The sequence below is a fragment of the Gambusia affinis genome, linkage group LG11, assembly GCF_019740435.1.
Source record: "Gambusia affinis linkage group LG11, SWU_Gaff_1.0, whole genome shotgun sequence".
NCBI lineage: Eukaryota > Metazoa > Chordata > Actinopteri > Cyprinodontiformes > Poeciliidae > Gambusia > Gambusia affinis.
This window is the reverse complement of record NC_057878.1, coordinates 24,654,438-25,687,530: the sequence shown is the minus strand read 5'-3', so window position 1 is coordinate 25,687,530 and position 1,033,093 is coordinate 24,654,438. Positions and strand designations below refer to the sequence as shown.

General features: G+C 38.5%; 38 protein-coding genes and 2 long non-coding RNA genes across 116 annotated transcripts; 17 read left to right on the top strand and 23 right to left on the bottom strand.

Annotated features, from left to right (window-relative positions):
• Positions 1 to 4,160: 4,160 nt before the first annotated feature.
• On the bottom strand, positions 4,161 to 23,228 carry si:dkey-230p4.1 (trichohyalin). 3 transcript variants are annotated; one of them, XM_044131635.1, is made up of 26 exons: positions 23,122 to 23,228; positions 21,726 to 21,867; positions 21,520 to 21,648; positions 20,523 to 20,600; positions 20,366 to 20,436; positions 20,082 to 20,247; positions 19,885 to 19,991; positions 18,842 to 19,174; positions 18,638 to 18,764; positions 18,430 to 18,567; positions 18,151 to 18,299; positions 17,778 to 17,927; positions 16,576 to 16,654; positions 16,416 to 16,493; positions 16,164 to 16,310; positions 15,970 to 16,079; positions 15,759 to 15,900; positions 14,719 to 14,912; positions 14,512 to 14,639; positions 10,532 to 14,133; positions 7,195 to 7,326; positions 6,227 to 6,829; positions 5,978 to 6,121; positions 4,850 to 4,915; positions 4,691 to 4,744; positions 4,161 to 4,607 (listed from the first exon to the last, which is right to left on the bottom strand). In XM_044131635.1, exons 1-26 carry the CDS (start codon positions 23,226 to 23,228, stop codon positions 4,380 to 4,382), a joined length of 7,404 nt encoding a protein of 2,467 aa, XP_043987570.1. In that variant the 3' UTR covers positions 4,161 to 4,379. The 3 variants fall into 3 exon arrangements, with proteins under 3 accessions (XP_043987570.1, XP_043987571.1, XP_043987572.1); XM_044131636.1 differs by having other exon boundaries at positions 20,366 to 20,433; XM_044131637.1 differs by lacking the exon at positions 23,122 to 23,228 and adding an exon at positions 23,006 to 23,121.
• Positions 23,229 to 23,461: 233 nt separating this feature from the next.
• On the bottom strand, positions 23,462 to 43,310 carry LOC122839736 (thrombospondin-type laminin G domain and EAR repeat-containing protein-like). The gene is made up of 19 exons (XM_044131650.1): positions 43,177 to 43,310; positions 42,386 to 42,495; positions 42,163 to 42,281; positions 41,945 to 42,075; positions 39,762 to 39,949; positions 35,859 to 35,923; positions 35,628 to 35,789; positions 35,315 to 35,547; positions 35,011 to 35,101; positions 34,787 to 34,940; positions 32,187 to 32,318; positions 31,755 to 31,872; positions 31,547 to 31,661; positions 30,304 to 30,484; positions 28,397 to 28,455; positions 28,126 to 28,302; positions 25,957 to 26,135; positions 25,382 to 25,483; positions 23,462 to 25,303 (listed from the first exon to the last, which is right to left on the bottom strand). Exons 5-19 carry the CDS (start codon positions 39,841 to 39,843, stop codon positions 25,150 to 25,152), a joined length of 2,004 nt encoding a protein of 667 aa, XP_043987585.1. The 5' UTR covers positions 39,844 to 39,949; positions 41,945 to 42,075; positions 42,163 to 42,281; positions 42,386 to 42,495; positions 43,177 to 43,310; the 3' UTR covers positions 23,462 to 25,149.
• Positions 43,311 to 45,015: 1,705 nt separating this feature from the next.
• Positions 45,016 to 51,563, bottom strand: ube2g2 (ubiquitin-conjugating enzyme E2G 2 (UBC7 homolog, yeast)). Its single transcript, XM_044131660.1, has 6 exons — positions 51,388 to 51,563; positions 50,212 to 50,247; positions 50,011 to 50,056; positions 47,544 to 47,662; positions 46,553 to 46,693; positions 45,016 to 45,659 (listed from the first exon to the last, which is right to left on the bottom strand). Exons 1-6 carry the CDS (start codon positions 51,428 to 51,430, stop codon positions 45,547 to 45,549), a joined length of 498 nt encoding a protein of 165 aa, XP_043987595.1. The 5' UTR covers positions 51,431 to 51,563; the 3' UTR covers positions 45,016 to 45,546.
• Positions 51,564 to 52,923: 1,360 nt separating this feature from the next.
• On the bottom strand, positions 52,924 to 54,253 carry LOC122839740 (olfactory receptor 10J4-like). Its single transcript, XM_044131659.1, has one exon. It carries the CDS (start codon positions 53,884 to 53,886, stop codon positions 52,924 to 52,926), a length of 963 nt encoding a protein of 320 aa, XP_043987594.1. The 5' UTR covers positions 53,887 to 54,253.
• Positions 54,254 to 72,817: 18,564 nt separating this feature from the next.
• mylka (myosin, light chain kinase a) lies at positions 72,818 to 128,810 on the bottom strand. 2 transcript variants are annotated; one of them, XM_044131644.1, is made up of 37 exons: positions 128,686 to 128,810; positions 124,238 to 124,400; positions 120,406 to 120,613; positions 118,333 to 118,378; positions 117,870 to 118,035; positions 116,360 to 116,525; positions 115,501 to 115,522; positions 114,569 to 114,722; positions 113,689 to 113,756; positions 113,390 to 113,490; positions 112,800 to 113,009; positions 112,595 to 112,720; positions 109,358 to 109,513; positions 106,290 to 106,412; positions 104,627 to 104,824; positions 103,360 to 103,567; positions 103,236 to 103,280; positions 102,476 to 102,550; positions 99,496 to 100,217; positions 93,933 to 94,049; positions 91,935 to 91,994; positions 84,458 to 84,505; positions 84,233 to 84,360; positions 83,998 to 84,154; positions 83,248 to 83,438; positions 83,063 to 83,174; positions 82,183 to 82,221; positions 82,003 to 82,093; positions 81,724 to 81,927; positions 79,876 to 80,093; positions 79,067 to 79,190; positions 78,835 to 78,987; positions 78,629 to 78,752; positions 77,723 to 77,813; positions 76,762 to 76,890; positions 76,354 to 76,466; positions 72,818 to 75,676 (listed from the first exon to the last, which is right to left on the bottom strand). In XM_044131644.1, exons 2-37 carry the CDS (start codon positions 124,397 to 124,399, stop codon positions 75,542 to 75,544), a joined length of 5,190 nt encoding a protein of 1,729 aa, XP_043987579.1. In that variant the 5' UTR covers position 124,400; positions 128,686 to 128,810; the 3' UTR covers positions 72,818 to 75,541. The 2 variants fall into 2 exon arrangements, with proteins under 2 accessions (XP_043987579.1, XP_043987578.1); XM_044131643.1 differs by lacking the exons at positions 82,183 to 82,221; positions 128,686 to 128,810.
• Positions 128,811 to 129,250: 440 nt separating this feature from the next.
• On the bottom strand, positions 129,251 to 284,855 carry LOC122839734. Of its 4 annotated transcripts, none has more exons than XM_044131648.1 (19): positions 284,831 to 284,855; positions 279,986 to 280,133; positions 260,344 to 260,688; positions 259,883 to 260,224; positions 258,383 to 258,484; positions 257,311 to 257,415; positions 256,653 to 256,748; positions 229,488 to 229,586; positions 229,232 to 229,330; positions 228,019 to 228,123; positions 226,926 to 227,033; positions 226,108 to 226,212; positions 225,358 to 225,459; positions 223,942 to 224,274; positions 223,302 to 223,588; positions 221,182 to 221,418; positions 220,918 to 221,107; positions 130,525 to 130,635; positions 129,251 to 130,090 (listed from the first exon to the last, which is right to left on the bottom strand). In XM_044131648.1, exons 3-19 carry the CDS (start codon positions 260,483 to 260,485, stop codon positions 129,456 to 129,458), a joined length of 3,198 nt encoding a protein of 1,065 aa, XP_043987583.1. In that variant the 5' UTR covers positions 260,486 to 260,688; positions 279,986 to 280,133; positions 284,831 to 284,855; the 3' UTR covers positions 129,251 to 129,455. The 4 variants fall into 4 exon arrangements, with proteins under 4 accessions (XP_043987583.1, XP_043987582.1, XP_043987584.1 ...); XM_044131647.1 differs by lacking the exon at positions 284,831 to 284,855 and adding an exon at positions 280,533 to 282,253 and having other exon boundaries at positions 279,986 to 280,462; XM_044131649.1 differs by lacking the exon at positions 284,831 to 284,855 and having other exon boundaries at positions 221,182 to 221,400; positions 279,986 to 282,253.
• LOC122839737 lies at positions 143,973 to 169,520 on the bottom strand. Of its 4 annotated transcripts, none has more exons than XM_044131653.1 (13): positions 169,387 to 169,520; positions 167,619 to 168,832; positions 164,595 to 164,939; positions 163,493 to 163,837; positions 161,109 to 161,213; positions 157,722 to 157,823; positions 155,992 to 156,087; positions 155,239 to 155,346; positions 152,300 to 152,395; positions 147,329 to 147,460; positions 146,723 to 146,824; positions 145,300 to 145,398; positions 143,973 to 144,802 (listed from the first exon to the last, which is right to left on the bottom strand). In XM_044131653.1, exons 2-12 carry the CDS (start codon positions 167,653 to 167,655, stop codon positions 145,343 to 145,345), a joined length of 1,524 nt encoding a protein of 507 aa, XP_043987588.1. In that variant the 5' UTR covers positions 167,656 to 168,832; positions 169,387 to 169,520; the 3' UTR covers positions 143,973 to 144,802; positions 145,300 to 145,342. The 4 variants fall into 4 exon arrangements, with proteins under 4 accessions (XP_043987588.1, XP_043987586.1, XP_043987590.1 ...); XM_044131651.1 differs by having other exon boundaries at positions 168,610 to 168,832; XM_044131655.1 differs by lacking the exon at positions 167,619 to 168,832 and having other exon boundaries at positions 169,387 to 169,499.
• Positions 172,091 to 187,441, bottom strand: LOC122839739. Of its 2 annotated transcripts, XM_044131658.1 has the most exons (17): positions 185,285 to 187,441; positions 185,058 to 185,129; positions 184,552 to 184,785; positions 184,316 to 184,422; positions 184,006 to 184,174; positions 182,913 to 183,610; positions 182,436 to 182,554; positions 182,227 to 182,352; positions 181,940 to 182,005; positions 181,757 to 181,845; positions 181,573 to 181,678; positions 181,343 to 181,448; positions 180,494 to 180,555; positions 176,918 to 177,049; positions 175,676 to 175,777; positions 174,262 to 174,360; positions 172,091 to 173,762 (listed from the first exon to the last, which is right to left on the bottom strand). In XM_044131658.1, the coding sequence occupies exons 6-14, from the start codon at positions 183,199 to 183,201 to the stop codon at positions 177,032 to 177,034; spliced, it is 981 nt and encodes a 326-aa protein (XP_043987593.1). In that variant the 5' UTR covers positions 183,202 to 183,610; positions 184,006 to 184,174; positions 184,316 to 184,422; positions 184,552 to 184,785; positions 185,058 to 185,129; positions 185,285 to 187,441; the 3' UTR covers positions 172,091 to 173,762; positions 174,262 to 174,360; positions 175,676 to 175,777; positions 176,918 to 177,031. The 2 variants fall into 2 exon arrangements, with proteins under 2 accessions (XP_043987593.1, XP_043987592.1); XM_044131657.1 differs by lacking the exons at positions 172,091 to 173,762; positions 174,262 to 174,360; positions 175,676 to 175,777; positions 176,918 to 177,049 and adding an exon at positions 179,370 to 180,283.
• On the top strand, positions 241,515 to 245,373 carry LOC122839738. Of its 2 annotated transcripts, none has more exons than XM_044131656.1 (2): positions 241,515 to 243,310; positions 244,053 to 245,373. In XM_044131656.1, the coding sequence occupies exons 1-2, from the start codon at positions 243,251 to 243,253 to the stop codon at positions 244,878 to 244,880; spliced, it is 888 nt and encodes a 295-aa protein (XP_043987591.1). In that variant the 5' UTR covers positions 241,515 to 243,250; the 3' UTR covers positions 244,881 to 245,373. Both variants share the same exon structure in this region; 1 of them encodes a protein (XP_043987591.1).
• A 303-nt stretch (positions 284,856 to 285,158) lies between the features above and the next one.
• On the bottom strand, positions 285,159 to 286,562 carry LOC122839742. The gene is made up of 4 exons (XR_006372097.1): positions 286,484 to 286,562; positions 285,488 to 285,560; positions 285,317 to 285,361; positions 285,159 to 285,201 (listed from the first exon to the last, which is right to left on the bottom strand). It is a non-coding gene; the product is annotated as an uncharacterized LOC122839742 (long non-coding RNA).
• Positions 286,563 to 288,601: 2,039 nt separating this feature from the next.
• Positions 288,602 to 387,640, top strand: LOC122839721 (trichohyalin-like). 47 transcript variants are annotated; one of them, XM_044131574.1, is made up of 98 exons: positions 288,602 to 288,656; positions 288,728 to 288,794; positions 289,584 to 289,667; positions 290,628 to 290,657; positions 290,825 to 290,872; positions 291,051 to 291,098; positions 292,002 to 292,049; positions 292,168 to 292,203; positions 292,355 to 292,390; positions 292,528 to 292,575; positions 292,916 to 292,963; positions 293,206 to 293,253; positions 293,401 to 293,436; positions 293,553 to 293,600; positions 293,911 to 293,958; positions 294,832 to 294,879; positions 294,999 to 295,034; positions 295,182 to 295,217; positions 295,355 to 295,402; positions 295,743 to 295,790; positions 296,033 to 296,080; positions 296,228 to 296,263; positions 296,380 to 296,427; positions 296,757 to 296,804; positions 296,924 to 296,959; positions 297,117 to 297,152; positions 297,268 to 297,315; positions 297,632 to 297,679; positions 297,857 to 297,904; positions 298,057 to 298,092; positions 298,227 to 298,274; positions 298,616 to 298,663; positions 298,852 to 298,899; positions 299,604 to 299,651; positions 300,218 to 300,265; positions 300,452 to 300,496; positions 300,682 to 300,729; positions 300,880 to 300,915; positions 301,058 to 301,105; positions 368,859 to 368,894; positions 369,187 to 369,234; positions 369,323 to 369,370; positions 369,491 to 369,526; positions 369,670 to 369,705; positions 369,844 to 369,891; positions 370,204 to 370,251; positions 371,166 to 371,201; positions 371,349 to 371,384; positions 371,501 to 371,548; positions 371,889 to 371,936; positions 372,179 to 372,226; positions 372,374 to 372,409; positions 372,527 to 372,574; positions 373,117 to 373,164; positions 373,315 to 373,350; positions 373,643 to 373,690; positions 373,779 to 373,826; positions 373,947 to 373,982; positions 374,126 to 374,161; positions 374,300 to 374,347; positions 374,687 to 374,731; positions 374,920 to 374,967; positions 375,675 to 375,722; positions 376,313 to 376,360; positions 376,544 to 376,588; positions 376,774 to 376,821; positions 376,981 to 377,016; positions 377,159 to 377,206; positions 377,550 to 377,597; positions 377,779 to 377,826; positions 378,431 to 378,478; positions 378,995 to 379,042; positions 379,193 to 379,228; positions 379,371 to 379,418; positions 379,762 to 379,809; positions 379,991 to 380,038; positions 380,649 to 380,696; positions 381,282 to 381,329; positions 381,513 to 381,557; positions 381,743 to 381,790; positions 381,941 to 381,976; positions 382,119 to 382,166; positions 382,525 to 382,560; positions 382,700 to 382,747; positions 383,522 to 383,569; positions 383,765 to 383,800; positions 383,994 to 384,041; positions 384,164 to 384,241; positions 385,213 to 385,260; positions 385,380 to 385,427; positions 385,543 to 385,590; positions 385,690 to 385,761; positions 385,850 to 385,897; positions 386,058 to 386,105; positions 386,173 to 386,353; positions 386,546 to 386,647; positions 386,750 to 386,827; positions 386,931 to 387,640. In XM_044131574.1, the coding sequence occupies exons 2-98, from the start codon at positions 288,784 to 288,786 to the stop codon at positions 387,129 to 387,131; spliced, it is 4,761 nt and encodes a 1,586-aa protein (XP_043987509.1). In that variant the 5' UTR covers positions 288,602 to 288,656; positions 288,728 to 288,783; the 3' UTR covers positions 387,132 to 387,640. The 47 variants fall into 47 exon arrangements, with proteins under 47 accessions (XP_043987509.1, XP_043987516.1, XP_043987517.1 ...); XM_044131581.1 differs by lacking the exon at positions 294,832 to 294,879; XM_044131582.1 differs by lacking the exon at positions 295,743 to 295,790.
• LOC122839723 (heat shock 70 kDa protein 12A-like) lies at positions 323,885 to 326,865 on the top strand. The gene is made up of 4 exons (XM_044131625.1): positions 323,885 to 324,187; positions 324,440 to 324,664; positions 324,740 to 324,911; positions 325,050 to 326,865. Exons 1-4 carry the CDS (start codon positions 323,906 to 323,908, stop codon positions 326,138 to 326,140), a joined length of 1,770 nt encoding a protein of 589 aa, XP_043987560.1. The 5' UTR covers positions 323,885 to 323,905; the 3' UTR covers positions 326,141 to 326,865.
• On the top strand, positions 330,037 to 339,100 carry LOC122839725. 2 transcript variants are annotated; one of them, XM_044131629.1, is made up of 12 exons: positions 330,037 to 330,126; positions 331,986 to 332,033; positions 332,205 to 332,252; positions 332,908 to 332,955; positions 333,113 to 333,160; positions 333,259 to 333,306; positions 333,478 to 333,525; positions 334,182 to 334,229; positions 334,388 to 334,435; positions 334,532 to 334,579; positions 334,760 to 334,807; positions 334,930 to 334,999. In XM_044131629.1, the coding sequence occupies exons 1-12, from the start codon at positions 330,080 to 330,082 to the stop codon at positions 334,952 to 334,954; spliced, it is 552 nt and encodes a 183-aa protein (XP_043987564.1). In that variant the 5' UTR covers positions 330,037 to 330,079; the 3' UTR covers positions 334,955 to 334,999. The 2 variants fall into 2 exon arrangements, with proteins under 2 accessions (XP_043987564.1, XP_043987563.1); XM_044131628.1 differs by lacking the exons at positions 331,986 to 332,033; positions 332,205 to 332,252; positions 332,908 to 332,955; ... (6 more) ...; positions 334,760 to 334,807; positions 334,930 to 334,999 and adding exons at positions 336,745 to 336,792; positions 337,310 to 337,396; positions 337,600 to 337,647; ... (2 more) ...; positions 338,627 to 338,704; positions 338,811 to 339,100.
• On the top strand, positions 342,236 to 345,396 carry LOC122839724 (heat shock 70 kDa protein 12A-like). Its single transcript, XM_044131626.1, has 4 exons — positions 342,236 to 342,571; positions 342,921 to 343,145; positions 343,217 to 343,388; positions 343,595 to 345,396. Exons 1-4 carry the CDS (start codon positions 342,290 to 342,292, stop codon positions 344,689 to 344,691), a joined length of 1,776 nt encoding a protein of 591 aa, XP_043987561.1. The 5' UTR covers positions 342,236 to 342,289; the 3' UTR covers positions 344,692 to 345,396.
• LOC122839726 lies at positions 349,096 to 356,191 on the bottom strand. Of its 2 annotated transcripts, none has more exons than XM_044131630.1 (8): positions 356,153 to 356,191; positions 352,783 to 352,827; positions 352,460 to 352,507; positions 350,527 to 350,574; positions 350,250 to 350,430; positions 350,061 to 350,162; positions 349,678 to 349,752; positions 349,096 to 349,599 (listed from the first exon to the last, which is right to left on the bottom strand). In XM_044131630.1, exons 2-8 carry the CDS (start codon positions 352,815 to 352,817, stop codon positions 349,402 to 349,404), a joined length of 687 nt encoding a protein of 228 aa, XP_043987565.1. In that variant the 5' UTR covers positions 352,818 to 352,827; positions 356,153 to 356,191; the 3' UTR covers positions 349,096 to 349,401. The 2 variants fall into 2 exon arrangements, with proteins under 2 accessions (XP_043987565.1, XP_043987566.1); XM_044131631.1 differs by lacking the exon at positions 356,153 to 356,191 and adding an exon at positions 352,943 to 353,072.
• LOC122839727 (putative uncharacterized protein DDB_G0288537) lies at positions 360,334 to 362,313 on the bottom strand. Of its 2 annotated transcripts, none has more exons than XM_044131633.1 (8): positions 362,235 to 362,313; positions 361,348 to 361,447; positions 361,178 to 361,222; positions 361,025 to 361,066; positions 360,865 to 360,909; positions 360,690 to 360,734; positions 360,532 to 360,576; positions 360,334 to 360,420 (listed from the first exon to the last, which is right to left on the bottom strand). In XM_044131633.1, the coding sequence occupies exons 2-8, from the start codon at positions 361,416 to 361,418 to the stop codon at positions 360,375 to 360,377; spliced, it is 339 nt and encodes a 112-aa protein (XP_043987568.1). In that variant the 5' UTR covers positions 361,419 to 361,447; positions 362,235 to 362,313; the 3' UTR covers positions 360,334 to 360,374. The 2 variants fall into 2 exon arrangements, with proteins under 2 accessions (XP_043987568.1, XP_043987567.1); XM_044131632.1 differs by having other exon boundaries at positions 361,348 to 361,420.
• A 1,277-nt stretch (positions 387,641 to 388,917) lies between the features above and the next one.
• LOC122840057 (bone morphogenetic protein receptor type-2-like) lies at positions 388,918 to 409,467 on the top strand. Its single transcript, XM_044132181.1, has 19 exons — positions 388,918 to 389,171; positions 390,156 to 390,304; positions 392,709 to 392,900; positions 395,299 to 395,511; positions 396,219 to 396,323; positions 396,689 to 396,780; positions 397,076 to 397,309; positions 399,370 to 399,484; positions 400,369 to 400,529; positions 400,610 to 400,757; positions 400,837 to 400,973; positions 401,519 to 401,655; positions 402,464 to 402,650; positions 402,717 to 402,810; positions 402,888 to 402,967; positions 403,045 to 403,149; positions 403,226 to 403,378; positions 403,680 to 404,559; positions 405,113 to 409,467. Exons 2-19 carry the CDS (start codon positions 390,217 to 390,219, stop codon positions 405,418 to 405,420), a joined length of 3,429 nt encoding a protein of 1,142 aa, XP_043988116.1. The 5' UTR covers positions 388,918 to 389,171; positions 390,156 to 390,216; the 3' UTR covers positions 405,421 to 409,467.
• A 2,624-nt stretch (positions 409,468 to 412,091) lies between these two features.
• Positions 412,092 to 568,387, bottom strand: ttn.1 (titin, tandem duplicate 1). Its single transcript, XM_044132734.1, has 234 exons — positions 568,185 to 568,387; positions 564,637 to 564,740; positions 563,898 to 564,101; positions 562,997 to 563,284; positions 562,834 to 562,919; positions 562,513 to 562,688; positions 562,301 to 562,424; positions 560,528 to 560,779; positions 560,139 to 560,252; positions 558,922 to 559,170; positions 558,363 to 558,425; positions 558,033 to 558,291; positions 557,600 to 557,651; positions 557,302 to 557,505; positions 555,854 to 555,996; positions 555,615 to 555,730; positions 555,165 to 555,392; positions 554,809 to 555,047; positions 554,503 to 554,735; positions 554,247 to 554,411; positions 553,979 to 554,147; positions 552,053 to 553,749; positions 551,683 to 551,964; positions 551,240 to 551,506; positions 550,829 to 551,101; positions 550,479 to 550,742; positions 549,751 to 550,011; positions 549,408 to 549,668; positions 548,998 to 549,261; positions 548,657 to 548,917; positions 548,316 to 548,576; positions 547,888 to 548,148; positions 547,601 to 547,742; positions 547,337 to 547,505; positions 546,996 to 547,227; positions 546,478 to 546,762; positions 545,884 to 546,000; positions 545,564 to 545,752; positions 543,096 to 543,140; positions 538,964 to 542,653; positions 538,215 to 538,493; positions 537,459 to 538,025; positions 536,975 to 537,256; positions 536,610 to 536,888; positions 536,243 to 536,524; positions 535,880 to 536,158; positions 535,505 to 535,792; positions 535,125 to 535,403; positions 534,750 to 535,031; positions 534,091 to 534,369; positions 533,590 to 533,868; positions 521,841 to 522,131; positions 520,669 to 520,956; positions 520,357 to 520,473; positions 519,988 to 520,270; positions 519,704 to 519,887; positions 519,349 to 519,429; positions 518,941 to 519,208; positions 518,831 to 518,848; positions 518,435 to 518,644; positions 518,119 to 518,196; positions 518,005 to 518,031; positions 517,778 to 517,834; positions 517,649 to 517,693; positions 516,877 to 516,936; positions 516,615 to 516,677; positions 516,172 to 516,243; positions 515,934 to 516,005; positions 515,294 to 515,455; positions 514,943 to 515,032; positions 514,693 to 514,782; positions 514,470 to 514,559; positions 513,545 to 514,303; positions 512,322 to 513,170; positions 511,913 to 511,990; positions 511,703 to 511,777; positions 511,472 to 511,540; positions 511,218 to 511,289; positions 510,950 to 511,021; positions 510,700 to 510,774; positions 510,423 to 510,506; positions 510,156 to 510,221; positions 509,880 to 509,942; positions 509,674 to 509,748; positions 509,425 to 509,511; positions 509,068 to 509,103; positions 506,887 to 508,860; positions 506,347 to 506,397; positions 505,069 to 505,467; positions 504,710 to 504,988; positions 503,609 to 503,878; positions 503,383 to 503,522; positions 503,172 to 503,298; positions 502,758 to 503,024; positions 502,376 to 502,642; positions 501,867 to 502,130; positions 500,984 to 501,123; positions 500,768 to 500,894; positions 500,400 to 500,666; positions 499,848 to 500,114; positions 499,461 to 499,727; positions 498,644 to 498,783; positions 498,430 to 498,556; positions 497,988 to 498,130; positions 496,569 to 496,692; positions 496,222 to 496,488; positions 495,982 to 496,079; positions 495,707 to 495,875; positions 495,258 to 495,527; positions 494,889 to 495,155; positions 494,531 to 494,809; positions 494,039 to 494,447; positions 493,774 to 493,898; positions 493,422 to 493,688; positions 492,877 to 493,146; positions 492,497 to 492,796; positions 492,106 to 492,408; positions 491,675 to 491,862; positions 491,449 to 491,563; positions 491,015 to 491,302; positions 490,761 to 490,912; positions 490,522 to 490,669; positions 490,216 to 490,393; positions 490,012 to 490,133; positions 489,550 to 489,837; positions 488,985 to 489,281; positions 488,704 to 488,890; positions 488,509 to 488,624; positions 487,849 to 488,148; positions 487,461 to 487,760; positions 487,180 to 487,285; positions 486,859 to 487,055; positions 486,188 to 486,496; positions 485,825 to 486,103; positions 485,336 to 485,635; positions 484,812 to 485,114; positions 484,533 to 484,729; positions 484,266 to 484,449; positions 483,832 to 484,134; positions 483,433 to 483,732; positions 483,146 to 483,264; positions 482,886 to 483,063; positions 482,366 to 482,650; positions 481,974 to 482,267; positions 481,592 to 481,891; positions 481,331 to 481,512; positions 480,469 to 480,598; positions 480,165 to 480,355; positions 479,473 to 479,902; positions 478,941 to 479,246; positions 478,562 to 478,746; positions 478,190 to 478,319; positions 477,909 to 478,060; positions 477,684 to 477,831; positions 477,417 to 477,582; positions 476,968 to 477,119; positions 476,453 to 476,749; positions 474,699 to 474,998; positions 474,122 to 474,436; positions 473,895 to 474,043; positions 473,661 to 473,811; positions 473,290 to 473,571; positions 472,882 to 473,184; positions 472,448 to 472,750; positions 471,959 to 472,240; positions 471,684 to 471,871; positions 471,467 to 471,578; positions 471,080 to 471,382; positions 470,583 to 470,891; positions 470,115 to 470,396; positions 469,732 to 470,031; positions 469,261 to 469,554; positions 466,195 to 469,164; positions 465,785 to 466,105; positions 465,402 to 465,686; positions 464,957 to 465,262; positions 464,662 to 464,825; positions 464,214 to 464,454; positions 463,706 to 463,981; positions 463,307 to 463,606; positions 462,880 to 463,182; positions 462,495 to 462,794; positions 462,077 to 462,364; positions 461,682 to 461,984; positions 461,199 to 461,501; positions 460,787 to 461,092; positions 460,086 to 460,373; positions 459,597 to 459,887; positions 459,232 to 459,519; positions 458,849 to 459,131; positions 458,454 to 458,761; positions 458,255 to 458,359; positions 457,916 to 458,113; positions 457,526 to 457,822; positions 456,832 to 457,419; positions 456,387 to 456,689; positions 438,972 to 456,275; positions 438,569 to 438,865; positions 437,808 to 438,395; positions 437,409 to 437,711; positions 436,943 to 437,239; positions 436,574 to 436,861; positions 436,149 to 436,454; positions 435,694 to 435,996; positions 435,312 to 435,617; positions 433,457 to 435,220; positions 433,059 to 433,352; positions 432,625 to 432,909; positions 432,213 to 432,512; positions 430,029 to 432,095; positions 429,598 to 429,900; positions 429,188 to 429,493; positions 428,691 to 428,981; positions 428,285 to 428,584; positions 427,771 to 428,076; positions 427,291 to 427,593; positions 426,860 to 427,141; positions 426,131 to 426,724; positions 425,711 to 425,998; positions 425,204 to 425,503; positions 424,801 to 425,103; positions 424,350 to 424,652; positions 423,670 to 424,254; positions 423,278 to 423,580; positions 422,658 to 422,957; positions 422,004 to 422,579; positions 421,596 to 421,901; positions 420,886 to 421,491; positions 415,664 to 420,777; positions 415,425 to 415,581; positions 414,858 to 415,339; positions 414,593 to 414,746; positions 413,866 to 414,168; positions 412,092 to 413,423 (listed from the first exon to the last, which is right to left on the bottom strand). The coding sequence occupies exons 2-234, from the start codon at positions 564,725 to 564,727 to the stop codon at positions 413,131 to 413,133; spliced, it is 89,871 nt and encodes a 29,956-aa protein (XP_043988669.1). The 5' UTR covers positions 564,728 to 564,740; positions 568,185 to 568,387; the 3' UTR covers positions 412,092 to 413,130.
• Positions 568,388 to 579,526: 11,139 nt separating this feature from the next.
• On the top strand, positions 579,527 to 581,962 carry LOC122840150 (heat shock 70 kDa protein 12A-like). Its single transcript, XM_044132367.1, has 4 exons — positions 579,527 to 579,833; positions 579,980 to 580,204; positions 580,312 to 580,483; positions 580,574 to 581,962. Exons 1-4 carry the CDS (start codon positions 579,552 to 579,554, stop codon positions 581,599 to 581,601), a joined length of 1,707 nt encoding a protein of 568 aa, XP_043988302.1. The 5' UTR covers positions 579,527 to 579,551; the 3' UTR covers positions 581,602 to 581,962.
• A 1,657-nt stretch (positions 581,963 to 583,619) lies between these two features.
• LOC122840154 (calcium-binding and coiled-coil domain-containing protein 1-like) lies at positions 583,620 to 600,543 on the bottom strand. Its single transcript, XM_044132371.1, has 20 exons — positions 600,537 to 600,543; positions 592,975 to 593,016; positions 592,346 to 592,387; positions 592,218 to 592,244; positions 592,104 to 592,151; positions 591,012 to 591,047; positions 590,855 to 590,902; positions 590,499 to 590,543; positions 590,314 to 590,361; positions 590,172 to 590,207; positions 589,642 to 589,683; positions 589,345 to 589,389; positions 589,206 to 589,241; positions 589,078 to 589,125; positions 585,533 to 585,568; positions 585,138 to 585,185; positions 584,827 to 585,004; positions 584,605 to 584,703; positions 584,456 to 584,533; positions 583,620 to 584,371 (listed from the first exon to the last, which is right to left on the bottom strand). Exons 6-20 carry the CDS (start codon positions 591,029 to 591,031, stop codon positions 584,177 to 584,179), a joined length of 1,002 nt encoding a protein of 333 aa, XP_043988306.1. The 5' UTR covers positions 591,032 to 591,047; positions 592,104 to 592,151; positions 592,218 to 592,244; positions 592,346 to 592,387; positions 592,975 to 593,016; positions 600,537 to 600,543; the 3' UTR covers positions 583,620 to 584,176.
• Positions 600,544 to 600,653: 110 nt separating this feature from the next.
• Positions 600,654 to 610,317, bottom strand: LOC122840361. Its single transcript, XM_044132691.1, has 17 exons — positions 610,249 to 610,317; positions 609,638 to 609,681; positions 609,462 to 609,509; positions 609,121 to 609,168; positions 607,929 to 607,976; positions 607,210 to 607,245; positions 605,820 to 605,867; positions 605,590 to 605,637; positions 605,395 to 605,442; positions 605,205 to 605,243; positions 604,036 to 604,140; positions 603,531 to 603,575; positions 603,281 to 603,328; positions 602,310 to 602,357; positions 602,101 to 602,142; positions 600,822 to 600,863; positions 600,654 to 600,663 (listed from the first exon to the last, which is right to left on the bottom strand). The coding sequence occupies exons 2-17, from the start codon at positions 609,673 to 609,675 to the stop codon at positions 600,654 to 600,656; spliced, it is 741 nt and encodes a 246-aa protein (XP_043988626.1). The 5' UTR covers positions 609,676 to 609,681; positions 610,249 to 610,317.
• Positions 610,318 to 610,448: 131 nt separating this feature from the next.
• Positions 610,449 to 615,721, top strand: LOC122840151 (heat shock 70 kDa protein 12A-like). Its single transcript, XM_044132368.1, has 4 exons — positions 610,449 to 610,756; positions 611,661 to 611,885; positions 611,967 to 612,138; positions 613,920 to 615,721. The coding sequence occupies exons 1-4, from the start codon at positions 610,475 to 610,477 to the stop codon at positions 614,945 to 614,947; spliced, it is 1,707 nt and encodes a 568-aa protein (XP_043988303.1). The 5' UTR covers positions 610,449 to 610,474; the 3' UTR covers positions 614,948 to 615,721.
• A 2,962-nt stretch (positions 615,722 to 618,683) lies between these two features.
• LOC122840153 (heat shock 70 kDa protein 12A-like) lies at positions 618,684 to 622,112 on the top strand. Its single transcript, XM_044132370.1, has 4 exons — positions 618,684 to 619,020; positions 619,309 to 619,533; positions 619,617 to 619,788; positions 620,540 to 622,112. The coding sequence occupies exons 1-4, from the start codon at positions 618,739 to 618,741 to the stop codon at positions 621,604 to 621,606; spliced, it is 1,746 nt and encodes a 581-aa protein (XP_043988305.1). The 5' UTR covers positions 618,684 to 618,738; the 3' UTR covers positions 621,607 to 622,112.
• A 6,446-nt stretch (positions 622,113 to 628,558) lies between these two features.
• Positions 628,559 to 633,868, bottom strand: LOC122840155. The gene is made up of 11 exons (XM_044132372.1): positions 633,022 to 633,868; positions 632,056 to 632,103; positions 631,783 to 631,860; positions 631,615 to 631,659; positions 630,762 to 630,809; positions 630,214 to 630,249; positions 629,402 to 629,449; positions 629,112 to 629,295; positions 628,900 to 629,001; positions 628,750 to 628,824; positions 628,559 to 628,613 (listed from the first exon to the last, which is right to left on the bottom strand). The coding sequence occupies exons 1-10, from the start codon at positions 633,120 to 633,122 to the stop codon at positions 628,795 to 628,797; spliced, it is 720 nt and encodes a 239-aa protein (XP_043988307.1). The 5' UTR covers positions 633,123 to 633,868; the 3' UTR covers positions 628,559 to 628,613; positions 628,750 to 628,794.
• Positions 633,869 to 638,088: 4,220 nt separating this feature from the next.
• On the top strand, positions 638,089 to 640,722 carry LOC122840152 (heat shock 70 kDa protein 12A-like). The gene is made up of 4 exons (XM_044132369.1): positions 638,089 to 638,382; positions 638,462 to 638,686; positions 638,762 to 638,933; positions 639,052 to 640,722. The coding sequence occupies exons 1-4, from the start codon at positions 638,101 to 638,103 to the stop codon at positions 640,074 to 640,076; spliced, it is 1,704 nt and encodes a 567-aa protein (XP_043988304.1). The 5' UTR covers positions 638,089 to 638,100; the 3' UTR covers positions 640,077 to 640,722.
• A 27,071-nt stretch (positions 640,723 to 667,793) lies between these two features.
• gtdc1 (glycosyltransferase-like domain containing 1) lies at positions 667,794 to 689,465 on the bottom strand. The gene is made up of 11 exons (XM_044132366.1): positions 689,382 to 689,465; positions 679,005 to 679,195; positions 677,167 to 677,334; positions 676,630 to 676,803; positions 672,938 to 673,006; positions 672,777 to 672,866; positions 671,445 to 671,554; positions 670,618 to 670,762; positions 668,745 to 668,815; positions 668,284 to 668,375; positions 667,794 to 668,191 (listed from the first exon to the last, which is right to left on the bottom strand). The coding sequence occupies exons 1-11, from the start codon at positions 689,394 to 689,396 to the stop codon at positions 668,117 to 668,119; spliced, it is 1,200 nt and encodes a 399-aa protein (XP_043988301.1). The 5' UTR covers positions 689,397 to 689,465; the 3' UTR covers positions 667,794 to 668,116.
• A 1,002-nt stretch (positions 689,466 to 690,467) lies between these two features.
• Positions 690,468 to 734,560, bottom strand: zeb2a (zinc finger E-box binding homeobox 2a). Of its 4 annotated transcripts, XM_044132363.1 has the most exons (10): positions 734,292 to 734,560; positions 733,514 to 733,601; positions 704,848 to 705,072; positions 703,952 to 704,020; positions 703,293 to 703,487; positions 702,975 to 703,189; positions 701,616 to 701,724; positions 699,030 to 700,915; positions 697,730 to 697,910; positions 690,468 to 693,530 (listed from the first exon to the last, which is right to left on the bottom strand). In XM_044132363.1, exons 2-10 carry the CDS (start codon positions 733,572 to 733,574, stop codon positions 692,953 to 692,955), a joined length of 3,519 nt encoding a protein of 1,172 aa, XP_043988298.1. In that variant the 5' UTR covers positions 733,575 to 733,601; positions 734,292 to 734,560; the 3' UTR covers positions 690,468 to 692,952. The 4 variants fall into 4 exon arrangements, with proteins under 4 accessions (XP_043988298.1, XP_043988297.1, XP_043988299.1 ...); XM_044132362.1 differs by lacking the exon at positions 734,292 to 734,560 and having other exon boundaries at positions 733,514 to 733,796; XM_044132364.1 differs by lacking the exon at positions 734,292 to 734,560 and having other exon boundaries at positions 697,808 to 697,910; positions 733,514 to 733,778.
• A 33,600-nt stretch (positions 734,561 to 768,160) lies between these two features.
• On the top strand, positions 768,161 to 779,679 carry acvr2aa (activin A receptor type 2Aa). Its single transcript, XM_044132361.1, has 11 exons — positions 768,161 to 769,255; positions 771,446 to 771,671; positions 772,976 to 773,091; positions 774,015 to 774,160; positions 774,970 to 775,113; positions 776,047 to 776,190; positions 777,054 to 777,187; positions 777,262 to 777,376; positions 777,863 to 778,001; positions 778,458 to 778,588; positions 778,885 to 779,679. Exons 1-11 carry the CDS (start codon positions 769,201 to 769,203, stop codon positions 779,077 to 779,079), a joined length of 1,545 nt encoding a protein of 514 aa, XP_043988296.1. The 5' UTR covers positions 768,161 to 769,200; the 3' UTR covers positions 779,080 to 779,679.
• A 646-nt stretch (positions 779,680 to 780,325) lies between these two features.
• Positions 780,326 to 792,192, bottom strand: LOC122840145 (interferon-induced protein 44-like). Of its 4 annotated transcripts, none has more exons than XM_044132359.1 (11): positions 791,888 to 792,187; positions 791,699 to 791,728; positions 791,368 to 791,388; positions 791,262 to 791,295; positions 789,787 to 789,988; positions 789,507 to 789,665; positions 789,217 to 789,385; positions 788,946 to 789,046; positions 787,885 to 788,112; positions 785,463 to 787,677; positions 785,357 to 785,390 (listed from the first exon to the last, which is right to left on the bottom strand). In XM_044132359.1, exons 1-9 carry the CDS (start codon positions 791,922 to 791,924, stop codon positions 787,951 to 787,953), a joined length of 915 nt encoding a protein of 304 aa, XP_043988294.1. In that variant the 5' UTR covers positions 791,925 to 792,187; the 3' UTR covers positions 785,357 to 785,390; positions 785,463 to 787,677; positions 787,885 to 787,950. The 4 variants fall into 4 exon arrangements, with proteins under 4 accessions (XP_043988291.1, XP_043988294.1, XP_043988295.1 ...); XM_044132360.1 differs by having other exon boundaries at positions 785,463 to 787,683; positions 787,891 to 788,112; XM_044132356.1 differs by lacking the exons at positions 785,357 to 785,390; positions 785,463 to 787,677 and adding an exon at positions 780,326 to 780,889 and having other exon boundaries at positions 788,041 to 788,112; positions 791,888 to 792,192.
• LOC122840144 (interferon-induced protein 44-like) lies at positions 781,344 to 786,017 on the bottom strand. 2 transcript variants are annotated; one of them, XM_044132354.1, is made up of 8 exons: positions 785,913 to 786,017; positions 785,685 to 785,702; positions 785,357 to 785,483; positions 783,646 to 783,847; positions 783,187 to 783,345; positions 782,896 to 783,064; positions 782,028 to 782,128; positions 781,344 to 781,948 (listed from the first exon to the last, which is right to left on the bottom strand). In XM_044132354.1, exons 1-8 carry the CDS (start codon positions 785,986 to 785,988, stop codon positions 781,787 to 781,789), a joined length of 1,014 nt encoding a protein of 337 aa, XP_043988289.1. In that variant the 5' UTR covers positions 785,989 to 786,017; the 3' UTR covers positions 781,344 to 781,786. The 2 variants fall into 2 exon arrangements, with proteins under 2 accessions (XP_043988289.1, XP_043988290.1); XM_044132355.1 differs by lacking the exons at positions 785,357 to 785,483; positions 785,685 to 785,702; positions 785,913 to 786,017 and adding an exon at positions 783,950 to 785,328.
• Positions 792,193 to 794,938: 2,746 nt separating the features above from the next.
• Positions 794,939 to 803,848, bottom strand: LOC122840143. Of its 5 annotated transcripts, none has more exons than XM_044132351.1 (11): positions 803,713 to 803,848; positions 802,396 to 802,542; positions 800,867 to 800,955; positions 799,961 to 800,780; positions 798,626 to 798,644; positions 798,489 to 798,518; positions 798,324 to 798,410; positions 797,629 to 797,691; positions 797,334 to 797,381; positions 797,002 to 797,250; positions 794,939 to 795,878 (listed from the first exon to the last, which is right to left on the bottom strand). In XM_044132351.1, the coding sequence occupies exons 4-11, from the start codon at positions 800,000 to 800,002 to the stop codon at positions 795,667 to 795,669; spliced, it is 750 nt and encodes a 249-aa protein (XP_043988286.1). In that variant the 5' UTR covers positions 800,003 to 800,780; positions 800,867 to 800,955; positions 802,396 to 802,542; positions 803,713 to 803,848; the 3' UTR covers positions 794,939 to 795,666. The 5 variants fall into 5 exon arrangements, with proteins under 5 accessions (XP_043988286.1, XP_043988285.1, XP_043988284.1 ...); XM_044132350.1 differs by having other exon boundaries at positions 797,002 to 797,247; positions 798,626 to 798,647; positions 803,713 to 803,847; XM_044132349.1 differs by having other exon boundaries at positions 798,626 to 798,647; positions 803,713 to 803,844.
• A 582-nt stretch (positions 803,849 to 804,430) lies between these two features.
• LOC122840142 (interferon-induced protein 44-like) lies at positions 804,431 to 809,898 on the top strand. The gene is made up of 8 exons (XM_044132347.1): positions 804,431 to 804,587; positions 804,682 to 804,707; positions 804,782 to 804,815; positions 805,450 to 805,651; positions 805,970 to 806,128; positions 808,319 to 808,487; positions 808,800 to 808,900; positions 808,981 to 809,898. Exons 2-8 carry the CDS (start codon positions 804,692 to 804,694, stop codon positions 809,152 to 809,154), a joined length of 855 nt encoding a protein of 284 aa, XP_043988282.1. The 5' UTR covers positions 804,431 to 804,587; positions 804,682 to 804,691; the 3' UTR covers positions 809,155 to 809,898.
• Positions 809,899 to 810,811: 913 nt separating this feature from the next.
• Positions 810,812 to 818,914, top strand: LOC122840141. Of its 2 annotated transcripts, XM_044132345.1 has the most exons (8): positions 810,812 to 810,871; positions 811,270 to 811,336; positions 812,099 to 812,263; positions 812,681 to 812,809; positions 813,561 to 813,594; positions 814,049 to 814,075; positions 814,792 to 815,007; positions 815,570 to 818,914. In XM_044132345.1, the coding sequence occupies exons 2-8, from the start codon at positions 811,307 to 811,309 to the stop codon at positions 815,821 to 815,823; spliced, it is 855 nt and encodes a 284-aa protein (XP_043988280.1). In that variant the 5' UTR covers positions 810,812 to 810,871; positions 811,270 to 811,306; the 3' UTR covers positions 815,824 to 818,914. The 2 variants fall into 2 exon arrangements, with proteins under 2 accessions (XP_043988280.1, XP_043988281.1); XM_044132346.1 differs by lacking the exon at positions 814,049 to 814,075.
• A 788-nt stretch (positions 818,915 to 819,702) lies between these two features.
• LOC122840139 lies at positions 819,703 to 826,802 on the top strand. 2 transcript variants are annotated; one of them, XM_044132344.1, is made up of 7 exons: positions 819,703 to 819,783; positions 821,855 to 822,025; positions 822,405 to 822,463; positions 823,753 to 823,795; positions 824,832 to 824,911; positions 824,985 to 825,089; positions 825,985 to 826,802. In XM_044132344.1, exons 1-6 carry the CDS (start codon positions 819,771 to 819,773, stop codon positions 825,075 to 825,077), a joined length of 459 nt encoding a protein of 152 aa, XP_043988279.1. In that variant the 5' UTR covers positions 819,703 to 819,770; the 3' UTR covers positions 825,078 to 825,089; positions 825,985 to 826,802. The 2 variants fall into 2 exon arrangements, with proteins under 2 accessions (XP_043988279.1, XP_043988278.1); XM_044132343.1 differs by having other exon boundaries at positions 824,832 to 825,089.
• A 1,045-nt stretch (positions 826,803 to 827,847) lies between these two features.
• On the top strand, positions 827,848 to 844,726 carry LOC122840137 (kinesin heavy chain-like). Of its 2 annotated transcripts, none has more exons than XM_044132341.1 (26): positions 827,848 to 828,197; positions 833,333 to 833,420; positions 833,579 to 833,652; positions 833,722 to 833,826; positions 833,930 to 833,978; positions 834,059 to 834,114; positions 834,663 to 834,750; positions 834,957 to 835,081; positions 835,247 to 835,351; positions 835,697 to 835,845; positions 835,992 to 836,140; positions 837,103 to 837,272; positions 837,360 to 837,428; positions 837,501 to 837,707; positions 837,874 to 838,020; positions 838,131 to 838,319; positions 839,555 to 839,672; positions 839,766 to 839,842; positions 840,829 to 840,938; positions 841,042 to 841,143; positions 841,534 to 841,594; positions 841,692 to 841,763; positions 841,976 to 842,080; positions 842,541 to 842,757; positions 842,835 to 843,010; positions 844,143 to 844,726. In XM_044132341.1, the coding sequence occupies exons 1-25, from the start codon at positions 828,066 to 828,068 to the stop codon at positions 842,990 to 842,992; spliced, it is 2,922 nt and encodes a 973-aa protein (XP_043988276.1). In that variant the 5' UTR covers positions 827,848 to 828,065; the 3' UTR covers positions 842,993 to 843,010; positions 844,143 to 844,726. The 2 variants fall into 2 exon arrangements, with proteins under 2 accessions (XP_043988276.1, XP_043988275.1); XM_044132340.1 differs by having other exon boundaries at positions 843,172 to 844,726.
• A 102-nt stretch (positions 844,727 to 844,828) lies between these two features.
• On the bottom strand, positions 844,829 to 863,012 carry arhgap15 (Rho GTPase activating protein 15). Its single transcript, XM_044132342.1, has 13 exons — positions 862,928 to 863,012; positions 856,209 to 856,383; positions 856,055 to 856,126; positions 854,621 to 854,761; positions 854,385 to 854,474; positions 854,202 to 854,300; positions 853,963 to 854,098; positions 853,088 to 853,222; positions 852,666 to 852,764; positions 852,434 to 852,511; positions 852,164 to 852,298; positions 851,861 to 851,966; positions 844,829 to 845,419 (listed from the first exon to the last, which is right to left on the bottom strand). Exons 1-13 carry the CDS (start codon positions 862,939 to 862,941, stop codon positions 845,236 to 845,238), a joined length of 1,464 nt encoding a protein of 487 aa, XP_043988277.1. The 5' UTR covers positions 862,942 to 863,012; the 3' UTR covers positions 844,829 to 845,235.
• A 1,020-nt stretch (positions 863,013 to 864,032) lies between these two features.
• LOC122840136 (lactase-phlorizin hydrolase) lies at positions 864,033 to 870,990 on the bottom strand. The gene is made up of 14 exons (XM_044132339.1): positions 870,920 to 870,990; positions 870,171 to 870,255; positions 869,413 to 870,061; positions 868,678 to 869,317; positions 867,039 to 868,592; positions 866,668 to 866,936; positions 866,295 to 866,585; positions 866,010 to 866,208; positions 865,667 to 865,869; positions 865,478 to 865,584; positions 865,107 to 865,238; positions 864,793 to 865,016; positions 864,455 to 864,691; positions 864,033 to 864,354 (listed from the first exon to the last, which is right to left on the bottom strand). Exons 1-14 carry the CDS (start codon positions 870,975 to 870,977, stop codon positions 864,185 to 864,187), a joined length of 4,818 nt encoding a protein of 1,605 aa, XP_043988274.1. The 5' UTR covers positions 870,978 to 870,990; the 3' UTR covers positions 864,033 to 864,184.
• Positions 870,991 to 874,247: 3,257 nt separating this feature from the next.
• LOC122840135 (lactase-phlorizin hydrolase-like) lies at positions 874,248 to 885,516 on the bottom strand. Its single transcript, XM_044132338.1, has 17 exons — positions 884,894 to 885,516; positions 884,634 to 884,701; positions 884,102 to 884,179; positions 883,925 to 884,018; positions 883,096 to 883,180; positions 882,344 to 883,019; positions 881,600 to 882,248; positions 879,953 to 881,506; positions 879,599 to 879,864; positions 878,524 to 878,814; positions 878,251 to 878,449; positions 877,333 to 877,535; positions 877,133 to 877,239; positions 876,870 to 877,001; positions 876,490 to 876,713; positions 875,324 to 875,578; positions 874,248 to 875,018 (listed from the first exon to the last, which is right to left on the bottom strand). The coding sequence occupies exons 1-17, from the start codon at positions 885,081 to 885,083 to the stop codon at positions 874,813 to 874,815; spliced, it is 5,277 nt and encodes a 1,758-aa protein (XP_043988273.1). The 5' UTR covers positions 885,084 to 885,516; the 3' UTR covers positions 874,248 to 874,812.
• Positions 885,517 to 908,659: 23,143 nt separating this feature from the next.
• LOC122840134 lies at positions 908,660 to 910,262 on the top strand. Its single transcript, XR_006372172.1, has 2 exons — positions 908,660 to 909,654; positions 909,777 to 910,262. It is a non-coding gene; the product is annotated as an uncharacterized LOC122840134 (long non-coding RNA).
• Positions 910,263 to 911,904: 1,642 nt separating this feature from the next.
• hdac4 (histone deacetylase 4) lies at positions 911,905 to 1,032,839 on the top strand. 3 transcript variants are annotated; one of them, XM_044132334.1, is made up of 28 exons: positions 911,905 to 912,192; positions 914,846 to 914,988; positions 921,348 to 921,459; positions 969,955 to 970,155; positions 970,841 to 970,986; positions 971,431 to 971,581; positions 973,525 to 973,645; positions 977,804 to 977,922; positions 987,889 to 988,017; positions 990,328 to 990,434; positions 991,208 to 991,327; positions 991,626 to 991,839; positions 992,830 to 993,050; positions 997,904 to 998,185; positions 999,553 to 999,739; positions 1,000,269 to 1,000,402; positions 1,001,406 to 1,001,508; positions 1,002,605 to 1,002,651; positions 1,007,089 to 1,007,196; positions 1,008,503 to 1,008,558; positions 1,008,637 to 1,008,724; positions 1,011,839 to 1,011,958; positions 1,012,032 to 1,012,129; positions 1,016,680 to 1,016,798; positions 1,017,393 to 1,017,526; positions 1,026,088 to 1,026,172; positions 1,026,713 to 1,026,854; positions 1,027,604 to 1,032,839. In XM_044132334.1, exons 3-28 carry the CDS (start codon positions 921,438 to 921,440, stop codon positions 1,027,641 to 1,027,643), a joined length of 3,294 nt encoding a protein of 1,097 aa, XP_043988269.1. In that variant the 5' UTR covers positions 911,905 to 912,192; positions 914,846 to 914,988; positions 921,348 to 921,437; the 3' UTR covers positions 1,027,644 to 1,032,839. The 3 variants fall into 3 exon arrangements, with proteins under 3 accessions (XP_043988269.1, XP_043988268.1, XP_043988270.1); XM_044132333.1 differs by lacking the exon at positions 914,846 to 914,988; XM_044132335.1 differs by lacking the exons at positions 911,905 to 912,192; positions 914,846 to 914,988; positions 921,348 to 921,459 and adding an exon at positions 962,673 to 963,037.
• Positions 1,032,840 to 1,033,093: the final 254 nt, after the last annotated feature.

The window sequence follows — 1,033,093 nt, the reverse complement described above, 5'->3', positions numbered from 1 at the left end:
TGACTCTGAGGCACAAGTTGGAGAGTCCTTTTGTAGATCAGAAACTTGTAGCTCCTCAAATCCTCGTGCAACAAGTCTTGCTTTTGGTATTATTCCAGTTTCAGTCTCTTTCATAGTGCACACCCAAGTGGAGATACACTTTTGTCCTTTGTCCTCAATTTCTTCAAACACTTGGTTCTGTTTCCAGCTTTTTATTTCCTTTTCCTTTGCTTCATCAAACGACATGTCGTTACTCACAAAAACATCCTCGTGTGTATCCATATCCTCAGCATCTGCCTGGACGTGAAGATCCTCCAACTGTGATAGATCAGCTGATTCACTGTTGCCAGCCACTTCTGCAGGCTCTAGCAGCTCCAAGTTAAACCAGTCCTTGTATTTCCCAGTTGCTTTGCCAGCACGCCCCAACACTTTGGCTTTATGTGAGACACCCTCTGCATTTCTGAATGTCACAATTTGACCTGTCTTTACGATGGTGTTCCCATTGTGCTGTCTCTTGGCCTCTGCATTTCCAGGATCAGGCAAAGGATAATTCTCAGGATTTACTGCCATAGTGTCTCCTCCTACATTCTCTTCAATGATGTCCACTGTATGTTGTCCTTGAATGTTCTCCTCATTGCAGGTAATCTCAGGCGCTTCATTCTCATGGGTTACTTTTCTCAATCTGAGTTGATGCACTCTGACACAGGTGCCTCCGTGTCTAACAAAAACGACTGCACCATCTTGACCAATCACCACTCCTGGACCTTTCCATTCTGGACAATCCACTCTTTTGTAAAAGACTTTGTCTCCAGTTTCATATCGCTCGTCTATGGGCCGCAGCTGTTTCTTTAATGCTCTGCGTATCCTTTCTGAACATTCTGCTTCTGTAAAAGCTTTTCTTGCAGCATGCAAGGCTGAAATGTGCTTGGCAACCCATTCGCTCCTGGTAGTGCCCTCTAGAGCTGGAGCTTTGTCTATTAATACAGAGGGCAGGTTGGGATTCTGCCCAAACACCAGCTGATGTGGGCTGTATCCATGGACACTTTGCATGGAGTTCTTTGCCATCAGGGCCCAATCCATAGCAGTGCTCCAGTCACATCCAGTACTTGCTTTGACTTTTAGTAGGATCTCCGTCAAAGTTTGATTATGGCGCTCCAACAGTCCATTGCTCCACGGACTGTAAGCAGGTGTCGTCTTAACTTCAATATTAAAGTTCTCGGCCATGTCTCTCACTTCCTCGTTATTAAACTCACCACCATTGTCACTGAACAACTTTTGTGGTGGACCATGCACACTGATCCAATCATGGATAAAACGTTTGACTATTTCAGAAGACCTCTTGGTGGTTAAGACACTGCCAGCACTGAAACGAGTGAACTGGTCAATAATATGTAGGTACCAAACCCCAGGTTCAAGTTCATGCAGATCCACAGCAACTGTTTCATTGTATGTAGATGCCAATGGTAAGCCGACAGCAGGTTTTGGTTTGGTCTTACAATATTTTTGACACACTTCACACTGGTTCACGACATTTTTCAGCAGGCTGTCACATTCTGTGTCCTTATTGCCAGAATTAGTCAAAAGTCTCTGTATTTTATCAGCAGAGGCATGTCCAAACTGTTTATGAAGTTTCTCCAGAACTTTCATCTTTTCACTTTTGTTCATCTTGTCTGTTGCAGTCAGTATTTCTTCCTCAGTAGCTTCTAATAGTTTATCAGAGTGAATAAAATGTCTATTTTCACTGTCCACAATGTTCACGCAGTAATGACCTGAGCTAGTAAAGTCCAGTTTGATAGGCTGGTTGAACATCACTGCACTGTCTCTTTCCATATCCAAAACAGTCCCTGCCCTTTTTAACGAGGCTTTACTCAAAAGCAGCGGGATGTTAGCAGGTACTACTTCAGTTTCTATATTGCACTTTGTGTTGCCAATTTTAGCAGGTATCTTTACCTTTTTAATGGAGTAGACGATTTTTCCATCTCCAAACTTGAAGGGCCTGCGACTTTGCGTTTCTGTCTCTTTCATAATCTTCACACTTTTCTTTTGTAGTACAGTACTGTAGTTGTCCAACCACTCTTGTCCACAAACTGTCCTAGTACAAGCAGTGTCTATTATTGCCGAGCCAAAACATTCTGTCATGAATATTTCTGCATCTGTTGGTGATTCTTTGGTGTACAGAGTTAAGTTGCACTCTTCCACGTCTTTTGCATCTTCAGCAATTTTAACACTATCAGCTTTATGCGGACAGCTTTTAACCCAGTGAAAAGTACTTTGGCACACTGCACATTTTGACCGTCGTCCGTACTTATCCAGCGGGTTTGTACCAGGCTGCGGAGTTTTCTGATGGGGACTTTGCCCCCAGTACTTGCCTTTTTGCCGCCGTTGCTCCGTTGCAAACACGGACTCCTGGCTAATGCCTTCTGCTGCCGCACCTCTTTTCTCGCCAAATATTCTCTTCAAAGCGGACTTCATAGAAGCAAACGTTACATCTGAGCATGCCGTTAAAGCCAACTGTCTGTCCGTTATGTCCAAACACGCGGTGTCCAAAAGCTTAAAAGCCAAAACTGCGTCAGGTAGCTCCATGTTGTATTTTTTCATGCGCGAGTAACGCTGCTCAAAATCAATAATATAGTCCGCCATCGACATGTTAACTTCTTTTACAATTCGGTCAAAATCCGAGTACGCCTCATAGATCCTGTCCTTTTCTTCTTTTAAGAACAAGTCATCTAGTTTCGCGAACAATGTGGTCATTCCAGTGTCTTTATTGAGATCGTCTACCGGAATTTCCATCGCCGTGTCCCGCGCTCTTCCAGACAGTGCCAGGGCGACAGCAAGCGCTTGCTTTTTCTTCTCCAAATCTGTAACTCTCGTCCAAATGTTGACTTCATTCTTCCAGCTTTCGTAAGGCTTTCGTTCTTCAAACGTCGGCGGAACTCTGTAGTTACTAACCATCCTCTGCTACCAATGTTAGTCAGTAAAAATAACTTGTTTCTTTGTAGCCATTTATTCCGCCAAGTACAACAACCGAACAGACGACTCCAACTGAAGAAAAGTACAAAAGCATAAACGTATATTCCTAGCACAACAGTGCCCCTAGCGGATGAACATGTAATACAAACAAAAACAAAAGAGTAACATTTTTGGCAGAAATATACCTTAAAAAATGACGTTGAATTTTGATTCATTCTGATTTTAAACTCCAACTCAAATTTATTTAAATTGTTTACGCACCAAATCTAGTAAATCTACCCAAACAAATTTGAGCCTGGATTTTAGGGGGGATAAAGTGCAGATTCACAAATTATATAAAAAAAGAAATAAACTGTTAGGTGATGATTTTCATGTGGTAACAACATAATTGTCATACACATAAGAATGGATTTTTGAAATCAGAGATAATCTGAGATAAAAGTCAGAATTCTTTTTGTTTTTTGGCCCCAGTGTTCTTCCGTAGAACTCTGCCTAAACCAGCAGACATGAACCAGCTGCAGCTGCTAGCTGAGAGAAGCAGGAGGTTAGGCTCTGCTCTCACGTGGTGCTTCGCTTTTCACTCGGATGATTCACGATGCAGGAAACTGGAAACAAAACAAAAATGTTCTGTGTTGTTGGTACGGGGACAGATGTTTCCAGCTGCAGACAAAAAACAGGTTAGTATCAAACGTTTGGGTCTGTGCTGCAAAGGAAGCTGCAGTTTGAGATCGTTCAGTCATCCATGGTCACAGTCAGCTGATAAAACGGATTTTAAAGCATTACAATAAAAACAACAAAAAAACAACACAAATAAGAAACCCACTATTAGGTTAGAATATTATAAATGACCCCATGTAGGTTAAAAGATGTGGACAAAACTGTTGATATAATTTAGGAAAAGCAAAATATTGTTTTTGGGTTTTAGGACAACAGAATAATATTTAATTAAAGCTGGACAAACATGATGATGGGATCCTGAACTTAGCTATCTTTTTTTTTTTTGAGTATGAGTAACTGAATCAGAACATTGAGCCGGTCCGGTGCTGAACGACCCGCCAGAAACAGAGGAACCATTGTTTACTATATATATATATATATATATATATATATATATATATATATATATATATTTGAGGACTGGACCCAGTTTGGTGGTTCAAACCTGAATTTGATTCATTCACTTAACACAAAAAATGAAAACCACAAACATCCTCAGTTATAAAGCCTTTGGTTTATTGAGCTGCTTACAAAAAATAAATAACATTTAAAATAAAATTTAAAAAAACAAAACAAGTATTCAGGTGGCAGTTCGTTAGCTGTAATGTTTTGGTCTCATCTGATTGGTCAATGTTACATAAAGACTCACTGTAGGCAGAGTCTGTCCAATCAGAAATCTAAGCTGCTCGGATATGAAGTCTTTTGGTCGTGTGCTATGATTGACTCAGAGACATCCTAAGGTCCTCCTCCCTCAAGCTGCGGTCCAATCGCTGCGTCTCGGACTCCAGGACTGCTGGGATTGGACGGCGTGAGACGGCGGCCAGCGAATCGTTCAGGTCCTGCCTCATCGAGAGCAGCCATTCGCTATTTCTGGACGACTGCTCGATAAAGTCCGCCTTCTGCTCTTGCTCCACAGCCAGCGAGATGCGGAGAAGATTCACCTTGAGTGCGCAGACATGATGACATCATCAGCATCCACCTGACCAATTAAAACACTAAAACTCTTCTTCTGTGGTGATCTCACCTGGTCCTCCAGCTCCTTCACGGTACGCGCTACGTCAGCGGTGTTCTCAGATGACTAAACACACACCACCACCACACACACACGCACACACACACACACACCTGTTAATCACACAGAGTCACAGCTGCTTACCTGAGAAGCCTGGTCACACAGACTCACCTGTCTCGCCTGAGTCTTAGAGCTGAGGGAAAGCTGCTGCTGGAGCCTCGATCTTTCCTCTTCCACCTGACAGACAAAAGGCCCACAAATTTACAAAAACCACAAAACACATTAAAGCAGGACTTTTAGTATCTGTGTTTGTGAAACTGTGGTTGGAAGTTTCCATCCACTCATCACAGACATGAACCGCCGCCCTCAAACGACAGGAAACTGGTCAGGAGCTACAGGAACAATCCAGGAATCAACATTCAAGTCTGCTGTGAGCTGCTCACCACTTCAGGAAGTTGGAATCACAACTATTAATGGAAATTCACTCATCAATGACTGCAACCTTTTAGAAAAGGTCTTGTAAAATCTGTCATTTTATCCCTGGAGGGGCTGACTATTTCAACACCAGTTATTAATGCCTCCAAAAAATAAACAAAAAAAGAAAATATTGTGATGTCAAAATTAAACATGCTAAAAGACATTTAAAAGTTATTAGAGGGGGTTTATATACAAGCTAAAGCCTGTATGTATTAAATTAACTCTAGAATAAATGCACCCATGTACCTCAATTTCAGTACAGTAATCCCTCGTTTATCGCGGGGGTTACGTTCCGAAAACGACCCGCGATAAGTGAAATCCGCGAAATAGAAAACTTTTTTTTTTTACAATTAGCAACTATTACATGTACTGTATACAAATACAGTGACTCACGTGTAGGCCGTTTCACTGCTCTTCAGACTGCTGCATCCTGACTGCGCTCTGCAGTGTTCTCTTCTTCGAAATTACAAGATAATTTGGCCAACTTAATGTAAATTTGCCAAGCTGTTTTATGTACGTACATATAACTGCACGAGACGACAAAATGATAGCACAATTCGTAGCATGTTTTGATACAAGAAGTGGGAGTGAGTTTTTAGCGAATCAGAATGCAGAGCACAATGCACCAAAAAAAAAAAAAAAAAAAAAAAAAAGCATTATGAAAATCCGCGAAATAGCGAATCCGCGATAAGTGAACCGCGAAGTGGCGAGGGATCACTGTATACATTCCTAGGATGGAAAACCAAGAGCTCCAGTGCGCCATTAAAAGCCCAGAGTTAATGTGCTAGTGATGGAGAAGAGAGGGTGGACGGCAGTGGACACCTGTTTCAACGTGTCTTTGAGAAGACTTCTGTCTTTCTTCAGCTTGTCTTTCTGGCTTTCCAGACGGGAATTCTTCTTGTCCATCCGTTTTTGGTTCAGCTCCAGTTCAGCCACCTGATGCTGCAGGATCAACAGTCTGTCACCCTGAGGACACACATTTCTCTCAAGGTCAATCAGGACAGCCAGGTGTAAGCATATAACCACAGAGGTCATCTGCCCTTAACCCAACCAATCAGACGCTGCACTGACCTCCTCTGAGCGAGGAACTGCCCCGGGGTTCTGCACCTGTTGGTGCGCTCTCTCCCTGTAACCAATCATGGCTGACTCTGTCCGCTCCAGGGCCACTCGGACCCGGTCCCTGTCTGCCTCCAGCTGCTTGTTGCTTTGAGTCAGTACGTAGAGCTGATTCTTCTGCTCCTCTGTTAAGGTTTTGCACCTGTTCAGCTCGGTTTGGCTCTCTTGCAACTCCATTCTCGCTTTCTCTATCTCCTCCTCCTTCTCTTCCACCCTGGACCTCCACTCTGTTTCCACCTGCTCTTGTTTCCTCCGCAGTATCTGGATTTCTGTATTGAGAGCGTTCAGCTTCACCACCTGCTCTTTCGCCATCTGTTCCACTTGACTCTTCCACTTCCTCTCAGCCTCCTTCATCCTCTTCTCTGCGTTGTCCAGCTCTTCTAACGTCTCACTTTTTCTCCTCTTCAGGCTCTTAACTCTGGCTCGCAGCTCCTCCAATTCTCCTTGCTTATCCAGCTCCTCATTGGCCACCTTCTGACTCTCCTCTCTGATTTTGTCCATCTCCTTCTTCTTCTCCACCAGGGCGGTCTTCAGACGCTCCCCCTCAGCGTGGCTCTCCTAAGCGAGGAGTCAAAGAGATAAGTGTTTTTTTAAGGCCATTGTGAATGAAATTTAAGACCTGTCACCTCTTTAGAATGTACAAACTTCATCAATAAATTTGCACTTACTCATGATAGATGGAAAAAGCTAGCAGTTAGCTAAGTAAAAGAATACATAGAAAATATAATTAAATACTCGTGTTGAGGCATAATTTAAGACGTGATGAAATATTAAGGCTAACCTACTTTAAAAAATGAATTTAATCCATTTAAAGGCCTTCATTTTAGGTAAATAAATGTAAGACTTTTTAAGGATTCACAGACAGGTCAAACATGATGACCTTAGGCTGTAACTCTGTCTGCGTCCAGCAGGGGACACTGTACCTTCAGGCGAACCTCCAGCTGAGACATCTCCTTCAGGGCCACCCTAAGGCCATCCTTCAACTCCTGGTTCTGCTCCTCCTTCTCCTTCAGCTCATTTTGAGCTTGTTCCTGGCCCAGGCTCAGATTCCACACCTGAAACAGAAACCAGAGTATCACAAACCTGGCGGGCAGCCTGGCTTTGCTTGCCCCCAACCAGGCTTAGCGTCGCTTGTTTATGAATTTTAAATATATATTTTTTAATACACCAGTAACAGTGGTGACAAAGATGGATTTATAGTTGATGCACTGAAAATGGCAGAGGCCGTGGGCGCGCACCTGTCCCACCATTGGCACCTAGCGAGGTGGCTGTCTGTGATTTGAGAGATGATCTTGCAGAGCAGGTTCCCCTCTACCATCAAGGTAGATATCAAGTATAAAAGCTCAACACAAATTGCAATTATAGTTGTGTTTTTGAAGGTTCGCGTTAAGTGTTTAGATATATTGACAAAGATATGAGTGCATATATATTTGTCAACAAAGAATGATGTGTGGCGTGTGTATTTACGTCTCATATGCTCACCCAATAAGTGCTTGGGTCTGGATCTGCACTGCAACTTCATAAAGGTAATGAAAATGAACCACATCCCCAATCAATCACCGATGGGCCTTTTTCATTCAGAGTATTTCTTGCAAATACTGCAAGATAGATAACAATAAATAACAACCAATCTCAGCCAGCAAATCAAAGTACTGCATCCAGCAGTATATATTACTAAAAATAAAAACTTCAGACAAGAAATACATGAATGTTTTACCCTAAGAAAATTTTGTTAAGCGTATAAACACTTATCATTGTCCACTTTTTATTTATTTTTTCTTGTTATTTGTTTAAATGTGACCAAAGCTGGTCCAATGTTGTCTGATGCCTTGAGCAGAATATGATTTAGAGCCCTTCTTCCTGTTAAGAAAATCACCAACTCTTTCACTACAGGTTTGGTGGAATCTGTGACAGGGACGCATGTTTGACTTGCCGAGCTCAAAAGCAATCAGTGATTATTGGTTATTGTTTACAGCAAACCAAGCTAAAACACAAAGATTAAACTCATGATATCAGATTGGATCTATAGTAACGCAACAATCAAACTATTCTAGATTATTTGCACGTTTACAAAGAAAACTTGCCAACCCCTTTAAGTCCTAAATTTAAACGTTAAGCAATTTGAAATCTTTTAATTTATTTGTTTTGAAATCATTAAATCAGATTTATCATCTTCAACAAATAAATATTAAAATCCTAGATCTAAGTTCTGTGTTAAAATTTAAGTATTTTGCAGACCACTGAGTATAACCAGCAATAAACAGCTTGTTTAACCCTTGGGGCACCTTGTTTGCCCAAAATGGAACAAAATGGAACAAAATGGGACATCCTGCCTAACAGTTTTTGCTTTTATTCTCAATATCTCAGTCACATTAAAGGTTAACTACATGAAACTTGGCCAGGACTGTTTTATTTTTAAAATGTCTTTGTTCCTTTCATTGCAAAGCTTGAAGAACAAGCGATGATATGAGCTCCCTGCTCACTCTTTACCCTCTGTGAAATTTTGGTCCCATTGGCTCCCATTATAACTGCATGTTTTCAATGGACAGTAACCGTGGCATTTTGAAATAACTTTCCCATGAACACCAAAGTAATCTAAGCTTCTATCTTCAAAATACAGGGAAAACTGGTCATAAGTGTGATGGGCCTCCTAAAATGACCACGCTTCATCACATTTTAATGGTGACATGGTTCTATTACTAATCAAAATGCATGGCAATAAAAATACTGAACACAACTTTTTAGTGTATTGGCAATAATGTAAGGGAGTGTTGAGAAAACATTTCGTCTCTGTGTGTGTGTACTTTGAAGAATCAAAGCCAAGCTGGCTTTGATTACATTTTCTTTATCGAAGGAGAGACTGATGTTTAGCATAGCATGTTTATGTAGGTGCGTCTTCTGTTAGGCTAGTGTGCAGCCTTGTCTAGCTGGTAATTTCTCCAGATGAAAGCCATGAGTAGAAGACTAACTCCGGAGAAACTGTTGCAGCAATCTTGAAGTCTGGGGAGAGTAAGGAGGGGGGTTTCTGAGGAGAAAATAAGCAGAAGTGGGAATTCATATGAGGGGCAGGAAGGATTGGCGGAGGAATGGCTGCCTGGCAAAGGAGGAATCTTGCAGCCAAGAGGAGGAGGAAGAAAATGAGGAGGCAATGGGTGATGGGAAATCTCCATGTAGATCATAAAATGAGGAAATCCTGTGGTTTTCCACACATGAAGAGGCTCTGCCATACTTTTCTCCTCCTACCTTGACTCCAGGATCCAAACTACTTCTCAATTGCCAGAACCAGCAGCCCTTTGACTGCATTCGGCCTTTCTTTCCATGAAGACATCTTGCAGCTAATCCTGCACTTCTCAATTTTACAGGAGAGGCTGTCAGTAAATACATGGAATGCTCCGAGTGAGGAGGCGCAGCTTTGGTGTCTCTATGTAGAAAATATTGCATATTTTGTTTTTCCCTTCAAAGAATTTGTTATTTGGACAAAAAGTGAAGTTTATCTGTATAGCTGCAATAAGGCAGTTCAATGTGCTTTACATGACAAAACAGGTTTAAAACATATATTGTCTGTGCATAGGTTCTACGCTGTTGAAAAGGTAATATATTACATTTTTATAATAAAATAGTAGAGTGTTGGATAATTGCTCTAAAAATTATATTGCATAAAAATCAATATTATCCATTTTTCAACTTGTCCAAGGCTGAAACACCCACATTACACACAACATTCCGCTCAGCATTTTATCTCTGAAAAATACTGGATAATGTGGGTTTTTTACCTTCAAAAATTTGAAAACCTTTTACCTCTGGATAGTTTTGAAGCTGATGAAAAAATTTAATGCATTTAATGTGAATATCTGCATTGTGAAAAACTGTGATGTGTTCAATAGTTTTTTGACCTAAAGGTAAATACTGTGGAGTCGATTTAAAGGCGCCTCAAGGGTTAAAGATCCACTTGCTGATTACTTTAAGTTGTGATTTAACTTTAGGGGCTAAAAAAAAAAAAAGTATTTTAATTGAATTTTTTGTCTTTGCCTTTTTTAAGAGTAAGTTGTATGTTGAGTATTACAATGTTTTTCAGTAACTCTGCTGTAGTTTTCTAGTCATATTTTAAAATTTCCTTTGAACTTTTATCATTTTTAATTTAAAAAACATGGTGGACCGCCCAGCGCCCCGACCACCAGACTTAGCTAGTTTTCTGGAGGAAACCCTGAATGGATTTCACCTCCTCAGCATCTCCTGCTCCTCCCTGGGTTGTTTGTATACCTGACTCCGCAGGGAGCTCAGGCTCTCCTCCATCACCTCCACGTTCTGCTGAACACCTCTCAATTCCTCCTGCACCTGCTCCCTCCTCTGGCGCTCCTTCTTTGCTTCCTCTGTAAGATCCAAGATGTCTTCTCTACTTTCCTTCAGCTTCTCTTGAGTCTCCAGCTTCTTCTTCTGCTCCTTCTGGAGTTCCTCTTTGAGCAGTAACACCTCCTTTTCACTCCTCCTGTGGGCCTCCTTTACAGTCCCCACCTCCATCTCTGTCCTTGTTAATTTCTCTTTCAGCTGCTCCTTCTCTCTTTTCACCTCCTCAATGATGACTTTTAATGCATCCTTGGTCCTCTTGACCTCTTCCTCCACCTCCTGCTTCCTCTTCATCAGTTCATCTCGGATTTTCTCCCCCTCCTGGAGTTCCTTCAGAAGCTCCACTTTGAGTTCAGTCACCTCCTTCTCAAATTTTCGGAGCTTCTCCTGCTTCTCCTCCTTCTCCATTTGTTCTTTAATCACCTCCTCCTCAAACATCCTCAATTTCTCCTGATTTGCTCTTTGCTCCTTATTCATCTCGTCTCTCAGTGCAGACACCTCCCTTTTGCTACTTATCAGCTCCTCCAGCACCTCCTCCATCTGCCTCCTCTCCGCCTGCGCCATTTGGTTGATCATCAACTCCTTTGACCTCCACTCCTCCTCCCTCCTTCTAAGCTCCTCCCGCTCTGCTTCATAGGCCGCCTCCTTCTCTTGTTGCTTTATTTGCATCTCCTCCATCAGCCTCCTCTCCTCCTTTTCCTGTCTCTTCTCCTTCTGCATTTCCTCTCTGAGAGCAACCATATCCTTTTCAAAGCTCCTCAGCTGTTCCTGCTTCTCCTCCTTTTCCCTTTGCTCCTTATACAGCTCTTCTCTCAGTTCATACACCTCCCTTTTACTCTTAATCAACTCCTCCTCTCTTGATCTCAGCTCCTCCTCCTTCTCCATTTGCTTTCTTTGCACTTCCTCTCTGAGCTCAGATAGCTCCTCTGTCTTTCTCTGCACCTCCTCTGCAAGACCTGTTACCTCCATCTCCTTACTCTGTAGCTCCACCAGCAGTTTTGCCTTCTCCTCCTCCAGCTCTCTCAGTCTGGATCTCCTCCTCTCCTCCTCCAGATGAAGCTCTTTCTCAGCTTCCTGTTGCACCTTTTGCTCCTCTTTCACCTCGCTCAGTTCCTCTTCCAGTCTTCTCAGTTTCTCCTCTTTCATTCTCAGAACATTACTCTGTTCCTCCATTTCTTTTAGCTTCCCTTCTTGCTCCTTCTCCTTTGCTTCCATTCTGTCCTCTAACCTCCTCCTCTCCTCCCTCACTGTGCTCAGCACCTCCTTCTCTTTCTCCAGTTCCTGCTCCACCTCCCTCACCTTCTCCTCAGTCCTCCTCCTCTTCTCCTCCTCAATCCTTCTGCACCTCTCCCCCTCTCTCACCTCCTCCTCCTTCTTCTCCAGTGTTGCCCTCAGCTGCTTCACCTCCTCTACTCTGTCTTTAACAACTTTGTTGAGTTTTTTCTCCTCCTTTACACTCATGTCTGCCTTCTCCTTCCACTCCCTCACCTCCTCCTCCTTCTCCTCCAGCGCTGCCTTCATCTGCTGCACCTCCTCTTGTCGCTCCTTGATGACCCTGTGGAGCTTTCTCTCGTCCTTGGCGCTCACCTCTGCCTTCTCCTTCCACTCCTGCTTTCTCTCCTCTAGTGTGACCGTCAGCTTCTGCACCACCTCTTGTAGGTCCTTAATAACCTTTTGGAGCTTTTTCACCTCCTTATCACTGTGCTCTGCTGTCTGCTGCCACCTCCTCAGCTCCTCCTGCAGCCTCTCGCAGGCCTCCTCCTTCTCTCTGACCTTCTCATTCGCTCCCTCTTTCTCGGCCTGAGCCTCCTTCAGCTTCTTGCTGTGGGAGGAGATCATTTTCTCTTTTTCTCCTTTCTCCTTCTCGAGGAGCGCCTGAGTTTCTATCAGCAGAGCCCCCAGCTGCTCCTCCTGCACCTCCTTCTGTTTCAGTTTGTGACAGACCGCCTGCCGCTCCCGTTCTTCTTCCTCCTTCTGCTTCTCTGTCTGCCTCAGAGTCTCCTTCAGCTCCTCCACCTCCTCCAGTGAGGCCCTTAGCTGCTTCACCTCCTCTGCTCTCTCCTTAACTATCTTGCTGAGTTTTTTCTCCTCCTTCCCACTCAGGTCTGCCTTCTCCTTCCACTCCCTCACCTTCTCCTCCTTCTCCTCTAATGCAGCCTTTAGCTGTTGCACCTCCTCTTGTTGCTCTTCTATGACCTTGTTGAGCTTTTTCTCCTCTTTCACCCTCGCATTTCCCTTCTCCTTCCACTCCTCCTCTCTCTCCTCTAGTGTGGCCGTCAGCTTCTGCACTGCCTCTTGTAGCTCCTTATTGATTTTCTGGAGCTTTTTCACCTCCTTATTACTGTGCTCTCCTGTCTGCTCCCACATCCTGACCTCCTCCTGAAGCTGCTCACAGACCTCCTCCTTCTCTCTGACCCTCTTATTTGCTCCCTCTCGCTCAGCCTGAGCCTCCTGCAGCTCCTTGCCCAAGGAGGTTATCATTTTCTCTTTTTCTCCTCTTTCTTGTTTCTCCTTCTCAAGGAGTGCCTGAGTCTCTGTCAGCAGAGCCTCCAGCTGCTCCTCCCGCGCCTCCTTCTGCTTTAGTTTGTGACAGACTGCCTGCCGTTCCCGTTCTACTTCTTCCTTCTGCTCCTCAGTCAGCCTCAGGCTCTCCTTCAGCTCCTCCACCTCCTCCTCTCTGTCCCTGACAGCACTGATCTGTCGCTCCAGGCCGCGCTCCCTCCTCTCCACCTCCTCCTTCATCTCTTCATACTCCTCCTGAGCCACATTCAGCTTCACCTTCAGGAGCTCCACCTCCCCAACTTTTTCTTTCAGCTGCTCCTCCAGCTCCTCCTGCTGTTTCTCCCTCTGTCTCCTGTCCTCCCCCTGTAAAAAGGAGATTTCTTTTCTCAGCCTGCTGATTTCCTCATCCGCCACAGCTCTCTCGCTCTGCCTCTCCTCCTTCTCTCTCCTCAGCAGATAGAGCTCTTCCTCCATTGTTATCTTTTCTGTTTCCAGCTTCTCGATCCGTTCACACAGTGCCTCCGTCTCTAAATCCCTCTGGTTCTCCTCCTCTCTCCTCTTCACCTTCTCTTCTTCCAGACTGACCTCTTTCCTCTTTGCTTGCTCCTCCAGGTTCTCCTTCTCTACCTCTACTCTCTGCAGTCTCTCCATCGTGAAGCTGATCTCAGTCACTCCCTCTGCCACCTCCTCCCTCAGTTTCTCCACCTCTCTCTGCCTCTCCTCCACCTCCTCCATCAGTCCCTCTGTGCGCCTCCTCAGGGCCTCCACCTCTCCATCTCTCATGCCGAGCTCTTTGTTCAGAACTTCTCTTTCTCTCTGCCACAACTCCTTTTCCTCCTTCCACTTGGCGTCTTCCTCCGTCCTTCTGGTCTGCAGCTCCTTCACCTCCTCTGTCAGCCTCTCCATTCCTACTTTCACTTCCTTCTTTTCCTCCAGCATTCTTTCCTTTTGCTCCCTCTCATCTTCTCTTCTTGCCGTCTCTCGCTGAAGTTCTCCTCTCAGACACTCGATCTCACCTTCAGACAGACAGAAACATTAAGTCACAACCAGACTCCTTTCTGTTTTTCTCTCTGAAACTTTCTAAATAAATCTCCAGGAGGAGTTTGAACTTTTTTTTTCTCTCACTTGAACAGATTCCTTATTTTTGATTTTCAGCAAATTGATTTGAAAAGGATTCTTTATTCCAGAAGTCTTCAACGTTGGGGTCGTGACCCAAGTCAGCAAAATGCCATGAAGGCATAACCACCTGCTAAGGTGGCCCCAATGTTGAAGACCTTCAACAGCTTTTTTATCCAGTTTCAGTTCTTGTTCCTGACCATTGATTGATTGATCTTTGACCTGTGACCTGTGACCCATGTGATGAACCAGCAACAGCAGTGCTCTCTCTGACTGACCCTGCAAGGTGGCTTTGGCCTGCTGCAGCGTACAGATGTGTGTGTTCTGCTGACATCTGTCCACCTCGGACTGGGAGAGCTGCTGCTGCTGCAGACGGAGCTGCAGGTGGAGGTTCACCGACACGGACCTGCAGGAGGAGCAGAGGACCTGTGGTGAGACACACCAGTTAGGAGGACCAGGAGGCTGACGTCAGGTGTGTTCATTACCTCTGCTCCTGTAACTCCTCTTCCAGCTGCTCCTTGTATCTCCTCTGAACTTCCTGTTCCTCCTGCAGCTTCTTGCTTTCTTTCTGCAGCTCCTCCTTCTGTTTCTCCGTCTGATTCAGCTGCTCCTCCATCTTCCACAGCTGTTCCTGCATCTCCTTTAGCACCTCGCGTACCAGGGTGTGCTGGGAGGAAAACTGAGGAGCACAGAGAAGCCGTCAAACACGATGCAGGTCAACATCAGTTACATCAACGTGGGGCTTTGAGACTTGGCTTAAAAATAAAATCTGATTCAATTTTATCATTTTAATAGATATTAATTTTTTTGCTTTCTCTTCTGAAAAAAAGAAAAACAAATAAGTGAAAATATTTGTGGATGTTGTTTTAAAAATGTTTTTGAGTTGCCCGACAGCATATTAGGACCAGGATGTGAAGATTTTAGTTTAATTACGAGAATGTAGTCATTTTATTAGCAAATAAAGACACAGTTTTACCTGAATAAACGTCTTAAAATTACCAGAAAAAAAGTTACCAGGATCTATTGGGAACACCTCAATCTGTGTGGTTCTGTCTTATAAAAACATACAGAATTGTTTCAAAGTCTTCCTAATGATAATAATTTATTATAAAGTGTTAAATGATTAAGTATTTCTATTGAGTATAAAATATCTGTAAAACTTATATCAAAGTATAATGTCACAATATGCTCAACATTCTTCCTTTATTTTTATCTTTTGAAATTCTTATAATATTACTACTTTTTCCCCAAATATTAAAATTTTATTCTTGTAATTAAAACAATCATAACCTGACCCTTTTATTCTGTTGTAGAGTTGACCTGAGTTCAAACTCCAAATAAACAGAAGTGCAAAATATGCATGTCAAACAAGATGACATCACTCTGAACTATGGAAACCCAAGGAGAGAATTGGTGAAAAAAAATCCCAATATTCCAAAAGTTAAATCTACCAAACTAAGAATAGAATAAAATGGATTTTATCGATGACGCTCCCAACCTTACATCAGTGTGGTTTCCTGTTTACCTCGTCCAGCTGCTGATCTGTGGTCTTCTTCTCCTCTTTCAGGGAGGACAGCTCCTTCTCCTTCTCCTCCACGTTTCTCTCCAGGTGTGAGCGTCGCTCCTTCAGCTGATGAATGACATCAGCATCCGTCTCCGACTGAACTCTGAAGAGATTTGATTGGTTGGACCAAATCGCTAAGGGTGGAGGTTCTTCTCCAGTACTAAAGACTCACCTCAGGAGGCTGCACTCACTCCTCAGACTTTTAATGTCTCTCTGCAGAACGCTGACCTCTGACCTCAGAGTCTGCAGCTGTGACTGGCTGTCTGACAGTTCTGTCTCCAGCTGAAACAAACATGACCGGAGAGATGTGATGAAGATACGGGAAGCTGCCCTGGAGCCTCTGAGCCAGGCAGCAGAAAGTTTTACCTTCAGCAGCTGCATGTTCAGATCTCGTTTGTCTGTGGCCAGAGACGAGTTCAGAGCCGACACTTTCTCCAGGGCATCCCGTGCCTCCTGCACCTCCCTTTTCAGCAACGTCTCTGAGGAGGAGAGGTGCAGCACAGACTCCCTGCACTGAGCGGAGAGCGCCAGCAGGGGGAGAGAGAGAGCGGCACCACCAGTAAACACAGGATTAAAATGAACAGCTAACTTCCACTTAACAGTCTGAAACATTCAAACCTTCTTCAAGGCTTCTCTGGCATCAGCACCTTCTTCTTCTGCTCTCTGCCTGTCCAGCTGCTCCCTCTCCAGCATCACCTGCAGATAGACCAGCAGGTATTTGTTTCTATCCTGCAGATGTGAGTTCTCTAGGTAATAAAACTGGAAGCAGAGTTTCTACCTTCAGGCTGTGGATCTCAATCCGCTGCTGAGTTTCTCTCTCTGACAGCTGGACATTCTCCAGAAGCTCCGCCTCCACCCTGCAGCAAAGAGAGCAGCTGTAAAACCCGAAAGGACAGCAGAACGAGGGCAGGGGTATAAACCGATTTTATCAAATAAACCAAAATTTTGGTTTTTGAAGATTGGAACTTTTTTCTCAGATGCACTCCTTGGGTTTCCGTAGTTCAGAGTGATGTCAGCAAACCCAGGGTGGCCATCTTGTTTGACAAGTGTGTCTTAGAGTTTCTATTTATTAACTCTATGACAAAGTATAAGAGTTTTCTCTAATTCTCTTAATTCCGAGAATAAAGTCATAATATTACAAGATTACAACTGAAATATTAGGAGAATGAAGCAGTCATTTTAAGAGGAAGAAAATAAATAGTTAATTATTCAGACTTTTTCATTAAAGTTTTTATTTTGCTAATATTCTGACTTAAACAAGTCAGAATACAACTCACAGAAAAAACTCACAGAAAAAAATATTTAAATAAAAGCCACTTTTTGAAAATGTTTCCTGGTTTGTAATTTAATTTTTACAAAAGAAAGCAATGGGAGAAAAAAATTGATTAAAATCAGATTTGGTTATAAAAAAAAAACTGGAGACTTTCTCTTTATTCCATATCGCCCAGCCCAAAGTAGAACCCCACAGTGGAAGCACTAAACCTGCTTTGTTCAAACTTTTTCTCTGGACCAAAATTATGAAGTTAAAAGCATGTGAATCCACAAAAATATGTATGTATAACAACTTTTTAAAAATGTATCTGCTCAATAATTAACTACAAAATAACAATTTCATTGAAATCAATTAAATATTGTTATTTTTGTAGAAAAATGGTCAGTAAGTCATTGTAGATACAAAAACAAAAAAGGTCTTGGGATGTTGCATTAGTATCAGACAGGCTCACAGTTTCTACCTTTTTTGGATTATTTTTTTTCCTATATGCTTCTGAGTAAAAGCAAGTCAATAATTATGCTTCTACATCCTCCAACAGTAAGTAAAACAGAAAAACTTAATTAATAAATGGGAATCTATTTTATACATGTAATTTCTTTTAAGAAAATATCTGTAAAAAGTTCAACATCATGACAGAACCAGTTAAAAGCAAAATAAATAACAGAATATCATAATATCATACATGTCTCAGTAGAACCTGTTGGTACCGTTTGTATCTTTCTGCCTCCAGCTCTCGGGTTCTTTCCTCCATTCTGTCTCTCTCTCTCCTCAGTCTGTCGATCTCCCTCTTCACCTCCTCCCCTCTCAGCTGCCCCTCCTCCACTTGCAGACGCAGGGAGGTGGACGCCTCTTTCTCCCTGTCACAGAAACACAATTTTGATCAAACGGCTACCTAAACAAAAAAACGACGATAAATTAAACCGAGTTCGTCCTGGAGAACTGATGATCTGATCCAGAATCTCCTAAAAGATAAAATCCTTCACTGACGGATATGAAAGAAATAATACGTGATGACTAATGAGATCGGTCAAAGTTAAATCAAAAACAGAAGCAACCAGCAGGGGGCAGCAGCTTGGTCACCTGCTCAGAGAGTCCAGTGTGTGTTTCAGTTCTTGCTGTATGTTCCCAGTTTTCATGTCCAGCTGCTCTTTTTCTTCCTCCAGCTGTTTCAGGTGGAGCTGCAGAGACTTTTGCTCCTCGCTGAACCGCCGCAGACTTAGCTCTGCCCCCTAACACTCAGACACACACAGTCCACATTTAGCTGGGTCTTTATTTTGGTCTACTGGTAGTAGAGTGAATCGTGGAATACAAATGGTGTGTTTTGGGCCTAAAGCGTTTGATCCTGTTTTAGTCACCAACCTGCAGCTCCTCATGTTTCCACTGCAGCATGCTCTCAGTCTGAGACAGAACCGACAGAAGGGAGGACATATCCAGACTGAGGACGCTGTCTGTAGAGACGCTTGGCGTCTGGTTGCTGATCCTGCTCAGGGACCGGAACTGAAGACAATAGGTCAAAATGAACTGTCGGGCCAGGAAGAAACAGAAACTGATTGGAGGAGAGGCTCACCATCCTGATGACAGCATGACCGACCGACTGCAGCGTCCTCTCTGATTCCCTCAGCCGCTCCACCTCCGCCTCCGACGCCTCCTTCGCTCTGTCTGCCGTCTGCAGGGAGTGACTGAGTTCATCGATCCTAGCACACACACACAGACGAAGGGAGGTAAAGACCTGAGCCTCCGGCACAACCTTGATACCCAACATGTTGTTTACCTTTGCTCCAGCTGGAACACCTCCACTTCATGCTGGAGCTTCAACTCCAATGGCTTCTCCTCCTCCTCCTCCTCCACCTCCTCTTCCTCTCCTAAGGTGAATAACCCCAGAGGGAAAGGTGAGTGGGAACAAAGAGGAGAGCCTGAGAAGTCTGGAGGAGGGTGGATGAGAGTGGAGGACAGAGGAGGAGATGAGTATGACGGAGCAGGAAGATCAGAGGAGGCGGGTTTGATCTCAGGGGCTCTGAGCCTCAGTGAGGAGCAGACGGAGTCACAGCTGCAGAGGAGAGACGAGGAGAGTCTGGAAAACTCCGCCCTGAGCTGCCACAGATCCCTGCAGGAAAACACCCACAAGAAGATGCTTAAACACCAAACTGACCTCTGACCTTAGGGTTCAAACACTTTTCCCACAGTAAAATTCAAGCACTTTTCAAGCAGTTTCATGGTTAGTTTTCAAACTTTTCCAGGACCACACTTTGGTTTCAATTCATTATTATATGACATAACCTATAGATGTGCAGAAAAAAAGAGATTCTACAGAGAATTGTAATTCCTCGTCCTGACAAATTCTGAATCAATTCAAAATTATCAAAATTTGATTTAAGTAAGCTTGATTTTTTTTTCTAATTGTTTATTGTTGTAATTAAAATGTCTTGTGATGGAATACTACATCCTACAGCAGGGACAGGGTAAGCTAAATATAACATGTTAAGTCTCACGTAAAATAATTTTGGTAATTCTAACTGACTTAAAACAAGAAAGTCTGATTTAACTTCAAGTAGAGAGAAAATAAATGTGTCTTTTTTTGGTGCATGAAAATATGTGAGTTCAACTGTAAATTATGTTTTCCAAATTTAGGCTTTTAATCAAAGGATAAATTGGGACTTTATTACAAGACTGAGCAGTTTGAATATCAAGAACTTTCCAAGCCTTGAAAACACTTAATTGAAATTCAAGCATTTTCAAGGGTTTAAAGCAGCCATGTTGCTTTAACAGTAGGAAGTGAAACCATGATGATGTCAGAGGTCACATGACTGAACTGACCTGTCAGCAGCTGTTCTCAGCGTGTGACATTGTCGCCTCAGATCAAGCACTGACTTCCAGAGTGACAGCAGCCGGGCCTGCTGCTGACCCACGTGACCCCACCGACACTAAACACACAGAAACACACACATACACACAACCTGTTGGTTCCATTTCTTCTGGTTTGAACATCAGTTTATATCCAACGATCCTCAAACCTCTTTTTCTTTCTGGCAATCGGCCTCTTTTTGCTGCGCCTCCTGCACGGCTCTCGTCCAATCAGCAGTCAGCTTCTGGAGGTCTTCTACCAGCTCCTGGTTGGTCTGCTCTGATTGGCTGAGCTGGTGGCGAAGGAGAGCGTTGGTGTCAGCCAGACTGGTGGACCTGAGGAGGAAGAGATGGTGAGCTGTGATCAACTCCGACCGCCTGAAATGTACACACACACACACACACACACACACGCCCACACACCACCCACACACACACACACACAAATACCTACCTCTGCTGTTCCTCCTCCAGACTGATGAGGGCGTTCTCCAGAGATTGGCTGTGCTCATCTTTGATTCTCTGCTGTAAAACAGAAACACATCTGAGCAGCTGCGGTTCTCCTGCTGTATCCAGGAGGTTCTGTGGTACCGCTGAGGTTCTGGACTGACCTCAGAGATCAGAACCCTGGAGTGATTTTCCTGCAACTGCTGATCCAGACGGTGACACCGCTCCCTGTACTCGATCACCTACAGAAAAACAGTCAAATCTTGAACATTATCTCCATTTTCACTCGGTGTGGGTGGAGTCAATGTTCACTGTTCAGTCCCTCCAGCATGTTTTGATGGTTTTTTTTGTGATTGCTTCGGCCTAAAATTACAGATTTCATAGCACTTTTTCAAAAAGTTGCAAATTTTTTAAGCTTTATTTTTCCCTCAACATGTTGAAATTGCAACACATAATCTTCCCTTTCCTTCTCTTTTCTAATCAAGCTATTATCCCTCTTTTCCTGAGAAGAGCCAACAGCTGGCCTCTGGTCTAATGTCTCCTCCTTGACTCTTTGCTCTTTCTATTGAGACAATAAAAGATTATTTCTAAACATATGTACAGCAAAAGTGAGCACAACTTCTGTAAAATTAAAGGGGATTTGGTTTATTCTTGGCATTACCTAACTAGCAAGCAACGTAACCTAAGTTAGAACGTTAGTATTCTTTTTAACAAGCTAAATATAATATAATAGCATGGATTAACCACATTACTCATTTTACACATGGTTTGTTTGAAGGAAAACTCTGTACAAACACAGACCTATAGAACATCTCTAAAAGGCTTTGCAAAAAATTAAAAAAGATAAATGTTCCAGTTTAGTGTCACATGTTTTCATCTTGCAGGTTTGGCTTTCAAGAGTTGTAGTGGTACAGGGAGTTAAATTAAAAAGAGGCTAAGGGGGTGGGTCAGAAAAGAATGAAATACAGAAAACATTTAGGTGATTGGTCAGATTTGCTGTAAATTTGCGATGATTGGTGAAAATTGCAAGTCAGCGCAAAATTTGCTAATGATGACTCTGAATTTGCGATCGTGACATCATGCCTTTCTGGATGAACTGAATGTTTGACTTGAGATGCAGAATGAACTGTTTCTGCTCCACAGCGCCCCCTCTGGCCTCACCTTGTTCTGCAGGCGGTGGATCAGCAGCGCCTGTCTGGCCTCCCTCTCCCTTCCCTCCTTCAGCTTCGTTTTCCACCTCCTCTGATCCTCATCAAGCAGGGACATCGAAGGATTCAGAGTCTGGCAAAGCTGGAGAGAGAAACATTTTGAGAATGTTGATTTCCTTTGTTGTTCCCATGAGCCACATCGGGAGATCAGCCCCTCACCCTGTCCGTCAGAGCTTTGCTCCTGGACTCCAGCTCCTCCTTCTCAGCTCGGCTCTCCGCCAGATCCTCCTGCAGTCGACACACCTCCACCTCCAGCTCCGTCTTCTGCTGCTGCCAGCCATTCAGCAGCTTTGACTCCATGCTTGGAAAGAGAATAGGGTTTGTCTTCTGTGTTCAGCTGTAACTTTATTTCCACTATAACTTCAGCATTAACTTTAACAGAGCCACACAACATATTAATGTCTATCAGTCTGACTACAGAGGACTAGGGCTGAAACGATTAATTGGATTAATCACAGTATTCAAATGATGGTAAACTAATTTAGTTAACTGTAGAATACAAACTCAGAAATAGAACATTTGCTGAACAATCTGCACACTCAGAGCAGTAATTAAACCAAAACTGTACAAAAATATGCAACCCCCCACATATTAGTTATATAAGTATAAACTATAGTTTTAGTTTCACCTGGTTCAAATTCTGTAAAAAAATATCCTAATAAGCACTTTTTTCTATCCAATTATTAACTGGTTAATCCCCCCCAAAAAATCCTCAAATAGTCTCTACACTCTACTGATGCAAAAAGGCTGAGCTTTTCACATGTTGATGTTAGGAGTTTTTATCTGCATATGCATTCTTTGCTACAAATTATCAAGGATACACTAAAGAAATGCTATGTTGTTGAATTTTAGGCAATTCAATTTTTACTTAAAAAGTATTGAATTATCTGTTTCTTTGCATCGTTTGATGTATTTCTAATACTGTATAAAATACTTAAATGCAACTCTGCAGAACATGCTAATTTTGTTAATCATCAAAATAATTGATACATTAACCAAAAACTAAAACAATCATTAGTTCCAGCCCTACAGGGGACAAAAATAGTAAAGGGAGTGCATTTCAGGCTTTCCATCAGCTGTAAGCTAAAAACATAAAAACTCACAGATATGCAACACTTTACATGAATGACTCGCTGTAAAATACGAATTTGTTATTTATTTGGTGTCCTGCTAGAGTTGACTCTCGGCTCTGTTAGCCTCTATTCGGCTGTAATCGGTTTGAGTTTTAATCTGTTAAACTGCTGACGCTCCAACAGTTATGTCCGAATCAGAACCGGATTAAGAATGGCCTTAACAGTTTAACCACCCAAACATCAGTACCCGAACAGAACCAAACCACAACAGACAAGCGGGACTTTAGAAGCCAAACCCGAACCAAACAGATCCGTTAGCCGCCTAGCATGCAAACACCGGAACCACTGACTGACCAAAGTTTCTACCTGAACTAACGCCGTGAAGTTCTGGTACAATCCGTCACCGGGACAATCGCTTGCGGTTAATTTAGTTTTTTCAGTTTAACGGGAAGAAATTTTCACTTTCAAACCGGGAGCCTTACCTTTTTACCCGGACACCGAAGCTAAACAACCGCCCGTAGTTTCCATAGCGACGCCTCCTGACCGGAGGGGTAACGGTAACAACATAACGGTTTACTGCTAGAAACATAAAAACTGATTATTACAGAGGAAAATTATAAAATTTGGCTGAAATATTTTAGAAGTTAAATAATAGCAACCATCCATTTTGGGTTAAATGTAACTTATTGAAGAAATAGAGTCATAAATCCAATTTAAAGAGGCACAAATCTCGATCAAAAATAAACTTACTACTTCAATCAAAACTTCCAAGTCGAGCTCATAAATGACTTGATTTGTGACAAATTATTAAAACGAAAAACATTAACTTTAAAACCTTTATTTAATTAAAATGTTTCCAGAATGCATCTTCAGTTCACACCAAACAGTAGCTACAGAAAAGACCATAACAAATATTAACAAATATTGGTTTTAAAAACATTTGATAAATTATAAAATTTCAAAATAAAATAAAACAGTTCAATTAAAAAGTTGATTTATCTTATCAAAATATTATATTCACTTTAAATATAACACAGAAAATGTCTCAAAAAAAGTTACTTGAAAATAAACTCAGAATTTATTTATTTATTTACAGTAGCTCTTTTATAACCTGAGGAGAAAATTATGTTTACGATATTACAAAATCACAATGAAAGTAGTGAGTTTACCGTCCTGCAGCAAAAACACAAATCAATAAATAAATGCAATAATAAACAACAGGACAGACAGAAACAGGGCCAAAGAAAGGCTCTATGATAGAACAGAAATTAATTCTTTAAGCATCATTCATTCTAATATTTAACATCATTTATATGAACAATTTTCATTAAGTCATTAATTTTATACCTAAGAGAACATTTCAGTGAACATTTATATAGGATTGAACAGAGAAACCTATAGAGGGCAGCAGAGGCCAGTAATGCTGATGAATGACCACACCCAAAGAAATTTCACTTAGTAAAAAAGTAGCACATCACAAGTACTATTTTTACAAAATACTTCAAATGCTTCAAGAACGGGGAAACAATTTCTGAAATTATTGACCTATTAGTGACACTTTGGAGGTTAAATATTATCTTTGCTGCTCAGAAATGTAACTACTAACATGTCAAGAAAGTCAAGGAAATGTGAGAAAGCAACAGTCTTCAGTCAGAGGTGTCTTCAGATTTGTTGTAAGACCGGCTGCTACCAGAGATTCTTCTGTTTCATAGCATCACTATCCACAGCAACTCTTTGAAGATACTTGGATGATGTGAGTTATGACAACATTTAATTTTCCTTCAGGATAAATAATATAATTTTAGTTACATTGAATATTAGAGTTGGCCTAGTTCAAGTTTCAATCATCCAAATGAAGAAAATGGCTGGAAACAGACTACAACCTGGAATTGTCCCAGACTAAATATCAATCCCCCAATGTTGATGGAATCCATTGATTGGGATGTATAAAGGAAATCTTTTTCAAATTATGCATACTTACCATTTTATTCTTCCTGATTTATTTGTGAACATAATGTTTTCACGTTTTTCAATGCACCACATTTCAGTAGGAAATCCACAAAAGTGCTTATAAATGGGTTTGATTCAAAGACAAAAACAGATAAATAAACTTCACGTGAGCCTAAACAACCTCATATCACAAAAATAGACACAAAAAGAAGCAAATATTTTCAGCTTTTAGCCTCCTAATGCGTAAATGGATTTTATTTTTAGATTTATGTTTATATTTGATTTTCTGCCAAGAAAACTGTTGTTAACCTACTAGTAATTGATGAATATATATTAGAAGCATAAAAAATGCTGTGTGAAAACATTAAGAATTAATCTGCAATCTGGATCATTTCTGTCAGCAGAGCTTATCATAATTTAGTTTGTTTAACAAAGTGCTTCTTTTATAAATAAAGTATTTTTTCTTCAGAGTTTGATATTGCAGCTGATAGAGAAGAAACTCCTCCTGAAGCCCCGCCCTCAGTGACATGATGTCATCAGTCTGATCCAATCAGAAGCTCTCAGTACGTTCTGAGTCTGAAAACCTTGCTGAGCCTGGAGGTGGCGCTGGAGTAGATGAGGAAGGAGCCCTGCTCAGTGGTGAAGTGTTCCCAGTCTCTGCAGCCAAAGGTGGGCAGACTGTGGACCGGGACGAAACCCTCGTAGCCCTGCCACCTGAAACACACACACACACACCGCTGGTCACATGAAGTCAGATACAACCCTGCACAGGTATGGATAAAGTTCACTCACCTGTAGACGAAGCTGTTCACGGAGTACGAACTGCCATCATAAGAGTTGGCAACAACCAGGAATTTCTCGTCTCCGATGGTGAAGAACTCCCAGTCAAGAGCGCTGAAACACAAACACAAGAAAAACAGTCAGACTTTAAAGGGTTAATCATCTTCTTTCATTCAAGATGTTCATAGGAGAATACTAGTTCCACCACTGGCAGATTATAATAACATAACATTTTCCCAAACTCTCCCAGTGGAAATAGTAATTTTTAAAAATCAATATTAAGGACTTATTTACTTAAAACATGAACTTATATTTTGCTGAAAAGTCACTTGTAAGATATTTTTGTCATATTTTAAGTGTACTAAGACAATTAGACTAGAAACAAGACAGAAATACTTGGTAAGATTTTATGTAATGAGCAGGTAAAAGACAGCCAAAGAACAAATAGTGAATAAATAATGAACACTAACAAATAAGAAAGTGAACAGGTAAAAAATTGTAATAAAGAGCAATGTGCAAAGCTTGAATTTGTAATAAACAGACAAAGATTATGTAATGAGAGCAGGAAGTAGGTTTGGTGGGCCGACCTGCGAGTCGGGATGTCCTGGAAGCGGAGGAAGGTCTGGGTGAACATGTTCAGCTCGTACACGGTGGAGTTGATGTTGTAGAGACTCTGGGATTTCCTGGAGAACTGCTGACTGTTGGCGACGGCGAGGAAGAACCTGCCATCGATCTGGAACGTCTCCCAATCCGTCGCTCCAACCGTCTGCAAAGGGATGAAGGAAATATTTTATAGGGAAGGTTTCTGATTTGATGTAGGGTTGGGTGATTAATTGGTAAAATCGATCGATTGAATTTTTGGTTTTTGAAGGTTTAACTTTGGGAATTTCTGGATTTTTGATTTTTAAATACATGTCACGTCATCTTGTGTGATAAGCGTCTTTTTCTGTTTCTATTTATTTGGACTTTGAATCAGGGTCAAGCTACGAAATTTTAGAATTTTATGAGAACTCCAACACAAAAATAACAAAAAATTAAATTGAGGAATGTTGAGAATCTAGTAAAGTTATACTTTGTTATTGGTTTCACATTTAATATTCAATGCCTAATAGAAATACTTAATCTTTTAACATATCAGCATTGAATTATTATCAATAGCTGGAGTTTGAATTGATTACACAAGAACTGTGTCTATTTAGAAAAAGAACTACTGGAACTGAAGTCGTCACAGCAGATTCTGTTAAGTTTGTTTAAAATTTAAAATAACTTTTTTTTCGGAATTTAAAATAGTTTTTTCTGGTAAAATAATTTTTTTTATGTTATTTAAATTACTGAAAATATTTTTGTTCATTTGTAATTTTTTTTTTTTTAGAATAGAAGAGAGAATAGAAAATTAATCAAAATCAGAAAATTGGGACTTGTACGGAGGGGGGGAAACATCAGATTTTTTTTCTAATCAGTATTTCCTTCCTGAAATCAAATGTTAGACAAGCTGATGCAGGTTCCTCAAGTAAACGGGAGAGGGAAACTGATTGTAAGTGTTTGTAAAGAAAAAGTGACTGATTAAAACAACTACAACTCATCATATCATTATGGGACAATAACACATTTATTTAATCTGAGAGAAAAGCTCCAAAAAAGTTCCTGGGAAAACAAGAAACTGAAATTTTGTTATAAATTATATGGATAAGATCCATCCAGTTTTATTAAAATCACATCTAAGAAGCTTTATAAGCTTTAAACATTTGACTTTTTGCATATATGTCATTCATTTTTTATTACAAATCTGATGTAGAATCTTTTTTCTCAGGTAGTTTGGATATTTTAATTAGAAAAAACAATATTTTCTTTACTTTTCAGAAATGCTGTGATGCTTGAATTTCTTGTGTAAATCAATTAAATGAAAACTAATCTGTATATCGGAGCTCAGAAATATGAGTAGCAGAGTGAGATGTTGTCTTTTTTGGTAATAATGTGTCACCTGTGTGCTACTGGAAGAGGTTAAATTACACAGCAGGAGGATTTAATGTGTTTTGCGGCTTTAAAAATGCAGTAAAAGTCTCTCTTTAGTCTTCAGCTGGAAAATCCCCTCTCCCTCTCATTAATTACTCACTGCTGGTTTCCTGAACTTTCCTTTTCATCATCACCAGCAGCCACAGATTAAAATGTATTTCTATAAATCTGCTGCTGATTTTTATGTTTCTGTTTCATGTTCTGACTTCTGTCATCGCATTAAAATGTTTTACTGCGGCTTGAGGAGGTTTATTATAGACAGAGTGAAGGAAAAACAGGCAGCTGCTGCTGGAGTGACGACCCATCAGACCAGCAGGTGGTTCTTCAAGGTGCTCCAGAACAAAACGGGTTCTTAATCAAACCTGATTTTTTTTATTTTTATCTGTTTACTGAAGTTCAGATCTGGACTTAAACCTATCAGTTGTAACTGGATTCATGTATAAACTGGATCAGAATCAGATTTCTGGAGAGTTGAAGAACAGGCTGTGCCTGACAGTCTAAATCCAGGGATTAGGTTAAACTCTTACTTGCTCCAATCCGAAGCAGCCTGTGTGTGATGTCACTCAGTATTGTTGTGTTTTTGTGTAATCACATTATCTCTGTCACAAGAAATTTATTAAATTAAACTGTTCGTGTCTGAACTTCACCACTAGAGGGTGCTAAAGGTAAAAGGTTGTGGTGGATTTCATTCCACGTCAGATGCTGACTGCAGCCCTGATCCAAAGCCACGTCTCAACACTGACCGTGATGTTCTGGAAGCTCCGGAAACATCCGTCCAGCCAGACGTAGATGGTGGAGCTGATGGTGGTGTTCTGACCGTTGAAGGTGTTCGCCACCACCAGGAAATGATACGGGCCGATGGTGAAGAACTCCCAGTCATAGGCTCCAGACGTGGACAGAGTCTGGTTCACCTCAAACAGCTGGAGGACAGCAGGACAAAAGGACAAAGATCCCAAACATGAATACATAATGTTGGACATCTTCTGATGTTGACATCAGGCCAGTGAATCTCACCTTTGTGTCAGGGTTCCACCTGTAGATCACACTGTGGATGTTATGGTTGGAGTCTTTGGCTGAGGACACAGATAGGCATAGATCCTCATATTAACAGCTGAAGACAAACATTTTGCTCTCTGGTGGTTAATAATGGTAAAAGTCTGTTCTTAAAACTTTAAAGCAATTATTTTCTGTTATGATCTATTGCTGTACAAGTTGATGTTATAAAAAGTTGTTAAAAATAAACATTAACATTCCATCTCATAGCATAAAAAGCAGAAATGTTCACAAATCATTGTTTCCAAGTCCAAATCAGGTTCCAAGTCTTTAAGGGGAAAGTATAAGTGAAGTCTCACTACTTTAAAAAGGGAAATCCAAGTCAAGTCTCAAGATTTTAAGTAGCAAATTCAAATTCCTAAGACTTTTATGGTCAAGTCTTGGTACAAGGTATTCAAATCTTTCAGGTCCAAGTCAAGTCCCAAGTCTTTAAGGCAGTCATTTTCATTATAGTAGCCTCAGCTTTTCGGATAGCTGCCACCATCAGTGTGTGAATATGTACGTGAATGGGTGAATGACTGAATGTAGCGTGAAGTACTTTGGATTTCTCTGGATTTGGTAAAGTGCTATACAAGTTTACCATAGCTGCTTCATTTCACTCTTCATTTCATGAGATAAAAACTATAAAAGAAAAACTAGGCCTCGAGTCTCAGACTAGGAGTCCAAGTCAAGTCTCAAATCTTTAGGAAAAATTTTAAGTCAAGTCTGAAGTCTTATTTTTCTGATCCGAGTGCAACTCGAGTTGCCATCTCTGATAGGGCGTGCTCCAAGGTTGAGTGCTCGGTCCCCTTATCTTTGGACAGTCATGGTTTCGTCTGGTTATCAGTTCACATGGTTTCATCATATCTCACATATGCAGATGATATTCAGCTGTATTGATGATTAAAATCTGTATTTTATCTTGCCTCTTTAACATCCACACACATGAGGGGATCAGATTTTAAAAAAACTACGATTATTCTATTGATTGTCAGAAGTTATCAGTCCATCATCAAAAATCAACATAAAACATTCACTGCTAAGAGGAACAAATAGCAGGAGTTGTGTCTTCCCTGTACGTCTCATGAACCTTCTGGATGGAACATTGACTAGTTTGTGGTTCTGTGTTAACAAAACTATCTTACAATGATGGTTGGTTTCCTAACTGGTAGTACTGGGGCTCTTTCTGGAGTTCTAATTGAACTGAAGCTTTCTCAGACTGTGTGCGGATGAGTCTCAGACAGTGTTCTACAGTTTATGATCTGATCCCAGTTCACCTGCATTCTTTCTTCTCAGATCACAAACAATCTCTTTGGGCCAGTGAGTTTGTTTTTATCTGTACAGGAAACATTTGAGCGTGCAGATGGAGGTGTGTTTGAAGTGGCTGCAGGTCCACAGGCCAGGAGATAGCAGCGCTCTCTGAACTTTAAAGTGTTTTATCAGCTGAAAAACCACAACTTTCCTCACATCAAATAGTTGTGTTTTAAAGCTCTTAACGAACGAACTTGCCGCAGAATGATCAGCATCTCTGATCCTGTTACAGTTCACCAGCAGAGACACAGGAACCTGACCACACTGCAGCTTGTTATTTAACACGTCTGATTACAGAGGGCTCAGGGATATAACATGTTTCAGAAAACACTCTGATGAAGAAATAAAATGTGCTTCATGTCAGTGCAGTCATAACAGCAATAAAGATGCAGAAATTCTTCTATTAACAGACTGATTCCTATAACAGACTGACGAATGTCCCTAAAATCATTGTCTTCTTGTGTTAGAAGTGGGTAGTTACCTCCAAAGATAAGACTAAAGCCATTATTGCTTCAAAACTTCATCAAACTGCCTCACATGAGGGAAACTTTACTTTTGGATGTTTTGCTCCTGCTCACCTCGCATGTGATTGGCCACCACCAGGAAGCTGTTGTTGTGGATCTGAAAGGCCTCCCAGTCCCGAGCAGAGTGGGTCTCCAGGGTCTGATAGCGAAGGAAACGTTTCTGCCGACGATTCCACCGGTAGATGGTCGACAGCTCAGGTTCTGCTTTCTGCATGTCCGCCACCACCAGGAAAACCTGAAGGAAGCAAAACATGATCTATTATTTGACACAACTATTATTTGTCTGCATTAAAGATTATTTAATACAATGCCTGATTATCTAGAGTCTTCTCTACCCAGTTTCTTCCAACGTTTTGGTGAGTTATATCATTCACTTTTTGTGAATTCGTCTCTGCCAAATAAACCAGTAAGGATGATGGTTTCAACTCCAGGTTTGGTCTTTTGTCATGAAGCACAAACCGGTTAAAGTTTGGGCTCTGAATATATTTGGAGAACTACCACTTCTTCTTTAATGTCAGGTGAAATTTAAAATTTTTGACCCAATTTTTGACCCAGAAATGTACACAAATCGATTATTTGTGTACATTTGACAATGGATGATGAAAATAATGCCTGTAGGCGTTTTATAGTTTGGTTACCACATCCACAGCTAATAAAATGGTCTAAGAACTTGACTTAATCTTGGGAAAAGATTAAACTTTTGGTGGGAAGTAATTAATCACCCAAGATTCACCCTGAGGCACAAAAAAATGTAGGTAAAAACCCCGCAAAGGAGTAAACAGAAAAACAAAACCATCAGAGCCACTCAGGGATTATAAAACACAAAAAATCAGATTCATGCAAAGAGACGTGAATCCATCCAATGGATTTGAATTGACTAAAGAACCGGATGGAGCCAGAACTCCAGGACAAACACGGATCTGTGGTTCTTTGAATTAAAGATCCTTCCTCTCTCCGATCTTTACGTTCAGTCGAGGTCTGCTGGTGCACAGCTGCTGTGAATACCTGCAGAGCTTTGTGTTAACACCTGTGCTCTTCTAAGAGCAAACACGGCAACACAATGAGAACGCAGGAGGCCTGAACACACCTTCACAGGTCACATGATCACAGGTCACCCAAAGAAGCATCAAACTCTTTCTGGGACCAAGTAAGGCAGCAGAACCCTTTCAATCTTGACTTCTGGAGACTATTTTCCACATTAGCTTTATTTCATGACCTTAGATTAGATTTCTACCACAGCGCTCTTCTTGAACTTTACGTTTCCATGGACGATTGTTGTTCTTTAAGTGACTCCCACCTTGTTATCGATGGTGAAATATTTCCAGGCTTGAGCTTCTTGAGTGCTGATGTTCTGAAATAGCTGGAATGACCCATTAATCCATTTGTAAATAGCAGAACCGGGTCGGGAATCCCTGTAAGAACAGACAAAACTGTTACCATGAAGATTAAAGACCTTCAGTTTCTTGAGACCTGATGTGGAGGGGTTCTGGTTCTGGTTCTGGTACCTGTTGGCTGCAGCCATGAACAGGCCTTCAGACCGGATGGAGAAGAGCTCCACACCCAAGGTTTCTGAGCGGGTGTAGAGGTCCTGGTAGTCCTCCACATAGTCCAGACGCTCTTTATCTGCAAAGAAGACCGATTTATTATTAAATTAGAGAACCTCAAAAACTAATCATTAGGCAAATAATAATTCATGACATGTTAAATAACTAGGGTCTGGACTTAATTGTGCTAATTTTAATATTTCTTTGAAAAAAGATAAATAGGTTTTGGCCGGAACCTTTGTATTCATGCGTTTCTGGTACGCCTGTAAATCTGACGCACAGCTGACAAACTCCAACAGCAGCAATGGATGACAAGGCAGTTTGGAATAATTTTCATAATTACAATTTGTGCAAATTTAAGGTAAATGGAAACAAAGTGTCATCCAGTCTCACCCTGCATGAGCGTCCTCCACGTCATCCCGTCACAGATGAACAGACCTTTCTTCCGAAAGTTGAACCACAGCTGTCCTTTCTCTGGCCCTGAACATGGAGGACGGTCGCCTGCAGTCACTCTGGCCTCGGCCTCTGAATGAGAAACAAAACAAGAGGTCAAATCTGGGGCAGCACTAAACCCAAGGAACATAAATCTTTAAAAACTTTTCATTGAAACTATTATGCCGTGCAGTTTTCCCATTTTTCAAAGTTTCCATATTTTCTCTGAAGATCTAAAAACTGTTCTGTCATTGAGGATGTGAAGCACTTCAGGAGTTATTGTGTCCCATTCTTCTTCTTCACACCTTAATGAGTTCAACAATTCAAAGAAGCTATTGTCTCATCTTTCATTTTCTATTTTCTCCAGCATCCTCTGCTGGGGACAGATTAGGACAATAGACCTTTGGAAATTACTTAAAATGTAGTTTTCTTTCATTTTATTGAAAAATACAATGATGTCTGTGGTCTGGCCTTAATGTCTTAATGGCATATATGTTTCTCCTAAAACTTATTTTCTGCACAGTAAGGTTTCTACAGTGTCTTCTCAAAATTTCCTTTATATTCCTTGAAAGTTTTGTTGATATTCTGCTCTGTAGGACAAGAAAAATGCAACCCACTTCCAGTCTTTCTTTGAGTAAATTGAACTTTATTTATTAGCTGGAAGACCTCTGAAAATCTCTGTGACACAAGAAATTGTGAGTCACAGCAACATTTTTAGACTGTATTATTTGCCCTAATTTTTCCCAATCCCGCTGTTTTCCAAAACATTTCCAAGCCTGAAATGCAGGACTGTGTTGTCGTTCTGCCTCTAATAAAATAAACCCTTATTGCACTGCGTTCCAACTCTCTGTGGGTTGAGGTTTTTCTAGGATTGGGTGTGTTTTTGGTTGTAAAGCTGAGGATGGATTAAACCCTTTTACGGATCATAAAAACGTGATTTCTGGTGGCGTTCCCTTTAGAAATCTGAGGTCAAGTTCAGGCGACGGCAGCTTGCGCGGCTCGCTCAGCTGCAGGCAGGTACATAAATTAAGATGCTTTATATAAACCATGAGTCATGATGAGTCTGACAGGATCGGTGCTGAACTTCAATCAGCTGAACTTTATTAACTCTGTCATCATGAACTTGGAAGAAAAAACAGTGAAGATGTCTGAAATATGTCTGTGATCGTTATTGACTAATCAATCAAGGAGATTCATCAACTGAGACACAACCGAGCTGAGATCAGACAGATTTAAAATAGAAAAAAAGAAAGGAAAAGGTGAGACTGCTCCTCAGCAGACGTCCTGACCGCAACACCTGTACTTGTCCTCACCCGCCTGTCGCCACGGAAACACACTTCAAACAGAGGGACAAGCCTTCAATTCATACTCAGCTCTACTAAACCAAAATATCTGCCCTAAAATATCCCTGAACCAGAAGTGCACCCAGGAATCCTTAGCAGACACTTAGCAAACAAACCGTTCCTCATGCTGTCAGTCTGGAGCTCAGGTTACTGAATCACTGATGCCATCATAGCTCCAGGTTTACACTGCAAACACGCCACAGTGAAAGTACAGAAACACTGAGGACAAATATTCAGCTCCTCAGTCTAAACAGGTGAGACAGGTGAGTTCGGTTCCTCCTGAATGTGTCCTACACATCTGCAGGCATCAGAGTTTCCAGCATTGAATCAAAATAAAAATTTGATGGAAGAGTTTTTAAAGATGCTGTCACAGTTTCCTGTCTTGCTCTTTATGCTAGCTTATTGCAACTTGTGTTTGCTGGATGTAAATGCAAAGAAATTAAGGATTTTTGTAGAACACCAAGTCCTGTGATTATTTGAATTAGTTGATTGTGTGTGCTCTTAGATGAATAGTGTGTATTTATTAGGATCAATTATGTGAAAGTCGAACTATTATTCGGAGTCTGGATATTACTTTTGTTTTATTATTTTTAACTAACTGGAAGTTTAACTGACTGTAAAGTAATTAAACCCAAAATCAAGTTTCTCCTACAGATAAATGTCGAAATTGATTTTTTAGAATGATACTTTAATGGGGGGTTTTTTGTGATATTTTTGTGTAAATTTGTTTAAGTCTGCAACATTTTGCCTAAGACTCAATGCGCTTCACAGAGGACAGAAGATACAGAGCAATTGGTGCTACACATGTTCCGAATACAGTCTCCAACAACTCAGAAAAAAGTTGCTGGATTTGTCACTAGTCACAATTTTAGTCAGTAGAGGGGTCTGAAAACTTACCAAGTATAATGAAAAAGTTGTTAATTTAGCCAGAGTACTTCTTTAGCTAGATTTTAAATCTAAATCAGTGGTCTGAAATGGACTGATCGTTAATCAGAAACAAGGAGAACCTGTTAGTTTCAAGCATTCAGCATGCTGAGACGAGAAAATTTTCATCAGCGTAGACAAAGCATTAGATGAAGTAATGTTGGATCATGGCCACCATGTTTGATGCTGTAATTGAGGGTCAAAACTTTAAACTGTATCAAGGTTTCTTCTATTGTGAGATGAACTGTGCTGATTTGATAAAGATCTGAATGAGCTGCTGGTTTTTCTTCTTACCATATGGATAAACTGAGCCCTGCTGGTCCGGTTGGAGTGGGGAGGTCTTGAGGACCTGCGGGACAGAGAGCTCTGCCAGACTGGGTTCCGAGTTGGGACAAAGTCTGGGTGTCGCGTCTGAGCCTGGGAGAAGAACCAGCTGACGAAGTAGACCCTAAACACAAACGAACCAGTGTGATTCCACCCGAAAAACTACCTGGTTCTGATTCTGATCATAGACTCACAGAGAACCGGCCCCTCCAGTGGCCCCTGCTGCCGATGATGAACCTGGACTCTCTGGTGCTCAGAGTACTGGGGAAGGTCTGGACCTGCTTACTGAAAGACAGGAAACCAGTTAATAAGGCTGACAAAGCTTTGATCCAGTATCCTAATGGCAAGTTCTGTAAAATGAGTTGAATTTTTAAAGAAATCTTTGTGTACTAGTCTATTGGTTGAGCAATGAACCAACCTAAACCTACTAAGCAGGTCTGAATTGGTTTTCACTGGTTCTAACTACCCTTAACTAGTTAAAACCAGCTAGAGACTCACATTTCCACAGGTGGTCCACAGTCAATGGTCAATGTGGCGTAAGGACCGGTCACAGCCAGAACCACAGTGTGCCACCGGTTGTCGTCCAATCTGACATTTTTAAAACCGATCCTTCTCCACCCCCCACCACCAGGGGGAGCAGTCAGAAGGTGAAGACGGTCCTCAGAGACACGTAGCCCCAGCACCAATGACTCAGATCCCTCCTTCATCACAGAGAAGATGTACTGATTCGTCTAAAAACGGAGAGAAAGACAGCAGGTCAGACGGTTCTGAGATGGACTAGAGAGGACCGGATCAGTTATGTTATGTTTACCTTCTTCCTCAGTCTCTGTATCTTCATGGTGGCAACCAACGAGAACTCAGAAGGAAAATAGTCACAGTTGGTGAATATCTGTGAGGCGGTAAAACTGAGAGCAGTCGGTACGGTGCCGGTTAGCCTGATACCTCTGGACCCTCTGGACTGAACCATCTGCACCTGTTAGCACAGAACACTGGTCATATAAATGTGTTTAAGCTCCTTCATCAGTTTCTTCTGGCTTCCTACCTGAGTGGGCGTGGCTTGTCCTGGGCGTGGCAGGGCTCTGGACAGGAGGTCAACAGGACGCAGGTCTGAGGGGAAATCATGGTGTTAGTCGGATCTGGAGCCGAGATGCACTCAGAAAATCTTTCAGAGGACTGCTGCTGATTAAAACAAAACATTTCTCATTACACAATCAAAAAGTACCAGCAATAATTTGAGTTGCGTAACCTGTCAAGAGGATTGAGATGGGCGTTAAATTTTCAAAATCATATTTTCACATTATTCATTCATTTATAAATGTCATAGTTTCAAATAAATATTTAATTAGATCACTAAATATTTATCTTGATAACTAAATATTTTTTGGAAACTAAATATTTAGCATGCTTGCTAAATATTGAGTCTGAAGCTAAATATTTACATTTCCTTTGGTTAGGAAATTAAATATTTAGCTTCAAGCTAAATAAGTAGCTTGCTAAATATTTACAAAGCTAAATATGCAGTTAAAATATTTACTCAAGTTTGAAGCTAAATATTTAGTTTGTTAAATAAACATTCAGCTTAAAATTAATATTTAGTTTTACTTTGAAGCTAAATACTTAGAAGGCTAACTAAATATTGACATTCAAGTTAAGTATTTTTGTAGTTTGTAATTAGCACACTAAATATGTAGCTTACAACTAAATATTTAACTTGCTAATTACATTTATTACAGGTTAAATAACTGAAATTATTGCTGTCAATCTTTGATTGTGTAACTTTTCAAATGGTGAATCATACTTTCCTCAGGCAAGGCACAGTCAGATGAAGTCAAGATGGAGAAATGAACTAATAGACTTTAGAAAGGTAGGAAGTTTTTCCTAGAAAGGATCCTTTAAGTTTTATACACTATTGGTTAACCTTTAGGTGTTAATCTTTCAGATTAGTTTGTCATTCCTGCATAATCTCTGGTCAACAGGTGTTTGACATCCCATTGAAACTGGAGGCAAGGCTATTCCTGCTTTTTGGACTCCACACATTTCAAAGACAGATGTTTCAGTAAAGTTTTCCCACTTGGTATTGAACCTCCTCAGTCCAAAGTATGGAACCCTGGGAGGCAGCAGCTTCCTGGTTTTCAGGTTGTTGTTGATTAGAATCATTGGTGCTTTGGAAACTGTTAGCGCCAAAAATAAATCCTGATTAGATGTGGACAGACTATCTGCTGCTGGTCATTTCAGATCCATGAAAACTGATTTTCATAGAGGTGAAGTGAAACCAGCAGCTGGAGGAAATTAAAACCAGATCCAGATCAGTTTCCTCCAACAGAGGCTGATAAACGATAAACGAGTCGGCCTTCTCTCAGATCGATCCGTATCACTGACTGTAAATCATCAGATTTAATTTTTTATCAGCTCAGAGGAAGATGGGTTCCTCTGTTTGATGCTGCAGAATCTAAAAATAGAAACCGAGTTTCAACTTCCTGTCCCCAAAGATAAACATCACAATGATAAATCACTGCAATGTTTATTCATGGCTCTATGTGCTGAGAGAAAATCAGGTCAAACAGAGAAAAGGTAAAAATTTATGTACAATAAAGAAGAAATGCTTAGAGAAATGCACAGAAAAATGGCAAAAGGGATTTTTATCCAGAACATCCAACCTATATCAAATTGGTCCAGTAAAGCTAAAAATGTCCTCAAAAGGCAAATTCAGGCCAACCTGAACAGTTCATACAAACCATGATGGATCCAGTTTTTCAGGTTATTAAAGCCAAAATCTGACTGTCTGAATGGTGCAGATGAAATCAAGATTCATTGAAGCAGACAACATTTTTCCAATCAGTCACCATCTAAATGTGGCCATTTTGTTTGAACTGTGGCTTCAGTTTCCAAAACCTTAAATTTTAGAGGTTTGATGATGAAGTCTACTGCTTTTGTAGGACAACGTTTCTCCAGAGTTGGACTATCAATGATTGCATTCTGAATATCTTGGTTGGAACAAGAAGGAATTTGAACATTTGATAAAGTCATAATGTAGCAGAGCAGGTGCACCTGATAAAGTAAACTGAGAGTCCATTTGTAAAATGAAGCATGAAATCCTGTCCTAAAATGTAACATTCAAGGCATTTTAGAATAATTTATATGGTGGAAAACTGATAAGTCAACCTAAACAAATTTTCTAATTTTGAACTATAAAAATGTCAAAGTGTTAACCAGAAGGCAACAGAACATGCTTTATTATCTTGTTTTGAAGACATTTCATCTCAAATCTAAAAGAATTTTCAAGCTACTTTCCAACTACTTAGAGTGAAAATCTACACCTAATTTAAACGTAAAAAAGAAGGATTGTAAATAAAACAAAAAACATTACAGATAACCCTGAGCAATTTAACAACAAAGTGTCTTCAGTCAGAAGCTTCATCAGAATTGCTGTAACACTGACTGCTACAGGAAATCATTCCTTCCTATTGTCATCAACATCTTTGAAGAATATTGGATATTTTGAGAAAGAAAAACCTCAAATTTCTTTTAAAGGATTAATAAAGTATTTCTGAATCAAATTCAAATTTCAGCCTGAACTAAACATTTAATGTCTTCAAGTGACCAGAGGACAAAACTCCAGAATAATTGATCAGTCTTCAAAACCTTAAATTTCAGATGAAAAGAATGACTCTTGACCTTAAAAAGTCAGTAAATTCACTGAAAGTTGACATTTTAAATCTATTTAAAGATACCATGAGTACATAAATATTGATTCTTGACAATAAGTCAATACATTCACTGCAGGTTGATATTTTAATTAAAGACTCTATGATTACATAACTATTGAAGAAACCCATCAGTGAGTGTTTGAATCACTGAGGCGTCGCCAGTTTATCTCCGTCTTAAACAGCAGCAGATGTAAAGGAGGCCGAGGGAGGATAAATCTCGTTTTATCCAACATCAGTTTCAGCTGGAATTCCCCTTTAAGCTCCTCTGAGGCCGTCTGTGTGTTTTGGTGCAGCAGCAGATCAATGCAGGATGAATGGAGGGAGGGGAAGACAAGTTCAGAAACACGGCTCACATTTCAAAAGAGCAAAGCAGCAGAAACGTTTGAGCTACATAAAAAAAACACAGAGGACGATCCACTGGAGAGAACATTTGGTTCTGGACTCAGGGTGTCATGATTTTTAGTCTTCAATAGTTTGAATTATAAATACAGGGTCTGGATTGATTACTCAAAGCTCAACTATTAAAATTTATCCAATCAATAATGTTTTCATCAGTTTGATGCTATGAAGCTTACCAGAAATTGCCTACGCTGTAAAGAACCATCCTCCAGTGCAAAGAGAGAACAAGATGGCTCTCCCTGGTGTATAAGGGCCATTGTAGATAGAAAAAAAAAGTAGAAAATTTCCACCTAAAAACTTTTGAGATTAATCTAAAAAATTTTAATGAAAAAACAGAAAGTCCTGAGCTCCAAAAGTTGAAGATATGAGTGAAACCCCCAGACATTTTTACATTATATTTTCTCAGAAATGTTGGAGTTTTGGAGACAAAAGTCTAAAATCTTTGACTTCTCTAAAATATGCCTAAGATTACATTAAGCATTTCAGAGCTTTTTTCTAGAAAATGTTCAACTTTTGAAGTTCAGAAATTTCCACATTTTTTCTAAAAAATTAAAGGGCTAGACAAATAAAGGTGTTTATTTATTTATAATTTTATATTTTCATCTGTCTGATTTCTAAATATTTTTAGACATCAAATGATTGATGTTTTAATAACTCAGGACTTGAGTTGCCTTTTTACCAAATACCTTTTTACTCTTACTTGGTCGGCTATAACTTTTACTTGAGCGTAAATATGCTGAAGTGGTTATACTTTTACAATATTTGATAAAACTCTGCCCATCTGTGGTCCGCAGAGGATTTAACATCCACTTATTCCTGAGGCTGTCTTGGGAAACTACCTGTGCACGGCCTCCAGCTCTGGCTTCGGACAGAGGAGGTGAGCAGAGCCCAGGTGACCAGCAGGGGGCGACACGCCAACATCGCGCCTTCTTCAGTGGTTCTAGTTAACTCAGCGCAGCTTCATGCAGCGTCATGTTGCTGATGAGGATCAGAGATGAATGAGGATGACGACAGGATCTTCAGAGCTCTGAGTGGAGAGACATCAGAAAAAAAATTGCCACGTCGATGTATAAAAAAGAAATCAGGTTTTCAACTAATGATTATCTTAATAATCAATTTTTCCAATGATTATTCTGAAATAGGATAAAAAAAATCACATTCTACAGATTTTCCATTTAGCCTGTTAGGCTATATTTATACAATTTTAGAAAAAGCAAATAATTCATTTATTAAACAACAAAATAACAATTTTGCCCTCTAAAATACAATAACATAGCAATACTTTAGTCATTTATTTTACACAGTTGTGCCTTAATTTCATCTCTGAATAATTTGCTTTTTTCAGCAAATTATTTTTTTGAGTCTGTATACTCTATTTAGTGATTAATTGATTACTAAATTAGTTAACAATTATTTCAATAATTGATTCATCACAATTAATCAAGTTAATCATTTTAGCATTAATAAAAATCTGAATTTATTCTGTGTTCCTTTTAATTTTATTAAAAATGTGGAGGTAGTTAAAGTGATATTACATTATTTACCAGGATAAATCAAAGTTGTTGCAGGTTTTCTAGCTAAATATTAATTAGCCTAATTTGCCGTTTTCAGGAACAAAATGGACCAATCAGAGACTCCTGTGTGTTGTCTCCAGGCGGATTTTGAGGAGGCGCTCACTAAATACTGGATAAAGTTTCTAAAATAAGTGAAGATTTAGCTGCATCTTTTTAGTTCTTTGATTCAATTCTGCTCAGATGTTCTTGTTTCACATGAAATAAATCTTCTTCTACTGCATTAAATAAACTGTGGAGAATTTAATAAATAAAAGACCCAAATTAAAAGAAGCGGCAAGAAGTTTCCGTCCAATAATCTGAGAGAAACTTTCATGTATTAACCTATAAAAATGTCATCAGGGTCTTTGTAACTTTTTGATAACAAGCCAGAACCTGAATTCACTCAACATGCAAACAGAAAAAACCACATCTGAAGCTAATTATACATCTTTATTTCATGCATGTAATAAAAATTATTATTTAAGAGTTTATAGAGGTGATTCTGAATAAATTAAACACCTGATCTGCCCACTTAACCAAACTTCCAGTCTCCCAACAAAACAAATTTTATAATAATAGTAATAAGATAGACAATCAGCTGTAATTTAAGAGCTACAAAAAAATTTATTAAATATTACATGTTCTAGATTGATGGATGGCTGTTCATTTATTGCGCTCTATAAAGTAGAATAAAAGTCTCAAACGCCAAACTCTACTGTAAAAAATCTTTATTTAGCATATAATAATCCAATTAATGTCTGATTAGTCAAAATATTCCATATTTTTATTGTAAGGAGTAAACTTTTTAACACATCATCAATCTGCAGAAGTGGCTTACATTCTCTACACAGAGGGTCTCCACTATTAAACATGCAGAAAAACAGAAAACTGGTTTAATTTGTCATCTTATTTGTCTCCTGGCGCCCTGCTAAATATGCCCTCCTGGGCAGAGAGCCACATCATCAATATTAATTTCCATGACTGCATGTATAAATGCCTTTGTTGAATATTAGACATTCATACGTGCAACAAAAATATTTCTGAGTCTGTTTTTTTGTTACATGAATGATCTGGTCATAAATGCAAAAAACTCACGATTTTTAAAAAAAGTAATGCATCATATTTTCTCTAAATCCAGACCAGACACAAGATAAAACACATCTTAAGAGTTTTACTGCCACTCTTTGTGGTTGGGCTCAGAATTTATTCAGCAAATTCTTATGAATTTATGTTTTTTAGGTAATAATTTAAAGGCTTTCAGTTTCGTAAAAGTGAATCAAACAGAAATAAATCTGTAATTTCTTGATAAGACTAAGATAATTCTGGAAATATTTGAAACATAAAACTTTTTCATCTGTTCAAAAAGTTCAGAAGAACTATAAATTGGCTCTAAGACAAGTTTTTTTTTTTATCTCTTTGTTTCTTTAGATCAGCAGAATCTGGAGCTTTTTAGTAACATAAAGTCAAACCTGGTTGAAAAATGATCACTGAAGTCCAGTTCTGGTTCTGGTTCTGGATCTTTTGATGTTTAAGAGTAAATCCTTGTCATTACCAGTCCAGATGGAATAATCTGGTGTCAACCCGTCAGATTAAAGAGAATCTGAAAACAATCAGAAATAAAGATGACTTATTTCCATTTTGATCTTTAAAATGTTTCTGATCCGTTAAAATTCAGCCGAGTTCCAACCTTAAATCCTAAAATCAGAACGATGATGATCCATTTTTAAGATTCCTGTGCTGAGTTGAGTAGATCCACCTGTCCAGGTGACGGCTGCTGTCTGCAGCTGATCTTCAGGTGGAGTCCCACTGAGGAGAGAGAGAGGCTTCACCTGCAGCGGGACAAGCTCGCACGACCCACATTTAAATATAAAAGAGAGGGAGGAGCTGGGGGGCTGGACACCTGAACACACCTGGGGAACAAACATGTCAGATCAGTGATCCACCTGCCTGGACACACCTGAGGAGGAAGATTCAGATGATGATGATTGTGATGCATCCAAATGGTTTGAAGCAAATTGATCTGAGGATGAAAACAGGTTAAAGTTTTAAATGTTTTACATTAAACGGAAGAAAGTTTGATTCTTTTCAGCATTTCAGCATTCAAACACAAAAGCAACATGTTCAGTGTTTTCCTTAGTGAAATCACTGGACAGCTTTCAAAACATCATCTGCATATCTGATCATCACTATATGGAAAAGCATTCGGGTCACTGGAAAAAAAAAAAAGATTTGTTTCTTCAGATTTCTGATTTTTTTCCCCCCTCAGAATTCTTTTTTTTTTTTTTTCTCAGAATTTTCTGATTTTTTCCCCTCAATATTCTGATATTTTCTATCAGAATTTTGAGGAACAAAAGTCAGTAGTTACAATTTTCAAAAAAAGTAAGAATTTTGTGACCAAAGTCAGTATTTTAAGATGAAAATCTGAATTATTAAAGTCAGAATTCTGAGATTAAAATCAGGATTATGTTTTTTTTTTTTTCTTCAGTGGCCCTGATCCTATTCTTTATTCATTATGAACTGAATAGCAGTGGTTCTAGTAGGCATCTTTGTGGCACTCCGGAAGACAGATGCATCCTCTGTAATACAACAAAGAAGATAACTGAACTAAAAAAATGGTTTGAAGTAGTGCCCTCTGCTGGCTGTCGGACAGACTGCAGGTTTGAGAGTTTTGGCATCATTTTGCAAATATGAGAGTCGCTACCTGTTCATACATGTTGGTCGGAGGCCCTGAGGCCTTGTTTTCTGCTCGCTTCATGTTACTCCAGTGAGAGCTGTAACACATCCACACCTTCTGGGTGATAAATGAACCTCTGAGATGAAGCAGCAGCAGCAGCATCGGGGTCTCTGTGGAAAACAGCAAAGCTGCAGCTGATCTGAGGTCCATCCAACAGAGGAATTCCCCATGTAGCTCCGCCCCCTCACCTGTCTCACACTCCTACAGGTGTGTGATGTCTTCCAGTGTGACAGCGTGTGTTCTCAGATGTGGAGCTGTGAAGTTCCAACTGGGTAACAGGACGGAGCAGCTGGGATCTGAGAGCTTTCAATCCCAGTAATCCCAGTTTAAACATGGAGGTGGATCCAGTCCGGCAGGCAGAGACACGACTGGACTCGGGAGACTTTCGGAGTCACGTGACCGCACCGCACTGTGGTCATTGTGTGCCATTATTTTAGTAATCGATTATTCTGACGATTAATTGGGTAAAACGTGGCCCATTCTGCATTTTTAAGTTAACCACAAAAGCTATTTTATAGCTTTTGTGGTTTATTTACATTAAAAATGCAAATAAACTGATTAAATTCATTGTTTTAATGAATTTAATTAATTAATGAACTGATTAACTAATTAGTTCATTAATTAGTTCTTTAATTATTTTTTCTTTAATTTTAGCCAATTAAAGAAAAAAATTTAATTGGCTAAAATGTAATAACAGAATTAATTTAATGTATGCTTGATTATTTGTAGCAAAGGATGCATCTGCAGCTAAAATATATACGTCAGAAGTCTGATGTGTGGATTATTTTTCAGACTAACCAATTAATAATTTAATAGAAAAAAGTGAGGGCTGCACAGTGGCGCAGTTGGTAGAGCTGTTGCCTTGCAGCAAGGCAACCCACCTGGGTTCGATTCCCGGCCCGGGGTCTTTCTGCATGGAGTTTGCATGTTCTCCCTGTGCATGGTGGGTTCTCTCCAGGTTCTCCGGCTTCCTCCCACAGTCCAAAAACATGACTGTCAGGTTTATTGGTTTCTCTAAATTCTCCCTAGGTGTGAATCTTTGTTTGTGTTGTATGTCTTTGTGTTGCCCTGTGACAGACTGGCGACCTGTCCAGGGTGTACCCCGCCTCTCGCCCGGAACGCAGCTGGAGAGGAACCAGCAACCCTCCTGACCCCATTAGGGAAGAAGGCTGTAAGAAAATGGATGGATGGATAGAAAAAAGTGCTTAATACCAAGTTTTTCTACAGACTTCGAATCAGGTGAAACTAAATCTGCCACTTGAGTTTTGAGTAAAACATTTACAGACAATGAAGGCAAAGGCTTTTTAAAGTTTTAATTGCAAAAGATATATTGTATATTTTTTGTAGTTTTAGCTTAATTGCCACTCTGTGTTGTTTTTAGTAAATGACCTGTTTTTGAGTCTGGAGTGAATGATTAATTGATCACAAAGTTGGTTGATAACTATTTGTCATCATGATTAATTGGATAATTTTTTTCAGTCCTAATGAAAATGTGACTTTAATTTATTTTTAATTTTTTTTAATGTATGGACAAATGAAGATAATTAATGTGATACTCCTTCATAATATACGAGGATAAATTAAACTTTTTGGAGACTTTTCCCTCTGAATGTCATCTGCTTTTCAGTTTTCAGGAACAGAATTGACAAATCAGAAATTTCTGTGAGATCATTCTACAGTTTGGTCATATTTTAGGAATGCTTCGGGGTTTTGAACTGCAAATAAAAAACTGGAGGCGATGAACATTATTCCAATTAATATTTTCTACACCTGTCATCTGACCAGAGATCAATAAATCAAAGATCCTGAAACAGAAACGCTGCTTTATTAAGTTTAGGTCAACATGCTTTAAAATCAGTTTGACACCAGGAACAGAAACAAAAAGGAGCTCTTAGTTTCTCAACAAAGAAATTAATAAGAAATCAGAGAAACAAAGAGCTCAAAATTCTGTTTTCAACCAACTATTTGTGAAAGGAAACTTAAGAGAAACTCCTTCAGCTCAGCTGTAAAAAAAAAACAACAAACTGAAGTCCACCATGGTGACCACCAGGAGGAGATAAAGTGCAAACAATCCGCTGAGAAACTTCAATCTGAGCCAACAGCAGGGGAGGAGGGGCGACAAACAGGAAGTGAGGTGATGACAGGCTGCTGGGTCTCCTGGTGATGTCACTGTATCCGATCAGCCTCTGATCCGTCAGTTCATTGAGGTATCAAACTGCAGCTCTGCGTATGTGTGTGTGCGTTGAAGGTTTCCATGGTAACAGTGTTGACGCTCCACAGTCTGTATCCGAGCTAGGCGCCACCACAGACACGCAGAGCGGCGTGATGACATCATCTCTACAGGCTCAGCGACTTGCGAACGATCTTCTGAGCCAGTTTGTAGAACTGCTCTCTGTCCTCGCGCCACATTTTAGACGCATCGACGTTCGCGCCGCTCTCATCGTTCGGCTCTGAGGAGAAGAAGAAGAAAGAAAGAAGAGTCATTTATACTATATGATAACTCATGGCAGACGTGTGATGTGGACTGAGAATCTTATTGCAATATTTTAGTGGTTTTATTGTGATAAAGACAAATATTATGATTAAAAAATTATTCATAACTTATTTTCCAGGTAACTGTGGCTTTGACTGCGTGGCACAGAAGTCACAGCATCACAACACACATTGTTCTAGAAAAACAGGATTCTTCAGGACGCCACATGCCTAAAAATCATGACTTATATCACTAACCTGCACGCACTTCGTAACTGCATTTAATCATACTTTCAAATTAACTGATATTATATTGGAAGAAATAGAGGAGAAAATACCACAATTAATATTTCTGAACATACTGCAAATTTTATTTACCATCAAGTTTCTTTTAAAATAGAAAGATAAGTCTTCTTATATAACTTTCTTAAATTTCATTAGCTCATTTAATTGAGTCAAATATTTCCTATTTACTGCTTATATTGCTTTTTTGTTTATTTATTTAGCATATTTGGAGTTAATTGTTCATTAGAGTTTAAAGTTTATCAATCTTTGAGGATGTGCTCACGCACTGTTATGCCATTACTGTTATATAACTTAAAAATGATCTTAAAACAACAATATTGTTTGTCGCATTAACTTCGGGGATTATTTGTCATCCTGTGACAGATGAGAAGTGAGGAGACCTTCAGTTTTTATTTGTGTTTTCAATTAATCTATAGAAACAATGTGCATCAACTTGCTGCAGGTGTGAATGAAACCTATCAGATATTTTTAATAAATTATTAACGTGTGTTACTCATATAACAGATGTGTAATAAATACATGACAATATGGTTTGGTTGATCATGTGACAGGTGAGCTGCTCTACCTGCCAACATGCTGACCACAGACAGCAGGATCTTCTCCACACTCTGGACTGGACTCCACCGCTCTGCGCTGCTCTCATATCCCATCGGGTCGTCGCCCGGAGCGTGAAGGATGGAGATACACACCCGGCCATCCGGGTAGACTGGGGAGGAGACAAAGGAGCAGATAATTAGTGCAATTTTAGCCTAATTAGTGCTCTGAATGTGTTATTTTTTCAGCAAATGGCCTTTTCTGAGTTTGTATATTTAACAGTTTACTGAACAATCACGACCAATTAATCGATTCAGCCTTTGTTAAAACATGAAGAGTGTTTAAGGTCAGATTTTTGTGTTCTGATTGGATGAAACATTCCACTTTCATTGGGCTCCACTATGGCTGGATTACATGGCTTAAAAAAAAAAATTACAATTAGCGAAAACATTTTCAAAAAGTGGCTTTTATCATCCCTTTTAATACTTTTACTCCATAGTTGTACAGTGGAGTATTGTGGCCAGGTTATGAGAGTTTTTGTTTAATTACAAGAAAATAGTAATAAAGTTAGTAAAAAAGATGCAACTATACAAGAAAAAGTCTTAAAGTTACAGGTATTTCTATCTGATAAAACAGAAACAGAAAGTTTCTGCTACCAACATTCAGATATTTTCCATCATTTCTAATGAACAAACTGCAGCTTCTGATTAGTCCAGCTTTCTTCTTCATGTGTTTATGATGGTGATGCAGGACCAGAAGATACAGTTCAGCTCAGGGCCACGATGATTATGATGATGATGATGATGGGGAACATGATGACGGGTCAGAACCGAGCGCTCTGTCCTCTAATCAGAACTCTCCTCCGCCATGACATCATGGCTCCTGCCCACTAATCTCTGCGTTAATGACAGCAGGCTAACGAGGCGTGTTGTGACGGGTCCAATAACAGGGTCCAGACACAGGCTGTTTTTATTCTGAGCATCTAAACCCGCCGTCGGGGGCGGAGCCTGTGGGAGACTTACTGTTGGGGTGAAACATGTCGCAGGTGAACCTCATCTTCGGAGGGCTGAGAGGATAATCCGAGGGGAAGCTGAGGACGGCGGGGAAGACTCCGCCTTCGAAACACGTGTCTTCTGGACCCCTGAGACACAAACAGAGAAAATCACTGAGAACGTCGCGACGCTGCGGCAGGAAACAGAAGCTTTTAGTTAAATGAAACCAGTTTCAGTTTCTGATCATGACATCCTGAGTCATAATCAGGACTGAAGTTTGAATATCTGATCTCAGATCTGCCTGGCTTCCTTCCCTGAAGTTATTTCTGACTCTTCAAAGCATCAACTGATCTCTGACCAGATATCCTCTGTTAATCAGGACAATAACTGGGTGTAGTAAGTCTTCACACTGAAAAAACACAAAATAGTACCAGAAATTTTTGTCAAGTTTCCAAAGCAAATATCATAGTACGCCTGAAATAGAACAATACCAACCTACATGTAACTTTTCTGCAAAAAAAGATGCTTGTTTAGAGTCAATAACTCCTCAACACTGATGAAAAAGTTATAGTCCCAATGGCAAATTATTTCACTTATAACTCAGACTCAAATATTTATTTATGTCCCAATAGGCATAAAGTCACAATAAAAACAGCAACACACCAACAATTAATATAAAACTAGGAGGTGTTGTACTAAATTTCACAGTTTCAACTAATGGAGGTTAAAAAAAACACAAAACGTGTCAATCAAAAAATAATAATACAGATGCTGGTAAGACTGAAAATGTGAACAAAAAAACAACAAAAAACCCCCCAAATAAATACATAATATTTACAATTTGAAATGTATCACTTTAAGAGACAACTATTAAAATTCAGTGGTTAAAAACACAAACCGTTTTCATCAACCATCAGACTATAGGACTAAAGTTAGGTTTCTCTTACTTCCAGTACACCAAGATATCTGCACTAAAAACTAGATCAAAATTACTTGGTAAGATTTTGTGTTTTTACAGTGCAGAGTGCTTCACCTCCTCTCTGTGAGCTGAGGAGAAGAAAAAGAAAGACAGAACAATGAGGGACAGAGGACTGCGGTATAATGACAGGTGTGCTGTCTCAGTGATGTCACTCTGCAGACTGAGCCGGTATGTGGAATTGGACTTTAAATGAGCAGCGGGTTAAATTGAAGGGCAGACCGAAGCTGCTGTCACGCCAGCATGGGGGAGTTACGTCTAATGATGGTGCTTTCAATGACATCACAGACTCTGCAGTGTCTCCTGTCAGCGACGCATCAGGAGGATTTATTTTAACTAAGGGTCATCACTATAAAAACACGAAATCTTACCAGGAATCTTTGTCTGATTTTTACTGCAAATATCTGAAAATAAGACTCTTTTCAACAACTACAAGTAACTTTTCAACAACATATCGAAGCTTTTTTTAAGTCAATAATGACTGAATATTATTGACTTTTCAATGAATATTGTTTAAAATGTACTACTGGTAGATTACTTCACTTCTTAAAAGAATTTTTTCTCGTGTTATAAATGAAATAGTCAGCCAGAACTATTAGATTTTTATGAATGTCAAGGAATTAGTGCCTCATAACAAACTCCTATTTTGTATGTTAGGTTTGTCTGATTTCCAGTGTATTAAGATATTTGCACTAAAAAATAGACAAAAATATTTGGTAAGATTTGATGTTTATGCAGTGAGATACAGATGAAAATGTAACTCACTGATTTAGAGAACTAGCCTGGTCTTAAAGGGACAGTTCTGTTTTTTTCCAGTTGAGTTCTAAGGATCATATTTACTGAGTAAATATTTTTACCTCTGTTAGATATTCTGGCTTTGCAATTTTTTGCATTCTGTCAAGTTGAAATCACAGCCTTCCACTTATTTTATTGAGTTATTTATTTATGTATTTTAATCTATTTTCAAAATTAGCCTCACCTCAATGAGATTGAACAGAAAGCATTCTTCAAATGTTCCTGCTGATTGTTAACTGGATTTAGGTCTGGACTTTGACTAGGCCATTCTAACACGTCCCATAAATATGTTGCCATTTTATTTCTGTTTTTAGAATTTACAATAGAAAATTTAGCAAGAAAGAATGGACCTCTTTCATCTGTGGGATGGAAAATGATGTAAAAAAAAAAAAACACAAATTACCTCCTCATGGCAAGAAAATTCCTTTATTTCACAATCAAGCACGCTTAGTGTTGATTTATCCGATAAAATCCAAATGTAAACAGGTCTGTCTGAATCAGCAGTGACACCTGCTGGTCAGAGTGACACATTGCACCTGGAAAAAACGTGAAGAGTCTGACAAGTTGGATAAAATCGGTTTGGGTTCTATGAGCATCCAGTATCTCAGGTTAAATTATTCTCAGTGAGAATCAAATTAACAGAAATGAAGAAGGGCAGTGCATCATGTTGGTTTCCATGGAGACGACCTGTCATATATGAGTAAAAAGGCTCTGGCCTGTACTCACATGATGAGCGCCTCCCATTCGAAGAAGTTCTCCTCGTTGGCCGGACCTGGAGAGCACACAGAGGGAGAAACCGGATCTTTGTCTCATCCTGATGTTCTGTTCTGATGTAACCTGTTCGGTTCTGGGTCAAAGGTCGGATCAGGAGGGCTTGAACTGAGCTTTTAATCGCTCAGGTGTTCAGATGTAAAGACGGAGTCTCACCTGCGACGATGCCTTCAGGTGGGTTCAGGGTCAGCTCTGAAAAACAAACATTACTAATGAATCCCAGAATTTCACAGAGAAAAACCAGAGACATCTGGTACCTGTTTGGAGAAACTGGTGCTTTTCTAAATAAAATCATCATTATTTTAAACGAATTTAGTGAAAGTCAAATATATCTTATTTTTCTGAACCATGATGTAACACAACATGTACGCACGCACAATAAACTGCTTTAAAAAAAAACATAATCCCAACCTTTTTAGGATGGTTTTGGTGACCAAATTGATCTCGGGCAGCAGATGGAAATCATCTTGCTCCAATAAGAACTAGTCAACACCAGAAAAGTGATTAAAATGCTTTTTAAAAATTTTTATGTTTTCACCCAAGATTAGGAAATAATTGTGGAAATAAGTGTAAGATTAATATTATTTTATTTTACAAAGGTGGCAATAAATGTAACTGTGTCTCTTTTATACAATGACAGTTTTTAAAAAATCCGTTCTTTAATGCTATATTTTAAACGGTTTGCATTGTAATTAATACATTTCTTACTTTATTATCGACTATAAACTTAATTTTGGCCAAAAAAAGCAATAAAATCCTAAACATTTTTAGTAAAAACGCCATGGTGGCAAATTAATTAAGAAAGAAAATAATAATAAATAAAAAACGGATGTTAATAACCCAGACTGTGACCACCTGCCAGTCAGACTTTAACAGTTCTTGTATTAATCCTTCAAGCTGAGTCCATCAGATCCAAGCTTGATTCTGAAACCCAAACATGCAGATCATCGGAGAGTTAACAGCTTCTTTTTTTGGTTACTGGCTAGATTTATAGTTTCTAATGTTTGTAGCACTTCTTATCTCACAGTTTGAGTCTCAGTTACATAAACAGTCAGGGGAAGAAGGTTCTGGATGAAGCTGAACAGTCGCACCGACAGATTATAATAAAATTACTAAATGTGTAATTCTAGGGACATTTAGGTAAAAAATACTGATGCCGAATCGATCAAAATTGTCAGTTTCAATTGAATCTTTGTAGAACTTTCATCCAACTGTGTCGAATTTAAACCCTGGAGCAGAAAAGCAGTTAAATCTGTGGAATCCGTATCGGAGTTTGGTTCAGCAGAACTTCCTCCTAGCTTTTCCTCACCAGCTGGAGCTTCAGTTACTCACGTTTGTATTCAGCCATGAGCCTCTTTAACGCGGTGCCGGCCATCTTGTTTACCGGACACAAAGCGTAAACAAAAACAACTAAACAAAAACAAACAGATCTGAGACACACCGCTAACACCAGGCTCAGGACTTTTCCACTCGCTGGATGAGCAGACAGCGCCGTCTGCTGGTGCGGAACCACCACGGAAGTCAGCTTAAAAAGTGGATTACCGCCACCTACGGGCCCGGAGGGTCAACAGGAAATTAACAGAAAAAGCTACTTTTAAGTTTATCAAACTTGTTAAAAAGTTTAAAGTTTCCCAGGCTTAAAACAAGTTTCTTAAACTACAGTTTATGCTCTCTTGTATTGGCTTTGTATCAGAAATTTCTAGAAAGAAATAGACATTTCATGCTACTTTTTCAAATTAGCTCAAGATTTGATTTCTATCAGACAATTAAAAAGGTGCATCAATAACAGTAATTCTTTTTTGTTTCAATTTGTTTTTACATATATATATTTTTTCTTTACAAACCAGGAAGGCTCAAGATGAAGAAATAGGTCCTAAAAGGAAAACTATTATGCAGATTGAATTCCGTTTTCTTTTCTCCATAAATATCAGAAGGAAATATTTTAATTCAATCAGTTTTCCAGCTGCCCAACAGCCGCCTGCTGTACCCAGTGATGGCCCTCATATTCAGGCCGTACATTACTGGGTTGAACACGGTCTGAACCAGAACGACCAGCACCAAAGTGAGCATGCAAGCTGCAAGCTGGTTTCTCTTCTATATATTTTATATAATATAATATAATATAATATATAATACTTTTCTGTTAGCAAAATATTTCATCCTGCATTTCACATTTTCATGTTTACTTCTCATTTTAAAAAAAACGAATAGGGAAAACATCTATTATGTTTCTCAAAATGGTCTATCCACTCTTCTATTTCCCCTATTATGTCTATTTCAACTAGACCTCTTTCTTAAAATTAAGTCATAAACTGAGGGTATGTTTGCCATAACAATTGTTCAGGAATGTTTTTTACTGCAAGAAATAAGGCAATGGTGATGCAACGCTTTAATTTAAATCTTTAAAATCAAAAGTTCTTCTAGATTTTTGATTTATTATTGCAGTTTAGTTCAGTTTTCTTACTTCTCATGTGACAATGTTTTTCATCAACACTAAGCTGTTAATCGTGATTACTGCTGTACAGATCAGGAAGATGGATATTTAAAAGAGGTCATTCATAGTTCTGAGTTTATTTGGATTAACAAATAAAAACCTATAGAGAACAAAATCTACACATATGTAAAATTTCAAGCAACAAACTCTTATAAATGCAGAAATATTTCACAAAGCAGCATACATATACATATGTTCTTAAAATCAGGAGAAAAACGCATGGAAAGTGCAAAAAAGAATTGCATCAGAAATGTTAAAAATAGCTACATCCGTAAAACAGGACGGAGTGATTTATTTTCTTTGAGCTATGACTTTTTATCCTTTAAATATCCAGATCCTGAAATAATCTGTTAACATTTTCCAGTGCTTTTCAATCAATCGGTTTTCCTGCTGCCTAGCAGCCGCCTGATGTATCCGGTGATGGCCTTCATATTCAGGCCGTACACTACCGGGTTTAACACGGACTGAGCCAGAATGATCAGAACCGAAGTGAGCACAGAGGATGCAGGCTGGTCTGCGGTCTGCAGGCGGCGCTGCAGCAGCTCCACTGCAGTGCAGGCGCTGTAGTTTATGAAGACCAGCAGGTGCGGCAGGCAAGTGCGTAACGCTTTGCTGTTAAAGCTGCGTGTGCGGCACAGGCAGACATAAAGGATGCTGCTGTAAGAGAAAAGTACGAAGGCGACGGGCAGCAGGGCAGTAGCAACAGAAGTGAATATGGCGAAAACGTCGCTCACCTGCGCCGCATTTCCGCCGCAGTTGAGTCTGTTTAAACTGTAAAGGTCACAGTAAAGCCGATTAATATGAGAGCGGCATAGCGGCTGGCACACGGCTAAAAGCGTAATGATAAAAACCATCGTGGCGGGCAGCAGCCAACAGAACAGGAGCAGAGCGGCCACCGCGCGCGGCGACACCAACGCGGCGTAGCGCATCGGGCGGCAGATGGCGACGTAGCGGTCAAAAGCCATGGCCCCCAGCAACATGAAGGCCGAGCCTCCCACAGTGTATACAACCCACGCCTGACACGCACACGCAGACAATGTCACCAGGACAGAGCCGCTCTCCCACAGCAGCTCCCACAGCAGCCGGGGGTAGATCGCGAAGCCGCCCAGCAGCGAGTTCAGCAGCAGCGCGGCCACGAACACGTACATTGGTTTATGGAGGCTGTGGCGCGTGCAGATCACTATGAGCACGAGGCCGTCACTGCACAGCGCGAACACAAAAGCCATAAAAAAGAGAAAGAAGAAGAGCAGCCGGTGTTCAGACAGCTGCTGCAGGCCGCCAAGCGTCAGCGACGTCTGCGCGACGAACAGCGACACGTTCAAAGCCGCTGCGGACATTAGATGGGCGGAAAGGAAACAGAACTAGATGGAGAACAGATGAACTTCACCGCAGCTGTAGACCACACGTACATTTGATTAACAACATATAATTGCAAACATCTAATCAAAACATGTGATCAACAATATTGAGAAACTGGATCATGTGAACAGGAAACATTTAAAGTGATTTACAAACATTCAGCCATCATTTAAATAATATGAAATTTGAATCCTAAGCGACTTAATCTTCACATCTAAGACATAACACATAATAACATGTTGACCACCGACCATAACAGAGTCAGAACCCGAAGAACTTCTCCGATGAGCTATGAGTTACTTTATGGGTCTCTACTCTCTGTGGAGCTAATTAGTGACTGAATTTTTTCATAACCAGAGAGTATGAAACAAGTGTCAAATCAAAAACATTTTTTAAACTATGAAAGTCTATGAGCAAGAAAGTGCTAAACAAACTCAACGTAGAAATCATTCGGTTAGAAGCATCCTAGATTAGATTTAACCATTTTTAGCACCTATAATTCAAAAAGAGAAGCCCACCACTGGATGATTTTAGGTAAACTATTGCAGAACTATATAATGTACACAAAAATGTCAAAATTTGCAAAGAAACATAAAGATAGCACTCTTAAGAACCAGTTTAGACAATTTATCAGCAAAAAACTTGTTGATTTGGGGTCAGTGGCACTTTAAAACTTTTCACTTTCTCCAAGATTCCACTAAATCTGTATGGAAACTAAGGTGGTGATGTTTTTAACAGGAAAAGGGGAAGCTGACCTGGTTTGGACCATAAACAATCATTCTGGTTTTACATTCATGAAGATATTAATCTTCTTATTAGCAGCAGAAAACCAACAGATTTCAATAGCAGCAGAAGCACTTCAAAAGGTTGTGCAGGATGAGGATTTCCCTAAAACCCTTTGACCCTAAAGCTGCAGCATGCAACTTTTATAAAAATATTATTTTACATATTTGTTAAAACTGTCACTGTGTCGTTACAGTGAAATATAATCTATGAAAAGATCAATCACTTCCATTGATCAGCTATAGCTCCCTGAGCTATAGCTGTCTCAACAAATACACTGTTCCCAACCAAAAACAACCAATCAGAGCCAAGAGGAGAATCTTAGCGCTGTCAACCAACCTCATGAACGAGCTGCTAAATTTGCTAAAAGGGGAAGAAACAACTTACTGTTTCAGAAAAACTAGCCTAGCATTCATGATAGGCTCTCATATCAACAAAAAGCTGTAATGTTGTGCATGTAAGAGTGATTGACAGCACTAAGACCCGCCCCCAGCTCTGATTGGGTGTTTCTAGTTTGCACTGGGAGAAGTTGGAGGAGGTTGATTTTTTTAACAGATTATCTGTCTCATATTGTCATGATTTAGGGACAGCTTTAACAAATATGTAAAAAATATATATTTTTTAATATTTACATGCTGCAGCTTCTTTTCAGGGGTTGAAGGATTCATTCTTTCCTGAGTTGTCCTTCATTTTATTTGGATGACATCTTTGAGGCCAGCAGCTCTACTGAATAGTAAATGTCCCACCCAAGTCAGGTTTTCCAATGCCTAGTGACACATAGCCTGATTATAAGCCCAAGAAAATGCCCATGTGGATTATTGTTCTTACACTTTTGGGCCAAGGCATTTCTGCAGAGATATATTATCAAATAAACTTCAGTTTGTCAAATTTATTGCTTTCTCAAACTGTAAAAGATTACAGGAGTTTTTAGCAACCCTTTTCTCCACATGGCAGCATAATTTCCACATCTGCTAAGGAAAACGACCCAGAAACGTCTCCAGGCATTTTGTAATGCTATAATCCATGTTTGGCCCAAACTTCACCATTGGTGCAGATCTTATTTGCACTTTGTGCTGCTGTAAGCTAAGGAGGTCTATCCCCACAGGTTTCTGTCAATCCAAATGACTGCTTCTTTCTTGGTTAGGGTTGAAATAGAACACAAACAATACAAACTTAAAACAAAAAAGAGACAAAGCAAAAGTAAAGTCAAGAATCAGAAGATAAAGGTTAGTTGTGTTTTGATCCTCAGAGGAACATTAATGGAAAAAAACCCAAGAGCCAACTAACAAGAATGATGCAACAGCATCCATGTTGTCCTGAGAGGACGGATTAACGAGCTGCTGGTCCTAACAGAGACATTAACGAGCGGTTCTCAGGTGAGCTCATTAAAGCCGATACAAACTGACCAGGGGCTGTCCATCAAACACACACACACTGATGTTTTTCATGAGACCAAATCAACAAGGTTATTAAAATAAACTGATCCGTATTTGTACCAGTTTTGCTCATTGATAAATTATGTCCCTTCAGATGATCTGTATTCTTAAACATAGATCTATTCCGTCTTGCAAAGAAAAAAGCCAGAAATAAACTTTTTAAGACAGTGTTCATATTTGGAGTTCCTCTGGCACAACGATGTAACCATTATCTCAGAAGAGAGCGAGACAAATTCAGAGGCTGAGTGAGTTTTTTATTGTTTTCTCGCATTAATGGCAAAAAACACATTCACTAGCAGTGATAGTACAACAAGAGACCTAGTTAAGTTCTTTAAACTATATACTAACCAAATCCTTTGTTTTAACTGGAAGATTAATGTTGGGTTAACAGAATTACCCTCAAATATCTACACAGGAAATAGTCAGGTCATTGTGCTAAATGGCAAATCTGCACATTAAAATGTTCAGTAAAACACAATACTTTGAGGCAAATTGATACTTAGCACACAAAGTGAAATGGAAGTGACAATGAAAAGGGTGACAACACCCTGTCCCGGTATCTAATTGCTGCTGGCTAGTCTGAAGGAGCTGCTTTGTGAGAAGCTTTGAAACTGCAGCTCTGAGGAGGAGCTGCGTCTCAAAGGCGGAGCTAGTTACAACCAGGCGTTTTCCACAGCTGCATGGTTGCCATGGAGATTAAAGGACTCAATCATGAAGGAATAAGAACAACACTCCAGAGATTCTTTTGTTGAATCATGATGTAAAGCTAAAAAATATAGACATTTTACACACTATATCGCCCTTTAACATTATCTGGATGCAACTGCAGCAGCTAATTTACAGTTTCATTGCTAAAAAATGAATTTTATTTTTTTTTATCTTTGGTTGGTTTCTTGAACATGATTCTGGTCTACAGGGTGTCTCAAGGTGATACAGATGTGTAAAACTGCTGTTAGCATGTGTGCAGTCATGGTGCATTTAAAGACAGTCGGGGACAGATAACAGTTAGCGTACCCATGCTAATTGGCATTAGCACGTGTATGCTAAAGGTGGCGCAGGCAAATACAGGAAGTCAATTTTTTTCTTCCATTTATGTACAACTGTTCATTCTTGATAAGAGTTATGAGTCAAACAGTAAAATTACAGGTTTATAAATAACTGTTTTGCTGCATAAATGAATGGGATACATAAGAAGAGGGTCTTATTGGCCGTTTAAAAAAATATTCTAAACAGAAAATGTCATCCATGAACTTGATATTGAAACATACAAGAGACTACATTTGTTTATATATTGCTGCACTTTACTGTATGGCTAGCTCCATGGCTAGCTCGCTGTTACTGTCTCTTACTCTGCAGTTGTGGAGTCACAATATCTGGGATCATGAGCGCCCCCTGCCATGAGGCAAGAGAACTGCCTGCCTCACCTCGAATCTGTTCTCTGCCGTTTCTGATCGCTTCTCAGCCACGAAACACGTTACACCCACAGCTGGCGACAGAAAACACTGTACCAGTGTTGTAGAAAGTACTAAAAAAATTTACTTAAGTAAAAGTACAAATACATGGACAAAAATGTACTCTAGTAAAAGTAAATGTTTTTTAACCAATTTTATTGGTGACGTACAGACAGGAGGAGCTTGCTCTCATAGAATGGCAGTTAGCGAGAGGTTGATCAATCAGGTGAGGCTCAGCTGCTGCTGCCTCACTTCGCTTCCGAGCATTTGAATGGGAAAATGCGAAACTTCTGCAGTTTTGAAGAAAAAATGAATCATAATTGGTTAAGCTAAATAAAAAATAATTACTCCACAGTACTGGCTCACTTGCGTCCTCTGACCGCACATCAATGGTAACTATGGCAACCAGTGACAGTTTAAAAGCCCACTGACTCTTTCTGCAGGCAGGTTGCGCGCGCATCAGTCCTGTTAATAAAAAAATCCATCAGACAAGCCCGCTCTGAATATCAAACGACACTGTGACGTCACAATGTGACATCACAACGTGACTCCAAAGGCAGAATTCTGACATCACCAGCCATTATATAAGCTCCTCACATCATCAACTTTCATCACAGACTTTAGAAGCCTTGTTGATACATACAGACTATCTTTAGCAGTTTACAGATTTACAACTTTGTTTGGTGCAAATTTCCTTTGGTGATTTACATCAAACTTACTGTGAAATCTTAACCAAGATTCTGGAGATTTGATTTTAGCTTAGAACTTGAAAGAAGCAAAGCTTACGATGGAGACCAACCAGCGTAGCATCGAAGAGACTGAACTCGAGATCATTGAAAGAGAATTGCAGATACCCAACCGACCCAAGCGCAAGAGGAAGAAGGTGCCTTTTGCAGTCTGGTTGGAGCAGCAAGAGATGAAAACTTCTGCTGAGAAAATCGAACAGCAGGAGGCTTCACCTGTGATGGAAAATGGATCGATCGCCCAACCTCTGGAGGTAGTCGATCAGAAAGGGGACAGACCGACACCTGACAGTGAGCCCATTGTGGAGAACCTGGTACCGACTAAAACCTGCTCAGAGGAACACTCCCCAGCTGACCAAGAGATTTCTGCTGGAAACATCGAGAAGCAGAACAAATCCCTGGTCAGCGGAGAAGAGTCCACCGTTGGAGGGCAGGAGAAAATAGAAACAGCAGAGAGGGAACAGCCACCAAGGACCAGGCGCAATAAAAAGAAGAAGATCCCGTTCAGTGTCTGGTTGGAGACACACGCCCCTGTTGACCAACAGATTTCCTCTGAGGTTACTGGAATGAAAGAAACTTCACTGGATACAGAACAAGAATCGATCTCTGTACCTCAGGAAACAACAGAGAAGGAACAGCCCCTTAAGTCTGACACTGAAGATGTTGAAAAGGTGGAGACTTCTCTGCCTGAAGATGGAGATCCGGACGATTCTTTAAATAAGGATATTTATACAGAAGAACCCGTGATTTCTGTAACACAACTGGTGACTGAAAACAACGACATCTCCAAACCAGACAGGAAGCTGGATCAGAAAGAGGAAAAACAATCAAAGCCTAAACCCATCAATAAGACGCCACTGTTGTGGAAATCTTTTCCCGAGCCTGATGCCACCATAGATCTGTCATTTTTTACTGGGAACACTGACATTAATGATGGACCTCTGCTGGAAAACCAAAGTCTTCAGGCAGCTTCGCCCAGCAGGGGAAATAAGACGGTTTGGAAAACGCTGCCCAAGTCAGAACCTCATGTTGATATAACTTTTATTGCTGGGAATATTGAAACGGAAAATGTTTCAATGGCGGCACAAAAAAGTAATGAAGAAGCTTCCTTGAAAACAACTCAACCAAAGTGTACATGTGCTGCTAAATTTAAGGAAACTGAACTGGAACACATCAAATTTAGGAAATATTTAATGAATCAGCTCGACGAAATGTTTGATACAAATAAAAAACTGAGTGCGAAACTAAAACAGCAGAAAGATCTGCTGAGCAAAGTCCTCTCAGAGAGACAACACAGCAGGAAAACAACAGTTTCTGTTCAAACTCAGACTGATTCAGAGGAAAACCTAAAGCAGAAACCAGTCAGTTTTCAATCAGCTTCAACTCAAACAGAGAGAGAGGAACCAGAAACCAGTTCCCAGTTGAAACCAGTCCTCAAAACCATTTCAACTCAAACAGAGACGGAGGAACCAGAAACCAGTTCCCAGTTGAAACCAGTCCTTCAAACTGTTTCAACACAAACGGAGATGGAGGAACCAGAAACCAGTTCCCAGTTGAAACCAGTCCTCAAAACCATTTCAACACAGACAGAGACGGAGGAACCAGAAACCAGTTCCCAGTTTAAACCAGTCCTCAAAACCATTTCAACACAGACAGAGACGGAGGAACCAGAAACTAGCTCCCAGTTGAAACCAGTCTTTAAAACTGTTTCAACTCAAATGGAGACGGAGGAACCAGAAACCAGTTCCCAGTTGAAACCAGTCCTTCAAACTGTTTCAACACAAACGGAGATGGAGGAACCAGAAACCAGTTCCCAGTTGAAACCAGTCCTCAAAACCATTTCAACACAGACAGAGACGGAGGAACCAGAAACCAGTTCCCAGTTTAAACCAGTCCTCAAAACCATTTCAACACAGACAGAGACGGAGGAACCAGAAACTAGCTCCCAGTTGAAACCAGTCCTTCAAACTGTTTCAACACAGACAGAGACGGATGAGCTGGAAACCAGAAGTCACTGGAAACCAGTCTGTGGAACGATTTCAACTCAAACTGAGGTAGATCTGTTGGAATCCGGATGCCAGTTGAAATCAGTTTATGAAACGATCTCGACACAAACTGAGCTCCCTTTACTGATCCCAGAACAGTCGTCTGAGACACAACAGGATGGGCATCAGGATGGGCATCAGGATGGACATCAGGATGGACATCAGGATGGGCAGACCAAGAGATTAAAGAGATCAGCAGGTAAGAAGAGAAGAGAGTCAGCAAAGAAAGCTGCCTCTGAATTAGAAACAGTCAACAATGAGAAAGTTTCTGTAAAAAACAAGGAAGAAGAAGTTTCAATGCTGGAAATCGTCAAGGATCAGAGAGCCACCATCATTATTGAGGTTCATAAAAATGAAAAAGTGATTAATAAACTGCAGCAGGCGACTGAAGATGCAACGGTCCCTGAAAAACAACCAATTGGGGATCAGCAGGTTGAGAAAAGACCAAAGTTCAAAACAAAATCTAAGAAAAAGAGAAAGACAACATTGAAATCTGAATTGGAAAACAATTCAAAGCCAATAGTGACTGATCAACACGTGGTCCCAAACACGGAGACACCAAAACCTGATTTAGAAACAGCACCAGAGATCCCACAGACAGCTTTAGAGAAAACAGAGATAAAACCAGTCATAGTGTCAGAAGATGGAACAGATCAGGATCTTACAGAAAAACTGAGAACATCGCCTCCACAGACAGAGGTTACAGTAAATTATGATCTAATCCAGAGACCTCAGCAATCAGAGACTCAACCATCTGAAGAGTCAGATGAACAGAACAAAGTCTCTGAAGAAGAAGAGAGACCAAAGACAAAGATTTCACTGTGGAGGCGATTCAAAAAGGCTGTGACTCCATCCTGTCTGCGCCAGTTTAAAGACAGAAGAAAAGGCCAAACAGCGTAGACACTTTATGTCTCCAGATTATCAGGTTTAAAAGAGGGAGGGGCCAGGTGTGGGTTGGGTGATTGGTGGGATTTGGGAAAAGAGCTACAGTTGTTGTTAATTGGACATTTCAATATTAAAAAGCCAGGACTGCACGGTGGGAAACGTCTCCCTGTGTAGCTGTGGGTTCACTCCGGGTGCTCCGGCTTCCCCCACGTTCAACAACATCAGTACTCATGTTCATCCATTGGAAGAGTTTTATTTCTAATTCTAAACAGAAAATAAGAAAACCACATTTAATAATTAATGGGAGATTTGGAAAAACAAAATGTAAAAAACATGAAACAAAAAGAGACTTTTAGAAGTTTAAACTGATACAAATTTGAAAAAATTTGACAACTATTTATCTTTCTGGGCAAGATATAAATACATATATATACATAAATATATATATATGTATATATATACATATATGAATTTATATAAATATATCTACAAATTCATATAAATTCATATATGTATGTATTTATGTATGTATATATATACATATATGAATTTATATGAATTTATAGATATATTTATAAATCAGTAAATACACATCTTTATAAATATAGATATTTATAAATATTTATATATAGATATAAATATATATAGATATCTATATCTATATATATCTATATATATATATCTATATATATATATAGATATAGATATCTATATATAGATATTTAGATTTTTTATCTAGATATCTGTATTATTACTGGATTAAGATAAGATTATTATCTTAATCCAGTCCAAAGCAGGCAGTGGATCCAGCAGTCCCAGGTTTTGGGTTGAAACCTGCAGGTCAGCAGATCCAATCCAGGCCTGCGGTGATCTGCAGCTGGACAACGTTCCAAGTTTAATGTGGTTCTAAAGAAACCAACCTGCAAATATAAAGAACTTAATTAACTATTAAAGTCCAAAAGTATGCAGCAGTAATAAATCAAAAAATAATATTTAAAATAATATTTAAAAATAATATTTTTGCAAGCTTGCAAAAAAATATATCACTGTATGCAAACCATTCTAAGTTTATACATAACAAAAATGCAATACAGTGAAAATCATTCTAATATTCCAATGTTACACATTTCTCTGATTGGTTTCATGTTTCTTTTATTTTCTTGTCGGAACATACAAGTAGTAATGCCTGTAAGTCCGTTTAGCATTAGCTTCATTTCAGGTTGCAAAAACACATCACAACACTCAGTGGAGAAAATCACAGCAGGAAGAGATTTAACTGTAAGGATCAGGTCACTTATCTTACCTACTGGTGGTTTCTGGTAGGAAAAGAAAACCCAAAATTAAAATTTGATTTGCTGGTGCATTAAATTACAAGACAGAAATAAAATACAAAATAACAATATTACGCACATATATGGGGGTTACACAAATATCTCTGAAACCAACCAGTGGCCTGTTTGTGGCTGTTCCCAAAGACAAGACTACCCTGGCTGGGGAAGCTCTCTGTAAGAATGAGAGCAAAGTCATTGGGAACAGTTTTTCCACTGTTCCGAAAGGGATAACCGACCAGGACGAGGACGTCGGCCTTTCGGAGCAGCAGGCTGGTTCAGACATCCAGGATGTGGTGAGGACAGAGGCCACACAGCAAGGACAAACTGTCATGGAAGACACAGAGGAGAACTTCTTTAAGTTCTCCAACGTTTTCCAAAACAGTTGGGTGAATGCCACTTTTCAATCCGTCCTGAACCTGAGCGTGACCAGGAGGTGTCTCTGCTCATTGTCATGTTTGATAATATAGCAGCCGTTCAACCGGGCTTTGTAAGGTTGGTGAAGAGAGAGTTTATTAAAGGACAACACTGTGGAACTCCCAGTACCAGTGTGGTTGTGAGTTTTTGATCGTCCTGAAGAGTCTGCTGCCTCCTCTCCTCCCTTAAACACAACCCAAGCATTACAAACAGAAAGGTACCACCTGTCCTCTGTCATCTGCTGCGGTTCCGACCCAGCCCAGTTTGATACCAGCAGACACTGAAGGCTGTTGGTGAACAGTTCTTGACTGCAGATAGCCGCTGCAGTGAAGAACTGTTCAGAAAGGGTTTTATTTAAGTTTACGAAAAGCAACCAGATGAAGAGCAACACCAGTAAACCACACCTAGTGTGACGGTTTCTCCAGCCCCTCCTCCCGAAGATGAAAGAGGTGCTTTCGGAGAGGAGCTGCAAATTTCTGATTTGGGTGAAGAAAATGTCCCAGATGAGAAAATAAGCAAGTTCTTTGAGGCTGGAGGAGTTTGAGACTGGGACAGAACATGTGTGTCCTGATGGGTTCAGTGACTGAAACATTCATGGCCAGAGAAACAAAGATTTATGGAATAAAAAGATTTTATCCCATAAATGCTGGGATTTATGTTTGCAAGTTTCTCTTTCTCTTTGGTTAATAAGTCTCTAAATTCTCTTAAGTGTGAGTAAAACATTAATTTTGTGAATAAAACGGTTGGACAGTAGCTCAGTTGGGAGCACTGTTGCCTTGCAAGAAGAAAAGTCCTGGGTTTGAATCCCCTGTCTCATAACCCACTTTACTAGAGCATTTATTTCAAAATAAAGGCTCAGAAATAATTAAATGTACTTCTGACATTTAACTACAAAATGTCAGAAGTACATTTTGTAATTTAATTCCATAAATAAAATATTAAACAGAAATCTGCAGGTTTCTCTCCTGGCGCTCCAGCTTAAAATCATGACGTGCGGTGCAAACTAACTCAATGAAACACGGAAATTTAGGTATTATTAATTTCGTGCTGTGCTCCACAGCAAAGGGAAAACCCGTTTACAACTCAAGACTCGTTGCCATAGCAACTGACAACAACGTCCCTAAAAGAAAAAACACTGAAGTATTTCCCACACTGAACATTCAGTTTGTTACAGTGGTATGGTTTTAGGCTTAATGTTTATTTTGTGATTATTAATAAGCTATTGCTGTGGTAAGAGGAGAAAACTATAAATATGTAGCCCAATTATACCGCAATGAAGTGGGTAAGGGCCCCTGAGTTCATTAAACCCATTAACTTATAAATAATAACACTCTCGTGTTTAAACCTTTGTTTAAGTTTCACTTTAGGATAATAATACTCCAGTACTTTTCTATTCTCGTCACTCAATAATATAGCTTTGACCAAAAATAATAAACTCCAAATACTATTCTACAATAAATCAAACACACACCTGTATGAGATTTCTGAACATATATTGAACACAATAATAAGTTCACAAAAAACACTTTTGGTTTCAAAACCTGTTTTTTCAATGTGGGCCCACACTTAAATGTTCACCTAAGCCGGCAATAATTAACTGAAATATAGTCCCAAAAAAAATAAACCCGTTGCAGGCCTGATGTGATGATGAAGCGTGGAATTTGGTACCTTACTCCAGAGAAAACCTTGAACCTTCTTGAAATTAAACTTGTCCTTAGTCCGGTTGGCAAGATGTCTTCAGCTCCTTCACAGGATTCAGGAAAACAGGAAGAAAATCCAGCGCAGACACAGACTCAATGTAAGCTCATCTCTTTGCACTAGGCTCAGTTCTGTAACGCTCCCATGACGGAAACATTAGTCTTCTGTTAGCCGAGTTAGCTCACAGTACTCAGTGTCCATTCATTGTGCTAATGAATGCTATTAGGCTAATGCGCTAGCGAGCATTACATATTACTTGCACCTACTGTACAGCGAATTCCGGTTTGGAATGATCACAGTAGCTACAAACAAAAGTGTAGAGTTGATATTTATAAATAGACTGTCGAGTTGAGAACCTAAATAGCTACAAAAACACTCGTTTCTCATTAACTCTGCCACATTTTCCAGCGCGGTTTTCTATCTCTCTTCTCTTGTTTTTCCCTCTGTTTTCTTTTCCTGCTGACCCTCAGCCAACCATGGACCAATGAAATTGCTTTGTTCTACCCCACTTCCTCTTACAAACATAAGCCCTTCAAAATAAAATATGGTGAAGATTACTTTCCTATAAAACGGTTTTAAATACATTTCTTTTTGCTAACACATATTTATAACAATTTTAACATATTTAAGCAAACATGCTTAACACATTCTAAATTATTATTCCTTCCATGAACTTAACTCAATACAAAATACTCTTATTTTGGACTGGGTTACACCTTCCCCCCTCTAAATGTCTGGTGTCCCCAACAGACTTTATGAACATTTGGATAACTCAACAATGGGAAGGGCAGTTTTAACCACTTTTTAGCTCTGTATTTTTATGACAACACCCCTATGAACGATAGTGAGGGGTTGATCACTAGCTTTGCCAGGTTCATCATAAGTAAGTCTCACTACTGGTTTAATGGTGCGTTTTGGTCTTGAATGTGCATGACTCATTCTGCTGTTAGAACTACTTGGACATGGCCGGTCATCTTCACTAGAGACAGGTTCAGGTTCTGACTCCAACTCTGACTCTGACTCTGACTCTGACTCGTGAACAGTAGGCTCTTGTGGTGCACGTCTATTGTTGTGTTCCTGGAGTATTCCCTCCAGATAAGTCCGGTATGGTCGGTGTGGTAACTCCCACTCAAAGTCAGATGACTCAGTTGATTCCTCGGGTGCCACCTGTACTGAATGATCGTTGTTGTGTCTCTTATATGTAGTTCGTCTTTGTGCTCTTGTTGGTAAGTTTGGGTGAACTTCTGGAAGATTATCCACCATGGGCATACGCACATAGTCTCCTATGGGCAAGAGGTTGTCTCTGTGCATAGTTTTGAACTTCCCTTTTCCATTCTGTGGTTTCACTTTATACACAGGCAGGTTTGGCATCTTCTCCACAACCACATAGGGAATATCACACCAGCGGTTCTCAAGCTTGTGTTTCCCTTTTAATCCAAGATTTTTCATCAAAACTTTGTCACCAGGTTCCAAATGATGAAACCCAACTCTTCTGTCATATGCTTTTTTGTTACGCAGATGCAGTTTGTTGGCTGCTTCAGTTGCCATCTCATAAGCTCTTTGCAGGTTATCTTTTAACTTTGCAACATAAGAGGAATGCCGACGGTCTCCCTCTTCATCCAGGGGTGTCCCAAAGCACACATCCACTGGGAGTTTTGCTTCTCGCCCAAACATGAGAAAATATGGAGAAAATCCAGTTGCATCACATTTGGTGCTGTTATAAGCGTGCACTAAGTGAACAACATACTGGCTCCATTGTCTTTTCTTTTCTTGATTCAACGTTCCCAGCATGGATAGCAAAGTCCTATTAAATCTCTCTGGCTGCGGATCACCTTGTGGGTGGTATGGGGTTGTCCGAGATTTTTTAATGCCCAATAACGTCAACAGTTCTTTGATTAGTCGAGACTCAAAGTCCCTCCCTTGATCGGAGTGAATACGTGTGGGAAGTCCATAATGCACAAAATATTTCTCCACTAAAATCTTAGCAACCGTGAGAGCCTTTTGATTTTTAGCAGGAAAAGCTTGAGCATATCTGGTGAAATGATCTGTGACGATTAACACATTGCTGATGCCTTTGGAATCTGGTTCCATGGAAAGGAAATCGATACAAACCAGATCCAATGGCCCAGTACTAACCATTTGGTTCAAGGGTGCTACTTTTGAACATGGAGTTTTCCTCAAAATGCACTCTCCACAGTTTTTAATGTACTGCTCAACATCAGAGGACATCTTAGGCCAGAAGAATCTACTTCGGATCATATCAGTAGTTCGTTCAACTCCCAGATGACCTAAATCATCATGAAGAGATTTCAGCACAGTTGCTCTGAACTGGGCAGGCAGGACCAGTTGGTGAGTGTTGTGTGATGATTGATTTTTGCTCACACGATGCAACAGTCCATTTTTCATGTTTAACTTTCCAATCTCTCTCTTCATAGCCACCATCTCTGGATTAGCTTTGATGTCATCCGGCCATTTTCCATCGCTCAGTGCTTGGATTGTTGGTCCTATGAGAGAGTCTTCACTTTGAGCTGTAATAAGTTCTTGTCTTGACATTTGTTCCAGGGAGTTGAGTTGCAAACGCGTAGGGTAAGCATATACATCAGGGATACACTCAGGAGAGATTCCAAGCTGTTCTGCATAATTAGGAGAATCTGCAGGAGAACCATTGGTGCCAACTTTCTGACATATTGACTTTACTCCCGCTTGTGATATACTTTGCCACCCAGAATCTTTCCCTCCAGTTTCCCTCCGTGACAATAAATCCGCATCAATGTTGTTTTTTCCCCGTCTGTATATTATGTCAAAATCATAGACTGATAAGTCTGACAGCCAACGATGCCCAGTAGCATTAAGCTTTGCTGAGGTGAGGACATAAGTTAGGGGATTGTTGTCCGTTCGTACAGTGAAGCGTGCTCCATAGAGATAATCATGGAATTTCTCCACGACCGCCCACTTGAGAGACAAAAACTCCAACTGATGAATGGCATAATTCCTTTCTGACGAGCTTAGTTTGCGGCTGGCAAAGGCCACTGGTCGCAGTCCCTCCGGATACTCTTGATAAAGGACAGCGCCTAGTCCGTTCAGACTGGCGTCTACATGCAAGACGTAAGCTTTGCTGGGGTCAGCGAAAGCCAGGACCGGGGCATTGGTAAGGCAGTGTTTCACTTCCTCAAATGCATCAGTGCATGATTGATCCCATCTCTCTCGGAATGGCTCCCGCTCATCCAGATAAACTTTAGCTTCATCCTTTTTGGGTTTTCTCCCACGCTGCGTGGGTCCATATCCTTTAGTTAGGTCAGTCAATGGGCGGACTATGGAGGAATAATTCTGGATAAACCTCCGGTAGTACCCACAAAATCCTAAGAATGACCGCAGGGTCTTCAGATTAGTAGGCATTGGCCATGTGGTAACAGCTTCAATTTTTGTTGGATCAGCTGAGACACCTTCTGCAGACACTATGTGACCTACATATTTCACCCTTGTCTGACAGAACTGACATTTATCCAGGGAAATCTTGAGCCCTACTTCTTGGAGTCTGTCAAGAACCTTTAGGAGTCTCTCCTCATGTTCTTCCAGAGTCTTTCCAAAGATAATAAGGTCATCAAGGTACACAAGTACTTGGAGGAGGTTCATGTCACCTACTGCTTTTTCCATCAAGCGTTGGAAAGTTGCAGGAGCTCCTGTGATACCCTGTGGCATCCTCTCAAACTGATAAAATCCTAGAGGGCAAATAAAAGCTGTTTTTTCTTTGTCCTCTTCCTTCATAGCTATCTGATAATAGCCGCTCCTCAAGTCTAAGACTGAAAACCACTGACTACCAGAAAGGCAGTCAAGAGCTTCATCAATACGGGGCGTGGTGTATTGATCGGGCACAGTTCGACTGTTAAGTGTCCGATAATCAACACACATCCTTACATCTCCATTCTTTTTTCTCACAATTACAATGGGAGATGCATATGGACTTTTAGACTCTTTAATGATGCCTGCAGCTAGCAGTTTCTGTATATGACAGCGTACATCATTAATATCTGCCGGAGCGATGCGTCTGGAGCGCTCTCGAAATGGGCGAGGATCTGACAGTCTAATTGTATGCTCCACCTCTTTAGCGAGTCCCACATCCAGCTCATCCAGAGAGAAGACAGATGCTCGTTCAGATAGTTTCTGACAAAGTCTTTGCTTCCACTGTTCTGGAACGGGTGAGTCTCCAAAATTTATCAGACCTGCATCGAATCCTGAATTTACAGTGTTTTGTTTGGAAACTGTTGTGACAACATCAGTGACACACAGACATCCCACAACAGTGCCAGCTGGAACTGTTATGTCTCTCAAAGATTCATTCTGGAACAATAAGGTCAGCTGGTTCACATCCACAGCATTACTTGGAATAACCATGGCTTGTAGCAGCACACCAGCAGGAAGGGGATTTATGGTTGAAGACTCCACTACCAAGATGTCATCAGTGAGAGGCTTCTCCACACCCACTCTGCAAGATGCTTTACATTTACTCCCAGCAGGAAATGTCAGGTCTCCAGGACCCTCCCATTTTATACATCCGATCTCTTCATTCTCTTCTTTTGAACCCAAATGTCTTTCTGCATCTCCAAGCAGAAGACTGTGTATTCCTAATGTCTGAACATGCGTCTCAGATGTTTCCTCACACAGCTGAGCCAAGCGTTTTGGAAGATTGGCTTTTGCATTGGTCCCAATAATGACCGGGGTTTGGTCTGGACCAGGTGGATCTGGACAAATCAGAGCTAGGACTGACAAAGCAGCTGGAGCTCCAGTCACTTTTTTGGGAAACTCCATATCTACTATCACATAGCCGAGATATGGGTAGCTGGAATCACTCAAACCCCATATGTCTAGTTTACTGACAGGGTGAATGGGTGTGTCAGACAGGTGCTTCCTGTACCAGGATTCGAAGATGATGCTAACTCGGGAACCGCTGTCTAATAGGGCATCACAGAGCTGTCCATTAATTTTTAAGGGTTCTAAGGACGGTGGCCCTATTAGTCCTTCTGGCAGCCCAACAGATTGTAGGTTACCCACTGCACTCTTTCTTACTGTAGCACTCTGTTCAACGCTTTCATCAGTAGAAGACTGTGCATTTGGGGTTTTAGCTTTTTTGAGTGCTTGAATAAGCCTCTGAATAACTTTATTTTGATTTTCTGGCCTTCTGCATTTACTTGCCATATGTCCGCTTTCACCACAGCGGTAGCAAAAACGTTCATCTGCATCAGGACGTCTACTTGGAGTGTACACGGCCATGACAGCTGGTGGTGTTTCAACGTGATGTGACACTGTGGACTTGACTTTTTGCTGCAGCTGTTTAACTTGTTTCTTTAAAGCCACAACTTCAGCATCCAGACTTGGTTCTTTAAGTCTCTCTCTGTCAGTTGAACATTTGTCATGTTTATCAGCAGTATCTTGAAGGGATTGTGAAGAAAGTGCAGCGAACATTGACTTTACCTCTCTTATCTCAGCCCTCAAACTCTGAATTTCAGAATGATTTTGATCTATCTGAGGTTTGGGGTGGACTGCACGTACTGATGGAGTTAATTTAGCTCTAGATGCTTCATACTCCTCTTCAGCACGAATTTCACGCAATAGTTCAAGAAAGGTTGGAGGGTTCCCTTTTCTCTCCCTCAACCTGAGCTGAATTAGCATTAAGTCTGAACCCACTGCGCCTTTAAGCAACTGTTCAATCCGAGCTTTGTTCATGCTTGAGGCAGGAAGGCCATCTCTTTGAACTACTTTCGACAAACTGCGCTCTAGTCTTCGTAGGAAGTCTGACAATTTTTCCCCAGACTGTTGTTGCATCAGTCTAAAAGCGAAGTATAAATCATCTCCTGACTCTGCCATCCCAAATGCACTATCAAGAGCTTCTAGACACTCTTCAGGACTAACATTTGGATCAGAAAGGCGAACTGCTTTGATGACTTCTAATGCAGGACCCTTTAGGCTCTCCATTATTCTCCGTCGTTTTTCTTTTGCTGAACATTCACTCACTTCCACCATCATGTAAGCTTGCTCCAACCAATGATCAAATTGTTCTTCACCTGCAGGAGTGGGCACTATGCCGGAGAAAGTGCGCAGGCGGCGAAATCCTCCAGTTTCTGTTGCAGGTTTAACTGCTTTGTCCAGTAGATCACTCACAGCACGAATGAGGGACTCTGTGGGTGAGGGAATGGGTTCTGAACCAGCTAGAAGAGCATGCACATCCTCTGCAGTCTTCCCTTCTTCTTGTAACAGGGTATTTAGTTTTGCACTAAAATCTTCATCTGCACTTGAAGATTCTGCAGTAATGAATATAGGCCATACTGTAGACTCATCTAAAGTCAGCACCTCTCTTGGTATATCTGCATTTCTAAGTTTCTCCCTGCACTCACAAAGCACTAATATTTGATCAGTTGATTCATCCAACATTCTTCCCCTCACACGCACACGCCCCAGACACTTTATAGTCTGCAATGTCTCTTCTATTTGTGCAACTTCTGTATTTTGGGGAACTTTTGTCAACAATGCATGGCTCTCATTTATGCCTTCCCCTCGACACCAACTCCTAAGTTTATTCACAATAACCTCGGTTTGCTGCATTTTGTCTCACTTTTACCTTAACAATAATGATCAGAAAATACTTTGAACTAATACATCAAAACTTAAACAAAGGATCCCAGCGGTGCCTCCATTTTATGTAGCCCAATTATACCGCAATGAAGTGGGTAAGGGCCCCTGAGTTCATTAAACCCATTAACTTATAAATAATAACACTCTCGTGTTTAAACCTTTGTTTAAGTTTCACTTTAGGATAATAATACTCCAGTACTTTTCTATTCTCGTCACTCAATAATATAGCTTTGACCAAAAATAATAAACTCCAAATACTATTCTACAATAAATCAAACACACACCTGTATGAGATTTCTGAACATATATTGAACACAATAATAAGTTCACAAAAAACACTTTTGGTTTCAAAACCTGTTTTTTCAATGTGGGCCCACACTTAAATGTTCACCTAAGCCGGCAATAATTAACTGAAATATAGTCCCAAAAAAAATAAACCCGTTGCAGGCCTGATGTGATGATGAAGCGTGGAATTTGGTACCTTACTCCAGAGAAAACCTTGAACCTTCTTGAAATTAAACTTGTCCTTAGTCCGGTTGGCAAGATGTCTTCAGCTCCTTCACAGGATTCAGGAAAACAGGAAGAAAATCCAGCGCAGACACAGACTCAATGTAAGCTCATCTCTTTGCACTAGGCTCAGTTCTGTAACGCTCCCATGACGGAAACATTAGTCTTCTGTTAGCCGAGTTAGCTCACAGTACTCAGTGTCCATTCATTGTGCTAATGAATGCTATTAGGCTAATGCGCTAGCGAGCATTACATATTACTTGCACCTACTGTACAGCGAATTCCGGTTTGGAATGATCACAGTAGCTACAAACAAAAGTGTAGAGTTGATATTTATAAATAGACTGTCGAGTTGAGAACCTAAATAGCTACAAAAACACTCGTTTCTCATTAACTCTGCCACATTTTCCAGCGCGGTTTTCTATCTCTCTTCTCTTGTTTTTCCCTCTGTTTTCTTTTCCTGCTGACCCTCAGCCAACCATGGACCAATGAAATTGCTTTGTTCTACCCCACTTCCTCTTACAAACATAAGCCCTTCAAAATAAAATATGGTGAAGATTACTTTCCTATAAAACGGTTTTAAATACATTTCTTTTTGCTAACACATATTTATAACAATTTTAACATATTTAAGCAAACATGCTTAACACATTCTAAATTATTATTCCTTCCATGAACTTAACTCAATACAAAATACTCTTATTTTGGACTGGGTTACAAATATATCGCTGCACTTTACTGTATGGCTAGCTCCATGGCTAGCTCGCTGTTACTGTCTCTTTCTCTGCAGTTGTGGAGTCACAATATCTGGGATCATGAGCGCCCCCTGCCATGAGGCAAGAGAACTGCCTGCCTCACCTCCAATCTGTTCTCTGCCGTTTCTGATCGCTTCTCAGCACACGAAACACGTTACACACACAGCTGGCGACAAGAAACACTGTACATTATATATATAAGCTAAATTATGGAAAATCAGTTCAGATATGAAATGTTTTTTAACCATTTTATTGGTGACGTACAGACAGGAGGAGCTTGCTCTCATAGAATGGCAGATAGCGAGAGGTTGATCAATCCCAGGTGAGGCTCAGCGGCTGCTGCCTCACTTCGCTTCCGAGCATTTGAATGGGAAAGTGCGAAACTTCTGCAGTTTTGAAGAAATTTTTTTTAATAAACCAACTGTAAATATCATGTTATTGTAGGATTACGTAGGCCTATGTTACGTGAGTGCATGCCCCCCTTTCCCCCCCAAGGTGTCCTGGTTTTCCTAAATGAAAATATGGTCACCCTAGTTTAGTGATAAAAATTTATTTGTTTTCTGTGAGTAACTACAGTCGTAGTGTTCTCATACAGTTCATCAAACTGGTATATTTTTATAAAAATTAAAGTAATTAAATCTACATACATCTAATACAAAAACAAAACAAAGAGTGAGTCCACCTCTGCTTTAATAGGCGGGGACATGAAGTGCTTTAACCCCTTCTGGAAGAATAATCATATAATTAAAAATCTGTGCATTAAATAACAAAAAATGACTCCAAACACACAAATCGGATGGTTGAAAACTGCAGAGGAAATACTCACACACGCATACACACGCACACAAACACACCTGTGAGTTAGCAGAAAAAACAAAAACATCTTTGGTGTCTGATTTTTAAGAGGAATCAGATTTCATGAAAAGGTTCAAACACAAACAGCTGGAATGTGACTTTCACCCAGAGTTTCTGCCGCCACACAGAGAGACTTCACAGCAATCCAATAAAACATTTAATCTGCTCCTTTGTGATGCTTGGAGTCAGAAACTGGGAGATTCATGCTGAGGTTTTCCTGATTCATGAACAGTTTTTAAGGCCACAGAGGAAGAAAATTGTCCCACAGCATGATGGAGAAACTCTGAGTGTGACTCAGGGTGACGCTTTAAGGCTAACAGCAGGAGGCCAAACGTGACTGAAGCTTCGTAAACCTGCAGCTGAAACACAAAATGATGATCAAGAGTGAAGCTGGACTGTCAGATATCAACAGGAGAAGCTCAGTTGCAGAAGATAAAGAACAAATGTGATCACTGCAGAACCTCCAGGTCAGACTGGGCTCAGCACAGCTTTAAGGCACAGACACAGTGAAGTTCTCCTGACCTGAGTAAAGATGGCCGCCACACCTTCTTCAGATTAAAGGAAAGTGGTGTCAAACGTTTTTCATTTGTGCTGGTGTCATTTTAAGTTATGTTTGAGCATAAAGTAGTTTATGCTAGTTTGTGTGCAAACTGGCATAAACACAGCACATTTGATTGACACCATATTTAATTTGATATTGCAAATATGGGAGTACTGTTTAACCTTTGATGACCTTTGGAAACATTTATTAATATCTTCAAAATCAAAGTGGCACATGAAAATGTGTGCTGCACAAACGTTTGACTCCAATTATGTTTAATTTAAAGAAGGCGGGTCGGCCACCTTCACTCTGTCCCCTCCTGCACTTGTATCAGACAAAAAGATTAAACTTAAAGTGTTGGCAAACATGCTTTTCCTCATGCTTTGGAACGTTGTTTTCAAATCAAGCAGGGACAAAGTGAGGCATCATGAATTAAACTTGTACAGGTTAAAGTTCAGTGACATCACAGCTTCCATAAACTGAACAACCTTATGAAAGCAAGCTGCTAAGGCAGGGAGGAGCCTGTTGGAGGAACCTCCAGAGTCCACGTGAGAAAGATATTTGATGTTTTTAAATTGTGAATCTTGTAAAATCAGGAACTAGTTATGGTTGATCTAGTGTGAAACGGCAGGAAGTGTCTGTGTGGTTATTTTGGAGGAGCAGTTGTTCACAGGAAGACAGTTCAACTGATATGACCTCATATGAGAGGGATGGTGGGCGGGGCATCAGGTGGGCGGAGTCTAACACAGGAAGCTGCAGGGATGAACTGTTTGGCGCATTCACACCAACCCTGTTTAGTCCACTTCAATCAAACTCTAGTTCATTTGTCTAGACAGTCAGTCAGAGAGATGTGAATGTAAATTAAACTCTGATGGGAACTAAAAAGCAAGAACTGGTCCGTCTACAAACTTCGGTATCGGTTTGATTGAAGTGAACTCTAATGCGGTTCGAATGTACATGTGAAGGCCAAACTTACTGGAGACCGAAAAGCAGGAAGCAGACTACAACGCAGGGCATTCTGGGTAAATACAACCAAAACTAAGGCAGGAGTCTACTGCTACTGGGAGAAATGGCTTGTAGTCTTTCGTAGAAGACTAAAGAGAAATCCTACAACCACTAAAATCTGATGCTACTCCATTTGTTTACATTTCCTGAAGAAGGAAGTTGCACTCATGTCTTCTTCAGAGGTTTTTGTGCCGTTTCCTTCAGTAGTTGTTGTTGCAGTGCCCCCACAGTCTGGGAGGGGAACAGCCTTTTAAATAGTTTTGGTTTGTTTGACATAATGAACTGCACCGCCTGAAAATGAAACAAATGTTGCAATTTTGGTCTCCAATTGAACGGAGTGTAACACAAAACACCCTAAAACAGAGTGTTAAAGCAAAATATAGGAGCTTGTTGTATGAAAAAGACATTTTGGTTTATAATATGGGGAAAAAGTTTGCATGTTTCATTCTTTTCACATCACTCCGCCCACCTACACTTCCCACCCCTAACTGTAACTGTGGGTGAATTTTCTGACAGGCTGAGGAGCAGCAGGCCTCCTAAAAGTCCAGCAGGAATCTTTATTCTTCCTCCTCTTCCTCCTCCTCCTCGTCCTCTCCAGCCATCACCTCCACCAGCAGATCTGCTGTGCACGTCGCCTCACCGAGACTGTTGACGGCCTTCACCATGTACTTGGCATCGTCGTCACCTGAAACCTGCAAGTTAACACCAGAAAACAATGAAGCACTGCAAAAAATACAATCTTACCAAGTATTTTTGGTTTAATTTTAATGGAAATATCTTAATACACTTCAAATAAGACGAAAGTAACTTAAAAGTAACTTTTCAGCAAGCTATCGTAGGTCACTTTTAGTCACTAATACCTTAATATTGAAGAAACGTTACCATTTCCACTTATAACTTGGGAAAATGTCTTGACAGTGACAAAAATCTGCCAGTGGAACTAGAACTTTATAAAATCATTATTAAGTAATTATTGATTTAAAACAAACTCCTATATCTTGGGAAAAATGACTTGAAAGTTAGTTTTGTCTTATTTCAAATGAACTGAGATATTACTACTAGAAACTAGGTGAAAAATACTTGGCAAGATGTTGGATTTTTGCAATTAATAAATATAATTAATTTAAAAACAGCAACATTATGTTCAGAAACACTGTTGTGTCATGTTACAACCATATAATTCATTATATTTTAGGCAAATTTTATGTGATGCAGCAACACAAAGTACAACAAAACGGCATGATGGAAGGAAAACAAAACTTTTTTTTAGGTTGCAGAAATGTTGAAACAGTATTTCTGACCGACAGCAGCTTCACTTTCCGGGTCGTTCAACCTAAAAAAAGCAGTGCAGCACCAGATGAACTCTGACCTCTGAAATGATCAAACTACAGTTTCCTTCTTCATCGTAGTCGATCTGGAAATGTCGGGTCTCTTTGATTGGCTGGTCGTCTTTGTACCAAACTACCTCAGGGTCAGGATATCCTAAAGCAGAATGTTTATAGAGTTAAAATCCATTTTTATTTGTATAAAACCAATTAATAAGCTTCAAAAAGTTACGTTTACTGTAAATCGTTAATAGCATCTTATCTCCTTTTAATGTTTCACAGTTTCCACTCTAATAATCATCCTGAAGAGTGTTAATCTAGAATATATATCAGTGAGTGTAAAACTGGAACCCAAAGATCAGGATTATTTAATACTGAACTGAAGGACTTTAGTAAAACACAGGCAGGTTTATGATCATCAGCTGATCAATGTGTATATTGATCGGCTCTACCTTCTATTTTGCAGTCGAAGCGAGCGGCGCTGCCTTCCACCACCTCCACGTCTTTAATGACTGAACTGAAAGTGGGTTTGCTCTCCGTCTTCTGTTCGTACTCCAAACACTCCAGGAACTGATTGTCCTCTGAAAACAAACAAGATCGATTCTGAGGCTTAGAGAGACGGTTTGTCTGGTTCCATGTCAGTGTTTGTTGTTTTATGTCTGTTGTAATTTTGTCAACTTTCAGGCATTTTGAGCTTCTGATCTTCAGATTTTGCATTGCAAAAACAAAATTCTACCAAGTATTTTATCTAGTTTCTAGTGCAAATATCATAATAAAACAAACAAACAAAAAAGACTAATTTACAAGTAAAGAGATAGAAACTCATTTTAAGTAAAAGATTCCTTAATAGTCATTATAGACACACTTATTCTATTGGCAGATATTTTTACTAGTAAAATGGGAAAATGTCTTTTTATAAGGTAAAAATAACAGCTATTAGAATTAATACTTTAAAAAATAATAATATAAGGAATCATTTACATAAAATAAGCTCTTAAATCTTGCTTTAAAAGTTACTTTTAAGTTAAATAAGACAAAACTAAGATATTTGCACCAGAAACCAAAATACAAAAATACTTGGTAAAATGTTGTTTTTGTAGTGTGTTTACTGTATTTAGTAAACAAAACCCATAAGTTTAGAGGGGGCGTATTTCAGCTGTTTTGTAACTATGAGGTCATTTTTTGTGTTTTTGGGTCTTGGTGTTTGTAACTGTTTTGAAGAGTGTTGTCCGTAGTGAGCCCGGTTCTGCTGAAAGTTTGTTCCTGTTAAAAACTAGTTGTTTCTTCTCTCTTCACCTTGTGCATTCCTTAGATACTTTTTACCATCTGACATTAGATGGTCAGCTGAATATGAGTCTCAGTGTTCGGTAATTAGGATTGAATGCTGAAAAATGACTCGACTGGGTTTGGTACCTTCAGTGGGTGAGCCTTTCTTTGCACTAACTCCAGCCATCATGGCCATGGAGGACAGTCTGCTAATCGCTCGAACAGCGTGACCCGTTTTCTGCCAGAGAAAAAGAAACATTCATGTTCAAACAGGATGGATGACGATTTCTGTAGGGAACATATTAAACTTAAAGCCCGGCCTGCCGTAGCTTTTTATATGGGACACAAAAAAAGAACCTTCAAGGTAACAGTTGTGACTCAAATATTATTTTATCAAATCAAATCAAATCAAATCAGTTTTTATCTGTACACTTCCAAATTGCATCAATCAGTCCCTCCAGTTTTTAGCCATTTTGCAATTCTGGAACTTCACACAAAATGAATAAATCCCTGCATATTTTCGAGCTAATGCGTCATTTTGAGCTTACGGCAAATTTTCTGCAAAAATGGTCAAGAACATCCAGTTGGAGTGATGCTAACACATACCTGCAGGTGGCAGTATTTCTTACTTCTACTACAATTCTGCATCAGCCTTACTTGATGTCAGGTTATAGTCAGATTGATACGAGTAAAAAACTCAGAGCTATTGTCATACATAAGTGTAAATATTGCTAAATTTGTAAGAAATATTTTTACATAATCACAACAAAACTGTAATTTTGATTGCAAGAAATCACAAAACAATTGTGAAATCCTGGAGGGACTGATCAATGTGAAAAGACATTGAATATTAGTGCTTAATGAATACAGAGGCAGCCAGTTATTGATATTTTAACAGTTTGCTAATGAGTTTTACCAATTGATTCTGGTACAATCAGCCCTTGAAAACATTCATGATCTTGATAAAAATGGCCCAAAGTGAAACTAAGTTTTCCGGTCCTGCTGTGGAGTGTTTTGCTGTTAAATATGATTGATCCTCATGTTGGTGTTTACCTGCCACTTCCTCCTCAGGATGTACTTCTTCATCCTCTCCTTGGACAGCTTGGTGGTCTTCATGGTGTTGGTGTCCTGTTTCAGCCAGGGGTGTTCAAAACACTGAGGGCAGGACAGCCGAGCCCTGAGGAGACGAATGTTACACTGTAAACACTCAGAGTGATTGCAGATATTTAACTTTTATGCTGTAAAAACATCAGGGTTACTTCATGTCTTTTTTCAGCAGGTTGGTGATGAAGTCTTTGGCGTTTTCAGAGATTTCGTCAAAGGCCTCGTCCTCAAAGTCCCAGGTTGCCGAGGTAACATTGGCCAGAGTCTCGTTGTCGTTGTCGCCCATGAAGGGAGAGAGACCGCTCAACCTGAGGAAATGAACAGAAAGAAAATCTTAGCTAACGTTTAGCTAGCTGAGTCGGAGCTAACAGAGTGTTGTTTCCTCACAGGATGTAACAGATGACTCCTATACTCCACATGTCTGTGGGGTAACTGATGGCTTCATAATTTATCACTTCAGGAGCCACAAACTCTGGAGTCCCAAACAAAACCTTCAAAATTCCAGCGTTTGCTGTAGGGGGACAAAAACAAAAGTTAAATAATCGCTATCAGAAAAAGGAACAGGAAGAAATACTGACAGAAGTTGTTGTTAACGGTTCGTGTCAGTAGCTGTTTCCATCAGAGATGTTCACAAGTCATTTTATTCAACTTCAAATCAATTCTCAAGTCTTCCTGGAAACAAGCGTGGTATATTTTTGTAAACAATTAAGAAAAAATGGTGTAGTAGGTGTGCTGGGCCAAATGGTGGCGCTGTACCACTGGGACAGAACATCATAAAGAACAACCAAAACGTTTGTAATTGCAAACATAATTTTGCTCAATGGAAACCTGCTAATTCTGGAAAAAAAAGTTTTTTGATAAAATGTTTTAGTCCTAGGATGAGGTGGATTTTCAGCTGTATAAGTATTAAGTATTCTGCACAAAACTGCAATGACAAAATTCTTTTGCATCATTTGAGTCACATGACCAACAACTGGCAGAAAAGATGACAACAGGAAGTAGATGGAGGACGATAGCGCTGCATGTTTTTAATGACTTATTGCACCACAAACTTATTTATGTCTGACTGCAATTGCGTTTCTTATTTAATGGAAACTGCGAAATTGTGTTTTTTCAACATTAGCAGCACATCGCCAAATCTTTGCATACATTTCTAATGGAAACGCAGCTGGTTATATTAGTCTGAGTCTGGTTACCGAGCCGGCGGGCGAGGCCGAAGTCGATGAGTTTGATCTTGCTGCCGGTTTTGTTGACACACATGATGTTTTCCGGTTTGAGGTCGAGGTGGACGATCCCCTGTTTGTGGATGAAGTTGACGCCGTCGATGATCTGCAGCATGTATTTAATCACCTCCCTCTCCGTCAGCTCAAAGTCCTCGTCGATGATCCGCTCAAACAGTTCGCCGCCAGAGATCCTGCAGACACAGAGAACAACTCAAACTGATTCATTTAGTTACTTCGCACCATAAATGGTTCCTATATCTGAGTCTTTATAATCGACCAGCACAAAAATTAAAGTGTAATTACTTATTACCGATGAAAAAGAAATAATTGTGAGTGAAATAATCTGCCAGTGTAACAAGACATTATTTCATCGGTTCTGATAAATAAATTTTCAGCATTATTAATTTTTCACCAATGACCCCCATGACCTTGTGGAGGATTTTCTCAGAATAAAAAACTAAGTTTGATTCTCTGGTGAAACTTGTTTGTTTGTTTGTTCCTTCATTGTGACGTCTGCTGCTGTTTCCAGTGAAGCTGCAGACTGAAATGCTGCAGTCAGATAATCCGACTATAAACACGTCTCTTCCTGTTTGTATTCCCAGATTTCATCGTGTCAGCACTTATTTGTTGCTTCCGTTCTAATGTTTATTTATCAGAGTTAAATTGAAAACTAGATGTTGACTCGTTCCTGTTTGACATGAGAATTTCTTCTGAATCAAAATCAGCTGAAAGTTCAGCTGGAAAGCAGGAATGACTAAAAAAGAAATATGTTTCAGGATGAGATGAGGTCGAACTTTGGCTCTAAAATTAGCAGACAAGAAATGTTTGCTCCTGAATTCCTCCCATAGCAGAAGAGGAAATTGTTTTCCAGTGTTTCCCACTGAAAAAACATTTTGTGCTTAGATAAAAAACAGCTCAGAGATCTGATCTGTGATATTCTGCTGCAGGTTGACATAAGAGATAAAATGAAAAACAAAATGCTGTGATTCTTTCAATAATAAACCAGCTGTAAAACTTTAATCAAACCAGTAAAGTAGTTTTATTTTTTTATGGAAAGGTATCTGTAAATGATTGCAGATACAAAATGTAAGAATTGATTTTGCAGATTTGCCTCATTAAAAGAAAAGAAATCCACTTTGGAAACTTTTAAGGGGTTTGACTGAAAGTAATGCAAGTTTCTTTTTATCAATTCTGAGCAATAAAAACAAGATTTAGGTCACTTTTATAAAAAAAAAAAAATCAAAAGGTGATCTGGGTGCATCACAAGAAAATACAAAACACTGCAAAAACACAAAATCTAGTATTTTTTTAAATCTAATTTCTACTTCAAGTAATCTAACCCACTTGAAATGACAACATTAACTTTTCAACAAGATATGAGAGCTTGTTTAAAGTCAATAATTCCTTATTTTGATTAAAAATGTTTTTCTCCACTGGCAGATTTGTTCACTTGTGAGAAGAATGTTTTCTTATGAGTGAAATGATCCACTTGTGGAACTAGTCATTTTTAAATCTATACTTGAGAATCATTGACTTAAAACAAGCTTCTAATTCTTGCAGAAAAGTTAATTATAAGTTAGTTTGGTCTTGTTTTAAGTGTACACAAGAAACTGGACCAAAAATACTTGGTAAGATTTCATGTTTTTGCAGTGAAAGCTGATCTGGGTGCTGGATATTGAACACATTGTAGCCAAGATTTTATGATGTGATATTTTAATTTGTCTGGAGGAATTTTGCCCAGATTAAAGATAAAAATGTCTCAAATGTCCCCCTGGTCCATGAGGTAGAAGCAAAGCAAAACCCTGCAGAGGGAGCACCTACATCTCCAGCACCATGACGATGTCGGATTTGCCCTCGAAGGCGTCGACACACTGGACCAGTTTGGGGTGATGCAGGGAGTTCATGATGCTGATTTCCTGTCGGACGTTCTCCTTGTCTTTGGCCGAATACACCTTGATAAACTTCCCGGCCCAAACCTTCTTCGTGGATTTCTCCACCAGCTTGAAGACCTGACCGAACTTCCCCCTGAGACAGAAACGACACACTTTACGCTGCGCTCACTCAGTGGTGGTTGCTAGGCGACGGTGGGCGGAGCCTTACGTTCCCAGCCGCTCCTCCACGTCGTAAAGCTCCTTCACCTTCACATCGGTTTTGATAGTCACGTCTCGGTACTCTGGCTCTTTTTCCAAGTCTAAACACAAACAGGAAGCAGGTTGTTGTGGTTCTCATGGCTGATGAACATTGCGGTTAGTTTGTTTATGTGCAGACGGAGGCTCATACCTTCATCCTCCTCCTCTGCCTCAGCATCATCCTGGTTATCTGTTAGAGGAATTACAGCAGCAGCCGTGTTAGTCCAGTTAGTCGTTTTAGTTCAGCCTCCGTAATTCAGCTGACCTGCTACAGCCCAGTTAGTCAGATAAGGTTCTGGTTTAGTAGCAGATGGATTCTGATTAGAATTGAGTAAATCAATTAATCAATTAATTACAAGATAAATTAAAATGAGCTCAACAATTTCCATCTGAATATTGTTTTTCTGTTTTTTTCTCTCTTTCTACCAAATACTGGATAAGAAAAGTCTTCAATCTGGTGCTTTGGCCTGAATTTATTTCCTTAAGTTCAGTTAATAGTTCATTTTATTTGTTGTTTCTGTTTTCTTTACTTATTTTGGAGATTTAAAATGTCGTCCAGTTAAAATGTTATATGTAATGAGAAATTAAAGTTGATTAATTTCTAAAAATATGTTTTTGCATTATTATGCCACACTGCAAAAACACAAAACCTTTCTAGTGCAAATGTTTTAGTTCACTTGAAATAAGAGAAAACTAACTTAAAAGTAACTTTTCAGCATAATATAGGAGCTTGTTTGAGGACAAGCTAAAACATTGATAATAAAAATACTAGCAGCACCAGCAGATCATTTCATTTGTGACAAAACATTTTCCCCAAGTTACAAGAGAAAAAATCTGCCTGTGGAACTAGAAATTTTTCATCAAAAATAAGGAATTATTGACTTAAAACAAGCTCCTATATCCTGCTGAAAAGTTACTTGTACATTACTCGTTTACGGCGATAAACAGAAACTGGACCTTCATCAATCAGAAACCTTGTTACATGGATTTCTGTCAGAACATCTACAGAAAGTTTAGTTTTAGTTTCTCACCGTCGTCCACTAGTCCCATAGTTACGGCTTCAGACTCGGCGCTCGGCTCTCCGATGCCGTAAATGTTCTGAGCTCGAATTCGAAACTTGTACTGTCGTTCTGGAAGAAGGTTCTGGAAGCACAGACACTCTGTTTAACCTCTGACCTGAACGGCTCCTGTGTCGGGTTAGGAGATGAGAGCCCACCTGGATGTTGTAGGAGGTGCTGTTGCAGGACACCAGCTGCTTCCACTGCTGGTCCACGGAGTCCCAGATCTCCAGGTGGTAGGTCTGCACGGCGCTGCCGCCGTCGTAGGTCGGCCCGTACCACGACAGGGTCAGGCTGGAGCGCCGGATGTCAGAGGTCGCAGGGACCTTTGCTGGGGGGTCGGGTTTGTCTGAGGAGGATTTACGATTATGAATATTATCACTGCAAAAAGTACAAAACCTTAGCAAGTATTTTTTTTGTTTAGTCTCTAGTGTAAATAACTTAGTGCACTTGAAACAAAACTAACATACACATGACTTTCCAACAGGATAGAGAAGCTTGTTTTAAAAATAACCTTTAAAGCTATTCATCACACTTTTTCACAAAATCATTCTTAGCTAATGAGATTTTTAACTGTTTTAGAGCCTCTTATTACTTTAAATCCAATTAAGCTGCTCTTGTCCACAGCCTCCAACTCAACGTTTCCACTCACACATGAAAACAACTGCAAACAGATGGGCAATTGTACAACCGTGCATCTTTGAAATGCATAAGTGGAGCTTCCTGCACAGCCAACAACAATGCAGCAAATGGTTTCTGGATGGTAAGTCAACAACAAAACACTAGTCTTTATCAGCAGCCATTGTAGAGCGCATACTGCAGTAAAACCAGCTGACCAAACATGCTGGAGTTCAGCGAGTGTTTTGTAATTAGCTGGTTTCAGCTGCTCAGCAGACGTATTTCTTTACCAACGATGGTGAGGTTGAGTGCGGCCTGTCGGAGGCCGTAGCTGTTCCTCAGCTCCACGGTGTAGCAGCCGCAGTGCTCCTGCTGCCCGCTGCTGATGGTCAGCTTACTGCTGCTGTCTGTGCTCTCGATGGAGACGTCCGAGGATCCCTCCTGGATCTGACCCACACAAATACACCAAACACTCCCAGTCAGAAGGTTTCAGGCTGAGCCAGTGTGTGTGAATGAGATACTCACTGGTTTCCTGAACTTCAGCCAGGTGCAGTTGATGGGTGGAGCTCCAGAGTATTTGCAGAGGATCTCCACCTTTTCTCCTGACAGGATTTTCATATCTTCTGGAAACTGGAGGATTTGAGGAGGCAAAGCTGCACAAAAAACCCCAAATAATAAAAAAAAAAAACTAGCAGAAAACATTCAGTTCAGATCCATGTATGTTTCTGGTCATCAGTTGGTGTGTTTCACCTTGTTTGGGAGGAGTCTTTGGAGTTGGCTTCTTTATTCTGGCTTCACCTGAAGGAAACAAACAGAGCCGTCAGTCAGCTATTGTTGTGACTTTTTATTGGTTAATTCAGTTAGTTTTAATTAGTTTTTAGAGTGAGCTTGCTAGTCTTTATTAGTTAAATTATGCCGTTACGGGAAGATTATGGAGTAACCTGCTTGTGTAGAAAATACAAAATCAATTTAGCTTCAGTTCAAAAAGCTAATAAATAGATTCATAAAGATAAAAATGAAGGAGTAGAAGACAAAGTTACATCCATCACAGTTAATCCTGTAAACATCCAAAATCTGCTCCTTCATTTTAACAACTCAGATCTGTTTCACTCTGAGACTTTATTCACGTTTTCCATCAAATGTTTTACAACTTGTACCATAAATTAAAGTTTGATTTGGTCTTCGTGTGAGAGTTTCCTCATGTGTGCAGGAGTGACGGTCTTGGAACAGAAAGTCCGACTCCATCAGAGAAAAGCAGCAGAACAAGAAGCGTCTCTGACGACCATATAAGGACAACCTATTAATAGTTCCTCCTGAGCAGGAAGTAGCTCATGGAGTTTGTTATTTATTCTCCAGATGAATAAGAGGCCATCATCTTATGATGCTGGAGGTGAAAGTCTGCCTGTTGTTTCTGATTTATCGTTTCAGAGAAGACCGCCGTCACTTTAGGTTCCCATAAACTCCACAATCAGGAGAACATCTGGTTTTAAAACAGAAGCACAAAACTTTTTCCACTTCACACACACTCACTAACTCAACTCTTACAAACCCTGCTGGCATTTCACTGTTAATAAAACCCGACATGTGACAGAAACGCCTTAATATGGTTAACAAAAGTTTATTTACTGCCTGAAGGAAGAAAGGATGAAACAGGGAGGAGAATAAATCAGAGAAAACTGTAATTCCTTCTGGCCCAGATGGTGGTGTTGATATCTCAGTGTTTAAATCCAAGCAGCATAAAAAAACCCTTAAAGTACTTCAGAAGCAGGAGGATTTATTTCTCTAAAAGTTTTTAATCTGAGAAAATAAACTTGAAGAAAAAACAGACGAGTCCCAGATTGATACGCACTGCAAAACACCAACTCCTACAAAGTATTTTTGGTCTAATTTCTAGTGGAAACATCGTAATACACTTAAAAATTGACAAAACTAACTTATGAGTAACTTTTCACAAAAATTTAACAGCATGTTTAGAGTCAATAATTCTTGAATATTGATAAAACATTCTAGTTCCAAATGCAGATTATTTCACTGTTATATCTAATATAAATAAAGCAGTTATCACTAATGAGGGAATTTCTACTCAGATAAAAACAAAATATTACACATTATTATCTCCCGTCTGTAATGAGCCAAACTGATGTAAATGTGAGCACAGCGCCCCCTGCTGCATGCAGGATTACTAACAAGAGATTTTCTAATTATCTTTTTCTACAGAACAATTCAGAGCTTTTATCTATAAATAAGGTTGTAAATATCTCAGATCAGAAAAATATGATCTACTTTGCAGAACAAACAGAACCAGAACACAGAGAATCAAACATTTCTTCTCAGCTACAGCAATTAAAAACCCGGTTGATCCTTTAAAAAAATCAGTCAGATATCTGGACTTCAGTTCAACATCGCCAAAACACATTTCAGCCTTTTTTCTTATTAATAATCTTAGTTTTCTTTACTGAACACCTGAAGCTGCTTAAATAAGTGATGCATTGTTTTTAGTCTTTTAAAGGGCAGAGTGATTTAAAGTGAGACTGAAGCCCAGAAGAACTTTTCATCAAGTTAATTGGATCCAAAGTTGACTAAGTGCCAAACAAATAAAATGAATGTGTCAAACCCGAGGCCCGGGGGCCAAACCCGGCTCGCCATAACTTTTTCTGTGGCCCTCACTTAAACAAAACCTTCTAACTAACAGCTGTGGACTTAAATATTTATCAAATCAAAATCATTTTAGCTGTATTCTGCCAAATTAATGTGAGAAGATGTTCAATATGGGAATAACTGATTCAATGGAAATACAACTATTTATAAATATTTTAATAGAATAGAAACAAGGCTAATTGCTCTGCAGAGGGAAAAATCAAGTCTAGCAGCCACAACAGGCAGAAAGGTTCACACAAAAACATTCTTCGTGTGAGATACAATATTAATGTATAGAAAAAGATTAATAAGATCAATACATGATCAATACTTTCTGCTACAACCGACCCTTTGACGACATTCATGATATTGATGTGGAACAAAATGAAAATGAGTTTGACACACCTGAACTAAAAGAAGAAAAAATAAATGAATAGAAATCAACAAAAGTAGAACAGCAAACACTCCAGCTATAAGAGAAAGCTGCATTTCCATTAACTTTATAACATTTTCAATATCAGTTTGTTTAATGGAAACATAATTATTATTATTTTTTTAAAAACACTTTTTTGTGTTGGACTGAGGTGGTGTTTTGGCTGCATCAAAATTGATGTTTTTTAATAAAACTGCAAAGGAAACACTTTTTTCGTATCACGAGTCATGCAATCAACAAAGAGTACTAGTTAAAAATATCTTGATATATGTGAAATAATCTGAAGTAGATGTTTTTCATCAATATTAAGTAATCATTGTCTTAAAGCAATAATTCCTTCTGTAGCTCTTATACCTAGCTGAAAAGTTGCTCTTAAGTTAGGTTTGTCTTATTTCAAGTGTACTGAGATGTTTCACTAGAAACTGGATAAAAATACTTGATGAGATTTTGTGTTTTTGCAGTGAAATAGTAACAAAACCAGCTGAATGAGCCAAACTGTCAATAACTTTCTGCTGTGTGACGCTCAAGCTGCAGAGATGCACTTGTTTAAAAACAACAGGAAATGTAAGTTTCTGCCTGAGTAATCACTTATTTCCAATCTGCTAAGTGTTTAGACCCAAACATGGAACCAGCAGGTTCAAGAAGATGAGCTTCTTAAAAGGAAAGCTGCTTCACTTTCAGGCTTTTCATCTGTGCTGTGAAGTAAAACGACATGCGAGTGAGGCAGAGAGAGCAGGCCTTAAATGGAAACGAGGGAGAGGAGCTCCCAGCCTCCATCTTCATCCCCCTCCAGCCCCAACACCGACATCTTTCCTCTGAGGAGAAAACTCTGCAGAGGAATGAGAGTCTCCGCAGATCCGACAAGCTCAGACCTTCAGGGAGGTGTGCAGGATAAAAATACTCTGAAAATATTTCACTTATCCTCCATTCAGCTCATAAATGAACTTTCACATAAATCAAACTGTTTTTTTCCCCAGATGTTCTTGCAGTTGCAGCAATAATAACGATTTATAAATAGTGATGGTTTAATGTCTCTAAATTGTTCAAACTGTTATGTTTGTATTTACTGAGAGAAAACAATTTCGGCAGGGTGTTGTAAACAGCCATATCACAGCCATAAAAGGACTTGCAGAAGAAGAGTTCAGCTCTGAAGGCACACAAGAATGTGACGCAATCAGTCACTGCAGCGAGAAACAAAACACTTATGGAACTGATGCAACAATTTCAGGATCCAGATTCAATTTGAAAACTAAGAATAAATGCAGGTGGTGAAGAGTGGCCTTTTATGCTTCTCTGGACAGATTAGTATAAATAGAAAACATGTTCATTAACATTTCTTTGCACAAAACCATTCTTCGATAATGAGGTTTTGCTCAGTTCTGTGTATTTTGAGATGGCCTCTGTCTCTTTATATCCAAATAACCTGCTCCTGGCCACGCCCCCAAACTCAACGTTGACACTCACAAGTGCAAATGGCTGCAAACAGATGTGCAATTATACAACAGTGCATCTTCGGAAAGCATTAGTAGAGCCTCCTGCACAACCACCAACAATGCAACAAGTGGTTTCTGGATGGTACGTCATCAACAAAACTCCAGTAGCCATTGTACAGTGAACACAGCGGTAAAACCATCTGACAAAATGTGCTGGAGCTCAGATTGGGTTGCCAGGTAACAGGCTAGGTTTCTGGAGTTGCTAGGTAACAGCGCAGTGATGTTACATCCTTGAGGTTTTTGAAATGACTCATTTTCCAGACACCAAAAAAGATTTGCTTATTGGCTGGATGTTATTTTTTTAAGTGCTTGGGATATTTTTAAAGCAGAAGAAAACTCACATGGAAGTTGTTTTGTTTTTGCTAATAAATGAATTCCTCATCCAAAAACTGCAGGTTGTATTTTATGAAATTAAAATAGTTTGATTATCTTAAACATGAAAAAAAAAACAACAACAAAAAATGTTTAAGGGGCTGATTTTTTACATTTATGGAGGTCTTGTGTAGATTTCTAATATAATAAATAATAATATAATAAAGTTCATCTCCTTCAATTAAAGCTCATGTTGCAAATGACAAAACTTAAAAATTTTTGTTCCTACTTTGCAGGATTGTGCTGCAGGTAGGAAGAGATTCCTGGTGACAAAGCTGCAGTTTTATACAATCTGTCATTTCTAATGTTTCTCTCCACATCAGAGCCCAGCTGAAATAACAGCAGGTGCGTCGCCTTTAGTTTACATAATGACGGTTCCATCCGCTGACCTGCTGAGACCAAATCAGGGATTCCTCAGATGGGAACACCAGGCCTGTATTTCAGACCAATACTGACTCCCACCATCTAAAGCTGGAAAATCTGTAAACAACATCAGTTATATGGGGAATTAGGCCAATTTAAAATGAATCAAATAGAGCAGGAGTGATATAAACAAATTGAAATGTGCTGGCAGCGACTGATCCATGATGTCATCAACTATTTTAGAAAAACTTGCAAACAAATAAAATTTTACAGAACTTTATACACGTCTCATTTCTACAACAGAGTATTAGGGCCAAGTGAAGAAAAACAAAATTAAGAGAAGAAGGTTTTAGTAATACATTCATAAAGTTACACAAAAATAAAGTTGACATAATGAGCAGAAAGATGTAATTATATGAGAAGAAAGTCATAATATTACGAGAATAAAGTCGAAATAATACGAGAATAAAATTACAATATTTTGAGAATAGTCATAGTACTAAAAGAATAAAGTTTAAACATTGAGAATAGTTGTAATAATATGAAAATATTATTTTATTCTTTATTATTATTTAGACTTTATTCCTGTATTATTTCTACTTTATTCTTGTAATTGTATTATTTTTATTTTCTCAGCTTTGCTCTAATACATCCCAGCTTTAAATTCTCTGTTCTTCTGACTTTAATGTTTTAATTATCTGCTCTGGTTTCAGTTTTTCTCTCTCTGTGTTTTCCAAACGGACCGTATCATCGGATCAGATCCTGCAGAGTGTTGATTTCTGGACGTCGCTTTGATGAGAAAAACTCTGCTAACTGACTCAGGATTTAATGCAACAACACCACAGAGTGAGGTTTTAAGTATCGGTTGCTGCTCTGTGGAACAAAAGAGAACGATGTCGCGTTTTATCATCTGGTAATTTGTTCCAGCTGCAGCGGCGAATCGGACACTGAGGAATGCACACGTGCTCAGATGCACATCAAGCAGAAGGATTTAGAGTCAGATCATAAAGATAAGAGCAGATTTTTCCACTGAGGCTGCAGGCAGAAAACAGAAAATGTCGTCTGCAGTCATAAAACGCTTGTGCAACACATGTTTAACTGATGCTGTTTGATGGAGAAACTGACTCCATGCACCTTTAAAACAGGACAAATTGGAGCTATTAGTTTAAAACAGAAAGATTTTCATCATGGACACATGTTCACTTCTCACTGAGTCACATTTGTTTTCTTAAAACATCAGTGAACCAACAACTCTGCAAAAACCTAAGATTAAATATCTTAGATTAAGGGGAATTATTCTTTTTTCTGTTCTGAAAAGATCTTTTTTCTCACAGAGAGGCTTTTATGTTAGAACATTTCCCTTATCTTAAGTGTTTCGTCAAGAAATTAAAACTTGATATTAAGAAAATACCACTTATTATGAGTAAATGTGTGATAGAAGCTAAAATATCAATAATTGCAAAGCAAATTTCAAGTCTAGAACTTATTTTTCAAAGTAAAACAAATAATCTAATTTTAAGCACACAAAAAAAATCACTTAACTAAATCTCTTCAGATAATTAAAACAGAAGTTGTTGACAAATGGGATTCTGACTCTGCTAGTGCTGCACACTGTTAAAATTGTATATTTAAAAATATATTTAAATGTTGTTCCTCTGACAATGTACAGAACAATAATACCCAAAATGCTGCAAGTATTTTGGCTCTTTACCTGAAACTTTGATCTAGACATCAAAATGATCACACTGGCGAGACAAACGAGATTATTCTCCAAATAACTTTGAAATATTTGACAATTTTCCAAATGCAAGTTATTTTGTATTATCAGTGGCCATATGAAGCTTTAAGTTCAGACCAAATGCATTGTGTCTGCAAAATGGCTGTCATGCAGCGAGAAACTATAACGTATATTTTGAACAGGCAATAATTTGGACAATCCGAGGATGAAACTAGAACTGGATTGTTTTGAATTGTCATGAGGCGAAATCTCATTTTATGTATTAATTTTAGTCAAAAAACTCTAAATCTGACACTACCTGCAGTGGTCAATGTTTGGGGTGACATTTTTTAAATCAAATTTTAATATTTCTTACAGAATTTATTATTATTTTTAACCAATTCTTGCTAATTATGAGCTAGCTACAGGCTAGATGTTCTTAGCTTGCTATTAAATTAGCTTTAATAAATTAGCATGTCACATATGTTGTGACATAATGTTAGAGAAATGTTGACTGCAGACGCTTTGAGGAGAAAAAAAACAATACTAATATTTCTTCTTTATCTTTAAAGCCTCTGATTCTTCACCTACACTGCAAAAACAGAAAATCTAACTAGTATTAATATTTTTATCGAGTTTCTAGTAAAAATATCTTAATACACTTGTGATAAGGAAAAACTAACTAACACAAGTAATTTTTAGTGAGATATAAGAATTTGTTTAAGTCAAGAAGTTCTTCACATCGATAAAAAGTTCTGGTTTCACTGCCAGATTATTTTACTTATGAGAAAAAAGTCTTGTTATAACTGGAACTAGTACTTTTTGTTTTGCTTCTATACATCACTGAAACATTACCTGTAAGTTAGTTTTGTGTTATTTCAAGGACGCCCAGATGTTTCTCCTAGAAACTGGACTGAAATACTTTGTCAGGTTTGGTGTTTTTTGCAGTGTAAAGATCAGGAGATGTTCCAATAATCAGAGGACGTCCACCGTTTACAGCAGTGGAGCTCCGAACAGTAACCCGACAGTGATTTACGAACTGATGTTTCCAACGATACACAGAGTCGCTTTAAAATAGAAACCTCCCGCTGTGTTTGTGTGTGTCTTTGTGCGTGCATGCGTGTGTGTGTGGGAACCAGTAATCCCAGTCTGTAGCTCCTTATTGGGACAAAAGGAAAGAGGCTGGTGCGGCTGCATATTTTGGAAACTCACTCTCTGAGGTCGGAGCTGCCTTCTTAGACTTCTTGTCTGTCGGAGAGTTTTCTGGTGGATCTGGAGGAGGACACACACACACACACACGCACACGCACAGAGGAGACTTTAAACACAGGACAAACAGCTTCACTCAGGGTCACAGTTTACATTCTAGGAGTTTTGGTTGGAAATCTCTCAGAATGAGGCAATAACAGCTGCAGAGCCTAAAATCAACAGTTACTATAAGAAGTGAGAGTCGATTCTGATGGAGCAAAACCAAAAGATTCAAATCAACTGAAGCAGAGTGGATGGACTCAGACCTTAACCTTAAGAGCCACACAAAGACGGTTAGAAAGTCGGCCTTCTATCACTTGAAGGACGTGTCCTGGATTCAAGGACCAAAGTCACAGCAAGATCTAGAGAAACTCATCAATGCTTTTATCTTTAGTTGCATTAATTACTGCAACATGTGTGGTTTTGATTATATTTCTTATTTAATGGAAACCCTGCAACTGCAAAATTGTGTTTATTCCATTTTAACAGAATACGATCCGTCCTGAGCCGATTTGTCAACTGGTAAATATCATTCTGATGATTCTGTTGATGATTCTGTTACATCTTCACAGAAGAAAAGAAAAATCAGAGAAGAGCATCCAGCTGGTTTTTTCTTTACTTCTTCTCCAGCAAACCAAACTGCTGATTTCCAGTCAGCAGTTTCCTTCTTCCCAGTAACCGTTTGAGATAAATGCTGTTTGTTTGTGTTCTTTTGTTCTAATTACAGGAAGCTGGAAACAGACGGAGACTCCAGAGGAATCAGGAGGAGCAGGGAGGAGACCTGAGGTCCCTGAACTGATCTCTCTCCAAGCCTGCAGCTCCTTACACACTGCAGACTCAGATGTTTATACTCATTTCTTAAAAAATGCTCATTATCGCAGATTAATCTTGGTTTCCATTTTAAGTGGATGCTGGAAAACACAACTTCTTAAAGACCTTTCACTAAATCTTTATGTTTACTTCCTCACATGTTCTCTGCTCAGCCTATGGGTTGCGAAGAAACATAAAATGATTCCTACAGGAAAGAAAACTAAATGAGACCAATGATTTTCTGCCATCAGAGTTTGTTAAGCTGAATAAAAAGAAAACCAGGTATAGAAATCCAACTCATTCAGAGCAACTTTGACCTTAATGGAGGGATGAGAACCGCTCTAAGGCTGCGTTCACACAGCAGGTCTGGGTGCATAATTCCAATTTTCTGCTGAAATAAGATCTTTTCTTGCATGCTGCTAATTAAACATGACCGTAAACAAACTTCTGTGTGAACAATTTACGACCACAAAGCGACCGGCATGTGCAGAAGAAGAATGTTGAAGTCACACAGCAAAACTCTTTTTATGGAAGTAATAATGGATATCGCAGCTTATGGGTCAATTTTAAAGTTTATTCAGCAACAAAAGCCGAGAGTAAAAACACAAGATCGTAAGAACACGAAGGATGCTAAGAAAAAGAAAACACAACTAATAGGATCAGCGTCTCAACTTGTGTAGAGAGTCTGTTTGGGTATGTAGTCGGAACCAAAAGTGGTGGGATTGTGATGTGATGCGCTTCACCAACAGACTGCTTTCTAAAAGTGAATAATTACAATTTTCTTTGCATCCTAATTTAAACCGTATGGCTTTTTCTGGTGCAAAATGTTGACTCATGTCTCGCATCCATGACATAAAAGCCAGATAAAATGTAGACATCACCGTTCTGAAGCTTTGAAAACAACTGGCTACAAATCCATCCACATGTGGATGGTCACAGATTGGATTTTTTGGGGTTAAAAGATTAGAATCGGGCCGTTCAAACTGTAGTGAAAAAGTGAATTTGGATCATTTACCTGCTGTGTGAACATAGCCTAAGGGGATTTTTTTGTGTCTGAACAATTCCCTTTAAACCACTAAAACCAGAGTTTACCTATTTTAAGTCTCGGGTCTCACTTTTAACTAAAACTGTGTGAGACGACGAGGTTCTTACCGTCGACTAGAACCATACAGGAGCACTCCGCTCTGCCGGCCGAGTTCTCAGCTCTGCATTTGTACTGGCCTTCGTCCTCCGGCAAAGCTTTGTCGATGGTCAGAGAGCAGAGGCCGCCTGGAAAACACGACAGAAAACAGTTACAACCCAGAACACTGAGGATTAACTAACCAGCTGGATTTTGACCAGATTGCAGTGACCTTGGTCAACAGTCTTCCAGATTTTCTGGAGATCTTTCAGAGTTTTTCCTTTGACCAATAAAAACTCTTAAACATAAACTCAGCATTGAGCAGATATTTATCCTTATACGGTTTAATTTATATTCCAGATTTACAATTTACTTGTTTTGAGGAAAAACAAGAATTTTGTGTTCATGACGGCATCAGCCTGCCGTCATGTTCATGCATTTAAAAATAAAAGTCACACAGACATATTTTTAGACTTTTGCCAACAGTAAAGGGATAAATCCTCAACAGGATTGGATTCTAGATCATGAAAGGATTTGCTTTAATAAATCAATGTCACTATTTATTCATTTTCAGACTGTGGAAAATAAAGGGGACAGATTGTTATGAAAGAGCAACTGGCTATAAATCTTTAAGTTAAATTAATAATAAATTTAACAATTATTTCTTCACACTCCAGATACTTTTTATCTTGTGGAAGGAAATCCAATTAGTTCTCATATTGAAGAAAACCTAAATATCTGCTTTTGGGTCAGTTTGTAAATAAAGTAAATCCAGAAAGTCATAATCAAAAAAACAAAACACAAAATCTTACCAAGTATTTTTATCTAGTTTCTGGTGAAAATATTTTAGTACACTTAAATTAAGACAAAAGAACTTAAAAGTCATGTTTCAGCAAAGTAAATAAACGTGTTTTAGGTCAATAACAATTGAATATAAATGCAAAAACATATTAGTTACACTTTTCCACTTAAAACAGGAAAAATGTCTCGTTATGTGTGGAAATCATATTTACTTTTCTCCTACTGAGTCCCAACAGAAACAAACCACTAAATCAGCAGGAAAATTCAAACCTCAAACATTTTATGATGCAAAACAAATGAATGCTTTGATGTTTCACCACAGAGCATCTGAGAGTTAGTAATGCTGCGGGATGTCCATGTGGACACAGTCTCACTATTACAGCAGGAAACCTAATCGGATCACTAAACACAATCTATTAAATCATTTGTGTCCAATTTACAAAGAAATTACAGGAACTGTTTGGAGACAAAAGACAAATGGGAAACTCGGCAGGTTACACAACTGAGGATGGCAGAGAGATAAGTCACTTTTTATATCAGATTTCACCATGATCACACAACCACAAACACTCCAGTAATTACTATGTGTCCTTTCATATCATATGAGATGATCTGCTGAGATCATGAGCCATCTGAGACTCCAGATCATGCAGCTGGAGTTGCAGAACCAAAACGGGGTGGTCTAAAACTCGCATCATTCCTCTGTGAACATGCAGACATGTTGTTGAAAGTCTCTTAGTGCTTTAGCGTGCTTTTTTTACCCCTGATAGTCCGATTGTCTCGATTCGATTGGGGACCAAAGTTACATTTCTTAAATTTTGAGCTGCTGTGCTTCACTTTCCACTGAGTCAAACCCTTTGAGCGACCTGTCCCCCCCTGGACCAAGAACCACTGAAGGAAACGACGTAAAAACGTTTCAAGAAGACACCGAGTTCAACTTTCTTCTTCACAAAATGAAAACAAAAATGGAGTAGCATCAAATTTTAGTCATTGCAGGATTTCTCTATTGTCTGTGCTAAAAGACCGTGAGTCATTTCTCCCACTAGTGTTAGACTCTTGTATTTGTTTTGATTGCATTTACCCAGAATGCCTTGTGCTGTAGTTTTCTTCCTGCTTTTGGAATGGTTTCCGATCCACTTGGAGATCCAGAGTTCACCTTTTTCACTGCAAAAACAAAACCTTACCAAGTAATTTTGGTCTAGTTTCTAGTGCAAATATCTTATTAATGGAAATACAACAAACTCATCTTATATGAAGGTTTTCAGCAACTTACTGGCGCTTGTTTTAAGTGAATAATTCTTTAACATGGATGAAAGAGTACTTGTTCCATTGGCAGATTATTTCACCCATAACGTGAAAAATGTTATAAGTATTATAAATGTATAATGTTTTATAAGTGAAATAGTCTGCCAACAGAACAGGCATCATTATTAAGGAATCATTGACATAAACAAGCTCCTATATCTTCAGAAAAACAACTTAAAAGTTAATTTTGTTTTATTTAGAGTGTACCAAGATATCTGCACTAGAAACTAATACTTGGTAAGATTTTGTGTTTTTGAAGTGTTGGCCCACATCAGAGTTTGATTACAGATTTACATGTTCCAAAGCAAATCAGACTTTCAAGGCAAATGAACTGGAGTTTGATTAAAGTGCACTAAACAGATCTGGTGTGAACGCAGCCTAAAATACAAGCAGATCAGACACACTGAGCGCTCTTAGGACATAACTTCTCATCTTCAAGATATCTGAATGCAACAGCTATCCAGATACTGAATAAAAATACCAAATTGAAGTTGTAACATCACAGAATAAACAGGGCAGAGAAGCTGCAACATGACATGCATGTACAGTCATTGCCAATGAATTTATGTTACTGTAACTGTTCATGTTCTGATTGTGACAGCTGGTGAATTATATGCGTCAATCAAGAGCAATAAATCAGAGTCAAACAGGTGCAAATAAGAATGCGTTACAACAGAAGGCAGCTGAGGAATGGCATGTGACTTAGAGGGATTCAGTTTTATTTACTGACGAAGTGAGAGATCTCAGACTCGGTATTTATGTGTTGATAATATCAGGTGTTTATGTCACTTTGGAATCTGCAAAAGTCAAGCAGCATCTTTTTCTATGCAGTATTGTTTTCAGAATTTGTACCAGATTAAGACTTTCTACTCCTAGAGTTGTGATTATGCAATAATCAATGCATAACTGCAAAGTAACCTCAGCAAATCATGAAGTCCATGAAGGTTCTCAGCCACAGATGAAATAAGAGATTTCTAACAATAATCGAGGTCGACGATGAGAACTGTTGTTCATTCTGGAGCTGCTGATATCAATTCCCTGCTGCAAATAACAGCAACAACACATCACTGCATGCTTGAGGCTGCGGTGACCTCTGACCTTCAACATGGACCACCTCAATGTGCAGAGCTGGAACAGAGGCTGTCCTGAAGGCTAAAATAACATGCTGAAGGATTACTGCACACACACAGGCGTTCGTAAACACACACACAAACACCGGGAGTCCCAGCCGTTCGTAAACACACACACACACACACACACACACACACACACACACGTGTTCAAGCAGATCTAACTGCAAATCTCTACTGTGGCTGACGGCAAAGTTTCTATTCATGTGAGAAATTCTGCTCAGTTTATATCTGTGTGAAGGTTATTAGAGGATTTTATTGTGAAATTGATACAAATCAATTAAATTAAGTGCAAATATATAAAATCAACTCAGTTTATAGCAATTGAATTTAATCATTTAGTCACATTTTGATCAAACTTATTGATAGAGATAATCCATTGATCATTTAAGTCAACTGCTAAAACCTTTTTCTGTCTCGGGAAGCTTATCCAGTTGATTTCAATCATTTACTGTGTGGCAATCAGTCCTGAGAAAGCATGTGGTGACAGTAGAAATGAACAATTCCCTTTGAAAACAATGAAGTTCTAGCAGAAGCCAGCTCAATGGGACGACTTATTTTATGACTGTGGATGTAGCTGTGATGCAATTTGGTCAACAGATGTTTTAAATGAGCCATATAAATAAATGTGATGCTTGATATCTGCAGTAACAGCGACTTGGATCGGCTTTCCTTAAGGTTCTTTCAGTTATCTGATCAGCATCTTTGACTCCAGATTTCAGACATCTGAGAACTTATTTTGATTTGGGTCCATTTGCTTTTGGCAGGTTTTCAAAGTTTTCCTGGTTCCTGCATTAAACATGCAGTAAAAAGCTAAAGTGATCTGAGTCACGCCAGCTCCGCTTACTTTGCTTTAATGAAACTCCAGTTCATCTAGAATGTCCGGTTCATTTGGGAAGGCGTGAAAACAGAATCGAACTCTGATATGAACCGAAAACGTGAACTGTGGTTCACCTACAAACCTCGGTCTCGGTTCGGTTGAATTCAGCTCTAGTGCGGTTTGGATGCATTTCTGAACACCAGCGGACCGGAGACCGCTCCAAATGAAGGAAGTGGACTACAGAGCAGGGCATTCTGGGTAAATATAACCAAAAGAAACTTGTGACTCTCTTTCTCATCCACATCCTCCAAAGTTTCTTCACTCATAGAAAAAACTGAAGGAGCAGAAATTTTCTCTCTGACACTGGAAGCAGCAGATCTCAAACATCGTCTGATTCAGAGATTCAGCCGGACAGATGATACAAAACAGTATTTTTTTATTTTGTGCTTAGTGCATTTCCCACTCAGCATGTCATTGCATATGAAGCTTTTAAAAAGCCATTGTTTCAAAACAAATCAAAATGTCTGTCATATAATTCCTTCAGTTTAAAGTAATTTTAATGAGATGCTAGAAAAGCAACAAAGTAACTAGATTAGTTTTATTGATCAGCTGAGTATCAGCACAGAGTACACACTGCTGATCAGCTGGCTGAACAAAAACTAATGTTTTCCTAACGGGCAGTGCTGCAGAGGAATCTGTCAAGTTTCTTCCTAACTGAGGACTAAAAATACATCAGTACCAAGAGGAGAAGCTAGGTGGCGCCGTGGAGCGTTAGTGTAGAAGTTGATTTTGAAAATAAAAGATGGTAATCGCACAAAGCTGGAATATACGGAAGAGGATTAGGGTCACAAATAAAAAAAAGTAGGAATTCTGACTTTAATCTCAATTCTGACTAATCTGAGATCAAAAATCAAAGTTCTGAGAAAAAAACTTTTGTTTTTTGTTTTTCAGTGGCAGCATAATCTAGATTCCAGCATAATCTAGATTCCAGCATAATCTAGACTCCAGCATAATCTAGCACAACACTGACTTTTCTAAACTACAAAAATATTTTTTTAATTGAAATTAGTCCAGAAAAAAAAACAGTGCCATTGCTGGAATCATATAAACCAGCTCTACGTTTATAGTTTATTCATGAAAAAGTTGAAGTCATGTTGTCATTTGTGATGCAGAGCTACAGGTTGAACCTACGGCGTGCGTCAGGGGTCAGTCTGGATGTAAACAGAGCTGCTGCAACCTGCAGGAATGATGACTGTGGAGTACAGTTAATGCTGCGTGTGTAAAGTGATCTTTCCCATCTGAAATAGTCACAATACTTGGTGGTCTCACATCACATCCTGCAACTCTATGCTCTTTTGTTTCACATCTGCGATCTATTAATAGAGTCTGAATCCTTTGAGCTTCATCGGCAGCTGCTCTTGCTCCTCTTCCTCCTCCGTCAGCATGGCTCACACCAAACTTCTAACTAACAAGCCCTCCGTCACGGCGTTGATTTCTGCTTTCATTTCTGAAAGTGTGTGTGTGTGTGTGAACTCTGACCTTCGTTGGCGAGGATGATGAACTTAGACGGTTTGATGATTTTCCCGTCCAGCGTCCAGGTGACGGTGACATCAGCAGCTGCGGCGGAGGCAAGGCGACACTCCAGCCGGAGCCGCTGACCGTCCAGCACCGTCACATCCTTCAGCATCTCCACGAACTCCGGCGCCGTCCCTCCTCCTGCACCTCCTTTTCCTCCCTCGCTCTTCTGGTCGTGAATCCCTCCATCCACGCAGTTGTTCACCTTCTCTCCGTTCTTCTCGGGGGTCGCCGCTGGCGTCGTCTTCTTCTTGTTGGCGAGGACGGAGCGCAAGTCTCCAGCGTTCTTTGGAGGCGTTTCGGCCGGCTTGTTGCTGTTGCTGCCAGCGGCGCTCTTCTTCCCCAGGACGCTCCGGAAGTCCACCTGCTGCGGGGAGTTCGCCTTCTCCTCCGCCTTGCCTTTGACGCCCCGGAGGTTGGCCTTAAAATCCATCTTCTGGGAGTCGGTGTCACCGTCGGGGGGGAAAGCTCGGCGTCCCAGCAGCGAGCGAAAGTCCAGCTGCTGCGCCTCCCTCTGTCGCAGCTCCTCTTCACCGCGCTCCCTCGTTTCCACGCTGCGCTTGAGGAGTCCTCGGGGATTCTCCTCCTTCTTCTTCTTCTCCTCCTCACCAGCCTCCTGCCTCTGCAGACTGACCCTCCTGCTTTCTCCTCCTCCTCCTCCTGGTCTTCCTCTGGCTGCTGCGGTCCTGCAGAAACAAGCGCAAAGAGAGATGGAGTGAAGTAGAGAGAATAAACAATGCCGAGGCTCCGCCCACTTTGGAATCGGGAAACAGGAGGATGAGGAGTTCAACTCAAACTGCTCGTTACATCACAGGTGACTCAGCTTTCCTTTTATGGGCATGAATGAACTGATCTTCATCGGGCCCATTTCATGACTGGGACTCCTCTTCACCTCGTCCTGCTCTGTCCTTGTGTTGGAGCTGCAGCTGATTGCTTGCAGAGATCAGAGGATCCATGTGGAGGAAATGCTGGCTCTGATTGGTTGGGCTGATGCGCTCAGATTAGAGAAGCTTTGGGAATTGTTGGATATGAAACAGGCGGATTGATGGGAACAGAGGGAGGGCTGGGAGTGGGACGGGTGAATGAAAACAGAAATGTGAATGTAAAGAACTGACTGAGGAGAATCACATCTGACAGTTCAGATCATGCTGGATTCAGTAAAAAACATGCCAACTGTATTAAAAGTGACTTGTCGTGCTTCCTTCAACGGGATAGGAGAAATCTGGACTGTACAAAATATTTCAATTACATTTTTTGGGGCGCATTGCAACTTTAAACCCAAATAAGCTGCTGCTGGCCACGCCCCCCCACCTCAACGTTTACACTCAGTTAGGAAACTGCTGGAAACATATGCAAAATTATTCAACCGCACATCTTTGAAAAGCAGACGTGGAGCCTCCTGCACAATCAACAAGTGGCGTATGGTTTCCGAACAGTTTCTGCAAGATCACAAAATCTTACAAAGTATTTTCAACTAAATTCTAGTGGAAATATCTCAGTACACTTGAAATAAGGCAAAATTTACTTATAAGTAACTTTTCAGCAAGATATAGGAGCTTCTTTTAATTCTTGAATATTGATAAAATGTACTAATTCCACTGGCAGATTATTTCACTTATAATATAGGAAAATGTCATGTAAGCAACAATATCTGCTTGTGGAACTATATTTTGCTCAAAAGATACTTGTAAGTTAATTTTGTCTTATTTCAAGTGAAGTAGGATATTTGCACTAGAATGTAGAATAAAAATACGGCGTCACAGTTTGTGTTTTTGCAGCACAACTCAACAACATAACATTTGTGTTTTCCAGCAAGTTTTTCTAAGCCGTTTATATGAGCAGTTGAGACCCAAATGGAAATACAAAACTACATTAATAAACTTCCTTATATTCTGCCTGTCATTTCAGCCTGCTCTCACACTAACCCCACAGAAATCCTTCATCCATAAAACATCTGTCGTTTTCTGCTTTTCACTCAGTCCAGTGGGATGTCTGTGGGAATCGGAGTCCATGGAGACTCCAGCATGACGTCCTCTATAAATATGTCCAACTCCACTTCAAACTACATGAATTATGGAGAAAATGCCTAATGACAATCCACATCCACTTTGGTTTTTCCCTCACCACTGTCTCGCTGTCCTTTACAAAGAGAGACTCTGTCCGACCTTTCCTAACCTTCTCCATCAGCAACTTAGGCAGAGATTTCCTCACTCAGCATGAAGCATCACTGCTGCTCACTGATCATCTCCTCTCCTCCCAGCCAAGCTCCAACATGTCTTCCCCACACATTTTCACCCTTGAAAATGACTTGCAGTAGTTTCAACATATTCATTGTCTGTTTTTGTAAAAATACCAACAGCGAATGAATCTTCTGAGTACAAAACCAACATGACTGCAGGACGGCTGCGACCCGAGGGTTGAGTTGTTCCACTAGCCTCCATGTGTTGTTGTGTTTCCTCTGTTTTCTGCCACATCAGCAAAAAGCTGACGGTGATGGAGACGGATTCTCTTTCAGTCATCAGAGAAGTATGAAAAAGTGCTAAACCTCTTCATGCAGCATCAGCCACATAAAGCTGTCAAGGTCTCAAGCAGCTTTACAATGTGACAAGTTTTTAATGAATGACAGATAGGTGATTTTAATTGGTTACTTAATTGCAAAGATGGTGACACAAAATATGTTTATGTCAAAATACATTAAGAGATGATGCACCATCTAATGTTATAATTGTGAAGGTTTTCTCTTAAATAGATAAAACCTTCTTTTATATCATCTTTATCATGTCAGAGGTCTGATTTAAAGTCAGATAATTATAATTTCACCATGTTGTATTCACACTTTTCCTCCAATAAAACCAATAACCTAAATATAAATGTCATTCAGGTCAGTCACTTGCAGTAGAAACACTTAAACCGAGTTTTAAATAAAATGTATTTTTCCTCTCACCTTCTGTCTCCTCCTTCAGGTTCTCCTTCAGTGACGGACAGCTGAGCCACAGCGCTGCACTCTCCCACTTTATTCCTGACACACAAACACAACCTCAGGTACTTTTTATTATAAGTAACTATTATACATGTTGTAAAAAAAGTGTTTGCCCGCTTCCTGATTTATTGTTTTTGTATGTTTTAAGTTACGTTATTTCACTTTTTTACACAAGGTCATGTAGATTTTAATTTTTCTTCTTTATAACAAACACCCTAAACTAAAAACTGCATTTTGAGTTTACTTATGTTGTGTTTGACTAATTTCAAAAATCACTAATTAGGAATGGGCAAACACTTTTTGACATCACTGCAGTTCTGAAAGTGATTGGAAGTAGGACTGGATTGATAAATCAGTAAGAAACTGGAAAATAGCTACAAAAATCCGAACTTGTTTATGTGCGTTAGCAACAATTTCTGCCTCAGATTAATCTTCAGATGATGCTTTGTGTTGCTGCAGTCGACCAACATGAGGTTTCAGATATTTAGGGTCTAAACACGCCTCTGTGTGTTATATTGGACACATTTTCTCATGACTAAATGAGATGATGGCGGTCAGTCTGCAGTGTGTGATGAGGGGTGACAGATTATGGGTATATGGACAGATTCAGGCGGGGGAGGGAGACTTTAATCCTCCAATCTGAACCGCAGATCATACAGGATTATTCCTTCATGTTTGCTCAGTTTCTGGTTCATTTCCTGCTTGCGGTGTGTTAGTGTGTCACCTCAGGGTGATCAGGAAGTCTCCGGCGTGATGCTTTCTGACCCGTCTGAAACAGAAACACGGACAGTTTGTTCTCCATGTTCTTTCATAAATGTTCCAGGCTGCAGGTGTAAAACTTTTGAGACCTGATGAGCAGCGAGACGACGTCCTCCTTCTGCAGCAGTTCATAGTCTCCTCCAGAGCTCAGCACTCGGTTCTGGTCCACTCTGGTCCATGTGTACTGGGGGAACGGGTCTCCAGCGATGGCACAGGACAGCAAGACGTGTTGACCTGTGATGGCGCTCACCGCTTTGGGTTTTGTGATGAACCAGGGCTGGACGCCGTCCTGAGGTTCTGACAAATAAAAACAACAAAAAAACTCCAAAAATCTGCAGCCGACTGAATCTGTCAGACATGTCAGCATTTAATCTCTACAACCGAAAATCCAGTGAAAAAAAATGTCAAAACAAGGGAAGACATGAGGATCTGATAAATAAACCAGACTCTCACTCCTTAGAAGAATATAAAACGTTTCATTTCTTATGCAATCATAGCAGAAATGTTTTCTTAACGCCGTCAGAGATCACTAATTCACTCCTTCACTCTCTACTCCTACAGATGAAATGTGTCATTACTGACACATCTTTGATTTTACAGTTTGAGATGACTTTTACTTTTCCCGACTAAAATTCTGAGAATTCCTCAAATATTTTTGAGGTTGTTTTTGCATAAAACTGCAGATGTTTAATTTGAATCAGTTTGTTTACATAGCACTCATTCGCAACAAATTTCTTTATCTGAAGACGTTTCACAAGACGGACAGGTCAAAAGGTTAAATTGTTAAAATTCAATACATACATTGGATATTTTCCTGAGTTTAATAAATTTAAGTTTAAGTGCCACAGGGTAAAAAATTTCCAGAAAGAAAGTTTGATTGCTTTGGAGCAATGCTTCCTGCTCATGGCGACAGTGGAAACAAACAACTCCCTTTAAACAGGTAGAATAAATAGGATCAGCCATTTATTTTAAAGTGAAACTAACCCCCAAATGACTGTTTTTTTGACAATAAGCCTTCTATATAGGTTATTTAGTCTTTCGTCTTTATTTTTTTAAGTAAATCTTGACATTTTCACCAAAACTTAATTTAGATTTTTTTTTCCATATCAGGAACATTACATATATCAATTTTGGATATCTAGTTATGATTGACTTTATTTCAAATTTAACTGACCTTTCATATTTATAGACACATTTTTATTCACCCTCAATCGACTTTCTTCAAAAGCGTTGCAACACTGACTGCTACAGGAGACCTTTTTAATCACCATTTACAATAAATTTTAAATTAAACGAGTGACGGCAACATTTAGTTTTCGGATCAGTAAAGTAATTGAATTGTTTAAGGAGTTTTACCTTCCACGGTGAGCCGGGCCTGGGTCTGGTCCTCTCCATACTGGTTCCAGGCCCGGCAGCTGTAGGCCCCAGTGTCTTCTGGGAAAACCTCCTGGATCAGCAGCGTGTAGCGGTTCTCCTCCCTGAGGAGGTGGAAGTCCTCCGACTCCGAGACCTCCTGCCCGTCATGGAGCCACATCACCAGAGGAGGAGGGTCACCTGCAGGTCAAAGGTCATCTCAGTCCATCTGAGTTCTCTCTGCAGTGGATCAATCACTAAATTCTTCATATTTTAAAAAAGAAATACCTCTAGGATAATTTATCAACTCAAATCAGGAAAACCTGGATGCAGAATTTCAGTTTAAAATATGCATAAAATATATTAATTAAATTTTATCCCAAACAGTAAAAACTAAAATTTTATTTTTAGTTTTAGGAAATATTCTGCTGTTTTTGGTTTTGATAATTCTGTACGTATAAAATAGTGACAGTATAATAAAACTTCCACCTACACTTTGTGTTTTTGCATTGACAGGAATTTACATATTATTTATCAATTTCTGCATTAGCTTTGTCTTGTCAATTAACCACATGATAAATTAAAACATGATCAATAATTTTCATTTGAATAATTTTTTGTTTTTTTCTCTTTCTACCAAAAACTGGACGACAAAAGTTTTCAGTCGGTGTTTTGGTCTCAAGTAGATCTTTTATTTTGAAAGACAACTTTGTTTACAGAGAATTCATAATTCATTTTATGTGTTGTTCCTGTTGTTTTGTTTATTTATTTTGGATAGTTAAAATGTCTTCCAGTTTCTGTGCTAATTACAATTTAAAGTTTATCAATATTTGAGAATGTGTTCTTACATTATTAGCTTATTATCATTACATTAATTGAAAATGGTATCAAGATAATATCATAGTTTATCACAATAACTCTGGGATAATTTATCCTCCCAGATAAATTTGTTATCATTACAGGCTCACAGATCGCTTCAGAAACCAGCGATAAAAAAGAGACGCAGAGCGATCTGCAAACAGCTTATATGGAGACAATTCTCTGTGGAAACTCATTACATAACACACACACACACACACACACACGCACACACACACACACACACACAGCGGTGATGATAAGAGGGATGGAACTTCAGACTGCAGAGAAAAACACACATTCACTGCAAAAACATACAATCTTACAAAGTATAAAATGAGACAAAATTTACTTTTCATCAAGATACAGGAGTTTGTTTTATGTCAATAATTCCTTAATATTAAAGTGAAAGTTTTAGTTCCTTTGGCAGATCATTGAACTTATAACAGGGGAAATATGTCTTGTGAGAAGTAAAAGAGTTTGTGTTTATGCAGTATTTAAATGCTTTTTAAACTTGACGCCACAGATTGTGATTCACACTCTAAATAATTTTGCTACCGTCCATCTTTCTGCTCAGTAACCTGAACTTTACCCGACCCAAACACCAGGATGTATTCACTGGTTTTATGAGGAAAAACCAGATATTTGTCCCAACAACAAGACAAACACAAACAGAGGAAATGAAGAGGCAGGACTACAGTCAATCTGTCTTCATCTCATCTGCACCGTGTCCCTGGAGATCAGACAGGAAATACCACAGCGCACACACACACACACACACACAGAAACACACACAGCCAGGGCGTACCGCTCAGCTCCACCGTCATGGAGACTCTGCTGCCATCCATAACTTTCAGATCGCTTAGACGGCGAATGAAGCGAGGAGCCCGACCTGCTGCTGCGACCTCTGACCTCTGGGACTGCACCATACCTGCAGCACAAAAACACACAAAGAAGAAGAAACAGTCAGAAATCGTCCACCATGACAATTAGATTGACAACTTCACTGGAAAAACAAAAACTTTACCAAGTATTTTTGGTCTGGTTTCTAGTGCAGATATCTTAGTGCACATAAAATATAAAAATAAAACTAACATACTAGTAACTTTTCAGCAACATACAGGAGTTTATTTTAAGTAAACCACTCCTTAATATTCGTTCCACTGGCAGATTATTTCACTTTTAACAAGAAATTTTCTCCATGTTATAAGTGAAATTATCTGCCAGTGGAACTAAAATTTGCACGTTTTAATTTTTTCTTTTGTGTAACCAAGTTGCCATGTGTTGCAGATTTCTGCCCAGATCCCTCTTGAAAATAAGATCAGGATCTCCAAAGGATTTTTCCTGGTTAAATAAAGGAAAGAAAGGAAGAAAAGTATTTTTTCATCAATTTTAAGTAATTAATATTGCAAAAACAAGCTCCTACATCTTGCTGAAATGTTACTTGTAAGTCAAGTTTTGTCTTATTTGAAGTGAACTAAGACATATGCCTTCAAAACTAGACCAAAAATACTTGGTAAGATTTTGTGTTTTTGCAGTGCAATAATCTGACCAAAGATGCTGAAGGACACAGAGAACTGGACGCTTCGTAATTGAAAGGTTTCCTAACATCACTGCAGCAACATTCCAGCTCCAAAGAGTCTGTAAATCTGAATGAGACGTTATTAAAATCAGATGTTTGACTTTAAGGCAGAACCTCAGGCTGCTGCCTTGCAGGCTCAACTCAAAGGGAACTAAAGTCTGTGTACATCTGATCACTGATCCGTTTCCTCCTTCATCTGATCACTGACCAGATGTACAGACGTGTGAATCAATCTCCAACTGATGGAGGAAGTTAAAAACAGCTATGAATCAATGTTGGATCTGATTCCAGATCAGATCTCTGGTCTCCTCCTGCAGCTTCCACAGACTTCCCATTAAACTGGGAATGTTGTCAGACCAGCGACGGAAAGCATCACCGTGTTCCTCACTCAGCCGTTTCCTTATAAGGAGAAAGGATTTCCTTTTCCTCTCTGCATCTGGCACACAAGCCTGACGGCCTGTTTGCTGAGTGTGTGTGAACATACAAGAATATCTGTGTGTGCACGTGAAAGGCTGAACTTTTGTACTCAAGTGGGTTTTTTTCTTCTGTGTACATATCAGACATACCAGGGAGGACACGATGTGAGAGAAAGAGGAAGAGAAAGAGGGAGAACGAGAGAAAGAAACAAAAGTAGAAAGAAAGAATGACAGAAAGTTAAGAGACAAAATTATAGATGAAAAACAATGACAGGATAATAGAAAGAAAGACAAATATAGAAAGAAAAAGCTAAGAAAAGGAAAAAGAACAACAAAGAAATGCAGAAAAGAAAAAAGGAAAAACATAATAATAGAAAAGAATGATTGACAGAATAAGAGAAAGGACAAAAAAGGGAAAAAAGAGACAAACAGAACAAATGACAGGAAGAAAGAGAGATAGAAAGAAAGACTGGAAGAAAGGGACAGAAAAATGTTTTTCTACTTTTTCTGAATATTGCAAACTCCGACATCTGAATTGTTTTCCATTTGTAAATAATATTTTTCTCTGTAGATTGATGAATTTTAAATACTTTGAAAAGTTCTCTAAGGTTCTGGTTCTGTTCTTCTTTTAGACCTTTTGTTAACCCACCACATGAAAACTGTCACACAGCTGATGATCAGCAATACTCTAAAATAAATCATCTCATGTTTTCTAACTTTAAGTGCAGAATAAACTCATGTAGTTTTTAACTCAATATCTATATATTTTATTTTCAACAGGTTCCACATAATTCTATTTTCTTAAAGCAAAACAAGATATGATAATCTTTTGTCTTCAATAGAGTATAAAAAAATTACCACAACTAACCCAGTTGCTAAGTGCTAACCGTTAGCAAACCGTTAGCTAACCGTTAGCAAACCGTTAGCTCACCGTTAGCTAACCGTTAGCTAACGGTTAGCTGTGCTCTGAATACGTTTGTCAGTTTTTGGGTGAAGAGAAGCTTGAGTGAATGGGTTTCATGATAAAGGGAGGAAATAAGGAAGTTGTATCAAACAAAATGTCTGAGCTGTTTACTGTGAGGTCATTATGAGGGGCTGAAAACAGAGATTTGTTATTAACAGATTCTCAGGTCAAATCTCTGTTTTTGCATTGAGAAAGAAAAAGAGGAAGTGGGAAGTGACTAAAAGACTGATAAGAGCCGTTATGTCAGTTGATGTTTGGAGAAGAAGCTGAACTGAAAATAAAAAGTTGGTTAAATGGACAACTGTAAGACAGAGTTTTGTTTTGGATCAGATCAGGTTTTAATGTCCACACATGGACATCAGGACTCAGTGGGCTGAGTGGGTTAGTTTGTGGGAATCTGCTGATATTCCACTGACTTTGTATAGCTGGGGATTTCCTGCTTCTGTCAAATTTTCCTCCCATTCTCTGATTTTCCTTATAAAGCTGTGATGAGGGTTTCTGTTTTCCATGATGATGATTGATTGGCCAACTGGTAAATAAATGTTGGTTCTTCATAAACAACAAATCAGACGCATGAAAACTTTTATAAACCCAGCTCTGTTCAGACAGGAAAAAATAAGTCAGTAACTTAATATTGATGAGTGTCATCTTGTGCAACAATAAAACTAATGCCACTGAATTCCTGAAATAAAAATAAAACGTTTTTATATTATGTTTTAAATTGGGTCAGAACCTTTTTTTTATGTTTGGATCTTAAAGGATTTATAGATCTCATAAAAATTTTATTATTTTTGAGCAGGCAAAAATAAAAAAAAAGGAAAGAAAATTTATGAACTTTTTTTTTTGCATTTTAAATTAAAGTATTTTGTGACCTGAAAGTTTCTTTCCTCATCACTGTTTGTGAATCGTCTGACCTTTGACCTGAACCCGGGCACTGCTCTCTGCTCGACCGTGGATGTTCTCCGCCAAGCACACGTAGACGCCGTCATCATGGCGTGATGCTTTCTGGACCATCAGCTTGGCCACGCCCCCAACATGAGAGGACAGAGTCCTGGGAGGAAGAGGACGACCTAAAGGAGGAAGAAGAAACTTCATCATCTTCATCCCAACAGAGCAGAAACAAGCAGCAGATATCACGATATCAACCGATATTATAATCACAATGTTCCAGAATTATATCACAGCTGCACAATTTCCTCACATCGTCACAATAACAATCTTAAAATTTCAGAAAGAATAAACTGCAGTTATACTAAACAATAAATCAATTTATATTGTGAAAAACACATGATCAATATCAACAGACAATACGTCTGATAGAATGTTCAATATTCAATGTATAGAAAATTCACTGAACTCCGATACAGAACCGCAAAGCATTCTGGGAGATATAGGCAGAAGAAAGATCTTAGATGCTCAACGACTTTAGTGTCCGGCTAATCAAGGTTGGTGGCATTAACTCACTCACTTTGGTTGCCTAGCAACAACCTGGCTAAAACAGAAAATGTCAAGCCACCAGTTTGTTGGTAAGTAAGAAGTTTAAAGGTGGACTGTTATGCTTCTTTAAACAGGTTAGGATAAGTCTATGGCCGATATAAAACATGTTCATTACATGATTTGTACAAAATTATTCTTAGATTATGAGATTGTAACTATTTAGGGCACCTTGTCACTTTAAATCCAAATAATCTGCTGCTGGTTACACCCCTCATTCAATGTTTTCACTCACACATGAAAATACAACCATACATCTTTGAAAAGCAGAAGTGGAGCCTCCTGCACAACCAGCAAGAATGCAGCAAGTGGTTTATCGATGGTAAGTCAACAACAAAACACCTGTCTTTTCCAGCAGCAGTTGTGTAGCAAAAACAGCAGTAAAACCAGCTGACCAAAAGTACTGGAGCTCAGTTTGGGTTGCCAGGTAATGGTGATGTCATTTACGATTATGACTCAACAATGGGGCTCGTTTTACACCAAAAAACATTAATTGGTTGCCAAAAAACAGCTGGGTGTTCTTTTAAGCTCTCCTCCTATTTTAGAAGCAGTTGAGTCCCAAATGGAAGTAAAAAATATGAATGTTGCATAATACTGCCTCTTTAAAACAAAAAGAAACACTAATAGTTATTGGTATGGACTGATATGAAACGGTTATATCATGATATGTTTTTCAGACATATTGTCCAGCCTGATGTTTTATAAGGAAGTTAGTTTGACCAAAAGTGTAACTGATGACTGTTATCATTAGTCATCAGTTAAGTTAGTTTAGAACAAACTTATCTTTGTTCTAAATCTTTGTTCTTTCTGCACAATATTTAATTGTGCAGAAAGTTTCTATGCTTTAGTTATTTTAGCCGCAGCAGGAGGATTCAACCTTTACATCTGAGGTTTAAAGCAGCTGCTGTGTGAGCAGATTTATTTCAGGCCCTCAAACTGTGGAGTAACTCTGGACTTCAGGTGGAGGAGTGACTGGATTGGCAGAGAGCAGGAGTCCCACAGCATGATGGAGTGCAGCTCTGAAACACGGTGAACTCGCTGTGCATGCCCTTGTTGGGTCGGCCAAACGCTCTCAGTGTGTTCCCGTGTGTGCGCTCCCTGCAGCAGCATGTTTTGTCTTTATATGGTTTCCAGCTCTTGTCCTGAAACTGTTCAACCGTCGAACGAGAAGCTCTCTGTAAAACACGACTGGTTGTTCCAGCTCTGAACATCTCTCTCTTCTTTAATTTGTCAGCTTTAGGAAAATACAGCAGAAACATTTTGGAAATAAATAAAAAACACCTCCAACGAATGCATGCATGTTTTATAATAAAACATAAGATAATCAAGCTGTGTTAAGGCCACAGTTTACTTAGAAACATTTTAATGAAGGTACTTTTATTTCATTGGAGAGCAGAAATAGCTACTTTTTCTCAAGCTTCTGTGGCTCCCAAAATGTAAATGTTGCTGACAGTTTCCATTGGAGTCAAATTCAAATTCAAGGATACTTTATTGACCCCAAAGGGAAATTAAACGTTGAAACTCTAATTCAAAATTACTCAATGGTAATTGTAGACGGGGAGGGCTTTCCATCTTTAACATCCTTTTACTATAATCCTTTTTCATCTTTAATATTTCTGCATTTTAAAAATCAGATTTGCAAGGTTTGGGATCCAGATAGAAAGAGAATCACATTTCTTAAATATAATTTACTGGACTTGTCTGTGATGTTTTACAGTGTTGATTTGATGCGTCTCTCTCTGACTCTGATGTTTCCATTTTTCCATTCAGTTTTTTTTCTTTATCAACTCCAGTTTTCCAAAAATAAAGCCTGAAAACAGAATCTCTTTTCTGACTTTAAACGGTTTATCTCAGCAGGTTTCCTCTCTGTTGCTTGTTATCTTATCTGGATTAATGTTTTTCTTTCTGCGCTCAGCCAACATGCATTCTGCCCTGTCGCCTGGCACAAACTCTGTTTAGCAAAGTTAAAAGTTGCTGGGAGCCAAAACATGATAACACAATACATCTTCATGTAGAGCTCAATAAATTAAGAAATATGAGAAGAAATATTTTCTTCTGTGTTTCTGCATGTCTGCTGCCCTCTGCTGGACACTTCAGCCTCCTGCATTTCATCCAGCGGAAACGTTTCTATTGTTGCTGAGTGAGGTCAACGCATTACAAATGAAGAAACTATTGAATACATTTCTGACAAAAAAACAGATATTTTCAGATTAATCTCAGAAACTCAGACATTTTCAAGAAAAAAAATATAAATATTTCTGAACTCAAAAAAATCTAAAATTTGTGCAAAAGCCTCTGAAATTTTTAGTTTAATCTCAGAAATGTTCTAAAAAAACAAGCAACTTTGAGTTTCAAAAATTGGAAATTTTGAAATTAATCTCTAAATGTTCTGGGCAAAAAAACAGGAAATTTCTGAGCTCCAAGATGAAAATTTGCACAAAAAATAACTTGGACATTTCGGATCTCCAAAGTCACAATTTTACAAGAAAAAAAAAGAATTTTATTGAAAAAAAAAACAGATAAATTTCTGAGTTTAAATGTTGAAAATTTTTTATTTTCAAAACTAAAACATTTCTGAGATTTCTGGCTGAAATTTACTTTATTTCCTGTTGAAAATGACTAACACCCCTGCAGAGTTTTTTTCCTGTAGCACTGACCATTGAGCTGCCAGCTGATTTTGGGATCAGGTTTTCCCTCCACACGGACCTGCAGGCTGACGGGCTGACCCTCTGACACGCTGCAGTCCTGCAGCTCACTGACGAACACCGGACACCTGGACGCACCTGAGGGGAGACAATGAGACAGTTTGTCCTGTAAATGGACAAACGGAGGGACAGACCAACTCTGGTGTGACGGACATACGATTGATGCGCAGCCTCCATGTTGCCGAGGCAACGCTGAGTCCCTCAGGAGTGGTCAGCTGACACCCGTACGTCCCGTTGTCCAGCTGCGTCACTCTGTCCATGGTGAGAATCAGACGAGTCCCGTCTCGTCTCTGCTGATGTCCTGGACCCGTCCTCACTGGGTTCCCGTCTCTGAGCCAGGTTACCATGGCGTCAGCAGCAGACGAGACTGAAGGCAGAGGAATCTGATCAGTCAATAATTTTAAACAGAGATGCCAATACATCAGCATCAAATGTTAGTTTTTTTTTTTTTTTACCACATCAGTCACATTAAAGTAGTTTCTTTCCATGTTGTTACTGTTTGTTTTTGTGATATTTCTTTGGGAATGTGACTGTAATATTCACAAAGTGCAGGATTGGGGGATGTTTAGGTAAAGCAAAAAAGCTGGCAGAGGAAATAAGAAAATTACTTTTACTTCAACAACTTTTCTGAAATAGGTTACGGCCTGAAATGCATAAAAAGGTTAATATTAACAGATACTTTAAAATAATCTAAAACAACAGGGTTTGAAAATTGGCCAAATAAACTCTTCCCGCCCATGTTTGTACCTTGGCAGGTGAATGTGACCTCGGCTCCCTCTGTGGCCTCCTGGTCCAGAGGAACAGCTTCAAACCGCAGACCAGAACCTGATGCGGATCTCCTCAAGGCTCTGAAAGCAAACAGCGGGACTGTTTGACAACTTACACGAAAATACTTTTTGGAGAAAATAAATAATAGAGCTGGAATAGACTCAGAAACTATTCACATAATTTCACAAAGCCTGCAGCTGCATTAAAATTATTATTTACATCAAAACTCTAAACTGTAACATAAAATAACCGATAATAATTGTAGAAGGGGCTCTGACCTGCTGCAGCTGGTTGCAGATGGCGCCACCTTGATTGTTTGAACCGGATCAGCTCGACTGGACTGAATCTGCAAAATAAAAAAAGGTTTACATGATAAACGGAGTGCTCCACATTCCTTATTTTAACATTTTAATGCCACTTGTAGCAGGTTAAAGAGTTTAGTTCACATGTTCTTAAAAACTAATACAAAGTGAAAAGAAAAAGTCCAAAACGAGCGGGCCATTCCAACACAGTCTTATTCTTAATTGACACCACGTCATTTTCGGAATGACGTCACTAAGACAATGGCGCCACCGGGCGAATATATTTTGCAAACCAGTAATGTGGAAGGTGATCGAATATGAATAATTTTGGTGTTCATGCCATAGTTTATTATATTATGAATTAAAATATAAAAAATTTAAATCAGACAAAATTCAAATTTCGCCCAAATCAAACAAACACAGTTTGGGTTGCACGTCAGTTAAATATATTGTATCTTAAAATTAAAGTTATTTAATCACTTTAGTATTACATTATTATTTTTATTTCTTTTTTTTGTTAATGGTTTATAATTAGAATATCCTAAAATTGGATCGAGACTCATCATCAGCACTGAGTTTAATAAAAATATTTGACGGATGACGGGTATTTATTTTACCTTAAATGTAGTTTTACTGTTGGCCAACAGAGGGCTCTCTCGTGCAGAACTGTGTAGTTGTGAAATTAACAATCACTTACTTTATCCCGACTCAAATGGTCATTTAAACGCGATTCTAATCATATTGACCATGTATGAAACTTGCACAATCATCTTGGTTTAGTTTAATAATAACACAGTTAAATAACTTCCTTAAAAAGGAAAGGAGTAAACATTTAATTTATGTTGCCTTCAGCTACCTGAGCGCCAGCAGTACTCTTTGCAGCCAGATGAGGGAGCTCTACCGGAGGTTTGCTCCTCCGGGATGCAGTTTGTCCCTGTTGCTGGTCTGCAGTGGGAGAAATGCTGTCCTCTACTGGTTTCCTGGCTGGTGGTTCCTCAGATGGATGAACGCTGCAGTTTTTCAACAGTGGGATGTTTTGTTTCATCTCACAAGTTTTAACATGTGGCATCCAGCAGGACAGTGTTAGTTTTGTGATTATGTGCAGAAAAAAAGACAGCTTAAGTCTTCAAACTGTGGCCAGCTTTATAAAAAAACAAACTCAAGATGTTATTTGCCAAAAAAACGGAGAAACTTCTATAATACCTCTAAAATTCAACACAGCAAAAACCTTAGTGCAAATATCTTGGAACACTAACTTAAAAGTATCTTTTCAGCCAAATATAGGAGCTTGTCTTCATTGAATAATTCCTTAATACTGAGGAAAAAAATAGTAATTCCACTATAATAATATCTGCCAGTGGAATTTATATTATTTACTTGTATTCTGAAGGATTTACTTATAACAACCTCCAATATCTTGCTGAAAAGTTACTTGTAAGTTAGCTTAGTTTAATTTAAAGCAAACAAGTTAATTTTAGTAGCAACAAGACCAAAAGTACTTGGTAAGATTTGCATTTTGCGGTCAAAGCTTCTGTATTTTGCAAGCAGTGGTTAGTGGTTACTGTGCAGAGGCGTTTCACTGATATGATCTTCTACACGTTTAACTTGAAATATAAAGTCTAAAAAGTTGATATGGAGAATACATCCTGATCAGGTAGTTTCAGATAAACTCTGGCGTGCTAATACTCTGAAAAGGTTACAGCAGGATGGTAATAGAGGCTGTGGAAGCTGCAGGAGTTTTATAAACCATCAACAGGCTGGAAGTGAAGTTTGTTAGAAATGTCTCACCTGGACGAGGTTTCAGGAAGATCTGAAGGAAACGGAAAGGAATCAATTCACACACTGAAATTCAAACTGAAGTTGGAACAAACACAAAAATCCTCAACAAAAGTGTCTAATCTTAGTTTTTATGTATAAAAACACCAAGATGGAGTTTTCCACACCCAGTATCAAAACCTCCAATAGTTTTACTAGAACCAGGCTGAACTGCAGCAGCTCCTCTACTGGATCAGAACAACATGCAGCAGATTTCACATCAGTGGCGTCAAAAGGCTGAAGCCTCCATAAATAACTCTGTGGTTTTTTATGTTTGTGTTTCTCTGGTTTTGTTTTTTTTACACAAAAATACTAACAACAAATTAAATAAAATGTGGCCAGAATATAAGTTTAAACAATCTTATAAACTATCATTTTTAACTCAAACATGATCATAATTCTGTCAGTTTCCCTTTATGTTGTTAATAGTTTGGTGTAAAATATGGATAGAATTATCAGACGGTGATACAAGCATAAAACTTTGCACAATTGTTCTTTAAATTATAATTATCTTAGCAACATTTACTAGGAAACTGTTTTATTTCAGTAAACAGTTTAGACTCGAAGGTTTCTGTAACCCTGAACACTATTTAAAAAGTGGAAAAGCAACTTTTCCATTTTTGTTGCTGTTGGGGAAATGTTGTGTTCGTCCTCTACATTTGCTGACATGCTGTGAATCTCTGGGGGGATTAAACCCCTTTGTCCTTAAAGCCTAGTGACGGCCCTGCTTCACATGATCCTAATCTCTGATTCTCTGCTTTTCTCTGACCTGTTTAATCCCTGCAGGCGTATTGAACACTAAACCATCCTGGCTTCTGATTGGTTGTCTCACCCTGAACTACAAGCTCAGCGCTGGCGGTGGCCGCTCCGGCGCTGTTGGTGACTGAACACGTGTAACTTCCTGCATCCTCCACCTGGACTTCCTTTATCTCCAGGAAGTGACGACCAGAAAGTTCAAACACGCTGATCCGACCAGAAGACTGGAGCTCTTCCTCCCCCTGGACAAACATATAAACACGTTTGTTGCTATTTGTAATTAATTCACAATAACAATTTCTGCTTGATGAAATGGAATAATTAAAAAATGGATGCTAATTGACAGTTGCAGCTGAACACTGCATTATGTGGTATACATAATTATAAAAATGTTTGACTGATGATGCTATTTACTTCAGTTGTACTCATTTTCTACAGTATTTATCTTTTGTATTTGTATTGTACATTTTTAGCTTCATGGTGTACGGTATGTTTTTGCCTCGCTATGTGTGTTTATAGTAATTTTCTTGTTTCTTCCAGAAAAAACACAGAACAACCTGTAAATTCTGTCAGCTGCCATGATTAACGACGTGCGAAGTGTTTGCTTCTCTCCGGTTTTCTGATTTATATTTTTTGTTTCCTCCAGTCTGCAGCCAGTCGTCCAAATGTTTCTCTAACATGTCTATAAAAATCTGTTTTGTTTTCTGAGTAAATCGTCTGTGCAGAAGCTTCCAGCTTCTACAGTTTTATTCAAACCATAATACAATGTTTTTAAATCCTGATTATAATCACCTGTAGACACAGCATATTTCAAATACTGTCACTGCTTTTGCACAATTAATAATCATAAATTATTTCTTCCTGAATGTTTGCAGGTCAAACTAAATAATTAAACTTCTCTGTAATTTCCTGTCATAAAAACTTCTTAGAGTAAAAACGTGCCTATATATCATCTCAGAAATGAAAGAGCAACATAAATGTTTCAGTACAGAGTCCTTTAGTTCCTCCTGAGAGTAAAGATAATTCTGGATTCTGCAATATTTTGTAATTATATGTAAAGACTATTGGATCAGGGTAAAGACTAAAATTATCAGAAGGTAATTCCTCACGTTTTATTTTCAGATTTTACTTATCACATGTTAAGTTTGTTCATGTGATAAGTAATTTAAGAAGCTGCTCCATGATTTTCCAACTACTTCCTGTTGTTTTCCTCTTTGTGGTTTGCGGCAGTAGCAACATCTAGTTGTTGATCATGTGACTTGTGATGTGAAAAAAAGTGTTTTCATTTCCGTTAAACAATTTGTTTTGCAAACCAAACCAAATGTAATAAAATCAAAAAACCATCTCAGGCTCGAGGCAAAACCTATTTATCAAAACTGAGAGGTTTTGTCAGAAACTGGCATGTTTCGATTCAGCGAATTTATTTTTGAAATGTCAAATTATTCAGTTATATGGTCAAAGGAAATGCAACTATGCATTCATCACTTTACTTTTGCTCAGAGTTCTGGACTTATTTTCAGGTAAATTCAACAAGCTATGAAATCCAAACATGTTTCATCTCTCAGTCTCTGTTAGGCTCCGCCCACCTTGTACCATGTGACCTGCGGCTGAGGTCGTCCCGTGGTTTTGGTGGAGAACTTCCCGCTCTGTCCCAGCCTGACCACCACTCTGCTGGGTTTGGAGATGAACTTCGGTGGACTCTCGCTCCAGATGCTGGTCCGGTTCTCCATCGCTGGGATCGAGGAGCGGGACCTGGAATCATGGGAGATGTAGTCACCTCTCCGCAGCGACCCATACCGCTTAATGTGAACTAAAGCTGTAAATAATCTGTGGTTTTATAACGTCTGAGATGCTGCAGAGGAAGCAGCTGTAACGGTAAATCTGCTGATGCGACTTCAGACCGCTGCAGGTTCTGAGCCTGGAGCCTCCAGAGGAGGTTCTGACACATTTAATGGACCTTGGTAATGATTTAAAGGAGCCGCAGCAGCAGAGGGAGTTAATCTGAGGCAGGAGATCCTCCAACATGACAGAGAGACTCTAGGAGCTCACCCTGATCTCTTCCAGGATGGCAGGATGTATTGCTTCCCGTAGTTTTCTGCAGGTGGAAAAACATTTGAACATCAGAGAAAAAGTTCAGGTTCTGATTAAGTTGCAGAAACTTTGTTTGGGCTCAACATATTAACAAAAGAACCCAAATTCCTTTACTTTCTATTCAGCTGCAACATGTTTGTATATACTGGCACAAAGTTAAAATTTCCTCCTGATTACAGATCAGAAAATAAACTGAAACAAACCATCTGCTGAATCAAGTTATATAAACTATCGTAATCGTTATAATAATAATAATAACATGCTGCATGTTAACAAAACAAATTCTTTTCCAGCTGCTGAACAATGTTTTCTCAGCTGGATGCTGATCAACGGTTTAGTTCTGCAGCCCAGTGGAGCAGAAAATGCTTCACTTAGCTCAGTGGGTTATTTTTCACTGAGGTATTTAATGTGGCTCAAAGTGGCAAATCTGACTGGACTGACCCTGACTGTCCATGTTGAAATAAAATGCTATGAATGCATTTAGAGGAAAGCAGCCGGGAAAACTGCTTGACACTGACAAAGACTACGATCTGCTGGAATCTGTTCATTTTGAAGAGGGAGAAGAGATTAAAGCGATCAGATGACTTTCTGCAATTACAAAAAACAAAACAAAAAAACAAAACAAACAGGTCAGAGATGTTCAGGAAGTTTAAATTCATCCAGGAATTTAAACTCGACTGATATTTCTGCAAACAACTTCTCAAAAAGCAAATAAGACAGCTAAACTGTTGCTTAAAAGCATGAATGTATGAAAAATCTAAATGCAAACCTTAAAATTGTGGAACATTAATAAACTGGAAAGAAGCTGTTTACATTGTGTAAATAAGTTGCATTGAGGATTATCTGAGGATCTGCAGTCAGAAGTGCAATATAAAGTATGTTTTCTTCTCTGTGTCCATTGTGTTTTATCTGCTACCTGATGCTATAAAATCGCTCCAGTCTGCTGGACTTGATGAATGTTTACTCCTTCAGGTATTTAGGAAAGCAAAGACACAAACCAACACAGCCGTAAAAAATAGAGGACATTATGTTGATTTATGAATTCTTTTTTTAATGCGACTCAGAAAGAGAATACAGTTTCTGTCAGATTAACAATAAAGCTTCAGGAGCTTTCTGTGGAAAGAACATGTGTGTATTAAGATGAGCCAAACTGCAAACTGGGAACCAGAGGAAGGTCCAACTGGACCAATAATTTACTGAATCTTTCACCTACAAATGCCTGCAAAGTTGTGGAAGAGTCTGTTCATCCGATTATCTCTGCTTTTCTCAAACAGCTGCACAAATTTATTGCATGAATCAAGTTTATAAAATACAATCAGGGCAAAAAGCAATTGAGTTTTTGAGACAACCAGATTGTAAGAAATATTTACAGAAAATGATTAGTTCATCCTCTCTCTCTGTGAAATGATGGATGGGACAGAAAGCTTCTGTTGCTGCTGTTTTTTAATTCACAACAAAATCTGTATGAATGTGAAACTTTCCAACAAATTGTGATTTAACTCAAATTTTAACTCTGACCAATCAAATTATCTGAGACCTGATCTGAACATCATCATACATACATTTGATTACAAATGTGAGTCAATATTTTGCTAATGTTGAAAAAACACAATTTTGCAATTGTGTTGTTTTCATCAAATAAGAAATAAGTTTAAACTCACACATGAATAAGTTTGTTCACACAATAAGTTATCAAAAACATGCAGTATTATCATCCTTCTAACACTTCCTTTCGTCTTTTCTACCAGTAGTAACATCCACTTGTTGACCACATGACTTGTGTGACGCAAAAGGTGTTTCCACTGCAGCCGAAAAAACTACCTGATGTGAGTTTGTTCAAAATTGTCGTGTTTCCATTAAACTAATTTATTCATTTCCAATTTGCACAATTTTCAGGTCAATTGAAACACAGCGACTGACAGGAGGATTTCTGCTGTTTCAGGACTCTGAGATATTCTCCTGTCATCAGATCATCTCTGTTAGTTTCTGTTATTTTGCTGCCAGAAGTGTGTGTGAAATAAGGACTGGTACCTTCCAGCAGGATCTCCACGGTAACCTGCCGGCTCCCCGCCTCATTGGTCGCCTGACAGGTGTAACAGCCCAGATCCTTCTCTGTGACTCCGCCCACCAGGAGGCTGAAAGTGCCACGCCCACCTCGCTCCACTGAGCAGCGGCCTCCACCAATCACAGGCTTCCCGTCTCTGTACCATGTGACCTGCGGCTCAGGTTGACCTCTCACCTGAAACACAACCAACAAAGTTAAATATCAGGTTTTCATCCAGCATAGAGGAGAATCATCACAGTTCTGGTTTTGAGTTTAGATGACCTGAAGGAAGCGGCGTCAAAGTTCACATAAAGTTTATAAAAAATATATTTCTCAGTAAAAAAATAAAAATAAAACAAATCCTCTGTTATTGATGTTTGACATTTCATGTCATATTTGTGCCTCTTTTCACAAAACAGAAACTCTTATGTTGTGTTTTAGTTTCTAGTTTAAATGTCTTAGTAAACTTGAAATAAAAAAACTAACTTACAAGTAACTTTTTCACAAAATATTGTGTTTTAAGTTGATAATTCCTTAATATTGATTGGTATCATTGGTAACATTTTTTTCAGTTATAACAAGACATTTTTCCCATTTTTTAAGTGAAGTGAACTGACAATGAAACTTACTTTTTGATCAATATTATGGAATCATTAACTTAAAACAAGTTCCTATATCTTCATAAAAAGTTACTTGTATGTTAGTTTTGTCTTATTTTAAATGTACTAATACATTTTCAGTAGAAATTAGATAAAACCTTGTAAGATTTTGCGTTTTTGCAGTGTTTTTTTAATTTTCTCTAAGGTTTTATATGCATATTCCAACATAGCTGATTTAGCACAAACCGGCTCTGTCATGTTTTTTTTTTTTTGGGTCTTCATGCCAGATCACCAAAATGTTGCATACATACATGCATAGTTGATTGAATGAATATTCATCAAGATCTAATTTGCATATTTGAAACCACATCCTCTTTTTTTAAGTCTCAACTTCTGTCTTTTAATTTGATCAAAACATCTGACTGGGCAGAAAGTTTCAAAATGGCACAATGTCTTGAACATTTCTCTGCTTTGCTTCCTCTCTGCCATGCATCAATCTGGGTGAACTCAGTAACAGCTCTGTCTGCAGAAACAAACATGCAACCTAAATTTTCAACTTCAATGGTTAAACCGTGAACCCTCATCTCTTAAAACAAATATTTACTGTATATATTTGAGATAAAATGCAGCCTAACAGAGGAGCAAATACTGATTCATGTTCTCTACAGAAAGTTTCAAAAGTCTGATTTTATAATTTCAAGTTTCAGACAGTAATGCTCAAACATAACTTTACTGTTGCAACAATAAAACACACTCAGTTAATCTTCCTTAAGTATGAGCAGACATCAGTAGAAAATATGACCAGCATGCATTTGCTCACATTTCAACATACTGGGCCAACAGATTCAGTAATTTATGGGACTGCACACATTGTTATGAGTAAAACATCCCGTTCTGAGGGAAGAAGCAAAAAAAACAAACTACAGAAAGCTGCAGAAATCCTGAGACTGACAAACCAAACAGCTCTTCTCAGACTTCTTAGTTTCAAGTCTTTGCTATGAACTAATTCAAGTTTTTTTCCCAGACAAAAGTTTAAGAATCAACTTTCCAACAGGTCACTGAAAGCACCGTCTGAGCAGGAACTGAATTATTTTCAAAATAAAGTTCTATCAGCAACGGCTCCTAAATTAACTAGGAAAACTTATGCAAAGTTCACATTTTGCACAGTTTTGTTCTTCCATTTGAGCCTGAACTGCTTCTAAAAAAAAGCCCAACTGCTTAAAAAACAAAAAGCAAAAACAGACAAAAATGGCAAAGAGTTAATATCTTTTGTTTCAGAAAAATTTGCCATTTCAAAAACCTCCAAATTTTTAAGTCAAAATTGACAGACGCAGCTTCCCAGCAACCCCATCTGAACCCATTTAGCAACCTGATCTGATCTCCACCATGTTGGATCAGCTGGTTTTACTGCTGTATATTTGCTGTACAATGGCTGCTGGAAGAAACAAGTGTTTTGTTACTGACTTGTCATTCAGAAACAACTTGCTGAATTCTTGTTGGTTGTGCAGGAGGCTCTACGTCTGCTTTTCAGAGGTGTACAGTTACATAAATGCACATCTGTTTGCAGCCATTTTCATGTGTGAGTGTAAACATTGAGTTGGGGGCGTGACCAGCAGCAGTTTATTTGGATTTAAAGGACAACCCTAAAACAGCTCATTCTGAAAGGAGCTCGAAATAGTCAGAACAGACATAAAACCTCATCTTCTAAGAATGATTTTATATTAAAACAAGTAATTAACAGGTTTTGTGCAGAACAATAGCCTAACTTGTTCAAAGAAGAATTAGAATTATTCTGTTGGCTGCAATCTACAACTTCACCACTAGATGTCTCCACATGAGACAAATAAAAACTTCCTGATGAACCAGTTTAATTCATGAAGATGTCAGGATTCCCTGCCAACAGGTAGCTGAATCCAGCTTCACTGAATCAGTGAAGCTGAGCGTTAACTGAGGCTGGTGCTGCTGGTCTCTGACTGACCCATGAAGACCAGAACCAGAAACCCAAACAGCCTGAAGCGGGTTTGTTTGTGCAGCATGTGGAGTACAGATGTGGTGACTGACGACTTCCAGCTCAGCAGCCAACAGGGCTTACGGCTCCATCTATCATGCTTGTGGACCGACGGTGCGTTCAGGCGCTCTGGGATTAGTCCTACATTCTTCTTACAGATAAATCTGAGGCGCCGGAGCAGAAATGCTGTTTCTAAGAGCGTTGGATCTTTTTACAAGCAGGAGTAAAAACAGAGCAGACTGAGTCAGCTGACTGATTCACAGTTAGACGGTCCTGATCTGAGTTTGGTTCCTGATGTTGAGTTCAGAGGCAAACAGACGAGAGATGCTCCTCATTTTCTGCTCTAACACTTTGATAAAGAGTCTTCTTTAGATTTTCAAAACATTTAGATTCAGAAAAATGAACTATGTATTCACTTGAAGATGTCAATTTATGGAACAATCTTGACATTAATTTCAATTCAACTCAAAAATACCTTCATGATCCCAAAGGGAAATTAAATGTTGTTATAATTCAAATAATTCAAAATTTTTCAAAGAATTAATGTAAAACAGCTAAAACTATTTTAACCTCCTGCTTTTAAAATAAATGTCAAAATAATTTTGATGAAACAATATGGGATGGAATAAGCTGATATGTATTTTTAGTTTATTGTTTTAGACATAATTGAAATATGTCTAATTTTCTAAGCTGAATGGCTAATTTTCTCTTTATATGTGAACGAGGGGAAATATAAGATTGTAAATCTTTCTGCTCTTTGATTTCTTTTAGTTGACACATGAACTATTCATATTTGTTATCAAGTGAATGAACTAAAAAATATTTGCATGCTCCGGAGATTATAACTTAGCAGTGATAGAGTTATTAAAAACCTTTTATTAAACCCAGAGTAGTTTTATTCTCCATCATAAACTAAGTTTGAAACTGTTAAGTCTGGGATGAGAGAGACTGTAAAACTCTATTTACATTCTGCAAAGTCATTTTCTTCATTCAGCTCTGAGGCTTTGATCTAAACTCAGAGATAATAAACATGAAGAAAACCACAAATGAGGAAGAATGAAGCAGCTCTGTTTATCAATTAGCTTCCTGTCGTGTGAACTGAGATCCACACCCACAGCGGTTTTCTGTTGAAGCGACTGCAGCTCCAGTAAAACGATAAATTATTCAGAAACATGTGATATTGACACGTTCCTGTTGGAGTTGATGCCTCACCTTCCCCTCCAGTCGGGCGTCTCCCCCCAGACTGACCCTGACGTTTCGGGGCGGCAGGACGAAAGCTGGAGGTTCGTTGCTATGGAAACCACATCCTGTTGGTGAAGCGGTGACCTCACAGAGAGAAGGAGGAGCTGCAGACAGTCGGACATCACTCATCATGCTGTTAGGAAGAAACACACACAGACATCTGCTTAACTTCAACTTTCATTACAAGTTTCAAACTTAATTTACTTAATATTACTATAAATATATATTTCAACTTTAACCAACAGAAACTGTCAGGGCTCCAGATAAAGCTGCTTTCCAACAGATCAATCTAGAGTTAAACAGCATTAGGAGAAAAACATGACAGGAATATTAGATTAAAAAATGTGGAAATAAAAAAAACAAAAAAAAAAACACAATATTAAAATCTTTTTGATGTTTTCACAATAAAGATTAATATCAGGTGGATGACTGGATGCTAACTGGCTGTTAGCTGGTTTTAACTGAATATAGTTGAGCTCAACAGTCCAACAATTTTAAGACTTTATCTGTCATTTTTTATGTGTAGTTGCAGTTTGGGGAACTATAATGAAGTGTCAAAGTCATTATAGATAAAATATTATCACTTGAGGATTTTCTGAAATCAGTGAATATTCATGTTTTTTTCTTGTAAATGTGTAAAATTATGGGGTTGAACTTTCCTCCCAAAAAAAACTTCATAACCCTGAGATTAGTTTTTTGTTTACAAGAAAAATATTGGATACTCTCTGATGTTGAAAAGTCTTAATTTGCAAGTTTTGAGAATAGAGATTATAAAAATCACACAATTCTAAACCAAACATGGATGAACTCCTGTAGGTTTGAAGTGGTAAACCTCAGATATCTGGATATTTCCTAACATTTAAATGGTACATTTGGACTCTTTTCATATAACAACTCGTCTCCCAGTCAGACTCAATGCCGCCATGTTGTAGCTGCTTCTTCACATTTATGCTGGATCCTGTTTGAGGCGTCCATATTGAATTTGCACTCAGGAGACGTTCTGATACTCTAAAAAGCCCAGATCTACAACTTACACTTTAGGAAGTATCCAGATGTGCATCTCATTAATAAACCACCTCAGTGTTAGAGGACTTCTTCCACTTTTTGTTGCAAATATCTGACTCTATGATTTCAGTAAACTTAAACTTAAAACTCCACAATTTATGTCAGAAAAAATGTTTTGTTTTATGCCTTTAATCATGGAAAACTACATTTCTTTCTTGCCACTGTACAATTTTTGGAGATAAAAACATAACCATGTTTTTGTAAATATGTGCAATTCAACTTAAAATGTATTTTTTTCTATCAACCATGTCCCCAATACTCTGTTTTAGAGAACAGACCAATGACCAACTTGAGCTTATTTTAGGGATTAGCTGAATGTTTTCTTCATGTCTGCTGGATGTCGTAGATTTTTGGCCAAATGTGGCAGGTTGGTTATTTTATCTGTATTTTCTGAACAAACAGCAGAAGCTGTTGGTCACTTTCCTGTTCAAACTCTCTGCTGCTGCCTTACAAGGATTTTAAACCTTCAATATTTGCTATCAACTTTCTCTAAATGAAGCATTTTTATCTAAACATTGATTTTTGTTTCCATTTAATTTAACAGAACGACCTGAGTGAAACAACATCAAACGAAATCGGTATCAGAATTGGGCAGGAAACTTTTTTGTTTGTGCTGCTATCATTTTGAAAATAATAAATATTTTCAGAGGTCATAAAAGGTCATTTGGCCTCGTCAAATTTTATGACTAAACTTCACAAGTGTCCATCAACTCTGCTACTTTTGTGCTGATAAAATTTGTTTGTGCTGCTTTTTTTTTGAATATATTAATGAATTGTTGTATTGCAGCCAATTGGGTTTGTCCTTATATCATTTGAAATTCAAATTAATGAACATGTTTCCAGAGATCAGAGGTAAACTGGACCACCGCTTTTGAAAAATCAATCTGAATTGGTGTCCATCAACTCTGCTACGTTTGTGCAGCAGAAATTTCCATTTGTGATTCTTTTGTTTGGAAGATATGATGTTTGACCTCTGATAAACTCTTGAAACTATTTCATTATTATCTTTAAAATGATAGCGGCACAAATAAAAGCTTTTGCAGCACAAATGTAACAGAGCTGATTGACACCACTTTTCTTTGATTTTGTAAAAGTGGGGTGGGTGACTGGTTGACCTTTCATGACCTCTGCAAACATTTATTCATATTTTTAAAACAGCAGTAGAAACAAAAATCTTTGCTGCACAAACATTTGACGCTGATTTTGCTTGATTTGAAGATGATGAAGGAAACAGAAGTTTGTCGGACTTTCTTCATGTGATCCGAACAGAAAATAAAAACTTGAAATCCTGCAGAGAAGCTGAAGGTCACAGAAACTCCTCGGTTCTGTTGGTACCGGTTCCGATGAAGTCATGTGACCTGCGAACAAACAGCTGATAGCAGATCAATAACAGTTTCAGCCTCAGATAAAACCCAACACTGTGACTCTGAATGATGGGAATGTTTGTTATCAGCAGGTTCTGTTGATTCTGTCAGAACCAACAGAACCAGCAACCAGAGAGAGAGAGAGACTGAGGTCAGGGAACGCTCTCAGCCGTCTGTGTTTGTTCGTTATCAGGACAGAAACGGTTTGCTGTTGATTCTCACACTGAACCACAAACTCTGGGAACTGGAAGCCTGAGCTCAACGTTTACTGGTGAAAACTGGTTTCATTTAAATGGATCCAAAAATCCAAATAAAGCTGCTACAGACGTCGTAACTACAGATCACACTTCAAAACAAGAGCAGCTCTCATGGTCCAATAAAAGAAGCTGCTTTAATCCCAGATAAACTGATGTTCAGTTTGATGATGTCACATCAGGTCATGATGCTGCCATCTCAGCTTCACAACCTTAGACCAGTAAGAACCACAGTCTCCCAGTAACAAACTGGATGCAGGTCAGACCTGAGCTTTTTAAACAGATTTTAATTCTGTTAAAGAACAAACCAACATGTCAACAAAAGATGACATGTTGGTTATAATAAACAAGCAAAGATGCTCTAATTAATTAGCAATTTAAATATTAATTTAACTAAATGAAAGTAGTAATTATTTCAATCAATTGTCAACTATTTTAGTAATTTATTAATCATTAACTGGAAAATAGACTTAGAAAAAAACCCACATTTGCTGAAAGAACAAAACACTGAGAGCAGTAATTAGGGTAAAACTTAAAAAACATGTTTTCATTTTCATTTTGATTTTAAGATAACCCAGAACTCGTCATTTAAGCAGTTTTAGCTTAAATCCTGTAAAATAAATCACCATTTAAACACCTTTTGCTGTCCGATTATTAAAATAGTCAACAGATCAGCCCAACACTGTGTTGATGTTGAGTTAAGCAGAAAGATTCTCATGTGTTCATGTTAAAAATATAGTTTTAGCTGCAGATGTTTCATTTGCTATAAACCAGCAAACATTCACTAAATGAAATCTGTTATTGCACATTAGACAATGAAATGTTTTTTATTTATCATTTAAAAATGAATTGAATTATTTAGCTCTAAATTTGTTGCAGTTTTATTATGAGGAGCTTTAATTTCTTCAAACTCTTCTCTCCTGGACTAATCAACTGAACAGTTAATGATGATCAACTTGATTAAAGATCAAAAACTTCAGCAGCTGGACTGAGAGTTCAACCTCAGGTTCATCTGAAGCGTTTGTGTCCTGAAAACTTCCCATCATGCTGCAGGTTTTAATCAGAGCAGATTCCTTCCTGTCAGTCGACCGTTTCACAAACATCCTTCACAGCTGAGAGACTCGGTTTCTGGTTCCCACATTCGGCCTCAGAGATTCACACAGAAACGACACGTTTGATTCCCAGAGAGCAGCTTCAGAGTCTGAGGTCAGGAGGAAACCATCAGGTGATGAAGCTGCTGGTTGATACATGATGTCTGACTTTAAACAGCTTCAGCTGCTGATCTCACTCTGATCAGTGACCAGCTTTGCTCTGGTTCTGGTTATCAGCTCAGATTCTGATGAAAACAGCTAGATGAGACACATTAATGTGATAAAACACATTTAAAGAGTCTCCAGGTGATGATTGTCCATCATGTGAGACTGAATCACATCCCAGCTCTGAACAGGCTGCAGCAGTTCAGTCTGACTGATGATCCTTCATCTACATTTCTCTGCAGCAGCCAGAAGAAAACAGGAAAACTGAAACAGACTCTTCATTTCATCACCAAACATCAGGAGAACATGCAGCAGAAAGGCCACCAGACTGACCTTTGACCTGGAAAACTGAGATAATCTGCAGGTTGTTTCCAGACATGAAGACATTAAAGATGAAGGTGAAGAAGCTCTGACTCCGCCCACCTCAGAGGTTGAAGGTAACAAGCAGCTACAGGTGAAAGTTAGTGAGCAGGTCTGACCTGATGCAGCAGCAGGAGGAGAACTTCAGTCCTCTGAGCAGAAACTGTTCTTCACTCCAACAAGCCGTTCATTCAGCAGCAGGACTCCTCCTCTTCCTCACTCTCTTCCTCCTGCTGCTCCTCTGAGATCTCCTCTGTCTGTCACAGAGGAAGAGGAGGAGCTCAGATCATGATGAAGGTCTCTGTTCAGACTCAACTTCGAGCAGCTCTGACGTCATTAAATGTGGCGCAACTTAAACCAAGAAAAACATTTTCTGGTTTAAGTGCGCCATCTAGAGATTAAATTGATTACTGTATCTACCTCTTGCAAGAAATGTTGGAATAAGTATTAAAACAGATTTTTTTTTTTTTATATGTGGTTTATATATTTTCTTCTAAAATTACAAAAACAAGTAAACTTTCAGGGAGCAACACTAATTTATCATTCAAGGGAATTTAAGTTTTAAAACATTCACACCTGCATGTTGACCTTTCAGGTCCAAACTAATCTTTTAAACCAAAATCCAAACGACCCCAAAAGGAGAATAAAAACCACAACAAACAGAAGGGAGGCAGAACAACCAGGTTAAATAAAAATGTACTTTTGTTTTTAATTCAATGTACAAATTCAAGACTGTACAACTGATTTATGGCTTCTAGTTCTAAACAGCAAAAGATAGACCATGAAATTTTTTTTGCAATTGTATTAATTAGTAAAACAAACAGACCAAACAAAACCAAACTATGCACATTGTCTGAATTATTAAGAACAAAAGAAAGAATAATAAATCTCATGATAGACATTTGAACCAAGCTGGATGTTTTCTCTGAGACTCCACCAACTTTGGGTTTCTCCCCAACTCTACGGCTCCTTTCAGGATCGCTTCCTGGGGTCTAAGAGGACACAGGACTTTATACTGAGGTCCAAACTGATCAGTGATGTGCTGACGTAGAATCTGGCTCTCAGCCAAACCTCCCACCAACACAATATTACCAATGTTGAGATTTTTGTTTACTATTTCTCTGAGTTTCTTGGTGATTTCCTGCAGACTCTCATCATAGAAAGATCTCAGTTTCTCTCTGGAGATTCTGATGGATCCATCATCCCAGGAAGCTCCATCCACTGAATCAAAGAATGTTTCAATCTGTTTCTCTTTCTGAGCTTTGTCTCTCAGGTTATCCGGGCAACTGATCTGAACATCTTCATCCAAATGTTTGAGACGAGTAAAATCATACATCAGTTTTTGAACCTCATTGGGGAAGTTTTTCTCATATTCCTTCCAGACTCCATAAGAGAAGATTTTTCTCAGAAACTCTTTGAATTTGTTGTCCACATGTTTTCCTCCCCAATATATTCCAGAGGCCTCATGCAGCTTCTTCAAGGCTCCTCCTTTCAGGACTTCATGAACAGTGAAGTGACTGTAATCTGTTGGCAGTCAGGAAGAGAATAAAACAGATTAATGGAAAAAATCTCAGGAAACAACTTATCGCACATTACAACTCACATTCGACAAACATTAATCAAAGAGATTATTTCATTCATTCATCATTTATCCAATTGTCCCCACAAAGTTGTGGGGGACAGAGAGACCAGTTAACCTAACAGTCATGTTTCTGGACTGTGTGAGGAAGTCGGAGTACCCAGAGAGAAACCAGACATGAACAGGAAGAACATAAAAACTCCATGTAGAAAGACCCCAGACTGGGATTCAAACACAGAACCTTCTTGCTGCAAGGCAGCAGAGAAATCAGCTGATCCACTGAGCAACACAACATCACTTCAATATGTTTATTATTAGCACAGATATTTTTAAAACCCGTCTCTCACTAAACATTTAAATAATGGTCAGTAACTTTTACCTCCACAGTCGACAACAAGGTACTGTTTCCCGTCTCTTTGGGTCTCCAGCAGAACTTTGGTTTCTTCTGGTTCCACAGTAACCTGTACGGCCTCCTGACGTCCTGCTGGATCTGTAGAAACACAGAAACCTCACTGAGCTGCTCTATGAACAATGATCAATGTTTTTACTGGTAGATTCAGGTTTTTAGTTCATTTATCTCCCATCTCTGTTGCCATGGTGACACTGGAAATCTCTGGAAAAAAAAGTCTCCAGATCAATGATGATCCAGAGTTAAAGCAGATCCTCAGACGGATCATAGAAAGAGAAGAAAATAATAAAATGAACAGATAGACTTTAACAGAAATCTGAGCAGAAAAAATGCAGAAGTGGATTCAGTGTTAGAGGAAGTGATGTCACTCTGACCGTAAAGGCCTGAAATGTAAAATCGATGTATCTACATGAAGGAGGAGAAGATGGAGCTGGATGCTGCTGCAGCAGTTAAGATGCTGCTGCAGCAGTTAAGATGCTGCTGCTAGAAAATAAACTGGAAGGTTTTAAATCCAGATTGTTGGTTAAATGACTGTTGGCTCATCCTGTGGTTAAATTATAACACTTTAAATCTTTAAAACTTGTTGGATTCACAAACAGGTTATTTCTTTTGTTATGGTATATCAAATTCACAAAGAGCAACTAGAAATAAATATTTAAACATGAAATTAAAAATATACAATATCGTGCAAATGTTTTTGAAGGCAATTTCTTGCCATTTTCCCTCTGAGAAAGAAAACTTTTTATCTTAACAGTCTTGATCATTTCTTTTTCTGACTTTTAGAAGAAGATTTTACTTGGTGTCCTCAGCAGATTAACAGAATCTGAAAGTCTTTAGACTTAAATGATCCGTCATCCTGATCGTCTTCTAGATGCCAAGTTTTCAACTAAAGACTCTTTGGAGATAAAATAGTTTCTGTCTATTAAATGATTATCTATGTTATTTTCATAAAAAAGTTATTGATGATCACTGATGTACATTTTAAGTTCAGGGGCTTTTTCTGATGGCCAGAGTTAAGAAGTAAAGACAAATTTAACTGAAAATGGTCAAATAGTGAAGCAGAAGAAAATGTCATAGAAAACTAACATCTTTAGAAAACCTGAAAATCAAGCGATCATGACCACATTAAAAGATAGTCTGGCTCTTATTTAATGATGTAGCAATTATTGTGATTGGTTTACAGTCATGTTTATTTATGATGATGGGTTATCTGAAACAACAGCTCTGCTGGTTTTACATTAACACATTGAGAATTAGAAAACCTTAAAAGTATTTTAACAAACCAATAAATTATTTAAACATTTTATTGGGTATTTAACAACCTGGTGTTATTGAACTATGTTGTTATATTATTTAAATCATAACCAGATTGATATTTTAAATGATAACAATGAGAGAACATCTATGGGTTTGTGTAGAAAACTTAATCTTAACTGCTGCTTCCTGTTTCTTTTGGTTTTCTGATCAAATCATCAGTTTTCTAACTTTTATCCAGCATCATGTTTGAGACTAAATTCTAATTAACCATTCAGCCACATTTTTAAATTCAATTTCAGTACTAAACCAAGATCTGATTACTGTTAAACCATGAGAATGAAGAAATTAGGTAAACAGAACCTGCCTAACAACAGGAAGTAGGTAATGTCATGAGAACAAATGAGAAACCAAGTCATTGAGATCAGTCTAGAAGTTCAAATTCAAAAATATTCTTTTGATTCCAAAGTGAAATTAAAAAAGGTTAGAAAGTCATTTCTAAGGTGGTAGGGCCTCAGTGAACAAAGTGAAAGTTATTATCCATAAATAAAAAAAACAGTGAACAGCCATGAACCTTCGCAGGAGAAACTGACCAACCAAAATGACTCCAACATCAACGACTCAAAGAAGAAGAAACCAGAAATATCTAAAGGTCTGCAGGCCTCACTGCCTCAGTTAAGGTCAGAGTTCATCCATCCATCCATTTTCTGTTCACCCTTGTCCCTAATGGGGTCGGGAGGGTTCACCCTGGACAGGTCGCCAGTCTGTCGCAGGGTAACACAGAATACAGACAGGACACACAACCATTCACACACACACACACTTAGGAGAATTTTGAGAAATTAACCTGACAGTCATGTTTTTGGACTGTGGGATGAAGCCGGAGAACCCGGAGAGAACCCACCATGCACAGGGAGAACATGCAAACTCCATGCAGAAAGACCCCGGGCCGGGAATCGAACCCAGGACCTTCTTGCTGCAAGGCAACAGCTCTACCAACTGCACCGCTGAAATAAATTTCCAAATATTTTGCTTTCTTGGCTCTTTGAGTCAAAAAGGTTCCCAACCCCTGCAATAGACTGACAGATCTCCACTGTTTCAGTGCAGTTCTTAAGTGCCAATAGTTCCTGCACAGAAAAACAAATATCTACAGTTTAATGTGTAACTAAAACCACTTTGAAGTTTTCCCAGGCGTAAAACAGTTCTGTCTCATAATCTCTCGTGATCCCCTGATCTCACTAGATCCTCTTTGGAGGGAAATGAATCTGACTAAATTGAATTGTTATCTTAACTTGAACACGTGTTGTTCAAGTTAAGATAAAAACGATTGTCTCGTGTGACATCCCGTGATCTCACTCGGCTTCAGAACAAGATCAATCTGACTATAATAAATCATGTTATCTCAACATGATTAAATTTCATAAATGTGAAGTTGTTGATTTTCTTGTTTATCCAACATGATTGTATCACGTTTTTGTTTGCAACATAAAATTATTTTGTCAAAAGTACATGATATTCTTTTGTTAATGTAATAACCCCTAAGTTCATTTTTTACAGTGCATCAGAAGTCCTTTGTCTCATTAACCATTTAACTGAGTCAACAAACAATTTTTTAATTGGAAAAAAATCATCTATGACCACATTCTGTTTTCATTTTGTCACATCCAAAAACCTTCTAATCTGTTCTAGACTGTAACCTTTAGTACTCTGGTCATCAGGAATAGAGGAATCAGAATCAGAAGATTCTTTATTGCCATCAGAATCAGATAAAACCTCTGAATCACTTTCTTTCCCACCCTTTTATTTTAAATGAGTCTTTTTAGGTTTTACACCTTTAGGTTCTTTAGATTTTCATTTAGTGTTTGGTACTTTAAAAACACTTTCATCATCCCTGATCAGATTTCCTCCACTATGAATTAAGTCATCAACATCCATTTCTTCTTGTAATCCTTCTTGTGTCGTCGTTTGACTCTCTTTACTCCCTTCAACAGAAGTAATGACATCCTAAATGTCAGGTTATGAAACATCTGACTGCTTCCCCAGCTGCACCCACTGTGGCTCCATTCACAGTATCTGCTGACGTCCCGGACTCTGGATTTTTGTTAACCTGAACAGTCTCTCTTTTTGAACTTTTCTCAGGGAAGTTACGAACTGAACAACAGCCAAACCACATTCCTCTACCGAAAAATCCACGCCAACTGGTATCTTAATACCATGTTGACGTGAAAGGCTCCTAAAGAATCCATTCATATATTACACTTGTCCAGAAATTATAGATCCACACGGTACCGTTACAGCTGGTATCAGGTGCTGCTGTTCCTGTAGGTTCTGCTGCCCCTGCAGGTGCTGCTGCTCCTGCAGGTTCTGCTGCTCCTGCAGGTTCTGCTGCTCCTGCAGGTTCTGCTGCCCCTGCAGGTACTGCTGCCCCTGCAGGTTCTGCTGCCCCTGCAGGTTCTGCTGCCCCTGCAGGCGCTGCTGCCCCTGCAGGTTCTGTTGCCCCTGCAGGTTCTGCTGCTCCTGCAGGTTCTGCTGCTCCTGCAGGTTCTGCTGCCCCTGCAGGTACTGCTGCCCCTGCAGGTTCTGCTGCCCCTGCAGGTGCTGTTGCTCCTGCAGGTGCTGCTGTTCCTGCAGGTGCTGCTGCTCCTGCAGGTTCTGCTGCTCCTGCAGGTGCTGCTGCTCCTGCAGGTTCTGCTGCTCCTGCAGGTTCTGCTGCTCCTGCAGGTGCTGCTGCTCCTGCAGGTGCTGCTGTTCCTGCAGGTGCTGCTGCTCCTGCAGGTGCTGCTGTTCCTGCAGGTGCTGCTGCTCCTGCAGGTTGATCCTTTGAGTCTCTGCTGTGGTTCTGTGTGATGAAACCATCAGGTTGAAGCTTCAAACACCAGGTCAAAGCTGCTTCTGACTCCAAAACAAACATCAGTTTGCTTTTAGTTTCTTCGGTTACCAGACCAGCCTGGAGGAGAAACCAAACGTCTGATTCTGCTGAACATTTCAGAGCTGCTGTTGACTTTAAAAACATGATGTTACCAGAGTTGCAGCTTCTATTATGAACTGTTTAGGAAAATCCTTCAACATGTCAGGAACAGTCAGCACCCAGGTGAAGTGAGATGCTGTGAACTTTCCACCTTCTGGATCTTTGATGGTGTTCAGAGCATCGTCCTTCAGGAATCTCAGAACTTCTGTAAAAACCTTCAGGGTCAACATCCACTTCATGTTGTCTGTGTAGATTTCCTCCCACCAGTCTCCCTGTGAACAGGTTCAGTCTGTTAGTTTATATTCAAACCCAGGTTAGTTTATCAAATCTATTGATAGTGAACTACTGTTAGTCCAAGCAGAAACTTATTCATTTAATGAGCTGATCAGCAATTATTATTTTTTTTTAGGTTTCTCTGATTGATTTAAATATAAAATAACAGATTTTACTGGTTAGAAAAACTAATCAAAGATTGATTCTGTGTTTATTTGATCTCATCTGTTTCAGATGACCTTATGGTTCAATTTATGTATAGACTTTCTGCTCCAAAGTGATGCATTGTCACATACCTGATGAAACCTCTACACACACGCACACACATACATACATACATACATACATATATATATATATATATATATATATATATATATATATATATATATATATATATATATATATATATATATGTAGACGCTGTACACCCAGGTAGAGAGGAATAAGGATGGTTTTAATGATAAAAAAGTGCAAATACAAACAGTCCAATGACCAGGCAGCACAGCTGAGTGGAAGCTAAGATTCAACACTGTTAACAACTGGGGATACGAATGAACAGAAAGATGGAAACAACACGTTAGACAAGAACCCAACAAGGAACAAAGAACACAGGTGGGGTTAAATACACTGAGGGTAATCATGGAACGAGACACACCTGGGAATAATCAAGGGGAGACGGGAAAAATATTGAGACTCAGAAAACACAGAAACTCAAAATAAACAGAAAAAATCAAATCCTAACAGAAGTGTAGTCTTTGTGCCCTGCTATCAGCCAGTTTCCCTCCTACTATTTCTGCAATGAAAAATTTAAATACATGCAATGTGTTGGAAAAGGTGACTAACTTTTATTTGTCAGGTTTATGTAACTAAAGTTGGAAAAAGACAGATTCTCTTGGCGATTAAAAAAACAACACAAAACTGTAAGAAGACCTCCACAAAAACCTTGTTTATTTATTTTACAATTTTGTTGTTTTTTAACAGCAGCTGCCAATAAAAGTGAAAGTTACCACCTTAAGATGATTATTTGGATTATTTTACCAAGAAATCAATCAGAAGTGCCATGAAAATGGTCGGATCCGCCTCTCTGGCTTTAGTGAACGTTCCCAAAACAGAGGGAACAGATTTTCACACAAGACCTCGTCTGAATCAGGTGATGCATTTATAACATTTATAAGGGGAAATTGCTTTCTGCTGTGCAAACAAATGTTTTTATAAATCAGGGTTTTTTTTTGGACATAAGACAGTTTTGGATTTTGGGCATAGATACACATTTACTATGATTCCTGTGGATTGTTTTTATAAATGAGACCCTAGGCAAAGTTCTGCTTTTTCTGAAAGGCTGTTGTGCAAAAGTTCAGAAACTATTAGACTAATGGTGTCGCCTGGCGCAGTGACGCCCCCTACAGGCCACAGACATCAACACAAACATAATGAGTTTGAGTCCTTTCTTCCTTTGCTGCTTGTCTTTCCCCCCTTCCTGTCAGATTACTGATAAATAAAGGCCACCAGTAGAAAAAAACAAAACAAAACAAAAAATAAAATAAGCTTTTAGACTGTGAATGGAAGTGAAAGAGATATTATTATAATTATAGAGACCCGGTGTTAAGACCTACAGCAGGTGAAAAACTATGAAGGGTAAAGAGTTCAGGTTTAAAATATCTAAGACAATTCATACAGTGATTCAGTTTCAAAATGAGAAGATTGATGTGTTCATAGGAAACATGATAGGATCCAAGAAAGAAGAACATTTATCTGTAGATCTTTACTTTTACTTACTTTGTTAAGGACTCTCCTCTTGAAGTTTTCAAAGAAATAATGTTTCTTAGTTTCTTCTCTCATTTTGGTAAATGCTGTTTTAGCTTCATAACCAAACTTCATAAATTCTTCATGTTCATCAAACAGGATGCAGGTTGGAGTCTTTGGGGTGTCTAGTCCAAGTCCATTACTCCATCTCTTTATGTGGGTCTCACCTCCTTCCTCTCTGGGTTTAACATTGAAGGCGTAGCCACTGAATCCTGAACCAAAGTCAATGGCTACGATGAGAGAGTCGGGTCCAGCTGGATGGAGAAGAGAAGGAAGTTAGAATCTGAAAAAAGGACATTTTGATTCTGTTTTTACTATAAGTTACAATAAGTTGATACTATAATAAAAGCATAAACACAATTATATCTATTACTTTAATCCTGCAATTGAAAAACTAAACTGAAACATTAAATTTCAGTAATTTAATATTTATTTTACATGGATTGTACTGGTCCACCTGTCCTATGATGAACTGGTGATCAGTCTGGACTGAACACCAGTCTCAGTCAATGGTTATAGGAACCAACACCTCAATGTCATCTGAATGGATAAACAGATGGATGAAAGGATGAATACTTGTATTCCTACAAATGTTATAATTCTACATAAAAACCAGGAAATACATTTTGTTTCATATCTTCTATCACAACTATTATTTCTGCTGTTTATTTCATTTTTTTCTTTATTATTATAGATTATATTTCTGCAACATATTTCCTAATTTTAACCTTCATGTTAATAACTCATAATAAAGACAAACATCACTATTAAACATATTATCTATGAAATATGATCTATATTTACTGTACTGACCTTTGACATCAAGCAGCACATGTTTCATGGTCAGGATTTTCCCCCAGTAATCATAAACGGTGCATCTGTAGGTTCCTGTGTCTCTGCCTCTTGGTTTCTTCAGGATCAAACTGAAGTCTCCAAATTGACCTTTGTTCACAATCTCTGTTCTGTTTTCATACTGATCATGTTGAACAGACCAGCTCTCAAAATCCACAAAATTCATGTAAACTTTCCTGTAACACTTGTGGACCATCCTGCCAGTGTTGTGTCTCCATGTTACCGTGACTCTTTTAGGCAGACAGGCTGCAGTTTTAAATGGCAGCAGAACAGACTCCTCTCCTGAATCCACCTCCACCCTGTAGACTGAGAAACAAAACAGATGAGCTGCACTGACAGCAGTAGAACTGATGATGTTGAAACTAAATACAGGACAATCCTGGAAGGAAACCTGTTAGAGGCTGAGAGTGAGACTGGAGCAAACATCCGTCTCCCAGCAGGACAAAGACTCTAAATCTAAAGCTGGAGCTGCAATGAGACGGTTCAGGCCAAAGCAGGTCCATTTGGTAGAATGGCCTAGTCAAAGATTAGTTCTAACCCCAGCTTGGATTCTATTAAACAGTTCTGTTAATTGGTGTTTACAGTCTCTGCCCATCCATTGTGATTGAAGTTTTACACATTTTTAAAGGAGAATAGAAAGAATACTTTAAGTGAACAAAGCTGGTAGAGACATTTCTCCAAAAGTCTTACTATTGAAGTATCAGAGAAATATGGTTTTACAAAATATTGACATAAACTTATTCATTTTTGTTTTCTTTTTCACCCATAAAAGTACAGTGGTATGAAAAAGTGCTTGCCCCTTTCCTGATTTTATTGTCTTTATTTTGCATGTTTGTTACATTAAAGTGTTTCAGGACATCAAATCAATTTAAATATAAAAAAAACCAAACAAATAAAACCAAAATTGAGTTTTTAAATGAATTGTTAAGGGAAAGAAAATCCACACCTACATCTCCCTGTGTGAAAAAGTGATTGATGATTAAACCTAACAATTGATTTTCCTAACCTTTGCAGCAACAACTGCTACCAACAGTTTGTGATAAATTACAATGACTCTTTTCCAGCTGAGGAGGAAATTTTTCCCCCCATTCTTTGCAGAATGTTTCTAATTCAGCTACACTGGAGGGTTTTTAGTGCCCTTTTATGTCATCTCAATAGGTTATAAGTCAGGACTTTGACTAGGCCTCTCCAAAGTCTTTAATTTGTTGATCTTGACCAATTCTCTTCACACACAAAACTTTTCTCTGCTTGTATTAAATCTCTTCTCGCAAATCTCTCTGCTCGGTTGTGAATTCTTTTCTGCTCCAAACCATAATTTTATAAAAATTCCCAGCAAAGCATTTCAATTCTGAACTATCTTCATCTTTCACTTTTCTATATCAGCTCATGGTTTGTTTTCTGAAAGGGTCACAATCTGTCTGAGGAAAACTAAAAACATTGGTAATGATTCTGTTTTAAAATAAACTTACCTGACATCAAATAATGTCGGAAATGAAATAAAAGGCCTCCAGAAACGGCAAGAAGAACCAGAAGAACCAGCAGAACTTTGGCCCAAGTTGGAAACGTTTCTACAGAGAAAAATAAAGACCAGTCAGATCTTAGACATGGTGCAGTTTTGTTTTTGTCTGAAAATGTGATAGTTTGATAAATATGTTAACAAGTCCCAGAGTCTCCTTTAAAAAGTAGAATGTAATTGTCTTTGAACATTGTGAAAATCTTCAGTAATGTTCTTAATGTCAGTGAGTGAAGTCATTGTTTGTTGTTCGTCTCCTACATTAAAGTACCTTGATATGCAGTATTGAATGGCAAAAAACAAAAGCAGGATTTATATTATATAGTTCGTAAAATTATTAATATAATTTTAATTGACATTAAATTTGTTTCAGGAACACTTAAAAAAATCTAAATCAAATTCATATACAGAAAGGTAATAAAAGGTCAGCATTTGAAGTGTAAATTTTTGTTCACTGAAACACTTTAAATACTTTTTCATTAAGTTACCTTTCTTGTACAATTCTGCTCCAAATAAAGCATACATTACCTTTGTGGACAGTGACTGTTTTTTTTTTTTAAATTTGTATTAAAACTACAATATTAAATGCAATGCAATTAAAAATTTGCGTGGACCCAAGACAGAAAAGTTATGTGCACCAAGTGCTAAAAGTTGGTTTAGAGTCCCGGGAAAGAGTGAAGATGTTCTCTATGTAACATAAAACCTGAAATCAATAGTTGGGGTCATGGCCCAATACTTTCAGCAATATGTATGTCAGTGTGTTGCTGACCTTTGACATTCAGCTGAACATCTGACAGCAGTATTTCTTCTGTTTCATGTTTGAGGCTGCAGATGTAGATCCCACTGTCAGAAACCTGAGGTTCACTCAGAGTGAGGCTGAAATCACCAGAGTTTAGAGCATCAGGTCTCATTGATGTTCGTCCTTTGAAAAGCTCATTTTGTCCACGCAGGTCGTCTCCTTCTCGCCGTTGGTGGACAATGTTGGGATTAAGACCCAATCGGCTCCATTTCACTGTAACAATCTCCTCTAGTACTTGGTTGTACTGGCAGGACAGAACAACAGATGGTTCCCCCTGATAAACATCCACTGTTACAGTCAAAGCAATCTGAGAGGCTGGAAGCACAAATAAAGAAAATACATGTTTTAAAATTAATGTGCTAAAATAAATAAAATTTTAATCTTAAACATTTATCTTTTGAGCATTTAATTACTTAAGAATCACAACTTCCTTCCAGTTCTTTACATTCCTATTGCACCATTGTGACAGAATAAAAAAACGCCAGTGACTGAAATTAATAAAAGGATCATGTTCAGAATTTCAGCTCATCAAGTTAAATTCATCTCACTGCAGTTCTGTATATTTAAATAGAATAAATAGTTGAGGAGATTAGAGGCAGAGAGAACCTGACAATCTGTAGCCTTTATTTATTTCAGAACCAAGACAAAGTTCTGTGTTGACTGATTTAAGCTGTCTCTAAATAATGCATTAACAGAGATTCTTTATTTGCCTTATTTTATTTATGATGATTCTGAGAATTACATTGCTTATAATAACCTGATTACCATCAAGGTTCTACGTTTTAAAATATTGCTGTGTGCTTAAAAGTACCTGGTAGCTACTTTACTGACTGTGAAAAAAGAAAACGCACATCAGCTGAATAAACTTAAATATAGTGAGGAAGATCTTACCGTAAAGTAGGAACAACACCACAGCAAACAGCTCCATCTTCCTATATTCATGAACATCAAAATAATTTCTTCATAACTCTCTGAAACAGTTTCTGATGACAAACTGAAAACAAACAGAAAATTCACTGCTGTTAGTCTACGGTCAACCAGAAAATCCAGTTTTCATTGTTCCAGGTTGGATCGGAGCAGCTGGTGGAACGTTAACAAACCAAGTCTGGACAAGAATGTCAAATTAAATGATGGTGACATCAACTGGTATCTGTAACACAGACGTTGGTGCTGTATAGACTGACTGATTTGATCTGAATTTATTTTCTTTACTACTGGTATCCAGATATACTTTTCATCCTATGTGGGAAAAAGAACACGGATATTTACCAAAACATTTGTCTTTGTTCTTTATGAACAACAGTGACATGATCTCAAGTCACTGCTGAGTTTTAGTCTAGAGTCGAATCTCATAAAATATTCAGAAATAATAGTCTAGAAATAAACTGTTTAAACATTTAACTAAATGATAATAGGACAGGTAACAGTCTAACTGGCCACTACAGGATGATTTATTTCAAACTGAAATAAATGATAGATTCATATAGTGAGATTTGTAGGAGGACCAGAACTAAACTGGACATAATAATGTCAGGACATGAAACTGAGACGACCGCAATGAAAGAAACCAGAACTGAACAATGGAGACCAAGGAGCTGAAATACTGAAAGAGAGACATGGAAACCAGATGAGTCTAATCAGAGAGACGCAGAACAGCAGAGAACTGAAAAACTGATAGAAGGAAACTAACAAACACAGAGAGATCTGGAAATACAAAAGATCTAAAAACCTAAAGAAAACAGAATCTAAACAGAATTCATAGAGAACAGAAGACACACCAAATATGTAAAAAAAAAAATGACACAAGCAAATTAAACTGTAGGGTAAAAATTTATCAACATTAATGAACAACCCAGACATGATCATAAAGGAACAAATAAAAAACAAACACCAGCAAATACTAACAGAAAAATGATCAAAAAATAATTACTGGACACTGAAAGTCATTAAAGCCACTGAATAATATGACTAAAGTATTTGGGGACTAAACATGTTTCCTAAAATCATACAGGATGAGTGTTGTCTACAGTTAAATCAGTTAAAGTTTAGGAGACAAAGATCACTTTATTATAGGGCGAGTTTCTGCTTCGGTTCATGTTCTCTGGAAACACAATATACAACAAGAAAAGAATTCAAGAAACCGGATCAGCAGGTCCAACACACACCCACACACACGCACACACACACGCCCACACACACACACACACACACACACACACACACACACACACACACACACACGCCTGCACACGCCCACATGCAAACACACACACATGCTGATGTTTCCCAAACTATGACAACTTATTGTCAAACCCTGACTTGATAGACTTTACAAGTTGTTACTAAAAACTCTTTAAAGATTATATATTGGATATAATAAAATAGGAAATCATGTTTGATTAAGATTTATTTAAATCTAAGGAAAATATAAAACTCATTCTGTTAACTGGGTGATTTTGTTGCTCTGATGAAAGGCTGTAGAAAATACACTGAATTCTGAACTAGAGGATTTCAGGCATTTATTACTAATCAGAAGCTTTTTTACAGATGATTTCTGCTTTTAAAACAATAAACAGTTAAGAAACTTGACATTTTCTGACATTTAAAGGTCCACAGCAGAAATGCTGCAGGGTTGATACTGTTTATTACTCTTGAGAAAATTTTTTCTAATGAAAGTTAGAGAGTCCATTATATGACTGTAAAATTACAAAACCAGCTGTATATGTGGTGGCATGGAAAAAAAATTATCAATGATTTTAAAAAAAGTATTTATTTTATACTTTTGACCCTAACCCATATACAGATACATCTTAAAAGATGAACATTTTATGAATAAGTAACATTTTTTTGTCTCTTATTTCAGAAAGTGACACTAATATAGATTCATCAAACAGAATGAAATATTTCAAGAACTTTTTTATAATTTTGATTATTATGGTCTAGAAATTGTAAAAGCAAAGTTAAAAAAGTTAATGATGAAAAATGAAATGATTTTTAGATGATAGTGAAGCCATGAAGAATATCGTCCTGTGGTTCTGCTGAGATGTTCAGGAAGTCCAGGTTGCTTTGACAACGACCTTCAGGTCAAATACATTGTTGGTTCTGGTGCCACATCTTCCTGTTGAGAATAAAGAAATGAACATACTTTACATGTAAACATACAAATTCTTTATGTATGTACATAAACACTGAAATCTCTTTATTTTAATAAGTCTGTTAAAATAAACAGAAATGTCATTTTAAACATTTTTGTTCAAAATAAAATTTCATCTTCCGTAATTTTCAAACTGTGGATTAATTGGAAATTATCATTTCATCACCAAACATCAGGAGAACATGCAGCAGAAAGTCCATCAGATTGACCTTTGACCTGGAAAACTGAGATAATCTGCAGGTTGTTTCCAGACATGAAGACATTAAAGATGAAGGTGAAGAAGCTCTGACTCCGCCCACCTCAGAGGTTGAAGGTAAAAAGCAGCTAAAGGTGAAAGTTAGTGAGCAGGTCTGACCTGATGCAGCAGCAGGAGGAGAACTTCAGTCCTCTGAGCAGAAACTGTTCTTCACTCCAACAAGCCGTTCATTCAGCAGCAGGACTCCTCCTCTTCCTCACTCTCTTCCTCCTGCTGCTCCTCCGAGATCTGACGTCACTAAATGTGGTACTTTTTAAAATAAACCAACCCGTATTTTCTGGTTTAAGTCCCCCATCTAGTAACTAAATGAATTACTTCAGCTGTTACCTGCAGGACATGTGAGCAGATTTATAAAATAATTCTCCTTTATTTGTCCTTAAGTGGGAAAATTCAGCAGCAAATTTACAAGCAAATGGAAGAAAACATAAAAATAAGCATCAAAAGAAAAAAGTGACTGTAGAGTGAGGATCCGTTTTGTTTTTTCAGATTCATTTTTGCCTCTGATTCAAAACCACAAAACAGAAAAGTGACAGGAAAACCAGCTTAGAACAAAATTTACTTTTATTGTTAATTCAATCTGTGAACAATAAAACAACTGTACATATTCTCTGAATTATTCAAAACAAAAATTAATTGCAACATTGTCTAAGTGCTGGAGCTCAGCTGTGATCCAGTTAGACCACTGAAACACAAACCTCTATGTACATATATATTTCCCAAATTAAAGAAGAGGAGGCAAAGGTGGATTCAGACCGGAAGATATTTAATAAATAGAAGACTCCACCAACTTTGGGTTTCTCCCCAACTCCACGGCTCCTTTCAGGATCGCTTCCTGGGGTCTAAGAGGACACAGGACTTTATACTGAGGTCCAAACTGATCAGTGATGTGCTGACGTAGAATCTGGCTCTCAGCCAAACCTCCCACTAACACAATATTACCAATGTTGAGATTTTTGTCTAATTTTTTCCTGAGTTTCTTAGTTATTCCCTGCAGATGCTCATCATAGAAAGTTTTCAGTATCTCTGAAGATTCTGATGGATCCATCATCCCAGGAAGCTCCTTCCACGTTTCAATCTCTTTCTGTTTCTTTTTCTGTTTCTCAGCCAACATGACCAGGTTACCCAGGCAACTGATCTGAACATCTTCATTGAAATGTTAGAGATGAGTAAAATCATACATCATCTCCTGAACCTGATTGGGGAAGTTTTCCTCATATTCATCCCAGACACCATCACAGAAGATTTCTATCAGGGACTGTTTGAAGTTTTTCTCCACAGTTTTTCCTCCCACTTAAATTTTAGATTTGCAGCTTCTTCAGGGATCCTCCTTCCAGGACTTCATGAACGGTGAAGCTGATATGTTTATCTTTTGACTAACAGGAAGAGAATAAAACTGATTAAAGAATTAATATCACAATAAAACTTATTGCTCATCCAGCAAACATTAATCAATAAGATCACATCATTGCATGTGTTTTGGTTCTCTTAGTGTTTGAACACAAAACGTTTTAAAGTTCGTCTCTAGCAATCCCTTACAAAAAAATCCCATGAAAATTACATGTGGCTCACACAAATTTCACATGTGAATGATGTGAATCACATGTGAAAGCACATGAATACGTGTGATTTTGGAACGTTTCGTGGTAAAATCACATGTAAAAACATGTGATTTTCATGTGATCACGTGGAAATGTGTGAATCACGTGGAAATGTGTAATTCACGTGATTTTTTTGTAAGGGATGTTAGGCAGCAGAAAAACCAGCTGATCCACCGTTAAGCTCAACATCACTTCAACATGTTTATTGTGAATAAACATATTTTTAAAACTCGTCTCTCACTAAACATTTAAATAATGTGTGTAACTTTTACCTCCACAGTCGACAACAAGGTACCGTTTCCCATCTCTTTGGGTCTACCTTAGAGCTATAGTTTCTTCTGACTGAACGGTCTCTGGACGTCGTGGTCGATCTGTGGAAACACAAAAACCTCACAGAGATTTGCTATGAAAAATGTTCAATGTTTTTGCAAGTTTATTGAGGCTCAATTCTAGACTTTTATCCTTCATCTCTGCCTCCAAATTATGTAGTCCTAGAAATCTTCCTGGTCAGAACACCAGCTACAGCGTTTCAATTAATTTTTTTAGGCAGAACTGTAAAGACACTGTTGCAATAATTTTTACGCCTGAAGATAAACGCATGGATGAGTATCTCTAGATCTGGCTGAGACATTAGTCCTCTAATTCTGGAAATGTTCTTCAGGTGTGAGAAGGCCGACTTTGTAACTGTCTTTATGTGGCTCTGAATCTTCAGATTACTACTCCCAGATTTCAGCCTGATCTCTAGTTTCTAGTTGTAATAACTGAAGCTGTGCATCGACTCTAGATTGATTCTCTTTAAGTCCTAAGATAATAACTTCAGTTTTGTTTCTGTTCAGTTGGAGAAAGTTGTGGCACATCCACACATTTATCTGGTGTAAGCATCTATTCAGTGACTGGGTGGCTGCTGGAAAGGAATACTGGAATGCACTGATATACTGTCTTTTTATGTTTTTTATATTATTATCCATTTGTCTTGTCCACTATGATATGTGCTGCTTTGTTTCTTTGTCAAGTTACCCTTGTGAAAGAGTTATTGATCTCAAATATCCCTGAATGGCATATGACCAAACAATGCTGTGCTTATCAGAAATCAAATTGCTGCCTGAAAAAGAAACTGTGCATAGACCATCTGCACAGTTGAAAACTCAAAATTTACACACACAGGATTTTTTCTTTTTCCCCCTCACCGTCTGAAGTTAAATCAGACCAAAAGTTTTATATTTTAGTTTCCTTAAAATTATGAATACTATTTCTATTTGGCAAATGCCAGAAAACTTGGCAAGAACATTTAACATTTTTTTGTAACTTTCTCCAAATTCAAAAGTTTAGAAACATTTGATCAACATCAGGGATAACTGTCTTTTACTGTCTTTTATACTATATAACTTGGATCAAATCTTCTGGGATTCCATCTGCAAATGCCTAATGGCATTGCAACGGTTGCATTTGCATTCTCACAACTCACAATGGTATATTGGTGTTGATGTGGCCTCAATTGATTACCATAAAAACGATGAAATCCAACCCATAATTATGATTTGACAACCATGAAACCAAAGCAAATCAGAAGTTTTCTTTACTTTTATGTACCAGGCAGTAGTTTGGTTTCTGAAATGGTCAGTCTTTAAGGAAAAAAAAACAAAAACATCAGGACGTTAAGACATTAGCATTGATACAGTTGTTAAAGGGACTTACTTGATGTAAACTGTTGTCGAAAACGAATCAAAAGGCCCACTTCAATAGTAAGAAACAGCAGAACCAACAGAATTAGGAAAATTCTGGCCCAAGTTGGAAATTCTATGGAATGAAAGAAAATTACATCAGACTTATACAGAACTTTAATAGGACACTCAGAGACACTTTACATTGGAATTAGTCATTCCTTTCTACTTAGACATTCATGGACGGACAGCTGTGGTTACAGTCTAGTAGCTTCCCATCCTCAGTGGTAAACATTTGTGGATGTGAATGTGGTAATCTTTAGTTTATCACTGACGATGGTAAACTACTAGATTGTAGCCACAGCTGCTCTGGGTCAGTTTGACAGAAGCAAAGATGCTATACTGAAAATGGCAGAAAATCTAGTATCTACTAATATTGGTCTTCCTGTCGTGTGAAAACATTGTTTCACAATATTTGTTTTTGAATCTGTGAAGCTCCTCCCCCTCCTTATCAGGTCATGGTTCACTTTGTGAAATCACAATCATTCTAATGTCTGACATAGGGATGTTTTTCAACTTTTCTTTGAACTATCATTTATCAATATGTTAACACATTGATGGTATTGTAAAAGCGACTTACGTAAAAATACATCAGGATGGACTGAAATAACACCCAGCCGTGACAGCACTCTCAGCACCAACAGCACCAAAAACAAAAACACAGGCAGCAAGAACAGGAACATCAGGGAAATTCTCATCCCAGCAGAACGTCCTATGAAAAACCATAAAGATCAATTAGATCTTAAATATATATGCCAGTACAGACCTTGTATATTTTCTAAAAAGTTCAACAGTTTTGACATTTGACTTAACACATGTCAGAGTTTCCTTTAAAAATCAGAATACAATACTTTTTGAACAAGGTGAAATTTTTAGCAATATTCTCATTGACTGTGTGAAAGTATTGTTTTTTCAGGTTCTGCTATTTCTCCATCAAATACCTGAACTGACTGTTCAATAGCAAAAAAAAAAATTCAAATTCAAAAATAATTTAGAGGGAATTTAAATGTTTTTGTAACTTATTATTTCGAAGACTTATAACAGATAATGATGGCTATTGGCAGGAATAGCCATCTCTTATGGCAGTCTGTGTTACAACAAATCTGAAGAAGCCTCTGGCTGAAGACACTCTGTTTTCCCAAGACAGTCTCATGAAGAGGAGGGTCAGGATCATCCCTAATTTTCTTGATCCTATGAAAAATCCTTCTTTGCAAGATCATCTCCAGAGGTTTCACCGTTGTCACCAGAACAGAACCAGAACCAGCCTTTTTTATCAAGCTGTTGAGTCTTTTTAGCTCTTTTTGGCTCTGATGCTGCTGCCCCAACAGATGACAGCAGAAGAGATGAAGCTCTCAACAACAGACTTATAGAAGATCAGTAGCATCTTCCTGCAAATCTGGAAGGATCTATAAGCTCTATAGGCTCTTGTTGCGTCTCCAGTCCAGTCTGTTATCAAACACAGACGTATTTATATTCCTCCACCACCTCCACTTCTTCTCCCATTGTGGAAATAGGGTTTGATCTAATCCTGTTCCTCCTGAAATCAACAATCATCTACTTAGTTTTGTTTACATTCAGGACGAGATGATTGTTCCCAGACCGTGACACAAAGCGGCTCTCTGTATTCAGCCGCTTGTCCATCTCTGATTCACCCGACAACTGCAGAGTCATCGGAGTATTTCTGTAGATGACAGAAATCGGACTTGTGCTGGAAGTCTAAAGTGTAGACTGTGAAAAGGAATGGTGAGAGTACAGTCACCTGTGGTGCTCCTGTGTTACTGACCACCAGGTTAGACACACAATCCTTCAGTCTCACAAACTGTGGTCTGTTTGTGAGGCAAATGTTGAAAAGATGTTACAGAATCCCATAGAGCTGCTCTACACAGGCCTTCAGGACTTTGCGGCAGACTCCATCCAAACCTGCAGCTTTGATCAGATTCAGTCTCTCCAACTGCTTCTTCTGACTTCTAGATACAGAAAAGTGAGAAGGCGGGGCAAAAGGAGTACCAGCACCTCCTGATTTGGTTGAAGACAAATTTGTGGAAGCAGAAGAGTTCATGACTGAGGTGGAAGATGAAACATCTGAGATTTGACAGGAAAGCAGTGGGTCAGAGGTGGGATGTTTGTATGACTGGAGAAAGGAGAGGATGATGATGATGATGATGAACTTGTTTTTCAACAGAGCAGAATCTGTTGAAAAATGTGTTCAGGTCATTTGCTCACATACACAGACATACATATATGCATACACACATCAATCCAAATCAAGTTGAAACATTTCAGAATTTTCTTGTCTAAAAAGTTACATCTAAATGAATCAAATATTTCATTTTCCATTTGAATGCTACTTTAAATCTTTTGTGAAATGACAAAAATGAACCTTTTGGAACCACAGGCTACTATTTCTCTCACCAGCTAAGAGCTACCACATAAAACAAACATATATGCCACATGCAAACAAACAGCTGTTATAGCAGAAATTTTAATGAGAAAGAAAACCTAATGCAGTGACGATGAGGAGGTAGCCTAACTAGTTTCTCATAATCAAGAGCTAGTTACCTTATACAGAGGTCCATCAATCACAGTATCTGATCTTAAATTTTATGATGTTCATGTGAGGGAGTGAGGACTTGCACAAGTATGTGGATCCAAAAAGCACAAATCAAGTGAAAACCACATCATCTGAAATTTGGACAGTTTCCCTACAAAAGCTTCCAGAAATATTGGTTCATATCAAATGTTGCACTGTATTATCAGAATTGTTGATGAATCTCTTCTTTATTTGGGAGAGTCACCTTTAAGACCTGTGGCTTGCTACAAATATGTTAGGTTTCCTAGCAAAAACTTCTCATAATAGTTTACAGGAATCGACCCATTAGGATTGACAGAACTGGTGTATCTGAGTCAGGTTTGTGGCCACCTTGCCTGCACACATCTGTTCAGATTTTGTCCACAAATTCTCTATTTGATTGACATCAAGGTTGTGTGATGGCCATGCTAAAACAATGTTCTTTCCTCATGATGCCATCTATGTTATGAAATGCACCACAGTTCTTTTTCCTCCAAACATGACAATGGTCATTATGCCCAAACAGTTCTACTTTAGTTTCATCAAAACAGTTTGCAAATGTCCCTGTGTGTATTTGCAAACTGCATTATGGCTTTTTATGTTTGGAATAAAAACTTCTTCCTCACTGAGTTGCCGTTGCGCCCATGTTGGTACAGAATAGTTTCACTGTGGACAATAACTATGCCTTATGTGAAGAATTATCCTTTCTCCTTCTAAGTTTTTGATGTATGAGGTTGAAGAAGAGTCAGTGAGTTGAAATTTATTAATTCCATTTCTTAATACCAAGATACATTCTGACATGCTACCTTGAAGTGCTAACAAGTAAAATGACAAACAAACATTTTCCATTCTCTTTGTTATTCTCTATCTAATCTATGCCGTACAGAGGGCATTCCCTAGTGTGTGATATCTTATAATCTTAGTGTCACGGCCTTCTATTTCCAAAAAACTAAATTTCCAACAAAGGTTGTGGGTGTTAACAGGTGGTTTGATTTGCACGCACTTCTGATTGGCTTGTTTTGCAAAAATATACGTGATTTATTTCTCGCAAAAGTAGTGACAAAATAATTACTAAAGTGTCTTACAACTTAGTTGAAAGCAAAAAAATAATCTCAATTTGATGTTTAAAGCTCTAAAAAGTGGTCAAAAAATCATTTACAAAACCTCCCGTCAACACACCAGACTTTTACCAAACAATAGACCTGCACCAAGAGCCCAGTGTGTTCTTAATTACTCAGATTAATGGGAGGGTCTAACAATTACCAACATAATCTAAACAATTCCAAATATAAAAATTAATTACCAATCTTGTTTCTACACTAACTTAAAAATATACTAATGACCCAAAGAAAAAAACTAAATTGGTAGAAATTACAACCCACAAAATTTTGCATAAATGGCCACAACACTTAGCTTTGAGGGTGTTTCCTAACATGTAATTTCCTTCAGCTTTAGCTTTACAACTAGCTAAAAGAAATAGAAGGAAAACACAGAATTATCTATTCTCAACACTTATAAGCTTCTGCTGCATAAGCTGCATACACAAGACATTTGGTTTTTGTTCTGGGGTCAATCTGCAAATTTTAGACCAAAGCACATTCATCTCTGGGACACAGAACCTGTCTCCTTCCTGAGCATTATGATGGTTGGAGATTCCCATCATGCTAATACTTGCATTTTCTTGTTTGAACATTGCTGCACCTTCATGCATTGATAAATTGTTACCAAGGAAGAACCAGACTTGTGCAACTGCACAATTCTGTTCCTGATGTTTGGCTGATTTACTTTGAATTTCATGTCATGTCAAACAAGAAAGCGGTGTGTTTCAGGGGGGCCCTTAATATACATCCACAGGTGTGACTCTAATTAACTCAAATGTGTCAATTAACATATCATGTTTCAAAGACATCACAGGTTCTTCCTCTTTCTTTAAAGAGATAACCATCATTCTGTATGTAAACCTTTAATTTTTAAGAAATAACTAAAGACATCTCTGAGAGATTCTCTCATTATTGTGGCTATTAACAAATAGAAATAATTTTGGTCACTCTGATTGACTTAAAACAAGAAATCTTTGGTCTGATTTAACTTTAGACATTGAGAATGTAAATATGTATTTTGTTCAGTGTATGTGGACGTTTGTTACAACTGTAAACATCATTTATGGTTCTGTTTCTTTTTTGGAAAAAAAAAAATATATATATAAATTTTCTTCCACTTGACCGTAGCAAATTACTTTGTGTTGAGCTGCGATATAAAATTCTAAATGGATTATTTTTGTAATTTTAATTAAACAAAATGTGAAAAAGACTTGCACATTATTTGTACACTCATCCACTCAAAAACCTATTGAGGATTATAAAAGTTTCCTTTGTGGCCATAAAAACATTGAAAACTAACTATGTTAAATAACCAACCTATTATTCCAAAATGATGATTATGAAAACATAGCAACTCTGAAGCTTCTTTAGTATCAGGCCATGTCTCAGTATCAGGAGGCGTCACAATCATTCTCAGGGTGAACCGGATCTTTTCATAACAGTCTCAATAACACAGATGGGATCTTTTCAAATGTGACCTGAGTCTGATTGACAGACTCAACAAACGTCACTATTCTGTGACCTGATATGCAAAAGCAGGAAGAAAAACTACAACCATGGTGTATGATAAGGAGGATTAAGTTGTTAATGTGCTGGCTCTGGTCAGACAACAACTGCAAAATCATCAGAAAACAAATGTTCTCTATGTGTGACATTATTACACCCTCTTCTGCATACACAGGACACTTTTAGGACATTTGCAGTTCACTGTAACGTACAAGACATATATATTTGGAAGTGTGGACGACCACACACAAAAAATTCAGGTTTCACAAAAAAATCTGAATTGAGCATTAAGACCGCAGTGTGAACGTAATGTGAAATAACATCATAACCTCAACATGTAAGACATTAGCATTAATATGTGGTAAAAGAGACTTACCTGATGGCAAGTACTTTTGAACATGAAATAAAGTCTTCCCAGACTGAAAGAAAAGGAGCCACACTGTCATAATTCCCATCCAAAGAAATGGGATTTCTATTGAAAAACACAAAGACAAGATTTCAGATATGCATACCCAGGAAACATCTCTAAAGATCTTTTGAAAAAAAATTATTTTGCATAATTGTCTTTTTACTCAATATGAAATCAATTCTAGACACAGAAGAATACCAGACATGTGCTACAAATGTTGCATCCCCCACTCCTGAACCAGAGACAATGTCAGAGGCTTGTTAATTGAGTTAAGGAAAAAATGAACTGAACTATTGTGTAAATGGTCCAGAGTCCTGTTTTCAGATGAAAATAAATTCTGCAATTCAGTTGGAAATGAAGGTGTGAGAGTCTGGAGGAAAAGTGGAAAGGCACAAAATCTAAGTTGCTTGAGGTCCAGAGTGAAGTTTCCAGTCAGTGATGGTTTGAGATGCCATGTCATCTGTTGGTTCTGGTCCACTGGATTTGATCAAGTCCACAGTCAGTGCAGCCGTCTACTACGAAATTCTAGAGCACTTAAAGCCTCCCTCTGCTAACAATCTGTATGGAGATACTGATTTTATTTTCTAGCAAATCTTGGCTCCTCTCCACACTGCCTAAGGAACCAACAGCTGTTCAATGACAATATAATTTCTGTTCTTGACTGACCAGAAAACTCCCCTGACCTTTAACCTCATAGAAGATCTATGACCGGTGGTCAAGAGGAAGATGTGAGACACCAGATCCAACAGGTCAGATGACCTGAAGACAGCCATCAAAACAATCTGGGCTCCCACTATGTCTACACAGATCAACATTCTGATTGTTTGTGTGCTATGGCATATTGATGCAGTAATTCATACAAAAGGAGGCCCAACCAAGAATCGAGTGCATAGAAATGTACATATTTTTCAGAAGCCATTTGCACTTCTGTGAAACTTTGTGGGTGCAGGAGTCTACATAGGTTACCTTACTTACCTGCTGGTTTAACATGCATAACACCTCACCTTCCAGAAGAGTGAAGAATAGGGATCAGCTTGTTGCTAGGTAAGTTTTGGATAGGCAAGTAATTTAGCGGGTTACCGTAGTCTACTTATGTTTGTGCACACAAATCCGCTCTTCATCTTAATTGATTTTTAATTTGTTTTGTCAAGGAACAGAAATTTGTTTTTGATTCTCCCTTAGAGGAGATTTTGGTTGATTTCACTAAAGATCAATTATTTGAAATGGGTGAGTACAATTCAGAGGTCGCCTTAATATTTTCCGTATTTGACCGGTTATTTTTTTAAACGACCGGAAAATTTGAAGCCCGTCGGTCATTTGACAGGTTATAATTAACACCCCTGATTGGTGCACATGGGCAGACATTATAGACTTTAATCAAAGATTTAATCGCAGAGGCAACTAAAGTCAATCAATAAAAAATTATTTCTGGATACCCTCTCATGGACACTGAACTAAATGCATCTTTCTGACTGGGAGCTGACAGCGTGTTGAAGGGTTATGGACCGGACGGTTTGGAGCGTCTGGGTTAGGAAGCGCATTCCGTCACTGCGAAGAATTAAACTTAACTCATCCTGTGGTTTCAACAAATGGAGCTGTAAGACATTACCCTCCTACACCCAGAAGGAGAGCGGTGCTCAGTAGCGTGGCAGACGTAACATCTGTCCGTTTCAGGGAAGCGAAACCACGCAAAAAAATCCTCATAAAAGCGCACTCCTGGACCACACAGAGTAAAAAAAAAGTTCAATTGATAGGTTTGGTTCAGACAGATCCAACTGACCGATGAACTAGCGCAGATTTCTCTGCAGATGTGACCAGGAGGAATTTGTGAGGCTGTGTGTTCAGATCCCAGCGGTTGAAGTGCTGGTAATATAAGTGGAGTCATTTAATTTATTATAAGTTATTGGGGCCACAGTCAGTGGTTTTTGTCAAGGAGAAAAAGTTACTGAAGATGCGTTCATCTCCTTTATGTGTGATGAGATCTGGATTCACGGTTCAACTAGGTGAATATTAACTAAACTGCACAAAAATGCGGCTAAATCGCATATGTTAATATGATTGTAATTTGACAGGTAAAAATAGAACATGACCAATTTTTTTTAATGCTTTCGGTCAAAATGATGGAGAACAAAAATGTCTAGTGCAACCTCTGGCACAATTGTTATTGTCTGTGTTTTCCTCTACCTATTTTATCTGCTTTCACACACAGCTGCTGCGTACATAACCATATCACATAAGACTGGCAACAGTCAAACACAAACAAAATTAAACTGATTACACTACCCTTTATGGAGGGTACAGAATGAGGAGAAGAATAACAATCTCTGCTTCACTTGGTGTCAGCCCTAAGGTGAGCTGAGTGATGGTCAGTACTGGACGTGAATGTAACTCTGTTTCTGTTCCTGTTGTTTGACTTGCATGGCTTGTAATATTTGATCATTTTCAGCATTAAAGCCTATTTTTATACTTAACCAAATCTCATTATTTCTCAAAGTAATAACACTGAGTTGTGGTCGGGTCCTGAAACTGGTAAACTGGTAAACATTTTCTTTCTGGTGCACAGAAAGAAAATGAATGAACTACAACAGTGCAGTCTTGAAATTGATGAGCACTGTTGCAGAGAACTGTCAGTTCTAGATTTTTATAGATCATGTCTCTCACAGTGATACCTAAGGTCAGAGTAACAGTGTTTTTTTTATTGTCCCCATTGTTCCACCAGTTTCCATGCAAAGTAGAAATCTGGCATTATGCATTATGATGGGAAGTGGTCCAGTTAGAGCAGCTCCTCTGGTCTGCTCCAAATGGACCACTTCCCATCATAATGTGGGTTCAGTGTCTTACATTCAGAAACTGAAACATCAGCATAATAGATATTTGCTTTGATACTGTTATAAAGGAGCACTTACCTGATATAGAATGTCGGAAATGAAATAAAAGGCTCACAAGAACAGTAGGACACACCAGTAACAGCAGAGCCCAAAGAACCAGGCAGCTTTTGCAACAAGTTGATGTTTCTATGGAAAAAGAAAAAGGTCAGTTAAATAGAAGGCCTTTATGCTGGCATAAAATGATGTATTTCAGTCATAAATACACACTCACTACGAAAAAGATCTTTCATTATGTTAAAAGTTCTGGATTTTATGCAGAATAATATTTATTTTCATGGCAGTGGCATTATTAGGCCATCACAGTTATATTCAAAGTTATGTCTAAAGAAAAATGTGAAATGAAGGTATCAAAGGACCTGGTATCAAAAGGTGTCAAAAGACCTTTCTTGTTGTAAATTAGCTATGGCTATACACATATAATGCAAACATCACATTGTTTTGATCTGTTTCTTGTATCTTTAAGCAATACAATTAATGTAAAAACCTTTGTGGACATTGCTGGTTGAATATAAAAAATATGCAAACAGGTAGATTATGCAGTAGTACATAACAATGCAACAGCTACAATTATTACTTATATTAACTGTATTTAACATTGTGGGGGTTCAGTCCTACAGGGCAAGTCGAGAAAGAAGCAAGAAAAAGAGAGAGCTTCTTTTTTCATGTCCTCTCCAGGAATTATTCTCTGAAATTTTCCTGTTTATTACCCCAAAACCTTAGTGGTATTTTTGCCCCTACATTACCATTAATACAGCTGTAAAAGGTACTTACCTGAATTGTACTTTTGTCGAAAGTAAGGTACAAAACCCACATCAACAGTGAAAAAAAACAAGAGAAACATGACAAGTATGGCCCAAGCTGGAATTTCTATGAAAAAAAGACAAAGATCAATTTGAGCTTTGAGACTTATGTCCAGAAGAGATCTCTTATATTTTGTAAAAGTCAATTTCCTATAAAAATTAGAATAACATTGTTTTTGAACATTGTTAAATTCTCTAGAATTTATGTTCTTAATATCAATGAGTAAAAACTCATCTTTTGGGGTTTGTAAGTCTCCATGAAGTACCTTCAAAATTATTGTTAAATGGTAAAGAAATATAATTATAAGAATATAATTAAAATTAAAGAGATTAGAATGAAAGATTTGTGGCATTTGGAGACTCCAAATGGTCCAATCCAATCCAAATCCAACTTAGACAACATCTGTACATCCCCAAAAATAATCATGTCAAAATGACATTTATTTTTTGTGCTATTTTGATCAGTCTTGAAATCCACGTCCAGAATACTTTATTCTACAGATTTATTGTATTTTCCAGTCCATACATTAATAAATACAGTCCATCAACACTCAATGTGCATTTACAAGAAATAAAAATGAAAAATCTGGGTGAAGCAAAAATTTTCAATTTCTTTTGTGTTACAAACATAATAGCTACAAACTACTAACAGTTAAAGTATTTTTGACTGCAAAAATAGAAAATTTAACTTGTCATCTTCATAAAGAGACCAAGCTTTTGCATGCAATCAAAATTGTTCAAGAACAGCAGCTGCTTTAATTTGGGTATACCTTGTCAGCTGTTTTTAGTGATTTAGGGGACGATGGTTAAGGGGTTAAAAACTACAAACACAGACATTTAAAATTTGGACTAGATTATTCTGAACTAATATCAGAATACATATAAACAAATCTGTGATTTGTGAAGCCTTTCTTTGATTTATGAAACTTTATGGAAGGTCCATATTAGTACTTTTTATGCATTTGGAATGTATTAAAAAACAGTGAGAGTTTGTAAGTTTTGGCCTTTGGGGTCTCAGCGTGTCATGCTGATCCAACATGACAATGGACCGACATGCTGGTCTGTTGTCATGTTTTCCTCATGGGCTGACACAGCAAAATGGACCCCAACAACAGCTTCTGATTCCTTTTGTGGGCCTCCATCTAAGCAATTTTCTAAAGAAGTCATTCCCTAGTGTGTAATTTCCTTTAAACTTAACTTTGTGCACATGTGCATTTATGTGTATATACAAGCATGCAATTAGCTAAAAGAGATAGAGGAAAACACAGAATTACTTATTCCCAACAGTTTCCATTTTAAATCTCCTGCACAAGACTATCAACTTATTTTTCTAGGAACGACTCTATCTTGGACCCTGAAATGGTCCTCACATATACACACTGTTTTCTGAAAAGCCCAGCAGAATTACTCAGGAAGTACAACCAGTTATGGGCACACTTCGACTATTAGTGGGGTTAATGTTTTGTTTAGCACTTTTGCTAACTTTGAAAACATTTAGCACACTTAGTTTCCCTTAAATTAATTTATATATTAACATAAAAGACAATAATTTACATATATTTGGCCAGTATCAAAGAAATAAAGTTCGAAGTAAAGTTACAAAGAAATCTCTAAAATTTGTCCTCACCAAGTTTAAGCAAATAGAAATAATTTGGGTAAATTTCACTAAACTAGCAATGATATATTATAAAAAAGACTTACCTGATTTAAACTTGTGTTGAAAATGAAATAAAAGGCCCCCAGAAACAGAAAGAACAACCAGCACAACCAGAACCCCCAGGAGAATTTTGGTCCGAGCTGAAACTTTATGAAAAAACATAAAAACCAATTATATCTTAGACACACATGTCCATATTTTTCTGAAAGGTTTAAGTGTATAATTACCTTAACATATCTGAGTGCTTATGTAAAAAACAACAAAAAAAACTTTAAGTTCATTAACAAAGTTGAATGTTGTTCATGCATTATTTTTGTTTATATCACATCAACAACAAATTTACAAAATATGATTACATTTCTGTACATTAGGTTAAATCAGATTCCTTATTGTCTATTGGATACATAGCATGGGAATTCCTCTTCTGCATCAAACAATTAAAGAAAATGTAAATAAAGTTTAAAATGCATAAACCACACACCAAAACACACAGATATTTTCTGAGCCACTCATGTCTGGAAAAGTACATATTAAAAAGTCACAGAAAAGGAAATAAATATTTTAGTTGTTTTGTGCAGTTTGGCCAATCTGAATTGGAGTTATAAGTTGGCATAAAACTGCTAATCCTCCTAGCTGTTAACCAACACGATGTGATCTATGGTGATATTAATATTTTCTGAGAAACTGAATTTTTTGTTTTTGTTACCTGCAAACCATTCTAAAAAAATCTTTAAAATAATAGCTTGAAATATTTTACTCTGTGTGAAATTATCTTTTCACTTTCTGAGATGACTGGCAAGTAATAATGCACTTCACACAACATTCTGATTTTTAGACGTCTTTCTTCACAGATGTCATACTGGACCTGAAGATCAGACTTTTGCCACTTCCTTTCAGCTTTTTTGAAAAAAAAAAGAAAGAAAGATGTAGTGGTTAATAAAGCCAGTTTAAGTGACTTATTGGCTGATGTTTTAACTGTGGGAAGTGCTTTTGACAAGGCTTAAGACGCATTTCTTTATATTGTTAGTTATAATGTTCCTGTTCTCAGCACAGGGATCTTACAGTACATTTTTCATACGGATGCCAGACCTTCTGAGAATAGAAAGTACATCAATGGGATTAGTGTCTGGTCTTTGTTAATATCAGATGTTACATATGCAGATAGGAGATTGTGAGGGCGCTTAGCAGCTTTTAGTGTCAGCAGCTTGGTAATGAAATGAATGATCTCTGTGGTGTGAGTTGAATACGTTCTTGAATACGTACTTTTTATTATGTATAAATAAAAAAGTAATATATTAAAAGTACATTTACTGGCATCCTCTCAAAACACTCAGTAAAGGAGGCATCATTAGAGGCATCTGTAGAACCTATACTTGCTAAGTTAATCAAATATTAACTTAATTTAAACCTGGAACTTGTACGTTAGATCCAATTCCAAACCAATTATTTAAGGAATCGTTCCTTAAATAATATTAAAGAGTCAATAATCAATAATATGTATTTTACAGGCATAGAGCCATTTTATTGCAACAATTGTGGGAAGAAGGTACTAAAGGTCGTCATTTATTTCATATACAAAAAGAAAGTAGGGAATATGGAAATAATAGGAGAAAATCGAAAAGAGCAAGTAGTAATGACAAGATTGCGCCTTGGACATACTGGATTAAATAAAACTTTACATTTGATATACAGTAAGTAGAGAGAAAAGCTAAAACAAGAAATTAGGAAATTTGATATAGACATTAAAACTTAATAAGGTTTTAATTAAACATAAAATAAATAAAGCAGTTATTAAATTTTTGAAGGTAACATGATTATATGTACGAATTTAGATTAAAAGGATATATTCTGGTCCACACTCCAGCACAGTAGATGGCGATAATACATCTTAACGTTAGATGCCACCCGGCAATAAAAATCACAAAGAAGAAGAAGAAGAATAGAAAACAGCTGATGGCAATCAAGGAAAGTCTCAGAAACCAAGGGTAAACAAGCAAAACTGGCTGTAGAGAAGCAGATCATGACAATACTGGTCTTCATACTGAGCTAACTAGTCCACTGTGGATCTCCACCACCTTCACTTAGCCCTGCACACTAAAGACCTATATGTCCTTGATGGATCAAATTACAGGGATGAGATGAGCCAATTGGCCATGTGGTGCAGAGACAAAAATCTCCTTTAATGTAGAGAAGACAAGATTATTGTCAACTTTCAGAGATTATGCTGTAGCTTCACGCAGTGTGTGCATGACACACTGTACACAGGGATAGTAACAATCTGGCTTGCAAAAAAATCCTCATTATAGTAATCATATTAGTAATAACAACATAAAATAGACTCAATACAAAAGTATAATTTTTACTTGAGGAAAAGTTGAATCTCCTGTGTGGGCCTACTTGGAGTCTCTCTGTGGATCCCACCCTCCCAGTGGTCTGTTCCATTATGCCTTATTCCTCAAATTTGGCCAAAACCAAGAGCTCTCAGAGCAGGAGCATCTCATACATACAAGTGTATGTGAGATCTAAACACGCAAGTTTCAATTTATTGTTTCTTTACATAGTTATATGCACTCAGATTAGTCTCACTGTAACCCAGATTGTAACTGTGATATTAAAGAGCACTTCTTAACTGTGCACTTAAGTTTGTGACACAATAAAGCCATAAAGAGGGAAAGAAACAAGAAAAGCTTCACAATTATTTTACAGCCGGCAACAAAAGAAATGCAGCAAAGCACCATTTTACATGAGCTACTGAAGCAATACTAAAGTACTCTGAACCAAAGAAAATCATGTAAAATTATAAATACAAGAGGAATACAGCACAAAGCATTTACGCTTTGTGCATCCAAATGGCTAATAACAGAACTGTCTAGACTAGAGAGCTGCCACCAGCACCGTCCACTGATCTCCTGTTGGTGTTGGTGTATTGAGAATGAGCAACACCAACTTTCTGAGAGTACATCTCTGAGGTGTATTTAACACTATTAAAAACTTCATGTTTATAAAGTAGAAAAATATGAAATGTTAAAAGGGCTGTGAATATTTTTGCAAGATGCCACATGAATCAGAAAAATGTTGATTGAAGGAGGGATGCTATAGTTTCTTTTATCTTCACAACACAAGAAAGATGAATGGAAGGGTTGGTGGTATACAGCAGTACTATCCATTATAAAACTGTAAATTGTTCTCATTCACCCATAAAAGTATATTGGGGTTAATGTGGTTTCAGTTTCTGACCATTGCATTAAATACTCAGCATGTCAGAAATCTAACCCATATAACATTCATAGTCAGCATTGATGCCTATGAAACCATGGTAAACTTTTCTGCATCAGCTAGTAGCTCGTTGTCTGTAATTGTCCAGCTTTCAAAGTTAAACTCACAAAACCCCCAACATGTTAGAAATAGATGTGGTTATAAAATAGACTTACCTGATCCAAGTTTATGTCGGCAACAATATAAAGGGCAGCCAAAACACCCAGCAAAAACCAGTAAACCCAGTAGAACCAGGAGAACTGTGAGCCAAGTTGGAATTTCTATGGAGAAAAGATATTAGTTAGATTTTACACATGCTTGGCCAGAACATCCACTCACATTTTTCTGAGAAGTCTGATATTTTGCAAAATTGTCTCTATAGTACTGTTCAAAATTAGAATAATCTTTGAACATTGGGAAATTGTTAGTAGTGTTTTTAATGTAAATGAGCAAAACCTTTGTGCTTTGGAGAGCTGTTTTTGTATGTCTCCTTTATGAAGTACCTTAAAATGACTTAGCTGGAAAAAAACCCCCATATATTTAGAATTTACTTAATTAGAGAACCACATTGTGTCAAAATAGCTGCATTTTAAAAATTAAAATCAAGTTTATACACCTTTGATTCACAACCATCCAATACAGAAAAGTCAGATTAAAAGTCTCATTAATATAAGGTCAGATATTTTCTTGTTCATTACAAGAAACAGCATATTAATCCTAAAATGTACAAAGAACTCAGCCAAATTCAGTAAATGTTAGTACATAAACGCAAACATTAATTTACACCAACACACAGAGCCTTTCATGTCTAAAATATATGCAGATATGAAAGCACTCTCCATATTCCCAAAAATGTATTATTTTTACTTTTTGGACTGTTCACATATAGTTCCATGTTCCAGCTTTTGACACTGCCAATCATGACATTTTACTGAATCAAGAGTTGGACTGGACTCTCCGGTCCAGTGCTCAGCTGGTTTGAATCTTACATAAAGAACAGGAATTTCTTTGTGTCAATAGGTAACTTCTCATCAAAGTGGACAGAAGTCACATACTGGGTATCGCATGTGACTTTTTCCAGCTAAACAGAAACAAAACTGAAGTTATTATTTTTGGACCTAAAGAGGAACGATCTAGAGTCAATGAACAGTTTCAGTTATTACAACTAAAAATCAGCGATCAGGCCCAAAACCTGGGAGTAGTGATGGACCCTGACCTTAACCTCCAGAGCCACATAAAGACAGTTACAAAGTTGGCCTTCTATCACCTGAAGAACATTTCCAGGATTAAAGAACTAATGTCTCAGCCAGATCTAGAGAAACTCATCCATGCATTTATCTTCAGTCGTATCGATTATCTTCACATGTCAAATGCAGCTGATCCAGAATGCTGCTGCTCGCGTTCTCACTAAAACCAGGAAGATAGAGCACATAACACCAGTTTTATAGTCCCTACACTGGCTCCCTGTAGCTCAGAGAATAAATTTTAAAATACTGTTGTTAGTTTATAAATCACTGAATGGTTTAGTACCACAATACATTAAAGATCTGATGTTGTTGTATCAACCTTCCAGACACCTCAAGTCTTCATGTTCTGGTCTGCTCTGCATCCCCAGAACCAGAACCAAACATGGAGAAGCAGCATTCAGCATCTATGCACCACAAATCTGGAACAAACTTCCAGAAAACTGTAAAACAGTTGAAACACTGACTTCCTTTAAATGTGGATTAAAAACTCAGCTGTTAAGAGCTGCTTTTGAAACATAATCATGAAACATTGATCAATAATCTGATGTGCAAAATGTAATGTTGTTGACTGTGTGTTTTATGACTGAAAGGTGCTATGCAAATAAAATTTGATTGATTGAGTCAAAAGATAACTGGAAATGATACGCCTGTTAACATCTCTGAACAAGATGATAGATTATCTGCCAAGCAATATACTTTTTTATTCCTCATGATCTGTGTTTTTTCGATAATTTTAAATATTTTTTTTGTGGAAAACGGACCATTTCAGAAAAACTCAGAAGTAAGAATATATATGGCAACAGACATACAGAGGATCTGCACATGCACAACGGTGAAACAACAGTGAATATCAAAGTCAGTTACATACATTCTATTCAATTAAAGCCACACAGCAAGATAGTTGTGTTCAGTTTACCATTCAAATTGCTTCATTGCAGTGATTCTTCATTCTCTATATGAATTTTAACATCTTAAAGACAAATAGGGCTCCAGGTTGAGGAGCACTGCTGTATTCAGAGTGTCTGGCATTGATAGAGTCCAATGCAGTTACTAGGCACAGAGTGTAACAGGATTTCTACCTCAACAGGATAGTGTGTCAATTTTGCACCTCCAGGTGACATATTTGCACATATACCTACTAAACACACACATACGTTCACACACTCCTGAAAATCAAAATGATTAGAAGTGATTCAAAGAGAAGTTTTGATTCCATAATTGTTAATGTGTCTATTTTATATTTAATAAAATGTATCAAAGCAGTCAGAATGCAATCAGGATGCCATATGCTTTTCTTGAGCAAAACCACTGACCTTTGACATGTAACTGAACTTCTGACAGTATTAATTCTTTTTCTTCGTCGTCAATGATGCTGCAGATGTAGTTTCCACTGTCAGAAAGTTGGAGTTCACTCAGAGTGAGGCTAAAGTCACCAGAGTCAAAAGCATCAGCTCTCATTGATGTTCGTCCTTTGAAAAGCTGATTTTGTGATTCCAGGTCGTCTCCTTCTCTCCGTTGATGGACAGTACTGAGATTGAGATCCAAGCGGCTCCATTTCACTGTAACCATTTCTTCTAATGGTTGGTCGTACTGACAGGGCAGAACGACAGACTGAGCCCATTGAACCTCCACTTTTTTAATCAATGAATCCTGAGAGGCTGGAAGGAAAAGAAAAATACATGCTTTAAATGTCTTAAAAATAGATAACTTGCAGTTACCTTACATGTAATCTTTGGACGATTTAATCCTATATTATTAGCATAATATTACTGCCTTAAAGTTCCCTGCATTCCTACTTAATTAAACAGTGTCATGAATGAATAAGAAAAAAAAAAGGATTAAATATATTATTTCTACAAATAGATTGGTTAGGTTTGTCTCTCTACAAATCTTTATTGGTGATTAAAACCATATTGTTCAGGAGGCTACAGGCAGAGAGGACAGAAAATCTGCTTAATGTATGTAGACCCTTTGAAATGTGATCACCTGTTGTGTCTGATTTTTCGTAAACCTTGCTGTCATTCAGATCTATGCTCTAACTTGATATGTCCATTATTGGTCGGAACTCGGGTTGCCCCGCCGCTCCCATTTTTATTTTTTTTTTCTCTCTTTTCTTTCGTTCTTTCTCTCTTGTTTAAACTTAGAAAATAGAGGAAGCATGTAACAATGTGAATGTATTCGGCGCAATTATATAATTGTATTGTAATGTGCCTTCTCAATAAAAATTGTTAATAATAAAAAAAAGAAATGTGATCATAGTGATAATAAAATCTCCAGGCCTGGACATTGTTTGTTGCATTCCTTCAAAATTCATGCTTAAAATTAACTATAAAATGTATCAAAAAAGGAGAGAGTAATATGTATAAACACATATGAAAGACATGCAGGATACTATCCGGCATTCAGGTAGCTGACCTTTTAGCTGCAGTTCAACTTCTGATAGTGTTTTTTCTTCATGTTCATCAATCATGCTGCAGATGTAGTTGCCAATGTCAGAAGGTTGAAAGTCTCTCAGTGTAAGGCTGAAGTCACCAGAGTCTAGAGCATCAGATCTCATTGATGTTCTTCCACTGAAAAGCTGGTTTTGTAATTGCAGGTCGTCTCCTTCTCGCCTTTGATGGACGATACTGGGATTAAGATCACGGCGGCTCCATTTCACTGTAACAACCTCTTCCAAGACTTGATTGTACTGGCAGGGCAACACAACAGATTCTGCACCCTCTTGAACCTCCACTTTTATTGTAAAAGATTCTCGAGAGGCTGAAATGACAAACACAAAGGTTTTAAATCAGAGTATAAATAAATTTCAGTCAAATATGCATCTTTTGGCCATTTAATATTATACTATAATATTAATGCCTCAAAGTTCTCTTCCTTTCCAATGTATTCAAGCAGTTTCACGAAGGAAACACCACAGAGAGTCTGAATCTCAGATTAATTTGATTAACAGCAGAAGACAACTGTTATGATTGATGTAGCCAAATGATGGAAACGTCGGACATTCTTCTCAACATTTACAATAGTGTGCTTGTAAGAGCTATTTCTCTGACTTCAGTTAAATCTCAGAATTTATAGTATTTGGTTTATTTTGTTTGTTTATTTTTTGGTTAATTTATAAGTAGAATTTTAAGTATTTAGAATAGATTTATTGGTTAGTAATTTGTTTCATTAATTGCCTTCCAGTGTAATTCTGCTAAAAAAATGTAAACATTACACCAAATTCAAAGAGTTTGCTGCACCGCACAACTAACATTGCAGCAAGACCTCCAGAAATGTGAGAAACAACAAAGTAAACAACAGTGTAAGAAAGATAAACTGAGCCTTAACGTACCAGAGTCAAATTTTAGATTGGACATACTGTACAATGCTGGAATTATTTTCTTAATACAATGCCAAATGAGGCACCAGTTATTATGAGATTTTACTTGATCTCCCATTTCATCTTGATATTTTTACATAAAACGTTTTGTTCAACATATTTCAGGTCATGTCACCTACTGAATCAAAATACCTAATTTTGGTACAACATTATATACAACAAGAGTTGTATGGAGTCGTATATAAACTCTTGTATTCATGGGTTTACATTACTCGTGGTATGATGTAATGTAAAAACATATAACAATGTATACTGGCACATTTGCTATATTTTGATTAAACTAAATGTTGTGATTGTCCATGTATGATTTGAGAAGAGTTGGTCCAGTACACATGTAAACACCTGGGTGAATAAAACTGTATGAAAAAATATTTGTACATTTTGCAGACCTAATATGATGACAAGACTGTATGGCATTCTCATTTAAGCTTTGGCATTATTCTTTGCACTAATAAAAGAAAAGGCCTTCCAGTAACTGTGGTTGCAGCAGCACCCATCCCCTCTCTCCACACACACGCACACACGCGCACGCACACACACACACACACACACACACACACACCCATACACCCACACCCACACACACCTCTCCCTCGTCCCCACCAACTTGCAACACAAAGTTACACCCTTGATATAAGACATTATTTGAAACTGCAAGAAAAGACAATTTGGGATGTTTATTATGCAAATAAAGTGCTAGTACTGTGTTGAATGATGTGGGATGTTTAGAGTGTATGTTTGAAATGCAAATGGTGTCAGGATCTGTTCCTTTTCTGTGTTTATTTTGAGTTTCTGTGTTGTCCTGTCTCCCCTTGATTGTTCCCAGGTGTTTCTTGTCTCCTTGATTACCCTCTGTGTATTTAACCCCACCTGTGTTCTTTGTTCCTTGGGTCCTTGTTGTGTTTGTACCGTTTGCCTGTTGTCACCAGTTGTGAGCATTTGCCCTGTGTTCCTTGGAGCTGCCTGGTCTTTGGTTTTTGATTTTCATTAAACCATCTTATTCATCTCTACCAGAGTTTGCTGCCTCTGCCTCACCACCAAATCATGACAAATTGAGGTTTTTGTGCAGCAAAATGTAGTAAAGGCATATTGTTTGTAAAACACAACTCAGCATTGAATTGAAGTCTTTGATTCATGTTACTTGAAAAACCCATAGTTTGTCAATAATATATTAATAACAAATAGGACATCAACTAAAAGCTCACAAATAAACTGTTGTGTCTCCTTAGTTTAAATAAATTAGCCATTGTTTTGTAGTTTCTATATCACAATACCTTGAAGCCTGTGAAGATAAAAATAATTTTTTTATGAACATATTAACATTTTATTAAACACTATAAAATGTTAAATATTGATTTGTCTAACGGGCTTAGCATATCAACAGAACTCTTTGATTTGGAGTCACTTGGTCACATTACCTGGTAGGTATCGATTTTTATTTTAGTTTTCGCTCTGTGTTTGAAATTTATTAACGGTCCCTAACGGGAGTGCTGTCATTACTAAGCTGTTGCCAGGCAGAAGTGACACAGCCTTCTCGAGGAAGGCGTCAAAGTTCGTGAAGTCTAGTTTTTACAAACGCCCTCGCTTCGACAATGAATTACAGAATGCATACCATTCCATAAACATAAAACCTCACCGTGGTGGTGGAGCAAAGCTTTGGAAAAACTCGAGGAGTTGAGTCCCGAAAACTGAGAAATAGTGTTAAAAAACATCCACGGTTCTATGCCGAAAGTTATGTGCAGAGATTTAGGTTTTACTTCAATACGATGTGCTGTTCAACCGTTTTCGGACACAATCCTACAACGTCTCCGCATGACGTAGTTATTATCAAGATACTCGTTATTTTTTATATTTTATTTATACTTATTTAGGAATGACACATCTTACAATAAACTTGGAGAAGTAGACATGGATTCTTCTGCTTTAAAAAATATATACATTTCTAAGTATTCCTGAGCATGTATATGAAAAATAGTTCACTGACTATGAAGAAAGAAAAAAAAAGATTGGCTAAATAAATTTATGAGCATGGAGCAAAAAAAAAAAAAAAAACAACTTACCGTACAGGAGGAACACAAACGCAGCAAACAGCCTCATCTTCCTATATTTACAAACGCCAAATCCTTACTTAGGGATTTTTTAAATGATTCATTTAAACATTTCCTCAGACTAAAACAAAAAAATAGTTTGAATTTGATTATGATATCCATTCGAGGTCGCCTCACTTGTTCCGCATTGGATAATTATGAAAGTATTTGCTTTTTATTTGTATTTTTATTTTTCTCAAATAATGTATAATGATTACATACTCATTAAACACACAAGAAAACTATGGTTATTCCAAAAAATATCACATACATGTTCTAATTAAAGTGCAACTGTATAAATATAAGACATGAACAATAAACCACCTCAAAACGGTTACATGGTTTATTAATCAATTATCAGTTTTGTAAAGCTCTAATTATTTAAGCAGCACATTAAATAATGTCGGAAATGAAATAAAAGGCCTCCAGAAACAGGAAGAAGAACCAGAAGAACAAGCAGAACTTTGGCCCAAGTTGGAAACTTTTCTACAGAGAAAAATAAAGACCAGTCAGATCTTAGACATGGTGCAGTTTTGTTTTTGTCTGAAAATGTGATAGTTTGATAAATATGTTAACAAGTCCCAGAGTCTCCTTTAAAAATTAGAATGTAATTGTCTTTGAACATTGTGAAAATCTTCAGTAATGTTCTTAATGTCAGTGAGTGAAGTTATTGTTTGTTGTTCGTCTCCTACATTAAAGTACCTTGATATGCAGTACAGTATTGAATGGCAAAAAACAAAAGCAGGATTTATATTATATAGTTCGTAAAATTATTAATATCATTTTAATTGACATTAAATTTGTTTCAGGAACACTTAAAAAAATCTAAATCAAATTCATATACAGAAAGGTAATAAAAGGTCAACATTTGAAGTGTAAATTTTTGTTCACTGAAACACTTTAAATACTTTTTCATTAAGTTACCTTTCTTGCACAATTCTGCTTCAAATAAAGCATACATTACCTTTGTGGACAGTGACTGTTTTTTTTTTTTTTTTTTTTTTTTTTGTAATTTGCATTAAAACTACAATATTAAATGCAATGCAATTAAAAATTGGGATTAAGACCCAATCCGCTCCATTTCACTGTAACAATCTCCTCTAGTACTTGGTTGTACTGGCAGGGCAGAACAACAGATGGTTCCCCCTGATAAACATCCACTGTTACAGTCAAAGCAATCTGAGAGGCTGGAAGCACAAATAAAGAAAATACATGTTTTAAAATTAATGTGCTAAAATAAATAAAATTTTAATCTTGAACATTTATCTTTTCACAACTTCCTTCCAGTTCTTTACATTCCTATTGCACCATTGTGACAGAATAAAAAAACGCCAGTGACTGAAATTAATAAAAGGATCATGTTCAGAATTTCAGCTCATCAAGTTAAATTCATCTCACTGCAGTTCTGTATATTTAAATAGTATAAACAGTTGAGGAGATTAGAGGCAGAGAGAACCTGACAATCTGTAGCCTTTATTTATTTCAGAACCAAGACAAAGTTCTGTGTTGACTGATTTAAGCTGTCTCTAAATAATGCATTAACAGAGATTCTTTATTTGCCTTATTTTATTTATGATGATTCTGAGAATTACATTGCTTATAATAACCTGCTTACCATCAAGGTTCTACGTTTTAAAATATTGCTGTGTGCTTAAAAGTACCTGGTAGCTACTTTACTGACTGTGAAAAAAGAAAACGCACATCAGCTGAATAAACTTAAATATAGTGAGGAAGATCTTACCGTAAAGTAGGAACAACACCACAGCAAACAGCTCCATCTTCCTATATTCATGAACATCAAAATGATTTCTTCATAACTCTCTGAAACAGTTTCTGATGACAAACTGAAAACAAACTGAAAATTCACTGCTGTTAGTCTACGGTCAACCAGAAAAACCAGTTTTTATTGTTCCAGGTTCCATTCCATCAGAGCAGCTGGTGGAATGTAAACAAATCAAGTCTGGACAAGAATGTCAGATTAAAATGATGGTTAGATCAATTAGTAAAAATTGTAACACAGATGTTGGTGCTGTATAAACAGACTGATTTGAACTGAATTTAATTTTTTCAGCTTCTGATATCCAGATATACTTTTCATCCTATGTGGGAAAAAGAACACAGATATTTTCCAAAACATTTGTCTTTGTTCTTTATGAACAACAGTGACATGATCTCAAGTCACTGCTGAGTTTTAGTCTAAAGTCAAATCTCATAAAATATTCAGAAATAATAGTCTAGAAATAAACTGTTTAATCATTTAACTAATTGATAATAGGACAGGTAACAGTCTAACTGGCCACTACAGGATGATTTATTTCAAACTGAAATAAATGATAGATTCATATAGTGAGATTTGTAGGACCAGAACCAAACTGGACATAATAATGTCAGGACATGAAACTGAGACGACCACAATGAAAGAAACCAGAACTGAACAATGGAGACCAAGGAGCTGAAATACTGAAAGAGAGACATGGAAACCAGATGAGTCTAATCAGAGAGACGCAGAACAGCAGAGAACTGAAAAACTGATAGAAGGAAACTAACAAACACAGAGAGATCTGGAAATACAAAAGATCTAAAAACCTAAAGAAAACAGAATCTAAACAGGATTCATAGAGAACATGTTATATAGGGTGAGTGTTGTCTACTGTTAAATCAGTTAGGAGACGAAGATAATTTTACAATCGGGTGAGTTTCTGTTTAGGTTCATGTTCTCTGGAAACACAAAAAACAACAAGAAAAAAATACCAGAAACCGGATCAGCAGGTCCAACACACACCCACACACACACACTCTGATGTTTCCCAAACTATGACAACTCATTGTCAAACCCTGACTTGATTAACTCTATAAGTTGTTACTAAAAACTCTTTAAAGATTATTTGTTGGATAAAATAAAATAGGAAATCACATTTGATTAAGATTTATTTAAATCCAAGGAAAATATAAAACTCTTTCTGTTAAGTGGGTGATTTTGTTGCTCTGATGAAAGGCTGTAGAAAATACACTCTGAATTCTGAACTAGAGGATTTCAGGCATTTATTGCTAATCAGAAGCTTTTTTACAGATGATTTCTGCTTTTAAAACAATAAACAGTTAACAGACTTGACATTTTCTGACATTTAAAGGTCCACAGCAGAAACGCTGCAGGGTTGATCCTGTTTTTAACTCTTGGGAAAATTTTGTCTAGTGAAAGTTAGAGAGTCCATTATATGACTGTAAAATTACAAAACCAGCTGTTAATGTGGTGGCATGGAAAAAAAAAATTATCAATGATTTTAAAAAAGGTACACCTTAAAAGATGAACATTTTATGAATAAGTAACATTTTTTTGTCTCTTATTTCAGAAAGTGACACTGATATAGATTCATCAAACAGAATGAAATATTTCAAGACCTTTTTGTAATTTTGATTATTATGGTCTAGAAATTGTAAAAGCAAAGTTAAAAAAGTTAATGATGAAAAATTAAATGATATTTAGATGATATTGAAGCCATGAAGAATATCATCCTGTGGTTCTGCTGAGATGTTCAGGAAGTCCAGGTTGCTTTGATAACGACCTTCAGGTCAAATACATTGTTGGTTCTGGTGCTTCATCTTCTTGTTGAGAGCAAAGAAATGAACATACTTTACATGTAAACATACAAATTCTTTATGTATGTACATAAACACAGAAATCTCTTTATTTTAATAAGTCTGTTAAAATAAACAGAAATGTCATTTTAAACATTTTTGTTTAAAATAGCATTTTATCTTCTGTAATTTTCAAACTGTGGATTAATTGGAAATTATCATTTCATCACCAAACATCAGGAGAACATGCAGCAGAAAGTCCATCAGATTGACCTTTGACCTGGAAAACTGAGATAATCTGCAGGTTGTTTCCAGACATGAAGACATTAAAGATGAAGGTGAAGAAGCTCTGACTCCGCCCACCTCAGAGGTTGAAGGTAAAAAGCAGCTAAAGGTGAAAGTTAGTGAGCAGGTCTGACCTGATGCAGCAGCAGGAGGAGAACTTCAGTCCTCTGAGCAGAAACTGTTCTTCACTCCAACAAGCCGTTCATTCAGCAGCAGGACTCCTCCTCTTCCTCACTCTCTTCCTCCTGCTGCTCCTCCGAGATCTGACGTCACTAAATGTGGTACTTTTTAAAATAAACCAACCCGTATTTTCTGGTTTAAGTCCCCCATCTAGTAACTAAATGAATTACTTCAGCTGTTACCTGCAGGAAATGTGAGCAGATTTATAAAATAATTCTCCTTTATTTGTCCTTAAGTGGGAAAATTCAGCAGCAAATTTACAAGCAAATGGAAGAAAACATAAAAATAAGCATCAAAAGAAAAAAGTGACTGTAGAGTGAGGATCCGTTTTGTTTTTTTCAGATTCATTTTTGCCTCTGATTCAAAACCACAAAACAGAAAAGTGTCAGGAAAACCAGCTTAGAACAAAATTTACTTTTATTGTTAATTCAATCTGTAAACAATAAAACAACTGTACATATTCTCTGAATTATTCAAAACAAAAAATTAATTGCAACATTGTCTTATGTGCTGGAGCTCAGCTGTGATCCAGTTAGACCATTGAAACACAAACTTACAGTGACGTGCGATGAGGTTCATAACTGGTGAGGCACTGACGTCATCAGAATCAGATTTGCAAATAGATGCATAGATTGACAGCAGTTTACAGGTTATGTTTCACTTCTGCATCCTTACACATACAAACTGTAGCTCACAAAACACACATTTCCTTAAAAAACAAAACAAAATAAAATAATCCATGTCGAAAGTCGGGATAAGCGAGAGGAAAAAAATCACTATCTCTATTATAATCTATCGCCGCACTTGACTTGCTTCCCGAATCGTTTAGCCTAGCTCGCTGTCACTTACTCGGCAGTTGAGGAGTGAACAAGACGAACGTCTGGGATCTTGAGCGCCCCCTGCCATGAGGCAAGAGAACTGCCTGCCTCACCTCGAACCTGTTCTCTGCCGTTTATAATCGCTCATTACACGAAACACGTTACACAAACACAGTTGGTGACAAAAAGCACTGTACATTATATACATAAGCTAAATTATTGGAAATAAGTTCACATATTAAATTTGTTTAAACCATTTTATTGACGCCGTACAGCAACATGCTCTCTCCGCTTAGCAGCCAGCGCAGAGCCAGGGGTTGCGCAATCCAAGGTGAGGCAGAGCTCGCTGCTGCCTCACCGGCATCGCTTCCAAGCATTTGAATGGGAAAATAAGAAAATTCAGCGATTTTGAACAAATAAAAATCGAAATTGGTGAAGCTACATGAAAAATAAATATTTTTTAGTACAAACCACCGGATGAATATAACAATTTAAATTACTTTATGATTATATATTTTCTTTCTTTCCATGATGGCTGGTGAGGCACTGCCTCACCTGCCTCCCCTGACCGCACGTCACTGCAAACTTATATGTACATATATATTTCACAAATTAAAGAAGAGGAGGCAAAGGTGGATTCAGACCAGAAGATATTTAATAAATAGAATACTCCACCAACTTTGGGTTTCTCCCCAACTCTACGGCTCCTTTCAGGATCGCTTCCTGGGGTCTAAGAGGACACAGGACTTTATACTGAGGTCCAAACTGATCAGTGATGTGCTGACGTAGAATCTGGCTCTCAGCCAAACCTCCCACTAACACAATATTACCAATGTTGAGATTTTTGTCTAATTTTTTCCTGAGTTTCTTAGTTATTCCTTGCAAATGCTCATCATAGAAAGTTTTCAGTATCTCTGAAGATTCTGATGGATCCATCATCCCAGGAAGCTCCTTCCACGTTTCAATCTCTTTCTTTTTCTGTTTCTCAGCCAACATGACCAGGTTACCCAGGCAACTGATCTGAACATCTTTATTGAAATGTTAGAGATGAGTAAAATCATACATCATCTCCTGAACCTGATTGGGGAAGTTTTCCTCATATTCATCCCAGACACCATCACAGAAGATTTCTATCAGGAGCTGTTTGAAGTTTTTCTCCACAGTTTTTCCTCCCACTTAAATTTTAGATTTGCAGCTTCTTCAGGGATCCTCCTTCCAGGACTTCATGAACGGTGAAGCTGATATGTTTATCTTTTGACTAACAGGAAGAGAATAAAACTGATTAAAGAATTAATATCACAATAAAACTTATTGCTCATCCAGCAAACATTAATCAATAAGATCACATCATTGCATGTGTTTTGGTTCTCTTAGTGTTTGAACACAAAACGTTTTAAAGTTCGTCTCTAGCAATCCCTTACAAAAAAATCCCATGAAAATTACATGTGGCTCACACAAATTTCACATGTGAATGATGTGAATCACATGTGAAAGCACATGAATACGTGTGATTTTGGAACGTTTCGTGGTAAAATCACATGTAAAAACGTGATTTTCATGTGATCACATGTGGAAATGTGTGAATCACATGTGGAAATGTGTAATTCACGTGATTTTTTTGTAAGGGATGTTAGGCAGCAGAAAAACCAGCTGATCCACCGTTAAGCTCAACATCACTTCAACATGTTTATTGTGAATAAACATATTTTTAAAACTCGTCTCTCACTAAACATTTAAATAATGTGTGTAACTTTTACCTCCACAGTCGACAACAAGGTACCGTTTCCCATCTCTTTGGGTCTACCTTAGAGCTATAGTTTCTTCTGACTGAACGGTCACTGGACGTCGTGGTCGATCTGTGGAAACACAGAAACCTCACAGAGATTTGCTATGAAAAATGTTCAATGTTTTTGCAAGTTTGTTGAGGCTCAATTCTAGATTTTTATCCTTCATCTCTGCCTCCAAATTATGTAGTCCTAGAAATGTTCCTGGTCAGAACACCAGCTACAGAGTTTCAATTAATTTTTTTAGGCAGAACTGTAAAGACACTTGCAATAATTTTTACGCCTGAAGATAAACGCATGGATGAGTATCTCTAGATCTGGCTGAGACATTAGTCCTCTAATTCTGGAAATGTTCTTCAGGTGTGAGAAGGCCGACTTTGTAACTGTCTTTATGTGGCTCTGAATCTTCAGATTACTACTCCCAGATTTCAGCCTGATCTCTAGTTTCTAGTTGTAATAACTGAAGCTGTGCATCGACTCTAGATTGATTCTCTTTAAGTCCTAAGATAATAACTTCAGTTTTGTTTCTGTTCAGTTGGAGAAAGTTGTGGCACATCCACACATTTATCTGGTGTAAGCATCTATTCAGTGACTGGGTGGCTGCTGGAAAGGAATACTGGAATGCACTGATATACTGTCTTTTTATGTTTTTTATATTATTATCCATTTGTCTTGTCCACTATGGTGTGTGCTGCTTTGTTTCTTTGTCAAGTTACCCTTGTGAAAGAGGTATTGAGCTCAAATATCCCTGAATGGCATGTGACCAAACAATGCTGTGCTTATCTGAAATCAAATTGCTGCCTGAAAAAGAAACTGTGCATAGACCATCTGCACAGTTGAAAACTCAAAATTTACACACACAGGATTTTTTCTTTTTTCCCCCTCACCGTCTGAAGTTAAATCAGACCAAAAGTTTTATATTTTAGTTTCCTTAAAATTATGAATACTATTTCTATTTGGCAAATGCCAGAAAACTTGGCAAGAACATTTAAGATTTGTTTTGTAACTTTCTTCAAATTCAAAAGTTTAGAAACATTTGGTCAACATCAGGGATAACTGTCTTTTACTGTCTTTTATACTATATAATTTGGATCAAATCTTCTGGGATTCCATCTGCAAATGCCTAATGGCATTGCAATGGTTGCATTTGCATTCTCACAACTCACAATGGTATATTGGTGTTGATGTGGCCTCAATTGATTACCATAAAAACGATGAAATCCAACCCATAATTATGATTTGACAACCATGAAACCAAAGCAAATCAGAAGTTTTCTTTACTTTTATGTACCAGGCAGTGGTTTGGTTTCTGAAATGGTCAGTCTTTAAGAAAAAATAAAAAAAACATCAGGACATTAACATTGATACAATTGTTAAAGGGACTTACTTGATATAAAGTGTTGTCGAAAACGAATCAAAAGGCCCACTTCAATAGTAAGAAACAGCAGAACCAACAGAATTAGGAAAATTCTGGCCCAAGTTGGAAATTCTATGGAATGAAAGAAAATTACATCAGACTTATAATGAACTTTAATAGGACACTCAGAGACACTTTACACTGGAATTAGTCATTCCTTTCTACTTAGACATTCATGGACGGACAGCTGTGGCTACAGACTGGTAGCTTGCCATCCACAGTGGTAAACATTTGTGGATGGGAATGTGGTAATCTTTAGTTTATCAAGTTTACCAAGTAACTTGGTTACTTGGTAGAGTACAGTTGGTAGAGCTGTAGTCTTGCTACAGCTCTACCAACTGCGCCACTGTGCAGCCGACAAACCTTTGTGTTAGGAAAATTAGAATATGAAAGTATCATGTCTTACTTTCAAGAAGTAATTCATCATTATTATATTTAATGGTCATGTTCTGTAATAGGTCATGAATTTATTTTTATTTCTTAGTCTTACAAATCAAAATCATTCAGTTGGTCTAATCCATAACTCTGGATGGAGAAAGGTCTTCCCTTGGGGAAAAATGGACCTGGCAGAACAGTTACTGGTAGGGGTGAATGATATGGATCTAAAATTTTTATCACAGTATTGTAGTACTTTATTGTGATGTTGATAAAAATGATGTTAAAAAAAACAATGATTCATCTCTTGTCAATGCTTTTTAGGTAACTGTATGGCTGTGACTGCATGTCACAGCTATCATAGCAACAAAATTCACTTGAATACTTTTGCAAGGCACTATATTTATAGTGGATTGGAAAAACTCAGATGAAACTGGAGAATGTTGATGGGATGAAGGATGCCATGGTTTCTTATTAATCTGTTCTTTTCACAGCTGAGGCTGGATAAATGGATGGTTTAAGGAATAGTGCAGTACTTTCCAATACAAATGTGAACAATGTTTGTAAACTCATTCACCCACAAAGATTTCGGTGCTCATGTGGATCTAGTTAATAAACATGGAGAGGCTAAAATTCAGCATGTTAGAGAATCCAAACCATAATTGTCAACTGACAACTTTGAATCTGTGAAGCTCCTCCCCCTCCTTATCAGCTCTTGGTTCACTTTGTGAAATCACAATCATTCTAATGTCTGACATAGGGATGTTTTTCAACTTTTCTTTGAACTATCATTTATCAATATGTTACCACATTGATGGTATTGTAAAAGTGACTTACGTAAAAATACATCAAGATGGACTGAAATAACTCCCAGCTCTGACAGCCCTGTCAGCAACGACAGCGCCAAAAACAAAAACACAGGCAGCACGGACAGGAACATCTGGGAAATTGTCATCCGAAAAGAACGTCCTATGAAAAAACATAAAGATCAATTAGATCTTAAATATGTATTCCAGTACAGACCTTGTATATTTTCTAAAAAGTTAAACAGTTTTGACATTTGACTTAATACATGTCAGAATACAATACTTTTTGAATAAGGTCAAAATCTTTAGTAATATTCTCATTCACTGTGTGAAGGTATTGTTTTTTCAGGTTCTGCTGTGTCTCCATCAAATACCTGAACTGACTGTTCAATGGCAAAAAAAATTCAAATTCAAAAATAATTTAAAGGGAATTTAAATGTTGTTGTAACTTATTATTTCAAAGACTTATAACAGATAATGATGGCTATTGGTAGGAATAGCCATCTCTTATGGCAGTCTGTGTTACAACAAATCTGAAGAAGCCTCTGACTGAAGACATTCTGTTTTCCCAAAACAGTCTCATGAAGAGGAGGGTCAGGATCATCCCTAATTTTCTTGATCCTATGAAAAATCCTTCTTTGGAAGATCATTTCCAGAGGTTTCACCGTTGTCACCAGAACAGAACCAGAACCAGCCTTCTTTATCAAGCTGTTGAGTCTTTTTAGCTCTTTTTGGCTCTGATGCTGCTGCCCCAACAGATGACGGCAGAAGAGATGAAGCTCTCAACAACAGACTTATAGAAGATCAGTAGCATCTTCCTGCAAATCTGGAAGGATCTATAAGCTCCATAAGCACTTGTTGCGTCTCCAGTCCAGTCTGTTATCAAACACAGACGTATTTATATTTCTCCACCACCTCCACTTCTTCTCCCATTGTGGAAATAGGGTTTGATCTAATCCTGTTCCTCCTGAAATCAACAATCATCTACTTAGTTTTGTTTACATTCAGGATGAGATGATTGTTCCCGGACCGTGACACAAAGCGGCTCTCTGTATTCAGCCTCTTGTCCATCTCTGATTCAGTCAGACTTGTGCTGGAAGTCTAAAGTGTAGACTGTGAAAAGGAATGGTGAGAGTACAGTCCCCTGTGGTGCTCCTGTGTTACTGACCACCTGGTTAGACACACAATCCTTCAGTCTCACAAACTGTGGTCTGTTTGTCAGGTGTTGAAGAGATGTTACAGAATCCCATAGAGCTGCTCTACACAGGCCTTCAGGACTTTGCGGCAGACTCCATCCAAACCTGCAGCTTTGATCAGATTCATTCTCTCCAACTGCTTCTTCTGACTTCTAGATACAGAAAAGTGAGAAGGCGGGGCAAAAGGAGTAGCAGCACCTCCTGATTTGGTTGAAGACAAATTTGTGGAAGCAGAAGAGTTCATGACTGAGATGGAAGATGAAACATCTGAGGTTTGACAGGAAAGCAGTGGGTCAGAGGTGTTATGTTTGTATGACTGGAGACAGGAGAGGATGATGATGATGATGATGAACTTGTTTTTCAACAGAACCTGTTGAAAAATGTGTTCATGTCATTTGCTCACATACATACACAGACATACATATATGCATACACACATCAATCCAAATCAAGTTGAAACATTTCAGAATTTTCTTGTCTAAAAAGTTACATCTAGATGAATCAAATATTTCATTTTCCATTTGAATGCTACTTTAAGTCTTTTGTGAAATGACAAAAATGAACCTTTTGGAACCACAGGCTACTTTTTCTCTCACCAGCTGAGAGGTACCACATGAAACAAACGTACTGTATATGCCACATGCAAACATAGAGCTGTTATAGCAGAAATTATAATGAGAAAGAAAACCTAATGCAGTGACGACGAGGAGGTAGCGTAACTAGTTTCTCATAGTCAAGAGCTGGAGGAGCTCATAGCTAGTAGAAGCTGGTTATCTTATACAGACGTCCATCAATCACAGAATCTGGACTTAAATTTTATGATGTTCATAGGCCTGTCGCGATAAACGAGAAATCGATTAATTGTACGATAAATTAAAACTATCTACGTCATTTTAATTATCGCCGTTATCGTCTCTTCCAGCCTTTTTCTCTTTCTGTTGATGACGCTAAATGAAAAAAGGCTCAACTCCGGTGCTCTCCACTGACCCTCCCTTCCTCATTTCCTTAGTGTAATGCCCAGTGCACACGACACCATCTTAGTGCTGTCGGTCGATTGTCGGTTTTGTGCGAAATTCTGTTCCCCTGTGAAAATCTGTTCCCCCTGTGTCGGGAGCGCGCATTGCAGCCAGAAAGGCGGATCTGAACATTTTCACGGCGCTTCTGATCGATTTCTCAGTAAAACAACTCATATAATCATGTCAAGGTTGTAACATTCAGTTTAATCGGCAGCTGTTGTTTACAAAATTGTAAAGTAATTAAATAAACGAGGTCTTTTTACGCTGTTTTGTGTTATTTTAAACGCCAAGAGAATCGGTCTTTCTTCAACTTTTGTAGCTTCAGCTTGACAGAAATAAAAGTCAGTCACCAAACACAATTTTTCAACACATAGTGTGTATTTATAGTTTTTCATTGCTGATATAAGAGGATGGTAGCTGGCTGATAGCAAGGCACAAAAATTAAGACTTCCTGAAAAGATGAGAGTGTAGACTTTCTGGTAAATCTTGTTCTAATGTAAAATATGACAGATCACTGGATTGAGGAAATTTCTAGTATACTACATGCTACCACACATAACATTTTTTGAGAATTTGGAAACAGTTGCTCTTTATTCCCCAAAGTTATGGGAGGAGGAGAGGAGAGAATGGATATTTCAGCTGCCTGAAATAATCCGTTCCCCCTCCATAAAATGGGAACAAATTAACTTACCAGAAAATCTTTTATTGTGCTTATTTCTCTCATCATCAAAAACAAATCCTATGAATTTGGTAATACTTTCTCTTTATTTGACAAAGTTATGAGGGGGGAACCATATATTTTAGCCACCTAAAATAATCCGTTCCCCCTCCATAAAATGGGAACAAATTAACTTACCAGAAAATCTTTTACTGTGATTATTCCTCTCATCATCAACAAGAAATACTGCAAGTTTGGAAACATTTGCTCTTTATTTGACAAAGGTAAGGGGCCTTGGGATTTAAACTATCTTTCCATAGCTGCCTTATGTCAAAGTCTTGTAAGTATAAATATCAAAGAGTTTTCAAAATGCAATTTATTAACCATTATATAACATACATAAACCAGCACACCACAGCAAACTCAAGAACCTAAGGCAAACACGCAAAGCAGTGATAAGTTTTTTCAGTTGGTGGGCTTCCCACACACGCCTGATGGAACCACCTCAGGCACAAGTCACACTGAATCTAGGAAAGAAACCAAAAATATAATGCTTTTTTTCTGAAAAATATGTCTTTACTATTACAATATACAATCAATCATTTTAGATTTCCTTATATTCCAACTGCTGGAAGATCATATAGCTTGTTTACACAAGACAAAATTATATAAAACGTGTCCTCTTCATTTAGCTTACTAACACTAAGTCTTCGAATAATTCTAAAAAAATTTCCTACCCAGTTCACATCTGAGTCACTTTCCATCTCTCCACAGAAGTGGCACAAGTCTTTTAGGTCATCTGTTAACAAAAGTATAAAAACATACACAAACCGACACACACAATTATACATGTACAATTGTGTCCGTATATATGTGGGTGTGTATGAAACACAGGATGTGCAACACAGTAATTTTTGGAAAAAAAAATATAGAAAATTAAATGAATGTACTTTAATTTGTAGACAAACAATTTCCTTAAATAAATGTTTTCAGAGTCCATGTTAATGTATTAAGTTTCGGCTAAGTATAGATATCTTAGCAAAACATATGCAGTACAGACCAAAAGTTTGGACACACCTTCTATCCATCCATCCATCCATCCATTTTCTAATCACCCTTTGTCCCTAATGGGGTCCGGAGGGTTGCTGGTGTTTATCTCCAGCTAACATTCTGGGTGAGAGGCGGGTTCACCCTGGACAGGTCACCAGTCTGTCGCAGCGCAACACAGACAGGACAAACAACCATTCACACACACACTCACACCTAGGGAGAATTTAGAGAGACCAATTAACCTGACAGTCAAGTTTTTGGACTGTGGGAGGAAGCCAGAGAACCCAGAGAGAACCCACCATGCACAGGGAGAACATGCAAACTCCATGCAGAAAGACCCCGGGCCGGGAATGGAACCCAGGACCTTCTTGCTGTAAGGCAACAGCTCTACCAACTGCACCACTGTGCAGCCCCCACCTTCTAATTGAATTCAATTAGAAGGTGTGTCCAAACTTTTGTTCTGTACTATAAATAATAGCAATCATAATAACAATTGTCATAAACACTCAAAATAAGAATATTAATGTTATCCTCACCACTGTTAAGGATAAGTCTCACAGCAATTTCCAACCTCATGCTGTAGACCGCCTCATTGGAAACAGGAAAATCCACAACCTCCTTTGATAGGATTTTTTCTGCAAACTGAAATGAACAGCTTCATTTAATGGCTTCAAATTGAAGTAACAAATAAAGTAATTCACTGCACATGTCTCAAAATAAATATCAAAATCCTAAAGTCATACACTGTGTGACAATATGTATGCACCTTCAGTGAAAATACACCACATGATGTACTATCCTGTTGTTTTGGATGCTTGACTGTGTCACATGTCCAACGTGAGACATTGCACCCCTTCTTCCTCATAAATGCCCTGTAAATATAGATATATTAATAAGAAAAACTTTATTTGATTTTCATACTCGAGTTAAACTTCAATTTTTAACCATACCTTGTGATTTGCAAACATTTCTGGATGTCTTGTTTTGATTCCCCCAGTGGATTCAAGAACAAAGACTTTTTCTCTTGTGGGTAGATCACCTAGAAAGTGTGTATTTGACAGTTTTCAGGTGGTATTTTTCTATGAGACAAGTAGGATATAGATTGTTTTTAAAGTTTAAAAAACCTTTATTACCACTAAAGTCCAGTGGTGGTGTTGATTGTTGATTCCCAGAATTATTTCATAATTCATTGGGTTCATCTGTGAATAATAATGAAAAAAAACATAAAGATTTTTTCATATCAAGAACAAAACATGTTTAGCAACACACACATTGGACTGAGATTATATTTTTGTATAGGTGATACAGAAAAATCTGTAAAAACATATAATAATCAACATATTTTCTGTGTTATTAGTATTAAAAAATACTAACACATGGAAGAGTAACACTGAAACACTCTGGAATGTGTAAGATCTACCTTTTTTAATCTAGGACTTTTTCCCTGCCACATTGCTGTCATTGCAAATGAGTCTATGAAGGCAGCCTGTCCTGTGTTCTGGCTGTTGTAATCCTTCACGATGACAGCCATAAATGCGTTAATAGACTGCAAATGTATTAAAAGAAAAAAGATTAGTTAAATACTGTAGCAGCTGTGATATTTGAAAACTATATAGTCATTGTACCTACCTGACTCTCCAGTTCCATGTCAGGACCAATTTTATTAATGTCAAAGTAAAACAACTTGTATGCATTTACTTTTGACAGAAGGACAAAGACGTTTTTCCCAGTAAAAGCATCTTGCACATCTGATGATGAGGATGGGGTGAGGAGTAGTGGAAAACAAAACAAAACAAAAGTTAAAGATTAGTTTCACTGTTATGACACCTATTTCATTTAATTTTACAAAACATTTTATATTTTATCCATTATGCAAATGACGAAAAAGTATTCATTTCACTGATTCATACAGCTATTTTCTACATAGGAATTAATAATAAAGCAAGCAGTTTGTTGTACTGACTGACTGAAATTATTCCTTTCATTAAAACAAGACGAAAGCATATCGGTACAAAGACAGTTTTTGTGAAACACATATGTATGATAATACAAAGTGAAATTTATGTGCTTTGATATATATTTATAAGAATTTAAACGAAAATTTACATTTCTCTGCTAGAGATTTTCCCTGGGAAGCAGACGGAAGAGGAGTTATAGGCAGAGAAGAGGGTGGTGATGCTGGAGCGGGGGGAGATGTTGGAGCAGAGGGTGGTGACAAACAATTTCCTTCCTGGAGCGGGGGGGGGGGTGATGCTGGAGATGTTGGAGCAGGGGGGGTGATGTTGGAGCGGGGGGGGGGGGGGGTGATGCTGGAGCAGGGGGAGATGTTGGAGAAGGGGGGGTGATGTTGGAGAAGGGGGGGGTGGTACTGGATCATAAGGGTGTAGTGCTGCATCAGCCGGGGGTTGAGCAAAATTTATTTTGATTTCTTGAATTTTTAAACAGTGTGGCAGTCGAGGATTCTCTTTAATGCAGATTTTCAGATGGTCAGTGTTTATCTTCCGGAATATCACACCATTCTCATCTTGAATATCTGCATTTTTGCCTTGAAGACTGATGACTGTAAAGGGTCCAAGAAAACCAGCATCCAACTTCCCACCTTTTCTCTGCTGACTGCGTGTGTTCTGCCTCCACACTTGGTCACCAGGTTTAAACACAGTCCAAACAATTTGTTGTGCTCTGCCCTTCGCTTTCTCTTGTTTTTTGGATACATTGTCACTGACAATGCTCCTCAAGCTTTCTTGGATTTTAAGGTCCTCTGCCAACTCCTCCACTCCAATGACGTCCTCCACAGCACCGTCAATCTGTCAACATAAAATTAATATTTCAAGTGTCAGTTCAAATCTGTCATTTAGAAAGCATACACTCATCATATTTATGGCATGCTACAGTGAGATATCACAACATATTCTGAAAAGGAGTATAGTGACAATGTCTCTTGAAACGGTTTATGCAATTTTCAAATTTATAGAAAAATTTCTGAAAACCTTTTCAGAATAAAGTTCTTTGTGAATGATACACTTAAAGTAGATGCTTTACATCAATTCATGACCTCAGTGAAATTTTATTCAGATGCAAAGTCTTGCTGACTACGCATGAAAACATCAAAGTTTTTGAAGAAACTCAAGTGGTAATTGAAAATAAGAATTTTTGACTTAAATACAATACCATGAAATGGAAAGATTGACCATAACTCTACCATGTAATGTTCAGGGACTTCCGAGGGATAGCGTGCCTCTCTTCCGAACATGAGGAAGTATGGGGAATACTGTGTTGTTATTTGTTTTTTGGTGCGAATCCCAAACATCACAGCATCCAAATACTCATCCCAAGTATGTGGATGGCCATCCACAACCTTACTCAGATCTCTGAAATACATGAAAAGTGTAAGATGCCACACATAACACCTGATTTCTAACAATTACCCTTATTATGTAAGTAGTTTAGCAAATACACATCTTGTTTTGTGATCTTTCTTTGAAAATGTATGTATTTGAGATAGTACTCACCTTTGAATGGTCCCATTCATTTTTTCAACCAACCCATTTGTTTGGGGATGGTAGGGCGAACATAGGCTTCGTTTTATATTAAGAATTTTGCACACTTCTTGGTTTATCTGAAAATTTATAAACAAATAGCTCTGACAAAATAGCCTGCATATTTCAACAACATATCGAACAAAATAATGGGAAGGAGGACACTAATTGTGTGAAATTTCTTTAAGAGATTCAAAACAAGTACTTACGGAATTTACAAATTCTCGTCCTTGGTCGGTCAGAATCCTTTTTGGGGCTTCAAACTGATGCACAAACTTAATTATGCATCCCGTAACTTCAGGTGCAGATTTAGATTTTAGGGGATATGCCTGTGACCACTTCGTAAAATAGTCAATCATGACACAAATATACTTGTGTCCAGATTTTGTTTCGGCCAGGTTTCCGATGAGGTCCATCCCAATTAATTCAAAGGGATGGGAAACCTTAAATGAAAGACGTAATAGATTAATAAATAAAAATAATAGAACACAGGACAATTTTTAAAAGCAGTATTTTGTTAAGCAAAAATAATAGCTTCTCAGTATATTGTAAAATGTTTAGTATAATAAATATACATTCCTTAATTTTATTCATCAACTTTTCAAAATGTAGGCCCTTTGTGAGAGCACAGACAAAACAGGACAACCAACCACTGCTGCACACGACCATGTAGTCTCACTAAATCTGTTTTTTATTTTACTATGTATTCCTTTACCTTTAAGGGAGTATACACTGATGGTTGTTTCAGTGCTTGGCCACTGGCCTGACAGGATGAGCACTCAGAGACCTGGGAAGTTAGTGAACAAGAATTTAACACATGCAAAGTGTTATTGGACAATTATTATTGGTAAAACAAATAATGCTTAGACATTTATTTTTCTAAAATTTAAATCTTGTAGTTGGTATTACTTCTTTCCTTAGTCCATTGCTTATGTAACATACCCATTTCTTGATGTCCACAGACATTCCTGGCCAATAAAATCTTCTTGAGATGGCATCTGTTGTTTTTATTTGTCCACAATGTGCACCTGTAGGGCTGGCATGGAAGTCAACAAATATTCTTTCGGCTTCCTCAGCACCTTTAACAACTTTCACCTTTGTTGTGGAACGACTGCCTTTGTGTCTAACATAGAAGAGGTCATTTCCTTGGAAAAGATAAAGCCACTAATAAAAATATGACTGAAGCATGAAATTCTATTATTAAAATACATTTATAATTCTAAAAATAGGCAAATGTATACTACTACCTGACTTATACATAGAAGTTGAAACAAGAAGCATGCAATAAACAGAACATAAAGAAAGACATTATCAAATGCATATTCCTTTAAAATTGGCCACTTTGCTAGATTTTGTTTCTTTTATTGATTAATGTAGCAGTATGGGAATCTTTCGACAACACAACTTAAAAGTAGAAATGGAGTAGAAGTGTAATTCACATGAATAACAAGTGCAGTCAAGAAAATTGTGCGTTATTCCTGCATTATAACTTGGAGTAACAATCGTGTGGGCACACATATTAATCGAAATTAATACAGCAGGAAATCAATAACAAAAAAGCATTGAGTGTTATCTAACTGCTTTTTAGATAACTAATGCATTCCACTATTTGATACATATTAAAGTAGAGGTTACCTTCAAGGTATCACTCTGGAAGATAAAAATTCTTACCTTCAATCTTGTACGAAGAGGCTTTCCTTCGAATGACATATTTTTTTTGCTTTGTTGACTGCGGGGGATATTCGCCTTTAGCTTTATAGTTAAAGAGCGTTTCATATTCCAAACTGTCCATATTTATGAAAAGTGTCGAGTTAATGCAATAGTTGGCTTAACATAAAGCAAAACGTGATAAACAACCTGACCAACACAGAGCGGACTTGCACATTTGCATAATTGATTGAAGGAATAGCATCACGTGATTTTTGACTGTCCAGAAAACAGCGTATGTGTTTCTATTGTAAGGTACATTGTTAGTTGTAATATCTGCAAATGTATTTGCAAATATATATAAAAATATTTAAATAGATAAATATCTAAACAGAAAATACCTTTCATAAAGATCATCAAACTAACAGTCATATTTATTTTAACCATTTGATTTCAAAATATAAAAAAATAAATGTTTCAAACGATATAAAGAAAAATAATGACCAACAGTTTCAAAATTCACAAGGTGTGTTTATTTTTTCCCATGTTTTGGAGGGGGGACAAATTATTTCAGGGGCAAGAACAACTAAAATATTTGGTCCCCCCCTCATAACTTTGTCAAATTTAGAGCAAATGCTACCAAATTCACAGGATTTGTTGTTGATGATGAGAGGAATAAGCACAGTAAAAGATTTTCTGGTAAGTTAATTTGTTCCCATTTTATGGAGGGGGAACGGATTATTTCAGGTGGCTAAAATATTTGGTTAACCCCCCCCCAACTTTGTCAAATAAAGAGCAAATGCTACCAAATTCACATGATTTATTGTTGGTGATGAGAGGAATAAACACAGTTAAAGACTTGTTGGTAAGTCATTGTGTTCCCATTTTATGGAGGGGGAACGGATTATTTTAGGTGGCTAAAATATATGGTTCCCCCCTCATAACTTTGTCAAATAAAGAGAAAGTATTACCAAATTCATAGGATTTGTTTTTGATGATGAGAGAAATAAGCACAATAAAAGATTTTCTGGTAAGTTAATTTGTTCCCATTTTATGGAGGGGGAACGGATTATTTCAGGCAGCTGAAATATCCATTCTCTCCTCTCCTCCTCCCATAACTTTGGGGAATAAAGAGCAACTGTTTCCAAATTCTCAAAAATTGTTATGTGTGGTAGCATGTAGTATACTAGAAATTTCCTCAATCCAGTGATCTGTCATATTTTACATTAGAACAAGATTTACCAGAAAGTCTACACTCTCATCTTTTCAGGAAGTCTTAATTTTTGTGCCTTGCTATCAGCCAGCTACCATCCTCTTATATCAGCAATGAAAAACTATAAATACACACTATGTGTTGAAAAATTGTGTTTGGTGACTGACTTTTATTTCTGTCAAGCTGAAGCTACAAAAGTTGAAGAAAGACCGATTCTCTTGGCGTTTAAAATAACACAAAACAGCGTAAAAAGACCTCGTTTATTTAATTACTTTACAATTTTGTAAACAACAGCTGCCGATTAAACTGAATGTTACAACCTTGACATGATTATATGAGTTGTTTTACCGAGAAATCGATCAGAAGCGCCGTGAAAATGTTCAGATCCGCCTTTCTGGCTGCAATGCGCGCTCCCGACACAGGGGAACAGAATTTCGCACAAGATCGGCCCATTTTCAAAATCTGAAATCACACATTAGCCGACAGAAATCCTAGGTATAACGGTTCCATCGGGTTCGATGTGCCGTGTGGTGTCCAACAATGGGCACAACATAATGGCTACAAGTCCAGCTAACTAATTTTAAAACCAGGCATTAATCAATGCTTTACTACAATCTATCTGCAATGCATGTGGCTCTAGTGTCAGCGTAACGTCCTGAATGAAAATCATTAGAACCGATTTATGCCACGTTAACGAAGAACAGCTGAAAAGTTACCGGGTTCATCAAGTAGCGATTTTGCTCCAACTCCTCCCCTCGTCATTTCTATATTCTTTGCACCAAATGTTTTATAAACATTAATGTTGTTTCCACATATCATCTCCAATGTCCGCTGGACTTCGGGTTGCGCCGTGTCAGCTGTTTGGGATTCCCCTCGGTAATTTCCCCTCAGAAAGCGCGGAGCAGAATCCGGCTTTCTGATTGGTTACCTGTCACATTCAACAGGCTGCGGTAACGACCCCAGTCGGGGAAAACCCCTGATTTAGATCGGAGGGGCCACAACGATCTAGCGTAACACACCACACACTACAGGATGATAACAAGAGACAATCTTAGAGCGATAAAAGTTCTAAGATTGTCATAAGGAGAAAATGTAGGTGTGAACTATCGTGTAGTGTGAACTATTGCATCAGGTAGTCGATGTGCCCATCTTCTCTATTTAAATCTAATGATTACTGAAGGGCAATATGGTAAACAGACTTTATAATCTGAACTCTTTTGGTTGAATGCAGTGTTTATTTACACTTTGGCTTTATGTTATTTCGTTTTTATTCAAGTACATTTTTGTTAATGGAGACTGAGAATCAATTTTATTTTTATTTTTGGTTGTTTTGTTTATTTTGTTTATCAGTTCCAGTGTTGGGTGTTCTTTTTAAAATAAAGTGCTTCTATCTTTGGCAGGAAATCGCATGCATTATTACGTCATTTCCATTAAATCAGTGTAAAAAGGTCTTCAAACAATACTATCGTCTATCGCAATAGTTTTTTGAGACAATTAATCGTTCAGCAAAATTTGCTATCGTGACAGGCCTAGATGTTCATGTGAGGGAGTGAAGACTTGCACAAGTATGTGGATCCAAAAAGCACAGGTCAAGTGAAAACCACCTCTCCTGAGATTTGGATAGTTTCCCTACAAAAGCTTCCAGACGTTTTGGCTCATATCAAATGTTGCACTGTATTATCAGAATTGTTCATGAATCTCTTCTTTATTTGGGAGAGTCGCCTTTAAGTCCTGTGGCTTGCTACAAATATGTTAGGTTTCCTAACAAAAACTTCTCATAATAGTTTACAGGAATTGACCCATTAGGATTGACAGAACTGGTGTATCTGAGTCAGGTTTGTGGCCACCTTGCTTACACAATTTGTTTTCAGATTTGCCCACAAATTCTCTATTCGACTGATATCAAGGTTGTGTGATGGCCATGCTAAAACAATGTTCTTTCCTCATGATGCCATCTGTTATGAAATGCACCACAGTTCTTTTCCCTCCAAACATGACAATGGTCATTATGCCCAAAGAGTTCTACTTTAGTTTCATCAAACCAGTTTGCAAATGTCCCTGTGTGTATTTGCAAACTGCATTATGGCTTTTTATGTTTGGAATAAAAGCTTCTTCCTCACTGAGTTGCCGTTGAGCCCATGTTGGTGCAGAATAGTTTCATTGTGGACACTGACTATGTTTTACGCAGAGAATTATCCTTTCTCCTTCTAAGTTCTTGATGTATGAGGTTGAAGAAGAGTCAGTGAGTTGAAATTTATTAATTCCATTTCTTAATAGCAAAATATGCTACCTTGAAGAGCTAACAAGTAAAATGACAAACAAACATTTTCCATTCTCTTTGTTATCCTCTATCTAATCTATGCTGTACAGAGGGCATTCCCTAGTGTGTGATATCTTGTAATCTGTGTCGTGGCCTTCTATTTCCAAAAAACTAAATTTCCAACAAAGGTCTTGGGTGTTAACAGGTGGTTTGATTTGAACAAACTTCTGACTGGCTTGTTTTGCAAAAATATACGTGATTTATTTCTTGCAAAAGTAGTGACAAAATAATTACTAAAGTGTCTTACAACTTAGTTGAAAACAAAAAATAATCTCAATTTGATGTTTAAAGCTCTAAAAGTGGTCAAAAAATCGTTCACAAAACCTCCCGTCAACACACCAGACTTCTACCAAACAATAGACCTGCACCAAGAGCCCAGTGTGTTCTCAATTACTCAGATTAATGGGAGGGTCTAACAATTAGCAACATAATCTAAACAATTCCAAATATAAAAATTAATTACAAATCTTGGTTCTACACTAACTTAAATATATTCTAACTACCCAAAGAAAAAAACTAAATTGGTAGAAATTACAACCCACAAAATTTTGCATAAATGGCCACAACACTAAGCTTTGAGGGCGTTTCCGAACATGTCATTTCCTTCAGCTTTAGCTTTACAACTAGCTAAAAGAAATAGAAGGAAAACACAAAATTATCTATTCTCAACACTTATAAGCTTCTGCTGCATAAGCTGCATACACAAGACATTTGGTTTGTTTTTCTGGGGTCAATCTGCAAGTTTCAGACCAAAGCACATTCATCTCTGGGACACAGAACTTGTCTCCTTCCTGAGCATCATGATGGCTGGAGATTCACATCATGCTAATACTTGCATTTTCTTGTTTGAACATTGCTGCACCTTCATGCATTGATAAATTGCTACCAAGGAAGAGCCAGACTTGTGCAACTGCACAATACTGTTCCTGATGCTTGGCTGATTTACTTTGACTTTCATGTCAAACAAGAAAGCGGTGTGTTTCAGGGGGGCCCTTAATATACATCGACAGGTGTGACTCTAATTAACTCAAATGTGTCAGTTAACATATCATGTTTCAAAAGCCAAGACATCATCACAGGTTCTTCCTCTTTCTTTAAAGAGATAACCATCATTCTGTATGTAAACCTTTAATTTTTAAGAAATAACTAAAGAAATCTCTGAGAGATTCTCTCATTATTGTGGCCATTAACAAATAGAAATAATTTTGGTCACTCTGATTGACTTAAAACAAGAGATCTTTGGTCTGATTTAACTTTAGACATTGAGAATGTAAATATGTATTTTTTTCAGTGTATGTAGACTTTTGTTCCAACTGTATATGACATTGTTTATGGTTCGGTTTCTTTTTTGAAAAAAAAATAAATAAAAAATTCTTCCACTTGACCGTAGCAAATTACTTTGTGTTGAGCTGCGATATAAAATTCAAAATGGATTGTTTTTGTAATTTTAATTAAACAAAATGAGAAAAAGACTTGCACATTATTTGTTCTCTCATTCATTCAAAAACATATATAGAGGATTATAAAAGTTTCCTTTGTGGCCATAAAAACATTGAAAACTCACCATGTTAAAGTACCAACCCATTCCGAAATGATGATTATGAAAACATAGCAACTCTGAAGCTTCTTTAGTATCAGGCCATGTCTCAGTGTCAGGAGGCGCCACAATCATTCTCAGGGTGAACCTGATCTTTTCATAACAGTCTCAATAACACAGATGGGACCTTTTCAAATGTGACCTGAGTCTGATTGACAGACTCAACAAACGTCGCTATTCTGTGACCTGATATGCAAAAGCAGGAAGAAAAACTACAACCATGGTGTATGATAAGGAGGATTAAGTTGTTAAAGTGCTGGCTCTGGTCAGACAACAACTTCAAAATCACCAGAAAACAAATGTTCTCTATGTGTGATATTATTACACCCTCTTCTGCGTATGCAAGACACTTTTAGGACATTTGCAGTTCACTGTAACGTACAAGACATATATATTTGGAAGTGTGGACAACCACACACAAAAAATTCAGGTTTCACAAAAAAATCAGAATTGAGCATTAAGACCGCAGTGTGAAATAAGATCATAACTTCAACATGTAAGACATTAGCATTAATATGTGGTAAAAGAGACTTACCTGATAGGAAATCATTTTGAACATGAAATAACGTCTTCCCAGACTGAAAGAAAAGGAACCACACCGTCATAATTCCTATCCAAAGAAATGGGATTTCTATTGAAAAACACAAAGACAAGATTTTAGATATGCATGCCAAGGAAACATCGCTGAAGTTTTTTTGAAAAAAAATTATTTTGCATAATTGTCATTTTACTCAATATGAAATCAATTCTAGACACAGAAGAATACCAAACATGTGCTACAAATGTTGCATCTCCCACTCCTGAACCAGAGACAATGTCAGAGGCTTCTTAATTGAGTTAAGGAGAAAATGAACTGAACTATTGATTAAATGGTCCAGAGTCCTGTTTTCAGATGAAAATAAATTCTGCAATTCAGTTGGAAGTGAAAGTGTGAGAGTCTGGAGGAAAAGTGGAAAGGCACAAAATCTAAGTTGTTTCAAGTCCAAAGTGAATTTTCCAGTCAGTGATGGTTTGAGGTGCCATGTCATCTGTTGGTTCTGGTCCACTGGATTTTATCAAGTCCACAGTCAGTGCAGCCGTCTACTACGAAATTCTAGAGCACTTAATGCCTCCCTCTGCTAACAAGCTGTACTGATTTTATTTTCCAACAAATCTTGGCTCCTCTCCACACTGCCTAAGGAACCAACAGCTGTTCAATGACAATATAATTTCTGTTCTTGACTGACCAGCAAACTCCCCTGACTTTTAACCTCATAGAAGATCTATGACCGGTGGTCAAGAGGAAGATGAGAGACACCAGATCCAACAGGTCAGATGACCTGAAGACAGCCATCAAAACAATCTGGGCTCCCACTACGTCTACACAGATCCACAGGCTGATTGTTTGTGTGCTATGGCATATTGATGCAGTAATTCATGCAAAAGGAGGCCCAACCAAAAATTGAGTGCATAGAAATGTACATATTTTTCAGAAGCCATTTGCACTTCTGTGAAACTTTGTGGTGCAGGAGTCTACATAGGTTACCTTACTTACCTGCTGGTTTAACATGCATAACACCTCACAGCCCAGAAGAGTGAAGAATAGGGATCAGCTTGTTGCCAGGTAAGTTTTGGATAGGCAGGTAATTTAGCGGGTTACCGTAGACTACTTATGTTTGTGCACACAAATCCGCTCTTCATCTTAATCGATTTTTATTTTGTTTTGTGAAGGAGCAGAAATTTGTTTTTGATTGTCCCTTAGAGGAGATTTTGGTTGATTTCACTAAAGATCAATTATTTGAAATGGGTGAGTACAATTCAGAGGTCGCCTTAACGGAATATTTTCCGTATTTGACCGGTTATTTTTTTAAACGACCGGAAAATTTGAAGCCCGTCGGTCATTTGACAGGTTATAATTAACACCCCTGATTGGTGCACATGGGCAGACATTATAGACTTTAATCAAAGATTTAATCGCAGAGGCAACTAAAGTCAATCAATAAAAAATTATTTCTGAATACCCTCTCATGGACACTGAACTAAATGCGTCTTTCTGACCGGGAGCTGACAGCGTGTTGAAGGGTTATGGACCGGACGGTTTGGAGCGTCTGGGTTAGGAAGCGCATTCCGTCACTGCGAAGAATTAAACTTAACTCATCCTGCGGTTTTTTTCAAATGGAGCTGGAAGACATTACCCTCCTACACCCTCAGAAGTGTGGCAGACGTAACATCTGTTCGTTTCAGGGAAGCGAAACCACGCAAAAAAATCCTCATAAAAGCGCACTCCTGGACCGCACAGAGTAAAAAAAAAGTTCAATTGATAGGTTTGGTTCAGACAGATCCAACTGACCGATGAACTAGCAAAGATTTCTCTGCAGATGCGACCAGGAGGAATTTGTGAAGCTGTGTGTTCAGATCCCAGCGGTTGAAGTGCTGGTACTATAAGTGCCCTTACAAACAAATCCCATGAAAATCACATATGACCACATGTGACTTTCAAATGTGATCACATGTGGTTCACACAAATTTCACATGTGAATGATGTGAATCACATGTGAAAGCACATGAATACGTGTGATTTTGGAACATTTTGTGGTAAAATCACATGTGTTCCACATGTGAAAGTCACATGTGTTCCACATGTGAAAGTCACATGTGATCCACATGTAAAAGTCACATGTGATCCACATGTGAAAGTCACATGTGAAAGTCACATGTGATCCACATGTGAAAGTCACATGTGATCCACATGTGAAAGTCACATGTGATCCACATGTGAAAGTCACATGTGATTTTCATGGGATTTTTTTGTAAGGGTGGAGTCATTTAATTTATTATAAGTTATTGGGGCCACAATCAGTGGTTTTTGTCAAGGAGAAAAAGTTACTGAAGATGCGTTCATCTGCTTTATGTGTGATTAGATCTGGATTCACGGTTCAACTAGGTGAATATTAACTAAAAACCACAAAAATGCGGCTAAATCGCATATGTTAATATGATTGTTATTTGACGGATAAAAATAGAACATTACCAATTCTTTTGAATGCTGTTGGTCAAAATGATGGAGAACAAAAATGTCTAGTGCGACCTCTGGCACAATTGTTATGGATTCTGTGTTTTCCTCCATCTCTTTTATCTGCTTACACACACAGCTGCTGCTTACATAACCATATCACATAAGATTGACAACAGTCAAACACAAAAAATTAAACTGATTACACTACCCTTTATGGAGGGTACAGAATGAGGAGAAGAATAAAAATCTCTGCTTCACTTGGTGTCAGCCCTAAGGTGAGCTGAGTGATGGTCAGTACTGGACGTGAATGTAACTCTGTTTCTGTTCCTGTTGTATGACTAGAATGGCTTGTAATATTTGATCATTTTCAGCATTAAAGCCTGTTTTTGTACTTAACCAAATCTCATTATTTCTCAAAGTAATAACGCTGAGTTGTGGTCGGGTCCTGAAACTAGTAAACTGGTAAACATTTTCTTTCTGGTGTACAGAAAGAAAATGAATGAACTACAACAGTGCGGTCTTGAAATTGATGAGCACTGTTGCAGAGAACTGTCAGTTCTAGATTTTTATAGATCATGTCTCTCACAGTGATACCTAAGGTCAGTGTAACAGTGTTTTTTTTTATTGTCCCCATTGTTCCACCAGTTTCCATGCAAAGTAGAAATCTGGCATTATGCATTAGGATGGGAAGTGGTCCAGTTAGAGCAGCTCATCTGGTCTGCTCTAAATGGACCACTTCCCATCATAATGTGGGTTCAGTGTCTTACATTCAGAAACTGAAACATCAACATAATAGATATTTGCTTTGATACTGTTATAAAGGAGCACTTACCTGATATAGAATGTTGGAAATGAAAGAAAAGGCTCACAACAACAGTAGGACACACCAGTAACAGCAGAGCCTCAAGGACCAGGCAGCAACAAGTTGACGTTCCTATGGAAAAAGAAAAAGATCAGTTAAATAGATGGCCTTTATGCTGGCATAAAATGATGTATTTCAGTCATAAATACACACTCACTACGAAAAAGATCTTTCATTATGTTAAAAGTTCTGGATTTTATGCAGAACAATATTTATTTTTATGGCAGTGGCATCATTAGGCCATAACAGTTATATTCAAAGTTATGTCTAAAGAAAAATGTGACATGAAGGTATCAAAGGACCTGGTATCAAAAGGTGTCAAAAGACCTTGCTTGTTGTAAATTAGCTATGGCTATACACATATAATGCAAACATCACATTGTTTTGATCTGTTTCTTGTATCTTTAAACAATACAATTAATGTAAAAACCTTTGTGGACATTGCTGGTTGAATATAAAAAAAATATGCAAACAAAGAAATATAATTATAAGAATATAATTAAAATTAAAGAGATTAGAATGAAAGATTTGTGGCATTTGGAGACTCCAAATGGTCCAATCCAATCCAAATCCAACTTAGACAACATCTGTACATCCCCAAAAATAACCATGTCCAAAATGACATTTATTTTTTGTGCTATTTTGATCAGTCTTGAAATCCACGTCCAGAATACTTTATTCTACAGATTTATTGTATTTTCCAGTCCATACATTAATAAATACAGTCCATCAACACTCAATGTGCATTTACAAGAAATAAAAGTGGAAAATCTGGGTGAAGCAAAAATTTTCAATTTCTTTTGTGTTACAAACATAATAGCTACAAACTACTAACAGTTAAAGTATTTTTGACTGCAAAAATTAAAAAAAATTAACTTGTCATCTTCATAAAGAGACCAAGCTTTTGCATGTAATCAAAATTGCTCAAGAACAGCAACTGATTTAATTTGGGCATACCTTTTCAGCTGTTTTTGGTGATTTAAGGGACGATGGTTAAGGGGTTAAAAACTACAAACACGGACATTTAAAATTTGGACTAGATTATTCTGAACTAATATCAGAATACATATAAACAAATCTGTGATGTGTGAAACCTTTCTTTGATTCATGAAACTTTATGGAAGATCCATATTAGTACTTTTTATGCATTTGGAATGCATTAAAAAACAGTGAGAGTTTGTAAGTTTTGGCCCTTGGGGTCTCAGCGTGTCATGCTGGTCCAACATGACAATGGACCGACATGCTGGTCTATTGTCATGTTTTCCTCATGGGCTGACACAGCAAAATGGACCCCAACAACAGCTTCTGATTCCTTTTGTGGGCCTCCATTTAAGCAATTTCCTAAAGAAGGTGTTCCCTAGTGTGTAATTTCCTTTAAACTTAACTTTGTGCACATGTGCATGTATGTGTATATACAAGCATGCAATTAGCTAAAAGAGATAGAGGAAAACACAGAATTATTTATTCCCAACAGTTTCCATTTTAAATCTCCTGCACAAGACTATCAACTTATTTTTCTAGGAACGACTCTATCTTGGACCCTGAAATGGTCCTCACATATACACACTGTTCTCTGAAAAGCCCAGCAGAATTACTCAGGAAGTACAACTAGTTATGGGCACACTTCGACTATTAGTGGGGTTAATGTTTTGTTTAGCACTTTTGCTAAGTTTGAAAACATTTAGCACACTTAGTTTCCCTTAAATTAATTTATATATTAACATATGTTTTAAAAGACAATAATTTACATATATTTGGCCAGTATCAAAGAAATAAAGTTCGAAGTAAAGTTACAAAGAAATTTCTAAAATTTGTCCTCACCAAGTTTAAGCAAATAGAAATAATTTGGGTAAATTTCACTAAACTAGCAATGATATGGTTATAAAGAGACTTACCTGATTTAAACTTGTGTTGAAAATGAAATAAAAGGCCCCCAGAAACAGAAAGAATAAACAGCACAACCAGCTCTCCCAGGAGAATTTTGGCCCGAGCTGAAATTTTATGAAAAAACATAAAAACCAATTATATCTTAGACACACATGTCCATATATTTCTGAAAAGTATAAGTGTATAATTACCTTAACATATCTGAGTGCTTATGTAAAAAAAAACAAAAAAAAAACAACAACTTTAAGTTCATTAACAAAGTTGAATGTTGTTCATGCAATATTTTTGTTTATATCACATGAACAACAAATTTACAAAATATGATTACATTTCTGTACATTAGGTTAGATCAGATTCCTTATTGTCTATTGGATACATAGCATGGGAATTCCTCTTCTGCATCAAACAATTAAAGAAAATGTAAATAAAGTTTAAAATGCATAAACCACACACCCAAACACAGATACTTTCTGAGCCACTCATGTCTGGAAAAGTACATATTAAAAAGTCACAGAAAAGGAAATAAATATTTTAGTTGTTTTGTGCAGTTTGGCCAATCTGAATTGGAGTTATAAGTTGGCATAAAACTGCTAATCCTCTTAGCTGTAAACCAACACGATGTGATCTATGGTGATATTAATATTTTCTAAGAAACTGAATTTTTTGTTTTTGTTACCTGCAAACCATTCTAAAAAAATTCTTTAAAATAATAGCTTGAAATATTTTACTCTGTGTAAAATTATCTTTTCACTTTCTGAGATGACTGGCAAGTAATAATGCACTTCACACAACATTCTGATTTTTAGACATCTTTCTTTACAGATGTCACAGTGGACCTGAAGATCAGACTTTTGCCACTTCCTTTCAGCTTTTTGGAAAAAAAAAAGATGTAGTGGTTAAGAAAGCCAGTTTAAGTGACTTATTGGCTGATGTTTTAACTGTGGGAAGTGCTTTTGACAAGGCTTAAGACTGCTGCACTTTATTTTGTTAGTTATAATGTTCCTGTTCTCAGCACAGGGATCTTACAGTATATTTTTCATATGGATGCCAGACCTTCTGAGAATAGAAAGTACATCAATGGGATTAGTGTCTGGTCTTTGTTAATATCAGATGTTACATATGCAGATAGGAGATTGTGAGGGCGCTTAGCAGCTTTTAGTGTCAGTAGCTTGGTAATGAAATGAATGATCTCTGTGGTGTGAGTTGAATACGTTCTTGACAACTTTTTACTATGTATAAATAAAAAAGTAATATATTAAAAATACATTTACTGACATCCTCTCAAAACACTCAGTAAAGGAGGCATCATTAGAGGCATCTGTAGAACCTATACTTGCTAAGTTAATCAAATATTAACTTAATTTAAACCTGGAACTTGTATGTTAGATCCAATTCCAAACCAATTATTTAAGGAATTGTTGAGTCAATAATATGTATTTTCCAGGCATAGAGCTATTTTATTGCACAATCAACAGCACAATCTATATATTACCAAAAGCAATCTCAAAGAAATCTTTGTGTCATAGCTGTATCTGATGCTTTGAAATTGGCCTTCATCTCTGAAACTGAGCTCAGCTGAGAACTAAAGCTCCAAGGAGGAGATTTGTGGAAATAGTTTACAGCTGTGCATCAAAACATGCAAGGCTCAACTAGGACCTCAAAGCACCAACAAAGAATCTGCCCTAATAAGGGACACACAGAGAACTTAAATACGACTTAATCAACAAATAGAAAACAGCTGGTGTCAAGAGATTTAGCTGGATTATGTGAGTGGGAAATAGAGCAAGAAACAACAATGGATAGTGATCATTTTCCAATTTTTTGTAAAATCCTTATTTCTAAAGAGAAGAGGTTGGTAGGAAGGCAGGAAAGATGGATATTTGATAAGGCAAAATGGAATATATTTAAATATATATGTGAGAAATTCATGGATGAAGTCAATTTAAATTTACATATAGAATGTATAGAGCGAAAGATTAGGGATGTTATATTGAAAGCAGCAAAAATAACAATTCCTGTAAGTAAAGGTAAGAGCAGAAAGAAAGAGGTACCTTGGTGGACACAAGAGTGCAGTGAAGCAATAAGGAAAAGAAATCGAGCTTTTAGAATATTGAAAAGAACACATAATTTAAAAAATTTAATTGAATATAAAAAAAATCAAGCAGAAGCAAAGAGAGTTATTAAGAAAGCAAAGAAGACAAAATGGGGAGAATTTTGTGATTCAATAGGCAGAACAACTCCTATAGCTAATGTTTGGGGAATGATTAAGAAAATGAGGGGAAACATACAAGGGAGAGCATACCCAATTCTGAAACATGAAGAAGAAACAGCAATAACAAATGAAGAGAAAGTTGAAGTAATGGCAAGAACATTTGCAAAGATTCATAGTTCAGATAATTTAACAGAACAGGGGAAATTTAGGAGGGAGCAGACAAGAAGGGCACATGATTTTATTTTAGAAGGTGGAACAACTCCAGGTAATGTCATGGATGTTTCTTTTTCTATGCAAGAAATGAAGACAGCAATATCTAGAACAGGATTAACAGCACCAGGAAAAGATCAGATATGCTATATTATGTTAAAACACTGGTAAAACACTGGAATCAAGCTGAAGGAAAACTTTTAGATTTATATAATAAGATCTGGAAAGAAGGAAGATTACCTTCTAATTGGAAAGAAGCAATTATTGTGCCAATTATTAAACCGGAAAAGGATCCAACAAACCCTTCTAGTTATAGACCAATTGCACTTACTTCGTGTTTAGGAAAGATTATGGAAAGAGTGATAACGGAAAGGATTACATATTATTTAGAAAGTAAAGGACTTTTGTCTTCATGTCAAAGTGGATTCAGAAGAGGAAGGATAGTAGTGATTTTTGGATCCAGTTGTGTGTTTGGAGTCAGATATTAGAAAAGCTCATATTAATAGGGAAGTAGTAGTAGCAGTATTTTTTGATATTGAGAAAGCATATGGCATGGCATGGAAGGATGGGTTGCTTATAAAATGGGGATTACAGGAAGGGCATATAATTGGGTTAAGGAATTTTTTCTGAATAGAGTTATACAGCACAGGTGTCAAAGTCCAGTCCTTAAGGGCCGCTGTCCTGCAGTTTTCAGATGTGCCACAGGTACAAAACACTGGAATAAAATGGCTTAATTACCTCCTCCTTGTGTAGATCAGTTCTCCAGAGTCCTGCTAATGACCTAATTATTCTATTCAGGTGTGGTGCAGCAGAGGCACATCTAAACGTTGCAGGACAGCGGCCCTTGAGGACTGGAGTTTGACACCCCTGTATACAGGTACAGATGGAAGTAACAAGATCTAATAAATATAAAATTGATAATGGAACTCCACAGGGAAGTATTATCAGTCCTTTATTGTTTTCAATCATGATTAATGATGTTTTTACAGGAGTAGATCAGGATGTCATGCAGTCATTATTTGCTGATGACGGAGCCTTGTGGAGAAAAGGGAAAAATGTAAGAATAGTGTATGAGAAAATACAGAATGCTATTAAATCTGTTGAAAATTGGGGTTATAACTGGGGAGTTAAATTCTCAGTAAGTAAAACAAAGACTGCTGTATTCAGTAGGAAGAAAATTGAGGAAATTGATTAAAAAATGTAAGGAGAAAAATAGAAGTAAGTCAATGTTGTTTTTTAGGAATTATGTTTGATTCCAAGCTTTTATGGGGTGATCATGTAAAGCAGGGGTTTTCAAAGTATGAAAGGGTGAGCCCCCCTCCAAGGAGCACAATGCCTGCCGCGCCCCCCCCTTTGAAAAAGTAACTATAATCGGACTACTGATTACTCCTTGAAAAAGTAACTTAGTTAGATTACTGACTACTTGACTTGCAAGTAACTAAGTTACATTAAAAGTAACCTTTTAGTTACTTTCAGCAGCTGCTAACAACAACGCTCCGCCTCCTGCCAATACTTAATTATCAGCTATGGTAACATCAACAATGTGTCTCCACTTATAAGGTTGAACTGAAGAGGAGATTGTACAAAAAAACAAAAAACTTGAGTAATTTGTGTGGTCCACTGTTGTCGGGAAACTCTAAGTAGGATTTTAAAGCCCCCCCCCCCTCCCCCCAGCCTCCAGATTCTGTTACGGCCCTGCGTTTGGTGTCAGCGCAGCGTACAGAGCTCCTCCTGAAGCTCCACAGCTCAGATGGCTGCACAGATTTGTGACACTTACCGTAATATTAATTATTATAACGGTGCTAACTTGCCATTATAATTATTGGCAACTACGGACACATTTATTCGTGGCTGTTTTCACGTTTATTACGCTGTTCAAATTGGTCTCGATGTTTGCAGTTTTCTGGAGCGCAACGCGAAGCTCGACGTCATTCAGAGGTAATATATTAACTTGACATTAACAAAGACACAGCGGGACGGATCATCCTGGAAATGATGACCAAGGAGAGACTGAGTAAGATTACCCTAAATGACGGACAAATTCTGGGATTTATTATGAGTCTCTGCTTATTTCCAAGCCCAAATGAGTAACTTCACGTTCAAAAACGAGCCCAAAAAGGCGCAACCAGCAACTCATTAAATTTTCAAGCGACTTTAAAAAAATGAAGCCCAAAGCCGCTTGTAATAATCGGACTTGTCGACAGAAACTCAAATATAGTTCCAGTTTTTCCACCAACAAAATGCGCATCTCCCTCCATTGTTTACATTTCTGTTGCATAGAGACGTCGGTCACTCGACAAGACGCGTAGAGGAAATATAATTAAATAACAAAAGAAGATAGTAACGCACAGTGATTTTGATAAGTAACTGTAGTCTGACTACTGGATTTGAAATAGCAACGCGTTAGATTACTGGTTACTGAAAAAAGTGGTCCTACGTCAGTAACGTTACTGACATCACTGGCCAAAACATCCTCTAAGGGGGAAACATTTCCACTGATCCCCGCTCCACACGCGCACCCCACAGTACCAACTTTTTCCTAAATCCACAGAGTTGATCGTGTGCGTAAAAGACGTTTCTCTCACATCAGTAGACAGCAAGTAGATAGCTTTTCCGGTTTATTTTTTCCCTCGCACCGCGCCTCCCCTAAAGTGCTCTGGCGCCCCCCAGGGGAGGCGCGCCTCACACTTTGAAAACCGCCGATGTAAAGTATATTGAAGGGAAATGGTAAGTTAGTAAGTTAGAAACAATTCAGAATCAAGCATTGAGATTATGTTGTGGAGCTTTGAAGACATCTCCATCTTTGGCAGTGCAGGTTGAAATGGGAGAGATTCCTTTATATTTAAGACATAAACAGATTATGCTAAATTATTGGTGAGTTTGCAGGGACATAAGGAGGAGAATAATCCAGGAGTAAGAATCTTGAGACCTTGCTGGGAAAAGCTAAAATAGATTGTTTTGCATGGGCAGCAGATAAATCCGCTAGAGAAATGGGGATACAAGGAAAGTGGTGCTGTGCTGCAGTGCCTTATCCAACTACTCCTTTTTGGCTGTTTCCATATGTGAATGTTGATTTAGACGTTTATAACAAAATGTAGGTTAATAAAGATAATAACTGGGTAAGTTTTGTAAATGACAGAATTAAGAATGCGTATAAATCCTTCATAATTATATACGCAGATGGTTCAAAAGATTTAGTTTCAAATAAAACAGGATTTGCTTATGCTATTCCGGAACTAGGTATATTTATGAAACGAAGAACATCTGACCATTTAGCTGTTTATACAGTGGAAATGTTAGCGATACTGATGGCCTTACAGTGGGTAGAGCAAAATAAAATAGGAAGAGTTCTTATATGTTCAGATTCATTATCAGCCCGAATGTCTATTTTAAATATTTCATCTGAAAGTCGTATGGAGTTGGTATATGAAATTTATGAAGTTATATTTATGTGGCACTATGAAAGTGAGTCATGAAACTAGCCCCCCCACTTTTTGTTTTTGGTGATGATCACTCAGTCTAGCGTTAGAATTTATTATATTTAACAATGTTTATTAGAGTTAACAATGTTTGGGTTTCGCCATCGGAGGGCGCTCAGTACCACATGTAACAGCGGGTGACGCTCTGGCAGGCTGTAGGAGTACGCCATTGCCGAGAGGACAGCTTGTTGCAGCAGATGTTGGGAGCGCTACTGTAACCGCTGTATTTTCTGTTTGCAGTTTTAAACTGAATAAATATGCTGCACGAGGAGTGACTCGGCCCATCATTTCCTGCGGTGTAACATATTTTGGCGAGCCAGCCAGGAGGTGGCGCTAGTGGATCAACACCATCACCAACCACCTTCCTTCCCAAGAGACGAACCAGAAAAAAAATAAAAATAAATGGAAGCAGCACAGCTTCTGCGCGATCGAGTGAGTGCAGCCTTGTGGCAGTTGGAAAGAGAGCATCTCGTGGACGTCTGCGGGCGACTGAAGTGTTCCGGCCTGGACAGCGGAGAGCCTCAAAGTAAAACCAAAAGGACACTCATCAGATTGGCAGAGGACATGTTTGATGAGATAGAGAAAAGTGAAGAAGAGGATCAATTGGAACAGTTTTATAAAGAAACAGCCACATATATCCAGAGACTAAATAAAGTAATGTGTCAGTCAGAAGAGGAATCCTCATTTAAAAAGTCTGTGCCACAGATAGACCTTGAGGACACTATTCCATGCACCACTTCAGTCCAGGCAACAGATTATCCACTCAAAACCCGACCAGAGCCAAAACAAACTCTGCAGGAGGTAACATTGAGGAGGGAGTTTAAAATCTCTGGGCAGATCGGAGAGAGTGGGCAGAAGGATAAGCTGTCCTACCTCAGTTTAGTACGCCAGATTGAAAATGGGATTGAAAAAGGACACTCAGAGGTTGAAATAGTTGAAGCAGTAATTAGGGCCATCAGTCCAGGAATGCCCCTAAGAGACATGTTGGAGATAAAACGTGGGTTAACCCTTAGCAAACTGCTCACCATACTAAGGGGACACTACGGGGTCGATAGCCCCACTGAACTTTACCATCAGCTCCTCAATATCTCCCAAGAACCCAAAGAAACTGCCCTAAATTTTGTATTTCGTGCTATCGAGCTCAAAGAAAAACTTCTATGGAAAGCAGCAAATGAGGAGACCGATGAACTGTACAGCAGGACCACAATTCAGCGTAAGTTTCTCCGCTCCATTGAAACTGGGCTACTCAGTGACTCCATTAAGTATCAGTTGCTGCCTCTCCTAAGTAATATGACCATAACAGATGAAGAACTGATTGAAAAAGTAACGAAGCTTCAAAGCTAGAAAATGAAAGATTGGAGAAACGAAGAAGGTCCACTGCAGTCAAGATTCCCAAGGTACAAGAGCTCCAAACAGCGTGCCAGACAGCCCTGACACCTGTTCAAAGCCACCCGAAACCCAAGGAATCCCCCATTACAGTGGCGGTGAAAACAGTTAAAAATAAAGAGACTAAAACAGACCCACAGCAGATCATAGAAGAACTTCACAAAGAAATGAAAGAGATGTTGGTGGCCGTTATGGAAACCAGTCCCCACACCATGGCACCAAAACAAAGACAAAAAGGCTGTAAAAAGTGCAGAGAAGAGGGAAAAGGAGACAACTGTATGCACTGTTTCAAATGTGGGCGGGAGGGCCACTACTCTCGTGGATGCCGAGCACCGAGACCGTTGTTGGGAAACGAGGAAGGGCTACTGAGGTGGGACCAGCAGTAGTCCAGGATCCACGGTCCCATAATGAGCAGCCAAGCCCACCACCATCCTCCAATGAAATGCCAGTTGCTGCCTTATCAGCTGTAACGGAAGTTCGTTATCTACCCCCTCAACACAAGTCAAGGTTAGTAAGCCTGGTGGGAAACCGCTGTACTGTTAACTGTTTTATGGACAACCATCCAGTCAAAGTATTGTGGGATTCAGGGGCACAGTCCAGCATTGTAAATGAAAACTGGCGGCAGAACCACCTTCCCCACACAGTTGTCAGACCTGTGTCAGAACTTTTAGATAATGAGACACTCAGTGTTTGCTGCAAATGACACAACCATCCCCTACACTGGCTGGATAGAAGTCAGCTTCAGACTAGACAGTGATTGTTTCCCAATATTGCAAGTGCCAATATTGGTAGCCAGTGACCCAGCCGTGGCCAGTGATCCCATCATCGGCTACAATGTTATTGAGGCGGTTGTCAACAGGAGAGAAGTAAAGACCAAAGGTGGAAGAAAACAACTTGCACACTATGTAAGTAAAGCATTTGAAATAACTGTACAAACTGCACATAATGTTGTCAGACTAGTGCAGAACAGCAAAAAAGACTCAGAGGCAGGTGTAGTAAGGACTGGAGTAAAGAGAGTGCCTTTGAGAGCAAACCAAGTTACCACAGTCTATGCACGGGCACATGTTAGTCCACATGCTCTGGGTCAAGACATGCTCTTTTTAGCTGACATGGTTGACTCACCACCAGAGGGCGTCTTGTTCAATGACATACTGGTGCAAATTCCAGACAGAAAAGTGCCATATGTGCCCATCCCAGTGACTAACACCACAGACCACACCATTTATCTAATGAGCAAAGTGATCGGACGCCTTGAACCAATAAAGACTGTATATGCAGCAGACATCCAGACAAAAGTAAATGAGGGGACACAAGAGGAAAAAAAGAGTTCAAAGTTAAAGTCACACATCCCGAATAACACACAGTCAGACAACATTCAACTGAGACCAAAGTCATGGGATCCACCAGTGGATCTTCAGCACTTGACAGAAAGTCAACAAACAGCTGTGAAGATGATGTTATGGAAGAATGTGAGGCATTTGCATATGACCGGGATGATGTGGGCTGCATCCCTTCCCTGAAAATGCATATAACCCTTCATGACACAAGTCCTGTAAAGAAAACCTACATGTCAGTCCCAAAACCTCTCCACAATGAAGTGAAAGAGTATCTGCAGGATCTACTTAACAAAGGCTGGATCACACCATCAAGGTCTCCCTACTCATCACCTGTGGTGTGTGTCCGTAAGAAGGATGGTACTCTTCGGCTTTGTTGTGACTTCAGAGAGCTCAACCGCAAGTCAGTTCCGGACCGTCATCCAATACCAAGAATCCAGGACATGCTGGATGCACTGGGTGGGAGCTCTTGGTTTTCAGTGTTAGACCAAGGCAAGGCATACCACCAGGGTTTTTTGGATGATGAGAGCCGCCCCTTAACCGCCTTCATCACACCCTGGGGGCTCTACCAATGGGTGCGCATTCCCTTTGGCCTGAGCTCCGCACCCGCTGAGTTCCAGAGGAGCATGGAACATTGCATGGCAGGTCTCAGAGACACTATTTGCCTTCCATACCTGGACGACAACCTTGTGCACAGCAGCAATTTTGAAGAACACCTAGAGCACATCCGCCTTGTCCTCCAGCGTTACAGGGAGCATGGTGTCAAGCTGACTCCAAAGAAATGTGACCTGTTCAGGGGAAGTGTCAAGTTTTTAGGCAAGTTAGTTACAGGCCAGGGTTACACAATGGACCCAGCAGAGCTGGCCCCGGTGATGGCCTTAAAGGAAAAAACACCCGCAACCGTCGGAGAGGTACGTCAAATGCTTGGTTTTCTCTCTTATTATAGGCCTTTCATCCCCAACTTCTCCCGCATAGCCCATCCACTCTATAGCCTGCTTAGTCCTCCATCCTCTGGGAACTCTGTTTCAGTCCCAGATGTCAAGACTAGGAAGGGGGTGAAGAAAAGTAGAGGCCACTTACCTTCACGGTCACCCATTCAATGGACTAGCGCCCACCAAGAGACATTGAGCCAGCTCATAGATGCACTTACCAGACCTCCTGTCCTTGGGTATCCCGACTTTACAGAGCCCTTTGTGTTACATTGTGATGCATCTCAAGTTGGGTTAGGTGCAGTCTTATACCAACGACAGCAAGGCAAGATGAGAGTTATAGCATATGGTTCCCGCACCTTGAGTCCAGCAGAGAAAAAGTACCACCTGCACTCTGGCAAATTAGAGTTTTTGGCAATGAAGTGGGCCATATGTGAACGTTTCCGAGATTATCTGTACCATGCACCGTCATTTGTGGTGTACACAGATAATAACCCGCTATCATATGTGCTCACTACGGCAAAGCTCAATGCCACGGGTCACAGATGGGTCGCGGAGCTGGCCAGCTATAACTTCACCATCCGCTACCGTCCAGGCAAAACCAACACAGACGCTGATGGCCTGTCGCGAATGCCGTTAGACATTGACAGCTACATGAAGAGCTGTACAGCTGAAGTGGGACAGGAGTCCATAAGCGCATCTATGGAGTCTGTGGTGGTGGAGCAGAGTTACCCGTGTCGAGGCATTGGTGTTATCCATGTTGGTGCTCTGAAGTTGATCAAAGATTCTAACACCAATCAGCCTCTTACACCAGACGAGATCCGCACAGCTCAGGAAGCAGATGAGGTCCTGTCAAGAGTGCTCTGGTACAAGTCACAGGGTAGGAGACCAAGTAGGATCGAGGTGAAGTCTGAGGCTCCTGCAGTAACTACATTACTCAGGCAGTGGTTGAAGCTTCACGTCGACCAACATGGTATCCTGCACCACAAAACAGCCCACCGAGAGCAGCTATTGGTCCCTAAAGCTTATCGTCCCCTGGTTTTCAAAGAGCTCCATAAAGACATGGGCCACTTAGGAGTGGAAAGAACACTTGACCTGATCAGAGACAGGTTTTACTGGCCGCAGATGGCAAAAGACATTGAACACTTTGTTACGGAAGAATGCGAGTGTCTCAAGAAGAAGAAGCCGAGTAAGCAGACCTGTGCTCCTCTGACCTCGATCCAGTCAACTTACCTGTTCCAACTAGTATCCATAGACTTCCTCCACCTGGAAAAGTGCAAGCATGGCTACGAATATATACTAGTTGTCATGGATCACTTCACGAGGTTCGCTCAAGCTTACCCGACGAAGAACAAAACAGCTAAAACTGTCGCTGACAAGCTCTTCAATGACTTTGCACTCAAGTTTGGCTTCCCAACCAGACTTCACCATGACATGGGTAAAGAATTTGACAACAAGCTTATGGCACGGTTGAAAGAACTCTCAGGTATCCAGGGTTCTCATACGACACCCTACCATCCACAGGGTAATGGACAGGTGGAGAGATTCAACTGTACCCTGTTGTCCATGTTACGGACCCTGGAGGACAAGGAGAAGGAGGATTGGAAAGAGTCATTGGCTAAAGTTGTCCATGCGTACAACTGTACGAAGAGCAAGGCAACAGGCTACGCCCCATATTACCTCATCTTCGGACGTTCCCCTCGCCTGCCTATCGATCTGCTCTTCAATCTGAGAAAGGATGAAACTCATGTGGACTATGATGACTATGTTAGCTGCTGGAAGAAGAGAATGCAGGAGGCTTACACAGTAGCTTCCGAGACGGCTATCAAGGAAGCTGCTCGAGGGAAAGCATACTATAATAGGAGAGTGAAAGGGAGAGATCTTCAGCCTGGTGACAGAGTTCTCCTCCGAAACCTCACTCCCAGAGGCGGACCTGCAAAGATCCAATCTTACTGGGAGAACCAGATCTACAAAGTAATGGAGAGAAAGGCAGATGATAGCCCAGTGTATCGAATCTGCCCTGAAACTGGTCGAGGGAGAGACAAGGTGGTGCACAGGAACCTCCTACTGCCCTGTAACTTCCTACCACTTGAAAAAAAGATGCTTGGCTGTTACAAAGAAAAAAGCTGAGACGACCCAAGTGTAGAGCAACATCTAGGAAATAGTGACACATCAGATGATTGAAAGTGAGTCATGAAACTAGCCCCCACTTGTTTTTGGTGATGATCACTCAGTCTAGCGTTAGAATTTATTAGATTTAACAATGTTTATTAGAGTTAACAATGTTTGGGTTTCGCCATCGGAGGGCGCTCAGTACCACATGTAACAGTGGATGACGCTCTGGCAGGCTGTAGGAGTACGCCATTGCCGAGAGGACAGCTTGTTGCAGCAGATGTTGGGAGCGCCACTACTGTAACCGCTGTATTTTCTGTTTGCAGGTAAGCTGAGTATTAGAATGTATAGCTCATAACGCCAGTAGCCTCCGATGGGCAATAACAAGCTGCCAACAAAGGTGAGACTGACTCTGTGAGACAGCGATCCCATAGACAAAGTCAAAACCGCTTGTACTGAGTTATGACACTTTAGGTCAGCTCTTTGGTTCAGAGGGACTGCAAGGTGACTAAGACTCAGGTTATTGAAAACCTATGTATTGTTCGATTTGTGTTGAGTTAATGAAAGTATGTTGGATATAGATGTACAGTGATGTCAGTAGAGAGCATGTGTATTTGTTGTAGTACCACATGTAACAGCGGGTGACGCTCTGGCAGGCTGTAGGAGTACGCCATTGCCGAGAGGACAGCTTGTTGCAGCAGATGTTGGGAGCGCTACTGTAACCGCTGTATTTTCTGTTTGCAGTTTTAAACTGAATAAATATGCTGCACGAGGAGTGACTCGGCCCATCATTTCCTGTGGTGTAACATTTAGAATGACACAAACTCAAGTAGAGATTAGGTTTATGTGGATTCCAGCTCATAAAAATATAGAAGGGAATGAAATGGCAGATCTTTTAGCTAAGGTGTCTTTAAAACAAAGTAGAATTATGGAAATAACGTATTGTAAATCAGAAATAAAATCAATTATTAAGAGCAAAATTAAATCTGAATGGCAACAATTGTGGGAAGAAGGTACTAAAGGTCGTCATTTATTTCATATACAAAAAGAAAGTAGGGCATATGGAAATAATTAGTGTTGTGAAGTAACGAAGTACATGTACTTCGTTACTGTACTTAAGTACAATCTTCGTGTATCTGTACTTTACTTAAGTATATTTAATAATGGATACTTTCGACTTTTACTCCACTACATTTTACAGTAAGTATCTGTACTTTCTACTTACTACATTTCTACAAAACCGTCCCGTTACTCGTTACATCCTAGTCGCATTGCGCTTTTTCCCCCCCGTTAAAATATGAAGTTCAGGGACTTAGCAAGGCGCTGTAAATCCAAGCAATAACGTGACCTACTAATTACTGTCGTCACCCATCGCCTCCTCCTTTCAGTCGCACGCGGAGCTCCCAGACATGCGCAGTGGTTTCCACTAAGCGGGAGATGATTGTGTCTAATCGTCAGTAATAGAATTTCGCTACATAAATCATAAGATTTGGCGACATGTAAAATCAGCAGCGCTTCACTTTCACAGACGGTGGAAACTTCGTCCAACTTTTAGCGTCACTTGGAAAGGAAGCTTAAAGGAAGGTAAGCTATGTGGACGTGATGTTAGCAAAGCTAGCTGTACAGAGACACATATGGTGCATCTGCGATGAAAAAACGTTGTCAGTCATGCATTTAATTATTGTGTGGAAATGTTGTTTTAGGTATCGCATATATGGGACAACGCTGTGACCAAAATCTGCTATATAGTGATAGTGATGAACGATCCGATTCTTCTGGACGGATTTTTACTAAGTCCTATAGGACTGAAGCCTCACTGAGAGCCGTTCTTTGTCCTTGTGACGCTCTGCACACACTGCAGTAGCTATTATTATTTTATTTAATTAAAAAATAGATAGATTTATTTAATTGGCCAATAAACAAAACAAGAACGTGTAACGCAGAGCTGCTCATTGCTCTTTGATTGTGTTGTCATGGTGGCAGACAGGGTCAGAACCGTCACTGTCCTTCTGCCTGGTTACTTCTTGCTTCTTGCACCTTGGACAGTATTCATAGTTGAGTGTTGTTTACCATTGGGGCATTGCCTTAATTTCTATGTTTAATGGAGCAGACAGTTGTGGTTTCTGACTTGGGTGATATGGGCGAACATCCAGGGCGGTATATTTTAGGGATGGTAGGAAACCACCGTGGATTGTGCCACAGAGATGGAAGCAAGGCAGAATGAAGAAGAGTTTGAAATGATAATGATACTGGTTAAATTTATTTCAGCTCTCAGTATTTAATATCTAGGTGTTTTTATGGGAATGTGGATTTAAGATGCTTCCATCCCTGAAATTATGATGCATAGAATCACAAATCTAAATCTACACTGTCACAGAGGGTAAACACACTAAAAACATGCTTTATCTGTGGTATTGTTAATTAAAATGGCACATATTTCATGTATTAAAATTAAATATGATAGGTACACTTAATGATATTGTATTAGAGATCAAGTAATGCATTCAGGAAGTACTTTTACTTTTAATACTTAAGTATTTTTAAAAGCCAGTACTTTTTTACTTTTACTCAAATAAAAGTGTTAATGTGGTACTTTTACTTTTACTAGAGTACATTTTTGTCCATGTATTTGTACTTTTACTTAAGTAAATTTTTTTAGTACTTTATACAACACTGGAAATAATAGGAGAAAATCGAAAAGAGCAAGTAATGACAAGATTGCGCCTTGGACATACTGGATTAAATAAAACTTTACATTTGATATACAGTAAGTAGAGAGAAAAGCTAAAACAAGAAATTAGGAAATATGATATAGACATTAAAACTTAATAAGGTTTTAATTAAACATAAAATAAATAAAGCAGTTATTACATTTTTGAAGGTAACATGATTATATGTAAGAATTTACATTAAAAGGATATATTCTGGTCCACACTCCAGCACAGTAGATGGCGATAATACATCTTAACGTTAGATGCCACCCGGCAATAAAAATCACAAAGAAGAAGAAGAAGAAGAAGAATAGAAAACAGCTGATGGCAATCAAGGAAAGTCTCAGAAACCAGGGGTAAACAAGCAAAACTGGCTGTAGAGAAGCAGATCACGGCAATACTAGTCTTCATACTGAGCTAACTAGTCCACTGTGGATCTCCACCACCTTCACTTAGCCCTGCACACTAAAGACCTATATGTCCTTGATGGATCAAATTACAGGGATGAGGTGAGCCAATTGGCCATGTGGTGCAGAGACAAAAATCTCCTTTAATGTAGAGAAGACAAGATTATTGTCAACTTTCAGAGATTATGCTGTAGCTTCATGCAGTGTGTGCATGACACACACTGTACACAGGGATAGTAACAATCTGGCTTGCAAAAAAAAATCCTCATTATAGTAATCATATTAGAAATAACAACATAGAATAGACTCAATACAAAAGTATAATTTTTACTGAAGGAAAAGTTGAATCTCCTATGTGGGCCTACTTGGAGTCTCTCTGTGGATCCCACCCTCCCAGTGGTCTGTTCCATTATGCCTTATTCCTCAAATTTGGCCAAAACCAAGAGTGTCTCATACATACAAGTGTATGTGAGATCTAAACACTCAAGTTTCAATTTATTGTTTCTTCACATAGTTATATGCACTCAGATCAGTCTCACTGCACACCCAAATTGGTTACTGTGATATTAAACAGCACTTCTTAACTGTGCACTTAAGTTTGTGACACAATAAAGCCATAAAGAGGGAAAGAAACAAGAAAAGCTTCACAATTATTTTACAGCTGGCAACAAAAGAAATGCAGCAAAGCACCATTTTACATGAGCTACTGAAGCAATACTAAAGTACTCTGAACAAAAGAAAATTATGTAAAATGATAAATACAAGAGGAGTAAAGCACAAAGTATTTATGCTTTGTGCATCCAAATTGCTAATAACAGAACTGTCTAGACTAGAGAGCTGCCACCAGCACCGTCCACTGATCTCCTGTTGGTGTTGGTGTATTGAGAATGAGCAACACCAACTTTCTGAGAGTACATCTCTGAGGTGTATTTAACACTATTAAAAACTTAATGTTTATAAAGTAGAAAAATATGAAATGTTAAAAGGGCTATGAATATTTTTGCAAGATGCCACATGAATCTGAAAAATGTTGATTGAAGGAGGGATGCTATAGTTTCAAGAAATATGAATGGATGGGTTGATGGAATAACAAAATGTAGGTTAATAAAGATAATAACCTACACTACTATCCATTATAAAACTGTAAATTGTTCTCATTCACCCATAAAAGTATATTGGGGTTAATGTGGTTTCAGTTTCTGACCATTGCATTAAATACTCAGCATGTCAGAGATCTAACCCATATAACATTCATAGTCAGCATTGATGCCTATGAAACCATGGTAAACGTTTCTGCATCAGCTAGTAGCTCGTTGTCTCTAATTGTCCAGCTTTCAAAATTAAACTTACAAAACCCCCAACATGTTAGAAATAGATGTGGTTATAAAATAGACTTACCTGATCCAAGTTTATGTTGGTAATGATATAAAAGGCCACCAGAAACAGCACAAACCAGTAAACCCAGTAGAACCAGGAGAACTGTGAGCCAAGTTGGAATTTCTATGGAGAAAAGATATTAGTTAGATTTTACACATGCTTGGCCAGAACATTCACTGTCATTTTTCTGAGAAGTCCAATATTTTACAGAATTGTCTCTATTGTACTGTTCAAAATTAGAATAATCTTTGAACATTGGGAAATTGTTAGTAGTATTTTTAATGTAAATGAGCAAAACCTTTGTGCTTTGGAGAGCTGTTTTTGTATGTCTCCTTTATGAAGTACCTTAAAATGACTTAGCTGGAACCCCCCCCCCCCATATATTTAGAATTTACTTAATTAGAGAACCACATTGTGTCAAAATAGCTGCATTTTAAAAATTAAAATCAAGTTTATACACCTTTGATTCACAACCATCCAATACAGAAAAGTCAGATTAAAAGTCTCATTAATATAAGGTCAGATATTTTCTTGTTCATTACAAGAAACAGCATATTAATCCTAAAATGTACAAAGAACTCAGCCAAAATCAGTAAATGTTAGTACATAAACGCAAACATTAATTTACACCAACACACAGAGCCTTTCATGTCTAAAATATATGCAGATATGAAAGCACTCTCCATATTCCCAAAAATTTATTATTTTTACTTTTTGGACTGTTCACATATAGTTCCATGTTCCAGCTTTTGACACTGCCAATCATGACATTTTACTGAATCAAGAGTTGGACTGGACTCTCCGGTCCAGTGCTCAGCTGGTTTGAATCTTACATAAAGAACAGGAATTTCTTTGTGTCAATAGGTAACTTCTCATCAAAGTGGACAGAAGTCGCATACTGGGTATCGCATGTGACTTTTTCCAGCTAAACAGAAACAAAACTGAAGTTATTATTTTTGGACCTAAAGAGGAACGATCTAGAGTCAATGAACAGTTTCAGTTATTACAACTAAAAATCAGCGATCAGCCCAAAACCTGGGAGTAGTGATGGACTCTGACCTTAACATCCAGAGCCACATAAAGACAGTTACAAAGTTGGCCTTCTATCACCTGAAGAACATTTCCAGGATTAAAGAACTAATGTCTCAGCCAGATGTAGAGAAACTCATCCATGCATTTATCTTCAGTCGTATCGATTATCTTCACATGTCAAATGCAGCTGATCCAGAATGCTGCTGCTCACATTCTGACTAAAACCACAAAGATAGAGCACATAACACCAGTTTTATAGTCCCTACACTGGCTCCCTGTAGCTCAGAGAATAAATTTTAAAATGCTGTTGTTAGTTTATAAATCACTGAACGGCTTAGTATCACAATACATTAAAGATCTGATGTTGTTGTATCAACCTTCTAGACACCTCAGGTCTTCTGGTTCTGCTCTGCATCCCCAGAACCAGAACCAAACATGGAGAAGCAACATTCAGCGTCTATGCACCACAAATCTGGAACAAACTTCCAGAAAACTGTAAAACAGCTGAAACACTGACTTCCTTTAAACCTGGATTAAAAACTCAGCTGTTAAGAGCTGCTTTTGAAACATAATCATGAAACATTGATCAATAATCTGATGTGCAAAATGTAATGTTGTTGACTGTGTGTTCTTTGACTGAAAGGTGCTATGCAAATAAAATTTGATTGATTGAGTCAAAAGATAACTGGAAATGATACGTCTGTTAACATCTCTGAGCAAGATAATAGATTATCTGCCAAGCAATATACTTTTTTATTCCTCATGATCTGTGTTTTTTCGCTAATTTTAAATTTCTTTTTTTGGAAAACGGACCATTTCAGAAAAACTCAGAAGTAAGAATATATATGGCAACAGACATACAGAGGATCTGCACATGCAGAACGGTCAAACAATAGTGACTGTCAAAGTCAGTTACATACATTCTATTCAGTTAAAGCCACACAGCAAGATGGTTGTGTTCAGTTTACCATTCAAATTGCTGCATTGCAGTGATTTTTCATTCTCTGTATGAATTTTAACATCTTAAAGACAAATAGGGCTCCAGGTTGAGGAGCACTGCTGTATTCAGAGTGTCTGGCATTGATAGAGTCCAATGCAGTTACTAGGCACAGAGTGTAACAGGATTTCTACCTCAACAGGATAGTGTGTCAATTTTGCACCTCCAGGTAACATATTTGCACACACACCTACTAAACACACACATACGTTCACACACTCCTGAAAATCAAAATGATTAGAAGTGATTCAAAGAGAAGTTTTGATTCCATAATTGTTAACTTGTCTATTTTATATTTAATAAAGTGCATCAAGCAGTCAGAATGCAATCAGGATGCCATATGCTTTTCTTGAGCAAAACCACTGACCTTTGACATGCAACTGAACTTCTGACAGTATTAATTCTTTTTCTTCATCATCAATGATGCTGCAGGTGTAGTTTCCGCTGTCAGAAAGTTGGAGTTCACTCAGAGTGAGGCTAAAGTCACCAGAGTCAAAAGCATCAGCTCTCATTGATGTTCGTCCTTTGAAAAGCTGATTTTGTGATTCCAGGTCGTCTCCTTCTCTCCGTTGATGGACAGTACTGAGATTGAGATCCAAGCGGCTCCATTTCACTGTAACCATCTCTTCTAATGGCTGGCCGTACTGACAGGGCAGAACGACAGACTGAGCCCATTGAACCTCCACTTTTTTAATCAATGAATCCTGAGAGGCTGGAAGGAAAAGAAAAATACATGCTTTAAATGTCTTAAAAATAGATAACTTGCAGTTACATTACATTTAATCTTTGGACGATTTAATTCTATATTATTAGCATAATATTACTGCCTTAAAGTTCCCTGCATTCCTACTTAATTAAACAGTGTCATGAATGAATAAGAAAAAAAAAGAATCAAATATATTATTTCTACAAATAGATTGGTTAGGTTTGTCTCTCTACAAATCTTTATTGGTGAATAAAACCATATTGTTCAGGAGGCTACAGGCAGAGAGGACAGAAAATCTGCTTAATGTATGTAGACCCTTTGAAATGTGATCATAGTGATAATAAAATCTCCAGGCCTGGACATTGTTTGTTGCATTCCTTCAAAATTCATGCTTAAAATTAACTATAAAATGTATCAAAAAAGGAGAAAGTAATATGTATAAACACATATGAAAGACATGCAGGATTCTAGCCGGCATTCAGGTAGCTGACCTTTTAGCTGCAGTTCAACTTCTGATAGTGTTTTTTCTTCGTCTTCATCAATCATGCTGCAGATGTAGTTGCCAATATCAGAAGGTTGAAAGTCTTTCAGTGTAAGGCTGAAGTCACCAGAGTCTAGAGCATCAGATCTCATTGATGTTCTTCCATTGAAAAGCTGATTTTGTAATTGCAGGTCGTCTCCTTCTCGCCTTTGATGGACGATACTGGGATTAAGATCACGGCGGGTCCATTTCACTGTAACAACCTCTTCCAATACTTGATTGAACTGGCAAGGCAACACAACAGATTCTGCACCCTCTTGAACCTCCACTTTTATTGTAAAAGATTCTCGAAAGGCTGAAATGACAAACACAAAAGTTTTAAATCAGAGTATAAATACATTTCAGTCAAAGATTCATCTTTTGGCCATTTAATATTATACTATAATATTAATGCCTCAAAGTTCTCTTTCTTTCCAATGTATTTAAGCAGTTTCACGAAGGAAACACCAGAGAGAGACTGAATCTTAGATTAATTTGATTAACAGCAGAAGACAACTGTTATGATCGATGTAGCCAAATGATGGAAACGTCGGACATTCTTCTCAATATTTACAATAGTATGCTTGTAAGAGCTATTTCTCTGTCTTCAGTTAAATCTCAGAATTTATATTATTTAGTTTATTTTGTTTGTTTATTTTTTGGTTAATTTATAAGTAGAATTTTAAGTATTTAGAATAGATTTATTGGCTAGTAATCTGTTTCATTAATTGCCTTCCTGTGTAATTCTGCTAAAAAAATGTAAACAAATGTAGTAAATGCATATTGTTTGTAAAATGCACCACAGAACAACTCAGCACTGAATTGGAGTCTTTGATTCATGTTACCTGGAAAACTCATAGTTTGTCAATAATATATTAATAACAAATAGGACATCAACTAAAAGCTCACAAATAAACTGTTGTGGCTCCTTAGTTTAAATAAATTAGCCATTGTTTTGGATTTTCTATATCACAATACCTTGAAGCCTGTGAAGATAAAAATATAATTTTTCATGAACATATTAACATTTTATTAAACGCTATAAAATATGTAAAATATTGATTTGTCTAACTGGCTTAGCATATTAACAGAACTCTTTGATTTGGAGTCACTTGGTCACATTACCTGGTAGGTTTCGATTTTTATTTTCGTTTTCTCTCTGTGTTTGACATTTATTAACGGTCCCTAACGGGAGTGCTGTCATTACTAAGCTGTTGCCAGGCAGAAGTGGCTCAGCCAAGTTCTACTCCATGAAGGCGTCACGTTCGTGAAGTCTAGTTTTTAAAAACGTCCTCGCTTCGAGAAGGAATTGCAGAACGCAAAGGATTCCATAAACATAAAACCTCACCGTGGTGGAGCAAAACTTTGGAAAAAGTCGAGGAGTTGAGTCCCGAAAACTGAGAAATAGTTCTAAAAAACATCCACGGTTCTATGCCGAAAGTTATGTGCAGAGATTTAGGTTTTACTTCAACACTATGTGCTGTTCAACCGTTTTCAGACATAATCCTACAACGTCCCTGCATAGTTATTGTGAAGATACTTGTTATTTTTCATATTTTATTTATACTTATTTAGGAATGACACAACTTACAATAAACTTGGAGAAGTAGACATGGATTCTTCTGCTTTAAAAAATTATATAAATTTCTAAGTATTCCTGAGCATGTAAATGAAAAATTGTTTAATGACTATGAAGGAAGAAAAAAAAAAAAGATTGGCTAAATAAATTTATGAGCATGGAGGGAAAAAAAATTACTTACCGTACAGGAGGAACACAAACGCAGCTAACAGCCTCATCTTCCTATATTTACAAACGTCAAATCCTTACTAATGGATTTCTTAATGATTAATTTTAACATTTCCTCAGACTAAAACAAAAAATTGTTTAAATTTGATTACGGTGTCCATTTAAGGTCGCCTCACTTGTTCCGCGTTGGATAATTATGAAAGTCACTTTCACTTTCACTTTCACTTTCCATGTTGTTCATGCACCTACTTCAGCTCCTAAACCATCTCCCTCTTTTCTGCTTTAAGTGCGCCATCTAGTGAATAAAAGTGTTACTACAGGTTCTGCCTTTAGGAAATGTTGAGTGGAATTAGTATTAGAAATAATATAATATTGTTTTAACGAGTGGTTCATATATTTTATATATATTTTTATTCTTTCTGAAATAGTGTATAATGATTACATGCTCATTAAACACATAAGAAAACTATAGTTATTCCAAAAAATATTACATACATTTTCTAATAAAAGGTCAACTCATAAATATAAGACATGAACGATAAACCACCTCAAGACGGTTTACATGGTTTATAAATCAATTATCAGTTTTCTAAAGCTCTAATTATTTAAGCAGCACATTAATAAAATTAGAAAAACAATTAAACTTCCAGGAAGCAACACTAATTTATCAATCAGGGAATTCAAGTTTTCAAACATTCACACCTGCATGTTGACACCTACCTCTCAGGTCCAAACTAATCTTCTAAAGCAAAAATCAAATGACTCAAAATAAGAATAAAAACTACAACAAAAGAAAACCAAGTTAAATAAAAATTTACTTCTTTTTAATTCAGTTTACAAATTCAAGATGGTAAAACTGATTTATTGGTTTCTGGTTCTAAACAACAAAAGATGGACCATGGAAAAAGTTTTACAATTGTATCAACTAGTAAAACAGACAAAAAACAAAGATACAAAAAAACCCATACACATTGTTTGAATTATTCAGAACAAATAAAGAAAATTGAATCTCATGATAAACATTTGAACCAAGCTGGACGTTTTCTCTGAGACTCCACCAACTTCGGGTTTCTCCCCAACTCTACGGCTCCTTTCAGGATCGCTTCCTGGGGTCTAAGAGGACACAGGACTTTATACTGAGGTCCAAACTCATCAGTGATGTGCTGACGTAGAATCTGGCTCTCAGCCAAACCTCCCACTAACACAATATAACCAATGTTGAGATTTTTGTCTAATATTTCTCTGAGTTTCTTGGTGATTTCTTGCAGACTCTCTTCATAGAAAGATCTCAGTTTGTCTCTTGAGATTCTGATGGATCCATCATCCCAGGAAGCTCCATCCACTGAATCAAAGAACGTTTCAATCTCTTTCTGTTTCTGAGCTTCGTCTCTCAGGTTACTTAGGCAACAGATCTGAACATCTTCATCCAGCTGTTTGAAACGAGTAAAATCATACATCATTTTTTGAATCTCATTAGGGAAATTTAGTTCATATTTATTCCAGATTCCAGAGAAAATTTCTCTCAGGAACTCTTTGAATTTGTCATCCACATATTTTCCCCCCAGATTGTCTTTAGGAGCCTCATACAGTGTCTTCAGGACTCCTCCTTCCAGGACTTCATGAGTAGTAAAGTAAATGTTTCTATCTGTTGACAAACAGGAAGAGAATAAAACAGATTAAAGGATAAATATACGAAAAACAACTTATTGCACATTTTAAGTCACATTCAATCAAAACATCACTTTTAATCAATAGATTACTTCAACACATTTATCGTTTCTCTTAGTGTGTGAACACAAAGATTTTAAAACTTTAGTAATGTTGTGTAACTTTTACCTCCACAGTCGACAACAAGGTACCGTTTACCGTCTCTTTGGGTCTCCAGCAGAACTACAGTTTCTTCTGGTTTGGTCATAAACTTTACAACCTCCTGACTTCCTGGTGGATCTGTAAAAACACAGAAACCTCACTGAGTTTTACCATGAAAAACTGACAATTTCTGGTCTACCTTCCTCTGAGTATCACTGATGTGTGTTTTTAACTTAGATATATTGTCTGATGATCAAAGTTAAGCTTAACAAACAAAGACAGTTACTTCTGAAAACTGCAAGTAGAACCTTTGGATGGGCAATAAATCAATAATAATATATACTGTGATAATCAATTTAATCAAATGTCCTGTTTGTAATAGCTAGTCAGACCATCAACTTATTAAATTCTGTTATGTTTCAGACTAAATCCAAGCTAACCAGTCAGTCATATTTTTTGCCTCAGTTTCACTGCTAACCTCAGATCTGATTATATTTTATCCATGCTAATTAATTAGAAAGTGACTGAGCTAAATGGCATTTATAGGAAAGTTTTAAGGTCAGAACCATTGAGTTTAAGTGATGATGATCCCCAAGAGTTGGGGGAAGTCTTCTGCATATCTGCCTCTGAATGGTTTAAAGTCATGAGTCTGCAAATCTGGGCTTTAATCTGTGACATGACCTCCAGCAGGTCATTCACTACCATCCAGCTGCATTAAAAATATTCTGCAAATAAGCATCAGCCAAAATTCCTCTATAGAGATTTAGAAGATTTATTTAATACAAATGCTGGACTGCAGTTATTAGTTTACAGTTATTAGACTTAGGAGGATTTTATTTATTTATTTATTTATTTTTTACAGAAAATAACATTGATTTGGATTGATTTTCTTTCCTTAAAAGATGAAATAAATATTTGTGGTTACTCTGGTTAGATTTGAATAAAAAAATGCTTGATGACATAAAAGATTTAACATGGTTAGTAAAAATAGATCAGCTAAATAATCCATTAATATGTTGAACTTGTCCTATAAAACAAACCAAAACCTGTTAAATGTTTATTAGACGTTATAGATCCACACGGTACCGTTACAGCTGGTATCAGGTTCTGCTGCTCCTGCAGGTTCTGCTGCTCCTGCAGGTTGATCCTGTGAGTCTCTGCTGTGGTTCTGTGTGATGAAACCATCAGGTTGAAGCTTCAAACACCAGGTCAAAGCTGCTTCTGACTCCAAAACAAACATCAGTTTGTCTTTAGTGTCGTCTGTTACCAGACCAGCCTGGAGGAGAAACCAAACGTCTGATTCTGCTGAATATTTCAGAGCTGCTGTTGACTTTAAAAACATGATGTTACCAGAGTTGCAGATTTTATTATGAACTCTTTAGTGGACTCTTCCAAGAGTTCAGGAACAGTCAGCACCCAGGTGAAGTCAGATGCTGTGAACTCTCCACCTTCTGGATCTCTGATGGTTTTCAGAGCATCGTCCTTCAGGAATCTCAGAACTTCTGTAAAAACCTTCAGGACCTTCATTGACTTGCCATTTGCTGCTTTAACTGTCTGCTTGCTGATGTCCTGGGAATTAGTTTCAGTCTGTTAGTTTGTATTAAAACACAGGTTAGTTTGTCAGAAGTACAGATGGAAAACTGCTGCAGTCTGAGGGCCAGTCCAAGCAGAAACTGTTACTTTCTTTGGCACCACAAAAAACAACAGATTTAAAGATGGACAAAAAACAATTTACTGATTTCAAAAATTAAAAAATGGACTATGTGTGTATTTTCTTTGATTAAAATACATCAGTTTTCCTGGTAAGGTGGATTAACTGCGCAATTTTAAGTTAAATGCCAAATTAAATGAAGTCCATGCTTTTCCAAAGTGTTGTACACAGGAAACACAGAAGCAAAAGCTTCAGCAAATGTTTTAGATTTTACAGGGAATGAGCACTTTTGATACTGATAATTTTGATTAACCAAAACACTTTGACCACCTCATTTAAAGGCTACGACAGCTGAGATGTTCACTCTAGTTCTCTGATCCGAATTTGGTTTTGAAATAAATCACTGTTATTCTAATGTTTCATAAAATCATTTCCTGAACAATATAACTGGTTTTACATAAATCAGAAAGTAACAGGGAATCAGATTGTGGCGTCACATAATAGTGCATTCCCATGCTGGGGGCCTGGCTAAATAAAGAAAAATATGCAAGACTGATCAATTATTTGACATCAGATAAGGAATAGATCAATATCTCAACACTGGACAAAGGAAATTGTCAGTTAGATATTCAGAGAATTAAATGTGGAAGATTGTAGATGTTAACAATGATTTAACACAACAGAAAATATTTGTTTGACATTTGTGTTTCTGCAGATAAATGCTAAAGTTTCACAAATGTTAGCAAAACTATAAAAACTGCAGGAGCTAAACAGGAAACGTTTTTATTCTAATAACTCATGAATCTGACACATCTGAACATCAGAACACCTATTTTCTGTTTTGGTAAATCTTTGCTTCACATGGATTTTCTGGGTGCAGTACGTGGTTGCTAGGTAAAAGATAACTTCAGCGCTACTATGGTTACTTCTGTCTCTCTATCTCTGTCTGAGTCTTCACCACCAGATGGACCTAAATGGACAAACAGTTGACTTGATGTGCATTTTGTCAATGCAATCAATGTTGTTCAGCAGAAATGATTGCTGCAAAATCAGTGAGTCATTTTAGTCACCTGGGTTTCCTTAGTTAGAAAACCTTAATCAGGTGGAACAATAAACTGAACTTGGGGGCCTCGCTTAACCAGAATTAAACTGGAATATATGGAACTGAAATTAATCTGACTGCATGATTGGATTGAACTGACAATATTATTATTTACATAAATTAAATCTGTTTGTTTGCAGTGCACTTTGAGAATAGGTGAAGGTTAGTGCCATGAGTTGTGGATTGTCAAAAATATTACTGAATTGGTGTGGTCTGAAAGTTTCAAAAGAGAAACTATGTCATAGTTTCATTGGAGATTATTTTTTATAAATTATATTATTATATATTCAGAATTCTCACCAGATTGTCTGCAATCCATGAAGGGCTTGTTTGAAATAAGTGCTCCTTTATTCAGACAAGTCTTTCTCAGAGTTTTCATTGAAACATCTTCAATCTTTAAATAGGTGTTTTTTTTAAAGGTGAAAAAAGGTGGTTATATTCTTCATACACAGATATAAAGGTCTACCGTCAGCTTATTTTCCCCCTTTTGTAAAGTGTACAGGATGAAATGAAAGAGATGTTAATTAAATTAGGGACCTACAGAGCTAAACCCTAATTTCATGATGGCAGGTGGAAAACTTTGAGGAGCGCAAGTGAAGGTTTAAACTATCTCAGATAATTCAGATACTAACAAATTTAAAATCAGAAGGTTACCAAATAAAGAACACAGCAGAAAAAATAAAAGAGATCTTTCTGCAAAGCTTTACTTGTACTTACTTTTCCCTGGATAGCAATATTGAAGTTTTCAATGAAATAATGTTTCTGAGCTTCTTCTTCTTCTCTCATATTGGTAAATGCTGTTTTAGCTTCATAACCAAACTTCATAAATTCTTCATGTTCATCAAACAGGATGCAGGTTGGAGTCTTTGGGGTGTCTAGTCCAAGTCCATTACTCCATCTCTTTATCTGGGTCTCACCTCCTTCCTCTCTGGGTTTAACATTGAAGGCGAAGCCGCTGAATCCTGAACCAAAGTCAATGGCTACGATGAGAGAGTCGGGTCCAGCTGGTTGGAGAAGAGAACAAATTTAGAATCTGAAAACAAACCACCAAAAAAAAAGAAGAAAAAAACCCTGCTGTTCTGTTCTTGATGCTGTTTTCACAATAAAAAGTTATTATTTAAAAAAATCATAAATACAAATGGACCTTTGTATAAGTTACAAAATAAAATTTATCTATTTAATATTTAATTTACACAGACTAAATTGGGTCTGGTGACCCGGCCAGGCTGTACTCCACCTCTCAGTAAATGAAGGTTCAGAATAAAAAACTCCCCTAGTTTTATTAAAGAAAATGTTGATATACAGTGATTTGTGATTTAAAATGTGACATAGGCCACTTTTTATCTGTTATACTGACCTTTGACATTGAGCAGAACTTTTTTCTTGACCAGGATTTTTCCTGATTTCTTAGAGACGGTGCATGTGTAGCTGTCTGTGTCTCTGTCTGTTGGATTCTTCAATGTCAAACTGAGGTCTCCCAGTGTAAATGTTTCGTCCATCTCTGTTCTGTCTGCATACTGGCAGTCTTGTTCTTCAAGCCTTAACAAGCCACACGAGTCCCCCTGAGCCTTGTGGATGATTCTGTCAGAGCTGTTGGTCCATGTTACCTGGACTTCTTTAGGCAGACGGAGTGAAGTTTGAAATGGCAACAGAACAGACTCCACTCCTGAATCCACCTCCACCCTGTAAACTGCAAGAACAAAACAAAGAGAACAACAAACAGATGAGCTGCAGTAGAAATGATTCTGTTGATGTTCACAGAAATGGAGCCTCAGTGATATTCCTGGAGAAAAGACTTCTTAACCAAACTTCAGGAATTCTGTTTAACTCAGAGAGTCGTGATTACTAGATCCATGTCAACAGTCAGATCATCAGTTACATAAAAGCTCAGGTATTTAACAGCAGCTCTTTAATAACAGCACCAGATAAAGAGAAGTCATAAAAAGCTTTGGATCTTCACTGCTTTTTATGTACAATAGTCACAAAATGTACAAAATGTGACCAGATAACGAGCTGGATTTCAATAACTGTTGAAATAACTGCACAAGGACTAAAGATAAACAAATAATCTGCACATATGAGACGGTTAATTGTGGTCCCATCAACAACACACCTTGTCTCACAGTTTGGTTGCCACTTTGATAAATCATCCATGGACACATTTAAAAGCAATTCTGTTATTCAAATTCAGAATCTTAATCAAAACAAAATGCACATATCTGTGCCATGATTAGATTTAAACTCAAAAAGGTTAGTAGAAGTAAAGAGAAATGTGCTCTCTTATTCAGTTTAATCCTCTACAGCACATTGGAAAGCATACTGACTAACACTATGGGTTATACTTGGTTATGTATTTTGCCTATTGGTGAAAAACTGGATTAGGAAGATTAAAATACTAAAGTTTCACATTCTGTTCTCTTTGTTATTAGTAGTTATTTTATCATTATCATTTTTTGATTATCACATCCTGTAGCACATTGTTAGTTTGTTTTATCTCTCAGTCGAATGAAACAGAGTCACTCAGTCTGGATGCAACAACTAAAAACGAGGTTTCTGCTCTGCATCCAAGTTGCTCTTCAGATTAGCCAATCAGATGTTAGGATTAATTTTGTCAGACACAGAAGCACTTTGTAATAATCTGTTAGGACAGAAAATATTAAAGTATTATTTCTCTCTCTCACTCTGAACACATATGATTTAACTTATAATTTAAATGCTAACCTTGGAAGCATGTTATATATTAGCAATGACATGGCTGTAAAAATAAACTTACCTAACATAAAGTTTTGCCGAAAAAAGAGTAAAAGACCCACATGAACACTAAAAACCAGGAGAATCCAAAGAACCAGGAAAATTCTGGCCCAAGTTGGAATTTCTATGCAAAAGAAAAACAAAAACAAATTTCAGTTAGATATAGTTAAAACTAAATAGTTGGCAAAATACATGTGATGATGCCTTTGCATTACATTGATTAAAATGTCACAGTGTAATGCTAATTTTTTACTTATTAGTCATTGTTTTATCAACATTTCATTTGATGGTCAAGTTCAGCAGCATTTCATAACACTACTATAACAAGGTAAATGACTTGGCGATGAAATTCTGAATCCCAAGGTGGTTCCATGTCAGCTGAAAAACATAGTCCCTTTAGGTGTGTATTTAGGCATGTTTTAATTCAAATGTATCAAACTCAAGGATCTAGGGCCAAACCTAGCTCATCCTATTTATATGGCCCTCTAGAATCAAAAGGGCCATATAAATAGAACTTTAAGAAAACGGTTATGTGCTTAGATCTAATTTCATCCATCAAATTAAAGTAAATTTTAACTGTGTACAGTCCTGACATAAAAACTCAGCCTATAATTATAAAATGACTATAAAACCATCACAGCTCCAGAGCGTCTTTCACCTTCTTGTATCATCGTAATGGTTCACTATCTGATATCGTCAAAATTTGTAAAAGGTACAGTGAAAATCTCAGCATGTTGGACATTTGTGTTGACATTGTTTAGAAGAGACTCACCTGACATCAGATTGTCTCGGAAATAAAATAAGAGGCCTCCATCCACGGAAAACAAAACCAGCATAACCAGCAAATCCAGGAAAATTCTCACCTTATCTGACATATCTATGGAAAAACATGGAGATCAGGATAATATTAGACATACATGCCCAGACATACACGCCATGGTGGCGTAGGGGGATAGTGTGACCCATGTTTGGAGGCCTCCTCCAAACATCGCAGGTTTGATTCTCGAACCCGGCGATATTTACCGCATATCTTTCCCCCTTTTCTGTCCTACTTTTTTATATGGGACACTAGAGCCCACAAAAGACACCCTGGAGGGAAAAAATAATAAAACATGCTGACTACCTCTTATATTTTTCTGACAAATGTAATAATAATTATGCAAAATATTATTTGTTCAGAGTTTCCTCAACAGTTTGAATAAAGATGTCTTTAGTAATTCAAGTGATGAAAGTAATTCATCACTTGCAAAACTGGTAGAGACAAATTTCCAAAAGACATCAGTGAAAAATTATTCTACAAAATATTGATTAAAAGTCAGTGAATACCAATACATGCCACATGTTCTATTTTTGTATTGTTTTTGATTGGCAAATAATTATCAGCGTCTTCTACTTGACCATACTGCACTACTCTGTGACTCAGTTAAATGTATTTATTTTTGTATTAATAATGTGAAAATATGTATATTTGTGTTTTCTTTCAGCCATAAATGTACATTCGGGTTGATGTGGGTTCAGCTTCTGATCAAACTGCAAACTCTGCATGCCAGCAACTGTTGAATATTAAATACAGTTTTAAAATAAACTTACCTGACAGCAGATTGTTTCGAAAATGAAAATGCAGGTCACCAGTCTCAGAGACAAGAAACACCTGAATATGGAAGATCATGACGATTCCAAACCAAGTTGAAAATATTTCTATGGAAAGACATGAAGACAAAATCTTAGACATGTCCAGTAGAGATGCATTAAAGTTTATTAGCCTGAAAAATTATTATTCTATATGTCAGCTTTCTTTCAAGGATGCACACTTTCAAAATTGTTTTTATCAGTATTAAACAGTGTTGTGATGTTGAACTGGTTCTCCTGCTGTCACAGGGCAGCTGTGGTTACAACGTAGCTCACCACCATCATCGTGTGGGTGAAGGATTGAATGTTGTATGAAGTGTTTCTGACTTTATCCAAAAGTCCAGATAAAGTACAGACAATTTACCATATCACACAAAATCTCAAGTTAACACATTTATATTTATGATGTGGCAAAATGTGACAAAAATATCTATGTGTACAAGCTTCTAGATTTAGATATGAACACACAGGCCAGTGACACAACACATAAAAGTAAAGAAATATGTAACGTCTCTGTTTCCTGTCACCTGTGATTGAGGTTTTACCTGAAACTAAGATTTTACTGAACTGTAAAATAAATAAATCTTTTGCTACTAACATCAACTGTTTGGATTACTGATTTTTGTCTTACACCCAGTGCCAGAATTTTCCCTTAGTGGTCTTGGGGAGGGGTTGTAACACTGCTTTACTGGGGCTGTAAAAACACATAGTCAGTGAGGAGATGTGCAACTGATGCAAGAGGACAATAACTCCCTCAGTATACATCTGAAAAATGTCTCGCCCTCACTTATGAGATCATAGTTACGCCCCTGATGTTTATTCACCAACAAAGGTACAATGTGGTCAATATGGGTTCAGTTCCTGACCAGAGAAACAATGAAAACTCAGTATGTAAGAAAATTGAGCCCATAACAATAAAAGGACAACTAGAATCATTGCAACTCTGAACTTTGGTCTGCTTTCTGAATCAGATCAGCTCTTCGACACAATCTAAGGACAATTTAAGGACATCAGAGTTAATGTTAGTATTTATACAGCTGTAAAATAGACGTACCTGACTTTGAGTAGCCTTGGATGCCAGAAAAAATACTTGCATGAAAGGAAAACAGAACCAGCATAAACAACAACTCCAGGAGCATTCTGATCCAAATTGAATTTTCTATGAAAAAAGACAGTCTAGATATTAGATATTAGATGTAGCCCAGTACAGATCTGGACAAAAGGCAGCAACGTTTTTGAACATGTCCAAGTGATTGCTTAAATGTAACATGTCTCTTAAATTTAATTGTCTCCTTGTTTTGAGTAAACAGTTTGCAGTTCTGCAATTCCCCCCCAACTACCAACACTTGTTTATCAAGCTGGAGATTTTATGTAAAAGGTTGTAACATTAGGAGAAAATTTTTAATTGTATTATTTCTATTGCTCTCATAAAATGTAGATTAATCCATGCCCACATATACCAGGGTAGCGTTACACAGAAGCAGATCTTTCACTCTATAACTGATCTGAGACTAATACATAGAAATCTCAGGAGCCTTTTAAACAAGTTGGACTTGTAGTTACAGTGTGTATCGTATTTACATGCTGAGTTAAGAGGATCAAGTTTAAGGTTAATTTTATGCTTACAATGTGAACAGTCGCTGTGAAGTGGAGTTTAGATTTACAGCCTGACCTACCTGGAATTCAGGCTGGATCAAAATTATTTGCTTACATTCGGATCGGCTCAGAGTTTGATAAGCATATTTATAGCACAAAGAAAACTAAACAAGAATGCACAATATAGATCTACTTATTATAGTCTAAGTAGAGAAGAAGAAGAGGGAAAAAAGAAAGGTAGAGAAGTTAGTTGTGCAAAGCACTGCACAATGTGCATGTAACTCTGCTCTGATCTGTTTTCTTCAATCACACATCTCAGAAGATTTGCACTGGAGTCCCATGTTTCAAAAAGCTGCAAAAATGGAGCTGAAAGTCATTAAATAAAAACTAAAAACAGGAGAAGTTACACTGCATTGTCAAACGGTGTTCTAAAAATAAAGGCAGTAAAAGGTTCATTATAAATATCACTTCTGGTTTGAGCCTGTAACTTAATTAACACAATACCTATGGGCTTGACCTGAGCTGGATTGTTTTAGGCTCGATCTAAAACCTAAAGAAGCACAATTTAAAAACATTTGTTGAACAATCTTTTTTTTGCAGGAACTTTTTTATTTCAACTCTTTTAAGACTGCTCTCTTTGAAAAAGTTATACTGTTGTAGAAAAGACTCACCTGGTAGCAAATAGTCTTTGAAATGAAATACAATCTCCGCAGAAATAGCAAGAACAGCCGTCACGACAACAGCAATTCCTAAAAATGTTAAATATATTCCTATGGAATAAAAAAGAAATATTAAATTATTAAAGTGGGTTTTGATGTGAACCCACATCAAAAGCATATTGATGTGGGTTCAGTTTCTTACAGTCATAACATTGAACACTCAGCATGCCAGATATTAGCATTAATACTGTCATAAAAAGGGACTTGCCTGGTATAAAATTAAAAAACCATCCCACAGAAACAGCAGAACCCAGCAGAACCAAGAAAATCCGCATAATCAGGAGAATTCTGGTCCAAAATGAAATTTCTGTGAAAAAAAGTTAAATATTAAACAGGTGTAGCCCCTGCTTAAAAACCATGCACGTAAGGCCCTTTAATATTTACAAAATATTTACGAGGTTGGTTTTATGTAAAAATGAAAAAAAGGGGATAAGTGAGAAACGTGTATTATTGTTTTTGTACATTGTCAAGAACTCTGGTATGAAAATGTATGTAAATTTGAGATCAGTCCAGGCACATGCAGAACAACGGATCATAAAGTACCTAGAAGATTGTGGCAGCCCTGTATGTTGATTAAAAATGATTGCTTATTGTGTACTCTTTGTATGAGAATGTGTTCTCTGTATTCTATTAATGTTGTAACGAGAAAATAGAATCGAAACATCTGATGTACTAATGTTTTATATGATTTTAATGATTGAAGTAATTATCGCAACATCTAATGTTCTGATGTTTTATATGATTCAAGTAATTATCGAAACATCTAATGTACTAAGATTTTATATGATTTTAATGATTGAAGTAACTTGTATTATTAAAGTTAGTATAGAACAAGGAGAAGTATAAGGTTGGGGTGTGGAGGCTGATGCAAGCCGTTGTGCAACTCGGAAAGTCCCAAAAGTCCCAGGCTATGACACATGCTGCTGTTGCAGCTTGGAAAGCCCCAAAAAGGCACCAGCACATAGTTTTGCAATAGGGTCATTGTGTCTCAAGCTGGAATCAATTGCTCTCGGAAAGTCCCAAGATTTACAAGCACATTACCTCACGAGTGAGTCATAGTGCCCAAATTTGCAGATGGGCGGGTTACGCAACTATGAAGCAGCGCACAAACTGTTCTTTGTCTCTCTCTCTCCCTCTCCCTTCCTCGGTGTATACCCCAGGGAGGGAGAAAAGTATAAAAACATGAGACCAAGGTGATACATTGTTCTTCGTTCCCGGCGCTGAGACTCTACACAAGAGCGGCAAGAAGACCAGCAGAGGACTACACCCTGGAACCAAGAAAAGCGCCTCACAAGGAGGACAACGGAGCTCCTCACGCCGGACCAAAGGGCGAGTTCCACCAACCCAATCTCTTGGTTCCTCATTGGATTTCCACACTCTGCACTCAACTCCACGATCTCAAAATACATCGCAACGGACTTGGGGAACTGAACAAAAGTCACAGGATTGATCGCGAGCTGTTCGGCCGGACGGCAGACAGTTCATTTTGTTTCTGTTCCGAAGAGGATTTTTTGATTCAAAGACAAAGATTCTGACCAAGGACTACAAGGATTTCTGTTGCCCTGATCCAATCCCACCGATGAGTATGAGATTCTGCCGCACCCCAAAGCCTTATCTGATAGAAAGATGACAGTGTAGGGAAGTTTTTAGAGGAAGGTTGAATTAATCTAAATTTTATTAATTTCTTTTATATGGTAATCCTAGAGCAAAATTCTGTATACCTGTCTTTTCCCCTGCTAAAGCTTGCTTAATAAATACATACATATTAAAATTCTGATTAGGTTGTGGACATTGAAATTAATTGAGTCATTCGAGTTAGAGTTCTTCTATTTATAGTAAAATCAGTATGCATGATTCTAGTAAAGTGGTGGCTTCGGACTTTCCTTTGGTGAGTGTAAATAATGACCTTGGGGCTTAAATCTTAGCCACTAAATAAAATCTAGCCGGTAACAAGTGCCCGTTACAATAGAAAGAGAACTGCCGTTAACAGAAGTGGTTATTGGAATTATACAGCTGCGAAGGCTACTCAGTTGGTTGTTCCTTAACTGAAAAGGGTCATAACTTCTGGATCGGAGGCAGTCAGTGCTAGACGTGTCTCTTTCGCCACCAGTTTAAACAGATTATCTCTTATAGATCACATTCAGGGTAAGACCCGGGTCTTAGAGATTTTCCGGACCTGTTAGACAGAGAACTGGTTCAGTAGTCAGCCCGAGGAGTCGTGAGGAGAGGGCGGGGCTGGCTATTGCGCAGTAACAAACATGGCGTCCCTGGGTGGGCCCAAGTCCAACGGAGTAGGAGGGCCTCAGGTACTAAGTCAGTAAAAACAGATGTGTGATTCTGAATAGCTCACTTAGTGGCTAGCTCCTAGGGAGAGGAGCTAGTGGTGACTGATAGGGCTGTCAGTCACAACCCTCGCAGTAACTGTATAGCATACAGGTGAGGGAAAGCTTCTACTGAGGATAAATGACCAGATCCAGACAGTGAAGCCAGTAGCCAACCCGGCCTGGACCCATCCCTGCTCTATATCGATAAGAGAGGCTTTGGGGGAGAGGCAACTCGAAGACAAAGAACAAGAATGGATAGTGAAGATGATGGATACTCGAAAGTTGGACCGATGCAAGAAAATCCACAAGGAAGTGGCCTAGGCCACGAGGATGGCGAACAAAGTAAAGGAGAGTGGCGATCTATGCTCACCACGTCCCAACTACAAAGAACTCCAATGAAGTTGCTGCTACTTGGTGATGGGATAGACACATGGACCGAAGTAAACCAGCGTATGTTTTATGATCATCACTACGCACTGAAGCGGGACGGTCTACCGGAGTTGATGACACACCTGACGAACACCAAAGGTATCTACAGCTGCTCCAAACTGGACTATGGCACACGGTTGTGTGTGGTTCCATGTCCGGTTAAGGTCAGCAAAAAGAGTGAAGTTAAAGCCTGGCTGAAGTGGTTCGCTGACCTTCTGGAGGAAAAGAAGGACAACGAGATAATAACGATCTACAGCCCGTCTGAGAAATATGACGGCGTAGTCAAGACAGCGACCCGGGCAGCTGGGTTAGACGGAATACTAGTGGACCCCCATGCCAGGGGAGTTAATCGCTACACGGAATGCCGTGAGGAATTGGAGCGGCTGGCTGCCTACAAAAAGGAGAAGAAGGAACGGGGACAAGTATCAGCCCCGGCTATGAGAGAGGAGGAATCGGATGTAGCTGAGGCTCCATCCTGTTTCCCGAGCAGGAAGGGAACCCCCGTCGGAGAACTGGGGTCGGCGGACATGGAACTCGTCATCCAGACTTCGGACGACGACGAAGGACCATCTCGACTGGCTCCGTCATCGGCCCCGGGAAGTCCTCGACCGACACGTCCAGAGGAGGCGAAGGAAGCACTCCAGCAGATGGTTAAGGACGGCGAGCTGAAAAAGGCTGCGATCGGCTGGAAAGCTCAACAGTCCGAGTTTCGCCCGACGCTTCACAGCACAGGGAGGAGACCATCGGCGCCGCCACAACATCGGGAGGAGAGCAGCTCAGACGACGCGGGGGGCAGCACAGACGAGGAACTACGGGGAACCGACAGACCGAGGAAAAAGACCCAGAAGTCGGACGGCTGGAGGATGGCCCAGGAACTGGCCCCACTGCCGCCGGAGGCCATCTGTGTCAAGATGCAGACCGGGCTCAAGGTGTTTCAGCTTGTTGGGAGCCCATGGGACATCGAGGGTGATGGACTGATCGTGTTCGCCAACCACAAATACAAGATTCACAACCGGGAATTCCGAGGGGACCTCCAACGTCAAGCCGGAGAGAGTTATCAGCAAAACTCACTGCTGCTGCGGGAAGCGGCCAGGGCCACTGCAACTAGAGGGAAGGTCCTCATCGTGAATGGCTACAGGCTTCCCTACGGGGCAGTGATTCTGGTCCCGATCGACGCTTACCAGAAGGGGGATAACCTTGAGGACTACCGGAAAAAGATTTGGCACGGCCTCGAGCGGGGTCTAGTGGCCGGTAATAATGGGGGAATGAGGCGAGTTGTGGTGAGTGTACAAGGACTGAGAACACCAAAGCTGCCGGGGAACACCGCCCAGTCAGTCGCTGAGAACGGGTTGGTGACCATAGCCAAGACCAACAGTCATCTTTTCGGGTTCAAGGAACTGGTGGTGGTGGTCGACCCTCGTCTGCACCGGCTTCAGACGGAGCAAAGAATACGAATGGCAGCTGCGATAGAGAACAGCATGGTCAACCCCCCACCAGAGGCTAAGAAGCACCCCCTGGTGATCCCGCCGAGCTCGCCTCCAAGTACCTCACAGGCGGGCAAGGCCAAAGTGGTGGAACCCATCAAGATAAAGCTGAGAGCCTCATCAGACGGAGCCGATTCCCAAGCAGCGAAATACGTCAAAGAGTTCACGTTTGAAAGAAGCGACAGTGAACAGGAAAAATTCAACGCAGACAAGGTGAAGAACGAACGGCAGGCTGACAAGGAAGATGAACTGCTGAAACCGGTCAAGATTCAGCCGCTGAACTCCCCCCGATGGGACCCTCTTCGACAGCCGCGGTACGAGGACATCAGCGACGCAGAGGACGGAGAGGAGCAGCGCGAGGACGAACATCCTGCAGCGGAGGAAGAAGAGAGCGACCACGAGAGCGCCTTCTCCGACCCGAAGCAGCCTCCAGCTGATTACAGGCCGCTCCGGACGGGACAACATCGAGGGAAAAAGAAGGAGACGGAGACGTTTGACATCGAAAAATCTTCTGAGAGGTTGGCTCGAGACTTGACCTGGGGTCCCGTCCAGGCTAAGGATGGACGGCGGGCGTATGTACCAGAAGTCGGGCAAAAGGAGTACCAGATCCCGGGAGGTTGGGCCAGCAGACTGGAGGACCGAGTTACACTCGAGGTGGAGGCAACAGTCGGGGAATGGGCTAACATACTGATGACACCGCGACCCTGACGCAAGACTACTCCCTGACCGCCAACTTCAGGACAGCCTACATCGGGATTATATGCGACGTGATGCTGCGACGACTGAAGAAAGCCGCATACAAGTATTCGAGAAACTCGACAGAAGCTGGACGAAGTGTCTGCTGATGAAGAGGAGCCCCAAGGGACATCTCTGCAACTGGGACAAGGGATCCGCTACCATTAAAAGGTGTGTCAGCCCAGCCGACAGGATTAAGTGCGAGCCAGGATGCTTACGCCGAACTCAAGAATCTGAGACTGATAATTAGGAGTAAGGGTGCAGATGAGACCAACGAGGAATATCTGAAGGACGTCTGGCCTACAGTGGTGTCTGCTACTAAGCATGAGGGAGCCAAGAAGCTGTGGCTTACTAGCGTGACCGCGGACCCGATGACTGGATCGGAGTCTGCACAAAACCACTATGAGAGGTTGGTGTTAGAAGACATGGATGATGAAGAATCCCAGATCAAGAGAGCCAGAGGACGACTTGACAAAGGGAGCCGGTTAGAGCCTCTTTGGCACACACTCAAGCAAACCGTTTCCCCGGCACGATATGTGAAGGTGCTGCGCGAAGTGACTAAAGGACGGAGAGGTGAGCTGGCCTTCGTGAAGCTGCCGGTGAGAAGCACCACAGTCGCCCAGATGGACACAGCAGTGCAAGGATTTGACCTGGAGCAGCACTACTTCGAAGAAAGAAGGAAGAAAGAGTCTATCCAGCCTGCAAAACCATCTAATAAGGCAAATGTGAGACCACCATCTAACTTCCAAAGCAGACCCTACCAGCAAGGAGCACCGGAGCCGCAGGGAAAACCAGTCGTCCCGCCAACACCATCAAACCAGCCAAGGAAAGGCCCGTTCCTGTCAGATGAGGATTATAGAAAATTGAGCCCAGAACAGAGGATGGCCTCCGTGAGGCCCGCAAAGTCGGGAACGGAGGGTCAGCGTAATGGAGTCCAGGTCATGGGTCATCTTAGAGAATGCCTACTGGAAGGGGATGAAATCTACGCTAAAGTGGATGGAGTGCCTATCTAGTGGACACCGGAGCAGAGGTGTCTATGACCCGCAAAGACCTAAAAACAGCAGGACACCTAAAGGTTCAATTTGCCAATGGAAAAGTAGAAGAAATGCCATACGGGACCTGGAAAGGAGTAGTGTGGGTAAAAGGTCCCTATAATCTTCTCACAGTAAAAGACTTAGAAGGACTAGGAAAAAAGAAGAACAATCGTCGTTCCTTGGAGCGGCGACTGACAAACCTGAAAGCCAGGCTTGTGAGAGTCGGACCGACACAGGCTGGACCAGAAATACAAGACTGGTACAAGCCGGTCGACATACCAGCAGTGACAGAACAGAAAATTGAAGAGAGCGACTTCTCCCCGGCTGGGAAAGAGAAGCTGCGTGAGATCATCACATCAGCGGAGGTGGCCCGGTTCAAGAACGACTGTGGGGATCTGGGTCCAAAGTTTGTTCATCACATCGAAGGAGGGGTACACCCGCCTGTTCGACAGTACCCGTTGAACCCGGGAGCGGTCGAGGAAATGGACAAAATAGTGAAGGAGCTGAGCGCCCTGGGAATCATCAGAGAGGAACTCAACCCCATCACGAACAGCCCCATCCAAGCGGTAAAGAAACCTGAATCGGCAGGAGGGGGTTGGAGACCGGTGATCAACTTCAAAGCCCTGAATCGAAGAACCGTAGCGAACCGAGCCAGCCTAATCAACCCGCAAGGCACGCTGAAAACGCTTCGCGTCAAGAAGTTCAAGTCCTGCATCGATCTGGCTAATGGATTTTTCTCACTTCGCCTGGCAAGACAATCCCAGGGTAAGACAGCGTTTACCCATAAAGGCAAGAGCTATGTCTGGCAGAGGTTGCCCCAGGGATACAAGAACTCTCCAAATGTTTTCCAGTCGGCCGTGATGGAGGTACTGGGGGATGTGGGGGCAACAGTCTACATAGATGATGTTTTCATTGCTGATGACACTGAAGAGGAGCACCTAGCGAAGCTGCGAACTGTGGTCGAAAACCTCACTAAGGCAGGTCTGAAACTTAATCTCAAGAAATGCCAATTCGGACAGTTCCAAGTAAATTATCTGGGGTTCCAGGTCACGTCGGACCTGGGACTCTCGGAAGGATACAGAGAAAAATTGATGAATATTCAGCCCCCTCAGTCAGAAAATGACCTGCAGAAAATATTAGGATTATGTAACTATGTCAGAGACCATGTACCCAACTACCAAAAATATGCCAGACCGTTGTACAACTGCCTGAAGAAAAATGAAGACGGAGAAAACGGAGAAAAGCAACCATGGGTTTGGACAGCAGCTAATCAACAGAACCTGGAGGATTTGAGAAAGGCGATCCAAGCAGCTGTGAGACTGGAACCAAGGAGTTTGACGGATAGATTGGTGGCAGAGATCAGCTGTGAGAACGACGACGCCATGATCAAAGTAAGCAACGAGAACGGGGGCCTGGTTACCCTGTGGAGTTACACCTTGACCTCTGTGGAAAAGAAGTACCCACAGGAGGAGAAAGAGCTGGCGGTGCTAGCTCGTTACTGGAGTGTCCTGAAAGACCTAGCACAAGGACAACCAGTTAAAGTCATCACTCAAAGTCAGGTCCACAAGTTTCTAAGAAAAGGGACTGTTGAAAGCACCAAAGCAACTAACGCACGGTGGGGAAGATGGGAAGACATCTTGCTAGACCCGGAGCTCGAAATTGGGCCTACACAACCCACGAAGAAACGACTACAAGAAGCGCCTGAGACACCAGAACAACCAGAGTGGATACTCTACACCGACGGATCAAGAAAAGGGTCCGATCAGACGGCCTACTGGGGGTTCATCCTGAAGCAAGATGGCAGAGAAAGATGCCGACAGAAGGGAAAAGCCCCCGGCAGCGCCCAAGCAGGAGAAGTGACAGCAATATTGGAAGGACTGTTGGAGTTGGTGAAACGAAGAATCAAAAGTGCCAGAATAGTCACGGATAGCTATTACTGTGCTCAAGCCTTTAAAGAAGATTTGGCCATTTGGGAAGAGAATGGTTTTGAAACAGCCAAAGGCAAGCCAGTGGCGCATAAAGACTTGTGGAAAAAGATTGCCGAGTTAAAGCTGCAGCTAGAACTCGAAGTTGAGCATCAGAAAGCGCACACGCATGAGGGAGCTCATTGGCGTGGGAATGAGGAAGTGGACTGTTACGTCCAACAGCGGAAGATTGTCTTTGTCGGTACCGAGAAGTGGGACAGTACTCCCAAAGGTCGGGAGGTCCCAGAAGAAAGGTGGACGAGGTCGTCACGGAGCGTGCATGAAGCCCTTGGACATGCCGGCGTGCGACCTACCCGTAGGGAGCTGGAGGAGCAAGAGCTTTGGATCCCAGTGAAACAGGTCCAGCGCGTGCTGAGGGACTGCGAAGTGTGTGGTCAATACAACGCAGGTCGCCGAGGGCAGCGGTTGGACGGTTGACCATCAAGAGCACAGCCTGGGGCTCAGTCTGCATGGATGTTGCAGGCCCCATGGGGATAACAGGAAAAAGAGGTGAGAAGTACCTCTTGGTGCTGGTGGATTCTATGTCGGATTTGTAACTGTAAAAGCAGCCAGGAAAGCAAACGGCAATAGTGTTGTCGGCATGCTGGAGCAAGTGTGCAGTGCCCTGGGAATCCCGAAGGAGCTGCGTACGGATAATGGGACGCATTTCCGTAATGCACAGGTTGATCAATGGTGCCAGACCTATGGGATAATGCGAGTTTATTCACCCCATACACCCACAAGCCAACGGGTGGTGGGCGCACCATAGGATTAGTGAAAAGCTGGATAGCTAAGAATGCTAACACCAGCAGCTGGAGCACCAAAGCGGTGGAAATTGGACAGGCCCTGAACGACAGAAGCAGAGCCGAGAGACCCGCCCCCGCGATGGAGCTCAACCAACGGCCGTTCACCACGAAGGAAGTGGGGCGGAGCTCCAGCGACAAAAAGGAGAAGCTGACGCCCAAGGTGCCATTCCAAGTGGGACAGCGCGTGTGGGTCAGAGCAAGAGATCAGCCTGTGAATGCAGCAGTGAAACCCAAGTTTGAAACAACAGACATAGTCAAGCAAGTACTGGATAGGAACACAGTGTTGCTGGAAAAGAAGGGGATCCAAGGAGTCGAACAGCTCAAGCCAGTTCCTAACTAAAGTGAAACAGAAGCCGGTGAAATGGCCAGTGAATCATGTAATACTCCACCCTATCTCGGACTGGCCACCGTGAGAGGGGTGGTTGTAATTAGAAGAACAACTTCAGGGATTTGGACAGGAAAAGCCCTGAAGAAATTGGAATGGGCCAAAAATGGAATCCTGTCGACGGAGAAAGAAATGGTGATGTGGAGTGGACCTAAGAACTGCTGCCCTGTTTGTTTAACGGACAACCAGCTCCCTACCACCTGGGAAGGACCAGGCCGTGACAAACCCAGGCGACAGGAGGCAACGGCGTTGGTACTGGGCTCCCTGCCGGTCTCTCCGGTCATCGTCTTGAGCACCCTGTTCTGCGGGAACTGCCGGATAGGATACCTGCCCCGACTTACGGTGGTAGCCCAATGGGGCTGGCAGGAGGAGGAACTGAAAAGATGTCAGTGCATGTGGGACGGCGAGGAACTGTGCTACTGTACTGTCTGTTGTGACTTGATTCAGAAGGCAGGGGTGTCTCCAACGGGACAGGCTGAAGGCTGGCAGGTAAAGAGATACTACAGCGCCCTACGCCTGTTTAAATCGAACGACCGTGCCCGGTCAACTTATGAGAGCCCCATACCAGCACCCCCTTGGTTCCCCGGACCTTCTGCTCCTCCTGTTACTCCGGAGGACCCGTCGGGGACAGAGGAAGGGGTGTGGAAGACAGCAGAGGGGCCCCATGACGAATTGTGGACGTCTGTTCAAGCTGCCTGGCCATATGACCCCTCTCGGACGCACGTACCGTTCCTACCGGTAGGCACCCAACATTCCCCAGTAATCTTTCGGGTGTTTCGGCCTCAGTTGAGTCATCCTGCTGGAGAGTTAAATCTACTCCCGGATGACACTAAAGTGCAGGCCGTCAACGGGGGGTGGACAGGCCCTTGGGAGCTAACCACCTGGGCGCATCTGATCTTGGAGATCATCAATGACTGCACCATCCCAGTAACGGATCTACCAGACGTACCAAGGGAGAGTGGAGTACGCACGTCGAACGTATACTATTACAACACCGAGCTGGATGGATGGGGCAGTAATGCCTCGAGACCCAAGGAAAAGTCATCTCTTTACTGGGTGACAGCAGAGTCATCTTTCCGCGATGGAATACTGCAGGTCCCTGGAGGCGTGGCTCATAGGGTAAGAACGCCCTCTGATTCAAGCACCACCCGTCAGGTTCAACTGTCAGTGAAGATGGTCATCATCCCTTTTAAGGGGATCTACTCAGTCGGAGCAACAATCAAGACGGTGCCGGATGAACAGGTCTATGCCACCGTGTCCCTTACTGAACCGGAGCCACCTCGTAAGAAAATAAAGACCAACCCCTGGCAGGCACTCACCTTCACATTTCCATGGAAGAAGAAAAATTAGAAATAACGGACCTACAGGCAAGAGGAACACGAGTCGTCACAACTAAAGGTCAGCAAAAAAATGAAAAACGAGATGGAAAAAGATATTTTGTAAGTAAACTATTTAAAGTAGGCACGGGGGCTTGGTCAGGGACTTCAAAAAGAGGGCCTTTTCTGAAACTCCCCCATGGCTCCGTTTTATTAGATAAACCAAGAGAAGATTTCACTACTTCTATCCCACTTTCTGAAGCTTATTATTTCCAACATTTGATCTACCTACGCCCAACCGATCTTCAAGACATAGGGAATGTGGGAAATGGCGATGAAAAGGTGCCGAGATCATGGCACAGCGTGTACTATTTTTCCCCGTCAGAACCTGCGGTCTGGAGGGGGCGACAAATGTCTAGCGTGGTGAAGCAAGCAGAGATTTCCCCGGACTGCCGGAGACATCTCCCCTGGATCTTCAACACTGTATACTGGATAACAGCAGGAATGGAAGTAAGAATCAGATGGGGACCCCACTATTTGGAGCCAATACAGGGATTATACTGTGAAATAGCGTTGAACGGCTGCTTCATCTGGGCATCATCCCCCGGCATGGCTAAAACTCTGGTGAGGATGGAAAGTGACCCGGACCGTTTCATCTTCAACAACACTCGACTGCTGAGACTGGAGATGGACAGGGTCTACCCCAACCCTCCGCATCAAAGGATTTTACTCCACCACCTATGGGGTACCGCACCTGCTCACACTGCAGGGCCAATCTTTGTGCACATATATCACCATTCCAATCCCGTGGGGCACATGCATGGCGCCTGGGAGGATAAGGCGGTAACAAGTGGTAGTGCACAGGGCCCACTTCCCAGGCCCGACTGTTGGAGGATGTTCTTATGGAAGTGGGTGTGGAGGGGTTGGAACCAGATCTGCCCTACCCTCTCCAATATATACCACGCTGCAGCGAGGAAGAACCATCAGAGGTTGCAAAGAACCCAGCTGCCCAGCGACACACCAAAGCATTAAAGAAGATCTGTAACTCCAACTGAAGCAGACCCCAGAGACTGATTCGCCACATGTTGGAACCAAAATGGAAGACATCCATCTGAAAAGAATGCCTCTGAAACCAAACCTACTGGCCGACATATCAGCCCCGGAAGACTCAGGCGAGCGACTCGGATACCTCTGAAGGACCCTGCTACGGAAAACGACTACGATTAAGGCCAAATCCTTTGTTGCAAAAGCGTTCTTACGCTCTTCGCCCTGCTAATCGCTTCTGCTACTCTCACCACTATCCTATACTTTGTTGGAGTTGGACCATGGCAACTTACACACTCAAGAGTCACCTATGGTCACTCCAAGTACGCTAACTTTAATTGCTGGAATGTAAGTACAACATCCGTCTTTGTGCCATGGGAAAAAGATACTTCCACCGAGAATATGACTGCTGTATTTGCCAAGGATTATGGCAAAAAGTATGTGGAAAGTCGAGCATTCAGCCTGAATGATTCCGACATCGATGCCCTCATGAATCGTACATGGGAGATCTACAACTACAACTTCCTCCCTGACGGAGTTCTCTGCTGGATAAGGATCCTGCAACGCAAGGAACGCCGAACCGTCCGATGCAACTGGATCCACCCAGACCTAGGGGTGCCGGAATGGCACTGCAACATGGCCTGTCGACCTTTGATCTTGTTGCCCCTACAAGGATACTGGGATACAGAAGTAGTCTATGGCTCCGCATAGAGCCTCAGGTTGTCGAACCTGGCTCCCACGTTGGGACTTTTGGGGGGATTATCACCTGAACTGTGAGGAAGATGTTGTCGTCACCAGAAGACCGCCTGTGGTAAGACCTCCAAAGAATAAGACACAACTTCGTCAGGATTCATCAAGTTTTACGAACATCACTGCTTTTCTGATTCGGCAAGGCCCCAGACGATTCATATATCAAACGGACCAGGCAGACTGTTATGACAACAAGTTTAAGTTGCTCTCCAGTTGCTTGTGGAACAAATTTATGAGATGTGGCAGTCAAAATTACATAGTACTAGGCATAGAAGAATACATAACTGTCTCATGGGTTCGCGTGAGAGCTGTGCGAACTGAAATAGAACCCTGGCTAAATAACTCGTTCCCATGGACCTACATTGCACCAGCCGAGCTGTACTACATTGGAGATTTTCCTGAAGGGACTGCTCGTTCTCCCGACGGGTTAAAAGGACCACAGGTTGCCGACCTGCGCACCCAACGACTCCCAACTCCTGACGATCTTCTCAATGCTCCTAAAGACCAGTTTGCGAAAATCGACAAGTGTGTGGCCAAGAGGATCTTCGACAGCCTCAACGGAACCACCTGGAGGAGGACTCTCTCCTCTCCACGGTGTGACATCTGGCAGACTAATTACGCCCTTTTCACCGTATGGACCTATGAATGCCCTGACCCTGACTTGGTCCCAACAGCAAAGCTCGCTCTGCAAGGCTGGTATGAGGATTATTATCGAAAGTGGGACTGGGAATTTTGGGGATTTCAACAAAGAGAATTTCAAAACTGGGTGTTACCTTGTCTCAGTCAATCAAATAATTATTGGATAAAATATCAGTATGTTGCCACTGTCTACTCCAAAGAAGTCACCATATGGCCCGGAGCTTTTTGGAGACCCGAGCCATATGTGAACCCAAGACCCTGGCGCATGACGTGTCGACGCAACAACACTGAATGCGTCATAGCATTGGCCAGGAAACCTTGCCAAACGCTCATAGGCTGGGAAGACTACTGCAAAGACCATTACGCAGAAGAGTATGACACCCATTCATCGGAGGTTACTTGGAGGAAGATCAACGGAGTGTGGCGGAGAGCAATCGTGAGTGGAAAGACATGTACTGATGCGATCCTGGGCTATCACCTCCAGAAGCGCAAAAGCATCCTTAATGCCCCCGTTCCCTTCATCCCACACCCTATCATCGCCATTGCGGAAGGGCATGCATTCCGGAAAAGTCTGTGCCAGGGTGAAGTAGACCATGGGTTCGACTGGGTTGGACCTAACCTTATGTATTCTAACCTTACCTGCTATGTGACCAAAGAGACATGGCAGCAATGTGGAGACGGAAAGAATCAACATGAATGTTACTGGTATGAGGTCCTGGGCTCCTCTGTGGCCACCGTAGTCACCGACGTTGTGGAAGGAGTTGCCGACGTGATAGGGGGAGGGCTCTCTATTGTCGAAGGTTGGATACTCAGTGCCCTGAGTATGTTGTGGCCATACTTGCTAGGCCTCCTGGGCGTTGCCGTGGTTTTGATCATAGGCAAGGTCATCGTGGAGGTGTGGCTGAAGGAACTTTGTCGTTGCAGGGGGAAGGACTATAAGCCCCTCCCCCCCAAGGCGGAGCGTAAATCCGCATAAAAGACGGCTGCTGTGTGCCTACGAGCCATTCCTCTTCACGGCTGCGGTGGGGACCTGACCTAAAGAACAACCATCATCAGAGATCATGGCATCTAACTCATCTACTAACTCTTCTACTCCGACATCACTCTTTGCGCCTATTCAAGTGAGTACCGTGGAGCAGATTAGTGTCATCTTTGCCTGGGTGATATATTCCCACACCGGTTTATGGTCTACTGATCAGCCACTACGGGTGGTTGTCGCTCTGCAAGGGTATATGAAGATCATCCTACGCCCTATCTTTCTCCAAAGATGGGATTGTGCTCTATCCCTCTTTGCTTGTTATTTGATGGGCCGGACCCGAATCAACTGGCGTAAAGGCATCGTCGCAGGCCTCTGGCTAACCATGGATACAGCTGCCATGGTAATGGAGTTGGTGTGTGGAGGAGTTCATGCCACCCGTGCCGGTCCTCTCAAAATCATCACTGCTATCGTAGAGGGGCTCTTGGCCGTCTACATCCTCGTCTACCTGGCACACCAAGCATATTCCATCAAGGGTAGCAGCAAGCGTCGCTGGCTCCAGAGATGGGCACTTCTGGTCCTTTGGGCTGTATGCTGGGGGGTCATGGTGATCCTTTATTGGATAAAGAAGACCTCTACATTGCCCCTCATTGCTTGGCTCATGACCTACTCTGCCATATTTCATGATTCCATTCAGGAGCCTCAAGCCCCCATCTACGATCCCCCCGTGATCAACTCCCCATGGCTCGCAGCTCAATCTGGCACACCAGCTTAGTCTAATTTACATCTTTTCTTCTGCTTTGGCATCTTGGCTACATATTTATGTAAATATTTTTTAATCAGTTGCAACTAATCATGAAGTTACCTGGGTTGCTATTTCTCTCTAGGTACCGATCTGCTGTGTGGGGTGTGGAATCCCCGCAGAATCCTATGGATTCCTTTGGGTTGCATCGTCAACTCGTTGGTGCCACAAGTGTGTGCACACTCACTTTAGCTATGTAACGGCTATCTTCTGCGTCGAAGGACGTGGGGTCCCGTACATTGCGGCTTCTACATCTAGAATCCTGGAGCGAGACCACAAGATCGTGTGGACCTCTGCCTTGGGCCAAGACGAAAACGAGCTATCATCGTCCAAACTGGGCAATGGGCGGATGTACCCCATAGTCAGGAAATTGTGGGAGAACCAAGTGTCCCGTCGTTGCCTACCTACTCTTCATCTTTTGAATGGCAAGGTGGTGGCTGTGGGAGAGTATATTCCCCCTGTTTGTCCAGTATCTCCGGATATGTTCGTCGACGTCGGAACCCAAACTAGCACAGCAACACAGGATCAGTGTTCCCAAACTGAGTTACTCAGTTCATCTCACCAACCCTGCCAGACGACTGACACCGGTTCTTCATCATCCACCTACGAGGAAGAATTCCAGGAGCTGTTGGCAGAGTTATGTCTCCCAACACCTCCCCAAGAGGTGACTGCGGCTGGTTCTGCCCCAGCTCCTCCACCTCGGCCGAGTCCCCCACATCTTCAGCCCCAGCCCTGCTCTACATCTGACGCGGATATGGACACGGATGTCTTGCTCCCACCACCGTCGAATCTCACGGAGTACGACGTTGTGGATGCGTGGACACCGTCTCCCTCTCCTACGGTCATCGCTGAAGAAGATGTCCTCTTTCTTTGCTGTGATGATGGACTGGACAACGGCCTTGACCTCTTTTGAGTAGGGCTGTGCGTGTTCTGCTGAGCACTGTCCGATCTCAAGGAGGGGGTGTCAAGAACTCTGGTATGAAAATGTATGTAAATTTGAGATCAGTCCAGGCACATGCAGAACAACGGATCATAAAGTACCTAGAAGATTGTGGCAGCCCTGTATGTTGATTAAAAATGATTGCTTATTGTGTACTCTTTGTATGAGAATGTGTTCTCTGTATTCTATTAATGTTGTAACGAGAAAATAGAATCGAAACATCTGATGTACTAATGTTTTATATGATTTTAATGATTGAAGTAATTATCGCAACATCTAATGTTCTGATGTTTTATATGATTCAAGTAATTATCGAAACATCTAATGTACTAAGATTTTATATGATTTTAATGATTGAAGTAACTTGTATTATTAAAGTTAGTATAGAACAAGGAGAAGTATAAGGTTGGGGTGTGGAGGCTGATGCAAGCCGTTGTGCAACTCGGAAAGTCCCAAAAGTCCCAGGCTATGACACATGCTGCTGTTGCAGCTTGGAAAGCCCCAAAAGGCACCAGCACATAGGTTTTGCAATAGGGGTCATTGTGTCTCAAGCTGGAGTCTATTGCTCTGGAAAGTCCCAAGATTCAAGCACATTACCTCACGAGTGAGTCATAGTGCCCAAATTTGCAGATGGGCGGGTTACGCAACTATGAAGCAGCGCACAAACTGTTCTTTGTCTCTCTCTCTCCCTCTCCCTTCCTCGGTGTATACCCCAGGGAGGGAGAAAAGTATAAAAACATGAGACCAAGGTGATACATTGTTCTTCGTTCCCGGCGCTGAGACTCTACACAAGAGCGGCAAGAAGACCAGCAGAGGACTACACCCTGGAACCAAGAAAAGCGCCTCACAAGGAGGACAACGGAGCTCCTCACGCCGGACCAAAGGGCGAGTTCCACCAACCCAATCTCTTGGTTCCTCATTGGATTTCCACACTCTGCACTCAACTCCACGATCTCAAAATACATCGCAACGGACTTGGGGAACTGAACAAAAGTCACAGGATTGATCGCGAGCTGTTCGGCCGGACGGCAGACAGTTCATTTTGTTTCTGTTCCGAAGAGGATTTTTTGATTCAAAGACAAAGATTCTGACCAAGGACTACAAGGATTTCTGTTGCCCTGATCCAATCCCACCGATGAGTATGAGATTCTGCCGCACCCCAAAGCCTTATCTGATAGAAAGATGACAGTGTAGGGAAGTTTTTAGAGGAAGGTTGAATTAATCTAAATTTTATTAATTTCTTTTATATGGTAATCCTAGAGCAAAATTCTGTATACCTGTCTTTTCCCCTGCTAAAGCTTGCTTAATAAATACATACATATTAAAATTCTGATTAGGTTGTGGACATTGAAATTAATTGAGTCATTCGAGTTAGAGTTCTTCTATTTATAGTAAAATCAGTATGCATGATTCTAGTAAAGTGGTGGCTTCGGACTTTCCTTTGGTGAGTGTAAATAATGACCTTGGGGCTTAAATCTTAGCCACTAAATAAAATCTAGCCGGTAACAAGTGCCCGTTACAATAGAAAGAGAACTGCCGTTAACAGAAGTGGTTATTGGAATTATACAGCTGCGAAGGCTACTCAGTTGGTTGTTCCTTAACTGAAAAGGGTCATAACTTCTGGATCGGAGGCAGTCAGTGCTAGACGTGTCTCTTTCGCCACCAGTTTAAACAGATTATCTCTTATAGATCACATTCAGGGTAAGACCCGGGTCTTAGAGATTTTCCGGACCTGTTAGACAGAGAACTGGTTCAGTAGTCAGCCCGAGGAGTCGTGAGGAGAGGGCGGGGCTGGCTATTGCGCAGTAACAAACAACATTTATAATTCAAATGATTATATACATGAAGGTTACTGAGAAATAATGGAAAAAAAAACAACAGAAAATCAAAATCAAATCAAACTTTATTTGTATAGCACATTTCAGCAGCAAGGCATTTCAAAGTGCTTTACATCAAATCAAACACAGAAACACAATACAACATAGAATCAACAATAAAAACAATATCAAGTCAGATTCTGTCAATAAATTTGCAATTGATTACGTTTCGAATACGACTCTAAACAAGTGGGTTTTTAGTTGAGATTTAAAGGAAGTCAGTGTTTCAGCTGTTTTACAGTTTTCTGGAAGTTTGTTCCAGATTTTTGGTGCATAGATGCTAAATGCCGCTTCTCCTCGTTTGGTTCTGGTTCTGGGGATGCAGAGCAGAAACAGAACCAGAAGACCTGAGAGGTCTGGAAGGTTGATACAACAGCAGCAAATCTTTAATGTATTGTGGTGCTAAACCATTCAGTGATTTATAATCTAACAACAGTATTTTAAAGTCTATTCTTTGAGCTACAGGGAGTGGAGAGACTTTAAAACTGGTGTTATGTGCTCTATCTTCCTGGTTTTAGTGAGAACGCGAGCAGCAGCATTCTGGATCAGCTGCAGCTGTTTGATTGATTTGTTGGACAGACCTGTGAAGACGCCGTTACAATAATCAATATGACTGAAGATAAACGCATGGATGAGTTTCTCTAGATCTGGCTGAGACATTAGTCCTTTAATCCTGGAAATGTTCTTCAGGTGATAGAAGGCCGTCTTTGTGACTGTCTTTATGTGGCTCTGAAGCTTAAGGTCGGAGTCCATCACTACTCCCAGGTTTCGGGCCTGATCGCTGGTTTTCAGTTGTAATAACTGAAGCTGTGCACTGACTCTAGATCGTTCCTCTTTAGGTCCAAAAATAATAACTTCAGTTTTGTTTTTGTTCAGCTGGAGGAAGTTTTGGCACATCCACACATTTATCTGTTCTAAGCATCTGTTCAATGATTGGATGGGGTCAAAGGTCACCTGGTGACATCGTAATGTAGAGCTGTGTGTCATCTGCATAGTTATGGTAGCTGATGTTATTTCCTGTTATAACCTGAGCTAGTGGGAGCATATAAATATTGAATAAGATGGGTCATAGGATTGAACCTTGGGGTACCCCACATGTGACCTTTGACCTCTTTGGTGAGAAGTTTCCAATTGAAACAAAGAAATCCTTGTTCTTTATGTACAATTCAAACCAGTTAAGCACTGGACCGGAGAGTCCGACCCAACTCTCCAGTCGATTCAGTAATATGTCATGGTCAACCAGTGACGTGCGGTCAGGGGAGGCAGGTGAGGCAGTGCCTCACCAGCCATCATGGAAAGAAAGAAAATATATAATCATAAAGTAATTTAAATTGTTATATTCATCCGGTGGTTTGTACTAAAAAATATTTATTTTTCATGTAGCTTCACCAATTTCGATTTTTATTTGTTCAAAATCGCTGAATTTTCTTATTTTCCCATTCAAATGCTTGGAAGCGATGCCGGTGAGGCAGCAGCGAGCTCTGCCTCACCTTGGATTGCGCAACCCCTGGCTCTGCGCTGGCTGCTAAGCGGAGAGAGCATGTTGCTGTAGGCGTCAATAAAATGGTTTAAACAAATTTAATATGTGAACTTATTTCCAATAATTTAGCTTATGTATATAATGTACAGTGCTTTTTGTCACCAACTGTGTTTGTGTAACGTGTTTCGTGTAATGAGCGATTATAAACGGCAGAGAACAGGTTCGAGGTGAGGCAGGCAGTTCTCTTGCCTCATGGCAGGGGGCGCTCAAGATCCCAGACGTTCGTCTTGTTCACTCCTCAACTGCCGAGTAAGTGACAGCGAGCTAGGCTAAACGATTCGGGAAGCAAGTCAAGTGCAGCGATAGATTATAATAGAGATAGTGATTTTTTTCCTCTCGCTTATCCCGACTTTCGACATGGATTATTTTATTTTGTTTTGTTTTTTAAGGAAATGTGTGTTTTGTGAGCTACAGTTTGTATGTGTAAGGATGCAGAAGTGAAACATAACCTGTAAACTGCTGTCAATCTATGCATCTATTTGCAAATCTGATTCTGATGACGTCAGTGCCTCACCAGCTATGAACCTCACCGCACGTCACTGTGGTCAACAGTGTCAAAAGCTGCACTGAGGTCCAACAGAACCAGCACTGTGGTTCTCCCACAGTCCGTATTTATATGGATGTCATTGAACACTTTTATGAGGGCAGTTTCTGTGCTGTGGTGAGACCGGAAACCAGACTGGAAGGAGTCAAAGCAGTTGGTTATTGTTAGGAAGCTATTTCAATAACTTTGCTGATGAATGGGAGGTTGGAGATCGGGCTGTAATTCTGCAGTAGTGATTTGTCTAGATTGTTCTTTTTTATCAGTGGTTTGATTACTGCCATTTTCAAAGCCTGGGGGAAAACACATGAGAGCGATGAATTTACTATTTGGATCAGAAAGCCAAAACTTCTCTAGAGGAGACTTGTGTACTTGTATAAGTGTATTTCTGATTGATCAATTATCTCATTAGTTTAATGACTGTATTGAATTTCCTATCTATGAAATAGTTTAGGTTAACAAGGGACAAGTGAACTCAACATGGAAAAAAACAATGAGACAATGGGATGATGGGAGGAAGATAAGAGTAAGGACTTACTCAATATAGGTAAACCTGCGTGGTATCTACCAGAACTTAACAAACTCAAATAGCCATCCGACAATTGAGTTTAAGTTCTTGTCCCAGTTACTAGTGAACAGAGGAGTGGGGTGCTACACATGTACACCAGTATAAACCTCACATATTTTTAAAGAAAGCTTAATTGTTTGCATTACTTTTACATAGCTGAGAGATTCCAAAAGAAGTTTCTCATGTGGTGCTGCTCATTTCTCTCCCTCTCCCCTCCTACTATGAAGGTAAGAACCTGACTTTTCCCTGTAACTTCAGTGGACAAGCCTACACTTATACATCGCTTTCTCTTACTATTCACAGTGAAGCAATAGTCCTGAGCCCAGGAATCTCCACAGACAGTTTCATGAGTAATTGTTTTTTTTAAATAAACCTTTTAAAATCTTACTGTTCTCTGTGGAGCTTTGTGAATATGAGTCAGACATCTAAACAAAACCACAATGGAGCTTACCAAGCGACCTAGAAAATCCCACTTGGCTGCAAGTCTCACAAACACAGCGACGCAGCGCATTGTTTCTATGTAAACATGGCATCTTCCACTTCGACTGATTCTCTGCAGTGTATTTATGACTCGATTAGTGCATTATTTCTACCGGATTTTCACGATATATCAGTTACTACAATGGACAGGAACTAACAAGTTCATGTCATATTTTTTGGATGAGATCAAGGTGTTTGAGCCATGTGATGTCTCCAACATTGTGCACATCACAGCAAAATGCTTTCACTCAATGAGGAAAACGGCAGATCCACGCACCCTCTACATCAATATAGCTGTGGACAGGATCGCTGATGCCTATTGTTCTTTGAAGGCTGGGTAAGTCTGACATTCATCGTTTTGTAGGCTACTTTTGAAATTAGTTGGTGATTCCTGTGGTTTGTTGGTAAATGTTTGAGTGTGCCTAGGCCTGATACACGGTACTTGGTGCTAGAGTGGCTAACACAAGTAACAGTTTAGTCCAAAGCCTTTTCTGCTAAAATAAAATCTTTAGTGTATATCAGATACAGTACACATTGCATATTGATCTGTTTAGCTAACGTAAGACTGTGTAGCAGACAGGCTTCAAGATGTAGAATTCATTCTTTTTCGATTGTTGATGCAAAACCGTTCTGACGATCTCTAGTCCACAATGTAGTCTGGCACCGTCCGGCCACACACGTGGCAGCCACGTTAAAAAAAGAATGTGCATCAGCCAATGAAACACGGCCCTCTGGTAAGCTCCATATGTTAGGATTCAAGTTGGTGTGAGTGCTCCTCTGACAGACGATCTTCGTGGGAGAGTTTCCGGCAGGCTGGTGCACCTGCAGCGGATTCCCGCAATCGGCTGCAGGATTCTTAAGAAGCGGTGGAGCAGCTATTCATCGCTCTATGGTCCCACTTGTTGGTCAGAGTCAACCCCAAGTTCTTGTCATGTCTATGAGTGATCAAGTTAATCTTGTTTCTGTCATTTCTCAGTTCTTGATCAGTTGTCTGGATCAAGCCAGGAACCACGCCCATCACAGCGCGCAGCAGCGACTGCTCTTTGTCACCAGGACTCTACCGCCTGCCGATCGTGTCCCTGTCACTCTCTCAGAACATCTGTGCCTCTTTGATCCTTTCCCCTTCCTCAGCAACCCTGCATCAGACGAACTGTAAGCGATACTCTCCATTTCCCTGTCAAGATTCCCTCAACCCGGTTCTCACTAACCTCTCCCCTCTCCAAGCAGAACCTGAGCCGCCGAACCGCTGCCGATTCGAGAGTCAATCCGGATTGAGTTTCATTCAGCATTTATTGTAAATAAATAATTTGAATCAAGACTTTCCGGCCTTTGTGGTAGAACCTGCATGTGGGTGAAAAACTTCAAATCCAACATGACACCATAGTTTCACTTTAGTTTCATCAGACTAGAGGACATGTCTCCAGATGTGGTCATTGTCACTATGTGCATTTTCAAACATTAATCTGGTGTATGCTTTGTTTCTTATGGAGTAATGGCTTCCTCCTTCAGACCATGTCAGTACAGGACATGTGTGATAAATACTGGTAATACAGTTAATGACTGTATTACCAGCTTGAGTAGCATCTTCATAAAGTCTTTTGTTTTTGTTTCTTGATGTATAAGGTTAAAGATTGAATTGATGAATTCCATTTATTAATACCAAAATGCAGCTGGTCCATTTTGTGAAAAAGGCTGCCTAACAAACTGCCATCCTGAGCCCTTCAAGGGGCAGAGCTTAAAGCGCTAGTGAGCAGCATGTAGACGAAGAAGGGGAGAGAAAGAAAAAAAGGAGCTGCAGAGTTTTACCGTTCACATTTTGTATACTTTCGTCTTGGTGTTTACAGTTTGTTGTCACCTTCTTTCGATGTGTGTGCGTAAAATGCAAGTAAGTAATGACATTGGTGACATTGTTTGTTCAACAGAGTATTTCAGTTTGCCCTTAATTGATGGCATGCTTTGTACGTGTGCACCTAAGAACTACACAGCGTGGTTTTCTTTTCTCGTGCAGTGTATTTATCTAGAAACACGATGGTAATAATTATTAATATTCCAGTGGTTTGGCATGTGTGATACTAGTTCAGTCATTTGTTGGGAATTATTCGGTCACTTATGTTGTTTTGTTGTTTGTCTTTCTGGAAAACCATACACACAGTTACAAGTTAAAAAATACACAGCAAGTATAAGTTAAACCTCCTGGAGTACGACTCTGTGTTTCTTTGGAGTTCTGACCAGACTCACCACAGTGATCTGAACTTTCCACCAGCAATTACAATCCCTAATTTTGAATGGTCCTTTGAGTCGGATAGCAGATTGCTGTTTAAGGATGCAGAACCCAGAGTCAAAGGCATTGGACACTCGACCCAAATGACGAATGTCAGTTCCTTCCTACCTGTCAGATTATGACTTAAGTGGACCTGGAGCTCAGAGTAGATTCTGGACAGCAGCTGCAGGGGAATTATCAGTGGAGCAAAGAGCACTAGAATGTACAACTACCGGATCTCCGTCACCACCCATGAATACCCACCCAGAGCTTTGACATGATGAACCTGAGAGATGACAAGGAGCAAGAACTAGAGCTTTGTCAATCTATGGGGCAAGTCATCGGGGAACAGCAGACCAACCAAGTTCCTGAGTTTAGTGCTGCTCTCGAAGAGATGCGCCAAGAAAATTCTGAGCTTCATAAACAGTTTCAGAGCCTGATGGTTGCTTTACAGTCCCAGCCAGCATCCCATCAGCCTCTATTCCCACCACCCCAACCTCAAAGTGTTTATAGTGGTGGTTATGGACCTTACCAACCCCCTACCGATTCTCCAGCACACCAGCAGCTACAATATCCAACATACAGTTCCCGAAGAAACCTGCAATTAGATTTCACTAAACCTAGAGTTTCCCAAACATCCGGTGGTTTGCCTCATCGCCTGTACTATGCAGACACACCGCAGCAGGGGGCATCTTTCTATTCACATAGAGATTCTACATTTTTCCAAGTTCCCAGATTTAATGAGCCACAGAGAGAGACTGCATACAGGGAGCAGAAGCCCACCATCCATAGATTTACATCACCAGACCTCAGAGAGTTTGCACGCATGAAGATTGCCTTAGATAATCTATCACCAGGCAATGCTACTGAAAGATACAAGTACTAGATCCTCACTGATCATCTCCAGTGTGAAGAAGCTTCACTTGTAGCAGACTCCTACTGCAACTCAACACAATCTTACACTGATACATTGCTAGCTCTCATGAAGATGTATGGACAGCCCCACAAGCTTGCAGTGCAACAGATTGCAGAGTTAATGGATGGTCCAAATATGTGCAGTGGTGATGTTAAGAGCTTTCGTCTGTTTGCCCTTAGCGTGCGGTCACTAGTAAGCATGTTGGAACAGCTAGGGCAAAGAGGTCAAGTCGAGTTAGTCTGCGGCTCTCATGTTGCAAGGCTCTTAAGTAAACTTCCCTATGACCTCAATGCCAGCTTTAAGAGATTTATCCATCCACTGAGAGTAGCCATTCCTTCCCTCATTGACTTTGCTGATTGGCTAGAATATGACCTAGAAATTCAGGAAGATGGCATGAAGCCCCCGAAGAGAGAGGAGTCATTTAACAAGAAGCCTGATACCAAGCACATTCCCAAGCCCTCAAGTAAGACTGTTAGTATCCTCCTGGCACTGAGAAGTTCTCTGGATCAAACAGCATAGCAGCACCACCTGCATCTGGACATTCTGTCAACATGTCAAAGGAAAAAGAGAAGGTTACGGCCTACTGTCCCTATTGTGACAACAACAAGCACTTCCTGAACAACTGTTCTAACTTTAAGACTTTGAGCAAAGAACAGAAGGTGACATGGATTAAAACAAATAAGTGTTGGCTTTGTGGACGTAATCACCAAGCGGCAAAGTGTACACTTAGAGCTCCTTGCAAAACCTGTGGTAGGAGACATCTGCTAGTGCTGCATGAGGTGAATGAGACAGCAGAGGAGGAACAAGCATCAGTTCCACCTTCAGCAGAAAGTTGCCTTGTTAACACTGCCAACAAAGTTGTGTATGCCGACCGGCCAGTCTACAAATCCAAGGTTTTACTGAAGATCAGTAAGGTACTCCTGAGAAATGGTGAAAAGTACCTTGCAAGTAAATTGCAGTCTTAGAAGATGGATCTGGGCGGACATTCCTGCTTCAGTCTGCTGCCAAACAGATGGGCCTTAAAGGAAGTAAAGAGGTGTTAGCCTCTCCCTCCTCTAAACAGAGTCTGTCCCATGTTGCTTATTGGTGCTGATTACACACACCTCATTACACCTATGGAGCCAGTCAGACTAGGACCACCTGGTGGGCCGGCAGCAGTGAAGACTTTCCTTGGATGGATGCTACAGGGACCAGCACAAGCCATTGAATCCATCACAAATGTGAATCACTGCCTCTTCACATGTATGTCATCACCCACAGAGCAGTTCTCCTGTGTAGAGAAGTTATGGCAAATGGATGTGCTCTCTTACCGCAGTGAGAAGCTAGCAGACAAGATCAAGAGGCAGTTAGGCTCCTGCAAGAACAGACGGTGAGAGTCATTGTTAGTGGTGTTGAGCATTGTGCCACATCTCTTCTTCGGATCAAGAACATGCCTCTCCTGAATGCCAGTGTTGCCTCTCCTGAGAGGCACAGAGAAGCGCCTAGCCAAGTCACCAGAACAAGCTGCTGCTTATCAGATGGAGATAGAGAAGCTTGTAAGATCTGGCTATGTAGTGAAGTTGGTAGACCATCAGTCTGAAACCAGTGGTGAAGCTTGGTATATACCCCATCACATGGTTCAACATAATAGGTAGAACCAGGTGGTCTACAACTGTTCATTCCAACATCAAGGCTACAACCTAAACCAACTCCTCTTACTAGGTCCCACTCTTGGCCCTGCCTTGCTAGCAGTGCTCCTACATTTCAGGGAACGTGCTGTGGCCTTCAGCAGCAATATTCGCGGCATGTTCCACCAAGTGAGGCTCCTACCTGCAGATCCACCCCTGCTTCGGTTTCTATGGTGGGACATGAACCGAGACAAGCCCCCTGATGTCTAAGAGTGGCAGGTACTTCCATTTGGAACTACTTGCAGCCCTTGTTGTGCAACATTTGTGTTGCAGAAACACGTCATGGACCACAGGCAACCAGAAGAAGATGTTCATGTTGCCATTAACAAGTCTTTCTATGTAGACAACTGCTTACAGAGTCTCACATGTCCAATAGCCGCCAAGGCACTCGTTGACAAACTCCGCCACCTCCTGGCCGATGGGAGCTTTGAGTTGAGGCAGTCGGCCAGTAACGATCCAGATGTCATCCACCATCTTCCTCCAGACCTCAAGTCATCCAGCTGTGGCTCAATCAAGGTCAGTTCAACATCCAAGAGCCAGCCCTTGGGCTACACTGGAACTATAAGTCTGACACCCTCACTTACAAACACAGACACATCGATTGCTCAGTGGCTACGATGAGGAACATCTATAGAGTATTAGCCAGCCAGTATGATCCTCTTGGCTACATAGTGCCTTTTACCACTCTAGCCAAAGTTATTGTACACCACCTATGGGAGAAACAGAGGGACTGGGATGACCCATAACTCCCTGAGGAGCTGCCGCAGAAGTGGTATGCATGGGAAGCAGAGCTGGAATAGCTGCATAAGATCACACTGCCTACGCGCTACACCAGTCACAGGCTAGACTGTATGAGAGTTACATAGCCTCTATCTAAGCTACACCCTAAGAAGGGCGTTCCCTAGTGTGTCATATTGTATAATCTTAGCTTTGAGGGCGTTTCCTAACATGTCATTTCCTTTAGCTGTAGCTTTGCAGCTAGCTAAAAGAGATAAAAAACAAAACACATTCTCAACAGTATAATGGTTGGATATTCTCATCACATTTCAATACTAGTGTAAACTTCAAGCTTATGGAAATTGTCCCCCAGGATGAACCAGCCTTGTGAATTAACCAGACACAATTATCTTCCTCATATCTTGGCTGATTTCTTTTGACTTTTGTCAAACAAGAAAGAAATGTCTTTCAGGTGTGGATTTAAAATACATCTAATTAACTCAAATGTGTCTGACAGTAATCATTCTGTATATAAATTTCTGAATTTGAAGAAAGCCTTAAGTGACCTATAAAACATGGTTAATGTGAATTTCCTGGCATTAAAGAGAATAGCCTTGATTTCTTTCTAAGTACAATCTGCCTGCAACTGGAAACAAAGTCCATTATCCACAATGGTACCTGGGTATAATTGATACCTGGGTATACCTGATCCACTTTCCAATCTTCTATAACATTTGACAGAAAAAAAGACCTTGTCACTTTATTTTTGTAGTGATAGTGAAACACAATATAAAAAGTAAAAATTGTGTGAATACTTTTGCTAAGCAAATGGTAACAGGGATGCCACGGTTTCTTTTTATTCTGTTATCTTCACAATAAGAAATGGATAAGTGGATTTTATGGAATACTGGACTACTTTTATAACGAATTTGTACAATCTAAATTAATGTGCTTTCACTTCCTGATCATAAAAACTTTGAAAACTTTACATAATAGGGAGTTCAATCCTTAGTTAGAAACTCTGAAAATTAGACCTTAGCAACTCTGAAACTTCCTTCACCATTCTGTAAGAGCTGATGGTCTTACAGAAACCTTGAGCAGCAACTGGTCATAATCTAAGGAAAACGAAAAACCACAACATTTTAACATTAGCATTTATGCTGCTGAAAACAAACTTACTTGATATGTATCGTTGTCGAAAATGGAAACAAGTGCTCACATTGAGAGTGAGAAACAACAGCAGAAACAGGACGCCTAACGCCAAAGCTGGAATTTCTATGGAAAATAATATAAACAAGTTAGGATCTTAGAAATACATATCCAATACAGAATTCTTATGTTTTCTGAAAACAGAAGAAAACATATTTCTTAATTTTCTTTATGCACATCAGTTTCCTCAAAAAATTAAAACACAGTTGCCTTTTAATATTTTGAAAATCTACAGTATTAATATTGTTAATGTTAGTAAATAAAAACATTTTTTTTATGGTTTCGTTTTCTGTTTGTCTGCTTTAGGAAATACTTTAAAATTAATTTCAAATGTCAAAAAAATAAAATATGTGGTTTGACTTTCTACAATTAGAACCCCACTCTTTGTTCAAATACTTGCATTTTCAAAATGTATGTGTCTAATTCCTTTTATGAAGCTGAGTTAGGGTTAGGGTTACATAATGTGTGAACAATACAGGGTTCTTGATCTCGAATCCATAGCGACTCTGAAGCTTCATTTGATTTTTTATGGCTCCATAAGTGAAATGGTTGAAATTGCTCAAAGGCGAATTCACAAAACCTCCACATGTTAGAGATTTGCAATGAAAATGTTGGAAAAGATACTTACTTGACTTAAATTTATGTTGGAAATAGAATAGAAGGGCCCCAGAAACAAGAACAAGAACCAGCAAAACCAGTAGAACCAAGAGAATTCTGGCCTGTGGAGAAATTTCTTTGGAAAACAAAACACAGAAACCAGTTAGATCTTAGATATGCATGCAAAGTACAGATCTCATATTTCTTCTTGAACAGATTACTGCTGTAGATTGAACAACTTTCTTTGAATATGTCAAAGTCTTTATGAAAATATTAACATTCTCAATAATAATGTGTGAAAACATTTCTGTGAGGTTCTGTGTTTTTCAATCAAAATCAATCAAATTTTATTTGTATAGCACATTTCAGCAGCAAAGCATTTCAAGGCATTTTTTCTGGCATTTTTTTGTAATTATCCTTCATGAAGTACCTCAAAATGACTGTTAAATGGCTAAAAGTAAATACACTGGAATTTATATAGTTAAAACATCACATTTTGCACAAATAGTAGCATTTTAAGAACTCAAACGTATTTGTTCAAAAATACATCTCAGCAAATTACAATTATCACTGATTACTTTTAAGCTTAATTAATTGAACTTGACGTCCTTTCCCAGATTCCACTCAATCTATATTAAAACTGTTAGTGTTCAGTATATGGGCCTGAGGAAAGCTAACAAAAAAGCAGGAGTTGGGACAATCAATTAAAATCTGAAATGACCTGTTTTTCTGATCTCATTAGTGAGAACACATGATAACATGTAATGTTACATACCAATACGAGAACCATGGATGCAGTCTTGGTTTATGGAATACCACAGACTTTACATTTCCGTGACAAAGTTGGACATTATTTGTATCCCCATTCACTCACAGCAGTATGTTGTTGTTCATGTGATATAATTTCTTTATGTTTAAAATTAAAAACTCAGTTTATCTGAAAATTAAAAACTTCATGTTAGGAAATGTAACTCATTAATCTAAAATGATGGCTTCTCTGAGGTTCCCTTCATCTTTTTCTATTAGCTTAATCTTTCCAAAGTAAGATCACAAAACTTCAGCATGTAAGACACTAGCATTGAAATGATTGTAAAAGGACTTACCTGACATTAAATATTGTCGGAACTTAAAAAAAAGGCCCACAAAAACTGTAAGAACCAGCAAAACCAGCAGGACCAGCAGAACTATAACCCAAGTTGGAATTGCTATGGAAAAGATAAAGATAAGTCAGATCTTAGAAAAGCATAGCCAGAACTGATGTTCTTATTTTCTGGAAAGTTGAATAGTATCTCTAGCTTTAATTGCATACTTAGCTTAACATATCTCAGTTACCTTTAGAATTGTTTTGAACATTGGTAAAACCTTTACCAATGATTTTACATTGGTAAAATCTTTTACCAATGTAAAATCTTTACATGTTAATTAACATTTACAATAATTAATTAATGAATAATTAATAATTGATTAATGTCATTAAATAATGACATAAATTAAGAACATTAATTTTGTTAATGTTCTTAATGACAATGAGAACATTAGCATTTTCTTGATGTTAGTTTGTGAATTGTGAAAGCATTTTGGGGTTAAAATGTACCTTCTTCAGGAGGTGCATTAATGTAACGTCTTATCCTAACAACTTTTCTCCACAGTTAACCGCCTTCTTCATCATTAAATCTGTTCACTCACTGAAACAACTGAAGAGCACTGTAATAACTTTATAATTTTCTTTCCACATTAAAGTCCCACAATTTGCTTACCTCCAGACTGTCTCTCTTCCACTTAGCTTAAAAATCAATCAATCTCTCCTTTAAACCCCACCCCCACCATCTAGACCAGGGATGTTGAAGTCCAGTCCTCGAGAGGTAACGTCCTGCACTTTTTAGAAGCATCCTTACTCCAACAGACCAGGATTAGCTCTGAACCTCAAACAAGTGCTCATTCTACAGACATTCATGCAATCCCTCTGCGCCACAAAATCCTCAATTCTTAATACCTGTAGGACAAAACTTTTCACCATATGTGACAATGCCTTTTCCTGTGCTGCACCGTGGAATAGTCTTCAAGACCATCTGAGAAATCATACTAGAAACTGACTGGAAACAGTTTTATTAAAGAAAGGAAGACCTTCCTCTTCAAGAAATGTTATTGTGTTTAATGTATTTTATTTTTGTGCTTTGCATCTGTCCCTTTGTCAGTCTGTGGGGAGCTGGTCCTGTGCATCACTGTCGACCTGTCTTCTGTGTCATGCACATGGCTATTTTGTAAGGGTGTAAAGTGTTCATTTGCATGAGGCTGCAGGATTCCAAAGGAGCTGACGGTACCTGCCCTGTGCTGTTGCTTGGCATAAATGTTGGAAGATTAATACATTTCCCACAATTCTATCAACAACAAATTTGCAAACACAACTACTCTAAATAGAAAAACATCCATGCACCCACTCATTCACATCCCCACACAAATTCAAATTATTAAAGGTCATACAAACACAGGTTCCAATTTCATAAATGTAATTGATTTATCTGATTTAATAAAGTCGATCAAGCAATCAAGGTGCAATCAACCAGGATACCATCTTGACATAGGCTTTTTTAAACAAAACTGACCTTTGACATACAGCTGCACTTCTGACAGCTTTATCTCTTCTTCTTCATTAATGATGGTGCAGGTGTAGTTCCCACTGTCGGATACTGGGGGTTCGTTAAGAGTGAGGCTGAAGTCACCAGAGGACAGAGCATCGGGTCTCATTGATGTTCGTCCATTGAAAACCTGGTTCTGTTCACGCAGGTCGTCTCCTTCTTGTCTTTGATGGACAATGTTGGGATTAAGATCATAGCGGCTCCATTTCACTGTTACAATCTCTTCCAATACTTGATTGTACTGACAGGGAAGCACAACAAATTGGGCCCACTGAACCTCCACTTTAACGGTCAAAGCATCCTTAGAGGCTGGGAGCAAAATTAAACAAAAGACAAATTTATATTCAGGTATAATAAATAAATTTAATATATGTACACACACATATACATATGTAAGTGTGTATGTACACACACAGGTGACTACTGACCTTTGACATGCAGCTGCACGTCTGATAGCTTTTTCTCTCCTTCATCATCAATGATACTGCAGATATAGATCCCGCTGTCAGAAAGTTGGGGTTTTTTCAAAGTGAGGCTGAAGTTGCCAGAATCTAGAGAATGAGGTGTCATTGATGTTCGTCCTTTGAAAAGCTGATTTTGTGAATGTAGGTCGTCTCCTTCTCGCTGTTGATGGACAGTATTGGGACTGAGATCATAGCGGCTCCATTTCACTGTGAGAATCTCTTCTAATACTTGGCTGTACTGGCAGGGCAGAACGACAAACTGTTCTCCATTATAAACCTCCACTTTTACAGTCGAAGACTCCCGAGATGCTGGAAGGGTTGAAAAACAAAAGGCATGTTTTAAACCAGAGTGTTGAAATAAATTTAAGACTATGTATAATAATGTTGCCAGTGATGATCTGAAGCATCTCACTCATGTTCAGCTTGGATGTAAAAAAAAAGAAAAAAAAAAGGTTAAAAATAAAGTCAAAAGTAAAAATTTAAAATCCCACAGTCCTCAAATCTGAAGCAATCCAGTTATGAGGGTAGACAATACAAGAGTAACTATAAAAACTGCGTATATTAAATAACTAACTAGCAGAGCTATCAGATGAGGATAGGAGAGAGCAGGAAAAGGTCTCTCCCGATGGATGAAATGTATAAGGTATATTTCATAAAATGATGAATTGTAGGAGGACACACATTGGTGAAACTAAAAAATTTTACACTTACAAAACATACACAAACTAAAGTAAAGGGATGAATCCAAAATAAAACAGCACAATGGAAACTGGCTGGTAGGAGAACATGATATTAACAGGAGCATCTGACCAAGAGTTGGGAGATATTTCTTTATGCAGGAGAGTTGCTGAACAATTAGCAGGACTGACTAGAAATCTGGTGTCACTGTGAGGGATGGCAAGTAACTGAAGTTGATCTGAGGAGCTGGTAGAAATAACTGTAGACAGTGTCGGTTTTTTATGTGTGACACAGGCAACTGTGCGCACAGAAGGGGACACTGCGGGCACAGGGGGCACATTGTCCTCCCCAATATGAGACCTTCGCCCATCCCGGTCTTCCACTGCTGCCTGGGATGCGAATGTTATGACAGCACCTAATGCCTTCACCACTGACATCCCTCCAATTCACCTCAAACCCCATACCCAGCCAGGGAAGGAGTGGTGTGCCGGTGGGATTGTTTGGTGCCCATTGTGACTTCATAACACAATGGGACTGTGGAAAATAGGTAGGTTATCTAAATACATAGATACAGACATATCCCAATATGATCAATAGGATCTCTTCAGCATTGGATTAAAAGCATGACAAGCATAACAAGTGATCCCAGACTTCAGGGCACTCTAGTTTTATGTTGCAGAGAGCTTTTTAAAAAAATGAGGGAAAAGTCAAAATTTTGAATCATGTTGCTACAAACAAGTGTCAATAACACCAACAGACATTACAACTGTCTTTATGTGGCTCTGAAGGTTCAGGTCAGAGTCCATCACTACCCCCAGGTTTCGGGCTGATCGCTGGTTTTTAGTTGTAATAACTGAAGCTGTGCACTGACTCTAGATCTATAACTCTAGATTTATAACTCTAGATCTATAACTCTAGATCGTTCCTCTTTAGGTCCAAAAATAATAACTTCAGTTTTGTTTCTGTTCAGCTGGAGAAAGTTTTGGCACATCTACACATTTATTTGTTCTAAGCATCTGTTCAGTGATTGGATGGGGTCAAAGGTCATCTGGTGACATCGTAATGTAGAGCTGTGTGTCATCTGTATAGTTATGGTAGCTGATATTATTTCCTGTTATAACCTGAGCTAGTGGGATCATATAAATATTGAATAAGAGGGGTCCTAGGATTGAACCTTGGGGTACCCCACATGTGACCTTTGACCTCTTTGATGAGACATTTCCAATTGAAACAAAGAAATCCCTGTTCTTTATGTACGATTCAAACCAGTTAAGCACTGGACCGGAGAGTCCGACCCAACTCTCCAGTCGATTCAGTAATATTTCATGGTCAACAGTGTCAAAAGCTGCACTGAGGTCCAACAGAACCAGCACTGTGGTTCTCCTACAGTCCGTATTTATATGGATGTCATTGAACACTTTTACGAGGGCAGTTTCTGTGCTGTGGTGAGACCGGAAACCAGATCGGAAGGAGTCAAAGCAGTTGGTTATCGTTAGGAAGCTATTTAACTGTTTACACACAACTTTTTCAATAACTTTGCTGATGAATGGGAGGTCAGAGGTCGGCCTGTAATTCTGCAGTAGTGATTTGCCTACATTGTTCTTTTTTGTCAGTGGTTTGATTACTGCCGTTTTCAAAGCCTGGGGGGAAACGCCTGATGAGAGCGATGAGTTTACTATTTGGATCAGATCAGTAGCAACAACAGGCAGAACTTTCTTAAAGAAATGTGTGGGTAGAACATCCAGACAGCAGGAACTGGAGCCGAGTTGACTTATAATTTGCTTTAGGGTTTTATAATTAAGTAGTTGAAATTGGGTCATTTTTCCTGTATTTGTTTTGTTTGGGTTCAGTGTTGGTACTGACTTTATAGTGGATGTGCAGATTAATCCTCAGATTTTTTGAATTTTCTCTGAAAAGAAACTGGAAAACTGGTTGCAGGCGGCAATAGACTGAAATTCAGGTGCTAACGTGATAGGAGGGTTTGTGAGTCTGTCAACTGTTGCAAATAAAGCTCGAGCATTGTTAATGTTTTTATTTATGACATCTGCAAAGAAGGCTGTCTTGCATGTTTGAGTGTTAAATGATAGTAACGTAGTTTTTCTTTATAGATGTCATAATGAACGTGAAGTTGAGTTTTACGCCATTTTCGTTCTGCCCTACGGCAGAGTTGTCTTGCAGATCTAACTATTTGTACATTTCTCCATGGAGATTTCTTCTTACCAGACACAACCTTCATTTTAATTGGGGCAATGGAATCAATGATATCTGAAACTTTAGACTGAAAATCATTTACCAATTAAAGGATAAAGAACTTTCAAAGATAACAGCGAAGTGATCCGACAGGGCGACATCATTTACAGAAACATTGGAAATATTCACACCCTTACTGATAACCAGGTCCAGTGTGTGTCCTTAAGTGTGTGTTGCTTGTTTGACATGTTGTGTTAGACCAAATGTCTCTAAGATATTAGAGCTTTTTAGCCCCTCTGTCTTGGGGGTTGTCAACATGAACGTTAAAATCACCAACAATTAAGCATTCATAATTAATAAGAGATAGAAGTTCATTCAAGTCAGTAAAGAAATTTTCCACATATGTTGGAGTTTTGTATAAAGTTAGTGTTAAAGTTCGTTTGAGGCCTTTAATCTCAATTCCAAGATACTCAAAAGAGGTAAATTGACCCAAAAATATTTTACTACTATTTATGGTATTTTTAAATATTGAAGCCACGCCTCCTCCTTTTTTATGTTTTCTATTCTCACTTAAGAAATTGTAGTTAGGAGGCGCAGATTCAATTAGTACGATCGGTTCATTATTGTCATTCAACCATGTTTCTGTCAAAAACATAACATCAATTCCTCAGTGATGAAATAATTGATTAATAGAGCTTTAGCAAAGAGAGATCTGGTATTTAAAAGAGCCAGTTTTAGTGACTTGGAGGCCAAAAGTTCTTCAGTCTGAGGTTCCTTTAGGCAAGGGAACAATTTGAGGTTTGAATTAGGTCCGCTGTATTTTATGTTTCTGCTTTTGTAACTTTTCTTGCAGTGATCCGGACAGGTAATGTCCTGTTTTGCAGTGCCGAGGGGCCAGACACATTCTGGAGTAAGACGGGTGTAAAAATAATATCTGGACCCAGGCCTCAGACCTCAGAAACGCAGAGTGACGGATCCTCTGGGAAATCAGAGGCAGGTGGCTTAAATGAAGTGAGGTCTGTCACATGAATGCTAAGGAGAGACGTTCCAATTAGAACCTGTTGATTCATTCCGTCTGTAAAATTAAGAAACTCTGGTCCAGAAGACATTTCTCCAAAGGTGTCTTGTGAATCCTGTTAATCCTGTGAATGAGTGGATGAGCAAGGAAGGGGCGGAGGAGGAAGGGAACCAGTCGCTCCGTCTCCAGTCGATGTTTCAGCTTGTTTTGGCTCCTGATACGCAGAGGGTTCCATCCTAATCAGACGTCCTCGAGCCTGTTCTTCTGAAGCGATGATGACATTGCTGTTCTTGTTGATAAAATAAAAAAGGTTTGCAGTGAGTAGCTTTATCCCATGTTTATTAAGATTGCATCCGCCTCTTCCAAAAAGGTGAAAGCGCTGCCAATAGATCCAGAGGTTATCAATGAAGGTCACTGAGCTGGCAGAGCAGGTTTTAATCAGCCATTTATCATGCCCAGCCTGGAGTGTTTTTCATCTCCCCATTGAGGTGATGGAATTGGACCACTGAGAAATAACTTCATTTTTAATTTTCCCATAGTGTCCAGAAGAATCTCAGATTTCTGCTTTGCCAGATCGTTGGCTCCAACATGCACAACTAAAGTCTCAATATCTGGCTGGTCAGAGGTTAGAGAGAGAACTAAACACTTTTAAATCAGACACAGTGTCACCAGGAAAAGAAATCACTCTTGTTTTCTTGGGATTGCAAACGTGACTGATTCCATTTACTGCTTCATCTCCAACAATAAGCACTTTTGGTATACCTTTTGTTTTCCTGGAGGTCAGTTTGTCCTTTGGAGCTTTGGGGGGTGGATGTGTTGGTCTTGCCTCATTGTAGATGTTTGAAGTCAGAGGCTCAGGCTGGAGTGCAGAAAATCTGTTTTTCAGTGGGATTCCCACAGAGTCAGAATGTTTTGAGTTCTTTTTCTAACTTCTTTCGGTGTTTCACTATGGGAATCGCCTCAGTGTGACCCAACTACGGAAGCTCCAATGACATTACGTCTGTCCGTGACAGACAGGTTGAGCCGTGACCGTGGCTCCACCCATCATCCAATATCACGGCCAACCTACCCCTCTCAACTCATTCTCGCTTTCTTCCCGTGTGAAGAACTACAGCAAAGCTCCCTCAGCACATTCAGGCTAGCTTGGCTCTGCTTAACCGTTCGTAGGCGTTCCGTAAAGGAAAACGCCGCTGAACGCAGTACCAGGCCTGGACTGTGCTGGGTAAGTGCTTCGAAAGAAGCCTTTTTTCAGTTATACAGGCGTTTGAAGCAGCTATCGTGTAAAGGCGGGCGGCTTTTATAGTGTTACGGAAAATTATTATTTGTAGTGCTTAATACAGCTATTCTTACCCCAGGTGTAAAGGTTATAATGAACAGTCTGATTTTGAACAAATTTCTTAATTTTAAACAGGCTTGTGTAAAGGATTTGAAACTAAAACTATTCTATCGGGAAATATTTAGAAGTAGGTCAAATCTGTGATCTCTCTGTGAGGTTCCTCCTGCTGTGTTATCAGAGGTCAGGAGGCCATAAAATTAGTATTGCCTGTGAAACAGAACTCGGTTGGGTTCACAGAACATCAAACGTCTTTTAATCACATCTGGTATGGTTTAAACTAAAATACAACATAGAATGTTGAGATCATTAACATTTAATTTCTAAGACATTTTCTAAGTATTAATAGCAAGTTTTTAACCAAAGTGTATTATCTAAGTTTAGAATGGTGAATGCTGAATGTATTTGAAAATTGTACTGTCTATGATAATTTCTGAACCAAATGGAAATTGTTTCAATGAAAATGTGTTGTTTAGTATTAGAAAACTGTTCAGGATTTTATGTGATAAAGCAAGGACTTAAATCTTTGGAAAATGCTGAATGCAGTAGACCAGAATTAGGTTTGTGAAGATAATCTTTCCTTAAACTAAATTACTTGATTTGGCCGGGAGGCACTCCGAATTTCACAGGTATCTGTGAAGTCTTATTTTATGCTTTTATTTGCCCAAATGGCCTTAGAGCCCAGAGGACCAGGATGCAGCTGCTTGCTCCATTGTTCTTCCAGAGAGCAAATGGCCTTTGATCTCTGGCGTGAAATTAGGGGGAGTTCTAAGTTTTATTGGCGTCCAAGGTAGCGTCTGATTGGTCATACAGAGCTACGCCTCAATTGAATACATTAAAAGTTAGGAAACTCCTCCACTATAAAAGTTTGTGCACAGTAATAATAAATCAGATTGCTGGTATATTTCTGCCGTTTTGGCAACAGCCTTCTCCAAAGACATGTCTTTGCTTTTTCTTTCTTTCTCTGTCATTGTCCCTTTGTCTTTTAATTTTTGTCTCAGGTAACGAATGTATGTCTCTGTAACGCTGCAGTTTTCTTGTTAACTCATACGCTTCTTGTTGTGAGATTAAACGCTGTAACTCTGTGACGTCATCACGCATGTTGCTCCTGATTGGCACACACGAGGCTCACTGGAAGAATCCGGGAAATAGGAAGGAAATAGAGAGAGCCAAGCTTTTTCCAAATTAAGCTAACTTACTATTTCTTTCTTTAACAATAGCTACTTTGTTTTAATTTACAGAGTAACTAACGTTTGTGTTGGCTAAGCTAACGCGTAAAAGCGGGCTTGGTGGTTGCATAGCGGTACATCGCTAGCATAAACAGTTGGTAAAGTTCGGCTAACGTGTCGCGGCGAGCGGACTTTATCTTCAGTTTTATAGCTAACGTGTTACGACGAGCTATAATAAGCTTTCGGCATGGCTACGGCTCCCACCCCCACCAAAGGGTCGGAATCGACAGTTAAAGAGGCTGTATCCCGCCTGTGCCCAGCGTCATGTGGGGCCTCTATTTCAGGCAGGGACCCACACCCTATGTGCATCGCTTGTATGGGCGCTAAACACGCTCAAGCGTCGCTGGCTGACCCTCAGGGGTGCCAGCACTGCTCGTCGATGCCAGACAAAATCCTGGAAAGGCGGCTTAGAGTAGCTGTAGCTAACAGCCAGGACCCATGCCTCTCATCACCTTCAGCTGTTGCGGCAGGTGAAAACCATCAGCCGCGAGCCTCTAAGAGCTGGGCGGACATGATGGAGGAAGAGTCCTCTCCCATGCCCCCTCTGTTTGAGGGTCTCATGGAGAGCAGGTAACTCGAAACAGGCTTGGAGGAAACGGAGGGTGACGCAAACTCTGACCTCCTCGACCTGGAAGACATGGAAGAAGAGGAAGATGATGTCTTCCCGGCTCAACTGACCAGGCCACCCAGCAGAGCGGACATCGCCTCCCCTGGGGACAGTGACCTGTATGATGTGTACAAACAGGCTGCTTTAAAGCTGAACATCCCCTGGCCAGCAGCCCAGGATGCAGGCGGTACAGTACGTGACTTATATGATGGGAAGAGACTGCCACCAGTCTTACCTTCAACTAAACAGCTTTTACCAACTGTTCCAGCCTGCATGAGAGAAATTTGCCGTTTCTGGTCTAGTCCATTCAAGAGCAAGCTCCCCACTAAGGGCTTCTCTAAGTTGGAGATACAGGGGATGGGTCAGTTGGGGCTGGCCGAACCCCTAACAGTGGAGCCTTCAGTGGCTTACCATCTTCACCCTAACCGCAGATCTGTGTCAGCATCTTCGAGCATCTCACTTCCAGGTAAAATAGATCGCCTCACTGCATCTATTTACCAACGAATGTACAAATATGCTGGACAATCAGTGTGCTTGCTTAACGCTGTTACACTGTTGTCAGCCTATCAGGGTGAAATCTTGGAGGAGATGGGTCGTCAGCTGGACTTGGGGACACCAAGCCCCACCCTTTGGGATGAGATTTGTGTGGTGAACGATCTTATCCTATGGTCCTCTAGAGGGGCCGTTCAAGGCTGTGGTCGTGTCATGGGACTGGCAGTCTCAGGGGAGAGGGCCTTATGGCTAAACCTGTCAGGCCTACGTGACCCATCAAAAGGTCTATTTGGCCCCTCCCTGGAGAAAGTGAGGGAAATAAGTACCCTCAGAAAACAGGAAGGAGAGGCTTTCAACCTTTGTTTGCCTCGTAAACCTAGCCAAACTCCTCCACCAAGACCAAGACCTGGCTTTGCTGCTGCTGCTGCAGTGAGAGGACGGCAGGGTGGACCTAGGGCTCCAAGGAGGCCTGCCAGACAACCTCCCCAGCAAAATAAATCTGAGAACCCAAAGCCATGGGGTAAGCATTCTTTTGCAGCTGCCGCTGCAAAAAATTGTCCATCTTACCCCGGGGAGGGGAAAAAGAAGCGGGCCACCTAGCCCCTGTCTTTTTTCCACGACTTCTTCATCAGAAGAGGGGGTTTTCAGAAGGCAGTGCAAATCCTCCTGTCCGGAGTTCAAATTCTCCTGTGGTTCCCAGTTCATCAGTGGTCCTGTTAAATTCTCCCCCTCGTGTTCAGAGAGAGGAAATTTTGAGACAGACAACACAGTGTTTTCCAGCACTTCAAAACTGTCATGTCACACTTCGCAGCACTTTGTCAGTGTCACCAAGCACTCACCAGTGCCCCTTCACACATTTTTCTGTTCTGGGGAAATCAAGGGAAATAAAAGAAGCTTTTCTGCAACCAGGCATGATGCCAAGGGCAGAAAGCCCCCCACGAAAAAAGAAGAAAATTGCAAAAATGAATCCATGTCACCCCCCTCTGTACCCAACAGAGGGAGCTGGCACTCTCTGCATGAGAGCACAGCTCAGCTGTGCAGAGGGGATGACGTCACCCAACATGGCAGGCCGCCTCTCTGCGTAGGCAGAAGAGTGGCGCGGATGCGCAGTTTCCCCATGGGTTTTGACCACAATTTCCAGGGGGTACAAACTGCAGTTCGCTGTGAGACCTCCGAGATTTGACCACTGAAACGAGTGCTCGTTTCAGTCGCCAATGGGGATTCGGCGCAGGTCCTGGAGGTCGAAATCGCATCCCTGTTAGCCAAACAAGCAATCAGAGTGGTGCCGGAAGAAGAGGTTCGTCAAGGCTTCTACTCACGCTATTTTCTCATTCCAAAGAAAGATGGCGTGTCATTACGGCCCATACTGGACCTGCGTGTGTTAAACAAACACTTACGCAAGTACACATTCAGAATGTTGACACACAAGACGCTATGTCGCTCCATTCGCCCGGAGGATTGGTTTGTAACTATCGACCTCTCCGATGCATATTTTCACATAGCCATTTACCCCCCACACAGAAAGTTTCTCAGGAGCAACTATGATGGGCAGAGCAGTGAACGGTGTATGGTCGAGAAGAATGGCACGGCTCTACATCAACATGCTGGAACTTCCCGCCGTATTCCTAGCTTTGAAGCATTTCATGCCTTTGATGGTTGGTCGCCATGTCTTGGTAAAGACGGACAATTCCACAGTGGTGGCGTATATCAACCGTCTGGGCGGGACCCGATCCATTCAGTTACACAGATTGGCCAGGGAAATAATCATGTGGAGCAGCACCAGATTTCTAGCGGTTCGCGCAACGCATGTACCAGGAATTTTGAACAGGGGGGCCGATCTGTTATCCAGAGGCAACCCCCTTTACGGAGAGTGGAAGCTGCACCCTCAAGTGATGGAGCAGATCTGGCAGAGATACGGACGGGCTGCCGTAGATCTCTTTGCCTCATGGGAAAACGCTCATTGCCCACTGTTTTTCTCCCTGTCGGACCGAGACGCACCACTGGGCGTGGACGCGCTGGCTCACTCATGGCCGAATGTGTTGCTCTATGCATTCCCGCCTCTGAGTCTGATATCCCCAACTCTGATCAGAGTGAGGGAACAGGGCCTGTCCCTAATTCTGGTGGCCCCATGGTGGCCATCGAAGCCTTGGGTAGCAGAAATAAGTTCTGTCAGCACAACCATGGCTGCTTCCCATTCGCAGGGACCTTCTGTCTCAAGCTCAGGGGAGATTTATCATCCACATCCAGATCTTCTGGCTCTCTGGGCCTGGCCCGTGAAAGGTGGGACCTAAATGCAACAGGTCTCCCTCCAGAGGTCATCGACACCATCCAGAATTCAAGGGCTCCTTCAACTCGTTCACTTTACAGTGGTAAATGGCGAGTTTTTGAGGAGTGGCGTGTGGCGAGACAGGCCATTCCATTTCAGTGTTCGGTGGTGGAGGTTCTCTGCTTTCTACAGAGCTTGTTAGAAAAGGGCAAGGCCTTTTCAACTATTAAGGTTTATTTAGCTGCAATCTCAGCTTGTCATGTGGGATTTGGTGATAAACCTGTGGGGCAGCACCCCTTGGTGTGCCGTTTCATGAGGGGGGCACGACGTAAGCTGCCCACCTCTAGGCGTTTCATGCTATTATGGGACCTCACTCTGGTACTGGAGGCCCTTTGCCATCATCCCTTTGAGCCTTTGAAAACTGCACTGCTCTTAGCCTTAACTACTGCTAAGAGAGTGGGTGAGTTACATGCACTGTCAGTCCTACTTGCCTACAGTGGGCACCGGGGGTCTCCAAAGTGTGCTTAAGACCCAATCCTGCTTTTGTGCCCAAGGTGATGGAAACACCTCGATGGTGGAACTGTTGGCATTCCATCCACCTCCTTTCTCTTCAGCAGAAGAGAAACGGCTTAATTGCTTATGTCCGGTGAGGACTTTGAGGGCTTATGTTGACAGGACAGCTGACTTTAGAAGAGCTGATAACCTGTTCGTGTCTTGGGCCACTTCTCATAAGGGCAAACCTATCTCTCGCCAAAGGTTAGCGCACTGGATTGTGGAGACTATCTCTCTGGCATATAGATGCTCAGGGTCAGAGCCACCAGAAGGGGTGAGGGCCCATTCTACCAGGAGCATGGCCACCTCGTGGGCTTTGTTCCACGGTGTGTCCATCCAGGACATCTGTGCTGCAGCTAGTTGGACTACACCGCACACATTTGTGAGGTTTTACAGGCTGGATGTGGCCCAGTCCTCATTAGCACACACGGTGCTTGGGGTTGGCTCATCAGGCTCCGCCTGAGTCCTGGATTGCTTAGCATTGCTTCGGGGTCAGCATGCAATTTGGGAGTTGGCCATATCTCCCATAGTAAAACACCGAACGAAGTTGGTTACTTGACGTAATCCCTGGTTCTTTGATAACAGAGTGAGGTGTTTCACCAACACATCCCTTCTTGCATGGGCACAGAAAGAAACCTGCTTAGAATGAGTTGAGGGGGGTAGATTGGCCGTGATATTGGATGGTGGGTGGAGCCACGGTCACGGCTCAACCTGTCTGTCACGGACAGACGTAATGTCATTGGAGCTTCCGTAGTTGGGTCACGCTGAGGCGATTCCCATAGTGAAACACCTCACTCTGTTATCAAAGAACCAGGGATTACGTCAAGTAACCCAACGGTTTGGGCTGGTCGCTCTGTCCTTGGGAGCGAAGTCAATGGAGCTGTTTTGGTTGCAGCTGGTTGTTTGTTTTTCTTTGGTGGAGCAGGTGTTGAAGTTGAAGGTGGGTTTTGGCTCAGAGCCAGCCACGCCGATTTGTCCAGGTGAGGGGTTCTCCCTTTCAGTCGGCTCATCTGATCTGCAGTGTGAGACTTTTGCTTCTGCTTGGCACCCAGAGCGTTCCAGGGTGGGCTGCTTGATGCGAGGCGTACGACCTCTCTGTTGTTTTGAGGAAGAGTTGTCTCGTTTCCACAGTTAGCGTTGATTTCAATGTTCACCTCCAGCAGTTTGATCTTCATTTCTACAGACTGAAGTCACTGTATAATACTGCTAATGTCCCTGGGGTCGGCTGGAGGCGTTTTGTCCTGGTTCAACTTGGAGATGCAGAAAAGTAAGGTAAAAATAAAGGTAAGAAAATCCCTCAGTCCTTTAGGTTTGAAGTAATCCAGTTATGATGTCGAAAAGTAAAATATAACTATAAAAACTGTCACTTTAAAAATAACTCAGGCAAAATTATCAGTAAAGACAAGAGAGAGCAGGATAAGCTGTTCCTCCTTCAGCTGCCACAGAGAATGTGATGGCTTACATGACTTCTCATACTTTTGTTGGCTTTGTGGAAAATACCAAACCTTTCCACATCGGTCAATGCCTTGTTCACCTCTTTTTTGTTTGTCCACTGACCATCTGGATTCACTTCCCTAATTTGGTTTGGAGAAAACCTTCCAGTTCCTCTGCTGTTCTGCAACTCTTAGCTCTCTCCCTGGTCCAACACACCTGAATCCAATAGCTGAATCACCTCCCAAGTGCAGTCAGGTTCTCCAGAGTCCTGCTAATGATCTCATTATTTGACTCAGGTGTGTTGAAGTAGAGATACATCTAAATGTTGCAGGAGACCAGCCCTTGAGGACCAGGAGTTCCCACCCCTGATGTAAAGTCTGTTTTTTTGTTTTTTTCTGTCTCCGACCAATGACCGCTTTTCTCTCTAAGATCTTGAGGGTAGCACCCATAAGGGAGGGGTCCTTCTGTGGTCTTCTTTAATGCAGTTCTTTTCTATAAGGTGTTGCCATATTAGTTTGATTTCTAAGTTTATTCTTGTATTTTGTTCTTCATGCATTTGGATTTAGTTTATTTAGATCGGTGTTAATGTTCTACAGAACAGCAAAAATCAAGGAATTTTTTTGTCTTGATTTTATTTTCTGTCTTGGAAAGTTGGACTTCAGCATGCAAGTGAAGTCGCTGGAACAAATCTTCAGGGTGTGGTTTCATTTCTTGGCAACTGGAGAGAACAAGTCAAAACAGGATGAGCTCTTGCTTCAGTCTGACACAAACTGTGATCCAACCAGATTTTTCATAGTTCAGTCATACCAGAGCTACGCATTCCAGATCGGTTTGTTGTCACTTTCCACTGAACCCCTTTCTGGTGTGGAAAAATGTCTTAACTGGTCTTGTTTCACCCTCATGCCTCGGTCTGTATAGAAGCCAAAATGTTATCTTATTTTTCTCTACCCTTAAAATGTCCTTTTAATGATTAACATCCACCCTGGTTGGATGTTAATCATCCAACCAGTGATCTTTTAAAGTGGCTTCCAAAGAGTAGTTGTAATTTTTCACTCTTAGACAAACTTACAAAACACACTTACTTTCTGTCAGATGTACCAACCATGTGGATTTGACCCAGATATTTTCTCCAACCCTAAACAAGACGGTCCACTGTATTAGGACCAGAGTTTGGTCCCCATGAAGCCTTTTGGACTTCATGTGGTTAGTAAATATGTCAGAAATGGTTCTAGAAGAATAGCTAAGAATACAAACCCTTAAATCAACTCAACAGCTTCTCACTGAAACCAACACCTTAATTAAGATTATATGTGATAGGACAATTTACCTTTGTTTTAATTCAAGTAAATAGGAACACTATTCTTAACAGGATGACACTTTTTCTATAGCTGCATTAATTAGTCAACCATCTCCCTTTTACAGGTTGTCCAAAACTGCAGCTCACTTATTGACTAACACTCAATAAGCAAGTGTTAGTCAATGAGGGGCTGTATGTTAACCTACCACTCCCGTCTCTTAATCTTTGGACTGGCTCCTGGTTCATTTTAGCTGATAAGTTTCTAAAGTAGAAGTATATCTTACCGTAGAGAAGGAACACCAAAACAGCAAACAGCTTCATCTTGCTGTACTGACAAACATCAAATCCTTACAAAATGATTACTAGAATAACTCACTGAACCAGTTTTTCCAGAACAGATCAAGCACTAACTAAAATTTCACTCTGCTTTTGATCTAAGGGACTGCTCACCTCATAAACAGCCCTTTGTTTCAGTTAGAAGTGTTGAATACTATTTCAATTTCGCTTTTCACTTAATACATTTTAGGCTATCCCATAATTTTGACTTTTGTGGTAAAAGTCTCATGTGTTCAAATACCTTCTGAGGTTTTATAAGAGGACATGATAGAGGACATGCCTAATGTGATCGGTCTATCATACAGAAAATTTTTATTTTGACTATTTCATGGGTTCCAGAGGTGGTAATCTTCAGAGGCCATATGATTCTGTTATGATTCATTGGACTGTGTTAACCCTCCTGTTATGTTTGTTTCTAGGGTACAGCAATAATGTTCATGGGTCAATTTGACCCGGGGAGTGTTTAATCATACAATAGTATCAGAAACCAAAAAATTCCTCTAAAACATTTTTGTATCTGATTATTAACTCCAACACTAACCATTTCAATCAATATTTGTGCAATAATGGGTTTTTTTATTTCTCAGAAATTAAGTATCAATGACAACAATTTTCTCATTTACTAATTTGGACATAAAAAAAGGAATTGAAATATTTTATGTCCACTGAAGAAACACAAAAAAGACAAAAAAAAACAAAAAAAACAACAACAATAATTTCCTTGAAATTGATCTTTGGTAAATATTTGTATATTACATTTTGATTTTTTTTCAATGGGTGATCTTTATAATTGGATTTGAAACACACATACTGTTCAGGGTCAAATTGACCCACTGATTAAAATGAAAATAAATGAGTCATGCAGAGAGTATTTATGTTTTCCTCCACTGCTGCTGAGTTTCCACTCTGTGTGGGTGGAGTTTGTCCATGGGAACAGAAAATGTTCCTGTCAAAAGTTGTACAAACACCTGTTATCTTGCAGTTTTCAAGTGAAGTACAGAGAGTAGTGAGAAAGTGGGCTTGTGTGTGTCGGCGTGTGCATGTATGTGCGTGGTGTGTTGAGTTTGTGTGGTGAAATATGGTTCATAGCTGCAAGGAAACATATAGAATTGGAAATTTTTACTCTCTGCACTTTAAATTGACTGCCGGGTCAAATTGACCCGAACAGTATCTGTAAAAAATAGACCCAGGGGGTGGTGCAAATGTGTAAAATGAATAAATTTTAAATCAATATGTAGTGTACCTTTTAAGACAATTAGAAAAAGTTTCATGCAAAAAAAAATACTTCCAACTATTTTAAAATTTTTTTGAAACTTTAAAACAGCTCATAACAGGAGGGTGAAGATTATAGGATGGTTATTGATGTCTCTTTCTCCTTCCTCATCACCTGTATACCATATGTGGAACTTCTAAATGTTAATTTTAATATAAAGCAAAACATTTATGAACATGAATTTACCTGAGGAATGGAATTGAGAAACTCTGGTCTACACATTCAGTGGCAAGTACATGCATTTCTTGGGTTTTACTAAACCAGCTAAGACGGATAGTAGAAAGACATAAGGAGGCAGAAGTAGACATATGACATATGAGCTGTAAAGGTCCAATTGTAAACATTAAACCCAAATTATCTTCAGGCAGAACTTAAACCTAAAAATCACCTCTGCTTTCTCAGATCATGTTCATTTTATGCTGTAAATCTGGGTTGTTTTGATAATTAACTTACATCTCCAAGTAATAACTACATGTTTAGACCACTGCGTTTTTTGAAGATCCTCCAGCTGTGTGAAGCTGATAGAATTAAATAATAACCCATATAAATACTCATCATTATCTTTAAAGGACTGTTAGATTCTTTGCTTATTTCTAGAATGTGCACCTTTTAGTGATGTCAACAAAACTGAGAGCCAACCTGACAGGAAAAACACCCAAAGGCTAATGGTCAAAGTTTATGCCCCAGACACGGGAACTGCACCTGAGACCTTTCATGCACCAAGATAGGAAACTCCATTGTAGTAGAGAAGATTTATGACTGTGTGTTGGCACCTGGGTTTTGCCCCTCCCCTTCAAGCAGTTCCTAACATTTGTGTGAAGTTGTTTTGTTGTGCAACAGCTTCCATTATTCTGTGAGTTCATCAGTTCCTGCATTGTTGCTACAGAAGGAAGTAAACAGGAACCCCCTAATTGACTATTTATTAGCATAACCTGGTTACAAAACAATCTTCTAATAAATCCTCTATTCTTTCATTCTCCTTGCAATAAGCACAATTTTGCAATCGGCCTTTGAATAATGCTTGTCTTCGTCTTGACTTCTGCACTCCGGACTGTCCCTTTGGACTCTGGCATGACATGGACGATTCGACCCAACATCCAAGAATTTCTCAGAGAGGATGAATCAGCGACTAGGATGACATCTCTGACCTTGAAATTTCTTTTGAAGCCAAGCCATTTTTGTTACTACTGCAATAGAGCCAGGTCCTCCTGTGACCATCTTCGCCAGAACAGGTGTGCCATGTGCTGGACTTGTCTCCATCGAGGGCGAGAATAGACATTCTCCTTAGAAAAGGTAGGTTGTCCCTTCAGCAGAAGCAGATGGTTCGGCGTAAGAGGCTCAAGCTCATTAGGATCGTTCTTCATCATCCAGTATCTGTTGCTCAATAACAGAACTTATGACTTTTCTAACAGTGCGTATCTGGCGTTCCCAGACTCCTCCATGATGAGATGCAGCAGGTGAATTGAAAATCCACTGTGCTCCTTTTTGCATTATGGCATCATTAATGCAAGAGTGGTCCAGCTCTTTCAATGCCTCCCTTAACTCTCTCTCTGCTCCAACAAAATTTGTTCCATCGTCAGAGCAAATGATGGAAACTTGTCCTCTTCTGCTTTGAAAACGACGCAGAGCGTTAATACATGAATCTGTATCAAGAGACTGGGCAACTTCAATATGCACAGCAAAGACATGTCTTTGGAGAGAGCTGGTGCCAAAAAGGCAAAATAGTGTCAGCTATCTGAATTATTATTCCTGTGCACGAACTCTTATACTGAAGGTGTGTCTTTCCTTTTTAATATATTCAATTAAGGCGTACCTCTGGTTGACCAACCAGAAGCTACCTTGGACACTCAGAAAAACTTAGAACTCCCCCTAATTTACGCCAAAGATCAAAGGCCATTTGCTCTCTGGTAGAACAATGGAGCAAGCAGCTGCATCCTGGTTTTCTGGGTTCTAGGGCCATTTGGGCAAATAAAAGCATAAAATAAGACTTCACAGATACCTGTGGAATTCGGAGTCTCTCCCGTTATCTCTCCTTACATAGATTCTCAGAACAAACTTAAATCCAGTAATTTGGTTCAAGGAAAGGTTATCTTCACAAAACCCAGTTTTTGCTCATCTGGAACCAGCATCTCAACAGATTTAAATCTTTGCCTTAAGCCAAAAATTAACACATAAAATCAACAGAATAAAATGAGGTACAATTCCTTTTTCTAACCTATGAAACATAACATTCAATCCTAAGCATTGTTAACACAATCATTTTCCAAAACTCCTTTAGCTTAAATCCTGAGCAATTTTCTAATACTAAACAAAACATTTTCATTCAAACAGTTTCCATTTGATTCAGATATTGTCACAGATAGTACAATTTTCAAATTCATTCATCATTTACTAGACTAGTAGTTCTAAAATTAGATAATACCCTTTTAATTAAAAACCTGCTATTAGTACTTAGAAAAATGTCTTAGAAATTAAATGTTAGTGGTTTTAACATTCTATGTTGTATTTAGTTTTACACCATTCCAGATGTTGGTTCTGGAAGACTTTTGATCTTCTGTGAACCAAACAGACTTCTCTCCTCCAGGCTCAAGTGATCCTGCCTTCCAGGAGATGCTAATTTTATGGCCTCCTGTCCCCTAATAACACAACAGGAGCCTCATTGAGAGATCCCCTTTGATCTGCATTTTCCTTGCTGTAGTTTGAATATTTACCACAAACCTGTTCAAAATTAAGAAATTTGTTCAAATAAGAATGTTCAATATACCTTTTACACATGCCGTAAGATTAACTGTATTAAGCACTAAAAATAATCATTTTTCCTCAACACTTGATAGAACATAGATTCAATATCTGCCATCATGGCAACAGGCTCCTGTCTAAATCTGAGCAAAACTCCAATAAGAGTGTTCGTGAGATCAGGTCCTTGCAGTAATTGATCATTCAATGAAACTCCCTGACAAGATGCGGTACAGTCAAACACAACTCGCAGTGTTTTCTTTTTTGTGTGGTACACTCCATGGTGTGGAATGAACCATACTCGACCATCATTGCGACTCAGCTGTTCTTCAGGAACTATTACAGCATAATCTTTTTTCAATATGTTGTTGTCCATGAAAGCTTTGTAGTCTTGACAAAAGTCTGAATTTCTACTTAGCTTCCTCTTCAAAGAGTTAAGCTTTTGTTCATCACTACCACAATTGCATGGCATTATCACACTGTCATTTTTCAGAGGCAACTTGACGCAATAATGACCATCAATGAACTGTGCTGATATAGTTACAGCATGCATGAACTGCTTATCCTGCTGAGACAGTTCTTGTTTGTCCTAATACTGTCACTCTGGGAAATCTACATTACATTGCTTCTCCAGCATGTCTTTAATGTTCAATACAGATATACGATTGACAAGAAAATCTTGATTTTCAGTGACACGTGATTCACTATCTTAACATCTGCTGACTGGTCCATTTACCACCCAACTTAGGGCTGTTTTCATGGCATATGATCCGTCATTCTGGCTGTTGATGATCTGCCACGGCTCCATAGCCTTGTGCACATTAGTACCAATGAGAAGTCCAATATCTGACTCTAATCTTGGAAGATGAACTTGTTTCAGGTAAAGCCATCTCTCCAAATCTTGCTCTTTTGGTATATTACTCTTTGTTGCAGGAATGTCTGGTTGCGTGTACACATCTAGCAACATGATGAAGTCTTGTTCGTCAAGTCCACAAACCTCTTAATCTGTAAGGACATAACATAACTACAGACTTTCTGTTCCTGTGTCATGGTTCGAAGAAGAATTTCTTTCTTTTTCTCTTGTACATTCAACTTTCTGGCTAGATCCTCTGTGCAAAAAGTTGCTGTGCTGCCTTGATCCAGGAATGCATATTTCTTGATGATGGTTCTGTTTTTCTTGTGTCTTATCTGCACAGGCACAATGGGAAGTATGCATTCATTTTCTCCGGCCCCAGTGACTTCACCTTTTTTACATCTAGTGGACACAGGAGCACTTGTAACTTCACTTATGTTTTGTGGGTTGTCATCCACGTTTTCTTCTGACACAAAATTCTGCTTCACCACATGTAGAATAGTTGGGTGCTTAAGAGAACACTTGGAACATGAGGCCTTTTTTCTACAAGCTTTATATAGATCACCTGCCGTTAGACATCCAAAACAAAGACCATGTGACTTCAGAAACTGTATTCTGTCTTTCAAAGGCTTTTCTTTAATTTTGTTACAAACACTCAAAGCATGGCTGTTCTTACAATAAAGACATGGACTTTGAAAAGCACTGATGGTCTTAACTGAAGAAGTTGTTATATCATGCTGGCTCTTGGTGGTATCCTTTTCAGTGCAAGATATATTCACAGCAAAACTGCTTCTCTTTGAAAGGCCTTTTAGTTGGTCAGATTTTTTTCTTCGAGCTGCTCTGATTAGCTGGTGTGACATCAAGAATATCTCCAAAAAGCGGATCATTATCAATCTTTGCTTGTTGGTAGATGAACTCTACAAGATCAGGAAATTTGGCTCGTGTTCCTTTTCTTTCTTGAATGCTGTATGCATGGTTTCTCCACTTTTCTTTCAGCTTATATGGTAGTGTGGCAACCTGGGGTGGATTTTCTTTTTTTTTTATGAAACCCAAATATAAGATGTTAAAGTTAATATGGGAAACCGACAACACCACCTGGAATAACTCCAGGAAAATAGAATAGTAAGGACACAGGTAAGTTCTACTGGAAATGAGACAAAATTCAAATAGTTCTACAAAAGTTTATTAAACTTCAATATGCTTCATTTGTTTTTTTTGTTTTTTTTAAACTATTAGCAATAACCTGCAATTGAATGGTTAAAACAGTGAATGCATTTTTAATTAAATTGATTATAATAAAACTGAGGCTTACCAGTGAGGGCAGGGGGGTGAAAAAAGGGGCAACATCCAGTGAAGAAAGGGGATCACCCTGGACACTACAAAAACACGGCAAACAAAAAAAGAAGGTGCTCCAACAAAACACACAAAACAAGACACCGCCACCACAGAAGCCTCAGTCCCTAAAAGAAAGACAAAAATGAAACAATATGAGTAAAACAGTGGTGCAATAGCCCTACAATGTTGCACTTTATCCAGTTGGTAGTGCCATCAATGCTCCTGGCAGTAGGGGAAAGTTCAGGTAGGTCATTTAAAGCATTTCTTTTTGGCAAAACAGCAGCGAGTGTCAATCCCAATATAATGGTGGTCAGAGACTCATCAGGAGGCTAAAAAAATAGAGCAAATCATCAATACAACTGCTGACAAAAACTATAACTTATGGTAGCTGCTTACCTGTTGCACTACCAGGCTGCCAGATAAACGGTTTCACAATTCTGCCTATGCAGCGCAGCTGTAACAAAATGCTACGTAAAGGCTTTGTTTACATGGGGTGGATGTTACCTAGCCATGCTAGCCCTTACCTTCCCGGCAGCAAGCAAACAAACAAACAGTTCGGTCCAGATTTTCGAGGAGCAGCAAAGGAGGCTAAACAGAGCAGACCAGTTTGCATTAATGGCCAAAATTACAGCTGATAAACAAAGAAACAGCCACGCTTACCCAGCACAGTTCAGCAGACAAAGGAAGCAGAATGATATGACGTCATGATGCAAGCAGCCTTGTGGCAGGTGGAGACCTGCTTATATACAGCAGTCAAAATTGGGCTTAAAGTGGCAGCGTACCATTTATGCTGCTACAGTAGTTTGCACAAAATGCTTTTCATGTTGGTTGGATAGTTAGGATAAGCGAGATAGTAGCTTGTCGCATTGTGAGAGGGAGAACACCAAATTCACCTGCTTCTTTAAGCATGTGAAGCAGAAGTGGAGATAGCTTGTCAGAAAAGACCTTATAGAACTCTGATGGAAAGCCATCAGGTCCAGGGCATTTTCCACTTTGCATTGATAATATGGCACTCTTGACCTCAGCGAGTGTAAAGGGCTTGTCTAAATCAGAGGCAGTTTCTGGATCAATCGTAGGGATAGTAAAACTATCAAAGAAACTTTCATATTGAGCATGATCGGGTGAACACTCTGAGGTGTATAAAGCAGAATAGAAGTCTCTAAACTGATTGTTGATCATTTGTGGATTAATAGAAGTCCCATTGGAGATGTTAATTTCAGCGATGTGCTGGTTTGAAACTCTGTCGGATCTGATGAGCAAGAATTTTGCTGGGCTTGTCACCAAACTCATAATAACTATAACGGGATTTTAATAATAGTGCTACAGCTGTGTCAGAGGCTAGAGTGTCAAATTCAGCCCTTTTTTATCAACAAACTTTTTATAAGGTCTGGAGCAGGGGACTCTGCACATTTTGTTTGCAGGTCAGATATAGCATTAGATAGGGTAAGACATTTTTGTGTGGTTGTTCTTCTAAGATATGCTGAGTAAGTTATTATCTCTCCCCGTAAATATGCCTTACATGTCTCCCAAATTGTTGCAGCAGATACATCTGGAGTAAAATTAGAGGAGACAAACAGGTCTAAACGGTCATTCATAGTTTTGACAAAAACAGTATCATTGAGTAAAATGGATTTAAAGTGCCACGGTGGCCGTGAAGCTGGTCTGCCTGGGAGAGTTAGGTCCAAGATGACAGGAGAGTGGTCTGAGATTACAATGGGATTATAGCAACATGACTTAACTGAGGAGAGCAGTTTGTTATCAAGAAGAAAGAAGTCAATTCTAGAGAAAGTAGAATGCACTGGGGAAAAAAAGGAAAATTTTCTGGTGTTAAGGTTAAAATATCGCCAAACATCTGAGACTGCATATTGCTGCATAAATGTATGTAGAACTTTGGATGACTTAGAGACTGAATATGACTTGCTTGAGGAACGGTCAAGTAAAGGGTCAAGGCAGCAGTTAAAGTCACCCCCAAGAATGAGCTGGCTTTTATTTAGATCAAGAAGTGGGAAGAAATTTTTTTTGAAGAAGTCCTCATCATCCCAGTTTGGACCATATATGTTTACTAATGCCAAATTGCTGCTGCTAATTCTTCCCAGAACAATAACATAACGGCCGTTAGGGTCTGATATGACTTTGGTCACAGAGAAGGGAACAGATTTATGTATTAGAATAGCAACCCCACGTGCCTTGCTATTAAATGATGAATGATGCACCTGGCCAACCCAACCACAGCGAAGCCTGAGCTGGTCTGACAGTTTTAAATGTGTTTCCTGTAAAAAAGCAATTTTTGTGTTTAAGTGTTTTAGGTGATTAAATACTTTTTAACGCTTTATTGGAGAGTTCAACCCTTTCACATTCCAACTGACAAATCTTAAAGAATCCCTTAGTGCATACATTAATACTTGGCATACTACCCTAGGTGTGATATATATGAAAATGACAGTGAGCTATGAACTGTAGTACATATGTAATGAGTAGCATCAATACATGCAGATAAAGGAGACCCGCAAAATACACATTCAAAAAGAGGGAAGAAAAAACAAAAAGAAAAAGGAAAAGAAAAACAGAAAAAAAAGGTGTCGCAAAAGGTTGGCACCAAAACTCTGATTAACCTATCAGCATATTTTATTACTTCCTTCTTCCTAAATCCCAGCTACAAGCCACTGCATTATGAAAAAACAGACAAATTAGATTAGAACCTCATTCCTTACAGCTTTGAATGATCAAGCTGCGTATATGTAATGAATTACAGTATTATTCACTAACAAATATCAATCAATCAAATTTTATTTGTATAGCACATTTCAGCAGCAAGGCATTTCAAAGTGCTTTACATCAAATCAAACACAAAAACACAATGCAACACAGAATCAACAATAAAACACAACATCAAGTCAGATTCCATCAATAAATTTGCAATTGATTACGTTTCAAATAAAACTCTAAACAAGTGGGTTTTTAGTTGAGATTTAATGGAAGTCAGTGTTTCAGCTGTTTTACAGTTTTCTGGAAGTTTGTTCCAGATTTGTGGTGCATAGATGCTGAATGCCGCTTCTCCTTGTTTGGTTCTGGTTCTGGGGATGCAGAGCAGAAACAGAACCAGAACCAGAAGACCTGAGAGTTCTGGAAGGTTGATACAACAGCAGCAGATCTTTAATGTATTGTGGTGCTAAACCATTCAGTGATTTATAAACTAACAACAGTATTTTAAAGTCTATTCTTTGAGCTACAGGGAGCCAGTGGAGGGACTTTAAAACTGGTGTTATGTGCTCTATCTTCCTGGTTTTAGTGAGAACACGAGCAGCAGCATTCTGGATCAGCTGCAGCTGTTTGATTGATTTTTTGGACAGACCTGTGAAGACGCCGTTACGATAATCAATACGACTGAAGATAAACGCATGGATGAGTTTCTCTAGATCTGGCTGAGACATTAGTCCTTTAATCCTGGAAATGTTCTTCAGGTGATAGAAGGCTGACTTTGTAACTGTCTTTATGTGGCTCTGAAAGTTCAGGTCAGAGTCCATCACTACTCCCAGGTTTCGGGCCTGATCGCTGGTTTTTAGTTGTAATAACTGAAGCTGTGCACTGATTCTAGAGCTATAACTCTTGATTTATATCTCTAGATCTATAACTATAGATCTATAACTCTAGATCGTTCCTCTTTAGGTCCAAAAATAATAACTTCAATTTTGTTTTTGTTCAGCTGGAGGAAGTTTTGGCACATCCACACATTTATCTGTTCTAAGCATCTGTTCAGTGATTGGATGGGGTCAAAGGTCACCTGGTGACATCATAATGTAGAACTGTGTATCATCTGCATAGTTATGGTAGCTGATATTATTTCCTGTTATAACCTGAGCTAGTGGGAGCATATAAATATTGAATAAGAGGGGTCCTAGGATTGAACCTTGGGGTACCCCACATGTGACCTTTGACCTCTTTGATGAGAAGTTTCCAATTGAAACAAAGAAATCCCTGTTCTTTATGTACGATTCAAACCAGTTAAGCACTGGACCGGAGAGACGGACCCAGCTCTCCAGTCGATTCAGTAATATGTCATGGTCAACAGTGTCAAAAGCTGCACTGAGGTCCAACAGAACCAGCACTGTGGTTCTCCTACAGTCCGTATTTATATGGATGTCATTGAACACTTTTACGAGGGCAGTTTCTGTGCTGTGGTGAGACCGGAAACCAGACTGGAAGGAGTCAAAGCAGTTGGTTATCGTTAGGAAGCTATTTAACTGTTTACACACAACTTTTTCAATAACTTTACTGATGAATGGGAGGTCAGAGGTCAGAGATCGGCCTGTAATTCTGCAGTAGTGATTTGTCTAGATTGTTCTTTTTTATCAGTGGTTTGATTACTGTCGTTTTCAAAGCCTGCGGGAAAACGCCTGATGAGAGCGATGAGTTTACTATTTGGATCAGATTTTTCTGAAATTTTCCAAATTGTTTATGGGCTATTATTCATTCAATCTAAAATATTTCTTAAAATTGTTCAAATGCTTACTTGTTTTCAGTTGTATTTTCTTTATTTTCATTTGCAAGATTTCTACAGAGTAAAAATGATATTGGTTCAAATTCATTATTGTTATTAGAAACAATGATGAATCAACAGAGGAAATATTGAGACATGTTCCATTATAATTTGAATATTTCTTACTGATCGCTTTGCTGTTTGTTGGTTTCTTCCTTCATGTCTTCAGAACTATTAAAGTTATTTATTAATTAGCTTTTGTTCAAAAATTTATCAACATTCTCAAAAGTTTTAATCTTAGAAGGAAATATAATCATTTTCCACATTATTTAAAAGATTTCATACCTGCTTTGAATTGGATTATTGTCACTTTTTTGGTTTTCATGATTACTGTGGATCAAAACAATAACATTAAGAAAGTCTCAAATCATCAACAGAGCAAAACTTTAATTAGGCCGTTAGATATTTTACATTTTGGCACATCTCAATAAATCATATATCTATAAATACATACTTCTCTTCCTGATCTTCATTTTCTGCTTCCTGTGTCTCAACAGGCCTGTTCACAACATGTTACATTAATTTAAAGCAGATTTTTCTGAAATTTTCCAAATTGTTTATGGGCTATTATTCATTCAATCTAAAATATTTCTTAAAATTGTTCAAATGCTTACTTGTTTTCAGGTGTATTTTCTTCATTTTCATGTGAAAGATTTCTACAGAGTAAAAATGATATTGGTTCGAATTGTTTTTTTGTTTTTTTTTTAAACAATAATGAATCAACAGAGGAAATTTTGAGACATGTTCCATCATAATTTGAATATTTCTTACTGATCGACTTGCTGTTTGTTGGTTTCTTCTTCCATGTCACTTTCCCTGTTGAGAAATAAAAAAATTATTATCAAGCATGGATTATTTCCTATTGTAAAAAATAATGTTTGAACTTTAATAGATTTTTTCTGTATAAAGTAAAACTGTTTTCAAACAGTTCATATAATTTACCCGTTTCCAGAGGATGCACTCCTGTCACCCCCCACAAAATTCCTCTCTGGGGAGTTCCTCCTTTTTCCCATATCTGAAATTGCCACTAATTTTCAGTTTTCTGAAATGATTGAAAACGTCCACCAAATTCTGTTTTGTAATACATTTGTGTTCACTGTTTTTTTGCTACATCGTTCTTTACTACTTTGAGATTTGTGTAGATTGAAAATGATACTAGCTACAAACTGCTTCCGATCACAGAATTCGTTCCAATCTTTGGAAAATTTGTTTGAGGGAAAATGTATAATACTAAATAACGTTATAGAGGCTAAGACAAAAAAGTATCAGCAGTAATGCTTCATAAGACATATCTATTTCTTTTGTATTTATTTATGTAATATCAATCATATGAAATAATTTCTTTACAGATGGTGCAGAATAAAAAATTTGAATTCTGTATAAAATGACATAAGTCCAATACTAACTGAGTTGTTTCATCACAAACAGTTTTAGAATTGATTAATTTATCTCAGGTAAATCTCAGATTCAGCAGCAACGATGACTTTTATGCTCATGCAGAAGACAGCAGTTCTGGAAGATGCAGATCTATGTACAAATGAAGACATCAGGAGGTCTTTTATTTGTAAAAAATGAACTGGTTTCAATTCATTGTCATGATGAAATCAGGATTTATTATAAAAACAAAACATTTTACATGTGGCTTGACATTTTATCTCTGCTGCATCCTGACTGATTACCAAATCTTTACAAACCCACTATATGCAATAAGGCACCATAAACACAATAATCTATGATTTAACACTATTCCTATCTGTCTCACAGAAGAGGTTTGCGTTGTAATCTAACAACTTTTTGCCAAGAAAAGAACTATTGTCTCTTCATAATGTCAGAAAATATTTTTCTAAGTAATAATGCAAGAAATCTGTAAGATATATTTCATTGCTGTTTTTTCTTACCAATTTTCATTCCATTTTAGAAATGATAAAATTTTCCTACCTTATGATTTTGACTTCTACGTGTCCACACGCTGTCTGTTTGGTTTCCCTGGCCTCTTCTCAGTCGCTGTCACTTTGACTTTGCTTAAGAAGTAACTAAAATGTAAAAGCTGCTGTTGGTTCTCAGACACCTTACAGAACAGGTTTCACAGCTTCAGGAAAACACCTTTGGCTCCAGTTCCAGTTACATTATTCACTGCATAAAATACCTTCCTGGTTAGATGATTATTGATCAAAGAGAGAGAGAATGAAACTCATAATCAAGATCTGTAGTCAGATTTTTTCATCTTGTTGCTTTTGAAGAGTAAGTTGGTTAAATCTTTGATAAATAAAATTAACTCTTTTTCAGTCCTTAAAGGAAGGATTCTGCTCACTATTATTCTGATCACTGAAATTTACAAGCAGTCAAAATAATGCTCTTTATTATTCATTTTCATAAAAATATGTACATTTTAGTTGATAACGTTCACTCATTCTCCACCAGAGCAATTTTTAACGGCTTATTCTGAATGTGTAAATACAAGGCAACTACAAAAGAAGTTCATTTGATTTCTAATCAAACAATCAGGATTAGATGACTAATAATCTACATCAGCATTTTGAAATGATTCCCTTTGACTGCATGTTTAACATTAAATTAACATTTGCACAATAATAACACAATAATTATCCATTACAATGCAAAGTGTGCCTTCTGTTCAGCGTGATGACAGATACATTCCCTCTAAATGTTTGTGATGTTTTATGCATAAGCATAAGGAAATAGATACGTACATAACAGAAGATATGTTGTTGGGTTAGTCTTTTCATCTACCAGAGAATATTATAGTTCCTTCCTCAGAAAATGGTCACTCCCTTACTTCCTTAAGCTTTAGTTAAAAAACCCACACGCATATTTTCCAGGAGGCAAGAAACAAAAACAAAAGATGTTGCTTGGTGTGTCATAGTCAATGTCAATCTTTTTTGCAGAACTTAATAAAATTATATTTGTATTTGTGCTCCTCTTTAGTTAAATGAGAATGAGCTAAATGATTTTGACTCACATAAAGTCTAACGTTTCTGTAAAAGGCGTCTGGATGAGGAACCAACCCAAACCCAGCAGGAATGGACCTGCTGCAGCCTGGAGCTTTGGATCAGATTCATTGGTGGAACAAACTGCATTTTGTCCTGCAAACCACTGGAAAAAAAACACAGTAACAACATTACTTTCTGAAAACATACATGTAAATATGTGGTCTGCCAATAAATTGTCTTTACTCTTTCATAGCAAAAATATTTTTAAAATATTAAATTCTGCTTTTTACAGGACACATTAAGGTACTTTTTTATTATTTTAAATAACTTTTCACAATTTAACATTTTGAAGAGTAAGTTGGTTACTTACAAATATCTACTTATATTTGTTCAGAATATAAGTAGATATTCTGAACAAATCTTCAACAATTTGGAGCTACAAAGGCTTCAGACTGAAACAATAGAGATGATAGCTGCTTCCATAAAATGAAAGATCTTCATGTCAGTCATGGTGTGAAAAATAATCCCTTCATTGGTTCCTCTTTAAATGAAGTTTCTTTTTTGCTTTCTAAGCTGTTTTTACTGTTGGAAATAAAGCATGTCAGAAAAATATGATTTGAATTAATTTTTTATAGTCCTCCAATAAAGCTAGTCTACACACTAACATTGTAAATATTCAGTTGGTCTTAAAAATACAGAGATGGATTTAAGGAAGCAAGTTTTTTATGAGTTTCTCATTAAATACAAATGTTCATCAGTGAATGTTTTAGCTATGAACATTCCAGAGAGGGCAGGATGACTTTTTCAGCTTTTTAAAATGAAGAAAGTGTGACATCTTGTGGATCTTTGAACAGTGGGTCGAATGCACAAAAGTTCTCCTATTTCAAATAAAACCAAAACCGATTCTGCATGAGCTAAAAGATTAACCATATCTGGAATAAAGGTTTTATTGGTTGTTTTGTATAAATTGTTATATGTTTTAGAACCTGTTCCAAAACTGAGATTTGTTTTTTGTATTTATTAAAAAATTGGATGTTGTTTTCTTCCACTATTTCAAAACTCTAGCTGTTGAATTCTTTTTTATAACTCAGTAAACATCTTCTCGGTGCAGTGCTAAAGTCTGCCACCATGATGGATGAGTCACACATTCCAGAAACCAGTAAGTCCTGATGTCAAGTAAAAAGTAAAAGAGATAGTAAACCTTCATTAGAATGCACTTGTGTTTTCTACATGTCGACTGTACAGACAGACTGATGTAGACGGACAGTTCAGAACAGAGAAGTCACAATGGCGAACTGGTAAGAGAAATATATTTATAGTAGCATTTTAGTGATATCATACTTGTTGATTTAAAAGTGTGTTACTGAAAAACTAATATATAATCAGACAAGAAAAGAGCCAATCCATTCTACCTTAGTGTGAGTGTAGGATCATAACACCCAAAAGATAAATTGTATTTAAAAATGTTAATTTTAAGTCAACAGAGGATGGCTCTGTGCCAAATAATTAGTTTTATAAATACTTATGAAGATGCGAGCAAAATCAAAATTGTATATAATGAGAGAAAATTATTCAGTGTTTCATGACAGAGATGCACAACAGCGACCTCTGTTGTTCAGGTGGATGAAAGGCTGCAGATGAATAATAATGTTCAGTTTATGTTGGGGACTTTCGTTTTTCCTGCACTACCAGGAAGTGAGACGTTATTAGTTGTCATAACTCAATTCAGCTACAACATTATTGTAGAGGAACCAACAAACTCATACTGAGAAATTAAATTAGATTGTTTTGGTGTTCTACATGATTATCATTATGAATATGGACTCTGATTCCAAAACAACGTCGTACCAACAATAAAACATAATGGTGAAGCTGTGAGCGCTTGGGACCACAGTGTTACTTCACAGCCAGGGTGACCTGCTGATTCACAGAAGATAGAAAATCATAATTTTTGCAAGTGATGTATGCAAAATCTATAGTAAAAGATTTTTTAATGCATTAGGTTGATCAAATTAACACTTGAAAAGAACACAGATTTATACACTTGTATGTCTGTTTTAGCATTATATTTTATACTAAATCTATAGTTGCTGTGAGTTCTTCCTTAGGTGTTGTAAGAAAAAGTCGAAAAAATTGAAACAAACTGAACAAGTTGTGGAAGAGAGAATAAGGTAAGATGAAAACTCCAGATGTTGTGTGGTAACTTTAATTGATTAAGTTTTGTAAAAACATTTTTGAAAATGACATAATATACTGTGCAATGAAAAAGTGTTTGCCCATGTAGATGTTTCATCTTTTCTTTTTCTTTTATGTCACATTGAAATGTTTCAGATCATTAAACTAATGTTATTGTTATTGAACAAAGACCTGAGTAAATATAAAACGCAAATGGAAAATGACTATTTAATTCACTAAGCGAAAAAGATGAATTCCAACCTGGTCTTCTGGATTCTCCCAATAAAACCATGAACTATATGTGATTAAACATATTTTCCAGAAAGCTTAGGTCAGTTTCTCATGTCCTACTGAAGATCTCAGTATGATTTGTAACTCTGAAAAAGTTACAAATCATATAAAAAATATAATCAGTAGAAAACAATTTCAGGAGGCAAACAACTGCATTTTTCATTGCATTGAATTTCAATCTCCAGGATGTATTATAAACTCATAGTTCTGATCTAAATTCTGGTAAAAGAATGCAACAAAAAGGCAACTTGTAAAATACAGTGAAACAAACAAGTGGAGCTCCACAAAGAAAATAAAAAATGCTTAAAATATTAAAGGGAAAGAAGGAATGTAGGGTTAAGAGGTTAATGTGGCTCCCTGTGGGTCTGTAGTCCTATCTATTTATGTCTATCTATGTTACAGATAGGACTATAATTTAGAGTTGTGGAAGTGAAGAGAATATCAGGGATAAAGTACATGTAGGACAGGATGAGGACACAAAATATGTCGTTATTCATTCATGGTTCATCATCATTGGAGAAATTAAAACTTTACTACATTTTCATACATGTTTCATACTTGCAATAATTAAAATTGGTGAGATTAAAATCTATTGCCATTGTAATAACACTTTTATAATGGTGTAAATTTTCATGTAACTTTTCATTCTGTGATCTTTTTGACAGTCTTTCTGCTGTTGAACTTCAGCAGATGAAGTAAGTTGTTCAATCAATCTATAATTTCATAACAATGTGATTGGACATTAATTGACTAGAATATATTTATAAATTTAAGTTTTTAGTGTAATATCAGTAATTCAATATATTTGCTAATTATCTTACAACGTTAGGATTGTTCACACATTTTATTCTTCACTCTTTAGAGATGCTCTCGAACAAAAAGAAAAGGAGCTTGAATCAGTCAATAAAAGGTATTGTTCACACAACAAGCTAACAGGACATGTTTCAGCCCCAGATATTAGGAAGCCAAGTGAAACATGTCTTCTAACTTTGCTTATTTAATCATCATGGAAAAAATTAAATGCATTACAAGTTCTCTGATGTTCCTGCTGAATTTGTGTTGAATGATCTTTTATATATTTAACTCAGACTGATTGAAGAAAGGACTACTCATAAAAAGAAAATCCAGGAGATCAGGTCAGCACTGTTCAGTGTCTTTAATGATCTGCAGAAATTATTACTTAAGACATAGACTTGAGTTGCTCAATGTTCATATAAAATTTAGCTAAGATGACATCTAATGCAATTATTTTTACAATGCTTTAATAGTTAAATTAAATAAATAATTAAATAATATTTAAAATAATAATGAAATAATCAATACTTTCCAAAAATAATGGCCTTTGTCATTTTTTACCAAAAGTGATTTTGGGAATAAAGAAATAAGCAAGAACTTAAATCAGTAAAGGTGCCTTTGACACAACAATCTGAAAGAACACATTGCAGTTAACATTATTAATCTTCATGTACAAATTCAGTATTTTTGAGTTACTATTGTTTAATAAAATTAATAGATTGACAGTAAGAAGAAAATAGAGACAAAGATGCTGATGATGTTAATTTGGAAAGAACTTTGATAAATCCATCTTTTTCCGCTTATCCGGGGTCGGGTTGCAGGGATAGCAGCTTCAGAAGGGATAACAAATATTTGTAATATATCTCTGGAGATAAATCTTCATGATGTGAGGTAAAAAAAAAAAAAATTCATCATTGTTTAGATCAGGGGTCTCAAACTCCAGTCCTTGAGGGCCTCTGTCCTGCAGTTTATAGATGTTCCACAGGTACAAAACACTGGAATGAGATGGTTTAATTACCTCCTCCTTGTGTAGATCAGTTCTCCAGAGCCTTAATTATTCTATTAAGGTGGTGCAGCAGAGGCACATCTAAAAGTTGCAGGACTGCGGCCCTTGAGGACTGGAGTTTGAGAGACCTGGTTTAGATGAAGCAAAACTTTCAGATTTTTAAATTTCATGAAGACTAATAACATTTATATTGCGTTAACTGACATATGCCTTATGCAAATAATTTCACTATTTATAGATCTGACCTAAGACAGAAAGAAGAAGAACTGAAATCAGTCAATAAAAGGTATTTTTCTCACAAAAGCCTGAAATAATACATTACAATATAAGATAAATCTGAGTGTTTAAGTTCATTTTACTGTAAATGTTAGGAAGAATATTTATTTATTATCTCTTTATTACAGGCTGGAATCACAAGACAATGAGCTCCAGATTATGAGGTATTTTTCTGTATTTTAGTTTAGTTGAGACATTAACATGATTATTGATTATAGACTGTAAAAACTGAATTGATGTCTACATCACAACAATAAATCTCTTTTAAGGTCATTAAAACCTAAAATATCTTTTTGTTGTTTCATCTGAAAACAGGGGAAAAGAAAAAGAATTGAATTCAGCCAATCAAAGGTAACTTTCCCACAATCTGACATAAAACATTACAGTTTAAATATTGTAATCTGAGAATCTCAGTTCACTCATCAGGTCTGAGATTTTACTTCAAAATCTGAGAAATTAATGGTTTTGTTCTGGTATCTTTTCCACAGTCTGACTGAAACAAAGACATCACTAGAAAATGAGCTCCAACAAGTAAAGTAAGAGTTTTTATTTGTATATTTTCATATAATAAAATCACCTGGGTAAATAATGAAACATGGAGGAGGGTTTGGAGATCCTACAGGATGCAGTCTTAGTTTCACAGAATAATCTTGAAGTTTTACTTTTATCAGAGTGACATTTTTGTCTTTTTTTGGTGTTCATAAATTTGTTACTCTGACTTGTTTCAGTTGAGTTTGGATCAAAGTAAACATCCAGTTTACCAGAACATTGTAATTCTGTCAAAAGCCAATATAAAATAAATAATATCTAAATAAATCATACTATTGACTAAATAACAGCAGGAGATTTTCAGACATTTTATTTTTCACTCTTCAGGTTGAACCTTAAACTAAAAGAAGAAGAACTGGAATCAGAGAAGAAAAGGTATTTTTCACAAGTCAAAGCTAAAAGAACATGTTTCAGCTCCAGATATTAGAATATTAAGTAGAAAAGTTCATTTAACAGTTTGCTTGTTTAGAGATCAGGAGTAATGTTCAAAGAATTTCATGTTTTCTGATGTTCCTGTTGAATCTGTGCTGTGAGGATCATGACTGATTTTATCTTTACGACAGATTGACTAAAACAAAGACATCACTAGAAAATGATCTGTTCTGTCTTTAACTCAGACTGACTGAAACAGAGACTTCTCATGAAAAGAAGATGCAGATTATGAGGTATTTCTCTGCATTTGTGCGTAAATGAGACTTTAGTTAAATTATGATTACTGATTATAGTGTAAAAACATAATTGATTTCTACATCACAACATTAAAACTCTTTTAAAACTCTAAAATATTTTTCTGCTGTTTCCTCTGAAAACAGGGAAAAGGAAAAAGAATTGAAGTCGTCCAATCAAAGGTAATTTTCCCACAGTTTGGCATAAAACATTACAGTTAAAATATTTTAATCTCAGTTCTGGGATTTTATGTCAGAAATGTGAAATTAATGGTTTTGTTCTGGTATCTTTACCACAGTCTGACTGAAACAAGGCCATCACTAGAAAATGATCTCCAGCAAGTAAAGTAAGAGTTTTTATTTGTATATTTTCATATAATAAAATCACCTGGGTAAATAATGAAACATGGAGGAGGGTTTGGAGATGCTACAGGATGCAGTCTTAGTTCCACAGAATAATCTAGGAGTTGGACTTTTTTCAGAAAGTCTTTGTCTTTTTGTGTGTAAATAAATATTTTACTCTGAGTTTGAGTTTGGATCAAAGTAAACATGCAGTGTACCAGAACACTGTAATTTTGTCAGAAGCCAATATGAATAAATCATCCAATGAACTAAATAACTGATAGTTTTTTACACATTTTATTCTTCACTCTTCAGGTCAAACTTTAAACAAAAAGAAGAAGAACTGGAATCAGAGATTAAAAGGTATTGTTCACACAAACTAACAGAACATGTTTCAGCTCCAGATATTAAGAAATAAAGTTTCTCCTAACTGTTTGCTTGTTTAGTGATCATGAAAGAAGTTTAATGTATTGAAAATTCTCTTATGATCCTGTTGAATCTGTTCATGAAGAACATGATCTGTATCGGTATTTTTTTCTTTATTTGATTTTACATGAGATAACAAAAATATATTTTCTAATCATAGATTGTAAAACAGTTTGTTTGTTTGTTTGTTTGTTTGTTTAGAGATAGTGAAATAAGTTGTGTCTGACAAATTCTCTGATGTTCCTCCTGAATCTGTTTATGAAGAAAATTATTGATCATATCTTTAACTCAGACTGACTGAGAGAGAGACTTCTCATGAAAAAGAGTTCAGTAAAGTGAACTTCTTTTTTATTGATGCTTTCTTAAAAAATAATGGCCTTTGTCATTTATTTATCAAAAGTGATTTTGGGAATAAAGAAATAAGCAAGAACTTAAATCAGTAAAGGTGCCTTTGACACAACAATCTGAAAGAACACATTGCAGTAAACATTATTAATCTTCATGTACAAATTCAGTATTACTATTGTTAATAAAATTAATACATTGATAGTAAGAAAAAATTAGAAACTAAGATGCTGATGATGTTAATTTGGAAAGAACTTTGATAACAAATATTGGTGATATATATATATATATATATATATATATATATATATATATATATATATATATATATATATATATATATATATATATATATATATATATATATATAAAAGTTTCAGATTTTGAAATTTATTGAAGAGACTAATAACATTTCTAATGAATTAACTGACATATGCCTTATGAAAATAATTTCACTATTTATAGATCTGACCTAAGACAGAAAGGAGAAAAACTGAAATCAGTCAATAAAAGGTATTTTCTTCTCACAAAAGCCTAAAATAATAATTACAATATAAAATAAATCTGAGTGTTTCAGTTCATTTTACCGTAAATGTTAGGAAGAATATTTATCTATTATCTCTTTATCACAGCCTGGAATCACAAGACAATGAGCTCCAGATGATGAGGTATTTTAGTTTAGTTGAGACATTAACTAAAATATGATTACTGATTATAGACTGTAAAAACTGAATTGATGTTTACATCACAATAATAAATCTCTTTTAAAGTCATAAAAACCTAAAATATCTTTCTGCTGTTTCATCTGAATACAGGGAAAAGGAAAAAGAATTGAAGTCGGCCAATCAAAGGTATTTTTCCCACAATCTGACATAAAACATTACAGTTTAAATATTGTAATCTGAGAATCTCAGTTCACTCATCAGGTCTGAGATTTTACTTCAAAATCTGAGAAATTAATGGTTTTGTTCTGGTATCTTTTCCACAGTCTGACTGAAACAAAGACATCACTAGAAAATGATCTCCAACAAGTAAAGTAAGAGTTTTTATTTGTAGATTTTCATATAATAAAATCACCTGGGTAAATAATGAAACATAGAGGAGGGTTTGGAGATCCTACAGGATGCAGTCTTAGTTTCACAGAATAATCTTGGAGTTGGACTTTTATCTGAGTGACATTTTTGTCTTTTTTTGGTGTTCATAAATTTGTTACTCTGACTTGTTTCAGTTGAGTTTGGATCAAAGTAAACATGCAGTTTACCAGAACATTGTAATTCTGTCAAAAACCAATATAAAATAAATAAAATCTAAATAAATCATACTATTGACGAAATAACAAGAGGAGATTCTCAGACATTTTATTTTTCACTCTTCAGGTTGAACCTTAAACTAAAAGAAGAAGAACTGGAATCAGAGAAGAAAAGGTATTTTTCACAAGTGGAAGCTAAAAGAACATGTTTCAGCTCCAGATATTAGAATATTAAGTAGAAAAGTTCATTTAACAGTTTGCTTGTTTAGAGATCAGGAGTAATGTTCAAAGAATTTCATGTTTTCTGATGTTCCTGTTGAATTTGTGCTGTGAGGATCATGACTGATTTTATCTTTACGACAGATTGACTAAAACAAAGACATCACTAGAAAATGATCTGTTCTGTCTTTAACTCAGACTGACTGAAACAGAGACTTCTCATGAAAAGAAGATGCAGATTATGAGGTATTTCTCTGCATTTGTGTGTAAATGAGACTTTAGTTAAATTATGATTACTGATTATAGTGTAAAAACATAATTGATTTCTACATCACAACATTAAAACTCTTTTAAAACTCTAAAATATTTTTCTGCTGTTTCCTCTCAAAACAGGGAAAAGGAAAAAGAATTGAATTCAGCCAATCAAAGGTATTTTTCCCACAGTTTGACATAAAACATTATAGTTAAAATATTTTAATCTCAGTTCTGGGATTTTATATCAGAAATGTGAAATTAATGGTTTTGTTCTGGTATCTTTTCCACAGTCTGACTGAAACAAAGACATCACTAGAAAATGAGCTCCAGAAAGTAAAGTAAGAGTTTTTATTTGTATATTTTCATATAATAAAATCACCTGGGTAAATAATGAAACATGGAGGAGGGTTTGGAAATCCTACAGGATGCAGTCTTAGTTTCACAGAACAATCTTGGAGTTGGACTTTATTTTGTGTGTAAATAAATATTTTACTCTGAGTTTGAGTTTGGATCAAAGTAAACATGCAGTGTACCAGAACACTGTAATTTTGTCAGAAGCCAAAATAAATATATATATATATATATATAAAAGTTTCAGAAGAGACTAAAACCATTTCTAGTGAATTAACTGACATATGCCTAATGAAAATAATTTCATCATTTATAGATCTGACCTAAGACAGAAAGGAGAAAAACTGAAATCAGTCAGTGAAAGGTAATTTCATCTCACAAAATCCTAAAATAATAATTACAATATAAGATAAATCTGAGTGTTTCAGTTCATTTTACTGTAAATGTTAGGAAGAATATTTATCTATTATCTCTTTATTACAGCCTGGAATCACAAGACAATGAGCTCCAGATGATGAGGTATTTTTCTGCATTTGAGTTTAGTTGAGACATTAACTAAAATATGATTACTGATTATAGACTGTAAAAACTGAATTGATGTCTACATCACAATAATAAATCTCTTTTAAAGTCATAAAAACCTAAAATATCTTTTTGTTGTTTCATCTGAAAACAGGGAAAAGGAAAAAGAATTGAATTCAGCCAATCAAAGGTAATTTTCTACAGTTTGACATAAAACATTAGAGTTAAAATATTATAATCTAAATTCTGGGATTTTATGTCAGAAATGTGAAATTAATGGTTTTGTTCTGGTATCTTTACCACAGTCTGACTGAAACAAAGACATCACTAGAAAATGATCTCCAACAAGTAAAGTAAGAGTTTTTATTTGTATATTTTCATATAATAAAATCACCTGGGTAAATAATGAAACATGGAGGAGGGTTTGGAGATCCTACAGGATGCAGTCTTAGTTTCACAGAATAATCTAGGAGTTGGACTTTTTTCAGAAAGTCTTTGTCTTTTTTTGTGTGTAAATAAATATTTTACTCTGAGTTTGAGTTTGGATCAAAGTAAACATGCAGTGTACCAGAACACTGTAATTTTGTCAGAAGCCAAAATAAATAAATCATCCTTTGGACTAAATAACTTATAATTTTTTTTTTACACATTTTATTCTTCACTCTTCAGGTCAAACTTTAAACAAAAAGAAGAAGAACTGGAATCAGAGATTAAAAGGTATTGTTCACACAAACTAACAGAACATGTTTCAGCTCCAGATATTAAGAAATAAAGTTTCTCCTAACTGCTTGCTTGATTTGTGATCATGAAAGAAGTTTAATGCTTTGGAAGTTCTCTGATGTTCCTGTTGAATCTGTTTTATGTAGAATATTATCTGTTATATCTTTAACTCAGACTGACTGAGAGAGAGACTTCTCATGAAAAGCAGCTACAAGAGATGAGGTATTTTTCTGTTTATTTTTACATGAGATATTACCTGAAATACAATTACTGATCGTAAACAGTAGAAACATTAGTGATGTCTACATTACATCAAAACTCTTGTGAGGTCATATAAACTTTTAATATGTTTTTCACATTTACTTTGAAAACAGGAAAAGGGAAAATGAACTGAAGTCAGCCAGTCAAAGGTATTGTTTACACAATCGTAAAGAAGACATTACATTATAAAATTACAATCTAAGAGTCTTAGTTCAATCATAAGTTCTGGGAATTTTCTCCAAAGTGGGAGTAATTAAAGGATTAATTGTTATGTTCATCACAGTCTGATTGAAACAAAGACATCACTTGGAAATGAGCTGCATCAAGTGAAGTAAGTGTTTTTCTTTGTATATTTTTATTCAAATCCAATCAACTGGGTAAATAATGAAACATGGAGGAGGGTTTGGAGATCCTACAGGATGCAGTCTTAGTTTAACAGAACAATCTTGAAGTTTTACTTTTATCAGAGTGACATTTTTGTCTTTTTTTGGTGTTCATACATTTGTTACTCTGACTTGTTTCAATTGAGTTTGGATAAAAGTAAACATCCAGTTTACCAGAACATTGTAATTCTGTCAAAAGCCAATATAAAATAAATAATATCTAAATAAATCATACTATTGACTAAATAACAACAGGAGATTTTCAGACATTTTATTTTTCACTCTTCAGGTTGAACCTTAAACTAAAAGAAGAAGAACTGGAATCAGAGAAGAAAAGGTATTTTTCACAAGTCGAAGCTAAAAGAACATGTTTCAGCTCCAGATATTAGAATATTAATTAGAAAAGTTCATTTAACAGTTTGCTTGTTTAGAGATCAGGAGTAATGTTCAAAGAATTTCATGTTTTCTGATGTTCCTGTTGAATTTGTGCTGTAAGGATCATGACTGATTTTATCTTTACGACAGATTGACTAAAACAAAGACATCACTAGAAAATGATCTCCATAAAGTGAAGTAAGAGTTTTTCCTAATAGATTTTCTAATCACCAGGGTAAACAATGAATTGTGGAGGAGTTTTTAGAGTTCCTACATGATCCTGAGATCCAAGGATTCAGTTGTAGTTTCACAGAACCATCTTGGAGTTGAACGTTTATTAGAAAATGTTTTTTGTTGTGTTTATTTTTTTGTAATATTCTAAAACTTACTCTGCCTTGTTTCAGTTGAGTTTGGTTCAAAGTAAACATGCAGTGTACTAAAGCACTTGGTAACTTTTTAAAATGCCATTGTGAATAAAATATCTTATTTACAATTTGTCACAAATGATATTATGATAGTTTAGATGGGACTTTTAGCAAAGAGATAAACAACTAACAAAAAGCTAACAGAACATGTTCCATCACCAGATATTAGGATATTAAGTAGGAACATTTATTTTTTTAGTTACTAGTGTTTATTAAAATTGATACATTGACAGTGAGAAGAAATTAGAGAGCAATTTGCTGATAATGTTAATTTGGGAAGAACTTCAAGAACAAATAATGTTGATTTATCTCTGGACATAAATCTTCATGATGTGAGGTAAAAATATACTTTAATCATCTTTTTCATGAAACACAAACTTTCAGATGTTTTTAATTTAATGGAGAGACTAAAAACATTTCTGGAGTATTAAATGACAAATTATAATTAATTATACAAAATAATTTTGCCCTCTATAGATTTGACCTAAGACAGAAAGAAGAAGAACTGAAATCAGTTTCTGACAGGTATTTATCTTTGTTCAATGTAACACATTTCTGAGTTTGCAAGTTCATTTGATGATGAATTAATTAGATGGACATGACAAATATAGAAAACATCTTATGTGTGTGTTTTTGTTTTTTTTACTTTACAAGACATATTCTGGTATTATTTTATCTTTATTTTAAACATTAATTGAAATCAATGCTAACTTTGACCTGTTAAGACAATTTGATTTGACTTTGTTGACCAATGAGACACACAAAGTTTTCCACTCTGTGCTAAATGACATTAAAAACAGTTTATAGATTGATGCTGAATACTCTATTGTAAAGTTTCACATAATTACTTTAGAAGTTCTGTTTGTTCAGAAGAAAAGAAAGACTTGTTTAGAAAATCATAGTTTTCTGTTATTCACGCAAAACTATATAAAAAGCAGTTGAGAGATTGACAGGTTTTATGGCTGCATGTCCAGGATTACTTGAAGTTTTCTGTTGTTTTTGTTTACATTGTTAAAACTTTTTACAACTTTAATAATTTCACTTCAGAATTTGTGTTACAAAGTGAACATATCTACTTTATTTTAACACAGACTGGATGAAACAAAAACTGCTTATGAAAATGATCTCCATGAGATGAAGTTTGTATTTTTCACGTTTTCTCTTGAGACAGTGATTGACAATATATTTATTTATATTTACATGTTGTAGAAACACAATTGCTCATTATTAAAATGTTGAAAAAGTCTTATGAGTTTATGTAATATTTTTTGAAATATTTAACCATATTTGAAGGTTTTCTCACTTTTAATCTTTCCAATCTACAGATCTGCTTTAAGAGAAAACGAAGAACTAAAATCAGAGATTAAAAGGTATTGTTCACACAACAAGCTGACAGAACATGTTTCAGCTCTGTGTCAGGATGCTGAGTGGAAAAGTTCATCTAACATTTTGGTTGTTTAGTGATCATGAAAGAAGTTCAATGCATTTCAAGTTCTCTGATGTTCCAACTGAATCTGTGTTGTGAAGAACATGATCTGTTATATCTTTAACTCAGACTGACTGTGGAAAAGAATATTCATGAAAAGGAGATCCAAGACATGAGGTATTTTGTCTCTTTGTTTTTGCATGAGCTAGTGACTAGGTTATATTTTCTGATCATATTCTGTACATCAGTAATGTCTACATTATGTCAAAGTTTGTTGAAGATCATATACGCCTTATATCATCTTTTGCATATTTCCGTTGAACACAGGAATAAAGTAGCAGAACTGGAGTCAGACAATAAAAGGTATTTTTTCCACAGGTTGACATAAAACATTACAGTTAAAATTTTTCAGTCTGAGAATCTCAGTTCACTCAACAGTTCTCAACAGGGATTGTACTTTAAAATATGTGAAATTAATTGTTTTGTTCTGGAATCTTTATGACAGACTGAGTGAAACAAAGACATCACAAGAAAATGAGCTGCAGCAAGTGAAGTAAGTAGTGAGGCTTTCCTAGTAGATTGTAATCCAATCACTTGGGTAAATACTGAAAAGTGGAGGAGGGTTTGAGTTTCCACATGAACCTGAGGTCCAAGGATTCAGTCCTAGTTTCACAGAATCGTCTTGGAGTTTGATTTTGTCTGGGAAAGGATTTTTTGCAGGGGGTTGTGTTAAGTGTCTTGTTTCACTTGAGGTTGGGTGAAAGTAAACATGCAGTGAACCAGAACAATGTCATTTTGTCAATTATTGATTATAGACTCTAAAAACTGAACTGATGTCTACATCACAATAATAAATCTTTTTTTAAGGGAAAAGTAGAATGTCAAATATCTTTCTGCTGTTTCAAAAACAGGAAAAAGGAAAAAGAATTGAAGTCGTCAAATCAAAGGTATTTTTCCCTCAGTCTGACATAAAACATTACAGTTTAAATATTGTAATCTGAGAATCTCAGTTCATTCATCAGGTCTGGGATTTTTCTTAAAAATCTGTAAAAATTAATGGTTTTGTTCTGGTATCTTTACCACAGTCTGACTGAAACAAAGACATCACTGGAAAATGAGCTCCAGCGAGTAAAGTACGTACTGAGATTTTAATACCCAATCACCTGGGTAAATACTTAATTTCACAGAACCATCTTGGAGTTGGACTTTTAGTTTTTGTCGCTTTTGTGTTCCTCTGCCTTGTTTCAGTTGAGTTTGGGTCAAAGTACAGAGTTCTGTTAACATGCAGTGTAACAGAACACTGTAACTTTCATGAAATCTAATAGACTGTAAAACATTAGTTTTGTCTACATCACTTCCAAGCTCTTTGGACGTCATATAAACTTTAAATATCTTCTGTTGAATGCAGGAAAAAAGTAGAAGAACTGCAGTCAATCAATAAAAGATATTGTTCCTACAATCTGAAATATTACATTTTAAGATATTGTTATTGCGCCACATCCCCCCCCCCCCTTCCTTCCTTCTCTCTCTACTCACTCACTCTCTACTTCCTCTTCTGAGAGGGGAGATGTGGTACCAGCTCTCCATCTAACGGGTTAATCGAGTTTCCTAAATCTGCTGAGATTTACCCTGTCCAGAACTGAAGTAAACTCTGTTTAAGCTGGCATCGAGAAACGATTCGCCTGGTTTCTGACGACCTCCATCCAGGTGTCCCAACCTTCTTCCCCCTGTGAATTAGCCAGACTGAGCAGCCTGCAGCCAACTAGTTTCACAGAGCACACCTGTTAACGGTCGCTCGTTCTCTTTTATTACAATTTGCTCTTGTTACTGAACCAGGTTGGTTTTAGTGACTCGGGCGAGTCCCAAGGATGATGTTTTTAAATTTGGGCTATCAGGAACCAATAAACATTTTCCACCTCTTCCTCTCCAGAATCGAACATCATAGCTATTTTACAACCATCAAAGAACTTTAAGGTGACTCATTAATTGAATGTCCACAACATCTTTTGGATTTTCTTTATGCTAAATATTTTATTAGTAAGGCAATTTTGCAAGGGTCAGTACAGCTTAATTCAGTAGCAGAAATAATCAAATAAGAAAAATCAATCATCTAGTCTATCTTTCCCTAATGCTGACACTGAGAACTAAAAAGGGAACCTTTGAGAGAGACGGACAGTTTGGCTTTTTGAACCCCAGACCTGGCCTGATGATGAAGGAGGTGTTGCAGCAGTAGGAGGATGTTGGTCGACGAAGGCAGGGATCTCTGTAGGTCTGATGAGCTTTCTTCTCCTCATGGATGGTGAAGTCACACAGGACTTGGGTGCTGGCAGGAAGGAAGGCATCAGTTCTTCTTCTTTGTCTTTGTTCTTTGTCTTTGTCTTTGTCTTTGTCTTTGCCTTTGTCTTCATCTTCGTCTTTGGGGTCTGAACCCAGCTGATGAGAGAAGTGCGATTTGAAGCCACATGTTGCGGGGCAGACGGGTTGGTCCCCATGATCAGGACAGTCTTCGGCTCTGTGGCCCCGGCTCTTCTTCAGCTGCAGAGTTCGTTGTCCATCTCGATCTTGACTCGAAGCTGCCTGGAGGATCCAACCAAAGTTTCCTCTTTTGCACCCACCTTTTATAGGGTTCATCCACCCTTTTGGTTCATTTGCATTGGCTAGCACTGTTGCTGTGCTTATTTCATTGGCTACCTGCTTGGACAGATGATCTCATCTCCATCACTGTCTTAGAGACATTGTGTCCTGATGTCTGTGCTAATGTCTCAGGTTGCTTAACAACCTGTTTCCAAATAAGGCGTTGACCATCTCTGCTCTCCTGTTTCCAAATAAGGTGTTGACCATCTCTGCTCTCCTGTTAGTTCCCCTTTTCCCCTTAACCTTTCACCTACCATCTACCTCCAACACATCAGTGATCTTTAATTGCAGTTACACCTTTTACACCATTTCAAGTTCAGAGTAAAAATCACATTTATAACTTCTTTTACTTCTCTGATTTATCATTCATTTATAATGTTATGATAACCATAATTTATCAGTTACTCTTATTATAATCTTAATGTGAGTTATTACAAATGTTTTCTGTAAAGAAACCAAGAATAATCCATGATTCTTATTATTTGATATCAAAGTTAAAGTTACTTGTTTTACTTCTAAGAGTTCCCACTAATGCAAGTGTAAGTGTAAGTATTATTACAAGCAAACCAATATTAATATAAGTATTTTACTTTGAATCTTATCCAATTACTCACAATGTTTAGAATTCATTCTTTAAAACTTTCATGCTTTGAGATAAGTAATAGTCTGAACTATTTTTATAAATCTGCAGGCTGGAAACTTACTTCCTCTTTTTCCAGGAAACTGCTTTTCCTGTTTCATGACTCTCTCTGTCTTGACTATGATTTCTTATGATTAGATAGAAAAAAGTAGAATTAAAGCAAAGTTTGCAGGAGACAGAAACAACACACACAACCAAATTGATTTTATTGACATTTAAGTCTAATGTTGGGTCTAGATTTTACTTGAGTAATTAATTTTAAAGATAACTTTATTTATTTTTACTGTTAAACTAAAATCTCCAGCATGGGGAAGTGGGATGATCTCGGATTTTCTTGACACCCCCTCCACGAGGTCAGACCTTTCCCATGCTGGGAATCCATCACCCTCCTGCAGTTCTGCCATCGCCTGGAAAGAGAAGAGGTTCTTCTGGGATGTGAAGTTGCAGATTCTTCATCCTCAGTTGTCACAAAAGGCTCAGTGTAGTCATCAAAACTCCACCTTTCTTGACACCCCTCCTTGAGTTTTAATTTCCCCATTAGGTGATGAATGTGAAGAGAACTTGGATCGCTCGATTCTTCACAGGAACCTTCGCTGGATGAACTGTCGTTTCTTCAGGATGTGGGAAGGAAGAAGGCCTCAAAAAAAAATCTCGAACATTCAGCAGAGCAAAGCAAAAAAATAAGCAGCATGACGCTTCTCGTAATCGTGATCCTTTTCCGTAGCTGTGGTCTTTAAGTACTGGAGTTGTCGGAGGCATCAGGAATTGTCCAATTTAAAAAAACAAAACTGCAAACTTACAGTGCTGAATATCCAGGACAGGTGCTCTAGATATCAGGACGAAACAGTTGCCAGATCCTTCTAGGTGTTGGGTCTGACTTCAATGCTTTGTTACAGGGTTGATCTTAGTGATTTCCTATGACGCCACTTCTTCCTCACGACTTCAGCCCCTTTTCCAGTTTAATCCATCAGTTTGTGACAGGAGTTCTTCTTTAGCATAGTCCAATTTCTTCACGGCCCTCCCAGTCCAAAGCCTTGAAGTTGTTCTTCTAATTACAACCACCCCCCCCACGGTGGCCAGTCCGAGATAGGGTGGAGTATTACATGATTCACTGGCCATTTCACCGGCTTCTGTTTCTCTTTAGTTAGGAACTGGAGTGAGCTGTTCGACTCCTTGGATCCCTTTCTTCATCTGTAGTACTGTGTTGCAGTTCAGTACTTACTTTACAAAATCTTGGGCGTTGAACCTCAGCTTCATCACCGTGGCTGTAGGCCGATCTTGACTCTCTGCCCTGTTTCCAATGACACTTTGAGCTGCAACTTCCCTTTTTCCTTCTCCGGGCAAAAAGGGGAAGTGTCTTCGCCTCCCTGCTTTCTGTGACGTGAACGGAGTTCCTCTGCAGGGGAAGACCTGCTCTTCTAGCAGCTGTCACTGTTACTGTGAGTCCATCAGAACCAAGAGGTACTTCTCACCTCTCTTCCTGTTATCCCCATTGGCTCTGCTACATCCATGCAGACTGAACCCCATGGGACTGTGCTCTTGATGAACAAACCTTCCATCCGCTGCCCTGGGTCCCTGCGTATCGACCACATACTCGCAGTCCCACAGCTGCATCGGATGGGCTGAAGGGTCATCCAGAAGTTCTGCTTGCTCAGTTCTTCACGGGTTTGTAGCACGCCTGCATATCCGAGTACCATATGCACGCACCGTACTACCTCTCTAGGACCACCTGTCCTTAGGTGTTCTGTCCCACCTCGACCCCGGCAGAGACAATCTTTCTTGGTGGCTTGAAAGATCTTCATCTTTGCCCCTCCATAGGGCTTCTTCTCAGGTGTTGTCCTGTCGCTGCACTCGAAGTTTCGGCAGCCTCAGTTCTGCTTTCTTCGTCCATAAGTTGTGATGAGCTACTTGTTTCCCTCTTGCGCTTTCAAAGTGCTTCTCTCGGGTCGGTGTGATGACTTACACCGGCTGCGTTGATGTCAGCTGCTGGTGTTTGTTCCTCTGTTGTCGGATGTCTTCTCGATGGCTGCAGAGGAGGATGCGGTGTACTCCCTCATCCATCGTCAGCTGATGACTTTTCTTTGTTTGTCAGCATTGATGTGGCAGTTCCTCATTTTGTGAACCAACTTCCCCACTTGCTTCAAGTCTGAGTCACAGTAGCTGTGTAGAAAGCTGATGCAATTTCGTTGAGGTCTCCTCATTTCCAAGGGATCTGGGCGGCCGGCTTCCTCCGGTTTCTTCCCCAGATTTTCCTCCTCGAAGTGATCATTCCTACTCCGTCTCTCTGTCGGTTCGAGTTGTTTGTCTGCAAAGCCCCCTTTAGCGCCTCAGGTGGGGATGCAAAACAAACCACTTGGCTACTAGCTTCACTGTCTGGATCTGGTCACTTATCCTCAGTAAAGCTCTCCCTCACCTGTACGCCATACAGTTACTGCGAGGGTGGTGACTGCGGTCGTCTCTCGGACAGTCACCCATAATCCTACTCATTTAGGATTACAACACTAAGTGCGCTATTCAGAACCAACTTCTGTTTTTACACACTTAGAACATAGGGCACTCCTACGCCGTTGGACTGGCCCCATGTTGTCCCTCAGGTCCCTGTCCCTTTTCAGGTCCCTGTTCGGGCGCCACCTGTTATTGCGCCACATCCCCCCCCCCCCTTCCTTCCTTCTCTCTCTACTCACTCACTCTCTACTTCCTCTTCTGAGAGGGGAGATGTGGTACCAGCTCTCCATCTAACGGGTTAATCGAGTTTCCTAAATCTGCTGAGATTTACCCTGTCCAGAACTGAAGTAAACTCTGTTTAAGCTGGCATCGAGAAACGATTCGCCTGGTTTCTGACGACCTCCATCCAGGTGTCCCAACCTTCTTCCCCCTGTGAATTAGCCAGACTGAGCAGCCTGCAGCCAACTAGTTTCACAGAGCACACCTGTTAACGGTCGCTCGTTCTCTTTTATTACAATTTGCTCTTGTTACTGAACCAGGTTGGTTTTAGTGACTCGGGCGAGTCCCAAGGATGATGTTTTTAAATTTGGGCTATCAGGAACCAATAAACATTTTCCACCTCTTCCTCTCCAGAATCGAACATCATAGCTATTTTACAACCATCAAAGAACTTTAAGGTGACTCATTAATTGAATGTCCACAACATCTTTTGGATTTTCTTTATGCTAAATATTTTATTAGTAAGGCAATTTTGCAAGGGTCAGTACAGCTTAATTCAGTAGCAGAAATAATCAAATAAGAAAAATCAATCATCTAGTCTATCTTTCCCTAATGCTGACACTGAGAACTAAAAAGGGAACCTTTGAGAGAGACGGACAGTTTGGCTTTTTGAACCCCAGACCTGGCCTGATGATGAAGGAGGTGTTGCAGCAGTAGGAGGATGTTGGTCGACGAAGGCAGGGATCTCTGTAGGTCTGATGAGCTTTCTTCTCCTCATGGATGGTGAAGTCACACAGGACTTGGGTGCTGGCAGGAAGGAAGGCATCAGTTCTTCTTCTTTGTCTTTGTTCTTTGTCTTTGTCTTTGTCTTTGTCTTTGTCTTTGCCTTTGTCTTCATCTTCGTCTTTGGGGTCTGAACCCAGCTGATGAGAGAAGTGCGATTTGAAGCCACATGTTGCGGGGCAGACGGGTTGGTCCCCATGATCAGGACAGTCTTCGGCTCTGTGGCCCCGGCTCTTCTTCAGCTGCAGAGTTCGTTGTCCATCTCGATCTTGACTCGAAGCTGCCTGGAGGATCCAACCAAAGTTTCCTCTTTTGCACCCACCTTTTATAGGGTTCATCCACCCTTTTGGTTCATTTGCATTGGCTAGCACTGTTGCTGTGCTTATTTCATTGGCTACCTGCTTGGACAGATGATCTCATCTCCATCACTGTCTTAGAGACATTGTGTCCTGATGTCTGTGCTAATGTCTCAGGTTGCTTAACAACCTGTTTCCAAATAAGGCGTTGACCATCTCTGCTCTCCTGTTTCCAAATAAGGTGTTGACCATCTCTGCTCTCCTGTTAGTTCCCCTTTTCCCCTTAACCTTTCACCTACCATCTACCTCCAACACATCAGTGATCTTTAATTGCAGTTACACCTTTTACACCATTTCAAGTTCAGAGTAAAAATCACATTTATAACTTCTTTTACTTCTCTGATTTATCATTCATTTATAATGTTATGATAACCATAATTTATCAGTTACTCTTATTATAATCTTAATGTGAGTTATTACAAATGTTTTCTGTAAAGAAACCAAGAATAATCCATCTTATTATTTGATATCAAAGTTAAAGTTACTTGTTTTACTTAAGAGTTCCTAATGCAAGTGTAAGTGTAAGTATTATTACAAGCAAACCAATATTAATATAAGTATTTTACTTTGAATCTTATCCAATTACTCACAATGTTTAGAATTCATTTCTTTAAAACTTTCATGCTTATCACTGAAAATGATAAGTAATAGTCTGAACTATTTTTATAAATCTGCAGGCTGGAAACTTACTTCCTCTTTCCAGGAAACTGCTTTTCCTGTTTCATGACTCTCTGTCTTGACTATGATTTCTTATGATTAGATAGAAAAAAGTAGAATTAAAGCAAAGTTTGCAGGAGACAGAAACAACACACACAACCAAATTGATTTTATTGACATTTAAGTCTAATGTTGGGTCTAGATTTTACTTGAGTAATTAATTTTAAAGATAACTTTATTTATTTTTACTGTTAAACTAAAATCTCCAGCATGGGGAAGTGGGATGATCTCGGATTTTCTTGACAATATTATATCTCTGAGAAACTCCATTTGTTCATTAGTACTGGAATTTTCCTTCAACATGTTATGATGGGTTTTATTCACATGTCAATCTAATAGAACAGTTATCAGGATGCTAAATGTTAAAGTTCATCTAACAGTTTATTGATTAGAGATCATCAAAGAAGTTCAGTGTGTTGCAAGTTCTGTGATGTTCCTGTTGAATCTTTGTTGTGAAGAACGTGATCGATTATATCTTTAACTCAGACTGACTGAGAGAGAAACTTCTCATGAAAAGAGATCAATTCATTGTTTATTTACAGGAGACAATAACCCAATCAATTATTGATCCTGGATGGTTTTCAACTTCTGTTTTTTATTCAGTGTTTTATAAATTTATTTAAATCTTTATTAAATAACATAATTTTGTGTTCTTTACAGATCAATTTTAGGACAAAATGAGGAAGAAGTGAGATCACTAAATCAAAGGTATTGATTCACGAGAACTTGAACAGCTTAAATGATAATACTGAGTTTTCAATATTAATTATCAGTTTCCTGGTAAATAAAAAAAAAAATGTTACTTTGAGATTCTATTGCAAATGTTATTGTACTGTGTTTTGAGATGGGTTGTTTTAGGATTGTTCACTTATATTAAATTCAGATCTCTGTTTATGTTTTACAGTTTGACAGACATTGAGAAAAATCTCATTGTGACAGAGTACGTAATATTTTGTTTACCTTTTCAAAGTTTAAAAACTGTAACAGATGTAAAATGTATATCAGTTTAAGAGAGGATGTAGCATCCAGGATGCTACATTCAGGATGTTTCTCATCTATTAAGCAAAATAATATCAGTGGCAACATTAAAACCTGATTTTGTTACAATAACATGCAAGCATTTTGTTTCACAGAACCTCTCTGAGACAAAAACAACAAGAACTCACTTCCTTCAAAGACAGGTACTTTAAAATATATAAATGGTTTACAATTATAAAATGTATTTTCTGCAATGTATCCTAAGAAATATTAGGATGTTTGTAGATGAAAAATATAAAGTTCATACTTCTATTTTCTGTTACAGAATGGCAGGACGGTTATTTGTTTCCAAACCTGCTGCAGAAACTGATGACCATCACAAGCAGAAATTAGAGGAAACAATGTAAGATTTCTTCAGAAATTACACTGATTAAGGGATTTTGAGAAGTTTACTTCTTTCATGTATATTATCCCTTTGTTTTTCAAGCACTTGTATTTAATGTAAATGAATATGTTCAATTTATGCAAATGTGGAGAATGAGTTAAAAATTAGGGTGATGGCAAAGAAAATGTTAAAACTTCAAAGATTTGAATCATCTAAATACCAAAAAAACAACCAAAGTCTAGTTTAGCGATTATACGGAAGATTTGTTTTATTGTTAGTAATTATGTTTCAATTGATGATAAGGATATAAATTTCCAGCTCATCAGTTTTACAGGAATTTAAATAGTGACCTTGGTTCCCTTACTAGTGATAATAATGGTCTCCTCTGTGACCTCTGTTTCCTGTCAGTGTGATTGTCTCTGATTACAATTCATGATCCTGGTACCATGGACTGTAAAGTTTGTAAAGTTACTCTGTTAAAAGTTACCAGCAATAATTTGAATTATTTTGCATGTTGGAAAATGTTTTTCAAAACCATATTTTCACCATGTTTTTCATTCATTTATAACTGTTATAGCTTTCACTGTTGTCACGTCACAGTTTTCAGCTGAGTAAATATTTAGCTTACTAATTAGATATCAAGTTTGAAACTGAGAAATTCATAAATGAATGACTGAGATTCTACACAATCTTGAAATATCATATTTACATGTAAATAATCATTTCATTATATAGACAAAAGAAAATGAAATCATTAGGCTAAAAGGACAGGCAGTTAGATGCCTTGAATATCTCAGTATCAGTAGTGTCTATAGAATAAACAATACTGGTTGAGCTCTACTACTGTTACATTATTTTAACATTTGTTGATTCATTTACTGTCATAATCTTAATTCTTAGTTCAATTTAAATTTTTTATGTAAATCTACCAGAGGTATTAATATTTTTTAGCAAGTCACATAACTGACATTTTTGCACACAATTTCCCTTTCTGTAGATCTGCTCTAAGAAACAAAGAAGAAGAATTGAAATCATTGAATGAAAGGTAATATTCACAAAACAAGCTAAAAGAAAATCCTTCTTAGTGTCTCATTTAAACACTTCTGTAATTTTATGGCATAAACTGTTGTGGAGATTTAATTTGTCAATTCTTTGCTACAGGCTTACCAAAATAAAGGCATTACATGAAAATGATCTTTATCATATGAGGTAAGAATTGTTCTCCCCATCACATCATCAAAATATTAGGGTTGAAGAGATTTCAACTTATATATATATATATATATATATATATATATATATATATATATATATATATATATATATATATATATATATATATATAAATAATTTTAAAATTTAATTTTTTCCCCTCATAGATCTGAACTGAAACAAAAAGAGGAAGAAGTGAAATCCCTCAAACAGAGGTATAAGTCATGTAACAAGCTCAGCTATCATATTTACCTTCAGTTCTGTCAAATCTGCATTATGTCATTTAATACTGCAGGCTAAACAGTGAGGAATGAGTCATGATTGTTTAAATTAGACTTGTGATCTAGAGCACAAACTACTGACTGCAAGAAGAAGCTTTTAGCAGAGAATGAGTTTATTAATTCAAGAAAAAAAAAATTCCAAGCAGCAATCTGCAACCCAAATTAATTTGGTTTTGATTACTTCAGCTAAACTCACCTGCAAAGGAATAAGATACAAAGATGTATCTTAAAACATCCCTTGTTTTGAATCAGCATAATATAAATTAACTTAATTACCTTTTGCCTTTGGTCCTGCACATTCATGTAAATGGAGACAAATATTTTATTTACTTAAAGACTGCAGGAATCAGCACATGTGAGATCCAACCCCCAGCGTTGTAACCCACAAGGATGTGAACACAAAGAAAGGTTTGATTTTTAAATTAACCATAAAATACCATGAATAACCAGTAATCAGAGAACTGATGATTTTAATAACTTGTATCTTTTAACACAGTATGACTCAGATGGAGAAGTTTTACAAAGAGAAGCTCATAAAGGCCCAGTAAGAAATTTCTAATATTTTCTTTAACTAGTTCCCACCTAATATTTAACCTAATGATTTATATCTGCAGGTCTTCATTAAACTGTTATATCAATGTTTGATTATAACTGAACTCAAATGATGTGTCCCTCAAAGCTTCATCTTTCCCCTCCACAGATCTGAAACAGCCAAAAAACAGAAAGAACTGAAATCAATGAAAGACAGGTACAGAGAGATGAAACATCATATTTACTGACCTGCTGCATAAATAACCAAACTAATTGTTTGACAGGCTGGTAGAACAGATGGCCTCTTCACTAAAAACAGGAGACACTGAGAGCATGAACAACCCGGTCAGTAAACCCAGACTGACTGAGATGTACGACAACCTGAAACTGCTGCAGTGGCCTAAAGTCAAAAATCAGCTGAAGTCCAGGAAGATCAACCCAAAGGAGGCCAAAGATCTGATTCAGGTAGATCTGATCTCAGGATGTTTACCTGCTGGGTTTAATGTCACTGTGGTTGTCACGTCCCCAAGGCAGCCTAGGGGTACAGGTGGGGGAGTAATAATAAATGTACAAAGAATTAAGAGACAAAAAAAACTGAGGAGTGTATAATGTTACTGTGTGTCTCATTTGATTGATATGGAACTGATCTCTGTAGAAAACATTTGGAAATGCATCAGATGAAATGAAGAGAAGGAAGCAGCAGATAGAAGAAATGTTCCCACAGTCGGAGTCCAGCGGTGGACTGACTCCTCAGAAGGTACTGGACTGTAGAACGGCTTTCTCCACAGGATCATTAAAGCAGCATGAAGAAGTGTGTAAGCAGTATGAGTTGTGTAAGCAGCAGCTTCCTGTGTTCCAGGTTAAGGAGTACAGACAGCTCACAGTTCAGAACCTGCAGATGGTTCTGTTTCACACCAACAAAGAAGAACTTCTGAAGGTTTGTTCACAGAAGATCCAGCTGCAGAAACCAAACAGAAAACAGATTCATTTATAGCTCTGATGGAACAATCAATGAGTAACATTGATCATTTCCTTCTCAGACTGGTTTCCCAGAATGTTTAGGTGAATTTCCAGAGGAAGTGAAGGTGGATCTGAGACCTCTGACCTCTGAATGCTACTGGCTGAGCTGCTTGATGGCTCTAAACAATCCTCCTCTTCAACCAGACTGGAAGAACCATGTTCCTGGGTTTGATTCCTGGGATATTTTACCTCGAGAAATCAAACCATCTGTCATGTAGAAGAAGCAGATGCAGCAATGAGGAAAACCAATTCTTCCTGTTTCATTATTATATTGAGGGTATTTGTTCATGTGGGGTTTCATTTGTCTTCCTTTGTATCACAATATGAATGAAGAATAAATGGGGGATTCTTTCAAAATTTATGCAGGAGTTCTTACAGGGAAACATCAATCAATCAATCAATCAAATTTTATTTATATAGCAGATTTCAGCAGCAAGGCATTTCAAAGTGCTTTACACCATATCAGACACAGAAACACAATACAACACAGAATCAACAATCAAAACAGAACATCAAGTCAGATTCCGTCAATAAATTTGCAATTGATTACGTTTCAAATACAACTCTAAACAAGTGGGTTTTTAGTTGAGATTTATAGGAAGTCAATGTTTCAGCTGTTTTACAGTTTTCTGGCAGTTTGTTCCAGATTTGTGGGGCATAGAAGCTGAATGCTGCTTCTCGTTTGGTTCTGGTTCTGGGGATGCAGAGCAGAACCAGAACCAGAAGACCTGAGAGGTCTGGAAGGTTGATACAACAACAGCAAATCTTAATGTATTGTGGTGCTAAACCATTCAGTGATTTATAAACTAACAACAGTATTTTAAAGTCTATTCTTTGAGCTACAGGGAGCCAGTGGAGAGACTTTAAAACTGGTGTTATGTGCTCTATCTTCCTGGTTTTAGTGAGAAAGCGAGCAGCAGCATTCTGGATCAGCTGCAGCTGTTTGATTGATTTGTTGGACAGACCTGTGAAGACGCCGTTGCAATAATCAATGCGACTGAAGATAAATGCATGGATGAGTTTCTCTAGATCTGGCTGAGACATTAGTCCTTTAATCCTGGAAATGTTCTTCAGGTGATAGAAGGTCGACTTTGTAACTGTCTTTATGTGGCTCTGAAGGTTCAGGTCAGAGTCCATCACTACTCCCAGGTTTCGGGCTGATCACTGGTTTTTAGTTGTAATAACTGAAGCTGTGCACTGACTCTAGATCTGTAACTCTAGATCTATAACTCTAGATCGTTCCTCTTTAGGTCCAAAAATAATAACTTCAGTTTTGTTTCTGTTCAGCTGGAGAAAGTTTTGGCACATCCATACATTTATCTGTTCTAAGCATCTGTTCAGTGATTGGATGGGGTCAAAGGTCACCTGGTGACATCGTAATGTAGAGCTGTGTGTCATCTGCACAATTATGTTATCTAATATTATTTCCTGTTATAACCTGAGCCAAATATGGCCCGCCGCAGCTTTATATGTGGCCCTCTAGACTTTAAATTACATCAAAAAGTCCTTCTAGTTTTTCACAAATCTGCAAAATTCACACAAAATTAACAAATTTCCAAACTTTTTCCGATTTTACTGCAAATTTTCTCAAATTTGGTCAAAACCATTGAATCTGTAACTGATACGACAGGTGATAAGGAATAACATTAAATATCACACATTACCACAAATATTGTAAAAATTCCTTACAAACATTTCTAAATGTTCACCACAAATTTTGATTGCAAAAAACCCTAAAATGATCAAAAAATCCGAGAGTAACAGCTATTTATTGATATTTTCACAGTTTAATTGGTTTTATCAGTATATTCTGGTACAACCAGCCCTTTAAGAACATTTTGATTTTTGATTTGGCCCAAAATGAAAAGGAGTTTGAAGCCCCTGATCTAAAGTCTGGTTTTTGTGTTTTTTTCTGCCTCCTACCAAGAACCTCTTTGCCCTCTAAACTCTTCAGGGTAGCAGCCATTAGGGAGGGGTCCTTTGGAAAACAGTTCAGAGGAGAGTTTGGGAGTCATACAAGAAGTGAAAGGATTTTTAATTATGGAAAAGAGAAAAAACTCCAACAAATACATTTTGTGCATTTATCCTTATGTTATGGCCCTGGGCCTTATGGGCTGAGTTGCAGGTACCTTGTTGTCGGTCTTTGTGCTCCTCCCCTTTACAGGTGCTGCTGATTTGTTCATTTGGGGCACAGAGCATTTAAACCTGGCCGTCTCCACCTTCTGGGTCGCCTTCGGCGTCCCCTCTGCCGCTTGACGCTTGTTGTGTTTTGGTGCCAGGCCTCAGCTCCTCTCCTTCTGCACATTTGAGTTTGTCTTTGTTTTTGCACTTCAACACTTCCATATACACTCACACACCACATCCAAGCATTTGCATTACACCACTGATACCGACATTCACAATCCATTGTTGTTTTTGTTAATAAATATTCTTTATTAAGCACTTTAACCACTGCATGGTCTCCCGTTTTTGTTATGACCTTGAGCCAGTCGTAACACCTTATTTTAATTAATCTAAGATATCTGTGTCTCTACACTGTAATCCTTAAAAATCAAAGTTGGATTCCTTGTTTGTGTTCACAATCTGGGAAAATAAAGCTATTCTGATTCTGGTTCAGAGAAGGAGAGAGATTAATCTTATGTATTGCAGGAGACAAACATAGAAGAGCAAAAATCAAGGAGTCTAAACTATATTTTTCCTATTTAGTTGAAAGAACTGAAATAACAAGTATAATACATAATAATACTAAAACTAAACTTCAACTAAATGAACTGAAGAGATGAATCTTAAGTTTGATTTTAATATGTCTGAACTCTCAGATTGTCAGGAAGGAGGTGAAAGCTGAACAGAAGAACACGTCAACCGATGTCTTGATTTTATTTTCTGTTTTGGAAAGTTGGACTTCAGCATGTAATTAAATGAAGACCCTGGAACAAATCTTTAAGCTGTGGTTTTATTTGTTGACAGCTGGAGAGAACAAGTCAAAACAGGACAAGCTCTTGCTTCATTCTGGCACAAACAGTGATCCAACCAGGTTTTTCACACAGTTCAGTCATACCTACACATTCCAGATCTGCTTGTTGTTACTTTCCACTGAACCTCAATCTAGTGTGGAAAATGTGTCTTAACTGGTTTTGTTTCACCCCCGTGCCTCAGTCTGTATAGAAGCCAAAATGTTTTCTGATCCTCCTTTACCCTTAAAATGTCCTTTTAATGATTAACATCCTTCCTGGTTGCACTCTGTCGTTTCATGGGGACCTAACTCCGGTCCTAATACAGTGGACCGTCTTGTTTAGGCTTGGAGAAAATGTCTGGGTCAAATCCACATGGTTGATACATCTAATAGAAAGCAAGTGTGTTTAGTAAGTTTGTCTGAGAGAGAAAAAAATACAACTATTCATTGTAAGCCACTTTAAAAGACCTACATGTGATAGGACAATTTAGCATTGTTTTAAAAATTCAAGTAAATAGGAAAACTTTTAACAGGATGACACTTTTTCTATAATATACAAGCTCCACACATACCCACAGACTAGTTCATGTAGATATTGTATTTAGAAGTATTTTTAGTAAGTAAAAATTTTTAGTGAGTCAGTAAATACAGCAAAAGGTTTCATTAATGTTTACCATGTTGTGTACCATGTAATGTTCACCTGTTTACCATCTTGACAAGCTGGTTGAATGGTCCATTTCCTTTATGACAGTGTCCTCTAGTGGTGAAAGATGGTATCTAAGATTACAGAACAATAGTTGACCTGCTTTTAGCTCCTGGGACACATCTTTCTGAACAGATATTAATAAAAGTGAAGGAGGGCATAAACTAATGGGAAAATAATTTATGTAATTTTGTTGTGCAACTTATTCTTCAAAAGATAAAACTTTTACCATAGGTAGCTCAACACTATTTATGAAAACAAATGTTTTTTTTCTCTTTTATTTAATTTGTTTCACCATCAACCTGCCATGGAACAGATGACAAATAATTCTTGTAGCTAAATCTGGCATAACGTTTGTATGACTGTGCATTAAAATGCACTGTCTGCAAGAAAAGCAATTAAAAATGTCTGCAATGAAAACTGATGAACAGTTTATATTCTGAACACATAATTCATCACTCATACACAGAGACCATCTTTTAATGTTCAGTCTCAGTTAATTGTAGACCCCTGATCTAATCCATAAAGGTTGGGCAGCTTTGTTTAAATTGATTTTACTCAAAGCAAATTTTTTTGTTCGAATGACCAAATAAAACCTCTAGTTTAAAAGTAGTTTAGGCTGAAGCTTTGACTAGGAAATTTCTGATTAAAAATTCTGCAAATTAAGCAAAAACACGTGAAGCAAGACATCTTCATTTTATCTATGAGAGTAAAAGTCTTCACAACAATATTCCATTCACATATTTTCCCCCCAGATTGTCTTTTGCAGCCTTGTACAGTGTCTTCATGGCTCTTCCTTCCAGGACTTTATAAACAGTCATGTGAACGTTTTAATCTGTTGACAAACAGGAAGATAGGACGAAATCTTGGCTTAATCCAATCTCCTGGTTTTGTGAAACAACCCTCAGGAACATTAGAGGAAGCAGACAGAGCAGATCAAGTTACTAAAATGCTATTTTAACTTCGAGTTTTAAGTGAAATCATGAAATTATTCATTTAAATTCATCTGTAAAGTTTCTAAAACGTTTTATATAGGTGACTAAGCAAAAGCAAAAATATCTATTGTCAAATTAACACTAAACCTGAGACATTGCAGTGTCTTGTACCAACAGGAGCTTCAGTCTACCTGTAAAGGTAGACTGAAGCTGCAGAGGGCGCTCTGAAGGCAGGGAAACATGGAGAATAAATATATTTAGAAATAAGTAAAGACTCATGTTCGTTACTGGAAGAGTGAACAGCTCCACATGGACCTTACCAAGCTCCGCCCACAACCGACCCACGTGACCGCAAGTCTCACAAGCAAAGCCTCGTAGCGCATTGTTTCTATGTAAACATGACTCCATTAGTGCATAATTTCTACCTGATTTTCACAATATATCAGCTACTACAATGGACAGAGGAAATAACAAGTTCATGTCATCATCTGGGAGGAGGTTACTGGTTTCTCACTCACAAGCTGGTTGCAAACCTGAGGCCAGCAGGTGTCAGTCGGTCAGTTATGGTAGATCTGAAATTTGGTTTGATGACCTCAATATGAGAAGCTACAGACTGATAAGAGGAACCAAAGAGCTCTGTTACGGTAAAGAAGCCATTTGTTTGTTAAAATTTTATGAAATCTATTTGTTCTTTTTGATGTTTGTTATGAATGACGTATAATCACAAACAAACAGGGTAATTGGTCCAACGTTTAGAAACTACAGCGGCTGTAATGAGCCACAGCAAATGTAAACAAAGGTAAAATAACCCGAACAGGTGATCAACTCAAAACCATTCGTACCTTTTTACTCTCTCTCTCTCTCTCTGTAGTTTAAGCACACTTGTTACCGTATCAACCGCCTGCGCTCCGCAAGACGAGCAAAGATTAAGTTAAAAACAAAACATTCAGTCCGTTATGACATCAAGTTTCCAGGCTTGATATTTATTTCTGGATTATTAATCAGCGCTTCCCTGAACACAGCGATGGTTGATTGACCAGCTGTACTTTGTGCTAGAGTGGCTAACACGAGTAACAATTTAGTCCAAAGCCTTTTCTGCTAAAATAAAATCTTTAGTGTGTGTCAGATACAGTACACATTGCATATTGATCTGTTTAGCTAACGTAAGACTGTGTAGCAGACAGGCTTCAAGGTGTAGAAGTTGTATCAGAACTGCCATTATGCTGTACTTAGCTAACGAAAAGCTCGTGTTTGTGAGACGGCCACCCACGTGACCACGTAGAATGAGCATCAGCCAATGAAAAGCGGCCCCTCTGGTAAGGTCCATTACCATTGAAATACATTTACATTTACAGAATAACATTTCAATAAACAAATCCAAGAATCAGTAGTTAAGAGTTTTGAAAAGGCAATAAAAACAAATGAAAGTGTATAAACTATTTCTAATAAATATAATCCATCCCAATAATCTTGCAGTGTTTCTCGTTAGAATTTAGTGTACATATAAGGATTCGGCTTTGTATGTGAAAATTTGGATTTTTAATCTCCGTTTCTATCCTCTATACCAGTGGGCCCCAACCACCGGGTCCACGGACCGGTACCGGTCTGCGGACCAATTGGTACCGGACAGCAAGAAATAACTAGAAAATTCCTGAAGAAATTTAACTGGGGCCTGCCAAAGTGTGCCCGTCGGTTTGGACCCAGCGTTGTGATGCTAACAATTTGCATCAATGCTAAAGAAAGCTGCAATGTAATCAATAGCATGTGGAGAATCACAAGAATGTTAAGTAAGCTGGACATGCAACATTCAGTATGATAAAGTAAGTGTATTAGCTAAAATGAGCAAATATGCTAATATAAGCATAAATACTTTCAGTAGCATGTGGGGTATCATTAGAATGTTTACTGTCATTTACTTACTCCATTAAGTATACTAAACATGGCTAATAAGTCTGAAAAATAGCTTATTTAAGCTAAAAGGCTAATGCTAATGAACTGCCTTGCTGCGCAAGGCAGTTCCCTAACCTCGGATAAACAGATAATGCAGAATGATATCACTGTATCACGGCGTGTGCACTGTCCAGAGGGGCATTTTGAGGCTTTTATTTTGAAATTTGCAGTAAGCTTCATATTAAATGCCCACACTAATCCAATGTGTAAGAGTGCTTTGGATAAACCAGTCACATAAAGCCAAAAAGAGCAATTACATGATGTAAAAATTCCCAAGGCTTTTATTTTGAAATTTTTGTTAAGCTTCATTTGAAAGGGTCAAAGTCATCCCATGTGTAACAGTCATTGGATTAAATCAGTCATATAACGCTCAAAAAAGCAATGACCTGATGTAAAAATTTTCAAGGGCTTTTATTTTGAAATTTTCAGTAAGCTTCATTTCAAAGGGCTAGGCTCATCCCATGTGTAACAGTGACAGGGTTAAATTAGTTATATACAGCCCATAGCAGCAAGTTTTTCTAAAGGCCAGCTCAGTCCTCCTCTGTTTTAACTGAACTAGTAGTTCGAACTACAGTGATGCGTATTTGTAGTCCTCAGCAGCGCTCCCTGCTCTGGGTTCCGTTGCCATGGTAAATAATCCTCTCTGCCAGCTGTGAGTGAGACATCCAGGGGGAGACAATTCTCTGTTTGAGCCAGCCAGTTTGACTAAAAAAGCATTGCAAAAACTGTTTCCTGCTCGGGAACCGTAATACATATTCAAAAACCGCTTTGATGCATATGAGAGGGCTATTTGTCGTCTCACATAGTCCCGCCATTCATATCTCTACCTCACTCACAGTATTAACAGCGATGAGATAAAAAAAGTGTGTGCCAAGGTCTGAAATTTTTCAGAAATACATGGAAGTGAATCAGTGAGATCTGTCTGCTACCCTGGCGCATGACTTTGCTCTGAAGCACCTGGAGAGAAAACTGTAAGCGCTAGATAATTTTTGAAAACATTTGACCGGAGCAGGCACGCGTATCAATGTCATGACCAAGTTTGATACCAATCATGCAATATTTGTGAGCGTGAGGGCGAGTTAAAAAATGATTTGGGGTCAAAATGTCGCTCTGACTCTCACTCTAGCGGAGCGGCCTTCACACTCTGATTTTTCCAAAAATCAAAAACTTTGGGTTGCTTAGAAAGAAGTTGTGGACAAACCATAATACATATTGACGTGTTGTCTTCACTTTAAAAGAGATCACGGACGTATCTACAAAATGAAGTTTGAATGGCGTTTCTACATAAAGTTATGACGACACAGAAAATCCTCAAAAATAGGGTATTTTCAGGATTTACCTTGACGACGAGACTTGCACCTGGTGAGCTCGTTAGTGATTTTGGGGTCGTTTTTTGCTTTTTACGTCGCCATGGTAACTCCAAATCCCACCAAAAGTAATAGCTCCCCTCCCGGGATCGAGCCGCACGTTTTGATACCACTTTTGTGGGTGGGCTCGCAGCGGTACGAGCCGCATTCCGGTTGACGGAAGAAAAATAAATAAATAAAGAGACATTCTATTGGGTGTAGAACAATAGGTGCCTGCCATGCAATGCATGGAGGCAGTGACTGACTTGCTTCACAAGTCAGTCACTGCTCTCCTTATGCATTGCTATGGGCAGGCCCCAATTAAATATGTCCATTCTATGTATTGAGTCTGGAGGAGCTTTTATTTTGACAATCCTAAACCGGATGCTGTCAGTTATGCAGCAGAATGAGTAAGAAACAACTGCATCTGTCTCAATCCTTACAGTGAACTCTGATCAATGAATTGATCAGAGTTCAGACTGATGGTGAACTTAAAGCTGCTCATGATCAAACTGGAAGGAAGTAATTACTTTCTAAAAATGAAACGGATACATTTTTTCTTAATGTTGATGACGCTTTGATTTTTTCCATACTTTAAGCCACAACAATTCTCTGAAAAGATAAAGTGTTTGAATAAAATTTAGAGACAGGGAAAAAACTGAAGTTTATTCCCAACAGTGCTTCTTTTGCAGTAAAGTTGTAGGTGTGGAGATAGAATATTCCCTAATGAACAGATCAAAGACCAAATAGTCAAAATGTTTCAGAAAGAACTTTCTGAAGTAACCAGGAAGAATAAGTCCAGGAAGTGGTGATCACTGAGGGAGGCAGGTGAGGTAATGAGAAAAGTATTGGGCACAGAGGTGGCACAGAAATAAAACATCAGTCCCATGTACGGAAGCTCCAGTTTTCCACACAGCCGTCACGGGTTCGAGTTCCTGCTACCTTTTCCGCATGTCTTCCTCCTCTCTCACAACCCACTTTCCTGTCAATTCACTGTCAAACAAAGGCCACTAGAGCCAAAATGAATCCTTTTAAGTACTAAATTCATGGAGTAGGATCAAACAAACATCTGATGAACAAGATAAACTAAAGAACATTCCAACCCAAATATATATTAAAAATGTGTATGTTACTCTTTTGTAACATATAATTTATTTATCTTTGAAGTCAAGCAACTCAAACTGCTTTAAAACCTATGATGCTGTTGTACAAAAAGAACAAAAACCAATGACATGACATCACTGCAAAACTTTGCAGAAATAAAATCTTTTAAGCTTGGACAATTTTATACATTTTTCTTTTTTGAAATTGACTTTTAAAAAATATCAACTGTTTTGTCCCAGACTAACAGAATTACTTTAAAAGCCAGCAGCCCAGGTGTTGTCACTTGAGATGTAGGGAATGGAGACTGTAGACCTGCAAAATACAAAACATCATTCAGAACTGAAACTGTTTACAATCAGCAATAAAAATGTTAACAGATTTTACAGTTTTTAATTCTCAGGTGAAACAACGGCTGAAACAAAACAAATATGTACAAACGTTTATGTTCTGTTATTCCATGAAAAGGACAGAAGGGAGAGCAATTAGAAAATACGCATGTGGAGAAGAAGAAGATAAAGCGACAGAGTAAAGAGAGCTGAAGCTGAACTATGTCTGAAACTGCTTATTTTCCACTACAATATAGCAACACCACCACACACTGATGTATAGCAACCTACTTTATTGTGGAGAATGTGTCTTCTGTAATAAACATTTTCACCTATTTCTTGTTAATACAACAATGCTTAGTATTTAGCTGGTTTGCGTGGATGAACACTTTTCTTAAACTGGTCAAATGTGGACGAGGTTTTATAGAAATGAATGTCTCCGCTATTTTTAACCAATGTGTACAACGTTGGTTAAAAATGTTGTATACATTGTCAAAAGTCAATAGGCGAGAGGCTGGGTCACCCTGGACAACCAGAGCAACACAGATACAGTTTTGGTAATGACAGCAAAGATTTACAGTTAAAATTTAGTTCTTAACAATTTATTCTTTCATATTTATTCAGTCAAATCCAACAAAGTTTGCACCTGCTGTTTAATTCACAAGAACAAAACATTACTTAATAGAAACTAAAAGAGCTGTTAACTGGAATTTAGTTGGGAATTTTTCTACCTTCAACCACTTCAGTTACCTGGGAGCGACTCAGATGTCACTAAAACATGAGGATATGTGTGACAAACTCTTTCTCTTTCATTACAAACTATCTCCTTTAACTTAAATACAAATATCTGTTTATGACGTGTCTGATCAATGTTCTGAGACATTAATACTATTAATGGTTATTAGGGACTTGTTTTTCTTTTAAAGAATGTTGTGTGCTGTTAATAGCTAAGAGTTAGTATTTAGAAACTAAAGATTCTTCTACAAAGTAGTTTTACCTGAACTCAATCTTCTTTTGGATCTTGTAATTTTGTTATGAATTTTATGGAAAATTCATAAACAGAGCCCAAATGCCCCAGTTCAGGAAATGCAGTTAAAAAGATTAATCTTGAGCCTGCTCTTAAAAACAACAATAACAATTTCTTTGGCCCTCAGGTTCTCTGGCAGAACGTCCCACAAACGGGGCCATAATACTGGAAAGAAGCCTCACCATAAGTTGGTGTTCTGATTCTTGGTACTGTTTATAATCTGGTGCCAGAGGACCTCAAGGTTCTCCAGGGTTCGTCAGGTAACGGCAGCTCTGCAAAATAAGATGGTGCAACATCACTGAGACATTTAAAAATCACAAAGAATTTTAAAATCAACCTTGAGGGAGCCACTGCAATGAGTTTAAAGCCAGTGTGATGTGAGCATGCATGATTTTATTCTTGATTTTTTTCTGATTCTACTCCTGATTCCAGGTCACAGGAAGTCCTTGTCAGTGTACAGTAGTCAGTTGGCCGACAGAGTCGTCACAAAAACCTCTTGGTGTGAGATGGGATGAACACCAGAGTCTCCAAATGTGAGAGGGGACCCAACCTGACCCAACCTGACCCAACCTGGCCCCAGGCTGGGTCCTGGTGTTACTTACATGTAAAGAAATGTAAATAATAAATCATAATTCACTTATTCTAGATAGAAAGAAAGGATTAAACTTAAACTTTCCCAGTTTACTGACGTAGAGAAGAAATAGGATGGGGCTTACAGAGATATGAACTATGAAAATACCGCAGCAACTTCCTCCTACTGGCATTTTATCTGCTTTCTTTACAGCAACAAGCCAGACCAGTTCAGGCAATGGAAAACTCATACATAATAGCAATAGACTTTGGAACTGCATACAGCGGGTATGTCTTCAATATCACACCTAGTTATCTAGAGCCAGACCCCAAGATAAAGATGTGGGGAAAAGAAATTGGACTGGACACTCCAAAGACTCCAACCTGCATCTTGTTTGATGAATCTGAAAAATTTGTGGCTTTTGGTTATCAAGCCACAGAAACATACAACCGCATGGGAGGGGAAGATGGAAAGAAACACTATTTCTTTCAAAATTTTAAGATGGCTCTCTACAGCGAGGTAAGTAAACTTCTTAACCATTAAATGACATGTTGAAGTAATGTCTTCATTTCATACATTGTTTTCAACAAGTGCTTCATTTCATGTAGACAAATACATAATTAAAGTTGTTAACATGTTTTAGTTGCAGAATATTTCAGTAACTCCATAGAGAACTGTTTAATATCTCCCTGTTATTCTCCAGATTTGACACATTTTTAAATTTTAATTTAAATTGCAATGTGTTGTTAAGTCTGCTTTCATTTTTAACAGGAACTTAGAAGGGATATGAAGATCAAAGCAGCCAATGGGAAGGAAATGACGGCCCTGAAGGTTTTTACAGAGGCTTTGAAATTTCTGAAGGACGACGCTTTAAAAACCATTAGTGCCAATGCAGCAGGGATGGTACTCTTGGCCTCTGACTTCATCTGGGTCCTGACTGTTCCTGCCATCTGGGATCAGTCAGCAAAACAGTTCATGAGAGAAGCTGCAATGCAGGTGACAGCAGATTTTCAGAGCTTTATTTTTCCTCACAAACATTCAGATGTTAGATTACTTTCTTTCCCACTTTAGGCAGGTATTGTGGAAGAGGGATCTGAGGAAAACCTGGTGATGGCACTGGAACCAGAAGCTGCTTCCATCTGGTGTAAGAAGCTTCCATCAGATGGATTCATCTCAGAAAAACACAACGGCACTCCTTTGGATCAACGTCAAGGCTCTCAGTACATTGTTGTTGACTGTGGAGGTACTTTGTAAAATTCTGATCCAGTTTGACATGGTAGAAAAAAACTCAAGAAAACAATTAATTCTTCTTTATACCCTTCAGAATGCATTACCTGAAGAATCATGGTATGAAAATAATCTTTGATTCTTTATTTTTCAGGAGGAACCATTGACATCACTGTTCATGAAGTCCTACATGGAGGAGCCTTAAAGGAGCTGCACAAAGCCTCTGGAAACGATTTGGGAGGACAAACTGTGGACAGAAAGTTTAAAGAGTTCCTCAGAGAAATATTCTGTGACGGAGTCTGGGATGAATATGAAGAAAAATATCCCAGTGAGGTTCAGAAGTTGATGTATGATTTTACCCGTCTCAAACAGGTAGATGAAGATGTTCAGTTCATCTGTCCATTCAATCTGGGACAAGTAGCTCAGAAAAAGAAAGACTTAGAGAAGTTCTTTGAGTCTGTGAAAGGTGCGTCGTGGAACGAGGGATCAATAAAAATTTCCAAAGAAAAAATGAAATATTTCTTTGAGGAGAGTCTGCAGGGCATCACCAGGAATCTTAGAATAATCCTTGATAAAAATTTCAAAATTGAGTACATTTTGTTAGTTGGGGGTTTAGCTAATAGCCAGATTCTGCATCAGTACATTATTGATCAGTTTAGTGATACCTGTAGGATTCTGTGTCCTTTCAGAGCTCAGGAAGCAATCATGAGAGGAGCTGTTGAGTTTGGAAGAGACCCATCCTGGGTTGCATCTCGAAAAAGCCCCTACACATATGGAGTGGCCCTCTGTGAGCCCTTTGATGAGCTCAAACATAAGCCAGAAAAGAAATTCATGATTGGCAGGGAGAAATGGTGCTGTGATAGGTTCATAACCTTGGTGCGTGTACGTGAAGATGTCTGGTGGGATGAGATTAGAGAACACATCCTTCGTCCAGTAGACAAGTATCAGACAAGGATGGAGATGAGATTTTATCGCACAGAAAGGAACTTTCCTAAGTATGTTGATGACTTGGGAGTTGAGGAAGCTGGTTCATTTGATGTTGAAATGCCTAACATTAGTGGAGGTAGAGAGCGTCTGGTGAAGTTGGAAATCAGGTTTGGTTCCACAGAGATAACAGCTACAGCCACAGACATGACTTCTGGTTCAAAAGGGTTAATCAAGTTTGACTTTATTAGGACAGATGATCCAAGGTGTGTTGAGCCTTCTTTATATTACTCTCCAGATGGAAAAACACCACCAGAATGAGATTAATGCAGAAGAATGAGAGTCATCACAGATTTTTAAACTGTGCTGATGAATTTTTTTGTCATTATTTTCTTAGTATGAGACTTTGTTGTCAATAAGAAAGAGTTAAAATATCAACTTTTGCTTAAAGACTTTTAAAGTCTCTGAATTTCTTAAACAAGTTTATCATGATCTGCAACCTGCAAATGAAGAAACTTTGCAGACCTTCATAAGAATGATCAAAAATCACCTTAATCACATATAACATGCACCATGTCTTTAGCAATTGGGGATTCACATAAAGAAACAGAAAATTGAGTTTAAATGAGTTAATTGATGCTATATTATATGCTTTGAATTTGTTTCAGGTGATAAGTGTGTTGATGTTTAAAGTAGCAGTTTTACCTTTGGAAATGAATGAAGTTTTTTGCAGTTTGTGCTTTTTATTTTGTTGTACCTCAGCTATCCTGCAGTACATCACATAGAGATGTTAGGGCTACAAACCAGAAGAAAACAATAATTACATCAATGTACGTATTTGATGTGCATGATTTTAGTGATGACATTAATCAAGATGTAACATTTGCTCAATTGTTGACTGTTTTATATTTATAACTTTGCATTTGTGTTTTATGATATAAATAATTGAACTGCCTTTCTGCTGAAATGTTCTATGCAAATAAACTTGATTGATTGATTTCTACTTTGACAAGTACTTATTGAAGTTAATGTCAATAAACACTGTCTCAAACAACCACCTAAATATATTGTTTTCTTGATCTGAATGTGTTGTGGCAATTCTTCATCATAATAAGATCCAAAAAACAAAAATGCCAGAGGAGTCTCTCAGAGGAGCTTTTTGACTCATTCAAAATAAAAAGCACTCGCTGAAACTTTTCTGGTTTCACAAAAGTGTGTTTTTTTTAACTTATAAAGATACCAAACATTCTCTGAGTTGACTTCATACAAAAATTTAAGTCTAACGTTACTTTTGTGATAGAAAAATTGTTTTATATCTCACTCCTTCACCAAGCAATCAGATCAACCACAACAGCTGCTTTTGCTTCTTAATCACAGCAGGGGGCGGATTAACAAGGAGGAGGGATTAAGCTAAATAAATATCTAAATAATAGATCAGAGTGAGCTACCCAGTTCATGGCCCTGTGATGTCACCGCCTCTCACTCATGTCTTTGTTTGGTCTGATTGTTGCTATGTGCATACTTCCCTAAAGTTTTTGATTTATTTCATTACCTTTTAGAAACTGTGGGGCACTTACTATTAACCCATGAAAGGAATTAAAACAAATTTAGAATCCAGAGAAACAACGTTAGATTGTGGAGTACTCATTACTTTAGATTATAGCTTATTTTTAGAAATTGTGGAGTACTCGCTAGTCAGACCAATATTATACTTCTTAGATTATTATGCAGACAGACTCCTATTCTTGCAACTGAGAAAAGAAATTAGAACGAACTCAGACTACAGTCTTCCAGGACAGAAACATTTAGTTTTTATTTTTATTTAGAAATTGTGGAGTACTCATTACTTTTGCAAATTTAGAAAGTCGAGAGGATACTTAGTTATACTTTAGTAACCCAAGTACTCCAAAACTTAGAGTCCAGAAAAACTACGTTAGCAACTCAGAACAGGAGTTGCTAAGGTAGTCAATAATAAATAAACATCTAGCTTATATACTTTAGATCAAAGTTATTAGATTTGTTTTCTTATTTTGCTCTTTCCTTTCATTTTGTTATTTTGTTTGTATTTCCTTTTAATTCATGTAAAGCACTTTTAATTGCCTTGTTGCTAAAAATGTGTTATATCAATAAAATTATCTTCCCATTATAACATGCTTGTCATTGTAGGGTTGCCAGGGTGCTGGTGCCCATCACCAGCAGTCAATGGGCAAGAGGCTGGGTCACCCTGGACAACCAGAGCAACACAGACACAGCCAAAAAAAAAATAAAAAAATAATCATGCACACACTCACACCTAATGAGAATCAACCTAAAAGTTCATTTGTTTTGTGCCATTATGCAGCCTTACTGCTTTTCCAGTAGTTAAATGAAAATGTCTGGAACGAGGTAATAGATCAGTAAATTCTTACTGTGTGGCCTGAAAAAGAAAGCAGAGTGAATGAATCATCACATCAAAAGGTGTGACTGACAGCCACCCTGCATTTTCATTTTCTTAAGTTTTATCTCCCAGCAACATGTTTTTGTTCTTTGTCATAGAGCCCCAACACTAAATCAAAACAATGATTGAGTGCATTATTATGGCAAAACTTCCTGGTAAATTCTAATTTAAAACACATCAGACGATAAATATTTTTTTTAAAGTGTTGCTCATGGTGGCAGTAAGTTGGAGCTGTCAGATTAGTTCTGATTTGTTCTTTTTGTGAACTTATGTCCATAATTTCTTTTTTGGTTGGCACTTTAGATGCTGTGCAACTGGAAAGACTTGTGCTCTTATCTTTTAAGGTGGATTAGTAATGCTAGCTAACAACTGCTGGTGTTGTCCAGGACATGATACTGTGAAATACGGATCTCAACTTCCTGGATATTGAGCTCTTAGCATGTCATGACAGTCCTGAGCGTCTTCAGTCAGAGGCCCCTTCAGCTTTGTTGCAGCTACTGGAGAGCCTTCCTGCTCACAGCATCACCATCAACAAGTCTTTGAAGATACTTGTATGATTTGATTTACAACAATATTTAATATCTTCATGGGATAAATAAAGTATGTCTTAATTTGAATTGAATAAAGTTGTGGATTTGTTTTCTTAATGAAAATAAATCATTATACTCTAAAGGTTCATGAGCTGAAATTGCCAGCCAACACAAAGAAAACACAAAGATCAAGTCACGTTTCTCCCTCAGAGTTCAAAAGATTCTTTTTCTTCTACTTTTTTGCCTATACTTGACAATGTCAGTGAGTGTTTTATTAAATATGCATGCATAATATGTTATGTGTGTGCTTTAACCAGTTGTCTACGCTCTTTGACTCTGTTGTATCTGAATCAAAGACTGTGTGTTTTGAGGTTCATCACTGGTCGTAGTCAATTCATCTTTTTGAAATGAACACAAAAGCTGGCATGCCTCCTCTGAATGTACATCGAAATACTCTCTGCATGACTCTGGTGTTATTGGACTGTTTCCAATTTATTTATGGACCTTCCTCCAGAAAACCAGGAAACTTTAAGCTTTATCCTTTTACCTTTAAGCTTTAAGCTTTTCTTACATCCGGCATCTCTACATTCCTCCTTTGCCAACAGAAACTGTCGTGAAAGCTTTCAGTTCCTCTTCCCCTTCTGCTTGGAATGTCTTTCACTCTGAACCAGTCAGTGAACATTTCCACTTCTTTTTAAGAAATAAACCGACAGAAGTCCTTACAACTATACCTGTGTTTTAAAGCTTTAATATCACTGTTTTTAAATTTTAGATTGCTACTGCAGGAACTACTGCACATTATTGGTAAATTGTTTGAACTTTATATATTTAGAATTTTTCTTGGTCAGGTCATCCTTCTGAAAGTGGTCAGAGGGATTTTATCAGGTTTAATTAAAAAGAAAATAAGGAATTTTTTTTTCTTTAAATTAAGATCATATGGACTTAATAATTTTCTCAATTCAGCTCTAAAAATAGCAACTTTTGAAAAATTGCTACACTCTGCTCTCTACCAAAAGTATCTGAAGAACGCTGTTATTTTTTTGAAATTTTTTTTTCTACTACTATATTATTAATCTTTGCTAAAGTGGACTACTGCAGCCTTTACCCCAAGACCCATTATAAGGCATTAGATAACTGACTGGGGATTGTCACATGAGTCACTGGTTGTTGAAACAGGTCTAGTTGGTCTGAGTTGCTCTAAGAAACCACAGAGTCAGTGAGTGGTAGTCAGAACGCATCTGTTTTTTGTTTCCTGAGTGGCTCTTTCTGTTGTCAACAGGATTAAAAGTCAATATGCCTAAAAAGAAGAATAAAGGTAAAATTAAGAAGCCCACATCGAGGTAAGAGGAAACAAGCTTCAGAAAATCTTAGAAATAAGGAATGTTAAATTGGGAACCATAGCTATGTATTAATGAAATGCTGGAGAAAATTAAATTCTCATCGAACGTAAAATCAGGAACCGTCAGCAGAACATCTGTCTGCTCAAAGGAGCAGATGCACCAACAGGCTCCTCTCCTGTCACTGGAGAATGAAGAGATTTAAGAAATCTTTTGTTCCCTCTGCTATAAGATATAACACCTCAGTCTGAACATCTGCACTTTTGTTTTATTGAGTACCATCACTGGTAACTTTTCTCAATCTTTTATGAGCCTTTTTAATCCTTTATGTAGCTATGTATAAATGTGTACAATAATAATAATGCTAATAATATATTTTTGGTCAGTCTTTACACAAATATTACATATGTTACACAGAACTCAATTGTACATCTTGTAAGTTATAATGGCCAACAGATACATTCTGAATACAATAGATATATTTGGTTTAAGATGCAACAGTGACCTCTATGGCTTCAGTTTAAAAAATGCATAAACAATGGGAGGCACGTATTAACATTTACAGTTTACTGCTTGACCTCATTTAAATGCAGCAAAGAAAACTGTAAACAGGATGAATAAAATACAGTTTTATATTTAATGCCAGTGCCTTAAAGAATATCTTGATGAAATCTAGTAGTAAACTCCGCAATTAACTTAGTTTATACACTAAACAGCCACAAATTTTCTAAGATGTTTATAGTCAGGTATAGGAACAATCTGGATAACAAAATACATTTATTGACCTGTTTTATTGAACAATAAAAACTCATTGATCTGTTCAATGAGTTTTTATTATGAGTTAATAAAAATTAATATCAATAATTTATTAATGAAATTGTCAATAAAATAAAAAACCTTTGGTTTAACAGCACCACCAATTCCAGTATCTGGAGAATCATAAGTCAAACTCAGATTCTCAGGAAGGAATTCAGACAACTGGCAGAAAAAACTCTGCACACAAGAAATGATCACTGAAGCTCTTATTTGTCATAAAACTCAGCTCAATCATGTTTCTGGCAAAACTCAAGCTAGAAAAAGGAAACATGGAAACATAGACCTTCTCTGAGCACAAAGTGTATATGCATTCATTAATAAAACAATAAAGAGATAAAGGTGCAGAAGGTGAGAAGAAGAAGCAGGGATCAGGAGGAGGAAAGAAATGATTGAAGGATTTAGGAGCCAATAAATTCCAGCAGCGTTGAATTAAATTTTTCCAAAACCAAACAATCTGTAACACATGGCAGACTAACATTAACACTGCAATAACATAAGAATATCACAACATATAACAAGCAAAACATTAAGCAAGCATGTAACAGAAAAGTAATTACTAACAGCCTCATTTTCAACACCTAATTCAGCCCAGATAAAGGAACCGTCTTTCAGTTGGGTCAAAGGAATGACCAAAAACCCCAAAATTGACAGAAAAGGGTAAAAGACATTCCTTTTAGGAAACAGATGTAAGGATTTTAGGAAACAGATATAAGTACCAGAGGTTCTAGAAAGAACCTCTGGTACTCTGAGTTGGAAAAAAGAGGAACGTTCCCTTCTCATATAGGGATGATGAGATTGCCATGGCAACCTGATCTCTGTGAATTTATACAAAAATTAATCCATATTTAGCTTTCTAATTTTATTACCAATGGAAAACATTAACAAGCATTTTCTGCACAAACTCGCTTTTAAACAAAAGGAAGATGAACTGAGCTCAGTCAAAGTCAGGTAGGGAACATTTAGAATATTTCCTTTTCCAGTTTTCAGCTCTGTCTCTACAATCCACCTGACACTAAACTTACTGCACATTTTCTACTTTCATGCAGTTTGCCTGAGATGGATACATGGTACAAAGGGAGGCTTGGTGAGGCAGAGTAAGTATTTCATCTGATGTCTGTAAATCGTATTTTCACCAACAGCTTTATGACACTAAACTGTTCAAAACAGTTCTTCATTAGACTCACTGCAACTCAACTATTAAGTCTGTAGTATAATGTGCTCAGGTCCAAAGATAAAATACTTCTCACTGTGTATTTTCCCTTTAGAGCTGCTCTGAAGCAAAAGGAAGATGAACTCAACTCAACAAGAAGCAGGTATTCCCATTACTACGTGCTTCTGTACAAAACTGCTGGTTCCAAATAGTTGGCTTATTATTGTTCACTCAATTAGGTTTTGTTAAGTGACAACGTGTGATGGAAAATTGTATTAGGTAACATTTTCAAGCCTTGTTGAGTTGTCTCTTTATTCTAAGTTCTTAAGAACGCTCACAAAATGATCAGTTTGGGTTGCACACACAATTTTGAATGTTATTCTCTTGCATCTCTATGGGAGCCAGACAGTATCAGTTGTTTATCATTTTTTATCCTTGGCATAAAACTGTGTTGTCGTTTGCCTGCTGTCAGAGTTCGACTCAGAGCCACTCTGAGTCCATGCAGTGTTAATTTAAACTCTACCATGAATCTTTCATGGAGTTTAAATCTGACCTGTTCAATGAGTTTTTTATTTTGTGACTCTCGCATCATGCGAATGGTATTAAATAACGTTCAGGGAGTTTGTCCTACATTACTTGGCCAGTTTCTTTCACAACAAATGTTTTAGCAATTCAGTTTTGTCATTCCTGAGGTTTCCTGTATTCATTGTAAATTACGACTGATGTTATTGTAACCAACTCAACATTTGAAGTCTAATAAAGTTGTTTTGCAGTTGTATTCTACATTTCAATTGACACTTTGTTTACCTTTGACACAGTTTCACCCAAATGGAATCATTTTACAAGGAAAGACTGGAAGAGGCAAGGTGAGTACTATAACTATTACAGAACCGAGTGAGTAACTAAAATGAGCCGGTCTCCTGCAAGACAAGTCATGATAAATCCGTTTCTACGAAAAGTAGTTCTTACTTTGTTTTCCTATTTTATTACAATTGGAAAACATTAATAAATATTTTCCCACAGACTCACTTTGAAACAAAAGGAAGATGAACTGAGCTCAGTCAAAGTCAGGTAGGGAACATTTAGAATATTTCCTTTTCCAGTTTTCAGCTCTGTCTCTACAATCCACCTGACACTAAACTTACTGCACATTTTCTACTTTCATGCAGTTTCACTGAGATGGATACATGGTACAAAGGGAGGCTTGGTGAGGCAGAGTAAGTATTTTATCTGATGTCTGTAAATCGTATTTTCACCAACAGCTTTATGACACTAAACTGTTCAAAACAGTTCTTCATTAGACTCACTGCAACTCAACTATTAAGTCTGTAGTATAATGTGCTCAGGTCCAAAGATAAAATACTTCTCACTGTGTATTTTCCCTTTAGAGCTGCTCTGAAGCAAAAGGAAGATGAACTCAACTCAACAAGAAGCAGGTATTCCCATTACTACGTGCTTCTGTACAAAACTGCTGGTTCCAAATAGTTGGCTTCTTATTGTTCACTCAATTAGGTTTTGTTAAGTGACAATGTGTGATGGAAAATTGTATTAGGTAACATTTGCAAGCCTTGTTGTGTTGTCTCTTTATTCTAAGTTCTTAAGAACGCTCACAAAATGATCAGTTTGGGTTGCACACACAATTTTGAATGTTATTCTCTTGCATCTCTATGGGAGCCAGACAGTATCAGTTGTTTATCATTTTTTATCCTTGGCATAAAACTGTGTTGTCGTTTGCCTGCTGTCAGAGTTCGACTCAGAGCCACTCTGAGTCCATGCAGTGTTAATTTAAACTCTACCATGAATCTTTCATGGAGTTTAAATCTGACCTGTTAAATGAGTTTTTGATTTTGTGACTCTCGCATCATGCGAATGGTATTAAATAACGTTCAGTGAGTTTGTCCTACATTACTTGGCCAGTTTCTTTCACAACAAATGTTTTAGCAATTCAGTTTTGTCATTCCTGAGGTTTCCTGTATTCATTGTAAATTACGACTGATGTTATTGTAACCAACTCAACATTTGAAGTCTTAATAAAGTTGTTTTGCAGTTGTGTTCTACATTTCAATTGACATTTTGTTTACCTTTGACACAGTTTCACCCAAATGGATTCATTTTACAAGGAAAGACTGGAAGAGGCAAGGTGAGTACTATAACTATTACAGAACCGAGTGAGTAACTAAAATGAGCCGGTCTCCTGCAAGACAAGTCATAATAAATCTGTTTCTACGAACAGTAGTTCTCACTTTGTTTTCCTATTTTTATTACAATTGGAAAACATTAATAAATATTTTCCCACAGACTCACTTTGAAACAAAAGGAAGATGAACTGAGCTCAGTCAAAGTCAGGTAGGGAACATTTGGAATATTTCCTTTTCCAGTTTTCAGCTCTCTCTACAATCCACCTGACACTAAACTTACTGCACATTTTCTATTTTCATGCAGTTTCACTGAGATGGATACATGGTACAAAGGGAGGCTTGGTGAGGCAGAGTAAGTATTTCATCTGGTGTCTGCAAATCTTATTTTCACCAACAGCTTTATGACACTAAACTGTTCAAAACAGTTCTTCATGAGACTCACTGTAACTCAACCAACGAATTACACATTAATTGATGTTTTGTTTTCATATTGTGTTATAACTCATGGGAAACAATGATTTCTGTTTCACAGAGCTGATCTGAAACAAAAGGATAATGAGCTGAACTCAGTCAAACAGAGGTAGTAAACATAATATGATGCAGAAATATGAACAACCATGTTTCTATTTCTGTCTGTCTCACATGGTTCCTTTGTTTTCTTTTTGTCTTTACATGTTTCTGTTAATTTCTGATTTCACACAGATTGACTGGAATGGAAAAAAAGTAAGTATATAAGCTCTTTTCACAGACATATAATCACAAAGTGCTGTACGATAAACATCAACATTAAATTATACAACAATAAAACAAGCATAAAAAGTAAAATCATGACAGAAAAGGGTTAACAAATAACAGTTTCTTTCTGAAAACCTCCACAGAGTCAGGACTCTTTTCATTGTTCACAGGTTTCTATTGGTAATGAATCCTCCTGTGGTTTTGAGAGACAGGGAAAACACTGAGGGTTTTTTGACTCTGTGTGCGGTTCAGCAGGGTCGAACTGACCACATAAACGTAACCTGAACCAAAAAGACGACCCCTCTCCTGACCTTGACATTTGCTGCACCCCTCCTGAGCGTTGGGTAAAAACTGGGGGTATAAAATGCACAATAACAGCTGTGAAAACATTGGATTGTTGTCTTTCTTTAGATGCTGAAACACAAATGAAGAGGAGCATTGACTACAGTTTATTAGGAATAGTAGAACATTATTTCTCATGATACTTTTCTGTGTTCATGGGTTTGTTTTTCAGGATGACCAACAGACTCACTGTTTCCAGTTGGACTGAGGACAAAATAATGACAGTCCAATCAGTAAACAAAGGAGCTGCTGGGACTGAAACATTGTACAGATTTAAACTTTATGATACAAGATAACTTATTATGTTGGTTTCTCTTTGAAACATACATCTATTATTTTATGAACTTCCATGAGTGTGTATATTATACACAATATACAATACAAAACATAATTCCAGTTTGACCTCTTGAGTAAAGTTGGTGGGTATTTCAGTAGTTTATTTAGGTTATCCAAATTTATATTCATGTTGATATTTTTAGGGAGAAATTATTGGTGTTTTCCTCTCAATGTTTCTATGTTTAAGGTTTTTAAAGCCACTTTCTGTTTTTATAGAGAACTGGTTGGAGAAAGAGTCTGTTCCACTTTAATCCTTCAGCTGTTTAATTCTTTAAGTTTGCATCTGAAAGCTGCCAATATTTACATGATGATTCATTTTGTTAGTCTCCTAAAATATCTGTCACTTTTTTTGTTTTATTAAATGATTGTTACACTGTTCTTGTCTTGGTAGTACCTTTTTTTAAATCCTCTACTCAAACCTTGTGTGTTTCTTCCAGTTGTGCTGCATTTGCAGCTTTGAAATTAAAATGTAAAAACTTTTAACAGGTGAGATTAAATGTTTCCAGGCAGTTGGACACAACATAAACCTTGACACAGCAGTGTGGTGTGGATGTTTGGAGAAGAGCAAATGTAAAATTGGAGTATGGTGTAAAACAAACAGGATAATGAGGACCAGCCAGCTTTAAATAAGACTGGAAACACTGGGTCCAAGTTGTTCCTAGTTAAATTTACCCCAACCCCATTTCACCTGATAACAAAATGTAATATAATGAGGTAGGCAAAGTCTGGAGTTGTCACAACACCACCAACTTACATTGTGTAATTGTTTTAGTTTTGCAAAGGTTGCAGGTTTGCAATGGTACAAATATTTCTATGCACAATGTGTCACAAAAGAGTAGCAAAAATCTCACATGCAGATAGGCAGATTTTTGAGCAAACCATTGCCTTCTTCATGCCCCAAAAAGATTTACATTTAAAATCGAAGTTTGTTTCTATAAGGAAATGAAATGGGCAAATGTAATAGACAACATATAATAAATTTGCCTGCACCAACTTCACCAAGTTCAAAAATAAGAAGTTCTGAGGGTCAGACTAACTTTTTACTCAGCTTTGCTTACGTTTCATAAAGGTTAAAACATAATCCTCTGATGTTTCTATTTACAGTGTGGCTGAGATTGAGACATTTTACAAACAGAAATTGGATGAAGTGAGGTTTGTATTTGTTTGATGTTAATTTTATATATTTTATTACTTGTATAAACAGTATTTTTATTTGTTAATCACTTTCATAGCTCATTAATGTTTATTTCAGAAAACATTGTATTTCTTTTCCAATAATCACTTTGGATTATTCATTTTCCAACAGTGCTGCTCTAAAAAGAAAAGATAAAGAATTTAAATCATTTAAAGACAGGTGAAAAGTATATTAAGGTTATTACAGCTAATCATTCAGTTAAATGCTGATTACTGATTTATTTCATGATATTTTTCCCTAACTCACATCAGCTAATTCCTTCAGTTTGTTTATGGATTAAATTTCTTCTGTAAATAATGTCGTTGGATTTTCCTTCCTGACCGTTAAATTTCACTTGAATTTTAATTTGAATAATTTGCCCTTGCAGAATTTTTGCTCACCAGTAAAAGTTTCTACTGGGTCCTTTAACTTTTAATGTTTGCAGCCTCTTCCAGTTTTAGTAGAACGACTGAATCTGATTTCTTCTTGAAACAGATTGGCAGCCCAGCTTGCTGTTTCAAGAGAAAACACAACATCCTACACGATGGAAACATCGCTTAAAGAGCAGCTTCATAAGACCATGTTAGGTTTCTTTCCTATAATATGAAAAAATAACACAAGCATCAATTTACTGATGCTTCACTACATGTTGGTCAATATCTGCACAATCAATTATTTATTTGACAGTTCATTTCCATCGCTGTTGCATGCTTTCATTTTTATTGACTTAACTATTTTCAAAGTAAAACAAAGTACTTCCTCTTTGCTTGTTTTTCTTTCTGCAGAGTTGCTCAGAAACAAAAAGACAAAGAGCTAAAGTCGTTTAAAGACAGGTACTGAACCTCCTGTCAACTAAAACATTTTTTCCTGGTTATAAACTATTCTCCTAACTAATCACAGAGTGTTTTTATTCAGATTGGCAGCCATGTCATATTTATTTAAATCTGGAGACACTGAGAGCATGAACAACCCGGTCAGTAAAACCAGACTGATTGAGATGTACGACAACCTGAAACTGCTGCAGTGGCCTAAAGTCAAAGATCAGCTGAAGTCCAGAAGCATCCAAACAAAGGTTGTTCAAGGTTTGATTCAGGTACAGTAAACTGCTGCCAAGGTTTCAATAAGTAGTTTATGTGCTTTGTTTAATATGTAACATACTTGAACTGAAAATAGCCTACTTAATAAGATGAAGAACAATGTATTTGTTGAGAAGACTTTATTATTTTTTGTATATTAACATCTATGTATATTTTGATTTTGCAAATACAGGTGTTTTTCCAGAAACTGAAATTGCTGTTTGTTTTCAAATCACCGTTGCTTAGCTCCTTGCTGAGTTAAAGTGATGTGTTGTACATGATCTGTTCATCTGTGATAAGAGGCCAAACTAAAATCATGCAAACTGCAGCTAATGAAGAAAGAAGGGATTAGTTCCTAGTTTCCCCTCATTGACTCAAGAACACTTCAACCTGGCCAGCCTCTTTGCATGTGTACATTGATTGCGTTTGACATCCAATGAATACAGTTTGCTGAAAAAAAGACCATTAACCTAAAACCCAAGTATTAATTTTCCTTTGCTAGGCTATGATCCAGTTTTAATGTCTTAAATTTGAACTTCAGGAAACCTTTAGGACTGCAGCAGGTGAAGCAAACAAAAAGAAGCAGCAGATTGAAGAGGCATTTGGACTCAATGAATATAGCAGTGGACAGGCTCCACAGAAGGTATTGGACTGTAGGACAGTAATCTTCCCTGCAGTAATCTGCTTCTCTCTGGAAACAGAGTTTTACAGCATCAGTGTGGTTCCTGTGTTCCAGGTTAAAGAGTACAGACAGCTAACAGTTCAGAACCTGCAGATGGCTCTGTTCCACACCAACAAAGAAGAACTTCTGAAGGTACTGTATGTGGGATAGATGTTAGAGCGTTGGAACCCAAACAGAACAGATCATTTGGAGATAAACGTGAACAATAAACAGGTAACATTGAATATTTTCTCTACAGACTGGTTTTCCTGAACTTGGAGGTCCGTACTCAGAGGAAGTGAAGGAGGATCTGAGACCTCTGATATCTGAATGCTACTGGCTGAGCTGCTTGATGGCTCTAAACAATCCTCCTCTTCAGCCGGACTGGAGGAACCTCGTTCCTTCGATGGATCCTTGGGACATCTTCCCTCGAAACATTATATCTGCTTCTGTTATGTAGAAAAAGATGTAATTTTGCAGGACAACATGATTGGTGTAGTTTGGCTATGCTGGTAATTCCTCTTTTTTTTAAATTTAATTTCAGTGGTATTAAAAAACCATGAAGCTGTTCCATGCTTGTTTTCAGTATGCTTCACCAGTTTATTTAGAGCTAATCAGAGGGACAGAATATGGTTCATGTAATAAAACACCAAGTAACGAGACATTTGGAGGAAAATTATTGAAGCTGTAAAGGAAACAGCATGGTCGGGTTACGTACTGCTGAACTTCAAACTTATCAGTCTTTATGATCAACCTTTTGGGTTTTTTAGTTTTCATGTTTTTTTGGATTTGTCTGATAGATTTGTCTGTCAGAAACCACAGGATTTGTCTTCAATTCATTCACAAAATTTTGAAACCAAAAAAGATTCAAGATTACAAAAACTTTCATTGTCATTTCAAAGCAAATGCTGGTAAAGTATTTCCTCTGAATCAAAATTATTTTTCAAACCTGTTTGTGACTAATCAAATAGCCACATCAAAAAGGGAAACAGAAAACAGTAATGAGGCAAGGCAAGAATCAGAAGCACACACATAAACACATACAGTAGGTGTTGCATAAAAGAAAACAAATGTTAAATACAGATATTAAAACATAAAAGAAGCCGATACTAAACAATTTGTTAGCCTGATTTTTGATCAAAAGCTGAATAATGTTTTCAGTCCTGATCTATAACAACCAACAGGAGTTTGTTCCAGAGCTGAGGAACATGGACACTAAATGTTAGCCTGGCTAGTTTCATTCTGGTTCTGGAAACACTGAGTAGTAGCAGTGGTCAACATGGTTCATACATTTAGTGCTTTATAGACAATCATCACTGCAGTGACATAAAAATAAGATAAGATAAGATTTATTTGTCATTGTCATCAACAGATTACAACGAGATTGAGCCGGTGCTTGACTTAAGTTAAATTGCAGGTTATATACACATAAAACAACACACAATATTCATATACATACATAAAAAGATTAAGAAGCAAAACACAAAATGAGAAATAAATAGACATCAGAAGATGGTTGCAGCACCTGGAGGTGTCGCAGAGTGAACAGAATTTACTTTTTTAACAGAGTGGTGTCAAGAGCAGAAGTTCTTATACCTTTGAATTTAGTGCCATGATTGCCATCGGATAGAAACTGTTTTTTAGGCGATTTGTCCTGATTTTTATTGCTCTGTATCTCAGCAGCTGGAAGAGACCATGGCCAGGGTGTGAAGAGTCATTTATAATGTCCATAACTTTCCTGCAGAGCCTGGAAGTGTAAATCTGTCCCATGGTGGGCAGCCTATGGTTCTCTCTGCTGCCCTGACAAATAAAAAAGTGATATAATTTTCTTCTAGTGTTGGTCAGGAATTTGGTAGCAGCCTTTTGGATGAGCTGCAGCTGCCCGATTTGGATACCTTTACAGATGGTTTTGGAATAATTAACCCATTAAATCAGTTTTTCTGATCTTCAAAATGTAGATCTGGGTCCAGAAATACACCCAACATCTCTAAGATGCTCTGTGGTCTTTAACCCCATTGAGTCTAAGTGAGGACTGATATTGATCCTGACATTTTGAAACCAAAAATGATGTTTGTAAAAAAACAAACAAACAAACAAGCAAAAAATAAAATAAAATAACAGCAAGCAAACAAACTCATCTTCCTGTCAGTCATTGCTTGTCACAGAACTGGTTCTTACCTACTGGAAACAGCTGATATGCAGCTGACACTTTAAATTTCACTTTGAACAGAGTTTTCCTTTGAACGGAGAACATCGTCATGAAACAATGAGGAAGCAGTGATTGTTAAGCCAGTTTTAAAGTTAAAAGTTGTTGATCCTCAAAGCTTCCAAGTGAGTATTCATTATATTTAAATGAATAAAACGGCAGGTTGAGCCTTCTTGTCACACCACCTGTGGCTGAATATGATATCCTAATCATTTAAAAATGTTACAATTTCAAATTGTACTTCCATTTTAAATTCACTCTATAGTATGTTAAGCATATCTATTGGCCAGTGGTGTTCAGGCTATTTTATAAAATGTTCTGCTCAGTTTATGATCAATTCAAAGCATGGGCTGGTAAAATATTACATCAGAATAAAAATAGCATTTCAGATTTGTTTGCACATGCTTTGTGTTCAAATCAGCACAGAGCATTTGCTGTGGAAACATCCTGCTGCTCTGCTTAAAAATTAGAAACATATTACTGTATAATGGCATATATTGCTGGTGCAATATGATAATGATAATCACATTGTACATCTGATTGTGCAGTTCTAGCATCTGAACAAAAGCTGTCAAGAAAACATCAAAAGGGCTTGAAATCATTGAATTAAAACATAAAAATGAAAACAACTTTTAGCAAACATTTTATTACTCTATATTTGCAATAAATTTTGTACACATAAACTCAAAGGCCTTTTGAGAATAATGTTCTTGGTATTTGGATGAAAAAAGTAGGAAATTAACCACTAAAGGCACATGAAAAAACACCTGAACAAACTGGAAACAAACCAATGATTCAGTTTTCCTCTAAATTAAGAGTTGTTAAACAGGAAAGATGAAAGAAAGAGAAACTGAAAGCTAACAAAATTCCTACGACACCCACCTCTTAAAAACATGTTTTTCTGTTTCAGTTTTTTTAATTTTCAGTTTAAAACAATATTTTAATTAGGAAACCAGAGTCAGTTAATTGCTCCGGGAATCCTCGTATCATTTCACGGAACAATCTTTCTTTAATTGTAAAACTAATTACATATTTTTGGTTTGATTTTAGACAATATACAGAAAAGTTTATATAAGTTATTGGTATCCATACACTTTGTTTTTGAATGTAAAATACTGGATGTAACATGTATAACTTAATTCCATCATAAGACTTAAAATTACAACAAGCCACTTCTTTGTTCAATGGGATTCTAAGTTTGAACACTTTATATGGACCAAATCAAGGAGTCTACAGGATTTCAACATCATAGTTATTTCTGTAAACATGTAAGTTTGTCCTTTCCAATCTATTTATTCAACATGTCTAAAAATGAAATATGCCTTGAAACTATTTAATTGTACACGTCATTCTGTATAAATTTATTGTTCAGAGAATGAAATATTAAAAATGAACATCTCTGTAAATGGATGTGACGTAGAGCAGAAGAAAGAGGTGTGGTTTACAGAGAGATAAATAAATGCAGCCTGACTGCTGCTTACTGGTAGAGTGACATTTTCCCTTATCTTGACTGGTTGTCGTTTCTTTCTGCAATGGGTGACTCATTTGTTATAGCAATTGACTTTGGCACTGCATTTAGTGGGTATGCCTTTAATATCACGAAAGGACAGGAAAAAAGTGATCCATACTTGCCAAGGTGGGGGAAGGAGTATGGATTTGACACCCCAAAGACTCCAACCTGCATTTTGTTTAATGAAGATGAAAAATGTCTGAGTTTTGGCTATGAAGCCAAAATGGCATACAAGGAAATGACCGGAGAAGAAGCAAAGAAGCATTACTTCTTTGAAGACTTCAAGATGGCCCTCTACAGCAAAGTAAGTATGAACAATAACTTTTATACTTACAAATGTTGCATATGCATTGTATAAATGTACAATGATGTCCACACATTAAATTGGAGGCAATTAGGTTGATCTTCAGCTAAGAGTTCACTTAAACTCACAGCAAACAATCTCTAGTAAATTGTGTGATAAAACATCTGAACATCAAAAGGAGACAGAATGGAGATCTGGAAAACATTAAAGGAACATTCACGTAAATGAGTAAATTACATAACTATTTCTGGTTAAACGTGTTGCTTGACAAAATGGAAGATGAATGTTAAGAGTACAGTGTCTGCACTACATTTTGTATCTAACATCTAAATAATACTTTAATCTCCAGAAACTCAGCAGTAATCTGGAGATTAAAGATGCCACTGGAAAGTCTATGAAAGCATTGAAGGTTTTCTCAGAATCCCTGAGATTTCTTAAAGAAGATGCACTCAGAACAATCAGCCGAAACACAAAAGGGAAAATCTTGTTGGCCTCTGACTTCACCTGGGTGCTGACGGTTCCTGCCATCTGGGATCTTTCATCTAAACAGTTCATGAGAAAAGCTGCAATTCAGGTAACATCAGGATTTATAGAGACCAATTAAGTTCTAAATGTTCAGATGGATGAAAGTTTGTCTTTTTGTAGGCAGGTATTGTAACAGAAGGTGATGAGGACAAACTGGTGATGGCACTGGAACCAGAAGCTGCTTCAATCTGGTGTAAGAAGCTTCCATCAGATGGTTTCATCTCTGAGAAGCACGATGAAGAGTCACTGGATCAGTGTCCAGGGACTCAGTACATCGTTGTTGACTGTGGAGGTAATGTCTCTGTGATTCTGATGCAATGTGTTATTGATTAATTCACAAAGCATTTTTACCGTCTTTACAGAGAGGAATATTATCAGATATGAGAGGAATTTTTTGATATCGGTTGTGAACTAAAATTACTGAAACTTGAATATTGTAAATGTGATTCTTTGGATTATTAAACTATTCTTCTGTATTATTCCCTCTGTCTATTTAAGGAGGAACTATTGACATCACTGTTCATGAAGTCCTGGGTGGAGGAGCCCTGAAGGAGCTGCACAAGGTCTCTGGAAATGATCTGGGAGGACAAACTGTAGACAGAAAATTTAAACAGTTTCTCAGAGAGATATTTCCTGAAGGAGTCTGGGATGAATTTGAACAAAACTCTCCCAGTGCAGCTCAGAGAATTATGCATGATTTTACCTACCTTAAACAGGTTGATAAAGATATTCAGATCACCTGCCCATTCGCACTGGGATCATTAGCTAAAGAAAAATCAGACACAGAAAACTTTGTTCAGTCAGAACTTGGTGTTTCCTGGGATGGTGAATTCATCAAAATCTCAAGAGACAAAATGAGATCTTTCTTTGATGAAAGTCTGGAGGGCATCACTGAGAATCTCAACGAAATCTTTGACTGTAATGTCAACATCAAGTACATTCTGCTAGTGGGTGGGTACGCTCAGAGTAAAATACTGCAGCAGGAAATTACTGACCAGTTTGGACAACAGTGTCAAATTCTGTGTCCTTTCAGAGCTCAGGAGGCGATTATGAGGGGAGCTGTAGAGTTTGGTAGAAACCCAGATGTTGTGACTTCTCGGAAAAGTTCCTATACTTATGGATTTGCTGTTTGTGAAAAGTTTGATGAGAGCAAACATAAGGAAGGAAAGAAATTTAGAGCCAAAGGTGTGGAACTGAGTCGAGATATTTTCAGGAAACTGGTGGAAGAAGGTGAAGATCTTGGTTCAGAGGATACTAAAGAGTTCCTTTGTTCTCCAGCAAGAGCAGACCAGGCAGAGATGAAACTGAAATTCTTCCGCTCATTAAGAAAAGATGCAGTGTATGTAGATGAGTGGGGAGTGGAAGAACTTGGTTCATTCATTGTAGACATGACTGGAGGCGGTAAAGTCAAACTGGAAATTGACTTTGGCTCCACAGAGATAACAGCTACTGGGACAAACCTGATTACTGGAGAGAAACAAATAGTCAACATTGACTTTATGACCACAGACAGAGAATGTGTCATTGATGGTGATGCAGAAGATGATGTCGGTGTTGGAACAGAGCAGTCAGGTCCTCCAGATTACTCTGATTAAAACATGCTAAAGCATAATAGATGCTCTGACACTTACGTTGTCCACACAATAATTCAGTATGTGACAGATCTTCAAGACATAGATGTTGAATATGGGGTTGTCAGAAATTAAGAAGAAAAATCATCTTGTGCATGAATGGACTCTTAAAAGTCAAAAATTCTATCATCACTAAGACAGTTTTAAGCACTTACTGGCTAAATTAAACATATGATTAATGTGTAATTTTGTAAAAAACATAGTTTTTTCACCAATACTATGAGACCACTTAACATAATGGGCTAAAGCTTCACATAAAAATGTTCATGATCTACAATTATGGTTTATGAATTCCATAAATGAATAATGGAGATTAGCAGTGAGTCTTTAAAAATGTCTCTTTTTAAAATATGTTGTAGCTGATGCACTCATATAACCTCTGCTATAAATTTGTCAAAATTAGAAATTATGGGACAGATGTAATTTTTATTGGGTTTTTCTACATTACTTCCTGCTGGTGGGGATTTCTCTGAGTGTATTTCAACTGTATTGTGTCAATGAAATCATTTAAAATTTAAAATTAACTACTGAGAACAAATACAAAAATAAAAGGTGATTTTTGATTAGTTTATACTTTTACTGTAATACTCACATAAATGTTACAGAAATATTAGTTGGAAAAGGTTGTAAAGGTGATGTTGAATTTCAATAAAAAATAAATTAAATCTTTCTCTTTTGTTCTTGCTTTTCTTTCTCGGACGTACAAAACCTCAGTGACCATTTTCTTTAAAAAATGTGACACTTGCATTACATATTTTTTGTTGTATTCTTGGGACAACACCATATTTGTTCAGAAAAAAAAAAATCCTAATTTCTGGGTCCAGAAGAAGAGGTATTCTTAAAAAAGATATTTAGTTTAATTCTTTAGCATCTTTATTTCAGTATGGTGACTCTTTAGCTGTGCAGATGGACAGTGCATGATGGTGAATATAAATACAACTTGAAAGTATAATTCTTACCAATCTGCTAATAATGAACCATGCGGAAGTGAATCATTGGAAGCCAAAATTGGAAATCAAAGAAGAAAGCGCTGCTTTTTATTAAGAATAAGCACATGCTAGCAGTAGGCACGATAGAGAAATGCCTTCAAACTCATAACCCCTCATCAAAGAAATAATATGAATAAGTTCATATGGTGCAGCTTTTAAGTTGAGGGCTATCGATCTCCGAAATAGAGGAGCTGCACGTAGTAAGCTCAGTGTGAATGAATCCATGGTTCAGCCTTGGAGACGGCGGGCTGCATCCTTACTGACAGATTTATTAGGAGCCAGCCCTCTGCTACGTCCTTGTGAAAAACCAAGAGCGGCGGAGATACCAGCGGCTTATATATGTACAGTAGTACATGGTCTGTACTGTATGTTTCCAGTTTTTAAAAAAAACAAACTTTGTGGGTGTGGCTTATAGTGATGTGCACTCTATAGTCTGGAAAATAAGGTAAATAAAGTAAGATTATGACCATGTCACAAGGCACATAGGTCATCCTGCTGTGATGTAGCCAGAAGTGAAAAATGAGTTGTTACATTGGCAAGAAACTCAGAGTTTGCCAGCTTACTGGAGTTTTCTTTTGGAAACCAAGCTAACTCATCCAGCCAAGGCATAGCACAAACCACAGAGGAAACCACAGGGATAGCAGTTTCTTGGATTCTCTCCAAATTCTCTCATGATCCGGTCTCCCTTAGATGATAGCATTTCAACATGTTCATGTGGTATAACCATGTCTTTCTGTGGTCAGGTGTAGAAATGACATGGTTTGTATTTGACACTTTACTCTGAACCAAATAAGGGCCAGAGAAGTAAGCAGCAAAATCCAACCCACTCCCTGTTAACTAAACCAACAAAAATTATCGATCAACTGCCTGGTTGGGCATCAGGGCACCACTGTCATAGGAGAACAAGGGTTGTTTCCTAAACCTTACAGTGTCTAACTCAAAATATTTTGCTAGAGATGCTTTGAGTTTCTGCCAGCGTCCATTATGACACTTTCATTAGGGAGCCTAGAGCCCCCCATTTTGATTGGTGATTGACGGGGTGAGGGTTAAGGGGTTATTGAGTGCTTCACAAGTCACAGGCAATGATGTCTCAGCAGAATGGATCTTCTCATTTCTGACATCATTTCCTTTAGCAAGCAGAGCACCACCTTCAGCTGTAACTGAGGCAAGTGGTGGTTAAGAGAAGTCAACCTCTGACTCTTGCCCACTGAGTCATAACATTGGCAAATAGCAATTAGGAAAACGCCAGAAACTAATTATCTTTTCACATAAACACAATGAAGGGGAACAAGCAAACAATGCATCCTGATGCCTCTCACTATCAAAAGGTTCAAAACTTCCATCAGGGTGATCAGAAGTTGCTCCATCAGGAAATGAAACTGAGATTCTTCTGCTCATTAAGAAAAGATGCAGTGTATGTAGATGAGTGGGGAGTGGAAGAAGTTGGTTCATTCATTGTAGACGTGACTGGAGGCAGTAAATTCAAACTGGAAATTGACTTTGGCTCCACAGAGATAACAGCTACTGGGACAAACCTGATTAGTGGGGAGAAACAAATAGTCAACATTGACTTCATGACCACAGACAGAGAATGTGTCATTGATGGTGATGCAGAAGATGCTGTCAGTGTTGGTTCAAAAACACTAAAATATTTAGATGACTTTAAGACATGTTAGTGGAATTTGGGATTTGAAAGAACAGTTGAGAAGAAGTCACTGGGCACATAAGTGACCTCTTCACTTATTTATATTAAACATCGAAACTGGCTGCTGTTCCTACCCTTTATTTTAGCACACAGTTGCTAAACACTAAACAATCATGATGAAATATTGTGTAAAACATTTTTTGCACCAGTGCTTTGAGACCACCCAGCCTCGTGGGCTAAGTTTTCACCTAAAATTTTACAAGACCTTGAATAAAAGTTTATGTAATCAGTGCATGAATGATGGAAATAAGTTGTTGCTGTTTTGAGAAACACTTCTTTCTGACAAATCCTGCTCATAATTTACTCATATCTTAACTCCTGCCCTAAATTAGTAGAAGTTAGAATGCCTTGGTAATAGTATCGTTTTAGTTTCTATTGTCCATGTGGTGGAGGTTTCTTTAAGTGTATTATAACAATGGTGTAATCCAGTGACGTGCGGTCAGGGGAGGCAGGTGAGGCAGTGCCTCACCAGCCATCATGGAAAGAAAGAAAATATATAATCATAAAGTAATTAAAATTGTTATATTCATCCGGTGGTTTGTACTAAAAAATATTTATTTTTCATGTAGCTTCACCAATTTCGATTTTTATTTGTTCAAAATGGCTGAATTTTCTTATTTTCCCATTCAAATGCTTGGAAGCGATGCCGGTGAGGCAGCAGCGAGCTCTGCCTCACCTTGGATTGCGCAACCCCTGGCTCTGCGCTGGCTGCTAAGCGGAGAGAGCATGTTGCTGTACGGCGTCAATAAAATGGTTTAAACAAATTTAATATGTGAACTTATTTCCAATAATTTAGCTTATGTATATAATGTACAGTGCTTTTTGTCACCAACTGTGTTTGTGTAACGTGTTTCGTGTAATGAGCGATTATAAACGGCAGAGAACAGGTTCGAGGTGAGGCAGGCAGTTCTCTTGCCTCATGGCAGGGGGCGCTCAAGATCCCAGACGTTCGTCTTGTTCACTCCTCAACTGCCGAGTAAGTGACAGCGAGCTAGGCTAAACGATTCGGGAAGCAAGTCAAGTGCAGCGATAGATTATAATAGAGATAGTGATTTTTTGTTTTGTTTTTTAAGGAAATGTGTGTTTTGTGAGCTACAGTTTGTATGTGTAAGGATGCAGAAGTGAAACATAACCTGTAAACTGCTGTCAATCTATGCATCTATTTGCAAATCTGATTCTGATGACGTCAGTGCCTCACCAGCTATGAACCTCACCGCACGTCACTGGTGTAATCAATAAAATCATTTAAGCCAACATATATACAGATCATAAAAAATTGTATGATTAATGTCTCCATACTTGTTTTAATTTCAGCATTCACATAAATGCCAGGCACTACTCCATTTGGGAAAGCTTTGAAGTGAAATTGAATTTCAATAAAAATCAAATTGAATACTATTCTTCTGTCTTCCTTTTCTTGCTGAGCAGCAGTTCTTTAAATGTTGATCTTTGTTATAGTATTAGCATAAATTCAACAGTGGGATGTACAAAAGCCAAGATCACTCATTCCTATAAAAAATTATTGTTTTCCTGTTTAGGCACCAGAAAGTCCAGAAAAAATGTATTTTTTTTTCAGAAAAAAATATTTTTTTTCTGAAAAAGTCACAATTTTATTTAATATTAGGATGAGTTTAGGCAGAAAGGAAGCAAGATAAAGAGACTGAAGACATTTTATTTGGCTAGACAAAACTTGATCTGTCACAGACAGAAATTAATTGTAATTCTAAAGTAAATTCTTTCACTCATAAAGCTTTTATTTTATTACCAACACCTACAACAATTGCATTTGATAGAACAATACTGAGAAAAAAACATGAAAGCACAAAAAAACCTACAATGAGAATAATAATTTACATTGCATGCATTTTCTTTCAAATGAATAACATTTGATCAATATTTATCTTTTTTTCAATGAAGCCTAATTTGTGCTTTCAGGAAACTAAAACTGCATGAAAGAAATGCATGCATGTTGTTCTTTTTCTATTTATCAGAATCTTTGAGCCTTTGAGGGAAAATGTTCCAGGAGTTTTTCATATAATGTTGACTCTCCCAGTCTGGCTGAAGAGGCGGATTGTTTAAAGCGATCAAACATCCCAACCAGTAGCACTCCGAGGTCAGACGTCTCAGGTTTACCATCACATCTTCAGCTTTTTCACCTTCATATTTAGGAAAGGGACTCTGCCAAGGAGAAATTTGTTAAACTTACATTATAAGCCTTTTAAATCAAACTCTTTAATTTTTTTGGTCCTGATTTACCTTCAGAAGATCTTTGTTGCTGTGGTACAGAGCCAACTGCAGATTGTGAACTGCCAGCTTTCTGTAACCTTCAACCTGGAACATATGAACCAGGAAGGTAAAGCGTATCACATCACTTCAGGTCTGCTTTTTGCACTCAGAAGAATAATTTTATTTTCTAAATTCTTTTTATTTGATCTGATCTCTTTTCAATGTGACACTTTCAATGAAAACCACCTTAACCGTTAGGGTTATTTTCTGATTCTGATTGTCTCCAGTTTCTTGTATTTTAACCAATTACATTTTTGTAACTAATTTCAAGCATGACCTTCTTGTAAGATGGATTCTTCTTTTCAAAACAGTTTTTGTTTTGCGGTGGAGAAAATGGTCCTCAGGTTGGATACCTTTTGATGTTCCTGTCCACCGCTGCACTCAGTTGATCCAAAAGTCTCCTCTATTTGATGCTTTTTTCTTATCATTTCTTCTGCTGCTTCTTTAAAGGTTTTCTGCAACAGTGTGTTGGAGTGTTAAACAAATAAAAAACAAAGTTAAATCAAAAGATATCCATGTAAAAAACAACAATCTCAGTTTACCTGAACCAAAGCCCTTGTAAACTCTGGACTGGTTTTATTGGATTTCAGAAGATCTTTGATTCCAGTCCACTTCTCCAGCTTTAGACTGTCATACATTTCTGTCAGTCTGGTTTTACTGACTGGGTCATTCATGCTCTCAGTGTCTCCTGTCTTTATTGAAACAGCCATGTCTTGTGCCAGTCTGTCAAAATAAAATATGCATATAGTAAAAACCATTTCCTCCCTGGATTTAATGAGACATGAACAATTCTTTGTGAATGGCTTCCATGTACAGTACCTGTCTTTCAGTGATTCCAATTCCTTCCTTATCTTTGTAATAGTATATCTGCAGAAAATACAAATTAAAGAACTAAAAATTACTGCTTTTCAAACTTTGTGTACATTTTTCAATGTCAATATTTCTTATGGAAAGAAGTTGAAATGCTTTTATGTAGATAACTAAGCACCAAATTGTTGAAAATGTTCAACCTCCTCTCACCCAACCTGATCATGAAAAACAAATGTCAAATAATATTACCTACTTGTCTTATACTCTATTTAATATTAGATTTTTTTTCAAATAAATAAATATTTTGTGCATGTACAATGTCTGTCAGATATTATGTCCATTCTGTTGTATTACTTATATGTGTGGGCTTATATATCTGTTTTGCAAACAGATAAATAAACCCATATATTTCGGAGATTTTAATATGCACAATTCTGTGGATTTTGCTCTTTCATTTTCGGACATAATTGCATATCTTCATAAAGACATGCATGAACAGATCTAACTGAAAGAGGAGTTAGATCTCTTCCAAACTGTGTTGAATTAGAGCAGATTTTGATATGAATGTCTCATGCAGCGGTTCTATGGGCTCTTTGCACATCAGCTTCCGAGTTCGGGGAAAAGCGGCTCAATCGTTTCCGATCTATTGAAAATGGCACTTTACAGTGAGTGTTTGCAGGGCTTGTCCAAGGTAACAGTTGATGATGTACATCGAAGCCCCAATAAGTAAGCTGGAGAAAGGTTTTAAGATGTACGCCTCCTTATACATTCACAGATAGGAACGCAAGTTTTACTTTCTTTAAACTTTGTGGCTAACATTAGCTTATGCTAGGGCAATATTCTCTGACATTTTTTTTGTAAAAATGTGCTGTTTAAGTATCTAAACATTTTTCATCCATTTTAACAGACAATGTTTTTACCTTATGTTCAAGTATATTACGTGACTTTATTGTTGTTAGTGTCAGAGACCAAGTAATGGGGGACTTTAGGTTCAGGCTTTTTGCTTCCACAGCATGAAGTACAACAAGCCCATAGCTTAACAGTAGAGCAGCTCTGGTGTCAGAGTTCTAGTTCAGCTGACGGTTCAGCTTCAAAGTTGTTGCTTTTAGAAAAATATGTCCGTGTTCCTTAAGGTCTCCGTGTTATTTTGCTTTATTAGTTTTGCATGCTTCTTGTGAAGCAGGACGGTGTTTTACAGCGGTGTGTACAGGCAGATCAGTTTCTCGGGTGTCTTGGCTCTGGTCTGCTCTCGTTCCCATACATTCGCTCTTTCAGGCTGAATACAGAAGTGATTCCATGGAAATAACAAAGGACGGCTCCTTTACCTTCTTCTTTAGGCTGAAGAAACTGATCTGGAGTGAAATGAAGGCTGTAAACTTTGCTGTGGGGCCTTCGCTTTAACTGGTAGCACGGAATATTTACAAGCCACCTTCTTCTTAATTCAGGACCGCTTGGAAATCCACAAAAACTTAAAAGCCCATTCATTATATTAGGAAGACAACAAAGTGTATAGTATTGTTTTATTTGCGTCTGAAATACGACTTTGTCTTTTCTAGCTGTCATGGTAACTAAAAGTGGAAAAAAGACAGCGGTTGTGAGGTCAGCGCGGCAGGTGCAAAGAGCCCATTTCCCCCCTGTGCTGTCAGGTCGATAGCCCTCAAACTTTGAAGCTGCACGAGTTTGTAGAAATTTCTCCATTGTGCCTGCTGCTAGCATGTGCTTGTTCTAAATGAAAATCAGCACTTTCTTCTTTGATTTCCAATTTTGACTTCCGATGATTCACTTCCTGCTAAAGAGCCCCCTGGTGGTTGAAGAAAAATCCACAGAAATAATATAAGCCGCCTGGTTCAAAGCGTGGGAAAAAAGTAGCGGCTTATAGTCTGAAAAATACGGTAATAATGTCGTTTGTGGATTTTGTTGATATATAATGCACAATACTCACTCTTTCTTTCTAAGTTCTCCTTTGTAATATGCTTCCATCTGAGTCAGACTGGATTAAAGACAAAAACTTTGTTTACAGAAGAGTCAAGAAATACATTTAGAAAATAAACATTGTGAATATTATCAGTGAACAGTCAATGCAGCATTTTTTTTATTTTTATCGCCCCACTAGGGGTCTTTTAGTGGGCTCTAGGGTCCCTTTTTCAAAGTAGGCTGACAGGAAAGGAGGAAGAGCTCATTACCTGCTTTATATCTGTTAAAGAAGGCAATGAATCAACAGAGGAAACATTGAGACATGTTAAATCAAAAATGAATATTTCTTACTGATCGACTTGCTGTTTGTTGGTTTCTTCCTTCATGTCTTCAGAACTGTTAAAGATATTTATTATTTACCTTTTGTTCAAAAATTTATCAACATCCTCAAAAGTTTTAATCTTAGCAAGGAAATATAATCATTTTCCACATTATTTAAAAGATTTCATACCTGCTTTGAATTGGATTATTGTCACTTTTTTGGTTTTGATGATTACTGTGGATCAAAAAAATTAATTACACTAAGAAATTCCCAAATCATCAACAGAGCAAAACTTTATTTTAGCCATTAGATATAAATTTTTTTATGTCTTATGAAATCATATTTATAAAAATACATACTTCTCTTCCTGATGTTCATTTTCTGCTTCCTTTGTCTCAACAGGCCTGTTCACAACATGTTATATTAATTTAAAGCAGATTTTTCTGAAATTTTCCAAATTGTTTATGGGCTATTATTCATTCAATCTAAAATATTTCTTAAAATTGTTCAAATGCTTACTTGTTTTCAGGTGTATTTTCTTTATTTTCATTTGCAAGATTTCTACCGAGTAAAAATGATATTGGTTCAAATTCATTATTGTTATTAGAAACAATAATGAATCAACAGAGGAAATATTGAGACATATTCCATCATAATTTGAATATTTCTTACTGATCGCTTTGCTGTTTGTTGGTTTCTTCCTTCATGTCTTCAGAACTGTTAAAGATATTTATTAATTACCTTTTGTTCAAAAATTTATCAACATCCTCAAAGTTTTAATCTTAGCAAGTAAATATAATCATTTTCTACATTATTTAAGATTTCATACCTGCTTTGAATTGGATTATTGTCACTTTTTTGGTTTTCATGATTACTGTGGATCAAAAAAGTAACATTAAGAAAGTCTCAAATCATCAACAAAGCAAAACTTTAATTAGGCCATTAGATATTTTACATTGTGGTACATCTCATAAAATCATATATATATATAAATACATACTTCTCTTCCTGATGTTCATTTTCTGCTTCCTGTGTCTCAACAGGCCTGTTCACAACATGTTACATTAATTTAAAGCAGATTTTTCTGAAAATTTCCAAATTGTTTATGGGCTATTATTCATTCAATCTAAAATATTTCTTAAAAATGTTCAAATGCTTACTTGTTTTCAGGTGTATTTTCTTCATATTCTTGTGAAATATTTCTACAGAGTAAAAATGATATTGGTTCAAATTCATTATTGTTATTATAAACAATAATGAATCAACAGAGGAAATATTGAGACATATTCCATCATAATATGAATATTTCTTACTGATCGACTTGCTGTTTGTTGGTTTCTTCCTTCATGTCTTCAGAACTGTTAAAGATATTTATTAGTTAGCTTTTGTTCAAAAATTTATCAACATCCTCAAAAGTTTTAATCTTAGCAAGTAAATATAATCATTTTCCACATTATTTAAGATTTCATACCTGCTTTGAATTGGATTATTGTCACTTTTTTGGTTTTGATGATTACTGTGGATCAAAAAAATAAATTACACTAAGAAATTCCCAAATCATCAACAGAGCAAAACTTTATTTTAGCCATTAGATATAAATTTTTTTATGTCTTATGAAATCATATTTATATAAATACATACTTCTCTTCCTGATTTTCATTTTCTGCTTCCTTTGTCTCAACAGGCCTGTTCACAACATGTTATATTAATTTAAAGCAGATTTTTCTGAAATTTGCCAAATTGTTTATGGGCTATTATTCATTCAATCTAAAATATTTCTTAAAATTGTTCAAATGCTTACTTGTTTTCAGGTGTATTTTCTTTATTTTCATTTGCAAGATTTCTACCAAGTAAAAATGATATTGGTTCAAATTCATTATTGTTATTATAAACAATAATGAATAAACAGAGGAAATATTGAGACATGTTCCATCATAATTTGAATATTTCTTACTGATCGACTTGCTGTTTGTTGGTTTCTTCCTTCATGTCTTCAGAACTGTTAAAGATATTTATTAGTTACTTTTTGTTCAAAAATGTATCAACATCCTCAAAAGTTTTAATCTTAGCAAGGAAATATAATCATTTTCCACATTATTTAAAAGATTTCATACCTGCTTTGAATTGGATTATTGTCACTTTTTTGGTTTTGATGATTACTGTGGATTAAAATAAAAACAATTATACTAAGAAATTCCCAAATCATCAACAGAGCAAAACTTTATTTTAGCCATTAGATATAAATTTTTTTTTATGTCTTATGAAATCATATTTATAAAAATACATACTTCTCTTCCTGATTTTCATTTTCTGCTTCCTTTGTCTCAACAGGCCTGTTCACAACATGTTGCATTAATTTAAAGCAGATTTTTCTGAAATTTTCCAAATTGTTTATGGGCTATTATTCATTCAATCTAAAATATTTCTTAAAATTGTTCAAATGCTTACTTGTTTTCAGGTGTATTTTCTTTATTTTCATGTGAAAGATTTCTACAGAGTAAAAATTATATTGGTTAAAATTGTTTATTTTTTTTAAACAATAATGAATCAACAGAGGAAATATTGAGACATGTTCCATCATAATATGAATATTTCTTACTGATCGCTTTGCTGTTTGTTGGTTTCTTCCTTCATGTCTTCAGAACTGTTAAAAATATTTATTAATTACCTTTAGTTCAAAAATGTGTCAACATCCTCAAAAGTTTTAATCTTAGCAAGTAAATATAATCATTTTCCACATTATTTAAGATTTCATACCTGCGTTGAATTGGATTATTGTCACTTTTTTGGTTTTCATGATTACTGTGGATCAAAAAAATAACATTAAGAAAGTCTCAAATCATCAACAAAGCAAAACTTTAATTAGGCCGTTAGATATTTTACATTGTGGTACATCTCATAAAATCATATTTATATAAATACATACTTCTCTTCCTGATGTTCATTTTCTGCTTCCTGTGTCTCAACAGGCCTGTTCACAACATGTTACATTAATTTAAAGCAGATTTTTCTGAAATATTCCAAATTGTTTATGGGCTATTATTCATTCAATCTAAAATATTTCTTAAAATTGTTCAAATGCTTACTTGTTTTCAGGTGTATTTTCTTCATCTTCTTGTGAAAGATTTCTACCGAGTAAAAATTATATTGGTTCAAATTCATTATTGTTATTATAAACAATAATGAATCAACAGAGGAAATATTGAGACATATTCCATCATAATATGAATATTTCTTACTGATCGACTTGCTGTTTGTTGGTTTCTTCCTTCATGTCTTCAGAACTGTTAAAGATATTTATTAGTTACTTTTTGTTCAAAAATGTATCAACATCCTCAAAAGTTTTAATCTTAGCAAGTAAATATAATCATTTTTCACATTATTTAAAAGATTTCATACCTGCTTTGAATTGGATTATTGTCACTTTTTTGGTTTTGATGATTACTGTGGATTAAAAAAATTAATTACACTAAGAAATTCCCAAATCATCAACAGAGCAAAACTTTATTTTAGCCATTAGATATAAATTTTTTTATGTCTTATGAAATCATATTTATATAAATACATACTTCTCTCCCTGATCTTCATTTTCTGCTTCCTTTGTCTCAACAGGCCTGTTCACAACATGTTGCATTAATTTAAAGCAGATTTTTCTGAAATTTTCCAAATTGTTTATGGGCTATTATTCATTCAATCTAAAATATTTCTTAAAATTGTTCAAATGCTTACTTGTTTTCAGGTGTATTTTCTTCATCTTCTTGTGAAATATTTCTACAAAGTAAAAATGATATTGGTTCAAATTCATTATTGTTATTATAAACAATAATGAATCAACAGAGGAAATATTGAGACATGTTCCATCATAATTTGAATATTTCTTACTGATCGATTTGCTGTTTGTTGGTTTCTTCCTTCTTGTCAATTATGCTGTTAAAAATATATGAAATTATTGAAAACATTTATTCTCTCCTAATGTCCATATTTGGCTTGAAATTTAATAAACTTTTTCTCTGTGTAAAGTAAAGCTAGTTTAAGACAGTTTATATAATTGACCTGCTTCCAGTTTCTTCTTTACTCTTGTCTTCCTGAACATTTCTGTGGATTAAAAATACTCTGTTTAAAACTGAGTCTAATTATACAAAATAAATTCTTCAAAGGAAAATTCCTGAGAGGAAATCTTGGATTGGGTCTTTCATGTTCCATCAAGTTATTTTTATATAAATACATACTTCTCTTCCTGATGTTCATTTTCTGCTTCCTTTGTCTCAACAGGCCTGTTCACAACATGTTGCATTAATTTAAAGCAGATTTTTCTGAAATTTTCCAAATTGTTTATGGGCTATTATTCATTCAATCTAAAATATTTCTTAAAATTGTTCAAATGCTTACTTGTTTTCAGGTGTATTTTCTTTATTTTCATGTGAGAGATTTCTACAGAGTAAAAATGATATTGGTTCAAATTCATTATTGTTATTATAAACAATAATGAATCAACAGAGGAAATATTGAGACATGTTCCATCATAATATGAATATTTCTTACTGATCGACTTGCTGATTGTTGGTTTCTTCCTTCATGTCTTCAGAACTGTTAAAGATATTTATTAATTACCTTTTGTTCAAAAATTTATCAACATCCTCAAAAGTTTTAATCTTAGCAAGTAAATATAATCATTTTCCACATTATTTAAAAGATTTCATACCTGCTTTGAATTGGATTATTGTCACTTTTTTGGTTTTCATGATTACTGTGGATCAAAAAAATAACATTAAGAAAGTCTCAAATCATCAACAAAGCAAAACTTTAATTAGGCCGTTAGATATTTTACATTGTGGTACATCTCATAAAATCATATTTATATAAATACATACTTCTCTTCCTGATGTTCATTTTCTGCTTCCTTTGTCTCAACAGGCCTGTTCACAACATGTTACATTAATTTAAAGCAGATTTTTCTGAAATTTTCCAAATTGTTTATGGGCTATTATTCATTCAATCTAAAATATTTCTTAAAATTGTTCAAATGCTTACTTGTTTTCAGGTGTATTTTCTTCATCTTCTTGTGAAATATTTCTACAAAGTAAAAATGATATTGGTTCAAATTCATTATTGTTATTATAAACAATAATGAATAAACAGAGGAAATATTGAGACATATTCCATCATAATATGAATATTTCTTACTGATCGCTTTGCTGTTTGTTGGTTTCTTCCTTCATGTCTTCAGAACTGTTAAAGATATTTATTAGTTAGCTTTTGTTCAAAAATTTATCAACATTCTCAAAAGTTTTAATCTTAGCAAGTAAATATAATCATTTTCTACATTATTTAAAAGATTTCATACCTGCTTTGAATTGGATTATTGTCACTTTTTTGGTTTTGATGATTACTGTGGATTAAAATAAAAACAATTATACTAAGAAATTCCCAAATCATCAACAGAGCAAAACTTTATTTTAGCCATTAGATATAAATTTTTTTTTATGTCTTATGAAATCATATTTATATAAATACATACTTCTCTTCCTGATGTTCATTTTCTGCTTCCTTTGTCTCAACAGGCCTGTTCACAACATGTTACATTAATTTAAAGCAGATTTTTCTGAAATATTCCAAATTGTTTATGGGCTATTATTCATTCAATCTAAAATATTTCTTAAAATTGTTCAAATGCTTACTTGTTTTCAGGTGTATTTTCTTCATCTTCTTGTGAAAGATTTCTACCGAGTAAAAATTATATTGGTTCAAATTCATTATTGTTATTATAAACAATAATGAATCAACAGAGGAAATATTGAGACATATTCCATCATAATATGAATATTTCTTACTGATCGACTTGCTGTTTGTTGGTTTCTTCCTTCATGTCTTCAGAACTGTTAAAGATATTTATTAGTTACTTTTTGTTCAAAAATGTATCAACATCCTCAAAAGTTTTAATCTTAGCAAGTAAATATAATCATTTTTCACATTATTTAAAAGATTTCATACCTGCTTTGAATTGGATTATTGTCACTTTTTTGGTTTTGATGATTACTGTGGATCAAAAAAATTAATTACACTAAGAAATTCCCAAATCATCAACAGAGCAAAACTTTATTTTAGCCATTAGATATAAATTTTTTTATGTCTTATGAAATCATATTTATATAAATACATACTTCTCTTCCTGATGTTCATTTTCTGCTTCCTTTGTCTCAACAGGCCTTTTCACAACATGTTGCATTAATTTAAAGCAGATTTTTCTGAAATTTTCCAAATTGTTTATGGGCTATTATTCATTCAATCTAAAATATTTCTTAAAATTGTTCAAATGCTTACTTGTTTTCAGGTGTATTTTCTTTATTTTCATTTGCAAGATTTCTACCGAGTAAAAATGATATTGGTTCAAATTCATTATTGTTATTATAAACAATAATGAATCAACAGAGGAAATATTGAGACATGTTCCATCATAATATGAATATTTCTTACTGATCGATTTGCTGTTTGTTGGTTTCTTCCTTCATGTCTTCAGAACTGTTAAAGATATTTATTAGTTAGCTTTTGTTCAAAAATTTATCAACATCCTCAAAAGTTTTAATCTTAGCAAGGAAATATAATCATTTTCTACATTATTTAAAAGATTTCATACCTGCTTTGAATTGGATTATTGTCACTTTTTTGGTTTTGATGATTACTGTGGATCAAAAAAATAAATTACACTAAGAAATTCCCAAATCATCAACAGAGCAAAACTTTATTTTAGCCATTAGATATAATTTTTTTTATGTCTTATGAAATCATATTTATAAAAATTTCATAAAAAATATTTATGAAAATGAAAAACTTCTCTTCCTGTTTTTCATTTTCTGCTTCCTGTGTCTCAACAGGCCTGTTCACAACATGTTATATTAATTTAAAGCAGATTTTTCTGAAATATTCCAAATTGTTTATGGGCTATTATTCATTCAATCTAAAATATTTCTTAAAATTGTTCAAATGCTTACTTGTTTTCAGGTGTATTTTCTTTATTTTCATTTGAAAGATTTCTACAGAGTAAAAATTATATTGGTTAAAATTGTTTATTTTTTTAAACAATAATGAATCAACAGAGGAAATATTGAGACATGTTCCATCATAATATGAATATTTCTTACTGATCGACTTGCTGTTTGTTGGTTTCTTCCTTCATGTCTTCAGAACTGTTAAAGATATTTATTAATTAGCTTTTGTTCAAAAATTTATCAACATACTCAAAAGTTTTAATCTTAGCAAGTAAATATAATCATTTTCTACATTATTTAAGATTTCATACCTGCTTTGAATTGGATTATTGTCACTTTTTTGGTTTTCATGATTACTGTGGATCAAAAAATAACATTAAGAAAGTCTCAAATCATCAACAAAGCAAAACTTTAATTAGGCCGTTAGATATTTTACATTGTGGTACATCTCATAAAATCATATATATATAAATACATACTTCTCTCCCTGATCTTCATTTTCTGCTTCCTTTGTCTCAACAGGCCTGTTCACAACATGTTGCATTAATTTAAAGCAGATTTTTCTGAAATTTTCCAAATTGTTTATGGGCTATTATTCATTCAATCTAAAATATTTCTTAAAATTGTTCAAATGCTTACTTGTTTTCAGGTGTATTTTCTTCATCTTCATGTGAAAGATTTCTACAGAGTAAAAATGATATTGGTTCAAATTCATTATTGTTATTAGAAACAATAATGAATCAACAGAGGAAATATTGAGACATGTTCCATCATAATATGAATATTTCTTACTGATCGCTTTGCTGTTTGTTGGTTTCTTCCTTCATGTCTTCAGAACTGTTAAAGATATTTATTAATTACCTTTTGTTCAAAAATGTATCAACATCCTCAAAAGTTTTAATCTTAGCAAGGAAATATAATCATTTTCCACATTATTTAAGATTTCATACCTGCTTTGAATTGGATTATTGTCACTTTTTTGGTTTTGATGATTACTGTGGATCAAAAAAATAAATTACACTAAGAAATTCCCAAATCATCAACAGAGCAAAACTTTATTTTAGCCATTAGATATATATATATTTTTTTTATGTCTTATGAAATCATATTTATATAAATACATACTTCTCTTCCTGATTTTCATTTTGTGCTTCCTTTGTCTCAACAGGCCTGTTCACAACATGTTGCATTAATTTAAAGCAGATTTTTCTGAAATTTTCCAAATTGTTTATGGGCTATTATTCATTCAATCTAAAATATTTCTTAAAATTGTTCAAATGCTTACTTGTTTTCAGGTGTATTTTCTTTATTTTCATGTGAGAGATTTCTACAGAGTAAAAATGATATTGGTTCAAATTCATTATTGTTATTATAAACAATAATGAATAAACAGAGGAAATATTGAGACATGTTCCATCATAATTTGAATATTTCTTACTGATCGACTTGCTGTTTGTTGGTTTCTTCTTCCATGTCACTTTCCCTGTTGAGAAATTCAAAAATTATTATCAAGCATGGATTATTTCCTATAGTAAAAATTTTTTTGAACTTTAATAGATTTCTTTCTGTATAAAGTAAAACTATTTTCAAACAGTTCATATAATTTACCCGTTTCCAGAGGATGCACTCCTGTCGCCCCCCACAAAATTCCTCTCTGGGGAGTTCCTCCTTTTTCCCATATCTGAAATCGCCACTAATTTTCAGTTTTCTGAAATGATTGAAAACTTCCACCAAATTCTGTTTTGTAATACATTTGTGTTCACTGTTTTTTTGCTACATCGTTCTTTACTACTTTGAGATTTGTGTAGATTGAAAATGATACTAGCTACAAACTGCTTCCGATCACAGAATTCGTTCAAATCTTTGGAAAATTTGTTTGAGGGAAAATGTATAATACTAAATAATGTTATAGAGGCTAACACAAAAAAGTATCAGCAGTAATGCTTCATAAGACATATCTATTTCTTTTGTATTTATTTATGTAATATCAATCATATGAAATAATTTCTTTACAGATGTTGCAGAATAAAAAAATTTGAGTTCTGTATAAAATGACATAAGTCCAATACTAACTGAGTTGTTTCATCACAAACAGTTTTAGAATTGATTAATTTATCTCAGGTAAATCTCAGATTCAGCAGCAACGATGACTTTTATGCTCATACAGAAGACAGCAGTTCTGGAAGATACAGATCTATGTACAAATGAAGACATCAGGAGGTCTTTTATTTGTAAAAAATGAACTGGTTTCAGTTCATTTGCAATAAGGCACCATAACCACAATAATCTATGATTTAACACTATTCCTATCTGTCTCACAGAAGAGGTTTGCGTTGTAATCTAACAACTTTTTGCCAAGAAAATAACTATTGTCTCTTCATATTTTCAGAAAATATTTTTTTAAGTAATAATGCAAGAAATCTGTAAGATATATTTCATTGCTGTTTTTTCTTACCAATTTTCATTCCATTTTAGGAATGATAAAATTTTCCTACCTTATGATTTTGACTTCTACGTGTCCACACGCTGTCTGTTTGGTTTCCCTGGCCTCTTCTCAGTCGCTGTCACTTTGACTTTGCTTAAGAAGTAACTAAAATGTAAAAGCAGCTGTTGGTTCTCAGACATCTTACAGAACAGGTTTCACAGCTTCAGGAAAAACACTTTTGGCTCCAGTTCCAGTTACATTATTCACTGCATAAAATACCTTCCTGGTTAGATGATTATTGATCAAAGAGAGAGAATTAAACTCATAATCAAGATCTGTAGTCAGATTTTTTCATCTTGTTGCTTTTGAAGAGTAAGTTGGTTAAATCTTTGATAAATAAAATTAACTCTTTTTCAGTCCTTAAAGGAAGGATTCTGCTCACTATTATTCTGATCACTGAAATTTACAAGCAGTCAAAATAATGCTCTTTATTATTCATTTTCATAAAAATATGTACGTTTTAGTTGATAATGTTCACTCATTCTCCACCAGAGCAATTTTTAACAGCTTATCCTGAATGTGTAAATACAAGGCAACTACAAAAGAAGTTCAGTTGATTTCTAATCAAACAATCAGGATTAGATGACTAAAAATCTACATCAGCATTTTGAAATGATTCTCTTTGACTGCATGTTTAACATTAAATTAACATTTGCACAATAATAACACAATAATTATCCATTACAATGCAAAGTGTGCCTTCTGTTCAGCGTGATGACAGATACATTCCCTCTAAATGTTTGTGATGTTTTATGCATAAGCATAAGGAAATAGATACGTACATAACAGAAGATATGTTGTTTATAGTTCCTTCCTCAGAAAATGGTCACTCCCTTACTTCCTTAAGCTTTAGTTAAAAAACCCACACGCATATTTTCCAGGAGGCAAGAAACAAAAACGAAAGATGTTGCTTGTTGTGTCATAGTCAATGTCAATCTTTTTTGCAGAACTTAATAAAATTATATTTGTATTTGTGCTCCTCTTTAGTTAAATGAGAATGAGCTAAATGATTTTGACTCACATAAAGTCTAACGTTTCTGCAAAAAGCATCTGAATGAGGAACCAACTCAAACCCAGCAGGAATGGACCTGCTGCAGCCTGGAGCTTTGGATCAGTTTCATTGGTGGAACAAACTGCATTTTGTCCTGCAAACCACTGGAAAAAAACCAGTAACAACATTACTTTCTGAAAACATGCATGTAAATATGTCGTCTGCCAATAAATTGTCTTTACTTTTTCATAGCAAAAATATTTTTAAAATATTAAATTCTGCTTTTTACAGGACAGATTAAGGTACTTAAATTTTTTAAAATAACTTTTCACAATTTAATTTAAACAATACACAGTTACATAAAAATAAGTAGATATTCTGAACAAATCTTCAACAATTTGGAGCTACAAAGGCTTCAGACTGAAACAATAGAGATGATAGCTGCTTCCATAAAATGAAAGATCTTCATGTCAGTCATGGTGTGAAAAATTATCCCTTCATTGGTTCCTCTTTGAATGAAGTTTCTTTTTTGCTTTCTAAGCTGTTTTTACTGTTGGAACTAAAGCATGTCAGAAAAATATGATTTGAATTAATTTTTTATAGTCCTCCAATAAGGCTAGTCTACACACTAACATTGTAAATATTCAGTTGGCCTTAAAAATACAGAGATGGATTTAAGGAAGCAAGATTTTTATGAGTTTCTCATTAAATACAAATGTTCATCAGTGAATGTTTTAGCCATGAACATTCCAGAGAGGGCAGGATGACTTTTTTAGCTTTTTAAAATGAAGAAAGTGTGACATCTTGTGGACCTTTGAACAGTGGGTCGAATGCACAAAAGTTCTCCTTTTTCAGATAAAACCAAAACAGATTCTGCATGAGCAAAAAGATTAACCATATCTAGAATAAAAGTTTTATTGGTTGTTTTGTGTAAATTGTTATATGGTTTAGAACCTGTTCCAAAACTGAGATATTCTTTTTGTATTTATTAAAAAATTGGATGTTGTTTTCTTCCACTATTTCAAAACTCTAGCTGTTGAATTCTTTTTTATAACTCAGTAAACATCTTCTCAGTGCAGTGCTAAAGTCTGCCACTATGATGGATGAGTCACACATTCCAGAAACCAGTAAGTCCTGATGTCAAGTAAAAAGTAAAAGAGATAGTAAACCTTCATCAGAATGCACTTGTGTTTTCTACATGTCGACTGTACAGACAGACTGAAGTAGACGGACAGTTCAGAACACAGAAGTCACAATGGGGAACGGGTAAGAGAAATATATTTATAGTAGCATTTTAGTGTTTTTAAATGTGTTGATTTAAAACTGAAAAGCTAATATGTAATCAGACAAGAAAAGAGCCAATTCATTCTACCTCAGTGTGAGTGTAGGATCATAACACCCAAAAGATAAATTGTATTTAAAAATGTTAATTGTAACATCAACAGAGGATGACTTGATTCATATTTCTCTGTAGAAATATGAATCTGATGCCAAATTATTAGTTTCATAAATATTTATGAAGATGCGAGCTGAATCAAATCTGTATATAATGAGAGAAAATCATTCAGTGTTTCATGACAGAGATGCACAACAGCGACCTCTGTTGTTCAGGTGGATGAAAGGCTGCAGATGAATAATAATGTTCAGTTTATGTTGGGGACTTTCGTTTTTCCTGCACTACCAGGAAATGTGACATTATTAGTTGTCATAACTCAATTCAGCTACAACATTATTGTAGAGGAACTAACAAACTCATACTGAGAAATGAGATTAGATTGTTTTGGTGTTCTACATGATTATCATTATGAATATGGACTCTGATTCCAAAACAACGTCGTACCAACAATAAAACATAATGGTGAAGCTGTGAGCGCTTGGGACCGCAGTGTTTCTTCACAGCCAGGGTGACCTGCTGATTCACAGAAAATAGAAAATCATCATTTTTGCAAGTGATGTATGCAAAGTCTATAGTAAAAGATTTTTTAATGCACTAGGTTGATCAAATTAACACTTGAAAAGAACACAGATTTATACACTTGTATGTCTGTTTTAGCATTATATTTCATACTAAATCTGTTCATTTTTTCCTCTATAGTTGCTGTGAGTTCTTCTCTAGGTGTTGTAAGAAAAAGTCGAAAAAGTCGAAAAAATTGAAACAAACTGAACAAGTTGTGGAAGAGAGAATAAGGTAAGATGAAAACTCCAGATGTTGTGTGGTAACTTTAATTGATTAAGTTGTGTAAAAACATTTTGAAAATGACATAATATACTGTGCAATGAAAAAGTGTTTGCCCATGTAGATGTTTCATCTTTTTTTTTCTTTTATGTTACACTGAAATGTTTCAGATCATTAAACTAATGTTACTGTTATTGAACAAAGACCTGAGTAAATATAAAACGCAAATGGCAAATGACTATTTAATTCATTAAGCGAAAAAGATGAATTCCAACCTGGTCCCCCAATAAAACTATAAACTACATGATTAAACATATTTTTCAGAAAGCTTAGGTCAGTTTCTCATGTCATACTGAAGATCTCAGTATGATTTGTAACTCTGAAAAAGTTACAAATCACATAAAAAATATAATCAGTAGAAAACCATTTCAGGAGGCAAACAACTGCATTTTTCATTGCATTGAATTTTAATCTCCAGGATGTATTAGAAACTCATAGTTCTGATCTAAATCCTGGTAAAAGAATGCAACAAAAAGGCAACTTGTAAAATACAGTGAAACAAACAAGTGGAGCTCCACAAAAAAAATAAAAAATGCTTAAAATATTAAAGGGAAAGAAGGAATGGAGGGTTAAGAGGTTAATGTGGCTCCCTGTGGGTCTGTATTCCTATCTATTTATGTCTATCTATGTTATAGATAGGACTATCTATCTATATCTATCTATATTATAGATAGGACTATAATTTAGAGTTGTGGAAGTGAAGAGAATATCAGGGATAAAGTACATGTAGGACTGGATGAGGACACAAAATATGTCGTTATTCATTCATGGTTCATCATCATTGGAGAAATTAAAACTTTACTACATTTTCATACATGTTTCATACTTGCAATAATTAAAATTGGTGAGATTAAAATCTATTGCCACTGTAATAACACTTTTATAATGGTGTAAATTTTCATGTAACTTTTCATTCTGTGATCTTTTTGACAGTCTTTCTGCTGTTGAACTTCAGCAGATGAAGTAAGTTGTTCAATCAATCCATAATTTCATAACAATGTGATTGGACATTAATTGACTAGAATATATTTATAAATTTAAGTTTTTAGTGTAATATCAGTAATTCAATATATTTGCTAATTATCTTAGAACGTTAGGATTGTTCACACATTTTATTCTTCACTCTTTAGAGATGCTCTCGAACAAAAAGAAAAGGAGCATGAATCAGTCAAGAAAAGGTATTGTTCACACATCAAGCTAAAAGAACATGTTTCAGCTCCAGATATTAGAATATTAATTAGAAAAGTTCATTTAACAGTTTGCTTGTTTAGAGATCAGGAGTAATGTTCAAAGAATTTCATGTTTTCTGATGTTTCTGTTGAATCTGTGCTGTGAGGATCATGACTGATTTTATCTTTTTACGACAGATTGACTAAAACAACGACATCACTAGAAATTGATCTCCATAAAGTGAAGTAAGAGTTTTTCCTAATAGATTTTCTAATCACCAGGGTAAACAATGAATTGTGGAGAAGTTTTTAGAGTTCCTACATGATCCTGAGATCCAAGGATTCAGTTGTAGTTTCACAGAACCATCTTGGAGTTGGACGTTTATTAGAAAATGTTTTTTGTCGTTTTTTTTGTGATATTCTAAAACTTACTCTGCCTAAAGTAAACATGCAGTGTACTAAAGCACTTGGTAACTTTTTAAAATGCCATTATGAATAAAATGTCTCATTTACCATTTGTCACAAATGATATTATGATAGTTTAGATGTGACTTTAAGCAAAGAGATAAAGAACTAATTAAAGGTATTGTTCACACAAAACGCTAACAGAACATGTTCCATCACCAGATATTAGAATATTGAGTAGGAACATTTACTTTTATAGTTACTAGTGTTTATTAAAATTGATACATTGACAGTGAGAAGAAATTAGAGAGCAATTTGCTGATAATGTTAATTTGGGAAGAACTTCAAGAACAAATAATGTTGATTTATCTCTGGACATAAATCTTCATGATGTGAGGTAAAAATATACTTTAATGATCATTTTCATGAAGCACAAACTTTCAGATGTTTTTAATTTAATGGAGAGACTAAAAACATTTCTGGAGTATCAAATGACAAATTATAATTAATTATACAAAATAATTTTACCCTCTATAGATCTGACCTAAGACAGAAAGAAGAAGAACTGAAATCAGTTTCTGACAGGTATTTATCTTTGTTCATTGTAACACATTTCTGAGTTTGTAAGTTCATTTAATGATGAATTAATTAGATGGATATGACAAATATAGAAAACATCTTGTGTGTGTGTGTGTGTGTGTGTGTGTTTTGTTTTTGTTTTTGTTTTTACTTTACAAGACATATTCTGGTATTATTTTACCTTTATTTTAAACATTAATTGAAATCAATGCTAACTTTGACCTGTTAAGACAATTTGATTTGACTTTGTTGACCAATGAGACACACAAAGTTTTCCACTCTGTGCTAAATGACATTAAAAACAGTTTATAGATTGATGCTGATTACTCTATTGTAAAGTATCACATAATTACTTTAGAAGTTCTGTTTGTTCAGAAGAAAAGAAAGAATTGTTTAGAAAATCATAGTTTTCTGTTATTCACACAAAACTATTTAAAAAGCAGTTGAGAGATTGACAGGTTTTATGGCTGCAGGTCCAGGATTACTTAAAGTTTTCTGTTTTTTTGTTTACATTGTTAAAAAGTTTTACAACTTTAATAATTTGACTTCAGAATTTGTGTTACAAAGTGAACATATCTACTTTATTTTAACACAGACTGGATGAAACAAAAACTGCTTATGAAAATGATCTCCATGAGATGAAGTTTGTATTTTTCAAGTTTTCTCTTCAGACAGTGATTGACAATATATTTATTTAACACATGTTGTAGAAACACAATTGATCATTATTAAAATATTGAAAAAGTCTTATGAGTTTATGTAATATTTTTTGAAATATTTAACCATATTTTTAGGTTTTCTCACTTTTAATCTTTCCAATCTACAGATCTGCTTTAAGAGAAAACGAAGAACTAAAATCAGAGATTAAAAGGTATTGTTCACACAACAAGCTGACAGAACATGTTTCAGCTCCGTGTCAGGATGCTAAGTGGAAAAGTTCATCTAACATTTTGATTGTTTAGTGATCATGAAAGAAGTTCAATGCATTTCAAGTTCTCTGATGTTCCAACTGAATCTGTGCTGTGTAGAAAATGATCTGTTATATCTTTAACTCAGACTGACTGTGGAAAAGAATATTCATGAAAAGGAGAACCAAGACATGAGGTATTTTGTCTATTTGTTTTTGCATGAGCTAGTGACTAGGTTATATTTTCTGATCATATTCTGTACATCAGTAATGTCTACATTATGTCAAAGTTTGTTGAAGATCATATACGCCTTATATCATCTTTTGTATATTTCCATTGAACACAGAAATAAAGTAGCAGAACTGGACTCACTCAATAAAAGGTATTATTCCCACAATCTGAAATAAAATATTAGTTTAAATATTATATTTCTGAGAAACTCTGTTTTATCATCACATCTAGAATTTTACTACAGTATCTGTTATGATGGATTTTATTCACACATCAAGTTAACAAAATGTTTTAGTTCCACATATCCTGATATTCAGTGGAAAAGTTCATCTAACATTTTGGTTGTTTAGTGATCATGAAAGAAGTTCAATGCATTTCAAGTTCTCTGATGTTTCTGCTGAATCTGTTTATGAAAAACATGATCTGTTATATCTTTAACTCAGACTGACTGAGACAGAGACGTCTTATAAAAAGGAGCTCAGTAAAATGAAGTAAGTTTAAAGTTTGATGAAGAGACTAATAACATTTCTAGTGCATTAACTGACATATGTCTAATGCAAATATTTTCACTATTTATAGATCTGATCTAAGACAGAAAGAAGAAGAACTGAAATCAGTCAATAAAAGGTATTTTCTTCTCACAAAAGCCTAAAATAATACATTACAATATAAGATAAACCTGAGTGTTTAAGTTCATTTTACTGTAAATGTTAGGAAGAATATTTATTTATTATCTCTTTATTACAGGCTGGAATCACAGGACAATGAGCTCCAGATGATGAGGTATTTGAGTTTAGTTGAGACGTTAACTAAAATATGATTACTGATTATAGACTGTAAAAACTGAATTGATGTTTACATCACAATAATAAATCTCTTTTAAGGTCATTAAAACCTAAAATATCTTTCTGCTGTTTCAAAAACAGGAAAAAGGAAAAAGAATTGAAGTCGGCTAATCAAAGGTAACTTTCCCCTCAGTCTGACATAAAACATTACAGTTTAAATATTGTAATCTGAGAATCTCAGTTCATTCATCAGGTCTGAGATTTTACTTCAAAATCTGTGAAATTAATGATTTTGTTCTGGTATCTTTTACACAGTCTGACTGAAACAAAGACATCACTAGAAAATGATCTCCAACAAGTAAAGTAAGAGTTTTTATTTGTAGATTTTCATATAATAAAATCACCTGGGTAAATAATGAAACATGGAGGAGGGTTTGGAGATCCTACAGGATGCAGTCTTAGTTTCACAGAACAATCTTGGAGTTGGACTTTTTTCAGAAAGTCTTTGTCTTTTTTTGTGTGTAAATAAATATGTTACTCTTAGTTTGAGTTTGGATCAAAGTAAACATGCAGTGTACCAGAACACTGTAATTTTGTCAGAAGCCAATATGAATAAATCATCCTATGAACTAAATAACTGATAGTTTTTTACACATTTTATTCTTCACTCTTCAGGTCAAACTTTAAACAGAAAGAAGAAGAACTGGAATCAGAGATTAAAAGGTATTGTTCACACAAACTAACAGAACATGTTTCAGCTCCAGATATTAAGATATTAAGAGAAAAAGTTTCTCCTAACTGTTTGCTTGATTAGTGATCATGAAAGAAGTTTAATGCTTTGAAAATTCTCTTATGATCCTGTTGAATCTGTTCATGAAGAACATGATCTGTATCGGTATTTTTTCTTTATTTGATTTTACATGAGATAACAAAAATATATTTTCTAATCGTAGATTGTAAAACAGTTTGTTTAGAGATAGTGAAATAAGTTGTGTCTGACAAATTCTCTGATGTTCCTGCTGAATCTGTTTATGAAGAAAATCATTGATCATATCTTTAACTCAGACTACTGAGACAGAGACTTCTCATGAAAAAGAGTTCAGTAAAGTGAACTTCTTTTTTATTGATACTTTCTTAAAAATAATTGCCTTTGTCATTTATTCATCAAAATTGATTTTTGGAATAAAGAAATAAGCAAGAACTTAAATCAGTAAAGGTGCCTTTGACACAACAATCTGAAAGAACACATTGCAGTTAACATTATTAATTTTCATGTACAAATACAGTATTACTATTGTTAATAAAATTAATACATTGATAGTAAGAAAAAATTAGAGACAAAGATGCTGATGATGTTAATTTGGAAAGAACTTTGATAGCAAATATTGGTGATATATATATATATATATATATAAAAGTTTCAGATTTTTAAATTTAATGAAGAGACTAAAAACATTTCTAGTGAATTAACTGACATATGCCTAATGAAAATAATTTCATCGTTTATAGATCTGATCTAAGACAGAAAGAAGAAGAACTGAAATCAGTTCATTACAATATAAGATAAATTTGAGTGTTTCAGTTCATTTTACTGTAAATGTTAGGAAGAATATTTATCTATTATCTCTTTATCACAGGCTGGAATCACAGGACAATGAGCTCCAGATTATGAGGTATTTTAGTTTAGTTGAGACATTAACTAAAATATGATCACTGATTATAGACTGTAAAAACTGAATTGATGTTTACATCACAATAATAAATCTCTTTTAAAGTCATAAAAACCTAAAATATTTTTCTGCTGTTTCATCTGAAAACAGGGAAAAGGAAAAAGAATTGAAGTCGTCCAATCAAAGGTATTTTTCCCACAGTTTGACATAAAACATTACAGTTAAAATATTATAATCTCAGTTCTGGGATTTTATATCAGAAATGTGAAATTAATGGTTTTGTTCTGGTATCTTTACCACAGTCTGACTGAAACAAAGACATCACTAGAAAATGATCTCCAACAAGTAAAGTAAGAGTTTTTATTTGTATATTTTCATATAATAAAATCACCTGGGTAAATAATGAAACATGGAGGAGGGTTTGGAGATCCTACAGGATGCAGTCTTAGTTTCACAGAATAATCTTGGAGTTGGACTTTTATCAGAATGACATTTTTGTCTTTTTTTGGTGTTCATAAATTTGTTACTCTGACTTGTTTCAGTTGAGTTTGGATCAAAGTAAACATCCAGTTTACCAGAACATTGTAATTCTGTCAAAAACCAATATAAAATAAATAATATCTAAATAAATCATACTATTGACTAAATAACAACAGGAGATTCTCAGACATTTTATTTTTCACTCTTCAGGTTGAACCTTAAACTAAAAGAAGAAGAACTGGAATCAGAGAAGAAAAGGTATTTTTCACAAGTCAAAGCTAAAAGAACATGTTTCAGCTCCAGATATTAGAATATTAAGTAGAAAAGTTCATTTAACAGTTTGCTTGTTTAGAGATCAGGAGTAATGTTCAAAGAATTTCATGTTTTCTGATGTTCCTGTTGAATCTGTGCTGTGAGGATCATGACTGATTTTATCTTTACGACAGATTGACTAAAACAAAGACATCACTAGAAAATAATCTGTTCTGTCTTTAACTCAGACTGACTGAAACAGAGACTTCTCATGAAAAGAAGATGCAGATTATGAGGTATTTCTCTGCATTTGTGTGTAAATGAGACTTTAGTTAATTTATGATTACTGATTATAGTGTAAAAACATAATTGATTTCTACATCACAACATTAAAACTCTTTTAAAACTCTAAAATATTTTTCTGCTGTTTCCTCTGAAAACAGGGAAAAGGAAAAAGAACAGAAGTCGTCCAATCAAAGGTAATTTTCCCCACAGTTTGACAGAAAACATTACAGTTAAAATATTATAATCTCAGTTCTGTGATTTTATATCAGAAATGTGAAATTAATGGTTTTGTTCTGGTATCTTTACCACAGTCTGACTGAAACAAAGACATCACTAGAAAATGATCTCCAACAAGTAAAGTAAGAGTTTTATTTGTAGATTTTCATATAATAAAATCACCTGGGTAAATAATGAAACATGGAGGAGGGTTTGAAGATCCTACAGGATGCAGTCTTAGTTTCACAGAACAATCTTGGAGTTGGACTTTTTTCAGAAAGTCTTTGTCTTTTTGTGTGTAAATAAATATTTTACTCTGAGTTTGAGTTTGGATCAAAGTAAACATGCAGTGTACCAGAACACTGTAATTTTGTCAGAAGCCAATATAAATAAATCATCCTATGAACTAAATAACTGATAGTTTTTTACACATTTTATTCTTCACTCTTCAGGTCAAACCTTAAACAGAAAGAAGAAGAACTGGAATCAGAGATTAAAAGTTATTGTTCACACAAACTAACAGAACATGTTTCAGCTCCAGATATTAAGATATTAAGTGAAAAAGTTTCTCCTAACTGTTTGCTTGATTAGTGATCATGAAAAAAGATTAATGCATTAAAAATTCTCTGATGTTCCTGTTGAATCTGTTTTATGTAGAAAATGATCTGTTATATCTTTAACTCAGACTGACTGTGGAAAAGAATATTCATGAAAAGGAGAACCAAGACATGAGGTATTTTGTCTATTTGTTTTTGCATGAGCTAGTGACTAGGTTATATTTTCTGATCATATTCCGTACATCAGTAATGTCTACATTATGTCAAAGTTTGTTGAAGATCATATACGCCTTATATCATCTTTTGTATATTTCCATTGAACACAGAAATAAAGTAGCAGAACTGGACTCACTCAATAAAAGGTATTATTCCCACAATCTGAAATAAAATATTAGTTTAAATATTATATTTCTGAGAAACTCTGTTTTATCATCACATCTAGAATTTTACTACAGTATCTGTTATGATGGATTTTATTCACACATCAAGTTAACAAAATGTTTTAGCTCCACATATCCTGATATTCAGTGGAAAAGTTCATCTAACATTTTGGTTGTTTAGTGATCATGAAAGAAGTTCAATGCATTTCAAGTTCTCTGATGTTTCTGCTGAATCTGTTTATGAAAAACATGATCTGTTATATCTTTAACCCAGACTGACTGAGACAGAGACGTCTTATAAAAAGGAGCTCAGTAAAATGAAGTAAGTTTAAAGTTTGATGAAGAGACTAATAACATTTCTAGTGCATTAACTGACATATGTCTAATGCAAATATTTTCACTATTTATAGATCTGATCTAAGACAGAAAGAAGAAGAACTGAAATCAGTCAATAAAAGGTATTTTCTTCTCACAAAAGCCTAAAATAATACATTACAATATAAGATAAACCTGAGTGTTTAAGTTCATTTTACTGTAAATGTTAGGAAGAATATTTATTTATTATCTCTTTATTACAGGCTGGAATCACAGGACAATGAGCTCCAGATGATGAGGTATTTGAGTTTAGTTGAGACGTTAACTAAAATATGATCACTGATTATAGACTGTAAAAACTGAATTGATGTTTACATCACAATAATAAATCTCTTTTAAGGTCATTAAAACCTAAAATATCTTTCTGCTGTTTCAAAAACAGGAAAAAGGAAAAAGAATTGAAGTCGGCCAATCAAAGGTAACTTTCCCCTCAGTCTGACATAAAACATTACAGTTTAAATATTGTAATCTGAGAATCTCAGTTCATTCATCAGGTCTGAGATTTTACTTCAAAATCTGTGAAATTAATGGTTTTGTTCTGGTATCTTTTCCACAGTCTGACTGAAATAAAGACATCACTAGAAAATGATCTCCAACAAGTAAAGTAAGAGTTTTTATTTGTAGATTTTCATATAATAAAATCACCTGGGTAAATAATGAAACATGGAGGAGGGTTTGGAGATCCTACAGGATGCAGTCTTAGTTTCACTGAACAATCTTGGAGTTGGACTTTTATCAGAATGACATTTTTGTCTTTTTTTGGTGTTCATAAATTTGTTACTCTGACTTGTTTCAGTTGAGTTTGGATCAAAGTAAACATCCAGTTTACCAGAACATTGTAATTCTGTCAAAAACCAATATAAATAAATAATATCTAAATAAATCATACTATTGACTAAATAATAACAGGAGATTCTCAGACATTTTATTTTTCACTCTTCAGGTTGAACCTTAAACTGAAAGAAGAACTGGAATCAGAGAAGAAAAGGTATTTTTCACAAGTCAAAGCTAAAAGAACATGTTTCAGCTCCAGATATTAGAATATTAAGTAGAAAAGATAAATTAACAGTTTGCTTGTTTAGAGATCAGGAGTAATATTCAAAGAATTTCATGTTTTCTGATGTTCCTGTTGAATCTGTGCTGTGAGGATCATGACTGATTTTATCTTTACGACAGATTGACTAAAACAAAGACATCACTAGAAAATGATCTCCATAAAGTGAAGTAAGAGTTTTTCCTAATAGATTTTCTAATCACCAGGGTAAACAATGAATTGTGGAGAAGTTTTTAGAGTTCCTACATGATCCTGAGATCCAAGGATTCAGTTGTAGTTTCACAGAACCATCTTGGAGTTGGACGTTTATTAGAAAATATTTTTTGTCGTTTTTATTTTTTTGTAATATTCTAAAACTTACTCTGCCTTGTTTCAGTTGAGTTTGGTTCAAAGTAAACATGCAGTGTACTAAAGCACTTGGTAACTTTTTAAAATGCCATTGAGAATAAAATATCTTATTTACCATTTGTCACAAATTATATTGATATTATAGTTTAGATGTGACTTTAAGCAAAGAGATAAACAACTAACAAAAAGCTAACCAAACATGTTCCATCACCAGATATTAGAATATTAAGTAGGAACATTTATTTTTTTAGTTACTAGTGTTTATTAAAATTGATACATTGACAGTGAGAAGAAATTAGAGAGCAATTTGCTGATAATGTTAATTTGGGAAGAACTTTAAGAACAAATAATGTTGATTTATCTCTGGACATAAATCTTCATGATGTGAGGTAAAAATATACTTTAATGATCATTTTCATGAAGCACAAACTTTCAGATGTTTTTAATTTAATGGAGAGACTAAAAACATTTCTGGAGTATCAAATGACAAATTATAATTAATTATACAAAATAATTTTACCCTCTATAGATCTGACCTAAGACAGAAAGAAGAAGAACTGAAATCAGTTTCTGACAGGTATTTATCTTTGTTCATTGTAACACATTTCTGAGTTTGTAAGTTCATTTGATGATGAATTAATTAGATGGATATGACAAATATAGAAAACATCTTGTGTGTGTGTGTGTGTGTGTGTGTGTGTTTTGTTTTTGTTTTTGTTTTTACTTTACAATACATATTCTGGTATTATTTTACCTTTATTTTAAACATTAATTGAAACCAATGCTAACTTTGACCTGTTAAGACAATTTGATTTGACTTTGTTGACCAATGAGACACACAAAGTTTTCCACTCTGTGCTAAATGACATTAAAACAGTTTATAGATTGATGCTGATTACTCTATTGTAAAGTATCACATAATTACTTTAGAAGTTCTGTTTGTTCAGAAGAAAAGAAAGAATTGTTTAGAAAATCATAGTTTTCTGTTATTCACACAAAACTATTTAAAAAGCAGTTGAGAGATTGACAGGTTTTATGGCTGCATGTCCAGGATTACTTAAATTTTTCTGCTTTTTTGTTTACATTGTTAAAACTTTTTACAACTTTAATAATTTCACTTCAGAATTTGTGTTACAAAGTGAACATATCTACTTTATTTTAACACAGACTGGATGAAACAAGAACTGCTTATGAAAATGATCTCCATGAGATGAAGTTTGTATTTTTCAAGTTTTCTCTTCAGACAGTGATTGACAATATATCTATTTAACACATGTTGTAGAAACACAATTGCTCATTATTAAAATATTGAAAAAGTCTTATGAGTTTATGTAATATTTTTTGAAATATTTAACCATATTTTTAGGTTTTCTCACTTTTAATCTTTCCAATCTACAGATCTGCTTTAAGAGAAAACGAAGAACTAAAATCAGAGATTAAAAGGTATTGTTCACACAACAAGCTGACAGAACATGTTTCAGCTCCGTGTCAGGATGCTAAGTGCAAAAGTTCATCTAACATTTTGGTTGTTTAGTGATCATGAAAGAAGTTCAATGCATTTCAAGTTCTCTGATGTTCCAACTGAATCTGTGTTGTGAAGAACATGATCTGTTATATCTTTAACTCAGACTGACTGTGGAAAAGAATATTCATGAAAAGGAGATCCAAGACATGAGGTATTTTGTCTATTTGTTTTATTTATTTTTGCATGAGCTATTGACTAGGTTATATTTTCTGATCATATTCTGTACATCAGTAATGTCTACATTATGTCAAAGTTTGTTGAAGATCATATACGCCTTATATTATCTTTTGCATATTTCCGTTGAACACAGGAATAAAGTTGCAGAACTGGAGTCAGACAATAAAAGGTATTTTTTCCACAGGTTGACATAAAACATTACAGTTAAAATTTTGCAGTCTGAGAATCTCAGTTCACACAATAGATCTCAACAGGGATTGTACTTTAAAATATGTGAAATTAATTGTTTTGTTCTGGAATCTTTATGACAGACTGAGTGAAACAAAGACATCACAAGAAAATGAGCTGCAGCAAGTGAAGTAAGTAGTGAGGCTTTCCTAGTAGATTTTAATCCAATCACTTGGGTAAATGCTGAAAAGTGGAGGAGGGTTTGAGTTTCTACATGAACCTGAGGTCCAAGGATTCAGTCCTAGTTTCACAGAATCGTCTTGGAGTTTGATTTTGTCTGGGAAAGGATTTTTTGCAGCGGGTTGTGTTAATATGTCAGTTACTCTGCCTTGTTTCACTTGAGGTTGGGTGAAAGTAAACATGCAGTGAACCAGAACAATGTCATTTTGTCAAAAGCCAAAATAAATAATTCATCCTATTGACTATTTTTCGCTAAATAAGAGATTTTCACACATTTTATTCTTCACTCCTCAGGTCTAACCTCAAACAAAAAGAAAATGAACTACAATCAATTAATAAAAGGTACTGTTCAAACATCAAGCTAACAGAACATGTTTCATCTTCAGGTATCAGGATGATGAAGTTCTCCTGACTGTTTGCTCTTTTAGAGATCATGGAAGAAGTTCAATGCATTGCAGGTCCTCTGATGTTCATGTTGAATCTGTTTATGAAGAAAATTATATCTGTTATATCTTTTACTCAGACTGGCTGAGACAGAGACTTCTCATAAAAAAGAGCTCCATGAATTGAAGTAAGTTTTTCTTTTCAATTTTTTTATTATCTTCCTAGAATAATGGCAAAAGTAATTTTTTACAGAAAGTAAAAAAAAATGACTTATGACTATTTTTGGGAAATAGGAAAACAAATTTTGTTTTGGCCTTTATTTTAGGAAGGTGACAATATTACCCAGTCACATGGATAATTGGTGAAATGTACAGGAGAGCTTGGAGTTCCAACATGAGGTTGGGTCCAAGAATTCAGGCTTGGTTCTGTAGAACCATCATAGACTTGGACTATTGTCATAGAGATGTTATTGTCTTTTCATTGTAATAAATTGGTTAGTCTGCCATATTTCACTTGGGTTTGGGTTACACAAACATCTAGTGTATGAAAGCAATATATTATTTTTGCTAAATGCTAATAAAGAAATCTTCCTACTTACTATTTGTCCTACGATGGACTGGCGATCTGTCCAGGGTTCTACCCGCCTCTCGCCCGTTGACCGTTGGCAATAGGTACCAGCACTCCTCCCAACTGCACTAGGGACACGAGTCTATAATACTGGATGGATGAATGGATTTACTATTTGTCTCAAAATAACAATCTTTTCACAGATTTTATTCTTTATTCTTCAGATCTGACCTTAAACAAAAAGAAGAAGAACTGATATCAGTTTCTGACAGGTACTTATCATTGTTCAATGTAACACATTTCTGAGTTTGCAAGTTCATTTAATCATGAATTAATGAGATGGACATGACAAATATAGAAAACATTTATGTGTGTGTGTGTTGTTGTTTTTTTTTTGTTTGTTTGTTTTTTACTTTACAAGACATATTCTGGTATTATTTTATCTTTATTTTAAACATTAATTGAAACCAATGCTAACGTTGACCTGTTAAGACAATTTGATTTGACTTTGTTGACCAATGAGACACACAAAGTTTTCCACTCTGTGCTAAACAAAGAACTAAAAAACAAAGAAAACAAAGAACTAAAATTAGAGATTAAAAGGTATTGTTCACACAACAAGCTGACAGAACATGTTTCAGCTCCGTGTCAGGATGCTAAGTGCAAAAGTTCATCTAACATTTTGGTTGTTTAGTGATCATGAAAGGAGTTCAATGCATTTCAAGTTCTCTGATGTTCCAACTGAATCTGTGTTGTGAAGAACATGATCTGTTATATCTTTAACTCAGACTGACTGTGGAAAAGAATATTCATGAAAAGGAGATCCAAGACATGAGGTATTTTGTCTCTTTGTTTTTGCATGAGCTAGTGACTAGGTTATATTTTCTGATCATATTCTGTACATCAGTAATGTCTACATTATGTCAAAGTTTGTTGAAGATCATATACGCCTTATATTATCTTTTGCATATTTCCGTTGAACACAGGAATAAAGTTGCAGAACTGGAGTCAGACAATAAAAGGTATTTTTTCCACAGGTTGACATAAAACATTACAGTTAAAATTTTTCAGTCTGAGAATCTCAGTTCACACAATAGATCTCAACAGGGATTGTACTTTAAAATATGTGAAATTAATTGTTTTGTTCTGGAATCTTTATGACAGACTGAGTGAAACAAAGACATCACAAGAAAATGAGCTGCAGCAAGTGAAGTAAGTAGTGAGGCTTTCCTAGTAGATTTTAATCCAATCACTTGGGTAAATGCTGAAAAGTGGAGGAGGGTTTGAGTTTCTACATGAACCTGAGGTCCAAGGATTCAGTCCTAGTTTCACAGAATCGTCTTGGAGTTTGATTTTGTCTGGGAAAGGATTTTTTGCAGCGGGTTGTGTTAATATGTCAGTTACTCTGCCTTGTTTCACTTGAGGTTGGGTGAAAGTAAACATGCAGTGAACCAGAACAATGTCATTTTGTCAAAAGCCAAAATAAATAATTCATCCTATTGACTATTTTTCGCTAAATAAGAGATTTTCACACATTTTATTCTTCACTCCTCAGGTCTAACCTCAAACAAAAAGAAAATGAACTACAATCAATTAATAAAAGGTATTGTTCAAACATCAAGCTAACAGAACATGTTTCATCTTCAGGTATCAGGATGATGAAGTTCTCCTGACTGTTTGCTCTTTTAGAGATCATGGAAGAAGTTCAATGCATTGCAGGTCCTCTGATGTTCATGTTGAATCTGTTTATGAAGAAAATTATATCTGTTATATCTTTTACTCAGACTGGCTGAGACAGAGACTTCTCATAAAAAAGAGCTCCAAGAAGTGAAGTAAGGTTTTCTTTTAAATTGTTTTATCGTTATCTTCCTAGAATAATGGCAAAAGTAATTTTATACAGAAAGTAAAAAAAAAAATCACTTATGACAATTTTTGGGAAATAGGAAAACAAATTTTGTTTTGGCCTTTTATTTTAGGAAGGTGACAATATTACCCAGTCACATGGATAATTGGTGAAATGTACAGGAGAGCTTGGAGTTCCAACATGAGGTTGGGTCCAAGAATTCAGGCTTGGTTCTGTAGAACCATCATAGACTTGGACTATTGTCATAGAGAAGTTATTGTCTTTTCATTGTAATAAATTGGTTAGTCTGCCGTATTTCACTTGGGTTTGGGTTACAAGAACATCTAGTGTATGAAAGCAATATATAATTTTTGCTAAATGCTAATAAAGAAATCTTCCTACTTACTATTTGTCCTACGATGGACTGGCGATCTGTCCAGGGTTCTACCCGCCTCTCGCCCGTTGACCGTTGGCGATAGGCACCAGCACTCCTCCCAACTGCACTAGGGACACGAGTCTATAATACTGGATGGATGAATGGATTTACTATTTGTCTCAAAATAACAATCTTTTCACAGATTTAATTCTTTATTCTTCAGATCTGACCTTAAACAAAAAGAAGAAGAACTGATATCAGTTTCTGACAGGTACTTATCATTGTTCAATGTAACACATTTCTGAGTTTGCAAGTTCATTTAATCATGAATTAATGAGATGGACATGACAAATATAGAAAACATTTTATGTGTGTGTGTGTGTTGTTTTTTTGGGGGGTTTGTTTGTTTTTTACTTTACAAGACATATTCTGGTATTATTTTATCTTTATTTTAAACATTAATTGAAACCAATGCTAACTTTGACCTGTTAAGACAATTTGATTTGACTTTGTTGACCAATGAGACACACAAAGTTTTCCACTCTGTGCTAAATGACATTAAAACAGTTTATAGATGGATGCTGAATACTCTATTGTAAAGTATCACATAATTACTTTAGAAGTTCTGTTTGTTCAGAAGAAAAGAAAGACTTGTTTAGAAAATCATAGTTTTCTGTTATTCACACAAAACTATTTAAAAAGCAGTTGAGAGATTGACAGGTTTTATGGCTGCATGTCCAGGATTACTTAAAGTTTTCTGTTTTTTTGTTTACATTGTTAAAATTTTTACAACTTTAATTATTTGACTTCAGAATTTGTGTTACAAACTGAACATATCTACTTTATTTTAACACAGACTGGTTGAAACAAAAACTGCTTATGAAAATGATCTCCATGAGATGAAGTTTGTATTTTTCAAGTTTTCTCTTCAGACAGTGATTGACAATATATTTCTTTAACACATGTTGTAGAAACACAATTGATCATTATTAAAATATTGAAAAAGTCTTATGAGTTTATGTAATATTTTTTTAAATATTTAATCATATTTTTAGGTTTTCTCACTTTTAATCTTTCCAATCTACAGATCTGCTTTAAGAGAAAACAAAGAACTAAAATTAGAGATTAAAAGGTATTGTTCACACAACAAGCTGACAGAACATGTTTCAGCTCCGTGTCAGGATGCCAAGTGCAAAAGTTCATCTAACATTTTGGTTGTTTAGTGATCATGAAAGAAGTTCAATGCATTTCAAGTTCTCTGATGTTCCAACTGAATCTGTGTTGTGAAGAAAATGATCTGTTATATCTTTAACTCAGACTGACTGTGGAAAAGAATATTCATGAAAAGGAGATCCAAGACATGAGGTATTTTGTCTATTTGTTTTTGCATGAGCTAGTGACTAGGTTATATTTTCTGATCATATTCTGTACATCAGTAATGTCTACATTATGTCAAAGTTTGTTGAAGATCATATACGCCTTATATTATCTTTTGCATATTTCTGTTGAACGCAGGAATAAAGTAGCAGAACTGGAGTCAGACAATAAAAGGTATTTTTTCCACAGGTTGACATAAAACATTACAGTTAAAATTTTGCAGTCTGAGAATCTCAGTTCACTCAACAGTTCTCAACAGGGATTGTACTTTAAAATATGTGAAATTAATTGTTTTGTTCTGGAATCTTTATGACAGACTGAGTGAAACAAAGACATCACAAGAAAATGAGCTGCAGCAAGTGAAGTAAGTAGTGAGGCTTTCCTAGTAGATTTTAATCCAATCACTTGGGTAAATGCTGAAAAGTGGAGGAGGGTTTGAGTTTCTACATGAACCTGAGGTCCAAGGATTCAGTCCTAGTTTCACAGAATCGTCTTGGAGTTTGATTTTGTCTGGGAAAGGATTTTTTGCAGGGGGTTGTGTTAAGTGTCTTGTTTCACTTGAGGTTGGGTGAAAGTAAACATGCAGTGAACCAGAACAATGTCATTTAGTCAATTATTGATTATAGACTCTAAAAACTGAACTGATGTCTACATCACAATAATAAATCTTTTTTTAAGGGAAAAGTAGAATGTCAAATATCTTTCTGCTGTTTCAAAAACAGGAAAAAGGAAAAAGAATTGAAGTCATCAAATCAAAGGTATTTTTCCCCTCAGTCTGACATAAAACATTACAGTTTAAATATTGTAATCTGAGAATCTCAGTTCATTCATCAGGTCTGGGATTTTTCTTAAAAATCTGTAAAAATTTATGGTTTTGTTCTGGTATCTTTACCACAGTCTGACTGAAACAAAGACATCACTGGAAAATGAGCTCCAGCGAGTAAAGTACGTACTGAGATTTTAATACCCAATCACCCGGGTAAACACTTAATTTCACAGAACCATCTTGGAGTTGGACTTTTAGTTTTTGTCGCTTTTGTGTTCCTCTGCCTTGTTTCAGTTGAGTTTGGGTCAAAGTACAGAGTTCTGTTAACATGCAGTGTAACAGAACACTGTAACTTTCATGACCTCTAATAGACTGTAAAACATTAGTTTTGTCTACATCACTTCAAAGCTCTTTGGACGTCATATAAACTTTAAATATCTTCTGTTGAATGCAGGAAAAAAGTAGAAGAACTGCAGTCAATCAATAAAAGATATTGTTCCTACAATGTGAAATATTACATTTTAAGATATTATATCTCTGAGAAACTCCATTTGTTCATCAGTACTGGAATTTTTCTTCAACATGTTATGATGGGTTTTACTCACATGTCAATCTAATAGAACATGTTTAGCTCCAGGTATCAGGATGCTAAATGTTAAAGTTCAGCTAACAGTTTATTGATTAGAGATCATCAAAGAAGTTCAGTGTGTTGCAAGTTCTGTGATGTTCCTGTTGAATTTTTGTTGTGAAGAACGTTATCGATTATATCTTTAACTCAGACTGACTGAGAGAGAAACTTCTCATGAAAAAGAGATCAATTCATTGTTTATTTACAGGAGACAATAACCCAATCAATTATTGATCCTGGATGGTTACAACTTCTGTTTCTTATTCAGTGTTTTATAAATTTATTTAAATCTTTATTAAATAACATAATTTTGTGTTCTTTACAGATCAATTTTAGGACAAAATGAGGAAAAAGTGAGATCACTAAATCAAAGGTATTGATTCACGAGAACTTGAACAGCTTAAATGATAATACTGAGTTTTCAATATTAATTATCAGTTTCCTGGTAAATAAAAAAAAAATGTTACTTTGAGATTCTATTGCAAATGTTATTGTACTGTGTTTTGAGATGGGTTGTTTTAGGATTGTTCACTTATATTAAATTCAGATCTCTGTTTATGTTTTACAGTTTGACAGACATTGAGAAAAATCTCATTGTGACAGAGTATGTAATATTTTGTTTACCTTTTCAAAGTTTAAAAACTGTAACAGATGTAAAATGTATATCAGGTTAAGAGAGGATGTAGCATCCAGGATGCTACATTCAGGATGTTTCTCATCTAATAAGCAAAATAATATCAGCGGCAACATTAAAACCTGATTTTGTTACAATAACATGCAAGCATTTTGTTTCACAGAACCTCTCTGAGACAAAAACAACAAGAACTCACTTCCTTCAAAGACAGGTACTTTAAAATATATAAATGGTTTACAATTATAAAATGTATTTTCTGCAATGTATCCTAAGAAATATTAGGATGTTTGTAGATGAAAAATATAAAGTTCATACTTCTATTTTCTGTTTCAGAATGGAAGGACTGTTATTTGTTTCCAAACCTGCTGCAGAAACTGATGACCATCACAAGCAGAAATTAGAGGAAACAATGTAAGATTTCTTTAGAATTTACACTGATTAAGGGATTTTGAGAAGTTTACTTCTTTCATGTATATTATCCCTTTGTTTTTCAAGCACTTATATTTAATGTAAATGAATATGTTCAATTTATGCAAATGTGGAGAATGAGTTAAAAATTAGGGTGATGGCGAAGAAAATGTTAAAACTTCAAAGATTTGAATCATCTAAATACCAAAAAAAACAACCAAAGTCTAGTTTAGCGATTATATGGAAGTTTTGTTTTATTGTTAGTAATTATGTTTCAATTGATGATAAGGATATAAATTTCCAGCTCATCATTTTAAATAGTGACCTTGGTTCCCTTATCAGTGATAATAATGGTCTCCTCTGTGACCTCTGTTTCCTGTCAGTGTGATTGTCTCTGATTACAATTCATGAGCCTGACACCATGGACTGTAAAGTTTGTAAAGTTACTCTGTTAAAAGTTACCAGCAATAATTTGAATTATTTCGCATGTTGGAAAATGTTTTTCAAAACCATATTTTCACCATGTTTTTCATTCATTTATTTTTTTTATGTAAATCTACCAGAGGTATAGCTTTCACAGTTGTCACGTCACAGTTTTCAGCTGAGTAAATGTTTAGCTTACTAATTAGATATCAAGTTTGAAACTGAGAAATTCATAAATGAATGACTGAGATTCTACACAATCTTAATAGTGAAATATCACATTTACATGTAAATAATCATTTCATTATATAGACAAAAGAAAATGAAATCATTAGGCTAAAAGGACAGGCAGTTAGATGCCTTGAATATCTCAGTATCAGTAGTGTCTATAGAATAAACAATACTTATTTTAACATTTGTTGATTCATTTACTGTCATAATCTTACTTCTTAGTTCAATTTAAATTTTTTATGTAAATCTACCAGAGGTATTAATATTTTTTAGCAAGTCACATAGACTGACATTTTTGCACACAATTTCCCTTTCTGTAGATCTGCTCTAAGAAACAAAGAAGAAGAATTTAAATCGTTGAATGAAAGGTAATATTCACACAACAAGCTAAAAGAAAATCCTTCTTAGAGTCTCATTTAAACACTTCTGTAATTTTATGGCATAAACTGTGTTGTGGAGATTTAATTTTTTAAATTCTTTGCTACAGGCTTACCAAAACAAAGGCATTACATGAAAATGATCTTTATCATATGAGGTAAGAATTGTTCTCCCCATCACAACATCATCAAAATATTAGGGTTGAAGAGCTTTCAACTTTTATATGTATATATACAGTATATATATATAAACTTTATTTTTTCCCCTCATAGATCTGAACTGAAACAAAAAGAGGAAGAAGTGAAATCCCTCAAACAGAGGTTTGATCTACTCAGCATAATATAAATTAACTTAATTACTTTTTGCCTTTGGTCCTGCACATTCATGTAAATGGAGACAAATATTTTATTTACTTAAAGACTGCAGGAATCAGCACATGTGAGATCCAGCCCCCAGCGTTGTAACCCACAAGGATGTGAACACAAAGAAAGGTTTGATTTTTAAATTAACCATAAAATACCATGAATAACCAGTAATCAGTGAACTGATGATTTTAATAACTTGTATATTTTAACACAGTATGACTCAGATGGAGAAGTTTTACAAAGAGAAGCTCATAAAGGCCCAGTAAGAAATTTTTTAATGTTATTTTGTGGAGCAAGTTCCTACCTAATATTTAACCTAATGATTTATATCTGCAGGTCTTCATTAAACTGTTATATCAATGTTTGATTATAACTGAATTCAAATGATGTGTCCCTCAAAGCTTCATCTTTCCCCTCCACAGATCTGAAACAGCCAAAAAACAGAAAGAACTGAAATCCATGAAAGACAGGTACAGAGAGATGAAACATCATATTTACTGACCTGCTGCATAAATAACTAAACTAACTGTTTGACAGGCTGGCAGAACAGATTGCCTCTTCACTAAAAACAGGAGACACTGAGAGCATGAACAACCCGGTCAGTAAAACCAGACTGACTGAGATGTACGACAACCTGAAACTGCTGCAGTGGCCTAAAGTCAAAGATCAGCTGAAGTCCAGGAAGATCAACTCAAAGGAGGCCAAAGATCTGATTCAGGTAGATCTGATCTCAGGATGTTTACCTGCTGGGTTTAATGTCACTGTGGTTATCACGTCCCCAAGGCAGCCTAGGGGTACAGGTGGGGGAGTAATAATAAATGTACAAAGAATTAAGAGACAAAAAAAAAACTGAGGAGTGTATAATGTTACTGTGTGTCTCATTTGATTGATATGGAACTGATCTCTGTAGAAAACATTTGGAAATGCATCAGATGAAATGAAGAGAAGGAAGCAGCAGATAGAAGAAATGTTCCCACAGTCGGAGTCCAGCGGTGGACTGACTCCTCAGAAGGTACTGGACTGTAGAACGGCTTTCTCCACAGGATCATTAAAGCAGCATGAAGAAGTGTGTAAGCAGTATGAGTTGTGTAAGCAGCAGCTTCCTGTGTTCCAGGTTAAAGAGTACAGACAGCTCACAGTTCAGAACCTGCAGATGACTCTGTTTCACACCAACAAAGAAGAACTTCTGAAGGTTTGTTCACAGAAGATCCAGCTGCAGAAACCAAACAGAAAACAGATTCATTTATAGCTCTGATGGAACAATCAATGAGTAACATCGATCATTTCCTTCTCAGACTGGTTTCCCAGAATGTTTAGGTGAATTTCCAGAGGAAGTGAAGGTGGATCTGAGACCTCTGACCTCTGAATGCTACTGGCTGAGCTGTTTGATGGCTCTAAACAATCCTCCTCTTCAACCGGACTGGAAGAACCATGTTCCTGGGTTTGACTCTTCCTGGGATATTTTTCCTCGAGAAATCAAACCATCTGTCATCTAGAAGAAGCAGATGCAGCAATGAGGAAAACCAATTCTGAAATCACTTCTTGTTTTTAAAATATTTTATTAAGGGTATTTGTTCATGTGGGGTTTCATTTGTATAACATAAAGGAATAAATTTGAAAAAAAGGGTAATTCTTTCAACTTTTAAGCAGGAGTTTTTACAGGGAAACATAGCAGCTGTATTTTAATACCTGGAGTTTTTTTCCATATCTTTATTTTTTCTGCACTCTGAGGATTCTTAGAAAACACATCATGTTAATATATATATTAGCCTTCAAATGCATCTTCTGCAGATAGTTTTGTAATCTGAAATGTTTGTGAAAGTGAGTTGAATTTTGTTCAAGTCAAGATACCAATCCATGATCAGAGAGATACTGGAAACCAACAAACCAGCAAACAAAATCCCTCTGGATGGTTATTGTCCCTGCAATCAGCAATAAGATTGTCTGTAGATGTTGACTTCAGAGATCTAATCCAAGTCTTCCAAATAAACACCTCTTACTTATATGACATTATAAATTTTATTTTCATTTTAATGAAAAGCAGCTGCATGGAGATGGATTGGTTGCTACTTCTGCCTTGGAGGAAGATCATCCTGTATTCCACCTTCCTTATTGAAGTTCTGTCCAGGTCCAAAAACATAATTTCTATGGATGAATAAAAAAGAATCAATATCTGGATTTGAAGTTTAGTCCCTCCTCAGAAGTCCTACATATAGAACTTTATAAAAATGTAGGTTATCCCTGATTCTGAATGAACAAAAGATGTGGATGAGCTTCCATTCAAATATTTCACACGTTTCTTTGCCTTTAGTAGGCAAGCAATTCTGAGGAAGCTACAGTCACAGCTTGTTGCCACCAGAGGTCACTGTCACACAAAGATTCAGTCCCTTGTCAGGTCCGTGACCTTTAGATAATGCGAGTCCGCAGCATCTAAAGGTCAAGCAGCGACCTGCTTTAACATCTGAGCAGCAGAAATCTGGTTCAGAGGCTTTAATAACCGGAGACATGTTTCTACTGCCGACACGGTTATCACATCATAGGAAGGAAATTATTGATACTTTCAAAATAAAATTCAGTACAAAATTGCATTCTTACCTTTTTACCTTACTTTTTATATCTTATTACTTCTATAGAGGATCATTGCTATATGAGTAAATATAAATAGAGTAAAAAGTAATAATTAGAGACAAAAACCAGAAACAAGACTGAAGAAAGAAAGAGACCAACAAATACAAAAAAATAAACAAACCTGAAAACATCCCAGGATCCTAATACAATGAAGCATTTTATTGTTGTTTTACGCATGTTTTATTCAGGTTATGAGCATATTAACAGTGATCGGGCGAAAAATGGTGCTGTTTAAGATGCTTTTTTGTGGGTTCAAAACAGAAAATGTTATTTTTCCATCAACTAAATAATAAAGCAGCACCCTGATGTTGTGCATCACACAGTGGGGTGATCATGCTTAAAATGATTACTAATGAAGAAAAAGGTTGTGACTTTTTTCAATAATATTTTATAGATTTCAGTGAAAGTTTCTTCCAAGATTTCACCAGGTTTTGTTGTTTTACATTAACAAAATTACTGTGTTCAACACCTTCAAGGTTTTTTTTCTCCTAGTTTTATAGTAGGATAAAATTCTGAAAAATAATTTTGTATTTTTGTCAAAATAATGGACATATAATAAAATACTATCTTAAAAGTCGTTCGAGACGCGTCTGCTGAATATTTTGAGGTAACTATGATGCTTATATTTTGATAAAGTCTTCCGGAAGTGATTTCCTCAGCTTGACAGAGTGATTCAGCTGCAGAGAAACGGAGCTCAGCTTCATCCCTGCGCAATTTCTGATTCTGTCCTAGAAACCAGCTGCTGGACCCGGATCAACGCCGCAAAGGAGATACCGGACCAGGCCGAACCGAACCGAACCCCAGCAAGCTGATCCGAACCGAGCCGGGCTGAGCCAGGCCAGAATAAAGACAGAGACAGACAGGCGGCTTCATCTCCTTCTGCAGACTGAGCGGAGTCTTCCTCACCGGTAAGAACCGATTCTGGTGGTTTGACCTATCTGCGCGTGTCTGTGAGTCTGTGTGCGCGTGTGGGCCACTCCCTTTCATCAGCTCTACCTGCAGACTCACTGATCAGGTGATCAGAGCATCCTTCATCTGACCGGAAACACACGTGTGTCCTAAGCACGCGGGGTGAGGTCATATGCGCGTGTAAATGTATGTGTGTGTGTAATAAAAAAAAAAAAATCTGCAGAATAGATCCGTGAAAATCAGCTGTTAGTCAAAGCCTGTGTGAATGATGATCAATAATCAGCCTCATGTGGCAACATGGGGCCTAAGTAGCCAAATATAGAGAAAAAAAACTGTATATATTTCCAATAAGCACGTTATGCATTTGTTGTGATCTAATACAGCAGAAGGGCCACTTTCCTGAGCAATCAGCGATAATATCGTGGATAAAAAGAGGATTATATTTCTGTTTATATATTTTTCATATTTCTTTATTTATGGGTCAAATTAATAAAACATGTGACCCATAACTTTTTCAATATAAATATTTATTTTGGTTAAAAGAAATATTTAGTGAAAACAAATGTAGATCGTAAAATCAAGGATAAAGGAAGTGTATGAAACTAAATGAATAAAAATAGAAATATATTTAAAGAAAAATACATGTAAAGGATTGGACATAAATGTGTCCAGTTTTGTTTTAAAGCCAGACTTTTAGGGAATTGAATTGAATTTACTTGAGTAACATTTTGGAAAAATTTACTTTTAGAATTTTTTTGATTATGTTCTACTTTTTAATTTTATTTGAGTAATGTTGTTATGAAGTATCACTCCTACTTGAGTGATTTCTTGGACTGTTGCTTCTCATTTAAATCTAAATATAAAGTATTTTAATCTGTTTTCTGTTTAACATAATGTGGAGATTTAAAGGTAGAAATAATGAAATGACGTTCTGTCAGCAGTGTGTTTCCTGTCTGTACATAAAGTAAATGCTTATTTTTCAGAGTCAGCAGAGATGAGAACATCCTGTTGGTTCCCCTTGATTAAACTGATCCAGGATCAGTGATGTGGGCTCAGTTTCTGCAGCGATCCAACATGGCTGCCTCAGCGCTGACAGTGTGTGTGTTTATCCTGCTGCTGGCCGAGATCAGAGGTCAGTAAGAAGCACAACACACCATCATCATCTTCATCATCAGCAGCCAGAACAACTGGGAGCTGAACTCACTGCATGCTGCATTTATAAATCTGATATGACTGTTTAGTCTGTATCAGCTACTAACAGCTCTATGAACCTCACATCCAGTCTAAGATCTATATTTTTAAAATCACGAGAATAAAGTAATAAACTTATCAGAATAAAGACGCTACATTACCAGAATCCAATTTGCCAAATTACGTGAAAGTGGTTTTAATGAGGAAAAAAGGATTTAATAAAGTTATTAGGATCTGACATGGCCAAATCCGTGTCGTTCTTTCTTCAAAATGCACACACTCGTTAACAGAACCATTTCCAAGTCCTGGTGCTGATAATAATTTGATGCAGATGTGTTAAAAGATTAAGTATTTCTTTAATTGTAAAACCGATATCAAACATCACAAGTTGCTCAACATTTCTCATTTAAATTTTTTATTTTTCATGTAGAAATTCTCACAAAATTACTCCTTCGTTGTCTTTATTATGATTTTATTCTTCTAATTAAAAAAAATATATATTTTTTTCCAACCTGACCCTGATAATCTGTCCTAATGTCCAGAGAAGTAGAGGATTTTCTAAAAAATAACTTTCTTAAATTTCCTGATCTCAGTTGTTGTTTGTTCCAGTACTGAGTCTCAGATTAGATAATAACAATATCAGATTTTTTTCTTTTTAAACTGATTTTGTTGTTTCTTGCTGAATAAAAACCTGTGGAAACAGATCAGATGATGAGTTTCCATCATGCCCTGACATGTTGTGACCCTGTGAGATTTTTGCTGTTTTTCCTCTCTGACACGTTTATTTTGTAGCAAACTTCACCATCGGTCTGTAACAGACCCTGATGTTTGGCATCTGAAGCTGCAGGAGCGTTTTTTTCTTCAGGCCCACATTCCTGAAGTGTTTGTTCAGTTCCTGCAGCTCCTGATGAACATGCTTCGCCTCACTTCCTGTCTGTTCCTGATTCCTGACGTTCAGAAAGACGTCGGGCGGTCTGGGCCGGTACTGTTGTTGAGCAGATGGTGCTGATAGGAAGCCTCCACCCTTGGCTCATTGTGACTGCCAGCAGACTAAACACTGAGACTCTGCTTGCTCTGATGAATTACTGAGAGCTGATACACACACCCTTGATTATGTTCTTCCAGGAACCTTAACAGAAGCTTATTTAATTTGTTGTAGTTTGTAGTTTTAGCCACAGGATGGCAGTAAAACACAACACATTGTTCTCTAAGGTACGTCTCTCATTGAATTATGTCATTTTACTGTAATAAACTCATCTAGTAACAAGATTTTTTTTACAAATCTGCACTGCTCTCCCAGCCTTCTCATTCTTGTTTGTTTTGTAAGTTTACTTTGCTCACAGTTGCAAAACTTTACCACGCTTTTGTTGATGGAATAACTTCAGGAACAGAGAAGTAGGTTATGAAGTTGACAGTTTCAGACTCTGTATAAATTTGGTATGAATTGTTGCGCCGTATAAAGTGTCCAGTGAGACGTGTAGTTGGATCATCAGATTAACAATGTTGATGTAAAGCAGCCTCAGGCCTCCGATGTTCCTGCTCGCTCTTCAAACTCTGTCACTGTTTATAGTCGTTGAGACCTCAGAGTGTTTGGCGTTTGTCAAAGTTCCTGTTGGTCCTTAATATTGTAACACTGCTATGTTGGTTAAATACGCGTTACCACAAAATAGGAGATTGTGAGCGGAGAAAGAGCAGCACAACAAAAGAGAAGAGCGTGTCTATCCAGACTTTTTATTTAGCCTTCATCCAATAGAACAACAGTTTTCAGCCCATACAAAAACCACTGAAGAAGAAACAAAACAACTTCTCTTAGAGGCACAGCATGATTTCTTAACCATAGATCAACATCAGTAAATAACTGACCCTGTATGAAACCACATTAATAAATTTAATTGCCTAAATAAATCATCTTACAATTGCAACTTCGTAAGTCTCAGATTTGTTCCTGTGGTTCAAATTTATGTTGGTTGTAGTAAGTAGGATGCATAATCCTGATGAAAGAGCACACTGCCATGGAAAATACAGTTTTTATGAAAAAGAGTAGATGTGTTAAGTATGTGGTGCTTCTTAAAGCCACATCTGCATAAATTGGCATAACTCATTTCTTCCAACTTAAGTGATTCAGCACACCAGTGTTCATTTTATTGTTGGGGTGTTAAGTTGGGAACAATGGTCAGAATGGGTATCCTGACTGGTTTTAAGAGCCATATGAAACAATCTATGATGTACTGTGTTCGCAAACATTTTTGCATTATCTTCTTTGTCTGGAGACCAGCAACAACTAGTCTTAGCTGTTTTTAATGGTCATAATGTTATGGCTGACTGGCAGCATTCTGTGTGTGCAGGTTTACAGTCGGAGGACCAAGAGGAGAGAATCTGTGCGTTTGCCAGCAGCCTGAAGGGGGCGGAGCCTGTCTCCACCAATGAGCTACGAGGAGAGGTTCAGGAGAACGGCACGATACGCTGCAGTCGCGGCTCCCGCTGCTATGGATTGTGGGAAAGACTTGCGGACGGAGAGATGCAGCTGCTGAATCAAGGTCAGGAACGCTTTTCCATTCAGAGTTTGAACCAAAAGCTCTGGTCCAAACTGTGTTCTGGTTGACCCAGCAGGTTGTTGTCTTTCAGTAACAGAAAACAGAGTTTGGAAAACAAACGAACAATTTACAGAACTCTCATTTCCTCTGAATATTAGATTTACAGTCATTTATTGTTCTGAGTTTTTATGATTTGAAGCATCTTGTTTAGTGTTTCCTGATGCATCTGTGTGTTGTGAATGGGAGAAGGAAAGAAGAAAATTATTTTTTATGATTTGTCTGATTTTAATCTGATACTTTAGGCATAGTTTTATATATACATCTTTTTCTCACACTTTAAAAAGTTAGAGGTGAATTTTATCAGGAGGAAAAGCCTCTAACTCTTAATTAAGTAATCTGCTGCTCTGAAGCTACAGGCGATCTAACTCCTGTACGATCCTAATGTGATTCAACTCCTCTATTCATATCAGGAGTAGAGTTTGTTATTATTATCACAAAAATAAGATATCATGTAAAATATAACCGTATTAGAAGTGGTGGAAATTAACTGGACAGTAAAGAAAAAGCTATCAAACCTCAACGGTCTTTCTGGCTGCTGCTCGGAGTCTTGACCTCAGGTTTACTCACATTAAAAGGAATTATGGGATGGAGTAATCTGATTTCCTCTCATTCAGGAAGCTCCAGTGTTCCTGTGGAGGAAACAAAGGAGATAATGAGAGAACGACTGTAGCTGCTTTCATTTCAGCATAAAATCTCTGTTGGCGTTTAGGAACTTCCAGGTCATTTCACTCAGTTTCTGTTGACTCACAGCAAACATTCATATCTATGAAACCTTTTCACATTTACCACAAACATCAAAAGTATTTTATTTGGATTGTACATTACAGAAACAAAGAAAGGCCATGAGTTTAATGGATTCATTTCAATTAATTAATTACATAGATTTTAATGCATCAAAAATTTTTATTTAGTTAATTTAATTTATTTTAACATACAAAGTTGGCAGCCAGAATCTTTGTGTTTGTTCGATTCTGAAAACCACATCCGCAAAAAATAGTGATGGGCAACAAAGCTGCTTCTATTGAGTATAACAGCACTTTGCACCACTCTGATGAGAAAATATCCTTAACACCTGATTAAAAATAATAAATATCTTTATTGTGGAGCTGCTTGTCTACTTATTCAACACTTTAGCAGCAAAAAGGGTTTTTGGATAGAAGATGTTGCTTGTAGTTTTTGATTAAAATGATTAATGTAAAGACCCTGGAATTAACTTGATTAAATATTTTACTTACGTTCCACCACTAAAACAAAGTATTGCTTTACACTGAAGAGAAAGAAACATATATGGGCTTCAATTAAGTTCTGAAAAAGGTATACCAAGACAGTTTCACAGAAATGATTGCAGTAAGACTTTTGAGGTCGATCCCAACCAGATTGGCATAACTAGAAACAGACATTTGTTAATTTAATTTAGCAAATCAAGCTCAGTCAGACTGGGTGGAGCATCTGTTGGGTTGTTGTTCTGCTAGAAATAATCCTCCGCCCCAGTTTCTTTTACAGCCTCTATTTAGCCTCTATACAGGACAGAGACGATGTGTTTAGGGTAATGTGCAGTTATGGCATTTTGCCTGTCAAAAAAAACATAAAATTATTGTCCCTTCTTACCAGAGGATATTCTTCCTCATATTTAATGTTTCTCATAAATTACTTGCCAATTTACAAACTGAACTTCTCATAATTTTCTCAGTGTTGCCTTTCATCTTGTCGATCTTTGATAAAGGCATGAGTAATATCTGTCCCGCCAACAAACAGTGGTCTTGCCTGTGGATGTCTGTTGCCATGGTGATCTGTGAAGACAATTTGTTGCACTTAGTTTTATCTAAGATTAAGGACTATGAACTATTATTTCCAAACATAAATATTTTAAGGAATGCATCACTGTTGTTTCATTTCACAATTCTGCACATCTTTGTGTTGACCTCTATGTCAGATAATATTTCTATCACTCAAAAGGTTTATTATCATATTGTTTCATAAACTGCAGTTAATTACTTTTACATACCACTGTAGATGCCGTTGCAGCTGTTTCAGGATCTGAACAGTAATGCAGAGGTAATCCATCATTTAACCAGCTCCTGTTGTCAGAAATGTTTTATTAAAGACCCGCTTTTCCTGCTGGACTTTATCTGGTATAAAACATGAAACTTTAATGTCAGATTTAATTTTTTTTGGAGTTGTTTTGTTACTCTGCATTTGTTTAACTTTTATTCAGCAGCACATCTTCCTGTAAAACCGAAACTCTGCAGCCGCTGAAACTCTCAACATGTGACCGATAGAAAGAGAACAGATGAGTCATGTTTAACAGTCCAGCTGAATAAACCGGTGTGTTTCCCTCCAGGTTGTTGGATGTATGTGGGCCACCACCAGGAGTGTTATGGTGACCGCTGCCTCCTGGTGACTATGGCTCCATCTCAGATGCAGAAAGCCAGCTACCATTTCTGCTGCTGCAGCCACGACCTCTGCAACAGTAATTATACTGAAGCTCCGCCCACTGCCGACACGCCCACCCTGAGGTCGATGAGGAGGGACGACCTTAACCTCAGTCCCACAGGTGAGCTCCATTCAGACAAGTTACAGTGTTCATCATTACTGACTGACACATGTTCTGATCTAAAAAGAAACATTTCACTGCATTTGTCTGAATAAATGTTCTAAACAACGTTCTTCTGTAAAAGTCCTTTTCTGACCCAGTTCTAATAACAGGCATCTACTGTTTTCTTTCAATGCCAAATTTTCTATTAAAATTCATGTGGGTATAAAGAGGCTGTTTATTTATTGAAACATGAAAAACAGTAAATTTATCAAGTTTAAGACACTTTCAGTTGAAGTAAGAAATCCTAGTAAATTAGAGGGCTCCTTGTGATTATGTTGTCAAACATTGGAGTGACTTAGTTTCACAGTTGCAAACATGAAGAGCCTCATTTTTATTTATTTGTTTCTTTTGGTAAGTTGGAAGCAAATTTAATGAAAAGGGTTTACTTGTTATTAGAGGTCTGAATCTTTGACCTTGTTTGTGTTTGGATCACATTTGAACCTTTGAATATGAAGTTTCACAACCCCAAAATTAAAAATATATTTTTCTACCCACTGCTCATTCTGGATGGATTTTACCTCCAGCTCTGAAAACACAGACTGCTGTTCATATTTATGTTTTCTGACCTCTGGTTTATTCAGGGTCTTCTAAACCTAAGATCACAGAAAGTGACAGATGTTAGACAAACTTGTCTTATATGAACTTACATGAACACCTTTCCACAGATCGTCAGATGACAGCAAAGGAGGCAGCTCTCGTTGCCCTGGCAACTGTGGCTATGGCAGCCCTCTTCATCATGGCGCTGTTCCTGGGATACCGGATGATGAAAAGTAAACACACTAAAACATCTTTTATGATAAACAGAAAAAAGAAAACAATGTGTAGAGATTACAGATTACAGATCCTTCAGTGTTTGACAAAAATGCTTTTGTGATAAAAAAAGAATTAAGAAGCAGAAGCACCAAGGAGCAAAAAATATCCTGTGTATTACTACTTTAAAAAAAACATATCAAGAATATAAACAGGCAAGAAAAATATTTCAGAGTGCATGATTTCAAGTTCTAAAATATGTCCCGACGTGATTCCTGTAATAAATCCCCCAAATTGGTTTTGGAAAATTTTAGCATATACATTTAGAAGATACATATGGTGAATAATAACATATTGTTGATCTTCTTCTGTTGTGTGGATGCAGGGAAGCACAAGCATGGTCTGTCTGCTGTGAATGCAATGGAAGCAGCAAACTCTGACTCAGCTGTGGACCTTGATAACCTGAAACTGCTGGAGGTATTTTTTTTTTTCAATTATTGTGTTTTTAAGAACACAATACATTTTCCACGTATAAAATATTATGTTATGTGCAGATAGTGATTAATATCCAAACTCTCTGTCAAGATGTTCTTTTAGATTTTTAAAACTACATTAACAACTGAAACATTGCTCCAGTATTTTACTCATGGTATCAATTAAATCTTTGTCCTTCTCTATTGCTTTTCCACAAAACAGTAAAGATTGCCTCCTTAACAGCCCTGGAGAAAATATATGTATTTTAACTGATCCTCTTCTTCCTCCTCTCTGGCAGCTGATTGGTCGAGGTCGTTATGGAGCGGTGTTTCGTGGCTCTCTGAATGAGCGATGCGTTGCTGTTAAAGTTTTCAGCTCTGCTAACCGCCCAAACTTCTCCAACGAGCGCTCCATCTACCGACTGCCGCTGCTGCAGCAGCATGACAACATCGCCCGCTTCCTGGCCGCCGACGAGAAGACGACAGCCGATGGACGACCAGAGTTTCTGATCCTCATGGAGTACTACCCACATGTAAGTTAGAGACAAATGAAAGGACACATAAAAAACAAATGTCAAGAAAATTTGAAAAAGCAAACATAATATGGAGGAACATTAAACAGTTATAGCAGAAAGTCTAAACTTTAGATTTAAATTAAGTTCTCATATTGACATCAATAAAAACTGTTAAATCTCCACAGAATTCAACCTGATTTTATTGTTGAAATAGGAGATTTTCATCCTAAGACACATAAAAATCTATAATTAAAACTGGATAAAAGGGGGTTTGTTTATAGTTTGTACTTCTAACAAAATCCTGGTCATTTATGAAGTTACAATAAAAAAAAAGGAATAAGAAACAAAACATTTAAATTGACTCTATAGATTAGAACCAGAGAAATTTAGTGTTTTAAGCTGCTTCCTGTCTCTTGCTGGCACATTTTCCTGTTTGAAAATAGTGGAAAGTTTGGTGCCAACCATTACTGCTCTGATCTTATATCTTTTTCATTTTGTATCCCATGAATCCTATTGGCACGCAATAACCACTGCAGCCTCTAGGGGTGCTGTGGTTCAGATACTCTGTTCCCACCCCTGGCAACATATCTGTGGTCCACCATTCCTCCAGTCTTTGTGCAGGGAGATGGTGCCGTCCTGTCTGTTTCCTGTCTGGAGCCGCCATCCAAACACTCACTCTCACTCACTCATACGTGTCTTTATGTGAGTGTAGGGGCAGTTCTTTAAATGTCACATTTCCAGGACGAGAAGCAAAACCCCAACATAAACCAGCTTACAAATTGTTTTAAAAACAAATCTGTCTAAAGCCAGCTTTATCAGGAGTATCACAAATCACGTTATGAGAGAGTGGATAAAAACAACCTTTATTTTAAAAAATGTTTAAATCATCAAACCTGAAGAGGCTTAACTGTAAAGTAAATTTTATTTATGTTAATCACTTAAAAGCAATTAGAATGAAGTGTTGTTTTAATTTTTTTTTTACTTTAATGGGGCCAAACTTTGATTTATGTCATTTATTGAACCAATATATTTGCAAATCATTCTTCGTGGTTTGATCTTTTAGGAACATTAAATCCCTCTCAGACTGTTATCAGTATGTTTGGTCTTAAGCACTAACAGAACATAGAGGTCTGGATATAAACAGGATGGCAGCTCTTTGTGCTGGTTGCACTCTGAGGCGGTGTGACGTGTCTGTGGTGTTTTTCTGCATTCCTTTACAACTGGCAGGCGTTCATTAACAACTCTGTTCACAAACTGTAACCCAGACTGTAAAAAACAAACACAGGAACACTTACATGTTTTTTTTTGTTGTTGTTGTTTTCACAACTGGATAACCGAACACCTTAAATTGTTCTTTTAAAAATACTACTGGACTTAGCAAGAGACAGCTAAGTTCTAACATTTATTTCTCTAAAAATAATACTAAAATTAAAAAAACAAGATAACTTCATTGGTAAAAATATGCAAGTTTTTCTTGTAGGGAGATCAGAAATATTGTTTTCTGGGAACAAATCCAGTAAAGAAAATCTTTGCCACAGTTCAGAGACAGTTGGCAGTTTTTCCTTTCCTCACAGTGATCCAATCTGCCCAGTAACACTGGAGGGACCAGTGTTACTAAAACCAGTGATTAGGTTCTTGGACGACTCTATACCTCAGATTTTAAAACTTTTTTTTTTTGATGCCTTAAAAAGTGCCAAAAAAGTTATGGACTGAATATATATCAGAAGTTACTGTCCATAGACTGTTTGTCTCCAATATTTGACATGAAATCTGTTTTCTAATTTTTGCTTCCACCTTTTTAAGTTAATATGTTTGGGACAAGGTTTTTGTTTGGAAACAACTTGAGAAATGCTGAATTAACAACATAGGACTGAACTAAAAGAAACATATTATTTTAAAATATCAGATTGAGAGAGAATCATTTATATAATTAGAAAAAATTGTTGGAAAGGCACTATGCAGATTGCTTTAGTCAGTTTGGAGACCTGCAAGCTGCAGAGAAACTGTTTTAATTGAATTTCAGGCTCAAACTAAATGAAATTCTCCTGTAACGTTTGTAATGTGTGGAACTGTTTCAGGGCTGTCTGTCTCAGTACCTGTCTGTCCACACTGTGGACTGGCTGACCTGCTGCAGGATGGCCCACGGCATCACCAGAGGACTCGCCTTCCTGCACACTGAACTCTACAGAGGAGGTATGAAGCTGTTATCACAGGAAATCATGGAGGAATGTGTCAGTGATTCACCTGAAAGCTTCCACTGAGCTGACAGACGGTTTGGGAACTACTTTCTCTGGCGGATGCATCTCTGTGAGGAGCATCAGGGATAACAGGATAGTTTGTGTGGGAGTCAGAAGAAAAACAATCTGTGTTTTCGTAGTGATGGAGACAGACATCAGTCAGTGTCAGAGTGTTTCTGACGGTTTGGATGAATCGGAGCTCAGTGTCAGATGGAGAAAAGATTCATTCTCACACACAACATTCAGGAGGGAGATTTCAGAGTAGCACCATCTCCTCCATCTGCTTTGCTGTCTCTGTTGGTGTATATCTACTCTAGATCTACAAAGCAGATTGCACTAAGCACATGCAGATTTGAGTCCAGCAACACAGAAATTTGCAGCTGTTTTTATGTCTACATTTACACAAACAGCAGGTGATTAAGTGGTCAAAAAAGGGGAGAATAAATGTTTTACAGTATTATTTTATGCATTTTATACATGCTCAAAATGAGGGTTTCCTGTATTTTTACATGATATTTGCCACTGGAGCTGCTGTGGTTTCAGCTCTAGTTTAGCTTTTATCATCGTATCAGTTTTTTATCTGGTTGACTGTCTGTAAAAGCAAAACCTGTTTTTCGGTCAGGATAGGAAAGTTTAACCCTTAAATTGCAGCAGAAACTTTTTAAATTGCCGTATGAAACGAGTTTCTCTAAAACTAACAGAATATTTTGTATATATTTTGATAAATTAAATGAAATCCCTCATCTGTCGTGGGGGATTTTATCAGAAAAGTCTTGCTTTAGAAAATAAATCATTTTATTCTCAGACCTGAACTCACATGTTGAGTCTGTTCCCACTCAGACCAGTACAAGCCCCCTGTGGCCCACAGAGACCTGACCAGCAGGAACGTTTTGGTCCGATCCGATCTGTCCTGTGTCCTCGCCGACTTTGGCTTGTCAATGAAGCTGACTGGAACCAGAACCTGTCGGCCCGGAGAAGATGAAACCATGGCCATATCTGAGGTCTGGACTGTTGATTTTTCCTGAGAGGTGATTAAGGTGTAATCAGTGAACTGGGCGGAGCTAACGGGCTGTGTTTTCAGGTGGGGACAGTTCGGTACATGTCCCCAGAGGTTCTGGGAGGAGCACTGAACCTCAGAGACTGTGAATCGGCTCTGAAGCAGGTGGACGTTTACGCTCTGGGTCTGCTGTACTGGGAGAGCTTCAGGAGGTGCTGTGACCTGTTCCCAGGTAAATCATGACCCCGCCTGCACTTTCTGACCACCAGGTGCTCAGACTGCCTCACTGTGAGAGGTTGGTGTGTGTTTAGGGGAAGCCGTTCCAGAGTACCAGCTGGCGTTCCAGGTTGAAGTCGGGAATCATCCGAGCTTCGAGGACATGCAGATCCTGGTGGTCCGAGAGAAACACAGACCCAGATTCCCAGAAGCCTGGAAGGAGAACAGCCTGGTCAGTTTTCCAAACTCTGTCTCTCTTACAAAACTTTTATCAGACTGGAGCCCTGCAGGCCAAAATCCAGCCAACAACATCTGGTCCACAAAAATATGAGTTCAAGACAACCTTTTTGTCTTGAACTCATATTTCAAGACAAAATATGAGTTCAAGACTCATATTCATAAAAAACAACAGTTTTTTGCATATTGTCAAACTGCAATGTGAAAAGATGTTAAATATTTCATTTGATGAAGTACTCATCTAATGCAGAGGAAGCTATAATACTTTAACAGCTTCACAGGTCGTTTTATCAGTAGATTTTGCTGTTACCTGCCCTTTAAGAACATTCAAGATATTGATCTGGACCAAAATTAAAATCAGTTTGATGCCACTGCCTTACAGAATGGATTCAGGATTGAAAGGCCCATCATCATATCCAATTTATTTCTGTTTAAAATTACAAAAACAGATCAGATACATGAGAAGGTTTTGGAACTGTCTGGTTGTATCTGGCCTGCAGCTGCTGTTTGTCACAGACTCACAGTGTTATGTGTTTATAGGCTCTGCGGGCTCTGAAGGAGACCATGGAGGACTGCTGGGACCAGGACGCTGAGGCTCGACTTACAGCTCAGTGTGCTGAGGAACGCCTGGCGGACCTCATCCTGCTGAGTCCTCATACAGCGCTGCACAACCACAGGTAGAGACCAAGATCACACCTGGAACAGAGGAGGTACAGGAACAGGAAGATATTTAGCTCTCCCTAGAAATCACTATTCAGTCATTGAGCTCTGTAGACGCCTTCTTCTTCTTCTGTGGAGTTTTATGACAGCTTACATCCATAAAGATGTAACACTGCCACCTATGAGTTTTTGAATCTTCCATTACCAACAAGAATGACATAAAGTGTTTGGATCAACATGAACTGGATCTCCAGTCCAATAAGCTCTTCAAACAGACATTGCTTGATACTGGAGTTGCTGTTTAGTCCAGCAGATGTTTTCTTTCATCTGAGTATTTACAACAGTCCAAGATAACATGGTTCACAGTTTCTATACTCTGACAGAAGTCAGAATATCACCATATTAAGCTGGCTAATATGGATTTGTCCCTGTTATTAACGTCACAATACCTTTACCTTTAATTGGCAAATTGTGTTCTCCAATTCAAAAACTTGTCTTCCCCTGGTTTCTTGTTCCCACTGCTGTTGCCTCTACTGGTGATCCATTCATTTGATTCAGGTGTGTTGGAACAGGTAGGCATTGAAAAGTTGTAGGGTGGAAGCTTTTCAGGATTGGATTCAGGAACCTCTTGTGTACTGACTTACACCCACATATTGCAGTTAAAAGTCGAACCTTTCACTTATCATGATTTATACAACAGTAGCTAGCTAGTTATATCACATCATTACAGAATTTTTCTTCTCTAACAAACTGATTTATAGCTCCAATCCCACCACAGCAATAAACTCGTGAAACAATCTGGAGTTTCTGCTTTCTGTTCCTCAGGAATCTGACTCACAGCCGCTGGACTCCTCAAGTTGGCTCCGCCTCCTGCTACATCGAGGATCTCCAAGTGGGCGTGGTTAAAAATCTCCAGGGAGACGGGCACTCGGCGTCGGTTGTCAGGACGGCCATGAGTGGTGCAGAAGTCGGAGAGAAGAACAGGAACTGCATCAACCAGCAGCGGCAACAGGTAGACACATTAAATATGAACCCATATAGAAAACAATTCTGACTCTCTCTCTCTCTCTTCTTGCAGAATAAAGCTCGTTCGGCCTCCTCAGACTGCAGCGTGATCACCACCAGCAGCCTGAGGACAGACTCTCTCCTTTGCAGCTTCTCTGAGCTAAATGGTAACTCACTGAACCCTGACGCTCAAATTAGAAAACTCTAATCCAGATAAATGTTAACTAGAACTCCTGTCCTGCAGGGGGCGCTGCACCCAGTATTCCTGTTTGTCTACAGCTCACAGAGGAAGACCTAGAGGCCTCCAAACTGGACCCTAAACAGGTTATATGTTTATTTAGTCTTGAGCTTATCTTCTTCATTCTCACACAGCCAGCATCTGTAAACATCTGTGTTTGTAGTTTCAGAAAAACCTGAGAGAAACTTCCCAGGAAAACTTGATGGAACATTCTCAGAAGCAGTTTGGATCAGCACCACAAACCTCCAACCTGCATCACAGCGTGGAGGTAAAACTTCTCAGTTTCTCTCTACCGGAGGAATTGATACTGAACTCTGTCACACCTGTTCCTGTTCGTCCTGCAGGTGACCAATCAGGAAGAAGCAGGACTTTCCTTCCGCATCCAGCCCCTCCCCAAGCAGCAGAACGTCTGCCAGAGGCCCACCAGCCTCCACCTGCTCCCCAAACCCAGCGAGTCCCGACTGAAGCTGGGAAGGCTCAGGTCCACTCACCAACAGGTACGACGCTCTGTGATCTCATTGGTCAGAGAGAATTGATTGGACCAATCAGGTTTATCAGTATCCAGACAGCAGAGAGAGAGATGGTGGGGCTGAATCTCTGCAGGAATCCTGAGGAGAACCTCATCAAATTTGCAAATCTGATGATTAACACCATAAATAAGTAAGATGCAGATCTGCAAAATAAATATTTCCAAATATTTAAGATCATTTTTAGATGTAGTTCTACATCAGGTGAACCTTTTCTCCAGGTTTGTATGATTTATTCTCCTCCAGTAAGCCTGGATCTCCTTTGTTCCAGGTGGAGACAGGTGTGGCTAAGATGAACCAAGTTATCCCATCTGTGGAGGCACACCTGGTCACCACGGTTACCAACATGAGGAGCAGCGCCGCAAATGGGACTGAGGTCCTCTGTGCCTCCAGCAGCTACAGCTCCGGCGTTCCCGTCCTGGTGACCAATAAGACGAGAGGAGGAGGGAGAATCAACCCTGCAGGGCCGCAGGAGGATGAGGGGGATGAAGGACGAAGAGGAGGAGGAGGAGACGGGGACAGCCGACTGAACCTGAATCTGAACTTCAGTCCTGATGAACATGAACCTCTGCTGAAGAGAGAACAGCTTCCTGCTGAGAGCGACCCTCCTCCTCATCATGGTTCATCGAGCAGAGCGGGAGGACGAGGATCCAACTCCAACAACAACAACAACCGCCTCCCGTTGGGCTCAGAGCTCCATGTTCCTGCAGAGGTCTGTGTTCCTAAACCAGAAACCAGGAACAGTGAACCTCCTCCTGCAGGCTCAGTTATTCTTTCTGGATTAGAAATGGTGTCAGTCCATCCTGAGGACAGAAGTGAAGCCGCAGATACTGAAATATGTCCGAAAGAAATTAAACCTCCAACAGAAGGAGGCCTACAGGAACAGAACTCAGCTTCAGAAGCATCAATACCTCCTCTGAACCCATCACTGGTAGACATTATAGCTACAGGAGCTCCACCTCCGGATGTCTCCAACCTGGAAGCTAAAGATTTGGATCCCGCTCCTGCAGAAAGTCTGGCATCAGAACCTGCAGAGCTGCAGAATCAACCTTCAGAAGTTCAGACAGCAGGTCTGTTGCTCAGGCAGACTAAAACCAGGAGACCGGAGCGTCCATGTTCCCTAGACCTGTCCTCGTCCTGCATCTCCTCAGGTGGGTCAGCATGCTTTCTGTGCAGAACATTCTGAGATAAAACAATGCAAAGATCCAACTAAAGCCACTTCTCAGAGTTTGTGGTTCTTGTTCTAGATATGCAGGAACAAGTGAAGTTAATTTACAGCACATTTCAGCAGGAAGGTAGTTCAAAGTGCTTTACACTAGAAAACATAAACAATAAACATTACATTTTTGTCCATCATCAAAATCATCAAGCAAATACACATATATTAATGTTTTAGTTACTATGAATCAACAGCAACTCTAAACAGGTGGATTTTTGTCTCTATTTAAAGGAACGCAGTGTTTCGGCTGTTTTACAGTTTTCTGGAAGAATTTGCGACTTTGCAGGCTGACTTTGGAAATGTCTTTATGTGGCTCCAAAGGTTCTGATCTGAGTCCAGATTTTATTAGTTTCTAGCTGTAATAACTGAAGCTGCGTGTCGACTCTAGATTATTCCTCTGTTGGCCCAAAGATAATAATTTCAGTTATTATGATCAGTCCATGTTTCTCCTCCTGTTTCCTTATTCCCTGCTCTCTTCTCCTCAGATGAAGTTTCTGTGATGGATCACGGCAGTCTGAGCGCCACAGGTGAGAAAATCAAGCGCCGCGTGAAGACTCCATACACCCTGAAGAAGTGGCGTCCAGCCTCCTGGGTGGTCTCCTCAGATAAGGATCTGGACCTGGAGTTTGAGTTCGGCAGCGGTCAGGTCCAGGTGTCGTCTGGTCCACTCAGAGCAGGAGGTGCAGGTGTGCCTAGAATCAACCAGTCCAAGTCCAGCATGGCCGTGTTTCTGGTCGGAGGAGGAACCACGGCGACCACAACCTCAGAGCCGGATCGGATGACCCAGTTTTGAGAAGCCTGCTGCACCCAGTAGAGATCTTTCTTTGTTTTTTTGTTGTTTTTGTTTTAAATAATTTAACTTTGGTTGTTGGAAACCGCAGCTAGCTACTCTGATTTTAAAAAAAAAGAAAAAACATCTGAGGTGGAACAAACGTGATGGAACAGATGCTGTACATTTAGAGGGTATTATTTGTGAAACTCTTCAGATGGAGAACACACAGCCGGTCAGACATATTTCATTATCTCCACCATTATGGACTGAATTGTGTTCAGAAAGATGATTTAAAACAGTTGGATAATAAGGAGATTCACTTTCTCTGATGTCCAAGAGCAGCATAAAAAAATATTAGTCACATTCACACTTTAAATGTTTGGCTGCCACTTTGGTAAGTGTCTTAATTTGCACATTTTTCTCATCTTCAGTGTCTTACCAGGCCCAAATCAATAAGCACAATAACAAATCCCTCAGGATTTCTGTACGGAAAGAGGGACTGGTTAATTTGGGTGTGATGTCATTTCCTGATCCAAATTTTGACTTCTGATGTAAATCAGATCCTTGATCACCGGTTTATCTTCCAGGTGTTAGTGAAGATATTCTGAAGTGCCCAAATACAGGTCTTTACATTTGTATTTGAGTTTTCTACCCAGGATATAAACATAAAATTATTTGTGATATTACATCAAAAAGACCCTGCAGACAAGTTGACACTGGAAAGATTTTCAGACATAAAACTGGATCAGATTTAAACAAATTAACCAACAAACACATAAATACCATTAGATTATCATATAGATGATCATATCACAGAAAGGATCAAAACCTCCCTGTTGATGAAGTTAGAGGTAAGAGAGAGGCTTTCATCCAATCATGTTTTATTTCTTTAAGCACTTTAAGCACAGAGTTAGAGTAATATATTGTGTATGTGGTTCAGTTTTAGCACAAAGAGCAACTTATTTAAGAAATTCTCACTGAAACAGTAAATGCAGCTGCTTTCTTAACCTGTTTGGATCAAATGGTCAACAGACTCTGGAAAATCTATTTTCTTTACACTTAAAAACTGGCTAGAGAGAACCATCGAGAAGCAGGACTGAAGTCTGAAGACAGAGGAAAAAAAACGACAGACAGGTTCAGGTTTCAGCTAGGATGACAGCAGGACTGAATGAAAATTAAAACATCAGAGTTGTCGGAAGACAGAAGAACAAATTCAATCTTTTTGGTAAACTGGACCTTTAAACAGTCTTGTCTTGCCCCGTCAACATTGTCTTTTCATTGATGATCAATTCAAAAACCTTTAGAGTTTAGGCCTATTGTGATTTTAAATAGTTTTAGTCTGTTAAAATTGTGAATCCTTCAGATTCTAGCAGATCTCATTTTCTATCGTGTCAAAAAACAAACCGGTTTCCAACAGGAAGTTTTTAATGTCCATTTTTCTAAAGCAGGAGTTCGATCTTTTTTAAAATATATATATATATACAAAAACAGCAGAACATGAAACAGATTTCATCCCGTTTCATGTTTCCGTTGAGCTTTTTATAACAGAAGCTCTGCAGGTGCAGGAGACTTTTTCTGCAGACTGTGGCTGTTTTTTATAGAAATCCCTGCAGCGATATGTTAGATTTATTTACATTTCATCTATATCAACATTTATGATATTTATATCATAAATGTGCACTTTTAGTAAATTAGCAGCATTTAGCATTTAATAATGGTGTCAAACTGTTATTTAAGATCTGAAGATGCCTTCTTAGTTCTGTTTGGTTATTTTTGTATTTTATACACTTTGTACTGTTTTTAGATGCTGGTGTGAGTGAATGTGTGTGTATTCTGAGAAACTGTTCCTGTCGTACTTCATTATGTATGCATCGGTGGGTCTGCTAGTAGACTGAGCTGAACTTCAGAGCCAGATTGGTTCTTGGAGAACTGAAGCTCTTCCTTCATCCAGGAGGAACAGGACTTAATGAAAGAAGACTTTTTATGGGAGCGATGGTTAAGCAGCTCTGGGTTTACTGGTTTTAGCTCCAGGATGTTTCCACCAGTTCAGCTGCTGCAGTCGTCAGTCATCATGTCCCTCCCAACTAAAAGACTCTGAAACTAATTTTGTAACCTCCCTCTGTACAGTTCTTTCTGCTGATGGATGACTGCACATTATAAACTGATCTTTCATTTGCTGGATCTTGGAAAGAAAGTTGCATCTTCATCTCAGTAAATTAGAATCTCACTGGGAAGTTTGCTTATTTCTATAAAAAAGTGAAACCCATATATTTGTTTCATACACAGTTATGTGTGTATAAAGTGTTTGTTTCTGTTCATTTTGATGATTATGACATACAGCTAATGAAAAGCCAAAATTCTGTTCAATTAAACATAGCATAAAGGATTTTGTACACAGTAATGTTAACTTACTGAAAACCAAGCCTATTTGAGATACAGTAAATTATTCAAATTCTTGGTTTGGGCTCTTTTTGCCTTAAGTGCTGCCTCAGTGGGGTGTGGCATGGAGACAACGGGCCTGTGGTTCTGCTCAGGAGTTAATGCCTGAGGCCGCCAGCTTATCTGCATTGTTGGCTCTGTCACTTGTCTTCCTCTGCACTCTTCCTCTGAAAACTGGGACCTTGATTTCAAAATTCAATGTAGAATTTTCTTTAATCTGAAAAAAGGGCCGAGCCAAAATTCAGTCCTTTTCTCCTGACGTTGGTTCAGGAGTGGTTTAACACAAAGTTTTCACTCATGACCATAAAAATCACATCTGACATCTTTAATAAGCTTCGTTTTATATCCTTTCAATGCTGTGATTATCATTGTTGCTTTTCCACCTTTTAGTAGATTTCTTTCTTCCACTACACTTTGCATTATCGTTCCTGGATACAGCACTCTGAACAGACTGCTTCTTAATCAGTTGAGCTTTTTGGCTTACTCTTGTGCAGTGACTGTCTGCTGGTCAGTCCTGATAGAAAAATGCAAATATACTTTTCTGATGCACCAAATTTTAGGTTTTCATTAACTGTAATAATAATCATAGTGTTCAAAATGAACAAAAATAAATGCTTGAAATATATCCATGTGTATAGATGAATGTATAGTCTCACTTTTTTAAATTTGTGAAATCAAGTAACTTTTCAATGATATTCTACAATATTGAGATGTGACTGTAACTGCCACACTGTGGTGCTAGTTAATTCTGTATGGAAGAGGGAAAAAAAACATTTTAAATATATAGCAGCCAAGCAGTGTGTGCTTTAAGTTTTATTATTAGAAAACGTTAAAAAAAAGTAAAAATGAGGTTTTCCAGAAGTTTCTTTATTAGCTGTTATCTACTGAACTGAAATCACAGTTTGCTGCTGAATTTCCCTTTAAAGTCTTTACTGTAGCTCTCATATTTGTATTTAATAATCCTTATCTGCATCTGTAGAAATACATTCAGAGTTAATATATTCACCAATGTAGCCTCGTGCATGATGCATCAGCTCAGTAAAATGTTTTCTGTTGTTAACGCAGTGGGTTTAATGGGGGCTGATTCTGGTTCAGTTCTGCTCCTGGACTGCATCACCTGCTGGTTCTTCATCAAAACAAACCCTTTCAGTTGCAGCATCTTTAAATAGCCCTCTTCTCGGTGTTTGCTGCCATCAGCTAGGTAAAACAGCGAACAGAAGGGGCCTCTTTAAGGCTACCTGTGATCATGTCCTGCTTGCTGTATGATTGAGGACTGTGACCATCAGTGTAATGATCTAGATATAATCTGATATGTACCTACTGTGTGTCCTCTGATGGTTCAGGGATGTTTGAGTTGTTGAACTTGTGCGTTTTTGTGTTTTTCTGTCCAACATGTTTCCTTCAGTGTAAATACTCACTGTAAGCTTCCATAGGGGCCAAGTAGCTCAGCTGTATGCGGTTAGTGATGTGTTCTGAGCTGCTCACAGTTATAACATGTTGTAACTCCTTCACTGCATGCTGCCCAGTCCTGCACTCCATTCTTTCCCAAGGTTCATCCCAGCATCTCATATCTTCATGTAGAGACTGAAATAAAAATACTGGAGCTTTGAGTTCATCATGAAATTAAAACAAAAGGTTTCAGAGTGTTTCTTCATCTCAGGTTGTTTTTCCTTCATGTGGGGAAAAGATGAAGAATTTAGGTATTCAGAAGACGTTCAGAGTATTTGAGAGTATCCAGCAAAATATTATCCAATGATTCCCAAACTTTCCGTCTTTTAATCCACAAAATAGAAAATTAAGAGTCCTGTGACCCAAACTCTTGGTTTAGCATGCAAGAATCAGTTAAAATATGATAGGATGGCAAAGCAATCAACAGCAACTGTTGAGCAACTGTAAATGTATTCCCTACATTTTTATCTTTAAAACATTGATAAAATTCAGGTGCTCTCTGCTATTTTTGCTATCTAGGTTATCTTTTTCCAAGAGAATCTCAAGATGCTACACTTGCATGTTTGCAGATTTGCAATTATTCATCAAATGATCTTCAAAATTATCACATACCTACAAAATTGAGCACACAATGTACATACTTAGGAGATGTTTGTCATTTTACAAACTCCCTGTTTTACTTCAGGGAGTACAAACTTATATCGCTAATAAAACTTTTGCTTTTAAAATGTTTAAATGTAAAAGTCTGCTAAAATAAACGGACTAACTGAATATTTAACGTTTGAGACTGATTAGTTTCTAGATACAAAATTAGATTTTAGACTCAAACTCAAATAAGAGGATATTATTCACTGTTATACTTGTCAGACTGCATTATTTAATTAAATGCAGGTCAAACAGTTTAGTATTGTTTGGTATTTTGGAGGGAAATATATTTCGCTGACTTTAACCGATTTTATTTTATTTTAGTTTCCTTTATTCTGTTTTTATTTTATTACCTAGGGAAAAGGATAAAAGAGTTCAAATTAAGCAAAGGGCAAGTCCTGTATGATGTTTATGTTTTAAATAATATCAGTTAGCAAAATCATAAACTGGTCTGAGTGACAGTTCCGTTCCAATAGCAATACTGCCATCATGTGGTGAAATATAGACACTGTAGCTGACAAACATGCAGTGAAAAGCAAGAGCGTAAGAAAGTTTATCATGTGGGCAGACACATATCGAAAACCTGACAGATCCGAATGTAGCTTGAGGAGAAAAGTGAAGCAATGTTGTCATCAGCGCTTTACTCTAATCTGACCCCTTGTAATGCGTAATCTAACGCGTTACTATTTACAATCCAATAATCAGATTAATGTTATGTATCCAAGTTACTGTATGTTTTCAATTTGTATTTCTTCCTTGTCCTTGGGGAGTTACGTTTCATGTGTAACACCAGCGACACAAACATAAACAATGGAGGGAAAAGAGATGCACATTTTCCAGCTGATGGACGGATTTTTCATTGTGTAATCAAATTACTTTTTCAAAGTAACTATGCCATTCCTGGCAATAAATTAACTACACTATATATCATATGTGTGTAGGCCTGATATAATGACAAATTTTGATGGACGATAAATTGTTCCATAAGTTATTGTGATTAATGATATTATTGCTGTTTTGAGACCATTTTTAAGTAATATAATGGTAATGACAAAATAATAATGCAAGAACACAATTTGAAAGATCAGTATCATGCAGTTAATTAATGTACTGATTACTGTAACAGGCCTATATGTGTGTTTATCATCTCAAGGTGACACACTGCCCCAAAAACAACATCTATTTCTTTCATCAAGCAAAATGACTGCCAGGATGATCACTCACTTTATCATTTGCCTCACAATTAGCAAGATAAATACTCTGGCAGTACACAAAATCTATCTACCAAATTCTCATATATTTTATTGGTCAAAATACATTTGACTGTTGGTCAAAAACGCATTGATAAAAGTTGACTGGCAATTGAACTGGTCCTGCCTCTGTAATCCAGAAGCTGGACAAAAGACTCATTTAGCTGATCTGGAAGATTTGAATAAGGCTCTAATTTGAGAAGTTTTTAGGTGTCTGGTTTTTAAACTTTATTTTATCTGCAATTATGGTGGCTGCTTAACCTACGAGAGTGTTCAGAGAGAACTTGCACATGCACAGGTAACACATGCAAACTCCACTCTGAAAAGCTCTATATGTGATATAAACCTAGGAATTTTTGGGGGGGGGTACAAGCTGATGAAGCCAATGATGTTTTTGAAAGCTCAGCAATGCCTCCTGCTGTTAACAATAATTTAAGGCAACACACAACTAAATGTGGGATATAGAATCCCAGCAACCATGCAGTTTTTGAACCTGGTTGCTTCCAGCCTACGATTCCATGTTTAAAATTACAGTTCGTAAGGACATGATGGACTGAGGCAGCTGATCAAATGAAACAAACACTTTAAATCTTTGTATTAAAAATCAACAATGTTAGGACATTTTTTTTATGAGATAATTCTGCCTTGTTCATTTGGAAGTTCTGGGAGGAAACAAAAATTTTCAGCAGGTATTTCACCCATTCTGAGAAATATGACTATGGTTACATTTCATTTGGGTTTAATGCACCCATGATAAGATTGAAAGTATAATCCAGCAAAGGCAATATTATATATCCTGATATGTAAAACGTATATCTTGACAACAGAGGCAACTTCAGTGATGCCTCTGTTGTCAATCTGATCACAGGAAAACAAACCAAAGATACAGAAGAGTCAGAAGCACAGATCTTTAGTAGTGCTGAAATCATGCTTTATTAAATCAGTAAAACTCAAGGAGGATGATATATAAGTTCTACATCAGCATATCAATAAAGTCAAAGTGCAGGGTAAAACCATAACTGCTTCTCTTCTCACCACAGATGGGCTCAGTGATGTGAATAAAGAAAAAAAAAAAAAACCCTGACTAATGACAAGGTGAAACATCTACAAACTACAGACACTCACACTCAAAAACAATAACACATCAGCTACAATCCTCCAAGAGATAGCGCTGCTTCTGCACAGCAGAACTGGCTTTGACTCCCTGTGTTTTTTATGGCCAGGAGATGTTGCTTTAGTGAAGCCAATCCAGCCATCCTGTGCCAGAAACAGCGCTCTTTATCAAAATTAATCTAAGCCCAAAGAGAGCAGGCCGCTCGCCCTCTTTGCTGGTCATCAAATCGTGGTGGTATGACACAGTCAGTCTGAGCACAAGACCAGTTTATGCTGCTTACATGAGGGTGATGCAAACAGCACTCAGGGTCTTATGTTCATGGTACAACTCATATTAAACTGTAATATCACACGCATAGACGCGTGTCCAAACAAGAACTTTGTCTTTTTGCTTCTGCTTTGTAACATCAACAGGGAGCCTCTCTACCTGTTGAGGCAATCTTGAGACTTCAACTTATCGTTGAGGCACAGAGTTTAGTTTCTTAGTTTAACAGGGTATTCGTTCCAGCGGAAACTTTCTCCTGTTAGCTACTTTTACTTTCTTTAAGTTTCAGTTAATATTATTGTCATAAATAACAATGCATACATTTCCCATAACCGGTAAACTCGGCTATATACATTATGTACATGTCACAGAAAAATTGAGTCATAGTTATCCAATATGGTACATTTTACAACTTTAGACTTTAGTCTAGTTTGGCATAAATTAACGTCAAGTTTGGTACAAAAATAGTTCCTATTTACAAGAATATTCCAGATCTTTATCAAGTAAGATTATTGTAAATAAAAAGTTGCGAACTAAGGGAATAGGGGATATGATTGTTTTTCTCATTTTTTACATGGACCGGATGTGCACGTTGACAGTTGCAGAGTCAGAGCCAAGATCGTTGGACAGTCGGAGTGTGTATGCTCCGGCATCGTCTTCCTTCACCCGAGAGATCATTAGTGTGGAGAGATCTGCTGTGTTATCCACGTGGAACCGCTCATCTCCATTGGGAAGGGTCCGGCCTGAGCGGACCCACTGAACTGAGGGGGCAGGATCTCCAGAGAACATGCCTGCCACTGTCAGAAACTTCCCCGGCTCTGCACTAACATCCCGTGGAAGAGCTTCGATCTTTGGTGGAGTGCCTGTGGACGGCGAGAGAAAGTCAGCGAACATGTCTCAGAGTTTTGATATTTTAGATTTCTGGCCCATAAAATCTGAATTTAAAAACTGTTTTAGATTTTATTGCTGTCTAAACAACTGAAATTATATTACTATGTGTGCAAATTACAGTTTAGTGCTTAGGTTGAAAATGGAAAAAATATTAGTTAACTAATCTCTTTTCACTGTTTCAGCGTTCATGCCACACAGAAAAATGTTACCAGGATTTTCTCTGTTAGCTGATTATTAGACACCACACCACATGACACCACATCCAATACATTAAATCTTATTTACTGGTTGCAACTACAGAGAAAGAACATCACATCACACCAAACATTTTAAATGTTATTTTCAGATTGCAAAACAATAGTTAGGTGTTTGAATTCACGTCCTTGGTTTACCAGAAAGATGCACAAGTCTCACCTGTTTTAGCCCCGGTAGAGAGCGCCTTTACATGCGAGCAGGCAGACATTCCAATTGTTTTGCTGCTGGAACTCATAGAAACCACTGACTCAGCCATCATGGCAGACATGCTTGCTGCAGACATGCTGTCAAATGAATACTGGCCAACAGCAGAGTGGGAACTGCTGCTGTAACTGCTGGCCTGCATTGAGGAAGCTTCCACATGAACTGACGAGGCTAAGAAACTTTTCTGCATGCTCATAGCAGCCTCAGTAGAAGCTCTTTGCTCCACAATAGCCATTTGTATTGGTTCCTCAACAAGAGCTGTGAAAATGCAAATGACAAGCAGGTGGCTAAGATCACAAACAATGAGGTGTCAAGAGCAGAGACTGAATGTAAGCCGAAGTTCCTGTCATGCCTTGTATTTCTGAGTGACAATTCAATTGATTTAAATTCATTTAACTTTTTTCATTGAAATTAAAGCACAAAGAGATGCCAACATAATAAAAAACAGATAAACAAATTCAGAAAGAATACATTGACTAATATCTTAAAGAAGTGATAAAAATTTTAACAGCTTCATCAATAAATACATACAGAAGGGAAAACATCTAATGCAAACTTTAACATTAAAACATTTTTAAGCATTCCAGGACTAAACTATTAGAAAGTTTTGTATGCAAGCCATTTAAAGCCCTTTGACAAAGTGCAGTTAACTGAATTAAGCTGAAATACAGATGTAACTTACGAAGGACGTTGAGTGATGATGTTGCAGAGCACTGTCCGAACTTATTCCTGGCTTTTACTGTATATTTCCCACTATCTGCAATTGTGGCTTCACAAATCTCCAGAGTGTATAAGTTCTTAGAACGGCTCAGTTTGATGTTTGGAGTGACACATATCTGGAAAACATATTTCCTTTTATTGGAATACTGACTGACAACATCTTAGCACAAATTGTCAAGGCAAAAAGAAAAAAAACAAAACATTTATGTAAACCAAAAACTACTCACAAGCGTGTTGTCTTTCAACCACTCCAGTTCAGGGGAAAGGTCTCCACCAATTTCACAGGTAAACATAACATTTTGTCCCTCGTTCACATTTTGAGACCTTGGTTGCACCAGAAAGTAGGGTGCATCAGAGCTTTTGAGTGTGACATTGATGTTAAACTGACACCGAATCAGGCCTTGCTCTGTTTGAGCTTGACAGGTGATAATCCCTTGCTCTCGCTGACTGACACACTTGATGGTCAGAGTCTGGTCATTTCCAGATACTCCATATTTGTACTGCTCTGAGTTGTCCAGTTCCTGCCCGTTTAGAATCCATCTGATGTCAGAAGCCCCATGAATGTTGGCCCTAAGAGTCACAGATTGACCTTCTTTGATTGATTTCTGGATTTCAGAGGACTTCATATCCTTCACGCAAGACAATATTTCCTCATGCACCATTTTCTTTCTTAGAATTTCCTCAGAGATTGGAACAGGGCTCTTTAATTCTGAAATGAAAAACATTCATTAGTTTATTTATAACATTAGAACATTTGCAGCTATAGATCCTTTCATGACAGCGGATTTTCTTACCTGTCACAGTGACTGTGCAGGTTGTTGATACTGCACCAGAGGAGTTTATGGCCGTGCACTTGTAGACACCACTATCGGATACCTCTGATTCATAGATCTCTAGATGAGCTGAACATTGGTCCTCAAATAATTCATACTTTCCACCTTGAGATAATGCCTGAAAACCCATAAAACAAGATAGTTATGGTTGTTAAATCCTATGAAATGTTTTGAATAGTTTGAACATTTATATGTTTTACCTTTCCATCCTTTGACCAAGAGACAGTAGGTTTGGGCTCTCCTGTCATCTTCACAGACAGTTTGACAATAGAGTCACAGGATGCAGTGACATCATTGAGTCCTGTTGAAAAAAAGGGCTTCTTTTCAATAGTTGGTGACATCACCCTCTTGGGTGACTTGATTGGTGGGATCATTTGCTCCCTTTCAGATGGAGTTGGGGATTTGGGAGTTGGGGACTTTGGAGTAGGAGACTTCGGAGTTGGGGACTTTGGTGTCGGGGATTTTGGGGAAACTGGAGACTTTACTCTTTGGGGTGATTTGACTGGATCAGGTGACTTGACTCTCTGAGGGGATTTGACTGGTTCTGGGGACTTGGGTAATGGTGATTTAGCCTCAGGAGAAGTAACTCTGGGAGTAGCAACTACTTTCTCCTTTGACTCAGACTTTTTTATTTTTAAAGTGAAATGGGTTTCCTGCTTTCCACTCGCATTTTCTACAAGCAAGGTGTAACTCCCTTCATCTGACACCTCAACTGCAGAAATCTCAAAGGTGGAATTGTACTGAGTGGATACAATGTGGTGACGAGCAGAAGGAGCAACGGTGGTTCCTTCATGAAGCCAGGACATAGAAGGTGCTGGTTCCCCATCAACGTCACACTCAAATCGGGCATTGTCTCCTTCCTCCACAGTCAAGGACTGTGGTTTAGTCAGGATTGTGGCAGGGACTCCTGGTTTCTCCCTTGGCTCCTCAACAACAGTAGTTGTCTCTTTTACAATTTCAGTGACTGTTTCCTCTACAGTTGTTTTGGATGAAGAAACATGATACACCTCTGTTCGAGTCATCTCTGGCAGATGAGCTGATGGTGGTTCCTCATCTTTGCGGAGTGATGAAAAAGCAACATACTCTTCCCCTGCCACATCTAATGTAGCATAATCAGAAGTTTCTCCTTTAGCATTCTTGCAGACTACACGGTAGGTACCTGAATCTTCTGTCACACAATTGTTGATCTGGAGAGTTAAAACTCCACTGATGTTGGTCATGTAGTATTTTGTGCTCTGATGAATCTCCTTCCCATTGTGGAACCATTTGATCTCAGGCTCAGGTTTGGCTTGGATATTCAGGGTAAATTTTGTGTTGGAACCGTAGGGTACACGATGAGATCGCATCCTGATGGTAATACGTGGGCCGTGGTCCAGGCTGAAGGGAGTCTGGGTTACAACCTCAACTTTCTTCTCAACAGATCTTCTCTCTGATCTGAGTGCCTGTTTTCTCTCCTCATACCTGGACAAAAAGTCCACTTTTGGAAGTGTGACATCTGTCTTTAAAGCCTTTTCTGCTTCATATGATTTTTCTACCTGTGGTTCAGGTAATGGAATCTTTTTTATAGGTTTAGGAATATATTCTGTAGCAAAAGTTGTTAGATGCTCAGATTCAGTGCTCTCGGAGTAGGTTGAAACTGTAACGGCTTCCTTTTTAGAGGTACGTGTCTTCTCCTCAAATTCCATGTGCTTGAGTTGACTCTTGTAAGAAGAGATTCTCTCAGTGGTTGCATGTGGACGTAGGAGCTCTAAATCTTCTTTTTCTTCATAGACCCGTTGTTTCTGTCTCGGAGGCCTGTATGTTGTCTTGTCATGACGTTGGCGGAGATCAACAAAACTTGGGCCAGCCTCATATTTAGAAGGAATTCTGTATGAATCATATCTTTTAATCTCTTCCCCTTCTTCCTCATCACTGTAGACTCTCCTTGGAGATGTTCGGCGCAAAGTAGACAGCTCAAAGCGAACTGGACTTAGACTAGGCGGAGAAGCAGAGTAACCAAGCTCCAACTCTTCCTCCAGGCGAAGTCTTTCTTCTTCTGTTCTCTTCATAGAGAGATATTCACCTACAGGTAGCAGTAGCTCCTCATCTGAGAGGTCTCCCAGAGAACGCCTCCTGAGCCTGTGGTAGGCCTCCATTTCAGGAGAAGGAGTACGATGCCTTGCAGGTCTCACAGTCTCCAAGTCGTCCTGAGTCATAGCAGAGATGCGCCACTTAGGTTTATACTGTTCCTTGATCCTGATGGGCACCTCATAAAACTGTTCCCACCGTGACAGACGGATACGTTTCATTCTCTTTTGCCTGATTTTTTCCATTGGCTCAGGGAATTCATATTGATCCCGCAGCTTCTTGTACCATTTCATGTCAGACAGTGGCTGGAAGTGTTTAATTTCCACATCTTCCTCGAGAACAGCTGGATTAATGACACGAGGTGCAGGAACAACATATGGCATACGAAGTCTTTTCTCATCTGCTCTCTTCTTTCTCTCCTCTTGTTCTTTCTTAATCTCAGCCTCAGTTTTCTCACCTTTCTTAGTTGTGACAGCAGGTTTAAACATAGTGGCTGCCTCCCTGACAGCTTCTACTGCTGCAGGTGGAAGAGGTGTAACAACAGTGCCTGCCAAAATCTGAGCCAGTCTAACCTTTTTATCCAGTTCCTCTTGTCCAGCTATCCTTTGCCTCTCCTTTTCACTGGGCTCATATTCCTTCTTTACATGAGTTACTCTCTCCACTTTAAGAGTTGCTTGGCAGCTGGCAGATCCAGCAGAGTTGGTTGCTGTAACCCTGTATACACCAGAGTCCTCAGGGAGAGTGTCTTTTACATGAAGGATGTAGTAGTCCAAGCCTTCATGAACAACCTCTATGGATGGTCCAAAGGCTAAAGGTGTGCCATCTTTCTCCCACTTCAGTGTTGGGTGGCCAGAAACTCTAATCTCAAACCGAACATTCTGACCCTCCTTGCACTCAATGTTTGCAAGCAACCGTTTGAACATGGGCCTCAAAGTGAGGTCTGCTGGTTTAGGGCGAGGAACAACAGTGAGGCGGGCCTTGCAGCTGTCATCGCCATACCTGTTACGGGCTACAACACTGTACTCAGCATCATCCCCCTTTTCCAAATTGTGGATTATAAGCTGGTACAAGCCTTTGTCAGTAGTGAAGGTGTATTTCCTGTCATCATGTCCAGGGATAAGCTTTTGTCCAGATTTATGCCAGATAACACGAGGCTCAGGATGAACAGTGATGGTTACTCCAAAGCGCACATCCTCACCAAGATAGGCTGTGCGGTTGACTAGAGGAAGAGTAAATTCTGGTGGCTTCTGAAGCATTCTAGCAGTGTCAACTCTTCGCTTTGTTCTTCTAACCACACGAGTAGTGAAGAAGTCACGGTAGGATCTAACCCCACTGACAAAAAGCTCTGCATAAGCACTATCTTCACCATACTCATTCACAACCTTGCATCTGTAAGTGCCATCATCTGCTCTAGTGATCTTGTTGATGGTAATTACAGCCAGACCATCTTCATATTCAATTTCATACTTGTCTCCAGCTTCAAGTTGCCTGACACCACAGTACCATGTAACTTCAGTGGTGCTGTCATAATTTTCAATGTTGCAGATAAACTTCACATTATCTCCTTCATTGACCACTGCATGGCTAACTTGGCCTGCAAGAGGACCATGTTCAAATGGAGCAATCTTTACTTTAGAGACAAAGACACCACGCTGAGACCTGATTGAACCACCGCTGGCCACACGGGCAGCAGAAATTACAGCACTCCATTCTTTCTTGACCATTGCCTGGTAGTATCTCTTGTGTCTACCTACTGGGATTGCCCTGGCACTTATTTCTTCTGCAGGTTTTGTTAGCCAAGGATGCAGCAGAGCCTCAGCTGCAGTCATACGGTGCTTGCGTTCTTTCGTCATTAAACGATCTGTAAAGTCTAAGGCTTCTACACTGACTTGCTTAAATGACTCATCATCATAGCCATAGGCTGCATTTGAAATGTTATCAATCATTTGTTGGTTGGTTTCAGCTGTGAATGGATTAAGACCACTGAGAAGCACGTAGGTAAGGACACCCACAGACCACATGTCAGTAACTGTACTAACCATGTCACAGTGGTGGATCTCAGGGGCAGCATACTCTGCAGTAGTGTACTGAATCTTAATTTGTTCTCCAGGTGTCAGATGCCTGGACTGCCCCAGTTCAATAATCTTCACAGTTGAGCTGCTTCTAGTTGTATATACAATGTTTTCAGGTCTGATATCAAAGTGCCCATACCTCTGAGAATGAAGATACTCCAGAGCTGAACAGATCTGCCTGATATAATTAACAATCTCCCGTTCATTGAGCTCAAACTCTGCTGTATTAAGGCGCTCAAAGATGTCAAGGCCAGAAATGAAGTCATAGATCAGGACCAATTCCTCAGGGCTTTCAAAGGACTCATGAAGAAGCAGGAAGTTAGCGTGCTTGGCCAAATTGAGTGTTGCAATTTCCTTTTTAATTATTGCCTGATCAGCACCTCTCACTTTGACAAATTTGGCCATATAGGTGTTTTCAGAGCTAATATCAACACAGCGGTGAACAATGCCAAATTGGCCTCTGCCCAGTTCTTCTGCAATGGAATATTTGTTGTGCAGATTCTTGGTGTCGGAGTGTTGAGCTTTGCCCTTGGGGACTCGTTCAGTATCACCAACCTCCCTGTCATAAAGCAAAACTCTGGACTTGTCTTCTTTAGTCATGACAGGTCCACTGCTTTCAGATGGAGCACTCTGTCCAAATTTGTTTTCAGCAATAACTCTGAACTGATAGCTTGTACCTCCAAACAAATTAATTACGGTGTAGTGGGTGTCACGGGACTGTACAACACGTTCCCACCTCTCAGCAGTGGTCGGACATTTTTCAATGATGTAGCTTACAACCTTGCTGCCACCATCATTTGCTGGAGCCACCCAGTTCAGTGTGACTGAGTCTCTGGACACATCACTGGCTTTGACGCCACGAGGTGGATCAGGAACATCAGCAACATCCAATTCAACAGTTTGTTGATCAATACCAAATCTGTTCTTGGCACAGACAATGTAGAAACCGGCATCCTTCTTTTCCACTCCATTGGCAAACACCAGGGAAGTGAATGATCTAGTGACGATCACCTGGTAGTGACCATTACTGTCAATAAGATCTTGTCCCTTCTGCCATGTAATAACAGGATCTGGTTTACCACTGAAGGGAATCTTGATATTGACCACCTCCCCACGTAAAGCTGGGATGGCTTCCTTGTCTTTCAGGTTCTTTGGCAAATGGATCTTGGCAGGGACTAAAAAGAAGAAAAATAAGATTTTACAATGAGTTAGATATATTAACAACACTTTAACGTTAAATATGTAATTGACTTCATTGATTAAATTAAGTGTTTTAAGCTTACTTTCAACATCTAGAGAGACTGTAGCACATATTGAGCCCCCTTGGTTGGTGGCTCTGATCTGATAAACAGTGGAGTCTTCCTCTTCAGCCTCAGTGATGACCAGCTGGTGGTATCCTCCCTTAAACTCCTGGATCTTGATCTTCTTTCCATCTGAGTGGATCTCCTTTCCTCGTCTAAACCATTTAATCACAGGCTTAGGTTGTCCTGTAATCTTGCACACAAGGGTAGCATTGCTCTTGTATTTGACACTCATGTTCCTCAGCTCCTCCTTGAAGGCAGGAGCGCGGATGTCTATGGCAGTTGCAGGTATGATGGCAGGGGTCTCCTCACTGTAATCACTTTCTCCTCCAAGGTTTTCACACTTGACACGGAAGATGTATTCAATGCCCTCAGTTAGGCGTTTGACAGAGAACACAGTTTGCTTGATCTCATCTGTGGTAACTGGAGTCCATTCGGTCCATTCCTTCTTATCTTTTTTATGTTTCTTTTCAAGGCAATAGCTCTTGATTTTAGATCCCCCATCACTTAGAGGGGGCTTCCAGGAAACCACGCAAGAATCCTTAGTGATACCAGAAACAACTGGGGCCAAAGGTGGTGATGGTCTCTCTGTGGACATATTAAAGAAACACTTGTCAACTTTTTTGCAATAAAGTTTAGGTTGTAAAACAATTTATTTGTTCCTTGTGAAATAAAATGTGACATTGTCTTACCCAGTTGGCTCTTGATCAGAATGGGGGAGATGAGCTCCAGTGGCTCACTGTTGCCATATCTATTCTGGGCATAAACACGGAAAAAGTATCCAGCACTGTCAATGAGGTTGGGCACACGACAAGATGTGCTGTTAATGGAGGAAGACACAAGTTCCCACTCCATGCCCTCTTTGTCTTCTCTTTTTTCTACAATATAGTTGGTGATCATACAGCCTCCATCATCCTTAGGAGGTTTCCAGCTGATAACGACAGAATTCTTAAGGAGGGCTTCCAGGACAATGGGTCCCTGAGGTATATCAGGTTTGTCTGTGGACAAAGGTACAGGATGTTATTGTACAGAAATCTGATAGTATTCCTATTATCACTGCAGATCGTTGTGCAGTACTAAAAACAATTTAATTCACATACCATAAATTTCAACATTGAATGCAGTGTCAGCCCTGCCAAAGTGGTTATGCAGTCTGATCCTATATTTTCCTCCATTCACTCTGCGCTGGGCGTTCTTTACTACTAGGTGTGTGTAGTGCTCAGTGGTCTCAATGCTAATTTCCTCTGTGTTTTCCAGTGTCTTAGCTCCATGCAGCCACATGATCTTTGGCTGAGGACGACCAATATAAACGGCATGGATGCGTAGAGTTGTTCCCAGTCCAGCATAATATGTTTCCTTAAGTGGGTAATCGGGGTGGAAGGATGGAGCAGCCTCCAACACTAGGATGCCAGTGGTCTCAACTTCTCCTGCTTCATTCACTGCCTTGCAGGTATATTCTCCTTCATCTTCTTGCTGGTCTGTCATGATAGACAGGGAGTGGTTGCGGCCATCAGAGCTCATCTCATACTTGCGGGACTCAACAATTTCCTTGCCAGCGTGATACCACTTAATTTCTGGAACAGGTCGGCCAACAATCTGGCATTTCATGATAGCAGGCTGGCCAAGCTTGGCAGTGGCTTCATCCATTTCTTTCCTTAGGCTTGGTTTACTTTCAGCTGTTGGTAAAAACAACTTAATGAAACAATGAAACATCCTGTGTTTAATAATGTTAAACTGTATTCAGCTGCACTCACCTATTAGTTTTGTCTTGATGCATGTGGCAGTCCTACGGGGTCTACTCATTCCTGTTTCATTCTCAGCAAAGACTCTGAATTCATATTCGGTGGCCTCAGCCAGGCCTACCATGGTGAATTCCTTTTCCTTAACCCTCTGTTTATTGCACTTCTTCCAGGTGCTCTCAATAGACTTTCTGTACTCAACCCAGTAGCCCAGGACTTCCTTTCCGCCATCACACTCAGGAGGTTGCCAGGAAATAGTAATAAAGTTGTTACTTACATTCACTGTGTCAATCTCTCCTGGTTGACTGGGCTTGTCTGTGAAAAAACATTAAGTAAAATTTTTCTTTATTTTGTCTATATTCTTTTGAATTCTCTAACAAAAAAACTAAAGGAGAAACTATGCTAATGTCTCCCAGTACTAATTATTATATCTATTAACCATTGTTTTTAATCTCCTGAAAGAAAACATTTATAGTCCTAAACATTATTTGGACTTAATACTTAATACTAGATTAATTAAGTAATTTTTTTAATGATTGTAATTGCTAAATAGTAATGACTACATAAATCCTACAGTACAGACCAAACGTTTGGACAGTACTGTATGTGAAACTTTATCAGCACACAATACTCACCAAATGGATCTTTGCATGTGACAGGATCAGATGCTGGACCAGCCTCACTTTCACCTATATTGTTGACAGCAATAATGTGGAATTGGTAGTCTGTATCAGGAGTAAGTCCATGTAAAGTAAACATAGTAGAGGTGATCTTGGTCTCATGGCGGATCCATGTCTCAGCGGAAACCTCCTTGTACTCAACAAAATAACCATTGATGGCAGATCCTCCATCGTCCTTTGGTCTGGACCAGGCAAGTGCCACTGAGCTTTTGGTAACATCCATTATCTCAGGGGGGGCAGTTGAAGGCTCAGGAGGACCTAATTGTTAAAGCAGATAAAGTTTTGTAAGGAAAATACATCATTTAAACCTTTTCAAAGACAGTTGGTTGGCAGGAAACAAAACTTACAGAGAGGAGTCTTTGGTACCAGTGGTTGTTCAGATTTTAGAGATGCACTGATGCCAAATGAGTTTTCAGCAGTAACTTTGAAGTGGTATTCTGTTCCTTCTTTTAAGCCCTTAACAACAAGCTGGGTCTCAGTTACTCTAGAGTCCACGGTGTACCAGGCATTTCTGGCTGCTTCACGCCTTTCTACAATGTAGCCAAGAATCTCTGAGCCACCATCATCCTTGGGTGGCTTCCAAGAGACCTTTACAGAGTTGGCTTGGATTTCCTCAAAGACCATCGGTCCCTCTGGAGCACTTGGGCGGCCGATGACTCTGACCTTAATCTGGGCTTTCTTCTTTCCAACCTTATTTTCCAGCAGGAGCTCATACAGACCAGAGTCACTCCTCTCTGCTCCCTTTATCACCAACTCACTGGAGTCCTCGGTGGAGGCAATCATTGCCTTCACAGCGATAGCTCCTGTATCCTTTGACCATTTACAAGATGGAAGGGGTTTGCCTTTAATGGGTACAGAGAGTCTAACCACTCCTCCATGACGGACAACATACACATCTTTGTATTTCAACTCCAGTTCATAATCAGGAGGTTCTGAAAAACAATAATTTTGCAAAAACTTAGTTTTGATCTGAGCACTTGTTTTATGTCATAAACCTGATTGCACAGTTGTAAATGTGGTTTCCTACCGAGCATTTCTGTTACTTTGACCGTTCCTGGTACTTCTGCAGGTTCTCCAGAACCACCAGCATTACAAGCCATTACACGGAATTTGAACTCCTCTCCTTGTGGCATGTTGGTCAGTGTGTACTCGCATATGAGAGATGGTGTGGTGTTGCACTTGATCCAGGCCACGGAGCCCACCTTCTGCATTTCAATCAAATAACCATCTACTCTAGCATCTCCCTCATCATCAGGTGGACTCCAAGCAAGCGACACAGATGACTTGGTAGTATCTGTGATTCTTGGGTTTTGAGGACAGCCAGGTGGATCTAAATGGGAAAAAAACATATGCCAGATGTTGTGACTTTCTTAAGTTTTGCTTAACATTACTTCTCATTTTGGCAACACTTTAAATGATGGGAATTTTTTTTTAACTTTAACCAATTATATATTAAAGTCTTGTTAATTTTTGCTTACCAATGGGATCTGTTGCTACTGCTGGTTTGGATGGCAAACTTGGCTTGCTCAGGCCTCTTGCGTTAATGGCTGTGATTCTATGTTCATATTCCAGACCTTCAATCAACCCAGTTGACCTGTACCTGGTCATAGTGACAGGGTTCTTGTTTGCACGCACCCATCGGTCAGCCCTTACTTCTTTGCGCTCAATGATGTATCCAGAAACCTCAAGACCACCGTCTTCATCTGGTGGCTCCCAAGCCACAGTCATTCCATCACGAGACACATCAAAAGTAATTGGACGACCAGGAGGTCCAGGCACATCTGTGGAGGAAGATAGTGTTACCATTTTGCTGCTGTCATATAATACTGGTCTGCATTATACAGCAAGAGTATAATGTATAGCTAAAGTTAAGAGTCTTACTTTTCAAGCTCCTACAAGTGACAATCTCAGACTGGAGAAACTCTCCGGTGCCATAGCGATTCACAGCAGCTGCACGGAAGACATATTCATCTCCCTCAATAAGATTCTGAAACCTGAACAACGGTCTGCTCACAGAGTCAGAAACCGTCACCCAGCCAGGTCTGTGAGCATCACGCTGTTCTACTAAATAACCACTAATGGGAGCTCCACCATCTCTGACAGGGGGATCCCAGCTGCAGGTGACTGTAGTGGCATCAATCTCATCAAATCGTATGGGCCCTTTTGGTTCATCTGGTTTAGCTGAAAAAGTGAAGAAAGAGAAATGATGGTCAGTTTACAAGTGTCCTACAGGTTATGACAATATTTTCACGGCACACAAATTTCAAGTGAACTAGAATCGTTAACTAAATATTAAACGTCAGTTATGTGGTTGGTGTTGACTTGGCTATTAATACAGTAATGAATGAATGAAAAAATAAATAAATGATAGCTGGAAAAATCTCTTACAGAGAATGATGACCTTGATGACCTCAGTGATGACTCCAACAGCATTCTTGACTTCAAGTGTGTAGTCACCACTGTCATTAATGGTTGTGTCAGACACAGATAGCTTGGAGAACTTGCCAGTGCTTTTGACCTTCACCCGATCTGTTATCTTTATCTTGTTGTCCGCAAAATACCAGGATGAAACAGGGGGAGGCCTGCCAATGATTGGCAAGTCCAGCTCCAGTGTCTTACCAGCCAAAACATTAACAACCTTCTGGGGAATGTTGGACAAATCTACTGCAGGCATCACTAAAAGAAAAAAAAAACAACACATTTTTTTGCCTCAGTGGGAAGTATTAACAGCCAAGATGTTGCACTAAATCTTAATTATGAAAGGAGTTAAATGAAAATAAGTGTAGAAGAGCTTTGCTCCTTTGTTACCTCTCTGTTCCTGGACAGTGACAGCAGCAACAAGTTCCTTTGGCTCACTGGCTCCTCTGCTGTTGACAGCTTTAATTCTGAACAAATATTGTTCTTTCTCATTCAGTTTCTCTATGGTGTGCTCAAAGTCTGTGAGCTTCAGTGTTGCCACCTTCATCCACTTGTCAGTACCAAACTTGCAAGCTTCAATGATGTAACCTGTCAACCTACTGCCACCATCATGCTCTGGCTTTTCCCAAGACAGAGTGACTGTGCTCTTGGTGACATCTGACACCTCAAACTTATGTGGTGGAAGAGGAACGTCACAAACCAGGATGACATCTGGAGTCTCGCAGGGCTCTCCAATTCCATAAATGTTTTCAGGGAGGACACGGAAGTAATATAGCATTCCCTCCATTAGATTATCAATCTTATAGGAAGTTTTACTGCACTTGGAAGTTACTGTCTTGTAGGCTCTCATTGAGGCCTCTCGTCTTTCAATGATGTAGTTATTGACAGGAGCACCACCATCCACAGCTGGGGCTTCCCAGGAAATGGTGGCAGAGTCCTTAGTGAGCTCTTTCATCTTGATTGGCCCAGTTGGTCCAGGTGTGTCTAAGAATATAAATGCGTCTCTAGTCAAAATACAAACTTTCAAAAATCGGGTTAACTTTATAAAACTAATATAAAATATATAGTGGAAATCAAACAATTATATAATATAATTTGTAGATAGTAATATTAACATACCATAAACCTTGACAAGAATACCGACTTCCTGCTTCCCAGCAGTGTTCTCAGCCAACAGCGTGTACTTGCCAGCATCATAGCGATGAACCTTGTCAATTATGAGAGTGGTGGATTTGTTTGTGACCTCAATGAAGCCTCTGTTATGGATATCAACACCAGGTTTGCTCCATGTTATGGTAGGGGCAGGACGGCCTGTGACTCTGACAAAAAGGCGGAGGGAGCCACCAGCACGCAAACAGATTGTCTTTTTGAGGTCATCGTGGAGCTCAAAGTCAGGAGGTTCTGTAAGAGATAAATGATGTGTTGCAAAATTCAGAACTAAGGAATGTTTTTTGTGTACACAAAATTTTCTTTTGTGGGACAAATGCAAGAAAATCATCGAAATCAGCTGATATTTATACTTATTTTCTAAGGCCTGTTAAAACACTTACCAATTCTTTCCACTGGCTCAGTCTCAGCACATGGTTCACTAAAGTCTCCTGTTCCATTGACGTTAATACCAGCTACTCTAAAATAATACTTCTTGCCTGCAGAAAGTCCAGTCACCACATACTCTGCAGCACGCAAGGTCTTTTCATGGGCCTTCTTCCATTCCTCTGCCCCAGCTTCCTGCATTTCCAGAATGTAGCCAATGACATCAGCACCTCCATCTTCCACAGGTCGAGACCAAGCAAGGCTAATGCTGTCAGCATGTGTGTCGATGATTCGAGGAATAGAAGGAGGTGCAGGAGTGCCTACGAAAAGGTAGGTCAGTTTATATGAGCTCTTCTAAATTATTTACTAATAACATATGGTTTTACTCTTTACTACTGTCTTCGAAAAATATCATGACACTTCTAGATTAAAGTTAATATGAAGGTCATTTCTGACATCTTCAGTAACATGTTATTCAAGGCAATGATGAAACTTACTTGTTGGCACTCTGCAGACAACATACAGAGAAACCTCACTGGGTTCACTCTCGCCGGCCTTGTTAATGGCTGTTACTCTGAACTGATAGACGTTGCCTTCAGTCAAACCGGCCACCTTTAGAGTGGTATCCAGTTGAGCACCATCCCTGTTCACCTTTACCCAGCGGGCACTCTTTCTCTCATGTCTTTCAACCAGGTAATGAGTTATTGGGCTACCACCATCATTTTCTGGCTTTAGCCACTCTATAGTGGCAAAATCCTTTCCTGAAACTAGGATCTCTGGGGCTCCAGGAGGAGTGGGCACAGCTAAGGAATAGATAACAAAAAGAGACTTTAGTGGTAATGAGCTGATTTGTTTCATGCATTCCTCTTTGGTAAGATTAGTCATTTTGATTGTAGTTTAAATACCTTGAGACAGTAGAATAGACAACAGAGTCCTGGGTAAATTAAACTGGCATTTATAACAAATCCCCAAATTTAGGGATTTGTTTTCAATAGTTTCACTTGTACTTACTGAATGTGTTTTTGGCCACCATTGGCTGTGACTGGAGGTAAATGCCGGAACCATACTTGTTGACTCCACGAACTCTGAACAAGTACTCTGTGTTCTTGAACAGACCAGTAATGTTGCATGTCAGCTCCTTGCACTCAGCATTCATGATCACCCAGTTCAGCCTGTTGGTATCACGCCTCTCTACAATGTAGTGTGTAATGTCATCTCCGCCATCCTCAAGAGGAGGCTTCCAGCTTAGAGTGCATGACTCTTCTGTTATCTTGCTGATTTCAATTTTGCCTTCACACACTCCAGGTGTGTCTAGCCAAAAACAGACATATTTAGAGTAAGTCACTTTGCAAAAATGTGCCAAGAGTTATTAAATTACAGATAATTCAGATGGTAAACAAATAAACAAAAAACTTACCAAGCACTTTGACATTGACCTCTGCAGTCTTGGTTCCACTCACGTTTCTGGCTGTTAGGATGTATTTTCCAGTATCATCTCTGTCACAAAATTTTATAATGGCCATAGCTCTGGTAGGGCTGTACTGCAGGTGATATTTTTCACACATCTCCAATTCCCTGTTGCCCTTGGACCAGAAAGCCTTTGGATCAGGTCTACCTCCCACTGCAGCATCCAGAACCAGGTCTGAACCGGCTCTGACCATTACAGTTTCAGAGAGAAGTTTGCTGTCCAAATTGGCCTTTGGTGGTTCTGTTAAGTGGACATAAATTTTACAATTATCAACTGTCACTTCAGTTTTACTGTTCTTATATTCAGATGTATCTTGGTCATGGTCTGGCTGTTACTATGTTCAAATTAACGTTGTACAAAATAAAATCAATGCAGTTCTATCTAACTATCATGTCTGAAATTATGCTTAATAGAGTATTGAAGATTTTCATGGAATAAACTCTTACCAAAATCAGTCTTGCACTGCACAGAACCTGTGGATTCAGATGGTGTGCTGAAGACTTGGTTGGCATTTTTTGCAATCACCCTAAATTCATAGGCCTCTCCCTCTCCCAGGGCAGTAACGGTGAAGAAATTATCTGTTACATTGGTGTAGTTACACTTGAGCCAGCGGCCCTCGCCTGTCAAAGTGTAGGGCTTTCGTTCGATGATGTAGCCAACAATTGGACTACCACCATCATTCAATGGAGCTGACCATTTCAAGGAGACAGTGGTTCTTGTAACCTTGGTGACTTCAGGTTTACTAGGTGGATCTAAATGCCAGTCAAAAGATTATTGTCAGATAGGATAGAACAACACATTTCTTAGCAGAAAAACATCATGCTATGTGTAACATTATACTACTGGCAAAACGTACCAACTGGATTTTGAGCAACTACTCCCTTAGAGGCCTCACTGGCTTTGCTGAGTCCTCCACTGTTCATGGCATAGACCCTGAACTGGTATTCCAGGCCTTCAACTAGGCCTTCCACCTTGTAGTAGCATTCAAAGCATGGAATCTTATTTTCCCTAAACCATAATATATTGTTCCTCTCCTTCTTTTCAATCCAGTAGCCGGTCACCTTGCTTCCACCATCATGGTAGGGTTCCTCCCATCTTAGGGTCATTGTGTTTGCTGTGACATTAAAGACTGAAGGTTTTGTTGGGGGTCCTGGAGGTGCTGTATTTAAAATAAGCGTTTAGTTATTACAGTGTAGTTCAACAAAGATCACACATTTGAGATATTTATTAATGTAGTATAAAACCACATAATTTCAAAGAAAGAATAAAGTTGATGATAACACTTACAGAAGGGATGTTCTGCAACGATCGTCTCGGACTCAGTAGGCTTGCTGACCCCAAATCGGTTCTCAGCTGAGATTCTGAATGTGTACTGCATATATTTGGTCAGGTGACTAACTTGAAGAGATGTGCGCTTCACACTAGAGTTGATCAACTGCCAAGCTGTGGAGCCAGATTCACGCTTCTCCACAATGTAGTTGGTGATGTCTGTGCCACCATCATCCTCAGGTGGTTGCCAATTCAAAACGCAAGACTCAGAGGTGATGGAAGAAATTTCAATTGGTCCAGACGGAGGACTTGGTCTACCTGTAACGTTAACTTCAACCGTAAATGTCTTGGTTCCTGTTACATTTTCCAGCGTAAGATAATATTTTCCTCCATCTCCTCTCATGGCTTCTTTGACTGAGATACTAGCTCTGTCTTTAGTTACTTTGATGGTGACTCTGTCAGAGTTCTTTAGTCTCATTTCTTCCAACTTCCATGAGACCTTAGGAGCAGGCCTACCACTGATAGGAACGTCGATGGTGAATGTGCTGCCAGACCTGCATGTGATAAGCTGGTTGGGTATCTCACTAAGGTCAGCAGCAGGCTCAATGTGAGGCTCCTTTACCAGCACAGGCGCCAGAGTTTTCTTTGGTATACTATAACCAGCTTCATTTTTAGCTTTCACACGGAAGTCATACTCATCACCCTTATTGAGCTTTTCAACAGCAAAGGTAAGATTCTTGGTATTTCCAACCACTACCCATTTGTCTCCATCCTTTGGTCTAGCCTCAATAACATAACCCTGAATGCGACTGCCACCATCATGTTCTGGCTTCAACCAGCCTAGTAACACAGAATTATCTGTGGTATCGAGGATATCCAGTCTCTTTGGAGAGGATGGCTCTGCTGTGGCAATGACTGGTTCAGTTAGCTCAAAGGCCTCACCCAGACCATGGTGGTTTTCAGCTGAGACTCTGAAGAAATAAGGAACTCCCTCCAGCAAGTCCTGGATCTTGAGAATACTCTGTGTGCATTTGCCACCAGATTGCTGCCATGTCCGTCGACTAGCCTCACGCCTCTCCACAATATAGTGATGAATACGAGCTCCACCGTCATTGACAGGTGGCTCCCAGACAAGTGTGACTGATCCTCTGGAGACTTCCTTGAAAGCTACAGCCTGTGGCGGTCCAGGTGTATCCATTACTTTTACCACAAAGGTAACAGCCTTACTACCACTGGAGTTCTCCAGGTTGACAGTGTATTTGCCCGTGTCATATCTAGAGCAGTTTTCGATGCTTAAAGAGCTGTAACCATCAACAGTTGTGATCTCTGACATTCCGCTTAGGTCTCCTTCCTCCTTCACCCATGTAGCAGAAGGAATGGGCTTTCCTCTGAAGTGAATGCCCAAACATATAGAACCTCCAGCCTTGACTATGTGTGTCTGTTTAAATGTGGCATCAATGTCCACCTGTGGTGGTGTTAACCTATCAACAGCCTGAGCAGGTTCTGGAATCTCCTTGTCTTCACCTCTGCCTACATGATTAACTGCTGCTACACGGAATTTGTACTCAGCTCCTGTCTGTAGACCTGTCACCACATAATTAGTTTCTGACACAAGTTCCTCATTTGCTCTCTTCCATTCAGTGCCTTCTCCCTTCACCATTTCAATGATGTAGCCAATGATCTCCATGCCTCCATCATCAACTGGTTTAGTCCATTCCAAACTAATGGAAGTATTTGTGGAGTCTGACACACAAACCACAGATGGAGCACAAGGAATGTCTTTAGGTTCAGCAGCCTTGATTGGCAAAGAGATGTTGCTAGGAGGCCCAACTCCAGCATCATTGACAGCCATGACTCGGAACTCATATTCCATATCTTCTGATAGGTTAAGCACCTTGTGAGCGCATTCAATGATAGGTTTTTTGGTAATCACCTTGTAGAACTGAACAGTTTTCTTTTCTCTTTTCTCTAGAATATAGTGCTGAATAGGGTTGCCTCCATCAGATGTCGGAGAAGTCCACGACAGTGTTATGCTCTCTCCTGACACCTCAGTGGCATCAGGAGTTCCTGGGGCATCAGGAGTAGCTGGAAGAAAACATTTTGGAGATCAATGATTAAATTAAGATGAACAATTTAAGTAGAATCTAGAAAATTTAGAAAATATTCTGTATATTTTCAAGGCTTTAGGAATTTTCCACTTACTGTATTGCAGTTGTGCAATGATAGGACTGGATTCCAGGGGTCTACCAACACCAAACTTGTTAACTGCACACACCCTGAACTGGTACTCATTGGTCTTGATGAGCTTGGTTGCATTAAAAGTACACTCCTTACATTCATCAGACACTAAGGCCCAGGAAATTTTGGCAGTTTCACGTTTTTCAATAATGTAATGTGTAATCTCAGAGCAGCCATCATTTTCTGGTGGGTTCCAAGACAGAGTGCACTTGCCCTCTGAAATATTTGTGAAGGTGATTGGTCCTACTGGCTCCCCTGGTGTGTCTGTATTACAGAGTCACATGTAGGTAATTAAAATAAAACAGAATAGAAGGATAAATAAAAAGCACACTGGCAAAAAAAAGCATTTAATCACCAGACTAAATATTGGTATTACCTTGTACTTGAATTAGAATAGTCTCCTTTTTGGTTCCAGATCCATTGGTAGCTTCTACACTGTATAGGCCACGATGTGTGCGGTCAGCATCTCTGACAAACAGAGTGCTGGATCCAGGAACGGTAATAATGTCCATCATCTTTTTGGTAATCTCCACATCATCTTTGAACCAGACAACTTTTGGAACTGGGCGTCCAATGATGGTCACTTTCACCCGGATGTTATCTCCTGCCTTTACTGTCAAACCCTCAAAGTACTCTGGGCCAAACTCTATATTGGGAGGAGCTGATTGAAGAAAATTAATGTTAGTTTTTAATGTGCAGCAGTAAAAAATAGTAAGTTGTTTTTTGAATATTACATTAATGTAAAAACTGGTGTGCATACATAAGACCTATTAGTTTTAGTGTAATATATTTCAATTTTTTGCAACTCACCATTTTCACTTCGTACAGCAATAAAACCAGAGGAGTTGGATGGGGGACTGACAATGCCTATAGCATTTCTAGCAATGACTCTGAACTCGTAGCGCTCATTTGTTGTCAATCCTGTGACAGTGTACTGACAGTCATGTACTTCAGTCAGATTGGCCTTGAACCAGCGACCGTGTCCTTGACGTTTCTCAATGCTGTAGCTTGTTATCTTGCTACCACCATCACGTTTAGGGGCATCCCATTTTAGTGTTACTGAGTCACTGGTTACATCGATGTAATCTGGTTGGCCAGGTGGGTCTAAAAGACATTGCATTTATATTAGATTTAATACACTATCATGCTAAACACATAATTCCCACAAAAGGGATGTATAATTTTGTATTATTTCCACAAAGACTTACCAACAGGACTCACAGCCATTGTTGTCTTGCTTTCGTCACTCATTCGGCTAAAGCCAGCATCATTTTGAGCATAGACTCTAAAAGAGTACTCAAGACCTTCTATGAGTTCCAAAATCCTGTAATCCATTTCTTTTATAAGGACAGTGTTCACTTTTTGCCACATGAGGCTATTCTTTTCTTTTTTCTCCACATGGTATCCCTGGATGGGAATTCCACCATCATAGATTGGTTTTTCCCACTGGATTGTCATGCCATCATTAGTAACATTATAAACAACTGGTTTTCCTGGTGGTCCTGGAGGTCTGAATTGGTGCTTGGCAATAACCATTTGTGAGATTAGAGGCTCACTCACACCATATTGGTTTTCAGCACACACTCTGAACTGGTATTGGACACCCTTGATCAAATTGGGGACTCTAAACTGAGTACTCTCAACATGGGAGGAAGCCATCTTCCAGTTAGATTGGGAGGTGTCACGTTTCTCCACTGTGTAACAAGTAATGTTTCCACCACCATCATCATTAGGCTCATCCCAGGAGATCATGATATTGTCAGCTCTGACTTCATCCAGGCGAATGGGTCCAACTGGCTTTGATGGTGGACCAAGAGTAATGACAAAGACGTGGAAGGATTTTCTGTTGACCTTGTTGTCAAGACTCAGGGTGTATTTACCTTCATTCTCCTTCTTTACATTCTTAATCATTAGAGTGGCTTTGTTTTCCGTTGTCTTAAATCGAACTTGGTCACTTTCCTTCAGAGGCAGGCTGTCCTTTAACCACTGCACAGCAGGTCTAGGCTTGCCTCTGTATGGCAACTCAATATGCACATTATGACCCAAACGGACACTGAGGCTGCCTCCTGGGTATTCTCTGAGGTCTGCCTCAGGAGTGATGATGTAGTCAATGACCTTGATAGGGCCATGCTCAACAAAATCACCCTGTCCCTTCTCATTTCTGGCTGCAACTCTGAAGATTACCTCAGAGTGCTCCTTGAGTTTCTTGACTTCAAATTCACATTGTCTGCTGACTCCGCCCATTGACCACTCCTCATCCTTCAGCTTTTTCTCAATGACATAGTCAGAGATGATGCTGCCTCCATCATAATCAGGCTTTAGCCACTGTAGTGTCACAGAGGTCTTAGATGAATCTTTCATAGAAATTTCTTTGACTGGTCCTGGAGTTTCTGTAGCCTTTACAGGTTCCTGTGTTTCACATGGATCACCAATACCATTCTCATTTTCTGCTAAGACACGGAAGAAGAAAGTTGTCTTTTCTGAGAGATCTTCAATAGTGTATGTAGTATTTGTGCATTTGTTTGTCACAGCAGAGTATGATCTCTTAGAGGAGTCCCTCTTCTCAACAATGTAGTTTGTGATCTCAGCACCACCATCAAGGAGTGGCGGGTCCCAGCAGAGGGTGACTTTTCCACGGGTAACATCCTTCATAACCAAGTTTCTGCACTGAGCTGGGGTATCCTGTACCTTCACAGACAGAGATAGTGTTTTTGGTTCTCCGACACCATTCTCTATCTTGACTGTGTACTTTCCAGTGTCAAGTCTGGTCACATCACGCATGATAAGCACAGTTGTTGTGTCTGAGTGATGGAACTCATATTTGGGATTGCGATCTATGCATTCTTCTCCTTTGCTCCAGGAAGCAGTGGGAGCAGGTCTGCCCTTCAATGGAACAGACAACTCCACATCTTTACCAGCCTTGACAATATAGTGAGTTCTCATGGCAACATCTGAGTCAATCTGTGCTTCCTCTGTGAAAGGCATACATATTTACAGTGTTACACAGTTTGACAAAAAACAAACAAGACATGTAAGCAATTTTAAATATTCTTTTTACATTACCCAGGATATCTTTGGCCTGCACAGGCTCAGTCATCTCTAAAGGTTCTCCACGGCCAGCACAGTTCACAGCAGAGACTCTGAAGAAGTAGTTTGTATCTGGTTTCAGATTGTGAACTGTGTACTCTGTAGTCTTAACTTCACCCTTAGAAGTAACCATGGCCCAGTCTTTCTCTCCTTCAACAAGCTTCTCCACCATATAGCTGGTAACCTCGCTACCTCCATCCCATTCAGGCTTAGACCAACCCAGGGTGATGGATGTCTTTGTTGAGTCCACCACCTTTAGCTTGCAAGGCTCATCTGGTGGATCTGTGAAATTAAAATCATTAGACGGGAGAGTAGCTTAAGTGTGATGATTTGTTTTTAAAAGTTATTTTTCACATACCAACTGGGTCAGCAGCTTTATAATAGTCTGATACATCAGAGAATGGTCCCTCCCCAGCTTTGTTAATGGCACAGACACGATATTGATACTCATTTCCTTCTGTCAGGTGGTACACCATCTGTTTGATGTCAGTAATGGGATCTTTATACACTCTGATCCAGCGCAAGCTCTTCTTATCCCGTCTCTCTAGATAGTAGCCAACCACAGGGCTACCACCATCCACTCCGGGTTTGTCCCATTCTACTAGCATCGTGGTCTTGGTAGTCGTGTTTACTTCCGGAGTATGAGGTTGGCCAGGAGTTACTTTAGAAAAAGACACAATTAAATATTAAGGCAAATGAAAATGACAGCCAATAATGAAATAAATGTGAGAATAAGCAGATAAAAAATAGGATTTTTATTGATGACTGATGAGGAAAGGATTAACTTTATTTTAATAGAACAAAAAAACTCACCAAAGGCATTCTTAGCGATGACAGGTTCAGACTCGAGTGGCTCTCCAACTCCAAATTTGTTAACTCCCATCACTCTGAAAACATACTCATTTCCACGCACCAATTTTCCGACTGTGATGTGTGTATTCTCATGTCTATCTGAAACAGTTGACCAGACCACTCTGCTGGTTTCACGCTTCTCAACAACATAGTGGGTAACTTTGGAACCTCCCTGGTCAGACTCTGGAACTGGTTCCCAGCTGAAGATTATCCGGTCTGCTGTTATGGAGTTGAAATTGATAAGGCCAGAGGGGGGTCCAGGTTTGTCTAAAAAGAGAGTCAAAAGACACATGATCATCAACTTTATATCTCTGAATCAACCACTGACAAATTGGATGATTCATAAAATAAGGAGATCTCAGCAGAAATTTCAGTGCTTAACGTACCAAGGATTTCAATCCTGATTGTAGCAGAAGCAGATCCCAAAACATTTTTGATCTTAATCTCATATGAGCCTGTGTCAAAGCGAGTTGCATCCTTAATCAGAACAGCGGAGGAGTCTGTTGTGCTTTCAACAGACACAGTAGAAGAGGTTACCAGCTCCTTTCCTTCCTTGAGCCACACAATAGTTGGCAGAGGCTTGGCAATAATTCCTACTCTCAGTTTTACTGAAGCCCCAGCTTTATACTGGACCACATCCAGATACTCAGGAGGAAGATCAATAGCTGGGGCACCTATAAGAAAAAAAAAAATTGTAAATACCGATCACAGTTATCAACAATACATAAATATGCAAAAATGAATCCATAGCCTACCACATGCATCAACACAGGTGATGGGGCCAGCAATAAGAGAAGGGTTGCTGACAGATCCAAAAGCATTCTTAGCATAAACTCTGAACTCATAAGATTCATCTTGAGTGAGTCCATAAGCAGTGAAGCCCAATTCAATGATGTTTGTAAAGTTGGCCTTCACCCATCTACCATTAGGAGCTTCCCTTCTCTCCACACTATAGCCAGTTATCTTGCTGCCTCCATCAAATGGTGGTCTCTGCCAAGTCAGGCTGACAGAGTTCTTTGTGACTTCTGTGACACGAACATTTGCTGGGGGCTCTACAACATCAATGTGGAAAACATCCAAGTCAAAGGAAAAAAAGGGATACGTTAAAAGTAGCTTTGTATACTATGTGCATTAAAAATCTGCCAACATTACATATAAAATTATGTATACATTGAACATGTCTAATAAGGGTAAAATTGAACTATGGAATTAAAGACTTACCACAGGCATCAATCGCAAGCACCTCTTCAGAAGTCTTGCTCAGCTTTCCGATACCAGCAGCATTTTCAGCTGCTACCTTGAATTCATAGATGAGGCCTGGACAGATATTTGTAACTCGCCACTGGTTTCCAGGTATTGATGTTTTATTAACCTTCTGCCAGATGCTGCTGCTTCTCTCTTTCATTTGAAGGTGATATCCAATTACAGGACTTCCGCCATCACTGACTGGCTCATTCCAGCACACTGTCAAACTCTCTCTGGAAACAAAGCTAACCCATGGGGTGGATGGAGGACCCGGGATTACTGAAAGACACCAACATTTTGTTAAAGCAGTTAAGAAAGAATAATAAGTCATAAAACCAGATGAAAAATCTTTATCAAATTGTCTCAATGACTTACTGTAAGGTAGTTGAATCATGACTGATTTACTGTCAATGTGGTTGCTTAGACCATAGCGATTCTCAGCCTTGATTCTGAATTGATACTCCTCCCCCTTGGTTAGTTTGTTCACCTTGATAGCACTCCTGGCGACGTTAGATGACACCTCTACCCAAGCGGGAGTACTTGTTTCACGTTTCAGAACAACATAGTTGGTAACAGGACTTCCACCATCATATTCTGGAGGATCCCACTTTAGACATACTGTGGTCTCTCCAACCTCTCCAATCTGAACTGGACCAACTGGAGGTCCAGGTTTATCCAGCACAATGAAAATAAGAGAGATCTTGGTTGTTCCCCCTGCATTTGAGGCAGTGACTTCATATTTTCCAGCATCACTAGACATGCTTTCATTTAGAGTAATAAGTAGGCTGTCAGGAGTCACTTCTGTCAGAAGTCTCTTGGACCCTTTGATGACAACATTGTTTTTGGATACTGTCACCTTTGGCATGGGTTTGCCAGTAAGAGGAATCTCAAATGTCAGGTCAGATCCTGCTTTTACATATACTGTATTCTTGGGGTAGTTCTTTAAGTCAAACTCTGGAGCTTCTGTTAAAAAAACAGTACAAGATTATCAAGAATGATAAAATATACCTTAAAATTAATAAACACTTAACTGACTAAACACCAAACTTTTAATATGTCTAAAATAGTGAAATTTACTAAAACTAAAAAACAAATTAGGTTTTTGTGAAATTTTAAAATAAAGAAAGAAAATTTACCCTGTATCTCCTTGACAATAACTGGAACAATCATCTCCTTAGGTTCACTGAGTCCAGCATGGTTTTCAGCACGAACTCTGAAGAAGTACTCAGCCCCTTCTCTCAGGCTCTTAATGGTATGCGTCAAGGTCCTCACAGTTGCACATTTCACCCACTTGGTCTGACCCTTCTCTACAGCATCAATGAGGTAACCAGTGACCCTGCTTCCACCATCATATTCTGGTCTTGTCCAGGCAAGTGTAACACTATCTTTAGTGACATTTGCAACTCCAAGTTTCAGTGGTGCACTTGGTACCTCTGCAAAAAACAATGAGACATTTGTGTTTAATTATGTTAGGATCTGTATCAAAAAATTGTACTATTGTAAATTGTATCGATTATTGATTATTCAGTCCTAGTATACCTGTAATCTTTGTTCCTCCCTTCGCCTCTTGAGGTGTACCCACTCCATTCTCATTTTCTGCTATAATTCTGAAGTAATAGACAGCACCCTCCTGCAAGTCTTCCACTTTATAGGTCAAAGTATGACAATTGCTCGTCACAGACACCCAGGCCTTCTTACTTGCTTCACGTTTCTCAACATGGTAGGCTTTTACTGCATCTCCACCATCATTTTCTGGAGCCTCCCACGTCAGTGTTGCAGAATCTCTAGTCACAGATGAAACTTTGACATTGATTGGAGGTCCAGGAGAGTCAAGGACTTTTACTACCATGGGCAAAGTTGCTTTACCCAATGGTGATTCAATTGTGACACAGTACTCTCCAGAGTCATTCCTAGTTGACTTCTCAATAGTCAGCGATGTGCTGGATTCTGTTGCTTCAATGGTTCCTCTTACTGTTAGATCAACACCTTCTTTGCTCCATTGAACTGTTGGTGCTGGTTTTCCTTTGAATGGTGCACAAAGAGTGAATGACATACCATGTTTTACAATGAGAACCTTGCGCATCTCAATATCAGCATCAAATGATGGCTCTGATGTTCTGTCCGCTGCTGCACCTGGATCTGAGTATGGGCTACGCACACTGCTGCCCACTTTATTTATTGCCTTTACACAGAATTCATACTCTACATCTGTCTTTAATCCAGTGACTGTGAACTCCAAGCTTTTGGTAAGAGGTATTGCCTCAATCCATCTGGCTAGTTCTTCAGGTGACTCAGGTACTTCTTCCTCCTCATATTCCTCTTCATCGTCAATGTCTGGCTCTGGTTTGCGAATAAATTCTCTGTATTCTACACTATATCCTAAGATGGGAGCACCACCATCATTTGTTGGTGGCCTCCAGAGGATAGACACAGTGTCTTTAGTGGAGTTGATAATTTTTGGCTTGGTTGGACGACAAGGAGCAATCAGGGGATCTAGTGCTCTGAATGTTGCAGATGGCTCACTGGCAGGACTCAGGCCAGCTGCATTTTCAGCATAGACTCTGAAGTCATACTCACAACCCCTGCGAAGTTTTGTCACCACTGTAGTAACCTCTTTAACTAGATCTCTGTTCACACGGACCCAGCGCATGCCTGTCTTCTCACGACGTTCAATTACATATCCAGCAATGGGACTACCTCCATCATTGGCTGGCTTACACCACGTAAGGGTCATAGAATCTCCAGTTATGTCAGTGACATCAACACCTGCGGGAGCAGTTGGAATTGTGTATGGATCTGTAATTTTTATAACTTCACTCTCCAGAGCCTCCCCGACGCCATGCTTGTTAACAGCTAGAACTCTAAAGATATATTCATTACCCTTAAGCAGACCTGTCACTTTAAAGTAGGTCTTTGTGACATCGCCCTTTACCAATGTCCAGGCCAAACGACTGGTCTCACGCTTCTCAACAACATAATGTGTGATTTTAGCACCACCAGTTTCCTGAGAAGGACCCCATGACAGAGTGCAGTCCTCAGCTGTAAGACCAGTGATCTGGAGAGGGCCTGCGGGGGGCCCTGGTTTATCGATTATCACACAATTAATTGGCATAGTAACTGTTCCCCCAATATTCTGGAGAGTTAGCACATACTGTCCAGAATCTCTTTTGACACAGTCCTTTATGACAACACAAGTGCTTGTATCTGTTGAAATAATCTGAATTCTGGCTCTGAGCTCAATCTCATTGCCATCCTTTGTCCAGCAGATGACAGGGGCAGGACGCCCAGCAAGGTCAGCATTAATCTTCAGTATTTCTCCTGCTTTCACAAACACAGTCTCTCTAAACTTGACATCCATCATAATGCGTGGTGGATCAACATCATCCTTGACAGTAATTGGGCCTGTATTGAATGATGGGATACTGAACTGTCCGGCAGCATTCTTTGCAATGACACGAAAATCATACTGACTGTTCTCTGTAAGGCCTGTAGCATCATAGTAGGTCTCTGGCACATTGGTGAAGTTGCACCTGGTCCATCTACCCTCAGGAAGGTCTCTCCGTTCAATAATGTAGCCAGAAACCTTGGATCCACCATCATATTCTGGTTTATCCCAAGATAATGAGACAGATGTTCTTGTAATAGCAGTTACCACAGGTGTGCCTGGAGGATCACATGGATCTCTTGCTGCAACAGGTTCACAGGCCTTGCTGCATTTACCAATGCCAGCAATATTTTCTGCATAGGCACGATATTCATAGAGCATTCCCTCTTCAATGCCAGTGACTTTGAATTCTGTGTCTTTGATCATTCCTCTGTTCATCTTTGTCCAAAGAATGCTAGAACGCTCCTTCCTTTCTAAATGATAGCCCAGAACAGGACTACCACCATCACTGACTGGCTCATTCCAGGTCACCAACATGTATGACTTAGTAGCCAGTTTGACAATAGGCGTTGATGGAGGTCCAGGTTGTTTGAAGTTATATTGAGCAGTAATTCCTGGAGAATCAAGGGAACTACTCTTTCCATAACGGTTAACTGCATATATGCGGAACTGGTACTCTGCTCCATGTGTAAGGCGGCCAGCTTTGAAAGATGTTCTGGCAACATTACTTGCCACTATTTGCCACTCCTGTGTGTTTGTATCTCTCTTCTCCACAATATAGTTGCTGATGGAACAGCCACCATCATATTCTGGTGGGGACCAAGACAGTGTAATGCTGTCTGAAGTCACAGCATCCACCTTAATTCCTTTAGGTGGACCGGGTTTGTCCAGGACAACAACTCCAATACTAGCTGTTACTGTTCCAGCAGTGTTAGCCAAAGTGATCTCATACTTGCCCACATGTTCTCTGTTAGCTCCTTTAATAATAATTTTAGATGACATTGCTGTATTTATGATTGTTAATGATGATGTTTGTTTCAAAGGAAGGCCATCCTTCTTCCATGATACAACAGGTTTTGGTCTGCCTCTCACAGGCATTTCAAGAGTGAGATCATCCCCAACCTTGACGCTATATGTTGTAAACAGTAAATTTATGGATGGTTCTATTGCAACATCTTTTGCCACCACTGGCAATCCAAGATCTTTTGGCTCACTCTTTCCCTTCTCATTTATTGCAACAACTCTGAAGAGATATGCTTCGTTGGGATTCAGATTAGGAACAGTTGCTTCTGGTACTTTAACTGTACATGCTGTGCCCCACTTGTCACCACTCTTAGGTTTGAATTCTACATTGTAGCACATTACTTTACTGCCACCATCATGAGCAGGCTTCTCCCAGGCCAGTGATGCACTGGTTTTTGTTACATCCACAAGAGTTACCTTGTTTGGTGGTTGAGGCACCTCAGACACTTTGGTTTCTTTAGTTTCAACTGCCTGTCCCTGACCATATGCATTGACAGCACACACTCTAAAATAGAATATTCCACCTTCAGGGAGGTCTTCAATTTTGAATGAGTTGGCAGTGCAATTGCTTGCGATGGTAGTATAGGCCTTTCTCACAGATTCCCTTTTCTCTACAATATAGTTTGTAATTTTTGCACCACCATCATTGAGTGGTGTGTCCCAGGCAAGAGTTACTGAATCTTTCTTGAGCTCTTTAACAGTGAAGTTTTGTGGTGCACTTGGTGTGTCCAAAATTCTTACTGAAATAACTGCAGATTTTGTACCACTGCTGTTCTCCAGTGTTAAAGAATATTTCCCACTGTCAAAGCGATTAACATTGTCAATGACAAGCATGGTGTATGAAGTAGTAGTGTCAATTGCAGCGTGCTCTGTTAAAGTGCTCTCAAGTTTCTCCCATTTCACAGATGGTTCAGGTCTCCCTCTAATAGGGACAAACAAGCGCAGAGTTCCACCAGCCCGTACAGACACCACCTTTTTGAGGTCTGCATCCAACTCCATCTCTGGTGGATCTGCTCTGTCAGAGGTTAGTACTGTGCCATGGAAATTAGCTGCTTCCCCAACTCCTTCTGAGTTAATGGCACAAACACGGAACTGATACTCTCCACCATCCTTCAGGTCTGTGATAGTGAGTTTAGTCACCTGAATACCTGTTGGTGGCGTACACATGGTCCATTCTTTTTCAACTGGTGCTTGTACTGCTGGCGCTACTTCTGCTTCCTCAGTTAATTCTGGTTGTGGTGTATACTCCCTCATTTCAACAATGTATCCCTTGATGTAGGCTCCACCATCAAAGTCAGGCTTACCCCACGAGAGGGACACAGAAGACTTTGTGTAGTCTGTCACCTTAGGGTGGCGTGGAGGTCCAGGTGGTGTTGTAGCATCACATGCTCTATAGAAAAGGGATAATTCACTGAGGTCTCCTATTCCAGTCTCATTTTCAGCAGCAACACGGAACTCATAAAAGTGGTCTGGCATAAGACCTGTGACCTTGAAGTTTGTTTCTGTCAACTTTTGCCTGTTGCATTTTGTCCACCTCACACTATCTTTGTCATGCTTTTCAAGATGGTAAGCTTGGATGTCAACTCCACCTGTATTTTCTGGAGCTGTCCAAGACAGAACCATGGAGTCCCTTGTGATTTGACTTGCTTCAGGAGTTCCAGGAGCACTTGGTGGCTTGTAAGGATTGCGAGCAATAATAGGTTCACTCTGAAGGTAATCACCAGCCCCATATTTGTTCACTGCTCTGACTCTGAAAATGTACTCATTTCCTGAAAGCAAATTTTTTACTTTATGGTGCAGGGTTTTTACATCTGGTGCAACTACAGTCCAAGACAACCTGCTGGTCTCTCTCTTTTCTAAAACATAGTGACTGATGCTAGCTCCACCATCTAGAGATGGTTCAGACCAGGCAAGGATGCACCTATCAGCCATGATTTCAGACACTTTAATGGGACCAATTGGTGGACCTGGTTTGTCAAGGACTTTAACAGTGATGGGGAAGGTTTTTGTACCACCAATATTTTTGAGAACAAGGTCATAGTGGCCACTATCTAGTTTGGTAACATCCTTTATGGTCATAGCTGCACATTTGTGTGTAGTTTTAACTTCAATGCGCAAGGCTTTCTCCATTTCTTTGCCCTCTTTAAGCCACACAACCTCAGGTTGTGGACTTCCATAAATGTCTGCTTCGAAACGCAAACTCTCCCCAGCACAAACAACAATTATATCCTTGTATTTGGGGTCCATTGAGGCCCTTGGTGCTTCAATGTCATCTGTGGCAGTGATAGGTCCAGAGCTATCTGATGGCCCACTGAAGACTCCAGCAGCATTTCTTGCAATAACTCTAAATTCATACTGCTCACTCTCTGTCAGAGAAGTCACTGTGTACTCTGTCTCAATTATATTAGTAAAGTTGGATCTTACCCAGCGACAATCAGGGGAAGAGAGGTCTTTTCTTTCTACAATGTATCCATTTATTTTACTACCACCATCATACTGAGGTTTGAGCCACTGAATTTTAATTAGATTTTTAGAAATATAAATAGCTTCTGGAGCACCAGGAGGATCACATGGGTCACGAGCAACAAAGGACTCAGATACTTTACTGCATCGTCCAATGCCAACAATATTTTCAGCAAAAACTCTGAATTCATAACCAATGCCTTCTTCAAGATTACAGATCTTGAATTGAGTATCTGTAATTCGAGTTTTGTTTAGTTTGTTCCAGAGGATGCTGCTTCTCTCTTTACTTTCAAGGTGGTAACCAATAACTGCACTCCCACCATCACTAACTGGCTCATTCCATTCAATGATCATCATGTCCTTAGTTGCAGATTTAACATATGGTGTACCAGGAGGCCCAGGTGGCTTGTAAGGATACTGCACTACAATGGTCTTGGAGTCCAGAGGTGCACTCTTTCCATATCTGTTTTCTGCTATAATTCTAAACTGATATTCTGCTCCAGTTTTCAGGTTTGTCACCTTAAGAGCTGTTCTAGCCAGCTGTGTAACAACTGGTTGCCATGTTGTGGTTGTGGTATCTCTCTTTTCTACTATGTAGTTCTTCACTTGACAACCACCAGTGTATGCTGGGGGCTCCCAAGATAGATGGACAAAAGTGTTGCTTACTTCCACCACTTTAATTGGACCTTTCGGTGGGCCAGGCTTGTCAAGGATAATAATAGTCACATCTTCTGTGGTGGTGCTGACAGTGCTTGTTGCAGTAATTGAATATTTGCCAAAATCTTCCTTACATGCCTCAGTAATCTGAATTCCAGTAGTTAATGGAGTGTTAAAAACATTAACTCTAGAGGTCACCTTTAAAGCCTGACCGTCCTTTGCCCAGGTGATTTTAGGTTTGGGCCTTCCAAGTACAGGGAATTCCAGTTTAAGATCTTTTCCAGCTAACACATTGTAGGTATTAAATTGCATCTTGATGCTTGGTTCTATGGTCATGTCATTTGCAATCACCGGTGCAGCAAGTGCCTTTGGCTCACTCTTTCCTTTCTCATTGTAAGCAATGATCCGGAATAAGTATTCTGTGCCTGCTGTTAGGCCTGTAACAGTTCCTTCACAAGTCTTTGGGTTTCCTGCAACTCCCCACTTATCTGTGCCCTTAGGCTGCATCTCAATCAGGTAACCACCAATCCTACTGCCACCGTCATGTTCAGGTTTCTCCCAGGCCAGTGTGGCACTGTTTTTTGTGACATCTGTAAGAAACACTTTTCCAACAGGCAGTGGCACTTCAGAGGCTTTTGAAGCAGTTTTTGTCTCTACACACAGACCAATTCCATAATCATTCTCAGCCATGACTCTGAAGTAGTACATAGCTCCTTCAACTAAATTGTCAACTTTAAATGTGGTCTTGGTGCATTTTGTGGACACATTTGCGTATGCCTTCCTTGTTGATTCACGCTTATCAATGACATAGTTCTTGATTTTTGAACCTCCATCAATTGCTGGTGCATCCCATACAAGTGTAACAGAATCCTTTTTGATGTCTTTAACCACAAGGTTCTGTGGAGCCCCAGGTGTGTCCAGGACTTTTACTGAGACAAACTCAGAGACTGAGCCACTACTATTTGTCAGGCTTAGGGTGTATTTCCCTGAGTCATGTCTGTCAGAACTGTCAATTGAGAGCTGTGTGAAGTTCACAGCTTTCTCAACCACAGCTTTTTCAGAAAGGTCTCCATCATCCTTTGTCCATTTAATCTCAGGTGTTGGCCTGCCCTTGAAAGGAATATAGATTCTAACAGATCCACCAGCTTTTACAGTGATGCCTTTTCTCAGCTTGGAGTCAAGATGAATTTGTGGTGGATCCATCCTTTCCTCTGGCTTCGCCGTTCCAGAAAGAACAACTGGTTCACCAACTCCCATTTTGTTCAAAGCACACACTTGAATTTTGTATTCCTGGCCCTCATTAAGTTTGGGAATTTCATATTTGTTGACACGGAGACCAGTAGGGGGTGTAACCATCTTCCATTCTTCCTCTTCAGCTTTGCATACTTCAACAATGTATCCTTGGATTGTACTACCACCATCAGACAGAGGTTTTCCCCAAGAAACTGTGATGGAGGTTTTTGTAGAGTCAATTACATTGACATATGCTGGGGCACCCGGTTTGTACTTGGGGTCAGATGCCTTGTAGTATGAACTAGGAAGGCTTGGTTCTCCTGGACCAACAATATTCTCAGCGGATACTCTGAACTCATACTCATGACCTTTGGTTAGGCCTGTAACTCTGTATGATAAATCAGTTATTTTTTGTCTGTTACATCTGGTCCACTTGACTCCAGCCCTGTCCTTCTTTTCAATTATATAACCTATAATCTCAGTGCCACCATCAGTCTCAGGGGCAGACCAAGTTATTGTCAGGCCATCATGGGTAATGTTGAATATGTCTTCAATGTGAGGTGAACCAGGTGGAACAAAAGGATTCTTCATAGTAACTGCAGCAGACTCCAGTGCCTCACTGACTCCATGGCTGTTAACTGCCATTACACGAAATATATACTCATTGCCCTCCAGTAATTTAGTAACTTTGTAGCATGTGGTGTTACAGGTAGTAGAAACAACAGTCCAAGCTAGGCGACTTGTCTCTCTCCTCTCAATTATGTAATGTGTAATAGGACTACCTCCATCATGTAGTGGGGCCCGCCATGCCAGTGTGCATCTATCCTCAGCTACTCCAGTGATATGGAGAGGCCCTTCACATGAACTAGGTCTATCCATCACCAAAACCTTAAATGGAACAGTTTCACTGCCAGCCTCATTTGTCAGCAGAAGTGTGTAAATTCCACCATCAACTCTAACACAGTCCTTAACAATGATCATTCCATGATTTTCTGTGTTTTTGATCTCTAGTCTGATTGTATTCTCAACGGGCTTTTCATCCTTGAACCACTGGATTGAAGGCAGTGGCTTGCCATAGACATCTGCATCCAACCGGAATGTCTCTCCAGCATTTACGATAACAGTCTTTGTAAAAGCAGGGTCAATTGAGTATTTAGGAGACTCGACCTTGTCACTTGCTGTTATAGGTCCACTGTTGTATGATGGCTTGCTGACTGTTCCAACTGAATTTTTAGCAACGACTCTAAAGTCATACTGTGCATTTTCTGTGAGACCAGAAACGGTAAACTGAGTCTCAATCACATTCGTGAAGTTTGCCCTTACCCACCTGCCTTCTGGCAGATCACGTTTCTCTATAATGTAGCCAGTAATATTGCTGCCTCCATCATATTCTGGTTTAGTCCACTGAATGACAATTGTATCCTTGGTCACATGGACAGCTTCTGGTGTGCCAGGGGGATCACATGGGTCACGGGCAACACAACCCTCTGAAATCTTACTGCTTCTTCCAATGCCAACAATATTTTCAGCATAGACCCTATATTCATATTCTATACCCTCCTCCAATGGATGACTCTTGAAAGTAGTCCCATGAATAAGTGTCTTATTGATCTTGACCCAGAGAATACTATTCCTCTCCTTTCTTTCAAGATGGTATCCAAGAACAGTACTTCCTCCATCTATTATAGGTTCATGCCACTCAACAATTTGGTGGTCTCTGGAGAGAGAAGTAATAAAGGGAGTCCCTGGTGGGCCTGGCTCTCTGTAAGGATATTGAGCCACTACAGCTGATGACTCTAGACCTTGACTTTTTCCATAGCGATTCTGGGCAATGATCCTAAACTGGTACTCAGCTCCCGTCTTTAGTCTAGTAACCTTCATGCTTGTTCTAGCACAGTTGGTGGTCACATTCTCCCATGTTGTTGTGGTAGTATCTCTTTTTTGCACAATGTAGTTTGAGATTTGGCACCCACCAATAAGTTTTGGTGGGTTCCATGAAATTGTGACACTCTGTGTTGTGATTTCATCAAACCTCACTGGACCAGATGGAGGTCCAGGTTTGTCCAGAACAATTATTTCGATTGCACTTTCCTTCTTTCCTGCTGAGTTAGTGGCAGTTATAGTATACATACCAATATCGTCACTTGCCGCCTCCTTAATGCTTAGAGTTGTATGTGTAGTTGTATTGTGAATATTTACTCTGGTGGTAAATTTCAATGGGGCTCCATCCTTTGTCCATGCAATTGTTGGCTTAGGGCGACCAAAGATGGGAATATCAACATTCATGTCTTTGCCAACATGAACACTGTAGCTGCTGAATGCAGGCCGGATATCTGGCTCAAAGACCAGATCCTTGGTCATCACTGGACCAGCAAGGGCTTTTGGGTCACTCTTTCCTTTGTCATTGATTGCAGTAACTCTAAACAGATATTCCTGTCCTGGATTCAGATTGGACACTGTAGTTTCCATAGTCTTAAATGTATTTACACCAGACCATTTGTCCTGGCCCTTCAACTGTACCTCAAGCAGATATTGTTGAACTCTGCTTCCACCATCATATTCTGGCCTCTCCCATGCCAGAGAGATGCTCGTTTTTGTCTGATCTGTAACAATCAAACTTTTTGGAGACTGAGGCACTTCTGAAACCTTAAGAGGGTCTACTGTTGCTGCAGGCAAGCCAACACCATAAGTATTTTCAGCTAGGACTCTGAAATAGTAGCTACAGCCTTCTTGAAGGGGTTCAATCTTGCATGAAAGAGTATGACAGTTTGTCACAACAGCAGCATAGGTTTTACGTGTGCTTTCTCTCTTTTCAATAATGTAGTTCTTAATCTTGGATCCACCATCTAAAAGAGGTGGCTCCCACACCAGTGTCACTGACTGATTTGTAATTTCTTTCACTTTGAGAGCAACCGGGGCGCTGGGTGTATCTAGAACACGGACAACAACAAAGGCAGACTTGGTACCACTGGAGTTCTGAGCAGTAACTATATATTTTCCACTGTCACTTCTGCTCATTTTATCAATTACAAGGGATGTATAACTGCTGGTTATTTCAACCTGAGCAGTTTCTTTGAGAGTCTCTTCATCTTTGTCCCACTTAATGGTAGGAATGGGTCTTCCTTTAATGGGAATAAACAATCTAAGGGAAGCACCAGCTTTGATAGACACAATCTTTCTAAGTTCTGGGTCAATGTCAAGGTCTGGCTCTTCTGTCCTGTCCTGCACAACAACAGCTCCAGAGAGATCAGCATGCTCACCAACTCCTACCTTGTTGATAGCACACACTCTAAACTTGTACGTTTGGTTTTCCTTCAGATTTCCAACTTCAAATTTAGTTGTCTTTACACCTGTCGGGGCTGTGCATATTATCCAGTTCTCAGCAGGTACATCTGTGGCAGAGGCTGATGCATCTGGTGCTTCAGGTTGCACCACTGGTTCTGTGGTAATGCAACACTCAACGATATATGCCTGAATCTCACAACCTCCATCACATACAGGCTTTCCCCATGACAAAAGTACTGATGATTTTGTTGTGTCAGTGACCTTGGGATTTTGTGGTGGGCCTGGTCGGAAGATGGGATCAAGAGCTTTGTAGAAAACAGTTGAGGTGCTTGGCTCACCAACACCCACAGCATTTTCAGCAGCAACTCTAAATTCATAAATATGGCTTTCCAGTAATCCAGTTACTTTAAAGGTCAGATCTATAACTGTTTGTCTATTGCATCTTGTCCATCTCACTCCTTCCTTGTCATGTTTCTCAATTATGTATCCAGTAATGGGACTACCACCATCTTCAGAAGGAGCCTCCCAACTGAGCACCATGGAATCCTTTTTAACATTGGAAACTTCTACAGTCTTTGGTGTTCCAGGTAGGACAAATGGATCTTTCATTAGAACAGGAGCAGACTCAAGTGGTGCACCAACTCCAAACTGGTTGACTGCATGAACTCTGAAGATATACTCATCTCCTTCAAGAAGTTTATTTACTTTGAGACAAACATTCTTTACTTTTGAATCAACAACAGTCCAGACAAGCCGACTTGTCTCTCTTCTCTCAACAATATAGTGAGATATTTTGCTGCCACCATCCTGAAGTGGTGGTTTCCAAGCAAGAGAGCAATGATCTTTGGCGATGCCTGTAATAATAAGAGGTCCTTGTGGTTCCCCAGGTTTATCAAGGACAACAACGTTGATTTGTGTAGCCTTTTCTCCTCCAGGATTTTTCAGCAACAGTGTGTATTGTCCTCCATCTGAAAGTTTAGATTCCTTTACAGATATGTAAGCTTTAGTGGGTGTGTTCTTAATTTCTCTATGAATTGTATTGCCAAGCTCTTGTTCTCCCTTCAGCCAGTGAATGGAGGGCAATGGTTTGCCATGAACATCAGCATCAATTTTGAAGTTGTCTCCAGCATTAACCACAAGAGTCTGTGTATATTCAGGGTCAATGCTGATGCGTGGTGGTTCAATCTCATCCCTGGCGGTTATAGGGCCAGTGCTGTATGAGGGTAAACTGAAAACACCAGCAGCATTTCTAGCAATAACCCGAAACTCATATTGGTTATCTTGCACAAGTCCAGTTGCAACATATTCTGTCTCAATCACATTTGTGAAATTGGCCTTCAACCAACGACCCTCAGGAAGTTCCTTCTTTTCAACAACATAACCAGTTACCTTTGCACCACCATCATATTCAGGCTTGGTCCAAATAATTGTAATCGAGTCTTTGGTGATCTTTGTTGCTTCTGGAGTGCCAGGAGGATCACAAGGATCTCTTGCAATATGCCCTTCAGACACTTTGCTTGCTTTGCCTATTCCTACAATGTTTTCTGCATAAACTCTGTATTCATACTCCATTCCTGGTTCTAGACCTGTCGTTTTAAATGTTTGGTCAGTAATGAGAGATTTGTTTAGTTTGACCCATAAGATGCTATTTCTCTCTTTACGTTCAAGATGATAGCCTAAGATAGCAGTTCCACCATCATTCACAGGCTCATTCCAGGCTACAACCATGTTGTCCTTAGAACAGGCTGCAATGTTTGGTGTTCCTGGTGGTCCTGGGAGCTTGTATGGGTACTGAGCAACAATACATTCTGAAGAAAGAGCTGGGCCTTTTCCATATCTGTTTTCAGCCACAATCCTAAACTGATATTCAGAGCCAGTCTTAAGTCTGCCTGCCTTAATTTTTGTTCTTGCTAGATTGTTAGTTACAGCCATCCAGTTTGTTGTGGATGTGTCCCTTTTCTCCACGACATAGTTTTTAATGGTGCATCCACCATCATATTCAGGTGGATTCCAGGAGATTGTTATACTATCAGAAGTAACTTCCTCTACTTTAACTGGCCCTCTGGGCTGGCTAGGTTTGTCTAGCACAACAATACCAATATTTACTGTTGTTTCTCCAGCTGTATTGCCAAGAGTAATAATGTATTGGCCAACATCATCTTTAGCTGCCTCTTTAATGTTGAGGTCCAGCATTGTGTCTGATGCACCAAAGTTGACCCTGGTAGTTCTTTTCAGAGGCTGACCATCTTTTACCCAGGTAACAGCTGCTTTAGGTCGTGCCACAAATGGAACCTCCACTGTCAAGTCTTCTCCTGCCAACACACTAAATGTATTGAACAACATTTTAGCAACTGGAGCAATGATGAGATCTTTGACTATCACAGGGACGCCAATTTGACGAGGGTCACTAGTTCCTTTCTCATTCTTTGCTGCTACACGGAACATATACTCTTCCCCTGCATTTAGTCCACTTATAGTAGCTTCTGTGTCTTTCACAATCATAGCCTGGGTCCACTTATCCACACCCTTAGGCTGAATCTCAACAACATAACAGCCTACTCTACTGCCACCATCATGTTCTGGTTTTTCCCATGATAGAGTTACACTGTTTTTGGTGACATCTTTAAGAGTGATTTTACCAGGTGGCTGTGGCTTCTCAGACACTTTAACTGATTCAGGCGTTTCGATGGGCAAGCCAATGCCATATTCATTTTCAGCTAAAACTCTAAAATAATAATTGCAGCCTTCCAGAAGTTGGTCAACTGTAAAGGAAGTACTATGGCAATTGGCATTAACTGTGGCATATGCTTTCCGTGTTGACTCACGCTTTTCAACTATATAATTCTTAATTTTAACTCCTCCGTCATTCATTGGTGGATCCCATGTTAATGTGACAGCTTCGTTTGTGACAGAGGTCATTTTTAGATTTTGTGGCGCACTTGGTGTATCAAGAACCCTTACCTGAACTGTCACAGTTTTGGAACCAGAGCTGTTTTCAATGGCGAGGTTATATTTTCCACTGTCAAATCTGTTTACGTTTTCAATTACAAGTGATGTGTATGATGACGTGCTATCAATGGTTGCTCTCTCTAAAGGCTCACCATCACCTTTAGACCACTTAGCCTGAGGAGCTGGTCTGCCTCTTATTGGAACAAACAGTCTAAGTGTGCAGCAAGCTCTTAGACTAACCACTTTGCGGAGCTCAGCATCCAAGTCCATCTCAGGAGGAAGGAGTCTGTCCTCAGCTTTTGGATTTCCAGGAATAAATGCTGCTTCTCCAACTCCTTCGCTATTCATGGCGGAAATACTTATCTTATACTCCTGGTTTTCTTTAAGATTAGTGAGGGTAAATGAAGTTGCAAGAAGACCTTCCTTAGGAGTAACAATGGTCCATTCCTCCTCTTCTTCTTTTTCACATGGGATGCATCTCTCAACAATGTAACCAGTGATTTCAGAGCCACCACTATATACAGGTTTGTTCCAGGCAACAGTAATTGAGGATTTGGTCGTGTCCAGGATTCTGGGGTTACATGGAGCCCCTGGCTTGTACAGCCCATCTGTGGCTCTATAAAATAGACTGGGCACACTTGGTACACTCACTCCAGCAGCATTCTCAGCAAATATTCTAAATTCATATTCATGTCCTGTAGTAAGCCCTGTTGCCTTGAACTGTAGGTCCTTAACTTTTCTTATATTGCATTTAACCCATCGAAGGCCAGCTCTGTCTTTTCTTTCAATACTGTAGTTGGTGATGGGAGTTCCACCATCACTCTTAGGTGCTTGCCACATGACAACCATTGAATCTTTAGTAATAGCTGTCACCTCAGGGTTTTCTGGGGGGTCAGGTTTCACGTACGGGTTGTCTGCAATAGTGGGTTCTGATTCAAGAGATTCTCCAAGACCATATTTGTTCACAGCCATTACTCTGAATATATATTCATTTCCTTTGAGTAGCTTAGTCACTTTGTGCTGTGTAACCTGCAAACCTGAAATTACATTGGTCCAAACCAGTCGACTTGATTCGCGTTTCTCAACAACATATCCTTCGATTTTGGCACCACCATCATCCGCTGGTGGAGCCCACGTAAGTACACAGTTGTCAGCAGTTACATCAGACACTTTCAGAGGGCCAATTGGTGGTCCAGGTCTGTCAAGCACTTTTACGTTAAAGACATGTTTTGCAAATCCACCAACATTTGTAGCCGTCAACACAAATTCACCTCCATCTGATCTAACAGAGTCCTTGTTAGTCAGAATAGTTGCCAGCTCGGTAAACCTAACCTCCAGTTTCATTGTGTTCTCAACTTCCTTTCCATCCTTTGTCCAAGCCATAGATGGGATTGGCTGACCAGCAATATCAGCTTCAAGCTTAAAAGACTCTCCTGCTTTCAAAAGAACTGTGTCCTTAAAGATGGCATCGACCATAATACGTGGCTCAATTATGTTATCTTTACATATAATTGGGTCAGATGGTTCAGATGGTATGCTCACAGCTCCTGCTGAGTTTCTGGCTATGACACGGAACTCATAAGAGATGTCCTGAGTGAGTCCACTGACAGTGAATGTCGTTTCAATAATGTTGGTAAAGTTAGCTCTGGTCCAACGACCAGCAGGCAATTCTCTTTTTTCTACTGTGTAACCAGTGATCTTAAAGCCGCCATCGTAGGCAGGCTTTGTCCACTGAATTGTGATGGCATTCTTGTTAACAAAAATGGGCACAGGCTGACCTGGTGGATCCACAGGGTCCAAGGCTAGTATCGGCTCTGAAGCTTTACTGGGTTTACCAATTCCAGCCATGTTTTCGGCCATGACACGGAATTCATAGGCAACTCCGTCTTCAAGTCCTGTTGTCTTAAAAACATTACCTTTCACAAGACTATTGCTGATCCTATGCCATACAATGCCACTTCTTTCCTTCCTCTCAACATGATAACCAATAACTTCATTTCCACCATCAGAGACAGGTTCATTCCAGCCAATTGTTATTGAGTCTTTGGTGAACGCAACTACACTGGGAGTTCCTGGTGGCCCAGGTACTTTGAATGGATAGGCAGCAACCACTGCCTCTGAGGTGATGGGAGGTCCAACACCATATCTATTTTTAGCTTTTATTCTAAACTGGTACTCTGATCCAGTGGTTAGTCGAATAGCTTTAAATACTGTGCGAATGACAGTGGATGAGAGTTCAGTCCATGTTTGGGAAGTGGTGTCTCTAATTTCAACCACATAGTTATTAATTGGGATACCTCCATCATTCTCAGGAGCATCCCAAGAAAAGGTACAATAGGTGCGTGATATTTCCACAATCTTCACTGGTCCTTTTGGTGGCCCAGGTATGTCATGCACTTTGATGATTATGTTCTCTGTCACAGATCCAACAATATTCTTGGCTGTCATGGTGTAAACACCACTGTCAGCTCTGGTGCATTCATTGATGCTGATAATAACAGTGGCTGCAGTAGTTTCTACATTGATTCTTTGGGTGAGTTTTAGGGCTGCTCCATCTTTCTGCCAAGAAATTGTTGGTCTAGGACGCCCCATAACTGGAATTTCAACCTTAATGTCGTCCCCTGCTTTGGCAATAACAGTCTTCTGACATACACCACGTAAATCAAACTCAGGAAGTGATGTAGAATCTTTGACAATAATGGGCTTGCTCTCACGTGGAGCACTTCTGCCAGATTGATTGACAGCCATGACATGGAAAATATATTCCTCATTTTCATTAAGGTTCTTCACTATGAAGTCCATGGTCTTCACTGTTGTAACATGTGCCCACTGGTCTGTTCCCTTCTTCTTGGCTTCTAAAACATATCCTGAAATTCTGCTCCCACCATCATGTTTGGGTTTGGTCCATGCCAGGCTCACAGAGTTCTTTGTGATGTCAGTGGGAATAATACTTTCTGGAGGCATAGGTGCTTGAGATGCACGAATTGGATCAGTAGTTTCAACTGACTCTCCAATGCCAAATTCATTCTCAGCAGACACTCTGAAGTAGTACTCACAGCCTTCCCCTAAGTCACCAATTCTAACTGATGTTGTGGGGCACTTTGTAATTGCAGTAGCAAAAGCCTTGCGTGTTGATTCTCTTTTCTCAACTATGTAATTTGTGATTTTGGCTCCTCCATCAATTAAAGGAACATCCCACTGAAGTGTAATACTGTCTTTGTCTATCTTTACTGGCTTGAGGTTAAGAGGAGGTCCAGGTGAATCCAAAACTCTCACATGAATGTCAGCACTTTTCTTTCCAGCAGAGTTTTCAAGGGTAATCTCATATTTTCCAGCATCAACCCTTGAACTCTCTGGAATAAGTAGCATTGTGAAAGATTCAGTGCTATCAATGACTGCGCGTGGAACAGGGCCACCCTCTTTACTCCAAGTGACTTTGGGAGCAGGACGACCTTTGATTGGCACAAAAAGACGAATGGAGCAACCAGCTCTAACAACAAGGGTTCTCCTCAGCTCAATATCCAACTCTAAATCAGGCTCAGCAGGATGTTCTACAATTTGAACCAATTCCTGGGTTTCACCAGGTTCACCAGGTCCTTTGGCATTTACAGCGCTAATCCTGAAATGGTACTTGGCACCAGTTTCCAAGCCAGGGACAACAAACTCTGTGATTCTGAGTAGTGACGAAGGGGTATCCTTAATCCATTCTTCTGTTGCCTCTTTTCTGTGCTCAATTACATATCCAGTGACTTCAAGTCCACCATTATCCAGAGGTTTCCCCCAGTTCAGTGTAGCAGTAGTTTTGGTTGTGTCTGTTACTCTTGGATTGACAGGAGGTCCTGGAACATCTGGCATAAAGACAGAGGTAATACATTTGTTAACAAAAAAATTAGCAAGAACTACAAATCTATATAAACATTTTTTTTGTCATGAAAATATTTTAAGTTATTTTTACTTACAGGCAGCAACTATTGTTTTGACAGGCACAGATGGCTCACTTGGCTCTCCAAAACCAGCTCTGTTCTCAGCAAGAACACGGAACTCATATTCAACATCCTCAGTGAGTCCAGTGACTTCAAAACTGAGCTCAGCAATGCTTTTCTTGGATGCCCTAACCCAGCGCATTGCTTTCTTTTCCTTTTTCTCAATACTATAGCCAATAATGTCACTTCCTCCATCTTCAGCAGGTCTTCTCCAAGTCAAAGTTACTGAATGTCCATCAACTTTCTCAACTTCAGGTTTAGATGGTGGACCAGGGGGACCTAAAAAGAAGAGAATAAAAAACAAAGGAATAATGCAATGTTATTTAATTTGAAATGAAAGAATATATACAGACAGTTATACATATAGATGAACAGCAGATAAAAAGATTACAGCCTGAATAAATAAACTAATTGTACATACCAAATCTGTCAACCATCTTGACAGCTTCAGAATGAGATGGCTCACTAGCTCCGTACTGGTTCACAGCAGAGACTCTGAAGAAATATTCATTGCCCTGAATGAGTTTGTTGGCCACATAGTGACAGTCAATAACGTTCTCTTCCAGGACTGTCCAGAGCAGACGGCTAGTTTCCCTCTTTTCCAGGGTGTAATATTTGATAGGAGAGCCTCCATCCTCTGTAGGGGCTGTCCAAGTAAGAATCACCTTTTCAGAGGATACACCACTACATTCAATGGGTCCAGGAGCACTAGGAACATCCAAAACTTTGACCTTGACAGTTTCCTCCTTTACACCAAAGGGATTGGTGGCTGTGATGATATATTCTCCAGAGTCCTTTCTGCTAGCATATTTTACAGATAAAGTGGATGATGTTGGAGTGGTTTCAATTTGAACTAGGTCAGAGGGTTTGAAGTATTTTCCTCCCTTTGACCAGCATGAGGTTGGTGCAGGTTTTCCTAAAATGCTTGTTGCAGTCACAACAATCGTATCACCTGCCCTGACGGTCAGACCTTCTTTTACTTGAGCATCAATGATAATGGTTGGTGCAGCTGTTGGAAAAAATGAGAAACATTTAACCTATCATGCACTAATTTGCATCTTATTGTCATGCTGACTTTCAAAAGTATTCGGAGTAGTTATTAATTTTTGTCTCACCATATTCATCTGTACACAAAATAGTATCTGTCTGCTCAGAGGGTGGGCTGAGGGCACCTGCAGCATTCTTTGCCCTGATCCTGAACTCATATTTGCAGCCCTCTTGTAGATCAGCAACAGTAAATGCAGGTTCCACAACATTCACATTGTTGGCTTTCACCCAGATCTTGGAAGGCAAATCACGCTTCTCTACAATGTATCCAGTCAACCTGTGGCCACCGTCAAATTGAGGTTCAGTCCACTGGAGGGTCACACTGCTTCTAGTAATGCTGATTACATCCGGTTTACCAGGTGCATCTGTTGACAAGGGGTAAAGCAACAATCCATGATTGGATATAAATATGCTCAGGGTTTATAATGTTGGTGCTACTTCATCTCTTGTAAACTTACCGATGGGATCTAGGGCTACCTGTGGATCAGTTGGAGCACTTGGTCTGCCAATTCCAGCCAAGTTAATGGCCATTACTCTGAACTCATACTCCAAGCCTTCAGTTAGTCCAGTGACTTTGTGTTCCTTCATCTTTAAGGCAGATAGACTGGCCCTTTTCCACAACATACTGTTCCTCTCCTTAAATTCAACATGGTATCCTGAACATTTAATCAGTTTGGGAACAAAATTCAGTGTAATATCACCTTACATTAATGAAAATACTTAATTTTCAGATAATGTATTGATAAAATAATCAAACTGTTAAAAATGGTGCTGATTAAATCTTAAGCAGACTGCACCTGTAATAGGAGATCCTCCCGTCTTTCTGGGGTCAGACCAGGCAAGATATGCAGAATCATGCCGCATACTCATGATTTGAGGAGGAGGTGGTGCATCAGGTACATCTGTGAAACAAAACAGTACAGGACAGTGTTATACAGTTAGCATAAGTAAAATATTGGATTCAATAATTATTTTTTATAAAGAAAAAGGACTTACTAAATGGATGTTTTGCAACAACAGGGTCAGACTTCAGTCCCTCCCCAACACCATATTTGTTCTCTGCACTGACTCTGAAGATATATTCTGTGCCCTCATGGAGACCTGTCACCCTCATTGTATTTGTCTCTACAGAGGATGAAACATTCACCCACATGTTGGTGATGGAGTCCCTTTTTTCCAGGATGTAGTTTGTGATTTCAGAGCCGCCATCATCCTTAGGAACACCCCACTTTAGTGTAGCACCATCAGCACTAACATCCTTGAATTTCATTGGTCCACCAGGGATGCCTGGTTTGCCTACCACCCTAAAACAGCAAAGATAAAATATTTTAACCTTTATTCATGGCAATGATTTATTCTTACTTAAATCTCTAAACAGTGTTGTTACTTACCTGATGAAGATGGTGGATTCTTTGGTGCCAGCACTATTTCTTAAGGTGATGGTGTACTTGGAAGCATCAGTTCTCTGACAGTCCCTGATTAGGAGGGTGGTGTTGACTACAGATGACTCAGCACAAACCCTGCCAGTATCTGTCAAATCTTCATCATCTCCCTTTTTCCAGGTGACCTTGGGTGTAGGTTTCCCAACAATTGGAATCTTTAAACGAACACTGCTGCCCTCTTTGGCAATGTAGCACATGTTGGGCAACTCTCTTAAGTCACAACTTGGAAGAACTTCAGAGAAAAAAACAAAACAAGAATTTTAAAATCTCTTTTTGAACACTCAAGTTCCAAATTTCCTTTACAGGAAAGTTTTATAAATGTGTGCACTCACTAATTTGGTCCTTAGCAATCACAGTCAGCTCCTTAGCAGAGCTTTCTCCTGAATCATTTATAGCTTTGACCCGATACTTGTACTCTCTACCCTCCACAAGGTCCTTGGCACTATACTGCATGTTCTTGGACCTCATAAGTTCCTTGTATTTGTCTTCACCATTGAGAACCTCTAACACATAGCAGATAATGCGACTGCCTCCATCAGTGAGGGGTTTCTTCCAGCTTAGAGTGCATGAGTCCTTGGTCACCAGCAAGGTTTTGAAGTCCATGACAGGCCCAGGCTCCTCTGAATGTGAAGAAATGAAACAGTGAACATTTTCTTTTAATAAAACTAAAAAATACATCAATTAATGTTTAACCCACCTGTTGCTCTGACAGAATCAGCTGTTTCACAAGATTCTCCAGTACCAAGCTTGTTGACTGCTGACACTCTAAAGCAGTAGGATCGCCCAGCATCTAGGTCTGGAACCTTAAAAGAAGTCTTGGTGCAGTTGTTTGAGACAATAGACCAGGCCTTTCTTTCAGTGTCACGTTTTTCTACAATATAGTGGGTGACTTCAAAACCCCCATCAATCAGAGGAGCATCCCAGAGGATGTCTGCACTGTCTTTGGATGTCTCTTTCACCATCAGGTTTACTGGTGGACCAGGTGTATCTGGAAGGTGAACAATACTTTTAAAATAAGACCTTAAATTTGAAATGATCAAGCACATTATATTTATGGTGTTTATGAAGTATAAGTATGTATGGATTGATGGGTGGGTGCCAGGATGGATTTGATTGGTGTGTGGATTTAAGCTGATTTACAAATAAATGGATGGATGTTCAGTATGACAGTAATTCCTGTACTAACCAAGAACTTTGACAACAATGGTATACATCTTCATGCCAGCCGAGCTGTCCAGAGACAAAATGTATTTGCCAGCATCATATCTGTTGACTTTCTCCACCATGACCATGGTGTCAATGTTGCTGGATTTGATGACAATGCCCTGACGGTCCTTAATGTTGGTGTTCATCTTTGCCCATGTGACCTTGGGAGTGGGACGACCCTTGATGGTTGCATACAACTTCATATTGCTGCCAGCATTAAGTTCAAGGAGTTCTTTCAGGTCAGCACTTAGCTCTGCCTCAGGAGCAACTGAATAAAAATACAAAAGGTGTATTTGTCATTGACAGTATTGGAAATCAGATTTCAACATTTTATTTTATTTTCAAGACAAAACATAATAGTTTATTTGCTTACTAGTTTCTATCTGGTTTGATTAAAATTCTATTAGCTTAAAATGGTAGATATTTGCAAGGGCTTGGTGAACTGTATAAAAATTACTTCGTATCTGGTGTAATGTACATGTAATATTCTAATTCTAAATGTCAAGTTTTCATTTCCTGTACATGAAAAATCATCATAATTAACAGAAATAAAGGCTTTCAAACATAAATCTGTGTTTAATTAATAATGTGTGTTACTTAATGATAAAGTTTATGAAATTATTGGGCTTTTCAGTAGTATCCTAATTTATTGAATGAATGTGTAATTTTTGTAAAGCATACCTATGATGTCCTTGGCAACATGTTTGCCTGGGACTTCAGCTGGCTCACTGAAGCCTACTTTATTCACAGCAGTGATGCGACACTGGTACTCTGCTTTGTCAATTAAGTTCTGAATGACATAGTTAGTGTCCTGTAGGTTCCTGGGGACATTGCAGCGGATCCAGTCTGTTGTGTTGGTTCTCTTGCATTCCACTAAGTAACCAATAATGGAGCTTCCTCCATTGTTAGCTGGTACAGTCCAAGTGAGACTGATTGTGCTGTTGGTGGTATCTGTCACAGTCGGGTTTATAACAGGTCCAGGAGGAGCTGGAGATAACCACAGTGATTAACTTCAGACAGCATGCAGAAATTTGATTTTTAGAATAACAAAAAATAATCAGTTTTATTATGTGTATAGGTGTTTGAAACTTACTAATAGGATCCTGTGCAGTGGTGCCTTCAGAGGGTTCACTGGGTTTTCCCAGCCCAGCCTTGTTGACAGCAATGACTCTAAACTCATACTCAATTCCCTCTGTTAGACCTGTCACTTCAAGAGACCTTTCTGTTAGGGGTGTTTTATTAATCTTGGTCCACTTCATCTCCTTGGTCTCTTTCTTTTCCACCATGTAGCCCAGAATGGTAGACTTTCCATCATCAACAGGCTCCTTCCAGCTCACAGTCATTTTGTCTTTGGTTACATTGGTGATTACAGGGGCTTCACAAGGACCAGGGACAGCTGAAAGTTGTGTGCAAGTAAACATCTTTCATTAGAAACTACAATCATGCCTCAATTGTTGTTAAATCTGAACACAGCTTGTGACGTAACACATAACACACAGTTTCATGTTGGATTTAAACTGCAGCGCTAATGACAAATTTAAAGTATGAATTTGAATAGAAGCATATGATGACTTACTGAAAGGGTTTTTAGCGATGATTGGGTTTGTGATAAATGGGTCTCCAACTCCCCATGCATTTTCAGCACGAATTCGGAACTGGTATTCATGACCTTCGATTAGTTTTTCCACATTAAATTCTAATATGTCACCCTTTATCTTTGTTGACACCTGTGCCCAGTTAGTTCTGCTGGTTTCACGCTTGTCTACAATGTAGTTACTGACAGGGGCACCACCATCTTTCAAAGGAGGTTGCCATGTCAACTTGATACTGGAGGCTAACACCTCTGCATATGTGGCACTTGTAGGGGGCCCAGGCACATCTGATAAAAAACAGAAAAGCAGTATGTAGAATAAATGTGAATTCAGCTTTGGATGGGTTTCAATTCTTACATTTAAAAATGTAAATTCTTACCTAGTACATTGACTTGGATTTCTGCCGTCTTTGAGCCACTTGCATTCTCAGCCAACACAGTGTAGGTTCCTGTGTGTTCTTTGGTGACAGCTGGAATTTCTACTTGGAAATGTTGTCTTTGCTGTGTAATGACCTGGCCTTCACCTGACTTCAGAGTATCATCACCTCTCTTCCAAGTGACTCTGGGCATAGGCTTACCAAACACATCTGCTTCCAGCAAGATTGTGGCTCCAGCCTTAACTGTTAAAGCTTTTTGCATCTTGGCATTAAGTTCAATCCTTGGAGGAACTGTGTATTGAATAAAACATCAATAATCAAACATTTTAACTGGCCAAAGACTTTAAGTAAACATCACATACAATATTTTTTCCCCATTATTTTTTAACGTCTTTGTGACTGTGTTGAGGAAATGTCTTACCATTCTCAGCACAGACCAGGATTGGATCTGTTGGTTCTGAAGGCTTGCTCATGTTCACTGCAGTTTTAGCAATAACTCTGAACTGGTACTGAAGGTCTCTTTCAAGTCCTGTCACTGTATACTCCTCCCTGGGAACATTCTGACTGCTGGTATTGCAACGTATCCAAGTGTCTCCTGGAACCCGCATAGCCTCAACATAATAACCTATAATCTTGCTTCCTCCATCATTTTTAGGACGGGCCCAAACCAAAGTGACAGAGTTTTTGGTTACATCCAAAACTTCAGGTTTACCAGGAGTGTCTATAAGACAAGCATAGAAATGGGTGATAGCAGAAATCTAGCTGAAAAAAACCTTTTTGTATATAGGCATTGACTTTCAACTTACCAACAGGTGTTCTTGCTGTTACAAAGTCGGTTTTCTTGCTTGGTTTGCCCTGACCAGCACGGTTAATGGCTGATACTCTGAAAGTATACTCCAAGCCTTCAATAAGACCAGCACAGGGGTATTCAGTTGTGCGGACCACAGTGTCATTGGCTTTCACCCACAGAAGACTGTTTCTCTCCTTGCGCTCAATGTAATACCCTGTGATGGGACTGCCCCCATCACTCTCCGGTTTATCCCAGCCAATGAACATACAATCCTTGTTGGTCTTGTTGACATGACAATTTAGGGGCTCACTTGGAACATCTAGTGAAAAAAAAAAATTTTTCATAATCTTAAATAAATACACTCAGTTTGCTATTGAATTTCTATTAATTAGCATGCCAGGCCAACGAGGCTTCAGTCTTGGACATATTTTACCCACACTTACCAAAAGGGAACTTTGCAACCATTCTTTCTGATTGAAGGAAGTCTGACACACCATAACGGTTTTCAGCGCGGATGCGGAATGCATATTCTTTTCCAGGAACAAGTTTTCCCAATCTACAACTGGTTTTTGCGCAGGAGGAAAGGGCTGTCACCCAATCACCTCTACCCACATCACATTTTTCAATGACGTAGTTTGTGATATTACTGCCGCCATCCTCCAGAGGTTTGTTCCAAGACAGGGAACAAGCATCTGAATCAATGTCACTGATCTCCACAGGGCCTTCGGGAGGACCAGGGATGTCTGAAATATACAGTTGTTTACCAAGTCATTTTGCTTTTGGTCAGATGAAAGATGTGTAACACAATTTTTCTTCAGAAATTAAAACACAGTAATACGCACCTCTAATGATGATCTTTATTGCCTGGGAAATCTGTCCAGTGCTGTTCTCAGCAACAAGACTATAATCTCCACTGTCATTCCTTGTCACATCTTTGATGATTAGGACACACAAGTTGCCCGACTGATGCACAGCCAAGCGACTGGATGGGACCACTGCTTTCTCACCACGTATCCACTTGCATGTTGGAACAGGTTTTCCTGAAACAAGTGCCTCCACTCTAAGCTTGGCTCCAGCTCTAGCACTTGCAGTCTCTGGCATAACAATCTTTGGCTCAACTGTGGTTCAAAAAACAAAACTGCCTGATTATTAGTTTTAAAAATAGTCAATTTAGACACAGACATTTCTAAATATCAAACTGTGGTCACATTGAATCTCTGAACTGAGTTCCTTTGCTGTTTTGATGACAGTCAATTTGAAAATAATAAGGCTGTGAAACACATGGTGTTATTAAAAGGATAAACTGTAGAAAGATAATCCTAAAAATAATTGCCATGCATTTAAACATACTCATCTGTTCCTTGATCTCGGTTGGCTCTCTTGTCTCAGTGAAAGAACTCATCCCCATGATGTTCTTGGCAGCCACTCTGAACTTGTACCTTTTCCCCTCCTTGAGGCCACTGACACTGACTGATAAACCTTTAACTGTTGTGTAGGCATTCCACACTTCTTTTTCTGGTTCAGCTTCTTCTTCCTCCTCTACTACGGGTGGAGGTGGAGGTGGTGGAGGTGCTCCCTCTCCTTCAACCACCTGTAGTTGAGTAGTACAGAAAGAAAAATAAGCACATATTAATTTGAAAATTTCTTAATATCTACATATAGTCTGAATTCCAACATCATATATCTGTAAAGATAACAGTATAATCGGATATATCCAGTGTAATTGTTGAAACTTATATTTCAACATTCTGACTTATCCAACTGATAAATGCAGCAAAACAACAGTTTGGTTACAAACCTCAACAGGGGCTGGTGGCGCCGGTGGAGGTTTTACTTCAATGTATTCAATGACATAGCCATCAATTTTGGCACCACCATCTCTTTCAGGCTTCACCCAGCCAATCATTGCACTGTTCTTGGTTATCTCCAGAATTTCAATCTTCTGGCAAGGGTCTGGTTTGCCTAAAAAAGGAGTTCAATGTGTGAATATGCTCAAATTTCTAATAAAAAGATATCTAAAGATAGAGCTAATCTTTGATCCTAAATGAAATGTCATTTGTCTTGTAATGTTCTGATTATTGACTGATACTTACTGACAGGATCGGAAGCCAGGTAGGAAGTAGGTGTCATTTTGGGAACTCCAGAACCATACTCATTGACAGCTAGGACTCTAAAGTAGTATTCAGTGCCAGGTATCAGACCACTGACTTTGAGAGGAATCTTATCTGGCTGAACTTCAGTCTTGACAGTTGCCCATGTCTTGCGGTCAATCTCTCGTTTTTCAACTATGTAGTGTGTCACCTCACTGCCACCAGTGATCTCTGGAGGATTCCAAGACAACATGACTGAGGTCTGCTTAATGTCTGTACCTTCAAGATTTAGTACTGGCCCAGGAGTATCTATGTGGAAAAATGACATTGCAGTTTATTATTATTTTTGTTAACTTTCAGTTGGATCTTTGTCTTTTCTGGATGCTTGGAAAAACATACTTATAGTTTTCAGGCAGCAAAAAGTACTACTAAAAAATTATTGACCTACCAAGAACTTTAACAGTGACAAACACGGCTTTTTCTCCTGCAGGGCTCTGTAGAGTCAGGCAATATTTCCCAGAGTCATCACGTGTGCTGTCAGGGATGACCAGGAAGGTCATTGTGTCGATGATGTCGACTTTACCCTTCCTAATAACATTATCAATACCCATTCTTCTCCAAGTGACTGTTGGATGTGGTCGCCCTCTGATGGTGGCGCAAAGTCTAATGGGACAACCAGCACGAACTGTGAGGCCCTGCTTCAGGTTAGCATCCAAGTCAATCTCTGGTGCCTCTGTTGGATAAACAGTTATTTTTGTTAAATATGAAGCTGAAATCCAGCTTTGGTGTTTTGTGTAAACTTTGTCATAAACTTTATACAGTGTTCATTACCTAAAATTTCCCTTGGAATCACAGCACCCTCCAGGTTACATGGCAGGCTCATGCCCACTTGGTTTTGAGCAGACACCCTGAATTCATAAACTAGCTTCTCATCTAGACTTGTGACTGTAAACTCGCACACAGTAAGTTGTGCTGCCACATTGCATCTCTTCCAGCCATCATCTCCTTTCTTTGCACTCCCCTGTGCCCTCATTTCCACAACGTAGCCAATGAGAGGGGCTCCTCCATCAGACACAGACTTTGTCCAGTTCAGGGTCACTGTGGATTTTGTGCTGTCCACAACCTTTAAGTTGGTAGGTGGTGAAGGAGGCTCTGTAAGTGCATATAATAAAATATGAGGCAGTGGGCTTGGTTATGGAAAAAAACATTACCTATATAACACATTATTTTGAGGTACTTACCAACTGCATCCTTTGCAGTGATTGCACGAGAAGCCTTACTTGGAGTACCAACACCAATTTCATTCACAGCTTTGACTCTATACTGGTAGTCATGGAGAGGTAATAGTCCAGTGACTGTGAAACGAGTTCCAGGGGCTGGATCCTTGTTGACAGGGGACCACCTGACTGCATGCTCCTCTCTCTTCTCCAAAAGATAGCCTATGATTGGTTTTCCTCCATCTCTATCAGGCTCTGACCATTGTACAGTCATCTCCTCTTTTCCGATCTTGGTGACCTCTGGTGCTTCAGGGGCATCAGGGACATTGAACTGCGTGCCAGCAACAATAGCCTCACTCTGAACTGCAGGTCCAGGGCCCATTTTATTCTCAGCTCTAACCCTGAAGATGTACTCATTACCCTCAATAAGTCGTGTTACTTTAGCTTTATTGGTGATGACAGCATTAGAATGTACAGACCAAACCCCTCTCTTTGTCTCACATTTCTCGATAATGTAATTGTAAATATCACAGCCACCATCATCTTCAGGAACTTCCCAGGCCAGGTTGCACCTGTCAATGGTGATATCAGACACCTTGAGGTCCCTGATGGGACCAGGTCTGTCTAATACATTAATTGTGCATTTAGCAGAGCTGGTTCCTGCACTGTTGGAGGCTGTGACAACATATTTGCCACTGTCTGTGCGTCTACCACCAGTAATCAACAGTTTGGAAAAGTCTGCACCAGTTTCAAGTTGCAGTCTGGGGCCTTTCTTAATCTCCTCTGTGGTCTCATCCTTTGTCCATTTGACATCAGGTTGAGGTTTGCCCTTGACTATTGCTTCGACTGCAATAGAATCTCCTGCTCTAACAACAAGGGTTCCATCCAGTTTAATCTTAACCTCAGGCAATACCAGTTGTTCCTTAACTAGTACTTCACCTGTTGTCACCCAATTACTTTCGCCTCCCTCATTTTTAGTCTGAACTCTGAACTGATAGATTTGATTTTCAATACACCTGTCTGCCATAAAGTAGGTCTCCTTGATAGCACCCTTGTGAAGCCTCTCCCACTCTTCAGCTTCTTTTGGTTTCTTTTCAATATGATAAGCTATGTTTCTACTACCACCATCGTAATCAGGTTTCTTCCACTTCAAGAAGCAGAAGGTCTTTCCGATTTCAGATATATGGAAATCTATGGGTTCCCCAGGTTTCTCAATAGGATCAACTGCCAAGACAGGTGACTTTGTCTCTGTGGATGGACCGACTCCTATCTTATTTTGAGCACTTACACGAAAGAAATATTCACAGCCCTCAGTAAGAGGAGCCTTTATCAAGCGCTTGGTCCAGTCATTGGAGACCACTGTCCACCCTCTTTGACTTGGCTGACGGCATTCAATTATATACTGAGTAATCTCAGTTCCTCCATTGTCCTCAGGGTTTTCCCAGGAGACCATGCAAGACTTCTTTGTCACATAAGCCACTTTCAAATTTTGACAAGTCCCTGGTGTGTCCAAGACATTGACCAAAATGGTGGCTTGAGCCTGTCCACTGCTGTTCTTTGCAACAATACCATATTTTCCATAATCTGACCTGACTGCATCACTGATAATTAGTTCACAAACAGGGTAGTTGTTATTCATTTCAAGGCGCTTTTCTCGAGACAAGGCTCTGGCATCCTTGGTCCATGTGATCTCTGGATCTGGTCTGCCTTTTACTCTAGTAATCAAACTGATTATCTGACCTGCTCTGACTGTCACAGAGTCACGACAGGAGACATCAACCACAACTTCAGGAGGCACCAGGATGTCTTTCGCCAAAACAGTCTCAGGTACCTCCCTGGGCTCACTGTCTCCAACCTGGTTTGTAGCTCTGATACGTATTCTGTACTCCATTCCTTCAATCAGCCCAGGCACTCTGTAAGCACAGATCTTGATTAGATCCTTGTTGATTCTGTCCCACTGGGCAGATCCTGACTTCTGAATCTCAATGACATAGCCCAGAATTGGACTCCCTCCATCTCTTGTGGGTTTGGTCCAGCAGATGTCTGCATAAGATTTACTCCAATCCTTAAGCTTAGGGTTACCAGGAGGTCCAGGTTTTGTGATGGCACGGGTGGCTTTGATTGGGTCAGATGTGAGTGAAGGTTCACTGATACCAGCAACATTCTCAGCAAACACTCGGAATTCATAGCTATTGCCTTCAAACAGACCAGAAACTCTGTATCTTAGGTCTAGCACAGGAGTTTTGTTGACACGAATCCACTTTCCTGTCATCTCTCTGCGTTCAACAACATAGCCACTAATGGGGCTGCCTCCATCATGGTCAGGTAGGGCCCATTCTACTGTTACAGCATTTTCTGTGACATCAGAACACTCAGGAAAGCCTGGAGGTCCAGGAGGGTTGAACATATGCTTGGCAATAGTAGGAGGACTTTCAAGGCTAGCACCAATCCCAATCTTGTTCTCTGCTCGAACCCTGACAATGTACTCACGCCCTTTCTCCAACCTTGTCACCTTGGCCTTTGTACTTGTGCCACTAGAGCTAACCACTGACCAGGGCTCCCATGGCTTCTTGACATCCTTCTTTTCTACCACATAGTTAGTGATAGGTGTGCCACCATCATCTTTAGGTGCCCTCCACTGTATCATCATGTGATCTGGGGTGACCTCCAAGATATTGATGGGTCCGATTGGTGGTCCTGGTAGATCCAATACAGTGACATGTAGGGCAGCAGTCTTACTACCTGCAGGATTTGACACAGTGACTATGTACTCTCCAGTATCTCCTCTCTGGCATTCTGTGATACTTAAGGTGGTTGAAGGTCCAGCAGACTCAATTTTAAGTCGGCCCTCGGGAGTGATCTCCTTGCCATCACTGATCCATTTGGCAGTGGGAAGAGGGATTCCTGTCATCTTAGCTGGTAGAGTGATAGTACTGCCAGCTTTGACTACGAGACCCTCAATAAGCTTCACATCAACTTCAATAGTAGGTGGTACTAAAAGAGAAGAAAACAGCAACAATGTATGAGGTTTTTAAGATCTACCTAAGCACATGAAATAATTTGTTCTGAGAAATACTCAATGTGTCTTACATGTCTTCTCCTGACAAGTAACAGGGACACTGGTGTCAGGGCTGCTAACACCTATAGCATTCTGAGCTTTGACCCTGAAGCGGTAAGTCTTGCCTTCAACCAGACCTGTTACATGACTGTGGTTGTTGCTCACAGTTTTGAAGGTAACCCAGTCAGTTTGGCCCTCTTCTTGGTGTTCTACAATGAACCCAGTAATTTCACTTCCACCAGTGCGGTCGGGCCACTCCCAGGCCAACCACACCTCTGTCTTGTCTGCATCAGTATGGTGGAGGTTTTTGGGTGGGCCAGGTGGATCTTAAAGATGTTAACAAAAGTAAAATTAATTTTGGATCATTTATGTATTTTTAAAAAATCATAGCAAATGTTTAAATAGCCAACCATTTTCTGAAAAAACCATGTTATTATTATAATGATTTATATCTTACTGAACATATAATTAGACAGCAATAATGTTACGTAACCTTTACTCACATAGAGGATCAAGAGCCTTGATAGGTGTCTTGGTCATGACAAAGTCACTCCTGCCAAACTGGTTTTCAGCAGCCACCCTAAATAAGTACTGGATTCCCTCCATCAGGTACATTGCCATAAGACTAAGCTTCTTATTGGCTGGAGCAACTGGTACCCATTGCTCTACAGCTACATCCTTCTTTTGCACGACATAATGGGAGATGACTGCACCGCCATTGTCCTCTGGAGCCTTCCATGTCAAATAAGCAGACTCACTGGTCACCTCAGACACCACAAGATCTCTTGGAGGAGAAGGCTTATCTGATGGAGACAATGTGTTAATCATTCACATAATTCAGATTTCACAAGTTAAGATAATTTCTTATAGTTTACATTTCACTTACTCAGCACAAGCACGGCAACGGTTGCAGATTTCTTTCCACCAGCATTCTCAACTGTAATAGTGTAGTTGCCAGAATCTGCACGGACACACTTGGGAATGAAGGCTTTGCTACCAGTGGCTGTAACTGCAACAGTGATGTGAGAAGGAACATCTCCATCATTTTTCTTCCAAGACACTGTCGGTGTCGGTACACCCTTAATTGTAGCACTAAGTGTGATATCAGTGCCCAGCATGGCTAAGTGGTCACGAGCCATGTTGGCATCCAAGAGTAACTCTGGCTCCTCTGTGGAAACATAAATGGAAAAGCAAACTGATTGTTATGAATATTAGAACAAAAAAGCCAATAACAGAAAAATGTCAAGTTGTTCAATATGAGGTTAAAAAAAACAAAGTATTCTGTGTAATGCATGCTATGCATTATTCATACAATAGATACAATAAGCTTTTTGCTCTTAAATGATCTCCTTACCTAGCCTGTCATGAACTTTGATGGTCTGTTTGACAAAGGCAGGGTCGGATTTGCCTGCTGCATTTACTGTAAAGATCCTGAAGGTGTACTCCTGTCCTTCAGTCAGACCTGTCACCACATAATGGAGGTCAGGACACTGCTCTGGAGTCGTGTTGGCCTGAATCCACTCTACGGCACCAGGGCTCTGATACTCCACAAGGTAGCCAAAGATTCGCCCTTTTCCATCGTGGCGCGGCATCTGCCACTTCAGACTGACTGAGTCTTTGGTTTTGTCATAAGCTTCAGGGGTAACTGGAGGACTTGGACGCACTGTGAGAGGATAGATTAGAGGAAACAAGCATAACACTGAAAATCCATAACATAAAAATGTTACCTAGAAACATAATACATATAAACATTTTGATAATTTGGACCTTTTTCTAAAATAAAAAAACACAACAAAACATGCTGAAATTCAAATTTGATGCAGCAAAACAAGTAAAAAGCATTTCACTGACCAATGGGATCCTTGGCAAGAATTGGTTTGGATGGGGGACTAGGATCTCCAGTTCCCAACTCATTCTCAGCCATCACCCTGAATTCATACTCGCAGCCCTCTACCAAGTCCTGTACACGGTACTGAGTGGCTGGGTAAAGTGGGTCTCTGGTGACTCTTGACCACCTCTTGGCTCCAGGCTCCTTCTTTTCCAGGATGTAGTTAGTGATGGGTTTACCACCATCACGGGGCCGGTTCCACAGAACCAAAGCATTGGTAGCATATACCTCTCTGACTGTTGGCATCTCAGGGGCTTCAGGGACTCCTTTAATTTGGAAATATCATGACATATATACAGTTATTTGGACATATAATTTATTGGAGCTTTGACATGATAGGAAAAACGTACTGAACAGATCTTTAGCTTTCATCTCCTCAGACTCCAGAGCATCGCTGATACCATACATATTCTCTGCAGATATTCTCATGATGTACTCCTTGCCTTCGGTTAGCTTTGGAATCTGAGAACATAAATAGTATTTAAATCCTTGCTAAACTTTCCCAATCTCCTTCCAGTGGAGTTATGAAGACCTTGAGACAACATGAAAGAAGTGAACCAATACTACCTTGCATGTGGTCTTAGTTGTGGCAGATGTTACTGTGGTCCAGATTTCTCGGTTGACATCTCTCTTCTCAATTATGTAATTTGAGACCTCAACACCTCCACTATCCAGAGGAGGCTTCCAGGAGATAACCATGTATTCCCTGTGAACCTCCTCAAACACCACAGGGCCAACAGGAGGAGTTGGACGATCTGATTGGATAAAGAAACAGCAAAATAATTATTACTCATGGTTGTCTCTGCTTGTCTTGGCACAGGTTTTTTCAACATTCTACATACCTACGACTATGACGTTGCAGACTCCCTTCCTGGATCCGGTACTGTTTTCCACAACCACCACATATTTGCCACTGTGCTGTCGCTCTGCCTTCACCAGGCCAAGCGACATCATGGTTGGAGTGTTTTTGAATATGATGTGTTTGTCAGCCTTCAGCTCCTCATCATCTCTGTACCAAACAATAGATGGAGCTGGTTTGCCTGTGTAGCGACCCTGTAGTAGGCAGCTCTCTCCCACACGTATAATGATCTTATCACGGAAGTCCAACTCAATGGTTGGTGGCTCTGCAAATACACACAAAATACAATTTTCCTGCGTTTTGCAATTTAAAATGGTTAAATTAGGACCCTCAAATTTAAATGTATTTTCAAATTTAAATGTGTTTTCTCCCCACATTTAAAGCTTCATGCTGGCAAGCTTTAAATGTGAAGCTACTTTGATTTCCTTTGATATTGATTAGCAGCTGAGTTAAAGTTTGGAAAAGGACTCACCAAGTGCATCCTTGCAAGTGATTGGTTTAGTGCAGAATGATGGTTTACTCTGTCCAACTTCATTTACAGCAATCACCCTGAACTCATAAGTGTCTCCCTCTCTGAGACCGTCGTATGTGAACTTCCTGTCCATTAACTTCTCTTTGGTAAGTCTGGTGAACTTGTCTTTGCCAATCATACGTGCTTCAAGAATGTACATGGTAATCTCAGAGCCTCCGTCAAATTTGGGCGCTTTCCAAGCGACACTGATCAAATGTTTGGTAACCGTGGTGACTTCCAGTTCTTCAGGACGGTCCGGTACACCTTAAAAAAAAGATGAAAATATGTCTTAAGATGGAAAGTAGGGTTTTTACAGTAACTAGTCACATTATTACATTTAGTAATACATTTAACCCCTTTATTTAAAGTGAACGTAAAAGGTTTTATTTACTCACTAATTGGCTCCTTGATTATAATCTCAGCTGCAGTCTCAACAAAAGGTCCAATGCCAATGGCATTCTCGGCAGCCACTCTGAAAAAGAAGGCCTTTCCGAGGGTGAGATCGCGAGCAATGGCATTCTGCCTGCTGGCACTATAGGACAGTGATGTCCAGGCTTTACGCTCTGCTTCACGTTTTTCAATGATGTAATTGCTGATGGGTGAACCTCCATCATTGTCAGGGAAGAACCAGCTGAGCTTGCAGGAGTCGATGCTCAGGTTTTCAGCCAGGAATGGAATGCCAACAGGTCCGGGAACATCTAAGTTAAAACAAAATGGAATTTGTGAAAAAAAAAAAAAAAAAAAATCAAGGGTGTTTTAGATATAGAATTTTTTTTATCATTTATTATGAAACTATCACTCACCTAGAACTTCTACTGTGACATTCTTTGTTTTCTCCCCACTGGCATTCTTGGCAGTCAGGGTATAAACACCAAGGTGTTTCCTTGCACAGGGCTTGATGACCAGTGAAGAGCTGATGGCAGTGGTCTCCACTTTAGCTTCTGTTGGCAGTCCAGCACCATCTCTGGTCCAGGTGATGTCAGGTGTTGGCTGCCCTGACACATAGGCAATCAGACGGATCACACCGCCTGCATGGACCACCATCCTTTCCTTAATCGAGGCATCCAGATCCACCTCAGGAGCAACTGGAAGGAAGAAGGCTCTCATTACTACCTGCCTGCTACACTCAGTTTCAGTCTTTATAGTCCATATTTATGAATAATGTTTAACTTACTGGCTCTGTCGTTGACCTCAAGCACCTCTGGGACTTCACCTGGTTCACTGTTACCAGCAGCATTGAAGGCAGTCACCCTGAACCTGTACTGACCACCTGTCTTTAGACCACTGATCACAAAACGTGTCCCTCGGATTTCAGTTTCCTTAGCCTGGAAAACATAATGCAATTTCATATACATTATACTGTAATCATAATCATCACATCTAGACTAAGTAACTATTCTTCGCTCACCTTGACCCAGGCCTCAGTTCCCTCCTCCTTGTACTCCACCCAGTACCCGATTATCTTGGATCCACCATCTTTTAAAGGTGGAATCCACTCGAGATCTACTGTGGATTTCGTCCAATCAGAAACCTTTGGGGTCGGAGGAGACGGGGGACCTTCACAGGGCAACAGGTAGCAGGTTACTATCCTGTTCTGTGTGCTTTTAATGTTTCATAAACACGCATGATACTCACAGATAGGGTCTCTGGCAAAGAGAGGGTCTGTTGGAGGACTAGCAAGACCAGGGCCTGCGGCGTTGACGGCAGAAACTCTGAATAAATACTGAGACCCCTCAACAAGACCACTCACTACGAAGGACTCTCCAAGGCCCATGGGACGGATAGGGTCCCTGGTAACACGAGCCCAACGTTTGCCTGTGGTCTCTTTGCGCTCCAGCCAGTAGCCAGTGATCGGGGTGCCGCCGTCATCCTCAGGCTCCTCCCAGTTGACTGTCATTGAATCCATGGTGATGTTGGTTACTGTTGGCTTCTCACACTGACCAGGAACAGCTGAACATGAACAGAAATATCAATATTTAGTCCTGGAGCATAACATCATTATTGGTCTAACTCACTCCAGAAATAAGAATTGTTAAAAAAAAAATTGCAGAATTTTGTAGAACTACTTTACCCCTAGTTTATGTCACTGTATTTTAAACACAAATATGAAAGAGGCAGTTAAAGTAGATACATCAGCTTACCTTTTTCACATTGTGAAGCTGGAGTTGTAACAAATTATTTAATGAAATCATTACCAGAAGTGGAAACTTACTGCAACGGTTTCGGGCAACCTCAGGGTCACTGTCCAGCGGCTCACCAACTCCATACTTATTTTGTGCCATAATGCGAAACACATATTCGTGCCCCTCCATGAGGTTTTCCACTGTCCAGATTCGGTCTTTGGGCTCATTTGTCACAGGCACCCAGGTCTTCCTATTGGCCACACGCCTCCAGATGACATAGTTTGTGATTTTAGAACCACCATCATCCTTTGGTGGTAGCCAGGAGAGTGTAATCCTCGCTGCGCTAATTTCTTCAAACTTAATAGGAGCTGAGGGAGGACCAGGTCGGCCTGAAAACACAAAAACAAACTAATGAAAAAGCAAAACACTGTGCTCTAGGGACTAACTTATTGCTCTTTTCATTTTTAGAGTTATAAAATAAGTTTTTGTTGGGACAATATTATTTATTTATGGCAATAACTGATTGTTTAAGATAGATACACACACAACCACTGGCACACATATAATACAAAGGTTTGAAGGACATAGCAACACAGGTTGCTATTAGATGAATGTTACCTGCCTTCTTTGGTGCTGGATGCAGTATTGATTTAATAGTCACATTTAAGGTATTACAAATCTAAGATACTATCTTCTAATATCCTTTTTGTAGAGCAGCACAAGTAGGCAATTATTTTCTCAATATCATATGCCTGGAATGCTAAGACAGGAAACAAAAGGTAGGATGGCTAATACGTGTGTGCATCAATATTGTCACTTATCCACCCATCCATCCATGACATGCTGGAGGGATTAAGTTTCTCAGCTGGCCTGGTCAGCTCCTCTAGGAGAAAATAGATCTACAATGTAGTTGCTAAAGGTATATGTCTCAAAATGTTATAGCTATGAGGGTGAAGAAACTCATTTACATTTTTATGTAAGTGAAAATGTAAGCTTTAAGTGCAACCTAAAAGAAATGGATTTATGGAACATAGTTGACAAAGAGAGAGGAAAAAAAGCTCTAGAGCTGTCTGGTGCAATTTTCCAGTTAGGAAGTAAAGATTATTTAGGTGAATTCAATCAGGCATGTACTATTGATAAAACTCTAAGCACAATCAAACCATTGACGACTGGTTTATGTCTTTGCAAAAAGCTTGCTACAGTGTTTACTGTATGATAATCTGTCAATAATTATAAAATTTGACTGTACTGTTTTAGCATCCTTGGTCTGTGTATATATTACATCTCTTCATCAAAGTAATAGATTAACATTCGGTGTTTACATATATATCTTTTTGCATACATATGATATATTATTTTTGAAATAATTTACCTTGTTGTAAGACTACTATTGCATTTCATTTTGTATATTTATTTTATAATAATTTGGAAATTGTTCCGAAATACTATTGCTTTTGCAATGGTAACACTTGGAATTTTATCTTGTTTTTGTGTAAAGAAATGTCTAAAAGGTCCCAACAACTTTCCTTTTTTTTTAAATCTGTTGTTGTTGGCCTTGTCTAAAACGAACCAACTTCTGCACAAAATTGATAATCTGCTAAATACTTTGATATAAAATCATGTATCAGTTAGAAGTGCTTTAAAGGGGCAGAAACATGAATGGATATATAAGAAAACACTCTGAGTGACTTTAAGAAGGATCTGAATGAAGCATAAAACTTAACAAAGATAAAGGAAAACAAAAATAATCCAATAAAAGACACTTTTAAGGCAAGTACAACATTAGGTTTGTTAAATCCCAATTATTTCTGCAGTTCAATTTGTTAGTTAGATGTGTCCTCACCGAGCACGTTGAGCCTCATTTCCTTGGATGCTTTGCCAAGACTGTTGGAGGCCACCAGAGTGTACAGGCCTGTGTCATGGCGTTTGCCCTGCTGGATGAGCAGCGTGCAGCTGTCATCTGATACAATCTTGTTGATGTGCTCGTCATACTGGACCTCGACCTTGTCGTCAGGCTTGTGGGGAGGAGCCTTGTACCAGGTGAGTGTTGGGAAGGGACAGCCACGAAGCTTGGCCACAATGCTGATGTCAGAGCCCTGCTCCACTTCCATAAACTCCTCCAGCTCAATGGATGGAGCACCTGAAAATAAAATTGTTTGTGACTTATTCTTAAAGAAGTTTGTTTGGTTTTACTTTTAAGGTTCTGTGTCGATATAGAACCTGAAAATAAAAAGCAAAAGTGTACTTAACCATGACAATGTGAATCTATGTTTTATCTACATAGAGCAAAATCTAATTTTAGTTTAGAACCTAGATCCCACATTTCTTTAACTGAACTTCGGAAATTGTTGGGCTTACAGGTCTGGTCCTGGATGATGACAGGTCCAGCAGTCGTTGATGGCCGGCTGGGTCCAGCCTCATTGTAAGCTATCACTCTGAACTCATACTCATCTCCCTCTGTCAGGTCCTCCACTTTAAAGTTTGTGGTGTCGACATCTCTCCTGTTGCACCTAAGAGATACAACACTAAATGTTTAACAGTAGCCGACAACAAATCGCCAATCAAATTCAAACAAACAAAAAAAACAACCTATAATATACAGAAGTTGTTAACTAGCTCAATTAAAGTTCAGTGATTTTTTAAATGCCGTTGTCCTGAAATTTTTGTATTTTTGTTTTTCATCAAAGCAACTGAAAGCCTCAAAAGTCAAATGTTTGATGTGATCCAGAATAGTAAGGTTAGAATTTGAATCCGACAGGATTTGATTCATATGGTTAGCCTGCATAAACAGAAAAGTAAACCTTTACCTCCTCCAAGACTCCTTTTGGGCACCGCTGGAATCCCAGCAGAGAAGATCAACACTGTAGTGTGTGACTGGAGAACCTCCGTCGTTCTTCGGAGCCTTCCAGGTCAAAGTGAGAGTTCCCTTTCTTATATTGTGGATCTTGAGCCTTGTTGGAGGATCCGGAGGATCTGCATATACAGATTATTTTTAAATGAGCTCAGAATAAGGGTGTTTGCCTGAAATCTTACTAAGAAGTTTAAAAGGCTAAATGAAGAAAATTTGGACGTACGGATGGGATCTTTAGCTTTGGTTCCTTCAGTAGTCTCAACAAACGGGCCAAAGCCAAAGCGGTTTTCAGCTTTGACACGGAAAAGGTACTCCTCACCATTAATGAGGTCTGGAACCACCAGAGACTGGGTAGCGCAGTTTGGGTTTACCTAAAAGAACAAAGTCAGGGGGAAATTTTGCCCATGTTGTTTGTGATGAATGAGCAGTTGAAGGCCAAATTTATTACCTTGGTCCAGGCTTTGCCTTCCACAGTCTTCTTCTCAATAAAGTAGCTCTTCACCCTCTCTCCTCCATCACTTTCTGGAGGTTTCCAGGAGAGTCTGCAGGTTCCTCTGGTCACATCACTCACCTTCAGATTTCTAACAGGTCCAGGGAGGTCTGCAGATCAACAAAAGGGTTGGTAATAGTACATTAACCACCTTGATATATCATTGTTATATATCTATGCTTTTTTTATGAACATTTCTTTAAAAAACTCTTGAGAAATAATACCATGCCTCTACATACCGAGCACATTGACTCTGATTTTGACTACTTTGTGTCCAGCCGGGCTCTCTGCATTGAGGATGAATCGACCAGTGTGGCTCAGCTTGCTTTCTGGGATCACCACCAATGATGTTGTGTCAGTAGAATGGATCTAAAATAAATCAGCGATATGGAGAAAAATATAACTGACTGACTAATGAAAGGCATGTTTCAAATCTTAAACTTATCCCAAAATAGTTGTGTCAGAATCGCTATTAACAATTCATATATTTAATTAGTTTTTTATTTGTGTTACTTGGTAAAATGTTTTGAGAACCACTTTCCATTTACAAACAATAAGTCAGCAGTGCAATAAATGCTAGTCTGTTGATCATTTTTAAATATGACCCCAACCTCTGAGTCAATGGGCAGTGTGTGAAGGTCGTTCTTCTTTTCAGTCTCGGCAGTTCCATCAACGAATGTCCAGGTGACTTTGGGAATGGGTCGTCCTTTTATGGTCGCAGGAATTCTGATGGTGGTTCCTGCTCTGCAGTTCAGCAGGTCGTGAGCACTCACATCCAGTGTCACTGTGGGTTCAACTGTAGAACACGACATTAAATATAGTCAGTGAAATGGAGGAACTTCAGGTTTGGTATCATGTTCCAATATAATTTGCTTTCTAGCTGCAATAGTTCAGAGAAGTAAAGATAAAAATAACTGCAGGTAGTTACATACACAACATACATTATATCAATGGCAGTTTGAAAGTCTGACTAATGTGATCTGTTCTTACTCAGGATGTCCTGAACCAGGATATCGCCTGTCCTAGCAGGCTCTGAGTTTCCTGCGGCGTTCACTGCATAAATCCTGAACTTGCACTTCTTGCCCTCTTTCAGGTCAGGGACGGTAATTTCAGTGGATGGGTGGAGCTTGTCGGCTGGGTTGACCCTCCTCCAATCTGGAGAGCCCTCCTCGTGAACCTCAACAATGTAACCCTTGATTGGGCTTCCACCATCTCTTTCTGGAGGAGTCCAGGTGAGTGTGATGCTGCTCTTGGTCTTATCTTTAACCTCTGGGCTGCCAGGTGGGCTTGGAGGATCTAAGAAACAGGAGAAGGAAGGGCTAAATGTCTTTCTGCTTTACAAAAAAAATTATAATATTCTCTTTGCAATTCTGTCTCGAGCTTACTCAGTTTATTTAAAAATTAAAGAATTAAGCTAGTATCTCCTGAGTGTTGATGCTTAAGCAATAATGGTCACATAGTTTGTGGAATTAAAAAGTTAATAAAACAGTAAAGAACCATTCTAGAAGACAGAATCACTCACTGCATGGATCGGTGGCGAAGCGGCATTCAGTGGGTTCACTGTGTGGTCCGACTCCAGCGGCGTTGCAGGCCGCAATCCTGAACTGATACTCTGTTCCTTCTATGAGCCTCAACACTGTGTACTGCAGGCCTTTAACCGCTGGTTTGGTGACCGGAGCCCGGTTAACACGACCCCAGTATACGGCACCACGCTCCCTCTTCTCCAACCAATAGCCCTGGATGGTGGAGCCGCCATTGTCCAGAGGGGGATCCCAGGTGACGGTCATAGTGGTTGCTGTTGCAGCTATGATTTTAGGGTTACGTGGAGGTCCAGGAAGGCCAAACGGATCCCTAAGCTGGACTTTTTCTGAATCACAGCCATCACTGACACCATACTTGTTTTCAGCTTTGATCCTGAATTGGTAGGCTCCATTCAAGTCCAATTTGTAGACCTGAAGGACCAAAACACAAAAAGTTAAACACTTGTTTGATTACGTGTGGAGATTCTCTATTGTCTGACCAATGTTCATTATATTATTACATGGTAACTAACATATTATGGAAAATGAAGTAAAGCTGAATTTGAGGTTATTTTCAGAATGTTTATATTAAGACCAATACAATCTCTAATTTACAATCTCAATTTCAGAAAACTGTAATTCTAACAACATGCTCCTATATAATAAACTTTAATAGTTAGCAGCTTCAACAAACCCCATATCTTCTGTCAATCAGATTGATGGTCAGAACGTCAAAGTCTGATTTCTTCTTGCTGGCATCTCTCCGCTCCACAATGTAGTTGGTTATCTCACTGCCTCCATTGTCCTCCGGAGCATCCCAAGTCAGGTAGCAAGAGTCTGCTTTGATGTCTGACACAACAACATTCCTTGGTGGAAGGGGGCGGTCTGAAAATGCATGGTTAGATTACTTAGTGTGGAAAACAAAATGGAAGTTTCATCAAACCTGTAACTGTGAAATAGATTAATGAAAAGCTGTTGTGGAAAGATCTGGTTCTCACCGAGGATTTCAACTCTGATCACATGCTGAGCTACGCCATGACAGTTTTCAGCTACCAGCTTGTAGTTTCCTTTGTCTTGTCGGACAGTCACTGGGATAGCTATCTTTGTCTTTATTGTTGTCCTGTTCACCTGGAAAAAAAGAACCAACAGTCTAACTTTAGAGATCATGTGGGTGACCTCATCATCTCACTACTGAATGCTTCTTTAGATTCATCTTGATGCATCACTCTTTACTGAAACCTGCAATTGTTCCAATTGTAAGGCAAAGGAAAACAGTCAAGATAAATTTAGATTTGAGTGCTTTCAAAATATGGATTGAAGGTAAAACCGAGAAGTTATAAATGAAATAGAAAAGTTGTTCATTCCAGGATGGATTAGATACCAACAAGAAAAAAGTTGATATCTAACCAAGTTTTAAGCTTAAGAATGTTGTGTGAGAGCTAAAATTTGAATTTTTGGAATTAATCAAAAAGGGAGATTAGTGGGAGAAAGTAAGTAGGTTTTGTTAACTAGTGACGGTCATAGTGGTTGACCATCATGTATCAACTGCTTAACAATTTAAATCAGTGCCCTATTTACACAAAATATTGCCACGAGGGAGGACGGAGCTAGTTAACAGAAGAGGTCCAAGAACAGATCAATGAGGTACACCACAATATATAAGTCAGATTCTCTGTTTCCTAACATTTCAGATTTACTATTGATATATGATGATGAAGATATAGGTGAAGTACTGCAAAGATTTTTTTTCATTTTTTTGTCAAACATTCAGTTAAATTTGTCATCAATCCAAACTTGAATTTATTACTTATTGGTTACAGATCACCTAATCAAAACCCTACTTCACAAGTTGCTTCTCACCTCCTCTGTCTCCATGGTCATCTTCTCCTCATCAGGAGTCTCAATCACCACATCATCCTTCATCCACTGGAATGTTGGCAAAGGCAGTCCAATCACCTCTGCTGGGATGTCTATGGCTGCTCCTTTCCTCACAATGATGGCATTGCTCTTGAAAAACTTCAGAATTGAAATAACTGGAGCAACTGTGGACAAAAACAAACGAAAAATCAGTAAAGCTGGTCTCAAAGTTTTTAATCAACCTTCAGTAACTCTTGTACATACTTTCATCATCCTGGATCTTGGCAGTTATTGGTTTGGAAGGATCACCTTCTCCAACTTCATTTACAGCTTTAACACGGAAGTGGTACTCCTGGTTCTCAGAGAGGTTCTCAATAGTCCCACAGCACTCTGTAAAGATCTTACGATTGGCCACCTCGTACTCTGTGCTATCTGATCTCATCTTCTCAACGTAGTATCCTCTAATGGGGCTGCCGCCATCAGTGCGAGGGGGCTGCCAAGCCAGAGTAATAGTTGACTTGCTTCGGTCAGTGTAGTGCAGTTTCTCAGGAGCAGATGGAGTTCCTGGAAGATTTTATGGAGTATTAACAGGTAACTCTTTGAGTTTCAATTAAGATTGGTCATAGGCCATGCATTAAAATCTCACCTTTAGGATCCTCAGCTAGGATGGGTCCCAAATCTGCTGGTGCGCCATCACCGTACTTGTTTCTGGCGATGACTCTGAAGTCATATTCCTCACCAGCCAGCAAGCCCTGAACGTCACATTTACAGGACGCTATCTCAATGGGCTGACGGAACAGTTTCATCTTGGTGTCTTTCCTCAGCACTTCATAGCCAATGATGTCACTGCCTCCATTGTCCAGAGGGTCTGACCAGGTGAGAACAATGTTCTTCTTCGTCACCAGGACAGTCTTCAAGTCAACCACCGGTCCTGGGACATCTTCAGAAACAAAGGAGGAGTTAAGTTTCACCTTTAACTGTCCTTCCAATATGGCAATAGTATTAACATGTTTGATGGTATACTTTTGAATTACTGACCCATAACGTCCACTCTGGTTTCTGCGGTCTTGGTGCCACTGCTGTTGGTGCCGGTGATCTGGTATTTTCCATGATCGGCCCTCACAGCCTTCTTCATGAACAGAGTGCTCTTCTTGCCCTCTGTCTCCACAATCATTCTCTCTTTGTCAATTTCTGCCTCGTCTTTGGCCCATTTTACCTCTGGCTGAGGTCGGCCCGTCACCACTGCAGGAAGCCTCAGTGAGTCACCGGCCTTGATCATGACGCCGTTCTTCACAGAGTCATCAAATTCCACAACAGGAGTTTCTGTAGGATACGTTCAGTAAAGAAGAAATGACAGCAATGTTTACAGAAGCTCCAATATTTTACCTCAACTGTAAAACTCTGAATTTAAATAATTTCAAGAAAGTTTAAATAGTTTTTAACTAGTTCAGTCACGGAAGTATTAAAGCAACACCTTCAAATGTTCTCTATAACACAAGCACATAAAATTCTCTTTTCAGCCATTAATTTACAGTGGTGATATGAGAACAAATCATACCTTGGGGCTCTTTGACAGTTACAGGTTCAGTGAGACCTGGAGCTCCAGGGCCAGCATCATTAATTGCAAGGACCCGGAAGTAATAGTCTGCTCCTTCAGTGAGGCCTGTCACTGTGTATGTTAATTCTTTACACCTGAATTCTGTGCAGCGACTCCAGTCTTTCTCTCCAACCAAAACCTGTACAAGCAGAGTTCAGCATATCAGACCTTAGTATTACATTAAAGGCTGCAAATGTAGAAAGCCAGGTGTTGTTCAGGACCTTCTCAATGTGGTATCCCAGGATCTCGCCTCCACCATTGTACAATGGTGGCTTCCAGGCCAAGATGACAGAATCATTGCCAGTGTCCACAACCCGTGGAGTGGGGGGCCCAGGAGGAACTGTGGCAACACAGACAAGATTCTTGCTTAACAAACAAAAAGCATGATACAGAAATTAGCAGTCTGACATCTGCTAAATATCTCAAGCTGAAAAAACTGTAACAAACTTTCAAACTATCACCAAATCCTTTTCCTACATTTTCATTGATTGTTTTGAGAAGAACTTACGGATGGCATCCATGGCCACAATGCGCTCAGTGGGCTCACTGAAAGGCCCAGGGCCAGCCAGGTTTTCTGCACATACTCTGAAGATATAGGTGAGTCCCTCCATCAGTCCAGTGATCTTCACATCTAGAGAGTTGAGGAGGGCCCGGTTAACTCTGGTCCAGTGTTTGCTGTTCACCTCCTTCCTCTCGATCCAGTAGCCAAGGATCGGGCTGCCGTTGTCCTTTGGTTCATGCCAGGAGATGTGAGCGGAGTTTGCTGTCACCTCATGCACTCTGGGAGTGTTGGGAGCATCAGGAGGATCTGATTGAGAAGGATGAGTTTAGTAATACAATAAATGTCACTGAAATATTACTGTTTAATTTGTGCAGCAAATATATATATTTTTGTGACTTTACTCACTGAATTGGTTCTTGGCGACAAGTGGCTCAGAGATGCATGGCAAACCACAGCCATATTTGTTCTCAGCTGTTACTCTGAAGATGTATTCCTTCCCTTCGATGAGTTTGGTGACAGGGAAACTGGTGCCCTTCAGTGTGGAGGTGATAGTGATCCAGCCAATTTCATCATTCTTGTTGTCCTTCTTCTCAAGGATGTAGTTCAGAATCTCGCTGCCTCCATCATCCTCCGGAGGCTCCCAGTTACAGATGACAGAGATGTTCCTGATCTCATCAAAGGTGAAGTTTATTGGAGGGCCAGGCTTGTCTGTTGAATAAGTGAGTGAAATTAGTCTTCAAGTTCAAGAGGAAAACAGATACATCTGTAAGCTGTAAGTTTCTACTCAGGAAACCAGAAACAAGAAGGATCAGGATAAATAGCTATGCAGATGTGCTTACCCAGGACATTGACGTAGCAGGTGGCAGAAGCAACACCATGCGTGTTTTCCACCCTGATTGTGTAGTTGCCGTGGTCAACCCTGACAGAGTCACGGATCATCAGAGCAGATTGGCCTTTTGTGGTTTTATCCAGACCAAGACGTTCACGCAGAGGAGTCACAAATTCCTCCTCTGGTTCTGGAACCTGCACAAAGTAAAGTGAAGAGTAAATAAACAATTTCAAATATAGAAGAAAACCACTGAAGTTTTTTTTGAAAGGAAACGAACATTGGCTTTGGTCTTCTTCTTTTTTAGCACAGGAACAATCTTTTTGGGAGGCTCCTTGGTCACATCCTCCTCATTTTTCAGCCAGGTGACTTTGGGATATGGAGAGCCAGAGATGTAAGCATCAATGCGGATTTCCTCACCCTTCTTAATGCAGAGCCCAGACTGCACACGTGCATGCAGTGTGACTGTTGGTTTATCTGAAAGTAAAAATAAAGTGATGTAGTATATAACAGAAAAAGTTTTCCTTCAGTGAAAACAGATCCAAATAGCTTTACGTACCAACAGGGTCTGCAGCCTTTATAAGTGGTGTGCTGCGGGAAGGCTCACTGACTCCAGCGGCATTTTCTGCTCGCACTCTGAACTGATACTCCATGTCTTCTTTCAGGCCAGTCACTACATAGGAGAAACCAGGAACCAGACTTGGGGTGACCTTCTCGTAGCGGTCACCATCTTTCTCTATCTTCTCTACTATGTAACCCTGTATGGGGCAGCCGCCATCGTAGTCTGGAGCCTTCCAGGTGACTGTGATGGACTTGGATGTGGGGTCATGACCCTCAACTTGGATGGGAGGGTCTGGTTTCTCTGTGTGTTAAAGAACAAACGTTTACAATATTTGATGATTGTCAGACATAAGGACCGTGATGTGTAAACTGAAGAAGCAAATTATTGATCTTGTATTTGATCTATTTACACCAGGCTTAGTTGAACACAGGTCTCCATAAACACAGATATGAATATAAAATCCCAAACTGTTATCCAAATTTTTCAAAATCTGTTCACATTTATTAAAAACCAGAACTTACGTTTGATTTCCTCTGTGAGAACTGGATTGCGTAGCTCCAAATATTCTCCTGCTCCGACCTTGTTGACAGCCTTCACTCTGAAGTAGTACTCACAGTTGATATAAAGGTCTTTAGTGTTGTAGGTGAGGACATTTTCCCCTGACATGATGGGCATGTAGGTTTTCTTGGATGCTTCTCGGCGCTCCAGAGTGTAGCTGACAATCGGTGTGCCTCCATCGTCTTCAGGAGCTTCCCAGCTGATCGTGCAGGAATTCTTAGTGACATCACTGGAGGTGATATCTTTACACTGACCAGGGAGCCCTGTGAGGTTCAGGAGGCCAGAAAAAAAATATTGAGACAATGGACCTGACTGACTTTTTAAATGTTTTTAAAGCTGGGTTTAGCTCGCAAGCTGTTTTGAATAAAAATAATTGTTTTGCTAATATGAAATCACAGCAGATATGTTGATAATGATTGGATTGGTGAATCCTGTGTGGTGAAGTATCATACCGATAACTTTGACATTGATGGTTCCAGTAGCAGTTCCCAGACTGTTCTCCAGAGTGATGGTGTAGGCACCAGCATCAGCACGCTGGCACTTCAGCATCTCCAGGTGAGCGCTGTTCATCTCAACGGTCATGGAGAGCCGGTCGTCAGCTTTACACTCTACTGTGTCTTTCTGCCAAACCATTTTGGGAGTTGGGATTGCTTTGTAGGGGATGTTCAGATGCAGCTTCTCACCTTCAACCACAATCACATCCTGTGCATCCAGATCCATGGTTGGAGCACCTGTAGGCCAGAAGACATGTTCATTATTGAGGATTCATTCTGACTTCTGTAACGCTTTAAAACGAAAAGTCTGTCAATACTTACAGTCAGGATCATTGGTAGCAACTTTGTCGGAGATTTCAGAGGGATCACTTACACCAATAGAGTTGATGGCACGAACTCTAATCACATACTTTTTCTCTGGTTTGATTCCATCATCAATCCTAAACTTCAGCTCTTTAATGGGCCGGGCATTTACCCTTAGCCACTTGAGTTCTGGACGAGCCTCTGCCACCTCAACATGGTATCCAGTTATTGGACAGCCGCCATCTTTGGCTGGTGGTTTCCAGGTGACGTTGATGTGTTCCCTGCTGGCATCAACAATGGCCACATCCAGAGGAGGAGACGGAGGACCTGGGCAGAAATGTTTAAAACAGAATTAGACTTTATTCCTTTAGGTTCATTGATAATTAGTTGGAGGAATTTTAATTCAGTCTTAAATTAAAAATATTCCATGAAGGATATCTCTCTTTCCTGTTCCTTCAACAAATCTTTTATATTTAAGCATATGAAAAATCCAAATTAGGACTTTCAAGTATTTCCATTCAACAAAGACGTTTGTTTTTGATAGGAAACAATACAAGGATTTTTCTAAAGCAATTTAAAATAGGATCATTTTTTAAGTTTTAGAAAAAATGACATTCTGAAAATGATTCAGCTATAATAGTGGGATTGACTGTATTGTTTGTGGTAAATAGAGCCTAAAGGTTTCTTACTTGTTGGATCCTCGATGGTGAGGATGACAGTGGGCTCACTTGGATCTCCCACTCCTGCCTCATTCTCAGCTCTGACCTGGAACTGAACCTCTGATCCTTCATCAACATCTGTCACCTTGAACTGCGTCTGTTTATCTGGAGTCTTGCAGCACTTCAGCCATCGAGTTCCAACCTTTTCTTTCTTTTCAATCACATACCTGTGAAGAAACAAAAATCCTGCTCAGCCTATAATACACTTGCCATCCTATTTTAAATAGAAAGTTATCCTGAAGTCTTCTTTTAAGTCTTTTAACTAAATGCTAAATTTGATAGTCATTTTACTTGGTTATAGGTCTTCCACCATTGCTCTTTGGAGGTTCCCACTTGAGCTCCACATGTCTCTTAGTGACTTCCATCACTGTTAGGGCGTATGGAGGTCCAGGAGTTGCTGTAAAAGGGCAATAGCGTTTTAAATTCTTCAAAAAAAAAAAGTGTTTCCTGAACTGGCTTTGTTCTATCTTCTAATCTATATTAGTATGATATTTTGCAAATACAAAACACATAATGAGTTACCATTAGAAAAAAAAGCAAAGAATAGGGTAACTAATATTCATGAATCTTACTGAATGTATCCTTGGCGAGAACTGCATCCTCCAGCTCGCAGAACTCTCCCATCCCAACGGCATTCTCAGCAGCCACTCTGAACACGTAGAGGGATCCTTCATTGAGGGGAGTCACTGAGTATTTGAGCTCCTTGATGGTAGTGTCAACAGTCTGCCAGGCCTTCCGCCTCACATCTCTCTTTTCCACCACATAGTTTGTGATGGGTGAACCTCCATCACTGCTTGGAGCCTGCCATTTTAGATCAGCGCTGATCTTGGTGATGTTGGTGACCTCCAGCCACTGAGGTGCAGATGGAGGGTCTGCACATGGAAAACACAGAATATTAGTCCAGTATGTAATTCCTTTCCATAGAGAATCCTCTGCTGCCAGTTTCTGTGCAGGACTTACAGAGTCTCTCCTTGCAGACCACAGGGTCACTGGGGTCGCTGGGTTCACTCTCACCGGCCTTATTGACAGCTTTAACTCTGAATGAGTATTCCTGCTTCTCCATCAGACCCTGCAGCTGGTGCTCTGTCTGAGGAACATCCTCTGCAATACGGATCCATTCCTCGCTTCCAGTCTTCTGGAACTCAATGATGTAACCTTCGATCTTTGCCCCACCGTCGTGCTCCGGTCGTGTCCAGGCCAACAAGACAGTGGTCTTGCCAACTTCCCTGACAACAGGTTTTCCAGGTGCCCATGGAGGATCTAACAAAGAGTTCGGTGTTTTATGACTTTCACATTACTTTGATTATTTAAGGTGAATTCAATTGGTTTGGAAATTGGAAACAAACTGGGTATGAATTTCCATCTTATCTGAGCATCTCTAGTTGCATGTCCATAAACTAGCATTATTTGCTAACTGTTATGTTTCTGACTATTAGTAGTAATTGAACCCTAGCCCTGACTTCTGACTTTGGAAGGTTTTCTTGTATCTCTTATGAATCTTAGAATATCCAGTTTCCAAATCCAAAGATAATGCACTGTAATACAATTGCTGTCATATGATTTAGAGGTTTAAATCCTCAAAAATAATGGATTAATGATGTTGATAGACTTGTTACATACCAATGGGATCTTTGATAAGCACAGGATCTGTCTCTGCACTTGGTTTTCCAGGTCCAGCTAGATTCTCTGCCAAAACACGGAAGCTGTACTTCTTCTTGGTGGGAAGACCTTTTACCCTGGAACCAAAGAGTTTAGTAGTATTAACAATTCTTCTGATTAACGCTTCTCACTGCTTTGGAAACCTGAGCTAAATACCTGAAAGTTGTGTCCTTTATGGGCAGTTTGTTGCAACGTATCCACTTGTCGCTTTCTTGATCAAACTTCTCGATCCAGTATCCAGTGATGGGGCTGCCACCATCCTCATCTGGCTCAAACCAGGTCAGTGTCACTGCATCCTTAGCAATGTCAGAAGGAGTGACTCTGGTTGGAGGACCAGGCGGATCTAAAGTAGTTGGACAGAAAAATTATTTATACAAAAATTCAGGAGTCATATCTTCAGTTTGTTGAATGATTGGTTGAGTTATAAGATAACTTACCAAAAGAGTACTTTGCAATGATTGGTGTGTGCTCTGTAGGTATGCCAATGCCATACTGGTTCTCAGCACTAATTCTGAAGATATACTCCTTCATAGCAATAAGCTTGCAGGCCTTGAAGGTGGTATCCTTCACAGTGGCTGACAATTTGACCCACTCCTCTTTGTCTGTCTGACGAGCTTCAACAATGTAGTTGGTGATGGGTGAGCCACCATCATCTCTGGGAGGGTTCCACGCTAAAACGCAGGACTCGTTGGTGATTTCTGAGATATCAAAGGCAGCTGGAGGGCCCGGTTTATCTGAGATGAAAAACAAATGGTAAATGGCATGTACTTGTATAGTGCTTATAAAGCCCAGAAGACCTCAAAGTGATTCAGACTACATTCAGTCACTGACCCATTGAGTGGTGGCATGCTAACTGATTATAGCCACAGGTGCCTAGAAGCAAGGCTGTCATGAACTATTTGATCAGAAATAAGAAATAATTTTCTCAGCTTTTCCATAGAGGAGTAACCCTCACAGAAAGAGCTCAGAAAAATTATGTTGGTTACATTTTGAAGACTGTACCTAGGATGTTGACATCAATGGTGGCAGTGGCACGTCCACAGATGTTGACTGCCTCTATGATGTAAGTGGCTGTGTCTTCTCTGGTGGTGTTGCCGATGGAAACTTTGGAGTGTCCCGGCTGGGTCTCAATGGTTATACGGTCATCAGCCCGGAGGACTAAGTCAGCCTTGGTCCATTTTACACGGGGATCAGGCTGTCCTTTGACGTCTGCAGGAAGCTCAATCTTGGTGCCTGCTCTGGCAGTCAGGCCTGCCAGCAGCTTCACATCCAGCTGGATCTCTGGAGGTTCTGTATAAGATTTTTTTTAAAAGAATATAGTCAAGTCAGTTGTTTTTTTTTATAATATAATCTGTGCTTTGAAAAACTATAAAATTGTTTAAAACAGTGGGCTTATTTTCTGTCTCCTGATTGTGTTTAATAATCCTGTTTAGCAGAATCAGCATGATGAACAAACCACCGTACCTCGAGCATCTACAGCCTGAATCTCATCAGTGGCCCTGCAGGGTCTGCTGGCCCCCAACTTGTTCACTGCTCTGATTCTATAGGCGTACCACTGGCCCTCGATCAGCCCTGTCACCTGGAACCTGTGGTCACAAAAACATCTCAAATTATATCCCGTTACCAGATCAGATTGTTGATATTTGCAATTAAAATGTTAAATTTTACTTGAGTTCAGGCATGGGGTCACCACAGGGTTCCCACTTGTCTGTCCCACGTTGACACTTATCAACCACGTAACCTTTAATCGGAGCACCACCATCATACTTTGGAGGTTCCCAGGAAAGGAAGATGCTCTTGCCACTCTTATCACGCCACTTTAGGTTCTCAGGAGGATCAGGAATGGCTAGATGAAAAACAGATTTTGATCAAATATAAGAATATATGAGTGACATGCATTTGCAAAAATTAGACCTGAAGAATTAGACCTAATGTTAAAAGTTGTTTCTTTGCGCAAAGAGAGATCATACTTACTAGCAGGTGAGGAGACGTTTACGGGCTCATCTATGTATGCTGGTTCTCCAGGACCACACTTGTTGCAGGCAATAACGCTAAACAGATATTCTTTACCCTCAATCACATCTGTTACTGTGTGCTCCATATCCATGACACCAGTAGCAACCTGGAGAAAATGTTACATTGTGCATTAATCCAACAATTAATCCATCAATTTTAACTCTCATAGTAATATCAGATACTCTTCTGAGGTGTACCTTGGCCCAGGTCTTGCGGGAAACCTCTCTCTTTTCTATCTGATAGTGGGTAACTGGACTTCCTCCATCGTGTTCTGGTGGCTCCCACATCAGGTGGACATGGTGCCGAGTTACCTCCGCTACTTTAAAGTCTTTGGGTGCACTTGGACATGCTGCAAAAGTAAAAAGAAACAGGATTTGAGAAAAACATTTTAGTACTTCTTCAAAAACACAGTTTACCTAAATCAGTATGAACACATAAGAGCTGAACTTACCGATGACATTGACCTCAATCTCTCCAGAGACAGATGTGACATCATTCTCCAGGTGCAGGGTGTATGTGCCTTTATCAGGACGGACACTTGGAGAGATTGTCAGCTCTGTAAATGTTGGCTTTGTTACCATGGAGACACGCTCCTCTGCTGTGGTCAGTTCCTTTTCTCCAAAGTTCCACTTAGCTTTGGGAGTGGGGTATCCGGTAATGGGGACCCTGATGGTGAGTGGCTGAGGGACAATTACTTCCAGGCCATTCCTAAAGCCACTTAGATCAAAGGTTGGACCAACTGTGGAAAGAAAAATGTTTTCTTCATTGACACTTGGCAGAGTTTGACTCAAAATATCAATAGCAATAATTACTATAGCAGTTTTTTGTTCAGGGAATAATTTGACATTTAAAATATTCAAGAGAAACTAGCCAAACGAGTCTCACCATGTGGGTCGTCGGCAAGCAGTGGCCCAAGCTGCTCTGCTGGATCTGAGACACCAGCAGCATTCTCAGCACACACTCTGTACAGGTACTTCTGACCAGGCTTTAGTCCAGAAACCTTGAGTGAGACAACACAGAGCGTGAATTTTCACAGCTAAATATGAGATCACTGGGGAGATAAACAGGATTATTTGGTATAGTATGACTGAGTTTTTGGGAAGCTCTGTACCCGGTAGGAGAGGTCAGGACATAGTCTGGCGTTGCAGCGCAACCACTTGTCTGAGCCTTCATCGCATTTCTCGATAATGTAGCCGGTGATCATGCTGCCACCGTTGCTTAATGGGGTTTCCCAGGTCAGAGTGACAGCGGTGTTGATTTGGTCATTGTAGTTCAGGTTCAGAGGAGGACTTGGCCTCTCTGCAGGACATAGAATATTTCTCAGTATAACCACAACCCTAACTCTACTCTACAGGATGTGAAATTCTTCACAACTGATGACTGATTTGAAGAAAATAAAGGAGTTTGTTGATTTTCTTAAGCTAACATCATATTTTCCGGCACTGTGTTGAATTATTTTTTTTGTACCAAACTCTGTTATGACTAAAATACTTTTTAAATTCCTGTACAGAAATAAACCAAACATTCGAACAATCCACTCACCAATGGGGTCCATAATCTTCACTGGGTTGGTTGCAGCACTAGGCCTTCCAATTCCGGCCTTGTTTTCCGCTCGAACTCTGAAGATGTACTCCTTGTGCTCCACTACGTCATTCAGTGTAGCCGATCGATCACTGGCTCCACACACCAGGGCCGCCTCCCATTTCACAGAGGTTCTGTCACGGAGCTCAATCACATATGCAGTAATCTCTGAGCCCCCATCAAACTTTGGAGGCTCCCAGTTGACAGTGGCTCCAAACCTGTTCACCACACCAAGGCCAACATTTTCTGGAGCATCTGGAACATCTGGAGATTGGCAACAAAGAGAAGAGAATTTTTATTACAAAGTGTGGAGATTGTAAAAACAGTTGAAGAACTATTAGTGTCTGCTTACCAAACTTGTTCTTGGCCTGAACGGCATCATCAGTGGCAACAATAGGACCGGGACCAACTCTGTTACGAGCACAGACTCTGAACAGGTACAGGGAGTCCTGCTGGAGACCACTGACACAGTATTCTGGAGTATCAGCCCGGTCTGTAGCAAGAGTCCAGGTCTTCCGCTTTACATCGCGTCGTTCTACCACATAAGCGATGATCTTGCTGCCACCATCACTCTCAGGCTCCTCCCAGGCTAAGCTGACCTCACCATCAGCAGTGTCAACCACCCTTAGGTTCTTAATAGGTCCAGGGACATCTGAAAATAACAAAAAATACTTAGAAATCCTATACCCCCAGTCTGAAGATTATATTGTCTCCTATGACCCACAGACTTACCAATCACATCCAGGTTGATGAAAGCCTCACCCTCACCATGTTTGTTTTTGATTACCACTCTGTACCGGCCCTGGTCCTCCTTGGTAGGGCTCTTAAGACGGTACTCGGTTTTGTCGAGTGAAGTATCAATGTTTTGAACAGGTAAGCTTTGGCCATCAAAGAACCACTCTGCATCAGCACGAGGGTAGGCATCGTAAGGAACCATCATGATGAAGGGTTTTCCAGCATCCGTCACCAGATTCTGGTCAGTGGTCTTGATCTTTGGAATAGCTGCAGAGGTAATAAAATAGTTTAGAACAAATTTTATTTTCCAACTACTTTTGAGGAGTGCAAAGCTTTGAGTAATTCCAGTTTAAAATAGTTTGAAGTCATTGGATTCAGGAATGTTGAACCAGAAAAAAATCTAAATATGCAAGACATTTTCCCTTGGGAAGTGATATTAATACATCTGCCTTAAGGAATATATTGTTTTAAGTTGATATAATTTAAAATGGATTAATGTCATATTTTAGCAATGTCTTACAGTTTTGTCAGGCTGGACTTACCTGCCAGCTCCAGTTTGGCCCGGGCATCCTTGTCTTTGGCCACGATGCGGTACTCTCCTTGGTCTCTGGGTCTGATCTCACAGACTTGTAATCTGTGGATCTTCCCCTCACTGATCATCTGGTACTTGTCCCCCTGCACAATGATCATGTTGTTTCTCATCCACTTAACCTCCACTCTGTCCTTGTTGAGCTCAACCTCAAACACAACATCTGAGCCTGGAGGTTCAAACATGTCCTGTGGTGGCCTGATGATCTCCACTGGGGTCTCTTCAGGACATAAAGACAGATACATTGTGAATATTGGAGAGTTTGTCTGAGTTTCTATGACTAGATGTAGAATCGGGAAGCTGACCTTCAACAAAAAGCCTGGCTCTGGTCCTTCTCTCATCCACACCACAGGCATATTCACACTCGTCATCTGGTCTGCACACCTTGATGATCAATCTGCATGTTTTGCCTTCTTTTTCCATATGATATCTGCCAAAATAATATGGAAAGGTTTGCATAAAAATAATTTAAAACCTGGTTTGTAATGTTGCAGCTCAGTTTGCCTCTGATCTGCTGAGTTTGACTGCTGCTCTGTTTACATATCATGGCTTACAAAGTAGGAAAGTTACCTCGGTCCTTCTCGGATCTCTCGTCCATTCTTGTACCACTTGACAGCAGCCTTCTCCTTGCTCAGCTTGCAAGTGAACTCTGCATCCTCAAACTCAGTAATAGTCTGATCTCTGAGCTGTCCTGTGAAGTCAGTTGGAGCCTCGCTAATAATCAGCTCCGCAGCACACTTGTCTTCTCCGACCATGGCAGTGTACTCGCCCTCATCTTCCATGGCACAGTCTTTGATAGTCAGGGTGTGTTTGAGTCCATCAGCTCTGTAGACAATGCGTTTGCTGAGTGTCACCTCCTGGCCGGCCTTCATCCATCTTACAGTCACCTCAGACCGGTTCACTTTACAAACAAAGCTAATAGTCTTCTTCTCCTGAGTCTCAATGTCTTCAATGGGCTCCAGGAATTTGAGTTTTTCCTCTGTGAAGATCAGTGGAAGATTACAGAATCAACCTTTCATGAAGAAGACCAACACAAGTGATACATAATTTACATTTTCTTACCTGCAACTTTAGCACTGGCAGAGCACTTGGCCTGTTCTCCTCTATTGTTAGTCAGAGAGATAGTATAGGTGGCCTCATCTGCCTTCTGGGCATCTTTGATCCTCAGAGAGAAGACGTTGTCTCTCTGAACCATCATGTACTTGCTGCTTTCAAAAATGGTCTCCTCATTCTTTAGCCACTTGGCCTTGCCTCCCTCAGTATTGGTCTCACAGTTGAACACAATCTCGCTTCCTTCCTTCACTTCTGTGTCTTTAATTGGTGTAACGATCCTCAGTTTTTCTGCAGTAGAACACGAACCAGTTAATGCCAGGTAGAAGGTCATGAAATCCAGACGCTAAGAAGACAATGAAAATCTTACCTATCACACAGAGATCAGCAGAAGCTCTAACGCTGCCGATGTGAGCAACATAACCACCCTCATCCTTCAGGTCACATTTTTTCACAATCAGAGCCCTTCTCTTTCCTTCACTGATGATTGCGTATTTGTCTCCAGCTTGGATCTCTCGTTCACCTCTGAACCACTTCACCTCATAGGTGTCTTTGGACACTGTGCAGGAGAACTCAGCCTGCTCACCCTCTACCACTTCCTGGTTCTGAGGACGAGAGATGAACTCTGCTGCCAGTTCTTCAGAGCAGAAGAAGAAATTAAGACAGAAAGGACAGGTTAAGGGTAAAAAGCTTAAGCTAAAAGCCACTAAATGTTAAATGATCTAATTTCCCTTTTTACCATTGAGTTTTAGGGTAGCGGATGTTCTGACAGTCGGGCTCAGTCTGCAGTTGTACTCTCCAGCATCTTCCATCCTCAAGTCCTGGATGGTCAAGATCCTCCTGCGACCGTCCATGATCTGATCGTAGCGTCCGCCCTCTGGCAGTTCTTCATCTCCTTTGTACCAGGTAACCTCAGCATTGGCCTTAGAAACTTCACAGATCATCTTTACGCTGTCTGTCTCAGTTCCCTCCACATTGGACAGGTTCTTGGTGAATGTGGCTGCTTCCTCTGAGCAAAACACAGAGCAACAGAGTTATGAATTTGTGTTTTTACCCTGCCACTCTGACTCTGTTTCAATACGCACAGTAAACTCATACATTTGGAGTTTCCAGTTTATGTCAAATTCAGACAATAAAGTTCACAAAATATGAAGCCAGAACAGTTTTAAATGTCCCAATGGTCCTTACCAATGACAGTGAGCATGCCAGACGTCTTGAAGGTTCTGGCATCACATTCGTACTCTGCCTCATCGTCAAACATTGACTTGTGGATGATGAGGATTCTCTGCACTCCTTTAGCGATGATTTCATACTTCTTTCCCTTCCTGATCTCGTTGCCGTCCTTAAACCAGCGAACCTTAAACCAAAACAAGGATGTGAACATCACTTCAAATGTGGCCAAAGTGCATTTTTTTGAAGAATGAACTCTTTTTAACAGGCTGTGAATAGATTGAGCACCTTACCTTGGCAGACTCGCGGGAGACTTCACATTCAAACCTGGCTGAATCTTTCTCTCTGACTTCCACATCCTGTAGTGGTTTTGTAAACTCCACATAAGGAGCTGTTGATACAAAGACAAATGTTAATTTATTCCAACATTTTACTTCTTTTGCTAACAAATCTCATTTAACCATGTTTATTCCTTATTCTGAACCCAAGAACAATTTGTGATTGAAAAGATTGAAATTAAAGCTCCTCCTTACGTGTAACCTCCAGGAAGCAGGAAGTTTTGAACTCTTTAGCATCACACGTGTACATTTTGGCATCATCTGGAGAGCAGTCATGGATGATAAGTGCTCTCTTGCGTCCATCAGCAATGGTGTCATACTTCTTGGTCTTTCTGATTTCCTGACCCTCCCTGAACCAGTGCACTTCGGCGTTCTCTCTTGAGACTTCACACTCCAGCGTGGCAGTGGCCTCTTCTTCCACTGTCTGGTCTTCCAGAGGCTTTGTGAACTCTACTGGTGGCTCTAAACCCAAACCATTGGATCAGGTGATGACTGAACATGTTTAATGTGTTCACTGTCTCCTGTATGTTTGAGTGTTTTACCTCCAACAAAGAGCTGAGCTTGTGTCAGGAAATCTTTGGCAGTCACTTTGACCTCCCCAGCCTCTGACAGTTTCACATCTCGGACAGTCAGAGTGTGAACTCTTCCTACCACCCGAGTCTTTACCTGCAGACCCAGAAAACTCTGATTTATTGATAGCTCATTTTGTTGCAGCTTCCTTGATAAGTAGAGTTCACAATCTTGTGTAGTGCTGAGTAAATAAAAGATGCAGGTTCAACATGAACACTGTAGTTCATTTTCCTTTAATTTTCAACTGATTGACTCTGCTTCTCTTACAGATTTAAAATGAATGCAGCTCAATCCCACAGCAATAAATAAAGGAGGTCAAAAGAACTTAATGTTTCTAATACGTGCTTAGTAATAACGAAATATCTTTCATTTATTACAGTTCTTTAGTAAACACTTAAAATATCTTTTTTTTGTCTTATTCAAAATTACTTTAGAACTTCTGACAAAAAAAGCATCATATACTTTCTACTTTCTTGATTTAATTTATGTATATTTTATGTTTTTGTTTGCAGTTGCTGTTTATATTCTGGATAAAGGAAACAATTTGGTTTTAGGTACTTCATGAATTACTCCAGTGACATTATCTGTGTGCTGTGATTAAACTCAGTCGCTGTGCAGATAAAGCTGTTGGGACCGTTGGAGGGCTCAAGATAAGAGTAGCTGGTCTGTTATCTTATTTTATTTTTAACTCAGCTCTAAATGGTCAGCTTTGTGGCACATTTAACTACACACAGCTGAAGGGAATATGTAGTTTAAACTAGCTTGACAAATAAAATAAGTTATTTTTCTTATTAGTATCAACAAAAAACTAATTAAAAGACAATAAATTGTTCTGTTTGAAAGCTACTTGCCATAGCCCTAAAACAAAATTGGTAATTTTTAAAATAAAGTACATATACAGTAGCTATGACTGTTATTATTGTTTCTTATATTTTTCATTTTAAAATGTACTTTTCTTCTGAAGAAAGCAAAAAAAAAAAAATATCTTAAAATATTCTGTTAAAATTTTACAGTGCAACTAAAAAGGATGATCCACTGAAACCATGCTAATTTTTTAAAACTTTAGAAACCTTTCACTTTTGTTTTGTAAAATTAAAAACTAAACTTTTTAAAAATCTGTTCTAATGTTCTTATAACACTTAACTAAGTTTTAATTCTTCTAGTTCTTTGTGTAGAAATGTCTCTGCAACAGTAAATTGTTTTAATAAATTGATGTTTTGAGAGAAGGGGTAGCGTTTTCTTCATTTTACTCCTATTAATTTAATACTTTTGCTCATATCAACATGTGACTTTTTTTTTAACTGTATGAGATTAAATGAATGAAATAAACTACTCTGGTTTACTCTAGTTCTGTTCTTGTCCGTAATGAGTATTAAGATGCTGTAACTGACCCGGTCGCTGGCTTCCATCTTCTGTCCTCCAACGAACCACTCCACTTCAATGCCTTCATATGAGAGCTCACACTCGAAGGTCGCTGTCTCTCCGGCTGTCACTGTTACATCCTTCAGTGGACGCGTCAGCGTGATGGAGCGAGCTGAAGAAGAGCAGAAGCAGGACAACAGGACAAAGTAAAAGCCAGTTAGAGAGCATGAAAGGAAAGTTAGTTTCAGAGAGGCTTCACAGAGCAGATAAACTCTGAGGCTGAAAATAACCCCAAGCTCTGATTGGCTGAGGACTGAAGCAATGAGGCATGTCGCAGACAGCATGAATCACTTCATATATTTTATTTAAACTTCCAGGAGGTGAAGGTCAGTAAAGGATTGTAATCACTAAAATTAATAAAGGAGCTGCTGTTATTAAGCAGCTGCAAATCATGGAAGAACAATGTCTGACCTTTGACCCTGAGCTGAGCGTTGGATTTGGCATTGGCTGCAGAGAAGTCAATAGCTCCGGCCATGTCCATATGGACATTATAGAGGATCAGCATGTGTTTGGTTCCTTCCTCTTTAATCTCCACGTCCTGAAGCAAAAGGAGAAACAGACAACAGAGTCAGAGACTTTATCTGCAGAAATCCAGGGAAGGCCATTTAGTCCCTGTGAGCCTTACCGCAGACTGGTGCAGAGCTTCTCCCTTCAGTTTCCAGTTTCCATGGACATCCTCCTCGGAAATCTCAGTTTCAAACCTGGCTGTCTCTGTCTCAGTGACCTCCACGCTGTACAGGGGACGGACAACCTTGATATCACGCTCTGTAGAGAGAGCACCAAACCGTCAGAGGGAAGGCAATAGCATATTTTAAAATTTTACACAGTAAACAGTAATAAGTTTCAAAATCTATGTACCTCTGTAATTTTGTCCCAAGATTTTTTCTAAAATGTGTGATGTTTATATATATATATATATATATATATATATATATATATATATATATATATATATATATATATATATATATATATATATATATATATATATATATATAAGATTAAATCCCAGAAGTGTGTATCCCTCAGGTTTCTTACTCAAACACCTGGCCTCTACATGGCTGTCAATGCTTCTTCTGTTTTATTTTTTAAGACCCCTAGTCTTGCTGACCCCTGCAGATGTGAACATCCCAAAGAGCTGCACCCATGGAGAGACTCTCATCCAACCATTTCTGTCTCTTAGAATCCCAGTAAGGACATTTTCTCCTTTCAGCAACTTAAGCAGAAAGTTTTTCAGTAGGCTAATATACCTCAACTACTATGAGGTGGCAACCTACTGACTAAACATCTCAGATCATCTTTGAAAGATGTAGGGATTTTTTGAAATATTATCAATAAGCCTACACTTACTCCATTTATATTTTTCTTAGCAAAATATCTATTTTTCAATTTTGTTAAATAGTATTCGTTTAAAGTGATAAGTTATAGACTTTGAATGCTACCTTCAATGTTGAGGTTTGCTGTAGTTTTGTCTGAGCCACAGTCGCAGGTATACTCTCCGATGTTGGCCTTCTCTGCCTTCCGGACCATCAGGATTCTCTTCTTTCCATCGGTGCTGATGGCGATGTTCTTGGACGGAGTGATCTCCTTTCCGTCCTTAAACCATTTCACATCAGCGACGGCCTTGCTAAGTTCACAGACCAGCTTCACTTCGTCCTTCTCCACAGCAGTGTAGTTCTGCAGCTTGGCGGTGAAGTACAAGTCACCTTCTGCACACACAGTACATTTACACAAAACAGGTCAGCAACCTCATTTTATGCAAAATACTTATTTAAATTAGTCATTTCCATTTAAATCAAAGATGGGAAAAAAAAATTTCTGACACTTGCCGATAACAGTGAGCATGGCTGTCATGCTCTTGTCCATGCCCTCCACCTTGATCATAGAGGTGTCGTCGATCGTCACCTCCTTGAAGGCCAGAGTGTGGACTTTTCCATGATCCGACATATGGACCACCTTACTGGGAAGCAGCCGGACGTCGTTTTTGTACCAAAACACTGGGATGTTTTCATGAGACAGTTCAACGCTGAACTCTGCTGTTTCTCTCTCTTTCACCGTTACGTCCTTAATGGGTTTGACGAACTCCAGACGAATACCTGAAAAAAAAAAAATAAAATTCTAAATAGCCCAAAAAAAATTACAACAAAGTTGAACACTAGAGAGATTTAGCAGGTAACTTTCATGATTTTTATCTTAAAAATGATATTTCTGTTTGTGTCACTTTGACTTCAGTGATATGTGGTCAAAACTACACAATCAATCCTCCAAAAATTATATTCAAATACTTTTATCCTAACTTTTTCATGGCAGTAATCGCTACAAAATAATTATTAAGTATAATTAAGCTTCATTTAGTTAAACGGTTCAAAATTCATGATTACCCTGAATAACAAGTTTGCCGGCGGTCCTCTTGTCCTCGGCCTCAAACATGTACTTGGCCTCATCGTCAAAGGCCACCGATCGGATCACCAGAACGTACATATTGCCCTCCTGGATCATCTCGTACTTGTCGTCGCCTGTCAGCTCCTGGGAGCCTTTGAGCCAGCGGAAGCTCTTTGGAGGTCTCGACACCTCCACCTCGAACCGGGCCTCATCCTTCTCATACACCTGGACGTCGCTCAGGGGTGTGAGGAAGTTCAGAGGAAGTTCTGCAGGAAAACACAGAGAATCAATATGTGATTAAAGGTTTTGTTCTTATGTCATGGAAAATGGAATAAATGAGGACGAGAAAAACGTGAGTTTATTTCACCTTTGACCTTCAAGTTGGCAGAGCATTTGGCATTGGCTGCAGCATAAGACACCTCTCCGGTCATGGACACCTTACAGTTGTACAGGATCAGAGTGTGTTTGCCTCCTTCCTCTATGATGTCCACATCCTGTCAAATGAGAAGGGTTTAACTGAGGTCAAGACGGGCTGTGGGTGATTTTAAAACATCTGAGGTGATGAAACAGTAGTGATGCTCACAGAGGAAGGGTTGAGCACTTCTCCGTTCAGCTTCCACTGCCCGTGCATGTCGTCCTCAGAGATCTCAACCTCAAAACGAGCCGTCTCACCATCAAACAGCTCCACGCCGTAAATTGGCCGCACAACCTTGACGTCACGTGCTGGTGGGGAGGAAAGTTATGGAAATACTAAATAAAACAACTAGTGTCATTGAAAATGAGAGGTTGTTAATTTAGGTTCTTCTAGAATTTTATTTTTTGAAAAAGTGATCTGCTTGTTGAATCTTTAATTTAGAGGTCAGTCTTTTCACACCATATTTATTAATGGTTTGTAAAAAAAGTAGCTTTAAGAAATTTAACTTGGGTTTGTTGGATAATAAATATGTAACAATTACCTGATATTACACATTTACAAATCTAACACTTGTGTAATTGCCAGCTAATACTGCAAATCATCTGGATAAAAGCCAAAAACCAGCGACAGTAAAAAAAAAGGAGCATACTTTAAAAACAGTGAGTGACAACACAGTAAAGCTTTGTTATAAACTAAACAAGAACTAGTAATATTGGTGCAAATTTAAAAAAAAGAAAACTGTAGAGATAAAAAACTTATCCTGAAGTTAGATATGTTTTATCATTTCTCTATAATTAGAATTATTTGGGTTTTTTCTGGAGGCACTTTGGGTTATGCATGTTAATATGACTTATTTCCAATTATTTTCTGTGGTGTTTTCACAGATTATAGAACATACGTGTGTCTAAAATACAACAGGAAAAATTAATCATAATGGTTTGTTTTGCAAACAAACCACATAATTTTTGAGGTTTTAATAATTAAAACCTGAAATATCAGATCATGCTCTTTCTCTTTAAGAAATCAGAGCAGAAAGGAGCTCCTTCTTTACCTTCAATCATTATGTTGGCCGATGTTTTGTCTGTTCCACAGTCACATACGTATTTCCCTTGATCATTTTGCGCCACTTTCTTCAGGACCAGAGATCTGCGGGTGCCTTCTGACTTCATGACCAACAACTTGGAGGTAATGACTTCCTTCTCATTGTGATACCAGACCACAGGAACGTCTTTGCTGAGCTCGCAGTCCAGTGACACCTCGTCTTTCTCGGTGGCGGTGTAATCCCGCAGCTTCACCAGGAAGATGGCATCTCCCTCTGACGAGCATATTGAACAGTTTGTTAACAGCTATTTCGTGTTTTATCGTGTTAGTGAACTGAACACTTATTTTATAATATTTTAAAGATTTTGGATTTTCTCACTATTTTAAATTTTGTTTCCAGTAAAAAACATTCATATTTACACATCAATCACTCAAAACAAACTTTTATATCTGATATCTGATAAACAGTAAAATAAAAGGCAATGAGGAAAAACCCAGTAAAGGAGAGCATGCTGTTACCTATGACTGTCAGTTTGGCTGAGGAGTAAATTCCTTTGGCTTCTGCCTTTATCTGGCAGGTATCATCTAGACTCAAACTCCTCATTTCTAGAGTGTGTCTCCTTCCTTCCACGTGCATGAGCACCGTTCGACTCACGTGGAGTTTGACTTCGTTTCGGTACCAAACCACCGGCACGTTCTCGTGAGTCAACTCGATATCAAAGCGCACCGAGTTACCTTCTTTGATTGTTTGGTTCTTAAGTTGCTGCACAAATTTGAGCCTCATGCCTGGAATACAGCAGGTCAGTGCACACAGACAGGAGTGTTTGACGCCATCCAACACTTTGAAGCCACAAACATAGACTGAGCACATAGAGGAGACATGAAGCATGGCCGTTCTTACCTTCCACCGTCAGCTGAGCCGTTGACCTTTTGTCCAATACCTCTATCGAATACTGAGACTCATCATCAAACTCACAGCTGTTTACAATCAGCATGTGTTTCTTTCCATCATCAATTATTTCATATTTAGGGCTGGGGGTGATGATTTCAACCCCCTTAAACCACATGACCTTTGGTATATCCTTAGTGATGGTGCATTCAAACTTAGCCTGTTTCTTTTCGGGCACAGACACATCCTTCAGCGTTTCAACAAAGCCCATTTCGATCTCTGGGAGATGCGAATAATTTAGCCATTATTGACAAAAGCAAAACACAGACGGTTTTTCAGCAGCGCCTCCATTCCACAAGACAAATAGATGCAGGGACTTAAAACAAACAGACCAACCAAGTCAGTGTGTTTGAAACAGGTTTGTACCTTTAACAGTGAGCATGGCACTGGTGACAGCATTCAGAGCCTGGTACGACACTTCTCCAGCCTGATCCAGCTGCACATTCTTCAGTGTAAGGAACCGCTTTCCGGCCTCTGCTTTAATGTCACAAGTCTGAGAAAAAAAAAGTAGGTACATCAAAAATCCTGGAGAGCTTTTTATTAAAAGCAACAATATAACCTTTACCAAATAACGTACCGGAGACCTGGTCAACACCTGGCCTCTGAGTTTCCATTCACCAGGAATATCATGCTCAGATATTTCAGTATCGAAGTGAGCTTCTTCCTTCTCAACCACCTCAACACTGGCAAGAGGCTTCAGGATGTCAGCTTCACGCTCTGAAAATGTAGAAGTTTTTAAATGTTTAGCAAAACTGTTAATTCACAACTTTCAAACTGTTCGAATGTTGAGTCCATGAACAAACCTCCCAGTGTGAGTTTGGCTGTGTATCTTCGATTTTCAACTTCGATGGTGTAATCTGATACATCGTCAGGTTGGCAGTTGTTGATGGTGAGCTTCATGTCCTTTCCGTCTTTGTTGATCTCAACTTTGTCAGAAGGAGCGAGTTCGTTCTCGCCTTTGTACCATTTCCAATTGGGAGTGTCTTTGAACAGCTCGCATTTGAATGTGGCCTTGGACTTTGGTTTCACATGCTGGTCCCTCAGAGGCTTTACCAGCCAGTCTTTGATGATTTCTGCAAAGGGAAGGGTCCCATTATAGGAAGATAGGTCATACCTAAAAACTCCCACATTTAAAAAGATTTCTATGACATTTTTAACATGTATTGCAGAGTCTTGAACATATTGGGTTCAGACAACCATGTTGGATAGTTTGTTTTCTGTCTTGTATGTCCAATCTTTAAAATAATCTGCAATAATTACTGCCATTCCTTGGTATGCTGACGACGTCCAGGTTTGTTGTGTGAAACCTGAAAAAACACTAATTATTCACAGAAGTTAAAGCTCTGTCTTGAAAAGTTTAGCAGCCTGTTCAACCTGTTATTTTAAATATTGAATTCAGGAAACACAAAGAATGGTTAAATACGCTGCTTTACATTTTAGTGCTTCTAGAATTAACTTTTAATCAAGATATATCTCTCATTCACAGACAAGCTACAAGAGCTACTTTTCCTTCATTTGCTTGATTTCACCTACATTCAATTTGTATGGAGAGAAATAATGATCTGGTAATGTATGCAGGAAACTTTCCAGTAATACTTTGAGTACTAAGAACTGGAGCTTTGTGATTGGTTGATTAGATGTTTTACATTTTCTGGTTTTAGTCACTTTACAATCTGTTTTCAATCAAAGACAGAAATCTCTTTGATTTTGGATGCTTCTTTGTATGTAGGTTTTTTTTGTCCTATACTTTAACCACCATTCTTCTATGGTAAATTATATAGTTCTCCTATAACTGTCATGTTAGTGTTTGGAAAATTACCTGCAGACACAAATCGTCTGATTAGTTTGGTAACAAAACTGTCTGCAATTGATCTGAAGATTCCTTCATGCTGCTGATAGCTCACCAATCACTTTGACGGCGGTTGAAGTTTTGACGTCTGCCTGACCATCTACTTCACAGGTGTAGAGGCCTGCATCCTCATCAGTGGCGTTCTGGATGGTCACAGCGTGCTGCATACCAATCACATTAATGGCTACTTTTCCAGCCTTTTTCTTCAGAAGCTCTCCGTTCCGCTTCCACACCACGTCTCTTTCTTTGTTCAGCTCACAGATCAGGTACATTGGTTGACCTTTCATGCATGAGGTCTCAGGTTCCAACTCCTTCAGCCATTTTACAGGGAGCTCTGTGGAGAGAGAAGAGTGTTTCCAATACAATGAGGGAAAGTTCTTCAAGCCACACAAGTCTGAACAGGTTTTAGCTTACCCTCAACTATGAGCTTAGCAGTGCAGGTAATCTCCTTTCCAGCATTTTTGGCCACACAGGTATAGTCTCCAGTGTCGGACAGCTGGACATCAATGATGTGCAGCTTCCGATCTTTGCCATCAGAGATGAACTTGTGCTTGGGACTCTCACGCAGGTTGCTGTCATCCTTCATCCAGGATGTGACGGCCGTAGAGGGTGTAACCTCACACTCAAACACAGCCGATGAGCCGATGGATTCAGCCTCTTGCAGCACAATGTCTTGAATCTTCTTCACAAACTTCAAAGCTACAGGTTTGAGCTTGAAGCCTGCAAATGGTTCCTCTGGTGGTGTTGGACCTTTTCCACCGGGTTTCATACCCCGACCCCTTCCCCCATCACCAGGAGAGGGAGTTTGTCTTGCTGCAGAATCAGAAATAAAAACTTTTTCAATTAGTTTCAGGTATTGGAGTGGATGAAGAATGAATCAAAGCATTTTACCCAAAGTCATGTTTCAGACATAAAATATGCCGTAGGTTTAAAGTTCTACTGTTAGAAGAGCACAAAAAGTTTCGTTAAGACTTAAGATGAAGCAGAACTAATTAGTTTCAGGTATACGAATGGAGGAACAACAAGACAAAACATTTGACACAAAGTCATTTTTCAGACATAAAATAAGTAGTAGGTTTAAATTCCCACTGTTAGAAGAACACAGAAAAGACTTAAGATGAAACAAGATCAGTTATGACAAGGCTGAAGAGTCCAAACACAGAATCACAGTCACAGAACAGATATAACCAGGTCAACCAAAGCACAGACAAAGATAGCAAAAAATATTAAATGAAGTTCACCTAACAGCTGATTTCCATGCATTGTCTGAGGTGAAAATCTTAAAAATCTTAAAATGTCCACCTGAATTTTAACAAATATACACTCAGTTACTTACCTTTAGCTACACAGTACTTTTGATTCATTGCAGTTTTTTTTCATTTTAAATTATTTTACCTGTCAACACCAGCAGTCTCTCATCAGTATATCAATTATATGAATAAAATCTGTCAATACCCTAACAAATATGTGCTGCAAATTTTTCCCTGTCGGACCGATTTGCAAATGAAGAAAAGCAAGTTTAATTTCCAGCCATATTTCTTGTCATCAGAAAGCGATAATGATTAGACATAAAGACCGAGGCAAAACACCAAACAGGTTGGCAACAGCAGACGGAACAAAGACAATTTGCTCCAGACATTAGCGCATGCAGTTTTTTGCACCAATGGGGTTTTACATCAGTAAAATCCTCACCCCCAAATCCTCTGCCTCTTCCTTTCGAAGGTTCGTCACTTGGTTTTCCATCTGAACAGGAAGCAATAAGACAAGTTTTAAGACCACCTCTTAGATCTCCTGTTGGATAGTACAGTTCCAGCAGACGCCAAGAAAAAAAAACATGTAAACATTTCTAATAACAGACATGGGAATATGAGACGTCACATGTGACCAGAGACTTGAAAGACCTGGAAGATGAAATGGAAACATAATGGGACAAAATGCTTGAAAGGACATTTGCTTAGACAGCAAAGACAAATGAAATCTACAGCAGCAAAGACAAACAGACAAACATCTGTTCTGCAATTGGGAAGACTGGATATGATCAATGAAAAGATGAAAACAATACAGCAGATGGGATGATGGATCGACACAACTGACATACACACAGATGAATTCATCAGCATGAGATGAAAAAGTGGATAAAGTGATCAAAGAAGATGTGATGAAGATTAGATGAGAAATCTGGGATGGGATGAAGGCGCTCCAGAACCAGCTGGAAGAGTTTGCTCGTCTCACCTCGTCTGGCACCAGGCATACCCGGAGTCTCAAGGGCCCCATCCACCTCTTCACCTTCCCAGTCCTCTGATGGAACAAGATCCCAGCCCCAGGATTCCTCCTCAACCTCACCTTCTTCAGGCTCATTTTCAAAGACCTCCTCCTCAGGCTGAGTTGTCACCCTCTTCATTTGCACAGCTCCAGGAGAAATCTCCTTCAAAAGGGGGATCCGATCTTTATCAGGCTTTTCTGATTCTGAGACCTCTTTCACTGATGGCTTCTTGGGAACCTTTTTGAGTGTTATGGCTTCAACTGAGTCTTTGGGGGAAACAGCTTTTGGGATTTCTTTGACTTTTTCAGAACTTGGCTTTCTCTCAGCTGGAACTTTCTCCAAGTCTTTCTGCTTCTCCACCTTAGACGGTGGAATCTTTTTTAGCTCAATCTTCTTCGGCTCCTCAACAGGCTTTGTGGGCTTTTTGTCTTCTGCTTTCTCTGTACTGACCATGGGAGAAGGAGTCTTTTTGAGTTCAACATCCTTCTTTAACACATCAGATGGTTTTGCTGGGAACTTCTCTGCTTCAGTAGATGAGATCTTCTCTTTAAGACCTGTAGGACTTGGTTTCTTGGCTGGAACAAACGGTTCCTCCTTCTTCACAGGTTTCTGTTTCTCTGTATCTTTTATGTCTTTGGTTGTCTTGTCTGGCACCTTTGTGTCCACAGGCTTCTTTATCTGTTCATCAGGGACTTTTTCTGGCTTAGTGACTTTGGTGAAAGGCTTCAAAACAACCTGCTCTTCCTTTTCCTTTGGTTTGGGAATGAGTTTAGGTTTAACTTTAGGTTTATCAGTTGCTGTTGTTTCTTCATCCTTAGGTACTTGATCATCCTTTTTCTTTTGTGGTAGTTCTGGTTGGGATTTGGTAATATCCGGACTTGTGTCAGAACTTGTCAAAGAAACATCTTCGTCTTCTTTGTTTTTTAGAGCTGATGTAGGTTGATCTTTGAGCAACATCTCACCCAATTTAAAAGGAGAGCGCTCAGTATCTGTCTTTGCCCGACCTTCATCTTCAGTCTTTGCTTGTTCGGATGCTTCTTTTTTGGTGGGTTTCTCAAAAGGTTTCAATGTCACAACTTCTGGTTCTTCATCTTTCTTTGGTAATTTCTTGATTTTCTTCTTCGATAAATCTGGCTCAGCATCTCCTTCCTTTGGTGCCTTTGTGGTTCTGGTCCACTTAGATTTCTCTTCTTCCTCTGGCTGTTCAGGTTTTTCTGTTTGACCAGCTTTAGATGGCTCCTCGGCAGGAACGGAAACTCTTTCAGGTTTTCCAAGTGGGATTACCTCTCGATCTTCTCTCTCTTGAGTCTTCTGGGCTCTCAGTTCTCTGTCATGTTGTTTCGTCATTTCAGTTTTATCCTTTGAAATTTCCTTTTCAAGTTCTTTAGGCTTACTTGGAACCTGTTTTAGTTTGATCTGCTCTTGCTCTTGTTCTAACTTTCCAGGCTTTTCAAATGGTTTTAGTTTCACAGATTCTTGTTGCTCCTCTGTCTTCGGTAGTTTCTTTATTTTCTTCTTATCTACACTGGGAACCTCGGGTTCCTCTTCTTTCTTGGGTTTTGTGGTTCTTGTCCAACCTTCTTTCTCTGTTGTTTGGACAATTTTAATTGTTCCAGTCTCCTCAATTTGACTCAGTTGAATTGTTTCCTGTTCTGCTGTAAAGACTCGTTCAGTTCTTCCAAGGGTTATGATCTCCCGCTCTTCTCTATCAAAAAGTCCCCTCACTGATAGTTCTGGATCATGATGTCTTATCACTTCTGCTTTATGAGTTACAACCTGTTTCTCAGGCTCTGGAGGTTTTACTGGAACCTTCTTCAGCTGAATGGTCTCAATTTCTGGCTCTTTCTCTTTGGGTTTTATGGCCATTTTACTCTTTAGTTTAGGAACCACAGTTGTTTTCTCCTCCTCAATGGGAATTTTACCCTTTTGCTTAAGAGTTGGCACTGTGGTTGAGGGAGTAAAAACATCTTTTATGACACTCACATTTAAACATGTAAAAACATCCTTTGGATGACACATTTGTTTTTTACAACACAAAGATCACACATCACAGCAACACCGAAAGGATTATTTTTAAAGGTTTATGAATAAAACCTTTAAAATAATAAGTTGAGTGGTTTTACTGTTAAAAGAAATTCACTTTTTTATACCTTTAGTTGGTCCAGGAGCTGAAACTGGTTCCTTGTCTGCAAAAATTTAAACAAGACCAATTGTAAGCGAACACTGTACACACAAAAGCCACATTTAAAACCAAAGACAGAGGAAGACAAAGACAATCTCAGATTTGGTCCATTGAACATCCTTTTTTGTTGCACTCTGGAACTCTCTATTACATTCATTGGTCTCATAAGACAGATATTTATGATGTGAAAGACTGCAAAAACGTTGTGCAGACAACATCACACAGTAAAGACAGTAAGTTAAAGAAATCAAACAATAACATTTTCTGAATCAAAAGAGGAAAATGTCAAACACAGATGAAGGAAGACAAAGAAAAGAAACTTTACCTTCAGGTGGAGAAATCCTTTCGGAAATGGTGGTAGGTTCAGCCTTTACACTGGGCTCAGAAGGTTTCTTCTCCACTGCAACTGGAGCTACAAGAACGCCAACTGTATTAAATCACTGACAATGATCCACTCAACAAACAACAACTGAATAAAACAGACAATCTTAAAGATGTGACTGCTGCTATGACCAACAGATTTGACTTGGGACAAACAGAGATGGAGATAAGAATGACAAACAGAAGAAACTACCTTCTGGAGAAACTACTTTTTCTGCTGGTTGTTCTCTTGATAGTGGAGAGGGTTTCTTTTCTTCTGGAGGAGACACTTGAGTACAAGATACCACAAAAAACATGAAGACCAACATATCAAAAGATGCAAAGGTGACAACACATTACAAAAAGCGACATATCAAGAGTTAAGAAAACAATTCAGAGACTCAAGACTGAATAAGCTACCTGCAGGAGGAGCAACTTTGGGTGAAGTAGCTGCTGATACAGATACAGATGGTTTCTTCTCCTCTGGAGGAAATAATAAATAAGATGCAAGATAACGACCAGGACAATAGCAAGGCCACAAGGACACTGACAAAAGCAGTGAAAAGTTGCATAAGATAAGACAACAAATACAATGAAACTAAAGAAAACAGGAGTTTTGTTTATCCTCCAACCAATAAATGAATCAGACACAGACAGAAGCTGACAACATAAAATATTAAGAGAGAAAAAAACTACCTGCAGGAGGAGAAACCTTTTGAGGAGGAACTGAGGGCTTTGGCTCTGGTGATGGTTTCTTCCCTTCTGGGGAGATAATTTGGGATTACATCCAGCTCATAATAAAGATAAGAATTAAGATCGTAAAGAAAATACTGGAACCACTAAAAACATGAAAAAAATACTTGACGAGTTAAGAGACAGTGTCAACACCAATTTACATAAAGACAAACCTGGATGACCTTTAAAGTCAGCAAAGAAGATGAACACATAAACCAATCAGACTACCTGCTGGAGTAACTTTCTGAGGAAGAGGAGGAGGAGGAGCAGGAGTGGGTGGTGAAGGCTTTGGTTCTGGTGCTGCTTTCTTCTCTGAAGGAGATAATTTGACAATACACCCAAGTAATGATCAAGAAAAAACTAAGCTTGAAAAGCACATAGTGGCACAACGTAAAAGACAATCTGGGGACATGTTAAGAAATGATATCAACATAAATATACATGAAGACAAACATGGCTGACTCATGATGCCAGCAAGAAGAAACACATGAACAAATTAGACTACCTGCAGAAGGAGTAACTTTCTGAGGTGGAGCAGGAGGTGACGGCTTTGCTTCTGGTGCAGAAGGTTTCTTGTCCTCTGAAGGAGATAGTTTGGGAATACACCCGAGTCAAAAGCACAAACTGGCACAACTTAAACTCGACAATTGGAGCACATATTAGGAGATGGTATCAACATAAATGGACATAAAGACAAACATAGCTGACTCATGAATGCCAGCAAGAAAAATGAACACATGAAGAAATTAGACTACCTGTAGAAGGAGTAATTTTCTGAGTTGTAGGAAGTGAAGGCTTTGCTTCTGGTGCAGAAGGTTTCTTCTCTTCTGGAGTAGATAATTTGGGAAAACACCCATTACGATCAAGCAAACACTAAGCTTGTAAAGCACGTTCCTGCACAACTGCACACATGATAATCCATGGGGATATTGAGACATGGTTTCAACATAAAGGGACACGAAAACAAACATGGCTGACTCATGAATGCCAGCAAGAAAAAGAAACACATGGACCAAGAACTACCTGTAGGAGGAGTAACTTTAGGAGGAGAAGGAGGTGAGGGCTTTTGTCCTGGTGCAGAAGGTTTCTTCTCCTCTGGAGGAAATAATTTGGGAATAAACCCGTTATGATCTAGAAAACACGTTGGACATCAAGTGCTGGCAAAATTTAAAACATGATAATCCATGGGCGTATTAATTAAGAGATGGCATCAATATAAAGGGACATAAACATGGCTGACTCATGAATGCCAGCAAGAAACACACAAATCAACCAACCTATAGGAGGAGTAACTTTAGGAGGAGGAGGTGAAGGCTTTGGTTCTGGTGCAGAAAGTTTCCTCTCCTCTGAGAGAGATAATTTGAAAATGTCATGATCATTACGATCAAGAAAACATTAAGCTTGGCCATCATCAAACAGGTTAAGAGATGGCATCAACACAGTTGGACATACAGACAAACATGGCTGACTAATGGATGCCATCAAGAAACGCATAAATCAAGCACTACCTGCTGGAGCAGTAACTTTAGGAGGAGCAGGAGGTTGTGTAGGCTTTAGTTCTGGTTCAGAAGGTTTCTTCTCCTCTGAAGGTGATAATGTTGGAATATACCAGAGTCATGTTCAAGAAAACATTAAGCTTATACAAGCACATACAAGACAAACATGGCTGACTCATAAATGCCAGCAAGAAAATGAAACATGTGAACCAATTGAAGTACCTGCAGGAGGAGTAACTTTTGGAGGATATGAAGGCTTTGGTGCTGGTGCAGAAGGTTTCTTCACTTCAGGAGGAGACACTTTGAAATAAAAGATACCAAGATCACAACTAAGCCATTGTTATGTTCAAAAAGGACTAAGACAAGAAGCTGGTGCAGATATTAGATAGTCCAATCTGCACCAACAAGAATGATAAAAAAAAAAAGAAAAACTAAAGATTTAAACAAAAAAGAGTTTTTCCTAAGACATACATTCTCAACAATACAAAAACAAGACACACAAACTAATCTAATCTTTTCAAGGTTAGATTAGTATAACACGTACCCTATTCCAACATTATGCTGGAATATTCTAAATATAACAAATGCATTTCAAGAGTTTGATCTTAAGCGATCAAATTTACAAGAATACCTTTCTCAAGAGTTTGCAGAGTCTTCAATGTAAGGGTTTCCTCTTTCATATCTTCTCTTCTTTGAGATTTTCTTTCAGTGGTTGTAGCTCCATCTGAATAATCAGTCTCAAAGAAGATTTCTTTTGATTTTGGATGTGATGGCTTTGTAGATGAAACACTTTGATGCTCAGGGACTCGAGATGTCTTCAGCGGTCCAGCTTGAGATTTCTCAGGTTGGATCACGGTTTCTGTTGGTACTTTCTCTTTAGAGTCAGCAGCAGTTTCGGAAAGAGATTCATCATACTTCTTTGTAATTTCTTCCTTGGTTTCTAGATGCTTTGCTGAAACTAAAGTATCTGTTCTATGCTCTGTAGCTGAATAAAAACTAGACTTCTGTTCTTTTTTGTCTTGAGTTTTAATGAAAGAGTCTTTCTTATCTTTAACTAGAGAAACGTCTATGTTTGTTGGACTAACTGCAGGTTGCGTTCTGGGCTCTTTTGATAAAAGCTCAGTTTCACTTAGAGGTGGGGAAACTGAGATCACAGATTCAATTTTCATTTCCCTCAAAACTTTAATGTCTTCTAGTTTTTCATACTCATATTCTTCAGTGTATCTCAAATATTTAGACTCTGTCACTTCATGATCTTTTCTGAACCTTGTAGGAACTTCGGTTTTCTCCATTTGTTTTCCCCTCTGGTATAAAGTTCTGTCATCTCTTACAACTGACTCCTCGTGTTTTAATCTTCTTTCAGATCTTTGAGCTTCTTGCTTGAGTTCAACAGTTGTTGGAGTCAAACTTTCTTCAGGAACAAACCTCTTAATGTCTTCAACCACAACTGTTTGTTGTTTTAGGTCATTCTCCAGACGAACTGAGACATTTTTGGAGACATCACCCAAGATTGAAGAAATGCACCATGAAGCGGTGGCCAAGAACCAAACATATAAAAAAGATCAGGACAGAAACACATAGATATTAGTATATTAATGTCTAACTATGCATTTACACTTAAGCCTAACAGGTAACCTCTTGAGATTCTAAAGCATTTTTTATCATATTTGGCTACTGTTCACACCTTATGCTTTGGTGTGGTTCGATCTTTGATAACTTCCATGAGCTTTACAAATGTGACAGATAAAAGATGCGGCAAAAATGACAAGAAATCTTAAGACAACACATTAGAAGGTCAAGATAAGTAAAGATTAGTTGATAAGATCTTTGAAATCTTCAAGTAGACATATCTACCTTGTTGCTGAGGTTTTTCAGCCTTGTCATGTTGCTGTGGGGCTCTGTAACCTGGAGGGGTCTTCACTATTTCAACCTGTGGAGCTTCTGTTTTACTCTTTAGGTCTGATGGTGGCTCCTTAACCTTCATTTCCTCTATAACCTTCTTTGGTGTTTCTGGAACTTTTTTGGAAACAATCAAAATCTTCTCTGGTTCCTGTAAAACTTTCTTTTCTTTTGGTTTTTCTGGAATCATCTTTTGTGTTTCAGGGAACCTTTTGGGAAGCTCTTGACCCCATATTATCTCCTCTTCTGCCTTTTCTGGGACCTTGGATGGTGCTTCAGAAACCATCTTTGGTGATTCAGTAATCGTCTTCATTTTTTCTGGAACCTTTGTCTGTGTTTCTGGAACCTTTTTGGGAACCTCTTGATGCCTTTTTATTTCCCCTTCTGACTTTTCTGAAACCTTGGCTGGTGCTTCAGAAACCACCTTTGGTGTTTCAATAACCATCGTTGTTTTTTCTGTAATCTTTGTCTGTGTTTCTGGAACCATTTTTGTTGCATCAGGGACCCTCTCCATTTCTCTTGGCATTTTGGCTTCATCAAACGTTTTAGGAAACTTGATGACCTTCTCCACTTCTTCAAAAGCCTTCTTATTTTTTTCTCCAAACTTTGGCTCTTCTTGTATTTCAGGGGTGAACTTCAGAACCTCTGGCTCACTCCTGGCAACCAATGGGGATGGTTTTCCAGTAACGTCAAGCTCCTTTCTTTCTGAGGCAACTTAGAAGAACAGTAATTACAAGGTAAATATTTTAAAGAGTTTAAGTCACACTCTGACGAGTGCTAAGCATTTTGAAAGATTATGTATTCCAGAGAAACTACCATAAAAGAGAGTAAAAGACAAAACCAGCAGATCATTTAACACGCAGTTTGACCTCTGGAGTACCTTTAACTGGAGCAGCTTCAGTCCAGAGTGGAAGGATTTTAGATTCAGGTGTTTGGACCACTGCTTTCTCTGGTCTGGTTACATCTTTTACTTAAAGAACATTTGTCTTGGTTAGTACAAAGGTAACAATCAAGGTAATCAAAGATTACACTCTAAGCGAGTGAATTCAAAGACCTAAGTACAAGAGGAAATAACAGCAGAAGAAAAGGTCAGAGATGAGTACCTTCAGCTGGTCGGCGTTCTGGTGCTGATGGTGCAACCACAGCTGCTGATGGCTGGACTAAAGGTTCTTCTGCCTTTGGTACCACTGGTGCTTTAAAGAACATTTAAACAACAGCTTTAAAGACTGCAGCACACTCTGCTGAGTGCATTAAGCAGAGACACAAACAGGACAGCCAGTTTCACAAAACAAGATTCCCATCTCAACACATTTATAAGAAATTCAAACTGGACAAACATTGTGGTTCCAGTACCTCTTGGTAAGATCTCCTCAGGCTTAGGAGGAGCGATTCTCTCAGCGACTGGATGGTCTTTGGCCTCCACTGGTTTGGTTACAGCTGGGACTTTGGAGAACATTAAAAATAATCCCATCTTTACACAGAGTTAATCATAAATGTTTTGTTTCAAGCAAGAAGAGAGTATTTTAAAGAGAGGAAGAAGATTTGTTTTGTTGAAATCTGAAACTTGTGTGAGGACAACACCGGAGAAGTTGGTCTAATCAAGAGGTTAGCAGCAAATAATATGCAACACAAAATCATGTTAATATGAAAATAAAACAAGTCAAGGGTTAAGTGGTTTTTCTGCTCGATCATTCACTCTTTTACCTCTTGGTTCAGAAACTGCAGGAGTTTTCTTGGCAGGTTTTACTTCTGGTGCTTCAGTCACTTTAGGTTCAGGTACCTCTGGCTTCTGAAGCTGTCGTTTTGGTTGTGGAGGAACCTTTTCTGGTTCTTTTGGCTTGGGTTCAGGCTTTGGTTCGGTGAATACTTCAGATTCAACAAAGAAACACTTGAGTCACAAAAAATACCCAAGAGTTTAAAGAGTGAAGGAAGTAAAAGACAATTGATCAAGATCATGAAATACAGACAGACAGTTGACTGATGGACATGTATCAAGAACACAATGCTCTTCAAGCACTGGAAGAACAATGAATAAATGTATTCAAAGAGCCAACAAGAAAATCATCCAAAATTATGGCTTGTTCAATTAAAGAAATTAAATATATCAGCAATTGCAAAAGTTCTGGAAGCCATTTACTGAAGAAATTCCCTGTTTAATCATCATGTCTATAATTATTGTGTTTAAAATGTGGTGTGTTAAAGGCTCCTGGAAGTGCTTTTGGTACTTTTGTAGAATTAAGGAATATTCTGAGCCATTTTGATCCAAAAAATGAAGAATTAGAGCCAATAAAGACTCACTCAGACAAGATACAAGAAACTATAAGAAAACATTCACAAACATTACCTTGTGATACTGTCGGTTCTTCTCGCTGAGGAGTTGTGAAAGTATCAGGCCGTGGCTTCTTTACCTCAGGTTCTTTAAAACATTATTATGAAGTTCAGTTTTCTGACCACAACAAACACCAACGAGAAGACTTTTCCATGTACACACAAATAATTAAAGTCTGACAAACCAACATGAGAACACAGAACAGAAATGAGATACAACAATGATGGGTAAAGAGTTTGGTATTTACAAATACCTGTGACAGCAGGTGGGTGTAGAGCTTCACGCTCAGATGGTTTCTCTTCTGGCTTCCTGTAAATCTCGTGAACTTTAAAAGATGAAGAAAGTTTGGTTTAAAAGCCAGACAGTTAGGCTGGGCAGTCTGCTTCCTGCTATCTACAGAGCAGAAAGCTTCAGTCTGGGTTAATAAGAGCATAAGAGGAGGAGCATGTCAAGAAGAACAAACCATTAATAAGAGGAGACAAAAACAGACTAAAGATCCACCACAAACACCACAGACCACATGTTAAAACTACAGTTAAGATCTATAAGAAAAAGCCTCTACAAGCATCAGCAGGGATTAAAAAGGTAAAGAGACAAACATTGAGGTTAGTAGATTTTGATTTGTTTTTTTTTTTGTTTGTTTTGGTTCAGCCCGAGCTCTAGGAGTATTGCAGAATAGCTTTAAAGCTGTTATACCTGAAGTGATTTCCTCTCTGACTTCAGTACGGCCAATGTATTCTTCCGCAGCTTTTTTCTCTTCTGACAGAGGAGAAAAGAGAACTTAGAGAGAAAAGAAGACCCGACCATAGCACTGCTTTAATAACAAGGTGACATTAATGATCAAGAAATCAACAGAGCAACAAAATGGCAGGACACATGAAGACCAAAACCAGTTCAAAACAGACAAACCATGAGAAGACGGCTGATGTGTAAATAAAGGAGTGAACAACGCTGATACCTGAGACGGAGGCGTACCGAACCGAAACCGTTTCTTCTTCAACCGTCAGACTCTTAAACTCTACAGGAAACCATTAAACGATAATCAGCTGTTACAGATCACAGGTTCATTCACTGAGATCTTGTTTCTGTGCAGATGAGGACCATGGCAACATTTTTCTGGACTAATTTAAATGTTTTTTGCATTTCTGGAATTCATGACTAAAATTTTTGCTTTGGATTGTTTTGAATAGTCCCTATGATTGTATTAAAAATCACAACAGAATTTATTTTTAATGTTTAACCTCAAATTTCTACATTTATGATTCCAAATGTATCTGATAACACTTAATATTTCATACTTTCTTTTTACTGATTTGCACTTCATTATCTTTTAACAGACTTGTATTAATGAAACTAAATTGAATTGAAATAATTTTTGTTGGAATATCAAGATTAACCTGCAGAATTTTTCAACTCAGCCATGATCCTCCTCTGCAAAACAGATCGTTCTCAGTTGAATTTGAGATATACTTATTTCTTTATTTGCGAGTTAAAATTTATTCCACGGCACTTCAGACAGGAGGATGTAATGAAATAGTTAATGTTCTGGGAATTTATCAGGATCACACTGTTATTTGGGATGAAAGTTAAAGGATGGAGATGAAGGAGATGATGGAGATGACGATGATTTTGATGATTAAATGTAGCGATGAAATGTTTTGATGGACCTGATGAAGGTTCATAGATTCAAACAACACTAGTGCTCTTTTAAAGCTCCATATTTGTTGTACCTTTGACTTCAAATTGTTCCTTGTGGTGATAAAATTCGGAGGATTCTTTTGACAGAGAAAAGAAAAAGGTGAACGAAGGAGGCGAAACAGACGCTAAGTGAAAAATGTTCCTGTTTGTCCCAGACTCACCTTGGGAAATGATCATGGATCCCATGTCTGGGAGCTGAACTGATGAATCTGGGATGTCTGAAGGTGCATTAATGAAAGCGTGATTAAATTTCAAATTAACTGAGATTTCATTTTTTAAATGTGGGAGGACAAATTTTTCCATACCACTATGTAACCAGAATGAAGTGGTTGTACATTATTAGCTTTACCAAGTTTAATAAACCAAAGTTTATTTTGAAACTACTCACCCTGAGGAACCTTTCCTAATACAACTTCTGTGAAAAAATAGGTAGACGGATGTAATTATATATGTGAATGGGTGCAAATGTTTCTGATAGCTGCTGTCGGCTAAAACAACAGACCTTTGCCTGAGAGGTAAAGCTCGGCGGTGCTTCGAGCTTCTCCCATTGGCTCCAGGCGAGCGATCACGGAGTAAACGCCTGGCAGGTGAAGACATTAAAGTTCTGTTTTACTCCATATTTAGGGCTCAGCAACTGATTCAAATAATTTTTGTTTGATGCTGTATAGAGATTGTGTACTTTGTACAGTTTTTTGTAACATGGTTCAATAAGAACTCTTGGCTCTGATGGAGTAGGTATGAACAGAAGAAACTTCTGTGTTTCTGTTTGTCAGAAACGTTCCTCCAGAGGAAAAAGAAGGTAAATCTTTTTGACAAACCTTCGTCCTCTGCTGTCACGTTGTGGATCGTCATAAAGTGCCGTTGGCCTTCTGTCCTGAAGTTATATTTGGGGCTTTCTTTGAGCTCCCACGAGTCTTTGTACCACGTAACGGTTGCGTTGTCAAAGGACAACTCACACTCGAAGGTGGCGGAGTGACGTTCGCTGACTTCGATGTTTCGGATGCGTTTAGTAAACTGAATTTGGTCGGCTAAAATCAGACAATTAAAGATGACATTTAATTTTAAAGAGTTGTGTTTTGTCTGAAGTTATCAAAGTGTCACATTTGATCTTTTCTTCTTTGTAGGACAATATACTACGAACAAACAACACAGAAAGAAAAACTGCAGGACATCCAGCAGATTTAAAGAGGTTAGTCTAGTTGTGTTTGACTCACCTGGTTTGTAATCAGCTCCTGATGAGGAAATAAAGCATCGGTGCATGAGGACACACTACAAACACATAGAATGGCCTCCAGCAAGGAGAGGACATGGAAAACACTCTTACCTGTTACGGTGAGTTTGGCGTTGGAGATGTGAGGACCACACACCACACGGAAGTTTCCCTCATCTTTGACCTGGCAGTTCTTAATCCTCAGATAGTGGCGGTCGCCCACACTGCTGATCTCGTATTTATCACTGTTCTCCAGTTTCTGCGTTCCCTTGTACCAGGTCAGAGAGATCTCTGGGTAGTTGATCTGGATCTCGCACTCAAACGTTGCTGTTTGGTTCTCGATGGCTGTCTGGTCAGAGATGTCTTCCATCACAGACACAGGCTAAGGACAAAAACATCAATTATCATCATTTCTATTTATTATTGGTTTTTCATCTACATGGAACCTTGGTCATGTAGTGGAGTGAAACAGCTGTGTTACTACAAGCAGCTATTTGTTCTCAAATAGGTTTTGGCCTTTACCTCCGTGTCGACACGTCCCTCCAGCTGCTGGATTAGCCTGGCCATGTCCTCCTCTTCAACCCGACCACCATGTTCCACCTCCTGCCACAGGGGTATAAGGCTATTAATACAATACCTTCACAAGATAATGACCTATATTATTGTCATAACATTTTAACTGACAGGTGCAAAATCCTTTTAGTTTTCTAAGCTGGACCTTAAGAAATAATAAATATCTTTTAGAATTGTTGACAGGTTGTTTTCTGAATTAAGGAAAACTGATAACACAAGTAGAATATGGAGCAGATTTGTCCCTCAAATCTGTACTATTACAAACCAATCCAGCTCCACTATTACAATCAGTTTTCCCCAGTACCGCTTTTCCAGTTTCCATCTCCTTCTCCCTCTTCAGGAGCTCCACAGCCTGCAGGATGGCCCTGTAGTCATGGATTCCATGTTCCCGGAGGATCCTCTCATAGTCCTTAGGGTCATGACCTCTGAGCAAGTCAACAATACTGATGTTTTCAAGTTTCTTTGGGCTCTTTTGCTTGGAGGGAGTTCTGAAAATATCATACATGGAGTCATTGAGCAGACAGAGACATTTGTTCCATTCACACAATTCAAAGTCAGTGGTGGAATATAGAAATGAACTTGTATTACCTCTTGAGTTTTGTTCTGATATCTCCAATTCCTTCCCCTTCTTCCTTTTTGGTGACTTCCATGTCAGCGCTGGACTCGATCTCTCCATGTTTGTTAGTGGCTACACACCTGTAGAGACCAGAGTCGGACTTGGTCACCTCTTTGATCTCCAGTTTGACATCCTGGCCCTTGTGCTCGATGGAGATACGACCACCAGGGGTGATCTGTCTCCATTTGCCCTTCATCCACTTCACGCTGGGGATTGGATCACCTCCAATCTTGGCGATGAAGGTTGCAGTGCCCTCTGAGGAGAAGCAGATGTAAAGAAATAAGCAAAGCCTGACCTTCAAATGGGAATGTTTTGAGGAAGAAGAGGAATGTTGTCCCTACTCTCTGTGACTGAAATGTTTTTGGGTTCTTCAATGAAGAAAAGGTTGTCAAGCCTTTTGACTGGGGCAGCTGCAGCAGGGGTCGGTGCCTCAGTGGGTGAAGGCTTGGCTTCTTTCTCTGAAGATACATGGAAACCAAAATGAGATTGTGAGTGAAAAGTTACTTTGACAGTTTGAGTCTGGTTTTTATCAGGGTGGACACCTATCTGACGATCTTTCAAAGTACACCGTTAATAGGAGATTAAAATATGGTGGTTAGTTTTTCATCAAACCTCAGAATTGTTTACACTTCACAGCAAGTTCAACTGCTTACCCTTCACAGTGACCTTGGACTTGCAGAAGTCACTACCAATTGCATTGCTGGCTTTGCACAGATAATCCCCTGCATCTGCCTTTGATGCAGAGCTGATCTCAAGGGAGGCCGTCCCACCAACAAATGTGATTTTGGTTGTATCACTGGACTTCAGCTCCCTCCTGTCCTTCATCCACTGGATGGTCAGAGGAGAGGTGCCTCTAACATGGCATTTGAGGCTCAGCTTCTCCCCCTCGTTCACTGTGACCGGTTCCAGAGGGACGTCAAATTTAGGAGGCTGACCAGTTTCTGAAGGTGAAAAAGAGGCTGAATAAATGAAGATACTTGCCTTTAACATAATAACATAATGAAGAACACTTTTTACATCTTTTACAGTATTTGTTCAAATTAAAATAGAAGACAAAAGAGGTGGTGTTCAGAAAGTCTGTGTTGTTCTGACTGTGGCATTCAGGTCATCTGTAATGTTGGGTCTGCTGTCTCTCATCTTTCTCAGTAGTACATAGATCCTTTATGGACCAAAGCAGCACAGTAGTAGCTCATGAAACTCATGTACTTGGTATTTGTGTTTGTGCTGGCTCTTGAAGGTCTTACTCCAGCTTTAGGTCACACCGTGTGAATAACTCTTAAACCTTTGAATGGACTGTCCATCAAAATCCTGTACAGGCTGCAAATATTTATGTATTTTGTGTACCTGTTTTCTATCATTTTTTCCCTTCCACTAACCTTTCCATTTATATGCTTAGATATAGCCCTCTTTGAATAGACAATGTCTTTAGCAATTACTATTTGTGACTTACCTCCTTGTGAAGAGAATTAATAAAATATATTTTATTCATTTTCTGAGAAACTGGTCTTGCTTTTTATTACCTGCAAGTCATTACCATCAAAACATACCAAAATAATTGCTCAAAATAAATGAGCTTACCCTTTTTGAGTTGAAAAAAAATCTTTTTGAGGACACTCTAAGATAAATTTGTATGATAGGGGATATGTTCCTTGAGGCTAACCTCTAGATTTTAGGAGACAAAGAAAATCTCATAGAGAACAATTTTATTTTCTAGACTCGTGGATTTATCTAAACCAAAGAATAGTTAATCTTCAGTTGACATCGGAAAACTCTGCACAACATTCAGCCAATCCGGTATAGGTGATTTTAGGGTTGCACTCCCTACCTGAAACTGTGAGGGACACTTGACAGGAAACTTTCCCTGCTTCGTTTGAAGCCTGACAGGTGTAGATACTGCTGTCAGAAACCGCAGAGTCTCTGATACACAGCACAGCCATATTGTTCTTGAAGCTGATGTCATATTTTCCAGAGGCATAGATCTCTTGGTTGTCCTTGTACCAGGTGATGGTCAGCGGCTGGGAACCGGAGACCCGAGCCTCCATCTTTACTACCTTACCAGCTGAATCCACGATGGACTCAGACGGCCTCTTAGTGAAGTTTGGAGGTACTTTACGTTCTGTGGGGGATAAAGTTCAGAAAATCAGGTCATGTTGGGAGAGTAAACAAGTCATTTAACATTTATTCTTCTTCAGGCCACTGGGCCTTTACCACAGCACCGGGAAATAAAATCTACCATAGATGACAAGACAACAGAAGCACAAATTGTGACACAAATGCAACAGAAATTAACAATATCCACCCTGTGAACAGACAGTACAACTAACCATAACTTATCCACAAAACTAGGCATGTCTCTGACAGTGACCCTGTGACACCATGTCTGATTCCAAGCCTGCCTTACACAGAACCAACCAGCTGAAAATCCGACAATGACAACATTCAGCGTCTCTGACGATACAAAGTGCACGGAGTGTTACCCATAAATCCACAGGAATCAACTAGACTGCATGTTAGTAGCAGTTACAGCAAACAAAGAGATGGGATGAAATGTGTTGGTTAGTGGGTTACCTATTTTAACATGAGCGTGACATGTGTCAGTTCCTTCTGAATTGGAAATTTCACAAGTGTATTTCCCTGCAGCAGCAATTCTGTCATTGTTGAGGACTTCCAAAGCGCAGGACGAGTCTGTAGTTTTCACGTTGTATAGGTAAGAGGCCCAGATCAGCTTGTCATCCTTCTTCCATGTGACGTGAACCCTTTGGCTTCCGGTGAAGGTGCAATCCAGTCTCAAGGGGTTGCCCAACTGATGAGTGAAGTCCTCTAGTTTCTTTGTAAACCGTACAGGTTCTGAGAGAAGCAATGTTGGAATCAATCTTAGACACCTCAAAGACTATAGTATGTGCCTGTGCACATCTGTGGATCTTTGGATTTGTGAAAACTGTTGAAATGTTTGAGGAAGCTTTGGCTAATGGGCTCGACGCACGGGGAGCAACAAATGAATTTTTGGCCATTGGGGACAAACCCAACAAAAAGGACACGATAGCAAAGGAACACAATAGCAACTGAAGGCAATAGCAACGGGACGCGATAGCAAAGGGACACAATAGCAACTGAACGCAATAGCAATGGGACGCATTAGCAACGGGACGCGATAGCAGCGGGACGTTATAGCAAAGGGTCGCAATAGCAATGGCAACAACAAAAGTTTAACATTCTTCAACTTTCTTGTGTTGCATTGCTTTTCCGCGTTGCGTATTCACAACTATGTGTACAAACTTTAAATTTCATATGCACAGTTTGCCGGTTGCTTGCCTGGCAGAGGCAAAGATCCATAGGAAATGAATGAAGCGGGAGTGGCGTTGCTCCCTCAGTGTCGAGCCCTTAAGCTTGGACTTCTCGATTTTTAGGGTATTATTAGTGGTAAGCAAGATGAGCTATTTAGTTCATGCATAGAATTAATAATGTGAAATGTGAGTGATGTATTGCTGGTTATTGTTACCTAGTTTGACATAAGCATGACAGATATCTGAGCCTTCACTGTTGGAAATTTCACACGTGTATCTCCCACGAGCCTCTTCTCTGTCGCTGTTCAGAACTTCCAGCACACAGCTGCAGTCTGTGGTCTTGACATTGTACTGATAAGAAGCCCAGATCAGTCGCCCATCTTTCCTCCAGGTCACGCTTACCCTCGGACTACCAACGAAAGCAACTCTAAGTGCCAACGGTTGTCCCACTCTAAATGTGGTGTTTTCCAGCTTCCTGATGAAGCGAGCAGCTTCTGTGAGAGGCAGTGATGAGAGTTAGAAGCAAAGATGATGGGGAGCAGGCCAAAGTTAGAATTACAATTCAAGCATTGATGAAATTAATTGAACCTTAGATTAAATGAAGGACTAAGTAAAGGCAAACCACCACCCAAGACCAACTTCTGCTCTACCAGTTTCTGTTGTGCAACGTACTACCGCAAAAGATATTAGATTAAGAGATTCATTCTTTTTATTATATTCAGCAAGCAGACTGGTAGCTATACCAAACTAAATGACAAATCTAACCTCTATTATCATAGAAAGGGTTATTTAAGATGTGCTATACAAATGGGTTAAATTATTATTGTAATTTTAACTTTGACATTTGACACAATATTGCCAAAAGTATTTGTTCACGCCAAAATATCATTGGATTCAGATGTTCCAATTATGTCCATGGCCAAAGGTGTAAAAATGTTTCTAAGCATGCAGACCTAGAAGCTTTCTATAAACATTAAAGAATGGGTCACTCTCAGATGCTCAATAAAGTTTAGTATGATACTGTACTAGGATGCCACATGTGGAATAAGAGCAATCATGAAATGTGCTAGCCACTAAGTATTCCACAATCAAGTGGTATTTTATTATCAGAACATGAAAGTGATGAGGAATGATATCAATTTAGCTATAAATTTGTGGGCCACATTAAACATTTTAAAAAATGAGGTCAATGGATGGAATTGCATCATAGTGTAGAGAGCTTGCTATCTTTTAGTCATCAATAGCTACACACTTTCAAACGTTATGTGAGGGCGAGGAGTCAAGCATCACCATTTAAGTCCAGTAAAGGTAGAACAGCAAATACTTTTGGCATTGAATAATGTACTCATTAATCTGCCCATCAGCTCAGGATTCATTCTGAACTATGATACTCTAGTCCAAAAGTTTGCAGCCTATGCATCTTATCTGCAAATTCTAAATTTCCCTCAGGGTCGAAATTACACCAAATCCATTCAACAGCATCTACTAGAACAGAGCTGGTCTTGGAGTAGGACACAACGTCTGCCTTTCTAGCATTAGCAGTTATATGATGTTTCTTGTTAGTGTCTTGGATTAGATGATATGAAGTTATACCTTTTTTAGATGTTTTACAAATGACATGAGCATCACAGACAGCAGAGCCCTCAGCATTAGAAACTTGACAAACGTAGAGTCCAGCTGCTTCTTCTCTGTCACTGTTCAGGACTTCCAGAATGCAAGATGAATCTGTGGTTTTGATATTGTATTTGTATGAGGCCCAGATTGGCATGCCATCCTTCGTCCAGCTCACATAGACCCGTTGACTCCCAGTGTATGTGCACATCAGAGTCAGCTTATCACCCGGACTGTATGAAGTGTCTTCTAGCTTTTTTACAAAATACACCGGTTCTGAGAGGAGCAACAGTTGTTAGGGTTAGTCATCTCATGGCAAAATCTGTTAGAAATTCAATGAATGAGTATGTTTTAGGGTGTTACCTAGTCTAACATGAGCATGACAGGAATCAGAACTAGTAGCATTTGATATTTCACAGGAATATCTCCCAGCAGCTTCTTCTCTGTCACTGTTGAGAACCTCTAGGACACACGAGCTCTTTGTGGTCTTAACGTTGTACTTGTAGGAGGCCCAGATTGGCTTTCCATCCTTTTTCCAGCTCACATAAACAGGCTGGCTGCCTAGATATGTGACCTGAAGCTTCAGAGGCTCACCAACCCTAAAGGTCGTGTCTTTCAGTTTCTTCACAAAGCACACGGGTTCTATGAGAATCAAGGATGTTAGAAATTAGTAGGGGAAGATAAGTGTTTTATTTAATTAGAAGTTAGCAGGAATCATATATTCATGTTTGAATAATTTTAAATATTACTTGACCATAATAGTCAAAATAATGTCCTTTTGACTGCTTTGGGCCTGGAACAATGTTCTCTCTTGTTATAGCTAAAGATCTGATGTTGCAAAGAAGACTAGAAAACAGGAAAACTCCAAATCTTAATGAATACTTTAGCCGAATATTTAAGTGATTAGTTTATGTGTGTCATCAAGAATGTTTTAGTTTCCCAAAACTAAAAATTGGAAGCCTGTTATTTTATTTAATTAATTTTAGAAGGGATATCACTGAGCTGGTCACTGAGCTGACCATCTCTTGTTTAAATTCTCAATCTAAGGCTTCTCTCTTTCTGGTTAAGATAATGAAAACAATGACCCATTCCTGCTATGCTTCGTAGTTAGTATTTTACCTAGTTTGACCTGGGCAGAGCAGATAGCACTGTTCTCAGAGTTAGAGATTTCACAAGAGTATCTTCCTGCTGCTTCTAGCCGGTCACTGTTGAGAACCTCCAAGATGGAGGAATTATCTGTAGTCTTTACGTTGTACTTATAAGAAGCCCAGATGGGTCTCCCATCTTTCTTCCAGCTCACGTAGACCCTGGGGCTGCCATTGAAACCACAGTACAGCGACAGCGGCTCCCCGAGCCTGAACGTCGTGTCTTCCAGCTTTTTGATGAAGCTCACAGGTTCTACAAGAGCCAATGTTTTGGGTTATTTATGTTAACATTTAGAAAATGACTTTTTATATGAGTAGGCAATGATGATTTGATCATTAGTAAAGCAATGATGACGGGACATAGTAGTGGTTTTACCTATCTTGACCATAGCATGGCAGATGTCAGTACCCTCACAATTGGAAATCTCGCAAAAATACTGTCCTTCAGCTTCCCGTCTGTCACTGTTTAGAACTTCCAGGATGCTGGAGAAGTCGGTTGTTTTAATGTTGTACTTATATGAAGCCCAGATAGGTTTGCCGTCCTTCATCCAGTTGACATAAATCCTCTGACTGCCCGTGAATGTACACTCCAGCGTCAAAGAGTGGCCAATTTTATAGAAGGTGTTTCTCAGCTTTTTCACAAACCGAACAGGTTCTAAGAAATCAGTAAGCAATGGAAGTGTTAGATGATGATGATAATTAGTCTTTGAAGCAAGCTGGTTACAGACGACAAAGACGATACAATTTGATTTGTTATTTCTGCAAAGAAATATGCATGTGAGTGAATTAAGAGTTTACCTAATTTCACATTAGCATGGCAGACATCGCTTCCTGCTGCATTAGAAATTTCACAAGTGTATCTTCCCACAGCTTCTTCTCGATCACTGTTGAGGACTTCCAAGATACATGTATCATAAGAAGTCTTGACGTTGTACTTGTATGAGGCCCAGATTAACTTGTCATCTTTTTTCCAGGTCACATGTATCCTCTGACTCCCAATGTATGTGCACTTCAGGGTCAAAGGCTCCCGGAGTCTGAAATATGTGTCTTCCAGCTTGTTCACAAAGCGAGGGGGTTCTGAGAGGGGTAATGTCTGGGTTAGTTGTGTGGCGTATGCAAGCAGACAGGTTGAAAGAAGTAGTTTGAATCAGCTATGATTATTGCATTACTCTTTGAAGAGCACAAAAACCCCTTGAGCTACTGTAGCTGGAGGAGTTACTTGAATTAAGTGAAACCAGAAGTGTTAACAGTTTTTGACTTTACCTAGGCTGACATGCGCATGGCAAACATCACTTCCAGCTCCATTAGAAATCTCACAAGTGTATGTTCCTGCTGCTTCAGGCCTGTCACTGTTCAGAACCTCCAGAATGCAGGTAGAGTCGGTGGTTTTAACGTTGTACTGATAAGAGGCCCAGATCAGCTTGTTGTCTTTTTTCCACGTCACATACACCCTCTGGCTCCCAGTGTATGTGCAGACTAGTTTCAGCGGCTGCCCGACCATGAAGGTTGTGTCTTCCAGCTTCTTGATAAAGCACACGGGCTCTAAGAAAGGCAATGATGATTTAAGAAATTTGTTCAAAATATCAAATATTTTGTCTCTTTATCGGAGGATTTATCCCAAGAAATGTGTTTTTATTTTCAAAAAGTCACCTTTACTATGTTCATATTGAGCATTAGAAGGATCTTTTTTTAACGCAAAACTTTTTAAATCTGGAAAATGGAGTATAAAATGCAAGCATCACCTTTTACTGTCACTCTGCAAGTGGCAGAGGCTGAACCGACCCGGTTCTCAGCCTTGCAGGTGTATTCACCATCATCAGACTTAGTTGTCTTGACCAGATTCAAAGTGGCAATACCATTTGAGAAATCCATGGAACAATTGAGGGACTTTCTCAGCTTTCCATCAGCCTTAAACCAAGCTACTGAGATATCAGGACTTCCTGCAATACGACATTTCAGGGTAACTGCATCACCCATTGTTACCTCCACCGGCTCCATCTGATCGACAAAGTATGGTCGCTCTAAATGAAAGATGAAGATGATGGTTTTAGTACAAGTGTTAAGGTGCAAATGAATATCTTAAAGAATGAGATAATTAGAGATCGATAGTAAATAGGTATTAGAGTGGAAGCAAAAGAACTAAACACGTAACATGCAAGAGTTCCTTTGTTTTTACCTAGAATTGAAATGTGTGCTTCACATTTGTCACTTCCCACTCCGTTGTCTACTTCGCAAGAGTATGTGCCAGCTGCTTCCATTCTGTCAGAGTTAAGAATCTCTAGTATGCAGGAGGTGTCTGTGGTGATCACCGTGTACTCATATGAGGCCCAGATGAGTTTCCCATCCTTCTTCCAGGTCACATTTACCTTGGGTGTTCCTGAGAAAGTGACCTCAAGCCTCAGGGGCTTACCCTTCTCAGAAGAGATATCTCTCAGCTTCTTCACAAAGTGGACTGGCTCTAAGGGACGTAATTCCAATAATCAGTTACACCAAAGTCACTTTTAAATGCAGATGCTTAGAAGAGTTTCATGCTGACAAACCTTTCACAAAAAGATGGAGAGGGCAGCTTTCCTTTCCTGCGTTGTTTATGACCTGGCATGTGTATTCTCCTGCATGGGATTTATCAACTCTATGAAGCACCAAAGTGGCCACATCAGCCTTCAATGAGATCTCACAGCCTCTTCCATGTTGCATTTCTTTGGCTCCCCTGAACCACTTGACTTGCAGTGGGGAACTGCCTTTTACTTTAGCTAAGAAAGATACATTTTTGCCAGACAAAATTTCTTTGGGTTCAGGAGTTTCCAAAAATGAAGGAGGTTCTGGTTTGAGATAAAAAAAAAGATTGGTTGTGGGATAAGTAATAGGTTTCCATAACAATCTGATTCCATCCTTAAAGACTGCAAGTCTGTACTAACCTGTCACATTAAATGAGGCACTGGTCTCACTGGCTCCTGCAGCATTCACTGCTTTACAGGTGTATTTGCCAGAATCTGACATACTGACAGTTGAAATTTGCAGTCTGTGGTTGTTATCTGTGGAGCTGATGCTATAGGGGGGACTACTCTTGATCTCCTTGCCATTGTGGAACCAGGAAATTGTTAAAGGAGAAGATCCAGTAGCTTTGCACGCCATCTCACCAGACCTTCCCACAACGAAGTGTGTATCAATAAGCTTCTTTATGAAACTTGGAGGAATCAACTTATCTGTAGTCAAAGAACATGTCATGAGCCACTTTTCTGAACTACAATTTCTCATAAGATAAAGAAAGCATCTGCATAAAGTTCACCAACCTGAGACTGAGAGCTTGATTTTGCAAGAAGCTGTACCAACGTGATTTGCAACCTCCAGTTTATATTCTCCAGCATCTGCTTTGTCAGCAGAACGGATCTTCAGAACAGCAATTTTCCTTGTGAAAGATGTCTGATATTTGGCACCAGAACTGAGGGCTTTGTTGTCCTTGAACCATTTTGTTTTCAGTTCTGGTGAACCGGACACTGTAACTTCAATAGAAGCATTTTCTCCTGATGTGATACTCATGGATTCTGGACTATCCACAATAGCAGCAGGTTCTAAAGTTGTGGAAAGAAAATTTTAGAGCTAATGGTATAGTAGCATTGCAGTAAACTTGTGTGTAAAGTTCTACAAACCTAAAACAGTAACTTGGGAGACTGACTCCACCAGTCCCGAGTCGTTACTCAGCTGGCAGGTGTATTTACCAGCTGTTGCAGAGTCAGCCTCTGGAACTACAAGAGTGGCTATGTTGTTCTCAAAGGTAATCTTCCTGTTATCACTGTCTCTAAGGATGTGGTCCTTGTCCTGGACCCAGGACACAGTCAAAGGCTCAGAGCCTTTCACTGTGGCTGTCAGTGTCAGTTGCTGGCCAATTCTTACGGACTGGTCGATGAGCTTTGTGACAAACGCTGGTCGTTCTGAATATTTAAAGAAAGATCACAGATGAGGAGATATGATCCTATGTAAATTGAGTTTGAGAAATTGTCCACTGATTTGGTACAAACCTTTTAGTTTGAGACTAGTGCGACAGAACTCACTTCCTACATTGTTTGACACCTTGCACTCATACAGGCCAACATCATTATGCTCAAGTTTCATGATATGAATAGTAGTAGAGTTGCCCACACTAACAATCTTGTGTTTCCAACTTTCTTTTAAGGGCCTTTTGTCTTTGTACCAGTTAACCTGGAAAGGTGGAGTGCCATACATCTCACAGTAAAGACTGGCATCTTTCCCTTGAATCCCCTCCACTGGGTTGGGAGTTTTAGTAAAGGATGGAGACTCTGGAAAATATGTTTTGATACATTGAGATAATTTATCTTCATGAACAGGCAAACCATTATGACAAGCAGTTTATCCAAGCACTTGGTTCAATTTTATGATCAGGCTTATGGCAAAGTTCAGTCCATGCTTGAGGGATCCTTCCTGGCCTTTACAAAAGCAATCCTCTATGGTAAGGCAACACTTAAATAATGTTCATGCTACTGTATGATCACACTGTAGCTTCCCCTTTAGAAAAAGAGAATTTAATGTAATTAAAAAGGGATGTACCCAAGATCATTCCACCAAAACTGAAAAAAAGCATGTCACTGAACATGGAGACCTCTCAGACTCATGCTATATGACACACTGAAGTTTTGACGGATTCCATGCCGGCATTTTTATACGGGGTCCTAAAGACATTCATAACAAAATCAAACAAAATTTGCATCACAAGACATCCATTCCTTCTCTTTCATGCTTCTGAACTTCAGAGGGGACAAATCCACAGTGTAACATAGCACCAAGAAATCCGTTCGATAGCTGACCTTGAACTGTGAGAGTGGTGCTGCAGCTTGCACAGCCAGCATCATTATGAACCTCACATGTGTAGACTCCATTATCCTCGAGCCTTGCAGACCGTAGCTGGAGGTATGCGGTCGAATCAACGAACATCGCTTTATAATTGCCTCCGTCGCTTATCTTTTGGTCATTTTTGTACCAGCACATTTTCAAGGAGCGTGCACTGTTGGTCTTGCATTCTAAACGGACTCCCTCACACTGTTTCACAAAGGTTGTGGGAGGCAGTTTCATGATAAACCGAGGAGGCTCTGTGAAGTCAAAAAAAGATTAGGTTACTTTTGCCAACATAAAGCAACACTCGAACACCTTTGGGATGGATGCAGGATGCAGGCAGGTGATGGAATGCTGCGAAGGGAGGAACACGATCTCAAAGATAACACAAATATGGCTGGGAGAGGATAAACTGCTCAGGATGAAGACAGAAGAACGGTAAAAATGATGAATAAAGATGGGTTAAATGAAAGATGGTGCTGGACAAAAAAAGAATAGTCCAACCTTTCACCAACAATTCTGCTGCGTTTGTCACTGTGCCGGCTTCATTGCTAACTTGGCAAGAATAAACTCCACTTTGCATGGCCTCGACTGAGTTGAGCTCCAATGAAGAAGAGTATTCCTCTAAACTGATTGCACAAGAAGATCCAGCAATGAGTTTGATGCCATCCTTAAACCATTCCACTGTAAATGGGGAAGTCCCTTCAAAGACTCCTCTGAAGGTCACCGTTGACTGTGGAATAACCGTTTGAGGCTTGATGTCCACCAGAAATCTCGGTGGCACTAAAACCCATATAGAGAAGTTATTATGACACCTAGAGTGAAGACTACTTTTTAAAGAATAATATTAAATCTGAAAGCTAACCTTTAGCTGTAAGAATCCCACTGCATACACAGCTTCCAGCTTCATTTGTGACTTTACAGGAATACTCTCCTGTGTCGCGACCTTCAGTCAGTTTTAACTCCAGGGAGACAGTCCTTCCAATGTGCACAAGTTTGAACTTAGAACTCTTGGTGATCCTTTGTTTCCCTTTGTACCATTCGACAACAAATGGAAGAGAGCCTGACAGTTTGCACTCCAGTGTGACCACTGAACCCATCACTGCTTGGATGTTTGATAATTTTTTAACAAATGTGGGAGGAGTCACAGCATCTGTTTCAAACACATTGGTCTATAATTAGTTGTGTGTCTATGAAGATTTATCCAAGACCATCGTCAACTTTGCAGCATTACATCAACTTAGCAGACCCGCATGACTCTCTTCCAGCTGAAAGGACTGAATTTTAACATGGACTGAGGTAGTTCTCATAGACAACCAGTTGATTTCTGATTGAAGATTTCTACAATCTCTGAGCAATTTGACACTTACCTGTGAAGCTCAATCAAACTTAAGCAGTCTTTACTACCTCTGCCTCTATATGTCCTTACAGTGGATTTATAATCCAGGAGTAGTGAGATGAGTGTATGTTAAAGCTTAAGCAATACACCTTGCACATAATTAGTGGGACATCATTTATTCTACTTGGCCTCAATTACATGATGACATAAATGTATATATCACATCAAAAGTCGAAACAGCAGCAAAGAACTTTAAGAGCTTCTTCTCATTGACATGCTTAGTCTTGAAATTCCTTTTGCAAGCAAATGAATAGCCAATAAACGAACTAACAGAGATTCTTCCACAGAAAACCAAGATAGGAGGCTCTCCCAAAGCAGGGACCAAAAAGAGAGAGAAATTATATTTGTAATGTAAAATAACCCATGATGCAGTATTTCTTCTGTCAAAAATAACCTGAACATACTTATGCTACTGAACCAAAACAGCTTCCACACAAAAAGTAGGAATTACCTACAACACTAGCTCACTTGATTAGATCAGACCCTTCAACCGTACCTTCAGCCACTATTAGATGCACTAACAGAGCTATTTTGTGGGATAACATACCAACAAAACAACATATTGTATTTGAGATGCAAACTTGAGCTTCAACTAAAAGACAAACCATATATACTTCAGCATAACCACAAACCTTTGTGTCTATGAGTTCAACAAAAACTGAGTTTTTAGTTTAAATAAAAATCATAGGACTTGACAACAGAAAAAATAAAAGCAGAATAATCACCAGAGCATAAAGAAAAAAGCCCAGTGGAAAACTTTTATAATTCTGTTTTGCTCCTAAATTCAAGGTTTGCATTTAAACAAATAACAGTCATCATCATAGAACATTTTAAGCTGGAATCCAATGGGTGATCAGTGCTGGCATGCATGAAGTCATAGCATAAAACAGCAAAGCATTGAAAATAATGTCAGTGTTGATAAATTCTGTTGTTAAAACCAAACGTTTCAGCTTTCATATAATATACTGTAACTTCACCTAAACAAAGCATTGCGACTGAAAACAAAATCTTAATCTGAAAGTACAGAGCAAGTCCATAATTAACTGGTCTATATGTGATAGATACAAAGCAGATTGAATTCCTGAATTTCTGATGTGATATCTAACAGTATTCCCAAAAAGCCTCATAGCCGTTCATCCAAGCCTTACTGGGTAACCAACACTTACACGCACAGACTTTAACTCTACAACACCAACACAGGACACAGCTGAACCCAATGTGTTAATGAAGCTTAAAGCTGAACATTTAAGAAAAGAGTTAAGATGAGAATTTCAAACAAATGTGACAAACCTGTCACCGTGACCATGGCGGTACATCTCTGAGTTCCAACTTTGTTCTCAGCCTCACACACATATTTCCCACTGTGGGATAACTGGGCATTTTTCAAATTCAACTCAGCACTGTTGGTTTCATAGGACATCTTAACATGCTCGTCTTCAGTGAGCTCGTGATCATCCTTGTTCCATCGGAATGTCATGGGAAGTGCTCCCGAACACATGCATTTCATAGAGATTTCAGAGCCCACCATGCAGGACATGTCCTGTGGTCTTTCAATAAATGAGGGTGGTTCTAGTGAAAGAAGATCACAAGTGAGACTGAAGGATCTAGGCTGAAGCTGAACCTTGTTAATTCTCTGATCTAAACAATGCAAAAAGAAAACAGTTTTCTGGAAACCTGGAAAATCTGCAAATTAATCACCTGACATTTCATCATACACAAAACTTTCCATGAAACTGAGAAGCATGCAGCAGACAACTTAGGGTAACAGCACAAGACATTCATTTGACTAACCTTTCAAAGAAACCTGGCAAGAACAAGTAGTTTCCCCAGCATCATTTGCAACAGTGCAGCGGTACGTCCCATCATCCCTGCTGTCACAGTCAGATATCTGAAGAGTGACTGTGCCTTTTTGAACATGGATCTGATGTTTTTTGCTGCTTCTGATCAGCTTATCATTGAGGAAGCAACTTATTTCAAATGGTGGGGAACCTGAAACGGTTCCTGTTAGGACAATGTCAGATCCTTTCACAAACTCAGCTGATTCAAAAGGCTTTACAAACACTGGAGGCTCTATGAGAAAGATAATAAAAGTAACATTCAACAATAATATCTGAAAGGAAAGCTTCATCTGATGAGGCAAATCTGGTCCACAAAATCCATCAAGGGACTTCTTGCTAAAACACTTCCAAGCACTATTCAGCAAACTTACCTTCCTTTATATAATGCTTTACTTTGGCTTTTAGCTTCCTACTAACTCTACAGAGCCATTTTCTGTCATGTTTTCATGTCTACATTTTTAGTTCTACTCATAGGTTGTTACAAATATTAATGTTCACACTGGAGTTAATTCATTCATCCAACAAAAGATAACTAAGGAGTGAAAGATGGAACAATGTGGACCAGACTCTAGGATCAGTTTGTAGAGGACAGCTTCTTAAGACAGCACTAACCTTTGACGGTCACTGAGCAGCTGCATTGATCTCTCCCGGCCTCACTAGAAGCCAAACACATATATTCCCCACTATCTTCTATACAGCAGTTCTCCACCTCCAGAGAGGCTACTGAGCTCTCAAAGGACATCAAGTGTCTGTGGTCAGAAATGATTTCAGACCCATTTTTCATCCATGTGATGGAAATTACAGGGGTTCCCTGTACTTTACAGGACAGCTTCAGAGGCTGTCCAGCTTTTAGGAGCCGTGAAGGCTCAAGCTTCATTGTGAACGTGGGAGCTTCTGTAAATTACACAAGAGCAATCACAGTAAACTTTGTAAAATGGTTAGTAGAAGGAAGGAAACAAGATGGCAGATGAAAGATGGAAGAAGAACCTTTCACGAAGAGGATGGCAGTGCAATCCACTTTTCCGGCATCATTTGATATTTGGCAGGTATATTTAGCAGATTCACTGGGTTTTACAGAATAAAGCTCTAAAGAGCTTGAGGAGACATCCTTTTTTATGACACACTTTCCTGCAGAGAAAATCTCTTTCTCCTCTCTGAACCATTTAACCACCAGTGGAGCAGACCCAGTGAAGGCTGCTTTTATCACAATGTTGGTTCCTGGTGGAACATCCTGCGACTCAGGTTTTACTGTGAAAGCTGGAGGTTCTGCAAAAAAACATTCATGTTTTAAGCCTATCAATAACCTTTGCTCAGTTGTGTCTCTTGTTAAATTCCTAGTAGACTTAAGACATTGAAACTTCTCTAACCTTTTATTGTCAGTGTTCCACTGGTCTCATTTTCTCCGGCCTTGTTTGAAGCCCGGCACGTATAAACTCCTCCATCGCTTTGATCAAGATGTGTAATTGTCACAGAGGCTGCACTTTCACTGAAATCAAGCTTGTATTTATCATCACTGTGAATTTCTTTGTTGTCTTTAAACCAAGAAACAACCATTGGCTGTGATCCAGCAACTCTGCACTCCAAGGTAGCATTACTACCAATACTTCCATCAATCTTTTTTAGAGTTTTAGTGAAGGATGGTGGAACTGCACGATCTGTGTGGAAGGAGAAGTCAAACACGAAACTGTGACTAAAGGTCTGTTTTGAGTTGAAATAATTATGTATTTCTGGCTGAAACTAACCTATTACTGTGACTGAGCATGTGCACTCGTCTTTTCCAACTTTGTTGGACACCTCCATCTTGTACTCTGAAGTGTCTCCTCTATCTGCTGAAAGTATCTTTAGAACAGCGGTGTTTTCCTTCAGAGTCATCTTATATTTACGACCGCTAATCATCTCTTTGCCATCTTTGAACCATCTGACTTTGAGCTCAGGGCTTCCAGAGATGGTGCACCCAAGCGTAGCCGTTTCACCAACTGTAACACTGATGGACGCTGCTTTCTCTATGATCTTAGCCGGTTCTAAAACACAACACAAGCTTTAGGCTTTATAAACTAACACAGATTAACTGTGAGAATAGCTAGTAAATACAAATGAGTTCTAACCTTGAATGGTGAGAACAGCCTCGCATTTCTGCTGCCCTGCCTCGTTTTCAGCAATGCACGTATACTTGCCACCATGCTTTATCCCAACGGAAGTGAAGGAAATGCAAGGAATGTTGTTCTCAAATATTGTTGTGACACTGGAATCATCATCTATTAGCAGCTTAGAGTCTTTCAGCCATTTTATAGAAATTGGAGCGGAGCCTTTCACTACTCCTTGGAGCTTCACTGCATTTCCCAACAACACTGTAGAACTCTCAATTCTCTTTGAGAAGATAGGTGGCTCTGAAATGGCATCAATTATAGTAAACTTTAATAGCTACTGAGAAACCTAGAGTCAAAATCATCCTGATGATTTTTTTTAACTAACCTTTCTGTTTAACCACCGAGGTAGAGGTCACTGAACCAACCTCATTTGAAACAACACATTCATATTCGCCGGCATCAGTGCTCTCAAATGTGTGGATCTCCAGAGAGGCCAGTGATCCTTGTGACACTACTCTGTACTTTTTATCTGAGGATAAGCGTTTCTTGTTCTTTTTCCAAGTTACTTCAAATGGTGCAGAACCTGCAATCTCGCAATCCATCACAGCTGTTGATCCTCTCACTGCTTCTATGAAGGGTGCATCCTTAATAAATGATGGAGGTTCTAATGGGGAACGAACAGCTTGGTAAAGACAAATGTATATGCCATATTGTATTTTTAAATGAAAAATCATTTCAAATGCTGCACACCTTTGACTGTCACTTTGGTGCTGCAGCTCTCACAACCTGACTCGTTCAGAACCTCACAGCTGTAGCTCCCGCTGTCACTCAACATGACATTGTTTATCTCAAGAGTGGCGACACCATCCTTAAAGCTGGCAGCGTATTTGCCACCACTGGACAGCTCACTGTTATTGAAGAACCAGGTGGTGTGAAGCTCGGGGGATCCTTTGACGGTGCACTGCAGCCGAGCTGTGCTGCCTCGCTTCCAAACTGTTGTACCCTCCAGTCTCTTTACAAAGACTGGTGGCTCTGCAGGGGTATGGTTAGTCAGAACCATTATATGGAGTTGAAGATGTAATTTAAAAACAAGAAACCAGCATTGAAAACAAAGCTCATTAAGATGAGAAGAACAATCTATCTCACAAGACACCAAGAACATGAAAAACTAAGTTTTTCTTCTTGGTTTCCTGAAAGTTTCAAGCACTAAAAAACGGGAATATAAATAACTTACCTTGTACTTTGACAGAAGTGGAGCAAGAAGCACTTCCGGCATCATTTGCCACCGTACACACATAATTCCCACAATCTTTCAGTGTGGTTTTTAGTATATCAAGGTTTACTGTCTTATTCTCAAAAGACAGTTTACAGTCTGGAGATTGGTGGACTTTCCTACCATCTCTGGTCCAGGTAACAGTTACTCCTGTGTCCTCATCCACCTGACATTCCAGGTGAAGAGGAGCTCCCACCACTGCAGCAACCGAACCCAGGGGCTTTACAAAGTTGGGCTTATCAACAACACGCAGTTCCATGCTGCACTCAGCCATCCCAACGTTATTAGATGCCCTGCACACATACAGCCCATGGTCGGCTGCCTCAAGCGTTTTGATCTCAAGAGTGTGCTTATTCTTTTCACAAAAGGTTTGGTAGTGTTCTGACATAGAGGGCACAAGCTGGTGGTCTTTTAGCCACACAACATTTAGAGGAGCAGATCCTGCTATCATACACTGTATGAGTGCCCTCTTTCCAACATACACAGTCTGGTTGTCAGGTTTAGTTTGAAAAACTGGAGGAAGTTTCTCTACAAAGATTAAGAATGAAAAGATGTTAGTGATAAAATGTCATACTGTGTAGTAGAACCACGAAAACCAAGAGGGGGGGAAAAGTATAACAGTACAAAAACAAATCTGTTTATCTCAAAATATGGATAAACTCCTGGAAAGGCCCAAAGTCAATCACAGAGAAATGAGGAAACATGCATTGTTCTTACCTGTCACACCGAGAGAAGCAGAGCATTCATCACTGCCATGTTGATTGGATGCCTTACAGGTATACTCTCCACTGTCATCCTTTGAAGAGCTCAGAATTTCCAGAGAGGAAGCAGAGAAGCGACTGATAATCCTGTACTTATCACCATCTTTGATGGGGTGACCATCTTTGAACCACTTGAAGTTCACATTTGGAGCATCCTCTGTATCACATTCAAACCTGGCAGAATTGCCGATGTTGATCTCCAGAGGAACAATTCTGTGTTTGAACACAGGTTTCACTGTGTTTTGAGGAGAGAAATGAAAAAGAAATGACAAAGTGAGTAAAGCAGTCTGAATGGAAAGAAGGCTGACTATTTTTCTGAAGACTGAAGTAGCCCTGGAATGAAGAGTGACTCAAAGAAATGAATCCAGTGATGACTGTGGAGGAGGAAAGTTGTGTCAGGGTTAGGTTGAGAAAAAAAAGATATGCATGCAAGGAATGGACCAAGGATGAGGAATGGCAGGTGCTGAATAACATGGAAGGTAATTCCTAGAAAGAAATAGGAATGGATGTGAGGATGGCATGTTTATGGAGAAGTGCAGATGGGAGAGAGGAAATGTGAGGACGGTTCTGGTCTCTGATTAAAACCTCAAACTTTCAAATTTAAATGTAATTTTTTATTTTTTGGAGGTCTAGAGACAGCAGAACATGATATAAGCTAATATGTGAAGTTAGTGGATGATATCAAAGAACTGTCCATCATCAAACCTTTTGAGACCACAGTGAGCCTTGAAGATGTTGTAGTCCTGCCGACTTCATTTTCAGCCTCACAGACATATTCTCCTTGATGCCTCTCCTTGACAACTTTGTTGACAATTAGTGTGTATGTGTCATGGTCTTCAGAACACTTGAACTCTTTACCAGATTTCACTAGCTGGCCATTGAAAAACCAGTTAACCTTGGTGGCATACTTGATAGTAGTGGTAAAAACAGCTTTATCATTTATTTCAGCACAAACATCCTCTAGAGACTCAATAATAACAGGATGATCAATAAGGCTGTCAGAGGACTCACTGATTAGGATGGCCTCTGAAAGATACTCCTCTCTGGTTTCTCTGTGAACTAAAGTGTCCACATGTACTGCGGGAACGTTCTCTACAGCTGACAAGGTGGTTACTTCAGTGATGTCCCTCTCTGATGTAAATTCTGTCCGACTCACTTTCCTGGATTCCTCAGCATGGCTCTGAATTGTTGCACTTTGGAAAGAACGCATCAATTCAGTTCTGACTTCTGCAGAATGAGATGCCTCTGGAGGAAACCCAACAACACTCTCTGCCACCACCACTGAGTCCATCATGGTTGACAACATCTCTTTAGAGGGTATTGAGCTGACCTGAGCCTTCTGAGGTATGTCAATTGGCAATATGGCTTGCTGTCCTGACGAAAGACTTTGCTGCTCCTGGAAAACCATCGCCCGTAGAGCTACCTGCAGCTCAGACTTAAGATCAGCTTTCTGAGGATATTCTCCTTGGAAGGACAGTGTGATCTCCAGTGGGACACCAGGCGATGTGATCAGATATGTGAATGTGGTCCATCTGGGTTCTCGTTGAACTTTGACCTCCTGTATCTCCACTGTTTCTAACTTTCCCACCACTTCTGCTAGTAAGACTGGTTGATCACTGGCCACAGCAGACTGAAGAGCTTCTCTCAACTGACGCCGAATAGTCATTCTTGTTGATTTTGGGATATTCAGAACAAAGTTGAGTTCTTTAGGTAGAGCATGAGCACCCTGAGACTCATGAATAAAAACAACACCTTTAGGTTGTGTCTTAACACTGACAGTGGAAGCTTCTGGTTTATGAATCTCGCTTGATTGTTCGACCAGGAGGACCCGCTTTTCTTCTAACAGCACCGATTGCCGGACTGATTGTCCCTCCTGGATCTGCACCGCAAAATCCTGCTCAGCAGCCTCTAAGATGGTGCACCTTTCAGTTGCAACTGCCTTTTCTTCTATGAATACAGGTCTCTTTGGGATCTTGGGTTCAACTTTTGATTCAGGCTTGAATTTCTCGTCAGTGTGAAGACTGGCAGTGTGACCTTCCTCTAAAACCTGAGTGTCTGTGACGTTCAAAGATTGCATAATATTCCACTGATCCTCTCTCTGAACTAAAGCTCGCTGCTCTCTGAAGCTTTCAGTGAAAGGGGTCTCCTTTGGAAGGCGCAGGGGCTGGGAGGACACACCAAGAATGTTTGGAGGTCTAGATTCAGTCTGATTCTGTGCCTTAATCCCTTCCACAGAAACATTGAGGTCTTTATGATACTCTGCTATGATCTCTCTTTGTGTCTCTGAGGACGCAGCATGGCTTCTAGCCCGCTCCTGTTTTGGTAATGCCACATGCTGATCAAGTTTAGTAAAGGCAATGATGCCTTCCTTTGGTAAAACTGATACAGAATGGCTCGATTGGAGGTATTTTGGTTGTGGTTGCTCTTTCTTTGGCTGAACAGATGCATAGTCGGGTTCTGCTGTGAACTCTGAAGTTGCCTCACATACCACAGTCCTCTGTTCGTCTTGAGTCACTGAATACAGCAAAGCTGGATTCTTAGCCATGTCTGCCAGCTCCATTGGGGGCTTTTCACTGCTGAGTCTTCCCTCAGACTCTAAAACACCCTGATCAGTGATAACTTGCAAATTTAAAACTTGTTTATCCTCGCAACTAGTCTGCAGACATGTCGGAGTCTCTAGAGGTGCCACCTGTACTGTCTGTTCACCCTGAATCTGATATTTCTCCTCAGTTACTATGGCAGATTTACATATCTTATCTTTACTTGGCTGGATGCTTTCTTGCTCCGGTGTCTTTGTTTCATATTTCTGCTCTTTAGATAGAGTCACCCTAGTTTCACTCACTGGAGCAAGCACTGGTTTAGATTGTTCTTTTTCAATTTGTGGTTTAACGGCAGGGTCTAAAGCTAGCAGAGCCTCAGAGTGTGTTTCTGTAAGCAACAACTGCTGAGCAGATTGAGCAGAGTATAAAATCTTAACCCCCTCTTGAACTCTAAAACCTCTCTCCTCCTCTGGTCTTTCCACAGCATCTGACACATCAGCAAGAATAGGTAAAGCAGATTCCACTTGGTAACTGCTGACAACCTGCTTGGGCTCAGTTGTGGTCTGCATGTGCTCTGGCGTCCGGTCCGTCAAAGGCTCAGCTCTCACAGTGGTGAGGGAAATGACCTCCTCAGATGTAGCTGACATGATTTTAGATTGTTGTTCTTTTGAGAACTCCAGTTCCACTACCTCAGGACTCAGGATTCTCTCTGAGTGCTGCTCTGTTATCTTTTGTCTCTCCTGGACTGAAGATAAGAAAGAGGCTTTGGGAAGTTGCTTTGCAGGAACAGCCAAGACTTCCAAGGGATGAGCTGGGGTCAAGGAAACACTCTCATGAATTTCATGAGACTGCAAAAGGGCAGCTTGGTGGGTCAGTTGCTCTTTTTGAAGAGTAGCAGCAGAGACATTCAGCTCTTGGAGGGTTTCCACCTCCTCGCTAGGAATAATCTGCCGGTCTTCAGTGCTAATGGTATAAATCATCTGATCAGAACGGCTTCTTTCATAGTACACCTGAGACTCTGTGCTTTGCTCGGTTAGTGATATCTTCAAGCCTTTAGTTTTTTGAATGAACTTGTGCTCTTCTTGAGATTTTTCATTGAATACCAACAACTCAGCACTACAAGAGTCTTCCCCATATGGGTTGAATGCCTTACATGTGTAGATACCACTATGTTCTTGTTTAACACTCACGATACTGAAAAAGCCTGATCCATCTGGGTTGTTCACCATCATGTTAAATGCAGCAGGCTCAATATGGATGCTTCCTTTTAACCACTGAACATCAGGGAGTGGTTCTCCAGTCAGCATATACCTGAAAAAACACTGACCACCCTCTGATAGCTGAACTGACTCTATAGCTTTCATGAACTTTGGAGGTTGACCAGTTGCTGCAGTTGCTTTGTCATCAACCCTTTTCTCTTGTTCTGGCTCCTTTACCTGAACATGAAGATAAGAAGAGCAAGTTGACTGGCCAAATCTGTTGCTGACTGTGCAGGAGTACTCTCCCTCAAATTCTCTTTGAACTTTGTTAATAACTAAACTGTACTCCTCTTGTTCATGAATAAATGTATAAACTGATGAACTGGTTATTATCTGCCCATTGTGGAACCATTGAACAGTGGGCTTTGGGAATCCGGACACTTTGACAGTAAAGGCAAAAGTTTCTCCAACAACTGCAGCTGCTGAAGAAAGTTTGCTAAGGAAAACAGGTTTTTCTTTTTTCCTCTCCAAAGAGCTGGAGAAGCGCTTAGTTTCTGGTTTGAGTTCAAGTGTTCTGGTTTTGTCGGCTAATTTTAAGCCAGTGTAGTATGACTCCTGGGTTTCCTCTTCCACTCTGATCGTTGAGCTAGAAAAGGCTGAGTGGAGTAATGACAGTTGAAAGTAAATCACACATCCCAGCATCAATCAGCTCAAGTGAAATCACAGTGTTTTGTTTTTTTTCCATTTACAGATGAGTTGTATTTGACCACAGGATTAGATGCTGATGTACTAAAAATTTAACATTTAAACAAGCTGACACTAAACACTATTTTTGTTCAAAAATGCTTCCTGGTAAAATCCTAAAAAAAAAAACATTGTGTGTTTTGTCAAAAATATCAGAAGATTTTAAAAATAAATTCACATTGGTGGAAACAATTTGCATTAAATTTAAATTAAAATAGAACTAAACTACCATATCAAAACAGACTAATTTCTAGCATAGACAACACATAGCAAAATACATAAAATTTAAGATATAATAAAGATAATTCAACACTACTATATACAAACATATTGCAGTGTTGAAGCAGTATTTACCTTTAACTTCCTCCTTTACCACTGGTTCCTTCTCCACTTCGGTTACTGTAAAGACACAAATTGTTTACAGTTAAGGACATTTTTATAGCTGAATTCATAGTGCAAGGCAGTTAGAATCTGTGAAGAGTCGTGCAACCATATGATCCATTTGGGTTGTTTCTTTGACCTGTTCTTCTTTCATGCCTCCATTTGTTCTTTTTAGTGGGTGGCACATCTGTCTTCTTGGTAAAGTTTTGTGGTTTTGTGATTGTCCCTCTTCATATCTCTACTAATGTTTTAGTCAAAATGCAAGACAAAGAGTCAGAGACCTTGCCTAAACATGGTTAAAGACGTAGAAGAAGAATTGCCCTGTGAAGAAGTGTGTTCATGATGGCTGTGCAGGTGAAAAACAATGTGCATGGGTGCAGGCCACAGAAAGTCAAGAGTGAGCAGAAGGACCAAAAGCATGCAAATGCCAACCTTTCATCACTGTGCTGCACTCAGCATCCCCAGCTGAGGTTAGATTTTTGAAATAGTGAGAGCCCCCTGGTCTGGCTCCCACATTATTAGCATTTACACAGCAAAAAGAGCTGTCTTGTTTCAGAGAGTACCAAACAGAATCCTTGACATTCAGACGGTTGTAAAGCCAAATGACATATGAAGTGGGAAGGCCCTTCATAATACAGTACAGGGAGTTACTGTCTTTGTTTTGGATCAGCAACTCAGGGGGGAGTTTGATCAGAAACTCTGGGCTGTTGGAGAGGCGATGGCTCCGCTCATCTTGAGGCAGGACATCTGGGAAATACAACTGGCTGATGAGGTGGTACGGTCTCTGGGAGGATTTAGGCAAAGACTGGAGCTTTGTCTTGGACTCCTGCTTCTCTTGCTCAGAAAGATCTCTAGAGCTTTCCTTTTCTGGTTGAGACACTTTACGAACAGAATCGGTGGGCATGGGGGTGTCTGCTTTGAGGTTTGCTTCTTTAGCTGAGTGAGAATAAAGTTAGGGAGAGTAATTAAGGGTCAGAGAGTAAACGGCTATGGCTATAATCAATAAAAGGTTAGTAGGATGGAGAATGAGATTAGTGAGGTGAAGCCGGTATGGTGGGAGGGAGCAACACTACACTACAGAGGTTGTTATTACATTATTCTAACAGATTATAAACTAGGAGGCAATATTACGTTATGAAAAGGGGTCCAAAGCAGGGAGAGCAGATGGAGAAGTGAAATGGACTAGTTGGAAATCACAAGAAAGAAAGATTAAGCACCTTCAACAGTGAGCCTGGCAGAAGAACTGTTTTGACCGTGTTGGTTGGTAGCTGTGCAGGAGTATATTCCCTGATCGGCCATGTCGACACTGTGGATGACCAGAGACAACAGGCCCCCACTCTGAGAGCTCCTTACCCGGTCCGTGTCCACCAAGTTCTGACCGTTATGATCCCATACCACTCCAATGAAGGGCTGCCCATCGAACGAGCAGCTGAACTCAGCCATCTCGCCACTTTTCACTCTGATGTCACTCATTTCCATCAGCAGCTGGGGGCTGGCTGAGAGTTTCAAATCAAAGCGGCTTCGAGAGCTCATCTCCTCTGAGGTTACACTCTCCATCTGAATCTCAAACGTCCTCAAAGACATGGAGGAAGCTTCAGAGACAACCTCGGAAAACTCAAAACTGTGGGTTGTTTGACCCATCGACAGAGAGCTGAAACTCTCTGTCTGAGCCTCCAGTGTCTGAGTTATTTTAGTCTCAGAACTCGACACGCTATCTAAGGCTTTTTCATCTGGGCAGTAAGAAAGAATAGAAGAATTAGGTCAACACAGCACAATTCCGGTGATTTTTCCTGGTTATTTGTTTGCCAAAGTGCAGTTGGGTTGGAGTGTTGAGGATCAGTCAGGCTCAGTGAAGACTGGACAGTGGCTGCTTTCCACAGTCAATCATGCAAACTTGACAGGAGCCAAAATTTATGAAACAGATGTGGATTATGTCCGTGAGTGTAAGGAATCCGAAAAGCTGAACTTCCACGGTCCAGCTGTTTCGACCATGCTGATTTACTCTGAAACAAAGATTTGTGTCTCAACAAACACTGTTAGGAGCTGCAGAAGTAGGAAGAGATGATATCATGCAGCACAGCAGAAAATCCTGTAGGACAAGGCTTATAGCAAGAAATAGGTCAAACTAAATCTACTGAGTTCTCTACATGCACAGAGAATAAGGCACTTCCTTCTTAATGTCATCAAGATACCACTACAATTATGTCTAAATACAGGTTCTGGTAGCACAAACATACAAGAAGATGATCATTTTATTTGCTATTGAAGCTAAAAATCAGAGCAGCTTTGTGAGGACCTGGCAGGTAGATGGCATGATCTGCGTCCTCAAGTCATGCTTTCTGAGATGAGCGTCTGAAGACCATGCAGTAAGTGGTGGCCTCTCTCACGCTGTTTTATTTTAAAAACACACTGCATGCCAGTTGATATTATTTCAAACTCACCATCAAGGTTCAAAGTGGCAGAACATGTGACCATTCCTGCTATGTTTGTGGCAATGCACGAATACTCTCCCTCATGTGAAGGGAGGACTCTGGAAATCTCCAGCAGGCAGGTTTCATCCAAATGAGACATTCTGAAGATGTCAGACTGCCGGATCTCTTTATCATTACAGAACCAAGAAATCTGCAGATCTGGGGACACAGCGTTCACGAAAGTCAGCATCACCTGACGTGTTCAGAAACAACCCTGATAATCCCAGAGGTGAGTAGATCCAACACTCATTTGATTTATCAAACAGGGGAAGCTGATGAGAGGTGAGTACCTTCCCCAGAGACGATGCAATTCAGCTGGGCAGGCTGTCCCACTGAGACCAGAACGTCCCTCATAGGAGTGATCAGAACCGGAGGAGAAATCCGAACGGTTTCAATCACCTCAGGAACTGAAAGACAACGTGTTTAGTTTACTGACCTGGTAAAGATGACTACTTTCTGCTCATCTACAGTGATTATATCATTTTTTTCTATGAACTTTGAAAAAATGTTTTCTGAATTTTTTTTTTTTATTATTTAACATGACTTGGGGGGGGAAAATCTTTCAAGACAACATTGGATGGTGTAATATCCTAGCAAATAAACTTAATTGCATTAATAATAAAAAGTTTAAAACAAAGTCATAAAATGAACACAACTTTATTTAACTTGATGCTTTCTACTACTTACAAATTGAATGCTGATATTTTCATTTAGTTACATAAATGTTCAGTTATTAAATCCCACAATTAATTAAAATAATTGCTTCAAATAATAAGACAATTATTCCAAGCAATTATTTTGCCCAGAATATTTTTCTTCTTCTTCTTGAAGAAGAAAAATATAAAACTAAAAACTTTGATGCTTCATCATAAACTACGTCTGACCTTCCACACTGAGAGGGGCGGAGCTTGTTGCCTCTCCGTAGTCGTTCTTGGCCTCGCAGCTGTAGACGGCTGCATCCTCAGGGAAGACCTCCAGCAGAAGTAGTGTGTGCTCATCTCCATCGTGGAGGAATTTGCATTTGTAACTTGCGGACAGAAGCTGGGAGTCTTTGTACCAGGTCACCTGAGGCTGAGGAAGGCCGCTCACCTGCGCTGAAAAGCGCACAGACCGACCCGACATCACCGTCTGGGCCTGCATGTGGCGTACGATCTGAGGCGGCTCTGGCACTGAACATAGAAAACCAAACATTCAGGTAAAAAGCAGAGCAGAATCTGTGAAAATACCTTTTACATTCAACAAAATAATATTTTTCTTTTGAACATCACTCAGCAAAAAACTACTGATGCACTACATTCTCTCTAGCACAGATGTGAAATACTTCTTAAATGTTTTTGCAGTAAATAAAGAATACATTTGTTCCGGAAAAATGTGTCAAGCTGCTGACTGAAGGATCTCTTACATCTCACATGAAGGTTCATGGTGCTGCGGTTTTTGCCAGCGATGAAGGTGTACTCTCCAGCATCGCTCCTGAATGTCTCAGAGATAGTGAGGCGATGCAGTTTCCTGATGGTGGCGTAGTTGAACCTCTCTTCCTCTGCAAAGTGAATCTCTGCTCCATTCCTCAGCCAGTGACCCTCCACTTCATCCTCATTTACCTCAAACTCAAAGGTTGCTCTTTGTTTCTCCACCACCTGGACAAAAAGACGATTATGTCAGCTTCATACATAAAATTTAGAGACTATTCAAGGAGCAGAATCAAATCTCAGATTGGGTTGAAGCTCCACATAACAGGTAACTCACTGTAATGTCTCTGCTTTCAGGTTCAGAGATTTTAACATCTCGTCCCTCAACTCCCAGATGTCCAACAGATATGCTCGACCCGGCTACAGCTGTGTACTCGCCGGCATCAGACATGTGGACAGACGGCAGAACCAGACGATGCACAAAGTTGTCTGAGGACATTTTGTACCTGCAGGAAAATCAATAAAGAAAAGCCAGAAGTTGTTGATAACGTTGGAAAAATGTCTAAAATGTTCCTTCACTTGAATGACAACTTCTTTTTACCTGTCAGACATCTCCAGCTCCTGGCCGTCCTTCATCCACATCACCTGGACGTTCGGCTCAGATACTTCACACTCAAACGTCGCCCTTTTCTTCTCTGTGATCTTCAGGTCCTTCAGGTGTTTAGTGAATTCAATCACACGAGCTGCAGGATATAAATATTACGCTTAAAGCAAAAGTAACAACTGTAACCAAGTTATTAGGGTCTTTATGTTTATTTTGGTATTTCTGAGAGTTGGACAGTTAAAAAGTATTTAATGACCACAATTGTAGACATTTCCACATCTTACCCTCCACATAGAGTTTAGCTTTAGTAGCTGCGGACCCGGCTGTGAAGGTGTACTCAGCGCTGTCTCCAAAGTGGACGTTCCTGAAGCTCAGAGTGTGATTGAATTGTTTGCAGCGAGCCTGGCATCTGTCTGTGGATTTGATCTCCACACCGTTCTTGAGCCATTTGTAAGTGATTCCCTCGTAGTTGACGTTCACCTCAAATGTGACGGTGTCTTTCTCCTGAGCATTCAGGTCCTCCAGCATTGTTGTGATCAGAATAGCTGGAAAGAAAAAGTCCTGAGGTTAAATTCTGGAATTCCTTCACACATAGAGAAAAAACTGAAGAAAAGATTTTACACTCCAATCACTTAGATGAGGATGCTTATAAGGAAAGAGGCAGCAGTTTTTAATAAGAACTCTTTTACAAAATTGTTTCTCCGGATCTTACGGTTGACAGTGAGCGTCGCTGACACTCGGTCATTCCCACAGACGAAGGTGTACTCTGCAGAGTCTTCCCTGCTGGTGTTCATGATCTTCAGCTGGTGGAGTTTCCCCTGAACCACAATCCTGAACTTCTCACTCATCTCAATCTCGACACCGTTCTTTAGCCAGGTGGACGGCACGTTGAAGTGAGAAACTTCACACTCGAAATTGGCCACCTGGGTTTCAGGGACCTCTACGTTCTTTAGGGGTTTGGTTACCCGCAGAGCTGCAGAAACAACACAGGGTCGAATGGTTGGCTTCCTGTAATCCATTAATACTAGAGAATAATTATTTTTTTAAACTTACACTCAACACTTAGGTGAGCACTGCAGTGCAGGTGACCAATCACTGCAGTGTATTCGCCCTCTTTGCTGCTGTCCACATCCTGGATAACTAATTTGTGAGTCCTTTTCTCAGAAAGCAAGGTGTAGTGCTCGTTTGACTTCAGCTCAGTGTTCTTGAACATCCATTTAACTGGGATGTTGTCTTCAGAGATGCCCACTTCAAACATAGCAGTTGCACCCAGCAGTGATGTCACATCCTTTGGCTTCTTCAGGATCTTAAGAGCTGGGAGAGAGTTCACGTTCATAAAAACACTTAAAAAAATCTATTTTGTGAATCCCAACTTACCGTAGTGCTTTACTTACTTTCAACATTAAGTCTGGCGTTTGCAGACAGCTTTCCAAGTTTGAAGGAGTAAACTGATTCATCTTGTGTGGAGCAGTTGTTGATCTTCAGTGTGTGAACTGTGCCCTCCATACTGATCTCAAATTTATCACTGGACTGGATCTCAACACCATTCTTGATCCACTGTGCTCCCCTGACGTTCTCATGGGTCAGCTCAAGACTGAATACACCCTCCTGAGTCTCAACCACATTCAGGTTCTTCAGGGTCTTCTTGATCTTTACAGCTGCACAGGAAAATGTAGTTATCGTTTTAAAAGCATTGAATCATGATTTTAGTGAGATTCAGAAGTGTCTCATTCTAAAGTTATAGTTTATTATTTTAGAAGATATCCTGAATGGATCAATCAGCAGTGGACAGAAACAGTCCTACCTTCAACTTTCAGACTGGCGGTGGTCTTGGAGGTGGCCACTTGATATGTGTACTCTCCGATATCCGTGGCTTTTGTGATAACAATGACAAGACGCCTCACGGCACCGTTCACCTCACTCAGCACATTCTCACTGAAATCGACAGGCTGTCCATCCTTCAGCCACTTTCCTTCAGCAGATGGGTTTGCGACTTGACACTCCAGCACAGCAGTCTGGGAGTCAGCTACAACCAGATCTTGCAAAGGTTTCTTGATGGCACCACCTGGTGACACAGGATGGTTACATCATCATTAAAGAGACGGTCACAGAGGGCGTTCAGCTTGTTAAAGTCATATCCAGCATACCTGTCACAGTAAGTGAAGCTCTGCACGTCTTCTCACCAGCAGCGAACATGTACTCGCCCTCTTCATCCTTCATTGCGTTGATGACTGTAAGGATGTGGTGCTTATTCTTGGTTTCCATCTTGTGGCTGCCGCTGGCTTTGAGTGGCTGGTTCTTGAAGGTCCAATAGGGGTCGATGCCTGGGTGGGAAACCTCAACTTCGAAGGAGACGTTCTCAGATTCAGAGCACTCCATGTCCTTCATTGGCTTCAGGATCTGCACAGCTGTTCAAGTAAAACACAAGTTACGCAATTCTCAAACTATTCTATAGATGGAGCAATGACAGGTAGACTACCCTTTAATGAATTTAACTTTGCTTGATGTTCAGATTAAATCAAGTCTGTGGAGACTTATCTTCTGATTCTAACAATTTTTTTAGACTTAATGAAGAATGCAATGCCACACGTATATGCAATGAGTTCTTGGGAACATTTATTAACATTTAACATTTAACACACACATTTATTCTAAAGTCTAATGTAAGTTTAAGATAAAATATATATAAATATATAGTACAGACCAAAAGCTTGGACACACCTTGTAATTGAATTCAATTAGAAAGTGTGTCCAAACTTTTGGTCTCTACTGTATATAGTTTTTTTTCAACAGCATGTTAAACATTTTCAGTTAAAATGTTGATCATTTATTTTGTAATAAGCACGCGCTTGGAAAATCACTGTGGGTAACTTACACTCAACAGAGAGTTTGCAGCTGGTGTCCACTCGGCCAACAACTAGTTTGTAGCGACCCTCATCAGAAGCGTAGGTCCTGCTGAAAACCAAACGCTGCTTGGTTCCCTTTGCCACCATACAGACCCGGTCACTGGGCACCAACAAATTGTCATTGTGGTACCACTTGACAGAGCTAATATCCTGAGCAGAGATCTTGGCCTCCAGGACAGCTTTGGTGCCTTCAATGGTAGATGCATCCTTTAATGGAACAAGGATGCCAATACCTGCAACAAGAGGCATTCCATTTCAAAAATGTTTATTTTGAGGCAGAATGTTGTTTTATTTAAGTAGATGAGTTTGAGAGACCTACTCTGAATCAACAGCTTTGCAGTGGTTGTGATATCATGATCAGGAGCCACAAATGAATATGATCCAAAGTCATCCTTGGTAGCATCTTCAATCAGGAGTTTGTGGACTTGTTTATCAATAACGATGTGCACACGGTCAGAAGCTGTAATTGGTTGTCCATTCTTCTTCCAGCTGCCTTCAACATTTTCTTGTGAGAACTTGACCTCGAGCTGGGCAATATCACCCTCGCAAACAGTTAGGTCCGTCAAAGGCTGAACCAAGGTGACGGGACGCACTAAGACATGAAGACACAAGTATTCAGAAATGGAAGCCAAAACTCCCCCCAAAAAACAAAGTAAAATTGAAGATCAACTAAGTGGAAAAAAGTGATCAAAATACATGTCTCTAATTTGCAATGTGAATAATGACTTACATTTCATCTTTAGTGAGGCAGTTGTTGTGAATTCACCCACTTTGAAGGTATATTTGCCCTGGTCTTCTTTCTTGACATCTTTCACAGACAGACTGTGTCTTCCACGGCGGGAGGTCATGACGTATTTACCACTGGGAGAGAGCAGCTTGTCCTCAAAGTACCAGGTGCCTTCAGCATCTTCACGGGTTACAACACATTCAAATTCTCCAGAGTATGTTTCAGGCACCTCTGTGTTCTCCAGCTGCTTCACCATCTCCAGAGGAGCTCCTGTTGATAGTTTGATCAAATAAAGCTCTTAAGAAACTAACACTTTATTGACCAAATCCTATTTATTGTCAAATAGAAACTCCCATATAAAACAAGTCTTCAAATGAAATCTTTATCTCAATGAAATTATTGACGTTTTTTAAACTTTGACCATGATTTCATCATTATCAACAAACCTTCAACATTGAGCTTGGCGCTGGTTCTGATGTTCTCATCATCTACAACCACGCATGAATATTCTGCGGCATCCCTCATTTCAAGAGTCAGCACAGACAGGAAGTGGACCTTTCTGTCTGAGTGCATCCTGTACTTATCTCCTGAGAAGATCTCCATGTTATTCTTGAGCCATTTAACCTTAAAAAAAGGCTCATTAGTTTCACACTCAAATGTAGCCATGGTGTCCTTCTCTTTGGCATTGAGGTCCTCAAGCTTCTGTGTAAAAGTGATGACTTGTTTTGCTGCAGAAACATCACATCATGTTTTATTAGAAAACACACTATTCAAGAGGAAACAAGTTATAGTTTGAAGAATTCACTGTTGCAGTACCTTGCACCAGCAGGAAAGCATGGCTGGATGTCTCTCCAGCCTTGTTGGTTGCCTTAACCATGATGCTAGCTGAATCCTCAGCTGACACGTTTCTGATCACAAGTTCACACACATGGTCTTCGGGCCAGAACCAGTAAATACGGTCTGATTTTTCCAACTGAACACCATTCTTGAACCACTGGCACTCAGGATCTGGTCTACCAACAACTCTGACTCTGAATTTGACTTCATCTCCCAGTGCAACTGTCTGGCTGGTGATGCGCTCCAGGATCTTAGGAGCTTCCATGCTGGGTGAAAGCTTGATCCTTTCTGGTTTCAGAGGTTTTGCAGTGAGTTTGAGGCGCTCTTCCTCCTTCTTCTTCTCAGCCTCCTCCTTTTCCTTTGCATGGTGAAGAAGCTCCTCTTTTGTCTTTCGTAGCAGATCTTCATAAGAATCATCTCTCCTACGTGACTTGAGCTCAACAGCGGTGATGGACTCATAATAGCCTTCCTCTGTCCTGCGCTTAAATTTGCTCCTCAGTTCCTCAGACTCTTCTACGGCTTTTTCGTGGACAATTCTCTGGGCTTTCTTAAGCTTGACCACCTCCTTCAGCTGAGTGTCCTCAGTGGGTTGCTCAGCCTTCACCACCTCAAATGATACTCTCCCTGACTCAGCAGGAGCTTCACTTGCTTTACCCTCAGCAGCATGGCGCAGATGAGTTCTGAAGTCTTCCTTCTGTTGAATCTCCAACTTCACAACATATTCAGCTGAACCCAGGTTGTTATCTGCTATAACTTTTACCTCTCCTGAATCATAGGATTTGATATCTGTAATCTCCAGGTAGTAAATGCCATCGTAGCGAAGTCTGTATCTCTTGCTTTTGCGGATGAGTTGTCCGTTAAGGTACCAGTTAACCTTTGGAGAAGGGTAGCCGGTCACTCTGCAGCGGAATCTGGCTGTGTCACCTTCCATAACCCTGACAGGCTCAGGGAGAAGGACAATCTCAGGTTTCATTTTCTCTGTTTCTTCTTCAGCAGTTACTCCATAAGGTCCACCTTCATGAGCCTGTCGTTCCATTTCATCAATTCGTTGAACTCCCTTTCTTCCTTCAGGAAGCTGAGATTCCTCAACAAGGCCCTTCTCGTCCTTGACGATCAGGGTAGCCGAGGTCTGGTCGACTCCAAACTTGTTGGTTGCTCTGCAGGTGATCACACCACTGTCTCTTGCATAAGCAACCTCATAGTCCAGGCTGCAGTAGCCAAACTCATTGACCATACGCAGCCTGTTAGCAGCAGCCAGAGGCTTGCCATCATGCAGCCACTCCACCACCATGGTGGGGTCTCCAATTGGAGTCAGCCTGCACTCAAAGTGGGCTGGACCAAAACGCTTCATTCGGACAGATGTGAGCTTCTTCTTAAACAATGGTTTCTGCTGCTTCTCCTTGTCATAAAGGTCGCCTTCCTCCCACTGCTCTTGGCCATAACGGAGGTGGAGAGGCTCCAGCTCTGGTGCGGTGATCTCTTTGGCTTTGTAGGTTCCTTTGGGAATAATGAGCTTCCTCTCTGGTTCAGGCTCAACATATTCAATCTCAACATTGACTCTGCAGCGGGTGGTGTCTCTGCCAGCCTTGTTGATGGCAGTGGCGGTGTACCATGCACTGTCTGGTCCGCCTGCTGAGGGGATTTGGAATTTGGCCTCTCCTTTGGTTCCTTCAATCCTAAAACAGCAAAGTTTCATATTAACAACTTCAGACACTTTGGATATTAACTACTAGTCTTACTCTCTTAAAGTGGAGAAATCCCACATTACAAGCAAATAAAACAGCTCTCTTAAATAGTATTGTCTTTTTTGATACAATGCTCTAAATATAAGAACATTCTAATACTACTGTGGATTTCCTGAAAACTCAGAAGAGATATTAGAGTTTATTTTAATATGAGACATACTTAATGTGCGGGTGCTTGTGTGGGGTGATTATGTCGCTGTTTTTCAGCCAGACGATGTCAGGCAGTGGGTTTCCAATGGCTTTAACCGCCAGTTCAACTAGAGTACCCTCTTTCACACTGATGTTCCTCAGTTTCTCAGTAAACTGGGGACGGACCAAGGTTTCCTTAGCTAAAAAAGATAGAAACATTATGTTAATATATGTCCCAAAGGATTGTCTTGCAATAAACCTTAAGCAGAGGTCATGGAAACTGTACAGTGAAGTCTTACCATCAACAGTGAGAGTGACGGAGATGGATGAGCGCCCAGCTCTGTTCTGAGCCACCACTGTCCATTCTCCAGAGTCATGGGGCATGGCTGGGACAATGATCAGGGACTGAGTCCCATCTTCTTTAACCACAATCTTATGGGTATGGTCACTAACAATTTGTTGTCCTGAAAAGGCCACATAATTGAAGTTGGATTGAGTAACAAGCATTCTACATTTATCAACACCGTCAATGAAGATTCCTTTTATGTGTCTCACCATTGTGGAACCAATAAGTGTCAGGCATTGGTCGGCCAACAACTTTCAGGTCAAATCTGGCAGTTTGTCCCTCAGGGCATTTACATGCAGTAGGTTTCATGACAAATACGGGTTTGTAAAGTCTTTCCAGCTGCTGTTCGTCAGTCTCATCAAGACGACGAGCAGGAGATCGTCCGGGTGAACGGCTAGGTGAACGGCCAGGAGAGCGGCTCAGAGAACGAGGTGATGTGGATCTGAGGAAAATTCAAAATGTAATGAGCATTTAAGTCATACACTCTGAAGAACTTGCTTTGACTCATATTTTACCTGATCCTCTGCACTGCAGGTTGTGGTGTGTATCTCTGAGGAGCGGCTGCAGATGACTCCACATAAAGCTTCCCTGAGCAGACAGCATTTCCTTTCATGTTGGTGGCGAAGGCAGTGTACACGCCTTCATCTTCTGGTTGCACCATAGATAGGCGGAGGCTGGCTCGTCCATCCTGGAGAACCTCCATCTGGTAGCGGTCACTGGGCCTGATGCGCTGGCCATTTTTGAACCAAGAAATCTGCCACAAAGTCAAGGCGTCAGTCAATCCTGTTTGACTGTCTCTGTTATGTCTGTTGCAGGTGATCTGTTTAATAGAAGTAACCAAAGAAGAACTTTTTATTTCAAGATGTCTCACCTTGGGGAGCGGCGTTCCAGACATCTTGCAGTGGAAGGTGACGCTCATTCCCTCCATGATTCTGTAGTTTTTGACCGGAGTGTCGAAGGCTGGCTGCACCGCCTCAGTGGCAGTGGTGGTCACCATCAACTCTCCGTCCTCAGTTACAATCTCTCTGTAGGTGATCTTCATGATGGTGAGCTCGATCTCCTGAATGATTCTCAGCTCCATGGCAGACAAATGGAATTCCTGCAGGTTTCATGAAAAATATCACATCTTTATAAGTTAAGAGAAAAAATGATCAGTGGCTTAATTTTTCTGCTTTGATAAATGCATAAAGAGTATATTATGGTTGCTTAAAAACACAGATTTCTACTGCATTAGAGAAAGAACCTTATAATGCATGTGAAGATTCTAACAAAGATGAATTGCCAAATTGCCAAAAGCTGCTATGATAAATGTTTCTTGTACCTGTCCGGAGATAACGGTGGTCATTGTATCCACTGTGATAGGGGGAATGTCTCCAGGTTTGGGCTCCTGCACTGGAGCTGTCACTTCCTGTTTCTTCATGTACACTTCATATTCCTCTGTAAACAAAGCATTTGTTCTGTCTGTGATATAGTCAGTGTGATCCGCAATTCATATTTAAACCCAGTTTCCTTTGAATTTGTCTCTTGTTCTTACTGTTTAGGTGCTGTTTGTGGACATACCTTCCTCCAGAAGACTGACGGAGGCTGAGACTTCTCCAAGTTGATTCTTGGCAAAGACAGAATATTCTCCTGCATCGTCTGCAAAGGTCATCGAGATCTCCAATCTACACTCTCCGGTCTCTTTCTTGTAGACAACTTTATACCTGATGAACAGACAGTGAGCTTTATAAAATTCCCTATACTAAGGCTGATTATTCTAGTATTCAAGTTATTTGAAGACTATTAGAAGCCATGGGAATGCAAATATAAAATGAAACTAAATAATAATAACTGAGTTACTAAAGTAGTGAAAGATTGCTCAGATTAATATGATGATGCCAAAATTAGATCAATGATTCATCAGATGATGAAAGGACCTTTGGTGACTTTTCTTAATCACTAAATTGTTGCATGGCTCCTTCTAAGTGGGGCATGTTATCAGAAAGAGAATGTGTTTAACCATTTTTATTTTAGATTCGAGGTATCTCATATTTATCTTTATAAATGAGAATAAAATTTCAGTGGCTACATCAGAACATAGAAAATTTTGTCATTTTATTTAATGTTTTAGTGTATTTTGAAAGTGCGGTATTGTAATAGTTGTAAATTAAAATTTTAAAGCTGCAGTTAAAGACTTCAAAACGCATTATTGTAATTTGGTGTTTTTTTTTTAAAGTAATTACTGTTTTTCAATATTTGAGAAAGCTGGACCAGGTCTTTTATGGCAAAATTTATTTTTGGTTTCAGGTTGATCGATAACTTAAAAGACGTGGCAGTGGTTGAGTTACATCTTTAAAAAGTGGAAATACTATCAGTTCTCACCGTTTCCTTTTATATAAACTGAAACATTAGATTATGCCCTCAGTCATTTCTTTTCCATAAACTAAAAGGATGTTTTCATGTTTTGTTTTGAAACAGAAAAATACAGAAATCTTCTGTAATATGCTGGTGGATCAGTTTGAGCTTGGTATTAAAGACAAGACATTTTTCTCTGTCATTAGCCTCATGGTAGTTAACATGTTAGCAGTTTAGTCAAGTTATGCACAAAGGATTGACAAGTTTTATAGACAAACATTGTTGGCATCTATGAAATTCTGTTTGCTTCTAGCCAAACACATTAAGTCTCTTCCTGCATTACAAGAGGATCTGGACATCCAGAGCATTTAGTGTGAACATGACAAATAGAGTGCAGGGAACAGGGTGACACTGTATAAACCCCTTAAAATGGGTTTAAGCTTGATGCAGAATAAAGGTAGTAGCAGCAGGTCTATATGATCATATGACACTGTTAAACAGTATTAGATTGTACAAAGTTATTGTGAATGTATAATTTAATTTTAAAATCCAAAGTATACTGTGGGTGATCAGATGCAGCTTGGTGGTTTTAGGAAATCAACTGGATTTAAGCAGGCCAGACACATAACATTTGCTACAGAAGAGAAAGGATTTCCTCCCTGAGGTTTCAGTACCTGTATCCGGTGGTGAGCGGCACGCCACTCTTCTTCCAGACAATTTGAGGCTTGGGGTTTCCGCCCACCTGACACTGAAACACAACGCTTCCTCCTTCCACCAGCTTCTGAACAACCGGTGTCTTAATGAAGACGGGAGCAGCAGCAGGGGAACCCGGCTCAACCGCACTCACTTCGGTCTCGTCTTTAGCTTCTACTGTAACTCTGATTTAAAACAAGGAACAACTTCAGTAAAAAAAAAAGAAAGAAAAGAAATACTGGTTTATTTTTCAAGCTTTATAAAATAGTCTTGACTTACTGAGTAACTTCGGAGGAAATCACCTCCTGCTTGCCCTCGATGTCCTCAGACACTGTGGGAAAAATAAAGTTCATTCAACCAAGAATTTTTTAAGATATCAGACAAGCGTCTCTCAAAACAGCTTTTTTAATTTAGAAAATAACTTTCAGTTTTTATTTACAATTTTTAAAGAATTGGCAAGCTTAAACATATTTACAGCCTTTTCAATAATCGATCAACAATATGTCACTTCAGCACTCAAACCATTCAGCATCCTGAAGGTTTCTAATGGTATCCTGACAAGGTTGGAGGGCCTGCTGGAATCACCCCAATCTTTAGCTGCCCACACAAATTCTCAATCAGACTGAAGTTGGGACAGAGTGGGCCCAACTCGTCTACTCCAAACGTTAGTATTAGTACCAGTAAGACCAGTAGTTTCATTGTGTGCACTGACCCTGGACGAGCAGGTAGCAGGAGGTGCTGATGGTTCCGGCCTCGTTGGTGGCGGTGCAAGTGAAGCGTCCGCTGTCTTCAGCGAAAGCCTCACGTATCACCAGCCGAGCAAATCCGCTCGCGTAGCTGATCTGGAAATCAATGGAGCTCTCGATCTTGTAGTCCTCCCTGAACCACATTATGACGGGGGCAGGCTGACCGCTGATCTGACACTCCAGAGTCACCGACTCGCCCTCTGTCACGTTTGTGTTTTTCAAGCCCTGCGTCGACGTAATATGTTTAGAAAATAACCATTTTACCGGAAAGTTGATAATAAAACTGGGCCACTTACAGAAACCAAAGTGGGTGGGACAACAGCGCCACCTGCAGACGGTACGGCTGCTGCCTCTGGCACCTGTCACAGAGACAATTCTATCAGACTAATGTGACATTGAAATCCATTTCTAAATCAACAGTGCAACACACAGGACTTTAAATGTGATGTTCACCCCCGAGAGGTGATGAAGAGACGACAACACAGAAAAATGAAGAAGGTGCTGGATGGGCTCAAGAGGTGAGGATGAGGTTGTCAATAGTGCAGAGAAGGAAGCTTGTTAAAGTTTTCATTAGAAGAACATTTATTGTTGGATTTTTCACAGAAATCAAGAAAACCAGACCTCTACCTAACAGGAGGACAGTCCCTGAAGATAAGATGAAAACAAAACCCATAGCTTAGAGGTCTTTGTCTCATGAGAGGTGAAAGATTGGAGCAAATCAAAGTTTTGTGGGGAATCCTTCCTTTAAAGCTGGTGTGTGGTATCAAACTGCAGGTTTCAGAACCATCTGTTTCTTGCTACACATCAGGTTTTCTTGTTCTGCTCAGATCCATCTCACCAAGCTACAGAACAAACCTTGGCTCTCCAGTCCTCATAAACTCTGTCCATCCCCACCAAGTACGCGACCCCCGTCTGAATCTGGGCGCCAGAGCGATATGACTCAATGGATTCTTTGAACGGCGGTGGGATGGACTCCAGCATCTCACTGGTCCTAACAACTTTAAGAGACGGACTGGGAGACTTGACCGGTTTGATGATCTTTCTAGAAGAAGATGAGGATAACTCTTTCTGCAGAGTGGCGATAGCTGAGCCGGCGATGGACACCTGACCAATCCAGAGAGGAGGAAAGGCCACACCGTCATCAGAACAACGAAAGACTGGACTGCACTTTATTGTCATTCACATTTTACACTATGAAGTGCAAAAAGGAGTGAAGTTCCAATGCAATGAATGAAATGAATGAATGAAATGTGGTGGATTTATATTTAAGGTGCACACAGCACACAAAGGATCTATGGGCCGTTAGTTTTATTAGAACTATAACAGGATCAAATGAGAGGAATTTTAGATGAAGCAGGATTAATTATGGGTAGAAAACGAAATTTGTTTTCGGATTAATAAATTAAGTCAGGAGCGTAATAAAGAAGGAGAAGGTTAAAGAAAAGGGCTTCATTTGTTAAAGATGTTCAAACACCTCTAGAGTCGCTTTATAAAACGGGTTTGCATCTCAGGCAAGCAGTAATAACCAAACTCCTGTCGACTAACACAATACAAACACTGCCTGATAAGAGTTAGAGTGTTTGGTTTATTTTATATCATTTAAGAAATATTTTACATTTACCACATAGCAATGGTGTCAGATAAATAAGAGTTAGGATGTCAAAGAGTAAAGGCTAACTAATGGGTCTAACCTGATACAAAGTAGTCAAATACAAATATATCAAATATATATGTATATATTATGTCTCAGTTAGACACAAGGAAAATCAGAGGTAGGAATTTCTTATCAATGTTTAACTCTAAACATGAGACACTAAGTGGCATCTGCAGCCATCTATGATCACACCTGTTCATGAAGCATGTGTGATTGTAGATATTGTTTTGGAAAGAATCAAACCTTTAGAGGCTGGCAGATGCTGCCAACATTTTACCATAAAGCCAGAGAACAATTGAAACCTGAACTTAGAGAGTCAACTACATACACCAAAGCATTGGTCATTATTTCACTTTTTAAAGTTTCTTATTTTTGCTCTGGTTATGTCCTACTGCTTGCCTGATTCTGCCTCTCTTACCTCCCCAACAGACTCTGGTTTGGGGACAGAAACTTTAGAAACCATGAATTGTGGAACTGGAGATGGAGTGAGACCAGTTTCCACTCTGGAGGAGATTTCTGTTCCTCTCTGAATCTGTGGTGATCAACACAGAAGCGTTAGCATGTCAAGTAGAAGCTCAGAGCTGCTCAGTAAAATAGTAGGTGCAAAATAGCAAATCCAAAGTAATTCAATAATAATCATTCTTAAGAACATTGTTTAAAATTAAAACTTAAACTATATTTCGTTTTAAGCACAAAAATTAATGTAACTGTTTTGCTAGTGGAAATTTAACCTCGCTGACAAAGTAAAATGATTTATTTTAGTCAAATCAGGGTCTTGTTCTTTTCTTTACATGTAGCGCTTCTAACCTGAGACTGCAGGTCAGATGTGAACTCCTGAGCAGCAGTGAGCATTTGACCAGCCTGCATTCTCGTTGACATCCAGCCAATTTGATACTGTTGATCGGCAGACATAGCAACTGTCTGCTGCCTCATTTCTGCCTCTACAGTCTCCACCTCTTCAGCTCGACCGCCTTCGACATGCACGGGTTGGCGAATACGAGCCAGGTCAACGGCGGCCACTACTTTGGCCACCGCCCCAGCTTTTGTCCCTCCCTCAGCCTGGAGACAGAACCAGCAGCACAAAGAACTCAGAACAAGACAACACACAGAAAGTAGGTCTGATGAAAAAGACAAAGAAGTAAGTCTGAAATTTATTCAGACTTGCTGAGTAGCATCAAGTAAAACAAGATGTTATTGCATTTTAGTGTTAGTCAAGTGAACCAGCTGAAGTAGAATAGAGCAAATGATTTTACTAACCACATTATTTCAGTTATTACACATTCTTGTATGATGCATTTCATACAGTTTTGTTAACATGGAGGAACATAAACATTTACTTCTTAAATGGGATAATATTATCATGCCAGCTTCTTCACCTTACAAATATTGGTAAAATCACCAGAAAATGGCCCGCAGTTGGTACATGATGGAAAATAATGTACAGATTGCAGAAATAATCCATCCTTCACGTGTATCATATTAAGCTTCTTCTGTTTGAAAGTGCAGCCCCAAGCAACACAACTACTGGGAAGATGTTGATATGTTAAAGTTTTGGAAGGACCAGAGGTGTCTGACTAAAGTAACACACAAAAAACTCATTTAACTAAACTCCTCACCAGATACTAAAAAAACCTTACTACATACCAAAACAAATTGTTTTGTTTCAGCCGCTGTTATCATGCTAACATAGTCAATCAGCAGTAAGGCCATGAATACAGTGGATAGCTTAGCACTGAGCCATGTTTTCTTAGAGAGACTAGTGCTGAAGGGATATAGGCAATAAAAATTAAAAACGTAAAAACTGAATTTTACACTATTTTTGACTCCAAAATTTGGTTCTGAAATGCCAGCACCAAGAGGATGATTCTAGTGACTCTGATGATCTCCAGTGATGGGATAGTTGTCCACATGAAAAGGTTGAATAAAATGTGGCACAAGTCAGCACAATCCAAGTTTTACAAATCAAAATGGACCAAAGTACACAAAAAAAAATGACAGGGACAGAGTTTGTGAAAAACATGCTGAATGTTGGTTCTTCTGCAGGAATTATCTTTTTGTCAGAATCCTAAAAATATTTATCCATTAAATTTAGAAACAAGAAAGGAGAAGCCAGTTGGAGGAACAGCAAATGTCTTTGACAAGTTTGATTTAAAAAAACAAAAGGTAAAGAGTTTTCCTGTGATTGTAAGTGTAAACTTCAAAAATGAGATCAGAAACATCTGTAAAGAAGAGATTCTTGAGTTAGGATATTATCTGGATTGAAACCATGGCTTTGACCACGATCCAAGTCTAAGAATGTTTCCAGGGGAATGAAATGTTTTAGCAGACACACAGAAAGACAAATATACCAACCAAACAACCTCCATTGTGGAGGCACAAACAGAACTGGACAGTACATGCTCCATCACTATGCTCGGATATGACCAACTCCAAACAGTAAGACAGGAATTCTGGTAAAAAAGGTTTCAGATTCTTTGCATCTGGTGTTAGCATGAGCTGATATTATCCTTCTTTCTTATGTCTCTAAAGCAGCTAAGCCAAAGGGTCGATACAACCCTCCTCCAAACACACAATCCTCACCTCTTTGGAGTCTGTGACTGGTAGATGCACTGGTTTCATGTCATCATCTCCCCTCTTCCATGGTGGGGGGACTTCAGCAGCGGGGGCAGGCTGCTTCCTCGTGGTGACGGGAGACTTTACCGGCCTGGTGGGGAACAGTGATGAGGTTCACTCATTCAGCTTGTAGGTAATGTAGCTACTTTAAGTCAGCATAAATAACGTGATGCTCCTACCTGACAGCTGTGGGTGTGGGTGCCTTCACGTGTCTGACAGGTGACGGTGACTGTTGGCGGCCCCCGGTCACCTTGGAGACCAGCGAGGGCTGGGTGGGGGACTTTGACGAAGGTTTGGGTGGAACTCTGGGTGGAGTCTTGTGACCAAGTGTCTGAGTCAGTTCAAACTCCATCTTCTGAGGAAACATACAATAAGATCAAATTAAGACGCAATAAGCGAGGATCTAATATGACTAAGATCTTTTGCAATGAGTAGAAAAAGTGGGATAAAGCCAGAACCCTAATGGGAGTTCTGATCAGATCAGACATGATTTGTCATACCTTTTCCACTCTTGTGGTTCTGGTCTGTGAAATCTGAGCGGTTGAAATTACTGTCTTGGTTTTCTTTGCTGGAACTGGTTCTTCTCCTGGACACAAACGTTCTGTTCAGTTTCTGATAATGTCAACTCAGCAGGTAGAAACTATAGAAGCTGACAGAGCTCACCTTGAACCAGCAGCTCGCAGGTGGACGTGGCCCGTCCACTGCTGTTGGTGGCTGTTGCAGAATACGTCCCAGAGTCCTCTGGGAAGGCCTCTGCAATCAGCAGACTGTACAGGTCTTTGTCCTGCAGGATCCGAAAGTCGGCAGAGCTCTGGATCTCGGCTCCCTCCCTGTAGAACTTGACCACAGGTGTGGGGATGCCAGTGACTCTGACATTCAGCCTCACCTGGCTGCCCTGCCTCACTGTGGAGGTCTGCAGCCTCTGAAGGAAGGTGGGAGGCGCTGTCTCCGCTGCAGCAAGAAAAACAGATGTAAGCCAATAAACTCCAACACCTCAGTGTGGCTTTTAGAGATAATCTCCAAGATTTAACTTGTATCATCAGTCAAAGTTATTTTAGCTTGCTCACACCAAAATATCCCTTTGTTTTTACTAAATGTAACAAAAATGTAAGTCTCATGATTTACCGAATGAAACTTTATGACAACATTCATGAGGGCTTACTCCTGTTCATGACAGATGTTATGTCATGTTTATGACGGTGTCATGACAGTCTTATTCACAACCCGTCAAATAAAGTTTTACCAAATTTACTAACTAACAAGTACTTTTCATAACCCCACTCCAAAGAATGTAACAATGAGCTCATATTTTTAAAGCTATAACTAATTAGATGCAATTAGATGCATTAAATGCAAAAACATATAGCAAAGTAGAAACATATGATTATCACTAATGAATTAATCAGAAAACAGTTTCAGAGCCTTTAGCAGAAGAAGGCAACGCCACTCCACCATCAAACTGACTGACTTTCTTAACAATACAGCCAGAGAGAGATTTAAAGAAGAGCAGCAAAACCAAATCAAGTGGATTAGCAGGGCTTGCCACCCACTGATGGTGTCTCACCTGTAACCAGGAGCTCGGCGGTGCTTGTGGCTTGTCCAGCGCCGTTGGTGGCTCTGACAGAAAAGCGTCCGCTGTGTGCGGCGGTCACAGCGGGGATCCTCAGAACAGCGCGGCCATCGCTGAACGAGATCTGGACGCCGGGCAGAGCTGCAGCGGAAAGAACCTGGCCATCACGGAACCAGCTCACCTCAGGAACTGGAAAACCTGCAGAGGAAAAAGGTCAGGGGTCAGAGGAGCAGGAACTACATGCTGTAGAACCTCAGCTGCAAAACACACAAAGACCTTCACTGTACAAATATCAATCAATGTTGTTTATGAATAACAATAAAGCTTTTATAATTTAACACTAATATGGATTCATTGATAAAAAAACATGGAACTTATTTACTGTTTTGTACAAATAAAACAGTATTCAAAATGAAAGACGAGTATAGTCTTTATTTCTCTATTAACCAGAAGCTAAACTTGTATTTCTCTGAAATTTCAAAAGTGAAAAGTCTACAATTCTCATTTGGTATGATGGTAACCTCTTATTATCCCGCAAACTTTGCTTAATTAGCTACATGCTGCAGTGTTTGTGTAGCAAAAATAAACACAAAGTTTCACATTTTCATTTACTGAGTTTATCATTCTGTGAAATGTAATTATCCTGCAAACTTTGCTTGTGACGCTGGGATTTTGCAGAATTGTGCCCTGCCTGATAACCCCACCATGATGCTGCCATCAGACGTTTTCTTACCACTAACTTGAGCCTCGAACGAAGCGGCACTACCCTCCAGTGCCACGACGCTCTGTAGCGGCTGTGTAAACGTTGGCGCTTGTGTTGACATGGTGGTCGGCACCCTGTAACAGAGACGAAGTGATTAAACCTTAGATTTTCTGCAGCAGACAGAACACATTCCGCCCCCGAAGTATCTGCATGAGCAGGGCTTCATTTGGTGCAAACCATCCACAAGAAAACAGGAAATGCTGCCACTTTAGACACATCAACTTATCTTTCCACCAGCAGGTGGCGCCAGTTCTCCAGTAAACCTTTGCAAAGAAAATACTATTAAGAATCTTATTTTCTATTAAAATCTAGAAAATGCAAAAGAAAATCAAATGTTTGTGATTAATTTTTAAAACGAGAAGGTTCACAAAGAGCTGTTGATACAGACTCTTTCGACTGGTTTAAAATGTCTTCTGTACAAAATATATTTTTTTCATGCAGTTTGTTTTTTGTTTCATTTTCTTTCATTGGAATACTGCAGAACGTGTCTCCTGCCCTCCATCTGTTTCTAAACAGTTCTTTTGTCATTTACTCAGTTAACTCTTGCTTACTATTTAGCTGCATGCTGCAGTGTTTCTACAGCAAAAATAAGCACAAAGTTTCACATTTTCACTCACTGCTTTTTCCACAAAATAAACTTGATGGTAAACTTTACAAACATTTTCCAAATTCATAAAATATCCACCATATATGACAGCAGCTCTAATCACAGATCAAACATAAGTTCAGTTCTGTTTGCACCTTTTCTGTTTTCTCAGTGTTGTTTTAAAGAGCTTCCACAAGACCTAGACCTTATTAGCTGATACTCAAATATTGTTTTGGTCTCTACAATTTTTGTGATTTTTTTTCTTTGAAATTCAACATTATTATTACTTTTTTGTTGTTGTTTTAAGACTTAATCAATTCTTCAAATGTTGTAAATGTATTTCTCAGGCAGGTTTAAATAAGTCACAATAAAAGACTTGTTTTTCATAAGAAATTAGAGAAAAATTTTATTTTCAAAAATAATAATAATGCATTTCATTTAGAAAGAAAAAACATCCTGCTCAAACATAAATGTAACCATTTGATGTTCTCAGCCAGATTATAGCATAAACTAACGCACATCTGCGGTCCCACAATAAGAAATGTAAAACTTTTATCTTTTTTGGAGAAAAAAATGTGTTTTCATCTGCATTTTTATAATATTGACATGTAAGAAATTAGTTGTACTGTTGTCAGTAATCAATGGAAACATATTTATTGAAATTAAAACAACAAAACCCTTGTCATAACTGCTGACCAGGTTTTTGCATGTTTCCACTTAATTTCTGAGTAGAATCTTTTGCATTAGACATCCGATTCCTTGAGGTTGGATGGTCTACTTGCCATCACCCTAATTTTTAGCTCCCTACACAGATTCTGAATGAGATTCTTGTTCAGACTGTTCCTGGACCAATCCAAAACATCAGTATTATTTCCAGTCAAAAGAAACACATTGGTCAAATTAAAAGATTACTTGAAACCTAAATTTGCCAGAGGTGTGAAAAATTTTCTGAAATATTGATATTTTACAGAAACTGTGATGAGAACTGCAGGAAAGTCAATGGATAGAGATTTCTTTATAATTATGTAAAGTCTGTTTATCTGTTTTATCTTCAACAGTTAAATCTGATTAAATTTAAATTATTTATATACTACTAAATCACAAAATGTTGCAACAAGATTCTTTAAAACAACATGCCTCATTCAAATCCAGTGTTATTTAGATTCAGGCTCAATAAGGAGTAAATTTTTATTCAATTTATAATCTATTATTACACGCTGATATGATTAGTACTTAAACATATTGATGTTGGACAACCAGACAATAAAACTCCAATGGTGTTATTATTTTCCTACCTTTAGGTTATTGTATATATTTTGTATTTGTAAAACTTCAAACAGACTCTGTGAAGTTGCAGCTGCTTCTGATAACCTGACAGCAGCAGGTGCTGCTTCACGTACCGCAGTACTACAGTTACTGCCTCACTACTACAGTTACTGCGTCCAACACTTTATAGATCCACTGGTTACTCTAAGAAAAATGTTTCTTATAATCATTGCTTTTACTGTGGAAAAAACTATCTTGATTGATCTAATAATGTTGAAGAAATTCAGATAAAAGGGAAAACAAAATGCAATCTAATTTAGAGTACAAAACAATCATCATCCTGGTTTACCATAAAGAGAAAACAGAAAGAAAACAGCAATGATTAGCTGCAGTTCTAGAAATATTGTAAATATTACCAAAATAAGAAGTCATGTCAATATGCTTATTATGGCATTATGAGTTTCTGTGTTTGTAAATAAAAATCCCTAAAGATCAGTTTTGAGATTGTTCATGTTGTGGAAACTAAACTAAACCGATACTAAATGGTTTCCCCATCACATTTACATGGGACATCAACCAGATAAATTACATAAAAATGTGTCTATATTAAAGCAATAGTTCTCATTGTTCACATTGTTATTAACAAAGCTTTGAATAACATTATATTCAGCCAAAAAGCCAAATCATTTTGTTAAAGCTGGAACAGAACCAGGACTAAAATCATGTTTACCTAAAATAGCTTCACACGAAAATAGATCTGACTCTTAATCATGTGTGGGAGACACATCTTTACTTTGAATATGCATGACCCCAATTACAGAACATTCTTCCTTAAGACTCACAAATATATGATTCTGTGTTTAATCACTTCAGAGGCAGAAAACCAAAAACTCATCAAATATTTTATCACTGAAAGCTCTGGAAACACCAACTTCAAGTTTGTTGTCAGACTTCCTGCTGGTACCAGAAGAACCTTCCAGGGATTTCTGCCTGAGTCATTTTCAAACACGTCCAGATTATTTTAGCATCAGAATCTGGGTTAAATGAGGATTTCCTGCACTTTCAAAGAGACACTGAACACCTCACCAGGACACCTGCTGCTTTATTTCACTGCTGTCAGCTGATCTCAGCTCACATTGTTTACATTCTCAGTTCCACTCATCACAACATCATATCAACATCAATCAATCAATAATCAATACACAGCTTAACATCAGACTGATCCACTTGGATCAAACCGGACCAGTCCTGCTGGTATTTACAGATTAACATCCGAGAGACAGATATGGCAGTAACCAAAAATACCTCGGCACCCCCACCCTGACCCTGCACAGTTTGATTGACAGCCACCATGTGGCACATAGCTGGAGGTGCAACTGATAGCTCTGCTGCTGATTCCCTTAAAAAGCCATGGGCCCAGCTGACAGGCCTCTCGGATGCTCTCAGCAGCTATTCTTGGCCTTCCACTGATCATTGCACACTCTGCTGCATGAGGCCTCCTTCTGCAGCCAAAAATACATCAACACATCAAAACCTCAGCAAACGTCTCCAAAAGCTGGAGTCCTGACCCCAGTTCTGATCCCACCTTTACCAAAAGCCAGAGTCCATGTCCAGGAGAAAAGCACATCAGTTAGGGAACACCGGGAAACGAGCGGGAACTACTCACTTGTTTCCACAAGAGTGCCTGGAAGTGATGGGACGGAGCCCGACTTACTAACGGGCAGAAGCCCCCTTATCCAGAACGGTGTGTGCAGAAAAATCCAAGGTGAGAACAGTCGAGCCTCGAAATATTCCCTGACAAAAACAAAACTACACAGAGAGAGGCCGTGTAGTTTTGCTTTCCCTCCTCGCAATCCCTCCACCCGAGGCGAGGCTGGGAATGCTCCAACTGCTCAGGAGGGCCCAGACGGTGCTTTAGGGTTTTATACGAAGGGGGCAACCTCCATCACCACCTCACAGAGCCTCCCCATTGGCTGCTGGGACACCCAGGGGGGCATGATGGGAGATGGCAGCCATTTATGAAACCTCCTCTCCTCCAGTTTGCCAGTCATCAGGAAGCCGTTGGTCGAGCTACGATTCCAATCGATCTGGGGTTGCAGAACGTAAAGCATTACATGAGACCTAAAATAAAACCCTGAAGAGTTAAACTGTGTAAAAATCTATGTAAACATCAGAGTCATAAAATAAGTGCTGACAAAAAAAGGAAGCTGAGGGTGAGGCTGTCCCTGTCAGTCAAACTCCCCCCGCCTCCATCCAGCAGCACCACCGGCTGGTTGTTACAACACACCAACAAACTTTCGTTTGTCTTCATCCTCAGTCTAACTGATGCAGGTTGAAACCAAAGTTTAAAGGCTCTGCAAATGGAAAGCTTCAGCTCAGATCTCAGCCAGTAGCTCAGAACTGATCCGGTAGCTGTTCTGTCCCACCATCAGGGTTTGGTAACACTGTTTGGTAACTCATCTGTTAATCTTCTATCCATCTGTCGCCCAACCAGAACCTAAGAAGCTACAGCAGAAACCTCTGATTTGTTAGTTTTTATTAATGTGAGAAAATTAGCCTTTTGAATTCTTCATGGTCTTGTTTACGTCCAGTGACTAAATCCAATATTAGCTAATTTAACAAAAAGAACAACAACAAAGAAACAAAAAGACAAAAGGGTTTCTTAAAATAAGCACTGAGCCGGGTTATTTTTGAAATATCAAACCTCAGGAATATGGAACATGAAGGAAAACACGTACTCTGTTTATGTTTAGGAGTCAAGAGTCAAAGTATTACAAAGCATTTACTCAGTGTTGACTTTCTAGAGAAAAAAATAGATCAATATTTTTTGCAACGGCCCCTTTGACTTACAATAACTCATCACCCAATCAGAAACTAAATGCACACTCCTTTTACAGCCTGACAGATTTATGTTGTTTTTAAGCTACAGCTGAATAAGTTTCCTTCTTCTTGAATGTCAATGCGCAAAGCTAGCAGGATTTTCAAAATGGGCCTGTATTTCTCTCCTGCAGAAATGCTCACTTCTCTTAAAAGACTCTTCCCACAGGAAAAACTTACGTTGTCTAACCTAAAGAAGGTCTTCAGGAGTTTTCTCTGCACTGCAAACGATCTCAGCCTCCTCAGCAAGTAGCATCTGTTTCTGTATGACCATCAGTGTTGTGAGGCCAGTCCAGTTTATTGTTCAGGTGAACACAGAGGTACTTAAAAGAGTCCATGATCTCATTATTGGTTCCCTTTATGTTCATTGGTGTCAGTTGAGTGGAAATCCACCACCAGTTCCTTGGTTTTATGTAAAAACATGAGATGATAGCCAGGTGGCTAATTTCACTCTGTAGTCCAATTGACAGGTTGATGCTAAATTCCAATAACAAATGATGATAAAAACACAAAATAACACTGCAGAAAAAAAAACTTAAAATGTCTCTATATTTACATTTACTCAGTGTTGACATTTCTTGCTTTCCGAGAGCCAGATTTTAAGATGTTGTTTTTTTTTTTTTAAATCAGATGGTGAGTGATAGGCAATTTTTTTTTATCTTAATTGTTTTCCAAGTGTGAGAAGCACAATGAGAAAAACTATCGTGATTGAACAGTCACTCCTGTTCGCTCAGTGGTGTTCTTTGGAAAAAATTTTTGCAGTAGTGATGAAGCATAACCATGAAATATTTTGTAAATCAGATGTGAGGTCAGGGCGTCTTCGATGCTGGTGTGACACAGGAAGTCTTGTGGTACCTTCCTGAGCTTCAGGCCCAGGTCGAACATGAACCCCAGGATCTGAACAGCACCAGAGGGTGGAGGTGGGATGAAATTCACTGAAGCAGAGAGGGTGGGGGTCGGCTCAGATCTAATAGGTGTGAAGTTTAACTGTGGTGGAGCAGAAGTGGTGGATGACGACTCAGAGCTGAGTGGTATATATTTCTGGGAAGAAAAATAGGCAATCACCAAAGATGAGGGGAATTACAACAGTGGAGGCCTTTTATTAAGTCTTGCCATAGCGAAATTGCAACTTGCAACACATTTAGCAATTTATCTAGGACCCAAACACAGCAACTACTGGATACATAAACCCCTCTGTGTGAGCGGGTAGCTACAGTTACTGCTGGGTGATTCAAATTTGTCTCGGTGTTTCGGGGGTTTTGCAACAGTTCCAGCCGGTGGGCTCAGATGTCGACAGTGAACAGCTGCAGTGAACTAAATCTGAACTGAATCCTCCGTCAGCTGGAAGGAGAAAACCTTAGAGCAACAGCGCCCTCTGCAGGTAAGCTTTGATACAACCTGAAAATCTTTCACTGAACAAAAATGCAACAGGCTGTTAAAATGATTACCTCTTCCACTTAAACAGTCAGTTCATGGTTTTAGATAATACATTTTTTCACATGTATCCAATGAAGAAATCATTTACTAAAAGTAAAACAGGCAATAATAAATATGTAAATATTTAGTAAATACAATTCAGATCTATAGAGTGCATGTTATTAGTCATCTTTACAATCTTCAAATATAATGTCATATTTCTAACCAACTTTTATTACAAAAACATAAGATCAAGCATAAAAAAATGCTACTTCACATTTTTTAAAAACCCTAATAAACTTTAATCAAGTTGTGAAATGGTGTCCTTCTTTGAACCTGGTCCTATTTAGGACATTTTAAATGCATATAATATTGAAATAAATTGAAACATTTTCACACTTTACCAAAGTTTATAGTAAACTCTGACAGAGATAAAACTAGTGATACTTTATGCTGCAACTGTAAATGGTCCTTAATTAACCAAAAAGTAACAATTGACTTCACAGATTACTAACTGGAAGAGTTGATTTTCTTCATGTCAGTTCCAGAAAGTTAAATTTATGTTTTTACTGCCTAATTAAATATTTCTCACAAAAAAACGAAAACATGTAAATTTCATACAATTTTAGAGTTCAGTTAAAAAGAATTATAAGATTCATGAGGAAATCCTAAAGATCTTGACAGAACATGATGTTTTTTCTCACTTCTTTATAGAAGGAGCTGTAATATTTCGGGGGAGAATGTCCCATTTGTCCATTGAAGCAGGGTGATTCTCCCAGTCTGGATTAATGGGAGGATTATTCAGAGCCATCAGACATCCAAGCCAGTAGCATTCAGAGCTCAAATACTCCATCATATCTTTGTGGTTTGTGACTTCGTGTGCAGATAAGGGTTTCTATAGAGAAGAAATGAAAAATATAATATAATCTGAATAATTTGCTTTCATAAATGTATTTAAAAATCTTCATAATGTGTCTTTATCATTCTTCTAATATCAAACAAACCTGCGAATCGTTGTCATATTTCTGATTGTAGATCGCCAGCTGCAGATTCTGAATTGCTAACAGCGAATATTCTTTAACCTGAAACAGAGTTTTATATTCAGATCTGCAGTAAAACAATAAACAATCTGGTTTTAACATTCTGTAATTTATGTACCTCTGGAGATTCTGTTCCATGTCTGGGCTTATTCAACTCATCAATATTTGATATCATCACATTCTTTTTATCCTCCATGTCTGTTCTTGATGAGGTAAACTGTTTCTGTTAGCAGGCGTCATGAAGAGGAGAAAAATGTAATATTAATGGCAGCTGCAGCACAAAATAATAAAGAACAAAGTTCATCAAACCACATTTTACCAGGATCATTTTTTGGACAGAATCTGGTTTTTCCCCAGCTAACTTCAAATCTTCTTTGATTTTTGGCCAGTCACATCTCAGAGTTTCATACATTTCTCTTATTCTGTTTTTACTGACTGGGCTGTTGAGGCTCATAGTGTTTCCTGTTTTTATTGAGGGAGCAACTTCCAATGCCACTCTGTAAGACAGAAACATAATCATTAGGCACCTAAAACTTTCATAATCTACACTTTTATTTGTCTAACCCAGCTTGTCTTAACATTTCTATGAATTAATACCCAAAACCAAAATACCCAATTTGTTTAAGGAAAACGTTTTTTGTAGTTTTGAAATGTATGTACGATACCTGTCTTTGAAAGATTTCAGTTCTTCCTCTTTTTTATTTAGAACAGACCTAAAAATAAAAAGTACCACTTAAAAACTAAAAACACTTGTTAGATGTTTACTGGCTGGATAAGTACATTTATTCTGGAACAACATTAGATTTTTTTGGAATAAGATACATAGGAGTTATGAAGATATGCTTGGAGCTGAGTTATAAATAAATTTAATTTCTTGAGTTGTCTCCTCCTAAAATTAATTCATTTTTACCTGGTGGCTTGAAGTTCTTCATCCTTCTCTTTTAGTCTGTTTGAAAACAAAGTAGATCAGGTCACATAACATTAAGTCACTGCTTAATCATAAAAACAATTCAGGAAAATTTTGAGATATATTGAAGAACAGCAGCTGCTTTGAAATCTGTGCACTATACCTGTCTTTGAAAAATTTTAGTTCTTCTTCTTTTTCTTTTAGAACAGACCTAAAAATGAAAAAAATAACTCTTAAAAAACTAAAAACACTTTCTTGTTATTGGACACATATGCTTAGTGTTTCAGTAAATACATTTATTCTGGAACTACATTTGATTTTATTTGAAAAACATACATAGAGCTTGTGAGGAAACTGTGGTAGCTTCCTTTTTTTGGTATCTGATATTAATTTTTTAATCATCTCCTCCTAAAATTAATAAATTTTTACCTGGTGGCTTTAAGTTCTTCATCCTTCTCTTTTAGTCTGTTTAAAAATGAAATAGATCAGGTCAAATTTCATCTGGTCACTGATTAGTAATAAAAACAACAATTCAGGAAAACTCAAATTTTGGCATTTCCCTCAACCTTTTCTAATGCGATGCATTGACCAAACTTGCAATAAATAGATAAACTTAAGACAATTTCAAATCAATTTACCTTATTTCAAAATGTTTCTGTTGTTGAGTGGCTTCAATGTGACAAATTCTACAAAAAAACAACATATTTTACAGTCAATCTTTTGAAGGGTCAATACAACAACTGCTAAGATTAATTGGTTTTATTGATCTATTTCTTTATCTGATTCTCATTAAATACATTTTTAATTTCTGCTTTGTGTCCATAATTCAACACATCCATGTAAGCAGCCCCTACTTTATGAGCCTGAGTATTAAAGAACAGTTCACAGTACCTCCATTGGACGTCTGTCACTTCTTTTTCAACTTGATTTAAATAATCTCTGTGAATTAAATCATGACATGAAAAATCTAAAACATCCACATCCAGATTCTTATTCAGATCATGTAGTCATGAACATGAAGAGGAATTAGAGTTTTTATATTCTTGAATAAAACAATAAACATACCTTATTTTTTGATGTTGTTCTTGTTGATTTTTTTCTATCATATCAATTCTGTTCAAAACACAAATTTTAGTGAATCCAGTCCAAGTCAGATTCTTATTTAAAGTTTTTACTTAATCAGCAGTTCAAGGGTTGCAGTAAATATTCAGACAACTGCTAAGATTATTTTCCTTTTTCATTGGCTGTAATATTAACTTATTAACTATTCTATAGATTAAAAGAAAGTAATGTCATGTCCCAGCATTATGAATGGACTGTACCTTTGACATAAATCTTTCTCCTCTTCCATTTTCAGATCAGATCTGTTGGGGGAATAATCTGTTACTGAAAAATCATCAACTCCACCAAAAACCTACAAATGTTAGTTTGTATAAATTTCTTTAGAACAAAAACCAACAGTCCAGGTCTTCATTTCACTTTTAAAGAAATTACTTCTGTTCCTGTGTTTCAGTGTTTGTGGCTGTTTTCTGTCGACTGAAGAGCTGGGTGAATACGGATGTTGTCTTCGACTGGTTCTGGTTCTGGTTCTGCTGGTGGTTTCTTCCTGTTGATTGTGAAGTGTTTCTATCCTCTGTGGCCTTGGCCGAGTTCTGGAAGGACGAACTGATAGAAAATGAAGATTTGATGTGAAGGCTTCTTTTACTTGTCAATAATTTATAAATTTACATTGCAAGATAAATATTTCTCAATGAAGTTACAATGAAACTGATTTAATCTTTGTTGGTTTAAACTGGTTTGTGCTGAATGGGCTGGACTAGACAATAAATATGTAAATGACATTTAAAGAGGGCTGCAGAGTGGCGTGTTAATTGGTCTCTCTAAATTCTCCCTAGGTGTGTGTGTGTGCGTGTGTGTGTGTTCATGGTTGTTTGTCATGTATGTCTCTGTGTTGCCCTGCGACAGACTGGTGACCTGTCCAGGGTGACCCCACCTCTCGTCCAGAATGTTAGCTGGAGAGGCACCAGCACCTCCTGACCACACAAGGGACAATGTGTTGATGGATGGATGGATGGATGGATGGATGGATGGATGGACATTTAAAGAGTCTAATATATTTAGTTTAAAGTTCTGAATAATTAAAATTCAAATAAAGACATAATAATCAGAGAAATTTGACTGTTTAAGTTGAAGTTGCTTTAGTAGATTTTATTATCTTCACATGTTGCCTAAATATTTTCCACATTGCTCCAACTGCTTATATCAGAAGTTTTGGAAGGTTTCCTGTTGCAGAAACTTCAAAGTCTTCTCAGTCTACTATTATTATTTACATGTATAATAATATTACATGCAAAGTACCTTTCCCACAGAGATTTCAGGCTTTCTCTCGCTTGCTGGAGAGCAGAACTGTAAAATAAAATACATAAAAAACTGTTACTGAATTGAACCTTAATCCAAGAAGTTTACATCAAGTAAATGCTTGAAAGAGTTAAATAAACCTTCAAACATTCTTTTGAGGTTTGAAGGTTTTTACTTGCTTTGTTCCTTTCATAGGAAAACTGGTGACTTCTTGAAGATGATGTAAAGATAGAGATTCAGGTCACCACTTGTTAAGAAGATATGCGGAATATCATTCTTTAACACAACATATAGAACCTTAAAGCAGAAGAGCTCCAGCAGGTAAATACCCAAAGTTCTACTCCTGTCAGATAAGAATGGGAAACTGAAGCTGTTGGACACCAACAGACTGAAAAAACTTTGATTTCAGTGAAGGCATTTTGGAAGGAGGGTCAGATTGGGCATAAATTTAAAATGATTGATTCAATCTGCCTTGTAGCAACATTGCTTCTGCTAGTGGTGTTTTAGCATGTGGAATATTTTCTAAATGAACTTTGGATCCCCAACAATAATATGTCCAATGAACTCCAATGACTTCCACAACCACCAAATCTCAATCCAATATGGCAGCTTGGGGATGTGGTGGAATGGGAGGTTCATCATGTTGGACAACCAATAAATCTTTTTGTTTTTTTCCATTTTTTCTCCAAAGAGTTTTTGCAACACTAGTGGCTTGCATTTTTTGGCAGACAGGAAACAGGACGAGGAGAGGGGGAAGGATATGCAAAGGTCACCGGGAGTCGAACCAGCGTCCAAACGTGGGGCGTGCTAACCCCCGGTGCCACCACAGCACTCCCCCCAACCAACAAATCTGTAGCAACTGTGAGATGCTATCAAGTCTCTGAATGTTTTTTTGACACCAACACCTTCACTGAATTAATGTGATGAATCACTGAATTGATTAGTGCAGCTCAAAGGCATCATGGGATCCAAACCAGTACTAGCAGAGTATAACTATTAAGGTATCTAATCAATGTGATGTCAGAACTGGATATAGATGAATTCTCACCATGTGTTTGTATGTTGACTTTCATGAAAACGAGCAATCCATTGTATTCTAATTGAACAGATTTATGTTAGTATTGACAAATCAGATCAGATCAAACATCAATCAGAACTGCATTACTGGTGGAGTAAACATCAGGACTTAGACTGGTTGAATTTAGGTTTGAGCTTTAATTAATTATTTCAGGTCATTAAAGGTTTCAATCTCCTGGAAAATTTAGTTTTTTTGAAGCATTGATACTGTTACAATATATAACATGACAGTTGCAGAGTATGTTTTTTGTTTTTTTGTTTTATAAAATAAATTGTTATATAATTCTTTAAGGAAACAAATTAAGTGTTCTTTTACATCTTTGGTTTGTTTACCTATTTTCCTCATGCATTTATTTTTTTCATAAAATGATTTTTCCTCATAGATCAAAAACTAGCTTTTATATTCACTTACAACCTAAACATAAATGATTACAGAAAAAAAAACCCATAAAAATGTATGATGTACCTTTCCGATATTGATGTGGTCATTCCTTCTGCCTGTTCCAGATCAGGACTGTGGAAAAGAAAGATGCAAAAAGAAACACTGAATGAATTCAAGATGAGCAGACTGAACAAAAATTGGGTTCAGGAAGAATATTCAATGCATCTTAAGGAGTAAATCCATTTAAATTCACTCTGAACTTATCTAAGGTTCTTTGTGTTCATATAAACACGCATGCAGAAATACAGTAAATGTCTGTATTGCACACACTCCTCTTACATTGAAAATGGAGTTCATAATGAGCAAAAATAGCAGTTTCTCATCTTTAATGTGATATTCCGTATATTTTAGAGAAAAATAAACAAATTAAAAACAATCAAATTAACAAACAGCTTTAAAGATATATCAGTTACAACATCCTGGATGCATAAGCCTTTAAACAAATTGTTTATCAAAATGGAATTTGATTTGTTCTCCCTGTTCATGCTTGGATTCTCTCTGGGTACTCCAGCTTCCTCCCACAGTCAAACAACATATCAGGTTGATTAGTTTCTCTTAATTCTCCTTAGTGTCCAGTCTGTCTCTGCGTTGCCTTGGCGACCTGTCCAGGTTGTACCCCACCTTACACCCGTTGACCTCTGGAGTTCAGGCACCAGCTCTCCTCGATACCCCACAAGGGATTAGCATGTTGGATGATGAATGGTTTTAAAAGAAAAAACAGATCTTTATTTACCTCATCCCAAGCTGGTGATGGTGTTGAAAGTCTTTCACCCGATTAATGCTAAGAAAAACAAAAACAAAACTATCAATCAATCAATCAATCAAACTTTATTTGTATAGCACATTTCAGCATCAAGGCATTTCAAAGTGCTTTACATCAAATCAAACACAAAGATACAATGCAACATAGAATCAACAATAAAAACACAACATAGTCAGATTCCGTCAATAAGTTTGCAATATCATTATTATGATTAGACGATCCACTCATTAAATATGAGATGTGTTTGAGATGACAGGCTTATAATTACACAAATCCTGAGACAAAACTGCAACTTGAGTTTGAATTATTTTTTTTAATACAGTAGTATTATTATTTATTTGTTCATCTTACAGCTTATAATTAAGTTAGAAAATTAGATGCAGGAGAAGCTCTGATTATTCAGGTTTATTTAAAAAAGAGTTGTAGGTGCTGATGGCTGCAGGCAGAAAGGTTCTGCTGTAGCAGTATGTGTAGCTGCAGATTTGAAAAAGCCTCTGCTGTTTTGCAGCTCTCTTGGGAAGAGGAACCTCAGGGTTATCTATTATGTTGTTCAGTTCATAAAACATCCTTTTCTGCACAATCATATCCAGATTCTCTAGTTTTTCTAATCAGCCTTTTCAACTTTTACTGGTTCACTATGGGACAAATGATCAGTAATCATTAAAAACTAGTTTGTGAGGTTTTTTTTTGTTTTAAAACAAGTCAGTCTCAGTCTCTTCAACTGTCTTTTTACTTGACAGTTTAATTAACACAGGATCAGTATCGGTGTTTTTGGTTAAAGATGATGCCAAAGCAGCAGAATTAATGGAAGATAACATTTGAAGAGTGACAAAAAATGCATTTATCAAAAATAAATGCTAAGATTTTGGTTCTCTAAATGTTGATGTGGATATAATATTTTAGTATGAAAACTTAATCTATGTACATTACCATTGGGTGAGGGATGTTACATTTTCTTGCAAATTTTTCAAAGCAGCTCTGTGGAGAAATAAAAATGAAAAATATGTCAGAAAGTGAGAATGATCTTGATAGATTTTCTAAAACGATGATATGGTGGACATTGTTAGTTTCACTTTACCCCATATCTTCATATTCCTTTTGTTCAATGTCTTCAAGGGTTTTAATTCTTTAAAACAAACAGAAATGTTAGTCTAAGATAACTGAATCTCATGAAATTAATTATTATAAACAGGGAATCCTGATTTCTAAACTCTGTCAGGTTGAAAATCTAAACATTTCATCAATAAATCTGTAAAAGGCCTGTTTTATACTGATGACAGAAAACAATATTATGCACAGTCTTTTTTTCTTTATAAATTGATATACATAATATCATGTATTACAAGATAAAAAGATTTTGTGAGTTAAATACCTCTGGAGGAGTTCATTGTTTTGTTTTGCCATAATCGGATCTATGAACAGAAATACTGATTATAAAAAGGTTTTATTTACATGTAGCCAAGCTTTACACAGACTGAGCAAATATTTATTGACTTTCAGTTTTCTGTGAAATTCTTCCGGTGAAAATCCCATGAAAACATCACAGAAATCAATAAAACATATTCAGTCACAAATAAGAGTTTAACCAAAACATTCTGTTTACATTTCTGAATTTAGATGACACCTATTTACTCAATTATCAAACACGGTTGCATTTTCACATGTTACTCTGCATAAATTTTTTTTTTGTTGAAAATACAGTTTATAAAAATCTGTTTTCAAGTAAAACATTTTCATTAAAACTAAGGTGAATACAACAATACACTCAAACTGACTAAAAGAATTCTAATCCATTTACAATCCTGTATTTTTATTCTGTTGATTATGCTGAATTCAGTACAGATTCACTCTGTAGGAACATTAAAGCTTAGTAAACTGCAGCTTCAAAATCTAAATCTCTAGATCAGATTGTTCATTAATTGCTTTACCTGCAGTTGCCTTTCAGTCTTCTCCCTATCCTGTTTTTCTCAAAGTGAATGCGTTGTGCAGGAGTCACATTCGTCTTAAACTAAATGTCTCACTGTTGTGCGGTTGAGGGTGGGCGGAGTTTCTATTTCCAGCTCGTCCCACTTAGATTATCTTACTGTACCCTGGATCTGCCTCTCAGTATTTTAGTTGGACCCTTAGCACAACCAACAGAAACTTTTTCTACAATGGGAGACTCTTTTATCATAGCTATAGACTTTGGGACTGCATACAGCGGGTATGCCTTCAGTATAACGTCCAGAGAAGAAGAAATTGATCCTTATTTGAAGGTCTGGGGTGAAGAAGTTGGTCTGGAAACCCCGAAGACACCTAGCTGTATCCTTTTTGATGAACAAAAAGAGTTTGTGAGCTTTGGTTATGTAGCCAAGGAAGATTACCTTTCAAAAAAGGGCCAAGAAGCAAGAGACATGTTCTTCTTTGACTGCTTCAAGATGGCGCTCTATGACAATGTGAGTAAAATTCAGGGAATATATTCATATATTCCCAGAATATATGAATATAGGCAGAATTTGTGGTTGATTTACATTTTATTTTCATAACCTTGACAAGTGTTGAGTTTAAAACATAAACACTCATTATAATCACAATGCTGTAGGAAATCAACAGAGATCTGATGATCAAAGCAGCCAACGGGAAGTCGATGAAGGCGCTGAAGGTTTTTACAGAAGCTCTGAGATTCCTGAAGTATGATGCTTTGGAGACCATCAACTCCAACGCAAAAGGGAGAAAGTTCATTCCCTCTGACTTCACCTGGGTCCTGACTGTTCCTGCCATCTGGGATCCTTCAGCTAAACAGTTCATGAGAGAAGCTGCAATGCAGGTACAACTAAAGTATTTCACTCAACACAGAATAAATATTTCATTATATTCATTTGAATATTTTGGGTTTGCATTTTCTAAAAGAGATGGTCATGTTATTGATTGCAGGCAGGCATTGTGTCAGAGGGAAATCAAGATAAACTGGTCATTGCATTGGAACCAGAAGCAGCTTCAGTCTGGTGTAAGAAGCTTCCATCAGATGGTTTCATCAGACAGAACATCGGCAGAAACACCCTGGACCAGTCTCCAGGGACTCAGTACATCGTTGTCGATTGTGGAGGTTAAGCTCTTACCTCTGTTTTTATGACTGAATGTTTGTATAAATACAGAATTTACATTAAAATTATACAATTTCCCCGTTTTGATGCAGGTGGAACCATTGACATCACTGTTCATGAAGTCCTGGAAGGAGGCGCCCTAAAGGAGCTGCACAAGGCTTCTGGAAACGACCTGGGAGGACAAAATGTGGACCGAAAATTTAAACAGTTCCTCAGAGAAATATTCTGTGATGGAGTCTGGGACAAATATCAACAAGACTACCCTGGTGAAGTTCAGAAAATAATGTATGACTTTACACTTTTCAAAAAAGGGGATAAAGATATAGAAATCACCTGCTCACTCAACCTGGGAAAATTGGCTCAGACTAAAAAGGATATTGAAAAGTTCCTTGAAGGAGTTCAAGGAGCTTCCTGGAATGAAGGATCGATCAGAATCTCCAAAGAGAAACTAAGATCTTTCTTTGACGAGAGTCTGCAGGGGATCATAAAGAGTCTAGACAATATTTTAAGAAGAGGTTACAGAATCGGGTACATTCTGTTGGGCGGAGGATATGCTGATAGCCAGATTCTACAGAGACACATTACTGACGAGTACATTGGTGAATGCAACGTTCTTTGTCCCTTTAGGCCACAGGAAGCGATCCTGAAAGGAGCTGTGATGTTTGGGAGAAACCCGGCAGTTGTAAAATCCAGAAAAAGTGCCTTCACTTATGGGCTTAGAGTAAGAGAGAGGTTTGATGCATCAAAACACAGGGCAGACAAGAAATTCACAAACCAAGATGGTGAGTGGTGTGATGATATTTTCATGGTTCTGGTAAAAATTAATCAGGATGTTGGCTGGAACCAAATCAAAAGCTTTAGCTTGTTTCCAACAAGCTCCACACAAACAACCAGGAGCTATTATTTTTATCGCACACAACATGAAAGTCCAAATTATGTGGATGAGGAGGGAGTAGAGAAAATTGGTGGTTTTTTACTTGACTCACCAAACACTGAACGTGGCCTGGACCGTGAAGCCAAACTGAATATCAACTTCGGCTTCACAGAAATGAAAGCAACGGCCACAGACATCGATTCAGGTTCAACAAAATCTATCAAGCTCGACTTTATGAGGAGGTGAAAAGTTTTCACCTCCTCATAAATTCACAAGAACATCTGGTGGCTGTCACAGTAATTCACTGCTCCTTGTGCAAACAGGGAACAAACTGTAAAACAGTGTAATAGAGAAACAATAAATTGTAACATTTATCATATTTTCAAACAAATAAGTGTAAAATCATCTGTGATACTGACTTTTGATCACTGTATGGCTGTAGGCCTTTCAATAAACTAATCGTGTCTAAACCTGAATGTTCATATGATTACATATTATATTTACATCAACCATTTTGAGGTAACAATATAACACAATATAATCATAGATAATAATGCTCTTTAACTATTTGAAATATAGTCACTACTGGTTATAATGAGATGGATGGATGGATGGATGGATGGATGGATGGATGGATGGATGGATGGATGGATGGATGGATGGATGGATGGATGGATGGATGGATGGATGGATGGATGGATGGATGGATGGATGGATGGATGGATGGATGGATGGATGGATGGATGGATGGATGGATGGATGGATGGATGGATGGATGGATGGATGGATGGATGGATGGATGGATGGATGGATGGATGGATGGATGGATGGATGGATGGATGGATGGATGGATGGATGGATGGATGGATGGATGGATGGATGGATGGATGGATGGATGGATGGATGGATGGATGGATGGATGGAATGATGGATGGATGGATGGATGGATGGATGGATGGATGGATGGATGGATGGATGGATGGATGGATGGATGGATGGATGGATGGATGGATGGATGGATGGATGGATGGATGGATGGATGGATGGATGGATGGATGGATGGATGGATGGATGGATGGATGGATGGATGGATGGATGGATGGATGGATGGATGGATGGATGGATGGAGATGGATGGATGGATGGATGGATGGATGGATGGATGGATGGATGGATGGATGGATGGATGGATGGATGGATGGATGGATGGATGGATGGATGGATGGATGGATGTTTGGATGGATGGATGGATGGATGGATGGATGGATGGATGGATGGATGGATGGATGGATGGATGGATGGATGGATGGATGGATGGATGGATGGATGGATGGATGGATGGATGGATGGATGGATGGATGGATGGATGGATGGATGGATGGATGGATGGATGGATGGATGGATGGATGGATGGATGGATGGATGGATGGATGGATGGATGGATGGATGGATGGATGGATGGATGGATGGATGGATGGATGGATGGATGGATGGATGGATGGATGGATGGATGGATGGATGGATGGATGGATGGATGGATGGATGGATGGATGGATGGATGGATGGATGGATGGATGGATGGATGGATGGATGGATGGATGGATGGATGGATGGATGGATGGATGGATGGATGGATGGATGGATGGATGGATGGATGGATGGATGGATGGATGGATGGATGGATGGATGGATGGATGGATGGATGGATGGATGGATGGATGGATGGATAGATGGATAGATGGATAGATGGATAGATGGATAGATGGATGGATAGATAGATAGATAGATAGATAGATAGATAGATAGATAGATAGATAGATAGATAGATAGATAGATGGTCCTCTGGTTCTGGTCTGCTCTGCATCCCCAGAACCAAACGAGGAGAAGCGGCATTTAGCATCTATGCACCAAAAATCTGGAACAAACTTCCAGAAAACTGTAAAACAGCTGAAACACTGACTTCCTTTAAATCTCAACTAAAACCTCACTTGTTTAGAGTTTTGTTTGAAACGTAATCAATTGCAAATTTATTGACGGAATCTGACTTCATATTGTTTTTATTGTTGATTCTATGTTGCATTGTGTTTTTGTCTTTGATTTGATGTAAAGCACTTTGAAATGCCTTGATGCTGAAATGTGCTAAACAAATAAAGTTTGATTGATTGATTGATAGACAGACAGAAAACAACTGGTGGAATCTGTAGGTAGACACAATAAAAAGCAAAGTTAAAACTTTGTTAAAATTACTTTTTATTTTCATCAAAAGTCCATTCAAACTCTTATTTTGCCTGTTTTTCCAAATTCAACAGTTTGCAAACACATAGAAAGTATCTAATCATGTTTAATTTCTAGAATTTACACTGTTCTGTAGACAATAAACCAGATTTATTGAGATTTATTAGATGTTTTTGCTATAATCTTAAAAACAAACCTGTTAACTGCTGGCCTGTTGGTAATTGAGCAGTAGCACAGATTTATATAAAACCCTTCAATTAAAAATAAAATATTTTCTAAGTCGAACTACAATTTGTCTCTCTCAGTATAAGATGCTGAGGTTCACAGGAAACTCAGATGATTACACAAAATTAATATATCCAAACAGTTTTAAATTTATGATGCCTAAAAAAGATATGAAAATTAAAAATTACAACTAAACAAACTTATTAGGTTTGATTGAGCTTTTAAAAACAATAATCCCAAACATCTATTTTCAACTAAATTAAAAAGGTGCAGCTTTAAGATGTGTTAAAGTTGTCACATTTACGTTTTTTCACAGATTTAAAGAAGTAGAAAGTGATTTTGTTTTTTTGATTAATTTCATTTCACTCATTTTCTGAGGCAGTTGTGATATTTCGGGGGAACAAGTCCCATCTATCCATCGACGGAGGGTGATTCTCCCAGTCAGGCTGAAGAGGCGGGTTGTTCAGCGCCATCAGGCAGCCAAGCCAATAACATTCAGAGCCCAAATACTCCAACACATCCTGAGGATTTCCTGCTTCATTTTCAAGAACGGGTTTCTGTTGACAATAAATAAATTAAAGTGTTAGTTTTCTTTGTTAATTTTATGAATGGTAAGTATTTTTTGGATAAGTCAAATCCACCTGTGAACCAGCATCTTGTTTCTCACTGTAGAGAGTCATCTGCAGGTTCTGAACTGTTAGCTGTCGGTACTGATCAACCTGAAGGTACAAACCTCAGTTCAGACACACAACTGGACCACGAGAGATGACTTCAAAGTACATGATGTTACCTTTTGTGGGGTTCCTCCAGCATTCGTCACTTTTTCAAACACTTTATCTATCATCATTCTTCTGTTTCTCATTTCAATTTTTGCCTCCCTGAACTCTTTCTGGCATAATGGGAAAAAATTGAGACAAGCAGGAACAGTAACGGGACAAAAAGTAACATTAGTATGTTTCAGATGTGCAAGAATGAAGTCCAAAGATGAATTTTTTTGTCAACATAACTGTACCAGAATCAGTTCTTTGACAGAATCTGGATGTTTGTTGTTTGACTTTAAGTTTTTTTTTATTTTTGGCCAGTCACACCTCAGGTCTTCATACATTTCCTTTAGTCGGTTCTTATTAACAGGGTTGTTGAGGCTCATTGTGTTTCCTGTTTTGATTGACAAAGCAACTTCTCCTGCCACTCTGTAAAAACCACACATATTCATTTACAGAAAACTATTTTAATTCTACATTTAATTATTTGCAGTATTGGTGAGAAAACCACTTTAACTGACAATCCAACAATAAAAGACGCAAAAGAAAACCCGCACAGTACCTGTCTTTGAAAGACTTCAACTGTTCATCTTTTTCTTGTAGAGCAGATCTGTGCAATATAATAAATCACTTGTAAAACAATCCAAGTCTTCAATTTATTGTTTCAAAAATCAAACCAAATACATGGAGACTTTCTGACAGAAATATATATAAATGTTTATATCTGTAGATGTTATTTGGACTAGAAGTGAAAACAAGAAAAGTTGTCCTGGGGTGTTATTAGACTTCTGGACTCATCGGGGATGTCCAGCTTTCTAGACCATGTTGAAACAACAAGTAACTCAGAAGCCCTGATAACCTTTTATTTGATTATGTTTATCTTGTCATTGATTGGTTTTAACAACAGGCCACTTAATCAGCCACCTGACATGTGATCACTCTAGTGTGAATTGTTACCTTGATATTTGAAGTTGTGCTTCCATCTCATGAACTCTGTAAAAGCGGTGGACATGTTCATCAGAACGTGTTCAATAAGATCACACTATCTTTCAAGAAAACAGGAAGGATGGAAAAATGGCAAGCTCTTGAAAAGTTCTGTTTTAAAATTCTTTGTGAAGAATGACCGTACAATTTTAAAGACACAGTAATTGCTTAGCTAACAACACTAATAAAAACAACTTGTTTCTTTTATTCAAGTCAGTAGCGCTTGTTTTCTTGGGTTTCTTTGCTGTTTTTTTCACTGCATTTGCTCTTAAACAGTAGAACATTCACAGATCTCAAACTGAAGTGCCACATGTACGGTAACTGTGAAGATTTGAGCTTTCTTTGTGTTTCCTTTAGGTTTCTGTGTCTATTGAGTCTCCATGTTGTCCTAGATTATTCCCAGCCGTGTCTCGTTCCCTGATTACGCTCTATGTATTTAATCTCACCTGTGTTCCTTGTTGGGTCCTTGTCTAATCTGTCTTGTCTGTCCAGATATCCACTGTTTACCAGTTTTGAGCCTTAGCCTTCCACTCATTCTGTGCTGCCTGGATTTTGGACTTATGATTTGGATTTTCAGCATTAAATCACTATTCATTCAATACAACCTGGGTCCACTGCGTCTGCCTCGCCTCATCCAACTGCACTTTTCTTTCTTAAGAGTGTTACTGTCAGTTTGGAGCTGGCCTCTTCCTCATCAAACATGACTGTGCAGCAGAGCAAAAAGCAAGTTTCATAAAAACACGGATGGCAGAGTTGAAGCTGTAATAGCCGCAAAGGCTGGACCAATGTTGTATTGAACCAATATAGTGTATGATGAGATATGAATGTTCGGTTATGAAAGAATTTTTCATTCAATGCTACAGAATTTTTCTTCAAAATGTTAAGATAAAGTTTCACAGTTAACCATTTCAATCAGCTAAATCTTTCAAAGTGACATTTAGAAAACTTTAATTAGACGTTAACATCTTGAAACGCACAGTACCTTTGCAGCAAGGGTTCAATTTCCGTTTGCCTTCCAGATCTGTGAGTTAAAATACACAAAATGAAAACCAGCTCACAGTGCATGAATGAATGAATGAATGAATTTATTTACTTTGCCAATTGAAGCTGTTTGTCCTTCTCAATTATTCTGTTTAAAAGCAACAGAGATATTTGTCTTAAGTTCTTTTTTATCTGCTCACACACTCATTGAAAAAATTAACATTTGATGTTTTAAATCACTGGATGTATACGTTCGTTTGAGAGCCTCAGTTTCCTTTTCTTTATCTTTCAGAGATCTGTGGAGTAAAATGAGCAACTCACTCAGATTTATTGCGATATTTATAGACTAAAACACTGAACCCAGTCAGACAAGACAGACAATTTCATTGATTAATTCATGAAGTTTTATTAGTCCATTCACTTTTAAGATAAACTAGATTTGTTTGCGCTGAATCTTCAAATATATTTGATGGTTATGTGTCTGTTTTAAGGAGTTACAGACTAAAGTTGGTGTTTCTGTGTTTCATTCAAATTCTAGTTCTGACAATTTGCATCCAGACATCAGAAATTACTTTAAGTCAAACTTTAAGTTTGAGTTTCTAAAGTAAACTAGTCATTCTTTACTGTCATATTGGGTTAAATATGAATTGTTTCATTAGTACAGAAGTTTTCTTTTATTGCTACATCATTTTTTAAAATATTAAATGAAAGTTTTATAGTTAGCTGTTTAAATCAGATGAAAGTTTCACAATGACATATAGAAAACTTTCATTTGATGTTAAAATCTTGAAACACAAAGTACCTTTGCAGCAAGGCTCCAGTTTCCTTTTCTTTGTCTTTCAGAGATCTGTGGAGTAAAATGAGCAACTCACTCAGATTTATTGCAATAGACTAAAATACCTCAGTCAGATAAGACAGACAACTTCATTGATTAATTCATGAATTATTATTAGTCCATTCACTTTTAATATAAAGTTAGATTTGTTAGTATTGCACTGAGTCTTCAAATATATTTGATGGCTTTAGCATTTGACAAAATGTAATGCTTATTGCTTGTTTTATAATTGGTTTCTTAATTATGATTTTATCACTTATAACACTTTGAACTGCCTTGTTGCTAAAATAAACCTGACTTGACTTAAAGTGCATCAGCCTGGAGACAGTGCATTGATAGATTCAGATATTGCAGTGAGGAATTGATTGAAAATGTAGAAACATAATTGCTCACCTTGCATTGTGATTCTGTTGTTGGTAAAAGGCTTGAAAACTGTAGAAATTAAAATGCAGTGGTGTTTGGATAAATCACATCACATTGGTAATTTGAGATAAACATAAAATTTTCTTAATTAAATGGACATAACACTGCAGACCATGATGACATTCCTGGACAAGTTTCTACTGGAGAGTTAGTGGAGGTCCTGAGATCCTGACCCACCATGTTGTTATGATGAGCTGCTTCGAATCACCTCATCATATTAGTATCAAAGCACCACTCACCACCCTGATCAATTAGTGCTTAGAGCAGCTGGTTCTGGCTCATCTTAGCCTCTTTCTCACCCCAACACTGAATGTTCATCAACTTGCCCACAACAAAATGGAGGATCTGAACATCCAGCATCTATAATGCAGTGTGCTTGCTCACATCTGGACAATAACACTGGAATGCTGTTTGCAGGCTTCAGTTCTGCATTTAATAATGTCATCCACTTTAAGTTAATCACCACACTGATAAAGCCTCAACCTGCAGCTTTCTGACCAGCAGGTCCCATCATATTTAGTTAGACCATCACAGATTCTTAACCAAAATTATAAATGCTGGTGTACCACAAGGCTGTGTAATGAGTCACTATTACTGTGAATGTGATTTATTGTATTTTTTTTAACCTTTGGTGGATCAAGACAATTTATAGTTAGACTGAGGTAAACAAATTGAGCTGAAAAAAAAATTGAACGTAGACATATCTTAAAATTTTTCAGATGTTATTTTTTAACTCTACCTTTGATTCAGTTTTTCGTATTCATCTTCCTTTTTTGTCAGAGCAGATCTGTCGGTGAATAAAGACAGCATAAAAAGTTTGCACTGTTTAAAACAAGGCAGTGGGTCTTCTGGATTAATCTTGTAGAATATTTTACAAATCATTTGCATTGCATGTTATTGATGTACTTCTACTATAGTATATTGAAGCACCATGTTATTAAACCTCTGGACTCTTCAGGGGGTCTCGGCTACATAGACCATGTTGAAACAACCAGTAACTCAGATGCCCTGTACAAGCTGTTTACTTATGATTATCCTGTGCCACCTGACATGTTACAGCTCCATCTGTGCTTTTTTACCTTGATTTTTGAAGTTGTGCTTCCAGCTCTTGAACTCTGTAAAAGCAGTGGACATGTTTATCAGACAGTAGAACAGAGAGACGTAAATAAATGACCATCAACTCCATGTGGTGGTCATTTATTTACCATCACATGGATCGTAAATAAGACATTCTTCCAGGTGTTAGGAATCTCATAGCAACAAAGTGTCAAAAAAGTACCTTTGCAGCAAGGCTTCAGTCTCCATTTGCTTTTCTTTAGATGCAGATCTGTGACGTAAAATACAAACAATGAAAACCAGCACACAGTGCATGAATGAATGAATGAATAAAATAATTTATGTATTTACTTTGTACATTGAAGCTGTTCATCCTTCTCATTTATTCTGTTTAAAAGCAACAGAGTTATTTATCTTAAGGTGTTTTTTCTGCTCAAACTTGTTGAAAAAAAATAACATTTCATGTTTTAAACCACTGAATGTAACATACGTTTGTTTGAGAGCTTCAGTTTCCTTTTCTTTGTCTTTCAGAGATCTGTGGAGTAAAATGTGGATTTCACCTTGAATCAATGAAAAACCACCAACTGAACAAACACTGACCACAGTCTGATGAGACAATCAATCTCATTGATTATTTCTGCTGATTTAATCATGTGGATGGTCAATTTATTATTGAACATCCACATTGTATTGGCTAACTGATATCTGAGCATGTTTGGCCTTCATTTATATTTGATAGTAACTATACAATACATTATCTTAAAATTTTAATTAGGCTTACACTTACCTCAGTTTATGCTTTTGTTGAGCAACTTCCTTCTCTTGGATCCTACAAAAATTATAAGTTTTTTATAGTTTTAACAAACCATTTTTTTTTCTCAGGCTGGTTGTTCTGTAAAACTTTAAAGAGTTAGTTAAAGGATGAATCTGTTTTTTTTCATTTTAGTTAATGCCACTTCTTTACAAATTATATAATAAATAAAATGTTGTGAGTAGAAAAGACCAGGAAATACATATGATTATTTATTTGAACTTAAGTCTTTCATTACCATAAAATCAGTGTGTCAAAATTATTTCAACATCAATGGTCCATTTTATTTTATGACCCTTTCATGCATGAATTTTGATCCTTTATGTCAAAATTTTTTTCCAGAATGTTTTTGATTTTCTTAAGGCATTGTTAACATCTTGGAATATAAAGTACTTTTGCTGCAAGGCCTCAGTTTTTGTTTTTGTTTTTTTTAATTTTCTTTAAGCACAGATATGTTGAGTGAACACCAGCTCACTGTGAATGAATGAATGTTGAAAAATATTTACCTTATCAGTTTAAGTTGTTCATCCTTCTCCTTTATTCTGTTTAAAACCAACACATATTTATTTCTGATGAATCCCATCGGCTCACACAGTCATTGAAAAAGAAAAACAAATCCCATGTTTCAAATCATTTACTGTAGCATACATTCGTTTGAGGTCTTCAATTTCTTTATCCTTTTCCTTATGAGAAGATCTGTGGAGTAAAATGATCAACTCACTAAATTAATACAAAACCTACCAGCAAAACAAACACTGGCCTCTGTTAGATAAAACAATAAACACTTTTTAAGTGTTTTTTTCTACGGAATTTAATTTAAGTCAGATATTTACCTCAAGTGATGTTGCTTCTGTTCGTTATTTTTCATGTCTTCAATCCTTCAAACAAGTAAATGATTTCATGAATGTTTGTTTACACAAATCTCTGTTTTAAACTGATAATTCTTTAACAATTGTTTCATTGTAGTTTTTACAGTAAATCCCCATAAATAATTAGCAACTTTGCAAATCAGACAAGAAACTGAGTTATTGTGTGTTCACAATTAAGACCTTTAAAGTGAATAACTTCTGATTATAACTGAAATGAAGATTAGGTCAGCAAAATATCGTTTGTTTTTTTAAATCACTAAACTTTTCTTCTTGTCCAAATAACAAAACACACAATGTTTCACATTAACACTTTTAAATACCTTTCCTGCAAGTCTTTAATTTTCATGTCCTTTTCTTTTAGAGCTGATCTAAGAAGTCAAACAAACAATGAAAATCAGGTCAAAGTTGAAAGAAAAAAAACAAAAAGAGAAAGAGACAAGAATAAAGAAACAGAAATGAAAAGAAAAGGATATTTACCTTCTATTTTGATGTTGCATTTCTTCATAACTTAATCTGTGTAAACAACAGAGTCATGTTTATCTTGATGTTTCCTGTCAGGTTTTACAGCCATCATAAGAAAACAGGGAGAATAAAAAATACAGGACTTTTGAAGTCCGATTATGAAGCACACTACAAAATATCTGACCACTCTGTTTTAAGATATATTATTTATTTTACTGAAATGGTAGCTTTTAATATATGCTAATCTGTAAGGATGTGAAAGAGAAGAGCTCCAGTTAGTTTTCTTCACTTTGAGACAACAGCATCGTTACCAGATAAAGAAACAATCTATAGGATGAACAGACATATTTAAATTAAGATCAGGAACAAATTGATGCAGGAGTCAAACTCTAGCTGGCCTTGTTTACATTTTGTTTTGTGTCAATATTGTAGGGAATATTAAATCATGAAGTGGGCGATGGTAACGTTCCAGGTCACTTTTACCTGAAAAGAATGTTTTTATTTTTCATAGTAGGTCACCCTGATTGGGAAAGTAAAGAGGGAGTTCAAGTTTGGAAAGATTAAGAAATAATTTTTAAAAGTGCTGTAATCTGTAACGTTTTAGGTTTTGAAATAACCCAGCTGTGGACAATTACAGGAAAAGCTGCTAGAACTCCAGGATGAAATGAGACAAGAGACCTGAGCTAGTTCAAAGAAAGGACATTTCTAATGACATGCATTTGATTGGTTACAACAATCAAATCCACAACAATAGTTACAAAAGCATATAAAACGTCCTATAAGCATTAAGAAGTAAGAGATTGTCTGTAATAGTGGAGTTTTTAATGTGTATGCAAATGTGCTGAATAAATCTCCTCCTGGTTGGTCTGATTGGAGCAACGAGGTTTGAATTCTGTGATGATATTTATTCCAAGTTTGCTCTCAAAAATCTCAGCTTCTTCTTTTGTAAAGATAGATGGGAAATTCACTTTGTTTAGCTTATTTTTGAGCACCATGTATGATTCAGAGAAGTAAACATTTTGTATCCAAATCATTGAGTCAAACTGGGCGTGTTAACAGAGTTTAGAAATTGTTCATTCACTGTCAAAGTCTTGGAACATGAAGTACCTTTGCTGCAAGGCCTCAATTTCCCTTTGCTGTTCTTTAAGTTTTGATCTGTGGAGTGAAATACACAGAATGAACACCAGCTCAAAGTGAATGAATGAATGTTAACATATTTACCTCAATTTAAGTTGTTCATCGTTTAGTCTGTTTAAAAGACAAATTTATCTTTTCAATTACAGCTCATACAGTAATTGAAAAAGAAAGAAAATCAAATTCCATGTTTCAAACCATTTACTGGAGCATACCTTTGTTTGAAATCTTCAGTTTCCCTTTCCTTCAAAGAAGATCTGTGGAGAAAAATGAGGGTCTCATTAATTTAATGCAAAACTTATCAGCTAAACAAACTGTTGCCAGGGAAAGAGAAGGAAACAATCTGAACAGTTATACAAAATAAGAGTAGAAAGAAATTCATGCAGGAGTCAAACTGTTCCTGGTCAGAGGAGTGAAATTAAATAATGTTAAAACCAGTTTGTTTTTGGTCAATACTGTAGGGGAACAATTATACTGTTTGTGCAGTTTGAGTCCATCTTGTTTGGCTCAGCACTTCTCTCTTCACAAATGAGGAATGTGTTGTTTTTTTTTACAGCACATGCAATGTGCAGAACATCATTGACAAATATAATGATTGGACAACAATTGGAATCTCAACAGACTTCATGCCTCTAGGGAGCAATAGTTTCTCAATAGCTGAGAGCCCAGATGCTCTGAATGAAACAAAGTGTAGAAAAAGGGTCTGGATTTTACCAGGTTACATGAATTATTTAGAGAACAACTAAAGTGTTGCAGCTTTTTTAAAAAAGAAAAGTGCATTTACCTTTTCTAACTCAAAGATTTTTATATTTTCAATTTATATAAATTAATTAATACTACATACCTTTGCAGGAGAGGATCTGTTTCCTTTTCTTCCAGGGATGCTCTGCGCAGTAAAATATCCAGCATGAAAAGCAACTCATTCAGATGTTTTCTAAGACTTGAGAAACAAACTTTGAACTGATTGGGATGAGTCTCCAAAAATAATCCTGCTGCATTTTAGATTAACTAGATCATGGGGAAAATTAATAATTTAGTACTTAAACTGAAGCTTAAGTACTAAATTATTCCAATTGAATTTGGAATATAAATTACAGACAATGAGAGTCTGTAATTCAGTTTCAAAACATGAGGAAATTATTCTTCCTGCCTGTGATTTTAATGTTGCCGTTGCTCCTTTTGGCTGGTTGATGTTGGTTTTTCAGTTTCTTTTCAGGGTCTCTAAACTGGAGGACACGACTGTGGTTTGTGGTCTATAATAATCAAATTCAAGTCATATACTTACCTCTTCTGAGAATGTGGCTGGTGCTGCTGAACTTCAATAACATGCTGGAGGCTTAATCAAAACATCCACAAAAATATTAAAATAAATAATTAGTTTAGCACTTCATTTGATGTTAGAGCTATTGTTCAAATGCAAATATTTATTGATTATTGCTTTTTTAGTTTATGTACAACATTCCTTCATTTCAGTCAAAATGTATCCCAGAATTGATGTGACTCTATTTAGGTTCTTCCCATCATAATGTCCACATTGAGCAGGTATATAATCTGACATTCATTAATAAAGAAAATAAACCTATGAGGCAGCATTTTGTCACAATGTGTTTCACAGATGCTTATGTTTGCTGGTTCATCACCTCCTGCCTCCAATTCATTTTCTTTTTTTTCACTCAGAGAAACTGGTTTCCTCCATGAGCCAGGGCAGATTTACTCAACAAAAATTATTTCAATCTGGAGAGACTCACAAAGAGAAGAAAATAGCAGTTAAAAAGATTTAATGATACAATTCTTTGGCGCTCGGCCCCGGCAGAAGACCGTGAGCCGAGGATCGCCGTGAGCAGGCAGTCTGCTCGGCGAACTCGGGATAGTCTTCCCCCCGGGACCGAAACTGGTGGTGGAGCAGCCTGGAGAGGGAGACGAGAGGGGACCCTGGAGGACTTCCCTCATGGTGGAGGTGGCAATGGGGAGGAGGTGGGTCGAAGCACGGCTGACGAGCAGGAAGTCCCCAGGGTAGCTTGAACTCTTGAAGGTGTCCTTGGATGACGATTGGCTGGAGCGGCGTGGAGCTCCGTTCCGGATTGGCTGAGGCCAGGCGTGGTGATTAGATGATGTGGTGAAGCTGGTCGAGTCTCCCAGTTTGAATTTTCGCCTAGGCTCCATTTCAATCTGGAGAGACTCACAAAGAGAAGAAAATAGCAGTTAAAAAGATTTAATGATACAATTCTTTGGCGCTCGGCCCCGGCAGAAGACCGTGAGCCGAGGATCGCCGTGAGCAGGCAGTCTGCTCGGCGAACTCGGGATAGTCTTCCCCCCAAAAGAGGGAGCCGGGCCGAGGCCCGGGTGACCTGCAGTCTGACTGGACTGATAGGCGTAGGCCGGGGCCTGCAGTCTGACGAGACTGATAGGCGTAGGTTGAGGCCTGCAGTCTGACGAGACTGATAGGCGTAGGTCGGGGCCTGCAGTCTGACGAGACTGATAGGCGTAGGTCGGGGCCTGCAGCACGGCGAGACTGATAGGCGTAGGTCGGGGCCTGCAGCACGGCGAGACTGATAGGCGTCGGTCGGGGCCTGCAATCTGCCAGACTGATAGGCGTCGGTCAGGGCCTGCAGTCGGACGAGACTGATAGGCGTCGGTCAGGGCCTGCAGTCGGACGAGACTGATAGGCGTCGGTCAGGGCCTGCAGTCGGACGAGACTGATAGGCGTCGGTCAGGGCCTGCAGTCGGACGAGACTGATAGGCGTCGGTCAGGGCCTGCAGTCGGACGAGACTGATAGGCGTCGGTCAGGGCCTGCAGTCGGACGAGACTGATAGGCGTCGGTCAGGCCTGCAGTCTGACAGGATTGATAGGCGTCGGTTAGGGCCTGCAGTCTGCCGAACTGATAGGCGTCGGTCGGGGCCTGCAGTCTGACGAGACTGATAGGCGTCGGTCAGGCCTGCAGCACGGCGAGACTGATAGGCGTCGGTCGGGGCCTGCAATCTGCCAGACTGATAGGCGTCGGTCAGGGCCTGCAGTCGGACGAGACTGATAGGCGTCGGTCAGGGCCTGCAGTCGGACGAGACTGATAGGCGTCGGTCAGGGCCTGCAGTCTGACAGGATTGATAGGCGTCGGTTAGGGCCTGCAGTCTGCCGAACTGATAGGCGTCGGTCGGGGCCTGCAGTCTGACGAGACTGATAGGCGTCGGTCGGGGCCTGCAATCGAATGACTGATAGGCGTCGGTCAGGCCTGCAGCACGGCAAGACTGATAGGCGTCGGTCGGGGCCTGCAATCTGCCAGACTGATAGGCGTCGGTCAGGGCCTGCAGCCGGACAAGACTGATAGGCGTCGGTCAGGGCCTGCAGTCGGACAAGACTGATAGGCGTCGGTCAGGGCCTGCAGTCTGACAGGATTGATAGGCGTCGGTTAGGGCCTGCAGTCTGCCGAACTGATAGGCGTCAGTCGTGGCCTGCAGTCTGGCGAGACTTGTTAGGCGCGAACTGCGTTGGCGGGGGCCTGCAGTCTAATAGACTTGTTAGGCACGACCGCTTGGTGACCTGTGGTGGATGGAATGGCTGCTGTCGAGCCGAGGACTGAGGACCGATGGTCCGGCCGGATCTCCTAGGCAGAATGAGATGTTAGAAATGGCGAAACGCTCCACCACCATATATGACGAGATGCTCACCTGCAGAAATGGAACTTTGAGCTTCGAGTATGATTGAGATCAGGTCTGACGTAAGACTAGAAGGCTGAGGAGGACCAGCGACCGAGCTGAAGGAGGGAAGCTGTGGGGACGCCTTGAACGGCGGCAGATGTTGCGGCGCCTATTCTAAAAGAATGGCCCGAAAAGTGACTAGGTGGAAGACCGCAAGCTGTTAACGTGAGTCTGAGGTGGTGAGTGAACCAGTTAGCAGTCCAGGTGTAGCATTCAGGTGTGAGAAACAGAGATTTGGATTCGTGGCAGAGTTGATGTCTTTGCATGTGAATCTGAGCATGGTGTGAAAAGAGCAGAACGGACCGTCCATGCATGCAATAGCAATAGTACGCAAACCTTTTGTTTTGTTGTGTTTGATGTAAAGGATTGTAGTGGTCCGCAAAGAATTTTTAGATCAGATATAGATAGATCTCATGACGAACTGAATACTTTCAATGCAGACGTGAACTCACTCAGCCCAAGAAATCCATGGAAGGCTAGGATGCAAGCGCATGGAGGAGCGCTTAGGTGTAGGAGGAGAAAACTCCGGAACGGAGCGCAGTGATGAGACGCCTAGGTAATGGGAGTGATCGGTCTCCGCTATCGGAAATAGAGGAGCTATGGCTAGCAATCCCTTTGGAAAGAAGCTTCGCAGCAGAGTTCGAGAAGAGGCTAGGTGATTAACTGGGTTTCTGTAGCTTCATGCCATTTATTAAGCATCAGAACTTCGAAGGCTGGCGTTAGCTCGGGTTGAGCGTCGGTAGCACGGCATGAACAGCGAAACCTGAAATTTAGAACGGGACGGAGAGTCGGCGATAGCATTGTATGACCGGACACGTGCTGAGCTGAGATGATGAATGTTGTTGACAGCTTGCCATGTGCAGCGGCGATTGAAAGGCATAATGTAGCTAACGGATGGGCGGCCTTTATTAATGCTTGGATGATGGCAATATTATCGCAGCGCGCTAATAAACGCATTCTGCTCCAAAGACGGCCCCAGAGGCAGGAAGCTTTTAAAGCCCCCAAAACTAGAGGGCGGGGCGGCGTCCGTGAAGACTGAAAGTGAGTCGGTCGAGAGAATGTCGCATGGTGGGGTGTGCGGTCTGTGAGACTTGATGGCCGTAAGCTTTGTTGTCTCCCCACGACGAACAGCCCTGCGCCTGATTACTCTTCTGCAAGGAACACATCCTACCTTCACACATACAACATGACAACGCAGAGCCCGTAGGGTGTCTCCACCAGCTGCAGGTTTGAAGAGGGAAAGCCTGGGTTACGTTTGCAACCGACAGGGAGGGACAAACGATAACAGTTTTAGGTAAACGGCCACATGCCAGGGAAGTTAGATCTTGTAAGCTTTATCGCAGGCGACGTGTGTTGCCACAAGGTTAATATCGCTGATTTCCCTCGTGTGTTTGAGGAGGAAAAACACAACTTCCACAGCGCTCCGATGTAAAGATGTAAAACAAAAAGATTTATTCCACTGTATCTTGTGTTATCCTTTCATAAGCAGTCAAATCTTAAATAACCTCCACAAAACAAACTACGGTTGAAAACCGTGGCTCTGTCGATTCTCGCTTGCAGCGACCTCGCCTTTTCCCTTTCTCTTCCTTCCGTTAACACCAGGCTCCTCGCCTCTTTTGCATAAATTACTAAGTGGCCACTGAAGTTATAAGGCATACAAACTAAAATAAAACACTTAAAACATTATGCATTTAGATACATGCAATATAATAATACTTCCTAAGCCTCAACAAATGATCTTACTAAATTACTAATTAAACAATTAAGTTTTTTCAGTAACTGAATATTTACTACATTAAACTTGGCCTCCACACGACGTTTAAACTTAGTGATAAGCCATCAGGCTATCGAGGACGACGCTTGTTTATGCGAGTGCGCTTTGTGGTTCATTACTAATAGCTCCAGCAATGATTACGTATGCCAATTGTGACAAACATGAGATCATGCATTTATCAAAGCGCTGGCTAGTTGTGTGCTGACGCGTGTGTTGGACTGGCAACTGTGCAGATGGCACGGACCTCTTTAGAGCGCATGTCTGCTTATTCACTGCGTGAGTGCCTCCTTGAAGGAGTCGGAACCGATGAATGAGGAGGAAAGGAAGCCGTCGGTGCGGGTGGTATTGCCACGTGTGAATGACTTGAGAGTGGACGCTCGTGAAGTTCGGATCGCTGTGCAGGTGAAAACTGACTGTAAGAGGGTTGAGGTTGCCGCAGGCAACTGGAACTACGTGGATGAAGGACGGGCAAGCACGTCTCCTATGACCCTGATAAAAGGAGTGTGAAACTAGACGAGAGCGGCAGGTCCAACGTGTTATTTTTTATTTTTTTTTTCCCCCGATAATAGAGGAATTTGTAAGTAAAAGATTGCACCAAACTCGTTTGTTTTCAGGTGCGTTTCATGTGTAGCTTTAAAAGAATCCCCTCTATTAGTGAAAAGAGCTTAAAGAAACATGGTGCTGTGATTAGGAGACCAGCGCAGCTGGGCTGGAGGGCAGAATGTGCTGAGATACGAACTGGACTTCTGACAGAATTTGGAGCGAGCTAAGCAACAGAGTAAAGAGAGGGCTACAGCGGCCTAAGCGGGGAAATAACGGAATGAGGTTGACAAAGAGCGTCCGTCATTAAATGGCGGGCCGTGAGAACCCCGGCTCTTCTAACTAATTGAGCTACTCTAGACCCTGAAGATGCCAACTGACCAGCAATAGGAGGCGAGATAAACTTGAATTAAAGGTACTGGTGCGCTGACGGTGACATGATGTGTATGAAAATGAACGAATCAGGAGTGGGTACGTCTTACCTAGACGACGCCCGATGGGCGTAACGAAGTTCCCGGTTGATGAGGCTGAAGAGCCAGCTGCGAGCTGAGCTACGCGGAGGTGAGCGTAGTGATCTGATTTCGGTTTTCTCCTGGAGGTGGACTGGTAGAGAAGATCGGGCAACGGATCGAGTCCATGATGGGACGAGGAGGAAGAGCCGACGTGCGTCAATGGAGCCACGGCGGATCGTGGAGACAACCAGCGCTTGGCTGCAGGTTGACAGCACCAGTGAGCCGTAGCAGCTGACAACGGTGAGCCGGAGCGGGGAGCCAGGCGGATGGCAGAGGACGCCTGCGTCATCAATGAGGGAAAGACATCAATGGAGGCCGAATGCAGGCTTGATGGGGTGGTTAGATCGGTGAGGAATGACCGGGAGTGGACAGGAGCGCAGCCGGCAGGTGAGGGACACTCCCTGTATCTGGTTCTGAAAGAGGGCGAAGATGATCGGAAGGTGCTTCTGCGAGCTGAAATAGGGACTGAAGGACCGGGATTGCTGGCGGACGGGAGGCAGCTGACTAGCTGACTGAATGTGGGAGAGGTTGGAAAGCGCATACGTGGAGTCGAAGCACGGCTGACGAGCAGGAAGTCCCCAGGGTAGCTTGAACTCTTGAAGGTGTCCTTGGATGACGATTGGCTGGAGCGGCGTGGAGCTCCGTTCCGGATTGGCTGAGGCCAGGCGTGGTGATTAGATGATGTGGTGAAGCTGGTCGAGTCTCCCAGTTTGAATTTTCGCCTAGGCTCCATATCTGATGATGATTTTCTCATAGCATGATTGCTTTATTAAACGAAGACTGCATCAAGGTGTCAAAGTTGGCTGGCCTCATATTGTAATTTTTGTCGACTTTAAATGTTCTTTTAAGTTTGCAGCTAAATTTCTACACACTTTAAGAGTCTTTCTGTGCATAATCATAAAGATAAGCCAAAACATGAATTAAATTTTAGAGTATTGTTCTCAATCCAGGAACCTACTTAAGGAAATATTTTAGGATTTATCACATTATACTAAACAGAATTTCATTCACATAGAGACACATAAACCTACAGTTTTTCATATATAGAAACACTTTTAAATCAATGATTTTTATTTTTGTGCCATTATTTAAAATTAGTCAATACAAGATTTGAAAACATCTTAGCTCTGTTGTGGGAGAAAAATGATCCAGCTGCTCTCTGGGAAAAGGGGCAAAAGGCAATCAGCAAAACGAAAAGTCAGTGAACTCTTACCTGACCTCTTCATGCTGCCGTTGGAACAAGTTTTTAATCTGGTCAAGCCTTCAGAAAGTAATTTATACAGATGTTAGTTTATAAGAATCACACAAGATCACTTGTTTATTATGATGCTAGTTGATACATTTCAGGTCACAAGATGGTGAACCAAGACATTCTGGTGAGAAGTGAAAGTCTGAATCAAACTATTATGAAGGAAGAGAACTTCGAGAGAGTCTGTATTCCAGCTGCCCACACTAACAAACTTTTCTGATGATAGAGGACATAAGAAAACTTTGAAACTCTGAGAGAACTGGGAGAATTAAGGCAACGCAATGCTTTGTGCTATTTGTTTTATTTTTGAATCAGACAGAAAAACTAGATTGTACTAAATGCATGCAGAGTAAAATGTGCATGATGTCCATTAATGTGGACGGTTTGTATTTCCATTCATGTCTGCTCACTGTTGTCCCCTTCTCAGTGACAACAGACACAAAAAGACTAAAAGGTCAGAAGAAAAACTGTTATTCCTGACCAGATAAAGAAGTGATGTGAGGATAAAGTTTTCACCTCACTGTTCTGGTCGAAATCTACAAGATGAACTGAAACTAACCGAGTTCATCAGTTGAATGGGAGTTTTTTATATTCATATACTAAACCTTTTTTATTGTATAGGATTTTAAATTAATTACCTTTTTACAAGAAGTTTCCATTTTTCTTCTTTTTCTGAAGAGCTGCAAATTAACATGCACAGCATAACAATAGGCTCACATTGAATTGTATTGAATTTAAAATCTATTATATATAGCTTAGTAACTGCTAGAAGATATTTACCTGATATTGAGACGAAAATTTTCCAGTATTTGGAGTCTTAAAAAATATCACAAAATATTAGTTTTTGACAAATAATAATAACAATAATAATAATAATTATATGTATATATGCATATATAAAATTGCACATTGGTTGACAGTACCTTTTCTGAAGTAAAACCATGTCTGCTGTTTCTGTATCTTCTCTGTAAAAAGAAAAAAAAAATCATGTTGCCAACAAATTCTTAAATGTTGATATGATTGGAACTCTAACTTATATTATTTTAAAGCGTTTCCCTAGAGAGTAAAGAAGAGCAGGATTCATCCTAAAGCTGTCCGGCCGTCCAAACTGACCGATTGGGGAAGAAAAGCCTTCGTCAGGGAATCTGATGGTTACTCTGTCAGAGCTCTGAGAAGATATGAAAACCATCCAGAAGGATAAACTATTTCTGCAGCAATCCACCAATCTGGTCATTATGGTAGAGTGACCAGACAAAAGCCAATCCTTAATAAAAGACACATTGGCAGCCCATCTGGAGTTTACCAAAAGACACCTGAGAGACAAAGGTTGAACTCTTTGGTGTGAATGTCAGGCATCATGCTTGGAGGAAAGTCTAAAACCCGTACAGTGAAGCATGGTGGTGGCAGCATCATTCTGTGGGGGTGTTTTGCAGCAGCAAGATCTGGCAGACAAGTTAGGAAAAAGGGAAATAGGAATGTACAGATACATCCTGGATGAAAACCTGCTGCATGACGCCAGATTGCTGTCAACCCAATGGTTCTTCAGAACATCGACCCAAAGCACAGAGAAATCTGAAAATCTGAAAGTGGCTGCACATGTCTACCAGCCAACCTGACGGACCTGGAGAAGAACAGTGGACTAAACTGAGTGAGATAAGCTGGTGCCATTATATTTAAAAAGTCTTAAGGCTGTAATTAATAACAGATACTTGGATAAATCTTGTTTTTTTTGTTTATAAGTTTGCAAAAAACCCCAAAAACAATTAAAAGCTTTTCCCCCCATTTTTTTATAATGGAGTATTTGTGCAAAAGGTTTTAGGAAATGCATTAATTTAATAAAACTTCTAATAAGGTTGTCACATAATAATCTCTCCCCTCTCTCATTTCCTGTCAAACTACTTTCAAATAAAGGCCACTAGAGCCAACAAAACCGTTAAAAAAACAAACAAAAAAGAAACTATAGTAATACCAAAATCTAAAAGAGGAGTTGAAGGTCTGAAAGAAAAGTGGTCATCAGATAACTTAGGTCAAGTAGGTGATAAAACCGGAGCTTGAAGTAAAATCACTAATGTGGATGAACAATTACAGGATTTAGCATCAACTTAAAGGTAAAACGTTGGTCTCTAAAAGCTCTGACCACTTCCTGACAGCGTTACAATTAAGTAGTGATTTTATTATTATGCTCATCATAATAATCAGTACCTTTGTAACTGAGATTGCTTCTCATTTGGCTGAAGTGCAGATCTGTGGAGTGAAAAAAACTTAAAGATGCTTTAAACTAATCAAACAACTGAATTCAGAGAAAACAGATTAAATGATAAATTTACAATACAAAATTAGTGATGAGTAATTATTTTTCAATAAGGTAAAAATGTAAAAAATTTAGAGTCAACATCAAACCAGATACTTACGTTAGTTGATGTTCTTCTTTCCTCTGAATTTCTTCAATCTCTTTAATACTTTTGAATAAAAATCAGTTGTTAGATATTTTTGAAATACAAAAATGAAAGGTTTGCTAGGGGAAAATACAGAAATATTTTAAATATTTTCGACCTGTTTACAGATATTATTTTGTGGCAGTTTGGAGAACTTTATGGTTTTGAACCTAAAATAATTTTGATTTGCTTGCATCACAGTTTACTGCAGCAGAAAATCTTCCTCAACCTTCCATCATCCTCATCAGTCGCAGCAACTTTAACCCCCTAATCCTATCCCTCCTCTAACATTGTTGAAGAGAAGACAAGTTTAGATTTCAGATTTCAAACTTATTTACCATTTGAAAATCTGACTTCATCATATTAAAAAAAAGTCTTGATTTTCTGACAGGCATATAAGCAGTCAGCTTCTGTTCATAACTGCATCGATACTTTAGAGACTCATGGATGCAGTCAGTCTGGAATAAGAGACTGTTTTCAAGTCCAGTTATTTCTTTTTTTTAAAAAACATAGTGACAAAAAAAAAAAAAAAAACAGAATAAGACTCCAAACTTTTAGAACTGAGTTGTTTCTTCTCTGCCTCAGTTTCTCTCTATGCTTGAATTCAGTTCAATTCAAAAATACTTTATTCATCCCAAACGGAAATTAAATGTTTTAACTCATTAGTTCAGATTCTTCAGAGTTATTGTAGATGCTAATGGCTGTTGGTAGGACAATTCTCTTGCAGCAGTCTGTATGACGGTGAATTTGAAGAAGCTTCTGACTGAAGATCCTTTGTTTTCCCAAGACAGTCTTATGAAGAGGATGCTGAGGGTTGTTTATAATTTTCTCGATTGTTTCTCTTCTCTATTTTTTCACTTTTCTTCTCTATCCCCCAAATCTGGTTTACTGTCAATCTAAACCAACATCTCTAAAACATATTTTAGGGTCTATGAACAGAACATTACCTTGTTTCGAGTGAGTCTAGGTTTTTCTTTTCATGTTCCAAAGCAGATCTGTAAAATTAGTGAGACAGTTATAAAAATACACATAAACAAAATATACACTTTAAATAAAATGATTTAACCCAAACACAAGTCAGAGGATCTTTTGGATTAATCTTGACAGCTTGGAACTTTAAATTAATTGATTTAGGTGACGTGTTTTTAGCCTCTCTACTTCCTGTGGTTTGAAGATTAAAATCAGACAGAAGTTTACCTTGTCTTATGATGCTGGTCTTCCTGGTCATCTTCAATTTCATTACTTGAAAAACAACAAAAATGTCAGTTTGGTCAAATTTATTTATAGTTTTTCAGAAAAATTTGTTTTCACAGAAATGCTCAAATGGAGATTTTTTCTTTAAAAAAATACTGAGTAACATTGATGGAAGGAAAGAAAAGGATTTAAAGTCTGACACCATGGTTCCTACTTCTAGAGGAGAAATGCTGGGCAACTGATTTTTCACATAGAGCCAGGTAGGTATGGATGTTTTTCTCCTTTAATAACAAACACCTTCATTTTAAAGTGCATTTTGGCTTTTCTTGTGTTGCTCTGGACTAATATTTGAATTGGTTTGATGTTCTGAAACACGTATGAAAAAAAGAGAAAAAGAAATCCTGTCTACTGTATTTATAGCAGCCATTAACTGAAAAAAGAAACAATAAAAAGACAAACAAAAACAAATGGATAGTTTTTACATGCAACATGTGCCAGCATACATTACCTGGGGTTTTGGTTTCCAGTGACATTCGAGTTAGTAGGGAAACAGCTGAACACCCATCTCACTGGCCTCATCATGGTCTGTAAATCTGTTGAGCTGTTCACGTTGTTGAAAAACAGAATAATACAATAAAATAATTATAGAAACAATTGCAGTAATCTAAAAACCTTCTTGTTTAAAGAGTTCTTTTCCCAATGTAATACTATGCTAAGAAAAGTAAATATGGATTTCAATACAGATGTGCCACTTCAAATATTACAGGCCTGCTATTTCTGAGGAAATACATTTTTTAATTTAAGGTGTAAAATCCATGGATCTCATATCTTGTTTTCACAGTAACAGATCATGTGAATAGGATGCCACCTAGCGGCATCCTATTTACATGATATAATATGATATATTATGTATTTTAGGAGATCTTTTTGAAAACTTTGTTTAATATTTCCAATTCATTCTCAAAAGTTGATTTGAATATGTGGTAAAAATTGTATGTAGCTCAACTACTGAGAGAATAGTTTCTTGTTACTCATCCAACTTTGTTTGGACTTGTAACACTGAGGATAAATGTGTAAACATTAATTTATGATATAAGATTAAATATTCATCAATACGCCTAGTTGTTCTGTGAAATGTAACATTTAAGTTCTCCATCTACTTCCTGATTCTACAACAACAAATTAACTTAATTAATTCAAATAGTTTAGCTGAATCCACTGGCAGTTTTCTTTAATCACCGAAGCATGTTTTCAAATTTTATCAAAATAATATTTTCTAGGGCTGCACAGTGGCGCAGTTGGTAGAGCTGTTGCCTTGCAGAAAGAAGGTCCTGGGTTCGATTCCCGGCCCGGGGTCTTTCTGCATGGAGTTTGCATGTTCTCCCTGTGCATGGTGGGTTCTCTCCGGGTTCTCCGGCTTCCTCCCACAGTCCAAAAACATGACTGTCAGGTTAATTTCTCTAAATTCTCCCTAGGTGTGAGTGTGTGTGTGAATGGTTGTGTGTCCTGTGTTGCCCTGCGACAGACTGGTGATCTGTCCAGGGTGAACCCGCCTCTCGCCCGGAACAAAGCTGGAGATCGGCACCAGCAACCCTCCCGACCCCATTAGGGACAAAGGGAGAACAGAAAATGGATGGATGGATGGATGGATAATATTTTCTGTCCTTTAATTCATACCTTGATCTTAGACGCTCTTCTTCTTCAAGCAGTTCAGATCTTTGAAGTAAAATATGCATTATTGACAAACATTCTCAGGTTGTCAAAAAAATCTCCTGCTGAATTTACTGCACTGTGTATCTGCTACAGAGATACTCAGCGGTTCAAAATGTGTCTTACTCAACCAAAAAAATACAAAAGATAGGTTTACCTTATTGAAGTATGTTTTTGTTGCTGAAGATTTGTAATCTGTTTGAAACTTTTGACAATATTATAAAATGTTAGTTTAGTGGAAAAACAACTAATTCTTGTGCTTCTTGATATGAAGATAATCTGTCATGAGAAAATTTAAAGTTCAAACACAAATATTGTAATTTATTATAATTGAGGAGTAAATCTGCAGTACCTTTCTTTAACTAATGATAGATAATTTTCTTCTTGGTCCAAAGCAGATCTGTGAGGTTAGAAACAGATAAAACTGTTTAATAAGAGTTACGGATTTAATTTTTAATGGTGGCGTTACTCAAATAATACAATGACCACTTGGTTTATTCACATTGAGTTTACTGAACATTCACAAAGTGTTGGATAAATTAATAACTTAGAAAATGTATTAAATTTGCCATAAAACAGTACCTTAACTGGGGATTTTGGTCATGTTGCTTTTTCTCAATCTTTCCAAGCCTTTAAGAACACATTGAAAAGAAAATCATATGCAATTATTGTTTTTATGCAGCTTAGTCAAAAACGAGGAATTATGTTAGAAATATTGTCACTTAGAATAAATAATGAATAAAGCGGATTAAACTGTCTAGACAGTTTTCGTAAGCTATATTTTAACACTCAGCATCGGTTTGCAATCTAATCCTTATGTTTTACAATTTTAATTTATTTTCATTGAAATAATGTATTAAACAACTTGTGGTAGCAAAAAGCATGTTATAAAAACATCCCTTCATGAGTATTACCTAATTTTAAGTTTTCTCAGAGCCTCCTTATTAATGGGAGGGTTTCTGTGGAAAAAGCAAATGATGTAAGTTTTGATTAAGAAATAACTATTCTAGGAATAACTAATGAAAATCATAAATTAAGCAATCTTGTTAAAATGCTACAATTTTTGTGTATCTTGTTCTCCTTTGAAAAAAAAACCCTGATCCAACATAAAACATGAAATAAAAGAAATCTAATCTAGAAACAATAAAATCTGTTACAAATCAGTTACAAATCAATAAACACCACAAATTAATTGCGATACTTTTAGAATAAAATACTAAATATTACAGCTCTGTTTGGCAGATGGAAACACTGTATCAACATATCCTTTGTTTTTTCTTTGAAAAAATATTACAAACCATGTTTCCATGATAGGTAGATAAGACCCTGTTTACACGACAATGTTTCCGAAAATGTTTCCCATTGTGCTTTAGCTAATGTAAAAGCTAATGCAAAACAGTGTCATGAAGAGGCTTTATGTTCAGATTGAACACTGGAAACACTGGAAACACTGGAAACACTGGAAACACTGGAAACAACGTGGTGTGCATGCCAGGCCTGCAGGAGGCAGTGAAACATTTTGAACTTTCTGATCCAGAGTTTTGCTTTCATAACATTTCCTTTGTACAGAGATCCACAATACAATCAAATATTAATTTAAATTTTTAATTTTAATTCCTCGTTTGAAAAAGTCAAAAGATAATCAAACACTGTTACTTTACAGCCATGAGTATAATAACACTCAATTCTACATAGCTGTCTTATTTTGCACAGTTTTTCTAAATGTACTGTCTGATCAACTTTCTTTTAGGTTTAAAAGTCTGGTAGAAAATAAATGTCTGTTCCCTAATTGTAACAAAAGGAAAAAACAAGTTTCCACTTGGTACTGCGTAATGCTGAAAGCAATACTGAACATAAATATATAGTTACTTAATTTCAGGAGGGAATCAAATTATTTGACATATATCTTTCAATTTGCTATGTTGTCCAATAATATATCATTTCAATAAAACAAAACAGATAAACATGTCACCTGTTCTTTTGGTGTTTTCCATTCATCTCATTTATTCTGTTTAAAAACAACACAGAAGTGTGTCATTGGATATCTCATAATACTCAAAAATCATAACCAAAAAAGTAAAGTTTGATTTTAAAAACATGTCAAACATGTAGCTTTGATTTGAAAAGTACTTTTTTTATAATGCCGAGTTGTTGCCCTTTCTTTTTACACATGAAGGTTTAAAGTTGCAGTATGAGTAAAGGGGAAGCAGAAAGAAGGGGGGATGAGCACAAGATCTACAAAGATTAAATATGGACTTAATTACAGGTGTAACAGTGGTTAAGGCCGCACTATTTAAATTAGGATTTTGCCAAAGAGCAGTGGCCATAAAAGAAAAATGAAGTAGAAAGTCATTATACTGGAGTAATATAAAAAATGCTTTTCATTTAAATCAGTATACAAAATGGCAAACAGTAAAAATATTTAAAGATAAATCAAACTAAAGGTCTAAACCATAGTATTTTTCCATATATCAGTAGATGCAGATGGCTTCCGTTGATTTTAATATAATTTGTCAGAGGAAGAAAACATAGAAATGGGTTCATTATTAAATGGGTTTAGAGAAAATGCCAGAACCATTTCTGAAAGGAGATTTTTACAGATTGTTGTATAGGTGGCTCTTTAATCTGCCAAATTTTACAGACTTCTTAAAGAGTGAAAGTTAGTGTTTCTCATCAATAAATGTAAAGTACCTTTCTTTGATTGCTTCAGTTTCCTTTTCTTTGTCTTTTAGAGCAGCTCTGTGGAGTAAAATATGAAACATGTAAAACAGCTCAAACTGAATTAATGCAAGGCTGAAGAAACACTGGAGTCAGTCAGTTGAAATGTATCATATGGATTATTTCTGATGAATTTACTTCTGAGTTTTTATAATATATTGGTTTGATGTCCCCAGTTTGTATGTGAGTCTGCGCTGGATTTTAAGTATATTACTTAAAATATACTTAAGTGTACGAGGAACTTTTTAATCAATGCAGGGAGTGAAATTAATTAATCCATCACAATTTATTTTAAAACTATATATTGCCACAATAAGAAACATTTATAAGCCAAAAGCCTGCTGCTAAAGCCTTGAATAAACAGACATGTGACATATTTTAGTCTTGAATAAATCCTTTTTGCACAATGTCAACACAGTCTTTTCCAGTGTCCCATTAGATTGTTTTTGAAGGAATCTTGGTCACTTTCTAGTGGGCCAAGAGAAGCAGCTTCATCATCCAGCGCTGTTGTTTGCAGACATTGCTTGTAGATTGGATTTATGGGTGTACCAAAAACTCACAAATAGGTTTAATTATGTTTTAACACTTCAAAATCTGTGTAACCACTTAATTAGACAGTTCATCTCACTATGGTTTTGGGTTTCTCTTGGCAACTGAAGCAAAGCATTAATATAAACTGGTCTGGTTTCTGGTTGGAAATCCGTCGCCATAAAACTTAAATGTTGTAGAACACAAGATTTATCCAAAATTAATTTGGAGCCCCAAGAATCCAAGTGGACGCAACTAGAAACCTAACGACACAAATAGGTCTTGAACAATGTTATCCCATCAGAATTTACTATTAAAACATTTCTCACCTACAATCTGCCCAGAGGTTTATGTCGACAAGAAAAACAAGAAAAGTCACTCCTCTGACAGAGGTGGTGGCTATTTGTTGACAAGAAAGTTGAAACATCCATCTTTGCCAATCCGTCACAGAGGACAGTAAACACATTTCAACACCAAGCAAGGATTTCTTATTGCACACTTACATACCAACGGACCATGAATTCCTTTCTGTTTCACTTATCAACTTAACCTGTTTGTACACTTGGGTCTTTTGCTGGAAGATTGTAAAAACAACATATTTTTGTTTAGTTCCAGTTAAATTTATCTAAAAAGTTACCTTATCTTCTTATGTTGCTGTTGTTGTTTGCCTTCCATAGTTTCAATTCTTCATGCAAACATGAGGCATGTGTTGGCAATGTAAATCAGGACATACATGTCACATAGAAAAAAACAACAACAATAAAACATTAGTGTCAGACAGTTGCAATGAGTTCAATGTCAAGAACATAATCCAAAAAATGGGATCTGAAAGCCTAGACTGTAGTGATAAAAATGTACTCTTTTGTTATTATTATTTTGGGTGGAGGGAGTAAAACTATGAAGAGTAAATGCTCAGAAATTTTCTTCAGTTTCACTTCAAGAATCTTGCCATAAAACTTGAATGTTGGGTTACAGTACCGTTTGTTGAGGGAGGTCAGATGTTCTTCTGTTTGTTCTAATAGACATCTGTAGATAAAATGCATGGAATATTAAAGGGACTAAAAAGGATTTACTAAAGAACACTTTGCTTACATGACATTTGCATTTCTTGAAATTATTTGCACACTGTTTCAAAATAAAAATCACATATTTACCTTATCTCATCATGAGACTGAAGACAAGCGGCAGCCATTTTCAACTTTTAGAAACAAAAAAGTATTAATTTTGATACCATCCATGAGACAATATATTCTTTAATTTATCCAGCGATTGTAGAATCTTGTTGTTGAATTAAGCTTACACATAACTTCCCTATTTATTATTCCATAGTAACAGAAACAAATTTTTTTTTTTCCAAGACCCCCACTGTGCTTCTTGACAGAAATACACTTTGATAGTATCACATGATCCTTGGTAATTATCAGATGTAATATTTAATATTTAATATGTAATATTAAAAAGTCCTAAAATTTTAAATTTGACCAAGTACCAAACAATACTGAAGTTATTTTGGAGGATTCAGATTTAACTAAGGTTTAACTAAGATTTAAGGATTTAAGATTTAACACCATTTAACTCCTTTTATTCAATGTGCTGAACCATGAATGCTTAATGTTTTTTTTGCATATTTTAGCTCTGCTCAACTGCTTTATGAAGTTAAGTAAATATGTCTTTAGATTAAAAACAGAAGATATTGGTAATAAATTACACATGTAGTTTATACAAACATTTCATTCTATAACTTAGTTTAAACTAATGCATTTACCTGGAGTTACAGTCGTATCACTTTCCTGTTGCTTTGCTTCGTTTTGTTCAAACAGAATGTGTCAGCCAGATGACATTCAAAATAATCAAGATGTCGCTTCATGGAAGGGTTGGACTTCCAGTCAGTCCTGCCCAGTAAAGGTTTATATATAAATATCTACCTGACACACTTGCCTCTCAGTTCCTGATTCTTTTCCTCTGCACAACCTGCAGTACCTGTTCCAGCAATGGGGGAATCTTACATTATAAGTATAGACTTTGGAACAACATACAGTGGATATGCCTTCAGTTTGACATCCAGAGAAGAAGAAGTAGACCCTCATGTGAAGTTTTGGGGTGAAGACGTTGGACTGGAAACCCCAAAGACTCCAACCTGCATCTTGTTTGATGAACATCAAAAGTTTGTCAGCTTTGGATATAAAGCCAAACAGACTTATTTAAAGAACTCAGGCAAAGAATCCAGAGCGAAGTTCTTCTTTGATTGTTTTAAGATGTCACTCTATGGCAAAGTGAGTAATAAATATTTTTCAACAATATATTTGAGCTTTTTAGTCTAATATAAAAATCTCAGCATTAATGCTGCAGTATGTCACTTTAATAAAAGAATATATTCTTTTTTGCATATGTGTTGACACTATGACAGATAGTGAAACAGTGAAGAAATTGAGCTCCTCTGCCTCCCAGTGCTAACTAGAAAACCAATCAGAGCCAGGAGGAGGAGGGTCTTAGTGCTGTTAATTACCCTCCATATAAGCTGCAGTTTCCTCCTGACATCAGAGCCTGTTGTGAACACTACGCTTATTGATTGACAGCAATAAGACCCTCCCCTTAACCCTGACTGATTTTTGATCGGGAGTGTTTCATTTCTTCAAAATGGTAATAATAGCTCAGTGAGGATGTGGAGGTGATTGATATTTTAACAGAACTGTCTCATAATATACTGTCACAATATAGTGAGAGTTTTAAAAAATATTTCAAGAACATATGTTTTTTAAAACGTTACATGCTGCAACATGAAAGTACATTTTTATTCTAACACTGCTGATGTTATTAGAACATTATGTCTGCAACAAAATTCTGGTTTTCGTATCTGAATGATGCTCTCTCTATATTTGTCTTGACTGAACTAATATAACTGTCAAACAGCATTTTAAGGTAACAAACGGCAAGACAATTCTGACAGTGACATTGAATTTTTATATCTGAATTTCTTTTCAGTTGTTTTGTGAGGTTTTTTTTTTATTTTTGAGATAATTATTAAACTACATTTTAATATTTTATATTTTTTTGTAAGATATCACAACAAAATGTTTCTACTACAAAATTCTGACACTCCATGGTTTTTCTCTTCAGTATGATGATCTCTATATGCTTCTATTCATTGAACTAATATAATTTATCAAATATCTCTAGAAAGTCACCACAGACTTGACAATTAAAGCAGCCAATGGGAGGGAAATGAAGGCTCTGAAGGTTTTTGCAGAAGCTTTAAGATTCCTGAAAGAAGACGCTCTGAAGACCATTCAACAAAACACTGAAGGACTGAAGTTCACAGCCTCTGACTTCACCTGGGTGCTGACGGTTCCTGCAATCTGGGATCATTCAGCCAAACAGTTCATGAGAGAAGCTGCAACTCAGGTAAAACCCACAGACTGTTAGACACCAGAGTGGTAACATGCCATTACTGTTTCACAATATGGATTTTCTCATTGCTTACAGGCAGGAATTGTGACAGAGGGAACTAAAAATAATCTGGTGTTTGCTCTGGAACCAGAAGCAGCTTCAGTCTTCTGTAAGAAACTACCATCAGAGGGTTTCATAGCAGAAAACCGGGGTGAAAGCAAACTGGACCAATCCCCAGGAACTCAGTACATCGTTGTTGATTGTGGAGGTAAGACTTGGGTAAACAATCAAAGATGTTGTTTAAATCAATGAGAATAAATATGACAATTACAATACAAGACCACATATGCAGACACAAAGCAATGACAACTTAAATGTGTCAATTAAACATAATCAGTTGAAATTATAGTAATCTAACTCAAAATGTATAATTTAGTCTTCTGACCCTTGTATGTTGTCAAAGCAGGAATTCTTTAATAGTGGGACAATAAGGTTTAGGGGGCACGAGAACATTATTATTGTCTTTGTTTATGGTTTACTGATTAACCAGCCTCGGTTCACAAGGTGCAAGCAGTGCTCAAATTAATCAGTAGCTTGCATACACACACACGCACACACACGCACACACACATGCAGGTTTGCACAAATTACAGAGCTGACGGAGGAGGAAAAATGGGGAAGCGAACGTTTCGGTCTCCAAACTTGCTCTAATGTCCCCTCTTTCTTCTCCTCAATTTATTGTAATTTGAGAACCCTGTTTATATAGATGGGCTGCACAGTGGCGCAGTTGGTAGAGCTGTTGCCTTGCAGCAAGAAGGTCCTGGGTTCGATTCCCGGCCGGGGGTCTTTCTGCATGGAGTTTGCATGTTCTCCCTGTGCATGCGTGGGTTCTCTCCGGGTTCTCCGGGTTCCTTTCACAGTCCAAAAACATGACTGTCAGGTTAATTGGTTTCTCTAAATTTTCCCTAGGTGTGAGTGTGTGTGTGAATGGTTGTGTGTCCTGTTTGTTTCTGTGTTGCCCTGCGACAGACTGGCAACCTGTCCAGGGTGAACCCCGCCTCTCGCCCGGAACGCAGCTGGAGAGGAACCAGCAACCCTCCCGACCCCATTAGGGACAAAGGGTGTATAGAAAATAGATGGATGGATGGATGTTTATATAGATTAGCAGCTGCTAATTAGGAAATGGGCAAATAACCAACCCAGCTGCTAACACACATTTATCTATCTTTTCTATACAATGCAATGTTCTATGTTTCTGCAAGTGTTTCTGCAATTTGGCTTCTGCAAGTGAAGTCTTAAGCGCAATTTTAGTATCTCTGGGTCACAAACTTCGACCCTCCTCCTGCAGACATTACTAAAAGGCACACATTCTAGAAACAAACAGCCTAACAGTTTGCAAGGATAATGATGAGCATATATGAAATAAAAAAAAAAAACATTTATAATCTAACAGGCGCCAATTCACAACAAATGTCTCAGGCACTTTACAAAGAAAGGTTTTTCACACATACTCCAAAAATTGTCATAGTATTACGACTTCATTTTAGTAATAAAAAAAGAATCTTAAATTGGCACTAATCCTCTGACTTGAAGAAGTGTAGAAAGCAGAAAGGTTTAGGAAATACACAAATAGCCCTTTAGTTTACTGTGAATGGAAAATGTTATGCAATTTTATTGTTTTCTGATAAGCAGAAATATAAGTGGATCAGAACTGTGACTATTATAATAATAACCCTTACAAAAAAATACCATGAAAATCACATGTGATCACATAATCCACCAAAAAATCACATGTTCTCACATGTGATTTTCATGTGATCACATGTGGAAATGTGTGATTCACATGTGATCACATGTCACAAAAGTTTTACTGTGTTTTACTGTTTCGTCCAAAAACATTCATACCAGTGAATCATTTGTTCTTTTACTTCTCCTCTCAATAAAATTTCAAATGGGGGAACATGGAGAAAATTTGTGATCCGTATGAGATGCATGACAGATCATAATTGACGTCCATTTGTCTAAAAACTGCCAGTTTGTGTGTTTCAGGAGGAACCATTGACATCACTGTTCATGAAGTTGTTGAAGGAGGATTTCTGAAGGAGCTGCACAAAGCCTCTGGGAACGACATGGGAGGACAAACAGTGGACAGAAAATTTAAAGAGTTCCTCAGAGAGACATTCTCTCCTGAAATCTGGGATGAGTATGAAGAAAAGTATCCCAGTGAGGTTAGAAGAATTATGTATGACTTCACACTTTTCAAAAGAAGAGATGAAGATATGGAAATAACCTGTCCAATGAATCTAGGAATGATGGCTTTAAAAAAACAGGACATGGAAGAATACTTTAAACAAGTTCAAGGAGCATCTTATGATGATGGATCAATCAAAATATTAAAGCAGAAACTGAGATCTTTCTTTGAAGAGAGTCTGTGGAGCATCACTAAGAGACTTAGAGAAATCTTGTACCAAACAGCAAACATTAAATACATTCTGTTAGTGGGAGGTTTTGCTGAAAGTCAGATTCTACGGAGACACATTACTGATGAGTTTATTGACGACTGCAAAGTTGTGTGTCCTTTTAGGCCCCAAGAAGCCATTTTGAAGGGAGCTGTGGAGTTTGGAAGAAACCAAGGTGCAGTGGCATCAAGAAAAAGTGACTATACTTATGGAGTACATCTGTCAGAGCCGTTTAAGAAGTCGAAGCACAGGGCGGACAAGAAGTACAAAAACAAAGATGGAGTCTTCTGTGGTGATCTTTTTGGCAAACTAGTTGAAATTGATGAGGATGTTAGTTGGAATGAAACCAGAGAGCTCACAGTATATCCTTTAGAAAGAGACCACACAAAAATAATTCTTGCATTTTATCGCACAAAGAAAAAAGATCCCATGTATGTGGATGAGGCAGGTGTGGAAAAAATTGGTTCATTTGTTGTTGAGTCACCTGACACGTCACTTGGACTGGACCGTCAGATTGTTCTAGAAATAAAATTTGGCTTCACAGAACTGATGGTAACAGGCACTGACCGGGAGTCAGGATCAGTACACACAGTCAACCTAAACTTCATGACAAATTAATTCTGATAACCAAACAAGAACAAAAAAGAAGACACAAAAAAAATTAAGAAATGTCAAAAACACCTGATTTAAAGATGGGGGTATTAACTTATCTGGTCCTCAAGGCACACTGTCCTTCAAGTCTCAGACATCCAGACAGCTGAATACCAAACAGGCCCGGAGGCGAGGGTGGGCCCAGAGTCAGCCGTGCCCAACCTGGACTGGGCACGGCTTTATTTTTACGTCAGAGTGGCCAAGTATCTCGATTTGATGCAGTAGAGGCTTCCGCACTTCCCATATCTGTGCAGCGGTCACTTTTTTTCCGCCGTCACAACTGTTTAATCGTTGTTATCACGTCATAATGTATTTTTCCGAGCCACCTTTAAACGCAACATGAGTGCAACATGCGTGCAAACCAACGCTCGCGCCGACAGCGACGGAACCAGGCTGCTGTGCAGAGCTGCACATGTGTGTGTTAGAATAATGGCGGCAAACCAGCAAAACGCAAAGAACTGTGCATAGTTTCCCCTCCCCCAATCTTATACTGAGTGAGTTTAGTACAGTTGTCTGATGCAGGTAATGTTAGCTAAAAGATGATTAGTTAATGCTAATATATCAATTTAAGCTTGTTCACGTTCAAAAGTGGGTAGTACAGGTTACATTCACTTGAATAACTTTTTTGGGAAAAAGGTACTTATATGAGCAGTTTTACTGCACTGTACTATTGTCAATTACTTCAGTGATGATTGCTACGTAGATTGATTTTGCATTTAAAGAAATAAACTTCAGAGATTGGAAACAGATTCTTAGGTTTTTGCTACATATGAACTAATGTTTATGCAAATTTGAAAATAATTTCTCAACATTTTATACGTCATTGTTTACATCCTTATTGTTTAATATGTTGTAATAAACATGGTTATTTTATTTGAAAGGTTACATGATGGTTTGCATGTATTCATATTAAAGTAAAGCCTCGTTTAACATGCCCCCTCAAAATAAGCCGATGCCCCCCCTGCTAAGCTCGTCTGGAGCCGGGGCTGATACCAAGATGGTGATAAATGACTTGCCCATGGGTAATTTGAAGGTAACAAGACTTGCAACAGCTGGTGAGATAGAATAGATATAATGGTCTTTCTTTGTGTATATTTATATACATACCTCTGTATGTGGAGATAATGTGATGGAAGATCTATGAATTCAATGCATTCTATTGTCCTTCATGACATAATTGTCTCTACTGAATTTTTTTTATCTATATCTTTTTTTGATATTTTCATGATCAAACATTTAGCATTTGTTTTTGTTTTGTCTATCATAGATGGATGCTAAACAATTAAAACTCATTGTCTCACATTTTCTATGCAGAAAATACATTGCCTAAAAAGTGTTCACCCAAGTCGATGTTTTACCTTTTTATTGCTTTTACTGGAAGGTTTGCAAAGGTAGAAGGTAAAATGAATGCAGCAAAATATAAGGAAATTCCAGAGAACTACTTTTAAATTGGCAAGAAAACAACGGCTTTAGAAAACATTTACTTCCATAAGGGAATCTACTAAGTAGTGACTTGAAAGGGGTGAATATTTATGCACTTACCTATTTTATGTTACGTATTTCTATTTGTCATTTTGTAAAACTCAGTCTTCACTTTGATCATGACTGATTTGTAAAAGCAATAAAAATAGTTAAACATCCAAGATGATGAATACTTTGTACAGCCACTGTAACTTGAAGATCTGAATGAACATTCCCTTTGGGTTTCAGATTCCAACGTGTTTGTTGAATGTATCACAAAGTGTACCAAAACCTTCACCAGCATGTTTGACCAGTAAAACGAGTTATCAGTTCTGTACTTTCAGTTTAAGATGTTTCCTGTCATTAAAGAGCCTCACTTACTGCTCATCTATAATTAACACTAAGAATGAAAGTAATATATTTGCTGCTTATATTATCCAGTTCTCTCAGTGAAGTCAAGAAACTAAAGACATGCCTTTGTTTATCATAATACAATTTATCATAAATTAGACTTGTTTCCAGAACAACCTTTATGAGCTTATAAGCTACTTTTATAAGTAAAACCTATAAAAGTAAAGCTTTAATAAACTTTACTTTTAACACGTAAAGCTTATAGAGCTTCTGAAAGCTCTTTAAGCTTTTATAAATAAAGCTTATATAGAGCTTATATAGAAAGCTTAAGAAAGCTCTATAAGTTTTTGTAGAAAAAGCTTATAAAAGTTTTTTAAGCTTATAAAACATAAGCTTATAAAAGCTCTAAGTAAAGCTCTATAAGTGCTTTACTTATAGAGCACTTGTTACACACAAAGGCAGCATAGTGATTTCACATTGAACAACTGCAGCAATCTGTGAAGTTCTTGTATGGTTGGTGATCCAAATCCAAAGTCCTCCCTTGGATTTTCCAGGCTGCCAACAAAGGATGCAGATGACAGGAGCAGATGATCACTGGAGGATGGACCTGAGAGGCGGAATACATCCTGGACAAGTCGCTAGTCCATCACAGAGGACAGACAGGACAAACAATCATGCACACACACACACACACACACACACACACACACACACACACACACACCTAGGGAGAATTTAGAGAAAGTGTTGATGGGATGTGGGAGGAAGAACCTCACCATTTGTTGAGACATAGAACCATTTGCTAGGGACACCAGTTTTTCTTCTTTGTTCTAAAGTAATAAAATGAAATGACATCAGACTCATGTATCGCTTTATTAGGAAACTCAAAGATGCTTCACATGAAATCAGTCATTTCCATTCAAACACACATTCACACACTAATGATAGCATTACCTGGGGTAGTCTGACATGCCATCTGAATTAGGTCTGTATAATAATAATAATAATAATAATAATAATAATAATAATAATAATAATAATAATAATAATAATAATAATAATAATAATAATAATAATAATAATAATAATAATAATAAAGGATTTACTAAGAGACATTTCTGTTACATTGGTCACATGACATTAAAAAGATCTATATGCTGTTTCTCCTTTACCTTATTTCATAGTGAGGATGAAGATAAGAGACATCAAAATAACAAGAGTATTAATTATGATACCCTTAATGAGATTACATATTCTTTAATTATCCCAGTAATTACTGAATTAGTCCTGAATTGTTGGATTAAGTTTATACATAACTACTTCAGTTATTATTCCACAATCACAAACATAAATGACTGCTGGTGGGTTTTTTTCAAGAACATCACTGAACTTAACAGAAATGTACTTTAAGTAGTTTTGTGTGTCTCTCTGCAATTATCCAGCTGTACATATGTAGTATGTGATAAAGAAAGGTGCTGTGATACCAAATCTGGCTAATATAAATAACTATCAACCAAAACTAATGCTATTTTTTGAGGATTCATGTTTAACATTACTTTTAGTTCCTTTTATGCAATGTGCTGACCTCTGAAGACTTTATAACTTTTGTATGTTTTAGCTCTCTCATTTATTGGATTAATAAATAAAAATGTCTTTGGTCTAAAATATAAACTACACCTAGTCTATAATATGATTTTATTACTGTGCTTGAACTAATGCATTTACCTGGAGTTACAGCCGTATCATTTTCCAGTTGCTCTGTTTGTTTTGTTCTAACTGAATGCATCACAGATGACATTCATTATGCAAGATGTCATTTTCTTGAAGGGTTGGACTTCCAGTCAGTCCTGCCCAGTAAAGGTTTATATATAAATATCTACCTGAAGCACCTGCCTCTCAGTTCCTGATTTTTTTCCTCTGCACAACCTGCAGTACCTGTTCCAGCAATGGAGGAATCTTTCATTATAAGTATAGACTTTGGAACAACATACAGTGGATATGCCTTTAGTTTGACATCCAGAGAAGAAGAAGTAGACCCTCATGTGAAGTTTTGGGGTGAAGAAGTTGGACTGGAAACCCCAAAGACTCCAACCTGCATCTTGTTTGATGAACATCAACAGTTTGTCAGCTTTGGATATGAAGCCAAAAACACTTATTTAAAAAAATCAGGCAAAGATGGCAGAGCAATGTTCTTCTTTGATTGCTTTAAGATGTCGCTCTATGACAAAGTGAGTAATAAATATTTATCACAAATTATACAATTGAGCTTTGTAATCTAATATAAATCACGTATAATGTAAGACATACATTTTATATTTTACATTACCATTAGAATGTTATGTCTACAATTTTTTTTATTTAATTCAAACAAATAAACTACATTTTAATATCTTACAATACTTTTAAGATATTAAAACAATATGTAAATAAAATTCTGACACTCCATGAGTTTTCTCCTCAGTATGATGATCTCTGCTTCTATTCATTGAACTAATATAATTATTAAATATCTCTAGAAAGTCACCACAGACTTGACAATTAAAGCAGCCAATGGGAGGGAAATGAAGGCTCTGAAGGTTTTTGCAGAAGCTTTAAGATTCCTGAAAGAAGACGCTTTGATGACCATTCAACAAAACACTGAAGGACTGAAGTTCACAGCCTCTGACTTCACCTGGGTGCTGACGGTTCCTGCAATCTGGGATCATTCAGCCAAACAGTTCATGAGAGAAGCTGCAACTCAGGTAAAACCCACAGACTGTTAGACACCACTGAGGTAATTACTGTCATTACTGTTTCAAAATATGGATTTTCTCATTGCTTACAGGCAGGAATTGTGACAGAGGGAACTAAAAATAATCTGATGTTTGCTCTGGAACCAGAAGCAGCTTCAGTCTACTGTAAGAAACTACCATCAGAGGGTTTCATAGCAGAAAACCGGGGTCAAAGCAAACTGGACCAATCTCCAGGAACTCAGTACATCGTTGTTGATTGTGGAGGTAAGACATTTTCAATGGTGGCTATTTCAAATGAATATGAGGATTTAATAAAAAATAATAATAATAAAAAAACTGGTTAAAGTGGCATGCACAGCGTTCCAAGATTTTCTTTCTGCAAAGTAACAGTGCTACCAACTGCATCACCACTGTTTGAATCCTGGCCACCTGGGCCTTTCTGCATGGAGTTTGCATGTTCTCCATGTGCATCTGGGGATTTTCCTTAGAGTACAAAAGCATAACTGTTAGGTTTACTGTTCTCTCTAAAGTGTCTCTGAGTGCACGTTTGTTCTGACTCTCTCTCTGTTTTACCCTGTGATGGACTGGTGGCCCGGGTTATAGGCACCAGCTCCCATTTCGTCTCTGAAAGAACAGGAGTGTTCAGATAATGGATGCATGAATGGATAGATTGCCAGGATAATTATTTATGACAGTAGGGATATATTCTGGAAAAGCAGTTACTCAACATTTTGGTGGTTAGAATAAGTGTCACTTACTTTGCTTATTGTTGTTCTTTGGGTAAAGTTTTCTAAGGAAACAGTTTAACATTCACCAAAACATTGACATTGTTTTTGTCATTGAGTGAAAATCCTTTTGCATCTTTTATTTTCCTCATAAACCTCCAAAGCTAAGCTAGTGAGACAGTTTCACTATTGAATTCAAGAGAGACAGCTCTAAAAATTGCAGGAGTCTTGCAATCGAGGAATATAGTTTGAGATCATTAATGTGAAAATTTCCATTTTGTGTGTTTCAGGAGGAACCATTGACATCACTATTCATGAAGTTGTTGAAGGAGGATTTCTGAAGGAGCTGCACAAAGCCTCTGGGAACGGCATGGGAGGACAAACAGTGGACAGAAAATTTAAAGAGTTCCTCAGAGAGACATTTTCTCCTGAAATCTGGGATGAGTATGAAGAAAAGTATCCCAGTGAGGTTAGAAGAATTATGTATGACTTCACACTTTTCAAGAGAAAAGATGAAGATATGGAAATAACCTGTCCATTTAATCTAGGACTGATGGCTCAGAAAAAACAGGACATGGAAGAATACTTTAAACGAGTTCAAGATGCATCTTATGATGAGGGAGTAATCAAAATATCAAAGCAGAAACTGAGGTCTTTCTTTGAAAAGAGTCTGTGGAGCATCTCTATGAGTCTAAGAGAAATCTTTAACAAAACCCGCAGCATTAAATACATTCTGTTAGTGGGAGGTTTTGCTGAAAGTCAGATTCTACGGAGACACATTACTGATGAGTTTATCGACAACTGCAAAGTTTTGTGTCCATTTAGGCCCCAAGAAGCCATTGTAAAGGGAGCTGTAGAGTTTGGAAGAAACCAAGGTGCAGTGGCATCAAGAAAAAGTGCCTATACTTATGGAGTAAGCACCTCACAGCGGTTTAATACGTCAAAGCACAAAGAAGACAAAAAATTCACAAACAAAGACGGTATTGTCTTATGTAGTAATCTTTTTACAAAACTGGTTGAAATTGATGAGGATGTTCGTTGGAATGAAACCAGAAAGCACTCCTTCAGTCCTGTAGAAAGAGAGCAAACAAAGATGTACCTTAAGTTTTATCGCACAAAGAAAAACAATCCCATGTATGTGGATGAGCCAAAAGTAGAAAAAATTGGCTCATTTGTTGTTGAGTCACCTGACACTACACTTGGAACGGACCGTCAGATTGTTCTAGAAATAAAGTTTGGCTTCACAGAAATGACAGCAACGGGAACTGACATAGAGTCAGGCATCAGACGCACAGTCAACCTAAACTTCATGACAAATTGTGAAAAACAAATGAGAGAAAAAATTAAGATGAGTTAAGAGGAACAGAACAAAAATGTAACCAAAGTGCTTTGGCCCTACTTTAATATTTAAGTTGAGTTTACAATACAAAATAATGAAAGTCAGTTTAAAAAGTAAAAAAGTAAATGATTCTTTGACATAGAAAGAGTGAAAAATCGTTGTTAGCTAATAACATTTTCAATGGTTGCTTTCAGGATTTAAAAAGGTTAAAAACAGGGTTGATCTGGCTCCCAATAAACAGTGCTAAACTGCATCACCACTGTTTGAAACCTGGAATCTGAGCTCAAAATGATTTGCAGGTAACAGGTGGAACAATCAGATCTTCAGAGGAACATTGATAATTCAGGGTTCCACACAATCTGTCCAAAAAAATTCACACATTTAGATTTTTCTTGGACTACCTCAAAGTTTGATTACAACACATATTTTCTCTGGCATCATTGCTAAGAACTCCTGCAATGTAATAACTGTCATTTTCATCTAGACTTGCATAATTACAGAAAATGGTAAAAAAAAAAAAAAAATATATATATATATATATATATATATATATATATTTATATATATATATATATATATACCTGAAATCTGGGATGAGTATGAAGAAAAGTATCCCAGTGAGGTTATTATGTATCTTCACACTTTTAAAGAGAAAAGATGAAGATATAAATAACTGTCCATTTAATCTAGGACTGATGGCTCAAAAAAACAGGACATGGAAGAATACTTTAAACCAAGTTCAAGATGCATCTTATGATGAGGAGTAATCAAAATATCAAAGCAGAAACTGAGGTTTTTTCTTTGAAAAGAGTCTGTGGAGCATCTCTATGAGTTATAGAGAAATCTTTAACAAAACCCGCAGCATTAAATACATTCTGTTAGTGGGAGGTTTTGCTGAAAGTCAGATTCTCTGGAGACACTTACTGATGAGTTTATCGACAACTGCAAAGTTTTGTGTCCATTTAGGCCCCAAGAAGCCATTGTAAAGGGAAACTGTAGAAACAAACATGTGAGTGTTGCCTGAGTTGTCCAAAGATGAAAGTGCATAGTGAATACTGGTTAAGACACAAACATCATCGCCAAAGACGTTGGCTGTTCACAGAGCTCTATGTCAAGCAGATTCATAGAGAGAACACAAGTATGAGTAAACACCTCATACTTCTAAATTTGTAGATGAAGCTGAGTTCGGTCTAGCAAAGAGGCAAAGGAGCAGCTAAAATGTAAATGGTTAAGGAACCATTGTTTAAGGTCCTGACCAGTGTGGCAGTATCATGACCATTCCTGTTGCCATCTGCAACTGCAAGTTTCTTCCCTGACATGTCACCATGGAATCATTCAGCACCATTTTTTTTCTTGCAGGACCTCAGAATATTTTGATATGATAGCAGAATGAAGAGCAGAGAGAAAAATGCACTTGTGCCATAATTTGAGACAATGTCAATGTCTTATTTTTATTTATAAATAAGATAACGATGTAATATCAGTGAGCAATCAACTTTGATTGCATCACCTTTTCCTCAATATAATAAAAGGTTTTCATCAATTTTAGATGGAATGTACAACATGCAAAATAAATACTAAGACTGAAAAACCTAACTTTTATTTAAGAATATATGTATTTCACATGTTTATTAAAACTACACCATGTTCCAAATTATTATGCAAGTGATATTTTCTCAGATTTTCTTAAATGGATGCAAATGATGGTCAGTAAAATTTTCAAGTCACGAACTTGAAAAAGATGTAATGTACAACATGCAAAGTAAGTAGTAAGGCGGCAGTACCTAACTTTTATCTTAAAAATATATGTATTTTACATACATACGTAAAATGCATATGTACATATGTTCAAGTAACTGTTTGCTGCTTTGTAAGGGCATTTTAACAGCTGCTCTCTTAATCTGATCAATTTGTCTAACAGAAACCTTCCTCATTATGCCTTTATCTTTATAAACCCATCTTTGTTCTGAATCAGCCACAAATCTCTTCACAGTACGATAACGCCTCAGTTTTTGTTAAATATCTAATGTTTTCATACCTTGTCATATGGCACTACATGATTTTTGTCAGCAGAAAGATCCTTTCTCTTTCCCATATTGCTTGAAACCTGTGGCCTGCTTAATGATGTGGAACATCCTTCTTAAGTAGATTTCCTTTAATTGAGCTCACCAGACAAACTAAACAACCAGCTCTCTGAAATTAACGATAGTGATTCAAAGAGCCCTGACTCACAATACCATCTATAAATTTAATAGCACAACAAAAAAATGTAATCTTTAGTAATTTTATTTATTTATTTTTTTTTACATTTTTGTTAAAACTGTCACTATTTAATACATGCAGTCAAAACCTGATGTTGCTCACAACTCAAATTCACATTTAAAGAAAAAAAAATATTCATACATGTCATGAAGTAGAAAGTGGTACACTGCATAAGTGTAGAACACATGAAGTAAAACAATGTGAAGTGATAATCAGAAGAGTTGCTACGGAGCTTAGAACCGAGGGCCTAAAAAATGTTGAAGTAGCAGATAAATGTTTTCCCCATTACAACCCTTCTCACAGCTCCAGGCACAGTAATGTAAAATATGTACTTTCCTTTCCTTTGAAAGAATCTGAACAGGAAGTGAATGTTGATTTCCAATAAAGACAATGAAGAAAGAATGCAGTCAAGAAAAGCATCAACTGGTTTCAGAGAAAGAAAGTAAAACTGCTAGACAGTTCCAGTCAGTCAGCTGACTTGTAGCAAACCGAAAATCAATGGAAAGAATTGAACATTTACAGAAATGCAACAAAGATGGAAAACAGAAAAGCATGTTAACAAAGTGATAAAAGGCATCAGAAATAAAATTGAAAAAGATGTATTTAAGTTATGACTTAATTCACAGGCATATATGGATTATCATAGGTTTGCTTCCATTTTTCTTTGCTCACAGACGCTGTGTTTTATAATGTCACATTTAATGTTTTTATTTACAGAAGAAAGTTTAACTGAAAAGGGTCAGTTTATATTTTTATCTGTGGTCATTTTAAGCTCTCTTATTGCCATCAGATCAGGAAAACAAATTTGACGAGAGGCTCCCTCCCCCGATTCAATGTTTATTACCCAGTCAAAATCCCACATTGGTACAGAATAACAGCCAAATACTTTAAGTTAAAAGTTTTCTTGAATGCAATCACTCAATGCACATTAAAAGATAACATTACATACATAAAATGAAATAAATAGTTTTACTCTCAATCTATGCAAATTTGGTAATAAGGGAGTAATTCCACCACAATGTGTAATAAATTGATTGATATATTGTATTTTCAGACACTTACCCCTTGGAATATGGTCGACAAGAGGAGTTCAAACCTGCAGCTTTCCTACAAAGCAGAATTAACAGTCCTTTAGGGCTAACCTTAAAATGTTGCAGCCTGTTCTCTGTAAAATATCCAAATCCCCTGTTAAATCATATGAAGATGAGTTAAGTTCCCGTCACCGTTTTCACTCAAAAAACAGCATTGTTCAGATAAAGTTCTCATAAATCTAAACTCAATCATCTGATGTTCAAAACAAAAAAATTTTTTATCTGACAGTAATAATATAAAAAAATTATTTAGAAGAGTAAAAATGACACAAAGACAGCAATAAGTATTTCAGATGAAAGATAAGCTCAGCAGCCTAATGTGTCCAGATTCAAAGTCAGTTGCTTGCACTCTAATACAATTTCAGTGATGAAACAAGGCATTCAAATTCATTGTAGCTGGTTGGATGAAAGTTTAAGCAAACCCATGTGACTGCAGCGAGTTACTGACTCTGTACTAATAACTTGTCCTGAACAAGCATGTAGATGCAGTGGATATTTGATCATGAGCAAGAGACGTAAAAATAATGTTGTCAATGAAATGTAGCCCAGAAGGGCCAACCTCTGGTGTTATGAAACAACAGAGATGGGTCACCACTCATCACTTTTTGATGAGAAGTGGATAACATGAACCAGAAAGTGGTTACATACAGAGATTGTTTGAGCAATGGAAAGTTTGAAACCTCACATCAACGTAAACTCAGGTCTTCACATCTAGAGACTGATGAGGTACAGCAAGGATACTAAGGTAGGTGGAATCCAGGATGACACATCATCAATGGGGACAAATCATCATCTCTACTCTGAAAATGGGTGTCAAGCCTGATGTTGAAGCGCAAAAGAGCTAATTATCACAATGTTGATAACTGAAATTACTAGTGGGTAATTTACAGGAAACAGGCAAGTCAACAGCTGCTGAAAGAAATGTTGCAATAATATTTCTTGGTGGAAATTTCTATTTCCACCAAGAAATAGAAATGTCTTTGAATATATTATATTTATAAATATAATATATTCACATTATATTATATAAAAAAAAGTTTTTTCAGTCTTCTGTCTAACTTTTTATGATGTAAAGCACTTTGAACTGCCTTGTTGTGGAAATGAGTTATACAAATAAATTCTCTTTCACCAACTACATTTCTATTATCTTATGTCAGGCAAACTTTAATAATGACTGGATGAGCGAGAGCATTAACTCTCCCATTCAGTTTCAGATTGCAACGTGTTTGCTTTATGTATCACAAAGTTTACCAAAACCTTCACTTGCATGTTTGACCAGAGAAACAAGTTATCAGTTTTACACTTTCAGCAAGAGGCGTTTCTGTCATCTAAAAAATCCTCACCTGTTGCCAGAAAGTCTTTATTGCTCATCTACCAGTGACAAGAAGAATGTCATGGAAAACAATCCTGCCTTAAACCAGAATGAGGAAACAGGCTGGCTCTAAATCAGAACAGAAACTAAAAAATTTCTAAGAAATCCCTTTGTTTGTTATTAAGCATTCTTTTCATGCCTTTATTGTTAGACTGCTTCATGGAACTACATTCCCAGAATGGCTTTTAATAAAGGATTTGGTTAGAGGATGTGACTATAGATAATTATAGAGAAGTTATTTTGTTTGCTAGATGTCAAATAGTAAAAAGTTCTGTACATTTAACATGTTTTTTTTTTTCTAGAATATATCTGCAACTTTATTTCTTTCCATTGAGATTTATTTGAAAATGGTCAGATCCTTCCTCCAATGCTGTTCAGTCCAAAGGTATTCATCTTTTTAGGAGTATTTTAACAGTGAGATAAAATTAATTTATTTTTGTGAATAATAAATAAAGGGCTCCACAATAAACTAAGAATGAAGTAAATTGATGTGATTGTACCAGAAAATAATTTAAAAAAATAATAATAAAATGAAATTTTTTTAGCATTTGTGTCTCATTTACTGATGCATCCCAAATATAGAAATGACCATATTTCACATTTTAAAAAATGTTATCACTAATCTTCTTTGCATTTTCCTTTCAGTAATCCTTTACAATTTATAGCCAGTAATTAACTGACTGAATCACTTTGGTGTCTGACCTCAGTCAGTTTCCTGTAGGTACTGAAATTCAATTAACTACATTAATTAAGTCGGATACTGTCAAGCCGTTTTGTCTTAGTTATTTTTCTTCTTTTGACTCAGTCGCCAGAAAAGCTGTAAGTGGGTTCTGAAAATTCTCATTTACGTGTTCTGATTTCATATGTTTTATATGCTTCATATGTTTACTTAATTCAGCATCTATGCACCACAAATTTGGAACAAACTTCCAGAAAACTGTAAAACAGCTGAAACACTGACTTCCTTTAAATCTCCACTAAAAACCCACCTGTTTAGGATTGTATTTGAAACGTAATCAATCACAAATTTAATGATGGAACTTGATGTAATGTCATGTTTTGATTGTTGATTCTATGTTGCATTGTGTTTCTGTGTTTGATATGCTGTAAAGCACTTTGAAATGCCTTGCTGCTGAAATGTGCTATACAAATAAAATTTGATTTGATTTAAAATCAATTTTGAAATTTTAATAAGTCAAAATGATAATGTCTTAGTCTACTAAAATTTAAAATATATCAAGATCAAATTGTTTCATATTAGGCTAAGATCCAAACTTTAGAAACATGTCAAAACAGAGTAATGGATGCGTTTTCTCTGCTTTTTGTTATTAAACATGACGTAGCTGTGATTAAGGTAACTGGTCTATGGTGGGTCGAATTGGACTCAATCCACGTGCTCAACCTGAAGTCTTATAAAAGTCGTCAAAGGTGCCACCTGCTACTGTTTTAGCACTAGCTACACATTTAGTAAACACTAGCAAGCATCTAATGGCGCCACCTAGCGTCCAAAATGTATAACACCAAAAACACCTCTGGCGTCACTAATCAAACTAAAAGTAGTTTATTCCTGTTTTTTGGTCTGGGAGGGGTAACATTTAATTTTTACTGCTAAAAACAATCTTCGAAAATACAATATGATTCATTTTGTAATTGACAGGGCCCCATTTTTTTAATTTTATTTTTATGAACAAAAACAAAATAAATTGCCCTCAAAGTCAAAGTAATGAAATAACGAACTGCAGTCTGATTTTTATTGTCAATGTGTTTCACTCTATTGAGCAGTAAATGTAAATAAAAGAGTGAATGTACGTATTTACATATTAGAAAATTAGAAAAGCATTAAAAAATGGCAGTAAATATGTCATAAAAGTGATATACAAAATGAAAACATTTGTAAAAGTTTTCAAATGCAGCAGAAAATGAAAAGAAACATTACATAATTTTAATAACTGACAGTCTATTTAAAACCTCAAGCTTGATAAAAAAATATGCCAAAGCTATTTTATACTTCAGTAAATTTTTAAATATACTTCAGTGAAGCTGACAACTAATCTAACATTTTACACAAATGAAAGAATGGCAAATATCTTGCACAATTTCAAGCAATTAATATATACAACATGCCTTCAAAGTCAAAGTAATGAAATAACGAACTGCAGTCTGATTTTTATTGTCAATGTGTTTCACTCTATTGAACAGTAAATGTAAATAAAATAGTGAATGTACTTATTTACATATTAGAAAATCAAATAATCCTCCACATCCTGAAAGGTCTTACATTGATGTAGTGGTGTGGGGTTCTATGGTGAAGAGGTACAAAAACATAACATAAACAATAATCACATTATTCCAAATAAACATTACATTCACCCTGAATTACAAGCTGCAGGGTGTCCTTTTGTATGTTATATTAAGAAGATTTTTAGTAAAACAAACCTTCAAATCCTGTTGTTTCTCACTGTAGATTGCAAGTTGCAGATTCTAAATAGTTAACTGTCGATACTCCTTTACCTGTAACAAGTGTAATGTTAAATTAGCAGCAACACAAATGACTTAGATTTAATATTAAGATTTTTGATTCAGTACCTTTGGATTTGCTGTATCACTTCTTTCCATATTCAGATCAAATACTCCATCTATGTGATTAATCTTTTCTGTCATTTCAGCCTTCGCTTGGTAAAACTCTTTCTTTAAATTACAAACAACAACAGAGACAAATAAAATTACTTCAGAAATAACTTTTATAATAAATAAAAATTAACTAAAAATTTATTTGATTTTATCAATTAATACAATACCTGCATCAGTTCTCTGACTTTAGACGAGTTCTCATTTCCTCCCTTTGATCTCAGACTAGATTTGATTTTTGGCCAGTTCCACCTCAGGTCTTCATATAATTCTATTATCCTTGGTTTACTAACTGGATTGTTAAGGTTGATGGCTTTTCCTGTTTTGATTGAAGAAGCAACATCTCCTGCCACTCTGCACATCAGAATAACAACAATGTTTAAACTTAAGTACCTGAAACATTAGTAACTCAGTCAGTGTGTTCCCAAAGGTACAAAAACTATTTACAAGAGTACTCTACCTGTCGTACAATGATTTCATCTCTTCATCTTTTTCATATACAGCCTTCCTATTAACAAAAATACATAATGTAAATTAAAACAAGTGATGCCTTGGTAAAAGTATGTCCAAATAGTCACCTGAAAAATCAGTTTCTATCTCTGTGAATATCCAACAGCAATAAAACAGATCTTCAGTATTTTGTTTGACAGTTCAAAACTCAGGGTTGTTCCTGAACATCCCAAACAAATTTATGTCAATCTGAGACCGAAACAATGTTGAAATTTCAACACAATGAGAGAGTGCAGAAGGACAATGATCGCAAAAATACATCAAAACTGTTATAACGGGTGAAGCAGGCTTCAATTTAGGAGCTTTGATATAATAAACCATCAGCCACCAGTTCTCATAAGTGGACAAATATGGCCACATTGTCAGAAGCTTGATAACATTTAATAAGAATATATATATATATATATATATATATATATATATATATATATGTATATATATATATGTGTGTGTGTGTGTGTGTAGTTTGATGCTGTATGGAATAGAGAAGATCTTCATTATATTCAAGCTTGTGCACCCAGTTTGTCATTTTAAATCATGAAGATGTTTATTTCTATTTTCAACACTACAAAAAATGTACAGTTCGGAAAAATCATTAAAGTATATAACTAATATGATTTGGTTTGTCCATGCACATTGGATGGAAAGTATGACAATTCAATTTTGTGTTGTATGAAACAATATATAGTTGTGCACATGGATTTTATTTATTTTTAGTGTAAATGTTGACTTTAATGAATGAAAGCATTAAAAAATGTATACCTTGCTTTTTTAAGTTCTTCATTTGTTTCATTCGTCCTGTAGAAATACACATTTATTGAAAAAACAAATAGATTAGAAAAATATTATTTGATCCTGATTCAGCTCAGCTTTACCAGTCAGATTTCAGATTTCTTTTGTATGCAAACTGAAACCAGACGTTTGCTTACACTTCAAATTAAATAAAAAACAAAGACATACATGCATGTTATTTCACAAAAAGCACATTTCACAACAGATAACTTTGTTGTTTCTATTCATATTCCTGATGTTAAGATAGATTTGTAAGTAAAATTACAGTACATTGAAAATAATGTCACTTTTTCTGAAAAGTAGGGTTTTTCAGAGAAACAGACCATTCTATGTAAATAATAGTGCTGGACAGAGAATGTCCTCACTTTGGACTTGGTAAAGAGTATTTAACCCTCTACCTGAAGAAATGTGGCATTTATTTGATATCCCATCTTTTCATTATAAGGAACTGAATTCATCACAGCATTCATTTTTTAACAGTTACTATACAGATGAAAAACAGGTTGCATGTACCTCACCTTTTTTCAAGAAATTCAAGTTCCTTCTTCACTTGATCTAGTGCATTGCTTTAAAACACATTTCAAAGAATAAAACAAACATCTCAGTTATTTAGTATATCAAACAAAGTCAGAAATACTGGCCTCTATAAAACAGTGGATTTCTGATTGTCTCACACTTGTGCAAAAGTCACACACTTTTAGTGTAGACAACCAGCATGTGGCAAACTTATAATCTGGTAAAAACTTCCATGGATTGGTGTGTATTTAATTACTTCAGATTCTTCTGTTTGCTGGAGTTAGGGTGTGAGTACATTAGTACAATTAGAACATCTTTCAGAAAATATGTAATAAAATGGATAAAGATATCAAACTTTAGGCATTTCAGGGCATAGCATAAAATCTGAGTAAAACTAAATAACATTACAAAAGATATTCGAGCAAAAAGAGAGAGACATAGAGACAGACAGAGAGATATGACAAAGCTTATGGGGCTAAGGGCTGTAAGAGGGACATATATCCAGACTAACAATATAATAGAACATTACACAACATTTCCAGATATTTTAATATTGTGGGATTACTTTTTTAAAACTGTCACTTCTACTGGAGAGTTTACTAAAACTATATTATTAATTTCAGTGACTTTTTCCTTCAGAAAGGTTGAATTTGTAACACCTGTTTCTGGACACCAGATTTAACAAAGCTGTAAAAATTCACAGGCTGGATCTGATAAACATTCAATGCTTGTTAAATCTCACTTTCATCATCACAGACATCTTTTCAATTAATGTTTTCTCCAGTTTATTTATTTGTTAAAAAAGTTTAATTAAACTATTACAATTAATAAAATTTACGTAAGCCATGCAGTTACCTTATCTTACGGAGATCATGTTGAACGGATTCAGTCAAGGCAAATCTTGAAAAAGAATCACATGAATATCAAACAGCATTTATTACATTTTATTGCATTCATTAATCAGTGATGTTAACACTATTAAATAATTTTTAAAATAATGTTACTCCCAAATCAAAAATGTACCTTGAGTGTTGCTTTGATTCTTTTGTGCTGGTTTTTTCCAGATTTCTCAGTCCTTCTTTTTTCTCCTTCTTAGTCAAGCTGTGAAAACAAAAATAGAAAAGAAAAAGAAAATAGGAACAGACATCAAACTGTCACTGAATTAATCCAGTAAATGTAGATTGACAAATTCTGGCCTCAGGGACATGGCAAACCAGTACTGATGGATTAATTGAGAATCCTAAAGGTATATGGCTTAATTTGTCTTTTAAACCACAGGTTGATACAATCTATTACCTCCCGTCTTTCCGGTGGTGTTGAGGATCTTCCTTCACATCATCAGTCCTTCCAGAGAAACATCAGAAAAACGTTAGTTCCAGTATTTAATTTACCTGGCAGATCACACATAATGGTTCCCCCAAAACAGTATTATTAATTATCACCTGAAAGAATTGAGGTTTTTCATAAAAACGAAGCTCAAATTTTCAATTTAAGGAATGGATGAGAGATTAAAGGAATTACTGAATTTTTTTTTTTGTTTTAAGGTTTACATACACACTGGAATAGAAAGTATCATACAATTAGCAAAGCTACTCTCTGAAGTAGAAAAACAGCCCACATTAGTGGAGTATGAGTACAAAATAAATATTACACTTTTCACAAAAAGCAGCACAGTTTGTTCAGTGTTGATTGATTGTCTTCAGTTTAAGATGAGTTTAGTTTACAATTTTCCAACATGCACAGTTGTGGCAAAGTTAATAATTTGTCTTTTACAAATGCTGTCCACAGATGAGCATACCTGATCATCAGTACAAACCAGAGTTTGGTAAAATCGAGTCAGACTCGACTTTGTGCCAGTTTTTGGACCACAGATTTCCACTCCGCTCCACTGCTGCCAAAGATTTCTAAGATAATGTTCTGTTTTTTGTTCTTTTCATTCAACATAATAGACTTCTGTCTAAGTGGTCTATGTCACTGTTTGCTCAGTGTGTGATGTGAATATAGATAATAAAGCCCATAAGCTGCTGTGAGGAATTTATTCTTGTGTTTCTATTATGTCTCTACAGATCAAGTAACTCTCAAGATAAAACAGTCAGACTCAGTTTTGAGTCTTTAGAGTTTTCTCTGTCTCTGGCTTCTTCTGAGAACGTGTCACAACATGTCTAGATTAGTCCAGTATTTGACTTTTTTTATACAGGTATACATTGAACAAGGCTTTTTTTTAAATAAGCGAAGCTTCCAGAATATGCAGGTATACTTAACCCGTAACTGTAGTCCCCAGCTGAACTCATTTTACTTGCTCCACAGATGAGGATGTTGAAAATGGAAGAGTTTTTGGAGGCAGATTTTTTGTTGCCATACATGCTGAAGAAAAAAACAAACAACCCATAATGGGATATTATTTTTTGCTGCTCTTAGCAGTTTTGCTCGATACGAAAACATGTATCTGATGCCTTTTCTCATCTCTTCATTCTCCTAGTCTTGTCTTCAGTTCTAGTCTTGATTATCGTTTTCCCCATGCTTCAGTCCTGTTAGGTTCTAGTATTCATGTTTTGATTTTCTTTTCATTTGTGAGCAGGTTCTTCTATTCTTCAGATGTCAGATTTTATTTCTTGTTGGCATTTATTACCATTTGCATTTTGGCTTTCCCTCATCTCCACCTCCACCAATCCTGACACAGATAATCTGTATCATATCTTGAAAGAGCCCAAAGTCTTCCATGTACTATATTCTAAAACTTCACTAATAAAGAGAGTTGGAACAGCTATGGTTTGTCTTTATAAAAAAAATAAAATAAATGGTACTGGCACGCTTTTATATTGAGTGTTGCTTTGATTCTTTTGTGCTGGTTTTTTCCAGATTTCTCAGTTTGGGACTGCAATTTTAAGTGCCCAGCATCGGTAAATAATTAACACCGTATCATGGGATGTTCATTTTCACAAACTCTTCAAAGACCACAAGACCTGCAGAGCTCAAATGAAGCCCCTCCTGCTGTGGTTTACAGCAACATAGCAAACACAGCAGAAAACAAAGAATGTTATGACTTCACAAGCTCAGAGGAAGAAGAATAATGATTGACAAGCAGCAACATCTCATTTAATTAAATTCTTTTTTTATTGGAAGCCAAATAACAAAAGAATAAGCTCCATAAGTGGGACATTCGCCTGAAGCATCGAACTGGAACGTAGTAGTGATGGATTTCCATCACATCACTGGGACAATGAAAAATTAATTTGGGTATAACATGGGTATTTTTTTCATATTTCTCAGTCCTTCTTTTCTCTCCTTCTGAGTCAAACTTTGAACTATCACTGAATTAATCCAGTAAATGTAGATTGACAGGTTTTGGCCTCAGGGACATGGCAAACCAGTACTGATGGATTAATTAAGAATCCTAAAAGTATACGGCTTGTCTTTTAAACCTGTGGTTTAAAGGAAAATTATTACCTCCCGTTTTTCCGGTGGTGTTGAGGATCTTCCTTCACATCATCAGTCCTTCCAGAGAAACATCAGAGAAAAGTTAGTTCCAGTATTTAATTTACCTGGCAGATCACACATTATGGTTCCCCCAAAACAGTATATTAGCAAAGCTACTCTCTGAAGTAGAAAAACAGCCCATATTAGTGCAGTATGACTGTAAAATAAATATTACACTTTTCACAAAACGCAGCACAGTTTGTTCAGTGTTGATTGATTGTCTTCAGTTTAAGATGAGTTTAGTTTACAATGTTCCAACATGCACAGTTGTGGCAAAGTTAATAATTTGTCTTTTACAAATGCTGTCCACAGATGAGCATACCTGATCATCAGTACAAACTAGAGTTTGGTAAAATCGAGTCAGACTCGACTTTGTGCCAGTTTTTGGACCACAGATTTCCACTCTGCTCCACTGCTGCCAAAGATTTCTAAGATAATGTTCTGTTTTTTGTTCTTTTCCTTCAACATAATAGACTTCTGTCTAAGTGGTCTATGTCACTGTTTGCTCAGTGTGTGATGTGAATATAGATAATAAAGCCCATAAGCTGATGTGAGTCATTTTTTCTTCTCTTTCTTTAACATCACAGCGACTTGTCGAAAATATTTTAAATATATTGTCATGCAGCCCCAAACTCTGAAGCAAAGGTCTTGAGTAAGATTTCAATTCCAAATAAATTAAATTCAGTTTACTAATAAACTAATTTTAATAAACTGAATACATAGTTGATTCCATTTCTCCCATTAAAGTGAAGGTCATATTTGGTATTAATAATTCAGCATAGAGAAATGCAAGTCAAAGACTGAATGCAGTTGGCTGTGTTTCCTTAGTTTACATTCACACAGAAGGTTTTGATTCTCAATTCCAACTTTTTGGTCAATTGAAATTTCTTTGTGTTTGGTCATTAGATATGGCTAATTAAATATGGTCATGCTAAGACTTCTGTGTGAATGGTTTATGGAAAAAAAATGGAATTGGGCTGTTAAGCCATGAAAAACTCAGATGTGGGTCACATATGGGCAAAAAGAATTGGATTTAGGTCGTATTTTAACTGACAATGTGCAGGGCAGTGTGTAATGATTCACGTTTCCTCATGTTGTTTTTATGGTGCACTTTACCTCAGTCTTGCAAGGCTTATCAAGACTCATTTAGCTCACCTTTGTCCTGCCTGATTTATGGAAGCTGCTGTGTTGCCAGTATTTCAGCATTCCTTCCTTGTTCTCTTTGACTTCTACTGCCTGGCTTCGCTCACGTCCAAGACTGTTTTCTGCCCTGCCTTGAGCATTATGAATTTCTTTAGGTCATCTGATATCTAGGCTTGACCCTCGCTATGGATCTTGATCAAGGATTCAAGCCTCACCCTCTTCTTAAGTTTTCTGAGCCACAGTGAATGACCACTGCCTAAAATATAGCCAGGCTTCTGGATTGTTGACCTGGGAGTTTGAGCGGAGACCCTCGGGCTGAAGAGGAGAATTTTTTCTATTAATCCTCTTGCGATTTCAAATTCTCAGCCTTCTCTGACATCACTGCATTTACGGTTCCTCTCCCCGTCTAAATCACTGAACTACAGGTTAGTGGATTACCAACCTGTCATCTATGTTTCTAGTGCTACGTTTGTTGACCAATGCTGTGATCCTGTTTCCAGAGTGTTATTCAATAATTCTTTTTTATGTTAAAGCTGAAATATGCAACTTTTACAAAAATATTTGACATATTTGTTAAAACTGTATATATGTCATGACAATATTATAAAAGACAGATAATCTGTGAAAAGATGGAGCTCCTCTCCCTCCTTCCTGTGGTTCTTTTGCAGTCTGCTGAAATGCACCACTTAGTCAGAAACAACCAATCTGAGACAGAAGGATGGTCTTTCAACCTTAACGTGTTAATGACAGACAAACAACTTACCATTCCAGAAAAACTGTTTATCTGCTCTCATCGTTGGCCATGTTAACTAGCCTCAGTGTTCACTTGAGGCTACAGTGTGAGGAACTAGCTGTAGCATAGCAGAGAGCAGGGGGGAGGGTGTGAGGAGTGCATACACAAGGATGATTGACAGTGCTAAGACCCTCCTCCTGGCTAAGACTGTTGGATTTTCATATAACTGTAGTAAACATTTGAAGTACTTTCATTTAAAAATTATGTACACATACGCAGTGGATGGCAACTTTTCTCGCTGGAGATAGGCACCAGACTGAATGAATAATGTGAGAAAAACCAGCTAATATATATATATAAGAAAATATATATAGCCTATGGTGTTATAAAGTTATTTTTGTGGCTCTATGATGTTTTGTGGTGTTACACTTTACTTCTTAAAATTGTTGTTATTCTTATAATTTTGACTTAAATATTGTAAAACGGTGAATGGCACACTAATACATTTTATCTGAAAAGTATAAATTCAGACGTGATGTGACAAAACTCCTTTCAAAAAGCTAAGCTTTTTTTCTTCCATTAAAATATCTGATTATTTACCTTAGTAGGAGGGATTGCAATGTTTCATTTCCTTCTGCCAAAACAGACCTGTTGAGCAAAATCCATATCAGGAATTAAGCCTCATGCTGGGTTCTTTGTTAGAATTTTGTAGATGTACACAGTATACATATATTCTTTAAAAAACACAATAATATAATTTAAATCTGAAGAACAAAGTTACCTTGTCTGATGAAAATGCCAGGCAATCTCAGAAAACTCATCACAACTTTAAAAAGAAAAAAAGATTTTACAATCAATCAACTATATTAATTAATAAATCCAGTGACTAGAAAAGTCTAGGAGCCACTAGATGGTTAATGTATTGATAATATATAATACATTTCAGCATGCTCATTCGTTAAAATGTTAATAAAAAGCAGATTTATTTTATTTTTTTCCCCACAAATGATCATCAAGTATAATTTTTCCTTTCGAAGGATGGCTGTTTCTTCTTGGTTAGGAGAAATTAATTTTAAATCTAAATGTGCCAGGAACATGCATATTTTGAACCTTTGTTGTTTATACAAAATAAACATTGATTGTTGATAACTTCATGGATAACTCTGATTAATGCAGAATGTTAAAGATTTAAAGGATTTTATTTTGTTCCGTATTTCTTTATTTAAATTTTAATACAGAAGCTTTACCTGCTATTCTGTACTTTAGTTTTGCTGCATATAATGTAGATTCAATTGTGTTTGATTAAATTCAGTCACTTAGTTTTCAAAACAATGAAAATTGCTTTTGCTCACCTTTTATCAGGAGGCATCCGTTTCTGTTCATATTCCACGTTCTTGCGTCTTAAAAAGATGAGAAGATTGTTAGCTGATATGTATAACATAATAAGGCAAAAAACAATACAAAGCATCGGTTATAAAGACATAAAGAATAAAATATGAAGCTCATTTTTGATTTTCCTGTTCAAGGTCAATGCTTCATAAGTTCAATGTTTTGGTTTTTTGGGGGGTTTTTGTATTTCCTGATTTTATTTAAAATGAAAAACGTTCTTTGGGCCAGCATCAGATGTGTCAAATATGAAAAGTGTTGTTTTAATTTGGGATTTAAGAGAACATTATTTTAGATTTCAAATACATTAATAATCAATATATTTAACTGTTAACATTTTAGCCTACATAGTTAAATTTTATTTGATCTTTTTTAACTATTCAAGGATTGGAAGTTGTGTTTACCTGGCATCTTTTCTCTTTTCTTTCTTGTTGCTCATTCTTGCTTCGTCCAGAGTGAATTTGTCAGAGTGATACTTGAACTACTGAAGATATGCCTCCCTGAAGGGGAGGGTTTAAGACTTTCGGTAAGTCCTGCCTACTGACTTTATAAATGAACAGCAAAACCTTCATCACAGTCAACCAGCAGGAGCTGTCCCTACGATGGGAGACTCTTTCATCATAGCTATCGACTTTGGGACTGCATACAGTGGATATGCCTTCAGTATAACACCCAGAAATCAAAAAACTGAGCCCTGTGTCAGGTATTGGGGTGAGAAGAGTGCAAGAGAAACGTCGAAGACTCCTACCTGCATCCTTTTTGATAAATACAAACAGTTTATCAGCTTTGGATATGAAGCGAAAGAAGCATATGTGTCAAGAATGGGAGCAGACACAAAAGATAACTTATTCTTTGAAAGCTTCAAGATGTCCCTCTATAAACGAGTGAGTAGAACATTTGTGTCTACATTTAATTTACAGGTAAATTAAGTAATTTACTAATGTAATAATCCATAATCTTCAGAAACTCAACCTGGATATGAAGATTAAAGCCACAAATGGGAAAGAAATGAAAGCTCTGCAGGTTTTTGCAGAAGCTCTAAAATGTCTGAAGGAAGATGCTCTGTCATACATTGCACAACACACTGCAGGGAAAAAGTTCACAGCTTCTGACTTCACCTGGGTGCTGACAGTTCCTGCCATCTGGGATCATTCTGCTAAAGAGTTCATGAGAGAAGCTGCAACTCAGGTATCACAGATTTAAACATTTGTTGAAAATATTTTGGTGTTCTTATATTTTGTGAAAATACTATTTTTCTTTAAGGCAGGTATTGTGACCAAAGGAAAGGAAGATAAACTGATCATTGCACTGGAACCAGAAGCAGCTTCAGTGTACTGTAAGAAACTTCCATCGGATGGTTTTATTGCAGAAAACCTAGGGAATGTAAAACTTGACCAGTCACCAGGAACTCAGTACGTTGTTGTTGATTGTGGAGGTACTACATTTCATTTACATTTTTCAGAAAATCACAAAAACATTTAAGAAGTATTTTTGTATATTTCTATATACGTTTAGTTTCCTTAAAAGTAAAGTATTTGTTCTTGGTTTTGTAGGTGGAACCATTGACATCACTGTTCATGAAGTCCTGGAAGGAGGAAATTTGAAGGAGTTGCACAAAGCCTCTGGAAACGATCTGGGAGGACAAACTGTAGACAGAAAATTTAAACAGTTCCTCCAAGAAATATTCACTGGAGTCTGGGATGATTATGAGAAGAAATTCCCCAATGAGGTTCAGAAAATTATGTACGATTTCACAATTTTCAAAAAACATTTAGATGATGTAGAAATCTCCTGCCCATTTAACCTGGGGAAAATGGCTGAGAGAAAGAAAAAGATTGAGAAGTACTTTAAAAAAGTGCAAGGGGCGACCTGGGATGAGGGATCCATCAAAATCTCTAAAGAGAAACTGAGAGTATTCTTTGAAGAGAGTCTACTTGGTATTAGTCAAAGCATAAGAGACATTTTCAAAAAGACATCCAAAATTAAGTACATCCTTTTAGTCGGTGGGTATGCTGAGAGTGAGATTCTACGACACCACATTACTGACGAGTTTGCAGAAGACTGCATTATTCTGTGCCCATTCAGGCCACAAGAAGTTATCATGAAGGGAGCTGTAGAGTTTGGAAGAAACCAGGGAGTGGTGGCGTCCAGGAAAAATCCCTTCACTTATGGAGTTGGGATCTCTCAGAAGTTTGATAAGTTCAGGCACAAGGAAGACAAAAAATACACCAACAAAGATGGTGTATGGTGTGGAGACATATTCATGAAGCTGGTGGATGTTGGTGAGGATGTTCGTTGGAATGAAACCAGAGAGCACACATTGTACCCGGTAGAAGCAGCTCAGAAAGCAATGAGCTTTTCGTTTTATCGCACTAAGAAAAAAAATGTTGCATATATTGATGAACCAGACACTGAGGAAATTGGCTCGTTTATTGTTGAGTCTCCTGACACAACACTTGGTTTGAATCGTGAGATCAGACTTAAAATAAAGTTTGGCTTCACAGAAATGACAGCAACGGGCACTGACAGAGAGTCAGGCTCATCACAAACCATTAGGATAAACTTCATGAGGAAGTAACATAAAAGATGCATCTTTGTTGACTTTTATCCAACAGAAATGAGAAGGAAGCCCACACAAAGACAGACTTGGTTTGAAATCTCATGAAAATGGTTGAAAACACTGTTAGCTGTCATACATTATGGATTACCTTAATATGATTTATTTTAACAGTTCCATAAAATGTCCTTTTCTAAACTAATTGCATATGTCTCGAGGTAGATAGTCATTGGACAGCTATGAATCAATTTGCAATGTTACACTGAAAAAGGTTTTTTGATAAAGACCAATTTGTAAGTTAATAGTGATTTTATTACATGGAGACTAAACATTACAGATCGCTCTAACAAAATTTAAATTTTAAAGTTTTGAGAACCAGATATTGTTGCACACCGAAGAATCTAAAATGTTGCTAGTAGGACTTTGTTTATTTTATCTGCAGTTTATATTTAAAAAATAATGTGTTTTAAATAAAGAAACACAACAAAAGATGTGCTCAGCATAAATTGTGTAGCAAAAGAGCACAGAATGTATGATGACCAAAATATATTATTTCATTTGTTTGTTTTTTTGTAACTTATTTTTGTAAAATTGCTGTAGTGAATAATTTTTTTTGTTTTGGTGTATAACTGAAATGTTGATAGGCTTGTCTTCAATAAAATTGTAAGAATTTTATGGTGTATTTTTCCATTATTGGACGCTGTACTGGCATGACTTGTTATTCACAACCCGTCAAATAAAGTGTTACCAATAGATGTGACAAAAGGAGAGTGTTAAGAAGATGAACGGAGATGGCCAAAGTCATGAACTCAAAGTTCACCGTGACATCTGTAAAGCTTGTTTGTACAGATATGACACACAACTGAAGAAACCATGACAATCCTTCATTTCTGTAATCATTGAACCAATGATAATCTTTGTGCTTTATTTGACAAATGAACAAACCCTCCTCTGACAAAACTCCACTCTACCAGAAACTGCAATGAAGTTATTAGTAAATTTGAAGGCTAGTCAATATATTAATATCAAGTCAATACCATTAACCATAATAGAGGAATAACTGGAGAACTGGGTGAGATTTGCTACCAGTACTTTACTGGTTTGAGTCTTACTTAGGTTAGGTTTTAATAAGCCTTATTGTCTCCCTTCAGTCAAATAATATCCATCCATCCATTTTCTGTTCACCCTTGTCCCTAATGGGGTCAGGAGGGTTGCTGGTTCTGCTCCAGCTAACGTTCCGGGTGAGAGGCGGGTTCACCCTGGACAGGTCGCCAGTCTGTCGCAGGGCAACACAGAGACATACAGGACAAACAACCATTCACACACACACACACACACACACACACACACACCTAGGGAGTATTTAGAGAAACTAATTAACCTGACAGTCATGTTTTTGGACTGGGGGAGGAAGCCGGAGAACCCGGAGAGAACCCATGCATGCACAGGGAGAACATGCAAACTCCATGCAGAAAGACCCCGGGCCGGGAATCGAACCCAGGACCTTCTTGCTGCAAGGCAACAGCTCTACCAACTGCGCCACTGTGCAGAACCAAATAATATCTAAAAACTATTTAAAAATACTTCCTTCCAGAAATTTCCCAACATACAAACTAGAGCAACTGTTCCTTCAAGTCATAAAGTTATTGCTTTACAGTCATCCCTGGTTTGCCCTTTGTACCACAAAAATGTCACATAGCTGCACTCAAGTTTTTATATCAGATGACAATAAAAGATTAAAACAGAAAACCAGTGATAACAGTAATAGTTTCCCAGCAGACCCATTTCTCAGAGCATAAAGGTGACTTTTTGACATAGAATGGTGAAACACTGTTAATCTATCGCCAAGGATAACGATAGATTATTCCAGTAAATGCAATAAAGCTCGTTGAGGTCACCAACCTGTGTAGTTAGATTGTCTGTTTAATTTTGGCTTTGTGTGAAACATTATTTATCCACACTGAGAGACGTACCAAAGAGTATTTTACAAAACACGTATGACTATATGGCAACAGAAGTGTATGCACATTTAAAAGTGTAAGTTTTTACGTTAAGATAAGATACTTCTTTATTCATCCCATTTCAAATATCCTGTGGGATCCACAAAAGTTTCACATACACATGATTTACGTAAGTGATCAAAATACAAACAATAAAAAGATGATGATCAAAGTGCAGAAAGTTTCTATGACAGTCACTTGTTGAGAATCATGAGAATCTTCAGGCTTGAAGGAGTTTTGACAAATAAGCTAAAGATTTGAGTAAAAGACAGATACCCTGGTCCTGTTGTGATACAGTAAAATAATGAAGGGAACAAATACTAGCCCTTCCATCTTCCTCTCACTGGAACTCATGTATTATGTTTCTCCAATATCTAAAGAGATCAAAAGATGTCATAAAACATGGACACAGTAAGGTGACCCTCCAGTCACCTTACTATAAGTCATAGTTTTAATGGTCTTCCATTTTTTCCAATAAGTGGGCTATTAATTTGGGACGTTTTCAAGTTGTGGCTTTTTGTGTCATACTGTCAGAGTACTCCAGGGCAACTGTGTAGCTTGCCACCATCTGTGTGTGAATGTTTGTGTGAATGTGTGAATGACTACATGCAGTGTAAAGCCCTTTTGGTTTAACGCTTGATAAATTAAAACAAGTACAAACCATTTACCATTTACTATTAGTTGTTAACATCCCTCCTCAACATTTCTTGTCTCATTTACCAGGTCTGGATTTGTTTGGGGTTTTAGTCTCTTTCAATTTGATCTAAATTGTAACATGTGTTGCTGGACTTAACACTTTATGAATGTTTTGGGTTTAATGCAGTTTTTCTTTATGTTGTGAGGTGTTTCACTAGCTTAGCATTAGCTTAAGTTCTACTGTGGCCATCCTGTTGTTTCTCTGCCTAAATCTCCTCCTTTCTCCTGCTCTGTGTCAGATGATTAGTGACTCGTCTGCCTCCTTTAGTGATAATGGTATCTGGAATATATGTACTGTTTTTGTAGCTTTGGAAGTGCTGTTGAAAAACCAGCAGTCGAAGCCCCATGGGCTAGAACAGGGGACAACGAATCCTACCTGAAACTCTTGGTTAAGCATGAATAAATGACACACTGACCCTTTCTCCAGTGATACTGTTTTGAATTTAATCAGGTTTGACCTTTTAAACAAAATATAGGAACATGAGGTTTTTTTGGGGTTTTTTTTTTCATTCAGCCTCTTGTCTCTTTTTAACAGCATAATCATTTTCAGTGTGCCAGAGTATCCCAGATCCTCTGGCACTCTGGTTCACAGGTCAATAATTTTCCTGTGAATCATCACAACCTGTAAAGGATAATCTGAAGTGAAATTATGGAGTTGAAAATAGGAACGTATCACATCGAAGCAATCAAAATAGTTTGCGTCATGTGAAAATAAAATAATAAAACAACAACAAAAAATGTAATAAAAGAATAACAAATACGATTTCCCAGCAGGCTTTACATAATAACCTGAACATAAAAGGGAGCAAAGTCTAAACATCATGTCAACCTTTTGCTAACTCATAATGCATGTGACAATTGGAGTCTGCATGGTGACGCAGTGTTTACCAGTTGATAGGAAGATACAGCAATATTTACAACTCTTTATTGAATATAGTTTTTACAAATACTGTTAATCCATATGTTTTTTTTTTGTTTGTTTTTAGTTTTTCTGGGAACAGGACAGAGGAATCACAATTTTTGAAAGGAAATTCAGACATTTCTTCATCTTGTGACTCTCAAATTTCCTCTAGGGGATGAAAAAAACATACTGCCAGGCAGTCTTTATGTTATTCAGGTCAAATTAATTCAGTTCATTAATTTAAACTAAATTCATCCATCCATTGTCTGCATCATATTCCTCTTGTAGGGCCATTGAGGAGATTTCACATAATGCATCATGTTATCTACTTAGCATAAGAAATAAGAATACATTTGAATATGTTTTTCAGTTGTATATTCAGGAAGGTGCGTTTTTGTGTCCATCCAGCAAATCCATCCGTATTTTTATTTTTAATTTTTTAAATTAAAAATAAGATTAGGGCCAACCCTAACTTCTTCTTATCATTATTAATGGATTGCAAGAAACTTCGGATGTACATACAGCCACCTAGTGGAAGGCTATGAGGTTGGAAAACACGGCATGTATTGAGAGAACACATCTTGTAAAGATCCAATAAAATTAACCAAGTATGTTAAATTTTGGCATTTATTTTGAGTGAATTATTGGAAAAAATCCAAAGAAATAAAAGGCATATTGGAAATATAGGTCTTTAAAAAAGCGGACAAAAAAAAACAAAAAAAAAAAAACTTTTCAATTGTTGCCATTTACATTTTTACCAGAACCAGCAAAGAAGACAAAAATGTATAACTAATATTTGCACTTTGAATTTAAATAAATAGACTTTTTCTTCTGTTCTGTAAGTGAAGAATTGACATAATAAAAGGTTATGTTTTCACCCTGGTAGATGGAGTGGGCTTCCAGAGTTTAAAGACTTTCTTTCTGTATTGTAATGAATGTGATTGTCCAGCAGAGAGCAGAGCAGTATTGTGAGAAGACAGACGATACAGAAGTGTAAATGAGTGGGCTAATCAATCAAGTGTAGTCAGACTTTCAATTCACAGCAGAAGAAGTTCCTGCAAAGTCATTATAGAAATAATCAGCTTATTATTTCAATAATAAAACAGATCTTTCAAAAGTTTTCTGTAACTCTCTTAGATTCTGACAACATACAACAAATGTCATCGTCTCTTACTGAGATTTTACATGAAAGATTCAATAGTTTTTTTCAATAAAAATCACGTATTTATCCAAACATGTCACTGATGACATTACCACCAAACCATACAGTTCCTTTTCATCAGCTACAACGTAACATCATTTCACAGTACAAAGTTTGAGTTACATCGACTGATATGTGGATTAAAACTGAGCGGATTTAAGTTTAAAACCATCAGTAGTACAAATGTCTCATTGCTGTGAAAAGCATAAAGAGCAGATTTTCAGATTCCAGGTTTAGTCTTTAAGACTTTAGATCTACATATATTAGTAAAAATGAGATATGTTTTTATGAATAGACCAAATTTTTTTATTAGCTTTAAAACATCTGCATATATAAACAATTATTTCCTTTCTAAATCGTGAGAATGATCCAGAACCAAAGCTCAGGATTACATTGGTCTCTGTAAAATCTTTTTAAAACAGTATATCTGTGCTGTTTTTTCCTCATATGTCCTATTCTTTCATAGATCCTGATACACTTTTATGATTGAGGGCAACTGATCAATCCTCAGCAGAGAACAACAAACAGAAGAAAAATGAATCATATTGTCTCTGAATAATTTGAATGCAGTTTGCATGTGATGAGACATTTGTGTGGCTCTTAGATCTAAACCAGATGCTCCAGAGGTCAGACTGCTGCAGGCTTAAAGCTTCCTCACTTTTGTCTGGATGGGTCACTCAGAGACACTTCTAAAAGTTCTGGTCATCTGGGTTCTGATCAGGAAAATAAACTTTTTGTAATAAAATTGGAATCAGAACTTGTGATTTATAAACATAATAATTAATCAAGACATTCTAAAATTATTTGCAGACTTTTTTTTCTTCTTGTTGCTGGAGCCCTTGTTCAGTTAGAAAGAAATTGCCAGTGGTTTTAAAGACAGGCTGATGTGTTATTGCTTATGGAGGAAGAAGATGAAGAACAGAAGGAAGAATAAGGAGGAGGGGAACTGGTATCTGAAATTAGCTTTCATGGTTTCTGATGAAGCTGAGAGAATTTAATGAAAGCTCCCTGATTCTCAGCGTCCAACTCTTCAGCACTGCAGGCAGACGGTCGGAGGAATTCATCCTTCTACTGTGAACTGATGAGTTATCTGGTTTAGAGGAAAACAAAAGCAATGAATGTCAACGTGAACATTTTGAGAGTTTGGTTCTGGTCAGGTTTAGATTCACCTTTCAGTTGGTTCTGGGTTGTTACTAAGAGGTCTGTTTCTAATATAAATACGTTTGTCACCCCTTTTAAAGGAACTATTTCTATTAACTCAGCAACAGATGAACTGGTGATGCTTTTCTTCAAACAGAAAAGATAAACTGGTTGCAGTCAATGGGAAGATAAGTGGGGCTAACTAAAGAATATTTTTAATGAAAAAAACTACTAGAGGCTTTCTTGAGATGAGGGTGGAAATTCATCATTCCACTGGGACAACAGTCAATGGAATTGACTTATGGTATAGTTAAAGTCCAGAACTTAGTGCCATCGTTGCAAGTCTAGGACTAGGACAGACAATCACAAGTAAATCTGCCTGAGCTTGAGCTATTTTGCATAAGAATGGATAAAGGTTTCAGTCACTTCATGTCAAACTGAACTTGTGGTGGAACAGATTAGTTCAGAGACGTTGTTCTGTTTTACATTTCTTAGGAAGAAAAAAGAAACAAACTACTTCATCTTTGAAATGTTCAGTTAAACCAGCTTTGATTCTTGGGTCAAACATTTCCTCAGCAGCTCCCAGGTTTCTGTTTCAGATCAGCAGAGGTCACCTGCTCTCCGTTTATCCTGACTCTCTTGATGTTCAGATGTCTCCTTTTCATCCTTCACTCCTCCCATCCTGCCGAATCCTGACTTCCCAAGTTTTTTTCCTATGGAAAACATTTCAGCCTCTCAGGGAGCGATATAATCCCTGAGTCAGGCCGGCTGTCAGCTGTCCTGCAGATTGATCAGCTGTCCTCAGATCAGCGGTCTGCAGGTCCCACAAGAAGTGACCTCAGCACCATAACCCTTCATCCTCAGAGACCTGATCAATCCCTCCATCCTTCTGTCATACATCCATCAGCTCTGCTCCATTTTCAGCTCCGCCACCAAACTGACGGCACTGAAAGGTCTTAAAGATCATCTTCAGTATTTGTTTTATTTTTTATATGTAACATATTTCCACATGTTCTGACCTCTGTGTTTTCCGTCAGCCCGTCTAACTCCAAACAGCAGCTTCCAGCCTGTGATGAAGGTTTTATTTCCTGGACATCAGGATAATCAACCTGCAGCTCAGCTCTAATCCTTCTGAAGTCCACTTTTAATTCAGACCAACAAATTTCCCACTAAGTGTCCTTTAATCTGAGAACAGATGTTGCTGTGTGTAAACCACAGTATTCGACAGACCGGTCATGTGACCTCCGTGGTTAACAGGCAGGTCATGTGACCTCTGACCCAGAGATGAACCTGTTGATTTTGATTCTTTCAATCTGTTTCCTGATGAAAGAGAGATTTAAGTTGCAACACATTGAAGGTTTGAATTAAATTCCACAGAAATCCTGTTTCACCATTTATTATCAAATCTATATCACCAGGAAATGAGTTCAACTGAAATTATGTGATCAATCTTAATAGCTTACTGATTGCAATATAAAAAAACTGACCTGTGGTCATCAACACTTTGCAACAAAATGGCTTCACATGCAGGAAACGGTGCAGCTAAAACAAGTTCAAGGTGAGAAAGTTTCAGGACATTAACTTGATCAGATCATTTTAGAGAGAGTTTTATGTGATCATTTAGACTGTTTAAATAAAAATGCCATAATCCAACATGATCAACAGATGATTAAATATTGACAGATAAATGTTCCTCACATTTTCTATCAGTCTTAATGTCACCAAGAGTGTTCAGCTTTCTTCTACATTTCTCTTCATTTCAGAGGGGAGTTTTATTAAATTTTTTCAATGTGATTCCAGTTTTATAGGAACTTTTAGATGATTGTTTCTTTTGTTGTTACAGACAAACCTTTGCCCTTATGGGTGAATCTGTCAACAGGAAGCTGAGCGCTCATTAACGAGGAGTCGGCAGGGACTTACTTCTGGTGACAGAGGGTCGGGGTCCACAGCCCTCCTCATCGCTCCATCTGCTCCCTACTGGCGTTTGGCAGTCGATTGGATCATGTGCCACCTGCAGCGCCTGCAGCTCGCCGTGCACGGTGATGTGCTCATGTCAGAGGAAAAGTGTTTGAACAAATAAAACATCCTGAACATAATCCAACATGATCAACATGATGATTAAATATGCCAGATAAATGTTCCTCACAGGTTGGTAGCAACATAAAACCAGCAAAGTTATGCTTTCTATCAGGCAGAAGTTGCACATGTTGGACCTGTCCAAATCTCTGCAGAGAAACATGTAACACGCCACATGATTCATTCATTCATTCAGCCGGTGGTGATGAACACATTGTAGCTGCTCTGAGCCCCTCCAGCAGCACACAGATGGTCAGGATTCTGTTGTTCAGAGAAAACAGGCAGAAATGTTTCAGGGAGAGCTGAGATCTGCTGAATCAGCCTTCTGCTGTGGAAATGATCAAAGATCAATGATTTAAGTATTGGTGTTTGGGTCGTATGACAGATGGTACGCAAATTGTAGTGATAAGAAAAGCAGAAGCAGCAGCAGAAGGGAGATCTAACCTGATTAAACATTTTTTTCAGAATCAAAAACAACTCTATTGTGATAATGTCAGATTAAAACAAAGCAAAGTCTCAACACAAACAAAGTCATATTATTATATTTAAAAAATAGATTCACAATATTTTGAGAAGTTCAAAAGGAGATAATAAAAAAAATGATGGTGAAGGAGTTTGATTACTGTTCAGCAGAATTACTGCTTTGGGGAAGAAGCGGTTCTGGTTGTGTTGGATTTGTGTTCTGGCTTTTTGCTGGACGGTTGGAACAGAATGAGGTCGGGTCCAGGGTGAGAGGAACCAGGAGGATCTGTAGAAAAGACTGAAAGAAATGACAGGAACATTAATGTCAGCAGCATCTTTAACACACTGATGAACTCATGAAGATCAAACATCTGTTAAAAGTCAGGTGTAATTAGTTTTAATTAATTAGGGAGAACATTGTAGATAAGATATGACAGGTACCATGATATTAGGTAACTTGATATTAGGTAACTTGATATTAGGTAACTTGATATCATGATGCAGTAAAGGCAAAACACCACCAGGGGGCAGTAACACATCCCCATGAATCATAACTGACAACTTCATGAACTGATTGTTTAATGCTCATTGATCATAAAACTTAATTTCTACATGTTTTATGGATCAGAGTTCAAGATGTAATGAAAAAAAAAATCCAACCTGGAGATCTGCAGATCTCTGCTCAGATGTTTGTGGATAATCAGGACATTTTTAATCATCACAGGAGATTCTCCAGCTCTCAGTCTGGGCGGAGGTGTGATCACCTTCATGGTTTATCTCCTGAAAAATAATGGGATGCTTCTTCAGGGAAAGAGTAAATCAAGCTGCTTTCAGAATGCAGGAAGCTTTTATTAAGTTTTATCAGCTTCAGAAACAGTTTCTCTTCCTATTTTCTGTCCACATCACAGGAACAGTTTATAGAGCAGATTATGTGGGACATTTTTAGCTCCAACTGCAGAGGAAGCTACTGCAACAAAACTATATATTTATTAGTGTGAAAAATTGTTTGTCTTCTGTTTTTGTTTTTGTTTGTTTGTTTTGAAAACAGATGTTATTCGTCAAAGACCCAAAACTTTTAATGGATTTTTGCACATTTGCTGTATTAACAAAAAAAAAACATACATCTATATTTCGGATTCTTTTGAGCTCAATTGAACAAATTTATTTTCAGTTGAAAAAAGCTGGTTTAGTTCACTATTTTTCAAAGTACTTGTTTAATTTAGTCAAGTTTAACACATTAAGTAAGAGCTAATTTGGGTGCAGCAATATCAGCTTTTCAGTTAAAGTTTCTGCAAAGATGTGCTTCTAATTATAGAAAGCTTTGTTGTAAAAAGATGCATCCTTTGTGATGTACTCAACATTTTTCATTCTAAGAAAATTATGTTGGCAATAATTTTACCCTGATTACAATAAAAAAATTCTCCATGTCGGTCAACCACCTGCTACAGCAAAGTGACCAAAGGCCACAAATGGATCCCAAGTTGCACTTTTGGGCACCAGAGGTAGAATATCTATTATGATTTGCAAAAGGACAAAAATGCTAAATTAAGTTTATGGATCCAGTTGAGGTTTTGGATCTCCATCAACAGAAAGTTTCAGCTGAACACTGAGAAGACCTTTGTCCACATGTTGACAGTTTAATTACAGCAGAGCAGTGAGATTAATGGGGATGTGAGCATCTCTCTGAGGAAAACATCTTTCTGTAAATCTGTGAAAAACCCCGGGTGTGAATCTGGAGTGAGACCAGGATCATTATTGACCAATCAGAGCCTAAAACCGGCCGAGCTTTGGGATGGTTTCAGGAAACGTGTCAGTCCTCTGAGGAGAGGCTGACATTAGTCATGTCGCTGCTGACAGCGGTGATTTATGCTCTGTGATGACAACAGGCCATTAGAAATCCCTGAACACCGAGCTGCGTTCACAACAAACAAACAAACAGCAACACCGCTGCTGATGGTCGAGACGATGGAAACACAGGAACCCAAAAAGAGACAGAGGAGCGTCAAAGAGTCGAACGGGAAGCTTTCGACTCACCCTGAACTTCACACTGAGCTCAGATGCTAACATGTTCCTGTTTCCACCTCAGGCTTTGAATCTAAACAGATCTGATACCTCTGATCTATGAAGGAACACTGTAAAGTTTTAATCCAGTTTGAAAACCTCATACAAAGACAGTCTGGTAAAGATCTAAAGGATCAAATCTGTGATATAACAGCTTTCCTCAAATTTTCCTTCCTCTTTTCATGATCATGTTGCCTGACCACATGAACTAATCAGCTGATCTTCATGGCAACCTGAGCCAATTTTAGAAAGGTTGCTCAAATCTAGTCACTCGTTCTTCCTAATTTACAATCAGCACACACATTGAAGCTGATTGAAGTGACATCTTCAGGATTATTTGATTCAGATGTGAATAAAAAAGTGACCTGGTTTCCTGGATATCTCTCTTCTCCATCATACAGATATTTCAGGATATTTTCATCCTAAAGGGTTGACCAGGCGTAAATTAGAGACAGATGCCACATGCTTATAACACACTACAGAAGTCACAATCACTTGACAGTTTCAAGCCTGGTTCCCCAACAGCCAAACTCGAACTTTGACCTATTGTAAAAGACGATTAGGATCTCAATTCATCTTTATTTCTTCCATTTTATTTCTTCCATCTGTCACAGACTAATGGCTGAGTGTTTAGCTTTCATGTTCCAGTAGTTTCACCCCCCTATTTTACCCAGGTAACTCCAGCTGCAGAAACTACAGTATATCTTCTCTTATCAACGAAATAAGCTAGTTCTGTGAAATTGAGTGTTTAAGACATGGAACAATTACATTAAAAGTTAGTTTATCAGCATTAGGAGTTTTACTTGAATTAGATCTTATCCAAGATAAAGTCTGGATAAGATGGAAAAACAGAAATAAAGGTCTAGTTCAAGTTCTCCTGTTTTAAAGTTGATCTGAGAGGAAGATCTGTGCTGCTGTGAGGATCTCAGATGGAATCCGACAAGTTCTGACCACAAAGACCCAGAGAGCAGACCCTCCCTCTGAGACTGACCACATGAATAATGGATGTGAGCGCGCTCAGAGCTGATACCAACAACATGAATACAGAATCACAATCCTGTTGTTTTTCTTGTGTGAGGAAACTGGAGGGCAGAAGATGTGAGGAACTCTTCAGCAGACAAACAGTCGATAAAAGTCATGTTTGGAAAAAACTGGAAAAATGTCAGTGAAGACCTCAGAGAAGCTGAGACATTCATCATCCTGCAGGTTTTATTGGAGCTCCATTGACCTCCCACAGGAGGAAGAGAGCTGCTCCTCCTCCTCATGTCTGATGTGCAGCAGGTCGCTCCAATTATCTACTTCCTAATTATCTAAAGTGATCAGATGAAGTGGATGTGATCACCTGCAGCGCTGGGGCGGTTCTGACCCACATGACCCATCTGTAGATATTAATTACTGCATTAAAGATGGAACCTCTGCTAACCTGCAGCCAAACAGGAGCTGCTCTGATGATTAAACTCTTCAACACGGAGAGGAAGAGGAGAACCGATCGGGCTCCACCGGTGTGACTTCAGTCTGAGCCGGTGGGTCCCTCAGAGGACTGAAGGGCCTCTGAGTGTTAACAGGATTATAGAGTTCACCTCTGGCTCTGCTCCACCAGAACCAACCGGAGTTGCTCTGTTTCTGGCTCTGATCCAGAACCTGCTGCTCCGCCGGGGCCGGCTCAGGAAACAACAGCTGGAAGGTAATTTGTTCTGTTAGCAGAGGGTAATTACTGAGCTAATGTTTACCTGGAGGAGACGACGGGGCCCTCAGGGGCCACACATCGACCCTGAGACCACAGAGAGAAGCTGGAGCATCAGACTCACCTGAAGGGGAAACAGACAGACTCTGAGGATCCTTCAGGAAAACAAAGTGACAGAAACTATACAGCAGACCAGAGCTCTGCTGATATTAATGAGGATGTTGTGTCATCGAGGCACAAATATGCTGCTAACACGCAGCATATTTGATTTGATTGATATGACACTAATCATATGTTGTTTGATTTTGCAAATATAGACTGGCTGGTTGACCTCGATGACCTCTGGAATAATTTGTTAATATCTTTAAAATGATAGCGGCACAAACTAAAAATCTTGCTGCACAAACATTAGACACCAGTTTAGTTTAATTTGAAGAAGGATGTGAGAGCCAGTTTCTCTCAGCTGAACTGAACTTCTGTGTTCAGGAAAATCTGCTGGTTGATCTCTGAGGAGAGAACATCAACCTGAGGAATCTCACCTCTGACCTCTCCAAAGTAAAGCAGAACCCATCAGCTCTTGATCTGCTTCCACCTTCATGTGACTGTGAGTTTCCAGATGTGATCCACCTCATCCTGCAGCATGCTGCTGATCAGACCTGCTGTGATCCAACACCGGGAGCCGACTGAAGCGTCAGCATCCCGACGTCACGCCTCCAGCAGATGCTCACCGTTCCAACACTCCGACAACACGGCAGCGGCACACAGCAGGATTATTCCGAGGTTTAATCCCGATTTTATCTCCTGGGTTTAATCCGCTCCTGCAGGTCGGATTATTTCATCTCTCCGTCTGTCCGTGTGTAAACTGTTGGTGTTCTCCTTCAGTTTGTCTTTTTGTTTCTCGTTTGAAGTTTATTGATTCAGCAGCCTGAGAACTGGCAGACACAGAGCTGATGTGAGATCTGTTCAGACCCAACCTGAGGAACCACAGACTGACTGAAGACCAAACGGGAGCAGATCTGACTCCATCCAGGTAGTTTGGACTAAAATATTCTTATGAAACTTTGGCGTCTCGTTTAAGCTGTTGGTTCTGATCCAAATTAGAAAAAATGGAAACTGATTAATTCAAAATAAAATAAGTAAATTTTCCCAACACGTTTTTTAATGTAAAGCTTAGTCAGTCATTATTTGTTTCATTGGCTGAAAGAGGAACATTAATGTGATCAGAATCTTTAATATACTGATGACCACATCAACTCTACAGATGTCAGAACATCTGGACAGTCCAGTCCTCGTCCAGAAGACGCTCCTTGCAGCCATTTTTTCTTCTGATCTCGTTCTTTCAGTCACTCAGCTCCTGACTAAAGGTGAAGGCAGCAGCAAGGACTGACTGCTAACTTCACTGTGACAGATCTGAGGTGAAAGAATAAAAGACTGAAGCTCAGATGTGTCCAATGAAGGTCTGATGTCTGAGTTAAAAGGTGTTAAAGTTCCACTTTATGATAAAAAAAAAAAAGAACAACAACAAAAAATAAAATCCTGGAAAAATTAAAACAGAAATGAAACCGAGAAAGATTTCATTTGTCTTAATTAGATTTTGTTACCAGTGTGAGTTTTCTCCACAGCTTTGAACCTTTCTCTTTGAATGTTTCACATCAGAGTGTTGACCCTCTGTTAGACCTGAGTTTCCCCTCAGGTGTCTCCCCTGATCTCCACCTGCTGCTGGATCTGATGCTTTCATCACCACGGTAACGTAAACCCAGATCTCGGTCTAGCAGGTTTCTGTCTCACTGAGCTTCCCCTGACTCCCTCATCAGCAGGTGTCTCTCTGATTCCTGCGCTCCCATGACCACCAGGTGATGTTGAGCCCAGAGCTGTGTCTTCCAGGTTTCTGTCCTCTGATCTGAGGTCAGCTGCTCCTGTGGAACATCAAACATGGCCTCCTCTTGTTTGTGCAGCAGAGGGGAGGGTGGAAGTGGTGCATAAGGGGTAGAAATAACAGCGAGGAGAGCACCTCTTCACATAAATAACCCCATGGTCCCCCTAGAGCAGGGCTGATAAGAGAGGGAGGAAGGGGAAAGAACCCTCCTCCTGCAGGAATTCAAAGCAGCCTGGATTTAATTTGCATTCGGGGAACGATAGCGAAGCGCAAGGCAGCAGTTGGAGCGCGCAGAGCGAGGCGGCGTGCCCGGCAGCGCTGCCAGACAGGACAGTCTGGGGGCCACCTGGTCCTCGCTTTAATCCGGCAATATTTCATTCGGAGCGTCAGGATCGTGCTCTGCCTTTGATGTGCGTTTGTCCCGTGGACACAACATTAAAGACTCTCCTTCAAGCCGGGGCAAATTCAAATACCGTTACCTTCTTCTAAGGATTTCAAATGTGCTTAAATATGCCCTTTAATGGTGTATTTTCCTCCATCCGTCAGCTCAATAAATTAGTTCCCCCTGCGAGGAGAGGCCCCGGTGCTGCGCGGCTCTGATTGGCTGGGAGAGGCACGGCTTCATTTATCTGTTGTTTCTTACTTTTAATGTGACGAAGGAGAGCTGGGAGAACTAAAGCAGAACCTGAGTTCAGGTCTTCATCAAAAGACGTCTCACAGAGAACAGCTAAAGCCTTTAAATAGGCCATTTGAGATTAAATCAGAACCAGAACAGCAGAACTGAAGTTGTGTTTTCTCTGCCTGGCGATGATCAGAAGTCTTTCTGTCAGAACTTTGAAGATGAAGGCAACTTTAAAGACTTTACTCTGAAGATAAAAAGATCAGAGCCCATCAGGATCCCAACAAACAGAATCAGATGAATGGTGTTTACAACTTTTATTCAGGAAAACATGAACAAACTCACTTAGATTCAAGCCCTTCTCTTTAGACTGCAGGTCATAAATAATCCTTTTTACAATTTTACTTTTTAGTTTGCTAAGGTTGTTCACAAACAAATAATATGCAAAACATAAACATATGTATGAAAGAGAAAACGTGAGGATATCAGATAAAAAGTGATGATATTAAGCTTGTAAAATCAAACTCACGCAATAATGGCCAACATAATGTTCATGACTACAGCAGTTACAGGAAGCGTCTCCAGCCGCCATCCAGGTGATTTCATGAGCATCCTGCATCACACCTGAGTTAATATCTGGTGAGCACATCTTCAGGTTCTACAGAAATGGAATTATGAGCTATTAATTTGATTCAGGTGTGTTTGACCAGGGATGCATTTATAAGCGGAAGATTTTAAGAGATGGAATTCAGGTGAAATGTAACCGGAGAGCACTGATGTGCATTAAACACTAAAATTTCTCCAACCAACTGTCACTCCATGTTTTGCTTGTGAAGGTTTAACTGCACTACAAACTTTATTCCAAAGACAACATCGGTCAAAGCAAACTCTTCCAGTCTAGTAATAAACTGATCAGTCGGTTTGTAGCAGCAGTTGAACACACTCTCCTTCACTTAGCTCAGACACAGAGAAAATAAGTCTCAACCGAAGCTAATCATCGACATAGAGGACAATTATTCTGAGAGAGCTGCTATTGGTCTATTTAATTAAGTAATATGTGAACCTCATGCTGTGTCCCTTTTTCCACACCCTCCTGTCGGCTGCCTCCTGAATTATTTGCATTCATTGAGTTTTTCAGAACTCCTCAATGTGCCGAGTTTGGATCTGCATCTAGGTTCTCTTCAGACAGTTATGACAACATCAAGCTTTTTTCTCCTGTATTTATTCACCCAGGCAACAGAAACATGGAAATGCTCAGACTTTATGGTGCCAAAGTTATGACTGATCAGAAGATCTGAAACTCTTGGTTTGCAATAGAGGAAGTATCAGAAGTTGTCATCGTGTGTTTATAAAATATTGTGTGCAATAATGAAGCTGCTGATGAAGCTGTTGAATACTTCAGTTTTCCAGGGTAAAAATAACCCACCTACATAAAAAATACTTCACTGTCAGCTTCTAAATGGGTTTCTATTTTACTGATTTCTTGCTTACTTTAATAAAAAAAAAAGATTCATGTCTTTTTACTTAATCACATTAAATCCAGAAGTTGGAAAGTAATAGACTAAAACATATTTACAATTTCTAAAGGAGTTTAAAAGGCTATACTTTTCACTGAAACAGCCTCTAGATATCTTCCTCTTTTTTTAAGTGGGTTTTTCTGTGTCTCTGCGGGAAAACCCTTGACCTTTAACAATAAGAAGGAACTGTGGTCTAACTATATACAGCCCCGCGTCTAAAAGAGTTTATATAGCAGCTGCTATGTGGTTATTGGGTACGTTGAGCAGCAACAACCATGTAATTATTGGTTTCGGTCGGGATGGAAACAAGTTATTCTCTCCAGATGCATTAAATGTTGTGTGTAGACGTAGTTTTTTTTGGGTTTTTTTGTTATGGTAAAGTATAAATTTTGATATAAATTTACATTTTGATAAAAAAAGGCTTGTTCTTTGCACTTTTTCCAAAGCAGACCCTCCCACTCCTGTTGGACACTTATTATTCACTTCACTTGATTTTTATACGATTGCTTCACTTTCACTTTAAGACTTTGTTGGAGTGATCTGACTAAGTAAATATTGACGTGATGTTAAATTAATTAACGGTTCTTGTTTTTCTGAAAGAACTTCACAGCTTAAGAAAGCAGAAAATTTGAACTTTAAGATTAAAATGAACACCCTTCAGGTGGAGCATCTGCATGCAGGACTGTGGATGAATCCCAGCTGGAACCTCCCACCTTGTAGGTCCCGGGTCTGACCCAGAACCAGGAGTTTAACGTCTGTGATGTTCACTTCACAATCATCTCTAAATCCTCTTAAATCTTAAAGAAAGCAGCAGCTTCCTGCAGCAGGATGATTAAACTTTTCTGACCAGAACACGGCGATGAAGGCGAGCCTCCTCTTAATCGTCCCGACAACAGGAAACACTTCCAGCTTCAGGAGGTTTTAAAGATTAGGAAGCTCCGCTGCTTCTTTCAGCCACGAATGAAAAGCGAAGATAAGCTCCTGCAGTCATCTGAAGGAGGGGATCTCAGCAGGGACAAAGGTGAAGAGAGAAAACATGTAAATAACAAATCAGGAAAAGAGCATTTCAGAAGCATCAGAGAGACACTGACAACATCATTACTGTTAAAACACAATCAGGGATGCAAAGGTCAGGATCTCCTCTCTGGAACAGAACCACAACCACAACCATAGGATGGAGGAACCAACACTCTGCAACATCTCTGACAAATTCAGAAAAAGTAATAAAACACTGCTATCTTAAATTCTGAAAGTCTCTTTGGTTTGAAAATGTTCATTTTATTTATGATCGCTACAGAAAAATAAGAAAAACATCTGAAAGGTGGCCAGAAGTGGGTATTGTTTTTCTAAAATAATGAATTTTAAGTACAGGAATCTTAAAACCAATTTTTAGTTATTTAGTCGGACTGCTTTGCAGATGTTTTCTGAGCAGCTTCCACCTCTTTTTGCACCGACTTCCAGTGAAGAGAAGAATCCGTCAGTCAGAGGCGTCTCTCACTGACACAATGAAACAGAAAGAGATTCTTTAATTTGGCAGCAGCTGAGGGTCTTTTTTCCTCCACTAAAGTCCTGAATAATTAAAGAGCAGAGCTGCTGCCGACGCTTCGCTTTAAACGGCTGCTAAATTAAACATGAACTACAGTTCTTACAGTGACAATAGGGAGCTGAGCGCTGCTGCTCTGACTGATTTACAGGAACAAACACTTGTGAAAGTGCAGGAAAACAGTTTCATCAGATCTGGCCTTAGTGGAGGAATGTTCCCACACAATGGATCATTATCTGACGGCTGCATTCAGAAACAATTCAGACAACAAGAAGGTTTTAATTGTCTTTGTTGTAGCGGAGGTGAAAAATTAAGCACAACTAACGATTATTTTAGTAATCGTTTATTCTGATTATTGATTAATCGGATGCAAAATTGACACATTCTGCAGATTTTTCATCTAACTGCTTCTGTCTTTTTATGCAATATTAGAAATACATTTAAAGATTTAAGCAAACAAATAATTCAATGCCTTTTTGAATAAGAAAATAAAAATTTTACTGCCTACATTTTAATAACACAGAATTTCATTAATGACTGCTTGAAAGTTTGCAACAAAAAAAGCATTTTCAGTTAATAAAATTCTTTCAACATGGGTAGAAAACATTTGCAGGCAAAGGTTTTAAATGCAAAAAGTAAATAGTTTTCAATCAATCAATCAAGTTTATTTGCATAGCACATTTCAGAAACAAGGCAGTTCAAAGTGCCATATAAAGTTTTAATACAGATTTTGCTTAATTATTGTTTTTAGTGTATCGTTCAACCAGCAAATGGCCTTTTTTGAGTCTGTATGATTACTTTAGTAATTGTTTCATTACAATTAATCCTATCAATCATTTCAGTCCTACACAGAACCATTGAGATCAGCTGAAAAACACTGAATCACTCTCTAAAACAGGAGGAACAGGTGTGTGTGTTTGTGTGTTCCTGTGGTTTCCAGCTGTGATCATGGTGATAATAACCTGAATTTATGAAAAACAAACATGTTTCCTGACGTAAACCCAGAGATGGAGAGTTGGCATCCAGCTTGTAATCTGGGCATTAATCCACCACCGTCCTGCTCTCTCTGTTTGTCTCAAGAACCAAATTAAAGTCACTTCAGCCCGTAAGCAGCTTTGAAGAGTGAAGCTCAAAATACCTTTCCTCTGCCGCCGAGCCAAGATCAGACTGCTAAAACCCGCAGATTAACTCCAGCTCATCTGGACGGCACGAAAGGTGCCCACATGTTGATGAGGTTGAGATCCCGGCGGCCCAGAGGTCAGCAACACCACATCATTAAGAGCAGCAGCAGCAGCTGGTCGGGGGACGAACAGATCCTTATCACCTCCACCCAGCAGCTCAGAACTAACCGGACTGGATCAGAACTCTGACTCAACAGAACTCTGCACATCCTGGAAATGATTTTATTGCTGTTCTAGGTTAGTCATGATACTTTACCACAGGAATACACAGACAAATCTGTTAATAGATTCTAAATGCCTGAATGGAGATCGCTTTTCACTTTTCATTTACGCTTTAGCTAAGCACATCATCTTTTCTCAGTTCTATCTTCTATTTTTTTCTTTTTGGTTCAGCAGTATCTATCTATCTATCTATCTATCTATCTATCTATCTATCTATCTATCTATCTATCTATCTATCTATCTTTCTTTCTATCTAAATTTCAACAGAACCTCCACACAAAACTTCTTCAGATCTTCTACATGTCTCATGTTTGGGTCGTTTCTAGATCAGTTCTGATCATTGGATCAGGTTCCGTTTGTACCAGAAATGGTACAAACATTAGATGTTTTAATCCCTACGTCTGGTCTCACAGCTGTGGTGTTTCCGTCAAATAAGAAACGTGAATAAATTTGTTCACACAATAAGTCAGTAAAAAACATCATCCTCCAACTGCTTCCTGTTGCCTTCTTCATGTTTCTGCCAGTAGTAACATCCAGTTGCTGATCATGTGACTGGTGTGAAGCGAAAAAAGTGCTTACACTGCATTTTAGCGAAACACACAGATTTTGATGGAGCCAAAGAAACCACCTCATCCAAGCGCAAAAATGTCTCATTAAAAAATCTGTATTTTTCCAAAGTTGTCAATAAGCTAATTTATTTTCGTAGTTCCAGTTTGTGCATTTATGTTGTCAATGGAAACGCAGCTCCCAATTCTATGTTGTCTGCTGTGGTTCTCATTAATGTCTGACCTCTGGTGTGGTTTCATCATCCGGCTGTTGTTTCTTCCCTGTTGTTTTCTGTTTTCTGCAGATTGTTTGTTGCAGCAATGAGATCCAAACACCAGTTAATGATGGGAGTCTCAGCGGCGCCGCGGACACCAGATCCCGTCTTTGTTTCCTCTGCGGAGGCTTCGGGCTGGACGCTTCAAACCGGCATGAAAAATTCAGCAGCTCCATTCGAACTTCTGCTTCTTTTTTATTATTTTTGCATCATTAAAGGAGTTTTTATGAGCCTTTTGAGAAGAACCAGAGCCTGAGGCAGGTCTTTTTGTGTTTAAAACCAGAGTTGAATTTGATTTAAAGTTGAGTTGGAGACAACAACCCGAGCAGATCACACAAGCACAGAGAAACAAGACTCAGAGGAATCAATATATGTCTAAACTAGCAAAGATTTCAGCTTCAAATGATCAGAATGAAGTAACTTCAAATAAGATGAAGGTTTAAATCTGAATCATCTCGACCCGTCTGCAGCTGATGGAGGTTTGAGCTGCAGCTTTCAGAACAACATGGACCCATCCTCTGTTATCCCGTCTTTATTTCCACTGGAATATTTTCCCATCAGCTCAACATCAACCTGAGAGTCTGATCCGAGGTCAGCGGCGGCTCCTGTTTCTGTCTCTGTTTGTGTTGGTGCCCACAGCTAGGAGGGGCCCGGGGCCCCCGAGGCCCTCAGGTGTCGATATCTGAGCGACAGGAAGTCGCTGCGTTTCAGGGCGAGGTAGAGGAGGAGGATGAAGGACAGCAGCTGCATAAATACTGCCATCCTCTTTTCCTTCCCATCAGCCACCTCTGCTGCAGTGATGCTGACACCTGATCAAGTCTGATGTCACCGCGAGCAACGGAGAGCCTGAAACAGAGACGGGTCGGAGCCGGTCCAACGGGACCTCGGAGGGATCAGGGACGAGCGAAAAGCAGCTACATAAACAGAGGAACGATAGAGAACACAGCAAACAGCAACTCTGCTCCAGGATCCAACGTTTCCATGTGTTACTGTTGATCTCTAGGTGTTTTACTGGGATTCTTCCACTCGTGTGAAATTAGTAAACATGATCTCTGTATAAATCCAACTCTTCTCTGAAGGCCGCAGAGGTTTATAAGAAGCCATTAATGAACAAACAGCATCATGGAGGTAGAGGAACACAGCAGACAAGATGGAGAACGTTGTGGAGGAGTTTAAAGCAAAGTTAGAAGATAAACCAAAGCTTTGAACATCTGATAGAGCGCTGATCTATCATCTGAAAATGGAAAATATTTGACACAACTCCAGCTGTACAAAGATATAATGGTCCATCAAATCAGATGTAGACAAGGAGATGATTACTACATTTTTCAGACTATAAGCAACACTGTTTTTCAGTAGCATGGCTAGTTATGCGACTCATAGTCAGGTGTGACTTCTATATGTTTTTCTTCCTCTTCATGATGCATTTTTGGACTTATGCGTTAAATGTAAGTTGATACTGAACCAAGGATTAAACGTTTCCTTCTGCAGCCAGGAAAAAACGTAATCTGCACATGGATGGTTGAAGTACGTCCAGCAGGGAGAGGTCAGTGGCGCCGTTACATCTCCATGCTTTGGTAATAAATATAAAAGATTTTGCAGGCGGGGCTGCTTGGTGTTATCGCTTCATGCAATGCAATCGGCTCTCTGAGAAATGGATACTGGTGTGTCAGAGACTGTCAGCAGATTTCCAAGCCAAAGGCAACAGTTTCTGTAAGGTCATTGAAAAGAAAGTAACTAAACACAATGTGTCACTGGAAGCTTGTCAAAGTAGATCAGAAGATGGAAGAAATCCTGTCAGAAATAAAACTGAGAGATTGAAGTTGAGTTATTGCACAAAGAAAGGTTCAGATGTGTAAAGCGGCTCAGAGGGTTTGAATACTTTTGTGATGCATGATAAATACTGACAGCAGGACACAGAGAAGCAGCTTCAGAAACACTGAAGTTTACAGAAACTTCTGCAGATGCCACGGAGATCTTTACTACTTTGACCATCAGAGTTATTGCAAAGGCGACAGAGCAGAAGCACAGGGACATCGGGTTCCTGAGGGGCCCCAAGGGCCCCAACAACACTCATTAACACCCAGATGAACATGTTTTTCTTTAATTACGAAGTGTTTTAGTTTCTGCAGGCAAGTTGAGCTTAATCAGATAAACGATGAAGCAATCTGAACAAAGTTTTTTTTCAATATTTATCCCATCTCTCGTTGTCCAGGGCATAAAAACATATCAGGATGTTTTAATTTCATAATTAAGTGATAATGAAGTCTGTCAGCTTCATGTGAAAACACCACAGAAACATTTCTGTGGGTTAAAAACAAACTGAATGATTCGATTTACAAGTTCCTTCTGCCTGTAGGTCCTCAGAAAACATTTTCTCCAGGAAATAGACACGTCCTGCACTCTTATTATAGCTTATTCGTTTTTAACCTTCCTACAAATACTTTATTTATCCAGGTAAGGCATAGAATAAATAAGCAGTGCTCTTTAGATCTATTATTCTGTTTTGCATTTAAATGTATTTAATAAACAATTTGAACTGGATATAGAGCAAAGTTCTGCAGACTGACTAAAATCTTTGACATCTCACCAGAAGTCCCAGAAACACTCTTGTTGTTTCCGACTTTAATCACAATTTGATCTCCTGCAGCTTCCTGACAGATTAATCATCTCCTCGCAGCTTCAACACAAATTAACCACCCAGTTTTCGTGCTAATTTTAACCGTAATCCTGCCGTTGATGGACGCAGCCGTTGGACCTCTGAACAACTTGGAACAACTCTGAGGGTCCGTGCTGTTTGGATTATTTTGGATTAAGATGCAATTCCCTTTTTAATCTCCCTGCTTGAAGATTGAGCAGTGACACTCGGAAATCCTCGTCCGGATGCTCAAACTTTCTGATCATCGCTTTCACTCACCCCAAACCTTCTGTCAGAAGATTATCTGCTGTCGAGGATCTGAAGAACTGCTCTGAACGTGAGCGTCTGCTGCTGCTGCTGCTGCTGCTGGTCTTCGTCTGATCTGATCTGATCTGATCTGATCTGATCTGATCTGATCTGATCTGCCGTTTCAGGAGCTCCTGAGAGCTTCATTTCATGCTGTTTTTATTTCATCATAGTCCAGGCCTGGTAGACTCAGCAGATCCATAAAATTAATGCAATTACACATGTAAGAGCAGGTGGACATAAAAGAATGAATGTTTAAGTAAATCTGCAAAAGTTAACAATTACATTTTAGATATTTACATTTTTACTATCTCATCTGCAGCATCAAGAGATTCAGTGCGAGTCTGTGAGTGTTGGAGGGACATTTCATTACTGACTTCAATCATCCTTTTCTGCTCAGGTCTAAATGACAGAGTAAGTTCATCAGTTTATGGATAGACAGGCTTAAATTATAAATTAATATTATCCACTCCAACACTTCTGTTTTTAACATGTCTGCTTCCTCATCGATGTTTTGTTGGGACTCTAATTACATACACAAAATAAAACACATCCAAAACTGAACAATGGTTAACTTTACAGTTTTCATGTATATCCATTGTACTGAGCTGCCATGATGGCAACAAGTATGTTGGATCGTTTTATCGTTTAATAAAGTACAAATAAAGACAAAACATTTTTAGTTCAGGTTCTATATAAGTAAATTATTCAAATGAACTCAAACCAGACGTTAAAATTTGACACATGTAGATATAGTGTCTGAGAAAATTTACCAAATTTTTAGCTGAGAACAAAAAGTTTCAACTCAACTGAATCAAAGGTTTCATACAGAAAAGAAAACCTTCCGATTCCTGAGTTCAAATATGAATTCATTTGTTTTCTGCTGTATTTTATTATTATATTTTATTTTTTAAAGATTCCTTAGATTAATTTTCCAGTGTGAGCTCAGACATGATGTAACTGACGGTAATCTTCATCCGGCTCTGAAGCCGTCTGCTGCAGCAGATCTAATTTACTTTTACAAACAAACTAATCAACGTAAAAGGTCCAGTTAGACGTTAACGGCCCGTTAACCGCGGCTGCAGCCAATGTTCTGATCAGGAAAAGGAGCGAAGGTTACAGAAAGGACTGGAGACGTCCTGTAAAGCAGAACGAGTTCAGCAGAATGAGATTTATGTCCTCTGGTTCTGGTACTGAACAGAACCACAAACAAGAAAACATCTAATTAAAGGAACATTTCACTGATGATTACATCAGGAATCTGTTTCAGATCTGTTTAAATCTGAAACCTAAAACTGGTTTAGAGTTACTCAGAAACAGCCATAGTGTCAGGTGAAGTTTAAAGTGCCACTTGAGAAGTTTTGGGTAGAACAGATTTACAGACAAAGATCTTAAATGTAAAATGTATATATTTTTGTAAACCTTTGGTCTAATTATTGCTCTGAATGTGTTGTTCTTTCAGAAATTGGCCCTTTTTTGAGTCTGTACTCCGATTAGCTATTATTCCATCACTAAATTAGTTGATGATAATTTCAATAATCAATTTATTGAGATTAATTCGGCTAATCTCAGATTTCTCTAAGCATTTTAAATTTTATTTGTGATTTTAGAAATGTATTTATTTATCTAGTTTAACATTTTTGTCCTATTTGAAGAAGACGACTCTTTAGGCCTTACCAGAACCTGAACATGATTCTCTAGGGCAGAACGGCTCGCCAACATTTTCCACAGAGGAGTCATGCCCCCGGTTAACACCCACTTGGGCCATTGGTAGGATCCGGTGGAAGAGGGGGTTTTTTGGACTCACCTGTCTGTGATTATACAGACACCAGCTCATGTGACTCCTGTCGGGTTTCTGAATTGACCCAGATCTACGTCTGATATTTCTGGGTTCATGGAATCGGTTCTGATGGATCCGGTTCTAGAAAACCCTCCAGAAGTGACTGATTCTGACCCAGTTCCGGTCCGCCCCGCAGCATCAGCTTGTTAATGCACTCTGACGTCTGCAGCCGCTCGTCAGGAGAGGCGACACTGATCCAGATCGCATCAGCCGGGCCCGGGGCCACTGAGCATGCTCAGTGTTGCTCCTCACAACACTCCCCCGAGGGCTCATTTATTAAACTGAATGTGTCCACTGTTAGTGCACGACAACACACCAACACACTCCTCTGCATGGAGTCTGTCTGATCTCTGAGCTGCTGAAATAAAATGTAAAAATCTCATATTTTATTTCTTTGATTGCTGAGAAAAAAAGTTCTGGTTCTGGTTCTTAACATCTCGGTGCTACATCTGCTCCACCAGACTCTGATCCTCATCGGTTCTGATGCTGTCAAACCGGATCGTCTTCAGCTCCGTAATGAACTGCGGGAATATTCATCACGTGCTCGCCTCGCGCGCGCAGCGCTGACTACACGAAGCGGGACAACATGTTTACTGTCACTGGCTGTTAACTGTTAGTGGACCGGGTCAGAACTTTGATGGTTCTGACCCGGTTCAGGACAACAGGTTGGATCATGAAACCATGACAACGGGCCATCAGGTGATGGATGTTTCAGGTGAGTTTTGATTCCTCAGCTGATGATCGCAGAGGTCACCATACTCAAACTTGATTGGCTCTGAGCAAATGATGGAGGGAAATTACATATCATATATTTGTTTGAGTGTCTTTGCTGTTTTTATGTGTTGGTTTCTACTGTGTGTGAGTTTTATGCCGTCCTGATGTTTGAACCAGTCAGCCCAGAGCATTTCCTGTTCACGGTGACTGTAGTTTGTGTAAATCTGCCTTTGTGTTGCTCTGTGATGAACAGACGTCAGGAGGAGTTTGTTGGTTTGATGCTGCAGGAGTTAGAGTCTCAATCAAAAACGAGCAGCGTTCCTCCTGCAGCAGCATGGAGGCTGCCATTTGGTGATAATACGTCAGTCTGCAGAGAAGCCTTGAAGCAGCAAATGGAAGATCTGAACCAGTCGGGTTCTTTCAATTCACGCTGTCACATGTCTCAGTCTGAACCAGGTTTTACTCAACTATCCACTTAAACATCTCATTCCTAGTTACAACATTTGAACAGAAACCTACAGCTGTTCTGGTTCTTCTCTGCTAATGATGAAATATAAACTCTTACAGCTTTCTGAAGGCTTTTCTTCAGAAACAACACGACTGTGGTTGGAGATCAAATGGTTTCTAAATCACTTTCCTTCCAGCTTCACCTACAGCTCTGATTTAAAGTCTGCAGCTCTGGATTAAACCATCGGAGCAGCTGCTATGACTGATGACCTTCTTTGGAGGCATTCAGGGGCAGTTAGGAATACAGGACTCTTTTTATTCAGGATTTAGAGACGATTGATCAAGGACTGACTGAACCTAATCAAGCTTTTTATCTCACAAATTTTGTATAAACTCTAAATACAACTGATGGTTTTTAGGAGTTCAAATCCGAGGAACCCCCCCAGCACTCCTCCCAAAAAATCTGAAGCCTGAACACAAAAAACAAAACAGGAAACTAGTCTTAACTATTGAGAGAAATTTGCTACTCCCGACCAATAGGTGGCACTATGGTCAATGTCGTCACATTTTGGATAAGTTTTACACCATAAATCACATTTATTGTCAGAAAACTTCCATTATATAATAAATCGTGGATGAGTCTGCAAAGAACAAGAACTAAACAAAGACTAATTTTGCTGATATTTTTCTTGATCCAACTAAAAACATGCAAAGCCATTTGGAAAACTCAATAAACACAAATTTGAATAAAACTACATAGAGGACAAATCGCAGGTTTTTAAAAATCACTCGAGCAAAGTTCTTTTGCTAAACGATTAATTAAACAAACCTAAAACATGGTAACAAGTAGTTTGATGAAATTTATAACAAACCAGATCCTGAGGTAAAGTACTCCATATGGCTACTATCATACACAAAAGGGCACTAAAAATATGTAGTGATTTATTTTGCTCAAAGCTTTGTGCATAAATGAAAGGTTATCACCTTTAACGCAGCAACAAATGGTAAAGTAAGAATGGTACATGAGAAGTAAAAAAACAAGTCAAAAATCTGACCATTAAAGTTTAAAAATAAATGAAAAAAAAATCATGTTTATTCCAATTAGTGTTCAATATCTGATCCCCCTTCCTGATGGCTGTATATTAGTGATGCTAGCTGATAATGAGGATTAATAATCATGAATAAATATTTAATTGAGAAGTATAAAAAAGAGCTTGTATCCGCCACAGATCTGGTCCACTGTTAATATTGTGAACATTTTAGTACCATTAAAGTAACTTCAGCGAATATTTTACATTTTGGCCCGCTGCTTGCATAATATAAATATAATATTGTCAGGGGTTTCCTCTGCATTTGAAAGTCCTATCAGCATTAAATTGTACATATTTCTTTATGAGGTACATTAAACACCATTTACAAACGCACTACAGCGTAAACTCTAGCTGAGCTAATGGATCCTTTAAATGGCTCTTCAACTTTGTAGTAAATCCAAATTGTTCAATGTGGAATTTGGATTTCACTTTCTATACGGGTTACGTGGATGGTGTTCTTTTTCTTAAACAGACATTAAGTTTTAGATTCCTTTAATACAAAAACTGATTGCATTTAAAGCTGGAATTTGTCTTTTACTACCTTTGCATCTAGTCTCTGCAACTGAATGGATGTTATCTTAGTTTCCAACACGTTATTGTAGACTAACATATGATTATTGCTTCCAATAAACACATGATTATTGGAAACAAACAAACTTTAATAAATGACTTCACTTAAATAGCGCTTTTCAGGACACCCAAAGATGCTTAAAAATCTGTATTTATTTTACATCTTTTATTAAAAAAAACATATAAACTTTGAATAAAATAAACCTTTACAGACATTTGTTCACTGAAAAACAGTCGTAAACCCATGAAAGACACAGAACCAGAACCAGAACCTGGACCTGGACCTGGCTTCTTATTCCCGCAGTGAGACGCCGCACTAAGAGCATGAGGAATCTCTAATCTGGACTTCGATTCCAGCCTGGGTTTGAAAGTTCACTCTGATCCAACTCAACTCAGAACAGAACCACTCTGATTCAGAGCTAAGAGGAAGTTGAAGTAACCAGCATCGTGGTGCGTTCAGGTACCTTCCGCAGATAGGAGAGCCTGGAATTGTGGTTTTAGAGAGGCCCAGGAGTACAATGAGGTGTCCACCTGCACAATCAGAACCAGAACAATCTGTCTGTAACCTGCTTTGCCTCTAAAATAAAGAATACAACTTTCAAGCAAAAAAAAGATAGGGTTACCATGACAACATGTCTACGGGCGAGGTCGGGCCTCTTGCAGAGATCCTGCAGACGCTTACAGAGCTGCTCAGGGGTCGAGTACAGGTACTGATCTGGGACAAAAAGGAGGAAATCAGTGGCGGACCCAAAAGAGGGACTGGGGGGGCCATGGGCCCTTCTTGAAAAATGATGACCACCCACAAGAATTATGTTCATGTCATAGAAAGGCATAGAGATCACCTTCTTCAGTGAAGACATGAATGAAAAAACCAATAAATAAATATATAAAGTTATATAATTTAAATATAAACATATAATTACTATTATTATTATTTTTAGCTGTGAATTCACATGTTTTCTACTGGTTTAGCTACCCATATGAACATTTTCTGGGTGCCCCACTGCAGGAGTGGCAGTAAAGAGCAGTAGGAAGAGGTCTGGTGTTGCAGCCAGAGAGGTAGAGTCGTCTCAGGTGTGTTTACCTGGGAATATTTCAGGATACACTAGAGCCCTTGGACACAGAGGGAAACATCCACAGTGAACTGCTTCCAACCTGAAACATCAACGCAGACACAGTCAGGAAGAATCAGACTTTGGTTCAATACTTTACTTTTCAAGACTTTTTAATGCAACCTTGAATTAAATTCAAGACCAAAAACATAGGGGTTGCTTGGGGAATCCTGCTGTATTGCAATTAGGCATAACAAAAGTAAAATCTGTTTGTGGCCCTCAACTTTTATCGCTTGCTGTATGTGGGATTTGAAGCCGAGCGGTGAAGACACTGTCAGTCCCGTGAGAAACAAACTACATGTAAGATTAAATAGTTATTTCATGACAAAACTTAAGACCTATGGTAAATCTATCTAAGACCAACTACATTTTTTAATTGAATTTAATACATTTTAAAACTTTAATTTTTGGTACATGCATTTAAGACTTTTATTCATTCTGGGATCTTGGTTCTGATCCGTTCTGGATAATCTCTGCAGTCGTTTTCCCTCTGCTCTCTGTGGACGATGTGTTCAGGTTCTGGGTTTTTTCACGGGGATCTGGACTTTTTGGAGTTTCAATGTGAATGCAAACTAAAAACCAGCACTTTAAAAGAACATCAGAGAAACCTGGAGAAGGGTTCCTTTAGATGCTGATCTTTGATCAGCACACCAACGCAGCTATCCGATCAGAGCTGGCTCCTGCTGGCTGCAGGGTCTTAATGAGCTCTGCTGAAGATCCGGATTCATCAGACAGAACCAGATTCAGACCTAATGAGGATCAAAGTGTCAGCGAGGCCTCAGGCCCACATGATTGTGTTGTTTCCGCTCCAGAACCTCTGACAGCTGAGCCTGACATACGGGGAGCTGCATCCTGGAATATCTGGAAGCGTTGGGAGAAAAAGCAGGAAGGATCCAGAGTAGGAACGTCTACAACAGCTTCTGGGATCCAGATGTGTAACACCTCAGAAAACCAACAACTCAGTATAAACCCAGCATGCACGGACCCAGTCCTGGTTTACATTAATAGACCTGTTTTACATTTACTTTTTCAGTTAAATCCAAGATACATCCATAAAGGACATTGACATTTTTCATACAGGGAACCATATTTTTATCCAAAGAATAGCTTCTCGTTTCTTAAGCAACCGTGGCCAAAGACACTTTATAGAAAATATGTTAGTTTGTTTAAGAAGGGTGGAATCATTGGCATCAAGCAGAAGAAACATCTACAAAGATGCAGAAACTATGAATCTTGGGCTGAAAATTGTCCAATGTATTATTAAAACCTGGAAAAAAGGTTAAAGGGCTAAACAAAATATTAGGGTGATTTTTTCAGATCTTTAAGAGAAACGATGCTTTCTAATTTTTTTCAGCTGAATCAAAAATGTTTGTTTCTTTGTGTCAGTATACAGTTAGATCTTGCTACTATGGCAAACCTATTTTTGACACAAATTTGTGTGTAACAATTTTAGAAATCGATATTATTCTGACCATTAATTGGATAAAAATGATTCATTCTGCAGATTTATCATTTAACCAATCAAGCTTATTTAATAAAATATTGTAAATATATTAAAAGATGCAAATAAACACATAATTCAGTTCCTTTTTTAAATAATAAAATAATAGTTTTGTTGCCTAAAATAGAATGATGTAGCATTCTGTTAGCTTACACTTGATAACTTTTCTTTGCAAACGGTGGCCTGTAAGTCTGCATGCTGCAGTAAATGATTAATCAATTACTAAATTAGTTGATAATTATTGGAAAAATCAATTCGTCATGATTAATTGACTAATCGTTTTTGCCCTAGCTGTACTATACTGTATTATTATTATTATTATTATTCATTATTTAAAAACTTACATTGCCACACCGAAGAACTCGTGTTTGGAGGTGGAGACGACGACGTCGGCATCACACAGCACCTTTAGATACTGGTCCTTACTGGGCAGGAAGCCCCAGTTCAGGATGTTGGACTGGAGCAGCTGCTGGGAGGAGGAGAAGATCTCTGCAGGAGGAGATCACAGCTTGGTCATGTGAGGAAGGTCACAGTGCTCCTTTAAACTGATTGGCTGAACTTCCTGTTGGTTATAATTTGTGAAGGATGATGAATGTCTGATTCTATGTGACTAAAATCTTAAAGTAACCAAGTGATTTGACTCAGAATATTATTTTTGATTAAAAATCAATAGAAACATTTTCCCCTCAGCCTTCTGTCTGCTCTCCTTCCTCCTTTTCCTCCTCTTCCTCGTCTTCCTCCTGCACTGTGATGATCTTGCAGGAGGTTTATGTTGGTAATTAGAGGAAGAGGACAGTTTGATGAGGACAGATCTCTCTGATTAAACCAGCAGAGTCTCTAACAGGTGAAAGTGATCAATACTCAGAGCTGTTAGTGAAATCACTCAGCTCCTAATGTGATTGGCTCTCGGCTGATTTACCGCCGGCTGGTTGTTCTGCACTAAAACTTTATGGTCTAATAACTCAGAGTGGGCTCGGCCCGCTAAAACACACACTCATCAACACACCATCACATCGTTATTAAAACACTGAAATTCTCCCGGAGGAGACACACAGACACTGAAACACAGGTGAACACACACCTGAACCGACAGTCCTGAATGGCATGAACATCCCACTGAACAGCAGCTTCCATGCTGTTCAATGTGTGTGTTGAGCAGGTGAGTGTGTACCTGGCACATCGGTGAACGTCTCTCCCAGCACTGACAGCTGGAAATCCAGTTGTTTTTCCTTCAGTTTGATCAAAGTGTTGAAGAACAGCTCCGGGTTCTTGTCGTGTTCCCTTTAAACACAGAGGGCAGGCAGACCATGAATTCAACCTAAATGCAATATTTTGTTGCATATATGTGTCAATGGCCTATTTTTTTCATCCCTGCCAGCCCCCCAACAAAATCCAATTTGTGCCACGTCCTACAGTGGTACTACGTCGGATACGTATCCTATTGTTTTTGAAACATTTCCAGTCTGAACAGTCATGCCACATTTTAATTACTTTTATATCATTGATGTGAGAGATGCATAATTCTGCACCAGGCAGGATTATATAATGTGTTTGACAGATTCCTATTTGTTAATGCAACAAGAGTCTTCTTCACCTTCCCCAAAGTTGGTTATGGAGTCCCACAGGGTTCTGTGCTTGGATCTGTTTTCTCTACTATAAATGTGCTTCAAATTTAAAAAGTGGAAATATGGAATAGATTATATTTTGTAAAGCTAATGACGTTTTTAGAGCTGCAACTAAGTATTATTTTAGTTACCCCTTATTCTGACGAATAATCTGCAGATTTTTATTTAACCACTTAAGATTATTTTATGCAGTATTAAAAACATAAAAATGCAATAAACAAATATTTGTATTTCCTTTTTAAATAAAAATATTTTATTGCTAAAAATTTAATAACACAGCAGTATTTTAGTTGATTATTTGTACCAAAAGAGACATCCACAGCAAAAAATAAAAAATACCGTACTTCTAACATTAACATAAGAAAAAGCTCAGGCCTCTCTTCAGGATTTCAGAGTTGAACATATTGACAGAAAAAGGTTTTTCATCTTAAATGCAAATATATATATATTTGTATATACACACATTTTGTACAGTCCCAACTCAATTACTGCTTTGAGTGTGCTGTTCCAAACAGACCTTTCTTTGTCTGTATACTCCAGTTAACAATTAATTAATGAATTTGATTATTATTTTAATAATAGATTAATCACAACTAATTTGATTGTTTCAGCTCTAGATATTTTATGTTGATTCATGAAGATTGACACTTCAAATCAGTTAATTAGGCTATGACTGTGAACGAACGATAAAAGGCTGGATGAATCAGTTCAGTTCAGTTCAGTTCAGTTCAGTTCTGCTTGTCCGATGCTGTATTCTCAAACTATTAAGGTTGCAGCAGAATATTAAGTTTACTGGTTTAATATGTTGGTCCACACTTTCAGGGAGGTTCTGCATAGCGGCACAGAGCAGCAGTAGATCGGGTCGAACCAGAACTCACCACCTATGAGGCCACACAATGTGTAGAGGCTTCACCTGGCCCACAGGTATCAGAACGGTTCTGGGATCAGATGATGGATCCTCTTCACACCTATCAAGTCAGAACCAACAGCTGTGATAACCTACAGGCGATCCGACCCAGTGAGCTGATCATGTGATTACCTCGACGTCTGCAGCTGATTGGTCTCTGCAGAGCGGCGAAAACGTCTCAGTTTGTGTTCAGGCAGCAAGCTGAAGACAGAACCAGAACCAGAATTACACAAACAGAACCCAGACAGACGGGGACAGACAGCAGGACACAGCGTCTCCAGGTCTGTCTGTTTCTCTGAGGACGCTGGAAAACAGGACTCAGTGATCCATTTGAGGAATGAGCAGTCTGACTGCAGGCAGTAAAACCAATCAGCTTATTGATGATCACAGTGATGATGTCACCTCTGAGTCTGATTAAAGATGAAGGTCAGCGACCGCCGAGGCTGCCGGGGTTTATAATCGGGGTAATAATCATAGAGGGACGCCGCAGGGAAGACAGATCACTGAGCAGAACATGTAGGGACTGCAGAGTCTAAACTACAGGACTTCATCCAGCAGTTTGGGTCTGGAGAAATCAGAACGCTCTCCAGCTGAACAGAAACAAACTGAAGTTTGTATGTTTGGATCGATCGAGGAACCATCCAGAGCCTTCTGGTTCTGATCTGCTCTGCATTTACAGAACCAAACATGGAGAATGAGCATTCAGCTTCTATGCATCACAAATCTGGAACAAACTTCCAGAAAACTGCAAAACAGCTGAAACACTGAGTTCCTTTAAATCTAGACTAAAAGCCCTCCTGTTTAGAGTTTTATCTGAACCATTATAAATGGAAAACTGACCAACATATTTGATGTGTATTTGTTTGATGATGGCATTTGATAAAATGTAATGTTTATTTATTGTTTAATTGATTACTGCTTTATGTTTTTATAGTGTAAAGCACTTTGAACTGCCTCACTGCTGAAATGTGCTGTACAAATAAACTTGACATAACTTGTCGAAATGAAAAAGTTTAATGCAATTGCTGTTTCCACAATTGTTTCACGTGTTGTTCCATGGATCAGAACTCTTTTGCACAGTTAATCATCTCTGACTTCACATTCCACTCTGAACATGTAGAAGACTGAAACCAGAACCAGAACCAGAACCAGTCCCCATCCTTCGCTGCAGCTGGGCAGTAGTAGAAGAAACACTCAGCTGTTTGTGACATCCTCATTTATCTCAGAGGAGTTGGGGTTCAGCAGCAGCCATGATGGATGGAACGTCTGTCTCTCTCAGCAGGACTCGATTACTATTCAGTTACAATGAGAGGCCAACTGATGGATGGAGGTTGTCGTTACGGCAACCACTGACACACAGCTAAGGCCCTCACACTGCTGGCTCTGCCCACATTTGATGGCTTGAGGCTGAACCTGAACAAAGCTCCAGAAATCAGAGGTCACATGACACCAACGTTTTATCTTTAAACTCAACAGACCAGAGCTGGGCAACAAATTAGTTTTAACAATTTATCAAATTTTTGATTTGTTAAGATTCATGAGAGATCTGGATTTTTTTTTTTTTTTTGCCACTACACTCCTTGGGTTTCCAAAGTTCAGGGTGATGTCAGCATGCCCATGGTGGCCATCTTGTTTCACAAGCATGTTACACAGCTTCTTTAAATTCAGGTCAAATCTATGACGTAAGAATCTGGCTAAGATTTATTTGTTGAAAAACAAATATAAGAATACACTTACAGTATTACCGAAATAAAGTCTTAATATTACCAGAATAAAGTTGTGACATTTTGAAAATGAACTTGTAATTTTATGAGAAATCCAACATGAAAAATAATCTCATAATCTTGAACTGCGTCTTTCTTCTGCCAATATACACTGCCTGGCCAAAAAAAAAGTCGCCACCAAAAAATGGTCACACTCTCTAATATTTTGTTGGACCGCCTTTAGCTTTGATTACAGCCCGCATTCGCTGTGGCATTGTTTCAATAAGCTTCTGCAGTGTCACAAGATTTATTTCCATCCAGTGCTGCATTAATCTTTCACCAAGATCTTGTATTGTTGATGGGAGAGTCTGACCTCTGCGCAAAGCCTTCTCCAGCACATCCCAAAGATTCTCAATGGGGTTAATGTCTGGACTCGGTGGTGGCCAGTCCATGTGTGAAAAAGATGTCTCATGCTCCCTGAACCACTCTTTCACAATTTGAGCCCAATGAATCCTGGCATTGTCATCTTGGAATATGCCCGTTCGATTTGGGAAGACAAAATCCATTGATGGAATAACCTGGTCATTCAGTATATTCAGGTAGTCAGCTGACCTCATTCTTTGGGCAGACAATGTTGCTGAACCTAGACCTGACCAACTGCAGCAACCCCAGATCATAGCACTGTCCCCACAGGCTTGTACAGTAGGCACTAGGCATGATGGGTGCATCACTTCACCAGCCTCTCTTCTTACCCTGATACGCCCATCACTCTGGAACAGGGTAAATCTGGACTCATCAGACCACATGACCCTCTTCCATTCCTCCAGAGTCCAATCTTTATGCTCCCTAGCAAACTGAGGCCTTTTTTTCTGGTTAGCCTTACTGATTAGAGGTTTTCTTACGGCTACACAGCTGTTCAATCCCAACCCCTTGAGTTCCCTTCACATTGTGCGTGTGGAAATGCTTTTGCGTTCACAATTAAACATACTCCTGATTTCTGCTGTTGTTTTTCTTTGATTTGATTTGACCAAACGTTTAAGTAATTGCCGATCACGATCATTCAGGATTTTTTTTCCGACCACATTTCCTCCTGGAAGACGATGGTTTCCCACCATCCTTCCACTTTTTAATGATGCGTTGGGCAGTTCTTAACTCAATTCTAGTAGTATCTGCAATCTCCTTAGATGTTTTCTCTGCTTGATGCATGCCAATGATTTGACCCTTCTCAAACAGACTAACGTCTTTTCCACGACCACAGGATGTGTCTTTTGCCATGGTTGTTTAAGAAATGAGGAGTTACTCATTGCATCAGCTGGGGTTAAATAACTTGTTGCCAGCTGAAAGATAATCGCCTATGCAGTACTTATCCAATAGGAGGCTTGTACCTATTTGCTTAGTTAAATCCAGGTGGCGACTTTTATTTTGGCCAGGCAGTGTAATAACTGTATTCTGATAGCCTGGCACTAATACTCCATCATACAACCCACAGAAGGGATGATTGAAATAAAAGTCACTTTTTGAAAATATTTTTTAAGTTCTTTTTTTTTTTTTTAGAAAAGAAAGCGAGAAAAAAAAGAAAGCTCCAAGGCTCAAATCTAAACACAGGGCGGGAAAAATGCAAAATACAAAAACCACACAGATTCCTCCTTTGGAACGACTGAATGATGCCAACGTGTTTGATATTTTTATCTGATCCAATTCTGCACCCATCTCTCTTGAAAACCCTATAAGCAAATCTATGAAAACCTAATTGTAACATTAGATGTGAGGAGTTCATTTTACATTTACTGATCCAGATCAGAACCACTTTTCTGATTGATATGTTTATTGATATTTTTGCATACAGAACCAAGGTGTTTACATATACCAGGATGCAATTAGACTCAGCATAAACATAGTGTACACACCATTAACTTCAACCTTCATATTTTCAGGAACAAACATGCAAAACACATAAAATATTAACACCAATAATCATAAAAAAAATAAGATAATTACTGAAACAGACACAAGATAAGTAAAACATGAAAAAGGTGTTGGGAGGAGTTAGACTGATGCAAGAAAAAGCTACATAAATGTTTACCAATGAGAGTACACACCAGTGAAGCACCTTAAACCCACCTGCTGACATCAGGGAACTGGACCGGATAGTTCAGAACCACACATTTTGGACGGATCAGCCTGTCCAGGTCTTTGGGTCTGTGGTCTGGGATCTTCTTCATGAACGGGCCAACAGAGGACAGGAAGGACTCCATGTTGAAGCGGGAGTTAAAGACCACTGCATCCGACACCAGGCTGCAGAACCCAGAGACAAACCCGGTCAGAACAACAGAGGGGACAGAACCAGAGAACCTGAGGACGGGTTGGGACACTGATTGGACTCTAAGTGCCCCATCAGACGTCTGCTAATGATCCCTGCTGTAATGTGGTTAGAGAAGACGGAGCAACTGCGGCTTATTGATGAGCTGCCAGCTGATCAACAACAATCAGTTTTACAGTCAGACAGCTGATCAATAATCTAAAGCACTTTAATTAGACACAATCAACCAATCAGACTGCTCCTCATCACTAACCAATCAGAGGGCCTTTGCATTGTCAAACTGAGCTCAGCTTATTGTGATCAATGATCAGTGGGGTTGAATGTGTTACTGGGATTACCATGAGAGCACCTGGTTGTATCCGTACTGGAAGTCTCGCTCCTGGTCTTTACGGACCGGGTAGACCAGCTGGTTCTCATGGAAGTACAGGACCTTCTTCAGACGGGCCAGATCGGGTCGGAGAGCCACCAGCTCACAAAGGTTCAGCACTGAGCTGCTAAACAGAACCCTGTGGAGAAAAACAACAGTTGAAATAAAAAAAAATAATTATTAAAGTAAATGTATATAATAGTAAAGAAAAAAAATCTCCACTGGTCTATAAAGATGAGGAAACAGACTTCTTGTGTAACATTTCACAAGTTTGGAGCTGACAGACAGGAAGATATTTGACTCTCTCTCCCCTCCTGTCTTTTCACCACTTTGATTCATTTTGTACACTAATGAGTGCCAGGGTCAAAACAAGGGCAGACACTAAGGATAGACAAACAATGACTGAAAAATGTACAATGGTATAAGCATTTCATATCAGTTGGTATTGATAATTATTGATTCATTTGTTTTGTTTTAATTAAACAAATAAATTGAGAACTACCTTTCTTGTTTTATCCACTGTTTCTTTTCTAGCTGTTGAAATTTACTAGAGCTGCCTAATATGTTGAAACATAATCATTGCTACATAAATGTGGACAGGAACACAATGGCAAGGACAATACTAGGTAGGACCCTGAATTTCTTCAGGTGAGAGGAGTTTCAATAGTTAATTACAACAAATATATTTTTTTTACAGTACAAGCAACTTGTGACTGTAAAGTTGTTTGTACTTTACAGTCAAACAACTGTAAAGTACAAACAGAGATCTAGTTAATCTCTGACTAGATGAACTTAGATGAAGTCTAAGGTCATCTAGTCAGAGATGAACTTAGACTTCATTAGAGATGAACTTCACTTCATCAGGAAGTGAAGTTTCTGATGAAAGCACTCAGAGATCTCCCACCTGTGTCTGGTTATCTTAAAGTTCAGTGATAGCTGCCGCTCATGTCGCTGTGAAACCAGTCTGGGAATGAGTCAGCAGCAGCAGCAGAAGCAGAGACAGAAGCCTCGTACATGAAACTGATCCTGTTATCCTCCATCAGATCAGCAGCATCACACTGTGAAACCAGCAGAAGCTTTTCATCCTGCTGCTCCTAAGCCACAGGTCTTCCAATCGAGTTCAACAGGGTATAACCTAAAATCTACACCCATAAATACACTGAGTTCTCCTCAGCTTTTAACCTCATAGTATGCAAAGTAGGGTTGGTTTGCACAAACAGACCCTAGAGGTTGTAGTTTTTATCTGATGTACTTTTGTCCTCCATTGGTGCCCCTCAGGGCTGTGGCCTTGCAACACTTTTATTCCTTTTACACATAAATGAGTGCCAGAGTTGAAACAAGGGCAGACACATCATAAAGTTTGTTGATGACTCTGTGATTGTATCTCTGATTGACTTTGATTCATGACCAGAACTCTGATAATGACGTCAGCCGAGTGCTCATTTCTGGTGATTAATGTCTTAAAAACCAAAGAAATGTTATTTGATTTTACAAAGATACCTCTGGCTTGCCCCCCTGTTTTATCCAAGGAAAGACTCCTTTGCTTCTACTTCTTCTTTTCCAACGATATAGGAAGGAAAACCATGTTCTATCTAGACACTTTCAAAAGGCTTGAATCACTCCTAACTGACAGGAAATGATAGAGTTTAAAATGCAAAAACAAGACGACCACTCCATGCTGTTGGACACTTTTAAACAATACAGCAAGAAAGGGACAAAATTAAAGCCACAAACAGCGTTTAGTTTTTATTTGGATTCTGGAGTCTACCTGAGGAGTTACCTGCATGATGTCACATGTGTGCCTCTCACCTGTATGATGAACAGACAGGAATGGTCTGGCTGAAGTACAGAGCTGCCGTTCTCGCTCTCCAGTGCCATTTCTTGGCCGGCAGCGTGAAGACGGAGCATCCATCGACGTTCTCCTTCAGAAGGTCGATCAGCTGTTTGTGAGAGCCGCCATAAAACGCTTCAACCAGCAGAACGCTGGAGGAGCCGCCGACCTGATGAGAGAAGTTAAAAGTCAGCAGGCACATTCATCAATATGTGACCTAATACATACATATACATTATATATATATAATCTGTTGGGTGAAGTAGTAGTCCTACAGATTTGAAAGTTTTTGTCATTTTCCAGTGACAAACTTCTTTTATTGGGATTTACAACCCAATAAAAGCTATGAAGTGGGAACAAATTAGATGTTTTACATATAAAAATATAAGTAATGGGTTATGCATTCATATTTTCCCTTCCCTTTGAAACCTGGAAATAAAATTCAATGACACCAATTGACTACTGGATACGTAGTAAGCAACTAGACCCCACTTGTGTGTGATTTTTTCTTTTTTTTCTTACCATTAGGTTTTTTAGGACATTTTAAACAAATAACACCCCATAAAAGTAAATGTATCCATCTTCTTTTGGCAAAGTTTTAGTTTCTCTATATTTTATTAATGTTCCTTTTAAATGATAAGAAATTTCCTATAATGGATATTTAAGCTGTTTTTTTTAAAGGGCCATGTAACATTTGTGGCTCTAAATAAAGTTTTTATTGCTGAGCTGAGGGAAATAATGGCTCTTTGGATAGTAAATATTGCAATAATTTGGCCTAGTCAAAGCCCAGACCTGAATTTACACTGGGAATCTGAGGCATGACTTGAAAACTGATGTTTACAGATGCTCTCCACCCTGAGTTTGAGCTGTTTTGCAAAGAGGAATAGGAAATAAACCCAGACTTCAGATGAACAAGATTTAAAGCTCTAACTGTGGTGAAAAGTGATTCTACAAGGGAAGGCTAAACACAAGCACACACCACACCTTTCATGTATATTGTCTTTATCAACCACACAAAATGCATTTTGTGTGGTTCATCTGAGGCTGCCTCAGATTTAACATTTCTAGTTAATAAATATTTGTTATCGGTCTGTTGTAAAACATTCTATCCTAAATAATCCTAAATGTTGTGTTTTCATTAGCTTTAAGGGGAAATTCATCATAATTAGTTCACATGTATTGAACACAACTGTATCTTTATAAAAACATTTAGCTCAGAAATGTATCTTTTTGACTTGTAAAATGCCTTGAAATAAAGTTTGTCATTTATCTCAGACCGTTTAAATGTTTCTGATCGTGACCTGTTCTGTCAGTGATTTTTCACCTAAAAAGAGTTTGTTTTCAGCTGAAAACTCCATCATGAGTCACCGAACGCTGCGTCATTATTAAGAACTGATCTGAAAGTTGAAGGCCAGTCTCATAAAAACAGCAGGAACAGCAGCCTACGGTGTTTCCACAGTCTGACTCTAAGAATTCGGCGACATTTCCACAACACGGCTCTTCCAGCCTGACAGGAATCCCCGTCAGCTGCAGAAACACAGAGCAGCTAACACGGCAAGAGTCAGAGGTCGCAGTAGACACTGTGCTAAAGTTACCATGCAGCTGAAAAACTGGCCTGATGGAGGCAGAGTGAATCCTCCTTCTTTCAGGTCGTAAATGAAAGCCTATTGTTGTGCAGCCAGTTAACTCTGCAGTAACAAACCACAGTAAAACCCAGTAACATCCATCTATTTGCAGCACAATGTGTCCTGATAGGATCCATTATGCTGTGGGGAGGTTTACGCAGCCAGTGGCAGGAAGTGGACAGCTTACGGTCCCCTGAGCTGCCCTGTTCTTCCTCTGAATTCCCTCCCAACCATTTCCAGTCCGTTGCTCCATTACCCTGCCCACAATGGGAGCTAATGTGGCTGCAGCAGCACTCAGCGCTCGCCCACACGCGGCTCCATCAGTCCATATCTGCTCGCTGCCACTCATATCAGGAGAAGGAAATGAGCTGTTTCTTCTGCTGGAGACAGATACCAATGAGCCTTCTGCCATGCAGATGTGTCAGAAAGACAAATCTGATTGGAAACAGAAGCACAATGTCAGCCTTTGTGCTAAAAATGGACCAATCTGTTTCCTGAATGCGTCCAAATAATGTGAAATATGAAAACGTGTCGGGAGGACTGATTAACTACGGATGGGCGACCTTTTGGCCTTCAGAAGAAAAACTGACAACTCGTTTTTCTGCCCCGGCCTCCCAGTGAACAGTTTTACTCCCCAGATAAAGAAGGTTCAGACTCCTGCAAAGCCGGCAGCAGCAGAAACCTATTAAAACTAAATATCTGACTGATATAATTCAATGTTTTGTCTCTTATTAACTCCTCAGACAGATGTCAGAATGTGAGCCACAGGCTGGAGTCTGGCCTGCAGCCTGCCGACGATTTAAGATGGCAAAAATGAAATACACAAAGATGGGAAAGTTAATTAGTGAAAAAGATAGAAAATAATATACATAAAAAAAAAAACAATTTTGAGAAGGTTTTGGAATTTTACATTAAAATTTTACAATCATGGAATTCCATTAAACTAGATTTAATGGTCATGTTTCTTCACTCAATAATTAACACATGTAGTGTGATTATCAACATATTACTGATAGTTTAACTAAGTACAAAACAATTAGCTTCTTTGACTCTGACAATAAATATATTGTCTACTCATTCCTTTCCTTATGTGTAGAAACAGATAAACAATGAAACATTAAATTTTCATTAGTATTAGGGGCAAGGCATAAAAAAATTTAGAAGAATAAAGTTATAATGATAAGAGAATACAGTTATAATACAAGAAATTAAATTGTACAAGAAAAAGTGATAAAATAAGAGTAAAAGGTCAAAACTGCTAAAAATATAAAAGCATTAAATGTACATATATTTTTCTCAATATATACACCAATACAAATATTTTCCAAAAGACTTCTATATGCATTTGAAAAAAAAACTTAAAGCAGAAAAAGAAAGTAAAATACAAGAGCCGAAAGTAAAAAATAAAGCAAGTAAAAAAGAACAAGAATAGAGAATCTTTAAAAAGTATTTAAATTTTGTGGTAATAATATGTTAATTGAATCAGTTAAAGCATTAAATCTAAATAAACTCTGATGAGACTCGGGGGGGGGCGTCGGACAGATGTGGACAACGAGGACAATGGAAAGTCAAATCGCTCTGAGCTGCTTATTGATCAACCAGACAGGAAGTGTGTCAGTAAATGTGAAATCAATCATTCCACCTTAAATCAAACAGAACCACGGTGGGGGATTCCAGTTTAGACACCTTTCCTCCCACCGCCTCGAACATGGAAGGCTGCAGACACACATGAAACAAAGGGTTAATGTGGGCGTTTCCCCGGCAGGGAATCCCCCCAGCAGCTGCAGCGCCGGGGCTGAGTCAGCACCGCACCGCGCCGCCTGGAAACCAAACGGTGGAATCTCTGGAAACGCTTCTCGCCGTGTTTGTTGTGAATCTGTGGGCGAGTTTGCTACTTCATCCACAATGACGTCCTGATGACTTCATGCCGCCTCAGACTCAACACCACCACCACCAACATGTAGGTCACTCCAGCTAATATTCAACAAATTTAGGGCCAAGATGACTTTATGTCAGACTGATCTTCACCTCTGTGATAGACACAACATGCAACAGCTTCACCAAACTCCACCAACACCAGTCAGAGAGGTAGCCAGTCAAATAAGCCTTATTGGTTCAGGTCACAACACTGGAATCTGAAGACAATTCAATGGTATCCAACCAATTTAGAACGACAATGTCTGGTCTAGACCAACTACAGTAGACTAGAACCAACAAATTGTGTCCAATCGGATTATCCACACCTTAATCAGCTGGGTTGAAATTTCATTACTTTGCTTTTATTCACAATATTTAAAATCATGAATTAACATAGTTTTAAGGAATGCTTGAAATTTGGTTCTGAAACCCAAAGACAGGAAAAGCAATCCACCACCTAAGAGCCTCACAGCTGTGGAGTAGCTTTCCTGGGTGGACAGGATTGGTATGAACTAAAGTCTGTGACCCTTTCCAACAGAGACAGCTACCAGGACCAGGAGCTGAAGCTCAAGATGGTTCTGAGAAAATAAACAGACGTATGCTAAGAAAATCCAAATTATGCAAGGAAGTCCTTGGGTTTACATCAAAACCTTATTAGCTAAAATAATTTGACAATCGTAGAAGTGACACGATGCCACGACAAGATTGTTCCGACCAAGAAAAGTGTGACTCAGGTAGAGCGGACCTCCGACAAGCAATTTGTGGAGGTAGTGATGTCTCACCAAATGTCTCAGGTACATTTTGCTTCATCAGTCAACATTAAGGCAAAAAAAAAAAAAAAGGGTCCGAGGGTCTGATCTTAAAAACTTCTAAATAAGGAATGCTAAACTGCTTAGTGCAAAATATGAATGTTTGTCTCTGCTTCTGTCTCCACAGATATAATGTACAAACTTTGTCCAGCAAAGTGGCATGATAGATGCAAAAAAGCTAGCAAGGGAGCTAGCAAGCAAAGTTATGTTAGGAGTGAATAACAGTATGCAATAAAGATGTCTGAGTGTGAACTTGGCAGGATGGAAAAGTCCCTCAAGACAAAAATTTTTAAAATACATAGAATATATGAGATAAAAAACAAAAGTCCTGCAAAAACAAAACTTAATAGATGTGATTAACATATGAAATGTCAACTTACGTTTTAAAATGGATTTACTACATTTAAAGCCTTAATTTTAGATAAATGAATTAAAGACTTTTTAAGGATGCATGGACATCCAGCAGTGCTTAATGTCATAAGCTGACTGTATGAATAAAGGAAACATCACAAAGTTGGTTTGGAACATATTAGTGTGATACATTCCAGTTTGGTTACTCTTCAGTTAGTTATGGAGTGCCACAGGGTTCAGTGTTTAGGTCATTAATATTTAAACCTTTTAAATCAAATCAATTACTGCTGAAACAAACTTTCCGTGAATGTTACATATACACTCATGGAATGGATATGTAATATTCTGTAAATGTTTTAGACTTTCTTAATTATCAGAAAGTCTAAAACATCCTACAAAAAGTCTTCGGTCTGTTCAATAAGCTGCATTAGAAAAAACTGAAATGAACTGGAATAAAATTAAATAATCAACCTTCATGAGTCTTCATTCTGAATGGGTACTGTAAAAATAAAACTAACTACACTGCACAAACTGCAGCTTCACTGGAGAATCCCCCGACATTCACTACCTTCCCCGTCCTCCTCGCAGCATTTCTTTGCAGGCTGTGCACAGCCGTCCCGTTGTGTTTGTGTGTATTAACAGTGTGAGATGATGAAATGTTGCTGAATGAATCAGCAGCCAGTCCCCGTGTTATTTGAAGGTAGCGGCTCCTGATCTGCCTCAGCTTTCGAGTCGTTCTCACTCTGACTATGAGCTTCTTTCATTTGACTCTCTGACACTTCACGGCTCACTCGAAGGCGGATATCTGACTGAAATCAGTTTCTTTGTACACATCACATTATTGTACTGGTTTCAGGAAAGATCAACAAGTCAGTGTTGGCTCAGGATTAAATGTCAGGGGGTAATATTTCAGCTGCCTTCTGCTGTTTGAGCTGAATTTAACAAGGAACTTTCAGCCTTATGAAGATCAATAACAACCAATTTATTAATGAACTAAATAAATCAGGTTTGATCTGTCTAATCCAGAATGTGGGCGATTTAAATACCATCATGTTTTCTGAATGATTATTAAGAGTATGAGGCCCACATTTTTCACATCAGCATCCCACAGATTTTAGGTCATAATGGCTCCTCTGCATTTCATCTGAAGAACAAAAAAAGAACAGCTGATATAAATTATCTACATGTGCATCACAGTGAATTCCAATTTCATTAAAACGGCTTTTACTTCAGTAATTTCAATTAAAAACTGAAAATTATTAAATGTAAATTCTTTGAACACAGATTTATACATTTCAAGTGTTTATGTTAATTTTGATGATTTCGGCTGATAAGTAACAAGAATCCAAAATTAGCCATTATTATTTTTTTTTTAATTAAATAATGTTATATTTATGTTATGGTCCATTTCATCTTAGCCACTGCTGACTTTAGAGTGATTCAAGAGACATAAAACCTTCAATAAGGTAAGGAGACCACAAAAGGTGAAAGATAAATAAGCGATCAGCTCACAAAGTGCTGTATTAAAGCATGTTAATTAAAAGTTGAGTGGAAGGAAAAACTATTGTTGGAAAAAGAACCATATAGAGCAGAGAAGTTCAGTTTTTTAAAGTAGTTTTTTAAAGTCCAAGTCAAGCGTCGATTCTTTCAGGGGAGTGTCTGAATCATTTTTAATAACACTAGGAAATCATGTTATAAATCTTTATTTAGAACCTTTGCTCTTATGCCTAAATAGGAAATAAATTAAAATGTATGCCAAGTGTTGCAGCATAAGCAAAGTAAGGTGTAGTGAATACATATTTTTCTGAAACAATCCAGTCATTTATACAGAAGTCAGTTAGAGAGGTATTATATGGTCATTATTATGAGATTAGAGGGAACAACCAGAGCCTAAATACTGGTATGCTATGACTCCTGATTACACGAGGATAAGACTCAAATCTTACACTAGGTGTTTTTTACAATCTTAGACATTTATAAACCTTGAACTTTAACAAACTCCTCCAAGAAATTTTAACATACCGGCTTCAAATTTGGTCAGTACGCAGTTAAAGGATGGGGGTTCAAAAGTTTGAGCATGTTTTAGGGGCGTTGCTTAGTGGCAAGCATGGCGTACGCACCAAAAAATTGAAAATGCTATGATTTTCACATAGAAAGGCAGAATTACACTAAACTCTGTATGACGGATCCATGTTGGATGCCCGATGACACTTTGTAGTTATCTGTTGACATCGTCAAAGCTCCTCCCTCTGAGAATAGGAAGTTATTTTTTCCACTTGGAAAAATCCATCTCTGAATTCTGAAATTGTGTCAGACTTCAGATATCAAGATGAAGGGTTTACCCCCAGAAAACTTGGTAAGCCCGGTGGTCGGGACGCCGAGGCAGTCCACCGGCGGCGGCCCACCGTGTTTTTGTATTAAAAGATGTTAAGTTGACAACCTACATGATGAGGTTAGCGCTGGTTGGTTAACACCACTAACGCTCTGGGACCACATACATAAACCGGGACCACATACATAAACTTTGCAGGGAAAACAGAGCCACACCCTGGGCAGCCTGTAAACGGCGCATATATTTCTTTGTTCACAAAGATAAATCGTTCTCGCCGCTCGCTCAACACACCTCTGAATTTGCTACTACAAGTTATCCTTTAGGAATAAACCTGCTCCACTAGTGAAATGCTCAGAGCAACAGAGACACTTTGCAATCCACCTTAAAAAAAAAAAAAAAAAAAAGCTGATTTTTCTTTTCTCCCTAAAAACATAAACAAGCAACGCTTAGCCTGGACAGGGGCTAGTAAAGCATGGCAGGCAGCCAGGCTTATAATACACTGTGGGAAACCCTGAGATAATCTTGTTGCACTTAGGTAACCTCAAGACTTACAGAAAAATGTCTTTTCAAGCCATGGTCTAAACCCCACAGGAAGTCGGCCATTTTGGATGACAGCCGTCATTTTCTCTCCTTTAAATGCTGCGTCTATGCGAACTTCTCCTACAGCTTTTGACTTGGACTTCAAAATGACTCGGCACTGTCTCGAGATATTAGAGATCAAAAGTTATCAAAACCTTTATACAGCATTAAAGCATGAGGGCATAGCCAAGCCACAAAATCTAACCCCTCAGCATAAAACATCAAAGTGTATTAACATCCACACATAAGGTCAGAGCTGTACCAAACTTTCTGTGAGTCATTACAGACTGACTCAACACATTCACCAATCCGTCACCATCAACACCAAAGCGACAATAACTCCTGTCTTAAGACTTACCGCTGGCTCGCCACATGGCCGTCCAAGGCTTGCTGATTTATTTTACTTTAATTTTTATGACATCTCAAAAACAAGGTACTTTAGCAAAAGTGTGTAAATGTTTCCCCCCTTTAGCTCTCTACTCAAGAACTGAATTAGACAGTAACTCCAGAAAAAGTTACTGGCTATGTGCATCATGACTGGAGAAATTATTAGCGACAGAAATCAACTGATCTATTATGCTTCTGTGTACTTTACCACAACATGTTTTATGTAAGATAATAGCAAGAACTAACAGCATATAAACTACGCTGAAGAGATCCCAATGTGGTTTTGTTTCAGCCGTCCAGAGTCGCCGCACAGCTGCGTGGTAATGCACTTTAGAGGCTTGTGTGATGTAAAAACAAGAGCTTTGCTTTGCACAGTCTGCAATGGAGACACTACTGTCCCCACAACTTCCTGTAGTGCACTGGTTACTAAAAAAAATAACATTTAGTTGGCTGTAGACAGTGTATCAACAAACTACATTTCATGTTGAGAATTTTTAGTACTCAATGAATCACTACAGCCTTACCCTCAGTAATACAGTCTGCTGTTTAACACTGTCATCTGAGGTATCGGGTAAAATTTAAACTGATAAACTGTCATCTCTCATCTCAGCGGTAACAGTTTTTTTATACATGCTTACTCCACTTAGAGCTCCTGCCTGAGACATTATGAAGAAGCTGTAATATTTCGTACAGAATCAGCGACTGAAACAGAACATGGAGAAATCTGCTTCGGTCTGAGTCGACTGGTTTCACTCTAAACCCTGAGTCACACCAAGCAGAGCAGAGGGAAATATTCAGGATGAAGAGGCTGTCTGAACAACTATTACTTGGCTTCATTGTTCAGACCAACTCACCTGAATTCATGAATTCAGATTATGTCCATATGAATGTGTTCATGTCCTTCAGGCCTGTTAATGTCCTCTCGTTTGATTTCAGGCTTAAACCAGTTTACTTCGCTCAGATCATTACCCTCTAACACATCTCCTCCTTATTGTCAATCAGATCATCTTTAAACCAAAATCTTTATGTTAATGTTTGACAAAAACTAATCTGCTTTTGTCAAACATCTGCATCTCAGAATCTTTTACATTTCCTTTCTGTTTTCTTTGACTCATCAGAAATCTTAAAGCTAACACTGCCCTTGCTGAATTTCACCCTGTTTCATCTGCAGGTAATACAATGATATTGTGAATACAGACATGAAACATCAGAAACTGCTATGTGGATAAAACAGGAATGTCTCATTTAACTAGACTCAGTTAAATTTTATTAAACTAGAGATTCACAGATTGCTCAGACTGGAAACAGATGATTTGAATTGGTTTTTGTTCTAATTTTAGTTATTAGTTAACAGTTTTAGCAAGTTTTATGTTATCAATCTAATATTTCCTTGCAGTTTAAAGAACTAAGAATTATAAAAAGTACTGTTACATATTTTATTGTTTGCTATTCATATTTGATTACTAGAAATGTGTTTGTATAAATTGTACTTAGTCCTAAATTTCTAACTGGTTAATTTCTCTCAATTTTAATTTGTTAAACCGTTCAAATTTTGGACACAAACTCAATTGAGAAACAGTGGCAATACTTAGAAATGACCTGTACAGACAGAAGATACTCAGCTAGAAATATTTATCAGTCACTGAAAAGAAAATTTTCAGTGACCAAAAGGATGCATACCCTAAAACTGACTTGCCTGGAGCATAACAATGAAAATTTTTTTTATTCTATTTGTTAAATTTTGGAAAACCATGCATAATTTTCCTTTGACATTAAATTCATAACTTTGTTTTAGGCTTATCACGCCAAATGATAAAAAAACACATGTTTGGGACTTTAGCTTGATAAAATGATAAAAAGTCAAATACGGTGCCAATTCTATTGCAAAGATCTGTAAAGTACCTAAAACTTCATGTCATTTTATCCAGGCAGCAGGAATGTGGACAACATTCCCAGAACCTCTCCATCACTTTTGCATCCAAACAGGTTGGAGTCCCAGCACACTGTTCTGCCTCATGATAAAATAATATTTCACAGTTTAATCGTCAGATTTTTTTAAAGTAAAAATGTAAGTCAGCTGAACTCTTTAAGCCTCAAAATCTGCAAAATGTCAGGGTTTTTTTTTTAGAAAAAGTTACAGTTATATCCTCAAAAATTAACCTGACAGCTCTGCAGGAACCGTCTACTTCCTGGAAGAGTTACATTAGCTCCGTTAGCCGAACCGAACCCTCACTCTGGTTCCCAGTCGGAACCAGCATACCGGGCACAAATAACCTCAGACCGGCTGAGTCCCTGACTCCAACAAAGAAGGAAGAGGATACAAACAAACATGTTTGATTCCATCTGAACACTCACCTCTGACTGCTGCATCTGACGCTCGGCTCACGCTTCACGCTAGTTCTGACGTCATCACGTCGATAGAAATGGGTAGCAGGCGAGAAGATTCGTAGGAATCGTTTTCCTTTTTTTTTCCTTCTGTCCTTTCCTAATTAGGATTTAATTTAGAGCAAAGCATAAAAAAAAGGCTAAATAATTTGTGATGTAATTTAGTAAACTATCCGATATTTAAAATGAAACTGCTTTTGCTACCTTCAGTAGATTTTTTAATTATTAACTTTAAGAATCTACAGTTCGCTTTTAACATCTTGCTATATTTTGTATTATGTTTTTTTCGCCACCGAAATCTGTGCTGGTTACCTTATAAGTAAGGAGGTTTATTCTTTAAATTTTAGCATATTTGTATCTTTATTTGGTTTTTATATCAACCAAATTGTGTGTTTGATAAAGTGATGATGACAGCAAAATAAAATATAAATTATATGTTGCAGTGAAGTCCAAAATCATTTTACATGGGGCATAACAAGACAAAAATACTCAGTAGCAATAAAACTAAAACTTGTTAAAAAATAAAAACATAAGATTTTTTTTTTTTATCTTTCCAGTAATAAATGATACAGGCTCAACTCAATTATTTTAGATAAATAAAGCAGTCACATTTGGTAGGTAAGGCTTGTGTAAATCATATATTAAAAACTTAAAAAGGAGTTCATTCCTTTGTATTTTCGACTGCTGTTTTTATGACATCTGTATAGATGTTTTTCACACCCTTGACCATTTTTTAAATAGAAATGGTATTCTCTGACCTTTCAGCAGAAAAGTGCTTCATATTTCCCTGGATCTTAATCCAATGAAGAATCTGTGGGGCAATCAAGTGGAATCCAAGAAGACCCATCACACAATTTACAAGATTTAAGAATCCACTGCTAAACATTTTAGTGTTGGGTACTAAAACATCTTTAAGGATCCAGAGGAGCCCATGCCATCATGGGTCAGGGCTGTTCTGGTGGAAAAGGTGGGACCAAACACTGTTAAGCTAATATGTCGAAGCTGAAACCATCATCACCATTTTCATTAGGGTGACAATAAATAAAACAGACATGCTACAAGAAGAATAACACAGCTTTATTAAAATTTATTTTGGCTACATTTATTCCAACATGAAAAATTAAAAATTAAAACCAGAATACTTCAGACATTTCAGTACTTCCTTCATAATCAGTTCTTCATCCTCTCTTCAGAGGCATGAATAAAGTGGATTTTTATTAATACAGTGCTTGCACAATAATTGTTGTATAAAAAGTTCCCCAAATTTAGTTTTTTTTCCAGTAGTTTCAAATAATAAAACATGAAGAAAACAAAGATACGACCTGATCAACATTTATGTCCCAATATTTGATGACAGAACCATTTTACTAAAATATATTTCTGTGAGGAACCCCAATACTGTACACTACAGTAGGAAATAAATAAAGACAGCAATATAAAAGGACACACATAAATAAAATGGAAAATTCTCAAATAAAAATTTTAATTTTTGTTGGTAAATTCAAAAAGTAATACTGTCAAAAGTACTGTCATGAAAAAAAAACAGAACAAAAAAAAAACAAAAAAAACAATAGAAATTGCACCAACAATTGTAAACTACAGAATGGCATCTATCTACGGTAATACTGACATGATGAGAGGACAGGTGTGTCACTGCACAGGGATGGCACTTCTTAGAAACAGACAGGTGAAAGGTTTGCATATAAGGCTTTCTCTGGAGCAAAAGGCTCCATCCTTTTTTTCCAGCTGAGCCCTTTATTTTCCTACCCCTGCCTCTCCGATTTAAGACTGAAAAATCACACAGGTTTAATTATTCCTTCATAGAAAAAAAACAACTCAGGAGGCCTGGAGTTACGTGGTTAGATGGCAAAAAATAATAAAGTCGGATAAAAATATATATATAAAAAAAAAGTCACATTAAAAGGAGACAGAATAACAACATTAACACTGACAGAACGTGACTGAGTGTTCCAGGCTTCCCAATTTAATTTTTCAATATTTTTTTTTATTATTTTGTAGTGATTCAGGGAGCCAAGTGCAATTTCCTGAAGTGGTTTTATCGAACACAACAAGACACAGAGGTTAGGAACATCAGAGCACCACACAGCTTTCAGGCCTTTATAATACTGTACATTAACAAGCGCTTCACTTAGTTTATTAGAATAATTATTATTATTTCTTTTTATTTTCTTCTTATTTTGCATAACATGGATTTTAAACCAGTCGGTCCTGCTTCATGATTCAGGTCATTGGTCCTCCTGCACACCTGAAGGTTAGGGTTGGTTTACTTTATAAAGGGTTAAAATTTACTGATCAAAAACTTGTTTCGCTCTTATTCAGGCTAAAATGGACATTTCTTTCATCTGAACAGCTCACTCTTCAGCTCAAGATGTTAAACATTTGTAATTTACCAAGTTCAGTCTGACAGATTTTACATCTTCTTCGTCCAACCAAACCAGAAATGTAAAGTTCTGGTTCAACTCTGAAGTAGCTTTACTTCGGAAAAAAAAAAAAAAAAAAAAGATTTTTGGTGGTTGATGGAACAAGCCATAAAGATAGCAAGTAGCTAGCTGAACAGTTAATCAGCTACAGTTGTAAGCTAACAAGATAGCAGTTTGCTAGCTAACAAGCTAGGGGGAAAGTTATTTTCTTCCCCCCTTCGTGTTTACCTAATTACCTAGGTAAAACTTAATCATTACCTAGAGCTAAAACTTATGCTTGGGTACCAAAAGGATCTGTTTGACACTTCAAGCCGACCATGGGCTACTTTGTAGTCCCACCAAGGAGACATTCACGCCCACTTTGATAGCTCTTTAAATCTTGGTCTATTTAGTAAAAAATGTATTTACATTTATATTTGGAATAAATATAAATGTATTATAATGTATTCTTTCATTTTATTCTTCTTATTATTATTTTGATCAAGGGTCCTAATCCATCGCATCTTATGAGTTAACTAGGCCAAATGGAACCAAAAAGAAATGGAAATTGGGAGGAATACAAATCTTTCAGAAAATCTTTCAGAATTAAATTTAATTGCATGCAAAATGTGAGCATTTAACATGACTGTCTATTTAATTCTAAATTGGATAAAAATACCTAATTATCCAATGATATAAACCAGGACTCCAGAATTCAAATAACAGGAGCTAAAACGGTTTTTCTTTTAAGGTTTCAAAACTTAAAACGGGTCGGGGACAAATAAGATAAAGGTTAGATTTTAGAAAAAAATCTGACTGAATGTGGTAAACCAGAGCTAAGAATGTTTTTTTTTTTTTTTTTTTTTTTTGCTGTTGTTGTTAAAAACAGCAGAATTAACTCAGTCGTAGCCTTAAAAATCCATATGTTGTCATACAGGTAACAGGTATCCCAGGTAAACCACACCCTCATGACATCACTTTTGACCTTATATGGTAGTTTGATGAATAGCACAAACTTTAAAACATTCTCCCAATCAATCAGACACTCTATTATCCTTAATCATGAAGCAGAATCTAGATCTCATAAACAAATCTTCATCTTCCCAGTTCTTTTTCCTCCATCAGTCCTCCTGCTCCAACGTTCCGTCTGTCTTCCCTTCTCGTGAACAAGTGTCCATCAGCTGTGCTGAGTCTTTGCCCCCTTCATCCATCATTGAGTCCATCTGGCTCCTGCTGTCACCCTCCTCCTCTCTGTTCCTGAAACTTGCCTCCTGTCCATCTGTCACCTCCTCGTACATCTTATTGTCCACTCCTCCCACCTCCTGTCCTCCTCCCTCTCTTCCGTCCCTTAAGATGGTACCACCGCCGTCCTCTGGCTGTTCCTCGGGATCCGAGTATCCGAGAGGCCCCAAGCCTTGCAAATAGGCCCTTCTCATCAGCAACTCGGTGGGCTCCAGACCTCCAGCCAGCCCTCCCACCTTAGCCTCCCTCTCGGCCGCCTCGCGCTCCTCGGCCTCCCTCTTGCAGTAAGAGTAGCGATGGTTCATGTGCTGTGAGTACGAACCAGAATGGGAGAAACGCTTCCCACACTTGTCACACTGGTAGGGTTTCTCCCCTGAGTGCAGCCGTGAGTGCTCGATGAGGTGGTGTTTGTGTTTGAAGGCCTTCTTACAGATCTGACACTGATGTGGACGTTTACCTGGAGACACAGAGAACAGACAGAGAAGATGGTAAGGACAGAGACAGCAGCTTCAGCTAATAAAAAAGCAGAAGCTCTATTAATGACTATCTGTGAAAGCCGTCAGTAACAAAACATTTGCTTATGCTGATATCTAAAAGCACATTTAATTCACATTTATCAAAGTAACTTATAAGCTTCATTTAAAACCTTTAAAAAGTGATCAAAAACTAAATTTTCTTAGTTAAAAAAGTGAATCTTTATTTTTATACACAGTGTTTCTGCAGTCTTCACCAGCTCAAATCAACAACTTCTAAAGGCCTTTATAAGACCATTATGAATTAAATTTAACACATTATATTATGACAAATGTACAAAAGAAAACTGCACAAAAAAGTTTGTACTAGTGGCAAATTTTTTTGCAGAGAATGCGTGTAGCATTATGCAAGTTGGCATCAGAAGAGAAACAAACGTTGTCCAGTTAACTGGCGTTGTAATTACACTTATAAATAGATGCAAAAAAGCTAGCTAGCAGGCAAGGGTTTATGAGCAGCTGGTTAGCGGTTGCCTCAAATCACAGAATGTAATGAAGATGAAATCTTTGCCTGGCAGAAAAGTCCCTCAAGAAAAATAAACTATGCAAAATATATACAGAGCTAAAGTCCTGTCATGACAATATTTAATATCTGTGCTAAATATACCTAAGACCAACTTAAATGTTTTTTAAAATAATTGAATACATTCTAAGCCCTTAATTTTAGATGCATGAAATAAAAGCTTTAAGATTGCAAGATTGTGAATGAAAGATTGTTTGCAGCTAATGTGAACTCAAAATTTAGTTTCTCAAAAAACTTGCATGTACATAAAAACAATGTAAAAGTGTTTAGCTTCAGCCATCAAGGGCCGGTGTCCTGCAGGGTTTAGATGAGTTTTTGCTCCAACACAGTTGATTCAAATAACATAGAAACCGCCTCAGTATGGAAGTTAGTGCTAAAGAGGCCTGCTTATGATTTAGGTGTGATTAATCAGGGCAACACCTAAAACTTGCAGGACACTGACCCTGGATGACTGACTTTGGACATACCATAACCGTTCATACATACCATTCTGTTCTAAAAATAATTTTCTATTGGTTTCGTGCAGTATTGTCTGACAAACTTTATCAAACTTTTCACAGTTGGAACTTCAAACTTAGAGTTTGGTTATAATTTATTGCCCTCACAACAGAGATGCCCAGAAATGTCGTCAGGCAGTAAGTAGCTTCGACTACATCACGGCGCCAGATTTAACCTGAGGAGGAGCACAGTCGTCTCACACACACACATGCTCTGCTGGATTTACTACAACTCCGTATGGGCGGAAATTTCTTCCATCTGACTGAGCAGGATGCTTCGTCTGCTGCCAACCGGCAGTCAGAACCTCATCCAATCAGGCATCCCACGCACACATGCACTAAAAACACAGCTCCACACACACACACATGCAGGCAGGTTGTTCCTACAAACATACTGGAAACACCTGAAACATCCACCACAGCTAGCATACTGTAACACACACACATGTACACGCACAGTAGTAAATATCAGTGGGTGGCAGCTTTCTGCACCAGTGTTGGGGAGTCAAATGAAGGATGATGCAATAAAGTGAAAGAGATGAAGGTAGAGCAGGTGTTTAAACACAGACACCAACCGACTGGTCAGTTCTGAAACAGACTCCAGTAGAAAAACCGATTCTAAACAGAAACATTGTCATGTCTTAAGTTTTTCAATAAATTTGTTAGACATTGTTTGGTTTCTGAGAAAAGGTTTGTTCTGAACTGATGATTTATACCAGGGATCTGCAACACTCGGCTCTTTGGACCTTCCAGAATGGCTCTTAATAACTTTGGGGAAAAAAAGTGAAAAGAACCAGCTAATGTTTTAATATTGATATGCAGTCAGAACATTGACATTTACCATGCTAATTGAGATCTGTTAGCATGGTAACAGATTTCAGCTCTGTCTCTGCATCTGGGATGGAGCTCTTCAGAGATATTTTGCAATTTCTCTAAACATCGCAAAGTCTAAACTTATTTGGTGAAATGTCCTCTTCCTAGAAGAATGGAAGTTGTCTTATCTTGTTTCCATCTTTCTTTCTCAAGAATTATAGATTTCGAGCTGTTAGGAAATGACATTACAATATATTTATAGTCCTTCCCAGACTGACAGATAGCAATGGTTATTTCTCAAAGGTGATGCCTTTCATTGCTGGCATGGTGATAGCACACAATCAAACTAACAAAACTTACTTGCTTTTATGAAAATTATTTTGATTATAATCGGTATGATTTGGCGTACCTGACTGCAATTGTCAATCCTGAGAAGCAAGAGTGCACTTAGTTTTTTTATTCTTGATAGAAAGTTTGAAAAAGTATCTTTCCGGAATATTAAGCAGTTATTTTTAACTCAACCAATCAACAGTCAAACAAATAGATTGTTCTGAAAGGAACATAAAGGACTGCAGGAACAATATTACCATCAGTTTGAGTTTAGACGGAAACAGCTTTCTGTTGAGCTTCAAGCTCCACATTAAAGGAAATAAACAGGAAACATTAATATGTGAAAATTAAAAACAAGCAGAGTTCATACAGGAAACTTCAAACCTCCAGAACATCTAACTGAGAAACTGTTTACATAACACTGCTGAATTAAACATGAAGTCTGTGGGTTTAAATACTGGCTGCCTGTTTTTTCTGCTCAGGATTTCTTCATCTGGCCAACATGATGACGGCATGATGCAATGCAGAGAAAGACAGGGAATAAAACAGGTAGGATGGTAATGTATCACCTTCATGAATCCTGTCATAAAACCTCTCTCAGCTTTAAAAGAAAGTCACTAAAGAATGGGACTCCAGTATCAGATTATATTCAGAAACAGCTTCCATTTATGAATTGTACACAGAACGTTCAGCTATGGGCAAAAGTGACCATTACATACCGACTAATAGACAGGAAAAGTAGGTGGAAAATTGTTACAAATTGATTTAGGTCTTACTTGGCAGACTGTGAATATTTTGAGTCATTTAGTGAGTATAAATCTAAACAGAGAAATATTACATGTGGGGTTCCTCATGGCTTCTGTTTTGGAACACTTTAATTCAACATTCAAATGCTCCACCAGATTATAGAGAACTACGTCTCTTCCTATATGCTTGCTGATAACATTCAACTTTATATTTTTGTTTTGCCACATGATTACACTTATTAAATGCAGCCATAATACTATGACCAAAGAGTCAGATGAATAAATAAAACAAAGCATTAATATTTTTGTCAAAAAAACACAAGATTAGCTATCAGGACTCAACTATTCTCAATAAGGCCAAACCACAAAGCATGCAAGAAACTTTGGTTTGGTTCTGTACCCATACCTGAATTAAAATTTTCAAATGAAGTCTACTACAAAAATCAACTTACTGCCATCTTAATCAAATTGCTATATTAAAAGGCTTCCTGTCAAAACAGGACTGAGAAAAAAAAGTGAATACTTGTAATTAGTCAAAAAGGCACCAACTGGTTGTCCTAAAACAGATTTAATACATGCAGGTTTGAAACAGATCTTATTTAGTGTTTCTTTTTTCTCTGAAGCTTAATTGTATCTCGCTGTTTTAATGTATTCTTATTTTTAATGTTTTTTTCTTTACCTTATTTCTTTTATTTTATGACTTTGCACTATGAATTACCTTGGTTTTGAATGGTGCCATACACGTGACTTTCGTTCTCTAGCATTGTAAACGTAAAACCCCTTTGCTGTTAAAATGAGTCATATTTTCTAAAGTTATGTTTAATGCGAGGCCTGACAGTAGGTTTACCTTTAACAATGAAGTTCCGTCACAAATTGTTTCCAGGGTAAATATAAAAAGCGATTCTCTGTTTTTATTAAGTTATTCCTCTGGATCTTCACTCAGACACAAACAGGAACAAAAGCCAAATTCCCCCTTATACCACAGTCTGAAACTCATGCTGCTGAACATGTTTTTTCCTCCCCAACCAGCTGCTGCAAAGAAGAGAACGTGTTAAAGGCCGCAGCCTGCAGAGAAACAAAACAGATCAGAAGAGCTACGAGTTGGAAGCTAAGTAGGAAACAGAAGTAAAGAGTAGGGAGTGAAACAAAAGTGTGAAGAAATTAGAGATAACAGGAGAACGGGGGGTTAAAAAGAAATGTCCAAGTGTTATATATACCTGTGTGCTCATATTTGTGTCTTAGGAGGGAACTGGTCTTCTGGAATGTTTTGTCGCACAAGTCACACGCGTACATACCACTTTCAGTCTTCTTAATCTTCTTCCTGGAGAGCAGCGAATCGCTGTCTGTCAGGTCGTCCAGGCCTGACAGATAGTCCGCCGTCCCGTCCAGCAGCTCCCCCTGAGACAGAGACAGAGCTGCAGTCATAATCCCACACCTGTCGACTTCACGCTCCGAGACACCTTCTGCTGCCACCCCCCTCCTAGCTCCATGATCCCAAGTCTGGACAGGGCTTAAAGGCCCAACCTGGGTAAGTCCCTTCATCCAGGAGACTTTTTAAAAACAGGTGGGGGAGGGGAATGAAACGAACGAGGGTGTGCAGGAGATGTTCAAGGTGACTTTTCACAGAACCAAACTGTGGTCAGAAACAGCTCCTCTTAAACAGGTGCTTTCAGCCCAATCACTCCTTCAAGGTTGTTTTCTGTCTGCATTTACATCAGAGGTTTTCTGACGTAAAGCAGGCGGCCGCTGGATCATACATCAGTCAAAACATTTAGGATTTCCTCTCTCACAAACATTTGATTCAATATTTAAAAAATTAAAAGCTTACACAACCAACACCATCCAACACTCAACCGGCCAGTACTAACCAAGACTTTACACTATCTTTGACTGTCCTCCAGTCTGTGGACACACACCAACAGCTACAAAAACAAAACGTTCCTCCATTATGAAAACCGTCCTTTGGATCTGAACATCGACCTGCTAATGAAATATTGTTAAATACTGTATTGATATTGTTAACAATATCATCAAAGGCCTTTTCAGTTTAACTGAAAATTGTAGGCCCACAAATATCAGTCTAATCTGCCTGATCATGTGCTGAAGTGATAAAAGTATCACTTTTTATGTGGAAAAAAAAAATCTAAAAAGATATTAAAAATTCAACATTTTTGTCTCTGGGTCCTTTTGTCACAGTGCATAACAAGTTTTAAAAACTTATAATTATCTTACAGTCTAATCAAGAAATGTCCCTGCTCATTCACATCATCAATTAGAGACTTTCAGTGCCCAAAAAGGTCCTGAACCAGTCAAAGATGCAATGCTGTGGGTAAGGATTAGAACACCTGTCTGACTCTGAAGAGACCCTCAAATATTAGCTGTTTAAGTCTCTGCTCTTTGAGAACTTAGCTCTTATGTCCAACAATCATGATTCTCAAGTTTGACCACATATGCCCAAAACTGATCATAGTAATAGAATATCATGACAAAATGTTCTATATAATAATCCAGTTTTACCTGGAAACTTGCTTTCCGTTGGTACTTTCTTCTATGCTGCATTTCTGCAAACGTTGCAGCCCCTGTGGCATAGGTGTAGGCCATGTGGGGCAGGAAGCTCATGGGGTCAAGACCGGCGTAGGGCCTCAGGCCTGGGATGGTGGCCTGAGCAGGACTTATGAAGGTGGGTGGAGGAAAAGCCCCATGGGGTGGCAAGGAAGTGTACACAGGACCACTAGCAAAGGGATTAATGCCAAAAATCGGGCTGGTGCTTTTCTCCAGCTGATGGATAGAGCTCCCACCACTGTCCGAGCCCAAGACCTCCTTCTTGATCTTGACCAGTGCTAGAGATCCAGAACCCTGTTCACGTACTGACACCTCGCCGTTGTGCTCGGTGATGAAGCCATTTGGCTTTTGTCGCTTCTGTGCCATGTGTTTGGGCAGCGACAAATCTAAAGGAGTATCCCCATGGGCATCCTCAGACGTGAGGCTGTTTGGAGTGTAAGAGCTACTCTGGGAGTGTTTTGATGAGGTGGAAGACAGGTTTAAAGGTGACGAAGTGTTGCTCCTCAAGGGATCAGCAGGATGAATTGGTTTGTCCCCCTTTGTCTGCCTGTTGGCTGTAAACTGATTGATCTTTGTGAGTCTGTGGGTGGGATCAGTGTTAATAAAGCCATTGTGTAAATCTATAACAGGAAGGGACCCTGGAGACCGACTCAAGCTCTGGTCTGGTCCCCCACGCTCAGGAGTCGGGAACTTTTTCCTCAAACTGTCCATGTGGTTGTTTTGAATTTTCCATTGTGAAAACCAATCTTTTACCAGTTCTTGTGGAAGGCCAACCGCAAGGGAAATCTTGAGCAGTTCTTCGGAGTTGGGGTCAGCATTCATGGCAAAGTAAGCCTTTAACACTGACATGTGGTCCTTGAAAAGGTTGGTGGGGCTGTGGGGCCTCTCAGTACGGGACAGTTCATCAGTCATCAGCCCCCTGCAGCCAACAGGACTGCCTTCTGGATGCTGGAGGACTGCTTTGATGTCCTCGTTCATTTTACACAGGTAGCGCTCATGTTGGTGAAGTGGGATGGGTCCGGGGAAGATCTCCTTGCAGTATTGGCAAGAAAATGTTAGGAATTGGTTTTGTCCATCAGAGAACTTTTCTTCACCGCTGAGATCAACTGATTGGTTTGGTTTCTCTTTCTTAACATCCACTTGCATCTTAGAGTCATTGATAAGGTTCTTAGCCTCATTGACCTTCTCCAGTGTGTAGTCAATGATGCTCTTGGTAGGACTGGTGCTGCCAATCACCTGAAAGCTGGCCTGTGCCTCCATCTGGGCACCCAACTCCTTCATATAGGCTCTAAGCTTGGACAGCTCCTCTGGGTTTCCATCCATCTTCTGCCTGCAAACAGTGTTGTCCACAATCTGGAGAACCTTCTGTACCTCACTTAGGCTGCTCCCGAGAGGTCCAGCATATCCTAGCAGAGAGAGATCAATCCCCATGCCACCCAGTTGTTGAAAGGAGTTTTGTGAGGAGCCATGGATACCCAGTGGGCTTCCACTACGACCATTTAAGTAGACGCCTGGTCCCCCAAACCCATGCTGTGAAGCCATTAGCAGCCGGTAGTCATTAAAGTCCATTGGCTCGGTTTTGATGTCCACCTGACCTTGCTGGTCTTGCAGGCCAAGGAGACGTCCATTCTCTAGTTTTTGCCGGAGGTGAGCCAAGGCGGGGCTTCCAGGTGAGGATGTTGTGGAGTTTGGGGAAGAGCCAGGTTTGCTGTTGTTCCCATTGCGTACTCGTCCATTAAGGGCAACCAGACCGATGCATTTCTTGCTGCTGATGTGGGAACTGTAGGATCCCGAGTGGGAGAAGCGCTTCTTGCAGTTGGAGCATTCATATGGCTTCTCACCTGCAATGCAACATAGGGATTACTTTACTTTCTGTCTATTTCACAAGACTGAGATATTTTCCAGATGTTTCCAACGATAAATAGTCTACTCATAACAACCAGGACTGCGTTTCTGACTTAGCTAAGCTCAGTGGTGGAGAATGTACTCAGTTTCAGTAAGTTCTGTCAAAGTACAGAACCTACTCCAGTAAATTTAATTCATTACTACCTGCCTCTGGTTAAAGTACCCAGTGCGAAGTACCCAACTGTCTCAACCTGCCAATCATTGATTAAGCAGACCAACAATCCAATTTTTGGTTCAGAATATATGGGCTCTTGATAGGGACCACCAACAATTTAATCTATGGAATGACTTTTGATAACCGGAGCTTTACAACTGGATCAATATGTTGCTTTTTTAGGTTGAAATGTTAGAAGATAACATGGATCATGAAGAGTTCAGGAAATTCCTCCCTTTTTTTAACTGACTTCATCATTTATTTTTCTTTACTTGTATAAAGAAAAAGAAAATACTTCCTGTACTTCCTGTCATTAGGAACTACTTTTGTTGTACTTCCTAATGACAACCGGATATTGTGTTTTTATTACCAATAGACAGCATTGTCTGAGTTCTTTCTCTGAGTGTGTGTGTTTGGTGTTATGCCAGTGCCCAGGGTGATAAACGTGTTTATCTGCTCCTCCACCCCTCTGCTCCACTCACCGCTGTGAATACGGAGATGCTCCTTCAGGTGATGCTTGTATTTAAAGGCTTTTCCACACTCGCTGCACTTGAACTTGCGGTTTGCAGCTCCCTCACTGAGCAGCGGTGGCTGCAGAGAGAAGAAACTGGTTAGAAAAGAAGGGAGGAGGAGTGGGAGTGGAGCAGAGAGGATAGAGACAGATTCTCCTGGAAGTCTGAGTGCAAAGAGGCATTCTGAGAAACAGCGTGGGCTGACTCTGTTCACATGCTGCAGTTTCTGGTTGAGGTGCATTCCCAACATTTCAAATGCAAATACACTGATAAACAAAAACAAAGCATAATGGGGGGGTGTCCTCCCCCTACAGTAGAGTGGGAGCTCACGTCTTTTCATTTTACATGAAACGCAAACCTGAACAGTCATTTCCTTTATTCAGCCGATAAAGCGCCTCTATCATCTGGTTGCTCTGACGCTGCTTAACCACAAGTTTAACCAGAGAAAATACATGATGATCAGGTTACACGCCATTTGGACACATTAATGATATTATTATTAGAGTTCCTCCATACTGATTCTCTGGTAAGCATTCTGCAGGATGGATGGAGAAAACATCAGAGATGGAAGTTAATATGGAAAATATTTTCCTTCAGCTACTCAAGGAGATGAAACCACATCCATCCACCCATCCATCCATCCATTTATTCCTTCCTTCTTTCCTTCCATGGTAAGGTCAGAAGTCTTGATAAGGTGTCTCATTGTCTGTTGTGTTTCATGTTTGTGATCAAACAGACATGAAAGCAAAGGATTTATGTCTTAGATGTTTTAGAGATCCAACTTGAGCGTTTCTGTGTTGAAACTTGAACTGATCTGAGTTCAGCCTCTGGTCTCAGTTTAACGGTTTAACTCAGGGAGTCCTCAGATAAACACTGAGAGGATTAGGATTCTCCAGCCCAGCAGGGAAAAGACCATCTGGTCCTGGTTCAGTCTGCGAGGAGGTCTGAGGAACCGAAGGATCCTGACAGCCGACTGCCTGGATAAGGTAATCCCATTACGATCGTGGTGTAATTGGAAAATGGAATGACTTGCAGCTTAGTTACTGACTCTAATGAGACTCCTGGATGTAAAGAGCAGAGAGCAGGCGTTCGCAGGAAGCGTTTAACACGGCCTCATCATTAGATTAGAGCGCGAAGTGATGAGCTGCGTCTAAAGGCTGCACGCCCAAACACAGCTGCTGCCGCAGGAGGAGGCTCCGCCCACACAGGATGCATCTGCAGTGGCTGGGCAGGGCTTCAACTATCACCATCCATCTATCCATCCATCCATCTATCTATTCTTCCCTCCATCCCTTCCTTTGCCCATCCTGTACAGGTATGTATTCTCACCTGGTCCACAGTGGGTTTGTGTGTGGTCATGTGCCGCTCCAGCTGGGTTCTCTGGTTGAACGTTTCTGCACACAGCAGGCAGGTGAAGGTCTCCTCTGTGTTCTCATGTCGATACTTGATGTGCTCCTTCAAAGACGTCAGTCGCTTGTAGCCGCGCTCGCAGTACGGACAGGTGAGCAGCTGGGCGAAGTCATCTGTGGCACTGGAAGGCATATCTGCAGGGGGAGGTAAAAGGTCACATCATGAGTCGTGTTGTTTTTGATTAGTCATTTTTTTAAGTTATTGGTTATGATCTTTTTGCTGTGACCATCAACTTACCATGTTCGCTCTCATCCTGACCGGCAGCCTCGGGCGTGCTCAAGCGCGTCACCTCCTCCGGGGCTTCTGGGTAAATGATGGCGGTGTCGCTGCGCTGCAGGTACTCAGCAATGGTTGCCTGGTGACCATCGTCATCCTCTGGCTCACGTTTCAGGAAGAACTCATCCAGCCCAGAAATGCTGTCCAGTCGCCTCCCTGACAGAAAGTAGACGGAGAAAAGATGATCATCGGCATAAAAAGACACTTTCTGCCCTGACTCTTGTCTCACAGGTATACAAATCAACGGACACCTTGCAAGTCTTTCTAACTATCTATATTTACCAAAATTACTGGAAATCTTCCTGTCAGACACAGTTTGACCACAAATACAAATAATGTTAAAGAACATAGAAATGTTTTACTCATACTGTACTATTAGATTTGTAACAATTAAAAACAGATCATTCATATTTAAATAGAGGTAAGGTTTCTCATTTTTTATTGTAGTTCATTTCTGAGAATCACATGAAAAGGTAAAAATTAAGAAACAATCCGTTATATCTATTCAATTGGTTGTTTTTAAAAATCCAATATTTTTGTAAAAATGTGTGATTTTGGGTGTATCTGTTGTTTCATTTCATTGTACTGTTATTGATCAGAACATTGATTATTGATCTCACCTGCATCGTCTTCCACCGCCTGCAGAGAGGCCTCAGGTCCCACAGCATCGTACTCGCTGCTGCGATCATCTAAAGAAACAAAAGACAAGCATGTTATTCTATTCCTTCTAATTCTTTAGAACTGGTTCCAAACTGGTTTTTATTCTCCTTGTTTCTTCCTCCCTCTGGTTATTTTCTTGATTTTAAAACCGGTTCTTTCTGGGATTCTTTTCTTTGTTCTCTTCCTAGTATTTTCTCCTGGTTCTAATCATATACTATAGTTATATGTGGCGCTCCCCTTCTCCGCCTGGTTCTCCTCATAAACTCCCTCTTGGTTCTCCATTTTGTTTTTTGCCTTTTTGTCTTAATTATTCTTCTGTTTTTTTCCCATGTTGTCCAAGATATTCTGCCCGGTTCTCTCCCTATTTCTTTGCCAGCTTTCGATATTTTTTCTTCCACTGGTACATCTTCATTCCGCCAATGGAACTAATACTTTTTAAATATAATATCAAGTAATTATTTACTTAAAACAAGCTTATATATCTTGCTAAAATGTTACTTATAAGTTAGATTACTTATTTACTTACTAAAGGTTATTTGATAAGAGTGTGACTTTTTGCAGTGTATTTTTCCCTGTGGTTCTTCTGGTTTTTCCCTCCAAGTATCCCATCCTCACTCCTGGTTCATACTATTATTCTCCTCCTTTCAGACTCTGTAAACTAAAAATTGGTTTTTGCAGCTGACCTGTGTTCAGAGGAACCTGATTGATCAAAAATTCTCAACAAGAACAGTCCCAATACATTGATAGATAACTCTCTTCTTTCTGCTATCTGAAGCTTATTGAAGCATCAGAAGCAGCATCTTTAATGTGCTGGAGAAGAACAAACATTTTGGTGCTGATCAGATCAGAGACTCACCGATACATTCGTCCTCCCCCCGGTGCTCTGAGTCGTCCGGCTCCCGGTTGGACAGCAGGGCGTGGGCGACCCTGGGCGACGCCTCCAGGGCGGGGACACCAATTGGACTGCCTGCCTCTTCATCATCTCCTGCTCCTCCAGTGAAGCTGCTGTCATCACGGAGCAGCGCCTGGTCGTCCTCATCTGTCTCCGAGGTTGTCTCCAGAACACTGTCATAGTTCAGAACTGAAACACAGAGACGGAGGAGGAGATAAGACAGCTGGTAAAGCATCTGGAACCAGCTTTCCTTCTGGATCTACATCCAGAAAAGTCAAGTGAAATTCAATCCTGAATGAACGACATTGATTAATCGCTCCTTGCGATTCCTGTTAAAGTCTGTCTGCAATAAATATACATATACACTTGGACAAAATGGACTTAGAAAAAAAAGCACCATACGATTCCATCAAAGAGCTGTGAGATTGATTGATTGATTTGTCTCGTTATGTAAAGTAGCTTAATCTGTCTTTTCCATTGAAAAAACAGCAGAAGCTTCCTTCGATTCCATTATGACTTAATTTAAGAGCTGAATCGATTAATCAGGATTAATCATGTTGAATCATTTATTGAAATAATTTTCAACTAATTCATTAATTGTTATGCGCATACAGACTAAAATAAAAGTCAGACACTGAAAGAACAACACACTCAGAGCAGTAATCAAACCAAAACTTTAAAAAAATACATAATCATTTTGCATTTAAGAGAAATAAAACCTTTGTCTGTAAATATGTTCCACCCAGAACTCTGTAAAAAAAAATCTATTAAGCACAATTTGGGATCCAATTATTAATTGATTAAATAGTCAATAAGTGACCCCTACACCGTATTGACATTAAGTCCAGCAAAAACGGCTGCGCTTCTCACATGTTGATGTTAGAAGTAATTCTTTAGCTGCAGACGTATCCATTGCCATAGAGGATCATGCATTCACTAACAAAATGCTGTCATTGTATTTAGACAAGAAAATGTTTGTTCTTAATTAAAAAAGGAATTTATTTATTTGCATCTTTTAATGTATTTTTAATATTGTATAGAAAAGCTTCAATGAAAGCACATGCCAGTTTTGTCATCCAATTAATTGATTAATCGTCAGAATAATAAATTAATCGATAACTATATTAGTTAGTTGTAGCTCTACTTATTTTAGAGTGGTGTTTGTCAGCTGTGTCGGCTGTAGACTTGAACTGAGTTGAACCTGACTGAGGTGAATTGTGTGTGCAGGGGTGAGGGTTGGGGTGTGTGGGTGTGTGTGTTGGTTGGGGGGTGGGGAGGTTGCATGACATCATGGGAACAGCCTGCAGACGGGAGTCCAGCCACAGAAACAGCCTCAGATTTTCAGCCTCGTTCAGCGAACACAGATTGTTGGAGCGCCTCTGGTGCTTCTTATCACACTTCCTGCTGCAGATTTGATCTCCCACAGGAGGCAGCAGACCCCCCCCCCCCCCCCCACTCACCACTTCCACCCCCACCCCCAACGAACCCCCGACCCTCTCAGCTACACGGAGATTAGTCTGTTCATAATATGATCTTTGTCTGCAGCCGCTGCAGCTCTCGCCTCCCGGACAACTGCGCAACAGGTGCAAATTAAAAAGGGAGCCACGGTGGGCTGGGCGCAAATCTGCTGACCTGGGCTGAATACCAAGAGAGGGGGAGTGAGGGTCGGCGAAGGGAGTGGGGGAAGGGGGGGCGTGGGACAGGCCGGGTTTTAATAAGAGGTGTGACCGCTTCAGACGGGTAAAGCCCTCTGTGATCAAACATAGAGATGGAGCACTCGCTGTGTGGTCCAAGGTATACGTGGGGGTCTAATGTGACCCCCCCACACCCCCATAGGGCCAACACACTCCCAAACCACCCCCTCTATTATTCTAGTATTTCTTTCTTTCCTGACTGAAAGAATGTGAGCTGCAGCTGAAATATTCAGCTGTTCCAAAGCAGAATGCTGATTTATCCAGCTTGATCAATAACCGGTAACCAAGATCAATAATTGTTAGGTTATAACGTACTGATGGTATCAGGTAGTGTCTGGAAACGGCTGATTTTCATTTTTTCTGATCAGAAAACTCAGCCAACTTTCAACTTTTGCCTTAATGTGAATGAATTATGTGTTTTTCAAACACAAAATATGCTGTGGCTTTGGTACATGTAGCCTTAAGACTCTCTTTCCATTCAGAGGTGCCCAGAAAACTAAGCCCTAAAGAACCTCATGCTTTTTCTAAGCCACCCTACTATTGAAGTTTATTTCAGGGCGTTGTATTCAAGATTTCCGATATAGGGTTGGAACATGGCTTGATGGGTAGATTTAGACCTGCAGATGAGGAGCAAATCTGTCTATACATCTACAGCTCTGTCCTTCCATCAACCACACACTAAGATACTTTAACTCCTCCACTTCAGACAGAGAATTGCCTCATACCTGAAGGGATGCAGATGGCTCAGCAAACCCTACTGGAGCCTGGATGGCTCAAATCCAAATGGAAACAGGGGAACACCTTCACATGGATCCACCACATGTGAATTTTGGCTCATCAGTCATCAAAGTTGATACTTATTGATCCAGATGTCTCCTTTTGGACCCTCAATAAGTCAAATAACCAGGATCAATCAGTGACATAAAGACTCGCATTAAAACTCCAGAATCTGATTGGTCAACAGCTGCTGACCTCCCAACAAACTGCATTCAAAGTGCCGTCTGTCGGTCACATGACTCGCTGCCACCCCACATCAGTTCCAGCAAACCTGTGGCTCCAACCCAACAACGTTTCAGAGTGAAAGGTCTCCACCGGAGAGCATCTCTGTTTCATCAGAGTGAGGCATCGCTGGAGGAGAACATCTCTGACAGCTGTCTTTGTGTTGAGCAGAGAGCTGAGGACAAAGCTGAGACTCCTCCTCCAGCTTCCCACACAGACACATTAATCTTCCTCCTCCTCCGACACGTTCTCTGTTGTCACATTCGTCTCCAGCTGTTTCTGAGAGGAAACTCCTCAGAGGCGGCACAAACACACACACACACACACACAACTGGAATCTGAGAAGCTCAAACAGCAAACACAAACAAATATGGAACACGCAGCTCTGAAAACAACAGCAGCAACACGAGAGAAAAACAAGCCACACTGAAAACAGTGTGTCCTCTTCATGGCTCTGTCGGACATGTGACCTCGTCGGCGATTAATGACTCAACATCACGTTGAGCTCGAACCTTCAGAAACAGCAGCCCATCTTCCAGCTGCTGCAACGCTGGTCCAGGTGCTGTATCCTCCTCCGTCCGCTCGCTGCCTCACTCTGAGGTGGAGGCTGATGCATCCTCCTCCTCTTCCTCCTCATCAGCTGATCACCTGAGCAGCAGCCCGAGGGAGGAGGGGATGTGGTTCCCATGGATACCAGGTTGCTACCTGGAACTCAATGTTTGCATTTCATCTAGATATCCAGAATCCTCTGCAATATTTTATTGCGATTTTGACCAAATATTCTCCAGGCAGTCTTTAAGTCTTTTAACTTTGTGCAGCCACTCCATCCCTGGGAGGTGTTTAATGAAAAGCAACAGATTTCTAATTTATTGTGGCATCGCTGCACCTGCTGCTGTTTCCTCTGAACAGGTGTGCTGTTGTGTTGGGTCTGTGGAGTCCGCTGAATGTGGGGAGTTTCTGCATTGAGCAGCTGATTGTATTCGGTTCCTGATTGAATTAAAGTCTCATTTATCTGCAGGGACCTGTGCAACAGGCTGGAAACTGAGGCGAGGAGGGGGCCACAGCCCAACATCATCATCGTCACCCCCACAAATCAGCCGTCCTCCTCCTGAGGCCCGCCTCCACACATGGTACGACTCCCATGTTTATGGGTCCCACTCGCCACCATTAACCGTAACGGACTCACAGACGCAGCAGAGCTGCTCCTGATACACTGTTACTCTGGTACAACATTGATTGACTGATCTGATTCACGTTTCTCCCTGATGAGCATTGTTTTATAAAATATTTCCCTCTTTATTCTTTCCTCTGTTCCCTCTGATGTTGTCAGGAAGTAGACAGAGCAGTTGACATGGCGCTCTGAAAGAATAAACCAAGATAGTTTGATAGAATTGGTTCGATTAGTTGTAACAAATTGTACCATTTGTTACATTTTCAGCTGGTGCGGTTTGCTTTCACACTGCAGTGTGTCAAACAAACCAAACCATTCAAAAAACTTGTTTATCCCTCATCTGTGGTGGCACTGCACCAAGAACTACTGAAGAGAAAGACACAAAAACCTCTGAAGAACACCCTGAGCTCAACTTGCTTTTTCACAACATGGAAAAAAATGGAGTGGTGTCAGACTTTTGCAGCTGTAGGATTTCACTCCGGTTTGGTAAAAGACCACAAGCTATTTCTTTCACTAGCACTAGATACGAGTGTTTGTTTTGGTTGTTTTTACCCAGAATTCCTACAAATCTAGTACTTCCTGTTTTTGTATAAGCATTCGAACGCACCAGAGCCTAAAAACCAAGACCCAGGTTTTTAGGCTGATCAGAGTTTTTTTGGTCCACATCAGAGTTTGATTGCGCATTCACACATTCCCAGGCGAATTGGACTTTCTAGGCAAACAAACTAGAGTTAGATCAAAGCGGAACAAACAGGGCTGGTGTGAATGAACCCCAAGTCTCTGGAAAAAGTTACTGTAGAACCAAACCGAGAACGCTAACTGTTTGTGAATCATTTCAGGCCTCCAGCTGAATTGCAAATGTGCTCAGAAACAACAGACTTCCAACCTCAGAGCTTACCATTGCGACAATTAAAGAGGAGCAGAGTGATGAAGAGGAGCTGGAACCGACAGCTGCTCATTTCTAAGGTATGTGCTGCCTCTAAGAATGGAGCAAAATCCCTCAAAGACAGCGCTGACAGGGGAGCAGGCAGAGATGGGGGAGGCACCAAAGGCAGAGATGTTCTGCTGGAGAATTGCTGTGTAATTACAGTTACCACAACCCCACTTTCCCATGAGGCCGAGCGCTCCAAGACAGAGCCGGGGAATCTGTAATTCTGCCTGCAGGGTGGAGGGATGAAGGAGGAAGAAGTCAGTGTTCCCTAAATGTGACAAGAGGTGAAGCAGAGGCGTCTTCCTCAATCATCTCCAAACAGCTCTGGCACTGCGGAACGCCGAGTCTGACCTCACCGGACACCAACATGAAGTTTACATTCAGTCACATCAAACTTACTAAGAACTAGGGCTGTGGTGATTAATTAATTATCCTAGCGATTAATAAATTATTCAGATAAAAGAATTGGCCAATTCTACATTTAATCACTTCAACCTTTTTTATGCAACATTAGAAATACATTGAAAGATGCAAAGTAAGCAAATAATTAAATCTCTCGATAAAGTTATTTGATCAGTCGTAACAAACGATGAACATGCAGCCAAAGTCATTCTTCTAATGTGGATACAAAACACTTACAGGCAGAAGTTTTCTTTAATCTTAAATGCAAAATGTATATATTTGTAGTACAGTTTTGGCTCAAATATTGTTCTGAGGATGTAATTTTTTCAGCAAATGGCCTCAGTTAACAATCAGTTATTACATTTGTTAATTATTTTAGTAATCGATTCATCACAATTAATCAAATTAATGATTTCAGCCCTATTAAAAATATCAATCCAGCAATGTCACAATTTTTAATGGAGCCCTATAAACTTTTACATGCAGTGGAAATATGTTTGCAGTGACATCATATTTACATGCAGTGATGCTAGATTTACAGGAAGTGATATCACGTTTCACATGCATCACATATTAGAATTACTAATGGTAAAAAAAAATAACATGCTGTGACATCCATTTCACTTACAGAGTCTAATATAGTGACTTAGCTTGCAATGACAACACATTTAAAGCCATCACATGACTTTACAAGTAGATACATCATATTTACATGCACTTATGTTGCATTTCTGCCCTTTTTAATTAATGAACATTCAGCAGTAAGACAACAGACTCACATAGACTCCATGTACACCAATCTGAAAGAATAATTCAACAAACAGACATCTGAGGATTTATTTTTGTGACAAGGAACATAAGAGTCTCTGAGCAAAAACAAAACTAACAGAGTCAGCAAAAACTAAACTGTGGTGTTGTCTTAAAGTTTATAGTTAAAGTATGTTTAGCTGTGACAGTATAAAGCTGAGTTCCTCTTCCAACCAAACCAATCATTCCTAATTTAACACATTCAGCAAGTCGGTTCACACCTGGAGTGTCAGAGTGACCACACTTGGATAGGTCACTTGTCAGAAAATCTTTTAATAGAAGATTTTGGTCTGGATTCACAATTTGTACATCTGTTAGAATCTAAATGAGTCTTTGCAATCAACATCTGTCACCAATCTCATCATGATGCTATGTGTATGAAATGAAAACCTCATAATGGCTGCATTCCAACAATAAAAGTTTTATAATAAGATTATGGGAATCGCTAATTACTATATCCTGTTTTTAAATGTTATTTAAAGTCATTTTTTCCAGTTTTAGAACTGGATGGCAGTTTGTGTTTATAGGTTTGACATAAATTGCTAAAGCACTGTGTGGTTAGTGTACACACACACACGCACACGCACACACACAGGATGAGGATGAGATAAATGACAGATCAGGTCATTAAATACTGATTTAAGATTATTGATGTTACAACAGATGATCTGCATTCTAGAAAACTAAATGTAAATTTCTGACTGTAGATCTGACAGCAGATTTGTTAATCTGATCTACTGCAGCAATTTACCTCTTCAAGAAAGTCATTCAAGTGATTTCTACGCTCAGTTCAGACCTTAAATGAGCAGGGAACAAGTTGTTTCTGTCTGCAGATATGTGCAGGAGTTTAACGTTAAGTTTATCAGCAGCAAGACGTCCGTTGAAGCCTCACCTCGGCCTCGGTGTGTCGCCTGATTAGACAAACAGAGGAGAAAACAGAGCTGCTGCACTCTGATAAGAGGTGAAGCGCCGATATCATGGCCGCCATCCACTCATGTGTGTCTGTTTCAGGAGGAGCAGAAGGAGGTCGGAGGTGTGAACAAGAGAGAACGCAGCCGGTGAGCCGTGAATGGGTTTCATGGTGAACATGAACACGCTCCTCTTGTTCTACAAAAACTCAAGAAAAACTTGACTTTTCTACCATTTGAAGTCACAGTCTTGTTCTACATGCATTTTGAAGCCCGTCAAACTTCGTCTTTCTGTGTGAGAAATCAATTAATCATCAGTCTCTGAGGTTTCCAGGGGGGCCATGTCCATAAAAATGTAGGTTACTTTAAGAGAAAGTCAGACTTTAGGAGTGAATAATGGATAGATTCGCTCAGACTATGATGAGGAAGTTTGAGGGTTTACAGCCCAACAGCCCCCCTTGGGGGGATGGAGGGGGGAAGAAAATCCAAAATGTCTGAATTATTTATCTTCCCAGGTGGAGGATGAATCCTTATGAAAAGAGAAAGCAGGAAGAGCGCAGTTATTAAATCCCTCCAATGAATACCTTCTTCCTGCGAGAAGCAGCGCTAGAAAAACTTTTTTCTGCTAATAATTCATGACTGCAGGTATTTTAACTTCCCGCCGCTTCAAAAAGCATCACTCCAACTTCTTCTTCATCAGAGCAGCAGCAGAGGCGCACTGCAAGCTTTAAAGCTCTTTGTCAGTTTGTGCCGTCAGACTTTAATTCATCAGGATAAGCTGCTGCAGACGGAGGGAACTCTGTGGAGCAGCCGAGGTTCAGAAGCGGACCTACAAAAAGGTTCAGAAAATCCGCCACAGAGGAAAAGAATTTGCTCAGAAAACACCCAAGTTAGAGCCAGAACTGAGTCACAAACACCACACAGAGCTGAAGATCAGCCAGAAACTAGTCAAGGCAAACTAACACCATAAAACAGAGCTACAAGTGAGTCAACATTCAGTCTGCTGAGCCAAAACACATAAAGAAATCTGAGTTAAAACTGAGTACCTGCAAATCCAACCCCAGAACAAAACTAAACATCTGGTGGTCAACAAAGCTCTGTCAGCAAGGAGAGAAGAGGTAGTAGTGGTAGAAAAATCAGTGAAAACGCAGCAGGAACATAAAAACCTGATCCATTAGAAAATAATTCATAAAATCTAAATAATATAAGACAGTAAATAGATCACCTGGAGCGTCTAAAGTTACAATATAATGTCAAGTAGTGTAGCTAAACGGTCATGGAAAATGAAACTACACAGAAATATTTTCTTTCCACTGAGGACAGATTTCCTCAGTAAACCAAACCAAGCTTTACAAGCTGTGTATTCACAGTAAAAGTTTATAAAACTTCAATGAATCATCTGCAACCTGAAATACAAAACTGAGCTACAGGCTTAAGGCATGCGTGTGTGTGTGTGCGTGGGTGTGTGTGTGTGTGTGTGTCAGGTATTGCTTCACTTCACACTGGCTGGCCTTCAGAGGTATTTTCATCTGTTCCAGGAACAGTTTGCAGAAGTGAAACTGCTGATCAAGTTGCTCTAATGTTGACTCACAAGACCTCCATCCTTCACCACAACCTGCAGCCGGACACCAGCACCGGGCACAGCCGAGAGAAGAAGAAGAAGGAAAACACCGCTGTCAGCACTTCCTCAGGTCACACAAGTCGGTGTGTCACAGCACCAGTTGTTTTCTGACAGTAAACACCAAGCTGGAGAAGCTCAGTATTACACAAAGATGTCATTAATTGTTAACACCACCTGGCTACAGTCACCAAAATCTGATAATTAAAGCATGACAACAAATACCTGGAAATCATTATCAAAAGCATCAACAGCCAAAATACATTTGGTTGTTGTGTATCCTGAAAACTAACAAACATCTAGGAACCAAGAAACACACAGCTGCTGATCAACAAGCAAACTACCAACCATTAAAAAAAACAAGAAACATCTGAGGACTGAGAACCACCAGACAGATGGGATGCAAAAAGTATCCACTGACCAGCAAACACTTAGGAAACAACAAACAGCCACCATCCAAAATGCCTATAGGTGTGTACATCAGAGTTGATCCACATACAGGTTTTCACCTGCTTCACTAAACGTCCCAACGCCGTCATTAAATGACTGATGTTCTGCTTCCAGGTTATCAGGTTTTCGGATCATTTTCATTGTTTAGGTGATTCTGGTCACTGTTAAAACAGAAACCACATCAGCATGCAAAACTTGTAGCCAATAAGACTTCAGCTTTTCTGAGGTGAATAAGCACCCCGAAGACCCAGACTCAGAGTGTGTTTCTGTATGCGTGTAATCAGGGGTGAAGGGCAAACAGGAAGTGAGGTGTCATTGGAGTCAGTCAGCGCTCGCGGTTGCACCTTTGGACTGACAGATGTGCTTTTCAGTCATGTGACCTGAGAACAGTCCTGATCTACTCAGGGCCCACCCTCGCTCTGATTACCACTGAGGTGACAGGAAGTGACAGGCGCTCAGGCCCCGGGGCCCAACTTTCCAGCCAAATGAACAAGTGGCTGCAGGAAGTAGAAATCCATGCACTGACTGTCACTCAATGGCAGACTGTCAACCAATCAGATCGCAGCTCACAGTCTGGTTACCTGGGTGACACCTGAACACCTGTTCTGTCCATCCACCTGAGTAACATGACAGATTTGAATTCTTTGCTCACCAACCCAACTTAAGATTCTACCAACCAAATTATTGTATTGAAGCTGATAAAACAACAAATAACTCAATCAATTGGGATAACAAAGCTTCCTATTTATCATTTGGGTAAACTGGTTCCTGAAGCCCAGCAGGCCTCACTCCTAAGTGCAGCTTATTTAGGTTGCACTTAAATAAGTCTGAAGTGTTACTTCAAGAATTCACTTTTAGATTACCAATACTGTATCTGAGGATTAGTATTGGCTGATACTGATCCAGTACAGAAAATCAGTGCTTAACCATTTTTTATTTTTTTTAAACACAGAAATAAATGTACTGAATTACAAATTTATTTAATATTTCTGCACCGGTACAACAACTTAAATACACCAATAGCTTCTCAAGCTTGGTCAAACATGTAAAAACAACACAACTTTAATTTGTTCAGTCAGTGCAATAAAGAAACTGAAACTACCTTGGTCAAACATGTAAAAAATAAACGGCAAAAAACCTTCTTTCAAATGGTTCAGAAACCATAATTAGGAATTCCAAAAATGATGTAAAATAAAAAAAAAAAGCATGACGTCCCTCAGAGGACAAGGCACAGAATTAGACATTATTAAATACCCAATCTAGAACTTTATTCAATATCATGACCAATAAAATAAATCAGTGCATCTCTATGAGTTTTGAACAAGATAAGAAAGCATTTCTCATATTTAAACTAAATAAAAATAATTTGTGCTTCAACTCAACAACAACAGCAGCAACGTCAGCAGAGATGTGACATGTTTGCAGCCCCCCTCCCGTTAGCTCTGCCTGTGGACGAGTGGACATGGGGGAGGGCAGTTTAAATCCTCTCCAACCATACTCTTACCCCTCGCCAAAATAAAAGCCCTTTATTCTGTAGCCTCTCTGCTAATTAAAGCATTTAGGCAAAGTGGTCAGAGTTGATTCTGTCTCACTTTCCTTCTTCATGTCCCAAGTGTGTGAGACAGAGATTAGCTAAATTAGTGGGAGGAGGAGGAGAAGAAGAGAGTTTTGTTACAGTCGACAACATGAAGAGGCTCTCAGAGTTCTTTCAAACACAAGATGAGCTGGAAACTCTGCAGCTCATTCTGTGAACACAACCAGGACCCTGAATGCAGCACAATCAGTCTGTAGCACATCGACTCTCTCATTGGAATAAGAAGAAAATAAGTACAATACGTCTAAGAATTACTTATTTATTCTTTTGGTAAAATTACCCTGAAAGTGCTCTTCGTGTTCTTTTTCAGAATCATCAGCAGTAAATATGTGGTTCTGGTCCCTTCTAGAAACCAGCTCTCAAAATATTCCCCCAAACAGTCGGAATCACTAAATGTGCCTTGGACTGACTTGCAGATGTTTGAACATCCTGAAAACTCAAAATATTCCTGGAACAGACACATGCAGATGACTGGAGTTAGAAAACCCGATCAGACCACAGCCTGATGTTGGACCGGTACCAGACCAGATCTGAGGACAACAGCAAAGAAGCTGGATGTTTTCCACAGCCTCTCCCCAAAGGAGGAGTGAATGGTTGGACACCACATGATGGCAGCGATAGGCTCAGTGAGCTGTCAGTTGTCAGGATGCTGGATGGATTCTCAAATCACTGGGTCTGAAATGTTTGCATGCAAGAATTTTGGACAGGCTGAGAACAGCTGCTGGATTGTAAGGAAAGATGCAGCAACATCTGTGGCCAAACATTTTCCTGAAAATGACTAGTCTCTAGATGAAAATTACCAGAAAGATGTATCAGTGTAGCATTAGATCTTCCTGGTTTGCTGAAGACGAATTAGTTCAAATTAATTTTAGCTTGTAGGATGCCAAAGGATGATCATTTATTCCCACATTCTTCAATTCCTGACATATTTTTGGTCAAAAAATCTCAGTTGATTGATTGCTACAGAAAAAGCTGAGCTGCAACTGATTAAGGGACAACATCAAGCATTAGTAAGGTTGTCTATATTTAATCCGGAGGAAATAAATGACAAAATGCAGCATTTTATACATTCATTGAAAGTTTTGCACCCAACTTGTGTTATAAAATGTCTATGTGGTAAAATAACTTCACCCTGGAAATAGAACAGTTCACAAAAATCATTGAAACTCCCAGACATATAGGTAATTCATGACCACACTAAGTGAATGGAAACTATTAATCAAAACTGTTCACAATGTACTGAAATTATCAATCAAATACTGTTTATAAAAATAGATTAAAAAAGTACAAAAATAGTCCCTAAGAGAATTTTAGTGAAAGTGGTGAGAAAACCCAGGTCTGTTTGGAGCGTCTTTAGCTTTAACTTTAGAGAAGGAACTTAATTTACATTCTAAGCAAATCACAGAATGTTGGACTTTCCCTGACTGAAATGGCGTTTTGATACTTTTTACTGGTTTTACACAATCATAGCTTTAGTTTCATGAAATTTTAAAACGTTACCCTGGAATTTTGATGTCACAGTCTAGATTTTGAAACACAGAAACTTTTTTTTGGATTCAAATTACACTTATGTCCACAGTTTCATATATACAACTTATACACCAATGCATAGTCAATTTTGTAGACTCTTTCAAAAAATGTTTCCTATTTCTAGAGGACTTGAAGTATTTTGTTAAATCAACCCAGAGTGCAAATTACACACATCCAACTAATAGAACGCCATTACATCTTAGCTTAGAATCATTCTTACAAAAGTAAAAAAAAGTTGAATAAATCTGCCACATCTCCTACATAAACCACTGTCGACAAATAAAAAACGTCCATCAGAGCACGACATTCACATAATGACTGTTGGTTAGTTATCTGTGGTTCTTTCTGTCAATAAGAAGAAAGGGGTTTTGCTTTGGACTCCCCCGCCGCCCTTCTCCCCAAATAAGGCGGGGATCACCATGACAACCAGTGACTCGACAGTTTCTGAGGATATGGGTCGCACATTACTCAGCAGGTTGATTTTTTCTCTTATTAATCCGTCATGACTGCCACTATAATCCTTGTGTAATCTCAGCAATCGTGTCATCTCAGGGTAACGGCGACTTTTAGCAGAGAGCTACTTCCTGCTACTCATTGGTTGTTGACCAAACCCACAATCCTGCTCCAGCTCACTGGACCCGGATTTAGATCGTGCCCCCAAGTGTGGGGTGAGTCATCAGCAGTTATTTTCTGATGTTGCGGAGGAAGTTTGAACCATTGCAAAGTTATAAATATTAAATTAGGTGATAATGTTGGTTAAAGACTCTTTATAGTCATATGTAATGCGAGGGTGTGCAATGTTTCCGATGTGAGGTCAAATAAATTTGACGTTGTTCGGGTCTTTAAAAGTTTTTGAGTGACAATTGGTTCATTAACATCGGAGTGCCACAAACTTGTCCTTTAATCATTGTTGAATTGCAACATTCAGGTTCAAATCTGTTAGTATAATGGGTTTACTTCACAAATCTTCCTTTTTGTCTTTTTTTAAATCATCAGAGTTTTTTGCTCCCAGTTTCTGGATCAGAGGAACAAACTGTGACCGTCCTCCTCGTTAGTTTGTGTCGCCTCACTGAGTCTGAAGCCGTTGATCATCACCAAGGTCATAACCTCGGAGTTCAGGGCACTGTCAGGGTGAAAAAACACAAACTCTGTTGTGCAAACCACAGGCTCGACTCAATCTGAATCTCGTCCTCATCAGCACTGTCAGAAATTCAAACAGTTTGAGAGAGAGGAAAGCACTGCTTTTCTTCCAATCAGAGGATCAGTAACAGACTTCAATATATTCAAAGGTCTGAAAATAACAACGCTGTGTCAGAGAGAACCTTAGGGGGGGAACTTCCTAAAACCTGAACAAACTGAGTCTCAAAGTTTCACCAAAAAACAGCCAACTGCTGTGAAAGACGCTCGTCCAGCATCCGAGGAGGCGAGTGGGAAGTGAGAGCAGAAAAGGAAATAAAAAAGAGTGCGAGGGCACCGAATGAAGGTGTGTGTGTGTGTATGTGTGTTCTCAGAATCAAAGGAGAAGCAACAATGTGGTGACACGGTCAACACAACTCGTGAAACAAAGTGTCAGCAGATTACGGCAAAGGGAACTCAAGGACGACGCAAAAAGAGGAAACTGGTGCAAGGACGGTTTTCTGCTGCTTACCTGCTGGTGTAGACGTGCGCACACACAATGCGTCAAGAAAAAGACAGAGTGTTCCATGAAGCAGCAAATGTACTAACAGTTATTCAATAAATAGTTGTGTCTGCTTCGGTTGTATGGCGTCGAGGTGACAATGCACCACACAAAACCAGCAGCTTTACCAAGATTTCCCCAAATCTTTTATTGTCCTTTGATATTGTTTAAGCTCACCAACATAGTTCTGATTAGACTGAACCATCACTTTTTATGTCTGATTAACATTTCCTGTCCAGCTTTCTGAGGGACAAGGAAAAAATGTCTTGGCTTTAACTTTGGATAGACTCTAAAAGTGCCTGAGCAGTGTGACATATCAGCACTACCGGCACTCCTAAAACCACTATCTGCTGTCTTGCACTGTGTTCTGCGAGGTAACTTTTGGTTAAACTTCAGGTCTTCAGGGTCAAGAACGTTGCAAATAAAACTGTTAGTTTGAGATAAGAGATAAAAACATTTAAAACTGATACTGAAACCTCAGGAGCACCAGAGCAGGTCGGCTTTTCAGACCAGAGAAGAACTCGAGCAAACGAAGCTCCACCTGGGGAATGAGGTCTCTTAAAAGCTTAACCAATCAAAATAACATTAGTGTTGGAGATTGTTGACCAGATACTGACTATGTCAATGTACGTTTTGCTGGAAAAAGAATCAAATAAACCAACGGAAACCTCTATGAGCTGCTTTGCACTGTTGAATCTTTGGTTCTTCCTGTAAACATTCTGATTTTATCCAAATAAATGAAAAATTAAAAGAAAATATGACTGTCATAAACTGCTCTGTCTCTGTCCACAGGGACAATGTGAAGTTAAAACACCGGCAGTCCCTGTGGACGCCGTGTCCTTTGTTAATGACCCCGGTGGATTGACTTGGACGGGGGCTACAGTGCAGACACATCCAGGTCTTATTGAATTCTCTTCTGCTCTGCTGCACACACACATAAGTCGGACGGTAATTATTGTCTGGTATCGCTTGGATCAATTTGCATTTAACCCAGATTTTGGGAGCAAAGAGGATTGCGACGCGTCAAGAGAAACGGGGACAGGCAGCCGTCTTCTCCGCTGCAGTTTCTTGGGTTCAGTCATAAATCACCGTGCCTCACATTCAGCTTTCCAGACATCCGGACAAAGGAGGGACGACGTGAAGACGCCCCCTCCCCGACCCCCCAGGGCACACTGTGTCCACTGGGTCATCTAGTTCTGCCCCACGGGAGCAGGGGAACTTTTCCCAGGCTCATTAAGATGGGCACGAAACGGGGCCTGGTCTGGTGGGACCATTACTTTCAGGTGAACTGGTTTTCATGACAACTGGTCAGACTCCCAGTAACATGCAATATCTGCACCTTATGCTGAACACAATCAATTATGAGCAGAAAGATTATCGACGTAATGTTCAGGTGGTGTTACAAAAAGACTATAAACAAGGAAATGTCTTAGCATTTGCAGAAAGATCATAAAGTTGGAAAAACAGTTAGCATAGCTTAGCATCTTTCATTTGAACAATTTAAAACTGTTCGCACTGGTAAGCACAAATGTCAAAGAGAAACTCTAAATATGTTTATCTCTTAAATATTACTAAGAAGTAACGCTGTGAAAATTAGCAAGAAAACAGTGAAGACTGTCAGCATAGCTTTGCAATAACACTGTAAACAAGTAGAATTAGTGTAGTGTCCTCAAACATAATATGAAAAAAATAGCATAGCTTAGCAACAGAACTATAAACAGGAAAGACTTTGTATAAAGTTTCTAACAGAGGAAAGTCTGTTAATGTAGTGTACACAAGGAGAGCATTGAAAACTAACTGTGATTTAGCACAAAGGCTATAAATATAAAGATTGCCTAGGGAGCCGTTTTTTCTCAAAATACACTGAAGCAACATGCAAATCTTCCAAAGAAATTAAAGTCTTTTTTAGTGTGTTCTTAGACATTTATTAGACATCTAGATGTAGGCCTGTTTTTACAGAGATGAACAAGCATAAGAAAAAGAACAGAGTGAGCTGGCCTCAAACTTAGGAACTGTCAGCAATAAACACAGCAACTTCACTTGATGACCTTCATAATAAGAGAATGATATATCAGTGCAAGACATTTTTATTCCAGTCTTGGTTTTTGTTGCTGCTATATCAAATTTATAATAAGCTTCAAATACACAGAGGTGAGATTGTAGTAAATCCATCTAGAAATGATGATTCTTGCAAAACAATTTACTGATTTATTCTTATGTAAACGTCCGGGAAGTTGTCTTTGATGATAATAAGGAGGGGTCTTGTGTACAGCCTGTTCAACTAATTAATGACATTTCAGAATAAAGGAGTTTCTGTTTTCTCTCACCAGGACAGTACAAATATGCATTTCAAAATTGACCATGGTTCTTTCTCTATTTAGCAGTTTTGCTTTGTCTAAACATAGATTAAATATAGAAGTCTAAATAAGAACGACAGACTTAACATTGACTCATCTCAAACAAAGGCTACAAAGAAGCAGGGATGACGTAGTGAACCACTGTAAACAACATGGTATTCAGCCTTTATAGAAATATTCTAAACAGGAGCATTTGGTTTATGTCTGCAGCACTAAAGTAAGTTTTTGGTTATGTGTGATTTAATTTAATTGTCTAAATGGGACAAAAGGATTTTTTTAAAAGATATTGTGGCATTCAGCTGATATATGGATGCCATAGACCCACATAGACTCACACCCAACTCATGTGTGCAACATAATCCATGTGGGGAAAATAGAGCAAATATTTTGAACTGTGCAGAAGGATTTAAGGGATCCATGTTAACAAATTAAGATATTATTTAACCTGACAGACTGGATTTGGCCTTTAACACAGTGAGGTATTGATCGACCCGGTTACGCCTGTGTTCCTGTCGGATCATCATTGTCGTACCTCCATTCATGTGTGAACACATCCAGACTTTGGCATGTGTGTCACATTGATCGCTCCCACCGACCCAAAACTGATCACAACACAGACACACACTCATAAAATGCAGCATACAGTAAACACACACACCCAGTGGGCCGTGGGAGAAGAAAGAACACACACAGACACACACTCACATCAATGAGGCCTATTGACTCTGTTCCCTCTGAGCACGCACAAAGCTGGCCTTTCAAGTTCATCTGGACTGATGTAATAAAATTGACACATGCAGTCGGCTGAATTCTGGGGCGCCTGTTACCTAAACTCTCATTTCCAAAGCACTGTCACCTCCCCTCACTGCAAATGAATCAATTACAGAGCAGCATAATCCTGTTAGGGGCCAGATGAATGCATACCTCCCCGCTGGCAGGTGCTGGCAGGCTGAAGGGGCTTATTGGAGCAGGCGATATCAAAGCTGGGGTTTTATGTGCCACATTAGAACCACTGCAGAACAGCGAGAGGAAGCCGCTGCGCCTGCGCTCGCCACCTCAGCCTACACAGCCAAACGCTCTGCCAAGCAAACAAACCAAATAACATCGGGCTGCAGATCTGGAGACGACTGACATGATTTATCTCGTATCAGCAGCTTCACTGGAAACATTCTGCAGCGTTTTAAGACACGGGTCAACCCGGGGGACATCAGACTTCTGGAAACAAAATGTTCCAGCTAGGCTTTTACCACAATATAAAACCACACTGCAAAAACACAACAACCTTACCAAGTATTTTTGATTCAGCTTATAGTGCAAATTTCTTAGTGCACCTTAAATTAATTGCAAGTAACTTTTTTTGCGAGATACAGGAGCCTTTTTAAATACCTTCCTAATATTGATGAACAAGTACTAGACTTATAACAAGACATTTTTCCTATAAGTATGAATAAGTACTTTTTCATCAATAGCCTACTAAAAAATTATTGACTTAAAACAAGCTATTTTTCAGAAAAATTAGTTTTGTCTAATGTCAAGTGTTCTGAGATTTTTGCAGTAGAAACTGGACTAAAAATACATGGTAAGGTTTTGTATTGCAGAACTCCTTGTTCTCTTACAGAGAAGTTTAATTCAAAATGAAAATACTGAAAGCATAGTTTCATCAACAAAAAGATTAACACCAATAAAAGCACCATTTGTTTCCCCTCCAATTGTTTCTATGACTAATATAAGAGAAGTCAGTAAGAGTTTTATTAAACTAGTAGAGTAGACACTCTTCAGTCCCTGGTGAAACAACAATAATGGACAACAACTGTGCATGGAAATATGTGTTGCACAGATGATGGTGTGAAAACAGGCTTCTGTCAGCTGTTGCTCTCGCCACATGAAGGATTAGAAGGAAGGGCCGTCTGGAATATTATCCAGAGTAAAAGACATTCAAACAAATCTGGGCTCAATGTGGCACTTTTCATCTGAACTCACAACTTTAAGAGTTTCTATCACATGAACTGAACTGAACACGTGCTTTATTTGTTTTTTTCCTTTTGCTTTGGTTCAGGTTTTAATAGGAACAGCGGGTCAAAGTGGTGGCCTGGTTGGAGCATGCTCACTCCAACATATTTGTGGCATGTCAGAAAGTGGATTCTGAGGCACTTCGTCTTAGAACAACCACGAGCGTCGGCACGAAGAGGGACCAGAGGGGCGACTGAAGCCCCCTCCCTTTCCACCCTCCTCCCACTGCCGTCGGGCCAGCCCATTGTTCACCAGGGGAGGGGGTCTTCAGCAGATAAATGGCTGCATGTTAACCATGTTTGACAGGGCGCACAAAAGAGGACACCTCGGGTCCCATGACGAAACAGGCAGCCCCACATCACCGTCCCAGAGAAGTTTGACCCCCGGCCTCCAAACCTAGGAGCTACAGGAAGTTTCTACTGCTTCACTTTATGACTGAAACATCTGACATTAGAGAACGTTTGAGTTCCTATGGATGATAGCTTTATGATAAACCAATCAGGATGGTAAAGAAGCACTTCTACTATGACCGCCAAGTAGAGGGAATCATTTGGACAGAAATAAAGCATATCAAGACCTGTTTTGTTTTAGACTGACCACAAGTTGGTTAGTTTTTTAATTTTAGAACTCATAGAGTTTGAGGTAAATTTTTTTGAGATGTTATTGTACCCAAAAAATATACCTGGCTGATGGTCCGGTAAACTCAGTTCGACTGGGCACCAAACTTGAAACATTTGTTACATTTTCATCCGCCGCCCTTCTTTTTCACACTGTGCTGTCAAATGAACCAAACCCTTTGAAAAACTTGGTTACGCACTGAGAAATTTAGAAAATATTCTGAGTTGTGCACAACTTCCTTGTTTACAAAATGTAAATAAAGATGCAGTAGCATCAGATTTTAGTGGTTGTAGGTTTGCAATCTTTGGCAAAAGACAGCAAAGCATTTTTCAAGCTAACACTAGACTTGCACTTTTGTTTTGTTATATTTACCCAGAAGGCCCTGCATGTTAGTCCGCTAACTGCTTTTGGGTTATTCTCCTGTCTATTCGGTGTTCACATATGCATTAAAATCGCACCAGAGCTCACTACAAACAAACTGAAACTAGGTTTTTAGATGGACCAGAATTTGTTTTTTTATTTCTATAGAAAGTTCACCGAACTTTCTATAGAAATAAACATGAGTTTGGTTAAAGCATACCAAACAAGGCTGGTGTGAATGCACACTAAGTCTCAAACGGGTCAGTTTTCCATCATGAATGTCCAGGTAGTTTTGCTTTTGATGCTGTTTGTTTGCCAACCTGTGGTGGAGAGTTGGTGTTATTTTTGTCATTTCTGATGGGTCACTGGGCCAGTTTTCCTGCCTCTGAAGAGGGTTTAGTTAGTTATTCTCTCTGTGACCGAGTAATCAGTCAGTTTTTCAGCTTTTGATGGAAGACTTTGTGATTTTTCTCATCTCTGATGGGAGTTTGGTCAGATCTGCAATATCTGATGAAACAGTTGAGCTGTTTTGCAGTTTGGAGAACTGAGTCTGTTTTCACTAGGCAGCAGGTTTTTCAGTCTTTGTTACAGATGGAGTAGCTGACCAAATGCTTCAACAGGCAATTAAAAAAATCCCCAGTACCTTGTTAGGGATAGGGTTAGAGTAATCCTAACCCTATCCCTCTCTCTGATGGAGAAACAGAGAAATTCTCCATCAGAGTTTCTCTGTCTCTGATGGAGCACTGGGTGAGTTTTTCACCGTGTGATGAATCATTTGCCCAGACTCTCAGTTTACGACAGAGGATGGAAACAGACTCTCGGTCTTTGACGAGTGTTCGGTCAGTTTTCCATCAGTTGGTCAGTTTTTAGTCTGTGACAGAGTGACACATGAGTGTGTTCAGCTGAAATGAAGCAGTGGGACAAAAGCAGAAAGCGTCTGTCAGGCTGCAGGCCGAAGGAGGGGGGGTATTTTTTAGCCAGGGAGGGGGATTATTGTCCTTTGCTAACCTTTTCAGCTCTGCTGCCTCTTTGAAGGTTGACGGGACTTACAAAGCACCTGCCCCGTCTCCGAGTGTCCCCCGCCTCCCCCGGCTGCCCCCCCTGACCTGACCGGCATTCCTGGCCAACAGGGGGCCCTTCCCATGACTACCTTTACACCCCCGCCCAAAACAATCTCACAAAGTCTGGTAATCCCACAGCAAACATGGCTGTGAGGCTCAGAGGCGATGCACGAGACTTCTCACAGCTGAAAGGTGCTCATCACCGTGGGAACCAAGAGTGAAGGAAACACTGCTGAGGTGTACAGGCTTCAAAATTTGATATATTTTCAACAATTATCATTTTTAAAATCAACTGTTCAATATAACTCAACAAAGTGTGTGTGATATATTTCTTTGAAATCATTTGAACTAGTTTTAGCAAAACTTCACCTAATGGCTCATCTGCAGTTCTTCCTACCAGTAAATTCCTCCTAAACTTGAGTTGATCAGGAACCTGTGAGCTTACTCACATTAAGCTTCCCTGCTCTCATCGTCTCTGGACTCTCGTTTGTTCGTGGTCATCATAGCGGAGATGTTTCCTTCAGACCGGACAGTGCGAGCAGCTCTGACAGGAGTGTCAGCTCTGATACCTTCATACTGTGAGGTCAGTCCAGCAGGACTCTCCCTGAGGCGACCGGGTCGCACCGAGAGGCGCTCCTCTGCCTCATTACTTTAATTGGCAGATCTGTGACCAGCAAGTGATGAGAGAAACTGATCTGATCTGGCCTGAGGAGGTTACACTGGGAGTCCAAGTGGACAGAGGTAACGTGAACAAAGTCCTCCATGAGATGCAAACTCACTGAGAAACAAAAGAAAAGTTTTTAATTGTCAAAGCAAATGTTCGAGAGCATAAACACACTTGTGCAGACAAAATCTCAAATGAAAACATTCAAACATCAACTGCCCAACAGTGCGACATGTCTTCAACACTCAGATGTCTTTAATTTCACTGGTTATCAGAGTTAAAGAGCTCAGAAAAAGAACATTCCTGAACTTAATCAGCCCAATAAAACCCACAACTTTCAATATTCAGATCTTGACCAGTACCAGATCAAACACAACCAGCACCAGAATGAGCCAGATGTCACCAGTTCAGCTACATCTCAGTACCAAACTCAATTATAACACAGAACTACAACTGTGCCAGCTCAGTAGCAGTTGCACCAAACACCAGATCAATATCCGACCAATTAGCAAGACTACACTAGAAGTAGACCTGAAAAAGACCTGAAACGAGACCAATATTAGAGCAATTAAAAACCTTGACCAACCACAACAAAACAAGAAAATGAAAAATCCAAACCCAGACAAGAGTCCAGCCAATATCACATCCCACAACCAGGCCAGAACCAGGCCAATAAGAACCTATAGCCAGGCCAGTGCCAGTCCAAATACAGCCTATAGCAAGCACATTATCAGACCAGTAAGAGGAACCCATAACCCCAGTCCAAGTTTCATATCAGCCCAATAGTATCCCTGTACCAGCCCAATAATAACCCATTCAGCTCATTATCTGCCTAATATCCGGTCAATCAGCCCAGTTATTGTTGCTTTCCACCAATCATCCTGACGATAACCTGCGAAAGACTCGGAGGTGGACCCAAGCAGGACAATCCCAGCAGAGGTGGGCGGAGCCTGGGGGTGTCGGTGTGGGGAGCAGGGAGGTTATTCAGGCGTACAGTGTTGGTCTGGACACACAGATGTCATGACACCTTAATCCAGCCATCCGTTATTGATTGTTCCATGTGTGTGACCTTGCCGCAGGAGCTCAGTCAATCAAATGCACCTCTCCTGTTAGGGCGGGGCCTACGGACCGAACAGGTTGCTTTCTCTGGAGACTGGTCCCAAATAAGTTAGAACACACTCAGGTGATGTGAACTGGAAGTCCAAATTGAATCAGAATCCAGAAGAAAGTGAAGACACTAATGAGCTGATGGAAATTAAAGAGCTCAGTTTAATTTGACAAACAATTTCTCTTCAAGTTCGTCTATGTAACTTTCTGTTTTGATCTGACCTCACCGCCTGCTCCTAAATGTGTGGGTGTGTGATGTGTGTTGTTCTCTGACGGTTTCTGACTGTTTAAGTGTGTCTTATCTCTCCATGCTGATGTGCCTCTGCTGTGACCTGAGAGTGTGTGATGGTGTGCTTTATTGTCTGGTACAGTATGCGTGTGTCACAGTGTGTGTGTGTGTGTGTGTGTGTGTGTGTTATCTTTCTGCCCTGATGCACCTCCGCTCTGACCTTGATGAAGCCTGTTTAGGCTAACGGCAACAAAATGTCACCAGTCGGCTCCAGGCGCGCTGATGAACAAAATATGCATGGTTCAGTGAAAGTGAGCGCATGTCAGTCACCTTGAAAATATGACAAACAACAGAGTTTTATTGCAACAACATCAAATACCGAGGTACGATGGGAGGTGGAGGAACATTGGTGACTCAGAGACGAGCTGCTTTCACAAGAAAAGAAAAGGAGACATGTTTTCCGAGGAATAAAGGTGGCGGCAGTGGGTGAGGGGGTCCTGATATGGTTCAATGCACAGAAGTATAAAGAGGCAGGACAGATGTGAAAGTCAGTGAGCGACGGAGGAGCTGGTGTGGGTGTTGAACAAGTCAATAACTCTCTGACAAATTAGTTTTTGTTGGGTCAAGTCCAAACTGCTCCGTCAAAATAAAAACAAAATCAGAACAGGATTCCTACTTAGAGAAAGAAAAAGTTTGCTGTATTTTTTCTAATTTCTGTCCAATTCACACACTAGAACTGGAAACAAAACTAAAACCTCTCTGCTCAGAGATGGCTTCGTTCACATTGCAGAATTTGATCTAATTTATTCTGAAATTTTTTATTTTTTTTTGCATGGCCATTATTATTATTAGTAATATTATTAAAGCTTATTCCACTAGAAAATCCCACTGAAATTACAGTGTCTTTTGTAAAAGAATTCTGTCCAAGACTGGCAACAGAATGCAGAGATTACAGAATATTCACAGCAAAGCAGAAAAAGTTAACACCGTAATTAGTTAAAGATTCCTCAGTTAAAACAAAACTGAAAAGATTCATTTCCAAATTCAATTCAGACTTTAGGCACCAAAAGTAAAACTAAGTTCTCACAACAAAGACAATATCATCCACTGAATTTTCAGTTTTGCAAGCCAACAAATATGAAAGAAGTCTTATAAAATATAGGTAAAAATACTGGTTATAAGTGAAAGAATCTGTCAGGAGAGCTGGACTTTTCATCAATATTGAGGAATTACTGAGTTAAATCGAGGGCTGGTAGATTCCTAAAACATTAATCATAAGTTATTTTTCTCTTACATTTAGTGTACTAAGATATTTGAACTAGAAATGAGTCCAGAATATTGGTAGGATTTTATGTTTTTGTATTGTATTATGACCTCTCACCGGTCCACAACTATGACAAATGTCAATGGAAAGTGATGTCAAAGTCGCATCAAAACCACTTTGGTTGTTCCCACTGGAATTACATTCAAAAGATCGAATGCTAGTCAGATTCAGGATCACATATGGAAGTGGCTCAAGTCTGACTTAAAAATCCAATGTGTGGCACATCTGAGTGTTCACACTTATTCTAAAAAGTCTGACCTGGATCGTAAAAAAATCTGATTTATGCCACACAACCCAACTCTGTTTATCAGGATAAATCTGAACCTGGTTCAACCTCTTCTGCTTGTTTCTGCTGCTGATCAACAGGAAACAAACCGTTTCATCACATCTAACTGGTGTCCACAGCTAGAGGTCAGAGGTCAGGGACTGGCAAGATGCTGATTCTCAGCCAGGATCACCTGACACACGATGATGCCACAGCCATCCTGACCTCTAACCGGCACAAACATCATCATCCCACTATATCACACTTTCATTAAGATCAGGAGATAAAGGTTCATCATGTGAGTGACCCTCTGTCATGTGACTGTGATGTCACCATGCCTTTATTTTGGCGGTGGGTGTGGGGGGGGGGCTGCATTAAGCAGGCTTCCTGTTGTTAACAAAGGGCCCTTCTTCTGAAAGCGGGGCCCCGGTTCCTCCTCTGCTGTCCAACCAGAGGTGTTTGCTGAAGTAAATCTGCCTAAGTCGTGCAGGAGGGGGCCGAGGGGAGTCTGACAGGAGGTACTGGGGGATGAAGGTGAATAAAGATAATCTGCTTTTCTTCACAATAAAAGCTTTCATGGGGGGCGGGGATGAAAAATTAAGAATTCATATCACATGCTGCATTTTAGACTTGATTCCTGACCTGTAAAGAAACAGAACAGCCAGGGGCCCCCAGGAGCCTCCTACACAGCGAAGCTCCGGATTTAAAAACATTACATATTAAAAAGTACTAAAAACAAGCAGCAGCAAATGAACTGGAATCTAGATGAAAGTGAGGAGTCAGGAGAAGTAGCGGAGCTGCAGACGGAAAGATGGTTTATAGGAAATTTTCTCATTTAAAAACAAACTTTCAGGAAGTTTTTAGTTTCTGATCGAAGCGCCTGCCGCTTGGGAGGAGGAGCTCCGCAAAGGCCACAGCCGCGCCTCCTCCTGCCTCGCTTCTTCACCTCCTCCTCTCTGCGCTCAGTTCCTTTTCTGCAGCTCCTTTCATCTGGGATGGCGGCGAGCTGAGCGTCCCCGGCGGCGCTCGCAGCCTCTGAATGGTGATTAAGGAGGAGTGGAGGAGCTGCTTTCTTTGTTCTGCCCTCAGGGAGGGGGTATTTACCGAGGGAGGGGGGCAGATATGAAAGACATTCAGGTCAGAGAGCAGCAGCTCCGACCTGCTTTTAAACCGCTTCATCAGAAAACCATAAAAAGGCCCCCGTCATGTTACTTTAACATGGTTCTGCTCACCAGAACCCGAAATTCAGACAGTTATAGATCCGAATGAAACGAGGAAGATCCTGGAGTGAAATTAACCAAGTTCAAAGTTAAGTGACAGAACCAATTTGGACCAAACATCAAGCTGAAAATCCCATACTGACACGACACAGCTTCTTCTGCCAATCACAGGCTTCATGCAGGTTTCACCAACTCAAATTTAAGACTTTTTAAGACCTATTGAAGATGAGTAGGATTTAAGACCTATATCACAACAGAGATGAACAAACGAAATGCAAGGGAACAAAACGGAAATTTCTGAGGTCTTTTTGTGGCTTTTGGAAGCAGCTACGTGCTTCTCACATGGCATTCAGCTCTCAAACTAGCTAGCAAGTATTAGCAACTAGTTACTGGTGGCCTTAACCACCTTGAGTCACAAAACATAGTGAGTGAAGATATCTGCACCCAACACAAGCTTTTGTCTGAGTTCATCAAGTTCATCAAGAAAAAAAAAACCTTCATAGGATTAAATAGTCTTGCCACAAAATTTGAGAAATTTAAATAACATATTTAAGGCCACCTTGTATTTTCTTTAAGGAATTTAAGACATTTTATGGCCTTACTTTAGATAAATTAGTTAAAAACATTTTAAAGATGCATAGACACCCAGAATCAGATTAAAGGGGTAAGACAGAAACACAGCTGAGAAGTGGGAACAATACCAAACTTAGGTCAACACACACAAGCGTTTCTACCAGCATGGAGCTCCTGAGAGTGTGAGGCAGTTAGTGTGTCAACATGAACAGGCCTTCTGTCAGCGAGAGTCAGCTTCCATGAAACTCCTGTCAATGTGCACAGAGCTGCTGTCAGCTTGAAAAGAGCTCCTAGTAGCTCCTGTCACATGATAATCAGTTTCCTTCCATCATCAGATTTAATGAAGTGAAATTAGAGGGAAGTTGGGGTCAACTGACACATACACACAAACAGACCGCTGTCACTCAGAGGTACCTCCATCTCCCTCTTAATTGTTGGGAAACAAAATAAGACACAAGCAATTACATGAACAAATGTGACCATGGCATGGTCTGTAAGTATATTTGGTCTAGTTTCTCATGCAAATATCTTGAAATATGGCAAAACTAACTTATAGAACCTTCTCTGCAAGATATAGGAACTTGTTTTAAGTAAATAATTCTTTAATATTGATGAAAAGTACTACAGTAGTTCTATTGGTAGATTATTTCACTTATATCATGGAAAAATGGTTTGTCAGAAGTAAAATAATCTGCCAGTGGAACTAGTATATTTTGCTATCAAAAATGAATTATTGGCTTAAAACAAGCTCCTATATCTTTCTAAAAAGTTACTGTAAGATAGTTTTGTCTTATTTCAAGTATGCTAATGTATTTGCACCAGAAACTAGACTAAACATACTTGGTAAGATTTTGTGTTGGTTCAGTATAGAATCCAAAGTGAGGGTCCTGGGGCCATATGTGGCCATCAGAACAACTTTGAGCGGTCTTTGATCACAAGTCAAGAATAACCTAAGTTTTAATATTTTACGGATGCCAGGCCGTTCAAAACATAATCATCTTAAAATAAAAAATTTAGGGTGCAATATGAACTATTCAAGCAGGTTTTTTGCTTTCAGTTTAATTTAATTTATATGGAACAATATACAAAAATGCAGACGTGGACACAGCAAATGAATAAACTTAGCAATAGAAAGTAAAAGTGAGGCATATTCTGTTGTTATTACTGATAAAACTAAAACAAAGTTAGAAATAGATGATCAACCTGAAAAATGGAGAATGTGGTTTGCTGTTATTTTTTTATATTCTATAATAATCATGCATCACTTGTCAACCGCAATTCAAGTGCTTTGCTAAATTTTATTAAGATTTTGTGCTGTGTTTATTATTTTTTTAGCAGATAAAAATTTAAATAATAAATCTGCTTTTGTTGTTATTAAAAAGAAGGAGACAAAATATTTCAACTTGACGTTTTTGGCCCCCATGCTAAAGAGTTTGGACACCACTAGTGTAGAACGTCGGAAGAACAGAACCGTTGGGATGAAAATGAAGACAAAAACCCAACAGGCTGGACCGGAGCTGATAGCTGACAGAGAGACACTGAGCTGTGGCAGAGACAGAATCCTGGTTTCATCCTGAATGATTCAGTTCACTCACTGCAGCTTCACTGACAGCTGTGGTTCTGGTTCTGATGGAAAGCCTCCAGTCAACTCTGAGGGAACCATGAAACTGCATCGCACACAGACACTGAGAACACACACACAGAACCATCCGGATTGAAAGCAGTTCCACTAATGGTTCCACCCATGACGGCCTCCAGAGAGAAGAACCCGATCAACCTGAGCAAAACGGTCCGCTTCTTAAAAATCTTCAATCCAAACTGAGTCAACGAGTTAAAGTTTGTTTCATTCTGATCAAAGAAATCAAATCAAAATGAAAAAAATGTTTTTCTATTTGCATTTCAGATTTTAAATCTATGATTTTTGTTTTTCCTGTCCTGCTCCATACAAACAAATTAAATATACACAGAAATATATATTCTAATAAAAATCTATATTTGAACTGTAGTAATCTATTTTACTATACTATAAAAAAGAAAATTAGATTTAAGACTACATCTATTCAAGACATGACAGTTATGGATAACAAGCACAAAATTATTTTGCAGCTTGAACAACATGTGACACACACACACACACACACGCCCACGCACACACACACACATTCAGACAGCCGGCATCGAGCTCCATCAGAAAACAACAGACTTTAACAAACAGCTGGAGCCACACAGCTGGATCAGACTTCCAGAGGTGGAGGAGGCCACAGATCTTCTGACCCCTTCAATTTCCAAAAGTTAGATCTGCAGCTGACTGAGACGCCATGAGACACCCAAAGACACCCAGAGGGAGGGGGACGCGCAGGAACCCTAACGCACAAAGTCGCATAAAAATAAGAACCAAAAACTATTTTAAAAAAACAGTGAAAATATTAAAAATTTAAATTCTGACATTGATTTAATTGGGTACATTTGAATAAATCAAATGAGAAGAAGTCAGAAGCAACAGAGTATAGGTTTTCCTTTAACCAAACGGATTACCCCTTGAATATGTCTGACTACAAAAATAAAGACTAAAAATAAAAATCCAAACCTCTGATGATGTGCAGTTTTTGTGTTTTTCTTTCATAAGGGCTGATCTACACTTCACGCCTAGACTGATATAACTATGAGTTTAATTTTATATTTTCATTTCTAACCATTTTTTACATAAAAAAACAAAACATTTTTATCTGCACCTGTCCAGATTGTTCAGCGTCATTTCCAATTCATTCTGTTAAACAGAACAGCTTTCGTATCTAGTTTCATTCACCATTAGTAACTATATATGTATATATATATATATATATATATAAACCTTTTTTTAACTCTAAAGAAAAACGGGAACTCCCTCTAAGAAACAAACAAACTCTGAGTCAGAGAGTGACGAGCGCTTCCCCGGACACGCGGTGACCCGCATGCGGAGCTCCGGGTAACGGTCCCCTCCCCGCAGCGTCCCGCTCCAAACTTTCTGCAGTCTGTAACACTTATAGCGGAGTAGCAATGTATGTGTGTGTGCGGTCTTACCGCTCTTTCTGCGGGGGTTGAGCTGCTTGCGCCTCTTCCATCGGGGACTCTGGGCCATCATCTCCGGCTGTCCCGGTCCTCCTGCTGCCTGAACAACGGCACACACACACACACAGTCAGTCCCAGACCGGGTCCGAGTCCCAGAATTCCTGATCCACTCCCAGATCTCCCGATCCACTCCCGACCCGCACTCTCTGCGGACTTTGTCAGCACTTTGTTGGCTGGAGCGCGCGCACCGAGCCGCGTCCCCGTCAGCCTGATCTCTGATGAGGAGCGTCTCTGCTGGTCTGACAGGAGGAGGGGACACACACACACGCAGACACCAATACACACACAGAGACACTCACACACTCCCTGCTCCACCTCCTCACCGAACTACACCCAACAACTAACTTGTTGATCTGTGAGGCCTCTCCAATCACTCATCAATGAAAGTATCGATGTCATCTCTGAATATTTCCTGCTTATATAACAGCAACATTCAGGCCTGCTGAGCTGGAATCAGCTGCCGTTTTAATATGAATATTTCTGCTGCTTCACTTTCATCCATCCATTTTTCATTTCATTCCATCCATCCATTAATCTATCCATCTATTCATCCATCCATCCACTCATCTATTCATACATCCGCTGCGGGAATTAAAGCAGAACCAGCAAACAGAGCGGCAGCTCGGTCACACAGTCTGTCACATACCGGTCCACTCATCCATTCATTCATCCTTTAATCCATCCCTTCTTCCATTCATCCCTCCGTCCCACCTGGAGGCTTTTCTCTCACCTGTCCGCAGGTAGAGCCGTGCAGGTAAGTGCTGCGCTCTGATTGGCTCCGCGGAGTAAACTGTGAGCAGCGGAGCAGAGAAGACGAAGAGCAGCGCAGGGTTCTTCTTGTTTCCTGCTGCGGAATCAAAAAGTCCTGCCCGGTCTCGGTGAGTCCGGACGTGTCCAGGCAGGTCTGTCAGTCCGGGTCTGGACCGCGAGTCCGGACTGCAGGTTGGTCCGCTCCGTGTGCCGCCTCCCGCCGCCTGTCACCGCGTCTTTCTGCCTCATAAACAGCCGCGAGAACTCGTGGCCGCACGCGCCATCTATCTTCACGCGGAGGGATAATTGATCAGCTTGTCTGTTCACGCGCTCCGGTCTCTGCTCCATACCTGAAGGCTGCGGCTGATTGGCTCACAGGATGTTACCTGAACAGGTGATGCGTCTCACCTGGTCAGGGGGAGCATGCGCAGAGGCCTCTGAAATACTGAGTCACATGTAAACAGCATGAGTGGATATGTCAGAAAACATCAAAGAAAAATATTTTTCATCCATAAAAAGAGAATTGATCATTTCTAAAATTATTAAATAACATTACATACTTATTCATAACATCACAGAACAATTTATTTTATTTAAAGAATCTATTATTATTATTATTATTATTATTATTATTATTATTATTATTATTATTATTATTATTATTATTATTATTATTATTTTTATTAAATAAAATGACACGTACATATTTTAATCACATACAAAATGCATAACATCGAAGAAAACTCCATTTTATTTAAATTTCTCATTATTATTATTATTATTATTATTATTATTATTATTATTATTATTATTATTATTATTATTATTATTATTATTATTATTATTATTATTCCAACAACAGAATATTAAACAGCATTACAAATTTTCTACTTTTATAGAATATGTGTTGTGGATATTAATGTGAAAATACGAGGTACTAAATTTGTATTAAAAATATTTTTTTTTCCCTTTTTTCTAATTTATTCTTTTATTTATGTATTCAACTTTTTGCTAAAAAAGAAAAAAAATTCCTCCTGTGGTGATCGATATAATTTGATCACTGTAACATATTGAGGCCTCAAGGCCTCAGGTTGCAGTCAGGTGGATTCAGCCTTGGTGACTCTCCTGACTCACAGCCACAGCTGAACACCTGAAGGAGGTCATGTGACATTTCTCAAGTCATGTGACTGTCTGGTTTTACCTTAATCTGAGCTGTGGGGGTTGGTGGTGGTATTAGGGGTGTTTATGGGTCAGAGTGGGGGTTTAAAGGAGTATTACACTAATCACAGTGTAAGTGCTCCCATCACACTGACAGAGAGGCAGAACATCTGTCCTCAGCTGTGTGCAGCTGCAGGGAGTTCAGTCAGAAACAGGTGAACAGGTCGCTGAAAGCAGGTGTTGAACAGGTAACTGATGGTAATAGAGTATAAATATTAATTTCCCCAGACCGGACTGGATTTCTGCTTGTTGGTGTTTGACAGCAGAAAGTTCTGTCCGTTTCAGAGTATATGGACTGATGTGCTGTCAGAGTTAGAGAATAAATTTAGCCCTGTGGTGACGCATGCAGGTTGATAAAGACCCTCCGCTTCCTGTGCAGTTCCGATGAGTGACAGCGACTCCCAAACGGGATCTGATGGGTGGATACCTGCGAGTTTCCGCCTGTCCTTCCTGGCCAGAGCTTCAACGATTTTCTGCATCCCACAGATAAAGCTTCTACATTACAATAAATATTCATTAGAGCTTTTCATACAACAGCGCTTCTGTCAAGACCTCAACATGCTCCAAAATCCTTTTTATTTTACAACGGCGCTTCCATCAGGAGGTTAAAAAGAATAAGATTCACTACATTTTTCCAGATCAGCAGCATTTGAATTTTCCTGGACAGAGTTGGGAGAAACTGAACTCAAATAGATTCAAATTAACAGAACAGAAATTAACCAAAACAACCTGAGTTAAATTTGGCAGGACTGGACTGAGCTTTACTGGGCTGAACTGGGTGAACTAAATCAACTGATCTTGACAGGACCAGCTTTAGCAGAACTTCATTAAACTGAATTAAATTAAATTTGTCTAAACTGGATGAAATGAAGTTATGTAAACATGAATGAAATGGACTGAACCAGGAAGAACTAAAATCACTGGTACTAAGCTTGATGAACTTTACTGGACAAATCTGAACTGGAGACAGAACGGGAATGAACAAAATTAACTGGATTGAACTGGTCTGAAATAGACCAGTTCAGACCAGAAGAGAAGTGACCTGGACGGAAGAGAACTGACCTGGACTAACCTGGAAATGTCTGGCTTAAAATGAACTTAAATGAAAGGGATTAAGCTGAACTGACTTGGACTTATGCAGATTTAGCTGAATGGACTAAAATAAATTAAACTCAACTTAACTAAAATTACCCACATTAAAATTTCTGTAATGGAGTGAAATAAAATGCACTGGACTGGACAAGACTTATTTAAACTTTACTTAATTTAACTAATCAGAAAATATTTGAACTGCATCAAATTGAAGGGAACTGACAAAATCTGGAGAAACCTGGACTAAGCTAAAATAAACTGAAATGACCATAATTAGAATAACTCTGGACAGAATTAAAATGCATGATAGTGGAGAAACTGAACTGTAGTGAAGTGAACTGAGTTTAGTTTAACAAGTTTGAAATTATTTGAACTGAACTCAATTAAGCTGAAATGAACTGAACTAAATGAACTTTACTTGACTGAACCGATTTGGATTCAGTTGTACTGGGTGACACTGAACTGAACAAAACTGAACAGTGCAAACCTTCAGTTTACACTGAATTGGAACAAACATTAAAAAATGTGTATTGGAAACTCAGAACAGGAAGAAGGAATGAGCTGTGGAGGAGTTTCCTGTGCTGTCTGACACAAAAATTGCTGGTTTCATCCCAACGCATCTTCACTCTCACAGCAGCGATTCAATTCAGTTTAAAACTCAATGATGGAACTGAAGAATGCTCTGACAGGAAATGTTATCCTACCACCACCACTGACCTCTGAAGGTCAAAGGGTAAGACAGGAGAACTCAGCCTGACTCATGTGACTTGTTGCGACCAAACAGCTGTCTGCTGATGTTTTCACACTTTCCATCTGATCCAACATGTTTCAGATGCATCCTCCTCCACGCTGATCCACCTGACTCCTTCTGACCCTAACAGTGAACTTGAAATTCTGCAGCATGTTTGCTCTATATGTTGGAGTTTCATCAGCTCTCTGATGCTCCTGCTCCACACTGTGGAGGTGCTCCTGCAGACGGCTGATAACCGCCTCTGATCAGGTGACTCCAGGTGATAATCAGAGTCTGTGGGAGTCAGACGGCAGATTATGGTCCAGGTGCTGATCTGAGAACAGTCTGAGTGGGCGGTTCAATCCTTCATGGCTGTTAAATGATGCCTGGGAGGAATTTTACGCTTCATACAGGTTGTTCTGGTGACATGTTGTGGCTCCTGCAGAGCATCAGAACCTTCATACAAACATCAGCTGACAGAAAGTTTTACTGATGGAACCATAACTCCAAAAGGATCAAGATGGAAACAAATTCAATCTTTTTGACTAAGATTCTTATCAGGTAAACTGCACAAGATCAGGGATGTGATGATGAAGCAGATGGCCTGCAGTAAGTTTGTTCTCTTTCTGAAGCAGCTCTTAGCTCCATCAACAGGAAATCATTTCACAAGACAAAACGTTTCACAAGACAAAGTGGTCAGCAGTTTCTCACAGGTGAGGTTGACTGAATGAGGAAGTTCATCACAGTTACCTCATTTCAGCAAGCCACAAGGTGTCCCAACAGCTGGGAGCGTTTCACACATCTCAGACTAAAAGGTCAAACTTCACTTGACTTTAGAAACGTCATCTCACCAACAGGAGACGCAGAGTTAAAGGCTGATGTCAAAATAGAAACTCAGAGACCTCAAAGGTTTTGTAAGTGAGACTCCAGGTGTGAGGAAATGAGTGGAGAAACAGTAACACCAGTAGATCTGTCCAGTTTCAGATTCTGAAACAAGATGGATGGATGGATGGATGGATGGATGGATGGATGGATGGATGGATGGATGGATGGATGGATGGATGGATGGATGGATGGATGGATGGATGGATGGATGCATGGATGGATGGATGGATGGAAATGGACCAATGGAGGTTTGGATGGACGGAAGGATGGATGGATGGGTGGACCAATGAATGGATGGATGATAGACAGATGGATAGACAGATGGACGTACGGATGGATGATAACCTCCATAGACGTGGATTCTCTGGTTTTTGCACATTTGCAGGATTCAGGTGTTTATTCCAGTGGTAATGGTTGGATTAAACTGTTTCCTCTGATATTTTGAACCAGTCAGCAGTCTGGTTTGTAAGCAGAGATTCTCCCAGAGCTGTACATCCTCTGACAGATGTTCTCTGGTTCCTCTGTTTGCACATACGACAGAAAACTCTGAGTCAGAGAAAACCAACAGTTCATCAAATAGACAGAAGCTTCAGCAGAGAATCTCCACTGCAGCTTCACATTCTGACTGCGCTGTTGCTCCAGCCGTCCCAGCTGCAACAGGAACACAGAGGGTGAAACAAGGAAATGATGGGAGTTTAATGGGGTCAGAGGTCACGGTGAGTACGAGCATCCTGACAGTTTTATGAGCTGAAGACTGAGGAGAAGGAAGTGCAGCTGGCAGAGAGCCCAGAGCCTGCAGGTAGCTACAGTGGAGCCCAACAGTTCAGACAAAAACCCAGCAGGTCGTGTTCTGTGTGCTATCTGTGACCCATTAAGCTAAAGTGTGAATGAAAAACATCCTGCAAACCAGAGAAACAGATTCAGAACAGAAACCTTTAAAAGAACTTCAACGGTCCAGTTATCACATAAAGGTTTACCAGGATACATTAAACCAGATAATTCAACCTTTCTGAACTAGTTCAAATGAGCGCTTTAAACCAGTTCATTAATTTAATCTGAACCAGTTCAACAGATTAGATTAAACAAGTTCATTAGATCTGTCTGAAGCAGTTCACTCAGGTATATTAACTTAGTTTTCCAGTTATTCTGAAACAGTTCATCAGGTTTATGGAACAAGCTAACCAGGTTTTATTTTCAAACACTACATTCATTTATTCTGAACAAGTTCCACAGGGTAAATAAACTAGTTATTGGCTCATTGTCTCTTTAGTATTTTCCACATGTCAAAGGTTTTCCGAGTGTTTACTCTAGACTCCAGACGTCACAGTGCGTGTCGAGGTTTCCCTTGTGTCGGTCGCCTCTATGATCTTGAAGGACGAAGCCCGGGCCTGGCGGTCGACAGTCCGTCCTCTGACTGACTGGCTCCTCATTGTGTGTGACAGGTTACTGAGCGCACTCAGACTGCTCACCCCCCCACTCTGGAGGCTAACACAGGCTCATCAGAGGAATTCTGGGGGAATTTATGCACCGTCTCCAGGCTAATTGAATTAGACGCATGGTGTCGACAGTGTGACCATTGTAAAGGCTGCACAATGTTGGGCTTCATCGTCCAGAGCTCAGGGAGGAACACTGCGCCCCCCCCCACAAACCCTGCTCCCACCCTGACACACACTCAGTAACACACAGCTATAGTCAGAAACCCTCGGACAGATCCGCAGCGTCCAGGCTTCTGCCTCGTCTTTGTGCTGCAGTCGCTGATCTGCCTCAGGCTCCATCACTGCTCCATCATTAACCAAAGTGGAGGGGAGGAGTCACCTACAGGGCAGAAGGGAGGAGGACGAGGGGTGAAAGGTCAGAGAGGCCATATGACCATCCATGTTCATGTAAATTGAAAATGTTATTTATAAAGCACAGATGTAAAAGTTATTGTTCTGCTGATGACATAGGGAGGTGATATTAAATCACCGTGAAATTTCCCCACCAAAGGGAAGTCTGTCTGCATCTGATGTCAGCATGTGATTTCATCTGGTGAGGAGCGTTTAGGCTAATATTAGGAGCCCCAGATATGAAGTTGAGGCTTTAAGATTTATGCTCTGCTGTCGCCATTGAAAAACAACAGAAATCACTGAATTGTCTTGAATACAGAACAGAAACAAATGTCAGTGCGTCCGCCATATTGTGAGAGGCAAGTTCAGCTTGGAAAGCAATACAAGTTGCATGAAATAGTTTTCCATAAAATGCAAAAGTTCAACTAATTGTGATTCTTAATACAGAACAAAATATTTGTTGATTTTTGGCAATGATGGTTTTTACAGAAGTAACTTCTGAACGATCACAGAACAACCAGAAGAGTCATCAACTTAAAATGAACTTTTATTAATTCTGAAAATAAAACAAATCCGTTTTGTTTATTAGGTTTTCTTCAAATAATTCAAAAGTAGTTCATTGTGAACAATTGCCATAAGAAACAAGACAATGACTGAAACAACTAATTTATTTAGTCATCTTATCTTTGAAGTGAGGGAAATTCCTTAATACTGATGCCAAATAATCAAAAATCTCTAAACACATGTCAACTGGCAATTTTAACATAATATGAAAAACAATAGAAGATAGAAGAGTGTACTGTACTCCAGGCTTGAATAGTTTAATGTTTCTGAGCAGGACAGGATCCGCAATGTGAAACGTGGTTTCCGCAAGCAGCTGCTCTACTTTCTATAGAAAATCTGTGGGATGATCAGAAGAGAAGAAAGCATAAGAGAGGATCCAGGAATCTGAAAGACCTATTGCACAGAAGATAAAGCAAAAGGACTCTGTTGGTATATGTACCGATATTGTGAAATGTTATAGGAAAACACAAAGTACTGTTCAATTTCAAAAAATGTGTTGTAATAAATATCAATCAACATTTGTGCCACCATTGATTTTACTGCTGCAAATATTTCAAGGTTTGTGCACATCCTTAAGAAGTGGACCAATCAAAGTAACTCTGCATTTAATATTGAGCATAAAGAGGCTTCAGGAACATTTTAGAGGTGACTTTGAAGTAACGCAATTTATTTAGGTTCTAATATTTTCACATGAATGTCGTAGATGTCTTACGGAAATATTGACCTCCTGTTTTATTAGATTCTTTATCCCTTAATAAATAAACTACTGGCAGCTCCTGGCTCCCTCCAGTCCAGCGTTTCATTGGAGTTTGTGTTGTTAGTTCAGATTCCACGTTGTAAACCTTTTTTATGTGTCTCCGTCCAGGACAAACTGTGTCTCGGTCCTGGCAGACACGCAGCATGGGGGACAACAGGTCTTTGTGTGCCAACCTTTCCCTCCTGGGGCTTCGTGCTTCTTCACCAAAACCACTAATTAGCATGACTTGTTGATGGTGGCAGCGAGGAAGCTAGTAGTCACAGGATCATTCATGTGACAGGATCAGAGGATACACGCCACAACATGAAGAGGAGCAGATCCTTTACGGAGGGACAAAAGGACGAGGATGCCATCTTACACCAATCCTCTGAGGCTTTGAATCAGACCTGAGACACTCTGCACTTGAGGTAAAGCTGGACGTCTGAGACGTTCTAACTCTTGAGCTCATCACGAAGGATGACTCTTATGTTGAGAGAAGCAGATTTTGTAAAATCAGTCAACGTTGGCCCATATGTCCAACTCTTCACTTCAGTTTATCCTAAATGTTTGACTCAGGATCTCACTGTGGAATGTGAATGTGTTCAGAGAATGCCCGTTTTATTTATATTTTATTGATTTTACTTCCACAAACAGATTCATACCAGGTAGATGTATGTGTGGAAGCAGCATATGATACAATTAAAGTTAATGGTTCTTTTTGGTCATTTGGTGTGAATGTACAAAACATCTCAAGAATCTTATTAATCTAAATGAAGAGATGTCTCTTAAATGTGTATCACCCCAGAACCACAGCTTCACATCATCATGTTGAATTTTTTGGTCTAGATTCTAATACAAATATCTTTGCACACTTGAAATAAAACAAAACTAACTTACAAGTAACTTCACAGCAAAATAAAGAAGTTTGTTTTATTATTGATAAAAAAAAGGTACTAATTCCACTGCCAGATGTTTTCATGTTTCCAGCTTTTCATAAGGGTATACCATTATCCATCCTTGTCGTAGCGTCAATCAGTAGAGTCATAAGGTCGTCCTCAAGTTTCAAGTTGTCCTTCATGTTTTCGTTGTCTCCCTGTTTCAATACACCTGGATCAAATGATGGTGTGCTGAAGACGTAGTAACTGCCACTACATAGGAAACTAAAACATGCAGGATACCATTAGGAGACTGACTTTGGACAGTCTTTCTCTAGATAATAGAGTAAATCTTGTCACTCTGTGTATTGAAGCAGACAAAACACTCTCCCTTAATGATGCCTGAACTGTAGATACTCTGGTCTGATCATCTGCTTTGCTGCTTGATTTCCTGGGTCATGCTGACTGGAGTCTTCCTGGACCAAACCCCACTGGGCCAACTGGAGAACATAAAAGAACCATCCAGTTAGTTCTAGTTGTCAGTGTGCGCAATTGCAGCAAAACCACTAACCTCCATGAGTGGAGACATTCATGCCTCCAGCCTTAGATCACAGAAAAAATTAATGAGGCAGAAAATGATAAGAGAAAGAGGAGAACAAATAGGGAATTAGACTCCAAAGATGTTTTTATCTTGTTGGTCTGGGTCTAAACTGTGTGAAATCATAGTTTGTGGCATGGAGCAGAAAGACCTTTTCTGAGCACAAAGATGACCAGAAGAAGAAATCAGTGTGAAGAGCTGAGATCAGTTACTGGACTGTCTTTATGATACCTGAGGTCACACAACAACGAAAGCCTATCAAAGAGACTTTGTGGTGGATCTGCAGTCAGACGGCAGCTCTAAAAATAATGCAGGACCTGCAGTATGACAGAATGAGGCCTTTTGTGTGGAGGCGCTCATAAATTCCTTTACGCAGCGCTGCATTGTTCACATCTGGCGTACAGTAGCGACATTATTCCCGCTCCTGCTGGAAACTATGTTTACAGACTCACAAATCCCCCAAATCCAAGTTGATATGCTAATGGGGAGCAGAGCTGAGGACCCCCGGCCACGTCGGTAGCAGGGGGACACCCTCAACAGACGGTTCTTTTGTCCTTCCAGGGCCGGGGCCGGGCCTGGCCTCAGGGAGCTGTGATTCAGATGGCGTCTGGTCTTTAGTGACCGAACATGACAGACACGCATAGCTCTGCTAATTCTAGAGCGCCTCTGGTCAAACACAATGAATGAGGCAATAAAACTGAAGAAAACAGGGGACCGACTCTTCAGGGGGATGAGCTCCACCTCTGCTACACTCGTTTGACCTCAGAGTCCCACACATGAAACTATGATCTGATCATATTTCTGCCGCTTCAAGAAGACATCTCTGACTGCAGTCCGAATCAGGTGCTCACATCTGAACTTCAGAAACCTAAAACCAAACAACATGAATAATGGGGACCAATCTAAAGTGGTCACACCTAAATTACCCAAACCAAGTCAAATATTCTCAACAATACTAAGAATGTTTTCACACCTGGTTTGATTAGGGATCAACATTTGTTTACATTTTCAGCTGGTGCACTTCACTTTCACACTGCAGTGTGTTAAATGATCCATACCCTTTGTAAAACCTGTTAACCCCTTGTCTGTTTGGCAAATATAATCTATCATGTTACAACCAGAAACTCAATTATTTACAATCATGAGCATTAATGCCCATCAGTTTTTAAGTCGTTCTACATATTCTCAGATGTAAATTAGTTTGGACTTTGACTAGGCTTCACCATATAATTAAGAGCTACTTCTGCCATTTAATTCAGGTGTGTTGGAACGAATCTAAAATTTGCAGGACACCAGCCTGAAGGCCACTGGAGGATAGAATTAACTAAAAATGATACTCCAAAATGAGCAAAATGACATATTACTACAAAATAAAGTCCAAAGAATTATGATTCTATTTTGTTCATACTGCTTATAAAGCTTCCCTTTTTATTTTTCCACAAATTTTATTTATTTTTTAAAAATTGCTTTTCTATTAATACAGTTGATTTGATGTGAATTTTGTATTATTTATCAAACCAGGCAAAATAAACAAAACAAAAAAAACATAGTAAGACTACATTTCTTATTAAAACTTGTATCCCTGATTAATGCAAGGGCTTTAGAAGGAGGTGAAGAGTGGATGTAAGATGAAACAACAATTTAAATGACATAAATTAGACAACATGAACATAAAAACAAAAAAACACTACATTTACAAACAGATGATATACACACTAAAGGTCATTTTATGAACAGGTGACAGCGGAAAATATCTAATAGAATATTTCTCCCCATGTTTCTTCCACAAACATTAGATTTTTGGGTTGCACAGCTAATAGCCGTCCTCTCTCCTGAAGATGGCATAATGCTCTCGATCCCCTTGCCAGATCCGGAATACAGAGTCCTAAAAACAAATGCTTTTCAAATGATTGTTTTTCAAAATGCTTAAAAAACATTTCCTTCTTCTTCACAATCATGTGTCCTTATTTTTTGGTCTCTCACGTAAAACCCCAGTAAAATAAATGAAGTTGCAATCTGACAAAATACATTTACAAGGCACAACATAAACCCGTAAAAAGCAACAGAGTTTAAAGCTGGAGGTGGAAGAAAATTCATTACCAAACCTCAGTGTTTCAGAAAAAAGGCTGAACTTTGAGACCTAAACCAGGCTTGTGCCTAAAGCATTCATCAGTGTGGGAACAAACTGTAACAGCAGCGCAGTGATATAACCCAAGGTCCTAAACGTTCCTTTTACCATAGTCTCCATCTCAACCTAAAGGTGACTTTCCTTCCAGTTCTTCCTGTTTTCATTAAAATGTGTGTCATTCCCACAGGGAACAGCTGGTTAGACAAATAAAAACATCTCGTTCTTTCTCAGGTGCAACAGTGGCTGCCTGATTGGAAACCCCCCATCAGGAGGATGAGGAACGCCACCGTGGAGCCCAGCACATCAGTTTAATAAGCTCTACTTACAACTGATTTAATCATGAACACAAGCTGCTGCTGCTTTATGAGTTAATCACATTAAAATGTTACTGCATGAATCACAAACCAAATGATTTTCTCCTGCCATGAAACAGAAGATCACCCAGAGATCAACAGTGGAGATCTGCCACTGGACGTCCCCAGTGATTTTCTGAGATCTGCCTGAAAGTTCTCTCTCTGCGAGTTGCTGTTTTTATTCCTGACCTCTCATCCCTCAGCCAGTAGCTGCAGATTGTTGTTTTTTGCTCAGCCTTGTTCTTCTAGTCAAAAGGCGGCAGTTTGGATGAAGAATTGCTGCAAAGACAGTGACTCAACTGTTTGCAATGACTAATATTTTGTGCTGAATTGGTGCTTAGTAAATAAGTCTATTTTTGAAGTATGAGGCCGCGATTCTCAATCAGAGGAAGGTGTACATCTCTCTTCTGGTCTGGTGTCAAACTTTGCCTAAGTTCTTCTTTGTTTATTCTTCATCAGTGATATTAGGTTAGAATGAGACATGGAGGGATGGACAGAAGTTTTGTTTGCATGGGCTTGTGTTTTGTTTCAGTCTGGTCATGAGAAATGGATCCAACTGAAGGAAGCAGTTGATTGGGAGATCTTATTAGGATGTCCGCTTGTTTCCACCTTTTGGTTGTTTTCCCATTAACACCAGTCATGTAGAAGGGGTTTTTTTTGGAATACCTTCAGATACCCCAGAGTGTGTGGCAGACGCCAACGGTCGTGTCATGTCTCAGTTTAATGTCTCTGATTTTTCTGAATGATACAAAAGTGAGTAGAAATTAAGTAAAATGAAGTGAAAACAGTCCTGAGGTCATGTTTTATCAGGGTGATGAACTTCTCCTTTGTTCAGCTTGTTATTTATAAAAATCGGACAACAGTGATACACTGTGAGTTAAAGCCTTAAGTTTCCCAGCAAACAGACCCATGTGGGCCCAACCACAGCCTGCTGTGGGTTTTCTGTCAAGTACTGTGGGCATGGGAAACCTAGAACTATCTTAGACATCTACCACATGGGTCTTTAGCAATGAGTATAAAAATGTCACCACTTTACTAACAGACATTTCTACTCACTTTGACCAAATCTATCTCTGTAGCACCTTAACCTTTAAGTATTCATTTAAAGCTCCTTTGGTCCTAAATGTTTGTCATTCCTAATGTTAACTGGCACCCTACATGCTCCAAACAGAATGGGTCCATATATGTAGGTAGCCCATATGTGGACCCATGTGCAAGCATGAAATTTAAAATGCATTCAAATTTTCTAGTGTTGATCATAATGCTTTAATTTAAACATATTTTGCTTCAAAATATGTTTATAGTAAAATATTTGTTTTTCTTTTTTACTCACCATTGTTTATCAATTTTAGATGCTACATCCTGATCATTTCCTGCTTAAATGGCTGGATAATGTCACTGACTGCATCACTGGATTCTACCAGAGGAATGATTTTCTTTTTTTATTGCATTGTTTAATTTTCTTCAATGCAATCTTTTAAGTTACCCTTCATTAAATGTTTTATTTTGCAGTTATGCAGATTAGTTTGTAAATCAGATTAATAATCTTATTCCTGTTTCTCTGTTTAGAGTTTGTTGTTTTGTTTGATCTGCTGTATTTTGGTATGGATAAAGTGAAGGTGTGTTGCCAATTTGGTATAATACCAGTAAGATTTCAGATGCTCAAGATGCATGTAAGAGCCTAAAGAAATGCTAAACAATAAACTTCACCAGAAGAACCTGAAAGTGGAAGCTGATGCTGTTTTTTGTTCACCTGTTTTGAACATTTGACAACAACACCTCAAAACCCCACAGACTAGATCCCAAACAGGATCTAGAGTGGACTACCCATTTCTGGACCAGGTACCATGATGAAATGTGGGGGAAGATGGACCCCGCAGACTAAAAAGCAGGTGGGGCCTTTTTTGGCTACCTATGGGGTCAGGTAACAGCACTGCTGCCTTAAAGCCATCTGCTGGTGGAAACTGGACTTGCAGACAAACCACCGAGTCTGTAATTTTTATTGACTGACATTTTGATCAGAACAGGATTATTTCCCACCACTTTAAAAATGTATTCAGATTAAAGATGTTCTCTAAATATTTCAGTTCTGCTTTGGCAATAGAAAATTAAATCAGATGTATCTAAATAATATTAAATGTTGATATAAATACATTCTTTCCAGTAATCCAGCTGGAAAAGTGAATGGCATAATTTTGGTTGGCAGTGTGGACTTGACCAACTGTTGCTGGAGGTTGAAATCAGCTCCATAAAACTCATCAGAAATGCAAAGCATTAAGAACTAAGAAGTACTCAAAGTAATTAAGTTTTTAATAATATCCTAATAAAATAGTATAAGAGTTTACGTTTTAAGGTTTTTTACACATCATGTATGGAAGATGATGGACTTTCCATGTGGATGAAGATGCTTTTCACAAGGATAAAGTCTGTTGTGAAAGACTACACACACAGGGACACAAATATGTGGGGCATCAAGAAACTAACTGAACACTTAAAAATAATTAATGGATTACAACACTTCACATTTGAGTCAGGTTGGAAAAGCTTTTAAAACAGTTTTAAAATAAATCAAATATATTTGTGAATTATTCTGGTGACATAATGTTTCAATCCAGTACAGATCTTGACCAGAAACCTGAAGGTCTAGCATTTAAACTTACAGCTTATGCAGAAAAGTTCAGACGCGAGTCTTTTTGTTTGTCGCCATATTTGTGATCATGTCTGCCCCTTATTTGTCTTTTGGACAGCCTGCAGGGTTTATGAGGACACCTCCAACAGAAATCCACCACAGTTCAGGACCACTGAGCATCATCAGCTGCTGGTTGCTGTCGGCGACAGGCGTCCTCAGCCTGAGTGACAGCTCCGGTGGCAGTAGGTTTATCTGTCGTGGACATGGCGTCCTGCGAAGCGTCCTGTTGTCTTTGAGGGTTTGAAAAGCATCCAGAGGAACTTGGCAGCGTGGTTCGTGGTTATTAATATTCCTGAGAAAGGCCACTTCCTGTCAGAGCCGGTTGGCACGGCGCCTCAGAGCTGACAACGCTTGCTGACTGTAGTGTCATTGTTCGTGACGAGGAGTCCAACTGCTCTTCAGACTTCAGCTTGAGGTTCCTCCTGTCAGACTGAGGAGACAGGAAGTGTCCCACAGAGGGACACAACAGTTTGTCTCTAAAGACTTCACACACATACAAACACTGAACAAGCTGAATCATTTCACTGTTGCTGCGAGACATCCAACACATCCACTGATGCTGCACATCAGAAACTCTACAACCTGTCACCATGGTAGCAGCTGATCTTTAACCTGTAATCTGTTCTCAGTGTAACGAGGAGATTGATCTGAGGTCAATGTTTTTCTTTCCAGTAAAATCTCACATTTTAGGAATGCCTGACTCCCTGTGATCAACTTTACTGATGAGATGTTGAAGCTGTTGATGATAGTGATTCAGCTGCTGGACCCGCCTGTCCATCTGAGCAGCTGATCATCAGAGATCATTTAAGCAGTCAGTATCTGTGAGTAAATCAGGTTTGCAGCAGCAGAAAGTCTGACAGGGTCACTCTGTGTGCTTCAGATTAAGAACCCCTACAGATCGTGGCCTGAAGCTGCCATCAGCAGCAGATTATCTGGACGTCAGACTCACAGGTGGCGTCCTGCTCTCAATCCCCCCGCAAACTGATTCCAGCTGCAGGAGAAAACATCTGTCCTCTGATTGCTTTTTTCTAAGACTGATTAATGGACAGAAAGCCGGCGCTGCCTGCCTCCACCTTTCTGACAGAAACATGCAGATCAAACTAAATCCTCTGACTGCACAGCACTTTGATTTCCTGTCTCTGGGTCACATGGTTTCCACCAGCGTCACACTTCTTCAAGAAACGATACAATCAAACATGTTTACTTAGTTCCTTATCTGAGTTAATGTTGGTAACACATCAGATTCACTGATCCGAGGTCAGATAAAATCATCTAAATCAACAAGAAATCTCATGACGAAGATGCTGACATCATCATCAGTCAACACCAAGTTTTAAAGCCTGTTTCTAATGATTACTGTCAGTCAGGAAAGGATCTGTTGTTTAATAGAACTAATATTTTAAGAATCTCTTGTTTTGTTGAATTCTTTCATTTTCCACGTCTAGATGCTGGGATCTGGATCATCAGGAATCAGGATCAGGTGGAATCAGATGGCTTTAAAATGATCTGAGGTCAAGATCAGGTGTCAGCATAATCTGGGATTAGGATCTGGCAAATTATGTGCCATCTGGAATCAGTTGTTTGCTGTGATCAAATCTGGGATCAGAAGAAGCATCCCACCTGAACTTGATCCCAAACTTGATCCCATGTGTCATCCAGGATCAGGAGTAAACTGGGATGAAGATTATCTGGGATCAGTGTCTGATGAGGATCAGGATTGTCCAATACCAGGGTCAGGTGGATTTAGGATCTAGATCAAGATAAAATGAGATGTCAACTGGGACAATGTCCAGGTGGAGTTAGTTAGGATCAGGATAATCTGGGATCAGGATCAGGCAGCACAAGATGCAGATCAGTTGGGATCATTATCACATGTCAACTGGGATCTGGACTGTATGAAAGCAGCAGGGTCAGGTGGGTTCAGGATCAGCTGCGATGACGTGTCAACTGGAACAACGCTCAGAAGGGATCAGGCAGTCCTGACTACGATCAGGATTGTCTGGGATTACAGTCACATGGGTTCAGGATCAGATAGGATGATGTGTCCAGTAGAATGAGGCTCAAGTGGGATCAGGTGATAGGTAGGATCTGACTCATCTGGGATCAGATGTCGACTGGGATGAAGATCAGATTAGTCAGGTGTCAATAAGAATCAAGTTTCTGATGGGTTCTGGATTATCTGGGATCCGGATCAGTTGGGATCAAGAGAAGGTGTTAACTGGGATCAAGAATTCTGGGACCAGGTTCAGGTGGGTTCTTGATCTAGTTTGATCAGTTTAAGATTGAATCAGATATCAGTGGGAATCTGGAGTCAGATGAAATCTAAATAATCTGGGATTAGTATCAGGTGTCTGCTGGGATCAGGATCTTCTCAAATCTGGGCGGGTTCAGAATCAAGTAGGATCAGGTTTCAGATGGGATTAGGTATAAACTGGGATCAAAATCATCTGACACCAGGGTCAGGTCAGGTGAGATCAGGATTAAATAGGATTGGGTATGAGTTGGAATCAAGATCATCTGGGATCAGTATCAGATGTCGGCTGGGTTCAGGATCAAGTAGGATCAGGTTTCGGGGATCAGAATGAGTCGTTGGCTGCTCCTGGGTCGTCTGGGTGATAGCCTTCATCACTGAGCTCTTCTTCATGGCTGCCGTGAAGAAAGAATGACGCTATGCAAGCTGCTGTTTAAAACAGTTTTATCTGAGGGTGAACTGTTTGTTCCTGGATCTTCCGGTCGAGCCAGAACCCCGTTGATCCTCTGGGCTTTTTCACCCTGTGTTTTGCCTGTTCAGGCTGAACTGTAGATGTATAAATAGCTCCACTGCTCATCTGGGGATGTGTGAATCTCTGAGTGTTTAAAAAACATGAACCTAACCCCTGTGCACTATCAGACTCAAGTAATGGGTCAGTACTTCCTGTGTGAGGCTGGGAAGCTGCTCCCGTCTGCTCTGGTACTTCCCAGAAAGCAGTAAATCTGGGAAGCTTTCTGTCAGGCATGACAGACAGTTTAAGGGTGAAAAACCTTCCTAACAGAAAGATGGCAGCTTCAGGTCAAACTGATGAGCAGTTCCTGGATTTTCTTCCCTGTAGACAAAACCCAGCTGCTCCTTTCAACACAGTCAGAGGGATTTGATAGACTTTCTTAAGTTTACTTAACAAAATGAAAAAGAATCTATTGATATCTGTTTTGTCTGGGAATATAATCCACCATTTGGTCGCCTTCAGGAGCAGGAATAGCTTCAATCTGACAGCTGAGACTTTGTTTCATTTCTCTACAGCTGTGTGTGTCACTTTGATCTGATCAGATTCTAATTAATCTTCCAGTGTTCAGGATGATCAGCTGTTTGATTTGTTGTCTTTAGTCACATTTTCTCATCTGGGATGCTTGCTCTGCAGCCACGAGTTTCTGTTATCACTTTATATCTCAGTTATGACTGTTGATGATCTGGTTTGTGTGTGTGTATATATGTGTGTGTGTGACAGAGAGAGATCAGAGTGTGTGATGTGAATCCTGCCGCAGGGGAAGTGTTGTTCCCAGGCCCTCTCTGCATTCCTGCCTCTGATCCCAGACCTGCTCTTTAGGCCTTTTTATTTATCTTTCTTCCCAACACACACACGCATGCCCACGCACACACGCACACGTGCACACACGCCTGCGCACTAGCATGCTCGCACACTCTCGTGCACGCCTGCATACAGACACACATAAAATGACTCATCACACTCATAAGCATGAGATCCTGAAGGTTGTACAATCTGCTGCTGGTGTTGTTGTCCATTCATCCATCCAGAAGCAGTTCAGGTGTATTTGGAGGGGAAGTTTCTGGATTCAGGATGGTGCAGTATTACTGTTTACATTTTTTAGCCTCGTTTGACATTTAATGTCCTTATTTCCCTCTGAAACTGTGAGACTGAGCATTTCTTCATGTTCATTTGATCCTGAACCTGAAATATTCCTGAATAAAAAGAGACACTCATTCATCCAGATGCTGTAATCAGTAGGCAATCTGTGATTTTACCCTCCCCAGGTTCTGGTACTGGTTCTGGTTTTATGTGTTCTATATGTTCTGTTTGGAACAAAGCAGCAGTTTTTTTTTTTGTTTTTTTTTTTCAGTTTAATGAGATAAATTTGAGACATTTTACAGAGACCCACACCGACTTTAATCTATGCCATTTTCTGTAAAAGAAAAAAAGGAACAGGCTGAGTTTTACTTCCTGAAAATAAGTTTGGTCCATTTTTACTTTTCATTTAGTACAATATACGTCCACTTGGTTGATTAGAGGTTAGCTGGCCTCAAAGAATGAAGGTCTGAATCAAAGCCGCGGCGTTTCTCTCTGACGCAATGTAAATCTGTTGGTCTTCCATGAAGCACTCAAATTCTTTTTCTCAAAACTCCAAAAAAACGTATGTTTTTAAAAATTTCTAAGGTGTGTGTATGTAGGGTCTTTTTTCCTGCATGTTGTTCCTGTGATGGTTGGCTGACCTGTGCAGGCAGTGGTGGATCCTTCTGCACCTCCACCGTCTTACACCCACCCACACATTCCTCTGCATTTAAAGTGAAATAAGCAGCTTTTATTTTGTAAAAAGAAGAAAAACAGCTTGTACTTTGAGGCTGTGTAATCTTTGTTTGTATAGCTAGCGCCATTGTGTCAGTTTACCTTTAAAAGACGATTTTTTAACAATGAGATGTCTGAATTTACAGTATAATTTTCTAAAAGGCTATTTTTAGATTATTACTCTGTTTGCTAATTGTCCTTTTGAACTGTTATGAATACAAACTCTGCAGTAATCAGATATTCAGCTTATCCTACTGGATAAAGATCATCATGGTGCTGAAGGATTGAAGGTTTTGGAAACAATGCAATTGCTGTTAAATTTCTTCATACCATGACACCCTGAACTGAAGGATTTATGTCCTGAAGTTGTTGTTTTTTTTTCTCTTTTTTTGGAGAACAGACTGTTGAACAGACTGGATATACAATCCAACTCTGCAAATGTTTCATTTTTAACTATTTTTCATCAAAACATAATGAGATTACATTTTCAATAAGGCATATTACATTTTAATTTAGTAATTAAATTAATAAATGTGTCCTTATTGAATAGTATCTTATTCATATTTTATTTTTTTACTTTGTGTGAATATGCATGTTGTTGTTCACCTCAACTTGCTGCTGTGACAGCAATGTCACATGTGCTGTGACATTGCTGCTCTGACATGACACATGTGAATGTCACAGCAGCAAGTGGGATGGATATTTTTATTTTATGTAAGCTAAAATAAGCAGAAAATTAGGTTAAAATAACATTAGTAGCAATAAATCAAATATCATAACAATATGAAAAAAAAAAACAAAAGGCAGACTAGCTAAAACAGTTTATCCAAAAAGAAGGCAGAACTGTTGTAAGCAAATGGAAAACCAACAGACTTGCAGCGGGTGAAGCAGTAGAAACATAAACGAAGCTCTTCTGGTTCTGCTAACAAACATCAAACCAGGTCCACAGTTCCAGTTTGTGTCCCAGTGGGGATGATCCAAAACATATAATCTTTAGCCCAACAGAAACAGTTTAAGTGTTCCTCTTTTCAAAGCAAAAGAGCAGTGATTAGCTATCAAACTCAACACACACTCCACTCCCACTAGCTCTTCTCATCTATAAGATGAACTAACTAAAGCAAACAGGAAGTGAAGGGGTGGAGCCAGCAGATGACTCCATGTAAGCATCGTGTTTATTTACTGCGCTAATTAAAAGCAAGCATCTCTGAAATGGTGACGTTAAGAACAGATCCGTCCTCCTGACTTTATGGAAATGAGCTGCTAGGATCATCCCACCTCACCTTTGATCCACCATAATCATCCTGAACATCAAAGACGGAACCAGAGCTCACTGGGAACACTGGGAACACTGGGAATACTGGGAATACACATCCACATCCTGGTTTTCTTTTTTTTTTTTTCTCCTCTGCTCTCCTGGAATTTCTTGCAAATAAAATATGCTGATTAATATTTGATGGGATTTTTTAACATTCATTTGGATTCATGTTCACCTGTGAGTCTGCAGGTAATCTGGGAACTGAGCCAGAAAAAGGCTTGTAGAGGCACCGGCCCAGGGCACTGATTTTTGGGGATGACCAAAGTATTTTATTTATTTTTTAATGAATGCATGTTTTGTAAAAATTGTACTTTATGGAAAACTCGGCCCCAGAAACATTATTCAAATGTTTGAAAATTCTAAAGATTTCTTTTGGAAACAAGATGGACTTATTGTCTAGTGGACATGTTATACATGCTGCTGGATAGGACTGCATGTTAAAGTACTGTAATTTGCATTAGTAAAAGAAGTTTTCCATAGTTAGCCCACTGAAACACTGAAGTTTCAAGTTGACTTGACTCCACCCAGTTATTCATTTATTTATCTGTCATTCCGTTTGTTCATCTACCCTCCTAGACACATTTTCTGTTGTTCTTCAGGTGGAGTTGTAGGTGGAGTTTCTGAATGTAGTTGCAGTTAGATCTTTTTGTTCCCTGTTTGATATTTAAAGACCTTTTTTCTCTCTGAATCCTAAAATTGGACATTTCTCAAAATAAACAAACGCACCCTGAAATTTCCAGGTAAAAAAGGCCATCAGCTCACCTGCCTCCACTCTGACTTCTGATTGGTTGGATCCTGTCTGGTTGGACAGATGTATACATGCAGACAGCCTGTGATTGTTTTCTGCAGATGTCTTTTCCAGCTGAACATCAAACTCTCCGGGGAAACGTTGCCCCAGTTTCCTAATCTGATTCCGAAGCAACTCCTCTGCCTTTGCTTTAATTTGCCTGGTTGTGGTTGAAACCACCTCAGGAAGGAGGAAAAGTCTCTGTTTGCATCCCGGAACCCCCGACGGATCCCATTCATGTTTATTTACATCTTTAATCTTTAATGATGTGTGTGTTGAAAGAGGCCCCCTTTTTTATTTTCCTCGATCACACTCTGCGGCGGGAACACCTCGGAGGATCCTGCAGGAATGCCGCAGCGTGTTTTCAGCTCTTCATTCCTGATGAGGAATTTCACCACGAATGACTGAAACAACAGGCTGATGCTTGCGCCGCAGCCAGCTGCCTGTTTATCCTGCAGATCAACAGATTTACCCATCATGCTCCGGTCTGTTTGGACATCATCAGGTGAACGCCGCCACCGCAGCGGCAGCAGATTGTTTTTTACCTTTTAAGTCGGCATTAGTATGAAAACTGAAAGCCTCTTACAGGCTGACATGAAAATCCTCTGAGAGTTTGAGCTGCAGCCAGCAGTCTGTGTTCAGGTATCAGTGGGTTTTAAAAGCCCGACATGATGAAGATGATGATGAACCCCATTCGCTCCCCCCGCCACTCCGCTCCTGCTGGTTGGACAGGCAGAGGCTCAGTCTAATTAAAGAGATGAAGGTCTGAGTGTGAGTGTTGGTGTTGGGATGGAGATAAACCCTGATCAGGCAGCAGGTCTGAGAGGAAAACGCTGATCCTCAGGTCTGAGAGGTGCAGATTAAAACCTGAAATCTGCTCGCTCTGATCAGCTCTCCGCCGCATGCGGAGGTGCACGGCGAGCTGCGGCCAGCTGCAGATTTTCAGCCACATTAAGCTGCAACAGATGTGTTCGGGTGTTGACATTGTTTGTATCTGATAGATCAAAATGTTTCACTCTCTAATAGGCTTTGGTTTCTGTACATTCTGGATTTGGAAGCCCCCAATCAGCCTCCTCCCCTCTTCACAACGCTGTCTAGAGCAGAAAAGATCACATTAACCCTGCAAGGTCACATCGAGCTGCTAGTTGTTTGGTTTGAATCAAAGGTTGAAGGAAAATTAGTGAAATGTTCACATGGATCCAGAGGAAACATCCAGCTGCTGATGTTTGAGTGAGGAAAGAAAGAGAATGAGAAAAGACTCTTCTGCATCATTCTGCTTCTCATCTTCCTCCTGTTCCTCTCAGCAGTTCTACCTCTCTGATGAAAAAAATCTTACTTTAATTTAGGACTGGGCGATAAACTGATTTTATAAATTTATTGAGTTAGGCCTGTCACGATTGCAAATTTTGCTGGACCATAAGTTATTCCAGAAATTATTATCATAAAAGATGTTATTGTTGTTTTGAGACCATTTCAAAGTAATAATGATAATCGTATAATAATGTGAGTTTGCGCTCTCAAAGACCAATAAATTTTTATAATTTTATAAAGAACACTTCACATTAAAACTGAAAGATATTTTAAACATCCAAAATAAAACATTACAACCAAAAATAATAAATAAAATGGAAATAAAAAATATAACTGAAACTATTAATAACATGGATTGTGATGTCTCTGCAAATAAAATTGCCCTTCAAAAATATTAAGGGCAATTTAATATTATTAAGCTCATTTTAATTTTTAATGTGATTAAGATTATGAATTGAAAACAAATGTTCTGTTTTATATTTTGGAAAATTGGGATTTTTTTTTTCCACCTTTGCACTCCTGGGGTTTTTCCATAGTTTAAAGTGAGGTTAGCCCACCCAACAACTTCTGTTATTTTGACAGTCATGTTTACAGCTTCTGTCTATTTTTAACTGAATCCAGGTCCGGTCATATCTAAAATATGCAAAAGAAAATGCACCTTTGGAAGCTAAAATTTCTCAGCACAACGCTACTCAACACATTATTGGCTGGCATGAAGGAAAGCAGCCAATACAGAAGAGACATTTCCTTTCTTTGATGCTGATTGGCTGTACCCCCAGAATGGGAAATAAGAAGAATATGTAGATGTTAACTTCTATGGTAATGCAAAGATGATTCCCATAAGGCATATTTTGTGTTTGTACTATTTAAAAAAGCAGATATAAGTGGTTTTGGAGGTAACTGTAGGAAGTTGTCATCCCTAAGTGTTTCAATTCATTTCAATTAAAGAAACAAAATCTGTTTCTTTAAAGAATAAAAATCAAACTGGTTTTCAGTCAGACAGGAGGACTCATGTGGGACTGCTGTGAGAAGAGCATCAAACTGTTACTCTGAAAACAGAAGGTTTTCAGAGTAATAGTTTGACGTAACTTTCAGACCTACCAATCAATCTGATCGTGTATCAATCAGAACCGTCTCATGGATAAACAGTAGATTTTCCTCCCCTGTATCCCACCTCAGAGGCTCTTCTTCCCTCGCTCCACTCACAGCGTCGTCGTTGTCATCCTCTCTCTGACTCGTTATCAGGACTCCGAACAAACGTGTTCTTCAGCAGTGAACAGATAAAGAGTTGATGGTGGTGCCCGCCCCCAGGAGCCCGTTTGGGGGTCTTATGAATGTGCGTCTGATTTCATATAGAGATGGAGGATGCCACCACACTGAGCTGCTTGTTGACTGTCGTCCAGATGTGCAGCGGTCAGAGCCAGCCCATCAATGCCCCCCCTGTTCCAAACACACTCAGGGTCTCATCTGCACCTCATATAGCCCCCCCAACCGAGAGGACAGAGGCAGGGAGGGGGCCACAGAGCACAGTTCATGTGTTCACTGTCACCTTCTGCTGTTGGTTTATGTGTCTGAACAGAGGAAACAGAGACGCTTTAATCCCCTGATGTTTAATGTGACAAGCAGGGAGAGTCTTTACCCGTCACAGCTCAAACTGCCGGGAGAGTTTCCAGTTTGACCTGCCTCAGAACTGTTCCTTTAAAAGAATCCAACAAATCTGAACTGTTCAAAACAAAACAGCCAAACTGTTCATTTAAAAGAATCCAACAAATATCAGCTGTTCTTTACAGCATCAAAACACACAAACTGTTCCTTTAAAACACTGAAACTGTGTGCTGTTCTTTTAAGAAAACAATGCGCCCCTTTTAAAGACACCTGAGTTGTACATTGAACAGGGTGTCTGTATGCTTCAGCAAATTAAATTTAAACATTGATAAGACCTTTTTAACGCAAAAATTTTAATTAATTTAAAATATAGAGGGGTTGGGATATCTTTCTGTACAACAATCAAATAGGGCAGAAACTGCACACATACAGCTGAATGCTTCCCTTAAAGTACTCAAATCAAGATTTGTTCTTTTAAAACAACACTCAAATGTCTGAACTATTATTTTCTTAGTTTTGTTTTGAGATGTTCCAGCAGGAATCTTTGATTTCTGTCGGGATTTTTTTGACTTCTCATCAGTTCCCACCTGTTTCTGTCTCAGTGATGGATCAGTGTGTTTTTATAATGTCAGACGCAGATTAAAGACCACCCAACCCCACCCGCACTCATGTGTGTCAACAAAGATAAGTGCAGTTTGATAATCTTCATCCTAATGCAGAGACACCTGCTGTTGCCACGGCAGCATTCAGCATCCCATAATGTTTCTATAAGCAGATTAGGCCTCTAATGCAGGTATCCGAGGTAAATTCCTGCTGTTGGGAGCTGATGGAAGGCTGCATCCATCCATCCATCCATCCATCCATCCATCCATCCATCCATCAATCCATCCATCCATCCATCCATCTATTCTTCCATCCATTCATCCATCCATCCATGAGAGTGTATCAGGTTCCAGTCAAACTTTAATTAGATGTTATTATGAAAATGACAGAACAGCTGCAGGTTGGTAAAATAAAGGCAGAGCTTTAGGTAAATAGGTGGAGCTTTGCATGAGCAAACAATTGGATACATGCATGAAAGAATGAAAGTATCACACCAGGTATGTTTCTGATGAGAGAATAACATTATAACATGAAATAAAAATAAAAAAAGTAAATTTTTTATAACAAAAATAACATGTTTTAAGAACAGCTTTCAAAAATATAAAAAAAGACCCTGTAATTTTATAGGGTCTTTTTTTAGCCAGAAATGTTATTCCCTACACAGAGATATAAGCAACATAAATATTTGTGGATGAACACTAATGTGTTTGTTGATTATTATTATGTGGAGTGTGATGCATCAACAGGCTGATCAAACCCGTTACATAGTCCTGCTTTCCATTGTATTCCATCAGCTTTCTGTAGAAAATGGGTTGAAAAGTTTTTTACATCAAACTCTGACACACTCACCTATCAGCAGGGAGTCTTCTGGCTGAAAATGTTTTCACAATAATATTACAGTTATTGTCCATAATGCATCCATCATATTTTCAAAACATAATAAAATCTGTCATATAACCTGGAGTGATGGGTTGTGTGTGTTAATAATTAATCAAATTAAGCAGAGCCAAACTGGTGGACAAAATTAATAAATCTCTTGCACTGCTGCAGTTTGGAGGCTTTCATATAAAACATGAAGATGTTTCAGACCAAACCCTGGATCAGGAAGTTGTTTAATCTTCTGGTCTTCATCTTGGCTGCAGTTTAGTCTGACTTGTGGAGCTGCAGCTCCACCTCTCACCTTGTTGCTGTGAAAGGAGAACTGGGTAAAACGGCGGCTGGTTGGGTAACATCAGTCTGACTCAAAGTGCTCACTCAGCAGCTTTCATCGCCGCGTCTGTTAGCAGGTAAGACAAACTGTCAGCAATGTGGCAACTCCAGACGACCTGCTGCTCCCACACTTCCTCTCTGAGGAGTTTCAGAGGACGACAAGAGGAACAGAGTTAGATTTTACCTTCTGTCCAGCCTGCAGGAGCATCCTGCAGACGCTTCAACGCCCTGCTGACACACTCTGCCTCATTGCTGCTCAGAAAGGGTCAGTGAGTCACTGTCGCAATGTTAAAAACCACCTTAACGACCTAAAAACCACTTAAATTGCAACACTATTCTTATAAGGTTTATTAAACGTAAAGAAAATAAGAAAACAGTGTAAAATATAGAAGAAAGTAAAGTAGACAGTGTGTTGTTTTCAGTTTCTAATGGAAAAAAACAACAGCTGATTGTTTAGAATTTTGTCCAGTTCTGTTTAGGAAGTTATGATTAGTTTTTGTTTTGTTTTATGTCCTATTCCAAGTTCTATGTTCAGGGATTTAATGGTTGTGTCCTGTTTCTATCTGTATTTGTGCAAAATTGACATACCTGGTTCTGGTTTGTGATCACACACAGTCTTGGTATTTTAGTTTGTTGCCTTTATGTCTGGTTCTGGTATGTTGACAAACCACATCTAGTGATAGTTTTGCTAATCAGCTGGTTTTGACCTTAACCTGGTTTGGCAATTTGTTTCTAGATTCCTCCCTTTTTAATATTCTCGGTTTCTTTCTGTTTACATAATATTCTATGACCTATGACCTGTGAAGACCTAATTCTTACTCCAGATAAAGTTAAAGCATTTAGGTGAATTTGTTTGACGCTTCAGGAAAATTTATGTAAGTATAAAACGACCTGCTGCTTGTAGGAGAGTCATTTAAAACTAGACTCTGTATTTACTGACTGAAACATCTCCAGAGCTGCTCTTATACTTCTTGAATCAGAAATTGTTAAAACCGTCTTTCTTTCTAAACCAAATCTTATTTATGACAATTTCTTCATCAGACTGGTTTCCACATTTCTTTATGCTTGATCTGATTTTCATCACATCCGAACTTTCCCCCAGTCTGGTGCTCTCTCCTGGTCTGGCCTTTGACCCATAAACAGAACCCTCTTAACAGGACTGGAGACAGGAGGTGCTGTCAGAGCAGAACATCTGCATGACCCTAATTTAAATGAACCAGAACCTGGAACCTTTCACCTGGTTTCTGTCTGTCTCATATGAAGTTATCTCCTCAGACTTTATATTCATGACCTGCTGCCCAGTTTCAGTCATTCAGGTGATTTTTGTGTGACACAATAAATTCTTTTTTGTGCTTTTCCACTTATGTGAGATCCGGTGGCAGAGGTCACCAGTCCAGGAGGACTTGGTCTGACTCATAGAGAGATGTATCACCAATCCAGAAGGTTCTGGATTGGCAGTTTAGTCCTGGTTTATATACTGGGTTTCTGAGGTTGGTGTTGTCTCTGTACGGGGTCTGCTCCTGACCCAGTTCTCAGGTCAAATCTCTCTGACCCAGAATCAGAACCAAACATGGAGAAGCAGCATTCAGCTTCTATCCACCTCAAATCTGAAACAAACTTCCAGAAAAACTACAAAACAGCTGAAACGCTTAGTTCCTTTAAATTAGGTTAAAAACTGATTTTCTATAGCTACCTAGAAAATATATCAAATTAGTTTCTCTTTAGAAAATCCATCCAAACTTAAACAGCTACCCTGCTGCCACAGTTACCATTATACCAGAAAACAAAAAATCCAATGGACACATCCAAACCAAGATCTCTAAAATTAGAGTTTCAGCAGAAGGAAGATGACAAAATGAAGTTTACTGCAGCAAGCAGCCACTAGAGGGTGCTGTGCCCAGTCTGCAGGGTATTGTGGGTATTATTTGATGGACACTGTTTTGAGCTAAGAGCAGGTGTAGATCAGACATCTGAAAAGATCAGATCCTCTATGCAGAAACAAAGACGGGTCATGTGACTGTGTTCGGTTAAACATGGAGAGTCCCATCCCCCAGCCCGACCCCGCCGCCCTGACAATGTTCTGATCCTACATCTGATCTGTTATCAGCTGCAAACATCTCTGTAATCTGACCCTTTTATCAGATTACCACAGATTACCACTGAATGCCTGGCTACACACACACACACACGCACATACACACTGAAATATGTAGACACACACAAACACACACAAACCTGAAAACATACACAAAAAATCACTGCAAAACATGCAGGAACAGACAGACTCTCACCATGCCCTTACCCTTCAACATGCAGGTACAGCTTGAGAGGCCAAATAACACGATCATATCAGTCCATCAACATGACAGCAGCATGATAATATCATAAACCAGCCAGCCTGCTGTCAAAATATCTGACAAGAGGAAAGCTTGCAAACCTTCTCCTCAAGAGAAATATACCTCAGTTCTGTCACCTTTCACCTGCATGACTGCAGACATGATTCCTGTCACCACAGATCATTTGACTTTACGTATTATTGAAACACTAGATTTTCATCTCCACTCTGCAGTAAGTCAGTCTCAAGCTGCTGATCTGCTGTAACAACCAATCAAAGTTCAGACACCATCCATCGACTTTACTCATAAACAGAATCCAGACTGATCCAGGAGTGTTTCCAAACCGATTCCAAACTACATCCAGATCATCAGGTTCGGTTTGATACCATGGGCTGAAAGTACAAACCCTGACAGTGAATCCCTAATGCTTAGTTCACATGGCAAGATTTTTAGACTAATTTTCCCACACTGACAATCATAAAGCTGTTCTGATTATCACAGCGGCTCTTGAGGTAACCTTAAGAGATCTTCCTGCTGTGTGTTGTGTGCTAAGAGTGATCTGGTCTGCTCAGAAAGATATCGGGGACGATTCGACTGGAATCTAAAATCAAAAAATTGAACATGTTGACTTATCTTGTCTCGATATTGTGTAGGTGACAGAAACACAGAGAGAAATTTAAAGATGACAACATAACTGCTTTGGCACATTAAAAAGTCTGTTGGATGTCAAAGCTGTCTTTGCTTTGTTTTTTTCTCTGTTAAGCATGATCCACATACTATCACTATCTAGTCGGCCATGTTTGTTTACTCTGAACTCACATCTGGCCTGAAAGGGTTTTGTGAGATTTCCCGTCTGACACCTGAATGTTGGTGAATGGAAATGATTTGTGCGAGGTGTGTTGCTCCTACTATACTATCAAATCTGTCACAGCTTAAACTGTGAATGGTCATCTGTGTGTGTGTGTGTGTGTGTGTGTGTGTGTGTGTGTGTGTGTGTGGTCTCAGGTTTTGAAAAGTTGCTGTGTGAACCAGACATTAGAGGATTTTCTGGTTCTGGAGATCAGAATGACTGGGCTGCTTCTGGCTGCTTTGAGATTCATTTAAACTGTGTTTCTCAACTGAATATTAACAAGTCTTATCAGAGACTCTGCCTACAAATCATCATTTTTGCAATTCTGATAGAAAACAGAGCTTCAGATTTAATGAATCCCATCAGAAAAGTCTGACCTTCAGCGGAGAGGAAGAGGAAACTTCAGATCAGACACAATAAACAGATGAGGTCTGGATTACACAGATCTCACTGAAAATCTGAACCTAGGATTTGATTCAGACCAGATTAAGAATGTTTGGGGAGTTTCGCTTCCTGCAGCATCATCTGCTGCAGCTTCATCTGTAAAGGTTTACTCAAACAGATAAACATATAGGAAACAACAGAGGAGAGCTTTCCTGTGTCACTCAAAAAAGGATCCAAAATCTGCAGACATTGGGAGCGAACGGAATCAGAGAGCTTCATTACTTATGTGATGAGCTGCTGCAGCCAGTATCTGTGTTCATTATCTGAGCTCTGATTGGACGACAGCACGGTGCCTTCATAATGAGACAAACTAATGATGAGGAAGAGGAGGAGGATAGAAGGGTCAAGAGGTCATCGATAACATTATCACCTCCACTCTGACACAAAGCTCGTCCTTGAAGGCTGAAAGGTTCTCGTTCAGACAAAGAGCTCAGACAGCAGGAGAAACATGTCGGAATACAGATGCTGCTGATATCTGAACATTCCTCCAGACAGAACCCACGAAGTTCACGTATGTTCAGACGGTCACGCGTGTAGTTTCGGTCAGACTGCAGTATCTGCCACTCTGACAATTGGAATCTGCAGTGACGTCTTTCTGAACTTTGAGTGAGTGAAATGTAAGGTCGAAAACAATGGATGTCCAGCTCCAGTTTTTGAGAGCTACTGACCTGCAGCTTTTGGATGAGATGCTGTTCCCACAAGAATTGAATGAAATGATTGGGTCTTTATGGCAAACGTGATGGATGCTGAAGAGGTAATTCAATCATTCTTGTTTATCAAAGCTTTATTGTGTCTTCTGCGTGTTTAGAGAAAGGAGTTTTATGGCCTGAGCTGTTGTCTCACTCACAGAACTGACCGGGTCAGACTAGTTTCTTGACTTGACTGACGGGAAAAATCTCAGCACAAACTGTTGGAGTTTTGGTCAAAGTTCCCTCAGACTGGAAAGCTGTCAGTTTTGGTCAAGGTTATGGAATGTCTTGGGGCGTGCTGTGGTGGCGTAGGGGATAGCGCAACCCACATTTGGAGGCCTTGAGTCCTCGATGCGGTCGTCGTGGGTTCGATTCCCGGACCTGACTAACATTTGCCGCATGTCTTCCCCCCTTTCCTGTCAGCCTACTGTCATATAAGGGACACTAGAGCCCACAAAAAGACCCCCTGGAGGGAAAAAAAAAAGGTTATGGAATGTCTTGGCAGTTCATTTTCAGAATCAGAACCAGGATACATTTAAATTGGATTTTACATAGAGCGTTACTCGCTCTATGTAAGGAGAGTTGTCATACGGAACACAAGTTCAATGTGGATGGAGTAAAAACAAAGTCAAGTTTAATATGACACAAAAACATTTATAGAACAAAGCTCAAAGATGCCATTTTGACATGGATTCGTGGTTTCTTTAGGTTGTTTCTCACCGAATCTCTTAAATAAACTGTACTTTGGGACCAGCTTCTAGAGAAGGAGTCCTCATGAGGGGCTCATCAATGAATCATAAGAAGACTTGGGGTAATGTGAGAGCTGTGTTACATTGGATTATAATAAAACAAATGGGTTTTTTTGTTCTTCTAAACAACAATTTTGAGACTCGAAGGGATAAAATATTTTGGATCCAAGATCCAGCAAGAACATACTGAAGGAAGAGGAATGCAGTTCCTGTAGGTAAAAACTCAGCTCTGAGATTTTCGTACACATTCAAGTGCCATAGCCTCACTCTCCAAAGTCAGCACATTCTGTGTATTCTCCTGTGGTCAGCTACATAAGCTGGCAGTGTCCTCAGCAGATGAACAGCTTTTCCTCCATATCAAGCTTCAGAATATTTTTGATGTTTTATCAAAAATCGATAAAACATCCCTGTTTTATAAATTTTTGTCAAAAACATAAAAATTTGCAAAGTGAAAGAAAGAAAGAAAAAGCAAGTATACTTTTCCTGCAGCAAGAGGCTGCTGAAAAATCACTTCCTGCATTCTTAAATTGTTTTGAATTTCTATCTGGGGAAACTATGAAGACAAATAGCAGCTTTGTTGTCTCAGACTGGGACTCGAGAGTTTTGATTCTCCTGGTGGTGGCGTTGCAGTGCACGCTCTTTTTCCTGTGCTGCTCTGCAGGCTCTCTGACACCTTCTTTCTGCAGGAACAGCCTTTAAACCAACAGACAGGAAGCAGCATGACAGGAACACATCAGCCATTTTCAGCCTGTTTGTTTTGTCCCAGTTGGGCTCTCCATTTCAGAATAAAAACCCTGCAGGACGTCCAGGCACTGCCATCAGGTCACTTTTCTTCGTTCTGACTTTGAACACAAAGACAGAGTTGAGGAGGACGGAGTCTGCATCTGAAAGCCACCAATGGGCCCCTGATGTCTGCAGGATGTCTACAGCAAAAGGCCTGAATAAAACCGAGGGTGCGTTTGGTTTTAATGTTGGCTGCAAAGGAGAGCGACCGGCGGGGAGGAGACGCTTCCAGAGCCGCGGCAGCATCTCTTAGCAACAGCACCTTTCAAACCAGACCAGAACTCAGCTGGAAGAGCCTGTCAGACAGGAACAGGGAGGACCAATAAAAAATAAATAACTTTATTAGTGACTTGCAAAATAAAAAAAACAACAAATAAATCATTCACATTTTTTCCACATTAAACCAACAAGTCAATATTCCACAGGAATTTTATGCGTGGGACCAGCACCAGGAAGTTCATGGTGTTCCAAAGTTTTTAAGAAATTGGGAAAAAAAGTGATGATCATCTGTGCATAATTCAAATGGGTTACTGTTGTGAAAACACATTTTGCTGAAATTAGAGTATCATGTCTTTTAGAGCAACTTGATAATTTGCAGAATGAGCTGATTCTTCTGGTGAATTTTTCACAGAATAACTGCTCCTCCACTTCTTTGCAGACTTTGACTAATCAGAAGGTAATTTTCTGACCACATTTCAATTCTGCACTATATTTGCTGATCTAAGTGAGAAAATCCATAGAAGACAAAGGTACACTGCTACTTTTGTAAAGCACTGTACTCCACATTTATGAAGTGGATCTCATTGTCAGAGATCCACGTTGAAGGAACACTTCAGCGTGGATCTGACAAACATAAATAAATTCAAATCCCATTTGGAATTGCATCCCTCAGGGTTCCTAATGGAGTCACAAGGTGGAGCTGATTGATGAGGAGAGAGCAAAGTTTTCTTTTAAATCTGTTTATTAAAGGCAAATCAAGCTAAATAAAACCCCTCCATGATGTCTGAGAAACAAAAAGCTCCCGGTGGTTCCCACAAAGTGACATAATGTTGGCAGACGGAACCCAGCATTAAAATAAACCTCCACACTGCTGCATTCATTAAGTCCCAGCTGGAGCAAGAACCGTTTCCTCTTCTTCACACGTTCAAATGAACAGAACACGCCAGGAGTTCCTGTCCTCCAAACAAGCTTTTATTTTGGTGGGACAGAAGCCTTTATTCATGGAACAAACCAAAACCACCAGAAACCTTTATGTTCCCACACAGCGGACCTCAGATCAGACCAAAGGTTCCTGATAGTAACTCATAACCGGCACTGGTGGATCAATGGAAGCAGTGAGGGTCTTTTAAGATAATTGTAGCTTCATTCTTGTGAACTAAGTGGATTTGGTTTAAATGGTTGCTGAAGAAGCTTCAGGTCTCTACTGGAAGGTTCTATTGGTTCTGGTTCCAGGATTTTCTTCTGGGAATTTCATACTTTCAAAATAAAATGTTTTAGAGAAAAGCAACCTTCTTCTGCTCTCCACTGAAGCTCCAAGCAACTTCCAGGTTTTCCAGAGCTCCTTTATTCAATAGTTTTAACAATTGCTTTCATGTCATCAGATTTGTGCAGAACATGAGTTGTACTGTGTATATATTTCCTCTTACACCCTTCAAAGGCACCATGGGCTTCCTGGTTGCTCTCCATTGTGGCTCTGTGAGTTTAGTGGAGGTTGTGGTTGGTTTGGAGTTGTGCCATGCTCTTTCCATTTTCACATGTTGGATTGAAAGTGCTCTGCTTGAGATTTATCAAGCTTGGGATGTGGTTTTATACCTTACTTCTGCTTTTAATGCAAAATTTGAAGGCAGGTAGATGCCTTGTATAGTCCTTTAGAGAAGCTAAAGGAGACTGACCACACTAATCCTCAGTTTAAAGTTTTAAAAACAATGCTTTATTTTCCTAAAACTTCACAATTATATTCACAATTTTGTTGATCTATCACATACCCAAGCAAAATAAATAGTTTGTGGGTTGTTTAGAAATTTATTTCTTATTTCTGATGATTGACAGAAAATATGTTCCAGTTTCCACCTCCGTGTCCGTGGTGTGTCAGCTGATCCCAAATCAGATCTAGATGTTGCGCTTTCAATGTATGTGGATGATTTTACAGCAACATATTTGTATAATACCGCCCTCTACCGGAATGATTGCAGTACTACACATTCTTCTAAAGCATCACATTTTTTTTCCTTTCATCATCCTGAAGTTTAAACTGTAATTTCATCGTTCATTTTGATTACTTTTATCCAAAATGTTTCATCTTTGACCCTGATCAATTTATTTTCAGTGTTAAAAAAGGCAACCATTCCATAATTTATTATAATCTGAGGCCTTATATCTTAGTTTAATTTGGCCAGTGTGAATGTTTTGTAAGACAAATCCTGTTGTATTCAGTGTTTGCTGTATGAGAAGCCTTAGCGCTACTGGCTTCATTATATATCTGTTCTGTTAGGGAAGCAGAAAGTATAGTATTAAATTACTATACAATAGTATAGTAAACTTATTCTTTATTTAACACAAAACAAATAAACAAAACACTGCAAGCATATCTACTGAACAGAGCCTTATTGGTATATCTTTAAACTACAGCCAAATCCGCTTTTCTTATAGATGTCAGTTATATTTATGGGTTTTTGCGACGCTCTCCCCTGCTCTCTGCTGTCTATTGACTGAGGGGATGGACTCACCTGATTGTTGTGTCTCACCCTTTCAGTTTTCACACAACAGTATGATCCCATCAAAGTAAAGTTATTCCAGTAAAGTTTACTGGAATCTGCTGGTTAAACTGGTTGGTTAAGCCTGTAAAACAGAACACTGGCCTCAAAAAAAAAAAAAAATTATAGCCTACATATATCTTGTGATTCTTGAGCGTCAAAAAACGCTTTATTTTGAAAAACCGGCTGCAGCCTTCTGTTCCTGTTGGTAATCTTGGCAGGTATAAAGAGTAGCTGTGTGAACGGATTGGGCCTGTGTTCATAGTTTGTTTTTATGGTTTGATACTTTGCTAATGTCACGACATAATCGTCCATATTCCCATCATCTGTCAGATTTTTCAGACCATGAAGCTGGTCCGTGGGGCAAAAGAGGTTGGATATGGCTGGTTTAAAGAGCCTGACAGGGGGCGGGGCTTTCCCGCTCCATCAGCTGTTTTACGTTCACACGTAGCAGTTGATAGGTGGAGAAAGACCATTCCATCTTTCTATTGGCTGCTTGCCGTGTCAGTCAGTATATTGTGGAAGAAGCTTAAAAACAGATTAATATCTACACGGCAGCCATTTTTTGCAATGCTGGTACGGTCAGGGAGAGCAGAATCGAGCCTGAGACAACTGAAGCTCTATATCTACCCGTTCTAAGTCCGGAATCAGAACCTCGGCAGGTTCGGTTCATGTTGCGGTTTCAGTTTGTACTGGATGAAGAATTGTCTCTTCTGTTTTAGATGGCGGTGCTAAGCTAATGCACCGCCAACCCCGGCTCGGGTAGATGAAGCAACCGAACACAAGTCCATCACAACCGAACTACGGTAAACAAGGACCGAATGGTGGTTCGGTTCTCATGCAAAACAGCTCCAGGTCTGGAGCGAAGCTTTCCAGCCAGAACCGAAACCGCTCCTGAAGAAATCAATCTCTGCCAGTCCGCCTCCTCTGGAACTCTGTTGTGATCCAGATACACCTGATCCGAACCGACTTCAGCTGTCCACATGATGACCAAACTCTGTGGGTCAACGTTTCGGACATTTCTCCAGTTCCAAAAACGGGTTCTGACTCTTCCCGCAGAGCTTTGGTTCGGTGTTTTTCGGTAAACGGGACTGACCTTAATCAGCTGTCTGGATCAAAACGTGGTTCCGTGTTCTGTTCATCAGAGCCAGTTTAAAAGTCACAGGGTCACAAACCCAACACAAGCTTTAAAGTTTGGACTCAGGATGGGACCAGAAGCCAGACTGGTTCTGAGTATTCTCCTCATCTCCTGCTGCTCAGGTGAGATGCACACCTATCTAAAGGTTAGCTGATCTCTGATAGTTTCCCGATCATTTGAACCAGAATGTTGGAGCTGAGAAGCTAGCTGCTTTATGCGAGACCCGAGGTCTGTGTTCTAGGTAAAAAGTCACAATTTCAACAATGCGTCGCTTACAAACATCAATATAACCTTTGCTTTAAGCAAACACCACTTTTAATTTGTTCAGTTAATAGTTCCAGGCGCTACACATAAAATTAATTTTAGACGCACGCTTACATGTGTATCTTGTAAAATAAACCTTCCCACCACTTCTTGCTAAATTGATGTCAGTGGTGGCCATAAAGAAAAGCGAAGTGGGCTTTTAACTGGGACATTTCGAGTTCCCAGTTGTAAAAAATCAATTGGGGAAAATCGGTGGGAATGTGGAGCAACTCCATTACTCCCAGCCGACTTCCTGTTTCAATATGGCCGCTCCTCGCATCAACTGTAGTAATCCGTGGTGAAAACATGCTTATTTTACAAGACACATAAGCAAGCACAAGTCAGTGTTTGCTTATGGAAAGTGTTTGTAACTTCAAACAATGTTTAAGGGCAACGCCATGTTGAAATTCCAGCTTCTTAATTGGAAAACTGTTTATAGTGTAGTGTCTGACGCCAAACCCAGCTTTGTGTTCCAACTTCCCAGGTAACTGGAACAACATAAAACCAGTTGTCCTGGAGAACTACAAGTACCCACCTTCAGCTTACAGACTGACTCCAGAAAAGTCAAAAATGAATATTTTTTTCATTCTTTTTAGAAGGAGTGGAAGGGAAAATGATCCTGAACTGAAATTCCAGCTCTTTTGAATTTTCACAAAGTCTAAACAACTTAATTCAGGACGTTCTTCTTCCTGGATCAAGTTCTCGTTGTTCTTCAGTTCTGAAGAACAGATTGAAGTTTGACATTTATCAAACTCCTGTTCCCTTCCCTTTGCCTACTTGTCATTAGTTTTATTGCTTTCACTTTTTCACCTTGATGCTCTGACGTCTCCCTTAGTCCATCTAGAAATAGTCACTTGTTTTCCTTAAACCCATTCACAGGGAGCCATCGTGTATCTGCTCAGTCCAGGTCGGTTGAGGCTCTTCGGCCCAAACACTGGGCTGAATCCTATTTGTGTCCTGTTCTCCCTCGCTGTTGGCTCCTAAATCAGGAAGTTAAAATATTCCACACAAATATGGGACACTCCTTTAACAAGCACGATCAACGCTCGCTAATTTCAAATACGTAAACACACGTCGCCTGACTTGCTCTTATACTGTTGTGTAAGCAGTTATCAGTCCTGCAGCACACTTTATTTTTATGTTTGAAGAACAAAAATGTAATAATTCCCAGAGGATCCCAGTGAAACACAAATCAATTTAATGTAGGTTTATATTAGATAACATACGGACAACATGCAAACATTTATATAATACGTATTATCTATATTGGAAAATGCTACACATTTTAATAGTGGGTGTAGTAAAACATTTAAAATTAAGAAATATTTGACTATTTTGTAATGAACAATAGTGTAGTAATATTTAATATATCAGAAGTAGACATTACAGTGGTTATTGTGCCATTACATGTGTTATCACAATATCATCATAAACAATATGCATATTATGAAGAGTTGCTGGGACTTATCTAAGTCTCATGCATTTAGGCTGTCTGTGTCTTTTGTTGGATTTTAGACAAAGGACATACACTGGTAATGTCAATAAAAACAGTTTGAACTCAACTGTAGAAATTTGAGTTTGGAGTTTTTACATAAAGATGTGTAGGAATGCTGTTCTGATAGATTTTTTTTTTCCCCATGATTTATTAGATCTGGTTTAAAAGTGTTTGTTAGGCAATGAAAAATAAAACCTACACGTTTGGGTTTTCTACTAACTGCTCCTTCATCCTAGTTAAATGAGGTTTTTGTTGAAAACGGGGATTATAATGGCCAACAAAAACCTAGTTAATAACTTATTAACATTCAAGTCCCAGGCCAGAGCTGAAAAACACCAAATTAAACTGAAAAAGTTTAATATTTAATAACTTGAGTTTTTATTTAATTTGTGTAGGACTTACTTTAATCATAGTGAACTTAAAACCAGTCCTGTGAGACAGTTGACGAGCTCTTCCACACTATAAATGGCTGCAGGAGAACTTCTGCATATTGAAAGTGTTTTTGTGGCATCAGGTTCGATCCTGGGCCGCTCAGAGAGCCACCAGTGCATTCAGTACACCCACAACCCATCGTCGTCCGTCCCGATGGACGCAGAGGGTCGGGCTGACGGCAGCACGGTGGTGACCTGCTCCGGGGAGGAGGACAAGCGGCAGCACTGCTTCTCCACCTGGAAGAACGCCTCCGGAGAGGTGAAGCTGATCCAGCAGGGCTGCTGGCTGGACCATCCCAGCTGCTACAGGTGAGGAGCTCAGGGGAAAAACTCTTTGTGCTCCTACGATTAGTTATTAAATAAATGAGCATCCAAACACAGGCAGGGATTCTTTAATGTGACAGGAGTCTGAATAAGTTTGGGTTCATCTGTTTGTTTACTGTGGAATCTGCCTATCTTACAATATTTGTGTGATTTAATAAGTTAACCGTAACATGGTGGTTGGAGAGCTTCCTTCATAGCCTGTTGAACCAGTTTATTAGCATCTGTAGAGTCAGGGAGTTCATGTCTTTCTGCCAGGTGAATAATAATGAGAGCTGTGTACTACTTTAGTTTTTATGAGGACAAACATCAGTGTTTCCATAGCATTATTGTGCAACATCTCCCATCCCTTCGGGGTGAATTTTAGTTTGCTTTATCTTCATATTGATTAAAATCACAACTGAAGTCATTCGAGGTTCATCCGTTTATTAAAATAAACAGTTTTGTGTTGCACCTCTTGTTTACACAACAGCCTTAATGCTCCAGACGTGAGCTGAGAACAGTGCTGGTGTTGCTGGATTCATGATCAAAATATTAAAATGTTCAGTTTGAAAACCAAACAGTTTTCAATCTTCCAAAACTTACAGGTTAAAGTTTCTTTTATTAAAATGTAAGAAACAGATTCCCTGACTGCTTCTATATATGGCAAATCATTTCAGTATTTAAATTTCAGATATGAAATATGACTTCCACTGTCGACAGATAATTCTTTCTAAAACAAATCTCGAGTAAAGCTATACTATTTGTTAAATCACATTCATCATATCAGCATCAATGTTTGCATAAAACTGCTTGCACACAATATGTGGTAGATTATTACATTTAAAGCACTATGCATGCTATTTCTGCATGCCTGTGGTATTTCTGGTCTGTTATTGACTTTGATTCCTTCAGTTGATGTATTTTTTTAGAGGCCGAGTTGCTGAAGCATCGAGTGGTGTGGACATTGCAATATTTATCAGAAGGAAATTAATTGTATTATTTCCTGATTTACTTTTTATTTTGTAACTCTTGATATGTTGAAAATCTGTGAAGCTGCTGGTGTCTTTAATTACATTTATTATCGTTTAGTCTATATTAGTTACATTTATTCATATCTGAAAAAGTGCATTTTTTGATTGTGTGAAGCCACTGTGATAACACCTGATAACTGTTAATTCAGGAGAAATAATAATAATAAAAAAAGTCTCACTAGAGTTCAGTTAGAGATGTTTTCACTCTGGTTGGTCAGCTGATCACTGCATTCACATGATGATGATGACGATGTGTTCCTGTTCTTCCTCCTCCACCAGGAGTGAGTGTGTGGAGTTGGGAGAAGCCCCTGAAGTCTTCTTCTGTTGCTGTGATGTCAGTCTGTGTAACATAAAGTTCTCCCACCGACCCAACGTCAGCGAGCCCCCAGCAACACGTAAGAGACACCTGTTCACCGGCCATGCCCTCACCTCCTGTTCATCAGACCTATGACTTTACTGATTGTGTCAGTTCTTTGTAATCACTCAAAGTAGAAATTGCAGATGTAGAAACTCTGTATAGATCAGTTCTGTATTCTGTTTCCTCTTGTTTTGAAACTGTAAGGTAGATCGTTCTGCCTCTAGATCTACAGTTTACTAAGACTCATATTTTATTAAAAAATTGTATAGATTGGTGTCTAAATCAATGTTTATCTCTTGTTGACGTCAAGTTTTTTTCTACTTTTAGAAATAAACTAATGACATCATCATTACATCGATGATGTCAAGTCAACCAGCTGACATCATCCGGATATTATAATTGTCCTGTGATGTCATAATTATTGCGCAAATCCAGATGACTTTATCATTGTTACCCTGATGACTTCATGCTAACCTGATAACATCCATGTCTGTTGCAATAAGCTTGATCATTTTCATTCTGATTATTGTTTGAAGAAGCCGTTGTTTGTGGTTGTGTTTTATTTTGGATATTTAAAACATGTTGCAGTGTTCTTTACAAAATGAAAAGATTTTTTGAGAAGGTGAACTTGCATTATTATGAGTAATAATAATGCAATGAAGTTCCATTAAATAATAATGTAGTTGCGATATTGAAGTTATTTATCACAATAACTTCTGGGACAGTTTCTTGTCCAGCAGAATTGATCATGACAGGCCTGATGACATCATCAGTCCTTCCTGGAAATAAACAAATCTTTATTTGTGTGATTTGTTTATCACACAAATAAAGATGTGTGATAAACAACTTTATCACACATGGTAATTTTTCACCTGGTTATATCATGTCTGATATTTTTGCCTCTTGTCTCTATTTCCTGTCACTTGCAGTACCTGTCGTCCTCTTTTTATTTTTCCATAGCATCCAGTGCCCCGCCCAAGCAGCCGGTAGAGCCTCTGATTTTCTCCATGGTGCCCAGCCTGGCCGTCAGCGGCGCTGTGCTGCTCTCCTTCTGGATGTACCGACGCCACAGACGGCCGTACCCTCCGGTCCTGCTGCCCACACAGGCGAGTTCACCTGGTTCTGATCCCAGGAGCGGAATGGTTCAGCTGCAGTTTGATCTCTTATTCATGTTATTTTATTTTTAAAAAATAAATAAATAAATTCAAAAAACAGTTGACGGGTTTTGCTCCAAGCTGATCTTAGTGGGACAGACTGAGTCTCAACAGTTCAGCTCAAACCTTCTGTGATTGTGTCTGGTGTTGCCATGGGAACTCAGTGCCGTCTGACAAAGTTATCTGAACATTGTGTGATGTCCAAACACTGCAGGGTTCTCCACTCCACATAAGTGCCAGATCCTGAGTTTTAGTTTCTATGATTCCTCTCGGCTCAGACAGTAAGAGACGCATGCAGCTCAGCAGAAACGCTCATCTTTTTCTAACCCTTCTGGATCAGGACTCTGGTTGTTTATTCATGTCAAGCCATGACAGACATTTGAGGTGGCGTCAACCAGACATTTTTGTACTCTGTGAATAAAGTTGTGGCCAAGGGTGTCAGCAGCTCAGTGCTGTCGGTGGCGACTGACAGCAGATCTCAGATCAGCTCTGACTGTGACCTCCTGTTTGTGTTTGTGCCTCAGAACGCCTTCCACATTTTGATGGAGGTAAGAGCTTCTCTCATCCCTCCCTTCCTCCTCTGTGTGTACAAACACTGATCACTGTGATGCTGCCTGTGCTTGTCTCACACTGATGATGTCCACTGAGGAAGAGGAGGATGATGATGGTGCATGGGGATTTGTTTGGTTATTCTGAGGAAAGCGACTCGGATCTGATGGATCCCATCTCACCCAGAACCTCCTGTTTCTGTTTTCCTGTAGGATCCCGGTCTGATGCCTCCATCCCCCGTCTTGGGTCACAGGCCTGTGCAGCTGCTGGAGGTCAAAGCTAGGGGGCGCTTCGGCTGTGTGTGGAAGGCTCAGCTGCTCAGTGAACAAGTAGCAGTCAAGGTCTTCCCCATCCAGGTGAGTCTGCTCCATCAGTTCAGGATTAGGGGATTAAATTTCAAGATTTAAATGAACAAACTTCCAGGAAACTGCAAAACAGCTGAAACACTGAGTCTGTGTAAATCAAAAACATGTATTGAGTTGCTTGTAGAACCATAATCATTAGAACATTGACTTACATATTTGGTGCTTATGGATGATGTCATTCAACAAAATGTAATGTTTACTAATTGGTAACTGTATAATGTTATGAACTGCCTTGCTGATGAAAATGACATTTAAAAACATTACATTTGAATCTCGGCTGCAATAAATTTTATTAGTTTTCAAAAAAATGATGCATACATGCAATCTGGGGGCCATAAATCAACTGGACAAACAGTTGTCCAGTTGTTTTTCCGATGGTATGCTAACACCATTCAGAAATAGCCAAATGTTTCACATGTGGAAAAAATAAATCTAGCTACATTTTAATAAGAACAAGCGAGAGAGAGAAAAGAGGCTTGAAAGATGATCTGCCAAAGGATTCTGATGAGTTAGCTGATCATGCTGAAAATGAATCCAGCACAATGATAGAGGGACAAAAGCAATTATCTGAAAAATGTTGAGTTAGAACTGCAAAGAAAAGTTTTCAAACTAAGCCACATAACATAATCTGTTATTGAAACAACACAAATATGTGTGATAGTTTACGATTTTACTGTCAATGGCTTAAAATAGTATTTTTAAAAACACTTGTTCACTTTATGCATTCACTCAGTGGCACTATGAGTGAGAAAGATGTCATAAAAATGGCAACAAATTTAATATACCGACTTCTGCAGAATCCATGTAGGTCCAAGAGATTGATCAATGCTTCCCAAACACATTTTACTTTAATAAACGTTTCCAGTATTGTCTGACTCAGAGTTGCTTTATTCGATGGTGAGTTTTGTGTTCCTCTGTGTTCAGGAACGTCAGTCGTGGCAGGCGGAGTACGAGATCTACAGCCTGAGTGGGATGAGGCACGAAAACCTGCTGCTGTTCATCGGAGCAGAGAAGAGAGGCTGCAACGCCGAGCTGGAGCTGTGGCTCATTACTGCCTACCATGACAAGGTGAAACTGTGACCCCTGCTGGGCTTTTACGGTACTGCAATATGTTGACAGAGTGTGGACCTCTGCTGGTGATGCAGGGTATTTCAGGAAATTAAATATGGACCACTTCTAGAAAATAAGGCTAAATACACAAAACAGTGACTTCTGCTGGATACAGAAGAAATTGCAATAAACATTAAAAAAAATGTAGCTGCAAGTAATGTGGAGAGTCTCAACCAGAAATGCATAATTCCTACAGAAATATGTTTGTTTTTTAAGTTGCAACAGTGTATAAATTGAATCTTGTTTACTTATGTGTAGCAGTTACAACAAAATTGATTGGAAATTTTTATTACAAGAGTTGTGCAAATAAGAGTTTGATATCTTTTATAATACAGTTTATGTAGTCATATTACAGTTTATGTAGTCATATTAATAAATAGTAATACAAAAGACAAAGTAACAGTGAAAAAAAGTTAACAGCTGTATATTTAATGCTTGTGTGTTTGTACGTTAGTATTTAGCATCTATCAGAAAGTATGACTCATTAATTGGTTAGACTTTTGTGCTAAAGAAACCTTAACCCTGAAAAAAACACAAACAGAATAGTGTCATTTTTTTGGATTTTACAAAAAAAAAAACTACCATGCAAGTTTCTTGTGGGAAGTTTTATTGAATGAAGACACAACGACCTCTGCTGGACAGTCCAGGAAGTGCAGCGTAAACATTGACTTGGATCTGCAGAACTTTTAAACCTGAAAATGACACATTTATTGTATTTTTCCTGCTACAAAAGTGTAAACACTACATTTGTTTTAGTGGTCAAACTAATATTCCAACACAGCCGTGTTATAGTATCCTAACTGTCTGTCCTGTGTCCTCAGGGCTCGGTGTGTGACTATCTGAAAGCCAACGTCCTGTCCTGGTCTGAGCTCTGTCTCATCGCTCAGACGATGTCCCGAGGTCTGGCCTACCTGCATAAGGACGTACCTGGACACAAACCTTCCATTGCTCACAGGTAGGACGTCGCATCCAAGTACAGAGGTTAAACCACAGGCACACAGAAGGTTTTCAGTTGTCTTGTTCTTTCAGGGACTTTAAAACGAAGAACATCCTCCTGAAGTCTGACCTGACGGCCTGCATCGCTGACTTCGGCCTCGCTCTGAGATTCGAGGCTGGGAAATTTTCGGCGGCGAACCACAGATACGTGAGTCCTCCAGAGAAAAGTTCTGATCTGTACTCTCCTTTAAAGGGCTGTTGCTAGGTAACCTGCAACTGATCTCACTGCTCTAGTGACTGACAGGTAAAACATTTATTCAGAAGTGGGACTGAAATGGTTAATTGATTATTGAAATAATTGGCAACTAATTTACTAATCAATTAATCAACTAGACTATGCAGACTAAAAAAGAGTCAATTTGCTGAAAGAACAACATAGTTAGAGTTGCAATAGTAAAAACTGTACAAAATGTTTTGTTCCACCAAATTTCCATTTTCTGTGTATTTCTAATATTGTAAAAAATAAGCTTAAAAAAATCAGCATAATGTGCCATTACTCTAATAATTGATAAACAATCAAATTAGGTGATTCTTGAGTTTAAGCTCTATTTTAAAGTTCTTTTGGATCAGTAAAAAAAAAAAAAAAAAGCAACCTCTTTTTTATAATCTTTGATGTTTCTATGTTCCTGTTCAGGTGGGGACCCGGCGCTACATGGCCCCTGAGGTCCTGGAAGGGGCCATTAACTTCCAGAGGGACGTCTTCCTCAGGATAGACATGTACGCTGTGGGCCTGGTGCTGTGGGAGCTCGCTTCACGCTGCAAAGCTGCTGACGGTAATAAACATGACCTGACTTGTTGGGCTGGATCATTAAAATACTGGAACAGTTTAACAGCTGCGTGGTTCACACGTTTATCAGAGCCAAACAGATTTGGAGCTGAGCTCTCTCCAAAACACAACAAGTCTAGATTCAGTCTGGACAAGTTCAGCCCGTTAAGTAAGCAGAGTGGCTGTGCAGCCTTAAGAAGTCTTAAATTCATATAACTAAAATTAAGGCCTTTAAATGTCTTGAGTTCATTTTAAAAAGTTAATTGGCCTGTAATATGTTATTTACAGGTCTTGAATTTTCTACTGACAGTATTATTGGATCTTGTTTATTCTAAGGGTTTTTTTCTCACCAGACTTTTCATTCATGCAGAAGTTTGAGTCTCACTCAAACATCTTCGTTGCGTTTTGTGACTTGAGGCTACCGCTAACATCCAGCTCATATCCGGTTCTGCTCAATGCCCAGGTCCGGTGGATGAGTACATGCTGCCGTTTGAGGAGGAGGTGGGCCAGCACCCGTCTTTGGAGGACATGCAGGAGGTGGTGGTCTTCAAGAAGCTGAGGCCGACCTTGAGGGAGTGTTGGCAGAAACATGCAGTGAGTCATACTACACTACCCAGCATGCACCACTGTCTTAACAACTCAAGCCTTTAAATAACAGCCATGTTAGAAATTGCAGATGTGTTTTACTGCGTTGTTTCTGACCGGTGTTGTGGACGTGTTTGTTACTGATTGGTCTCTGACCGGTGTTGTGGACGTGTTTGTTACTGATTGGTCTCTGACCGGTGTTGTGGACGTATTTGTTACTGATTGGTCTCTGACCGGTGTTGTGGACGTGTTTGTTACTGATTGGTCTCTGACCGGTGTTGTGGACGTGTTCGTCTCCCCTGCAGGGTCTGGCTCTGCTCTGCGAGACCATCGAGGAGCTCTGGGACCATGAGGCCGAGGCTCGGCTGTCGGCCGGCTGCGTGGAGGAACGCGTGGCGCAGATGCAGCGGCAGGCGAATGCCACCGCTCCTGAGGACCTCGTCACGGTCGTTACCATGGTAACCAACATGGACTATCCTCCAAAAGAATCCGGCCTCTAATGGGGAACAATAACTTCTACCTGCAGGTGGAAGGCAGTCTGAAACCCGTGACGTAACTTTGGCACTACAAAATAAAAGACTTGAGGATCATGACAATGATGATGATGATGATGATGATGGACAGTGAGGGATTTCAGGGTGAAACTAAGACCTGGTTCTGCTCCTGATGGACAGTCGGACTTAAGGGTTTTGGACGGTGGAGTCAGAGGACGATGGTTCAGTTTCCAGGTGAATTGTTGACCTCGTTTTTAATCTTCTGGAGAGCAGAGAATCGCTGCTGAAGACTTTCTGTGAACACTTCCTTCCCACAGATGAGTTGTCTAATCTACAGGAACCTGAGGAACCTTTTACGTTCCTGTTGAACATCTGCTGCTCACCTGAAGAACTGACCTGTTTAGTGTTTCATGACCAGCATCTCAGGACAACTTCAGATGTTTTAAGAACTAAATTATTTATTGATGATCTAAAAAAATAATCAGTGTCTGCTCTGCAGAACGCAGCTGACTTTTTATTTTATAGTTTAATACAATCCACAATGTCTGTGACAAAGCAATCCAGATGTTTTCAGTGTTTGTAAAATAAATAACACAGTTTTCAAGATTTGAGCCTTGTCATTTTTCTCTGCTGGGGAACAGCTAGCAGCGTTCCAACGCTGTTTTTTCAAAACAAAGAACAAATACTTCAGCTTAGATACTTACTGATACTAAGTAATTAATAAATTGGTACTTTATATCAGAACTGTTGAAAACTTTAGAGCAAAGTTTCTTCTTTTCTTAATTATCCTATAATTAATAAATCAAAATTATAGGATGACACACCGTGTCGTACTTACAAAAGACCATTTTTTATGAGCATGCAGTTACCAAATTTAAATTAAGATATAAACAGTATCGCATACAATAGTAAAACATCTGTATGATGGCATCATGTTATGCTGTTCATTCTGTTTTTCACTGGGACCGGGTCTTTAACGCATTAATCTTTGTCCCTCCCATCCCTTCCACTCCATTTCTCCTCTTGTCCGTGGCCTTGTCTCCTCCTGCATCGACTACTGCAACTGTCTTCTCTACCTCAAAAATCCCTCCATAAGCTTCATGTTGTACAGAATTTATGATATCACATTAAAGAGTGATATGCAGTTCCTGCTACTGAATGAATGGTTAACTTGTTTTCATCAAAGTTGCATCCAACTCGACAAATAAACTCAAATTATTAAATTGACTAGACGAATATGATTTGTGGAATTTATTCAAACTTCTGATCAAACATTGCATTTTCGTCTTAAATCAAAAATCATCCCAGTTGTTCCTTTTACATCAAAATCACAACCAATAGTTTAAACATGCTTAACAATATGATACAGTGTTAAGCATATTTAGTTATTACATTATAATAACTACCATTATAATGTAAGATTGTAAGAAAAGGCAAAGCAGGTTTATTTGTATAGTCTATTTGTCTGCAGGGTGATTTAAAGTGCTTTACATAAAAATACAGATGAAGCACATCAGAAAATTATCACATTATGAAAAACAATTACATAGCAGAACCTTTTACATAAAAAAACCAAGCACCCAAAACATACGACAGATTTAGTTCTGATTTAAGATAAACGTTCAAGATTCAAATTTGTCCTATATTGTGTTTTAATGACATTAAATGACATTATTGCATTCTCTCTCCTAAACCTGTCACACCTCACTGTTTTCTCTACATCTCAGTTTAAATCTTCTCTTAAGTCGTCTCCAAAATCAACCATTTTCCTCAGAGCGCTCAGGATCAGAGTATCAATGTCATCGTTCATGTCGATTTCTTCACTGTAGTTCGATGCAAGAGGAACATCTTAACATTTTAACATCTTCCTCTTGCATCAAAATTACACCCTCTCCATTCAGTCAAATATCCTAGAAATGTTTAACATCTTATCATATTTCACAGCCACTGTGAAATATCAAATGCTCATTTACAGTTGTTAACTCCAGATGGCAACAATATTTGACAAGGGGCGTTTATATTTTCTTCAGTATATTTTAACTTTCCCATTGTGTCAAACAAGAAAGCAGTGTTTTCCAGGTGTGAAATTAAAATGCATCCACAGGTGCACAAATTATTAAATTGACAAGATTAATAAGTGAAGTTGTCTGAGATTATTCAAACTTCTGGTATATAATTGAATCTTCTCATGTCAAAATTACATCAACTCCAATTAACCAAACTGCCCAGAGATGTTTAACATTATACCACAATGAATAGCAATTCATGAAAAGTTTTATTGAAAAGAAAATGTTTATTTGGGCACCACCTTTGTACACATAATGCATGTAAACATTTCAACTGACAATGTACTTTACAAGTACATGAAAAACAGAGCTGAAAAACAACTGATGAATCAAAAAGATAAAGGAAAGTCACATAAAAGCATACAACCCAAATGCGTAACCCAAATGTTCATAAAAGTCTTTAATATAGAAAAAGAACAGATTAAATGTTTAAGAAAATAAAAAAATCTAACACCACCGCATTACACAATATATTTTTTAGTTCTGATTTAAAGCAAATTCTACTAAATGTGTTCCTTTTACTACTTGAGTCCAAAACTGGATTCCAAAATTTACCTAGTATAACGGTATGAAGCTGTAAGTGTACATATTTGGTATATTGGATGTAACTGAACTCCCCCTCAATATTATTTGTTTTAAATCTCAGTTTAAATCTTCTCAATGAAATCATCCCCAAAGTTGATCATAATCTTCAGAGCGCTCAAGATCAGAATGTCAACATCATCGTTCAAGTCGATTTCTTCACTGTAGTTCTTCACAGGGAAGATGCAGTTCATGGGGATTCCCACTGTTGCACTGAAGTCTTTCATCTGAACAGCAGCAATCAGTCACAGTTACACTCTAAAATAATTTTGTGCCCTCTCTCTGGACCATCTGACTGAAACTCACCTTTTTTTTCAGGTACTTGCTCTTGTAGACATTCCTCAAGTCTTTCTCAATTTCACCACAGGCTTCATCGATGTGGGTCATCATGGCCATCTGAGGAATTCCTGCAGGAAAATAAACTCATACAAGTAAATAAAACTTGTTTCTATGAGTGCTCTCAATGGATTCAAAAATGTAATCAAACTCACTATGCTCTCAACTTTTTTTTTGCCTCAAACCAAATATGTTTTCCTGCTTTACATACCTTTTTTTTTTTTTTTTTTTTTTAAAAAGGCCTTTGATATCTCAAGAAATAAACATCATCATATATAAAATGTATTATTCAAATAATATTGTTAGTGCTTTGGTGAAAGGATGACTCGCCTTGCAAACTATAGTCCACATACTGCCTTACTTTAAACCAAATGTCCATTGGACAAACATTACGTTTGTTTTTATATAATTTTTTTTTCTAAAGGGGGAAAGACATGCAGCAACGGAACCAAGGATGGGAGTCAAATTCAGGATGGTTGCATCGAGGTCTGCATCCTCTGTAATAAGTGTGTTTCTAAAGTAAAATTTGCTGCTGACCACAGCAGTCTTCTCTCCTCGCTCAACTTTTCATTCTTTGAACTATGTAAGCCTCTGTGGGCCGGGAGAGAGGCTTTTAGGTCAAAATAATTAATGCAGTCAATATGCATTATGTAATATTAGGGTGTTAAACTTTTATGATTAATCACAAATGTTGGCAGCCTTAGTTTTTAACACTTCAAAAGGTTTGAAATAAATGGCAAATCCTTCAGGTTGGAACCAGAGACATTGACGTTAGACTTTATTATAAATCTATCCTGTTAATATGAAGTCTGAATAAGATCATTCTCCATAAACTCACCCAGATCACTGGCTGTTTCTCTGACACTCTTCATCTTCTCCAGAACTGATGAATTCATCTGAGGAGTGTTGGCAGACATCACACAGACCAGGACATGAACTTTGTCGTCAGCAGAGGGGGTTGGGTTGTAGCCTGGGTCATGTTGAGATATTGGAGCAACTGGGTTGAACTGGAAAAGAACAAAAGATACAGCATGAAAAGTATTTCAGACACAACTCTGGTCTGTTAAATAGGGGCTACAGCCAGTCATTCATATTGACATTTCACAACTTGTATATGCAGTTGCTGCACCTTGTGACCTTCCCTCACATGACCTTCCAAAGCCAGTTTGATGTCGTCAGCATGAACTCCTCTGTCGGTTCCATCTTCCAGTCCCATGATGTCGTTGAAGACCAGAGGATAAAATGTCTTTGAGCTTCCTCGTCCCTTTATGAACTTATGAGTCTCATACTGAAATGCAGAAAAAAAAAAAAAAAACTCCTGTTGCTTTCACAGGTGTTTTTCAGATTGATTCATTAAAAGTCTCAACCAGACCAGAACCAACAAATAGAAAGGAAGAAGTTCAGAGCAAATCTCCATCTGTGCACACAGACTTTATGAGCAGAGAAATCCTAACAAATTCAGTATTCAAACTACAGTTATGACAAGCCAGTCTGATTCTAATAAACATTATTTAAAGCTTTTCTAATAGTACTATAGCAGTATTGACTTCAATCTGGAATATAAACAGAAGCATCTTAGTTTTCAAACCTTTCTGGTGAAACTTTGATCAGACGTCATCGCGCTGGCCAAAGCAGGAATCGTCATCCGACCTCGAATGACGTTACTGACAGAGTTGATGAAACTGGACTTCCCAGCTCCAACAGGTCCATAAAGCAGGACTCGGAGGTACTTGATGTCATCTTGTTGTGGTTTGTATTCCTGCACATATTGAAGATCCTTCTGTTTTTCTCTGAGAACATAAAGTAAATCAGTTGGTTAGTGCTGTCCTAATAATGAATAAGGCAAGAGAAAATATTTCAATTCAATATTATCAAGTCAGTACAATAACCACCACAGCTATCCATCCATCCATCTTCCATTCTTATCCCTAGTGGGATGGTGAGGGTTGCTGGTGCTTATCTCCAGCTCTCAACAGGCGCGAGGGGGGGTCACCCTGGACAGGTTACCAGTCCATCGCAAGACAACCCAGAGACAGACGGACAAACAACCATGCACACACACACTTAAGGAGAATTTAGAGAAACCAATCAACCTGACAGACATGTTTTTCAACTGTGGAAGGAAGCCGGAGTACCCAGAGAGAATCCACGCAAGCAAAAGGAGAACATGCAAACTCCATGCAGAAAGACTCCGGGCCGGGAATCAAACCCAGGACCTTCTTCCTGCAAGGCAAGTTGTTTAAGTGGCACAGTTGGCCACTTAAACAACTGTTTAACTGAGCATGCCAAATAAGAGCATTTCTTTGGTATGCTCTTCAAACATGTCTAATGTTTAATGGTGGCCTTGGAACGGACTTTGGCGGTCTGATACTCCGCTACAGAAGCTGGTTCTCAGGTTGTGGAACGTCACCTCTCTGATGGAGACGGAGTATGAGCTGCTGTGTGAGGTTGACAGGTTCCAGCTAGAAATAATTGTAATCACCTTCTTACCTTTTACCTCTGCAATTTACCTAAAAACCAGATGCAATTAAACACATTTGCTGCAATAACCTGTTTTTAACTGGGTATGAATAAAAGCCTGAATGGTAACTGAACTGGAAAGAACATGGGTAAGGCATTTCAGACTTCGGCCATTTCAAGCCCTAAAAAGAAATAATAGTATTAAAACAATCTAGCATCTTAATGTTGGAGTCATCAGAGCTCTCTAATAGGTTCTCATCAGGAAACATGAAGCTTTGTTCATGTTTCCTGATGAACAAAGCTTCATCAGGAAGCTTCATGAATAGCTATTCATAGCAAGTTGATTTTTCTTTGGTATGCTCTTCAACAAAAGAGAGGAAGCAAGATCTTTGCTTTGTTTTTGAGAGAGATGTGCCCTGTAAACCTGGTCTTATGTAAGAGCAAACATCAGCTTTGACTCCACCACTTTCTTATCTTCTGTTATGAGTGATGAGCTCATGTTTTATAACCCTCTGTCTTGTAACAAACCGTTCTTTTGGTTAACAAATTATCATTTGTTAATAATTGTTTTCTTCCTGTGTGATGATAGTCCATCTATGATGAGTTTCTCTTGTGTCAGTCTGAGCTTCACTCTGTTTTATCGTGAAGCCATAAAGCAGAGTGATCTACTTCCTTCTTGATCTACTTCCGTCCTCCATTTCCTGTTAACTCACAAACTCTGACTAGAACTCAGCAAAACCCAGCAAAACTTTCAACAAAAAGAAAATTCAGAGATTTGTACTTCTTCTGAGCTTCTGTGATTTTATCAATCAGTTATAACAATATTACTGTAAACTCACCCCCAGTGTAGTTCCCTCCATGGTTCATCCAGAGCTGAACAGAAACATGAATTATTATTCTGCAAAGAAGACTGAAATATTTCAGAAACAAAATGCAAAAACTTACTTTTAGACTCAGCCTCCTCAGCTTTAGCAGAGAAAAACAGAAAAAAAATTAAACTGTTCCTGATAGATTTACTTCAATTCGATCTCTTCAATTTTATCCAAACTGACACAAACAAACACCATTTAAAATATTTACGTTCGATTTAAATCAGTTTCAGGATCAGAAGCAGGAAGTGGAGAATATAAAGCATTAGGCAGTGTTGGATTTGACACGTCAACTTACCAGAAGGTTCTTTTTTCCCTTTTATAACAGAGAAAAAGAAGAAGAGTTTATTAAATGCTGCTGATTTTTTCTGCAGAATTTGCTGGTCAAATGAGTCTGAACAAAGTTTTGATCAGAATCTACTGAAAGAAAGTCTGATATGTTCTTGTCATAAGTATCTTATAAAAGCTTTTGTGAATCACTTCTTACAAATATCTAGAAAAGTTATCTGAATTAAAATGCACTCACACAAATATCGTCTCATCCTGTTGCTGCTGCTTTGCTGTAAAATGAATAAACATCCGTCTCCTCCCCTACATAACATTCACTGTTCTGACAACACCACAATACCTCTTTTACTTTCACTTTTTCTTTTCTTTGTTCTGCAGTGACATCTTTGTACTTGCTGCAGTCATTGCAAAGCATGGCAGGAAATTGAATTACACATAAATAGGCTTTCAACAATTGCTGGAGGAAGCACTGCTTTCCTAAATTATTAAAGTTATTTATATGAGCTAAAAACCACATTAATGGTATAGTAAGAGATTTATTTATTACAATCTTTAAAATCAGAAGTTTGCTTTAGAGTACTGTTCCTTTAAACAGTGAAAAAAAAAACCCAGATGATGATTCCCTGGCTTTGGAAACTTAAGAGTTAACTAAACAAACAGCCCCACAACATGATGCTGCCACCACCATACTTCACAGCTCCAAAAATGAAGATCTTTGTCTATGTTTGAATTTGTAAACTGAAATCTGACCTTTTGTTTAATTTGAGGTAATTGTTTCCTCCTCACTGAGTGACCTTTCAGCCCATGTCACTACTGAAGATGTTTCACTGTGGATAAAAATTTATCAGCATCTGGCATTTGTTCAAGGGTGAATCTGCACATTTTCGATCGAAAGACATTCATCTGTGGGACACAGAAAAATCTCCTTGCTGATCATTATGACGATTAGATATTTTCATCAGGTTTATAGTTATATTTAATTGTTTGAACAGATGAACGCAGCACCTACAAGCTTCTGGAAATCGCTCTCATGGCTGAACCAGGCTGGGGCAGCTCCACATTTTTCCTGATATCTTGGTTGATTTCTTTTGACTTTATACAATGAAACAAGAAACCAGATGTGAACTTAAAATACATCGACATGTCGGTTAACCTATCAGATGTTTCCAAAGCCATGACATCATCTTGGGTTTCCTTAACTGTTTAAAGAGACAATAATAATTCTGTAAGCTTCAGCTGTTTAAGATATTGATAAATAAATCTATATTCTGTCCCATTATTGTGGCATTTATCAAATTGAAATAATTTGTCATTCTGAGTGACGTAAAGCAAGATGTTTGATCTGCTTTAATATTAGGCACAAATGAAAAAAAAAAGTCTATGTGTCGTTTTATTCAATGTTTGTAAAAAACAGGAAATTTGAAACAACAGCTCCACCTCTGACCCTAGTGTTCCTGTTATTTTACAGCAGAGGAATATAATCAATGAAATGTGCCAAATTGTAAACCAGGCTTCTTCTCTACTTTGGGTAGAAACCAAGAGTTATTAAAACTGACAAGTTTAAAAGGTGATATTAATGAAGTTTATTCAAACTTCTGACTGAATCTCCTTCTTACATCAAAATGACACGATCTCCAATCAACCCAAAACATGCTTAGCGTTGTATTATCTTTCATAGCAGCTACTGATGCAATCTGAAATAGATAAAAAAAAATTAAAAAAAGACAAAGCAAGAAATTTGTACAGCCTCTTTGCATACATGGTTATTTAAGGTGCTTTACATGAGAAGCAGAGACGAAAGACATCTGATAAAAAAAAAGATCAAGTAAATATCACAGAAGTGTTTAAAAATTATTTTGTATTTTAAGAAAATAAAAAAACAACAGCAATAAGCAATTTTGAGTTTGAGTTTGATTTAAAACAAATTCTATTCATTTGATTTAAAACGCTCCTGCTATTACCTTGCCTTGAGATTTTAAACTAACTTAAAATAACGTGTGCCTGTTCTAATTTTATATAAAGTGGGAGGATCAGCTCCCAGTAGTAATTTCTATTGTTATACTGACCTAACCAAGTTCACTTAAAAATAAAACATTACGTTTTTATCCACTGATAGGATAACTTAAAAGACTGAAAAGTTGTTCTGTTCAATGTCTCAAGTCCAAATTTGAAAAGCCGTAACCTATGTAACATAATGAAGCTTTCATTGCATGCTATATATACAGAGTATATGGACCTGACACTGTCACACCTCACTGTTTTCTCTACATCTCAGTTTAAATCTTCTCAATGAAGTCGTCTCCAAAGTTGACCATATTCCTCAGAGCGCTCAGGATCAGAGTATCAACATCATTGTTCATGTCGATTTCTTCACTGTAGTTCTTCACAGGGAAGATGCAGTTCATGGGGATTCCAACTGCTGAGCTGAAGTCTCTCATCTGAACAGTAAACGCCAGTCAGTTACAGTCTGAAACATTTTTTGTGTTTTATTGTTGAACCAGGGATGTGCTGTGAGGTCATGAGCCTCATAGCACATTTAAATCTGAGTCAAATCTACAAATCCAAAAGCCTGCATCTAATTTTTGACCTGAACTGCACACATTATTTTTAAAATCTTAAACTCAATAGCATAATATTAAACAATAATACAGCAAGAAAAAAGAGAAATATAGGAGATAAAATTTATTTTTATTTTAAATGTTGTATACTACTGATCTCTCTTTCCTTATTAAAACTGGAACTCACCTGGTCTCACCTTTATTTGTATATAAATGCCATATTTCTATCTTTTTACACAAATATCTTTGTTAGTCTGTAAAATTTCCCAAACTTGTCTCTCATTTTTATTTATTTTTTTCACTGAATTTAAGGCCAATCAGCAAGATTGGCCTTAAATTCACATTCTCTAATTTTTTTGTAAGTGTGGCCCTAATACTCAACATATGTAGCAAATACGTCATTTAAAAAAGCGGATTGGTGATACAAAGAGACAACAATGCGCATGTGTCGACTGTCTGCTTTATTCAGTGTGACCCAGCGCCACCAGCGGTGAGATACAGTATTGCACTGTCTCACCTCGGACTTCTTCAATATAGGTCATGCATGAATTCACAGATTTTCGTCCATAAATGTTGAAAGCACACAGAAAACAAATTCATCAGTCTAGTGTACTTCCCAATTACTTCCCAATTTAACAATTTTTCTAGTCAAAATGAGACACTGCTTCACCTCCGTGCAGGTCACAGCGCTGAATAAAATGACTGAAACTCACTTTTTTTCTCAGGTACTTGCTCTTGTAGACATTCCTCAAGTTTTTCTCAGTTTCACAGCAGGCTTCATCTACATGTGTCATCATGGCCATTTGAGGAATTCCTGTGGAAATAAAATACACCCAAGTAAATAATATTTCTGTTTTTATTAGTAATTGTCAATGAATGCAGATCAAGTTTCCATCAGATTGGAACCAGAGACCCTGAACTGGACCTTAATGGATTTTCTCTGTTTACATGAAGTCTGAATAAGACCATTCTCCATAAACTCACCCAGATCACTGGCTGTTTCCCTGACACTCTTCATCTTCTCCAGAACTGAAGATTTCATCTGAGGAGTGTTGGCAGACATCACACAGACCAGGACATGGACTTTGTCGTCAGCAGAGGGGGTCGGGTTGTAGCCTGGGTCATGTTGAGATATTGGAGCTACTGGGTTGAACTGGATGAGAGTAAAAAATACAGCATGAAAAGCATTTCAAATAGACACACATCTGGTCTTTAAATCAGGGCTACATTCATTCATACAGAGGTTTTATAACTTGTTCATGCAGTTGCTGCACCTTGTGACCTTCCTTCACATGACCTTCCAAAGCCAGTTTGATGTCGTCAGCATGAACTCCCCTGTTGGTTCCATCTTCCAGTCCCATCATGTCGTTGAAGACCAGAGGATAAAATGTCTTTGCGTTTCCTCGTCCTTTAATGAACTTATGAGTTTCATACTAAAACACACACACAAAAGAAAATTGATCCAGAGAAAAGTCTTGTTGCTGAAACAGTTATTTTCTGACTGGGCCATTAAAATTTATATTCTGGAATATAAACAGAAGTTTGTTTTCAAACCCTTTTGGTGAAGCTTTGATCAGACGTCATCGCGCTGGCCAAAGCAGGAATCGTCATCCGACCTCGAATGACGTTACTGACAGAGTTGATGAAACTGGACTTCCCAGATCCGACGGGTCCATACAGGAGGATTCTTAGGTACCTGATGTCATCTTGTTGTGGTTTGTATTCCTGCACATATCGAAGATTCTCCTGTTTTTCGCTGAGAAAGTAAAATAAATATGTCAGTTCCATCCCAAAATGAACAAAGTGTATAAAATAATCCAACAGGATGTCAACCCAGTTAGATTCAGAGACCAGCAGAAGAACTCAATAAAGGAAACCATCTCAATTTAAAGACTTTTATTTACAAAAACTATGAAATTTAATTAACCAGGACATAAAACCCTGTATTTGCCAGCCTAAGGTATTTAATAACCACTTATTAAAGCATTTCTGACAAATCTTTTGGACTAATCCCACTTCACTCTGCATTTGGTCCTTGTCATGAATCGTGAAGGTTTGTATTAATTGTACAAATCAAAGGTAATTTTTTATAATGTTATTCAAGTAGAAGAATTGCATAAAGCTCTTTTAATGAAATTGTTAGAGAGATTTAATGTATATTCACTCCTGGCAGCCTTATCACATTGCTTCCTTATGATTTTCTTAACCATTTTAAAGGTTATGTCTCAAGTGTAATATCAAAGTTTTTCAGCTTCACATTATGTTATAATGTAACTTCCTTATCAAAAACATACCTGGAGTGTTGCCTTGATTTTTTTCATGCACATTTGAGAAATCCTTTAGTTTCACATGGGAAATATTCAGCTGTGCAAAATACCTGGGTGGACTGAGTGCCAGGTGGAAGAAACTCCTCCCCAGCAGAACTCCTGCTCAGTTCCTCAAGACTAGCCAGCAACAATTAAACAACTACTACTCATTATACAAGCTCCTTCTCAGTGCAGTGCTGGTAGAAACGTTGCTAAAGGGTTAATAGAGGAGCGATATTGTGAAGACTTTCTGAAAGAGCAGGAGTTTTTAAAGAGACAGAAGCCCAATTTTATCTTAATATTATAATATAATAATAATTATAACAATATAATAATCTTCTGTTATCAGTGGTCAGCTAATCTGTTTTATAGTCCTCCATCTTGTACAAAAGTCTTTTCAGCTAAAAAATAAATAACTACATTTATTTAAGCTGTGTTCCTCCTGTATGTTGATGATTTTCCCTACAGTATTTTTTTTTTGTTTCATTTATTTTATTTTCTGCTCAACACTTTATTGTACAGTCCCTGCAGTTTCCTTCCTGATCCACTGACTTCCCCCATTTCCTGTAAAATCACAATGCCTTTGGGTCAAGCAGCTGTGATCAGAACAAGCAGAACGTCCAACAAAAAGTCCAATTTTACATTTCAGCAGAGTGACAAACAATCCAGCAGCAGTAAAGAGGCTGTTATTAATCAGATGAGACAGTTTTACTGTAAACTCACCGCCAGTTTAGTTCCCTCCACGGTTCATCCAGAGCTGAACAGAAACATAGATTATTATTCTGCAAAGACGACAGAAACATTTCAGAAACTTAATGTGATCACTCACTTGGAGACTCTGCCGCTTCAGCTTCTGAAAGCAACAACAATAACAAAATATTAGTTAAACTGTTCCTGAAAGACCTTTTTCAAATCAATTTATTGTAATCACTCCTTTGGAAACTGAGCCACACGAGCTTTAGAGAAAAGACAGAAGATAAATTATAACTAAACTGTAGCTGAAGCATGTTCTTTGATCAAGTCAGTCTTTCAAAATGCATTAAAAGTCATAAATAACATTTTAACATCTTGATTTTTAATTTAAATCAGTTTCAGCATCAGGAGCAGAAGGCAGTAATGTTAAAGCATTAAATAGGATTTAATTTGACATTTTAACTTACCAGCAGGTTCTGGGAGCCCATAGAAGGCTCCTTTTAAAAAGGAGAAAAGAAAGTAAAGTAAAAACTTATGATGGTCACTGCAGAGTAAATGGGTGGTTCACAAAGAATCCTGCTGATTTTTTTTGTACAATATTCTGAATCAATTCATACAAATATCTAGAAAAGTCATCTGAAGTAAAATATACTGACCAATTGCACGCAGGAAAGGATAATTTTTTCGAGCCATCCTGCTGTTGTTGCTGCTCTGCGGCAAAATGAATCAACAGCAACCTTCTCCTCCCTTAAATTACATCTGCTGCTCTGATGAACCACATGACTTCTGATAAATCCCTTTTACTTTCACTTTCTGTTTTGTCTGTTCTGCAGTGATAAGAGTTTTTACTTGTTTAAATTACTGGAAAAGCTTTCCATTTTATTGATCAAGCCTAACCATTTTCACTTACAGCTGACCAGAATGTTTTGTTTCCAAATGTCGTTTTCCACAGACAATCTCAGTCTTGTCCAAAGACTGAGGACAAGACCGTAAATACAATTAACAGATGGGTTTTATAAGGCTCCACAAACAACCTCAGCCCAAACACAAGACAAAGAAGTCTCATTAACTGATGAGTTGCGTCAACCTGTAATGAAGAGATCTTCATTACTGGGGCTATTTTGCATATATAGCGCTGTATAGCACTTTAAAAGTATTTTTGCACTGTATTAACAAGCACTTTATTTAGCATTGCACTTTAAGCAGAGATTTGCACAACAATAAAAATTTGCACACAAGAAGTTTTAATTATATTTATTGAGTATTTTAGTAATTAGCATGTAGCCTTTGTTCTGGGCTCTGCACAGCTGCTCCTCATTGACGAGTGAGGTTGGTTGCTGTTGCCTGTGAAGGAGGATAATTGCTAATCAGAGCAATGAGCTACTGGTGGAAAAAACTAAGCAAATGTGTGCTTAATCTGTTGAGTGTGGAGGGCTGTGGTAGAGTGACTCACCTGTCTTTTCTGTGTCCTCTCCAGGGTGTTTGGACAAATTCTACCCTGGGGTCCAGACACCATATATAGCTTCTGGGAGAGGCCATTGAAAGGAGTGGGAGGGGGGGATTGTTTATGGGTTTTGTGGTGTTTAATTAGGGTGTAGTGATAAAACAGAAAATATTTATAAAAAATAAATGGAAGTATTGTGTTTAATAAAATGTATTTTATTTAAATAGGTGGAGATTGATTAATTGATTCCCCTGTGAATTAAAGGTGGTTTGGTCCGTCACAGCTGGGACTATTTAAGGCTGCAGTTTCACCTGTGAAGTTTTATTGATGCTGAGTGAAAAAATAAACCACTGCTGTTCTCCACCTGAATCTGGCTCAAAATTCATTCTCACTAAAAAAATCCAACTGCAAAAGGTCGTGCTGTTACACAACCTTTTTGATTTTTTTATCATAGGCTATAGCACTTTCTCCTGACTTGAAGAAAGTTTGAATAATTCCTCACTGGTCAGTCATTCCCTTCAGCAGCACACACAAAAGGAATTATTTCAAAAGGAACTCTAAGTTATTGCAAAGTGACACAGAAACAGTCAATTCATTTACCTGGGGTCTGGATAACTGTATTTCTCCTATTTTCTCCATGTATAAATAGAAGCTCAGCAGACTGAAAGTGAAAGTATTTGCTGTTGCTTCAGAGAAGCTGCAGGGTTTATTATAAGTCACATGTTCAGTGCAGGATGGTGCCTGGTGGGAACAGGAAGATCCTGCAGTAGACAAACAGCTCAACTCAGAGAAATTAAATGCAGAATTAAATGCAAACTATTTTGTTATGTGTCTTTACTAAAGGTTGAATGACTTTGTATTTTTTAACATCAAGCTCAACCTGATAAAAGTGAAGTCAATGATGACTACCTGTAATCATGATGTCATAGAAACATAAGAAAAAAGACTTCACAGCAGCTTACAAGCTTTATTAGCTATTTTCATAGCAAATATTGACAAATGATCACTTAGGCAGAAATCTACTAAGTAGCATGAAAAGACCAAAAAGAAAACCTGCTCCTCGGCAGTGGAGGAGCAGCGTGATCTTTTGTCTCTGTGGACCAAAATATTACACAAAGCCGAGTCTGACTTTCATTTTTTCAAACACCAGGTTGACTAATATTATTGGTCTCTTGAGTGAGCCAGGAGTTATCTATTTCTGTTATGAGGGAATCACAGAGCCTTTGTGTGACATGGAAGTGTTTTTGGGGTGAAAGTTAAGGGGTTAGGAGGAGTTAAGTTGATTTTTAAGTGAGGTATATAATCTGAATAACAAGGAACATCAACAGGTATTCTGTAAAATACCTGTTGATGTTGAATAAAGAAAACTGCTTAGAGGCAGGAAAGTATATGATCTGATCAGTTATTACCCTATTTAACAGCTTTAATATTCATTTGGAACAATGTTTTTTTTGTTTGGTTGTTTTGGAAAAATAAATATAATTGGAAAATTAGTCTACATTAGCATAATGAAACTGTTGAAATTCTTATTCACTCTGACTCGTCAGATTTCACTTTAGGATGAAAATTTTTTATTTCTAAATTAGTGGCTGCTGTATATTGTTTATCACTCCACGTCAAATTGAAAATATCTTGTAATTCTTCAATGCTGACAAGTGTGCAGTTTGTTTATCTGAATAAAGACAGAGATGGCTTCTCTCAGTTCATTAAACTGTGTTACAAACAAAACCCTGATGGATCAGGGGCTCACTGAATGTTTCTTACACTTTGCTACAGTCTCAAAATCTCACTATTAACTTAGCAGAAAACACAATGTAGAGATATTTTATCTTCTGTAACCTAATTTTCTCAAACAAATTATTTTGAAATGATTGTAAAAGTCTAGGTTTATATCTTTGAACTTCAGTTAAATGCATAAAACAAGAGAGAATGTTAGACAATAGTTCAGAATTTATTAAACATTGTTGCCTCAGACTGAACATCAATTTGAGTCGCATAACTCTGGTGAAAGTTGCATTGAAGGCAAACGGGGACCAATCGGTGCTGTCAGCAGGTGAGACTGGAGCAGCAGAGGACAGAGTTGTCTTTAGTACAGAAACAATGTCCAGTGAAGTTTAATCACATCAATTTTACAGTTATTGCACATTAATGTCACATAAAAAGCTGTGAGTAGTGAAATCAGAGGCAGAAACTAAACAGTCTGTGCAGCTCACCTTCCTGTCTATCACATGTGGAACATTAGAGTATTGAAAACAGACACAAATGAAAATAAATGAGAAGCAGAGACTTCTGTTTTATTCAGCGATATTTTTGTCTTACAGTGAAGGTGTAGAAATCAAACTAATGAACATTAAACATGACAGTAATTGGTGGTACGTTCCAGTAACAACATCTGTAATGAAAATTAATATAAGATACGGATTAAGATTCACCATCTTAATCTGGTAGAATATTTACATGTTCCATTTCTACAACGTTCATTTCCACTGTTTATTTTTCAAAGCTGCATAACATTTAAAGTTTCTCAATCTGAGATCAAGGAAAACATTGGAACCTTCTGTAGGAGAGGGTTTGAGAAGAGGAGCAGGATTACATCACAGGAAGTTCATCCAGCAAACAGGAAGCTGACTGCAGTCTTACAGCATGAAGTTGAGGAACAACACCAGACTAGAATATTTCCTGTACAGCTGTTTATCTTCTGTTCTTGTTTTCCTTCATTTACTGATTAGTTTTGGCCTTAAAACTTCAGTAAAATAAAAAAAAACTTGTAGTTCGCTATAAAATACATTCTGTCAGAAGAAAACATTCAGAAAAAACTGAATTGAAGATAAATGGAAGAAATAAATTGCTGTTTGCAGTCAGAAGCTCAGTAATTCTAAGTTTTTCCTCTTTTATTCCATCATCAAATGATAATACGCTATTGTGGTCTTTGCTGAAATGTGTCGATATATTAAAGTACTTAAAACAAAACTGATAAAAAGCAGAAGCTCTCTATTTCTTGTGGAGAATTACGTCTTCAATTGCCTTGATTGCTTGGGCATTTTGTGCCAGTTTCAGCAAACCGTTTTCAGTCTCATGGTAAAAAACATGGACATAAAACACATTTTTCAGCACTTCAGAGGTGTCACATCCTGCAGTGGAATAGTCTGGGTCTCTGGTGTGATGCATCAGAACCAGAATGAATTGTTTACCAGATGATGAGACTGGAAAACAAAAAAATATAAAGTGATTGTCATAAAGAGTTGAGTTCATGAAAAGAAAATAAACTTCTCTCTACGTTTAAATCTGGAAACGTGAATTGGAACAAACTAAATCCTGGCATTCAACACTAGTCTGAATCAAGACGTGGATCATACATTTCAAAATGAAATGAAACAGCAATTTTCACTTCAATTTTAACTTATGTTTGGTAATTTAGGTTAACTGTATTATTTTACACAATCAGAAGTTCAACAATTCATTATCCTGATTGAAACAAACCTTATACTCTTTTGACATACAAGTTTAGTTCTGAAATAAAATGAAACATATCTCTCAAAGCATATGGAGGTGATTCAAAAGGAGCATAAAATAGGAAAAAAGGTTTTGGTTTGTGCTAAGATTTTATTAAAGGCTAAGATAATGAAGCTTATTTATGTCCTTCTGAATAATAAATACATTTTTAGGCCTTACAGTAATCAGACCCTTATTGTTGACCAGGTTTTTGCATGATTTCTGGAAAACAATCGTGTTTAGCATGAGTATTTACCCATTTTAATCAAAAGGGTTTATTGAAATCTTTATAAATTAGCATAAAAAATTGGTAACACTTTATTTGATGGGTTGTGAATAAGATTGTCATGACACTATCATAAACATAACATGAGTAAATCTTTAATGAATATTTATAACTGTTGTCATAAAGTGCCATTCAGTAAATTATGACACGTTTAATACAAAGTTGACATTATTCAAAATGTCTGTTATGACACTTGACATTAACCAATAAATCATAATCTGACATAAATTTGTTATAAAAGTATTACTGATTAAACTTTAAAAATTATGTAGCTTTATGTTATTAAAGCTAAAGCCCTGATTTGTTTATACTAATCAGATTGTTGTGCAAGAAGTTCTAGTATTACAAGTATTATAGACAAAAGTAACGCAGTGATGAAAAACTGGGAATGGATTTTATTTTTTTTACTTTGGGGAGGTAGAAAACACAGCAGGTCCATTTTAATTATCCTTTAAGTGCAACAAATAATGTGACAAATCAAACTATTCAGCTGGAACCAGATCCTAGAAGTAGTAAAATAAATATAAAATTGTAAATGGTTTCATTACCTGCTTCCTTTTCCATGGCAAACTTTACTTCTGATTCAAAACTGCGACTGACTGGACAGAAGAGAATGATGATGCTGCAGTTCTTCCTGGTTGTTTCTTCCAACTGTACTGATGACTTTAAGTTGTTCTTCAATTGTTTCATTATGTCAGTATCGGCACCAAACGTATCGCTGGTAGCAGTACAGTGGACCTTCAACACTGGTGTTTGAAGTTTGAAACGGCTGGGAAAAGACCATCCTTTGCTGTCTGCTGAAAACATTCAATAATAGTTGCCATTAATATCTGCTGAACTTTTACACATTAAAACATGTAAAAATGGAAGATGAACTTACTAGTTTGATTTGACTGCTCAGGTTTCCTTGAACTGGAATTTCTACTTTCTAATTAAACAGGAATAAAAACAAACAGTAAATATTATGATTAAATTCTTGGCACAGTTTATGATTGACACTAAAGTAAATTTCAGACTAGTTCAGTCATTAATAGTAAAGAAAAAAAGAATAAAAAATCTCATTATAAATGTATAATTTAAATAATATTAACTTAAAAATGGTTACAATTTTTTAATTTAAGAGCATATTCTACAAAGATTATATATTTTGTATCAATACAATTGTTTCCACAGACCTGTCCAATTAAAAAAACTATCTCTCAGACGACTCATTGTAGAAGGTTCGTTCGTGGTACTTCCTGGTATTTGGAAGAAAAGAAGAAAGTTTCTTTATGAGCTGCAGCTGAAACTGAAACATTATGTGAGATCCAATTATAAACAGCATGTTATCTCCAGTGTAACACAAACTTATCATGACTCAATAAGTACTGGAATAAATCTACACCACACAGAATAACGATCAGCATCTACCAGGCAAATGTCACACAGATTACTATGTGACATCACTATGTTCATAATCATGTATGTAAGAAAATTACTTAATACTAATAATTGTGCACATTTTATTCAGGGTATTTGTGGCTCTTGTGTTATTGAAGCAGAAGACATGCATTACATGATCCAGAGCCAAAAAACCTGAAGCTGCATTGAGGATTGTAGCATCTTCATATGGTGAGTTTTCTTCAGCACCAAACTATCTGGAAACCCTCAGGTATAAACAGATACATACAGGGTTACTGTACAGTCTTTATTGTGTGTAGTATTTTCTTGGTGCCTTTTGGTGTTTTTTTACAAGCTTCATAAGACTTATCAAGCCGTGACCCTAACTGTGAATAAACCTATTCTATTATTTATTGGACCAGCTGTAACAAACAGTTTCTCTGTGGAATCAACATCTTTTTCACTTCACATTTCTTTGAGCTTAACATACCTGTTGACTTTTCTGAAGAACTGTCATCCCCGTCATCTTGCTCCATCAATTCATTGTCACAATTCCTGTTTTGTGATTGTGTCCCATCTAAACACAGAGATTTTCACACAGTTTGTGAGTTAACTTATATTTGCAACAGTTACTAAAATAAAACTGTTGACTTACCCAAGCTGTTCGCCGTTGCAGATGATGTTTCTGCAGAGAGAGCAGGTAGTTTTAACTTAGTTCTTACATAAACAATGTTTTAGTTTTCATGTAGCTAAAATTTGGATTTAAAATTTGATCAAAGGAAAACAACGAACCAACAGCTTGTTCCCGCTTCTTCTACACGCAGAAGAAACATCCAGAAAAAACATGTAAGAATAAAGATATACATTAAATGTAAATGATTTTCAACTACCCACACCAATTGCAGAGCTAATATGGCCTGACAGTAAAGGCAACCAGAACTGAAATTAGTAAGCTCTAAGCAGGTTTTAGCCATGCCTGGATAGAAATATACAATAATAAACATCCTAAATGTTGATGTTTAGGAACTTTAGAACAGGACTGTGCCATTATTAGTGAAGAAAAACAAAAAACATTAAGTCTTTGTTTTGACATGTAGACAATCCAGTGTTCAAGCTTTTACTGAAAGTAGCATAAAACCATCAGAACGAATTTGTCCTAAAATCTTTGCAGAGTTTGTGTGGGTTAAATGCTGAGGGAGCTAAATTTGAAAAATAAACTGATTTCTCTCTCATTATGTGCGAGGACATTTGGCTTGGAGTTGGTTAATTATTAATAATAACATTAATCATTCTGATCCAGAGATCTTATTTAGCCTCCTCTCATTCTCCATCATCACTGTAGAACTATAAGAAACTTCAATGTTCTCAAACCTTTGACTTTAGAAACAGTTGGGAGCCACTTCTGCTTTTTAAAATTGTGTGTCCAACCATAGCTTTGCTCTCCTGTACATGAACATTCTGTATGTTTTCATTTTCAAGACATTGCATCCATTTAATACATGTCTTTGCAGCTGCAAAAGGACTGTATAGCAAGTTTTCAGAAGACACTCATGTACCTTCACACCACAATCTCCATCATAAGAACAATATGTTCACATTCAATGATAGTGAGAAGTAATTCTGGACACCCGATCCATTTTTTTTTCCTTTTCATATTTTATTGCTCTATTGACACCTGACCTCCACTTGACACTGAACATAAACCTTTATCCACTCCCTACTTTTTAAGAAGATACATTTTTATCTGATATATTAATAATGTATAATGTCCTTCTGACTACAACTAGATCTGACTGATTTTCATCTCCTATTTGTCTCAATTATCTTCTTCATGCAAGTTCTAGTCAAAATATTTACATTTTTTTGTAAGCTTCATCTTGATAGAAAAGTCTGATGATAACTTATTGTCAACAATCCAACAGTGGTTTAGACCTGAAGCCCCTTTGCTGGAGAAAAACAAGTTGAAATACACAGACAGGAGCTGTACACAGGCTACAGAAGATAAAACCGTAACAACTTTGAGTTCAGCTCTACATACATAGATCTATAAACCCTGATGTTTAAAATCACCTGCTCTGCACAGAAAAAACTTTGATGAAAAAAGCTTGACTAGTCATCTTAGCTTACCTTAGGAATATTAATGGACAATTCAATGTTGAATCCACCCATCTTATTAGTCCTACTAGCAACACTGTCTACAGGAAATCTGTGTTTACAGTTGGGACATTGTATCTTATTCTTGATAACTGCTGCCTGAGGAGACAAGAAAGAAACTTTTCACTGTAAAGTTATAAAATACATATTATTGTTATACAATAGTCAAACAAGGTGATAGTGTGATGGTCTTGGACTACTTTGATTGTTTAGAACCTGAAGGACTTTCTGTAGTTATTGTAACCATATTGTAACCTACCTGAAACTCCTGCAGGACCTTTGGGTTTGGTAGGACATTTATGCTTGAACCATCCAGTTGAATTAAAACAATTCCCAACAAAATTCCTCAACAAATATTTAAAACAATCGTTGCCAGTTTTAAAAAGTGTTTGATAGCAGTTATTGCTGTCAGGGGCAATGAATTATTCTGTACTTTCTTTCCTCAGTAAATTAAATCATTATTTGAAGACCTTTCTAACTTATATTTTCTCTTCCTAAAGTTAAAGTTTGTTTGAATAGCTGAAATACTGAAGTGCAAATTAATAATACAATAATACAATAAATAAGGGGAAATGTTCTTTCTTATAACACCACATAAAGATCTATGTAGTCTGAGGTTTTATCTTACCTGATTTGTCAAGTCTAACTTGTCCTCAAAAAAGGCAGTGTGATTATCTCCATTGTCCTGGTACAGACCAATATCGAATTCATACTGGTCATTTTTCTGCTTACGGAATGTGACAGACGGAGCAATCTCAGCTTCACACTCTGGACATTTCATCAACTTCTCAGCCTAAAAATCAAGAGAGACCATTGGTGTTAAGGACTAAAGATGATAAAACTACCACTAATAACAAATATTGTCACAAGAGACCTTACCCCTGATCCTTTGTTTCCTTTTCCTGACTCATTGTTTTGCTTTGTCTTTTTGGTTTTTGGCTCAGATGTTTCCATAGAAGTGAGGTTATCTATGAAAACAGGTGATTAGATGTTCAGGTAAACAGAACACACTTCATAGTCATTTAATTGTGACATTGTTGTAAATTTTAAAGTATTATGTCTTCTTGGATCTTTCCAAAGGTGAACATGCCAAGAGTTTTTTCAACAGATAGTATTTTGTTTGATGATTTGTGGTATCAGCAGGGTCATTAATAATGACTATAATTTGATTTCCAAAACTAATTCCCAAATAATTTCTATGTAAAATGCTTACTTAAAGTAATCTGAACTTTGTTTCCTTGGCTTTTTTTCCTTGTTTGTCATATAACCCAAGTGTTAACTGATGAAATTATACTTTTTGATTATTAATAGTTTACTGTTCTGTAATAAATAACTTGCTCCATTTTAGTTGAATTAATTAACACTTTTACCAAACATGACATCCTACAAACCACCCAATCATGTCATTGTCCTGTTTGTCATCTTCAAATTTCATTAAATAAAACTATTTTAGGAGGTTGGTAAACTGTTAATGTAATTTAATTATACAAAAATGAGAATCAATTAGAGCTTCTTGAAGGTTTGAACAGATTTGGCCTCAGATTTCATATGGAAAGAGGAGATTTAACTGTGTGCATATTTTGAAGGCGTGCAAATAGTTTTACAGTGATTTTGCCATTTATAAAACACTTTTTAATTGTTAAGCAAATACTGAGAAGAAAGACATAAAAAATCTCTATAATAAAATGTTTTCTTTTTTTATTGGCCAAAAAGAATTAAAATCTATTCATTCTACTTTAGTATTATTCAACATTTTGTGACTGATTTGTAAAATATGTTCTTGTAGTGAATATAAAAAGATTTGGCATCTTGTTAAGTGTACCAACTTGATGAAATTTTGCACCAATAAGATAAAATACACACACATAAAGAAAAACAACTTCTACAGTTGCACTCATAAACATTTTTTTCTAAAACAAACAGATTAAAAATTATAGTCCAAGCCAGAATTTAAGAGAGCTGAACATGACAAACAATATTACATCATATAAATAAAAGCACCAGAGTTTGAAACCCCATAAATGGAATGAAAACAGGAAATTGATCAAAGGCAGAAATGTAAAGACTTTTCTAACTTTGTGGGTCAGAGTCTCATCCAAGGACACTCTGTCGTGTTGTGGAGGACTGTGATGGAGTATAATGAGTCATAATAAGTTCAGTTCAGGTTTATCTGCTAGTAGTTCTCACTTGTGTTGTTACTGATTAAAAAAATGATTGTCTGACTGTCATCAGGTTCTGATAAGGAGAAGATTTATCAGAACCAGCACTGAAAGTGTTGCTGCAGTTTTCTCCTTACCAGATCTCTGGCTCTCTCCATGCAAACAACAACAACTCTCAACCAGGAAAATGGAAGAGTAAAAAAAAAAAAAAAATCTAGAGGAAACACACTGGTCTGATCAAAGGCTCACCAGCAGGTTTGTTTTCAGCTTGGTTGATCAGGGAAGGTGTGCCCTGTCGATTGGACATTTTAGGCTGTTCTTCTGCTTTATCTTTGTTTTCATCTGCAGAGCTGCTGACCTCCATTTTGTTCTCCTCAGCCGCCTCTGACGTTTTCTCTGGACAGCATCAACATTGAAACAGAGGAGACATTAACTTAGAGATATTTGTATCTGTTGGCTAAAGTTGTTGCCCATTAACTCTGTTTTGTACATTTGATGATTATGCCTCACAGATAAACAGAAACCTAAATTCAGTGTCAGTGTCTCAGAAAAATAGAATAGCAGAAAAAAGCAATAAAAGCAGCACTTTAAGTACAAGTACGCTTATGAAAAGTATGTAAATTTGTCATCACTCAGTACTTGCTAATTCCTCAGTGAAGTTGTCCCAGAACTATTTTGATTTCTGTCATGTTATTCTCAGGTCTTGCAGGGACTGCTTATCTAATGGTATTAAACAGAAATATTTCTGCACCTCCTGTATTTGTTCATCCTCATTCCTTTTCACTTCCTCAACTTAATGGTACTACCTCTGGTTTTCTTTCTCCTCCTGGTTTTGCTCCTACTACACCCTTTCAACCCCCAGCAAAGCTAAAACCTTTATTATTTTACCAAGTAAAATCAGAGTGGAGCTGAGTTAAGAGGTACCCCTTCTTATTGCATTAACTAAGAACATTATCACACATTGTGAAGAAATATTGAAAATATGTTAATTTTAAGTAGGAACTGCTCTAAACCCAGGAAATGTGAGAGGAAAAAAATCTAGAAGAAAGACACTGGTCAAACTGTCGACTTTGCAGTAACACAGGTACAGGTTCAGTTGAGATATGTTCGCTAATGCAGAGACGTTTGTGGTAAAGGTGGTGACGCCTCAAGACTGCAGATGTCCCAACGGTGACCTTTTTGTCAGAAACTGCCTGTACCTTTTGTTTTTAATTTCTTGTACGTTCAAATAACTCAGCCACAGACTGTGTGGTCAAAGCTGTATAAAGGAAGCCCTGAGCGACAGGGACAAATAGACTCCTTTAGCATTTTATGTGTGCGTTAACTTGAACGCTTACTATGTGCCAATGCGATTTTCTCCAACTGCAAATGTGAATAATAAACTTGTGTTTTTGCTTTGATATCTGCCTCTTAATTACAGTTGCTTTCTCAACAGCTTACAAGAATCAAACTGTATGAAATGTGAGATAAATTTAACTGACGAAAACCGGGTATATACTCCCCACAGAGACTTTAATACCGACATAGAGAAACAACAGCTGACGAATACAAGCAAGAAAATATTACCTGAAGAGTTCATGGTGTTCTGGTCCAGTATATCCGCGTTTTGCTGCTCTGCAGCGTCACTGAAGCTAAAGAAGTCGTGGTAGAAATCCCTCCCATTAAGACTTGATCATGTGACTTACAATAAACTCTGCAGCTTCTGCTAAAGAACAGCTTTTACTTTCACTTTCAGTTTTGCAGGGTCGGTGTGTCTACACTGATTACTGGCTTAATCTGTGAAAACTGCTCTCACTCACTTTCAACAGGATATTTGCAGACTTTTGATGAGTCTGTTCAGAGGCTCTCTAAACTCACTTTACTAAATTGGTTCTTATGATCAATGTCCCAAATGAAGTTTTACTAAGTAAAACGTTTGGTCTCAAGCACCTAACCCTGTGAAACTTCATGAGTAACTGTGGTTAGTGATGAAATTATATCACTAATATAAACAAATATAATAAATACACTAATATAAATAAACTGTAAGACAAGAATGATTTAAACCAGCGTGGTGATGTTTAATTAATTTCTACAATCGGTTCAATGAATGAACAAATGAATAAGAGAAAGAAAAAAAGATGAAATAAATAAAAGGGAGAAGGGAATAAAAAAGAAGAAAAGAAGTGAAGAAGGAAAGAAAGAAAAAGAAAGGGTTGCAGTCAGGAGAAGGCGTTTCCAGAAACCACGTGATAAATCAAAAAGGGGAGAGGTTATTTATTTGGAGCGAAGGAAGCTTCTGGTTTCATTTTGTACCACGGAGCTGACAGTGAGATATTTTGAGGATCAAAATCTGCTAATATACTTATTTATTTATCGTTCACTTTCACTGTCTTTAGCCTGTATCTATCTTTTCTGTTGAGTAAAACATTTTGCAGAGCTACACTGTCCAAATCATCTTGGTAAGTACAAACCTAATATCTGTGATTGAAGCAATTGTTTAAGAGAAGTTAAATGAAAGGCTGAACATGATTACACTACTGTCTGTCTTTGCAGAGGAACTATAATGGCTGCTTCTACATGTAAGTAAACAAATTAGGTTTCTGAAACGTTTTCAAATTGTTTTTTAAAAATTATAATTAATTTTTTCATGCAGTGCTGGACAAACCATGGAGGGAACTACGATGGGGGTGAGTTTACTGTGAGACTTTTTAAACTGATAAATATTAATCTGTTTACTGCAGCTGGTCTGTCTCTCATTCTGCTAAAATCTAAAAACAAGGACATCACAGCAAACAGAAAGTACAGGGAGAGATAAATTGCTTTTGATTGGTCAGGGGAGAGGTTATTGCTCAGTGTGGAGGATCCTGCAGGTTTGTGATAGGAGGTTTTACCAAAGGCACAATGAATAAACACATAATGAAAAGAGAAACTGGATCAGATCAAGAAGCTGAATCTGGAGCAAAGATATGTTCTGTGTAATAAATATTCATCTTTGAGGGACAATTCAACCAAGCAAATATCACCACTCCACTCACCACTCCAGACAATAATTTGAGGGTCGTTAAGCAGTAACTGATAAAAGTGTTGTATAACTCTACAAAACTTGATCCTGTGCCATCTGTAGATGCCATAAAAGCAATCAAAGGTTATAATAAGATTCTTTTTTAATTAAAAAACATAAACAAGTACAAACCATGGCCAGTTGCATTTCTGAATAAAACTGCTCATTGCAAACATAATACTTCTGTACAATGACACCAATGAGTAAATGCAGTTTTCTGAATCAACCATAACATCCATATATCCACTTTATGTTCTCAGGGAGAAGCAGAAGGAACTTCAGTATGTGAAGGAGTACAAACCTGAAGTTGAAGGCATTAAGCATCTTCGAGTTCTCATGTTTGGACATGTTGGAGCTGGAAAATCCAGTTTCATCAACTCCGTCAGTAACGTCCTCCGAGGGCGAATGTCCATTCCTGCTTTGACCAGTGCGACCACCTCCGACAGAAGCTTCACCATAAAAGTAATGAGCTAAGATGTTTCTCTCCACAACAGGAGCACGACTGCATCACATTGTAATATGATGTCAATTATTTAGCTAAAAAATCTTGTAAATTGATTTAATTCATTTACAAATAGTACTTTAATCTTCTGAGAAACTGAATGTAGGGATTCATCAGCTGTTTGCCATGAATTTTAACCACTGCTATGTGAATAATAAATATGGATTATCTTTTAGATTTTTGAGATCAAACAGTTAACCTTGATGCAGATTTGCTCTTTATTTCTTCCCGTTTCCAGCAGGAATTGTGTTACATGTTTTTTTTTTTTTCTGTTTCAGTATGAAACTCATAAAATCCATGTGGGACGAGGAACTTCAAAGACATTTTTTCCTCTGGTTTTCAACGACGTCATGGGTCTGGAAGACGGGAACAACAGTGGGATTCATGCTAGCGACATCACACTGGCTATGAAAGGACACGTAAAGGAGGGTCACAAGGTGAAAAGACAAGTTTCCACTGCTGGGACCAGTTAGGATACTGGAGCAGCAGGTTTTTATTTCAAGTTGTTAACAATGACGAACATTTCAACAATCTACAGATGATCAGACCAATTATTCTTAATGCTGGATCTCTAAGAAAGTCTGTGCAAACATGACAGCTGGTCAACCTTTATGGTAAAATGACAAGAAATTGACACTGTTACTCCTGCATCACAGTTATATGATCTGCATACAAGTCCTCTTTACCTGGTTCCATGAGAACCTGCATAAAATTAGAAGGTACCCAGAACACAGAGCATTCTGGGTAAATACAAAACCTACTCACAAGACTAGCGTTAGCGGGAAAAATGATTCGTAAAAGGAGAAATCCTACAGCTGCTAAAATCTGACACCACTCCATTTTTGCTTACATGTTATGAAGAAAGAAGTTGTGCATAGTGTCTTCCTTTTTGTGTCGTTTCCTTCAGTGGCTCTTGGTCAGTGACGTGCGGTCAGGGGAGGCAGGTGAGGCAGTGCCTCACCAGCCATCGTGGAAAGAAAGAAAATATATAATCATAAAGTAATTTAAATTGTTATATTCATCCGGTGGTTTGTACTAAAAAATATTTATTTTTCATGTAGCTTCACCAATTTCGATTTTTATGTGTTCAAAATCGCTGAATTTTCTTATTTTCCCATTCAAATGCTTGGAAGCGATGCCGGTGAGGCAGCAGCGAGCTCTGCCTCACCTTGGATTGCGCAACCCCTGGCTCTGCACTGGCTGCTAAGCGGAGAGAGCATGTTGCTGTACGGCGTCAATAAAATGGTTTAAACAAATTTAATATGTGAACTTATTTCCAATAATTTAGCTTATGTATATAATGTACAGTGCTTTTTGTCACCAACTGTGTTTGTGTAACGTGTTTCGTGTAATGAGCGATTATAAACGGCAGAGAACAGGTTCGAGGTGAGGCAGGCAGCTCTCTTGCCTCATGGCAGGGGGCGCTCAAGATCCCAGACGTTCGTCTTGTTCACTCCTCAACTGCCGAGTAAGTGACAGCGAGCTAGGCTAAACGATTCGGGAAGCAAGTCAAGTGCAGCGATAGATTATAATAGAGATAGGGATTTTTTTCCTCTCGCTTATCCCGACTTTCGACATGGATGACTACATTACAACACCAAAAAAGTTTTCTCAAGTGGACTTTCAATCGAAGCAGGAGATAATATGTGTGTTTTGTGAGCTACAGTTTGTATGTGTAAGGATGCAGAAGTGAAACATAACCTGTAAACTGCTGTCAATCTATGCATCTATTTGCAAATCTGATTCTGATGACGTCAGTGCCTCACCAGCTATGAACCTCACCGCACGTCACTGCTCTTGGTGCAGCACCAAAGTGAGGGGGTGAGCAGGTTTCTCAAAGAGTCTGGTACATGTGACACAGTGCGGTGTGAAAACGCTTTGCACCAGCAAAGCAGTTTTGGTCTCCAATAAAAATGAGTCTACTGGACTGCAGGGTGTTAAAACACCCTTGAGTTGCTTTCTAAAATAAGGTTTAAAAAATTAGCGGAGAAATCCTAACATTAGATGCTAATAGCTGTTTGGATCTCTGCAGCAGCTGCTCTTTGTCCATTTGGGCTCTGACACCACTCCAGCAGGTATTTGTCTAGTTTCAAAAGCGGCATGGAGAAATTGCAACTTGCAATGTTTGGAAGATGTTGGTAAGAATGAAGGGGGCATGGCTTGAATGCCAAAGTTGCTAAAGCCGACTGAGTGAGGACACAAAAAATCCAGTGTTTGTTTTGATCAGCAGGAATTAGCTACAGCACTTTTTTCCTGCTCATCTTTATCTCTCGTATAAAATGATGGATTATTTACAGCTCCAAGTGTACATGCAGCATGTACGCCTACAATAAAGAGTGCTGTGTATTGGTTTGAACGCCTCCACCTCAAAATCTCTGAATTAAGTCAAATGTACCATCTGCACATTGAAGCAGTAGGTCTGCTGAAAAACGTGGCTGACAAAGGAGTCCTTCTGGTGTATTTTAGCCCATTCTCCTTGAACATTAGGAATCGTAACAGGTGCTGCTCCCCTCTCAGATGCTGTGAGATTTACAAATATCTGAAAGATATTAGTTTATCAAAACAAATTTTTTTAATCTTTTTTTATTTTAAAAGTCATTGTTTCATCATCTTCTCTCTTTTTGCAGTTTAATCCAATAGCCCCACTGACTAAAGACGATTTTGGATACAACCCAAATCCCTCACTTGATGACAAGGTTCATGTCCTGGTCTGTGTGATGTCTGCCAATGCTCCACAGATTAATAGTTCAGTTCTGCAGAAGATGAAGAAGGTCAGAGAAACAGCCAGTGAACTGAGTGAGTTTATAGAGAACTGTATTATTTAGACAAACAACAAGAGGAAAAGTCAAAATGAGTTCCATCAAAGTCGATGTGAATTAATCAGGAGGCATCCTGATCACCACTCCAGTTAATTTCTGCTTTGAATTACTCAGATAAATTAACCTTCAGAAATGTTCTATAAATGCAGAAAGAGTTAGAAATACTTTAATAGGCCTATTTTAGTTTTGATTTTTTCCCCTTACTAGTTTGCCATGTTGACCCTTGATGGGTGGCTGTCTCCATGGATATCTCCATGGATACCGTTTCCATCTGTTTCTGTCTCTGCAGACATTCCTCAGATGGCCATGATGACCCACATCGATGCTGCCTGTGGGGAAATAGAGAAAGACTTGAAGAATGTTTACAGAAGCAAACACTTGCAAAAAAAGGTACGTTTTAGACCATTTGTCAGGAGATATTATACAATTAACTATAAACTGTAACTGTAACAGTTTGTTTTTACATTCAGATGAAAGACTTCAGTGCAGCAGTGGGAATCCCTATGAACTGCATCTTCCCTGTGAAGAACTACAGCGACGAAATTGACATAAAAGACGATGTTGACATTCTGATCTTGAGCGCGCTGAGGAAAATGGTCGACTTTGGAGATGACTTCATTGAGAAGCATGTAAACTCATGTTAAAAGTTTGCTTTTTTTATTTTTGAAGTGGGCTTGTGGGTAATTACAGTTTAAAAAAGAAGAAAAAAAGAAAATGGTATGCTGGAAGCTATTTCTTGAATAATTAATATTCAGAATAACTTGTGCAGTACAAACACTGGATGTGATGTTTGTGCTGCTTGATCATATTATGCAAAACTTAAGTCTGGAATATAAATATTGTTTGGAAGTACTTGTTTTAAAAAAGGAAATTCTAATTAAGTGGGAATGCTGGATTGCAACACACTGCACAAGCTGCCTCGTTTTACAGAACATTTTATGGTCTACTGTCAAATTTTGGGGTTAATCTGAGGATTGTTTGGCAGAAATATCTGTATTGTGATTTAACTACAGAAGAGTGGCTGGAAATCTTATCAAATATAAGAAGACATACCAAAGGGAAGCTTCCCCAATATAAGTTAATTCATAGGTTTTATTTTACTCTCTAACATGTGTTATTCTTTTGATGTTTGTCATTCTTATTTACTTTAACATTTCATGCAGGTACTTAAACAGTATTGTCAATTGAAGTTTTTGTTTTCTTCAATGTCTGTAATAAGATGAAAAATGACACTACCAAACCTAGATAATAAGAAAAAGGTACAAGAAAGAGATGTTTGCATGTATTGTGGGGGAATATTATGTCAGTTAAAATAAAACTACACTATCGTATGTCTTAATCTACTGAGATAAATGTTCTAAGGAATAAAGCTGATAGAACATAATGAGGGATCAAATGTGTTTTAATGTGGTTTGAGGTTTCTCATTTTCCTGTTTACTCTGTCGTCATGGTGCTAAATAGAAAATGGAAGAAAAAAAAACAGATTTGAGTCGCCATCATTTCTGCAGATTTGTATTTGGCAGAGAATAAAAAAATAAATTAAAACAGCTTGATGGCTTAGACTTCAAAAATAACCATTAAAGAACAAAATACATTTAAATTGGGAAAAAAACAACAACATTGCATTCATTTTCAATGATATGTTGTAAAATATTCACATTTTCAGTTTTAATATATTTAACTAACAATATTTGACTCATATATATTTGTGTGTTTAGCTATATGAGACTTTAATTCTCAGGGGTTTTGTTAGTTAATTAAAGTCTCATATAGCTAAACACACAAATATACCTGGTTTTAAAACAAGAGCTGTATTTATGTTGCAGAGTGTTAAAGCACTTTCTGATTTCTAATCCTGTTCTACTTGCAACATCACTGCTCGTGCTGTTGCAATCAGGTTTGAAAACACACCAGATTTTAGCTGTTTGAGCTCACCTACATTTAACACAAACTGATTAACAGATCGCTGCTGCCTTGAACCAGATCATGCATCACATCATGCATCTGCTCAACACTGAACGGGTTCAACGTCACCAAGTGACATTGTAATGTAGAGATGTTTAATTAGCAATTAATATTGCTAATTATTTATCAATCCAGATTTTTTAAAGAGTTTTTTGCTTCTCAGAAGATTTATATTTACATTTCAGGAGTCCATAGTAAATTACCCCCATTTACACTCCTAACACACAGCGGCTCTGTCAGAGTTGAAAGTGAAAGTAGCTGCTGTTGCTGCATTGAAGCCGCATAGTTTACCGTAAGTCACGTGATCAGCGCTGGGTGGAGCTTCTTATATAAAGACTGAAGTCAGCAGGAAGGGAACGGCACAACTCCAGATCAGTGGAAGTGTGAGACTTTAAGGTAAATCTGTTTTTCTACTCTTATCTGACTTGATTTTTGCTCTTCCATCTTGTAAACCTTGCTGTAGTTTCTTTGTCAGTGTTACTGTAGCGTGTTGGCTTTCTTCTGTTTAGCTCAGAACAGTTTTAAGTTCGAATCGCTTTAGTTTTTAAAACAGAATCAAAAATGAAAGTTTTCACTCTCCACCTGCAGTTGGAACTTCAGCATCATTGTTCATATGGCCCAAACGAACTCAATTTTACTTGTTGCACACATACTAAGATAGTTTCTCCTTGGATTTTCTGATCATAAAGAGAGTGTTACTTTATGAAGTCACATTTGACAGATACACCTGAGACCACAACTCCCACATAAAGTCTTTCTTGTCCACATGAAAAACCAATCATCTGTCACCATAGGTATCTTCACCTCTACTGAAGCCGGTGAGAAGAAACTATGTCAGTAGGTAAAGCAGGATCCAACCAGGTAAGTTAGTTTTTCTTGTACCTGTATTCATGTGATCAAAATGACACAAGGACGACATAATTTTAATCTTTGCCTACAAACATGAGAATCAATCAGACTTCATTGGAGCATATTTCTCATTTCTTCTGCTACTGCCGAAGATGCAACAGAAAACAGGCATGAAAACAAGCATGACTTATAAATAAATATAATGATCATTAATCAAGTCAAATAAATTGTCAAATAACCTATTTGTCATAAGTTATGAGATCCCTAAAATGTAGGGATCTTGTAATCTCAGAATGTGTGTATATATATATATATATATATATATATATATATATATATATATATATATATATATATATATATATATATATATATATATATATATATATATATATATATATATATATATATATATATATATATATAAACAATACAAAATAATAAATGAAAATATTAACGACATCCAGGTCAACAGCAGAATCCAGAACAATATCTAAGAAGTGACAATCTCTCTTGGCTCAGTTGAACTCAGTGTTCATAATAAAATAATAAATCCCTTTTTGGATCAATTGAGTTATCTTTGTTTGATATTAAAAGTTGTTTGATCTGAGACATTTTGAATCTGTCTGAAAGTGAAACTGTAAAAATTTGCAGAGAGAGAAATTAACTTTTTAAACTCTGCATGCTCTTGACACATGATCAACTCAGATTCCTGAAAGTGATCAGTTTCACTCTTCAAGTAATCTTTTTAACACAAAAATTTTATTTTTTCAGGGTCTGGAGGGCTCAGTGATTTGTCTAGAATGTAGACGCACGTTTCCGTCTTTTGTCAACTTTGAACTGAAGACGGATGGCAGGTTAGATTTCCAAATGGAACTATTTGAAGATAACAAAGAGGAATCACCCTTTGTCATTCAGAGATTTGCCTATAAGCAACAGGTGAGGTGAAATTTTAGTGTTTTGATAGATATGGTTTATTTCTGAATGTATATCACCAAGTCTATTTTTTCCTATTTGTCACAGGATTTTATTGTAGGATTGTTTCAATAATAGACACTCCTTTAAAAGCTAAACTCTCCCAAAGTCTTAGTACACCTAAAATATATTAAAGGCAGACAAGATGACAGAAGTATCTATATAGTCCATTAATCACTTAATGGTTGCTGTTTGTCTGTTTTTATTTTGGCTTCCTATCTTGGCAGAGTGGCTTACACTTTGTACAGTGAACTTAAATCTCCTGAAGGGTGGCTTTGAATAATGAAAGTACATGTAATAACTTTATTTTTATGATTAGGATTATTATAAGAGGAAAAGTGTCCAATGTATTTTAATAGAATTTTTCTGCTGCTTTGGCAGGATGATTTGAAACAAAGATGCACAGTGAAGTGTCCATATTGTCTAATGACGTTTGAGCTGACCATTCACCTTACCAGGACTATTGAAGAGAGCCAATTCAAAATTAAACTGTCCGTCACAACTTGTGGGGTGAGTAAAGAAAACCTTTTTCAGTTCAGGTTAAAGGTCAAAAGTTGATAGATCTGTATTACTGAAACTGTTCTTTAAATGAACGCATCATTTTCTGGGTCTGAAACAGATTTTCTCTGTGTTGTGGTCTTGTTTGAGTTTTTCAACATCAGCTATACCACCAAAACCATGTCTGGATCAGAGCTGAAGTTCTGTAAAATGGTTTGATAAAAGGAAAAACAAAAAAACAACAACAAAACAGTTAACCTGTTCTCTGCTGGATAGAAACGCATCAAAGAACCAATTTGGTTTTCAACAGCCAGCAGACATATTTTGTCAATAAACCAGTTAATTAGCTTTTTTTTTTTTTTCACCATCATCACATGGTATACAAACAGATGTTACAAAATGTGTTTTTCCTAGAATGAATGAACCCTTATTGAGATTAAATGATCAGACAGTTAATAAATAGAGTAACTAACTGCATTTACATATTTACCTGAAAACATCAACTTTGAACACACCAGACGCAAGGGAGAAAATGAACCCATGTCAGCCCATTGCTTATCTGATTTGTTTTCTTTATGTTGAAGCTCAGAGTTTTGCTGTTGTTCTTGAATTAGGACGATTTAAGTTAAAACAATTCTGCAAGGTTGAACAATATTCATGGCTGATAAAAAAAAGCTAATTTACTTGTAAGTTTTCTGTGGTATAATAAAATGGACACCTTTCAGTAAATGATTGCACTTTGTGTTTACAAATCTGTGTGCAGGGTGAAAAAGAGGAAAAGGGAAAAACACCAAGAGGTTTGTAAAGTTAATTACTTCAGATTGGTCTGAAATACACAAAAATCACAAGTCACCACATATGACTCCATAATCTCAGAGTGATAATTAAACATAAAAACAACCATAGAAGTAATTCTAGAAAAATGTATATGAAAAGTATGAACCATACAATATAACCTTGACAAACTTTTAAAGTCTGGTTCACTAGTGAAATTCTCAAAACTTAAAAAAGAATTAACTATTGAACTGCCTTAGGTTTGGAGATAAGAAACAAAAGTACAAAATGTATGTGCAGAAATTCAATTTCTGCACATACAAAAGTCTCTATTCTTGAAATAAATATCTATACCAACAGGTCAGGCTGCAAAAAGTATGATATAATCTTTGTACTATTACACAACTAGATTTAAAATCAAAATGATACACTTTTGTTTTACAAAACCTGTCTTAATTGTTTCTCTGTTCTTTGTAGGACAAAAAGACCCATCAGAAAAAACAGGTACATGCCTTAAAACAGAACTAACCAGTGGTCAGTTACATCACTAGTTATCAGAGTTTACACCGAGGCCCACATATAGTTGTGGAATTTATTCTAATAGACAAATAACAACAGGAGTCTTCATTAGAGCTGGTTTGTGAGGATTTAAACACATTTTTGCCAGCAGCCATGCTATTAAAGTCAGAAATAGGTCTATTTAAAGTCACAAAGGTATATTACAAATGTTCTGTAGAAGCAAACAAATATTTGCCTCTAACAAATAAATATTTGGTGGAAAATATGGAAAATTACATTTATCAAGTTAATATAATTGAGTCATTTTTTTCTATTTACATGTTTCTGATTTTATTTTACTCATTCTGTCATGGGACTTTTTTTTCACAAGTTTGCAGTGCCTTCCACACCTACTATTACAGCTGGTAAACATCTCTAAAAATACTAATGAATTTTTTTTTTTTTTTTTTCTTGTACACAACTGTTTTTCTTAAATCCATCTTCAGATTTGACAATAATTCTTAAAAAACATTGAGAATAAGATATAATTCTTTAGTGCTTCTAGAAAAATCTGAATCATGCTTAGACTCAGATCACTAGATAACTTCAAGATCACTGTTTTGCCAAAAGAGTCTTTAAATATGGTGTGGAAACTTCAATCTTTGGACTGTCAAACAACAACTTTTCCCCACAGCATAACTGGTGACTGCTTGTTTTTTCAGGCTTAGCCTTACCTGCACTACGCAGAGTGAAGGTTTCCTTTAAGTGCTCTGGTGAGACATTTCGTGGTGATGATCAAGTGAAGGAACAACTGGACAAACAGCAGACACTTCATGTCCAGGAGACAAACCTGAAAGATTCTGACGTCGTCATTGTCTTCTGTCCAATCACATCCCGTGTTGGATCAGACGTGGAGTCAACCATGAGAGATGAAATGGGTAATAGAAATTTTGCCTGTCGGTACAGGAATTACAACTAAACTTTTGAGGTTGTTTGACATTTTTTAACTTTGTTTCCCACCTTGTATGGAAACTGGTTGTTACATATTTTTAACTGTAAAAATAAGAAACATTCTAAATAACAGTGACACTTAGAAACTTCTTAGAAACCTCCATATTTAAGAACTAGATGTTCAGTTCTGTTTTGAGGTTCAGCGTCTGTCTCCAGGCAAGAAGTTTGGGTAATTTGGTGTCTTGTTTATAAGTGATTGTAAGGTTGAATAAGTCAAAGACAAACAGACTGGGCAATCTTTCTGTGGTAATGTGTGTAGTAAGTTGTGGTGAAGAAAAAGTTGAGCCAAAAACTTGCCTAAATTGAGTAGAAGGGTGCCACCAGTGAGAATTTAAAAATTTTGCTCTATCAAAAGGCAGAAAAATGAGACATTTCTAGAATTCCAACCACGTTCTTGGAGAGATAATTTTATTGCATACCTTAATAATTAAACTGGAGAAAAAAGTGATTTGTTAAATGTGATCTAATCACATCTGTCTTCTGTTTCAGTGTCATCACTGAACAAACCAATCATCTTGGTTCTGATGCATCACACCAGAGACTTCGAGTATTCAACTGCAGGAACAATCTGGTCTGAAGTTTATCCAAATGTTGTTCTTGATGTTCATGTTCTGTTCCATGAGACCAAACCAGGATTATTGAAATGTAGACAAAATGAGGAGGCTTTTGAGATTATTAAAAAAGAGCTAAATAAACATTCAAAGCCAGCCATTGGAATGTTAACACACCATCAGCCTCGTTGAGAATGTTACGAAACAGGAAATATTCAGTTAGCAGCAACTATCTGGGGAGAAATGTTGAGTAAATGTCAGAAGGAGAATGAATAGACTGGTTTAAGATGATAGAAATTAAGCAGTAGCTCTTTAACCACTTATTAAAATCCAAATATGTCTAACATACAGTTTCTGAAGACACAACATGTTGAATCATAAAGCAAATGGACTATAGCAACAGAAGAGGAAACTCCTACTAGCCCAGAACAGGAAGCACCAACAGAGCATTATTTAAACACCACAGCCTACCGAATTATGATTCCTGACCATGTCCACTCCTTTATGATCACAGGTTACCCATACTCTGATGGCTACTTCCAAAACCGTAACTACATTACATTACGAATTTAAAATAATTGTAATCTGACAACTAACACTTCAAGATGACAAGATCACTCTAAGATCTCAGTCCAGGTGCGTTGGGATGTAGTGGAATGGGAGACTCATGTCGCTGTAAGGCTGAAATGATTAATCGGGTTAATCATAATGGATTGATAATTGTTCATTACGCTTAATGAATTAATTTAATAATTGATTAACTGGAGAATAGATACTCTAAAAAAGATAATTTGCTGAAAGAACAACACCCTCAGCTGTAATTCAGCCAAAATTGTACAAAAAATATAAACATTTAAGATAAAAAAATAAAAACCTTTGTAAACACTTCCACCCAGAACTCCTCAAGTTGCATCTTTAGCTTAATTGGTTCCAAATCTGTAAAAAATAAAATAAACTATAAAGCACCTTTTGCTGTCCAGTTATTAACCATTTCAAATGTTATTTTATTTCAAACAGGAATTGAATTGTTCATTTGCATCTTTTGATATATTTCTAATGCATAAAAAAAACGTAAATAAATGAAAAAGCTGCAGAATGTGCTAATTTTTTTGCTACGTAGTCAATTCAAAATCAGAATTATTGATAGATTAATCGACTACTAAAATAGTCGCCCTACATAATTGGTTTGCGGCTAATAAATCTGCATCACCACTTGCTGCTATCATATAATTATGGACCAAAATCCTTCCATTGTCTATACCAGCTTATTCATTATCTGGATCATAAGGGCATCATTAGATAAGAGGTGGGGTATTTCCTGGACAGCTCAACAGTGCTTCACAGGGCAAAACAGAGACACTAAAGACAAACATCCATGCATGCATTAACTTAGTCCTGCAGAAAATGAAATGACTAATTAACCTAGCACACTTTTTTAAGTCTGTGTGAGGAAGCTGCTGGAGCACCCAGAGAGATCTTACACATGCAGGAGTGAGAAGATGGAGCTGCATTGTGAAACCTCCTAAAATCTGTTTCATTTGTGCAGTTCTGAGAACACTGTGTCATTCTGATACTATTACTGTGTACCTAATAATGTAACCGGTGGGTTTTTATGCCGTCTATTCTACTGAAGGAAGAAAAAATTTTGAAGTGGATGAAAATCTTTTGCTTTGCTTTCTGCTTATATTTCAGTATGCTGTGACATATAAGGATGTTAGGAATGGAGTATTTGGTCTTTTGTTCTTATGTTTTTATTTGATATTGTTTTAATATTATCTCAAGAAAACCAATCTGTGACTATGTAAACATGTCACAGATTGAAAAAAAAAAATGCATAATTTCTAATATTTTTGTCAGAATCTTTGATTATTTTTAGGGTTCTTCTGGATTTTTAGTAATTGTTATCTGTGTTCTTAGCTATTTTTTGTTCTCAGCCTGGTTTCTGTTGTGATTCTGTCTAGTTTTGGTTATTTTAGTTGGATTACCTTTAATATTTATTTATTTCTTGCGTTATTCTTTGAAACAGATTCCTGTTTTGCCCATTGTTTTCCTCCTCCATACTCCTGTGTACCATCTCCATTCTCCCTCCCTCTCACCATCTCACCTGTTTTTGTCAATAATCAAGAGCTTCTGTTTACAAGCCCACCTTTTTATCCATTATTTCCTGAGTTGCTCTCTGTTGCCAATTATCCCATGTGTACTTTGTAAATAAAATTTTTTTTCATAACAGTAATATCACTACTATCTTCAACCTCTCTGTCCGTCTGAATTACTTTAAGTACTGTGTCGTTCTATTACTTTTATGTAAATCTGGAGTGAAACTACTTCTCAATAACTGTATAACTGCATGTGTACTTATTCTAATGTTCACTGTATGAAATATGCCAATGCCTTTCTACTACAAATTAATTTTATCATGGGAACAAAGCAGGTATCATCAACTAGCAGAATTGTTTTTTATTAACATCCAAAGATAATAATCATTGAAGGAAAAAAAAAATTTAATTGTATATTCACAAATTACACTAAAACAGGTGTGTAAAAAATGTTTTGAAGGATTTTAAATATTCTTCAAATGAAAGAATCCTGTAAGAAAACATGTCACAACGAACTTCTGAAATATTTTTAGACTCTGTAAATAAGAGTTTTCTGAATTTTTTTTTTTTTTTACATTAAAATTGTCCTGTCAGTATATGAGCTGAATAATCTGTGAAAAAAATTTATCTCCCCTGCACTCCAAAAGACCTCAGCCTCCTCAGTGGGTAGATTATGACTGACAGTGATACCAAGAATGCATTTCTGTAGAGTGCAATAGTAGCACTGGGAGAATATGGAAAATCTTGCTCTGGTTATTTGTTTGTTTATTTTTCCCCACAGATTATCTCTCCCACTGTACTGTGACAACATAGTGACAGTTTTTAACACGTCTAAAGTAAATAAATGTAGTGAACTATCAGAACTTAAACAGTGTGTAGATAACTCTTGTTGTTTGAGAGTGCTAAGATGTTCAATAAACCTAATGAACTTTAGTTTCTGAGTTAGAACAAAAAAAAGTTTGTTGTTTCCCTTGCATTTCCAAGGCAGCAGGTGAATTTTTGTTTCCTTTAACGCCTTCGAATGTTTAACAGTGCAGTTTGCTTGTTCTGGTTTTGCTGTAAAACTTTGCCACCTGTCAGTGTTCAGTGTTTCGTCATCATTTAATGGTGTATTTTCTGTTATTAACCTAGACTAAACAGATTAAAGCAGAATATCATTTTACTAAATAAAATCAGTCAGTTAAGCAGCACGTTCATGTTTTCCTTTATTGCCACAAAATATTCCTGAAATATAGAACTAAATATTTTTGAAAATAAAAAAAATTACACAGCCAACTTTCTGCGGTGTTGACCTTTCTTTGAAGTGAAACTGCAACCATCCAGCTCTCACTTTAAATATTAACCTTCTTTATGAGACTGCAATCTGATAAACCACTTTTTCTAATCATTTACTTTCACTTTCTGATCAGCCAGGATGCTCTGTTCTGCTCTCTAATCCAGCCAAAAAGTATTATCACCCTGGGAGATTGAAACTTAAAATAACATTTATTCAACCGAGATGTTTGTCTCTAATAGGGAAAGTGAGAGATTGAAAAGATTAAACGTTTCTAATTTATTTGTTTTCATTTATACTTTACGAAATTAAAACATTCATGCAATAGTTCTTTTTATCAGAGATATTTTTTTCTTTATTTTAAGGCAAGGAAAAATTATTTGTGTAGCACATTTTGTGTACAAGACAATTTGAAGTGCTTTACAGACAAATCAAGAAGAAGCTATTACAAACACAAGCAGAAATGAGACAAGACAAAACAAATGAAATACAAGGGGGAAAATGATTGACTAAAAAAGAAGAAAATGTCATATGCATTGATTTTTGATAATGTGATGTTTGCAATATGCAATAGTTCTTCTGAAATTAGAGTGAACCCCACCACCCTAAAAGACTGAAAGTGAAAGTAAATTGAAAGTAGCTGCTGCTGCTTCACAGCACTGCAGAGTTTATTGTAAGTCACATGGTGATGGGCTGAGGCGGGGTCTCTATATAAAGACTGAGACGCTGCAGAACACCAAAACACGGATCTGCCAGAACAACAGAACACCATGAGCTCTTCAGGTATTCTTCTCTTGCTCATATTTTCCAGCTTAGTGTTTTCTGTATATTTTCTGTATTTATGTTTTTAAAATACTTGTGAGAACCATAAACAGGATATGATAAACTTAAGTTACTTTCGGTCTTTGTTTTGTAACTTATAGTATGTCTATTTCCTGCCTGATTTTCATCTGCCGACCCTGTTACAGGGACAAACCCATTCCTGTTTGTCATGACTAAACATTAAATATATTTATGTTAAACAGGAAATCTTCATTACATTAAGCAGTGAACCACAACAGAATATATAAAATATAGATTTTATACAGCTATAACAGCCCTTTTCTTCGCAGGTGTTATTTATGGTCACCTATGTTTTAAAGTTTAACATTAAATTTATAGACAAGCGTTCTATTACTTTATGTTAAACTGTCACATAGCTTAGACCATAACTTTAGTTATGACTGAACAATAAATAATGGTTACAACTTGTATTCTTTTGAGAATGTTGTTTTGAAGTTTGTACAAAGGGAGAAAATAAACAGAATGGAAACATTTTTATGAGACTTGAAAGGACAATCTTAGTTATTTTTCAACAGATTTCAGAGTACTTCTGCATGTTCATTTAGGTTAGATTGTCCTCTGTTCATGTTGTGTATTATTTAAGTCTTGTTTTATTTTTACTTCACTAATTCTATCTTCTTGCAGTTCGGTGCTTAGATACTCTCCAGCTGTTCTGCATCTGTTTTATTGTGCTCCCCTGGTCTTCATGTTTTAGTCAAATCTTCACAGTATTTAGCCTTCTTGATCTCATTCGCTCATTGCCGGACTCTTCTATTATACTGTCGCTGTCGTCCTGATTTCTGTGTTTTTCTCTGAGTTCTGTGAGGCTTTCAGTTAAGTCCATAATTTTTCACTCGACAATATCATCTTGCTGCAGTTTGGGTCACCATCAACCCATGATCACACGTTTCCATGATCACACATGATCATGGAAACACGAGTCAAACGGGTGCATTCACCCTGCACAATCCCACACAAAAATGACTAAAAAGCTTGATTTGGGTGTTCCAGTTAGTCCATAAATTACTACCCTGAGTTTTGAGTATCTCACATAGTCAATCTATAATCTGAAAACATAGATTACATCTTAACTACAACCTACGAACAAATGGTTGTCCAACTAAACTTAAAGGCAAGAAGGGAATCAGAGAAGTAACCAAAAACCCAGGGCAACTCTGACTCTGGAGGCCAGGAAATGTATTACTTCTACACCCCACAAATCTCATCAAGCATGTTGAAGTATATCCCTGTACATAAAATGCTTGCATTGAACCATAAGTTAATTTTCTCTCAAACATACTATTTTGTATAAAATATGTTGTTTGTTTTGAAAAATAATAAAAATATATTTTCTATACTATTTTTTTTATAGTATAGAAAGATATTATATCTTTCTATACTATAATGTAGAAAGATAATAAAGAGTAATTTGAAAAGTATAATCGGATTAATGATGAGCAGTTTTTTTCACAGGGGAAGTATTGTATTAAGAAATTGAATACCAGTAGTTTCAAGTTATTGACTCCAACAGAACATTGATCCTTTGATTAATATTAAACATTTAACCTGATTTGAATCAAACTTATTTATTATTATATACCTAATTTAGAAAGCAGTGTATTAAAAAGAGCTTCATGTCTTTGTTTAGAAAACAATGATACAATGCATTTTTGTTCAAATTTCAGATACATTATCATACTGTAGAAATAAAAAAGAAGTACAATTAAACTTAGCTGGTTTTATTTTATGAATTACATTAAGTCACTTATATGTGAATAAACTTTTGGCAATTTTTGGTAATAGAGTGACACAACAATATTTAAATTAGTCCATTACATTCTTTTGTGCATTGTCTTGTATAACTTTCAAATTTCTTAGTATTGTAGTATTATGGAATATTACATTCTTCGTCTGTCTCCGTTTGATCATATCAAGCTTTTCCAGGCACAACCTGTTTCTATTTGAAATGTTCTAACAGCTTTGTTGACCTCTTTTCTGTGTTACAATGTCAATGTCAATGGAAAATTTCTAGACCCTCCAGGGAATTCCCCCGAAACCTGTGACACTGAGAAAGAGGAGCCATGCCTAAATAACATCAGTCCCACAGGAGGAGAAACAGAAAAAGATGCGGATGAAAAAGCAGGAAAGTCAGCTGACATGAAACAGACTTGCCATAATGAAGAAAGCTCAGACAAAAGTAAAAGTGAGTATGTGGATTTTTTCTTGCTCCCCTTCCAATATTGCAGTTAGGACTGATGCTCTTTTCAATCTTCAGTTCAAAGTTATTAGCTCCCCTATGAAATTGTTTGTTTTTAAAAATACCCCAAGGTGCTGTTACACATATCAATGATCAATATCATTAATTTGTTTTGCACACAGAAACCAAATTATTTCACAAAACATACTGGCATGAAGGTTTTGCTTACTTGCAGCAGGGATAACAGGACTACACAGAAGTCTGGCATTAAATTATAATTTCAAACTTCCTCAAGGAAATGTCTCTGGCTTCTGTTAGTATACTTTGAATGTGGAATAAATTATAAAATAAAAAACACATGCTTTGTCCTCTCATTGTCCTTCAGTGATTGAAGAACTTGAACATACAAAAGAATTGCCAAATCCTGGACCATCAGCACCTTCAGTAAGATACACTCATATTCTTCTTTCTGGTAATAAGTTGGTGTCTTCTATGCATCATGGGGTATATCAGCAAGAAGCTTTAGAAACTGGGTTTTGTTCTGAAATCAACTGATATTATAAAGGTCAATTAATTCTGAGTATCTCAACCTTGATTTAAGCACACATATGTGTGCTAAGAACAGTCATTAATTGTAAAGTTCAAATTTGAAGGTATCACAATGAAGACTTTGTCAATAATTTGTTGTAATTTAAACCCAAAACTGAATACTTTTTAACACAAACGTTTTATTGCTTTATACAGTTTTAATATTTCTATTTTAACAAGATTATTTTTTTGTATGTAATTTGTTTTTATTTTTGTTATGATTGACTTAAATCTTTGTGGTCAATACCTCTGGCTGACCCTTTATATGTCCTTTAATAGGTACTGTAAGAGTCGTAGCCATTAAAAAAAAAAATAAACTGATTTTTTTTACTTCTAGATTCATCTCATTTGGACCAATTATCTTATTTCTGCATGTGTTTTCCTTTCTTAAACTTGGATTAATATCCAGCCACAAGTTTTAAACCTTCAGGATTATATATGCAGGTGTTTTCTCATCCTGAAATCTGAGTTCCAACTTCTGAGAAAAATTGATTATAGTACTAAGGTAAGACTAAAGTCAAGTCCAGATAAGAGGCAGCAACAAGGGTCTCTGTGTGGAAATGGAAATAGCCATCAAGTACCGCTGGTTTGTTACTCACTTTGGTTTTTCCATTCATATTTTCTTCCTACAGTAGCTGGTGCCTATGTTGCAGCTATTTCTGTTGTTAGTGGTGCTTCTGGTCAGTTTTTGGTTTCTTCTTTGCTTCTACTATGTTCTGTGCCTGCTGTCCTGCAGGCGACCAGCTAATGATAGTAATGAGGTTGTTGTTGATATCAACTATCAGACTCTCGGCACTGAGCAGTAAAAATGTTCTCATTTTCTGCCCAAATGTTACAAGAAAACCATTTGCACATTGGCCACTTAATATGCTCTGTTCAGATGAATTGGCTGCACAGAGCCACTTAAGTTTAGTAAACTAATAAAACAAAATGAAAAACTTTCACCCTTCAAAAACAACACTAACCTGCTCTCTGGATTCTAGTCATCGCTACTCTGTTTGTGTGAAATTGATGTGAGAATACAACAATTCTGAATGTTTATGCTTTTAGAGTACTTGCCTTTGAAAAACTTCAAGCTGGCAGCTTGTAAAGTTGCATTTGTTTCTGTTTATGTGCATTTTTTACATTTTTATTTCTGTGTGCAGGTACAGCCTCAAAATGAATCACAACCGGCAAGTTCTTACTGGGGTTTGTACATTTATTTTTACTAAAACAGCATTTCATCTTAAACTTACAAATGGGCTGAATCACTGATATTGTCAGAGGAAAATTCAAAACAATTCTGTTGCAAAGGAATATTTTAACAATCTCTACATCTAACCTGATTTTTTTTTTCTATATACCTTATTAAGAAAATGACTCCACGATGAATAAATACTTGTATAGTCTACTTGTAAAATAAATGATGAGGAAATAAACACACAATACACTGAAAAGCTGCAATAGCCTGCATGCACAAATGTAAACACAATTAAACTACTCAGAACATTTTCTTGAAGCATTTGTATGTCTAAAACCTCTCACTTATTACAGTGAATCTGATGAACCAGAAATAATGTTCCATCTAAGATTTTCTTGACATTTGCATTGTTTACAAAGAACCACAATTTGTAGAGAGGTTAAAAGATCAACAGCCTCTCATTGTGGAAAGTTGTCAGTAGAAGGGTAGAATACTTTTTTTCCATTCCTTGTTGCTTTCTGATCAATTTTGCATTAAGCTTGCCATTATCCAAAGCTGCATTCATCATGCACTGGAATTATGTTCATTGCCTAATTTCTAACATCACAAAAAGCTTTGGTAGCAAAATGAATAGAAGAGTGCTGTGGGAAGGGAAGTGCATAACTCTGTTAAAAGATTTGATTTTCCTTTCAGTATTTCAGTAAGGTCTTGTTGCTGCTACTATTTGTTATGAAGCTCTTTCCACTTTAAAAGGAAGGGCCAAAGACTGTGAAGCACATCCAGAATCTTTCATTTTTCCAAGTGTCAGAACAATTTGAGAAACATCAAAAGTGTTTTATTAAAGTGTGAAATGAACTTAATGGATCTGAACTAAATTTGGGCAGATTTGGATTTTGTATAGCTGTATATAAGTGGGACTTTTTTATCCAATTTATCTGATATAAATTGGAGATTACATTTAAGTCATTTCATTGTCTGTTTTTGCTTGTAAATATTTAACAGTTATTAATCTTAACCTTTTCCATTTTTTCTCTGTATTTAAAGGTGAATTGTGGCCCAAAGTAAAGATCTTCCCATTCCCCACTGGACAGACATTTGGTGCCCATGAAGCCATAATGGAAAAGGTGAAGATTAACAAAAACTATGGGCTAATCCCCTGGCCAATCTCCTGGCTAATCTCCTGGCTGACCCCTACAGTTGAGGAAAAACAAAGTCCAGAGGAATCTTCGGTCGTCATTGTGTTTTGTCCAATTACCTCACGCGTTGGGTCAGATGTGGAATCAGCAATGACAAATCCAAAAGGTAATGGAAATCCCTGTTTCTGTTGTGTCACTACAGGAATTATGGTCATCCTAAAAACTATTGATTGAATATTTTACAAGCAAATATCTAGAGCTGTGTTATTTCTCCCATGTTCTTTCATCCTTCTCAAAGCGATTTCCTGATCAATGAAAATATAGTGGATTTTTATCTTGTAAACAGAAACATTAAGTTTTACTAAGAGTTTGCACTTGAAAACAGGAAATGGGTGCTTCCCCCACCTAACTTATGAACTAAGAGAATTTTAGTAGTTGCTTTATGCAGACTCGCTTATTAAGAATATATAAACTTTACAATAATAATCAGAAATACAACTATGCATTAAAAACATCAGCCTTGGATCAATAACCAGTGAGACATGATAGCACAGGCATCATGCAGGTGCCAAATGTGGATCAGTAATTTAACACCAATGAAAACCAATCTTTAGAAACGGTAGATATGCAATTAATATTGCTCAGTGTTTTAAGGTATACAGCAAATGTTGCTGGTTAGGAAATAAAATACTGACAAAATCTTTTAAAAGTTAAATATTCCCTTTTCTTCACTTTCTGTAGACTAAAGGAGTTTAATGCATGTTTTGATTTGGAATACAGTTGCATTTGTGTATGAAAAAATGTAGTTATTATGAAAACATTCAGATTTACTTACTAGTTTTAAACACAATGCTATAACTTTGAATGCAAATGTGAATATGCTGTTATTGTCTCCTTATAATTTGTAACATCAGAACTTTACCAGTTGCTACTTGTCAGTAAGGTCTTGTTGCTGCTACTACCTGTAGAACTCTATGATTAAACTGAGTAGAGAAATTATTGACCTTATGTGTACAAAGATTTAACAACAAAAACCCTAAATCTATTTTTTTGTGTTTCAGTCTCAACACTGAAGAAACCAGTGATTCTGGTTCTGATGCATCACACCAGAGATCCTCACTATTCAACTGCAGGAACAAAATGGTCTGAAGTGTATGACAACATTACGCTGGATGTTCATGTTCTCTTCCATGAGACAGTACCAGGATTACTGACTTGTCAACAAAACGATCAGGCAATCGAAGCCATTGAGAAAAAATTATATGACTTCATTATTTGGCCTTTATCTAATCTCAGCGAGAGCAATCACACCCCATCCTAAAATATGTGCCTGTGAAGTAATTGTCACAAAACTGGTAATTAATAATAGTATTAACCAGTTTTTATACCATATTTAAAGCTTTGAACTGATTGTGCAAAAGTTTTTGTATCTTGAATAAGTGATTTTAATACCAGTGAGAAAGGCCAACTGGATCTCTGCTTGATTTCCCTTTTATTTGTGTTTGTTGTGAGTGCCAGGAAGCTTAGTTTTTAAAGAAGTGTAATTATGGGAAAAATCTGAATGTAGTACAAACTCTCTAATTCCACCTGTACAATTTCAAAAAGTAAAATAAAGTTTGAAATTGTTGTAATCTTTTTAACAGCTTTGGAATAAAACAAAATCATGGAGAACACCATTCCTTCTTTTCCATTGTAAGAGCAACTAAAGACATTTCAATTACTCTTGATGTATTTTATTGTACAACCAAATACCATAAATTATGTAAATAACTTATTAGTTCAAGAGAATTGCTGTACATCCATTCCATGCAAACTGTCTTGTATTGAGAGCTATATGTAAAGCCGCTTTAGTCAAAATGAAATAAATGGGTACTTGGCATCTTTATTCCTATTTATATTTCTTCATTAATATGTGAATTTATCAAAAATGACTGTATTTATTTATTTCTACCTGTCTTTTTTTCATTTCCTTATTTTCCTTAATTTAACATTTTCATTTTCTATTTCCATTCATCTATTCACATCTATCCCTTTTTCATTTCCCAAGAAGCTGCTAACTGAATGCGTTTCAGTTAAGGATGATTCACTTGCTAAAAGAAAACCCAAAACAGAACAGAGTTCATAACAAAAATATACATTTCTAGATGGTTTGCCAGCTAAAGTTTATCACAGTGAACATTTTTAATAAAAACATTTCTAAGCAATGCCTGTAAGGTTTACAAAACTCTTGAATGGTTCTTATTAAAGGTTTACATTTAAACCTGCTTCCACCAAGAATGGCACTCATTAAAAAGGATTGAAATACAAATGGGGTTACTAAATACTATATGCATGTAGTAAGTCAAAGAATTGCATACCATGAACTCAATGATTAACATTTTACAGTTACCTCATTTGGTCATCAGTCAGTAATGTTGAATACTGATTTGCAGCCATTTAGACTTAAAACGAACCCATCCCTCCATAATGCACAAGACAAAGACCAGAAAAGGGGCTTTTCACTCTTAATAAAAGGTAAACTCACAAAAAGATATAGTGATCAACAGACGAGCTGAAAACAAAATCTAAAATTAGTTGCTTATTCCATTTAAAATTTTCTTAAGTATATCTGTCACTGACATTATTTAGCTAAGCAGACATACTCGGAGTACTTTCCTTTCTCACCTACAAACTAACTACAGGTCAAGTCTCAAGACATAGGAATTTGGCAGCAACTCATGCTTTCATCTCGGTATGGACAGAAATCTCTGTCCATACCAGATTCACTGTCTGGTAAACTGGCCAGTGAATCTACATATAATGAAGAATTAAAGCCACAGAGTCAGCATCTAAAATCATTTGTAAGAGAGAAAATGTTTTAATAGGACTCCACAGATCCGACCACCTGATCAATCAGATAATAAATCCATTATGAAGACTCAATTTCCCAGAGTTCTCTGCGGCTCAGCGCTCCAGGCTGGACCTGTGGGAGCTGGCAGTGTTGTCTTCAGCATCCTGATGGAGAGACGCTGACCGGAGCTCCGAGTCTCACCGGAGAGCTTCATCAGTCTGATCCACCCACTGTGTCCGAACCGAACCCCGATTCCCAGCGGGAGTCTGTCTTCTTCTCTCTTCTGTCTTTGTTGTTGCGGACTGTGCGGGGATGGAGGTTGCGGAGTGCGGGGTGTGCGGGGTGAAGGTGATGTGCCGCTTCAGGCCGCTGAGTGACTCGGAGAGGAGCCGCGGAGACAAATACATCCCCAAGTTCAACGGAGAGGACACGGTGGTACTGGCGGTGAGTCCTGACCCAGCCGAACGGAACCTGATTACCGCACAGACACGCCCTCCTGCTGTGTCTGCGCGTGCATGTGTCCGTGCTGCAACAATAGAAACACGAACAGAAAAAAATTAAACGATGTTTAACAGATGCTGCTGGTAGTTTAGTTTGTTTAATTTGTGTTTGTACACTTGATTAAAACCAAATCTTAATTGATAATTAGATTATTTTCCCCACTTTGAGCTAGAAGAAGCAGCTGAATTGAGCTTTATGCTAACTCATTCATTTCCTTTTACTAATAATCATAGCATTCAGTTAAAGTTCTAATTAACCAGTTTGATGCTTTCACATGTCTGAATACACGGAAGACGAAAACAACATATTAGAGTGTATCCCTTCCTGGACAGCTGAAAAAAATCCATTCTATTATTTTTATATTAAATAAAGTACAGTAATTTTCGATCTGCTGCTTTCAGCTGAAACGTCCAGGACTAATTTGACCTGAGAGTTCAGGAGTGACTTCTGGTTTAATGAATGGGTGTCCCAGTTCCTCAAGTTTCAGGAAAATACACAAACAGAAAATAATGAGGCAGACATGAAGCAGTTTTAATGACAACACTGCACAGGAGAGCAGTTTGTGTATTATTGAGTCTCTCTCTCAATAGAGAGAGAGTTCGTTTACAGATGGATTTTTTTTTATTCAGCCTGTTTGGAAAGTTTTGCAGAAAAAAAAACATTTTCTAATTATATCCTTCCATCCAAAGTCTGTGGATTGGGCAGCTAAGATCTGTTGTTACAACAGAAGGAAACTTTGTCTCCTCCACTAATCTGGTTTAGGCATGGACCTTCTAACAACTACATGAAGCTAAAATACAATTAGCACCCAATGACAAATATTCATAAATCACAACATGGACTGAGGCTTTGGCATAACCAGTTAGAGTGAATGCTTGATATACAAATAAGTCAGTTTCCTCCAAAAACATATTGATTTCTGGTTTCATTCAGACAAAAATGGGGGATGGAGACTCTGAAAGACCTCATGGGAAATAACCTGTTACCATGACAGCAGGTGGGGGCTGACAGAGGTCATGTGACCAGCAGCAACAGATCAAGAAAAAAATATTGCTAAGAGATTCAGATCCATGGAGTGAAAATAACTAAACAGACGCTGAACTCACTGTGAGGCTGGGCTGTGTGTGTGTGTGCTCATGCATGTAGGCGTGTGCGTGTGTGTGTGGGGGGGCATGTACGTGAGAGAGAAAACGAGTGTGTGTGCGTATTTATCTGTGTGTGTCTGGCATCGTTCAGCAGCAATCATTTTTCTTCCGTCTCATTGGTCCAGTCATCTCAGCCGTCTCCCTGGGGATGCAGAAATGCAGTCACCATGACGACAGGCATCTTATTGAAACAGACAGACCTGCAGCAAGAAACCGACTCAGGATCACTAAATGTAATGGATGCATTGATGCTTTGGGGCATTGAGACCTGTCTTTATTGACAATTTTTGTCTTAATCTAATAATAAGTTAGAAATCATCACTTTATCTTTTATCTTCAGGTATTTGCATCTAAACTTACTAGAACAGAAAACTGAAATTATTCAAATCTACCAACAGAAAGATGCTGGTTTTAAATGTAAAAAACAAATCCAAGTAAAACTGACTTAGAATAACTTACTGATCAGTTTATAGGGGAAAAAAGGGAGATTTTAAAGAATTTGGTTCTCTCTGCTGACTAAAGCCACACAAGCTTTATTTCACAAAAGAGTATCCACACTGATATTAGGTTGAAATTGAACAACTAGTTACTTGCTTTCATAGACTTTATTCTATTTTACTCTTTCTTTTTCTCATTTATAACCTTATCTGAGTTGTGCAACATAAAACCATCTATTTTAAAGTAGATATAATGTTTAAAATATTGTTTTCTTCCTTTCAAAGCTCAGAGGAGATCATAGGTAGCATTAAGGTTTGTCTCCTACATTTCCACACATCAATCTGGGCCTTTAACATGCTGTCCTGTTAAAGAACATATCACTAAACGTCAGCTGTGGGTAGTTTTGTCAGATGAACAGAGGTTATCTGAGTTTGTGAGGTTTAAACTGGATAGTCAAGCCTGCAGTGCTCTGTTGTGATAAGCTGCTTCTGTTTCTGTTGTTTTTGTGGTGCCATTCTCATTTGCCTTTTCTGTACTTCACTGCCTTAAATGGTTCATCTTTGTTAAAGAGAAATGTTCTTTCTCTGCATCCCTACATCATATGAAACTGACCTGCTTGATCTAAAGACAGGAAGAAGAAACTCACTGCTGGTTCTCTTCCATTAACGTAACTTACTTTGCTTTTATTGAATGTGATGCTGTTTGGCGTCAGCGTTCTTCTTCTGTGCTTGTTGGTCGCTTTGGAGAGGCAAACTGTTCACACAGAAGTCTGACTGCAGTGGCATTTAATTAGTAATGTGAACCACCCTGCAAAAAAAAAAATGGATTTCAGCAAAAAAAAATTGGAATTGATCATCAAAACCTGCTGTGACAACATAGCCATAGTTACTGGATTGTGGTATAAATGGAATTATGTGCCTAGGAAGTGTGCAATACATCCTCTTGCAAAACAAGATCTGGTGCATCTCTGCTCTGTGGTCCTGTTGTGTCTTGGCCTTACATTCAACAGCCAGATGGTCAAGCCGTCTGTCTTTTATGGCTTCACTCTGCCCTGTGTTGTAAAGTCAGCTGACCCTTCAAATTTTCTCAGTTTTCATGCTGCCATTTCCTTGTTTGGTGGCTCAGAGGAGAAACAACTGCAGGTTGACTTCACCACTCCACGGAAATGTTGGCAATTTCAGAAAATACACAAAAACAAACAGATGTCTTGAATGACCATACGGATAGCCCACAGAGCTGTTCCAAAATTAGATAAATCATTATTATCATCATTATATAATTAAAAGTAAACTGTGTGTATCAATTGGTGTAACTTGGTGCCCATTAAGTAGTTCTATGCTGCAAAAAGTTGGTGATTGTTGCTTTATACCAATCAACCTTTTTGTCATTTCTTTTTTGAGATGTATTAAGTAGATCATTACTTGTTTGTTACACAGAAGATGTGATTCTTAAAGGAGAAGGACTATGAAATCATTCTAGATGTGTAAGTGTGTTATCATGTTAGCTAAAGGATAGAACTGACCTTTGACTTTACAGCAGCAATATAAGAAATATAAGCAGCTCCGTGCCTTGCTGTGTACACCTTCAAAGGTATTTGAACTTCTTGGGCATGATCATGTTCAGTGGTACTTTATATTAATATCCACTGTTAGATTTTCCTTAGGGTAATATGTATAAAAAAATAAAAGGTCTAATAATGATGCAAAGATGTGGCTCTAACATAGGAATCATTGCCTGGGGAAACACTAATAATTCTCTACTGTTTTGCATTCTTAAGAATAAAGTATTTAAAAGTGCTCTGAAAATATTTAATAAGATAACCAATCAGGAAGAACTCTAACCATTGTTGTATTGTATATGTGGTGAGCCAGTGGAAGAGTTTATCAGCTAAAAGTCCATTAAATCTAAAATCCACCTTTTAAGAATCAAACTACGGTTAAACTGTTGCAAAATCTTTTAATTAAAACATGGAGATGAATTTTATTAAAAGCAGAGATGACAATAAATAAAAGCCAACTGTGACATATTTTCCATTCCAGATGCTTAAGAATCAAGTTCTTTCAGGTCAGTGTTGCCTCCTCCATCTGTTAATCGGGTCTGTCGGTAAACTGCATTTTGTTGTGAGTGAACCTCTCATTTTTCAAAATTTTCACACATACCCACTTTTCAGAGTCTTTCAAAATTAAAGATATTAAATTGTTTCCTGTTATGTGAGATTTTAGGAGCTATCTAAATATATATATCTATAGTCTGGTCCTTAAGTTCTGTTGTCCGGGGAAAAGCCTGTACATCCGGCAGAGCTTCTGGAAAGAGCTGACTGTCTCTGTTTATGACTCGATTATCATTCCTCTTTGCCACATAAAAGCAGCTACGAAATCAGATAGAAGAAAAATCAGGGTCTTAATTCGAGCCATTTAAAATGCAACCTAGAATATTTTTAGGATTTTGAATGTTAGCATTTTCTCCAGTTCAGCTTTATAGTTCAGCTATTATAAAGCCTAAAAGAAATCCACAGAAAGGTGTGACATGCAAAAGGGCTTTTCCAAAACAGTATCAGCAAAAAACACCAAGCTAAATTGCTTGTACGATATTGATTCAATGCGGGTTATTTGTGCTCATTAAGTCTTTTTATGACTGCGTAAGAAAATAGATTTTGCAAATTGCACATTAGTAATTCGCAAACAAGTCCTGGTTCAATCCTGTAGTTTGGGGAGATTTTCATTATTTCTCCTTTTTTCATCTGACTGTATTTTGAGGCGACATTTAAATCTGTTGGCTGCAGATAAATCTTCAGACTCTCCTCTGATCAGTTTAATGCCAGCAGCTTCCAGAGGTTTTTATAGGCTGTCGGCAGCAGACACACAAGTATTCATGGACATATTAAGATATGTTTTATACTCATTAAAAAGAATCTGTATACAAAATTTATGATGTTGTGTGTTTGCTACAGTTTACTTATAATTGCTTTCTCCTCCAGTTAAATATATTCCTTATAATAATCTTTATCTAAGCTAAATGTTTAAAGGCATGTTTGACTTTTTTATTTTGGCAGCATGTTTTGTATATGATTTAGGGGAAACTATCTGTATTTAAGAGAATCTTATTTTAATGCCGTGTTTCCTGTAATTAAATGTAAAAGCATTTTTTTTTTTTTTACTTATTTTTTAATTTTTTCGCATTTTTTCAAGAAAAAACAAAACAGAAACAAACCAGAACTTAAATGGAGGTGACAGGGTAACCAGAATAAAAGCCAATCACATTTCAAATCAAAGCATCATTCTGAATGACGGCAAGGTTTATGAAAAGTCAGCCAGGTGTGATATATTCTGTCCACTTTGAACATATCTTGTAGAAAGTGTCCCTCGGCACTTTGACAGAAAACCAGTCTTTCCAAAGAATAAATCTCTTTGACAGTTTTTTCTGTTTCCTGTGTGTCAGAGTAAGTTCAATGTCTTTGGTAAAGTCTTATTTTGACAACGTCTTCCTGTGTTTCAGGGGAAGCCGTATGTGTTTGACAGAGTTTTTCCTCCGAGCACTGAACAGATTCAGGTGTATGATACCTGTGCTAAGCAGATCGTCAAAGGTGAGGCTGATCCCAACTCATATATAGACATTATGATGGTAAACATTATCAACGTTTCTTTTATTTCAAAGGGAAGCTAGATAATAAAATGCAGTGTTTTATTCTATTGTTTGATTTTTATGGTGTTTAATAGTTTGTATCTTTATTTGGTGTTTCAGACGTGTTGGGAGGATACAATGGAACCATCTTTGCTTACGGTCAGACGTCGTCAGGAAAGACTCACACCATGGAGGTTAGTGAGTTGTTGTGTGAGTAGCAGATCATGTTTGTTTGTCTTTGTAAACATTATTTTGTTATTTAGGGGAACCTGCACGACCCCCATATGATGGGGATCATCCCCAGGATCTCCAGAGACATCTTTGACCACATCTACTCCATGGATGAGAACCTGGAGTTCCACATCAAGGTGATCCAACTAACGTGAAAACACCTTAAAATAATCCATATGATCTCAGTACAGTTGTGTTTCCAATCATGGGTCCATGTGTTATGATCCTCTCTGTCTGCAGGTCTCCTACTTTGAGATCTATCTGGATAAAATCAGAGACTTGCTGGACGGTGAGACATTTCAGATGTTTCTCTTTTTTTTAAGGTCCAAGAACTCGTTAACATTTACTGACCAAAGTTTCATGTTTCAGTGTCAAAAACCAACCTGGCTGTTCATGAGGATAAAAACAGGGTTCCCTATGTCAAGGTACCTGAGACCCATGTCACTGTATATGATTGTTCAGTCTTTTTCTAATCACTTCAATTAAATTACCTTGCAAACCGAGGTCTGTAGAGTCCTTGCTGAAGCTCTTTAGTTTCTAAAGGTTCTTGGATTATTTCAGAGACATTGCATTGGGGTTAATTTCCTGACATGCCAAAAACTTGCATCTGTCGCAAATGTTTATTTTTTTTAATAATCTTTCAATAGAATAATGAACTTATATTTTTAGGAATGACTTTCAAACCAGATTGATTCTAATGTAATTGTGTGTACCTATACCTTTTAGCATTGTGTTAACCCACAATTGTATGGTCTTGACCAGCTGACAGCCAAAATTTCTGCCTACACAGATGTCCTCACACTGATGATGATGCATTTTCTCACTTACTTACTTACAAAGTAACAAGGGGGTGTGCAGTAGTTGACTGTTTCCTTGTTTGCAAATTTGTACAACTGCAATATATGGTTGAATATTGTTTAATTGCAGAGAATAGAGTTAATGTGTTTACAGTTTTCCATGTTCTCTCTGTCAGGGTTGCACTGAGCGTTTTGTGTCGAGTCCTGAGGAGGTGATGGACGTGATCGATGAAGGAAAAGCTAACAGACACGTTGCAGTCACCAGTAAGTCTTTCACTGCATCTGATATTCCTGAAGCATTATTACCACCGCTCCATCACCTCAGCTACAAGCTTTCTTAGAGTCAGAACAAAATCATTTCTGGTGTTTCTGTCTCTTCAGTCTTCAGCAAGTATCAAAACGCATGGCTGAGCTGTTCCTGTTGTATTTCCAGCTGACGTTTCTGTTTTTCACCTGTCTTCCTCCTGCAGACATGAATGAGCACAGTTCTCGAAGCCACAGCATTTTCCTGATCAACATCAAGCAGGAGAACGTGGAGACGGAGATGAAACTGTCTGGGAAGCTTTATCTGGTCGACTTGGCAGGCAGCGAGAAGGTCTGACTTCTTCAATGTTTAAGAAAACTAACAAAAGATAGCTCTAAAAAATATTAAGAGATTGAACAATCTATAATCAGGGCATACAATATTCTCTCATCTGACACTTTTACTTTTTATGTTTTGTTTTTTTTTATACATTCCACTTTCTGACATTTTGTTCAGGTCAGTAAAACTGGAGCTGAAGGTTCTGTGTTGGATGAAGCGAAGAACATCAACAAGTCTCTGTCTGCTCTTGGGAACGTCATTGCCGCACTCAGCGAAGGAACGGTGAGAAAAAAAAATCTCATTACGCAGGTCAAAGAATACAATTATACAGATCAAGTAAACAGAGAGACTGATTTAAATACTGCTGTATGAGGAAAAGGGAAGAAGTTAGGGCTGGTTCAGACAGATTTCTCAAAGAAAACTTGGATATATTGAACTTGTTTTATACCAAAAGAGTCAGTGTTCCAGACTTTAGAACAATTTTATCCTTCGGTTCTTGATAAGAATTTAGGTCACTGCAACAAAAGATTGATTCTAGATGTTCTTGACATCAACATGACAGAAAGGAACCAGATAACAAACCTTCATAGATCACATCCTCACACTGTATTATGTATCTAAATGTAGAAAACCCACGTCCCATACCGAGACAGCAAGATGACCAGGATTCTGCAGGACTCTCTGGGAGGAAACTGTCGGACCACCATCATCATCTGCTGCTCTCCGTCTGTTTACAACGAGGCTGAGAGCAAGTCCACCCTCATGTTCGGTCAGAGGTAGAGTTCACAGGTTTCCACGTTAGTGTTCAGGACAAACAGTCTGTTAGTAGCTTTGAAGGATCAGTTTGAGCTCTGAGCAGCATCTGAATACAAAACCTGTGTTTCTCTGTGTTAAAGGTGTCCTATTTGATTTCATGTTTCAGGGCTAAAACCATAAAGAACACGGTTTCTGTCAACCTTGAGCTGACTGCCGAGGAGTGGAAGAAAAAGTACGAGAAGGAGAAAGAAAAGAACAGAAGTCTGAGCATCATGATCCAGAAACTGGAGAATGAGTTGAAGCGCTGGAGGAAAGGTGAGGAAAATTTCAAGTTTTACCAAGGCTGCTGCTGAGAGTTACTTTGAGTGAATCATGTTGCAATGATGAATATGTAAACAATGGCTGCTAATATTGGTTATAAATTCTTTCTGTGAATCCGAGAGCATTTAATTTTGCCTCCACAGATGCTAAAAGCTGAGGTTTTGTGCTGAATTTTAATAATTTGATTAATATTTCCACAAGATTGGAAGTCTTTATTAGTGTATTTGAATGCATAATCTATTCATATTCAATATGAGAATAAATGTTTTCAAAATAAGCAAAAAAAAGTTTCCAAAAAAATCTATCAAGAAGTTGAAACCAGAAAATTACTACACAAAAAACCAAAAACGACTAAGAAATGTTAAGAACCTCTGTAATATGATGTATTTATTCCCTTATTGTGCAAATTACTCCATAAACCTGCTACCTCTCTAATAGGAGGTAATCTGTGTTCAGTTTTTATTCAGCCCTGCTTCCTACAGTGGAAACATTTCTGGAAAATGTTCCTGCAGTGGAAACGCCCCTTTAAGTCTTTCCTCCACTGTGTTAGGACTCCACCTGGTGGATTTTATTGAAATTGATTACCATTAAAGAATTCTGCTTTTTTTATTAATTAAGAAAATGTTTATTCAACTTCAGCTCAAGTGTCAGAGCTGCAAATTTTAATCTTAGAAACGGTTGACTCTGTTTTCATACTAATTGTGATAAAAGGAAAAATCTTCAGAGCTAAGAAGGAAAAGGTTGATTTATTTTCTTAATAACAGAGTGGATTCAGTGACTCAGTGGCCATTTTTTGACATTTTAAATTAGCTTTAATTTTTTTCCACATTTTTATATTTCTTTTATGTTTTAGTTTAGGTCAAAAGCTAAAACCAGGATTATTTTTGGTGCCCTGACTCCCCCTGAGGGAAACCCAAGCTGCTGGGGGATTTCTGACTCTTTCCGATTCTCTCCAGGTGAGTCTGTACCTGTGGAGGAGCAGCTGAGCAACAGAAGCAAGAAGATCAGCACTGAGACGCCAGCAGTGATCGAGAGCTTAGCCCCGCCCACCATGCCTCTGTTGGAGGAGGAGAAGGCGCAGTACGAGACTCTCATCACCAACCTCTACCAGCAGCTGGACGACAAGGTGAGTCTCACCTGCACCTGCAGCAGGATGATGACGATGAAGACGAGTTCAGAACTGAAACCATAAAACTGCTGACTCGTGTTTCAGGATGATGAGATCAACCTGCACAGTCAGACGTCTGAGAAGCTCAAGCAGCAGCTGATAGAGCAGGATGAGGTGAGTTCCCATGATGCCCGTGTAATGTTTCCCGTTCTCCTCCGCACCCCTGCTAACGTTCTGGTCCCACAGCTGCTGCTGTCCAGGAGCCAGGACTACGAGCGTCTGCAGGAGGAGCTGAGCCGGCTGCAGAGGGACAGCGATTCAGCCAAAGAGGAGGTGAAGGAGGTGCTGCAGGCGCTGGAGGAGCTGGCCGTCAACTATGACCACAAGAGCCAGGAGGTGGAGAGCAAGACGCGCTGCAACGAGCAGCTGAACGAGGAGCTGGCACACAAAACGGTGAGTCCACAAACCGAAGGCTTGTGTTGGCTGGCAGTTTTCAATGAGCTCCAAGTCTTTCAGGTTGAAATTCCTCAAACTACTCATATAATATTTGCACTTCAAACCTTTAAGCAGTCCAATAGGTTGATGTTGGTTGTTGTTCCACGATGTTCTGTGGTTCCAGGCGGGCCTGGAGGCCGCTCAGAGGGAGTTGTCCACCATGCAGGAACTCAGCACTCACCACAAGAAGAGATCTGCAGAGATCCTCAATCTGCTGATCAGAGACCTCAGTGAGATCGGCAGCGTCCTGGGAACCACAGAGCTCAAAGCTGTGAGACTCTCCTGCTGCTCTTCAGGCAGACATCCACAAACATCCAGGTTACAGCTTACCTGTCAGGCAGCCTGACAGACTGCTTCATGCATGTTTTAATGTTTTCTCAGATGGCTGAGATGAGCGGCGTGATGGAGGAGGAGTTCACCACGGCTCGGCTCTACATCAGCAAGATGAAGTCTGAGGTCAAGTCTCTGGTGAACCGCAGCAAACAGCTGGAGGTCAGCCTGACAGAGAACACCGGCAAGATGGAGGTCAACGAGAAGGAGCTGAGCACCTGCCAGCTGCTCGTCTCTCAGGTAACACACACCTGGTTAAAGAAAGCTTCATGATCCCTGTCACAGCAACATGATGGCCACAGACACACCAGAATTAAAAACAAAACTCCACTTTGAGTAACACATACATTGATTCATTTTATTTTTAATTAAGAGCAAGGGTAATCTGTGAGATAAGAGCTTTGAAGTGGAAGTAAAAACACAATTTACACAGCTTTAAACTAGCGTTTTAGCTTTTAAACTAGCATTCTGCATTAGGGATTGTCACAATTAGCACTTGTGTATTATTAACTCTGAGATATCTAGAACACTGCCAATATTTCCAGATCTAACATATTCAGTCCAAAGAATAAAACAGTACAAACTCTTTGAGGCTTAAAAAAACGTTTTTTAATATCCGATGGCGTCCAGTTATGCCCTTATTAATACAGTGGTATAGTTAGAGGCCTGGCCTTTTGCACTCTTTATACTTCTCTATACTTTACACTTAGGACTTTATTTTTTGCTCTTTATTATTTGTTTATTTTGTATTTATCTCTTGTCTTATTTTTTCCTTCATTATTGAATTGTACTCATTGTTATAACTTTTGACAGTATTATTGTCATTTTGCCTTATTTTGTAAACTTATAATGAATGTATTTAACTGTAAGAGACAACAGAATGTAACTATGGGAAAGTGTCACTATTTGTTGTTAAAAATAAATGAAAACTAAGTTAAAAGAGACTAAAACAGAGCAGCCTGCAGGATTATCTGCAGAAGGTTATGCTCTCGCTTGCAGCCTGAGGGAACCACAGAACTGTTTCCTTTTGACTATCATCTTATTTCTCTGTGCTTCCTCTGACTTTACTTGCAACATCTGTGTTACTTTAAATAGTTAACTTTGAATCATCCAATTCCAGTCAACAATCAATTTCTTAGTGCATCTTTAATTATTCCCCATCAGCACGAAGCTGCTTTTCCTGGCATGTTAATTTAAAAAAATTGTGGACTTGCTAAATAAATAATTTCTCAGAACAAACTTTTACCTTTGAGGAAGTTAAAGACTTAATGTGGAATCAGCAGAGCTGTTGCAGGAACTCCAACTGTGTGAATGAGTAATGCACGTTAGAGAGATGTTTGCTTATGAATCATTTCACAAGTGAGTCTGACCGGAAAACAGCAAAGTGTTGCTGCCCTGGCAGACCGCCCTGCCAGGGTGGGTACTTGTTGTTTTTCAGGTCGTTGTTGTTGTTTACATTGTTGTTGGTTTTGCAGCTTGAGGCCAAGTTGGAATCCCTGTCTGCCGACCTGCAGAGGATGGAGCAGAAGAAGAGGCAGCTGGAGGAGAGTCAGGACGCTCTGATGGAGGAGGTTGCTAAGCTACACGCTCAGGGTTAGGGTCATCACCATGTTTACAGGAGCTCCTGCTCTGTGATTGGACAAGAGATGATGATGGCCAAACCGAAACTGTACTGTGTGTTTTCAGATCAGATGCATGAGCTGACGGTGATGGACAAAGAGAAAGAACACATGAGCAGACTAAAGGATGCTGTGGAGATGAAGGTAAAGACTCTGAGATCGTCGAAGCTTCCTCAGACTTTCTAACAATCTGCAACAGACGACCGGACAGAGAGAAAGGAAACGGCTTCACTCAGTCTGTCATCTGTCTTCAAAAACTCAGTTTGATCTCAGTTATCAATATTTTCACTTTAATTAGTCAGTGATTGTGTTTCTTATGTCTAATCATCATTGACACTAATTTACAGCTGGTTTTACTACAAACGTTTAATTGAGACACCAGGGTCAATTTCAGATTTTCATAAAGAAATTAAAAATGATGAAATATTTTCAAAACGTTGCTTTTATTTTAATCAACCCTTCTGTGAGTTGTTAAGCAGAGTATTAAGGCCAGACTATGAGAAGTTTTGTTTAATTATGAGAAAATAATCATTATATTAGTAGAATAAAGTTGCAAATTTACCAGAAATAACTTCTTAAAATATGATGAAAAAAGTAGTTTTATGAAAAAAAAAGTTTTGATATGAGATATCTGATGTGATCAGTTTGCATGACTGTAACGTCTTGCTGTTTCTGATAATCTGATGTTAATGTGTTAAAATATTCAGTATTATCTGTAAATCTTATACCAAGATATTACTTCACAAGATGCTCAACATTCCTCATTTTGATTTTTTATAATTTTCTGTGTTAGAGTTCTCATAAAATTATTACTTCATTCTCCTAATTTTAGGATTTTATTCTAGTAATTAAAGAAAGTCTGGTCCTAATATTCCATTGCATAATTGACCTAAATTCAAGATCCAAATTAACAGGAGCTCTAAAACACACTTGTCAAACAAGATGGTGGGACCTAGGTTGGCTGACATCACTCTGAAATAAGGAAACACAAGAAAAGAAATTCAGATTTTCTAAAAATAAAGTTTTCAAAAATCTAAAAATTAATTATTGGATAAGATTGATTATCGTCCAGCACTATGTGACATGTTTAACCAGGAAACCTGCGGCTGCTGCTGCTTTGTGCTCTGCAGAGAACGTTGGAGGAACAGATGGAGAACCACAGGGAGGTTCATCAGAAACAGCTGAGCCGACTCCGCGATGAGATCGAGCAGAAGCAGAGAGACAACGACCTGCTCAAAGAGTACTGACCGTTTTTACCAATATTAGTTATCACTTTAACCAAATTATAACTTCTGAGTGGTAAAGTATCATTTTATAAAACAGAAGGTTCTGTGTTCATTCAGTGTGAATCAGGCTCTGCAGCTGGAGAACAGAAAACTTCAGTCTGACTTTGACAAGCTCAGAGCCGAGGACCAAAACAAGGAGCAAAGACTCCAGAAACTGCAGTAAGTTTGTCCCTCTTTGCTTCCTGTAACAGGAGTTTGTTTGGTTTTCTATGAGTTGAGAGTTACTGTTTGTTTACTTCCACCTGCTTGTATTCAGGCACATGGAGGGACAGATCTAACTTAAATTTTGTTTATAAGTTTTGATGTAAGATGTTTTATTGAAATTGTCATGCTGTATGTTGGTTTCTGGGTCACTATTCTATTTTACTGATGTGTGTATATATAAACTGTTTTCAGCTAAATATTTAATTCCACCTTATGTGAACTAAGTGGGATTAAAAACAACATACAGTTTCTCTTAAATACTCTATAAATTTGGACATAAATCTTTTCTCTCTGTTACGTGAAACGATTCAGTTTTTACTCTGCAGTCTTCTGATTTAATTTCAGGTTTCTGAATGAGAAGAGAGAACAAGCCAAAGAGGATCTGAAGGGCTTGGAGGAAACTGTGGTATGAGTTTAATTAGTCCACATTAATTTAACGGCACTTTCAGCTGAAACATGTTGAGGATCAGTGATCTGTAAATGACTCTGCTTTTGTTTCACAGACCAAAGAGCTGCAGACTCTGACCAACCTTCGGATCCAGTTCATACAAGACATCACGTCTCGAGTCAAGAGCGTAAGAATAAACAAAGCAGGTTGCTCAGGTTCTGATTGTTTAGCAGTAATCATGTGAATCTGTAAATGCTATTACAGATAGGTCAATTGTTTCATATTTATGCTATTTAAAACATATAACTGATTCCACACTTGTTTGTCCACATTAACTGTTTAATGAACCCACAGATGATTTTCTTTCAGACTCTTCTTTTTTCCCTCCATGTTGAACAGAGCTCAGAGAACGACAACGACGAGGCCGGCGGCAGTTTGGCTCAGAGACAGAGGATCATCTTCTTAGAGAACAACCTGGAGCAGCTCAGCCGAGTCCACAAACAGGTGAGACATCACCGCACAGCAGTGATCGGTTTTATGCTTTTTTTATTTTTCTGTACTGAACGATTTCAATAATTATCAGTGGATAGCTTCAAATTAACAATCCTATTATAAGGTAGCATCTGAGTCAAAATAGACTGAAACACTACATTAAAAATAAACACTATTAATATATAAGGAGATTAATTTTTAAAAGTTTCAATAAAGTTCCTTCACATTGTGTTAAATAACAAAAAGGATACATTTTCTTAACTAGCAATACACCAATGTACAAAACAAATCTGCAGGATTGTTTGGGGATTCAAATACGTTTGAGTATAAGAATTATTTTTTTTCTTGTAAAGTGCCTTTATAAATAAAGTGAATTGATTTAAAGCTCTAGATCTGTGATGAAGAGTCACTTCTGTTTCATCAGTTTCATGACAAACTGTAGCAGATTAAATTTAAGTCTGCGTCTTGTCAGCTGGTGCGGGATAACGCAGACCTGCGCTGCGAGCTGCCCAAGCTGGACCGGCGGCTGCGTGCCACCGCAGAGCGAGTCAGAGTGCTGGAAACGGCCCTGAAGAATGCCAAGGAGTCGGCTCTGAGGGACCGCAAACGGTACCAGCAGGAGGTGGACCGGATCAAAGAGGCCGTCCGGTCCAAGAACATCTCCAGGAGGGGGCACTCTGCTCAGATTGGTGAGAACCGCAGCCTACAGAAAACTGAATCAGTAATCTGATTTCAACTGACTCACATGGTTCCTGCGTCCATGCAGCCAAGCCCATCAGAGCCGGGCACCAGTACCATCACTCATCTTCCTCCCCATCTATTAAGCCGACCATCAGAGGAGGGGGCGTGGCCTCCAGTCCTCGCCATCACTCCTCCCGACATCAAGCAGCTCAACAGCAACAACGGCTTCAGTACCCACAGTGAAAGCACTAGGGACTCCAGGTCAGTAACAGATGGTTACTGTTACTTGGCTTTCAGTCAAGTCTAAAATTAATATGAAGAAAACAGAGGAATTAATTAGACTGTAATTACTCCAAATAATATTATTTTTTCCCCTTTTATTTAGCTTTGCTTTAAAAATGTATGACTTTCTGTCTTTACAGATAACAGCCTGACTCTGGATCAGTTTTTTTCATTGTTTGTTTCTGAACATCTTTACTCAACTCTCCTGTCTTCACCATTCTGCCTTTACTGGAAACACTCATTTCCTCAACTTTCCTCTTTATCAGCCAATAATAGTTTGATTTGTTCTCTGAATCAGATCTTCTTCTGCCAGAAAAACAAAACAGTTTGTTTTAGTTAGTGTGACTCTGATCCATTCATCTAATTCAACTTGTCTTTCTGCAGTATTAAAACCTGAACTTTAGAAGACAGTAGCCTAAAGCTTCTGCTGCTGTTTTTCTCTTGCATAATCCATATAATGCACATTGATGCATCAAAGTATTATACTACAAGCATTATCTGTAGTCAACTTTGAACTGTTTGACACTTTCTTGACAAAATTGAGAAAACAGAGTATTTTCACCTCAGGTCTGATTTTTTTTTGTATTTGTCTTGATTGAAAAATAATATTAGAAATTACATTTTAGGGATTTTTGAACCAGTGTTTGTCGTTCCAACAGCTAAAAAAAAAAAAAAAAAAAAAAAAAAATAATAATAATAATAATAATAATAATAATGATAATAAATGTCAGTTAAAGTAAAAATAATGCTTTTAAATTGTAATATAATTAAAATAAGCACATTGCCTAGTCATCTGATTCTAATTGTATTTACAATATCTAAAAATTTTCTGAAAAAAAATACCTCAAATAATTTCATCTATTTGCACATCATTGCTTTATGAGTTTACAGTGCTATAATAATTGTTTTTTTAATCATTTTTGCTGCCCTGTCTTGAGTTTCAATTGTTCTTTTTGTGAATGTTTAAACTTAGTGTTGCCTTTTTCAACATTTTATATTTTACTACTGGACATTTTTATACTTTTTTATATTAATTTTTAATTTCACTGTTATTGCTGGAGAATTCCTCAGCTGCTCCTGACAGTTTCTACAAACATTACGTTTCTTTCAGAGAGAAGACAGTAAACGAAATTCACCAAAGCGCATCATGAGCTGGATAGTGTCTGTTAGACCCGTGGTGTGTTTATGTCTGTGGGATTCAGATGTTATGGAAGTGTCGTGCTGTATTTGCTATTTCTGGTATTTGTAGTCAGAATCACTGATTTTCAATGATTGTATTTATTTTACTGCATTTATTTAACATAATTGAACGATGTCTATTCTACTGTAATTATTTTGTGTAATTATTGAACATTACTGCATCATGGTATTATTTTAAAGTTTTTTTTTAAACTGGATTTAGATTACAATTTTTTTCCCTGTAATGTTTAATCATTTAATGTTAGGCATTTTTATATTTATTTTCTTCTATGTATTGTACTGTATTTTCAATTATTTTTTACATTTGTATTTTACTTGCTGTATTTATTTTATTGAATTTTTACTGTTTTTTGGAGTTTTTCATTGCAGGCCTATTTTAAACTAATAGCGGATATTTCTATTATAGATGTCAAATCATTATTTTTCCTCCAGTGTTTAAAGCACAATCTTCTGGCCTCTTCAATTACAAAAATAAAGTGTTACTGATGTCAAATATGTTGCCTCTAAAAATGTTCTTTGTTGGATAAAAGCCCATTGGAGACACAAGTTTCTCTTCAAATCAGATTTTTCCAATTTGACAGTTATGTTGAGTCCACGAAACACACAAGTTGTGATATTTATTATTTTTCATCGTACAGCAGGTCTGAAGGGAGTTTAGACAGCAACATGTTATTATATACAAATATCTGTTTAATAAATTCAAACATTGTTTTTAAAATAAATGTTTTTTTTGTTTGTTTTTTTAACCTAAATTCAGTTCAAATTAAAATAAGCAGCAGTCACACTTATTATGTAATGTTAAAATATTTGAATATTTACAGATTTATTTGATCAATTTCAGAAGTTTGTGTTTTAAAAACAAACTATAGGTTGAATTTTGATCTAACGATGTAATACATTTAATCCTTTATACACCCCAGGTACCCAAACACTGCATCAGTTGAATGATTTTCTGGTGATGAGTGAATCTGAGTCCATCAGTCTCATCTGACTTCCTGCCCGTCTCACATCCTGTCCAGGTCAAAGATCTCTCGGCTCTCGATTAGGATGAACTCCACGATCTGGTTCTGGTAAACCATGTTAACCGCCATGTTTCCTGCCTCCAGCTCAGGCCACATCAGTGTCGGTCCAAACACAATACCGATACCCTGAGTGGACATCAGATTCTTCCTTGAAAATGCCAGAACTCTGAAAGAGGCAGAAGAAACATGAAGTCAGAGGGAGTATCGGGTCAAGAGTTCTGCTCTGGTTCTGGTGTGAGGTTTTGGTCAGATATAGATCTGGTGCTGTTTTATTTTTATTAATAATAGTGTCCGGGGGTATACGTTTGTGTATAAAGAGATGATTTCCCACTTTCCAACTGAAACATGGCGTATATTAAAGTTAATAAAACTGCATATCCAGAAAGATATCTAGATATAGAAAACTGTTTATACGCATTATGCCACGTTATTTCCATCGCACATCAAAGTGGATTTGAACTCACATCAGAGAGTAATAAACACTTCCCTTGACACTTTACCCATTTTAATATACAAAAACATGTAAATATGATGTGCATGTTTGATTCTTATTTCTCATACACAAACTTCTAAATTTAACAGTTTAGTTTAGTTTCGGATGTTCAGATAAATAATATGGATTCAGCTTCACACTCACAGTATACAAACATTAAGTGCAATTATACAAATAATATAAAAAAGGAATGCATAAGTACACCCAATATTTATGTCTGTCTTAAAGGGGCAGTGTTCCAATCACACAGTGCCATTTGATAGCACAATCAAGTAACTGTTACCTTCAGTTGTTCTAAAAATGTCATATATCAAACATAACGTTGCAATTTGTCGCAATTTTACTGACACTTCACCTTCAACATGTCATCACAAGAGTGTCCTCCATTAATCCATTTACACCCATTCTAAGAACCGTCAGACTGCAAAATAGTTCTATTTCATCCCTACTGACCGCCAGAGGCGGTGCTTCAAGCACTGAATGATCATTCTTGCGCATGCGCAGGTCGAGTACTAATGACAACAAAGTCACCTGTGACCTGCCGGGGACCCACGTGACTCTATATAGTCACGTGGCACCCGGCAATCAATCCCTTTTGTTCTTCTCGCGCGCAGGTGTGTTGAGTACAGGTGTGTGGTCGTGTGAAGCTGGTTGCTTCTGTGTGTACCACTATTTTCCTAGCTGCTTGTTGCTGGTAGCCCCGTGACCGGCTTTGGTCGGAGCTGCGGGTAAGTCTCGCCCTCCAGGGGCTGCACAAGCTGCTTTCACCTTACCTGATCTGCGGTGGCCGCGGCGACTGGTAAGTTTTTCTTCTTTTCTCGGCAATAGTTTACTGTTCGCTTTGAATTGCCACGTTCATTTTTGTGGCTCTTTTGACTCACGGTAGCGTTTCTGCTCGCGCTGAGTTCGTTTTCAGTTGGTTTCTCTAAACTCACCCGTAGCGTCTCTGCTCGCGTTGAGTTGTTTACCTAAACTCACCAGTAGCGTTTCTGCTCGCGTTGGGTTCTTCTATAGTTTGTTTGCCTGAACTCACCAGCAGCGTTTCTGCTCGCGTTGAGTTGTTTACCTAAACTCACCAGCAGCGTTTCTGCTCGCGTTGAGTTCTACAGTTTGTTTGCCTACACTCACCAGTAGCGTTTCTGCTCGCGTTGAGTTGTTTACCTAAACTCACCAGTAGCGTTTCTGCTCGCGTTGGGTTCTTCTATAGTTTGTTTGCCTGAACTCACCAGTAGCGTTTCTGCTCGCGTTGAGTTCTACAGTTTGTTTGTTTGCCTACACTCACCAGTAGCGTTTCTGCTCGCGTTGAGTTGTTTACCTAAACTCACCAGTAGCGTTTCTGCTCGCGTTGAGTTGTTTACCTAAACTCACCAGTAGCGTTTCTGCTCGCGTTGAGTTGTTTACCTAAACTCACCAGTAGCGTTTCTGCTCGCGTTGAGTTCTATAGTTTGTTTACCTAAACTCACCAGTAGCGTTTCTGCTCGCGTTGAGTTCTATAGTTTGTTTGCCTGAACTCACCAGTGGCGTTTCTGCTCGCGTTGAGTTCTTCTACAGTTTGTTTATCTACACTCACCAGTAGCGTTTTCTGCTCGTGCTGAGTCCATTTTACTTTGCTGTTATTTATCTGACTCACCAGTGGCGTCTCTGCTCGTGCTGAGTTCATCTTTGGTTGATAATCGATTTGCTAGTGGCGTTTCTGCTCACGCTGAGTTTGGAACCTCTACGGGGGTTTTCCTACAACGGAGTCGCCAGTAGCGTTTTCTGCTCGTGTTGACTTCTTGTTGCTGGCGGGCTAATCACGCCTTTCAGCAGTATGTTGCTGGATAATTTATGCTGCTCGACCTGTCTGGTTCCACTTCAGCCCGACGACGGCGGGCATGACTTGTGTCCCTCCTGCCTTGGTGTGGAACATCTCCGGGAGGCACTGTCGGATAACGCTTGCCCCAACTATTGCGTCATGCGGTCAGTCAGACTGGATAGGTTGGCTGCTCTGGAGCAGCCTACCGACTGGGCGGGCGCTGCGCCGCGTAGTCAGTTGCCGATGGGGAAAGCGATGTGCAAACGATCTACTGTGGCTGCACCTTTGGTACTGGCAAAGCGAGCCAGACAGACCGATACAGGGAGGCTGTCCACGAGAGCGGATCATCTCACTACTGAGACGGCCCAAATGAAAGCCCTCCTCCAGTCCTTTCAGACTGCTGGTGATCGCGGCGCGGCTCTCCCTCCCGAGCAGGATGAAATGTCAGTCAATGACGACGATGCTGTTTCTGTGGCGGCCTCTGGCACCCATTTCTGTGAGGATCTTCCGGAGCTGGGCTCCGGGGCCTCTGGGTCGGACTCCATTGCCTCCCAGGAGGATACGGGGGAGTCTGTGACATCTGCTATTCGAACGGCTCTTGCTCGTTTACAGATTAGTGTTCCTCAGGCCCAGCCTACGGCTTCCAGCGCCTTCTTTAAGCGCAGTAGATCAGAGACTGCCTTTGTGGTAACTCCCTCGGCGGAGTATGTGCGGGAACTACATGCTTGCTGGTCAGACACCAAGGCGCTTTCACGTCTGACAACGGATGGCAGGGTCCTGGCAGCTATGCAGAAGGCACCCAGGGTTGGCTTGGGGCAGATGCCAGTGGTGGAACCGGGCATTGCCTCTCTTATTATCCCACCTGATGAGGCTTTGCAGCCCAATGCCCGTTGTCTCGTCCTCCGTGCCGTACACGACGACCTTCTCTGCAAGGCCTATGACTCTGGGGCCCGCATGGGCCGGATTAGAACTCTCTCTCCCATCTTATGCTGGCCCTGTCTTCCTCCTTGGAATCTGTTCCACTGGACCATGCCACGGCCTGGTTGATGCATCTCTGCAGGCCTTTGCTCTTATGACGAGGGAACTTGGACGCACACTCTCCACACAGGTTCACGCTCGCCGCCAGGTCTGGTTGGCGCAGTCACCACTTACTGAGCCTTGTAGGAGGACCCTCTGGGCCCTGCCTGTGGATCTGGGGGATCTTTTTGGTTCTGCGGCACTGGACGCCTTGGACCGTACAGCTCAGGCCTCTAGAACAAGGCAACAGCTGGCAGGGCTTCACAGGTGTGATCGCCAGCCAGTCAGCACCTGGGCAGCTGCGGGTCCTTCACGGAGGTCCTCAGGGCCTTCTCCTTCTTCCACTAAGCCCCAGGGTCTGGTACCAGGTCAGCGATTGGTCCAGGGACCTGCTCCAGCTCAGAGAAACAGAGCTCCAGACCGAGCTGGGACAAAATCCTTTCATCCCTTTCGAGCCGCTCAGTCTGGCCGGCATCCTCCCAGGCCTTCAAAGGGCCGGGGGGCCCGTGGATGATGCCTTAATTGCCGGCAGTCGGTTATTTTACTCCGGGACAGCTCAGCTTCTGGGCTGCCCACACCCCGGACTTGTGGGGTACCGTCTTCAGTTCCGCCGCCGGCCACCTATCCCCGGCCGGGTCAGGATGACTGTGATCCGCGACCCGGTGAAGGCACAGGCACTGAACCAAGAAACCCTCACCTTGCTGGCCAAGGGTGCTATAGTGCCTGTGGACCCCCTGCTGGATCCAGGGGGCTTTTATTCCATGTATTTTCTTGTTCTGAAGAAGACCGTGAGCCTGCGTCCAGTCTTGGACCTCGGAGTGTACTTGAATGTGTACTTGAAGGCCATGCCTTTTCATATGCTGACCACAAGGAAGTGTTGCAGGTGATTTCCCCAGGCGATTGGTTCACTTCCATAGATCTCAGGGATGCTTATTTTCACGTTCCAATCGCTCCGCCCATTGGCGGTTTCTTCGTTTTGCTTTTCAGGGGAGGCATTTCCAGTTCAGGGTCCTCCCGTTCGGACTTTCACTGTCTCCCAGGGTGTTCACCCGGTGTGTTGCAGCGACCCTCTCTCCTCTGCAGGCACAGGGATTAAGGATCCTCCCATATATGGCCGACTGGCTCATTTGTGCAGGGACCAGGCGGTTCGAGATACTCTGTTAGTGCTCCATCATGTGGGATGCTTGGGCTTGCAGGTGAACATGGAGAAAAGCAGTATGACTCCCTCACAGGAGACTGTCTTCCTGGGCATTGCCATGGATTCCATCTCAATGACTGCTTGCCTGTCACCCCAGCGGCAGAGCAGGGCACACATCAATGTCTTAGAGTTACGGGCTGTAACTCTTTGGCAGGGCGGACCTCTTTGCCTCAAGGGACGCGTTTCACTGTCCCCTTTGGTTCTCATTGTACAACAGCAGCCCTCTGGGCCACGATGCTCTGGCACACGACTGGCCCCGGACCCTCCTTTATGCCTTTCCACCATTCAGCCTACTTTTTCAGACTCTCCTCAGGGTGCGTCAGGAGGGGTGGCCCCCTACTGGCCAGCGAGGACTTGGTTTCCTCTACTGTGCGAGCTCCGCTCCGGCTCGCCGATGCGTCTCCCCTCCAGGAGTGATCTTCTTTCCCAGATGGGGATCAGAGTTTGCACCCCAAACTGGACCGGCTCCAGCTCTGGATTTGGCCCCTGCAAGGCCGGGGTCCACTTTCTCAAGATACACTGGGTCCATAATGCGTACAATGGCTAATGCATGGGCGCCGTCTATGCGAGCTGTCTATGCTACAAAGTGGACGGTCTTTGCGACCTGGTGCCGTAATAGAGGGCGGGACCCGGTGCAGTGTTCAGTTTCTGACATACTGACCTTCCTGCAGGCGTTACTAGATCAAGGACGGTCTCCGTCTACCTTGAAGGTGTGTGTGGCTGCCATTTCCTGTTGGCATGTCGGACTGAATGGTTGTTCTGTGGGCAGAGACCAGGACGTTGTGCTGTTTTTAAGGGGTGCTCGGCGTTTGCACCACCCAACCGCCCTGTGGCACCGGGCGTGGGACCTTTCTCTTGTGCTTGAGGCTCTTGGTCCCTCCCAATTGAGCCCCTGGCATCAGCAGACCTCAAGTGGCTCTCACTGCAGACAGCGTTCCTTTTGGCTATGGTTTCTGCAAAGCGTATGGAGGAATTACAGGCTCTCTCGACAGCTGAGCCCTACTGCCGGTGGAAGACTGGTGGCTCAGGCGTTACACTGTGGTCTGACGTTGGTTTATTCCTAAGGTGTCACTGGCGGCACGCAGTACCCAGCTGCTCCATCTTGCCCGGTTTGACACCGGTAGCCCCTCTGAACCACTGTGGCCTGTTCGTGCCCTTGAGGCATATGTCAATGCCACGGCATCCTTCCAAAAGACAAATAGCCTTTTTGTTTGCTACGCTGGCTCACGGAAAGTTCAGGCACTTTCTAAGCAGCGACTTGCACACTGGGTTGTGGATTGATCTCCAAGGCTTATGCCTTGCAGGACCGGCCTCTGCCGGCGGGAGTGAACTGCCACTCTACAAGGGGCATGTCGACATCGTTTACTGCCATGACTGTGGTGCCGTTGGATGTTATATGCCGTGCGGCCTCCTGAAAATCACCTAGTACCTTTACTTGGTTCTACAGGGTGAATGTGGCTGCACCCCATCCGCTTCAAGGCATCCTGGAGCAGCATGCCTCTACATCACATTAGGTGGGTGGTGTAGTCGTTTCCCTTGAATGTTGCTGATTCCTCGTGACCTTGTTGATATGAGTCATCCAGTGCTTGAAGCACCGCCTCTGGCGGTCAGTAGGGATGAAATAGAACGAAAGTTACTACCGTAACTACGGTTCTATGAATCCCGGATGACCGCCAGAGTGCTTGGTCCCTCGGAATCTCTGCTTCTCGCGAGAAGATTGAGGGATTGATTGCCGGGTGCCACGGGACTATATAGAGTCGCGTGGGTCGCCTGACAGGTCACAGGTGACTTTTTTTTCATTAGTACTCGACCTGCGCATGCGCAAGAATGATCATTCAGTGCTTGAAGCACCGCCTCTGGCGGTCATCCGGGATTCATAGAACCGTAGTTACGGTAGTAACTTTCGTTCACATGATGAGTTCAGTAGATGAGCAATTCCACCAGGTGTTTGCTAATTGACATACACAGACTGATGTATGCGTTGAATTTCCCCACTGTGGGATGATGAAAGTTATTTCTAGTCTTGTAGCGGCAAACACATTGACATTTCAACTGCTCATTATGTGTCTGGTGAGTAGAATAATATTTTTTCCAGAAGGTTTACTTTTGCAGGTGGCTGAAAAGCAGTTTGATGGTGTCATGGTTGGGCTTCGGCAGCTGATGGATCAGTTTCTTCATAGCCTGAATTTTCGATTTGGTTTCTTTAATCTCTGTTGAGAAACAACATCATTGTCAGTTTGCATCCATTTGAACGTCTTCGTCAAGGCGTTTCATTTATTCATGTCTTAATATTTTTTTATTTAAACTGCAACAATTTTACCAATTGTTTAGCTAAAGCCAAATTGATCAGACAGACATAATAACCCAAAGAGGGAAAAAATATGATTATTTTTCAGGGTTTACTCACTGACTGCTTCCACAAACTGCTGGAAGAACCTGAAGGGGAACAGCGGCTCCGGCAGCTCACGGAAAAACATCTTTAGAGCTCCTGTGATGACGTGGATGTCCTCCCACTGGTTGTGATCCAGGTCCAGCTCTTCCTCTGGGACAGAACAGACAAAAAGGGTTTGCTTCTCAATCTGGGGTTTAATCTGTAGTTTAAGTCACAAGATTGTAATTAGAGAAAGCAGCAGATTTTCAGTTTTGATAAAATGAAATTCATTTCCTTCAAGCATACCTTGGTCAACAATGAAGCGAAGTTTCTGGATTGTGGCCAGATTTCCACTGACTCTGTAGATCCCGTCTGCGTCTAGACCTGAAAACGTTGAAACAGTTCATGGACAGTTAAATGATTTGTTTCCAGTCAGCAGATTAAGACATACTATCACTCTCGGTCAGCAGATTTAGATGATTAAAGTCTGACTGATGAATCAACTGGCAGAAAAGAACACATCTTCCGCTGAACGTACCTCGTTTCTCAACAGCCTCTAAACAAATCCTTACAAATTTAGGAACTGTGGTTCCTTCACGATCGCAGAGCGTCAGCAGGTGGCAACCAAATACTCGGTCTGAGATTTAAAGGAGAAAATGTTCAGGTTAAAATATCTACATTCAGTGTAGACTTCATCTGTCAGGCAACAACAAAACGATTTATTAGTTTAGCACAGTTTTCCACAGCTTCTGTTTAACTGCATTTTAAATGCAAAAACTTACAAATCATATCCATCCATCCACTCATACTTCATGCTTAACTCTGCAGAGCCACAACATACATTCTAAGTTTATTATGTGGATGTTTTAATTGCTCATTACAAGCATTAAAACATGGATAGATTCACTGATTGATTTTTTTTTTTATATAGAAGTAAAAACATTTTTGACATGTTACAACCTTTGATGAGGCCTTTCTCCTGCAGCGTTTTCATGGACGGACGTCTGATGATGAACTTCTTCAGTCTGTTCTTCACTCCATTCTTGTCTGCACTGTCTGAGGCGCTGTGTTTCAGCTTCGAGTTGCCAAACATGTCTGGAAAACAATTAAATGTTCAATAATAAGCTCATATCCTGTTTATATCCATATCCGGCAGAAATGAATCAACTCAGAGGAAAACTCACTTAAGAAATGAGTTTCAGGACATGGAAAGGTTAAAGTTCAACTGGAAAACTGAGCCTCATGGAAAAGGAAAAAAATTCTCACATTCTCTAAAAATAAAACTTTTGAAAACCATACCGACAACAAGTAATGTCTGTTTGAACATTGCAGACTACTTCTTTTGAAGTAGGCGTAGTTAGCAGACAGGAACTAACATATCACCAGAAGTATCACATTTTCATGAACTGTGTGGGCGGATGTGTGTTTGGTGGCAGAGAATGCTATTTCTGTCACTTCAAGAAGGGTCCACAGTGGGTAGAGTAGGCACAAGTTGCACAGTGTTACTGTAAGATAACTAGTTATGTTGAAGTAAAAAGTAAAGTCACTCACTTTACTCAGGTATTTTTTATTATCAAATACCTTGATACTAACAAGGTATTTGCATTCAGCAAAATTTGCAGTAACTATTTAATAATTTTACCTCACTTCCAGGTGTTTATTTTATTATCTCTATAGCAACAATAGGTCAATGCATAACCCCACAAAGCTGTTGTTGATTCCAGTTTGTGTCCCTGTTCATAAACACTGCTGTATCTTATTTACAAACCCCGTGTGTGCAAATCTGAGTATAGATTAATCCTAATTTTAAACATATAAATGTATTTTATATTTACTCATGGAGCGTCTGTGAACTGGATTTCTTTGCTTCATGCTGGGTGAGACGGATCCATGTCCAGGTAAGGAGCTGTGCCTGGGCAGTAACTCTGAGCTGTTGGACCTCCGCAGAGCAAAACCTCTGTCCTCTCTCGTCTAAACCAAAAGAAAAAAATCACAGTGAGACATCATTACAATTTTTATGCACCTAAAGGAAGATTAATTCACCAGACTGTTGGAGTTTGATGTGGTTTCTTACTGATGAGTCGACAGTTTTTCTGATGGCTTCGTGCCATTTGCTGGCGGTGGGGAAACTGTCAGCCTGGATGAGGTATTCACTTCCTGTGTTAGTTGTGATCTGGAACAGATAGAAAAGTTACAATTCAGTTTTAAAGATTCACAAGCTGCCCTTTAGACATGGCGGTGGCTCTGAGGTGGTTACCTGGAAGACATTTTTCTTGCTTGACTTCTCCGCTGCCCACTCAATGACGGCCCCACAAAGCTGAACCACATCAGTTTTACCTCCTGGTTTCTAAACACGGGGAATGTTGGACACAACATGAGCGATTAATACACTTCCTGCTGAAAACAGAGCACCAAACTGATACCAAACACCTAAGCAGGTCGAGTTTCTGAGGTTGACTCTGGTGTCATGGTTGAATTTAGACAGTTCCTCACCACACCAGTTTCCTGTTTGTCTTTATAGAGCAGCAGTTCATCCGTGGTCAGCACTGTCCACATCGAAGTCCAGTTCTTCCTCTGCTTCTTACCGTTGTCTGAGATCTTAGCGACGTTCAGGTGTTCACCTTTCAGGTCCACCTGGGAACAATCAGAACCTTCTTAACGTCATGTGTGCAGGGCTATGAAGGCAACACTAAAACCAGATGTGATAATGTCGACAGAAACTGAGTCAAAACCCAACACAATGAGTCTGTATAAGAAAGACACATTTACTATACTAATAATTCAATGCAACTGCCTTGTTAAAGTTATTTAGCACAATAATTGTATTTCTTTACAGTGTTGGCAGTTTTGTTTAATTATTAGCAGAGTAATAACATAATGTGTCACCCTCACACAGACACATCAATTTGTTAAAACATGTTAACCAATGTGATCTGGTTAAACTCCTTTTGTAGAAAAATAAACATTTAATGCACAATTTTAACATTATCATTGACAAAAAACATCACACAACATGTTCAGTGCATACGGTCAATTTGTTTAACCATCAAAAATGAATACATCTTTAACCAATGTTTCAATAGTTGAAAGTTTATTTGCTCTTTGCACAAACTTTTTTCTTTTTCTCAAACAATACTGATTCATCTAACCCAGGCCACAAAATAAATCTGCAGAATAAATTATACAATTCAACTAAGGGGGTGAACAGTCATATTTCTTAAAAGTTTATTAAAGTTGCATTTTAGAGCATGTTGAATTATTTTGTACCAGGGATTCAAGTACAATCTATCTCCCTAAAAACCTCAAAACATGTTTAGAGGCCTGACATTAACCAGGTTTTTGATTTCATCGACATCAGTTCAATACTCCATGTAGTTACACTCCAGATATCCAAGAACTGGCGAGACTGGATGACGGTTTAAGTCATATTCTGTGTCCAGTTGTTTATATAGAACAACACAACATATTTCCTGTGTTGCCACATTTTATGGCAACACAGAAAATGTGTCAAAAGCAGCATTTGTTTTTGAAGAGTGTAGTGTTTCTTAAAGTACCCAAGTGCCATATGTGCATCTACAAAGTTGCAGATATTCTAAGCTATAAGCCCAAGGTGTACAGATGAATCAGAGCTTATGCTTGAGGACCTAAATATATTTCTTCTTATATTTTACAATTTCCCAAAGCTTTGTCTTAGTCATACAATCCCAATAAGATATAAAGATCTGCTCCTAACAAAATGTGAGAAAATTTGTGCATGTATATTGCACAAGATTTAATGCCATACATTTTTTAGTATTAGATAAAATAAAAGTTGTCATGGAAATATAACATCAAAGTGCTAAATGTTCTGAAAGGGTATCTTATGTAAATTAATGTTAAACCTTTCGACATAGACAGCTTATTTAAGTTGTGAAGTTTTAGACATACCAGTGGTTCAAAAGCTGTTGCTACCGAAAGAACCACACCGTGCTGGGATTGATTCCTGCGATGTCGAGACAGCTGAAGAGTGTAGAAGAAAAATATAATTTAAAACCAAAGAAAGGTGGTGCAGCATAAGTTTGGTTCTGTTTGCTCTACACACAGGTTTCTGAGGAAGGTCCGAGTCCTGCAGGACCATGGATTTGGACTGGCTCAGACGGTCTCCGGAGCTCTGGGAGCTTTTTATCCTCATCTGAACCGCTCCCTGTGCTCCAGCACTCTGCTGAGGAGTCTGAATAAGTGGCACTTGTTTAATAGCATTCTGAAGGTTTGTGATTCTGAGGAGAAAAGAAGACAGGAGGTCAAGTCAAACATCTGCTAAAAATGTCTCTACTTCAGCTCACAGTGACATTATCTTGCACTTTGCATATATCCTAAAATGAGGTTTAATCAAGCAAGTGTATTTATATAGCACATGTCAGCAACAAGGCAATTCAAAGTGCTTTCCATTATAAAATCACAAAATTAAAAAGTCACAAAAAAATTATACATTCACCAATTTGAATACCATCATCAAAAACACCAATACACATTACATGGTCGATGTTGCATTAATTTAGATTCAACTGCAACTCTAAGCAGGTAGGATTTTAGTCATCATTTAAAGATCTGAAAGTTTTGGCTCTTTTGTAATTTTCTGGAAGTTTGTTCAAGATTTTTGGTGCATAGAACCTGAACGCTGCTTTCCTACGCTACCATGATGTGTCAAAGTTTATACAATGCTTTAAGTTCCTGTTGTATTTTGAAAATTATCTAGATGCACTTTAGTGACTGTATTTGTTGCTTTTTGTTTCCTGCCTGCCCTGCACACCTGACTGCAATTAACCTTAACCTACTTAGTTCTGGTGTCCAGTTTTGTCCTCTGTAAGGATCTCTCTCCTCTCATTTAGGATCTGTTTCTTTGCCTTCTGTTATTTAAGTGTTCGCTCCTGTATTGTTCTGCACCGTCATAGGATCCCTGACTTACGTTTGTGATGATGAGGAATTTTTTTAACACATTTCATAAAAATGATTTTGTTCTTTATTCCAGTCTGATCTGATCCTCACATTTAACTGCCTCTCATTTACGGTATATATATATTTTTTTGCTTCCTGAATTTTAAATTTCAAATGACCTGAGTTTCAAATCTATCCCAGGTTTTTGTTTCACAATTTACCGTGTGTTTTTATAGAGCTTAAAGAAAAACACACCACTGTTTCTGGAAATGTTCCTTGTAAACATCAGATATTTAACATGAAAGACCCTTGAAACTATGTTTATTTGGGGACATTTAGGAGCACAAAGCAACAAGTTCAGTATCCATCATGGTTGTTGTTCATATATAAAAATTGAAAGTTGTAAACTACTAATGAGCTTTTCTGGATGTTTGTATCTGACTGAACATACATTGTCATTCCCACTACACACTGGGGCTTGTGTGACAGTTGTTGGTAACAAAAATAATTGCAAAACCCATTCACTCTTAATAGGTTGTAGAAATGTTATATTGTTATAATAATACTTCAAAGATGTGTAACTTTATTTTTTTAAAGGCACATACAGCTACAAAACGTTCTGTGTAAATGTTTGCCAAGGTGCTAGGCTGACGTTGGCTCTCTGCCTCTCTGTTTTCATATGACTTGTTGATAGTTTGGGTCATAACATCCTGTACAGACAAAACTTACACAAAGATATTCTTCTCCTGCCTCAAAAACTAATCTCTTTACTTTTAATGTCCTAATTCTCAGTGTCTATAATTTGCCATCCTGTTGCTCTGTATTCAGGTTTCTCTTACATTAGTGTGGTTATACGTTTTATCTTATAGTGTCACATAGACAGGCCAGATGAGCTTAGCAATGTATTCTGTCTCTTACTGCTCTTTCACCGTGAAAAACAACATGGTCACACTGATACGAACTCATGGAGTTCTCTGTTTGAGTTAAAGCTGGAGAGGGAGACTGTTTTAGGTTCCTGTTTTCAGCATTGATTGCTTCACTTCACTTGCACAACACTAGTCCTTTTGTCAAAAAACTGAGAACATTGAAAGTGTAAAATCCAAAGTACTTCACATTTCCTGCAAAATTTCTACATACTTTATACTTGAAGATTTAATGGGTCAAGAAAGCAAAGTGTAACTGTGCACCATCTAAATACTTTATAAATGTATTTTTTACTGCTTTAGACAGAATAAGATATATCAGTGTCTTATTTTGTGTTTTTAGCTTAGCTACAGACTGTTTCCCTGCATTTCACTAGCATGTAATGAATGAAGGAACAAATTTAACAACATATTCATATATTTAACTTGTCCCTGTACCTTTTATCACACTTAACAACAGATGAGTCAGTCAGCAGCACCTCTAACGCCGATACCAGCATAACCTCTCCCCCCTGTCCCAGTGAAAAAGGTGAGCAACACTGTGTTCAGTGACAAGCAAGTTAGCATCATTCCAGGGAATCTGTGGATTTTTCCTGTCTCTCTGTCATTTTTACAGTTACACAACAAAGCAATTTACTTATTACTCACAGAAATTCAAACAATCTTTATAAAATCTTCCATTAACACACTTAGCAGTGAGTGAATGAGGTTGACAGCGATAACACTGTCCTGGTTCTGATTGGTTGCTTTTGGTCAGATTGGTGCATTTCTTTAGACAGCAGTAGCAGCTCAGGGAGGAGGTGGAGGAGATTGATATTTTCACAGATTAACTGTTTTAATGCAAACTGTCATGACATGGTGACAGCTTTAACAAATGTTGAAAAAACATTTTTTATTTAAGTTATATGCTGCAGCTCGAACAGAAGTCTGGATTGCTTCATGTATGTTTTGCACATTGCCTGTGACTGTTTCTGTTGGGGAGAGACATTTTAATTAGGTAAAACTAATAATACAAACGTTTGAAGCAACCTATTTCTATGCAGTATGTGGACTGTTGCTTGTAAAATTCACTAGCAGTGAATATTGTGCAAAGCAATTGCAAGCCATTTAAATTGTGATGCTTTTGATGGGTCAGATAGACTCTATAAATTCTAATATCACCTGCGATGGGGGGAGCCACTTTTATTCTTTGCCATGGGGCCCAAGATGTCTGGTTGCGCCCCTGTTCAGCGCTACAATTCTTGCTCTGTGGTAGAAGTATCACTGGTGGCCTTTCTTTAGGAGTACTCTCAAATATACTTGAACCTTTAAAAATATACACATTTGGGTATGTATTTTGTAGAATAGTACATCAACGTCCTGGTCAGAAATGTTTCCTAGACATAATTATGCCGTGTGGCCTTAGTGAAAGCATGAGTAAACCCATATGTCACCTATCAGAAACCTGGTTTTATTTAGTAAATGGACATTGCATACATTTGCTTCATGCAAGCTACGTCTCCTGTGTTGCATTTCCCATGATGTCTGTTTCAGTTTTACCAAAACCATTGACTTTCACTTGTTCACTTGAACTTCAAGAATTTAGAGACTGCTTGTTATAAAAGGCTGAGGTTTGTGTTGCAAACAGGGAGAAAACAATTTATAAATTATTGTTTTTTACATATTAGGATCAGAATTATTTGCATGGGAGCCATTTACACATTTTCTGGTTTAGTGGACATGATTGATATATCAAATGCATTTCCTCCTGCTGGTTAACAGGTGTAAGTCCATTACACATTTCCCAAAACATTCTGATTAAATGGCATATACACTGTCAATATTCCCATCTTTAATTATTCTGAAAAATATTTTTCACATAAAGTAACATCAAAGACTTATTTTATATATATATTAAAAAAAAAGATTTCTCTGATTTTTTGAGACAGAATCTGATCCTTCAGTTTCGGCTTCATACAATTTTAGCATATTAGATGTTATATTATTAAATTACATTAATAGTTTATATTTTCCGCAGGTGTAATGCAGAGCAACATATAAAATACAAAAGACAAGGATGTTAATGTCACCCAGATTAAATACATATGAGACACAAGAAAGATAGAAATTAAAAATTAAAACTGACATTATTAAGGATGGAGATGACACCAAAAAAAGATGCAGATGCAAACAGTTTATATTTTAATGAGAGGATGATGGGTCTTTTAACAGTATTCAAATAAGTAAAACATGAAGTGACAAAGTCGAGATACTCGGCTCATATTTTTTTTAGTTCACACGACAAAGACACTTTAAATCCTTTTAATAAATCTTATGGTTTCTTGCAGTTTGCTCACTTCAGTTTTACACATTGTAAAGTGTTGCATTAAATTACCATGTTGTTAAGAAAGTGCATGTCAAAGTAAACATTAAACTGTATGGGTTACAGAACAGTAGAGCCTAAATGATGGAAAACAATGAGGTTAAATGTGTTAGCAGAGGTGATATTTTTCTACTTGTACAACTTAAACTCAGGTTCTGAGTAAAAAGAGATTCATCAGAATTATATGAAGTTTAAAACAAAACACATTAATGAAATTAATAGCAACAACAATAAAAACATTTTTGTCTTGTTTTTAAGGAAATGTTTCTTATTATGATTCAAGTTTTACAAACCAGACAAATGTACTTTTTTGTTTTCTTTCATTGTAGTAAAAATCTTAAGTTGATGTATCTATAGCTCTAGAACTTTTTAAAATATAGTTTTTTATTACTCTTTCAATTGTTCTATTATTATATCTGGTAATTTCTTTATTTTCTCTATTTGTGGCTCCTTTAGATTATTTTTGCATATTCTGGTTTTCCTCTGCTACAAACAGTGGACCACTTCAGACAAAGAAATGAAACCAGACATTTACATAACATTACGTAACAAACTTTCTCTTCACTGTCTGACATGGAATCGGATTAAATGTTTCCCATTTTAAGTCAGGTATAATTACCAAAAGTTTTGCTATGTGGCAAATATCCAAACAATGAGAGACAGAGTTATTTTAGACAAATTTTGTCGCATCTCCAAAATCAGAAGATTACATATATTAATATTACTATTGTTGAAGTTGCCACAAAATAAGTAGAATATAAACGGCATGAGAGTCATGTCCAGCCACTGCATTGTTCAGGAAGGAGACAGGTTTTGTGTTACAGAGTTTAGGTGTGAAACAAAAGCCCTTGTGAAAATGCTAACTGGTAACAGCATGTCAGTGTCCACAGCAAAACAGGTCATGTACCAACATGGGTTGAAAAACCGCTCAGCAAGGAAAACATCCTTCATTGAAAAGCAACATAAAGGCCCAAATCAGGGCAAAAATAAATATTTCGCACCATGTTCTGTGGTTCGAAGGAAACAAAACTGAAGTGGTTGACCATAATGATCATATTTAGATTGAAGGATGGTTGTAAGCATGAGAACACAATCCCAACTGTGAAATATGAGGGTAGCTGCTGGAGGAACTGGTGCACTTCACACAACATAGATCACATTATGGGGAAATAGTATTATGTGGAAATACTGAAGTAAAATCTTTAACAATCAGCCAGGAAATTCAATTGTGGTTGCAAGTGAGTGGTCCAAATGAGAAATCACCATAGTAATATCACCAAATTAGTTATGCATTGACTTAAGGACAGTAGAGTCATGTTGGAGTGGCCATTAGCTCAATTTCAACCCCATAGGGAATCCGTATGGAGAAATGAAATGACATTTTTGAGCAAGAAAACCTACAAACCTAAGTTACACTAAACAAAGCACCAGAAATTAGAAATTAGTATGAAAAGCTTGTTGAAGCGTACTCAAAATGTCTGTCCCAAGTTAAAAGGCAAAGCCACAAAAAACTAGGGCACTGTGTAAACTTTAGAATTAGAAGAAAGCTTAAAGAAATCTCTCATTATTCTGCCATTAAAGAAATAGAAATAATTCTGTTAACCTAACTGAAAACAAGAAATTTTCAATGTTACCCTGATTTTCACACTGATTTTTTTCTTATTTTGTGCTAAGTCTGTAAACATCTGACTTTAAACATAAAGACATTTCACCTTTTATAGCAGTGAAGTTAGTTTCATGGTTTTGTTCCCATCTGCCCCCAGATGTCCTCAGTTGCTGGTTGCATGTTTTTATCAGCATGTTGTCAGTTTATCACTATTACTCATCTATCTCCTACATCTACTTTTCTGAGAGCTTGATTGTACTTTTTCTACTCAGTCCATTATGACCAGATAAACATGCCCTCTCCTGAAGAACATTAAGAAGAAAAAGCTCTATAGGTTATGCTGCCGACAGAAGCTATAAGGAAGCAATAAGTGATATATATTGAGCAGCCCAGACTCCCGCATGCTGTATATTAATCTTTGTGATGCAGATTTTTTTTATTGCATGTAAAAGTAGAATGTTGGATTTATTTATTTGGTCAAAATTTATGTAGCTTTGAAGTAAATGTTGATATCAACAGTGCCTTCTCCTTCATAAAATCAGCTAAATTTCTTCATCTTGAAGCTGATAAATAATTTATAGATCCCAGGAAGACAACAATGATCCAATCCTCATAATGGCCCCTGAACTAAGTGAAAGAAAGACGAGGCTTCATTAACCGGAAACTAACTGAAACCGTCCAAACAACGGAAGCTGATACTTTAGTCATGCATGAGGTCTTTTATGAAACAAATTCAAATAAAAACTATAAAATTTAATTATCCTATTGTGTTCCTTCCCCAACAAAAAAAACGTAATTCAGAAGCTGACATCAGATCTTTAAATGTAAGAACATTGCAGATGTCTGTTTATGAGGAAATGTCAAACCTGTCACCATTTCAATTACACTAAATCTGAATTTTATTTTATGCATCCAGAAGTGATAGTAGATATTTGAAAATGTCTTTTGAAGATATAAGAGCCTAGAAGCTGAAGAGATGAGTTGAGCAGTCTTACCTCGCACTCGCCATCCCCGTATGTGCAAAATGTAAATGAAGAGACACAAATAGTTGAGGCCTAACTCTTAGAGGAAGTATGATTCATCACGTGGCTTCTTCAAACCAGCCGTCTCTCAAACTGCTGCAACCTCCCCATTTCCTGCAAACGCAAAAACATTTAACCTCATTCTCCTGAGACTAGACCCGAACCGCTTCCCTGCTTCTGTTAGAGCTGACTGATCATCAGCTGCAGGCTGGCTCAGCTTTACTGGCTTTAAACACAGGTTTTATTAAAGGTTTGACATTATTTATGAATTATTTGCTGAAGTTAATATTGGAACAAATTTGAATGCAGTGTCGTCCCACAAAATAGCTGCTATCTTTGCAGGAACTATCCAAGCAAAAACCTTCTTTGCAAAATGCAGTTTTTATGTTCTGCTGAATTATATTGTCTCTTGATAGAACTGATCAAAAATAATGAGAAGGTTGTACCAGTACTACTCTGCCATCTTGTGGACAGTCTGTGACATACAACCTCAATACTGTTGGATAGCATGGCAGAACGTGATAACCAATCTAAAACTAATTAAGTGATGTTGCCAACACCTGTTATCTGTTTTTTAAGGCTATTACTTATAACATTAAAAATTTTGTTCCACTGGAATGCTTGCGTTTTCAAGTTTTAAAAAAATGTGAATATATATTTTCATATTTTGCTTGTGTTAGTGCTTTAGAAAACAACAGCCAGGATTACTAAAAGAAGACATGAACGTCACAACAGTTATGTCTGTATCACCCACTATTACTGTAGTATAGAATGGAACAATGCAAAATTTTGAACATCTAGCATAATAATATGTGTGATACCTAGCTTCTCACTTGTTGCATAGCAACATGTATCATTTTTGTAGCAAAATAATTTAAAGGAAGCACAAGAACTACAGAACACCATAAATGTCTTTGCTGTCTTTATTAAATGTTACATATTTTAATTAAAGATGTCACATTTGAACTCTCTAGTTGAATGTTTCAAGACACTCTAGCACACTTCTAGCTATATAAACGTTTACATACATAAACATTTTAATATCAATTTACTTATGTTGTAAAAATCCCAGTGAATTAAAATAAGTGAATCATCCAAAACATACAATGTTAGCAGCAATATTACATGTTTGTGGATTATGGTGTTTTATGTAGACTTTACAAATATCCACTTAAATACTAAGATAAATGTCTGAATGGTGGCTACAGTTACAATTTCAACTTTTTCATTTTATTTTGAACGTCTTTTAATGAAAACGCAACCGAAGGACAAACAAATGGCTCCAGTTGCTGCCACAAGCAGCAGAGCAAATGAAATGTTAAGTCCGGTTTCAGCTTCTTCAGCGGAGAGCCTCAGACCCAGAAAGTTCACTGAATGGTCCTTTTCTGGAGCACTTGTTGCTGGAAAAAATAAGTTTGAGATAAAATTGAAACTATTTCTCACACGGTTAAAAAAAAAGGTATCTTTATTTCCAAAATATTTATAATCTTCTACAATTACCTTCAGGTTCAGGCTTCAAACAATCGTGAGGTCCTGATGCAGGGTCAGGAAACCCATTGCAGTTGATGATGGTGGAGAAGAAAGACACAGATTCCTTGGCCACTCGAGGCACATTGGGGTCAGAGCGATTGACATAAAAAAGTCCAAATCTCTCTGAGAAGCCAGTGGCCCACTCCAGGTTGTCCATGAGTGACCATGCTGTGTAGCCACGGACATCCACATTATCAAGCCGGTAAGCTGAAAGAACATAATTAATCTTGTCATGATAGAAATAATTCATTTTCTTATTTTTGTCCATCGTAGAAAACATAGTATGTTCAATTAATTTCTTTTAATACCTTTCAGCACTTGGTTAATATATTTTTCATAATAGTAACTCCTGTGAGAATCTTTAAGATCTATGGGCCCACGCTCTGAGACCCCATTCTCAGTGATGATAATCGTAGGATTTCCATATTCCTCCTTAATAAAGTTCAATATTCTGCGCAACCCAAATGGTGTGATCTTCAGCCAGCCAGAACCAGAATCTAGCCAGGTACGATCAACATATGTCCCTGCACCCCTATGGATAGACCAGAGTTCACGTGTTCATTTAAATTTTAAAACATATTAAATACATGTTCTCATTTGCTATGTGTAGGTTCTTACTCACCTATCTGCATCATAATGCTGAAGATTTCCATACTCGACAGGGAATGCCAGGACAGTGGTGTAATGGTTGAATCCAAAATAATCATGGGTCCCCTTAATTCTCTTTATTTGCTCTGGGGTAAATTCAGGTAGCCTGGAGAATAAAAAATGGAATTTAATTTAGGTGGAAAACTGGTTCTCTAAAGTTTTTGCTTCAATTTAAACCAAATGGGAAAAGGGAATCCCATGGAACATACAACACAAGCCAGCTTTTGAAAATCACAGGTTGCAGAAAATTAAAAAGGTATGTGGTCAGACATTGTTAGAGGTGTTAAAGAAAGAATGTATCTAGCAGAGCTGATAACAGTAGTTTTTCTGTTATTTTTGTGGTACCGTGATTTAGTCAATCCAGCTGCAAGACTGCGTTTCCGAATGATTGTCTTCATCATTTCACTATAGTCACCATTAAATATGGGATGGGCAAACCACCCAATGTAGAACTGCACAAAGAGGCACAAATCATCAGTCTCAAAACAGAAGAACAAGAATATTTTGTGAAGAATGTGACAGGTCTCAGATTACCTGTATTACACGTCTTGCTGCATCAATGTCCTCTTGCTTATAGGGGTTTCTGGGCTCTGACCAGTCAGAGTTGATAGTGATAGAGACTTTTCCACCCTGTCTAACCCGATATGTGTCATTGTAAAGGTGCCATGCTTCAGCATGAGCTTTGATGAGGTTATGAGCAACAATGTAGGGAAGAGTACCTGGACGGAAACTAATACCTGAAAACACAATCTGGGTTAGATGCAGTTTGTCTCCCTGTCTTTGGCGTTTTTGTCTAAACCACATTTCCTGACTCCTTACAACCACAAAATATTTTTTAATTTTGTTAGGGCTCATTTTTCTAATTTTTAAAGCATACCTGGGGCGGCTACTCCGTATCCATGTCCAATCATTGCTACGTTATATGGCTCATTAATGGTGATCCAAAGTTTCACTCTGTCTCCAAGACGGCTGAAGATAACGTCAGCATAATCCCTGAATCTTTGAACAATAGTGTCATTTTCCCAACCTCCCACATTCTGCAGAGCTTGTGGAAGATCCCAGTGGTACAAAGTTATCTGAAAGAAAAGAAATAAACACTTTTGAGTATTTGGACATTTTTGTTGTAAACTCTATTTTTGGAGCAAAGACAAGCTAAACTTACATGAGGCTGAATGTTTGCAGCAAGCAGCGCATCCACCAGTCTGTCATAGTAGCGAAATCCAACCTCGTTGATGTGATTTGTTGTGCCATCAGGAAGTACCCGCGTCCATGATATAGAGAAACGATAATGATTAACCCCAAGTTGCTTCAATATTGCAATGTCTTCATCTATTTTATTGTAACTGTCACAAGCGATGTCCCCATTGTCACTGTCAAAAATTTTGAGTGGTGTGTGAGCAAATTTATCCCAGATGCTGAGACTTTTTCCATCAGCTCTCCATCCACCCTCAATCTAAAAACGGTAAAGGAAGAACAATAAACAAAGGAAAAAATGTTATTTCAGGACAAATAAATTTGGGTTTCTCTCATCTTACCTGGTAAGCTGCTGTGGCACTACTCCAAAGGAAACCCTGAGGGAACTCTCCATACAGCATCTTCTCATCTTCTGTTATGGGGAAACCATTGTCTTTCATGAGTTGGAAGTAAAAATGAGCTGACAACTTGGGTGTTCTTGGTCTGTTTGGATCAGTGAAGTCGACATGGTAGAAACCATAGCCAACTGTATAGCCATTTAACCACTCAAAGGAGTCCATGAGAGATGTTGCTGTGTAGCCTTTTAGCATTACTCCATCTAGTTCATAGGCTGTAATTATAAGAAACACCAATATAAATGATCAAGTCTAGAAGGAAGTACAGTATGTCAGCTTCAAAATGTTATCCAAAGCATTTGGTTATAATAAGGTACCTTTAAGAGCTTCATTTATGTAAGTCTTATAAAAAAACACTCTGTCAATGTCATCCCAAGTAGTTTTCAATGTTGTAGCTCCACCATTATCAGTTATGTAAATTTCAAGGTCTCCATACTCTTCCATGATCCAGTTCAGGAGTCTTCGTAGGCCCCATGGCACAGCTCTCTGGTTTTTGATGGCTGTAGCTGGTGAACCACTTTCCTGTTCCACTGTGAAGTCCCAGTCATTTTGATAGGAATGTGGAGACAGCAGACCTGTAACATGGGTTACTATCCTTGTGGTGTAGTGATTCACACAAAACATATCAGCAGTTCCTTTGATAGAGTTCTTTTCCTCCTCTGTGAAAGAAGGGAGTCTTGATTGTAAAAGACCTTGGAGTTCACTTTTGACCAAAACTTGGGCTTTCATGGCCTCTGGATAGTCCCCATTCTTGAAGATTGGGTGGGCAAACCAACCTACATGGAACTGCATTGCACGGTCAGCAGCAACAAGATCACGAGGGACATTAATATCTTTAGGTTCAACCCATTCAGCATTAAGGGCAATGGAAACCATACCTCCCTGTGAAGCACGGTATTTGTCATCATACGTGTGGTATGCCTTGGCATGAGCTTTTATCAAGTTATGTGCAACTTGGTATGGTGCTGTTCCTGGCTCCTTAATTTTTGGAGGGATTTGTCCAGTTCCATATCCTAGCCAAGCAAGTCCTTGAGGGTCATTCATGGTCATCCAGAATTTTACTCTGTCACCAAAAGTGGCAAAGCAGAAGTCACAATAATCATTAAAAATGTTAATCATCTCCACATTTTGCCAGCCACCAATGTCTTGTAGAGCTTGTGGGAGGTCCCAGTGATAAATTGTGACCATTGGGGTGATTTTTCGAACTAAGAGACCATCAATTAGTCTGTTATAGTAGTCAACACCCTTTTGGTTCAGGGATGCATGTCTTCCATTGGGAAAGATTCTGGACCACGACAAAGAAAATCTGTATGACTTTACTTTCAAAGCTTGCAGCATGTAAAGGTCTTCGTCGAGTCTATTGTAACTGTCACAGGCAACATTTCCATTCACATCTTCAGGAATACCACTACCTGGGTTATTACTGACTACATCCCATACACTTTGTCCTTTCCCATCCTGGTTATATCCACCCTCAATCTGGTAAGCTGAAGATGAGACGCCCCATAAGAAGTCTTGTGAGAAATTGCCATAGTGATACATTTGTCTGTCAAGCTTTTTCTGAGGTGTAAATTTTTCCCAGACAACCTTTGATGCAGATGGAACCTCTGAGGGTGGCAGTGGGGTGGAACGACGAGGTTGCGATATTTTCACACCTTCAAAATGATTTTGTTTACGTGACACAAAACCATTTCCCTCGATGATCTGAGCAAAGAAATATGCTGATTCTCTTGGTGTCCTTGGTCTGTATCCATCTACAAAATTAACATGGTGAAGTCCAAATCTTTCACTGTACCCTTTATTTCCCTCGAATCCATCCATAAGTGATTGAACTGTGAATCGCTGCACATCCACTTTATCAAGTTCAATAGCTGTAAAAGGAAACGGAAGACAACTTAGAAAATTTATGGCAGGTTTCTATCTGCTAAACATATTTAAGAAAAGAAAGGCACAAACCTTTTAGGGCCTCAGTGATGTAACCCCCCATGTACTCTACTCTGCTAGTGTCATTGAAGGTATCATCTGTTGGCATGCCATTCCCAGTTATGTAAATGGGCACATTGTTAACGGCTAGATATTTTGTTTTAATGTGGCTCAGAAGTGACCGTAGTCCCTCAGGCATGGAGTAGATCCAGTCTGATGCTGTAGCAGGCCATGAAGGGTCCACTTTTGCCTGGAAGTCTCCAACTCCTTCAGGACCAGGGACACACCCACCTACAGTGCTGCTAACTAAACGCGAGGTATAATGATTTAAACCAAAAAAGTCAGAAGTTCCCTTGATCCTCGCCTTCTCTTCAGCAGTGAAAGTTGGAAGTACTGCTGGTGCAGATGAGGGACACTCATTTCTTTTCTTTTCTATCTGTGTTTTGAGAACCTCAGGATAATCCCCATTTATGAAGATAGGATGGGCAAACCAGCCTAGCATAAACTCGAGGTAGCGCTCTGCAGCTTCCTTATCTTCAGGGTTGGCAGCATCAGCAGGCTCTGCCCAGTCAGAGTTTAATGCAATGCCCACTTTCCCTCCCTGTGTCTTTCTGTAATTGTCATTGTAGACATGCCAGGCTTCAGCGTGGGATTTCAGTATATTATGAGTAACCTGTAGAAATAACAATTAAAAAGTGAAGGGTTATAGCCTAAACACAATTTAGACATGTTTAAAAGATTTTGATGTGGGGATACCACTATGTTTACCTGATAAGAAGCATTCACATAGTCTTTTATTCCAGGAGCATGCACACCTGTGCCATATCCAGCATGGCTCACAACCCAGGGACTACTGAATGTGTTCCAGCTCTTGACCCTGTTTCCATATCTATTAAAGCAGAAAGCTGCATAGTCCTTGTAAGCTGCAACAATGGAAGGGTTGGTCCATCCACCATTGTCTTGGAGAGCCTGAGGCAAATCCCAATGGTAGAGAGTGGCAACAGGCTGTATGCCAGATTCAGTAAGAGCATTGATCAGATTGTCGTAGTAGAGAGCTCCTTCTTCCTTCAGGCTGTCTTTGTGACCTGAGGGGAATATACGGGCCCAGGAAATGGAGAACTGGTAGGTGTTGACTCCAAGGCCTCGCAGGAGGTAGACATCTATATCAACTTTGTTGTAACTGTCACAAGCAAGATCAGCAGTGTGATTTTCAAAGGCTTGACCTTCATGACCAAAATGATCCCAAATAGTCTCTCCTTTTCCTGCTTCCATCCAGCCACCTTCAACCTTAAAAGATTCTGACGACGTAGCCCATTGGAAATCCGGGAGAAATCCTTTAGTGAGGAACAGCTTATCATCGCCGGCTTGGTCCTCAAATTTATGAAAGATGTTTTCATAACTCTTCCTGAATTCAGTCCTGCTGATGAAATATTTGGACATAAGACGAATTGGGTCAAAGGAATGGAAACTGTTAAAATTATAAGGGAAAAGTTCAGATCATATAAATCTGTAAAAAATTGTATTACCTGACTGGAGAATCCTGCATGTCCAGCTCATTTAATAAATTCTTTATGTCACATCCCATAATATTCAAACTATTGCTCCATAAAACTGCCACAATACAGGAGAAACAAAAGAACAGAAATAATTTTGACATATGGCTTAATTATAAAGTCATTTAAGAGTAATGTGTTCAAGTTTAACAATAAAACTTTCACCTCAAGTATTATCTAATCAGTTTTTGTCATTATCCCGCAGCAACCCTAGCTTAAACCATAAATATTTACTGTTCTGGCTGTAAAGCTTCCAAGCTTTTCTCCACCTTGCAAATTGTTTTCCTTGTAGAACTTGACTGATAAATAAAAGGCTGATTTTGCACTAGTTACTGTATCAAATGGCACTACTTAAAAGCTACACCACTTAAAAGAAGAAGAGTACGTTCTTCTATTTTCTAATGATGTTTATTAATTAAATCTATTTATTCCATTACATTTTAGTGTGTGACAATTAGTGCCAACTAACTTTTATTGTACTCTTTATGAAAGACTGCCACATTGCAGGTATTTAGAGTGTAACCATTGAGCTTGTTCCTTTTAAACATCACAGAAAGAATGTTATGAACACACTTTATATTCCACCTAATAATTGTTTAGGTTCAAGGGTAATGATTTTTAAACACTGACACTGTGTAAAATATACAACAGTTGTAATTTCATTTATGCTATTGATAATTTAGAAAGAACCTATAAAGTGTGTTGACCAGCATGATATTTACCTTGTAATAAATCTCCAAGAAGCTGGTGTTCACTTGGGATACAGTCACGAACTGACATCTTATATAGCAAGATTGGCAAATTTCCAGCAGATGTCTAGAACACAACATTGTTTAATTGTTTATGGTATAATTTTATAAAGGTAAAATGCAAAAAAATTAATAAATCCATGATGGTTCTAAAAATATTAAAATGTTTGTGGTACCTGCAAGTTACTCAACTCTTGTGCAAAACTCTTTGAGGAGGCGCAGTTATGTTCAAGGTTCACTGACAAGAAATCCATCTGTGCCGAACATACAATGAAATGAGAGTTGTTACACACTAATACAAATGAAAATTGAAACAAAAAACAGCCAACAAAAAAACCACAAAGACTTACTAAGACTAGGCGTGGCAAATGTCTTGTTTTTGTTTGCTTTCTCTGAGGTGAAATAACCAAATTGCTATGAAAAACTCATCGGCTACTTTCTTATTCTCCATAGGTTTAAGTCAGTTTAGGGTTTTGGTTTCTGACCAATGAATAATGCAATATAATCTGAATGGACTGCATTTCTTACAAAAAACATGGTTTCTTTTGCCAAATTTTAAGGTTTTTGTAAAGTCAAAGCTCAATACTTGAGCTACAAATTTTTAACAAAATAAAAAGCTAAAGAGTCCTGCATGTTTTAGATGTCTTCTTTCTACTGCAAATAGTACATAAATGAATGGGTGATTGTCAGGCTTTAGCAGAACTTGAAGGCATGCTGTGGAGGTCGTGGAGTGATTTGAATTAGATATATTTGAATAGAGAGATATCTAAAACATCCAGTCCAGTGGTACCTGAGGAGCAGGTTTGGAAAGCACTGGCAAAAGCAGGTGAAAAGCATCCTAAAAGAACCCACACTCCTCTAACCTTCATCAGGCAGATAGAGGCCCACAATTTAAGTCCCAGAGAGACTGACTGTCAGTCACATGACACATAAATACACTGGCTGAATATATATTATTCTGCTTCCATTTTCTAATGATATTTATTAATGAACTCTAATTATTCCAATACATTTTGGTCTGTGATGATCAGTGCCAACTAACTTTCATTGTACTGCTTTGTGCACACAATGGCATTCAACAAATCTAGTAACATTCTTTTGTGATTATTTGAGATTACGTTTTGTTTTAAGGCAGTGGGACGTGATGTACACTGTAAATACAGAAGAAGCTTACATTTGTGAAAGCTTTAAGATTGGAAAGTTGATCCACATGTTTTGCATTCAACCCAAATGATAGATGTCTCCCTAAAAAGAAAAAGAGACAGGAAGAAAACCTATGAACACTTTATGTAATATATTTAATCTTTCTAGCTAATGACTATTTCCACTGTAGAAATTGGTGTTTTGGAAAGACTGCATAGAAAATATCTTATTGGAACTCACATGGACTGATTACTGAGATAAAGTGGAAATACATCCTGTGTTATCAGCAAAGCAGTAAAATAATATCAGTATGGACATTTTCAGCTGACTGTGAAGCAATTTTCTTCATAGATTGAATCTTAGACAGTAAAAATAAGAAAGTGTAAACATTTGTAACCAATTGCAATTTAAAATGACTGGAATTTTTACAATTTATTCAAGAAAACATTATATAAATATGTACAAACAAAGAATATTAATCTAGGTATGAAAAGGACTGGAGTTCACTTACCTTCGTGTGGAAAGTTTTGATGATAAAACTCATGAATATTCTTGTTGAGCTGAAGGATATTTTGGAGAGGACTATGACCATCGGCAGCTGGTCCTTCACGCAAAATCTCATCCAGGTCACTAAATGTCACCCACGAGTTTGCCAATTGGCCAAATTCTTGCAAAGCAAACTTGGCATACTGTTGAAACAAGTCTAGCAGCTGCTGACTTTCCCAGCCTCCATACCTGGACCTCAAAGACTCTGGAACTGTTGATCCATGAAGAATGACGAGAGGCTGCAAGCCCTCCTCCTGCAGGTTCTTCAGCAGGGTCTGGTAACACCTTACCACCTCCTGTTGAGGCTTGCTGGTCAGGCCTGTAGGAAGAAGTTTTGCCCATGACAGCGGCACTTTGAAGTGGGTCACCCCTTTGGTCTGGAGGTACTTAAAATACTGCTTGGAAGCTGCTGGTATGGGATGACTGCAGTCAAAGACATTTTCCTCACTGCTGGAGGTTCTGTGATCCTTCTCAGTCAGAGGGCCAGCAAGAAGCATAAAGTAATCTTCTCCATTCACCTGACTGCTCCAATCAACAATCACACATGCAAAATACAGACACACAACCCACAGCAACCTGTTCATTGTGACTCGAGAAAACCAGTCTGAAAGTCAACTGATTGCATAGCTATTTAGACAACATTTTGCTCTCATATCATTGTTGCACAATTAGGGTTTGATAAGTGCTTTATTGCAGTTGTATGATGTACTCAGACTCTGGACTCATCCTGTTGATAACAATGTCCAAATGTTGTCTGAGGAACCTAAAATGTGCTGCTGCTAGATGCTTATTAAAATGTTAACTTAGGGTTACTGCAGTGTGGCCAATGGAGTAGTTTTAGGTTTTCAATTTGAAAGATAGCCACTGGTACTATTTGCTAACAGCTACTTAAACAATGAAATACTTGTTAACAAGAAACAGCTTCAGTTTAGTTGATGCATGCCTTCCACAATAAACTTCATAAACTACATAAACTTCTAGGGTTGTTTCTGTGCTGTTGCTCCAAACATTCTGTTATCCCTTTCAGCTGTGTTTGAAAGATAACCAAAACACTTGTGTAGCAGGAGTTTAAATTTTTAAGACAATTACTTTCTAAATACAAAATCCTATCTAAAGATAGTCCAGGAAAGCAGTGTGGACAGGCGGATCTGTTGCTCGGCTGTCTGGCTCTGGTCTGCTCACTCGTTCCCATACACTGGCTCTTTCAGGCTGAATACAGAAGTGATTCCATGGAAATAACACCGGGATTGCTCCTTTATTTACCATCCGTCTCACCCCGGTAGTTTTAGGCTGAATAAGCTGATCCCGAGTGAAGAGAAGGCTGCTAACTTTACTGTGCGGCGTTAGCTATTTACCTTCAGGGACGAATATTTACAAGTAGGTATATAGGTATGATGATGCACGTGAAGATGGCTGACATTTTTCTGCTGTGGCAACAGAGACTGTTGTCTTCAGCTTCTGAAAGTAACTAGCAAAGTAACTTGTAATCTAACTAAGTTACTTTTTCAAAGAATAATCAGTTATCTGAAGTCCAGTTACTTTTTCAAGATAATTATACCAATACTGTTGGAGGGGAACCGAACGGCACAAAATTAAAACATGTACAGTGTGATAAGTTACAATATGTTTATTGAACAGAGGTTTCACAGGACAAGCAAGGGAAAGCAGACAATAGTTGCTATTATAGTGGAGGTACTTTATCTCAAACATTGGCAAAAAAAGTCCTTGAAGAAACTATAAGTTACTGGTAGACACAAGAAGCATTTTACAACAGGTAGAACAAATCTAAAGTTTTACAAAATGGGTTTCCCCACTGGTGGATTTCAGTAAGCTTAATATTTTTCCACAAAACAAACTTTCATTACAAAGTGGAACAGAAATGGTTTAAAAAGCATAAGCAGCAGTGCAAATCAAAAATTAGATCCATTCATCTCAGTTGTTGAATGTCATATCCAAAAAGCTCCAATTAAGCAATAATCTCCTCTCCACATCACTGGTTATGTAAATTAATTGCATCTATTTTTCTTTTTTAAATACAGTGCAACTACAACATACAGTGTTGGTGAACTCTGACTTCTTTGTTGAAGGTTGTTTATTGCAGAATGTTTATCATCCTCAAATTTAAACATGGACTTCACATGTTTATGTTTGCATTAAAAAAGTAAGTCAAACTGAAGTCAGGATCTCTTGTCCAGCTCTACATTCTCAGTTTTTCTGGTTTTTTTGGAACTCTTCTTTACTAAAATGAAGCCAATGGACAAACAAATTGTTCCAGTGAGTGCTATAATTAGAAAAGCAAAGGTTGCATTAAGTCCGGTCTCGGCATCTTTGGCGGAGAGGTTCAGACCCAAGAAGTTCACATTGTTTATTGGCTCTTTTGTTGCTGTGGAAAAAATAAAATCATTTATTAGTAATCTAGAACAAACTGTTAACTGTAAAATTAACTTTATACTTTTAGCAATTCATTCTGAAACATTTAACATAGGTTTTTGCATAAGCTAGCCTTCCAACTAAACTAGATAATGCTAGAACAGTTTCTCACTTCTATTGTTGAGTTTATTTTGACCAATTAAGTCAAATGTATCAAGGTTGGATATGTCTCAATTTGTATTTTTATTTTTGAGAATCTTTGATCTGACCTGGAATCAGAGAAACTAAGTTTACTTTCTAAGAAGCAAATCTTTTTACCTTCAGGCTTAGGAGTTGGGGTGGAGGTAGAATTCCAACACTCGTGAGGTCCAGATGCTGGGTCAGGAAACCCGTTGCAGCTGATGATGGAGGAGTAAAAGGACACAGAGGCTTTGGGGGTTCGAGGCAGATCAGGGTCTGAGCGATTGACATAGAAGAGTCCAAATCTCTCTGTATAGCCAACCGCCCATTCCAGGTTGTCCAGCAGAGACCAAGCAGTATAGCCAATAATATTCACGCCGTCAAGCAAATAAGCTACAGAAAAAAGAAAATGTAATTCAGCACACAAGCTAGTAAAAGTTATTAATTTATACAAGTTTCCAGTTTTGAACAACTGAAGAAAGTTATAGCAGATTAGGCCTGTCACAATAACAAATTTTGCTGAGCGATTGTCTCAAAAATTATTGCGATAAACAATAACATTGTTTGAAGACCTTTTTCTTTTTTTTTCCCCCACCAGGGGGTCTTTTTGTGGGCTCTAGTGTTCCTTACATGACAGTAGGCTGACAGGAAAGGGGGAGAGAAAGAGGTAAAGACATGCGGCAAATGTCGGTCAGGTCCGGGAATCGAACCCGCGACGGCCGCGTCAAGTACTGAAGGCTTCCAATTGTGGGTCGCGCTAAAAATAGGTTCTAATAATTTTAATTCAGTTAGGACGTTATGTTGACACTAGAGACACAGGCGTTGCAGGTAGATTGTAGTAAAGCATTGATTAATGCCTGGTTTTAAAATTAGTTAACTGAACTTGTAACCATTATTTTGTGCCCATTGTTGGACACCACACTGCACGATGGTACCCAATCGAACCGTTATACCTAGGATTTCTGTCAGCTAATGTGTGATCTCTCAAGTTTTGAAAATGGGCAGACAATCGGCCGACAGCTCTAAGATGGTGTAGTGTGAACTGGACATTACTCTAAGGAAATGAGGAAGGGAGGGTCAGTGGAGAGCAACGGAGTTGAGCCTTTTTTCATTCAGTGTCATCAATAGAAAGAGAAAAAGGCCGAAAGAGACGATAAAGCCGATAAATTAAAATGACGCCGATAGCTTTAATTTATCATACGATAAATGGATTTATTGTTTATCACGGCAGGCCTATAGCAGATTTTACTGTAAACATTATTTGATTATTAGATGCTCTATATTCTATGAAGTTGTTTTAATACCTTTCAGCACTTGGTTGATGTACTTTTCATAATAGTATTTCCTGTGAACGTCATTCAGATCAACTGGCCCATTTTCAGAGACACCATTCTCAGTGATGATAATCTGAGGATTTCTGTACTCATCCTTGATGAATTTCAGCAATCTTCGGAGTCCAAATGGTGTCATCCTCAGCCAGACAGAACCGGTTTCCAACCAGGTCCGATCACTAATAACCACCACACCCCTGTGACAAGTGAGTAATTATGTGATTTAGAGTTTAAATTAAAAACATGGACACTTTTTACAAAAATATTTAGGAAAGATGTAATGAGCACATGAAGTCATCATTTTAATTTGAAGTTGGTTTTAAATTGCTTTGTGACATATCCAAGGGCCTTACCTGTCTGCTTCAAAGTGCTGAGTAGATCCATAGTCTACAGGGAATGCCAAGACACTGCAGTAATGGTTTAATCCGAAATAATCGTATGTGCCATTAATTCTCTTAATTTCCTCAGGAGTAAACTCGGGTAGCCTTAAGTAGAAAAATACAAGAAGAAATTGTATTACAGAAAACATCATGGATGTAATACGTTGCAAATAAAATTAAGTATTCATCTATCACAAACTGTGCAAAGAATTTTCAAATATAACAAAAGATCTTACCTGGATTTTGCCAAACCACCTGCAAGACTTTGTTCTAGAACAGATTTCTTCATCAGAGGGCTGTAGTCACCATTAAAAATGGGATGGGCCCACCAGCCAAGATAAAACTGTGGACAGAGTTTGAAACACAGCAATCATCAACTACACCACACCGAATGTTGTAGTTGTTTTGTGTTATACAATCATAATATAATATATACCTCAACCACATTTCGCGCAGCGTCATAATCCTCTTGCTTGTAGGGGTTTCTGGGTTCTGCCCAGTCTGAGTTTACAGTGATGGAGACCATTCCTTTCTGTGAGGCTCTGTATTTGTCATTGTAGACATGCCAGGCCTCTGCATGGGATTTGATTATGTTGTGGCCTACAATGTATGGAAGAGTATCTGGTCTGTCGTTGAAACCTGGAAAATAGAACATTAAATATGGTAATTCAGAGTTTTGCATGTAGGTATACCGTATGTATACTATAGAGCGCACCTCACTATAAGCTGCACCCACAAAGTTTTTTTTTTTTAAACTGGAAACGTACATATATAAGCCACACCGGGCTATAAGCTGGTGGGGCTCTGAAGGACGCAGCAGAGGACTGGGTCCTGAATACATCTGCTATAAAGGACGCAGTCCTGCGTCTCCAATGCCGAGACATAGATTCATTCACGCTGAGCTTACGTGCAGCGGCTATCGCTCTGTACAGCCAGATTGATAGTCTTCAACTTAAAAGCTGCATCATATGAACTTCTTTGTGTTATTTCCCTGATGAGGGGGTATGAGTTTGTAAGCACTTCCATGTTGCCTGCTGGTAGCATGTGCATGTTCTCAATGAAAATCAGCACTTTCTTCCTTGATTTCCAATTTTGATTTCCAACGATTCACTTCCTGCTAAAGGTGATTGGAGAAAAATCCACAGAAAAGCTGCACTGGGCTATAAGCCGCATGGTTCAAAATGTGGGAAGAAAGTAGCGGCTTATAGTCCGAAAAACATGGTAATTAAACATTCATGTTTGTAAATGCAACCTATTTTCTTTCTTAGGAGTTCTGCGTTGATTAAAGTCCATAAGTCTGACATCTACTATGCTTAGCATAAAGTGTAATTACAGTTAAGAATACCTTACATACCTGGGGCATGTGCACCTTGGACATGGCCTAATACAGTTATAATGAATGGCTCGTTGAAAGTGATCCAAAGTTTTACTTTGGGACCAAGATTCTCAAAGAGGACATCTGCATAATCCCTAAATCGTTCAATGATGGTCTCATTTTCCCAACCTCCAACGTCCTGTAGAGCTTGTGGGAGATCCCAGTGGTACAAAGTGACCTGATCCAAAAGAAAAACAGTTGGTAAAAGAGGTAAAACATTTTTCCGAATGATTATTTTTGAGAAATTCTTACTTGAGGCTCAATGTTTGCTGCAATGAGAGAATCCAGCAGTTTCTTGTAGTAATTTAGACCAGCCTGATTGATGTATGTGGTAGTACCGTCAGGTAGGATTCGTGGCCAGGATATGGAGAAGCGATAGTGAGACACCTTTACTTTCTTCAGCGCAGCAATGTCATCTTCCATCTTATTGTAACTGTTACAAGCAACATCCCCAGTGTCATGCTCAGATATTTTTCCAGGAGTGTGTGTAAACTTGTCCCAGATGCTGAGACCTTTCCCATCTTCTCTCCAGGCCCCTTCAATCTGGAAAGAGGAAAATCAGATAAGAAGGTTTGTATAATTTCTAGTTACTGGACTTTTGGAGGAAATGTCTTTTTTTTTTCCACAGAAGGAGCTAAAAAACAAGGACTAATCTATTTTATTTAAGGTTTTTTTTAAAATATAATATTAACCATTATTTTAGCTATTTTTGTAAACAAAAAACAGACATGAAAAGATAAAATTAAAACTATTGTTGACCATAGCCGTTTAAATCTGACATTTTTTCAGTTGAACTAACAACTGAGGGAAGAAACTATTTTGGCTATTGAAGAATAGATTTTGTTCATGTTGCTAATTGAGACAATTAAGACATCAGTATGTACCAGGAGACCTGAATGTTTAACAGGAAGTTGCTCTATTTTGTAAGTCTGAGATTTGACTGCATTTTACAACGTTTAGGAAGAGAAACTGTTTCAGTAAATAAGGCTGATCTCAGTATGAGCTGATAATTGATGCTCTTAATTACTTTAAAATTTAAACAGTGACATTTTTACATTTGGTTTGGAATAGTAGTACAGCCTATAGAACAAAAAGACGTTTTGACTTTCCCTTTGCTCCTACTATTTTTATTAAATGAGAGCTCAAAGTTAAAACATAGAACAAAATGTCATCAATTATAGTTCAAAGAAAAATTAGAACTGAATTTTTGAAATTTATTTAGCAAAAACTCTTCTGTAGCAATTTTCATTAAAAACAAAGGTGATGTGAAAAGATTGATGTGAAAAGAAATGATCAAAACATTTGGATTATATTTAAGCTTTTTTACCTGGTATGATGCTGTTGCACTACTCCAAATGAAACCCTTTTTGAATTCTCCATATATCATCTTTTCATCTTCTGGCAATGGGAAACCATTGTCCTTGATGATATTGTAGTAGAAATGAGCTGAAAACTTGGGTGTTCTTGGTCGGTTTGGGTTACTGAAGTCTACGTGGTGCAGACCAAACCCAAAGAGATAACCATAAAGGAACTGAAAGGAATCCATGAGATATGTTGCATAGCCTTTCACCTTGACTCCATCTAAATCATAGGCTGTTAAGATAGACATAAGAAAATAAACATAAATTAGTTGCGAATGATATTGAAATATACAACATATGTTTGTTTTGTACTATTGCACCTTTAAGAGCCTCATCAATGTACGTTTTGTAAAGGAAGACTCTGTCGATTTCATCAAATGCCCATTCCCTGGGAGTGGCAACTGAATTTTCAGTAATGTAAATATCTGGATTTCCATATTCTTCCTTGATCCAGTTGAGAAGCCTTCTCATGCCGAATGATACAGCTCTTGTGAATCCAATTGGTGTCGTCGGTTGATCAGTTATCTCTTCTTCCACATAGTCCCAGTCACTTAGATAAGATGCAGGTGAAAGAGCACCTGTAACATGGGTTACTATTCTTGAGGTGTAGTGATTCACACAAAAGATGTCAGCAGTTCCTTTGATAGAGTTCTTTTCCTCCTCTGTGAAAGAAGGGAGTCTTGATTGTGAAAGACCTTGGAGTTCACTTTTGACCAAAACTTGGGCTTTCATAGCCTCTGGATAGTCCCCATTCTTGAAGATGGGGTGGGCAAACCAACCTACATGGAACTGCATTGCACGATCAGCAGCAACAAGATCACGAGGGACATTAATATCTTTAGGTTCAACCCATTCAGCATTAAGGGCAATGGAAACCATACCTCCTTGAGAAGCACGATATTTGTCATCATACGTGTGGTATGCCTTGGCATGAGCTTTTATCAAGTTATGTGCAACTTGGTATGGTGCTGTTCCTGGCTCCTTAATTTTTGGAGGGATTTGTCCAGTTCCATATCCTAGCCAAGCAAGTCCTTGAGGGTCATTCATGGTCATCCAGAATTTTACTCTGTCACCAAAAGTGGCAAAGCAGAAGTCACAATAATCATTAAAAATGTTAATCATCTCCACATTTTGCCAGCCACCAATGTCTTGTAGAGCTTGTGGGAGGTCCCAGTGATAAATTGTGACCATTGGGGTGATTTTTCGAACTAAGAGACCATCAATTAGTCTGTTATAGTAGTCAACACCCTTTTGGTTCAGGGATGCATGTCTACCATTGGGAAAGATTCTGGACCATGACAAAGAAAATCTGTATGACTTTACTTTCAAAGCTTGCAGCATGTAAAGGTCTTCGTCGAGTCTATTGTAACTGTCACAGGCAACATTTCCATTCACATCTTCAGGAATACCACTACCTGGGTTATTACTGACTACATCCCATACACTTTGTCCTTTCCCATCCTGGTTATATCCACCCTCAATCTGGTAAGCTGAAGATGAGACGCCCCATAAGAAGTCTTGTGAGAAAATGCCATAGTGATACATTTGTCTGTCAAGCTTTTTCTGTGGTGTAAATTTTTCCCAGACAACCTTTGATGCAGATGGAACCTCTGAGGGTGGCAGTGGGGTGGAACGACGAGGTTGCGATATTTTCACACCTTCAAAATGATTTTGTTTACGTGACACAAAACCATTTTGCTCAATGATCTGAGCAAAGAAATATGCTGATTCTCTTGGTGTCCTTGGTCTGTATCCATCTACAAAATTAACATGGTGAAGTCCAAATCTTTCACTGTACCCTTTATTTCCTTCAAATCCATCCATAAGTGATTGCACTGTGAATCGCTGCACATCTACTTTATCAAGTTCAATAGCTGTAAAAGGAAACAGAAGACAACATAAAAAAGTTTAGTTGGTTTCTTTCTGGTAAAAAGCTGCCACATAATACAGAAATTACAAGCACTAACCTTTTAGGGCTTCACTAATATAACCTCTCATGTACTCTATTCTGCTAGCATCATTCAGGGTGTCCCCAGTGTCATTCGTTGGCATGCCATTCCCAGTTATGTAAATGGGCACATTGTTAACGGCTAGATATTTTGTTTTAATGTGGCTCAGAAGTGACCGTAGTCCCTCAGGCATGGAGTAGATCCAGTCTGATGCTGTAGCAGGCCATGAAGGGTCTACTTTTGCCTGGAAGTCTCCAACTCCTTCAGGACCAGGGACACACCCACCTACAGTGCTGCTAACTAAACGCGAGGTATAATGATTTAAACCAAAAAAGTCAGAAGTTCCCTTGATCCTCGCCTTCTCTTCAGCAGTAAAAGTTGGAAGTACTGCTGGTGCAGATGAGGGACACTCATTTCTTTTCTTTTCTATCTGTATTTTGAGAACCTCAGGATAATCCCCATTTATGAAGATAGGATGGGCAAACCAGCCTAGCATAAACTCGAGGTAGCGCTCTGCAGCTTCCTTATCTTCAGGGTTGGCAGCATCAGCAGGCTCTGCCCAGTCAGAGTTTAATGCAATGCCCACTTTCCCTCCCTGTGTCTTTCTGTAATTGTCATTGTAGACATGCCAGGCTTCAGCGTGGGATTTCAGTATATTATGAGTAACCTGTAGAAATAAGAATTAAACAGTGAAGGGTTATAGCCTAAACACAATTTAGACATGTTTAAAAGATTTTGATGTGGGGATACCACTATGTTTACCTGATAAGAAGCATTCACATAGTCTTTTATTCCAGGAGCATGCACACCTGTGCCATATCCAGCATGGCTCACAACCCAGGGACTACTGAATGTGTTCCAGCTCTTGACCCTGTTTCCATATCTATTAAAGCAGAAAGCTGCATAGTCCTTGTAAGCTGCAACAATGGAAGGGTTGGTCCATCCACCATTGTCTTGGAGTGCCTGAGGCAAATCCCAATGGTAGAGAGTGGCAACAGGCTGTATGCCAGATTCAGTAAGAGCATTGATCAGATTGTCGTAGTAGAGAGCTCCTTCTTCCTTCAGGCTGTCTTTGTGACCTGAGGGGAATATACGGGCCCAGGAAATGGAGAACTGGTAGGTTTTGACTCCAAGGCCTCGCAGGAGGTAAACATCTATATCGACCTTTCTGTAGCTGTCAGCAGCTGTATCAGCAGTATGATTATTAAAGGCTTGGTTTTCATGACCAAAGCGATCCCAGATGGTCTCGCCTTTCCCATTTGCTGCCCATGCACCTTCAACCTTGAAAGACTCTGTGGATGTTGCCCATTGGAAGTCAGCAGGAAATACTTTTGTGAGGAGAACATCTGTTCCGTCTGTGCTTTTTGTTGCAGACTCATGCACAATCTTCTGATAACTGTTACCCAACCCTTTCATACTTCTGAAATGTTCTTCATCACTTAACAAAAGACATCAAATATAAATTAGAATTAAAAAACACTCGATGTATGTGTTACTTCTTAAACAAATCTTACCTGTCTACAGTGCCCTGCATCTCCAACAGGACCAAAACATTCTTCATGTCACATCCAATGATATTCAGATCATCACTGCGCAAGACTGTTTGAGAAGGATCAAATTATCAAATTAAATCCACAAATACATTTCCTTAGTTTTCATATTTGTGTATGTTTTTATTCTAAACATACACTTTTTACTTTATTCAAGAAGTATATTTTATTTACAGCAACCTGTACAAAACAGGTCCTCAACCCTTTAATTAGTAACATGAAGCTCCGTGCCATTGTACTGTAATAATCTGCAACTATATAAATTAGATTAATAGTGCAAAATTTTCAAAAAGCCGACAGTGAGTAAAATTGGAAACAAGAATGGGTCTTTTGCTTCTCATTAACATTTGATGGTTATACAAAGACCCATAAATTATATTAGAGGTAATAATTTACAAACTATTGACAATAGTTATGCTATATGGGCTGAACTTTGGTCAGGTTTTGGCGTTCATACTGCCCACCCTTTTTGATGAGGTGGGGGGCTAGAATCAAACCCACAACTTTGCACGTTTCACAATATCAACTGTTCCCTGTAAACCACATCCACCCATATGCAATAATAATGGTTTTTTTTTTACAACAAAAATTTATGAAGTAAAAAGGTTTTTTCTAACTATCAACAAACTAAGTGTAATGAAGCCATAATTTCTTAGTGTCAGAGAATCAACTAGCAGATATGTCTGACTTACATGTGATTTACACACATACAGTAACTTAGTATTTACTGCTGTTTATGTGTATGTAGTGTATAGATTGAAAAATATTACTTGGCAGCTGTAACAACACTTACCATTCATCAAGTCTCGAAGAGGCTCTTGTTCATTGTGTGAACAATCATGAACTGTCAGCCTGTGTATCAGGATAGGCAGGTTTCCAGTGGTAATCTACAGCATAGCACAATATGTATGAAGATTCAGTTTATTTTCTTCATGTAAAACATTAGAAAAAACTATATGAAATAGTTTACCTGTAGGTTCTTCAGCTCCTGTGCAAAGTTTGTTGTTGAAGCGCAGCTGTAATCCATGTCAACTGATAAGAAATCAACCTGTAAAGAACAGGAGATGAATACAGTAATAATAATTAGCATGGGAAGTGAGAAGATGATAGGCTGGCAGCCAGCTCAGTAGTTGCTCAGCGGTACAGCAGTTTAACTCAACAGAAATATCCAAAATAAAGGTGCTGCATAGCTAAATATGTTTACGTTTTTAGCATTTTTATTGAGATACAGTCAGTTGGCATTCAAGTTAGAATAGAAGCATTTTAAAGTAACAAAAAAATAATACTTCATTAAATTTTTCTTTGCAGTGTTTGTAACTTTTTAAAAGTAGTCATCCTGAGCCTTTTGCTTTAATATCGACAATTATTGACCAGCTTGTAAATAGGTTAACCAGTGAAAAAGTGAAAAATCATGTTGTTTTTATGTTGTATTTTGATTTATTTTAAGAGCATCTGAACATATGCATCTGAATACATACAATAAACTTGAAAACACAACGTACAGTTAAACCTGTAAGTTGGGAAAGTGCAGCTTCACCTCTTCCTTTCAATCCAATTGACAGACGTCTCCCTACAAACATGTAGAAGCAAGAATACATTTAAAAAACTTTGACTTTAGTCAGTTTTGCACTGAGATCTTTGGATAACTAATTTTTTCCATCATTCCTTGCTATAGACCACTATGTCAATTTTATTGACGTTTAGTCAATAAAATTTACACTACACACTTGTGTAGTGTATTCCTTTTATGTATGAAACTCACCATTTCCAGGGAAGTTGTGATGGTAAAACTGGTGAATCTTCTTGTTGAGCTGGAGGATGTTTTGCAGAAGATGGTGATCACCTGCAGCCTGGCCCGCATACAAAACCTCATCCAGATCACTAAATGTCACCCATGTCTGTGCCAGTGGCCCAAACTCTTTCAGAGCAAACTCAGCATACTGCTGAAACATTTCTAGCAGCCACTGACTTTCCCAGCCTCCATACCTGGACCTCAAAGACTCTGGAACATCTGACCCATGAAGGATAACAATTGACTGCAGTCCTTCCTCCAGCAGCTGCTTCAGGAGGGTCTGGTAGCATCTAACTACACCTGGTTCGGGTTTGCTTGAGAGGCCTGTTGGAAGGAGCTGGACCCATGACAGCTGGACTTTGAAGTGTGTCACCCCTTTGCTCCGGAGGTACTCAAAATACAGTTTGGAGTTGGCTGGTATGGGCTGACTGCAGTCAAAGGCAACATGTTCCCCATTGCTGAAGGTACTCAGCTCTGGTTGTGCCAGGGGGCCTGCAAGAAGCACAAAGTCATCCAAGTCTTTTCACCCCCCTACCTTGACTTCCAAGGATGCACAGAAAATACAGACACCCCAGCCACAATAGCTTCTCCATCATGACCCAAAAAGGATGCACTGAGGATTTCCTCTGATTGGAAAGCTATTTAAAGAATAAAGCTCCTCCTTTTTGGCAATTTCTCTATGGCTGTTATGGTGGTTATGAAACCTAGTTGATCTAATTTTATTGCTTTACTGCACATGTCTGATATCCCCAGGAACACTTTGAACTCACACATGTCAAAAAAGGTCTCCCTATCATAAAACCATGGTTACAAGTCTTTTATGGTGAACAGTACTTGTCAATATGAATGTCTGGGAAGGAGTGTAATATACGTCACTAAAAGGTTACTGTTATAGAACCATCAGTGTGGAACTAAAACTTCCACATGGATTATGCATGTTCACAATTACTGGATTTAGTTTGTTCAGAATCAGGTTTAAATACATTCTCCTTCTGTTTGAAAATACTACAAATACACATTTAAATATATTGTGTCACTTCCTTCTCTTTTTAGTTTGTAAACAGAACCTTAGATAAGTAGTTGTATATAGCATGGTTGTTTTTGCCAAAACTAGACAAAAAAAAGTTTGAAAATGTGTTATGTATTGTAATTTGAAGCAATGGTTTCCCAGATGACCTTATTTGATTGTCATGACACCCTGGAACTGTTTCTTTCCCTCACTTTTTTTAATTTTAATAATTGCATGATTTAGCTCTGGCATTCTTCTGGACTGTTTTCTCCTGGTTTTTTCATCTTCCTCACCCCTTTTATTTGATTTTTGCAGTCAGGGATTATTGTCTTTTTTCATGTTTGAGCCAAGCTACTTTGAAAGACATCAGCCATGTGCTATAGTTCATAATGTATAGTTCATATAATGCAATATGACTTTGTCAAAGATAAGCAGATGTAGGCTATGAATAGATGTTTTGACAAATAGTCTAGAGGTTTAATCTTTTCAGCTTTGCAAACATGCCCTAAGAAAGGTATACAGTTTATGCTTTTACCATTATCCATTTACTTTTATTATAATTTAGAATATTTCCGATGACTGCAGTGTCTTGTGATGTAGCCCACGTTTTAGGCTGGGTTTTTTTCAAGCAACTCAAGGTCTGATTTCCTGATACTATTTTTCCTCCTTGTATAGAAATGCTAATAGTTTTATTAACTTTTACACATCAGTGCATCTAATAATTGCTAAAGTTGAATAAATCATTGATTTCATTTGCAACCTCTGGCAGCTTTATAACATTTTCTTTATCAACTCCCGTTTCTGTAACTTTCTTTTCTCTGTCTGCCGACTCAGACAGAGAAAAGAAAACGATTAGGAGAGTTTATTGACATACAAAATTTAAAGTCTTTGGCACTCGGGCCCCGGCTGGGGTTATCAATCAACGCAGAGTTTGCAATGAGCTCAGATGTGCATTCCCAATGCTGATAGGAGTGTCTCCCCTCAGGGCCTGGCACTGGTGGTGGAGGTTAGCAAAGGGTGCAGGCCCGAAGACCAGGCGAGAGGAGGAGTGGGGGTAGTGGAGGGTTGAGCTCGGCTGGAGAGCGGAGGATGCCATGGATGGAGGTCCTTGTCAACTGGGACTTGGTCGGTGATTGGTCGTGACGTGGCTTGGTCCAGCATTCATAGGTTGTCGACAGTAGGCGGGACGCTCCAATTAGAAGGTGCTGGTGGGGCTAGAAAGAGTCTTCCAGATTGAATTTGCACCTAGGCTTCATTTCATTATGGATTTAATATTTTGCTTCATTTACTTGGTTTGTAAAGACATTGGTTTGTCAGACATCTATGATGTGCCTATGGCAAAATATTTTGATATTCTGTTGGTCTATGAGGGACTGAATGCACTATGAATGTTTCAGGTATGAACCACACAGACCTGCTTACCTGATGCTCTCAGGAACTAAGCTTGGACCCAACTGAAAAAAAACCTAAGAATTATGTTCTGAAATCATTGGTCATTTTAAATCAGGTATACAAACCTCAGTGTTTACCGCCCATTTCTTATAGATGACAGTTTTGTCTGCTGATTTGTGTTCCATTAGATACAGAAAAAAAACATTTAGCATTTGTCAATATTTCTCCTGTAGGCAAAAGGATATAAGAATACCTAATGTAGGCCATAGACCACAGGAGTTAAGTAGTGTGGATTGCTAGCACTGATGTAGTCATGGTCAGTTTCCTTGATAACAATTAGCTTTATCCCCAAGAGTGGAAATAAGGAAGACTGTGGATTTTGTGCTCTGCATTGTGGCCAAGATAGTTTTCACTGTTAATGTTACTGCATATTAAGAAATATTTTGCATCTTATCTATTAAAATAGGCAGGTATAAATGTTTTTCAAGGTGGTCTAAAGTACTGATGAATTATAATGTTCACTTTAGTATGGATAGAACAGAAATAACACATAAGACATCTAATTCCCACTTATTCTTACTTTTTATGAATACACTAGAGTTAGCACTGGAGCACAGCTAGGCATGAAAGGACGTTAGAAAAATGTAAAACTATTTAAAAGTAAGGCTGTGAGGATTATTTGAAATTAGTTTGCGGAAAACACAAGCTGGCACAAGTTGTGAAAAATGGAGATTTTGTATTCTAAAGTCATTAGTTTTATTATTTTAGTCTTGCCAACAATATGCTGGGCAAAGTAACTGTTTCCCAGTGCTAATTTGATGAACGTAAAGGGTATTTCAATGTGAGAACAATCCAACCCATTACCCTAGTCTATTCAGTAAGTAGGTTTTCTCTTCCAGAGAAAAACGTGAACACATTTCACATGTTCTAACAACACTGGCTAATAAGTGCAGAAAAATAACTTCCCATTTCCTACAGTCAGGCTGTAATAAAGCCTCAGGTGCATTTTTGGAAAACATTTTAAAAACTGCTTAGTTATAAGATGTATATTTATGCTCAGACAGGGACTCAATGAGTCACTTCTAAGATAAATTTTCCAACATATAGATATCTTCACTAACTCAGGCTTTTTTTATAACAATGCTTTTTGTTTACTCTATTTGGTTAGTTATGCCTTCTGTGATAAACCAAACACTAAACACCTATTCTAGAAAATAATTTACGTATACATTTTTGTGTTTTTACATAAGTTTATTGCATTACGTGGCTGCAGTCAGTATGGTAAGGTCAAACTTTAAAGGATTTTGTTATCATGTTCGTGTGGAGATTGTTTTCCTGTTGCCTGTGTTCATTAGCAAGAGTAATAAAGGCAGTATTTTATAAGTATGATAATATTTTTCATAACCTTTTACTACAAACCCAAAGTTCACTGCAACTGAGATAAAAGCGACACAGTCCAAGAGACTTAATTTATTCAATCAGATTTTGACAAAGAAATGATTAAATATATTTATTAAACACATGTTTTGAAATTTCTTGCAGGACGGTGTTTTTTCTGAAATATAAGAAATTTCTAATGCTTTAGGGTAATTTCAAATTAGACAAACTCCTTATTATGAACACTGGAAATACTGTTTGAAAAATGAGGACATGGACTAAAAAAGAATATCTCTTTAGCACAAATGCAACATACCAGCAGACACTCAAATATGTACCGTGCTAAAATCTGGGATTATATGGAGATTCTCAAACAGGACATCTGCATAATCCCTGAATCGTTCAATGATGGTCTCATTTTCCCAACCTCCAATGTCCTGTAGAGCTAGTGGGAGATCCCAGTGGTACAAAGTGACCTGATCCAAAAGAAAAACAGTTGGTAAAAGAGGTAAAACATTTTTATTAATGAATATTTTAGGAGAAATACTTACTTGAGGCTGAAAGCTCATCACCACATCTACAATAGTAATGTGTTTATTCAGCTACAAAAATGAAACAAAGACACTAGTGATAATGAAGCACCCTGCTGGAACCAGTCAGTCTGGGTACTTAAACTGACCTGAACATGATTTGATGTCAGTGATAACACCATTTGGATTATATTTGTCATAGAAAATTTTTTACCTGGTATGATGCTGTTGCACTACTCCAAATAAAATCCTTTTTGAATTCTCCATATAACATCTTTACATCGTCTGGTAATGAAAAGCCATTATCCTCCTTCATAATATTCCAGTAGAGATTAACCGAAAACTTAGGTGTTTTTGCTCTGTGTATGTTATTGAAGTCTATGTAGTGGAGACCAAACCCAAACTGGTACTCATGGAAGAACTGAAAATAATCCATGAGATATGTTGCATAGCCTTTCACCTTGACTCCATCAAGTTCATAGGCTGTTAAGATAGAGGTAAAAAACAAACAGAAATTAGTTGTGAATGATCAAGACATTGTACTAAGCAACAAACATCTTTGATATTTATTTCTGTACCCTTAAGAGCCTCGTCAATATAAGTTTTATAAAGAAATACTCTGTCAGTATCATCATAAGCATATTCCATAGGAGTAGAAACTGAATTTTCACTAATGTAAATATCTGGATCTCCATTTTCTTCCTTGATCCAGTTGAGAAGCCTTCTCATCCCAAATGATACAGCTCTTATGAACTCAACTGCTGTTGGTTGATCAGTTATCTCCTCTTCTGTATAGTCTCTGTCATTTTGATAGGATGATTGTAAAATTGCACCCGTAACATGGGTTACTATTCCTGAAATGTAGTGATTCACACAGAACATGTCAGCAGTTGCTTTGATCAAGTTCTTTTCTTTCTCTGTGAAAGAAGGGAGTCTTGATTGTGAAAGCCCTTGGAGTTCACTTTTGACCAAAACTTGGGCTTTCAGGCCCTCTGGATGGTCCCCATTCTTGAAGATGATTGCTTCTCCATTGTACCCCGACAAGGGTGCACTGAGAGTTTTCTTTGTATTGCTATTTAAAGAAAAATATCTCCCCATTTTATGGCATCTGTTCTTCTAAAGCTCCTTCATGAGCTTTAGAGCTAACCCTAACCCTAACCCTAAAGCTCCTTCATGAGATTTAGAAGGTTGAATAACCATCGAACCATAATGGTTGGATGGTTATCCAAGTTATCTAATTTTACTGTTTTATTGCACATATGTGATATTATCAGGAACAATAAACTCACATTTTCAAATAATTCCTCCTTATCAGTTATAAAACCATGTTTGAAGGTATTCAAAGGTGAACATGAGTACTTGATAAAAGGAACATTCAGGCAAAAGTGAAACATCCCTTATGAAACAATCAAAGTTACATAGCTATTTGTGTGGAAGGATAAGTTCCACATACATTATGTAACTTTACAACTCCTGGATTTTAATTTATTTCAGACAACGTTTTAGTATCAAGTACAGAATAAAACTACAATTCTCCAAAGTCTGTAAACACAATGTTAGATGAGGTTGTAGATCCCCTTTTACTGCAATAATTTAAAGCAATGGTTAAAGCAGAGGGAATAAATCTTTAACAGCGGTAGCCTCCAGTTTGTTTAATGCTTTGGAATGTCTTGATCCTGTTGATTCGTCTAAGTATTAGTTGATGACTCCTTTAGTCAGGGTGGCTTTTAACTAGTTTATATACTGTATCATGTTATGCATATTGGTGTTTTAACCTTTTATGTTTTTTTCTTCTGCGTTTTCAAGTTTGTTTTCATTGTAAAGTACTGTGGTTCCTGACCCATGAAAAGTGTCATATAAATCATGTTAATTCACGTACTTACTAATTAGTTATTTTATTTCAGTCTTGTATCTTTAATCACACTCCAGAAAAACATAAACTTGGTATGGTTTTTTTTAAAACATAAGTTTTATTGCAGTACTTATCTATAATCAGTGTGGCAAGGTCACATGTTAGTTATGCTGTTTTGCAACCATATTTTGGCCAGGATTGCTTTCTTTTCTGCTGCCAGTGCTTATTAGCCGTGGGGTGATAGAGACAGTGTTTTATAAGTTTGATAATAGTTTTCATAAACATTTACCACAGACTCAAAGTTTATGGTAACTGAGATAAAAGTAATGCAGTCCAGGAAAGACTTTGATATGGTGAATCAAATTGGAAAAAAACAAAAAACAAAAAAACTTAAGTTAAATTTATTAAAAGTATGTTTTGAAATTTAACAGAAGATGTTAAAGTTCCTAAAATCAAAGCCTTTCTAAAGTAACTATATATTTTTTCCCTTTCTCACATTTTAAGGTTTTTGCAAATGGTGAAATGAGCTACAAATATATGAACGATGCAAACTACAAAACAGAAAAAAAGAAGAATGCTTCAAAGAATGAAATGTTGCAATTATAGAATACGGAAGAAAAACTCTTACAATCAAGAAAAACAAATTACAAAAAAAAAATCCTGTGTGTGTATATATATATGCTCACTTTTGTTGCCGGTAGTTTAGACATTAATGGCTGTATATAGAGTTATTTTGTAGGAAGAATGAATTTATACTGTTATATAATTCATATAATTCATTCATTGTGTCAAAGTGTTGTTGTCATTAAAAGATATACTTAAATATCTGCAGAAATGAGAGGGATGTACTCACGTTTGTGATTCACTGTATATCTCAATCACACTGCAGAAGTCTGGCTTTGAACTTTAGAATTGTTACAAATACAAAACAAGAAGAAATAAATAATATGATGCCTGTGCTTGCATTCACTGTGTTAGATATTGTTTGATCATTTCAGGATTCTTAATAAATTTGATTTATTGTTATGCTGCCATGTATCTGTAACTATTACAGATTGTCGGACACCTTTATTATGTAATTGGTGAGTTAAATATATTTAAACATGAAGGTTATAACTATTAATTCATGCTGTAGACCTCACTATAAGCAGCACCCACGTACTTATAAAAGCCACACTGGGCTATATACCACTGTTATCTCCGCAGCTCTCGGTTTTCCACAAGGACGCAGCAGAGGGAGCGTCCTTAATAAAACTGTCATTAAGGACGCTGCCCTGTGTCTCCAACGCCAAGCCATGGATTCGCTCATGCCGGGCTAACATGCAGAGGCTATCAATCTGCACTGCCAGATTGATTGCCTTCAACTTAAGAGCTGCATCATATGAACGTATTTGTGTGATTTCCTTCATGACAACATTTCTCCATGTTGCCATATGACACCGTAGCAGCTTATAGTCCGAAAAATACGGTAATTCTCTGTTTCTGCATTCAGTGACTACTTTAATAATAGTCAACATCTTTTCACATTGATGTAATTTGGCTCTGTGCAGAAAAATCTGATTTGATTGAAAAAGTAATATTTAAGCACACAACTCTTGAAGGTTCTATTTATGTGATGCAGAAAAACTCACAGCTGGCTGTTTGGCCTTGAGTTTTACAAACGTGGTGTAGAGGATTATGGAGTGGTTAATGTTTACTGACTGTAATAAACTCTAATACACGATTCATAAAGACTTTCAATCTTTGGAACAAAAATAATTTTCTCTTCCGTTATCTGTTTTATTAGACACTAAGAATGGGATCTTTTAGTTAGCTTAACATTACCATATTTTACAAATAAACATAAAGGGTTTTCTGTCTCAACACCAGTAGAAAGACAAATCTAGAAAGTGAGAAAAGACAAGACCTATTAATGCATTACATAAATGGTAAATGAACTGATCTTATACAGCCTTTTCCAGTCATTTTGACCACTCAAAGCGCTTTACACTAGAGTCACATTCACCCAGTCGCACTCACAAATTTATACACCGATATGCAGATCGGTAGGCAATTTAGGGTTAAGTGCCTTGCCCAGAGGCACATCGACATGTGGCAGGAATCTGGAAGCTGGAATCGAACCTACGACCTTCCAATCGCAAGACGACTACTCTACCAAAGAGCCACAGTCACCCCAGTATAGTTACATCTTAGAGGATTTAATGCTTCACATTGTTGGAAATGTAAACAGAAGAAAAAATTCTCCCATTACAGTTTAATTACAGAGGTGTGGCAGAAATTAACCTAATCTAGATTAGGACAGATATAATGTGGAAGATAAGATAGAGATATACCTTTGAACTATAAGGCCTACGAATTCTTTTTAACATTAAGTATTTATGATTTAAACTGAAACCATGATGATTAAAAACTTATAATGTGTTATACAGCAACCCAAAACAAATACTGGAAAAACAAATATATGCAAATATGTGGTTTATTTATGTGCACATCCATGAACTGTTACATGGTGAAAACATTTTGTTTTTATTTTAGCATGCACTCTTGAATTTACACAATTATGATAACTATGCATAACCAGAAATAAGGTTTGCATATCTCAGTAGGCTTCGATTGACATTTGCTCATTCGCATCCATTAATAGAAAGCAACGTTTGCAGAGATATTGCAGTTTATACGAAGGATTTTACTGTGCAAAGTCTGGAATATGGTGCGAAAAAACTAAACTCAGCAGTTTACAATATTTACCGTAAAACAATAAGCATAGTCATTGACAAGCTGAAAAAGCTAAACATCTGCAAGATTGCAAAAATTGAATTTTCTTCCAAAAATGATGAAAATAATGAAAGGAAACTGGCTGGGTGGGGTCCCAGTAGGTCAACTAATTTAGTGTAATGTTCACATGTTAATACAGAAGAGTGGAATGATTGGTTGAGGTTGGTCGTACCAAAACTTTATATACAGTAATTAGTAAATGCACAACAATTTTTCTTGTTCAGACGTCAAATTCTTTGCACTACATATATTCAGTTTCTTACTAATTACTTTGATTAAAACTACTCTTCAATATCTTCTGAAATGCATCATAGATAAATGTTTTTCTTCTTGCCACAGCAATAAATGCTTTTATTGAGCCTGTTAATTTTGCTGTGTCATACATCTGTTAAATGATTAGTCATTAAATTGTTTTGCTGTGTCTTTGTACCACAATAAAAAAAGTTGACACCAGCACGTGGAAAGTGATTATCTGCATGAAGATAATTTATTTTACTGAATTATACAGTGGCTCTAAAATTATTAGTTTATAATCATCTATGTACACAAACCATTACTTCAGCTCTATTCTGTTTAAGTGAACATTTATTTACTGGGTGAACTTTTATTTTTCTCCTATACTTCTACTTTACAGCTTCGTATACTTCAATTACATAATAAAGGTGTCTGACAATCTGTAATAGTTACAGATACATGGCAGCATAACAATAAATCAAATACTTCTTCTTATAGTGTTTGGCTCTTACATAATTATTCTGTATTTGTTTTTTTTTGGTTTTGATTTTTGTATCAGTTCATCAAACATTTTTAATACTGGATGAAGCTGAGTTTTTTTTTTAAAGTGCTTACTTTAAAAAAAATCCAAAACTAGTTAATCCAATGCAAAAAATCAGTTTCCGCATAAATATAAGTCCTAATGACACAGCCAGCAGAAACAGCTATCATCGAGAGCTTCAGATAATCTGAAACTTTTAATTTTTATTAAATACAGAAAGACGAAATCTGTAAATGGGCAAATACTTTTTCACAGCACAGTAATCATATGCCACTGTGGCAAAGTAAATCTGACACTTCCTCCACATAGCAATAAATGATAATAAGGATTCTTATTTGACCATGAATAGTAAATAGTAATAGTAATAGTTTACATTATTTACCTGTGTTTGGATTGTATATTTGTTTTCATCTTTTTTTATCACAATCCTTCTGCAAATGATCAAATTCAAGAAAACTACAATCCACAAAAGACATCGTGTTCTCTAAACCATTTATCTGCTGCAATTTAAGAACCACCTGCTGCTTTCCTAACACTAAAACCTAAGTTGAAACCCAACCTGTTGATGCTCCTTGTACCTAACCAAAATAGAACTTCAAAGAACTGGGTTCATGTTAACTTTCTTTAAGGTTTTTAGATCTGCAGGGTACAAAATAGCTTTGTTGGGAGATACACTGTTCAACTCACTGAGACACCAAACATCGCAGAGAACATCGAAGCAGATCAGTAATAGTCAAAACCTTTCATAACGCTGCTGTAATAATCTGACCTTCTAACAACACTATATGTAACTTTATTACACTCTTGAAACATGATAGTTGACCAATGTTCCCTACATAAAAACAGCAATGATCAAAAGAACGAGTACAATTTAAGAGATATTAAAACATTTTCATGGTCATATAAAACCGCTTACACGTTAAATGTTAGTGAGAAACAATGTTTTTAAACAAGTTTTAAAAGCAACAAGATGGTGTGTAAACATGAAGCAGATCAGAAAGGAGGAACTGATAAACCTACAATAAAAGATTATATCAGCTAATAAAACAAATTAACCGTCAGCCGGTGGAGCAGGGCCAAAATGCAAGAAATATACTTCTGGTTTCACATTCTGTTTAAAAACTGAACTGCAGCTTTTGTACCATCTGTAGGAAACCATCAGTAGTCCATCACAGTAATTCAATGTTTGTTGAAAAATTGCTCTATTTTGTCAAAGAAGTAATTTGGCAGTCGAAGAGGAGCGGATGTAAGAGTTAAAGAGGTTAAAGTGGGAAACTGTGGAATCATCTGTTGATGGAGGCATTGTGGATTCCTGGTAGATTCAAAACAAGAAAACTGCAAAATCTGACTTCAAATCCTAAAAAACTGTAAGAATTGCTTATGACGATGCTGTTATCCAAAGTCCAGCAAAAAAATAATTTTGGCCTCAAAATGCATCTAATAGCAATTAACTATTTCAAACTGAATATTTTTAAAGCTGACATTATGGTTAAATAAAATTAATTCTGAAGACAGTTTGTAAATGAGTCCGATTTAAAAAAGTGTAACGTTTCAGTGTTATTTCTCTGATCGACCTCTGGAGGGCGCCAGTATATTGTTTAAAGAGGATACAAAATAGTTAATTGTACGGATGCTTTGATATATGACAACTAATACATATAAATTCAAATAATTAATTTTCCACATAATCTTTGCAAATATTCATTGTGCTTTCTCTACTCATGCACCTTCTTTATAATCCTGTTTTTAACCCTCCAGCCTTAGAGAAGTAAAGTAAGTAACATGATCCCCATAAATGAGAGCTGACAGCGCTCACGCACATCTCCCCAGCTTCCACCTGCTGGGTTACCCACTTCATGGTCTGCAGGTTGACCTGCCTTCCCAACAGGACGCAGCATTATCTCACGGTGGGAGTCTGTTCTGCATGGCCCCCTCCTCCCAAGTCCTCAGAGGCTGCGATCAACAAGGAGCCTGTGCAATATCTGAAATTGTGACTCAAGCTTCAGGGAACCACATTTGTTCCAGATTCAAGAAAGGTTTTGAGGTCAAACTGAAGAACTTGCACAAAAGTTTGATGAGTTGCACATGTAGCAAGGACGTAGCATGAGAACCAGCCAGTCGGATGACGTAACTCATATTCTGTTTATTTATTTAATATTAGGTTTATGTCGAAGCATATAATATTGGGTGCGTATTTCAACTTCAGTTTGAACTCAGCCAAACCAATGCCGGCAAACCAAAAGTACAAATTCTTTGTTCCACTCTGCAGTGTCAGTGTTTTTGGGTTTTTTTACTAAATAAAGAATGCGAAGGTTTTATGGGAGATACGTGTGACCAAGATCAGCAGTCATTCATTAGGAAAGCAGAAAACCTCAAGAAATAAAAAAAATTATAACATTTAAGTACTTTGCTTTATATACAGTACAGACCAAAAGTTTGGAGACACCTTCTAATTGAATTCAATTAGTGTCCAAACCTTTGGTCAAAACAGACCAAAAGTTTGGACACACAACTGTGTGTCCAAACTTTTGTGTCCAAACTTTTGGTCTGTACTGTATTTGATCTGTAAATTTAAATTAATAGGATGCGCAGATGATGCAGAAATTTGGGGTGAAAATATTTTCCTGTTAAAGAACCATGAGTAAAAGAACTCACATGAAGCAGAAACGCTCTAATTGTCATTTTTAATACATTACATTTCTTTTACCATTGTAGAGTGGTGAAAGATACAAAAAAAAAAAACAAAAAAAAACATTTGTTGATTACTTAAAGTGTGCACAATAAATTATATTGTTAATCAGCCAAGAGGCTGTTGGTAACTGTTAGGAGCTGCCGTCAGGCAGGAGACAGAGCAAACATGGAAGAAGATGTTCTGGACAATTGAGATCAAAGTTGATCTTTGCATCATACACATAAAATGATCGTTTAGGAGAAAAACACACCATCTCCATGGTGAAAAACAAAGGTGGTAGCATCATGCTGTGAGGATGCTGATCTCATTTTATCCCTCTTTTTAGGACTCTAATAACAATTGCGGCAAAGGCATGCTCTCTCCATCCCTTTTATGGTACATCTGGAATCGTAAGACCCCCAGTGTGGTTTTAGAGACCATAATGGACTCTGACTCCTGAGAAACTACTCCCTATTCAGGCCATTTGTCCAAAATGCCTGAAGATGAGTTACTTCAGCCAGGGTTCTTCCAAATAGATCTTGTTTGTTGTTAAGCTGCTGAAGTATACACTTGATTTATTAAATACACCTTGGTAGTTCTGTCTCTGACCCCTTTTCAGCTTCACAGAGGTCTCATATCTTTGTGGAATAGATTAATCAAAGTGTCTGAAACATTCCTTAAAGATTTTGCTCCAAATCGACATGATGGCATCACATCATTTTGTCAACTCCACAACCACAATAAAAAAATCTTCTGGTAAAGGTTGAAAATCCCAGCAAATCAGTAGTTTCTGTAACACAAACCAGCCCATCTGACACCAGCAAACATGTAACATTTAAAGTTGCAAGCAGATGTCATCTCAATGGACTTTGCAAGACTGAAGGATCTAGTCTATATAAATTAACATTATTTCAGTTCAATTCAATCAGATGCAACTTAAATCCCTTTTTATACTCATTTTGATGCTCAGTTTGATCATTATCAACTAATTTTTGCCATTTCTCGACACCAGAATTGAGCTACCACCACATTGTTGGCCTTTTGTTTGAACAACGGTTAAACAGCCATACCTAATAAAGTAGCTGCATGCTGAGTGATTTCTCCTAAATTTCCAGCAATCCAAGGTCTTGTGACATTTTCCCAGGTGTGCCAAAATGACTGCGTAGTTTCTTTGTTTTCCAGGATTGTGCAACAATTGCATCAAAATCATGACTCTGGGTCCAATTATGGTTCTGAAACTTTTTGCATGCTGACTTCATCACAAGAACCATTAACCTAACATTAACACACCAGGTCATTTCGAAAGGAGAATGATTGTGATTGCAAACCACAGCGTGCCATCTTTTCTCTCTGCACCCTCTGCTGAGAAACCTCATGATAGAGCACCTACTCTGGTGAGGAGGGTTTTTTTTATTCCACACAAAATGTCTGCTGTTTCTGTGTTTGCTAGTTTTGTTTGTGATCAGATCAAATTTTACACTTTTGGATCCAGTTTAGCGTAATAATAATGTTTTACAATTAAAAATTTAATCAGGTTACTAGATGTTTTATTTACATCCCAACTCAGGAGAAGGTTATTGTTTAAAGTAGATGGGAGTCTGGAATTCGTTCCAAGTAAAGTAAGAAGGATTGTTTTTAATCCGAAAACAGAAATGTGATACTTGAAGAATGTCTGCAGCTGAGCTGTTAGAACCGTCACTTTCTGCTTCATAGATCAGAAGATGTGTTGTATTCTAGGGTTGTATGTAATGTTAACAAACTTGACGCAAAGGGAAATACTTTATGGTAGGGCTGCTCAATATATCAAAAATATCTTCATTGCAATATCAGTTTGTGCAATATTCATATCAGAAAATACTGTTCAGAGTACAATAACTGTTGGCTAATTTACTCCAAATCTAATGAACTTGTATTTTTCAAGTTAGTGTAATATTTATCCAGTTTGAGAGAGTTTTAAGGCAGCAGATGTTTACATCGATCACTAGTTACCCAAAATGCTGAAGGTCACAGAGTAATGGAAGCAGATGAGAAGGAAACAAGAAAATAGACAAGGAAGGAAACTGATATTATTGTTATCACAATATTTACCAATATTATCACCAGTGTAAGATTTTCTAATATCATGCAGCTCTAATAATAAGACACATTAGGGTTTGAGCACAACTATCATGGCTTATTCATTGTGTTTTCTCATTCATCTGCATTATAGATAAAGCCTTTATCTTGTTGGGTAAAGAGGCTTTTCTTAAGACCTTTTGGTAAACTTTCAGCAGTCTCTGTCATGGTCGCTCAGGTCAGCCTTGGCAAATATAAATTACTTATCAAATTCCATCAATATAAATTACATGTTATCCCTAAGTCTAACATGTTGACAGAGTCTGTATCTGACCTTTGAATCATTTTCTATTAAAACCCTCAAATGTGTTTCTTGGATCTTTCGGCTTTAAGCTGATAATCATTTTTTTGTATAATTAAGAGTACGATGATGAATGGTTATTTTCTGGTGTTTTTGTGTTAGTCATATGTTCCCTTTAATAATATATGCAGGGAGACTTAGAGTGAACCCTCATATAATTACTGAGAGAAAAAACACTTGTAAACTCAGTTATATGTTAATATATTATATCTGTGATGAAAATCTACATTTTGAATTCAATGGATTTTGTTTTAAAATATTTCTGTCTGGTTTTCTTCTGGTTCATGGCAATTGACAAACGTCTGGTCCCATACCACCCCCTTGTGGCAGCAATGTCACATTACGTCCAGGTGAACCCACAGGCAGCCCAACCACTAAATATGAAAATCACAAAAGTGTTAAAGCTTCAAGAGATGTTTTGGAAAGCAGTTACTTAAAAATGCCAACATTAAATTCTGTGGTTTGTCACTGACGTGTGATTATTACAGATACTTTTTTTTTTTTTCTGGCAGGAGAATCAAAGAAGTCTTCCACTCCTGCAACAAACATCCACTTGCCCAGAAAATCCTTTGAGCCATGTACAAACCCAGGTTAATTAGTTTAAAAGATAAAAAATATAAAAATCTCGACTATTTTTATACCCAAATTGACCGAAGTTGTCACCTTAATGTAAAAGAAAAGTGGTTACAAGACTGCAATTATATTCACAAAAGTATGTTTGAAGGAGTCAAATTTCAGCTTTCAGAATTGGCAGCATATAGCTGTCGGGCTCTGTGTTCTGTATTGCAATTTGATACACAAATCACAAAAAAGAACATCTCTAATGTGGCTAAAATGACAAAGAGCAAGTGTTGTTCATTTTAAAAGCCAATTTGCATCTAAATGTAACAGAGAACAAGTAAAGTCTCCAATAATGGAATGTGTGTGCTTGGGTGAGTATGGCTGTAGTGTACAGGGTTTTATGACTAGAAAGCATTCAAATTCAGTCCACTAATATCACAAGATAATAGTTTTTTATTTTTACCTTTATTTCTTTTTAATTATTATTAACTTTTTACTCTATTCTACTATCTTTTGTGTTTTATCCTGTTTTATGTGATGCATTTTAGATGTTTTATTCTATTTCACCCAATGTATTTTGCTTTGGTTATTGTAAAGGTCTATATAAATAAATGTATTACTCTTACTATTATGTAAATACATTTCAAAATCCCTTCAAAGTTAACATTGGATTGAATTTTTTTACTCATTGTTATTAATTAAATATGTAATTATTTATAATATAATCTTTTAAATGACAATAAATTAAGTACTGAAGTATTTATAGTAAGATATTTGCTATCTTACGGTAACATCATTAAACAATGGTAATTACAAACTAAAAGCTAACATACTACATCTCTACAAGTGGATAGGAATGATTGCAAAGTACAAAATCCACTTTTAAATATATTCCTTCAGTTGTTGAAATCTGAGTTTGGCAGAATGCTTCATGTTATTTGTAGGAATCATCTGCTGTTGCAAACAACTATCATATTGAACGATATTGGCTGGCGTCACTGTTTCCTTTCTAAACCTTTTCTTTTCCATGCAGAGTAAGTGGTAGCTCCGCCAACAGGATGTTGTTCGGCTCCAGTTTGAGGCCACTGCTGCGTTAGGCGGCACACCTCCAGAGGGAATCCTTGCATCCGTGTCTGACATCCCTCTATGCTTTTATTGAGATCATTATCGCAAATATTGCCTCTGACAGAATCAATTTCCTTGTTTTGAGCTCTGCAGCGCCGTATCTGTTAAATGTCGGCTTCTTCCTCTGAGAATCCCGCTTTGCAGACCTCTGCACAGAATAAAGCAGGAATGGAAAGTGGAGCAGGAAATTGAAAAGAGGGTTCCTGTTGTGTTGTGGAGACTGCTGTGCCTACTGCTATTTCCTCTGAACATGCCAGCATGGTGGATTTGCCAGATGTATGAGTTTGTGCCCCATCTAATAACCTTAACGGCCCTTGAGGGGAAAATTCTGGTCAGAGACGTTCTCCTGTATTGTTGCCGTTTCAAAGCTCCATTACATTTTATAGCTGTGGCACTGACGTGGTGTGTAATTTGGCATCTTTGGTCCATCTTGGCTGCTTCTGTGCAGGCTGGTTGGCGGCGACACTTCAAAGGACATGAAGGAGGATGCACAGAGCAGCTGGCGTGCAGCTTGGTGTTTCCATGTGGCTTACAGGGAGCTCACAAATGTTTACCGAAGGCCACAAATGGTTTAGAGCTTCTGCTGATTATAACACTTCATTTTTAGAAGTGGAAAGATGAACTCGTACAATCTGTTTTTGTTTCGGTTTTTAAGCAAACAGAGGCAGCCACAATGGCGGAGAACAAGAATGAAGTCAGATCGGATGAAGGAGAAGTGTTAAAACTCTCCCTGAAAATCAGGTGTGGATCTACACACACACCGAAAAGGTCTGAACAACTTTGTCTGGAAGGTCGACTTGTTAGACACTTCTAATTAGGTCTAGCTGTTTGGTGTGCCGCTGGTCTCCAGGAAACAATTTGCAGCAGCTCCACCATGATAGGATGTAGACCTCTATTCTCCCACCAGGCCCACTCACCCTGCTGGGTAAAACATGTGCTTCTGGCTCCTCACGTTGCAAAACAAACCAACAAACAGCGACTTCCAGGCTCCCCAGGCACACATCCAATTCATTCCTGCAGAATAAACTTTGGAACATGCAAAAATTTTTGTACTCTTATAAGATTTTGAGATTTGGTAATATAACAACAATAAACTATTTGTTTCCTTTACGACCAGGCCAGGTAAAATAAAATCATTCCAATCTTTCACTTCTATTTTATTCTTTATTTATGTGAAAATAAATATATACTAGCACATCTAAAATAAATTGAATGTTGTGTGAAAGTATAATATTTTAGGAGGTGACACTCGTATCACCTCCTCAATTATGCAGAATCATCCAGCATAAGTTTGCTGGTTGTTGCTTACAGATGAAGAAACCCTAATACTGACTGTCAGAAAATTAGAATAATGTGAATAGGGTCATTTACAGAAACTCATGTTGTCACACCCTAATCAGCTAATTGACTCAAAACACCTGCAAAGGTTTTCTGAGCCTTTAAACTGTCTCTCTCTCTGTGTCAGTAGGCTACATAATGACGGGGAAAGCGGCTGACTTGACTGTCATGGACTCTGCCACAAAAGGACATTGCTGAAGAAGCTTGTTAGTCACAGAGTTCTGTATCTAAGTGTATTAACAGAAAGGTTGAGTGTAAGGAAGAAGTGTGGTAGGAAAAGGTGCACCAACAACAGGGAGAAACACAGCCCTGAGAAGACTGTCAAGCGAAATTGACTTCAGAAACACAGACTAATACAAGACCTGGACTGCAAATGTCAAATTCTGTGTCAAGCAACTCCCTTAACTGGGATTAGGAGAAAACAAACTTGGATGAATGTGAATTCAGCATTTTATTTGTAGATCAATGTCCCAGCATCATTACATTTTGGGTTTCCTTTCACTGTAAATCATTCTTTAAAAAATTGCGAAATTTAAAAGCTTAAGATATTTCACTTTATGTGTGATGAACATCTACAAAATGACCTTTTCACTATGACTGGAGAGAAATACTGCACTTTATTTTTTGAGATGTACATGTATGTATCCAGTGTATGTCAACAGTAGACACATTATTCTCAGTGAGACATTAATCTAAAAATATGTTTGACATAAATTGCTCCTATGCATGTATGATAATAACACAGAAGCACAAAGAAAACCTAACTGTAACAAGAACTACTGACACAAATTTGATCCAAATCAATGCATCAGTTTAATTAAACAACATTCACCTGATTATTTATTTGATGTTGTTCGAGTTCCACTCCAGAACAAGTGCAAGCGGAAGTTGAGTTCTCATTTTGCTAACTAAAGCACTTATTTAATCAGCGACAAAGGTGGAACCTGCAGGAAATTTAATTTGAGTGGCACTCACTTTTGTAGGTCACATCTCAAACCCAACACCTGATTTACTGTGACGGCTTTTACAATTGAAGCGATAGATTCTAAAATGATAAATACTGTCCAGTAGGTTGATACCTAACAAAAAATAAGATTTGCTTAACAACTGTGTTATTCTATCTATTAGCTGCACTGTTTCCTTGCCTAGGATCCCTCTGCATGAAGTTTACATCTTCTCCCCATACCTGCACTGTGTATCTCAGGGTGCTTTGGGTTTATTCCACTGTCCAAAAATATTCGTGTTAGGTTAATTGTTTTCTTTAAGTTTCCCTTAGATGTGGATGTGTTCAGGTATTTAAGGTATAGATTAGATAGATTTTTAAAAAAATTTAAGTCTAAAGTGTTACTGCAAATATTTTTGGAATCCCCCTTTAGTATAATGATCATCTAATTGGTGTGTAATAATCTTAAATGTTTATGGAGGTTTCTGAATCCAACATGAAAAACCCAGTTGCTTCAAATAACATCAAACAAGGCCTGACAGGCTTTCTTTGCTGACCTTCTGATGATGAAGAGATGAACTAAAATATAATCCTTTTTAGTTCTTGGTTTCAGACAGTTTTTATTTTATTATTTAAGTCATGCATCAGTGAGCTACTCCCTAAACCAGCACAATGTGACTCCTTATTCAGTCAAAGTTATGTAATAGAAGATAATCCACTGTTTCCACAGCAATGCTGCTCAGTCATAGTGTGGAAATTACCTTTTCCACCTGGCTGTCATTCCTCTCCTTCCCTGTTGTGTGTTCAAGCATTAGAGCCAAACTCTGTTTAGCATACAGTCGGAGGACTTTGAGCTCACATTTAATTCACTTTCAGGTTTTTAAAGGGAGATTATTATGCAAGTTTGAAGTCTGGAACCCAAAGCTGATTATTTCAGGTTCCATGAAATATTACGTTTTTTAGGGAGACAGAGGCCCAATTTCAAGGTGCTAAATTGTGGAGTCAAATTTCCTTTAAATCATATTTGTCATATATAGCATTTTAATAACACCTGAAGGGAACATAGTTGCTTGATTGTGCTTTAACATAGAACTATGTGGCTGAAAAACATGTAACACTACCCCTATAAATCTAATAAGTAAGAACCTGACAGTTTGCAATTTGTGATTAAAAGAAGGATTTGCTTCCTGTCTTTGGAAGATAACCGAATCACCTGGATCATTGTTATCTAAATGTAATCACTTTTGTGACACGTGTATGACTTGGACATATGACCTGGCACGTTCAAAGCAACCCTTGTTGTCTGGGGACTCTGATGGAATCCCTGAAGTTGGACACATTTGAGCTCCTGCAGCCATGGTTGGCTTGGTGTAACAGGATTGCCAGGCGTTTTGTTACTTGGATACTGATAATCCTTCTTATCCATTCGCTGCACCTGAAGCTTTGGTGGAGGGATCTTCAGTACAGCAAGCTGTTGCTGTCGTCTGTTGGTTATGCCTCTTTTAAGGCTGCTGAGAGGCAAAAGGAAAAGGAAATATTACAAAATTCTACATTCTAAAACTCTTTTTCATGTTGTTGCATGCTTTTTTTGCTTACAACAGACAGGAGAATGGGTCTGCCATGATGAAACTGCATCTACACAAAAGCACTAATCCTGTGGTCTGTGTACATATTGATTGTACATCCCTCTACATCCAAAATGGGCTGTCAAAGGCAATGCAAAACATTCAGTAAATCAGCTTTATCATCTTGTTTGACTAACCTGAGATGTTTATGAATGATTTCTTGAATGCTGTTAGCAGGTCTGAATGGCAGATCTTAAAAGTAATCTTCATTACGCTACCACATTATAATACCATTTTGCTTGTTTAGCTGGCAATAGAAATGATTTGTCTGTCCTTATCTCAAAAGAGGACTTAGTTTTGTGTTTTTTTATTTTCCTATTGCAACTAGAAAATTTAAAAAGTATTTAGTCAGGTAGGCAGAGTAGTGTGTGAATACATGTAAGAAATGGAAATGTATGATGAGCGAGGAATAACCAGAAATACAACTAAAAACAATGAAACACTAAGAAAACAGATTCCAGGAGCAAAACACAGATTCCTCATGACAGTAATCTTTTCAAATCAATGGAAAGGAATCAGGCACACAGCTAAATATGCAGCACATTCCAATTAACATCTCACAGATCTGGTGGCACTACACCTGGGACCTCAACCTGGCATGTTTCAATCAGAAGGTGAGCTAAAAGATAGGCTGCATTAGCATAATGCTACCGCTGTGTTATGACAAAGCTGAGACATGAGGCAGTGACAGCAGTGTTGGAGCTCCTCTAAACTGTCTACAGGGATTTTCGTCATGATCTCTTAAACAATTCCAACTTTCATTTTCACTCAGGATTCCCCCAGAGGAGCTGGAACAAGTGGCTGTGGAGAGGGAAGTTTGGGCCTCCCTTCTGAAGCTGCTACCCCCGTGACCCGACCCCAGATAAAGCGGAAGAAAATGGATGGATAGATGGATAGATAGTATTAGCTTACACACTGAATGGAATAAGTCTATGTTAGCCAACATGGTTGTAATTCTCCACATAGTATTGAGTACAGGCTAGCTAAGTTTAACACTGATGCTAATTTTTATCTTCAGAACCCCTGATTTGGGTCCTTCCAACAGGCACATTTTAGCATGTCCCACTATAATTTCTTCATAAATTATCACTTGTTATTAATTTATTAATTAATGTGTTAAGAGATTTGTGGGGTTTTGTTTTCTGGTAATGAACTGCCACAAAGTATAAATCAGATTTTTAGGTTTGTGTTGAATGTCTGTTTTTGTGATATGTTTACCACCAATGACAATGATAGTTTAAGAAAGTGTTTCAAAAGAGCAGAAGAAATCATATGTTTTTTGAACAATAACAATATTTGTTGTCAATCTGTTGCTAAGAGATGAATGCCTTTTCCGGTAACCAAGTGCCACAAAGTAAACATAAGATTTTTACTTTTACAAAATTTACCAACTGTAATTTTTTGGTGTCTAATCAGGTAAGCATTATTTCAAAAAGCTTATGTTTTATAAACAATAACAATACTTGTTATTAATTTGGTGTTAAGAGATGAGCTTTTTTTTTTTTCTGGTAATGAACTGCCACAAAGTATAAATCTGATTTTTATGTTTGTGTTGAGTGTCTGTTTTTGTGATATATTTACCACCAATGACAATGATAGTTTAAGAAAGTGTTTCAAAAGAGCAGAAGAAATCATAGGTTTTTTGAACAATAACAATATTTGTTGTCAATCTGTTGCTAAGAGATGAATGCACTTTCTGGTAACCAAGTGCCACAGAGTAAACATAAGATTTTTACTTTTACAAAATTTACCAAATGTAAATTTTTTGTGTCTAAGCAGGTAAGTATTATTTCAAAAGAACTTATGTTTTATAAACAATAATAGTACCTGTTGCTGATAGATGAGTGCAATTTTTTTTAACCAAGTGCCACAAAGAAAACATCTGATTTTTACTGTTGTAAAATTTACCAACTGTCAATTCTTGTGTCTAAGTATATAAGCAGTATTTCAAAAGAGCTCATGATTTAAAGAAATATTATTTTTTAATTTGGTGTTAAGAGATGAGCGGTTTTTTTTCTGGTAACGAACTGCCACAAAGTATAAAATAGATTTTTACATTTGTGTTGAATGTCTGTTTTATATTTACCACCAATGACAAAAAACAATAGATAATAAATAAAGAAACATTTTAATTTTTCTACAAAATTCACCAACTGCAGAATTCTTAGATAGTTTAAGAAAGTGTTTCAAAAGAGCAGATGAAACCTGATGTTTTTTGAACAATAACAATATTTGTTGTCAATCTGTTGCTAAGAGATGAATGCACTTTCTGGTAACCAAGTGCCACAAGGTAAACAAAAAATTTTTACTTTTACAAAATTTACCAACTGTAATTTTTTTTGTGTCCAAGCAGGTAAGCATTATTTCAAAAGAGCTTATGTTTTATAAACAATAATGGCACTTATTATTAATTTGGTGTTAAGAGATGAGCGTTTTTTTCTGGTAACAAACTGCCACAAAGTAAAATCAGATTTTTATGTTCGTGTTGAATGTCTGTTTTTGTGATATATTTACCACCAATGACAATGATAGTATAAAAAATTGTTTCAAAAGAGCAGAATAAATCCTATGTTGAATTCTTAGTTTAATATAGTATTTCAAAAAAGCAGGGGAAATCTTATTTTTTTGAACAATAACAATATTTGTTGTTAATCTGTTGCTAAGAGATGAGTGCATTTTTTTTAACCAACTGCCACAAAGTAAACATCTGATTTTTACTGTGATGTGACAAAAAAATCAAAATTTAGGTCACTTAAGCCTGCAGTGTGAACGCAGCCTAAGATGAGTAGTATTTCAAAGGAGCAGAGGAAATCTTATAATTTTTGAACAATAACAATATCTGTTGCTAAGAGATGAGAACAGTTTTTGGTAACCAAGTGCCACAACATCTAATTTTTACTTTTGCAAAAGTAAAAGTAGAAGTGCATTAACATTAGCACAAATATTAGCTGGCAGTGCATTTTCCCTAGTCTTTTCACTAAAATGAGCTCTTTAGCTAATTTTTATTTATTAAACATGTTTATGCTTAACACACTTAACAATGTTTAGCACACTGAATGGAGGAAGTCAATGTAAGACAACATGATATCCCACATGCCACTGGCAGCATTTAGGCTAACATTAGCATTTTGGGTAATTGTAGCTTGTACAGTAATTTTATCATACTGAATGGAGTAAGTATATGTTACTTGACATGCTTGTGACTCTCCACATGCTATTGAGTACATTGTAGCTTACTTTAGCATTGATGCTAATTTTTAGCATCAGAACGGTGGGTTCTATGTGACGTTCACACTTTGGCAGGCCCAGTTTAAATTTTTTCAGAAATGTCTTTGTTTTATGTTTTGTTCTTATTGATTTAGTTGTTTTTATTGTTGTTCCTTTTACTCTTTGTGAACCACCTTGGTCAACATTGTTTTTAAATGTACCATATAAATACATTTGACACTTGCAGAGCACAATGTGTTCTTGATGCACTCCACAGGACCCTTATAAGACCCTACAAACCCCATCAACACACATTTCTGATAGATTTCTAATGTAATTGTGTGCTCTTATTGCCCCTCACACAGAAGTTTCCACTCTGTCTTGATAAAGAAAATGTTAGAGATACTTCTGAAAGTGCAATAACAAACAGTTTCATTTCAACATCACTCTTAAATTGTATTACAGAATATAAAACTCTATATTGTTTTAGACTGCACTACTCTTATGTTGCACCCTTCATCATACATTGGGTTTCAATTTGAGCTACAATTCCACATTTCAGCATCTTGGTGGTTTTGTTGGGCTTGTTGGAAAATTATCTCTGTGCTGTATAACTTAATTTAATCAATCAGCGGACAAAAAGGACTAAAACCCTGGGCGCTAATTAGGTTATCTGAATGCACAAACACTCTCAATTGTAGCTTTTTCCCTCTCTGTGGGTGGATGAAATCTTACAATTAAGTAAGATAATGGAAAATAGGAAGATTATTTGATTATTCCTAAAGGATACAAGTAAAGCCCTGTTGTTCTTGTTGCAATTTTCATAATTTCCGCTGTTTATCATCATATGTGTTGCATTTGCATAACACTAGAATCTAACCTCAAGCCTATCCTTCCCATTTTCATTGCATTAGCTTACAGTTTTTCCACAAATGCGCTAACGTTGGCTTATCTCCTGAAAGATAATGCTGTGCTCTCTGGAGTATGTTCTGCTATCACTTTGCTGGAAGAATGGGATCTTCCCGTTATAATGTGCAGGAAATCCATCCACTGCTGTCAAAGCAGTTTTACAATAGGGCCACAGAGTGGGTGTTTCCTGATGAACTTGGCCGACTCAGGCACTCAAACAATTTAGGTGAGAAACAAGCATCCTAAAAAGCCTCAGATAATAAAGCTGATTTATTATCAGAATTGTAAATTGTGTATTCATTGATACAGGATAATAACTGGTAGTTTAACTAATTTCTCTCTCTTCAGTTCATAGCTTCTCCATTAGGGTCTGGACTGGAACCTGTGTGGGATGTGAACACACACCAGCTGTGGCTGTAGCTCTGATTATGTTCGGAGCAACTCTCAGCAACGGAGAACCTTGAAGTTGAGGTTTTCATGGACTCAACCCAGATTTTTGAATTTCTCTGATAGAAATTCATTGCTGGCCAAAACATATTTAGGAAACGGTCCACATTAGCTTATATTTTGCTTTCTTTCCATCCATCCATTCTTTTACACCCTTATCCCATTGGGGTCAGGAGGGGTGCTGGTGCCTACCTCCAGCTGTCAGCGAGTGAGAGGCAGGATAGACAGTCCGTTACAGAGCGCTAAACACATATCTATGTTACTTAATTCTTTTTTAAAATGTGGAACCTTTTGGATTTAGGTAATGCAGTCAAAAGATATACAGAAATATTCACAATTGAACATAATTTAAAATAGATTTCCAAATAAAGAGTAAGATGCACATTTTCCAAATGAGTGTTATGTGGTTCAGGTGTTTTAAACCGTCGGGCTTCAGACTTTAACTCCAACAGAACGATGATCAGCTCTGACTAGTTTTCCCAATGCGGTTTAGATTAAGATGCACACAACAAACACGTCTATATACATGAGAAAAAAAAGAAGAAAAAAACAAAGATGAAAGACAAGACCAATTCTGATTCAAAAACATGGGGTGTATTAATTTTTTTGTTTTTATTGTTTCTCAACCCTCTACACATGTAACTGAAGTAAAATTATTTAGCCTCTTTAGCCAAGAATGTTTATGATTCAAATCTTGGGCATGCAGCTCTCATTGTGTTAGTTGAGCCTTTACCTCAGAATCAAACATGGTCAGTTATCAGGGCTTTCTGATTAGCTACATGCATAACTGTCTTGTTTGCCTTTGAACAGGAGTCAGACATTTTAAAGACAGTTCTAACTTGAAGCTGCAGATCACCTGATACCAGAGAACAGTCACACTTTCCAAGACATGTTGGTGCAAGTCATGAATACGCTAGTGGTGAAACATGTGCAAGACAATGTCTGAAACTGTCTCTTACTAACTCTGGTTGCTGTGAATCTAACAATAGGTTTAGAACAAGGAAACAACCATAAATAAACCAGCTGGATGAGAAACAAGCTCAGAAAATGGTTTGATTTGCTAATGTTCAGCTAATGATCCACCTGAAACAGTTCCTCTTTACTGTCTACTGAAAAGTGAGAACATTACTCATTAAAACTAATCAACCCAAATGAGATGACCTGACCACACAAGTTTGTAATTTACCAAATAGTCTCATATGTGTGCTCAGAAGCTGTTTAGCTGCTGTGTGCTTATTCCAACAAACAGTTTTAGTCTTGCAGCAAATACAGTCGGAGATTTTGTTTGCAGGAGTGTTAAATCAGAGACAAGATTACACTCTTTAGCTGCCCCGTTTTACAGAGCTGTAGACAAATTTGGAACAATACTAATCATGTTGTCAGCAGAACGTGTTGCTGGGTCGAACCGTCCCATCGTTGGCTTTCTTCTGCTGCGAATGTGGACAGGCTCAGCTGAGTGGATACTTATTAAACTGTCAGTGTGTGTTTTTTCATCCAGAGAACGTTTACACAAGGCTGAATTGCCCCATTTTCTGTTCAGATGAGTGTCAGTGTTTATGTAATCTGTGTTTTACTCCTGCTGCATTTCTGCCAACATCTATTCCTTCTTCAGGCCTGATGGTTACCTAGTCCAGTGAGAGGTGGTTAACCCAGCTATGTCCTACCTTGAAATAATCCCATTTGATCTTTATGCTTAGCTATTTTTAAATGTATTATTGCTTTAAACTTATGTGACTTAATAAAATCCAGCTACTCTAAAACAGGATACATTTTTAGTCTCTTCAATAAAACATATCTAGATCTGTAAAATCCATCTGACTCCTGATAAACATGTTTTTTTTTTTAAAGGTGATGATATTAAATAATAGTTATAATTTAACCTACGGTATATAGTAGAGCTCTTTTTTGCAGTTAAAGTCTTTTACGTATTGAACATAATTTCAAATTAGCAGTGCAGGTATGATCTGCACAAATTAAGCCGTAAACAAACTAGGTAACATTCTAAACCTTTTTTTCTTATTGTTTCAGCAAGAAATTAAAACAAGCAGAAAACAAAGCATATCCAGAGTAGACTCAGATTGACGGCCTTCATTCACGGATCCCGTTATATTTTTCCTCCCAAACTATCCGCGGACCCCGCCCTCTACGGAAGCACTGGAGGCTGTCAGACACGTGATTGATTCAGTATGGAGGAGCTGCTGTCTGAATGAGTAGATTTTATTTTCCTTTTTTTTTTTTTTTACACCGACGGCTCCCATATCTTCGTGGATGCTTCAGGAGAGCAGCGGGGTGGAAGCGCCGCGCAGTCCGCCTCCAGGTGTGCCCTGTCCCGGTCTCTGTGAATCAGTCTCTGTAAGGCGGCTGTTTCTTCGTCTGCGCTTTGACTTATGCTCGAAGTTTTCATCGCCCTTTCAAAGTCAGCAGAAAGAAGGCAAAATTGTTGCGCAATAAGCCCGCTGTTTCCAGTTTGCAGTTAAAAACTAAAGAAAGGGTCGGCTGAAATGAAACAGCTTATCTCCATGGCTTAAATTGAACGCATTAGTGAAGCTCGCCGGTTTTTATTAAGAGGTGTGGATTTTCGGGACCGTTTTCCTGACTTGTCTACTCGATAGGTTCTTCTACTTTGTGAGAGTAGTTTGACAGTGGTTGTTTGGGATTCACAGCACGCATTTCTTCTCCTTCATGTTTGCCCACCGTGCCTGTGTGTGAGGTAGGAAGCTGTGTTTGTATTGCGGAGCTTTGGGTGTAAACTTGTGCCTTCATGCAGTGTAAACACAGGGCTGTGGCTCTGCTCTGTTATCGTTCCTCTTTAACCCTTTACAAGCGGAAAAATGCTCAGACTCATGCTTATAAACTCCAGACCCCACAGGAACAAAAAGTCACAGCAGACCTATATGTCTGAGTCCTACTTTACTGGCTGCAGATGTTTGTTTTATAGATTCAAACGAAGGATAATTGGATCCAAACAGAGACAAAACTTCAGCTTAATTTGGAATATTATCTAACTAGTAAATTCTTTTCCTGGTCAGTTCAACCTATTGAACTGTTGGTTTCCTTGTTAGGTTAAACCTGTTGATTCACTGTTTTATTGTCTTTATTCTGATCACTAATATTAATAGGGACATCAAATAGCTATTTAATAGAGGTAACTTGATTCAGAAGATTTTACATGGTGACATTTTTCAAGCATTCTTTTTGTCAGTTTTGGTGAATAAAAATTATTCAGTTACTATATAAATTTTCACCTGGCAGTCTAGGCAGGTGGACACTTTGTTTTTATTTTTAGCGCAAGATGTTGAAATCTATATAAAATGGAAAATTTGAACTACAACAAAAAGTATTGATATTTAGAAATCTTGCTTCTTGCTTTCATTTTAATTTTGTAGTAAGTTTTACCACCACCTCCATGAACTTTTACTCTAAAGCAAACCTCTATGCTCTCAGTCGTTAAACTTGGCTCAAAAAGAAAACTGCTATTAAAGAGCGATTGACCCATTTTCTGCACGGCTTACTGAGCTTAGACTTAAAATGTTTTTGTAGAAAAAATATAAAACAACGAACTCCAAAAAAATATTAGTTCCTTTAAAATATTACTTATTTACTTTGTAAATAACTACAAAGTAAATTATAATTTGCAAAATAAATTGTAATTTGTTTTCATAATAAATTATGAAAACAAATGATTGTTTTCATAATTTATTTGTTTCAAAAACAAACAATACATTAGACCCCTGGTATAGATGAAATTCACAAAAACTTAATAAAAATTGTTAGAACAGTCCATGTTAATAGTCCAAACACAAAGTACATCTTAAAATTCATTAAAAATGAAATAATGAGAAGTTTAAGATGATGAAAACCATATAAGATAATCATCAACTTAATATCATAATTCTCTTACAACATACAGGTAAAACCGTTTTGGCATTTAGATTTGTGTTTTGATATGCTCTAAAAAAGCCTAATAGTTTGGAGTTATGTTCTACAGAAAAATCTTCAAATCTCAGCCGCAAATAGGTAGGGTCCACTGTATTGTGCTCACATTACTTTTTAACTTGATGATTTTGGTCCATGTGACAAAAATTGTAGCACCATTGGTCTGCAGAACCATAGCAACAAATCGCTTACCAGACGGTCACAAGGAGATCGATCCGAAGGAAAAGTTGATGCTTCATACATATAACATCATAATGCTCGAGGACAAACCAAAAAATTAGATGAAACTTAAATTGCATCTGATGCTGCTTTTATGCTCAAACAGACATGTAAATTGGAGGAATAGATAGAAAGCAGTAAAGTGATCTACAAACTATAGATCTAGCTGCAAACCTTGTGTTACTGACGTTCACACCAAGTTTCTCTGTCAGAAGAAATGTTGCACTGGGTCCGGTGTGATGAATTCACCTGTTTTCAGACAGTTAAAGTGAGAAACATTTCCAGACGTTATGGCTCATTGAAGAACACGCTGAATCTGATTGTGTGCAGAGATGTAAAGAATCAAGACGGTAAAATCTCTGAAAGTTTTCATAGATAAATAAATCATCAGATAGCAAACTTTCTGCATGTATGCACCCACACACTCCCACCCCCACACACGTATGTTTACCCGAAGGAGAGCAGCCACAATTTTTCAGTTACATAGATAAGTCTATGGTTAGTTGAGACCTTGATGTTTTGTTTGGAAAGTTTTTTTGTGACTCAGGCTAGTGACGGCTTGGAACTAAGAAAGGAGACCAACTTTCTCCACTGGTTGCTCAGAATCTAAAAGTCACATCTTTAAGAAAGAGGACAGAAAATCCATTAGCTGTGTCATCCATCTAATGTATGCCAAGTTTTCAGCTAACAACCTTTTAGGAATCACTTTGCTGATGTCTGGCTGTCTTAGCTTTGATATTTTATAAATACTTAACTAAAATATTGGTACAAATTGTTTGTGCTAACGTGACTGCGGTTTGTGATTTGCATTCCAGGACATCCTTGACGAGTATGTAAATCACTTCCTTATTTTTGTCTGGTGATCGTGCTATTTCTGGAATGTGAAGTATGTCTTGCAGCTGTGGTGCAACTATTAAGATTTCTCTAGGTGATTACTGAGTTGATTTGCAGAACTGAGGTGAGTGCATAACCCACCACACGCATTCTTTGAGATCTGTTCCATACTTATTTGGTATTTGGTTCAAACAAGATTTTTTGCTGCGTTTTTATCGCATCATAGATGTGTAAATAAAGTTTTTGGTCATGGAGGATTTTAAAAACTCACTTCGTTGTGTGAAGTATACAAAGGTCACAAAAACCCAAGGACCTGAAGCCATAGTTTAACAATTTTTTGCTTTACACACCCAAACAACACTTCAACTTGTCCACATATTTCTTTCTCTTTCTGAATTCTAATCACTGTTAAAGTTTCGATGCATGCTAAAAATGCTAAAAAGAGAGAAAAGAATAGGTAATTTCAAAGAAACCATGAGCTACAATCTTGGGGAGATTCCTCCGCCCAGACAAATTTCAATTTAGTTAATTTTTACATTATCACAATTATCACAATATTGCAAAAGTGTCAATGTTACTCCAGAAACGCAGATTATTTTATAGATACTTAAATTTACTGCAAGATTAACTATTAAAATTATATGTACTGCGTAATTTTAGACTAATACATTTCTGTTAGTAATGGATCTATAGCTGTAAAATTTCTTGGCCCTTTTTTATCATTGGCTGTTTCTTCTTTTTAGACAATTTATTTTATTTGTAAAATAGTTGCAGTTAATGAAAGAAAATTTTCAGTGCATGAATTTGTTTAATTTCTAAATAGAAATCTTCCTGGTAGAAGCCGTGTATTTTATTGGACAAAATTAGCTGTAAATTCAGATCCTTTGCAATGACCTTTTGGAATAACTTGGTTTTGGTCTGGGACGTTCTTTGCAGCATAACCTACAAAATATTTGTTGTTGTGACATATGATGCCCACTGTCATTGAGCAGTACAGTAAAATTGTTTAAAAGTCTATTTGTTTTTAACTTGGTCAAATAATCCCATTTTAACCTGGATGTACTTTAATGTTTGTACAAGCTTCAATAAATTTCCACACATTTTTCTGCTTAAAACTCTCAAACATATTAAGATGAAGTTCAACTTTAGTTGTATTTTTAATTTTCTTTTTCTCTAATTTTGCTTCAGTTCAGTTTGTGTGTTCTAATTCCATTAACACGATAATTTAGCTCAGTTCCACTGTGTTTGGTCTGACCCAAGCTGGCACTGGGGAGGTTTACTTGTTTGTGGACAGTTTGTTGATGTTATCACACTAATGAACTCTAATGGTGTCCGTTAGTGCCAGTGTTGTGCTCTGGGACAAAAAAGGTGGCGAGACTCTGTCACCCAGGAGGAATTTGTAAACTGTTCGGCGGGGTCTCCCATTCAGCTCACCATGCAGGATATTAAAGTACTTTTGTTTTTCTCTCTGTTCGTCTGTTTGTCTGTCCCTCGATTACATGCAGTACTTTAGAAGACCGTCTGTCTAGTACCTGCAACTCTTCCTGGTGGTATAGACACGTATAAAGCTCAGCAGGAGCAAATTCTCTTTATTTCTGCTGGGTTTTGGATTTGGCTTTCATTCAAGTTAGTGAAGAAAAGGAAGCTGGACGTCAGCCAGAGATGCAGTAAAATTAGACGAGAGGAAGATCCAAGCAGTAAAACGGTCTTAGACATTTCAATGAGCAACTATACAGACGCTCTCAGCCTCAACTGATCTGATTTGGGGCCTGATGGGTCCTGGTGTCAACCCTTGTAGGCATCCACTGCAAATCATTCTCCCACGTCCAGCTTCGTCCATCCTGTTGGACTTCACATCATCAGTAATAAACCCATTTTAGCTCCGTTGTGTTTTTGCAGGACCCTGTCCTGCCTTTGAACCCACCCTTGTGCTGTATAATCAGTTGGTGTTTGGGGATGGTTTCCTCACTTGAATATGCAGAGTCTGCTGTCACATCTGTTTTAGCACTTTACAGTAACCAGAGCAGACATGAATCTTCAGATGGTTTTTACTCATCTGATTTTACAGATAATGTATTTTGGATGTAAAAGTAGATTTTGATTAAACCAAGTAAGACAAATGCAAGTAGGTGATTTGATTTTCTCAACAAGCAGATCTTCACCACTGTGTGATTGATATTAACACATCAATATCATTTGGATTTTGTTCCAAAATCTGCTTTACTGCCAAAATCTGCCTGTCACCATCAAAACACTAAAATGTACGTTACTGTAATACAGTAGATCTGTAGAAATCTCTGGCTGAAGATAAACTTGTGTAGAACAGACTGTGAATGTTTAACATTAAAAGATCAGCGGAAGTTGGAGTGATTGTTGCTTTTCTGTTTTAAATAAGATTATGTTGTAGCTATAGTTTTTGTTGTTGTTTGTGTGTAAATACTATATTTTTACAGTAGATGAGAAACCTGAGACCGGCTCATACTTGCTTCACGTTGTTTTATGTAACTCCCTCTGTCAGCATTTAAGCTCCCAAGCAGCAAGAGAGGCTCGAAAAACAATTCCACTTCCTCATATTTAAAATGTTTTTGCTGTTATTAGTACTCTTAGTATTCATACTTCTGATTTTTACTCTTCTCAGTGACTTGGACTTAAATTATTTTTCCCTGCTCACAATAAACGGATCTTACAAATACTGATCTCTGGTCATTAGAAGTAGTGAAATTGAGTATTTTTTACCTCTTAAGACTCTTTCATTGCAGTTTGTTGTGATTCCTGATGAAGGCTGTTAGATATCTGTATGAACACAAAAAGAACTCTTGATTTGAAGATTCGTCTGATAGTTTCTTTTTGCTTAACAACTGATTCTTGAGAATTCATCATTGATCCTGTGAAATCCAAAATAGCAGTTATCACTCTGCTCTATTCTTTTATCACATATTTGACTTTGATTTTGGCATTAACAACTGATTCTTGAGAATTCATCATTGATCCTGTGAAATCCAAAATAGCAGTTATCACTCTGCTCTATTCTTTTATCACATATTTGACTTTGATTTTTGGCATCTAATCAATAATTACTTTGAAGGATCTTTATTCTTTCATTTTAGTTTGACTGTTCTCCAATTTTACTTGTAGAGGAGAAAAATCAAGAACAATTCAGTCCTTGGCACACAACCAGACTTCCCTTACCATCTGAATAATTCATACTCAATCAAGACTGAGAGGCTGAAGCAGTCTTCTTGGCATACATGCGGTTTCAATGATTCATTTCTCAAGCCTTGCAAGGGGTGTGCTTAATTGTTGTTTACTTCTCGCTATCCGACTGCATGTTATTTTTATGCCATGGAGATTACTCCCGACAGCGCGTGGAGTGCCTGGGAAATAAAGTCCATTTAGAGGTCCTCAGAACTGTTTTTCTGTCGAGCATCATGAAACTCTACTTCAGAGAAACACAATGAACCACATCCAGTTTAGAGTCTCAGCCTGTCAAAATGGAGAGTTGTAAAAAGGATGCCTTTAGTGATTCAGTGGTGCTGGAAAAAGTACTTCTTCTATACTTAGATGTGATTAAACTGTATCCATTCATGCATTGTTTCTGCCCGCCTATCTGTGGAAAGTTGTTGGTGGCTATCTCCAGCAGTCACTGGACATCACAGGGCAAAGCGGCTCAAACAACTATATGGATTGTTATTCACAACATTAAACTAGTGCTTTGATGAAGCTGCTATCAATTTATAAAGAAAGTGCTATAATCTGAAAATAAGTTTAGCTCATCTTGTAGGATTTCTTATGCCTTTTTTGTCCTGTTATCAAAGGCACAGTTTGTACAAGAAAACTGAAGATGGAAAATATTTTGTAATAATTTATCACTTACTTATGTCACAAACCTGGAATCTTAACACAGGTGTGTACACCTCTGATTGGTGCTGTATTTGTAGATAAAATTTCTGACAGTTTAAAAAAAAAGTTTAATTATAGCCTAAGTTAAAAATTTTGTGTTTTCATTGAAGAAATTAGATCTCTGATTTGCTTTTAGACAAAATCACATTTATGAGGAGGCTAAATTACATGGCAGATAAAACAAGCAGATTTGTTGTCATGTCAAAGACCTCTTCATCAACAATTTCCATTTGTCAGAATATGTCACCAATGTTTGCTTTGACTTTAGTTGCCTAAAATTCACTTTGCTGTTTGAATGTTTTTTTTGTGTCTTTTTTGGTATTTTCTTGTGTGTGCATGAAGAAACCAGACTTTATTTATTTTTATTTCCATACAGACAGTACTCACCTTTTTTTTTTCCTAATAGCTTTTTGAATATCGCTTTGTTGGCGCTACAATCCTTTCATTGCAGTTGACTTTATTTTTATGTTGTCAATTTACAACTAATGTCAGCTTAAGGTTCATTACTCGACAAACTTCCTCAATTAACGTTTGATTAAATTGACTTGATTTGGGTCCGGATGCAATTCAAATTGACCCAGGTCACTACAGAGCAACCCAAGCATGTAGCCTGACTCAGATCTAATTACAAATACTCCTATTTAGTCTAGTTATGATTTAATACTGTCAAATTCAGGTAAGTAAAAATGTCAGGTGGTAAAAAGTTTTTTATCCAATTAATACAGATATAAATCATTATGAGAGCTACAATCTGGTGCAGTTCATCTTTCCTCTTGCAGTTCATGTATTGTCCCTTTTTTTAAATAAATCAAAATAAAAGGAAACTCATCCCTACTTTAGGAACCTGGTACAGCGCTCCAGTTGCTCATATCCAGATGTTCGCTTCCCCAATTTCCCACTAAAAGGTTTACTCCATGTAAAAAAAAAAAGAAATAGCTGGGACGAATATGTGCTTTTACATCTCTGGAGTACCAGATTCACCTTGTTTAAACCTGATTCTAGATTGTTTCTTATCTTTATAATGACATGCCTCAATGGTAACTGATCACTGGATTGAAAGAAAATTTTATGAAGACGGAAACTCAGTACTTAGTGCTCAGCTATACATGGGAGATTCTCAGCCACAAACTGCTAAAATCTGTTTTCATGCAGCTCATGGTCTTGTGCTTAGTCTGATAAATGTTTTGTACAGACAGTCAGTGCTTAATCAAACACCAAGTCTGAATTCATACAGTTAATCAGCGATTATGATTAATTAACCATAACTCACAGTAAACATAACCCCCTGATATTTTGGGCCTGTTGAACATAATTTTGAAATAGTTGTGATGAATAGTTCTCTGGAAAAGCTTGTTTTTCTCTGCTGCATCACAAGCCAACAGTGATATTTGCATACAGTGTACTCTACACAAACTTCCAAAGAAATAAATTCTGAAATGAAAGAATGAATCACCATACACTCACTCTTCCTGCCATATGCATCAGCAAACATAAGCTGCAATCTGCTGCAACATGAAAAGGACAAACGGTAAGATCTTAGCCCGCAGCATTTTCTAAAGTGTAAGAATTGGGGGGAAAAAGGAGAGAACACCAATGGTAATGACTTTAATTGCTCTATAAATGGTTAAATTAAAATGTGGTCAGGGTATGCTTTCTGTAGCAAAAAAAACCCCCAAGTGGTTAAATAATCAGATTCCTCTGAAATCCTCAAAAACTAGAATAAATATAAGCAAAAGAGCATCAAAATGAAATCCAGTGAAAAGCTTTCTGGAGAACTGTTAAGACCACTTTAAATAAAACAAAGTCTGGCTCCTTGGAAGAAAAATATGAAGAAATGTAAGATGATGTGAAAAAAGAATTCGAGTTCATTCAAAGTCTCAGATTTTTCTCAAACTGATGATATACTGAGAAATATGCAGGGCTGATTCAATAATAAAATTCTTTTTGAATGATGTTAGTCATATTTCTGTTGAACTTTTAGATTATTTGATATATTTTAAGTGAATTAAGCAGTGAATGCCAGAATCATGTGGTTGTGTGTCTGTTTTCAATGAAAACGTTTGTTCATCTTTTTGGACAGGGATTTTGAAACATTAGATGTCTTAGGCTTCAGGAAGCCTGTTTATAGATTTAATTACTACTGCACATAATAGCCTTTTAGTTCTGCATTGACCTCCTAAGCTGACCTCTGAAGCTTTATTGGTTATGCAATTGATGCAGAATCCATAAAATTTCATAAATCCTCCTTTGTAATTTGGACTTCAGTGATTAAAACATGCATACATTTATGCAGAAACATGCATAAATGTATAATTATTTTGTTTGTGTGGATGTTAGACTTTTCTTGACCAAACTTTTTCTCTATTGGGTGTGGTACAGCCAGTGCAGAATTGAGGGCTAGAATAAGAAATTTACTTTTAGTAAACCCAGATGTTTTAAAATGAAACCACATTTGCTTAATAAATAGAACATGCTTGCAAATTACTTTTTATAGCTGTACTATTTATTAAAAGTTCTGTCACAGTGTATCAACAAACAAATATAGGTGAAAATGTCTAAAACACTGCCCTGTTCTGCTCACAGTTTGGCAGTCCTGAGAAGTCTCCTCTGCAATGGACAGAAAATGACCATCACTACATCCACTAAAGGTGCATCGATCGAGCCTGTGAAACAATGAACTCTCACAGTCGCCAAGGTAAGATCTACTGTTTATTTGTATTTTATTTTATTCTAGTTTTTACCTATAAGTTATTGTCTGTGACTCGTTGGAAGTGCATGCATTTTTCGAATGGGTGGAATTTTGCATGACAGATTTTGATAGCATCAACAATTCAATCATAATTTGCTGAGCCAGTGTTGATGCCTTCGTTTTGGACCTTTAGTTTAGCTTTTCCACTTTTTTTTGTTGTTTTTGACTGTTTTAATAAAGCAGAAGTATAATTATCATATACTATTTACATCAGGAGAGAGTTACTGCTGTTTTGTACATGTTGCTGTTATTGCGTTAGCAGTTCTCCAGATGCCTCAGCTGTTTGTTACTTGTTGGTCCACTAACAGTCCTTGCATAGCACAGTTTAGGTTGCTTACTCCAACCTTTTTTTCACTTGAACTGTGCTGGGAGGCATGCTGTCAGAGTTTAAAGCATTTGCGTCAGAGGACGCTGGCACAGGGCAAAGATATCTTCAATTCCTGCCATTATGTTCCTCTAATTTATTTCTTGAATACATCATGTTACATAAGCGGAACGACGATGTGGCCATATTTTCCTCTTTTCATTTCCCTCCCTGTACTGATCACTTCCATGCTTTCCCTTTGCACAATTCTCACAACTGATGTAACGTTAGTGTAGATTTTAACTTTAGATGTTAGGTTTTATAGAAATAAGAAGACAGTTTCCACAAAATAGAATATCTGCCATTACTTTAAGAGGCCTCTGCCTTTCAAAAATTGAAAAAAAAAGTTTAAGTTGCTTAACCTTTATGTTGAGCATAAACCTCTAAACCCTCTGTTCTATTTTGGTAGCTTTAAAACTGGGAAAGACGCTCTCACTTCTCAGTTTTCCTTCCAGTTTGTGGCTCATTTTCTCCTTGTCGCCTTTTAGTCTGAGCAGTATTACTAAGCCGTTTTTCCACATTTAACAGATCATAATTTCCTTTTCCAAAACCACCATGTCATAGCACTGAAGAGCCCTTTTGTCTGATCTAAACTTGGGTGGCAGTTGCTACCATGTTGTCATGCTTCTTGGTATTTTGGAGAAGGGTTTATACCCTTGGAGGCAGCAGTAAAACAAAACAGAAGGACTCTCTTCCCCATAAGACCCCTGCCCTTCTGTCCTCTCCCGTCATTGGCTCATCTCCTTTCTCCAACAGCAATAATCGCTGTCCTGTCCTGCCTTGGTGGGGAAACTGTCATGGAAGAGCTCATGCAGAGCGACTTTCTGCATTAGAGCTTGCTGGAGGCCTCAGTTCAGAACTTGTCTCACCCAAATAAAGTACTGTTGGGTATTATGGGTGTTTCTTTCGTGTCTTTGCATTTTAAGGACTTTAGTAAGTTGTTGTACACTCGAGCTCTAAATATATCGCTCCAACCTTTTTAGGGGCATAATATGTCATGTTTTAGTGGCAGACTACCTAGAATTGTCAACAGTACTAAGAAATAAATCACACTGATTTTCATAGCTGAGTTTTTAACTTGATGGGAAAACTCCAGAAAGTGTCCTTTATGAACCAGAATCTGTACTGAGAGATTCATGATGTGATCATGATGTGATCATGTGTCACCTACTCTTTTAACTACATTTAGATCGAATGTAATGAATTGGCATCAAACTTGTTTGAATGCAGCTAAAGTATATATATATATATATATATATATATATATATATATACATATATATATATATATATATATATATATATATATATATATATATATATATATATATATAGGCCACAAATCCTAGTTGATATTTGTGCCTCCCATGCAAACAAATACGTTATTTGGATTTTATAAAGAGTTGAGTAACTCCAGTCCTTGGGTGCCACTATTCAGCAACTTTTGGATCCATTCCTACTTCAAAACACCTGAACAAAATGAGTGATTAATGACTAGGTCTTGGCAAAACTTGCTGACATGCCAAAGAGGTGATTCAGCTTTTTAATTGAGATATGTTGGAGTAAGTGCATCCAAAAGTTGCAGGAATTTGACACAGGAAGGAATGCACTTGGTGGAATATTTTGGCAGATAAACTCAGGAAAATGTCATAATCAAAGCTTGTTTGATTATTCTATTTGTATATCAAAAACGCCAACATGTGAAAAAATCTGGTTGTAGTTTTTGGTTTAATGCATTTTTGTGACATTAGAGAATGCAATAAAAATTAGTGATATGTATTAAAATTGTAGAATTTTCAATTGTGCATATTTCTGAAGTGTTATTATGAGACAATTTCTTGCTGGAAACTAGAGCCACCTGGGGCTGTGGAGTAAAGTGATTATTTAGTTGAACTTGAAACTTAAGTTACAAGGACAGTCATATTGAAAAGCATGGCATGCTCCAAACCATATGTTATAGTTCAAATTAATTGTTCTTTTTGAACAATAGCCACATCAATCACTGAATGGTTTAGCACCACAATACATTAAAGATTTGCTGCTGTTGTATCAACCTTCCAGACCTCTGAGGTCTTCTGGTTCTGGTCTGCTCTGGCATCGTTTATGTAATCAAGTTATCAATGCTTAATTCATTCAGGGCTCGACTGAGAGAAAACATTCTTTCCACATACTTGATATAAATTCAGAAATTATGGTGTTAAATGGAAAACTGACTTAAGAATTGTTGAAAGTGGCATAATGAGAATCTTAATGATGTGCTGAAGGCAGAGTGTTAGTGAAGTCATTTTTGATATAAAAAGCATTTTTATAAAAATTCAAGGTAACATATCTATTTGATAGATAGATATGTTACCTATTTATCAAATAGGTAGGGAAAGAAGCTCTCATTTCTCACTATGTGCCTTAAAAATACATAATAATCCCCCTTTAAGCATCATGTCTGCTGCTTAAAAGCTGAAGCTTTAATTTTTTTTTTTTCACTTGACCTTCCCACCCTCTTCTCTGTCGCTCTCAGCTCCCAGTTTCAAGCAGTAGCTGTAATAATTCACGGCTGGAGCTATCAAAAGCCTGTGGTGGTAGATTAAAGGAGAGCAGTTAATGTCTGGAAAGTGTAGCATAATCTTCAAAAGGACGTTTAACACCTGCTGGGTCACACTGAAGGCTCCTCATTCAGAAAGGCCAGGCAAACGAGGAAAACGCAGGATGTTAAATGAGAGGTTTTACTCCGAATGTCTTAAATGCTGGAGGTAAGAATGATTGAAGACAACGGAGGTGAAAGGCAAAATGAAGTTGAGAGGAGAACATTAGGAAGAAATTAAGAATTTAAAGTAAAATGTAACACTGCTGGATTCCCTCCACTCTACACAGTCACTGCTTTTTTGTGAGTTTTTTTTTTTCCCCCAAATAGCTCGAGCTGTACAAATCACTTTCTCCTATCTGTGGTGGAGTATGGCATAAATATTATCATTCAGATTCATTTTTGGCACAGCAATTATTCCTCAGTGGAGAGATGGATTGGAAGGAGTTGATTCAGACCAAAAAGAGGTCTTTCTGAGAGAACAATGGAAGCTGCTGTGGTTAAATTAGATTACTGCTTCATCATTGTTTTCCTTTCCACAGTTTTCCAGAAGATTCCACTCAAGTAATTGCATTGTCAGATGAAACTGTGCAGCGGGGTCTTTAGAGGAATTTATAAGGCATTGAAAGCTTCTTCGGGAAGAAAAACTCAGAACTGAAACATTTACAGTTACAAAGCCCCTTCTTTGTCATAAACGATTGTAAAATATTCTCTAGTTGGCATTTTTATAATTGTATGGCTTCTTGTTTCTGCATTTTATTGAAATCATTATGGCAATCTATCTTTCCTGACACTATTTTGTACCACAGCAGTCAATGCTATGTGCAAGTGAAGAAAGGCTTTATAGCCTTTATATGTAAGGCTTTGAATACTTTCAATGCCTTCTTAAAATAAAAAGTTGTATTAAGTGTTGTATTAAGATTTATTGTGGTGATCAGTTCATAATTACTAAAAGTGAAAGAAAAAGGGTATATGTTTTCAGTGTTCTCCATGAATAAAAATGTGAAAAATGTTGCACATGTTTGCATTCACCCTCTCTGAGTCAATACCTTTAGAACCACCTTTCACTGAAATGACAGCAAAGTATTTTGAATATACTGCTACCATCTTCCATCTTCCCACATCTAGAGACTAAAGATTTGCCCATTGTCTTTGGAAAAAAGATTGGAAATGATTGTCAGTTCTCATGTGCTGCTAGGGATTTTCAATTGGATTTAGTTTTGAACTGTTTTTGGGACGTTTTAACACAAAGATATGCTTTGGTTTAAATTGTTTTCTTCCAGAATTGTCCCTTATTTAGCTCCATCCATCTTGCTTTCAACTCTGTGCTGAAAAAAAGCATCGTCACAACAGTATGGTGGCACTATGTTGGAAGGAAAGGAAGGTGTGTTCAGGGTGACACAGTGTTGTGTGTTTAGCACCTTCTTTCACATGTTTGCTCCATGCCCAGATCGTCATAGAACAGGATTAAAGTTAAACATATAAATATTCAGATCAAACCTCATTGGTAAAGTAAAACAAAAACAAAAATTACTCCATTCCTGCATTTCCCCATCTGGCTTGTAGTTTCAGTCAGCAGGGGTTGTCAATGCTATGGACAGTGAAGAAGAAGAGCTTTATATGGGTCAGCCTTTATATGGGCTTTGAATAATCCTTCTGCTTCTATAAACCAAATAAAATCAAAAGTTCACTGCAGTTACACAATCTCTGTGGGGAAGGGCTCAGTACAACATGAATCTCTGAGGCCAGAATGAACTTTTGCAGGATTAATCCGAGTTCATGGCTTCAAACTGTTTTCATGTGCCACACTGTGCTAGAATGTATAAATGTTGCACATGTTGACTTCAGCTGAGTCATCTCACCTGGTTGCGTGTCAAGAAAAGTAATTTCTACACAAACTAAATGTTTTTAAATGTGATGTTTGTGTAAATAAATCAAGTTCACAGATCTTCCCACAGTTGGCTAGAGACTAGAAGATTTGCCCATTGTCTGGAAAAAAGATTGGAAATATTGTCATGATCAAAAAATAAAATTTTAGGGGTTTTCTAATTGAAAAAGCATCATATTTTTTTTTCCTTTTGTATCATGAACAGAGTTAAGCAACAGAAAAAGATATGCTGGATTTAAATTTTCATAACATTTCTTACAGAATCATTATTTAGCTCTAAAGGTTGTTTTGTTTCAACTCTGTGCTGAAAAAAGCAGTCATGACCTTATCAGATTCAGCCCTGCATGCTGTCAGCAAAGGAAGGTGAATGTTATGACACAGTGTTGTGTGTTTAGCACCTTATCTTCATGATATCTATCAAGCTTTGATTCTGCTCTTTCTTCCATTGTACCATCCATACTTGCATCCTTTTCTTGTCATTAGCCTTTAGCAGATTTTAATGACTTCCAGTTTACACAGAAACAGGTGTTTTCTCCATTCTCTCATTTCCTGTCAGCTTGGGTAGTTTCAGTCAGCTTTGTGTGAGAAGGACAGTGAAGAGAGAGAGCCTGTCAGTTTGTTTTATTTTCTAGTGTAATCCTTCTGCTTCTATAAACCATATTTCAAAAAGTTCACTGCAGTTACACAATCTCTGTGGGGAAGGGCTCAGTACAACATGAATCTCTGAGGCCAGAATGAACTTTTGCAGGATTAATCCGAGTTCATGGCTTCAAACTGAGACCTTTAAACTAATGAGTTTCATTTCTGAGTTTGAAAACAACCTAAAAAGGTGGAATAAATTTTTTTGCCATTTTTATCACGTCTGCTCACTGTAAAATGTAATTTCTACACAAACTAAATGTTTTTAACACTTTAGAACTGTAAATAAATCGGTAGTTATTTGGAATTGAAGTTGTTCATTACTGATTTTTTTATTGGTGATGTTACTTACTTATGCAACATAAGTCATGATCAAAAAATAAAATTTTAGGGGTTTTCTAATTGAAAAAGCATCATTATTATTTTTTCCTTTTGTATCATGAACAGAGTTAAGCAACAGAAAAAAGATAAAAGCTGGATTAAATATTTCATAACATTGTGGGACCGTTACAGAATCGCATTATGCCCTCTAAAGGTTTGCTTTTAAAGAATATCAAAATTTGATTCAGCCTGATGCTGTCAGGTTAAAGAGGATGAACTTTATCTGGAGTCAGTTCTCATCTACATATAGAAACTTTTTATTTTGGAAATTTGAACTCCTTTCCTTCCTTTCCCCACACATGACAGTTGATGTAATTTAAAATCTGCTCTACCTGCATATTTCTGCATAGTTTTAATGACATTTATTGATTTCTAAGTTATAATTGCTCTGAAATTATATGATATTAATGCTTTGTTAATCTAATTTTACCAACTTTAGTTAAATGTAAGATCTGCTGTCGATTAAAACCTAAAAGCAGTGCCTCTCCTACCTCCCAATGTCACCTTTGATTTTAATTTATGCTGTCTAGCTTTATTTTTTATATTTCAACCTAATGCAAACACACAGGTGATGGCTGGTGATCAAAGCAATATGTTTCTGGACAAAATTAAGCTCCATGGAAAAAATATGTTTTAAGTTGCATTGTTTGAAAACACTTTTAAAAGGTGGAATAAATTTTTTTTTCATGTTTGCCACAGTTCTAAGGAACTTGAATTAATTTGAGTATATTGATGTACTTTGAAGGAACTTGTAAACTCAAGATCGTTTATTTGCTTTTTGTCGTTCTACATTGTATTTATATTGAGTCTGCAACTCAACCTGTCTAATAAACATGAAGGGTCTGAAATGTACAGAAATGGATGACCCATAGCAAGACGGAGACATTATCACTGTTTTGGTTAAACACGGGTGCTATTTTGAGTCTTTACTGATAAGCAGCCCCAAAACAAAAAAAACAAATAAATATGTGTGAACCCAGAATGTCAGGCTGTGGGAAACTTTGCTTTTAAAGAATATCATGGATGATCTTGGTGTCCTGATTATTAGAACCGAGGCAGACCGCAGCAAGCGGCATCTGAAAAAAATATCTTCCTTATTTGAACTGTCAGTAGTTCTTTAAATGTTCTGTGAGATCCTTTCCTTCCTTATCCATAACAACAGTTGATGTAATTTCAATATCCTACCTGTTATTTCTGCATAGTTTTAATGACATTTATTGATTTCTAAGTTATAATTGCTCTGAAATTATATGATATTAATGCTTTGTTAATCTAATATTAACCCGATACTTGTAAAGATCTGCGTCTCCCTTTCAGAAACCTAATTTTCCACTTACCTCCCAATGTCACCTTATGTAATTTAGATGTGCCTTGGGACCGTCCGATCTAGAAGGTTATTAGCACGTAAAACAGCATAACTGTAAAATTAACTTTCAGATCCATCAAAAATATGTTTTAAGGTGGACACTAGACACCGGGGTTTCAAACAAGGTTTAGAGTTTATATTTAGAGTTTTTACTCAGTTCAAGTTTAAAAGTTAAAGTTTAATATTTGTTTTCAAACTGCATATTACTTCTCCTTGATGAAAGTGTTGTTTTTGATTAATAGATTTTTGCACTTTATTGTATTTCAATCCAATTATATTTTAAAAATATTTCAGTTGTGTCTGTTGAAAATTAAAGATTACTGACAGAGCCATAAGAAAATATTGCTTTATTTATCTGGTTAAACACGGGTGCTATTTTGAGTCTTTACTGATAAGCAGGTGGGTGTTTTCTTCTCAAAATGCCAAGTTTATGTTTCAGGTAAAGTTAGACTGTACTGTATAAGACATCTGAACTTTTAAGCAATCAAATGAAGATAAAAAGCACAAACAGAAAAGATAGTTTACTTGGTTTATCAGTTCTTGTGATACATGTAGGAGAAAGCAAAGCAAAGTGAAAAACATGCAGAAACCTCAAAGAGCATGTATTATTAGGCATATGAAATATAGTAATTATTGAGCTTTTTATGCCATATTTGGTGATACTAATGATATTTGGCAACCCAATTTTCTGTGGTCTACCACCTATGATTTATTCATGTAAGCTCAGCAGGACATATTTTCCTATTAAAATAAACTGATTCATGTTGGGTTCTTTTAAAAAAAGCAGAGTATGATGTTTGTGGTTTCAAACTATCAACAGTTTAGTGACTGGGTTAAAGACAGAAACCATCTGATTGTGTAATAACATCCTCAGAGGTTTTAAGACAGAAACAACACACAATTTAAATCCCTTAATCCTTGTTTAATTTGGAAAACACACTGATTTTATATTGCTAAGGAGATTTATAGCAAACTTCTGGCAGATGGTCTTAATTTAGAAAAAGACGGCAGTCAAAAAAAATGACAATATGTGGACATCACAGGAAGGGTTGCAGTAGGGGCATGCAATCAAGCTGTAAATCAGCTTGTTAAATACTGTGATGCGAGTTTCAGTCTAAACCAGTATTCCTTTCATTTACCATAAATGTCTGCAAAGAGCTGTCTTTGATACTTTGCGAGTTTGGTACCCAGAATTAAGCAGACCTTTGATACAGATCTGTATCCCTGGCTGTGTTGTGTGTTCTTGCACAACATGCCTCAGTAAAAACAATTCATACTATTTCTTGGCTTATTTTATCCATGTACATATATTGAATTAATTGCTAGTATCTTAGAAGTTGCACACAGCCTCAGTTTTATTTACCCTTTATGTTGGCATTACAAAATCTAACCTAGGAACTTACATTAATGCCCCTTAATGTGACAGCTGCACAAATAGTAATGTTTACCATGCTCTCTGTGGGATAGATCATTGTAGCTCAAATGGATTGATACGTCAGTGTTTTACTGAGGTACACTGACCAGTGTGGCTGTTTTAGACAATTTTCAAATCTGTTCTGTCTAAAGCTTTGAGCTGCTGACATCGATTTCAGTCGGTTCTAAATTCTCTTCAAGAATTTTACCAGTTAATTCTTTCCAACCTTTTTGCCATAAATCACTGTTACTTATATTTATATTGGGTGCAGAGGCGATGTCCCACTGTGTATAAAAGAAGAGTTACTATAGTAAAGGGTTTAACAATTTTCGAAAGCAAATACTGTTAAAAATGATTGAAGTTGACATTTTCAACTTCAGTTGGGGGGATGACAAAAGTATTGAATTTCATTTTGTATGAGGTGAAGACACAGAATCACTGAGGATCAATGTTGGTCTTTTAAACCGAATTGTGTTTTTCAGTCCAAAATGTATCCATCACCCAAAGTGATGCAAGCTGTGTTTTTATCAAGTTGATCTTTTGTCCTGTTCCATGAACTTTCCAAGTAGTTTTTCGAAGGTGTTTTGTATAACATCATTGTTATTGTTTATTCTTGCATAGCCTTTTGAAAACCAGTTTAAATGAGACATTTTATTTGCTCAGCTCTTACTTTTGTAGAGCTCTGTGTTGCTAAAAGCCCTGCACAGCCACTTTGACCTTTAGAACCCAGGTTAGAAACCAGCATTGTGCGAAAAGTGATTGTCCGTCACCTTTGTTTGTTTATTTATTTTGCTGCTCATGTCAAAATTTCCAGTGCAAAGCTATATTTTTGGGAATTAGTGTAAAAATCTATACAAGATCACTGAGTTCAGTTGCACTTGTCATCAGTCAAATGGCAGGAAAATTAGGTTTGTTGTCCTCCCGCTTTGTAATTTGCCAGACTTCTCCTTCATCCATTAGCACAACGTAGTGAGCTCATTTCTCCAGCTTTCAGAGGCAGTGGCCTCTCAGATGGATTAAACAGCAGACTTAATCCTGGGAAGAAAAATGAGGTGGAACAAAACAAGTTGCAGGACTAGAATAGATATAGCTTATTGTGAGCTGTAATTCTATAAACCTCTTCTCAGTGATAATTGGGATTTGTCGTATACGGTTCTGTCAAGTGATCAATTCAAAGATGAAAATACTTTCTTGAACTTTAAAGGAAAATAGACTTTAAATTCCAAGTTTTTCCCACTGGCGGCACATATCCCTGATGACCAAGCAGAGCTCCATCCCTTTGCACACAATTGAACCGGGATCTAAAACTAATGAGCATCCGTGCAATGACGATGGGCCGCACAGCAAGCATCTCGGTCTCATGGAAATGAAAGTTGCTGACACTCTGTTCACTACACGCAAACACTGGTCCATCCGTGGGAATGTTTATTCGACCTGACAAAGATGCACTCTCAGGAGGTTGGATTGAGTGACACACTGTGGGTGCAGAAAGGAGAAGCAACACTTGGGATACTTCTGCAGCCTCAGTAGAGTGTATCAAAAAATATACTTCAAATGCATGGCATGGTGTCATAATGTCACTAAATGTTTCTGAATAATAATCTCTTTCCCATCAAGACTGTATTAGAAATATTAGATATTAAAAAAATGAGCCTGAGTTATGGTCCAATCCTCGTCGAGCATCTAAAAATTAAAGTGTGGACCACTTGTCAAACATTACCATAATTCCTGTTGAATGTATTCGTTAAATGGACAATAGGTCATGTGGTCACCAGAGCTGCTCTTCCATTTCCATCGCTCCCATCCTCTGTATCCTCGTCTGTCACGCCAGTCTTCATCTGCCCTCTCACCACGACCAGCGTTCATGACTAATTGCTGGGAAATATTCATGCTTTCGATCTATTTTTAGACAATATTAATAGATGCCAGTTCATTCTCTCCCGTGTTTTCCTCTCACAAGTTTATACTATTTGGAGAACAGAGGAGATTTTGTTGCAGGCACTGATCTAAAAGGGCCCCCGTCCTCTTTTTGTCTGTAGCAGAAGCAGGGTTATCTCCACTGCCAAAAAGATACAAACATACTCAATAATTTTTTTATTTTATTTCTATTTGGATCTAATCATTGTCAGATTTTACAGGGGCTTGCAAATTTCTTTTGAATTTTTTACGTGTCTATTTTGTTGCAAAAGCAATTAGATGTAATGACTGGTGAGATATACCATATTTTGGGGAATATAAGTTCCTTTTGTCATAGTTTGGCTGGCCATGCAACTTGTTGTAGTCATGTTCGACTTGCTTGTGTTTTTTGCCTCTTCATGACACATTTATTGACTAATCAATCAATCAATCAATCAATCAATCATCCAGCTCCAGATATGTTAAATATTAATTCACGGACATGAGCCATTAAGTAAACAATATCATCTGCAGTCACGAGGAAAGCTAATCAGGGGCTGAAAGCCAGATGACCAGAGCTGAAAGACCAACTGGGTACATAAACAACATCCTGATGGTGTCTAGATAGCAATGTCTATCTGTCTGTTCTACCACTTGAAACCCTGTTGAGGCTTCTGAACGGCACAGTTATGTCTCCATACCCTGGCAGTTGCCAAGTAGATGAATGTAATTGACTTCGCAGGTGGATTTTTTGGTGCTCCGACTCCATGCAACTCAAATGCCTGACTGTCACCCCGTATTTACACTACATGCGTCTCTGCTTGTCGTGCACTTTGTGAGTAGAGGGAAGCCATTCCTGACCAACCTGAGTTAGAACATGAACATCAGCATGTCAGAAACTGTCAGCAGCTTTCCAAGCCAATGTTGATAGTTTCTGTGAGTTTGTTGAAACTAAGCTGAACGCGATGTGTCACCAGATCATATCATGAACACGGACAACTTATGCTTCTCCCAAATTTCTACGCTTCATTGTTTTTATATCCATTTTAGGACAGCAAATGGTGAGCTCCTGTACTCACCAGAGTACAGGAAACATACTTTCTTTCCCTCACCAGAAAAGAAAGTATGTTCTCCCACAAAAGAAAGTATGTTTTAGTAACATACTTTCAAAGGGATAAACATCAAAAAGTGCATTTGTTTGGTGATTTTTTTTTTTTCATTTTCTCTGTGCTTGGTATTCATCTACTGCCACTCAGTAACATAAGTATTGCTTTTCAAACCACTGGGGTATTACCTTTAATGTCATACAATTCAAATAAACCTACTAGTTTGGGAGATATGTTATATTTACGTTGGGTATACCAATTTCAATCAGATTTTTATTTTTATTTTTTTAGAAAAAAGAGGCCTAAAGGGTTAAATAATTTTAGCCAGAACAAATAAATCAGCAAGGCTTATGTGCTGAAAGTTTTCCTGAATCTCCTGACCTTTGTGTTTCGGTGACTCGTGCAGCATGGTGCATTTGAACCCGCAACCTCTTAACTCCCGCATGGCATGCTGAACTAATCTACTAATATTCTGGCCAGAGAAGAAACAACTATCTGTCTCCACTGACACGGGCGCTTGCTATTGAAAGCCCTTTTGTCATTGTGACCACAACAAACAAGTGAGCCATTCTTAGCCTTGGGGTTGGTTTGGTTAGACCGCATGAAAACAAGCGTGACTATTTTAATTGTAATCAGACAGTGAGAGTACAGATGGAGATGCAGAGCAAGCTATATGTACTGATGTGTGTATGTCTGTTGTGTTCCAGACTGTGTGTATTTCAAAGTGAGAATCCATTTTTCTGTGTGTTTTTCTGGGGCAAGTACAGTCACAAGCCTCCGTTAACCTTTTATGTGAATAATGAAGCTATCATGGCTCGCACTTCATGAAATGGTACTCTAGAATCTCTTAGTCAAAGGCTGTGAGTGTTTCGTGCTTAGTCATAGGTTCAATGCATTAATGAATGTGAAAGTGTTCCAGAGGGGTCTGTTCTTCCTTTACTCAATTGCTGCTTGTTAAGCATGACTCATTTCAACATTTCATCAACTGTGCAACAACTTGCTGTGATAGCAGACATGTTTAAGGCAAGCCTAACACTTCAGATAGCAGGGTTCTTATCAGTGTCTCATTACATCCATGTCTATAAACAGAAGTGATTACTGATATTTATGGTTTCTTTTAGCCTCCCTGTTGATACTAATTTAAAAAAAAACCCTCACTACCTTACAATGAATGCTTATTGTCACCCTGGGCAAAGTTGTGTAAGAACCCTAAAATAAATTCATCTGTTGATGTCACTGGTAGTGGCAGTACTTTGCACAACCCTTTCACCAAAATGACAGCATAATCATCTTGTTTCCAAATATCACATGGTTTCCAAATACAGAGAAAGGGATCCTTGATTACGGTACTTTTTTTTTGCAAAATCTCTCTGGATGATCCAGGGTCGTCTCATATATTCTCATCTCATCAGTGTCTCTGTGAGATGAGCTGTTTTTGCCAATTCATCCAATTGCAAATAATCTGACTGCAGCACAAGTTTCCAGAAAAAGTCCGTGTAGAAAACGCCAAACATTTATAACTGAGGGTAAAATAGGATGTTTTTCTAACATTTTTTTCCAAACAGCTAGTTGGTTTCTAATTACCGGCTGGTAGAGAGACTTAGTGACCCCAGAATATCACTCTTTAGGTATATTTCAACAGTTTTTTTTGTTGTTGGTTTCTTTTCTTTTCAGAATGTAACTCCCTACAGTATTTAATATACCTTGGATGTTTTCTAGTGTCTGTTTTAATTGTGGGATCTGGAAGCCCTGCTGATCCTGCAGCTTTTTTTCTGGCTGTATTGGTGTTGTATTAACTTCAGTTTATAAGGACAACATGCAAGTTCAACATAGAAAATCTCCAGCTGAGAATTGAATCCACAACTTTATTGCCATGACACAACAGTAGCAACCGCTTCATGCACGTAGCAACTGTGGCTAAATATTGCTATATTTTCTGTTTGATTTACATTTCCTTATCAAACATAAGATATTTTTTTATAATCAGTCTTTTTTTGGATGTTAAATCTGTGGAAATGTACACTGTGTGAAAAGGTGCAGAACATTTTATATTCTGTTGAAGAGCAAGAGATAAACTGTACCAAATGTAGTTATGTGAGCTGCTGAATTAACTTTACCATATTGCTGTTTTATACATAAATATTTTATGCTTATAGAAGTGGCCATATACTCACTTAAAATGCTGTTCTGCACCCTTTATCTGCTACTTTCTCAAAATTTGATAACACATTTTTTTCCAGGATACTATTCATTTCCCTTTTTACTAAAGACAAAACATGAGCTTAGTCAACCCACATCCCTACAGTTTTACTTAAGTCAAACGATTTACATCTAATTAGCGGGTATAGGCTCTGTTCTTCCTCTGAAAGGCTCCATATTAGAAACCAAATCTTATAATTAACCCATCCGCACACATGATGGTAATGGCAGTGCTTTGGCTCCGTCAGAGGCCCATGTTGACAGTTTTGACATCTTAGCGCAGCCCTCCCCCGTACTGCCACCCCAAATATGCCAGCAGTTAAAAGAAAGATGAGCTCTTAATGGACTGCTTACCACCAGGAAGGAGTGAAGAGATTGACCTTGAGGGGTTTTGATTAGATAAGTTGTCTTTTAGACTGCAAAGATGTGGGCTTTGGTGCCATAGCTGCAGATGATCTCGTCTCTGTTTCTAAATTTACATTTCAGATGACTTTGACGTAATATTATTTTCAGTTTTATCTCCACCTTTGAGAACAAATTTAGCCTCGATTAGTTTTACGTAAAAAATAAATGTCAGTTTTATGCACAGCACGGTTCAATGAGATAAAATAAATGCGCTTAGTAATATATTTTCTAAGTTTATTGGACAGTACTTCTGTAAAACTTGGCAGCTTCTGTTTAGTGCACTGCTTACAGATTTAGGGGAGTTTTAGAGATGGATTAGTGTTGTTGAAGCAGTTTGTTGACATCAGATGGCATGGAAACTATGAATCTACACACACTCTGTGATGAAGCTAGGCCAAACCTACACTGGGCACAGAGAGAGATGGAGGGGAAAAACAAATACAATAAGCCTGAAGTAAGTACCCCCACCATTGGCCCGTTCCCATAGACATTTGGTCAGGAAAGAAGACAAGAGGACAGCCTGCTTATCAGTGAGAGTCCGGAACAAAAACCCACTAATGGGAACAGTATGAGCAGACTTATCATAGAATACTTAGATTATTTAAGCATTATATCCATTATTAACATTAAGAACATTTCCAATTCTTCCTCTTAGCTTTAAACTAGTTTCTAACAGTCCTGAGGTAGAACCAGTCAAATTTTTGGACCAGAACTACTGTAGTAGACCTGCTATGTATCTACTGTCTCTTTTAATAACTACAACTTTCCAAAATTGAACATAGTTTCTCCTTACATTCCCCAGAATGCTTTGTGGTTCTGGATTAGGGTTCAGTGAAATTACTTAATAGTTTATTGAGATTTATTATCTATTGATATTGTCTCTATTGTGATATATTATTGATTTATTGTCCAGCCCTACCTATTGTGTTTTGTATTAGATGCCATTACAATCATATAAGACATGCACATCTTTATTCTGTGTCCTATTAAACCTTTATTCTGTTTATTTGTGTTCAGGCAAGCAAACCAAGAATACTTTGATTTGAGAGGCTGGTGCAAATGGGACACTTGGTAGAAATAAACACAGTGTACGCCAGAGCTCAGTATGAATATTAATAACCAGCACTACAACACAATCCACTCAGCATCAGATTGCTTTGTAATCCTACTGTAAACTCTTACTAAACCCAAAGTGAGTCACTATTATTATAAATAATCCCTCAGTGTGGTTTGTGAGATGTGCAGGCAATTGCCTGGCACACACACAAATGCTAATTTTTTCTGTTTACAAACTGATTTATTAACATTTATCTCCATTTCAGACACCACACAGCACTATGCTGATAGCAGCTGCTGTTCAGCATCACAATGTTTTCTGTTTTCGCCAAATTAACCTTCCATCTAGCTAGTTACTAATGAGTTGTGACCAACAAAGTACGCCTCTCCCAGTAGTGACCTTTGACATGTACTTGACCCATTATTTTAATCATTACCAATTAACCTAAATAGCTTAGATGTTTTAAAGGCTGATAAATCCTCATCAATTCAGAAATTACTTTTTTAACATTTCTCCATCAACCAATGGAGAAGAGCTTTTCAACTTCTTTCTAAGAAGTCATTTAAAGTTTGGTTTTTCAAAAATAGTATTCAAATCTGTTTGTTCCATATCTCTGTAATGTTTTTATTCTACATTTTTTTCCGAAGCTTTTGTATTGTGTTTATCGGGGTTGTAGTTTGTCAAATGAGCACAAGATGGACATCTAATCTCAGTTCTAAACTTCATCTGGAAGTTTCCCTTATCCTTTCATCATTGGGATTTTTACCCTAATATTTTATGGCTTCCACTGGCTTATTGCCAGTATTTTTATGAGAAGCAATTTCTAAGTAATTTTCCAATAAATGGTTTGTTGATACAGTTTATGCTGGTTACAAGTAACTATTTCCTTCCATGTGTAATTTAGACTTTGCAGCAGGTAACTGCCCCTAGGAATGGAGGCTCAATTTACAGCACAAAGGAGCCTTATCTGAACTTTATAACAGATGATTGCCTGTATTTCAATACAGGCAATCATTTTATCCAATCATGTATTGGATAAAAAAGTCATGCATTTATTGCAATAAATACATTATTTTCTTTTTTTGCTAAACCTTAAGCTTGCTAGTAGAACATGCAGCGCATGCATGTTTAAAAGTAAGTTCTTGATGTTGTGCTTAAATAATAAGGTATCCAATGTAAATGAGATATTAGTCAGTATAAGGCAGTCATGATGTCCCAGCTAACCATAATTAAGCTTCTCCCACACCAAACCAGTTTGGTTTATGGAGACAAACAACCATTTCATAGATTTGGAGCTCCATGTTTTAGTTTTACTACAAATCATTTGTGCATCTTGTAATTTCTTTGATCAAGCAGCAACTATCCCTATAGATTACTAGTTAAACACTTCTGTTTTTACTAGGTTTGTTGTCATTGATCTAAGAAACCCATACCTCCTACCTAAAGCTCTGGCAGCACACACATCCAGGAGGTATGCCAAGAGCAGCCAAACTCTAAACACCCTGGGAGCCAGAGCAGAGAAAGCAAACTCTGGGAAGGTACAGGATTGACGTCAGAGAGAGCCACATGTAAGAGATTCCTTCCTAATTACCGGAATGCCCTGGCTTTATCGTCTAAAGAAAAATCCCTGTCATATTCATCTTTGAGTGTGATTCCAGGTTTTATTCTTCGTCTTTCTTTGTGTTGTGTCAGTTGTTTCTGTTTTCACAGATTATCCAACGCAAAACTTTAAATCCTCGTCATCTGTCCTTTTACTTCTCTCTCCTCTCCTTCCACTCTTTCAGCTCACCTTTGTTTTCCTTCCTACCCGTGTTTCCTGTGCTCCTCTGCATCCTTCCTTCCTTCTCCACTCCCTACTTGTGGCAGAAATGTTAAAATGACCTTCGGCTCATGTCAGCAAACCTTGCCTTTTCTTGTGCCACTGTAAAACTCATGTGCTTGGATTATTTCTGCTGACCTACTGAAGTTGGATTTAATTTCTCTTTCCAGGAATGTTCTGGAAGGAGCAGATCTCTCAGGCTGCCACTTTTGACAGATTTTTTTTTTTTTACTACTTTCTGTAACCTGACAAAGTTTTTTAAAGTTCTTTAAAACTTTTTAAGTTCAAGTACACCTCTGTTGTACCAGTTGTTCTGCATTACTGTTACTTTAGCAAAGCAGAATCTGGTTCAGTTGATAAGTTATTGGATCGGTGACCTTATGGCAGGAAATGAGCTCTCCCTTCAGTCCAAACTGCAATCATTCTCCACATCCGAATCAGTAATTAATCCTGGAGGATAAATAGTTTTATGTGGTGCTGAGTGCCTTTGGCTGATTCTCATTTGTTTGACGAACTACTTGACATGAATTATTTAGAGCTAATCATGCTATTGTATTTTCCTGTTACATATATATTTTCTGCCTCACTCTTCTATGTTTCACATAATAGTGCTTCGGTTTTTCTAAACATACAATTAATATTTCAGTTTTTTAAAAATATGTTTCATTGCATGTACCTTCTTAACTAGTTCCAAAATTTTTATACTCTATAGTTGCATATTTACTAAAACAGCTTGCAGTCTCAAAAACCAGTAAATTTAGTTTTTGTAAAGAACACCTAACACTGAAACTAGAAGATATTTTAAAAATCCAAAGTAAATCACAACCCAAAACAATAAATAAAGCACAAATTAGAAGCTAGGGATACATCAATACGAAAATTTGGGCCGACATCAATATTCAATATTAATATTGGTCTTATGGCCTGTAATGAAATTATAGCGTTGCAACTATTTTGGGGGGGAAAAGAAGAGAAATAGATACCAGCTAACAATGATATATTTTGCAACCCTGTAATGAGCACTTACAACCAAAAGCATAAATAAAATTGATTATGATGTCTCTGTTAACAAAATTGCCCTTCAAACCACAGTTGGGTTTAAGGCGTCTGTAAGTGAGAAAAATGGAAAGGTTTCTGCTAAGTTTACTTATTCTAAGGATTCCCCTCATAAGGGAGGGTTAAAAACACAGCAGCTTCTCCCCACCCCTCTTTCCCTCTCTCTCTCTCTCTCTGTATCTTTCTCTCGCATGCATAAACATAGTCTATGGAGTTAGAGAAACAAATCACAGAGCTGAACAGCTTTTACACAAACACTCGCATGATTCAACAGGACTCGACTTGCTTGGAATCACACCCTTCTTCCAGGGATCAACATACAATGAATACATTTCTTGTAAATTGCCAGTTTAGATTCACAGTCATCCAGGTTACAGTAATCCTAATTGCTTGCAAACATACATGGCAGCTGGATTTTTCTTTTCAGTCTATGATGACATACTCAAAGTATTTCATTTCCCCACCCGCTTACAGATGTCTGCTGTTTTAGCTTTCTTGTTTTGTATCACTTAGATATTCAAGCAAATGTAAAGATCCTGCAAAAATATTCAGAGTAAAAATGAGTATTTGTATTCATTGATCTAAGAAACTCTAAACTCCAGAGGTAAGAGATTCAGTCTTAGTAACTGCAGTTAATAAGTAATAATTTGATTTAACTTTGGAAAAATTCATTCAAACCAACTTGACCCAATGTGTGTGGTGAGAAAAATCATGATTTAATTGTGACTAAGCACATCTTTTGGATAGCTAAGCAAATCCAAGTCTGATCATTTAGGTTTGATTTCAAACAGCTGCATTATGAAGAGAAGAGATAACAGTACATTATTTTTGATACATGTTGCCACAGAAAACATAGGTACCTTCTTTTAAAAATGAAGGTATTACATATTTAGCTGTAGTTGCATAAAGATAGGATCATATTTGCTAAATCAGGAGTCTGCTACTTGTTGCTCTGAAGACTTTTTGGCTTTTTTAATATATTGGGCGATGAAATATAATCCTGTTCTTTTTGTTTTATTCTGTCGTTCTGTCTCCCCCATTGCAAACCATTCCAAATTTAGAAGACATTAAACAGTGGTGAACCTTTCCAAGAGTAGCCAGCCTTCCAAAATGACTCAAAAAGCAAAATGACTCACCTGGGAGCTCTCAAAACAACCAGGAACAACATCTAAAGCTTGTCAGGCTTCACTTGCTGTAGTTAAGGTCAGAGTTCATGCTGTAACAACAGGAATAATACTGACCCATGCTAAGGTTTCAAACTTTTTTTTTCTCTGAACAAATCACATCTTATCTACGGTAATCTTTTTGAGCCATGGCACACATATCCCCTTAGAAAATGCACAAGGCACGCCATCAATCAAAAATGCTTCAAACTGTATTGAAATATAGTTAATATATAGTCTCAGTTTACTGAAGTTACTTTCTCAGTGTGAGACCTGGGTGTGTTAGTTGAACACAAAGCTGATATTTGTGCAAAATTTGAAGAAAGACACATGAAGACCTTCCTCTTTCATCTTGATAGCAGTCATGCTTGAAAAGCCCATCTTTCATAGATATGACGTGGAAAAAGGGAGCAGAACTGAAATAGCTCTGTTTGCCAGAATGGGGAACTTCTTGGCAGCAGTCAGCCAAAAACTGTCCAAAGGTAGATCAGCAAAACTTAGTTTTGGAGCGTGATTTTATCTCACTTCAGTTATTTTCTTCCTGCCCAAAGTCAGGGCCTTTGTTACTGCAGTTCAGCTGTTTGGCTTCCTAACTCAGTCTAGGCAGTCAGAGAAAATTTTAAGGGAAATAACATGACGGCTTCTGGTCAAGACTTCTCACATTTGCCTATTGTCTCACCTAACTGTTGACTCCATGCCACCTCTAGGTGTGTGGGAACATAATAAAGTTGGCACTTTTGACACACTTCCAAAACTTCTGTTGGAATTTGCCATTCTTTCTTTTTTTTTTTTTTAACCTCCCTTACCTTCAACTTGATAGTAAAATAAACTTCTGGCTTTGTCTAAGATTGCATGCCACAGTCCCATTTGTGTAAAAGTATTTTAAACAAGTCTAGATGTATACTTGTCTTTTCTATTTTGAAGTGAACCTAAGAGAAATTGACCAATTGTTAAATCTTGTTTATGCTCCAGGATAACATGAAACTAAGGAATACTAAATAAAAAACAAGCAAAAAACCCCTCTACTTCAAGATAAATTACAAAAATGTTTGTTACATTCATGTTGTAGGAATTATGGATGTCAGCAAATCTTATTCATGTAAATTTGTAAGAAAAAAAAAAGGCTTGTAAACATTTATGTGCACATGTAAATCTTGTTGTTGACTTAGCCGTAGATTTTAATGTGCTATTACAAAGAAATGTGAAGTTTAGGATGCGTTATAGAAGTGGCTGTTAATTTCTACAAGGTAAAGATTTGAAGACTTTTGGTTGCACTGGTCTCCATGCACCAAACTGCTTAGCTTCTGTTGGTATTCATCTCTGGGTTGAGCCAGTGTATTTATGGTAGGTTTAGAAAACAACAGGAATGTTGTGTTTGGAAAAAGAAAAAAAATTATATTTTCAGTATCTGTTCCATTTGTTGGACAAGTTTTACCTGTTTTTGCGTGTTTACTTTGCATATGTTTGTAAATGTTTCCTCCTTTGCTTGATTCGTAGCCTGATGGTTTAGTGCTCTGAAGAGCTCGTGTATTGTGGGTTCTGTAAGTGGAAGGGGAACTTGACATATCCAGGGTTACTTTTGCATACAGCTGTATAAATTGAGATTCTTGTAGGGCATTATGTAACCTTTAACTGTGGTCTTTCAAATGATGTTCACATGTGATACTCTCACCAACAGAAAGGTCCTTTCTCTCTGCTCACTGATCCTTTCCCTCTCCTTTAGATGGCTCAGTTTCTTTTATTACATTTTCAGACCATTCCCGTCTTGTGTGTCAGTGGGATCTCCCGTCTCCCAGTGGACTCACTCACACGGCCGGCCTGCTGCCAGACCACATGGCCTCTGTTATTGTGATCAGTGACTGTGACCATGTGTGGGAGGCACAGGGAGAGTGATAAATTGTAAGACCATGTTATCTGACTTAAATCAAAATGTTGACCTTTAACTGCAAATGTGAGCCTGAATGTAATCCTGGTGGTGATTTCATTCCATCTATTCAGAAGTCTCATAAAAGATCTGCTGCTCCTCCATATATTGAAAGAACTTATTTAAAGTAGTGCTGATGTGAACCAAAGATAGTTTGCCAGGAGTATTATTGCCTCTCTATGCCTTTTTTAATGATTCAACACAAAGGGGGAGCTAGAGAGCTCTGAAGAGGGACAAATTACATTACATGAACAAAATAATTTAAAGGTTATTTAATAAATTACAAAATACTTAAAAATAAACAAAACTGAAGGGTTTTTATAAAAATTTTAATCTCTGAAATATTGATGCTACAATGAGACTGACCAGCAGATGTGGTGCTTTGAATCTGACTTTTAGCTACAGCAATGTGGAAAAGCATGAGCAATTTAAAAAAGGGTGGCAGGTGGATGCCAGTGTCTGTATATCCAAATAACCCAATGTCATTAACATTAATATCAAAGGAACAAGAGGTGTTGCATAGTTACACCTAGGATGAATTCACACAAAGATGGGATGTCAGGAGAGTTTGATTAGGGGAAACCTCAAGAAACACTGAGATTAGAGATTTGCTGGTTTCCCCATTAAAATCCAGCATTAGGGTCAGGTTGCAAAGTGTCTGGAAATGCTGAAAGATAATTCAAGTCATGCAGATATTTAGAAGCCTGAGCCTTTTTTAGTAAAACAAAATGCCGTAGGAAACGGTCCACAAGGAATTTCAAACTTGGATGTTTATCACATTGTTTTATCTGTTGCACCAATTGTCAGTGTATTTATTTTAAATGTAGCTTGCAGCTAGAACATTTATGAAAGTCAATGATTCAGGTGAATATTCCACAAATGTATGTGGGTGTTGTAGTACGCATCTATGCATTATGTTACACAACATTTGTGAATTATACTGTAGACTTACAAATCATGTTGTACGCTTGTTTATCTTATTGTTTGCATATAAGTCTTGTAAGCTTTGTGAGACTAATTTATCTGCATAAATTCTTTACAAAGGTTACTGTTTTAAAGAATAATTTTTTTCAATAAATTCAATAAAATACTTATAGCGGTGTAAGGAATCATTGTGTTTTTTACCATTTACATTATTTTAGATTAACCCTTCTAAATACAATACTCTTCTCTCCAGTTTTTGGTGTCAAACATATTTTTCTAAAAAGAACAGTGGAATTAAACTCTTGCTCTGTGCCCTTAGTCATATTTTACTTCACTGAATGTCAGTAAAGTCCTCTAGTGCCAAAAAACCCCAAGTTGTAACTGAATATAGGTGCCAGCAACCTTCTGATTTTATCTGATCTGGTTTCTGTGGATGGTAAATATTTTAATTTCTCTTTGGTCCTACAAATTTAAGACCAAACAGAAATGCTTATAAGGAACATTTTTATCCTTATAAATAATGACTGCCTTTAGAACAAAAGGGTCTTAATTGATTCACAACCAATTATAGACACTAAGTTATCTTTTAGAGAATGCATGTTATCTATTTGAGCTTCAAAGAACAGTCATGTAATATGAGTGTCAGTTATTTGGGCAGTCAGTGACATGCATCTCTAATTTTGGAGTGAATCTTCTCATATGCTGGCTACCCCGGCAGATTATCTTGTGGTTTAGAGTTGCAGTGACAGGTTGGTGTTGCTGGCACTCTCTGGAGGCTGGCTCAGAGTTTGGTTGTAGCAGAAGGACAATTTTGGTGGAGCCTCAGCAGACAGGATGGCATAGTTGGCAGAGTGGAGGGTGGCAAAGCTCTGAAGCTGATACTGAGAGCTGGGAATACACCAGACTGGGTTGTAATGGACCAGACAGGTTGGCGTGGCCCACTGTGTTGTGAACTGTTGGTCGTGTTGAAGTACAGGAGGCCCAGTGGGAGCGGAAGGTGTTTGCTGATTTACATGTCTGATTGTGCTTCACTTTTATTTTTTTTAAAGACACACCTCTCACAAACATCCGTGTACTCCCTGTAATCTTTACTTTTATGACGGAGGGGATTCTCCTCTGCTTTGTAGGATGGGGTTTGCAAACACTGAACCAGACACTCCTGCTTCCTGCAACACTCTGAGCCAACTTGTCGTCTTGCCAGCCATCGGTAACTTGGCGTCCCCTCTCTTCCTTTTTCCATGCGGTGAACACGTATGTCTGTCCACAAGGACGTCTGTCGACGTAGCTCGGCCTTTACAAATGAGATGTGACACATGGAAACGAAACAGATCAGTTTTCCTGCATGATCTCAGAAGAGCAAATAATATTTAGAACTTAAATGTATATTTAGAGGCCATATGCATGTTTCTTCATGTCGCTGGGGAATACATGCTGAGTGGCTTCCATATGGTCCCGGTCACAGAGGTCAAAGCATTAAAGTATCCATCACATGGTGCTTTCCACTGTTTCTGACTTATGCATGTCCCATAAAGCAAAAACACACACTACCGGATGTTTCTTACTTTGATAAATAATTGTAAATAACATAAATCACAACCAATATGTATTCAATATACATAATATGTATCCACCAGTTCTTTCTGCAAATGTTTTGTATTTCATGACAGTTTTCTGTACTCATACTTATGGTTTTAGTTTTGTTTCCTGCTAAATTATTCAATGTTCCTCTTTTAATTTCTATATCTAACAAACTATGTGACTATAGCTCAGTGCAGAATTCAGTCACGTATGCAGAGAACTCCTCAGCCTCCTTTCTCCATTTGCATCAATGGCTTCAAATCAAAAAGTGATTTAGAGTAATGCATTTAAAACATTCTTCATTCACAGTTTTTCTTATTAAAGCTTACAATCAGAATGATTTATTTTAGAATATTGCATCATTTTCAAATTGCTACATTCAGGTGTATTGAAGGAAAATTGAGTGAAAGGAAAAACTGAAAAAGTGGCAGAAGTGGTACAAGTTAATCACCTACTATGCACTGATTCAGTAATTCAACCAAAATCAACCCAGACTAAGTTGATATAAGTATATATATAAGTATCAGTACATTTACAAACTGATATTCCTTTCAGTTCACCAACATTTCTGTATTAAAAGGGAAGCAGGAAGTCATACTTATGAGACATTTTCTTTAACCTCAAAAGCAACAGATTAATCAAACACATAGATGTTTTATCTTGTTGAAATTATTCCTGCAGGCCATGAAAGTTAATATCTATAAACAGTTCTCCTTTATGCTAGAAATACATATGATGATGTAAACCGAAGTTCTCCTGGGGGAACTGTGTCATCTTCCTTCTTACTGTAAAATGTGTTAACTTTATCCAGCTCTGTGACCACATCATCTTTTTATTGTATTTATTCAGGCTGTAGGGCTGCAGTGCTAATTTTAGTGCCATGAGGTTGAAAGGAACATTATTCTTCAACTGTGGAAGAATGTGCTTCTCCCACTCTCTGGATATTTGTTTATTGTGGTTCCCATGGAGATTTTTTCACATCGCCGTGTGTTAAAGCTCTGAGCACTCGACCTGACTCTCCTGCACAGGAATTACACATGGAGCTGCATGGATTCCATGAGATAGGTTTCATCAACAAGAGCAGATAAAAAACATTTTTTGCAGTTGATTTAGTTTTGCATTTCATTGTTAGAAAAAATGCATTTTACAAAGTGCTTTGACCAAAGTGGGAAAATGGGAAATAAGGGCGACAGAGGGTAAAGGCAGGACGCTCGCTTACACTTCCAGCTCTTCCTTTGTGTGTGTTTGAGTGTGTGATTCCTTGGCTTTGTCTTGCCCGTTAAGTCTCGGTGTCATCTTTCTGCCATCTGCTGCTGCCACCCTACTAACACAAGCTGTATCATTTATAATACTTGGTCAATTCAAAACTTCTCTTCTCTCTTCTTCTCTTCTCTTATCTTCTCTTCTCCTCTTCACTTTTCTTTTCTTCTCTTCTCTTGTTCCTTCTACTGTTTGTTAAAGAAGACCAGCAAAAGTAGCCTAATCTACAGTAAGAATTTCAAGTAATGCATCTGGTGCACATTTTTGTATATGTCATGAATTTTTAATTGTGCCCCGCCCCTCTGTCATGTATTAGTCATGGAGCAGTCTGCTTTGGCTGAAAATAGAGCCTAGCAACCCAGAAAAACAGAATGTATAGTAGGTGTGGGTACTCGCTGCAGCTCGTTCAACTGTGACACAGCACACACACTCTGCTGATTTCTTCCTCCCTGCAGTGTTTTCATTTCCTCCATTGCCCCCTCTGATTTAAGAATAATGACAATTGTCTCATGTCTTAGTAAAACACGCTACAAGCCATACTTTCACGTTTCTTTTCATTTTTCACATTAACATTTCTTCATTTAGGTAACAGTTTCATGAAACTGAAATATAAGATAATAAATTCAGCTTTGTAAAGGTTTCTTTCTGATTATTAGAGAATTACTGCTAGCAAGTAACATTCTTACAGACAACCAATGCTGCTTGGGTAATATTTTATAGTTTTAGGAAACATTTATAATTTTTAAAAAACAATGTCAGGAAGAACTTTTTAAATGGAAGGTATTTCAGCCAGTCAGAAGTCGTCTAAATTTGTCCCAACAGGAATCAGAACCAAAATAAATATGAATAAAGTGCCATACACTTTATGAATTCCATAAAATTGAATTGAATAACTTACAAACTTTGACAATTTTTAAAATTTTATTTCCATTGTGTATGAAAATTTGCAAATAATAAGTCACAATTGTTGAAGTACATGAATAATAAATGGTTTGTACACAGAAGTTGTCAACTCCTTCACCAAAAAAGCAACTCATAAACTACTTCCTTGTTTTGTTGTTCAAAATAAGAGTCTTAAACACAAATACAGCAGTTAAAACATTTTCATGTCAAATGCTTCTTATAATAGCACTAACTTATTTCCCCAGATAGTCAAATGCTGAAAGAAACTTGAAGAATCTTTTTGGTTTAATATTACACAACCTGAATGTCATTGAGAGCTTTATCCAAATAAAAGTTTGAAAAATACAGTCATTGACTTTTTTTTTACTTCAAGGATGACTCCTTTATCTTCCAGTCGGTGTTCCTGATGGAAAGCGTGTAGCCCTTAGTGATAGATCTTACAGTTTGTCAAATCATGGCATAGCTGGAGATGAAAGCATGTAGGTTAGATTTCCATATGTGAAGAGTCAATGCTGTTTTGTAAATCTTTTACAGACACATACTGTGAGTTCACCTGCCAGTCAAGAATAAGGTAAATATGCAAAAGTGTTGTTTTTCTTACACAAATAAGATGTGTTGATCACTCATTCTATAAAGGACACATTTTTTGATCAGATCATGTTGATAGTTGTACTTTTCTCATTGCCATGGCCATCTAGAATACTCTCTCAGTAAAATGTGATTGATCCAATGCACCCTTTAGTTTTTTTTGTGTGTGTGTGTGTGTGTAATGCACCACAGATGATTACAGAACTTAAGTGCTCAAATGGGAATCTGGTATTTGTGGTTGCCTTTGCTTGCTAATGTATGACTTAACAATGGAATCTGTCAACGTCTGTTCGTGAGCAAACTTATTATTTGGTTCCAGGCGTGTAATAATGTCCACCGGCTGACGTTGCACATTGTTTTTAACACCTGACGATGTATTATTCAGCGAGCGACTCAGTTCAGAATTAGCACCCTGCATGTCGTCGTGCATGTGCGTCTGCGTGTCCAACGGCCAGATTTTGTTGGAACTTAATGTTCTTGTTGACAGGAATGTAGGACGATCTCGCCACATCAGCCGGTCATCAGCCCACAAGCGGCATGTTTGTCCCGTGTGGCCAGATGAAATGCTGATGCATCAATGATGTCACTCTCATGGGCGGTGAAGACCTGCAGCTCCGGTCTGCTAATAACATGTTTCACTGCCTGCATAATGGCATAAACATACAGTAAAATGTGTGCTGCACCGTTGGGCTGACTGTTTCATTAAATTGGACAGTGATTCATACACTCTCGTGATAATGAACTCTATTTTTAAATTGCACATCAGAGACAAAAACGCTAATCAGAGTGTTGGCATTTTTTCCTCTCTCATTTACATTAAAATTTAAATCAGCTGATGTGCTTTTAGTCTTTTCCAAACACTCAGTAGGCTGGTGTTGAGTCACTCTTATTGTCTGGCTAGTGAAAACACAATAGTTTTAAATTTAAAACTATGATCATGAATGTAATATGCTAATTAAAAGTCTTCTTTCTTCATGCCTGTAGTGAGGAGGGCAGAGCAAGAGACTGTTCTCTCCAGAAAGGTGCTAAAGTTTGTTCAGTGACTGGTAAAAAGATTTTCTGGGTGTTTCTTGTTTTGGTCTGATAAATGACCAAATGGAAGGAATCAGTGTGAACTATGTGTGAATTTTTGATCCCACCTTTTCTTATGTTGGTGTAAATGTTCAGTCTTCTGGCACATAGCAGTCCTAAAATTCTCTAGTAATTTCTAAAAGGTGTTTCACCTCTCTTGTAAAAGGCCTCTCCGGTCAGAGTGAACTTGTTTTTAAATCAGAGCTCAAATGTCTACAAGGAAAGAGTTCAGTTCAAGAATCAGATTTTCTTTTCTATAAAATTAGGCTTTTATGAAAATCAAAGATAATCCTTGTTAGGAGAGAGATTTTGTGTTTATTTGTAATAGTTAGTTTTTGAAATTCATTGGGGTTAAGCATTAATGCGCCACTTTTATTCTTATACAGGTGACATACTTAGTTTTGTAAACCAAATACTGCACATCTTTAGAAAAGTTTTTAGAACAGAAAAAAAAAATAGTTGAAATATAGTTTTGCTGCAAAGATAGACTGAACGAGTCCTTTTTCACCAGAAACCGTCCTTTGGAGAGATTTTGAGCCAGAAATAGATTTAAATATGTTGGCATTTAGAGTAGATCTAACTGACTGCCTACTGAGAGAGAGAAAATGTTAATGCTGATGTGTAGGCGAATGAGCATATTGGGGGAAAATGTATTTTTGAAACTTTATTTTTGCAGCCTTATACTGTTCTTTTTGCCTTTTTAGAAAAATATGAAACCCATTGTGCAGTATATGCTCTCCACTGCAAGAACTGTAATCTTGAAATGGTATTTGTTGGATGAGAACTAGATATATGTGCCCTGTGTACGAAAGATCTTTGGGACTTTTTATTACCATTTTATCAAAGTTCAGAGCGTTTGACTTGTAACTATTTCAGCAAAAAATAAAAAATAAAAAAGAGAAAAAAACTACAAAATATCTGAGGTATTCTTGGGCAGGAAAAGCAAATTTGGCACAAGAAGTAAAGAAAATTTGTGTCTGGTGGGTTTTTTCTGTGTATAACAATTTATTTTGGCAATACATCTTCCGGCATTGGAAAGCCTATACATCTGCTTTTGAATATTGCAGCATTAGTAATAAAAATCAATTGGAGGGTTGAGCAGCAGAGATTAGTATGTGGGTTGCTCTCATGAAAAGTGGTGGAGGTTTCTTAAGTGCTTTTGTGACCAGGTTTTGTTGGCGAGTCAGACAAGCTGCCTTTTTTAGCCGAATCAAAAATTATTTCCTGTCTCTTCAAAATGAGTGTCTGAAACCTAAATACACTTTGACAAGAGATACCATCATGAGAAATCCTCACACATCAACTTACCATCATAAATCCTTGTACTTTGGGTTTATACCACACAGAGATCTGAGAGTTTATCCAGCTGCAGAGCTGTGCATGGGGATTTCAATCAATCAGTCAATCAAATTTTATTTGTATTTATCGTATTATCATTTATCATGATAAAGTTCCTATCATGATGATTGGTTTATTGATGTCATGACAAATTCCAGTTAATGATGTTAGCATTGTTAGTTTGACTATTTTATTCACTGTTTGTTCAATGAAAACATTAGTAGATATCAATAAATTTGAAAACATGATTTAATGCACTTATAATTTGCAGTTTAAGGACATGAATCACACTTCATGTGACTGGTGTCCTAAAGTTACAAATGGGAATGTTTTCCAACAGCAGTATTTGTGTTTCTGGGGCTGTAATTGCCGTGTCACAGTCACGGCCATACAGTTACCTAAAAAAGAAGTAGTTATTATTGTCACTTTTATTGTTATCACAATTATCTCTCTTCCTCTTCTCCTTTCTTAAATAACATGGTTGTATTTGAATATTAAGTAAATATCACATAGCTAATTATAAAAACTATTGGAAAAAGTTCATCCATCTGCAGCTGTTGTTTTGACTAAATATTAGCAATAAATATTAAAATATTAGCAAAAAAGTAAAATAAAAATGACAGTTTATTAAATACTACGTAAGTAACTTGTGTTGTACAATATATTTCTGATGTGTTGTGATACATATGTACCTACACAATAAACCTGCATGTAAAGAAACCCAATTATATTATCTATTGGGGACATTAGTTAATTACTGTTAAATCTTGACACTTCTTCAGGAAAAAAAAAAAAATCCTTCCTTCTCAGCTCTAAGAATAACTAAATGTTTAAATACCTGCCAAAAAAAGGACAGCAGGGTTTTTTATTGGACTAAACGCTCTGAAATGCTCTGCTAACACATTCATATTATGTGTTAGAATGAATTAACTGGGTGCCAGCAGCAGCACTGACACTCCCTCTGTGTGTTTAGTCATGCAAAGTCCATTTTGACTCAGACCTTAATGAGACATGAGCGTCTGCAGTTGGCAGAGCTGACCTTAAAGCTACCAGTCAAGGAGTGCTAGCTTTTTATTTTCTTTTTGTTTTTGTTCAAGAAGTTAGGCAGACAACTTGACTGAGCTTGAATCAAAGGGAATGATTCATGCTGCTGAAATTTAAAAATGAAGGATAAAAGCATTCAGGCTGATGAGGAAGACTGATGCAAACAGATTTGAGTGCATATTAATTAGGATGACTAAATTGCGCTCAGGAGGAAGTACCGTAAGAGGAGGAACCTTTCAGGAGCTGAATGTAGGAATCGAGCATCTGCTGCCATCTGAATACATGTGACATTAGGAGATGGGGTGAGAATTATGTACTAAACAAACATGCACAAATAGGAGCGCGTTTGCGTAGCAAGGCGGTCTGTGTGTCTCTCCATCCATCCATCCTTCCATCCATCTATCCCGGCGCACAGGCTAAACTGAGCTTTTTTGCCTCCACGAGCCAAAACAGCTTTCTCCCACTCTGCACAAATTAGCAGCAGCCCACGCTCCACTCGCACATAACTGTCAGAGCACAGACGCTGCAGGAAGCGAGGAGGAGGGAGGGGAAGGTGAGAGAAGCAGTGATGGGAGGAGGAGGAGGAGGAGTAGAGAATGGTAAAACAGTGGAGGAGAGTGGGAGAAGGAGCAGAAGTGACAGTTACTGAAGACCACAAGTGGTTTTTGTTGCTCGCAGAAAGGCTTCGTTATAGATCCTTGACAGTTGTTGTTTTTTTGGGTTTTTTTTGTGAGGCTTTGAGCACATAGGCATATTTTGTCTGCAAAGTGTTGATATGAAAGGACGGAGAGTGATTTAAGGGGAGTCACACCACTTGGCCTGCTCCTAAGCTCTATCTTATAGTTCTTGTCAATAATCTATGAGCACTTAAAAACCTACGAGTGGGTTAGACGGAGAGAGCAGGAGTGGGTGTAAATGTGATGAATGGAGATGGGTGGGGGGTGGGTGGAGATGCTAAAAGGAACAGAACTGCAATTTTAGGAGGAGAGGGTCTGAAAAAGCAGGGAAAACGGAGGAATGGCACATTATGCAAATATCATCAGCCTCATTACCATTTCAAAACTCTGGAAAAGGAAATCACAAAAGTGGGGAGAGACATTTCTTTTGACAAAACCAAACTCTCTCACAAGCGGCGTCTCCATTTCTAAACACGCTCTGATCGCTTCTGAGTTACATTAGACAGGATTTAGATGCAAAAACTGATTGTTGAATCCTTTCGGAATTCATTCCCCATATTGAAACATCAAATGTGACGCATGGAGAGAAGAGGGAGGAAGTGCAGAGGAAGAAGGGACAGCAGGAGTATTGAAATGACAGAGACGGACAGTGAGGTGTGTTCCAGAGGACAACTGCTCTGGAGGTCACTGCGACCAGACTCTTGTCTTCCTGCCAGACCCCTTCGCCTCCCCCTCTTCATGCTGAAACATGTTGGACTCCTCATGTAGCTGAATGCTGGACCTTAATTCCAAATTTGTTAACCCTGCATCATCTTTTCAAACCTTTTTATCCAAAATTAGAAATACATTAAAATATGCAAATAAATAATATTCGTCCCCTCTTTAAAAAAAAAAAAAAAATAAATTTTAATGCCAAAAATGAAATTGCATGGCATTCCTTGGGCAATATGTAGCAAAGGATGCATCCGTAGCTAAAATAAACCACGCCTATATGTAAAACGTTCAGCCCATTCTGCTCAACATAACGTCAATACAGAAAAAGATGCTAAATAGTTTTTTGTACAACATTTGAATCAGGCAAAGTTAAAATTAGGCTAGTTAAGGAATTCTGGGTAGAAAATACTTACAGACCGATGTTTATTTATCATGAATAGAGAACGTACATATTTTTGTATAGTTTTGGTTTAATCACCAGTGTGTTGTTCTGTGAGCATATGGCCTTTTTGAGTCTTTATACTCCAGTTAACAACTAATCAATTACCAAATTATTTGAAAATTATTTCAATAATCGATTCACCACAATTAACTTGGTTAATCGTTTCAGCCCTACTGTGTTTTCTTATGCTCTAGAAATGTAACGTCCTCTCTCCTTTCCTCTCCTATTTTCTTGTTTTACTGTTTTACTCGAGTTCATACTCAATCACAGATTAAGGAGAACATTCCAGAAGAAATGTGTTTTCAGAGTATGGTGCCTCTAAGCATTAAGCATTAAAAATTCATGTTAGAGATATATTATTTACCAATATGACCACATTGCTAATTGCCTATATTGAATTTTGAGCTCTGGATTACAGCAATGGCACTGACAATCCTGAACTCAAACTCACTCCTTTCCCCTAATGGAAGACCACCTGTTTTGTACACATGCTCATCAGGGAGCCTTCATGGCTTCCAGATGGGCTACATGAGCCCAGGACCAAACCTCCCCACCCACTGTTACTCGCTGACCTGGCATGGGCACCTCCACTTACTGCCAGTTTGGTATTGACAAGAGTTGTTGAGCAGCTGCCACTTTTCTGTTAAGCCACATTTATACATACTAATTTGCTGGGCAAAAAAAACAACAAAGTACTCTCTTTCTGAAACAGTGAGGTCCAAGAGGGAATGAAGAAACCAGATGCTGCTATTTAGTTGTAATTTATTAATTACTTCTATAAAAGCTGGAGTTTCATACATTGCCTGGGCTGGAGTATGGGTGTATGTTAATACAAAACCAAGAGAGAAAGAGAACAGATATCACCTCAGAGAAGCAGTTTTTGCTGATCAATCTGGAACGGGTTTTCATGCCTTTTCCAAATAACTTGGGGCTCATTCACACCAGCCCTGTTTGATCTCCTATAATCGAACTAGAGTTTGATTGTCTAGAAAAAACTGGTTTATTTGGGGAGTTGTGAATGCATAATCAAACTCTGATGCCGACCAAAATATCAAACTTCGATCTGCCTACCAAACCAGGTTTTGGTTCAGTTGGAGGGAATTCTGGTGCCTTACAAATGCATATGTGAACGCCAAGTGGATGAAAGACTGCTCAAAGAGCAGGAAGCAGACTTAAGTTTATGGCAATGCAAATAAAGGAACTTGGTTGCTTGGTTGGAGTAGCTCCCTTTGCCTGATTAGCTTAAGAGAATGAGGATGCAATTTATCTCATATTCATTAGTAAAATTGTATTACACTGTGTAAGAGTAATTGTATTAGACTTAATTTTGATGCCAGAAAGTCCTTGACTTGCACCTAATGAAACCATAACTCTGCTGCAGGTTTCACCACAAACCTGTAGCAGAGTTTGTGGTGAAAGTAAATTAGATTCCAACAGATATAAGGACATAGCCATAGACTGCGGTTATCATGTTGATTCGTTTAAAAAGGGACACCACTCTCACATTCAGGTCTTAGAAAGTGAGGCAGTCTCTCTGGAGTCAGACGCTTTTTGTGTTCCAGTAGAGCAGACAGTGTTTTAACCTACTTTGTCTGCCTGGGGTCCATTATCCCGACAGATACAGCAGGTTCTGAGACCAAGTTTGTCTGGATCTGGTGGATGGGGGAAGATTTTACCATGTTACCAGGTTATAAATATTGCATGGGGCCTGGTGTGTTTTGCTGTTTTGGCTGCCAGGATCAGCTTTCACAAACGTATTGGGAGTCAGCAGAGTGGGCTATTGTTAGTCTATGTGCTTGAACAGAGAGTCTCTTATCGGGATTTTTGTTAGACAAACAGGTTTAACAAAGAAAGAAGTTCACAGTTTCTCAACGCATCTCACACAAAGATGATGGAGTTTTTTTTTATTTTTTTTAAAGTTTTTAATAGCATTTTAATTGGATATGGTTTAAATGTTGATTTCATTTCAAAACTTTAATTCTAGCTAAGTATTAATACTAACTTTTACCGAGGTATGTTACATAAAACATAAATATGAAACACAACATAGTTTAGAATGGTGTAGATAGTAATTCACTGTGAACTTTTAAAGTCTTTGTTTTTCAGTTTTATGTCTTATTGTGGGCATTATTTAATAGCGTTTTTATACCATATTTGAAAATAGGAGGTATTTTTATATGAGCATTATCTCCATGTTTACTGTATAAAAACTGCACCAGCTTCAAACTCAGTTTGCTGTAATAAAGTACCTAAAGCAAGGCTGCCTCTGTGAATACATGACACAAAGTTTAAAAATAATCGCCCATTTTGTTTTAAAATACAAAAGGGTGAATAATCTGGTGCTAATCTGCTGTATTTCTGTAGTGTTAAACAATTAAGGAAGAAACAAGTAAACAGTCTTTAACTCTGTTGAATCTTGGGTTTTCTAAACAGTTTCCCGTCCTGGTTTGTCTCTGGTCTCCGATTCTGTTTAATACCTTTCAATTTCAGTAAAGTTGGTCACTTACGGTTGGACAATGACACTGTTGGAACACTATTTACTCTGGAGAAAGAAGGTTCTGAGTTTGAATCCTGTAACTGTTAATTGGTCTCTATTATTTTGCTGTGTGCAAACGACGTTGACCTGTGTCTTTGTGCTGCCCTCTAGCAGACTGGTGATCTGTTCAGGGTGTACCCCGCCTCTTGCCTAATGACCCCTAGAGAGACGCACCGGCCCCCACGCCTCTGCAGAGACGGTGGATGAATGGTCAATTAGGACGCTAAATTCAATTTCCCGAAGATTCAAACAAATTGTACTTTAGAAACATTCCAGCTCATTTTTTAAATGGTTGTGGTATTAATCCTATCAGAGCATGAAATACCACTCATGCTTTGCCTTCCTCTTAAGCTCAATTGCTTATGTAGAGTTGAACTTTGTAAAGGATTTTAAAAGCCGTACCATGACCAAATGTGTCCACAAGAATCTTCTATCTATTATAGATGACTCCTTATAAGTTCAGACCCATTGCTGTTTGCTCGAAAAGGCCCTGACACCATCTGAACCAGAGGCTAGCCTTCCCTAATCCGGGAAGGGGGAGTTCACTACACACACTGATAGCCTAATGGTTATAACATACCTTACAGTGTGTTTCACCACAGTCTCTTTTAAAGAAAGAAACAGACAGCAGTTTGCCAACTTATATTGCCTCTAAGAGTTTTCTAAGTCAAGTGCATAAGTTCAGACAGAACGAAGGAGGGATTTAGATGTTTATGCATCCATCATGTCATGGTTTGTGTCTTATCAGAGTGGCTTATTACTTCAAAGGAGACCTAGACAAGTATAAACATTCCTCACAGAATAAGCTGTGGTTGATGAATGATGTTCAGATTTTGTCTCGAGTGCTCTTATTCGCAATCGGAACGTGATCTTTTCTTAGTGTTCATCGGCCTCACACAGATGCTGTGAAAAAGTATTTAACTATCCAGATCAATATGGCCCTATGTAAAAATATAATTTCTCCCTAAAAATGAGCAAGTTTGCCACTATTGGTAGCAACGCTGCGATTAAGAATGTGTGGTAACTAGTAATGAGTCTTTACATCCTTGCACCACTCCAAAACTTTACTTCAGGTTATTATTTCAGAGATTGACTTGCTGATGTGGATCATTGTCCTGCTGCATTTTAGATGTTCTTAATTCTTTGGTTACTTCTTGAATGAGTCATTGACGCCATCCCAAAACCTTGCAAATAACTGTGTAAGCCTTTCCAAATTGAAAGATTGATAGTGATGTTTTTCCCTCATCTGCTCTTTTAATTTATTTGGATGGACATATGATGGGTTGCCTTGGGGGTTGTTTAGCTTACTTTTTGATGTAAGAAAGGTTCCATGTTCGGGATTTCTTGAATCTACGTGTTTAGCAGAAATTAGGCTTTGGTTAAGTTGAAGAGGGTTAAAAATATGTATTATGGGCATTTATTCATAATTTAATAAAGGTGGTAGGTAGATTTTCACCAAGATTGAGGTTGGCTTGGATAATTTAAAGCTGGGAGATCCAAGGTGTAACCTGCCTTCCTATGCAGCCCTGCTCAGTTTAAGTGGGTATAGACGATAGACAGATCTAAAAAATTTATCTGTGAAAAAGCAGAGAGCAGAAATCTGTAATGGGGGAAATGCTTTTCCACAGCAAAGTCTGGCTGGTTTCCTATGGAATTGGAGGGTTATGGACTGATGAACTGATCTGATTCTGTGACCTCTTAAATTTGAAGAGCACAGGCAGCACTGTGGTGTGCTGACATCTCTTATAAGTTCAGTTTCGCATCACTCACAGTTAATGGCTCTCTGCGTCTGCTGCAAGCTGCGCTGCAGTCGGGAAACGCATTACCATTGAGATGGAAGGAGAGGATGTAAAATATGAATGAAAGGAACTCCCCGCTGCAGGCAACGACTCAAGTATTCTCATCTTGTCATGTTGTCTGGGTGTTTGGGAAGCTTTGATATTTCAAGGTGCTCTTCAGGACTCTTTGAGAGTTGTTGGTTTTGTTGAATATCATGAACAAAGCTGGATGCTACAGTGAGGCTGGAGCAGCTTCAAGCATAAATTCTGTTGGATTTTATTTAATTTAAAAAAATATTTGGTACCTTTTAAATTTCATCTGAATAGCACAGGTCAAATTTACAGGTCTTGCTTTATAAATCTGAAGTATTAAAATGTTTATGTAACTCAGAGTAAGTCAGAGAAACTGTGGCTCTCTTTGGTCAAGCAAATGATAACAGTAAATTATTATTTATTTTTAAATTAGCCATAAAATAATGCATTTGTTAAAATTAAAGAGTAGTGTCTTTGCTTTAATCCTCCTCCGATTTTAGAAGATGGTGTCATTTAGGCCCCACCAGCTTTTTACCCTGTGCCCAGTTCACTTTTACAAGGGTTTTGTTGTGTGTGGTTTTGGGAACTGACAGTCTGACGGGACAACCCCCACCGTTTTGGCAGTGTGTTTATTTTTTAGAAAAGATTATTTTGAGTTGAAGAATCATATTTAGCTTCTGCACTCTGACAAAACCAAAATACCAAAGTGTGTGTATGCGTGTGTGTGTGCGTGTTTGGTTTTGTGTGGGAAAGGGGGAGTAGTGAGTGTCTGTATTATAAATAGCCCAAATCAATAATAAACGACACTGATATTTAGAGTTGGGTCTGGGGTCCTCTGAGGAGATGGATGAAAAAAGCAGCCCTCCTTTCCACCACTCTCCCCCTCCTCCTCAGGTGCAGTGAGGCAGAAGAAAGAGCATAGGAAGCTGAAAACATTAGAGGTGCCGTCTTCTCCCCCCACAAGCCTCGACAGACTTGTGGTTATGAAGTGCACGCTCGCCTCGTGGGTGTGTGTGCGGGAATGTGTGTATATTATGAGTCCGACGCTGTGCATTACTTATTCATCAGCAATGTCTGCCTGCTTGCCACAATGTGTATTTCAGCATGCCTTGCAATCATTATGCCACATGTATTATTTAAGGCACACGTGTGCGCGCTGACTCCAATGCAGATTGCTACACGAACTATTTATCCCGCATAAATAGTCCCTCAGAATCCTGTGAATTACTTTATAAAGCGTTTTTCACAAACCTACTACCTTTTCTGTAAAGTGTTTGTGGCCAAAACAACAACATTCATTCAACTTTTTTCTTCTGCTCCCATCTGTAAAAGCTGGAAGACTTTTCTTTGCAGACTGCTTTGAGTCTCTGTTTGTTTTTTTTTCCTGGTGTAGTTGACATGCTTGTGCCTGTACGATCTAGAAGTTACCAAGATGTGGAAAACAGCGATAGAGCTGAGTGAGCTTTCATAATCTTTTCTGTTTTGCTTTGGTTTAGGAGCCAAACAAAGCAATGCAGCTCCAAATTGTTGAACTTCTCCAAACAGAATAAAAGTATCAATGTTTTACAAACTGCTTGCAGGAATTTGCATTTAGTTGAGGATTATTTAGTTTGGATTAGATCAATCTCAGTGAATGGATGCATTACTTAATGAGTATTCTGTTGCTCCATGATTTCTGAAAAATACAGATAATAAATCCCAGTTTATTGATGTTTTTGATTTTAGTTTTTGATTCATTTGTGAATTTTCTTATACTCAACTGCTAGGGAAAAATAAATTAAGTTCAGCAAAATAAGGAATTTGAAATTTTTAGAAAGTTTGAAATTCTGCATGTAGATTTAAATCTCACTACAAGTCAGACAAATTTTATGTATCAAATGTGTACTCTATGTCATGACTTATGTTGACGTTAGAAGAATGACCTTTTCTCTAATCATGTTTGCCCCAGCCTTATAAATGCAGTAACAACTGCAATTAAACTTTTGGTGGCAGGACTAATCGGCTTTTATTAGGCCACATAGATTTTTGAGCCCGAATGGGTGTTTTCACACTAGATGGTCCGGTAGATTCACTTTGATTGTGGACCAAAATTGTAACATTTGATTGACTTTTCTGCTTATTGTTGAATCAGGAACACTGACCTTTTCTGAGTGAAATGAGGCCCTCAGTGCTAAGATGTCATTCTGGGGTCTTTTGGGGCCTCATTGATGAGTTGTGGATGTCTTTTGGGGTGGCCCCTCCTGGGAAGGTTTACCACTTCTCCCTTTTTGCTCAACCTGTTTAATTATTTTAAAATTAAGACATGATAACAAAACAAGACATATCGTGTGTTTTTTTTTTTTTTTTTACACAGGATCAAGTTAGTTTGAATAACTTTTTTCTCCCTAATAAAACGGTTTCTTTAGCAAAGTAAAAATACACCAGTGCACAGTGTGCTTAAGAAACCTGAACAGTTATTGGTCAGTTAAATAAATGCTACTCCAATGACAGTCCTGAACAGGTTCTGACCTTTTTTCAGAGGAAGTGATATTTCTTTGCGTGACAGGTTCCTGCCTTACCTCCATGGGTCTTTGACTGTGTAACTTGCACACTACCCTATGTTCATGCATTGATTTTTGTTATTTTTTCTGTGCAAAGTTCACTTGGTTTGCTTCTGCTCTGCTTCACTGCCCTCCCTGGGGGTGATTCTCCCTGATCTAAAAATGAAAAATGTGTTTGCCTTTGTGTGTTTGTGTGTGCCATTGTGGTTTGGGATCACCAGCATTAGCTGTTGCCGGTGTCATGGCTGCATGGAGCTCAGCTAAGCCTTTGACGTCAATGCCGTACAACAAGCTGATATCACAGACCTTTATCGCAGCCAGGTGTGTGGGTGTGTTGTCAGATCAAACAAAACTAGGCTTCCTGGATTCTGCGCCTTACTTCAGAAATAGCTACCGCACATTACATACACATTATCAGACCACCCAACATGCACATACCCACTGAAATGCACACACAAAATTAGTGTTGCGACCTCACTACTTGCTGCTTTATCATCATATCTATAGGTTTTCAGAACATTAGTTGATTTCGAGCAGTTGCGTGTCGAAAACTCCTGAATCATTGGTTCCGCCTCATTGAAGCTGCAGTCAAATCTTTCTGCATCATCAGAATATGGCCAAAGTTATCCGTCTTCTACTTGTTCGTTCCACTTGTTGATTTCTTTCACTGTTCACTTTAACCGTGGCTGCAGGATTAAGGCTCCTTTATTGTTTGAGATTTATGTTAATATATTAAACAATCACCATACTAAACACTTGTGCTAAAAGTGGCTTGTAATTTAAGCTTAAACTATTTCCTCCTGATTTTATAATTTACTTTAATATGTTTTATTATTACAAATTCAGTTTTTTCTCAATTCCACCCTTTGAACTGATTTTATTATTAATATGCTCCCTCCCCCTATTTTTTATATGTCAATTATTTTGATAATTTCTGTAAATACCAGATTAATGACTCGAAAATTGTAACATTACTTCCAGTTGTGCCTGCATAATATGAATAAACCTTTTGATTGTGACAATCTGAGTAAATATTGCGATACTGATATAAGTTGCAAAATTGAGTATTTTGATCAATGTCATTTTGTCCGGAGTGAGCATGAGACACAATTATCAGTCATAATAAACTACAATTGATTTTGTTTTATATTTATTTTTAGATTGTTTTTGAACATGTTTTTTATGAATGGCAGGCTCTCCAGCCTAACTGGGTGCTCATGTTTCCGATTATCTTCTTTAGTGCTTCAGAACTGAAAAGCTCGGTAATTTTATTTTGTTTGTGTTGTTTTACATTCACATCTTGTAAAGTGGAGGAGAAAAGCTGCCTGCTCACCTCTTTTCTTCACCGTAAGAATGAAAATAACCATAATCAGCTGCCACTCCTTTTTTATTGGAAAACATTTGCATAAACTTTCACTGTTGCCCAATGTTCTGCTGTGCAGCTCTCTGTCAACGCTGCCCGCAGGAACATGTGCATTTCACATGTGTCCTCTCACTTTCGCATGACAGGAAGCCATCAGAAAGCAACCACTTGTCAGAATGATGAACGACCAAGTTCTGTGAATTTTGCCACAGTTATTTCATTCACTGAGTAAACAGCCATTCACGCTGCAGGCAGGCTATTTTTCCTAATCACTTTTTTCCCCAGTTCAGATGGAAATGAAGGAACATCAAAATATCAATCATTAAAAAATATACTTAATTTAAACAAAAAAAAAAAACCAACATAGTTATAAAAAAAGTACATGAGAATAATCAATAAAAATAAAAATACTAAATCAAAAATTTTTCAAATTGAAATATAATGGAGTGGAATATTTCCAAATAATAATTATCAATTATTTTCCAAATACAAACTGGATTAATTCTTCTGCTGAGTTAGAAATGATTGATTTTAGCTGATGTACATTGAAATTGTATTAGTTGTCATACATTTCTATTTGTATGAATATAAAATCTCTGGCATCTCCAGCTACTTCTCTGTTATAAGACTCTCACATTTTTTGGTCCTGTTCCTGTTGTGATTCACCCTCTGTTCCTCTTTCTGTTCCCGTTTTCTAAGAATTGCTTCATTGAATTATTCAGAGTAACACGTCCCTCAGTTTGGATTACAATGAAGTTGCATAAAGTCTCAGCCTTTATTTATCGGCAAAAGAATTAGCTGGAACTCTGTTCCTGATGATTTTTATCTTCAGTGGCTGCAAAATGTTTCACTTGCAAGCTGCATCTATTGAGTCAGGTTCACAGCAGCTATCTGTGTGAAGAGTTCCTGTTGTGTAGGAGGTTTTTAAAACAGACAAAAGCCAGGAAGATGTGTGTGCGTGCATGTATGTGTGTGCAACAAGTAGAAGATTAAATGTGAGCAAGTGCAACTGCTCAGTCAAAACATGAAGAGGCCCTGCACAAAAGCTCTGGGTTTGTTTGGCCAGAAGCTGACGTTGACTCTTTTTTTTTTTTTTGTCAGCCGGTGAATTAGGAGGTAGGGAGCTAGTGACGCTCGTAAAATCCTTAACATGCCTGAGACTGCCCTGTGATGTCACTGAGAGAGGGAGGGAAAGTGGGAGGAGACCAGACCAGCGGAGAGAGAGAGAGAGCGAGGCGGCTGGAGAGCGGAGCAAAACAGGCTCAGTGAGAGGAGGCAGAGAGACGAGACGGACTCTGTCAGAAATTTCTTCCTGCTCCGCGTCTGAAGTGGAGGTGATCGCTGCTTTCTGTATTTCTTTGAGCTGATTTAAAAAAAAAAAAAAAAAAACTAAAACACTTTTTAAAAAGCTCTTGCCCAGATCTTCAAACACACTCTCACACCAACGTGCAACAAGCGGACAGCACGGCACAACTGATGGGTGAGAGCCTTTTCCTGCAGTTTGACTTCTCTTCAAGGAGTTCCTCTATAAAATGCTTTGCAAATGTCTTTTTTTCCTCAGCAGTCTTTCATAGTTTATATTTTTAGGCTGAAATGCGTTTATGTTTATAATGCAAGTGTGACTGTCTGTGTGTCCTGTTGAGAAGAGAGTTTGTGGGTGTGCGGCTTTGAGTGGTGACAGTGTTTATTGAATGGTACTGATGTATGGACACTCAGCAGCCTTCAGCTGAATGGAGCAGATGGCTGCGCCTGTCCCTCCATACAGTCTGCTGTGAACACATGAGGCTGTTTGTGTTTATTCCTCAGTGTGCTGAGATGCATATGAACGGTTCAAAAAGTTCATCCTGTCTAATGCGTGCCTTAGATTGGAGAAACGTCCACAGGAACAGAGATTATTTTGCACATTTTTCTTAAGTGTTCTCATTTTTTGTGTGTGTTTTTGTTTTGGCTGTTAAAATAATGATTGTGAATGTTTACCTAGCTGCAAATATAACAGTCTTAAACACCTTTTTGACTGTTTGATCCACTTGAGTCAGACCTTGGGAGTGCAGGCTCGCTTTCGTCATAAAAAAGTGAAAACAGATGAGGAGAAAACAAAGAGGCGGCAGCGCACCATAACACTCACCGTCACTAAGTACCCGTCCCAAGCTTCGGGGTGCCTTCAGGAGCTTATGCAGCACATGCAGGCTGATTGTGGAGTTGAACTAGCACCCCACCATTATTGGTCAGTCGTCTTCCTCAGGCCCCTCCCTTACTTCGCTGTCCAACCAACCGCTGGCTACAATCCAACCAGTCACCATGGTGTTTGCCTCCATCCTCTCTGAGTACCTGGGGTTTTTATCTTTGGAGTAGGGGTAAGAGGATGGGGGGGTCATTATATCAGCATTTTTTTTTCTTTTAAATTCTCAACCTACAAGGTTTTATGCACACTTAGCTGTGACTAAGTGTACCACTCAGTTTTCGAGGCGCGGTGTGTAAACATGCAGGGATTTTTCTGTGGATGCAGGGAGACCCAAGGGGCGAGGATCTCCCCCCTGGGAATCCTGCGCTATAAATAACTCTGCTTGTGTGATCCATAGTCTTCTGCTGAGGGGAACGTGGGATGGGCTGAGTCAGAGCTGGACTGATGGATGAACAGACTAATGAGAAAGGCCCTGACATTTCTCTTGATTGTTGTAGTTTTACTCTCACTGACTTTGGCTTCCTTTTGAAGCAGCTTCTCGTCTCTCACATCCTCCTTCATTTCTTTATTTATGCTCCAGAGCTTAAATACTCTGTTAGCTGCTCACACACGAGCTGAAGCTGTTGTTTACGTTTTTCGAGGTGCATATAAAAAAAATTAGAATATCATCAAAAATATTCAAGTGAAACTCATAGAGTTTCATGACAGAGTCACTCAGATCATCTGTTTATTCAAGTTTTTCAAGTTGCTTCATGCAAGCATATTTGTGGATAGTTAAATGGATAGAAAAGTGCAAAATTTGTTATATTTTCAGCTGGTGTGGTTCGTTTCCACACTGCACTGTGTCAATGAACCAAACTAATTGAAAGCATTATTTGTCCTCCTCGTCTCTGGTGGCGCTACACTAAGAACGGCTGAAGGAAACTACAGAAAAACCTCAAAAGAAGACATGAGCATAACTTCTTTCTTCACAAAATGTAAACGAAAATGGAGTAGAATCAAATTTTAGGGTTGTAGGATTTCTCTTTGACAAAAGAGCATGAGGCATTTCCTTCTTGTTTTGGTTGTACCTACCCAGAATGCCCTGTGCTCTTGTCTGCTTCCTGCTTTTGAAGCTGTCTCCAGTCCACATATGCATTAAAACTGTGCCAGAGTTCACTCCAACCAAACTGAGATGTAGGTTTGTGTGGACCAGAGTTCATTGTTTTGATCGGCATCAGAATTCGATTGCACATTCACACCTCTAAAAGCAAACCGGACTTTATAGGAAAATTAATTAGTTTGTTTAAAGTGGACCAAACAGTGCAAATCCACCCTTAGGCTTAAGAGGATTTTAAAGCAAAAGCTGGACAGCTCTACAGTGTGGTGTAGAGACTGTAGAGACTCTACAATGTGGTGAAGCTGAAGCAACCTCAGACAACCACAGGATGATCACTTCCATGCCAATCTGCATTAGTGCAGCAATTAATGATATAGAAGCCTTAACTGAATTACATTTATATACCATACAGTACGTCACTATTAAAAACACCTATTTCCAGGTTTTATGTCCAGGCTTTATGTAGAGTTGCACAACATGTTAAGTTGCAATCATTGTAGAAATATCAATATGTGCAATAGGTTAATTGCAATGGACTTCTTTCTTAAGAGTCAATAGTATGTGAATTATTTTTCCCTCAGTGTTTCTACAAAAATTGCACTGCGAGTTGACCTGACTTAAAAGTTGAAATCAGTAGAAGCTGTAAAAAAACAAAAAAAGCTTGTCAAACAAGATGGTAGTTCTTGGAGGAGTTAATGTCACCGTGGAAACCCAAAAAGTGACTTGTTAAAAAAAAATAAAATCTAATTTTCCAAAAATTAAATCTTCAAAAACAGAATTTTTCCATGAGCCAGCCCTAAATAATTGTAATTAATGTAATTGTTGCAATTACATATTTTGTTGCATTTGTCGTTACCTGTCAGGCATGAATCTTTAAATCATAAATCACTCTGTGTCATAAACCTAAGTTTCACTTCTTTCAGTTCCAAATATTTTTATTGAAGTTTGCATGTAGCTTTTACACATTAAGAGACAGGAATTAACTTTTTCCACAATATTCCAGTACATTGCCTTACACCTCTAATTTGCACATCTGAGTAAAACATCAGACCTGAGAGCATCGGGTGTTAATCTGCAGTTCTGAGTTTTTCCTGCAGCAGGAGCGTTTAAGCTGTGCACCGTCACTGTGAGTCATCTTGTGTGACCTCCTGTCCTCATGTTGGCACAGCAACATTAACCTCATGTCACTTTCATTGAGGGTTTGTAAACTGGGCTAATTCGCTCCCAGGTGCTGGCCACCCTGCACGTCTGCCGCCTTCAGCGAAGCTGTGTTTACTGTAAACAGCTCCTTCAGGTTGTTTTCTGAGAGCTGCTGTCTCTTTTAACATTTCGCACAAATGATACAGATGCTTCCTGTGTATTGTTGAAACATAGAATGTCCAGATTTGTAAAACAAACAGTTCAACAGTTGTGCAAACAGACAGAAACAACAATTAAATCAGGGTTTGTAGCTGATGTTGAACTGCAGGATTGGCATTCTGCACATCGTAAGTTTCTTCTTTTTATAGAGAGAGTTCATTCTTATATCACATCTCTGTAGACAGCATTATCTCTTGGTCTTTATTTCTGAGCGGTTGTGGTTGGCCTCTGAGTTGCTGGAACTGTAATTATTTCAAGTTACCTTCATTTATTAAATGAAGGTAACTAGTCATTTATTAAAAATTACATCTTATTTTGGTGTGCAAAGTTCTTATAGCTGTAAATGCTGCAGTGCAGATTACTTTGTAAAGTAAATTTACCACCGATATTGTAATTTACTAAAGTACAGGAAACATTCCAAAAAATAGGATAATGGAAAGGATGTATGTCATTTACAGGCAGCAGGTAAAAAGTTGCATGTAAATTCCAGTCAGCTATAAGGAAATATTTTTGTTGTATCTTTTGACAGGAAGTTACGTTTTGCATATTTCATAAGCTCTAGTCCTAGTTGTCAATACAGTATAACTCCGCCACTGAACTTTCAAGATACAATTCATGTTTTCATTAGAGCTGAGTGGGTGAATGGAAGATTACAATAGGTGTTTTCCATCCAGAATACATCTGCATTTAGTCACTCTAACATACTTGAGATCTGTTTAAAAAATAGCCTTAAAAATACCCTAAATCATATCTGTTAGTCATTTTTCTTTATTGTATTCCTTGACTCCACTATGAGCGTGACCCTCTGTCCCTCTTAATGTGCTAACTCTAATTTTCCTGAAGTTGGATTCTGGAGTTTGAAAACAAAATATGTATATAGGTTTATGTCTGGTTGAACGATGTGTATGGCCAGTTGATTTTTTTTTTCTTTTTTGGGGGGGATTTTATTGTAATCCATAGGGTTAATCCATAAAGTAACCTAATTTTCTAATAAATATCCTACCAAGTTAAAACACCAGGTTGATAAAATTTTTGTCTTTTGTGAAATGATGTCCAGTTGCTCTCAGCATGTGACTTTGTGTAGTTAATGAACTAAGTCTAGGCAAATTTCAGCCCCAGACATGAAAGGGAGTCTCTTATCAAAACCTTTATTTTGTAGTAAAGCAGGAAGTAGTTCTACAGTGGCCCTGTTGAATGACAAAGACAGCTGATAAAGACTTGTCGTCAAGCTGGCCTTGACTCAGACTTTATTGCTATTCGTCTATCAACAGTTTTTTTTTTGTTTGTCTTCTTTTGCTTTTGTCCATAAGCACACTTATCAACTTTTTCTGTAGTTACCATCAGTCAGATGTGAAAACATGATGCTGCTCTGAGCAATTTGCACCCCAAGCACTCACAGGTGTAACAGTCTTAACGCTGGCGTCCCTTCCAGCTGTAGTGAGAGCAGTAGATGTTCATCGCTTTAGCAACTGTACTGCAAATGAACTCTATATCTGCAAAGCTGTCATTGATTAGGTTGTTGTTATGGTGGACAATATGTACCATAACAATGACCATAATTCACAGATTGGCACTCAGCCTATGGGCAAACAAGGTTTAATTTGACATTGATGTCTAAGTGAACACTTGGCTGGTATGTACAGTATGTGTACACAATGAATGTGAGAAGTGCTTATAAAGGAATGACTGAAAGGTTCATGTCTTCGTCAGTCGAGCTTTTTTTTGACGGCTATGAAGTCTACAGAAGTGTCCTCCAGACTTTCCTTACTTAAAAACAAACCTCTCTAATGTCCAGCTCTGAGACAGGTCCGAACAAGCACAGCGATACGCATCAGCAAAGCACCAGCATGTCTGGCCTGGCCACACCCTTTCTTCTCTCCCTGCCATCCGTTGGGTGGTGTCACGTTTCCCTTCACTACTAAAAACCTGCCCGGTACCAAAGATGTCATTGGCTACCTCAGCAAGTTGGCTACCCCTCAGTTTGCCACCTCATTGGTCACTGGGGACAGGAGGACGTGCATGATAGGCTCAGGATACTTTCATTGGCTTCGGAGTATCGATCCTTGGCAGAAAGGCTTAGCATGGTGGAAGGTGGTTCTCCATGGAGCAGATATTGATCAGGAAACACTGACAGCAAGACAAGACTTTGAGTTTGTGAAATTAAAGATTACTCTCAACTTGCACTCCTAACTTCAGTTTTGGCTATAATGTTTGTGTAAAACCCCTCTATATATGCACTTTTACTTATAAAACTAATTTCTATCTGTAGTAAAGGAGGTTGGAAGTTACTAGTGTATGCGGTAAGACAGCGTACAGAGGGTTTAAACCTGGCAAAGAATTTGTGTTTTTTATGCTTCACTACTTTGTGTGGTTCTGCAGCACTTTAAGCTGCTGTTTTACTTGTTGGAGTGAAATAATCTGATTGCATCAGTCCTCTAGCTGTTTGCTCCTTCTATCCCTGTTGTATGGATTATGCCTATAAAGCAGATTAAATGTTGCAGATTGAAAGACCAAGAGGGGACAGAACATAAACTCTTTAACTATTTAAATCTTTATTCTGCATCTGACTTTGTGATTTCTTTTTGTACCTTCAGTTTTTGATTCTTAGCACACAAAAATATTCTTATATAATGCAGCTGACTTATTCTTAAACATGTCTCGGTTTACTACCTTCCAGTCTTCCGTGTCATTGTCTTTCTTTCTGTCATTTGAGTTTTCTGGAGCCATATTATGTATGGCAAAACACAAAACACAAATATTTGGAGGAAAATTATATCTCCAGTTTTCCCCCCTGCATTCAGTGTTTGTCTTTTTCAAAAAGTTTTCATCTGTGAATGTTTATAAAAGACAGCTTAAAGTTGTCATTGTCATAGTTCTCCCCAATTTAGTAAATTAGTAGTTGTGTGATGGCTTGCCTCATGTGTGCCTGTCCTTATTGGCTTTTTAAGAAATTTCTTATTTTTCCCTGTTTTTCTTACACATCCATTGAGTTTTGAAAACTATACATGTCAAAAATAGCACATTGTGGGAGATTCTCTTGGTTTGACCTTTTGCTTTGTATTTTACAGTTTGTTTTTTGTTTCTCCAAATTTTCTTTTTACATGTCACTTTTCCATATGCATTTTAATTTCTCTTCAAATCTGATCACCTTTTAAATGTGATTTGACTTCTGACTTATTTATGTTTTGCCTCATACTTCCTTTGCTCTAAGAAAAGGATCATATCAGTTGTGCTGAGATATAATAGTTGTTATATTTTAAGCTTCAAGAGTTAATTTCATCAGCCTGAGCATGTACTTTTTGCTTTGAATGCTGCAACCCTTAAAAGACATCATATTTTATGTCCAATAAGGGCATCTAATTTTGATACATGTATATCCTCTCAGAGCTGTTAAACAACCTAAAGAGGAATCACTTTGCATTTACAATCATATCATAGGTGTCAAATTATGAAGACTAAGCCTGCATGTCATGTCATCAAATTTCTACTGCAACACTAAAGCAGCGGAATATTTTTGTTACTTATAAGTTCTGTCAAATCACACACACATTTTATGTTTTGGTGTTATGCTAATGCTCTTATCTTCAGTGTACAAATATGACACAGATATAAATCCCAAGAGGGCCAATGCTCCAATCGACCACTCCAATGCAAAGTCTAATACTAAGTGCTGCTGCCCAAGCTGCTTTTTCAGTTTGTTTGTCGGATTTGGTTCAGATGTCAGGTGCTTAATCTGCCAACGTTTCTGTTTGTTTAGTGGATGTGAGCACAGCGGCGCTCCCCTCGCAGGTTCCCTCTGCCGCCTCTGCAATCCTTCCTATGGACCTCCGCATTGTGGACCACTCTCACCACCACCACCAGCAGCCTCCCTTCGGCCTGGTGTCCCAACCCCATCCCACACCAGCCCCCTCCACAGCCTGTTCTGCATCGTCTGAGCTGGCCAACGGGCCGGTTGCTGGTATGTCCTTCAGGTCTCCTGGCTGATTTCACCTAATGCAACCACCTCAGCACTCGGAGTGATGTGCTATTTGATACTTGTACTACAAGCTCCCACCAGCTTAGGTTATAACAAGAACTAAGATTAGTTACCATAACTAAAACTAGGAAGATAGAGCACATCAACGTGGTTCTAAAGTCACTACACTGGCTCCCTATAGCTCAGAGAATAGACTATAAAATACTTTTGTCAGTTTATAAATCACTAAACAGCTTAGCACCACAATACATTAAAGATCTGTTGTGTCAACCTTCCAGGCCTCTCAGGTCTTTTGGTTCTGGTTCTGCTCTGCATCCCCAGAACCAGAACCAAACAAGGAGAAGCAGCATTCAGCATCTATGCACCACAAATCTGGAACAAACTTCCAGAAAACTGCAAAACTGCTGAAACACTGACATCCTTTGAATCTATGTTGAAAAGCCATCTGTTTAGAGTTGCTTTTGAACCATAATAAATGGAACACTGAGCAACATATTTGACTGATGATTTTAACAATGACGCTTGACAAAATGCAATGTCTGTTACTGGTTTTCATAATTGTTAACATGTTTATGATGTTTTTATGATTTTTTTTTTATGTTTTATACACCGGGAACTGCCTTGTTGCTGAAATGTGCAATACAAATAAACTTGACTTGACCTGCAGGCCGTCAGGACCAGCACCTGCAACAGGAACTGGTGGCTCTGAAGCACAAGCAGGAGCTCCAGAGGCAGCTACTGATTGCTGAGTTTCACAGGCAACACGAGCAACTGTCGCGACAACATGAAGCCCAACTCCAGGAGCATATTAAGGTACGAGGATGTGTGTGAGCCGCTGACAGAGAGTGAGGTGGGATTTGTTCCTCCACTGTAGTCAGCACCCTGTGAAGGGCAAAAGAAAACAAATGTATGTGTACAATTTAGAGGGTACACTGGTGTAATTTGATCTGTTGGCAGCAGAAAAACATTGGCCCCATAAACTCACTCTGCAAATTTTATAAAAAAAAAAACTCCCACTGGGTTTGCTGCGACCAGACAGCCGTGGAGCCAGATCATCTGATTGGTTTAGGCTGAAAATAACTACAACGTGTCTTTCGAGTCCCTTGAATTTACTGCTTTCATTACTGCACCCACCCTTTGCTTCATTGCAGTTGTTTCAACTGAAATCTTTACCAGTTATTTGTTTGCAGCATCCTGTAACTCCTTTATCTTGTTTTTTTCCTCCTTCTGTAACCCATTTGCGCCTCTCCCCTCTAGCATCAACAGGACCTGTTGGCCCTCAAGCATCAACAAGAGCTGCTGGAGCATCACAGGAAGATGGAGCAGCAGCGTCATGAGCAACAGCTGGAGAAGCAGCAGCGGGAACAGAAACTCCAGCAGCTGAAAAACAAGGAAAGGGGACAAGAAAGTAAGTGAAGACTTCAATCATAACAGCGTTTTTAAGCGTGGAAGCATAGGATTTAATGTACTCTGCCCTCCTGTTAACATGTGTGCTGAAATACTATGGCCCATGATCATAACAGGTGTCAGACACCTCGGCTCCTCTAGTCCCTCTGTCCCAACACCTGCAGCCATGGCACAGCAGTCAGAACAGTCTGACCTCACACATTCACCACAGGAAGGAACGGGCTCCTCTAACCAAGGCAAGGTTAGAGGAACGAGACACTGAGGCAAACATGTCCCTGGTTTACATGTTCAAAATCAGGTTAAGAGTTAAAATTCAGTTCAGATTAGACTTTATGTTGCATCTGCCAAACAGTCGTGATGTTAATGTTTGGCCAATTGATGCTTAATATAAGCATATAAGGCTTATGAAGAGAAATTGTGAGTAGTCAGTATCATACTTCCGCTGTAGATGGCAGTCAGAGAGATCAGAAATAATCAAAAGAATTGTCTTTCACGAGTTTAGCTCAGAACTCATCAAGTTAGATTCAAGAACTCAAGAACTTTTCAAATTTGTTCTTTCTTATATAAATATAAATCTGTTCTTGTAAGTTTCCACTTTTTGTAGGAGTCACAGTTTGTCACAATTTTCTTTTAGATCGGGTCACTTGAGTGGCTCAGACTTTTTCATTGTTATCACTCTTTTATCTCCCTAAGTTTCTGCAGATTCCTGGGAGGAATTGTTTGAATGATGAAAATGTACTCTTTTATAGAAATCCGACTAGCTTGAATCTGGGGAAAATTCTCCCTCATGATCCAAACCTTGACTTCTGCTGAGATACTGACTGCTCCTACCTGCACCACACAACCCCTCTTTAAAAAAAGAAGATAAACAGTGACCTTAACAAGCTTTTTTTTCTTACTTTGTGGAAGAAAGTGGGACCAAATTAGAATTATAAAAATGTGATGAAATCCACAACAAAGTCTGTGTACTACAGACTACTTTTCTTTCCTGTTTCAAATTGTGTGAAATCTGTTGCTTATGAGTTTCAGAATTCCTCGGCCAACTTTCTCAATCTATAAAATGAAAGTAATAGTTTTTGTATGAGTCACGATGAGCTGACTGCAGAGTGCACTCACTGTACTTGGATTTACAGGTTAAATGTGACCTGAAATTGAAATGTAATGGCGCTGTTGCTTTTATTTCTAGTCAGAAAGACGTGTCATTCAATATTTTGAGTACACTGTAGTTAATAGATTTTGCCAGTAAAGTCTCGATTCTGCTCTAGGCAGAGAGGACGTACTGTTTGACGTCTATGGAAAGAGCTTTGGGTTGTAAACAGGAGAAGCTTTGTTAAGTACTGCACTAAATTGCATGGAAGGCAGCCTCATAAAAGCCAATTTGCTTCAGTGGGGAGGCGTTCATATTGGGATGTCAGCACTTACAGCTGCAGCATGATTTGGAGAACATATATTAGCCCTTGTCTCTTTCACATGGCGAATTTACCACTTCCTCTCTCAAGCGTGACACATCACCTCTCGTCACTCCCACTGTCATTTTCCCATAAAAGCAGCCCTTTTTTCAGCTTTTCCTGCTCTCGCTGAGATTTCCTCTGCCTGTTTCTCAGCTTTTCCTCTCCGTCTCTCACTTCCTGGATAATTTGTTTGTAAAGCTGTGAAATAAGAGTGGAAACTGAGGAGAGCACAAGATGGAAATGCAGCCCCTGATTTGTGCGTAGTATGAATGGGAGCTGTTAAAACCTTCATGTTTGTGTCAAATACTGAGGCAGAGGTAAGATTCAGAGGCAGTAAATCCCCCTGCTCCTGACATTGATTGATTTTTGCTAAAATCCTGGTGGTTTTGGACTCATATTTTGGGTACTTAACCCAGACACTTCTGTTTAGTAGCAATGGTCACTTACGCCATCAGTCACATGTGCTTTTCTTTTGGTGATTATCTCTGTCCAGGTGCTGTGGCCAGCACGGAGGTAAAGATGCGACTTCAGGAGTTTGTCCTGAACAAGAAGAAAGCCCTGGCTCAGCGAAACCTAAACCACTGTCTACCCAGTGACCCTCGCTACTGGTATGGGTAAGTGTGACTGGCCGCCTCTCTAGAAGGGAAATTTTTTCAGATTTGCTTTGATCACTTTTCAGTCTGAACAAGGTATGGCACAAGAAATTCCTACCGTATGATAACATTGAGCAAAAATAGCTTGATAACACAAACATTTAGAACCAAAATGATCTAATCACTTTTATTTGAAATAATAAAGCATCAATTATTACTGTTGCCGTAAAATTAATAGAAAATCTAGATTACATCAAATATAGTAGCAGCTCTAGTATTTATACTTCATGAAAAATGGACTAAAGTAGAAACATATAATAAACAGTTTTACAGTTCTGCTCTTAATAAAGTTTCTCAATTATAACAAGCTAATATCAGCAGGATAATTAGTCGGGCCATCTGCTCCAGTAGCCAGTTAGCAGTTAGCATCATAACAAACAGATCACTCATTAGTTGTCAGTCTTATAATACTTTGTTACCCTAATGTGAGTGATTGGTGACACTGCTTCAGTTTTTATGCTATTACTGGTTTTTCGAGAGCAAAAAGGGTGGTAACCTCCTAGAACAAGCCGAACTATGTGGCAGCAATAAGTTGGGATGGTGGCAGATTGAAATTTCTGTGGTTTTGGAATTGTAGCTTTGATTTTCCATACCTGCTATAGACAGAAGATTTATTTAGTGCAGGTGTGCCCAAACTTTTTGAGACCAAGATCGACTTTTTCTCTCACCAGCTGGCTGAGATCTACCTCACCACACAAAGACATAAAAATTGTAAATGAATCTCTATTGACTTATTTTCTATGCAAATATACATCAGTTATAGGAGAAATATTAAAGTGATAGGAAACCTAACACAGTTTCTTCCTCGGTGAGATTCTGTCACTGGGAGGAGGTTTCTGGTTTCTCAGACACAAGCTGGTTGCAAGCCTGAGGCCAGCAGGTGTCAGTCAGTTGTGGTAGATCTGAAATTTGGTTTGATGACCTCAATATGAGAAATTTCAGAGCGATGGGAGGAATCAAAAAGCACTGTTAAGGTAAAGGCAAATGGGATAGTTGGGATATAATTAATTTAATTTCACATAATTATCGCAGTAGAGGCCATTTGTTTTGTTAAAATTTTATGAAATATATTTGTTCTATTTCATGTTTGTTGTGAATGACTTATACTCACAAACGAACGAGGTAATTAGTCTAAGTTTGTTGTTTATTGAACGTTTAGAAACTGCAGCGGCTGTAATGCGCAGCAGCAAAGGTAAACAAAGGTAAAATAACCACTCCTACCTTTTTACTCTCTCTCTTTCTCTCTGTTGTTTAAGCACACCCGTTGCCGTGGCAACCACCTGCACCCCACAGGCCGAGCAGAGATTACATTAAAAACATACATTCAGTCCGTTACTCTATCAGGTTTCCAGGCTTGATATTTATTTCTTTGTTATTAATAAGCGCTCCCCTGAACACAGCGATGGTGGATTAGCTAATTTAAACTCCTGCTCTGCTAGTCAGTCGGTCTTTGAGTCGCCTTTAATGTTGTGTTAATGGAACTGAAAGGCACTGAATTGTGCAACCCCTTGTTGAAACAATAATTACTGAGGATATTAATTTTAACACTTTTTGTTGATTTTTTTTTTTTTATTATTATTCTTTAATGAAGCTACAAACATTTTGGATCTTGGTGGATATTTTTGATAAGCCTGTCAAAAGAGGAAGTGCTGGTCTCAGCGTCCTGGCAGTGTTCAGTTTGTCACCTTACTGCCGAGATCGACTCAAAACCTTCCCGCGATCAACCGATCGATTGACGTATTGAGCACCCCTGATTTAGTGCTTTGTAAGTCTGCTTGGTATTTGACATTATTTTAAGTATTTTTGTAAAAAACCAACATCAGAATCCCCATTATAATTGAAACATAATGCAGCTTGATATACATGACAGGACCTGCAGTTCTGCTTTTAGAGAGCAGGCATTTCTCCAGAGGAAATTTGACTCTGCAACATATATTAGCAGAGGAAGTCAAGAGGAAGTGCTTGATTTGTTTTGCAATCTTAGCTACACCGACTCACCTGTTACATGTTACTTATACATGTTTTTGTTGTTTTACTTTATGTAACTCTTGGTGATAAATATCCTTTTGGTCTATATTTTGCTGTCCAAATTCATCCATCCATCAAACTTTGTCTGTCCACTCATCTGAAATTAGATTACCAGGGTAATGACAGGGAGCATCCTGATCAGACACTCAAACTGCCTCAGTTAACTCCTGTAGATATGTTGGAGTTTTACTCTGATCCTGGATGACTGAGCTACTCTCCATAAGTTTGAACTTACTAACTTTAGCGTAAAGCTGATCTCAGCTTCTGATTGACGGCTATGACTTTAAGTACCTATCAGAACCATGTCATGTGCAAAAAAACTAATGAGTCCGTGAGGGCCCAAATCCACGACTACACCATGAGGTCCTGTCTATCACTGCAGACCGGATCAGGACACGGAGGCAGTCTTGGCAGAATCCATGAGTTTCTGTCAGGTGTTGGATAAACTGCCCTTAATAGCAAGCCAAGAACCCCAAATCCTGCAGCAGCCGCTGCAGTATATCCTGAGGCACTGAGATGTAAGCCTTTTCTAGGTTCAACAATCGACCAGGGCCTCTTTTCCAAAACCCTAACTGAAAAAATAAGCTTGCTTTGGAAATCCAGCCAGCTGGCGAACAACATGTTATCTGGTTACAGAGAGCAACTTCTATGACGGGACATTATAAAGCAGATCAGCACAAAGTAGGGGACGAAAAATGCTTTTCTTGTTAGTTAAAATTGTAATCCACGAGGCAGTACTTTGTAGAAACGCCTTTTGCTGCAACTACCAATGCAATCCTTTTGGGGTTTATCTCTATCAAATGCTCAACTAACATAAATTTTCAAGTCTTACCAAAGATTCTGAGATGAATTTAGGACCGTAGAATGATAGTGCCACCACCATGTTTCACAGTGGTTCACATTTTGTATCTCAAATTCCACCTTTCTGTTTGTTTTCCACAGAAATAGAAGAGCACTATTTATTTTATAGAACAGCGGTTGATACAAAAGACAATGTTCATGATGCAGCTGTGATGGAAACTCTTTGTTGCCATGGTGCATTATGGAGCAAAACAAGCAAAAATTGTCAATATTTTAGTTTTAGCATTAATAAAATAGTAATAAAGGTAAAATCTACTGGTTTATTCTCATGTGTGATCCACAGATAGAGGTGTGTGGTTTAGCTGTTAAAACTACAACATAAAGAATAATTTTATAGCAAAGTACATCTCTGAAACTTCAAAGCCTTCAAAAATCTGTCAAATCATGCACCTTCCTTTCATCAAAGAGTTCAGTCTCTGAGTCATCATCTGTCTCATTTGAGTGTGAAAAAAGTCCCTCATTGGGGAGAAATATCAAACGTAAAATCTGTCAATGGCAGCGATAAAAGTCTCTCATCTTCATGGCTTTTGGAACACAGTAAGCAGTGTGGTGTTCCAAACCCCCGTAGTGTAGGCGCCTGTCAGCGCCGCGCTTTTGTGTGTACATCAAATTGCCAACATCATCGTTAGTCTCTGAGTTTAAACGACAGAGAAAATGCTGAAATGTCTAGGCTTTTTCTGTGTGTCGGTTGGCGGTGATTGACAGTCAGCTCTGTCTGAGGTGAATGTTTGAAGTGGGCAGTTAGGAAAAAAAAAACAACAGTGGTGTCTCTTTTGCACTTTAAAGACGCTTTAATAAGTCAAAGATTTTGCCCATGAAGGAGATTGGAGTGGTTTTGCATCATTAGTTTAATAGAGTTCTCTGTGTTTTTCACCTTGTTGTGATTCTCCTCACTTTCTGGTTTGTCCTCTCTTCACCTCCCCTCCCGTCCTCCACCTGTCTCATACAGCCGAGTCAGGAAACCGAAGCTTCACTTAAGGTGAATTAGTCCCTCTTTCTTTCTTCAATGTCTCTTTTTCTTTTCCACCTCCCTTAGTTGCTCACAGTCTCCTGTGTCTTTAAAAATCCTGACCTTGAAAAAGAAGATAGAAGCTGTCTTTTTCACTTCCTTAAGTGTGTAGGCGTGTGTGCATGAACTAGGTACAATGGTTATTGTAGTTCTAAAAAAAAGTAGTGATATTGCATAATATGCTGTGGGTTATAAGATTTTTTTATTTGTATTTGTTGCAGGAAAACTCAGCATAGCTCTTTGGACCAGAGCTCACCCCCTCAAGCGGCGCTGTCAGCATACACGCATCCAGTGCTGGGAGCGTTCGACTCAAAGGACGACTTTCCTCTGAGGAAAACAGGTAAAGAAATAAGATATTTTTTACTCATACAGGAAATAAATTGGCTTTCGAGGACCAAAAGCCTAAATTTGGGAGGAGGATTTGCAGGAGGATTAATGAGGACGGCTGAAATGCTCTTAACTGGATATATCAAAAATGTATTTAATGGCCTCTTTTGAACCATTTTAATGTAAATGAAGGCTGAGGGAAGATAACAGCACTCCTCCGGATTGGAAAAGTAGAAACTTTGACACCACTGAAAGTGTTTTAGAAGAACCAATGCAAAATAGTGGTTTCATTCACCACTCACAGCCCTTATTAGCCACAGGTATTTTTGATGACAAAAAAAACATGTTTCTTTAACTTTTCCACTCCTAGTCAGGTTAGAACTGCAAACTGATGTAATGGCCCAATACGTTAGTATATAATTATGTAGTGCAATAAAAATTATACAATGTATTATTTTTATTTCTTTTTTTTTTTTTTTTTTTTTTTTCAAATAAATTGCTGAATAAAGTATGGCATGGATTTATGTCCAAGTCCCTTTTGCTGCAGCTGAAGCTTCAAGTCCTCTTGGGTTTCGATCTATCAGTTTTGTACATCTAGAGATAGAAATATTTTTGCCCATTCTTCTTTGCAAAATTTTTCTAATTCTGTCAGATTGTATGGAGAATGTCTGTGAACATCAATTACCACAGATTGTATTTAGGTCTGGACTTTGACTGGGTCATCCAACACATTATGTCCTGTATGTTTGCAGCCATAGCTACAATGCTGTAGCTGCTGCTAGGGACGTTCCCCTAGGGACATTGTACTGCTGGAAGGTGAAACTCCACCCCATTTATACTACACTCTATTTGCCGTTTACTGATTAGGTGTCTGCTGAAGGCACTTGGTTTCACTGGATTTTATAGAGGATTCTAGTGTAAGCTTGGAATGAAATTTCAAGATTGTTTACATTTGTTGTTGCAATGTCACAAAATTTTAAACATTTCAAGGCGTTTTAAAACTTTTATGAGGTAACACTTATTCATGATCAGTGTTCTGTTAAACAAAATGGTTCCTGATCACCCTAATGCCCTAACAGGCGTGAGAAAACGATCATTCTTGCTTTTTGGACTCATCGGCTTGGTCCATCTGCTCGCACCAAGGCCGGCCAAGCTGTGATGACTCAGTTGGCGTCACCAGCTGCTTCGGCTGTACAGCTGTCTGTTTTCACCACTGGAAGCCAAACCCTGTGTACGCCGCGCTGAGGCCCACCTGCTGAGATCTGCAGAGAGAAAACTCAGAGTTTGGACTTTTAGGAATTTTCCGCTGAGATTTGTTCATTACATTCATGGTATCATTCTTCCTGGGCAAAAAAGGAAAAAGGATACGTACAAGTGCTCTTGGAAGACGTTTGCTGCTGATCTGTGCGTCAGTTTACAGCCAGCTGTTGAAGAACTACTCTGTAAATAGTTGGCAGACTGTGATCATATTAGGCTGGCCTTCAGAGATATGAATCATGTTGAAGAGGAAGTGAGTGACAGCACTCGACACATCAGTGCACTCCTCGCGTCATTCATGACGCTTTTTCCCCCAAAGTTGGTCTTTTATCTATGCAAACTTTAAATGTGTATTGAATGCTCTCCGTCTGTGTGGTAAGATGATGCGTACGGTTTATTACAGCAGGGCTTTGTCATAACAGCCCTCAGTGCACAGAAGACCACTTTGAATGCTGTGACAGGAAGTCTGCAAGGCCTTCATTACAGAGGCATGCTTGTCATGCTGACCTTCCCTCTGCTGCTCATACATTACATTTTTACACACAGACATTATCATTCCACACTTATAAAATGAGCACTAAGATCATTGAAGACTTCAATGTTCTTTATATTCAGAGTAGCTTCACATTTTTCACTTATTATTCCACCTCTGCTCTGGTTTTCAGCCTAAACAATCCCAGGTTCATTAAATTGTTGCTATTTATCTTCTTACTGGTACAGTAACACTCTAGCTATGCTAGACCTTGAATGTTTTTGCATTCTGTTTAGTGTGATCAAACTTTAAAACTACTTATTCAAGACTTCAGTTCAAGAGCTGAACTTATTCAACTCTTGAATAAGTTTATCATTTTATCATCAGTGATTTAACACAGCTGTCAATTTTATAATAAGTGGATGTTCTAGCAAATTTATTCATGTCAGATTGGTTGGAGAAGTTACAAAAAACCCAACACAGCTCCAATCTTAGATCATACAGGTTTCAGTTATCAGGTTATATGCTATAGCTCATCACAAGAGGAATAGAAAACTGATTTTCTATTATGTTACATTATGTCATATAACATAACTCTTATGTTTATAAAACAGTGTTGCTGATAGAGACAGTACCAATGTTCAGATGTTTGACCATAATGCAGCATGACATTAGGAAGTCTTACTGGTAAATATAGTGTTGCATAGATGACACAATACATTTAGAGAAAATTAAGTGCACCATGTCAACACCAACATCTTGAACCAAATGTTAAGCATGGTAGTGGAGTTGTGATCATGGGGCCTTTTTGGCAGCCACAGAATGAGTAGATTTAGCTGTCATTGAGTGGACTCTGAGCTCTATAGAGCAAAATAATTTATTGTCAAATGTGAGGCCATCTGTCTAAGCTGATTTTTGAAGAGGACATTGAACCCAAAGTTTGTAGAATCAACCGAATGGCTAAATAAGTAAAGAATCCGTGTGGTGCTGTGGCCCAGTCTTTAGGTGTCAGAATCTGTGTTTATGAGTGACTGACTGGACCCAAGCTAATTCACACATGTAAAGCTTTACATGGATGGATCTGCCTCAGGGAAAAGAACAAGTTGTCTTCTAATAACAGGGTTTGGAGTTCAGTTTACACACCCTCCATATGTTTTTGTGGCTTTGAACAAATACAGTGAAATCCAACTTAGTGGCCAAACTCCAAATTGCTTCTTTCTGTGAATGGGTAGTTGAGAGTCACACTTATTGGACTTTGTTTTGCTGAAAGATTTGACTCTGAATATAAAAAAACCCCACTTGTTATGTGATGCATTCACTGCATTAATTTTTCCCACACAGCTTTGTCTCAAAGTGGAACACATGCAGCTTTTTATGCTGGAAGTTCAAATTAAAATTTATTTGAACTTAATTTCAAATAAACTTTATTGGAAATGAAAGTTTAATTTCAAATAAAATCTTGAAGAAGATTTTAAGTCCTGGAATCAGGTAAAAAAAAATAGCATTTATTGTTGTTTTGGCAGTTTATACCAAATTAAGATATAATTTTGTGCAATGAGGATGTGAAACCATTATCTTTAGCTTTTCTCCATTAAAAAAAGTAATGATCTTTATTACAACAGTGAAGTGCTGAAAAAAAATCTTAAAATGCTTGCAAATGCTAGATTTGGGGAAGTCTTAACCATGCAACCTAAATCTGTTGCCAGCTGTGGGTGTGAACTTCATGGTATACTGTTTCAAATTCCCCTTAAGGCTGTAGTAACACAAAGAAACACATGGGAAAATAATGAGAACCTTTGATTCAGCGCAAAATCCAGGAAGTGTTGTTCTGTCCTGTGGAGTATAAACAACAAAAAACAACATCTTTCATCACTCTCCTGTAGATGTCTCAACAATGCCGAGTGACTAATGTCAGTGACTTAGTGGTGTCACAATAAAAGAATAATAGTTTAGTGATAGAAAAAACAGGTCTGAACTTGAATTGTATTGAGACAGACGACAGAAGCTGTGGATTTGAGGTACCGTCTTCTGCAACTTTTAAATGGGTGATGGGTAGAGCTAAATACAAGACAGTCCTGGAAGAAAACGACAAAAGGTTTGAGACTTGACCCTAAGGATAAAGACAGAGCAAAAATAGAAGTTTAGATTAAGACAAATTGATGTGTCTAAATCCACTGGAGAATCTGTCTAAGATTGAAAATTCTCTATCTGGTCTGACTGAGCTTAAGATGTACTTCAAAGAAGAATGGGCAACACTTTTGTGAAGTTCTGTAAATGATCAGCTGTTTTCACTGTTGATTGAATTAATTTAGGACATGATGAGATATTATTTGTATTATTAAAGTTTGATTTTAACCTTACGTCATCTCCAGTAGGGGGGGTCATTAGCTGTAATCAGTCACCTCTTGGGAGAGATGATTACTTTTATTTATGTTTAATCCTGAAACTCATGTTACAGTAAAGTCTTTAACTTTAATGTTTTGAGCACAATGTCCAGATAAGATCGCGTGCATTTCTTCCAGCTTCTGCGCCTCTGATCCACTGCTCTAATGTATCTCGCATGTACAATGTTTCTCGGAAGCTCTGCTGATGAGCTGGAGCAAATGAGCCTATTGATTTCCATACAGTAAATCTTCTTCCTTCCCATTTATTGGCAGAGCGGCACGACTTTCCCCATCACGAGCTCGGGGCTCCCTCCTGTCAAACAGATGGGCAGCTGATCAATATGTTTTCTATCAAAAGCCGTTTCCTCATCAACTCCCTGTTGAAACATTCAGTAGCACTTAAACAGTCATTTAATCTAAACGTCATATCCTCTTAATGGATTTATCAAAGTGTAAGGATAGAATCTTTTTCAGCATTCAGTAAAAAAAATATATATATATATTGTTTAGATCTTTCTAGGCTTTTCTTACTTAGTCCCAGAAACAAAACCACAGAGGAAGAGGACATAAAGTTTAAAAATTCTACTTATTCTGGGTCATAAAAGTTGCAAAGTGGGACAGTGACCTTTGCTGTAATGAAGCGCAACACCCGCCCTTGCCAATGGTTGCTCACAATGTGCCCATAAAGGCTCAACAATGAAGGCGAGAGGAACTAATTCCAGAATAAAAGAGAGATGTGGGAATTTAGAGGAAGTGAGAGAAAGGAGGGCATAGAAGGAGGTGAAGAGGTGGAGGAGAGAGGGGGGTTTTGCAGCGAAGTGCCAGCATCAGCAGTAAAACCAGTCTGGGCTCTCTGCAGCGAACATGTTTGCACGTGTGCAAACTGTCGTGCTTCTGCCCAGTCGGCATTAACACCCTTCAAAGTCACTCTGTCCTGAGGTGAACACCCCACAGTGACCAGTGCCCTTCAAACCCACACCGCCATGTCTGTCTCCTTCACTCTCCTTCTATCGGTCTCCTGGTTTCAGGTCATAATTTCGTTTCTCCTTCTGCTCCGTCATTTTTTTAACCCATAAATGTTTCTTTTTTTAAAGAAGTCATCATGACAAATTTCACTTTTTAATATTAGCTGTAACAATATTTGTGTTAAATACTATATATATATTTCTTTCTTTTAAAAAGGAATTGATTTATTTGCTTATTTGCATCATTGCATGCATTCCTAATATAAAAAAGGCTTCAGTGCTTAAATAAAAATTGTGGAATGTGCCAGTTTTTTATGCGATTAATAGTCAGAATAATTGATAGCTTAACCAATTACTATAATACTCATTAGTTGCAGCCCTAAAATGTGCAGATATTCAAACAGCAAAGGTACTAATATACAGGTTTTTTATGCTTAAAGTTGAACAAAATGCAGGAAAACCTTTTCTTCATAAGACCTTTCCTTATCAAAACATTAAGTCACTACCAGATGTTGCTATGCAGCTGTTTTTGATCAGCTGATTACTGATCTGCAAATGTGGCCACCTGAACGAAAGCAAACATTTTGGCAGTTTACTGATCTGGCACGCTAAAGTGTGTGTCAATAAAATGCCAACCAGGACTTTAGTAATGTTTGAGCAGCTTTTGTGGCTGCCCATCAATCTGGAAATGTTTAAAAGTCCATTTCCAAACTATTTGGAGTCAGTCTGTTAGGCGAGATAAAGATTATTCTAAAAGGGAAAATGTTAAGCTGTTGCAAATCTTTCCTGGATAAAGTTTTAGCTAGTTCACCTGGAGGTCAGACAATTCAAGTTCATAGACGTTTGACTGTATAAGCAGTCTAACTTTTTTGGAGTGGTTGTCAGTAAAAAATCTCTTCTCTCTGAAATGAAGGTGACAGCACAGACTTAAAATTGTAAAGTTGCATCAGCATGAACCACAAGACTTCTCAATCAATTTCCTTTGCACTACGGCGGCTCTAATTCACAGCAGGACAATGAGCTAAAATACAGATGTGAATCCACTAGAAAAGGCTGCAAAAGAAAAGAATTATTGCATTGGACAATTGTCTAGTAAATAAATTATGTCACCTTTAAGAACTTCAATAAAGATAAAGCTGTGTTTTGAAAAGTTGAGGAAAATCTCTTCCAACAGTTGGACAGTAACAGCTCTCGCACGGATTAATTCTGATTAATTCCCTTCTTCTGCTGCACCCAGAATATATTGGGAACACAAGGAGATTTTATAGGTCTTAATATAAGGTGTGCAAGGCAAGAATATATTAAAAAGACATTTTTATTTGAAATATAAAAAAGGTCTGTCTCATTTCATGGTGAACAGGAAGTAGCTCTTGGGAACTGCACTTCAACACTCCTGGTTCAGTTCAGATTTTCAGTTTTTTGTTATTCTGAACTGGAGATGATAGAATGTAGTAAAGATTCCTTAATAAAACTCCAGTAAAATAACCTTCATGTTTACTGCCGAATAACTGACCAGACTAGATACAAACTTCAGTGTCATTAATCATTATCTTAACTCGTAGGAACAACTTACTTATTTTTGTGGGAATTAAAGTCGTGGCCACAAGTTTTATTTTATTTTTTTCCCATGTCACCAGACAGGCTCTGTAATGTTGAGATGCTCTGTAGGATTTGTTTATACTGTGTGTACAGTTCATGTTAACTTGACTGACCAATATATAATTCTTCTTCTGCACTTAAACAAAACCTCCAGACATGATTTTCAAGAGAGTGCTTGAAATTTTTTTTTGCACTTTAAATATTAACTATGTTAAAATTCTGTCATTTTTGGGAAGATTATGTGCATCCATTTGAACTTTTTTGTAAAACTATTTTATAGCAAAAATAAAGTTTAATAAAAGTTGTAACTTTGACTACCACTACTTGAAAAATATGCTGCAAAAGGTGCCGCACCATAAAGTGCTGTAACTTTAGGCTGCAACAATCAATTAAAAAAAAAAAAATGAAAAAATGTTGCAACCTTCTTGAAGGACTGACTTTGGGCCAGATGGACAGAAAGTATTTTATTTTTTGCAATCATCGATGTCACCCCATAAGGTTGGCGCCCTGGGCAGCAAGCCATATTTTCTATATCCAAAGCTGCCACTTCAGATCAGAAGATACTTTCTTCCCAGGTCATAAAGTTGGTTGTAGAGGTCTACTGTTTTCTCACATGCTGACTTTTAATGTTGACTTAAATAAACATTGACACAATGATATTTATCTAAAGTTTTATTAATCTAATTTAAGACCTTGATGAGAAGCAGATGTTTTTTTTAATGATGTGATACTTAGGATCTGACAGAAAGTATCCAAAATTATGCCAGTACAATTATGAAATCCACTTTATAAAGCATCTGCTGTTGATCGAATAATTGAGAACATCTGTGTTGCAAAAACAGCCAAAAAAAGATCTTAAAGAAAGTCAGTACATGTTGTGCCTGCTTTATACTGTCGATTGTAAAACATATATTTTCATATGCTGAAGGTTTTATTTGCTTCTAATAAAGTAAAAAAAGAAGAAGCTATTTACATTTATTTTTTCTAATTAGTAATGATCTCTGTTGTCTGATTCTGTCAGCAATAAAATATCTGACGTGATCTTCAGTGTGGACCTATAATTTTCTCATGGTCTCCCACAGTCGGACCCGATGCTACTAATGCATACCGTTTTACCCGGACTGACCTCATCACTGTTAACAAAGATGGTAGAGGAGTGCACTCCACTGATCAGGAAGCCCTTTTATTAAATAATAATTGAGTTTCACAAGTTCAGCTGCATTGTTCCCCTAAAACTAAGTGTGTATTTGTAAAAGCACTTGGACATGATAGGTTCACAATAGGTTTTCTCATCCCCTCTTATGTGAAGGTATAATGAGAGCTTTGCACTTCTTTGAAGTACATAAAAACTTTGGTGCTTCTCTTCGATTTTAATGACCCAGAATAAATCTCGCAATGCTGAATAAATCACTACTGTACACAAAGAATCAATTGCTTCCACTTGGTTGTACCAAAATGCCCCACCTCCTGCTCTGAGGCTAATGAACGTAGCAGAGTCTGCTTTAGACAGGGTCATGGGACGAGCATTGGGTCAGCCGTGGGTCAGCCCTCCAGCTTTAACTGACTGAGGGAAACCCGTGGAGGAGAGGAGGGAACTGCTAGTGTTTGCCATTGTCTCGCAGAGACACCAAAGCAAAGTTTGTCCCGAAAAGGCCTTGCCCTGTCCATGACACGAGTCCCAGAGTTTACCCTTTGCTTACCTCTTCTGCCCTCTGTGTGCACCTTGCGCCTGTCGCAAGAAATCTCCAACAAGATCGACCATCTGCAGTTTTAAACCGAGAAGTCTGGACCTCAGCCTCCCTATTCCTTATTTATACAAACCTTTTCTTTCCATGTAATTGGAAGTGTCTGGAAACTAGCAGTGTTCATTAGTAAAGCATGGAGGTGGCATCATTAAGCACCGGGTCAAGAAAGCTGCCAGTTGGCTGCTTCCTCTATTGTTGCCCAGCTTCCCACTGTCACATGAAGATGGTTAACCTCTGCTTCTGAATCTGTTGGCCGGCTCATACTCGATGGCCTATAGGGACAAGCTCATTAGCACCAATAGCTGCTAACAAACAAGATCCCATTTATGCAACTCTGCAATCTACAATACATCTGAGTAGCAGACCCACAAGTTCAGAGAGGTTGTAGTTTTTTAACTCTTTTGTGGGGTGTTCACAACACAAAATGAGAATCTGAGATGGAAATGAATCCATTTCAGACCCTTATGCAGACCTTTTTGATAGCTTTTATGTTTTTCTAACATATTTGTATATTTCACCCTTCAATATTTGCATGGTAGAGGAACCACAATTGCCTCCAAATATCTAAAATCCATAAATACTTAAAACTCCTTTTAAGACACCTAAGCTGCCTCCTATAATAGTTGAAACACCAAATATACATGAACTGTTTTAGCGTTGATGTAGACGCTTTCCATTGTATACAGTCTTAACTACGGTACGTTTTTGAGGAATACAGCCAGTCAGTCTCAAGGGACATAAATGCTGCTCCTGGATTGGCACTTTAATGTCAAAAAGCATTGGACCTACATATTTCAGCTTCCACAGCTGCATTTCTTTCAATATTTGTACATTGAGGTCTGCGCAGTGGCACAGTTGATTGGAAAGAAGGTCCTGGGTTTGAATCCCAGCTTGGGGGTCTTTATGAATTGATTTTGCATGATCTCAACTCTCAGCTTTCTTTAACCTTAAAAGAACATGGTAGCATGACTTTTGTTTGTCAAGTTCAGACTGAGTAAAGAATAATAATTTCGTAACAATGTCTTTTGGACAGAGGATATCAAATTAAATAAGTTTGACCATGAAGCAGTCGGTATCAGTGTACCTAAAGAACCAGTTGACTTACATGTAAGTGTTTGGGGGTGACAGTTAAAAATGCTTTGCAGAAACAAGTACTTGCAAACCCCAGTGAACCGAAGCACATTGTAAAGAAAGCGGGGCAGTTATGAAGTCAGACAGAATATAATTACTTCAAGTTATTGCTTATAAATGTGGTTTCCAAGCTAGAAAATAATGGGAGATAATTGATATTTACATTTTGGAGAATAAACATTGATGCTTTATTTGTTGTGCCATTTGTACAGTTGAGGTCGAATACAATATAAAAGCCTACTACAGACTATATCATTTGTATAACGTCCTAACCCTAGAGTTACAATATGTATAAACTTTATTTTCACTACTGCTGTGACACTTCTTTCAGTTAGTGTAGAAGGTTTGAACTGCAGTGAAGTTTTGAGTTTTTCTACGATGTTACTTCTCAGTTTAAAATCTTTTTCCTTATTTGTGTCCCATCAGCATCTGAGCCCAACCTGAAGCGCCGTTCATGGCTAAAGCAGAAAGTGACGGAGCGTCGAAGCAGTCCTCTGCTCCGCAGGAAAGACGGGCCAATCACTACTGCCAAGAAGAGATCACTCGACAGAGCTGGTGAGACACAGTACAGTGCAAGAAATAGGCTTAAGTATTGCTCTAAAAATAACCATTGTGCTTCAAATTTCTGTGGATTTTTCACAAAAATTCATTTCTTCTTAACACTGTAAATACATTTTTAGTTTTTTTTTACAAAGCATGTTCCTTTCATGTTGACTTGACTGAACATCATTTCAACCGTGCACAGCCTTCAAATAATGATGTATTTGTAATATTTTGTAACTATTAATATTTATGAATCAGTTTCAGTATAGGAACACGTATGAGCTTCTGCAGTTACTTTGAGAAAACTTTCAGCACTGATGCTCTAATTTGAAACTGTGCTAACATTTAGAGGGATCTCAAAGCGCACTTAAAATGCAGGTCTCATCTCCCAACTTTGCATTTCTTTTTATTCTTTATAACCTTAGAAGACGATGTTGACACTTTTTGAACAGTTAATGCTCTGGTTTTGATTTAAAATGAGCAAAATGTCACACAAAAATAGCTGAACAGCTGCAAGAGTGCATACCATAGTGAAGAGAAGATAGGCCTGCTGATAATTGTGGCAACATAATCGCTTCCTGTGGTTAAAATAGAGAGGAAGAGCATTGCAGATGCAGTAATTCACTATACCTTGAGGATTTATGGGGAGAGAGGCAAGAGCAATTGAGAGAGCAGTAATACTGTTGACAGGACACATGACAGGTTCAGTTGTATGTCTGTGAGCCTCAACAAAAACGCACTTCCTGAATGAACATCATACAAGGGGGTTGGTATGTTTTATATCCTTTAGGAAATTGAAGAATATGTGAGATGGGATGGGCATTTCGTAGGTAGGGGCAGAGAAAACTGCTATAATTTCAATGGATGTCAGTGTTGCTTTTGTTTCAGGAGTTGACATGACAAATACTGTTAGGTTTTATGTATTCTAACACGTCCTCATGTTTCTACCAAAACAGGCAACACAAAGTTTTGGCTCATTTCCAAGAAACAAACAAGTGAAAAAAAATGAAACAAATATGGTTTTAATCCTAGTTGAGGAACAAAATCACAACCCACACATCACCATGCTGTAGCAAAGTAGGTTTTTTAGACTTTCCAACATAATTTTTCCTTTTATATATATATATTGAATATGTACATCAAGCGAAAAAAATGCATATTTGTGTTTCTGTTCGTTTATATATGTGTTTTGGTAAAGAAAAAATTTATTTAGATACAATCTTAAGGAGGAAAAATATATTTATTTCCACATAAAGCTAAAAATGCCTTTAAATCCAGATTTACTGTTCACTTCTGGCCATTGGAGGTTTTGTTTTGTTTTTTTTTTAAAAAGAAGTAAATTTTTTACTACTGTGATTAATGTTGTATCCATTTTTATGCAGGTCTTAAGTGCAAGTATGCAAACTGACTTTAATTATAAAAAAAAACAAAAAAAAACATGTTTGTATGAGGATTGTGAACAAACATGTCTCCTTAAGTTGTTTAATCTCAACAGGATGACAACTAAATACAATTCCCACTCATTCTTCAATTAACTCAACTCGTGATTAAAAAAAACGATAATTAAGCTCATATTTCACTGCTGCTTCCATTTAAATCTTTGCAGAAGAAACTTGCAGAAAAAAAATGTCTTCATGTTTGATAAAAGAGGCACTTTGTTTTGAAAGTCTTAAAATTCAGCTGCTTCCTGTATGGGAACACATGATGGAGAGCTGCAGCTACCAGTACTGTCTCACTTTCTCTTTGAATATCTCTATAAGGGGTGAAAAACACATTGGTTGTTGAACAAAACACAATTCTGTGAGATGGTTTTTAAAATGTTGGCTGGCACATGTCTTGCTAAAAAGTCTTAAAAGGTCTGAATCCTAGCCATAGATGCCACCGTGAATGTCAGTTTTTCTCATGATAACCAATTGCTAAACATTCCTGCATCTGTTAAGATACCAAAATAAGTTGATGCTGTATGTAAGTGATGTCACTGTAGTCATTATAAATTTATTATCTTTATTTATTGCTTTAAGAAGATGACGTGATGAGGAAAATTACTAAACAGTGATAACATTATTAAAGCTGAACAATCTCTGCAGATGGTCCACAGGGAAAATCTGTAATTAGATTTGCACTATCAGCATGATATCCAGTGACATATTGCATTAAATTGAATCTTCTTGTTCAAAAAAAAATCATGCAATGAATTATTTTCTTTGGCTTTAGCTTCTAAAAGTCATATAATTTTCTGGTAGAGTCATTAGTCAACAGTTAGCTGTTTGTCAGCATATTAATCCATTTCTGTTATCTGTTTCTGTGCTGTGTGTATTACAGACTCCGCATGCAACAGTGCGCCTGGCTCTGGCCCCAGTTCCCCCAACAACAGCTCCAGTAACATCCCCAGTGAAAACGGCATCCCAATCTCTACCAGCCCAGGAGAGGTAAACAGCATGGCTGCACACGTGTGCATCCCTCTGACTGCAGATACACATTTATTCCCGATTTATGCAATGCACAGACCATCGTCATAGTGACCACAGAGTCATTATAACCTTGGGTTATAATAAGATTAGATTTTTTATTTTTTTTACAAAGCCATTTATTTGTTCATCAAGTTTTATAATATTTCTTTTAAATCCTCTTTTGTTTGCCTTAGTGATTATCTTCATAATAATTTTCTTTTTTAACAACAGTTTTTGAATGAGCTTTCAGTCTTAATGTCTCCTGCTAGGTTTTTTCACATTTTCTTTTCAGCATAGCCATCGATTCTGGTATCAGTTTTAAATAGAAAATAAAGAAGTGATTCAGTTTGCCCATTCACACATTGAAACACTAGGTCTACGACCTTTATTTGATTTTTATAGAAATTGCTTCACAGAAATTGGTGTTTATTGACAAGCAGGAAATGGGACTTTTCACTTTCACTGCATTAAGTGAACATGACAAAAAAAAAAACATTCAGAATTTTTGATATTTGACTGGCAAATAACCAGTGACCTCTCAGGGATGTAATTAAAGCGTAATTTCTGAACTCTGTACAAAAGCTTTTCTTCACGTCTCTGGAAGAAAAAAAACTTGTCTGTTAGAGGAAAGAAAAATAAAGCAACCTCTGGTTTTGCTTTTATGTTTTAGAACTGTAGAAAACAAAAGTCAGTGTAACTATCTGTGATAAAGGTTTCTGTTAACAGATTGTTTTGGTTTGTACTGTGCTCAGGCCTCTTTGATTCAGAGGCTGGCTACCAGGGATGGTTCACTCAGCCATTTGTCTCTCTACACCTCACCTTCTCTGCCCAACATCACTTTAGGACTGCCTGCCTCTGGCCCTGCAAACTCTGTGAGTACACAAACTAACCAGCATTAATAACCCACACTGTCCTGATTGTTACTTTAAGGAATAAATTTAAAAACACAGGAAACAGATTTAGTTTGTTACAGAATTAACGGTTGCTGAAACAGTCGCTGAGTTGTATTTTTGGCAAGTGGGTGTACAGTATATCAGATTTTTGGCATTGCCATCTCTCTCCATCTCTCTGCCCACATGTCACTTTTTGACCGTTCTCCCACTCCGACTGTCTGCCTCCCTCTTTTCTTCTCTGTCTTCTCGTGTCTTTCCGTCTCCATCTCTTTTGTAGGTGGTATCGGGACACCAAGATGGCGAGACTCATCTGGCGCTGCCAGCGTTACAGCCGGGCATTCCATTGGCCTCGGCTTTTCTGCCCACCTCCCACCTGCCGTCTTACTTGGCCTCGTCGGCGTTGGACAGGGACGGGCCTGGAGGGGGCGCAGCTGGTCACAACCCCCTCCTTCAACACATGGTGCTAATGGAGCAGAGCCACGGCTCAATGGGTCAGCAGCCACCACAACATTTATATAAACCTTCTTATTTTCATCTTAAAATCTCAGCTTTTTTCTCATTAGTATGTTTCTGTTTATTTCCTTCCTATAAATAGGAAAGAATTGGAACGATCATTGAAAAGTCACATATTTTGGATGTTTATTGTTGTAAAAATGTAAAATTCAGTTTCACAGAGAAAATAATTGTGATATTAGGACAATTAAAAACTGAAGTTTTAAGGAAGCTTATTTTACTCTCTTGGTTCTGTTGGATCTTCTTGATAATACTCCATAGATTCTTAAATTTTGCCAGCAGAGATTTTGAAACAGATTTGCTTCAAATTTTTCTCAAGGCAGTTGATTATATGCTTTTTTGTTCATCCACTTAACTTCCCATTGTTCTGGAAAACAGCCAACTTCTTTACTAATGAACGTTTGTGACTTATCCTTCTTCATTGGTTTATTGATATTTTGTTCTGTTCTTATTTTGTGTGAAACAATTTTTTAGTTTTTAAGCCAAAAGCATCAAAACTGTTATATAGACACACTTAAAACTTATGAATTTGAGAGAAGTGAACTTACTTATAAAATGTAAAATTTTTAAATTTATTTACTAAACTTTGATGATGATATTTTAAAATATTAAGAATCACTTTTACAGTTTAAATTCAAGTATGTTTGGTTGTTGCCTCTTTTTTTTTTTTTTCCTCCCCTCCAGGGGGTCTTTTTTGTGGGCTCTAGTGTCCCTTATTTGAAATTAGTGCCGACAGGAAAGGGGAAAAAAAGGGGGGAAGGCATGCGGTAAATGTTCCGGTTCCGGGAATCGAACCCGCGACGGCTGCGTCGAGGACTCAAGGCCTCCAAACGTGGGTCACGCTAACCCCTACGCCACCACAGCACGCCCGGTGGTTGCCTGTTTTATGAGCTTTAGTCCATCTGTAAGCTTGCAAAATAAAATTCAATGCAGCTCAGCAATAAGAGTATTTCTTTGTTTTTCCACAGTCGGTCTGGGTGGCCTGCCTCTCCCGTCTCCCACCGTCTCCAAGCTGGTACGGGGCCACCGTCCCCTGGGAAGGACCCAGTCGGCCCCTCTGCCTCAGCAGCCTTGCGGACAGGCGCAGGCCCTGCAGCAGCTGGTGGTCCAGCAGCAGCATCAGCAGTTCCTGGAAAAGCACAAGCAACTGTTCCAACAGCAGCAGCAACAGCAGCACATCATCAATAAGGTATCTCACCATGTCCAATGCGCACTTTCTCAAAAAAAGCAATCACACACCTGTCTCAGACCGAAAAGGCAGCAAGTTATAGTGGTGCAAATAGGAAATATCTCAAACCACATATAATGTCTGTGTTTACAGACTAGTTTTCCAGACTGTATGAGGAAAAAGAAACCTGAATGAAATGAAAAACTCTGTCTCCTCTGAAGCAGCATTTGAATAGAATCGACTGGAGACTTCTGCACAGTACTTCATGTGCAAGTGCATTTGAATCACCTGCAAATGATTCAGTTAATGTGCTTGAGTCTCGTCTGCCGTCCGCAAGCCGGATGAATCAGCCATCAATCAGCAAGTCTTTAGTCTTATTTTTTATTTTTTGTGTGCTCGTGTCCCTGCTTCCTACCGTTGCCGTGGCAACCAGGCGTGCGAGGTGGAGGGAAGCCGCAACCATTTAAGGTCAAACAGGAAGTATGACTCACTGCATTGCTGTGGAAGTCTGTGTTTGTGCGATCTGAGAGAGATGCAGCGTGACGGGAGGAGATGCTTGTTTGTGGTGCAGATGCGTTTGTGTGTGTGTGTCTGAAGTTCCTCAAGGAATAAAGTCCATTGCTTTGTGTTCTCTGGTTGCACGTTGCTCCCTGCGCTTCCACACTCAATGTTAATTAAGTGAAGCTCAAGTACAATTTAAGGTTGTTTTTACGCTAGATTAAAAGTTGCTCGTGTTGTTTCCCAAGCAGTTTATTTTCTTACTTGCAAAAATCAAACTTCAGTGTCTGATTTAAGTCTTCTTTAAACTTCTCCAAAACTTACTTCCTCTGTTCCTTGGTCTTTGTGATGCTCTTTGTTAATTTTGTCCTCTGGAGACTTCTATTTACTAATTAGGCCTCTTCTGGTTTTATTTAGGGGCACCAGAGTAAACAGGAGTAAATTTCAGATTTTTTAATAATTTTATTACTGTGGAGAATGTGAATATCCTCTCTTCACATTTGTGAACTGTTTATTGTGTGTCTATCTCTTAAAATCCCTGTAAAATGCAAAATAATTGTATAAGACAAAATGCAAAAAAGTTCAAGGAGTGTGAATACTTTTGCAAAGCGCTGTATTCAAGCTAAGTCTTGTGTGTATTGCCAGTTGGAGTTATTCTAAAACAATAATTTAACTTTTGCCTTATTGAAAGTCATCTGCATGGCAGCTTTTTTTGTTGATTACTTTGAAACGGTTGAAAATGTTTTCATGGAGGGAGGTTTGCAAAATCCTTAAACCGTGATTTATAATCATAGCATTTTTTAAGTGCATACTTAAATTTTACTGTCCATGTGTGAAGTGGAATCCCTTCCTTTATTCTGTGTGACGGTTTGACGCAGATGAGTGTTCATTAGATTTTTACGACAGGCATTCATTTGGATACCAACCTCAAATGTCTGACCATAATTTAGTCCAGAGTAGATTATGCCATGTTTGCTTTCCATCTGTTGGAGTGAACGCGTATGCCTTTGTTCTGGATGCAACAAGGGTTTATGTTTCGGTTCTTTCGTAAATAATTACTGCTGTGATATAATTCACACACATCAAAAGTTTATGTTAAAAGGAAGTTGTTGAGCAAACAAAAACCACTCTAGCTCAACAGAATGGGCAAAATATAAATGAGTCAAAAAATATATGACTTATTTTATTATTATTATTTTCTGTTAATATTTCAGATCATGGTATAACTGCACAGAGTTTAAAGTTATATGCTGCTTCTTTTTTGCTAACTATTCTCCCATATTGTGTAACATGTTTAAACAACAACCAACCTTTATTTTTATTTGGATTTTTTGCGTTTCTCATTAAACATGACACTAGAATGTCATATTATAGCTCTGTAACAAGATAGTTTTTAAAAATCATATATTGTCTACTATCACATTAAACCAAATGTTTCTTTGCATAATTTAGTATATGAGTAAAATAAATAAATAAATTAATAATAATAATAATAATAATAATAATAATAATAATAATAATAATAATAATAATAATAATAATAATAATTTTATTAATTATTCTGGTATGAACATCATTGTAATCTCACTGACTCATTTTTTTGTTAATAAACAATTCAATGTTCATACTAGAATATTTCTTATAAGAACTGGAATTATCACAGTCATAAAAATTGCACTATTTTGATAATTTACTGTTAACCTTGGATTATGTTTTCAAATATTGTGTGTTATTTTCAGCCAACACAGAAGTCAAACATGGTACTCTCTGTATCATATTTTTAAAATTTATCCCTTATTCTCAAATGCTATTTTGGAGATGATTATTAAATATCTAATTGAGATCACATTACTTCTGGGGATAAATTGTATGTTAAAGTTCTACACATAGTCTCGCTTACTTTAGAGTAATGACCTTAGATTATAAACAAGAAACTTTAGATCAGATGCAAACAATATTTTTCTCTTGATTGACACTTTTTCTGTATTTTTTTACTTTTGCAAAAAAAATCAAAAAATCCACAGATGACAGAAATGAAGTACTTGGAGAACTTGTATTTCCTACTTAATTATTTAAGCTAACTATGGCTGAATACTTTCTTGCTAGTAAAATTTTGTTTGTTCATTTAGAACCAGAGTAATAAGAATGTGAATTCAACCAGTTTTACAAACAGGTTGAATTCATATGCAGCTGCTTTGAATCAAATTTTAATTATTCAAATTAATTTCAACGGTGTGGTCGCTGCTGGATTTGCTTTGCACTGGAATTACAAACTGTTTCATGTTAGCATGTTACTGCTACTTTCATTGTATTTCACAGAACCTAAAGCAAACCTTATGTGCAACCTCTTTGCTGGCTGGGCCACATTTTAGTCAAGCCAGCAATAAAAAAGGGTGTGGGAGTTAGAGGGAGTGAGTTGGGGGACTGAAGCAATCAATCCTGGAAAAACTCCAACACGAACTTGCTTTCCACTCTTAATTACATGAAAGGGCTAAGGCAATACCGTGATATAGTCAAGTGATATTGATGTGCAAGTACAGGCCTGTTAGGGAGATGGATACATTGAGTCAACAAGTGTCAAGTGTTTGTGTATAAAATCACCTTCTCTTTCCGCTGCATGCTGTCCTCGTCTTCCAGCTTACTTAACAGGCTTATTTAACGCCTGCCCCTTTATTCTTCATACCCCAGCAATTATTTTTTGTCCAGTAGAAAAAAAAGAAAAAACTGGAGTAGAAAGAGGGAAAGAGAGCAGAACATGAAAGAAAAGAAGATTGAGAATCAGTGCAGCAGGACTGGTTGAGTGTTTTGAGTTTGTTTGGAGAAGAGGGACTGGGATGAGGCAAGAGCCTGTTCTCTGACGTCAATAGACTGTTCCCTGGGCAGCATGCCAGCCAAGTGTGTGTGTGTGGGTGTTTGGGTGGATGTGTGTGTGATCCCTGCACACAAACTGGTCCAGTCCAATCATGACCTGCACATCAAGGTTGAGTTCTCTGACGACAGCGACGGGGACAGCTGCCACAACAAGATTACAAGAGTCACCCCTCCGCAGTTCCTGTGGTCTCCCTGCGTCTCTCCCTCGTGCCCCTTAGCTCAGTTTTTCTGGGTTCAAACAAGGTGACCTTAAAAATGAAATTACAAGCAGGCAGATGGATTCTGTCACAGGGCTCAGAATAAACAGTTGATGTGGACCAAATACACATTTGCCTTTAATTACTTCTTAGGAGTCTTTCCTTGTATATTATGTCTTTTTGGAGGATGTGTTGAGCACGTCCTTAAATGTTTCATATAAACAGAGTGTGAAGTATGTAACTGCTAAGATTCTTGAATCTGCTGCATAAGCTACACCCTGTTCTAGTTTTCCCAACTTTACCTTCTGGGAGTTCACCATATTCTGACTCTAGTATGCTCTCTAGTGGACTCTTGCAGTAAAAGGTGAAGCACACACAGAGAGGTTTACAAGCAGGCTGTCGATCGAACCCGTGTCCATGAATCTGGGGGTATAACGGAAGTATATTTCTGGGTCTGGGGTTCAGAGTACAGATCAGGTTTATCTCTGTCTGGTTAATGTTAGTTTTATGTTTATTTAAACTCAAGGTCTCTTGCGTTGTTTTTGAGCTTAACCTCATTGATCAGTTATTTTTGGAATGAAAGATTACTCTTGGACACAATGTTGTTGAATATATTTTATTCATGCAGTTTTATTTCAGAAATCCACTTTTTAAAGGTTTTTATAACAACAAAATTTTCTAATGTAGCCCATCAGATTTTGGTGGGATTTTTTTCCGTCCAGGTGCAGGTTTAGTTCAGGTGGCTTTAGAGGGGCAGTATTATGTCAAAGCGACTTTTTTTTTTTAGCTTTTCATCATGTTATAATGTACCTGTAGTATTGTTTTGATTCTTTTTTTGCATTCCTTTGATCTCTTGTGGCAACCAATCAGCTGTGCAAAATGCCTGGAGGCACGAGCGCTCCCTTCAAAGATGAAATTCCTCCAATGCAGTTTGCAAACCTCCCAGCCTCCGACTCACAGAGCACCCTTTTCCCGCGACTCTCCCACTCAGGTCCTTCAGACTAACCAGCATCAAATGTCAAACATCTGGTGGAACTGCACATCTGCTGAGCTTATTATACAAGCAACTTCTCAGTGTAATGGTGGTAAAAGCATTGTTAAAGGCTTAACAGAGGAGCCATGTTGTGATGACTTCCTGAAGATGGAGTTTCAGAAAGGATAAGAGTTTCTTAAGGAGACAGAGACTCAATTTGAAAGAGTAACATAGTTACTTGATTATGCCATTAAAGGCACTATGTGGTTGGAAAACACATATAACACTGCCCCTTTAAAATTCAAACTTCATCCAAACTTCTCCTCGTTCTCCAGATCATGTCCAAGCCTGGCGATCAGGTGTCAGCTGCCAGCTCTGGAGCCTCTGTGCCGGGTAGGCAGCATCAGAGTCACCCAGAGGAGACAGAAGAGGAACTCAGGGAGCACCAGGGACTGACCTCATCCTCATCGTCATCATCCACTTCGTCTGGGCCAGAAACAGGGTTGATACGGGGTCTGGTCATCAAGCAGGAACCACCAGACCTCCAAGAGCAAGAAGAGAGGGAACAACGGGACCAGAGAGAGAGACAGGCTGAGCAGGACTTCATGTTCAAACAAGTAAGATGGAAAACTAAAGAAGACAGAACATCAAAAATCATTTAAAATGTTTCTGTCTGAATTTATTTGAAAGCGATCATAGTTTAAAGTAGTCAGTGTCTCATTATATGAAGCATATGAAGCATCCCTTTTAGTTGCAAAAGGGATGACTTAGATAGGATAATGAATATTTGGTTTTGTTTGTAGATTCAGAGTTTGATTCAATAGTTGTTTGATTTGGCTGGATCCCTCAGGGCCACAAAAAGTGACAAACAAAAATTTCTTCTTTGCATATAAATAAATAAAACTTCCCCCACCTTGCTCTCGTAAAGGCCATGGAGGAGCTATTGCAGCTATAAGATGCATTAATTTAGGTTTTTCTCTTATATTTCAAGAATTACTAAAATAAAGCTGCATCTGTTGAGCTCCAGAGTTCCTCTTTAATTCTTCCACCAACTTTTAATTGTATCATTCATCTCACCCAAACAAGCGATGGCGTGAAAATTCTTTAGAGCTTGTGAACATGGTGGCTGATTTTATTATGGAAAACCTCACCGATATTAGCAAGGCACATTCCATCTGCTGAGATTTTTTATTGCTTTTTACCATACTTTTAGCAACATTAATTTTGTTTAAGTGCACAGAAACAACTAATTATGCATGCCGGATAAGTAAAATAGTAAAATTACCCCACACTCCTCTTAGGTTGGTCTTATACTTAAGCAAGTTTGAAATATAAATGCTCACCACCCACACAAATACTTTTTTACCCAACCATTAAGGTTTCCCGCTCAGCATTATTTGTTCTCGGATCTCTCCAACGTACGCTTCTAATCTCCGTATTACTCTGTCTATTTGTGACCACGTTCCCAGGCAATCAGGACAGGGTGTCCTCATCGGTCCAGCCCATCCCTGTTTCTGCTCAGCCAAATTCAATCAGGCACTCCTCTCACTGTCACCATGGCGCCCGTAGAGTAGTGCAGGCAGACACACCCATCAGTGCGATGCAGCACTTAGACTCAGTAAGAGCAAAAAATGGGAACTAAAATGTTTACATGAGGTGAATCTTGATACTTTTTAAACACTTTGATCCAAAGCTGTCAAATAATGTCAGAAGAAATGTTGAATGTTTGATCGATGGTAACTTAATGCAATTTCTTTGGTATGCATTCACACTCTCAGTGAAAATGGACATAGATTTTGCTTGTATGCAAAACCAAAAACTTATTTTGTGAACAAAATATAAAAAATAAAAAATGAAATCCACGTTTTCTGTGCAATATTACATTTAGAAAGTGGAAGTATTTGGTGCCATCTTCTGGTATCAGAAAAGTATTGCAGCCCAGCTGTTCAGAGGCTTAACAGAGTGTGTTTGTGTGTGAGAGCAGCAGGCGATGCTGTTGGAGCAGCAGCGGATCCAGCAGCTGCGGAGCTACCGAGCCTCCATGGAAGCGTCTGGGTTACCGGTCAGCCTTGCTGCTCACCGCCCTCTGTCCCGGACGCAGTCATCCCCAGCCTCCGCTTCCTTCCCCATTGTCGTCTCGGAGCCTCCAGTGAAGCACCGATTCACCACAGGTTAGTACAACACAAATGAAAAATAATGTGTTTACCTTCAAGTGTGCAGAAACACAAAAGATTTTTTATCTTCCAAGTCAACAACAACCACCTCTGTGGAAAAATTAAAGAAAATTCATGTCGACAAATTTGTGCCGTTGTCAGACCATGCAATCCTCAGAGAAATGGCAAAACATCTGTAAGCCCCAGCTAGCCTGTTAAATATTACATTTTGTTTTAGAACCAAACTAAAATCTGGCTGCATCCAAAACATCACTGTATTCATGTTTTAATATATTCTATTGTTGTGTTTTAATCCCTTTGCTTCATGTGTATGATTGATCCTCTCACTGATGTGAGAATGACTGAAACAGTACAATTGAAGTTATTGCTACACATATTGAATCTGTTTTGTGTTTTTGTAAACTTAAGGCTCAGATTAGATTTTCTCAGAACCTTTTAAACCCAGAAGATATATTGTCTTCTGATAAGTATTACTTCATTGATGTCATTAATGGAGAGCATTTTACGGTTTTGATCTGTCTCCCAGGTCTAGTGTATGACTCCTTGATGCAGAAACATCAGTGTATCTGCGGCAACGCCACTATTCATCCTGAGCATGCCGGCCGTATTCAGAGTATCTGGTCCCGGCTGCAGGAAACAGGCCTGAGGGCTCAGTGTGAGGTGAGGCCACACTTACGTTCAGCAAAATGACCAATATGTTATTACATAAGCAAAGAAATTTTAAAATATCCTAAAAAAGCTATAGCTTTGTTGTTATCTAATTTGGTTTCCATCTGAATTGATATCAAAATCGATGTTTTGGTTTAAATCGGTGGTTCAAGCCCAAAATGGTCAAAGTGATCAAAATATGATAAAAAAAAAACCTGAATGAATGAAATAAATCTTAAAAATTGCTGTTAATTTATTTATTAAAAATTTGGAATCTTACTTTAATCTGGGAAAAAAATGTTCAGCCATTTTTCAGTTTGATCAATTTTGGCATTTCTGTGTTCAAATCTGGATTAAAATTAGTTTTCGGAATGATTAAAAACTGATTCAGTTAGGAGAAGTGGGTCTAATTTTGTCCTGAAAACCTAGAAAAGTGTTTAAATATTCTAAATGTGAACTCCTCCTTCAAATTATTGAGTTTAGTTACTTAAAACTGATGTTCTTAATTAGCCTGTTTTTTGTTATTTTACAACTTAATATATGTATGTATTTTACCATTGAAATATTAATACATTTTTAAGTTATTTGTTTCTTTGTGTATCTGAATAGAACTGTATAAAAATTAATTTGTAACCCTGAACAAAACTAATCACGTTCATAATGTTTTTTTTCTTGTTGTTTTTAAAAGTCATGTTAATGATCAAACAGACAAAAAAATTAAAGCTAAAGGTCAAAATTATTTCTTGCGCCTCAGATTTTACTTTGCTGTTGTGTTTTTTTGCCAGTAGAGGGCAGTGCTAATCTGGTTATCTGACATTTGTCTTTAATCAGACTACCTCAACTTGAACACTTTGAAGTTAAGGTTGTAATCATATCTCTCTGAGTGCCTCATACAATTTAGTCTTCATATATCTATACATATTTGGTTAATTGAAGGAATTGAAGCTGCAGTGATTTGCTTCCTGTCAAAAATCAGAGGCTCTGTGTTCAAACTCGATTCCTCCTTTGGTTTTAGTGTATCCGTGGAAGGAAGGCGTCACAGGAGGAGCTGCAGACGATCCACTCTGAGGCCCACGTCCAGCTGTACGGAACCAACCCGCTGAGACAGAAACTAGACTGTAAGACATGCATCCTGACCAGTGCATCCAAACTGACCCACATGCTGTGCCTGAACCTGCAGATTTAACCTTTAATTAGTCCACTTACTGGTTAAGTTGTCTCTAAAACAAAACGATTTCTCGTCATTGTATTTAAATATAACATTTATTTTATAAACAGTCAACCATCATGTCCTGTGACTTTATCACATAGATAATTTTATACCTCCACTTGTAATTGTTATTAATCTGTGACATCTGCTAAAGGAATCTATTTTAATGCTTAAACCGTTCAGAAGGATCTGTGATGCTGTGGACCTGTTTCTCTTCCAAATGTCTTAAGGGATCATGATCTCAAAAATATCAGGTCACTTTAAGTAGTTGTCTTTCTGATTCTATAAAAAGAATTATTGTTCATCACTGGGTCTTTTACTGGGCTTTTCAGAAGAAGAATAAATATAAATATCTTTATAAATCACTTCAGAAATTCTGGAATGACACAAAATCCCTCGTTTTCTGTTGTCATCTCAGCCCGCAAACTTAAATCATGTAGAAAACCTGCAGAGTGAGATGCATAGAGGAGAAGACCAAGGCTCTGGATGATCTAGATGTTACATTTTTTTGCCCGCTGGCTTTAAATTAGATGTCAGCTTCTTAAGTGTAAGTTAATGGATTCTTCATTAAAAATTAATTTAATTTTATGCGCCATTATTATTAGTGTCAATAAGTGTGGAAAAGGTGATTTCCAGAAATACTGACATACAGAATCAGGGTTGTTGAAAGAAACTGTCGTCCTTCCAAATGTTTCTTTGGAGTACAAGTAAATTAGCGGGCTAATCTTTGTTTATTGACCTTCAGTGGCAGAACAGAACCCGTTCTGGCCTTCTCCCTGAGGAGTCCGTTGATTGTGAGGTCAAGGAGATCTTTTTTTCTTGTCCTGTTCAAATTAAAGCATCCCCCCTTGTGTACTCTTGCTGTTAGATAAGGTCAGAAAGTCAAATGTGAAGTTTTAGCAGGTCATGTGCTCATTTGGGCCTTCGTGGCCCCAAAGTTTTTCCTTTCACCTGCTGACCTTTTACCCCCGTCTCATTTCTTAAATCTATTTCTTCTCCTTCAGGTTCTGTGAATCCCATGTTTGTGAGGTTACCATGTGGAGGCATTGGGGTAGGTGACTCATTTTTGCTGGTAAAAAATAGATTTTACAAACATTTGTTGTCTAGTTAAAGCATTGTTAACTTATGTGGTTGATGTTTCTTGAAAACCTGAGTTTTCATAAGCTATGCTGCTTGACTTAGAAGAAAAGCTGTCATGTTTGTAGACATGTAATCATCTAATCGGCAATTAGATTGACTTGTTTGACTTAGATGGCAGTAGTTTCAGTATCGTAGCAATATTACTGAAACAACTGAGCGGCGCTTGCCCACGCTCTCCGTATTGGCCCACGGATTCAGAAATGCTCCCATTTCTCTCTCTCTCTCACACACACACACACACAGAAACACACACACAAAACCACCGCCCCTCAAGGAGTAGAGGCAAACAAAAGCTGTTGCTTGCCTTTCCGCTGCGCTTACAATTATAACCAGATGTTCATAAGTCTTTGTGTGTGTGCTGGTGGAGGCGGTGATTGTGTTTTTCTGGATGCTTGTGTGCTCTCCTGGTGATCTTGGTGCCCATTTACATCTCTGAGAGCTCACTTCCAAACCCAATGTAATCACAGCTAGGTATTTGCTGGTGTTTTTCACACGGTTAATAATTTTAAGCCCAATCAAGCCTGAACGTACCTCCAGGTTATCTCTGCCTAAATTTCACTTCCTCTCAACTTTGGGAGGAAAAAGGGAGCTGGAGTGCTGTGCAGATCTGCTCTTTATAATGGCAAATGGGACCAAATTGTTGTCTTCCTGTTATACACGTTATACAAGTTATACACACAAATACACACATGCTTACAGAGGAAGGAGGGGGTGTCTGACATTAGACTGTCAGCTTGTGGAGGTTCTTCGTTTTATTATTCCAGCACATTCCCTTTCTTTCATGGCTCTGACAAATCTTCCCATTTCAGTTTTTTTTCTGCTATTATTCTCTTAATTCCCCTGCTGAAGGCAACATCAACATGAGAAACAATAAATTGACTGCATCATTCAGCTTCAGTACAGCATCATTACACTGATTTGTGTTTTAAATTCACTTCCCCTTTTATTCACTTTGTTTTTCACTCTGTCTTTGTCTGGACTAATAACACACACAGTCATCCTGCTTCCAAAGGCTTGAAGAGGGAAACTACGAGTCAGGTGCTGCTGTTCGAATGCATGTGAATAATTGGTCGTCATCAGTTCAGAGCAACTCTATAAATGCAGAAGTTTTGGTATTTTTCTGCTCTGAAGCTTACAGTTGAGGGTGGACACGATGCCAAGAGGGAAAGATATCAATCTGGAAATGCTTAGGAGGTTATTTCCAAATTCAGTTGCCAGGAAGGACATAACAACACATCCAACTCATGACAAGAGATCGATATGGAGTTTGTGTGAAGTAGATAAAATGGAAAACCAGGAATCCAAATATTTTCCTCAACATAAAAGTTTCACAAGTAACAAATCACCAATAACAAATCACTCCCAATTTCTGTTCAGTGGAGAATTATCCAGTTCAAGTTTCAATGGTGTAGGTATTGTTGATTTTGCACCATAAGGTATCAAAAACTGACCCAACTTTTTTGACATGAGTTAAAAAGCTTTTTAATTTAGCCCCAATAGTGCAACACTAAGAGAAATGCATAGAATTGACACATAGAGTATAATTATCAGAACAATGTCTGGACAATCTTAATTGACAATGTAATGGATCAATAGGCTACTTCTTTGGGACTGGAACCACCTTATGGACTAACCCATTAATGTGATTTTGTCATTGAACGGTATCAATCTTATCCTCATTTGTTGAGGATAAGATTGAATTTAATACCTTTTATCCCCAGAACTACACTCTTGAGTGACCATGTTTTGACCAGCTCCGTTCTTCTTAATGAAAAGAATCACCAGGCTCCCATCTTCCTTACATAAATGAATCAACAAAGTTTTTATATTTTAATGACACAAAACACAGCATATCAGCGCAAGCAGCCTATCTAAATTGCCAAGTTGGTGTTGAAGTGCTATTGCTTTGGGTTTATGTCGCAGCCACAAGACCTCTGCTCCTGGCAATTATTGAGTCGACCAAAGATTCTAGACTCAAATGAGATTTCATCTTTCAAAGAGCTAAAGCTTTACTGCTTTGGAGTCATGAAGACAATGCCACAATAATGTATGAACAACAGTTGACCAAAATTAATCTTCAACAATTTAGGAGCTGACATTGCAGTTGAAGGCCTTTAAACTTAACTAGCTTTTCTCATGGGCATAATGTTTTATTCTCTTTTGCATCCATTAGATTTTCCCCAGCAGTTCCAATCTCTCACTTCTTTTTGTTTTTGTTTCTTTAGACTTCAGTAAATGCTTAGCAGTTTTATTTCATGATGGAGTCTTTCTTGGCTCTTGCTGGGGATGTTATTATGGAGCAATCATCCACACTTGATGAGTCCCATCAATGGAGAAAGGAGGAAAGACGGACCAACTGGCTTGAACGCTGTCCGCTGATCGGCTGTTGGACTAAGTAGTTGAATAAACGGAAAATATTCATGTTCAGCTACATCTATCAACTGACAGGTTTAAACTAACATAGTGAGTTTAGAAGAGCTTACATTGGTTGGTCTTCCCAGATCTCTTCCTTCAGCCACTCTGCACATGTGTGACACAAAGACCTTCTGGTTTCTTCTGTTCCTCTGCCAGCTTCTTCATTCTGTGTTTATCATGCGCTCCATCTGCCCGCAGTATCTGCCATGACTGATGGAGGGAGTATATATTATCCTCTGTGCAGCCCTGTGTACAATCAATCACCAAACGCATTGTGCTCCACTTGGCTTGAAAAGCGAGCGTGTGTACATGCTTGCGTATGGGGGCTGAGGGCCAGACGTGCCTCAGCATTAATCAGCCCTGACCTCTGCATGGTGAATCTGAGGCTCAGCATCCTCCAACACAAACACACAAACGTGCTGCACGAACAATCAAGCTGGGAGACTTTTTTTTTTCTTTCCGACCATAAAAACAAAAACAAAATAAATTTTTCATTATTTAACAACAGCTCTTATAATTACGCTCTCTATACAGTTGTAGTAAATGACGATGCCAGGCACACTGTAAATTAAGGACAATGTCTCTTATAGCAGTAACAGACAGACTTATTTTGTTATTAGCTCACTGTGCAATGTTACATTATGACTACAAGTTATGACCTTCAATTAAAACTCTGCAAGTGCCTGAATAAGCTTCTAAATATATGTTTATGAGCATATTGTTCATTGTATTCTCCCAATAAATGCTTGTTCCAGTTTCTCCAGAGCAGACACACTGCACGACTAAATCTGATCCTTAAATATGACGTATAAAAAGCGATTTTAAATGTGTTTTCGGTTGTTATGAGTTTACGTCCTGAAGTGTTTGTGTATATGTGTAAAATACCCTTATTATATATTTATGTGTTTCTACAACCGTTGGATATACAAGTTGGACCCCCAGTATTCACAGGACCATAACCTCCTGCGAAACACTCCAGACCTCCTCTAAAAATGCTTAGAATTTTGTATCTTAACAATTCAAACACCACATATAACTAAATATGCATCTCTGCTTTATCACAGAAACTAACAGTCACAGTTAACGTATCTCCACTCTTAGGGGTTCAGCCAATCAGCACCAAGGAAAATGAATAGTGCTCCTGGCTTCCTTATAAATAACAACCAATTTCAATCAAGTAGTATCGAAAGCAAAGATTCATATTTCAGCTTTTCAAGTTAGAATTTATTTTGAATATTGTAGATGTGTTCTAGAAAAAACGTAGGTATTTTTTTCCACAAACAATTTGGACTTGTGTTTGACAGAAAAATATAAGGCAAATCTGCAAAAAATAAATTGCAAGCAGATAGCGATTCTATTGTATGTTACTCTCTTAATAGAGCAAGTGTATATGTGTGTTTGCAGGTTACAGTTAGTTTATTATCCATGTGTCTGTTCTTACATTGTTAACTGTTACATCCAAAAAGGACACAACATATTTGAGGACATGTACGCAAAAATTAGGGTTAAAAAAATTATTTTATTTTAAAACTCTCTCAAACATTTCTTTTGTTTCAGCTTCTTTGATTTTCTGTGGAGGGGAAAAAAAGACAGAGTAAAATATCCTCACGTTCCCGTGTCCCAAAAAAAGAGAAGAAAAAACAAAACCCCCAAATTATTTTACAGAAAGTTGGACCTGGTGAGCCGACGAAAAAGAACAAAACGGTACAGCAAGGGGCCAACCCTATACAGGGCCGTCGAAGCCCCTGCTAGTACTGGACTATAGCAAAAAAGGAATCTACTGCAAAGAAAGAATTGAAAACAGGACAACCGGTCTCACCAGGCCAAAATCACAACAAAATTGAACAACTTCAAACTTTAAAAAGAAAACGCCCGGTATTCTTTTTCTCATGTTAAAATGTCATTTAAACAACAAATATTTTTGTGTTTCCAGGTGGACAGTGACACAATCTGGAATGAGATCCATTCGTCCACGGCTGCTCGACTGGCCGTTGGCTCAGTGGTGGAGCTGGTTTTCAAAGTAGCAACAGGAGAGCTGAAGGTGTGTTTAGAGTCAACTTCAACCTGACTGCTTGCTGACGCTGGGTGTCACGACGATTGGTTTTCCGTTTCTGTGTTTTCCAGATATATATATATATATATATATATATATATATATATATATATATATATATATATATATATATATATATATATATATATATATATGTAGGGAAGAAGAAAATTGGGCATAAAGCAAAGTTTGTTGAGATTTCTTAAAAATGACGAACCAAATTAAATGTTGAATTAAATTTGCATCATTTACATGAGAACCTGGTTCCAGAAGCTTATCAGAAACAATGCTGCACCCAGTCACACCTTTGCTTCATCATTAGCACCTTCCAGACAGACATCCCCACTCTGTGATGCTGCACCCCCCTCCCACCCAGCCTCCATGGGTCTTCGGGAGGGGCTGCTTACTGTTTGAACGCAGCGGGGAGACTCGCGCGCAGCCTCTGCAAATGCCAGCAGGCCCCACTAACAGGCCTCCTTTATTAGTCTTACACCAAGGCCACCTGCGGAGCAGCCAGCACACAGGGTGTTAACTTAGCACCACCACACCGCAGACTAATGACATTCCTGAGAGTGAGACAGTAGCACACCATGCGGATACCCACACAGTTCTTTCCCTGGGACTGAGATCATTCAGACATCAACTTGATCCGTTCTTCTGCTAGATACTTGATGATATCTGACTGAAATGAAAGGAAGTTGTGTTTTGCTTGAAAGGGAAACAGCTACGTTTTTAAGTTATTGGGTATGGACTTGGCAAACTGTCCAACTTGTGCACACACATTCCCGTTTAAGTTTCCCTCAGAGGATCCTCCACTACCAAATTAACGACCAAGTTCCACCTGCACCAACAGCTCCTCAAAGAGCACACCCACTCTCCGGCCTTCACACATCTTTTTCTGTCAATAGCCGTTCTCCTGTCTGGATTTGGCAGTGAGAAGGAACTCCCTTCCGTCTCATCATTGCGCTTACTTTCACTTTCATGCAAACGGTAAAATGTCCTGAGACCAGCTGAGGCTCTTGTCACCTCAGTAATCATCTGGCTGGTTGCTAATGCACAGCAGCTGACTCAACATCATTAGTCCAGCTTGTATCACTCTGCATCAGCCCAAACGTCTGTCTACTGTCCCTGTAAGCAATGCAAAACTCCTAGAACAGTTGATGTGAGCACTGCATCCAAAATCTGGCCCAAGTTAGCCAGTGTAGCATTATGTGTGTGGGCACACATTTCTGCTCTCTGATTCTAGGTCAGGTTCAAACTTGTCACTTCCTGACCACCTTGCTTTTGCTTACAGAATGGTTTTGCTGTAGTTCGGCCACCCGGACACCACGCTGAGGAGAGCACACCGATGTGAGTAGTTTTCAGATTACATAAGCGTTTGATTTCAGATTTTAAATATGATAACACCATTTTGTTTTTATTTTGTAGGGGCTTCTGTTATTTCAACTCTGTCGCCATTGCAGCCAAGCTCCTGCAGCAGAGGCTTAATGTCAGCAAAATCCTCATAGTTGACTGGGTAAGTAGCCTTTGCAAAAATTAAACTGGTTGCATTTTTGCTCCCTGTTTGATTTACAAAATTACACCTGTTTAAAAATACTCTGCAGCCACCTACCTTCATGCATTTTGCAAAAAATATTTCTGCCAAAAGTTGCTGAATTGATGACACTCCATGTGAAACTTAGGCATCCTTTTGCTACATTTTGGCCATTAAGTATTAAAGTAGTGGAAGCAAACTCTCCAGGTTGTGTGTGTGTTCATAAGTGAAAGATTTATGTGGGGAGAACCCAGAAGGCAGGAGAAATGTCTGAGACCTCACAGATCAGCACCCCACCCAGGGATTTAAAAGATATTTGTAGTGAGCTTGATTTACTTGTCATTTTCCGTTGTGGTATATTATGACTTGTGATGAATATCTGGCAACATTCAAATCAAATTTGTTGTCCTGTTAGTACTGGCAACAACTTTCAACAGAATAATCCATCAGCAATGAAGAAAAATAGCTAAAAAATTTACTTTCTTTTACAAATAACTTCTTTGTTTCACTTGTCACAGTTGTGGATGAGGGTTAAATGCAACACACATTCTTACCTGATAAGCTTCCTGCTTTATTACAATTGCTGCTTATTAACATCTTTAATTATCTGTCTTGAACCTTCCTCGTTCTTGGGTTGTAAATTTGTGAGAAGGTGGATCTATGGGGAAAATAAGAGTACTAACCCATTTTATATGTTGTACTTAAATAATTGTGGAATCTTATTAAAATACAATTTATCAGCAAATGGTCCAATTGTTTTACATGAGAAAAGACACCTCATTCTTGCAAGAAACTATGGAAAAGCACATTGTGAATTAATGGTAGCACTGTTAAAATATGTACAGTGTCTTTCTAAGCACTTAGATAACAAGAAATATCCACTTGGTGATTGCCACCAAATAACATGTGGTTTTTAGTTCCAACAGGACAGCTTTAGTTACTCTTTCATTTTACGTCTCATGGTTTGTCAGTACATTTCCACCACCTTTTGCAAATTTATCTCGACACTTCAGAAAAATAAATTGAACCTTCACTTCCTTTACTTTGTTCAGATCAAATCCTCTCCTTTCATTGATCTATATGACAAAGGCCACCTCATGTCCAGGAGCCTTACTCCTCGGCTGGTTATGGTTATTTCCTAAAGCCCGTTGAAGGTCCCTTTCATTTCCTCGTTGTCCGTTACAGACAGAGCAGAGCGTCGTCGTCAAGCCACTTTCCTCCAGCTGAAACAACATTTCTTACACTCTTGTGTTTCGAATCACTCTTAAATTGAAGAGATGAGATCATTTAATTGATGCCATGTTGTTGGTGAGAATAAGCAGCTATTAACGATGAGTGTTTTATTGAGTCTTTAAAGACTGTTTCAAAAGCCACAGCTAAGTGGCAGTGTGACATTTACTCTCTCTCTATACAGTTAGTTAAATGTGATTGAGCCTTCATGGGGAAAGTTTATGAAAACATTATTTATTCATTTAGGGTGCCAACACACCTACACCGGGAGTCTGTCAATGCTGGAAGACATTTTTCTGAAATCACCACAAACCATCCAGTATGCACAAAAACCTCTAATTTACTCCCATTACATTTAAACTCTGAATTTTCCCTTCAAAACTGTTGATAAACAATTTATTTACGCTGTCTGATCTCCAACATAATAAACTATAGATAAAAACAAACAAAAAATTCAGCCTCTTATAATTTAAGAATGGTTTCTGGATATTATAGTTTGTGTCAGAGTAACTAATCATTTTAGGCTTAGTCTTTTGTTTTTGTTTTGTTTCTGCCTGACTAATAAAGCGTATTGTGCAATGTCATCCTGTAATAACTAATCCCGGAAAAGGGAGGAAACTACCATGGCAACCGTTAAATAGGTTCCTTGAGCCACACTTAAATTGAGCCCTGGTGAAGTTGTTTAAACAATCCCTAAATAAATAGATTTTTTTTTTAAACTTACTCAGCAATAAATATGTATAGTTTGTTTTGTTTTATTGTTATATGATGAAGTTAATTCACCATTCATGGCTTTATATAAACAAACGTTCTGGAGTTTATACAGACTAACAACTTTCCCAGGGCCTTTTTGAATATAAATAGACCCACATCATTACAAATCCACCATACTAAACATGATTTTATGTCGTCATCCTGAGTCGACTGTTATTGTTAATCATTTAATGGTAGTTTATTATATAATTCACTCCAATTCTGTCACTTTTTAACGTTCATTATGTTGCCTGGTCCCACTTAAATAAATGAATCAAAGCATTAAAGGTTGGTTAGTGATCCATCGATCCACTCTTTTCACTTCCGATGCTGATAAAGATTTTTGGGTTTAGTACCGGTTCATACCGATCCGATACAGGAAAACAGTGCTACATTGACTGAAAATGTTTCTTTTATTTAATTACACAGATCTAATCGTACTAAATTACAAATTTAGTAGACAATACTTCACCAGTATAGCTCACTTAAATAAACGAGTAGTTTCATAAACTTGGTCAAACATAAACATAAACATTTAGTTTGTTCAGGCGGTTCTATTATGGGCGTAACAGCCAATGTAAAATAAATAATAAAGAAACTGAAACTGATGAAAACAAATGGTTGACTACCTTGTTCAAACATGTCAAACTAAACTCTAGTAAACCTTTCAAATAGTTTGGAAAATACAAATACTAATTCTAAATATAATGTAAAATAAAAGATAAAACGTGATGTTTCTCAAAGCACAAAGCATAGAATTACACTAAATAGATCTTCGCTTATGGATCGAGCACCGATACTTGATGTAGAGGGTTTTTTTTACAATATCGGGACAGACACTGATGTTAATATGAGATTGGTGAATCTCTAGTTTGGATAATTCAAAATATACATTATGAGATTACAGTACTATAATCAAGGATTTTTTTTTTAATTGATGATGTATTTTGAGTTCTTCTTCAAAGTTTAAATAAAGGTGCCCATCAATATACAGAATGCCGTATCACTATGTGCTGCACAATTTTAACAGTTATGTCATCTCATAATAATAACTTTGTTGTTAAAAATGTGTTTGCGATTGCTTTAGCCTGCATTCTTTTCTAATCATTTTAGGATGTTCACCATGGCAACGGGACCCAGCAGGCCTTCTACACAGACCCCAGTGTTCTGTATCTTTCTCTACATCGCTATGACGACGGGAACTTCTTTCCCGGCAGTGGAGCTCCAGATGAGGTCCGTCATAATCTTTCGTCTTCCAATGTTTTATTTACATTTCTGCACATTAAAACATATTTATGCCCCACAGGTGGGCAGCGGTGCAGGTGTGGGCTTCAATGTGAACATGGCATTTACTGGGGGCCTTGAACCTCCCATGGGGGACGCAGAGTATCTGGCTGCCTTCAGGTAAATCAACATTACCTTCAACTTTAACTGACAGTTGCTTTGATCTTTTCTTTTCATTTTCTTCCTGGATCTATTTCAGAGAAAAACAAAGAAATGCCAGCTGCAGTGTTTTGTATTTTTGGCTCTGGCTTTAAAAAATTCACCACAAGTTAAAAATATATTATCTGCTGGGAGCCATTGAATAGGCAGGGGGCTTGTCGTCAACCCAAACCTCATGGCTTCTATTTGGACTAAATATAAAACTTCTCCCACTTACCCTCAACACTTCCACACATGCCAACACACCCCCACTCATACACACACTCTACATGTCGCCTACCCGTTTTTGATTCATGCATCTTGAACGTGGCGGGACTGGATCCCTTCCAGGGCTCTTTGAAGATGAGTCCATGTTCTCAGCTGTGCGTCCATCTGGTCTGAAGCTGGAGCATCAAACTGACCGGCCTGACCATCTTATCACAGCCGTCGGCACGCAACCTCTGGAAGCACACCTCAGCCTCTTAATGCACATCAGAGCTCTGCTTGCTCTCAGTCACCGCACGTCTTTTTACTCTTCCCTTTCAACCCTTCTGTCTGCATGTCAACAGCTGACAAGTAATATATTTTATGATTTATGCTGCTAACTTGGAACACAAAAGCAAAAAAGCTATTTCAGGTTCTCATACTGCAAAAATGCAAAATCGTATTCTTGGTCTAGTTTCTGGTACAAACAGTACAATACACTTGAAATAAGACAAAACTAACTTGCAAGTAAGTTTTCAGCTAGATGTATCAACTTGTCTTAAGTCAATACTTTGCTAATATTGATTTTTTGTTATAACTGACATTCACTGTCAGTTATAACAGTGAATGTTATAACTGACAGTGTTATAACACTGATTATTTGTTATTTGTTATAACTGACATTCACTGTCAGTTATAACAATACATTTTTCCTATATAATAGGTGACAAAATCTGCCAGTGGAACCTGATCAAAATAATATATATTTATCAGTAGGTATTAAGGAATTATAGACTTGAATTTTGTAAGTTAGTTTTGTCTTATTGTAAGTATACCGAGATATTTGCTCTAGGAACTAGACAAAATATTCTTGGTAATATTTTGTGATTTTGCAGTGCATACTTCTAGCGCATACTTCTAGCAGGAGATTGACCCCAAACATACATCCACGGCTACAGTGAAATGGTTAAAATGAGATTATAGTTTCATGTTTGAATGGCTCAATCAAAGTACAGACCTAAATCCAATTGAGAATCTTTGGCAAAACTTAAATATTGATGCGCCTCATCATTCAACTGAGCTTGAAAGAAAAGTTGTAGTGAACAATGGTTCTTGAAAATAAAAGCACATAAAATTTAAAATCCCCACAGGAAATCACACTAAAAGGGGATGGATATGTTTGTGATGCTCTGTACAACCACAAACAGAACACATGATATTTTCAGTCCCATTTTTTTTAAAGCAGCGTATCTTGGTTCTCCCGCTCTTCTCTCCTCCCCCCTCTATCTGCCGGATGGGGGTGCGTGCCCTGCAGCCGGCACCTTTCCATTCCTCTGCTGGCCTGCGCCACGTTGCATTTGCAGGGGATCAAGTGTGAGCCTCCAGAAAGCACAGAGAAAAAAAAAAGATAAGAAAATTGGTCCTAATGAAAACCAGAAGCACCGTCTCTCTCTCTCTTTTTCTCTCTCTCTGTTTTCCTGCCCCTCCCCCCCAGTCCCTCTCTTTACCATGAACTTGGAGAGAAGAGAGAGAAGGAGAATTAAAGTTAATTCAGAACAGCTCTCTGCAGCAGCAGATGACAGGGCTTTGAAGTGTAAGCGTGCGTGTGTGTATTTTTCACTCTCTTCATTCTTTCTCTTCTGAGTTTTTTTACTCTCTTTTTTTTATGAACGAAGAGGGAAAGCCTTCAACCACTGCAATTTAACCTTTTATTTGCCGGTTTGATGTAAACGACTGCATCTACTTGACAGTTTATATTTCCTTCAGGCAACATTTCAAAGGGTGGGTGAATCTGAATGTATCTGATAAAAGTAATATGAGAATATAGTTTCAGTGATGTCATAGTTTTTATCTGCACCTTGACGTCTTTCATAACCTAAATCCTACAGAAGTGATTTTAGTAGTTTTTTTTTTCCTATCTCTTCTGATTAATAGTAAACATTATCTTTAAATCTCTAAGCACAAAAAAACAAGCTGTAGACAACTGTTGTTCACCTGTTGCTAGGTAAACCAAACAATCCCAAACAATAGATGACGCTGCATAACTGACAAGTGACTCTAATCGCAGTAAAGTCGGATTGGACCCGAGCCGACAGCTCTGAATGTTCTAACCGCTTTTCTCAGGATGTCTCGTCGCTTAAGGCTCAGTCGTAAACCCTCCCCTCCCCTTCATTAACAAACCGTCTTTTTTTCATCTCTGCATACATAGCCTCTGATTCACGCCCAATTAGTGCTCCTCAGAAACCGCTGGCTTCCTTCTTTGCCAGTCGTCTAATTGATTACCCCGGCTTTTTATTTCTCTAAATGTCAGGATATTATTCTAGAGTTGGGGGAGTCGGGGGGTAGGGGGATGACATGAGCAGTATTTCTCTTCAGAACCAGACCTGTTTCTGTCTGAGCTCTCTGGCTGAAGGAGGTGTGGAAGCCAATGGTGGTTTAGGTGTCCTTGGTAGTCAAGGTTTCCCTCAACTGCGTCTGTGGCTGACTGCCTTTATTAAGTGTGGGGTTCTTCATGGCTCAGATCCTAATACACCAGGGCTATTAGGATAAAAGGCAAAAGATTTCAATGGGCTGATTATTTTGCACATCTACAGCACTTACATCAGTTTTGTCTCTGTTCTCTTTCCAGATAACCTATCTTATTGATCATCCCTCTCTAAAATAACGTTACATGCTTGAAGGAGTATAGTGACATGCGCTGCACATATTCCTGCTGTCTGTGACTCCCCAAAACCTTGTAATGCTGCCTCCCACCTCTCCTTCAGACAGCTGTGTGCGCGTTAGTTTTGTGTTGTGGCAGGAGATCGAGGGGGTGCGTAGAGCTCCGGGTTGTAATTTGGTGGTGAGCAAGAGATGGAAAAACCTGTGGTCTACGGAGTTCAGGGCGAACTGCCTGCCCACAGCCAGCTAACCACCACCATGTTCCTGAGGTCAGCAATGTGCTGGGGACCTACAACAGAACCCTGTGGTACTCCATCAGTCACAGACCTCATCAAAATACTACTTGGCCAAATATCCCTGAAACCTAAAAAAAAAAAAAAAAAGCAAAAACTGTCAACAATCCCACAGGGAACTGGGGAGAGACACTTGTTTTGCCATCTGGAAAGCCTAGCTGTTTATGAGCCAAATAATACCTGCTAAATGCTAAAGCCACATGTTCCCAAAGGCAGGAAGTGATATAGGCTGGCAGGATGTGGGCCTTGCATAGTCTTTTCTAATAATTTCTGGATATCCAGTAAACAGGAGCTGGAAAAACAGTGAAAATATTTTCTCGTTGAGGCTCTGTCCCATCCCACGCTTAAACATTTAAACTTTGAGATTGTTTTTTTCTCCAATTGGTGAGAAAATATTAGACCCACTCTACCTACTCTAGATATTGGATATTGTAGAGAAGACTCTGAGGAAATGCTGGTATGTTCTTATTGGCTCAGACTTGTCATTTTGTCTCCTTGATTTGCCAGCCACTCACTTTAAACTTGGCATGTTCCAACGTCCTACTGCATGAAAGCAGCAAGAATGGAGTTTCCAATTTATTGAATTCAAGATAATCTTTTCAATTTTTACGGTACTGTCGCCACAAGTTGGCGCGTCATTCCACTTGGACAAAGATTTAAAACAAAATCTACCTAAAAACACTCAAAAATGGAGATTAGACTAAACTTCTTTTGCAAAGCTTTCCTGTGCACATAATGCATCCCCTTTTCTTCCATACAGGATCATCATATAAACCTCCCTGGATTTTCCAGCCACAATTTGCAATGAATCATTGCACATTTGCCCTGCTGTTGATCTCATTTACATCTGAACACAGGGAACCTATGCTAACCAGTTGTTTAGTGAATTAAATTTATATACAAACAGCCGTCAGTCACCCCACCCATGCAGTGTTAGATGCATCATACATAATTAGCACGCATATAATTACATCTGTTGCTGCTTTTGACTTGACCGTGGGGTTTATTCCTGCCACCAAATTTCCAGAGTATCCACTTCAAATAGGACATGTGGTAATTATTCCTGTCACATTACTGTACGTCCAAACATACTCGGCGAATGTTTGGTCTGTGGAACTTGTAAATAAAAGAAATACGTGTCTATCAAAAGGAGCAAAGGTTTCTGAGTTTTACCAGAAATGTTTTCACAGTGATGTTCACTGTGAACTACACTACAGTTAATACTGAGCTTTCATGGATCCCTAAATTTGTTTTCATATAAAGCTAAATTTCCATGAGAAGTTAAGTAGAACATTACAAATTTAGAACTTGCCATTTACTCCAAACCATCAGATTTTCTTTAAAAAACTGTGTTGTTTGGTTTTGTCTCTGCAGAACGGTGGTGATGCCCATCGCCAACGAGTTCGCTCCAGATGTGGTTCTGGTGTCCTCTGGCTTCGATGCTGTTGATGGACATGCCCCACCGCTCGGAGGATACAAACTGACAGCCAAATGTAACTATTGGTCATAATAATGACTGATTATTTTACTAAACTCTATTCTTTGTCAACTTAAATCTTAAAACTCTTCTTTGACTACCTGCAAGGAAACTCTCTCTATTTGTAGCTGAATTTCTTTGGTACTCCAACAGATGTTGTCGTGCCAAGAAAAAGCTTTCCTGTGTTCACACTGGATATCCTAAGTAAGAGCAGGGTTCCTGCCTTACTTAGGGAATAGGATGGGTGGTTTACAGAGGATTGCAGAAAGAGGAGATGAGGTAGAATTTGGGTAGAATAAAGTGTGTTTGAATAGGTTTATTCATCTCCCCTCCTACTTTTGAGAGGAACATCAAAGGCTTTGACCACGACTAAATGCAAAGCCGTGTTTATTAAAATTAAGCTTGGCTCGTATTAGGGCTCGTTCTTGGCCTCCAGTAATTCCACAGGGCTCTCTTTTTTTCCGCTCTTCTTCCACCGTCTCATTCAGTCCTTCCTTCATCTATTTTTTTGTCTTTTTGCTTTTATCAGAATCCCAAAAGGAAGTTGGAAGCTCAGCAGCAATTCATTTTTTCCCTTCCCTTTCTTTGCTGTGATTTCCTTTGTCTTCAGGCTTCAGCTACCTGACCAGGCAGCTGATGGGCCTGGCCGGTGGTCGCTTGGTGCTTGCCCTGGAAGGGGGTCATGACCTGATGGCCATATGTGATGCCTCTGAAGCCTGCATTTCTGCTCTGCTCGGCAATGAGGTAAATCTTGCTCACCTGCTTTTGGTGAGGGAATTGCAACTGCTGACATTTTCTCCCAGATTATTGTGAAATGATCAGACATTAAGCTTGTTTCTTGGTGTCTTGTAGAATTATTAATAGCACTGTTTTCAAGTTACAACCAATAACTTTAATGTGTTGATGTTGCAGACTAACACAAACTGGTATAAATTGAAAGGAATAGATAGATTTACTTTTTTTTAATAATCTAAAAAGCGTGGCATGCATTTGCATTCAGTCTTTCAGAGACAGCTCGACGATTATATTTTGTGTCATATTTTTCACATTCTTTGTGAAATAGCTTAAACTAATTAAAATCCAATGGAGACAGTTTAGGTACATTTGATTTTAAGTTTTGACTCAGATTATCAATTGAATTTTCATCTGGACCTTGACCAGAGTGTTCTAAGGCAGGAATACATTTTGACCTAAACCATTCTGTGGGAGTTCTGGCTTTTGTTTCCTAATGGAAGGTGAACTTTGACCCCGGTCTATTGCAATCTGACCAGTATTTTTCCAGAAATGCCCTTTATTTAGTGCAATCTTCACATCACAGAAACATCCCAAAGCATGATGCTGCCTTCGTCATTGTGTTTCACCATGAAGGTTGTTCAGGCTGCCATATACAGTGTGCAGTTTTGGCTTCATCTGACAGGAGGTCCTTCTTTAACATTTTGCTCTGTTCATAGAACAGCTTCATTTATACTAAAGATACTTTACACATATTCTAGATCCTAATGTAAGAAGTAGGGGACTTACAAATTTTATATGTAAAGAAAAATTGGAGAGCTAGGTATCATTTTCCTTCCATAGTCATAGAATATGTTGTGTTGGTCCATCACATACAATACCAAATGACGCATAGCTATTAAAGTATGTGAAATGAAAAAATAAAGTGCTTCAGGGGTTATAAATACCACTGCAAGGCACCTGCTGAAAGACCACATTGTTTTAATAAATTAAATGCACGAAACAAAACACACCTTTAAAAGGAATGAAGCTTTATGCCTGAAACCACATGAACAAGGATCAATATTAGGTTCTTCTGTTGTATAGATATTAAAACAAAAACTGAGAAGAGACAAAAAAAAATCTTCCCATTACTGCATCAACCTCTTTAAGTTAACCACATCTCTTCCTGGTGTCATCTTTGTCTGTCTTCACCACCTCTCAAGCTGGACAACAACAGACTCACGCTACACACAAATACGTCAGAGGGCGAGGATTTCCAGGCAGAGGGAGTAATTGAGGGAGTGTGTGGGCTGATCTGTGGCACAAACACTGGTGCTTTGTGACACAGAGCAGAACAGTTTCTCTTCTAAGCTCACTTATTTGGAGCTGCATTTAAAATATGTAGCCTGCTATTTATCTTCAAAATGTAGCTTCAAGAAGGAATTTGAATCTACAGAAGTGTGTGTTGACAGACAATTTACAGTAATTTCTCATGCTTTACTGAAACATATTTGCACTCAGTATATACAGAGGCAATAATCAGAATAGCCTCAAATATATGTGCAGAAAATGGCTGCTCTGATGCTATACTGCTGGACTAGCTATGTATATATGGTGTCATTTTTGAGGGAACCCTCTCCTAAAGCTGTTTATTTTTGGGTTTGTGTAGATTGTGATTTATAAAAAAAAAACATAAGCATCTAAAATTCTTCTAACCCTCATATGACCCAAGATCAGTGCTCATGATGACCATGCCACATCACATCAGAAGCCCAGATATGCTTTTGTGTATTTTCCTGCCTTCATTTTAAACCAAACTTTGTTTATACTGATGAAAAAGTTCAATTGCACAAGACCTATTAAAATATTTTCAGCTTGATATCAAATTCAATCACATTTAAAGTCATATCTGTGCATCTTAGGACAACTTGGTTCCTTCCTGCAGATTATTTGAGCTGTGGGTTTTGGCATTGATGAGAAGAAAATAATGTAGCCCCATGCTGATCTTGGAGTTCAAGCAAAACAAACTGAACAATAACGGATAGAGATTTGTAAATCGTAAAAACTGGAACATTTAGATCGTCAAGTTACACTGGAGTTACTTTGCTTGAATTGTTTTATTATATGAAAATACTCCTTCGTGTCAACCCTGTTAAAGAATATAGAATTTAATGGATCTGTAAACATCACTCACTCAGGATTTTATTGAGTGAATGATTCAGATCTTCATAAACCTCTAAGAGAACGTAGCTGCTCACCTAAACATGTCCGTATCTACAGTTATAGCCATAACTGAAAAGTTTAAAACAACAAAATGTTATTAGGCTGGAATTGGAAAACCCTTCTTTTCACCTACCATAACAAATGTAAACATGGAAGACTTTGCAGAACCCAGGAGACTTTCTCAGATGAGACCAAGACAGCTTTTACACTAGAACGGTTTGCTTGGTTCACTTGGAATGGACCAGAGTTTTACCTTGGACAGTCACTTATTTGGCCAGGTGTAAAAGTTCAAAAGGCTGGTGCAGACCTAACAAGTGAATTCTGGTCTACTTGAAAACATGTCTTAGTTCACTTATATGTAAACCCTCCCTTAAAGAGAGAGTGGAAGACTATCAAGCAGAGAAACTGGAGAAAGTGAATCAAATGGAGGAAATAACTTATGATATTTGATATAAAAATGTCTTCAGCAAATCATGATGTCTTTTCCGAAAACATATGGCCATATCAACAGAGAAAAACTTGACACCTGACACAAAAATCAGCGTCCTTCAATGGCCACCTCAGGAGCATTAGCAAGGACCCAGGACACTGGATTATCTCTAGCAGTGATATCCATAGTCAGTAGTCAAGAATCTATACCCTGCATGTCTTAGATCTTTCCTTGAATATATATTTGTTCATTTTCAAGCCCCTGTATGTCTAAGTGACATGTTCAGGAGATATTTCAGTCATTTGAACCAGTTGTGCAGAAGCAGCTGCATCTGAAACCTTTAGGAAACAGCCCTGAGGACTGGAGTTGGACACACTCATGTAGTCAACTCCACTTTCTGTATGCTTATAAAAGGTTATGGGAGAAGATTTAGTGTTGCCGTGCAGACAAAAGTGGGGTTTGCATACTATTAATAAAATATTCAAAGGACTGCAACTGTTCTAGAACTTTTGCATGCATCCCTGCTCCAATACACTTGAGCCAAATAAATGGTTAATGACCAGACCTTTGCAAAACGTGCTGACATGCCAAGAAGGTAATTCAGCCTTTTGATTCAAGTGTTGTAGGAATATATTGAACGTGAACTCCTTGTTTAAAGATTTCTTTTCACCAATAATCAATTGTCTAAAAAGTTTCCCAAGATTTCTTTGCACATCTTCACCAGGGGTTACCACTGTACCTAGAGACTTATTGTAACATGGCTTCAGCTCACAACAACGCTGTGACATCTGGAAAGGTTTCAGAAACTCAAGAACATCTCTGAGGGGCGGTTTCTTTTTCCTGTCATAGTTCTCTTCCCTGAGCATCCAGTTTGAGACTGGTTTCTTGTTTCTTACCATACCGCCCTACAGCCAGATAATGAAATGTGCCAGAGGCTTTGCTTCTAATGTTTCAGCAGCCGGCGGGGCACCTCTACCTGCTGGAGTTTGAAGGAGGTCTCTGGGTGAGCTGAGAATTTGAGAATGGGCAGGAGGCAACAGGAGCGTCCAGTCCCCTTCCCTGCAGGGCAGCGCTCTCGCCCACATCTGAAAACGCTTACCCTCACACCTCTTCCAGCAGGGTCAGTCTGGGTCCAGGGATCAGACAGTTAAAGGAAACCGAGCAATCATTTGAAGTTGAGAAGGAGGAAACTGTCGTAATTCAGCAGCTCTGTAAACTGTTGTAAGAAAGAATGAAATGGATTGAAATCAAAATGAATCCAATGTAGGATTCGTGCATTAAATGTGCATTTGCACATTTTATTACTCAAAATGTGCAAGTGTTAAGATAAATTTCTAGATTAATTTAATTAAAATAGGTTGTGATTCAATCTTTTCCAGAGAACTTGTCTGGAGAATGTTATAGGAATTCTTTGATTAGTAAATAGCACAGCATTTTAGTGCTCCATTCTAAAGTTTCCCTGACTTGTCCAGCTGGGAACAATGACGTCAGCTGATTGAACAAAAGCAGATCTTTTTGTTGTTTGGATCTATATTGCTAAGGGCGACAGTGAAAAAAATAAAAAATAAATTTAAAAAAAGCTGCTTAAAATCAGATTGAAACACCAGGAAGAAGGCGTTTTTATGCTCTCCTGTAAGGTCCTTGTAATGACTTTGGAATGTTGCTGGGAAATGTTGGTGTAGAATCGAGTGAGAGGACAAGAATAAAAACCCACTCTTTTTATTTGAGTTTTGATTCACTGTGTAAAGTTGTTTTTTTATCCACAAATAGCAACTCCAAAGTTAAATTTAAACAAAAACAGAGTGCCTACAGCCTGCCTGGGCATCAAATGGACAACAGTTTTTTCAAGCATGTCCAGTAAGCGTGTTTTTCCTCCAGAATAAACTTTAGTTCTTGGCTAAATGTGGTTCTGTGTGTGGTAATGCTGAGTGGGTCCAGGCATTAAACCACAGCTGGATTAACTGGTCAGCTGTGCTTTTGTTTATGCTGCATCAAACCGTCTGAGGCTCTGTATTGTCTGGGAAGAATCTCCTCGATCCGCAACATTGCGGTAATAAAATTTCCAAACGTGTGGGCTGAATGTCCTATTCTTCGTTTTACAAGAAGGCAGGTGTGGTGCCATATTACTTAATGGTATTTTTTCAGTTTTAATTTAAATAGATGTCGTAGGAGATACCAAAATCATAATCTGTATTATATATGTTGTTATTATGATATACATTATAAATATATTTCTAATATATTTAGCCTTCTTGTTATCTGCTAATAGTCTGGGCTCTCTCACTCCCTTTCAAACTGAATGACCCACCCATATCTCTGGACATTGTTAAAATTTCATGTTAAATAGTATGTTTTGTGTCTTTTTTAAATTTATTTTTAAACAACTAACCGATAGTTAGCTTTACTTTGATTTTGTGGTACATTTAGCAGGAGTCGTGTCCTCAGACATGGTTGTTTTTCACTTTCTGTGTTGTCTTATAGTGTTTTATAGCTTGTTTGTGAGCAGTATAGCAATGCTGTGATGACAATACCATCTACGTTGTTTAAAACCACTTATTTGAGCTTGATAAAATGGAATTAAAAAAAACAACAAATGTCCAGTACAGGCTTTTTTTTCCTCTTTTATGTTTAATCACCAATACATCTTTTCTTTAAATAGCTCATGAATGATGCATTTGCAACTACACCAGTGAACTCTGACCTCTATACTAATTGATGATTGCTCCAGTACAGATGTCGGCCAACTCCAAACCATGGTTGTTAGCAATTATTTGATAAACAACTAGCTAATATGCTAATTGCTGCCAGCCGTCCGTGAGGTCATTAAGCGTGTTTGCTCTTCAGTTACTGTAAAATTGCTCAGCTTCACTTGTCGCCCTGTAGGCCTGACTGTTCCTCCCCCCCAAAAAGAAAAACAAAATCCAAGGAGAAACTCATCTGAAAAGGTCGCCCGCTTTGCACAATGCATGTGATTACCTTGTTCAGTTAGCATAACATAATCAGACAATTTTAGCAGCTGCTAGCATGTGCACACGGACAAAGTGGTAAACAATGGATGCCTTGTGCACTTTTTTATTTTGCTGAACAAGTAGAATTCCTCATCTTTCCACTGTTTTGCTTTGAGCCTCCCTTAGGAATGTTTTTACCGGGCCACATTCCTCTCACTCAGCTCATGGCTTGTCTTGGTTTTGTTGGCCGGGACGTAGATATCCTCAGAGATCGGTTAAATCCAACATGTCTGTCTGACTTTTTAAGACCGCGACACATTCAGTGTGCAGGTAAAAGCAGCAAAATGTGTTCCTGCTACGGATGACGTCAGGAACAAATGTAGGCTTGTTTACAATATTCCTTCATGTGTCCTTTGCTCATTCATGTGCGTCTTTACCCTACCTGCTGAGTTTGGGCCCCTGGGGTACCATGACGAGAGTCATTAAAGTTTACAAGCCGAGCCCGGCTGTCAATCAAACTGACAAGTTGCCCCCGTCCAGCTCTGCTCTGAGCTGAACTCCAGCAAACCCCGGAGAACCCCTGACCTCGCTTTGACAGGGAGCTGAGGAAAGCTGGAGCAGCATGGGCTGAACCTTTGGAGAAGTGCACTTTGACTGAAAGATTGATGATCTGAGTCTCCCAATGTGGAAACATTAGGATGCTAATGATGAATCAGTCCAGCTTTCTCTCACTTAGCCACAGTCGCACGAACGTTGTGCCACTTTCATACAGCGTCCATTTCATTTGTCAGTTTCAAATTCATGGATCTTTCCTACCGTTCTATGAACAGCTTTAATATTTATTTATTTTTCTTAAGGCACCAAATATCATAATTTAAACTTCTGAGAACAGCTCATTCTGTCACATATTATGTTTGTAGAGGCAGTTTGCATCCCAGGTGCTTGATTTTCTACACCTGTGATTTCTTTGACTGAAATGCATTAATTCAATGATTTTGATAGTCGAGTTTATTAGTATAGCACATTTCAGCAGTAAGGCGGTTCAAAGTGCTTTGCACCATAAAAACATAATGCAGTAACCAAATATGAAACAAGCAATAAACATTGCTGTCGAGATTTTTTAGGCAGACCTGTGAAGACACTATTGCAGAAATCAATGCAACTAAAAATAAATGCATGGATGAGTTTCTCTAGATTTTGCTGAGACATTAGTCTTTTGATTCTGGAAATGTTCTTCAGGTGATAGAAGGCTGACTTTGTAATTGTCTTCATGTGGCTCTGAATGTTCAGATCAGAGTTCATCACCACACCCAGATTACAGACTTGATCACTAGTTTCTAGCTGTAATAGCTGAAGCTGTGTGCTGACTCAGTTATTATCTTTGGACCAAAAGTTTCAGTTTCTTCAGGTCCAAATATAACAATTTCAGTTTTGTTTCTGTTCAGCTGGAGAAAGTTATGGAAAGTTGTGCTACCAATGCATTTCTTCAGCGCTTGCTTACATGGGTTCTGAGTCACATGGTGACAATGTAATGTAGAGCTGTGTATCATCTGCATATTTATGATAAATCATCATATTTCTTGTTATAATGTGAACTGGAAGGAGCATGTAGATATGATATAGGAGGAGTCCCATGATAGAACCTTGTGGTACCCCACGTGTGACTTCTTCCTGTTCTGATGAGACGTTACCTGTTGACACAATAAGTTCCTGTTCTTATGTAAGATCTGAACTAATTAAGTACTGGACCAGAGGGTCTGACTCAGCTCTTCCGTTGCTTCAAGAGGCGCCCTGATTCTTATGGCAATAAAAAGTATGTTCAAGTTACAGCATTAATTGGACCCTGTTATTTGAAAAAGAGTCAGTCATGTAACAAGTTATTTAAAAGAGCTGTGCATGAGCTGAATGCGTGCACACTCCTCAAGCTGATGCTGAGTGCATGATGTAGCCTGTCGTGCCACAGCAGGATTAAAGTATCCATCTCTCCCCAAAGTGCCTTGTTCCCTCGGCCCAGCGGACCCCTCCCGTACTCTATTTGCTTTAATTAAAATAAAACTCTTAGTCTTGGCCTCGCCAGACCGACCATCCCCTTTTTCTCTCTGGCATCCTGCTCTCCAAATGTCAAGCCAAACCTTTTTTTCTTCCCTTCTTTCTAACTCTGCATGTCTCCATTTCCATGTTTCCATGTTGGCGTGCTATTCCTCTGGGGTTATGACAAAGCAGAACAGGGATGTGTGCCGTCTGAGGAGGAATGTGGAGCTGAATGAGGCTGTGTACCGAAACGGGATGTGAAAGTGTCGAACGAATCGTCGGCCAAAAGGGAAATTAAATCATTCCGGGTTAGGAAGGCACCTGAGGGAATAGCTCTGTTTGCTCTGAATTGTGGCTTGGAGGTTGTTTTTTTTATTTTATTTTTTATAGATTTAGCTGTTCTCGGTGATGTGTATGTATGAACTGGCTGTTTCCAAGTATATGCATCTGCGTATACACATGTGCTTCCTTCGAGTGGGACTCGGAACAAAGCACACAGTGTAGTTTATGTCAAAGAGTAGCAAAGCTGTCGAGGAGTGGGAAGAGGCGTGCATCTGCAGACAGCTTTTTTTTTTTTTATTATTGTGTCAGCAGCTTGAGATTGTTCCCAACCTCTTGGATTGACTTAACAGTGGGTTGTGGTCAGCATTTCAAAAATGATCCTGTAAACCGCGTTGGGACTGCGTCGGGTCAAATGGGGTTTTGTAGAAAACTTTGTGAACACCTGTGGAACTCATTCACAGAGTATTTATCAAGCTGCAGCTATTATACCAACAAATAAAATGCTTGGATGTTGAATGAGGTTCGCTTTAGCTGTAGGCTGCCATCTGTTTCAGAATACATGAATTAAATTGCAGTAAAAGCACATTAAATAGTGTCAGAGTTGTCTGGTGGAGCTGGTAGAGAAATGAAAACATTAAGCCAGAAATGTTTTTAATCTAATTTTCTGTCTGTTTCAGTTGGACCACATTCCTTATGAGGTGCTGCAGCAGAAACCAAATGCTAATGCTGTGCACTCTATGGAGAAAGTCATCGAGGTTCAGAGTGAGTAGATCACTCACCGCAGCCATCTGTACACGTCTTTCATTTTGTGTCAATTTCTTTTTCAAATTATGCTTTTCTAAGTTGTAATGCCTCCACATACCAGCTAAGAAATCACTGCTGTTGAAAGTTATTGAGTCAGTTGTTTTACAGATCACAGGGAAGAAAACAAAGCGGTGATATTATTACCACTTTCAATGCTTGCCATTTTAAATGCCAGTTTTAGCAAAGGCGATCTGATTCTTTCTGTATTTCTGTGAAAAATCATAGCAATGGTCATTCAATGGATACCATCTTTGAAGTTTGGTAGATTTAAAAGATGTAAAAAATATTAACCTAATGTAAAACAATGAAATATATGATTCTGTCCCTTTGGCAGAAAAAAATGCCAAAGCGGTAAAATTTTTTACAGGTTTTTTCAAATCTGTAGACACTTCACTTCACATCCAAAACCTTATAATTTATTAAACTCATGCTCATGTTCTGCAGTTCTCTTCTAGATGGACAGCTTTTGCATCCCGTTTTTATTTATGTTTGTTGCAGGTAAATATTGGCGATCTCTGCAACGTTCTGCCTCCACCCTCGGTTGGTCTTTGAATGAAGCCCTGCAGCGTGACGTGGAGGAAGCTGAAACCGTTTCAGCCATGGCTTCCTTGTCAGTCGCTAACAAGCACATCGGAAAAAGGTCTGTGGTGTGACTTCATTACGGTTCTCTGAGACCCCAATGATTGTGTTTGAAAAGAAATAGTTGCAATTGTATGTCACTAAAACAGTTCACTATTATCTGCTTGTTTTCTGCAAATACATACAACTAATTTCTGTTAGATAATGTTTATAACTCTGGATAATGAGATTTAATTGTTTTAAAATTAGCTTAAGGTCATATGTTTTCTGGTTAACATGGCCAGTGAAATAAATACATGAAATAACGGCCTGAAAAATAAAGCCAAGTTTCATCTTGGCATAAGAACATATTAAAGATTATCTTGAGAAAATAAGGATTAGATCTCATTATGTCCAGATTTGTAGATTATTAAACTGTTGTTGCAACAAGACTGGTTTAGTCGTATTATCTTAAGATTATAATCATAGTTTTGAGATATTTTTCTCAACATAATGGGATATTAAAAATGATTTACCTTGTTAACAGCAATACTCTCAATACAAAACCAGTTTATGATATTGGCCTGTAACAAAACGCTATTATGGTAAAATTAGCTAGAAATGTTAAAATAATGAAACTGTAGTAGCAATAACAAAAGATTTAATCTCAAAATAAAGTGATAATTAGGCAGCAAAACATACTTAAAATAACAATACCTTAAAACTACAAAACATGCCTGAAATATGATCTTAATATGAAAGATTCTAAGTTCACAAAATGTTACAACACTGTGTGTAACATTTCTGTCCTTATGGTGTTCTCTCTCTAAGGGCTGAAGAGGAGCCGATGGAAGAGGAAGCTCCCATGTAAAAGAAATGAACATGGTTAGCCTTCGACCACTGAGTCCAGTGTTCAGCACTGAATCGGTCCTCATCCTGGATTCATAGTAGATTCCTTTGTCTCACCGTCATTGGAAACGATCGGACCTTTTTCTCTCTGGAATGAAACCAGGATCCTACAAAAGTGGCTCTTGCAGAGGAACCAGACAGCAGATGATGAGCTTACACCAGTTAGTTGCACACAGGACGGTAGCATTAACCGTGTTGGACACAAGAGCCAGTTATTTTAGTGACAGCCTCCAGTGCTTTTTAAAAACACTAAACTTGTACATTTGGACTGCCAGTCTGGACCGTACCAGGCCTACAGCAGTCATCTACTTCTCATGTTTTTTTGATTTTTTTTGTTTTTATTGTGATTTATCAAAACCACCTTAGCTGTTGTTAATGTGACGCTGCACTAAAGGATGGACTCCTGCTTTTTCAAGGTATCAAGGTGTTGAATATTGTGCATTTCTCCTAGGTAAAGTTACAGAAGATTCAAGGATTCAGAGAGTAATAGATGTCTGTGCCTTTTTTGTTTTGTTTTTTAATTAGTGGATTTTCTGTTGAGCTCCTCTTAAAGAGCTTTGCCTTAAAAATGGATTTTGGATCAAGGAATCTTCTCAGAAGTTTCTGTCCTGGCAAGACATGAGGTGCCTGCATGTTTCTGGCACATAGACTCGAGGACGTTGGCATGTTGACCTTTATTACTCTGCTACCAGTCTACTGTCTAAAATCTTCTTTATTAGACAATACTGAAGCCAAAACTATCTATCTTCTGCTGTTTACCACACACAGACTGGCAGTGACAGTTCCTGCGGTAGAATTTGTGTCACTTTTTAAAGATTATCGAGGAGTGTAATTACTCTGGTCTGGGCCAATTTGTTTTTACCGTCCCACCTGGGATTTTCCAGAGGGGTGATCTGGAGCTGCCGTTCCTCTCGCAGCTGGTTTAACATCTTCAGGTCCTTGTTAGAAACACATCTGCTCTCCAAATGTCAGGTGCTGTTTAGCAGGTTGGTGAACATCTTAGTCTGTCCATATACAATGAAACACAAGTTTGTCATCATCAATATGAAGCAGTGCACACCAGTTATGATTGTTCATTATTAAGCCTGTTTAATATTAATTGGTTTAGATATTATGTTTCCTCCCACCATTTTTTACACCTCTCAAAAGCAGTCATGTAGTAAAATGATGTTAAAAACAGATAAACCGGGATTCATGCCTTTAGTTGCTTCAGTGTTTTTTCAAATAGTAAGAAGCTGTAGAATGAACACTTTAAGGCCAACGTGTTTTCTTGTTTAAAAGTGATGGGGTAAAAAGTACTCCTTCATTTAATCTGGTGGCTGCAATCTGCAGATGGACAATAAAGTAGATCGCTACAGCTGAAACGTTTGAAATCCAGGATTATGTTTAGTTTTAGAATCATAAATATGGAAATATTTTTAAATGATTATACTTCACACCTTCTAATTTCAAACATCATGCTTGGTGCAGCTTTTCTGTATCAGTTTTAATCATCCATAAAAAATCGTTCTGCTATTTTTTGGAAAAACTCCTTTCTGACATTATTTTGTTTTTCTAATTCTCTGAACTGTGGTTGATCTGCTGAGGATTCCAGCCACAAACATCAATAATCTCATTGGGTTTGTAGCTCTTCTGTGACCTTTAATGACTTTTTGTGTTCATTATTCACAGTTTTTCTCTGTTACTTTGTAAAGCTGACATACTTCACAACAGGTGAGGGCACAAACTGTTTTGTAGTGGATGTTGTATGAAAACATTTTTGGGTTTATGGATTTTTTTGGGGGGTAGGGTGGGAATGTTGGGATACAAATGTTTCTACTTTGTAAAATGATGGATAATTGTGTATTTACTGTCTGTTTATAGTAGATTTATATATAAAAGAAAGTATATTATATATCTATACATACTGAACACTTTGATCTTGTTTAAAAAACAACACTGATGGTTTCTATCGGTCGTTTGTGCAGCCGACCCCTTTTAACGTTGTTACTGAAGCACCTTGGCTGTCTTTGGTCACTGTTAATGTTTCTAGCAGCGTTTTCTGCCTGTTTCACTCGTCTTTCACAAGTGATGATTTATTGCTTTTATTTATCTGATGCGTACCACAAACACTGTTACAGTATGCCTCACATATTCATGCACATATCTGTGCCATTCCATGTTTCTGATGCTGCATGTTTTGCTGTACTTATAGGATTTCACTTTACCATTCTGAAATTATCAGTTAGAAATTAGATTTTTTTTTTCTGCCCCATATTTTTCCACTTTCTTGTTTTTTTAAGTTTTAGTTTTTTGATAGATATGAGCAGTCAGTCTTACCTGCAGAAGACAGTGCTCAGGTTTTAAAATTTGTAAAATGAAATCAATCTAAAAAGTGGAAACAGGCTCTTAAAGCGCCAGCACCTTAATGAGCAGCTTTAAAACATATTACAACTTTAATATGATGTGCAAACTGGAAATATAATGTAAAATAATATGTTAGGGAGAAAATTACCTGTAGAAATGTTCTCACCTATAAATTAGATCATTCCAATTTATTCCTCCTCTTCATTTTCCTTATTTTAGTTTGTGCTTGTAAGTAAAATCCCTCTTCAGCTGTCGAGCTGACACCTGAACATTTTGATATTTCGAGAGGTCCATTCTGTCACCCACCTTGATAAAAGTCCCAGTTTTACGTGAGGAATAGTAATTTCACATCATGATGCTGTCGCCACGTCTCATTGAAGATGTGGTGTTTTTTTTGGTGATTGTATTTTTGTGCCAAGCACATTACAGCTCAAGTTTGCCACTAGATTGAGAGGATTTAAGCAGGTTTCAATGTTTTATTTAAGATCAAATGAATTAATAGAAATTCCTTCAGCTTCTTCAATGACACTACTAGTGTTTGTGAGTAGTCTTACTTCTGCATTTTAAATATATATTAAAAATGCAGTGATTTTTCTTTTTTGGCTCTGCTCCTGACTGATACCTTTGTAAAAAAAATAAATAAATTAGGCCATTTTGATTGCTGAACATTTAAGCAACTCTCAGAAATATCTCATCAGGACATCTGAGCTTTATTTCAAATTCATCAGATTATTTATAATTGCTGGGAACTCAAGAACACAGAATCCTGAAATTAAATTAAGAAGAGGTTTGGAAAGTATTAGATATGCACATTAATTTCACTATGTTGTTTTCACCCTGATAGATTTGTTGGTTTGTCTACAATGAAACTGATCAGGAAATATCCCAAATTAAAGATAGAGAAATGTTGAAAATGATAGTTGCTCCATTTTGTTGGGATACAAAAACCTAATTGACACTTTTTAGAGCCACCAGTTTTTTTTTGTTTTTTTTGTTTGTTTTTTTGATGGCACAAATCCACTTTCTTCTTGACTTACCTGTAGATTCATCTGTATGGTTGGATTCTTTAGATTACTCACCCAAACTCAGGTAATTGAGAGAGCCATCTGCTGTAGGACAGACACTAACTGCTCATAAACTGTCCACAGAACCCCAATGATAAAACTCTGAACTGACCCTTTAAGGTTTATAGTGTCATCCTGAAGGCTGAAGGGTAAATTTGTCCTCCTGTGTGATTCACTAATAGTTTGTAATAAGTTTTCTTTTCTTGCCAGAATACTCTTAAATATCTTTTGCTGATTTTGCAGGCATTAATTTCCTTTGGTTGGATTTATAGCTCTCCGGTCTACAAGACCAAAGCAGAATATTTTTTTGTCTTAACTAGCAAAAACCAAAAAAATGAACTGTCAGATATAATTTTTTACAAACGTATTACCGTGGGATAACATCTGCTGATTAGCAACATTTCAGGACATCTTTTTTTTTTTTGTATTTGGACTGAATGTATTTGATCTCCAGGGGCTTGAATCATGTCTGATTCTGGAAATTAAAAGCTACATGCTTAACAAGAGGAATGAAATTAATACATATTTTTATTTAACCTCTTAATAAAGTTAAATGACAGTTTAAATGTAAATAGCTTTTTATAAACTAGAAGCAGATCTGAGAGGACCTTTGAAGCAGGATGTTGGTTGACATCAGTTTTTATACGTCTCTTTACATTCCCTTTTTTTAATCAAAACACTGTTTTGAGCTCTTCTGTAGCTCTGGGCCTGCTTATAGAGTGCATATCGAATGTATACAGAGTTGACCGAGGTCAGGCTGAGGTGAACGTGACCTCAGGCTGGATCCGAGGACATCGCTGCACGCGCTGACTCACTGGAGGAGAACCTTCCCAGAACTCCCGTGGCTTTCCTGCCGCTTTATGTTTTGGTTTCTCTAACGCAGCCAAAACTAGCACCGTCTGTCTTCACAGTTAGTCTTAAAAACAATGTCCAGTTACCGAAAAGAGAAGGAGAAAAAAAACACGACATTCCTTCTTTATTAGAGTGACCATTTATTCAGAGGCAGACCTGCTTTTATTTAGACTCTAACAGCTCAGAGAACTGAGAGTTCATTCGGGTGGTCTCACCGAACTTCACTCCATTCTTCTTTTCTCTCTGCATGATGTTTGTCTGCATGTCCGTCCTTCCGTCCCGGGTCACATACCAGCACTGAAGGACATTAGTACTTTCACTGTATCCAACCTGTCTGATTGCTTTCACTTCATGTTCAGGTGGACTGTGGGTGCTTTTTACCTGTAGCATATGGAGTCATCACACCTGGAGTTGTAGAGTCAGTATCTAACCTTAGATTTGATTGTATTTATGTAGAAGCTGTTCCAGTGGGGCGTTTTGTAAACCGCAACAACAGAAGGAGGCTTTGTTATAAATCTGTGTAAGATGTGGCATTCAGAGGACATTTTTATCCTTTTTAGTGCACTTTGGTGATGATTAGGGTCTTTGTCACATCTGGATGTTTTTAAAGCTCCTTGTTACAGCCGTCCATTCCACTAAGAAACAAAACAAAAAGCCAGTTTTCTGTACATGACCACTGTGCTTCAAAAGCAAGCTGTTCCAGGTTTACATATGTATAAAATGCATACTCTTTGTTTTTTTTTATTATTATTATTATTGGTTATGTTTTTGACTTGTTCTGCCGTTGTTACAGAAATAGTAAATTTTTCTGGGAAAACCTTTACTCTAAAAAATTGTCTTTGACATGTATAATATAAAAGTATTCTTTTTGGACAACAAAAACAGACTGCATTGTGTGTCTTTTTCTTTAAGTGATAGTTATGTTTAAAATGTGAACATCCTGAGGAACATTCATCTCTTAATACATTTAAATTTTTCAGATGTCAAAGATAATCTTAGTAAATAGAAAATGCAGTTACAAATTGTTGTTTTTTTCCCTCCCTTTCTCTCTGTCTATTTCCCAACTGATCAACTTTGACAAAGACCACTAGCACTTCAAAATCCAGGAGAAAAAAAAAAAGCACTTGAAGCCAGCCTGGCCTCATGAAAA

What these genes read in the sequence shown, in the direction of transcription:
- LOC122839740 (XM_044131659.1), bottom strand. Translation starts at nt 53,886, where the DNA reads ATGTCCGCAGCGGCTTTGAACGTGTCGCTGTTCGTCGCGCAGACGTCG.
- acvr2aa (XM_044132361.1), top strand. Translation starts at nt 769,201, where the DNA reads ATGGGACCAGAAGCCAGACTGGTTCTGAGTATTCTCCTCATCTCCTGC. An exon ending in GACCATCCCAGCTGCTACAG is followed by an intron (nt 771,672 to 772,975) that starts GTGAGGAGCTCA and finishes CTCCTCCACCAG; the next exon opens with GAGTGAGTGTGTGGAGTTGG. An exon ending in AGTGTTGGCAGAAACATGCA is followed by an intron (nt 778,589 to 778,884) that starts GTGAGTCATACT and finishes TCTCCCCTGCAG; the next exon opens with GGTCTGGCTCTGCTCTGCGA.
- LOC122839739 (XM_044131657.1), bottom strand. Translation starts at nt 183,201, where the DNA reads ATGCAGCACTACACCCTTATGATCCAGTACCACCCCCCCCTTCTCCAA. An exon ending in AAAATCTCTAGCAGAGAAAT is followed by an intron (nt 182,555 to 182,912) that starts GTAAATTTTCGT and finishes CCTCATCATCAG; the next exon opens with ATGTGCAAGATGCTTTTACT. An exon ending in AAATGTTTGCAAATCACAAG is followed by an intron (nt 181,679 to 181,756) that starts GTATGGTTAAAA and finishes CTATATTTACAG; the next exon opens with GGCATTTATGAGGAAGAAGG.
- LOC122840057 (XM_044132181.1), top strand. Translation starts at nt 390,217, where the DNA reads ATGTGGGCTCAGTTTCTGCAGCGATCCAACATGGCTGCCTCAGCGCTG. An exon ending in CACTGAACTCTACAGAGGAG is followed by an intron (nt 399,485 to 400,368) that starts GTATGAAGCTGT and finishes GTTCCCACTCAG; the next exon opens with ACCAGTACAAGCCCCCTGTG. An exon ending in TCAACCAGCAGCGGCAACAG is followed by an intron (nt 402,651 to 402,716) that starts GTAGACACATTA and finishes CTCTTCTTGCAG; the next exon opens with AATAAAGCTCGTTCGGCCTC.
- mylka (XM_044131644.1), bottom strand. Translation starts at nt 124,399, where the DNA reads ATGATGAGTGATGTCCGACTGTCTGCAGCTCCTCCTTCTCTCTGTGAG. An exon ending in CCATCCTGGAAGAGATCAGG is followed by an intron (nt 118,036 to 118,332) that starts GTGAGCTCCTAG and finishes CCATGATTCCAG; the next exon opens with GTCCCGCTCCTCGATCCCAG. An exon ending in GGAGTCATCTGTTACATCCT is followed by an intron (nt 78,988 to 79,066) that starts GTGAGGAAACAA and finishes TCATTTCCTCAG; the next exon opens with GTTGAGCGGTCTCTCTCCCT.
- LOC122839725 (XM_044131628.1), top strand. Translation starts at nt 330,080, where the DNA reads ATGCCTAAAAAGAAGAATAAAGGTAAAATTAAGAAGCCCACATCGAG. An exon ending in GAGCAGCTTCATAAGACCAT is followed by an intron (nt 337,397 to 337,599) that starts GTTAGGTTTCTT and finishes TTCTTTCTGCAG; the next exon opens with AGTTGCTCAGAAACAAAAAG. An exon ending in TTGTTCAAGGTTTGATTCAG is followed by an intron (nt 337,908 to 338,431) that starts GTACAGTAAACT and finishes TTTGAACTTCAG; the next exon opens with GAAACCTTTAGGACTGCAGC.
- gtdc1 (XM_044132366.1), bottom strand. An exon ending in AATCAGCTGCAGACGTCGAG is followed by an intron (nt 672,867 to 672,937) that starts GTAATCACATGA and finishes CTGACTTGATAG; the next exon opens with GTGTGAAGAGGATCCATCAT. An exon ending in GACGTTCACCGATGTGCCAG is followed by an intron (nt 670,763 to 671,444) that starts GTACACACTCAC and finishes CTCCTCCTGCAG; the next exon opens with AGATCTTCTCCTCCTCCCAG.
- LOC122840153 (XM_044132370.1), top strand. Translation starts at nt 618,739, where the DNA reads ATGGAGGAATCTTTCATTATAAGTATAGACTTTGGAACAACATACAGT. An exon ending in TGAGAGAAGCTGCAACTCAG is followed by an intron (nt 619,534 to 619,616) that starts GTAAAACCCACA and finishes CATTGCTTACAG; the next exon opens with GCAGGAATTGTGACAGAGGG. An exon ending in CATCGTTGTTGATTGTGGAG is followed by an intron (nt 619,789 to 620,539) that starts GTAAGACATTTT and finishes TGTGTGTTTCAG; the next exon opens with GAGGAACCATTGACATCACT.
- LOC122840136 (XM_044132339.1), bottom strand. Translation starts at nt 870,977, where the DNA reads ATGTCAGTTCGTGACTGTATCCCAAGTGAACACCAGCTTCTTGGAGAT. An exon ending in TATTAACCAAGTGCTGAAAG is followed by an intron (nt 864,692 to 864,792) that starts GTATTAAAAGAA and finishes ATGTTCTTTCAG; the next exon opens with CTTACCGGCTTGATAATGTG. An exon ending in TTTGAAGCCTGAACCTGAAG is followed by an intron (nt 864,355 to 864,454) that starts GTAATTGTAGAA and finishes TATTTTTTCCAG; the next exon opens with CAACAAGTGCTCCAGAAAAG.
- LOC122839727 (XM_044131633.1), bottom strand. Translation starts at nt 361,418, where the DNA reads ATGGGAAAAAGGAGGAACTCCCCAGAGAGGAATTTTGTGGGGGGCGAC. An exon ending in GAAAATACACCTGAAAACAA is followed by an intron (nt 360,910 to 361,024) that starts GTAAGCATTTGA and finishes TGTTGTGAACAG; the next exon opens with GCCTGTTGAGACAAAGGAAG. An exon ending in AATGAAAATCAGGAAGAGAA is followed by an intron (nt 360,735 to 360,864) that starts GTATGTATTTAT and finishes TTTGATCCACAG; the next exon opens with TAATCATCAAAACCAAAAAA.
- LOC122840361 (XM_044132691.1), bottom strand. Translation starts at nt 609,675, where the DNA reads ATGGCTGCCGCTTGTCTTCAGTCTCATGATGAGATAAG. An exon ending in CAAAAACATACTTCAATAAG is followed by an intron (nt 605,244 to 605,394) that starts GTAAACCTATCT and finishes TTTACTTCAAAG; the next exon opens with ATCTGAACTGCTTGAAGAAG. An exon ending in ACTGGAAACCAAAACCCCAG is followed by an intron (nt 603,576 to 604,035) that starts GTAATGTATGCT and finishes TTGTTTTTCAAG; the next exon opens with TAATGAAATTGAAGATGACC.
- hdac4 (XM_044132333.1), top strand. Translation starts at nt 921,438, where the DNA reads ATGAACTCTCACAGTCGCCAAG. An exon ending in GAAGCACCGATTCACCACAG is followed by an intron (nt 999,740 to 1,000,268) that starts GTTAGTACAACA and finishes TCTGTCTCCCAG; the next exon opens with GTCTAGTGTATGACTCCTTG. An exon ending in AACAAGCACATCGGAAAAAG is followed by an intron (nt 1,026,855 to 1,027,603) that starts GTCTGTGGTGTG and finishes TCTCTCTCTAAG; the next exon opens with GGCTGAAGAGGAGCCGATGG.
- LOC122840154 (XM_044132371.1), bottom strand. Translation starts at nt 591,031, where the DNA reads ATGCAACATCAAAATAGAAG. An exon ending in GAACAACTTAAACTGATAAG is followed by an intron (nt 589,684 to 590,171) that starts GTAAATATTTTT and finishes TAATTTTTGTAG; the next exon opens with GATCCAAGAGAAGGAAGTTG. An exon ending in CAACAAAAGCATAAACTGAG is followed by an intron (nt 589,390 to 589,641) that starts GTAAGTGTAAGC and finishes TTTACTCCACAG; the next exon opens with ATCTCTGAAAGACAAAGAAA.
- LOC122839724 (XM_044131626.1), top strand. Translation starts at nt 342,290, where the DNA reads ATGGGTGACTCATTTGTTATAGCAATTGACTTTGGCACTGCATTTAGT. An exon ending in TGAGAAAAGCTGCAATTCAG is followed by an intron (nt 343,146 to 343,216) that starts GTAACATCAGGA and finishes GTCTTTTTGTAG; the next exon opens with GCAGGTATTGTAACAGAAGG. An exon ending in CATCGTTGTTGACTGTGGAG is followed by an intron (nt 343,389 to 343,594) that starts GTAATGTCTCTG and finishes TGTCTATTTAAG; the next exon opens with GAGGAACTATTGACATCACT.
- LOC122840144 (XM_044132354.1), bottom strand. Translation starts at nt 785,988, where the DNA reads ATGTTATGTAGGGGAGGAGACGGATGTTTATTCATTTTACAGCAAAGC. An exon ending in ATGTGAGGGAAGGTCACAAG is followed by an intron (nt 783,065 to 783,186) that starts GTGCAGCAACTG and finishes GTTCTTTTCCAG; the next exon opens with TTCAACCCAGTTGCTCCAAT. An exon ending in AGAAACAGCCAGTGATCTGG is followed by an intron (nt 782,129 to 782,895) that starts GTGAGTTTATGG and finishes ATTTTCCTGCAG; the next exon opens with GAATTCCTCAGATGGCCATG.
- LOC122840152 (XM_044132369.1), top strand. Translation starts at nt 638,101, where the DNA reads ATGGGAGACTCTTTCATCATAGCTATCGACTTTGGGACTGCATACAGT. An exon ending in AGATGTCCCTCTATAAACGA is followed by an intron (nt 638,383 to 638,461) that starts GTGAGTAGAACA and finishes CATAATCTTCAG; the next exon opens with AAACTCAACCTGGATATGAA. An exon ending in CGTTGTTGTTGATTGTGGAG is followed by an intron (nt 638,934 to 639,051) that starts GTACTACATTTC and finishes TTGGTTTTGTAG; the next exon opens with GTGGAACCATTGACATCACT.
- arhgap15 (XM_044132342.1), bottom strand. An exon ending in CAACAGCTTTTGAACCACTG is followed by an intron (nt 854,762 to 856,054) that starts GTATGTCTAAAA and finishes GATTGTTCCCAG; the next exon opens with GTGGACCTGAAAGGTGAACA. An exon ending in CTTTTCAGCCACCTGCAAAA is followed by an intron (nt 845,420 to 851,860) that starts GTAAACCTTCTG and finishes TGCCTCTTTCAG; the next exon opens with AGTTCTGGCATTTTCAAGGA.
- LOC122839723 (XM_044131625.1), top strand. Translation starts at nt 323,906, where the DNA reads ATGGAAAACTCATACATAATAGCAATAGACTTTGGAACTGCATACAGC. An exon ending in AGATGGCTCTCTACAGCGAG is followed by an intron (nt 324,188 to 324,439) that starts GTAAGTAAACTT and finishes CATTTTTAACAG; the next exon opens with GAACTTAGAAGGGATATGAA. An exon ending in CATTGTTGTTGACTGTGGAG is followed by an intron (nt 324,912 to 325,049) that starts GTACTTTGTAAA and finishes TTTATTTTTCAG; the next exon opens with GAGGAACCATTGACATCACT.
- zeb2a (XM_044132363.1), bottom strand. Translation starts at nt 733,574, where the DNA reads ATGATGGCCCAGAGTCCCCGATGGAAGAGGCGCAAGCAGCTCAACCCC. An exon ending in GGGGGAGGACGAATGTATCG is followed by an intron (nt 704,021 to 704,847) that starts GTGAGTCTCTGA and finishes TTGTTTCTTTAG; the next exon opens with ATGATCGCAGCAGCGAGTAC. An exon ending in AACGGAAAGCAAGTTTCCAG is followed by an intron (nt 697,911 to 699,029) that starts GTAAAACTGGAT and finishes TCTCTGTCTCAG; the next exon opens with GGGGAGCTGCTGGACGGGAC.
- si:dkey-230p4.1 (XM_044131635.1), bottom strand. Translation starts at nt 23,228, where the DNA reads ATGTTTCTAGCAGTAAACCGTTATGTTGTTACCGTTACCCCTCCGGTC. An exon ending in GGAAACATGAGGAGCTGCAG is followed by an intron (nt 18,300 to 18,429) that starts GTTGGTGACTAA and finishes TCTGAGTGTTAG; the next exon opens with GGGGCAGAGCTAAGTCTGCG. An exon ending in CAGATCAGCAGCTGGACGAG is followed by an intron (nt 14,913 to 15,758) that starts GTAAACAGGAAA and finishes TGTGCTCCTCAG; the next exon opens with TTTTCCTCCCAGCACACCCT.
- LOC122840142 (XM_044132347.1), top strand. An exon ending in TGGAGGGAACTACGATGGGG is followed by an intron (nt 804,816 to 805,449) that starts GTGAGTTTACTG and finishes TTATGTTCTCAG; the next exon opens with GGAGAAGCAGAAGGAACTTC. An exon ending in ACAGAAGCTTCACCATAAAA is followed by an intron (nt 805,652 to 805,969) that starts GTAATGAGCTAA and finishes TTTCTGTTTCAG; the next exon opens with TATGAAACTCATAAAATCCA.
- LOC122840135 (XM_044132338.1), bottom strand. Translation starts at nt 885,083, where the DNA reads ATGTTTCAGCAGTATGCTGAGTTTGCTCTGAAAGAGTTTGGGCCACTG. An exon ending in TCACAACTTCCCTGGAAATG is followed by an intron (nt 884,702 to 884,893) that starts GTGAGTTTCATA and finishes ACATGTTTGTAG; the next exon opens with GGAGACGTCTGTCAATTGGA. An exon ending in GTGCAACAGCATCATACCAG is followed by an intron (nt 878,815 to 879,598) that starts GTAAAAAAGCTT and finishes TCCTCTTTCCAG; the next exon opens with ATTGAAGGGGCCTGGAGAGA.
- LOC122840155 (XM_044132372.1), bottom strand. Translation starts at nt 633,122, where the DNA reads ATGTATGGCAACAAAAAATCTGCCTCCAAAAACTCTTCCATTTTCAAC. An exon ending in GCTGGGGACTACAGTTACGG is followed by an intron (nt 632,104 to 633,021) that starts GTTAAGTATACC and finishes TTTCTCTGGAAG; the next exon opens with GACTGATGATGTGAAGGAAG. An exon ending in CATGATCTCCGTAAGATAAG is followed by an intron (nt 630,810 to 631,614) that starts GTAACTGCATGG and finishes TGTGTTTTAAAG; the next exon opens with CAATGCACTAGATCAAGTGA.
- LOC122840143 (XM_044132349.1), bottom strand. Translation starts at nt 800,002, where the DNA reads ATGGGTGGATTCAACATTGAATTGTCCATTAATATTCCTAAG. An exon ending in GAAGCGGGAACAAGCTGTTG is followed by an intron (nt 798,519 to 798,625) that starts GTTCGTTGTTTT and finishes CTCTCTCTGCAG; the next exon opens with AAACATCATCTGCAACGGCG. An exon ending in TTCTTCAGAAAAGTCAACAG is followed by an intron (nt 797,692 to 798,323) that starts GTATGTTAAGCT and finishes TCCAAATACCAG; the next exon opens with GAAGTACCACGAACGAACCT.
- LOC122840141 (XM_044132345.1), top strand. Translation starts at nt 811,307, where the DNA reads ATGTCAGTAGGTAAAGCAGGATCCAACCAG. An exon ending in TGTCCGTCACAACTTGTGGG is followed by an intron (nt 812,810 to 813,560) that starts GTGAGTAAAGAA and finishes ATCTGTGTGCAG; the next exon opens with GGTGAAAAAGAGGAAAAGGG. An exon ending in AGACCCATCAGAAAAAACAG is followed by an intron (nt 814,076 to 814,791) that starts GTACATGCCTTA and finishes TTGTTTTTTCAG; the next exon opens with GCTTAGCCTTACCTGCACTA.
- LOC122840137 (XM_044132341.1), top strand. Translation starts at nt 828,066, where the DNA reads ATGGAGGTTGCGGAGTGCGGGGTGTGCGGGGTGAAGGTGATGTGCCGC. An exon ending in ACCTGGAGTTCCACATCAAG is followed by an intron (nt 833,827 to 833,929) that starts GTGATCCAACTA and finishes CTCTGTCTGCAG; the next exon opens with GTCTCCTACTTTGAGATCTA. An exon ending in CAGACACGTTGCAGTCACCA is followed by an intron (nt 834,751 to 834,956) that starts GTAAGTCTTTCA and finishes TTCCTCCTGCAG; the next exon opens with ACATGAATGAGCACAGTTCT.
- LOC122839736 (XM_044131650.1), bottom strand. Translation starts at nt 39,843, where the DNA reads ATGTTGGCGTGTCGCCCCCTGCTGGTCACCTGGGCTCTGCTCACCTCC. An exon ending in ACTGGAGGGGCCGGTTCTCT is followed by an intron (nt 34,941 to 35,010) that starts GTGAGTCTATGA and finishes GTTTGTGTTTAG; the next exon opens with GGTCTACTTCGTCAGCTGGT. An exon ending in TTCATGGCTGCAGCCAACAG is followed by an intron (nt 31,662 to 31,754) that starts GTACCAGAACCA and finishes CTGTTCTTACAG; the next exon opens with GGATTCCCGACCCGGTTCTG.
- ube2g2 (XM_044131660.1), bottom strand. Translation starts at nt 51,430, where the DNA reads ATGGCCGGCACCGCGTTAAAGAGGCTCATGGCTGAATACAAAC. An exon ending in GCTCATGGCTGAATACAAAC is followed by an intron (nt 50,248 to 51,387) that starts GTGAGTAACTGA and finishes TTTGTTTTTCAG; the next exon opens with AGCTGACCCTGAACCCACCT. An exon ending in ACCTGAAGGCATCGTCGCAG is followed by an intron (nt 50,057 to 50,211) that starts GTGAGACTCCGT and finishes TGTGCTCTCCAG; the next exon opens with GTCCGGCCAACGAGGAGAAC.
- LOC122839721 (XM_044131574.1), top strand. An exon ending in AATGATCTCCAACAAGTAAA is followed by an intron (nt 369,892 to 370,203) that starts GTAAGAGTTTTT and finishes TTCACTCTTCAG; the next exon opens with GTCAAACTTTAAACAGAAAG. An exon ending in AAGGAGATCCAAGACATGAG is followed by an intron (nt 379,043 to 379,192) that starts GTATTTTGTCTC and finishes CGTTGAACACAG; the next exon opens with GAATAAAGTTGCAGAACTGG.
- LOC122839737 (XM_044131651.1), bottom strand. Translation starts at nt 168,664, where the DNA reads ATGCAAATTACAAAAAAAAAAAAAAAAAAAAAAAAAACAGTCACTGTC. An exon ending in CCGACATAAACTTGGATCAG is followed by an intron (nt 157,824 to 161,108) that starts GTAAGTCTATTT and finishes TTTTTCATAAAG; the next exon opens with TTTCAGCTCGGACCAAAATT. An exon ending in TCAACACAAGTTTAAATCAG is followed by an intron (nt 156,088 to 157,721) that starts GTAAGTCTTTTT and finishes TTTTTTTCATAG; the next exon opens with AAATTCCAGCTTGGGCCATA.
- LOC122839726 (XM_044131630.1), bottom strand. Translation starts at nt 352,817, where the DNA reads ATGAAGGAAGAAACCAACAAACAGCAAGTCGATCA. An exon ending in TTACAAGGGCTTTGGTTCAG is followed by an intron (nt 350,163 to 350,249) that starts GTAAACTGAGAT and finishes ACACTGTTGCAG; the next exon opens with AAAACCTTTAAAGAAGCAGC. An exon ending in GCAACAAAGATCTTCTGAAG is followed by an intron (nt 349,600 to 349,677) that starts GTAAATCAGGAC and finishes TCTCCTTGGCAG; the next exon opens with AGTCCCTTTCCTAAATATGA.
- LOC122839734 (XM_044131648.1), bottom strand. Translation starts at nt 260,485, where the DNA reads ATGACACCTCATTCTCTAGATTCTGGCAACTTCAGCCTCACTTTGAAA. An exon ending in TCGAAACAATCTGCTGTCAG is followed by an intron (nt 226,213 to 226,925) that starts GTAAGTTTATTT and finishes GTTTTTCCATAG; the next exon opens with ATATGTCAGATAAGGTGAGA. An exon ending in AGTTCTGCTCAATGTCAAAG is followed by an intron (nt 223,589 to 223,941) that starts GTCAGTATAACA and finishes TTCTCCAACCAG; the next exon opens with CTGGACCCGACTCTCTCATC.
- LOC122840139 (XM_044132343.1), top strand. An exon ending in AAGCTCAGACAAAAGTAAAA is followed by an intron (nt 822,026 to 822,404) that starts GTGAGTATGTGG and finishes ATTGTCCTTCAG; the next exon opens with TGATTGAAGAACTTGAACAT. An exon ending in CTGGACCATCAGCACCTTCA is followed by an intron (nt 822,464 to 823,752) that starts GTAAGATACACT and finishes TTCTGTGTGCAG; the next exon opens with GTACAGCCTCAAAATGAATC.
- LOC122840151 (XM_044132368.1), top strand. Translation starts at nt 610,475, where the DNA reads ATGGGGGAATCTTACATTATAAGTATAGACTTTGGAACAACATACAGT. An exon ending in AGATGTCACTCTATGGCAAA is followed by an intron (nt 610,757 to 611,660) that starts GTGAGTAATAAA and finishes AAATATCTCTAG; the next exon opens with AAAGTCACCACAGACTTGAC. An exon ending in TGAGAGAAGCTGCAACTCAG is followed by an intron (nt 611,886 to 611,966) that starts GTAAAACCCACA and finishes CATTGCTTACAG; the next exon opens with GCAGGAATTGTGACAGAGGG.
- LOC122840150 (XM_044132367.1), top strand. Translation starts at nt 579,552, where the DNA reads ATGGGAGACTCTTTTATCATAGCTATAGACTTTGGGACTGCATACAGC. An exon ending in AGATGGCGCTCTATGACAAT is followed by an intron (nt 579,834 to 579,979) that starts GTGAGTAAAATT and finishes ACAATGCTGTAG; the next exon opens with GAAATCAACAGAGATCTGAT. An exon ending in TGAGAGAAGCTGCAATGCAG is followed by an intron (nt 580,205 to 580,311) that starts GTACAACTAAAG and finishes TATTGATTGCAG; the next exon opens with GCAGGCATTGTGTCAGAGGG.
- LOC122840145 (XM_044132356.1), bottom strand. Translation starts at nt 791,924, where the DNA reads ATGGCTCGAAAAAATTATCCTTTCCTGCGTGCAATTG. An exon ending in TCCTTTCCTGCGTGCAATTG is followed by an intron (nt 791,729 to 791,887) that starts GTCAGTATATTT and finishes CCTTTTTAAAAG; the next exon opens with GAGCCTTCTATGGGCTCCCA. An exon ending in ATCAAAGCTTCACCAAAAGG is followed by an intron (nt 789,666 to 789,786) that starts GTTTGAAAACAA and finishes TGTGTGTTTTAG; the next exon opens with TATGAAACTCATAAGTTCAT.
- ttn.1 (XM_044132734.1), bottom strand. Translation starts at nt 564,727, where the DNA reads ATGTCAACACAAGCGCCAACGTTTACACAGCCGCTACAGAGCGTCGTG. An exon ending in TGCTGATCTCTGTGTGATAG is followed by an intron (nt 494,810 to 494,888) that starts GTAAGATTTTCA and finishes GTTCTACTGCAG; the next exon opens with AAAAACTGAGGATCGTTACA. An exon ending in TGTGGCCATGGATGCCATCC is followed by an intron (nt 483,265 to 483,432) that starts GTAAGTTCTTCT and finishes GTGTTGCCACAG; the next exon opens with TTCCTCCTGGGCCCCCCACT.
- LOC122839738 (XM_044131656.1), top strand. Translation starts at nt 243,251, where the DNA reads ATGGCATCTAACTCATCTACTAACTCTTCTACTCCGACATCACTCTTT. An exon ending in CACTCTTTGCGCCTATTCAA is followed by an intron (nt 243,311 to 244,052) that starts GTGAGTACCGTG and finishes ATTTCTCTCTAG; the next exon opens with GTACCGATCTGCTGTGTGGG.